The 1,153,433-nt window shown below is 45.5% G+C and overlaps 2 protein-coding genes and 1 long non-coding RNA gene across 8 annotated transcripts; all 3 read left to right on the top strand.

The window, feature by feature from the left end:
• Positions 1–224,656: 224,656 nt before the first annotated feature.
• Positions 224,657–717,524, top strand: NKTR (natural killer cell triggering receptor). 5 transcript variants are annotated; one of them, XM_086941096.1, is made up of 17 exons: positions 224,657–224,783; positions 234,617–234,710; positions 307,081–307,155; positions 360,475–360,582; positions 404,529–404,573; positions 406,943–407,030; positions 442,732–442,761; positions 463,818–463,963; positions 466,407–467,052; positions 481,185–481,343; positions 521,433–521,520; positions 558,408–558,556; positions 559,483–562,287; positions 589,769–589,864; positions 658,036–658,092; positions 683,023–683,115; positions 715,924–717,524. In XM_086941096.1, the coding sequence occupies exons 2-17, from the start codon at positions 234,632–234,634 to the stop codon at positions 715,994–715,996; spliced, it is 4,737 nt and encodes a 1,578-aa protein (XP_086797222.1). In that variant the 5' UTR covers positions 224,657–224,783; positions 234,617–234,631; the 3' UTR covers positions 715,997–717,524. The 5 variants fall into 5 exon arrangements, with proteins under 5 accessions (XP_086797222.1, XP_086797221.1, XP_086797220.1 ...); XM_086941095.1 differs by having other exon boundaries at positions 658,033–658,092; positions 683,026–683,115; XM_086941094.1 differs by having other exon boundaries at positions 658,033–658,092.
• Positions 434,483–442,007, top strand: LOC147685186 (uncharacterized). Its single transcript, XR_015300682.1, has 3 exons — positions 434,483–435,888; positions 436,242–439,444; positions 439,624–442,007. It is a non-coding gene; the product is annotated as an uncharacterized LOC147685186 (long non-coding RNA).
• A 131,145-nt stretch (positions 717,525–848,669) lies between the features above and the next one.
• On the top strand, positions 848,670–1,147,039 carry ZBTB47 (zinc finger and BTB domain containing 47). 2 transcript variants are annotated; one of them, XM_086941092.1, is made up of 6 exons: positions 848,670–848,892; positions 979,709–981,073; positions 1,069,736–1,069,883; positions 1,071,579–1,071,694; positions 1,122,426–1,122,570; positions 1,145,075–1,147,039. In XM_086941092.1, the coding sequence occupies exons 1-6, from the start codon at positions 848,890–848,892 to the stop codon at positions 1,145,491–1,145,493; spliced, it is 2,196 nt and encodes a 731-aa protein (XP_086797218.1). In that variant the 5' UTR covers positions 848,670–848,889; the 3' UTR covers positions 1,145,494–1,147,039. The 2 variants fall into 2 exon arrangements, with proteins under 2 accessions (XP_086797218.1, XP_086797219.1); XM_086941093.1 differs by lacking the exon at positions 848,670–848,892 and adding an exon at positions 947,396–947,443.
• The last annotated feature ends 6,394 nt before the right edge of the window (positions 1,147,040–1,153,433 follow it).

Here is a 1,153,433-nt window from a genome sequence, read left to right as displayed (position 1 = left end):
ACTTTCACCTGAACTTCCTGTATGGTACTGAGAGGAGATTGGCGGCTAACCAGGAGCCCACGCTGCGTGCTATTCAGTATGGGCCACATAGTTTGGTTTAATCAGAACAATGGAGACAAATCTCTTTTGTTTCTTGCCAGAAAGAGGCGGAAGAGGTTCTGTTCTTGTTCCTTCGACGGCCAGGACAGGTACAAAAGCTCTGTAAGATGGCCCAAATGCTTTCTTGTCCACAATCTTTTCTCTGACCAGGTCCCTGATCTTTTTGCCTGAGGCAGGTCTTGCCGGAACAGCTTTAACTTCCCCAGTGGTGGTGTGTTTCATTTGGATGTTGCTTTTTAGTGCCTGGAATTCATTGAGTTCCTGCAAAACAGCCAAGCAATCATTGATGTCAAATGCTTTTTCATCAGCCACTGTGCTGCCACCGTCGAGGTTGGGTACCCACATCCTCGTCCCAAACAGGACCTGGTAACAGCCTTCCGGGGAGCTTCTTGGGATGTTATTTAGTGCCCTCTGGACCCCGTATATGAGTGGAACACACCAGAATTTGCGTCCACCGCCGGAAATGTCACCCACGAATAAAACAGTTTGTATGGGTAAGCATGTTCCGCACTCACCACCAGAACCACAGCCAAGCCTTCCACAGGAACATCATAAGCCCGCAAATGATCACGCACCGCAATGCGACTATGCAGCGGGATGTCCACGGCTTGTGCCATGACTGCACAGGAAATTTGAAAAAACAAAGAATACTTTGTAGCACAACTGGGTAGTAATTCAAGGAAACCGTTTTAGTAAGATTCAAACTTGAAAAGACCTATTTCAAAAATAGGTAGGTTTGTCCGACACCACAGGTTTCCGGAAACAGGAATGAAGGGGTTAAGGTTTGAATGATATACTACTCGAGTGTCATGATATAAGGCCAGCAACGTATGGGCGCCATGTAGCAGGGATTCCGTTCTCTTACAGAACTGTGCATAGAGATCAGGAACCTCAGTGAATTAGGGTGACCCAAAACTCACCTCAGTATCCAAAATCCCCTTACCGAGCTAGCTACAGTGTCTCATTGGTCATAACAAACTCCCAATGACTTAGACAAACCAGAACATGAACTTAGGTTACCTCAGGTATCGTGGAACACTTGAACACTCTTTCGCTCTATAATCATTTCAAACCAGAATGTGGAGTAAAAGAGGACACGTGCAATTTTGAAATATTTATTATTCAATGCAAGGTTCTCAAACGCAGTATCATATATAATACAAGAAGACATATTATAAAAATCAGAGTTATCAGCATAGTCACTAATCCATAATAAGCAAACGGTGATAGCATATTATAATGCAAAAATCTATAGAAATTTGTATCACCTATTATTCGCGCTCCCTTTTTAGCATACTATATTATATCTAAGAAGGTCTCATTTGGGTTTTAGCAGGGCGGGCCCATACCTCTAAATGTCAGGAGGAGAGGATCACATCATCAGCTACCAGCTCTCTGCATGCGAAGCACCATCAAGTGTGTTTTTGCATTCTCAGTAACTCTATCTTAAACCCGCTTAGAGCCCAATGTTGGCAGCAACTGTATTTGTGTTATGTCTAGTGGTGCGAGGATCAGAGCTCCCAGCAACCTTGTGTTAGGTTATTCTTAGAGGGTTCAGCACTCACTGTTCAGACAGTGTACCAAGCACAACTGATATCAGAGCAATAACATATTATTCTCAAATAAATCACATCTTTCGTCTAGGTTGAAAGCTACAATAACAATTATGTGTCGTGTGCAAACTGAAGCCAAAGGAAAATATGTCGTTTAAACACTTAATAAACTCATGCTAACTTAACACAGTATATAGAAAAGCAGCATCTATATGACAATCCAACTACCACCCGAGCCTTATACCCTTGCCATTAAGGAGTGCTTTAAGTCCTGGCTTTTCATCTCCACTATCGAATTTCCCTCAGGGTGATACTGAGAGGAGTACCTCAATGCAACACCCAAACTTCCCATGGCTTCCTTGTAAGCCTGAGAGAGAAACGCAGGGCCACGGTCAGACTGTAATGTGCAATTTGCGTATATCCCAATGAAGACACACAAATCCTGTATACCAGTTTCGGCGTCAGCTGAGCGCTGAGGCCAAACCCACAGGAATCTAGAGCATGAATACACTGCCACCAAGATATGTTTGTAAGCCCAGACACATTGTAGGGGGCCACAGTGGTCCAAATAGACACATGCAAGAGGTGAGTCTGATATCCGTAAAGGTGTCTGTGGACTAACTGATGGCTCAGCTTATGAATCACGTGAGCCAGTGCAAGCAAATTTTCAGTTCTGCCACATGTTCCCAAAGTAATTCATGCTTTTGTTAGCAACTTTTTGAATCTTTAAATCAATTTTGGCCCCAGTAGTGAAGATATTCCTTGTATGACTGGACACAATAAAATGAAATGCATACAAATAATGTTGGGAATTCTTGATCTGTTTTTGTTAGTGCCAGTATTAGGGCTTTTAGTTCAGCCAGCTGAGCTGTGCAATCTCCTAGAGACTGCGTCTGTGTATTGCTAGGACGAAACTTACTGTCCCGCATACGTCCCTTTAACATCGCACAAGCTGCGCTGTATTGCTGTTTACTTCCTATTGCTGGCTGAGCTAAACTGTCAGTGTAAATTATGTATTCATATTGATCTAGAGGCATTATTTCATTGGGAAGAGGATAGTCTTGATTGCATTGCAAACATGCTTGTGTTTTTAATGTAGAATCAAATTTGTAGACTACATCTGTTGCAGTGAGAGAATTAGTCCATTTTGTCCATTGCAGATGTCCTGATTTAGTGTTAGGAACTCTTGCTTTAGTAACAGCCTCTAAGGTTGGTACTGAAGTCATGACAATTATTCGCTTCCCTGAGCCAATACACTTTCTCTCACTAAAGCAATATGTACTGCTTTTTGATTTTTTTCTGTTGATGCAAAATACATTTTAGCATTTGTGTACAAATGTGATTTGTATGTAATTGGTACAGTTTCTCCTTCATTGAAGATGAGGTAAGTGTACCCAGATGGACACACGATTATTCGCATCACCAAATTCGTAGTATTTACACATGTGTGTAAGTGTTGGGACGCTATGATGTCAGCTTGTAGGGAACAAAGTATTTCTGTGTGATCATGGTTCCAATGTTGAATTGAGAAATCAGGTCTAATTAAATCGTAGAAAGGTTTTACATTTTCTGCGCAATCCAAAATGTATGTTCTGCCAAAATTTAGGAATCCTAAAACAGATTGTCGTTTTTTCAGAGTCTTAGGAGGTTGGAGCAGCAGCGCAAACTTTTCTAAAAAGTTAGCTTCAAGGCTTTTCCCTTCACATGAGAGCTCCTATCCCAAAAATAGAAGAATGAGTTGGATAGTTTTAGATTTTTTTAAAGTTACATTTGTAGCCCTCCGAGGCAAATCCCAAAATTATGTTGTTCATCCTTGCCAAATGATCCAATACTTCATCGTCCAACAGGAAATATATCATCTACATAGGGCAATGCCTCCCCACAACCCGGGCTATTCTTATACCCTTAGGGCAGTCTTCAAAATTTGCGTTGGGAGCCTAGGGCCGAAAATGCTGTCAAATATCTGCTTTCAGGCACTATATTTGGCAAAAGAATCCATTTGAGATATCTAATGGTGTTTTGTATTTTTTCTGCACAATGTTATTCATTAGTGCCGCACTGTGTGCATTTTGTACTGCAAATGTTTTCGTGTATGTGTTTTAATGCTTGTAGTCTAAAACTAGACGGTATGCATTGTTTGGTTTCATTACGGGAAACAAAGGATTATTCATAGTAGAGGTGCAATTCTTAATCACACCTTGGTATTCAAGTTGATCTAATATCTCCCTGACTTGTTTTTTCTCGTCAAGTTTTATTGGGCACTGCCTTTGTGGAGTTGGAGTAATTTTTACTGGGATTTCATGGTGAGGTGACTCAGCATCCCACCCTACATGATTGCGGTATCATGCAGGAGCTAGTACTACCGCCCACTCCTGCATGTATGAATGTTTTAGTGATTCAGGAACTAGGTCGGAGAAAGCTGGTAAAATTACAGTTCTCCCTTTGGGCAGTCCATAGACTCAAGTGGCCAATCTTTTACAGCCAAAAGGATATCGTATCCAAAGATAAGGTTGTCCCAAAAGAGACCTTTAAATGTCCTGGGTATGTCCCTCGCCATTTGGAGGGTTATTTTTTATAACTGGTGTGGGAATCTTACCCTAGTATCAGGTGTCTCTACCGTGATATGTTAATTCAACGCCGCTGTCACCAGAAATTACATCAGGTTCTGGCGAGCTATTGTTACTTCTGCTGCACTGTCTAGCATCATCAGAGCCTATTCCCCGTTCAGAAGTTGAGTCCTCGGCAGCCTGGGTATTTCTTATTTTAAGGCCAGCTTCTTTCTTCTTTTTAGATTGAGATTTGGATTTCAGCTTATCTTCTTTTTTGACATTATGGTCTGAAGTGAGATGAGTGTCTTTTTACACTGCTCGCTTTTCTGATCTGTGTTCTGGCCATCCTTACCTCCCTGAGTTTCTTAGTGAACCCTTAAAGGAACGAGAGGAAATTGTATCAGTATTCTTATACCTGTCAGGTTTTTTTAATGTTATCATGGTTTATAAGTTTATACCTCATGTCAGAGGGCTCCTGTTGAAGAGACTCACCCCGTAATTGCGATGCATTCTGCTGTTTATTATACCATTTCTTTTTAGAAGAATTTGATGCTTTCTTAGTGTTATCCTTTTCAGGATGACCCATTACTTGCGTTTTCAGAGGCCTTGCTCCCAAATTATCTCTACCTAATTCAGAGTATGTTGTGTAGGAGTGCATTCCCTCAGGTGTTGGCGTATAGCCACCACTGCTGCCTCCCTTTTATGTTTGCTAACATAATTGTAGATTCCTGGAAAAAATTGCCTATCAATTTCATCCCTAAGTTTAGAGCAGGTTATGCTCCATACTCATTCTGTGTTTGTCTTAATACTTATGGTATCATTGCTATTGAAGGTGTGCCGTGAGTCCTGTTACTGATGGCAGAGAAGACTGTACCCCAAGTGGTACAATCCTCAACCGGGGGAGCTATCCCCATTGGCAAGCAGATTGTCAGTATTCTGTGTTTCTCTTGTGGGCCTGTGTGTGGAAACACTGCCTCTAACTGTGCTATTTTCTGTGCTATCCAGAATGGCATTTGCTCACATCTCTATTCTGTATGCCTTGTGTGCCTCAACCACGAAAGTCCCAGTCGGACTCCAAAATGTGATAATGTTAAAGTAAGTGCATTTCTAACATTTTCTGAAATGTTTATAGGACCTTCCTGCTCTCTGTTCTCCACTACATTCGCATGTAATGCTGCTGCAGCGTTATCTTCGACAGGCATTGCAAAAAGAATACAAATTGTTTCAAGGAAAGTGAGATAAGATGCACAATGTAGGGAACTATAGCCCTTCAAGCTTGAACAAACCTACAGCCAATACATAGGATATACCTACTCAACTGCAGCCGATTTTTCCTTTCCCACTTCAGACGTCTCTGGATAAATGTGAGTAGTTGTCCCTGAGAAAGCACAACCGAACTACTCAGATTTTCCCGTTAAATAATAACCAAACCAACGTTGGCGGCACCATGTCATGTAGTTCCTATAAATTTATATAGGATCTGCACATTTAGACAACATAAACTAAGGGATTGGTGTTCAGACTGATTCCAGACACCCCCAAAAGATGTTAGTCTGTTAGACCAGCTAGCTCACATTGCTACTATGAGCACCACTTATCAAGGAGCAAATCGCTTCTGGCAACTGTCGAACATGACACCCTTGACCCCTCAACATCATGGAAACTGTACAGTACTTTTCGCTCAGTCACTCGCGCTTACTTTGTCTCAGAGACATATACAGAATGAACAGTGGGGACGTTTTCAATAAGCATTTATTGAACCAGCATCATTCAAGTATAAAATACGTGTGCTGCAAAAACCATGAGACAGAAACACATATATAGTATTATAAGTGCCAGCAGAATAAAGAAAAGGTAGAATTCTACCATAGTGCTAAAACAATTATTATATACAGGCATATTAATACATGCCAGTAATAATGTGCACTCCTACGATGCAAAGCCTAACTAGATGTAACTAAGTGTGCACAGCATGTATGTATGTGTAAAGCCAAGAATTCCCTAAGGATAGAGCCAACCCCATTACCTGATGTGGGAGAGCAAAGAACCCGTCTTGGTCCCGAGATGGGCGCCCTGCAAGGGATGTCAGACCACTGCATGCTGGAGTGTCTGCGTGCAGGGACCGCACCGTCTAGCGGCAGTGTGTCAGCATGGAAGACTTTTCTCCTCTGGTTAGCCCAGCGAAGATGTGGTGCTTATATACCAAAAAAAGTACCATGAGGGTTTCTACCTATTTTCGGCCAAGGATGACGATAGTGATGACCCTTATACATAGTTATTATGCAGAAGATGGTAGTCCTGCTGTGATACTGAGAATCCTCATGCATAATAAATTAGGCTGGATTTTGGAGTAAACCACACAACATTTATTCAGCACCTAACTAGGTAAAAGGTCAGTGCCAAACCTGTTATGTAGAACAACGGTAGGACAAATGTAGGTAAAGGGTAAAGGGTTGTGCAATTACCTAGCCTATATTGGGGTACATTGGTGTTCATAACACAGTGACTTATGTCATCTTTGAGAAGTGGGAGCAGCTCCGATCTCTGAGACAAGCTGGCTGCGCGGCTTCAGGGAAAGAGCCTGTGCCTGCCAGGTGCTGCAGTGTTTACCACAGGCAGCCCAACTTCGCTGAACGGGATCTAGACTTGTGAGCGCCTGTGGAGAAACATTTCTCAACCGCCCGAGCAGGTTAAACTAGAATTGAGCCTGTGGGGCCCCCGGGCACTCGATGCTAATGGTGCATCTGCATCCGGGACACTTTTGACTAGTTCTTGAAGAGTCAAAGGGGAACTCTTGAGTACAGCCTATTAGTGAGCATTCGCTAGTTGCAACCACAAGTGAATGGGGTATAACTCTGACCAGGAAAGGGTGGGACAGGCGCTTGCCTGACAAATACTAGAGCTCCAACCTCAAAGGAATTTCGTTACTGCTTCTGAATGTTGTGATTCATTGGAATGTGTTGAGGTAGAAATAAAAGTAAGTATTGCAGTGAACATTGATTTATTATTCATACTGTGTGCACTTTGAGTTATGAGTCCTGTTCACTTACCTGCATCCACACTCCTTCCCCCAGAGGAAGATTTCAACTGTTTATCCACAGCGTGAGTAAACTGCAGAAGGGGTACTTGGGCCAGTTGCTCAGGATCCATAGTGGGTCAGGCCCTATGACATCAGAAGTAAAAGACCTCAACCACAACAGTTTGCCCCAGCAACTCCTGCGTGCTCCATGGCCCTCTGAAAGGGGTTCTGACAATCGGGGTGAACCAAACCTAGTCAAACAGTTTTTTAGTTGCTTAATTTCAGCAATTGGTTTTCCAAAGCTTTAGCCCAGAGTTTAACCTAATTTTTAAGAAGAGAGATAGGCTGGTAGGAATCACATCGAGAGAAGGGATGGTTTGGCTTTGGTGAAACTACAATATCTGCCAGCCGCTAGTCTGGCAGGTGTAAAACCACTAAGCAAACACAACGAGATGATGGACAGAGCACTGAAACTTTTCAGACACTCATTCGCAGTCACAGATCTCACCTCAGTTCAGACCCAGACATTTGCAAATCAGTCTTGACCCTGTCTCTCATGGGAACAGTCCAGCCCATTCTGCCAAGCCAGGTCTCCCCTGGACAGGAACCAAGCAACCTGGGACCGATTTTGGTGTAACACCCCTCATCAGCCAGGCTAGCTTGAATCCAGTGGCAAAGTGAGCAACGGGACCCACATCTGGGCATACCCTGCCAATTTAGGGCGAACAAAGCAACCACAAAGAGATGTTGGACGAAGTGCTGAAACTTTTCACACACTCACCCCTGGTCACAGATCAGGGTTGAATCCAGCAACGTTCTTTAACTCACTTCGCCACACAGTTCAGGCCCAGCAATATGCAAATCAGTCTTGACTCTGTCCCTCATGGGAACAGTCCAGCCCGAACTGCAAAGCCAGGTCTTCCCTGGTCAAAAAACTAGAATACTGGGACTGGTTTCGGGGTGACACCCCTCAACAGCCAGGCTAGCTTGAATCCAGTGAGAAAGTGAGCAAGGGACCCATGTCTGGGCATACTCTGCCAACTTAGGGTGAACAAAGCAAACACAAAGAAATGATGGATGGAGAGCTGAAACATTTCAGACACTCACCCCACAGATCTGGGGTGAACCCATCATTGTTCTTTAGCTCACTCCGCTACCCCAGTTCAGACCCAGTCATAAGCAAATCAGTCTTGACCCTGTCCCTCATGGGAACAGTCCAGCCCAAACTGCCAAGCCAAGACCTCTGGATTCAAGCTAGTCTGGCTGATGAGGGGTGTTACCCTGAAACCGGTCCCAGGATGCTTGTGTCCGGTCCAAGGAAGACCATCATCTCATTGCGTTTGAGGTGTAATTCCACTATCAAGGCTTCCTGAAACACAGCTAATAAAGGGGGCTTGAGGCGCAACCATGAGGCTGGGAGTTTTCCAAGATTGAAGCTGAGCCAGAGCCTACCCCAATTCCTCCACTGTGACTTTGGCCTCAAAAGAGACTATCTCTCTAGTTCTCAGTGTGCAGGTAGGAAGGTCTCCCATGAAGGAGCTTGAGTCGACCATTTCAGGAGTACTGGAGTGGGCATACAACGTAGCATAATATGTTGCCAATCCACGTGGTATGGGGAGATCCCCACAAATCTCTTTTCTACCTTCTCGAGCCCCTGGTAAACAAAACAATGAAAATGTATGTGAAACTCATGCGTGCCTGGAAGGGGCATCTATTGCCTACTAGGTGAGTCTCTTGAAGAACGCGAATGTCAGGTCCCAACCAACAAACAGTTGTTAGCATTTCTCCCGGTTTTACTTTATCTAACAGGCCATTGACACTCCAAGTGACTCACTGTATCTGGTCTTCAAGCCCTGAGGTACTGTGAGCAACCCACCAAAAGAGGAAGTACACCTGTACACGGATGCCCATGTGCATGGATGTCCTGGATCATAACATAGAGAACTAACTAACACATGTAAAAGCATACTTCTACATACTGCAAATACACCCCCACCCTACTTTCTAAAAACAAGAAGTACCTATTGTGGTGTAAGCTGGATACCAACACAAACTGGGCAAATGCACTGTATAAACCTCCCCTTATAGTGAACCACCCCAAAACCCCTTCATAACTCAGCTCACAAACTAGAGAGATTAACCGCGAGCATCTTCTACGTGGGCCTCAATTTGGAGAACAGTCCTCTGTAGGACTGCAATCTTGTACTGCAAAGTGTGCAGAGAGTTCTCAGCCTCTAAGATCCTAAGATCCTGCCCTTGGCCTCCATGACCCTATCCGTGTTTTCTGCAAGTTTTGGTCAAGCAGGGATAAAAATAATGCTTACTTCTACAATTTTTCTTCCAAAGAAGATCCAGAATCTTGGATGGCCTGTAAAATCGACAATGTATGGTCTGCGGCAGGGTCCAGTGGGTGTGTCGGTGACTGGGAGGTATGGGGATGGTGTCCCATAAGGAGCCAAAGTTTGTGTCATGAATTTATCAATCTTCCTTGGTGAGGGTGGGGCCTGATGTTTGTCTTTCCCCATGGTAAGTACCAACCTGGGGTCAGAAGAAGCTCAGTAGGGAATCAGAAGGTCCCACAACTACCTGGGCTGGCGTGTGGTGTCACTAAGTGTCTCAAGAAGTGTGGATGGAAATTTGCCTCCAAGTGCGTGGGGAGGACCACAAGACCTCTTGACACTGGCCCCCCAAAAGTGTGCCTGTAGGATTCCCATGGCAGGTCACCAGTCATCACTATGATGATATAGAAAAGTCCCCTGTGGAATCTGGGCATTAATCACCAAAATGAAAGCTATTCCCTGTGGGTAATCCAAGAGACCATGGTTCTAATTTCCAACTTAGGGATGTGTTTTGCAGGGTGTGCCTGAAGGGCTACCCTACACTGTAGGTAGGCTAGTCATTGCTGAGATAATGCCAAATGAAGTCCACCCTCACTCCCCACGGCTCAACAAGGCCACATAGCCAGCAGACCCCATGCCATGCGGGAGAAAAGCTACACAACAGCATTACATAAGCAGTGTCAGAAGGCTCTCGCCCCACCCCACAACCCCTATCCTTCCAAAGTCAGGCATGCAGCTTGTTCCCACGATAGAGAAGTATATGTGCCTCGTACAGCCTCCATAGTAACATCATGGCAACCGGCCCCCACCAATCATATCATGCTCCCCGCAAATAACACACTACACACCAGTGTTATCTTGGGAAAAGCTGCTGCAGGTTTATTGCATACAACATTATGTAATCATGGTGGGTTAGCTTACGGGCGATCCAAGGGCAGGCCGCATTCTCGCCACCTGCCCGCCTGATGAGCCAGGCAGCACAGTGGCGAACCACCTATGTGCTGCCCCTTCTGCTAACCCTCCTGGATCAACTGACCCTTGGTCTTTTGTACTCACGACCCTTTCAGGGCGGAGCGTAGCTAGGCCAGCCCCCGGTTGCACAGGCCCACAACCGCCCAAAGGACTACTGGGGCGCCAACACAGGTTCCAGGAACCTCCCATGAGGTCCCTGGTGTTAGGCTTTGGCACCCCTATGTGCCGCACTGAGGTACACTTCTGTACCTATCTGCTTCCAGATCGCCCTGTAACTCCGCCTACAACGAGAAATACAAACATTAAAAAGTTCTTGCCATATCCCCCATGCCGACACGCAGGGTGAGCGGTAGGGTGGGAGAATGCGTGTCCCCAGCGAGGCCACCACAGCGCGCCTGGACTGTTCCCATGAGGCACAGGGTCAAGGCTGATTTGCATATAGCCATTGTCTGACCTAGGGTGGTGTCGAGTGCAAAAAAACGATGGATTTAGGCCCAGATCTGTGTACTGGGGTGAATGTAAGATATTGTTCTGCCTTCTGTCTATCAACTGTGTTTTTTGCAATTTCCACCCCGAGTGGGCTGGGTATGCTCAGACGTGAGTCCCAGGCTCTCCACATCACTGGAGTCAAGCTATCCAGGCTGAAGAAGGCTGATAGCCAGAAACCAGTCCTTGGATGCTTGATTCCGGTCTAGGAAAGACATGGCTTGGTAGTTCGGGCTGGACGGTTCCCATGAGGCACAGGGTCAAGGCTGATTTGCATATAGCCATTGTATGTATGTATGTATAACACACTTATAAAGCGCATTCTGTCACCCGACGGGCATCCTGGCGCTGAGATCAAGTAGGTCCTGAAGCACGATCAAAAAAGGATCATAGAGGAATTATCCTGACCTAGGAAACCGATGAGTTTTTAGTAGTTTTTTTAAAGAAGGGAGGTCTCCTGAGCATCTGAGCGACAGTGGCAGATCGTTCCACAGCTTAGATGTCGTGAAACCAAACGAGCGGCCACACATTCGCTTTCTCCGAAACTTAGGAACAACCGCCAGATAGGCAGAGGCAGAACGGAGAGCTCTTGCGGGGGTGTACCAAGTGAACATCTCCTGTAAGGGCAGCGGTCCCGAGCCATGCAAAGCCCGGAAAACCAGACATAGCGCCTTGAATTCGATCCGTTGAGGGACAGGGAGCCAATGCAAGTCTCTAAGAGCTGCGGAAGAGGAGTCAAAATGACGGCGGGAGAGTGCTAGCTTAGCCGCGAAATTCTGCACTCTTTGTAGCTTACCTATCGCCGTAGCAGGTGCCCCCAGAAGTAGTGCATTGCAGTAATCCAGTCTGCTTAGAATGATGCTGCGCACTACTTCTGGTCTAGCATGGACAGGGAGCAGAGGGAGAATCTTCCTGAGGGAGCGCAACAGGCCCATACAAGTGGATACTGTTTTGTCAATGAAACCGTCCAGTTGAAGACCCGGTTCCATTGTCACTCCCAAATTCCGAACCGAGGTAGCTGCTGCCGCCGTGCCCTGAAAAGAGGGGGGCCAGAAGTCCTGTGGTAGAGATCGAGGGACCCGGTCCACTGAGCAGTGTAACACCTCTGTCTTTGAGCTGTTAAATTGCAGCGAGTTGTTACTCAGCCATGTTGCCGTGGTGACCATGCAATGGTGAAAGGTCGCCAGGGATTCTCCCCTTCAAAGGAGAAAATAAGCTGGGTGTCGTCAGCGTAGTTGGTGACTGAAATGCCGAATGATTTGATTAGCTTGACCAGGGGGTGGAGGTACAGATTAAAAAGAATAGGGCTGATGGCCGAGCCCTGGGGTACTCCCTGACCAACCCTTTTAATGGTGGACTTAAAGGGGGGCAGGGCAACCACCTGATGTCTATTGGCCAAGTATGAAACAAGCCAATCCCGGGCCAAGCCCGTCACATCAACCTCCTCCAGTCTCCTGGTCAGAATGGCATGGCTGACCGTATCGAACGCTGCCGACATGTCGAGCAGCACTAAGAAGGCTGCTCGTCCATGGTCGGTGCGCGAACGAAGGTCACTCAAGACAGTCACCAAGGCTGATTTGGTTCCATGCGCTGGTCTGAAACCAAACTGCGACGCATCCAGACATTCATTAACTTCCAAAAAACTGGACAGGTGTCTTGTGACCAGTTTTTCCAGGATCTTAATCGGAAAGGGAAGTAATGATATGGGTCTGTAATTAGCGGGGCATAAGGGATCCAGTGATTCTTTCTTCAGTAATGGAGAAACAACTGCTAATTTCCAGCTGTTCGGGACCTGGGCGGAGCCAAGAGATTGGCAACAAATTGCGTGGAGAGGAGGGAACAACTCTTCCCTAAAGACTTTCCAGAGTTTGTGCGGAAGTACATCAAGGGGGGACCCAGAGGATACACTATCCACTAGGGCACCAAACTCCGCAAAAGACGGGAGAGGGAAGCTTTCCAGCCTGGCTTTCCCAGCCTCCATCTCCGATATAGGAGGATGAGCAACCCCAGATGTCGTGGGATTCAGGTTACTCAAGATGGTCGCGATCTTGTCTTCAAAGGCCTTGGCCAATGAATCGCATAATAACTGAGAGGCTGGGATAGTGGTGGTAGCACAGGCCGGTCGTGACAGCTCGTTGACAATTTTAAACAAAGCTTGTGCTTTGTTTGAGGCTGACAGTAAAGTCTCCTCCAGAAACCTTGCTTTTGCACACTTAATCTGTGCCTTGTAGGCTGCCAGTTCCTGTTTGAAGAGAATCTTATCCGATGCCAGATAGTGTCTCCTCCATCTCCGCTCCGCCTGTTTGCACTGCTGTTTAAGTTGAAGAAGTTCCCTCGAAAACCATGGCATGGCAGTTTTTGTTCTGTCTCGCGTTTTCCTTAACGGAGCCAGCCTATCCAAGGTGGTCTTAATTTGCTGAGTGAGCGCGTTGTAGCTTTCATACGCGTTGTCTGCCAGCTGAAAAGCTTCAGCGAGCAGATTTGGAAGGATTGCGCCTCTCAGAAGCCTGGACCATTGTCTCCCCGTCCTAGCCATTCCTGTGTTACTAGTTTTAGAGCAGCCCGTCGGGAGAGCTGCCGAAAAGAGGACTAGGGCGTGGTCCGTCCAGCACTGCGGAAGGATATTACTAACCTTTACCTGGCCAGCGTCAGCAAAGACCAAATCCAAAACATGTCCCATCTGATGAGTCGTAGAAAGAACCAACTGCTCTAGATTGATATTGCGACAAGCATGTGTGAGGTATGTAAAGGCTGAGTCTGTTGGTCCATCTGGCCACATATTAAAATCCCCCAGTACCATCAGTCTGGCATGGGAGTTGGAAAGCTCGTATATTAGATCGGTAAAGTCGGACACAGCCAATGCACCGCCAGCCGGAGGTCTATAACACAGGAGACCAGTTAATAGTACCCCACCCTGTCCCTTCAGAGAGAAACCCATCAGTTCATAATCCTTGATTTGCTTGATTTTAAACTAGGAGAAGTCCAGTGAGTCCCTGTAAATCAGTCCTACACCTCCTCCTCTAGCCCCAACACGAGGGTTATGTCTAATCCTGTATCCTGGGGGGCAGGCTTGTCCCAGTTCTATACCGCTATCTGTCCTCGTCCATGTTTCAGTCATGAATAAGACGTCTAACTCATGTTGTTCTATGAGTAGCGCTATCTCTGTATGATGCCTGCATAAAGATCGCACATTTAGCAGGCCGCAGACCAGAGAATTGAGGTTTTCGGCAGTAGTAGAAGGAAGAGTTTCTCCCATGACAACAGGGGTCGGGACTAGTAGATCTTCTTTGGTATGAGTTAGGGGTGTAAGGGGGACCAAGGCAGCATTTCCAGCCGCCAGTGCGTCCTGTGCGCGAACGGGCGCAAACGGGCTTACCTCTGGCGCACCTCCGGCGCGCCTACGACGCGCCCGCTGCGCGCCAACACTGCGCGCTGGGTCCTCCATAGTTATTTATCACCGTGAAGCGCGGGAGACCGCCTATGCGATCGTCTAGCCCGCCAACCAAGATGGCGCCTAGTCACCGGCCCACTTTCCCAAACCACTCACCCAAGATGGCGGCTAGCGCCGCGATGTAAGCCTCCCGAGCCTCAAAGTAGCCCCACTGACTAAATCCCACAAATGTGGGTGGGTTTTCCACAAATTAACGTGCAGGTAAGCCTCTCTAATTTACCCCTCCAAGCACAGGCGCGTCTGCGCAAATTACAGCACTAGCGCGAAGGGTGAGCAAAAGCCAGGTTATGGCGATTTAAGGTTAAAATAAAAATAAAGATTAAAAAGCTGACAGAAGCGGTAGCGAGCGTGCAGGTTCTATAAGAGCGTGCAGGTTCTATAAGCTTTGAGTACATATGGAAACCAAAACACCATATTTAAGGAATCAAACAGAGCATTTCATCTGATTTTTCATTCCGTCTTATGAGCATACAAATATAAGCAAAACTATGTCAGTGCGTCAACGTTTCGGTCTCTCGTTGGTCTAAAAGATCCTTGAGACCATCTTCAGGACGGTATAGTTGCACATCAAGATCTTGTACAATAAAAGACACACACTTAACATCCCTGTATTTATAAGAGGTATCGTCTGCTCCACAACAATGGTGATCCACACACAAGGTGTCAACCCAAACACTTAAAAGCCTATAAACATGCCACTGCGCACTCGTATGCATCACCTTAACCCTGTGATATGATGCACAAAAAAACCTAATCAAAACTTCTACGTAAACCACATACCAAGTAGGGACATAACGCCTGATAGACCAACTCACTTTCCAAAGAGCAGCATAAGGGAGACTTCTCCTCTATTCTCTTGTATCTGATGAATTTAAACGAAGAACCAGTCTCACTTGGTCCTCTCACGCCCGACTCTCAAGACTGATTGTCTCACCTAGGGTGGTGTGGAGTGCAAAAAAACGATGGATTTAGGCCCAGATCTTTGTACTGGGGTGAATGTAAGATATTGTTCTGCATTCTGTCTATCAACTGTGTTTTTTGCAATTTCCACCCCAAGTGGGCTGGGTATGCTCAGACGTGAGTCCCAGGCTCTCCACATCACTGGAGTCAAGCTATCCAGGCTGAAGAAGGCTGATAGCCAGAAACCGGTCCTTGGATGCTTGATTTCGGTCTAGGAAAGACATGGCTTGGTAGTTCGGGCTGGACTGTTCCCATGAGGCACAGGGTCAAGGCTGATTTGCATATAGCCATTGTCTCACCTAGGGTGGTGTGGAGTGCAAAAAAACGATGGATTTAGGCCCAGATCTTTGTACTGGGGCGAATGTAAGACATTGTTCTGCATTCTGTCCATCAACTGTGTTTTTTGCAATTTTCACCCCGAGTGGGCTGGGTATGCTCAGACGTGAGTCCCAGGCTCTCCACATCACTGGAGTCAAGCTATCCAGGCTGAAGAAGGCTGATAGCCAGAAACCGGTCTTTGGATGCTTAATTCCGGTCTGGGAAAGACATGGCTTGGTACTTCGACCTGGACTGTTCCCATGAGGCACAGGGTCAAGGCTGATTTGCATATAGCCATTGTCTGACCTAGGGTGGTGTGGAGTGCAATAAACGATGGATTTAGTCCCAGATATTTGTACTGGGGTGAATGTAAGAAATTGTTCTGCATTCTGTCCATCAACTGTGTTTTTTGCAATTTTCACCCTGAGTGGGCTGGGTATGCTCAGACGTGAGTCCCAGGCTCTCCACATCACTGGAGTCAAGCTATCCAGGCTGAAGAAGGCTGATAGCCAGAAACCGGTCCTTGGATGCATGATTCCGGTCTAGGAAAGACATGGCTTGGTAGTTTGGGCTGGACTGTTCCCATGAGGTACAGGGTCAAGGCTGATTTGCATATAGCCATTGTCTGACCTAGGGTGGTGTGGAGTCCAAAAAAACGATGGATTTAGGCCCAGATCTTTGTACTGGGGTGAATGTACGACATTGTTCTGCATTCTGTCCATCAACTGTGTTTTTTGCAATTTTCACCTCGAGTGAGCTGTGTATGCTCAGACGTGAGTCCCAGGCTCTCCACATCACTGGAGTCAAGCTATCCAGGCTGAAGAAGGCTGATAGCCAGAAACTGGTCCTTGGATGCTTGATTCCGGTCTAGGAAAGACATGGCTTGGTAGTTCGGGCTGGACTGTTCCCATGAGGCACAGGGTCAAGGCTGATTTGCATATAGCCTTTGTCTGACCTAGGGTGGTGTGGAGTGCAAAAAAATGATGGATTTAGGCCCAGATCTTTGTACTGGGGTGAATGTAAGACATTGTTCCGCATTCTGTCCATCAACTGTGTTTATTGCAATTTTCACCCCGAGTGGGCTGGGTATGCTCAGACGTGAGTCCCAGGCTCTCCACATCTCTGGAGTCAAGCTATCCAGGCTGAAGAAGGCTGATAGCCAGAAACCGGACCTTGGATGCTTGATTCCGGTCTAGGAAAGACATGGCTTGGTAGTTCGGGCTGGACTGTTCCAATGAGGCACAGGGTCAAGGCTGATTTGCATATAGCCATTGTCTGACCTAGGGTGGTGTGGAGTGCAAAAAACGATGGATTTAGGCCCAGATCTTTGTACTGGGGTGAATATAAGACATTCTTCTGCATTCTCTCCATCAACTGTGTTTTTTGCGGTTTAACAAAGAGGCAGGCAACATGGCGAGGGGGACTTAAGTACACCTCGCCCTGCCTGGTGCACCGGACGTGATGTCACGCCCCCACGATCCCTTGGAGACTCCTCCTGTCTCCAGGGGGAGGAGAAGGTGGGGCGGGGGGAGCCCTCTGTTACTAGAGGGCCGCCCTCCTGAGTGGCCACAGATTGTGGCCTCGGGCAGCCGTATAGTAACATCATGGCAACCAGCCCCCACCCCTCATATCATGCTTCCCGCAAATAACACACTACACACCAGTGTTAACTTGGGAAAAGCTGCTGCAGGTTATTTACATACAACATTATGTAATCATTGTGGGTTAGCTTACGGGCGATCCAAGGGCAGGCTGCATTCTCGCCACCTGCCCGCCTGATGAGCCAGGCAGCACCGTGGTGAACCACCTATGTGCTGCCGCTTCTGGTAACCCTCCTGGATCACCTGGCCCTTAGTCTCTTGTACTCATGACCCTTTCGGGTGGAGCATAGCTAGGCAAGCCCCCGGTTGCACAGGCCCACAACTGCCCGAAGGACTACTGGGGCACCGACACAGGTTCCAGGAACCTCCCATGAGGCCCCTGGTGTTAGGCTCTGGCACCCCTATGTGCCCCACTGAGGTACACTTCTGTACCTATCTGCTTCCAGATCGCCCGGTAATTCCGCCACAGCCCTGGCAGCGGCCACCGTCGCTGCCCGGGCCCCCCCCCACTACCCTAGCTTCTGTATCTTACCTGCAACCCTTCAACTGCAAGGCTTCCTGTAGGTCTAAGAGGAATAGGTCCATCCCTACAGGCGAGAGGTGTACACCGTCAACCTCATAGTAACCCTTGATCCTATCCTGAATCATCTTGTGCCTGATGAAACCTAATCCCCTCTGCTGCGTGAATTTGCGCATGGAGCTGTTGACGCGTCTCCTTGACCGCTCTACCGCCTCGCAGGATTTAGCCCCATGCCACACCCTACGCGGCATGATCTCTGACCACCAAACCTCACATTGCCCCATGCGCTTGTAGACCTCCCCCAGATCAGCTCTCATCCTGTGCAGTAAAATAGTCCTTCCTGAATTCGTGAGGTCATTGCCACCCAGATGTATAACCAGGTGATTGGGTGGGGCTCCTAGAGAGGCTAGCGAGTGCTTGAGTCTGTTCATGAGGCTGTTCCAGCGCATTCCCCGGAACCCCAACCACACAAACTCTGTGTTTGAGAATCCACGTGTCCAGTTCCTGATTGATGCCCAACGTGCTAACCTGGAGATGGCTGAGTGCCCCAAGACCCACACTCTGGACCCTGATAAGAAAAAGGAAATGTTTCAAACTTGTTGTTTTTATTAATATCTCCATTATGCAAATATTACAACACTTCAAACACACTGTAAAACCTGTAACGGTAGATCACAAAACACTGCAAAACTAGATAAACTACATGAACGCCTCATGGGCAGATATAACGCCTGTAACATAGGGACTCCCAGCGTCCCACTTTTTTAACACTTGCAGGCTGAAAGCAGCGGTAGCGGCACCTATTCTAAAAGAGTGTCTGGAATACTTCTTGCCCAAGCTAAGTAAGCCAGCCCTGGATATGCACGCCCCCATGATAAGGTCCATCTGGTACTTAGTCAGTGGCCCGTGGTCTGCGTGGATCAGTAGGTACCCGGGCGCTGGAGGGCGCAGCGCGAGGCATTCCCTGAATATGGAAACCGGGCAGTACTTGGGGTCCCCCAATGGATTCAACACAATATCTATGCCCCTGCCTGCCTGATCTGTCTTGGATATCCTGAGGTGGATGCTCAAACTGCGGTCCAGGCTGATGTCTGCTAAACCCAAGGCGTACCCTGAACTGTTTGTTTTGGAGTGTGCCACCAATTCGCTGATGCGGAAGGCTCTGAAGAAGGCTAGGCATAATGCTGCTGCAAACAGGGAAGCCTCAAAGTGCGAGTGAGTTACTACCTCTAGTACATCTAGCATGGCCTGTAAAATGTGAAAATCAATGGGGGATCTACTGTCCGGGACCCTGGGCTCATCCTAGCCCAGCCTTTCCGTGCTGCCCTGATAACAAAAGACTTCACCGGGTTCTGACCCCCTCTCAACTTAGCATTATGGCTGACTGCAGCCAGGTGTCCGCAGGCCCATGAGTGGGATTTGCCTTGTCTCTTTGCCCATACCACAAACGCCTGCACTCTGTCTACCAATGATAACCCCGTTAAGCCTAAGTCCTCCACTACTTTGTTGAATGATCACAGGTGGCTCCCTCGTACCTGGGGCCAAGGACCGTTCCCCCAGGGCTCTCAACTCCTGCTCCACTCCAAGATTCGCCAGAGGGTTGTTGGGAAGGGGGTCATCTCTGCTCTCGCCTGCGGCCAAGCCGCCCAGAAACGATCCCACTGCCTGTACCACCGCCATGTTGTCCGACCAGAATAGGACCTTTCTGTCAGACAGGGACTCTGGCCAGAGGTGGAGAGCGATGACGATGGGAAAGAGCTCCAACACCGTGATCTTGGACGTAATGCCGCGCTAGCGCCAGGCGTTGGGCCACTCCTGCGCACACCACTATTCGCCCAGGATTGCCCAAAAGCTCTCCCTCCCTGAAGCATCCGTGAACATGCTAATCTCAGAACTGTCCACCCAGGACGCTCTCCAGATCACAGTCCCATTAAATTAAGACAGGAACTCTCCCCACATGGCCAAATCCTTCTTCAGACCTAGGGACAACCTGACAAGGTGGTGTCGCTTGACAACCTTCGCGGTGGCTCTAGCCAAACTCCTGGCAAAGACCCTCCCCACCGGAATGACTCTGGCTGCAAAATTTAGCTTGCCCAGCAGGCTCTGGATGACACTTAGAGGCGCCTTGACTCTCCCGAGCAGATACCGGATGACCTGTTGCAGGGCCTGCACCTTGCCCGCAGGGAGTCTCGACATGCCCATAACCATGTCTAACTCAATGCCTAGAAAAGTGAGAACCTGCGCAGGGCCTTCAGTCTTGCCGGGGGCCAACGGGACACCCAAGTGTCAGGCCAAATCCTTAAAGCATTGGAGCCCCTCGCAACATTCCTGCGTACCAATTCCCCCGATGAACAGGAAATCGTCCAGTTAGTGGGTCACCGCCTTGACGTCATACCTCACCGAGAGTACCCACTGCAGGAATGAGCTGAAGGCCTCAAAAAGGGCACAAGATACCGCACAGCCCATGGGCATGCATTTGTCAAAAAAGAATTCCCCTCGCCACTTGAAGCCCAAGAGGTGTTGGCTCTCCGGGTGGACAGGCAGAAGTCTGAATGCTGACTCAATGTCGGCTTTGGCCAACCAAGCTCCCCTCCCTGCCCTCCTAACAATGTCGATGGCCATGTCGAGGGAACAGTATGAGACAGAGCAAGAGCCCTCTTCCAGCCATGAATTCACAGAGTCGCCCTCCGGGTAGGATAGATGCTGGATCAACCTGAACGCCCCTGGTTCCTTCTTAGGGACTATGCCCAGGGGCGAGACAACAAAGTCAGGGAGGGGAGGATGCTGGAAAGGGCCGGCCACCCTCCCCAAGGCCACTTCTTTCCCCTCCTTTGCTCCTACCACCTCGGGGTGGTCCTTAGTTGACCTGAGGTTCTCCGAATCCCTGCTAACCCTGGGGCCCTGATATGGAATTCTGAATCCTTCCAGGAAGCCTTCGTCGAACACGGCCCTGTCTTTAGCATTAGGGTACTCTCGCAGTAGTGGCAGCAAGCTTGTAATGTCAATGGGAGACGGACCTTTGGTCAGGGGGGTCCGGGGAGCACGAAGGGGGGCGGTATTACCAGCATGCGCTTGGTAGTGGTGGAGAGGCGAGCAAAGGGGGCCCAAGGTGATCGGGGGAGGGAGGACCTAACCCTAGTCGGACAGTCAAAGCTACTACTTGTCCTGTCTGGCGTGTCCAGTGGATGACTCCTGCTTGTCACACAAGGTGGCAGGATGGGGACCACCACACTTGCTGCAGGTGTGGGAGAATCTACAGGCCTTACCCCAGGTGCAAGTCCCCCCATTATAGAGCCTGCACATACCAGTGAAGCTTCTTCTGGTACCTTGCCTCTGCCCCCATCTGCGGCCCCCCCGAAAGGACTGCCTAAACTGACCCTTCTTATCTTGGTTCTGTCCCTTGCTCGTCTCCCCCTTCTTGTAGTTGGTGGTTGCTTTCTCGGCAGGCTCTACCCTTCCCTTGTCCATGTGCTGCATCCACAGACGCACTTCTATCTGGTCCCACCCCAGCTCAGGACACATGGCCATCTTTTTTCTAAATTCGCAATCGTACCTGTACCAGCCCATGCCCCCATTGGTCTCTGCCTCATTGGTTATGGTGCTGGCGTATTGGAACAGGCCCGGTCCTTGTTCTGGGAATTGCTTCATTATTACTGCTGCCGAGCTAGCGAAGGCCTGCCCCCAAGTCTTAATCGATTTCTCGGGCCATGCCTGAAAGCGCACTTTCTTGTCTTCCTCCTTGACCCCCATTTTCCTGGTGTCCTGCCCCTCCGCCCAATGCATTAGTAGTGAAAAAATATCGATGAACTCCGTGCGCCATATCCCTTCCTTGGCTGCTAGTGGCACTTCCCAGGCTAGGGAGCACTGGCCTGACAACAGGGGGGCCAAGGCCACTAGTGGCACGGGCACCGCTGGCACCACCTGAGTCGCTGCACAGGGAGAGGGGCTGGTCACTGCAGGAGGCGGGGGCGCAACTGCAGCACTCGAAAGTGGTATGGGCGGCACTACCATGGGCGGATCGGCAGAATCTGCCCTCTGTTGGCAGCCTGTGTCCCTTGTGGCTCCTCCCGGCGCTTCCACCCTATCGGGGTTGCTGTGTGCACTTGGTCCTCCCTGGGCCCCCACTGGATCAACCCCTCCGCCCCACACCTGTGTGACAAAAGCCCCGCCTGGAGCCTGAACTGGAAGTGCTGGAGCCACAACCCCAACATCAGTAATCACTGCGGCTACCCCGGCAGGGTGGCTGTTGGCCCTGAGGCCCATTCTAACTTCCGCCAATAAATCCGCTAAAGTGTCTGTGAGATAACCAAGGTCCTCGCGTGTAGCAAAGTTCGACGGCGGGGATGCAGTGGCCGGGGGTATCCCTGACCCGGCAGAGGGGACTGGTGAGGCAGCCGCAGGCACGACTACTGCCTTTGTAAGTTCAATATTCGGACTCTTGGCTGGCAGCGGTTCTGCCGGGAAGTCTCTGACTGTGGGACTGCGAGGCCTCTTGGACCTGGTGGGCCCTCCCTCTTCCGCGGGTTCCTGCCCCGTTGGGGGGGGGCAGACATGTCGATTCCAGAGTCCCCTGGACTGTTCGCTCTCAGTAACTCGTTGGCCCATGCCACACCTTTAACCCTGATAATTTCCGTAACGGCTGCCAGCTGTGCATCTTGGGAGGTTCCTGGCACGGAATCCTCCACCTGGGACATCTGCGAAAAAAGCGGGGGGGGATCCCTGGCTATTCATGTCGACGCTTCGGGGTCTGTTCTCTTGAAAAAGAAATGGAACTGTAAGCCATAGACCTCACAGGCGGTGGAGGCCCGACCTTCTGGTACCCCCCCTTGTCCTTGCTGGCCCTTCTACCCCTATACCATCGCCGGAGAACATTGCTGGTGACCCCCCACATTTTGTTGCCCAGCCTGTCCACTCACACCCTGTGTATTACCTTCGCGAGCGGCTCCCTGGGAGTGGCTGGGTGGTGCCCTAGTCTGCGACAAATATTCAAGTACGAAGGCGAGGCTGAAAAGAAAAATAGCACATGAGTATGGCAACTTTGGCCTGAGGCCGAGAGGATTCCATCAATGGACCTGCCATGTTGCTCCACCCTTTACCTCCTGTGCCTGTTGTGGTCGCAACCACTGTACTGTGAAATTCCCCCTAGACTTCGTTCTCCCCTAAATTACCTGGACCATGCGAGTCAATGCTGATCTTCGTCGAAGACAAAATTGCCACCGTCCTCGGACCTGCACGTAAGATGACAAAGGTGAGTGCAAACATACACACCCCCCAAGGCAGCATCTACCCACGCTGACACCAGAGAAAAGCATACTTCGAAATGTTCGCCACCTCCCCCCGGCCACAAACCCACACCTTGCACCATGCATTCGCTCTTCCTCCTTTCATTTGTACACCTCCGCCCAGCATTGTGCCCTAATGCAGAGCCTGACCAGGGAAATAGCCGCACGTACACCCTAGCCGCCGGCCTGAGAGCCGCACTAAGCTGCATAGGCAGCGCACCCAGCACCTGGAGGGTACCGTTAGCCCCTTGATTTGCCCAGACTCGCTACAACGCGGATTGAAATATGGTAAAGATCGCGCATTTGCACAGCAATCGCAGAGGCGCGGAATGAAATCAGGCAGAATTGGACATTTTAAACATAATACACCTTTGTCCCACGCCGTTAATCACTCCCTGAAACTATCACTTTAAGTGTGGGCATGGTCCGGCATGGCACCCACTTCGCATATAATCCCTTTACCCAGTTTTCCGTGATATTGTTTTGGGATTCTACCTACTAATGCTTTGCTCCCGACCGTAGCACTAGCATGGCATGTAATTCTCGCTTGGCGCTCCTGCACATATCGCGGGTTGGGTGGAGCAGGAACTCTCGGTTCCTTGGCCCTCACATGTGCTTCTCCCCCCCCTCACCCCCACGACCGGCCCAAAATGTCTGCACTAGCGCGCCATTGTTCTAGGGCGGATGCGCCAGCAGACCCCATGCCTTGCGGGAGAAAAGCTACACAACAGCATTACATAAGCAGTGTCAGAAGGCTCTCGCCCCACCCCACAACCCCTCTCCTCCCAAAGTCAGGCATGCAGCTTGTTCCCACGATAGAGAAGTACATGTGCCTCGTACAGCCTCCAGACCACACACACGTCTGCGGTCAGGGACGTGGGCTCCTATATCAAGTCGGTTCACTCAGCTACCTTGCCAGGGCCTTGGGCATAATCTTTTGTTCTCACCCCAACAGCCTGACTCTGCTGTCAAAGCTCCCCGAATCACAGCCAATCGAGACACCACTCATTTCTACCTCTCAAGGAAGCCGCCACATGGCTTTGCGTCCCAGGCCAGGTCAACTTGCATTACACTTCCCCGCACCGGGAGCTCAGCTGCAGCCGTTTGCCCATGCCAGTTCCCAAAGAGGGAGCTCATGCCCCACTCCTCAGAGGTAAGAATTTATTTATAGCATTTGTATAGCGCTCTGTAACCCTACGGGCATCCTGGCGCTTAGATACGTGGCTAAAGCTTTGTGGGGACAGGAGCATGAACGAGATGCTGAGCCGGAAATAATTATTTATTGCGGAGGGTTTTAGGAGGGTTTTTGGGAAAAGCCAAGTTTTCACCTTTTTCCGAAAGGTTAGAAGATCATTAGTTATCCTGATGTCAAAGGGAATGTTATTCCAAAGGTGGGCTGCAGCAATGCTGAAAGCTCGTCCTCCACAGGTGGCTTTCTTGATCCTGGGGATGCTGATGAAATTCATGGATGAGGATCGAAGAGACCGGCTGGGCTCATACCACTTGAATTTGTGCTGGAGTGGTCGGGGGCCTAGCCCGTGAACTGCCCTGAAAACAATACATAGGGATTTGAAGCAAATCATTTGGTGTATGGGCAGCCAGTGTAGGTCAGCCAGGGCAAGGGTGGTAGAGGATCTACGCTCACGGGAGAGTGCCAGTTTGGCTGCGGCTGCCTGGACACTCTGGAGTCTGGAGATGAGATAGGCAGGGGATTCCAGCAGGAGGGCATTGCAGTAGTCCAGGCGGCTCAGGATAGTGCTCCTGACTATGTCGGCTCTGGTCTGTGGGGGCAGGAGAGGTAGCAGTCTTCGAAGTCCTCTTAGTAGGGCGAAACAGCAGCTAACCTGCTTGTTGACGTTAGTCTCTAGGCTTAGTTTGTTATTAATAGTGACTCCAAGATTTTTTACAGAGCTCACTGGGGTGGGCGAGTCCCCTAGCGACTGAGGCCAGAAGTCTGTCGGAAGACTTTTGGGGATTTTTCCGACTGTGCAATGTAGTATTTCAGTTTTCTCACTGTTGAATTTTAGTGAGTTCTGACTGAGCCAGAGAGACATGTCCAGCATACAGGTGTGAAAAGTTTCCATTGAGCTTGCTCTATTTCCGTCCAGCGAGATTATCAGCTGGGTATCGTCTGCATAGTTTGTCACGCTGATGCCATGGCTTTTGATAATCCGCATCAGGGGTTGCATGTAAATATTAAAGAGTATAGGGCTGATGGCAGACCCCTGTGGGACTCCATGCGGGACTTTCGTGAACTCTGATTGGTAGGGAGGGATAGATACTGCCTGCCACCTGTCCGTCAAGTAAGAGCGGAACCAGTCGAGCGCGACCCCTCTGACTCCGATGTTCCTTAATCTTTCTATCAGGATGCCGTGGTTCACCGTATCGAACGCGGCGGACAGGTCAAGCAGAATCAGCGTTGCTGATTCTCCCCTGTCCGCCCTCATTCGCAGGTCATCCATAACTGTCAGCAGGGCTGACTCCGTTCCATGAACTGGTCTGAAGCCAAACTGCTCCTCTTCCAGGATGTTGTTGGTTTCAAGGAAGAGGGCTAGAGCTCTACTGACCCATCTCTCTATGATTTTTATAGGATATGGTAATAGGGATATGGGTCGGTAATTCTTGTGGCAGCTTGGGTCCAGGTTGGGTTTTTTTAGTAGCGGGGTGACGATCGCTAGTTTCCAGTCTTTGGGAACGGAGAACGGAGAAAGCCAGAAGGGCTCAGTATGCCAGGCGTGCCTCCAAACATCCTCCAGTGCTTGAGTGCAGTCATTTGGGCCCAGGAAAGAGGCCCCCTATAGCTACTCATCTCCTCCACAATGTGGGCCATCAACTAGGCCTCATTCACTAAATGATTGTGTCTTTTTTAGGTTTTGCCTGCCGAAGGCTGCACCCTGCGCAGCTTTTCGGCGCAGGCGAAATCTATTGTTTACAATATGGGCTTCAGGAACGTCCCCCGGCTCCACATGGCTAGCTCCATAAATGGAGGCTAGCCATTGAGAGCCGGATCTGTCCGTCAAGGCCGGACCAGATTCGGGGGCGTTCCCGCGATTCTTTCGCTCTCCGCCTCTGCGATGTCGTCATCGCAGAGGTGGGCGGAGTTTTGGGTTTTTTTCTTCAAGGTTTGTTGTTGTCATTCCATGCCGACCACGGCCGCCGGAGGAAGTCCAGGTCCAGGTGAGTGCTGGCCGTTCCCGCCGCCCCCCCTCCCGCTGTCCTGTGCCCGTTCTCGCCCCCCTCCCGCTGTCCTGTGCCCGTTCCCGCCCCCCTCCCGCTGTCCGTGTCCCACTTGTAAAATGCCCTAGGATGTTTCATAGCCTAAGTCGCCACTGTCTACTGCTGCCTGCAGTGCACGGCTTTACCAAGCACTTCTTCTGTGTAGATTTTCAGTCCGAACATTCCTAATTCTCTCAAAGTTCACGTTTGTAAAGTTGGTTTCAAAGGAATCTACTATAGAAGTAAACCCTTTATTTAATTCAGGCCGAAATGGAACACATGTTTTGAAAGATGAAATAGTTGTCGGGAAAAGTCTCAACCACATAAGTGATGAGTGTAGTTATATGCGTATTCCAGGTGGGTGAGAGTAGTAACTAATCGAGTTGAGTATGTCCGTGTCACGTTCCTGAACACCTTAGAAGTGGCTGGCGTGTGTTGCAATGGATTAATATATGCACTTCTGAAACCTGTGTTTCCCCGGCGGGACTACTCAACCTTTCATCATTCGGAAATTGAAAAAGAGTACCAGTCGGTTGGGCAAGTTATTGTAATTGCACCGGTTATTTATTCATCTTCTAGATTACCCAAGGCGTGAACGTGCGCTTAACTAATATAGGCGTTATGTTTTTGTCTGCGATCTATTTGTAATCCCATTTTATTCAGCCCTTTATTTCCCTCGGATAAAAAGATATGTTTGGGTATTCTGATGCAGGGCGATAATCGATTATGGAAAGAAATCTCGCAACAGCACAAAGGGAGCGCTTTTCGTTAGGCTCAAGCTATCTGCCATATTTAAAATGTAATAATGGCCCTTTTTGACAGGTAAGAAAATCCCCAAACTGTCTGTTTATGTTGCAGTCTGGTAGGAAAGGGATATGGACATTTGGCAGAAGAAACATTGAAACCCTGGCTGTTTGCAGTGCGACCCCGAGCTGTCCGTGCTCCCTGGCTGTACATATGGTAGCAGCATGACAGGGAGTGTCCTTCAATGCACGAAAAGCAGAATTATTTGTCTTTCTGCTGTATCCTGGGCTGCGCCATGACAGCAGCTACCCAGACGCGGGGACTCCCACACTCTCCTCCCGGAACAGAGGCGGTAGTAGGGCTCGTAGTAACCCTGCTATCACAGGACTGAGACATTCGAAGTGCTCGAGCTTTAAAGCGCCACCCTGATTGCTTCAGTCCTGGGACTGTGGCACGTGACCCAGTTCTCACAGTGTACTTCTATTCTGAGCTGTACTATGCATGCGCCATTATGTCGCCATAGAGAAATGCACAGGGAATGCAATGCTCTTCCATCCGTATTTGCGTTAGTATAGTGAGGCGCCCACAGGGTCTCCGGAAGCACATCTGTCCTGATGTACACCGCCATGTGGTCTTCAAGTAAAGAACCGGCTTCCAGGATCCTGAAATACGTCCCTGCTCGAACTGGCTGGAAGCTCTAACGTGGGGGCGCTGCAAGATCAAACTCAGGTCTCCAAAAGCCCCTCTGGCGTGGTGGGAAGAGTCCTGTGAAATTGCATGCACCGTATTATCTGAACTGGCTATAACATTTGAGCCAGTTATTTGAAAAATTCACAGCCTGACCCCAAAATCTGTCAAGTAAGTTTTCTTGGGTTTCCCCCCAGCACTACTGGGAGTACAGGCTAGCAACACCCATTGGACTCACTGGGCTTCAGTCCCCCCCCCATCCCTCCCCCGTCGTGTGTGGCAGCCCGGGATGAGACAGATCCCGGGCACACACACAGCCACACCCGAACGTTTCACAGGTCTTTAAAAGACCATTTGAATGTTAATTAGGCCTTGCTGTTGTTTCACCCCTTGTTGGACGCCCTGCAGCTCAACTCTGCCTACTGATTAAAGGTTCAGCCCCCCCTCGAAATTTTTTCTTAGCCCCCCCCGAAATTTGGTTCTAGTTGCTCCTCTGGGGGAGCATCATGTTTGTTTCTTCGTTATTGGTGTGTTTCATGAGAGCCGTCAGAGCTGCTTGTAAAATATATGGTGTATACAACACCCTGACCACCGCCGAACACCTGCATTTCCAGATCCACACCAACCCGAACACCACCCTCAGAGGCACCCTGATCTACCGACCCCCTGGACCATGCACACAATTCAGCGAGGACATCGCCGACTTCGTCAGCCCGCATGCCCTCCCCTCCGCTGACTACATCCTCCTGGGAGACCTCAACTTCCATCTGGAGAACAACAACGACCGCAACACCGGCACCCTGCTCGACAACCTCGCCAACCTGGGACTCAAGCAACTGGTGTCCACCCCCACCCACCTCGCCGGACACACACTCGACGCTGTCTTCTCATCCAGCAAGGACATCGACTTCAGCCACGCCACAGAGCTTCAATGGACGGACCACAGCTGCGTCCACTTCACCTTCAAGAAAACGACGACCCACCAACACCAGCAACAGGCCGCCCGCAGAAGCTGGAACAAGATCACAGCAGACCAGCTCGCCACCTCCCTGAGCCAGCACCCTCCTGCCAGCTCAGAGAACCCCAGCCAGGCCGCCGACAACCTCACGAAGTGGATCAGCAACTGCGCGGACGAACTCGCCCCACTGAGGACCCCGCCCAGCAGACCCGGCAGCAAGAAAGCCCCATGGTTCACCGACGAACTCAAGAGCTCCAAGAAGAACTGCCGAGCCCTCGAGAAAGTCTGGAGAAGGGAACCGACACCGGACAACAGGACCACCTTCAAACTTGCCACCCGGAAACACCACCAGCTGATCCGCGCCGCCAAGAAAACAGCATTCAAGGACTCGTTGGACAACAACGCACACAACTGCAAGGAACTCTTCAACATCGTGAAAGAGCTTTCCAACCCCAGCGCAGGAAACAACGACATCACCCCATCGCAAGACCTCTGCAACTCCCTCGCTTCATACTTCCACAACAAGATCGCGGACATACACAACAGCTTCAACAACCAACCAACGCACACCATGACCGAGCAACCACCCCCCACCACCACCCTCCACGCCTGGACCCCGATCAGCACCGAAGACACCATCCGCACGATGAACTCCATCCACTCCGGATCACCGACCGACCCCTGCCCTCACCACGTCTTCAACAAGGCCAACGCTGTCATCGCACCCCACCTGCGAGACATCATCAACACATCCTTCGACACCACCATCTTCCCTGAGAGCTGGAAACACGCCGAACTCAGCGCTCTACTCAAGAAACCAACAGCGGACCCCACAGACCTCAAGAATTACCACCGCCCCATCTCGCTCCTCCCGTTTCCAGCCAAAGTCATCGAGAAGACCGTCAACAAGCAGATGCCTCTTTCCTCGAGACGAACGGATCCCTCGACCCCTCACAGTCCGGCTTCCGAGCCAACCACAGCACCGAGACCGCCCTCATCGCCGCCACCGATGACATCCGAGCCTGATGGACAATGGAGAAACAGCGGCCCTCATCCTCCTAGACCTCTCTGCGGCATTCGACACGGTCTGCCACCGCACCCTAGTACGGCGCCTCAGCAACACGGAATCCAGGACAAGGCGCTGGAATGGATCATCTCCTTCCTCGACGGAAGAACACAGAGAGTCCGCCTACCACCGTACAAGTCAGAGGCCTCCGAAGTCATCTGCGGCGTCCCCCAAGGATCATCTCTGAGCCCCACTCTCTTCAACGTCTACATGAGCCCCTCGCGGCCATCGTACGCAAACACAACCTCAGCATAATCTCCTACGCCGACGACACCCAGCTGATCCTCTCCCTGACCAACGACCCCGCCGCCGCCAGAGCCAACCTGCACGAAGGGATGAAAGAGGTAGCCGAGTGGATGACGACCAGCCGCCTGAAACTGAACTCGGACAAGACGGAGGTCCTCATCCTGGGCTCCTCTCCCTCCGCCTGGGACGACTCCTGGCGGCCTCCCGCCCTGGGCACCGCACCCAAACCGACAGACCATGCACGCAACCTGGGCTTCATCCTGGACTCCTCCCTCTCCATGACCAGGCAAGTCAACAACGTCTCCTCGGCATGCTTCAACATCCTACGCATGCTACGGAAGATCTTCTGGTGGATCCCCACCGAGACCAGGAAGACCGTCACCCAGGCCCTCGTCACCAGCCGACTGGACTACGGCAACGCCCTCTACGCCGGTACCACCGCCAAGCTCCAGAAGAGACTCCAGCGGATCCAGAACGCCTCAGCCAGACTCATCCTCGACATCCCACGAACCAGCCACATCTCCGGACATCTGAGAGACCTTCACTGGCTCCCCGTCAACAAAAGAATCACCTTCCGCCTCCTCACCCACGCACACAAAGCCCTACACGACCAAGGCCCGAGCTACCTCAACAGCCGAGTCAACTTCTACGCTCCCAAACGCCACCTCCGATCAGCCAACCACGCCCTCGCCACCGTCCCCCGCATCCGAAGAGCGACTACAGGAGGAAGGTCCTTCTCCTACCTGGCCGCCAAGACCTGGAACTCCCTCCCGACCGACCTGCGCCTGACCCAAGACCACCTCTCCTTCAGGAAGAAGCTGAAGACCTGGCTGTTCGAGCAGTAGCGGCTCCCCCCCCCCCCCCCCCCCCCCCCCAGCGCCTTGAGACCCTACGGGTATGTAGCGCGCTTTATAAGTGTCACTGATTGATTGATTGATTTAAACATTTTATTTTAAAATTGAGCTATAAACTGCACCGCTTGGCCACGTGTTTTACCGTATTTAACGTCCAGCCGTCATAGTGTCATGGCGTCGATATTGCTACTACGAGTGTGCCCATTAGAGTCCGTGATGGCCCACCCTGGACTGGACTGCGGCGGGGGTGTGGAGGGGGGGACGATGTTTGCATCATACTACGCGTCTAGGCTGCTCGAGGTGTGCGTGCAGTTGGGGCTCTGGCGGGCTTTAGGGGTGCCTCACTGATGCTGTGCCACTCGGTTACAGGGTATGGCTGGGATTTGGACACTCAGGTAAGCTAGTCATCAATTTGATGCAGGGGCCTGTAGTGAACAGTGAATCGAGACGACAGACGGGACCACTCAACATTTCATCCTTCCAAAGTAAATTCACTGAGCATGAGTTCAATAAACACCTGTCAGCATCAGGGGCGTAACTCAGGCCGCTGTGTGGGGGTCGGAGGGGGGCCCAACTCTTCTGTTGGCCCCCCAACCCTTCAGGGGGCTGCATCCAGCCCAAGGCCAATGAACATCTTACCAAGGCGTCTCGACCGGCATCGCGTACTGCCCCAGTGCACCCTGCCGTTCCTCCACTCTTGTGCCAGGTCTTCCCAGCTCCTTCGCCCACCCCCAGAAGTTCTGTCACAAATACGACTCCTCTCCTCCCTCGTACACACAAACCCAGCAGTTTCACCACAGTTCTGCCTCCTCTCTCAAGGCCACCGAGTACAATCAACTATAGACAAACAGGCGTTTTTTTTCCTTTTAATGTATGTCCAGATTTCTGTCACAATGTATGGTGGTGCAGTGTATGACTGGGCGTTCGAGACCAAGTGAGTTGGGAAGGGAGCATGTATTGTATTGCACAGTCTTGAATACACTACCTCCTACAGGGACACCTGCTGACTCTCCTCTTGATACTCTTCTGCAGGAGTAAATGCACAAGCCAGTTTTCATCGTAGTGCAAAATGATAACTGAAATAGTTGCAATACAAATCCCATTTGCGAGAGATTAAGCTATTGCCATTGTAAATGACAATGCCATTTATTTATCTGTTTTCAAAACCAACACATAAATAAAAAGTTTGTCATTCACAATGCCAATAGCTCAAACTTTTCCAAAGGCAAAACCGTTGCATTGTAAATGCTTGTTCTAGAAAGACTGCGCAGATGGTGAGTTGGTCCCCTTGAGTGGCTGCACTGTGGCTATCTTGGTACTCACTTTGAAAAGGCCTGTCTGCGGATGGTGCCGAACAACAATACGATTTGGGGAGGAGCTCAGCTCAATGCACTCGCCATTTTAAGTGGCTAAGCCACGCCCCCCCTGTCACGCCACGCTAAGCCACGCCCCCCCCCCAAGTGTACTTGACCAAATTGTTTGATCTCTCCTTATACTTGTGTCTCTTGTTTGCATTATATAAGTACTTTTAAATAGTCTCTGTACAGGAGATGAGCACAAGGCCAATTTACAAGGAAAGCCACCAGGATTCTTTTGTACATGATTATGGTGTAATCATAACTTTGTATCTAAAGACAGGATAGTTGACAGGTGAAGTACACCTGGACCACCATTGTCTCTTATTTGTTAAACATTGTAAGCAATTTAGCTGGCAAGATGACCTGGTGAGTTGAACACTCGCAAATGGCAAATGTGACGATCTAAATGTCACAAGTTGCTATACCAGCCAGACAAACTCAGCTGTTCATTCTTCATAGGCAGTACATTAAGCACCATTAATTGAATAATTGCAACATCTGTTATTGATAATGCATTGATGGAGAAAAATGCTTTATGCAGCGGGCTCACATACAAAATTATAATTTCTACTTAACCTAAAATTCTGTTTATAATTTTACATGATGGTCACAATAGGTTTTGGGGAAACAGGAAACTTTCAACACATCCGTTAGTGGTGAAAAATAGATTGCTGATATCACAAAGGTATATTGTTCTTTTTTATGGGCTCCCTGTTTGAAGGTCACTGTACTCTCGGGTCTGGAGAAGGCCTTGATTCTCTTTCTCAAACTCGCATTGAATCGGATTTTCTTACAACAGCTTTGTTTTTCTCTTCACACCCCCACCATGGGTAGAAATTAATACCTAATATAGTGACTGCAGGGAGTTTGCGGATCTTGACATTTCATTTAATAAGTAGGTCAATGGGAATGACAAAGACACCTACACTAAGAAGCCACTCGTTTTGGAGTTTAAGTGTGACAAATCGTGTTAAGTGTAGACAAAGCCGATACCAAGCATGTAACACGATTTTTCAATTGAGAGAAAAGTAATTTTACACATTAAGAAGTTAGTTTGTGGCCCTTCTCTACCTAGAAAACACATACGCCCCCTGTTAGAAGCAGATGTTTTTTCATTAAAAGAATGGGTCATTTAAACCATTTTACTCTGAACACAGCTTGCATTTCACTGAAGCAATATGAATGTAAAACTGATCAAAGGATAGGAATACATTTTGGGAACTATTGATTTTACATATGTGTTCTTGCCACAGTGCATGATGGGTAGAGGTAACTTGCATATGACACTATAAATAAGTGTCTGAAAGTATTTCAAAGGTCAGAGGGGACATTACTTTGCACACAGTGATTACCACTAATATTATAAACTGCCGCACACATGAGAAAGGAAGACAGGATTCCTGTTGCCAGAGAATATCACATATGTTTCCTAAGACACACTGAAGAAAATCCTTTCTTTACTTGTGTTGCGTGCATAGGCAGACATATCTAGGCACGCTGATTATAGACCTACAGAAAGGCGCTACATATTTCCTTTCATATCAGAGACACCAGAGTCATGCACAGACACCTCTGTATGCAGGGATTCATGTTCCCTGTTAGAAGCAAGCAGAGAATCATGCAGTGCTTAATTTGTAAAAAATAAAATAAAATAAAAAAACAATTGGTGGGATATAGAGTTTTTCTTAGCAGGCGGTTGTCCCATGCTGGAGTTTGGGTTCCAGAATACCAACGCTGTCTACTCTTGATTTCACCTTATATCTATTTCTTCCACTGCGCTACACCTCTTGTCTCTTTATCTCACTACTGCAGGTTCTTGTTCATCCCCGCTCACTGTTTGCTGACTTTCTCTTCCTACTTCATTCTCACTTTTTTGCCTTTCTCTCTCGTGCTTTGGGCTAGTCTGTTGATAGAAAATAAGTCTTGTCTCCTAAAATGATTGACCTTGTGCACTACCTACTATCCCACGCACTTAGTAAAAACCGCAGATTTGATCCACAAAGATACTTACACTTTTGAGTAATTTACACTTTTTAGTAAGTTTACTATATTTGGCTAAGTGTAAATTGCTAGTACAAGTAGCAAGTCCAGCACCACACAAGGCGAGCCACTTGTACTGCAACATCCTCATATGGAAAATAATGGCGGTAGGGAATTAAAATAAAACCCCATCGAAATTCATGTTAAATTAAACTACATTATTTTGCATAGTTACAAATATAAATACATATACTTTAATGGTGAACTATATATATATATATATATAAATGATACATGTTATATTTAATTCAAAAAATATTTTACTACCCTAATTTGAAGTTAAAAGTGAATGGAATTAATTTTGATTAAAACACAGCCAATTTAATTTAAATTATTATTATTATTAACACAGTTTATAATGTGCACAGCTCCCATCTTAGGGTTTCCCGGCGTTAGCTGCATTAGATCTTGTACAGTTAGAACTACTACCTCAGAACAACCAGGAGCCATATTATGGAAGTGCCCCCGGGACACGGCGGGCGTTTTTCCCGCTTTGTGCACCCGTGGGACACTTTGGTATTACAGAAGGGGTCTCTTCAAAGCAGCCTCTCTGTTTTCCACATGAATGCGCTGCCCCCAGGGTAGCACAAGTTCACGGCTGCCCTGGGGGCAGTGCATTCCATGTAATAGGGTGCACTTTACATGTTTGCGCCCGGCGCACCTGTTATAACTGGTGCAAACAGGGAAAGTGTGCCTTTTACATAATAGGACCCCAGGTCTTCAAATTATTTCAAGGGACAATGTTTCAGCTGTTCTGTGAGGGCATTCCGTAATTTAGGGCCCTGATAGGCAAACAATCGTTCAATGGTGGAAATATACACAATGACAGTGCACTGCCCCAGGTACAGCACATTATCATAGTCTAGGAACCAAGGAACCACGTGAGGCTGGGACTGTGTAAGCAACCCTCCCTTTTGCCCAACAGGAGAGTAAAGCAGCAGTGGGAGAGGAGCAAGGAGCAAGGACTCCATTACTCAAACTCCCTGGCTCCACTGTAATCGTAGCTGTGCCTGGAGGCACATAAATCACAGCTGGGGCTCCCATGGCACGGGACGCGTGCCGGCCAAGCCCGGGCCAAGGGCTGGCCCGTCCTGCGCCTGTCGGCGACAGGAGCAGAAGGGGCGGGGCCACCCCTTTGAATGTGATTTTATTCAACAATCTGGGCTTATATCAAGGATTGTCCATTTCTCCTGTCTCCTAGGACATAAGTGAGTTAATCTAGCTGCATGTTGAATTACTAAGTTTTGGACCTTACGGCAGATGGAAGCCGTCCCCCTCATAACATATTATGAGGTTATGATATATAAGCACAATCGTAATATAGAGGGTTAGATAATGGCAGAGCGTGAAGGAACCACTAACACACCGATTCCAGTGTATATTTTATGGATTTTTTAAACAATAAAGTTAGGAGTAAACATTATACGTCAAAATAACATTTGTACATAGTGTCCCAAGTGACAAAGGGAACCTAAACCTAAGTGAAAATGTGAATATTAGGGGCGTGGCTAAGGCAGCCGACATGGCGGACACGCTTAGGTGAGCTCCGTCCCGCCGATAATTTCTTCGACCAATTATCCTGCCTCCACCCTCACCCGTACCTGTCCGCGGCAGTGAGGTGTGGCGGAAGGTGTCCGGCAGGTTCAGGGCGACTTTTGACCGCATCGGCGGCAGGGATTGTGTGCAATCGGCCCCGGAGGCGGAGCGGCCTGCATCGAGGAGTGACGCTGGGACCTCGATTTTGGAGGCGCCCGGGAGCGTGACGACTGACGGTTGATGGCCGAGCGGGGCCGCGGGGCAGCCCGCCTCCAGACGAGGTGCAGATACTGGCAAGCCGACATCAGTGGAGTGGATCGTTCGGCCCCGACGTTACACCGGGGGCCTGGACGGCTGCTCGGTGATCGCAACCGGCAGGGCATCGATCGGCTGGCCGGAGGTGGCGGCAGGGGCCCCGAGAAACGTCTGGGCCCAGAGACGCGGCCCCAGCGGTGAGTGTGCACCAGGGTGCGCGGCGGCAGTCTTGAAGGGCAGTGAAGTAGGGGGGCTAGTGCTGGGGGCTCGGCGGTCGGATCGGGCCGCGGCGAACTGGGCCTCCGTGACACGAGTGGACTGCTCCTGAGGTGGCATATACCGGTTGGCGCCCAGGCTGAATTGGAGTTGCCCAGGACTCGGCGGTCGGGTCGGGCCGCGGCGTGCCCCCTGGGGCCCCCAGCTGTGGTGCAGTAGTCCTCTGGACATAGGGAACGCGGCGCAATACACAGTGCATGGCGTTGGTCCCCACTGACCGTCCCATCAGCCATAGACAGACCACGCCGGCCGACTGAGGGGGACGTGGGGCCTAGAGACTACACGACCATGTCCTGACCAGGAATAGGTGGAGCTGCATGTTGGATTGGAGAACTCTGGTGAGGTCTCCGGGGCCCACGAAATGGACGTTGAGGACGGCTGCTCAGCCTGGCGGGCCACCGGGGGCGGACCGTGCTGTGGATTGCCTAACCGCCTGAGCTTGGTGCCTCGGGGGAAAAGTAGCTGGTGGGCTTGCAGGCGGACGACTGGCGGAGAGGGCCCCCCGGGTCGAGGCAGCGAAACCCCGACATTCACGAGGGAGCTTTCCTACGACACTGACCCCTACGGCAGCAGACCATGACCAGAGGCGGGGGCGGCAGCGGAGCTTCGAAACAAGGCACCCTTGACAAGTTCACTGGCGCAGGTGGGACGGCCGGGGCCTCCGGGGGTCCCCCGGCCCAGGGGCCAGATAATGCAGCGCTCCTGGCGGCAATCACCCAATCTAGAGACACCTTGGACGCCAAAATAGGGGCAGTTGGGGCTGATGTTACTCTATTGCGCCAGGACTTACGTAACGCAGTAGCCCGCATCACCATGGCCGAAACAAGGATCACCGGAGTGGAGGACGATATGGCAATATTAAAGAAGAAAGTAGCTAACATGGAAGGGATTCAGAAGGGCCTGGCGCTCCGGGCGGAAGATCTCGAAGGGCGGGCTCGGCGCAACAACCTACGGTTCGTTGGATTTCCGGAGGATTGCGAAAAAGGGAATATGGAGGCCTTTCTCACTCACTGGCTGGAGGGCTGGCTGCCACCGGAGTCCCTCTCTCGCTGCTTTGTCATTGAGCGGGCACACAGGGCGCTTGCTCCGAAGCCACCAGTCGGGGAGCGCCCACGACCGGTGATAGCCAAACTACTTAATTATCATGATCGGGACACTATCCTGAGACAAGCCCATTTGAAGGAACCCCTCATGTGTGATAATCAACGGATTCTGATATTCCCGGACTATACAAAGCTGGTGCAGTGACAACGACAATCCTTCACAGAGGCTAAGGCTCGCCTGAGAGGCCTCAAAATCCAATATGCCCTACTTTATCCAGTCCGTCTGCGAGTGATCTATCAGTCACGTACCCTGTTCTTCAATTCTCCGGAAGATGTATTTACCTGGACTGATGAGACAGTTCGAGTTCGGCCGCACACACCGCCTCGAGATTCTGATTCATCCTCCTCGACGGCGCCGCGGCAGACTCACCGGCGCTCTCGTAGCAGGAGCAATTGGAGATCCCGCTACACCAAAAGATCCCCCGCCAAGAAGGGTGCTGCGGAGGAGACCGCTCCTCCAGACACTCAGACAGCGGAGCCGTGAAAGGTGATGGGACATGAGCTACCTAGTTAAGCAGTGTTGCGAGGTGGGATCTGCGAGCGGATACAAGCGGCCCAGCCAGGGATGGCGAACGCTTTCTGGAAACACCGACATCCTGTGATATAGACTTAGACTATCAGCTATGGGATGTGGGATGGGGGAGGGTGGGGGGGTGGACTGCAAGGCGGACATTTGCCTCAGAGTAGAAGCGGTCCGGTTTTCCACGGGCGTTGATTGCCCCCTTACGGGGCTAGTTGGGGGTTGAGGGTGTGGTTTATGGGGATCCATTGGAGTGGGTGGCCGCTGACCCCCCGTTGGGGGTTGGGGTGCTCCTACACCACGACAGATACTTCAATGTTGCTGAGGTATAGGGGAGGGGGGAGGCTAGTATTTGGGGAGTTGGATTGGGGTCTGGTTGGGGTTTGGGGGTGGGGGGACACGGGAGTTGGGGGAAAATAGGGGCAGCTCTTTACAGCACGATGGTCCACCAGGTTCGATTGACAATATATAGGTAGCTACACTACCCTGCGCCCAGGCGACTGCAGATTTACCTAGTTGATGGCGGCTAGAGGTCCTGCTTTGGAGCTCCCCAGGGCGGCGTTACGAATAGTGAGCTGGAATGTAAGGGGCATGCTGGATAAAATCAAAAGGGACGTTGTGCTGCGACAGGGGAAAAGAGAGAAGGCAGATATTCTACTATTGCAAGAGACTCATCTCCTAGGTACCAAGACCCTTAGCTTGCAGCGCTATGGATATCAGCAGGTGTTTCTCGCTGGTTTTGTTAGGGGATCCCGGGGATTGGCGGTAATGATTCACCGTAGGGTGTCATATGTCCACTCTACACAGTGGGTAGATGCCCAGGGCAGATACGTGTTTGTCAGGGGAACGATTGGTGGTGAGCCAGTAGTCTTTGGTAGTGTGTATGCCCCCCACTGCTGCAATGGTCTCTTGTGGAGAAACTGTTCACTGCCTGGGCTGAGATTCCGGATGTGTTGGCTGTGATCGGGGGTGACTGGAATGATGTTATGGATGGCAATGTGGATCGCTACAGGCCGGGTGGTGGGCAGCCGGTGACTACCCCTACGAGATTGAATGATATGGTGAGGGGCTTGAGCTGGACGGATGCATGGCGCTATCAGCATACACATAGTCGGGAATACACTTACGTTTCGGCAGTTCATAACTCCTTCTCAAGGTTAGATTACCTGTTTGCTCCTTGCACCAAGATAGGGAGAGTGGAAACGACGGCTATATTGCCGCGTGGGCTCTCTGACCATTCCCCCATTGCGATCGATATCCTTCTAGATAGGCGGCAGCAGCCATTTCGATGGCGCCTCTCTAACTGGCACCTACAACAGGACGATTACCAGTGTCATATGCGAGATGCCATATCCCACTACTGGAATCATAATGAGAGATCGGGGTTGGATGATGTGACCCTCTGGGAGGCTCTGAAGCCCACACTCCGAGGAGTAGATATAGCCTGGTGCGCGAAAGCCCGTAGGACGCGAGGGAAGGATCTGGAGAAGGCAGCGGATCGTGTCCGCACTTTGGAGAGACAATGCACAGAGACGGGGGTGGAGGAGGATATAAGACGACTGCTGCAGGCGCAGAGAGATGCTGCATCCTTACATCTTGAAGAGTCACGTCGGGTGTGGCTTGCAACGCAGAGCAGAATCTACCAGTGGGGGGATAAGTCCGGCACGATGTTGTATAGACTCTGCCAGGGCACGTTCCAAGCACAGACACTGCCGGCGCTATGGGATGAGGCCGAAGATTCTCTGTCGGATCCAAGGGTAATTGCTGACAGTTTTGCGCGCTACTATGCGGCGCAATATACCCCTAGGGAATCCCTCCCAATGGAGGCCGTGGATAAATTTCTGGCGGATCTCCCACCACGGGGGATCTCTGACAAAGAGCGCAGTCGTCTTGAGCTTCCACTGTCCGCAGAAGAATTAGGGAAGGCCCTTGGAGAATTAAACGCAGGGAAGGCCCCAGGGCCCAACGGGTTCCCGTGCAAGTTTTTTGGGAAATATCATCTCCAATTAGGGACACATTTTAAGAAGGCGTTGGATGCTGCTAGGAAGTCTGGCCGCCTACCGGGGGATTGGAGGCATGCCGAGATAGTGGTCTTCTGCAAACCAGGGAGGCCTCCAGATCGCCATGAATCTTATCGCCCTATCTCACTTCTAAATACCGAGGCGAAGATAATGGCCAAGGCCCTCGCTAACCGCCTCCTCCCGTTGATCACCACCCTGGTCCATCCGGACCAGGCCGGTTTTATGCCGCACAGAGCTACCAGGCACAATATTAGGCGGGCCCAAGTGGCTTTGGAAATGATGCGAGCTACCGGAACTCAGGCGGAGCTTTTGTTAGCTGATATAGATAGAGCCTTCGTCTCGCTGAGCTGGGTTTACCTACACGCACTCCTGCTTCGCCTGAATCTTGGACCTCAGTTTCTCTCGTATGTACGGCTGCTATATACAGATTTGACGGCATCGGTGCGATTGGACCGCGCGATCTCGGACAGCTTCCTTATTGGCCGGGGCACCGGCCAGGTGTGCCCTCCCTCGCCGTACCTGTTTGCCCTCGCCATGGAACCTCTTGCGGCGTGGGTACGCATAGACGCGCAGATGAGGGGATTTGAATGGGAGACTGGGCCGTCTGACAGGATCGCACTCTATGCTGACGACGTGCTATTTTTTCTCACGGACCTAAATAGGTCGGGCCCAAGAGTTCTTGAAATTATGAGGGTGTTTGGAGAGGTCTCGGGGCTTCATCTAAATGTGAAGAAATCCACTCTATGGACCCTGGGAGATGGTGTGGCACTAGGCAACTGGGCATCGACTCTACAGTAAGCTGCGAGGGGCTTTAAGTACCTTGGGGTATTTTTAACAGACAAACCAGGATTCTCGTGGGAACGCAACATCGTTCCAGTCTGGGACAGGGTATGGTCAGACATGAAAACATGGTCTCGTATGCCCTTGAATCTGTATGGCCGCTCGGCCATTTTCAAGATGGTGGCCCTCCCTCGTCTGCTCTATCAGTTGCAGAACCACCCCTACCCTGTCTCGCCGCAGTGGTTTCGCCAGGTTAACTCTGCACTGGGCCGCTTCCTCTGGGCAGGGGGTGCTGTACTTGTGGCACTCCACACCTGCTTCCTTTCTACATATTGCGGTGGCCTGGCATCGTCGGATATCCTGTCTTATTATCAAGCTTCCCATTTGTTGGTGTTAAACGAGTGGTGGTATGGAGATCGGAGTGATCCGGCTTATGCCCTAGAGAGATTTTTGATGGAACTAGACACTTTACAAATGTTACTGTACTCGGCGGGAAAGAGGAGGAGGCTCCCAGTGGTTACACAGGTGGTCTTTCAGATCTGGCGTCGAGTGCTTAGCCGCATGGGATGGTGGAATAGGCTAACTGAGGAGACCCCGTTGTGGCACAATGGCCGCCTACCGGCTCTAGCGGCTTTGCAAGGGTTTCGCGGCTGGGATACGATAGGGATCTCGGTGCTGGGCCATGTCATGAAGGGCACAACCCTTAAATCATTCCAGGAACTGAGGGACGAATACGATATGCCTAATACTCAATTCTTTAAATATTGCCAGTTTCGACATGCCATTTCCCCTGCCCTAGAGGGACTAGACTCCCTGCCGGAATTCAGTCCACTAGAAGCCAAGTTATTCATGGGGGAATTGGTGGAAAAGAAAATATCCCGCATCTATCAGTCACTGGTTATTCACTGCTCCCCCTCTCTGGATAACTTGCGGTCCACCTGGGAGAGAGACGTAGGAGAATTGGATGAGGAGGGTTGGAGGGAGGCTCTCGCAGCTCTGAGGGAGGCGGTCATCGCTGTACGATTGCGTTTTATCCAATTTAAATACCTACACAGGGCTTATTTTACGAGAGAGAGACTGTGGAGGGCTGGTTTGATTGCCTCCCCAGACTGCCTGAGATGTGGCCGAGAGGTGGGCACCTTCCTACACACGGTATGGTCCTGTGGGGCATTGGAGAGATACTGGACGCGTGTTTAGGATTGCTTGGATGAGGTGCTGGGCTGGACACTCCCCCGCACATCGCAGCTGGGCCTTCTACATGTCTTGGAACAGGTGGGTGGTAACATCTACAAACGACACTTACTACTTCTGTGCCTTACGGTGGCTAAGAGGGACGTGGCCCGTGCCTGGAAGAACCCTAGGGCTCCCCCATTAGAGGTGTGGAAACAGGGATTGGATTACTATATGGGACTGGAACGTCCAGTGTTTGAGGCCTGTGGCTGCCCCAGAAAGCACTACAAAATATGGAAGAGGTGTGCGGAATACAGGGGGCTGTGACTGGAGCCGCCAATACAACAAGATGTAACTGGTGAACAATTGCTTTGAGAACTAGGGCGTGGGTAAGAGTGTATTACTACTTTCATACAGACTAAGTTGCTTGACCTGGATGGACATCGTGGACGGGGCTAGGGTGGGACCCGGGCGGGGGGTAGTTCTTATGGGGTGGGGGGTAAGGGTTGTTCGATAACAAGGTTTTATCCGGATTACTGTATTGATTGCTACTCTTTACATTTTGATCTTATGCTCACAGCCCCTCCGGTGTTCGGAGTACTGTGGATATCTTGCAATCTTACTCAACACAACAATAAAATTTTGTTCTGAAAAAAAGAAAATGTGAATATTATATATAAGGTTTCCACAGTTTGTACAAGTCGACCATTATCAAAATATTTCCATGTGAAAAGCAGCTATATTACGATTTTGCTTATGTATCATAACCTCATAGTATATCATTCCACAGGAACCACTGTTTTTCTTATATAACTATTACCCTGGTTCCTTAGTGAGTAGGGTTCCCCTGTTTCTCTTGAGCCCCCTCATAACAAGCAGAGAAGCAACACTCAGGTTGTCTAAGAAGGCTGTAATATTGGGACTTTCTCATATGAAGGTACTTTCAATGAACTTTTCCTTTTATTTTTAAATTAACTTACTTTGCCGCCAAGTGCCTTCTTCCTTGCTTAAGGGAGCCACATTGTGCTAACTTGATAGATACCAGGGAGCAGATCTGACAATCCTTATATATACCACATCGTGTGCCTAAAGATACAGCATGGGAAGGGAAGGGGGTCGAGGGCAGCTATACCTAGATATTTAACATAGATAATCAATTTATGAACAGATAGGTGGATGCTGGGTGGGTGGTCGACCACCTATGTCACATTGTGATAACCCCATAATTGTACCTTTCCCCTTAGTGATATTTGTTGTTAACATGGGGGAAAAAAGCACTTAGCCACTGTTGGAAAAATACGTCCCCTGACAGGTCAAAAACAACTTTATTAAAATACATTACTGGAGCAATAGGAGCCATCGAGGAGCAGATCTCTACTGTTGAGGAATCTTTATTATCAGGGCGGGGGGAGTGAGACAGCCATAATAACAAAACCTCATCCCCTTATCAATGACCTTGATACCCGCGGAGGCCCTACACGAGGGAGGTGTCTCAGCATGGAGATTGAGGGAGAAGGGTTGACTAAGGCTACAAGTATAACTGAGGGGATATATGTTAATGTCATCGACATTACTGGAGGCACAACAACAGGGAAGGAAATCAGGAGGGAGAGCAGAGGAGAAGAAGCTAACAAGGCAAATGGGTGCATACAACATCAAGACATCAGTGTTTTCCCAGCTAAATCCAACCTCCCCCTACCTAAACGGGTAAAACAAAAATCTCGACCCCACTGTGTAGACACCCTTCCTTGTAGAGACCTGACGAGAAATAAGAAGAATAAATGGTCCAAACAGAATTAAGAGCAGGAGCAATTTTCTCAGCCCCCAATTTTAACAAAATCATTGGAAAAATAGATGCCTTAACTAAGGCTATTCAAATTCTTGTCCAGCATGTGAAAGATACTGTAGTAATTAGAGTCCAGGCAAGGTAGTTTTGAACTTATTTATTGAAGTCAAATAAGAGATAAAGGTGCCCCCAGCTTGTTGGTGCTCTATCTGTCAGCGGACACCCAACGTTCTATCTCAGCCTTCACAGAGGGAAGTGGGGCAAACCATGTGCGAACAGGAGGGAGGGGTGAAGGAAGGGGGAAAGACCTATGGCAGTAGGTTACAACACATCATCCTCCCTAGGGAGAAAGAAACAGAGAGGTGACTCATAGAAAAGTATAAAAGAGAGCAGAGAGATAAAGTGGTGTGGAAGGTAAGGGAGGGGGGGATGAACAAAATAGACAGTGACATAGTATAACCTGGAAAGGTAAAAGTCACAGCAATGCAAGGTCTTGCGCAGAAGACCCAAAACCAACAGGCAAAGATTACTAAAACATATTTTTTTTTTGATACAACACGAATCATGCTATATAAAACGTTGTAGAATAATCTCAAATCATGCTAAACTGTTTGTGCCAGTCCGGAGAGGTTCTTTGTCTATAGCTTTTCCTTCTCTGCCCCACTTCCTGTCTGATGTCAACTTCCTCTGACCTGCCTTCCTACTTTGTTGTCCCTAACTCTGACCGGTACAACCTGGTCCGGACTCCCCATTTTCCCATCTTCCATGACTACTATGTTCCTCTTCACTTCCTTGATTTTTCCCGGGGCATAGAATTTGTCTCCACTTCTTCCTAGTTTATCGAGTTTCCTGATGTACACACTCTGTCCTTCTCTGAAGTTCCTTTCCTTGGCACCCCATTTCTTGTCGTACCATTCTTTGTATTTATTTTGTTTGTTTTCGATCTTCTTACTTGTCTCATCCTGATCAATCTCCACATTTAGTTTCTTGCCCATCCAGTTGGGAGATAACTTTGAACCTGCCTTCCTTCTTCTCAATAGCTCAAAAGGTGAATGCCCCGTAGTAGCATTGGGAGCGGTATGGTACGCCCATAACATGTCCCTGATTGCATCATCCACGTTTTTCCCTGACTTGCAGGCCAATTGTATGCATTCTTTCAACATGCCGTTCGCTCTTTACACTTTCCCATTTGCCTTGGGTCAATATAAAGGTGTACGGACATGGGTAATAGAGCAGTCCTTTAGAAACTCTTTCATCTCTTCAGAGACCAGTTGTACGCCATTGTCCGTTACCATCGTTGATGGAATACCTTCTCTTGAAAACACCTCCTTTAGGAAGAGAATCAAGGACTTCGTATTAATATTGTGTACCACCTTGTGAGTTATCCAGTTGGAGTAATAATCAATTAACACCAACAAGTACCAATCCTGAGGACCCTTCCCTTGGATAGGGCCTGCAATGTCGAAACCAAGCTTGTCCCAAGGTACTTTCGGGACTTCAACCGGGCTCAGGGGTGCATGTTTTGTCACTTTTGACTTGTCGCTTAAGCTGCAGGCATAACAATCACGTACTTTGTCCTCCATGTCACAATCCATTGCTGGAAACCAATATTCTGCACGTAATCTTGCTTTGCTAAGGCTGCGACTCAAGTGGCCCTCATGGGCCAGATTAATGACTTGACTCCTCAGCCCCTCCGGGGGAACCAATTTTCCTGACTTTAGAATGAATTTCTCCTCCACAGAAAGGTCATCCCTTACATTCCAGTACGGTTGAATTTCCATTTCAAGCTCCTTACATTTGTTTGGCAAACCGGACACGATATAAGATTTTACTCTCTTCAAAATTTCGTCTTGTTCCATGTGTGCCTCCCATCTATCTTTCGACGCTGCTACCAGGCTCACTCCCAAAATAGTATCTTCGACCTTCTCCTCCTCAGCTTCTCCAAAGATGGGAGCCCTCGATAGGAAATCCGCCACTTTGTTTTGTTGTCCTGGTATGTACGCCGCTCTGAAATTGTAGCCTTGCAGACCAAAAACCCATTTAGCTATACGTGGGGTCATGTTCTCCATGTCTTTTTTAGCGAACAATGACACCAATGGTTTGTGGTCTGTATGCACTTCGAATTGAACACCCCACACATAAAATTTGAAGTGCCTGATGGCCCAGAAGACGGCTAAGGCCTCTTTTTCCACAGTGGAATAGTTAGCTTCAGGACCTGTGAGCGTCCTGGACGCAAAAGCTACCACCTTAACCTTGTTTTCCACCCTTTGTGCTAAGGTGGCTCCAATCCCTTTGTTGCTGGCATCTGTTGAAATTATGGTGTCTCTTTCTGGATTAAATTTTCCAATGAAAGGTGCTTGTATGATAGCTTCCTCTATGTTGGTGAAAGCCTTCTCTTGATCCTTTCCCCAGCTGAAAATGCTATCCTTCTTGACCAACTCTCTCAAGGGATGTGACATTGTGGCAAAGTCTTTGATGAATTTAGCCATGTATTCTGCCAATCCTAGAAATAACACGACATCTTCCTTGTTGGTGGGAGTGGGAGCATCTCTCACCACATTAACCAGATCACACTTCGGTTTGATGCCCTTTTCTGAGATGGTGTGTCCCAGATAGTCCACGGAACTCACACCCAACTTACATTTGCTCGCTCTTGTGGTGAAACCAACTTCCTTTAGTCTCTCCAGATCACCTTTAATGTTGTCATTGTGCTCTTTTTCACCTGATCTGTAAATCAGGATATCATCCTACAAGCACATCGTTTTGATGCAGTCTTAGAGAATGTGTTGCATTACACATTGGAAGGCTGCAGCTGCGGATGCCAGGCCAAATGGCATCTGCAGAAATTTAAAATTACCAAATGGGGTTGTGAAGGCTGTCAGTGATTGAGACTCCGGATGAAGTTTAATCTGATAATAAGCCAAGGACAGGTCCAGGACACTAACATATTTTGCCCCCTGAATGGTGCTCAACATCTCGCTGATCCTCGGAAGGGGATATCTATCCACTAGGATGTTGGCATTTAAGTCTCGCAAGTCCACACAGAGCCTTATGTTCTTCCCCCATCCTTGGTCGTGATGACGACTGGAGCCAACCATGCCGAGCTTTCAATCTCCATGATGACCCCTTGGCTGACAAGCTGTTCCAATTCCCTTTTCAATGGCTCCCTCATGCGAAGTGGAATGGATCGGGTTTTGTGTACCACAGGTTCTGCCTCCTCTTTAAGAATGATTTTATGCATGTAGTTCTTAAGCACTCCCAGGTTTTCGCTGAACACTTCCTTATAATCTGAGGTTAGGTTTTCCGCTATCTTTGGAGGTTCCACTAGAAGTACCTGCTCTCTGTTGTTGGGGTCTAGGGTGATCCCTAACTCCTTCTGATGTTTCCACCCCAGGAGGCTAGAACCCCTCGTGGTTACATAGACTTTTCCTACAGTATGCCTGTCCTTAAATGAGATCCTCATCCTGGCCATACCTTCTAATGGGATGCGTTTCCTATTGTAACCCGCTGGACTTATGTCTGCTTTCTCAAGCTTAACTTGGTGTTTGGCAAATTTCTCATCAAAAATGCTTTTGTCAACTAGGGTAAAAGGAGAGAACAAATCGGCGTATACTTGGAACTTTTCCCCATCTAGAGTAATTTCACACTTAGGGTAGTTGTTATCATCATTGACAATGTCATCAACTTGAAAAATTTAAGTTTTCTCACACACATCTTCTCTCTCAACACTTTCTATGGCATGTACCTTTTGATTAATAGTTTTACATACTTTTGAAAAATGCCCCCTCCTATTGCATTTTCTACACAATACATTCCTTGCCGGGCACTTCCAATTGTTCGCCAAGTGATTGGGGCTGCCACATTTGAAGCAAAGTAGACCTTTTGCATTACTGCGTTGATTTCCCCTCACTTTTTCTCCCACCTTACATACAGTCTCCCCATCAGCAACAACCTTGCACTCACTCCTTTCGCTGTTTACTCAATCTTGAATTTTCATTTCCTTCATGCTCAACGCAGTGTGCTCCAACCCCTTCGCTATGCTTAGGGCTTCATCTAGATCGGGATTCCTAGTGAGTAGTTCCTCTTGGATCTTAGGATCATTCGTACACCTCACAATTTGATCTCTAATCATTGAATCCGTTAGTGTCCCAAATTCACATGTAGCAGATAAACCCCTCAGGACTGCAACGTAAGCCGTAACTTTCTCATCTTTCTTTTGCACCCTCTTATAAAATTTGTGTCTTTCTAGTACTACATTAAGTTTAACTTTAAAATGCTCTTCCAATTTCATCAGGGTATATTCGTACACATTAGTCCCTTCAACCTCTTCCTCTTAATCATCATCCACCAGTCTGCCTGTTATATCCTCAAAAACTCTCCTACCTTGAATACCTAGGTTGTGCAGTAAAATGTGTTGTTTTCTCACATTGTTATAATTGCGACCCCCAATTGCTATAAGGTAGGATTTAAAAATGCCTTCCCACCTCTTCCAAGGGATGTCTGGCTCGCCTAACTCATTTAGAAATGGTGGCGGATGACTCATGCCTGCTCCCACCATGGCCATGAATGGATTTGCCCCATGAAAGGTAAAAAATGAGTTCCTTCCCTTCCAAAAATACAGAGCAAAAGGGGAGGTTAAACACCCTTATTTTTTCTTCTCTAACAGGGAAAAAGGTCAGGCTTAATTACCAGTTAATGTAAAACCTATCAGTTTACTGCCGCAGGAAGTAATTTTTTGACTCATAAAGCACTGAACAAATATTATACTTCACAGCCCTAAAAATCACAGTCAAAAAAGGATATTAAGTCCTCTTTCATTTGCCATGCTGTTTTCCTCACTAAGCCAATCAATTGCACCCAGCATCTGTAGGCGGGAACTTCCTGTGGCAACAGTTCCAGTCACAACTGCGTGAGGCTCACTCCGTGTCTCTACAAAGAAGTCAAAGTTCTTTTCCCGTCCTTCCTACGTTCTTCTTCGTTACGTGGCTCCAAGATATCCCGCAACACAGCTCTGGAAACCTCCTCGCACCAGCACCTCTTCACAGGACGCCGAGCCTGAGGATCAAAGGTGCGCCGTGATGGCCCGAATACAAGCAGCTCTGACCCCTCGACTTCACAGAGCCCGTCAAACTTGCCTTTATCCACTCAGCTCGGGGATCGCTTAAGAGAGGGTTCCAGCGCCGGTAGGAAACAGCCGTAGGGAACTTGACCACTGCACCAGGGCCAGCAACCAAGACTTCAAAATGTATTGAGGGTCAGCCAGGGGAATACGCGTCACCGCCTCAACAGCTTCATATAAACGCCAAGCAGTCAGTCAAAATCGGGGACAGCAGCGCTAAAATGAACCGCCACCTCACGCCGGTAAGACTAAATCGTTTATCTTTTTAAGTCTTCTGCCCCGTCCTCACATTCGGGGCTGCTGAGCGCTAGTGTATAGTCACTTCACACCTCAGCACTCACCGGACTCCAGCTCACTACAGGTGTCCACAACCCCGACTTCCACTTGACTGCCAGATATTTACTCCGATTGTGTATACAGTTCTTGTCCGACCAAGCTTCTCAAGTTTTCAGTGGGGAGCACCTTGCTGTCCCTGACACAGCTTCCATCCCTCGTCGCAACCAAAATGTAGTAATTAGGGTCCAGGCAAGGTAGTTTTGAACTTATTTATTGAAGTCAAATAAGAGATAAAGGTGCCCCCAGCTTGTTGGTGCTCTATCTGTCAGCGGACACCCAACGTTCTATCTCAGCCTTCACAGAGGGAAGTGGGGCAAACCATGTGCAAACAGGAGGGAGGGGTGAAGGAAGGGGGAAAGACCTATGGCAGTAGGTTACAACAGATACTATGGGCACAATTCACTTTAGACTAACGAAAGTTGAAGTAAGAACTGAGGGGCATATCATCAAGGCCATGCAATAATTATCGCGCAGCGCTCTTAGCGCAAGGATAATTATCGCCGGCCAATTCTGAATTTTATCGCAGAGATACCGTGCTATCTGCAACGCTTATCTCCAAAGCGATAAAATTCAGAGCGCAAGCTGCCAATTGTGCAATTATCGCTGGAAATTCACTGATAATCGCACAAGGTTTGGCGAAAGCTTGCTGATAGGGAAAGGCATGCTTAGCCATGATATCCACCTTACATAGGATATCATGGCTAAGCCAGTTTAGAAGCAAGCGTAAGGAAAGTAGCAATAACAGAGGTTATCGCTACTTTGCTTGTCGCTATGCAAGTTAGCATGCCCATTGATAATTGGAGAAATGTCGCTTAGCAACATTTCTAAAGTTATGTCAGGGCAGGAACGCCCACTTTGCATCTCATTAGAGATGCAAAGATGGGCATTGGGGGAAAGGGTGATAATGCAAGGATTCACGCGATAGCATGACCTTGCTGAGTAGGCGATAAAATTATCGCTGCTTTCCGTCTGAAAACGGACGCTAAAGCAGCAATAATTTTATCTCCGGGGCTTGATGATATGCCCCTAATTCCTGTCTGGAACTCTTGATGATTTTTTCCTCAGGTCAAAAGCAGAAGGCCCCTCATAACATAGACTCCCTCACGGCGCCCGAATCACCAGTTGAACCCTCAATCCAGCGTGCATTGGATAACAGCGCAGTAATAGGATTTACCACACATTCCTCTAGCAACATAGGCACGAAAAATATAAGAGGGCAGGAGAAGGATAGGCCAAGGCCAGGAGACGGGCACAGGAATAGCAGCAAGACTAGAATTGCTCTGGCAACCTTCGGCATCAGCTACCAAGTGGATGAGCAAGCTGAACATACATCTGATCGCTTGGACCTTCCCCAGCAGCTGCCCCATATGTGTCAGTCTTGACAAATGTCTCTTCCCTCCATATTAATGGCGAGGAGAATTGGATCTCTTTGAGGAATAAGTCCTTAAATTGGTTAGGCATCAGAACAGGTTTAACCGACCATCCATTTAATGACTTTAAAATGGTAAGGAGAGTCAAGTGGGTTGGGAGAGGGACTAAAACCCTGAGCAGCAGCTGTGTGATATTGACTTTTAGATCTCCCCAGCTGGTGGACGCCATCCTGACAAAGACTGGGGCCTCTGGCACTGACATAAATGGTAATTCCTCTCGCCCCCTGGGTTACTTCTGCCACCCCATATACCCAAGAAATAATTGGCACCCACTCCCCTGATACAAAATTTTACAATCCCAACTTACAATAGGTTCCAATGTTTATCGTACTTGGACGGTCTTGATTGACTTAAGGTGGAGGCACATTTATCTGCTAAGGAGAAACCACAGAAAAGTCTTAATACTGAAATTTCAGTTGGCACTGCTACTAACGTTACCCCATCAACATTCTTACAGGGACAACAAATAGTTCCTTACCTAGCCAAAACCGATGTGCAAACCCCCACGACAGATATTCACTCACAGGAACAAGTACAATCCTAAACCAAAGTTGTTGGCTGCTTGTTCTGGAACATGACGGGCTTACGCTGTAAAATACAGACCACAGAATGGCTAGATTTTATAGGAAAGTACCAAATCATCTGTTTCCAAGAAACATGGCTGACAGAGGCCATCCATATAAACGGGTGCAGGACATACTTTACTCAGGCCATACCGTCAACTCATGGCAGTGCAAAGGGGGGTTCTGAGTACTTACGTAGCAAACACACTACAATCTATTAATATTGATTTTACCCCTGACAACCCATACTGCCAAGTAACGTTATGTAACTCAAATGGATGTGCCAGCCTAGTAATCAATTTTTATAACAATGCCACTATAAGACTCATAACTGAGGTCATACAAGAAATAAACAATGATTAATAGTGTTTTGCCGTTGGCAATAAAAAGTATATCACAATCTTATGAGTGGGGATTTTAACAAATGTCAGTGTAATCTTCAGTTGGGGAAAACCTTTGGAATAACAAATATAGAAGACATAGACGAGCCACACTTTAAACATAGTACCTATGGCAACAAGTTAAACAAATTCATACTCAAATTTGACTTGTCATTCGTAAATGAAATCTCAATACACTTTGCGCTTTGAAAGAAAACGCTTGATGGGCCAACTGATAATAGCACTATCGACCATGTGTTACTGTCAAACCACTGCACTGGTTCTACTTTTAATTTTTGCACACATTCAATAGCATTAAGTGACCACTTCCCATTAAGCTTCCAACTATCGATTACGCCCTGTTTTAAACAAAGACGCTATAATGTCATACCACGGGTAGAGGGGATCGAATTAGCGCAGCGCAATGGATATACTCAATGCTGGACACAGATCAACTCAAAAGATCTCCTCAAACAGATTATAGCCAATAATAAAGGTAACTTTGATTTATGCTTCAATGAGAACAGACCCCCAAATTAAATTAATGGGGACCTTTTTGGGTAGTTCAAAGGATGTAAAGGAGAGTCTCTTGGTCACTGGAGGGAAGAAAAAAAAGGTAGAAAAAGGGTGGTTTGATGCTCTTTGCAGCAAAGTCCATAATCGTTTGAAGGAGGCGGTACATAAAATACCTAGGTGCAATAGCGAGGTCCATCAGAGCAGAATAGAATACAAGCAGGCAGAAAAGAAGAGGAAATCATATTTAAGAGAGACTGCCTGGGAGTCCCTTCAGGAGGCTGGTGTTAGTAATGATGAGAGAACATTCTGGAAGATAATTAATTCCTCACCGTGGAGCACAAAGGTGTCCCCTAAAATTGAAACTGCTATCCTGGAGGAGGAATGGATTGAGCACTTTGTTGGTATTTACTCTGCACCCGCTATAACAAACTTAGAAGACCAGGGACTAACGGTTAATGAGAATGTACTTGCCTCCCAAACTTCCTCCATTCTCACATTTTCTCTGGAGGAGGTTAATAATGTGAACAAGCTAGCAAAAACAGCAAAGCACCTGGGCCAGACACGATTCTAGTTGACTTATATAAGGAAAATACTAATTTATAGGACTGAGGGCTAGTTGTATAGTAGTTTTTCTCCCGTCGTGGGGAGACTTAATCATCGTACCCCTTTATAAAAAAGGAGATAGCCTAAACCCAGTGTGTTACATGCCAATCTCCTTGATTGACTCCCTAGCAAAAATAGCAAGTCATATAATCCTGGAAAGATCACAGCAGTGGGCTAAAATCCACGGTAAATTGTCAGACCTGCAATACGGCTACCGACCAGGGATTGGGACAATAGACCAGAGTCTCAACCTAGATATGCTCATTGGTAAATACGTCAGGATTAAAAAGGGGAAAATCTACTTAGCCTTCATCGATCTTTCATCAGCGTTTGACTGTGCAATACATGCTAAGCTATGGTCAAAATTGAAAGACATGGGGGCGGAGTGTCCAATTATTAGCTTCTTAAGAGACCTATATATGGGGTGCAGAGCCAAGGGGCGAAACGGTGCCGGTGGAGAATGCACTGGAGCCTTCGGCGTGGAGAGAGGGGTGAGAGAGGGGTGAGTCCTGTCTCCCTTCCTGTTTTCTTTATGTATAAACAGAGTGGGGTAGGAGCTTGCGGCTGCTCTAAAGACCTTCCACTAATAGGTACGCGCCCTGTCCCTGCCCTCCTCTACACAGACGACGCAGTCCTTATGGCCCGTACCGCATTGCCCCTGCTTACTCACTTTGTCAAATACATGAAGAAATTGGGTCTCCAAATTAATTAATCTAAAACCTTTATTATGAAGTGCAGGAAAAATAGTAAGAAATGTTGAAACATAACAATAAATGGAATAAAGCTCAGTCTTACCAACACTTTTTCCTATCTTGGAGTCCTATTCGACAAAGATGGGCTTTGGAACAAGGCAACTGAGAATAGAAAAATCCTCTTTAGTAAGGCCTGTTGGGGCCTTAGAGCCTGTGCAAGACGACTCGGCATCAATCCTCCAGATATGATGATGAAGATCTATAAAGCGAAATGCACTAGCATAGTACTTTATGGGGCGGGTATATGAGGATACAAGACATGCGCAGAGATGCAAGTAATAGAATGGGGTTTTTTTTAGATACCTTTTAGCAATTGCCAAAAGTACGTCAGTATATGTACTCCACTTCGAACTCGGTGCCCCTTTTCTTATTAATTCAATTAGGCTAGATCCAATTCTGTTGTGGCACCAAATTTGGACTTCTGAATACACTGATCTCAGTCGAGCAAGAATATCTGACTGTCTTAAATTATTTGCTCATAGGTGTATTCCTTGGCTAGGGTATGTCCAGCTTTTCTTTGGTGATATGGGGCATCCTGAATATTTTGAGAAACCTGACATTCTAGCCACTATTAGCAGAAAAGTACTGAAAAGGGAGGCGATGACTCACTTGGAAAAACTGAATTTGATAATCGAACTTCCAAAACCCTCTGTTTTAATATGCAGCCTTATCTTATAACTGTTTTAAATTCATGGCACAGGGTTGTTCTTACATGCTTAAGACTGGACATATTTAATAGATTATGTACTTTCCTGACTATGAATGATTGGTCAACAGATTTGATAAACTGTCCCTGTGACAATAGGATGTCCCAGAACTAAGCATGTGGTTCTCCTGACTAAATTTTACTCCCAATATAGGAAGTGGTACATTCTAACAATAATAAGACAGTTACATTTCACACAATATCGCCCTGCATATTTGTACCTGCGACTATTGCCAACGCTAGATATCTGTTGCAGAATATCATCCTTCTTGAGGGCCGTCTTTTATGCTAGAAAGAGGATGACACTAGGTATTACATTGAACATAGTAAGGAGATTATATATTCGAGGGGCATGAACAGTAAGGTCTCGGGGATCAACCGAATCCGGTAGTTAACACGAAAAATATTGCATTAATGCACATTTTCTAATTTAGGATCATATTTGCTCAGATGTTTAACGGACGTTTTGGCAGCTAGATGCCTGTTCGTAATCTGTGCCCATGTTTCTGTTAATGTACTTGATTGTATCTAATTAGATGACTTTTAACATTTTGAGCTTATGAATTTTCTGCCTTTTAACATATTTCGATTGTGTTTTTCTTTTTAGATGCATTGAAATTAAATTGATGGAAGTTGTCTTTTGGTATGTGTGTAAACGCTTTTATGGATGTTTTGTTACGACTCAGAATAAAGCTACATATGACTGACATATTCTAGTCTTGATATAATAAGAGCCTGCGCTACTGTCCTTTGAGCTGGAAATGGTAATAGCCAAATGATCTTACACAACCATTTCAGAACTGCAAAACAGATGGCAGCCCCCTTCATCACCTAATACATTTTATATATCACTTTTGATAATTATCAATGCATAATATAAAAAAACATTTTGGTGGGAATTTATTTTTCAATCTAAACTTCAGGGAAAAATGTTTATATTTTCCATTAATGAAGATTTATTTTTAAATTAAATTAATAGTGCAGTAGCATTTTTTATTTTGTTCTACATTTAATATATATATATGTATATATATATATATATATATATATACATACGTAAAATAAATTGACATTAATATTTAACATACATGTATTTGTAATATTTATTATATGGTAGGTTATCTCAGAGTTCCTGGAATTAAGTGTTGAGGGTTTGTGTCCTTCAGGTACAATCTTGTTTTCTAGCATATACTATGCAATGCAGTGCAGTGTAACAGTGTCCATTCCATCCATTACAATGGAATGAGTCAGATTCTAGGGTAGTGCGGTATGTTAGCATCTCTAGGGTGTGGTTTTCAATTTAATGTCCTAATATTGTCAGTGCCATAGGCATGGTTTGTGTCCTTATGATGGATTGCAATGTTGTAAGTTCGTAATACTATTATCATCCGTGTGTTGTTGAGGGTGTGTGGCCAAGGTGGGCAATGTGGCACATGCTCATTGAGAGAGCTCCGCTGCCAGATCCCATTATCCAATATTGATCCCCCATAATACTTCTCCATCTGCCTTCCCCACAAAAAGAGGGAAGACCCGCTTGGACAGGGGCAACTGAGGAGTAGTGGGCTAGCCCGAAACACCTGTTAGGGGACTAATTTTGTGGCCTTATTGTTTGGGCCACACTGATAGTTTGCAGCTGCAAGACCTGTGCCCCGTCATGGTCTGGAACTAAAGAACGGATGTCGGGAGCCATCCAAGCCGCTGTGGGAGACCATCGCTGGCTCCACAGGGGACGCTGGAGGCTGGCTATAGGCCCCGTCAAGGCTTCGCCCGCCTGCTTGCTGCCTGGGCTGGTCCGATTACCCGGAGCGGCAGACTTCGCAGCTGCGGAGACCAGGGCTGAAGCAGTGCCCCACTGAGGACTCGTATGCCACCACACAGTGAGAAGGATTGGGGGCTGAGGCCCGGGCCTCCTCAAGGATCCCAGGCAAGGGGTGAGTGGTGTGCTGGGCCTGCATTGCGATGGCAACTACTTACCTGTGCCTTGTAGGCAACCACTACTGCAACGGGTTGCCTCCTCACAGGAGGTTCCTGACTGCTCATGCTGCAGGGTGAGCTCGGCACACCAGGATACCACAAGAGGGTCAGTCATCATGCTCCACAGGGCACCCCCTTTCTTCTTTGTGCTTGGCTCTTCCCTTCCAGCTTTTGAAATGGTCAACCAGAAAGCAGCAGTGGGGCGCATTCGCTCTGGTTCTCAACAATGAATGACACGTGCCAAGGGAAAGTTGGCACTTTCTGCCAGGGCTGCGAGCCCTATGGCACTCACCTCCTGCATGGCCACAGTGCAAGAAAAACTACATGTGGTTCTGGAAGCCATTGATGGTCCCAGGTATCCCTCGAAGGTATGACTGACACAGTGGCAACATATCTCACTCCACTAAGAGATGACCACCACAAACTCACTGACAGGGTCTGCACCACAGTGTAGACGACATCCAAACTTCAACCCCTGTTGCAGGAGGCGTGGACACACATACAAGCCTTGCAGAACCAGATTCATGCCCTTGCAGGCAGAGTGGAGGACGTAAAAGGACGCTCCTGCAGAAACAATATCAAAATGGAAGGAGTCCTGGAGGGACAAGATGCTGTGTAATACTTGGAGATGTGGCTCCGCAGTTTCATACCAACATTGACACTCCCAACTTTCTTTTAATTGGAATATGCCCACCATGTAACTGCATGCAGGCCCTCCCCTGGTGCTCCCCTAGACCCATGGTTGCCGGCCTGCTTCAGTACAGAGACCATGATCTGATACTACGAGAGGCCAGGAGACATGACACTCTGGCGAATGACACCGCAACTGGAATGATCTTCCCAGATTATACACTCAGAGTCCAATGACATACATATTTGGTCATCAAGCGAGAACTACAAGAGCTGGACATTAAATATTCTCTCTTATTCCTGGGTTTCCCCTGGGTCTAGGAAAATGGAGAGACTAATGTCTTTACTGATACCAAGAATGCATGGGAGTGGGTAGAGCACCGGGTGAGAATCAGCCCTCCTGACATGCAGAATCAGTCCTCCCGCATGTAACCCCTGAGAAATGGCAAGAGGAGGTGCAAGGGCATCAATTGCAGGTTCTCTTCTCCCCAGACCCGAAACAGTTGATACAGGAGCACCATGTGGGTGGCTGTAGCCTTCCGCAATCCCATCCCATCTGAAGATACCAAGGAGGTCGATACGAGACCCACCAGCGAAAAAAGTCTCCACATCCTACATTTTCCACCTGCTGAACTCTGGTGCACCGCCAATGTGACTCCACAAATGGCTGATGATGTTATTTGACCACCAGGTTACTCTTCCTTCATGTACCTAACCTGTATGACATATAGTATGGTTACACTTGTGCTCATACTTCTTCCAACCCCTTTCCTTTTCCATTCCAAACATCACTTCTTCACCCTGTGTAAGAATGATTCAGTTCCTGCAGCCTTGGCCTGCAGCAATGCCCAGTAAAACGGTTTCCATCCCTGTCTGAAGTTGGGGACATGTGCGCATATCCCGGGGGCCATTATTTTGCCTCTTCCCTACTCCCACGCGGGAGCCCACCCTCTTTACCACAACGAGCCGGGGTGATAGATTGACACACTAGTGGCGCCTCTTCTCTTTCCCCCTTCACCTCCTCTCCTCCACCTCCAACATGGAGGTCCGGCATGACCTCCAACACTGCCAGGCTGCCCCGGGCTACCGAAGGGGGCCCTCTAAGAGGGCAGCCACCCTTAGTGCCTCACGATGGCAGAGACAACAGCAAGCAGCCTAGTCTTGGGGACCTGTGTGGGTGCCCAGGTGACATCACTTCCGGCATGGGGGGTGGTCAGGGGTAACTTATAACTACCTTTGCCGCCCACCGAGCGCCCTCTTTGGTCCTGGTCATCGCTGGATGCAGTCCCCCTCCTCCTGCTTGGCCGAGCTGCCCGAACGCTGTTTTCCCTCCCTACTGCGAACCCGGCTTTCGGGCAGCGGGTGGGGGGGCTTCATCTAATACTATTTTCTTTGTGTTGCAGGCAGAGTTACAGGGCGATCCAAAGGCTGTAAGGTACAGAAGGGTACCCTCTACAGGAGCACAGTAAGGGTGCTAAAGCCAATTATCCCCAGGGAGGTTCTTGCGTGGGATCCTTGAGGAGCGACAGCGCCCTGTTGTCCTATGGGCGGTTGTGGACCTGAGCAACCGGGGGTTGCCTGCAACTCCACGCCCCCCCTTCGTAGCGGGGAGGGGCGTGAGTAAGGGGTGGGCTGGAGGTCCGCCGGTGGGAGGGGCTATTCCTTCCCCCAAATTGACAACACCCCTCGGTTAATACCACTGGGGTTTTATGGCTCATCAGGTGGCGAGGGGATGCCTGCCCCTGGATCGCCTGTAAGATAACCCAACATGTTGGCATATTGTTATGCAAATAAACCTGCAGCAAATTTCTCCACCAAACAATTGTGATGTGCCGATGTTGGCACTATGTTAAACATACTCCGCCCAGCGGTTACCTACAGCGGTAACAGATGGAAAACGGGGTTAGTCCGTCTCCTGCATTTAAAGAGATCTGTGCACTTGAGCATCATACACCATCACACCTACCCCCAATTGACGATCACAAGACAGCTCACATGGCCTGAATGATTGAACAGGTTGCAGTTGCATCTCTGACTGCTTGATATTATGTTTTACTTTTAGTTGAGTACCCCCTTTCTGCTGTGGCGAGCAGGAGCCATAAGCCATCCCCCTTTCTGTTCCCTCTCTGCCCTTCCTCCCGGTGACTGGCATGTTAACTGATAATCACGTAATGCCATGGAACGTTCGTGGAATGCACATCCCTGCTCCCAAGCGGTCAGTCTACTCATACCTGCGTCGCAGGTATGATACAGTTTGACTTCCTCCAAAAATCTTACCTCACACAGACTGAAGCCTTATGTCTACAAAAAGGTGAAAAGGCTAAATCTACTCTACCAATTACTCCATGTACGCTCATGGGACCCTTGTGTGGAATCATGCAGGGTACCATTTGAGTCTGTTACCATAGTTGCAGACCCGAGGGGACAGTATGTATTTGTGGAGAGCTGCCTGGAGGGTTGACAATTGCTACTTGGCACAATCCTCATCCAACCAGGCATGCTTACTGCATGACTTATCGGGAGTCCTAGCTTGCTGGAGCGGGCTATCATGGGTGATAGAAGGTGACTTTAACTGTGTCTTAAATACAAGTCTGGACACGTTGTTCTCTGCGCCGTACTCCTGCCACCTCCAACTGACTGGGTGGCTGCAACCTCACAAACATCTATCGACGCCGCAATACACACACCAGGGTCTACTCATTTTACTCACACCTGCACAATCTACACGTACGCATAGATCTTCTTGTCTTCACAGCGGATTTATTACCACACATCGTACACAGAGACTATCTAAGCCGAACCCACTCAAGCTATAATCCTGAATACCTGCGACTGTGCTGGGAACATAGGCCCCTCTCAAATTCCAATGTATGAACTCCATGCAGATGCACTGGATGAGCCTCCCCTTCGTGCCTCTCTGGACTACTGCATTAGTTCAGGGCTCAAGTCGCGGTACCACGTGGGGCGGGTGGACGCCATCCCCCCACTTATTTTACTGGGTGGACGCCGTCCCCCCTGCCAAACAGCTGGACTTCACTGTTTTGCCTCTCAGGGACGAGGAGCAAGCCACCTTGTGTGACGTCACTTCCTGTTGTGACGTCACTTCCGGTGACAGCGTCCCCCCACTTCTTTTTTAGGACTTGTGCCCTGTGCATTACAGAAATATTTTGATATTAATAGGGATACAACCGCATCTGGCCTGATCGAGTGGGGCGCCATTAAGGTAGCAATCAGAGGACATTGCTTGGGGAACACCATAAATATGAGACATGGACTGAGCAGGGATATTGCAAACATAGAACAGGCATTGCTATGCTTGAAGGGGCAGGCCCGGAGGCCCGGTTTGGTAGCGAGCGACTACGGCAGGCAAGATAAGAGCATGCAGCGTTATTGAAGCTCTCAGAGATGCTGTGTTGCCTCAACTACACGGCCCATACCCTAGGACACATGCAGATTCAGACAAGAAAGGGAAGCTATTAGTCGTGGTTAATATGACAAGACCAACCTGGATGGTCTATACACCAGCCCTCAAATGTGCTAGCAATCAGCCATACATGAAATATTTACGCAATACTACACATCGCAATACCAATCCACACTGGCGACCACAAAAGCGAAAATGCAGGCATTCCTGGAGCCAGACACACGTCCCTGCATTTCATCTAATAAACGAGAAGAACTAAATGGGGAGACTACCCTACATGAGGTTCAGGATGCCATCAGGGCACTTGTCACAGGGAAAACTCAATCCCCAAATATTCTGCCACTTGAATTTTATAAATCGTGCACCATGATATTGGCCCCAAAATGTTTAATCACTATATAATGAGTGCCTGGTGGCCTCGTCTCAGCCACCCTCCCTGCACAATGCTATGCTCTTCCTACATCGCTGCCAAAACCAGGTAGGGATGATGAAGAATTATCCAATCATCTGCCACCAGCACTCATTAATACAGACTATTAGGTACTGGCAAAACTACTACCTGAAGCTACAAGTGTAAAGGAGCCCCCGAAAGAATTGTAGTCCGTAGAGATCAAGTATATGTTTCAAGATATATATTTTATTCCTTCTTTACTTTGTATCAATATATATATGTTTCTATTTGTACAAAAAAATCCAGCCAACGCATTTCATTAAGACAACTTTTTAGAACTTCCTCAGGGCTGTAAGTGACATACAAAAATCAAGAATAAGACTTCCAACTGGCACATTAGGACAATACAATACCATGTTCACATACAAGAGGGAAAACATAACATGAAATAAATTAACTGACATACAGTACATATATCAAAGTGTAAAATGCAATAACTGACACAACTTTTAACACAGCAGTGCTTAAGGGCGTGACTCAACTTTAGAGAACAAGAATAACAGAAGCACATCCAAGTTACACCGCATTACACAGTCAATATAGACCTATACACTTCAATGGGCAACGAGAATCACCCTCGCCCAGAACCCACCCACAGACCCCACCAACCCAGACGCCGCAGCCCGCAACCCCAGACCTTAGATCGACGACTGCGCCAACACCCTCGCCCCGCTCAAGAAACCCTCCAACAGTCACGCCAGCAAGAGAGCCACCTGGTTCACAGACGAGCTCCAGACCTCCAAACGAGCATGCCGGAAACTGGAGAAAATATGGCTCCACAAACGCACACCGAACAACCACGCAGCCCACAAGGACGCCACCCACAGACATCACCACCTCATCAGATTAGCCAAGAGATCCTCCTTCAAAGACCGCTTGGACAACAACACACACAACAGCAAAGAGCTCTTTAGCATCGTAAAGGAACTCTCTAACCCCAGCGCCAACGCCAACGACATCCTGCCCTCACAAGAACTGTGCGACTCACTAGCCATCTTCTTCCACCACAAGATCGCTGACATCCACGACAGCTTCAACACCACGACCGCCCCGACTGCGCCAGACTCCACCTCCCCTGTGAACACCACCAGCGCCATCCGCCTGACCTCCTGGTCCAACGACGACGAGACACGGAAGGTCATGAACTCCATCCACTCAGGATCTTCGTCAGACCCGTGCCCACACCACGTATTCAACAAAGCAGACGCAGCCATCGCACCCAAACTACGGAAGGTCATCAACATCTACTTCAAAACAGCGACATTCCCGGAAAGCTGGAAGCACGCCGAAATCAACATCCTCCTCAAGAAGCCCAAGGCGGACCCCAAGGACCTCAAGAACTTCCGGCCCATCTCCATGCTCCCGTTCCAGGCAAAGGTCATCAAGAAAATCGTCAACAGGCAATTGGCCCACCACCTGGAAGACAACAACATCTTGGACCCGTCCCAGTCCGGATTCAGACAAAACCACAACACGAGAAAGCCCCCATTGCTGTTACAGATGACATCAGGCGCCAACTAGACAACGGTGAAACATCAGCCCTCATCCTCCCAGACTTGTCGGCCGCCTTCAACACGGTCTGCCATCGCACTCTAAAGACACTCCTCCTAGAAGCCGGAATCCAAGAGAAGGCCCTTGACTGGACCACGTCCTTCCTCTCCGGCAGAACCCAGAGCGTCCGCCTCCCACCCTTACGATCCGAAGCAACCAACACCATCTGAGGCATCCCCCGGGGCTCATCCCTCAGCCCGACGCTGTTCAACATCTACATGGCCCTCCTCGCACAAGTGGCCCGCCATCGCAACCTCAATATGATCTCCTACGCCAACGACACCTAGCTCATCCTCTCCCTCACCAAGGACCCACACACTGCCAAAACCAACCTCCACGAGGGAATGAAGGACGTCGCCGACTGGATGAGGAGCAGCCATCTGAAGATGGAGGTTCTCATCCTCGGACCCACCCCCTCAGCCTGGGACGACTCCTGGTGGCCAACCACACTGGGAACAGCACCAACACCCACCGACCATGCACGCAACCTAGGATTCATCCTCGACTCCTCCCTCTCCATGTCTAAGCATGTCAATGCCGTCTCCTCCTTCTGCTACAACATCCTCTGTATGCCCCGCAGGATCTACAAGTGGATCCCGACCGAAACAAGAAGAACCGTGACACAGGCCCTCATTAGCAGCGGACTACGGCAACGCACTCTACGCAGGAATCCCAGCCAAACACCTACGACGACTACAACGCATCCAAAACGCCTCCGCCCGACTGATCATCAATGCCCCCCCTTCGCAGGCACATCACCCCCCACCTGAGAGACCAACACTGGCTCCCCGTCGACAAGAGGATAACCTTCAAGCTCCTCACCCACGCACACAAAGCACTACACAACGCCAGACCCGCCTACCTGAACAGCCGACTCAGCTTCTACACCCCCACACACCAGTTCCGCTCCGCCAGCCTCGCCCTCGCCGCTGTCCCCCGCATTCAACGACCTCCGGCGGCAGATCCTTCTCCTACCTCGCTGCCAAGACCTGGAACACCCTCCCTACCCAAATACGGCAGACCCAAGACCTACTCGCCTTCAGAAGACTCCTCAAGACCTGGCTCTTTGAGCAGTAGCAGCACCCCCCTCCCCTCAGCACCTTGAGACCCTCATGGGTAAGTAGCGCGCTCTACAAGTACTCTGATTGATTGATTGATAATAAATAGCAGACTCAAAACTTGAGAAAAGTTGTTAAATCACTATCAACAGGTAGTGCTAGATTTTAATAGCTCTAATGGAGTGACACACTACTATGACATGTTGTGCAGAGAAATTTTTGAATGATCCACATTAGGTCAATAAATCCCCAATCGTCGTGTTGCCCATGAGAGAAGTGAGTGATTTAAAAATTAATGCAAACTCCAAATGTAATGTATTAGTAAGTTGTTTGCTTAATATTAAAAACTAGGGTGCGAGGACCTGGGGGTTTAGTACCCCATCCCTATCAATGTCGTCAACATGTTCCTGCCAAAGTGGCCAGGAGGGCCCATGGCATTCATCAGAACGAGGTGTAAGGGCTCCTATCTAGTCTCTAAAGACATAGGTATAGATGCACCAAAGGAAAAACCGGTCGCAAACGGGCAGATTCTCAGAATCTGCCCCTTTGCAACCAGTATTTTTGCATTTGGGATGCATCATCCCAAATGCAAAAATCGCAATTTAAGAAATCACAAAATTGCGATTACTTAAATTGTGATTGCATTTAAGGAATCTCAAATTGAGATTCCTTAACCACATGACTGCTAAGCTGATTTCTCTCCTGTGCTGGAAATTGTTATATCCCATGGTTCATGACGAGCTCAGCTCGCCATAAGCACACGACCAGTGTACTGCCTGATGAGCTGAGCTCGTCATGAGCAGCGATGGGGTTAAATGCAATGCAGCAACGTAAAAAAATTAGCGATTTCGCTATTAGGGGGAGCAAATTACCAGGAAGTTGAACTTCATGGTAATTTGCAAAAACTTTGAAAAATGCACTAGAGTGCATTTTTCAAAGTTCCATTTTACACACACACATGCCCTTGGGGAATTAGTGTGTGCAAGATGTTCTCATATGCAGATTTCAGGGGTGCAACAGGGTGTCCTTTTGACACCCTGGCACCCTTGAAATTGCATTCTCAATTTGCGATTCTCTAATTGAGAATCGCAAATTGAGAATGTCTTCCCATTCATTCCTATGGGCCTCTAGGCCCAAAGGAATGAATGGGAAGGTGTTCCATAATTGCGACTCGCAATTTGTGAGTCGCAATTAAGGAATGTTTAGAAATCGCTAGTATTTTTGCGATTTCTACATGCATAGCCTTTTCCTATTCCTTAGTAGCGAATCCTTATTTTTCGCTAATAAGGAATCGCAAATGGCATTGTTGATGGATCTATACCAAAGATATAGCCACCAGGTAGGTTGACCTTTGTCAAACTCAACTGAAAGATCTGGAAACCTGTAAAATAAAGGTTACCAAAGTGTTAAAAGGCGAAGAATCAGACTGGGGCTATGTAAATATTACATTATTATGCATGCGGATGTGAACACACGTGTCACTGCAAATGTAGTGCACATGAAACGAATACTGGGAGTCCAGCTCACAATCATACCCCAGGTTAGGGGCATGATAAATTTTTAAATCACTCACTTCTACCATGGACTGCCCCCACTTAACAACTAGAAGTGCCTCCCTGTCTCCAGGTGAAGGCCCGCTCTCTATCAAATACCGTTTTTAGAGAGCAAGGACTGCCGATGATGAAGCATGACACCAGGTGGTGTGTGAGGACAATGCTTCAGAGATACCCAGGACATTCCAGCCCAAATAGCACACACTTGCTAGATGTGCAGAAGCGTCCAGCCTGAGAGGATACTGGAACAAGTCCTGTCTTTTCCCCTTTAAATCTTTCAACGCCTGACTCTATGCTTCAGATAAACAACTTCCCTGTGGTACAGCGCCCTGGCACATCACTTCCTGTCAGATCCAGTGGCGGCTGGTGACATTTGAAAGTGGTGAGGCGTAAACGTTTGTTAGGAGTGTCCTGTTGGAGCACGCTAAGCGTGCAAGCCCGACTGCCATAAGGCAGTTCAGGGGGACTTCCCCAGCAACATTTTTAAAATGAGTGGGCAAATGGTGCATTGTCAATCAAATTTGACATACTAAGAAGGTTAATAAAGCAATTGTCAAACTGTCCCTGAAGAAGGGTAGCCAACGATGAGTTACCCTGTAGTATGTTCCTTACCTTCACCTGTCAAATTCAACCTATGTTGCACCAAGGAAGATGGTGGTTATTGGGACATGTTCACTGGGGTCACCCTGGAACACAGTGGAGGTCAATGTTCACCCAGCCACCTATTTTAGTAAGCCTGTTCTACGTCAGCAAAAATTGCATGGTCCACATTATCGCCCATGCTAAGAAGGAGCCATGATATCAAAAGAAGGGCAATTTCCGTGCTGAAACCAGTAATATGTTCCTTGTATGCTTGGCATTCCATAAGTCACCTTGGAACAGTTTTGAAATAGTGTGTGTCAAGCCACTTATTCTGCAACCACTTTCACAGACTCCATAGAGTGCTGGGCTATCCCACCCTGGGACACTCCAAAGCTAGGCAGTCACCCAGGAGCACTACTAACAGATGCTTCTACCCCAACTCCTGTTCCAGGAGTCCCATTCCAAGTCCCATCTCTTGGCACCATGGAGTATAGGGTCCAACCTGTGACAGGGCAATGACAACATTAAGAGACTGAGTCTACACCTCCACAGAGCAAGGTGCCCATCCCTCAGTGTCTATCCCAAAACCTGTCCAAAGAGGATGCTACAGAGGGCAACTTCACTCGAGATACCTATTTTAGGAGGCCACACAGGTGCACCATAGAGGGAGGAATTCATACTGGAGCGTAGTGAAGTGTACACCCCAATACATCTTCTAGTAAGTTCCATTCACATGCTGTTTACTAGTCAAAACACCCTTTGGCATCACAAAGTGATTATTCATCTCAACACTGATTCTAGGAGGGGGTTCATCTGTAGTGAAGGGATCACCTGGTACCTAAATGGAGCAAGCGTCTCCATCTATTCCAAGCACGAACCTTCAGAACTTTTGTATCTTTCGAAAATCCCAATCTAAATGAGAACATTGATACATTACATTCACAGAAGCAGTAATATGCAGCAGAAGCTTATCAACTGTGAGGTAGCATCCCAAGTTAGTACAACAAATGGGTCCCATGGCCCTTTTAGCAGCAATACTTTTGCTTAAGAATAATGCTACTGAAAATGAAAAGGAAACAGGGTGGAGCACAACAAGGGAAATAGGAGGGAAAATATATAATTTAAACAGCTGCAACCACACCAGTTTCCTCAACAGGTTCTCTTGTACAAGACCCCCTGTGAATACATCAGTTCCCACTCAAACAATAACTTCCTATTTTTGGCCCAATAGTGCTTAGTGAAAAATAATGATATGCCAGAAGAGTCTCACAGTCCTTTAAGGGATTGTTTTCCGTTTTTTTGTGAATATGAAACTTCACCACTTTGTTTGCATTTTAACAAAACTAAAGATACACTACTTTCAAACGTCAATTTTAGTCATGCCAATCAAGTGGAATAAAGTAGGCAAAACTGCCCAAAAATAATGGGCATACAACACAAATTCAGTAGTTGGCACAGCTAATCACCCACTGAACCCATTTATACAAATATGGCCTATGAGGAAGTACGGTGAGTCTGTAGGAAAAGGCAATCCTTCAAACAACGGAGTCATCTTGAGCTCAGTTTCGCAGTCCTACACATTTTTAAAGCCTGCGGCAAATGATATCAAGCCTCCCCGTGACATGGACACTCTAGTCTTCAAACAATGGCTCAAACTTGGGGTATTTTAACCCCAGAAAGTTAGTCTTGTAGTGATTATCATGCAACGTTTAGAAGACGTTTCAGTGTGCTGTTATATTCAAGCAAACAAAGAAAAGCACATATATAATTTGGCAAAGGACGTGTACGCTACCTGGTTATCTGCACGGAGAGCGTTTGCAGCAGATACCAGGGGTCAGGTCACGACTAGGCAGGAGGCTATTGAATTTGATGCTCATGCTGGCTTTATTGCCTGACAGGCCGGATTTATAACAACACAGCGCCCCCGCCTAATGGATTAGATTCGCACACAGACAGGTTGGTTGTTTGTTCTAGGATTAAATCCTGTTACGCCCTTGTGCGCCGTGCACGAGATGGCACCCCGCTATTCCCTTTCTAATGGGGTATTATTTATAAATCATCTCCGCTCTTTCTTGAGCTCAGAGCTAGTACTACAAAACTGCTTATGATTGGCAGGCGCCCGGTCGGTGGGTACGCATGGGGAGGGGATGAGGGGTTTCATTTAATGATTAAATAAAAAGGAATAAACTTACCAGCCAGGTATCCCCCGCTCAGGTCCTGCGTCAGATGGATCACATCATCTCTCACTTCTCCCCGCTCTTTTGCTTGAAGTTGATTTGCGCATCAGAAGACTGGGGGTGGCTACTGGGCTGTATTCTGGCATTTGACAGGGCATAGGGCGACTATACATCACCGCCCAAGCAGGATCCCATCTTCTGACTCCAGCACTACACTAGGCATGCACAGCATACCTAATGTAATGTGAATGGAGTGGGGAACTGAAATGAAAAACGCCCCTCGCAGATGTGCAGTCGGAGTCCACTTCTGGACTCTTGCTGCTCTCGCCTGCGTGCGCTGTGCGTATGTTGACTCATGCGCACTTTCACCTGTGAAGCAGGCAGCTGCCAGCACAGGCCGGAAATTCGTCTGCTTACATTCCTGCCCGATTCAGTAAGCAGTTTCGTCCATGATGATTGCCTAGTGGGGCGCTGCCCCAGCCCCCCTATAGACCAGCCGCCACTGGTCAGATCTTATGGAAGGAAATTTGGGCCGGGCAGTCACCAACTTATGGTCGCAAATGGTGTTTTGGCACCGGATTCAAGCTGGCCTGGCTAATGACGGCTAATTAACCAGAAACCGGTCCCTGGATGCTTGTTTCTGGTCCAGGGAAGAAATGGCTAGGTAGTTCGGATGGACTGTTCACATGAGGCACAGGGTGGTCAGACTTATTTGCATATGGCCTTGTCTGAACTGGGGTGGCAGAGTGAGCTAAAGAATGATAATCGATTAAACCCAGATCAGTTGACTGGGGGTGAGTGCTTGCAATGTTCAACACTCTGTCCATCATCCCCTTTAGTTTTGCATAAGATTGCGATCCTGCAACCAGCCTCCAAACACACACAGCTGCACCCAAGTACTTCACAGATCTTTAAAAGACCATTTACTTGTTAATGAGGCTTTGTTGTTTTTCACCCCTTTGTAGAGCCCCTGCAGCTCCACTCTACCTATTGCTTGAAGAATTAGCCCTCCCCCCTCGAAATGTGGCTCTACTTGCGCCTCTGGGGAGGGTGTATGGCGTTATCCAAACATATCTTTATTTAGACCACGCCCCTACTTGCATAGGCCACACCCCTTTAAGAGGTTTGCCCCCCCATTTTTTAGAGCACCCCCAGTTTTTTTTCCCACTTAAAGCCCTGCTCACGCCGCTGCAGCAGCATTGCGATGCTGATCTGGTCAGACCGCACACCAATCAGGAGGGGCGACTTATTGTGGTGTACCCTAACTTGGTATCCCGCAATGCCCACTTCCGCCTTATACAGTGTTATGTGCTCCACAGGGCTTAATCAATAGATATTTTCACCGCACTGATGCAGCTTGCCCACGCTGTTCACAATAAATGCAGACTTCCTTCACATGCTCTGGACATGCCTGTCATTCACTCAATACTGGAGCACGATCACAACCCACTTAGCCAGATGCACAGGACATGCAACATTACATAACTGGGGAGCATGCCTTCTAGGTCAGCTGCGTCTCACCAAAAAAAGGAGAGCCATGGCCAGGTTTATTGATATAGCCACGCTACTCGTGAAGCACCAGTTAACAGGGAAATGGAAATCATCTGATCTCCCCACTGTGATGGGCTGGGCAATCTTCATAACCCCCTGGGCACAAGCTGAAAGCAGGGCCTTGCATCGAAAGGACGCTAAGGGGCTTCCAAAATACCCCATATAAGCCACATTGGACTCCCTATCAGCGAAACTCCAGCATGCCACACAGGAATACCCAAGATAGCCACCATGGGAGCATGATGTGGCACGCACCACATGACCATACACCACATGACCATACAGTCACACCATATTATACATGTAAGGGTACTTTGACACTACCCCTAACACACGAAGACAGGTTCAGACTTGTTTTAATACAGTTAATAAGTTAAAAAGCAGCTATTTGTTAACATGTGTTCATGAATCCGTGCTAACTACGTCTGTTCATGCTAGACACCTGATTATGTCGAAATATTAACCTATTGGTCCTGTGAAAAGACGAGAAGTTAAACAGTAGCTAATTTGTCACGGTTATCACATGTTCAACATCATCAGCCTATCCAGCTTTGGAAGTTTATGAATTGCAATATGATTTATTGTATAAACAAAAAACACAAATAAAAAGAGTTTAAAAAAATCCTCTGTGTGTTTTTGAATTAAAGATCTTATGATTCGGGATCATAGGTCAGTGCTCCAAAGTGTAATACTATGTAGTAACCTTGTGTTCCAAAACCCAGAGGTTGAGACCTGGCCCTCCTCAAAGGCCAGAAAACATATGTCCTCCTGAGCTGCTATGCCTTGTGGCTTTTCCTGCTAGACATGCAAGCCAAAAACAGATAAGAACCTCATACTTGCAGGCAACCACACCTGATCTTGCTTCTAAGTGAGTAGAAAGAAAAGGAAGGCATTAATATTGAAAAATCAAGACTGATGCTAATGAGGATGACAGTTGTGGACTTAGGAAATTATAACCATTGCAGTTCAGTTTTATTTACAATATAGACACGATTTTCGGGTTAGTATAAGGTATTTTCCTGTTTTTACCCTCTTATGTGACACACCGGGAAAAGTGACGTAGCTTCTGGAGCACAGATAAAGATCCCTTCCATACAGAAGATGAGCATCCTGAGAACTGTTTGTCACAACACCCTTACTAGGTGATGACACCAAACTGATCTGTCATTATGCCATACCATCCGGATACTGAATCCTGACCAAAGCTGCTCCAAGAAGACAGAAGGCGGCTTTGCAGTTGTCCTCAAACACTGTTTAAAGATACATTACCAAAACAAACTGCAAATCTATTCTGCTCACCCTTTCTTACATTCACCTTTTCATCCCTCCTGATACATAGATCACAGCTGAAAGTCTCTATCACTTACACCATAATTTATGTTGTCTTGGAGAGCACAATAAACCATACCAGTCTCACATTCTGGGAGACTTCAATTTATGGGTTGAGTTAGGTGACCTCGTACAAACAAGATCCTCCAACTTGCTTCTGGTTTGAAACATGTAGTTGGACATACCGTATATATACTTTTCACGGTAGTGGGGCTTGTAGCAATGACAACAAATGGCTCCACAAGCTTCGTAAATTTGAAATTGCGATTTCCTAATTGTGATTTGGATGGAATTGCAATTAGTAACTCGCAATTTCTAACATACATACATGCGGCCCTGAGTTGCCTCAATAACACAAACCTGGCACAAAACATTGCGGGCATATTTATTTTCCAAGTAAATCAAAATTTGCATTGGATTTGACCAAAGTAATGTAAAGTAGCTGTATGCTCCACTTCACACTAGTGTGTATCATAGGGGCGTTCCAGAGTGGAACATGGGCATTTCCATGCATTCACCCATGGGTTTTGATGCAAATACCTATCTACTAATATTGTTAGAGAGGGATCTTTGCCACATACATATGCATCCTTGAAGGAGGCATAAATGTGGACCAAGTTTTAAAACTCACTGTATTTTTCTAAATATGCATGTATGATGCATTCTTCATTACACATACAAAGTGAGAAATCTGCATTCTTCATTACACATACAAAGTGAGAAATCATTAAAGCATACATTTTGTACTGGAAGGGTCTCCTTACAGTTCAAAACCTATGATTGCTAGAATGCACACACCTGGACAAGGTTGTGTGCGCCGGCACATAGTAGCTTACTGTGTGCCACCACAGAAGAGAGAAAAACAGTCCCTCATTTGAGATGTCATCAGTGCTGTCATAAAGGATGCCATAGAACAGGTCACAAGTGATGACATACACATATATATATTTCTTATATGCGAATGCATTTATTTTATATCATTGAAAAATATTCTCTTTGATTCTGAACCACAAGCATTAAGGGCTGTAGATACCAATTCGGCGGCTTTCTCGGATACACAACGAGATCATCAACTATTTGGGTTGAATATATTTGAAATACATCTATGCATTTAGGCAGCAATTTTGCACTCATCTTTGCATAATTTGCACATTATCTTTGCATTTAAGAGGTAATTTGCACTTGTGTCTGCATTTATTGCACAAGTTCTTTTTGCGTAATTTGCACAAAATTATACTTTTAAATAAGATGTTTTAAATGTAAATATATTGCAGAATTTGCACATAGTAGTTGTATATTTTGCACATCCTACCAACATTCATGCTGCAATTTGCACAATTTATCTACAGTTTGGAATGTAATTGCCACATATGTGAATTGCATATGGAACACGTCTTAAGTTTTAGATACAGATACAGAGCCTGGTAGTGACCACATATTGCGGTTGATTCACATGTCTATAGCGGTATTTGCACAACAGCGTAATTTGTATATAAGGTGTCAACAAAGATTTTAGAATCTTTTGTTTGTGTGGTTACATATATTAGGCAAAATTTGAGTACATCCTGTTATTATTTGAAAATAGCTTTGGTTTCAGAGCAAAAAGCTTTCCAATACAAGTGTTCCACAAGTGTTTTTTCACTGTTTACTGTCACGTGGTATAGCATATTGAAATAAACAAATGTATAAAAAACAATGACGCACTGCAGGCTCACTATGTGATCAAGGGCACTCGTTGCCCGAAATGCGTCATGCGAGGAGTGAGAGAAAAGGAGAAATACAAACTTACCTGTCATTTCAAGCTGCCTGGTGGTCCATTGATTCCATGTTCGCCGAAAGGAAGTGCTGGAAGTAGTCGTTGGTAAATATATATGAGCTATAAGAGTTTTGGTTGCTGTTTACCAAAGCATCATTGTGGGTGTAACTCATTATTGTGGAAAGTAAACTTTATTCCCTAAGGGAGTATTCTGACTACAAGGGTATTATTTTTGCACATGGATGTAAAGTTAGAGGAGGTGCATAGGAGGGGTCACATGCTGCCATACTTCGTAATTCTAAGAAGGGGTTGGCATAGAATGAAGGGCCTGGCTAGGTCTTGAAGTTTATACTGCGTTTATGCCCACTTGGGCACAATTGTCTGCAAAATTGCTCCGGAATGCATTATGTATATAACATCAAGTGACAACCATCAATGCGATCTTTTATATTTATATTGAAATGCTTTCCCTGAAGTCAGCTTACTTTTTAAGACAAAAATGTTGTAACTATTTACTGATTTAGCCATAAGCGTAAATGAATTGTATGTTTTGATGAAACTCAGCAACTTGTACAGCGCAAAACATAGTCTTTCGTTCAGTTCTATTGTTTCTTATGGGTCATGTGATGAGTCACATGGTCCTAGTGCACTTTAAATGTCTGTTTGTATTGCAAAACTTTATTCGTGATCAAGCCTGCTGGGTCAGGTGAAACGCGTAGAAAAGCGGAAATAAATGAAATATATATTTTTTCACCACATTGGCGTTGTCTCCTCTACGTATCCTGTGTCGAGGTTGAGTCTTGAATACGTATCCGTGCTTTTGCTCGTGAAGCTGGAAGACGACGCGCCCTCTGGTCAGGTGACAGCAGAGTTTCGTGAGCACTGGAGGTGATTGTTTGCTGCCGTCCCCCTCACGCAGACCGAGCTGGAGTAACCGGAAAGGAGTTCCCTGCTGTTTCGAAACCTTCGTCCTACGGAGGCCGTGTCCGAAACCAGGTGTGGGTCATCTTCCAACGGACGACTGCTGTGCGGGAAGGTAGGCAAAGCTGACTTCGGAATAGAGTGTCTGCGATATTGAGGAAGAGGGAAAGCTCGTGTGGGGGTTCCGAGATTGAGTGCGGCCCCACGCTAGCGGTTGGTAAAGCGTGCGTATAAACATTTACGAACCATGTCGCTTGAGGAAATGGATGAGCGAGAACAGGAGGCACTACAGATCTTTGATGAGGCGAAGATAGGTGCCGCGGCAAAACAGAGTATTTCCAAAGCAAGCAAGGAGAAAATGCCGGATGTAATGGTGCGATTAAAGCGCCTTGAAAAATTATCCAGGGGAGAACTCTCTAAATGGTGGGAGTCCAGGTCGCTTCAACGGTACCTGGAAGTTGGGAGAATCCCCAGAGGCCTCAGAATACTTGTAGCCCCGACATATGAGGAACCCGACCCACTCATGCTGCAAGAGTGGGCGGATAATAATCAAGAGTCATCATGTCGCATGTTAAGAATATTAATTAAATATGCAGACAGTGATCGGGCTAAAATGATGGAGGAGATTGGACAGATTAACGATATGTTGGCAAAGGAGACAAACCAAGACCCCATCCTTCAATATAAAAAGGATATGGCAGAGAGAGTGAAGAAGTTGGGAATATCAAGCAAAGAGCGAAAAGCCCAGAAATGTATACGGGATAAAAAGGACTATGACCGTGGGCAGATCTACACTTTTGCAAAGAAATTCGAAAATGTTAGAAGAATGAAGATGAGTGGGGCCATGCAGAGACAACAAGTGGCCCAGTCAGGCGAAAGTAGTGTTCCAAGCTCTGATGTGGTAACTTCAGCCGAAGAGGGGCCCAGTGGGGAAAGTGGGGAACGGATCCCGACAGTTATTGATGAATTCGTTTTTTTTCAGGAGGACCGAAGATTCAACCTACGCCCCAGAACAAAGGTAAACTACGCCAAACCGCCAAGAGGAAAAGGCAGAGGTGCAAAAGGCGCAAAGGCGCAAAACAACGTGCTATAAACAGTGCAAATTTACAACCTGACCTTATCCCGGATGTGGAACAACCCATGACATCGGTGGTTAATCTGACCAACATGGAATTGTCGACAAAAGAAGAGGAAATCCTGAATTTAGGGTTGTCATTTTGTCCGACAGCGGAATTCAATTATGTCCAGACCAGAATAGACATTTTCAAATTTACAAGACTTTTGAAATGGAAAAAATATTTCACTTTGAACCGAAATTCGGCGAACAAGGCTTCTAATCAAGGAACCAGTGAGGCTTTACTGGGTGAATTAAATGTACAGGACATGGACCTAATGCTCGAAATCCAGCCATCTGGCGTGACGTTTGAAAACAGTGAAAACAGTGAGAGTACTGAGAGACTTATAATTGGAGATCCACCGGAATTGATGAATCAAGCAGATGAGGTGGCAAGGACTGAGGGTCTTGTCATTAATGCGAGTGATCCTACTGGCTTTAGACCCAGGTCCCGGTATATTCCCTATACTGCACGAGACACTATTGATGTGTTTAATGACCTAGTTATCAATGATTTGAAAAATTTAGAGAAATGTACCAGTGTGTGTAATAAATGATTTAATCAGCAGGAAAAAGACCAGCTTGCCCTCATTAACAAAATCAAGCAGAATGATATGTGTATTGTGCGCAATGCAGACAAAGGTGGGAACGTGGTTCTCTGGGATAGGCAAAAATATCTTTCTGAAGCCTATAAGCAGTTGAATAACAGGTCATGCTATATGAGAATTAAATCAGAAATCATGACAAACAGTCACGCACAATACAACTCTGAGCTTGATAACTGGTTTGGTAAGCAATTGATCACGCATGATGATTATAGATTCCTTAAAATAGTCAATCCGGTAACTCAGGTTTTCTATCTACTACCTAAGGTCCACAAAGATCTCTGTGACCCTCCGGGCAGACCTATTATCTCTGCGATAGGTAGTGGGCTTGAAAATACCTCAAAGTTTATTGACTCCTTCCTTAATCCACTAGTCACATTGCTTCCTTCATATATACTAGACACTGGGGCATTCCTTAAGTCTATTTATGATATCCCTTGGGAAGAAGATATGGTTCTGGTGACAATCAATGTCACCACTTTATATACCAGTATCAGACACAGCGATGGTCTTAATGCTGTAAGACACTTCCTGGGAAATAGACCAATTAAACTCTGGGCCCATACTCAAATGCTTCTTTCAATGGTTTCAACTAGTTTGAAGAACAATTATTTCATCTTCATTGATGAATTATTCCATCAGACGTGTGGCACTGCGATGGGCACCTGCTTCGCCCCCAGCTATGCTAATTTGCATATGGGCTGGTGGGAGGAGCAGGTGGTCCGGAAGCAGTGTCATGAGGAGTGGGACAACAACATTCTATATTGGAGTCGCTTTATTGACGACCTGTTTGTTGTCTGGAGGGGGACAATCACTGACTTGAATTTATTTCTAGCAAAAATACAAAAGAACAGTTTGAACCTACAATTTACAAGTACTGTGAGCCCTGAGTCTGTCAATTTTCTTGATCTTACAGTCTACATAAAAGATAATAAGTTGCAGACTAAGCTTTACAGGAAAGAAACATCTGGGAGCACAGTGTTACACGCAAGCAGCTTCCACCCCACAAATCTGGTAAACAGCATCCCTTATGGGGAGGGTTTGAGAGTCTTAAGGAACTGTAGTGACCCTACAGAGAGAGAACGTGAATTGAGTACTCTTAAATCAAGATTTAAACAACGTGGGTACAGCGAGAACTGTTTGAATAGCTCATTTGTTAAAGTCAGGCAATGAACTAGAGAGGATGTCCTCTTCAAGCACAGGGAGAAGATGAAAGGTATGACAGAGAACGAATGCAGATTGATCACTAACTATAATAGGCTGCATGGCTCTGTAAGGAAGATACTGGCATGACATTGGCATAATATCAAGAATGATCCAATCCTAGGCCCTTCGTTAACCAGTAGACCACTGATTACCTTTCGTAAAGCGAAATCGTTCAAACAAATGTTGGTGAAAACCATGGTGGCAAAAATCAAGAAAAAGAGTAAAAAAAGCAAATGTGATTGGATGGCAAGAAAGGATGGCTTCTTGAAATGCAGTAAATGCAAAGCCTGTGAGCATGGAAGAAATGTCAGTACATATAAACCAGGCCTCTCCAACAGGATCAAAAAGATAAAGGGACAATATGACTGTAAAACAGAGTATGCCATCTATGTTTTGAAGTGTGAGTGTAACCTGCAATATGTGGGGAGCACGATCAAACCAGTCCATCAACGGGTGTTACAACACCTAAGGGCGATCAAAAATGCAGATCGATCATATCCGGTCGTCCGGCACTTTGAAAGATTTCATGACAAGGATGTTAGCGGTCTGACTTATTTTGTTATCGATTCGATACCTGTGAATGAAAGAGGAGGTGACAGGATAAAGAGGCCACGCAAGCTCGAATCATGGTACATTGTGGAATTGAACTCTAAAAGTCCTTATGGATTGAATATTGAAGATCTGTACACGCACCTGTAATAATGAATTGACATTGTACTGTTGTTATGAGTGTTACTATCTATAATATTGCTTCCCAGACAGTGCCATCCAGATTCCTCTTTTAAAGTTTTAGTTTCATTATAGAATTTTATTTATTTTTTCACTTTATGATGAACTGAACGTTTTGTCCACTGAGGCTGAATTGATGAGCTATAAGAGTTTTGGTTGCTGTTTCCCAACGCTTCATTGTGGGTGTAACTCATTATTGTGGAAAGTAAACTTTATTTCCTAAGGACGTATTCTGACTACAAGGGTATTATTTTTGCACATGGATGTAAAGTTACAGGAGGTGCATAGGAGGGGTCACATGCTGCCATACTTCGTAATTCTAAGAAGGGGTTGGCATAGAATGAAGGGCCTGGCTAGGTCTTGAAGTTTATACTGCGTTTATGCCCACTTGGGCACAATTGTCTGCAAAATTGCTCCGGAATGCATTATGTATATAACATCAAGTGACAACCATCAATGCGATCTTTTATATTTATATTGAAATGCTTTCCCTGAAGTCAGCTTACTTTTTAAGACAAAAATTTTGTAACTATTTACTGATTTAGCCATAAGCGTAAATGAATTGTATGTTTTGATGAAACTCAGCAACTTGTACAGCGCAAAACAAAGTATTTTGTTCAGTTCTATTGTTTCTTATGGGTCATGTGATGAGTCACATGGTCCTAGTGCACTTTAAATGTCTGTTTGTATTGAAAAACTTTATTCGTGATCAAGCCTGCTGGGTCAGGTGAAACGCGTAGAAAAGCGGCAATAAATGAAATATATATTTTTTACCACATTGGCGTCGTCTCCTCTACGTATCCTGTGTCGAGGTTGAGTCTTGAATATATATATATATATATATATATATATATATATATATATATATATATATATATTACCAACTGGCGGTCGCCACTAGGTAGTTTTAATTAGGACCTATTATCCATAGGAAATCTGCTGCATTCTATTGGCAATAACTTTGGCGTCGATGGATAAATCTTCTTGAAATTTTCCAAACTTTTGGCCAGCTTAGTTCCGCTCCTTCCCTGAAAGTTTGGGGGTGATTGGTGAAGTGGGGGCCGAGATAAAAAGAGGGGCCCCAAAATGTGTTTTCCCTATGCAATTTCCCATAGGACCTTTAGCCACGGCTACAGCTCGAACGGCTGAAAGGAATTACACCAAATTTGGCAGAGAGGTAGTCCTCAGTTCTGACTTGTGCCTTTTGCATATCTGGTGTCAATCTGTTCAGTAGTTTCTTTGAAAATTACGGTTAAAGTCATTTATATATCTATGGACGCGGAGGATCCGCTGATTGTGCGAGGATTGGCCTTATAAGATAAGAGAACTGTCCCAATCATGAGCTCAATTCTAATTGGCTGTGAAGAGGTTGTAAACATTCAAAATCAGGAACTGTTGGCAGCCATTGTGTGCCTCGGTAGAAGCGAGAATGAGAAAGTCATTGAAATATGCGTGGAACGTGTAAAAAGGGGGCAGGGTAGACACACCCTGACCCCCTAGGCCTGCTCGGGGGGTCACATAAGGACCCGTAGTGCCAAAAAAGTAAGATAGTATTTTTCTTTTTGAAAAAAGTTGTGGGATGCGCGTAGAAAGAAGCATGTATTTTTGAGATATACATCAAGCTTATGTGTATAGATGTTGGGTGGCTCTAAAAAGAGCCCTTGTGTTTATTGAGAGATTTTAGCACTTACAAGTAAGTACTGATGCAGAGTCTAAATTTTATGAGAAAGACTGTGTTTCCTTTATCTGTAAAATATACAGCATATACAGCGCCATGAAACCGCTTGCTGTAAGTGCGCTTAAGAAGTATTTTTAACATAACATAACATAACAACATCTCTCCTATAGATGCCATGCATATTGAAACATAGATTTTTGTGGTATATGGACACCATTCTATAGTCTCGGAGAAATGTAGAAACAGATTTAATCACATTTTTCCCTAGCTTTCTCAATCTGTGGACAGAATAGATTGGAGTAGTTCCATTTCTGCCTTTGGCATATGTTAGACTACACAAAGGGAGTTTTGGGGAAAAATTAAATTAAAGCAGAAAAGAAATGATTGGTTGTTTGACAACATTCTACACAGAAAACTAGGGTGCATGTTTTTGTTTTTTAAAAGCATGATTCTTATTGGTTATCAGAACGTGATTGAAAATAACATTACCTAGGATAAGATAGTATATTGAGAAGTCGAGCACACTTGCTGTTTTTTTAGCAACATTGTGTGATTTCCGGGGCTTGAGGGGGGTTGTTGAGGCTCACAGACTTGTTATTTTGTAGGGGGGGGGGGGGGTTGGATGCGAAAGTGGTGCAAGGGGTTTGTAAATCTGGTACACAGTTTTTTGTTTTACTTTGCTTTCCTTTCTGTCATGTAGAGGATCCAGGGTAAATATAACGGTTTCTGTACAGCCAGTAACTTTTAACCCTACCCCCAAACAGCTTTCTGCCTGTTACTATAGTAACAGTTCATGGAACACTTACGTGAGCACAGAGGTTATAAGTTAACCACACTATGTTGCTAATGGCGTTGTACTTTTCATTCTTTTGAATTGGAACCGTAAGTTGTAGCTATACACTCTGGTAAAGATCTGGTGAAGAGCTAGCCTCAGAATTATACTTCAAATTATAAATATAATTTCTATTGTGGACTGCTACCCCCACAAATAAAGAGACGTATGTACTTTTTTAATTAACTTACGTACTTACGTACCTGCCGCCATCGCCGAGAGTCATATCCTGGCAATTAGCAGAACTTACCTGCGCAGTCCTATCAGCCGCCACCGCCGAGAGTCATTCCAGGCCAAAAAACAACTTGCTAGAGCTGACGCCCAAGCCGCCACCGCCGAGAGTCATTTCTGGGCATTAGAAACCGCGCCGCCGCTCCGGGGGACTACAACTCCCGGCAGGCCTCGCGGCGGCGCTTGGAGGTGACGCGACACGCGCCAGCGAGCGCTCACAGGAGCATAAAGGGAGAAGGAGACCCGCGTCGCGGGACGCCCGGGGCGAAGCCCGGGCAAAGGGCGGGCCGTCTGAGGCCGTCCGAGGTCGGCCAAGGTTGGGTTGGGCCAGGGACTCTGCCCTACTTTTCACAGGCCCACAGACGGTCACAGTGTTCCTGATCCATCGATCTCCAGGTAAAACAAACACCTTTTATTTTGTAGTGAGCCACGATCTTGCACATGCCTGGAAGAAGGTTAACCCCAGTTACAAACACCATGGAGAACTACCTTGTCCAAGTTGTGGCGAAAATAAATAGTGATAGAAGGTCTTCTTTGGGCTTAGACTCATCTACACAATCTCCAATTGCAGACAAAGAGGCAGAGGATTCTTTTGCTCTGTTAAACAGCAGCCTCTCTGGTGTGGCACATGCTTCTACTCAGGACACTGTTACCATTCAGCCCAGTGGTATAGTAGCTAGCACTGAAGAAAACAGTGACAATTAAGTAGTGACTGTGACCCCTACAAATAGTGAGTCCACCATCCCCACTGCTGTCCCTATTCCTGCACTGAGGGTTACAGGGGGCAAAAGAAAAGCCATACAAAAACGGGGGGGATTAAGGTCAGCTAAAAATAAAGTTGCAACGCCACCAAGGAAAATACTTGATGAGGAGGAGGATGATTTGACTGGGGAAACTTATGTGACCTTTTCTAACGTCCAATTCCAGAACTTTTGCAGCTTGATGGACATAAAAATCAAAGGGATAGTTAAACCTTTGATAAGTAAAATTGACAAATTATCTGCTGAGGTAAGCAAACTTGAAGGTTTACTTGGAAAAACTTTGGGGGAGGTGGGAAAACTCCCAGAAGCCATCATGTCCAGTGTTCAGCCTTTGGTGAGTGAAATTCAATCGAGCAAATCCAACAGTCTGATTCCTACTGTTGTGCCAAACCTCCCAATGGCTCCACTGATAAATCCACCTGATAACACCTTTGGTGCTGTACCCTCTGCCCCTCTTAATGGTGAACCTAATACTTCCAAAGGGTCATTTGAGCTTGTGGTGGAAGCCTCGCCACTAGTTCTTGTACTAGCAAATGTACCCCCACTAGCTCCTGGCGAAGCAGAATCAACATCATCACTTCTAAATAAATCCTTATCATGGCTAACTAATAACATGGCCATATCTCCTTGGGGCAAACAGCAATTAGCAGAAGAACTGGTAAACGCAAGAAGAGTTGAGTGGATTGGGAACAGGGAAAAAAAGTTCAAGGGAGATTGCGTTGTGCTCAATCTTTCTGATCCTGAGGTTTTACCAAACATCTTGCCTAACATCTTCCCTCCACAGAGACGATCTACTTCTATTGTTCCACTGACTCTAGACTTCTTCTATCCCCGGAAAGGCAGAGGCCCCAATCCAAGCACCTTAAGAACAAAATGGAACGTTGTAACCAAAAGGGGCAGTAAGAATTTCGGCTCCGTTGAGTGGGGTCTAGGTCTGGAAAACAGATTCTCTGCCCTCTCCAACTTAGATGCTTGTGATTGACAAACAATTAAATGCATGCCTCTGTTGCAAATCCCTCCGGTTGCTTGTATAATAGGGGAGCATAGTCGATTTATAGGTACACAAAACGAGTTACGTAATCCTGATGTCGCAGTAGGACTATTTTCTGCAAAGGTAAATGGCAATGTTAATGTTGATGCAATGTTGAATGGGTCTGATCATAGTTCTGAAACAAATACGGTATATGCCACCGGGAACCTATTGTCTTGGAATGTTGCTGGGCTTTGTTCCAAAATGGACTGTGGAGAATGGTTTGGGTTTGTCAGCCAGTATGATGTTTGTATTTTTCAAGAAACATGGGCCTGTGATCCTGTTTTTGCTTTGGGGTATTTGAATTTTCATGTACCGGCTACTAAGGGCCCCAAAGGGCGACCGATGGGGGGACTCACTATATGGGTCCGCCAGTCCCTGAAGATCGTAGTGAAAAATCTGGAGCTTAATCAAAAAGATATTCAGCTCATTAGACTTATGAGGGACTTATCCACCTCCATTGACATTTATAATATATACGCTAGAGGTGGAAGCGCAGGAAAATCAGTGGTCCTATCGTCTCTGTATAATTTCCTAGACATTCACTCTTCTGGGAATAACATTATACTGGCAGGTGACCTAAACCGCACTTTTGAACCCCTAGACACTGGTGAGGCTTTTTTAGGTGCAGAGGAAGACAAGATCTGGGACATCCCCGCACTCGATTCAACCCGAATAACTCGCTGGACCGAGGATATTCTAGGTTTAAATGCTATGTGCCTTGAACATGGGTTAAGGGCTTTGAATGGTCGTACTAAGTCAGACAGAGTACCAGCCATGACTTTTAACAATGGGAGATATGAGAGCCGCATTGACTACGTTATATGTAGTATGCCCCTATGGTCATCTGTTACTGATATGGTTGTCATGGAAAGGCCCGAGAGTGACCACAACCCTCTATGTGTCCTCCATAAATGGTGGCTGTCTGATGCTATTGCTCCTAGTATTTGTGCTGATTCCTTACCCCTGTTGATTGTGCCAACTAATGACTTACGCAGGTTGAGGTGGACTAGCGTTAAAACAGATCCGCTGGTTTTAGAAAAAATAAGCATGGCAACCGATAAGGCTATTATGGCCCTTGAGGGTGAGGCTGGGCACCCTCCTAGCCAAAACATTGTTACCAAGGTCCATGAAGATCTCTTTAATGAAATTAAATGCCACTTTCTGAAACCGGTAAATAAAAAGAGGATCTGTGCCTATGGAGCCGCTAGATGGTACAATCACGACTGTAGGGTGGCAAGAACCTCCTTGGGAGATGCAATTAAGAATAAAAATCTGGAGGCTATTAGATCAGCCAGGAAGCAATATAAGCAGTGCATAGCTAAAGCGAAAAAAGATTGGGATGAAGCCCACTGGAATAAGCTAAAAAGTGCAAGTGACCTAAAGCACTCTAGGTTATTTTGGCATATAGTCAAATGGGGACATGACAGGCTAGAAGGGGCTAGTACTAACAATGTCCCCCAGGACGCCTGGGTTAAATTTTTTAGTGAACAGTACGCTTCCAGAGATCAGGCAGTAGATAGAAGATGCCTGCCTTTTTTACTAGCAGATGACGACATCTTCACGCAGAACGAAATAGTGACTGCCCTCAATACTGTTCGAAGTGGTCGCGCCCCTGGTATCGACGGGGTTCCGGCAGATGTTTTTTTGAATGACACTGAAAGATGGTGCAAATACATCTATTTGCTAATAAACTATATCACCAGAAGTGCAGATATGCCAGTAACCTGGCGGGGTGCTGTAATCATCCCGGTATACAAGAAAGGAGATCGAGCTCAGCCCTGTAATTATCGCCCTATTAGTTTAATAGATACTATTCAAAAATAGTGGGGCGAGTAATTGTTAATAGGTTGCTCGATTGGGCCGATGATAACAACATTCTATCTCCCTTCCAGGCTGGATTTCGCAGGGCAACCAGCACTGTGGATCAAGTCTTTCGTTTCCAACTGATACAGTGGAGGACCGTGGTGCTAGGCGGAGGCAGCCTGTATGCAGCATTTGTTGATCTGCGGGCTGCCTTCGACCTGGTACCAAGGACAAAACTGTGGGAAGTGCTTGAGACACTAGGGGTCCTTGGGGACTTGTTGACTTTAATTATGCGATTGCATGAGGGCAACTATGCCAAAATCCGATGGGGTGGGTATGGAAATGACACTGCCGAATTCCCCGTTGAGCGCGGGGTTCGGCAAGGATGCCCAATGGCCCCTACTTTGTTCACCCTTTTTATCAATGGTATTGTTTCCCGCATGCAATCTCGGGCTGTGGATGCCCCTTTTCTTGCAGGTGAGAAAGTCCCAATTTTAATGTTCGCCGATGATACCTTAATTTTATCAAAAACCCCAAGTGGTCTGCAAAAAGCATTGGCAATATTTGATGAGTTCTGTGTAGATCACGGACTGGAGGTGAACGCGTCCAAAACAAAACTCATGGTTTTTAATCCACACAGAAATTTTAAATCAAAAATTTCCATGAGTGGTCGCATCCTGGAAGTTGTAAAATCCTTCACTTACTTGGGGATCCTCATCTCTAATGATAATAAGTGGCAGCAACATCTTAATATTGCTACATTAAGGCACAAGCAGCTAGCTGGCACTATTATCAAGGAACATAGGAAATCACTGACTAAACCTATCAAACCGCCCTTGATAATATACGAGGCAAAAGCAATTGGGCCTGCTTTGTACGGAGCGGAGCTATGGGGGCATGAAAATCTCCAGGAACTCCAAACATCAGAAAATGTTAAGGTCATTGACAGGTACCCCACAGAGCAGTACGCTACTGCCCCTGCGTTATGAGCTAGGTAGGAGAGAAATCTCGGAAATGTCAAAATTACGCCCGATTTTATACTGGCGTAGGCTCTGGACTACGCCAGAGCTCTCCCACTACGCGGACGGGTTCATAGATGTTATTAAAGCTGACCGTTATAATAAAATCAGATGGTTTAAAACATTAAAGATTGCATTGTTCGATTTAGGACTAAATGCTTTATGGACCGATCCAGCTGGGGCTTCATTTCCCACTAAGTCCACTTTAAAAAACATTTTCTGGGAATATGTTGTCAATAGGAGTATGCTCAGTACTAATAGTGGGACCATGACCACCAGTTTCCTAGAAGTCAAGATGTACCCTATTTATGAAATGTATTGGGATTACATAACGAACCCCATGGACAGAAAACTGTTATTCCAATTGAGGGTAGGTTCGCTGCCCCTCCGTAATTTAACATCTAAGTGGAAATCAGGGGGTGCAGCAATTTGTCCAGTCTGTGGGGTAGGAAAAGAAACTCTAGGTCACTTTTTGTTTTCTTGCCCTGTATATTCTGCCCCAAGGCGAGCTTGGTTGGCTCCTATGTGCAGGAACTTAGGCACAAAAAGTAGCATGGTGGCGCTGCGTATTGTAAAATCCACTACTGTAGATTGGATCATAATTGCCACCGCAAAGTACTTGGGGTGGGCGTGGGTCATAAGGCAGAGACTGCTGGTAAGCTAATTACTCACTGCCAAGTTGATCAGAGACTGCTAGACAATTGTCTATTCTCTGTAACTGCTTACTAATAGTTCAGAGACTGCTAGACTAATGTTTATTCTCTGTAAATCTTATTTAGCTGATCAGAGACTGCTAGACTTGTGTCTATTCTCTGTTAATGCTAATTTAATGTATCATCGGTATGAAATTTTAATGGTATGAATTTTTGAGGATTTTTTTTACTGTCATTGTGATTATCATCTCTTTGGTATTCTTAGTAGTAATGATCTTTGCACCTGTATATATGATGTGTTATAGTTTTTTAAATTGTTGTGTAATGTGCTGCGTCTAAATGACTCTGTAAATTTAATCATTTTTTATTATATGTTTGTATGTCTGCTTTTATGAGTAATACTCGAATAAAGCACTTTTGAATTTGAATTTGAATTAACTTTTATTAAAACAATAAATAACTGGAAGTATAACTAAATGATAACAATACAATTAATAACTAGAACCATAACTTTAACAAAGCAATATAAGAAACAACATATAATATGGACTCCAATAGAAGTAGTGTAGTTATTCTGCAAAACAAAAAAGAAAATTAGTGTTTAAAATTCGATCGATGTGACTTAATGAGGTCACACATTACATGTCAAAGTAGCACTTGACAATATTTTCTATTTTTTTAATGTGTGCAGTGTACCTGATAGATTTCACCTATCTTATAGTCTTGCATTCAAACGGTGTCTCTATAGGAGTGCCTAGTGCGGCATATTTATATTACAGATGAACAGGTTTTTAAAATGATGAGAGATCAAGTCATTATACAGGACAATATTTTTTAGGGCTTATTTACAAAACTCTTCTGTGATTTTTGTGTTACTTTTCTCATGTTGAAAGTGACACAAAAGTGCCACAAGGAGTTTGTGAATAAGCTCTTTTATTTCGAATGCATTTAATTGGAAGTATTGAATATCTAGGCCGCTCTGCTTACCTTGTGTAAACACTGGCCAACAGAGTTCAGAACTCGAACTCCGCTTTGGTTTGGTACTTGCCGGATATGCAAGACTGCTTTCAAGAGGAGTCCCCAATAAGAGTACTGGTGAGGAACTGCAAGTATGAGGAAGGACTTGCAGACTAAGTATCCGGTCAACTTTGGAAGGTAAGAGTTAAGGAGATTGAGAGAGGCTCCTCCTGCTGCATGAGAAGGCCCAAGTACCAGTGGAGCAACACCGTCAACCTCTGCTGCCCAGCCTAATATTAGTCCCCAATTTGGAACCCTTTTGTTAGGAAGTAAGAAGGTTGGGAGCTTTGTATGCCATCCTAACACCTAAGCATCCATTAGTTATACAGAGATCCACCCTGTATCAGACTCATCCGTACAAGTGTAAATTGGACATTATCTGACACCAAAAACCCCTCAAGTACTTATATCTGTTACTTTTTAACTTCGTCGACTACTCATATTGAGAGCATTTACCTTAACGTTATCGTTAAAAATGTGTGCATCTGTATCACTTCAGATAACTAGTTCATGCCATATTTGAGACATCAGTGTACTAAGCTGGAACAGGAGGATATGCTTTTCTTCAACCTCTGCAATTTGCTGCTGATTTATGTAACATTCTGCAAACTGAAAAAAGAGTTAAAAATGTATATGTTTTAAATATGTGCAAGATTAATTTAAATGTACATAAAAACATTTGTTCTCAATAGGATTGGGGTTGAAAAGCAATCATCAGAGGTTATATTTGGCAAGCAAAATAGGAAATTGCATTGCATTATACAAATGTTAGGCCGAGATAGGTCACTCACTTCATTTACAAACTCCTGGCCTTGATCTGATAGCATATGGAGAGCAGTCAGTGGATCTGGTATGTCGAGTGCTTGACCACCATCTGGTATAGTGCACGGGCAGGAATAAACAGCTTGTGGCGACCAGTATGTCTCATGGTTGAGATATCTGTATAATGAGATAGAACAGAGGACAAATCAAGTTTAAGGTTATTAAAAAACTTGGAGAGCGTGCTAAAATGCAAGATTGGCCTATTGATTACATGTGCAGTGCATGGGGGGGAAGTAGCATGTGGTGCACAAATTAAAAAAATTAAAGGTGGCAGTATTAAGTGATTTTTCCAGAAACATCGCCTACCAAGGCAAGATATTGGAGGTATAAGAGCTGGAAACCGTGCTAAAATACAGCATTGTGAAAACATTCCTTTTGCAATGCATGGGGCACGTGATGCACTACTTACACGAGAAAAACTACATCGCATTAACTTGAACAGGACGTAGCACATGGATGCGGAAAGGACCACGAGGCGTTTGGCAAATTAAAGAAACGTGGCAGGATTAACTGATTTGCACAGACAAAGGATAAGAAATCAAGTTTAACATTATTAAAAAACATGGAGAACATGCTAAAATACAACATTGGCCAATCAATTACATGTGCACTGCATGGGGAGGAAGCAGCACATGGCGCACTACTTACAAAATTGAAGGCGGCAGGATTAAGTGATTTGCTCAGAAACAAAAGTCACAAAGTCAACTTTAACGATATAAAAAAGCAGGAAAGCGTGCTTAAAACAACATTGTCAAATTGAACAAAAATTTGCATTTACGCGGTATTTAAAGATCATTCAGATTAATTAATTTAATTATTCTTAAAAAAAGTGCTCACCTACGAAGAAGTGGATACGAACACTATCAATGGCTGTGACTGCGGAATAGGAAAATTTCGAGAAGGTTGGCAGGGTATAAATGCTTTGCAGTAGGATGATTGGTTGAGCATGAAGCCACTGGGTGTGAGAGCAGTGATTGGGCATGTTGTAATTTAGCATGCACAAATAACATGAAATACGTTAGGGGTACATAGCCAGACGGTGGGACGTATTGTGCGCATATGTAATATTAACACGGATGCCCTACCACAAACGTGCATGCGCAAAGTGAAGGCAACTCTTAGGTGGTACATACACAGATGGACTTCGGATGCCGATAGAACACCGGCTCCCAGGGAGCCGGTGGGACAGTGGGGGAATTGAAGACCCTCGCAAGGTCCCCAATGGTGACGGCCATAATAAATACATTTTAAAAAGGCCGTCCCCGGGGAATGGGGTCCCTGGGGCCTTGAAGTGCCTCAGTAGGGGGGCTATGCAGCCCTCCTCCATAAAATAATAATATATAATTAGTCATGCCCTGGGGGGGTGGGGACCTCGGTGCCCGGAATTGACCATGGGAGGAGGGCCACGCGGCCCCCTTCCCATAAAAGAAATTGAATACAGATACTCCGCTTATTGTCATCGTACCATAAGCGCAGCCTTCCGATCACGCGCTGAATGCTAATTGGCTGTCAAGTGCTTGTCAACATTCGAAACTTGAAACTGTTGGCAGCCATTTTATGCCTCGGTAGAAGGGAGACTGAAGATGCATGTGAAATGTGATTTTAAAACGTGACAAGGGGGAGGGTAGACACACCCTGACCCTCTAGGTCTGCTCAAGTGGTTGCACAAGGACCCCCTTGGCCCCAAATTTGTTTTTTGTTTTTTGGTAAAATCGCGGGGTGCGCGTATGATCCGCGCATTCTACTGATATTATATATACTGAGACATGGGCTTCCGCGCGTCTTTCGTAATTTACATTCTTTCAACTGTTTAGAGGTGTGGCAGCAGTGCTGGATTCAGGATCCACCCCTGAGCAAGAAAAAGTAATAATAACACTATTTACCTGCTAAGTGAATTTCCTTTCATAGGCTGACATTGACTGGTTTCAGTTGCAAATTCTTCTAAGTGTGCAGTTTTCAAACTTTAAAATATTCACCTTAAGTCATCCGAAGAACGAATTCCGATTTATTCATTTGTTATCAGGAGAGAAACCAGTGCAGTATCTTTTAGCCCAGCACTGACCCTGAAAAGTAGTTCTAAGCATACTTACAAGTAACTTGAATTTCCTTCCATAGGAATCCCATTCCTATAAAAAAAATGAGTACATTTCGATTTGCGGGTCAGGCTCTAGGGGATGGTGTTCAGGGTCCAAAAAAATATAAAAACAAGGGGGGCCACACAATGTAATGTAATTTAAAAAATAAAATATCTAAAAATAAATCGTTTAAAAAAAATTTGTAAATCAGTATCAAAAAAATTAATATAAGAATATATTTAAAAATTGTCATTTACAAAACCTTTAAAATTCACTGAAAAAAACATAGGTTTCAGGTATTTTATAGTTAGGAATTAGCATTTACAAAACTTTGAAATTCACTGAAAAAACCATAGGTTTCAGGCATGTTATAGTTAGATATTAGCATTTAAAAAAACTCAGAAATTCACTAAAACAACCACAGGTTTCAGCGGGTCTTACTAAACCATTGAAATGCACCCTTTATAGTTAGTTGTACTAACTATAACTCATGTGCATGCAATCCACTGATGATTATGTCACATATTACATCATTCATGACATGGTCAGTGACATCACTGATGACATCACTGATCACATCTCAATTTACATCACTGATTACATCACTGTTGACATCATCTATGTGACAAACTGATACACCTCATCATACAGTAGCATAACCTTTCAACACTCATTATAAAATATAAAGTACCATATTTGAAACCATTGACACACCAGTACAAGTTACTAAAAACCCACTCAGTGATTCCTAGATCTACACACACATCTAAATGCTTACCTTTAGATTCATTCATACATGCTAACAAAGATCAATAGAACACTATTAAATATACTTATATACACCTACATCAACATTACACACCAGCACATATCTTATTCACTTATGCAGACATCCTACTCACTTATGCAAATAATTGATCATACTTATATTTACTAAGCTACACACTTACACAAACACCACTTTATTTATTCATATAGATAGTAACTCATACTTAGTGTGTCATAAAATCACTATTACAACTATGCAGTTATCCATATCTCACACATACAATCACTGAGTCTTATGTATACTTATTTATATACAACAGTTGTCACATACACTGCCTTTTATATGTTTAGTTTGTTGGACATATATCATTGAGAAATATATTTACTCATCACCATACCCATAAAGAGATTCACTCACCCAAACAACTGTTTCCACATACAGTCTTAACCTCATATACCTACTAAATCAACTATTTATTCATCTTTCGACAGTCACACACGTCCCAACCAACCACACACACATTCATTCACTATCCCATATAAATACTCACTTAACTAATTAATAACTAATGTAGACTTTCACATACCTAGTAACCAACTTATGTAGTAGTTTACACAACAAGAGATAGAGTGATACAGGTATTCACAAAGATTAATCACTATCCCATATATTTAGTGAGACACTTTAAATTTGTCACTTAGACACTCAGGGGCATATTACCAACAAGTAGCGATATTTATCGCTAAATAGGCTTAGCGGCGATTTTTTTATCGCTGCCTACTGCTGGATATGTTAGCGGACAAAACATGCTAAACATGCTATTAGTAATGTTTTTCTCCAATGTGCTAAAATATTCAGCGATAGCGGCGAAATGCGTGAATATCGCTGAGAATACAGCGATATTCACGCATTAGCGACGAAATGCTCTTAGTCATGTTATCCACCTCCCATTGGATAACATGGCTAAGAACTGGTCTGGGCAGGTGTTAGTATTTGAAGATATTCGCGCTTAGCGCAAATATTTCCAACGATACGCCTGCCTTGCTAATAGGTGATAGCGACGTTAGCGACTGCTTTCAGTCGCTAACTAGTTGGGTACACCCACTTTGAATGTCATTAGCGATAAACTTCGCTGACATGCAAAGCGGGCCCCAAACCGCTCGCTATCGCCTAAAAGCTGCCGCTAACATCAATTAGCGACAGCTTGCTAATAGGGCGATAGAATTATCGCCGCTTAGCGGACGAAAACGGACGCTAAATTGGCTATCGCCCCCCTTGGTAATATGCCCCTCAATCACTTTGCTACTAAATCCTCCATTCAGACACTTACACATCCACTCAGTGTTCAAGGCAGATTCCTATATAAATATAATACATATTTAAATATGATGTCACTGACGATGTCATGAGTGATGTAATATGTGACGTCATCAGCAGTGCATTGCAGGCGCGCTTGTTATAGTGAGTCCAACTAACTATAACGTTGGAATTTTTATGGTTTTATGTCAGTAAAATTTCCAGCTAACTATAACTGGTTTTGTCAGTGAATTTAATAGGTTTTTTAAATGCTAATTCCTAACTATAACTGGTGTGAAACCTATGGTTTTTTCAGTGAATATATATATATATATATATGCTCACTGAAAAAAATAACACTTAAAGTAATGTTGTAGTTAGGTGTTTGAATGAGACACAAGCTCATGTTAAAAAACCTCACAGACACTGAAATATACCTGTTTTAGTTTAGTGAACTAACTATAACGTGTGCCTTCATCATGCACTGCACATGATCCCACATATTACATCACACCTGGCATGTTATATGAAATCAATAGTGACATCACTGATTATATTAAAATCACAACATTGTTGCAAATACTAATGAGATAAACCAAGGATTCTGACTGAGTGTTGTAGGCTTTGTGACCGAGTACTACAACAACTTCAATGATCAAATCATATTTCAGAAGTGAAGCACTTTTGATTGATGTCATCGTCTTTTTACTTGGATTCACTCAAAAGGGTACAGGGGATGTAGGTCACTTTTAGAGAACAGGCCACTGAAGATCATTAAAAATAGCCCCTTTTGCCAACCTTTGCTTTGAAGGAATAGCTGAGCTAGTGGTGTATTTGGTGGTCAGGGAGGGGTGGGCGCAGGGCCTGGCCAAAGGCAAGGCCCCTGCAGCAAAACACCAGTTGTGCATGGCCAAGCGCCATGTGTTGTTTTTTTAAACATATTTTTTTATTTGATTTTTTTGTAATTTTTGTTTTTGTTTTGAACTTCAGTTTTTAAAACTTTTTTTTACCTTATTAAATGTTGTATATTTGGACAACAATTGTGTTGAATAAAGGTACCCCTTGAAGAATTGAAATAAAGATTGTGTGAATCATTGTGGTATATTTTAATGGAAACACAAATGAAATAAGTACTTAATTTTAGCTCCTACCGATGAACTTGGATTATTGACAAACCAGTGGGTCTGGATTGGAGGTGAAGGAGAGGGGATAGAGATCCCTAACCTCAAAAACCTTTTGAAGTTGGTGTACCACTGGGCCTTGCAGACAGCTGCCACTATATATAGCCAAAATCTTTGCATAGTGGGGATTGGTTGCTTGTGAAGGAGTGGGTGTGGACCATGCCCACTGGCTAAATGTTTAAAACGTGTTCTACGAATGGCTGAAGTTTATGTGCAATGGAGAATTGATGCTTGCATAGGGTTGGGTGCAGGGCCTTGCCAGAGCCTAGTCGCTGAGTCCAAGTCCTGATGTGGATTAAATGCCTCAACTGATGCTGTAACTGAGATTTCTTGAGTAATGCTGAAATATGACCACTAAATACCCCAAAATGCCAGGAAATACACTTTGATAGTACTAATTCTAGTTAAAAGACACGGAGCAGATTTACTATTTCCTTCACGTAGCGCACTGCAGCAGCCGCAAATGTTGTGCTGTAACATGGAGAGAGAAGGAAAGTGCCCTATTTACTAAAATAAGGCACTCTCTATCCCTCTCACTAGTGCCGGCGCTTAAACCAGCTGCCGTGCTCCACGGAGATACCTTTGCACCATGGTGCAAGGGTGTCTCGGTGAGTCTAGCATAGGTATGTGTTGGAAGGATCCATTCCAGTACAAAATACTGTGCACAGACTCACTTTAACCATTTTCCCAGGATGTATGATGTTACCACGCGATCAAAATGATCGCGGTACATCACAACGCAGTTTTTACCACGCAAGTCGTTACCACGACTTGCGCTGTAGAGTGCTGGACTTAGGTATAATATAATTTACTATTCAAACTCCAGCCTACGTACAGTAGGGAAGGTGTTGGAACAGTAAATGTACTATTCCTTAGTCTAGAGCGCCCTCCAGTGCAAGTCGTGGTAACGACTTGCATTTTAAAAGCTGCGTTGTAATGGTACTGCCGTGTTTTGACCGCGTCGTAAAGGTTGTTTACCATTTTCCCACATTGTATGTGTGCTGTAAAGTGTAGCACACATGCAAAGTCATAAAAGGAAGGAGAAATTAAAGCAAATCTCCTTCCTTGTGCCTACTTGAGAAGGGCCCAGCTTTTTCATGCTAAACTCAATCTACTTTATTTATTAAATTGAGTTTAGCGTGAGAAACCTAGGGTGGTTGCATGGGAACGCCCATGGTATGCTCCCAAGGTGCAAAGTATTGCAAAGTAGTGCTATGCGCTGCTTCGTATTACTTTTCAGTTATTTCCAGCTCTAAACAAGTTTAGCTCTGGAAAGTAAATTTGGAAAAAGGGTTTTGCGCCAATTTGTGTCACTTTTGTGATGCAAACACGGCGCAAAAACTTAGTAAATCTCCCCCAAATTGCACTACATTGGGGGAAAGGCCCAAACCCAATAATTACTCAATGGCGCAAAGATCTTCTCTTTTGCAATGCCCAAAGCAAAGTACATGGCCCTCTAAAACCATCGAAATCAAGGCCAAGAATATATGGCCTCCATTTCGTTGGCAAAACAGCATTCCCAGATAGGTACCAACTGCATGCCGAACGCATTTCCACGATATACTCTTAAGTTATTATGTCATGGATAATACAAACATATTGCAGTATTAATGGCTACGACAGCATTGATAGAAATGTACATATTGGTACAAAATGCATGGAAATATGACAATACATAATAGATGTAGCTAATATGAATGTCATATTATCTTGGATGCAACACCTGTCAAGCATGTTGTAACTGTTGATGTCACCGGCTTCCATATTTGCTCCATTTGCATGTTAAGGTAATCAATGAACTTTGAACATCAAAGGGATTTATTTCCTGCAACTACACTGAATACCTATCTTGTTTTCGTTTGGGCACCTTTTCTCTGACTTCCGACAATACAAACTAAGCATCCAAAATGCTAAAAATACTGATGCAACACAGAATGCACATCACACACGTAAAATAATTTCCTCTCAGTATATTGCAGGCCAAAATGCAGTGCCTCCAAAACACCACGCTCTCGACCCTTCTGCGAGGTCATCGCTCAGAGACTTGTTGCCAAAACGAAGAAATTGGAAAATTACCTCAGTGGCAAGACAACGTCCAGTCTACGAAGAACAAAACAAAGAAATCAAACAACTAAGGCAGACAACATTCTCTGAACTCCTTCAAAGAGCTGTCAGATGCTGAATTAAAGGAAGTGTTCAAGACAGGTGGGTCATCTAATAATAACAATAGTGGTATTTGTAAAGCCCAACAGCTACCTCATGCAGAGGTGTCCCGGCGCTGAGCTCAGGTAGGGTAACTGGACCAGGAGCTAACTCTGGCTGAAGAGCCAGGTCTTCAAGATCTTCCTGAACTCCGATTCTGTTTCCACCAAACGCATATGTGCTGGCAAGGAGTACCATAACTTGGCGGTCCTCAATGTGAAGGATCTTCCTACCATCCGGGACTTTGCATAGCGAGGTACACAAAGCAGGTGCTGGGAGTTTGATCTTAGTGTACATTTAGGTTGATATGGGCACAGCCTATGTCTGAGGTGCCTAGGCCCCTTGTTATGTAGGGCACGATGGGCTAGGGCCAAGGACCTGAACTCAATCCTTTTTGCAACTGGGAGTCAGTGCAGTTACCTAATATGTGGGGAGATATGGTGATGGAACGGCACCCGTCGGATGAGTCTTGCTGCTGCATTTTGTACCTTCTGAAGTCTGTGGATCAGATATGAAGGTAGCCCAAGGTGCAAACTGTTCGCATAGTCCAGCTGAGAGGTCACCGTAGCGTGAACTACGACCCTGTGAGATTCCTCCGGTAGGAGGTGCAGAAATTTCCTTAAGATTCATAGTTTCCGGAAGCAGGATGAAGAGATGTGCAGGGCTTGTGTTACAAAGGATTGGTCAGAGTCCCACTTAATGCCCAATCTGATTCTCTCTGAGATGCTTCTCTGGCACAAATATTCAAAAACATCATTGTACTTGCTACATATTCTGTTCTCCAAACACACCCAGTAACGCTAGAACCCAGACTTCCCCCCTTGGTACTCAAAATCTAATTTATTAGATAACTCTGCAGAGTACCTCACACCTGAATCAGAGCTCATCAGCTCCCTCAAGCTAACCTTCCACAATTACACAGGTGACACAAAAATAATCCTAGAACGTGAAAACTCCAATGAGCTGATGTTGTTGAGACATAGCCAATGTTCTTAAAATTGATGAATGCTGCACATCCACTAATGCACCTCAGCGTTTTGTTATGGGGAAGGCACAATATAAAAATGCAGCTTCAGTGCAGTGATGCGGTAATATTGCTAACAGTAAGGGGAAGTATACTAACAGGGTGTTGTGGATTGAGTCTGCTAATTAGCAAGTACCACAACTTTCCCTTGGTTATATGGTTAGATAACAGGCGTTCACCTATAAGTGGAATCAATCCATTGTAGAAGGAATTCCAGATATAAACAGAGCATAAAGTGCATCTGTAAAGCGCACATTCAGCAGTCGAATCCATGACCTATATAACAGATCTCCATTTTTGTCCACCGCAATGATACTCATTTTACTTCAGAAGGATGAAGGGCTGAACACACCTTCTGGATTTAGATATGTGAGCATGGAATCAAACACTGATCTTTATAGTATATAAATTAGTCCGCTGAGGTATCACATTATGCATACACCAATTTACTTATTTCTTTATCCATTTATATAAGAATTATAGTTTTAACCATCCTAAGCAGTAACGAGAAATGTGATCCTTTTCCCAGTACCTTATGAGGGAAAGAACAAGACCTAACTTCCCTAACCTGAAGACATAGAAACATTACACATTTCCCCAGCAGCTGGATATCCCGGAATAAAGACAATGCACCTGTGATGTACATTAGCAGCACCTCGTCTTAGAAAGGTTGCAGAACCTGCAACCTGCCTGACCTTGCCTATCAGCATGATAGCCCCCGCCTGCGAGGGGCACCAGCAAGCAATTTAACACCTTCGCTGCGGCGGCTATTCGGCCGCATCGCTAAGGGGGCGGGGGGCCGCGCGAAGCGCACATGCTGGTGACGGAACCGCTCTGTCACCAGCCGCGGTTGAGCTGTGCTCATGACGGAGCGGTTCCGTCATGGCCCCGCCCGCTCAATGGCACGCCCAGTGCAGGCGCGGAATCCGCGCCGCGCAGGCGCGGCGAGCGGGCCATGACGGAACCGCTCCATCATCAGCACAGTGCCACCGCGGCTGATGACGGAGCGGTTCCGTCATCAGCACGGAAAGGGTTAAAGGGCCTGTCTTCCCGAAAACCAACTCTTGTGCCAGGAAATTAAATTACCCAGAGTTGAAAAAATTACTAATATCGTGCAGACCGGCAGAACCAGACAGAGAAGGAAGCAATATGAGCAGTAAACCAACTATACAAGGAGCAGCTAACAGGCACAACTCCCATAGAATAATCTAATATCTACTCCTCAGAGGCTGATATGTCAGAACTGCTTCTTACAATGAAACAGAGATCATATGTAGAATAGCAAGCGGACAACGAGTATAGATTCAAATACTGAGAAACTATTTGAAAATTATCACTGGCTTATTTATGGTTTCATGAGAAGAAATGTATAAAATAACCTTTTTAGTATTAAATCAATTTTATTGGAAGAGCACGAAGCAAGGTAAAACAGAACACTGGCGCCTACAACCCAGCGGGATGGCTAAAATAACCTTTTTAGTTCTCGATTACCTTTGGTATTCGTAGGTAAAGACAAAAAAAGTCTCTACCCGAAACCCTTCTGCAAAAGAACTGGAGAGGCAGATTTTTCAGAAATGCTGGTCGAATGTATATCAATCCATGCCCTTTGGTGTAAGGTAGAAGATATTCTTAATAATATATTCCAGCTAGGTATTCAAGAAAGCCTCTTACTAACGTACTTGGAGATATCTGCCAACAAAATTACATGGGCTAGCAGAAAATGACTGTTTTATGTGCTTATGGCTACACAGATAATTAAAAATTATGTTTCAAGTTCAAACCATTCCAGATGTAAGACAGATAACACAAGATTTTAAAAGAAAATGGGGTTGGGCTTTGAAATTCTGGTGCACAGGTATCTATATCTATACTACTGTTATAAAGAGAGAACACAATCCTTTGAGCCAGGTAAACTCGGGAACCACAGCACCAATCAAAACACCCAATACATCATAGGAAACGTCAGGGTAAGCAGATGGACATAGGCTATATACCATAAAGAATATACCTTAGAAGGGCAAAGTACGTTCTTTCAGAGAGTAGTCCCTTGGAAGTAGCGCCATGTCTGAGGTGGGCGTGTGCGTTTTATGCGTGCTGACATCACAATCACGGGTCCGCCATTTTAGTAAAGTAGTAAAGTGCTCGGAGAGCGGACAGGAGGGTGGCCAGAAGCGGGCAGGACAGGAGCGCCGAACCGACAGACTCCGGAGTCCGACATGCCAAGAGCGGACAGGAGCGTGGGCAGAAGCGGGCAGGAGCGCCAAACCGACAGCCTCCGAAGTCCGGACAGGAACGTGGGCAGAAGCGGTGCCAGAAGCGGGCAGGACAGGAGCGCCGAACCGACAGACTCCGGAGTCCGACATGCCAAGAGCGGACAGGAGTGTGGGCAGAAGCGGGCAGGAGTGCCAAACCGACAGCCTCCTGAGTCCGGACAGGAGCGTGGGAAGAAGCAGCCAGGAGCAAGGAAACGGGGGCAAGGAAACAACACCCTGCACACGTGATGCTGGTAAGTACGCTCTGCTGCTCCCGCTGCTGGCCGCTCTGCTGCACGTCTCCTGCAGCGGTGCTGCCCCCAGCCCCCTTCTGCCCGGACAACGTCGGGGCGGGATGCTAGTTATTTTATAAGGAGAGGTGTGTTTGGAATTTGGCTTGTCGTTATATTTCTCCTTGCATATCAAGTTAATTAACTACTATTGACTTTACAATCCACTTATGAGGTTGACTGTAGGAAACTGTGTTTTTGTTGCAGTACCCCCACTTTTTGCGTGGCTTTTGATGCAACTTTGACTGAAGCGTACAAGGTCCCTGCTAACCAGACTCCCAGTACCAGCGTTCCTTCCCTAAAACTATACCACATTTCACACAATTTCAGTGGCCCTTGTAAGTCCCTTATAGATGGAACCCCTGATACTTAGGGCATTGGTCTGAAGTGGTATCCAAGGTCTGCAGCACACATTGTCCTTCCCCTATGGTCCTATGACCAAGGCCCTGCACACTGCCATTGCAGAATGCATCCCTTGGTGCAGACAAAACTGAAGAGTTGGCATGGCACACATTCCTGTGTGCTATGCCCACAAGACACTACATGGGATATAGGTACGACACCCCTCTTGCAAGCCTTAGCCCTAAGGCAGGGTGCACTATATCTCCTAAGAGGGTCTATCTGCATCAGCTGATATGCCCCTGCAATATCCTTGTTAATTACTGGATATTATAAATGGGAAGGGAAGCCATAGCAAGTACATGGGCTGGACACTCATCATTACAGGTTCCCCAGCTAAATGAAGGCATCACTGAAGTATGGAATGTTTGCTACCAAACATTTCAGCATAATAAACCTGCACTGATTACAGTTTGAGATTTGTTGGAAATTGCACACAGATTAGAGGAGTCCTCTGAAACCTACCAACCCTTAGTGTGGCCACCAACTGGCCTAAGCCAGCCTGCTAACCCCAGACAGTGTTCTGTCTTCATGAGGTGAGCACCATCATACTCAGAGGTCAAGAACAATGCTTAGCCTAGGTGGACTTGTTCACACCTCCCCCTGGTCAGGAAGAGCCATCTGTGGAGAGGAGCTTCACAGGCCTTGCTGTCTTTGTATGTATGTATGTATGTATGTGACATTTATTAAGTGCATATATCACCGGACGGTCTCATAGCGCTGCAGCAGCAGTTACCATAGGTCACGGGGAGGATGAGCTGAGGGTAAGGAGATTTGAATAAGAAGGTTTTAAGGGACATGCAGATTTTTTTGTGTTCACTTTCTGTTCTGAGAAGTAAGGGCAGTGTGTTCCAGATAGTTGGGGCAATTTTGGAGAATGCCCTGCCGCCATATTTGATGGTGCGCGTCTTGGATATGGTTAGGAGATGTTTGCTGGATGAGAGGAGGGTTCATGGGGGATGATATGCTATTCGTTTCTGCACTAGGTAGCAGGGTCCCTTACTGTTCAGGGTGTTGTGTACGAGGCAGCATATTTTGAAAGTGATCCGTTTTTTAATGGGCAGGCATTGTAGGGACTTTAGATTTGAGGCGGAGGGGGGAGATTAAGGACCAGTCTTGCTGCGGTATTCTGTAGAACCTGGAGCTTAGTTAGGTGAGTTTCATTAATGGATGCCAACAAGGCGTTGCCATTGTCAAGGCTGCTGATGATTAATACTTGCACTAATGGCATATGAGAGGAGAGTGGTATCCATTTGAAGGTTTTTCTCAAGCCACGCATTAGCCCGTAGCATGTGCGCATTACCTGATTGACGTGGTTAGACATGGAAAGATTGGTGTCTATGAGTATGCCAAAGTTGCGAGCTGTTGTTTTTTTGGGGGAGGGGAGGGACCAAGAGCAGAGGGCCACCAGTCATCAGGCCACAGCTGTTGGGCCTTTTCAAAGAGTAGGATCTCTGTTTTCCCAGCATTGAGTTGTAGGTGGTTAGTGGCCATCCAATTCTTGATGTCTGTCCTGCATTGTTTGAATTTGAGTTTAGTGGAGGTAGGTTCTGGACCAAGGGTGATTAATAGTTGTGTGTCGTCAGCGTGCGACACTGTATCAAAGCCGTGGGCATTGATTATTTTAGCCAGGGGGGATAGATACAGATTGAAGAGGGTAGGGCTAAGTATAGAGCCCTGGGGAACACTCTTATCTATGGGCTGGCTACTGGAGGTGAACGTTCCCGTTTGGACTTTAGATTTACGGTCGGTGAGGTAGTTCTTGAACCAGTTCAGTGCTGTGCCTTCAACACCAAGCTCCCATAGGCCGCTCATAAGAATAGCATGGGAGATGGTGTCAAAGGCAGCAGACAGATCCAACAGCACCAGGATGGCAGGTAGTTTGGCGTCAAGGGCGAGTTTGATGTTATCTACAATCTCCAGCAAGGCTGTTTCGGTGCTGTGGAAGGCCCGAAAACCAGACTGGGAAAGGTCAAGCAGGCTGTTATTGTCAAGGTATTATGACAGTTGTCTATTTACTGTTGTTTCTAGGACTTTCCCAAATAGAGGTAAAAGGGAGATGGGTCTGTAATTGTTGTGATTTTTGGGGTTGGAGTTAGGCTTCTTTAGGATGGGTTTCACTTTGGCCTCTTTCCAGATGGTGGGTACAGTGGATAGGGACAGTGAGTTATTTAGTAGCTTGGTCAGTCTGGATATTAAGGCAGGTCCGATTTTGGATATTATCTGGGCAGAGGCAGGGTCGGTGGGGGAGCCGGATTTAATTCTGGAAAGGGTGGATAGGACTTCTTCCTCGGTGGTGGGGTGGAATTCTCTGAGAGGGTTTAGATACAGTCTGACAATGTCCGACCGCATTTGTAACTCAACCCCAGCCTCTCCGATTCAAAGGAGCATGGCTCCCCTCCTGTCCTCACCCCTTATTGGCTGGAAGACAGATGGGAAAACTTAGCAAGAATAGTAGGTGTGCCCCCCCTCTGCCAAATCCACCCCTCTTGAGCTGGAGGCAAGGTGAAGTACATGTTTCAGTGCCCACCTACTTGAAGATACTGGGACCCATCCAATCAGGGCTAGTGCTATGCCCCAGGAGGTGGGCATACTAGAGAAATTAGACACTCCAGGTAAGGGACCCATTGCCCACTATTTTTCACTCCCTTGTAACGCCCCTAAATCTAGTATTTAGGTGGCACTGTCAGACCCTGAACTTCAGTTCCTGATGACCTAAGAAGAGGCAAACACCACAGAGCATTAACATCAAAGAAGACTGCAGAGAACCACTAACTTGGCCCCAGCCCTACCGGCCTGTCTGCAGCCCTCAAAAATCCTGTGCCAAAGACTAATTGTCCTGCAGCCCAGCAACCTCCAAAACCCTGGGAGGACTGACAGCCTTCAATGTAGCTCAAGATCTGAGTACAGCGTCCCTGTTCAAAAGCAACAACCTTCCAGCAAAGACTCTGTGGCCTGAAGAACCGCAAAGCCTGACCCTCCGGTTCCACCTACGTACCTGATGCCTCTGGCCCGAGTCCAAGTGGCCCACCACTTCCAGCAAGGTTCTTCATTGCTCAAGATCCCGGGTCCACCTTAAGATGACCCCTCCCAGACTCCTCAACGTCGCTTGCAGCCTCTGCACGGAGACCCTCTCAACCACGACCTGTTGCTGTAAGCCGTTTCCGACAATAAAAGACACCCCTGCACCCGTCGACCGTGAAGAGGACCAAATGTGTCGCTACATCTCCGAGCACCACAACTTACCTCTTGTTGGTTTCCACTGACCAGCCTCCTGGCCTGAGCTTGCAGCTCTTTTCTGATTTGGCCTTTTTCTATTGCGTTGACATTGGGCACCGACTCTGTGTTGGGACCCTGCACCCGAGCGCCCAAGTGCCACTGGTGGTGTACTGTTGGCGCTGCCTTGGACCCTGCCCACTGCTTGCTTCAACCCCCAGAGACTGGCCCCCAAAGCCACAGTTACTTACCTGTAAGCAGCATCTGGCATCTGTCCGATTGCCCCATTCTTCATTGAGTTGTATTGGGCGACCAACACCCTGTTTGCACCCTGCAATACTGACCTTAACTCGCAAAGACTGGTCCTGTAAGTCTATGTCACCTATCTGTATGCTGAATGTTTTCTTTCACCTACAGGTTAACATGCCAAAGTCTGAAAATTGCACTTTCTAGGTTTCATATTGAAAAGTGGTTTTACTGCCAAACATTATTTCCTAAAACGAAGTTCTGGGCTTTTACAAATTAATTTAACAAAGTATTATTTTTATATATTTGTTTCTGATGTATTCATTGAGTGTGGGCTTCATTTATTGCCACTGTATGCACAACAAATGCTTAGCACTACCCTCTGATAAGCCTATATGCTCGTCCACACTATCACAAAAGAGTGCATTCGTATTGTCTACTTTAGCCTCTGTAAAGCCTCTGGGGATCGACTGAACTCTCTGCACACCATACCTCTTGTTGGTATAGTATATAAAGAACCAGCTTCCTACAGTGCCAGTCATCAAACTCCACCAGGATTTGATTAAGGAGTTCAAAGCATACATACCCACTGGACGTATTAAAAAGCCCCTCCTGGTACATAATACTTTAACAATTTAACTATCCACTTGAATTTATATTATAAGCTCTTTAATCAGTTGTGTGAGTTTACAAAACTACTTTCAATATCCTCACATTGACCCATTGAACTGAGAGCCCCTTTATCACGGATATTGCCCCAATTTTCCCCAATCTCAATCGATGTGCTAGATAACAAAACTGAACAAATTATATGTAATTAAGAAACATTAATATAAATAATAATGCATTTTATATCATTTGTTCTAATGAGTTCTTGTATATATTGAACCCGTTTTCACCTATATAATGTATTCTGTCTTGTTATTATATAGTCAACCCTTTTTTCCAATATAGTAGTCTCCTATTGCCACATTTCATCCTGCAGTATTCTTCACGATGCATGTATCTTAAAAAGCACAATCAAATCAAAAATGTTAACCGAAGCACATTATTTGGCCTATATTGCTTTTGTGCCCATTTGTCCGTCATTTATCAAATCCTGCTACCACTCCTCCACATGTGCAGACATATAAATTCCCTTCCTAAACATGTGGAATGTATTTAACATTATCTACCCATTTGCCAGCATTGAACTCACCCCTGTTCCAAAAATGACAAGTTAGTTCCCAATATATCTCTTCCTACTGAGCTGTGACATATTATCTATTGCCACCATCTTTGTTGAATTTTTACCAGTTTTTCAGCGTTAAACTCATAAATTAATCCTCTGATGTAGCCTATACGCTGTGTATAAAAATATTCAATCTTTATTCATCGCTACATCATCATGGTTTCATAGTTGGTTGCAGTCTATCAAGCACTTGCCTTAAACCCAAGAAGAATTTTATGTATGAAAAGATGATCATATAACATATATAATCCGTGATTTCATTTATACCTTTGGGAAGGATTAAACATCTGCATATGGGGACAAAATCAAGATCTGCAACGCCTTTCATCCCTCCCCAAAGGGACCACAGTTATAGAGATGCCTTACTATGGTTGGTATTGGGCGATCCTTGGAATCAGAGAGGGGCGTCCAGCCTTCTGGGGAGTTCAGACAGCTTGGCCCTTTAAAATCTGCCTTGCACCCAGTGTCACTTCATTTTGATAACATTAGCATTGGCAGCGCCTCGTCTCCTGCTGCTTAGAATGGATCCCATATCTGGAAGGCTCATTCATACACTGGTTCCTTTATATGGTAACTACTAATCGTCTGTCCATTACTTTAGGTGATCAGAGTTCCATTTTGTTTAAGTTCATCAGCACAGGATGCTCTCGCTGCAGATCTCCCTTTTGATCACTTAAATACACTCCCGGAGGACTTTTTTTAACTACTCATTTGTGTCACAATGTGTCCTTTACAGTTCGCAATTGTTGCAGTCCACTAGGGAAAATGGGCATAACTGGTCAATCTGCACCGCAATAGGACAATAGTACTACAGTATTCCAGCACCAGCCATTTGACCTTTCTTCAATAATATGTTCTTCTGTTAATTTCTACTAATGACCTAGGGGTTTATTAACAAGCACCTTGCGTCGCTGCTGCATCACTTCTTTTGACATAGTGGCAGCGCAATCAGTGCACCACACTGCTCCTTATCTACAAACTGACACATTGGGTCCAATGCGAAGCTTGTAGAGCCCTGAGTCACATTATACCTGCACCTGGTATAATGTGTGCACGGTCGGTGTTCCTGAAGAAGTGACCCGAAAGAGTCACCCGGGTTACTGAAAACCACCTGCTAAGCCTTCCCAAGTAATGAGTCGGTCAGACAGTAGAGAATATAAACAAGCATTTATTAGTAATACTCTGCAGAGGAGTCCAACCTGACCTGCACCCTAAGATGTCTGCCGAGGGACTGGCACCCCAACAGTTTGCAATGCATAACCATTCCTCCAGGGACCCTTCCAACCACTCCCACAATGGAAAGTTACCGGCATAGGCCAAGCGTGAACAAGGAGGCACAGAAGGATGGGCTACCACCTGCTAGATGGGTACACACTATCACAGTTTCAAGGTTGCCGTGCCGGGTCTCAGTGTCTCCTAACGTGGGAGCAGAGCTACACACATGGATAGGTATGCAAAGGCAGAACGGCCTATTCATTACTAAGTCAGAAAGCAACCTTAAACAGAAGAGAAAATAATAACCAAATACAGTGTTCGGCTGAGGCAAGCAAAATGAATAACGGGGCCTAGTTCATACACAGCCTAACGGGGATTGCAAAATACTTAATGGAGTCACACTCGCTAACTGAAGTTTGCACAATCCAAGGATAACTCAGTGGGCTGCATAACGTGAATACAAATGAGATCTAATTTAGCCGATCACTGCTAACCTACTATGGCACGTAACAAGTATATAATGAGAATGGGGTTTTTCAAACCTAACATTCCCACGCAAAAAGCCAGGTAGAAGTAGCACAGTGAAATTTACAACATCTCACTGCGTCACTCTATGACTTGACTGAGTCAAAATCCTAACGCCTGCTCAGACCAGATATAAGGATTTATGCTGGGCTTTTACAATGGGTCTCCCCTATGTCTTCTGATGCATTGATTGAGTTGCGCCAGTTTTAAGACCAACTCCAGCAATGGGCCAATTTTGCTGCAACAGGTGCACCAGAATTCCTGACGAATTCTTGCACCATGGAGCCCTGTGTTGTAAATACAGCGCAACCATGGTGTCGCAGTGACATTTGGTGCAAAGAAACTGATGCATCGGTGCAAATGCGTCCGTTTCTTGTAAATGAGGTGCTTAGTTTATGTCATCAAACACTTTATCAGATTGTTCAACCTGACAAACACTACCCTGGTTGTGTCTCAGCCATTATCAACAAGCTGGGCTCTCTTGGATGTTATTCTCCTTTATAGTCTGGTAAGGTTATTACTCTGGTCTTCAGCTCCCTTCCTACACTCTCTGTGGTGGTATTTATCTCTCCACACTTTCTCTGTGATTTAGATGTAGGTAGTAACTGAAAATCATCTATTTTGTCTTTGAACGTACTCCAGTGGAATTTCCTTCTTCCTGGGATAGCTGTTGTTGTCAAGCAAAGTAGCTCAACAGCCAAGCACAGCAGCTCTGTCAACATTCCGACACAGCGTCCAATGAGAGCACTCAGCTCTTAGACACTGCACACGCTCCTCCCACTCGCCCAGTCCAGTCTGGAGAGTTTAAGGAATGACCGCAATCTCCTAATATATCATTAAAAACCCACACAATATTACTGATAATATATGTGATTTCAAGCATCAAGATTTTATTTTGTAGAATAACATCAGTGCACATAAAACAGCTACTATTCAGTTCCGACCAGAGACGTTTTTAGGCAAGGGCAGAGTGGGATCTAGCCCAGGGCCCCAGCCTTTCAGTGGGGCCCCTGGTAGAGCCAGCTCTGTTTTGCAGAAAGTCTTGCCCTGATGACCTTGAATATTAAAAAAAAAATCATTAACAACACAGCATAGACAAATAGTAGATTACAGTTGTTCAAATTATTACCATAATTTGCATGTCTATACCAGCAACAGTTCACAACTCACAACTGGGCTTTATATAATTTTTAAACATATTGTTTTAAATAGCATTTTCCTACAACTTATTTTAAATGAGGGGGGTGTGTGAGAGTGCATTAAAGACATTTTTCAGAGAAATGTGTTTGTGTTTCATCCAACATCAATAAAAAAGCTCTTTTAGATCAAACAGGACCGCACGTATATGAAATGGGAGGATGTCACAGGGATTATTTGTAGTAATATTACTGAGCCGCTGCTGTGTTTCAATATTAAAAACATACATCACTGTCTGTGAACACATTTAGAATTTGGACGAGTGTGTATGTGCCCTGTCCGTGAGCTAGCAGAGAAGGGCATGAAAGAGCTCAAAATGGATCATTAATTCAAAGCTGTTTCGAAGAAGGCTCCCAAAATCCGTTTGGCCCAGGGCCCCAAAATCCGTTTGGCCTAGGGCCCCCAAAAGCCTTAAGCTGTCCCTAGGTGCCGACTCCACATGTCATGGGGCCTACACTTGATAGTCATGGCATAATGAGTCAGGCGCTCTTCGTGGCGACGTGGAGAGCTGCACGTGACGAGTTTGATTTCCAGCAAGGCCAACGCAAACTCCCACCCCTCTGAAGATGCTGAACTGAGTATAATTACATTGGGTGATAGTAACACCTGAACAACTGCAGGAGCTTCGTATGAAGCACCACAGAAATATTAGTATACAGACTATCACTCTATTGTTTTAATAAAGTCCTGGGGCTTCTCAAAGCTCCTTAGATGACATGACATAATCCATTCTACGTCATTCACATTCTAGAACAGTTGCCTAGTTACTGACGAACACTCTAAAACCACTCAAGCTCTAGCGACGATTATTAGCAGCTTGAATCTGATGCGGAAGGCATGGGAAATCAGTGGGGAGAGCAGAAATATGGATCCATGTACCCGAAGGAACAGGTTCATCTCAGCAAATGGCCAGCAGAGATTGCCAAGAATTAGAGTCATCTTATCAGACACCAGGTAATCAAAAGGTTTCAACATAAACTCATATAGGCCAATGTTTCTAGGCCGCAAAGCTGACTCCTGGATGCAGATGGCAGTGAATGAAACCTCTACAGTAAATACACGAGGGGTACTTTATCCTCATAGGAGGCACACTTCAGGCAGGCTAGTTTACAGTGGCTCTAACACTCTTTAAGATAGCAGGTGCTTCGTACTCCATGCCTGGCCTACCCCTCGCAGTGGGCCCACTTGTCATGGGTAACCACCTCCCTCCAGGCTCATTATGGTAATTGGTTCCAGTCAGGGACTTTCATGTGATAGCCTAATGCATCCTGGGTGTTGTAGTCCTGTTTTGTTTCGAAGGAACTAATGAGACACACATGAAAACATTGATTTGTCAGTAACAAGTTCAGGACTGGAGACAGTGTTCATAATGACCTGGAGTGAGTGGTCACCATGCATTATTGATTGTCTGACACGCAGACAGGGCAGGTTTGACCTGAATATATACCTGGTGTATATTTTAGAGTGGCATACAGAATGGCAGGTAACTGGTAGTATGGAGGGGGCAGCTGCTCTAGGACAACAGCTCCTTACCACAGGGTAACTTGGCTTCGGCCAACCTCCAAGTCAGAGCAATACACTAGTGATACTGTGGAATCAATTAAAAATATGCAATGTGTACGTACTGAGGCACCAAGGAAACTACAATGGATACATATTAGACAAATATGGTGAATCTGAGTGTATTCGAAGACATCCGAGTTGTGTAATGTTTGCATAACATGGTATTACGGAAATTTGCACTTTGTGACTTATGAGGCATTCTGCAAACAATTCAATGTGTGCAAACTGGGCAATTAGGAATACTGGAAACATTTGCTAAACTGGTCCAAGTGTGTTGATTTGGTAACTCAGAAAACTAGACAATGTGTGGTACATTGGCTAGAATGAGTTATATTGTCCTGGCAGAGGGCAACTAGGTGAGTGTATGGCTCCTGTAGGAACTGGGTTCGCCAGGTCCCATGGGGGGGTAGCATGGACCGAGCAGGCAGGCACCCGAAGCTTAGGTGTTAAGTGACTATACCACACACATCCACTGAGACAAGTGTACACAAAGACTTAGTCCACACCAGAATGCTTGATTCAAATAAATACGTTTTATCTGGGATCAGAATCAGGGCAGTCAAAAATCACAGCAGCATTAACTCATTGCTTTCCCTTAAAAACACATGCTTTCCATTTCTTGGCCATAAATACTAAAATAAATAAATATTAAATATTAAATAATGGTAGGCCTGGTAACAGCTTTGCTCCTAGTCAGCACCTGCAAGGAATTCCCTTTTAAGACATTTAAAGAACATTTCATTACTCTGCAGCAGTCACTTCGTCGCTGCAGGAATCGGCGTGTCAATCAATGGGAGGTAAACATTTCCTAGCTGCAAAGATACGCCATTTATCAGCAAATGTAGTGCATTTCACAAGGCTGGAATAAAGCAGTTCATTAACCGCATCGCTGCGGCGGCTTTTCCCGCTGTGCGCGGCATTTTTAAAAATCCCGCGTAACGTGACAAAGCCAGCTCGTCATCCGCGCAGCGCAGGTAACGCCCATGACGAGCTGGCTTTGTCATTAGCGTCGAAGGGGTTAATTAGAAATAAGCGATTCTTTTAGGTAAACTCCAACAGTTCATTGGATGGGCAGCAGGCACTAACAACCTTTCCTGCCGGCAAAATGAGCATTCCTTTTGGTCAGAATAGGCAAGACATTACTCTCAGGAGCTAAGCATGACAATTGCAATAACAATCAGGCCACCATAACAGAATAACCTTTCCCCTACTAAGGGGTTAACTTTTCCCTAGGGCTAGTCACAAGAGCCCCCTGGAGGGCTCCTCAAACGACACAGGGCTCCGGCCCAGTCCACAGTACTTATCGGGGCCAACGGGGCCCAACTACAGTCTCCTGCGGCCTCCCCGGGGGTTTACCTTACTTCTTCAGCCCCTTCTCGGGCCCTTGCGGAGGTTCAGCACGTTGGGGATGATACCCGGAGGCGGGCTCTCACTATTGCGCTCTCCGGTGAAGTCGGGGACAGGCGGGGGCTTCGGTACTCTTCGTGAGCCCCTCACGCGCAGTGTCCGAGCCGGTCGCAGTCCTCCCTCAGTGCTTGCAGGGACCGGGAACCAATGGGAGGCCCAGGCGCCCAGCGACCGCCAATAGCAGAGCGGCCCGCGGAGCACAGCACAGGGACTCAATCAGCACACGGCGGGGCGGAGTCAACACGGGCGCCCCCGTCACGTGATGCCAGATCCAGGCTTCAGGCCTAGTGAGGCCTAATGCGGCCTGACAAGATTTCATGGCGGCCCTCTCCTGGCTCCGGGGGCCGGCGAGGGGATGCAGAAGGCGGCGTTGGCATCTCGGGGAAAGCGCCGGGCCATGACAATGTCGGCGAGGCTCAGAGGGTCCATGGTCTGAAGCAGTAAGTTCAGGGGCGCTCTCGGAGTTAAGGGCGAAAAGGGGGGCACAGCTGAGAAGCGCCTGGTAGCTAAAGCGCTTGGTCCTCGCAGCGCTTTGGGGGGCAATTCACGATCGCACCTCAGGCAGCTCTGTTTGGGGCCACAGAGGGTCTCCACGCAGTAGTGCTTCTCAGGGGGGCACAGCGCTTGCCAGTCAACAGTTCACAGCGCTACTCAGGGGCACCATAGGAAAGCGCTGGATAGGGGAATCAGACAGAGTTGCAGGTCAGATTACCCAGGACAGGCCACGCGACAGTGCCAGAACAGCAGGGGGGACCCAGGTGAAGTCAGGGAGCGCAGGGAGTGACACAGCGCCAATACCTGGTTGATTCCCCACCAGTCCTGTGTGCAGTGAGAAGGTCTTCTTGGCGCTAGCTGGTTCCTACACCCTTGGTAGAAGTTACTTCAAGAGAGGGGAGGGGGTTTGAGTTGAAGGCTTGTCAAGTTTCCTCAGGAGATCATTTCAGGTGGTCCCTGGGTTCCCCTCCCACTGGGCCAGATCAGTGGGCTAGTTCAGTGTTCCTCACACAGCTTGGTGGGCAGCGCCTAAACTCTGTCACCCCCAGTGGTATAGGTTCCTGACTAGGCCCTACCGCCTAAGTCTCCTGCCTAGGGTCCCCCAGGTCAGTGATGCCCCAACTGACTAGAAAGTTTCCCTCCCTTTCCTTTTATAGCGTCAGTTGGCAGTTGGCAGTGGCAGTTGGTGTCCACTCCCCTATTCTGGAAGGTTCCAGGAGCTTCCTCACTCTAGCTATGGGCAGGCTGGTATTGCAACAATGTTTAAGGGTTCCAGCCAGCTCCTGGCTACTAGAGTGCGCCTATAAAGACCATGCTGCAGTACCAGGGGTCAGTGGCAGCCATGTTAGGGGAAGAGGGCACCTGCACCTTAGCATTGATAAGCAATGGGAAGGTGCCCAGAGACCTAAGGCCAACAAAAAAAGTAGGTGGGAAAAATGAGGCAAAAGCGAAAAAAATGGGGAAGATCACCCTAAGGCTGACAGGTCTAACACTTCCTAATTCTGGAAATGAGTGGTGGCTTCCACATGAAGATAATTACATCTTCAGAAAAGGTTAGACCCATTGTGAATCATTCATTGAACCAGGGCAGTCTCATACATGCCAACTGGTTTACTTGCCATCAGTTGACGCAACTTGGCTGAGCCCCCTGACCAGACCTGGTTTTTCCTGAGGGCATGTTTCTTAGAAAGCTGATTCTGCAAAGCACTATTGCTGCCCAGGACATGACCAGTCATTTGCTGATTTTATCCTGGGTATTTTTACACTTGAAGGTCTTCTAGAGCCACGCCGGAGTGTGGAGGCTGTCCCTGGAAACCCCTTCCTGTAGCAATACCTTTAGCTCCTTCCATTGTCTTCTGAGCAGATCCAGTTTTGCCTCTGATGCCTTTGTAGTGAGTTTACACTACAGCAAACAGACTAGGTTCCATTGCATTAACTGGAGATTTGCACTGTTAAACTGACTCTAATTTATTGACCCACCCCTACTCATCTGATCCTGGTCATTTGCTACTTGTAGCTATACACCTTGAATAATGTTGTGTTGGTGCTCAGGCGTGTGCTCGAGCCACATTGGAATGGTTTAATTCTAGAGTGTACGGGGTGGAGAAGGATGCTGGAGATCAAGGAAAGGGGCTGCTGCCAGCTGGTGGTCCTGTATGCTCGTCTTTCCTGCCGTGGGGGTTTAAGTAATAGAATAAATCCTACAACTAACTCAACGTTTGGACAATTATTCTTTTCAACAATGGCGATGAGAGACTTGAACCCCACGAACCCGCGTCGTTCAGAATTGTTTACGGCTGCCCATCTCTTCAGACGTAACCGCGACAGCAAAAGAAGAAATCGTGTGGAATCCCACAATTCTAAAAACCTTCCTGTGACTCTGACATATAGTTGAGGTACCCTAGGCATTTATTGTGTACCTATTTATGGACTTGTATTGTTGTTTACCTGGCACCGTGAGAACCGTTGGTAGAACTGCCTCTTGGCCGCATTTTTCGAGCGGCGGCAGTGTTATACACTCGTGCTGGTTTTCAGCAACATGAGGCTCTCTGTTCTGTGCTTGGTCTCTAACTAGCAATAGGAACAAGAGGATTAGGCACAGCAACCTAGCAAAGCGTTCACACGCCACAAGGTCATTACAGCAAAGCAACGCGTCAATACGCAAGGTCATACAGGGTGACTTTACGAGCAGCCATTTTCAACATACTTGTTTCCGGAATGAACCTCACACCGGCAAGAGTTTTCCTTGCACCAATATAGTGCGCATTTCATCAGTGATTTTAACAGTGTATATCTGGCATTAATTTTTCAACAGTGATACACACACTGCGTGTCAATAAAGGTACATTTTATTTGGATTTACTTTATCCAGTGCCATAATTCATCTGGAACTATATTATATTAAACCTCATATTTCTTTCTAATCCATAATAAGTGTTGAAGATACTATTTATGCTATATATACATGAATTTGACTGCTCCGCAACAATTCATGGTTAAAGATTGCGAAGTCTCACGCCAGAGATAGGAGGAATGGAGTGATTACCTGATAAATTATTTAAATACATTTGAAAGTAAAGAATTACCACCTGAAAGAAAAAAAAATCCTTTTACATTGTTTAGGCCCAGGAGGCTTTAGGGATTATAATAGGATTGAAAAGAAACCCTTGTCTGGAAGTGAAGTGAATGTGTTCAATCAAGCCATTGCAGATTTAAACGCGTACTGTGCGCCTACTGTATGCAAAGCTGTGCATAGATTTAATTTTTATCACAAGAAACAAGAACCTTATGAAAAAGTGGAGGATTACATTACATCTCTTAGAAGGCTATCCTTATCCTGCAAATTTGGCATTATCGAAGAGGAATTCATCCGTGACCAATTAATTATGCATTGTAATAATCAAAATCTTCAGGATAAACTTTGGATTAATGGTGATGCTAGTTTACGTGAAATTAGTACCATCATCAGCAAAGCTGAACTAACTTGTAGGTGTGCCAAAACTGTTATTGCAAAGACCAAACTGGAAAACAGTGAGGATACGGTAAAAGTAGTAAAAACGAACTAAAACGAAAAATGAGAAACAATCCTTTAAAGAGAAAGGCGGAAACAAAGATCGTGCAGAGAAATTCTCTGATATTAAAGGGAAGTGTTACCATTGTGGTAGCTCTTCATACTTAGCACATGATAGGAAATGTGCAGCTTTAGGTCAGAGATGTGCTTACTGTAAAATGTCTGGTCATTTTGCATGTGTGTGTCACAAATCTAAGTATGTAAAATGTATTGTAGATGAGTACGAACATGAAGATGAGAGCGCTGACTCTGATTGTGAAGAAAACAAAGTTTGTTATATACATGAAGATAATGGTGAGGCTTATGCTAAGCAAAGGAAAAAACAGTTTGTGAAATATTAGCTGGTTGGGTACAAGTAACCTTATTGGCTGATTCTGGATCGCCCTATTCCATTGTCAACAAAAACAAATGGGAAGAATTACTCAGTATGGTAATAAGTCCTGAAATGGAAAGTCATGATGTGCATCCTGTAAGTTATACGGCAGAACCTATCGAGCTACTTGGTTTTCGTAAGCTCACCTTTGAGTTCAAAGGAAGACAAGCAGTTTGCAAACTGTATGTGTCTTTTGCTTGCCCCTGTGTGCTAGGTTGGTGATATCAGGGTGAGTTGGGGATACATTTGGATCCTAATAGTCCGGAACCTGTTTTGAGTGGAAAACCTTAGCATGAAGATCTATGTGAGGAGTTTGCAACAACGTTTCCCAGTGTTTTTTCTGGAAACACTGGTGAACTCAAGGACTTTTCACACAAAAGAATTCTGAAGGAAAATGCATACCCATGCATCCAAAATGTTAGGAACATTCCTTTGGGTGTCAAGGATGAAGTGGTAGGAAAAATCCAGAAACTGGTTGACAATGGTATAATTATATGTGTTGAATCTTCTGACTGGGTCTCCCCTCTTGTCGTTGCACGCAAGGCAAACGGCCAGGTCCGCCTATGTGTGGACCTGAGGGAACTTAACAAGAATATTTTTATAGACGTGTTTCCCCTCCCTAGTATATCGGAGTTGCTCTTAGCTACTAAAAGCATGGACTAGTTTTCCACAATAGACTTAACTTCCGCGTACCATCAGGTTCCCCTCCATAAAGATAGTAAGCATCTGACTGCTTTTGTCACCCTGATTGGTACTTTCTAGTTTAGGCGAGTCCAATTCGAGATGGCATCAGCTGCTGCTATGTTTCAACGTATCATGCACTTTATTTTAAGGACATGAAAAACGTATTGTTTTTCCAGGATTATATCCTTATCATGGGGAAAGATAGAGAAGAACAAAGTAAGGTTTTGTTTAGAGTTTTGCACATGTTAGATAGAAAAGGTTTAACTGCAGAAAAGTCAAAATGCTAAATAGCTAGGAAAAGTGTAGCATACCTAAGAAATGAGATAAGTGCATGTGGTATTCGTCCTAAGTCTGAGTTAGTTGATACTATGGAAAAAAGCTCCTACAGCTCAAAACAAAAAGGAAGTCAGGTCCTTTCTAGGCCTGGCAGAATAATATTCTGAATTTGTTTGCAATTTTGCAGTTAAAATGTTTTGCATCAGACAGTTACTCAAAAAAGGGAGTGTTTTTCATTGGTCCAAGGAGTGCCAGTCATGTGTAGATAACATCAAGAAAGGTATTTGTTCCACCCCTGTGCTTCAAGGCTTCAACCCCAAACTTAAAATCTTTATCACAACTGATACTAGTGGAAGAGTTCTAGGTGCCGTAGTGTCACAATTGCAAGGTAATGGAACTGAGTGCGTGGTTGCATTCGCATCTAGAGCACTTACACCAACAGAGGAAAAGTATTCCATTATGGAAAGGGAAGCTCTTGGTTGTGTTTGGGGCCTAAAATACTATATGCAATTTTTTGGGGAACGTGTATCACAGTGAGAACCGTCCACAAACCCCTCACTAAAGTTCTAACATCTCATGGTTTAAATAATGTTTCTCCCAGGATTTCTCGCTTCTCTGTACAATTGTTGGATTTTGTTAAATGATATCATGTATGTAAAATGTAAATGTAATGTATTTTGTAAAGCGCACAGCTGCCCCAACGGGGCGTCCGGGCGCTGTATAACGCTGTGGAACCCTTCCTGGCTCTCCCTGTGAGATGCCCCTCCTGGGCACCCCCAACGTGAAGCCAAGCATCCCAGTGTTGTAGAGGCCGTTGTGGAGATTAAGCAAGCTATTGCCCAGAGTTGCAGCGTGGGACCCATGATTGGAGTAGGCACCGAGGCGAGAATTATCGAGTCCGCGGACATTGAGCCCAAGACCCTGCCGTGTCGGGACTTGAACGCTGGTCCCGGGCATGATCTCTGCTTCAGAGTCTGCCGCTCTAACCAGTGAGCCACACTTCTCCACCTGTTCCTGGTATTCGCAAAAGAATTGCAGATTTTCTGAGCAGATGTCCCCTACCTGTTTGTGAAGACACAAATAATGATTGGGACGATTGGTTAGTGGTGAGGATTTTTGGCAATGAGTTAGTAAGTATACCTCATGATGACTAGATTAACAATATTTCCCAGGATGAGGATTTACATGTGGTTAATGAGTATATTCACTAGGGATGGCCTAAGAAATCTAGTTTAGCCAAGGAATTAATTAAATTTTCCGTGACAAGGTTATCATCCTTTGTCGTGAAGGACGCTTAGGGATTGTTAAAACCAAATGTAGAAATAAACAATCCTACTGGTGGCCAGGTGTTTATAGAGACATCAAAAGGGTTGTCCGTGATTGTATTGAGTGCACCAACTCTGACAAAAATTTAATCACTTTTAAACCAGCCTTACATCCTATCCTAGTTCCAAGTATGCCCTGGGAAAGGATTGGTGTGGACATTTTTGGTCCGGTTAAAACCATGGACGGAATGCAGGAGTACAATTTTGTGATTATGGACCATTTCTCTAAATGGCCTGAGTAGAAGATTGTAGAGAAAGTGGATTCTGATAATTTGTTGTGTTTCTTGGGAGAAGTTTTTGGAAGGGAAGGTCTTCCTAAAGATTTATAGTATCTGACAATGGTGGACAGTTTGTAAGTGATTGTTTCAAAAAGTTTATTAGTGAAACTGGCATTGTACATATGACAACCTCTCTTTATCACCCAGAAGGGAACGGAAGCTTTGAGCGCTTCAATAGGGTGATTAAAGGTATTATTGAGTTATCGTACAGCAATGGAAAGGATTTGGAGGGTGAATGGAGAAAAATGGTTTATGCATACAGAATCACCAATGTCAGTCCACTGGACATTCCCCTTTTGAACTCATGAGGGGGAGATCACCTCATACAAAAGATAATATGGGATGGTATAAATGTACTAGGATTGTCTCCTGGTCCGTTAAGGAGGTTAAACAGTCTCTCGAGACCAAGCAAAGCAATTTGGTGGAGAAGCATGCTGGAGCTAGTTAAGGGAGAAAAGTTAATTTGCAGGTTTGTGACATTGTTAAGGTCGAGAAGGGAAGACTTGTACGTAAAAGAGAGAGCAGGTATTCTGCTCCCCTCAAAGTAGTTAAAATTCTTTGCAATTATGCACTGTTAAGTGATGGAAAAGGGTGGAATGCCAACAGAATTGATTTATTCAAAGGACATGTTGAGGAGGAGTGTACCAGGGATAGACGAGCACAGGTTCGTAGGTATGAATTGGGTGATGAGGTAGAAGATACCAGGGAGGCGTGTTCACCTGATGATTCCATCAGTATTCCTGTCAAATCTTTGGTTGCTTCCAGAGGTGAACTGAGTACCAAGTGTTTCGCTCAGGGTGATCAAGATGCAGCTAATGCACATCTTATCTCTAAAAGTGTTGAAGGGGCAGAGGTTGTTCGGGAAAAACGCTTATGTGTGAAACCTAAAAAATGTATAATTATATCACACACATCTACAATGAATCTATTTGGTTAATTTATTTTTGTTCAAGTGTTATCTTGGCATGTATTATTACCCTATGAGAGCATGTATACTTTTAGGACTAACTTAGTATGTTTCCTCTACTATTTTGTTAGTTTTGTTTCTTTATTATTGTTTCTTGTATTTTATGCTTTTAGTTGTTTTTGGGGAAAAGGGAAAGTGTTGTGTTGGCACTCAAGCGTGTGCTCAAGCCTCATTGGAATGGGGTGATTCTAGAGCGCTTGGGGGAGTGATGTTGGGTTGGCGCTCAAGCGTGTGCTCGAGCCTCATTGAAATTGGGTAATTCTAGAGCACTTGGGGGGAGATCGAGGAAAGGAGCTGCCAGCTGGCGGTCATGTATGCTCTTCTTTGCTGCTCTGGGGGTTTGAGTAATAGAATAAAGCCTGGAGCCAACTCAAGGTTTCGACAATTATTCATTTCATCAAATAACAACCTTTGCATTACTGTGTGATCACTTGGGGGCACTGAGCACTTATTTGCCAATTCATGAATATTTTATTTGTTACAAAGATGTTATGAAGATTTATTAAAATATTTTGGCTTTGATTGACGGGGCTAGTGTTGTACTTCATAATTTAGTTTTGCCTCAAACTTTGTAATATCTTGTGAAACCAGTCCTTAGTGAACCACTGTCTAGCATATACATTTATAAAGGGTGGGGTATGTACAGAGCTCCACTACCTTTAGGTTTTCACTACCCAAATAACTAGTCTGTCCTTTTTTCAGTATTTTTTTCCAGTAAATTTCGGGAGTGCGTTCTCAATGTTTTCCAACCTTTTTTAAATCAGTGTTTCAAGTCAAGTCGAGCCAAAATTATCTTTATTCGTCCAATGGGTATGACCGTAAAAGCACAGTTTTAAAAACAGTTCAGACTAAAATTAAATTTTATGTAATTTACATCATTTTTTAAAACAAATGGCATCATAATAAAAGGCAATCTCATAAGACAATTAAAATGCATAATTATTTTCTCAATTTAATTGCAGCAATAATATAGCTGAGTAGAGCAGTGCAAATGTGAAACTAGACTTTGTAGATGTAATCATCCTTCTTTATAGGAAGTAAAATGCTTATGCAGCAGTATTGGGCACAAAAAGTGCAGTGTAAAGGTACGGTACAGGGCTCAAAGATGCATAAAGTGCACTGTAGATTGGGCAAAGATAGCGTCACTTGGGCAACATAACATGGAAGAGAGGCCTACCAGGTGCCCTCTAGGGGAAAGGCCACTAAAAAGTGGATAATGTTCAGTCTCAGCCTAGTCAAATAGAATCTATATTCTGGGTTGGCAATCCAGGATTGATAAGGTTCCATGCCTGTGGGTGTAACAATGCACATGTACCTAATGACAACTAATATCAAGTGATCTTTCAAGCCTGAGTTCCTCTCTATACGATTCAAAACTTTGTTAGACTATTTCTTTAGATTTAGAGGTAATAGTTTCAAGCGAGTTGAAAATATGTTGTGTCCCAGAGTATAAAAGGTATTTATAACATAAGCCAACCATGGCATAGCAGACATGTTATCTAAACTAAGGCAGCCTTAAAAACTCTACCCTAGGAGTATGCCATAGCTTTAGCCTCAGTAATAAAGGGGCCGTGTTGACATGGTCCTCAACAAAACCCATGTCCAGTGACAAGATGGGAAATAAAACTTGATGTAGCTTTTGGAATGGCTAAAAGCCTACACAAAAATCTCTTTTTGGCTACTTGTAGTTTTATGGGGACTGCATAGCCCCAGATTACAGCTTTATATGTGCCAACTGAAAGGCACTTGTATTTATAGAGCTGGATAATCTCCTTAATTGGTTTATCACCTAGTCACTTGGCGAATCTATCGATTGTGTCACAGGTTGCTCCCGCCTTTTGCACTCTCTTATTTATTTACTCAACCAATCTCCCAATCGCATCAACAGTAGGTAAGTTGATAAGGTAGGCATAATTAAAAACTACTACTTTTTCTATGGGTATACCCCTATATAAAAGCTTTTAGACATAGGGGTCCATTAGGATGTCGGGCGGATTTCCTCCGCCAGGCTGGCGGTAGCCACCGCCAGCTTGGCGGAGGAAATCCGCCCGACATCCACAGCCCAATTCCCCCCGCCATATTAGTATGGCGGGGTGGACCGCGGCGGTGAGAAACACCGCCCGCATGTTTTCCGCCCCCGGTCGCCTTGCGGCCGGGGCGGAAAACGAGTAACATGGTGGCGGTGTCTGTTAGACACCGCCCGCCATATTACAATAGGCTTTCACCAATGCATTTCCGTGGCGGCAAAGGCATGCAGTGACTCCCTGGGAGTCCCTGGCTTGGGGGGTTGCACATGGGGTACCTATGGTACCCCCCGCATTTCAAAGTGCAACATGGCAGGCACCGCGCGGTGTCTGTCATGTTGCACCTTGAAAAGCAAAACGTGCACTTTTCACATAGCAGCGGGCGGAGATTTCTGCTCCGCCCGCCGCAATTGCAACCATACAGGATGCGCCCGCCTGTGTGGTGGGCGCATCCTAATGCCCTGATTGGGACCCCGCCCTTATGGCGGGCGGTCCCGGGTCCCGATATGATGGCGGGCGGACTAAGTCCGCCCGTCATCATAATGGGCCCCTTAGTATTTTTCGGGCCACAGGTCATAATGAAAGATTTTTGCTGACTCACCTAGTCATAAGCATTAGTTATAAAATCAAAAAACCTATTTCAACGATTTTGAAGACCATTGGACGTCCCTGCTGTATGATCTTAAAACAATTCCCAAAGAATTGATATAGAATAAAAAGAGAAAGGGGGCTAATATATAGCCCTGCCTGACCCCCTACCAACATTTATCGGACCAGTACAATCCCCATTCTGCACATAACAGACCTTTGTTGTGGAGTCCCAATGAAAACGCTTTACAAGGTCTAGGAGAGGAGCACCAGCACATGCCCGGGCCATCAGCTGCCACAACTTACCCCTGTCTACTAGGTCGAAAGCACAGGAGAGATCCATGAAAGCCGTAGGTAAGGCACAGTCCCTGGCTTTAATTCATTTGCCCCTAACAAGTGTGAGATTTAGGGTTTTCTATACGGTTCCTAACCTAGGTTGGAAACCATATTGGTCCGGTGAGAAAAAGGAGTTTGCCTCTGCCCATTTCTCTAATTTACCCAATATTTCCTATCCCAATATCTTTGCTGTAGTATCAATCAATGAGATTGGGTGGTAACAAGCAGGTGAATTTCGGTCACCTTAAATGTATATAGGCACTATAACAGCTTCTCTCGCAGAGTCAATGACTTTGCACCTCACTACTGTCCTCAATACATTTGTGGCCGGAGGGGCCCAGAACTCCACGTGGTGTTTAAATAAATATATAGGGACCCAGCTGGGCCCGGTGACTTCCCGTTAGCAACACTCATGATAGAGTTAGTGACAGACGTGAGGTCTACAAAGTTTATTGGCCAATTTTCAGTAGAAAGATAGGGATTGGACCTGTTTTCCTTAATACCCCTTATCTGGATTAAATATGAGGTCAATCCATTCTTGTTCTGAAATGTGACACTCAATGCTGGCAACTGGGTTGTCTGAAATAAAGGGCCAATTTGCTATGTCTCAAAAAGTCTAGTGTCTATCACACAGCTTTCCAAACTTTTTATGTTGGGGACACACTTTTTGGAGGTGCATAATTTTGGGACACAGTAAGGCAGTGTAGCGAGCGAACTTAGCGTAGCGAGCCCAACCTACCGAAGGGTGATGCTGGGGGGGGGTTCTCACTCACTCTGTCTGTCTCCCTCTCTCTCGCCCTCTCTCTTTCTATAACTGTCTCCCTCCCCCTCTCTCTCCCTCTGTCTTTCTCTGTCTGTCTTTCTCTGTCTGTCTACCTCCCTCTGTCTCTCTCTGTCTGTCTCGCTTCCTCTGTCTCCCTCCCTCTGTCTGTTGCCCTCTGTCTCCTCTGTCTGTTGCCCTCTGCCTCCCTTCCTCTGTCTCCCACTCTGTCTGTCCCCCTCCCTCCCTCCCTCTCTCTCCCTCTGTCTCCTTCCCTCTCTCTCCCTCTGTCTCCCTCTGTCTGTCTGTCTATCTCCCTCCCTCTGTCTGTCTGTCTATCTCCCTCTGTCTGTCTGTCTGTCTGTCTGTCTGTCTCTGTCTGTTTGTCTGTCTGTCTCTGTCTGTCTGTCTGTCTGCCTGTCTGTGTCTGTCTGTCTGTGTCTGTCTGTGTCTGTCTGTCTGCTGTCTGTGTCTGTCTCTCTCCCTCTGTCTGTCTCTCTCCCTCTGTCTGTCTCGCTCCCTCTGTCTGTCTATCTCCCTCTGTCTGTCTCTGTCTGTCTGTCTCTGTTTGTCTGTCTGTGTCTGTCTGTCTGTGTCTGTCTGTCTGTCTGTCTGTCTGTCTGTCTGTGTCTGTCTGTCTGTGTCTGTCTGTCTGCTGACTGTGTCTGTCTCTCTCCCTCTGTCTGTCTCTCTCCCTCTGTCTGTCTCTCTCCCTCTGTCTGTCTGTCTCTGTCTGTCTGTCTCCCTCTGTCTGTCTCTCTCCCTGTCTGTTTGTCTCTGCCTGTGTCTGTCTCTGCCTGTGTCTGTCTCCCTCTATCTGCATCTCTGTCTGTCCCCGTCTCTGCATCTCTGTCTGTCCCCGTCTCTGTCTGCATCTCTGTCTGTCTGTGTCTCCCTCCCTCTCTCTCCCTCCCTCTCTATCTCTCTCCCTTTCTCTACCTCTCTCTCCCTCCCTCTGTCTCACTCCCTCTGTCTCCCTCCCTCTCTAACTCCCTCTCTATCTCCCTCCCTCTCTATCTCCCCCCTCTCTCCCTCCCTCTCTATCTCCCCCCCTCTCTCTATCTCCCCCATATCTCCCTCCCTCTCTATCTCCCTCCATCTCCATCTCCCTCCATCTCCATCTCCATCTCCATCTCCATCTCCCTCTCTCTATCGATCTCCCTCTCTCTCTCCATCTCCCTCTTTCTTTCCATCTCCCTCTCTCTTTCATCTCCCTCTCTTTCCATCTCTCTCCCTCTCTCTCTATCTCCCTCTTTCTCTCTCTCTATCTCCCTCTCTCTCTCCATCTCCCTCTCTCTTTCCATTTCCATCTCTCTCCCTCTCTCTCTATCTCCCTCTTTCTCTCTCTCTATCTCCCTCTCTCTCCATCTCCCTCTCTCTCTCCATCTCCCTCTCTCTCTCTATTTCCCTCTCTCTCTCCATCTCCCTCTCGCCATCGATTTCCCTCTCTCTCTCTCTCTCTATCTCCCTCTCTATCTCCCTCCCTCTGTCTGTTTCCCTCCCTCTATCTCCCTCTCTCTGTCTCCCTCTCTGTCCCCCTCTGTATCCTTCCCTCTGTCTCAATCCCTCTGTATCCGCCCCTCTATCTCCCTCCCTTCTCTGTCTCCCTCTCTCTATTTTCCCTCTCTCTCACTGTCTCCCTCCCTCTGCCTGTTACCCTCTGGCACCTCACCCCAGCCTCCCGGGCAGGCATGCAGGTCTTTTAGGCGTCACTAGGGGGATGCGGGGGGGGGGAGGAGGTGGGGGGGTGCGGATCACACCAGATGACACCATCAGTGAGGGGTGACACCAATCTGTGAGCACAGCTCTCAGTGCTGCCTCGACTCTGCAGACTGCTTTACTTTATATTTATAAAGTAGGAACGGAACAAAAGATCACATTTAAAAAAATATTCTTCCTAGTTTAAATATGAAATGGACCAGTGAGGAACATAGAATTAAAAGCGCCGCACGTTATAGAAAGAAGCAATGTTTACATAGAAATTTGACTGAGGAAATTGAGTAAATGCCGAGCCAGCAATGCATTTCTCTTACCAAGGACAGACAGGCAGTTTTTAAATTGGCCCACATTTATTTGCTTTTCAGTAAATTCGTTTTGGGTCATGTTTGCATCGATTGGCTACTGCGCACTCTCCTTTCAGATGTCAGTACTTTATAATTTAAACATTGAGGGAACAGGTATATAAAAAAAAATTAAGGATCTCTCGTTTTTGAGAAGTTAAAGGCGTCTTTAAAGGACCATTTACTTGTTAATGGGGCTTTGTTGTGAATCTCTCGGCCCCCCTAGAGCAGAGTGTCTTGGAGTCTGCTCTGCTGCGGCTGACTCCGAGACACTCTTTCAAAGGAATGCCTCCTAATTAGCAATTACGTGCTAAGTGCCTCATCCTGCGACACACCCACCACTTGCAGGTGACACACTACTGTGTCGGGACACAGAGTTTGGAAAGCTCTGGTCTATCAGATGGGTAGCTTTATTCGAATCCTCCATTGCTTTAGTTCAAATTGCTTGCTTCCTCTTCAGAATGGCTTGCTTGTAAGTATTTCTTGCTTCCCTAATATCATCAGTGTTGTCGTATTAGTGGCTAACTTAAGGGTTTTAAGTGCTGCAGTGTATTCAGGGGTAAACCATGGCTGAAAGGCTCACTCCTTTGGTGGTTTAGTTGAAAGGAGGCCATGAGAAATTACTATACAAATCCCCATAAAACTGTCTAATATTTACGTGGAATCTGCCCTTAAAGAAAGGCAGCATGAAATGTCATGGGAAGCCTCTGTAACCGTTTCAGTGAATCAGTGTTTATTTAGTTGCCTAACCCCCATTAAAGACAAGAACTGTGTTTCTTCCAGTGTTTACAAAACATTCCTTTTGCAGTAAAAAACACATATTTAGTTTAACCCCTCCCCGGCTGATGACGGAACCGCTCCGTCATCAGCTACAGTTGGGCTGTGCTGATGACGGAGCCGTTCTGATTTCGCGCCTGCGCGGCAGTTTTATTGAGCGGGGCGGGTCATGACGGAACCGCTCCGTCACCAGCACAGCTCAACCGCGGCTTGTGACGGAGCGGTTCTGTCACCAGAATGCGCCCGCCGAGCTGCCGCCCCGCCCACTTAGCGCTGCAGCGGAATAGCCGCCGCAGCGAAAGGGTTAAAGAAATAATGCAAGGCATGCAGTGCCTTACCATTGGCAGTGTGTCCAATGGACTTATGTTAGACTGTTGTAAGCATAGAAAGTCATTGTATTGCACTCTCACTCCAATTCACATCTCGTTACAATCTCTCACATCTCAATACCTCTCATACTCACTCTGTCACAAGTCTGTCTGGTTTACAGGGCTATTAATGGATTAAAAAAATTAAAAGTGCTGTACTCAAATGTTTTAATGAACAAAATTCTGGATACCTTTCTAGGTCATTTACCTACTCCTTACTGAATATTATGGTATTTTAGGGGCGGCTAACCCTGATGTGTAAAAACTGGTTTATTATGTGGTGTGGTTGGGCGATCTCACACTGTTATTCACTCACAAACCCATACTGGGTCCAGTCAGATTTGTTTGAAAAATATTAGATCACCCTGGGTAGCTGTGGCTCTGTGCAGTCAGCCGTCATCAATGAAACAAGTGTAAAGCATTGAGAAGTAACAAAACAGTTGAATGAGAAAAAACACAACGCAATAAAAAATCAGACACAAATTTATAAAAATAGGTTGAATTTTTATCTTTAAATAGACACTTCAATGAAACAAAATCCACTGGAGGGTTCTTGATATAGGAATTTTTAAAGGTTTTCACTGAGCGCAAAATGTCATTGTAATGGACCTCGATAGCTGTAAACTTTCCAAACTTTTAGAAAGTTGTAAACAACTGATTCAGCACTCTTTAAGCAATCAACTCTGGCATGGAGTTAATCACAGTTACCAACAAGGTACAGATGAACCTATTATCATCCACTCAAAGCAGTCTCCAGTCCAGTTCCAGGTTTCTGTGGGTAAATAGCAATAGACTTTAATTGAGTGGTCCTGATGCAGGTGATATCTCATGCTGAAGATGTTGACGAGAGCTGGTGAGTGTTGTCTTCCTGGGGTTACCCAGAGGTTCATGAACACAGTGGGGTAACTTTGGTCACAGGGGTTAATGTCCCTCAAAGTCCAGGTGAAGTCCTGCCAAAAACCAGTTTCTACCAGTTACAGCAAAACCAGTGGTCCCCTTGAATTGGTGGTAACTTCCTTGCTGTGTGACCAAACTGTACTTCAACAACATTCCTGGGTCCAGCAGACATGGGTGCAATATTTGAAGGATGCCTTTTTTATATCCAGTTGTGTCCTCAGGGGATGCAGTGACTACTAGATAATGGCTTACCAGGTATTCACTAACCTAGAAACGACTTCCTGTAAAGTGTCTAGCCCTCCTAAAGAAACCCTCCCACGACCCAAACGATCTAAATAATTACTTACTGATCTCCCTGTTCCACTACCTGGCAAAAGTACTTGAGAAAACCATCAACCAATAACTCACCAAATACCTTGAACAAAACATCCTACTCAGTACCTCACTATCTGGTTTCCATGTCAACCACAGCACTGAGACCATGCTAATCACTGCCACAGATGGCATTAGAACGCTCCTCGACTGCGGAGAAACTGTGGCCCTGATCCACCTTGACCTCTCTGCTGCATTTGACATCGCCTCCCACAACACCCTCATAGGCAGACTCTACAACATTGGCATACAGAAAAACGCCCTCAAATGGATCTCCTCTTTCCTTACAGGATAAGCATCCGGCTTGTCCCCTTCACCTCTGAGCCTAAGCACAACGGATCACTGACAGAATATCGACAGTCAAAATATCGACTTGCCAAAATATCGAGGTGAAAATATAGAATGGCAGAATATCGACTTCCTATCTACAAACAGGTAAGTACAAAAATATCGACTCCAAAATATCGATAGGAAAAAATATAGACAGTCAAAATATCGATTTTTTAAAATATCTTAAAAGTAATTTAAAACTAAAATAATAATAAATATAATTAATTTAAACATACTTAAAATACTTAAACTTAAAATTAATAAATATTTAATGTAACTTTAAAAAATATATATATATATTTTAAAATATATATATATATATATATATATATATATATATGTGTGTATATATATTACCTACTGGCGGTCGCCAGTAGGTATATATAGTTAGGATTTTTTCTCTATGGGATTTTTGAAAATTCTATGTCTAATAACTTTGGCGTTTGTGGACGGAATTGGCTGAAATTTTCAGGAAAATGGAACATTTTGTTCCTGAGCAGCCCCTGGCAATTTGGGGGGGTTTCATCAAGGGGGGGCCGAGAAAAAAGGGGGGTCCCAAAACGCGTTTTTCCCATGTTAATTTCCATAGGGCGATTGGCCTCACTTTTAGCTCGAACGGCTGAATGGATTTGCACGAAACTTGACAAAATTGTAGGGACTGTTAGCCCGATGTGCCTTTGCTAGGTCTCAATATATGTGCTCCAGTGGATTTTGAGTAATTTAGGTTCAAAAAAAGATATATATCTGGGCGGAGCCTAACCACACATCTGATCTGATTGGCTGTCAGCACTTCATCCAAGAAGTGTTGGCAGCCATCTTGGGACCAATATACATGATAGCACCTCATTAAAAAGCATTGTAGTTAATAGAGGGTTTTAGGACTTTAGTTACATTATAAATCATTTGTTGATGGTACCATACTCGTTTTAGGAATTGTGGTGGGTTCTAAGGTGATTTTACCATGTGAAAAAACCTTCTGCTGTGATATCATGAATATTGTTTGAAAGAAAACTAATATCTCATGATTTTCCCACAGTGGTTTGGAAGGGGATCTATAAGCTAAACTGAAAGCATATTTTCTGTAAATTCACATTATCTTTCTCAGTCATGTGAATATGAAGTCTGACATTCTCAGTAAAACATGTACATCCAACAAGGACAGAGACTGTCAGTTGATTCCTTTGTGTTCTACTGCAGCCTCCTAGAGTGTTCTAAAGAACACCTAGAGCGCTAACAGTCCTACTTATTACAAAGGTATGGCACACCTGAAGCCATCTTGATTGGAATAAAGTGGTAACTCTTAAAACATTTAATTTAAAAAGAAACAACATGAGGGGGTATATTTTGCCATAGAAAGTGTGATTAGTGCTGCAGAATGAAAAATTAGGGCACATTTTGAGTGACTTCTCAAATCCTTTTCTATTTCATTAAAACATTCTGACATGCAGTCTCCCAAAATGGCCACCAGAGACAAAAGAGCCCAAATGTAGCCCAAATATCACCCAGATGTAGCCCAAGTATAGCCCAATGACAGAATGTCCCAGAGTGTTCTAAAGAACAACTAGAGCGCTAACAGTCCTACTTATTACAAAGGTATGGCACACCTGAAGCCATCTTGATTGGAATAAAGTGGTAACTCTTAAAACATTTAATTTAAAAAGGAACAAAATGAGGGGGTATATTTTGCCATATGAATTATGATTAGTGCTGCAGAAAGAAAAATTAGGGCACATTTTGAGTGACTTCTCAAACCCTCTTCAATTTCATTAAAAAACTTCTGACATACAGTCTCCCAAGATGGCCACCAGAGACAAAAGAGCCTAAATGTAGCCCAAATATCACCCAGATGTACCCCAAGTATAGCCCAATGACAGAATGTCCCAGAGTGTTCTAAAGAACAACTAGAGCGCTAACAGTCTTACTTATGACAAAAGTATGGCACACCAGAAGCCATCTTGATTGGAATGAAGTGGTAAGTCTGAAAACACTCAATTTAAAAAGGAACAACATGAGGGGGTTAATTTTGCCATAGAAAGTATGATTAGTGCTTCAGAAAGAAAAATTAGGGATCATTTTGAGTGACTTCTCAAATCCTCTTCTATTTCATTAAAAAAATTCTGACATGCAGACTGAAACATGCACTTTGAATACCAGCAGCAGACGTCCCTGGTGAGCAGTAGCTTTACTACAGTGATCTAATGTGCAACTAGAGTGCTAACATTCAGAATTTATGGCAAATGTGTGACACATCTGAATGCCTTCTTGATGGAACCAAAGTAAACAAGCATTGAAAATGCAATAGATCTCGCCCTCGTTTAAGTTAAAGCCATTCTGTTTGTAATGAGGTGGCTTTTTAGCTTTGCTTTTATTAGTGTTTTTTCAACTTTCATGTAAATAACATGCATCTGTATGCATATAAGTATATGTATGCATGCATTTATGTTTGTATTTATATAGATATACAGATGATATATGTTTATATATGTATGTATATATATATATTCACTGAAAAAACCATAGGTTATAGACCATATATAGTTAGGAATTAGCATTTACAAAACCTTGAAAATTCACTGAAAAAACCATAGGTTATAGACCATATATAGTTAGGAAGTAGCATTTACAAAACCTTGAAAATTCACTGAAAAAAACATAGGTTATAGACCATATATAGTTAGGAATTCGCATTTACAAAACCTTATTTTACTCACACAAAACCATTGAAATTCCATATATAGTTAGTTGCACTAACTATATATCGCGCACCCGCAATCCACTGCTGATGATGTCAGATATTACATCATTCATGACATGGTCAGTGACATCACTGATGACATCACTGATGACATCTCAAATGACATCACTGATGACATCACTGATGACAACATCCAGTGACTGTATGTTTCTGTAAAGTTAAAATATGTCTTACATATTGAAGAATGAGTGGATATATAAGTGTCTGGATGAAGGATTTAGTAGGTGCATGACTGACTGTATGAGTGAGTGATTAAATGTGTCTCACTGAGTGCATGGGTTAGTGACTAAACTGTCTTAATTTGTGCATCATTATGTCTGTTGTTCTGTAAACTGTTGCATGTGTTGATAAGTAGCTATATGAGTAACTATATGGGTTATTGATTGGTTGCCCAAGTATTTGTATGGGAGACTGAGTGTGTGTGTGGGTGGCTGGGAGGTGTATGACTCTGTGCATAGATGTGTGAGCAGTTGATTCACTAGATGTATGGTTTCAAAAGTGCATGTGGAAACAGCTGTATGGGCGGTTGACTGTGTGCATGAGTGTATTGGTGAGTGAATGGATATCTCAGTGCTACATGTCAAAGTAAGTACATATGTAAAACACAGTACATGTGAGAGTTGACATATATAAATAACTGTGCATAAGAGCCAGTGAATGTGTGAGTGGCTGTATGGATCATTGTGAACTTGTATCAGGGATTGTATAAGAGAGTAAATATGTGTTAGTATATGTTTGAATAAGTAAAGTTTGTATAACTGTATAGTTGAGGAAATGGAGGTGTGATTGATTCTTTGCATGACTGACTAGGTGTGTGAGTAACTCCATGGATGAGTGACAGTCTGTGAGTGTCTGTTTACACTGATTGTATCTAAGGTTATATTAGAGTCTGAAGAGGTTCATCGTATTATCACATGAATGATATCATCAGTGATGTGATCAGTAATGTCAAATGAGATGTCATCAGTGATGTCATCAGTGATGTCATTTGAGATGTCATCAGTGATGGCATTTGAGATGTCATCAGTGATGTCATCAGTGATGTCACTGACCATGTCATGAATGATGTAATATGTGACATAATCAGCAGTGGATTGCGGGTGCGCGATATATAGTTAGTGCAACTAACTATATATGGAATATATATATATATATATATATATATATATATTCACTGAAAAAACCATAGGTTATAGACCATATATAGTTAGGAATTTGCATTTACAAAACCTTATTTTACTCACACAAAACCATTGAAATTCCATATATAGTTAGTTGCACTAACTATATATCGCGCACCCGCAATCCACTGCTGATGATGTCACATATTACATCATTCATGACATGGTCAGTGACATCACTGATGACATCACTGATGACATCTCAAATGACATCACTGATGACATCTCAAATGACATCACTGATGACATCTCATTTGACATTACTGATCACATCACTGATGATATCATTCATGTGATAATACGATGAACCTCTTCAGACTCTAATGTAACCTTAGATACAATCAGTGTAAACAGACACTCACAGACTGTCACTCATCCATGGAGTTACTCACACACCTAGTCAGTCATGCAAAGAATCAATCACACCTCCATTTCCTCAACTATACAGTTATACAAACTTTACTTATTCAAACATATACTAACACATATTTACTCTCTTATACAATCCCTGATACAAGTTCACAATGATCCATACAGCCACTCACACATTCACTGGCTCTTATGCACAGTTATTTATATATGTCAACTCTCACATGTACTGTGTTTTACATATGTACTTACGTTGACATGTAGCATTGAGATATCCATTCACTCACCAATACACTCATGCACACAGTCAACCGCCCATACAGCTGTTTCCACATGCACTTTTGAAACCATACATCTAGTGAATCAACTGCTCACACATCTATGCACAGAGTCATACACCTCCCAGCCACCCACACACACACTCAGTCTCCCATACAAATACTTGGGCAACCAATCAATAACCCATATAGTTACTCATATAGCTACTTATCAACACATGCAACAGTTTACAGAACAACAGACATAATGATGCACAAATTAAGACAGTTTAGTCACTAACCCATGCACTCAGTGAGACACATTTAATCACTCAATCATACAGTCAGTCATGCACCTACTAAATCCTTCATCCAGACACTTATACATCCACTCATTCTTCAATATGTAAGACATATTTTAACTTTACAGAAACATACAGTCACTGGATGTTGTCATCAGTGATGTCATCAGTGATGTCATTTGAGATGTCATCAGTGATGTCATCAGTGATGTCACTGACCATGTCATGAATGATGTAATATGTGACATCATCAGCAGTGGATTGCGGGTGCGCGATATATAGTTAGTGCAACTAACTATATATGGAATTTCAATGGTTTTGTGTGAGTAAAATAAGGTTTTGTAAATGCAAATTCCTAACTATATATGGTCTATAACCTATGGTTTTTTCAGTGAATTTTCAAGGTTTTGTAAATGCTAATTCCTAACTATATATGGTCTATAACCTATGGTTTTTTCAGTGAATTTTCAAGGTTTTGTAAATGCTAATTCCTAACTATATATGGTTTATAGCCTATGGTTTTTTCAGTGAATATATATATATACATACATATATAAACATATATCATCTGTATATCTATATAAATACAAACATAAATGCATGCATACATATACTTATATGCATACAGATGCATGTTATTTACATGAAAGTTGAAAAAACACTAATAAAAGCAAAGCTAAAAAGCCACCTCATTACAAACAGAATGGCTTTAACTTAAACAAGGGCGAGATCTATTGCATTTTCAATGCTTGTTTACTTTGGTTCCATCAAGAAGGCATTCGGATGTGTCACACATTTGCCATAAATTCTGAATGTTAGCACTCTAGTTGCACATTATATCACTGTAGTAAAGCTACTGCTCACCAGGGACGTCTGCTGGTGGTATTCAAAGTGCATGTTTCAGTCTGCATGTCAGAATTTTTCTAATGAAATAGAAGAGGATTTGAGAAGTCACTCAAAATGATCCCTAATTTTTTTTTCTGAAGCACTAATCATACTTTCTATGGCAAAATTAACCCCCTCATGTTGTTCCTTTTTAAATTTAAGAGTTACCACTTTATTCCAATCAAGATGGCTTCAGGTGTGCCATACCTTTGTAATAAGTAGGACTGTTAGCGCTCTAGTTGTTCTTTAGAACACTCTGGGACATTCTGTCATTGGGCTATACTTGGGCTACATCTGGGTGATATTTGGGCTACATTTGGGCTCTTTTGTCTCTGGTGGCCATTTTGGGAGACTGCATGTCAGAATTTTTTAATGAAATAGAAGAGGATTTGAAAAGTCACTCAAAATGTGCCCTAATTTTTCTTTCTGCAGCACTAATAATACCTTATATTGCATAATATACCCCCTCATTTTGTTCCTTTTTAAATTAAATGTTTTAAGAGTTACCACTTTATTCCCATCACGATGGCTCCAGGTGTGCTATACCTTTGTAATAAGTAGGACTGTTAGCGCTCTAGTTGTTCTTTAGAACACTCTGGGACATTCTGTCATTGGGCTATACTTGGGCTACATCTGGGTGATATTTGGGCTACATTTGGGCTCTTTTGTCTCTGGTGGCCATTTTGGGAGACTGCATGTCAGAATATTTTAATGAAATAGAAAAGGATTTGAGAAGTCACTCAAAATGTGCCCTAATTTTTCATTCTGCAGCACTAATCATACTTTCTATGGCAAAATATACCCCCTCATGTTGTTTCTTTTTAAATTAAATGTTTTAAGAGTTACCACTTTATTCCAATCAAGATGGCTTCAGGTGTGCCATACCTTTGTAATAAGTAGGACTGTTAGCGCTCTAGTTGTTCTTTAGAACACTCTGGGACATTCTGTCATTGGGCTATACTGGAAAATTTGCTAACATTCGTGCCAAGAATTTTCAATTCTATTAAGGACAGGAGGCGAGGATTATGCTTACTCAATTTCTTTACTGAAAAACACAGCAGCCAATCAAAATGCAGTAAAGAAAAACAACAACACTACCCAGAACACCAGGTAACCATAGAGTATGAGAAGGTATAAATAGGGTCATAGAGGTGAACACTTCCTCTTTCTTTGTCCATAGTCAATAATAAGAAAAATCAACATCAAGGTAACAGTCCATCAAAGGAGTCCCCCGGAGAGGTCATCGTCCGGCTGACGTGGAGAAGGAACTTCAAAGAACCAGAGGAACAGCAGGAGACCAATTAGGAGAAGAAAATCCCGGCACACCTCATTTAAGGTCGGAGCCTGAGGGAAAGAGACAGAAGCCGTAAAAACTGTTCCCCAAAAGTTGAACATAGTAACCATTACAGGGAGGGAAACATTTCATAAGGAAGAACCAGAGTTATACATTATCAAAAAAGTCAGATGCATTTATAAAGACAATCATGAAATAAGGGTGGGATAATCCTCGCCTCCTGTCCTTAATAGAATTGAAAATTCTTGGCACGAATGTTAGCAAATTTTCCATTCTATGTCAGGACGGAGGCTCCGATTATGCTTGTTTAAAGCTTCGCCACCACAACAGATGCCACATCAAGAATAGGCTTAAAGTAAAAAGTCTTAAACACAGTTTCAGAAGACCAATCTGCAGCCTTCATGATGTCTTGAAGGCTGGCACCCATGGAGAAAGCTTTAGAAGCCATGGCTCCTCTAGCAGAATGAGCACCAAACAGAGAAATGTCAATGCCCGCTTCATGCATGAGCCACCGTAGCCAACGTGCCAAGGTAGCCGGAGTCACCGGTTTGTAAGGTTTCTGCAATGCAATAAGCAATTGGCCATGTAAATCATGCCGAAAAGGTGCTGTACTTACCTCATAATCTTTAATACACTGAACCACACATAATTGAGGATTGTGGGGAAAAGAAGGGTAAGACACAGAAGGCGTATTACACTTAGTCCTTCTTGAAATAACAAAGGTAACACCTTCAGGAGAAAAAGAACGACCAGCGAGATCTAAGGCCCGCACATCAGAAACTCGTTTGCAAGAGACCAAGCACAAAAGCATAGTGAGCTTGGCTGACAGTTGTTTGCGTGTCAAAAGAATGTTGGAAGGCCAGGCTGACAGAAAACGCAAAACAACCGAGACATCCCAAAGGGCTACATATTTGGGACAAGGAGGTTTTTCCATCCGGATGCCCCTTAACAACTTAGAGATCAGGGGATGTTCCCCCACTGGTTTACCATCAAAAGGCACATGGCCTGCAGAAAGTGCCGAACGGAAGTTATTAACCGTTCTGAAGGCTAGCCCAGAGGATGCCAAGGACGCCAGAAAATTAAGAACTAAAGAAATATCCGCTGAAACGGGATCCACTGACCGCTGTGAGCACCAATCACACCAGCGTTTCCAACATGATGCATAACGCTTGTGTGTGTTGGGTGCCCAAGCCTCATTGATAAATCTGGTAGCGTCGCTCGATAAGCCCTGGATTTGCCAGCGTCCCCCGAAATTCTCCATGCTACCAGAAGGAGTTGACCGGAGAGCACCAGTGGGTGAGGTTCGCAAAGCGGATCCAACAGGAGGTTCCACATGTGAGGAAGAAGAAGCGGCGTTGAGCAGCTCATCTCCAGAAGAACTGGAAACCATGCTTGAGCCCTCCAAAGAGGGGAGATTAGAATCAATTCCGATAAGAATAGACGTGCTCGGGCCAGCACCCGGGGAATCATGAGGAATGGCGGGAATGCATAACACAGTTGGCGAGGCCACTTCTGGAGAAATGCGTCCGTGGCAAACGCCTCCGGATCCGGACGCCAGCTGTAGAATCGGGGAAGCTGGGTGTTGAGGCGGGAGGCAAAAAGATCCAGATGACAAGGCCCCCAAAAGCGGGACAGCTTGCGGAACACACGAGGGTGGAGTCTCCAATCGCTGAAATCTCTCAGGTGACGAGAGTTCCAGTCCGCGATCAGATTGCGAGAACCCGGAAGGTATTCTGCAATAATCGTGATCTTGCGCTCGAGACAAAGGTGCCAAAAATCCTTTGCAATCTCCGAGAGAAGCTTGGATCTGGTACCCCCCAGTTTGTTCACATAACGAACCGCCGAAACATTGTCCATTCGGAGAAGAATGCAACAATTCGTCTTCTGAGGGGAGAGGCACCAAATCGCAAAGGAGCCCGCTAGCAGCTCTAGGCAATTGATGTGAAGGGTCAATTCCTCCGGAGACCAACGACCCCCGGTTGATACTGATCCGCAACGGGCTCCCCAGCCCCAAAGGCTGGCATCGGACTCTATCACAACATCGGGAGTCCTCCCAAACAGAGCCCGGCCGTTCCAGGAATCCATGTGGTCCAACCACCACCTCATTTCCGTTTTGGCGTCCTCCGAGAGGAGGATGTGATCTGAATAACGAAGACCCTTCTGCAAATGACGGATTTTGAGGCGCTGAAGAGCCCGATAATGTAGAGGTCCTGGAAAGATCGCTTGGATTGAAGACGATAAGAGACCTACAATCCTGGCTAATGACCTGAGCGAGACCGTCTGTTGAGCAAGAAACGATCTCAAGTCCCTCTTGATGGACCTTATCTTCTGACCTGGCAGAAGAAGCTGACAAGAGACCGAGTCTATCTGAAAACCCAGGAAAGACATAGATTGGGATGGAGAAAAGTCGGACTTCAGGGGATTGATAAGAAAACCCAAGGATTGCAGAAGGTCTATGGTCCAGTGCAAGTGAGACTGCAGAAGAACAGGACATTGAGCCAAAAGGAGAATGTCGTCTAGATAGACAATAAGACGCACTCCGCGTGACCGCAACGACTCCATCACTGGACGAAGGAGCTTTGTGAAACACCACGGTGCGGAGGACAGGCCGAAAGGAAGTACCTTGTACTCGTACCACCTGCCCATCCATTGGAACTGAAGGAATCTGCGATGCGGAGCGTAAATCGGAATTGAAAGATAAGCATCTTTTAGGTCGAGACGTACCATCCAATCTCCTTCTTGAAGAAGATCTCGCAGAAGATGGATGCCCTCCATCTTGAAATGGCGATAAACGACATTGCCGTTGAAGTCCTTTAAATTGAGGACCAAACGAGATCCTCCCCCTTTTTTCTCCACGAGAAAAACTGTGCTGACGAAGCCTTGGGGATGAGGAGAGGTAAGAGTGATGGCTCCCTTTGTTAAAAGAGAGGAGACTTCCGCGGAGATGAAGTTCTGATCTTGTTGGGAAAAAACAAGAGGGCGAGGCCGAAGATCTTGGTGAGGGCGAGAGTAAAATTCTATTTTGTACCCTTTCACCGTCTCCAGAATCCAGGCATCGTTTGAGATCAAACGCCAATTGTCGAGAAAAAACTGAATCCTGCCCCCCAAAATTACATTTGATGCTGAAATCAAGCTCACCTGATGGGGAAGAGTCTTGACGTCCTCCATAACCTCCTGAGTATCCACCTTTGCCTGGTTGACCTCTATTCCTCTTAGAGGGGTAGAAGGAAGACTTGTTTGCAGAATATTGCTGTTGACCACGTTGGGACTTGTTCCCTCGCTGGGGAGCATTGTCGGAACCACGGCCGAACGAACGCCCCCTTCGTCCGGCCCTGCCGAAAACCGGCCGGAAAGCCCTTTTTAAATTAGACTGGGCTTTGTCAAGGCCACTAAAGGTGGAAACAAAGTTTGACAACTCCTTTAGGAAGGGGGTACCAAAAAGTAAACCTTGGGCCATAGGGCCCGACTCCGAAGAGGCCAAATCCGTAAGCCTTGGGTCTAGTTTCATGAGGATAGAGCGCCGGCGCTCAGAGGACAAGGCACAATTTGCGTTGCCAAGCATACAGATTGCCCGCTGAGACCAACCAACCAGAGCATCGGGATCAATAATGGAACCAGTTTCTTTGGCTTGGAAGGCCAAGTTCAAAATTTTTTGTAAGAGGGCCCAAGAGATCCAAAAGTTTGTCTTGACACAAACGCCACGATCTATCGAGGCCTTTGGTAGGGTCTTTAGAATATTTCTTCATGTACGTTACCATTGTAGGATCCACATCAGGAGTAGCGGACAACTTGTTTGGTAAATCAGGACGTGGGCACTCAGAACGCAAACGCGCTCTCACATCCTTGTCATAGGAATGACGGATGTGGGACTGAATGTAATCAGCCACCTCTGGAGCAGGCATCCAAGAAGAAGAATTGGGATGGATAATATCAGCGGGATTGAAATTTAACAATTGCGGGGAAGAAGGCGCGTCAACAAAATGCTCCTTACGTGATTTTTTGGAAGGAGGAGGCTTTGTAGTCTCGGAGGAAGAAGATGAGGAAGTATCATCATCCGAGTCAGACGGAGGGTCAGGACGAAAGGACTCCTTGCGCTTCTTTGAAGAAGGAGCAGAAAGGGTTTTCGCAAGTTTTTGAAAATGACTGGAATGTGAAGATTTGGGCGATTTTTTGGAACGCCCTGAGGCAGGAGGGACCCAGCCATGCTGCGCAGCATAGTCTGACAGATGTTTTTTCAGAGGCGCGATTGCTTGAGAAAGCGCCTGGCCCATGAATTCATCAAAAGAAGTAGAGGATTCCTCCTCCTCATAATATTCATAACCTTCTTCTTCACAGTAATCTGCCATGGCGACAATGTCTATCAGAAAAAATGCCCAGTGAAGGTTAAGTTGAAAGAGGCAAAGCCAAACAGTTTGGGGGAGTGGTACCCCTAGCACAAGTCTGATAACACAGAAAAAATCTGTGAAAATACAAAGATTTGAATGTGGAGGGAGCAGACCTGCACAATGTCAATATTATAAAAGACAAAAAATTTTTTACACAAAAAATATTTTCCCACTCCAGGCAAAGCCTAGTAAAGATTTTACAACCCCAAAACTTTCATTAGTTTGAGGGCGTCAAGGAGCTCAAGCGGCAGCAAGAAGGGCGCAGTGAATTTAGTCACCAGATCGAAGCTGTGGCGCAGGCGGCGTCTGAGAGAAATACACGCTCGAAGACGTGTAAACAAAGCAGCGCGCATGCGCGAACAGCCGCTGCCGCCTAGAAGAGATGCGCGGAAGACGCGCGTCTCTTCAGCCCCGCTCCCGCTCCACACAAAAAACCCGGGTTAAGAGATAACCCTGTCGGGAGGTGTCGCCCACGCTCCCCAAGTACCGGCACAGAAGCCGAGTAAAATTCGAAGACGCGTCAACAACGCACCTAGAAAAACGGAGCGCAAAGCGGCAAGTACTACTGTAATAAGCTTTAACAATAAACCATACAAGTTATTAATGAAGCACTAAGCTAAAATCAAAACACAATAGAAGCGAGTAATGTAAAAGCACTTAACTGGCTGCGAAGCAGCAAAGAAAGAGGAAGTGTTCACCTCTATGACCCTATTTATACCTTCTCATACTCTATGGTTACCTGGTGTTCTGGGTAGTGTTGTTGTTTTTCTTTACTGCATTTTGATTGGCTGCTGTGTTTTTCAGTAAAGAAATTGAGTAAGCATAATCGGAGCCTCCGTCCTGACATAGAATTGGGCTACATCTGGGTGATATTTGGGCTACATTTGGGCTCTTTTGTCTCTGGTGGCCATTTTGGGAGACTGCATGTCAGAATTTTTTAATGAAATAGAAGAGGATTTGAAAAGTCACTCAAAATGTGCCCTAATTTTTCTTTCTGCAGCACTAATAATACCTTCTATTGCATAATATACCCCCTCATTTTGTTCCTTTTTAAATTAAATGTTTTAAGAGTTACCACTTTATTCCCATCACGATGGCTCCAGGTGTGCTATACCTTTGTAATAAGTAGGACTGTTAGCGCTCTAGTTGTTCTTTAGAACACTCTGGGACATTCTGTCATTGGGCTATACTTGGGCTACATCTGGGTGATATTTGGGCTACATTTGGGCTCTTTTGTCTCTGGTGGCCATTTTGGGAGACTGCATGTCAGAATATTTTAATGAAATAGAAAAGGATTTGAGAAGTCACTCAAAATGTGCCCTAATTTTTCATTCTGCAGCACTAATCATACTTTCTATGGCAAAATATACCCCCTCATGTTGTTTCTTTTTAAATTAAATGTTTTAAGAGTTACCACTTTATTCCAATCAAGATGGCTTCAGGTGTGCCATACCTTTGTAATAAGTAGGACTGTTAGCGCTCTAGTTGTTCTTTAGAACACTCTGGGACATTCTGTCATTGGGCTATACTTGGGCTACATCTGGGTGATATTTGGGCTACATTTGGGCTCTTTTGTCTCTGGTGGCCATTTTGGGAGACTGCATGTCAGAATTTTTTAATGAAATAGAAGAGGATTTGAAAAGTCACTCAAAATGTGCCCTAATTTTTCTTTCTGCAGCACTAATAATACCTTCTATTGCATAATATACCCCCTCATTTTGTTCCTTTTTAAATTAAATGTTTTAAGAGTTACCACTTTATTCCCATCACGATGGCTCCAGGTGTGCTATACCTTTGTAATAAGTAGGACTGTTAGCGCTCTAGTTGTTCTTTAGAACACTCTGGGACATTCTGTCATTGGGCTATACTTGGGCTACATCTGGGTGATATTTGGGCTACATTTGGGCTCTTTTGTCTCTGGTGGCCATTTTGGGAGACTGCATGTCAGAATGTTTTAATGAAATAGAAAAGGATTTGAGAAGTCACTCAAAATGTGCCCTAATTTTTCATTCTGCAGCACTAATCATACTTTCTATGGCAAAATATGCCCCCTCATGTTGTTTCTTTTTAAATTAAATGTTTTAAGAGTTACCACTTTATTCCAATCAAGATGGCTTCAGGTGTGCCATACCTTTGTAATAAGTAGGACTGTTAGCGCTCTAGGTGTTCTTTAGAACACTCTAGGAGGCTGCAGTAGAACACAAAGGAATCAACTGACAGTCTCTGTCCTTGTTGGATGTACATGTTTTACTGAGAATGTCAGACTTCATTTTCACATGACTGAGAAAGATAATGTGAATTTACAGAAAATATGCTTTCAGTTTAGCTTATAGATCCCCTTCCAAACCACTGTGGGAAAATCATGAGATATTAGTTTTCTTTCAAACAATATTCATGATATCACAGCAGAAGGTTTTTTCACATGGTAAAATCACCTTAGAACCCACCACAATTCCTAAAACGAGTATGGTACCATCAACAAATGATTTATAATGTAACTAAAGTCCTAAAACCCTCTATTAACTACAATGCTTTCTAATGAGGTGCTATCATGTATATTGGTCCCAAGATGGCTGCCAACACTTCTTGGATGAAGTGCTGACAGCCAATCAGATCAGATGTGTGGTTAGGCTCCGCCCAGATATATATCTTTTTTTGAACCTAAATTACTCAAAATCCACTGGAGCACATATATTGAGACCTAGCAAAGGCACATCGGGCTAACAGTCCCTACAATTTTGCCAAGTTTCGTGCAAATCCATTCAGCCGTTCGAGCTAAAAGTGAGGCCAACCGCCCTATGGAAATTAACATGGGAAAAACGCGTTTTGGGACCCCCGTTTTTTCTCGGCCCCCCCTTGATGAAACCCCCCCAAATTGTCAGGGGTTGCTCAGAAACAAAATGTTCCATTTTCCTGAAAATTTCAGCCAATTCCGTCCACAAACGCCAAAGTTATTAGACATAGAATTTTCAAAAATCCCATAGAGAAAAAATCCTAACTATATATATATATATATATATATTACCTACTGGCTATCGCCAGTAGGTATATATAGTTAGGATTAATTCCCTATGGGATTTTTGAAAATTCTATGTCTAATAACTTTGGCGTTTGAGGACGGAATCGGCTGAAATTTTCAGGAAAATGGCACATTTTGTTTCTGAGCAGCCCCTGAAAATTTGGTGGGGTTTCGTCAAGGGGGGGCTGAGAAAAAAGGGGGGTCCCAAAACGCGTTTTTCCCATTCATTTTTCCATAGGGCAGTTGGACTCACTTTTAGCTCGAACGGCTGAATGGATTTGCACGAAACTTGGCAAAATTGTAGGGACTGTTAGCCCGATGTGCCTTTGCTAGGTCTCAATATATGTGCTCCAGTAGTTTTTGAGAAATTAACGTTCAAAACAAGATATATATCTGTAACAGCGCTCCGGGCAGCGATCCGGTCCGCTTACTTTTCGCGAAACGGAACTTTGCGCGCAGAAAGCTGATTGGCTCTCCGGTGTCTGTCAACATTCTAAACAGTCCGGAGCGGCCGCCATCTTATCTCTCGGTAGGATCGAGAGAGAAGAAGAGGTGAAAAACGAAGGGGGAATTTATTGAAAGGGGGCAAGGTATACCCCTCTTGACCCCCTAGGAATGTTGTTGGGGTTATTAAAGGGTCCCGTGGGGAAAATAAAAAAAAAATGATTTTTCACGGTAGAAGCGCTTCACGGGCCGCGAACTGGGCCGCAAACTGGTAGCGAAACGGGAATTCGCCATTTTGTGCTTCGTTTTAATTGTTTAGAGACAAAAATTATCGCCGCACATCGGCCACAATGCATGAATATCGCTGAAAAGTCAGCGATATTCATGCATTATCCAGCAAATGCTCTTAGCCATGTTATCCACCTTCCATTGGATAACATGGCTAAAAACTGCTCTGTGCGTGAGCTTTTTTTTTTTTTTTTGCTGCGTGACGTTTGTTAACGTTCGATTCGATGGAAATCAGGAAGTGTTGACCACCATTTTGTCACTGCGAGTAAATATTTTGTTATAAATGAATCCTTATTGATAAACATTGTCTGCGCCATCTTGCGTTTTTGTCCAATGCCACAATTTTGTCGTGCACGGCAGCCATTTTAGATGCCTTGACCAGGGCCACTCTCTGCACGCCGCCGATCCTCAGCATGGCTCCCCACCCTCGCAAGCATCTCCCCCACGCACTGGTCACCCCCGCTCTCTCTCTCATGCATGGGACATATACTTCCCCCCATCTGCGCTGCTCTTCTCTGAGAATCACACCCTGTCCCCGCCCGACACCTCCCTTTCACCCTATTCACTACCGCACCCTCTGACACTCCTCTTCCTCTGTGTCCGATTGTCCAGGCCGGACCTAGGCTATCACCTAGCCCTGCGGATGTAGTTTATGGCCCCAGCTGTAGAGTATCCAGACATGCCAACCCTCCCGATTCAGGCGTGAGACTACTGATTTCAGTGCTAGTCTTTCGCTTCCCGATTCCTGCAAGGAAAAACCCGGGGGCATATTACCAACAACTAGCGGTAATTTTTGTCTCTAACTTGTTTAGAGACAAAAATTATCGCCGCACTTCGGCGAATTTTATCGCACATAAACCTTGCTATTAGCAAGGTTTATCGCAAATGCGATAAAAAACGGCCGCAATGCATGAATATCGTTGAAAAGTCAGCGATATTCATGCATTATCCAGCAAATGCTTTTAGCCATGTTATCCACTTCCCATTGGATAACATGGCTAAAACTGCTCAGGGCAGGTGTTAGGTTTTGGAGATATTCGCGCTTAGCGCGAATATCTCCAAAAGTTGGTAATAGGAGATAGCGATGGTTAGGGACTGTTTCCAGTCGCTAAAATCTTGGCACGCCCACTTTGCATGTCATTAGTGATAAATATCACTGATATGCAAAGCGGGGCCCAAGATGGTCGCTATCTCCTTTTAGCTGTCACTAACTGGTGTTAGCGACAGCTTGGTAATAGGGAGATAATTTGATCTCTTTTTTTTTTGGCTTTTAAAGCCAAAAAAGCGGAAATAAACCCCCTTGATAATATGCCCCATGATTTCTCGGGGGTTTCAGCTGACAGGGCTTGGTATTGTGTTACGTGCTAATTCTTCCAGGAAACGTCAGAGGGTCGATGCAGGGGTTCTAGAAGGGGTGATAAACCATTTAAGCCTCATGAACAAGCGCATGGTCTTTTAAAGATTTGTGAAGTACTCGGGGCGGCGGTGTGTGTGTGCCCTCTTTCAGGAGCGGGCGGGGGGGCACTGCCAGCAACTTGCCGGGCCAGGCAGTGTTCAACACGTGCATCACCCTTTCTCTGCCTGCTATTGCGCTCCATGCTTCGGAAAGGTAAGAAAAAGAACGTGCATTTGAGTTTGAAATGTCCGATCTTGTAGCAGTACACTTGCAAAGCCCACACATGACAATAACCCGATTCAAGGCCCCATTCACCCGATTTTTTAAACATATATAGCACTCCAACAAAGTTAGATTTTAAAACTTTATTAACATTTAAATATAACGAACGCAACAAAAACTGTAAATATATTTAACCATTTTTTGAAATTAACCAGAACTATAACGATAACAACAACAACAACAATAATATAACTTTTATGCCTAAATTACGCAAACATTTAGCTAATCTGCTAAAGGGGGGAGTCGCCATTTCCTTACAATAATCAATAATGAAAAATCCACATCAATAGGGTTGTCCGTTTTCTCGATGCAGCACTATAGTGCAACATACACAGCACCTGGGGTGTCAAGAGTGAACAGGTCTTTCTTTGTTCCTTAAGATGTTATCTGTGTCAACCTCTTCCGAGAATGCTGATGCGTTAGGATTTCCTTGTGTTTCTTAATAGCATTGGTGTCTGTACACTTCTTTGTCAATTCTGTCAAGATGATAACTGCTTCATAAACAGACGATATCTTTGTTTAGTCATTAGTGTTAAGTGTGTCTGAAACTACAGTGCCCTTCTGTTTTTTTTTCTTCAGGCTCTACAGAGTTTTGTGTATTGTTCTTTTGAGCGACAATTATTCCAGAGGTTTCAGGTTCACTTGTTTTGTCCTGCAGTGAGTTAACAGCTTTAGAGAGTTCATGTTTATTTGCTATGTCCTGCTGTTCGTCAACTGCTTCAGAGACGTCAGCCTCATTTGTTATGTTTCAGTAGATCCTGGACCTGCCCGGCCGCGCCCAAAATGGCGCCGGTGTAAATGGGACTCGTAACTGCTTGTTGTGTACTGGTTGCCCAACCTTGATATCACGAGATACATATGCAGTTTTGAAGCACATGGCGGAGGCTTGTCTGCTGTAGTGGGGCGCCCCTTTATCGTTTCAGTTGCCATTCCGCCCGCTTTTGCTACACTGTGCCTTTTCCGCCATTCAGCTGTTTAGCGCCCGCTCTTACGGCTACAGCGTCTCGCTCACCATGTAGTTGAGTTGCTCCCACTCTTGCGGTGCAGCGATAGGCGGCTTCCACAGGACTCTTAAAATGGCGGTCGGCTCTTCGGATTTGGGCCTGGTCCAGTAAAATGGCCCTGGGACACCTTGGAACTCGGACGCTTGTCTGCCAGGGCTTGGGTTCCATTCTCGAAAGCGTCCCCTCAGCCTTGAAGATTGTACAAAAGTCTTGGGGGCCGTCGACTCCCGCAGGCTTCCGGTGGGGAGCGGCTGCCATGATTGCTTGCGGAATGGCCACGACGGAGCTACGAGATGGTGGTGCTCTCATGGTGACGCCAGCTTCAGTCTGAAACATCCAGAAACAAGGTGGGGCTTTCATCGTTTGGGAAAAAAAATGTTTTAATCCAATGAAAAGTGTTATTTTTAGGTCACATGACCTAGTCTTACATAATTAGGAAAAGAAAAGTAAAATGAACCAATGAAAAGTTTTATTAACAAGTCACATGACCTGTTATGCTTACGTTACGCGCTGCGCGGCGCGCTCTGGATCGTTTCCGGGAAGCTGCGCCTTGCGCACCGGAGCACTTCCGGGTGCGCTAACGCGTCGCGTCATATGACGCATTACGCGACAATGCAGGTCCAGAATATAGTCAAAATGTCTCCACCAACCAGCGGTCGGAATACAACCGCTTTCAGCAGTCCAAAAAGTTCGGTTAAATCTTAAGAGCGGGAGCAACTCAACTACATGGTGAGCGAGACGTTGTAGTTGCAAGAGCGGGCGGTAAACAGCTGAATGGCGGAAGAGGCACAGAGTACCAAAAGCGGGCGGAATGGCAACTAAAACGGTAAAGGGGCGCCCCACGACAGCGTGTCTTCAGGTCAAACGGATTGTGGGACAAGGTCCAGAATGGAAGATTCTTCAAAAGGGAAAAAATTCCGCCGGACCCCGGGAGCCGGCCGCCTATGCCGGGGGCGATCTCAGGCCTCACCAGGGCAACACGACTTGGGGAGGGGGCAGGAGCCAAGCGCCCCCTCTCAGTCCGCGCCATCTCACCGCCCCTCGGGGGCCTCCGTCAAGCGGTTTAGGGAGGCACCGTATCACATTGTTTTCCAATGCAGTCAGGTCCACAAATGGACCCCACTTACTTTGAATAGTGAAGCTGCAGCAGGTGCAAATAAGGTTTAAACACTGTTACAAGAGCTGCTTAGAACTCTGAAGTATGGCACTCAACAACCAGGACTTATGCCATTTATGTAAGGCAGTGACATGGAAGCAACTCAGGGACAAAAAGCATGAACGAACATTCACGTATGAAAATCTTATTTGGGGAAGGGGTAGAATCCAAACGCCCCCTGCCAGTTCGCGCCACTACACCGTATGTGGAAAATCTGAAGCCATCGTTCTACAAACTCTCAACGCTTGTTATCAGTGCATGAGTTTCATGCTCGATCGATTGAGCTAGCCGGATCGGGCAATAAAAAGTATAAAATAGTTATGTAAATAGTTATTTAATAAAATGTTTTACTCTGTTTCTTTGCTGGTGTGTTGTGTATATTTATAATATTTGCATAGGGTTTGTCGTTATTTTGGGCGGTGTGGGTGGCGGAGTCGAGCTGTTTTGCAGCCCTCATGGTGTGGAGCTCACTTCATTTCACTATTTTCGTATTTCTCATGAAGGGTTGTTCCTAATGTTTGTATTTTACCGAGGTCAAAAAGAGATCGAATTAGTGGTCTACTGATTTTGCTCGATTACTTTTATTTTTTTACACGATTTTTCACTATCTGCAAAGACTAAACAGAGTATTGCGACTTTGTGCTTGTTTGTAAATAGAGAATGATCCAAAGAGAACCAATTGTAAAACAGTAAATGCTTGGATAATAATCAATCAAATGGAGAGACAAGCAGGTACGACGGATTACAACAGGGGTAAAGGTCTGCGTTAACTACCGTTCACTATCTGCAAAGAGAGAGTACTACTAAGAGAAAAGAGGGGAGTGGGGGGGGGGGCAGCGTCTAAAGCACATCAGCGTGCATAAACACGAAAACGTTTTTACCTATCACGTACTTGACATTTGACAGCTTTTGATATTTGCTATTAAAAAACCATTGAAATTCACAGAAAAAACCATAGGTTATAGTCCATATATAGTTAGGAATTTGCATTTACAAAACCTTGAAAATTCAATGAAAAAACCATTGGTTTTAGGCCATATATAGTTAGGGATTTGCATTTAGAAAACCTTATTTTACTCGCATAAAACCATTGAAATTCCATATATAGTTATAAGCGCTAACTATATATCGCGCACCCGCAATCCACTGCTGATGATGTCACATATTACATCATTCATGACATGGTTAGTGACATCACTGATGACATCACTGATGACATCTCAAATGACATCACTGATGACATCACTGATAACATCTCATTTGACATGACTGATCACATCACTGATGATATCATTCATGTGATAATACCATGAACCTCTTCAGACTCTAATATAACCTTAGATACAATCAGTGTAAACAGACAGTCACAGACTGTCACTCATCCATGGAGTTACTCACACACCTAGTCAGTTATGCCAAAAATCAATCACACCTCCATTTTCTCAACTATACAGTTATACACACCTTAATTATTCAAACATATACTAACACATATTTATTTTACTCTCTTATACAATCTCTGATACATGTTCACAATGATTCATACAGCCACTCACACATTCACTGGCTCTTATGCACAGTTATTTATAGATGTCAACTCTCACATGTACTGTGTTTTACATATGTACTTAATTTGACATGTAGCACTGAGATATCCATTCACTCACTAATACACTCATGCACAGTCAACCGCCCATACGGCTGTTTCCACATGCACTTTTGAATCTATACATATAGTGAATCAACTACTCACACATCTATGTACAGAGTCACACACCTCCCAGCCACCCATACACACACACTCAGTTTCCCATGCAAATACTTGGACAACCAATCAATAACCCATACAGTTACTCATATAGCTACTGATCAACATATGCAGCAGTTTGTAGAACAACAGATATAATGATGCACAAATTAAAACAGTTTAGTCACTAACCCATGCACTCAGTGAGACACATTTAATCACTCACTCAATCAGTCAGTCATGCACCTAGTAAATCCTTCATCCAGACACTTATATATCCACTCATTCTTCAATATGTAAAACATATTTTAACTTTACGGAAACATACAGTCACTGGATGTTGTAATCAGTGATGTCATCAGTGATGTCATTTGAGATGTCATCAGTGATGTCATCAGTGATGTCACTAACCATGTCATGAATGATGTAATATGTGACATCATCAGCAGTGGATTGCGGGTGCGCGATATATAGTTAGCGCTTATAACTATATATGGAATTTCAATGGTTTTATGCGAGTAAAATAAGGTTTTCTAAATGCAAATCCCTAACTATATATGGCCTAAAACCAATGGTTTTTTCATTGAATTTTCAAGGTTTTGTAAATGCAAATTCCTAACTATATATGGACTATAACCTATGGTTTTTTCTGTGAATATAGATATATATATATATATATATATTATTAACAAAACATATACAATATTTTTTCCGTAGGATAGCGAGAGGGTTAAATTTACTATTCACACTCCAGAGAGTGCAACAGTAGGGAAAGCGTTGGATAGCGTAGAGGTAAAAATTACTATTCCCACTCCAAAGAACGCAACAGTAGGGAAAGCGTTGGATAGCGTATGGTTAAAAATGACTATTCCCTCTCCAGTGAGCGCAACAGTAGGGAAAGCGTTGGATAGCGTAGGGGTAAAAATGACTATTCCCACTCCAGTGAGTCCAACAGTAGGGAAAGAGTTGGATAGCGTAGGGGTAAAAATTACTATTCCCACTCCAGTGAGTGCAATAGTAGGGAAAGTAAATACTTCATATATAAATATAAATAACATAAATATTAATACCAATTACAAAATAATTAAAATATTTAACAATTTTATAAAATATATTTATTAATCAATTAAAATTACAAATTAAAATTAACTAATAATAAAAATTACCTACTAATACTAATTATTTACCAATCACCAACAAATTAATTTACAATATAAAAATAAATAAAAATTAGACACAAAAAAATATTTTAAAAATGTAATTACTTACAATTAAATTACTTCACAAGCTATTCCTCTATAAACACACAACCCACTACAGAAAATAATGTAATAAAAGTAACATATTTATCAATTAATCAATTACAATAAATTACAAATTATAATGAAATTAATTACCAATTAATAATTAATTAACAATTAATTATAAATAAATACCAATAAATAAAATAACATATTTAATTAATTATAATTAAATTACTTCCCACCCTATTCCCCTATAAACCCACAGCCCGCTACAGAATTATATTACACAAAAATTAAAAATTAATATTAACTTACCTTAAATTCGATATTTTTGTTGTCTATATTCTGTCTAGTCGATATTATGACCATTCTATATTTTTGATTCAATATTATGTCCATTCTATTCGATATTAAAATTTTCTAGTCGATATTTTGGTAGTCTATATTATGTCTAGTCGATATTATGTCTATTCTATATTTTTGATTCAATATTATGTCTAGTCGATAATAAAAACTCGATATTTTGACTCTATACCAAGCACAACATATGCGTGTATCCCAAGAATCATCCTTTAGCCCCACCCTGTTCAACACCTACATGACTCCCCACAGAAGTCGTCAGATCCTATGGCCTCAACAGAATCTTCTACAGAGACGACACTCCACTAATCCTTCCACTCACTGAGGACCCCGCCAACTCCAAAACCAGCTGTTGCGAAGCCATGACCAATGTAGCCAACTGGATGCCAGACAACTGCCTCAAACTCAACTCCGACAAGACAGAAGTACTGATCTTTGGGAAGAACACTTTCATCTGAGGCCACAGCCGGTGGTCAGCGGAACTCAGACCAACACCCACACCAACAGACCATGCATGCAACCTAAGCATCATCTTCAAAAGGAAACTAACCATGAAATGACAAGTCAAGGCAGTTGCCTCCTCCTTCTTCCACACTCTTCACATGCTCCGCAGAATCTTCAGATGGATCCCAGTCAACACCAGAAAGACCATCATTCAGGCCCTTGTCCCAAGCTGTCTCAACTACAGCAATGCAGTGCATGCTGGCATCTCCACCCAGCTCCCCCTAAGACTCCAGGCCATGCAAAATGTTGCAGCCAGAGTCATCCTTGATCACCTCAAATGGACCCACATCACCCCCTACCTCTACTGTCTCCCTTTCCAGAAGAGATGACAGGTCAAGATCCTCGCGCTCACCCACAATGCTCTACACGATCAAGGACCATCCTACATCAACCATCGACTGAACTTCCACTTACCCACAAAGCACCTGCACTCCTCCTCACTTGACCACACACACCCCCGCATCCTTCGCAGCCAAAGCGGGGCAGCTCCTTCTCCACATTGCCACTAAGACCTGGAATGACCTGTCCCTCCACCTCCACATAGTACACTACCTGGCAGACTACAGGAAGAAGCTCAAGACCAGGATTTTCGAAGGGGATATGGCACCCTTAGTGCCCAGATACTCCTAGGGGGGACAGTGTTGGACTATACAAATGATGATTGATTGATTGACAAGGGAGCAGCCAGATTTGCTAACGGGAAACAGCGTTTACAACGTAACTTTTACCACGCACTACCTTTACCACGCAACTTTTACAAAGCAAGTCGTTACAACGACTTGCGCTGGGGGGCGCTGTAGGATAGGGAATGGTTTAATTTACTATCCAAAACCTTCCCTACTATCCACGAGTACTGGAGTTGGAATAGTAAATTAAACTATTCACTATCCAGTGCCCCCCAACGCAAGTCGTTGTAACAACTTGCGTTGTAAAAGTTGCATCGTAAAGGCATGCGTTGTAAAAGCATGTGTAGTAACGACATACATCCTTTGCTAACACCCCTCAATTCTGACTATTCTTCACTATGTGAAGATTACTCATCCGCATCGGAAGCATACCAATGCTATGTAACAGGCACCATTACGTTTTAGCATTCAAAATACATGGTGTTATGATTTTGTGTTTGCTGGCTCTTTCATTTATTACCAGTATAGGGGAATTAAAGTTATCAGGTGCAGAAGGGGATAAGATGTGAGGCTATTATGTAATGGTATGATAAGTTGTTGGAGTATAACTTATTTGGGGGATCGCTTTAGGACTTCCATTGATCAGTCAGTGTGGGTCTCAAGGTAGTCCTCATGGGGCACCACAAGTGATAAGGCAGCCCACTCTGAGAAACTCATACTAAGGGAATCAATTACTAACATTCAATATTTATGATCAACCACTAATTGGAATACCCCTATAAGTTCTATCCGGTTTTTAGCAATAATTTTAGGTCAACGTGCTTCAAAATGCACATTCTGCTAAAAAGGTGCCCTGAGAGCAAGAACACTCAGACTTCCTGATTAACTGATCTTGAACAACATTTCTTGTTAAGTGATCTTTAAAATGTGTTAATTGCAACGACATTTCTTACAGGTTCCTTGAGGAAAACCCAAACCCTACTTAATACATAATTAAAACAGTAAAATAGAGGGGGCGTGGCTTGGACGCAGATGCAGGCTGTGGTGTGAGCACTGAGCTCCGCTCGCGAACCCCTCGGTACTCCTGTAAGCTGATCCTTTTGACCCCCCAAGCAGCGCCTGGGGGCGATATGGCGGAGGGGAGCTGGCCCTGAGCAGTTCAGCCTTGTCTAGATGGTGAAACCCGGTATAATGGAGGGGTTTCTCGGGGAGCATTGAACGCGATCGGGGCTCACAAAATGGTGACTCCACTGCATTAAAAAACACCTCGCAGAACAACGAGTGCCGCGGACGTCCGCCTTAGACTGCCCTTGGTGTCGGAGCGGTGCTGGAGGTCAGGAGAAAAGACTGAGCTCGGCGCGGGTGTGGTTTCGCACCAGTGGGGGCCCCTGAAGCTACTTCGGAGAAGATTCCCCGGGCTGAGCTGCAAGACTGATGCTGGGACCGGCAGCCGGCGCCCTGAAAAAGAGGAGCGGATCGGCCTTGGTGTGGGGCACTGTTGGTGGAGGCTACTGATCGGCGGCGCCAGTGCGGAAGGGACGGCCCGCACCGGATGGTGCTCCGGGGCTGACGTGCCTGTGCTCACGCCACATAGGACAAGAGGGCCCAGACTACCAACGAGTAGGCCCTGACATACCCTTGATCCGCGCCAGCAAGCCAGAGGCCATTGAGGCGGAGGCCGGGACCCGGGGCACCCTGAGGCCTACACGATAGTCGGACTGTGCCGATGGGCGCAGAGGGGCGACTGCTGGAGCTGTGGACGGCGGAGGTGGATGAATAGCCCTGAGGTGCAGCTAATTGTGTACCAAGGCAAGGATAGGGGCTGCTGACTCGAATCTCTTGCTGGTCACAACAGAGCGATTGAGGCTGCCTGATCTGGAAACTCTGGGGGTGAGACCTACAGAGGTGGGCCCGCGAAGTGGATAGAGGGGATGCCCACAACCTGGCGATACCAGCCCCCGTCCCATAGCATGGGCTCATGATTGAAACGGGCCTAAAGAACAAGTGGCCTCACGGAGGGCTGTGGAGGAGTGCTTAGATTGTGGCGCGGAGGCTGAGACCGAGGTGGTACATGAGACCTGGCGTGGGCCCAGGAGCTGCCATGATTTGAGCTGCGGAGCGACCACCGGGCTTGGGGAACGCATTGGATTGGATACTCCTGTCATGGGTTTTGGCCTGCCCGGGCATACACAGATGGCGCAGTGACCGGAAGGGACTGACTGGTGGTGTCGGTGGGGGCGGGACCGGCAGACGACGGGCTGAGTACCCGAGAGGAACCCTGGAGGGTCCTTTGGTCCAGGACTCGAACCCCATGCCCACCCAAAACGTACTGTGCGATTAGGCTCTGCTGGCCCTTTATCTGATTTCGACCTACCGACGCCATGGGTAAACCCTGAGGGAAGAAGGAAGAGGAACACCAGCCCTCTGACTCCGAATCCCCATCTCAAGCTAAACAGGATACGCAAGACTTAGCGCAAGAGCCTGGATTGCAACAGCAGCTGGATAGGATCCTTTCTGCCATTGCGGACTCACGTGCTGCCCTACAGCAGGACATTGCACAGGTGGCGACGGGGCTTGGACTCCTGCGGGCGGACCACTCGAAACTATCAGACCGGGTGAAACATGTGGAGGACGTAGTCCAGGAGATAGAGCCTGCACAGACCACACTGGCCGCAACGATGTCAAGCGCTTTGGACCGGATCACAGTGCTAGAGAAGCGTGCGGAGGATGCGGAAGGAAGAAACAGGCGGAACAACATTCGGGTGGTGGACCTGCCAGAGAAACCGGAGGGATCAGACATGGTACGGTACTTAGAGGACTGGCTGACAACAGAGGAGGCCCCTGAGGGCTTGTCTGCCTTCTATACTCTCGAGCATGCACACCGCGTCCCTGCTAGACCCCCACAACAGGGATGCCCTCCTCGACCAGTGGTGGCGCGCCTAGTACATTTTAGAGACCGGGACTTGCTTCTTCAAAAGGCTTGCACAGACGGCCCCTTCCAGGTCGGCAATAGTAAAGTCACTCTGTTCCCGGATTATTCTTTCGAGACTCAGCGGCGTCGAGCGACCTTCCAAGCAGTCAAGAAGGAACTGCAGGCAGAGGGGATTCAATACTTTTTGTTGTTCCCGGCCAATTTGGGATGGGAAATCCTGTTTTCATGATACGCCGGAGGATGCGTGGACATGGCTGGAATCTTATCGTGCTGGAAGGAATAGCCCAGAACGGGAGGCGCGGGCACTGGCTGAGGACTCGCTGCCCCGAAGATCACAGCGTGTAAGGCGCCGGCGGCAGGGACTGCAGAAACCATCGACCTCACAAACAGAGTTGGAGTGCAGGGGAGCATTAGCGGCAGTATCGGTGACCTCTGGGGACTTGCTGCTGACCTCACCGAGAGGACCCGGAGACTGTCAAGAACACTTCGGAGGCGGACACTTTCGCATCTGATAGTGTGCATCTGCCGCTGGTCACACCGGGAACGACGGATGGCCTGATGAATGAGTAGACTCTGTGTTTTATGCGAGGGAGGGGGGCCTGATCTGATAAGATGTTGAGAGAGCGCATGGGGGATAAGTGGATGTTGTGGGCTCCCTAGGGGACCAGTTTACACTATGAGGAGGGGGACTCCAGGCTGGGATCATTGTGGACATTATGGACTAATGCTTAGGTCCTGTGGTACGTGGAATTATGCTTGGGGTGTAATAGGAAAGATGGATTGCTGGGGGTTCCTGGGGCGGAAGCTGAGCGTTGCACTGACTAATTACAGGTTACTTGCTAGGCTCTATCCAGCCCCCACCGGATGGTCCCCAGTAAGTCTGCCTTTATACCACTTAAGGCAATTGTTGGGCTAGTTTGGATGGGATTCACTATGTTAGTGCCTGTTCTTGGGGGGGGTGGGTGAGATGGGATTGTTGGGGGAAGGGGATGGTATGAGTGGCAAATGGTACCCGCCGGCGCGGCTAGGGGGAGAACAAGAGTGTCACAGGGCTGCTGGACAGGAGCCAGACTTTAATACTTCTTCATTTCCGCCCCGTGGACAGGATTCCTGAGGCCCTTTTAATGTGGCCTGGGCTTTCCCGGAGGAGGACTTGTCAGCCGTGACGTCACCGGCTTATGCCCAATGAGAGAACGAGACAGAGGTGAAAACCTGCCTACAGGAAGAAGACGGCACGAAAGCCGGGCGGGGATTGAGTGAGGAGACGCCGAGCAGTTTGGAGAAGATTCAGCACCACGAAGGGGAAGCAGAAGACGGACAGCCCAGCTGAGAAGGAACGCCAGGAGGCCATCGTTCCCACGAGCCGCCCGCCGCACTTCTGGAGAAGTGTGGCTGGACAAGGTACAGGGACGGCTAAAGGGGCTGTTTGCTTCACGGACGGATACGGGGTAGGAGATGACTGAGGGAGGTCACGGGGCTGACTTTCGTGCTGTAAACGGTCCTTCATCTCCCGAGCACATGGAGTCTTTGTCACGTATAGCTCCAACAGTTGTACGTTACGGAAAGTCACATTTGGTGCTGGTCCCTGGTTATTCCCTCACTCCCCGCTCCCCTCTCTCAGGTTAAGTTCCCCAGAATTGCCAGTAATCGCGGGCCTTTGTTTTTCTTTTCTTTTCATGCTGGGAATAACTCCTGCTGTGCCCTGGCACCCCTCTCTGGAACCTCCACGCCTACAACGAGGACGTCGTACTCCTGTGTAAAGACTAATCGTAGGAAAGGCATCCCTTCAAGAAGAGACTGTGTCTGTTGTATAATCTTTTGTTTCTCCTGAGCGAAGGATTATCTTTCATTTTGGAAGCCGTGTTTGGTGCCTACCCATTAAAACACTTATTGAACTCTGTGAAAGTAGTGTGCTGCGTCCTTCATAAGCCAGGTCATATCTGCATGCCCGACAATCGGCGAGCCAGATAGGAGTGTTTGGTGCGACGAACCGCCATCTGATACAAGATGGAAACCCTAATCCAGTAGATGAAGGAGAACCAAGACAAGCTCGAGTGAGCCATCGGGCAAACGTCCGCGCAAGCCGAAGCAGACCGCGCCACGTTCACATCTGCTATGCAAAATCAAGCCGACAACCTTATTAAACTAGCTGAAGGGCAGAACCATTTAATGGCAGTACTGGGACAAGGAAAAAACACCGCCCCTCCCCCAGGAACTGTTGTTCCACTGCAAAAGTATGTTACAGGGGAAGATCCTTTAGCCTTCTTTTTGAACTTTGAAAGGGCTGCTTGAGCCAGTGCTTGGCCCGGGGACAGGTGGCCCTTCTATCTTGCCCCTCTCTTGACTGGGTTGAGTTGAGTTGAGTTGGGATTTGTAAAGCACGTAGCTACCCTAGGGCGTCCCAGCCCCCTAGGGTAGCTACTGGAGAAGCGCAAGCAGCGTATCAAATGGTGAATAAAGACGGTACTGTTGCCTATGGTCTCGTGAAACAGTACATCTTAGACCGGTTGGGTGTTGATGAAGAAACACACAGGTTGAAATTTCGACAAGAAAGAGGGAGCCCTGGAGATCTTCTCAAAACGCTATTCTATCGATTAAAAGGAGCAACTTACTTGTGGCTGAAACCACAAGACTCAAGTATGGAAGAAGTCATGAATAAAATTTATCTCGAGCAGTTCCTGGAGGCTCTGCCTTATGGAACACAGTGGTGGCTAAAACAACATGCTGGATTGACTCTTGAGCATGCCATAGAAATGGCTACAAGCTATGCATGCGCCCAGGGCCGGCCCCCCATAAAGGAACCAGAAAAATCCAACCGCAACGTACTAGGAAAACAAGAGAAGAAAATAACAAAACCTCCAGTAGAACTTCCGCGTCCTCGTCTCCCTAGGCCTGAGATACCACTGACTTCAGGCCCACAGTGTTATGACTGTGGGGAATGGGGGAATATAGCACGCTATTGTAGGAAGAAAAAGGAGAAAGAAGAAGAACCCATGGACGTGAGCTACGCACCCCGTTCCCTCCTGTATGCCCAGGAAACAGGGCCAGTCTTCTATGTGAGTGTAGACATCAGTGGGAAAATAGCAAAGGCTCTGCTTGACTCTGGGTGTCGACAATCCGTAGTTAGAAAAGAATATGTATCCCCTTCTTGTCTTCTGTCAGGGAAATCTGGTCACATAAGGTGTGTCCATGGGGACGTCAAGGATATCCATTAGCCAAGATATCTCTTTGCAGTACCTCAGGAGTCACGACAGAGGTGGTGGTTGGGGTCTTGAAAGATTTACCTGAGCCAGTCATTATAGGCACTGATAATCCAGGGTTCCTTTCTCTTATGAGAGACGCTGTTAAACAGCCTCCTAACAATGCCCTTCTGGTATCAGAACCCTGGGCTAGGGGCACACACTTTAGAACAGCACAGTTAAACGATGCTAGTCTTACCAATGCATGTCAAAGAGCTCGTTCAGGTCAGGATCCCTTAACTAGGTCCTACCCCACTTTTATAGAACAGAATGGGTTGTTGTATCGGCTAGCAAAACCCGATGGGGTACCCCAGCTTTTGGTCCCTATGGATTTCAGAGACCAAATTCCATTTTTTCACATGCCCATCTGTTAGCAGGACATTCAGGAGCGGAGAAAACAGGGCAGGCCACCCTTCAACACTTCTTTGGCCGGGAGTTTACGCACAAGTACAGCGATACTGCCAGGAATGTCAGATTTGTCAAAGGCGTAACCCCTACGTTCCCCCGGCAGTACCGCTGACTCCCCTTCCCATTATCGGAACACCTTTTGATAGGGTGGGGATGGACCTGATAGGTCCCTTACCAAAGTCAGCAAGAGGACATCAATACGCGTTGGTGTTGGTTGATTACGCCACCCGTTATCCGGAGGCGTTTCCCCTCCATGCTGCTACTTCATCCGCCATAGCTCAACGATTGGTTGAGATGTTTTCCCGAATAGGATTTCCCCAGGAGATCATTACCGACCAGGGGACTCCCTTTGTCTCTAGACTGATGAAGCAAGCCTGTCAACAACTTAGGATCACCCACATCAAAACCTCCGTCTACCACCCTCAGACAGATGGGTTGATAGAACGTTACAATGGGAGCCTAAAGCTCACTCTAAAAAACTTCTGTCTGGGGATGGTAGAAATTGGGATCAACTGTTACCCGTGGCTCTTTTTGTCCTCCATAGTCAGAAACAAGCCAGCCTAGGAACATCTCCGTTCGAATTGTTGTTCGGACGTAGCCCAAGGTCCTTACTCGAAATAACCAAGGACAGCTGGGAAAAAGAAGGAGCACAAGAGGCAGAAGCCCTGTTAGATTACACCAGACAGCTACAGTCCAGACTCCATAAACTAAGAACCCTGGCCCATGACCATCTAGCCATAGCTTAGGTAAAACAAAAGGTTTTTTATGATAAGGGAAACAAATGGAGGGAGTTGGATGTTGGGGATTGGGCCTTAGTTTTACTCCCCACGTCTACTCATAAATTAAAAAAAGAATGGCAAGGTCCCTTTCCGATAGTCAAGAAGATAGGGAGAACCACCTATATTCTACGGTTGTCTAAAAACAGAACTCAAATGTACAATATCAATATCTTGAAGAAGTGGCTGGGTAAACCTCCACAAGCGGTTCACACCATCAACACGGTCGCTCACACTGTGCACGACACCCCTGTCAACCCCAACCTTACCCAACAAGAAAAGGAAGACGTCCTTTCCCTTTTGCTTCGGTATAAGGATGTCTTTTCAGACCAACCAGGAAAGACCCAGATAGCGGTACATACCATCCCCACTGGCCCAGGGGTTGTGGTGAAACAAAAGCCCTATCGAATACCCAAAGCTAGGAGACAAGCCTTTAAAGACGAAATCGATCAAATGTTACGATCCGGGGTGATAGTACCTTCGCACAGTAACTGGTCTTCGCCAGTGGTTTTGGTGCCAAAACCGGATGGCAGCATTCGTTTTTGTATTGATTTCTGTGCGGTAAACAGAGTGTCCAAGCAAGATGCATACCCACTTCCTAGAGTGGACGAGTTGCTAGAACGTCTTGGTGAAGCCAATTATAGCACTACTATTGACCTCACCAAGGGATATTGGCAAATTCCTTTAGCTCGTGAGGATCAAGAGAAAACTGCCTTCTCCACTCCTCATGGGCACTTCCACTTTACCGTGCTCCCATTTGGTTTACATGGCGCCCCGGCGACATTTCAGAGGGCCATGGACACGGTACTGTCCACGCACCATCAATACTCTTCTGTCTATTTAGACGATAACGGCGTCTTTAGTAAAACCTGTGCGGAACACCTCGAACACCTTGAATAGATCCTTACTAGTGTCCGGGATACTGGCTTTCACATTAACCCAAAGAAATCAAGAGTTGCTTTTCAAAAGGTGAAGTACCTCGGGTACCTCTTAGGTGATGGTCTGATCGAACCCCAAGCCGAAATGGTGAAAGCTATCCTGAATGTACCCTATCCCAAAACCAAAAGAGACCTGAGAGCGTTTTTTGGGTTTAGTGGGCTATTATAGACGGTTTATCGGCCAATTTTCAGAAATAGCCAGTCCACTTACAGATCTCCTCAAGAAGAACCATTCGTCTTCCAAATTGCCAGCCCCCTCTGATAAGGAATCGGTAGCGTTCCACACATTGAAAACCTTCCTCACTTCTGCACCGGTATTGATGTCACCAGATTTTAACAAACCCTTTATTCTTCGAACGGACGCTTCTGGGGTGGGGATCGGGCTGTTCTCTCACAGGAGAACAACGAAGGTATCGAAAAACCCATCCTCTACATCAGTAGAAAGCTGTTCCCCAGAGAAATGGTGTATTCCACCATTGAGAAGGAGTGTTTAGCGGTTCGATGGGGAGTTGACAAGCATAGGTATTATTTGGAAGGCAGACCCTTTATCTTATATACGGACCATGCCCCGTTGACGTGGCTACAAAGGAATTGTGGCCACAACAAGCGTATACTCCGATGGTTCCTAGTGCTCCAACCTTTCCAGATGGAGGTCCGTCATCAGAAACGTTTGCAACGGGGCAATGCTGACTTTTTGTCTCGCTTTCCTCTTTCCCCCGATCTGGAAAATCCCGGGGGTGGGATCTGTCACGGGGATGCTGGACAGGAGCCGGACTTTAATACTTCTTCATTTCCGCGCCGTGGACAGGATTCCTGCGGCCCCTTTAATGTGGCCTGGGCTTTCCCGGAGGAGGACTCGTCAGCCGTGAAGTCACCAGCTTATGCCCAATCAGAAAACGAGACAGAGGTGAAAACCTGCCTACAGGAAGAAGACGGCGCGAAAGCCGGCCGGGGATCGAGTGAGGAGACGCCGAGCAGTTTGGAGAAGATTCAGCGCTACGAAGGGGAAGCAGAAGACGGACAGCCCAGCCGAGAAGGAACGCCAGGAGGCCAACGTTCCCACGAGCCGCCCCGCCGCACTTCTGGAGAAGTGTGGCTGTACAAGGTACGGGGACGGCTAAAGGGGCTGTTTGCTTCACGGGTGGATACGGGGTAGGGGAAGACTGAGGGAGGTCACGGGGCTGACTTTCGTGCTGTAAATGGTCCTTCATCTCCCGAGCACATGCAGTCTTTTTCACGTATAGCTCCAACAGTTGTACGTTACGCAAAGTCACATTTGGTGCAGGTCCCTGGTGATTTCCTCACTCCCCGCTCCCCTCTCTCAGGTTAAGTTCCCCAGAATTGCCAGTAATTGCGGGCCTTTGTTTTTCTTTTCTTTTCATGCTGGGAATAACTCCTGTTGTGACCTGGCACCCCTCCCTGGGACCTCCACGCCTACAACAAGGACGTCGTACTCCTGTGTAAAGACTAATCGTAGGAAAGGCATCCCTTCAAGAAGAGACTGCGTCTGTTGTATACTCTTTTGTTTCTCCTGAGCGAAGGATTATCTTTCATTTTGGAAGCCGTGTTTGGTGACTACCCATTAAAACACTTATTGAACTATGTGAAAGTAGTGTGCTGCGTCCTTCATAAGCCAGGTCATATCTGCATGCCCGACAAAGAGGTTCCTGTGTTTTTGCATCAATACTATGGGTACCTTACCAGATGTGAAATGTGTGACTTGGAATGTGCGGGGATTGCACTCCATGCAGCCTAGATATAAAGTCCACTCTTACTTAGTGCGTAGAGGCGCGCAGATAGCTTTCCTTCAGGAGACACATTTGAATAGAAACAAAGGGGTTGGCACTGCAGCGCAGATGGCGAGGACAGCTATATTACACCACTTATTCAGCTTTTGCACGAGGGGTGTTCATTTGGATTAGGGCTGGGGTCCCCTTTCAAATTATTGGCCACCTGATAGATCCTGAGGGCCGCTATGCTGTGGTTAGAGGACGCCTTTATGGGTGGGAGGTGACCCTCTACAGTGTTTATGCCCCTAATGTGGAGCAGGCGCCCTTTTTGGAGCGTCTGTCTGACGCCCTGGCAGATTATTTTACGAACCCGGTCTTGATGGGGGGTACTTTAACTCTATTGCAGACGTGACCATGGACAGGTCCCACCCTCCACTACCTACGGCCCGATCCATAAAATAGCGAAACACAGGGCCCAATGGCAGGCTCACTGGGGTTTTGTAGATGTTTGGCGAGCGCAGCACCCGGATGATAGAGATTATTCATACTTCTCGGCTTTGCATGACTTACACGTACGTCTCGACGCGGTCTTGTGTAGTCCCCGACTGGCGGCTATGGCAATAGGGAGCGAATATTTATTGTGCACCATCTCAGATCACAATCGTTGCTGGTGAGTTTCTGTTGGGTTGCAGAGCGCTCTGCGGTTCCGATCTGGAAACTGCGCCCGAGCTACTGGAGGACCTGGCCTTTCGTGCCGAGCTGGGAGTCGGGATCAAACAATTTTTTGCGGAGAATGAAGGTACGGCCACGGCGACCGCTCTGGAATGGGACGCTTTTAAAGTAGTGGTCCGCGGGATTTGTATTACTAAGTGGGTGGGAGTGCGGAAGCTGTTGCTGCAGGAAATTGAAACTGGGGAGCAGGCCCTTAGGGAAGCAGAGAGAGCCCACTCTATTTTTTTAAAATTATTTTTATAAAGCAATTTTTACAACATTTTTACCCCCCCCCCCCCCCTCCCCCGCACCTAACTATATACACAAAGGAAAAAGAAGAAAGTTAGCAACATCTAAATTTACCTTACATGACTTTTACATATGATACCACTAAATAAAAGTTTCACTAATATACTAACAATCCAAACCAAATAAGAGAGAAAGTAAGACGAAATAAGAAATACATGTACATTTTTATCCAATTTCTACAATTCCTATACATTCACCATCCTGTTTTTCCAGTCTACAATTGGCTTCCAAATCTGTAAGCCTAGTGCTCTACCTTTCTTCCCCCTCCTAGCATAAATAGCCTTTTCAAGATTAAGCATATGTAATAGCCTAGCCAGCCATTGCTGCATCGAGGGTGGTAACTTATCTCGCCACGCTGAGGCTATGCATAAGCGAAGAACAGCCATAGCCACAAATATGAAACAGCCAAATTGTTGTTGTGATATGCCTTCCTCCACCCCTAATAGAATTACTTCAGGCGACATCTTCAATTTATAGTTCAAAGATTTATCAAAAAATACTTCAATATTACTTGTTAGAGGGAGAAGATTTGGGCAGTCTGCAAACATATGTTTCATGTCAGCCTCCAAGCTATCACATCTTGGGCACCTGATCCCCTGTGTCCCTCCCCACTGAGCAATTCTAACTGGGGTATAGTAGAGCTTAAACAGAGTTTTGTAGTGTTGTGCTTGTAGAGCGGATGAGCAAAGAATATCCTGCCCTAACCGCAGTGATTTTTCAAAGACACCTTCCGATATTCCTAATGCTTCCATCCATTTAGCTTCGAATTTTCCTAAGTAATCCCTTCTGTGCTCTATAAGTTCTGCATAAAACCTTTTTATATTACACGAGTGTCCCCCTTCTATAATCTGTAGTATTGGATTGTCCGTGAATCCCATTGGGCCCCCTCTTTTACTACCCAGAAAACTTCTTGTCTGTAGGTATTTAAAAAAACTCCTTGTACTAACTCCGAATGTAGGCTGAATTTCTATAAATTGCCGTACCCCTGACTCCCCTATTAAGTCACCCATCCTTTTAATTCCCAATCAGCCCCACTCCTTAAATATACTGTCAGCAAAAATCTCTGGGGGCAACATAGGATCCTCTGTAAGCCTAGTATGTGCATGATACCTTCCCATTCCAAAACTCTTTTTAAACGCCTTCCAAACTTTATATACAGCTTCTAGCGTCTTGAATCTGGTTTGTTTAAAGTAACTTGGTTCAGAATATCTAAGTAATGCATTATTTGTCTCAGCACCTAGAATTAATCCGTACACCTCTATGGATCCTGTAAAGTTTCCCCCTTCCCTCTCAGCACCTCTCAACAGGCCTGTCATCTGCTGTATTGCCGCTGCCCAATAATACATTCGTAAGTCTGGAAGTGACCATCCTCCCCTGTCCCGTGGCAAGGACATGTATTTCAGAGCTCTTTTAGTCTTACCCTGTGACCAGATAAATCGATTCACCATGGTCTCAATCTTAGTCAGCCAATTCATATTAAAAAAAGTGGTATCGTTCTAAACAAATACAAAAATGTTGGCAATAAATTCATTTTTACATAATTTACCCTACCTACTATAGACATGTGCAAGTTATGTACCCTATCTAGATCCTTCCTTGCTTTATTAATAATTGGATCAATATTGATTTCCACCAGCTTCTCCAAATCTGCCGTAATAGTGATACCCAGGTACACCCCCTCACTAATCACCCGTACATCTGTGCAAACTGTGTGGGAATTCTTTATAATTTGAGACTTGCTTTTGTTCAGGGCATACCCTGCCACCCGCCCGAATAATTCTGCCTCTGATTCAATTTCTCCTATTGCCTCCACCGGCCTAGGTGTAATAACCGCGATGTCGTCCGCGTAAGCAAGGACTTTAATATCCCCCATACGGGTAATTAACGGACTAATTCTGACGTTTTGCTCTAATCTCAAAATCAGTGGGTCGATGTACATAGCAAATAGGAGGGGTGAACACGGACACCCCTGCCTCGTGCCCCTAGAGATTGCAAAGGGGGAGGTGTGGCCTGAGTTTACCCTAACACAGGCCGTGGGATTCGTATATAATGCTTGAATCACTCTAATGAACCCTTAACCAAATCCCCCTCTCCTTAACACAGCCCACAAGAACTCCCATGCCACCCTGTCAAAGGCCTTCTCTGCATCTAATAGCATAGCAGCCATAGGGTTCCCCTCCGTACCCTGAACATCAAATAACGTAACCATCTTCCTGATATGCAACGTGGTACCTCTATGTGGTATAAAGCCATGCTGATTTATACTAACAATCTGCCCTATTACCTTGGCAAATCTAGCTGCCAATACTTTGGAGAATATTTTTAAATCTGCGTTGATCAGGGTATAGGTCGATATGAGCCTGGTTCTGTTGGCTCCTTCCCTTTTTTGAGTAGTATTACAATATCTGCACTGGCCCAGCTAGCTGGAGTCGATAACCCCGACTGTACTCCCCTAAACGTTCTCACTAAATCCTGAAAAATGGAGGATATGAATACCTTATAGAACTCTCCTGGTATCAGATCAGGTCCGGCTGCTTTACCAGAGGGTAAACCCAAAATTGCTTCACTAATTTCCTCGTCTCTTAAGCAAGCGTCCAGGGATGCTCTATCTTCATTGTCTAACACTTTGGCAGGTATATTCCGTAAGTAGCCCGATATTTCCTCACTATCTCTGTCTTGCTCCTCCTTATAGAGTTTACAATAAACCTCCCGAAACATCTCAAGAATCCCCTTATCATCCATGACTATATTACCACTGCTATCTTTTATTTCCCCCTTCGCTAACCTTTGTCTAGTACGCGCTGCTAGGGTACGGCCAATCCTTTCACTACACTCATAACAGTTCTCCCTCTTTGTATCATATATTTTAGCCGCCTTCATTGCTATTCCTTCTACAGCCTCTGTCTTAGCTATCGTTACCTCCAATAACCGTTGAGCAAGCTCCTGATTATCTAGCGTGGCCTGAACCAATCTTGCTTCCGCTTCTGACAGGGCAGTATTTAGCAGGTCATTCCTTATCTTTTCTTTTTTCTGTTTAGCTATACTATAACTGACTGTCTCCCCTCTAACCCCTGCCTTGAACGTGTCCCAGTCATTCCCAGTGCTAGTACTCCCCCTGTTAATACCCCAAAAATCTTTAATCCAGGAATGCATGTGTGTGATATAATCTTCGTCTTTCAATAGCTCTTTTTCAAACGTCCATGATTTTGCCCGCCTCCTAAACCCACTACCTTCCACGATAAGCTTTAGGGGATTATGATCCGACAGGATACGAGGCAATCTTTCTATTTTTATATTAGCTAGTAATGACCTTGACGTAAAAAAATAGTCCAGCCGGACACATTTACGATGTGGTGCCGAAAAAAATGTAAAACCGGGATCCGAAAATTTCTGTGCCCCCCATCCGTCTACCAATGCATTATTCCTAGCCATACTCAAGATAGCTCTACATACCCTCCTCTTCCTGCCTTGATATTGTCCCATAGCATCCAGACCCAGACCTGTGGCCCCATTAATGTTGAAGTCCCCAGCTAAGATAACTTTTTTTTTTTCAAAACCAATTTTATTGAGCAAATGAGCAGTGAGAACGTGGCGTCCCTATAACCGGAGATCACCACAACATTATCAGTACATCAAATCACAGAGGCAGCAAATGATGAGACACACCCAAGAAGAGGCTCATTATATAGACCCCCCCAGGTACCCACCCTTTCCCACAATTCGGACCCCCCCCAACCCCAAAACTCCCCCCCCCAGCCCCCCCTACCACACGTGTATATAAAGCAATAGAATAAAATATGCAGGTGTAGTGCAACCAGAGCCTAGCTGCGTTCAGGCCAATAATGCCACTGTAGTCAAATGTCCTCCTCTTGCTCCGCCGGGGGATCCAAAGACAGGCCTCGGTAGTCGGCCCACCGCTTCCATATCTTGTAGTGTTTGCGCGGGCAGCCCCTCGCCTCAAAGATCGGCCTCTCCAGACCCATGAAATAATCCAGCCCAGCCTTCCATGCAGACAGGGGGGGGGCCCTCACCTCCTTCCATGCCCGGGCCAAATCCCGCTTAGCCACGACAAGCCCCAAGAGTAACAAGTGGCGCTTATATATGTTTCCCCCCACCCCCTCCATAATGTGCAATAATCCTAGTCGGTGAGTACGGGGAAGGTCCCAGCCCAGGACCTCGGACAAACAACTCCACACACCCCTCCAGAACCCAGTCAACCGGCCGCACGTCCACACAGTGTGCATCAGGGACCCAGGCACTGCCCCACACCGCAAGCATTCCGAAGATGCAATCAGCCCAGCCTTCCACAGCCGTTCACGCGTATAGTAGGCGCGATGCAAGTATTTAAATTGGATGAGTCTGAGCCGGACAGCAATGGCGGTTCCACGTGGGGATTCCAGCGCCTCCCTCCAATCGTCCTCGTCGAGAGGGCCGATGTCCACCTCCCACGCCGCCCGAAGAGAGTGCAGGGTAGAGGAGCAGTGGATGACCAACGTCTGATATAGTGAAATCCAATTGGAAGTAGGGATGCGCACTCCTTGGGTTTAATGTGTTTATAAGTTCATAGAAGGTGGGAGGTGCCTCTGAGGTTAAACCCACTGTACTTGGGTTGGATACAACTCAATGATGCACTGTTCTGTCGAGAATAGTGTCTCCCCAGGGCACTCAAAATTTAATGTTCAGTGGTTTGTTCAATAAAGTTCAAAAAAAGTTCAATTGTCAAGTGATTTTATTTCAAAGCTTTTCTTGCTGATTATTACTTTCATAATTCATCTCATGGTATACGATTATTCAAATCATTGGCCCAATGCATTTCGGGCTATGCCCTTCATCGGGGGCCCTGTGCAATTCTGTAAAAATAACAAATAAAGTACAGTTTCAACTACATTTGTTCATGAAGGTGTAAACTCGGTCAAACAAACATCATACATCTTTTCTATACATGCAGGGGAAGAGGGAAATGGGTATCAGGGGTATAGAAGGATAGAAAGATACTGGGGTGTGAAAGGGTGAGTACTCGGTATGCAATATTGGTCGTGAATAATGGTGAATTAGGGGTGCCTGGGAAATATGCATAACGGATTGTGAGAGCTCAAAAATGTTCACGAAATCTAACCTGGTCTGACGGGTTGTGATGCCTCCCAGGCGTCAGGTGTGTCTGTTACCGAAAAAAAGCAAGGTACACGTGAGCTGTAGTCAGTCTGCACGCTAATTATTAACAGAGAAACGCAGGTCGGCTAACGGAGATCGTCTCCGTTTAATAAGTACGCTTACCGGGTGAAGGGTTCTCTTTGGATCCTGAAGAGGATTCCGGTGATACGCGTTCTATACTCCTGCCGCGTTCAGATTGAAAGCGGACGGGAAGTTACTTTATTGTCAGAGGGAAGCTGGTTGGCCGTGTGTGCGTGTTGTGCCAAAGGTTACTATTGGTTCCTCGACAGTCACGTGTTCTAGAACAGAGTGTTTGCGAGTCAAAAAGGGAAAATCTACGTGTAAGCCTGATGTTAGCTCTCGTGGGTACGCTACTTTGCGAAAAAACAGTGTGAGAAAATCGGCATTGAATGGAAAGTAGAAGAAATGAAAGAAAAATATAAATGCATACTGTGTAAATACAAAATGGTATCGTGAGACTCATATTTATAAACTTTCACACCTTTCAGTATGTGTCCAAATAATAAAGGAATTCCTTTTAACAAATTGTAACGAGACTTTTCTTTACAGATAACAGCTGAATTCCAACCGTTCATTAAGACCTCTTGGGGTTGTGGATGACAGTTTATTAATCCAGTATAGTTCGCGTCTTAATAAGTGTTGGTCATTGTCTCTTCCTGGTAGTAAGGGTACTATTTCTAGAATGCAAAACTTCAGTTGACTGGGATTGTGGTAATGTTCATTGAAATGTACTGCCACGGTGGATTTACTTGATTTGAGGCGAATGTTACTGCGATGTTCTGTCAGTCTGATTTTTATTTTTCTGGATGTCTTTCCCACGTATGGGAGTCCGCATGGACATTTAAGCGTGTACACTAGGTTGGCACTATCACAGGTGCCATTGACTTTCAATTTGATTTTGCTTCCGCTGGAAGGATGGTTGATTTCATTCCCTCTGATGATAGAATTACAATTTCCACAATTATGACAGGGCAGCGTGCCTTTGTATGTAATGGAAGTTTGCATGATTTTTGGTTTCAATAATTCTTTGAGGTTTCTCGTCCTTTCATATGCGAATCTGGGATTTGAAGAAAAAATTCCTTTAAAATCATCTTCCAAGGCCAGTAACGGCCAGTGTTTTAGTATGATTTTTTTGATGTTGTGGCTCCTAGTGGAGTATTTTGAAATGAACACGGATCTCCGTTCCTCCCTTGGAGTAGATGGTAACAAGAGTTGTTGTCTATTCATTTGTTTTATTCTTTCCACAGCTGGTTCCAGTATGGTTGCAGGGTATCCTCGGTCACTGAATTTCTTCATCATACTTTCTTTCTGCTCTTCATACAATTGTATTGAGGATGTGATACGTTTTACTCGTAGCAGTTGGGAGTATGGAAGATGCTTTTTTAATGAGGGTTGATGGAAACTTTGGAAATGCAGCAAATTGTTTCTGTCTGTCTGTTTCTGAAATACTGTTGTGTGTACTTTGTCTTGTTCTTTGATTATTAGTACATCCAAAAATGATAGTTGTTTTTGGTTGATGTTGTAGGTAAATTGAATCCGGTCATTGACATTATTGAGACATTGAATAGCTGAGATTAGTTCGGTGGTTGATCCTTTCCACAGTAGAAAAATGTTGTCTATGTATCTTTTGTACAAAATGAGATTGTCTTTCCATATAGGGTTATTGAGAATGTGTTCTGTTTCATAAAAGTGCATGAAAATATTTGCATATGCCGGGGCGGCACAATTTCCCATGGAAGTCCTGTTGCATTGTCCAAAAAATTCGTTGTTGTACTGAAAATAACTGTGGAATAATGTGAAGTGCATTAACTCCATGATTAGCAATTTCAGATTTGTTTCGACTGTTTCACTGTTGATTAAAGTGTTCTCAAGTGCTGTTAGTCCTAAATCGTGAGGAATTGAAGTGTACAATGCTTTCACATCAATGCTGGTCAGAGGTGGAAGAACAAGAGACCAACAACCGGAAAGCATAGCTCAGAACACCAGAAGTCACAGGACCTAGTAATCAACATTTCAAGCCAGAACATCAATGAATTTCAAACTAAAACTTTACAAAAAGGTACATCATTTGTCCCTACTTACCACTCGAACTTATTAGAAACACAAATCAGTGTCTACAAATTTCTAAGGAACTTACGCCTCAGACATTTCTTTTCTAATGTAGTAGAGAAACCTACAACGGATACCGAAACAGACAAACTGAGAGGACTCAGGAACCCCAGCCGCTACACACCACCAGTGAGCCACAAGGTACTTGATGCCTTTGAAAAAGTAGTAAATCAAGACGTCTCAAAGATCTTTAAAGCACCCAGACCCAAAAGAACCAACTTCACCCAAAAAGAGAGAATGGCCATTCAAAATCTGGCGGAGAATAAAAACATCACCATACGTCAGGCAGACAAGGGAGGCGCCCTCATAATCATGGACACCGAGTTTTGCGAAACGAACGTAAAGGATCACGTGAACGACAACAACACTTACATGAAATTGAGAGGAGATCCAACCAACGAATACAAGAAAATCTTGACTACCATCATTCTAAAAGCGGTTGAAACAGGAATCATTGGCAACAAAGAAAAAGAATACCTCATCAAACAAAATCCATCAGTACCCTACATTTACATGATTCCCAAAATACACAAGCACCCCACTGTTCCTCCATTCCGGCCAATTGTTTCTACAGTCAATTCAATTCATGAACCAGTTGGAAAATTCATTGACAAACATCTACAACCATTAGTACAACAGATTCCTACATATATCAAGGACACAACCCACTTCTTGAACATTTTAGAAGAACATAAGTCTGCATTCACCACTGAGATGATCCTGACCAGCATTGATGTGAAAGCATTGTACACTTCAATTCCTCACGATTTAGGACTAACAGCACTTGAGAACACTTTAATCAACAGTGAAACAGTCGAAACAAATCTGAAATTGCTAATCATGGAGTTAATGCACTTCACATTATTCCACAGTTATTTTCAGTACAACAACGAATTTTTTGGACAATGCAACGGGACTTCCATGGGAAATTGTGCCGCCCCGGCATATGCAAATATTTTCATGCACTTTTATGAAACAGAACACATTCTCAATAACCCTATATGGAAAGACAATCTCATTTTGTACAAAAGATACATAGACGACATTTTTCTACTGTGGAAAGGATCAACCACCGAACTAATCTCAGCTATTCAATGTCTCAATAATGTCAATGACCGGATTCAATTTACCTACAACATCAACCAAAAACAACTATCATTTTTGGATGTACTAATAATCAAAGAACAAGACAAAGTACACACAACAGTATTTCAGAAACAGACAGACAGAAACAATTTGCTGCATTTCCAAAGTTTCCATCAACCCTCATTAAAAAAGCATCTTCCATACTCCCAACTGCTACGAGTAAAACGTATCACATCCTCAATACAATTGTATGAAGAGCAGAAAGAAAGTATGATGAAGAAATTCAGTGACCGAGGATACCCTGCAACCATACTGGAACCAGCTGTGGAAAGAATAAAACAAATGAATAGACAACAACTCTTGTTACCATCTACTCCAAGGGAGGAACGGAGATCCGTGTTCATTTCAAAATACTCCACTAGGAGCCACAACATCAAAAAAATCATACTAAAACACTGGCCGTTACTGGCCTTGGAAGATGATTTTAAAGGAATTTTTTCTTCAAATCCCAGATTCGCATATGAAAGGACGAGAAACCTCAAAAAATTATTGAAACCAAAAATCATGCAAACTTCCATTACATACAAAGGCACGCTGCCCTGTCATAATTGTGGAAATTGTAATTCTATCATCAGAGGGAATGAAATCAACCATCCTTCCAGCGGAAGCAAAATCAAATTGAAAGTCAATGGCACCTGTGATAGTGCCAACCTAGTGTACATGCTTAAATGTCCATGCGGACTCCCATACGTGGGCAAGACATCCAGAAAAATAAAAATCAGACTGACAGAACATCGCAGTAACATTCGCCTCAAATCAAGTAAATCCACCGTGGCAGTACATTTCAATGAACATTACCACAATCCCAGTCAACTGAAGTTTTGCATTCTAGAAATAGTACCCTTACTACCAGGAAGAGACAATGACCAACACTTATTAAGACGCGAACTATACTGGATTAATGAACTGTCATCCACAACCCCAAGAGGTCTTAATGAACGGTTGGAATTCAGCTGTTATCTGTAAAGAAAAGTCTCGTTACAATTTGTTAAAAGGAATTCCTTTATTATTTGGACACATATTGAAAGGTGTGAAAGTTTATAAATATGAGTCTCACGATACCATTTTGTATTTACACAGTATGCATTTATATTTTTCTTTCATTTCTTCTACTTTCCATTCAATGCCGATTTTCTCACACTGTTTTTTCGCAAAGTAGCGTACCCACGAGAGCTAACATCAGGCTTACACGTAGATTTTCCCTTTTTGACTCGCAAACACTCTGTTCTAGAACACGTGACTGTCGAGGAACCAATAGTAACCTTTGGCACAACACGCACACACGGCCAACCAGCTTCCCTCTGACAATAAAGTAACTTCCCGTCCGCTTTCAAACTGAACGCGGCAGGAGTATAGAACGCGTATCACCGGAATCCTCTTCAGGATCCAAAGAGAACCCTTCACCCGGTAAGCGTACTTATTAAACGGAGACGATCTCCGTTAGCCGACCTGCGTTTCTCTGTTAATAATTAGCGTGCAGACTGACTACAGCTCACGTGTACCTTGCTTTTTTTCGGTAACAGACACACCTGACGCCTGGGAGGCATCACAACCCGTCAGACCAGGTTAGATTTCGTGAACATTTTTGAGCTCTCACAATCCGTTATGCATATTTCCCAGGCACCCCTAATTCACCATTATTCACGACCAATATTGCATACCGAGTACTCACCCTTTCACACCCCAGTATCTTTCTATCCTTCTATACCCCTGATACCCATTTCCCTCTTCCCCTGCATGTATAGAAAAGATGTATGATGTTTGTTTGACCGAGTTTACACCTTCATGAACAAATGTAGTTGAAACTGTACTTTATTTGTTATTTTTACAGAATTGCACAGGGCCCCCGATGAAGGGCATAGCCCGAAATGCATTGGGCCAATGATTTGAATAATCGTATACCATGAGATGAATTATGAAAGTAATAATCAGCAAGAAAAGCTTTGAAATAAAATCCCTTGACAATTGAACTTTTTTTGAACTTTATTGAACAAACCACTGAACATTAAATTTTGAGTGCCCTGGGGAGACACTATTCTCGACAGAACAGTGCATCATTGAACGTCTGATATAGCCTGGAAACCTTTCTGTCTCCCAGATCCCCCATAAACACCTTAGCCTCCACCGGGCTGAACTCCGGCAGGGAATCCAGACCGGTGATGCTCGGGGTGAGGGCATGTCGCAGCTGCAGGTAGCGGAAGAACTGGGACTGAGGCATTTGGAACTCCGAGCGGAGTTCTTCAAAGGATTTGAGGGTAGTGCCGGACATGACCTGGCCCAGCTGCGTAACACCTATGGCTTCCCAGCCCTCAAAGCCGGACAGGGCCGCCAGCTCCGGGAGCAGACCATTATGCCAAAGTGGAGTCTCGGCCGTCAATTTGCCCCACCATCCCATGCGGCGCAGGGTCTGCCGCCACACAGCAAAGACTATTCTGGTAACCGATGGCAGCACACGGCGCAGGTGAGGCGAATATAGAATGGTGTGAAGCGTGTGATCACCCATGAGCGAACGTTCCAGGGCGTACGCCGGATCCCCTCTATCGCCGTACCACCATTCGTTAAGAACCAGTAGTTGGGAGGCCTGGTAGTAGGAGAGGAGGTCCGAGGTGGCCAGGCCACCACAGTACGTAGACAAAAAGCATGTCTTCAACGCCACCCTGGCCGCACTGCCGTCCCATAGGAAGCGGCCCAATACAGAATTAACTTGACGGAAACACTGCTGGCTAACGGGGTACGGGAAATTCTGGAGTTGATAGAGGAGACGCGGGAGCGCCACCATCTTAAAGATGGCCGATCTCCCAAAGATAGTAAGCGGCATCCTGGACCAAGCCTTGACATCGGCCTGGACTCGTTCCCACACTGGCAGGACACCACGAGCCCAAGCCACCACGCGCGACTCCGATAAGAAAATGCCCAGATATTTCAGGCCATCCGTCGCCACCCGCAGTCCCTCAGCCCAGGGGTCAGTGACAACTCCGCCGCCCAGCACCCACAGGGTCGATTTATTAAGGTTGAGCAGGAGACCCGAGATCTCACCAAACACGCGCATGATCTCCAGAACCCGGGGACCCGAGCGCTGCAGGTCGGAAAGAAAAAAGAGGACGTCATCCGCATACAGCGCGATTCTATCCACCAGATCCTCGTTCCAGACAAAGCCGCGCAGCTGGGCATCCGCCTGCACCCTCGACGCCAAGGGCTCCATGGCAAGGGCGAAGAGATATGGGGACAGGGGGCAGCCCTGTCGAGTGCCCCGGCCTCTGCGGAAGCGCCCGGAGGTAGCCCCGGCCACTCGGACCGAGGCCGTCACGTTAGTGTAGAGCAGGCGGACGTACGACAAGAACACTGGGCCTAGGTTGAGGCGGGCCAACAAAGTAAATAGGTATGCCCAGCTCACAGAGTCAAAGGCTCTGTCCATATCCGCCAGTAGGAGCGCCGCCTGCTCACCCCGGGTACCCATGGCACCAACCGCCGCCTGTGCCCGTCGGATATTATGTCGGGTGGCCCTATGGGGCATGAACCCGGCCTGGTCGGGGTGGACCAGGTCAGCAATGTGGGGCAACAAACGGTTCGCCAAGGCCTTTGCCAGAAGCTTGGCCTCGATGTTCAAAAGGGAAATGGGCTGGTACGAGTCGTGCCTGTCCGGCGCCCTGCCCGGCTTCAAGAAGACTACAATCTCGGCATGGCGCCAGTCAGGCGGCAGTTCCCCTCGGGTGCGCGCCGCCTCCAGTGCCCGCCGATAGCGGGGCCCCAACTGGAGGTGGAACTTTTTATAGAATTCGCATGGGTAGCCGCTCGGGCCCGGCGCCTTTCCAGTATTCAATTGACCAAGGGCCTCCCCGAGTTCCTCAGCTGTGAGCGGAGCGTCCAGAGCGGTCTTGGTCTCGTCGGTGACGGCCTGCGGTAGTAGGTCGTCGAGATAGGCGGAGATCTCACCCATCTCCAGGATGTCACGGGGGGCGTACTGCGTCTCATAGTAGTGGGCGAAGCTAGCTGCGAGCATGTCTGGGTCCGTCATAACCGAGCCGTCCTCCGCCGTAAGATCCGGTAACACAAGGGGCTGGAAGGTCGCCTGGCACAACCTGTGAAGCATGGTACAGGACTTGTCGCCCCATTGATATACCCTGCTACGCGTGGCAAGCCATGCCTGCCTTGCCTCGTCGTAGAGGACTGAGGCGTACGACTGTTGGGCCTGCAGGAGTTGCCGTACTGTGTCGTCGTCGCCCCCATCCCTGCCACGCTGCTCCAACTCCTCCACGCGGGCGGCGGCGGTCACAATGGCCTCCCGATGCTTCCGCTGAGCAGCCACGCACCAAGCAATGTCGATACCCCGCAATGTAGGTTTCAGCGCCTCCCACACCACCATTGCATCCACACCGTCCACCAGATTCTCTCGCCAATAATGATCAATCGCCTCACGCAGGTGATGCACATACTCAGGCTGCTGCAATTGCCAGGACGACATCCGCCATCGAAACGGCTGTCTCTTCGAGGGGAGGGCTATAGTAGCCATAACGGGGGAATGATCAGACAGGCCTCTGGGGAGTATCACAGCATCCCTGACTCGGCTCAGACAGGCACCCGGTACAAACAAATAATCAAGTCTCGAGAAGGACCCATGCACCGCCGACACATATGTGAATTCACGCACAGCAGGATGAAAATGGCGCCAAACATCAACCCAGCCCAGGCTATCCACTGTTGCACATAGTCTGGTGGGAGCAGCAGCAGGAGGGGGATCCACAACAACTGGCACCCGCCTCTGGCGATCCAAGCCTGCATCCATAACCTCGTTCCAATCACCCCCCACCAGGGTCAGCACATCCGGAATCTCGTCCCACAGCGCAAACAGTTGCTCAGACAAGGCCCACTGCAGGGGAGGGGGGGCATACACGCTACCAAAAACTACCTGCTCAGTGCCCAGCAGGCCCTTAATGAAAACGTAGCGGCCCTGGGGATCAATCCATTGCTTCTCATGTACATACGCCACCCTGCGATGGACCAAGATAGCCACCCCCGTGAGCCCCTAGTAAAGCCCGCATGGTACACCTGCTGGAAGCCGAATCTCTGGAGGCTAAGGACCTTGGAACCCAGCATGTGGGTCTCCTGAAGCAGCAGCACATCCACCGTCTCTCGTTTCCCCCAGCGTAACACAGCCCCGCGTTTGATTTTATCCAACATCCCTCTCACATTCCACGTCACAACCCGAAGGGCCTTATGAGGAGACACAGTCGCAGAATCAACAATCATCAAAACAGTACCCATCGCCCGGCCCTCCGCACCACCCCGGTGCACTCCACCAAGGAACAAAATTAATAGCAACATACACGTGTGGTCCCACCCCCCCAACCCCAACGCTCAGCAGACCATCCCAGGCCCGAGTCCCCTCCAACGTCAGCAAGAAAACAACACCCCCCCTCGCCCTGCTCCCCCCACCCCAATACCTCATAGAACTGTGAAGTATCTGTCGCGGCATGGAGAGACCCGGGTCCAAAACGGAGGACCCAGGGCCCGCCATACCAATGGATCCCAACACCCCAATCAGCACACACTCACCTCCCCCCCACCACAACACCCACAACCGTGAGGGTCTGAGGCCCAAACTAGGCGCCTCCCGAGCCCCACAGCGTTCCCGACAAAAGTCACAGGATACCTCAGACGTATATTGACTGGCATGAATAAAGTCACAGTAGAACAGTCTCACCAGCCGACGTAGGGCAACACATTATCCGGCAAACAAGGTCCAGTCCCCATCAATGTTCAGCTGCCTGTATCAGAGTGTTCCAAGTCCCTCGCGCCATCAGCCTGCGTTGCACTGGCAGAGGCCGACCGCTTCCGCGATCGAGACCTCCTGTGTCGTCCCTTTCGATTTGGGCGGTTCGTCCGCTCCGGCGATGATCCCTGGGACCTGCCTGGGTCCAGCCCCGGCTGGGCATGCAGCCTGAGTCGAACTGCTTCGTCGATCCAACTGAACACCTCCTCGGGTGAATCAAAGAAATGTGTTCGGGATTGGTACACTACTCGCAGGCGGGCCGGATACAGAAGGGAGTATTGGAGCTTCAGGCCCCGCAACTTGGCTTTAGCGGCCACAAAGGAGTGTCTCTGCTGCTGCACCAGTTTCGTGTAATCAGGGAAGATCATGATGGTATGATTGTCATAGGTGAGCGAGCCTTTGTTCCTCGCCTCCCGCAGGATGACATCGCGGTCGTGGTAGTTCAGCAGCCGGGCGATAACAGGCCGGAGACGCTCACCCTCCGGCGGCCGCTGGGTTAGGGCCCTGTGCGCCCTCTCGATCACAAAGCATGCGGACAGTGCCCCTTCGGGGAGCCAGCTCTCCAGCCACTGGGTCAAGAACCTCTCCATGTTGTCCTTCTCGCACCGCTCCGGAAAGCCGATGAAGCGGAGGTTGTTCCGCCGTGCGCGCCCTTCGGCATCTTCCACCCGGGCCGCCAGTGTCTTCTGAATACACTCCACCTCCGCCATCCTCTTCTTCAGGGCACTAATGTCTGTTTCGGTCACTGTAATCCGGGATTCGGTCTCGGTGATCCGCTCCACCGCGTTGCGGAGGTCTTGGCGCAGCAGTGTAACGTCCGCTCCAACCGCCCCAATTTTAGCATCAAGCATGTCCCGGGACTGGGTGATGGCCGCAAGGATCGTTGCATTGGCGGCCCAGGTCCGCCGCTGCCACCGGCCGCTGCCACCGGCCGCCCCAGAGCCACCGCTCGGCCCGGTGAATTTATCAATAGGGCCATGCTTAGGCGGGCCGCCTCCACCAGCCCTGGTCATGGCCGATCTCGGGCTCATCCGGACCGCATTCCGGGTGGGGCGGACACCACCCACAACGGGTCACAGTAGCCTCTCGGGAGCTGCTACGAGCGCTGGAGGCCCCAGGCCCCGGAATGGAACATCGGCGCAGGAGTCCCCAAAGAGAAAAAGGGCTGTCCGGCACTGGCCCGAAGTCGCGAAACTCGAGGTCCCGGCTTCACAAGGGCGGGACAGGCCTCCACCGCACCTCGTCGCCTACGAGTGTCCGCCCGAGGCGTAGAAATGATCGGCTCCTCTGTGATCCGATGGCAGATGCAGCTGCAGAGCAGGGCCGAAGGCTGCGCAGTGGACGCCACCACCACCCGCGCGCCCACAACCGCCACTGGGTGTCTCGAAACTCGAGGTCCCCGGTCTCCAGCCGGTCACCAGGCCGCACGTCGCCGTCACCACTTCAGGGTCTTAGGGGAAATAAAAGCGCAGAATCAAGACACCGGAGCAGGCAGGGGACTCCCCTGAATCGATGCCAGTCACTGGGTACCAGCTGCGGGCTCGGGGGCCAGGATAAATGAACGGATTAAGTCCGGGCCGGCGGGAGCTCTACAAAGCTGCGACCGCCATCTTCGCCCGCCAAGCCACGCCCCAGCTAAGATAACTTTTGATGCCCATGAAGATAATTCGATATCTAAAAACTCAAATAACTCTGGGTCATCCTCTGTAGACCCGTAAATAGAGCCGATAGTGACCCATTCCTCTCCTATAAAGCATTCAATCAGAGCACATCTCCCCCATTGATCTTCAAATTTATTCCTTGTTCTTATGTCCAAATGTTTAGTTAGAATAGCGACCCCCCTGATTTTAGCCCCCTGTTTCGAGTGGGCCAGCAAGCGAAATCCCAGTTGTTCCAGCATAAATGGTTTGTTCCCCTCTATATGGGTTTCCTGGAGGCAAATGAAATCAGCTTGAGTGTTCTTCAGCAATAAAGCTACCCTTCAGTCCACATACATTCATAGTGACTATTCTAATACTTGCACTCATAGATAGTCTTCAATGATTCCCACATTTATTAACCCTAAATGACCCATTACAAGTCTGAATCTCTTGCATCTATGCTGATTGCCATATTTTTTATTATTGTTTACCTTCAGTTCTATCTGTTTCTCCCTTCCTTGCCGTTTCCAGCTGCCATACTTCCCTCCTGTGAGATCAAAACTGCTCCCTTCTGTCCAGTGCTTCCCCCACCCCAAGAACCCCTCCCCCCCACCCCCCCCATCACAGGCAACTAGGTCAATCCTGACCCGCGTATGACTGTTTCCCAGCCCCTTGAGTGCCACCACCCTCCCTTCCCCCCTCTCGCTTCACCTTGTTTACAGATTGCCAATAACAAAGGTAAACTACCCAGTGATAAAACCAGTGAAACCAACTCTAAAGTTCCCCTCATCTACTTCAAATAGTAAAGCTTTAACTTTTCCCTTGAGCCACGGTAATTACCCCCGCAATAATCCCCTCCTTGATCCCTCCACCACATAACCAACCAAACTAAACAACGTGTTTTAAATAGATAACTGTATTACTGAATTACTTAGTCCATGTTCATTCCAGTTCATTCGAGGCCTGGTCTACTGACCCCTTGCCTTCTATTCTCCTTTAATTCAGTCAAAAAACTCTGCCCTTTAACTTCTGAGAAAAACATTCTTGTGTGCCTTTCTGAAATTACTTTTAATCTTGCAGGGAACAAGAGATAGGCCTCACATCCTATTTTCTGAAAGGAGCCTATCATTTGCCTCAGTCTCCATCTCCTTTCCACTGTGACGTGGCAAAAGTCGGGTCGAGCAAAGAAAGATGTCCCTTTGAAGGAACGGCGATCCTGTGGCCTAGCATTATCCATTATCTCCTGCCTAGCCAGGAAGTTCCCTACATATATAAGCATTGCTCTTGGTTTTAAATTCTGTGGGCCCCCATAAGATTTCTTGATTGTCAGGGGGTACCTATGTGCTCGCTGTACCTCAACGTCCCAGTTCCATCCAGTAATCTCTGGAAATGCCTCTTTCAACAAGGTGACCGCAAAAGTTCTCGGATTTTGCTCCTCAAGCCCCTCCGGTATACCCAATAATCTAATATTATTACGTCTTTGCCTGTTCTCTGCATCCTCAGCCTTCCACTGCAGGTCCTCGTTAAACTTCTCCTGTGCAGCCTTAAACTCCTTCCATTGAGATACTTCCTCTTCTAAATGTCCTGTTCTTTCTTCGACTTCAGTCACACGACCAGCCATTTCTACGTATAATTTATTCATTTTACTCAAAGAGCCCTCAATTTTCCTACTCACTCGTTTAGACCTTTTAGTCTCTGCTCTAGCTTCCCCCTGCATCTGTCTAAGGGTTGCATAAATTGTGCCCATTGTGGGACCCTGGCCTTGGTTTTGTGAGTCGGTCGAGCCAGGATGTTGGGCCCTCCTTCCCCCTTCCTCTTGGTATAGTTTAGAGGTTGCTGAATAATCCCAAACCAGCTTTCTGGGCATCTCCATCTGCATAGGGCTAATCCTACTTTGCTGTTTTCTGGTATGGTGCAGTTTCTTCCGAATTGCAGTAGGTCGCTGCGATGTGTCATCTGGAGAGGACTGAGTTTGGCCAAGCTCTAAGTCATGGTCTGAGATAGATGATCCGCTGATCACTGAACTCCCATCAGATTCTTCTGATTCAATATCTGATTCTGACTCCCCACTTTTTGACATCACCGAAGCCCAGTCTGTTTCATCCGTTTCATCATTTACTGAATAAAAAATCTCTTCACTTGGCGTGCCTGGTATCGTATCTGGTATTATGCCTGACACAGAAACTCCGTCGGTGCCAGAAGCAATAGAATTAGAATTAGCAGTAGAGGTACTGGCACCCCCTGTCTTGGCTATGTTTAGTAACGACATTGCCCCTGCCGACCCATTTCCTAGCATATTCCTATTTAAATTTGAATTCCTTGTGGTGTCACCTGTCCCTGTGGCTGTGTCTATGCCTGTATCTGGATTGCCCAAAAGAGTATTGAGCTGAGTGCCTGGCAACGCCTGTATCCCCTCTCGCCGCTGTTGCCCCGGCTCTTTCTCTCCCTGCCCGCTACCTTTCATATCCGAGGGGCTGACTTCTCCGCTCAGACTCAAGTCCTTTGTTAGTTCAGCCCCCACAGTCCCCTCCGATGAACTGGTTGGGCCGTTGATCGCTGCCGTTGCCTCAGCCGGTAGTAGCACACTGCCGTCAGACCCGCCAGACCCAAGAGTCACGTTAACTGACCATACCTTGATAGGGGCGGAAGACAGCTAGCCTAGGTGCTCCTCGCCGAATGCTAGTCCCAACTCAGCCTCCCGACCTCCATTTGCATCCAGTGGCTCCTTGGACAAAACTGCAGTCTTGCGTAGGCACTGCTCCTGCTCCATACCCTTCGGCTGCTGCTCTGCTGTTCCTCCTGGCTGCAGATCCGTCGAGCCGCTCTCCGCATACGTCCTGCTCAGGGCTCCCGCTCCTGTTGCTTGTTCTGTCGCTGCCACCTCTGCTGACTCTCCCTCCGCCGATAACGCCATGTCTGCAGGGGCTGTTTCTTGTGATGCCGGTACCATGAACAACGCTGTGTCAACCTCTGAATTCACCAGGTCCTGACCCCGCTCCGGTGGCAACTCACTGTAGATATTCATTGAAGTGCCCGCAAAGGACTCCGCTAAGGTAGGTTGCCGTAGCACCCCTCTCCCAGTTTTAGGGGTTATCTCTTTCCTTACTGCAGCTTCTGCTTTTAATGCTTTTTTCCCCGCTCTCTCCGCGGCCGCTGCTGCCATTATCGCTTTACGTTCGGCTCTTTGCTCAGCTCTGGCACCGGCATCCCTCTCCTTTTCCTTTCTCCTTAGCTCCTTTTTCCTGGATGCCGGGTCCATATCAACATCTAACTCTGGGTTCTTGCTTTTTGCCACTTGGTTCCTGGCGGTGATCTGTACTACTGGTAATTTTTTTGTATCGCCCCCCTGCTTTGCGCCGCGTAGAGACATCCTGCTTCGATTCAGTGGCGCATCTGACCAGACCGACAGCGTGAACTCCTCTAGAAGCTATATAATTTGCAGAACTCTGCGAAATGCTCTTTGCTCCAGCCGCGACGATATCAATATTCTCGCTCCTCGGTTTCTTATTTCCGACCGCATAGGCCTCTGCATTACTTTCACTCCGACTTCATTCTCAGGGAGAGGGAAGACTCGGCGTCTCACTCAGCAGACCGGTCCGCGGCCATCTTGCCCTTTCACTTCATCATGGACCGAGAGAGCCCACTCTAATGGTTCTGAGACACGGTACACGGTCCAGACCCGGAGGGAAGTGGTGGCAGTGGTTGTGGAGTGCTTGGGTGCTTCGACCACAGAGCGTACTTGGCCCGTGCGCATGCTGGAAGGGATAAGGTGGACACCCTGTTGGCATGGCTGGCCGATCCCACCCCTAGATACATGCCCATACTGGCACTGACTTCATCATTGGGACAGTTAGAGTACATGCAGCATCAAATAAATAATCGATTTCGATCCTTCTACGCGGACCTATATACGAGCCAATAGCAAACCGGGGAGATGGGAGTGCAGGCGTTTTTGAAGGACCTAGAGCTGCCTACTGTTGAGGCGGAACAGGCAGAGGCTCTGGGCCGGGACATCACGATTTCTGAAATTCTTTGTGCCATTAAACAGTTGGCGCGCAACAAAACTCCGGGCAGGGATGGGCTACCCATCAAATTCTATCTGGCTTATATTCACACCCTAGCCCCCAGATTGCTGGCGATGTATGGAGAGGCCAAGCAGCGAAGCGCACTGCCGACCTCCGCAAGGGAGTCCATTATCATTCCCCTCTTTAAGCCAGGGAAAACTCCTACCGACCCGTCCGCATATCGGCCTCTATCTATGTTCACCGCTGATTATAAGATAGTGAGTCGTGTGCTGGCTACTCGACTCCTTCCTTTAATGACGCGGCTGGTACACTCGGACCAGGCCGGCTTCATCTCGACTCGCAATACTGCTGGCAGCATACGCAGGCTGATACGAGTATTGGATGGGGACTATGGAGGGGAAGACCAGGCAGTGGTCCTCTCGGTAGACATTGCCAAAGCGTTTGACAGCCTGGAATGGCCCTATTGGTTCTCAGTCATGAAAGCCTTTGGGCTTGGGGAGGGGTACGTCCGCTGGACTGAAATATTATATTCATCGGCAAGTGCTAGGGTGAGGGTTGGTACGGTAATTTTTTCTTCATACCCCGTAGGGCGTGGCACTAGGCAGGGTTTCCCACTCTCCCTGCTGCTATTTGCCCTAGCCATGGAGCCATTGGCAATGCGGGCTAGGATGGGGAGGGCGTTCCGAGGCTTGAGACTTAGTGGTCGGCCGCATTATATCTCACTATATGCGGACGATCTTTTGCTGTTTTTGAGAGATGCGCGAGGAGAACTAGAGGGAGGGCGTGCCTTGCTAAGCCGATTCGGAGATGTCTCTGGCCTGCGGGTCAACTGGGCGAAGACTTGTGTATTTCCAGTGGCCAGAGCATGCGACCCACCTACCCTACTGCCTGATTTGGTGTGGGAACCTAGGTGCCTTTCCTACTTGGGGACGCACGTTTATCACACTCAGGAAGACTTTCTTGAAGGTAACATAAGTAGGGCAATAAGGGGACTTAAGGGTAGCATGCATTTCTGGGGGACCCTGCCATTGTCGGTGGCGGGTCGAGTAGCGCTGCTAAAAATGGTGGCGCTTCCTCGGCTTCCATATTTTTTCCGGACCTTACCTATACAAATACCCGTCGCACTATTTTGGCAGCTCCGCTCTGCAATGGGGGGGCTTTATTTGGCGATCAGGGAGGCGTCGGGTAGTGTTAGATACTTTGATGCGGTCAAGAGCTGAAGGGGGCCTAACCATCACCGATTTTGAATTATATTATTTGGCTGCACAATTCCATCACCTCACCCAGGCTGTGGCACAGGAGTTTCGAGGGCCGGAGCGAGAGTCTGAACCAGATGTGCTGCGTCATGTCCTGTCGTTTGTGATCTTGCAGCAAAGATTGCGAGCTGTTGGTTTATCGACTGCAGAATGCGCCCTAAGACATTGTTGGAAACGTTATCACAATAGAATTGGGGTGCAATGACCTTATGCCCCAGAGATACCTTTTGGGCATGTGCACAGCCCTGCCACAAGGTGGAGATTGGTCTGCCCTTGCGGAGTGGGAAACGTTGGGCCTACAGATGGTGGGGGACTTGTTTGGAGACGGTGTACTATTGCCCTTTGGCACATTTCAGGAGACTTTTGGCCTCCCACTGGGCCACTTCTTAATACATGCGGCCCTGGTTGCCGCCATCCAGAAATACTGGGGCTCTGGCCTTTCGGAACCACCAACGAGCGAGGCGTGTCAATATGTAGTGATGGCAGCGGGCACGTATAAGACGGTCCCCTGTTTGTACAAACGCATGCAAAGAGAAGGCTGGCACTGTTGCAGAGGCTACGTGAGCAGTGGGCGATGGATATAGCTAAAGAGATACCCGACACGGCCTGGTCACAAATACTTAAAAGGGCATGGAAGGGCACCAGGAATGCCAGATTCCAGTTGATCCAATTTTTCATTCTGCATAGGGCGTATCTTACACCGGCAAAAATCAATCAATATTTCCATGTTAATACGGCACGGTGTCCCCAATGTAGATTGGGGACGCGGATCTACTGCACATGCTGTGGGACTGCCCGCAGTTGGGTTCATACTGGGAGTAGATAATCGCTTTACTCTGTAGTGTAACTGGACGACAGATTACTCCGGATAAGGGGAGTTGCTTGCTACATTGGTTTCCACATACTAGCAAAACAAAATTGACTAGCAAATTTGTGGACTTAGGTTTGATACTTGCTAAGAGGGAAATTACATCCCACGGGAAAGCCGCGGCAGGCCTAGCTACCTTAGATGGAAGGCTGCTTTACTTGCGTGGGCAAACAGTGAGAGTTCAGTTCGCCTGCAACAGGCCCACAGGTCCCATAATGACAGGGCATTAGAGGTGGCGCGAGCATGGGAGGCCCTTGTGATAGCGCTGAAGGCGACAGATTTGAAAACTGACTCAGAGATGAGCGCGCTAACTGTAAATGAGGACCAATAGTATGGATACCTTGATACTGAGGAGCAAGCGCGTAAGGCGATTCCCGGCTTCCATAATAGTCAGAATGTCTGATAATGCTGTTAGAATGATGTCACCTGTGGAACCTATATGTTTCGATTTACCACTTGATTACACTTAGCCTTAAGATCATAGCGCCGGCGGTGGGGGGGGATTACGGGGAGGGGGGACCTGAGGATGGGGTCCAGAATGGACTTGGCACGCAAGACATTACGACATAGTAGCCTGGTCTTATGTGGATGACTTGCCATTGTATTGCTTGTTATAATAAGGGGACTCCTCGCCAATCGGTCGGTTCTGGCTAGTTGATTTATCTTGATTGTAGAAACAATGTCAAATGCCTCCTTTATTTCTATTTGTCGTGCTTTATGTAGAAGAGGTTGCCCGTCCTCATTGTTTGTGTTGAAAAATAATAAAAATATTTTTTTTAAAACAAATATTAAAACAGTAACATACACTTTAAATAATCAGTACAAAACTATTTGAAATCATTCTAAGGATCTAGAACAAGGGAAAACTTCTATGTGCTGCCACAGACAACAACGAAAGCTTGTGAAAATATCTTATGAGGTTATGTTATTTTGTCAACAACACAGATCTGTTTCACGTCTTTCTTTTGGTATAATGTGACTGCCCACCACAAAAAATCTGCTAGCCCCAAAATATATTAATATGGCTGTCTGGGAATGAATAACACCATGGGACTGTAAGGTTACACAGTGATAGGTACACAGCTACTGCTTGCACCATGTACCATGTTCACCATTCCTTGGTTGAATAGTTCAGCATGTTGATCCCACCAAACTCTGAACATTGTGATCCCAAGCCAAGTCTTCTTGGATATTTCTGGGGAATTACTTTAGAAAGAGAAACTCTGAAGCTACAGTAGAGACAATAAATGTTCACTAGTCACCAAGCCTTCTCCTCTTTGCCTAGTATGGTCTACCCGTCATTGAGCTACATGGTTTGTGGGACAGTGAGTCACTTCCTGTGAAAGATCCTAGGTGAATAAAAATGCTCACAATGTTGCCACGCTTCTTCATGTTGTCTCACTATTTGAGGTAGCTGAAGAACTAGCACATCAAACACACAACGATTATATGCCTGTTATCGCATCTCCTTTTCTTTCCTGTAATACTCATGAATTTTCAACTAAATGCAGGTAAGTAAATGATTTTTTAATCAGTATTTCTCTAAAGATTTGCCTCAGGTACTCTTTCTTTTCTGAACAATCAGTTCTTTTGCTTTTCTCAATTCTTTCTACTATGGTAGGTTGAAGCATTGTACGTTTTCCCTTTACAGTGTGTAGAGATCTACATCGCCAGGTCTCTGTTGATAGAAGATAGGCATTAACTTGTCCAGAAGCACCAGTGGTCCCATCACTGCTAAAATTAAAGGCTAAGGTTTTCTCTTATCTGTGCTTTCTCTTGCAGGAGATTCCAAGGATGTCAAAGGATCCCTGGTGGCTGTCCACACAATGTGGGTCCCGCAGAAGAAGGCTGCATAAGGGCCACAGCATCAAAGGTGATCACTTTCTTAAGCAGGAGGAGCACCAAACTCAGCCCCCCACCCGATGACACCTCTGTAAGAAACCAGTTGTTATATTTGGGTGTGGTTTTCTGAGCAAGTGTTCCTAAAGTAGCACCTTAATTACAGAAGAACTGGAATTATACCTGTTCTTTGCATGGGTTACACATTATAGAGCTGTTGACTGCGGGGCTTTTGCTGGACTTATTTAGTTTGCTGGGTCCGTCTAGTTCTGGAAGGGTTTGAACAGTAAGTAGAGTAGACTCTTAAGGATACTTCCTTGGAGTGAGCTTCTGTTTGATTCTGGGGCGCCTTCTTTTCTCGCATATGCCCTAAGTTTGTCTCTGTTCCTGTCAATGTACAGTCATGATTACTTGTTCTAAGGTGTGGAAGCATCTTCATTGACTAACCCTTTGTGCACAGTTAAGAGCAACATCTATTGCAGCTGTTGTTACAATGGTTTGTAGATTCCTGACATGGCGATGTAGCTATATTTCATGCTTTTAGTAATATTTTGGGGCCTCCTTGCTGGTCATGGCCCTAGTAGCTTCATAGAAATATATTCCTTGCTTTGACATCCATAGTGGTCATAACACTGCAAGCTGGAAATGGGGTTGTACAGGCAAATGAAATTCTACAATGCCCTGAGTGAGAAAGATATTTTATGCATTATCATATTGTCTTTCACCATCCACAGACCCTCCCAGCTATCACCATCCACAGACCCTCCCAGCTATCACCATCCACAGACCGCCCAGCCATCACCATCCACAGACCTCCCAGCAATCACCATCCACAGACCACCCCAGCCATCACCATCCACAGACCCTCCCAGCCATCACCATCCACAGACCTCCCAGCAATCACCATCCACAGACCTCCCAGCCTTCACCATCCACAGACCTCCCAGCAATCAACATCCACAGACCGCCCCAGCCATCACCATCCACAGACCCTCCCAGCCATCACCATCCACAGACCACCCCAGCCATCACCATCCACAGACCCTCCCAGCCATCACCATCCACAGACCTCCCAGCATTCACCATCCACAGACCTCCCAGCCATCACCATCCACAGACCGCCCAGCCATCACCATCCACAGACCGCCCAGCCATCACCATCCACAGACCTCCCAGCAATCACCATCCACTGACCCTCCCAGCTATCAGCATCCACAGACCGCCCAGCCATCGCCATCCACAGACCTCCTATCAATCACCATCCACAGACCCTCCCAGCTATCACCATCCACAGACCACCCAGCCATCATCATCCACTGACCCTCCCAGCTATCACCATCCACAGACCGCCCAGCCATCACCATCCACAGACCTCCCATCAATCACCATCCACAGACCCTCCCAGCTATCACCATCCACAGACCACCCAGCCATCACCATCCACAGACCTCCCAGCAATCACCATCCACAGACCTCCCAGCAATCACCATCCACAGACCTCCCAGCAATCACCATCCACAGACCTCCCCAGCCATCACCATCCACAGACCCTCCCAGCCAGCACAATCCAAATACCTCCCAGCAATCACCATCCACAGACCGCCCCAGCCATCACCATCCACAGACCTCCCAGCAATCACCATCCACAGACCTCCCAGCAATCACCATCCACAGACCTCCCAGCAATCACCATCCACAGACCACCCCAGCCATCACCATCCACAGACCCTCCCAACCATCACCATCCACAGACATCCCAGCAATTACCATCCACAGACCTCCCAGCAATCACCATCCACAGACCACCCAGCCATCACCATCCACTGACCCTCCCAGCTATCACCATCCACAGACCGCCCAGCCATCACCATCCACAGACCTCCCATCAATCACCATCCACAGACCCTCCCAGCTATCACCATCCACAGACCACCCAGCCATCACCATCCACAGACCTCCCAGCAATCACCATCCACAGACCTCCCAGCAATCACCATCCACAGACCGCCCCAGCCATCACCATCCACAGACCCTCCCAGCCATCACAATCCACAGACCTCCCAGCAATCACCATCCACAGACCGCCCCAGCCATCACCATCCACAGACCTCCCAGCCATCACCATCCACAGACCTCCCAGAAATCACCATTCACAGACCCTCCCAGCCATCACCATCCATAGACCTCCCAGCAATCACCATCCACAGACCGCCCCAGCCATCACCATCCACAGACCTCCCAGCAATCACCATCCACAGACCCTCCCAGCCAGGTCTGCTGCACCGCCATCCACAGACCTCTAGACCACCAGCCCCTACAATACCATCCACAGACCCACTCACAGCCAGGAAGACTGGACCACCATCCACATGCCCCCCCTTTATTTTTAGTAGTGGCCCTGGGGAACGGGGCCCCACGGCCTAAGAAGTCTCAGGAGGTGGGCCACCAGCCCCACCTCCTTTAATTAGGAAAACGACCCTGTGGGATTGGATCCACAGGGGATAATAAGGCTCCGGGGGAGCGCCACATGGCCCCCGTCCCCTCTAAAAACATAGGGCCCGTTCTAGCTACAGAAAGCTTCATCGGGCCTACTGGCCTCTACATTTTTGTTAGGTCTCGCAGAGAGACCTATTGCCGCCCATCCACAAAGCTGACTTTTACGATCCGGATTTGTAGAAGTGCACGTGTTCGTGACCACGCTTCTACCCCCCTGCCTTGCTCTTCAAAGGCTCCCCTTACCGTGACTCGCATTTCTGCCCAGCCATCTGTTCCACAGCCTTACTCGGATTTCTCCTCCCACTCCCCAGCCAGCTTCCCCCAGGCCGTGTTCCCTCCCACTTTTCCTCCGCAGTCAAACACGCAAACACGTCCATCTGTTCCACAGCCGTACTCGGATTTCTCCTCCCCCTCCCCAGCCAACTTCCCCCAGGCCGTGTTCCCTCCCACTTTTCCTCCGCAGTCAAACACGCAAACACGTCTCGGCAGGGACACTCACCATCCTGTGATTCTTGGCAAATCACGCAATCTCTGCCTTTCACTCGCGGAAACACGCACACCAAACTCCAACAGCCCACAGACTCTCTCTCCCACCCCTCCACACTCCCAGTCTCTCTTCCATTCACGCACGGCAACACGCACACCATAGCTTCTCTCTCATTCATCTGCACGTTCTCCCCCTCCCAGACTCTCGCCCATTCACACACGCCCACCATAGCTTCTATCTCATTCATCTGCTCAAACACGCAAACACGTCTCGGCAGGGACACTCACCATCCTGTGATTCTTGGCAAATCACGCAATCTCCCTGTGCCTAGAAATGAATGTGTCCCTCTGTAATAAAACTGCCTGGTGCTTATGAAAAGTGCTCTGATATATTCGGGTCGAGCTCTTCCTGCCTTTCATTCGTGGAAACACGCACACCAAACTCAAACAGCCCACAGACTCTCTCTCCCACCCCCCCACACTCCCAGTCTCTCTTCCATTCATGCATGGCAACACGCACACCATAGCTTCTCTCTCATTCATCTGCACGTTCCCACCCCCTCACAGACTCTCAACGCCACAGCACCACTCAACGCCACAGCACCACTCAATGCCACAGCACCACTCAATGCCACACCACCACTCAACGCCACAGCAACACTCAACACCACCGCACCACTCAACACCACTGCATCACTCAACACCACCGCATCACTCAACGCCACTCAACGCCACACCAACACTCAACGCCACAGCACCACTCAACAAAACAGCAACACTTAATGCCACAGCATCACTCCGCAACACTGAAGGCCACATCATCACTCAGCACCACTGAAGGCCACAGCATCACTCAGCACCACTAAAGGCCACAGCATTACCCAACACCACTAAAAACCACAGCATCACTCAGCAACACAGAAGGCCACAGCATCACTGAACGCCACAGCATCACTCTTTGCAACCAATCAACAACAACTGGTTCTAAGATGTTCTCTCAATGTTTTAAGCTTTATTAGAAATGTTACAAAATAATGGTAATATTTCACTTATGTACTTGGATTTTCCTCACAGTTAAATACACTGAACATAATCTTCCCATAAGTTATTTACAAAACTTTAAGCTATTGCCACTATACATTACAATAACTTTTATTTAATTATCAATTATTAATAAAAATAAAAGCCATTGTTATTTATAATATTGATACTTCAAAGTCATGTAAATACAAAACATATTGCATTAGAATGCTATAGGTGTCACGTTTGCAAAAGTTAAAAATATTGGCATTGTAAATAACAAAGCTAATAATTTCTCTACTTTCAATACAGACACATAAATAAAATATTTGTCATTTGCAATACCCATACCTCAAACTTTCCTAATGCGAGACCTATTGCATTGCAAATGCTTGTTTTGCTCACCAGTATTGATGCACACGAAAATGGGGGCTCCTTGATTTTGTTGTGTCTGGCTTCTTAAAACCATATAATTACATACTTTTCCCATCGAGAGTGATGATTTCAGTTTTAATCTTAAAACAAAATTTGATACTGCATATATGCCTATTGGGGCTTTAGTAGGATTGTCAACATATGTTTTCCACTTTTCAATATTATTATACTCCAATGGGAATATGTATGAAGTGAACCTTATTTCCTTTGCAACAGTTGTCAGACTAAACTATGCTGCAAAGTCTGCAGTTTTTAATTTTTTTAAACCTTAATTCCATATTGAGTGTACATTCTCGAAATGTGTATCTCTGTATTGTGGCCTGTGCCTTCAATATGGGAGTTTAATTCTCAGTAGGACTTTTCCTGGTCCTAAGGAGAACCAATCTTGTATAATGTTCTATCGAAAATGTTGACTGATCACCAAATGTTTTGGTCTGTTGAAGAAATATAGCTCAGACATTTTGCTATAGTGCATGCTGATATCCCTACCTCAGTGCTCAACAATAATTTCCATTAATAAGGTATATAGGTTAGTCTCCTGTATTAAAAATATCCAAATTGCAATGAAAAGTGCTCTGATATATTCGGGTCGAGCTCTTCCTGCCTTTCATTCGCGGAAACACGCACACCAAACTCAAACAGCCCACAGACTCTCTCTCCCACCCCCCCACACTCCCAGTCTCTCTTCCATTCATGCACGGCAACACGCACACCATAGCTTCTCTCTCATTCATCTTCACGTTCCCCCCCTCACAGACTCTCAACGCCACAGCACCACTCAACGCCACACCACCACTCAACGCCACAGCAACACTCAACACCACCGCACCACTCAACACCACTGCATCACTCAACACCACCGCATCACTCAACGCCACACCAACACTCAACGCCACAGCACCACTCAACAAAACAGCAACACTTAATGCCACAGCATCACTCCGCAACACTGAAGGCCACATCATCACTCAGCATCACTGAAGGCCACAGCATCACTCAGCACCACTAAAGGCCACAGCATTACCCAATACCACTAAAAACCACAGCATCACTAAGCAACACAGAAGGCCACAGCATCACTGAACGCCACAGCATCACTCTTTGCAACCCATCAACAACAACTGGTTCTAAGATGTTCTCTCAATGTTTTAAGCTTTATTAGAAATGTTACAAAATGATGGTAATATTTCACTTATGTTCTTGGATTTTCCTCACAGTTAAATACACTGAACATAATCTTCCCATAAGTTATTTACAAAACTTTAAGCTATTGCCACTATACATTACAATAACTTTTATTTAATTATCAATTATTAATAAAAATAAAAGCCATTGTTATTTATAATATTGATACTTCAAAGTCATGTAAATACAAAACATATTGCATTAGAATGCTATAGGTGTCACGTTTGCAAAAGTTAAACATATTGGCATTGTAAATAACAAAGCTAATAATTTCTCTACTTTCAATACAGACACATAAATAAAATATTTGTCATTTGCAATACTCATACCTCAAACTTCCCTAATGCGAGACCTATTGCATTGCAAATGCTTGTTTTGCTCACCAGTATTGATGCACACGAAAATGGGGGCTCCTTGATTTTGTTGTGTCTGGCTTCTTAAAACCATATAATTACATACTTTTCCCATCGAGAGTGATGATTTCAGTTTTAATCTTAAAACAAAATTTGATACTGCATATATGCCTATTGGGGCTTTAGTAGGATTGTCAACATATGTTTTCCACTTTTCAATATTATTATACTCCAATGGGAATATGTATGAAGTGAACCTTATTTCCTTTGCAACAGTTGCCAGACTAACCTATGCTGCAAAGTCTGCAGTTTGTAATTTTTTTAAACCTTAATTACATATTGAGTGTACATTCTCGAAATGTGTATCTCTCTATTGTGGCATGTGCCTTCAATATGGGAGTTTAATTCTCAGTAGGACTTTTCCTGGTCCTATGGAGAACCAATCTTGTATAATGTTCTATCGAAAATGTTGAATGATCACCAAATTTTTTGGTCTGTTGAAGAAATATAGCTCAGACATTTTGCTATGAGCGCATGGTGATATACCTACCTCAGTGCTCAACAATAATTTCCATTAATAAGGCATATAGGTTAGTCTCCTGTATTATAAATATCCAAATTGCAATGTAAAAATAAGTATTAGAGTCCATAGGTCATCATTTTCTTGTATACTGGTTTATTAATCTCATGGGTTTAATGATCTCAAAACTAAAATTTTAATGATTGACAAAGTAATCCAAATGGTTCCCAGCCAATGCGTGTTTCGCCCCATGTGGCGCGCATGACTGGGTCATTTTCAAGTCTGCTTATGCCTTTAAATAGAACCAACAAGACAGAGATATAAATAGAAATAAGAGTTCAAATAACATTGAAATTAAACATTCAGAACATTAATTGTATCCAATAAATGATGCAGTTCAAACCTTTCTGGGAACGATAAGCGTAAATCATAAGAAGGACACACAACATGAAATCAAACAGTAAAGAAAAACAAAAAAAGACAAACAACAATAATTAATATTTAAGGAAATTTCATTGGTCTGTTCTTACATCATAATATCCTTCTTTATTGCTCCGACAGGTGGACACTGTACAGATATCAAGCCAATATTGTAAGGAAATGATGCATATGTACTGTTGTACATACAGAAGGCTTTCACAATATATATGTGTAATTTTATATTATGTAATTGGTGTTTATTGAACTAAATAATATATGTAGGAGAATTAGAAATGAAGACACCAGTGCCACTCAAGTAAAGAGTATCAAGGCAAAAAACTAAGTATTTATATATCGCGCTGCTCAAAAAAGTTAACAAAATCAGGGGCTACTGAACACACTTTTACCTTTTGTTGAACAATCCATCTATCAAGGAAGAAATTACTGAATATCCACAAATGGGATTTCACAAAGTGAAAACCCTTAAACCAATACCTTGTACTTTGTTGTTAAAAGACAAATTAAAGCTACTTTTAGACAAAACCATCTGGATTCTACACATTCCAGGCCTAGAATAATCATAAAAGTTTTACTAGACCTGCAGGTCTGGTAACTTGAACGATCTACTTTGCCAAACTGTAATGTTTTTGACCTGTAAACTGGTCTCAAATTGTGCGATCCTAGGTAATTTTTTTCTTTTATGAAGCTGCCTTTTTCTTCATTATCAGATATAAGAGCGCCTTCAAATATAGGAGTTCAGCATTTCTGATGTACAAAAAAACATTTTTTTTATTTTATACACTAAATCTTTGCTCCATGTATAATAGGAATCGAGCCCACATATAGGGTACACATGACTCCGGTCTAGGCTTCCTAGTTCACTAATAGCATCGTCATCAGGGTGGGACAGGAATATTTCTCAGTTTATGTTCAAAATTCACTTTTAATAAATATATTACTAACGGATGATGTAGTAGTGCAGTCATTTATAGACAGCACATTTTCCATTGAAATGGCCACAAATGTTCTCTATAACATGCAGTTTTATTGATAAAACGAATCGAGTTTCAGCAAAAATATTTATCATTTGCACATCACCAAGTAAAGTGTTCCTATTTGTTTTCATCCTATAAAAAAAAATCACCAGACAGATATACAAAAATGTGTCTTCATAACTACTGAAATATATTTTGAAATGCTTGTACTGTTCACTTATTAGCTATTTCAATGATGTGTTGGAAAAAATAGCCTGACATCCTACCAGCCTTTCATTTCCCACATTTTGCACAGCAGGATTGCCGCACAGTTCACTTTACAAAATACTGTAACTTCACAACCCACAAACGAAAAGCAAATGTAGGAACACAAACTGACTTTTGACCTCTATCTCTGAATACAGAGCAAATGTGGCAAAACAAAAACAAGATTTAAAAACATCTTTATTGCCCATTGCCTTTTGAGTGATCAGAACAGCTGTTATTTGTCAGCTTGCCAGAACGGACAAGTAGGCCCTAAAAATAGCTCACCCTGATGAAATCTGCTTCATCTTAATGAGTGGGCCAGTAGATTTCTCGAGGCCTGCATGTCATAACTGTGGTACCTGGAACTTAGGACTTAATAAAAAGAAAGTATTCTCCCCAACATCAGGATCCGTGTTACAGATTAAACACTGAATCAACTGCAACAGCAGCCATGCTATATACATTATTATATGTCCATGTAACCAGCTGTATGTAGGAAGCACTATCAGACCATTACAACTCTGAATTTTGAAACATTATCGAAATATTGACAGACCAGAGGTTAGTCGCTCACTAATGGAACTTTAACATCTGTACTATCTCAATTATAAAACCTTTACCTTTTTGTGACTGGAACAAATCAAACACACTCCAGAGGAAGTAACAGAGAACTTACCATGAGGAGAAGAGAAAGTGAAATTATATTGAGATTGGGCTACAAATGGACTGAACAAAGATGCAGAAGTGCTCTATTGACTGTAAAATGTTATGTATTTATGTTTTGTGGATATGGTTATATTATATATTGTAATTTATGTTCCATTACACTAGCGTAGTCACTACTTGTATACTAGATATTACTCTTGAATATGAATGCCTATGAGAACCAAGTGTTTTGACTTCCTTCAATTACAGATGACCTTAGGTAATCCCATGTTGGAGAGTCATATTTCTCAAGATGATAAATTCTTTATTACTTTAGGACCAATTACAAAAGAGTATTATATAAAGGTTTTCTGCATTTCAATATTGAGTTTCTTTTTGGGAACGCCACTTAAAAATACATATATACACACACGCACACACATATATATATATATATATATATATATATATATTCACTGAAAAAACCATAGGTTATAGACCATATATAGTTAGGGATTAACATTTACAAAACCTTAATTTACTCGCACAAAACCATAAAAATTCGCATATATAGTTAGTTGCAATAACTATATATCGCGCACCCGCAATCCACTGCTGATGATGTCACATATTACATCATTCATGACATGGTCAGTGATATCGTTTTCGTAGTTGTAACTTTAAAGGGTGATCTAGCAAGCTGTAAAGATTTTCTAAAACAGTGGAGCGTATTTAGTTTTTTAATGTACATGTTTATGAAACGATTACACAAATGAAACATTTGTGAGTTTTAAATTTCCGGAGAAGTATAATTCACCAATAGCTTTCTCTGTAGATGTTTTTCCATTAACAATCCCAGTTCCATCACCCGCCCAGGCTATCACTACTGTTAGTTGTCATTGTTGCCTCTGTTTTAATAAAAAATGTTTTAAGGTGTTTACTGTTTTTGTTGCGATGTATATATTTATAAGTTATTAAAGTGTTATAATCCTACTAATTTTTTATCGATTATTGCTCTTTGAGATATTCCCTGTCTACAAACAGAGAAGAATAGGAATATTCTGTCTCCCTTTGCAGATAGTGAAGGATAGGTAATGCGGACTTTTGTCCCCCTTTGTAATCCGTCATGCCTGTTTTTCGCCCCACTGATTGATTGATTGGCTGGACATTTATTGTTCAAGGAATAGTTCTTTAGAGGTATTCTCTGTTTGCAAATAACGTGGAATAGAAATATTCTGTCTAGTCTTTGCAAGTAGTGAAGGGTGGGTAATGCGGACCTTTGTCCCCCGTTGTAATCTGTCATGCCCATCTACTCCCCACTGATTGATAAACTAGTTCTACCCGGACCATTTATTAGAGGTACATCATCTGGCTCAACCGGAGGGTACCCCTAATAAAGAAGACATATGTAAAATACGAAGTAATCACTGTATCCTGTTAAACAGAAACTTTAGCATGAAACACACTTTAAAAGGAAGGGAAAGAAATTGAACAAAATCAGTAGGCCACTGATGAGTTTTTGACTTCGCTAGAAATAAGAAACATGAAAGTGGTGAGAGAAGCCAAGATTGACGTTACGGCAGCCACGAGGTAGCTAGGCTCCGCCACCCCCCCACTGCTCCAAGCATGTCTGTCCCACCGCCCGCCACGCCCAATAACGGTAACATGAAATAGATACAAATCAGCAGATACCTACCCCATTCCGGAAACTCCCGAAGTGCAACAGGTTCGCGGCTACGCCCATCCGGAAGACGAGGCCTTCGGCACGTGTAGGGCGAGTCCTGCTTGCAGCCGTCGGCCGGGGAGGTCGTCGCGTAAGGTGGGCCAGGAGAGGAGCCGAGGCCGACGGGATCCCTTGTCCCATCCTCTTCTTTCTTCAATAATGGCTGCGACAACGGGGGGGGATGTCTTGCACATGCCACCGCCCCCCCCCCCTCCCCTCGTATCTCCTGGTCTGGCCCCGGCTTGGTATGAGCTCACCGTTCGGTCCTGAAGCAGCGCCCTGCAGGCCACGGCAGGGGGATGTCTTGCCTCTGCCTCCGACCCCCCCCTCTTATCGCCTGGTCCGGACATCACGGATATCAATGCCAGGTGTCGGCGTGGGGTGCGCTGGGAGGGAGAGGCGGCGCGAACGAGCCTCTCCCACCCCCCCAGGTGGGGGCCCCTCAGCTGCACCCCCAACGCTCCACTCACCCAACAAAAGGTCTCGTCCACTATTGCGAGGCAATGATGCTCCGCTCACCCAGCGGGGGTCTCGTCCACTGTTGCGGTGCAACGGCGCTTCTGAGTTCAGCTAGAAAATGAGTCATGCGTCCAGAAACGTTCTCCTCGACTTTGAAGATTCTATAAGAGCCACGGGGGCCCCCGACCGCGCAGACACCCCCGATGGGGAATGACTGCCATGATCACCCACGGAACGACCACATCGTAGCCGCGGGACGTCGGCGCGCTCATGCCGGCGCTGGCCTCAGTCTTGAAATGACCAAAATCCTGCAAGAATACCAACTTGATCAGTTCCGGTGGGACACCAGTATGACCCGGTAGGAGAGATTGTTGCCTCCCACCCCACTTTGACTGATGGTTCATGTCGCCAGTCCCCTCTGCTACCCTTCAACGAAAACTTTTGGACTGCCGAAAGAGGTCCCGGTCCAACCACGAGTTGGTGGAGACATTTTGACTATACTTGGACCTTCCTGACCTCACCCAAAATGGCGCCGGTACAAATGAAACTCTCAACTCCTTGTTGTGCCCCGATTGCTCAGCCTTGATATCATGAGATATGTATGCAGTTTTTAGCACATGAATTGATATGGGATAAGACTGATTATATGTTCGGACAATGAATTGATCCGGGATGGGTATTGATTTTACGTTCGAACAATGAATTGACATGGGACGGGTACTGATTACACGTTCGGACAATGAATTGATATTAAGTTCTAATGCATCATTGATTACTGTATTTATTGAAGGTTCGAATTGTCGACACTTTTGGTACTTGCTCACAATGAATTATCGATATGATTTTGTTGCACTTGTCGCACTTTTTACTATGAAATCAACGACCACTGACTCTGTTATGTTTTCCACAAATAAATACCCCCCCCCCCCCCATTTACAGTTCCAGTCTGCTCCGTGGCCGGCCCACGGGGTTGTAGGCCCGTATTTGTGCACCAACATTTTTATTAAAGGTTTTTGAAAAAGCAAACGTAGTTGTAACGCGTAGATCGGTGAGTTTCGAATAAATGGCCACTGTTTCCGATATATAAAAAAAAAACAAAAAAAAAAACAGGTGAAATGAAGCAGCTCGATTAGTTAAGGGTTAAAAAGTATAGTACGCAGAAACATTGCAAATATGAATGGTCCAGGTTTGTTGTAACTTATGTTAAAAAGCGGCGACTGTTGAAAATGGCAATGTATATGTACATAAGCGGCGTTCATTTGTGTTCACCATACCCCTTGCTGTAAACAGAACGAATACCGCGAAACACTCACAGCATTATCCCGCCAGCATAGACCTATGCACGCACGCAAACGACAGCCATTTTTAGGCACCATGGCCTCTCTGCCCGTTTGTTAAACCCCCAGCACCCCTCCCGCGCACACAACTCATGCATCGACCATAAAGCCCTCTCCCTCTGCGTGACCCTCATGAGAAATAAAACTCTGTTCTTGTGTTCCTGCTTCCAGCGCCAGTCTCTTTATCTGGTAACCGTTCAAGATGGGAACTAAGTGGCGTCTTGTGCCAGCAGCCTGGGCATCGGTTGTAATCTGGGCTGAATTTTCCTCAGCACGGGGTGTGATTCTCAGGGAAGAGCAGCGCATATGGGAGGAGGTTTATGGCCCATGCATGAGAGAGAGAGCGTGGGTGACCAGTGCATGGGGGAGATGCTTGCGAGGGTGGGGAGCCATGCTGAGGATCGGCGGCGTGCAGAGAGTGGGTCTGGTCAAGGCATCTAAAATGGCTGCCGTGCACGACAAAAGTGTGGCATTGGAAAAAAAGCAAGATGGCGCAGACAATGTTTATCAATACGAATTAATTTATAACAATTATTTTTAACAATATATTTACTCGCAGTGTCTAAATGACGGTCAACACTTCCTGATTTCCTTCGAATCGAACGTTAACAGACGTTACGATCGGCGGCGTGCAGAGAGTGGGTCTGGTCAAGGCATCTAAAATGCCTGCCGTGCACGACAAAAGTGTGCCATTGGAAAAAAAGCAAGATGGCGCAGACAATGTTAATCAATACGAATAATTTTTAACAATTATTTTTAACAATATATTTACTCGCAGTGTCAAAATGGCGGTCAACACTTCCTGATTTCCTTCGAATCGAACGTTAACAGACGCCACGCAGCAAAAAAAAAAAACGCTCACGCGCAGCCGCTGGAAGACAAGTATCAACATATATGAGCCTCCTCAACCACCCTCAGAAAACATAGGGGGTCAGGATACGTCTCCCGTACCCCCTTATACCCATTTCTCACATTGTTTTTCCTCCATCTTGTAATTTAATTAAAACGAAACACAGAATGGCGAATTCCCGTTTCGCTACCCGGTTCGCGAACCGGAAAGCGCTTCTACCGCAAAAAATCAAATTTTTTTTATTTGCCCCACGGGACCCTTTAATAACCCCAACATCATTCCTAGGGGGTCAAGAGAGGTCTACCTTGCCCCCTTTCATTAAATTCCCCCTTCATTTTTCTCCTCTTCTTGTCTCTCGATCCTACCGAGAGACAAGATGGCGGCCGCACCGGACTGTTTAGAATGTTGACAGACACCGGAGAGCCAATCAGCTTCGCTTCGCAAAGCTCCGTAACGCGAAAAGTTCGCGAACCGGAGCGCTACCCGGGACGCTGTCACAGATATATCTGTTTTTTAAAACGTTAATTTCTCAAAATCCACTGGAGCACATATATTGAGACCCAGCAAAGGCACATCGGGCTAACAGTCCCTACAATTTTGCCAAGTTTCGTGCAAATCCATTCAGCCGTTCGAGCTAAAAGTGAGGCCAAACGCCCTATGGAAAAATTAATGAGAAAAACGCGTTTTGGGACCCCCCTTTTTTCTCGGCCCCCCCTTGACTAAACCCCCCCCAAATTTTCAGGGGCTGATCAGAAACAAAATGTGCCATTTTCCTGAAAATTTCAGCCGATTCCGTCCACAAACGCAAAAGTTATTAGACATAGAATTTTCAAAAGTTCCATAGAGAAAAAATCCTAACTATATATACCTACTGGCGACCGCCAGTAGGTAATATATATATATATATATATATATATATGTATATAAATATATATTCAGCATAGAGACGTCCTGCAGCAGCCTAGCAGCAAAAAAGAGACGAAGCAAACCCAGGTATAGTGCTATAGTGATTTAATTGCTCACGGCCATTCCACCACGACGCGTTTCGGTGCCCGAAGCACCTTGATCACATGATATATATATATATATATATATATATATATATATATATATATATATATATATATATATATATATATATATATATATATATATATATATATACATACACACACACACACACACATATATATACACACATACATATATATATATACACACATTTTTTATAACAGTATTTTACTGTTGCACTTTCATCTTTCACGTACAGAGCTCTTTTGCCACAACCTTACCCATTTTCTAGATTAAACTATAACCACGTCTAGATGGCCACCATGTCATAAACATGTGAATATTGCTGCCATTCATGCAGTTAAAACAAATCTTGGCCTCCTAGAACTGATTAACTATGTTACTTTTCTCCTATCATAAATATGGTACTTAGTCTCTTCACTATTTATTTCTTTATTTGATCATTTGATATTGTGTGACTTACTTCCGTAGGAGCATTTCAGCGCTGCACTGTACGAGAAGAGAAAAAGAGAAAATCTAAAACAGCTAAGTCTTAACCCCTTTCTTGAAGGAAGGGAAGTCTGGGCAAGAGCAAAGGCTAAGAGAAAGTTTGTTTTAGTGGTGGGAGGCAGTGTAGCCCCCTGTGTTTTGAGGTGTGAATGCGAGGAGTCAGCAAAAACACCTTGTCCGACGATATCATACATCTTGAAGGAAGGTAAGGATTTAGCCGAGATGACAGACAAGCTGCCTGCGACTTGAAAAGAGCTTTGTGTGTAAAACAACATAGTTTGAAGATGACACACTTCCAATAAAGCTTTCTAAAGATCGGAGAGGAAGGTGAGTGAGAAGGACAGTTACAGATTAGCTACGCTGCAGCAGTCTGGACCACCAGCAGTTTCGACAGCAGTGTATCATTTACTGAGATCAGCAGGGTGTTCCTAAAGTCTAGGCAATTGGTGATAACAGCCTGGATGAAAATCTTCCTGTCTGTGTCTGGAAGTAGTAGGAGGGCTTTTTTTTTAAAGCCTCAAGGTAGCAAAACATATACCGCATGTGGAGTTAACTTGAACGTTCATGGCTAGAGATTGAACCAGCTTCATGCCAAGATTTTTTACTACCTGCTTAGGTGTAGGAGCTGACCTGATCATATCTCGTTGGCCTTACCAAAAAGCATGATCTCTGTATTGTCGCTGTTTGATTTGAGACAGTTTTTACCATCCAGACAGCGACTACCATCATGCAGTTTATGAATTTACTCTTCACCATGTCAGCATCAGGACCAATGGAGAACTGTAGCTGCATGTCATCTGCATATGACATGATCTCCACACTGCAGGCGTTAATCATTTGGGATAATGGCGCCACATAGTTGTTAAAGAAAGTAGGGTTCAGGCACGATCCCTGGCGGACTCCCTTGTCCATATACATCAGTCAAAACTTGAAAGAATCCAAGCCCAAGCAGACTTGTTGTGTTCGGTGGATCAGAAAGCCCATGAGATAATGTAGCATCCTGCCATATAGTCCTACCTCATTAGGCCTGCAGATAACAATAGGGTGGAAGACTGTGTCAAATGCTGGCGATAAATCCAACAATACCAACACGACCGGAGTTCCAATTTCAAGGGAGTGCCTGATATCATCTGACACAGACAATAGTACAGTCCCAGTGCTGTGAAGCTCTCTAAAGCCTGATTGCAAGATATCCAAGATGCAGATAGCTTCAAGAAAGACTGATAGTTGTTTATTTATAAACCTTTCTAAAAGTAAATGTAATAGCGAAATTGGTCTGTAGTTGGAATAACTATATAATTTGCTGCATACTTTTTGGAATCCTGGTGGTTAGCATGGATTCTCACTCCCTTGATTGGAGTCATATTCGTCCATCGTAACTTTCTGGGTGCCCATATTTACTTCTGACTTCCAAAATTATTTTTCTCTAGGTTATTTATACACAGAATTACTTGCTTCTTTCTGTTAACTGTGACAAGAACGTAGTGACTCTAGATTCTAGACTTTATTTACTCTTCTTTGCATGGCAAAAAATTTAACAATTAATTTAGTTTAATTTACTAATATTTTTGCTGTTTTTTACTCATAGACCAAACTTGAAGATCCACATCCGTAATATTTCTTCGGTGGCCGCTGATTTTGGAAATTTTTTGAGCATCACACTATATAAATTGCTCGTTACCTTAATCTTCTTTAACTGAGTGGCACTGGGGTCCTCATTTCTGATACTGATAAATATATTCATTTGCATTATTTTACAGTATATCATTTTCCTTAAATGCTAGATTTTGGAGCATTTCCAAGTTATTAATTTCAGAGTATGCATTATAGAAAAATGTTTTCACTTCTACATTGTTTACTAACATTTACCATTACTCTATAGTTGATAATATTGTCAATATAATGTTCATGATGCTATTCGAGCATGTGGGTGGTCCTTGAATCCCTCAAAGTTTAAAATTTAGGGGCAGATTTACAAGCCCCTTGCAACACTTTTGCGCTGCCGTTGAATCACTTTTGTGATGCAGTGGTGGCGTGAACAATGCGCGACGTTGAAGCCACTTTACAACGTGAAGCATATAGGGACATGCGTCACATTGTAAAGCCCTGCGCCACTTTATACCTACGTCAGGTATAATGTATGCAGGGTGGGCGTTCCCATGCAAAAAGCCTCATAGAAGTGACGCAGTGAAATCTACAAGATTTCACTGCAACACTACTAGGACGCCATTGCCTCAAAACCTTACGCCTGCTTGGAGCAAGCATAAGGAGTGACGCAGCTCAATAAGCATTGGCCCCCAGAGCATTGCTGGAATTGGATTGTGCTTGCGACACAACTACAGCAATGTGTGACCTTTGCGCCAACATATGCACGATGCATCAGTCAATCCTTGTGCCATGGTGCGCCGCATTGTAAATGAGCTGCATCCATGGTGGCGCAAGCGTTCTTTGGCAAGGTGCAAGGAAACTGATGCATCTCTGCTATAACACAGAGATGCGTCAGTTTCTCGTAAATCTGCCCCTTACTTTTTATTAAATGTCATCCACATACAGTTGCGAGTAAACCTAACGCACACACAGGTAGGCTGCAGAATCAAAACCTTTATTGGTAACGATTTACAAAGCCTTTTGTAGTTGTGTATGGTGGCCTTTTTGATGCTGTCAATAGATTATTATTAAAGCATCGCTGCTCTTCTAGGTGTCTCATTCCAGTCTGTCCTGGGCCATGTCCTGTACCATCCAACCGACCTGTGCCATAGTCGGAAGCAGTATTACCCCCTTCACTCAGCTGAAGGCTCATGGCACTCAGTTCATTACTGCAATAAGTCTCTCTGTGCGTCCAAATTTGCCTTAGGGCCAGCAGGCAATAGTGCAGTGACAAGCTAGATTAAGTAGTAAATTGTTGAAATGGGAGAAGTGCAAGCAAACTTGGAGAACTGGTCATTGAACAGTTGGAAGTAAAATCCTCAGAAGTGGTCTCGTTTGGTGGATTGTAACTGCCAGTCTCTGGATCATCAGATGCCAAAACAAAAAGGCCTTCACTGGGCAAACGAATGCACAATTGTTTGGCACTCTCTGAACACAGTGATCAGATATAGGCTAGGGTCATAGGAAGGATAGTCGTGTGTGACCTCCTGCAATTTGGACATTACTATGTCCCCTGGGTATCTATCCTGTCCACATATTCCTTCATGTAACTTCATCATAACTCCAGAAAGTCTCAGTCCATGTCTGAGGAATACTTTTTGACAATTTGCATTGTCTCTTGAGCGTGGCCATAAAACATTTCACCATGCTGTTACATTCGGACACCCAGTTGTGCTTGTGGGGGACAAAAAATAATAAAGTCAGCAAAATCAATTAAGTCTTTGCTGCTAAACGGGTGCCCATTTCCTTACTTGATGATATTGGATAACATGTACTGACTACTTTGTCTGTTGTGCTAGGAACAGATCTGATTTCAGGAAATCAGTAATATTCGTCCAAGTCACCAATAGATACTGACCGGAGTGAATGAAGTCTAAGAAAATATTTGCAACTTTTTCCTAATATGGTAGGGCAGAAGAGGCATTTGAATCAGGGAAGTTCTCTTTCCAAGACTCTGGCAGCTTTGGCATGTGGCAGCACTTACTTATCCAGAAAAAGGATCCGCACTTGCAGTCTGTGCAACCTCTTTGTGGCCAGTGTGCCTTAGGACTGTCATGTATTAAGTCAAGAACTTGTTTTCATAGTGATTTTGGGATGACTATTCATATTCCACTCAAAAGTAGACCCTTAATATGTTGTGCCAGCTTACCTTGCACATAATGAAATGCTATTAGTTCGTTGAGGTTTATATTTCATTACCACAGGACAAGATTTAACTGTGTATCTGAGATGATGTTCAACTATGAATGGCTTTGATTAGCTTTTTGCCAAAGGAAAACGGGAAATGGAGAAACAGTCAGCTTGCGGCCAAATGTACTTAGATTGGGTTCCCAAAAAGTGGTCGCTAGTTGAACACCGACTTTTTGCAAATTGAGTCAGGTTTATGTACAAATGAATGAATGAATGAATGAAACTACTTATACAGACCACAAATACCTGGAGGCGTCTTACCGCGAATAGATCAGTTCACAAATTCTGGAGTCGCATTGGGGCGAAGAATATTCATTGGACAGTTAACAATTTGCAACTCCCGGTGATTGGCTGAAATCACAGGGATGTTGGCATACAAAGGGCAGCAGACATCATCCCGTCTCTGCATTTTGGACAGGCCAGGAAACAATAACAACTTAGGGTTTTGTGAAATGGGTTCTGTGATCCCTACTGAATTGCAATTTGTAAGAAGCAGGAAAGAACCTTCCAAACTGCCCTGCAAAGTGCCCTGGTGCTGTTAGACCTCTACGCGGCATTTGATACCGTCTGTCATAAACAACTATTGTCGCGGATGATGGATTTCGGCATTTTGGTCACGGCACATGCTTGGCTCTCCTCCTTCCTTCAAGGGAGGTCACAGAGAGTACAGATTGGTGACCTTCTCTCCACCACTACATCGATCACCTGCGGAGTGCCACCAGGGTCTGCCCTGTCGCCCCTCCTTTTCAACATCTACTTACAACCCCTGATTAGACTGCTCAACCAGATGGACTGCCAGGTGTACAACTATGCGGATGACACCCAGATAGTGATCCAACTTGATGATGGTCCGGGTGCTCTCGTAAGACTGCAAAACATCTTGAAGTACACAGCCAATTGGATGTTCAGAAATTCATTAAAAATCAATCCGGATAAGACCGAGGTACTGCCAATTACCATCGCAGGGAACCCATGGAATGAGCATTTCTGGCCAAGAGAACTAGGGTCACCTCCGGAACTAGCAGCTGTGGTCAAGAGCTTAGGCATCCAGGTGGACGGCAGGCTGTCTATGCAGAAACAAGTTAGGACGGTGGTAGGGACCTGTGTTGGCCTCCTTCGACAACTTAGGAAAGTCTCACCTTTGTTGTCCTTTTCCACTCTGAGGCGAGCGGTCTCCGCCACGATCCTGGCTAGGTTAGACTATGGCAATTCGCTATACATAGGGCTGCCGCAAAAACTCCTGAATAAGATGCAGGTTGTCATGAATGACGCTGCTAGGCTTATTTTTAAAAAGCCAAGGAATACCCATGCATCCCCCCTTATACAAGAACTGCACTGGCTGCCGGTTAAGCAAAGGGTGATGTTCAAAGGGATGTGCATTGTTCACAAAGCCCTGTACGGTAAGGCACCAACGTACATGAAATCTCGCCTAATCCCCTATAGTCCAGCTAGGATGCTTCGATCTGCTGACGCCTCCCTCCTTACTCAACCACGCTGTAGATTGGCCACAGTAGGTGGACGTGCCTTTTCCTATTTACTCCCAACTGCCTGGAATAAGCTGCCAATGGAATTGCGGAAGGAGACTAATTTGTTGTCCTTCCGAAAAAAACTAAAAACAGTGCTTTTCCAGCAAGCATGGGGTGATTTGTAATTTTTTATGAACAGTTGTCCTCCACGGTACTTGATGTTTTGATCCTGATAAAGCGCTTAGAGACCCCTGGATTATAACGCGCTATATAAATTGAAATAAATAAATAAACTATAATTTGGTAACCTACATATCAGTGGATTGTATTCACACTTCTATTTCCAAAGTCTTGCCCAGTTATGGACTCCTGAGCTGAGTTGTTAACTGGTTGGCAAAAGGGGAAGGTCCCCTTTGTACCCCTGAGATAGGCAGTGGTACAGGGGATCAGTACCTGCTCCCCTTGAAAGTTTCCAAAATGACAACGTCTTTTAAGCAGCCCTAGATCCTTTAAGGATTTTTTTTTCCATTTTTAATGCAATCTCAGGGATGAGGCACCATGTTTATCGGGAGACCTGGGGGTACGCTGGGTGGTAGGAGATTTGAGTGAGCCCAGTGATGCCACGCTTTACTACACACAAATGTGTGAAAAAACTGATTTTTTTAAAGCTAAAATTGAGGTTTGCAGGGGATTCTGGGTAAGGAAACGTTGAGGAATCCACGCAAGCCATACCTCCTTGAAAGCCCCCTGGGTGTCTACTTTTCAGAAATGTGTGGGTTTGGTAGGTTTCCCTAGATGGCAGTCGAGCACGGGGCCAAAAACCCAGGTGACCTCCCTTGCAAAATCAAATTGTTTTGACTTAATTATGTGTTCAGTTCTACAGCGTGAGATTTTAGGGACAATATTGCATGAAAATTGTGACAGACATTTTCAAGTTTGCAGGACATTGTGGATAAAAAATGAACTTGGAATTCACAAGAGAGACATCACCACATACTCCCATGGATTAGCAATAATATCTACATTTAGTAGGTTATTTTTAGCTGGGATGTACACCTTAACAAAGACACTCAAAAGTCAAATATTCAAACACAGCTATCTATTCCTCAAACACACACACATACTGGTTGGATTTGGCATGAGGGCAAGTGATGATTCAGTACATAAAATTTATTTAACAAGAGATTTCACACAAATGAAATGCTCTGTCAAAAATTAAATGCATAAAAACCGAACCAGTGACTCGCAACTCATGAGCTGTAAAGCCACGACAAGGCACCAACCGATTTACAGGCCATTTACGCACCTTTCATACCTGATACACACAAGACCATTCCCACCATCCGGGAGCAAAAACAACACCTTACAACATTCACCAAAAGGGACAAGGTACACCCTGCTTCAGAAAGAGAAAAAAGACAAATATTACTGCACAGACATCTAAACCTCAAGCAAACACACATACTGGTTGAATTTGGCACGAGGGTGAGTGATCATTCAGAATATACAATTGTATTAGCAAATCATTTCACAAAAATGAAATGCACTGTTAATAACTGAAAGAATGAGAAACTGAACCATTGACTCACAGCTCGTGAGCTGTAAAGCCACGTCAAGGCACCAACCTCTTTACAGGCCATTCATACACCTTTCATATGTGTGCCACATACAAAACATTCACACCGCCAGCCGCGGGCCCTTCACATTATAACACTTACACCAGAAGACAGCGCCATTCAAGGGCCCATCACTTTCACACGCCCACATTCCAGACACAGCAACTACACAAAGTGATGGACTGCGTGGAGTGACGCTCAGCTAGCAGTGTGTGTAGTGACCAACAGAAAGTAACTACTTACACACCGCCAGCCAAGCGCCAGTCCACCCACACCACCATCCTAGCACCAGGCCATGCACATCCTCAGCCTAGCGCCAATCCACAGACTCCGCCAGTCAAGCGCCAATCCATGCACACCGCCGGCCAAGTGCCACTCCACACACACCGCCGGCCAAACGCCACTCCATGCACACCGCCAGTCAAGCGCCACTCCACGCACACCGCCAGCCAAGACCCACTCCACGCACGCCAGTCAAGCGCCACTCCATGCACGCCAGCCAAGCGCCACTCCACCCACACCAACCAAGCGTCACTCAACGCACACCACCAGCCAAGCGCCACTCCACACACACCACCAGCCAAGCGCCACTCCACACACACCGCCAGCCAAGCGCCACTCCACGCACACCACCAGCCAAGCGCCACTCCATGCACACCGCCAGCCAAGTGCCACTCCACACACACCGCCAGCCAAGGGCCACTCCACGAACACCGCCAGCCAAGTGCCACTACACGCACACCACCAGCCAAGCGCCACTCCACGCACACCGCCAGCCAAGCGCCACTCCACGCACACCGCAAGCCAAGCGCCACTCCACGCACACCGCCATCACATTCTGAATTTTATTTACAAAACAAAAAAAAATTGCAAATAGATACAACTCTTGTAACACAAAATCTGAAACTAAATACATTGCACTAATGCCAACCTTAAAACAGAATACACATTTAAAAAAATACAGACCATGCAGTTCATTTTACCACTCATGGATACTCCCATAAATTCTTTTGTGTCTGGTAAGCTCTATAACAAGCAGGCACACATAGCCCAGGGTTAGAAGGACACCCAGGGCTAAAAAAGACGAGTCTCCTTCCGCAAACCTCTTCGCCAACAGACTCTACATCTCCTAGTGGGAAAGTCTTTTGTAGATGTGGGAGGAATGTAATCAGGAAAGTGGCGATCTTTCATTCGAGCTACATCCTCCACCACTCCAAATCTAGGAACACTTACTTGTTCCACAACAACAAGGCTAGATATCACAGAGTGCTGAAACTGAAGAAATATCAACTTGGAAGCAGGAGAACACTACTTGAACACAATAAAAGCATTGAAAGTTGCTTAGTTGAAAAAATGGATAGCCAACTTCTTATACCAAACATAAGCCTTCTGAATAGCAGTGTAAGGTTCCATCCTCTGATCTACTCTGTCAACACTACCCATGTGCTTATTGTAGTCTAGAATGCACACACGTTTGTGCACATCAGCAACCTGACCCCAAACAGGCACAGGTGAAGTACTCTCATCATGGATGGTAGTCAGCATGTACACATCCATCCTGTCCGCAAATTTCACAGCTAGTAGTTCTTCACTACGCAAGGAAGTGCACTGACCCCTCTGAAGTGTTTTTGCAAACAAGCTCTTTCGGAAAACCTTTGCGGTTAGAGCGGATTGTGCCACATGCAAAAGTGTCCACTTTAAACAATTTCTTAAACAATTGCACAGCAGTGTAGAAGTTATCAAGGTACAAATGGTGGCCTCTGTTGAACAGTCTTCTAGCAAGATCCCACACAATTTTCTCTGAAACTCCAAAAGTGGACGGACAACCAGGGGAGTCAATAGTGGAATCTCTACCAGTGTACACACGAAAATTGATAACATATCCTGTCTTACTCTCAGACAACATATACAGTTTAATTCCATAGCATGCCCTCTTGCTAGGGATGTACTGTCTAAAACCCAAACGACCCTTGAACAAAACCAAAGACTCATCAATAGATATTTCTTTCCCGGGAATGTAAATCTCTGAAAATCGATCAACAAAGTGATCAAGAACAGGCCGAATCTTAAAAAGACGGTCACAGTCAGGGTGACTACGTGGCAACACCAAAGAATTATCCACAAAATGCAACATGCGTAGCAAAAGTAAATACCGATCACGAGTCATAACAGCTGGAATTATGGCTGTTGCCATCGAGGGACTGGAAGACCAATATGAAGCCAGGTTCGACTTCCTTACCAAACCCATCAATAAAGTCAAACCCCAAAACTTCTTTAGCTCTTCCAGATTTGTGGGAGTCCACCAGGTAGCTTTAGAGTGGGGCCTAAGTTTGTCACTGTTGTCCCTCAAAAACTGTTCAGCATACAAATTAGTCTGCTCAACAATCTCACCCAAAAACACATCATCCATAAATAATTGAAAATACTGTATAGGCAAAAAAATCACAATCCACTCTACACTATGCATCACCGCTAAAGGCAGGCAACACCGGCTGCACCATGTTAGGATCAACCCAGAGTCCAGCACTTCCAGTAGGAAGACCAGCAGCCTCAGGCTGCAAACCAGATGCCTCTTGCACCATCGGTACAGCAGTATCCTCCTCTAAAACAGACCCTTCATTTGCACTGAGAGTACCTTCATCATCCGATGATTCCATGTAGAGAGAAAACTCACTGCTAGAATCTTCCCCTCCCTCCTCTCCCTCAGGCACTGTCAGTGTCATAATCCGTCTCAGAGGAAGATGCAAGAAGCATACCAACCACCTGCTGAGCAGTCATTCTACGGCTAGCCATAATGATTACTAACAAAGGTAACTTGTCACACAAGTCAACAACCACAAACACTATGTAAAATAAGCAATGACTAAAAATCTCCTTTTTCAAAAAAATCTATACACTGCAAAACGATACCACGCACTTGCAAGAAGCAGTTACACCACGTGCTCTGTACAGACACAGTATGGATCAACAATAACCCACTAAAAAAAAAGAGAAAAAAAATTACATTAGACAATGCAAAAGACATACCAAAGATTTCCTTGCTCAAAACACTAACTAAATATGCAGCCACTAAGAGACCACTTACAAAAAAATTCATTCCTACATTACAATATTAGTCATTTGGAGCAAATATAACACAAATATTTTACTTACCCAAAAGCTGCAAGTACGCAAAACTGCACAACAACCATTGTCGAAACCAGAAACAGAAACCAAAAGCTTTACACTAGAATAAAAAGGAGAAAGAAACATTACAATCACATATGAAAACAATGCACCGAACCGCCATCCAAGATAAGGGGTAGGTGGGCCTAAGAGTATAAATTAAATATTCACCCCCGTAAAAGGGGAGCAACCCTTACCCTTGAGGCCAACACCAAAACAAACTTTTTTTTAAAATCTGGTGTTTAATGGCTTCTGCCCCCCTTGGGAGCAGAGGGGCCTAAACACTTACTGCTACTCTGCCACCCAAAGAGGGCAGAAATGGTCACAATCATCCTCCCATAAAGACGAGTAACCCATGTCCAAATGCAGCACCCCACCAAACTGCCCCTCTGGGTGATATCAAAAGGGATGATGGACGGAGCGCTTCAGCAAATCTAACTCTCACCCCATCAACTAATCTGGGTTTAATCCATCATCATTCTTTAGCTCACTCCACCACCCGAGTTCTACACATTTAAATCAGCCCCCCGGGGGGCAAATACAGAAAAATTATAGGCCACCAAAAGGGGAGCAACCCGTGCATAAGGGGTCCCTACCCAAAACTACATTTGATAAACTGGGGTCCCTAAGATGGCCCCCATGGAAGTGACCAGTGCCCAAGGGGCCACTCCCCAGCACATTAGCCCAATGTTAAAAGATTTTTAACTTTGCACCCCCAGGGGGCAGACAAAGCGAATTAAAATGCCCCAAAACTACATATTAAAAAATAGGCTACCTAAAATGGCCCCCCATAGGAGTGACCCTTGGCCAAGGGGCCACTCCCCAGCACAATAGCAACATTTATAAAAAATATTTAAAATTCTGCTGCCCCATAGGGGGCAGACAAAACAAAAAACATTGCCCCCAAAAGGGGAGCGACCCTTACCTAAGGGGTCGCTCCCCAAGACTAAATATTTAGGCAAATGCCTAAAATGGCCCCCATAGGAGAAGGAGCGACTCCCATAAACAATGCCCGATTTTCATTTCCAATAAATAATTTAAAAAAAACTTTTCTGCCCCTCCCGGGTTGCAGACAGCGATAAAATACATGCCCCCATAAAGGGGAGCGACCCTTACCCAAGGAGCCGCTCCCCAAACCAACAAACATTGCCAAATAAAAAAAAAATTAAAAAATCCCTGGCGTCTAGTGAGCATTCCTGCTGCACGATCGCACGATCGTGCAGCAGGAATGCTCAAAAGAGGCATCGAGGGAAAGGAAAACCCTTTCCTTTACCCCGATGCCTCTTTCGTTTAAATACCCCCCTCCCCAGCCCCAAAACTCACCTCTTTCTCCTCCGACGGGCAGGAAGCAAATGGCTTCCCTGCGCGTTGGAGGAGAAAGGGAACCTCCAATGAAGTCAGCGCGCCTCGCGCGCTGACGTCATTGATGACGTGGGCGGGGGACGGGGTGAGGCAGGGGAAGGTCTTCCCCTGCCTTACCTGTGAAAATGAATAAGATCGGGCACCCACGGGGGGAGCGCCAGCGCTCCGCCCGCGGGTGGGGCTCATGACGAGATCAGCTCGTCATGAGCACCCGAGCGCTGTATGCCATGACGAGCTGAGCTTGTCATGAGCATACAAGGGGTTAACCTAATTCTCTATGCATCCTTTATTGCAGTTCTAACAATGCTTAACAAACTAAGTAGTATTCTACTTTTGAATGCATGTGTATTTGTTTGTTTGCTTTATCATCATGCTCCTAAGACCTCTTATCACAATGTTCTTGGCAAATTCAATCTTCATTTCTCATTGTCTCATCATTTTGTAGTCTGTTGAAAACACAGAATAAGTGCCGGTGTACAGGTGTTCTAAGGCTATAAATTATTTTAAGCTTGTCAAACACAGGTTTTTCTTTAACTATGACCTTGCAGGTCATGCCTTCTGTTCTCAAGCAAACTCTTCACCTCTTTTTCATTAGCACAAAGCACAAGTTTTTGGCCTGCATTGCACTTTCATCATGTATAGCTGTGTGACACTCTCTGCTTTTGTCTGCTGTTGAGCCATGTTCTTGTATTTTATTTCTCCCTTAACATTGCCCCCTCTAATTGATATTTCAACTACTGTGTCTATACATTGGTCTACACTTGACATTGATTGATATATGTTGCCCTGAGCATATACTACTCGAGTTGGTGTCATAACTGGAAACATCTCTCCTGCCTTGCTACCAATCCTTCTACAACATGCTAAGACTAATTGGATAGCACAATACACAACTAGTAGGACCACAATAGCTGGCAACAAGGCAACAGTCCCGACATCCATGATGGCAGACAAGAAAACAATCTGGTAAACCAATTATCTGGGGCACGTCCTTCATCTGCAAAAAGAAGACTTGATGGGCAGAATGCTGCACATTGTCAAACAATCACCCGAGTACAGAGATCTGGGCCTAAATCCATACAACGTTTAGTTGCTCCCCATGCCATTCCAGTTCAGACCCCAAAACCGGTCTCAGGATGCTTATTTCTGGTCCATGGAAGACCTGGCTAGGCAGTTCAGGTTGGACTGTTCCCATGAGGCATAGGGTCAAGACTGGTTTGCATATACCTGGGTCTGAACTGGGGTGGCGAAGTGAGCTAAACAATGTAGGTGGATTCAACCCAGATATGTGACTGGGGATGAGTGTCTAAAAAGTTTCAGTACTCCGTCCATCATCTCCTTGTGTTTGCACCTCCTTCATCTACCATTTTCTACTGGTGTTTGTATAAAGTTTGTATAGTCTCTGACAAAGTTCTATTTTCCACATCCTTTGCTGGCTTAAAAGTGCAGCAAGCAGTACCTTTCCTGGTATATACCCCTCATTATATGGCCGTCATAAGGTCACATACATAACAGTGCTGCATTATCATCATTCTCATAGCATGCAGCTTCCTTTATGGCATTGAATCCATCTTTTGTAGTATTGATGCACTTGAGGAGCTCCCATCGAGTTATCTGCAGCCATCAAGCTGTTGCCTTAGCCTGAACAAACAGCAGAATGCTCCCAAAGGACAGCTGTGCATCATTAGACAACCAATACTCTTGAGGAATATCGTTCAACGTAGTGGTACCATAATACTTTGCAGTTCTCTTCCTTCAATAATGATGTAACAAAGTCGTTGGACGGCTTCTGGGGTGGTCATGTAAACTTGTTATGTTAATTGCAGGAATTACCAAGACAGGAGCGTGCAAGGTGACCAATGTGCAGAGGCCAGCCCAGTTCTGTAGTAACTGGGCGTACACTAGTTTTCCACGCTGCCAACAATATTCCATGAGGCTGAGGTGACCCCTGCATGTCGGCGTAAGTAAACTCAAAGTTTATTAGGTAAACGTAATGCCCCAACCTCCTTGCTGAGGTCGAGCCTCTAAGAGGTTCCCAGGCTTGGGATCACTTTAATGTGATTATCCCTGCTTTCAGCCTGCCATCACCAACTTAGCTCACACACAAAGGTGAGCTTATCTACAGTAATGACAAACATATTTGGCAGCTTACCTCCAAGTCTCCCGTCCTGACGATTGCTTACCTAAGGAGAAGCACTTCAATATGATCCTCTATGCAGCCCTCTCGCCATCCTTGAGGCACCTGCCCTGACTAAATGAGCTTTCCATGGCATTTTGGGACTCACCCGCTTGGGTCTGCTGCGACCCTTGATCTGATGGAGCCCCAGCTCAATTTCTATCCCTGTTGCCCTGTGGAAACATGACTCTAATGGAGCTAAGGTGAGCGATACATGGATATTTAGGATCTCACCCGCCTGGGACTACTGCGTCCCTCATCATGATGGGGGCCCAGCCCAATTGATGCCAGAATTGCCCTGTTGGAGTAGCAGGAGCTCGGGCCATGAGTTCTCAGAAAGAAATGGGTGCAGGAGGCCAGTGCGACTTGATCATCTGTGATACCACCTCCAGCAGAGAGATTACAGATATGTGAGTTACATGCTTTGTTTGGGCCTTTGTTTGAGTGATAGCATCTGGTCAATTCAGACGGAAAGGCTGCAGTAACTTTAGCCATGTTGGACGCGATTTCCGGACTCGCCGCTTCCTGCAGAGTGGCACCATCTACCTGAGCTATGTTGCTTCGGGCCCTCGTATTGGATTGATATCTGGGCTTTAAGCACACCTGTCTCCATAGTGTTGTGGCAAATTCCAGGCACCTGAGAACTGCAGTTCCTATGATCCCATTGTGATTGTGGCCGCTGAAACAATGTGCATTTCGTGATTCTTAACTACTGTTTGCATGATGTGCTGTAAACATTGTGCGTGGTTTGCTGGGTCTTTGATGGATATTATGATGTAAAGGGCTTATCTCCAATTGAGTCCCTTCTGCCTATTATTAGCATTCTTGTTCAGTGACTCTTTCCTTTCTAGTAGAATAATTCCACACCTGGGGCCTGCCTGTCGTCCCCATCTATTCTGCTGAAGCTCTTTTCCATAGACTGTAGTTTCCCTACTTTTCATCACTTTATTCTGCTACTTCCATGTTTTTTGTCCACCCAAGATGGCCTCTTTGTTTTTGTCTTTCACTGGAGCCTCTCCTCATCCACCTCATATAAATTGACAAAGGGCTACCTATTAGCAAACTAAAACTGCTAAGGGACTTCCCTATTTCTCTATATAGTAGTCTCACTCCTGCTTCCAATAGGGCAGCCATCTTGGAAGAGGTCCCCCCACTACATGCTCCTGCTTTACATGGCTTCTTCATCCAGCATGAACTCACACTATGACAACAAGATTAAAGCCTTATTGTCCCCTGCAGGAAACAATCTATTCAGAATAAACTACCCTCCTAACCTATCCAGGAACGGCATTGAAAATCTCAAATATAAAATTCTCAACCTAAATAAAGAAACTCTTATCACAAATCCCTACTTCTGCCATAATAAGGGCACTAGACTTAATGTCCTCATCTTCTCTATGAATACGCGTGTGCAATGGATGAATGTGCTATCCTTTCTTCTCAATGCCACTGCTTCCAAGAAAATAGCACTCAGCCAGAAACTCACTATTGCGCCCTCTCCTTTGTATAATGCGGAAGCCACCATCTCCATCTATAACAACAGCACTGTGCTCATTCAATCTTTAGATCGCAACCTGGAACTCCACAAGAATCTCTTCTCCTACATCAAGAACAAATTAGACTCGCCCACTGCTCTACCCTCCCCCTTGCAACTCCCTATTGATTCTTCCACATACAACAACATCTTCTCTTCCATTCCCCAATACCCCTCTTCGAATTTCTCTCACCTGGAAAACTCCAAAGCATTCATGGGTTCAATTGCAGTACATCATGCCCCTCCCTCAACTGATAAGGCTGGCAGTGCTTTACAAAAAAACTCTCCTCCGTCCCTCTAAGGTACCCTATACCAATGCTCCCATCACCCAGAATAATATGTGCTCCACTCCCTATCTCCCAGCCTCCACCAAGACTCCGTCAGAAGGTCACAATCTAAGACCACCCACCCCCCAACTAGTCTGAAGCGACTTGTTCTCCAGATCTAAGTTCCTCCATCAGTCCAGATCCCTTTTGGTGCTACGACACTCATTCTACGCTTGAGACCAAAAAATCAGAATTACTACTGATTTGGGCTGACACCCTTAAACTAGTGCATATCACTTCCAACCTGGGACAGTCTAGGCCCTTACAGTCAACTCACAACCAGAATCACATCATCTCCACACCCAATGGCCACTCTGGTCCCTGCCCTGACATTACTTGTTTCCCAACCCAGGCGGAACCACAAGCCGAATCTTGACCACTCCTCCCGACCCAATAGACTAGTCAAACAGCCATTGAATAATGATAGCTTCTCCTTCCGTGCCACCTATAACCATGACCCAACTGTTGGTAAAATTCAGACCATTATCACTCACTCTCCTAAGGAATCCCACCCTAGCTTTAGATCCATTAATAACATGAACCTCTAATAAGTTCCCATCTCACACACTTCTACCACAAAAACATTCCTTAATTGCTCACTACTCAATTGTCCCTCTGCTTTGAAACATGTGGCTGGCATAGCTAATCTTATACTTATACTTAACCTTGACCTTGACATCCTTATTCTCACTGAAACTTGGCTGAGTGAGTCATCTTCCCCAACTCTTGACATACCAGTCCACCAAGTCATGACATCATCGGACTCGACCACTCAGGCCGCTCTCGGGGTGAACTAGCCTGTATACACAGGTCCACGATATCCATGAAACAAACACACCCTCTATCACTGCCCTCCTGCGAATACCTTAAGATCAACTTCAAAACCTCTGAAAACTCTACGTGCTCTATTCATATGCTTTAACACCCGCCTGCCGATAACCACGTATTCATGGAACTAATCATTGAGATAACCTCCTCCAACTATGAAGAGCCTAACAACCAGGTTTTCCTTTGTGACTTCAATATCCATTGGAATAATTCCAGTGACCACTTGGTGATCATTTTTAAATCCTTCCTCCAGGATCTTAACCTTACTCAAACTTGCAACAGCCCATGCCAAAACAAAGGTGCCATTTTAGATCTAATCATTGCAAAAGAAAACACTACTCAAATTGAATCCATCCTACCCTGCAACTGGACTGACCACCATTGCATCACCTTCTTCATATCTGAAAGAGCTGTTAACTCTAAGCTCCAACCTATGAAAGCCAAACACTGGGTCAGAGACACCCATAACATCAACTCTCTCACATGTCTGCTATTTGTGAACACAGCCTGCTCCCTCCCTCTAACATGCATGACGTTCACGACCTCACTGACCACTACAGCAACTTCATATTAAATATATCTTGGATTCCATTGCCCCCAAACAACTAAAGAGAGTCTCATCCAAAGGATCTAAGCTTTGGTTCAACTGCAACCTTAACAACAAATGACGATGCCTTACACTAATGAAAGAGGTTGGAGACACACACCGACTCTGTCGAACCTCAAAGCGCTATGACAAAAACAGACACCTACAATAGGCACATTAGAAATTACAAAGCTACGTTCTTTCGAACCAACTTGATACAGCAATCAACTGTTCAAAATTGTCAAAAACCAAACGATCTGGAAAAGCAACACCCCAGTCTCTGACAGCAAAATTCTACCTAATTGCAAAATGTTTCCTCTTTGTTTGAAGAGAAAACTGTGCTATCTACCATCGAGATACAGAATGCCTTAGAACTCCTACCACCCTCTTTTTCAGGAAGATTGCCCAACTACCTCTCCCACAAACCTAAAAACAGTCCTTCTTGGTCCAACTTTAAAAACTTTGAGGAAAATTACATCTTAAAACGTCTAACTTCTCTGAATTACTCCAACCACTTCAATGATCCCCACCCCACCAAATTCCTCAATGATTACATCCACCTGCTACTTTCCTTATGGACCAAGATTATAAATGCCTCACTTACTCTAGGCTCCTTATCTGACTGCCTAAAAAACGTGGTCAGGTGCTCCTCTCTTTAAAACACTCAACTCTGACCACACTGACCCCAACAACTACCGCCCCATCTTCAACATCCCAACTTTGGCAAAACTATTAGAAAAAAGTGTGCACCTACAGCTTCGTAATCACATCAATCGTTTGCAACTACTCAACCAATGTTAATTTGGTTTCTAAACAGGACATAGTGTTGAAACCTGTTCTGGTCCACTCTGATGATGACAGTCTAAGATCACTTGATTAGAACAAATCATGCCTACTAATACTCTTGGACTTGTCAGTTGTGTTCGTCACTGTCAATCAGGAAACCCTGTTGAACCTACTAGAACTCAGGATGGGTCTCTCCGGTACTGTGTTAAAATAGTTCGCCTCTTTCTTACACAACAGATCTCATCAGGTTCTAACCAACTACTCTCTCAGATCTGTCTCCAATTACGCTAGGTCTCTCCCAAGGCTCCATTCTCTTTCTGACACTGTTCAACCTGTACATGGAGCCCCTAACCTAAATACTCAAATTCTCTCACATCCCCTACCACATGTATGCAGATGACACTCAACTCTACATGAAAATCTCCTCTCCTGATAACATCAATATCCCTTGACTGAAACTCAACATTGGCTGACTCATAACCACTTCAAAAACGCCCTCAAAACAAAAATCCTTCTGATCTCATTGCTCAGGATCGCACTAAGCATCAAAGACTTGCTCCCACAACTCACTGCCTTTAAACTGTACCCCAAACATCATTGACTCAGCCAAATCCCTAGGCATAATCTTGGACAATGCCCTCTCCATGCAAATTCACATCAGTGCCTCCACGAGCAGCTTGGCTCGTTCGGCCCCTGATGCAGGGTTCGTGACCTTCCCCCTTCTGGGTCCAGCTTTCACAGTCTCACCTTCGGCCGGGGCGGGTGCAGTCCTCGGCGCTGCTTGGGGATTCCGCACGGTGGGATGTAGCTTGCTGCCTCCAGCTTTGGTCTGTCCTGCGGGAGTTTGGCGGGGGTAGAATACGCGGCCGGGTGCCGCTTCTGCCCGCGTTTCTTTCCCGACCTCTGTCGGGCGGGACCGGGCTGTTTGCTCTGGTGTGCCTCCATGTTTCGGCTCTTTGCCTCCGACCGGGGGGCCGGGCCGGGCGCCTCTGGCTTCACTTCAGTGGTTCGTATGAGTCGGCAGTTGACTGGATTCAGCCATTGCCAGAGCGGGGATTAAGGACTGTTATTTACTTGTGTGTTATTTTGGTATTAGTTTGTGATTACTTGCACGCTGTCCTGTAATTGATGTCACTGATGTGATTTCTGTTGAGGACATTTCTTTGTACTTTTCTTCTCCCAGGGTCTGTGTGTATGTTTTTTTTACATTTCCTCCCCGGTTGCGGGTCCTGGTTTCCCTCTGTGTTTCTCACGAGTTGTTTGGGGGGGGGAAAGGGGGGGGGGAGCGTCCTTTGGGCTCGATCGGTCTCCCTTGTTCTGTCCGACTCTCCTGCTCTCCCCGCGCTCACAGGCTCTTTGCGGGGTTTTTGTTGGGGTGCGGGTGTACTTGTTTGGGGCCTATGTTCTTGTTCATTGTCACAGGTTCAGATCTCATCGTGCCGCTCGGTTGTGCGTGGACCTGTGGGTGTACACATCTTTCAGCGCCGGCATGCACTTCAGGGTGTGGGTGCTTCTGGTTTTCCCTGTTAAGCGTGTGCTGCTTGTCGCATTTTGGGTCCTTTCTGGTATGTTTTTTTCTGCGATTGCCGTGAGGGGTGTTGTGGAGTGGTCATCCGCTCTTCCTTTTGGGTAAGTATTATGGTACAGCGGCCAGCGTGACTACCGCTGGGACCCAGGGGCTCACGGTTCGTTCCCCAATGGTGGCAGATCAGCCCTGCTCCATGTGACTCTGGGCAGTGGCTCGCTTCATCTTTCTGACAGCCCCCAGCGCCTTGACACCTTCAAGTTTTTGTTTTCAACCTGTGATTTTGCCTTCGCTAGGCTATTGGTCACTCTTGCGGCGTCCTCTTGCTCAGTGGGGTGTGTGTTCCTGGCCTGGTGTTTTGCGAGCATTGTCCTGTGGTTCCTCCGTCCTGTATGCTGTGGCACTGGGGGGGGGATGTGGCTCAGTGAGGGTGCGTTTGACTGCCGATCAGGAGGTCCCCCTCCGAGGTTTCGTTCTTGAACCCTTAGTCCTTTCCGTTGGGTACCCTCTCTAGGTTTGCGAGGGCTACGGTATGTCTTATGGGGCCGGGCGGCTGTCTGCCCCTGCCCGTCCTTCCCTGGGCTGCTTCTGTGGTCTCCAGGTGGGCTTTTTCTTCTGCTGCTGCTCTTGGGGTCAGGCCTTTTCTTTTCCAGCCCGTTGCGGTTGCGTCCCCTGTTGCCTGTCTGGATTGGCGGCCTTGCGTTGCCCGCCCGGTCGTGTTTCCCTCGCGTCCTGGGGGTTGGGGGCTCTCCTTGGGGTCCTTTTCTGTGGCCGGGTCTGATGACACAGTGGTTTCATGCTTGCGCTGTTGAGACTTGTGATTGTCCTTGTGGTTGCAGGTCCTTCTCCTGGTGGGTCTACTCTGTCTTTTCCTCCATCTGGGGGCGTTATTATGAGTTCCTTTCCACTAGGTGACCTTTGCCTCCTGTGATTCAGCCCCTTGAGGCCCTTGGGTGATACGTGCGCTTTCAACTTACACGTTGTGTTTCGCCTCTGCTGGGTCGCCGCCGGTTGTCGGTTGTTGGGCTCCCAGGGTCGGTCCGTCATGCGGTGGCTCTGTGGTGGGTCTCCTCCCTTGGGAGGCTGTCCCCCTTCGTCTGTTTTTTGTAGCCCTGGCTGTTCCTGTCCGGGTTGCTCCCCTTGGTGTGGACCCTCCGCAGGGAGTGTTTTGGGTGCCTTTGTGTCTTGCGGTGCTTTCACCGTCTGTCCGTTGGGGATCCTCCCCTTTCGGTTGGTCTCTGTGCCCTGTGGGCCTTCCCGTCTCCGCCTGTTCCTGTGGGTGTTCCTTTTTTCTTGCCCCGGTGGCTCCCTTCCCACCCTGTCTGCCAGTGGGTCGGGTGGTCTTTCTGTTCAGGTTTCCGCTTCCTGGGTGTTGGCGGCCTTTGCTTCCTCTCTGGGACACCCTCTCGGTGTCTTCTGTGCTGCTCTATGGACTGCTGCAGCCTTTTTGGTACTATGCCTTGCCATTTGGTCATGCTTCCCGTCCTTGGTCTTCCTGGGTCCCATGGCTTTCTTGCCCTGTGTGCATCTGTCCACCTCTGCTCTGGGTTGTTGGCCGGATCTGGACTGGTTTGTTCCTTTGTGTGTCGCAGCCTGGGTCTTCCTGGGTTTGGGCTGCCTCTCCTGTGGGGTCCGTGTCCTTTCCGGGTGCGGGAGGCCTTTGCCTTCCTTTGGGACGTTTGGGGGTTCCCGGTCGGTGCCGGGTCGGTTGGTCGGCTTTCTGTCACCCTTTCCTTGGCTTCTCTGGGATTTGCCCTCGGCCCTGTGGGGGCTTCTGGTTGCCCTCCTGGGCGGTTTCTCCCCTACTTCGTGCTCCAGGGTGTTTGCGGGGTTCGCCCCTGTTGTCCTTTTGGGGCAATGGTGCTGTCCTTGCCTGGGTCTTTTTTCTTCTATACTGACCTGTGGGTCGGGCCTCTTGGTGCCTGGATCGGGTTCTCCTCGGACCCCCGGCTTTGCACTTTCCTGGGGTCCTTTTCCTTCCAGGGGTTCTGGGACTACGGACTCTGTGGCCTGGCCAGGGTTTTTGTCCGGTTCGTGGTGCTCGCCTGAGTGCGTCTCCATGTCATCCGCTGCTGCGATGGTTGGCTTGGGCAATGTTACTCTTTGGTCGGTGTTGGACCTATGTGGGCGCACGTTTCATGTCCTGCCCCTGCTTTCTGGCTTTCCCTTGCTGGTTTTTGTTTCCGGCGGTACTGTTGGGTGCCCGGGGGTGCTGCTCCCGGTTCACTTCTCCCTGGTGGGGTCCTGCGCTTTCGGTGTGGCTTTGCGTCCTCATTTTTTTGTCCCTGGTTTTGGGGCTCCGGGGCCTGTCGGCTCGGTGGTCCTCTGGGAGTGTTGACATGGCTTGGGCATGTTTCGCCCTGTTTCTCCTGGTGCTCACTTTGGCGGCTCGCTTCCATCTTGTGGGGCGTTCCTGGGACGGCGGTCTCGGACCACCGCGCTGCGTGTCCCTACCTTCGGACTCTGTGTTTTTTCTTCTGCTTAGGGTCCTCTGGGTGAGTCCCTGTGGCCTAATGGTTGTGGTCTTATACACTTCCACTCAGAGTTGAGTGTTCAGTTCCAGGTGTTCGATGTTTCTTTTTCCTCCTGTACGGAGGTATGCATCTTTGGTTTCTTTTACTGGCCGTTCACTTCCTTTCTGGTAGCTTGGCCTGGTCCCTTCCGCCCTTCGGCCTCCGTGGGCGGGCCTCTGGGCCTTCCGCCTTGCTCGGTTGGCTGGTTGGGTTCCCTTGGTGGCCGGGTCTCGTCGGTGTCGATTCCGGCTCTTTCATGGGTCTTTTTTGGCCTTGTGCCTGCCTCTGTTCTCTCGTAGTCACGATCCTTTCTGGGGGTTCCTTGTGTTGGCCTCCCTTGCAGTGTTGCTGTGTTTGTCGGTCTGCGTTTCTCTTGCTGCAGTGTTTTTTTTGTTGGTCGCTGTGGTGGGGTTGCCCTCTGTGTCATGGGCTCTTGCCCTTCCTCTCACTTTTGGCTGTCCGTTGGGCTGTCTTGGTGGGTTGCTGCTTTCTCTTCTGGGGCCTGTTGCTGTTGCTTTTGGCTCTGTGAAGTCTGATTCCGTGCATTCTCTGTCCTCCTTCGGTCTGTCCTGGGGACACTTTTTCTGACGGCACTTCGTGTACCGTGGGTCCGGGTTTTCGGCCCTTCCGTTGTCTTTCAGTCCCGGGCTGGTTCTTCTGGCTCGTGGTTGCCTCTCTTGGGTGGTTCTTCCGATCGTGTGGACTGTTTGGTTTGTCCTCTTCCGTGGGGGTCCTATTCTGGTCTGTTGGTTTCTTGTGAGTTTCCATGAAGCCGCTTGGCTTTGGTATGCGCTCACTTTGTTAGTCATGTGGCGAGGAAGACTAACGAGGAGGTAATGCACAGATTACTTACCGGTAATCTTCATTACTCCGAGTATAGTCTTCCTCGCCACATGAGTTCCCATCCCTCCCTCCCTGTCTGGCTATCGGCTTCATGTTTATGCTTGGTAGTTTCAGGCTGATGGGTTGGGCCGGCCCTCCTCTTATAGAGGTCAGGGGTGTAATGGGTCGGCCATATTGGGAAGGGATGAGAGGCGTGGGAGGCTGACTTTTTGCTTTGGAGGGTTCTGGTGTGGAGCTGAAGCTCACTTTGTTAGTCATGTGGCGAGGAAGACTATACTTGGAGTAATGAAGATTACCGGTAAGTAATCGGGGCATGATCTCTCGGTGATACATCGTACGTACTCTTCTGTGTCTGCGGGTCTTCCCCCTCTTGGGCCGTAGCCTCCCTCGGGTGTTGAGACTGATAGTCTGCAGGATTGCGGCTCCCTGGCTGGTACTCAACTCGACAGTTGTCGTTCTGGAGCTGCAACATCCATTATTCTATCCGAGGCAGAGGCTTCAACAATGTGCCAAAGAAGAGTGAAAGGAGAGGTTTGTGATCAGTGGCGACCACGAACGGTTTGCCATACATGAAGAGTTGGAAGTGACGACACCCCCAGTGATCGCAATCACCTCCTTTTCAATTTGTGAGTACCTCTGCTCAGTGTCCGTGAGGGAGCAACTTACAAAGGCCACCGGGGCCCAGTCCTCTTCATTAGTGCGGTGTTGCATCAGCATGGCCCCGAGTCCCTTCGGGCCTACGTCTACCGCAAATAGTGTCATCTTTGTGGGTCAAAAAATGCCAGAGTGGTGGCGGCTGATAAGGCGTCCTGCAATGACTTGGTCTGTGCCTCGCCCCACACCCATGGGACAGAGTCCTTGGTGAGATCCCTCAGGGGTTAAGTGAGGGTTGTGAGGTCTCTGATAAATCGCACGCAATAATTTACCATTCCAAGGAAACTGCGAACTTCAGTGACGTTGGTCGGGGCTGGTCCGTTTTTGATGTCCCAGACTTTGTCAGGGTCCGGATTCACCCCTTCTGCCGAGAACGTGTAACCGAAGAACTGCAGCTTGGTCTTGAGGAATTTGCATTATTCTTTGTGTAGTGTGAGTCCAGTGTCTCTGATTCTCTGAAGAACTTGCACCAGACTGGAGTTGTGCTCGGATATGGACTTGGCGTGTACCATAATGTTGTCACTCACGTTGATGACCCCAGGAATGTCCATTTTTAGCTTGTGGAATACATTCTGGAATACCTCCGCTGCACTGGACACCCCGAAGCTCAAGCGGGTGTACCTTCGGAGTCTGACGTGTGTGAAGAAGGTTGTGATGTTCCGGGAAGCTTGATCTAGGACGAGCTGGTGGTAACCGAACCGCAGATCGAGTTTTGAAAACCAGCACGCCCCAGTCATCTCTCCAATCAACTCATTGATGGTCGGGGTGATGTGTCTCTCCCTTTTGATGGCGCGTTGGGCAGTCTCATGTCGACACATATTCTGACGGCTCCAGGTTGCTTGTGTTTGTGGGTGACGACTATTGGGATACCCATGGCGTGGGTCCCGTCACTTTCTCGAGTATGCCAGCCTGTTCCAACTTACTTAGCTTTTGTTCGACCAATGGGCGGAGGTGAAAAGCCACTAGTCGGTGTCGCAGGGCCACAGGTTGCACCGTGGGGTCAATGTGGAGGTGTATCTCTTTTCCTTTATATTTTCCGATTCCCTCGAATACCAACGCAAACTCTGTAAGTATGTGCTGAACGGATTCCTGATGGATCCAGAATGCGAAGGTCACTATGCCCAGGTCTCCCGCTGCTCAACATCCGAGGAGCTTGCCTTGCCCGTCTTCGGTGACATATACCATGGTGGTGACTGACCTGGCCTCGTATGTCACAGTTGTCCTGAATTTTGCCCTCATGTCCAGTGGCTTGTCGTGCCCGTAGGCAAAGACGAAGATCTTCATGGGTAGTAGGGCAGGTGCCGGGTGCATAGTTTTGTAGAGTGCGCCCGACATTAGACTTATCGTAGCGCCAGTGTCCACTACAGCTGTGATGTCATGTTGTCTGACTTGAATGTGGCATTGAAGCAGTTGTCTGCATCGACTTGTCGCTTCTCCGATCATGTGCACTTTGTGTACAGCTCAATCCTCCTTTTCGTCATCGTCCATGTCACTTGAGTCACCGCCTCCCTCGGGTACTAGGTTGACCGTTGGCTTGGGTTTTCTGTATATCTTCGAGCAACACACTTTTTCAAAATGGTTGTACCTGCCACATCCGGTGCATTTCTTGTCTTTTGCCAGGCATTCAGCAGCTTTGTGAGGTGGTCTTACACAATAACCACAGTATTGCTGGTTCCCTTGAGAGTTACTCGCTGGTTCCCTCCTATTGCGGTGGTCTGTGGGCTTCGTCATGACTGCATTTACTGGTTCCACTTGGACGGGCGACTGCAGCGCCGCCTCCATGTGAGCCGCTCTGGCTTTAGACAGTTCTTTAGTGCGCCCAAAGGTTAGGATTTGTGTCAAGGGCTTGCCAGATTCTTCTAATATTCGTTCACTAAGTTTCGCCGAGGCACACCCCTGGATTACTTGCCCCCAAATCTCATCCGTCTCATCTCTGAAGCCACACATGGATGCCAGGTTCTTTAACCAGGTAGGGAATGTGTCCAGCGATTCATCAGGCAGTTGTCTAGCCTGTCGCAAAATGAAACGTTTGTAGTCTTGGTTGGCCGTCAGTTCGAAATAGCCTGTGAGAGCATTAATGAGTTTGTGGTGAGTTTTGGGCGTCGCTTCTGTGAGCGTCTTCGTGAGGTGGTGAATGTCTTTTCCCCCTAGGTGAAGTAGCATGGCTCTCTTTTGGTCCTTGTGGACTTTCGTGGCCTCAAAATACGTAATGAGGCGTCCCACCCACTCTTTCCATCTTGGTGCTTGTGCAGAAGGGGGCTCCTCTATCACATAGGGCTCAATTGGTGGAATGGTGGACATGATTAGCCTCTGTAGTGCAGTGTGCTGTGGTGATGCTGTGCGCTCTGTCGGTCGTCTCTCTCAGTGAGCCTGGGGCACTGCCACGCCGTGGGAACGGGGGACACACTCTTGGTTGCAGCGCACTGCGGGCTTTGGGTGCTGCCACACTTGTGTTCGGCGTGTTGCAGGCTGAGGGCTCTGCTCCCCGTTCAATATGATTCTAACCAATGTACCTCGCGGCTTGTGGGCACTGCAGGACTCCTGAGCGGCAGTGCCTTGGGTGTGCAGGCCTCAAAACGGCAGACAGAGCCTTCCTCCTCCACAGGGGGCCAATGCGCATGTGCGCTGCCAGCAGACACGTGAGTGCACGGAGCATAGTGCCTGCTCCGACAGTGTAAATTCAGCTGACCTGCCACGTGTGTGTAAGGAGCGCAGCACCTGCTCCAGCCGTGAAATGCAGCCGACCTGACCTGTGGACGTCGGGTGCTGACGGCAGGATCTCTAAGGCACGAGCACCGCGGGGTTTGAAGGTACTGCCGGCCGCCACCCCAGCACAGGAACACAGCGGGAACACACCCGCCCTCGTCGCCAGTGTTGTGTTGTCTAGTGTCTCCCTGGTACGTGCAGGAGCGAGACTCGGGACCGAGGGCCGGATAAATAAGACACAGAGCCAAATATGGTGCTTCTGATGGCTGCCGCGTACGCGTATCTCCTGACGTCACGTCCGCAGTAGTCACTTTATTAAACAGGCGTCATGTCGCAGGGTGAGAGTCCAAGCTCCCCTTTCTTAGATTCCATGTAAGGGCTCCCTGCTAGTCTCAACTGTTACCTCACGGGGTGCGACATAACACACGTCATAAAAACGACACATCCTTCTTTTTTCACCTTGAACCAAAATTCAAACTTTGCATAGAGGATAATTAATAATCACAAAAAGTTATCTCTAAAACACGTAAAAAATATTACAATTAGAATAACAGTTTATCTAAACATGTAAGAACATGAAAGGTCAAATGTAAAATGAACACATAAAATAATACAGAATAAAACAATACAAGAATTCATAATAAAATAACACATCATCTATTCTCCTTAATGCCATACCAAACTATCAAAAATAGAATCCCCACAAGAAACATTCCTAATGAAACCTGATAGCCAAGGTTCCATACAGGCCATGAATACGTCACGCACCTAATAGTTTACGCCCAAAACTTGCTCGACATCTATTAGATAGATTCTGTAACACGACGCACTAAATAAAGTAGGAGGTTATGTTCTTGTACAGGTTGTTACGTCGTTGCTAAGTGTTTTTTCTCTAATATAAATGACAATACTCATGATACAGGAAGTACGGAGTGACGTCTTTGTCACGTGCTTTTGCATCGTTGTGAACGGTCATTCCTCTAAAGAAACGTAGTCCCTCCTCTCTTGAGGTGGGTGCTTACGTTTGGACACGGGTCCCGAAGTGTTGAACACACCCCACACTCTCCCCCCGGCCGCCGAATTGACCGAGAACCCGGGGGCCCAGGTAAAAAAAAAATCAGTAGGGATTGATCTAACCCTCCCCCAATACTTTCATTGTTAACACAGTGTGGGACGTTCCATCTGTAGGGCTGGTGGAGTGGAGGGTGAACCGTCACTGTCTCACGTAGATACTTTTCATGCGTGGGGGAGGGTGACCGGAGTCTTTCTTAATATATCTCAGACGTATACATCGTTTTGTCTCCGGTGCCATTTTTCCAGGCTTGTTTTACTGTTCGATTGTGATATGATCCACAGTCTGTCCAGTTTTCCCCTGTCTTGTAGACCTCGCCCCCCCCCCCCCTACTCAACCGTAAAGGATAGTGAAAGTACCAGGTGGAGCAAATAAAAGTTGAGAGAGACGAACATATTTGAAAGTATGGATCATTTTGTTTTGAGGATCGCCTAGTTGAAATCTATGCGAGCTTTTTGTGACCACGAAGTATGTAGAGGGCGAAACCCTCCAAGTGAATGCTATTTTGAGAGTATGGTGTTTCTGCCCGAGGAGAGTATGGTGTTTCTGCCCGAGGCTGTATTCCATTGGGTATTCAATTAAGCTATTTTTTTCCCTGTTACATTTATCCCAGCACCGGGCCCTCAGCCCAAAAGGCATCTGGAGGCATCTTTCGCTTCATGCTGCGGCTCATCGAATAATACCCCTAGCATAACCACTTTTGTATATGGGGATGCAAAAGGTGGTGGTGCAGCAGTTCCGGTGTCTCTTGGGGCTAAGGCAGCGACAGGTACATTTGTTGCGGCCGGGCAAATACGCAGGGAAGGGTGCATGTCTACCTTGGACAAAGGCAGTCGATGTAGAGTCTGATTTTACAAGACAGACGGGAATGTTTCGGGGTCATGGGAAGCTTTCCTTAGTGTCTTTGGTTTTACCTCAGAAAATGAGGAATGCTGGGTCCGTGCTTTCGCCTTTGGGACATGATGGCGTATTTGGCATGTCTAGCGCTACTTGTTGCAAAGGGAAATGTTAGTCGTTTGCTGCTTTGCATTTGCACTAGAGAGGACGTGCAAAATAGCAGGTCATGTGTTGTGCGAAGACCGACGCGGACAGAGCTAGCTATTTTTGGAAATGTGTGCAATAAACTCAGTTGGTCACTTACACACAAACGGGAGCCGTGACATGACCCCATTTACTCTTATTTACATAGATAACAACTTACCAGGGGTAGGGTGATCTCCCTGCTCCATCTCTCATTCCTCTGCCATTTATATCTCCTATCCACTGAACGTTTCATGGATCGCAAGACAAGGCAAAACACCACTTTCTCGAGGAGAAAATGCAGCAACACAAGCAACTCCAAGCATGCATATAGAACTACAAGAAGGACAACACATTTTAAGTAAAAAAGAACTCCGACAGCACTCGCAGATTCACATCGTTGTACTCTCAGACGCTCGCTCGTTGCAAAAGCTGTTCTCTGGCTTTCAACACTTGTCACAAAATGTGTGCATTGGGGTCCAACATTCCATAGGATTGTACTTTTCAAGACACCTGCATAGTAGGGCTGCTGCACAGTGCTCCGCAACCTGTTGACGCTCTGTAACACAACACTTAAAGCAACAACTAAACATATCCATGCTCTTCTCTCCCTGCCAAGTAAATAAACAGAAAATGTATGTATAATAAAGCAGAGTATAATTCAACACCCTTCAACTATTTAGCTTAACGAGAAGAAGTGTACTATTAACATGGGAACCAAAATATGCTGATTAATAAGATAAGTGACGGTATAGTGCATATGGCACCTCTTTGTAAATGAAGAATACATTGCCAAACCATATGTAGAGTGAACGTAAGGAAGAGCCTGGGAGGTCCTCCGCCACCTTTCGAGTATGTGATGGCACTTGTTATGCTCAACTTCATAACTATCGTGATTTAGAGAAACTTGCTTGAATAAGAAAAAAAGCCTTTCACGTTGTTACCACATTCATGGCTAAACAGTTGATTCAGCTCAAGAATATTAAACACTGCCATAGTAGCCTACAAATATAGAAACCCCTTATTCATATATGTACCTTTCCACTGTTGCTTATGCCACGTACTCCGATGTAGCAAGGGTTCCTCAGCAGGAATTTTCCTCCTTGCAAAACATCATGGTGCATGACCTCTATACCCTCACTCTTTCATGGCGATCAGCAGCCTTTTGTATGTTGGTCTAAAGTGACATGTTTTTGTAAACCTTTCCTGGTATAATACCATTAGGCAGTCTCAGCCAGGCTGAGACTGCTATGACAATGAAATGAAAGTAGTTGTAGTATAAGAAGAAGATACTGAACGTAGGGTATTGGTGATAAAGAAGGATGACTCTTTAAGTGTGGTGAAGAATAGGATTCAGCCAAAATCAGATTTTGATATTAATGGGAACATCTTCTCTTTAATGGTGGACCCAGGATTACTATACGCTATTATTCCCAAACAAATACTTAATGTAGTGTGGGAAGACATGATGTTACTTCCTTCTGATGTTGTTCTGAATGGGTACCAAGGTGCGAGCATTGGTGTGTTGGGTTATATGGAAGTTATATGGAAGCTGCAATTAAGTTTGGAGGTAGAGAGGCAACTGGTAAGGTGTATATTGCTCCAGAAGAACCATCTATACTGGGGTGGACTCATCAATATGATTTAAACATCAGGTTGGATCATAGGGCAGATCAACAAGTCGTGATTATTGATGATAGCAAGCTACAGGACATACTCCATCTCCATGCATGAGTATTTGATGAGAGGATAGGAAAGGCCGCTGGGTTTCTGCATGAAATAAGGATAAAGGAAAATTCTGTGCCAGTAAAACATGTTGCAAGAAGAATACCAATGACACCTAGAGCATAGGTGAAGGGCATAATAAAGCAAATGCTTGATGATAAAGTCATAGAAACTGTTGAGGCGGCTGAATGGTTGTCTCCAGTTGTAATCACCAAGGATATCTATCCACTCCCAAACGTAAATGAGATCATATTAAGGCTGTCAGGGGGGAGAGTATTTTCAATCTTGATTTATGTAGCCCATACCACCAGATAAACTTCATCCTGATTCAAAGAAGTACACATCCTTCATAACTACAGAAAGGACATTTAAACTCAACAGGCTTCCATTTGGATTGTGTTCTGCGGCCAGTGCTTTTCTACAAATTATCACGAAGATTTTACAGGACATCAGCAATGTCGTTTTTGCAAGATGATATCCTAATTTACAGAACTGATGAGCAGGATCACAACAGAACACTGGGGGAAGTGTTATGCCACTTGAGCGGCGCAGGTTAAATTTGCAGAAGGAAAAATGTGTGTTTGCAGTAGAGGAGGTATAGACTATTTGGGGTACTATATTACAAGGGAAGGAATGCATCCCAAACAAGATCTGGTTAGTGCCATAGTGAATGTAAAAGGACCTGATGACAGGGATGTATTAAGATCTTTCATGGGAATAGTGGAGTACTACTCCTAGTTTCTGCAGGATTTTGCACCTAAGACTGAGCCATTTAGCGAACTGTTGAGGAAAGGGAGGAAGTTCATGGGGTGAAGAGCAGCAGAATGCTTTTATTGTGATAAAAGAGAATATTGAGCGTGCTGGGATTATGATACCATTTAGAACAGAGTTACACACCGTACTTACTGTTGATGACAATGCAGTGGGTATCTGCGGTTTTGACACTGGACTATGGGAGGCAAGAGGAAAATGTGGTTTTTGCTTCATGTTTGTTGACAGATGCTGAGAAGAATTACTCAATGATAGAGTGTGAGGCACTAGCAGCTGCATGGGCCACTAAACATTTTAGGTTATTTCTGTGGGTTACCGTTTTTACACTAAGAACAGACCAGAAGCCTCTCCTTAAAGTGTTGAGTCCAGATGGGACAAAAAATTGTTCAGGGGAATTGGCACGTTTGGCTGTGAAGTTGCAGGATTCTTCATGTCGAATAGAAAATGTTCCTGGGTGGAGAAACAAAGTGGCAGAATGCCTCTTGAGGTCGCCGGACACCAAGGCAGTGTGTGAATTGCAATCTGAGGAAGTTGTAGCCAATCTTGATGACATCACTGAGGGCTTGGGTAATTCCATCACCAGAGCTGAATGGGTTGTAAGCATGCTGAATGATGATACACTTAAGGGTGTTATGAGGATGGTGAAGGAAGGGTTATCGAGAAAGTACTATACCCGAAGGACAGACCTTTTTATAAAATACAAAGTGAGTTGTCCACACAAGATGAGTGGGTAATTTTGAGAGGCAACAGGTTTGTACCGAAAGAGTCCATCAGGAACAGGTTAATTGGGTTAGCACGAGGGGCACCTAGGGCAGACGTAACTGTTTGGAGAGTGAAGAAAAGGTTCTGGTGGCTAAGTATGGACAGACATATAAAGGAAAGGGTTGAGAAATGTAGGGAATTGGAAAAAAAGATTACGGGTTGGTTTGGGCAAAGTGGATCATGTGCAGCATATTGTTCGGGATGAGGGGCCATAGGAGAAGGTTTATCTAGACGTTATTAGTCCTTCAATGGTTTGCAGGAGCATGAAAGATTTGCAGCAGTGTTGGTGGATGCTGGATCAAGGTGGGTGAAAGTAGTGTTCATGAAATCACTTAAAACATTAATTGTTGTTTCTGTGGTAATGGAAGTTTTCAGGAGATAATGAATTCCATTGATATTCCTTACAGACAATGGAACACAACTTGCCTCGAGGTAGCTGGAACCTTTTTTGGGGAATAGTGGGTTTAAGACATACGTGTACCTCACTCTATAATCCGCAAGGAAATGAGTTGTGTGAGAGGGTCAACAAAATGGTGAAGCGGACAATGCAGATGACAGTTGCTGCAAGCATACCCCTACAGAAAGCTATTAAAGAGATGTTTTGGTTGTATCGTACAACAATGCATGGTGCAATGGAGAAACAGCCTTTTGAATGAATGCGTGGCAGACAACTGGACACTAAATTGGTCCCACCGTGGTTGTTGAACAAACTTACAAAAGATGTTACGAGAGCTGTGGGAGGAGATGCCCGAGTTATCCAGGGGGGTGATTGGGTAAAAGTCAAACCAGGAGGAGTGATTAAGCGGTTATCCAAGTTCAGAGGTCCTTATAGGGTTGAACGTGTAGGTGGAAATTGGGTAAATAAGCGACAATGGTCAAACATGGAATTTTAGGAGGGTGGCGCTCTATCAGAAACAAGGAAAGTGTAAGGAGAATTCAGGGAAGTGGAGTAGTTTGACTCCCCTTGGTCATTTTTGATGACTAATTCAAGAAAAGTCAGGACAATGCCACTATGTCCTCAAGGGAAGGGGTCCCTGAAGCAAGGGTTTCTGTACAAAAGGAAAGGGATGTGAAACCGAAAAGGACTCCTAGGTATTAGAAGGATTTGTGTGGGTATTTTTTCTCAGAAATTGGTGTTCAAGGAAATGAATAGAGTTTTACATTAATTTTGTGCACTCTTTTCCGTGTTAAAAGAGCATTGTACAAGGGGCGTGGACAGTAATCCATGATTGTCCTACATTGTGTTCTACCTTGTGTGTTTTTCCAACCCATCCCTGCCCATCTACCGGATGTGTGATGTTTGCTCGTGTTGTTGCTTCCTGTTTACCTTACCTATTGGAGGTTTTGTTCCTCATCCTCAGTTTGAGTTAGTTTGTATTTCATTGTTATTCTTTTGTGCAAATAAGAAAAGGAGATGTCTTATAATATTATTAGGCAGTCTCAACCAGGCTGAGACTGCTATGACATGATTCTAGTTCTGTGTAACATATTGAATATTCCATTGTTTAGCAGTTGACAGGATTGTATTTGTTTTTCGCAGCCCCACCAAGGCCTCGATTTTTGTGACACAGACTTGTATTTGTGCCTGTCCATGACTGTTGGGTGAGGACTGTCTGATGAATAAAGCTGGACAGAGGAGTGCAACAAACGTGTCTTTGAGTTATTTTACCACATTGACCTTTGTATAAATGAATTTATATTTTTATGTACAGAATACATGCAGCTTGCCTCTATTCCATTCAAGATGCAGCAGGTACTTCTGGAGTGAATTGAGAAAGTACTTTGGTGGTTAGTTTATATTGTATTCCATCGACATGCAACCCTCCCACTTGACAAAGTCGTGCAAAACAGTACAGTAACCATGACATTTTAAAGCACTTACTCTCTTCAACCCTATAGTTGTGAGACAATATGGACTTTCTCCTTCTCATACCATTGTGTACCAACAAAATGGAAAGGAAAATCCACTAGTGTATTCGATAAAACTGACTGTGCACAGGTGATGGAAGATCCCAAGCTATTAGGAAGCTAACGGACAATGCCATTTCCTGTCGTGACTGTCGCACATCGCTACGGGATCAAACATTCTGTGCTGGAGCAAGGAAACCTACCTGCTAACAGCGACCACACTCAAATGACGTGATACAAAATCGGACACAAACAATCATCATGCTCTGCAGCAGGGGGCCATATTGCGGTGTCCTTGATCCCATGGCTGGGGTGGGGGGGAATTAGAGAGGGTAAATGGTTCTTTCCGCTCTTATTCATGCAATGCAGGCCCTTACACTTGGCAACATTTACTGTTGTTAGCCACTTAATGTTTCCTTTCTGCTCCCTAAGCAATTGTAGTGCATTTTCTCACGGTTAATGCTTTGGTTGGAAATCCTGTTGGTAAATGAATATTCTTCACTTGTGCTGAGTAAATGGAAGGCATGTTTTCAACTTTATAGCTAAGATCTATGCAGCACACTTTTTGAACTAAAGTCATGAGGATAATTGTGGCCCTTGTAACTACTATTTGTCTGTGTAGAGCAGGTGTCTCCAAACCGGTCCTGGAGGGCTGGATCCATGCCAGATTTTTTGGATATCCCCATTGAGATACATGTAGTTATTTTAAAAATCTGGCATGGATCCGGCCCTCCAGGACCGGTTTGGAGACCCCTGGTGTAGAGGAATTGGGTTTTTTAATACAGTGTAGGATGGCATGCCAGGATAAGTCACTTTACCTATCATAGGACAAACGTATCTTATTGACTTCCACTATACTGTCGAAGTAGATGTTGATTTAAGAATAGTGAATATATACTTACCTAAACGATGTAGGGGTAGTCAATATAATGGACGTCATATTTTTGTACCTCGGTGTTGTGTAATATTTGTGGGTTACCGGTGGACAGTATGGTGTTAACGAAGGGTATTTGGCATTTTTCATTGATTTGCAAAAATGAATGCATTTGATTGTGAATTTATTGCTGAGGGTGTTGCTTTATTAGAAAGTGAATATCTTTAATCCACTGGAGTCTTGTCCAAAGAAGGTATTGTTGATAGATATATCCTCTTTCCGGCAGCTTCCTAATGGTGCAACATCATAATGGTATTTCACTAGGAGTTACTGCCTCTTTGCTGGTCAGACCAGAACATGAACACGTGAATCTCCTTTGGAAACTTTACATGTGTCTTAATGCTGGTCATGGATCCTGAAGTGTTGTGGATGGGTGTGAATATTTCTGCTCACCGTGATGGTTTTGGATGAAACTGGTTTCACAAGAATGCCTGCCTTCAAACTTCTCTGGTTTTGCTGCTATCTCTAGATGGCTAATAACACAGAGCAGTAGTTGTTCAGTTGTCTGACTGGTGGGTTATTTAAAAAAGATACATTGTAATGAACACCCCTTATTCTTAATTGATGCTTGCAGGTGTGCTGTAAACATTGACCCATACTTTACAATTGGTTTATCCTCGCTGGAAGGATCAGTGGGGCTCAGCTGGAATTGTGTATTCAGGTAAACATTTGATTGGCTCCACGAGATTTTGTAACTCCTCTGACTGTATTTTAAGTCATTGTTCCCGGAGTTGGCTTACTAAGTTTGTAGAGGTTGGGCGATCGTGTTTGGCAATGACAAAAAGCAGCAGCTGTTAAGACTGTTTATTTTGATTTCCCGTGGATCCATGTTTTGGAATACTTTTGTTGCGTTCTTTACTTTATCCTTCAGCCACACCGTGTCTTTTCATTTCTACCCTAGTGACTGTGGCTTACCGGATCACAAATCTTTCATGTATAGTACAACTTTTTTTCATAATTGAACTTAACAAAACTTTTATTTTATATTCCAAATCATAATAAAACTCTACTTGAGACTTTTATTTGTATATGGCACTTCTACCATTTCTAAGGACTGTAAATGACAGGTGTTACTAAGTTTAATGGTACTTAACACCTGTTTACTGAACTCAAATTGTGACTCCCTGTTTCTGCATGAACAGATGCAGTTGTTGACACTGCCACTTCAAACCTGTATGTGGAGAGTGACGCCTACACTTGTGATTTGCTTTCAAAATAACCTTTCTTTTGGCATTGGTGGATGTCCAGTATGCTTTGAACTCAGGAGGAGTTGTAGATAATGATTTTGGTTGTAACTTTTTTTTTAACCCATTGTATAATTTGAATTTGAAACGAAAAGTGTGCTAGTCTAATACTGTGGTAGCAAGGAAAAAAACAGTTGACAAAAAAATAGCAACCAAAACACGCTGTCTTGCAGGGCCTGCAATTTAGTTAATTTTGTTGGCTTATCTCATATTTTAGATTTCTAGCAAGATCGCATATATTTACTGAATTCATAAAGCACGACATTAGAAAGTCCTAGTACTGGGATAGTACTTCTGCAATGCCCTATATACAGAAGAGCCAGGTTTTAAGCCGCACAGTAGGGCACAGCCATAGCTTGTTAAAAACCTCCTACTCTGTAGATGTACATGCAGTTACACTTAGCTTTAGGGAGTTTCAGCAAAAAAGGAACATGACGCTTCAAACACGTCTATTCTCTGTGGACCTTTACTTCTTAAACTTGTTTTTCTACCAATTGTTCTGGAAGTCCAGAAGAGTTGCTTGCAGGCCTTGTGTTTCTGTCAAGGGCCAGCGTCGTCTCACGACACTGATGTTGAAATCTGGTTTTGAGAATCACATGCTGCTTTCTTCCATCGGAAAGATGTGGTGTGTTTAATGGCCAGGCACACACTATTAGCATTTGAGTTAGTATTTAGTGGTCAGTGAGAGCTTCTTTTGTGAAGCAGAATAGTGTTCAGGATTAGCGTTAGTCGACAAGTTTTAGTTTTTACCTCGAAGCATAACGAAGGAGGTTTGGATAAACCTTGCTTTTATCCATTTCCAAAGCGGCTTCGATTTCGTCAGCAGTTTTCTCTCCTAGCAATTGTAATTAAACAGATCTGTAGCAACCATCAGCTAGTTTCTCACAAAATAGTGTTGCAAAACAACTTTCTCATGCTTCGCAGTGCGCTGAATTTGTGACTTTCCATTGTTTTGCACCCACTGGCAGGTCCTATCAGTGCATCAGAAGAAAACTAACTGCATCTGTCGTGCTGCTCTGCCTGCGATTGTACGTGTCTGCTGTACCCCCATGGAACAGCGTTCAATTGTGTGGGTCTTTGTCATGTAGTTTGCGAATATATGTGTGTGTGTGTGCGCGCGCGCTCGCTTACTCCGAGAGGTGACGGCGTGATGTGATCCCAGGCCTCGATGTAACACTTTGACCCATGCAGCAGAGACAGTGGATCAATTGTAAGTGGTGTGCCTTCCCGGGATGGGGGCGCGCGGGCTGCCGAGACCTTCACCCGGGCCTTCACTTTGGGCTGACGTGGACTGCTCAGCAGCATGGGGGAGGGAGTGTTTGCAAATGGCAGTGTGTCAACATTATGGTATTGGATAAAGCTACCTGGGCGTTGCACGAATAAAATCTGAAGTGTGCTGAATTTTTGAAAACACAGCCACTCCTCCCTCACGCCGCTGCCTGTCGTGCTTTCTCTTTCAGTCTGATAAAACCTTATAGATTTCCGTGTTTCTCTGTTTAAAGGGCCAGTCTCTGCCAATGGCTGTTGCTGCCTCTGCCATGGGGGTGAAAGTTCGGCCCCAGTGCTACTTTGACATCGAAATCAACCGGGAACCTGGTAAGAGAACTCACAAGATTAATTTCCTATTGTTTTGCTCTGTGTAATGCTGCCAGTTATCTGTTTAGTTGCAAATAATTCCTTTTTGTTGTCGGAAATGCCACGACAGTGGAATATTGAATGAATAATTGTGTACATTTTTAACGCCTTCAAACATGCTCACTAATGTCTATTCAGCATTTAAAAAACATCTGTAATCTAACCCGGTGAAGAATGAGAAGTGTTTATTTTTTAAGGAAATGAACCAGTTTAAAATAATTTGCCTTGTCTGCCACAAATGTTTTTGTTGATTTTTAAGATCGGCACTTTTGCCGCGTATCTATGCTCTGTGTGTAGCGGAAATGGTCGGGATTCCTTTTGTTCAATAAATTATACCTGACAAAAATGGTTTCTGTAGGAGAAAGGTATATCCTCTTTTCTGCGACTCATGTTTATCATTTAAAGCCTGTTAACACTCTATATATTTCTTTAGGCAGCTCTTTTGAAAGTCGTAGTTCCTGGGGAGGGACAGCTGGCACCATTACATTGGGACCAACATTCTGCCACTAAAGTCATGGTTTAAAATTTCAAGGATACTGCCAAGGCATATTTGTTGCCCAGTGACTAATGGTCTCTGTGTTTCTTTGCTTTTAATAATGTGGAACGATGCTCTGGAGAGAATATTCTTCAGAGGGCCAAAATATTTCATTAAAATATGAATTGACAAATTTAAATACTATTCAGATTTATTTCATCAGCTGGATTGGAGAACATCTCTTTGTAGATTTTGTGGTGTGCGGTAGAATGTGCAGGCTTAGTTGGTTAGCTGAATTCCCACGCGTTACTTTTTCCAGATTGTTTGTTTACAGTGTCCGTATGGAGGACATCAGTTAACTGCAAAATTCCAGTGCCTGGAGAAGTTTGGCTTGTAACTGTAAAACAGCACACCAGGAAACCAAGCAGTTTCTCCGGTGTTACATGAAAGAGAATTGTCTTGCTCGATTCACCTGATTATGCACTCGCATGGTGGGGACAGGGTCCTACCTTGCATAATACTTGCTAAGAATGACCTTTCTGCTCTCGGTACTCTGAGGCTTGTTTGCGCCATTTGTGACCAAGCACTGGTGCTCAGTGCTACATCGCTATCAAATCGCCATTAGTATTATTCCCAAATTTAGAAGATAGGTGAACAGTGATCATATACTCTTTAAGTGTAAGTGGAGTGCATTCACATGATGATTATAATTTGACTTGTCTAATGACCTGCAGAGTACCCGTAGACACTGACGTATCATATCTAGTATGATTGTGCCCACACGTTAAACACACAATTTTGACATGCCTTAGACACTTTTGCCACTTCTACTTGTGCTATCATGTGAACATTTCTGTTTCTAATCTTTGTACTAGCCCCCTTAATCATTCACATTTGGGAAATAAAAATATAAGGTATCCAGCACCATTTTCTGTGTATGGAGGTTGTGGGGTATGCAAATGCCCTTGCTTTACTGCCTCACTCATTATTGACACAGTGGTTCATACAGGATGGTTGTAACCGTACACAGCCTCTGAAACCCATGACATATGTTACGGTGTTAGTCAATTGGAATTTGCATTGTTGCTCCCATTAAAAAAAAAAAAAAAAAATGGACTATAAAAAAAGTTTCAATAAACATAAAATGGGTAGGGCCTGAAATAGGTTCTCTGGGTTGAATGATTAAAACCAACCATGTTTTGCTACGTTCAATCCACAGTGCTGGCCTAGCGTGCCTTGGTATTTGAGCGACTTTCATTCCCATTATTGCATCTATGAAGTAAAACCATGTTTGCCTTATTAACGATCACAGCAAGTGGAGACTCCTCTAGTATTTCCCTTATAAAAATTGCTAAAGTTGTCCTTGCATGCAGTGTCTGCTTCACCAGTCCATATGGTATGGGATCCTATTTGTTTATTATAGGTATTAATCTGAAGTCCTGATAATTTCATGGCACTCCTTTATCAGCATATTACAGCATTGCAACTTTCATTAAGTCTATTATTGCTATGACTAAACGGTTTGTCCATTAATACTGTGACAAATTGTGAAGGCCAAATTATGATTTGGGCTTATGCTTGTTTAAATATCTTCCTTTGTGTTAAAAACTGGTCACAATAGGTTAAGCTTACAAGCAAGAAACAGTCAGTGGATTGATTGTGAGTTAACCTTCATCTAAAGAAATGAGGGAGAAAGGGTCCGTAATGAAGTTTTTACACACCACTCCTCTATTGGAACTTCTAAAAAACTTGCACGAATAGGGACGGTTTGGAATTACCAGTCTTTAACCCTCACAAATACAGTTTGCCGTTATTGAAATTGAGCCAGACTAGTGAAATAGTCATCTTGTCTAGCAGTAGGCGCTGCTTTCGGGGTATTTATGAGTAGCTCTCCTGGTAAAAGTTGTTGCACACTCCAAACATGGAATTTTATCGGTGTTGAATAACCATTTGCAGGTAGCTTCTACTCTGAGAAATGGAGACAGGATTAGTTGTCTGAATGGCAGTAGTTTGTGTATTGGCATTGTGGAAAGAGCGTGAACCCCACCCCCTCGCAAATTGATGGGATTTAACAGTTTAATCAACTGAAAAAATGATGTGAAAACGTGTTAATGCACTCTTTCATCATTTGCCAGACTGAAAAACTGTGCAATTGTTGCATTTCCGCATGCAGAGCATTTCAGAACTTCCAAACATCTTCAGACCGTGTAGGCGTACAGTGGTTCTCCTACCTTTCTTTCTGAATCCCAAAGAAAGAAATTTACTTTGAAGGTACATTTAAGACTTTCTTTCCCAATGTTTGGGAATCTGTTTAATTGTTAAACTTTTAACTGAATTTGAGCCTGTAAAGAGTTTCAGAACCAGGTGAGAAACCCATTAAATGGGCCAAACTTCTGGGAGTGTAGGGCTCAACTTTCTTTACTTCTATATATCAGATGGCTTGTAACCTTTCTAATGAACCGTGGAATTGGTATTCGGATATTAACCCCTTCGATGCGGATGACGAGCTCAGCTCGTCATCAGCCACGGTGGGCGTGTGCGGATGACGAGCTGAGCTAGTCATCTAACGCGGCTTTTAGAAAAAAGCTGCGTAGCGGAAAAAAAAACGCCGCAGCGATGCGGTTAACGATAATTGTTAATGCCTCCAGGGATCTGATACTATAAGTGCTTCTGCACTTGGAAGCTAGGGTCTGACCTTCAAATCCTAACAGCGAAGATGTTGCAGTGACTAAAGTTACCTCAATTTCTTCTTTAGCTTTCTGGCATATGAATCTTTTTAACCGAGTCTGTATTACGTTATCGATTGAGCTTCAATAGTGGAACAAAACTATTACTCGCTAACCTTCTTTAAAAAAAATTTTTTTATGGGCACACTAGGGATTTTCACTGCATACTGCATTTTGAATTAATGTTTAGATATAATTAAGAGAGAGTATCCTGTCTGGGATCTGATTCTTGGAAGAGTTAATTTAGGTTTAAAGTATTTTATTGAAGCAGGGTGGGGTAGGACACAAAGGGGCAAAAACAAGTGACCCACAGGATCCGCTCAGCAGTGCGCATCATCCAGCCAATACAACAATACAATTGCAAATCAGTAAGAGGCTCTGTCTGACTCTTGAGCCTAGCTTCAGCCCCTGTGGGCACTGACAAACCACGGAGGGGAGGGGAGGGGGGGGGACGGAGGAGGGGAGGGGGAGGACGGGGAAAGGAAAAAAAAGGGGGGGGGGGGAAAAACCAGGAGGGGAAAACAAAAGGAAAAAAAAGGGGGGGGGGTGAAGGGAGGAGAAACAACCCCGCTCCAAAAACCTACTTAACCAAACGTAAACCCCCAACTACCATACCCCGACCCACCCCCTGTACTGTGCCAGCATCTACAGTCTCCGCCTCAGCGAACTCTACAGGAATCTCCACTATGCAACACCAACCCCACCCACTCAGGCAGGCGGGTCCGGCGGCGGTGTCAGCCTCAACAATCGAAGATATCTAGGGCAGGTAATCTCACGGAACTCAGAACACAATAGGCTGTGAAAGGGCTCCCACAACTCCTCAAAGGTATCCGTATCCCCCAGGGCTACCAGTGACATTTTTTCCATTCCAAGAACATGCCATAATCTGTGCAACCAACCAACTACAGATGGAAGTGTTGTAGTGCGCCAGTGTATGAGAATATTCTGCACCGCTGATCCCAGTGCAATTGCGATCTGCCTACCCCTTTTGGACCTAAGGGGATACATCAACCCATTCGGCAACCCCAACAGGACATAGGCCGGGAACCTAGGCAGTTCTATCCCAAAGCATTTGTCCACCTCGCTCAGGACCTCTTCCCAGTACGGAGCCAACAGGGGGCAATCCCACAATATGTGCGTTAGTGTACCAGTGTGGCCACAGTCGCGCCAGCACGTCCCTGGTATCGCCCTGTCCATCTCGTGCAGTTTCTCCGGAGTGCGGTACCAGTAGGTCGAGATTTTGGTGAAGGTCTCTGTGAGACCTGTGTGGTAGGCCGAGTGGCGCGCTCGGTAGGAGATGTTGTCCCATTCTTTATGACTCAGCTCGCGCCCAAGCTCCCGCTCCCATCTTCCCCGACCAGGGTTGTGAATGTGAAATGAGGGGGGCTGCAACATTCTATACAGGTCCGAGATCAGTTTGGCGTCCGACGTGCGAGTAATTAACCAACGCTCATACTCCGTGATTTCTCTGTGTGCCGCGTCGCGCACTTGCGGTTGTAACGCCCAGTGGCGCGCCTGCAGGTATCGCATGCGTTCCGTCTCGGGGAGGCCATATTCTCGCTGCAGGTCCTGGAAGGAGACAACTCCCTCAGGGGAGTACAAGTGGTACAGAGTGCAGCAGCGGGCCGCCCGCCAGCGCTCATAGGCTCCCTGTTCCAGCCCCGGGCCGAAGTCCGGGTTGCCAATGAGCGGCGTGAAGGGAGAGGGGAAAGTAGTTAACTCACATCTGGCAGCTACCGAGTCCCACGTCTGGAGCGGGGCCCGCGTCACCAAAGACGCATAAAGATTGGGGGGCCGATGGGCTCGCCGCAAGAACAGTACCTCCTGCAGCGTCCTACCCGCCACCGCTTGATCTTGGAACAACCAGTGTTTATCAGATTCCCACCGGCTCCATTCCACGAGGTATCGGAGCTGAGCGGCCTGAAAATATTTCCGTAAATCCGGTATCCCCAATCCTCCGGATTCCAGTGAGAGCATAGCGATGCTTCTCTTGATCCTCGGCCTGCGGCCCTGCCACACGAAGCGTGCAATGGCAGTCTGAGTCTCTGCGAGCCACCCCGCAGGAGGGTGGAGCGGCAGTGCTCTGAAGAGGTAGAGCACCTGAGGAAGAAGGGTCATCTTCACTGCGGCCACCCTACCCAGTAGTGACAGCGTGCCCCTATCCCACCGGCCCAGTTCCTCCTTGATTTTCGTGCCCAGAGCTGCGTAATTGGCCTTAACCATCTCCGGGAGGGTGGGCGCCAGCAGGATCCCCAAATAAGGGATCCGGTCCTTGGACCAGCTCAGAGGATAAAGCCTCTGCAGTTCCACTCTAGTGGCCACGGATAGCGAGATGTCCAGGGCGGCTGATTTACCCAGGTTCACCCTAAAGCCCGCAACGTCAGCGAATAAATTCAGTTCCTCCACACAAGCCGGCAGTGATCTCCGCGGGTCATCCAGCGTCAGAATGACATCGTCCGCGTACAAACTTATCGCGTGGCGAAACCCGCCCATCTGGACACCGATAATATCAGGGTTCTGCCTAACCCTCTGGGCAAATGGCTCCATGTACAAAGCAAAGAGCAGGGGGGAGAGTGGGCATCCCTGTCTCGTGCCCCGTTCAATTGGGAAGGGCCGAGAGCTGCCGCCGTTCACCCGGACCACCGCAGATGGGAACCTGTAGCAGTTAAAGATCAGGTGTCGAAACTTCTCCCCTATCCCAAATTTGCTCAGGACCCTCTCAAGGTAGGGCCAGTGCACCCTGTCAAAAGCCTTCTCCGCGTCTATGGACAGGAGCATCCTCTCTCCAGGGATCCTAGAAGCCTTCTCGAGAATGTGCGTCACCCTCTTCGTGTTATCTGTCGTTTGCCTACCGGGCACGAATCCCGCTTGGTCCGGGGCAACCAAGCCGGGGAGATGCAACGCCAGGCGTGACGCTAAGATACTGGTGAACACCTTCAAATCGGTATTCAACAGCGAAATAGGGCGATAGGACCCACAGGCGGTCTTGTCCTTGCCCGGTTTAGGGATCACGGAGACCGTGGCCTGGAGAAATTCGGAGGGGATGGCTCCGGGGTCTGCGAAAGAGTTGAAGAGGCGAGTCAGCAGAGGTGCCAGTTCCTGACAGAAGGTCTTGTAAAACAGCGGGATGAAGCCGTCCGGACCCGGGGCCTTGCCCAGTTTGAGTCGGGATATCGCCGTGACCACCTCCTCAATACGGAAGTCACGTTCCAAATACTGGGCCTGGTCCTGTGTCAGCGACGGGAGCGGAACCGAGTCCAGGTAGTCCCCCTCAGCCTGGGCCGAAGGGGGTTCCCCGGAGTAAAGGTCCGCATAGAAGCCGCGGAAGACATCCGCTATGTGTTCGTCGGTCGTTACCCGGCCTCCGGCCGGGTCTAGAAGCTCCTTCACTCGGTGCTGCTCGTGCTGCACCCTTAGTTTGTTAGCCAGGAGCCGCCCACACCGATCGCCTCCCGTGTAATATTTGTGCTTCAGGCGGAGCACCGCGTACTCCGCCCGATCCGTGTCCAGGGCCGCCAGGAGCTTCCGCACCGCCTTCAGCTGCCGCCACACCCTGGGGGCACCCGTCCTATGATGAACCTGCTCCAGCTCCCTCACCTGCTGGGTGAGCTCCTCTCTCTTAATTTGCCGGTCCCTATTCTCAGCGGCGGAGATCGCGATAAACTCGCCTCGGAGCTGTGTCGCGCGGGAGGTATCCCCATTATCGTTCACGGTCTGAAAAGCCAAAATGGCCGCCCTGATCTGATCCACTACCGATCGCCTGTGCAAAAGCGTATCTCGAAGCCGCCAAACCCCCCTCGACCGAGCCACCGGCGGTAGAGCGAAAGCGCCTTCAACTGGGGCGTGGTCAGAGAGAGAGAGGACTCCCATGTCCGCATTCGGGGACAAAATGAGCATCGGGCCTGACACTAGGAGGTGGTCTAAGCGCGCATAAGATCTATGGGCATGGGAGAAATAAGAGTATGCGCGAGTGGTAGGGTGGAGGCAGCGCCACATGTCATGCAGGTCTAGCTCCGCAAGTCGAGTTCGAATCGAGCCCGAAAGCTCGCCCAACTGCTGGCGCCGCTGCACAGACCTATCCAGCGCCGCGTCAAAAACCAGATTCAAGTCACCCCCCAACACTATGTGCCTATCAGAGGTGAACGCAACGTCGTCCAGGGCCCTGTGTAAAAATTGGTCCTGATGATCATTAGGGCAGTAAACGGAGCCTACAGTCAGTGCTAAGCCCCCCACCTTGATTCTATACACCAGGAGTCTTCCTTTCTGCTCTGCCACCTTGCTCACCACCTCTCCCCTGAACCTTCTAGAAAACAAAATGGCCACCCCTGCCGTCTTGGAAGTGCTAGAGGAGAATAGCTGTGTGGGGAACTTGGGGGTTCGCATCCGCGGGCAGTCCTTAGCCAGCAAGTGGGTCTCCTGCAACAGGCAGATATCCGCTTGTGAGTTTTCCAGCAGGGATAACACTGCCCGCCGCTTAACCGGGTTATTCAGCCCTTTCACATTGAGTGTAAGCACCTTAAGAGCCATCAAAGAGAGAGTTCAAGGAGCACATATCACAAGGCAAAACCCCATCAGCAAACACAAAGGGCACCCTTCGAGACCTCAAAACATAGCAACGTTGAAGCAACCAGTGGCACAGTACAGTCCCCGAACCCCAACACCCCACAACCAAAGAAACCCCCCCCCGCCTCTACCCCAACAAATCCACACCACCCCCCTCTACCAATCCCCCCTCTAGGACCCAAGATCAAAACAGCTGCCCGTCCACCCCGACCCCTTCCCCCGCTTCCAAAACCTTTCAAAAAAGACATTGTCCCAGTCCGGCCCAAAACGGGCAAGGCCGTGGAAAGTCAACCTAGTGGACGTCCAGCCACCACCTCCTGCACTCGCCCTTCCTCCCATGCCACCCCCCGAAACCCCGCACCTGCAATGAGAATGAGCTAAAATAGACTCCCCCCGGAGTGAGTTCAGGCCGTCAAGGCCACTTCGCCGATCGCCGTCACTCTGGAGGCCTCCTGGATGGCAGCCGCCATTTCAGCCCGAATTGCAGGCGAGCCCGGGCGCTCCGCCGGGGGAGAGGCCCCCCCCTCGGCTCGTTGCCAACCGTCGCGGGTGCTGCGCCTCCGTCGCGGGGCCGGGGTGTCCGTGTCCGTTGCAGTGAGGCCCAGTACCGCGCAGACATCCTGAAGAGACCGAAGCTGATGTAGCACACCGTTCCACCTGAAAATCAGGCGGAAGGGGTGCCCCCAGGAGTACTGTGTTTCGTGTTCGCGAAGGAAGTCCGTAGCGATCTTGAAGGATTTCCTCTTCTGCAACGTGACTGTGGATAAGTCCTGAAACAGTGCCACAGGATGGTCCCGGAATCGATAAGGCTGCTGTCTTCGCGCCTCGCGGAGAATCCGCTCCTTCAGAGGAAAGTCCGGGAGAAAGGCCAGAATGTCCGGCGCGGGCGCCGTGGCTCTGCGGGGGCGACCCACCCGGTGCGCCCGGTCGATGCGAATCCGAAAGTCCTCCGGCTCACCCAGGATCGCTCGGAAGAGGGCCACCAGATATGCCGTCACATCTTCACCCTCCTCACCGGACGGCACTCCGCGGACCCGTATGTTGTTCCGCCTGGACCGATTTTCAAGGTCCTCGGCGTGGGCCTGTAGCTCAATCTGTTGCTCCCGGAGCCGTAGGACCTCCTGCTGCAGATGGGTGATCTCCTCATCCCTGGAGTGGCCCGCTTCCTCTACTGTGTTCACCCGGTCCCCCAGGGAGTCCATCTCTCTCCTCACTTCGCGGACCTCCCCGGCCACCTCATTCTTGAGTGCATGGAAGTCTTCCCGCAGGGTGCTGAACAGGGACTCGAGAAAGGACCTCGTCACCGGGGGTTCGCCACCTTCTGCCCCCCTAGTCGGTGCCGGGGAAGTCGCGGCCGGTTGAGCGCCTCCGCTGCGCAGGGCGCCCCTTCCCAGCATTTCCGGCAAGGTCCGGTCACCTCTCCGCTGTCCCCTTGCATTCGACATTGCAGCACAATAATGGACCCTGAGGCTCGCTGAACAGCAGAGAAAGCAACTATATACAAGCCGGGGCGATCCACACAAAGAGCACCAGGAGGGACGGGCTGCCCGGCAGAGCTCCACAAAATGGCCGCTCAGTAGTGTCGCAGGGACATCGCCCAAAATGGAGACCCTCTCCTTCCTCGATCCGAGAGCCAGATACCCGGCTCGGGGGCTAAGTCACAATGCGACAGTCACCAGTGGCCGCCACTCCAGGGCGAGATCAGCTTCGGGGGACTCGGTCTCCAATTCCGCACAGTTAACCAGCCTAGGCGACCTCCTCCAGCAGGCCACTTCAAGCCACGGGCTGGCGTAGCGAGGTGGCGCCGACTCCGCCACCGTTCTGCACCTCCGCTCCGCTCCGCACTACCGCTGCTGGACAGCTCCCAGCCTCACGCGAAGCCGTCTCCGAAACCCACTCCAACAGCTCATGCACCACAGCGGGCTTCACACCTCCGAGGCCGGTCACCTCGTCGCGCTCCGAGGGTCGGGGGACTCGCGGCTGCCAGCTCTCACTCGGGTCGTACACGGGGTCCGACCTGGGCTATATCGGCCAAAATCTCGTCCCCGACGGCGCAAACCAGGCTCAGCAGGCTCTCCACACCTCCGCCTCAAGCACCAGGCTCAGTGGCCGCGTGATCCGGGGGGGAATCAGCGGTTCCGAGCGATGCAGGAGTTCAGGGGTCCGGGAGCCCTCGGCAAGTGCGACCGCTCAGCCCGCCATCTTGGCCACGCCCTCGGAAGAGTTAATTTAGAGCATAATCGGAACATAGACATGAATTCCTTCAGCTTATCTTTAATGATACCCTATTGAGGTGAAAAATAGATCAGTGTTGAGAACAGGGGCAAATTATCTGCACTCTAGGTGGATGTACCAGCTTCTCAAGAATCATTGATTTTTCCGGAAGGTCACATTCTACAGAGTAGAATTGTGCTAGCTTTTTCCTGCAGCATTGAAACTTTAAAATTGCAGTAGTGAAATTATCCTCGGCCTCCATCACAATCTGACATGCTAGCCCTATACATTTTCATTATTTTTACAGCAGGAGTTACATAGACTCTGCTCCTGCCCTATTCTCCAATGAGTGGTTGTTTTCATTAAGACTGCTGTCCACTGTAGAAAGCAGGGGAAAGGGATGGAAGGACACAGGATGGAGAAGGCTCTTGAAGACAGCCGAAAATATGTGTTTTGTTTTGCCTTGAAAAGCTGTAATAATTTACTTCCCAAATTTTCTCCAGCAGGATCTCGTTCCATGGTACATTTGCCTCTGTTTCAACGACTGCTTTGTCCCTCTTGCTATGGACACTCTGAGCAAATGTCTAGACCTCAATACCTTAGGTACCTTAATAGGACAAGAGTCAAGTCAAGTCAAAAATATGTTTATTTAGACCGTTTGATCTATAAACCACAGTTCCACCTTTATCATTTAAAATCACATAACACAAATTCATATTCTTAACAATAAAATTTATCCTAAAAACAACCTTTATACAATTTAAAACCAAATTTCATTTGGATTATAGGACTATTGGCTATTTTGGGTCTCCAGACAGATCAGGAACTTATATACCCCCTGCATATATTTTCCGATAGCTATCGCAATGTCAAGATTTTCCATGTCAACTAAAAGCTCCCGTGCTTTAGTGCGATCCTCAACCTCATATTTTAAAAATATCGGGCGGAGAAACTGTTTACGTAAATTTAAAAACATGTAACAATCCAGCAAGATGTGCAAAATATCACATTTCATTCCTAGTTTACACACACATTTACCATCAGGATGCATTAGGGCAGTTTTTATTGCACTATTTGTAAATATCGGATTAATACCTATTCGTAATTTAAAGACTTCTGTTCTTATCCAACGGTTTGGTAGTAAGTCTATATATGGAAAGTTAGAGTCTTTCTCCCATCCTGAGCTCATAAACTTTACAGAGTCTTTCTCTTTCAGATACATTTGGTCTGTCGCCCTAGAAATTTCTTTACCATGCACTTTAAGAACATTCTTTATAACATTAATTTGGAGTGTCATAGGGTCGATGTTCACATTCAAGTAATCACAAATGGCCAGGAGTTTCCTTCTTGTTGCCTTCGCCCACTTTAACTCACTAGTCTGAATTTCTTTCATACACCATTGTGATACCTTAGTGACTTCCCCCTGACCCAAACGGTTCCAGAATCTGAGGAGACTCATCTGCACCTGAACATTCCATGCGGTTAGGCCCAATTCTACTCTAACTGCCTGGATCATTGCCGACCCAGGGAGGGACAGCAAGGCTTTTAAACATTTTCCCTCCTCTTTATCCCAGGTGCTTTTCCCATCGAAGCAGAGAACTTCAGCCCCATATTGGAATTGTGGCGGAACCATAGCTTTGAAGGCAGTCAAGAGAGGTTTATGAGACATATCGCCATAGCTATGGTTGAATCTTTTCAACCCGCATACCGCTAAATGCGCTTTTAGTTTCTGCGCTTCCAAATGGGAATCCCACTTCAGAGACCTTGTGAACCAAATCCCGAGGTATTTATATTCACTTACAGTTTCTAGCTTGGTTTGGCCCAAGTACCAGCTAAACTTCGTGCTCTTCTTCCCAAAACATAGAATTTTTGTCTTATCCATGTTTACTGTAAGTCGTTTTGCGATAGAATATTCATTGAATGCATTTAACTTCCTCTGAAGCCCCACCTCTGTTTGATCCATTATTACAAGGTCATCTGCGTACAACAGACAGGACAGATGCTTACCATTTATTTTAGGGCTCGCTCCTCTGGCAGTACCCAGGAGAAGGGGCAAGTCTGCTAAAAATATGGCAAAAAGTAACGGGGCCAGAACACAGCCTTGCCTCAACCCATTATTTATCGGTATTTCCATTGTAAGGCCGCCAGAGGTATCTTTAATCACCCGTGCCCAGTTATGGCTATGCAATTCTTGGATAATTAACAAAAGATCCGCCGGAACATCATACTTTCTCAATGTCTCCCACAAACAGTCCCTATCCACCAAGTCAAAGGCTGCTCGAAAGTCCACGAAGCAACAAAACAATTTGCCCTGCTGCTCCATGGACTTCCTGGCTACAGCCCAAAGTGCGAAGCAGTGATCAATAGTGGAGTGCCCCTCCTTGAAGCCACCTTGCTCTATTGGAACTATTGACTGCCGCTCCACCCATTCTTTCAATTTTCCCAGGACTATTTTAGAGAATACCTTTTCCCCGATGTCTAATAGGTTAATTAACCTATAGTTCTTAGGGTCTTTCTTTTCTCCTTTTTTATGCAGGGGTCTAATTATGGCACCTCTCCAGGATTTAGGGAAATGACCCAAAGCCAGGATTGCCACAAACATGTGGGATAAAAATCCAGCCCACCAATCTATCTGGGTTTTAATTAGGATGGCGGGAAGATTATCTGGACCTGCTGCACGTGATAAGTTTAATTTTTTAATAGTTTCTCTCACTTTCTCTATAGAGAAGTCTGGTATTAAACCTTCTACATCCCTTATCCGAGTTGATCTATTCTTCTCGCTTTCCGGGGACTTTTTAGCATTATAAAGGTTACTTAAATAGTCTACCCATGCTGCCTCCTCCACAACGCAGCTCATAGTACCCGGTACCCTTCCTGCGGCATCCTGTATCAACCTCCAGAATCCTTTTATATTTTTATTTTCAATTGTTTCTAAAAGGTTTGCCCAGCATTCTTCTTTAAAAATCCCTTTCTGCTTCTTTACTAGGGATTTATACTCCTTCTTCAACCCAAGCAAGAGCTCCACATTCCCAAGGTCATAGCTGATCCTCTGGCGTCGCTCTAATTTTCGTATCACACTTTTTTTACTCTGACATTCCTGATTAAACCACTTGGACTTTCCTTTCTTGGGTTGTGCAATTGCCTTGACTTGTTTCTTATCATTTAGGTACACTCTTATACACTGCACCGCCTGTACTATTATATCCTCATACCATGCCACCTGATGCCCTTCAAACCTTTCCGTTGATAAGTTTTGTTGAAAACTTACCAGTTTCTCCACATACTCATCCGTCAGTCTTGTGGACATGCGTTTGGGATACTCCACACTTTGGGGGATTACCCTTTCACCAGTGCCCAATATTCCACCTACAATTTCACAAAACAATGCATTGTGGTCGCTATCTCTGCGCTTAATAACATAGAATTGTTTTACCAATACATAGTTCCACGCCTGGATAAAGATATAGTCTATAGGGCAATGTTGGTTTCCCACTCTAAAGGTCTGTGTAGCAGGTCGATCAGTATCCTTCCTGCCGTTCAGGCATATTAAACACTTTGACCCCAAGAACTTTCCAAGAACTTCATCCTGGTTAGACGTTGGACATAATGGGAAATTTGCTGGATCTATGTTATAGGCACTCAACATATCCTCGAACCAATGATCCAACCTTCCAAAATTTAATTTGTGATTAAAATCGCCCATTATTACCAAAGTATCCTTCCCATACTTTTCTGTCAAGTCAATTATATCCTTTTTAAAGAGGCTTAATTCTCGCTCATATTCTTTTTGAGACCCCCATTGGATATATACGTTTATGATAATCAGATGGACAACCTCCCCATTGGACCCTAGATGACATACATTACACACCAACAGCCATTTACATAGTGAACTGATTAGTTTGGACTCTTTTACAAAATTGGTTGAAACAAGTGTTACCATACCCCCTGAGGGGCGTCCAAATTTTTTATTTTTGCTAGCTGGTTTGTGAAAATGAACGAAACCTTCAACTACCTGAGTGTTGCCGCATAGCCATGTCTCCTGTAGACAAATAACATCAACACACTTTGCAAGCTGGTTTAGACTATCCGCCTTTGTTGTACCTCCCAGCCCGTTTATGTTCCATGAAATTAATTTCAGGCTATGCGGCAACTCAGTAACCTAATCGATCTCGCTGAGACACCCTGACTCATTCAGGCCCCAAGAACAAATACTGCTGTCCATGTCCCAGCTACCCCCAACTGTACTAGGCTTCACATTTTCCACCGCTATGGTGATATTAGCCATCTCCCCCTGTCCCCTGGTTACCCACCTCACCTGCCTTTCCCCTAAACCTGCATGGAATCTCAAGAAGCCTCCCTTTCGCTGTTTCCATGCATCTACTTCTTCTTCCGAGATCATCCTTATACCTTCTTTTAAGATTTCTTTCTCTGCTTTCTGAATTGCCGCTTTAACAAGGCCTGAGTAGACTAGCACCTTTGTGTATTCTGCACCATTGTTATCACTGCAGAACCCTATCTGTCTCAAGTCCTTCGTCCCAATTTCTTTTAGGGATGGGCATTTTGCAAATGAAAATAGGAGCTGGGAACGATTCAGTGGGACTAACTTTCTTTGTTTTTTCCCTCCAGACATTTGTTCTTTGGGTTTAAAGTAAATCCACATTTTATTATCATTACTTTTATATGGGGTTTTTGCATCCCAGACACCTCTTCCCTCATGTATGTTCATTCTAGGGCGTGTGTCTGCTATGCTACCTCCAGTTGCTACGCTTCTTGTGGGTACTTTCCCTCCTAACTTGTTATTAATATTTTTAGGTCTCACCACCTCCCTAATGGGGTTATGTATAGTTTTCCGTTGTGCCCTTTTCCTTTCAGCATCGACTACCGCTCCTACAAAGGCTGATTGCCTCCCTATATTGCTACTTTCTCTTATCTTGTTTTTCCGCAAGGCATTTCCTTTAGATATTTCCCTATCATGCATTTGTTTGCCATTCACTTTATTTTGAGCCTTCAGCCTCCCCTGGGTCTGACAAGGCCTTTTATGGGAGTACCTATTATTCTGATGCCTTAAAGTCTCTCCTCGCCTCCTTACCAACATAGGCCATCTAGAAATATAAACATTATTCTGTGGACCACCTTCCACTACTGATTCAATGTTCTCTTCAATCTGATCATCTGTCTCTGGGGCTTGTACTGTTCTAACCATTGTTGGCATCAGTTCCCTTATCCCCTGCAGTTCTTGTATCATTTTCTTAAACTGTAATTCGTGATTAATTAACAGGGTATTATTTAACACAGAAACCTCTAATAAGCCTTGGAGCATTTTTTGTAGCATCAACATAATGTCCAACATCGAGGCAGAGGATGAAGTTGTAGTATCCATACCCAATGTACCATTCCGTAAAATTTCATTTAGCGAGTCTAAGGGTTTCGGGCTTTGAAATTCGACTTCATCCAAACTTCTGTCAAAAATAGTTCTTTCCGAGGGGTTGGACAAATTGGAGCAATCCTCCTTATCTATAGTCCCGCAACCTGCCAAACCTTCCTCCTCTGCCCTTGGCGAAGAGAAAATCCTTGGCGAAGAAGAGAGTCTTGGTTCTATGGGTAACATCCTCTGATTTAGGTCACTCTGTGTAAGGGAGGGGTCCACAATCTCCACAACCACTTCTACGCTTGGTAGCTCTTTATTAATCTCTTGGACTTCGACTTGGGCTTGAGCCAGGGTTTGGCCTTTGCCTGGAGTAAGTGTTCTCTTGAAGTGCTTACCCACAAAATCTATTATTGATTTAGACACAAGGCTACCATCTTTCTCGCTGCCTTGTAATGTATTCTCCACTGTGGGCTTCTTCTTTTTCCTCTCCTTTTTATCATTTACTTCGGAGGGTTTCATTATAGCCGCTTCAGGCCCTTCTGCGACTGTTATAGCGTCAAACTCGTCGGCTTTTTCCAATGGCTCTGGGTTTGTTTCCTTTTGTTTTACCCTTCTTGGTGCCATATTCAAGCTTCTAGCCTGTTCCGTGGATTTTACCTAGGCCACGTAGATCACACAGGGTAGCCTTTCCTTCCCTCTGACGGGGTCTACCGCCCTCGATTTTTGTAAGGCCCTCTAGTCCAAATACTTAAAACAAAATTAAAAAAAGATTTAAAAACACTTACCTTCCCTGTGAGCTAGTTTGCTGACTGTGGCAGACCTTGGATCCTCTTATTATCTTGACCCTGCCTGGACCTCAAGGGGCCCCTAGACGGGCGTCTCCCCGGACGTTTAGGCCACAGGCTATAAGTAACTCTGCCAGTACCGTAAAATAGCAGACTTCTCCGTTAACTCCAAAAGCTCCTCCGCGCCGTGTACCAAGGGCTCTGTGCACCCAAACGACCCCGTCCACACCTGCACACAATGACACAGGCTCAGGGCAGGGGGCGGAGCCCTTTGCCGTGGTAAACACAGAGGCGGCGTTCTCAGCCGATTTCAGCCGGACAGCCGGACAGCCCTCCGTCTTCAACACCCCCGGGCCAGCGCTTTCCTCCACAAACCCCCCTGGGGAGGGATTATGACCCGGTGTAAGTCCGGTGTAAGACTGGACTTCGCTCCTCGATCCGGCTTGCACTTTCACTCCGTCTCTCTCCAGTAGGCGTATTCCGTATCCGTATCCCGTACACGTCCACACGTCAGCACGACCTGGTCACGTCAGCTCGCTACACAGGGAAGGCTCGCTCAGTGAATCAAATTCTGATTAGTCATCAGGACAAGAGAATTGACATCCTTCAGCAATTCAGCATTCCCGTGGCAGAGCAACACCTTTCACTCCTATTAGAAATTGTCACCACTTGTGTACTAAAAGTCACATTGCAGAACAATAAAATGGTCAACTATCTTGACATATTTCCTTGGCTGATTATGTGTGTGGAAAATTGTGAAAAAGATAACTATTTGCCTAAAAATTTGACTTTACGATTTAACTCTTCCGCAATCTTTTAGTTGTTTTTAGCACTAGGTTGTAAAGTCTAACTCTTAAGCCTCTGACAGCATGAGCAGTTCTGGAGTTAAACTAGGGTTTGTGATTGTTTTGCATCTGGTTATAACACAGAGGAGCATAGATATTCCAAAGCTAAGAATATACGTTTTTAATTTTATTTTTAATTCAAATCCACTTATTACTTGGCTAAAGACTCATTTAAGCTATGAGCGTGTGACAGACCTCAAATAATGAAATTTTAGACTCCATCAAAATAAGATTTATTTTGAAGTAACACAGTTATTCTAAACTAGCCCCACATACAGTTCTCAGGCTCCACTAAAATGGAATTTTACATGCTTTGCTAATTAAACAAGCATTGGCATACGCAATATGTCTCGCCTTTGGGACCTTATAAGTATTTAATTATGCAGCACAATATCATTGGTGCAACCTCAACTGTTGCATGGCTGAAAACTTATAAAGTCCCAAAGGCGAGACCTATTGGCTATGCCAATGCTTTTTCTATCTCCTTATCACTATTATCCACATGACGCCCTTTGCTCTTTGAGGAGGCTTATAACATAACATACTATCACAGTATAACATCACAAGGGGTGAGTTATGAACTATGATAACATTTTCTCTGTTAAGTTTGCGCCCAAAGTATATCAGATTTCTTTCCCTCCGAGGCTCTCTTAGGGGAATAAATAGTTTATACTACTCATGTCGAATATCACAAATAGGCTATAAATATTTGCGTGGTTGTGAATGCAATGGTAACAAGTTCTACTTCACAAACAAATTCTGACTTCACCACACCCACCTGCGGTCCCACAAAAGTGAAACACACAGTATCTGTGTGAAAACATTGTAAAAAGTGCTTCAATAGGAAGTGGAAAACATGGCGCTTCTAAATAAACTGACTAATGATTTGCTAATGGCACAAAGTTTTCAATTAAGAGACTGAACAGTAGCCCAACAGTTCAAAGCAATATAAAACCGTTTTCAACCCCAAATTGAAATTGTGACTTAGTTGTTGCAACAAGTGTCCATGTTTAACTTGCGATGTAGTCACTTAATCGTAGCAATATTTCCAACAGGTGCCAGATAACCTGAACGGTACCATGTATGACCGTTTGGGTGTATACATTTCATTCATCTGCAAAGATGTGATACAAACATTGCTGTGGGCTAGTGGAATGGAGAGTTGTTAAGTAAGGACAAGTTGGTTACTGGTAAACCTGACTTAAGAGGCTTTTTTAAACAAACTGACGGTAAAAGTTCCCTTCAGGTCAAGTATATTTTGGAGTGGGGCAAAATGTGAAACCAGACTTTTGAGCATGCAGCTTGAACCGCTGGTTCCTTTTAGTTTAAACTCAAACTTGGTCTGAATGAGAGCAGAAGTTGTCAAGCACAGTACAAGATTTCAGCACGAGAGAAAGTGTTGCAATCCAGTGGGAATCAAAGACAGAAAGAGAAATAAGAAAACCAATAGAGTAATGTAACCCATACAAGTTGCGTGTAGGGAGCAATTAGGCCCCCTCAGACTGACTGGCTGATGCCAATTTGTACAGTTGGTAGGCATTGAGGAGCAGAGTAAATACGTGGTCATGCACGAAAGCGACTGCAGAGTTTGAGATCAATAAGTTTTTACATAGTGCCAGTGCTTGAACAAAAAAAGTCACCAATGGAGCAGTAAAATTAGGTAGGGTTAACAGCTGGCTCAATAAGGAGCAAGGTGGGGAGGGGGGATGCACAGAAAGGATGCATGCGGGGGATAAGGATGCAGAGAGGAGCCGCGGCAGAGTACTCTAATCATGTGTTTGCTGGCCTGGGAGTGGTGCGTGCGTGGGTGCGCAGTCTGATCTTTTTTGAAGCTCATTCACATGCTTGTGGTTCGCCCCTGCTCGCTCCCCGTATGGTGAATGCCGCCACAAGCATGAGTATGTGCTTCGAAAAAGAGCTGAACAACGGCTAAAGGTCTCCTATGCAGCCCTGACGTAGTTCCATTGGAACGAAACGAGTTGGCTGAGGCTTTTTTTAAAAAGATTGGAACAATAAAGAACTTAATAATTTGAGATGTTGGAAGTTCTCTGAATATTGCTTTTTCGTGCACCGTCCTTTTTCGAAAACGTTCACTATCTGTTGAACAGTGGAGCATAAGTGTGCAAGCTCCGGACATGTGTTGCACATAACCAAGACTGATTTGTTAAATTGAGAAATTGAGGTGCCTAACCAGATCAGCCGCACTGTTTTCTATTTGAGGACAAGCATGAGTATGTGCTTCGAAAAAGAGCTGAACGACGGCTAAAGGTCTCCTACGCAGCGCATGCGCGCTGCAAAGGCGAGACCTAAAAAGGTGAGAGGCACTTGTTTTTGAGTATTGTAACATACATATGAGACTTGCATCAAAGCAGCACCTTTTAAACCTTAGTAGTTAACTCAAACTATAAATTCGGATAGAGATCTAAAACCTCTAAATGTAGGCAAAGTAACGTTGCTAGTTCATATCCAGAAAATTGTTTCTTGTGAAGCGTTTTCCATGCATAATAATTTCTCCGGCAAGAATTGCATATAATGTAGTGTGGTACTGCTCACAGCCAGCTTTCACACATTTATACATGGAAGCTATTGCTTGAATCTTCAGCAGTTGAACGGTTTGCCCAAGACCACTGTTGAAGCAGAACTCTAAAGTGAAGTCTTTTAAACTGATGCAGATACAAACATCAGGATCTGGGGACAACAAAAATCCAGTATTCATACACTGAAAAGGTTCTGCAAAATTCTATAACCACTACAAAATAAGTACATTTTCCTATTTTTGGACTTGTAAGAGAAACATTTGGACCATTAGTGGAATTCTACTATGGAGTAAACAAGAATTTGCAATGCAATAGGTCTCACATTACTAAATATGCTTGAGCTTCTGGCGTTGCATTATTATTACTTTCAGCAATGCGAGACCTATTGCATTGCAAATGCTTGTTAAGTTTCCTTTACGTTCTTTTTCTTCGATGTCCTTGGGGTCAGCCATGTTGCACGGTAAGGGAGACAGAGAGGTGGTCACCAAGGTAGAGTAGGATAGGCAGTTGTGTGACTTTGAGCGACCAGACAAATTAGTGGCGTGGAGAGCCTGAAAAGCGGCTCAGAGTAAAGTAGTCAGTAGAGTAGTCAATTCAACGCTTAAGTTCGGTAGTGGCACAACGCTGGGTAACCATAAGAAAGTTGAAGAAACTGTAATTTTATAAGACACTACCTTCATTGTAGATTCTTTTTTGATTATAAGAGCGGGACCTGTTGTAAATTTGCCACTAGTTCTGAGCACTATAAGAGTGAATCTTTGAACATGGTTCTAAGGAGGAGGGCACCCAGCCTATAGTTTGTGAAACAGAATTCACAATTGCATAACATAAGCTCCATGAGAATTAACCCATTCCCCGCGGGGCTAATTTCCCCGTGGTGCGGGGGGGGGGGGGGGGGGGCTGCGTGTGGCGGTGCTTGCGACTAGCTCGGCTCCTCACGCTGCACGGTGGCGCTGTGCTCATGACGAGCTCAGCTCGTCATGACCACGCCCGTTTCCATGGAACGTTCAGCACAGCAGGGGAATTATCCCCACGTGGGCGTTCCGCGGCGGTCATGACGAGCTCAGCTCGTCATGAGCACAGCACCACTGTGCCGCTCGTCATGAGCACCCAAGGTGTTAAGTATAACCAGTAGGAAGGAGAGATGTACCTTCCAGTAGAGGAGTGTCCAGTCCTTTGAAGGAGTTCATTTGGTATGGTCGCTCAATATTGTCAGCGGTGGTATTGTCATTCATATGTGGCGCCATCTTGAATGCACTGCCGTTGGCGATTGGGAAATAAAAGCCTGCCGAAAGCAGCGGAAACGCTGAATTCCAGCACAGTTATTGTGAGGGAGTACAGATCTCTTTTGGAGATTACATTAGCAGCTACAGTCGTTCCAAGTTGTTTGGTGACGCTAGCTCACTGGAGCTCAAAAGTGAGCAGTGATTTTGCATGGAGTCCGAGTCACGCCTACACCTAAAAAAACCAAGCACTTGCAATGCAACAGGTGTTGTGTTACTGAAAGTTTGAGCTATTTGCGTTGCTAGTAATGCAATGCCAATAGCTCAAACTTTTAGTAATGCAAGACCAATTGTATTTCAAATGCTTATTTTTCTATTTCTTTGCTTTTGAAGCAACCGTGGCACCCATGCATTAAAGCTAAAGCGCCAGTGCGACGATTGTAACATAAGTAAAGAAATAATAAAAGGTATGCAGCCACATTTTTAGGTCGAGCTATTTATTGCTCTGAACTATTGTAGGGGAAACAACACTCTTGAACAAGCGGATTCCTCCCAATGCATGTGATCTATTGAAGCGTGACGCTTCGCCAGCGCGCACTGGGCCACACTCACACCCCATATGCTGGTTCCCTCCCACTCGCTCGCTCCCCTGCTCCCCCGCCCCCCCACCTCCATCCGCCTCGCACACCACCATGCTCCTTCCCTCCCACTCGTCACACCCCATATGCTGGTTCCCTCCCACTCGCTCGCTCCCCTGCTCCCAGCCCCCCACCCCCATCCGCCTTGGTCTCAAACAGAGGTAAACAAGCTTGTTTTCCTCTACAGCCTTCACATTTCACCTCACTCTTTCTCACCGGCCCACTCCCTTCCCACTCCGTTTACCTTTCATTTTTACTCTACCTCACTCTTTCTCTATTTTGCATTTTGCTCCTTTATCTTAATCTTTCACCCCCTTGCCCCGCCTGTCTCATCCCTCCATTCCTGTCTGGCATTCTTCCTCTCTCTCCTCTCACCCTCTTCTTGAGAGCCACACTGTGTTAGTTTCCCCTGCCCCAGTCGCCTCTCCTTCAATCTATTTTCTTTCTCCCTGCACCTCTCCCCTGTACCCTCCCCCCATCAGCGACTATCTCACCTTCTGACTTTATCGGGTCCCCTCTCTCCACATATGCCTTTTTCTGTTTCGCACTTTCTGTCACTTTCTCCACATCTCTCTCTTTCTCTCATCCTGTCCCTGCACCTGTATGCTCCTCCTCTAAATCCCCCCTTCTCGTGTCCTCTCGGCACCCTCCGGTCTCCCCTCTAGATAAAATTACCACGTTGAGGAATCGTTTAATCTGCGTTTATACATTCTTTTTACACAGGCCTCTGTGCACTTTCCCCTGCAGCATTTTTATTTTTGTAAAAGATGTTTTTATTGACAGATTGATAAAATAAAACCACAAAAGCGACATCTCCGCTCAACTTCCCTCGCAGGGGGCACGGAATCAGGCATACAAGTTCAGCGAACTCGGTTCAGCAGTAAACTCTGGCTTAAGAATCACAGGTCCCATCTAGAAGGAGAGCATTGTGCCGAACCGGCCCAAGGGACCAAGGATCGAAGCAAGCAACATTGCAGAGCTTGGTATCGCTAGTTTGCCGAGTAGCTGGTCTGGAGCCCTAGTATGCATTCCGTACCCTCCTGCTAATTCACTGTGCTGGCGTCGCCAAAACTCTACCCCCCCCCCCCCAACACCCTGCCCCCCCAACCCCTTCCCACCCCGCTCCCCAGTGGTGGTAACTCTTGTCAGTCACAAATCAGTCATTCAAGGTCACTCAGGTCTGGAATAGATGAAGGCCCCGCAAGGAGGTAGGGCAAACAGCAGATGGCAGGCAGCTGGATAAGAAGCGGACCAGCGGACCCCAGCGGAAGGTAAAGTTCTTAAAATCGTTCCTGAAGATATCCGCCATCCTTTCCATACTTAGCAACTTCCACAGCCTAGCATGCCATAGGGCAAGCGACGGAGCCTCCTTCTTTTTCCAAGCTGCAGCCAGGGTCAGTTTGGCCGCTCCAGTACATAACCATAAGATCTTTTTATCCGCTCGCGTCTGATGTTCGAGATCCGGGTCCCGAAGGCCTAGCAGATTGTGTTCAAGCGTGTCCTTAATGGAGTAACCAAGGATCTCCTTAATGTGTGAGAGGATTTCCTCCCAGTAGGGTCGGATGTTCGGGCAGTCCCACCATATATGGCGAAAGTCGCCCAGAGCCCCACAGCCCCTCCAGCATCTGTCTGAAGAGTCCGGGAAGATCCGTTTCAATTTGGCTGGGTACATATACCAGTCCATTGTGGTTTTAAGGTGGGCTTCTCGAAGATCCAGCGAGTGGTTGTGCCTCGCGATATCATGCCACAGAGGGGACCACTCTTCATCCGCAATGGGGTTGCCCAGAATGTCCTCCCAAAGGTTCATATATCGTGGCCTAGGAGATATCGAGGTGGAGAGCCCCCTGCAGCATTTTATCACATTAGAATTGTTGGCTTGGGCTGACTTGAGCATCCATACATCTGGAGCACCATTTGTGCCAGGTGCCGAGGAGCTCTCCATGTGCACTGTGCCGCTCCCTCTCCTCCTCCGATCTCCCCCGACCCCACACCTCTCTGTCTAGCTCGCTCTCATCCCTCTCTCATTCAGATTCCTTCATAAACACTACCTTTTTTATCCTCTACTACCTTTGATTTTCACCTCACTCTTTCTCACTGGCCCACTCCCTTCCCACTCCGTTTACCTTTCCTTTTTACTTTACCTCACTCTTTCTCTACTTTGCTCCTTTATCTCAATCTTTCACCCCTTGCCCCGCCTGTCTCATCCCTCCATTCCTGTCTGGCATTCTTTCTCTCTCTCCTCTCACCCTCTTCTTGAGAGCCACACTGTGTTCGCTCTGCCTGCCCCAGTCACCTCTCCTTCAATCTATTTTCTTTCTCCCTGCACCTCTCCCCTGTACCCCCCCCATCAGTGAGTATCTCACCTTCTGACTTTATCTGGGCCCCTTTCTCCACATATGCTCCTTTCTGTTTACCGCTCTTTCGGTCTCTTTTTTCACATCTCTCTTTCTCTCATCCTCTCCCTGCATCTGTCTCCTCCTCCCCTACATCTGTCTCCTCCTCCCCTACATCCCCCCTTCTCGTGTCCTCTCGCCACCCGCCGGTCTCCCCTCTAGGTAGAATTACCATGCTGAGGAATCGTTTAATCTGCGTTTATACGTTCTTTTTACACAAGCCACGGCCTCTGTGCACTTTCCCCTGCAGCTCTTTTACCCCCTTGCCCCGCCTGTCTCATCCCTCCATTCCTGTCTGGCATTCTGCCTCTCTCTCCTCCCACCTTCTTCTTGAGAGCCACACTGTGTTCGCTCTGCCTGCCCCAGTCACCTCTCCTATAATCTATTTTCTTTCTCCCTGCACCTCTCCCCTGTACCCTCCCCCATCCGCGACTGTATCACCTTCTGACTTTATTGGGTCCCCTCTCTCCACATATGCTCCTTTCTGTTTACCGCACTTTCTTCACATCTCTCTCTTTCTCTCTCTCATCCTGTCCCTGCATCTGTCTGCTCCTCCTCTACATCCCCCCTTCTCGTGTCCTCTCGCCACCCTCCGGTCTCCCCTCTAGATAGAATTACCACGCTGAGGAATTGTTTAATCTGCGTTTATACGTTCTTTTTACACAAGCCACGGCCTCTGTGCACTTTTCCCTGCAGCAGCATTTTATCACATTAGAATTGATTAGAATTGTTGCCTTAGGCTGACTTGAGCAGCCATACATCTGGAGCACCATTTATGCAAGCTGCCGAGGAGCTCTCCTCGTGCACTGTGCCGCTCCCTCTCCTCCTCCGATCTCCCCCGCCCCCACACCTCTCTGTCTCGCTCACTCTCATCCCTCTCTCATTCAGCTTCCTTCATAAACGCTCCCTTTTTTTCCTCTACTGCCTTCGATTTTCACATCATTCTTTCTCACTGGCCCACTCCCTTCCCACTCAGTTTACCTTTCCTTTTTACTCTACCTCACTCTTTCTCTATTATGCTCCTTTATCTCAATCTTTCACCCCCTTGCCCGGCCTGTCTCATCTCTGGATAACTTCAGCACAATATCCTTGGTGCAAAAATATCAACTGTTGCATGGCTAAACCATTATAAGGTACAAGGTTTAGCCATGCAACAGCTGATGTTGTTGCACCAAGGATATTGTGCTGCAAAATTAAATACTTCTAAGGTCCTAAAAGCGAGACCTATTGGCCATGTGATCTATTGAAGCGTGACACTTCGCCAGCGGTCGCTTTGCCTCTCTCACATCCCATATGCCTACCCTTCCACTCGCTTGCTCCCCTGCTCCCCCGCCTCCCACCCGACTAGAAAGGAAGCCTTGCACACCAACATGTGTCTCTCTTACACCACCAGACATCAAAGGCTGCTGCTCCCCCGCCCCCCCCCTCCCCACAGCAATGCTGAGAGCTTGTTGCTATTGCCTCGGAGTGTCCTTTAGGAGCTGCCCGCGCTCGCTTTGCACTTTGGCCCCCTGCTGCCCCTCTCTAATCCAGCCTGTGCTGCTCCATCTTATTCAAACAATAGCCCCAGCACTCAAAGCCATCTGACAAAATAGAGTCAGAAGCAGCACAGGACCAAGCGCAGCCTCTGCTCCTCTTCCAAAACAAATAAACAGTACCACTCAGCGCCACAGCACCACTCAGCGCCACAGCACCACTCAGCGCGACAGCACCACTCAGCGCCACAGCACCACTCAATGCCACAGCACCACTCAATGCCACAGCACCACTCAATGCCACAGCACCACTCAATGCCACAGCACCACTCAATGCCACAGCACCACTCAATGCCACAGCACCACTCAATGCCACAGCACCACTTCACGTCACAGCACCACTTCACGTCACAGCACCACTTCACGTCACAGCACCACTTCACGTCACAGCACCACTTCACGTCACAGCATTACTCCACCACTCGGCGCCACAGCACCACTCGGCGCCACAGCACCACTCGGCGCCACAGCACCACTCGGCGCCACAGCACCACTCGGCGCCACAGCACCACTCGGCGCCACAGCACCACTCGGCGCCACAGCTTCACTCCACGCCACAGCTTCACTCCACGCCACAGCTTCACTCAACGCCGCAGCTTCACTCAACGCCGCAGCTTCACTCAACGCCGCAGCTTCACTCAACGCCGCAGCTTCACTCAACGCCGCAGCTTCACTCAACGCCGCAGCTTCACTCCACGCCGCAGCTTCACTCCACGCCGCAGCTTCACTCCACGCCGCAGCTTCACTCAACGCCGCAGCTTCACTCAACGCCGCAGCTTCACTCCACGCCACAGCTTCACTCCACGCCACAGCTTCACTCAACGCCACAGCTTCACTCAACGCCACAGCTTCACTCAACGCCACAGCATCACTCGGGACCACTGAATGCCACAGCATCACTCTGTGCAACCATTCAACAACAACTGGTTCTAATATGTTCTCTCAATGTTTCAAGCTTTATTACAAATGTCACAAAAAGATGTTAATATTTCACTGCTGTTCTTGGATTTTCATCACAATAAAATACACTGAACATAATCTTCCCAAAAGTTTAAGCTATTGACATTATAAATTACAATAACTTTTATTTAAATATTAATTATAAAAAAAATAAAAGCCATTGTTATTTGTAATATTAATACATCGAAGTCATGTAAATACAAACCATATTGCATTACAAATGCTATAGGTGTGACGTTTGTGAAAGTTAAAACTATTGGCATTGTAAATGACAAAGCTATTCATTTCGCTATTTTTAAAACCAACACATATAAAATATTTGTCATTTACAATACCAATAGCTCAAACGTTCCTAATGCGAGACCTAATGCATTGCAAATGCTTGTTTTCTCTGTTTATTGACTTTGAAAGCAATCGCTGCACCCTCGCTTTAGCTTACGATGTTTAAGGCTACAGCTCGGGTGCTGCAATTGCTACAAAAGAAAACATGTGGTTGACGCCTTGCGGGACCACCATAGGGAGAGTTATCTGATGTGTTGTGTACAGCTTCCGGTCTTCTCATCATTGGTGTTCTCCCTGGAGAAGAGACAGGATGCACACAAAAGAAACCTTGTGTCACTACAGTTAGAAAATGACCCACTCACATCCAATAATGTAAAGTGGACTTTGTTTGTAAGGAGCTTTAGTATTTTCATCAGTACCAATAGCAAAAACCAGACACACCAAAGGAATTCCTCTAAGTTAGAACAGATGTCTTTTAGTCCACAGTTGTAAAAGGACAGAATAATTATATGACTTGTTTGGAGTAGTGTAGACGTAACAAGGCTGCTACAAGAGTAGTTGTGTGTAGTCGGATAGAAAAATAATAATTTGCACTTACCAACATCACCATTACGTGTACACTGTGTCAATAGGGGACAGTGGTAATTTTCAGTTTTAGTGAGACACTGTATTATGGTATCCGCCCTACTTTTTTCTCCCACCCCACCCTCCATATCTAGACCTATACGTATCCTGTCTTGTGCCGATGATGAGAAGTCATGGAGTTTTATACAACACATCTCATAGCCATCCCTATGACCCCCCCCCCCCTCTCCGATTTGGCACCACAATATTATTTTTGCTTACAATGTGAGGTATTGCTTTCTTAAGCCTATTTATGAGAACTTTTGCCAGAATTTTAGTATTACAATTCAAAAGTGAGATTGGTCAATGGTTGGTATAGTGAAGAGGATCTGTGCCGGGCTTTGAGATAAATGTTAAATATACTTTGGTGAATTCTTAGTTAAGCTTGCTTGTATCAGTAGATTCTCTTTGATCCTGCGTCAGCCATGGTATTGTCATCTGCGCCTTAATTTATAGAAGTGGACAGGGAAACTGTAAACTTCCGATGCTTTTCCAGAAAACATCTTTTATGGCTTTGCAACCTCATTTGTGATTTCTTGTTCCATTTGTTTTTTTTTTGTTTTTTTTTTGTTTTCTATAAGTCCTTGTTTTATGATTTAATTATTGATAGCCGCCCATGCCGACGTTGTCGGGGTATGAATTGTTGCTGGCCAGTAGTATATTGTTTTGTAGGATTTCGTTTTTTTTTTTATTTCAAATCATTTTTATTTCAAATCAGAAACAAAACAAGTACAAGACAATACAGTACAGTAAGGATCAAAGAAGTAAAAAGGATACTACAATGATTCAACATATGCGAGGCCATGAACAGGCAATGGATAAAAAAAAAGGAAAATGGTGGGTGAATCATTTACTCATTAGTGACGTGGACAAACCTAAATAAACAAAAAGAGACATCAGCAGTGGTCATGTTGTGACATACAAATTATACATACATGAATACAATCTCAGTTGCGAAACCATCAGATGGCGCGTTTTCGGGACAAGTCTTAACTCGGAGGGTTGCTGGTTAGAACAGGATGACTGGAGGCTAGATCATTACTCTAAGGGGGATCAAACGAAAAGGAGGAAGCATCCAGGGCCTTCCAGAGTTTTTTATGGGAGACGCGGCTCGTTGAAGAGTGTAACACAGGGTTATCTGCACCTCTTAGGAAGGACAGCCAATCTTGCCACATTTTGAATGTCACCTCTGAAGGGTTCTTCCACTTACACAGAACAACCTTGCATGCCAAGGTGAGGAGGAGATCAAGGAGTTGACGATCCACCGGATTTACCAGATGTGGCTCTTGAACCCCCAGTAGAACATACGCAAACTCTCTAGGTGGATTGAAACCAAAGATGTGTGTAATACAGTCAAATATTCTGTTCCAGTAGTCCTTCAGTAAAGGGCAATTAAATAACATGTGAGCCAAGTTCCCCACCCCTGCATCACAGTTCCAGCAAGTTGGGGATTCCCTTAGGCTTGTCTTAAAGAGTCTTTCAGGTGTCCAATACGTTCTGTTAATTAACATGAATTTAGTCTGTGACAGAATAGGGGAAATCTTGTTTCTAAATGCAGTAGTGTGTATTATTTCCCAATCAAAGCTCATACCCGTCGTGTTCGATTCTGTTTCCCATTTCGTCTCATTCTTCCTGTTAGCTTTCTGCGGAAGTGGGAGGAGCATTTTATAGACCTTTGAAACGAAGTGCCCAGTTTTATAGATGCGTGGAACAGAGTCCCACAGCCATGGCACAGATGAGGACAAGGAGCGTGCAGAGAGTATGGCCTTTAGCTTCAGGAAGTCATAAAAATCTAATGGTGTAAGGGCATGTTTGGCCTGTAGGGACGAGAATGGGAGGGGGTCAGATCCCTTGAACAGATCACTTGCTAAGTTAATACCCTTCGCGGACCAGTGAGCCCACTGTAGCGGTGTTCCGCTGATTTTCAGTAATGGGTTGTACCAGAGAGCAATTGATGTGGATTTTTTAATCTTTAGGCCTTTGTGGTTTACTTGGTCAAGTTTCAGGAGAGCCCTTCTTGTGTTCAAAAAAATATATTTGGAGTGGGGTATATGTGTAAGGTCCATGGTGAGTAGGGCCACGAGTGGGATGCTGTCCAATATTGCTTTTTCAATGTCTATCCACAGCGGAGTATAGTCTGAATCTTTGATTAACCATAAAGCTCCTTGTTTACATAAGAACGCTGTTTGGTAGTGTCTGAAGTTCGGGAGACCCAGGCCGCCTTTATCTTTAGCTAATTGTAGCTTTTTCATTGATATCCTTGGTTTCTTCCCTTGCCACAGAAACGTACCAAACAGCTTCTCCACCCTGTGGATAAAGTCATCAGAGAAGGTCATTGGGAGCATACATGCTTTGTAATTAACTAAGGGGGTTACCATCATCTTCAGGGTTTCAGCCCTGCCCCACCAGGATAGATATTTAGGGGACCAGCCATCTAGGAGCTTGTGTATTTTGTTTAGCACGGATTTCTCATTAGTGCGGACTGTAGAGATTAGATCGCTATCAAAGTCTAACCCCAGGTATTTAAAGCTGCCCGGCTGCCATGTGAGTCCCGAATCTCCTATCATGTCCTTAGTTCCCAGATTATTGAGCGACTTGACTTCTGTCTTGTCTTTGTTTAGTTTGTAGCAGGATACTTTAGAGAATTCATCATTCGTCGTGAGTAGGGCCGGTATCGCTTCATTCGCTTTCTCTGAGACTACCAATACATCATCGGCATATGCTGTTAACTTTATGACACAGTCGTTGAAGGGGATTCCAGCTATATTTTTGTTATGTCTAATCTGATACAGGAATGGCTTGATCGCCAACACGAATAGTGACGGGGAGAGGGGACAACCTTGTCTTGTGCCTTGGTGCAGTCGAAAAGGTGACGAGAGTGACCCACCCGCCCTGACCTTCGCTACAGGACAGAAGTAAAGGGACATGATCATCTTTATGATTGAGGGGCCTAGATTAAATTTATGGAGCACGGCCTCCAGATACCTCCAATCTACTTTATCGAATGCTTTTTCAGCATCTAGCGTTATTGCTGCTGTGGGAGTAGATAGTAGTTTCGCTTTCTCTAATACATGTGCTAGTGTCCTGGTGTTGTCACTAGACAACCTGCTTTTCATGAATCCCGCCTGGGAAGAATGTATGAGTTTTGGTAGTATTTTCTGGAGACGTGCCGCCAGGATGGATGCAAATAGCTTACAGTCAAGGTTTATGAGAGAAATGGGCCTATAGTTTTTAGTTAGGGTGGGGTGTTTCCCTTCTTTCGGAATAACTGCAATTGTGGCCTCTGAAAGGGTGCCCTTAGCTACCCCTGTTTCGCTTATTTCCTCGAACATGTTGAGCAGGGGCTGCGCGACTGACATGGAAAAGCATTTGTAAAATTTCGCGGAAAAGCCGTCCGGACCCGGGGCTTTACCACACTTTAAAGATTTAATGGCAGACTGAACTTCCGTTAGCGAGATCGGTCCGTTTATGTCTGTTTGCTCTTCCTCAGACAAGGAAGGGAGATTGCAGTTATTCAAATACTCATTAATCTTTTGGTTTTCCACTTCTGCATTCTTGGAGTAGAGTTTCTCGTAAAATTCTTTAAAGAGGTCTGTTATTTTGGATGGGTCAGAATGGGAAACACCCATGTTATCAGCTATGGAATTTATTGTGTTCTTTTGTATTTTAAATTTGAGGTATGCAGCCAGACTTTTACCTGCTTTGTTTGATTCACACAGCTTGAACCTTTTCCTCCTATCGAGCCAGACCCCTGCCCTTTCACTTACAATTTTATTATATTCGTATTTTTTATTGGCTAGCTTATTTAGTGACTCAGCTTTCCTGTCCTGCAAGTACTTAGCCTCTAGATTTGAAATTTCTTTCTCTAGCTCCTCTAATTTCCCATTATGATTCTTATTCATGGCAGATTTAATCTTGATAATTACACCCCTTAAAGTACTTTTTAGCGCCTCCCACCTAGTTAAGTCGGAGGTATCGCCCCTAGCATTGTGGAGCAGATATTCTTTGATAGCGGTTTCAATAGTTGCTCGGTGTTGTTCGTGTTCAAGAACCTCATCATTGAGCCGCCATGTTGACTGACGGGTAGGCGGTTTTATGTCTTGAGATGGTGAGTGTAATGCATGAGTGATCGGACACAAGCCTTGGTTCTATTGTGGTGTCTATTATTCTGGGTGTAGCGTTCTGTGTGATAAATAGATAATCAATCCGTGAGAATGAGTCATGGGGCGAGGAGTAAAATGAATAGTCCCTGTCAACCGGGTTTTGTAGGCGCCAAGAATCTACCAGGTGAAATTGCTCACATAGGTTTTTGAAGGCCCTATGAGATCTATTACTACGAAAGGGACAAGGCGAGTCTCTGTCCAGGGTCGGGTCAAGCGGAAGATTAAAATCCCCCGCTAGGATGTGAACTGCCAAGTCCGGGATCTTTTCGATTTGTTTTGTAAGGTCCGACCAAAACTTTAAGTCGCATGTGTTCGGGGCGTATATGTTTGTAATATAGAATTCCGTCCCATCTTTTAGGAGTTTTGCTGTGACCCATCTTCCCTTTGTGTCAGACGTAGATGAAAGAAGATCAATGTTAGATTTTTTGGAGATCAGAGTTACTACCCCATTCTTCTTCCCAACCGGATCTGAGCCCGTGACTTCCCTGAAAAATCTATTCCTAAGAGTATATAACTGTTTAGCCTCCAGTTTTGTTTCTTGGAGCAGTGCTATATCTTCCTTTTGCCTGCGTAGGTAGTCTAAGATCTTTTGGCGTTTTACTGGATTGTTAAGGCCTTTGACATTAAGGGAGAATATCTTTAGTTTCCCCATCTGATTTACCCCCAAAGGTGTGTTAATCACTGGCGAGGGTGTAGTCATTTATAGAGTGTATGATCGTCAGTATCCCAAGTATGTAAATTTACACCCTGCGTTTTGTTCCCATCCTCCTCGGTGTTCCTGTTCTCTATAATAGCAACTCGAGTAGCAACTATACTGGCTGTAAGCATAACCTTCAGCGGAATACATGCTAGTATACAATCCCTTAATGTGACAGTGTAAGAAAAGTGCGCATTGACTGACGACGAAATGCAACCACTGCTTAAAATTAGAACATTAATTAAAATCAAAATATACACAACCCCACATACACCCCAGCCCCAACCCCTAAGCCCCCCCCCCCCCCTCCCCCCTCCCCAAAAGCAACTTGTAGGCATGGCGACTTGAGAAAAATAACAACAGCATTATCCTCCCATGGGTAATAATGCACTTACAGAAGTTGGAACTGGATTTCTGTACCAATCATATCAAATTATCACAGCAGGTGTGACCATAACATGAACAAGCTAATACTAGCCCTTCTGACAATTACATGGCTAGTCTAATGTAGTAAGAGGCTAACTTGGTTTTGCAGAACATATAATGTAACATAATGTAACATATTTAGAGTTTTTTGCATTAGACTGTGCATAATAGATGGCAATGGTTGTCTAAACATACCAGATCTGCATGCAAAACGTTGTAATTAACATGTCCGTGACCATTACAACAGCATTTAACATAACCGTGACCATGACAACAGCATTATAGATACAAATTTGAAGTTTTTAGGAGTAAGAATAACAATATTTATCCTCTCCATCATGTAGACATCAGAGACTGTTCCCTTAGTGTAAAAGTATGTGGAGCTTGGGACCCAAGCAAATATTCAATGGGAACGTGATCAGCTTTTGAATCTGTTAATTGCAGATTCCCTTATATCGTTTATGTAGTAGATGGAGGCAACCAAGACTGACAATCAATCGTTGGTGTACACGACTTTAGGCAATGGCATTGTCAGAAATACGCGTACATGGAGCGTGATAGTAATAAAACAAAGGATACTCAACGTTGGACCGGAACTGAAGCAGAGGCCGAGGCAGACGCAGATGCCGTCGTAGGAGTAGTCGTTGACGCTGTAGCTGTAGCAGAGGCAGACGCTGAAGAGGAAGGCGGAGCATTTCCATCAGTTGCATTCTCATCAGTTGGACCATTAGTGTCCATGTCTTGGATATCTTGGTTGCCCAGGAGTCTTTTGAGTTTTAATGGATCTGTGAAAATCTGTGTGGATCCATGCAGTGACACTCTGTATTTGGAAGGGCCAACAAATCCATATTGGTAACCTCTCGTTTGAAGTTGTGGACGAAGGGCCAGGAACGCCTTCCGTAATTCGACTGTCTCCTTACTATAATCCTGCGAGATGTAGACTTTTGAATTCTTCCACAGGATATGGTTACACTTCCGGATGAATGACAGTATCTGCTCCACGTGCTGGTATCTCAACGGTTTGCAAACGATAGGTCTGGGGCCCCTCTGGTTTTTCAATATCCTGCCTGGGACACGGTGGGCTCTATCAAACTCCAGCGGTTGATGGAAGGTGATGTTTGTGGCCTGTGTGAACCATGTTTCTAAAAACTGTACGCAGGAGGTGTAAGACTCTTCTGATCCCTCCGGAATTCCGAAAATTCGGAGGTTCCCCCTCCGGTTCCTATCCTCCAACTCAGACAATCTTCTCGTGGTTTGATCTGAGACTAAAGACAATCGTTTGAGAGCTCCGCATGTTGTAGTTTGCGCATCCTCTATTTGGCTAATCCTTGACTCGGCTTCAGCCAACCGTATGTTTGTGTCTCTTATGTCCTGTCTGATGGCTACGACCTCGTCCCTGGTTGATCTTGCTAGGTCTCTCACCTCGTCTAATCTGCTCAGTATCATGTCAATGGCGTCGCCTTTTTCCTGTCTGCCTTTAAGAGGACTTGATTGTTCAGCCTTGAGTCTCTTGAGACTCTTCGAATGCTCCTTGTCCCCCATGGTGCAGCTGGAGATGAGACCGTCTGATTAGAAGATAGCACCGCCGGTTGTAGTTAGTATGTTTTCCAGAGTTAGTGTATTCACTACGTCGCCCTTTTAGACTTCACGTTTCAGTCACTGTTGGTTCAGACCCGATACCTTTCTTCGAATCAGGCTCCACTGTGCGATCAATCCCTCCTTTATCTAGACACTGCTGGCTGCACTGGTTATATTGACGTGGTAGTAAGCAGTTTGAGGCATGTAGCTTGTATGCATTTAGCTGTATTATTAGTTATTCTCACTGTGCTTCTTACTGCTCTTTAGTGCCAAAATGCATAATGGGGCCATTGCATAAACGGTTTCCACTGCACTCTAAGGACAGACCTGTGTTAGTTGGAAGGTGCGCCCGCCATTTTAAATGAGTGTGCCTGCCCCCTGAGGAGTGGATTGATTATGAGCTCTCTGCAGAAGTCAGCTTGACTGAAACTTGCTCGGCTGTGAACCGCATAAATACATTGCCACAGTCCTGTTAAGAGACCGAGTGTTTCATTATTGCTCAGTGTCTCTCGTGCGCTGTTTACAATTTCGGTGGAGTAGCGCCCGCCATTTTGTTTCTGCTCTTTGTCCTGGGTTCAGGCTGCCGATGTGTAATAGGGACAGGCTGTACTCACTGTACCAGGGTCGGCTTGCGAAGCGCTGTCTGGTGTTCCTTCGCGCCAGCACTTGATCTGCTACCTCGTCTATTTCTCCGTCGGAGCTGCCAGGTCCGCCGAGAGCCGCCGAAGCTGCCGCCGCCGGTGCTGCCGAGACTCCGCCCTTACTCTGCTTCGGCCGTCGTCACGGCGCAGGATTCGTGTTAGGGCACTTCTAGAGGGTCATCACGCCCTCAAGTAGCCTCCATGTATGCCCCTCACCTTCCGCTCCACTTAAGTGTTTTCCACAGGAGCTACCGATCGGTTTAAGGGGTTCCAGTACCTTGCTTGGTGTTTCGCCACGGGAGGAGATACGCACTAGGCTGCCATCTTCCTCGGCGTCCAAGCCACGCCCCCTCTTGTTCCATTTGTGATTGGAGAATCTCTTGGTATCTCTTACCTCCTCTTAAGAGTATAAGCGGGAAAAATAGGATGCATAATTCCTTTGTAAATACCCAGTGTCCGTTAGTTGAAATCAATTTGAACTGTGTATTACACCAGTCATCTCTTTGTTTTAGCTGCATGGATTAAGATCCTCCAGCCATCTTCCCTTATTCATAGAGATGGACATGCATTTTTTTTGTAACACTTTCTCCGCACCAGTTAAGTACTACCTATATAATTTGAGCTTATGCATCTGAGTTCTTGTTGAGGTCCAGGAATTTTTTCACCAGCTCACATAACTGTCTTTTCTCCAAAGTTTTTATTTATGATTTGGAATTCCAAGGAATTCCACATAAAATACAGAATATAAATCAGCTTATACACATCATATTAGTTAAAAATCTTTCTCAGAATTACACTTATTAATACCAAGAAGTTAATATCAAAAAACACCATTACAAAAAGAACGAAAATTTTTATTTTTTTTTTTTTTTTTTTTTAACCCACAGTTTTCCTTACTTATATAGCAATTATTACTAATCTATAGTGTCACAATAAGGGGCATGATATAGCATTAACCTTGATTTTAACGGAACAAGTACACTTATCACCAGAAAAAACAATTTCAAGAGTCCCAGAATGTCAATATATGATTTGCTTTGTAAGAGACCATTAAAAAGAGAAAACCATGAATAAGTGCAAGCGCATCAAAAGGAAAAGAAGAAGAGTTAAAAATACATCATAAAAAAACATCTAACAAAATATAACATCATTATTACAGATACTGTAACAGTAGTGTGGGCATGATTAAAATATTACTCTTACGGGTCTTTTAAAGTGTCTATAGTGCTTCGAAATAAGTCAACTTAAAAATTGATTAGATAAACATGAACATTCCTTAAAGATCCCGAACTTCTCACAACCCATACCAATTTCAATAGACATTTAAAAATTCTTTAAAAAAACAGAATATTTTATAGCACATCAATTCAGATGGAGGGGACATGAGGAAATTACGAGCCTGTACTGCCGTAGAGATATTATACTGAAGAAAACCAAGCCTTAAGTATTTGCGACGGACAAAATGGAGTGCCGGGCATATAATTAAAACATGATTAAGGTCTTGTACACCACCATTACATAGACTGCAAAATCTTTCAGTTTTGGGAATACCTTCCCAGGCACCTGTCACAATCCTTAGTGGGAGAAAGTTCAGTCTCAGTAAAAGGAGCACTCGACGTGCTCCATGATACACATTCCAAAAAACGTATGGCTGAGGTTTTTTCACAATACAACTCTCTGAAATGCAATCAAGTCTTCCATTCATAGTACATGACTGCTGATCTCTTTTGCACGAGATCATGTATATAGATTTTTTAATAACAATCTTTAAGGATGACTTATCTAAACGGAGTACATTTTCCAAATCAAGTTCAAAAATATTTAACGATTTTAAAAAGTTCCTAAAAATTACACTTTTCATTAACAAATTTTCAAAAATTTCCTTGTGCAATGCAGCCCTTAGTAAATTCTCCTGCCCATTCACCAAAGCATTACACCACCGCAAGCAAGCTGCCATCGAGAGCACATATGTTGATAGAAGACCGAATTCAAGTCTAAGTGCTGCAATGGGCGCAGAAGAATTTAAGTTACATATTTGGCGCCAAATTTTACCTTCGACCTTCTCAAATATACCCCACTCCCTTTCTTCAATAGTTTCTATTGCATAATTTAATGTGGGCGGAATCTTTATTTTATATACCGCAATGGTATGAGAGAAATGTCTTTTTCCACATTGCAGATAGAGTCGATTAATACCAGCTGCTTGCGAAATGGCTTTACTTTTACAGTGGGCCAAATGTCTTTTAGCAGAGCACCTATTTGTGAAGATTTTTCCCAAGTACTGATAAAATTTTACAATTTCCATTCTCTCGTCTCCTAAAAACCATTTCAAATTTGGTCTCACCTTACAACCACTATATCTAAAAATCATCACTTTGCTCTTTGAAATGTCTTTTCTCAGTCGAGTGCAGGGGTGTAGAATCTAATAAAATGGCCTACTTGTCCATGGGACAGGTTGCTTTATTAATCTACTTGTCCTGTAAAAAAATGACTTGTGCCTTTGGTGCCATATAGTGTGACAAATTATGACAGCAAGCTCCTTGTATGAGAGCTCTGACAATAACCTCTTCGATTATGCCAGGGCTCGTATTATAGTAGTGTTTGAATACTAGCAATTCACTGATTTTGCCACCTTTCCACACATCTACGTTCTGAGGCTGGTGGTAGCGGGAAGCAAAAGAAGAAGTAAAAATTCTTCCAGGGTTGGGAAAAAAGGGGTTGGGGATAGAGTGATCTTGTAAACGCTCAGTAGATTGTCACATGAACTAATCTACACATACATATTTGTTTGTGCTAAAATGCAGTTTACAAATATTTTCTAGGAGTACCATTTCCTGGCCTACTTCAATAAATTCTCCTAAATTAATGAAAGTTGTAAATCTGCACTAATGCAAGGGCATATACCATGGGTGCACCTCTGTGACATTGTTTAAGAATTAGGCCCCTAATTAGGTCTAGCGTTAACCCCTTCACTGCGGCGGCTATTCCGCCGCAGTCCTTAGGGGGCGGGGCGGAAATACGGCGGGCGCATGCTGGTGACGGAACCGCTCCTTCACTAGCGTCGGTTGCGCTGTGCTTATGACGGAGCGGTTCCGTCATGGCCCCGCCCGCTCAATAGACGCTCAGCGCAGGAGCGTCGGGCGGGCCATGACGGAACCGCTCCGTCATCAGCACAGCGCCACCGGAGCTGATGACGGAGCGGTTCCGTCATCAGCAGGGAAGGGGTTAACCAAGACCTTTTGTTTTTATTAAAATTCTAGCCCTCTGTCGATTAGCTGGCTTCACTGCGAGTAACATCATTCTGCTCTTTCACAAGTAGCATGAAGGGACTACTGTGGCAATGTGTCCTTTTGTGAGACCAAAAAGTATTTTTGCCCATATTGGTTATAATGGTGAGGGCCTGGCAGGTCCCACAATAATAACGTTTTTTAAAAACCATGTCAAAACAGGACACTCATTGACAAAACTAAAACGCTGAATACCAATATCAGCTTTGCCAATGCTTTTTTATTTTTATGTTTTCATAATCTTGTTGAAAACTGGTTACACTGATTTTGTTATTATGAATATTTTTGGAAATACTAGCATGTATGTTACTAATTGATGCTTCAATGAATGGTACCTAAAATTTGCCAGTAGTTTAGCAAGACATTTTCCCTAGTTGCATAATTTCTTTCTTTGTGAATTTTTTTTTTAAATTAAAGCATCTTCAAACTTGATTTGAAGCTTTTGCAAATATTTGCATCTAATCTGAGAGCCTTGTAGGAGCATCAGTAAAAAAATTAAAACCATTACAAAAATACAATTTGAATGCGCATTTCATCAATAAAAAGTCTTAAAAGAGAGATCTTAATTATTAGAAATATAACCGTTATAAGATAAGGGTTTGAGGAGTGTCCATAGTTCCTTATTGTCTTGTGTATTGGTTTCACCTTTGCACTGTGTTAAGTTAGCATGGGCTGGTTAGAAGTTTAAACGCCATTTTTCCTTTTCTGCTGCCTCTGCACATGACACATTTTGTTATTACAGCTTTTCGCCTAGTTAGGTATTTTGCTTTACACGAGAATAACATGTTTGCTTATAATATCAGCTTTGCTTGGTAAGCTACGTCTGTACAGTCAGTGCCGAGGCCTTCAAGGTTGTTCCAACACAGCGCTTATTGTTTGGATTGATCAGCGCACAGAGTAGACATAATATGAATGCAGCTGTGGCCAACTTTGGGTTTAGGCGCAATTAATAATGCACTGTGCAAAGCAGGAGACACACACTTGATGAATATCCGTATGCAGAGAGTTGGTGCAGGAGATGATGTGATCCATTTCTGCTGAACCCAAAGGTATGGGCCTGCCCTTCTAAACCCAAAGAGACCTTCTGCAGATGTAATATAATATACTAGCTAGGGAGGGTAAACTGGGGTTCTATTTATACCGGTTTCCTTTAGCATTTTAACATGCTTTCACCCTTTGTATTTTATGGAATAGTAACCATGCTGTTAACCTTGTTCCTTATAATACGTTTGCTTGTACTAGCTAAGATACTGCATTTGAGAACACTGCATTAGAAATAAACATTTCAAACTCGCATGTGTCCTCATTGACTCCTCGTTCTGGATTGATATGTTAGTATAACAAAAGAGTGTTCATATGTTCCACTTTACCTGAGGTGTTCTAAGTCCATGTTCTGGGTTATCTAAATCATTGGGATTTTGTTAGTACCAATGAGACACTGATAGCTAGTCTGGTAGGGGATTTTGGATGCTGAGGTGAGTTTTGGCACACCCTAATTCACTGAGGTTCCAAGTCTCTATGTACAGTTCTGTATATGAGCAGAAATCCCTGCTACATTATGTTTTGTCTGGGCCACCGACGTCTTGGTTTGTTAGTTCAAGCACCACTAATTTCAGGAATGTCACCAACTTCCCATTTAGTGACGGAAGTCCTGGGTCGAAGCATGCAAGGACTGCTTGTCTCCGTGTGCGTATTCTATGTTCATTAAAAGTTGTTTTTAGGAGAGCTACTCTTTCCTCTTTTAACTTCGAGCAGGAGCATAGCAAATGTACGATTTCTTCTTTCCCTGCACCGCATAACCTGCATGTTGTCCCACAGTTCCTTCCCAGCCATGGTTGTAGATGTGGTATGGCTGGTAGGATTCCTAGCCTATGTTTTAAAAAAGGCTTCTTTTGATTTTCTGCAATACCCCAGTCCAAAGTAAGCCTGTAACCCGGGTGATTTGTATGTACTCAGTCATCCAGGCGTGGCGCCTATGGGCAAAGGTGCCTTTGTCCTCTACATCCCTTCTTGAATTCAGGAAATTGTTAAAAACGTACCTCCTCCCCCCCCCCCCCCCTCAGTTAGGCTCTCCGTTTCTCGTATCTCCTCCTCACCCCCTCTGTCTACAAGCGCCAGGAAGCTTCGGCGACCGTGCGCTTTACAAATGACACTTAAGATAAGATAAGATAAGATAAGATAAGAGAGTCTCTTTATACTCTCATTTACTACATGCTTAAATTGTGCGTTCAGTAGTAAGGTTTCCCATAGTTCTTTTAGTCCTGTAATAGCCAGGGACTCCTCTAAGTACTTTTCCCCGGCATTTTGGAGCAGCTGCACAAATCTTGCCAAAGCTGATGGTTCAGTGTGTTCTCCGGTGAATTCTTTATTTTGTACCAACACTTAATGTACAATCCTCTCCTTGCTAACAGTTGTTTCGTTAGTCCTAATTCTAGCCAGATCTGGGCTTGTGAGGTATAAGGTGGCAGATTTAAGAGGAGTCTGTGCGCTTTTGAAATGATTGTGTCCAGCAGTATCGCGTCTGTACCTCTAAATGCTTCGCTGCCATAGGTAATAGATGACTGTATTTTAACTTGGGCAACATGAAGCAATCGTAGGAGAGTAGGGCCGGTCAGCTTAGTTTTGAGTTGTTTAAGTGTTGTCGCAATCAATTCTCTTTGTGGTCTCAAGGGGGTTTAAGAAGCGGCCTCCTTTGTCGACTATAATGCCAAGATATTTATATTCAGAGCAGTTCGCGAGGACCTGTGTTCCAAGGAGCCAGGAGTGGGACTTTTTTTTCCCAGTTATTGACAGTACCTCAGTTTTGTCAATATTTACTTCAAGTAAATTCTCTTCAGCGTATCCATGCAATGTATTAATGAGATGCTGTAGTCCTACTTTGGTGTGACTAACCAGGACCAGGTTGTCTGCATAGGATATGCTGGGCAAGGCTTGACCCCCCCCTAGTCGGGTGGCGTGTGCATTGCAGGCTTCTAGAGCAGGTGGCAGATCAGCTGTAAATAAATTGAAGAGGGTTGGCGCTAAAACGCACCCCTGCTTGAGGCCTTTTGTAGTTGGTATGTGCCTAGAGAGGTGGGTGCCATTCCCGAGCTTCACCTGAACCCACGTGTTGGAGTGCAGTTCGATCAAGAGGTTTAGGAGAGGAGCGCAGATCCCCCAGAGGGCTAATTTTCTCCAAAGATTGGCTCGATTGACGTCGAAGGCCGCTTTGAAGTCCACAAAGCAAAAGTGAAGGGTTTGTTTAGTCCGTTTTGCTTTGTCTATAAGTAATGATATTTCCAGGAGGTTTGTTGTGGTTCCTGCGTCTCTGCAAAATCCAGTTTGGCTGGGTGGAATTATATTGTACTTGGTAGCCCATTCACCCAGCTGTGTCAGTAGAAGCCCTGCAAAGTATTTTGCCTCAATGTCCAATAGGGCTAAATGCTACCGTTTTAGTAATTGGGGCATATATTGATCCCATTAAGATGCAGTGGTTCTGGTTGTTCAGTCATTGAAAGCCAAATCTCCCTTCCGTGTCAGTGCATGTCTTTAGAATCTTTGTTTAGAGGCTCGCTTCAGTTTATCTGATTCAGCTTGTGTGTGTTGCGTCTGATATTACAGGGGGCAGTCAAGGTCACCATTTCAACAGGAATCTGAACCCATTCCTCATTTTCAAGGGATCTTGCGCATTAGTTCTTTCTCTGTAGCTTTCCGTTAGGCATTGTGGTTTCAGTTGCGTAGTGTACGGATTGTGATCAGTCTCGTTATTGGGTTCATGTGATTGTGAATCAATACCCTTTTGCTGGTGCCTTGCTATTTCCATATCCTGGTCTGTCAAGTTTGATATGAAACTTTCTAGCTCCTTTGGGTCTTGAAATTCTCTGATTATCCAATCTAGCATCACAATCGTGACTGCCGGTTTAAACTGCCCTTCTAGGAAATTTAGTTTTTTTGGTTGTGGGAACAATGGTAGAGGAGAGAATGGGAGAGGAGTTGGCCTAACGGCTAGGGCGGTTGACCTCAAATCTGGAACCAGGTTCCAGTTTCGCAAAAACCCGCACAATCTTAAGATTCTGGGAAAATCACTTAATATCCCTGTGCCTAACAAAAATGAATGTGTACTCGTGTAACGCAACTGGTGCTCGTGTAAAGCGCTCTGATACCCGTTACCTTCGGGTCAAATTTGCGCTATATAAAACTCCGGGAAAAAAAAAAGGTAAATATTTTATTTCTGATTACAATTGTCATAGGAGCAGTTTTCGGAGATAGAAATCAATTTTTTTGTGCTGATTTAGTCTGGTTTATTTTTTATCCGCTGATAAGTTGACGTACATGTTTGTGACGGAGTAATCAAGCAATAATAGCTGGGGCTATATAGTAGGATGAAATGTCTTGTCGCAGGTTATGCGATCAAGTGTTAGTCCTGTTATAGTAGGTCTTTAGAGTATATTATCTGTCCCTTTCTCTATCTCGGGCTACCCTAAGATGAGTGTATTATTTCCCCTACTTCGGTCTTCGATATTGTCACTTTTTTTCTTAAGGTTCCATATTTGTTAGTCCATTCCGTACTGTTATGAACCTTCCTTTCAAATCGCTGATCTATTTTCATGTATCTGTTTTAAATCTCTACTGGTGGATGCTGTAGTTGTTGCCACATTTCTATTGATGATTTTATGTCATTGGGCTCTAGCACAAGTCCAAGGTTACTGACTCTGTTGGATATTGTTGATTTTTGTATAAGGTTGGTAGCCGCACTTTCAGCTGTCTCCGTACTTGATTGTTTTTGGAATAGCACGGGTGCAGGAAGAGGCGAGGTCCGGGAGATATCTGTTTTATTTAGGTAGAACTATCTCTTCACATTAATTATCAAGTTTTTAAGGAGAATCAGCATGTTACTTGTTGCAAAGTAGGCTGCAGAGCCCACAGTACCAGCGTTGCTGCATTATCTGAATTTTGAAAGGACAGTATCTAATTTCTGTGTCCTAAGTACCACCAGTACTCTCTTGTGATTACTGCAGCTATCCAGCAAGTGACACTAGTGCAGTATTTTACAATATTGAAAAGCTGGTCAACATAAAGATGTCTGCCTCAATCAGGCCGCAGATATCATTAAAATGTGGCCATCTTTATCCAAAATGACTGCTCCGTACATTTAAGTAGGAGGAGGCTCTCCTGATTACCTCAAGGGGAGAGCAGATAAGAGTAGCCTTTGCAGCCACTGTAGGTAGAGCCTTTCAGAGATCATTTCAGGTGGATGTCCACCATTGCGGGCATTGCCCTTTTCCCAGTTTTTGTTCCATCGCGGCCCCCGGGACGGGCCTCGTCTTTGTTTAATAGGCAGCTTGCTGCTCCCTCAAGACTTGTAGCGGCAGCACTTCTTATGGCCTCTGTGAAGTCCGAGGAGAGCTGTTTGCCAGTGGAATGTCATGTAGACCTGTGCTGCGCGGCACACCCGTCATCTTGTGCTGCAAGTTTGTAGTCTTGCTGTTTTGGCAATTTGGTTCAAATTGGGGTGAGAACTGGTTTTCCATCCTGGCAAAAGCATTCCCATCTGCGTCTACAACTTAAACCATGTTGTATTGTCGCAACTAGAACCAGCAAATCAAACCATTTTATCCTTTTGTAGGCAGTGGGGTCCCAGAGCTCATTCAGAATCTGTCCCTCACTCTTGCGGATAAGTTCTGCCGCCGCGTATAACATCTTTCCGCGCGCATTCCCTATCGGAGAGTCATAGGTGCACAGACAAGACTATGTAAATGCTTTTATCAATACTTATTATATGCATGTCATTTGAAATATTGTTTTCCAAGTTCCTTGTTTTCCAAACTAGAAACGTCACTGGGGTTTCACTGCTGTATTGTCAAAATATCTGCATTAAAATGTAGAAGAGATTGTAATTTGAGTCACTCCAGCCAACCAAAATGTTTTGATTTTGTGCCATATCAGCTTTGTGCAGAGAATGTTGAGCAAAGTGAACTCTGAAAGGAAAAGGTGCTGAGTCCTATTCTTATGGGATCTTCGCTATTTTCAATCTCCCTTTTGTAGGGCATAACTTTCCTGTGTAAATCTGATGGTTTCTCATTCCCAATCTTAGGGTAACATGCACTGTAAGTGATTTAACCTGTGATTGCTTTTTTAAAATATCTCTTCATTAGAACTTTGCATGCTAGTTACCTTACATGCATTGCTACATCATACACAGATTTCCATTCCGGTCACCAACCGTTTTTTTCAGCATCAGACACTCTTAACCTTTGTGTCGCCTGTTTGGACCACAGTCATTTGCTGTGCTTATGGTTTTAGTGCTACCTTCGCTACCAGGTACCTCTTGGGCTTCCTGAAGAGCAATCAGACTACATACAGATGCATGTATCCTGTGGGAGATATTAGTTTTAATTGAAAAACAGATTCTTGGTGAATTTATGGGATTTGCAACTGAGTGTGACAAATTGAGGCCCAAAGTCTAGGGCTCTCCCCCCTCCGTTGTGGAGGTCACTCCACTCCCCTGCCCGATATAGCTATCTATCTGTGCCAAAGTCCTGGGGCATTGAACGCGGCGGTCCGCGTCGGGCTGCTCACGCCCCAATATAACAAAAAAAAAACTCCTACGTGACAGATGTTGCAGACCCACTTGAAATTTCAATGCACTTTTAACAAAATTAAGTCTTCACCGACTGACGTCAATTTCTCTTCCCTTACCGTGATCAATACTATAGCTGAAATGTGTTGGTAAAGACTTACTTTTGATTAAAGCATCCGCGCCATCCTTCACGTCTACAGATTGCCAGTAGGTAGTTATAGGTAGGACAAGAAAATTTCCATAGGAAAAGCATTTTTTGACTTGACAATAACTTTGGTGTCGTATGACCAACCTTCATGAAATTTTCCCAAAAAAGTGTCAAGGTCGGTTCTGTTGTCATAGAAAGTTTGTGGCTGATCTGTGCAGTGGGGACCGAGAATTTGGGGGGCGAAATAAGGTTGCGTTTGTAATGTTATTTCCCATAGGAACCTTTAGCCACATCTACAGCCCAAACCGCGTACTGAACTTGCACCAGATTTGGCAGGGAGGTAAATGTCCGTTCATGGAGGTGCCTTTTGCTTTTTTGGTTTCAATCCGTTCAGTATTTGTTGAGAAATCTAAGTTTAAAATTATAGCGTTATCTCTTGCTACACATATTTCGCTGAGGTTTCGCAATGAATTGCAAATGCACGCGCCAACGGGAATGCTCTAATTTGCTGGACACAACCTGAACAGAAAGTTACAGCACCATTTTATCTATCGGGAACGGTACCCGGGGCTGAAAAGTTATGTGAAATCCCACATAAGGAGTAAGTGTTGAGATACTCTGGCCACCTGGTTGAAAAATGGGGTTGTTAGTGACACAAGTTATGTGTCCAAAAATGGGGACATAACTTGCACCCACCAGCGCGGCCCCCCATGTATTGTAACAGGGACATCGTAACTATCAACGTCGTCGCGAATATTAGTGGAAATTAAAAAAAGAAAATCGGTGATTCATTACGACACATTGTTATAGAGCTATTGAGATTCTGATAAATGTTTTTATAGTTATTTAGATAGGGAATTATCTACTGTGATGGTAAGAATGAATTCTATAGTTATCATGTTTTAATGTGGTGGTGGCTATTGAATTCCTTCTTTTGTTTTCCATTTCCGTGATGTGTCTTCTGGGATTGGGTCATCGCGATCTTCGGAGTCACTGCGAAAATATAAAATAGGTTTTAGAGGTGGTTTTTATAGAAACTCCCTGGAAAAACAGGAGTTTAGAGAATATTGTAAGAAACCCCTAGTGTGTAAAATACTGTAGTATGAGTGTGTGTGTGTGTGTGTGTGTGTGTGTGTGTGTGTGTGTGTGTGTGTGTGTGTATGTATTTTACACTTTATGGAAAAGGCACGATCGGCACGGTTTACCACATCACCACAACATCCCGAATAACAGCAAAAATGGAAAATAGTGCAGTGTTAGGAATGGATTTTTTTACATATTATTTTTGGATGTGTTGGTGGCCACTGAATGTCTGCTTTTGTTTTACGCTTTCGCAACATGTCCGGCGGAATCTCGATTACCGACGTCATCGCGATTTCCGGAGTCACTGTGAAAACGGGAAATGGGTTTCAGAGATGGTTGTTGTAGAAATGCACTAGAAAAACATGAGTTTGAAGTGTACAGTAATAAACCCCTAGTATGTAAAATTGTAATGTGTGTGCATATATGTGTTTTCACTTTCTAGAAATAGCGCGATCGTCGCAGTTAACTACATCATTGCGACGTCCCGAATAACCGTAAAAATGAAAATTGGTCTGAAAGGTGGTTTTTAAAGAAACTTAGTAGAAAAATAATGAGTTTAAACATGCTTTGGAAGTAGTATGTATACAGTAATATGTGTAGGGCAATGTTTGGAATAGATTTATTTTTTTTACATATTTTTGGATGTGTCCGTGGCCATTGAATGTCTGCTTTTGTTTTCCATTTTTGCAACTTGTCCGCTGGGATTGCCACATCGAAATGTAAAACATTTTAAGAAAAAAAACAATTCTTATTAATCCACTGAAGAAAATACAAGCTTATAAAAAAATACCCCTTATAGATCCATTTTAGATAGAAAATACAATTTAAAAATCTTAAAATTAATAAAAAATCATAGGCTACATTGACGTTATAGTTTGGAAATAGAATTTGAAAACCCTTAGAAATTTGCAGAAAAAACAAAAGGTTACAGGGACGTTATAGTTAGGCTGATATTTCACTCGTACAAAACCAGAGAAATTAGACAGTTACAGTTGTCTGAGCTAACTATAACTCGCGCCCCCGCAATGCACTGCTTATGACCTCACATATTACATCACTCACAACATGGTCAGTGACATTACTGATGCCATCACTGATGATATCATCTACAGCATCTCTGAGGTACCCCCTCCCCTATAAAAACTTTAAATATCCACTGCCACACAACCATTCAGTCATATCTGTTCTTACACACCCACTCACTAATTTCTTGATCTATGCAGAAATCCACTTGCTAACCCATAAAGCCACTCACTAATATAGCCATAGACATATCCACTCATACAGCCATATAGGTGCTCGCACACTGAGTGAGACACCCATAGAACTACTCACCCACCTAGACACTCACCCATACAGTCAATCAAACCACCACGTACTCACCCAGACAGTTCCCCACCCACCTATTTTTACAAATAGTAATACATACACACTCAGCTAAAGTCACTGACAGAAGCATGCACTCCTCTATATAGCCACTCTCACATTCATTCACTCACTCGTGTATGCAGTCACTTGTACCCCGCCACTCACATATACTGTCTTACACATATTCAGTTATTCACTGATATTGACGCATGCACTCAATCACCAACACAGCCATACAGAGACTCGCTCCCTCACCCATACAACTTCACACACACACACACACAGCAGTACCCCATACAGCCACTGACTCACCCACTCACTGATCCATATAGACAGTTGCACACCTCCTCACCCACAAACAGACACCCGGACAACCATAGATGTAGTCAGACAACCAATTATTCACCCATATAGCCATTCACGTTCCCACTAACACACTCATACACCCACTTAGACATCAACTGACAGACAGATACACACAACCAGTCTCTCACCCATACTTCACTAAGACACCTAATCACGCACTTATATAATTCATATATAAGTCAGGCACCCACTGAGTCATCCATACAGTCACTCATACACCAGCTGGTTCACCAATAGACCTTGGTATATATTTATCACTCTTTAACTTTTAAAAACACTCAGTCACTGGATAATGTCATCACTGATCTCGTTTGATAGGTCATCAGTGATGTCACTGACCATGTCATGAGTGATGTAATATGTGAGGTCCTAAGCAGTGCTTTGTGGGGGTGCGAGTTACAGTTAACTCGGCTAACTATAATGGCAGAATTTCTCTAGTTTTGTACAAGTAAAATGTCAGCCTAACTATCACGTCTCTATAACATTTGTTTTTATCTGAAACCCACCGCCACTCTCATTCCCCCATTACCACACAGTTTATAAGGTCTACCTATTTGTGTTTTTGTATTGAATACCACCCCCCTTTAGTGGACACGAGGTAAAAGCTTTTTGCCAATATTTAGTATTTGTGAAGCAGGTGATCCTCCTAAGTGCTGATCAAGTGTCTTTAATCAGGTGGCCAATGAGTCTGAGATTGTTAAGCAACATCTGACTAGCCTAATGCCATGTTCCCCTTGGTCTAGCGCTGTATGAACTCAACCTGGTTAAAACTACATTGATGCATACATCCTTGTACTCATTGTAGCTTGCAAATTGAAGATGGTTTCTTAAGGACTTAGCTTTCTGCTGTGAAGTGTGCTCGTACGCGCTACAGAAACACTCCTCAAAATAAAAAGAATAGCCATCATCAAATAGACAACATAATTTAGATCCTTGTAATAAAAAATCTAATGATTGTACATGCTCGTGTGGTGGCCAGTCGGAGTGTCGGAGTGAAGGGTAGAGTGGGGAAGGTTTGAATCCTATCGTTTTTTTTAACTTAAATTCTAAATATTGAATCTTCCAAAAAACATTACAATAGAAATGTATTCGAAAGGAGAGAAGGGGAGTTCGTTGAGTAATTACATAGCAATAGTAGTACACTTAGAACATCATGTGAGCGTTCAAACCCAATTGTCCGAGTCTTCTAGAATCAAAATAATTCAGGTTGTACAGATTTTAACTTGTGCATTTTCTAATGATCTTTCCAAAGTTTTCCATATTGTCAGTTAGTTTTTTTTGTGTTCTCGCTGTACCTCATAGGTGCTCTTGGGTGGGATAAGCACCACATCAACTAATATTACAAATATAAAATGTTAAACATTTCCGGTTGTAGCACCTGTGTTCTTCTAGTGAGTTCTGACTTTGCATAGGTATGGGATTTTTGTTTCTTTAATAACTTTGGCGCTGTTCGATGAATCTGCATACATTTTTATATTTTTGAGAATCTTCATATTATGAATGGCTTAAATCCACTATCACTCGGAACACATTTCAACTAAAGTGACAGCCAGATACCTGCACCAGTGCTGTTGTCAGAAGTCCCAGAACCTAGTCGACTTTGTAATACTTTCTATAAGGAGCTGGGCAATTTGTTCAATTAAGCCAGCTCTCAGAAATTATTATTCACCTTTTAATCACCAGTTTGAGAAACCAGGGATTCTGGAGTTATAACTTAGGTGATAGAATAGCCTAGAGGAATATTAATTGTACTACTTGGGTGGACATGTAACCTGACAGTCACAGGTTGAAATCCTATCTCCGCCTTTTCTGGTTCAGCGAGTGGTAAATTCATTGCGGGTTATATCGGCTTGAATGGAAACTTTTCAGTGTGGAGGTGCACGTTGGAAAGAACTGTGTTTTATTTATCTCTGAAGAAGCATGATTTAACATTTTCTTACCCACAGTCTGTTTAGTATCCACCAGACTTCCCTTTAGAGGTAGCTGGGTGCCTTATTTCCACAGGCACTCAATAGGTTAACAGAAAGGCTTGGTTACAGAAGCAACAAGCATTTACAATGCAATAGGTCTCGCATTATTAAAGTTTGAGCTATTGGCATTATAAATGACAATGCCTTTTATTCATTTGTTTTTAAAACCTGCAATCGGTGCATAAACACGCACTTTGAACGTATAGTCCTTGCTTACTATGAGCAAGGCTGGCAGTAAAAGAGACTGCCAGCCTTGCATCTCATAAGCATGGACTACAAGTACAAAGTGCTTGTTTACGCACCGATGCAAATGAATAAAAGGCATTGTCATTTACAATGCCAATAGCTCAAACTTTAATAATGCGAGACCTTTTGCATTGCTGTAACCATAAGGCTACATCCTCTCCCCTAGAAAATTGAAAAGTTTGCACCTTAAGCCTGCTTTGCTTACTGTACAGAACCAGAATGACCGTGGTTTACCAACGTCCACTAGGCCGCAAGAATTTACGTGTATGAAAATCTTGAAAAAAACCATTTTCACAACAATATCTCAGGTCTACTGCCTTTAACATAACTTTACATAAACAGATCCGGCACAAAGCCAAGTTCACTGGCTTGAGACCATAAGCAACAATGTCCAGCTACTCAAGGCAACCAACATGTATGTGGGTGATGCCTAAGCCCCTCCTAATAGTTGGATGAATTCTGTTTTTTACGTTGACTACAAAAGGTCACTCGACCGCTGCGCTAGGAGCAAGAGCTAACGAGAGTTTGAGCTATTGGCATTGTAAATGACAATGTCTTTTATTTATGTTTTGCGGGTTTTCAAAACATATAAATAAAGGCATTGTCATTTACAATAGCTCAAATTTGGAAATGCGAGACCTATTGAAGCCACCTGTGAATGAGAAATGGTGAGCTGAAGCAGGGGAACGGACAGAGGCAGAAGCTGAAAATGGAGTAGGCGAGAAGGGATGATAAACAGAGAGGATTTGATTGACTGGAAGTCATATATTGATGCCCTTCTTTCCCTCTACTTGAAACCACCATGATTGCCCTCCTTAATTATTTGCGTTTTTAGGTCGAAGACCGGAAATGCTGGCTTGCCAGCTTCCGGGAGGAGATCTTATGTTTCTTAGTAGGGTCGTTTAACCCTCCTCTCTCCTCCATTGGCTGGCTTCCTAAACGGAGGCCAGCCATTGGAGGAGAGGGCCGTCACTTAAATTTAGCCCCGTCTCTTTCGGATTCGGGGCGTAAGTTTTGCTGTTTTTTAGCTCGTGACGTCGTCCGTCACTCAGGACAGCAAAACACGCCCCCGAATCCGAAAAATTTCGGAAGCTTGAGGCCGCCATTTCTGCCCGACCGCCACAGGTGACAGACCCTCCGTTGTCCCGATGCTGTATTTTCTGACCATTATCTGTGCCTCTCCAGGCATGAGAGACCCTTTAGCACAGCCCGTGACCCGTGCAGGTCAAGGCGCTACTTGTTCACCCTCTGTGTATGTGTTGAGTGAACATAAGGCACGCCGCCTGGGTTCCTCACACATTCCCTAGCGTCAGGCTGAGGCATGTGAAGTTTTCCAGAGGAGTCGAGAACACAGGCGAGCAGGGGACAGTATCAATGGGCCCCTGGAGCGCAGGAGACCAGTGCGGCGGTTCTGGTAAGTGGTCTGGCAGTGAATGTGTGCAAGTCCTCATGCATTATTTCCATGTACACTGGTGAAAACTAATCTCACACGTGCACTGCCCCGGCTGTGGGTGCACAGACCTTCTATAATGCGCCATTCCTGCATGACTTGTAAAGCCGGCAGTATTATGCGGCAGACAGCAGTGGGAACGGCAGCCTCTACCGAGAGATCCGATAAGGGGCTGACTTCCAGCCAGCTGCTGCTGGCCCAACAATAGGTGCACAAACTCCAATGTAACACGAAGAATACCTCCTCTCTGGCTTTAGAGCCGCATCGACTGACTAGCACGGAAAGGAGAAAAAGTAACAGACGCCTTTGCTTGCATCATTTACAGCCTCAGAAATCCCATATTATCACGTCCTTTCTCCGTAGCAGGCAGCGCCGGTCCTGGATACCGACAACATGAAAATCACACACCCGTGTGTAAAGGGCTTCTTGGCTCGAACCCTGGGATGGCCGTGTTACTGTATAAAACGTTCTGCATCTTTTTTTGTAGGCACATCCTGCAAACAAACATTGGCAAAGGCATAAGATCTCTTCTTTAAATTGAGTTACCAGGCATTTGGTCTTATTCAATGCTGTTCGGCATCGGCATTTTTTGCATGTTCGCTGATGTAGAACATCGGAAAAAAACAAGCTGCCACAGCAAGATGAGATGTGAGCACGAGTCACCACACGTGCACATGCATCATGATGTAATAGCATTTTCTTTCTACTTTAACTTTTATTTTACAGTTTCACTATGGCGGACACCAATCTTGGAGCAGTAAATAAATGTAAAAAAGAACACACAACACCACATTAACGAAAACCAGGAGCAATCCAGTAGCAAATCAGAGCTCTCAAGTTCTCTGATTAAGAATTTTTTTTTAACTTAAAAAAAATAAAGCGATAGGGAATGGCAGGGAACAATTGCGACGTAGGTTCAGCCGTCACAGTTTGAGCATGACAAGATATGAGGAGAACAGAGGATCTTGGGAGGGGGTGTTAAAATAAACTAAAGGCTGGATTGGGAGGAATGGTCAAACCAACTGATGAGCTAGGTGGTGCGTCGGTAGTAACATGGAAGGCACAGACATGGTAATCTGGAAGGGAGGGTGGAAATAACATTTGAGGGAAGAGAGTAAGAAAGCATGCTCAAAGTGATGAAAGAAAAAGCAGTCCTGGTAGATAAAAATCATCCAATCAAAATAATGGTAAATAAACTATGCTCGAGGGAAGGGACAAACCCAAGAAGAGGAAAGAAAGCCATTTAATAAGAAGCAAGCAAATGAGAAACAAGAATGAGAGCAACAAAAAAGCCAATCACTGGTAAGCAATTGGCTGCCAAATGACACTAAATATTGGTATTGCCCTTAATAGGTCTTCTGCTAGACCTAAAAAAAGGTACAACATTCAATTTGCAGATATTTGTCATTAGGGCCCTCCAAGGGGTGACAAGGTATCCCCGATATTTCACTGGTGTAGGCTGATCAGTAGCAGTACTGAACGGGTGGGGTTCAGTAAGTTGGAGTGAGTTGCGGGTAAGCGTCGGTGATGGTAAGGGTAGAAACTGGCAATATCTTCACAATACTAGAGAGGCCAACATATATGTAGCAATGGAAAAGTTCTCAAAGAGTTGCATGTGTTACTGTAAGGTAAGAACCTCAAATCAAGGGGGGCGGAGCTTGCCGGCGTCCATGAAAGACGTGTGAGCGCTGAGCTCCTCGCCTGAGCCCCGTTAAAATCCGACAAAATTATCCTTTCGGCGCCTGACTAGCTCTGAAAGTTGAGGCGAACTCTCTATCTACGCTCCGGCCTGACGGGGGGCCTTTCCCCGGTCGAAATCCGGTGTGGTGTCGCTTTGCTGCTTGGAGAATGGCGCGGTGGCGGACCAGGCCGTAATCCGCGGTCTATCCTGAGGGGCTGCCCGAGCTGCGTCACGCTACGTGCGGCCTGCGGTGCTGGAGTGGTGCCGGTCTACCTCTCCTGCGACTACACAGCTGGTCCTGCTTCGCGATATCACGCCCTGTTCCCGAGCGAAGTTGTGGTGGACTGGCCTTCGATTGTGCATTCGGTGGGAGCAGAGGTGCTGGTGCTTTAAGGTACTAATGGTCGCCGGAGGAAGGTGCTAGCTGGCCGCCAACCCTCTTGGAGAGCGATCTATCAGCCTGTGCCTGAACCCTGCGCATCCCTCGGACGGCTGTGGGACTGTGGATTTGAGGTGTCCCGGAGTGTGGTGACCCAACTGCTCGGCTTTGGTGTGGTCTGGTTACAGGGGAGTGCTCGATGGTGTGCCTCCCTGGCGACTAGGCCTACTCGTACTGCCGTGCGATTAGCCGCCATCTTGGACACATTTCTTGCTGCGCAACACCTCGTCCTTTGGAGCCTGCTCCCCCAGTATCTCCTTTCTACTCCCCTAACATTTGCTGGCGGTTTATTGCTGGCGGTTGGGCACCGTGACTGAATGTCCACCAGGAACGCTATGGGGAAGGGCGACAAGACCCAGCCCAAACTGTCGTTTGATCAACGGAGAACGAAGGGTGCAGAGGGGCCGGCCCCGGATGCCTCGCCGCGGCCTACGGCCTCCGACAGCTCACTGTGTGCGGACATTCGTGAAATGCTGGGCACTATGGAGAAAGGCTTGCAAGACAGCATGGCGGCGATTGGCACTAAAATTGATGCTTTGTCGTTCAGGATGGACCGCATGTCTGAGAGAGTAGATAAGCATGCCGAACGGCTGGATATGGCAGAAAGGCGGCTGACGGAGGCGGAGGAGGCCCAAACGGAATGGGATAAAGACCGTAAGCAGTTCGGAAGACTACTTCAAGTCATTCAAGACGAGACGGAGGACTTGGAGGCGCGTTCACGGCGCTCCAACGTTCGCATTACTGGGGTGGCGGAGTCTACCAACACTGGTAAAATGGAGCTGTTCGTGGAGAAGCTGCTTCGGACCCTGTTAGGGGAGGAGGTCTTCTCCCCTATGTTTATCGTTGAGAGCGCTCATCGCACTCTGGGGCCGAAACCGCAACCTGGACTCCCACCGCGGCCGATTATGGCGAAGCTCTTGAACTATAGAGACAGGGATCTGGCGCTTCGGCTAGCAAGGGAGAAAGGAAATTTGCAATTTGAGGGCATGAATATCTCCCTCTATCCGGACTTCACGGCGAGAGTGCAGGAGGAAAGGAAGCGCTTTGCCCCATATAAGAAACAAATGAGAGACCTTGGGCTGGACTATGCCATGTTGTACCCCGCGAGACTCCGAATCAACAAGCAGGGGCACTCACAGACCCTGCGGAATTGAAAAAATCCCTGAAGGAGTGGGCTAAGGAACAACGCAACAGCCCGAGGAGTCATCGAGAGGACGCTGATGCCACTGCTGACATGGACGGCCAGGGGTAATCGAGTGTGCGGACTCCTTTATGGGTCGACTGTGCCCTTCCGTACTTTTGACTCTGGTACAGACGCTGTGAGCCTACTGTGTCGCAATTGTGGGGTGAGATCTTGCTAGCTACTCATTGAACGCATAGGAATGCACTGGGGATCTGGTGGCAGCACGCTTTACTATCTGCTGGTTGCTTTGGGGAGGGCCCTCCCGCGCGCGGGAGCTTAGCTCTTTGATGGTGAGGTGTTGGGCTAGTGAGGTTGCCGAATGCTACTGGGGGGCGGGGTGGTGGAGTAACCGAGGTTTAAGGTTCTAGACCTAATTGTACTGTTGTCTAGCTGGGAACCTCTGCCCCGGCGCTTTTGGCTTTTGGCTCTCCTGTGAGCCCCTTGGGTCTGTAGAGTCCAATGGTGGTTTCGGGGAGGGGGATGGTGGGTGGTGGTGGGACCTGTCTGACCGGGTTGGGGTTGGTCGGCTGTGGGTGGGTGGGTGGTTGTTATATCCTTTTTTTGTTGACCATGTTCCATATGTTAATTGGGGACTGTTGGGGGGAGGGTTTTGTTCGGCCTACTACTGGATTGTGTCTGCTGTGCCACCTGTGCGAAGCTGATTCGCTCCCTATCCTGCAATGGTGGACGTTGAGATTTTAGGGCCGGAGAGTGGCCCCAACTCTATCAGAATGCTATCTTGGAATGTGAGGGGGCTGAATGATTTCCGTAAACTCCGAAAGGTACTGGCATACTTGCAGCGACAACGGGTTGATCTCGCCCTGCTCCAGGAAACCCACCTGCCTATAACTAGTCCTATGCTGTTGACCAGGGGTCTTGGGAGTGCTTGTGTTGCTGCAGGGTTCACTACACATGCGAGGGGTGTCCTTACGTGGGCTAAGCCCAAATCGCAATTGAAACTACAGAAGGTTGTTGTGGACCCGGAGGGTCGGTATGCCGTTGCCCGTTGTGTGGGGAAAGGTCACGTCTTGTTGATTGTGAATGTGTATGGCCCCAATTACGACACACCTACATTTTACACCTCGCTAGCGGACCTGTGTAGACAGTATGAGGGCTCCAGGTTGCTGTGGGGGGGGGGAGATTTCAATTTCGTGTTGGACCCAGAGCTGGACAGGTCGGCTGGTGCTTCCAAAAGCCCGGCGGCCTCGGCATTACTCATGCAGGCGGAAATGGTGAAGCTTGATTTGTTTGATGTGTGGCGTCATAGGCACCCGGGGAAAGGTTGTTTCACTCATTACTCAGCCTACCACAATATACACACGAGGATTGATTATTGGTTTGCCTCCCACTCCCTCCTTAATTCAGTGAAGGGATGTGCAGTATTGCCGCGCACGCTATCTGACCATTCACCACTGCTTTTGCTACTGGAGGCACCGGCTAGAAGGATACCCATGTTCACCTGGAGGTTCCCCCCATATTCACTCCTAGATGAGGCCTTTAGAGGGGAATTAGCTGAGGATATAGACACTTACTTCTCAACTAATGTGGGGTCGGTGGACAGTGTCCAGGTACTTTGGGATGTGTTCAAGGTGTACATACGTGGGATGACGATGGCCAAACACTCAGGGGTGCTTAAAGCTATCAGGTAGTGATTGAAATACTTGGAAACACAACTGTCTGATCTGGAGCGGCAAGCGGGGGGTGCAGAGGATACTGACACAAATGAGAGGCTTAAATCCCTGCTAGCGGAATTCCATGATGAGGCGGATAGGGAGATACAACATATGGGGAAGTACGCCACGGCACGCACATACGGGGAACGGGACCGCCCTGGTTCCCTGTTGGCTAAACTGATGCGTAATAGCAGACCGCCATTTGTGATTGAGGAGTTATTAACATCTAGTGGTGAGGTGGTTACGGAGGAAAGGGATGTGCTGGCAGAATTCCATGCTTATTATACCGAACTGTATAAATCACGGTCAGGCCACCTAGAGGAGGAAATAGATGACTATCTGAGCTATATCCAGATGCCCTTTCTGGCCAATTGGCAGCGAGAATTTCTTATGGCACCATTCCAGAAAGAGGAGATTACGGAGGCGCTGGAGGGGATGAGATCGGGCAGCGCTCCGGGGGCTGATGGGCTTACGGTGGCCTTCTGTAAGGCTTTCCAAGACAAACTTGTACCCTACTTGATGCTGCTCTTTGAAGACATTTGTCAACAGGGTAGTATGCCGAAATCTATGAGGGAGGCACTTCTCATTACCATCCCGAAGCCGGGAAAACCCCCTAATGAGTGTGGCTCGTATAGGCCGCTCTCCCTGATTAATGTAGACGCCAAATTATACGCAAAAGTTCTGGCGGCGCGTTTGGCTCTACTTGTCCCAGACTTGGTTGCCCCGGAGCAGGCGGGTTTGTCCCCGCCCGGAACTTGACCTACAACATTCGTACGGTGCTAGGCACCATTCAGCATGTCCGGCAGGAGAATAAGGCTGTGGCTATCTTCCTGGACATGGAAAAGGCCTTTGATTCAGTGGAATGGCCGTTTATGCTCAGGGTTCTGCGTAAGTATGGGCTCGGCGAACCTTTTTTACAGATGCTAGGGGCCCTGTACTATAAGCCGACTGCACGCTTAAAGATAGGGAACTCGGTCACTGCCCCAATTGAGAACAGCAGGGGCACCCGTCAAGGTTGCCCCCTCTCCCCGCTTCTGTACGATTTAGTGGCGGAAACTCTGGCGTGCGCTATTAGGGAATACCATGGGTTTGAAGGGATCAACTTCCCTACCTATCAGATTGGCATTTCGACGTACGCAGACAACACCCTGTTATATGTTCGTGAACCAGAGGAGAACTTGTCGTCTGTCTTGCGGGAAGTGGGGAGGTTTGGAGCCCTGTCTGGATTGCGGGTCAACTGGAACAAGTCTGTGGCGCTTCCTCTGACCCCGGTGACCCTCCCGTTTGACTCGGAATACCCGCTGCAGTGGACCACGGACTCTATCCGTTACTTGGGGATTCGTGTTCACACTGATCCTGAAATTCTGGTGCGCGAGAACTATGGTGTTGCGTACTCTAGACTGGTGGATGATGTGGAGGTGTGGTGTAGGCTCCCGCTGTCCCTGATGGGCAGAATAGCATTAATGAAGATGGTTGTCCTCCCCAGGTTCCTCTTTCTCTTTGCTAATATCCCCGTAGTGCTCTCAAAGGCTTTTTTCCGGCAGCTCACGCAGACGCTCATCAGGCTAGCGTGGGGGGGCAAACAACCGAGAGTTCAATGGCAAACTTTACTGCTCCCCTATGAACGAGGGGGCCTGGGGGCTCCAGATTTGGAACGGTACTACAGAATAGCGCAGGGGGCACATCTACACACTTGGATCCATGGGGACCCTGGCATCCCGCACGTGAAGCTGGATCGCCTCTTCGCGGATCCCACCCCGCTCCCAGCCACAATATGCTGCCCTGTTAATCGCAGGGTTGGTAATTTACACTCTATTGCAGCCACGAACCACGCTTGGCATGCGCTAGTCCGCTCACGGGATAGCGAGCTGCTGTACTCCCCCCTCATGCGGGTGGAATGGGCGGTGTGGTTGGCCCCGCTGACAGAGAAAGGGGTCCTTAAGGCGTTACGGGACTTGGGCATAGAAAAGATGGGGGATTTCTTCTTGAACGGCACAGTGAAGACATTGCAAAAGGTCCTGCAATCCCACTCTGGGACGACGCTGTTGCACAGCTTCCAATGTCATCAGGTCCGTAGGGCGCTGCAGGTGTTGCTGGGCCCGGAATTGTCGGAGCCGCAGGAGGTGCTGGAGCTCACATATGTTATTAAGAGCCCATCGTCCAGTAAGTTGGTAACGAATCTTAAGAAATTGGGGGACCGGCACCGGCAGTACCCACTCTCCAAGGCCAGATTGGCTTGGCAGTGTGATCTCCAGTTGACGATCTCGGATGAGATGTGGCACTACTGTTGTACGAACACTAGAAAGATCTCACTTAATAGTAGACATCGTTTGATACATTTTAAGTATTTACAGCGGGTCTACTACACACCGGAAAGATTGCACAGGTACGGATTGCGGGAGTCGGCGGAATGCGATCGGTGCCACTTTCCCTCGGCTGATTTCTTACACATGTCCTGGACTTGCCCTAGTATTCATACATTCTGGCAGGGGGTATTCTCAGAACCTAGTATGATGTTGGGAACTGAGGTACTGCCGTGCCCGGCTCTGGCGCTGCTGGGCTTTTCCAAACCGTTGCCGGTGGCAGTGCGGCGCTTGGCTGATATTGCTCTGCTGACGGCCAAGCGCCTGGTTGCGTTGTGCAGTTAAATTATAGATTTAAAAATGGATTTAAAAAACAGTTCTCCCCTGCACCCTGACAAAAAATTGTCTGTGAAGTAAAATGCAAGTCAGTTGTCAGGTCTACCCTACATGTGGCTTAGAGTTTTGAAATACGACTAACATTACAGTCTATTAAATCAAGCACAAAGTTTTTGTTCACTGCAGATTCTGAACCCACAAATTTGACGGTACTTTTATATACAATGAAGAAAAAGGAGGTTTGGTGAAATAAAATGTTTGTCATCCTAGTTAAAATTTCAATATCGTTTGAGTAGCCCAAGACCAGAATTGCCTCAACCCTGCATAAACCCAGCCTTGGGAAAACGCTTCCTTGAAAACACTTCACTGACGGTCCTGTAAAGGTGTTCAAGTCATTTGTTGAGGCGATGATACATGCACTCTGTTCAACTGAATAGGGCTGGGTCCAGTGCTTCATTTGAGGTGGTGGGGGTGCCACAGCACTTATTTTTGGGGATTGACCCTCATATTCATCTTTATTACATTACCCGAGAGTAAGAGATGGAAAAACGCACAGAGGAAAGAAGGAGGAAGAGAATGATGAAAAAACTGCCACAAACGAAGAAAGCAGGATCCCACAATATTAGTGAGATAAAGGGAGGGGGAGTGTTTGGAAGTGGATTGAGGAGGCCTAGTGTGGATCAGGACTACTCAGCCTTGATATTTAGTGCACTGCCTTTTAATCGAACCTTCTTTGGGCTTCTTAGCAGAGCCTTGGGCACTTATTCTTTTAGAAATTAAGTACTGGTTGGGCCTTTAAGCCAACACAGCTTAGAACTTATAATGTACAAAAATAGGAATACATACCCCCACCTCCATCTTTTACTACAAAATCATTACAATCACCAACATATTATTCTATTGTAATATCGAAGTAAAACACACATTTTTGCCTTCAGAAAATATTTGTTTACATCACATTAGTGAGGTAAAAGTCAAGTTTGAAACTTTCACAACTATTGCACAAAATACATTTTAGATAAAATGACAATTGTCATTACTGCAACACCAAGAACTGATGTTAATATGTCAATTTGTTTCCTTAAGGGACGAAAATAATAGTTTCTAACAGGTTTTGCACACCGCTTCCCTAATATTCTTCACAGTCTCTCACTGGTGACTGTCATTCTCTTGTCCAATTAGCTTAATAACATTTTTACCTTCTTTTTTAATACGCTGAATTGTTAATTTATATCAAACATATTGCGCCGGAATACAGCATCAAACGGCTTGGTGCTTTCACTTTAATAACTGAGAAAACAACTTTTGTAGGAGAAGAAAAAGAAAACTACAAAGTGTATCCTGATTTTTTTCTAGTATCTTTAGCAAAGTCTACAAAACCATTTTTTGTAGTATTGGTCACCTACCCTAAACCCTTTTTTTATACCATTCGGTGCAGCAAATGGTGATGTTTGGGGGTAAATTGAGATTATACCACAATGGAGCCCAGTCCCTTTCATTTAGCATTCTAAATGTATTGGCCCATGCGTTTATATATTTTGCACATCTCACTTAGTCTAGTCTGATTTATTGTTCTTGCAGTTTGGAAATAGAATACAAATCCGGTAGTGCTCCAACCACCTCCCATCAATGTACCACAGTGGTTTAATCTGCAAAAATCAGTTTTTTACCCATCTAGATAAATGAAGACATTATACGATTTAGTTGGTTGAAAAAAGATATGTAAGCACTACATTGTCAACACTGAAAAAAAGAATAAACTCTTTGGCAGAATGTTGATTTTTAGCATATGTGTACTTTCTGCTAAGGAAAGTGGAATGGGCTGCCAAGTCCGTAAATCCTTTATAATGTGTAATCAATATAAATCAGAAATAACTTTTTCACCCTAACAGCGGGTATTCAAGAAGTGTTCATGATCACTTACTTATGTGTTACAATACTAGCCATCTGTGTTAGGATGAGTTATTCATAATTATTGGGAACATTACTGTTCATTTTAAAATAGACATAAAATCGTCCATTGCCTGAGGATACTGGACTTAATTTACAGTGCAGTAAGTTGAGATCACCCACGGGAGCAAATGCTGTGCTCCAAAAATAAATACATGCTACAACACACCAGGAGTCACAGGAAGATATTTAGGCCTCAAATATAGGGGTGCTGGACAATTTTGGGGTATCCAGTGTGTGTCCAAGGTTAGAGCTAGGTAGATTCATATTTTCAGTTTTAGTGTAGTGGTGTTGGTGGCGCTCATGTTTGGCGACAAGTGATAAATGTATTGGGACGTCTGCAGGCAGAGTTGAAATGTTAGGATAGGATAGCCGGTACATTCGGAGGGGTTACTTTAGTCCTCACAAGTGGTCTGGTAAAGAAAAGTAGTGCTGCTGGAACAGTTACCTCTTATTTATTGATTTAAGAAGTAATTCTGACTAAGTGGTAGCTCCATATGGCGAAGTAAACCATTTGCTTTAGAAAATACATTTTTTGTGTAGTTTTTTTTATTTTTTATTTTATCATAAAATTAGACAGTGATCGTAAAGGTAATGGTGATGAGGAGGGTATCAGTTTTATTTTTAAATGATTTCCATCAATATCACATAAGGCTACAATTTCTTTCATTTCTAAAAGCCCCGTAAAGGAAATACTTTCTTCCTGTGACTACCACTAGAATTTTTTTGTGCGATTTTGCACAGCAGGTAACTAAAGCACTGTGTGCTTCACATAAGATGCATGTATAGTCTTAATCTGCCCAACTAATGAAAAGAAAGTGTCCTCTTACCCATTCTTTCCTGCTCAATCCTTATTAAAAATGAGGGTTTAGGAAAATTCCTTTGATAGATGGGGCTGGTTTGGATGTAAAACCATTTGAGGCATCAGTCACTAGATGGCCCATTTAAAACATGTGCTTCTTGTCCCACTGCAACCTCTTATTGTGTACCCTTTAAGTGTATTGTTGAGAGGAGCCCTAGTTTTGATGACACGCACCGTTTTAGAGCATTCTGCAAAGTGTCATAAATATTGCTTCTTGCTTTCCATTTTTACAAAAAAAATTGATTACCATGTCTGCAGATTGACCCAGAAAGTAGGCAGCTCCTACATTCCAGTTCTATTTCTGGCTGTTTTACATGCTTCATGGACACTGCTAATTCTTTTCATCTTTTTTTCTTTTGAACTGTGTTCTTTCAATACGATTGCCTTGGTTCTTTCTCTTTGTTTTCTAGTAGCTAAGTTGGGCATTTGAGTGTCACAGATCAGCACAATCGTTTGCCATAGCCTAACACAAAACAGAAATGTAATTGTTTATGGAAAACATTGTGAATTTTATTATATTTAGACGAACAAGGCTTGAAAGTCGCGTATTTGTCTCGGTGGTTAAGTACTCTCAGGAAGCCACCTTGGTTTTCTGTGACAGCTAGCCTGTCAGGGGAGCGGTCTGTGATTTTTTTTTTTTTTAACTTTATTGTGCAAGAATAGCATTACAAGTACGGGCCTACAACCACAGGGGCCGCCGCTAGGACATTGAAACCAATCTATGTAGTTCACAGAGCAATGACCGCTCTACTGTGGCTCAGAGTAACACAGGATACATTCCAGCAACACAGGATGTAGGCAGGATATAGAAATTTTTAATTTTTTAAGAAAGAAGGAAACAAAAGAAAAAGAACTCAAGTAGAAAGATGGTGTAAACATTGTCAAGCTCCATAGGGGGGGGACCCACGGCACGAACCAACCGATCAGGAGGACATAAATATACAATCGGGAAGGGGGGGAGGCAGTGAGGAAGTCAGACACATAATAATAAAGGGAAGACTAAACCGGTACAGGAACCAACGGATCAGGGGGAGGATGGAATGTCCACAGTGTCTTTGAGGGGAGGTGTGCAAATATTCCCTCGGTAGGCGTTCCACTGACCCCAGATCTTCCTCCACGCCCCAGGCTTGCCCCTAGCCACATATACCGTCTTCTCCCTAAACATACACCAGTCCATATTCTCCTTCCATGCCGACATGGTGGGAGGCCGCGGGGAACCCCACAGCTGCGCAATATCTCTTTTTGCAATCATGTTCCCCAGTGCCGCCCACCGGGCCTGGGCAATGTTATAATCATTCGGTTCCCACACATTCAACAGACATCTACGGACCTCAGGCAGCAAAGCAACCCCGGTAACACTCTCCATGACCGCATGCACCCGCTGCCAATACACCGCCACCTCCCGACACTCCCAGAGGATGTGAAGGAAGGTAGCACTCATACCACATCCACGTCTACACAGCCCATCCAGGGAAAAACCCATTGCAACCAGACGAGGACCCGTAGCATACACACGGTGGAGAATCTTGAATTGAACAAGTCGGAGACGGGCCGGAATGGCGACCTCTTTGGGGGAGGATAAGGCGGCCTGCCAATCCTCGTCATCCAATTCCAACCCGTCCCCAGACCAGACCTCTCTGAGACGCACAAGAAGGTCTGCCCGATTGTTAGTACGATCTCCTTGATCTACAAGAAACTTATTATCGGGTAGATGACCATCAAGTATGCGGTCCTCGAGTGGGGATGATTCAGGAATAGATTCACCAGCCGTGAAGGCAGACAGCAAGGCGTGGCGAACCTGTACATATCGGAAGAATTCTCGGTCTCCCAACTCGTACTCATGTTGAAGCGTAGCAAAGGTCTTCACCGCTCCCTTCACCCAAAGATCACCCACTCTGCTGATACCAATCATATCCCAGTTCTCGAAACCTTTCGTTGTCCAGAGGCATCCCAAGCGTTCCGACGCATACAGTGGGGTCGCTTGCGTGAATCGATCATTCCATCCCATGGCCGCATTCGCATCTTTCCACACTCGCACCGCAACCCTGGTGGGTCCCGTGAGGTTCCACCCCGCGGCCCGAGAGTAAAGTGCTCCATTGAAATTACCGCCGGGCAACTGATGTTTGTCCATCTCGAAAGCAGGTGCCGGACCGGGTTCGTAGGTAGCATGGTTAATGGCAGACAACTGAGAAGCCCAATAATACCTCCTGATGTCCGGGAGCACGATGTCCCCGTCATACCAGGGGAGAGTAAGTTTTGCAAGCGCAATGCGAGCACGACCGTCCCACACGAGCCTCCTTTGCAAACCCTCCACCTCCCTAAAGTACGCCGCCGGAATAACGTCAAAAGAATTTTGAAGTGCATAGAGAAAGCGAGGCAGCGACATCATTTTAAAGAGTGCCGCTCGACCAAGTGGCGACAACGGCAGCTTACGCCACCGCGCTATGTCCTGCTTCAGTCGAAGCGGAGGAAGGAGATTTTGCTCGTAGCGGGCAACTGGATCCAACGATACATATACTCCCAGGTACTTGAAGCCGGATTGCGAGGTTTGAATGGGGAACCTACTCGGCAAGGGGGGGGAGGCCGCCTGAGATGACATACACACACGATTTGGACCAGTTGATAATCAGACCAGAGTTCTTGCCAAAAGAATTAAGAACATCAAACAAGACGTTAAGGGATTTATGGGGGGAAGTGAGGTACAGAAGGATGTCGTCGGCATACAACGAAACACGATCTTCAAAGTCGGGGACCACCGGATGCCCTTTATTGAACGCTCCCAACGGAGCCAGGCTGCAAGCGGTTCGAGAGCAAGAGCAAACAGCAAAGGGGACAGCGGACATCCCTGCCGCGTACCCCTCCCGAGAGCAAAGGACGGGGACACTCTGCCATTGACGACGACCTGAGCCAACGGATCCGCATACAAAAGCTTGACCCAACTGATAAAGCCCGCACCAAAACCGAATTTAGCCAGGGTGGCCCAGAGATACGGCCATTCAATCGTATCAAAGGCCATTGTGGCGTCCAAGGAAGCCAAGATGGCCGACTCAGATAAAGACTCCGCCCTAGCGAGAACACTGTGTAGGCGCCGCAAGTTGAGAGCAGTGTTTCGGTGCGAGATGAATACGGATTGATCCGGGTGGATCAGGTCACAAATTACAGTGATTAAGCGATTGGCAAGGACCTTGGCAAGGATCTTAGGTTCAGCGTTTAGTGGGGAGATAGGCCGATACGACGCACAGCGATCACGGGGCTTGCCCTCCTTAGGAATCACAACTATAGTTGCCAGACGCTGATCATAGGGGAGGGCACCGAGCTCACGTGACTCCCTGAACATCACGCGAAGGTAGGGCGCAACTTTGTCCGGGCGCAGTTTATACATTTCAACAGGAAGGCCATTAGGGCCCATGGCCTTACCAGAACGGAGGGAGCGGATTGCAGTAGCAATCTCATCAACTGACAAAGGAGCCTCCATGCGCTCTCGATCTTCTTCAGATAGACAAGGCAAAGCAATGTCCCTAAGCGGTAAATGAGTCATCTTCATCTCTGTCGGACATCGGGGAGTAAACCACACAAAAATAATCGGCGAAACAGTCCCCTATCTCGCCAGGGTCAGTCACGCACACACCATCCAAAGTCAGTATCTCGGGAACAACACAATTCACTCTCTCCTTCCTAACAAGCCATGCAATCAATTTGCCCGCCTTACCACCACCAACATCATACAGTCTTCCCTGCTGTTCCCTAAACATTGTCTTAGCGGCATCTGTAACATTGGACTTATAATCAAACTGTTTCAAGCTAAGGGCGTGGAGTGTCTCCCGGGTAACGCCTGATTCCAGGTCAGCCTCTAACTCAAGTATTTCTGCCTCCAGATTCTCAACCACCATATTTCTAGCCTTCTTAGTCTCGGCTATTAGGGACAGGGCCTGACCACGAATGACAGTTTTGAATGCCTCCCACAAGGACACATAGGACGAGATGGACCCCTCGTTTTCCAAGAAATAAGATTCTAGGGATTTTATCAGGCTCTTACGGGTCTTGGAGTTGCGCAGATACCACGGATTGATAGGGGCAATCTGCCCGCAGCGTGTGTTCCTGTGTCAAAGCTAAACCACAAAGGAGAGTGGTCAGAGATACCTCGGGCCAAATGTCTGATCTCCCTGACACAGGAAGACTGAACTGCAGGCATAAGGACATAATCGAGCCTGGATAGACTCCCATGGGCCCCAGAATGGAAGGTGTACTGACATTGCGTTGGATGCATTAACCTCCAGCAGTCCACTAGGCCAAAAGTATCTATGAACCCACCAAGCCAAGATTGGGCAGTGGGAAGCGTCCTGGGGGGGTGGCGTTCCAACTCGCCTGAAAGCACCAAATTAAAGTCCCCACCCATAAGAAGGAGACTGTCAGGAAGGCCCAGCAGCAGTCGGCCAACATCAGAGAAAGTAGAGGTCTGGAGACCTGGGGGAATGTATACTGTAACCAAGGAAAGAGTTTTACCCTCCCACCTACCGGTGATGGCGGCGTAGCGCCCTCTATCATCAAGGGTGACACTATCTATCTCGATGTTGAGGGAAGCCCGAATCAGGATACCAACCCCTCTAGAACCAGTTGTGAACCCTGAGTGGGCCACCCGGTAACCCCACCTGTTTAAAGCATGACATACATTTCCCACCAAATGAGTTTTCTGCAGGAGCACCACATCAGGAGACAAACAACGTAAATATTGCAACACAACACCCCGTTTGATACGATCCCCCAATCCATTGACGTTCCATGATACCAACCTCAACCCACTACCCCCCATCCCCACAAGTAAAGCATGGGTAACCCCACAAGGAGCCAGACACCCGAAACAAGGAAAAAATTACATCGTCGCCTTAAAAAGAAAAAACACCCCCCCAAATTACCCCCCAACCACCACCCGTTACAACTCCCCCCCTCCCTGCACCCCTGCAATAGACCAAAATGCCACCTCAACATGCAGTGTGCCTGTCGCCCTAAAAACCCCACTCTACAAAAAGACCCCGGAGGAGAAAAGAGGCCCGTCACCACCCGCCACCCAGACATGAACCGCACTGAACCATATTAGAAAAGAAACAGAACCCAGCTGAGAAAAGGTCTAATGTTCGGAAGTCAGGGACCGAAAAAGTCACTTCCGCTTAGGCTCACCACCTTCGGCACCGCCAGGGTGTTCCGTCCGATCACCCCGGCCAGGTAAGGTATCCAGCCAGTCAGTCACATTGTCCGGCCGATCAAAGAAGAAAGTCCGCTCCTCGTACTCCACTCGAAGCCTAGTAGGAAAGAGCATAGCGTACTTCATACCAAGGTCCCGAAGCCGTCGCTTTACCCCCTGGAAGGCCATTCGTTGCCTCTGGACCTGTTGGGTAAAGTCCGGGAAAAAGTTGACAGAGGAGTTCTCAAAGTGTACCGGGCCATGTACTCTCGAAGCCTGTAGGATCGCGTCCTGATCTCTGAAGTGGAAGAGTCTCGCAATAATGGGCCTCGGAGGAGCGCCCGGCTTGGGCTTTCCACCCGGCACTCGATGCGCCCGCTCCACAGCGAAAAACTTGCTGAGTCCAGAGGGAGAAAGGTGCTTCAGTATAAGATCCTCAACCAGGAGATCCACGAGTGAGGCTCGGGATTTTCTGCCACTCCAATGACGCGAATGTTATTGCGTCGCGCCCTGTTCTCAAACTCCTCAAGCCGATGGGACATCAGATCGTGGGCTGATTTCAAGTTACCAACTTCCGTCTGAAGTTCCAATACATCGTTCGTGAGGCTGGAAGTCTTGAGATCCAACGACTTTACTTTCTCATTGGTCTTGGACAGGTCGGCCCTGATCAGGGTGACATCGATGGCGACCGTGTCGATTTTACGAGCCAGTGCCTTGTATTGCTGACCGATGGTCTCCTTCATGTTAGAGATGGCGCCCATGATGTCCTGTAGGGACAGATCGACAGGGGCGGAGGGATCTTCTTTGGCATCCACTGGGGTACGACTGGAAAGGCCAGGGGATCCTTTGGGCTGAGTGTAGCGATCAATAACATTTGTCTGGACCAGTCCCCCCCGGAGAGGTGCCTTCGTCTTACGCTTCTCAGCGTCACCCTTACCAGCCATGTTGGAAGATAAGCCCCAGAGGGGCCCGCGAGACCTGGTAAAAATGGCCGCCGTGAGGCCGGGCACCAATAGACCCCAAAAGTCGGCTCGCAATGTCAAGACCAAAGTACAAAAGCGATCCACACAACTGCGGAGTCAGGGCAGTGGTTGCATTAACTGGAGGCTGGAATGGCACCGGGCCGAGGGATACGGCCTCACAATCAGACCGTGTCAGGATCCAGAACCGAAACCGAAAGTGATGAAGGGGCAACTGAGGAGACCCCACTGCCGTTGTTGTTCGATTCTGACCCGGATCCACGATTCATCCAGTTCCCGGCTTGCCTCCCGGTGGGCCCAAAAAGTTCAAATCGATACAGTTTCGGTTGCCCAAGTCCGATTTAAGATTTGAAAAGAGTTATGAACTCAGCCGAGGTTCATCTCAACGAATCCGTCCAAGAAATCAGGATAACTGCAGGATAGATGGCGAGGGTCCGGGGAGCCCTGTGCTCACGCGACCATCTTGGATGCGCGCTAAGCTCCTCCCGCGGTCTGTGATTTTAATGCATCCTGTGTCCTTTTCGTTTGCCAAGGACATGACCCTAAGGTTAACTGTTTTGCATTACCATAGTTTGCAAATAGTCCTGAGGGAAGGCAGAGGTGCTGAACCATAGGTTAACAAGCTTGTAGAATTTGAGAACACCAGAAGATCCCTTGAAAGAAGCAGCCCGGAGGAACAACGTTGAAAATCAGGAAGCCCCCTTTCTTTTCACAGGATCTTTAACCAATGGTTGAATTGCTTCTGCAGATCTTTAACATTACTGCTCGAGGATAATTTTAAGGCGCACATCCAGACTAACAGATCCATCAAGTCCTCTCTACTTTCACTGTTGAAATGCTAAAGAGTGCATGGTCTGATGCTTCCTGGCACCAGCCTTTTTCATAACACTTGCAATATTTGTATATGCTACTCCTATCTGAAGGAAGTAGCAAACATTTTACATTCTTGTTTGCACTGAGCCAGTGCCAGTTCTCATGCTCTTTCAGTAGAAACAGCATCCATTTTGGAAATGGACTGATTTGATTAATTGTTCTGATACAGAACTCAGCTTCCCCGAAAATGCAGTGTTTAATTCAAAATGTAGTACTTGTATGTACATTATCTAAAATGACACGTGATACTTCTGCAGCTATGCTGTGATCACTAATGTATTGAGCTGTTCTTCAGTGTAGTCACATTTTTACGATTTCAAGACATAAGGCTTCCTTGGTATTGGGGCAGTTGCCTGCGTTTTTTATGTATTTATCATGATTGCATTTTTCTATTTCAGGCATTGTCTCTTGGCTCTGTAAGTTTAAACTAAAAGTTTTTAGAAGATTGAGGAATTAGGGATCCCCTCAAGAATCCATAGAAAGAAGCAGCCCCTAGACTTACACTGGCACATGAATTTTAAAGGCATTAAACGCATTTAAATTTGTCTTTTCTGATTTTAAAAGGAACACATTTATGTACAAACGTGGCCTTGTTAAAAAGGTGTATGTGCAAGGATTTGCATAGGCACTTAAAGCTGATTTTCCGATACATTATTGATGATCATTTATGTTATTAAAATGGCTCCAAAACCTGAAGATGCTGGGTGACTATTTCTGCCTTCTTCTGTGTGTCTTTGTCTTATTCAATAGGATCATGGTTCATTTGCTGTTGTGGGGGAATGGTTTCGCTCAACTTTGTAGCTTATTCAGGCCTCTTCCAGGAGAATATCAAACCTACTTCTGTAATACCAGATAGGGCAGTTGGAAACCAAAGGATTTGGAATTTAAGTTATGAACCTTATTTTCCAACACCTATAAGTCCTAAGTCCATATGCTTTCAATCTTTAATTTTTGCCTCTATTCAAATCACTTAATCTAAATGTTTTTAAAATGCATTCAAATAATTACCTACATCCCTATGTTGGCACTGGCATGGGTAAGACCAAATCAGAAACATCCTACCTATAATGTTCGCCTGGTTCCAGATGAAATGGAGCATGTCAAATATTGTATTTTATTGGAGGGCATCCACAAAACTGTACATCATAAAAATATTCTAGATAACAAGCACCAATGTATTTTAATTTGTTATAGATGAATATATTTTTTTGCCTAAAGGGACAGTGAAGAACTTCCCCCTGCCCTCAAATGTCAATGCCTGCTCCTTTCGTAGACACCCCCCTCTTGTTATACGTCCGCACACTGTTTGATGTCTCTTCACTCATTCGTCTCACATCCCTTACTGCCAGTTTGAACGTTTTGTGGTCCTCTTACTCTACTCCTCCACTTGCCTACCTCTCCTCACCAAGCTCAACCCATTCCACTCTTTCCACCACCACCACCTCCACCTCCTCGTGATGGCCTATACTCCCAGCATCTACCAATGACAAACTGGCAACCTTGAGAAGGTGCTGAGGTGTGCGGTCTGGGGTGAGGGGCTGTATTGGAATCCTGTCCCATTCTCAGGAGTGCTACGTGGCAGCAGCCCTGCTGGTGTTTGCACCAGAAGCACTTATTCTGATGATATTGATATCCTTTATTTTACCACAATCATATCATGCATTGAGTTGTATTTATTTATTAAACATTTTTGCATAGCGCTGCATATAATCTTTCAGTTACTTCAGAGTGCTCAGTATGGATCGGGAAAAGTACAACAGGAGTAGATGGGAGTTAAGACCAGAGTCCGTGAAGGGGGATATTCTAGTCTGATATTCTTAATGGAAACTCACAAAAGTGGAGTTTGTTTTTTGTCAAAGTAGAAACATTCTATTTCAAATTCTTTCCGAAGCACATGAAGTTTGGTTCTTACCCTGAACTCTGCATTCCATAGTCCAGGAGTGTGGACAGACTGGTTTAGCTGTTTGAAGACTTTGGCTGACCTACTGAGCATTTATTGATTGCAGGGTCGTTTGGTGGCTAGGATGTAGAGATAAGTAAGAGCAGCATGTTTCTCCATGTTCATTTGGCTGCTGCCCCCAATATACTTAGTGAAATTCAAGATTCACTCTGCTGTACACAGTCGTTTCCACCAGGAGCCAGATAAGTGCTTTCAGGGTATGTTCAATATGGTGGTGCTCTAAATTTTCAGGACCATTCAGACAGCTTAGCATTAACACCCTTGCATACCATGAGACTAGTTAATAATAATCTAGGTATGCCATCATCAATGCTCCTGTTAGGTAAACTCAGTGGTTTGATTGGAAGACTGGGTGAATTAACCCTTCTGGTCATAGGGCTATTATGTGTTGACTGAATACTCACGTGTGACTGGCGTGGATTCCACTAATTTATTTTACACATCTGTTCCCAATGGTGAGGTTAGAAAATTGTGGGTAAACACACCAGTACCCAATTGTTGTGGAGTGGGTGGGTTAACTTGTTTATTACTTTTTTATTTTTGGGCAGGGCACTCACCCTAAAACCTATCCCTGGTGTGTATTGGTTGGATCCTCGCTTGGACCTAGCATAGAGAATTACTGCTGGAAAGAGGGCATTGGTCAGAGGTATCCGCCTCAGGAACTTATCAAACTGAAGCAGACTGCTTTCAGTTTGAACTGTGTGATCAATTACACAAAGGAAAAATAACATAAATGCTAGGGAATTTCTTCTCTTGCGTCCTGACTTTATTTAAAGAAAGAAAATCCTTTAATTGCTTGCACCAGAAGCATTTTCTTGTTTTAATGTGGTGGACAACATTGTAATGACTTTCACATCAATAAGGTAATGTGAAGGATGTAAACGACTTGTCCTTCACATTTACAGGGTTTAAGGAATGTGACTATTGCAATGCCATACTGTACAAACTTAACATATACGTTTTTGCATGAAGGAAAGGGTCCATGCTCACCGACTGCCATCTTAGATAAGTAATTCGCAAGCAAAAAAATGGTGCTCACATAATTTTTAGCCTTTGTGGCGTGATGATGCATACAAGCTCAAATATCACAGCACATGCAGCACACATATGATGCGGCCAGTGGCTGCGTCTCTTTTTATTCCTTCTCTTTTTTTAAAAGAGAATTTTTATGGCCAGTGCTTCACAGCATTGACAAAATATGCTTTTCAGGAGTGCTGTAGAGCATCGGCAAACAGCATTGACAAAGCAAATCGGTCTGAACAGCGATACCTGTTGGCTTTGCCAATTCCGGACATCTTTCCTGACAGCTCTTTGGCAAATTTAATATATTTATTAAATGTCAGTGCTTTGGAGCTTAACTGTGAAACTTATACTTTCCTCTCTGCTGCTGTGGCTGTTTGCTTTCATTGAGGATTTAAAGGTCTACAACATTGAAATGACATTTATTTGTAAATTAAGTCATTAGACTCTTCCTTTTCTGAGTACATCGTTACACTTGCCTCTTTTAGTGATCCAAGTTGTTGCACAGACATTGTAGATATCTTAACCTTAGAATTTGTTTCACGTATCCTCTTCCATCAAGTGAAGAAAATGTAGTTTTAGTAGGTCTGTTTGTATTTCAAAGTAATTGTGATTTGCAGAAAGAATTATGTGTATTAAAGTCATTCGAAGCATACCTCATTATTTGCTTTCAGTTAATAAAATGGTTGTTGAATTTGACATGCACTTCTCACACCCTTTTTTTCTTGTTTTCTTGCAGTTGGCCGTATCATATTTCAACTGTTCTCTGATGTGTGTCAGAAAACGTGCAAAAACTTTCTATACTTATGCACAGGTAAATGATGATTGATTATGCATTTTACTTGCCTTGGGTTCATTTTTGGACTTGATGTTTGTCAAGTCTTCCACCTTACATACTACCTTAGTATCTGAAATTACTTAACAATCGTTAGAAAGGCTTTTTTGTTGTTGTCTGTTTATTAGCTACATGATAAGTCCCTACAATTGCTTGAATGACAACCCTCTACTACTTCTACAATATTAGTATACATTAGTAGGCAAGGATTTAGCTTAGTGGACAGAGCTGCTGACAGAAGAGCTGAGGATCCTGGTTTACGTATCAGTGTCTGCTCAACAACCTGTGATTTTGGGAAATCACTTCATCTCACCGTGCCTGTGGACAGCGCCTGGATACCCTCATAAGCCGCACCATATAAATCTACAAATTTTATTTACTTTCACAGAAAGTTGTGATAATTAACCCATGTCACTGTTCTCTGAGGTATGGAAACTTCATCCACTTTAAATGTAAATTAAGCTCTTTAGACAGTATTTTGGAGGTCTTTGTGAAAATGAATTTAATCATTGAAGGTCCCTAACCACCATTCTAAAAGACGGTACTTGCTGCTTGACATGCAGTGGCCTGCTAACAACATGTAAAGAATACCCATCACCCTGAATTTGAGGCAAGCCGAGTTTTTTTTCACTTAACTATCAGCAATTTGGAGTATTTGCTCTCAAAGGTTCATTCTTCCCTGTAATCTTCATATGATCATTAAAGTGAACTAGACATCGCATAAAGACTTAATTCTACCCCTCACATAAAATCTAATATACTGGGCAGCGAACCCCAAACATTTGGAACCAATTAAAAAGGCAGCCATCATTTCAGAATGACATAATGGTGGTCTCCTTGAACAGAGGTCTGAGCTTCTTTCATTCATTCACCAGTTAAATCGACTGGCCACGAGGCAAAGATTTGGCCGCCCCTCGGGGGGAATTATGACACTTATCTCGACAAGAATATTAAGTAACGTAGCATTGCTAAAAGTAAAGTGTAAATGGCTACTGGCTTGCAGGATAAATCATCTGACCCTGGATAAGACATGTGAAAAGATAATTGTCATAAATGTATATATGCAGTGGGACAATGTGGGTGAATATATAATTGAGATGGGGAATTTCAAACAGGATAGAGATGATATTTTTGAAATGTATGCCTCAGACATATTGTTAATTTTAGGGGATTTTAACCATAAGTTACATCCAATGAAGGCAGATTGTTGGTACACAGAATTACTGGACACCTATGGAATTAGTTATGCTAGTTTTCCAACATGTGTTCCCTCGAAACTGGATTTGGATTTGCTCAACTATCTAGGGGAAAAGGGCCTTTTTTGTTCAAATGGCAAGTTTAAAACAGACTGCCCAGTAAAGAAGACCTTTAAAAAAGGATTACAAAACTCCCCAATCGACTATGTCTTTATGCCAGCTTGGAACTTAGTGCAGGAATTCAAGGTACATCACAGCGAGGGTAGTGACCATAACCAGCTCTCACTGAGGTTAAAAGGGGGAAGGATGGAACGAAGAGGAAAGGTGATCGCACAAGAAATGGATTACCCAAAACGGGCAACAACAAGATTAACAGATGAGTACCAGGAAAAGCTAAAATCATTTCAACAAGAGATAGAATTAGGAAATCACGAGAGGGAAAACCTGGAATGGTATGAGGAGAAAATAGCCCAAGTAGTCCAATGCCTTAGGATAGAACTAAAAAAGGATAAAAGAAAAGGTACAATAAACAGAGTCAGCCGCCTAAAATGGTTTTCAATGGACTGCCATAGTAAAAAAAAGGGAGATAAGGGCAGAAGCTAGAAAGCAAAGGAAAGAATTCAACCAAGAGAGAAAAAAACACATTATTATTCTGAAAGCTGAGCTTAAAAAGATGGTCTGCGACGCAAAAAGGGAATACAAAGAGAAATGCTGGGGTAAGCTGTTAGAATCAATTGAAGATAAGAACTTGAGACAATTTTGGAAATTGATATAATCCGCATCTTCCCCCCCAGCCGGAGATATGATCTGTGTCGTAAGTGAGGCAGCCTGGGATAATACCCAAGGGAACTGTATGAAGCTAGATTAGTCTTAGGTGCTAGAGTACCCCCAGGTTGGCAGAAAATCTCAGAAGAATTCAATTTAGACTTTACAGAAGACCATGTAGAAGAAACAATCAAGAAGCTGAATCTAACCAGGGCTGCAGGGCCGGATAATCTCCCTGCGATAATACTAAAGTCCCAAACAAAATGGTGGGCAAGATTCCTTTCTCACCTCTTTCAAGTAATTTTAACAGAAGGAAAAATGCCATTAAACTTGAAGGGCGCAATAATTAGACCTATCCACAAAAAGGGTGGTACCGGGGAACCTCAAAACTATAGACTGATAAACCTCCTCAATATAGGGGAAAAGGTATTCTCAAAACTAGTCTTAAATAGACTAAATGACTGGGTTGAGGAGAACTCAATAATACCTATCGAACAGGAAGGGTTCAGAGAGGGACACTCTACAATAGACCACTGCTTCTCTCTATGGACAATGGCAAGGAAGTCGGCGGAGCAGAATGGAAAAGTCTGTTGCTGCTTCGTGGACTTCCGAGCCGCATTTGACTCTGTGGATAGGACTGCCTCTGGGAAACATTAATTAAGAAAAATATCCCAAGAGACCTGTTGATGATATTAAAAGAATTGCACTGGGACAACTGGGCTCAAGTAATTAGGGATACCGAGGGGTCACCGACGCCAAAAATACCCATCGAAAACGGTTTGAGACAAGGCTGCGTACTGGCCCCCCAGCTATTCTCCATATTTCTATCGGAATTACCGGAGTGGCTTGAAGTGAAGGGTAGTGCCAGCCCAAGAATGAATGGCAAAAAGGTGCTGTGTCTGTTATATGCGGATGATCTCGTAATAGTGGATCAAACAGAAATTGGCCTTCAAAGGAAGTTGAACTCTTAACGAATATTGTATAAAGAAATTTTTAACAGTAAATTTAGACAAGACGAAAATCCTGTGCTTTGGGAAAAAAGTGATTACGTTTAATTGGTTTTTAGGGGATCTTAAATTAGAATCTGTTAACGAATACCGCTACCTAGGTGTGTGGTTTGACAAAATATCACATTGGCAAACACACCTAGAAGCCCTAAAAGCGAAGGCAGAAACTTCAATCGCTGGTCTAAAAATGTTCAACCGTGACTATGGGGATAAGTCACATCGACCACTGTTAAAAGCTTTCACTGCAATAATCCCACCACAAGTACTCTATGGAGCAGAAATCCTTTATTTGAGCGGTAAGGGAGCCTGGGACCTAGAGGAAGGAAAATGCTTGAAAAACCTCTTATCCCTGCCCCCATCAGCAATGGTGCAAGCAATAAGAACAGAACTGGGGACAACAGCTTGGGGGGTACAGTCACAAGTTGCAGTGATTAGATTTTGGAAATGCCTCGAAAATGAACAAAAAGTTGCACAATGGTGTCGGAAAGAAATACAACTAAGTAATTTAAAATGGGCAAAAATGTGCAGGAAGAGAATGATACAGGCCTGCAAAAATATGAAAGTGGATATATTCTGTGATTCCCTAATAGTAGAGTGTTCAAAAAATGAGCTAAAATTCAATGGACAAGCTGCTACTAGAAGTATGGATAGGGAATACCTTGGTAAGAAAATATCGGTTGAATTTATGATGAATGCATGGGCAAAGGAAAACTGGTTCCCCTACTTGGATTTCTTGCCAAACCCGTGGTTTAGACAAGAGTTCCTAAGGTTACGCATTGGGATTAACCCATGGTTATCAAATAAAGAATTTAAAACCAAAATGTTGGACCCTAATGGGCGTTGCAAATGCAGGCTGGATACAAAAGGGGATACTGTGCACTTTTTGCTGGACTGTATAAACATCTTAGATCAGCGCAAACTTTGGCTGCGCCCAATATTTGTAAAATATGATATAAGAACTAGGGGACAAGCAATTGAGCTGATCACAGAACTACCAAGTATTGACATTGCAATTGCCCTTGATCTTGCAGCCTATAGGGCGGAATTGATGGAACTATTGACCCACCCGAAAGCGCTTCGGATCCCCTGGATAAAATATATCCAAAATACTTGTATGGAAATGGGGTTCTCTGACCTATGGACTGATCCTGCTAATGCCGCACAAAACATTTCTAAGAGATCCCTGGCCAATGCATACCATGAACGAAAACTAGCTCGGGTCCTAGATAGCCAGGCTGAAGGGTCACTATCCTCTGTATTTGCACAAAGTAAGGATTTATACAGGTTTGAGGGGGTTTTGGACGCCATTTCCCCCGTGCTTGCCAGAAAGTTGTTTCTCCAATGGAGATAGGGCACATTGCCCTTTCGATCTTTTACTAGCTCCTGGTCATCACCTCCCACCACCAAGCAGTGTCCGGCCTGTGATGCCAGGGAGGAAACTGATTTACACGTGGCCCTCTTTTGCCCAGCTTACAGGGTTGCGAGGAAGTATTGGCTCCTCCCACTGATTAGGAACATGGGTTGTAGGGAATATGCCCCAATGTATAGGATTTTAAAATCTGATGTTGCAGGCCCAACTGTGTTTGCACTGGCAAAATTCCTCACTAATGTCTGGCACACCCGCAACCGTATTTTAAAGACGCTGGCTTCCTCCTAATTTTAAGATTCATAGTTTTTAAGGCATTTTTAGTAACATGTAATTCCAATGGTTTATATTGTTTAAGTGTGTTGATCTACTGTGATTGTATATGTTTTATTGTTTATCTTTTATGGGCAATGGCCGAAATAAAGATTGGAAAGTAAAAAAAAAAAATTGCCCTTGGGAAATTTATAAAGGTAGTACAGAGTTTTATAATAAGTCAGAAATAGATTTTAGAGGTTTAAACTGAATCTTGTCTAGAGAGAAACGGTTTTATCAATTTTATTAGGATAAGAATCAAATGGAGGAATCAATTGTATGAGCACCCATCATTATATGTCATATGTCTAGGGGAAGATCATTTTATAATCAAAGGAATAATATTTTAACTACAAATCTGCATGAGTGATAGTTGGGAAATATTTTAACTCAATTAATTGGTATGTATTTGTTTAAAGATTACGATCTAAATAAACATACTTTTTGACTTGACTTCTTTCATTCTTCTTAAATTTTATATTTTAAAAAAATTTAATTTTTTTTATTTTATTGGGTTTCATAAAACAATGCATAGCAACAAAAGTACATCAGTTTAATACACAGAAATATTCAGACACAGTCCTTACATTGACACACTTATTTTTTAAATTTTGTTGTTTTGATACTTTATTTGAGAGGACATGTAACAGACCTCTTCAATCCTCTTGTTCCATCTTTGGATGTAGAGATTTCAAAGATAATCTCCCACTGCTGGGTCCTACATGGAGTTAAGAATTATGTTTTTTCACTCTGTTCATCTATCATCTGTTGACTAGTCTGACTGTCCTATAAAGACACATAATTTGCATACTTAAAGGAGTTTGAGAATACTTGCTTCCTTTAAAAAAAAAAACAGACCAATTCTGACAGAAAAGCAGCAGAAATTGTACATGCTATAAGATAGTTTTTTGAAGAAAAATGAACGTTCAAGCTTATAAGCCTTCTGCATTTCAAGGACACCTCATTCATGGATGATATGTATGTATGTATATGGTATATCTATAGTGTGAACCTAGCCAAAACACTGAGGAGTATAAAGCCAGTGACTAGGAGGAGAGGAAGCTGAGTGGTGGGTGGTTACGGCATTGTGGTGTAGTGTCCTTTTGAAGAGGTGAGTCTCCAACTCTTTCCTACATTGGAGCAGTGATGGAGCTGTCCTGATAAATACAGGGATGCTATTACAAGTCCTGGGTGCACTGATGAAAAAAGCCTGCTATGCTTGTGTATGGAAACATGTATAATTTGATTATATGTTTATATTTAGATATATGCATTTCTTCATCTGTATATGCTACTTATGGTTTACAACTCTAAAGATATTCTTATAGGTCTACTTAACAAATGTATATATTACTTATGATTAAAATATATGTAGTTTATGCTTAACATTATTATATAGGTCACTGCATAGTTTACATATCATTTATTTGATTATATGCCTAAGGGTTTCTGTTTTTTTTTTAAATTTTTAAATCCATCACAATGTGTGATAAGTTATGTTATTTGATGATGCTTAGGAGTCTTGCATTTTATCTATCACAATGTGTAAATATGATTAGAACAATTGTATCTATATGTGCTTCACTATTAAAGTATTGGGAAAAGTATAATATAATTAATTAAAAAAAAGGAAAAAGATAAATTTAACAAACTTGTTCATAAAATATAAAATGTATAACAATAAATTGGCTTTATGTACAGCACAACTTAAAAGTCAGAGCTTCTAAATATTTATCCATACATGTACATATGGGACCTTGTATCAACACAACTTTTGTCTCTTTGTTATTTTCCATATGCATGTATACCTTTTTATGTAGTCATGCATCTATATATTTAGCAATTTACCCCCACTCTAGGAAAAAAACCTTCTACTCGCTCAAACACACTTCATTCTCATCCTATACTTCTTTCAGTATATCCTCTACTTCCACTATCTGACTCATCCCAAACCTTATTCTGCTACTATGTTCTCTTCCAGGGGATCTTCGTCAATAGTCGTAATGAAAGGATTAGAGTATTCCAGCCTGAGTGCGGGTACCTCAAAGTACATATGAAAAAAGAATATATATATATATATATATATATATATATATATATATATATATATATATATATTCTCTAAGCAGCCAATATTAAGGGTTGAAAATTGTCTAGGTACATTTAATTTTCCTTTAATAAGCCTCTTCTCAGACTCGAGCATTTATGTGAATCAGAAAGAGAGAGCATAGGATTAAAAACACAGCCTTTATTGAAGAAAACTGCAAGGACATGCAAAAGACATTGTTAGCCAATAGGCTGCATTAAAAGCACAAGTGAATTCTGGCACCGTGTCTTTAAGACCTCCTGGACTTCCTGTATCCCATCATGCCTCAGGGTGACAGGTCAGTTCTTTTTTCCGGCTCCTTTTGTGAGGATCCTGGAGCACTGAGCTCTCTCAGGTTTTGACTTTGTGTCAGAAACTTCTTCTCAAAATGGATCTTTTTCTGCTTCACTCGACGTCTTTTTACAGTTAGATTGATGAACAGTACTTCTCTAACAGGAATTGTTTTTTTCCTGTAAAAAATGTTCTCTCTTTTTGCCAGTTGCCCTACCTGTAGCAAAAAGAAGGCACAAACTGACACACATTCAGTCTGTATACTAGGCCTTCCTAATTCTCATCAGCCGGAGTCTTGCAGCCACTGTAAGTAACTCTTCACTACTCTTGAAGCTAGGGAGAGAATCCGACTTCATGGTCTTCCAGAGATGAAGAAATCTACATGAGGACTTCAAGAGTGCCCCTGACTTCGAGGCACATATCACCTGCTATGCAACAGACGACGAAGCGACAATGCCCAACGTCAAGAGACTCAATTCAGACATGGTCTCCATTGACTGCATTTTTTTTTTAATTTAAATTTGTTTTTATTGTTGCAACAAAGTATATCAGTACAGCGTAAACAATCCGCCGACGTGGCCTCAACATTCAGCCACGAACAGCCATGCGTGCAACGTTTTCTCGTTTTATACGACTGGTACACATATACATGTCTTCAGTTACTCAGTACATTATAATCGTGCAAAGACGCCTGCCGGCTGGGAGACGGTGGACCAGCGTCGCCCTGGGGGCGATGAAGAATGACGGGCAGGCAAGTTCTCGTCATAATAGCGCAAGATCAGGGTCTGTACTTGTTCATATAACGGTGTTACCAGTGAACAGGGGGGGAACTAAACTCGGGGAGGGAAGCATGTAGGCACTAGCAGGGTCTCCGCAGGGGGAGATTGACGGCGGGTGTCGGGAGGGGGGGTCATGGAGCCATGCAGTATGCGCCCCAAAATGGGGGGGGGGGGGGGGGGAGAGGGGATTGGCAGGGGGGTTGATGCATTCCGCTTAGGCGAGGTACCAGATGGGTGGCAGGACATACAAGAGTTTGTTCAGGATACAGGGGGTAATCGGGACTCGACCCTGAGGTGGCTCACACCCGGTAGAGGCTACCGGCCTTCTCGCGTGGCGGGGGGGGGGCTGGGGAAGGGACAGGTGGGTCTCCTGCCTGCGTGGACTGCCGGAAGCTGTGGAGGAGCATGGCCCATTCCATGGAGATGGGAATTTTACGCGCGCCCCTGGCTTCTTCTTCCCTCAGAGCATCTTCCTCCGCTGCCGCCCATTTACCAACCGCCCCCTTCCATTGTGCTATGGGGGGGACCGCCAGCGCATGGTTTTGCATCTGTTCGCCAACAGGAGCGCTAAGGACACGAAGCGCCTATGCACCGGTTCTTGTTAAGAGATGTGGAGGATGCCCAGAGCGCTGGACTCCCAGGTGGCCAGTGTAGTGAGACCTGTGAGTTCTGACAGTGTGTCGTGTACCACCCGCCAAAAGGGTTGAAGGTCGGGACAGTCCCAAAACATATGACGGAAATCTGCGGCAGGAGAACATCATCTGGGGCATAGGAATGGTGTGGAGGGGTAGAACTTCTGCAATCGCGCTGGGGTGAGGTACGCTCTGTGTAGTATATAGTACCGGATGTTTTTGAAGCGGGCGTTCCTAGAGACGCGTTTTGGGGCCTCAAGTGCCTTAGTCCACTCTGAGTCGTGTAGAGCGCGACCTATGTCCTCCTCCCATGTAGCACGCAGGGCCGTCAGGGGAGCATGCGAGAGTTCCCGGGTGGATTTATATAGCCAGGTGACCAGGTGGCGACCCACCCCCATATGGAGGACAGCATGTATTACTGGATGCGTGTCTGGCTCGCCAGTTTGGAGATTGAAATGGGGCCGGTATCCATCGAGCAGTTGCCTATATCTGAGGAATTGGCCCGGGGGGAGCCCGTATTCTGCGACCAAGCGGCCGAGTGGCTTCAACTGACCCTCCTCGAAGAGCGATTCCAGATCCGTGATGCCACATTGGGACCATTCGGTGAACAGTGGAGCTGTGAAGTAGGAATCTTGCCTGGGGCTGCCTATCAATGGTAGCAGCGGGGAGTACGGGGGCCTGCTGGGGGATAACCGGTGGATCCGCATCATGCACCAGCGCGCTATCGCCACTTGGAGGGGGTATGTGCGCCGTGGCTTTGTGCCCGGGAGGAGGAGACGGGTGAGTTCCGGGGTCGCGATTCTGCCGGTAGAGGTAACAGTCTCCTGAGGGTAACGGTCCGCCGTCCAGTAGGACAGCCATTGGAGCTGTGCCGCGAGGAAATATGCCTCGAAGGACGGAGCCCCGAGCCCCCCCTGCGTCGTGGGGAGTTGAAGGGTTTTCAGGGCGACCCTGTGTCTGCCTGCACCCCAGATGAGGGTCCCTAAGAGGGAGTCAACGTCGCGGAAGAAGGACCTGGGCGGTATCACCTGTAGATTCGTGAAGTGGTAAAGGAGTCGGGGAAGCATCACCATTTTAGCTAGGGCTATCCGCCCTATCGGGGCCAGCGGTAGCTTATTCCAGAAGGCGACTGTCGGGCGCAGACTAGCCAGTATTCTGCGGTGATTGCCCTCAAAAATGTCTGCTGGAGAATGGTACAAGCGGACACCGAGGTACCGGGGAGCCTCCGCGGACCAACGGAGTTTATGTGGCCCGAGCTCGACTTCGGGGGGGCAGGTCTGGGTGTAGAGGGTAGACCGTGGACTTGTCCCAGTTCACCTGTAGTCCCGAGGCGTCTGCGAATTCCGCCAGCGCTGCCCCAATGGGGGTCAGGTCCATTTCAATATCTCGGACATATATGAGGAGATCATCTGCGTACATGGACACGCAATGGGTGCCGTCTGCAAGCGGTATGCCCCAGTCTACACCTTCCTGGCGCAGTCGAACCGCCAGCGGTTCGACCACCAGCGCGAATTAAGAGAGGCGACAGGGGGCACCCTTGTCTTGTGCCTCGTCGAACTTCAAACGCCGGTGAGATGCGTCTCCCGATACGAACTCGGGTGGTGAGATCGGTGTACAGGAGACGTGTGTATGCCATGAGTGTCGGGCCGACATTGAGGCGCCGCAGGACCGAGAACAGGTAGGGCCAGGTGAGGGTGTCGAACGCCTTTTCAAGGTCCATAATGAGGCAGGCGGCACGGGGAAATCTTTCACGCACTTGATCTTGAATATGGAAGACTCGGCGGAGGTTCTGGGAGGTATTCCTCCCTGGGACGAAGCCGCATTGATCGAGGTGGACCAGCGGGCGTATGACCTGTGCATATCGATCCGCTAGGATCTTCCCTAGGATCTTACAGTCCGCCGACAGGAGCGTAATGGGCCGATATGACCCCATATGGAGCGGATCTCTGTGGGGCTTGGGAAAGGTGACAATCACGGACCCCCGTAGCGACTGAGGTAACCTCCCTAAGTGGAGAGACGCCCCGAACATCCGTGACAGACGGGGGACTACCAGGGAAGAGAACATCGAGTAGTATTCCAGTGGGAAGCCGTCTAGTCCCGGCGCTTTATTCCGAGACATGGCACGTATCGCCTGGGTGATGTCAGAGGGAATGATCTTGGTGTCGAGTGTGCGTTTGTCGTCATTCGATATCGTGGGTAACGTCAGAGGGTCTAAAAAATGTTCCACAGGAAACGGGGAACAGTGGGCCGGGGCTCCGTACACTTGCGTATAATGGCGCTGGAATGCCAGGAGAATCTCGGCCTGCGATTGCACTAATACACCTTCCGGGTTGATAATGTCTGTGATTGGTTTGATTTCGGTGTCCTGATTCGCCATCCAGGCCAGAAGCGCCCCGGTTTTGTCTCTGTCCTTGTGTACCCTAGAGGCGTATGCCCTGAAATTGTACTTTCGGAGGTCAGCGCAGGCAGTCTGATACTCCGACTTAGCCTCGGCCGTGAGCACGGCGTGTTCCTCCGAGTCGTCAGGTCGTTTAGTGAGTGCGGCCAGAGCTTGCTCTGTGGTTAAAAGTGTCCGCTCTAAGGTGCGGCGGACCCCCACTTCCTGTTTGATGCATTCCCCCCTCGCCACCACTTTAAACGCGTCCCACTCCACCAGTACCGATGATGCTGTGTTCTCGTTGTGTGTGAAGTAATCTTGTATGCTGGATTTGTGTGCGTCTCTGAAAACTGGATCCGATAGGCATTCTCTAGGGAGGCGCCAGGTGGGGACCAGTGGGTGTGGGGGGCGCCAGGTAAGACGTATGATGTGGGCGTCATGATCTGAGAGGATCCGACCCAGGTATTCTGCAGATGTTATCTTGGGGAGGATTAGTGCAGAGCAGAGGAAACGGTCTAGGCGAACTCGGAGGTTGTGTGGAATCGAGTGGAAGGAGTAAATGCGAGCCAGTGGGTGTAGGTGTCGCCATGCGTCAGTGAGTGCCCAGTGCGTGGTCCATGTCCTAAAGAGGTCTGCTTGTCGGGGGGCCAGGGAGTGTGTGGGGGGAGGGTGTGAGCTGTCCAGGGAGGGGTTCAGTGTGCAGTTAAAGTCACCTCCCAGTACCCACGGAACTGTAGTGAACTGGGCCAAAACGCCCGTAAGGTGATCCCAAAACGGACCCTGATCCGTGTTAGGGGCGTAAATGCTGCCAAGGAGTACCCCTTGCCCATCAAGTATTCCCTCCAGAAGCGCGTACCTGCCCTCTCTATCTACCACTCGCCGGAGCACTCGAAAGGGAGTACCTGGCCTTACCCAGATTAATGCGTCGCGCGCAAACGCTGAATATTGTGTGGCACAGATGATCCCTCGCCATTTGGCCTGCAAACGAGCGAGTTCAGTAGCGTTAATGTGTGTCTCTTGCAGAAACGCTATGCCGGCTGACATGCGCCTAATGTAGGAGTATACGGAGTAGCGCTTACTGGGTGTGTGTAGGCCCCGTACGTTTAGTGTAAGGATATTAAGGTCTGAGTGGGGGACTGCCATTCCTGGGGTGATGTGGTTGGGAGAGGGGCCCCCCTACAGCTCCCGTGGGCCGCCCGTGTATGTGTGCCATATGTGCTCCTGCGCGCCAAGCTTCCTCTAACGTGGGGGGGGGACTAGGGGAAGTAACAACAACTAGAACTTCGGGTGGGCAACTGTCCCAATACTGAGGATATGTCACCGGGGGTGGCATATCCAAACTAGTGTCCCACTAGGGGAGAAATTCAACAGAAATCCGTGGGGGTGGCAGCGTGTGTCGCTGCTGAGCCTGTGCGCGGGTCGGGCTCTAGCAGGAGAAATGTCTATCGCTCGCTAGCGCTTACAAACATCAAGCAAATTGGTCTAGGCTTCTAGACGTCGCGCGATACAGCAGGCAACCATGAGAAGGATATAGCAGTTGACAGTTTAATCTTCACGAAGAGGTGGTATGTTGGCTGGCCAGGGCAGCGTCCAATGTGAGTGCCACAACCAGGGGGGAAGAGATTGGGCCGAATCCCGACATAGTTCCATCACTGTCCCGGTCTTTCTCAGGGGTGAACAGGTGTGGCTGACCTTCCAGGTCCGAAGCCGGGGGTGACGTGTGCAGTTCGGTCACCGCCCGTAGGGCGTCTCGTCGCTCCTGCATGATTTGTGTGAGGTCGGGTGAGCCCGTGGGGGAGGATGCCTGGCTCTTGGGGTGGCCTGATCGAGCACGGCTCGCGCCCCGTTTCCTGGATCGTCTAGAGTCATTGTTGCGTGTCCTCTGGGGTCCGGGTTTAGGAATCAGCGGGCAATTAAATTCAGTCCAATCCTGCGCGTCCGCTGCCGTATCGAAAAAGAGGGCTTTCCCTTTGTGGATCACTTTAAGGCGGGCAGGGAATAGCAAGGAGTATTGAAGGTCGTTTGCGCGGAGGCGCCTCTTGACTTCCAGAAACGTGGATCGCCGTTGTTGGACCTCTCGAGCATAGTCCGGGAACACCATGACGTGTTGGTCTTCCACTTGCAGGGGGCCCGCCGTCTGGGCCGCACGGAGCACCGCGTCCCGGTCTCGGAAGTGCAGGAACTTGGCCAACATGGGTCGTGGAGGAAGACCGGGTTTGGGTGCCCAGGCCGGGACCCTGTGGGCCCTCTCGATGGAGAAGTACGGAGACCGGTCACAGTCCGGGGTGAATGATTTAGTCCAGGATTCCATGTAGGTCAGAGGGTCCGAATTTTCAATCCCCTCCGGCAGGCCCAGGACGCGGATGTTACAACGTCTCGAGCGCCCCTCTAAATCCACTGTGCGCTCCTCCAGGGTCTCCACGCGGCGCAGGATCTCCTGCATGTCTGCCTCCTGCGACTTCACCGCGGGTTGTAATTCAGTCACGATCCGCTCACCCTCCTTCACCCTGTCCGCCAGCTTACGGTGTTCATCGCGGATTAGGCTAATGTCCGTCGTCAGGGTGCCCAATCTCTCCTCCATCGAGAGGCGAGACATTTCGATTGCCGCCAACACCTGGTCCAGTTTCGCCGATAGTGTAGGGTCGGTTTGCGACGCATTGGCCTGCGTCCATGTCCTCGTTTGTGGCATCTTCTCGACGGCCGTTTCAGGGACCGCGGTCGCCTGAGAGGCCCTCGGCTTCCCCATGGGTGCTGTCAGGCGGAAGAGGGGGGGCCCCCCCCGGGTCGTCGTGCGCCTCGAGGGCGGTAGGTCGTCGCCTCACAGCGTCGCCTCACAGCGTCTCCGGGTAGGTGGCAGCTCAGTGTCGGACGGCTCCCTCAGTCTCCTCCGGTTCTGGGGCGGGGCCCGCTCCGGGGAGCCTCAGCAGGGGAGTCAGAGGTGGCTTGCGGCCGCTGGGGCCGGTGGGTCCGACCGCGGGGGGAGGCGCGTGGGGGTCCTCTCCTCTCCGGGGGGAGTGCGGCTCAGTGTCAGCGCTGATCAGCAGGGGAAGGTCGGGTGGTATGGACCAGGAGGCTCCGGGGTGGCGGACGGCCGCCGGCAGCGTCTCCAGCGCAAGTGGGGCACTCCTACCCCCGGGGCGAGGCTCGCGTTTGTCCTCGGTGCTAGGCCTTCATGGGCGCCATTTTAGGGTCAGGCACCCGGGTTCACCGGACTGGTGGTGGAGGTGAATATGACCTGAGTCCCTCGTTCGGGTGGCGACGTGCCCAGTGACCTCCCACGGGGCCCGGAGGGAGAAGGGGGCCCCCGGGGTGCCGGTGTTGAGATCCTCGGGGGAGGGGGGGGGAGATCAGTGCTCACCACCCTCAATGATGGGGACGGGCTTCAGGAGTGTCAAGCCCCGTGCCGTCGGTGCGCTTGCCGGTTCCCCGCAGTCCGCAGTGGCAGGGGCCACCGGGGTGCCGGCGTTGAGATCCTCGGAGGAGGGGGGGAGGGATCAGTGCTCACCGCCTTCGATGGGGGTCACGGACTCCTGGAGTGTCCAGCCCTGTGCAGTCGGCGCGCTCGCCGGCTCCCCGCAGACCGCAGTGGCAGGTCGGTCAAATCTGAGGGCCGATCAGGCTCCCGCCGGGGAAATAGCTCCGGTGCATTGGAGCCCCGGGGCGGCAGCCGCCATCTTGTGTGTCGGGGCTCCGGGACGGAGGAGGGCGCCGTCCGGTGCGCACCCCCGTAGGCTGATTTCACCTTCTCGGCGGGTTTCCCCCGCTGCTGCCGGCCGGCCGCGTCTTCCGGGGCCGCCGTTCAGAGAGCCGACACTCGGAGGCTCACTCGTCCGCCGGTCAAAGGTGCAACCGCCATTTTCGGGGTCGGCGTCACTCGATGTCGGCGGAAGACAGTCTGGCTCGCATCGTCCGCCCACAGTAAGTTCAGGTCACTCGAAGGATGCCCCAGTGCATGGGGGCATCACAGGTGCTGTAATTGGCGAGTTGAGGCTCCCGGCGATCTCGGGAACTGGGCAAGATGCTAGCCCGATCGCGGAGCCTCAGCAGGACACAGCCGCCATCGTGGCTTGCTAAGCCACGCCCCCGTCTCCATTGACTGCATAGAAGCAGTTGAAAGCCACGGCGTCAAAAGTCCAATAACCTTCAACTAAAGACAAGTCTGTCAATGATACGTGTCCACCACCCAATGTCGAGGTAGGTACATACTCTGCCGACAGTAGATCATTCGCGTTTAACATCGAAGCATCTTTTGACAAAGACTCTGTCAACTGGTTCTCACAACAGTTCGACGTCGAAACGCACTTCGCTGACGCAGCCCCCATCGACGGCAACCAGGCGCCTTTGGACTTTGAGGCCTACTTCTCCGTTGTCGGCCAAAGGACGCCGACCGACGTCTAGGTATACATCTCTGTCAACGGCAACCAGACACCACTTGACGTCGTGACACGTCTCTGTCGGCGGCAACCCGGTACCACTTGAAGTAGAGGCAGACATCTCTGCCAGCGGCCCGCCCGGCGTCTAGGCACCGATCATCTCCATACACTGCGACAAGGCACTAATTGACGTCAAAACAGACACCGGTTACGCAGTCTTCAGTGATGGCAAGGAGAGTAAGTTTATTGAGGCCTCAATCATTGCCTTCAACATCATCTCATTGTTCGACATAGAGGCCTACGCAGCAAATGTCAGCTGCCTCTTTAGGTGCCTCCTCTCATTCCTGCACAGCGACAAAGATCCCTCCATCAATCAGAGGTTTCACATCCACCTATTAACCTTTTTCCCCGATGGCTGGAGTGTGTGTAACTGACCTGTTACACAGAGCCCAAACTCTCCACACTCAAGAATGTATTCACCTACACAGTTTCCCCAAAAAACAGCATCTCCTAAACCAACTCCACGAGTCAAGTCTTCTCTTGCCAGCTTGGCAGATGCCAGCTCTCCTAGGCCCCCATCAAGATCTGGAGTACCTAAAGAAACCACTTCCCCACACAGATCTCACTTAAGACCAAGGAGTAGATCTCGGCGCTGGGCAGGACAGGATCCCCAACACCTGCCTGAAGATCTTGGAGGTCTCACTCATGCCACCGTGCGTATAGATCACCTACATGATCTACATCCACTAGATCATTGAAAAGGGACTATTCACTGACATTCACAGACACTCCACAAGTAAGAGTATCTCCCATAAATGACATCAACACATTTAATGAGGTACTTTGAACATTGATATTACAGTGCCTGCTGCAACCTCATTGGTCATTTTTGAGACCTTGCATCGTAGGTCCTCTACACAACCATTTCTTTGTTTGGTTCCAGGTCTGCTTCAGCCAGTTATGGACATTTTCCTTTGCCCAGCCTGCCTTAGATTTGCGCCACCAAGGATTTTAAAGAAATGTAAGGCTACAGACCAAGATCCTTTATTTCTAAGAGCCAACCCTTCACCAGACGTTGTCAATCTAGCAGCCGCCAAGAAGACACTACATTGCAGTTTTGTCATCTGTCCCGCCTGACAAGGATAGTAAACACAGATTCATTGGACAGGAAAATATGCAGCGCCTCCGCCTCATTCCTGAAAGAGTCAAGCGTGGGAGCATTGCTAGGACGCTACAAGTGCCATCTTTCTTGCATGGGTATGCCCCCACTTTTTCTGACTGCTGATGTGCTTTGACTTAGTGTGCCCTGGGCTCCTGCCAACCAGGTACCCAGGGCCTGTGTTCCTTCCCTAAAACTGTTGAAACTAAAACCCAATTGGCATCTCTGGCCACCTGTCAGCCCCTAGTAAATGGTACCCTAGGTACCCAGGGCATGGTGACCAGAGATGACCTCTAAGGGCTTCAGCACTTATTGTGCCACCGTTCGGGGCCCTGTACCCTGGCACCCACACACTGCCTTTGCAGGCTGAGTGCCTAAGTACAGAACTAAACAAAGAGTCAACATGACCACATCCCTGTGTGCCATGCCCACAAACCCACTGCCCTGGCATACATCAGTCACCCTTCCAGCTGGGTGCCCTATGCCAGTGGTGTGGGCACAGGTGCATGAGCCCTGTGCCCCTACAGTACCCAGGGCCATTCCTGGGCATTGTAAGTGCAGTGATGCCATTAAGAGTATATGGTGCTGGGAGGTTGACATTACGAATTCCACATTTCCTTAATGGCTGCACTGAAAACTGACAAGTTTGGTATTAAACTTCTCAGCACATTAAACCCACACTGATGCCAGTGTGGGATTTAATTAAAAATGCACCACAGAGGACATCTTAGAGATGCTCCCTGAAACCTAACCCCACTCCACGTCTGGACTGAGAGGCTGCCACATTGCAGACATGTTGCTGTACCCCTGGGTGGAGAGCCCCCCGCTCTCCTGGGCCTGCAACAATGCACATCCTGGGCGAGGTGCTACGTCTCCTCCCCCAGGATGGGCAGGAGGAAGCTTCAAAGGCCTGCCGCCTCTGTGAGCTTCTCCAGACCATTTGCTGTACCCATCAACTGGCCCCCATCAGTACTGACCCGCACTCTGGGAGGAAAACTACGTCAGGAAAGAGGGTGTGCCATCCTGTGCCAACCCGAAGGGCTCAGGTGAGGGAGACAAGGTGAAGCACAACCCTGGGCTCCGGCCATCTTGAAGATGGGGAGCCCTGCCCAATCACAGCTAGGCTCCTGCCCCCTCCCACAGGCTAGGGGATGTACCCACCCCAGGACAGGGACCTATTGGTCCGTGCCCTTGCCCTACCTGCAACGCCCCTAAATTCAGTACTTAGGGGCTCCCTGAACCTTCCTTCCGGAGATCCCGATAAGCAAAGAAGAAAGAAGATAAAGAAGAAGACGACCCAGCATGCAGCTGCTAACAACACGACTACAACAAATGACTTGGCCCCAGCCCTACCGACCTGTCTATCCTGGAACGTGCTCCTGCCTAATCCCAGCGACTCCTTCGGACAGCAACCTTGGGACACCCAGAGGACCTGCCTGCCTTGACCTTCTCAATGCCTGGGACTCCCATCAGCAGAGGCTCTGCTGCAACAACCCTGCCAGCCAGGAAGCTCCGGTCCAAACCACTCCTCACCCGCCTAGCCCGGCCCGTGGCCAAGTGATCCAGGACCACGAGGACGTCCCCCCGGCGACTGGGACCCAAAGTCCAGTGCCCAAAGACCCTCCTAGATGACGCCTGCAGCCTCAGGACAAAGGACCACGACCATCAGGGGGCAAGATTTCCCGACCTCAAAAGACACCCCTGCACCCGGCGCCCCAAGGCCCCCTGTGCCCAACTCCTGGGTGCCTACCTATCCTCCAAGATCCCAACTTACCGCCCGAAGTGTTGGTCGCTCCAGAAGATCCTCCGTCCCCGAGCCTGCAGCCTTTGTTCCATTTTCAAGTTCCTCATTGAATAACATTGAGCGCCCAACGGCTCAAAAGCACCCTGCACCCAGCCGCCCGAGTGCCCCTGGCAGTGCAACCTGTACCCTATCCTACTTCCCCATTTGCCCTGAGCAAGTGACCAGGAGCCCAGCTCCCACAGCCGCGTGGCCTGCAAGCCAGCAGACACCAACCGGGGGCCCCCTGCCCCCCATTGGATAACATTCGGCCGAACTACCTCTGCACCCGGCCGCCCCTGCGCCGCTGAGGGTGATCCAACTGTACCTACCCGACCCTGGGGGACCCCTGAGTCTATGCCGAGAACTTTAACTTCACCAGTCGAGTACTCACCTGGAAATCGGTAACCCACTTACCTGCCATTGGATAACATTGACTGGTTTGACTCGAAAAATCTTCTAAGTGTGAAGTTTTGAAAACTTAAAATATTCATATAAAATTCACTGAATTCCGAAGTACTCACCTGGGATCAGGAGAGAAGCTAGCACAGTACCTTGTAGCCCAGTACAGAACCGCAAAAGTAATCCTTACCGAGTTTACTAGTAACCTGTATTATCTCCATAGGCATCCATTGTCTGCTTTTCCATGAAATTTCTACTGTCTACTTTTGAAAACTTGAAATATTCTTTAAAAATCATACGAAATACTGAAACGTAATTACTTACCTGTTTTAAGTTGAGACCCCAGTGCTGGACCTAGGAGCCCAGTACTGGATTACAAAAGTTACGAGAACATACTTTACCTGCAACCTGAATTTTCTCCCCTTGGATATCATTGCCAGATTTCCCTTGAAAAATTTCTAAGTGTGAACTTTTGAAATAGCTTTTTTATTCCTTAAAAATCACTGCAATAAAACGTTTTTACTAAACTGTTTCCAGCTTACACCCCAGACTGAATCTAGGATCCAGTCATTGGATTACAAAAGTAATCTATTTAGTAATTACCTGCATTTATGTAGAAAAGCCCATTGAGCTCAATTCTAAATTGTGTTTAGAATTGTGGTGCCTACTTCAACCCCTGTACCTATTGTGATTACACAGTTTATTGCCTTTCTGCAAAGTACTCATCTGAGATCACTCATATTGAGAAATATATATTTTTACACCTGTTGGTTTTAACAATAAAACAACTATATCTGTTGATTTAAAACCAAATTGGCCTGGAGTTCAGTCCTTGAGTGTGAGAAAACCTTTTCTGGCTGAGTGTGTACAACAAATGCTTTACACTTACCTCTAGTACTGCCTTACTGCTCGACCAAGCTACCTCTTTTGAGAGTTAGGTCAGCCCTGACTTTAACCTCTGTTATACCTCTGGGGTTTGTAGACTCTATACACACTGTACCTTACTTTGGTCCAGTATATATAGAGCCACTTTCTCACATTGGTGGATCAGCGGTGGGATACAAACTTGCATTTGTTGGACTACTTGGTTAGCATCTGATCACACGACCGAACTCATAAATTGCCTTTAGAATTCTGAAATTGGGTTTTCCAAAATACTAAAAGTCTTGTGAGGTCCTTGCTTAAGTCCCTTTAAAATTTTAGAAAAATAAGTCACTATAGTCGGGGTAGAGGGTTAGAACTATCAGGTTAGAATGTTTCAACCACCGCCAACTATTAGTGAGGATAATATTGCACAGGACCTGGCGGAGGAGCTCGACCTCACACCTTACATTTCAGAGAAGTACGCTCCTTATGCAAGTTGAAAAATATACCAGTGGACCTGCATCCAATCAAAGTAGGGCTCCAGGAGCTCTTGGCTGAGTATGCTAAAGGCCACCCCTCTGAACAGGGTGATGACCAGTCAGAGGAAGAAGAGGTGCTAGAGGAGGAGGAACCCCCCCCCCATCATCTATAGGGAGAGGAGGGGCCCTGAACCTTTATCTCCAAGAATCACACTCTGGGACCCTAGGGCCTACACAGGTGGGCCAGTGCCCAGAGAAAATATTGGGACTAGTCCCAGTGAAGAGGACAGCTTGTTAGCCAAGTTGGCCAAGAGATTAGATCTAGAGTCCAGGCTCCTGGCTCGGGAAAACGAACGGAAAGAGATGGGGTTAGCCCCCATCTCTGGTGACAGTAATACCAATAACCAGGATAGAGAGGAATCTTATGATCCTAAAATCCCCAAAGGGATTGTCCCTAAATTTGAGGAAGGTGATGATATCACCAAGTAATTCAGTCTTTGAAAGGGCTGTGGTAAATAAATTAATTACCCTGTCAGAATTTCTATACATTAATAAGGATTATTCATATAATGAGAGGCAGAGTCCGTGGTGTCCGATTCAGAAGGGCTTTAATTCAGTGACTCGAGTTACTGGAGAATCAGGTTCCATCACCACTAGGGATCAGGAAGGATCGTCATCTGAATCTTTATTAACAGAACACATATATATAGTTAAAACATACATTAACTTGGATAGAGAAGGCGGAGCGCTCCAGGCGGAGCAAGTGAAAGAGAGATAAGAGCACATGGGTGTGAAAGAGGGCGTGTATGAAGGCGTACACCTGGGTGTTCACTTGATGAGTCATAGGTGTGTCATAGGTGGGTGGATACATAGAGGGGGTCTGCATGGTCAGCAGGAACCTTTACCCTACTTGTGCACGCAAAATTGGTCATGACGTGGAATTGACGTGTAACTGGGGAAAGCTGGGGGGGCTGACTTTAGTGCTAGTAGAAGAGTCTGGGATGTCAGAACGACCTGCACCTCTGACATTATCTGATCTCTTGTGTTTGGAGGATGTATTGTCTGACTTAAAGGTCGCTGGAGAAAAGGCTGCTCATCACTAAATGCTAGTGTGTGCCTTTATGTCTTCGTGCATTGCGTGGGGCCATGGGCTTTCTATGGATGCAGGTTCAGTAAATCACTTGAAATGGAGACAGAAAGGCTAGGCCCTATCTTCTGCAGGCGGAATATGTTTACCCCTTTCGTTAGACAGGAATGTGTTTCTGTGGAACGGAGCAGATAACTGTAGGCAAAATACTGTCTTTGGCAGGCCAGGCTGGGCACCTCTCGGCTGAGCAGGAAGTAAGTGAGAGGTCAGGGATGCACAACTATTCTGCAGTTTTCAGAGTCACAGGAGGCTTGGAGCCTGAATTCGGGTCCTGGCTCGGCTGAGCCACAAAACGAGTTCATCTCGACTTTTAAACGTGTACCATGTAAATGCATTGGCAACATAGGCCTCAGTGCAGAATTAACGTTTCATTCAAGGAGGGCCTGATAACTGACATGCTAACATTGGACGGAAATGCAAAAGCATTATTATTACAGGCATGAGAAGGGAATTGCATGATGGCATGGACATACACGGGGTATATGTACATACATAGGGTGCATGTAGGGGATACACTGGCCACGTAAAATTTCTATTTCCTCAGGGCTTGTGATATGAGAAGAGTGAAGAACCCTCTATGGGGGGCACTCCTGTGGAAACTGTTCTCTGGTAACTGCAGAGACCGGCTTCCGACCCTCTTTGGGCCAGATGCAGGGTCCTATGACCTCATGAAGAAAACTCTGTTTGAGGGGAGTTGGGCTCACTACTGAGGAGTATAGAATTGGGTTCAGGGGGACTCACAAAACCCAGAACCAATCCTGGATAGATTTTGTAGACTACTCAGTAAAGACTCTGGATGGTTGGTTAAATGGACACAGTGTGCATGATTTTACTGGACTTTATAATTTGTTTATGAAGGAACACTTTTTGAGTAATTGCACAAATGAAAAGTTGCATCAGCATTTGGTAGACCTAGGTCTAATTTCTTTCCAAGAATTGGGAAAGAAGGCAGACCATTGGGTCAAGACTAGGGTGACTAGGACGGCCACTGGGGGTGACCAAAAGAAGGTGGTTACAAAACCTCCACAGGTTAAAGGTGGTGAGAATCCCCAAGATAAAAAGTTCGAGTCTTCTAAAGGGCCCCAAAACCTGTACAGGTGGGTGGGTCCCAAACTACTCCCTATGTGCCTCAGGCCTATAGGGGAAGAACTTTGATCCCAACAATGCCTATTGTAACAACTGTAAGAAGTTGGGACATTTAACTGTTGACAAAACCTGCCCCTACAACAAGGCCCCTAAGGCATCCAGTACAGCTACTCCAGGGACAGTGAGTCTACAGATGGGATCAGAGGAATGCCCAGAGCAAATCTGGGAATACACTCAAGCTAGTCTCGTCTCCTTGGGGGAAATGGAGATTGCCACTGTAGCTGGTTGTCCTCCCAACTGTAAAAAGTATTAGCAATACCCCTCCATTAATGGAACTAGAGTAGACGCCCTGAGAGATACAGGTGCCAGCATCACTATGGTGAAGGAAATGCTGGTTTCCCCAGAGGAATACTTGGTTGGGAAAACTTACCCAGTCACCAATGCTGACAGCATTACCACCCAACGCCCTATGGCTATGGTGACATTAGGTTGGGGGGAGGTTACCGGACTGAAACTAGTAGTGGCCTCTCCACAATTGCCAGCTGACTGTCTGCTTGGAAATGACCTGGAAACCTCAACCTGGGCCAGGTTGAGCAAATAACCCATGCAGCCATGCTGGGTATCCCTAGACTGGTGTGTGTGCAAACTAGAGCACAGAACAAAAAGAAGGGTGAACAAGTAGGTTTGGAGCCTGAAAGTATGGCCCAACCGACCAAGAGAAAAAGAAGACTGGGTGACCAGCTTCTACACAGCAAGCTTCTCAGGACTCCTCTCCTCAGGGAGAGGACTTGGAAACCCTAGAGGTAACTGAGCCCATGGAGCTTGAACCTTGCCAGGTTGGACTCCTGGGCCCAGGGGGGCCACTAGGGAGGAGCTGTGCCAGGGTCAGCGAGACTGCCCCACTCTTGAAAGCCTGAGGCAGCAAGCTGTTTCAGAAGCCCAGGGAGATGTCAGTGGTACCCACAGAGCTTATTGGGAAGAGGGATTACTGTATGCTGAGGCAAGAAACCCAACTCCTGAAGCTACCAGGAGGGTGGTAGTGCCACACGAGTATAGGGAGTTCCTCCTAACTTTAGATTATGACATCCCCCTAGCTGGACATCTGGGGCAGAACAAACTTGGGAAAGGCTAGTTAGCCACTTCTACTGGCCCCAGATGAACCAAAAGGTGAAGGAGTTTGTGAGCTCCTGTGTTACCTGTCAGGCCAGTGGCAAGACCGGTGGCAAAACAAAGGCCCCCCTGATACAACTGCCAGTGGTGGGGGTACCCTTTGAAAGGGTAGGTGTGGACATTGTGGGTCCACTTGAACCTCCCACAGCCTCAGGGAACAAATTCATTCTAGTAGTAGTGGATCATGCTACTAGGTACCCTGAAGCAATTTCCCTTAGGGTTGCTACAGCTCCTGCGGTAGCCAAGGCCCTCCTGGGTGTCTTCACCAGGGTAGGGTTTCCTAAGGAGGTGGTTTCAGTCAGAGGTTCCAACTTCATGTCTGCTTACCTGAAACACATGTGGAAGGAGTGTGGGGTGCAGTACAAGTTTACTACCCCATACCACCCACAAACCAATGGTCTTGTTGGAAGATTCAACAAGACATTGAAAGGTATGATCATGGGACTCTCCAAAAAACTCAAAAGGAGGTGGGATGCCCTGTTGCCATGCCTGCTTTTCGCTTATGGGGAAGTGCCTCAGAAAGGAGTGGGGGTTTCACACTTTGAGCTTCTGTTTGGTCATCCTGTAAGGGGGCCACTGTGTCTTGTTAAAGAAGGTTGGGAGAGGCCTCTCCAAGAACCCAAACAAGACATTGTGGACTATGTGCTTGGCCTAAGGTCCAGAAGGGCTGAGTACATGGACAAGGCATCCAAGAATCTTGAGCCCAGCCAGGAGCTGCAGAAGCAGCTGCCATGGTTGAATTTCAACCTGAACAACAGGTGTGTGTTTTGGAGCCAGTGGCAAAAAGGGCACTCCAAAACAGATGGAGTGGCCCTTACCCTATCCTGGCGAGAAAGAGTGAGATCACTTACTTAGTGGACCTGGGCACCAGCAGGACACCCAAAAGGGTTATCCATGTGAACCGCCTTAAACTCTACAATGACAGGGCTGACCTCGCCACGCTGATGGTGACTGATGAGGAACAGGAAGCAGAGAGTGAACCTCTCCCTGATCTCCTCTCTTCCAGCCCAAAAGATGGGTCAGTGGATGGAGTGGTCTTGACAGACACCCTCTCTCCCCAAAAGCAGACTGACTGCAAGCAAGTCTTGCAACAGTTTGCTAGGCTCGTTTCCTTGACCCCTGGTCTGACCAGCTGGTGTACCCATGATGTGGACACTGGTGACAGTAACCCTGTCAAATACAAAATCTATCTACAATCAGACCAAGTCAATGAAAGCATCAAAGCTGAAGTCCGCAAGATGCTGGAGCTAGGGGTGATTGAAACCCCTGAGAGCCCCTGGGCTAGCCCAGTGGTTCTGGTCCCCAAACCTCATCAACAGGGTGAAAAGAGAGAAATTAGGTTCTGTGTGAACTATAGAGGACTCAACTCTGTCACCAAGACAGATGCTCACCCCATTCCAAGAGCAGATGAGTTGATTGACAAGCTAGGGGCAGCCAAATTCCTCAGTACCTTTGATTTGACTGCAGGGCACTGGAAGATTGGCATGGTCACAGGAGCCAAAGAGAAAACCACATTATCCACCCCTGATGGGCACTATCAGTTTACTGTAATACCTTTTGGGTTAAAGAATGCCCCTTGTACCTTACGGAGGTTGGTGAACCAAGTCCTGACTGGATTGGACTCCACAGCGTGTTTTTTACCATCTATTTCAATAAAACTTTCTTGCGTGGTTAGATTCACGCAATCACAGTCTTTTTTACCATAGTCTGTCTACCACGTCTCATACCATGTGACTCAAGGACGTCGTCCAATCAGCACGCCCTCTATTAAACTAGGAAGTAGACTAACACTGACGACCGTAGCTGACGAACAACGCTCAAACCGACCGATCAGGATAGAAGGACACGACGTGTCTTTTATGTAAGTGATTAAGCGGACAAATTTGAGTAACTGGTACTGTTTTGTATAATATACTAGATCGCAACTTTCATTGCAGTATCTATTCACTTTCACAGTTTGATATTCAACCAAGCTTGTGGATCTATTAAACCTGTCTATACCGAGTGGATTGCATTCCACTGTGGCATGTGAGTTTTAGACTATCTTTGCAATACCTGCTTTTTCACCCCGTTTTTTCACACTGGCACTATATCTACAGAACACGGGCACACTTATGGTTTACACTAAGAGCACTGCGCGCACAAACATGATGCATGGTGTGTACATAACTATGAGGATGATAAGATGTCCATGAGATATTATTTGTGAATATGTTTTTGATTTTGACTTTTTCAGCATATGCTCCCTGATGAAGGGCGACAAAATGCCTGAAATGCATTGGATAAAGGAAAAGCTATGATGTCATAAATTGTAATGGAATGAAAATAATTTTATTAACCAAATGAAAAATGATACTGAATGCATGAATTAAAACCGAAATAATGAAAACGACATAAACTGGAGTATTCACTTCATTTGAAGGGAATCCCTGACTCCCATCAAGGAGATACAGGAGTGCACTAGGGGATGCAACCAGTGGTCCATTGGAAGCACAAATAGGAGTTTTGAAATAGGCGTCCCAGACAAGAGACGTCACCCGGGTGGCACCCAGAACTTCATACCTAAATTTTGACTACCATTTTGAACAACTGACAGGCTGTGCATCAATCTTCATTACCCAAATTCACTTTCTGCAAAGTACTCATCTGAGATCACTCGTATTGAGAAAAGTATATTTTAACACCTGTTGGTTCTAAAAATAAAACCACTATATATGTTGATATAAAAACAATTGGCCTGGAGTTCAGTCCTTGAGTGTGTGAAAACCTTTGTTGACTGAGTGTGTACAACAAATGCTTTACTCTGTCCTCTGGTTCTGCCTTAATGCTCGACTAAGCTACCACTTTTGAGTTGGGTCAGCCCTGACTTTAACCTCTGTTATACCTCTGGGGTTTGTGGACTCTATACACACTGTACCTCACTTTGGTCCAGTATATATAGAGCCACTTTCTCTCATGGATCACTCTGGGGCTCCCGCGCCAGGTTCTCAGAAAAGTGCCCCAGAGAAGGCAGACAGGACTACGATGAGATCCTGCAAGAAGAAGGTGTGGTTGCTAATCAAATAATTAGCTCTAACCTGGCAGCCCAGGGCTATTCGCATGGGATATGTGCGAGACGATCATCATGTCTTCGCCTAACCTGTCTCAAGTCAGAAGGGCAGCAGCGCATCCTGAACCTTCCTTTCACAGGCAATTCATTATTTGGCTCACAAACCGATTATGAAATGGCAAAAATGAAGTCTCATTCAAGGCTGTGGGCCTGTGTATTAGGCTGGCTCTGTATATACAAAACCAAAGTAAGGTATAGTGTGCAAGAGTCCAGTGGATCCCAAAGTTTTACAGAGGTTAAAGTAGATAATACCTTACTCTCTATTTGTGGTAGTGTGGGTGAGCAATAAGGCTTTATCATAGGGTAGTGTTAAGTACTCACTCTGGCAAGGAATGATTTCACACACTCAAAGACTAAACTCTGACTAATTTGTTTTTATAAAAATATCAGTTGTATTTTATTTCTAGAACCAAGCAATGCCTTGCACAGGTAAGTGTAATAGTACTTTGCAAGAATAATGCAGTTGAATGCGTTTGGTTTGGATACAAGTATGTCAAATGTTAAAAAACAGTTGAAATTACCTTTCAGGTACTTTTGCAATTACCTTGTGATTACTTTTTAGATTACTTTTAGATTCAGTTTTTGTATAGACACGGGTTCTTAGGTTCTCATACAATTTCCAACTCCACAATTAACTGTTTCACAGAAAAGCAGTCCGTGCAATCCGATGGGAGGAAATTGAGTTATCGGTTTAAAGGTAAATACTTGGTTGCGGGAGTTGGGTTTCTTGGGTTAGAATCAGGGTTCCTCCGGTAAAGGATGCACTCAAAGAAACCCACAGTGGCATTAGGGCGGCCGGGTGCAGAGTGCTGAGACTCAATGTTATCCAATGGGGAATGGGTGCCTCCGGTTGGTGGCTGCTGACGTGCACATCAGCATCTCCTTCTCTCTTCTTGTCTGAGAAAGCAAGGTTCGGGGTTGGTCCTAGATAATAAATTTAGGGGCGTTTCAGGTAGTTACAGGTTGGGACCAATGGGTTCCTTCCTTGCGGTGGGTACACTCCCAGGTTGGCTGGGTCCCCCCATCTTCAAGATGGCGAGACTGAGAGTTGTGCTCTGCCTCGCCTCCCCCACCTGAGGGGTAGAGTTGGCAAGGAGGGCACACCTCATCTATCTTGGTTTTCCAGACGATTCTCCTGCCCAAAGTAGGGGTCAGAACCGGTGGGGGGGCCAGTTGCTAGGAAACCTTTGAAGCTTCCCCTTCGTGTACCCTGCCCATCCTGAGGGAGAAGGCTTGGCATCTCTGCCCAGGGTGTGCTTTGTTTCAGGGGCCAGAAACATGTCTGTGATTGCCATTCAGCCAGGACACTAGAGTCTGGTCGTTTTTAATGGGGGGGATATTTAATATGCTCTCAAAGTGCCTTTTCCATTAAATCCCACACTGCCATCAGTGTGGGTTTAACCCCTTCCATGCTGATGATGAACGACAGCCGTCACGCTCCACAGAGCTCGTGTGCTGATGACGGCTGGGGTTCGACACAGCCCCGCCCTGTTTGTTTGTTTACCGCACAGTGGCGGAAACGGCCCAGCATGGAAGGGGTTAATGCTCTGAAAAGTTTGAAACCAAACTTCCCAGATTTCACTAAAGCCATTATAGTGCTGTGGATTTAGTAATAACAAACTCCCAGGCCATACACTCTTTATTGCTTACTGCACTTACAATGTCTAAGAACAGACTTCAACACTGCAATGGTACAGGTCACATGCAGCTCTACCCTCACCAGTGGCATAGTTCACCCAGCTATAGGGGTGGCTGGCAGTGGGTTGAACGCATTGCACACAGGGATGTGTGCCATGTCAACTCTTCACTTTTCTCTGCACCAAAACAATGAGCCTGCAATGGCAGTGTGTGGGTGTTAAGGTACTGGACATGTAAGGATGGCGCAATAAGTGCGGCAGTGCTTGGAGGCCTTCTCTGGTCGCAGGGCCCTTGGTACCTTTTACAAGGGTCTTTTAGTTGTTGCCAGAGAGGTGCCAATTTGGGGGTACACTGTACCGTTTTAGGGAAAGAACATAGATCCTGGGTACCTGGTTGTCAGGAACCCAGGGCATACTCAATCAAAGAGCATCAACATCAGGCAAAAAGTGGGGGGCACCCATGCAAAAATGGGTACATTCTAACAACTTGGAAAAGAAAAAAGAATACTGTAGAAGGTGTAGGCCTTATGACAACCATCCGTTCCCTAAGGGATTTGAAACCCCTCACAGGGTTCTGCACCAACAACACAACAGCTCAGATTACAGTACCAGTTGCGCAGAACTACACATGGACGAGGAGCTAATGGGCAACCAACAGTTGTCCAAGCAAGTATAGAGTAGTCTCTTTCCCCGTCGCTGTTAACCACTCCGGTTGGGGGGTGGGATATCAACAACTAAACGAGTTGCGAAACAGCTACAAATGCTTGCTAAATATTGTAGAGAAATGGGTACGCACTACACTTCAAATCCCCACCTCTGCAAGTCCCATCATCAAAAACCTCTTGCCACCAGCAAAGACTGCTTCAAAACAAAGTTCTCAATCTACTTCGCAAGAGGCCATACAGGTAGTTCCGCTTTCTCAGACAGGAGTGGGAGTTTATCCTCAATATTTTGTGGTAAGGAAAAAAGGGACAATAAAGACTACACTCATCCTAAACAAATTCATAAGAAGGGAAACATTCAGAATACTCTCTCTCTCCACCAGATTTACCCCCAACTTCATCTGGGGTACTGGAAGTGTTCTGTCGAACTTCAGGATGCCTACTTCCACATCCTGATTACCAGGAAGCATCGGAAGATCCTCAGGTTAAAAGTGGCATCCAAGCAATACAAGGTGCTGCCATTTGGCCTGAAGTCAACTTCTTGCACATTTTCCAAGTGCACCGCGGTCGTAGCGGCAGCCCTATGGAGGAAAAGCATATCCATCAACCCAAACCTAGATGTCTGGCTGGTGAAAAGTTCCTCTCCAGATCAAGCAAGAAAGAATTAGTGTTTTTCTTGAGACTGTCCAATCCTTCGGTCTTCATGCCAACACAAAAAATCCGTCCTGATTTCCTTTCAAAGGCTGCATTACCTAGGAGCGATCCTGGACACAAAAATCGCAGAAGTGTGTCCTTCGAAGAAGACTGTCCCCTATTGCTCAGAAGGGTTCAACCCTTTTACAAATGCGGCACCCAACAGCCAGACAGATGGCTTCACTACTGTGGCCAATGGCCTCATGCATATTCCTGGTCCCCAATGCCAGACTGCACATGAGGCCACTCCTATAGAATCTGGAGGATCAATGGAACCAATACATCGATCACTGGGATAACAGGCTCACCCTGTCACAATCGACAGAGTTCGCTACCGTGGTGGATTCAACGGTAAAACCTACTCATCAAATCCCTTTTCTCCAGGATGCTCCCAAGCAAACATTCATTACAGATGAGTCTCGCCAAGGCGGTGGAGCTCACATTGGCACCCTATAGACATAGGGCCTGTGGTCGGCCAAGGAACAACTATATCATGTCAACATGCTTGGCCTGTGGGCTGTCGTATAGAGTAGTCTCTTTCCCTGTCGCTGTTAACCACTCCGGTTGGGGGGTGGGATATCAACAACTAAACGAGTTGCGAAACAGCTACAAATGGGTGCTAAATATTGTAGAGAAATGGGTACGCACTACACTTCAAATCCCCACCTCTGCAAGTCCCATCATCAAAAACCTCTTGCCACCAGCAAAGACTGCTTCAAAACAAAGTTCTCAATCTACTTCGCAAGAGGCCATACAGGTAGTTCCGCTTTCTCAGACAGGAGTGGGAGTTTATCCTCAATATTTTGTGGTAAGGAAAAAAGGGACAATAAAGACTACACTCATCCTAAACAAATTCATAAGAAGGGAAACATTCAGAATACTCTCTCTCCACCAGATTTACCCCCAACTTCATCTGGGGTACTGGAAGTGTTCTGTCGAACTTCAGGATGCCTACTTCCACATCCTGATTACCAGGAAGCATCGGAAGATCCTCAGGTTAAAAGTGGCATCCAAGCAATACAAGGTGCTGCCATTTGGCCTGAAGTCAACTTCTTGCACATTTTCCAAGTGCACTGCGGTCGTAGCGGCAGCCCTATGGAGGAAAAGCATATCCATCAACCCAAACCTAGATGTCTGGCTGGTGAAAAGCTCCTCTCCAGATCAAGCAAGAAAGAATTAGTGTTTTTCTTGAGACTGTCCAATCCTTCGGTCTTCATGCCAACACAAAAAATCCGTCCTGATTTCCTTTCAAAGGCTGCATTACCTAGGAGCGATCCTGGACACAAAAATCGCAGAAGTGTGTCCTTCGAAGAAGACTGTCCCCTATTGCTCAGAAGGGTTCAACCCTTTTACAAATGCGGCACCCAACAGCCAGACAGATGGCTTCACTACTGTGGCCAATGGCCTCATGCATATTCCTGGTCCCCAATGCCAGACTGCACATGAGGCCACTCCTATAGAATCTGGAGGATCAATGGAACCAATACATCGATCACTGGGATAACAGGCTCACCCTGTCACAATCGACAGAGTTCGCTACCGTGGTGGATTCAACGGTAAAACCTACTCATCCAATCCCTTTTCTCCAGGATGCTCCCAAGCAAACATTCATTCATTACAGATGAGTCTCGCCAAGGCGGTGGAGCTCACATTGGCACCCTATAGACATGGGGCCTGTGGTCGGCCAAGGAACAACTATATCATGTCAACATGCTTGGCCTGTGGGCTGTCGTTCCAGCCCTCAAATCCTTTTATCCCTCCATCCAAATCAACAAGCTCTTGGTACGAACATAGAACACAACTACAATGTGCTACTTAAACAAGCAAGGGGGCAGATTGATAATCTCAGCCGTTCACCTGCCAGGAGTCTACAACGTACAGGCAGACTCTCTTAGCCAATAATACGCCAATATGCACAGGTGGGTACTATACAATGACATTGTGCAAGACATTTTTCAAGAATGGGGGCATCCGCAGATCAATCTGCTCATGGAAGAAAGCATCAAAAAATGCCCAGACTTGGGAGGAGCTTCGCGTGCATCCAAGATGTCCGCGTGAGCTTGGGGCTCTCGAGACCCCCGTAGCCCCCCGAATATATCCTGTCATTAATCCTGTCTGCTGTGGAGTGCTTCTTGCAGTGGAACTGAAAGAGTACTGAATGCTGAAAACCGCATCCCGAAGGCCCCACGGAAACCGGAGTTGTAGGGTCGGAAAGTTTGCGGCCTGTTTCTCTTGGATGCCCGAAGCTTGGCTTGGCATAGTGCCCGTGGCGTAGTTCGACAACAACGGCGCTGGGTACCGGAAGTGGCCGGTCAGGCCTCACAGCCCCATTTGGTTTCACTTTCGATTTCGACGGAAACGCTTGGCGATCTGGCTGAGACCCACTTCTGATTGTTGGACTCCCCAGTCGGTGTCAGTAGGCCATGCAGTGTGGAAATTTTATAAGTGTGAAGGCCTATGGACCCAAAAACTAGGCTTTTGACCGCGTGCCGTGTTGTGTGGCTACCGCGACCTGGTCTCTCTGCTGACTGATGGGCGCCGCGGAACCATAGAGGGTTGGCGAACTATCCTGAAGGGTCGAAAGCAAGGGACTCGGTATTGTCCACCAACAACAATCGCCAAGGGCCGCCTCCCCGAATCGGACGACAAATATAGAATTGTCCCAAAATGGTTACCAAGCCGGAGGGGGACAAAAGGCAATCGAAGACCACTAGAGGGGGAAGGTATACTCAATCGGACAACATGGACCGATATGCACAAACTAAGGGGTCACCAAGTGGATTGGGAAAGTCACAAGAAGGAGTAAAAGACGCCTCTGCCCTGGAAGCGGAGCCGACATTGCAAGACGTGATAGCCCCTATTGATGGGATCAAGTCCTCGCTTGGACAGAAGATGGAGACCCTTGCTCATAAATTAGACACTGTGTCCATTGAGGTTAACTTGATTCGGACGGACCTCACAAAGACGAGTGAGAAAGTGAAGTCTTTGGACATTAGGACGGCTAGTCTTACGGATGATTTCACTGAAGTACGGGCCTCCAATACACTTGCTGTTCGTCGACTGGAGGATTTTGAAGGGAGGGCCCGGAGGAATAACATTCGTATCATTGGGGTGCCGGAAAAAGCGGAAGGGCAATCGGCCGATCTCTTTGTGGAGGGTCTAACAATCAATCACCTTGGACCCAAAGGCCTGAGCAAGTTCTTCACCGTCGAGCGGGCACACAGAATTCCTGGAGGTAAACCGCGGGTTGGTGGCCCTCCCCGGCCCTTGATGGCCAGAATATTTAATTTTAGGGACAGAGACGTAATCCTCCGGGCGTCTAGATCGGGGTGTGGAATTTTAGTTTGCGATCTGAACATCGTCTGCGCCAGCTTGTCACCTATGTACTACGTGCACGGCAGCCATTTTAGGTCACCTATGTACTACGTGCACGGCAGCCATTTTAGATATCATGGTCTCCCTGTCCACGATCGATCGCCAGCGCGCCCCTCTGACCCAGCAAGCATCCTCCGCGCACCCTGGCTCCCCCTCCCTCCCCCTCATGAGCATGACCCTTCTGCATGACCCTGTCCTTGGGAGTCACGCCAGCGCCTGACCAACGCCTCCTCTCCTCCCATGAATGCCCCTCTGTTGATAAACCTTCCCTCCGCACTGGAATTGTCCACGCAGCATGAATACCACTCCATTGATGGCCCCTCACCCCGTGTCCGACTGTCCACACAGGTCCGAGGCCATCGCCTAAGCCGGAAGATATCATTTACTGCCCCTTATTGTATGAGGTCACTCTCTTTCAAAGGACCCTCTATTGATCCAGGCCTCCCCACCCCCTGTGATATGATCAGGCGCACACATCCTAAGACTCGGCAGAACACTCAGCTGCGTGATGACCCCCTCCTCTTATCAGCAGGTTGAGGACCTCTATTGTGAAGGTATATGGGGGTGGGATTGACACAAGGATTACGGGGATGTCTTTTCCTTGCTTTACAAAGTTCTGATTGTAATAAAGAAAGGTCACATGCCATAAACCAGTGTATAAGAGGCCAGGCCTCCGAGAGGCTGTTAGAGCACCTCGAGACGATACCTTGTTGTCTGATCTGATGTGTTCTGCTCCGTCGGAATAAAACTTCTGTTTCCTGCCTTCTGGTCTCCGGCGCCTGCCTCATTGATTGGTAAACTTGAATGGTACAAGGGCGGTTAGCGCCGGGCAAATCTTGAGAAAGGTCCTAGCCCTACCTTTTTCCACAATTGGCGTCCCAAAGCGTGGGGCCCATCAGCGACACGTGGATCCAGTGGGAGAGGTCCCGACGACAGAGTGAACGACTGCAACGATCGGGAAGAGCTCGTGTCCGATAGACCCTCGTCTGACAGCCGATCATCCGACCTTCACTAGTTCTGAACAGACCTCTCTCGAGTGATCTACGGTCCTGACTGGGAACCATCAGGAGTGCCACGAACATCACGAAGGAGAGAGGACGATCGGGCGCTGGATCCAGAGGACAGGAAACCGTCCATGCGGTCCGGGTAAGGTCGTGTAAACACGACGAATTGAGAAAAGATTGTTTTGTTTGGATAATACTAGTATTACGCTTTGTTGAAACCTCTGGAGATTCGCTGTCTGCAAACGGAGAAAACAGGCTCTCTCTTTGCAAACAGTGAAGGATAGGTAACGCAGACTTTTGTCCCCGTTGTAATCCGTCGTGCCTATCTTCCTCCCCCACTGTTTCCCGAACTGTCGTTCGTGGATTATTGTCTGGAGATTCTTTGTCTGCAAACAGGGAAGAACAAGGTCTCTCTTTGCAGGTAGAGAAAGAGTGGGTAACAATAACTTTTTGTGCCCACTTATTCTCCCCACTGAATTGTTTTGATTGACCGATTATTCGGTATTGGTTCGTTTGAGGTATTCACCGCCGGCAAACAACGGAGAATAGAAATATTCTGTCTAGTCTTTGCCCGCCGTGATAAGATAGGTAGTGCAGACTTTTGTCCCCGTTGTAATCCGTCATGCCTATCTTCTCCCCACTGGTTGGTAGCCTGTTTAGCCCGGACCGCTTATTAGAGATGAACCATCCAGCTCCACTGGAGGGCACCCCTAATAAGGACATGTTCACTAAGTATGGACTAGTCGCTATAGCTTACACTAAACTATGGCATAAATATACGAAAAAGAACCCTGAAAGTCAGTGGCCACTGATAGGTTCCTTTAATGAAAATAAAATAAAAACATTAGAAATAGCGCTCCAGAAGAATAAGACCACGCCCACTATGCTCGACAGTATCTGCATGTGGCGCAAAGAAATGGAACAACGAAAGAAAAGAGAAGAAGCAAAAATAGGGAAAGAATTACGAAAGGCAGCCCACCTGGCCGCAAAGCAACTAGAAGAGGAAATAAAAGAAAGAAAGGAAGCTACACAAACCCAGGAATCAGGGTCGACAGGCCAATGTCCTGTTAGAACCTCCTCTGCGCTCTACCCTGAATTACCCTCCAAACAGCGGGCGAACGATGAGTTACTACTAGGTCCCCCAATCATCTACATGCCCCCTCCGTATGCTCCCAGCCAACAAAGCCTGCAAGCCCCAAGTGTGAGTGAAAGTGATCCTAGCGCTAGTGCACCGGCCCTCACGGCCTCCGCACCAGCCACATTAACAACTTCGTCAGACGATCCCGAGGCTAGCAAACAATCACCAGCCAGACTAAGTAGGTTGAGCAAAGATGAGCGGGATGGGATCGACAAAATAGCAAAGACATTAGTAGAACGAAGGGAGAGCGAAGATTATACAATGAGCGTATATAATTCACATGCCGACAGCCACAGACGGCATTTCATCTTGCGATTCAGCTACTACACCCTGAACGCATATGAAGATAGGTATCAAAGTAAGGGTCCCGCTAAACTAACAACACTGTATAGGAAGATTGATGTTGGAGATGGGACTGAATGTGAGGCGACGGAGCTCTTCATGCAGATGCTTGAGGTCTTCCGCCACCTCACGGAACAGAAACCAGAAGCCAAGGTCACCGTCCCTGAAACAACCTCGGTAGAAGTAGCCAATACTATGATGCCTATCAGAGAAGCGGCCCCTTACTGGATCCCGCCACGTGGCCAGGGAAAAAGCGATGATATCAATAATGAAAATGCAAAAGGGAGGGTTGTGTACAATTGGGTTTACCAACCATGGGACCGACAAGATATCCTAACCTTCAAACAAACCCTGCCCGATTTAAGAAAGAACCCGACGGCATTTTATACCGAATTAGGCACAGCCTTGGGTTCGACAATAATGACTTTAGCAGACATTGACTTGTTCTTTGGGTTATGCCTGCCAGCTGACGTGTGGAAGCAAATCCGGAAGGCTGATCACACGGATCTGTTTGGACATACCTGGGACCAACTCGGTAAACTAGATGGACAAAGAGAGCCTGGAAGGAAACCAGTAAAAGACATACTGGAACTCCCAGATAAACTAGTTCAGAAGTTAAAAACACTGGTCCCGGAAAGAAAGGTAGACTGGTCGATAGTCACGGCCTGTCGACAGAAACCCCAGGAAGATGTGTCAGAATACTTCTCCCGATTCGAGACAGTGTTCTCCGACTACAGTGGCCAAGACATGACCACCGCAACCGGACAGCACCTGTTTGTACAAAATTATGTAAAGGGCCTAACACAAGAAGTCTCCCAAAAACTGCAGACGAGTGAGAGTAGTTGGGGGGCCTCCAAACCCGCAGCTATCCTTCAGATGGCTCAGTATTACGAGCACCAAAAGAATGAGAATGATAGGGCGTCCGAGAAAAAGAAGAAAGATTTAAAGGAAAGGGTAATGATAGCCCAGATACAGGGTATAGCGGTAGGACGGGAACACCAAAGGGGGGGACTACCAATCAACCACCCCCAGAGATCTACCTTCTAAAGATCACACCCCAGCACCCCACACTGGACGTAGAGACATTAGCAATGACCAATGCGCCTTCTGCAAAGGGTTCGGCCATTGGAAATCCCAGTGTCCGGTTCTGCTAGAGATGAATAGAAATAGGGATTCCAGGGATGTGACAGGTGGTCCGAGGAATAGAGTACAGGGACGAGGGAACCCCAACGACACCAACAATGACAGATCAGGGAGACTGAACACATTTGACCGTCCCCGACAGAACCAATATCAGCTATCCGAAGGTGAAAATGCCCCCGATTTTGCATAGGACTGCCAGGGGCAAGGGAGGGATCCAGTCGAGCTCTGTGTTGACCAGCAAGGTCCTTATGTCACCGCTAAGGTCCTGGGTACAGAGTCTCCATTCTTGGTAGACACTGGGGCGACACGTAGTGTGTTATCAAAACGACTGATTCCAAGGGCACCCTTGTCTGGCTCACACATAACGTCGATAGGTTTCGATGGAACGCCCTCCACTAACCCCCTGTCCGTACCTATTACCTTTGACCTAGAAAACAACACTACTGACGCGACATTTCTGCTTTCCTCCAACTCCCCTGACGCCATTATGGGCATTGACTTACTGAAACATTTTCGAGCTACCATTAGGTGTTCCCCAGATGGAATACGAGTCATCCTGTACGACAACCCAGACCTGCCCAGATCCCGTCCCCCACGACACATGTGCTCCATAACTGACGCTGACATGTCCTTGCTTGACACCCTGCCTCCGTACCTATGGGCCAAAAATGACTCTGATGTGGGGCGAATGATGATTGATCCTATTCACATAACTGTACGACAGGACGCTATGCTCCCGAAACTTCCGCAATATCGGATATCGCCAGAGGGTGAGAAGGCACTGGTAGCGATCATTCAGTCTCTGGTAGATGCAGGAGTGGTTGAAGAGGTGGTTAGCAACGTCTGCAACAGCCCAATCCTACCTATTGTTAAGAAGCAAGGTGAAGGAGATGAGAAAGCGTACCGCTTCATCATCGACTTACGAGAGATTAACAAAGTGGTTGTACCCCAATATCCTGTAGTCTCTGATATCACCACCATTTTGACCCTCATCCCGTCCACCGCCACCACCTTCACTGTTATCGACCTTAAGAACGCGTTTTCTCTATCCCCATCCATCCAGACAGCCGTTATCTCTTCGGCTTCACTTTAAAATCTCGCTCGTACCGATTTTGTAGAGCTCCCCAGGGGTACACTGAAAGTCCCAGCATTTACAGCCAGGCCCTCAAAAGGCAGCTAGATGCCTTCCAGCTACCAGATGGAGTGGTGTTGATCCAATATGTTGACGATATCCTTTTGGCGGCCGACACCACCCCGCTTGCCACGACAGCCACTGTCCAACTCCTACACTTTCTTGCAGAAAATGGCCATAAAGTCTCCAAAAAGAAGTTACAGTTCTGCCAGCCACAAGTGACTTACCTAGGCCATCTTCTGTCCAAAGAAGGGAGGAAACTTACACCCGACCGAATCCAAACCATTCTAGACACCCCCGTCCCAAAAACACAAAAACAGGTCCGCTCTTTGGTTGGCCTAACCTCTTTTTGCAGACAATGGTTGCCTAATTACAGCCTCATTGTGAAGCCATTACTTGCCCTGCTGACCAAAGATGTCCCCTCCCCGCTTCCTTGGACCACTGAGTGTCAAGCCTCCTTTAAGGAATTACGAGATGCACTCTGCTCAGCACCCGTCCTCGGAACCCCGGATTACTCCAAACCCTTCTCCCTCTTCACCCACGAAAGGGAGGGGTGTGCATTGTCTGTCCTAACGCAATCAATTGGTCCTAAGCAACGCCCTTGTGCCTACTTCTCCGCCACTCTTGATCCTGTAGCCAGAGCTTTGCCTGCCTGCCTTCGAGCAGTAGCTGCCGCTGCTGTCTCTATCCGCCAGAGCGAAGGAATTGTACTTTCAAACTCCCTCACTGTGTTAGTACCCCATGCAGTCGACACCCTTTTGAACCAGACAAAGACCCAACACCTGACTAGCGCACGACTGACAGGGTACGAGTTGACTCTGCTTGCACCCCACATCACACTAAAGAGATGCACGACTTTGAATCCTGCCACATTGTTACCCCTGCCTGAAAATGACCCCGACATTCCTCCCACCCACGACTGTGTGACCCTCACGGACGAACAAACTAGGAGTAGGATTGACCTCCGAGACACTGCTTTTACTGACCCCGATGGAGAGCTATGGGTAGACGGCTCATGCATCAAACTCCCAGATGGCACCACTTCAGCTGCCTATGCAGTAACGACAGCCCGAACAGTAGTTGAGACAGCCTGCATCACACAACGATCTGCCCAGGCAGCAGAGCTGATAGCCCTCACCCGAGCATGCATCATAGCCGCAGGGACCACCGCGAACGTATATACGGACAGCCAGTATGCCTTCAGGGTGGTCCACCATTTTGGGCTCCTGTGGAGGGAGAGGGGATTCCTGACGTCCCACGGCACCCCAATCCTCCACGGAGATCTAGTTTCCGCTCTGATTGAAGCAGTTCTCCTCCCCAAACGATTAGCGGTGATCAAATGTCAGGCACACAAAAGGGTAACAGACTTAGTCGGACAAGGGAATGCATTGGCCGACATCACTGCACGAACCACAGCTGAGAATAGGACAGTGACACGCATGTATGTGACCAGGTCACAAGCAGAGAGATGGACTGACGCAAGGGAAATGATCAGAGACATCCAGTCGGCCAGCACCCCTCACGAATTGACTAAGTGGACAGGGGTGGGTTTGAAGGACGAAGAGGGCTGCTGGCGAACAAAAGATGCAAACAGATGGTTGCTACCCGACTCGTACCTGATCCCCATACTGACAATGGCACACTCCCCCGCACACATAGGATCTGCACCCATGATCGAACTCATTTCCAAAGTCTGGCACAACGACAAAATCCCTGACTCAGCAAGACGCCTAGTTCAGCAGTGCCTCATCTGTCTGCAACACAACCCCGGGAAAGGAACTGTGGTACCCCGGGGAGGGTTTGGGACCCCCAATCACCCCTTTGAGGTCCTTCAGATGGACTACATCCAACTAGAGAGATGCCAAAACCTGAAGTATGTACTAGTCATCGTATGTGCCTTCAGCAAATGGGTAGAGGCCTATCCAACCCGTGACAACACTGCCATGACTACTGCCAAAGTACTACTGAAAGAATTCTTCCCTCGCTATGGCCTTTGTCGAATTTTATGGAGCGACAATGGCCCCCACTTCATAGCTGAGGTTATCCAACTAATCCTAAAGGGGTTGGGGGTGAAGCAAAGGTTTCATGCGGTCTTCCACCCCCAATCCGCCGGTCTGGTGGAACGCCATAATGCCACACTGAAGCTGAAATTGTCAAAAATAGTGGCCACCACTGGACTTAACTGGCCGGATGCCCTCCCACTGGCCTTGTTATCGATGCGCTCCACTCCCACCAAGCACCATTTGACCCCCTACGAGGTCGTGTTTGGGCGACCGATGAATCTCTGGACTGCTCCCAAACCGACCTCCATTCATGATGTCCCAGACATCCTACTATCTGATTATTTGTGCAAGTTAACTAAAACATTGTCTGTCATTCATCAACAGGTGCAGCAGGCCATCCCCGATGCTTCCAGGGGCCCCGGCCATGACATCCAACCGGGAGATTTCGTGTTGATACGAAATTTCCAGCGGACCAAGAGTCTGGAACCGCGGTGGACGGGCCCCTGGCAAGTGCTGATTACCACCCGGACGGCGCTTCGAGTGGAGGGGAAGAGGCACTGGCTGCACGCGCATCATTGCCGGAAGGTCTCTGCGAACCTGGCCACGACAGAAAGTGTCAGCACCCAAGAAGAGCTCCTGAGCAAAGATCGACCAATATTGGACTGTTATCCCGTCACTAAGGCACTTGAACTTGCAAAATTCTCTGATCCCACTGTGCCATCCAAAGAAGGGTATTTCCTGCGTCGAAAGGAGGGAGTTTCGGCTAAGTAGGCCACGGACTAAGTTAAAATCTCAGAACGGTGACCTAAACACAATCAAGGGTTACCGGGAGAGAAGCTAAACGAAGTCTGTGGTTCTGCCCACTACCGAGCCCCTTGAAGGTGATGGAAGCGCCAGATAAGAAGATGATGGAAGCGCCAGATAAGAAGATGATGGAAGCAACAGGAAATACCCAGTATAGAAATCCAAAGACTGACAACCTGCACAAATCAAAGACAATCGCACTCTTCATTGTCTTCCTCTTCTGCCTCCTCCTCATGACCTCCTTCTGGATTCTGGAGGAAAGCACACCGGCTCATGAGGCATTGCTACCTACTGCACAGCCAACACACCTGAAAGAGCATCACCTAATCTCTCTGTCGCCTCAGCTCCGAGAAAGGCGCAGGGAATTCTGGAACAATTCCTTCGTGCAACTGTTGCACCAACACAACCTTGCTGCAAATGCTACAAACTGCTGGATCTGCGGGTTGCTCCCGCATGCCACAGGACACTCCATCCCCTTCATCCCTTCTCCTTTCTCAGTTCACGGCTCCTGCCTCGCCTGGTTGATCCTCATGCAAGAGAGCCACAAGGACAACGCCACCTCCAGCCGGACAGTGTCACACTTCTACTCTGGGTTCTGGCTGAACAGAACTGGAAAGACCCCTGCTGCCCTGTGTCCTGCGCTCGCAGGCGCCACCTTCCTCAAAGACATTCCAGCCAAAGAACGAGTCGAAGTACAGGTACTCCACAATCCAGCCAGAACCACCTTCTCCCATCTGCAAAAACAAACTACCGCCACCCTGACTGTGGCTCTGTCTGTTGTCAATGTCACCGGTTTTGTGTGCCTAGAAGGCCAGGGAACGCAACTGGTGGGTCACAGCTCCTGCCGGATCACCAGAACATTGGACTCAGTTGACCCCCCTTCCTTTGTTGCTTCTCCGAACATGTACTTTGTGTGCGGCACCAAAGCTTACACCTGGCTCCCGAAAGGTTGGAAGGGTACCTGCTACATTGCCTTCATCCTTCCCCCCACGTATGTAGCCCCGGCTAACCATCACCGGCAGAGGCGTGCAGATGACATGGAACAAGCCGACTCCACTGGAGCTCAGTTCCTAGATGCAGCAAAGGGACTTGTTCCTCTGTGGGGCCCAATGGCAAACAGCCGCGCTATCCGACACCTGACCCAGGCAGTAGAAACAACGATCAACATCACGGCTGGCATCCTCGCCAACAACACTGCGGAGCTTCAGGCGGTCCGCCTTGTGACCCTTCAAAATCGTCTTGTCCTAGACGTGGTCCTAGCCGACCGAGGAGGAGCATGCCGCATCATCGGATCTAGCTGCTGCACCTACGTGCCAGACAACTCGCCTTCAGTCTACAAAGCCATTGAACACCTCCACAGACTTTCCTCAGAGGTCCATCAAGAACAGGAAGGATGGTCGCTTGGGAGCTGGTTTTGGGACGCTTTGAAGAACTGGGGTTGGAGGTTGTTTTCCTTCGTGCTGATACCTGTTGTGATATTATGTGGGTGTTGCTTAGGTATCCAATGTCTGCCATCTTTGTGCGGCCTTGTTTCTAACTGTATGTGCCCAAAGACTTTGGACTTCCGAAATGAGCACATGAGCCCCCTCTATGAAGTAGAAATACGTGGCCTTATGGGGATAAATCCAAACTGACAAGTTGGCGAGACATGTTAAAAGGGAGGACTGTGGAATTTTAGTTTGCGATCTGAACATCGTCTGCGCCAGCTTGTCACCTATGTACTACGTGCACGGCAGCCATTTTAGGTCACCTATGTACTACGTGCACGGCAGCCATTTTAGATATCATGGTCTCCCTGTCCACGATCGATCGCCAGCGCGCCCCTCTGACCCAGCAAGCATCCTCCGCGCACCCTGGCTCCCCCTCCCTCCCCCTCATGAGCATGACCCTTCTGCATGACCCTGTCCTTGGGAGTCACGCCAGCGCCTGACCAACGCCTCCTCTCCTCCCATGAATGCCCCTCTGTTGATAAACCTTCCCTCCGCACTGGAATTGTCCACGCAGCATGAATACCACTCCATTGATGGCCCCTCACCCATTGTCCGACTGTCCACACAGGTCCGAGGCCATCGCCTAAGCCGGAAGATATCATTTACTGCCCCTTATTGTATGAGGTCACTCTCTTTCAAAGGACCCTCTATTGATCCAGGCCTCCCCACCCCCTGTGATATGATCAGGCGCACACATCCTAAGACTCGGCAGAACACTCAGCTGCGTGATGACCCCCTCCTCTTATCAGCAGGTTGAGGACCTCTATTGTGAAGGTATATGGGGGTGGGATTGACACAAGGATTACGGGGATGTCTTTTCCTTGCTTTACAAAGTTCTGATTGTAATAAAGAAAGGTCACATGCCATAAACCAGTGTATAAGAGGCCAGGCCTCCGAGAGGCTGTTAGAGCACCTCGAAACGATACCTTGTTGTCTGATCTGATGTGTTCTGCTCCGTCGGAATAAAACTTCTGTTTCCTGCCTTCTGGTCTCCGGCGCCTGCCTCATTGATTGGTAAACTTGAATGGTACAAGGGCGGTTAGCGCCGGGCAAATCTTGAGAAAGGTCCTAGCCCTACCTTTTTCCACAGGGGGGCCCCTTGAAGTATGAAAACTTGTCCATCAGTTTCTTTCCGGACTTTACGCAGGCAGTCCAGAAGCAGAGACCGAGTTTCATGGGGGTGAAAAGAAGGCTTCGTGATATGGAACTCAAATATGCCATGCTGTACCCGGCTAAGCTGAGAATCGAACATGAAGAGAGAACTTATTTCTTTGATAAGCCGGATATCGTTGCAGATTGGTTGGACACTTAAACTGCCCAGCGAGAGCCCCAGAGACCTAGTGGAGAAGAAGACTGGGGTGCGCAAGAAAAAGAATGAGAGCTGCTGTTCTGGGACACGGGGAGAGCTGGGGAATGGTCCATTGTTGTAATGTTTTGGATCACAGACTTAGCACAGTACATAAGGGGGGTCAACGGTCTATCGGTAGGTCTTTCGTCCTCAGATTTACTTTCTGTAGTTTAGTCTAGATGTGGGGGCGACAGGCACACTGCAAGTTGGGGAGGCTTGATAGTCGTAAGCAGGGGTGCAGGGAGGGGGGTAGCGTAACAGGATGTTTGGGGGGGAGATGGGGGAAATGTTGATTTGTTGTATTTCAAGATTGCTTCTTTATGGTGCGGGGCTCGGAGGAGGGTTTGTTCTTCTTTCTGTTTCATGATGGGGGTAGGGGGTTGAGGGTATTGAGTTGGAACGTTAATGGGTTGGGGGATAAAATCAAGCGCAGTGTGATTATACAATTCCTTAAAAGACATTCCCCGGATGTGGTCCTACTTCAGGAAACTCACTTGGTTGGAAATGTATGTAAGGCAATGAATAGGAAAGGTGGCGCATGCTGGTTTTACTTCTGGGTCCCGGGTGTTGGGATCCTTCTCAAGAATTCTCTCCCGTTCATAGTTTACTCGGTTGTTGCAGATGAGAGGGGACGATATACTGCGGTCTCGGGACGTTGGGAGGGGCACACTCTCCCTGGTTTCGATTTATGTCCCTCCGGGTCTGCAGAATACGACTTTTTTTGAGTTTGGGAAGATTGTGTTGGATCTTCCTAGTGGATTATTGATCTTGGGTGGAGATTTCAACGCTGTAGTCTCTGGCACCTTGGACAGGTATCCGTCACGGGACGTGAGGCGGGCTCAAAGATGGCTGCCGGACTTTATGGAGGCACTGGGCCTGGTTGATAGCTGGAGATTGTCATCCTAGTCAGCGGCAGTATACCTTCCACTCTGGCGCTCATGGTAGTCTCTCTCGCATTGACTATGGTCTGGTGCCTGCAGCCCAGGCTTCATATATTGTTGAAGTACGGCATCCGGCCAGAGGTATTTCGGATCACTCGCCGTATGGCTTAGATTTGATTTTGCTTCTGGCTCAAGTGGTAGAGTCGCCCCCATTAATCTCTGGTATCTGCGTAATCCTAAGATTCGCAAGGTTTTGTTACAAGCGTTGGGGCTCTATTTTCAAGAAAATGAGGGATTGGTTTCCTCGTTGATTTCGTTGTGGGAGGCCTTTAAGACTGTAGTCAGGGGTCAGACTTTATCCCTGATCGCAGGTGTCATAAAGCAGAAAGAGGAGGACGTAGTGAGAATTGAGTCGGAAATAGCCAACATGGAAATTTAATTGGAACAGGAGGTGACCCGTGCCAGATTGCATGTTTTACAACTTAAGCAGCTGGTGTATAGGACATTGGTCACTGACGGTGCCAGAGCCCTAAGTCGAGAGCAGCAGGGGCGTCTTTATGATGTGGGGGACCAGGCCGGTAAATTGATTGCCTGGTTAGATACGAAGGATAGTGCAGATTGGGTGGTTCCAGAGATTGAGACAAAGGATGGGACTTGTATAACTGACCCATAGGGGATAGTGGACCGTTTCGCTGAATACTTTCGTATTATTTACGCTTTGTCTCAGATAAACCGGAGGAAGATTCGTGTCAGTTATTGGGGGATATTAAGCTTCCGTGTCTGTCTACGGAAGATCGTGACCTCATGGACGGTAAGCTTACCGCTGATGAGGTAGCTTTGGCGGTGCTCTCCTTGAATTCCGCAAAAGCGATGGGTCCCTATGGTCTCCCTATCGAACTATACAAGCTTCGACCCGATAAGATCGCCCCCTATTTGAGAGATATGTTTTTGTAGTCCCGAGAGTGTGGTGTGCTCGGCCAGGATCAGAGATTTGCATTGATAGTGGTGATACATAAGGAGGGGAAGCCCACAGCTAGCTGCGCTTCGTACAGGCCGATCTCATTGTTGAATTCGGAACCCAAAATACTGGCTAAATAGATTGATCAAAGTCATTGGTGAGCTTGTACATCCCGACCAATCAGGATTTATTCCGCATAGAAATACGGCTTTGAACCTGAGGTGGCTACATGGGGTTCTTGCGAGGGCGCATACCTTGCGAGAGCCGGCAATCATAGCGTCGCTTGACGCGACGATGGCTTTTGACACGGTGGAATGGCCATATTTGTCGGCCGTTCTGGCTAAATTCGGTTTTGGTCCGGAGTTTATCAGCTGGGTGCGCCTTTTGCACACAGAGCCACTTGCGCAGGTTGTCGTGAACGGTCGTATCTCTGCGCCATTTTGTCTTGGCAGGGCTGCCTGCTTTCTCCCCTTCTGTTTTCGCTGGCTCTCAAGCCTCTAGCGGCCTGGCTTCGTTGGGAGCCCTCGATCAAGGGTATTCGTTGGTCTCCGCAGTTTGAAGATCGGATCTCTTTATATGCTGACGATCTGACGATATCTTACTTTGTCTTTCCTCTCCTAGGAAGTCCCTTATTGTGCTTTGTGATGTTTTGGCCTCTTATGGTAGAAATTCAGGATTGATCATAAACTGGGCAAATCTTATTTGTATGTATTATGTGGTGATGCCCCCATTTTGCCTCGGAATTGTCCCATTCAAATCGCAAAGGAAGGGTTTAAATAGCTCATGGTTTATATTTCAACGGATCCCGCGATCCGGTATGAAAAATAACCTTCTTCCTCCACTGGCCCGGCTGAAAAGTGATGTAGTTGGGTGGCAGAGACTTCCACTTTCGATGCTAGGACGGGCAGCCCTTTTTAAAATGATGCCCCTGCCCTGTTTCCTTTATGCCCTCCAAAATACTCTAGATGTGGTACCTGCTAGCTATTTTCGAGAAGTGGAGGGTTTGCAGCGTAAACTACTCTGGGACGGCAGGCCACGTATAGCATTAGCCAAGCTGGCGCTCCCGTGGTATGATGGAGGGATCGCCCTCCCCGATATCAAGAGATACTATCGGGCGTCGCAAATGGGGGGCTATAAATCATGGTACCTACGGGTCCAATACAGATCCCGGTTATATCATGGACAGATGGCTACTTCCTGGTGGTAGTTATTGCAGAGCGTTGTATACCAGATCAGTGGAGAAAAATCTGACCGGACGGACCAGCGTGGCAATACGTATATGGCATGATGTTACTAGCTCGCTTGGATGGAAGGACCGCTTGACTTTGGCTACCCCACTCTTTGGATCTGATAGGCTTGGCAAGCTATGGAATACGAAGGGTTTTGACAAATGGGACCTGATGAGGATTACTACTGTGGGTGATCTCAGGGCGAAGGGGAAGATTAAGTCCTTTGCCGAATTACAAACTGAATACGAGCTGAGTGGGATGGAGTACTTTCGTTATGCGCAGGTTAGTTGTGCAATGAGATCGGTCTTCCCCGAGGGGGAAGAGATACCGGAGGCATCCCCCTTGGAGGACCGCATACTAGATGGACATCTGCCCTATAGCACCATTTCTCTTATTTATAAAAAAAAAACTGATACATCACAGAGCGGATCTTCTAGTAGATTTGAGGAATAAGTGGACCCGAGATGGCCTCGAAATTGATGATGAAGACTGGCAATCCGTGATCTCCTCTCCGAATGAGGTTGCGATTCCAGCAAGGCTGAGACTTGTCCAGCTGAAAATACTCCACAGAGTGTCACAGGTCCACGTCTGATTAGAATGGGTTTAACGGAGGAAGGTCTTTGTAAACGGGGATGTGGTCAATTGGGGACGTTTCTCCATATCATATGGCAATGTCGGTATATGGTAAACTACTGGGGCTTTGTCCATGATGTTATGCAGGAAGTGACAGGTGTGGCTCTATTGCCAGAAGCTAGGAGATGCTTGCTGAATATTTGGGAGCCTACGGACCTAAACACTGCATAGACCCAAAGGGTCACGATGGGGGCCATGATTGCTAAGCGAAACGTAGCACAGCAGAGGTGCTCTGAAAGGCCGCCGACGATAGAGGGGTGGAAGGAAAGTATGGATTGGTGTATGTTCCGTGAAAAAACTGTTTATCTGGCTAGAGGTCGTCCTCGGAAGTGGAACAGTGTCTGGGGCCCTTGGAATAACTACAGAGGGAATATTTGTGTGCCGCCTGCAAATGTAGTCTTTGATGTCCCACTTTCCCCATGACCCGTGTATGTGAATATTTATGGTATCGATGTTTTGTCCCCCCCCCCCAGCCAATATGTATTGTAGTGTATGTTGACAGTGTGAACGACCCTCTTCTGTACTATGCACCGCTGTGTTTATGGATGCCTTGTTTAATTAAAAAGAAATATTTAAAAAAAAAATGCCCAGACTTAGCATCCAGGTTCTACCAACCAGGAACAAAGGGGAATGCCCTTTTGATCGACTGGCCCAGGACACTGTACGCATTTCCTCCCATTCCCCTGATACCAACAGTCATCCACAAACTGGACTGAGCCAGGGCCAAAATGATCCTAATAACCCTGGAATTACCTCACCAGTGGTGATTTCCAGATCTCCTTCAGCTATCCGAACAACCACACAGGAGACTGCCATGCAGACCAGATCTCCTCTACAAGCTAGGCGGGAAAGTATTCCACCCCAACCTGCCCTTGCTGAGTTTGACAGCATGGCTGCTGAATTCCTACAGTATGGACACTTGGGCCTGTTGCAGGAATGCATGGACATTCTTCAGAAGTCCAGGAGGCCTTCCACCAGACCATCTTACGCTTTCAAATGGAAGAGATTTTATATGTGATGTGATCAAAATCATAACCATCCAAATTCAGGGCAGGAGGATGTTCTATTGTCTTACCTTCTTCTTTTAGCAAAGTCTGGCCTGCAGTTTTCATCCATTAAGGTACATCTTGCAGCCATAACAGCTTACCAAAATTCCCTTACAGAAAGGTAATTCTTTCAAATTCCTGTACTGAAGGATTTCTTGGTGGGATTGAAGGTGTTCGTACCAGTACGCTCCTTCTCGGGAATTTAATGTAGTTCTTTCAAAGTCCATGGGTCCCCCATTCAAACTCGTACATAAGGCAATCAACCCTACAACACTTTACCTGGAAAGATGCTTTTCTAATAGCTAGTGCTTTAGCACGCTGAGTAAGTGAGAGTCAGACTCTCTGTGCCAAAGAGCCTTACGCAATGTTCCATGCTAACATGGTAGTGGCGGGGACTCCTCCCAGTTTCCTCCTTCAAAGTAGTGTCTGATTTCCACATTAACCAAACAATTTCTCTACCTACATCCTTTCTGTCCAAACCCTTCCACTCGAGCGGTAAGGGCTTTGCACTCTTTACATCTCATACGAGGTTTGAAATTCTATTTGGACAAAACTGAAACCATTAGACAAACCGACCATATGTTTGTTAATTGTTGTCCTATGAGGACAGGCCTTGCTTCCTCTAAATAAACTATCTCTAGATGGATAGTTTCTTGTATTCTTATCAATTGGCCATCAAACAGTTGTCAGTCAGACCCAAAGCTCACTCTACAATGGGCAAGGCAGCAACAGCAGCCCTACTTAGAAATGTCCCCATCTCCGAAATATGCAAAGCTGCTACTTGGAGATAGGTGTATACTCTCAAGGCATTACTGTCTGGATTCCAACACTAAGGCATACACACAAGAAGGGAAGGCCTCCTTAAGAAACCTACTTCAGTAATGATGACAACTGCTTTTATTATTCCCAACTCATCCGCAGGGGTGTGGCATGGGCTTCCTATTCTATTCTAATGCTTATAACTATTCATGAGGATCCTCGGGAAGAGAAGAAGAGAAGCATTAGTTGCTTACCTGCAATCCTATTTCTCTTCCAGGGGAATCCTCCTCAAAATCATAAGCAACCCACCCGTAGTCTCATCCCAAACCGCTTCTTATTACCATGCTCTTCCAGTTCTCCAGTTAACTTATATTCCTATGCTAATCCACCTTGGGTTAGCATAGGCCAAAGACCAAAGCCTCATCACGGGTAGTAAGCACTATATAAATACATTTACAATCTTTTTTGTAGTTTTTTTACTACACTTCTTATTCAGTGGTCTATTGGTGTCCTGGCTGTGTGTATTCATCTGAAATGAGGAGCTTGTCTTCAAGATAAGCAGGTGTCCTGTTAGTGATAGCTTTGAAAGTGATGCAGCTAGACGTGACAATTATGCGGGCTGGTAAGGGCAGCCAATGCAGTTACATCGATAGGGGTGATATGATCATATTTCAATAGGCCCTAGGTAGGAAGATGGCTCGGTATATACTATACCAAAATGAGGTATAGTGTGCACAGTCCAGTGGAACCCCAAAGGTAGGCATAGGTAAAAGTAGATAGCACCTTACTCTCTATTTGTGGTGGTGTGGGCGAGCAGTAAGGCTTTATCAAAGGGTAGTGTTAAGCATTTGTTGTATACTCAATGAGCAAATGATGTCACACACTCAAAGACTGAACTCCGACCAATTATGTGTGTATAAAAAATATTGTTCAGTTAATTTGTTTCTAGAACCAAGCCAAGCCTGGCACAGGTAAGTGCAATAAATGCTTTGCAAAAATGTATGCAGTGTTTTACAGTTGCATGCAGGTTCAAATGCAGTTGATTGAAATACAGGTAAGTCAAAATGTCAATTACTTTTCTGCTTACTTTTTAGTTACTTTTCAGATTACTTTTAGAATTACTTTTTCTACTCATTGTGATATGCCTAGATATCACACTGGGACATTTCCTAGAGAAAAAGTCAGTAAAATCAGTTTTGCACAGTTGTCTTTTTTTCAGGTTTTCTTACAAATCAACTCCACACAGAACTTTTTTCAAGGAAAACCTGTCGATGTATTCCTATGGAGAGAAATGAAGTTATTGGTTAACAGGTAAGTACTTGGTCTTTGGGGTTGAGTTTCTGGGGTTAGAACAAGGGTTCCCCCAGAGTCAGTAATGCACTCTCAAAGCATCCTCAGCAGCACTAAGGCGGTCTGGTGCTGAGGCCCAATGTTATCCAATGGGGGAAAGGGTCCTCAGGTTGATGGCTGCTCATGAGCAGGCCACAGGGTTGTGGGAGCGAAGCTCCTGGTGTTAGGCTCAGGCCAAAGGAGGATCGTAGTTAGCACCCAAAGTACACAAGCAGCGGCAGCTGGTTGCCGGGCGCCGTTTTGGCATCGGATGCCATGTTGGTTTCAGTGGGGATTCTGCATATAGCCTGGCTCTGCCCTAAAATCTCAGAGTTCTGGGTGAAGGTGTTCCGCTCCCTTAGTGAGATCTCTGACCTTTTACTATCTCTGGACACGTTCTTAGCACTTCTGGGATACAACAACAAAATTATTAAAAGTGTACGGTGATTGATAGCAATGGGGCTGCTACTGGCGAAGAGCCGAGTGGCTGTGCTGTGGGCTAAAGGCCCAATTCCTACAATAGAATGTTGCACCAAAGACCTGATATATTGCAACACTCAATCGGACACATATTGCGAACTGCTACCACCGCAAAACTGACCCGAAGGCTTTTGGAGCCTGTTCCAACAATATTTGATAGGCAAAGAGACCGGATAACCAGAAGGCAGAAACAATACTGGTATATTATGTAATAGTTTCATTCAATTGTTTTTTTAAGCCTATCTAGGAGTATGCCAACAGGAGATCACTCACATTACAATTGCATATCTTCCTGATTTCAGACTTCCTCTGTATTACATGACTTCACTAATGTACTTTGCACTGTATCCATAACCTGTACATGTTTAATTGTTTTTTGCTATGTTAATGGAAAAGCAATAAATAAAATTGAAATAAAGTTACTAGACCTACATGTCTAGTAACTTGAATAATCTACTTAACCTACCTGTAATGTACTTGACCCATGAACTGGTCTCAAATTGTGTTCTTCTAGCAAATATTTTGTAACGGAGCCGCCTTATTCTTTATCCCATAAGAGAGCACCTTCAAATTCAGTATTTCTGCTGTATAAATAACTCATTTTTCATTTACTAGACTAAATGTTTGCTCCAAGTATGAAAGAATCGAGCCCATATATAGGGCACACGTGATCCCTGGCTTGCCTCTTAGTTCACTAATAGCATTGTTATTTGGGCAAGAGCAATAATCATTCTCAGTTCATGTTCAAACACACATTTTTCATAAATCTATTACTAAAGCATGATGTGGAAGTGCACTGTCATTTACAGTTAGCATATTGTCCATTGAAATGGCCACAAAACGTTCCCACTAAACTGTAGTTTTACTGATAATAGTGCATAAACAATGTCTGGAAATTGGGTTTCAGCAAAAACGTGTCTTCATAACTAGTGAAATATATTTGAAATGTTTGAACAGTTCATTTAGCTATTTCAGTGTTGTTTTAGAAAAAAGCCTGACATCTTACAGCCTTTCATTTCACATGCTTTGCCCTGTTTGATTGTCACCCAGTTCACTTTACGAAATCCTCTAACTTCAGTCACATAAATAAATATAAATGTAGTAAGACAACCTGACTTTTGACCTCAGTCTATGAAAGCCAGCAAATGTTACAAGATACTATGATGAGCAATAAAGATGCCTTTAAATCTTGTTGCATTTGCTACACTTTCAGAGATGGAGGTCAAAAGTCAGTTTATCTTCCTACATTTACTTTTTGTTCTTTGACTGAAGTTATTGGGTTTTGAGCTTGGTAGAAAGGGCGGGTAGTCCCTAAAAAATAGCTTGTCCTGATTAAATCTTGCTCAACAATGCAAGTGGGTTCCAGAGTGGCATCATTTAGGTCCTCCAAAGGCATTAAACCTCTTTTATCCTCTTGATAATTTCTGAACCTCAGGCAAAGCATGCTCACCTACCTTCCTTCAAGCACCAGGATGGAGAAACCTGTGCAACCTCTCTAGACTTATCACTGGAGAAGCCCATATCTTCCAAAATGTACTGCCATTGCCCACTCTTCTCTTGGCCCTCCTTATCGGCCTGCTTTCCCTGATGGTGATAATCATGTAAAATAGTTATGCCGAAACTCCCCTTGCTGACTTGAAGTGTATTATCCCATTAGACTATTAGTGCACGCATCCTGCATGAGAGACAAGCCAGGTTTTCCAGTATTCCCAGACATTGAATCCCTACTTCAATGCACTGTGTGCATCGCAGAAATACCACCTGACCCTCTTATGCTGGATCGTCAAGAGAGTCTTGCTAGGAATGTCCTTGACGAGTCCTTCTCAGCAAGTGATGATGGTAATGCCTCTTGAATTGTAGGACTGACCTCTAGGTTGTCCTTAAATGAAACTGCACCTCTAATTAATTGAAGTCCTAATATTAAATGTATGTGATAAGTCCATCTGCAGCAAGAGGCATCTGATCATGATGTGCAACATGGAAGTTAACATTCACCTGATCTTACATTTCCTCATCAGATTAGTGGAATCTCAAAATAAGTTCAGTGTCTTCAGTATAAGAGATCACCTTAAATCTACATTAGTTTTAGTCGAGATGCTGCCTTCTGGCCTTTTGTCAACCATGGAAAGAAATGCTTTGTCAGGTTGTATAGCAGAATATTTTGCTCACTGGGTGAGTGCCCAAGCTTGTACTGCTTTTCTTTTCTTCTGAGAGTGATGGATCCATGGAGTACATTTTGGTAAGAGTTGTTCTCCCTGTAACAGTTGCCCCCACTGGTAACTATCTCTCTGAGATACAGAGACGACTGGTGCTCTTTGTTCTGTGCATTAAAAATTAAAACTGAAATCGAGGCAATCCATTTTTCATACTCGTGCCTTAGCGGCTGTCAACATGTTTAGGTACTCATTTTTTTATTATTTCATTTGTTGTTTTACATATTTCATAGGAGCCAACGCTGGGTAGTATTTTATTAAAGTGTATGTTTTAGCGATAGCCATTGTCATGTAGAGAACTAATCCTTACTGATAATTTCCACTCTACAAAAATATCCCTCCTCTTGCCCACCTCCTATTCCTTCACCCCTTCTGTACTTTACTCCATATCCAGCCTTCAACTTTCTAAGTGGATCACAGCCTGGTGGTTGTTTTTATTGTCTGAAAAAGTACTCTTCTGAGACACCTAATATTTACGCAGTATTGTTTGTTCAAGCTAGATTTGAATTAGCATTGCCTTCACTACCACAGAGTTGAAGTGTTTAATGTAATTGTTTCGACCGGAGCCCATGGCTTTCTCAATAAATGCCCATATTTCGTGTGTATTTCCCATTTGCAGGTGAAAAAGGAATGGGAAAGACAACTGGAAAAAGGCTATGCTACAAAGGCTCTACTTTCCACCGTGTTGTTAAAAACTTTATGATTCAGGGTGGGGACTTCAGTGAAGGTAAATGTCCAAAATGCTAATTTTGGTAATGTTTATTGTAATGTTTTTAAATATATTCAGCTGATACAATTACACAATCTAATGAGATTGTTTAGCACCTGTTGGCTTCATGTTTGAACAGTACTCTGTATAATGTGTGTAAAGGTTTCAGAAATGTTGTGTAGTTGTATTAATTTTGCCCAGCAGAAGCCAACATTTTCGAACAGGGTGTGTATGCAAACTCTGCAAATCACTGAATAAAATCACACATATCTACTCATAAAGCACTCAAACATTTTTGGTGGAAAATTCCACCTTAGAAATTTTGGTCTTCGTGTACAAAGGCTTCTGATAAGGGACTTCTCACTGTGTGAATTTCCCAAGGTGTCATACTGGATCTGGAAACTTTTCAGCAATTTCCTTAATCGGATCTGTCTGGTCCGATATGACATCAGCCCCCCTTGTGTTTGTCAAAGGCGCATGCTGATGTCCGGTCCTTCCTTTCCACGCCCTCCCACACGGATCCAAAGCTAGCAATGTTGTTTTCTGACAGACTTTTCCCTCAAAATATGTATTTTTTGTACCCAAAAAGCTCAACAGTAATGCAGATATGGGCCTAAAACACGAACATTTAAGGAGTGCTGCGATCATTACTGACAGATGTGGGTGATAAGCCCTTGTGATGTCTCCCTTTGATACCTCTGCTCCCCGCTCAACTGAATCATTTCCTTGCTGTGCGAAGAAGAATTGTAACAACATCCGCGACTGCAAAGCCAAAATTCCTGTCGGTAAATCCAGAATGAAGTAATGGTCCTGGTTAAGCGCATAAATGAGCTCTTGTTCCTGAGCATGTCCGCACACCTGAATGTTTGAAGTTGCGGATTTCGGTTGTGTCAAGGAAATCCCACAAAAAAGTAGGATTCAAAGCATTGCTTCCTCTTACCCTGCCACTCGCATCATTTGGAGTCACGTGATGCCCCAGGTATCACCAGGATGCTGAGCTGTTCCGCTGAACGGACTCCAGAAGGGTTTACTTTCTGGCTTCCCCTGCAGCTGGACTGCTACAATAGATGATCTTTGTAGGTTGAGAGAGGCAGCAGAGGAAACATTTGGTACTCCACCGAATCCTGCTTGAGGGGCTCCAGGCACCAAGGATCCAAGTTGGCTGTCAGTTTGGAAACCATCAACAGAAGCGTACCTTATGCCATGTGACACTCGACCTATTGCCGAGTTCAGCACTTTCCTCGAGCATAGCACCACATACTCCAGCAAAATGTTCAGCAGCCTCCACAGCACTTTGACTGTGGTACTCAATCCAGCACAGGCTAATCATGAATGCTTACTACTTTTTAATGAGGCTCTCATTTGATGTGCTGGTGGGCATCTGAGTGAAACCATGATCTTGCCCTCCAGTAAACAGACTAGTGGTGAGATATCATAGGGCTGCACTTGAATACCCTGGCTTACTGCTTCAGCATCTTACCACAGAGAGTTTGGTTGTACAGGCATCCTCCAGCCACCCGCACCCTAATTAATTTCCTACCACTCCACCCGATGCGGAGTCTAAACAAATGGACACTTTTGCAAATTAGGTGTTTTTCAGCACCAGTCTTGCCCTAAGGTCAATCAATGCCTCATGCCTCCTGGGCAGGTACGCACACACATTGTGAGACAGGGTGGTGGACTTTTTCCGGATGTCTCTCAAGAGATTAAACTGACTCTTCAATGACTAATTTTGGATATTGAAGATGTAGCAAAATGCAGAATCTGCTCGGGTCTGGCCTCGACCATCTGCCTGGGTATATCCATTGGGACCTGCGTGGCGCTTCAGCTCCACGCCTGGATTCGCTGCTCAGGCTTTTCATCAGATGTCGATCAAGCCAACATGCCCTTTGGTGGTCGAAATTATTTGCAGCAAAGGTTGACCTTACCCCAGAGAGAGATAAAGAGATCAAGGCCACCTCCTTCCCTCTAGGTCTAGCTCTGCCTCTCGGCAATTCCAAAGCAACAGCACCCCTTTCGAAGTTTTTATAAGGGATATCAACAGAGGCAGTGCCCATACCTGGCCCAACAGCAACAGGCCTCTTACTAATTTTGTGGGAGAGACCAGGAAGCAGACTGGCAGCATCCAGAACCCCAGAGCTAACTCTGTGCTCAATCCCCAGCCCCACACTTGCAGCTAAACCATTTTAATGTTATTGGAGGCACAAGATCACTTGTAAGCGGAAGAGTCGCTTTTCACCTCCCAGGATGTTGGATCATCGCGTTAGATCAAAGTGTGCTCCAGTTCATGGAAAACTGGTGCGCCCTACTCTTCCTTTCCCAAAACCTTGAACATTCCACCTACATGGCAACTCATCCTGGAGGACCACTTGTCCATACTCTGCTGAGATGTTCAGACTTTCTTGGCCAATGGAGCAATAGAGAGGGTGCTGGCATCCAAGACCTGGACTGGTTGCTACTCCCATACATTTGTGGTGCCGGAAAAGGATGGAGGCCTTTGCCCCATTGTAGACCTTCACCCTCTGAACTTCCTTCCCCATAAAGACAACTTCAAGACGCTCATGGGACTCACCGGACTCAAGATCTGTTTGTCCTGTATCCAAGAGACTGGATGGTAACGCTGCACTTGCAGGGCGCATATTTTCGCATCCCCACCATACAGTCAGCAGACATTACCTGCGGTTTTAGGTAGATCAAGAGTAGTTTTGGTTCTCTGTACTCCTCTTTGGCCTTACCAGCGCACGTCTAGTGTTCACCAAGGTGATGGTGGTAGTTGCAGCCGACCTACTGAGGTTGAGAATTCCAATCTTCACATACCTCTACGACTGACTGCTGAAGTCGGGCTCACCTTAAATAGTTAACCACCTTCAGACGGCTGCTGCCCTGTTGATTCTGCTGTGTTTTTTCAACAATGTGCCGAAGTCATACCTGACTCCTACTCAACAACTCTTCTTAACTGAAGCCATCCTGAATACTATGCTCTTTCAAATCATTCCTACGTCTCAACAAGTCCAGGAAATTTGGGATCTGATTCTTATGTTTCAACCTTAGACCATAGTGTCTCTAAGGCTTGTTGGTCTCTTGACTTGCAAGCTCTGCTGTGGCATCTGGAGCCACAGTCTGCTCAGCACCAAGACAATCTTTCAGACTCCATTCAGGTGTTGAAGGAGACTTCGAAAGGGCTACAGTGGTGGCTTCTCAACTGTAATCGAACTGACTGCATTGTTGGGTTGAGGGTGCAGAAAATGTGCAGTGTCAAAAATGTTGGGAGTTGGAATTCTGAAGGCAGTCTTGCCTCCGAGACTTCTTCCACCAGCATTGGGATTATGGGCTCCTGTGCGCCTTTACACCCTACCTGCCAGGGTACAGAAGATCAAGAGATATAAGGCATACATCATCCTAGTTACTTTGGCCTAGACGGTCATTGTGTGGTACCCTTAACTTCTGGCCATGACCGTTTGTCCTCCGATCTAGCTGCCCTTTTGGGTAGATCTCCTGTCGCAGCAATAGAGACGAGTCAAGTCTACCCAAATTACACCTCAATGCATTGAGATTGAGGGTGGCTTTTGGCTTTTGATCTTCCATCCGAAATGGTTAATGTTATCTAGGCAGCCAGTCGTCGATCCTCAAAATCAGTTTATGCAGGACGCTGGAAGAAGTTTGAAGCTTGGTTTTCCCCCCGAAACATCCAACCCCCTGAATGCACAGTTATTGGATGTTTTTCTGTTTTGTTTGTCCGTAGTCCAGCAAAGCTTTGCTGTGGCAACAGCCAAAGGTTACCTTTCCAGCTTCCAACATTTATCTTATCAGCCAACCCATTATTTTTTTTTAACTCATCTGTTGCGATGCAATGTCTGAAGAGGCTCATCCACATGTTCCCATCAACACAGTTTGTGATGCCATAGTGGCACCTTAATTTGGTACTCCCTATTCTCATGTGCATTCCATTATAACCCCTGCACAGTTGCTCTCTTCCCCTCCTCACTATCAAGACAGAATTTCTCCTAACGTCGGTCAGGTAACTGAGTGAACTCCAGGCCTCCTCAGTAGTTCCTCTTTATACTTTTTTCTTGGAAAAAAATTCATTTCCTGCCCAAAGTGGTCAAGCCCACCATTAGGGATTCGCAGTGGAATGTGGCAGTGGTTTGTAACAACATTTGTGACCGCAAACCATGGATCCTTTGCCATCCTCTAAGTTTGGGTGATAACTGATTTGCAAAGGGGATGCTGTTCTACGGAGACAGCTTCATTTTTGTGAATATTTGGCAATCACAACAAGTGCATGCAGTGATCAGGGAGACCACAGCCTTGTCTCTCCTACTTTGTTCTATGACTTTATTTTTTGTTAAAGCAGAACCTGTCCCTTTAATGTACGTGGGTTGCTATAAAAATGTTTTCTGATTTAGATATGCAATTGCAGGGATATAGGTCAGGTGACCCTTGCAAGTCTTTATTGTTGCATTTGCAGCCAGTTACAGGAACATTCGGTGGGTTGTTTTGAGACCTTTTGTGAATGTACAATTTGCTATGCCACAAGTTAGCACATAGATAGCATTGCAAATTTCGTTCCCTTTTGAAGAGTGGTTGCTGTACAAATTGCACATCTCTTGCTTTTGAATGGCAATAGTCCCTCAGGTCCTCAGTCCAAGTTATAACTCCACTAAGATTCCTTGAGCAGCAGGAGTTCCCATACTTTGGATACATAACGGAAAATGTGGCCTCTGCAAAGCTTTTTGGTAAACTGAGGCATACAGAAGGTTTAATAACAAGAAAACCTGGGGGTTTACGTAGGAGCTCATAAGAACTCAAAAAAAGACTAAGAACTCCTTCCAAAGTGAGTCAGGGCATATAATCCTATTAAGTCTATATAAACAAGGGAACAACAAGAGACCAAGTCAACAGAAACGCACTTGATTGTTGGTGAGACCCATAAGCGAACATTGGATTCCCATCAAAGTCTTATCATGATCAATATTCTCACTTAGTCATCCTAAGTGGGATGGTCTGTCTCTTGATCATGGAGACCTTTTCCATTTCCCACACGAAGTTGGGTCACGCCCACAATCACTTCTTAACCATGAGCATGTAGTGTTGATGGGACCATGTGCAGTGCAAAACAAAGAGCGATTGGTGACTTAAAATAGGGTAGAGTCAAATAGAAACTTTAATGGATATTGACCTTTCCCTAGCTAAAAACAAGAACAGTGCAAAAAAAGCAGTTTCAACATATAACTGCAAATAGGGCCGACATGTTTCAGCCGACGGGGAAAGAGATCCCACGGCTTTCTTCAGGGCCTCTGTTTCAAAGTATTTGCTACTGCATTAATTAAAAATAAATCAAGAAAATGTGAGTAAATCAATGTAAATAAAGGATATAAGTGACCAATCCATGTTACTATTCCTCCGTATCAACTGATGTCTCACATCTAAAAAACAAACAAACAGAATAAGTACTGCATGAAAAGGGAAACTGTGTTCCTCCTGTATACATTGCGCAAAATAAAGAATTCTTTTACTCACCCAGATTGACCGGGGACTAGACCTCCCCTCTCCTGGACCAAGCTCAGGAAGTAGGAGGCCCGCTCTGTGAAGGCAAGGAGTGGGATACTTAGAACAAAGAAGGTGACCTATATGCGTGTACTCTCCCTTTCTAAGAGAATGTAGTGTTGACCCTCTCCTATCCTTGTATCACAGTCATAAACACCTATATTATATGTAAGCAGTTTAGGCTCACCTAAGTATGAAATCACAAACTACAGACCTCTAAAGATAAGGTGTAATTTATCTCCTTTGTCTCATTTGGACTTCACCCCAACACTTTTAATACAAAAAGAGAGGGAGGAAAAAGGACAAGAGATACCTCCAAAGTGCAGTTAAATCTCTTCCCATTTACCGTCTCCTGCCTCTGAGGGTGACGCAGCTTAAGAGGCAATAGGGCGCATGTTAGAACTGGGGGTCTCTAGTTGGCAGAGGTAGGTACCACTGTCCAAATAGGGACCCTTGCTTCTAGTCAGGACAAGGAGATAACCCTCTCAGATAACCCCTGCTCGCCCTCAAGGTAGCTTGGCCTGAGCAGTCTAGGCTAACCAGAGGCAATGCGTTAAGTATTTGTACCAACACTCACAGTAACACAGTGAAAACACCACAAACTGATTCCACAACAGTTTAGGAAAATAAAGATATTTATTCTAAACTACACAAGACCAAAACGGCAAAAATCCAACATACACAGTTCAAGGATATGGTTTCAAAAATGAGTTCTTCAGGTTGTAATCAAAGTTCTTTAAGTTGCGTTAAAATAATCCACAGATGCGTGAAAAGTTCACAGTTGCGTCACGTTTACTCACAGTACCTTTTAGATGCAACAAAGTTCCACAAGCAGGAAGCTGGTGCGGTGGAAACAAGCGATGCATCACTCCTGAGACCCTGGGGAGGCGATGCGACAGCCCCGCTGCAGCAGCGGGCGTGTTGCGACGAATCCGATCTGTATGGGGAGGAAGGCAGCTTGCGTAGATTCCGGTGCGTAGGTTCCGTGGGAAGTCTGTTCTCGCAAAGGCACGATGCGATGATCTCGTAGGGGCTGCGACGATCTCCGGGGCGACGATGCGCGGTCCAGCGGTGATCCTCTCTCTCGCAGCTCCTCGATGTGATGTTTCTGCGACGACGTTCGCAGCGACGTGATGCGGTCCGCAAGCAAGCAGTGCGGCGATCTCACCCAGGCGACAGGCTCTGCGACGACACTCGCAGCGATGTTCAATTCTCCCGCACCGGTCTGGTGCGTCCCGCAAACGAAGGGTGCGACGGCTCCGGCAGCGATGTCGGCGCTGCGCCGATCTCGACCTTCGTAGCGGCGGGAAACTTCTCGCACTGTCGGGGATGCGCTCCGCAAGCGAGCGATGCGACACTTTTCAGCTTCACAAGTTTCTCAGCTTAGTCTCAAGCTTCCCAGCTCAGATTCAACCTCCAGAGGCCCCACAACTGGATCAAGCACTCTAGGAAGGACAGAACTCTCTCAGCAGAGTTCAGGGAGACTGGGGGTGAAGTCCTTTTGTTCCTGGGACTTCAAAACAGGGAGCCAGCTCTTCTCAGGCCCTTGGAGATTCCTTACAAGACAGGGGACACAGCTCACAGCAAAGTCCTTCCCCTCTCCTTGGCAGCAAAGCAACAGCAGGTCAGTCCAGCAGAGCAACAGCAGGACAGTCTTCCTTCTTCAGAGTCAGCTTTCTCCTTGGCAGAGGTTCCTTCTTGATTTCCAGGATGATCTAATTTTCTGTTGTCAGGGGTCCTGTACTTATACCCCTAAAGTCTTTGTTCTCTCTGTGCATGTGGGCCCTGAGCCCGGTCTGAACCAGTTCTGGGTGGATCCTGAGCACTTTGTTTTGCTGGTTGCATCTTTCCATTCAGAGTGAGGGGCAGGGTCGTCAGCCGCCCAGCAGGAGGTGGAGCCAGCATTGTGGCAGGCAGGCACAGCCCTATTCAGCCCAGGTGCTAACTCCTCCCACCACTCAGGTTGCAATTGCTTCATTCAGCCTAGTGCTGACTCATCCAGCCTCTGGGGGAATTCCCCAGCCCCTGTCACTCACAAACCAGACAGTCAATACACAAACAGGCCCAGGCACACAGAAGGGTCAGACAAGAGAACAGCAACTTTCTAAAAGTGCTGTTCTCAAACACAGGATTTAAAAACCACCTTTCCTAAAAGATGTATTATTAAACTCTGAGTTCAGGGATACTAGATACTTATGTCCTATCTTGTTCCTATGGGAAGAAATGCTGTTAACCACTGTAGCCAGCATCCCCCATGTTAACCTATGGAGCAAGATAGCCTTACAATAGTGAAAAACGAGAATGGCTGTAATTCACTACCAGAGCATGGTACCTGCACTAGTACATGCTCTACCTTTCACATACACTGCACCCTGCCCAGGGGGGTACCTTGGGCCTCCCATAGGGGTGACTGATGTGCATGAAAAGGGAAGGGTTAGGCCTGGTCAGTGGGGACACTGACCAGGAGGACATGGCAGTTCTTAACTGCCCGTAGGCGCTGCAGTGGCAGGCCCGAGACACCATTTTAGAGCTACTCCTGTGGGTGGCACAATCAGTGCTGCAGGCCCACTAGTAGCATCTGTCATCACCAGCCCTGGCACACCCAGTGCACTTTACTAGGGACTTCATGGTGATACAAATATGCCAAACATGTATATCCAATCAGAATAACAATTTCCATAGGGAGCACTTACACTCTGGCACTGATCAGCAGTGGCAGAGTGTCCAAAGCATCTAAACCAGCAAAAACGAATCCAGCACAGCATCAAAAAATACAGGAGGCAGAGGCAAAAGATAGGGGTAATCACGCCAAAAGATGTCAGGTCTAACAGCGCATTACCAAGTTGTACCCACGCATAAACTATAGAACTGCCCTTCCATTCTCTCTCACACAAATGTTCATGCTCCCACTGCCCCCACCCAACTAAGGCCTCTCTAGTCTCTACTCCCACTGATACCTATATCAATATAACGCACACGTCACAGATTTTAATCACAGCACGTGTGTACGGTGCGGGTATAAGAATGTGAACAAAAACACCTACCCTTCCCTTCAACAGTACCCAACAGGCTGCCCAAAACATTTCATATCCCCAGGGTCAAGGCAGATTTCTCTCAAAAATGCTCAACAATCACAGAGTGTGCTGGGCGTTCGCACGGTTGGCTACCCACTGTGATGACGATGACAAGCTCCAACAATCACGAGGCCGAGCAGGGGCTGCACAGTACACGGATGTCTGCTCGTTTAATCTCTCTGCACGCCCCTTCCGCTCTCCGTGAATTATTTTAGTTCATACAAGACACTTACATTGTCTAGCCCTGGATATGCCTTCTGCACAGTACTCCACTGAGCAACACCAAGGTTAGTGCTTTAATACTTCGTTTGATTGATTTTTTAGTCACGGGAATTCATTGTATGTTTTCGAGCGCCGTGGATATTCTGCATGGCGTCCACTTTTAAAAACATTTATTTAATGGTGCACACAAAACTTGTATATATTCGGGCACCGCACTTTATATTTAGCAGAGCGCTCACTGTTATGGGCAGTCACAGGGCAGATTAAGATAAGGCCAGCCGTGTCCAGTCCTGCAGCGAAGCACACACGACTTTGCAGAAGCTGGAAGCTTTGGCCCTCACTTCTTGGCACTGCAGTAACTTGTACCATTCAACATGGCAGGCTGCAGCAACAGGGCATGGGGGCGGTGGTTGAGTGGCTCCCAGACTTGGCTGCTGTTAAATAATAAAAGTCGACATTTTAAGGTAATTCTGTTCGTTTCATTTTTAAAGGCACATGCAGTAACTTTCTCCACATTCGTTTTTATGTGTGATGTAATAATTAGTGAAACAGTTTCAGTTTCTGAATGTTAGCCTTTTTTTCAGGTTAAACATCCCCCCTACAGCAATGCCAAGAGCTTACAGTAGCCAAGATAACTACAGTATTTGGAAAGAGCTCCGAGCTTTAACACTACTCCGGCTTCAGAGCAACGCGTTTCTCTCTGTCTGGTGAAGTGTGTACCCATTGCACAGCGGCTCGCACTGACATGCATATTATAGCTATTGTTAAAATGTGGTAATGAGTGTTTCTAGAGTGCTAAGAAGAGAGGTCACTGCACAGGGAATGACAGTGTGAAACACACGAGCATCTAGCCAAGCACATGATAATGGGGGGTACGTTTATTGTGCCTTTTCTACTTTTTTTTAAATCTTTCTCACTCTTGGTATTTCACTCCCCTTTTGACTTCTTCACTCGAATTTCTTGCTTTCATCTCATCGTCTTTCTTTCCTTTCCTCTCGCCCTCTTCTCTCTCCTTCTCTATTCTCCGCCTCTTTATCTTTTGCCATTTCATATATACGAAAAATGCACCGACATGAACAATTTCATAACCGTATCGCGTTTCACATCGAGCCTGTGGCTGTGGTTTCTTCCACTGTAACAAAGAGATGTTCCTGCCATTACCCAATTTAATGAGACTTCATTTATCACCCTCGTCTGGATGAAAGGCCGACATGCCGTGCAGAGCTCGGACCCGGGCCTGCAGGTCGCACCAAATGCCCTAATCTATTGCTTAACTCGCCGAGCAGCCCAGAAATAAACGAGTTACCACTGGCCTTCGAAAATATTCATTTCATTTCTGGCATTTGAAACAGACTGAGTTACTTCGGCCCTCAAAAAATTTAACTTCCAAACGTAATCAAGCTCTGACTGGTCTTTACCAGCACTCAAGTTATTTCAGACTTTTCTATTTTAGTTACTTATGTCCTCTGGGCAGAAATTTTTTTTGTCTGCCCTTTGTCAAAGTATTTACTTTCCTTCGGCCTCACTCTCTATCTATCTATCTATCTATCTATCTATCTATCTATCTATCTATCTATCTATCTATCTATCTATCTATCTATCTATCTATCTATCTATCTATCGCCCTCACTCTATCTATCTATCGCCCTCACTCTATCTATCTATCGCCCTCACTCTATCTATCTATGGCCCTCACTCTATCTATCTATGGCCCTCACTCTATCTATCTATCTATGGCCCTCACTCTATCTATCTATCTATGGCCCTCACTCTATCTATCTATCTATGGCCCTCACTCTATCTATCTATCTATGGCCCTCACTCTATCTATCTATCTATGGCCCTCACTCTATCTATCTATCTATGGCCCTCACTCTATCTATCTATCTATGGCCCTCACTCTATCTATCTATGGCCCTCACTCTATCTATCTATGGCCCTCACTCTATCTATCTATGGCCCTCACTCTATCTATCTAGGCCCTCACTCTATCTATCTATGGCCCTCACTCTATCTATCTATATATGGCCCTCACTCTATCTATCTATCTATCTATGGCCCTCACTCTATCTATCTATCTATCTATGGCCCTCACTCTATCTATCTATCTATCTATCTATCTATCTATCTATATATCTATCTATCTATCTATCTATCTATCTATCTATCTATCTATGGCCCTCACTATATCTATCTATCTATCTATCTATCTATCTATCTATCTATGGCCCTCACTATATCTATCTATCTATCTATGGCCCTCACTCTATCTATCTATCTATGGCCCTCACTATATCTATCTATGGCCCTCACTCTATCTATCTATCTATGGCCCTCACTATATCTATCTATGGCCCTCACTCTATCTATCTAGGCCCTCACTCTATCTATCTATGGCCCTCACTCTATCTATCTATCTATGGCCCTCACTCTATCTATCTATCTATTGCCCTCACTCTATCTATCTATCTATGGCCCTCACTCTATCTATCTATCTATGGCCCTCCCTCTATCTATCTATCTATGGCCCTCACTCTATCTATCTATCTATGGCCCTCACTCTATCTATCTATCTATGGCCCTCACTCTATCTATCTACGGCCCTCACTCTATCTATCTATGGCCCTCACTCTATCTATCTATCTATGGCCCTCACTCTATCTATCTATGGCCCTCACTCTATCTATCTATCTATGGCCCTCACTCTATCTATTTATGGCCCTCACTCTATCTATCTAGGCCCTCACTCTATCTATCTATGGCCCTCACTCTATCTATCTATGGCCCTCACTCTATCTATCTATCTATGGCCCTCACTCTATCTATCTATCTATGGCCCTCACTCTATATATCTATCTATCTATGGCCCTCACTATATCTATCTATCTATCTATCTATGGCCCTCACTATATCTATCTATCTATCTATGGCCCTCACTCTATCTATCTATGGCCCTCACTCTATCTATATATGGCCCTCACTCTATCTATCTATCTATGGCCCTCACTCTATCTATCTATCTATGGCCCTCACTCTATCTATCTATCTATCTATGGCCCTCACTCTATCTATCTATCTATGGCCCTCACTCTATCTATCTATCTATCTATGGCCCTCACTCTATCTATCTATCTATGGCCCTCACTCTATCTATCTATGGCCCTCACTCTATCTATCTATGGCCCTCACTATATCTATCTATGGCCCTCACTCTATCTATCTATCTATGGCCCTCACTCTATCTATCTATGGCCCTCACTCTATCTATCTATCTATGGCCCTCACTCTATCTATCTATCTATGGCCCTCACTCTATCTATCTATCTATGGCCCTCACTCTATCTATCTATCTATGGCCCTCCCTCTATCTATCTATCTATGGCCCTCCCTCTATCTATCTATCTATGGCCCTCACTCTATCTATCTATCTATGGCCCTCACTCTATCTATCTACGGCCCTCACTCTATCTATCTATGGCCCTCACTCTATCTATCTATGGCCCTCACTCTATCTATCTATCTATGGCCCTCACTCTATCTATCTATCTATGGCCCTCACTCTATCTATCTATGGCCCTCACTCTATCTATCTATGGCCCTCACTCTATCTATATATGGCCCTCACTCTATCTATCTATGGCCCTCACTCTATCTATATATGGCCCTCACTCTATCTATCTATCTATCTATGGCCCTCACTCTATCTATCTATCTATGGCCCTCACTCTATCTATCTATGGCCCTCACTCTATCTATCTATCTATCTATGGCCCTCACTCTATCTATCTATCTATGGCCATCACTCTATCTATCTATCTATCTATCTATGGCCCTCACTCTATCTATCTATCTATCTATGGCCCTCACTCTATCTATCTATATATGGCCCTCACTATATCTATCTATCTATCTATGGCCCTCACTCTATCTATCTATCTATGGCCCTCACTCTATCTATCTATCTATGGCCCTCACTATATCTATCTATGGCCCTCACTATATCTATCTATGGCCCTCACTCTATCTATCTATCTATGGCCCTCACTCTATCTATCTATCTATCTATGGCCCTCACTCTATCTATCTATCTATGGCCCTCACTCTATCTATCTATCTATCGCCCTCACTCTATCTATCTATATATGGCCCTCACTCTATCTATATATGGCCCTCACTCTATCTATCTATCTATGGCCCTCACTCTATCTATCTATCTATGGCCCTCACTCTATCTATCTATGGCCCTCACTCTATCTATCTATCTATCTATGGCCCTCACTCTATCTATCTATCTATGGCCATCACTCTATCTATCTATCTATGGCCCTCACTCTATCTATCTATCTATCTATGGCCCTCACTCTATCTATCTATCTATGGCCCTCACTCTATCTATCTATGGCCCTCACTCTATCTATCTATGGCCCTCACTCTATCTATCTATCTATGGCCCTCACTCTATCTATCTATCTATGGCCCTCACTCTATCTATCTATCTATGGCCCTCACTCTATCTATCTATGGCCCTCACTCTATCTATCTATGGCCCTCACTCTATCTATCTATGGCCCTCACTCTATCTATCTAGGCCCTCACTCTATCTATCTATGGCCCTCACTCTATCTATCTATCTATTGCCCTCACTCTATCTATCTATCTATGGCCCTCACTCTATCTATCTATCTATGGCCCTCCCTCTATCTATCTATCTATGGCCCTCACTCTATCTATCTATCTATGGCCCTCACTCTATCTATCTATCTATGGCCCTCACTCTATCTATCTACGGCCCTCACTCTATCTATCTATGGCCCTCACTCTATCTATCTATCTATGGCCCTCACTCTATCTATCTATGGCCCTCACTCTATCTATCTATCTATGGCCCTCACTCTATCTATTTATGGCCCTCACTCTATCTATCTAGGCCCTCACTCTATCTATCTATGGCCCTCACTCTATCTATCTATGGCCCTCACTCTATCTATCTATCTATGGCCCTCACTCTATCTATCTATCTATGGCCCTCACTATATCTATCTATGGCCCTCACTATATCTATCTATGGCCCTCACTCTATCTATCTATCTATGGCCCTCACTCTATCTATCTATCTATCTATGGCCCTCACTCTATCTATCTATCTATGGCCCTCACTCTATCTATCTATCTATCGCCCTCACTCTATCTATCTATATATGGCCCTCACTCTATCTATATATGGCCCTCACTCTATCTATCTATCTATGGCCCTCACTCTATCTATCTATCTATGGCCCTCACTCTATCTATCTATGGCCCTCACTCTATCTATCTATCTATCTATGGCCCTCACTCTATCTATCTATCTATGGCCATCACTCTATCTATCTATCTATCTATCTATGGCCCTCACTCTATCTATCTATCTATCTATGGCCCTCACTCTATCTATCTATCTATGGCCCTCACTCTATCTATCTATGGCCCTCACTCTATCTATCTATGGCCCTCACTCTATCTATCTATCTATGGCCCTCACTCTATCTATCTATCTATGGCCCTCACTCTATCTATCTATCTATGGCCCTCACTCTATCTATCTATGGCCCTCACTCTATCTATCTATGGCCCTCACTCTATCTATCTATGGCCCTCACTCTATCTATCTAGGCCCTCACTCTATCTATCTATGGCCCTCACTCTATCTATCTATATATGGCCCTCACTCTATCTATCTATCTATCTATCTATGGCCCTCACTCTATCTATCTATGGCCCTCACTCTATCTATCTATCTATCTATCTATCTATCTATGGCCCTCACTATATCTATCTATCTATCTATCTATCTATCTATGGCCCTCACTATATCTATCTATCTATCTATGGCCCTCACTCTATCTATCTATCTATGGCCCTCACTATATCTATCTATGGCCCTCACTCTATCTATCTATCTATGGCCCTCACTATATCTATCTATGGCCCTCACTATATCTATCTATGGCCCTCACTCTATCTATCTATGGCCCTCACTCTATCTATCTATCTATGGCCATCACTCTATCTATCTATCTATCTATGGCCCTCACTATATCTATCTATGGCCCTCACTCTATCTATTTATGGCCCTCACTCTATCTATCTAGGCCCTCACTCTATCTATCTATGGCCCTCACTCTATCTATCTATCTATGGCCCTCACTCTATCTATCTATCTATGGCCCTCACTCTATCTATCTATCTATGGCCCTCACTCTATCTATCTATCTATGGCCCTCACTCTATCTATCTATCTATGGCCCTCACCCTATCTATCTATGGCCCTCACTCTATCTATCTAGGCCCTCACTCTATCTATCTATGGCCCTCACTCTATCTATATATGGCCCTCACTCTATCTATATATATATGGCCCTCACTCTATCTATCTATCTATGGCCCTCACTCTATCTATCTATCTATGGCCCTCACTCTATCTATCTATCTATCTATCTATCTATGGCCATCACTATATCTATCTATCTATCTATGGCCCTCACTCTATCTATCTATCTATGGCCATCACTCTATCTATCTATCTATCTATGGGCCTCACTCTATCTATCTATCTATCTATCTATGGCCATCACTCTATCTATCTATCTATGGCCCTCACTATATCTATCTATCTATCTATGGCCCTCACTCTATCTATCTATCTATCTATCTATCTATCTATCTATCTATCTATCTATCTATCTATCTATCTATCTATCTATCTATCTATCTATCTCACTCGCTCACTATATCTATCTATGGCCCTCACTCTATCTATCTATGGCCCTCACTCTATCTATCTATGGCCCTCACTCTATCTATCTATGGCCCTCACTCTATCTATCTATCTATGGCCCTCACTCTATCTATCTATCTATGGCCCTCACTCTATCTATCTATCTATGGCCCTCACTCTATCTATCTATCTATGGCCCTCACTCTATCTATCTATCTATGGCCCTCACTCTATCTATCTATCTATGGCCCTCACTCTATCTATCTATCTATGGCCCTCACTCTATCTATCTATCTATGGCCCTCACTCTATCTATCTATCTATGGCCCTCACTCTATCTATCTATCTATGGCCCTCACTCTATCTATCTATCTATGGCCCTCACTCTATCTATCTATGGCCCTCACTATATCTATCTATCTATGGCCCTCACTCTATCTATCTATCTATGGCCCTCACTCTATCTATCTATCTATGGCCCTCACTCTATCTATCTATCTATGGCCCTCACTCTATCTATCTATCTATGGCCCTCACTCTATCTATCTATGGCCCTCACTCTATCTATCTATCTATGGCCATCACTCTATCTATCTATCTATCTATCTATGGCCATCACTCTATCTATCTATCTATCTATGGCCCTCACTCTATCTATCTATCTATCTATGGCCATCACTCTATCTATCTATCTATCTATCTATGGCCATCACTCTATCTATCTATCTATCGCCCTCACTCTATCTATCGCCCTCACTCTATCTATCTAGGCCCTCACTCTATCTATCGCCCTCACTCTATCTATCTAGGCCCTCACTCGATCTATATATGGCCCTCACTCTATCTATCTATATATGGCCCTCACTCTATCTAGTTATCTATGGTCCTCACTCTATCTATCTATCTATCTATGGCCATCACTCTATCTATCTATCTATCTATGGCCCTCACTCTATCTATCTATCTATCTATGGCCCTCACTCTATCTATCTATCTATGGCCCTCACTCTATCTATCTATCTATCTATGGCCCTCACTCTATCTATCTATCTATGGCCCTCACTCTATCTATCTATCTATGGCCCTCACTCTATCTATGGCCCTCACTCTATCTATCTATCTATCTATGGCCATCACTCTATCTATCTATCTATCTATGGCCCTCACTCTATCTATCTATCTATCTATCTATCTATCTATCTATCTATCTATCTATCTATCTATCTATGGCCATCACTCTATCTATCTATCTATGGCCCTCACTATATCTATCTATCTATCTATGGCCCTCACTCTATCTATCTATCTATGGCCCTCACTCTATCTATCTATCTATGGCCCTCACTCTATCTATCTATCTATGGCCCTCACTATATCTATCTATCTATGGCCCTCACTCTATCTATCTATCTATGGCCCTCACTCTATCTATCTATCTATGGCCCTCACTCTATCTATCTATGGCCCTCACTCTATCTATCTATCTATGGCCCTCACTCTATCTATCTATCTATGTCCCTCACTCTATCTATCTATCTATGGCCCTCACTCTATCTATCTATGGCCCTCACTCTATCTATCTATCTATGGCCCTCACTCTATCTATCTATCTATGGCCCTCACTCTATCTATCTATGGCCCTCACTCTATCTATCTATCTATGGCCCTCACTCTATCTATCTATCTATGGCCCTCACTCTATCTATCTATCTATGGCCCTCACTCTATCTATCTATCTATGGCCCTCACTCTATCTATCTATCTATCTATCTATCTATCTATCTATCTATCTATCTATCTATCTATCTATGGCCATCACTCTATCTATCTATCTATGGCCCTCACTATATCTATCTATCTATCTATGGCCCTCACTCTATCTATCTATCTATGGCCCTCACTCTATCTATCTATCTATGGCCCTCACTCTATCTATCTATGGCCCTCACTCTATCTATCTATCTATGGCCCTCACTCTATCTATCTATCTATGGCCCTCACTCTATCTATCTATCTATGGCCCTCACTCTATCTATCTATCTATGGCCCTCACTCTATCTATGGCCCTCACTCTATCTATCTATCTATCTATGGCCATCACTCTATCTATCTATCTATCTATGGCCCTCACTCTATCTATCTATCTATCTATCTATCTATCTATCTATCTATCTATCTATCTATCTATCTATCTATCTATCTATCTATCTATCTATCTATGGCCCTCACTCTATCTATCTATCTATGGCCCTCACTCTATCTATCTATCTATGGCCCTCACTCTATCTATCTATCTATGGCCCTCACTCTATCTATCTATCTATGGCCCTCACTCTATCTATCTATCTATGGCCCTCACTCTATCTATCTATGGCCCTCACTCTATCTATCTAGGCCCTCACTCGATCTATATATGGCCCTCACTCTATCTAGTTATCTATGGTCCTCACTCTATCTATCTATCTATCTATGGCCATCACTCTATCTATCTATCTATCTATGGCCCTCACTCTATCTATCTATCTATCTATCTATCTATCTATCTATCTATCTATCTATCTATGGCCATCACTCTATCTATCTATCTATGGCCCTCACTATATCTATCTATCTATCTATGGCCCTCACTCTATCTATCTATCTATGGCCCTCACTCTATCTATCTATCTATCTATGGCCCTCACTCTATCTATCTATCTATGGCCCTCACTCTATCTATCTATCTATGGCCCTCACTCTATCTATCTATCTATCTATGGCCCTCACTCTATCTATCTATCTATGGCCCTCACTCTATCTATCTATGGCCCTCACTATATCTATCTATCTATCTATCTATGGCCCTCACTCTATCTATCTATCTATGGCCCTCACTCTATCTATCTATCTATGGCCCTCACTCTATCTATGGCCCTCACTCTATCTATCTATGGCCCTCACCCTATCTATCTATGGCCCTCACTCTATCTATCTAGGCCCTCACTCTATCTATCTATGGCCCTCACTCTATCTATATATGGCCCTCACTCTATCTATCTATCTATGGCCCTCACTCTATCTATCTATCTATGGCCCTCACTCTATCTATCTATCTATCTATCTATGGCCATCACTATATCTATCTATCTATCTATGGCCCTCACTCTATCTATCTATCTATGGCCATCACTCTATCTATCTATCTATCTATCTATCTATGGGCCTCACTCTATCTATCTATCTATCTATCTATCTATCTATCTATCTATCTATCTATCTATCTATCTATCTATGGCCATCACTCTATCTATCTATCTATGGCCCTCACTATATCTATCTATCTATCTATGGCCCTCACTCTATCTATCTATCTATCTATCTATCTATCTATCTATCTATCTATCTATCTATCTATCTATCTATCTATCTATCTATCTATCTATCTATCTCACTCGCTCACTATATCTATCTATGGCCCTCACTCTATCTATCTATGGCCCTCACTCTATCTATCTATCTATGGCCCTCACTCTATCTATCTATCTATGGCCCTCACTCTATCTATCTATCTATGGCCCTCACTCTATCTATCTATCTATGGCCCTCACTCTATCTATCTATCTATGGCCCTCACTCTATCTATCTATCTATGGCCCTCACTCTATCTATCTATCTATGGCCCTCACTCTATCTATCTATCTATGGCCCTCACTCTATCTATCTATCTATGGCCCTCACTCTATCTATCTATGGCCCTCACTCTATCTATCTATCTATGGCCCTCACTCTATCTATCTATCTATGGCCCTCACTATATCTATCTATCTATGGCCCTCACTATATCTATCTATCTATGGCCCTCACTCTATCTATCTATCTATGGCCCTCACTCTATCTATCTATCTATGGCCCTCACTCTATCTATCTATGGCCCTCACTCTATCTATCTATCTATCTATCTATGGCCCTCACTCTATCTATCTATCTATGGCCATCACTCTATCTATCTATCTATCTATGGCCCTCACTCTATCTATGGCCCTCACTCTATCTATGGCCCTCACTCTATCTATCTATCTATGGCCATCACTCTATCTATCTATCTATCTATGGCCATCACTCTATCTATCTATCTATCTATGGCCATCACTCTAGCTATCTATCTATCGCCCTCACTCTATCTATCGCCCTCACTCTATCTATCTATGGCCCTCACTCTATCTATCTATCTATCTATCTATCTATGTCCCTCACTCTATCTATCTATCGCCCTCACTCTATCTATCTATGGCCCTCACTCTATCTATCTATGGCCCTCACTATATCTATCTATGGCCCTCACTATATCTATCTATGGCCCTCACTTTATCTATCTATCACCCTCACTATATCTATCTATCGCCCTCACTCTATCTATCTATCTATGGCCCTCACTCTATCTATCTATCTATGGCCCTCCCTCTATCTATCGCTCTATGGCCCTCACTCTATCTATCTATCTATGGCCCTCACTCTATCTATCGCCCTCACTCTATCTATCTATCTATGGCCCTCACTCTATCTATCTATCTATGGCCCTCACTCTATCTATCTATCTATGGCCCTCACTCTATCTATCTATCTATGGCCCTCACTCTATCTATCTATGGCCCTCACTCTATCTATCTATCTATCTATCTATGGCCCTCACTATATCTATCTATGGCCCTCACTCTATCTATCTATCTATGGCCCTCACTATATCTATCTATGGCCCTCACTATATCTATCTATGGCCCTCACTCTATCTATCTATCTATGGCCATCACTCTATCTATCTATCTATCTATGGCCCTCACTATATCTATCTATCTATCTATCTATGGCCCTCACTCTATCTATCTATCTATCTATCTATGGCCCTCCCTCTATCTATCTATCTATCTATCTATGGCCCTCACTCTATCTATCGCATCACCACAGCATCACTCGGGGCACCACAGCATCACTCGGGGGCACCACAGCATCGCTCGGGGGCACCACCGCATCGCTCGGGGGCACCACCGCATCGCTCGGGGGCACCACCGCATCGCTTGGGGGCACCACCGCATCGCTTGGGGGCACCACAGCATCGCTCGGGGGCACCACAACATCACTTGGGGGCACCACAACATCAATCTGTGCAACCATTCAACAACAGCAGGTTCAAATATGTTTGTTCAATGTTTCAAGCTTTATTACAAACGTCACAAAAAGATGTGAATATTTGACTTCTGTTCTTGGATTTTCGTCACAATAAAATACACTGAACATAATCTTCACAAAAGTTATTTACAAAAGTTTAAGCTATTCCCATTATAAATTACAATAACTTTTATTTAAGTATTTATTATTTCAAAAAATTAAAAGCCATTGTTATTTGTAATATCAATACATCTAAGTCACGTAAATACAACACATATTGCATTACAAATGCTATAGGTGTCACATTTGCGAAAGTTAAAACTATTGCCATTGTAAACGACAAAGTTACTAATTTCGCTATTTTCAAAACCAACACATAAATAAAAAAAAGTCATTTACAATACCAATAGCTCAAACTTTCCTAATGGGAGACCTATTGCACATCCACTACCACATCCACCACACCCACCACCACCACATCCACCACACCCACCACCACTGCATCCACCACCACCACCGCATCCACCACCACCACCGCATCCACCACCACCACCGCATCCACCACCACCACCGCATCCACCACCACCACCGCATCCACCACCACCGCATCCACCACCACCGCATCCACCACCACCGCATCCACCACCACCGCATCCACCACCACCGCATCCACCATCACCACCACATCCACCAACACATCCACCATCACATCCACCGCCACATCCCCCATCACCACATCCACCACCACCGCATCCACCACCACCACACCCACCACCACTACATCCACCACCACATCCACCACCACCGCATCCACCACCACCGCATCCACCATCACCACATCCACCGCATCCACCACCACATCCACCACCACATCCACCACCACATCCACCGCATCCACCACCACACCACTACAACCACCACTACCACCACCACCGCATCCACCATCACCACATCCACCGCATCCACCACAACCACCACACCCACCACCACTACATCCACCACCACATCCACCACCACATCCACCACCCCATCCACCACCACCACCGCATCCACTGCCACCACCGCATCCACCATCACCACATTCACCGCATCCACATCCACATCCACCATCACCACCACATCCCCCATCACATCCACCACCACATCCACCACCACATCCACCACCACATCCACCACCACATCCACCACCACCACATCCACCACCACACCACTACAACCACCACTACCACCATCACCGCATCCACCGCATCCACCATCACCACATCCACCGCATCCACCACCGCATCCACCACCGCATCCATCATCACCACCACATCCACCATCACCACCACATCCACCATGACATCCACCACCGCATCCACCACCACCACCACCATCACATCCACCACCACCACATCCACCATCACATCCACCACAACCACCACCCCATCCACTGCCACCACCCCATCCACTGCCACCACCCCATCCACTGCCACCACCTCATCCACTGCCACCACCGCATCCACCACCACCGCATCCACCACCACATCCACCACCGCATCCACTGCCACCATCACCACATCCACCGCATCCACCATCACCGCATCCACCACCACATCCACCATCACCACCACATCCACCACCACATCCACCATCGCATCCACCACCGCATCCACCACCGCATCCACCACCGCATCCACCACCGCATCCACCACCGCATCCACCATTTCCACCACCACCGCATCCATCACCACCACATCCACCACCACATCCACCACTTCCACCACCACCGCATCCATCACCACCACATTCACATACACCACCACATCCACCACCACCGCATCCACCACCACCGCATCCACCACCACCGCATCCACCACCACCACATCCACCATCACCACATCCACCATCACCTCCACATCCACCATCACCTCCACATCCACCATCACCTCCACATCCACCATCACCTCCACATCCACCATCACCTCCACATCCACCATCACCTCCACATCCACCATCACCTCCACATCCACCATCACCTCCACATCCACCATCACCTCCACATCCACCATCACCTCCACATCCACCATCACCTCCACATCCACCATCACCTCCACATCCACCATCACCTCCACATCCACCATCACATCCACCATCACATCCACCACCACATCCACCACCACATCCACCATCACCTCCACATCCACCATCACATCCACCACCACATCCACATCCACCACCACATCTACATCCACATCCACCGCCACATCCACCGCCACATCCACCATCACCTCCACATCCACCATCACATCCACCATCACATCCACCACCACATCCACCACCACATCCACCATCACCTCCACATCCACCATCACATCCACCACCACATCCACCACCACATCCACATCCACCACCACATCTACATCCACCACCACCGCCACATCCACCGCCACATCCACCACCACCGCCACATCCACCGCCACCGCCACCGCCACATCCACCACCGCCACATCCACCATCACCTCCACCATCACCTCCACCTCCACCATCACCTCCACCTCCACATCCACCATCACCTCCACATCCACCATCACCTCCACATCCACCATCACCTCCACATCCACCATCACCTCCACATCCACCATCACCTCCACATCCACCATCACCTCCACATCCACCATCACCTCCACATCCACCATCACCTCCACATCCACCATCACCTCCACATCCACCATCACCTCCACATCCACCATCACCTCCACATCCACCATCACCTCCACATCCACCATCACCTCCACATCCACCATCACCTCCACATCCACCATCACCTCCACATCCACATCCACCACCACATCCACCACCACATCCACCTCCACCATCACCTCCACCATCACCTCCACCGCCACATCCACATCCACCGCCACATCCACATCCACCGCCACATCCATATCCACCGCCACATCCACATCCACCGCCACATCCACATCCACCGCCACATCCACATCCACCGCCACATCCACCGCCACATCCACCGCCACATCCACATCCACCACCACCGCCACATCCACCACCACCGCCACATCCACCACCACCGCCACATCCACCACCACCGCATCCACCACATCCACCATCACCACCACATCCACCATCACCACCACATCCACCACCACATCCACATCCACCACCACATCCGCATCCACCACCACATCCGCATCCACCACCACATCCACATCCACCACCACATCCACATCCACCACCACATCCACATCCACCACCACATCCACATCCACCACATCCACATCCACCACCACCGCATCCACCACCACCGCATCCACCACCACCGCATCCACCACCACCGCATCCACCACCACCGCATCCACCACCACCGCATCCACCACCACCGCATCCACCACCACCGCATCCACCACCACCGCATCCACCACCACCGCATCCACCACCACCGCATCCACCACCACCGCATCCACCACCACCGCATCCACCACCACCGCATCCACCACCACCGCATCCACCACCACCGCATCCACCACCGCATCCACCACCACATCCACCACCACATCCACCACCACATCCACCACATCCACCACCGCATCCACCACATCCACCACCGCATCCACCACATCCACCACCGCATCCACCACATCCACCGCATCCACCACATCCACCGCATCCACCACCACCACCGCATCCACCACAATCACATCCACCACCACCACCGCATCCACCACCATCACATCCACCACCATCACTTCCACCTCCATCACATCCACCACCACCACATCCACCACCAACACATCCACCACCATCACATCCACCACCACCACCATCACCCCCACCATATCCCCCAGATCCACCACCACCACATCTATGTGTGTGTGTGTGTGTAGGTGCAAATGCAATGTTCTTGGATTTTCGTCACAATAAAATACACTGAACATAATCTTCCCAAAAGTTATTTACAAACGTTTAAGCTATTGCCATTATAAATTACAATAACTTTTATTTAAGTATTAATTATTTACAAAATTAAAAGCCATTGTTCTATCAAGACATCTAAGTCACGTAAATACAACACACATTGCATTACAAATGCTATAGGTGTCACATTTGTATAAGTTAAAACTATTGACATTGTAACTGACAAAGCTATTAATTTTGCTACTTTCAAAACCAACACATAAATAAAAAAAGTGCCATTTACAATACCAGTAGCTCAAACTTTCCTAATGCGAGACCTATTGCATTTCCAATGCTTGTTTGTAGTGGTATGGTTTTTCTACCTCCTAGCTTCTTCAGCCTTTCCAAATATCTCCGGTAGTTTAAGCGATCAAATTCGTGAAAAATAGTAATCAGTGACTCCACAGTCTTCATGGGTATCTCCCAATCACCTTCCCAACCTGCATGTACCACGTTTTTCACTAGAGCCATCATGTGTAAAGCATTTCCCCAGTACTTGCAAAATTCAGATTTTTTTTCACATTCTTTGACAAACTATGTTTTCTGATTTTGAACTGAGTGTGTTGATCATTGCCTGGCTTTGCATTGAGTCTCTTGAATGAAGTGTGCACCTTGTGCCTTGTTCACTTCTGAGATTAGATATGCAAAACCTAATTTATCATTCTTGTTCCAGAAAGCATTCCCGTAGCCCCAGTTATGATCTACATACCTTGTAACGAACGAAGATGAGTTCATCTCAATACTGACTGTACAGTTTTGCTCCCAAACATTTCAGCCTCAATAAGTGCATCATCTGTCACATCCACTGCAATGACTTTCCTGCATCCTGCAACACAACTTTTGTCATGTGGAAGATACCCATCATTGGATAAAGATCATCAAATTCTACTGGATTGCTCATAAAAATGTCAGCTACAATACGGAAAACACTTTCATCGCAGAAAATTGGCAGGGTAGTTTATTCTTCAAGCACAGAACATACATTTTTGACATTTTTTAGAGCTATGTATACTGTTGCATAGTTTGTGATCAGACATGGCATTACTGGTAAAAACCCAACTTTCTTAAGTGGAACAGTATTCTGGGAGTTCGGAGCATGAATTCCAGACCATGGAGGAACTGGCTTTTTTCATCTTTCAGTCTGCACTGAATAAGCGATATGATAAATTCAATTAAATCAGCTTTGCTGACTGCAGCATCAGGTAGAAGAAGATCCATGTCTCAGCCACTTTGAAAATTTCTGGTGGATTGGGAGGTGTTGTTGGCTTGTAGTGATTTTGCACATGTTGGCAAGGCAGTTGGTTTATAAGTTCACAGATTCGTTTGTTTATGCCTACTGCTGACACAGCTTGTTTTCCAGCAGCTACTTCATTGGTACAGTCCAGTAAAAAAGCACCATGGCAGTATCCTGTTTGTTGGATGTTCCAGACAAAGATCTGTCTTCAAAATTATCTAGAGCAGCAATTGTAAATCCTTTCCTGGCAAACACAGACTTTATCTCGTCATGTACCACACACTGTTGGTATGAGTTCAATGCAATCTCCCTTGGAGGAAAGTACTGAATGGGGATGTCCTTGAAATCTACTTTGAAACCCTCAATTTTTTCTAAAAGCCATGTGTCTTGTGTTATAGTCTCCCATATGCTGGTAAAATATCTTAGCGACCACCTAGTTTTTCCAGGGAAGAAGTCGTCACTGTACTCACACCGGTATCCAGAAGTCCCAAGGCATGAGGCTTACTGCCTCTTGCAAGCTGATAGCAGCCTCCCTTAGGGTAGAAGGGAGCACCCGTACCGGCTTGATATTCTCTACCATAACCTTTCTGCTTGAAATTACTGAACTGGGACCTCCGGTACCCCCTTCAACCGACCGTGCCAAAAACACCTCCACAAAACACTCTGCGCATGTTATTTTGAGACTTGTCCAGAGCTGTGAAGGTAACAACATATTTACCAAGGTTTTTTTTACCAAGTCCTCCCTGAATAACGGGCCCTCCTGGTTCTCGCTGGTTTCATTCCCAGCTAAATCCTCTAGCTTAAAGTTTGTTCATCAAAACTGCCTTACGTCTTTTGCCGTTGAGGCCCTTGTTAGTGTTGCCCAATAGTACCATATCTGTTTGGCTCCAACCTCTCAGAATTTCAAAGTTCCGACTTCTTGGGTGCTTTATATTATGGGGGGGAGAACACTTGTTCTCCCCCATATGGGGTTTCTAACACTATCCTTGGAAGTAGAAGGAATAGCATCCTCAGCAAAGAGGTAATCACCCTCATCGTCCTCCTGTTGGAGGTCAAGCATATATTCATCATAAAATTCTTTATCCCCTTTCTGATATGCATCTTCCAAAAGCTCAACATCCTGAGTATCCATCTCTTGCATACCACCGAGGACACCCATCTCTTGTGTGCTGCATAGAACACATTTTCTTTTATGTAATATGCCGCTTAAGGTACCTCTCCCTTTATAGATACTAAGACCTCATACTCACTGTAAGGGTTTGTACCCTTTTTCATTGTGCTTAGTCTTCCTTTTCTTTCTTTTTTCTCAATTATCAGTCTCCCTCGGATAAGGTCCAATATTTATTATCTGATCCCCTTTTACTCTTCCTTTTTAGGTCTCGGCCTAGCGTACACTTCGCAGCAGTGTCGCGCAGACGAGATTTAATGTTTACAGTATGGGGGCTTGAACCCGCCCCTCTTCTCCATTGGCTGGCTTCCTAAACGAAGACCAGCCATTGGAGGAGAGGGGCGTCATTCCGTCGAAGACTGGATTCGGGGGGTGTTTTTGGTGTTCTTTCTCTCCCTGACGTCACCGGCAGAGAGCACGCCCCTCATCACGCTGCCTGCACGCCCAAGTCAGCTCTCTGATTGGTGTTCCTTATTAACCAATCAGAGGGCCGATTGGCGCGTGCAGGCAGCGTGAGCAGACTCTGCTTCCTCTCCACACAGCGCATCCCGGCCACATACTTATTCAACGTGAAAAGTGTTATGAAAAGTGTTTTTAATGTTATCTAATTAAAAGAACTCTCCAAATTAAAACTGGGCAGGTGAAAAAAATGAATGGGGGGAGCACAGAAATGCCTATCATGCGAGGCCACAAAAAGTGACCAGAGGGCGCGGGCACAGACTCGCTTCCCACACACGGGAGCTCAGTCCGGGCTGCTCCTGCTCGCGCCTCATCCCTCGCTGTCCGACCGGAGGTGACGCGCTTTCACCTGCTGCTGCCGCCTCAGGCTATCCTGTTGTTGGAGTTGGCAGCGGCCGCTTGGGAGCAAGTCCCCCGATCCGTCGCCTGCCTGCCCTGCTTCTCGTTCCAGCTGCCGCCTGTAGGATGGGGATCCGAGCACCTCTGCTGCCCTTGGCGGCTTCGCTGCCAGTTGAAGTCGGTGAGTCAGAGCGCTCATGGACCCCCCTCGTTGGTTGTGCTTGCTCTCCGCCCCCCTCCTCGTTGCTTGTGCTTTCTCTCCTCCCCCCCCTTCGTTGGTTGTGCTTGCTCTCCTGCCCGCCCCCTCGCCGGTTGTGCTTGCTGTCCTGCCCCCTCGCTGGTTGTGCTTGCTCTCCGCCCCCCCTCGCTGGTTGTGTCTTGCTCTTCGCCCCCCCTCGTTGCTTGTGCTTTCTCTCCTGCCCCCCCTCGTTGCTCGTGCTTGCTCTCCTGCCCCCTCGTTGCTCATGCTTGCTCTCCTGCCCCTCGTTGCTCGTGCTTGCTCTCCTGACCCTCGTTGCTCGTGCTTGCTCTCCTGCCCCTCGTTGCTCGTGCTTGCTGTCCTGTCCCCTCGTTGCACATGCTTGCTGTCCTGTCCCTCGTTGCTTGTGCTTGCTCTCCTGCCCCCTCGTTGCTTTTGCTTGCTCTCCTGCCCCCTTGTTGTTTGTTCTTGCTCTCCTGCCCCCCCTCGTTGGTTGTGCTTGCTCTCCTGCCCCCCCTCGTTGGTTGTGCTTGCTCTCCTGCCCCCCTCGTTGGTTGTGCTTGCTCTCCTGCCCCCCCTCGTTGGTTGTGCTTGCTGTCCTGCCCCCTCGTTGCTTGTGCATGCTCTCCTGCCCCCTCGTTGCTTGTGCTTGCTGTCCTGCCCCCTCGTTGCTTGTGCTTGCTGTCCTGCCCCCTCGTTGCTTATGCTTGCTGTCCTGCCCCCTCGTTGCTTATGCTTGCTCTCCTGCCCCCCCTCGTTGCTTGTGCTTGCTCTCCTGCCCCCCCTCGTTGCTTGTGCTTGCTCTCCTGCCGCCCCTTGTTGCTCGTGCTTGCTGTCCTGCCCCCTTGTTGCTCGTGCTTGCTGTCCTGCCCCCTCGTTGCTCGTGCTTAGTGTCCTGCCCCCTCGTTGCTTGTGCTTAGTGTCCTGCCCCCTCGTTGCTTGTGCTTGCTGACCTGCTCACCCTTGTTGCTTGTGCTTACTGTACTGCCCCCTCGTTGCTTGTGCTTGCTCTCCTGCCCCCCCTCGTTGCTTGTGCTTGCTGTCCTGCCACCTCGTTGCTCGTGCTTGCTGTCCTACCCCCCCCTCGTTGCTCGTGCTTGCTGTCCTGCCCCCTCGTTGCTGGTGCTTGCTGTCCTGCCCCCTCGTTGCTGGTGCTTGCTGTCCTGCCCCCTCGTTGCTTGTGCTTGCTGTCCTGCCCCCTCGTTGCTTGTGCTTGCTGTCCTGCCCCCTCGTTGCTTGTGCTTGCTGTCCTGCCCCCTCGTTGCTTGTGCTTGCTGTCCTGCCCCCTCGTTGATTGTGCTTGCTGTCCTGCCCCCTCGTTGCTTGTGCTTGCTGTTCTCCCCCTTAGTTGCTTGTGCTTGCTGTCCTGCCCCCTCGTTGCTTGTGCTTGCTGTCCTGCCCCTTCGTTGATTGTGCTTGCTGTCCTGCCCCTTCATTGCTTGTGCTTGCTCTCCTGCCCCCTCGTTGCTTGTGCTTTCTCTCCTGCCCCCCCTCGTTGCTTGTTTGCTCTCCTTCCCCCCCCTCGTTGCTTGTGCTTGCTGTCCTGCCCCCTTGTTGCTTGTGCTTGCTGTCCTGCCCCCTTGTTGCTTGTGCTTGCTCTCCTGCCCCGCCTTGTTGCTACTGCTTGCTCTCCTGCCCCCCTCGTTGCTTGTGCTTGCTCTCCTGCCCCCTCGTTGCTTTTGCTTGCTCTCCTGCCCCCTTGTTGTTTGTTCTTGCTCTCCTGCCCCCCCTCGTTGGTTGTGCTTGCTCTCCTGCCCCCCCTCGTTGGTTGTGCTTGCTCTCCTGCCCCCCTCGTTGGTTGTGCTTGCTCTCCTGCCCCCCCTCGTTGGTTGTGCTTGCTCTCCTGCCCCCCCTCGTTGGTTGTGCTTGCTGTCCTGCCCCCTCGTTGCTTGTGCATGCTCTCCTGCCCCCTCGTTGCTTGTGCTTGCTGTCCTGCCCCCTCGTTGCTTGTGCTTGCTTTCCTGCTCCTGTCCCCTAGTTGCCTGTGCTTGCTGTCCTGCCCCCTCGTTGCTTGTGCTTGCTGTCCTGCCCCCTCGTTGTTTGTGCTTGTTGTATTTCTCAGGGTTCTGTGGTCACTACGGAGATGGAAGAATGGGAAGGGGAGTGGCTTGTGCGTGGAGACGTCATGCAGAGGGCTGTGTCAAATTGCTAGTAGGAAGGTGACTGCCGTGGTGGGACATATTCTGTGTGAAGACGTACAAGGAGGTCTGTGGTGAGTCTGTAAAACGAGGAGGGAAAAGAGGATCGTGGTATCTGAAAGGACTGTCACTAAATTTATATGGGGTTTACGGGTACGATGGATACATGTATAGTTTGTGTTATAAACGTATGCTGTTAACTAGTAATCCGCGCCTGTCCTTTGTGATTTTACTTGCACTTATTTCTGTGTGTTCCAATAGGTTTTGGCCAAGCTTTTGAATTTGTGCTAATGGTTTCAGTTTTTAGCAGGCAGTTTCTGTGGTGTTCGATGTCCACACATTAGCACATAATTCACTCCACCATCTCTTTACATATCTTTAAACTCTTCTCTTCCAAATACATTTTTCTCAGTAACTCTCCTTGCCAAGTCTCCTCCAGGCATATGCTCTCACTGTTACATGACACTCTTAAGAGCGCATGACATGACACTCAAAAGAACTGTTTACGCTTTGTAGCCCTTGTTTTTCTTGCCTCTGCTTGTGATCGTTTTTTTTTGTTGTTTTTCTTGCCTCTGTTCCCTGGGGCGTTACTGGGCAGAGGGCTCTATGTGTGTGTGTTGGGCTCTATGTGTGTGTGTTGGGCTCTGTGTGTGTGTGTTGGGCTCTGTGTGTGTGTGTTGGGCTCTGTGTGTGTGTGTTGGGCTCTGTGTGTGTTGGGCTCTGTGTGTGTGTGTGTTGGGCTCTGTGTGTGTGTGTGTTGGGCTCTGTGTGTGTGTGTGTTGGGCTCTGTGTGTGTGTGTGTTGGGCTCTGTGTGTGTGTGTTGGGCTCTGTGTGTGTGTGTTGGGCTCTGTGTGTGTGTGTTGGGCTATGTGTGTGTGTGTTGGGCTCTGTGTGTGTGTGTTGGGCTCTGTGTGTGTGTGTTGGGCTCTGTGTGTGTGTGTTGGGCTCTGTGTGTGTGTGTTGGGCTCTGTGTGTTTGTGTTGGGCTCTGTGTGTGTGTGTGTGTGTTGGGCTCTGTGTGTGTGTGTGTGTGTGTTGGGCTCTGTGTGTGTGTGTGTTGGGCTCTGTGTGTGTGTTGGGCTCGGTGTGTGTGTGTTGGGCTCTGTGTGTGTGTGTTGGTCTCTGTGTGTGTGTGTGTGTAGGGCTCTGTGTGCTTGTGATCGTTTTTTTCTTGCCCCTGCTTGTGATCATTTTTTTCTTTCTTGTCTTGCCCCTGCTTGTGATCGGTTTTTTTCTTGCCTCTGTTACCTGGGGCGTTTCTGGGCAGAGGGCTCTGTGTGTTGGGCTGTGTGTGTGTGTTGGGCTGTGTGTATGTGCGTTGGGCTCTGTGTGTGGCTCTGTCTGTCTGTGTGTGTGGCTCTGTGTGTGTGTGAGGTAGCTTTTTTGGTAGATGGCTCTGTCTGTGTGAGGATGGCTCTGTGTGTGAGGATGGCTCTGTGTGTGTGGCTCTGTGGGTAGCTGTTTTGGTAGGTGGCTCTGTCTGTGTGAGGCTGGCCCTGTGTGTGTGTAGGTGGCTCTGTGTGTTTGTGGGTGGCTCTATGTGAATGACTGTGTGGGTGGCTCTGTATGTGTGTGTGGGTGGCTTTGTGTGTGTGGCTCTGTGTGTGGGTGCAAATGCAATAGGTCTCACATTTGCAAGCGATTAAGCTATTGGCACTGTAAATGACAATGCCATTTATTTATGTTTTAAAAACAAAAACATAAATAAAAAATAATGTTATGAGCAATGCCAATAGCTCTAACTTTAACAATGCCGAGACCATTGCATTGTAAATGCTCGTTTCCATGATGTTGGGAGTGGTCTCTCGAACCCAACTTCTCAATTCATGCAGTATGAGCTTATTAATAATTTCTTCATTAACACCATCGCTGCTATTGGAATTCTTCTTCAGTGCTGAAAGTGCTTGATTCCCATTGTTCATGACGAGCTCAGCTCGTCATGAGCACACGAGAGGTGTACCTCATGACCAGCTAAGCTAGTCATGAGCATTGAAGGGGTTAATTCGCCCCTCGGGGAACTCTGGTGATTCTATAACTTTCTCTGCCATACTAGTAAAATATCCATACCAGAATAATATTCCACTCTCATAAAAATCAATTCACCTTGGAAACTTCTCAAGACCTATGGCTGTCAAATCTCCTTGACTCCAAAGAAGGATACTTTAACTGACATCATGACATTGTTACAGTTACAAAATTGGCAGCTTAATAGCAGTAATATGCATTAGGACTTAGCACAAAGCAAGATTGGCCCCAAATCATGCGCTGACTTGGCCTCACACCATTGCCCAACGATTTCTTTTGATATGCCGAGTTTTGCCTGGCGCATTGAAAGGCCGACTCCGTCTGGCAGGCTTTGGCGATTGTGGCTTGCTGATTTGCAATCATGCACAGAGTCTGGATTTGGTTTCAGTGATCCTGGGGATGCTGTTGCAGAGGCCGCTCACTGAATAGACATTGAGAGCTGCCTGTTGAGAGTTTCCAGAGTAGACTAAACGCGCTGAGGCACACATTTTAAACAGTCAGGAGCTGCCACAGTAGAGTAAGCTATAGGCTCAGAAAAAGAAAAACAATGTACCATTGGGGGTAAATGTATCAAAATGCAGAGGTGTCCCTACTTGATCAATGTTGCGAATTGTGAAAATGAGGTCGACTGACTAAACTCTAGTGGGATGGTCAGCAAGATTGGGGGTGTCATGGAGCTAATGAGAAGTCAACTGTCGGGCCATCAACTAGAATCCCAGGACAGCATCCAGGGTAGCGGCCTGAGTGGTGGTAAGGATGGCCAGGGGATTGTAGAGTGGGTGCAAGCACTAAAGTCGCCTCATGAATCTTCAAGTGAAGGTGTACAACTGGGGAGTGATATTATTTGCTTGAATGTTAGTAATTCGAGGTGTATGTTAATAATGTCATGGAATGTGGCAGGTTTACCACACAAATTAATCTGCCCAGAGTGGGGCTCTTTTGTGGATAGAAACGACATTTGTCTCTTCCAGGAGACTTGGGCCAGGGAGGCACAACATAGAGTGGGATTTGCGGCCTTTCATGTTCCTGCTCGCTGGGAAGGTAAGGGACGCCCATCTGGGGGCCTCCCGACCTGGGTCGGCTTACACCTGGGTTGCACGGGTGAGTCTATCTCCACCTATTCTGATGACATTTAGTGCGTGCTCTTGAAGTGGCCCAACTCTTTCAAACTTGCCATTGTGAATGTTTATTCACGCCCGGTATGCTCGGCTAAAGAGTCTAAAACTGTTGAGGAGTTATCGCACTTTCTGAACACTCTTAGTAGTGATTTTTATACTATGGTGGCTGGTGACCTAAATTGTCACTTTGAGCCCTTGAGGGGGTTGAACGAGGGAGCCCTTACAGGTGAGGACGAACATTGGGTTATTCTGCCATGCCAGTCGCCTTGTTCGAAGTCTTGGTCCCCTCTAGCGATTCAGATTACGGCCCTAACTCTAAACAATTCAATTAGGGCCTGTAATGGTCGGACACCCTTCGACATTCCGTCAAAGTGTACTTTTAATAAGGGCCAAGAATCTAGATTACATTATGGTGGAGACACGGCTGTGGTCCAAGGTCATCGATTTTGAGGTAATCATTAGGGACGACAGCGACCATAATGTATTGAGTCTGAAGATGCTTTTTCCTTGGCCAAAGGATAATGAAAATGAAGATGAGGCAAATATAGGAGATGGGATGACTCTAACAACAGAGGGGGAGTGGGGGAACATTGTGGCATCCTCAAACGGATTATCTAAACTGTATAACACAATTTTACCTCTTCTTATGAAGGTTAATGCCCTAACCACTCAGCCCCTGGTGCCTGATTTTAATGTTACACTGCAGTGTGTGCACCAGGAATTAGTAGTCTTCTTAGCAGAAGCTTTTAATCCCCAGGGCCCTAGCAGGAGAAAAAGGGTGCCAGTATCCTCTTAGTACAATGCCTCCTGCAGGAAGGCAAAAACTGATCTGCTTACGGCTCTTAAGGATGGGAGTGACAAACTTAAAACCCGCACTCTGAGACTCCATTACAAGGAAATAATGAATCACTCGAAGAAAGAGTGGGATATGTAAAGGTGGAGCAATCTAACCTCCGCCTTAGACTCCAGGGATGCATGCAGATTTAGGGTAATAGTTAGTACAGGGTCTGGAGAACCAAGATCTGCTATTGAACCTAACATTGAGGCCGGGGTTTGGGAAGATCATTTTAAAGCCCTATACTCAGCTGATCCTGGTTTGGAAATTACGCCGGCATCCACTATATCAACTGTCCAGCTAGATGAGTTGGAATTTACTGTCGAGGAGGTCTGTAATGCCATAGGGAAACTTGCACTGGGGAAAGCTCCTGGCCTTGATAAACTCCCCGGTGACCTTTTTAAGCATCAACCCAGGATCTGGGGACCTTATTTGCACATTCTGTTTAATGCAGTTCTTGGAGGAATGGAGGTACCCGGTACTTGACTGGGAGCAGAGATAGTCCCGATATTTAAGAAAGGCTCTCCCCATCAGCCTCATAGACGTTCCACAAAACATTTTCTCACGGCTTATTTTGGATCGCCTGCAGGAGTGGATGGAGGAACATGATGTCCTCAGCCCGTATCAAGCTGGCTTTAGGAGGAAGACATCCACCATGGATCAGATCTTTCGCCTTATTCTACTTTATTGGAAGACGGCAAAATTAGAGGGTGGCAGCCTCTACATGCTGTTTGTGGACCTTCGGTCCGCTTTCGATTTAGTACCCAGGGGGAAACCTTGTGGCGGTGCTTCTGGAGCTAGGCGTTTCGCACAAAATATTGAGGGTTCTGATGAGGCTGCATGCAGGGAATTTCGCATAGGTCAGATGTGGGAGGAATGGGGCGCTGTCATCCAGGTTCCCAGTTGGCCGGGGGTGAGGCAGGGGTGCGTTTTGGCACTGACCCTGTTTTGCCTCTATGTGAATGGTGTAATATCTCATCTGGATGCGGTCCCCAATAATGATGCACCCAGGTTGGCGGGCAGGAGGGTTCCGGCGATTATGTTCGCTGATGACACCCTCCTGCTTTCCAAGTCTCCTATGGGGATCCAACGTGTATTGGACGGCTTTGCGGACTTCTGTCATTGTCGCGCACTGGAGATTACCGTGGACAAAACGAAATTTATGATCTTCAATCCGCCGGCATCTACGCGCTCAACACCTATTTTGGGATCTCTCAGATTAGAGAGGGTACAGACTTTCCAGTACCTAGGGGTCACGGTAAATGAAAACTTGTCTTGAGGCCCCCAAAAGGTTAAATCTCAACTGAAACTGTCCTAATTGGCGGGGGAATTCTCAAGATGTCCAATACATCATCATTTAAACCAGTGAGCCCTGCGCTGGAGATATACAAAACCCAGGCGAGGGCAGCGGCTCTTTATGGTGGGGAGCTCTGGGGGCACTCTTGCAGGCCGGAGATTTCCAATGCGGAAAACAAATTTATGCGGTAGCTACTGGCGCTTCCCCAAAGTACACCGCTCCTTCCGCTAAGGTTAGATCTGGGATTGAGTTTTATACAGGATGAGCTGGCAGTAAAACCCCTTAGGTTCTGGCGCGGGCTCTGGACAACGCCAGAACTGCTGAACTACAGGCTAGAACTGAAGGAAATACTAAGTTGCAAAAGTGCAGCAAAAATTCCTTGGTAAATTGGGCCTGCCAGCTCTGTGGCATGATCCGGAAAGGGCGTGCCGTGAGGTTTCAGGCAAGTCCCTCATGAGGTCTTTTATGGATAACAAACTTCACACTACACTGTATGATTCTCACGCTGGCACCTTGACTAAATTATTTTTAACATTTAAAATATCATACTGCTTTGAGGATTTCATGGATGTTATCTATCCCATTGGATCAAGGAAACTATATTTACAATGGAGATATGGTACATTACCTTTAGGGCTTTTACTAGCAAATGGTCTACCTCTACGACAAAATCTTGTCCTGGGTGTAGCTGTAGCTTAGAGGATAAACTTCATATACTTATTTTTTGCCCAGCCTACAGTAAAGCCAGGAAGTACTGGCTAGTACCGTTATGTAAAAACATGGGTTTCGTCCAATGTTTGCATGCTTTGAGAATCCTTAAGACAGATACGTCCGGACACATTGTATTTGCAATTTCAAAGTACTTGTCAGCTATGTGGTCCAAGAGACGATTTTTTATTGTTAATGAATGCCAGGGTTGATTTTAATTATCTTTATGGCTGTATGAATTGTACTAATTTATGTGTTGTGGAAACATTTGTTTCAATTGTACTCCTTTATGGCAAAAAAGCCGAAATAAAGATTTTAAAGAAAATGAAATCTCCCAAATCGGGGCCTAACAGAAATATAGATAAGGGAACCTCACAAGGAGAAATCTCAACCAACACGGTGACAATTAGCTAACAAACATGTTTACATAAATTGGAAACCATCCAAACAGCAATACAACCACTAAGGATATGGAAAAATGCAAAGCAAATTAATGTGCTACTTATCTAAATGAGGAGCAGCATTTAAGAGAAAGATGATTCCATGCTTGGACTATTTTCATGTAGGTGAAGGTCCTATTCTGGATTGTCAATATTGTATAATGAAATGTGTTCTTTAAAGTGCTGTGTTGGAGTGGCATTTAAAAGATTTATGCATAATGATAGCCTTCAGTCTTGAAATGAAATTCTTGGTCATTTTTCAGGATTCTTATCTTTTGTCAAGAAATCCTATTGACCAGTCGTTTGTTAAGGTTTTGCGGCACTATTTCATTTTTATATGTATCTTTGGAGCATTTTATCTATTTTTCTCCTTTTTTTGTTAAAAATATTTGGTATTATTTAGGTACATTTTGGTTTGAGTTATTTCTTTACAGTATTGTTGTTTGTTTGAAATGTTAAGCCTCACATTCCTTGGATATGTCTTGGGAGTGGTCTTTGAGCTTTACAAAGTTAACAAAAGGTGAACTGAAAGATACCCTTAGAAGAGGAGTGATTTAGCCGTGAAGATCCCACATGAGAAGGATCAGTTTGTGCTCCATCTTTTTCGTACAGCATGTTAAGAACACTCGGGCATGTACAACGGTTTAGCAGTTAACTCTAAAAACTTTCAGTCTGGTCTACCAATGTACTGAAAGGAGAAACTACTCAGTACAAGAGCCAACAAAATCATGCTGGACAAATGCTGCTTTTTACCAGAAATTCCAAAAACAAGAAGACTGTAAACCAGCCCTTCACTTGTCTAACCTCCAGATGGCAAAAATGTATCCCGAAGAAAAGAAGACTCAGCACAGTCTCTTTATACTTCAGAAAAGACTTACAGAGCCTATCTCGTCAGACAATCTATCCCCAACTAGCTGGTAATGTGCTTAAGTTTAATGCTTCTTTTCATATGTACCTCTTGTTACAGCTGGTATTTGTAGTTGTCTGCAAATCACTCTTTTAGCCATGAAGCCACGTTTGAGCTACAAAAACACAAAATAAATAAGTATAATGGGACGAAGTTCCAAAGTGGAGGACACATTATTGATAGCATTTTTTCCAATAGCCAACGCCTTAGGGTTGATAAACCTCTTCCCCTCATATGGTCTGACCACCCTGCTGTCCCTTTTTCACTTTTCTTTCCCTCCACACATTGAAACGGCTCTGAGGGGTGTTTAAAAGGTGTTTAAAAATGTTTAAAAGAAATTGGAAAGGTATAAGTTAGGAATCCTTTTTATGGGCTCTTAACAATCAAACCTGGACTGACCCTAATGACACTGATCTGGCAGCTATAGAGTATTCAACATGGCTTACGGCAGCTATTGACTCTTGCTCCCCTTAACCGCATCGCTGCTGCGGCGATTTTTGCGCTGTGTGGCTTTTTTTAAAAAGCTGCGTTACATGATGAGCTCGTCATCAGCACACGCCACGTGGCTGATGACGAGCTGAGCTCGTCATCAGCAGCGAAGGGGTTAAAGAATCCTATGTATGTAGGAAGTATCCCACATCTCCTGGGTTTTCAGAGAAGCTGAGAATACTTAGACAAACCTGTCCAGCCAAGAACGCGCTTGGCGTAAACACTATGAACCGCTCGAAAGAGAAGGCTATAAGGCTTTTCTGGTAGAATATAAAGCAGCCATTAGGCTAGAGAAATCCCTCTACTGCAATGAGTAGATTACATCACTCAAGTCTTCTAGGGATCTCTTTAAACTGATCAATCTTCTTTCTATACCTTCTGTCTCCTCCAATAACGAGAGTTTGCATGTCTTCTGTAATCGTATGGCAAAATTCTTCCGTACCAAAGTTTTTGACATTTACTGTTCCCTGGACAGTCTCAATCCTGAGCCCTCCGTCTTTTCCCAAAAGAATAATTACATAGCTTCTAACCCGCCACATACTAATAGCAGGGATTACGGTCTTTCTACTGTTTCCCCTCGAATCCATGAGCTGACCAAACAGTTTATTCGAAGTGTTAAATCAGGCTCCACACTTGAACCTTGGTCTCCCAAACTGATGCAGTTTGGAGGGTATATCATTATTCCCCACCTCAAAGCAACTGTTATTCAGGCTCTTGCCTGTGGATGCTATCCTCAAAGTTGAATAACTGTAATTGTTAAGCATCTGCTTGAAAACTCCAATTTGGACCCTTCTGAATTGAAAAACTATCAGCCCAATTCTTTGCTACCCATCCCAGCCAAGATCTTGGAGAAACTTCTTACTATACAGTTGATTACTTAATTGGAACAACACAGCATCTGCTGGACATTTCGCAGTATGGATTTAGGAGTAACCATGGGACAGAGACAGCACTATTATCCACAGTCAATAACATCCGCTGCCTGGTTGATACTGGACAGGTTGTGGTGCCACCTGGTTGGACCTATCTGCAGCCTTCAACACCATTTCTCCCACCAGGATGATTGGCCGCCTACAAGAAATTGGTGTCACAGACTTAGCCTTGAAGCTTTTGTCATCCTTCCTGAAGGATTGGTCACAGACAGTAGTGGTGGACCACTTCTACTCTGACCCCATAGAGTGAGGTTCAGCAGGGCTTATCTATGAGCCCAACTTTGTTTAATATATATGTCTCCCCTCTGGCCAAACTGTTTTGATCTTTTGGTCTTCAGGCGTTATCCTATGCTGAAGACACACAAATAATTGTGTCTATCACAAAGGACATCGAGGCCTCCGCCACCAATTTTAACAACTGCATGCCTGCTGTGGCCACATGAATGGTAACAAACTACCTGTGACTAAAAGGGGACATAACCGAAGTTTTGATCTTTGGTAGCTGACAAATATTTAGACCCATTCTTGACGGCCAGAAATGCTAGGGCAATGTTTCAGCCATGCAGACTCCGCAAAGAATCTTGGCGTTCTGGTTGACAGCAATCTGTCCTTTAATCTTCAGGTCAATAGGACAGTATCATCCTGTTTTTGGGTGATTGAGACCCTTAGGAAGGTGTTTCGGATTATTTCCTTTCCTGCGTTTAAACATGCGGCTGTGGAACTTATTATGTCCAAGATGGATTATTGCCACGTGCTCTATCTGGACATTAATAAGACAGCCTTTGACAAGTTGTAGCTTTTCCAGAATATTGCAGCAAGACTAATTTTGGATCTTCCTAAAGATCATTCAGTCTCTGCTTCTATTCGGAAACTGCATTGGCTCCCTGCCGCGTCTACAGAAATTACCTTCAAGGCCTTATGCATTGTCCATAAGGCACTTCATAATTCAGGCCCTGAGGGAGTTAAGCATGTCTTTGAATGTTATGTTCTTTCTAGACAGTTGTGTTCTGCTGGTAAAAATATGTTGCTTATTCCTCGGTTTTGAAGGGCAAGATGGGGCTATTGCTGTGGCTGCATCTACGTTTTGGAATACTCCCCCCTCAATCCATCTCCTGTCTGGAAGCTCATTTTCCTTTACATAAGGCCTTGAAAACCTGACTTTTTGCCTTATAATGTCACTTTAGCTCTGGAATGATGCTCTCGCCCCCCAGTAGTCTAACTGCATTTAGCACCTTGAAGCCTTCGGGCATTTGTTCGCAAATATAAATGATCAAATCAAAGTAATTTTCGAACTTGTAAAGTAGTACGCCTGTAGTAATATTTTGTGTACTTTATGTGCCTTCGTGCCGTGGCATCAAACCATCAAAAATTGATATATTCATATACAAATACTACAAATAGAAAGGACTACTGTCTATTCTTTGCACTTCTACGAATGGAGTTAGACGTTTTGGGGCTGGTTCAGAAAGTGTTATGAAAGTACATAAATGAGTACTACGGTAGTACTACTTTATGTACTCATAAATGCTTTTAGAAAGGGACCCCAAAGTGTGAAGAACACTGAATCCCTCCTAAAGAAAACACTATGGCTTGGTTCTTTTTCTTTTGGGCCAAAGAGTGCAGATTAGTATGGTTAACAGTGAAAATTAAGAAAGGCAAAGTTTGCTTGTCAAAGATAATGCTCACAAAGCATTGATTAGTGGTTGTGAATGCAAAGAATCCCCATAGTTCTTCACCGAAAACATTAACTGGAACTGCACTAGGGCAACTAGTTCCAGATGTTCCAAAATCAAATGAAAATGTGGTATTCAATTCAATTCAATTCAGTAAATGTATATAGCGCGCTACATACCCGGAGGGTCTCAAGGCGCTTGGAGAAGGGTGGGGGATTACTTGTCGAAAATCCAGGTTTTAAGTTGCTTTCTGAATGCTAGGTGGTTCTGAGTGAGGCGAAGGTGCATGGGAAGTGAGTTCCAGGTTTTAGCCGCCAGGTAGGAAAAGGATCTACCTCCCATGGTGGTTTTGTTGATACGAGGTACAGCAGCAAGGGCTTGGTTGGAGGAACGTAACTGGCGGGAGGGGGTGTAGAAGGAGAGTCGTGTGTTGAGGCATTCGGGTCCAAGTTCGTAGAGTGCTTTGTGTGCGTGGGTTAGGAGACGGAATGTTATCCTCTTATTGACGGGGAGCCAGTGGAGGTTTTTCAGGTGACCAGAGATGTGGTCGTTACGCGGGATGTCTAGTATGAGTCTGGCTGATGCGTTCTGGATGCGTTGGAGTTTTTTCTGAAATCTTGCGGTGGTACCGGCGTATAGGGTGTTTCCATAGTCCAGGCGGCTTGTAACCAGAGCGTGGGTGACCGTTTTTCTAGTTTCGGTAGGGATCCAGCGAAATGTTTTTTTGAGCATGCGAAGAATGTTGAAGCAAGATGATGAAACGGCGTTGACTTGTCTGGTCATCGAGAGTGAGGAATCCAGGATGACGCCTAGGTTCCGTGCATGATCCGTCGGGATGGGTGCTTTTCCGAGGCCCTCTGGCCACCAAGAGTCGTCCCAGGCGGAGGGGGAGGTACCTAGGATAAGGACTTCTGTTTTGTCTGAATTCAGTTTCAGACGGGTGTGCTTCATCCACTCGGCTACTTCTTTCCTTCATGTAGGTTGGTTTTGGCGGTGTTAGGGTCTTTGGTGAGTGAGAGGATAAGTTGAGTGTCGTCAGCGTAGGAGATGATGTTGAGGTTGTGTTGGCGTGCGATGTTGAAGAGGGTGGGACTGAGTGAGGATCCTTGAGGAACGCCACAAATGACTTCAGTGGCCTCTGACTTGAATGGTGGGAGGTGGATTCTCTGGGTTCTTCCAGTAAGGAATGAGGTGATCCATTCCAGTGCTTTTCCCTGGTGTTTAAATATTAATCCAAGAAAGAGTGTGGGAGAAGAACTCGCCACCTCATCCTCCTCCAGCAAAAGAGAAAGAAACTTGTTAGTCAACATTGATGTTCTGCAACATACATATTTCTTCATCAATTTTCAAGTGTTCATTGCACCTGAAAGGAAATTCAGACAAAGTCCAGTGGACCTTTACATTCCCATCATGGTCGTTGTAGTATTGAATTTGTTTTAGTTAATTAAAACCATAAACCTTGATAAAAGGACGTACACTGCTAGACGTAATATTAGAGAATGTAAAATGGTTATTGAACATGAACAAACTATTTTTCGTTTGGGTAACAGCCATTAATACGAAATTTGCTTCACATATAGTAGAGAAAATGTGCACAAAGTGCAACTGTTAAAAAACTGATGAAGCCTACGCGATGTGTAGATTTACACAGAAGATGCTGATATCATCGTGGGAACATTTTGCGGTTAGATAAGAATACCATTATCTATTAACAATGAAATAAATGTCCCTTTCTGCTGGAATCTCACCTGTTACTGCTTCCAGTGGGTTGACTTGCCAACTTACCTGATAATGCTTATTTACCCTCTTTGTCCGATCTCTTCTCATATAATAATCGAACAATCATTCAACAATTAGAACCACAATCCTAACCATGTAAAGCGCTCTGATACCTCTGTGTCTAGCCAGCGCTATATAAAACTTTTAAAATAAATACATAAAATAAATAAAACTCATAAACTTACGGTACCTTTAAATATAATTGATGCGTACAATGCTTTACGATGCGATTGTATATTTTGTCTCACTGACTGTAACTGGATTACCTATATTATTCTGTCTCCGAAACCCTTTAGCACTACATAAAATCTTTTCTTCGTAAAACTTAACTTTTTTCATGTCTGAAGCTCAAAATTAAATCTATATATTAAAATGCAATAAAAGATCAAAGTGGAGATCAAATCATATGGAATGGTGTTGCTGCTCAAACAGATTTTATTTTCAAATGAAAATATTAAGAACAGGCACGTCCCCTCATAGCAGAAAGTGCTCTGCCAGTTTTAGGGAGGAACTTTCACAAACCCAGCAGGCACCGTTATAAAAATGTTTCCTAAATGATTTTTCCCTGTTAAGACACGACCCCAGAACACAGGGTTCCTTTTTTATGTATCTTTGTAAGCTTTTTCAGCTTAGTTCAATATGTTTAAAACCTTTCTTTATTTTAAAAGCATTTGTCCATGTCCTCTTGTGGCATTTTGACCACTGTCTTTCCAACTTCCAGAGAGACTTTTCTGATGTTGATGCCAGTTGCAACTGGATACATTCAGGTTAGCTATTATTGTCAAGGTGCCAAAAAGATTGATACTGCCAATGTTGTAGTCTGGGTTTAATCAAGTATTATTTTTCAAATATGGATGTTTATTCAAGCGATTTAATTATTTCTCCACTCAGTCCGTGAAAATATCAGTGGTTGTTAGTCTGTGCATTGACTTGTATGCAGTGTCCAGTTGCTTGATAATTTGTTCATATTTAGCTGTATGCATGGGGCCCTTGTGTTGGTAGACATGGCTCTAGTGTGCTTGGATGTAAATGAGAACAGTGCTCTTAATTAGCAGTAACATTGTGAGATCAGCATTGCTTGTACCATCTCGAAAACTTTGCGAAGTATTGTATGTGCTTCAGAGCAGGAGAGGAACAAATAATGATGGCGGTACCCAGTGTGTCTGAGCAGCCATGCACTTAACTTGCATAATATTAAAGGCATTGGTGAAGCAGAATGCATCCCTGCTCTGTGCCGTTCATATCTACAATCAGGTGCGTTATCACATCAGTTCATACACCATGATACAGTCTGATGATTGTAGAGTAGTCTACAAATATTTTTTGTTTCTACCTTAGTCTAGGTTGTATGGAGAGGTTGTTGGAATAAATGTATTATGATTATTTTTACCTTTATTCTTACAAACCTGCCTTGATCAGTCACTGCATTTGTAGCCGCAACTCTCGCCTTTACCTCAAAGAAGAAATTTCTTTAGAAAAATTTTGCTGGGAATCTGTCACCTGCACTCATACAAAGTTTCTTTTATAGGTAATGGAAAAGGAGGTGAATCTATTTATGGCGGCTATTTTAAAGGTAAGTGAGAAGTACCCTCTTAATACCTGTGTACCACACCGCTTGTGACAAGCTAGTTTGAGTCCCTAGATTGTCATGTTATCTACTGATAAGCTTACTTTATGCATGAAGCTAATGTTGCATGAAAATATTTCTTATGCATGATGTTCTGAGTAAATATTTAGTAGAAGCCTAATTAAAGCTGAAAAAAAAGTTTTAATGTTGTTGGTTAAACGCGACTTTCAGCATGGAGATTAGGCAACTTTATTCATGAAAATCTCCTCTCTTCCTGCCTAAAACTGTCAACATATTCTTTTATTTATAGAGAATGTGGTCTTTTGCAAAATGAGAAGGTAAGCGACAAAAGCTCAGTAACACAATACACTCTATTCCCTTGCACCATCCCTAGTACACAGATTACTTCATGGGTACTCCATTACAGGATTTCTGTGTAGATTGAAGATTTGGAGAGTTATTAAATAATTTATTTTTGGACCCATAATTATTTGTCAGAAGATTTCATCTGCACTTGAAATAAATCCACTTATAACAATCCTTTTTATCCTCTTGATACAAAGTTAGACATAAATGTGGAATTTTTTTCCTCACATATAAGGTCTGTATGTAATTCACCTGAAATTACCTTCAGTTAAATGTATCATTTACTGAAGGCCTCTCACTTTTAGCATGTCTTTTCGTGGCTTGTCTTCTCGCTCAAGCTTACTCTTGGAAAGGCGTAAGTTAAGCAATTGTTTGAACCTCATTGCAGGTGTGTTAGGAACAAACATATATGAAGCATCTTGAGCCCATTGAATTTCCTAATATTTTTGGTTTGCCAGATATCTTGTGTGTGTGTTTCCGTAATTTCCTTTTTACTTGACCCAGGATAGTAATACTCGGGTGTTTTACCTTCTAATCTTTGAGTACCCATCTCTACACTGCATTTTATTTTCTTGAAGTGCCATTTCTATTCAAGTGTATAACTAGGTGGATCCCAGCTGGGCCTGCACCAAAGATAGACGAGCAGGTACAATCTGTTGAAGCTGCATGATTACAAAGCATCGTGTGGATTCCTCTTTTTGGGTTTGCATTTTTTAATGCTACTTGCAGCATTCATGTGCCATATCCTTTTGAAGATTTTTTTTGTTGGTGTAAGCAGTTGAACCAGTTGAGTTTCGAAACTAGATTGAAACCCTGATTTTGTTGCTTATATCTAGTTGGTTGCATACAGGATTTAATATAGTAGGTAATAAAAGAATAGATTAATCCTACTCTGGTTTCTCAGTACTCATTTTGTAAAACTTTTGATTCAGATCTGTCATGCTTTGGGTGGATAGGATTGCAGTTGATGGTGCTGTATTTTAACAGGGTTAGGTTTCTAATTGTTAATTCTATAGAGCACACTAACTACTGTAGAAAAAAAAAGTTAAACTGCATAGTCAAGACTTTATATAAATCTTATTAGTAAATGCTAGTCATACGCATATGCTAAAGTAATGTTTCTATTTTAATTAATTCCAATAGCAACCAGTTGTGTTTTGTGATTGTAGTAGTAGTAGCTCAATTAATATACCATTTAGATTTCTTCATATCACACAATTTTGTGCAATGAGTACATTAAAGTATTAATATTTTTCATGGCATCCTGAGAACATCTGTAAATCGTGGGTATTTTTCTAATATGCTCCAGTGTTTTGACTAGAGTGTAATGGACCATATTCCTTTGGGTCCAGCAGTATATACAAATTAACACAAAACACATGCTTTCAATTATTTTTTCTTTTTTTGTTGGTTTATATTTTACTTTGTGTTGGAGGTTTGTTTTTTGAGGCAGCATCTGTTGCATTCTTTTCTGGTTTTGTATTTTTTTTCCTTCTCATACTTCTTGGTCTTTGTTTTCATCATCTGTCCGCAATCCAAGCAACAAAGTAAACATAACCACTTCTTCATTCTTGCCACATGTTGAGAGCTACTAGATGTAGGCTATGAAATTGTCCTCCTAAGGTGCATGATTCCTGGCTTATCTTTCTAGAATGCTCCTGCCCCCAGAAATGTGCGATATTTCAGGGGTAATTTTTCACACGTTGCCTTGTACAGAAATGCTCATCTTGAAATTGTGCTCTGAAAGGCAACCAAAAACTGCCCTAGCTTTTGTTTTTGTCGACAGAGGATGTAGCTACTGTAAATCAAGTCTCATCTCTTCATTTAGAAATTTGGCGTGCTCTATTTCTGTGCCAATTTTCCTGTATTTTATAGTTAACTGTAAGAGGTACGCATATTTAAAAATCTCTCTGCTGTACATAGAATTGTATCTGACATTTATGTGTGACTAATATCACCTATTGCTTTACAGTTGGAGTGACTAACCTTATTTCTTTCCCCCCAAACAGATGAAAACTTTATTCTCAAACATGACAGGGCATTCCTTTTATCAATGGCTAACCGAGGGAAGCATACTAATGGTTCCCAGTTTTTCATGTGAGTAGGCCACATTCAAACATTTGACTTTGAAAGAGATGCATTCTTACTGAGAACTGTATTGTGAGCTTCCTTTTTTTTGCGTTAGCAGTAATTGATAGTGTTTACAGCGCAGACATACACTGCTGCCTGTTGAAATATGTTCCTCTTAACTCAGCATTGTGTTTGTTACAGTACACGGTTTTCACAGTTTGTATGCAATTTTGGCAGAAAGTATCAGAAGGTATGTTATCTCAGGGATCATAGAACACTTTCCCTTTGATGTGTTTTAGAAAAAGAAGCGGGCAAGAGCATGTATAACTTCCGTACTTTAACGGATAGAAAAACTCTGAATGGATAAAGTGTCTTCAGGAAGAGTCTCATTATTAAAAAACCTTCACAATTATTCATTGTGAAAAGGGTTGTGTAAAACTAATTTTTAATGCTTTTTCTATAGATCTGTGTCCTGTAGCAGTCCCTGTCAGTTCTCAAGGTTTTGTAGCCTTTACATAAGCGATGTAAAAGCCTTCTCGTAAAATTCGGCATAGCTATATTTGTTGAAAGTTTCATCAATCATTTGTTTTTGTAGTTGAGCAGAGGGGTTGTCTCCATTTTAAGTGTTTAAAAATCTTTCAGACCTTTTTTAATAGATTTTTTTGATCTTTGTCTCAGGATGCATTCAACACACTGATTGCTCCCCCACCCCCTCCCTCAATTGCCAGTGGCTTTACTGATTGAAAACACTGGTTGTTCATGTACACAAATTATTTAACTTTTGCTGCCTATTTGTAAGAAATCGGAAAAATGGGAGTGGGTAACTACCCATCTCAAGGAATAATCAACTCTTTTCGGGGTGAACTTTTCCACCACTATAGTGAGCGGAACTCAACCCTCTGGTAGCTATGGCACAGCACAGACAGGCTTAACCTAGGGCAATTTGTAAACTATTCATGCAGTACCAAATAAGTAACAAAGTCTAAATGCAAAACAATTAAAATCCCAAACAGATGTTGTTAAATTTAATACACAAGTTGACACCAAAATGACCAAAATCTAGTAAGATGAACTAGATATAAATTTAATTTTCTAGATGTAGGAATAGCGCCAAGAAGCACAAAGTGCCAACGATAATCATTGGTCTCATTAGATTGGGCCCTGGGCGCAACTTGAGGCTGACTGCGATGGAGCGCAGGTATCATAGAACAATATGGTTAGTCTGGTCTATAGTTTTACCTCCTGACCTAATCCTTGAAGGCCCTTTTTACCACAGGAGTACAATTCTAAAGGCTCCAGGATCCCAGGTAGGTACTTGAAGATTAAAAGGATGTTAGGCAGAGGCCAACAGAAGTGCCCAGTCGCCAGCTAGGCAGTTGCAAGAAAGCCCACTTGTAGCTTGTTTTATCCCTGTAGTTTGAACAGGAGGGCGTTTTTATAGCCCTTGAAGTCCACTTCTTTGTTCTGGGTACAAAAGCGAGCAGTTCCAGTCCTTTGACCGCATCTCAGTTCAGAGACAGCGGATTAAGTCATCTACTGTTCTTTCTCATGTTCAGCAGTGTTCTGAAGTGGGTGCCTGGAGTTGCCTCATTCCTTCCTGGCATGCCATGAGCTACTGGTTGGGAATCACTCTTGGTCATGCCTATACCCATGGGGTAAACGTTCCTGAGGTCAACCCTACCCACCCTGGGTATTTTCAAGATGGCAAATGTCTTGGGCCGCACTTTAGCTTAGGCTTGGATGACTGGGGGATGTGTGTGGCGTTTGTACTATGGAAATTCTAATGTCCTCCTCGACCTGACACTAAAATGCAGGCAGCTCAACAAACCCAGTGATAGAAGACTGGTAGAACAAAAGCATGGTTCTTTAGCAACGAGACAGTGGCTGCACCAGAATTATCTTTGCATCCTGTTCTCTTCCTTTCAAGTGCACCCCAAATCATGGGTGAACCTAGCAGACCTGTTGAGCAGAATTTGACACTGTAATCTCCATAAGGATGCTCATAGCCCCCTGTTGCTGATTTAAAAAGTCATCCCTGCATATTAAAGTCAGCCTTTCAGTCACATAGATAGATTGTGTAGCTCCTAGGAGGAAGTTCACACCTCATTCACATATTACTCGAGCCAAGTACAGAGAGGGTAAAGCTGCAGAAATAATGTAAATTAGCTTCTAGGAGCTCCAGGCAAAGAAAAGGTAACTTTCTAAAAGTTACTTTCCCCTAATGTTTATTTAGAACCCAACTTCACTGTTGAATTTGATTTTATTAACTAATACAAATAGTTGTCAAATTATTTTAGGTAGTCCCAGTCCCAAGATACAGTATACACATTTTAAAAATGTGCTCTGGTATTCTACATAGGACAGCTAGGTCTGCCACAGTGAAAATAGCTTTTGGGTGCTAGTCACTATAAGGACATGTTAACATTACATTTCTACATGTCCAACTTTTAAATACCATGCACCACGGTTTTTAACTCCAAAATGGCTTATTTTGACAGGTCAAATTGTCGTTTTTTTACACTGTCAAAATCTGGCTACACGGAAAGGACTAAAGTCATGTGTGCGCTACCACTGCAGTTTACTAGTGACATTTATATTCCTGGCCTTTGGGTACACCTCGTACCATATACTAGGTACTTATAGGTGTAAATACCAATTAGGAGTATGCTAAGCAGAGTCAACTAAATTTAAAAGGGGAGCAATAGCCCTTTACTACTGATTTTCACGGGTAAAGTGCACAGAGTTTTAATGCCAGCAAATAACCCGGGGTAACAACGCAGAAAATGCAGATTTCCTGCATTATTGATATCAACATTTAAATGTATACCATGAAATTCAGTGTTGTCTGCAAATTATAATTCTGTTTACAGGAGTGCACATTGAAGCACAAGTGGTCAGATGCCAATGTGAGGCACCGTGTAGTGGCAGAAATGTTAGTTATGCATGTAGATCTGTAAATTTCATTGGAGGGACTACCCAAGAGTTGTTTCTCATACGCTGAGCACAATTTCAGCACATGAAGAACTTGTCACCTCAAGACCATCTTAAGAATGTCTGTATTTCCACATGTCAACAGACAATTTGTGTTTATGGTGTCCTTCACTGTTCCCTTATGACCTTTGTCCTGTTGAAAAGCAGAACGAAATTGTTGTCTTTTTTACTTTTTTTAAATTTGGATCTTCCATTCATGATGATGACCAGATGTGGCAGATTACTATCAGACACCAAAAGGACAATTCTGTGACATCTCTATTGTATGTAGTGACCTGTTTGCATGCTTTTTCTACTTTGTGGTCACAAAATACAAAATTGCTGATTGGCTTTTCGGAGTGTGTTATTATCCATCATGATTGCACCAGGAACCCGTGAATCTGTAGTTTGCAATTAGCCGCATTAAATATGTCTGCCATCAAAGTTGATTCTAGTAGTATATTGTTTTCCTAATTACTATGCTGATTGCTGTTAGAAGCATTTATTCATTTCTCTAGGTTATTGTCCTTATAATGTTTCAATTTTTAAATGCTTGACTTTACAGAGGTTTTTTATTTTATGTCGACTTGTGAAAAGTGTCACATTGATTGTGGTGGACACGTGTGATCATTGCCTCTCGATTAGCTGTGAACAGGTGGTTATGACTTCAGCAGTAATTTAAGTCTAGGACTTTTATTTAGAGAAGGAAATGTCCTGATTGACAAGGATGCAGAGTGCGAAAAAGCTTTGCTAGTTAACATTTGCACAGAAAAGCAATGGGACTGTCAAAGGATCTGTGCAATATTTGAATATGGCAATTCTTCAGTAAATGGTTGTAGCACAACCCATCTTCACTTGAGTATTTTAGGGGGTCAATGGAGTGACATCTACCTTGTGCACAGGCCTCCGCTCAAAGTTTGAAATCCTTTATTACTAAGAGTCTTCATCATTTAGGCATCAGGCTGCATCCCATCATGTCTCTGCTACAAGAGCTTAACAAAGCCATATGTGTCATTATACATTGAGACCTCTAGAATACCAACCCCCATGTGAGACAAGAGTACAATAATGTTAGTCTAAGGAAGGGAAAACTACTAAAATGCCGAATTTGTCTCAAACTTTTCATTGTTTCTCAATTTCTTTAAATTTGATTCAGACCTCACAAGAGATCAACAAATTCAGATATTTAAAATTATTATTCTTGGGGCTCTAATAAAACTATTACATTTCTAATAAAAATTATTAATTAGTACTGTTTTATACAACATACAGCTAATAGAAATGCAAAAATTATACATTTTGAAAATAACATAAAAAAAGTGTACATTTTTTTAACAAGTGATAACAGACAAATTCATTGGCAGGAGAGTTACCCAGCATAATTTGATCTTGAGCTAATATGGCATTGTATCTTAACTGAATAGGCGACCACCATTGTCTAGCCTCTACCAATCTCGAGCTGGGGCAACTTAATAAAACATGAACCAGATCTTGTTGGCCGCCTTTGCATAGATCACATATGCCTTTAGAGTTATTTGTGCCTTCCCACTTAGCTATAAGAGTTGCTAAAGGGAGAATACCCAATCGTAAGAGGAGGATACAACACCTTGCCCCATGCTCTACTTGGAACTGTAAATAAGGCTGAGGTGTTTTAAATACTTTTTTCTCAGCAAAGATTTTATAATGCTTTAGTTGAATACAGTGTTCTTTATCCCTTTCATAACTGATTCTTGGGGCCAATGTTTTAAAAAGAGCTTCAGATGAGCTGGAGACCAATCCTGTAAAAGTGCTAAAGTGCATTGTGAGACCTCCAGGGCTTTTAGCAAATTCCTATTAAAAGTATACTGGTACACCTACTCTCTAAAAGTCTCCAGTTTTATCAAATATCCTAATGTGTCTGGTGCTGCATGTAAGAGATTATTTGCCCACCTTAAGATATTAGAAATTACTCAAATATTCCTGTTATAGATAGCTCAAGGCAAAGAGCTTGAACTGGGACAGATTGGGAAACTTTTACCAGTTTTAGAAGTATACTACCTTCATTAATTTGTATCTGCTGCCATGTTTTGATTTGAGTATATTCCATTGCATAGTATAATATTGGGGGGATTTTCATGCCATAGACCTCCAACAACGATTTGACGTGTTGTTTCTCAGTTTCCTCATATGTAACTCCTTTACACCCATTGTGGGTCTGTGTGTTTGGCAGTTAGCTACTTGTATATTTAGCAGTAGTTTATTTGGAGCTTCAAACCACCTACTACACAAGGAGAGAACCCTTACTGCTTGATAAGATATATTTTTAAAATTAGTTTCTTACAAGGTATGCTGTCTTTCTTTGGGCTGAAAGGTGGGGGCAGTTAACATTTGTATTTATTACGTGGAATATATTGGTTTGAAGCTTTGATTATTTATTTAGGAGGGGTTGGGGCAATGGAAAATACACCATTCAAACTTTTTCCCAATTGCCACTACACATTTGCGCATAGCGATCCACATGACGTTTGTAGCCTTTGTCTGCCTAGGGATCACAAGGATCAGGACTGTGAGACCTGCGCGGTATTAGTGTTGAAAACTCTCATGGCCCATCCAAAGCAGAGGGAGGAACATCACGCAGCTATGCTAGTCGGTCAAAAACAAGTATTGGTGAGGGACTGGGCCTCTCCAGCTGCAAAGACCAACAAGGGGTAACCACAGGATCAACACACGGAGGGTCGGACATCTCTGTACGCAGAGAGGAGGCGTAGAACAAAATGACTGAGGGTCAGGAGCGGCCGAAAGATGCCCTACGGATCCCATTCCAGGGATACCAACTAGGAGGAAAATGTCGAAATCAATGACAACAGGTGCCAGACGAGAGGCCCCGAAGGATTTGACCATACTTTTGAAGGCAGAATCCACCACACCCAAGAAGGGGAGCTCCCCTGCTCAGATGCCGAAGGGACCTTCTAGGTGGAAAAGAAGAAAAGATGTTTGGAGGCAGAAAAGGACGGCACTCCTTCAACAAAAGGAATTCGAGATGCTAAGAGTTCAGGATTCCTGCTAAACCCTCCACTACCGCAGAGGCAGAGGAAGAAAAGGATACCCTCGACCCCTGAAGCTCACAAAGAAGATGTCGAAAAGGAACTCTACATTCCAGAAGAGGAGGAAGCAACAGGATCTTTCGAAGAAGAGTGGAATGACCTTGACCTAGAAAGCCCTGAAGAGGTCTGTAGCCATCCCTTGAAGGCTTCAGCTCCAGACAACGTAGCCTTTTACAACAGCCTCCTCAAGCGAGCAGCTGATACTTTCTGGGTCCCCTTCGAGGAGGAGAAAGGAAAGTCCTGTTTCCTCCTAGAAACATTAGCACCATCCCCGAAAGGTACACATTATCTTCCAATGCTGCCAACCATTATGGACAGAGGTAAAAGTAGATAATACCTTACTCTCTATTTCTGGTAGTGTGGGTGAGCAGTAAAGTTTTACCAGGGGGTAGTGTTAAGCATTTCTTGTACACACTCAAGCACTGTACTCTGGCCAATTGGTTTTGTATACAAATATTTCTTTGATGTATTTAATTTTTAGAACCAAGCCAGACTTGGTGAAGGTAAGTAAAATAATACTTTTCTCATGTAACACAGTTGAATGCAGTTGAAGGCAATTACAGGTAGGTCAAATGTTCAGAAACAGTTGAAATTGCTCTTTAGTTACTTTGCAATTACTTTGTGATACTTTTAAAGTTACTTTTCAGATTACTTTTTTCTACTCCCTGTGAAATGCCTAGATAGCACACTTAGAGTTTCCTCAATAAAAGGTGAGTAAAAAAATTGTTATCAAAACAGTTTCTTAGGTGTCCATACAAATCACCCTCAACTCTAAATATTTTCTGAGAGGAAAACTGATAATGCAATCCTATGAAGAAAAACGGGGTTATCATTTTGCATGAGAGTCAACGGTCTTGAGGATTGAGTTTCTGGGGTTAGAACATGTGTTCCCCCAAGGTCAAGAATGCACTCTGAAAGCAGCCTCTGAGGCACTAGGGTGGCCGGTTTCAGAGTGCTGGGGCCCAATGTTATCCACTGGTGGATAGGAGGCCTCCAGTTGGTGGCTGCTCACTAGCTGGCCACAAGGTTGTGCGAGCAAAGCTCCTGGAATTAAGCTTACGGCAGAGGCGGGGGCGGAGGGTTCAAGTTAATGCACAAAATGCATCCCCAGTGGCAGGGTGTTGTTTTGGCGTCTAGGTGCCCTGTTGGTTTCAGTGGGGATTCTCCGATTGCAACAAACACTGCTGGCTCAGGGACTAAGATCATCTGGAGGCGACCACTGGGTTGAGAGTTAAGTTGGGATGTCGTGGGATACTGGGACCCCGTCGGTTGGACCACCCAAGGCTGGGAGGCATCCAGTGCAGGGGTGTCTTTTGGCGTTAAGTTTTTCTTATCGGCTCCAGAAGGTGTTGGGGTGGGGATGGGGGTAATCCTCCTGAAAGGGGCTGCAGGTGTGGTGGACAGACTTGAGGTAGGTCAGGGATCATAAGATCCCTGGTCAGGATCGCCAGGGAGACCTCCTCGTGGTGTTGGGCCACTTGAACTTGGGCCGTGGGCATCTGGTGCAGAGTGGTGCAGATTCGAGGATTTGGTCTGAGCTAGAGTGTGTTGGTGAGCAAATCCGTTGCTCACAAGAGACAAAGTCTTTTCAGTGAAGGCAGGGCTGATCTTCCGGGTTCTGGGGGGCTGCTGGCTGCAGGACAACCCAGGATTCTGCTGGAGCAGGTTGAGGTCGGGAGAGGCCAGTAGGGCTGGGGCCAAGTCGGTTGGTGTCCTCCCCTCCTTCCTTCAGCAGGGCTCTTCGGTTCTTCTCCTTATTTCTTCTAGGGGTGTTTCAGGTAGGTAAAGGTTGGGACCAATCTGTCCCTTCCTTGGTGTGGGTACACCCCCTATTATGCCAACTACCAGTGGGAGGGGGCATAAGCCTCACTCTGGTTGGCTGGGTCCCCCATTTCAAAATGGCGGGGGACTGGGAGTTGTGCTTTGCCTCTCCTCCCTCACCTGAGGGATGGGGTTGGCCATGGTGGGCACACCTTCTCCTATCTTGGGTTTCCCGTTCATTCTCCTGCCAAAAGTGGGGGGTCAAAACCGGAGGGGGCTAGTTGCTGGGAGCAGGAAATGGCTAGGGCAGTTCACAAAGGCGGCAAGCCTTTTGAAGCTTCACTTTCGTGGACCCTGCCCATCCTGCCCAGGATGTGCTTTGTTTCAGGACCCCTAGAACGTGAGGCTCCCGACCCAGGGGTCTAGAAGCATGTCTGAGGGTGGCAGCTGGCGAGCAGCCAGTCAGCCATGACACTAGAGGCAGGTCGTTTTCAGGGGGCATCTCTAAGATGCCCTATGAGTGCATTTTGCATTAAAAATAACAATAGCATCAGTGTGGGTTTAAAGTGCTGAGGAGTCTGATACCAAACTTCCCAGATTTCAGTAAAGTCATTATGGTGCTGTGGAGTTGGTGATGAACAACTCCCAAACCGTATACTCTGTTACTTTACTGCACTTAAAATGTCTTAGAATAGACTTAGACACTACAGTGCATGAGCCCTGTACCCCCACCAGTGGCATAATGCACCCAGGTAGAGGGGTGGCTGACCTAGGCCATAGGCAATGGTTTGTAGACATGGCACACAGGGATGTGTACCATGTCACATCTTCACTTTTCTTTGCACCAAAACACTCAGCCTGCAATGGAAGGACCACTAAGAGTGGCATAATAAGTGCAGCAGCCTTAGAGGCCTCTGATCACAGGGCCCTTGGTACCTTGGGTACCTTTTAAAATACACTTACATGTGGCAAGAGAGGTGCCAATTTGGGGGTACCCAGTACAGTTTTAGGGAAAGAATATAAGCCCTGGGTACCTGGTTGGCAGGAACCCAGGGCACACCCAGTTAAAGAGCTTCAACATCAGGCAAAAAGTGGGGGGCAACCATGCAAAAGGGGGAACTTTCCTACAGACATTGAGGAACTAATGAACAAACTCCAGATGAAGATAAATAGAGCAAAATCAATCATACAGGAGAGAAAAACCATAGCAAACACCTATCTGAAATCAGCTCTAGATACATCCGATACAGCCAGCAGACAAATGTATTGTATTGTAATTGCATTTATATATTGTTTCCTATCCCTGACGAGGCGTCAAAGTGCTTTTTCGGCGAGTGAAAATATGAAAGTAATTTGAGTGGTGGATATATTAGTCAGTTATTTACATTGAGAAGGATAGTAGAGGATAGAAGAGGGAAAAAGGTTTGTATTTGTATAGCTCTTGCCTTGATAGGTTGTTGAAGCGCTTTTTCGGTGAGTATCACTCTACTTCGAAACCCATAAAGGATTAGTACAACTACAACACTAACAAGTAACACCTGGCCTACAATTTCAGGCTTCAAACTAAAAAATATAAACTTGCATAATCAATAAGAACTTCTCAGGAGAAGCCCTAGTTAGAAGTGAGGTAGATGAGTCCCTACAGAAGATAAAGAAGGACAATGCTGACACCTTCAAAAGAGGAGGATTTAACCTCAGAAGACCCACAAGATGGCGAGTCTTCATAACAAGGCAACAACAAGATCAACCACAAGGCAATCGACCGCAGTCTGATACCAAAACTGGCAGCATTCCTTTCATAGCAGAGGAAGAGCCAGGGGACAACCATTAAGATGGAGAGGAGCAAACTCCAAGGGACTTGACCACAAAGGAGTACCCCCACACAACGCCAATGGGAGACAAAATGGCGCATTACCCACTTCATCAGGAAAGCATAACTACAGACAGTTGGATTTTAAATGTGGTACGCCACAGCTATTGTATAGAACTATCACAGAAACCTCCACTTAATTAATACTTGTTAAAATGTATCTTGTTTTTACCAGTAGAGCTTTTTTTAATATATTTATTCATGTTCAACAGCTTTTAAGATATGTTTTTATCGAAATAAAGCTATTTACTACTACTACTATCAAAGAAACCTCCACCAAATCCATCAAGGAAGAAAAGGTTCCAAAGAACAAAACTCACAGTTGAGAAATGGCAAACTCTCCTTTACCAGAAAGTACAGCCTCTGACAGTGAGGACAGTTATGAAAGGGATGGGCATGATAGCATCATGCATTCCTCCCATTACCCATGCACTTGTACACATGCGCTCTCTACAGGAATGGCTGTGCAACAGTTGGTCACAAATCACAGGGAGTTGTGAGGAGCTAGCGGTTGTAATAGAGAAGGTTCAGAAGGAGACACAATGGTGGGCATCCAAAAACATCACACTAGGCAGACCTTTGAAATCACCAAATCTCAGTGGCCATCACTATAGATGTGTCCTTCAAGGTTTGGGAGCAAATTCAGGAAACCTGAGAGCACAGTGTCAATGGAACGGTGCAGATTCCATAAAACATATCAACTTCCTAAAGATGAGACTTTTTTTCTGGCGCCAAAGGCATTCCAAATCCACATAGGAGCAAAGACAGTTTTGATCCAGACGGACAATCCTACTACAATGTTCTACCTCAACAAACAGGGAGAAATTAAATCACGTACCCTAAGCAAGTTAGCTCAGGAAATATGGCAATGGGCCATACCAAGGAAAATCGACCTGGAGACAATTTACCTGCCAGGAGTGGACAAAACAGAAGCAGATCAGATCAACAGGCAGAACAGCAGCTCACACGAATGAGAGATAAAGCAAAAGGGCCTGCAAAGGGTCTTCAGCCTATTTGTGACACCAGAAATAGACCTATTCACAACAGTGGAGAACAGGAAATACCAATCCTTAACCTCCAGGTTTCAACACCACCTATCAAAAGGAAATGTTGTTTCGCTAAACTGGTCAGGGACATTTGCATACCTTTTTCCTCCAATTCCTCTACTGTTGTATAGTTTCTACTAATCTGTAGCATATGTATGCACATTGGACAACCTAAACTAGGGGCTTGGTGTCAAGACTTATTCCGGACAGCCCCGCAGGATATGTTGGCCTTTAGACCAGCTAGCTCCCAGTGCCACTGCAAGCCCCTGACTTACCAAGGAGCAAACAGTTTCTGGCAAGCACGAAACATGACTATCCTGATTCCTTAAGAACTTAGGAAACAGTACAGAACCTTTTGCTCAGTCACTCGTGCTCACTTCTTCTCAGAAATATACAGAAAATACACAGTGGGACGTTTTCAATATTATTTATTGAACCAACGTTTTTCTTGAAATAAAATATGTGTGCTGCAATGATTAGGAGACAGAAGCAAATAAAGGAGATTACAAGCACAAATTGAGTAAACAAATACATTTTTTACCATGGTGCTGAAGCAATGTATATGCAATATGGTTATCTACTGTACTTCTACGATGCAAACTGTATCTAGAGTGCGTGTAGGTGTAGAGCCAAGAATTCCCCCCCTATGGATAATCCAACCTCATTTCCTGGTGGGAGAGAATGAAGGACCCCATATTGGTCGCGAGTTGGACACACCTCACGGAATGTCAGACCGGTGTGTGGTGATTTCTCCTCAGGCAGAGACATACGGTGTCAGCAGAACTGCCTCCTCTACCAAGCTATCGGGATGCCTATTATTTATAATAAAAGTCGCCTTTGTGATGTACGCACTAGATTAGTGATGTTATGGATATGTGGATAACTGTCGCCCCCTGGATGAAGAAAGGAAGACTGTTGTACCTAGTGCGTAGAAATGCCTAGTACATGATGTTTAGGGCACCATGACAATGTTGTGCGAAGCTGGATGTATAAACAAAGTAGTTTTAGAGAAACTAATCCAATATTGTCATACATGCAAATGTGTGCAAATGGTCACTGCTGAAACTTTATTTTCTAGGACTGTGTAAGGCATAAGCTGCCTTCCCATATGGGCCAAACTTGGGAGTATAACACTACCACAAAGGGTACTGGAAAAATCCAGACAACCAGGAACAGACCCAATTTTCATAGCTCCTCATTGGGCAAGGCAAACCTGGTACTCCAGCTTACTCGAACTATCCAAGGGACAGATGATCAAATTCAAGGCAGAGAAGGACCTTCTTACAATGAAAGTGGGCGGGGGTCAAATATTTTACCAGGGACCAGCAACACCCAGCCTAGCAGCCTGAGTACATAGAGTTTGGACATTTAAACCTACTGCAAAGAACAGTAGAGATACTAAAGGAGGCAAGAAAACAAACCACGAGACCATGCTGCGTAGCTAAGTGGAAATGGTACGTCATATTGTGTTCGGAGACCCATACCCTAGATTTCCACCCAGGCAACATTGCAGATATAGCTTACATACTTTTAGACAGTAAGATTAACTACTCAAGCCTCAAGGTGTACTTGGCAGTGATTGTGGCTTGTACTAGCAGAGTGTCATGTAAATGTTTTTTCACATCACTAGTCATTAAAAACATTCCTGTAAGGTTCAAAAAGAATTGTTCCCTGATGGAAAGCTCCAGCGCCAATGTGGAGCCGAAACACAGTTCTAACACAGAGAAGTGTGGCTCACTGGTTAGAGGAGGCAGACCTGGAAGCAGAGGTCAGCCTGGGACCAGGGTTCAATTCCCGGGGTCTTGAGTCCTAAAATGTCCATGGACTCGACAATTCTCACTCTGGTGCCTTCTTGATTCACGGGTTCACACTCTGCGACTCTGGGCAATAGCTTGCTTAATCTCCACAACTGCCCCTTGCGGCGGGATGCCTGGCTTTCACCTTGCGGATACCCTGCCGGGGTTATCTCACAGGGGAATACCAGGACGGGTTCCCTAAGCAAGCGCTTAGAACCCGCTTGGTGATTTGCGCTATATAAATCCCTGTACATTTACATTTACAGCTGATGACAGAACCGTTCAAACCCATGCACAAAGCAGTATTCCTGTACATTACAATAAAGACTACCTTCTTATTAACTAAAACTTTTCTACAGATAGTAAGTGAACTACAGGCATTAACTATTAAAGGACCACACTTGCAATTCCACAAGGACAATATTGTCCTAAGGACCAACCCTCAATTCCTTCCTAAGGTAGTAAGCATATTCCAGGTACATCAAAGCATTCGGCTAGCAGTTACCTTCAAAAACCTAGAAACATGACTAGAAAGAAGCCTTCAAACCCTGGATATAACAAGAGCTTTATTATACTAGCTACAGGAGCACTTGTGACAAAGGGGACAATTGCACATTGGATTGTAGAAGCAATTCAGGTATGCTATTCCTCAGTGGGAAAAACTCTGAACTCCCGGCTAAAACTCATCTGCAACCCTGGCCTTCATGGGCAATGTGCCTATAGACACTATAAGGGCAGCGGCGACATGGGCATCTCCACACACCTTCACCAAGCATTACTGTGTGAATATACAGATGACAAAATAAGTTCAGTTGGTACAAAAAGTACTTCAACACCTGTACACAAGTCTTCATCATCTTACCACAACCATCCCAAGGAAGGGGAAACCACTACATAATCTAATGCCCAGCATTTAAATCCAGAAAAGCATTAATGCGGCAAAACGAAATGGTTACTTACCAGTAGTAGTTTGGTGGATTAACATGTGACCCACCCGTCTCCACTCAGCAGAGGAACGGAAACAGGTGGGAGATAAGATCATGTGAAAGGAAAACAAAGAACTAAAAGACAAGAAGTGAAGACATAATATTTTACTAAGGAAAGAAAAGGGGAAAAAAAGAATGCGAAGATGGCTACAACACACAGGAACTTCCGGGGTGGTGTCTGATGTCACACAAGGGATAGACCTAGCACCAAATAGTGGTTGACGATCTCCAAACGGGAAAAAAAGAGAAACCCAACCACTAGATGGTGGAATATTGCACAGCATGTGATTACAGAAAACTCTTCAAGCTGCAAAACATCTCCTACTGGTAAGTAACCATTTCATTATGGCAGAACGGACCCAAGGCTTTGGGGTTCATGGTTCTGTATATATTTCAATAATCGCATGATACATTAGGCTCTCCCCCGAGCCTGTTAGCAAGGTAAGGAATTTGGGAGTCATCTTCGATGACCGCCTCACTTTTCATCCACATGCTAACCAGATTACCTCCTCAGCCTTCCACAAACTGAGACTCATCAAAAAAATCCTCCCCTTCCTTCCTGACACAGCTGGTAAAACCCTGGTTACTTCCCTTGTATTGTCTACCCTGGATTACTGTAATGCACTATTTTTAAATGCACAAGAAGGAGTCCTAAATAAAATGCAAATAATACAAAATTCAGCTGCTAGGCTCCTGGGAAAAATTCCCAAATATCAATCCGCCTCGGACACCATCAGAGAGTTACACTGGCTATCCATCAGAAACAGAATAAAATTTAAAACTCTCTGTATTGTGTACAAAGCTTTGCATAACCTGGGCCCAGCTTTTCTTGTTCAAAATTTGATCCCTTACTGTCCCTCCAAAATACTACGTTCCTCCAGTCTCATTGATCTTGTGGTTCCCCGTACTAAAACTGTTTCCTGGGGAGACAGAAGATTCCTGGTGTCAGCCCCTAAGTTATGGAATACGTTGCCCCACTCAATTAAAACTAGTCCTTCTCTCTGGCTCTTTCGCAAGCAACTCAAGACCTGGCTTTTTAATCATTAAACTCAGCTCCCCCCTCTCCGGTTAAATATTACAGATATCTTAGCGCCGAGACGCCCATGGGCCATTGTTCGCGCTCTAGAAATATCACTAATAATAATAATCAAAATATTGAGAAATGCGATTTAAAGTAAGCAACACATTGGATTGACTTTGCCATAGGAAGTACCACATGGAAGGTGTTGGAAAAGTGCTGAGATTTATGTGCTGCTTCTTTCAGAAAAGGTAGAAACCGGGATATGCGCATAGAGGAAGGTTAAGGAACTAGGAGATTTTCCTGTATGTATGCAGCTCAATTGCAGGCAAATAAAAAGATGATGTTGTTACTTTAAAGTGAAATGGATAAAAACTTGAAGGAAAGAGCAGTGAGGAGATAAACAAAAGTGGTGGAAAGGAACGGATTGAAAAGGGTTCCGGTGCGCAGAGATTGGAGTACAGAGATTTTTAATTATAGAAAGTAGCTTAGCAAAGCTATTGGATACGTTGATAAAAACAAAAAAGCTTCCATGAGTATGTTTGCTTTTTATGTGCGAGACACGTTTACATTGTGTCATTCCTCTCTCCTTTAGATTCAGGATTCTTTTTCACCTTGGAGTGTAAGCACAGGAATATTTTTTTCTTCTTTAAGCCGTAGTTAGAGGGTTACTCATGATTTTCCCCTAGCCTCTTTCATTTTGGAGTCGGGGAGTGTGTGAAGCCTCTCATTGGGTTTCCAGCAGCTTAGCGTATACATTTAGAGTACTAATGCTCCTGTTGTTCATTACTTTCAAACCTGGGGGCTTTGTATTTAGCTGGAAGGCCAAGAATGTGTCCGTTGTTGTTGTTAAAATCCATTTATGTTCAACAGTGATTTTTGGGAATTTGGACATGAACGTTCTGAATGCCTTCCGATAAACATTGAAGGGGTACTTTGTGTGAGCCAACGATGTGCTCTGACCGCAATTACCATTTACTGAAGGTGGTGTATATGAAACCATTAACTGTTGGATGGAGTCACTGCTGGCCTCCATTGTCTGTCATTTCTTGATGGGACATGAATCGTATATATGGTTCAATGCTGTATGCTGATGGACTGAACTTTGAGTTTGCTTTTAGCTGCACTAGCATGTGAAAGTGGGTCCGCATGAAGGGCTCTCTATACCCACTTTGGCCCTTTAAGGCTAAGCCTTGCTTTTCTACTCACTTAGCACATTGCTATTTTTGTATCAGTTTTTACAAATCTGTGTACTCAAACCTTGCCAAAGCATCAGAAATGCAAAATGCTTTTCATTGGACATACTACCTGCTTGCAAAACAGGTCAGTTTGTGAGCCTCATCTACTGACATTTAAACAAATAAAATGTATTGGTTTGTTTTTAAAACCTCACTCAGATCACCAGCTACAGATCATTACAACAACATTTATTTATTTAAGAAGTCTTGCATAGTACTTCTATCATAAAGGGAAGGAGAGGTGTCAGACCTACCAATAGAGTGTGCAGTTCAATACAATTGATATTCAGTCCTTATTTTCATGTTGCTGGGATTTGTTTTTTGGTCTGGAGGGTATAACAATAAGTGAACATATTATCTCTAGTTGGTTAGATTTTTTTCCTGCTCTCTCCTGACTTCCACATATGTATCCCTTCTACTAGTGTTCACTTGTGGCTATCTTCAGTACTGCAGTCTAAGTTATAGCAAGCTTATTGCATGCAAAACCCATTTAAGGGGTGCAAGTCTAATTTAATTTAGGAATGATTTAGATCTAACATGAGGGGTTGGGCATCTCAAAATGAGATCTCCCCATCCCTGCCTCAGAGGGTTATTATCTTAATGAAGTAAAGTGGCAGCAAAAAATCCACGCTGGTCCCTCCGTTTTAACCTCCATTTCTAAGTGGTTTGCAGTTGAAAGATCTTCGGTTTAATTCCACAAATCCTTCACCCCGCCAGCCCCTTTTCACAATGTTTTCGTATTGGCTGACAAAAGTGGCCTCATTTTCCAAACAAATCTATCTTTACCGGTCTCCCAGGATCACCACATCTTGTGGCAAATCCATGTGTGTTGTCTTGTTAGAAAATGAAGTTTACAAGTGTTTCTATTGGCTCAAAGATATATTACTGCAACTCGTTTTCAGAAGGGCTGCAAAACAAATTGCTGCACGCATTTTCGCCTATCTTCCTTGCACAAGTATGGATGGGATTCTGGTCCAAGATATGGTCATATTAAAATGTCCTAAAGCCTGTATGGTAATACTCCAGAGCATCATTCCAAATAGACTACAGATTCATTGTGCCAGGGATATCCTTTCGGTCTAGTGGCAAGAACCATGACTCCATTTATGAGTGATGGGGACATACTAGACTGATGAGCATTTCGCAGGCAGGCATGTTCTGCAGCGGTGCATTTGCCTTCTAATTTGATCCCAACTCCTCCTGATTATAAAAAAAAATTATGCTATGTTATGACATATGATTCAGAAATTATTAGCCTTCTGGCAAGTGATTTAAGAAATTAGCTTTAGCGACTAAGGAAGCGAGGGTCCTAAGTACATCAGAACTGATATCCTCATTGCTTTGCAGCATGGTAAACATTCAGTCTATTTTCTGGACCGCTGAGCCAGAAAACTAGACTCTAACAGCAGTCTCTCTACTTTAGCATGTTTGATTAAATACAAAATTTGATTTTAGGTACTGTATTCACTGCATAGGATTGAGTGTACAAGAGTTTGTGGAGCTACTCAACAGGGATGTTTCCTATTAAACCAAATTGATTCCAACACAGAATGGGGATTTATTTGCTTATATACAGACACCTTTAATAATAAAGATTAGAATAATGACTTCCTTAGGGCAATCTAGGCTCTAGACAGCCCTTGCTTCAATAAGTGAATCTTTCTGTTTTCTTTCTTTATTTTTGTTTGTTTTGACCTATACATTTTATGCTATAAAGAGGAAACGCAGGTTCTCTTTAGTTTTGTAGTTCTCCCATAGATACTAGAACATGTGTACCCTGTGCCTGCATTTTTTTTGCTTAGAAATAGTCTGTATTACTAGGTGAAATGGCACTTACTGTGAATCTGGCAGATTGTTGCCTTTCTTGCAACAGGTAATCATTCTGAATTGCCTCTTAATGTCGTGGTGGTGTGACAGACACGCAGCTCATGCTTTAGTTCCCACCATTTCATTCAGTAGAGGTTGATTTGTGCACATTTACAAAGTAGATTATGCATCAAACTGACAAAACTGTGGAATGGATGAAATCAAATCATGCATTATTCCCCATCTCTATGTTCCAGTTAGCTTTGAGTTTTGTGGCTTGATAGGAATATTCAAGCACATTAAAATTGCATTATAGAACAATACAGAATCCAACAAGAGTGAACTTTTTTGACGCACCAACAACTCTCCATTACAGTGGATTTCAATTTTGGCTACTTAACGGTTATAATTTTTAAGCCTTCCTTTGCTGCTTTGGGTCCATCTGTGCCTGTAAAGCGTTTCTATTTAATCAGGGCTGGCACCAGATGCTTACAGTCCATTTGTAAGGTCATCTTCATTTCAATAATTTAGATGGCTGTTGTGAAAGCCTTTAGTTCTTTTAAAATTGATGGAACCATGTATAATCTTTTTTTCTGTGACCTTTAAAATTTACCTTTCTTACGATCTGTTTGACTTTCCATTTAAGGGTGTGTATTGGCTACAGGCAGTGAGAACATTAAATTAAAGGTCACCTTCAATGTCTACAAGGCAATATTTCACCCTGGAGTTTAATACACTCAGGAAAACAAAGATAATTTTTTTATACAGATTTTCCTGTCATCAAAATAGTTTTGCCTTCTCCAGATTTACATTAATGTGAACTAAAACTGGGACAGGCTGTTGGTAATCTAGAAGCTGAAGAACAGCTGAATGGTGCTATATTCCAGTTTTGTTCTGATTTGAGATTTGCTAATACTCGTTACTTCTCACACTAGTTTTCCAGCTTTCACTGTCAACTAGTAATTCAGGAAATAGATATTTGAAGAAGTGATAATCATATGGGCAGATGTAGTTGTTTGGCACATTTATTTTAAATGTTTCTTTGGGAAAAAATCTAAATGTGTGAGAAAATGGTGTACCGCTTAATTAAATTATCTTGTATATAAGGATTCCCAATGTTTTCATATAACCAAATAGAGGCACTGTGAGATAGTAGTTATTTTTAAGGGTAATGCATGGTTACGTTGGCATGCTAGCAATCAAAGTCCTATCTACTGGTACCAAAATCAGTAACCAACATGAAATCTAATTGTTTTCCACATTTCTATGGTACATTCTATACTATTATTTTTTGCTTTAGCCTAGACGAAAACCTGAGACTCATCAGACCTATTATATGCAAGAGAATAGTGGAAGAAAAAAATACATCATTTACGTTTTCTACACTTGACACTTTATTTGATCTAGTACTGTTTGATACTCTTATGTAATTTATGTGAAGCATTGAGTATATTTAAGGTTTGCCCACAGTCTATCACCTGAAAAGAAAAATATAACTTTTCTTTAATGCCCTGTATTAAAAATCAATTACAATTCTCTTAACCAGTCTGTTTTGAGCACAGTACTGTAAAATATTTTTTTATATTTGAACAAAACACAATTTGCTAATTTGAGACGCGGATTTGTCTAGATATGTATTGCAATTTATTTTATGCCATTTTTGTATAAAATTTACAGAAACAGTTGCATCCTACGCTTCAAAGGTAATATCCAATTTCTCTAAGGCTGTCTCCTGTCTTTCTCCTTTCTTTTCTGTTCTCTCTCTTGTCTGTTTTTTGCATTTAATACTGTTGTTTTCTTTACAAAAAAAAATCACACTACATTCGAAAGATTTTGATGGTGTGATTTTCCTTGTATATCAATGCGCCAGTATCTTTTTCTGAAGATTGTTTTAAATGTCCTTTCATACAGACCTTTATTGAAATGTATGTATCTAACCATATACTGTATTTTTTGCAGTGTCTCCATTTCCTATGACATTACACTATGAGATTTATTAGCCAATAGGTTTTATTAAATGACTGCTACATGAAGAGAAGGGACATCTGGGCACACTGTGGGCCTGCCGGGCCTCCAGTTTGAACTGAGCATGTCCTGTGGCTCCCTTGGTCTAGAAGCTGCTGGTCACGCAGTCAGGCCATACGTCGCACCCAATTTCCTTTATCTCGGTGCCTTCTGAGCTTGATCTTCAAGCTCTGTTATTACTTTATCAATTTCAAGAACTCCATATGGGAATTTCAATGGGAAATTAACTTTTAATTATTCCCTTAAGCTCCTCCCTGCACCCACTTTTGTAAAGTCTTTACACAAATCTCCACAATTACATTTGGGACATTAGTTTTTGATAAATTGTGTGCACATTAAGAACACAGGCCAAAGCAATACAAATATATATATATATATTTTTTGGTTTGCGTTAAGTACTAATAATACTACCCTGCAATGCCCTCAGCACACTCCATACAGGTACCACTTCAAGTTGGGATTTAGTCTATCCTTAGAGTTAGATGTGAAGTGAAACAAATAGATATGTTATCGATCACTATTTATTATGGTCCTCTAATGTAATCAAGGGCTTTCTGGGGATGTGATGAAAAAGCATGAGGCAAGGAGGTTTGTTATAATAATTTTGACATTACGTTGTTGGACTATAATATGTTATCCATTATTCTTCTACATGTTTATTTTGTTTTAGTAGGGCATAAAAGAAAACTGGAAAATCCTTTCTAATAGTCTGAGTTCACAATTTGAAGTTTTGTAATCTGTTGTTAAATGACTGGAAAAACAAGTGTATTATGCAGCACAAGAGGAGTTTTGCTGAATTCTTTTTTCATTTTCTTTTGAAAGTTCAAGTTTCTAAATTTGGGATCAAACACCCTCTTTTTTCAATTTTCAGCTAATTATGGATTACTGATGAGGTAGTGTCTAGGCTTTGTTTACCTTTGCTGAGTGAACACAGTTCTTGAATAAATAGTTTAGCATTTATTAATTACTCAAGGGCATTGTCATGCTTTGAGACTAATCCATTATTTAGAAGGCAATCTGAAAGAGATAATACAGTCCTAAGCATCCTGCGGTTTAAAATTGGACAGTGAACAAGGTATATCATTATAAAATCAAACCAACTTTCTGTAAAACACTATCTTTAGTTGGATCATAAACTGACAAGTTAAAAATAAATGTTCCCAGTAAAATTGTCAATGGAGGCAAGTTATGGGTGTGATCCTAAGCATAACCGTGCCAGAAACGTGTTCTGTATGTTGAGCTGAACAGCTGAAGCTCTTTCCAGTACACAGTCAATGGTGTCAAACAGAACAGTGGCAATAATAGCAACAATGATATTGCCTGTAACCTTAGGGATATTTTAACGAAAACATAATACAGAAAACACTTTTGCTATTGCAAATGTGACACAAATTTGTAAGGCTAAAATATGTCTTATCGCTAGTGGGTGTTCTTGCAGCAATTTTTGGTGGAGAACGACGCAAATACTATTGCTATGACACTTGCGGAGGAGCGTTATAACTCCCTCTGTATAATTATAACCATTAAAGATATGTTTGCTTAGTTATAACATTATATTGTAAAGAGCTGCAAAGCTCATCTTATAGAAACAGGTTGGCAGTATTTGAAGAAATGACACCACTTCTAAGAATGACCACAAATCCTAAGTATGTGTTAACATTGTATGAACATTTGCAGCTCTGTGGAAAATAAGACTGGATTGCTAGTGCATGTCGCGCCGGTTAAGGCTTTTCATCACTGTTGACATCTAGTAATGGATATTGGTACTGTGCTTATCCTTCTCATATAACAGCAGGCATGTATTAAGTCAGTAGGACTGCAGCTTCATCTCCCAAGAAAACACATTTACAGAGAAGTAGCTATTAACGTTCAGTCTTCGATGTTTAATGCTGCTGAAATACGCCAGCTTCGAGCTATTCCGCCTTCACTTTCTCTCACTACGAAGCTCACAAGAACACAACATTGCTAGAAAAATAAACTATATTATTTGTAATATAATTCTTTGTAATATATTTGCTTGTAAATATGTGACCAGTTAACATTATCACTAGTTATTACTCCGACTTTAAATCCTGCAGTACAAGGCCAATGTTTATACTAATATGATCTAATTAAAAAGGGCGCAGTAACACTGTTACCTTGGAAAAAATAATATAGTGATTGAAAGTCGCAGGATTATGCACCATTACAAGACACCTGTTGACTTTTTTTTATATATTGAACATTAATAGATATTTCTGTAATTGTGTTAAACAGGGTGATGAAATGCTGCAGTCCCATGCTCTTTCAACTGATGTTTCTTTAGTGACGTTCTTCTTTTAGTTTCACACTGAGAGGTTACTGGTCATAATGTCTAATCAGAACATTTTCTAATGTGGTTTTCGCTGAATGCAACACATGCAAGTGGTTATTGAATGACATTCTCGATCTATTTCTTGCTCTTATTCGATCCCTTTGTAAGTTTATATTGAACTTTCCATAGGAAATTCAAGCTCCATATTTTTGCTGTAAATTGGCCATCAGAATTTCTTTTTTTTTTTACTTCTGACTTCTGACTTGAAGTGTTCATTTTCCAACATAACATCAAATTCCTCAAGAGAACACAAATTGTTTAAAAATGTCTGCATCAAGTATCACAAAATTTGCCATATAACCTACTTTGCTCACTACTACAATCCGGTCGCCCTCCACTCAAAAGCAAGCAATATACTGAATAGACCTGACTGCTTAGGACATACTACAACTCACTCAAATCTTGGGGGCAGAATACTAATGCCCAACCTCTGGCTTTTATAAATTGCCAGTCGTGTTCCATCCTAAATGTCCAAAAGCTTTTCATATACGTTTATCAGTCCATCCCATTTGTACCCCCACTTGAAGGTGTATACAAAGAAAGAAAAATGTGTGAGTTGGTCAGAAAGTACCTCACATAAGCATCACCAAGGGAGCTGCTGATAGGTACTCACCAGTTTGCTCATGTTTCTCATCAGTGACTTTCTTACATGTGAAAGAAAAGATCCAGTGTCTTTTGTAAAATGATATTAGGAAGTGAAGAAAAGATACAAAAAAATTTTGAACAGAAAAGTGCTTGTGTCAAACTAGACCCTGTGGTATTGGAAAGCGTACCCACATTTCTCCAAAGTTCAAATGAGTTGTGACTCGCATGCACATGACTATACTTTATTCAATGCTGTGAGCCCACTCAAGTTTAAAAGACGAACTACATGTTACAGACCGCTTTAACCTCTTCGATGCTCATGACGGAACGGTTCCGTCATGAGCGTCGGTTAGCCTGTGCTCATGACGGAACCGTTCCGTCATGAGTCCATAAGCCCAATAGAACGTTCAGCACAGCGCACGAATTTGCGCCGCGCTGATGAGGTTAACATAGGCCAAAATGTTTAATTGCCTTAATTCAGTTACAGCAATTTCATCAGGGATCTGTTTATGCTCGGAGATGGAACAATTTTGTTTCATCTTAGGCAGACAACAATATGGACCCTTTACAAGCCTGATTATCAAACGTCTTCCAGTTTGCACTCTTTCTAGCTCAAAGAGGGTGTGCAGTAGCCACTTTTAAAGGATATTTAGCTGCTTTGTCCACTGTGTGTATCCCCAATTCTCTTTAATTTGATACGGTTCCTTAAAAGGTTGACCAATTTGTACCCTCCAACTCCCTTTGTTATGCCCCTGTGGGACCTAAATCTTTAAGACTGTGGATGGGGTCTTTTTTTGGGGCCCTTTCACAGTTGTCAATTGCCCTTTTTAGCCATAAAGATGGTGTCAATTGGCAAGAATGAGCAGTGAGCTGCAGGCCCCGAGTGCCTGCCCATTTATGACCTTTTTCTCTGATAAGCAGGTGTTAACAACCAGGGCTGCTTTCCTCCCAAAAGTGGATACTCCTTTCCATTGTTACCCTCCCACAGATTAACTCATTATGCTTGCACAGTGTATGCACAATCCATTTGAAACTATGGCCTCATGGAACCCAATGCTACTTCTTGGACCCCTGCTTTCTTTGTTGCCATCATTTCTTTGATACCCATCAAAAAGCAGAGTGGTTCCTTGCACCTTCAAATCTTGAGTGTGCCATCTTCCATCTGACACTGATGCTCACAATCTTCCTTTGTTTGTCCCATTCTTTCAAAAGGTCTTAGCAGACTTTTGCTTCAGTTAGATTTTTCCCTGGTGATTTCTGCACCCTACCAATACCTTGGCTGGCTGTTGGTCAACACTTATATCAGGCCTGCTTTTTTAATGTTATCTGTAAAGGAACAGGGAACTGTGTTCCTATAATAAACCTTGGCCATTCATGGTGGTATTGATACAAGCAAGGTTTGCCACCAGTGGAAAACCTTGTTCAAAATGGACATTTCTAACATCTGTAAACAGTTTACCTTAGCCAAGGTGGCATCAGTTGTCTTCATGTATGCGTCTACGAGAGACCCATTGGGACAATATGGGACACCCACATATAACAATTTAGCCAATAGGTCACTGGATCAACTGCTGCCTTTTCTCCTCCCTTTGTTCTGTCCCTTTATTGTGGAATCTACCAACATTTGAGATAGAGCACAGACCCAGGGCACAAGAGTAGAATAATGTTACTGTGTGGTAACTCTGTTGTGCTCAAAGTTAGTCTTCTTTTATCAATACCCCTTAGTCAGAAACATCTCACTGGAAGGGAACTGGGAAAGGTTCATACTCTCTGAGCACAGGAACAGAGGGAGGTAGTTGGGAAGAGAGATACAGGAAGTGGTATACCATGTATTGTATGCATAGGCTTGTTTAGTACTCTTAACAGAGTTCTTCGGTTTACAACAGCTTTTGGGTGAAGCTGTGGATGCCCACTGTTTTTAGATAGGAAACAACCTATATGCACGAAATAAATGAGTCACCATGAAGTTAACATTATTCTTTTGCATTTACTTAAAAGTTACAATGAGGCTGAAATTGCTTTACTACGAAGAAAACCTTGAATGGTAAGAGCAATAATGTACCTGAAATTTCTATAGAATGAATTGCAACATAAGTGTTTATTTAGGCTTTTCTTTGTAAACTAGTTAATAACTAGGTTGACATAGTCAAAACAAATCCTGCATGAAATGGACTTGGGACAAAACCATTATTCTGTAAGCAGATCATTGAGACCAGCTGGCTGCTGTTTTGATATTAATTAGGAAAAATGAATGTATGCTGAAAAATAATTCTAAAATTGCCATTGTTTAAAAATAAAGCCAATTCAACTTTGTTTATATTTAAAGTAATTATGAAGCAAAATTGTTAATATTTACAAACTTCTGCAATTAGTGATAACATTGATCCACACTTTAATTCTGTAACAACAACAGCAGAAATATTTTAGTAAAAAGAGCCGACTAAAATGTGTTGCAAAGGTGTAAATACAAAATAAAATTGTACCCACTTTCTCAAAATTTGACTTATAAAGTTTTAAGCAAAAGGAAGGTGAAAATTAAGTTTTCATTGTCAATAGAATTCATCATTTTAAGTTGTGCATGTCTGATGTTAAATAAATCTCCTGGGCAGGTGAAATGTGACCTATAAAACCTAGGTACCATTATAACTTCCTTGTAGAATGTTCTAATTTTTTTGTCCTAAACTAACTGAGGAGCTTGTTTAGTTTTGTCTTGTGTTTGTTTCAAATGTCATTTGGGGCTGAGCAGGCCTTCTTTGTGCAGTGTTCTAATTAAAAGCTGAAAAAAATCCAACACATCACTTTTAGATAGGATTTATCTTGCAAGCCTGTTTTGGGTTCAATAGTAGATTTGCATCTTCTGAAAATTTCAGGTTAATATTTCGTCCGTTGGACCGAAACGAGAAACAATTATGTGTTGAAGTTGAAATGAATAATGCTTTAGTGGGCAATGGGTACCTTCACATAGGCACAATAATTACTACGAAACTACAACTTGTTACACACTCATTTAAAACCTCTATGTAAGGTCCCTAAAATATATTGCCAACCATCACAATTCAGTAAAACGTCTTTGAAAATTAAAAGTAGATTAAGAAAAATACAATGTACTTTTGCAGTGTTTTTTGAGGAGTTTGGTTCCAGAACATACATTTATCCTCTTAAGTGCTTCGAACGTTCGGCGGCCGACGGCACCACTACCTCAGGAGTGCTGCCGTCGGCCATTGAACGTTCGAACCTCATAGCTGCAATGGAACGTCCAGCACTGGAGCTGGACGTTCCATAGCCGTTATGAGGTTAATCCTCTTCTTCCATTTGAGAGTTGCCTGTGTAGAACATTTTTTTTCTTTGTGAGAGCTACCTATATTTGAATGGAAATATACATTCAGTCCTTTAACTGTAATTTGAAAACCAGATCTCTGTTTCAACCAATTTGTGTCTTCAAACACACCTAGTTTTACCTGTATTCACAAGATTTTCAATGTTGGCTAAAAAAAAGTATAGGTATTACTTCATAAGAAAGATGTAGCTTTCATAGTCTCACTCAGTAGTGCGCTGTTGTATCTTTGCATGCTCTCACAGATTGGTGTTCTCTTGATAGTTAAGCAGCTGTTCACTTTCGCATTTTGTTTGTTCTCTCTGTTCTGGGTGTCCTGAAGAGTAAATATAGCTTTCTTCCCAACATTGCGGTTAAAGTGGTTGTTTCTCATTGTTGTGTGTATATTAAATGAACCAGATTCCTTTCAAACTACAAATCATAAATGTCTGCCCCCTGTTGTTCCATTTCAGTGGGACTCCAGTGCCTTATTTCTATTATCTGTTCTTGTTTGACCTTTGTTTATTGGACCACTGTAAAATGTGTTTCAATATAAACAGTACCAGTGCCCTAGAACCGTGGCAATCATTTCACAGCACTGGCTTGGTCTGTAGCCTTGGTTGACAGCACAGCTTACCCATGGTTGTTAGTCACATGACCGGGATGGGTGGCACAGAAAGTGTGCTGGTTGATATAGGGGGTGATTATGCTCAAATTATACTGCTGGAGCTCAGCAACGTGGTCCTGTACAACAGTAGTTCCCAATATGATAAATAGGCCCTACACACCTGGGAATTCCAACAACTTTGCCCAGGACTGTATGGTAAGTTCATATTCTCCTTCGTGGGCAAACTGGAATGTAGGGTGGGACGATACTGTGTTTTATGGCCTCAATTCTTAGCTTGGAATTGAGTGAGTTTTGATATATTTTTTTTCATTTGTTTGTGAAGACCTTACATTCAAGTGGGTTGGTCTGCGTAGAAATACCTAGCCTGTGTACGGGAAAATTCTTATTTGGAAAATAACATTATTTGTAATATGTGAAACCTGAAGTAGGAGAATTGTGCGCTGAAATGGACGAATCTTGATTGCCCAATCTGATTTTGGCAAGAGGGCCTTTTATGTAATGCACCCACGCTAGCGATCACTTCTTCTATCAGCTGTGAATAAGTAAGCGCTCCCACTCTAGCATAAAGTACCGGTTCTTCCCTCTTACCAAGTCTTCCCTTTTAAAAACAATTGGCTGATTTGGACTATGCTGTTGAATGGTAATAAACTCTCACCCGGCTTGAACTGTATGTCTGTCCCTCTTCTCCTCTCCTCAGAATATTCTTTGCTCCTCAGTTATTCATTTCTGATATCAAATGAGTAGCTTATCAAGTGCTTATGTGCCAAGCAAAGAACATAAAGTACTGTTCACAAAAAATTACAAAAATTATTATTCCCTCTACAAATGTTAATGCCCAGACTCGCCAAACAGATCAAAATCTTCTGTATGTTTAAAATTCTAACCATGTTGCATCAAGGTTCATGGTTATGCTACTCTTTCAATGTAGTCCCCGGTGGAATAACATTTTTCTTGAAAATAGAATTACTGGCTTGTTTTTCTGATTGGGAGTTAATTAATCTGACCGCAGATTGGTAAATGTCCCATTGTCTAATCATTCTCATTAGTGTGTTACTGATGGGGTTAAAGATAGTGAGCACAGCAAACATGGGTGATGGTTATAATTGCCCTTAATCTGCAAAAAGAATGTGAGTTTTCTGCAGCAATACATTCTTGGTAAGTTCCATTTCTACCTGAAACTTGAATTGAGTAGGGATGCTAAAGAAGCGTTTCTGAACTGCAGTATTTGGAGTGTGTCTATGATTGCATCACATGCTGTATGTAATCCAGCCTCACAAAAGGCATAGCGGTGTTGCATTTGCAAAATAATAAAGCATCACATTCATGCTTACAAGAATTTCTGTTAGTGTGAAATGAAACATCATCCACTTGTCGTTTAAACTTGTTTTTCATGTACAAATCCTCAAATTTAATAAAGGGTTTGCGAAAAATAGCATCCACTGTAGACATGCTTGTGTATCTTTCCACTTAATATTTTTATGATGTCTTATTTCTTATGTACCTGACTCGTACATGTATTAGTTATGTATGCTAAAAAATAATTTTGTGGAAGATTTGTAAGACCTCATCTCTAAAGAGAGATTTAAAAAGTAATGCCGTAACCAATTCTGACCCTGTCTCGCCTAATGATATCCGCTCACTATGAAGATCAGGACACCCAGTATTTGCTCCTGAGTGCAGAGGTAGAAATCGGCTCTATCTAGGAGGGATTAGGCTGATCAGAATGGTGCACTTAAATCTCCAACAACCTGGAGTTGAAGCAGGAGCTGTTTAAAAGAGAGCAGTACGGCACCGTGAAGGGGAGGCGTTGGAGGCAGCCTAATGATCCTCATAGACCGTCCCTATTGCTTTCAACCATTATAGTGGAGATGCATGTTTCTGTTGGTGACAAAACCCATTTCAGATCCTTTGGAGCCTGTGGTTCTCTCCATGCTCTCAATCCTCAATCCCTTCTGTTATTCTGTGACAATGAATGGTCCTTTAGAAATACGATTCTGTATTCCTAATATGTTTTAAGATTTCGGTATCAACCAGCTGATCCCCTGCATTCTCCATATTCTATGTACTATGTTTGTACAGCTAGGGAATCTGCATGCAATAAAACATCATGTACACAGTTAGACTTCAACAGCACATCTAGGCTGTTTTGAGTTTGTGCAAATGTGCTCTGCACACATTACCCTTTTCTTTGATGTTGTCTTGTGTCACCCATTAATACGGTATATAAGACAACTGCACACCCTGTAGGTTCATGCCTACTTTTAAAAGGTATATCAGCTTTCTGTGACTTACCCAAAATGGGTAACCATTTCTGATGAATCTTCTCATTATACAAATTAAACACTTATTTAATTAACTATTACAGCAGAAGGGCAAGTAGAGATATGATTTGTGAGTGTAGGGAGAAGTGTGGCTCACTGGTTAGAGGAGGCAGACCCTGAAGCAGAGGTCAGACCCAGGACCAGGGTTCAATTCCCGACGCGGCAGGGTCTTGAGCTCAAATGTCCATGGACTCGATAATTCTCGCTTCGGTGCCTGACCTAGTCATGGGTTCACACTCTGCAACTCTGGGCATTAAGCTTGCTTAATCTCCACAACGGCCCCCTGCGGCGGGATGCCTGGCTTTCACCTTGGGGATGCCCTGTAGGGGCTATCTCACAGGGAAAAGCCAGGATGGGTTCCCAAGGCAAGCGCGGAGATACCCCTTCGGGGGTCGATTCAGGCACTATATAAGAAACATAATAATAATAATAATAATAGGGGCACACTTCAAATTAAATAATTCCCAAGGCACTACAATTGATTCTCTCACAGTTATAGCAGCAAACTGTTTGGGATTTCAATGGGCTTTTTAAAACGTTTTGCCCACTTTGGTTAGAATATACAAAAACTTGTGAAGAAAATCGCAGCTTACTAAGGACTAAGAATCTATATAATAATTAGAGGAGAAGTGAGGTATAGTGGTGACTCACAGGCTTGCACTGCTGATTGCTTATGTGCTTCATTTTTTTTTCTTGTGGCGATGTAGAGCATGGTGACAGGCACATTTGCATTGTTCTTAGCCTGAAGGTTTCATAATACTGCAGCTTGTGCTTTGCATTTATTTGCAGTCTTTGTAGATTTTATTCAGTTATCTTTGGGATTAACTCAGTGGGCCTTACAGTAGTGTAGCTGGCTACCGGTGAATTTGTCTACTTATTTTTTGCTTTGCTCAGGGCTAGAGAGATACATTTTCGTAGGCCAAAAGTTGAGTGTTTGTTCAGGTGAAAAGGCATACTTGTTGGCGACGTTTTCCTGTTCTTGTGGCTATTTGTTTTCTGGAATTTATCTGTTATGTGCTTACATCACACAGAATAAATCTGCCTTCCATTATGAGGGTGTACAGATAAGTTTTGGTCATAAGTCTGTGATGCGATGATTCTTTTAAAAACTGTCTAATTTGTTTTAATGTCTCGACATCCACTGATAAGGCTTTCAGTGGATCCGTAGATTACGTACAATCTCTACCCTGACAGACTTTAGTTTTGGCATATTCACCAGACCCTTTAATACTTTACTGCACTCAGTATGTAGTATATACCTGTCAAACAACCATGTTTTGCCCCAGAACAAATAGAACATTTGTTATGATTATTAAAATAGTTCATATGCTCCTTGGTGAATGGTCATCACAGTAAGGCTTCACTAAACCTTTCTATTCTGGCATAAGCAAGGCTATCCAGATAAGTGCTCATATTCTGTCACTTTCCACTCAGACTGCTATTCATAAATTGTATCCTCTGAAGAATAAATAGATTCTGTATATGGTATGAACTTTGTATTTACAAGGCAACAGGAAAAACGTATTTCATATCCAAGCTGATAGCGACTCTCCTAGTTGATAGGTCACCTACATGATGAATGCTTTCTGTACAGGAAGTATCATTACACCATGAGGATTTTACTTTTGAATATTTCTAGCAACAAAAAATACCAGTTTTCTGTGTTTACTCAAAGCAAGTTGCTTACAACGCCCTATGTAGCCCTGCTAATCTGCTTCGTTGCGGCATAGTGTTTTGAAATCACGTACACTATAGTACATCGATGTCTTTTCTCAGTGATAAATAGCGTTGGTGAAAGGTCAATTTCAGTTGTAAACAAGGAGTACATTTATGTTTGTGGCATGTGTGGTTATAGATACACATGCTCTGCTATGACCATCTGGTGTTGGGCTTGGATTTTACACATTTTTTAAAGAAGTTAACTTTTAAGTCACAAGGTATGCTGTGACTCCTCCCTTAGTATGGAATGCACATGGATTCCGACTCCATTGTTAGATTGTTTTTCTCAGTCATCAGGTTCAGGCACATACCTATGAGGCTCCTGGACTTAAAGTTTTGTCGTTCATGCTTCCGATCTTGCGGTAGGAACTTCGTGCCACGTCTTGGAGAAAGACTTTTCATCGCCAATGGCTAATGGTACATTAAAACAACATAGGGACATCACACTTTGATCCCTCAACTGTGGGGGCTCAGTCTCTGCGCTCCCTATCCGTTCCAGAGAATGAGAGCTGTGAAGGGTTATGGAACAGACAAGACAGCCTATAAAATGAAGCAACAGTGTCGCTCCAAATACCCTGAGCTGTTGCCCCTGAGGTCTGGAACCTGCGACTGTCCCCGGATCACGGGAACATAGAGTAAGCCTTCTGTTTGGCATTTCACTGTAAAAAGACCCTCTGAGGGATTGACACCTACCACACCACACAGTGACAATCCATTGACTGCATGCCTGACATCTTTGGCAAAATAGCCCTCCTCTGAACTGAGTAAGAAGTGTAGAGAGCCATAGCCTGCCAGCTCATCAGACCAATCCACAAATGATTAAACCCAAAGTGTCCGACCACAAAGAACTTCGACATGAGGAGGTCCCTCCGACTGCTTCCATGGAATCTCGTACCAAATGGACCAAATGTACACCAAGGGTTGGGAGTGTTGATCACCCCTTTCACAAGACTTAGGAGCCATATACCGAGATGACGCATCACCCCTCCAGGGCCGGGCATCTTGTCCATATCCTAAGGCGTTGCCACTTCATTGCCTCCCCAGCCCACTGGCTCCAGTCGGTCCAGGAGGTAAGACTTGTACACAAAGAGGGGCTCAGACAAAGATATTGATCCCCATCGGTCCTTTGACTCCCACAAGTCCAAGCAGCCATCAAGGCCCCCATGGTGCCAAAACCCAGTTCGGCCCAGAAAATATCCTTGCCTTCAAAGCCTGCATCAAAATCTCCTTCTAAAACTCCATGCCCTCTACATTTGCCCCCAAAATGCCATTGGACCTCAAAAATGGTCTGTCCCGAAAACACAGCACGCTGCAGGTTCCCATGACCTCTGAAAGCTGATGCTCAAAACTGCGGGAAAGGTTTGAGAGGAAACCACGCATCTACATTCATCCACAAATAGGCTAAATCGCTCATTTGGTCCCTCAATGCTTCACAACCTAAGCTTTTCAAGGATGCTGCCATTTTCTCTCCTCCCACTTAGATCTGCCTCTGCATCTCCACTGGAAGTTACTCCTTCATCAACTTCCGCTCACTCTCCCCCAGGGTCTTCACATTCCTATTCCTACACATGCTGACCCAGTTCCTTTACCCAGGAGATGGCCTTGGGAGTATTATGATGTGGACTTACCATAGGAAACTGATTTGGCGCCTATGCCCCCTTGATGACACATTTCTTACCACAGGTCAATCAATGGGCTGCACTCTACCATAAGGTAGATATGTATACCATTCCAGAGGAAGAGGATTTCCTCATTGAAACCTTATCATGGTCAGGACGGTCTGTGCAGTTCCTCCCAGTGCTAAAAGGGTATGCTCAAACCATCATCAGACATCTTTTTTGATCCATATAGGGCTTGAGTTGTCATCCTTAGAGTAGAAAAGAAATACAAGCGTTCTCCGTCAGACTATATATATATATATATGTATATATATATATGTATATGTATATGTATATATGTATATGTATATGTATATGTATATATATATGTATATATGTATATATATATATATGTATATGTATATATGTATATATATATATGTATATGTGTATATGTATATGTATATATATGTATATATATGTATATATATATATATATATGAGACCATGTCTCTCTGGACTCTCTTGTGGTGCACACTGCTTGTAAACAGGCCTACGCGCAAGCCACAGGGGATTCTCTTTCACTGGATAAGGAGAGCAAAAGTAGAGATGCTGCAGGGGAACAAATTGACAGTCGGAAATGCCACTCATTGGATGATAGGGCACAATGGAGGAGATTAATGCCCCCTTACAACATCCTAACAAACAGTTCATTAAGAGGGGGGCGTTTAAACCTCTGTAATTCTACGTAGATACTCCTGGCTCTGTATCACTGGTAATAAACTGGAAGTGCAACACTTGTTCAATCTGCCTTTTCATGGGGGAAAACCTTTTTGCTCCACAAATTGGCCAAATATTAGAAAACAGGATACAGAGATTGCCAAGAGCATGGGGGCCCTCCAGACACAATCACCAGGGGTTCTTTCGGAGGCAACCAAACCATGGGTGCAGCAAATGACACTTCTCTAGAAGACACCTGCTTGTATACGTGCCAGCTGCAGTCTTACTTCCACCAAGCAGGCAGAAGGTACTAACGTTGCTCATACTGGGGCAATTCCACTACAGGTAAAGGCAGTCACTCCTTCAAAGGAACTTCTGCCACAAAACAGTGACTTACCCCAAATTTCCCCCGATCACCCAAACCTGTCGATGGAAGACTTCAAGGGTTTCTTCCTCATTGGGAAGAGATCACATCAGACCGCTCGCTGGGTTTTAAGTATAATACAGCACTGCTACCGTTTAGAACTCCTTTCAACCCCACTAAACATTCCACCCTGCTCACACACTAAGCATGAAACTTCTTGTAAAGAGCACCCAATATTAAAATCTGGCACAGCTGGATGGATTGTTACATTTCTCCAAACAGGGCAACCATGGCTTTTCTAGGGAATATTCCCATAACTTACATTTGCAAAGCAGCTACATGTTTAACTCAATACACCTTTACCAAACATTACTGTGTGGATATTCTTGCCCCTCAACAGGCTATAGTTGGTCAAGCAGTATTAAAAATCTGTTTCAGACATCTGCATCATCCACTGACTAACCATGCTTATGTGAGTTCTGCTTTACAGTCTGTGCTGAGCATGTGTATCTACTGCATCACATGCTATGAATGTAATATTTTGCTAACCCAGTAAGTATGTGTTTGTAGCTTGTAGTAGTGTAGATTCACATGCACACACAATCCTATCCAGGGCTAGTGTCTTGTTTGCACATCTCTGTAACATTAATTTAAGACTTTCTTTACATACCACTGGCATGGTTCCTACATTCTCGTTCCCAACCACTTCAAACTTGCACTCACCAACTGTGCGTAAATCAATATAACCATGTAGTCCATGCATATTCCCTTTTAAGGGAGGAGTCACAGTATACCTTGTGACTCGAAAGAACTTCTATGAAAAAAAGCAATTTGTAACATCCAAGCCCAACACTGTACGAGTATTTGCATTTTCAGTTCATGCAATACATGGTGAGATTAGAGCTTAGTCTTTTCACAAAAGATGATGGAACTGTTACTTTAATGTTTACTTCTAGAAAATATTTATTTTATTTGAGTTATGCTAAGCTGCCTTGCTCATCACTGCCTTTCAGCAGAACATAAAGGTAGCCCAATGGAGTGCATTTTTGGCTCGACAACATCTTAATTAACCACATTATACAACCAATTGACACACCTCGCTCAGTAAAGACCATTATCTCTTAATGAGCATCACATTTTTACTTAGAGTACTGAGCTTTTTCATTAAATGCTCTGATACTTAGCATCAATGCACTTATTTTAATACACCTCCAATCACCACACTACATAACACAACCCACACTTCCCCTATCAGCATTCAAAAGGTATCCGGCCAAGAGCCCCCTAGTGGGTTGCAATGCCGGACTGATGAGGAGCATGGCCAAATTATGAAATATGACCCTTTTCAGGGTGTGTGAGGGCACTTGCTCCTATTGGAGCTTTTTCATTTAACTTGGAACATAAGTGTTTTTCCGTCCTCCATTCCCCCTGTTTGGGAGGAACTGAACACCCTTGGTTTTGAACATCTGAATTAACCAACATCTCACATGGCCATAATACCGAGAGCAGACTGGAAAAGTGTCCCTGAATCTCTCCTGTCACTTGGCAAAGTTCTGTTGTCTATTCCTGCCATAGTGATGTGATGTTGCTCCATGGTGCAGCGCTGTATCTAGGTTAAGACGCCAAAATATTTCATTAGTTGAATTGCACATATCCAGTCAGATTCCTTTGCTCTGAGGTAAAGTATGTGAGCTATTGGAACCACATTTTTAGAGCTATAAATCAGAGGGCAGGAGTATTGGGAGTAAATCATAAATCTCCTAATTCAAAATAACCCCACAGCCCCGCTGTCGTAAAAAAAAAACAGCACTGTAAAAAGTGTAACAGGTTTATGCATACTTTATAAAATTAAAGTAAAATACAATGTTATCATTGCCGTGAAACAAAAATGGTGTCCTTCTGGAAAGGGTCAACATATAAAGCACTGAATTTCAGACCAAATATTCATATAGATGCACACTTGATGCTGTTTATCATTGCAAAAGTCTGTATAACGTTCTTTATTCTCAGTACACGGTTGTTGGGAGACAGTTATAACTTTCTGGTCTTAATGTGACATTAAACAATCATTTGCAACTTTGCTACACGTGTTTTAGTTTAAAATAAAATACAAAATGATATGCCTGTTGAAGGCAAGCACCAAAACGCGTAGCCTTGTATGCACTGGTGATATAAATAATATATAAAAAGGAAACCCAGTAGTGCAGCTTTGCTTCCTTTTCCTACTATCCTGCAGTAATCCGTGCTATGGATTAGATACGATGGAGAATATATATATATATATATATATATATATATATATATATCTATATCTCAAATGGATTTTCGGATTGATGTTTGAGACTGTGTGAATTCTTACCTGAAAGTTGCCCGTATTCATTTTCTGATGTAATATGTTGTGACTGCTCCTGTAAACAATTCTAACTTTTTCTCTCTTCATTTTTTTCTTACTATTCTACTTTCAAACATAACCATCATCCATTTTCACCTGAATCTGTGACTTTCATCATTGATGTTTTCACAATCAGAACTACAAGAGCTGCTCCTCATCTCGATAAGTAAGTCTGTTTCTAACTGCTATGAATAGCCTTGTATTAGAATTATTTTCTGTTTTTTTCTTGTGTGCCGTGGCTGTATGTCGTTTTTTACACAGCTGTATCTTCTGTGGGTTTTAGTTACATCAATCCCAATGAAATTATTGTGATATTTGTATGTAAAACACATTCTCTCCTTCACTGAGGCATTCTTGTATCAATAACTTGGTAACCATTTTCATTTGCTGGTCTGAAATTAAAAAAAATACAATAATAGTAAACCACAATAAGGGTACATCACACGCATTCCTTGGTGCCAGAACCTCTCAAAATAACGTGCTCAATTTTTCATTAAAATAATATCTTCAACTTTACAAGTGTACTTCACCAAACATGCGCATTCTTGAGGTTTTGATAGTTGTGTGTCTTTACTGGGAGCAAAGTACCCCATTGTTGCTCTAGGCTCTCTCAGGGTAGCGAACAGAACCCTCCAAGGCCTAATCAGGTCTGGTGATGTGGGCTAGTACCTCCTGCACACTGCTGTGCAACAACGAAACGCATTAAATCCTTGTTGAGTCAATGCTTTTGCCTTCAAAAAAGAAAAGTACCTAATTACACACAACTAAATCCTGTGCGTTAATTTACAAACATTTACAATAGGTAGGTGGAAATACCTTTGACACCATAAGAACCTTTCACATTCCCAGCAAGCCCTGAATTCTATAACCACAAGAATTTCCCCCCCCCAGGGTGTCACCACAATAATAAAGCAACGAAAACCTGTTCGAAACAGCCAGTGCAATGCAATTGAAATCGGTGGAAATGACACAATCGTTCATACTTCTGCTGTGCTGCTACTGCAGCTTTAGGACAAATCAATAGGGGGTCCTCTCACTCCAGAACCTGAAGTGCTTAGATATTCAGAAAAAAATGGGGGCATTAAAGCTGCCCTGGGGGGGCTGCTACAATTTTGGCAGCCCCACAAACATTCCAAAGCCGTTGGTGATGCCTTTGCCCTACCCGGGACATTCCAGTAGAAAGATCTCTACCTTTTCTGCCTTTGCCAAGGGGCTCCCCTGGTGCAGCTGATCAGACCTGTGAACAATAGATTATCAATATTTCCCTTACTGCTTCCTTGCACCTTATTTTGTGAGGGTTACCCTTTTTTTAGGAGTAGTGTGAGGAGGGGGATTCGCAGTGCCTCCACAGCCCCTCCACAGCCCCTACCATCTCCCTGTGCTCAGGGCACCTTTCCTGGATGCTGCGCGGGAGCCATCTTCTGGTTTCTCCCACTTGTTATCTGTGGGCAGGTGCAGTCCTGCTGTATTTGCCTTGCTCCACCAGACATGGAGCACACCACCATACAGAGATTGGCCCTACCCCTTTTGTAGTTGGTCCTAGGAAATGGAACCTCAAGGGACCATCTTGATTGCATCAGGCCCTGAGGGATGGGGTCATTGTGCTTAAGGTAGATCAAAGGGTGGGGGCCCAATGCACACCACCTCTTCAGGAAAAATTAAATCCATAAGTATATGCAGACCCTCTAGAGTTTAGCCCTCCTTCCTCAGGAGAAGTTTTTAAAAGTGGAACAGAGTGATAAACATATCATTTCCCCCAGATCGGACTTTCTTCCTTAATTTATCTGGCCCTGTAGAGATGTGTAGTTTGGCTTTGGTAGGCAAGCTCTAGTCACCAGGTGCATTTCGTCAGTAGCCTAAACATTGCTTTTCTGATTAAATTGATTTTTAATGCTCCTGTTGCTGAATCTGTCCTGGTACCGGTCTTCCCCCGGGGCTTTTTCAGCAGCCAGCAGAGTGCCTCCCTTCCTAACTCCCCGGACCCAAGGCTTAGGCTTTCTTACAGTACACCTATGTCAGCAGTGCAATCAATGTCTCCCCTCCTGCTAACGGTCATCCAACTCCAGTTCCTGTCCACAAAAGATCCAAGGGAACCCTCCAGGGTCTTTCCCAGGCATCCGTCTACTATCCCTCAGAAGGTGTAAGGGGAGAGAGCGGGCAGTGCAGCACCACTGGATTGGGGAAAAATACTCCCAGTCCATGGGTGCCAGTTAACGTCAAAATTCTTCAGTCTATCCAGTGGAGTTGGGTGACTAATCCATTTAGATGGGCATTCCTCTGGCATGGACTCTTCCGGGTTCCAGGGAGTTCTCAATTGTCTCTTCCTTGGGCATGGGTTTTTAAAAGGAAGTGGCCAATCTGGGGGTGCCACATCACTCCACCCCTATCCCTACCCTCTTGCACAGCATTCTGGGACTATTTAAAATTAATACTTGAACTTATCTATGGAATGATGCCCTCTGTGAGCCTCAGCCCCTCCACTAACTGACAAAGCTGCTTTATCCCTTCAAACCAAACCTTTGAAGGGGAGACCCTCCTGTGTTTGGCTTCAGAGGTCTAGCCTTACTCCTTTGTTTCAGTGGTCTTGATCCTGTCCAGGCCAGGTTCATGTGGGTAACACTTGCAGATTTCCCTTTCACCCCTTCCGTTCCCAAGAACTGGGTCAAGCACTGTCAGAAAGTTCTATTATGTTTCAAACTGCTATAAGGAATACAGTTCTAACAAAAGTGACTTTGAATAATCAATTGAGGTAATGTATTTTACCCATGAGGTACAATGCAGTGAGCAAATAACCTTTTCAGTAATCACTACAGATGTACACTGTCTATTCCCACTCACCTCATAAGGCCGACACCACGTCCGTACCAGTCCCTCATTAGGCCCTTCTGGCAACAGGCTACCTGTGTGCAGACTCTGGGTTGAGCTACATCATAGTCTCATATGTTCATCTCACACAAGTGTGCTCACATGTTCGTGTGTAACCAGCCCATAGTCTCTTGCGCAGCTGCACAGCAAGTGGTTTATTTTTTTAAAAGGTGGACATTGACAATTCGTGCACACAGCCCATTTCCACAGAATTTACAGTGAGTGAGACTCAGTTGGTGAGACTCGCTAGCCATAAAAGTCTAAAGCCGAGTAGTCCCGTGGTTCCCAAACGTTTTCGACCCACTGCTCCCTTAATCTATTGGCCGTTGTTTGCAGCACCCCATTATCTTACTTTTTTTTTGCAGGTGGAGGATTTAAGCACGGCCTTTTGAGTACTTCTATTTTTCTTCCTGAAAACAATTGGGATGAAGCCAATGAAGGCATTATAATCATAGATGTAATCCTCTTCTATCCACTGCGGAGTCCCATGCAGTGTCGGTAACTGATTGGATGGGCACAGGGTTCTTGGAGAAGTAAACTGTTACTGCATTGTGATGTAGTGCTCTTTAAAGAGGTGCCTTTAGCTCGTTCCAGAGCAGGGTTTATCAGGCCCTAATAGAGACAGGAGTATTGTTTCAGATCCTGGGTGCATAGATAGAAAAGGTCTAGTTTTGTTTCTTTTTGCTCATTATTGCCTCCGGTCTGATGGTACCAGGCTTTCCTTGTTTTCTAATTGCATAAAAATAGGGTTTACCCAGTACACAGCTGGACCTGGGCCAGTAATGGTACATACAACAAGTGGTCCAACTGGCCGGTTAGCTTCTCAAGGGAAAACGAATTTGTTTAGAGAAACACCCAACAATTATGAATTAGAATAAAGACCAGCATATCTTAGTTATGAAAAAGTTTTATATAATGAATAAAGCAAGAATTTACATGATCAACAGGAGCTCCAATGTGAGAAAGTTAGTGAAGTCTCCAGATAGTGCTTGTGAAGGGATGGGAATGTGACAGAGAAAGTAAAAATAATTAAAATATTTACAAAGATGAGAATGACCAGTCTAACAATGTATCTAAGGACTGACTATGAAACCCAAGAAATTAGATGCCATGAATGAATATGGAGTTCTCCGCTTCAGGGCTGAATGAATAAATACTTGGCAGTAAGGTCCTTGATACTGAGGTTGGTGTCTAGGATGAATCCAAGTAGCTTGGTATTGTATGACATTTTGGATCGAAATTGCTCCTGGTTCATGCTGCTTACTCTGGTTTGGACTAGTTACTGCTTGTTTTTCTTGGCATATAACAGCCCCTTGTGGGGCTAAGCTACAGATTGGTGCTGAATATCCAGTTCTGAAAGAGGGTCAGGCATTGCTTGTGTTGTAGAATGCCTGGATGAGAGGACACTTTCAAGTAATATGACCTTTCTTCAGCAGTGCCATGTGAGTGCCAAGACTGTAGCAGTGACCTCTCTCTGCGGTGTAGCCCATAGGACCCCAGGAATGTTAGCTTCCTTGAGCAGTGTGAGCTTTCTATCAGCAGTGCCCTGTCAGTAGTGTCATGATAGCACTTAGACCCCTGTACTGCCCCCAGTAGTGTAGGACACCAGCAGCATTCTCTTTCATTGGTGACCGGACAGTGCTGTAGGAAACCAGCAGTGTGAGCTTCTTCCCAACTAGAGATGATCAATCCAGGCCAGGCTAGAAGCTGGCTCCAGTTGAATTTTTACCCTGGCCCTAGTGATCCTGAATGGAGCTGGATCCAGCACTCCAGCCTGTGCCTCTATTCCTCCCTAATGTAGTTCTTAAAAGATAAAAACCCTAAATACAGAACAGGTTTGTGGAAACTGGAATTCGAATGAAGGACGTGTATTGAACAGTCAATTTATCCATTCGAAGAGCTGCTTCTCTGGGAGCTCCTGCACCTGCTGTTAACAGGACAGAGACATGTCCAGCAATTCACTTTACTTTGCACGCTCATTTTCCCAGACCAACTAATTTGAAAGCACCATGAAGTAAGGGTGCCTGCTATAGAAAAAACAAAATCTTATTTGGTTTATTGAAATATGCTTCACATATATTAGTAGGGCTGACCATAAATATAGTGGGCCTGACAAACTGACATTTCATGCTCACTGATAGCAACGTCATGAGGGTATCCAGGTCATTATTTTAAACTTTTATTGCACACAGTATAAGGTAGACTGCTACAAAATGCACCGAAAATGTGCTTCCTAAGTATAGATATTAGTAATAGATAGACGACTGTATGTGGTTGTATTTTTTTTATAACTGTCTTTTAAAAGCACAAACTTAACAGATTAGCTGGGAACTTCTTTAGAGTGCCTCATAAAGAATGAATGTGTAATCAGGAAGCTTCAAGTGATTCCATCAATTAAAGTCAATACTGGCTTCCAAGCACAATTTACATTTGCAGGTTGACCAGTTGTGCACATTTACATTTCTTTCAGGGAACCAGGCACCCTGTCGAGGCATGTTTAGCTTTCTGCCCAGGGTCGCAGAACAAGAAACTCCCTGCCTTACACTTCAGCTGAAGCATTTCAATTGTCCGTGCTGTTGTTTCACATAAAGTAGGAGAACTGTTTACTAAAATAAAAAAAAAGTATGGGCCCATCATGTCCCACAGATACCACCACTGCCTTCGTGTAATACGTAGTTTCACTTTTAGCGCCATAAGCATCGGCTCAAAAATCCAGGGCGCAATGTGCTGTGGGCTAAAAAGAATGCCGCTTAGGACGTCACACATGAAATTAGGAATCTTCCTCAGGAAGAGGACCCAGAGGTGGACGAGCCAGCTTCCTACACTGCTTAATTGTTGGTTGGTTCTCATCCCGCAGCAGGTCTAGTATGAAGGCCTTCTGTGGTCTTCCATTCAGTCCTGCGTCTGAGATTTCGAGATTGCATACCATCCTGCCATGCCTGAACAAGTTCTCTGTGATGCACTATTATTCACCTGTTCACAGTACCTAAATCCTAAATTCATTCACTCAACTTTGCTGTTTCCTCGGTCACACCCTCCTTCTAGTGTTCTGGGCTTTTACCACCCTCCCACCGTTAAGGCTGTATTAAATAGCACACCATATATGCATAATCCCTTTAAAATTGCACATATTGGAAAACCCTGCTACCTCTCAGGGCTAAAAAATAAGGAAGCACCACAAGATGTGATCTCTACCACTTGTAATTATTCTAGGCTGTATTACAGTCCGTTTATTTGGTAAGTCTATTTTTGTTTATTATTCCACTACAGACAGACACACACCGCCTATCAAAACTACCACTAGGCCACATTCCTTGTGCACGAAACACAAGCAACAATAGACATGCTTCAGCATTATTGGGCCTCATAACTTAAGCGCAGCCTGATTCCTATGGAATAACTGGGTATTCAGCATATATCCAGACATACCTGCCTTCTTATAGTTATTCCAAAAAAATAAGAAAACGTGATTCTTAGAATGCTTGAATTAATGTCAGCGACTGGTAATTATTCTGGGCTTCCACCAACATCGCACCTGTTCCACAACTCAGTCTAACACCTTTTGATTTTTGTTAACCATCATAATGCAACATTGTCCTATATTACGAAAGGACTGTTTGGTAGAGTCTTTTTATTATAATTGTTTTTGTTGCTTAGTGAATATCTTATCATATTTGTTACATTTGCTAGATTGAAATCTGAACTGGGCATCTGTTGCTGTAGATCTAGCAGATTGTACACCATGCATAAGGGTCTTCCATCATTTACAATACTAGCAATAGATGCTTTTTTGGATAGTCTTTACACAGAACACCACCTGCCTCCTATGTTTTGATTAGGTATTCAGGTTAATGCAATCAACATTTGAACTTGTGCTCCCATGCCTATTGATGCCCCTGATAGCTGTGCATCATTAGGTGGAGTGTATGAGTACCAAGTGCTAACAACTAAAGAGTCTGTCTTACTGCTAAAATGGATAGGGTAGTAATGACGAGACGTCCACCATTTACAGCTAATTTGTTTAGTTATAAATGAGACTATAGCATCACCCTCATTCTTTCCTAACCCTTAATTATAGCAGAAAGACCACTTCGTACACTAGATGGAACATGTCTAATGTGTTACATTGGTTTGGCCAAAAGGGTTTCGAAAGATAGACCATCTTGTTGTGGTTGATTCTCCAAAAGTGTAGATCGAGGCAAGTATTAGATGTTAGATAGTAAACGGTGCAGTGGGATGCTGGCTCTTAAAACACCTACAAATAAAATCAACATCACCATACATACATGAAAAGGTAGCAAATATAATTATTATTTATATTTTATTTGAAACGTCACTGCAGGATACATGCAAGGCTGTAGCATGGCCTCTGGCATGCATGATCATTAAACACTTGTTTATGGACATGCACTCTAGGCATGCCGCGCTATGGCTGACTGCACTAAGGAATTGATTGGCTACCATTCTAGCTTCACATGGAGTTTTTAGGGAATGGATTGGCTACCATTCTAGCTTCACATTGAGTTACATAAATGAGATTCTAGTGCTTTGCCATTGTTGCAAAGAATAACACACCTTTATTAATACTCCTGTTGCAAACTTCACTTTAAAAAAAGGATTCTGAGCTCCACCATTGGATGGAAGAATTCTGTAAGTTTTGTGACTCTGTTATCATGCTACAAAACTGCTGTTAGTGGTAAGGATCATAGTTATTTTCAACCGCCAACTCGCGCCTTTTAGCTTCCAGTACCCCAATAGCAAACTGCAGACTAAAATCATAATGTAGTTAATTCTCTTCAAGTAAGGTAGGTGACGGAGCTCATGTGTTTGTGTTTTAAATCTAGGATGAAAATTCTCAAAAGGTTGTGTACAGCCCTTCCATGTTTCCTGGGTCCATGCGTGATGTGCAGCTCCTGTCAAAGATGTTTACTTTGAGTTTTAGGACTTTTAGTCTTGTTTTATAATGCAATAAAATAGTCCAAGATTTAAAAGAAAACAATTGTTTGCAATGCAAAAGGTCTCGCATTACATAAGTTTGAGCTATTTGCATTGCAAATAATAATGCAATGCCAGTAGCTCAAACGTTCAGTAATGCTAGACCTTTTGCATTGCAAATTATTCTTTCTTTTGCTACCAGCATGTCATGAGAGTGCATATGTCTTCTACCTTTCTCCCAGTGTGCTACTTCCGCTCTCTCATTCCCACCCGGAGCTCCCGGTGTTGCTTTTGCTATTCTTTGACCGCACACTTTTGGTTTTGTACAACAACTGTTATGATCACACTTTTAGGAGGGTCTTAACGTTCTTTTGCTTTTTTTCTCGGAGCATATTTTGCAAATTTAAGCATTTGCAGTTTTGTTTTAACAACAGTATGTATAAAAGCACTTTTCCCCAAGAGAACGGATGTGCTTTTATTAACACTTTTCATACAAACACATTTGTTTATTCTTGCCCACACCTGATGTTTGCTTTCTACAACGGTTTTGTCTAAATGTGTTTATTTAAATGCTACGTAACGTGTCCCTTTGTGTTATTAGAGCTGGAGTGCTCTTTATGTAATGTGATTTTAGCTGTTCTCAGAGGTTGCTTGTAAAGCACCTCTTAAGAAAGCGTGCCTAACAGCACTACTTTGTAATGATCCAGAAGATGTATGGCAGCAGAACCACTTTCAAGAAAGTGCAGCAAAGCCCTAGCCGTCCCACGGCCACCATTGTGAAAGTGAAAGCCGAGTAATAACTCGCTAATAAAAAAGTGATCCACATGGCGGCCTGTGAAGCGGGCCCCATGCTAATAAAAAAAAGTCATAAAAGCGGGCGCCTGCTGGAATATTAAGCGTGGCGCCCATGTTAATATGAAAGTGGGCGCCATGCTAAAACCTAAAGTGTTGCGCTCGGGGGCGAGATGGAGATGAGGAGCAGACAGTCAAGCTGAGAGTAGACAAGCAGGTGCTGTGTTGCAACATAAAAGTCAGCGCCCTGTGGTATGCGCTCTAGTCTATGAGCATGTACGCGATGACGCGTCACGCCATAGACTGGAGCGGTAGGCGCACGCATGCGCAGATACGTGAGAGAAAGGCGCGAACATAGGAAAACGGCAGTTGGCGACCGGAGCTGGAGAGAGTTAGACGCTCGGCGCCCTAAGCTCTTTAATACTTTGTACAATCCAATAAACCAGAGTTATTCACCATACATTGGCTCAGCGTGTACCTGTGGGGGAAGAAAGAAACATTACAGTGGCGAAGAGGCTGGCATCCGAACACCACCAGGCGCAGTGGACGACAGCAAGCACCCCCTACAATCCACACACGAGCCAGCGAGGCAGGACACCTACCAGGAAGAGCAAAGGGCGTGGCAGCAGCGCAGCAGCACGGTACAGACCCAAACACCAACCTTATAAGTCAGGTTAGTGCTGCCCAAGACACAAGAAGCCCTCAGCCAGCAACCTGGCAACCAAGGGAGCCACCCCCAAGCTAGTGGACGGGGGGAAGACTGAGCAAACCGCGCAAAGTGCGAGGGACAATACCCCAGGGAGTCCCAGGGGCCAAGGCGACACGGCAGAGAGCGCAGGAGCATCCGGTGAGCCTACCCAACGAAGGGCCCAGGAGGGAGACCCTAGAGGAGAAGTCAGAATGGCAAATCAAGCTTCAGCCCTGATGGCACCCGTCCCTTTCCTACCCAGACCGGGAGAACCCCAATTAAAATGGGAGGACTGGAAAGAATACTTTCTCAATTACATTGAGGCTCTCGGAGATGAAAGTGAAGGGGAATACACGCCGGAAAGAAAAAAGAGACTGTTGCTCCACAACTTAGGCCCAGAAGGGGTGAGGGTGTTTAAGAATCTGGTACCCAAGGAGAGGGGTGCAACAGAGACAGATGTCTTTATGAATGCACTGGACGACTTGGACGGCCATTACCGCCCAGCAGTTTGTGTCTCTATAGACCGCTATAATTTCCAACAGAGAAAACAAGAGGCGGGAGAATCCATTGATGACTATGTGGCGGCACTCCGACGCCTGGCTATCACGTGCCGGTATGGGGTTCTGCAGGATGAATACATTAAAGACCAAATCGTGATGCACACCACCAGCAGGGCGGTCCAGGACAAATTATGGGCGATGAATGAGACATCCCTTAAGGAAGTGGTGGCGATGGTCAAGAAGGCAGAAATGTCCAAGCGAGGCGCAGACGCGGCGAAAAGGGAAAGTGGGCCGAGGCAGATGATTAACAAGATTGATGAGGCACCACAGTCCAGCAAGTCCAAATGCATGTATGGAGACCAGAGGAAGGACACTAGAGGGACTGGAAAACAGACGGCCCGCTCCAGCCCTGGAAACAAATTTGCGTGTTACAGATGCGGCAGCGCAGCGCACACCGCTCAGGACAAATGTTGTCCCGCGTTCCGCGCCAGGTGCTCGTTCTGCGGGTTGACCGGCCATTTCGAAAAGGTGTGTCGGAAGAAAGGGTCGAAGTCCACCGTCAAGTGTATCGACTCCGCCACAGCAAACTTGAGTGAGGAGGATGACCCGGAAGAGGATGATTTGGTTTTGTGCATAGAGGACCAGGTGCTGGACGTAGCAGGGAAGCGAAGAGATAAGCCCCGCACGGACATGCTCATCGGGGGTGTAAAGGTGCATGTGGCCGTCGATTCAGGGTCCCCCTGGACCATCGTGCAAAGATCTATATGGGAAGAGGACTTCGCACCGGTTGTGGGGCCAGACCTAATGCCGCCGGACATCAGACCCATCTCGTACACGGAGAATTCCATCCCCCTGGTGGGGTGCCGGGACTTCGTGTTCGAATTCAGAGGACGGTCGGCCACGTGCACCCTATACGTAGCGGAGAAGGGCCCATCGGTGCTGGGATGGAGAGACGCTGGGGATCTCGGCATCATACTCAACCCAGGAGGGAAAGAGCAGATACTGTTAACGGATGAATGGCCCCTCTCGAAAGATGAAGACTGGAAGGCGGCATACCCCAAGGTCTTTGAGGGCACGGTCGGCAAACTGGACAAATTCGTACATAAAATGGTCATTAAGGAGGGGGCAGTACCAGTTGTTCACAAGGTCCGAAACATACCCATATCCACGAGTGAAGCAGTGCAACAGGAACTGCTGAAGTTGGAAGAACAAGGCATCATTGAGCCAGTGGACAGTGCGGAATGGCTATCACCCTTGGTGGTGGTCAAGAAACCTAATGGTAAGGTCCGGCTCTGTGTGGACCTCAGAGAGCTCAACAAAAACCTCATCGTGGAGAGATTCCCGCTCCCCAGGATCGAGGAGATGCTGGCGAAAACAAAAGGTATCACCCACTTCTCCACAATAGACCTCACGTCAGCCTATTACCAAATAGAACTGCATCCGTCAAGTAGGAAGTACACATCCTTCATAACGCCATTTGGGTGCTACCAATTCCGGAGGATGCCCTTTGGCTTGGCATCTGCTGCGGCCGTTTTCCAGAAGCTGATGCATAGGCTGTTTAAGGACATCTCGGGGGTGCAGTATTTTCAAGATGACATCTTAGTGATGGGCTCCGACAAAGGAGAGCACGATAAGAAACTGCATAGAGTTCTAGGGGTGTTGCAAGGAAAAGGCCTAACGGCGGAATGGAGCAAATGTAGAATTGGGAATCACTCAGTGACCTACTTAGGACACGAAATAGGAACACACGGCATCTCGCCGAAGGAACAAAATGTGAAGGCAATAAGGAACGCCAAAGCCCCGGCAACCAAGGAGGAAGTGCGGTCATTCCTTGGAATGGCCGAGTATTACAGCAAGTTTGTCAGACATTTTGCCACTAGAACCTACAGGATGAGACAACTAATCAGAAACAATGCAAGATTCGAATGGGACGCAGAGGCTCAATCTGAATTTGACACAATAAAAGACTGCATCAGCCAAGCTGTCCCACTGCAAGGGTACGTCCCCACCGGCAAGACCATAGTGACGACAGATGCAAGCGACAAGGGCTTGGGGGCTGTCTTGGCGCAGGAAAGGGAGGATGGATCCAAGGAAACGATCAGCTTTGCGTCCCGAGCGCTGTCCCCGACGGAGCAAAGGTACAGCGTAATTGAAAAGGAGATGCTGGCGGTCACGTGGGCCTTGAACAAGTTTTGGCAGTTCATTTGGGGCACAAGATTCAAGCTGCAAACGGATCACAAGCCACTCATCAAAGTGTTGACGTCCTCGGGCCATGACACCGCGACCCCAAGAATCGCTAAAATGACTTTAAAACTGCTGGATTACACCTACGACGTAGAATATCTTCCAGGTACGCAAAACAAGGTGGCTGACTACCTCAGCCGGGCTGCTGCGATGGAGGAAGCGCCGGAGGAGGCCCCGGACAAGGAGGAGATGGTGGCCAGCATGGAGGATCACGAGATGTCGATTAGTGCACAGGAATGGAAAGCTGCCTACGAGCTAGATGCGGAGAAGGTGGAAGTAAGGAGACACCTCACGTCGGGGTGGCCGGACAAAAAGAAGCTCACAGAGGGAGTGCGAAGATTCTATGAGATGAGAGAGGAATTGTCCCTGAGCGATTCGGGAATATTCTTGTACAGAGGAGAAAGGGTTGTGCCCCCAGTGACACTGATTCCCAGGTTGTTGAAGTTAATGCATGAAGGACACTTGGGCATTGTGAAGACCAAGGCGCTGGTCAAGCAGATGTATTGGTGGCCAGGAATGGATGCCCACATAGAAAGACAAGTGCGGGAGTGCGGGCAGTGCCAAGGAGCGGACAAGGTGCTCCGCCCACTCAGACCGGCCTTGGGGAAGTTTGACACCCCGCAGGGCCCCTGGGAAGATGTGGCAATAGACATTCTGGGGCCCATCCTAGACAGCAGAGGAGTGAATAAATACATCTGTGTGATAATAGACAAGTATTCCAAATGGCCTGAAGTGGACATACAAGAGTCAATGGACACTGACACGATATTGAGATTCCTGACCGCGGTGTTCCTACGAGAGGGTATACCCAAATCCGTTCTCAGTGACAATGGACCACAATTTGTATCGGACAAGTGGGGTCGATATATGAAGAGGAACGGGATCGAGGTGAAACACACAGCCGTGTATCATCCGGCATGCAACGGCCAGGTCGAAAGGTTCAACTGGGTGCTCATGGGCTCCATTCAGGCAGCCATATCACAAGGAAAGGACTGGGAAGTGGAAGTAATGAGCATGCTATGGGCCTACCGGATCACGCCCTCAGTAGTGGGGTACAGTCCGTTCCAAGTGCTAAGAGGACGGCATCCCTTCACCAGGGACAACGTAGCATGGAGGGAGAAGACCATCACCAGCAAGTGGTCCCCAGCGGTGGTGCAGCACAATCTGGAGAAGGCCCAGAAGATCTATGCAGCACACTATGACAAGCGACGCAACACAAAGGAAACCGTGCTGGAAGAGGGGGAATGGGTCAGGGTCAAACTCCCTACCCTACAAAAGAAAGGTGAAAGCAAGTTCAGCCGGCCCCTACAAGTGAAGGAGGTACGAGGCAGGGCGGCTCTTCTCAGTGACGGCAAGGTCTGGTCACAAGACCGCATGGCCAGAGTCAATAAAATAATAGTATGGCCCATGTCTGAGGAGGATGAGAGACGGATGGAATTCCAGGAAGCAAGACCCCAATCGGGGCACAGCACAGAAGACGGCGGGGAAGGCGTAGGTGAGGACAATGAAGCGGATGTCCCGGCAGCAGTGCCTACTGACGGAGATGGCACACCGGTGAATGCAGAGCAGAGAGCAGAATTGAGAGAAGATGGGAGGTCCCAAGGAGAGACAGAAGTGGGAGAGAACATGCCGGTAAGACACACCCGCAGCGGAAGGGCAGTTACGGTGCCCTCTCGTTATAGAGACTTTGTAATGGATGGACACTAACTTTTGGTGCCACCTCCCGAGGTGCCCCACATAGACTCAGACTCACTGCTGGGGACACTCAACCTGTTGGGGGGAATGTTATGTTGTTTATATAAAAGGGGGGGAGATATGTGGTATGCGCTCTAGTCTATGAGCGTGTACGCGATGACGCGTCACGCCATAGACTGGAGCGGTAGGCGCACGCATGCGCAGATACGTGAGAGAAAGGCGCGAACATAGGAAAACGGCAGTTGGCGACCGGAGCTGGAGAGAGTTAGACGCTCGGCGCCCTAAGCTCTTTAATACTTTGTACAATCCAATAAACCAAAGTTATTCACCATACATTGGCTCAGCGTGTACCTGTGGGGGAAGAAAGAAACATTACACGCCCCTGTTGTTAATATGAAAGCGGGTGCCATGCTTAAACCTAAAGTGTGGCACCCGGAAGCGGGACAGGGTTAGGGGTCTGCGAGCTGCGCTGTCGCCATTGTTGAGTGTTTGTTGCTTGATTTGGGGCGAGCCATGCGTAACAATAGAAATGCACAGCCGCTATTCTCGAATCGGAAGCATGCCTCACGTTTGAAAAAAAGAACATAAAGCACTGTTTAAAACTGCAGTGCTTTAAAAAAAAGATATTATGGCATGCACAATGTTAAGGGTAAGCCGCTATTTCTGGAGCTGAAAACGTAAGCTAAAATTAGGCTGCGCTGCTTAAAATAAAGCGGTTGCAAGTTGTCGGAAATCATGGCGTGCTTGCAATAGGAGAAAGTCATTTAAGAAAATAGTGCTCATAGACTTTAAATAAAACATACTGAGTAACCACATATAAGTAATGTAATGTAAGTGCCAATTTGTATCGCGCGGCAATCGCTCCAAGGAGCATCTAGGCGCCCAGAAAGGACCACCAGGTGTTAGGTAGTTCCTATGCTTACTTGACCGAGACCCTAATTACACTAGGCTTCTGGCAGTTATATCTTGTAGATTAAAGATCCATGTTTTTAGATGTTTACGGAAGTCTATTTCTTTATCCAGTAATCTCAACTGGGGGGGAAGAGTATTCCATGCTTTTGCTCCCAGTACCGCCAGGGATTTGCCCCCTCCCAGTACCGCCAGGGATTTGCCCCCTCGACTATAAGTGGGGCAGTCCTCATGGGAGGTTACAAAGGGAGAAAAGGAGGTACTAAGGAGGGACTAATAAGCCTATTCAAGAATCAAAAGCCAACATTTACAAAGGACAGTAACAGGAGCCAATTGAAAAAATGGGCAGAGCTTCCAGTCCATCATGAGGCACAGTGGAGCTGTGCTTATGACGAGCTGTGCTCGTCATGAACAATGGTAAATCTTGGTTTGCAGCACAGGAGGGGAAAAGTCAAAGCAGCCAAGGTGTTAATACAGCATGTCTAGAAGTATGTGCATACGACATTTTAGATGGTCTATATTTCTTTAAATCGATAGAAGTCGCTGTGTGGACTCCTTTGTAAGGTGTTTATCTTTGATAGCTACAGTAATGGTGGTGACCATGTCTTTCAGTTATAAAATTTGGCATCGCATTTACATGCATTCTTTGCAGCTAAACAGCGAGTGTCTTGTTGAAAGTCAACTTGAATACAGCGTTTGCTCTTGTCTTGATTCAACCTTCACATTGCTTTAGCTGCAGTGGAATTGTGTTGCAAGATCTATCCAGGAATGTAGTGGTAAAAAAGTGTGTTCTATATTGGAGTAGTATTTGATGCATTCGAGGGTAAACCCCCTCCAGTTTTCAGTTATGTAGTTCTTTTCTTATGTTTAGAAATAAGAGAAGCCCCTTATACACCCAGTGGGACTAGGGCACTTCAGTAAAATAAGAAAAATACCATGGGGTAATTTTCTATACAGATATTAGGTACCGTACACCAGTTTGCAACCTATTACACCACACTCTTATTGCTTTCTCTCATTACACACCTGCAGATTGTGCCATATATAACAGGAGAACTACTATAAAAAGTAAAAACTGTACAACATTTTATTGGTTACATATACTTAAAATTCATGAGATTAAAACAAACCTAACAATCCGCTAGATATCTCCAGGTTTTAAAAAAAGGGTACAGTACAAAACAATTAAGTTCCACAAGATAAAAAAAGAAAAACACACATGCTAGAGAGTGAAAAAGCCAGACAGATCAATTCAGTCTTGACAGGCTACACATCCATTTCTGCAAAATATCACTGGCATTGAATGATACAGTTCTCGCTTCTCATTGTTCAAACAATGCAGGATAAATGGATTGTGTATTGATCTGGCGTCAACGAGTTTCGATGGTTCAATAAATTATTCCATCTTTTTCAAGACCAGTTAATAGCTCTCTGTGTTTGGTATATAATTTTCAAGCATTCACCTATATAAAAACATAATCACTATTAAAACTACATGACAGAGATATTTTTCAACAATTTCAACCTTTCAATAGTACAACAAGGCCTAGGCCTAAATGGAGTATAGGGCATATACACATCTTAGGAGACACATTCTACACCCAGTATTCGTCTCTTGTATTTGTTGTTAACCCCCAGGTCTTTAACCCGTTTACCGCGGCCCCGATTTTCCCGCAGTGCGGCACTTCCGCAAAATGGGCGGGGCCGCGTCGGCCATTGGCCGACGGCAGCACTGGGGAGGTAGTGCTGCCGTCGGCCAAAGGCCGACGGCAGCAAGGAAAGGGTTAATCCCTCTAACAACATTTATGTTGCCCCTTATTTTGGGACTATCTTAACAAGACCGTATAGGTCTTATATCGACTGTCCTTTTATATATGGCCCAATCTCCAAAACACTTAAACCACATAGTTTGGGGGATGTCACACTTTAAATAATTTCTCACACACTGTGTTCTTATCAATCATTCTTTCCCGCTATACTGTGGCGCAAACTCAACTGTGCTCTCTATCACAATCATTATCCCATCGCGCCTCACCTTAAATGCGATGATAGATTGCCTAATCTTCATTTCACTCGTCTATCCCTTCTGAGTATAGACAGTGTGCCACACGTAAAAATATATCTCCATTCAGGATAGCTGCAGACAGAAACATAATACAGAATGGGAAAATTCAGTAATTTGTAAATCTGCCTGCAGAAAAAACTTAAAACTAAAGGATATCTCACCTCAGGATTATGTCCAATAATTTTTACTTCGGCACTCTATAATAAGTTCCAGATAGTGGTATTATCGTGAGATTCACCCCTGCATGGACATACAAAGGGAGGAGTTGTAGGCATAGCGTCCTATCATTACGTTATCTATGGTGGCTAATTTAGATATGCATTCTTATTACCTTAGTCATGGGGGATAGTGTAATCACTGAAGGGAATGTATCATCCGTCTCGCTTCTTACGTGTTACTTATTTTCCTGGATCATTCGATGATCCTTTTTACAATTCGGACCAATAATCCTGTATTAAAAGAAAATTTGCACAATCTAAATTCATGTGCCTCCTGCTCTTAAACCTTGATTAGTATCAGAGTTTAATAAATAATTCGATTAGCTTTTGTAGGTACCGTGTCCGCTTAATCGGTTGGTGTATTGTCAACAAACTACACACCCCTTGTGATTTACATTGTCGGCAGATTCATGCTAGCGTGGCTTTCCTCTATTATCAATATGAACATATTCAGGCACATGAGGGCGGCTTTACTCATTTAAAGATAAAGCAAATACTTCCCCCCTCACCCAGAAGGTGCCTATACTTTCCATGGCAGCATTCTTTAGACCCACATCGCCTAGTCTTGTTAAATCTAAACACGGGAGGTCCGTTAGCCCCCACCTCATTCCTCGACCCGTTCTCTCGAGAATCCCAAAAAGTTAGTCATTGGCCCTTGCATGCGTAACCCGGTCTTACGGTCAATGCGGTTTGATGAGGAGTGGCGTGCGTCCGCTGCAATGTTTGGTGCTTTAAAAGACCTTGAATTGTTGGTTGTCTTTTATAACGCCCGGACTTTCAGCACACCTGATTTGGATATCATTTGAATTCGACGGGAGGCCACCGATACCAGGGCATGTTTGCTTTTGCTTCCGGGGTCATTTTTTGCTAAAACTTTATTGTTCCCGGGTGGCTAAACTAGCTATAGCCAGTAAACTGGGCGCCATCTACGTATAACGGTTGGCTCTATTTCAATTGCCTTTTATTATCGAGTTGTAATATTCATATAGGGACATGAGGACAATATAATTTTACAAAAATGAAAATTCTCAGCTTGGGGTATATTTTTTTTATTCTATCATAGTAATTGAATGCAACCACCGAGATTGACTTTGTTGCTGAATAGAAGAAATATACCCCAAGCAGAGAATTTTCATTTCTGTAAAATTATATTGTCCTCATGTCCGTATATGAATACTACAACTCGATAATAAAAGGCAATTGAAATAGAGCCAAGCATTATACGTATGTTTGCCCCAGAGGAGTAAATAAAATAAATATATGTATCGTTAAGATATAAAGTCCCATTACAAGATGGCGCCCAGTTTACTGACTATAGCTCATTTAGCCACCCGGGAACAAAAATGTTTTAGCAAAAAATGACCCAGAAAGCAAAAGCAAACATGCCCCGGTATCGGTGGCCTCCCGCCGAGTTCAAATGATATTCAAATCAGGTGTGCTGAAAGTCCGGGCGTTATAAAAGACAACCAACAATTCAAGATCTTTTAAAGCACCAATCATTGCAGCGGACGCACGCCGCTCCTCATCAAACCGCATTGACGGTAAGACCGGGTTACGCATGTAAGGGCCAATGACTAACTTTGTGAAATTCTCGAGAGAACGGGTCGAGGAATGAGGTGGGGGGTTAACAGACCTCCTGTGTTTAGATTTAACAAGACTAGGCGATGTGGGTCTAAAGAATGCTGCCATGGAAAGTATAGGCACCTTCTGGGTGAGGAGGGAAGTATTTGCTTTATCTTTAAATGAGTAAAGCCGCCCTCATGTGCCTGAATATGCTCATATTGATGAAAGAGGAAAGCCACGCTTGCATGAATCTGCCGACAATGTAAATCACAAGTGGTATGTAGTTTGTTGACAATACACCACCCGATTAGGCGGACACAGTACCTACAAAAGCTAATCGAATTATTTAACAAACTCTGATACTAATCAAGGTTTAAGAGCAGGAGGCACATACATTTAGATTGTGCAAATTTTCTTTTAATACAGGATTATTGGTCTGAATTGTAAAAAGGATTATCGAATGATCCAGGAAAATAAGTAACACGTAAGAAGCAAGACGAATGACACAACATTCCCTTCAGTGATTACACTATCCCCCATGATTAAGGTAATAAGAATGCATGTCTAAATTAGCCACCCTAGACAGCGATATGATAGGACACTATGCCTACAACTCCTCCCTTTTTATGTCCATGCAGGGGGGAATCTCACGATATCTGGAACTTATTATAGAGTGCCGAAGTAAAAATTATTGGACATAATCCTGAGGTGAGATATCCTTTAGTTTTAGGTTTTTTCTGCAGGCAGATTATTTACAAATTACAGAATTTTCCCATTCTGTATTATGTTTCTGTCTGCAGCTATCCTGAATTGAGATATATTTTTACGTGTGGCACACTGTCTATACTCAGAAGGGATAGAAGAGTCAAATGAAGATTAGGCAATCTATCATCTCATTTAAGGTGAGGCGCGATGGATAATGATTGTGATAGAGAGCACAGTTGAGTTTGCGCCACAGTATAGCGGGAAAGAATGATTGATAAGAACACAGTGTGTGAGAAAGTATTTAAAGTGTGACATCCCCCAAACTATGTGGTTTAAGTGTTTTGAAGATTAGGCCATATATAAAAGGACAGTCGATATAAGACCTATACGGTCTTGATAAGATAGTCCCAAAATAAGGGGCAAAATAAATGTTGTTAGAGGGATTAAAGACCTGGGGGTTAACAACAAATACCAGAGACGAATACTGGGTGTAGAATGGGTCTCCTAAGATGTGTATATGCCCTATACTCTATTTAGGCCTAGGCCTTGTGTTGTACTATTGAAAGGTTGAAATTGTTGCAAAATATCTCTGTCATGTAGTTTTAATAGTGATTATGTTTTTATATAGGTGAATGCTTGAAAATTATATACCAAACATAGAGAGTGATTAACTGGTCTTGAAAAAGATGGAATCATTTATTGAACCATCGAAACACGTCAACGCCTAATCAATACACAATCCATTTATCCTGCATTGTTTGAACAATAAGAAGTGAGAACTGTATCTTTCAATGCCAGTGATATTTTGTAGAAATGGATGTGTAGCCTGTCAAGACTGAATTGATCTGTCTGGCTTTTTCACTCTCTAGCATGTGTGTTTTTTTTTATCTTGTGGAACTTAATTGTTTTGTACTGTACCCTTTTTTTAAACCTGGAGATATCTAACTGATTGTTAAGTTTGTTTTAATCTCATGAATTTTATGTATATGTAACCAATAAAATGTTGTACAATTTTTACTTTTTATAGTAGTTCTCCTGTTATATATGGCACAATCTGCAGGTGTGTAATGAGAGAAAGCGGTAAGAGTGTAGTGTAATAGCTTGCAAACTGGTGTATGGTACCTAATATCTGTATAGAAAATTACCCCATGGGATTTTTCTTATTTCACTGTCTTTTTCTTATGGTTATAACTGGGCTTTCTTGAATGTTTGGGTTTTGTGCCTTGCCTTAAGATTTCATGGCAAAGAACTTGGGTAATTTAAAAAAATACATGCAGTTGACTTGAACTTGGTCACTGAACATATCCGGAAATGAATTACATTGTTGCTCGTTGGTTGGTATTTGTAATCAGAAATTAAAAGACGAGATTTAAGTTACAATAGTATTTTTTGAGAAGGATGAAAGTGAAATGCAGTTTGGAAAACGGACACCGTGTGCTTGTAAATTGGGGTAAATATAAAAAGTGGTGTTGCCCAAGTCATTGCCCATATTTGTGTTTCGGTTTTCTTAGTCCTCTTCCCTTGGCTCTTTGGATGGAAGTGGGTGCTCCTAGGCACTGATCTAAAGAGTCTGGGAGTGCTAATGGGAAGCTCCAATTGATACCATTGATAAGGGGATAGGTTATAAATCTGGTTGTGTCCATTTCTTGTTTTTTATCCTTTCTCTTGGATCATCTTACGCAGGCTTCAACTGCTACTACTCCCACATTGCTTCTCTTTGGTCATCTTTTTTCTTTACATTGGCATTGTGTGGGACGGTAAAATTTCAGAGCGGGATTGTTGGATATTGAAACCAAAAATTTGCTTTATTGGCATTACCTCTAAACCCTTAAAACCAAAATGCGCATACAACACACAAATAAAAGCATTCTTCAACCGTGGTAGTGTAAGTTTTCGTTGCAAAGAGTTTAAGGTGTTGAGTCTTATTTAGGAGCATGAATAAGCTGCATTTATTTGTTTGCATTTAGGTATGGGTAATGTTTAAGCACTTTTATGGAATCACTGTAGAGAAAAAAATAATTGTATTTGTTTGCAATTCCTTAGTGTGCATGTAGTATTCGGATTGGTTATTTCTGGATTTGAGGTTATCCAGACTATAGAAAATCTAAAAACGGATGCAGCGAGTAGACCATATGCTGATGTACGAGTTATTGATTGTGGACTGCTTCAAACACAGCAACCAAATGATGGTAAGTTAACTTTCAAAGATGTTTTGTCTATAGTATATCTTGGCCACTCATATCTGTCTTCTCCTAAAATGTGCAATAGTGAGTGAGTTATACAATTTCTACAGTTAGGAATTAAACCCCCTCTTGGTATGGATAGTCTGCTTTGACTACTGGGTAGTGTTTTGAAACTTAATCATGCAACCCAGTTATACTTGAAACCAACAAAGAAGGGTAGTAAATTATTTTGGGTGTGTGCAAGTAAACCATATGTTTCTCTCTGTAGTGCAAAACACAAAAGAGAGAAAGGGATTTTCACAGTTTTGAAGGGAATACTCCTAGTCCCCTTAGAATCATATAAACAAATCAGAATGAGGAGTATACCCAGGAGACAGAACACTGTCTTCGTGATATTCGGAAAAAGAGCACAGGAAAAAAGTGTCCTTTCTCAAGAAGACCCCTCACTCGCCAACCTAGTTGTTGACATGCTTCATCATTGGGGTCCCACCCGAATAGCCGAATGCTATCCGGGTGTGCTCCGACACCTGAATACAGTGGAGCTGGTTATTTTGTTGTGAAAGTGAGTGAAAAAGGTGTAAATTAAAAATTGGCTAGATTGAACCCACTAAAAAATGTATTCTGGAGCAACTGGACAATATTTATTTATTTATTTTATAGCATTTATAAGGAAGGAAAGTTACTATGTTGACCTCCAAGCCTAAGCTTTGGAGAAGACCCACTGCTGTATCTACGTGTGTTTGCTCTCTGGTCTGCCCCCGTGAGCTCAGAAAAATATTATTCATGTATACAAAGAGAAGGATTCCATCACTGGCTTCATAAGTTTGGTGAAACAGAAAGGGACTGAGAAGCAGCTGAACTGTAGGTTTTGCATTTCGGACACGTGCCCCAGCCAAATAAATTAAAGTGATCGTTAGATAGGTTTCTTTTAGTTCTGCCGGACCATCTAATCTCCCAAAGGAGTACATCCCTGAGGAACTGCGCACCCTCCATTTTAAATGTCTATACACCAACCCCTCGATTTCAAAGGTTGTTAACCGGTTCCTGGTCTTTGGCCTTTTTCCAAACTAAAAATAGGTTGCTGAAAAACAAATCTGTTAAAGTGCAGCGTGGCCAAGATCATTGCCCCTATTCTTTCTAAATCCGACACCTTATCAGGTCACACTCCTCTCTCAAGGACACTAATGGGAGAGGCTTCTTTTATGTACAAGAGAATCGTAGTACTCGGTGTGAAGTCACCGTACGGTCTGGAGAACCCAAGTGTTCCCCGTCTGTTCCGGTCCCCTTTAACCGAAGAGGGCCAACTGACATCCCACTTCTTGCCACGAGCTGGTTATTTTCCTTTGCTTGAGAAACTACCTATGAAGTTAGCAGCCCCTTGGAAGCTATTTTTGCCTCTGTGTCCACAACCTCTGGTGCAGAACAAACCCTTACATTGTTTATCATCTTGCCCATTTTCGACTTTTGCATGCCTGACTTCCCTGAGAGCCTTCAAATCCAAGCTGGCCAATCAAGCAACCCCTGCCTCGACCAGACTCTGCAGAACTCTTGGGGATAAAGATGTTCTTAATCAACACCTAAGCTTTGCTGAGTGAATAAAGGTGATGATGAATGTTTTTCAGTTCTTTGATAAACAATGGCAACCCATTCACCTTTTACTTTTGGACCTACCTCTGAAGTTGCAAATTCAGGTTCCACTTTGATAAGAAGGGAGGGAATGTGCTCCCTATATAGCACACAATTTGTATTTCTCAGGAAACATGCAGTGCTTTGTGCCGATCTGGATATATCTCTTGAGAGATCAGATTCCTGTATTCTTTGGCCACTTCCACATTGCAAGAATTTTGATCAGTGGACTTGAGATGTTGAAGAACTGACCATGGCCCGCCGCGCCTGTCTATACCCTTCTTTGGGTCCATTACATATGTAGATATTTTGCCAACTATTAATGGAGTAATAATGTGCCAACCAAAAATAGCCAATTATATTTCGAGAGTTAAATTCTATAATAAGTATAAGCAACGCAGGCCTCTAGGAGGCTAGTATTGTCTTGAATGGACCTGTGTCCTCAACAGCAACCAGAAAACTAAAAGACACTGGGGAGTGCCAATAGTAGAGCATCACCTAAGCTCTACCCAGGGTGTGCTTTTGCGCTATGCTACACGGGGGCCACTCATAGGTTTTCTGTCGGTCCAAGCAACTCTGAGAATCTAAAAGTAAAGAAATATCTACCAAATGCATAATAGCACAGAGTTGTGAGAAAACACATTTAGAAAGATATGCATAATTGTTCATCTTGAGTCCCTTCTTGACAGAATTGCTTTAGTGGCTTCTCTTGTTAAAAATATCCTCATTACACCGTAATACATCATTTGATGTAATTTCCATAGATTTATTTCAGCTGTATTAGTTTGTTTCATTGTATTCTTTTTATATTTTTATACTAAAGACAGGAGCACATGTGTTCCATCAGTTCCTGAAGTTCCTGTTTCAAAGACAATTACAAAAGTTGGGCCTGTTCCTGAAGCATCTATTTCAGAGAAAATGTCCAAAAGTCCCTCAGTCCCTGAAGCATCTCCCTCAAACAACAACACAAAGGTTCCACCTAGTCATGATGCGTCTATTTCAAAAAAGATAGCAAAAGGTCCACCAATCCTTGAAGCCGCTATTTCAGACAAAATTTCAAAAGTTCAATCTGCCAAAGAAACTGTTGTTTCAGAGAAAATTGTGAAAGTTCCACCTATTTCTGAAGCTCCAGGATTTAAAAAAATTACAAAGGTTCCACCTGGCCCAGAAAGTTTACATTCAGCAAAAAGTACAACTCTCACATCGGTTCCTGAGGCTACAATTTCATCTTCCAAATCTGCAACATCTTCAGACACCTCTATCTCTGAAAGTGATCTTGAAATTGAGAAGACCCGGAAGAGAAAGCGAAAGAGAAAAACTAAAATGAGAACTAAACATGAACAAAAAAGAAGGAAGGAAGAGCGTAGGAATGAACAGCCAAGAAAAGAAGACCGAAGAAAAGAAGCAGTCAGGAAGGAAGAGAGGAGGAAAGAGGAGTCAAGGACAAAACGGCATGCAAATCAAAGAAGGTGAGCTGTAGATTTTTAAATGCTTTGAAAATGCACTGAGAAAGGGCAGCTTGTATAGTGGATGGATTCACAAAGCATTATGAGTAAGAGGTAGTCCTTCAGGACTCTCATGCTCTGTGAATCGGCCCCAAAAGGTCCAACACCCTATTAGTAAAAGGGTAATTGTGTATGACTGTTTGCTACGTATTCCCATTGTAGATGTTTTTTAGCCAATAAACTATGTTATTTAGGACTATGTAAAAGATGTGTACAGGAGTACTACTTTACCTTTATTATTTAGCACAGTCTGCTATCCTAATACAATTGTTTTTGCATTCTTAGGTGAGCATGTTATATTACAATGGCGGAAATATAGCTCAAATAGCAATAAAACCCCTCCAGTGTATTCTGTGAATGTACACTGCTGCGACTGACGGACACAGGTCTTGATCGGACAGATACACTGATTAAAACAAGCACATTCACAGAATACACTGGAGGAGTTTTATTGCCATTTGAGCTATTTCTCTGCCATTGGAGACCACGCATACTACATCTGTACTGAGTAAACATAGGTACTCATTACGGGCTTAAGGCCTCTTCTCTGGGGATCACGTCCATAGGAAGAACATTTTGCATGGATTACACACTACTGGATTCAATCAATTGGCAAATATACCTCATTGAACCTTTTTTTTGCCCTGAAGAAGCCCTTATCTGAAAGAGACACGTTAGTGAGAGATTCCTTACCTTAGAATATCCCCAGGCATCTGTATCCGGAAATTTTTGCGTAGCAGTACTCTTGCGCGTCGGTAGGCGTCATCTGCGGCTCCGCGTCCGTCGTCGGCACCGTGATGACGTCGTCGGAGTACTTAGACGCCGCCTCCGCATGCTGACGTCAATTCTTCTTTTTTCCGAACCAGCAGCGCAGATCTGGAAAAAGTGGTACCTTAGTCACTTTTTGACTAAACTTTTTGGAGATCTTTTTGATCATTCTAGAGTCTTCAACGCCAATAGGGATGCCAGGTTTTAAGCCTTGTGGGGACTGCGACCGACTGATGTCGGTCACCGACCCTCACCGTCGGTGCCTCCACTGTCTCGCCGTCGATCATGACGACAAGACCTGCTCCTACTGTCTGGCCTTAACCTCGAAAGCTAGGCGGGAGCGGTCCCGCAAGCGGCTCGAGGTCCGGTAGACGGCCCCGCGCCGTGAGAGGTCCCGGTCCGGACGGAGGTCGAGGGACCGGTCGCGGGGGCGGAGCCATCATAGCTATCATAGCTCCGGGAGTCGACATCACTCCTCAGGTTCGAAGTCGTCGTCGGGTAAGCACAAGAAGTCGAAGAGACGTCATCGCTCTTCCAACTCCACCCCGACGCTCGCGCGCATTGCGGCCGGGGGTTCGGGTTACACTGCCCACGCGGCTCCGCCGGAGTCGCCTGCGTCATGACCTGCCCCATACCCTTTGGTCCCTGGGCAGCAAGCGACGCCGGAGGAGCGCTTCTTCATGGCCATGAGGTCCCTCACTCCTCCGGCCGGTTCCGCGGCGCCTTCGGGCCCAGCGGACCCGTCTGGGAGCCCTAGAAGGGTCAGGTGCTTTGGCCCGACGCCAGCGGGTGCTACGGCCCGACGCCGCCAGCGCCTTCGGGCCCGGCGCCGCTGGGCCCCACTGGATCCGCTTTCCGGATCCAGATCGTCGCCGGTCGACCTGACTACCTCACCGGCGCCGGTTCCACAGGTGTCACCTCCGGCGCCGTCCTCGGGCGGCGCCGTCGCTAATACCTCCCTCGACCCGGCTCTCGACGCCGCTTGGAGAGTTCTACTTCAATGAACTGGCCCCATCCTTTGACAACCCTGATTATCAGGAGATGGGTGATGAGGAGTATTGGGAGGGGTCTGAGGACCCTCTGACACGTGAGTGTCCGTCCCAGGAGGACTGGACAGGTGGACTTGGGGATGCCAGTGGTCTGGACACTGGTTTTGTCTCACCTCCTACCGTGGCTTCGGAGGAGGGGGCAACCTTCGGTGTGGTGTTGACGCGGGCAGCCAAGGCCTTGGGCATTGAGCTCCCCTTCGCGGCCGGGAGGACTAATCTCCTCACTGAGGTCCTTAAACCGCAGTCAAGCTCGACTGAGCCTCTGCTGCCGTTTAATGAGGCCTTGACAGACGTTCTTTTGGGCACTTGGTCCAGGCCCGCTACAGGCCAGCCTGTAGATAGGAACGTGGCCAGACGCCACTGCCCGGCCCGGGCGACCCTTGTTTCCTGTCCACCCACCCCACCCCCGAGAACCTGGTCATCCAGGCCTCTAATTCCCAGACCGCATTCCCGTCGGCTCCGCCTGATCGGGAATCCAAGAGGTATGAGAATTATGGAAAGAAAATATTCTCCTGCCTTAGTTTGGGATTGCGGTCTTCCAACACCACATGCCTCTTAGGCCGTTACACACACTCCCAGTGGGACACGGTCGTGGACGTGCTGCCACAATGCCCGGCGGAGGTCAAGGCTAAACTCGCCCAAGCCCTTGCGGAGGGTCGAGATGCGGCACGTTTCTCCATCTGGCGTGGGCTGGATACCACCGACTCATTGGGCAGAGAGTGGTAACGACGGTGGCGATTCGTCGCCACGCCTGGTTGAAGTTCGCCAACTTTTCAGCGGATGTCCAGAATACACTGATGGACATGCCGTTTGATGGCCGTCGCCTCTTTGGCGACAAGGCAGACCATGAGCTTGAGCACTTTAAGGACTCTAGGGCTACGGCCAAGTCCTTGGGCCTCTCGGCTCCGCGCCAGCAAACTGGTGCCTTTCGCTCCTTTCGTTGTCAAGAAAGGGGCGCCCCCACACGTGCTGCCAGCCACGCACCGCAGACTAACATACAACTCGGTGCCGGCCGTGGAAATCGCCGTGGAGGCGGTCGGGGACAACGGCGAGGCCAGTCCACACCTTCCCCCGCAGCATCTGCCTCAAAACCCTCCTAGTCCGTGCTTTCAGGCCCATGTGACGCCAGTGGGGGGGCAGGGTTCGCCATCACCACTCCCACTGGCGCACTGTCACATCGGAAAGGTGGGTGCTGCAAATCGTCCGAAGGGGCTACTCCCTCCCCTTCGAGACGACCCCTCCAGCCATGCCACCGCAATACCACCGTGTATCGGGGGATCACTTGCCGCTTCTGCAGGAGGAAGTTACGACCCTCTTGGCCAAAGGAGCCATCGAGCGCGTTCCTGGGCCAGAAGTAGGGTGTGGTTGCTACTCCCACTACTTTCTGGTACCCAAGAAGAGCAAAGGGGGCCTACGCCCTATCTTGGACCTACGGAACGTCAACGGCTTCCTCCGGAAGGAGAAGTTCAAAATGCTGACACTGGCTCAGGTCTTAGCTGCCCTGGACCCAGGAGACTGGATGGTAGCGTTGGACTTGCAGGACGCTTATTTCCACATCCCCATCCTGCCGGCCCACCGGCGCTACCTGCGCTTCACAGTAGGCCACAAGCACTTTCAGTTTACCGTGCTCCCCTTCGGCCTTACCAGCGCCCCACGGGTGTTCACAAAAGTGATGGCGGTGGTCGCAGCTCATCTGCGCAGGTTAGGGGTTTCAGTCTTCCCCTACCTCGACGACTGGTTGTTGAAGGCGGGCTCGCCCCAGACAATCGTCAGCCACCTCCAGACGACGGCGGATCTCCTGCACCTGCTGGGGTTTTCCATCAACGTGCCGAAGGCACACCTGTGTCCCTCTCAAGAGCTCCTCTTCATCGGAGCAGTTCTCGACTCAGCTCAGTTTCTGGTTTATCCCCCGAGCAGCGGGTTTGGGATATTCGGGCTTTGATTCCGATCTTTCAGCCTTTATCCTGAGTCTCGGTCAGGTTGACGCTGCGGCTTCTGGGGCTGATGGCTTCCTGCATCCTTCTGGTGCATCACGCCCATTATCGGATGCGGGCTCTGCAGTGGGACCTGAAGTTTCAGTGGTCCCAGCATCAGGGCAACCTGTCCGACCATGTCCTGATCTCGGAGGGCACTGCGAGACAGCTGCAGTGGTGGCTCACGGACCGCGATTGGGTCAGCGGCAGATCCCTCTCCCTTCCCCAACTGGAGCACGTAGTTGTGACGGACGCGTCCCGCCAGGGCTGGGGAGGCCACATGGGAGAGGCGTAGATCAGAGGCCTCTGGTCTCCGGCGGAGTCCCTGCTCCATATCAACCTTTTGGAGCTGCGGGCGATTCGTCTTGCACTGAAGGCATTCCTCCCCTCTGTCCGAGGGAGTGTAGTGCAGGTGTTCATGGACAACACCACCGCCATGTGGTACTACAACAAACAGGGCAGGGTGGGGTCGTGGACCCTATGCCAGGAGGCTCTGCGCCTCTGGCAATGGCTGGAACATCAGGGCGTGGACCCTGGTGGTTCAACACCTGGCAGGTTCTCTGAACGCCAGGGCGGACGAACTCAGCCATCGGTGCATGACTGATCACGAATGGCGTCTGAACTCGGACGTGGCGCAAGGCCTCTTTCTGCTGTGGGGAGAGCCTTGGTTAGATCTATTCCCCACAGAAGAGACCGCGCAATGTCATCAGTTCTGCGCGTTGGAATTTTCAAGGCGGCACTCGCTCGGAGACGCTTTTCGTCGCAAGTGGAGTTAAGGTCTGTTGTACGCCTTTCCGCCTGTACCACTTCTGCCCAGAGTGTTGAAGAAGATCAAACGCGACCGGGCCCAAATCATCCTTGTGGCTCCGGACTGGGCACGAAGGTACTGGTATCCCGAGCTACTCAGTATGTCAGTGGATCCCCCGGTTCATCTGCCTCTTCAGGAGGACCTTCTGTCGCAGCAACAGGGGACGGTCCTCCACCCGAACCTGTCCAGTCTCCACCTCTATGCTTGGAGATTGAGCTGCGACAGTTGAGGCTATTTGACTTGCCTCCTGAAGTCTGTAATATCATTCTGGCAGCCTGGCGTCCCTCCACAAAGTCAGTATACGCCTGCAGGTGGAACAGATTTGTGGCATGGTGCACAGCAAAGGCTGTGGATCCTCTCTCTGCCCCTCTTTCTGAGGTTTTTCTCTTCCTTCTTTCTCTTGCCCAGCAGGGCTCTGCTCTGGGCACTATCAAGGGCTACCTTTCTGCCCTTTCAGCCTTTCTAAGGCTGCCTGATCAACCATCTTTGTTCAAGTCCCCTATTGTAAATCGTTTTCTGAAGGGCATCACACACACGTTTCCACCTGTTCCCTTCGTGATGCCTCAGTCGGTTTGAACCTGGTTCTTACTTTTCTGATGTGCGCTCCCTTTGAGCCACTTCACAACTGTCCTCTCCGCCTTCTTACTCTGAAGACTGCTTTCCTGGTTGCCATCACCTCTGCCAGGCCAGGGGGGTGAGTGAGCTCCAGGCTCTATCCTCTAAACCTCCTTTCCTTTCTGTCCATCCGGACAAGGTTGTGTTGCGGACAAAACACTCTTTCCTGCCCAAGGTAGTCACAGCCTTCCACATCGGGCAGTCCATCACCTTGCCCACCTTCTTCCCGCCTCCGCATCCCTCGAAAGAGGAAGAGGGGCTCCACTGTCTGGACCCAAAACGTGCGCTCTCATACTATCTGGATCGCACACGCCAGTTCCGGGTGGATGATCAACTATTTGTTGGTTACGTGGGCGCTATAAAGGACGGACGGTGCACAAACGGACCAACTCTCGGTGGATGGTGTTGTGCATCCAAGCGTGCTACTCTATGGCTAAAAAGGAACCTCCTGTTGGGCTGAGGGCCCATTCCACTCGGGCCACGGCGACTACTACTGCCCTGGGTCGAGTAGTCCCCTTGCAGGACATTTGTCAGGCAGCTACGTGAGCCTCTCTGCACACGTTCGCAAGACACTACTGCCTGGACAGCCAAGTCCGGAGGGATGGCTTCTTTGGCCGTTCCGTCCTCCAGGACTTTCTGGTGTGATTATTCGCAGACCCACCACCAGGGTTGGTATTGCTGGGGTTTCTATTCTAAGGTAAGGAATCGATCACTAACGTGTCTCTTACAGATGCACAAGTTACTACTTGTGTAACGATATATCTGTAAGAGACATTAGTTAGTGATAGATTCCTTACCGACCCACCCATCATCCCCGTTCTGCGAACCGATATCTAGGGTTAAGGTCATCCCCTTTCAGGGCCCTACTTTCAATGGCACCAGTGTTGGTTTTTGACATGGCTCTGCGTTTTTGGCGCGGAAAAGCTGTGTCTAAGAACTGACGTCAGCACGCGGAGGCGGCGTCTAAGTACTCCGACGACGTCATCACGGCGCCGACGACGGACGCGGAGCCGCAGACGACGCCTACCGACACGCAAGGGTACTGCTACGCAAAAATTTCCGGATCCAGTCTGACGCCTAGGGATATTCTAAGGTAAGGAATCTATCACTAACTAATGTCTCTTACAGATATATCGTTACACAAGTAGTAACTTGTGTTTCTGATAGATACATCTGCCGTGTGGATTCCTCACCTTGTGAATATCCCCCTTGCGTCAGCAACATTCGGAAATTCTTTTCGTAGCCTCGCGTGGACTTGGACGTCATGGAGACACGGCTCCGCTCGCGACTCCGCTGACGTCACCGACGCCTACAATAGGCCCACGCCGGCGTGATGACATCAGTTCCCTTTTTTCCGCGTCGTCGACGCTAACGGTTATCGGGAATCTCTGTAGCCAACTGGTACTTTGTTGCCTTTTTGTTGCATATTTCTGCTTCTTTGTATCCTGTCTCTTCGACGATGACTTCAAAGAAGACCGGCTTCAAGCCCTGCAGGGAGTGCGGTAAAATGATGTCTATTACCGACCCGCATGATGACTGCATCTGGTGTTTGAGTTCCGACCATGATGTGGAAGATTGTTCTTCATGTCGGAAGATGAATCCGAAGGCCCTGAGGGAGAGAGAGGCCAAACTCCTGGTTGCGAAGATGAAGGCTGGGAGAGAGAAGTCGTCGAGGTCTCGTTCTCGAAGGGCGAGGTAGAGGGCGAGGTCTGGATCTCGAGAGAGGTCGTCTTTGAGGTCGGCATCGGATCATGTTTCGAAGTCGAAGAAGAAACATAAGAAGAGGAGACATGAGTCTCGACGTTGTTCTGGTAAGGAGTCGGGCTCGAGGTCGAGGTCACCGAAGAAGGTACGTTCGAAGGTGGTTACTCTGGATGTCTCTGAGCCTGAAGGTGAGGCCTCGCCTTCAGAGTCGCATGGGCGGTCTCCTACTCCCGCTCCGAATCCTTCTCCGGCTCCGAATCCTTCTCCGGCTCCGAATCCGTCTCCGGCGCCGTCCCCGGCCCGGGAAGAGGAAGATGCTCGGGAGGATGTGGATTCTGCGCCTGTTGAAGAGCCGAATCCGATCCCTCCTCAGGACCGGCCTGAGGGTTTTCAGCCGCCCTTTCCTGCCCCAGGCCAGGACCCTTCAGCGTTTCTTAACGCTATGTATGGCGTCTTCTCAAGGGCGTGGTACCCCTCTGGTGCACCTTTGGGTCCCATGGGTCCTTTGGCTTACAGCCTGGGAGTTCCTCACTCCTATCCTCCGGCTCCGTTTATGCCTTACATGCCGGCTCCGGCGTCGCCCGCTCCAGATCGTCCTCGAGGGCTTTCCTCTGTGCCATCGGATTCGATACCGGCGTCAGCCCCGAATCCGACGGAGACGCTGGTGGATCCGGTTGCGAGGCGTGTGAAGGAGAGGTCCAGAAGGGAAGCTCAACGCCTTTTGGAAGAGCAATGGTACTTGGCTTCACATTCTGATGTGGAGGAAGGTGAATTGGAGGAGAACTGTTTTGAGGAGTTGGCTGATTCAGGAAGTCTTGATTTCTCTCCGGAGTGGGAGTTGCCCTCCGGCTCTGGTGCTCCTTCTAAGGATATCCAGCCTTACCATCTGGTTATGAGGAAGGCTGCTGAACTTCTTCAATTGACTTTGCCAACGGTGGAGTTTAAATCCAATATCCTCACTGAGGTCTTGCATTCTCCGAGCACCATGGTGGAGCCTTTGCTTCCATTTAATGATGCCTTGACGGATCCAATTATGGAGGTGTGAAAGAAACCGTTTTCGGCTCCTGCAGTTTCTAGGAGTGTTGCGAGAAGGTACAGGGTTGCACCTGAGGACCCTGCTTTTCTGTCTTCTCATCCTTCTCCAGAGAGCCTGGTCATTCAAGCTGCCTGTTCTAAGAAGTGTGTTAGTGCCTTTCCCCAGGTTCCTTGTGAAAAGGAAGCGAAGAAACAAGACCAGGTTGCAAAAAAGTCCTTTTCATCGGCAAGCATGGCGTTGAAGTCAACTAATGCCACTTGTCTGATGGGGAGATATGTGCATGCCCTGATGGATTCTTTGCGTGTCCTGGTTCCTAAAGTTCCTGATGCCAACAGGACGGATTTTGAGGAAGTGATCTTAGATACTCAGGCGGCTGCTCGCCATGTTATTCAAAGTGGTCTGGACACTGCCGACTCTGTGGCTCGTATCATGGGCACTGCTGTCGCCACTAGGAGGGCAGCATGGCTGAAATCCTCAGACTTTTCGGCTGATGTTCAGGCGACTTTGCTGGATCTTCCTTTCGATGGTTCTGGTCTCTTTGGGAAGAAAGCTGATGCGGCCCTTGAGAGATTTAAGGATAGCAGAGCGACTGCTAAGTCTTTAGGTCTCCAGATCAGAGGCTCTCGACCAACAGGAGGTTCAGGGGCTTTGGTCGCTCCTTTCGGAATTTCCGGCAAGGACAACAGCAGCAGCAGCAGCAGCAGCAACAGCAGCAGCAGCAAAATTCTATGTACAGATCATACAGGGGAAAGCAAAGAGCGCGTCCTCGTGGACGTCAGGCCTCTTCCTCCTCCACCTCTTCCAACCCCCCTGCCTCTGAAAAGCAGCCCTAGATCCGCTGTTCAGGATCATGTGGGTCCGGTGGGGGGTCGGCTTACCCATTTTCTACAGGATTGGGAATTGGTTACATCAGATCTTTGGGTTCTCAATCTTGTAGAAAATGGGTATGCCCTTCCCTTTCGGGAATTCCCTCCCAATTACCCTCCTTGTCAAGGCTTTTGCACTGAGGAACAACTGTCTCTTCTGCAAGAGGAGGTGCTAACTCTGTTACGAAAGGGTGCGATAGAGGTGGTCCCAGAGCAGGAAAGGGGTCAGGGATGCTACTCCCGGTATTACCTGATTCCCAAGAAGGATGGCAGACTACGTCCAATCCTGGATCTCAGGGTCTTGAATCTCTATCTGAAGCAGGAGAAATTCAAGATGCTCACCCTTGTTCAGGTTCTTCAAGCGCTGCTGGAAGGAGACTGGATGGTGTCGCTCGACTTGCAAAATGCGTATTTCCACATCCCAATCCTGAAGTCGCACAGGAAGTATCTCCGTTTTACAGTGGGATCGCAACTCTACCAGTTTGCGGTCCTTCCGTTTGGACTTACTACTGCGCCTCGAGTCTTCACCAAGGTGATGGGGGTGGTGGCAGCTCATCTCAGGATGTCGGGGATACCTGTGTTACCTTATTTGGACGACTGGCTGATCAAAGCGGAGTCGTCAGAGAAGGTGCTCCATCATCTGCAAGAGACAACTCAGTTGTTGTTCAGGTTGGGTTTTTCGATAAATGTACCCAAGTCTCACCTTGTGCCCTCCCAGCGCAACCTGTTCATAGGTGCTGTACTGGACACTACTGTTTGTCGTGCATTCCCTCCTCCTCAAAGGATTCGCGACATTCAGGAAATGATTCCTTTATTTTTCAATGGAGCGGTCGTTCCAGTCCTGAAGGTCCTTCGCCTGCTCTGTCTGATGGCTTCTTGCATTCTGTTGGTCAACCATGCACGCTGGCACATGAGGGCACTCCAGTGGTGTCTTTGCAGGCAGTGGTATCAGCACAACGGAGATCTCGGGGAGTCAGTGAGGATCTCCAGAGAAACTGCAGCGGATCTGTTTTGGTGGGGCGTGGAAGGCAATCTGTCACAAGGAAAGCCTTTTCATCTACCTCCATCGGTGGCCACAGTGATAACAGATGCATCCACTCTAGGGTGGGGTGCTCATCTGGGGGATCTGGAGGTCAAGGGTCTTTGGTCTCCAGAGGAAAGGTTGCTTCACATCAACCTTCTAGAGTTGCGGGCGATACGTCTGGCGCTCAAGGCCTTCCTCCCTTCCCTTCGCGGTCGGTCGATCCAAGTCCTGACGGACAACATGACCGCGATGTGGTACATCAACAAGCAGGGAGGAGTTGGGGTCGCAGTGTCTCTGCAGAGAGGCTCTGCGTCTCTGGTCTGGACATTTGTCTGATGGCAAATCATCTGGCCGGAGTTCTGAACGTGCGAGCAGACAGTCTCAGTCGGCAGTTCTCTGCCGACCACGAGTGGAGGCTTCACCCAGAGGTGGTTCGTCACGTCTTTCGGACGTGGGGGACTCCTCGGGTGGACCTGTTTGCCACTCGCGAGAATGCTCACTGCCCGTCATTCTGCAGTCTCCAGTATCCGATGCAAGGAGCCTTGGGGGACGCGTTTCAGTTGAGTTGGGGAAATCAACTCCTTTACGCGTTTCCTCCCATACCCTTGATTCCTCGGGTTCTGAGGAAGATTCGCCAAGACCGGGCCCAAGTTATATTGGACGCCCCGGACTGGCTAAGAGGGGTGTGGTATACAGATTTACTCCACCTCTCCTCTCACCCGCCGCTCCGTCTCCCTCTCAGGGCAGACCTCCTCTCTCAGATGGAGGGGCAGGTCTACACCCCCACCTCTAGACATTGCACCTTCATGCCTGGAGATTGAGCGGGGCAACCTGATTTCCTTTTCTCTCACGCCTGATGTGGTGGATGTCATCTTGTCAGCCAGGCGTGACTCCACTAAGACTGTCTATTCATATAGATGGTCAAAATTTGTCGCTTGGTGTGGTGAGAATGATATTGACCCTTTGAGAGCCCGTTTGTCTGTTGTTCTCCGGTTTGCTCTTTCTCTGGCGCAGCAAGGGCTTGCTGTTGCCACGGTTAAGGGCTATCTTTCGGTGCTGTCGGCTTTTCTTTGTTTGCCTGACCAGCCCTCTCTTTTTAAGTCTCCGGTAGTTTTAAGGTTTTTGAAGGGCCTCATAAATAAGTTCCCTCCTACTCCTTTTATTGTGCCTCAGTGGGACTTGAATCTTGTCTTGACCTTTCTGATTGGTGCTCCCTTTGAGCCTCTTCATAAATGTCCTATGAGGCTTTTAACCTTTAAGGCAGTTTTCCTTGTTGCAATAACCTCGGCAAGGAGGGTGAGTGAGCTTCAAGCTCTTAGTTCCAAGCCCCCTTTCCTGACCATTCATGCTGATCGAATGGTTCTAAGGACCAGGGCTGCTTTTTTTTCTAAGGTGGTGACTCCTTTCCACCTTGGTCAATCCATTACCCTCCCTACCTTTTATCCTCCCCCGCACCCTTCCAAGGAGGAGGAGAGGTTGCACCGTCTGGACCCCAAAAGGGCGGTGTCTTTTTATTTGGACAGAACTAAAGACTGTCGTTTGGATGACCAGCTCTTCGTTGGATTTGCTGGCTGCAAGAAAGGAAGAGCGGTCCATAAGAGAACCTTGTCAAGATGGATCGTTCTGTGTATAAAGATCTGCTACTCTTTGGCCGGTAAGGAACCTCCAGAGGGTATTAGGGCTCATTCCACTAGAGCCAAGTCGTCAACCTCAGCATTGGCTAGAGGTGTTCCTGTTGAAGACATTTGTAGGGCGGCAACTTGGTCTTCCCTCCACACTTTCGCGAAGCATTACTGCTTGGATACCGAAGTGAGGAGGGAGGGTCACTTTGCGCGCTCTGTCCTTCAGGATTTCCTGGTTTAGAAGAGTGGACAGCCTCCTCCGGGAGTGGGGACTGCTGTGGGACTCTATTCACAAGTAGAGGAATCCACACGGCAGATGTATCTATCAGAAGAACAAGTTACTTACCTTCGGTAACGCTTTTTCTGGTAGATACTATATCTGCCTGTGGATTCCTCACTGACCCACCCGCCTCCCCGTTGTCCACTCTTCTATGCCAGAGTTACTGTAATGTAATGTATATATTTTGTGATGTCAAGGAGATGTTTCCATTGCTTTCTTGCGCTTGCTTCACACTGTGTGTTTCTCCTTGGCTATTATGTATTGTGTATACTACGTATATTTCTACTGTCATTGGTCCGTCCGTGTGCCTCGATGGCACGGAAAAAAGGGCGGAACCGATGTCATCACGCCGGCGTGGGCCTATTGTAGGCGTCGGTGACGTCAGCGGCGTCGCGAGCGGAGCCATGTCTCTATGACGTCCAAGTCCACGTCGGCGCGAGGCTACGAAAAGAATTTCCGAATGTTGCTGACGCAAGAGGGATATTCAAAAGGTGAGGAATCCACAGGCAGATATAGTATCTACCAGAAAAAGCGTTACCGAAGGTAAGTAACTTGTTCGTTAGGGTGAAACGCATTGACTGTTTCTACAGTTGTACAAAGAGCTTGTGAAAAATAAGACATGCAACAAAACCCAGAACAACTGCTGAACAAACTTTGCTGTGCACACTCTGTTGATAGTGTGTACTGCTTCTCATCAACCATTTTCTTTGCATTTATTTCTGGTCATGTGGCAGCTGGCCATTTGAGGTGGGCAATAAAGGTATAAAGTACATCCTGTGACTAGCCTAGGTAGTGCAGTTGCCGTTAACCCTGCTGCCTCTTTGTCTTTATTGATCCTTAGGTTTGAAGTTATCTGCAGGCATGTCATCTGCTAATGTCTCCTAAACCCTGTCACAACATTACCTCCAAAAATATTCTCATATTAAACCTCACCAGTCTTTAGTCTGAGCGAAGTGTTATGGGTTCTGTAGAGAATAAAAGTACATTCTCTGCCTTGCACATGTTTGGCGTATCTGCTATCATTTAAAAATGACTTTCTATTGCTTTTAAAGAGTTGGATTCCTAGTCCCATCATAACAACCTGCATCTGGAAGTTACATTTGTTTTTTATGTTTTTCTTAGTATCTACTAAGGTTTTAGATACCAAGGGGATTAAATTAATAGAACTAATCTTTTCATGAAGTAGATTTTCTAATGAAGTCAATTGTTGTGGCTGGTTTTTACAGTAGGGTCCAAGACCCAGTGTCTGATTTGGATCTACCTAAATATTTCTTCTTCAGCATCTCTGCCCCAAAACACAAAATCAGGCTTCTGGAGAGCATATCCCTACTATTTGTACATCTCTCTTCCTTCCAGCTCTCAGAGGCAGTGTCTGTTCTTCAATTTTCCAACAACTTGCCAAACTCTCATCTAGAGCCCTCTAAGCACATTCTTTTATATCGGACCAGAGCTGGATAGAACACCCCTCAGAATTCCTTCCTCCTCAGACGAACATGCAGGCTATAATACTGATATTTTTGGAGGTAGCACTTCTTCCGTCTCTGACAGTCCTGCGTCTTGTGAGTTTCCTGGTCTCAATAATTCTGAAGGTCTGCAATACATGTCATATGAAGGGCCCTCCAGTGGGACCTCCACTACCCATGGGCTCAGCAGTGGGTTGTTCTGACCAACCTGATCTAGGTCTTTACAGAGGCCACACAAGATCTTTGGGGGTGGTCAGTATTGGAGCACTTGATTTGCAGGTAACCATTCTGTCCACCTCCAACAGAGGTAGTAGATGGCTCCATCCTTGGTTGGGGTGCACCTTTGGTGAATTTGGAGATCAGTGGCCTTTGGTCCCAAAGAAGCAGGGGTGCAGTATCAGTGTGCTAGGGCTTGGAGTGATCCTCCTTGTCTTAAAGAAGTTCCTGCCCTTCATCCGCAAACAATCAGTACATGTCCTTAAGGACAATGTGACCAGTACGTGGTACACCATTATACTTGGATGACTTGGCTCACACCTCTGTGCCTAGAAGTGCTGAAATTGAGGGGTTTGTACGAAGGCTTATGCTCAAGAGTTCTGGCTTGTTGTCAGTCACCTAATGGATTCCTTAAATGTGAGAGCAGACAACCTCAGTCTATGCCACCTATTTGACCAGAAGTCTGCCTTTAAGGGAAGAGGGACACAGACACACTTGCTCACCCTCATTGACTCTCAATTTGCATACCACAGGGAAACATAATTCCCACTTTTGAATGCAATTATAGTAAGGACAAAGACCATAGAACTGTGCACTAAAATGTTTGTTTCCGTGCATCAAATTAACATTCTAATGAATAAACAATACACTGTTTTGCCTTTTTTTCCACAGCCACCACTCTGTTAAAAACAGTTTGAATGAGGAGCCATCAAAAGATTTGAACTCAAAAAGAGAAAAACTAGTTGTACGGCCTGAAGAAATCCCTCCAGTGCCTGAAAATAAGTTCTTGTTGAGAAGAGCTGTACCTGTTACCACTTCTGAGCCTGAACCGTAAGCCAGAACGATTATATTTCCTTTTTGGAATAATTTTTCTTTTCTTTTTGCAGCTGCCACCAAAACTGCATTAAGAATGGTTTAACTGTGCCGGTTTACTGTAACAGGACCTTTAGGCTGGGTTATGGAGATGTCTGTTGATGGTGCAAATGTTTCTCTTCTAAAAAATGCATCCAGTGCTACTGTCGGACTACCTGTTGAGTTCCAAAAGTATGAGCAAGCAGAAGTGATTCTGCACCCATTCTCTACGAGCTGGTGGTGGTAGTCAAACCTTCATTTAAAATGACTCATTCTGATAAACTCTTCTTTTGGTGTCAGTCTCGTCATCTAATAAGGTAACACAAACTGAAACTTTCTTGTGGTTTGAGAAGCCAATCAGTTTTTCAGTTAGTGCTGACTATAGATACATCAGGGGGTACCCTATAAGTCACACAGGAACCTAGGCTGGAGAAGTGAGACAGAACAGTGGTTCCTGAAATTATACTGAACAGTAAATGCCATATACAATTAATGTCTAAGCATTTATTGAGTGACATCCTAAGAAAGAAACACACAATTGTATTGGAGCAGAATACAAAAGGAATGCAAGTGGCAAAAAGATAGATAGTGAAATAGCGTGCTAGGTGCTCAAGAGATTCCTACAACAAACTGTTGTATAAAGCATGAAGAAATGACCAGGTAACCCAAGTCTTTGAGTTGCTCAGATAAAGATAATAGTTTCAGCACAGGCAAGAATAAATAAGAAAAGGTTCATATGGGTATAGTCAATGGTTCGACCCCTTGAGAGATGCTGGCCATCAACAAGACTAGAATATTGAGAGGAACTCTAAGATGTGAACTGAAAGAAAGGAAACCATTAGCAAAAAACATGAGACCGGAGAGCCACAGGGTTTGCTTGCAGCAATGGCCAAAATAGAGAACACTTCCTCAGAAGGAAGGCTTATTCCCAAAGGAAAAACAAAATATTATAATTATACAACCATGATTACATGTAGGACGGCGAAATACACCCTCACAATTGTACTTACAGTAGGCAGTCATGCCAGTTGGGCACATTGTTGGGAAGTTAGGGTAGAAAGTGGCGAAAATGAATGCTTAGAAAAAAAGCCAAACAGTTGGTTAGCCAGCTTACCTCTTTCCGAATGACTAGTAGCAATACAGTTGTGGGTCCACTTCAAAAAGATAGTCATATCAATGCCCCCATCGTGGGTAGGGTGGGAACAGGAAAACCACTGGATACCAGAGAAGGAAATGCACACATTCTTTCTTTCCTGTATTTAATAAACAGTATAATGCAATACTGAATAGTCTTCCCAATTGGAGGATACAGGAGCATCTTAAAAATAAAGATCTAGTAGTTAAAAAAAAAAAAAAAAGGACATTTGTCACTGCTCCCGCTAGCCATGCCCCGCTGTACCCTAAACTTGTTTTATGTTGATGGATAGGTAGTGAGACGGGAGGATCAACCCAACTCCCCCCAACTTACCTTACATTATCCCTTCAACCCCAGCAATAGAAGAAATGAAATAAGAGATGTGTATTGAAAAGGGAGGGGCAGGGATATTATAGTCCCTTCTATTTCATTCTCTTCTTCTGGTTCTTATCCCACAGCTCTTTCATTTCAGAATGCTTCTTGGCCACAGAGAGAGCAGTATTGTGAAAGGGAGGAGCTGCATGCTGTGCACCACATGGAGCCAGAAACCTTTTAGATGTCAGTCTTTATCCTAAGGAAAAATCCATACAGTGTCTCTCCTTTCTGGGCCACTGACACTCAGTTCTATGCCCCTGCAAGGTGCTACATGCTGTTCGGAAAGGGGAGCTTCAAAGGCCTGCCACCTTTATAATGCGACCTCTGGTGCTAGCAGCAGGTTGCAGCACCTGGTTTACACCCCACTTTGGGTGGGAAAAGCGGCAGTAAAATTCTAAAGGATAGGAGGTGTGCTCACCTCTGCCTACCTCATCCCTAAGGAAGTGAGGTGAAGCACAACTTTTAGTCCGAACCATCTTGAAGATGGGGGCACCCCTTGTTGGAAAGTGGGTTTCGGTTTCAGTAACCCCCCTATTTTTTGCCAGATTTCTGAGGCACTTTGACTTGACGTGCCCTGGTCCATGCCAATCAGGTTCCCAGGGCCGGTGTTCTTTCCCAAAACTGTACTTTTGTACCCTCAATTGGCACCTCTCTGGCCAAATGTAAGTCCTGTATAAAAGGTACCTTGGGTACCACGGGCACTGTGACCAGGGAAGGCCTCTAAGGGCTGCAGCACATATTGTGCCACCGTTAGAGGCATTGTACCTTAACACACACGCTGCGATTTCAGGCTGCATGTTTTAGTGCATAAACAAAGTGAGTCGCCATGGCACACATATGTGTGCCATGCCTGCAACCCACTGCCTAAGGTATAGGTAAGACACCCACCAGCTCGGTGCACTATGCTACGGGTGAGAGTACAGGTACATGAGCACTTAACCCCTACAGTGTCTAAGTCCATTTTGAGACATTGTAAGTACAGTAAAGCCATAAAGAGTATATGGTATAGATGCCTACAACCTACGAAGAAGGACGAAAGAAGACGCAGAGGAGACTGCAGAGAAGAACTGACTTGGCACCAGCCCTACCGGCCCATCTTCAGTTTCTAGCGATCCTGCACTAAAAGTCACCTCATCCTGCATCCAGCAACCTCCAGAACCCCTGGGAAGACTTACTGCCTTGAACAAAGACCGAATGTCCTGTGAACAGCAGCTCTGTTCAAAAGAATCTCCAAAGAAAGGCTCCAAGCCCGCTAAAGACATAGAAACCCATGTCTGGAACCACCACTGCACCCGTCGCCTATGGCCTTAGTCAGAGTGGCCCACCGGTCCCAGCAAGGTCTATTAAGCTCCATAGTCTGTCCACTGTGGGTTGACCCTCTGCAGGACTCCCTGACGTCGCCTGCAGTATCTGCACAAAGACCCCCCCCAACCGTGAGTGGCCCACTAAGGTGAAATCTGACCTCAAAATGTACCCCTGCATCGAGCCGCCCTGCACCCTGGAGAAGAGGACCTAAGGTGCACCTACATCCCGAGCCCTCCAACTTGCCTGTCCAGCTGTTGGTTCATCTGGAAGAATTCCTGGACTGAGCCTGCAGTCAAAACCCAAAATCTGCAACTCCCATTGAAAACAACAGGGCACCCGAAGCCAAAACAGCACCCTGCACCCCCTGTGCCGCTGTGGGTGCACCTTGAGTGCTAACCTGGATCCCCCTTTGCCCTGAGCTTAAGCCTAGGAGCTTTGTTCCCCCCAACCGTGTGGCCCTATCGAGATCAGCCACCAATAGACAACCCCATAGGCTAACTTTGGGCATCAGCACTCTGCACCCGGCCGCCCTAATGCCGCTGAGGGTGCATTTTGAGTTCATCCTTGACCCTGGGGGACCCCTTATTCAAACTGTGTTTTGATAAAAAAATGTTTTACTCACCTTTTATCAAGGAAATGTCAAATGTGATATCTAGGCATATCACACTGAGTAGAAAAAGTAATTAACCTCATAACTGCTATGGAACGTCCAGCTCCAGTGCTGGACGTTCCATTGTGCAGGTGCAGTTCGAACGTTCAACGGCCGATGGCAGCACTACGGAGGTAGTGGTGCCGTCGGCCGGTGAACGTGCGCAGCACTTAAGGGGTTAAAAAGTGATGTCAACTGTAATTGAATCTTTGCACAAACCTGTAACAAAAGTAATTCTCATCCAGCTTGCTTGTTGATCAATCTGTCTTGAAAAGTAGAATTCTATGTTCGAGGCATGTGGGCTGCTGAATTCCTATCTATGCATAGATCTCTGCCTAGTGTTGGGTCCGGATGATTACACATTGTTGTCCTGGAAGAGTCTTCGAAGTATCACGAGATAGGTGGCTCCTCCTCTGGACTATAGTGCGCATGGGCATCCTCTCCATCCTCAGATTGTTTTTTTCCGCCATTGGGTTCGGATGTACTTTCGTTACTCGAGTTTGGAAATATATTTATAACTTTCTTAAAGGCCAAAAGGCCTTCGGGGCGTCGGTTTTGTATCTTCGATCGGTAACTACAACTTATTCCTGTTCTTTCTACTCAGGACGTCGAATCGGGCCGCGTGGCCTTCTCGACACCAGGGCCAATCGTCGATGGAATGAAGTCCTTTCAAGCGATGCCCCAACTGTAACTCTAAATACCCACACATTGATAAACACCCAGTCTGTAATAAGTGTTTATCTCCTGAACACAACGAAGCCGACTGCTTGGCTTGTGCTCAATTTAGGTAAAAAAAGACTCTTTGGGTTCGCCGTGCGGTGAGGCAGATGATGCAGAAGTCATAGCCTGAGCCAGAGAACATCTTTGAAGATGACAAAGAAATCATTAAGCCGGGAGACTCGGATCAGCAGTCGGAGCATGGCTCTGAACACGACTCCAACTACTACGTCGATGACGAAGAAGCCATCATCGAGGTAGGGGACGACGATCCAGGCATAGGAGCCGTCGAGGACGACTCCGGAGAGGACACTGGGCCGCCCGTGAGTACGGAGCCCAATATATTCGCAGGTTCAGATCCAGAGACTCAGGTCGAGGCATCGCCGGAAGGCCTTAGCCAAGATCAGAACGACGATTCTATAGCCCCGCAGTTAAGCCCGGCTACGAATATATCACAAGAGCCATCGGTACGACATTACCAAAATCTGGAAAAATCGAAACCAAAAGTGATAGCTACCAAACAAAAACCGAAACTGATCGACGTCCCATTCTTCGGACCGAAAATGGCGGATCCGTCGGGGCGTCGGTTTTGTATCTTCGATCGGTAACTACAACTTATTCCTGTTCTTTCTACTCAGGACGTCGAATCGGGCCGCGTGGCCTTCTCGACACCAGGGCCAATCGTCGATGGAACGAAGTCCTTTCAAGCGATGCCCCAACTGTAACTCTAAATACCCACACATTGATAAACACCCAGTCTGTAATAAGTGTTTATCTCCTGAACACAACGAAGCCGACTGCTTGGCTTGTGCTCAATTTAGGTAAAAAAAGACTCTTTGGGTTCGCCGTGCGGTGAGGCAGATGATGCAGAAGTCATAGCCTGAGCCAGAGAACATCTTTGAAGATGACAAAGAAATCATTAAGCCGGGAGACTCGGATCAGCAGTCGGAGCATGGCTCTGAACACGACTCCAACTACTACGTCGATGACGAAGAAGCCATCATCGAGGTAGGGGACGACGATCCAGGCATAGGAGCCGTCGAGGACGACTCCGGAGAGGACACTGGGCCGCCCGTGAGTACGGAGCCCAATATATTCGCAGGTTCAGATCCAGAGACTCAGGTCGAGGCATCGCCGGAAGGCCTTAGCCAAGATCAGAACGACGATTCTATAGCCCCGCAGTTAAGCCTGGCTACGAATATATCACAAGAGCCATCGGTATGACATTACCAAAATCTGGAAAAATCGAAACCAAAAGTGATAGCTACCAAACAGAAACCGAAACTGATCGACGTCCCATTCTTCGGACCGAAAATGGCGGATCCGTAGAAGCCGACCAAGCAAAAACAGGTCGTCGACCCATCAAGGTCGCTGGCAAAGGTTGTCGAGGCCAGAGCCACTACTCCCACATCCGCGATTAAACGGAAGGCCGTCGACATCGACGCCTGGCAACACAAAGAAAGGATTCGAACGGACAATGGTTATCGATCCCAAGTTACGCGTCGATCAACCGAAGCAAGTGCACACAAAGACACTTAAGCCAAAATAGAGACTCGAGCCGAAGAGCTCCGTCGAACCGAGGGACCAAAGCATCGCTCCGAAGCAACAAGCTCCGAAGTCAGTCGGATCGATAACCACGGCTCCGAAAAAGATCATACAGGCTACTAAAACGGTCCAACAACCAAAACCTCTCGGACCGATAAAATTCGGACTTCCTCCGCATATCAAGCCAAGGGTGGTCGAAAAAGATAGCGGATTCGAACCGACCCAGCCAAAAAGGCCGAGATTGGGAGAAAGAGCTACAGTAGCAGAGGAACAGGATCCCTCAGCTGAAGAACAGTCTAAACTGTATGTCGACCCCAACACTGGGAAGGTTACCCTGTTAAAAAGTAAGATCAGGCCTGAAACTACCGTTGAGTCCTACAAAATACCTCTAAAGATGAAGAGACACTTCAACATCTCCAGTTCTCTTTGAGACTATCACACCATATGTGCAGGAAACCTATATGTACTCGCCCACACGCACAGATGACTATGGGGAGTATGAGGACAATGACCAATACAATTATCCAACGGATAATGGCCAGGACACACAAACTCAGCCATGGACTGACCCTGTAGATCCTGCAGATTCTCAAACAATTCCTGACAACACTGCATACCCTGTAAAAACATCGCCTACAGATGACACAGCTGCCTTTAACGGACTGATAGAAAGAGCAGCATATAATCACCATGTGGAGATGCATGCAGATCCCATTGATGAAGACTTCCTCTTTGACACTTTCAGCACCTCTGAGAAAAACGTCAAAACATTGCCAATGTTGAAAGGGGTGCTTAAACATGCAGGGGACATTTTTATAGACACAACCAGGGCACGGGTCATTAACCCTAGGATAGAGAGAAAATATAAACCAGCCCTGGTTGACCCTACATACATTAAGGGACAACTGCCTTTGGACTCTCTAGTTGTTTCCAATGCATGTAAACGTGCTAATTCTCAAACATCTGGCGAAGCTTCACCTCCAGACAAAGAGTCCAAAATTCTGGAGGCTTCAGGAAAAAGGGTGGCTGCTCAAGCAGCTAACATCTGGAGAATTGCAAACATGCAAGCCCTGTTAGCTAGGTATGACAGGGTGCACTACGACACACTGGAACAAATCTTCCAACATCTACCTGACCTTTATAAGGAACAGGCAGAATTCCTGATCCAAGAGGGAAAGCTCATATCTAATGCATCCATAAAATGGGCCTTAGATGCAGCAGACACAGCAGCCTGGGCTATCAACACCAGCGTCATGCTCAGACGACATGTGTGGCTACGCATCTCTGGGTTTAAAAATGAAGTTCAAACCACTTTACCTAATCAACCTGTTAACCCTGACTATTTATTTGGTCCTGATGTGGACACCATACTGGACAAAATGAAAAAGGACACAGAGACAGCCAAGTCTATGGGTGCCCTGCAGTCACAGCAATATAGAGGCGGTTCTTTTCGTCGCTCCTGCAACAGAGGAGCTGTTAGAGGAGCCTCAACACAGAAGACCTCTTACAACAAAGGCAACACGCAAAACACCTACAACAAGAACAGTAGAGGTGGATACCGTGGCAATAGCACCAAGGGTAGAGGACGAGGAAATAACAGCTCCAGATCCTCCACCAACACCAAACAGTGACTTCTTGTCACTGCCCCCAGACCATGTAACACCGGTCGGGGGAAGACTACAGCAGTTCCTGCCAGTCTGGGAAACCATAACTACAGACAGGTGGGTGAGGCCAATCATACAGCATGGATATTGCCTGGAGTTAATGTCCACACCGCCCAACATACCCCAAAGACAACGTCCTATGTCCGCAGAACACCTACACTTATTGCAGCAGGAAGTCATCAGCATGCTGCAAAAAGGGGCCATAGAACTAGTACCCTTAGAACACCAAGGTACAGGGGTGTACTCTCTGTACTTTCTAATCCCCAAAAAGGACGTGCCTCTCAGACCAATTTTAGACCTCGGGCCCCTAAACCAATACATATTATCAGAGCATTTCCACATGATCACTCTACAGCAGGTTTTGCCGCTGTTGCGTCAAGGAGACTTCCTCGCAACATTGGACCTCAAAGACGCATATTTCCATATACCTATACACCCGGCACACAGGAAATATCTCAGGTTCACAATTCTAAACCAGCACTACCAATTCAAGGTCCTCGCTTTTGGGGTAACAACAGCCCCAAGGGTGTTCACAAAATGCCTAGCAACAGTAGCTGCACACCTCAGAAGACAGCATATACATGTCTATCCATATCTGGACGACTGGCTAATACAAGCACAATCAGCCCAGCAGTGTGCCAGCCACATGTCGCGCACTATTCACCTCCTACACGATCTAGGTTTCTCGCTGAACTATAACAAATCCTATACCCAGCCTTCCCACGTCCAGCAGTATCTGGGAGCAACAATAGACACTCTGGCAGCAAAAGCACAACCGAATCCTGCCAGAATAAACAGCATCCAAACGCTCATCCAGAAGTTCAGACCGCAACACTCACTCCCAGCCTGAGTGTTTATGCAACTGATTGGCATGATGGCCTTGTGCATCTTCATAGTCCCTCATGCAAGACTTCACATGCGTCCGCTGCAAGAGTGCCTAGCACGGCAGTGGAACCAGGCTCAGGGACAATTAAACGACCTAGTATTGGTGACCAGTCGTGCATACAACTCTCTGCATTGGTGGAAACCACAAAACCTTTGCAAGGGACAACTGTTCCAGGAGCCTGTACCACAAATTGTGCTAACAACGGACGCATCCCTGATAGGGTGGGGAGCCCATGTTCTCCACCACACAGTACAGGGCCTATGGACCACACAGCAGAAAAAACTGCACATCAACCTGCTAGAGCTGATGGCAATTTTCATGGCAATGAAAGCTTTCAAAGTACATCTCTGCAACAAGACCATGTTGATCCAGACGGACAACATGACTGCGATGTACTACCTACAGAAACAGGGAGAAACACACTCTCCACAGCTGTCGCATCTGGCACAAAAAGTGTGGAAGTGGGCCATCCAGAGAAACATTTTTCTCCTGGCGGAACACCTCCCAGGCAAAAACAATCAGATAGCCGATCTGCTTAGCAGACACAGCCAGCAAGTGCACGAGTGGGAGATTCATCCCTCAGTGCTTCAACCATACTTCCAACGGTGGGGACAGCCAGAAATAGACCTGTTTGCCACAAAAGAAAACGCAAATTGCCGGTCCTTCGCCGCAAGGTTCCCACACCCGCAGTCTCAGGGGAATGCGATATGGATGAACTGGTAAAGCAAATTTGCATACGCTTTTCCACCAGCACCGTTGATACCACTGGTGGCACGCAAGCTGCGCCAGCATTCCATGACGCTAATCCTAGTTGCTCCAACATGGGCGAGGCAACCGTGGTACACCACGTTCCTAGAACTTTCCGTGGTGCCCCATCAAAGGCTACGTCTAACACCCAGCCTCTTAACGCAGAGCCATGGAGACATTCAGCACCCAGATCCGCAGCAGCCGAACCTTGCAATCTGGCTCCTAAGGTCTTAGAGTTCGGCTACCTCAACTTACCTCCTGACTGTATGAACATTATCAAGGAAGCAAGAAAGCCTACAACAAGAGCTTGCTATGTGTCAAAGTGGAAACGTTTTGTCATTTATTGTAACAACAACGACATAAACCCACTGGACGCGTCCATTCAAAATATCATATGCTATCTTTTGCACTTACACCGCTGCAATCTAGCCTATACGTCCATACCGATACACCTAGCAGCCATAGCTGCTTACCTTCAAAACAGACAACAGACCGCACCTTTCGCTGTTCAGAGTGCCTCCAATTAAGGCGTTCGTGGAGGGCCTCAAACGAGTGATTCCACCAAGACACCCACCTTCCCCTGTCTGGAACCTAAACATTGTTTTAACCAGACTAATGGGACCACCTTTTGAGCCATTGCACTCCTGTGAGATACAATTTTTAACATGGAAGGTGGCTTTTCTCGTAGCCATTACTTCGCTTAGAAGAGTTAGTGAGCTGCAAGCCCTAACTGTTCAAGAGCCATTCATTCAAATTCACGCAAATAGGGTCGTGCTTCGGACAAACCCTTAATTCATGCCCAAAGTGGTATCACAATTCCACATAAATCAAACAATAGAACTGCCAGTGTTCTTCCCAAATCCACAGTCAGTACCTGAAAGAACCCTGCACACACTGGATGTTAAAAGAGCTCTGCTATATTACATAGACAGGACAAAAGATTTCAGGAAGACAAAGCAGTTGTTCGTTGCCTTTTCACCACAGCACAAAGGTAACCCTATTTCAAAAAATAGCTTAGCTAGATGGATAGTTAAGTGCATCCAAATATGTTACATTAAGGCTAAACGTACTTTAACAGTGCCCCCAAGAGCGCATTCCACACGCAAAATGGGAGCATCTATGGCTTTCTTAGGGAACATTCCTCTAGAGGAAATATGTAGAGCAGCCACATGGACAACCATACATACATTTACCAAACACTACTGCGTAGATGTACACTCAAAGCAGCAAGCAGCTGTAGGACAGGCTGTTCTCAAAACTCTTTTTCAGACTGCTGCAGCTGGCACAGGCAACCACCGCTAAGGGAGAGACTGCTATACATTCTATGCACAGATATGAATTCAGCAGCCCTCATGCCTCGAACGGAATATGCTACTTACCAGTATGCATCTGTTCTTGGCATGTAGGGCTGCTGACATTCATATCGCCCACCCTCCTCCCTGGTGCCTGTTGCAGCTGTAGCATTCATTCTTACTCTTACTCTCTTGCATGGACATCTCTTACTGTATCACACTCCATCTCTGCCACAATGGCGAAAAACAATCTGAGGATGCCCATGCGCACTGTAGTCCAGAAGAGGAGCCACCTATCTTGTGATACTTCGAAGACTCGTCCAGGACAACAATGTGCAATCATCCGGACCCAACACTAGGCGGCGATCTATGCACAGATATGAATGTCAGCAGCCCTACATGCCAAGAACAGATGCATACTGGTAAGTAGCATATTCCTTACCTGTACCAAGTCCTGCTTGGTTCTATGTATAAAAATACAACAAAGAAATATTTTTGATACAAACAATTGGTCTGAGTTCAGTCTTTGAGTGTGTGACATCATTTCTTACCGGAGTATGTACAATGAATGCTTAACACTACCCTCTGATAATGCCTTACTGCTCGCCCACAATACCACAAATAGAGAGTAAGGTATTATTTACTATTACCTCTGGAACCCTTTGGGGATCTACTGGACTCTGTGCACTCTGTACCTTACTTTGGCAAAGTATATACAGAGCCAGCTTCCTATACCCATCCAATCAGGGCTTAGGCTATTCCCCCTCCCACAGTAGAGTGGCATACTAGAGGGTGTAGTCACCCCAGGTAAGGTGCCCATTCGCCCTACCCGCCACTCTCCTAAAACACCTCCTAAATTTAGTATTTAGGTGGCTCCCCTACACCTGACTCACTGACCTGCAACGACCTTAGAAGAAAGAGCAAACCCTGCAGCAGAAGCCAGAAGACTACTGCCTTGACCCCAGCCCTATCGGCCTGTCTCCAGCTTTGACGACCCAGCGACCTGTCTTGCAACCACGACCAGACAGCAGACCTGTCCAGAAAAAAATGACTCCAAAGACACTGGATCCATGTCTCCTGCCCACTCTGCACCTGATACCCACGGCCTGAGTGGCTCACCTGTCAAGTGAAGTCTCCCCGGCAATCCTGACCTCGTGTCCAGCATTGGCTGACCCCTCCACGACAACACCTGCAGTGTAACTCCAGAGCCTCCATCCGATTGCGACTGGCTCCAGTAAGAAGAATCCGATGTCAAAAGGCAACCCTGCACCCAAAGCCCCTGGGCCTTGGTGAGCTGAATTGACAGTGCCCCTATGTGGGAAAGTGGTTCTATATATACTGGACTAGAATGAAGTACAGTGTGTATAGAGTCCACCAACCCCAGAGGTATAACCGAGGTTAAAGTCAGAACTGACCTTACTCTCCAAAGTGGTAGCTTGGTCGAGCAGTAAGGCAGTACCAGAGGACAGTGTAAAGCATTTATTGTACACACTCAGTCAGCAAAAGGTTTCACACACTCAAGGACTGAACTCCAGGCCAATTGGTTTTATATCCACAGATATAGGTGTTTTATTTTTTAGAATCAACAGTCATAAAAATATACTTTTATTGTTATGAGTTCTATCATGTAATTACTTTTCAAAGGAGCAATAAAGTTTGTGCACACAATTAATACAGTATTGACAGTAAGCAACACAATCCGAAAACACACTATAGCATTGAGCTCAATGGGTTTTCCACATGTAAGTACAGTTGATTACTATATAGATTACTTTAGTAGTCCCTGGACTAAATCCAAGATTCAGTCCTGGGTTCTAAGCTGAAACCAGATTAGCAAAAACGTTTTAGGTACTGTAGTGAATTTTCATGAATATAAAGCTGTTTTAAAAGTTCACACTAAAAAACTTTTCAATGGAAATCTGACAATGTTATTCAATGGGAGAAAATTCCGGTTGCAGGTAAAGTACGATCACGTTTCTTTTGTAACCCAGCACTGGGCTCCTAGGGCCAGCATTGGGGTCTTAACTCAAAACAGGTAGGTAATTGCGTTTCAGTATTTTGTGTGATTTTTAAAGAATATTTCAAGTTTTCAAAAGTAGACAGAAGAAATTTCATAGAAAAGCAGACAATGGGTTCCTACGGAGAAAATACAGATTACTATCAACCCCACTAGGGATTACTTTTACGGTCCAGTACTGGGCCGAAAGGTACAGTACATGCTTCTCCCCTGATCACAGGTGAGTACTTCGGAATTCGGACTTTGGCTGATTTTATATGAATACTTGTAGTTTTCAAAACTTCACACTTTGAAAATTTTCGAGTCAAAATGGGTCAATGTTATCCAATGGCAGGTAAGTAAATTACCAGTTTTCAGGTGAGTACTTGGTTGGTGAAGTTAAGGTTCAGGACATAGACTCTGAGGTCCCCCAGGGTCAGGTAAGTACAGTTAGTTCACTCCCAGCGGCACAGAGGCGGCCGGGTGCAGAGGTAGGTCGGTCCAATGATACCCAATGAGGGAAGGGGGCCTTTGGTTGGTGGCTGCTGGCTAGCATGCCACGCCGCTGTGGGAGCTGGGCTCCTGGTCACTTGCTCAGGGCAAGGGGGAAGTAGGATAGGACACAGGGGTCACAGCCAGCGGCACTCGGTCGGCTGGGTGCAGGGTGCTTTTGAGCCATCGGGCGCTCAATATTATCCAATGGGAAAGGTCAAAAAGGAGCAAAGGCTGCAGGCTCGGGGACGGAGACTCTCCAGGGGCGACAAGCACTTCGAGAGGTAAGTTGGGATCTTGGAGCACAGGTAGATACCCCGAAGGGAGGCACAGGGTGCTGTAGGGGGCCGGGTGCAGGGGTGTCTTTGGGTGTCGGACAAGCGTACCCTCGGCTGGTCGCGGTTGTGTTGGCCCCTGTTTCTGAGTCTGCAGGCGTTGGCCGGTTCGTCGAGGAGGGTCTTGGGGCACTGGACTTCGGGTCCCAGTCACCGGGGGGGGGGGGGGGGGGGGCGTCCTCGTGGTCTTGGTTCGGTTGGGCCCGGCCCGGGCTCGGCGGGTGCAGAGTGGGCTGGTCCGGAGCTTCCTGGTTGGCACCAAGTGGGTTGTTGCAGCAGAGCATCTGCTGATGGGAGTTGCTGCCCGCAGGAGTTGTCGGGATTAAGCAGGAGCAGGTTCCAGGATCGACAGGCCGGTAGGGCTGGGGCCAAGTTAGTTGTTGTCGTCCTGTTGTTAGCAGCTGCACGGCAGGTCTTCTTCTTCTTGATCTTCTTTCGTCTTTTCGTTTCGAGGAAGGAAGGTTCAGGGAGCCCCTAAATACTGAATTTAGGGGTGTTACAGGTAGGGCAAGAATCAGAATCAATGGGTCCCTGCCCTGGGGTGAGTACACCCCCTAGCCTGCTCCTCTCCTGTGGGAGGGGTGCAGGAGCCTAGTTGTGATTGGGCAGGGCTCCCCATCTTCAAGATGGCTGGAGCCCGGGGTCGTGCTTCACCTCGTCTCCCCCACCTGAGGGGTGGGGTTGGCACAGGCTGGCACACCCCTCTTCCTGATGTAGTTTTTCCCACCAGTCTTCCCGCCAGAGTTTGGGGCAGGACTGGTGGGGGCTGGTTGCTGGGTACAGCAAATGGTCTAAAGAAGCTCACAGAGGCATGCCTTTGAAGCTTCCCCGTGCCCATCCTGGGGGAGGAGACCTAGCACCTCTCCCAGGATGTGCATTGTTGCAGGTCCAGGAGAGCGGGGGCTCTCCTACCCAGGGGTCCAGCAACATGTCTGCTGTGTGGCAGCCTCTGCAGCCACTCAGCCAGACGTGGATGGTAGGTTAGGTTTTCAGGGGGCATCTCAAAGATGCCCACTGGTGCATTTTACATTAAACCCGCACTGATGCCAGTGTGAGATTTAATGTGCTGAGAAGTTTGGTACCAAACTGGTCCGTCTTCAGTATAGCCATTATGGTACTGTGGAGTTTGTAATGACAACCTCCCAGCACCATATACTCTTAATGGCATCACTGCACTTACAGTGCCCAGGAATGGCCCTGGGTACTGTAGGGGCACAGGGCTCATGCTCATGGGCACACACCACTGGCATAGGGCACCCAGCTAGAGGGCTGACTGATGTATGCCAGGGCAGTAGGTTTGTGGGCATGGCATACAGGAATGTATACCATGTCGACTCTTTGTTTAGTTCTGTACCTAGGTACTCACCCTGGCAGGGTGTGGGTACCCAGGTACAGGGCCCCTAAGAGTGGTTCAATAAGTGCTGCAGCCCTTAGGGGTCTTCTCTGGTCACCATGTCCTGGGTACCTAGGGTACCATTTACTAGGGGCTGATAGGTGGCCAGAGATGTCAATTGGGTTTTGTTTCAACACAGTTTTTTGGGAAGGAACACAGGCCCTGGGTACCTGGTTGGCAGGAACCCAGGGCACACTCAGTCAAAGCACATCAGCAGTCAGAAAAAAGTGGGGGCATACCAATGCAAGAAAGATGGCACTTTCTCACACCCTACGACCCCCTACATCTCAGTTTACGTCTGCTGTTGTTGGTCTTCCTCTTACAACCTCCTGTACCATGCCTGCAGCCTCTTTGCGGTCTTTAAAATCCACATTGAAAAGCATTGGGCCCCCAATGTCGAATTTGCTCCTTTCATCCGGCCGCCCGTGCCGCTGGTGGTGTATGTTTGATGTTGTTTTGTGCCCCCCATGTGCTTGTGCTACCCCCCCCCCCCCCCCCCCTCGAAAGCTTGGCCCCTGCAACCGATTTACCTACCTGCAAGCAGTGTGGTTCCAGGCACCTCTTGACCCCATTGGAAAGCATTGGGTTGAGCTCTGATTTTGACCTCTGTTGACCTTAGGGGCCCTTCAGGCAGCCTCCTGCCTTACCAATAGCTTGGCAGGAGACACACAATTGTCACCTTCTGGGACATTCCTGGCCAGCAGAAGTGATTGACTAATCTGCTCCATGTTTTAGCCTGACCAAGTTGCCCAGCTAAGGGGCCTCTGAGGTACTACCAGTCTCCTGGTTGCACCAGGTTTGGGGTCTCTCGCCTCAGTGTATAGGAGCTCATCCTCCCAATAGACACTGTGGGTGCCACTGATATCACCCTCTACCTGTGCAGCAGCTTGCTGCCTCAGGCTCTCAGGAGTGGGACAAGTATCTGATAGAGACTACTTGCCGCAGATTCCTTAACGTAGAATTATCCCCAGGCGTGAGACTGGATCTGGAAAATTTTCTTTGCCACAGCATCTCTGTTTGCCGGGGTCGGTCCCACGTAACTCCACACTAACATCGTCCGCAGGCGTGAAGGTCACATTAGCCCCACCCCGGCGTGCTGACGTCAGTTTCCTTCTTTTCCGCGTACAACGCGGATCCGGATCGTGTCCCTGACCTGTTTTCAGGCCTTCTTTTGACGCTTTTGCGTTGAGGCACAGTGTGCGAATGCGGAAGGGTAGCAAAGGTCCAAGGGTTTCAAGGCTTTGGACAACACTTAAATAAGTATGATTAGTTGGTGGATGGAGGCACACTCGAAGCTCTGGACCTCTTGGGCTTCAGGTTAGAAAGACAGGTTTGAGAAGTTGTAAGTGTGATCTCCACATAAAAATAATTCAGTTTGCCAGGATTAATATCCGTTTTTTCCAGCTCGTGGTATGGAGGACAGAAAGCCCCGGCGCAAATCGCCAAGAGGGGGTGAAACACGTGTCGGCTGTCTTTGCTGTGTGAATCAAAATAAAGAAATTTTTGCTGCAAACAGAAATGTTTCTGTCCTCCATACCACGAGCTGGAAAAAACGGATATTAATCCTGGCAAACTGAATTATTTTTATGTGGAGATCACACTTACAACTTCTCAAACAGTGTGCGAATGCCCTTGGGCTTCAAGACTTGTACTTCTTGTACGCATCAGATGTCTGCGACAGTCCCTCACCCTATTTGTATGTGGTGTTTGGGCAAGCACCATGATTCTACGGACTGCTACACTTGCCAGCATCTGAAGCCGAAGTCCCGACGGGAGCGCTGGATGAAACTACTTTCAGCCCGCTCGGAAGGGTTCAGAAAGCACTGATTCCGACTATGGCATCATCCTTCGCCGAGGCCCCATGGGTGTCGCTCACCAACCGGTAAGTCTTCCAGCTTGACACCGAGGCCTGGTCCCCGTCCTGCAGAGGGCGCGGTTCCCCTCGGGACATGCGGCCTTGCTCGTCGTCACCCTACCCGCCGTTTTCCTGGCGTCAGGGCGACTAGGGCCCAAATGGAGGCCTCGATACGGCTCTGCATGCTTCCTTGGCCCCTTATCCTCTTCCTGAGACGTCCGCGGATTCCTTGCCATGTGCGGGACCTTCCGCTGAGTCGCCGGCGGCTTCCACCCCGGTGCCGAGGAGTTCGGCTTCAGGTGTTGGAGGTGTGGTGTCATCGAGGTGCGGCCCTACGGGGTTGCCCTCTTCGACCCACGGCGACTCTGCCTCGCCTCAAATCCCCAAGGGGGTCCCTGTGGTGTCGCAGGGGGTAACCGGGACTCACGTTTCGTCCCCGAGTCCCCCTGCCTTACCAGAGACCGAGCCGATGCCTCCCTGGCTTCGACGGCTTTCCTCCCCAGACCTGGCGGCGCCGCGGGTGGTAACAACGGTCCGGGGTGCCTCCCCGGGTCCCTCTCGGCCCTCTACGCTGGCCGCTGCATCGTCGGAGGTCGAGTCTGCGCCTTTTCGGTGCCGTTCATTAGCCACCACCCGGCTCCGACCCCACCCCATTCTCCTAGGACGCAAGTGGTGGTTGACTCGGCGCCACCGGTGACCGCTTCGGTGCCGATCGACATCGCACCTGTGCTTGTGGCGGACTCCACGGCGCCGTGCCGGCATCGGGTCATTGACTCGTCTCTAGCGGTCCCCTCCTCTCAGGAGGTTTGTCATCTCCTGGTCTCCTCTTCTCTGGAGATGGGACGCTGCGTCGTTGCTTTTTCCCTGGCGTCTTCCAGGGAGGGTTCTTCACCATCTCCGCGGCCACAACCCTCGGACCCTCTCTTCCGCAACTCGCTGTTGTTTGCTCCGTATGTTTCTCCACCTTCCCCGGAGGCCCCGCAGGCCCCCCACTAGTCTGTGGTCCTTCCACTATTCAGGTGCTGGCCATTTCTTCCTCCAGCTGGACTCTGGATGGATGGCTTAGTTCACAGCCGTCACCCACGGAGGAATTGGTTTCTCCCCCACGACGCCCTACGGAGGAGAGTGTAGCCTTTGTTCTGGCCATTTTCACGGCTGCTGGCATTTTGTGAATGGGTGACCCTGTCACCCCATTCCCTACAGATCATTTGTTAGAAGATCTCCACCAGGGCTCTGGTGGAGGGGAGCTGCTTCCTCCATTCGAAGCTTCGCTCCACAATTCTCTTCTGGGGGCGTCCTGCCACTGGTGATCCGGTTCAATAGGCCAAGGGAAACCCTACTCCCAAAGAACCAGGGTACGTATTTATATATTAAGAAACAGCGGTTCTTGTGTCGACTTTAGAGAAAACAAATCATTATACCAGCACTGACTATTGTTCACAGCGTTGTATAAAACTGTTGAAAATATGAATGATCATTTGTTCAGAATAATTGAAGCCAGATTATAATTGTCACAAATGTCACTACATTGCCTTTTTTTGGTTCGAATTTTGCACTTGGGACACTAAGCACCAATCTTTTTGTATATTTGAATTTGATTTCAATATTTGCTATAAACTTAAAAAATCGCAACTACAGTGTACTCGGCTGCCTCTTTGTCTGAAATTCGTTCAACCCATTTGCATTGCCATTGTGCATTCTGATTAACCATTTACCCTGTCATTGTCTCCACAAGAACAGGTGATCCGGTGACCCAGCCTCTCCTACACCGCCACCGCCCTGCTTCACACAATCCAGTCTGCCTTTCGTTCCACCATTCTACCTAGGGCCCTCTCCTGCAGACTGCTTTTCCTTCCTTGTCTTCAGTGTTGTTTCCTCCATTACGGGAGGCCCGATGGTTGGATTCATGGGGGCATAACATCTTCGCTTTCTCTAGTGCTGCTTAGCGAGCGCTCAACACACCTTGTGTGTTAGCCAGGGCTACCTCCAGCTTGTGGGATTCTGTGGAGTGCCTTCTGTCTCGCGTCTCCCACGAAGGTGTCCGCGCTGATCTGCAGCACCATGTGTTGGATGGCCGGGAGTTGGCCTTGTTTATTCTCCGTTCAGCCTTGGATGTTGCTGATGCTCTCGGCCGAGGTATGGCAAGTTCGGTGGCTCTCCGACGCCATGCTTGGTTGCGGGCTAGCGTTTTTCCAAAGAATATTAGAGATCGTCTGATTTACCTGCCTTTTGATGGGGTTCTTTTATTTACCCACGCGAACTTTGCCATACAACAGCTCCTTGCGGGTCTCTGTCCCCCCCCCCCCCCCCTCCCCCCCCTCCATAAGATTGGCTTGTTGGTTCTCCGGTGCTTTATGGGAGGCGTTATCCCACCTTTTTTCTGGAGTCTAGTGTTTCGGATTGGCTCGTCTGTGTGTTCTGTGTGGTTTGACGTCCCTTTGGGGTCCTTAGGTTGACCCCTCTGTACTGTTGGCTGCTGGTACAGCCCCTTTGGCATTTGTGTATTTTTTGGCTGATTGGTAAGCCGTCTGTGGTACTACCTGCAGGTCCTTTATGTTCTTGTCCTCTGCTGTGGGATTTTTTTCTCCAAGAGTTGTGCCCATGTTTTCTTTGGGACCTGTCATAACCTAAGTGGGGTACTTGTAGCTATTGTATAGCTCTGTCCTATATATATATATATATATATATATATAAGTTGGGAGGGTGTGGACCCCTTTTTTCGGGTTCCTCGCCTTTCCTGGCGTCCCTGTATACCGCTGGTGCAGTTTCTTTTGTCTTTATCTTGGAGCAGCTTGCACTGCTCCAGGTTCTGTCTTTATCAGTATTTGCTACATCGCTAGACCGGCTTTGGCATGCCGTTTACGGCGTTGTGTTGTGGTGTTTCCGCCTTTTTGTCCAGCGTTTTGGCCTGGTTTTCTGTCTTGTGTTCCAGGGAGGCTAGGATTTTCCTAGTATTTTCCTGTGTTCTGGTTGACGGCTTAGGTCCGTTCTACGTATTTCTCCTCATTCTCTTCTGGCTGGTCCCACTTCTTTTCGTGGGTCGGTTTGTGTCTGGAAAGGTCTTCCTTTGGGGATTGTTCTGGATTTCCCTGGCCTTTGCCGTTGTCTTGCTCTCGGCTTGTTCTGGGTGCACTGCTTCATGGTATTTGCTGGCTGTGCACGCCTGCTCTTTCTGGTCCACCTCCGTGGGCCTTGGCGTGTACCGTTGTGCTCCTGCCTCTTGTTCTGCTGGAGCTTTGCAAGACTGTGTCTTTCTCCTCACGCCTGCCCTTCTTGGCTGTGGAGCTGTTCCAGCCTTGTCCGCTTCCTTGAGGCTTATGCCTGTTCAGCTGTCCCCTTCACTGTGTGTGTTCTCCTGTGGCTGGCTCTGCCTCTGTTTCTACCTCTTCTCCTTGGAGTTTGGGGTGGTTCTTTTCTTCCTTGGTACTCCTCTGGCGTTGTCTGTCCCTCCTGGGTTTTCTGGCGGATGTCCCTTGTACCTTGGATAGCCTTGGGGTATCCTGGCCTTCCTTCGCCTTGTTCTTGCTTACTTCTGCTTGGTGGGAGCTGGGCCGCCCTTCTTGTGTCCATTACACATCCCCTGCTGGGGCCCTGTGTTTCTTCCTACTGGGGAGGTTCTCTCGCAGACCCTCCTCCCCGTCTGGGTATGGCTCGGGTATCTATTCTACGTTAAGGAATATGCAGCTAGTAGTCTCTATCAAATATACAAGTTACCTACCTTCGTTAACGATGTATCTGGTAGAGACGATTCTAGCATCAGATTCCTTCATGACCCGCCCTTCCTCACCGTTCTGCGAGGACCTTCAGCTTGGTTTTCTGCACTCGCCTCCCTCCGGGTGCCTTGTCTTCTACAAGTGTCCTCTTCACTTCCTCCCTGAAGGGATGCTTCGTTCACTTTAATTGTTCCACCCCTTTCTTGCTGGTGCAAGGTCAGTTGGTTAATGTGTAGTTCTGCATCCCTACACCCTGTTTTTTTCCAGTGTGGGCCTACTTTTACTCTTCTTCCTTTTAAATTGCTTAGGATTTCTGATTCCTCTGCAGTCCTCTGAGTTGGGGTCTTTTGGCTGTACCTCAGCCTTTAGTTTTTCCAGGGGATACGACCCCCCATGATGGTGTTGTCTTAGGGTAATTTGCTGTTACTCATCTGTTTCGGATTTGTTGCCCTTCACTGTTGTGGATTGTGATTGCAGACACTCTATCATCTGTTATGACGTTTTTCACATGTTTTTTCTGCCTCCAGGGAGGATGCCACCTCAGCTTTGCGAGGTTGCTCCTCAGAGCGGTGCTCTGCTCTTTCACTGCTATGGCTTTCTGTGCCTTAGTGCCTGGCGCATTTCCATCTGGTGCCGTTCCTCACCTTTCGTTACTCCCTTTTCTGTTTTATCTGCTCTTTTGCACACGGTTCCCATACTCTCCACAGTTTTGTTTGTGATGGCTCTGCGTTGTGGAGCGGTAAAGTTCTCCGAAGAAAACTGACGTCAGCGCGCCGGGGTGGGGCTTATGTGACCTCGTTGAGGTCTCGACCGCATACGTCAGGGCGGAGTCACGTGGTACCGCGTCCGGCACGCAGAGATGCTGTGGCAAAGAAAATTTTCCGGATCCAGTCGCACTCCTCTGGATAATTCTACGTTAAGGAATCTGCGGCTAGAAACGTCTACCAGATACATTGTTACCGAAGACAGATCCATCCTAGAGGGCCCCCCTGAGCTGAAGAGCTCTGCTGTGTAAGGTCCAAGCTACTCAGGCTCTGTTCCCTCTGGGGCTACCAGGTCCTCTTCATTAGAAGAGGAGTTTTCATCTGAAATCTGTTTATAAGCTGGTCCCCTGGTCTTCTTGCCTTTTCTCTTGGACGACCGGTCCACTCTTTCAGGATCCGTCACCTCATTTTCACTCTGGGCTCTGCGCTCTTGTTTTTACACACCCCAATCCTGGGATCCCTAACATTCTTGCAAGGGTCCTCAGCTCGACTTTAGCTCACAGTGATGGATGAGAACATAGCAACTACCTTCTGACCAACTACTCTCCTTCCTGTCAAAAGATACCATATCCATGGGTCTTTGTGACATTGTCAGCAATAGTGACTGGATAGGTCCTTCCAATCCGGTACTGTTCTGAGTGAACCAATTGCTCTGCCACCATGGTGACCTCAGTATCTCCCAGGTCTTCTACCCTGGTACCATTAATCAAGGGGTGCTACCTGTATTTTCTCATATTAGTGGACCAAGCAGCACAGGATACGTATACCTCTCCCTCAAAGACTAGAGTTGCCTCAGAGGGGTCACTGACATGATCAGGCCACACCTGGAATCCCACCTGGACATTAGTAACTTCATTTACTGCAGGTTGGCTAGAGGCATTTCTCTTATTTTACAGCTAGAGTCTTCAGTTTGGTGTCCCAATGACCTACAGTCATGACACCAAGCGGACTTGGGATCCCAAACTTATTGATCAAGTGGTACAACAAATGTACCCCACTGCTGCACCACCAATGTAGGGAGCTGGCTCTGTTAATGGTACTGACACTAGGTGGTAATACCTTGCACTAAATCCAGGGGTTCTCCAAGAGTGTACTGGGCTCAATGCAAAACCCAAACTGCTCTAATAAGTGGTTGTGTGTGCGAGCAGCCTTAGGACTAACACAGAGGAGTGTAAGAAATGTATTGCACACACATGATCAATAATGGGCACGTGACTCGAGAAGGAGATCGAGACCTATGTTATAAAATTATACTTGGTTTGTACTTAAAGACCCAGGTCATTTTAATAAGGGAAGTACATTTTTTATAAAATTACTTTTCACTTTCAAAAATCACACTGTCCAATGTTATCCTATGGGGTAACAAGTAATACGGTTGAACACGTAGGTATCAAACTTACAATTTCAGTCTTCGAGCCAAAATTCAGTAAGGGCCAGGGGTCCGATAAATACCCAAACTGCACCACCAGTGGCCCAGGGGCGGCAGGGTCCAGAGGTCAAAATCAGAGTTTGATCCAATGCTTCCAGTGGAGACAAAGGGTGTCTGGAGCCACACTGCTTGCAGGTAAGTACATCGGTTGCAGGGGCCAAGCTTTGAGGGTTAGCACAAGCACGGGGCATAAAGCAGCACCAAGCATACACCACCTGCTGCACAGGGGCAGCCGGGTGCAGGGCGCAAATTCGATGTCAGGCACCTAATGCTTTTCAATGAGGATTTTCTTGACAGTAAAGATGCTGCAGGTGTGGCACCTAAGGTTGCAGGAGGAAGACTGACAGCAGAGGTAAGTTGGGATGTAAGGGGTTGTATGGGCACAGTCAGTTCAGCTCAGCAAGGCTCAGAGGCTTGGGGTGGCTTTGGATGTTGGAATCGTCTTACCGGGGCAGTTCGCTGCAGGGGAGCCTCTGGATTCACATTGCAGGGGCCGATTTAGAGGTCAGCCAATGCTACACATGAGTTCAGGGTCGCCAGGAAGACTTCACTGCACAGGTGAGCCACTCTGGTCGTGGGTGTGTGGTGCAGAGTGGGCTGGGGACGTGGATCCGCCTGGATCCAAAATATTTGAAGTGGATTTCTTCTGGACAGGTCCACTGTCTTCAGGAGATTGGAGTCTTTATTGAAGGCAACAGTTCTCCCATGGGTTTTTGAGGTCGCTATTGCAAAACAGGTTGCAGTATCGTCAAAGCTGGACACAGGCTGGTAGGGCTGTGGCCAAGGCAGTGTCGTTTGGCCTCTGCTGCAGGGTGTCTTCTTTCTTCTTAGGTCATTGCAGATCTGAGATCCAGGTGTGGGGAGCCACCTAAATACTAAATTTAGAAGGCATTTTAGGTGTGTAGCAGGTAGGGCCAATGGGCACCTTATCTGGGGTGACTGCACCCTCTTTTATGCCTCCCTCCAATAGGAGGGGGCATAGTTCTATTCCTAATTGGATGGGTCTCCCCAGCTTCAAGATGGCGGGGACTGAAAGTTGTGCTTCAGGCAGGCTGGGGTGGGCACACCTATCTTTTTAAATTTTCCGGCCCAAAGTTGGGGTGTAAATGAGGGGCTGCCATTGATCTGAGGTTGGTGATTAATGTCCTTGCTGGATTGGAATCCTTTAGTGCAGCGTATATGAATGATATTGCCCGTCTATAGATCCACCTGATCAACCTTGGGAAGGTTCTTGAGGCTCTGAAAAGTGCATGCCTCACTATCAAGGCAACCAAGTGCCAGATAGGGCAGGGAAAGGTTGTGTACTGGACTGGGAACCTCCCACAACCCAGGCCCTGGGTATTTCAGGAGGCTCTTGAAGGATTATTGGTCCATGGTGGCCCTCGTCACAGAGTTCTACTTCAAGAATATGTCCAAAAAAGTTAACTGGGCAGTGAGCTGTCAAACTGCTTTTGACATGCTGAAGGATGCAATGTGCTCTACCTAAGTCCTGAAAGCTCCAGATTACTCCAAGCAGTTCATTGTGCAGACAGATGCATCTGAGCATGGGATTGGTGCAGTCCTAGGCCAAACAAATGATGGACATGGCCAACTGTTACTTTCATAAGCAGGAGACTACTCCTCCCCTGAGAGCAGTGTAGGAATGCCATAGAAAGGGAAACCTTTGCTGTGGTCTGCGCCCTTTAAAACCTGAGGCCATACCCGTTTAGCACTCACTTCCTAGGTCAGACAGGTGACCACAGGCCTCTCAGATGGCTACAACAAATGGAAGGTGAAACCCCTAAACTGTTAATGTGGTTAATTTACCTACAGGGAGACTTTACAGTGGGACACAGACCTGGGACTGCACATGCCAATGCAGATGGCCTTTCCTGGTTCTTCCACTTAGAAGATGAAGTCTCTCCAGGGGAAATTAGTTTCATCCTCTTTCATTTGGGGGGCAGGGAAGGGGACATGGTTACGTGAGAAAGTGCCTCTTTTGACATTGTTAGCCCCCCCCCTTTTTTTGCCTGGAAATGATGTGGTTTTAATTGAAAGTGCACAGGGTCCCTGCAAACCAGGTGGAGAAGTGTGGCTCACTGGTTAGAGGAGGCATACCCTGAAGCTGAGGTCAGACCCGGGACCAGGGTTCGATTCCCGACGCGGCAGGGTCCTGAACCCAATTGTCCACGGACTCGATAATTCTCGCTTCGATGCCCACTCTAAGCACGAGTTCACACTATGCAGCTCTGGGCAACAAGCTTGCTTAATCTCCACAACGGCCCCCCTGCGGCGGGATGCCTGGCTTTCACCTTGGGGATGCCCAGCATGGGTGATCTCACAGGGAAAAACAGGACGGGTTCCCAAGGCAAGCGCCGAGATGCCCAAGGGTAACATCGAGCGCTATATAAGAACATACATACATACTTGCTTAATCTTCACGACGGCCCCCTTGTCAATTTGTTTTAGAGATTTTTAGGGTAAACCACATGCCTACCACTGCCGGAGCTTGTGGCTGGAAAGGAAGGGCGGTGTCAAATTTGAAACCTAAATGTTTTGCTCTTTGAAAGTGGCGGGAGCAAAGGCACGGAGTTGGGCCACCTTTAGGTGGGGGAGGTTTGATTTGCAGAGCAGAAGAATTTCGATTTTATCCATGTTGGAGTTAAGGTTGTTATTTTCCATTCAAACAATGCCATTGGTGAAGCAATATTTTTAATTGAGTTTGGATCAAAAGAAGTCTTTGTCTCAGGACAGGATCAATTGTGTAAGTTCAGCATAGGAAATAGTGTGTATAATTTACAGACCCCTTTCTGTGGGAGGGTCTTGCTATATCCCTCTTCAAAGAATGAGTCTCTGTGCCTCATTAAGAAATTCATGGGTGTGGGTTTGGCTTGCATAATGAGGAGCTCTAGACCTTCCTCCTGTTTTCTTTACAAACTCCGGTGCTAGGCTGAAAATATCAACACTGCACATATCAGCCCCCCCCTCCCCCATGCCGAGTGCCCCAGAGCAGTTGTATCGGAGGAGGATTGCCCTAATTCTTGATCAGCTGTGGACCTTATGGCACATGCATATGTCCATGCGGACGCTGAGGCCCAGCTATGACGGCGACAGCTGGGGAGCCTGAGGCCACTCGTGCTGCTCACATGCTGTGTGTCTGAGGGGGAGGTTGCTCCTGGACCAGTAAGATGGCCCCATTGGCATACTAGACTGTCCGGAGATGACAACTTGCAGGCTGGCAGCCTGGTCCTACCTGAGGGGGGCACCATCAATCCCCGTGGGAGGCTTAGTGGTTGTATGTAACAAGGGGCTTCTCCACATCCTGTGGACACTGCTGGTCTTGCAAGCAGTTGATGAGGTAGGAGAGCCCATGCGTGGGGCATAAAATGGCAAGGCATGGCCAGCGTTCTGAAAGCGCAGATTTTTTTTTTTACCTTCCTTAAATCTTTGCAACAAGAACAACATGTAGCGATATTGGACTCTAGTTCTCCTCTACTATTTGTGGCTTTCCTCCATTCCTTCTTGGTGGCGTCTGCGAGCATTGGGCTGGGTTTACTCGCTGTTGCGACCTGCCTTGGCCTCCCTTGCTCTACATGCTCCTACACTGTTACCCTAACCGCCCGGGCAATCTTGACCAGAACCACACTTGTCAGCACTGACAACTATGGGTAAGTTTGAACCTAAGCATGAGAAGCTGGCGTTCAATTGATGTAAGGTCATCAAGCAACAACCACGGTCACCAGGGCTTGCCACGGGGAGGGGGAGGGGGAGGGGGGGGGGGTTGAGCACATCGTTACCCGGTTTTGCCACAGATGCCACCTTACTAGACCTCAAGGTCAGTCTAAGCTCCATTGATCATAAAATCAACTGTTATTTTGAGAATGGGTAGAATGTCTGAACGTATAAATCATCAGAATGAAGGATTGGATGGGGTAAAAAGGCATGTCTCAGATCTGGAGAACGACGCCACCACTACGGATATTAAATAGTTGCTCAAAATGGAGGAAATGCTATCCTCGATTGCTGCCACGAAGGAAGATTTGTAGGTGCGTTTGTGCTGTAATAACTTGTGTATCATAGGAATAGGTGAAACGACTAGTATGGGGCACCCTGATAAATTTGTAGAGGCTCTCCTAACTGATTAATTTATTCAGCAAAGCATCCTTCTTGGGGTTTTTCCTGGTGGAGCATGCACACCTTTTACTGGGCCAAAGATCTCCGCATAGGGCCCCACCGCATCCTATTGTGACCAGGATATGGCTATGAGATTAGCGAGAGAGCACCCTTCAACATCAAGATTCTGCCATCTCCATATACCCACATTTTACTCTCGCTGTACAGGAGGCACAAAGGAAGTTCACAGCTCTGAAACAAACTATGTGAGCTAGAGGTATCAAATATGCCATGTTTTTACTCTGCGAGCATCGGAGTCTACCTTTGAGGTAAAACCCATATATTCACCTCAGTCAATGGCATAACTAAGACATGTGGACAGCACCTCCGTGGCAGTGTTACTTTGGGACAAGATTGTTGTTCCCAGATGTGAGATGTTGAGCCTCGATCGCTGAATACAAAGGACGTGGAGTAACACTTCACAATAGGTTACATATTCTCTATCAGACTATGACTGCTCAGGGTGAGTTGTAGACTGCATGAACATGTCTTCTGAACTGATGCTGGTTTGTGCAAGACCATTTTTGTGAGCTGTCAATGTACTTGGTTCTTTGTTTTTGCACCAAAAGAATTTCATAATGATGATTTTCCATATTTCCGCTGAATTACTGTCCATCAGCCACTGCATTTGACATGGAGGGGAGTTTTGTGGTGGGTAGGTTTGACATAGTCAGAAATAGGCTGCTGTCTTGCCATGCCCTGTAGTCTGTATCACCATAGTTTGTTTTCTCATAGTTTCTGTAGGATGTGGAGGGGGTAGTAACTCAGCATTGACGGTTATTAGAGTGGGGGGGGGAGGAATTCACGTGGGGAAGGTATAATGGGAGTATCTGCTCTTCACTAGTTGAGCCATGCCTGACCATTCACAGGTCAAACCATGACAGACCTATCACAGGTTTAGCCATGACCGATCACCTCGCAGTTTCAGTGTTATTTATCCACTGGGCTGAACACTCCAAATGTAGAGGATACATTCAGCCATGCAGGTAGCAGGACATTGACATTTTTACCGTGGATTGTTAGAGCTGTAAAAATAAAACACATAGGTTGGGGTGGGGGGGGGGGGGTTGTTAAGCATAAAATAGATGTAGTGATGTTACAAGAAACGCATGTATCTGAAAGAAACAGGTTACTGTTAGATTCCTTACCTTAGAATATCCCCAGGCGTCAGACTGGATCGAAAATTTTTGCGTAGCAGTACCCCTGCGCGTCGGTAGGCGTCTGCGGCACCGCGTCCGTCGTTGGCGCCGGGATGACGTCGTCAGAGTACTTAGACGCCGCCCTCGCGCGCTGTCAGTTCTTCTTTTTTCCGCGCCAGCAAGCACCGATCCGGAAAAAGCAGTACTCATTAGTCACTTTTTGACTAACTTTTTCGATCTTTTTGATCCTGTTTTGAGTCGTAAGACTATCTGTGCCGGTAGGGATGCCCAGGTTCAAGGCCTGTGCCGATTGCAACCGACTGATGTCGGTTACCGACCCTCATCGCCGGTGCCTGTATTGCCTTGGGGCCGACCATGACAACAAGTTGTGCCTCGACTGCCGGGCCTTGACGTCGAAGGCTAGGCAGGAGCGGTCCCGTACGCGCCTCGAGCTCCGGCAGTCGGACCTGAGCTGTTCACGGTCCAGGTCGAGGAGGAGGTCGGAGGACCAGTCGCGGGGCCACAGTCATCGAAGCTCAGCGAGTCGACACCATTCGTCGGGCTCCAAGTCCTCAGGTAAGAGGCACAAGAAGTCGAAGAGACGACATCGCTCTTCCGACTCCCCCCGACGCTCGCGCAATGCGGCCAGGAGTTAGGGTGACCTCGCCAGAGCCGCAGGCGCCGCTGCCTGCTACATACCCACCGGTGGAGATAGATGCCTTCCTCATGGCCATGAGGTCGCTCTCTCCTCCGTCGGGCCCCGCTGTGGTGCCTTCGGGCCCCGCGGCCCGACTGGGAGCCCAAGCGGGCCGAGTGCTTCGGCCCTGGCGCCGTCGGATGCTTCGGCCCCGGCGCCGCCGCCGACGCAGGGCCCCACCGGATCCGGGTCGCCGCTGGGCGACCTTACGATCCCTCCGCCCGCTCAGAAGCTCCTCTTCATCGGAGCGCTTCTGGACTCTGCGCAGTTTCGGGTGTATCCTCCCGAACAGCGGGTTCGGGATATTCAGCCTTTATCCCGAATCTCGGTCAGGTTGACGCTGCGGCTTCTGGGGCTGATGGCCTCCTGCATCCTTCTGGTGCATCACGCCAGGTGACGGATGCGAGTTCTGCAGTGGGACCTGAAGTTTCAGTGGGCCCAGCATCAGGGCTACCTGTCCGACCACGTCCTGATCTCGGAAGGCACTGCGAGACAGTTGCAGTGGTGGCTCACGGACCGCGATTGGGTCAAAGGCAGATCCCTCTCATTACCCCAACCGGAGCACTTAGTAGTGACGGACGCATACCACCTGGGCTGGGGGGCCACATGGGAGAGGCGGAGATCAGAGGCCTCCGGTCTCCGGCGAAGTCCCGGCTCCATTTCAACCTTCTGGAGCTGCGGGCTACCCGACTTGCACTGAAGGCATTCCTTCCCTATGTCCGGGGAAGTGTAGTGCAGGTGTTCACGGACAACACCACTGCCATGTGGTACTGCAACAAACAGGGCGGGATGGGGTTGTCGACCCTTTGTCAGGAGGCTCTGCGCCTTTGGCAATGGCTGGAACACCAGGACGTCACCCTGGTGGTTCAACACCTGGCAGGTTCCCTGAACTCCAGGGCGGACAAACTCAGCCGCTGGTGCATGATGGATCACGAATGGCGTCTGAACTCGGACGTGGCACAAGGTCTCTTTCAGCGATGGGGAGAGTCTTGGTTAGATCTATTCGCCACCGAAGAAAATGCGCAATGTCATCAGTTCTGCGGGTTGGAATTTCCAAGACGGCACTCGCTCGGAGACTCTTTTCGTCGCGAGTGGAGCTGTGGTCTATTGTATGCCTTTCCACCTATACCACTTCTGCCCAGTGCTTAAGAAGATCAGGCGCGACCGGGCCCAAGTCATCCTTGTGGCTCCGGACTGGGCACGAAAATACTGGTATCCCGAGCTACTCGGCATGTAAGTCGATCCCCCCGATAGGTCTGCCTCTTCAAGAGGACCTTCTGTCGCAGCAGCACGGGACGGTCCTCCACCCGAACGTGTCCAGTCTCCACCTCCATACGTGGAGATTGAACGGCGACAGTTGAGGCCATTTGACTTGCCTCCTGAGGTCTGTGATGTGATTCTGGCAGCCAGGCGTCCCTCCACGAAATCGGTATACGCCTGCAGGTGGAACAAATTTGTGGCATGGTGCACAGCAAAGGCTGTGGATCCCCTTTCTGCCCCCCTTTCAGAGGTTCTTCTCTTTCTTCTTTCTCTTGCCCAGCAGGGCTCTGCTCTGGGCACTATCAAGGGCTACCTTTCTACCATTTCAGCCTTTTTAAGGCTCCCTGATCAGCCTTGTCTTTTCAAGTCCCCTGTTGTAAATAGATTCTTGAAGGGCATCACTCACATGTTTCCTCCTGTTCCTTTCGTGATGCCTCAGTGGGACTTGAACCTTGTTCTTACTAATTTGATGTGCGCTCCTTTCGAGCCACTTCACAATTGCCCTCTTCATTTTCTCACTCTTAAGACGGACTTCCTGGTTGCCATCACCTCTACCATGAGAGTGAGTGAGCTCCAGGCTCTTTCTTCCAAACCTCCTTTCCTTTCTGTCCATCCGGACAAAGTTGTCTTGAGAACGCGTCCCTCTTTCCTGCCCAAGGTAGTAACAGCCTTCCACATCGGGCAGTCCATCACCTTGCCCACCTTCTTTCCGACTCCACATCCCTCGAAAGAGGAAGAGAGGCTCCACAGTCTGGACCCAAAATGTGCGCTCTCATTCTATCTGGACCGCACACGCCAGTTCCGGGTGGACGACCATCTCTTTGTTGGTTACGTGGGCGCTAAGAAGGCACGGGCGGTGCACAAACAAGCCATCTCTCTGGGGTTGTGTTGTGCATCCAGGTATGCTACTCTTTGGCTAAAAAGGAGCCACCTGTTGGGCTGAGGGCCCATTCCACTCGGGCCACGGCGGCTACTACTGCCCTAGGTCGGGGAGTCACCTTGCAGGACATCTGTCAGGCAGCCACGTGGGCCTCGCTGCACACGTTCGGTAGACGCTACTGCCTGAACAGCCAAGTCCAGAGAGATGGCTTTTTCGGCTGTTCTGTTCTGAAGGACTTGCTGGTGTGATCATTGGTTCGCAGACCCACCACCGGGGTTAGTATTGCTGGGGTATCTATTCTAAGGTAAGGAATCGAACACTAGCCCGTTTCTTTCAGATGCACAAGTTACTTACCTTCGGTAACGATATATCTGTAAGAAACAGTAGTTAGTGTTAGATTCCTTACCGCCCCACCCATCCTCCCCATTCTGCGAACTGATATCTAGGGTTAAGGTTCTTTCCTTTGAAGGCCCTAGTTTCATGGCACCAGTGTCGGTTTTTATCATGGCTCTGCGTTCCTGGCGCGGAAAAGCTGTTTATAAGAACTGACGTCAGCGCGCGAGGGCGGCGTCTAAGAACTCCGACGTCATCCCGGCGCCAATGACGACGGACGCGGAGCCGCAGACGACGCCTACCGACGCGCAGGGGTACTGCTATGCAAAACTTTCCGGATCCAGTCTGACGCCTGGGGATATTCTAAATTCTAAGGTAAGGAATCTAACACTAACTATTGTTTCTTACAGATATATTGTTACCGAAGGTAAGTAACTTGTGCATCACCCTCAGTACCTGCTGCACTGTCCATAAATAGATATCATAGATATCTCTTATCCTACAGTTTGTATTCCTGAGGAGGGTGCATACTAATTTATTGACCTGTAGACATTCGATTGTCCCGACAACATACAGACTGCGAATGCAGTTATATCATAGTAGAGGGATAATTTTGTGGCAGTTAAATAGTGTTGGTTAATATTTATGCCCCCAGTGTAGACACCCTAGAATTATTCCAAGAGATATATTTCATCCTACGAAACATGAAAACTGGGACCCTGATATGGGGCAGTGACTTCAACCTTGTGCTTGACCCAGCTGTAGAATGCAGAAGACGTACCATCATCTGCCTCTCTCCATCAGTCAGGGAACTAGAGGAGACTATAAACATGGATTATTTTACATCTGGCAATATCACAATCCATTTAAACAGACCTAATCCTTTTATTTGCATTCAAATAGCTTGTTCTCACATGTCAATAAGTGGCTTGTGACTAGAGATATGACCGACATAGTATACACTCTGAGGCCACTCCTATTACTCTCACTTACTAATCCGTATCCTTTGGTCCCAAGGACTGCGCATCATGGAAGTTCCCTGTGGAGGCCCATTGGACTGTCTATTTAATGACGAGATTAGACTATAGCCATACTCTTAGTTTAAACTCAATAAGGGCTCTATGTCATAGGCCTCATCCCTGAGGGATGGCTTTAAGCTATACATCCCTATGGGAGTAGGGACAGTCCGTGATACCCACACCTAATTTGACCGTTCAGGGGCTGATCTTCAGCGGCTCGAGTGCATTCAGTCCCTCAGGATCGTTACCTCAGGGAGACTAATGAGCTGCTATGATAGTACCGGGATCATGTTGACCGGGAACTATCTTATTTGGGCACTGATGGGCAAGTTAGCCGCTACGGAGAAAGCAAGAGCTTAATAAAAACGCTGCCCTGGTTGCTGAGACTGGAGCAGCTTCTTAATTAGACTGGTAGGACTTTTATGGGTAGCAAAGACATTGTTGATGTCCATGCCACATATTATATAAGACTCTATATGCCTCTAGGTTTAGTTTAGATTAAGGAATACCTAGACGGGGTGGTGCTGCTTCAGCTAGGAAATAGCTACAGGATCTATCTATATCTGTCTGTCTGTCTATCTATATCTATCTATTTATCTATCTATCTATCTTTCTATCTATCTCAGAGGCAGGACCGCACTCCACAGCAGGTGAGTTTACAAAACTTCTTTATTCACAGGCATGCAACTTCACATCCCCTCATTTTGTCCCAAGACCTGCCGCGTTGCGAAGCTTTCTTGCTTCTCCTCAGAGGCCAGTATCAGCAGGCAATATTGTAAGGCTCTCCGTATCCCACCTGAATGCTTTTAACAATTATGTGGCTTCCGGGGTGCCTCAGTAATGGAAAACAAATCACTGATGCATCTCGGAAATTGGAGTTTTTTTCGCCTAATTACACCCTCCAGTGGGTTTGTCTGCTATACACAATATTAGGACACTTTCCAAAGCCCTCGAATAGGCTACAGGATGAGACTTCGCTTACCTTAATTGTTTGCCAACTCCAAACTCCAAATTGTTAAAAGCATTCAGGTGGGATGTGGAGAGCCTTACAATAGTGCCTGCTGATACTGGCCTCTGAGGAGAAACAAGAAAGTTTTGAAACGCGTCCGGCCTGGGGACAAAAATGCGGGTATGTGAAGTTGCATGCCTGTGAATAAAGAAGTTTTGTGAACTCACCTACTGTGGAGTGAAGTTTTACCTAGACACCAGATGTGATAACATGAACTTACATGTTGTCTACCATGATTTTAACCTGTCTCGAAAACAATTTCTTTTTATTTAATTACCAGATTTTTAACCAGATCAGGGGAGTAGCAATGGGGGCCTGTTTCTCACCCAGTTATGCGTGCCTGCATATGGGCTATTGGGAGAAACAGGTCCTCAGCAGAGAATATTCAGAAATTTTAAAGAGACAGATTTATAGATGACATTTTTTAGGTCTCGCGTTTTCCATTCCGCAGGAATGGAAAATGGAGAGAATTCTAGTGGTCAAAATACTCGTCAAACTAAGGCTTTTTCTGTGCGGTTTTCTTCGAGTTCACGTGACTAAACAAGCACGCGCATCAGCCTCCCTCCCTTCTTCCTAATTGCATTTTTTCACGGCCGCCACCACATCAAAGGGCTTCTCCTAGCGTGCGCTCTGCGGCTTCTCCTCCCCTAATTATTCATGGCTGGCCGGCCGTACAAAGTGTGCTGTATAAAAAAAGACTAAAAAAAATGCAATCACTTCATTGGCGAATACGATTTTTATATGTGTGGTAATTAGAGATTGAGAATTAGTTCATCTGTGATTCACAGTGTCTTTTTAAAAAAAGACTAGACACCATATCTTGCCCAATGCATTTCGGGTTATGGGCCCTACTTCAGGGGCATCCAAATGGAAAAATCTGTCAGCAAACAATGCTGTGGTCAGCTCAGTGCAGTCCTCATCATCTACAAAGAATAAGATCCTTTGTGATCGGGCAGAGATGTGTCACCCACGTAATAAATGATGTTGTGTGTTGTGTATTAAAAACAGAAACGGAGTGAAACCCGCCATCTACAGTGGTAAACTGTTTGCATGCACAAGCACTGATTACAAAGAAAACCGCCTGTACAGTCCTGTAAAACCCGGACGTGCGATGCTTAACTCGAGGATGCGAAAAACGTGCTCCATAGTAACCCGAAACTCCGTGAACAAATGTACCAAAACACTTTCCATTAACAGAATATTATAAACAAAAATTGCAATAGGTCTCGCCTTTTATTAAGTTAAAGCCATTTGCTTTGCCATACGATGCCATTAGTAAAGCAAATGGCTTTAACTTAGTCAAAGGCGAGACCTATTGCATTTTCAATGCTTGTTTAATCTTGCGAGGAACTGAGGAAATTGCTCAAAAGTTTGTGGAAGGTATTAACTGTAATGCTTTTAATCTAGGTTTTACAGCACAAATGAGCAGGAGTGCAATTACTTTTTTAGATGTGGAAGTATATATATTAGACAACAGGGTGAACACCAAGTTACATTGAAAGGCCAAAGCTGGCAACACAATTTTACATGCTACCAGCCACCACCCACTACATTTAATCCGGAGCATCCCCTATGGGGAGATGCTTTGGATTCGTAGAATATGTAGTAATGACAATGAGTGCAGGATAGCACAGCTAGCCAGCAAGAAAAGATTCCTGGACAGGGGTTATTCTGAAGCTGTGCTGGACACAGCTATCCAAAAAACTTCATGTCTCAATCAACTAGAAGCCGTATGGGAGCGCGAGAAAACTGTAGATACTCAAGAAGAATCATCCACCAGATTGATCTTAACTTACAGCTTGCAGCATAAGGCAATACATAAGATTCTGACCAAGAATTGGTCGCTTGTGAGAAGTGACCCAGTTTTAAACATCCAATCTATCCGGTCGCCAGTTATAACATTCAGAAAGGCTCAATCAATGAGCAATGCTTTAGTTTATTTATTTATTTTATTTATTTTTAGAGTTTTCTATAGCGCGAACTTGAACCGATTAGGTTATCAGAGCGCTTTACATAGCACAAGTTTCGTTACATGTTAACACAGCAGTTTACATAGAATCAGTTAAGTTGCACATTTCAGTAACTTGAACCGAATAGGTTATCAAAGCGCTTTAAATAAGACAGCATTCGATGTCCAGTGCCCTCCTCCGCCGTGTAGCGGGGGACCACTTCAAGCCCTCCGAAGTCGTCGAGCTGTCGGGACTAGGCTCCTGGAATGTCCAGTGCCCTCCTCCACCGTGTAGCGGGGGACCTCTTCCAGCCCTTCGAAATCGTCGACCTGTCGGGACTAGGCTCCTGGAATTTCAGCTGTCCCTTTACAACTACTTTGTTTGAAGTCATGACGGATGTTTCAATCCCAGCAGCAACCAAGTAAGCTCTCTGTCTCCAAGTTTCTCTCCGCGCTTGATGATAGTCTAGTATTATGGATTTAGGTGGCTCGCACTGGTCATGTCACGTGATAAACTTCAGGAAACCTCGTTGTTTTGAAAGATTTTCTCAAGGCCATAGATTCCCCAGCACAATTTTTCCATCTTAATTCTAATGCGTGGAAATAGCAGGATTGGTTAACCCTGTAAGTCCTGTGGAGGGAGGATGTGTGCTTTAATCCCCTCTATCTCCCAGGCAGATGGGGAATACAGAGATGTTTTTTCAGTGCGGTGACCCAACTTGGGCGCCATTTGGGGGTCAGGCAGAATGATGTTCGTCTGGGTCCGTGTTGGTTCGGCTGCTTTTCCCATTTCTGACCTCGTTCTGCTCTTGGTGGTGGGTCCAGGGCGATGCGGGGGGCTCCGCCGTCCTTAGTGGGGATCTCGTAGGGCCCTCAGCAGGAGATTTCGCGCTAAAAGGCAAAAGTCCGGCCTGTCCCGGGCGCCGCCATCTTAGGGTCAGGCAGCTGGGGGGAAACAGATGTCGCTGGGTGGCCCCCGCCCGCCGGCATGCAATACCTCCTCACCGCTATCGTGAACGGGAGCAGCAATCTTTCTTCCGGTCCCAGCGGCTGGGTTCCAGCTTCCCCAGTGCTGCCGCCAGCCTCGAAGGGTCCCCTTACTGCCTGACGCCAGCCTCGACAGTCGCGGGCGCCATCTTGTCGCCTGCAGATCTCACGAGCAGGGAGAGAGGTAAGAACCCCAATTTTCGGCCCTTCTAGGCCCTTCTAGGCTCCGTCGACCCTCTTAAAAGGGGCACCGGACCTTCATGCGCAGACTGTGGCGCTGGGTTCCAGGATTGCTGGCCAGGATCGATGTTTATGGAGGGCGACCGCGGAGGAGCTCCGGGGCTCGCCTCCCTCTACATGCTTAGCCCCGCCCCATCCCTTAGTGAAGAGTAGCCCGGAGGTGCTGGTGACAAAAAACTGTTTAAGCCCCAAGGAAGGATTCACACGTTGTAAAACATGCAGGGCGTGTAAATACGGGGTAAATATGACAAGTTATGACACTCCATTCAGGTCCAATCCAGTTCCAATAACTAAAAGTTTAAACTGCAAAACAGATTTTACGGTTTATGTATTGGAATGTACATGTAAACTGAGGTACATGGGGAGTACCAAATTAAAGGTACATAAACGAGTTTTAAAACACCTAAGAGCCATTACGAATAGTGACACAACATACCCGGTAGCTTGCCACTTTAAGGAGTGTCACGAGAATAATTTGGAGGATTTAAAATATAATGTTATTGACACTATCTTACCTCAAAAATGGGGCGGGCACCAGGAAGCCAAACGGGGCGGGCACCGGGAAGCCCTATAGCGTAGATTGGAAACTCGTTACATATTGGAACTGGACAGCAAGATACCCCAGGGTCTGAATTTTACTGAAGATTTTTATACTTGTCTGTAATCTACATTATATATTTATAATGGGGTTTGAAGTAAGAGAATATTGTATAGTACATTTATCCAACTGACATATGCCAAAATGAAAGTTCTTTTTTCCTTCATAGTAAATGTTATTTTTTATTCTTTTGCACATTTGCATTCAGAGAGGTCACGGCCGTGACCACCTGAATATTCATGATATTTAGCACTAGCACTTTAGGCCATTTGAAATTCATGGAAAACATTATTTATAATGGCCCACAGGGGCATTATTACCAATGAGTTCATTGTTTACATCTTATTCCTATGGCTTGTTTTGCAATTTTGCACAAACACAATATACCTAAACAAAATTAGTAAAGGTATATGGTTGCTGTTATAAAAAGGTTTTTTTTATGGAAATAAACTCATATAGAACGTTTTTTAAAGAAAATGCTTTTTACCATATTTTATGTGTATTTAAAAGCTTCAGTTAGGCATTTTTGAAGGCAAAGCAACTCATTTGAGAAAAAAACGAGACACTACGACTACCGTGATGCCGCAGGAGCGGCTACGCCCTGATGGGCGTGATTAGTGAATAAATATGGTGCCTTCAAAAATGCCTAACCAAAGCTTTTTTTTACCCATGGCCTCTGAAGAAGTGCAATCATGAAACGCGTCAGGCTGGAGAGTGATATGTTCTGAAACCCCTCAATAAAGATTGAAGGCAGAACAACTTACCTGTTGTGAGACCTATTCGAATCAGGCGACTTTGTGAGATATATATATATATATATATATCTATCTATATATATATATATATATATATATATATATATATATATATGTCTATATATATATATCTATATATCATGGCCAGCCGTTGACATATTTGTTATTCACTTGAACATCAAGCTTTGGCTGGTGTTCAGCCTGGCTGGGCTGGACACCCTAGCAAAAAAATGGTCAGGGGTTCTGCCCACTTAACCCTCCCATACCTGAGCAGGGGGCATCCTAGGATGAAAAAGTAGCAACAAAGGGTACCGAACGGATTGATCCAAATTTAATTCTCGAACAAGAAACAATTAATTCTCTTGTGAAACAGAAATTAAACATGAAATAATTACATATATAAATTCATCAACACATATGAGCAGGCATCAAGGGAAGCACAATAACCGACAATCTATCTACAAAATATCACATATACATATATACAAATATACATCACATTTACAATATCAAATACCTATGTACCCCAAACACAAGATATATATAAACAAAATATTTATATATATCCTAATTCGGATCAGTTCCTCAACTCAATTTATAATGAGAGCACAAAACAATGGTAGTCCCAAAAGAAAAGCACCTGGGGGTTACTAAATCAACCCAGACTATATTTGTGTTGGTGCCAAGACATAAATCAAACAAATTATTTGATGGTAACAAGGGACTCCAATTGAAATAAAAGGTGTTGACGCAGTCGCGGTCGCGTTTCAGCCAGATGATGTAGGCTTCATCAGGACAATGGGTACTCTATTCATCAGGTCCTCGTGACGTCAAGGGCAGATGCCGGCAGCCAGCAGACATACCCGCCCACACAAAGGTGGGGGGTAGGGGCAGGAATCACTCTCAAACCCCAATACAAGGAATTCACCCTTTATATATAACAACAGACAGTCCACTTGGATAAGGCAAGAGGAGGGCAAGCGTGGGTTGAATAACACGTCCTATCTGCAGTCTTGTGAGCACGGCGACACGGACAGCCGGTGTACGCTACAACGAGAATGATGGTCCGATGTTGAACTGAAGCTTTTAAGTATACATAAAATATGTTAAAAAGCATTTTCTTTTTTATATATATATATTTTTTTTTAAATAAGCTGCTACCTGGCGAGATGGGATATAGTTGGACAAACTAAAGTATACAAAAAAAGTGATGGGTGCAGTGATTGAAGTATTGTCAGCCACTTCTAATTACTCAGGCCACAGCTCCGTTCATCTTGTTTTTTGCACACTGTGCCACCTTAGTTTGAACCCAACCGGCCCAGGCATCACACTAAAGTATACAAAAAAGTGATGGATGAAATGCTTGAGTTAATCTCAGCCAGTAGTAATTATTTGAGGTCAGATCCCAGTCCATTGTTATTTTGCACACTATGCCCCCTCAGTTTGCAGACCGAATGATTGCCAGCAGGTCAAAGGAATTCAAGTATTCCTTCTATCACTTTGCTTTTTGATGCCCTTATTGTGACGAGTATGCTTAGACATGGGTCCCGTGCTCCCTGTGCCACTGAAACCAAACTATGCCTGGCTGATAAGGGCAAAACGGTTCCTAGGTTGCTTGTGCTCCAGTTCAGGGAGGACCTAACCTGACAGTTTGGGCTGGACTTTTTCCATTGGGGCAGGGTCAAGACCGATTTGTATGTGGCTGGGTGCAAAAGGAGGTAGCATGGTGGGCAAAAAACAATCGATGTAGGATTTAGTCTGGAACTATTGCCAGTGGCTGAGATTAAGTCAAACGTTCAACCCATCACCTTTTTGGGGGGGGATATAGTTAAGGGGCACCCTGGGTACTTCCTCCACCCCTGATTTAAATATGTAGTCTAATGGTTTCTGATTTGAGTAGCTGTTGTTTGTGTACGTTTAAAAATGTAGCAATTTTGTGATAAGCAGCCACCACCCACTACATTTAATCCGGAGCATCCCCTATGGGGAGATGCTTCGGATTCGTAGAATATGTAGTAATGACAATGAGTGCAGGATAGCACAGCTAGCCAGCAAAGATTTTTAGTGAAAGCTTTGCTGGCATTTGTTGAGCATAAGTCTTCAAACACATGTTCCCTGATCCTGCTAAAGTCCAACATTGTGAGCATCAGCCTTACCTAAAATAATACCCAGAGCAGGTTTCTAGATCTGTAACACTGTTAGGAACATTTGCTAGAAATCTTTAACCCCATCTTTGACGTCTCATCTTGGCCAGCCGTTGACATATTTGTTATTCACTTGAACATCAAGCTTTGACTGGTGTTCAGCCTGGCTGGGCTGGACACCCTGCCTCCTAAAGATGGTCCGATGTTGAATTGTTTTAGGCAGGTCTTATGTACCATTCCTCAATCTTCTCTTGTTTTGACGCTCCAACTGACGATCAGAGAGCACCTATGGTGTTTTCTCTTCCTATTTTCCCGGTTTGGCATTGACAGGTACCGTTTGTGGACATTCTCCATTTCCTTTAGCTAGACACCATCAATTTCATTCAGAGGCAGTATCCCTACTTTTGATTACTCTGGGCTTTATATCTTGTAAGTGGCTTTACTTAGATCAGTTTGTGTTTTTCTTGCATTGTCAGGTTATACTATACATCTACAGTTAATCACAGTTGACTTAACATGCCTTATTCAGTATGCTTTAGATTACTTTACATTTGCTGTGTCTTTTATCCTCTTCATAAAAACAGATTGCTCAAATCCTTCTATCTTATATTTCAGAAAACCTGTTGTTTTAACACCAGCTGATAGTGACCAGAAGCCATCGGTCTCAAAATCTGGGCGAAAAATTAAAGGTCGAGGCACTATGGTATGGTTTTGACTTGATTGGTGTAATTTCACCTATTCTTGGGTAGCAGAAGAGGAAATGTAATATATTTCTACAGTATAGTAGATTAATGGTCAACATATTTTGTAAAAAGTAAACCATGCTGGTCGTTACAGTGCACTAGATGCAGTTTGTGGTAAAAACTAATGTCTCGTAGAATAATGTAGCAATAGCTCAGCCAGCCTTTTCTGTTGCATCTTGATCAACATAATTTCTTTGGTTTACCGGTTTGGTCTTCTGGGTATGAATTTATGTATGCAACAATTTCTGTGAACATACTAGTTATCCAGCATGGTGTACCTCTCAAAATTATACTTTTACAATTGTTCTCTGTCAATTATAGTTTAAAACACATTTCCAATTTGTTCAGATATTTGCCAGTCTCCAATGAGATTCATTCCCATAAAGTACAGACTCTGAGTGGTATTTTCGATGATTTGTTAGAAGTTCTGTTTTTTTTGTAGGTGGTGAAAGAAAGCCAAATTGGTAAATCAGAATCTCAAATAACCAATACCCCAGGGTACAGCAAGTCTGAGGTGCAGAATAACTGCAGTATTAAGAGTTTTACAGCATTCAAATTATGACTTCACTCTAGTCTGAGATGCTCACCCATTCCTGCAGGTAGCTCATATATTCCCAATTAGAGCAGTTTGCAAACTTATCAGGGTGTGGAGAAACACTCAATACCTTATAGAATGCTGTACAGTGCAAGTTCAACAAGTTCTTTATTATTGTCTTCATTACATTCTTAGAATTCCACATTCCTCCCTGACAGCCATTGAAGTGGAATAAGGGTATTTTGAGATATTCCCTTTTCAGTATCTCAAAACAAACTGGTATTTAAACTGCCAGTGTTACAAAGGGAGGACATGAGTTTAGAGCAATAGGGATTTATTTTTTTAATTATTCTTTTAGTTAAACGATAAGCAATATAAAAGCTTGTGTTTGCACAGGCATTGCTTTTTTATTTGTTTATAGTTAGAGAGATTTCCTTGCTAACCGGATACCTCGTCTTTCAGAGTCTATCATCTTTAGAAATTTAATTATGGTAGCTATGACATAAAACTGGTGTCACAGTTAACGTTTTTTTCCTTTTGATTCCATTTTTGTTTTATTACAATATAGAGAAATATATATTTCCATTTCAATTCAGATTAGACCTACTGTGTGGCATAATTGAATCCCATAAAATTGTATATATGTCCTTCACCGTTTGTATTCAAATTGTGCATAATTAAGGCAGAGTAAAAAGTTGAGTTCCTGGCTCTCCTCATAGGTATGCATGGAAATAGGAGCTTTAGAGGGAAGAAAAACCAGGTCACCCTCCACTTGACAATCAATCAAAAAACGTAAAGACCTGATTTACAAGGCACCTCTTTTTAAGCCAAACAATTTCAAACAGAGGTAAGGATTCATAACTTGTAAATGCCGTATACTCCTCTCTTCCATAATCAGGTAGTCACCAACCGTTTTTTTGCATTCACTTAACCCCTTCCATGCTGGTGACAAACCCCAGCCGTCATGCACTACGGTGCTCGTGTGCTGATGACGGCTGGGGTTCGTCATGGCCCGCCCGTGTTCGGCCGGCGGCCGCACACGGGAAAAAAAGCGACCGCATCGAAGGGGTTAAAGCTAAAACCGTTTTTACACATGGCAGTCACCACATTTTTAAATATTTACATCACCATACTAAGGAAATTGTAAACGGTGCAAAACAGATGAAAAAATAATTTTAAAAAGTGTGGAGAGACACGTGCGCACCACCAAACAGGCTCACTGGTTGGTACTCACCAGTTGTGCCCACTTTTATCATCATTGGTAGTCATCTTGTCTCGAAAAATAAAAGTGGTGTCCAAATCACAAGAAAAAGATTAAACTGGGTGCTATGAAGTGAAACGATCACATCCACGATGTGACCATATGTGATTAAATTTGAAAAAAGTGCACTTTACTCAGAAGCAACTTTATTATTCAGATGTGCACTCTTTCAAATTAAAAGCGGTTGCTTATCATGCATACTGTTTCTTACTGCCCCAACACGCTCTTGACATCCATAATCTTCTAACACACGATGAAGCGGACTGTCTCTTTCTCACGGAGAGATGGCTCGGTGAGGGATCGGAACCTGATCTGGCCATCGCCATCCCTCCTACGCATGCTATTTTCCGTCGAGACAGAAGTAAGGGCAGAGGAGGCGGAGTGGCGCTCATTATTATGAGGCACAATCCATGTACTATCCTGCCTGTGGATGACCCACCAGGCTGTGAGACCCTAGCCTTCTCCTTGGCCCTCTCCCCCCCATCAATCCTGCTTTGGGCTCTTGCTTTATAGACCTCCTGGCCCTCTCGGCTCATTTACCGAGGATTTGTTCTCGATTATTTCCACACTCTGTCTTAGGGCAAAACACTGCCTAATCCTAGGGGATTTTAACATCCACATGGATAAGTTTGAGGATCCTGAAGTGCAAAAATTCTTGAATATGACATCTTCGGTGGGATTTCATATGTACTTGCAGGCACCTACACACGAGAAAGGGCACATTTTAGATCAAATCTTCTCGACCGTTCCGGTGTCCCTCTCCTCCTTCGCCCCAGTCCTCTGGTCGGACCATTTCCTAGCGGACTTCGTGATAGTACATCATTTAGCGTCCGCTCGCAATGTGCAGCGGCAAATAGCACGTATGCCTAGAGCCTTCCACAAAGTCACCCCAGCCATGCTTACTCGGGCCTTAGAAACCTATCCTTGTGTTCTTACATGCAGGTTGGAGGACGATGTAGTGTGTTTTCAGAACTGGCTCACTGCACGTTTGGAAGCCTTGGCACCACCCCGCAAGGTTAGATCAGAACTGGCAAGAGCGTCGGCCCCGTGGTTTTCTGCTGCCTTGGCTGGTAAGAGAAGGCACTGCAAGAGGCTGGAGAGAATTTGGCGGAGGCAGTATGATACATCTGCTAAGCAGTCTTATAGAGAAGCAGTGAAGGAATATCATCGGGAGATCACAGCAGAGAAAAAATCCTTTTTAGCTAAAAGGATTGAGGAAGCAGATAACTCCTGCAAAGAGATCTTTAAGATTGTTAAAGAGTTTATCTCTCCCTCCTGCTGTACTCCCACGTCTGTCTTCACGGAACCATGGATTACGGAGCTTGCAGAATTTTTCACTAATAAAATTCGTACCATCCAGTCGGCCTTGCAAGGAGCTCATAACATCTCGGATTCCGGCTCTGTGGCCGACGGCTCTCTTAATCCCTGGTTACACTCATCTGCATTGAACACGGATACCTCGGGTCCTACCCTTGACTGCTTTCCTGTTTTAGAGCTTCATGCCTCGCTTGACCTCTTGTCCAACTTGAAATCTGGCTCTCCACTTGACCCTTGCCCCGCCAAGTGTCTTGCGACCTTGGCTCCTGCTCTTAACTCGATCATCAACCCTATTATCAACTCATCTCTGAGCTCGGGCAAAGTCCCCTCATCTTGGAAGCAGGCCCTAGTCCTTCCCCTTATTAAAAAGCCGAATGCAGATGCCTAATTGCATTCCAACTACAGGCCAATCTCGTTGTTGCCCGCTTTGGCCAAAATAGCGGAAAAGCATGTACACACCACTCTAGCCAACTTTCTAGAGGTCAATTCCTTGTTACATCAGTCACAGTCTGGGTTTAGATCTAACCTGAGTACAGAAACCGCTCTACTCGAGGTGACCGAGGCTGTGAAGGAAACTTTGGACAGGGGTGGAAAGGCCTTGCTCATCATGCTTGATCTGTCGGCGGCCTTCGACACTGTTCCCCACAACCTTCTCCTGACAAGACTCTGGGAGATTGGCCTGAGGGGAACGGTGTTCGAATGGTTTCAATCTTTCTTGGCCGACCGCAGACAAACGATCTGGGCTCCCCCTTTCTCTGCCCCTATGCCGCAGCTTGAGGTGGGGGTCCCGCAGGGCTCCATACTCAGCCCCTCTCTTTTTAACATCTTCATGACACCTTTAGCGGCGCGAGTAGAGGAGCTAGGGGCTCAGATCGTCTCCTATGCGGATGATACACAGCTCCTGTTCACTTGTGACAGGGGCTGTGACTTCGATGGAGCGGCCATCTGGAAGTGTCTGGAGTTTGTGTTTGATTGGTTCGGGAAAAGCGGCCTCAAATGCAACTCAGACAAATCCGAGATATTGTTTTTTGGTTGTCCTGCCGACCCGAGATGGAAGCACTGGTGGCCTTCGGCCATGTTCCCCCCTGCCAGCGATTCTGTTACAGCTAAGAATCTGGGCATGCTGGTTGATAACACCCTCTCCTTCAAGGCCCAGGTAGCTGGCCTGATGGGGAAGTGCTTCGCCATCCTAAGGATGTTGAGAAAGTTTCTGCCGTACCTATCTTTGGAGCACAAGAAGATTACGGTGCAGGCCTTGAGACTATGCCAACATCCTTTATCTGGATCTTCCTGAATATCTGCTGACCCGCCTGCAGGTAGTCCAAAATTCGGCAGCCAGGGCAATCTTTGGTCTTACCAGAAGAGCCAGGGCTAGCAACCTCCTTGTTACTCTGCATTGGCTGCCGATTCGTAAGCGCATCTCCTTTAAGACCTTAACCACAGCTTTTAAGGCGCTACACAATTTCGGCGCTGGCTATTTGCAGCGAAGGGTCAACTTCCATCTCCCATCTAGACCCTTGAGGTCGGCTGCCCAGGCCAATGCAATCGTGCCGGCAGTAAGACGTGTTCGTTGTGGAGGTCGCTCTTTTAGTTACCTGGCCCCCCGTCTTTGGAACACTCTGCCCTTGACGTTGCGAACGTTCTCCAATCTGTCTACCTTTAGAAAGGGACTTAAAACTCGTCTTTTTGCCCTGTAAGTTGTTCCTGTTGATTTTTAGTGCCGCTTTGGCTGTCTTGTTAGTTGCTGGTATTTGTGTAATGATCTACAGCGCCGGGACGCTCTTCGGAGCAGCTGAGCGCTTTACAAAACCCCCAGTAACATAACATAACTGCGCCAACATGTTTCATTGCCACATCAATTTTGGGACAAATTCTTCAGGGCAAACAAAGTCACCAAGGCACCAGTACTGCACACACAATTCACTGTTTCCGGGGACTGCCAAATTGTAAAAACAAAGAAAGGACACACCCCAATTACTCTCACAACCCCTTTTGGATAAAGAAATCTTATGATACACTTATCTTAAGATTTGTATTTACCCTCAAAGAGCCACTGTTCCGCATACCAACTCCATCTGTTTAGGTCACACAAGAGGCTCCATCTGTGAGTCCTCTCGGTGGATTAAACATTCAGCTGTAATGTCAATCTGTGAAACAATACATATATTATTTGAAAACAAGATTATATTGTTCGGGAAACTTTTTGCTGTGTTTTCGGACCCAGGGAATTCTCATTGTACACAGGGGCCCTTTTTAACCACACAGGTCGGCGATGGTACCCCCTTGAATCTGTGTTTGGCATACACCCCCACGCACTGCCATTATAATTGCAGATTTGTAGCCAGCTGAAGATTGTCAAACTGAGCCTATCGCGCTCGTCATTACTTTTAAAGGAAGGCACAATTTTGCTTATCAAATGTCCAGATGTAATGCTGGTCTTTAAATTAAGAAACAAAGGTGCACCTTCAGTGTGTCACAGCTTCACAATATCAAATAACGCCTCTCATATTAAACACTTCTCACTGCTTTTTGAATAAATTGTTTGTAAGACAACACACACGATGCAACAGGTAAAATTGAGGCCCCGCTTATCAGTGTAGCGCGCATCATTAGCTTGTAGCCTCATATTACCGCCCTGTACTCCTTACCGCCCGGTACACAGGCGTGGTGTTTTTTCTTTCTCAACAACCATCAGAATACATTTCAAATCCATCACATAAGTTTTCACAATAAGAAGCAAGATCAGGCTAGCCTATACAGCTAAGGCAGGTTGAGTTGCATACTGTGTACAACTTACCGCCGCTTTAAAGTTAAAGGCCTGTCACTCAGTGGAATCATGGGTTGGGAGTTGTGAAAATATGACGTAGAAATTCTGAGCTTGCAGCACAACCACCTCTCTTTACTGAAAGCTAAGGAAGACATGATGGTACGTGGTCAATGCCAATCCCGCTTCTCCTCTGACTGTAGCTCCTCTGCCCCGCATTCCGCAGTAGTATTTTTTAAAATCACTATCACTCAGACCTGACCAACATTCTCAGTTTCCTCAAAGACAACTTGTTTGGCAAAAGGTAACCCTCATCCACCATCAAAACCCACTCCGTAGAAGCTCTCTCATTCCTAAACACTATTTCCAATACCTCCATCACTCAAGAGATATTCAGAAAAGCTCTCAAGAGAGGCCAGATCCTCTCAAGACACCCACGCTCCTCCCTGATGACCTTGCTAACTACTGGCCATTCCCCCCCTCAATATTAATTAGCAAGAGCATCGAAAAAGGACTCTGTCTGAATCTAACTCCTTAGATGATGCCCTGCTGACCACAGATCGAGGTGACCATTGCCTCCTGATATTGCTGGACGTCTTCACCTTCAAGATAGCTTCTCATTACATGCTCATCCACACCCTAAAGTCTCAAAAGAGATTCACCTGCAGTGTCCTTCGGTCTTTCCCCAGCCTATCCGAAAGACAGTAGTTGATTCACATTTGCACCTCCTGATCATGAAAAATCACTTTCCCCTAAGAATCCCCCAGGGTACCATTTTGTTCCGCATCATCCTCAGTCCCTAAGTGGATCCCTTTGGGACTCCTACAGATAATCACATCAAAATTCAGCATCACTCAGATATCACACAGCTATTTGAAAGTCTCCCATGCCTCAGAAATCCAGCACCGTAAACACTGCCTGCACCTCGTCCAGACGTGAATTAATTTTATGTGACTTAAGCACAACCCCACATGATAGAAGTTTTCTATTTCTACTACGTCAAGAACAACAAATGACAACTAGTCCAAAACTGGCTCAAGGACATTAATCTGACCGGACTTGAACTCCAACTTGCACCCAGTACCAAGTCACTCTGATTCACCCTAGACAACAAACGCTTCCTCAAGGATCACATTGCAAAAATAATAAAGGCAGCATGATACCAGCAATCTCTCATGAAAAAAAAATGATGCTCCGCAACAGCGCAACTCACTGGAAGAACTCTCAAAGGAGTCCTACCCATTTAATAAAATCCTCACTTGGTGGATAAGAAAATTATTGTCCTGTAAGCCTGTTGGAACTTTTCTCTTCATTTGCTGAACTCCTAAACTCTTGAATGCAAATCATTCTCTCCAGTTAGTGGGTGGAAGAGTGATCGTAGGCTATCCAGTGAAAGGTGGGTCACTGTCTGAATCTCTGTGTGTTTTCTGGACTAGTGTACGTTGATTTGTTTCGCCTGTTGTCTTTATAGTTTACGCCTTTCAGTTTTAAACATGACTCCACAAAGGATTCATCTTTACAAGCAAGAACTAATTGGTCTGGTTCACATCTTGTCTTCTCTCCTTTGTGTAGGAAGGTCAGTACTACACTAATTTTAAGTACTAATAATGAGAATGAAAAACTTCAACACCTCATTATTTTGATGAAAAGGCAAGGATAAGCACAAACAGTAAAAGGAAGGAGGAAAAAAAATCTCGGCACATTGTCTCACAAGAAGGTCTTCCATCCATACCCGGATTCATCCCCAAACATTTTCCAGCAGAAGCAGGAAGTAAAAGTAAGGTACTAAAAGTTGGGGGCGCTAGAGGGCACACAAGCGGAATGGCTGCTTAGGCGAGTAGCTCCCGTCCTTGGCAAGCTATCCTCAATTTATCCTTCGCCACAGGGTGCCGAATCGCCGTATCTACCCCTCATCTGCTGCAGCAAGCTGCCATCCATACTCGACCCAAGTATGGGGCCGCTACGAGATTCAGAGCCGGAGTTACCACCACTTTTAAAATCACCGGAGACTGACCTGGAGCTCGCGAACAGAGCGGGCCGGCTGCAGCAACCTACGCAACACCGGGGACGGCCACGAGGTGATAGGCCGTGGGCTCGGCCGGCCGCCCGGACTCGGGCCGGATCCTGTGTGGAGACCCGGGGCTGGGGTGAGGCGCAGTCGCCCCCTCACATGTGCTGGTCCCCCCCCCACTGTTGCTGGCTATCGGCGCCCGGACTGCAGGTGAGCCGCTTCTAATGCACGGAGGAGCGCCGGGTGGTGGGACGCCCCCCGAGTGACTGGAGAGACCCGCACCTAGTCGGTGCTTTCGTCGGGCTGGCGTGGACCCAGGGGCGCCTAGATCAGACGGAAGCAGCTGTCTCTTTATCTCCCGCTGAGGGCGGCATTGCTATGCTTGGCTATATCTATGGGACAGCTGGACTCTCCACGAGCCGTCAAGAGTGCTGTTGACCATTTGTGACCTCCTTGCTTTTCTTGGCAGCGGGGCCGGATCCCTCGTGCTGGGTGAACTGCGTTGCCTCCCGCTATCGAACTGCGTGGTTGGGCTCTGATATATGCCCGACCGCGGCGGGATCTCTGAAATCGCCATACCCATACTAGTCACTGCCCTCCCCTGTGTATGGTACCGACGGCCATTATATCTGTTACCACATTACGGGGCTGCGCCCGCGGCCCACTCACTCCGCAGGAGGACCGGAGCTATATCACTACTGCCACCTGGGCTCTGTAGCCTTATTATCGCTGGAGCACCTGGGAGCACAGAGTGTCGGAGGCGTGAGCCCTCCCCCAAGCATTTACTGTCCCGCGCCGACGCCATCTTCTCCAGCGGCTACTACATTGAGACCTGCCTGTGCGTGTCACGCTCACGGACTACTTTTGTGTCCACTCGTTTGACCTCTGGACCCATAACGCCGACGGGATACGCAGCAACTGGGCGCCGTGACCTACTGCCACCATGGTGCGGCCTGATAATCGTCAGGCGAAGCTAAGTTTCGATGGCGCCAAGAGAGGCGCGAAATCAGTACCTGCGGATCCCGGGCCTAGCGCGGCGGCTCCAACAGCCGCCGCGTCCCCCGCTAAAGACCTTGACCTACACAGCCTGTTTCAAGAGATGAGGCAGGGGTTTGCAACTGTTGTTGAGAAGGTTGACGGCGTCGCTGCTCGATTGGATGCCTTGGTCCATAAGGTGGATCGCCACGAGGGGCGGCTCACGGCTGCGGAACAACGCGTATCTGACAACACAGATGTCGCCTCGACCCACACTGGCTAGAATGGATAACCTGCTTAGAGTCATAGCGGCTAAAAACGAAGACTTGGAAGCCCGCAGCCGCCGTAACAATATACGCGTCACGAATGTGCCAGAATCCACAGACACTGGCAGGATGGATCTATATATCGAAAAACTGCTCAAAGGCTCAATTGGGGAGGACGCTTTCTCTCCCCAATTCATTGTAGAGAGAGCACATCGTTCCTTGGCGCTTGTACCCAAGCCCGGACTGCCGCCTAGGCCAATTATTGCTAAACTGTTTAACTATTGAGACCGCGACACTGCATTGAGGGCGGCCCGGTCTCAACGGGCATTGCAGTACAATGATGTCACCTTCTCCATATACCCTGACTTCACACCGCTGGTGCAGGAAGAACGAGGCAAATTCCTCCTGGTGAAGAAGAAGCTGCGTGAAGCCCAAGTGGACTATGCTCTCCTATACCCGGCAAAGCTGCGGATTACACATCAGGGAAAGCAACGCTTTTTCACAAACCCGCAGAAAGTGGAGGACTTCCTGAAATCGCTCCGGAGAGCACGTAGGGAGGAACGCAATGCTGCAGAGGAACAAGAGGACGGGGACCTGTCCCCGGCACTGAACTGTCATTGAACGCTTGCACCAGCTGCACTGGATGCCTCACCTGTACTGTTTGAATGTTGCCTATCGCTCTGAGCGTAAGCACTGAGATGACTACACGTGAAAGACCTGCACGGCCTCGACATCCCTGTGGTAACGTAAACCAAGGACCACTTTCTCGGCCCTAGTCTCCACCGAGGGCGGTACAGAACTGGAGCTATGGACCGGGAAGTGGCTGTGCGTACTTCATGCTATACCCCTACAGGGTGTTCCCCTTAAGACTACTACTGTATTTGATGATGTTGCAGAAGTTGGGGAGGAAGGGGTGGGGGGAGGGATGCTGGACGGGGCTCAATGGCTACTGGCATGATTGGGATGCTGGGGTGGGAGGGGGGATGGGCTGTTTTCTGAAGAGGCTTATATCACTTGGACTATATATGCGGACTTTTCACTGGTATGTGCACCTATGTTGGCGGGGTGGAATGGGCCCTATTTTATTACATTGGCTGGCAATGTTACGTTTGTTGTTGACCTATTCATGGCTGCACTGAATGCTAACTCACAATTGACTTGCTTGTCATGGAATGTTCGGGGTTTGAATGATGCTAAAAAATGTCGCAATGTCATTGCCTATCTTGATAGACACTACGTCAAGGTGGCCATGTTGCAAGAAACCCATTTGTCACCGCAGGGTGGGACCACCTTTGCGAGCAGGTGGGCTGGGGTCCGCACCTTCTCCTCATACTCCACCTATGCAAGGGGGTTGCTATCCTTATAGCCCGCAGTGTACCGTTTCATAGATATGGAGAATTGGTCGATAAGGAGGGGCGCTTTGCTTTGCTGTGGGGCAGGCTGGGTCGAGACACATACACATTTGTCATCACCTATGCACCAAATGTGGACACACCTGCTTTTTTCACCACTCTATGGGGCAAGATCATGACCGCTGGCTCACGACACGTTATTTGGGGTGGGGACTTCAACCTGGCGCTGGTACCTCAGCTAGATAGGGCAGACGGAGTCTGCACCTATAAGCCTAGAGCGCGCGAGGCGCTGGAGGGAGTCATAACAGAGGGCGAGCTGATAGATGCCTGGAGACACACGCAGCCACATGGGAGGGAGCGCACACATTTTACCTCGCACACGGGAACATGGGCACGCTTAGACTACTTTCTAGTCACTAGAGGGATCGCCATGGAGATGGTAGGGGCGGCGCACCTGCCGAGAACATACTCTGATCACAGTCCCGTTTTGCTTCATCTCCGCACGCCTGGGTGGGATAGCCCAAGGCCACACTGGAGACTTCGCCCTGAGCCCTTGTTGGACAATCTGTTTCGCACTGAACTAGGGGAAGAGATAGCTGCCTTTTCCCCCAGAAACAAGGGATCAGTGGACTCGGTTGAACACATTTTGGAGGCTTTCAAGGTAACCATTAGGGGCTATTGCATCTCCAAGAGTTATGGTGTTTTGCGTGACATCCTACATACTATTAGCACACTAGAGAAGGAGCTGCGAGCTCTGGAACTCCGTATGGTGGCTGACACTGGCACCGAACTGCACGCTGCTTTTAGAGAAACGCTGTCGAGGTATGAGGAGGAGGCTGCTAGGGAGGCTAAGTTCCGTGGCAAACACTGGCAAGCCCGGAAGTACTGCGAGGGAGACCGACCTGGGAAGGTGCTCGCCACGCTCACACAAACTCCACGAGAACATAATGTCATACTTGAACTCACGGACACGCACGGCGCCACGATTAGGGACTCGGATGAGATCCTTACTGCTTTCACGACACATTACCACTCGCTCTACACCTCCAACACAGGGTCCGAAACGTCTTATGCTGATTATCTGAAAGATGTGGCGCTGTGCTGGCTCAGCGATGGGGACAGGGCGTTCCTGGCGGCACCTTTCGAGCTCGACGAGATTCGCGAGGCCATCATGTCCCTCAAGAATGGCAAGGCCCCCGGCCTCGATGGCATCCCTGCCGAGTTTTACAAAGCATACATTGATGTCATGGCTCCTGTCCTTCGTGAGGTCTACTTGAAATCACTTGGTGATGGTGCACTTCCCTGCTCCATGCGCGAGGTGGTGATCACCTCTCTCCTGAAGCCTGACAAAGATCCCAGCTCCTGCAACTCTTACCGCCCGCTCTCCCTCCTAAACTGCGATGTTAAAATACTCGCTAAGGTTCTAGCTACCCGACTCTCGCTGCTGATGACTAGGATTGTGTTGCCCGATCAGTCTGGATTTGTGGCTGGCCGGTTTACTTCACACAACCTGCGCACCCTGTTCTCTCTGCTTCGCACAGTTCATCCCGACACTCCTGTCGCAGCCGTCTTCCTTGATGCATCCAAGGCTTTCGACTCAGTCGAATGGCCTTACTTATTCTCTGTGTTGGCTAGCATGGGATTCCCAAAATTGTTTATATCCTGGGTTCGCCTGCTTTATACTCGTCCCACGGCGAGAGTGTTGTTCAATGGTCGCCTATTGCCACCTATAGACATTACCAGAGGCACGCACCAGGGTTGCCCACTCTCTCCCCTATTGTTTGCCTTAGCTATAGAACCTCTGGCCTGTCGCCTGCGTCAATTACATCGGGGCGGAGCGGTGCAATGTCTACAGCGACTAATAGATGTGTCCCTCTATGCGGACAACATCACGCTATATGTTAAGCACCCTAATCCCCTACTCAGGGAGTTTGTTGCTTTTGGCGGGATGTCGGGTGTGCATATTAACTGGTCCAAGTCGCAATTCTTCCCCCTAACGGATGAGATTGCTGACTTTCCCCTTGACTATCCACTGGAGTGGTGCCGGACCGACCTCCGTTACCTGGGGATCCGTATCACCCATGATAGGGAAGAGACATTACGGTCCAATTATGGTGTATCAATCACCAAGCTGACCGCTTCTGTGGATCGCTGGATCACCCTACCACTTTCCATGGCCGGGAGGGCGTCCCTCATAAAAATGGTACTCCTTCCCCGTTTCCTTTATCTCTTCCTCAAAATTCCCTACTTCCCCGGCGTTTATTTCTTTAAAACCCTGAGGATGGAGCTGCGCAGGCTGTTCTGAGGAGGCAGGAGCCCTCGGCTCAAATGGTCCACGCTTACCCTCCCCTATGACAAAGGAGGTTTCGATGTCCCTGACTTTGAGGCGTATTATCAATGCGCGCAGGCACACTTCGCCTACCACTGGATGGCTCCTACACCTTTCATGCCTCATATTGCAGTGGAAGATTGGATAGTGCACCCCCTTCCGCTCAATGGGCTGCTTCACTGCCCGGAGTCGTCCATCACCACGCCGAATACTTCGGTCTCATGCACACTTGATGCGTGGCGCTGTATAGCCAAGAGCTTGTCATGTCACCTACCCTACTCGCCCAGGCTGCCACTGACCTAGCATCCTAATCTCACCCTATTGTGGGAACAAGGATTCCGCAGCCTTTGTGCAAGGATTCGTGTCACCTGCTGGGGAGACTTGTTCTCTAACGGTCAATTTAAATCTGCAGAACTTTTCTTTGCGACACACAGCCACACCCCTCTTGAGCTCTTTTATTACATACGCCTGCGAGCAGGGATAAGAGACATCCTACCCGACTTTCCCGACGAACCTGAGATCCTACCTCCACTTCATTTCCTGTTATGCTCACAGGATGGGGCCCATCTGGTCTCCGGCCTTTACCGTCAACTCAGGGGCGCAGCCCCGATGCCAGAATCTAGTGCCCGGGCGCGCTGGTCTACTGAACTAGCAACAGACATTACTGACGAGCAATGGCAATATTGCTGTGCTCTCACCTCCCGCATCCCCGCTAGCAGCAGATTGAAAATCATACATTACAAATTCCTACAACGGGTGTACTATAATCCGATGAGAAAACACAGATTTGGCCTGGCGGATGATGATCGCTGCGGACGCTGCCGTGCCAAACATGCGGACATCCTGCATCTAGCATGGGAATGCCCTCAGATATCGTGCTACTGGCAGCAGGTGACTACTGCCCTCGCATAGATGACGAGAGAAGCTGTGCCCATGGACCCCTTGGTGACACTTCTCGGATATACTTTGCAGATCCCTAGATCTTGCCGGAAATTCGTCGATACCGCGCTACTCTTGGCCAAGAGGCGCGTGGCATGCCGTTGGGGACGAGGAAGGGCGCCCAAATTTAAGGACTGGCTGGCGGACTTGACCTACTGTCAGGAACAACATACTACATTCGCTGAATTATTACCCATCACAAGTCGGCCTAGTGACATTTGGGGTCCTCTAGTGTGCTATTTACTCGCACGTTCAGATGATGTAGATACGCCTGAAGACAACCCTGCTGCTGTTTAATGTTATGGCTTGAACTCTGATTCAGACCGTTGTTCCCACTCATACATCCACACCTCATCTCGGACGGTCCTCAACAGAACCTGCCATCCTCAGGCCACGACGTTTCGGCCTGCCTGACACGCCCCACACGGTACCCAACATCGAAGACCTCCCTCCTGCTGTCGCCTATTCCCCCTCCTATGTTAGTAAGGGACCCCCTTACCCACACCCGACACATACTCGCAGTTTTTTCCTATTACATAACATTCCATGACACCACACACGTAGCTATTTATGGCACTGCTGGTTAGCTGCTGAGCTTACTGGGTTGCGGCTCTTGCGACATGCAAGTCTTTGCCTATCTAGGTCGCCATACCGATTTTGATGATTTTTCCTTTCCGAGCGAGAATGAAACGCCTCTCAGTTTATTTTTCACTGTTGGGAAGTTTTTTTTTACCTGTTACGTAAATGAACAATAATTTTAAAAACACTGTTCTGCTGCTGCTCATCCTTCAACGCGCCACAACATCGGCTGTGCCACTATCCTCGCTTACAACTGTGCTGTGCCGCCGGGCCTCAGGGATGCCGGCCACGAGGCTGTGTTATGGTTACCTCACTACGCTGCCGGCCTCCGGGTTGTAGGCGCAAAAAGCTGTGTACTTTGTTACATCTTGTCCAATAAAGCAGTTTTGAACTCCAAAAAAAAAAAAAAGGTACTAAAAGTTAATAAAATAATAATTACAGACCAACAAGATATTGACTTCTCAGTGCAAACATGAATGCCTCTAATATAAAACCTGCTTCAGACGTGGGAGCAGGACGCCTATGCTGTCTACTGAATACAGGTGGACAGCCTTCCGCCACAGATGTTATACCATCATTGGCACACCCTCTGGACTTAACGCCACCAGATTTAGATTCAGGCCAGTTTCTCCGCACAACTAGGAATTTTTGTGCGAAAGAGACTTTAAAGCTCTTTAGCAGTACGCCTAGTAACTTTCCCAAGTCGTTTTTGCTTGACTTTGCTGTAACTACCTCTTTCCATCCCTCCGGAGTTTATGTCCATCTCTCTGAAGCCTTTCAGGCTCTGCAAAGAATACCCAAATCCCTCTTAATACTCCTTGAGAAGGTAACTTCTAATTCTGAACGCAACCTCTATATTTAAACAACAATTTTAATATTGTTAACAAGCAAAAATTGTTCACTTTCGATAATAAAGAAAAGTAATAAAATAGGAGATCAAAATGCTGTCGATGCAGAAATCACATCGAAGTGGAATCCTCAAGAAAAGATCATATGCTACTCAAACAGGAAAAAAAATGGAGATAGGAAAATGACAGTGTGTACTTGCTACAAAAGATATTTTCAGAAACCTATGCAGACCAGGAGTCATTTTCAAAAGCATTCTCTCACCCCTGCTTTCCAATCTTTAATATGCATAAAGTCTCTGGCAATAAAGATAGTCTGACTGATGCAACACTGAACCCCATCGTTACAAATGAGACTGCATCAAGGGTGGCCAGCAATTCTAAACTAAGGAAAAGATTCAAAAAAATAAAAGTGAATTGTAGAATTGTCAAAAAAAAAATCAGAATTATAAATTGTGATCCACAAATTGTAATGAATGACACTTTAACAAATAGTCACCAAAGTAAACCGCAATATATCTCAAGATACATTCGACCAGGATGCACAGGTGTTACTGGCTGTCCACTCTCGAAACTTTGAAAAGTTGTGTGTTGTGTTAAATCCACACGCTCCAGACTCCAGTTTACAAACAGTGTCTCAAGGTCCGTTTTCCTCTGGCGTTGTTCCAGCAGTAAACTCAAATATTGAGCTACCAAAGGCAGAAGCCTTATCCAATATTTCCATAATCTCTGCTCCGTTGATCAAGATTACAGACCTCTTTCCAAATGGTAAGAATCCCTTAAACAGACACAGAATGTGAGGGGTACTTCGTAATTATCCAAAACTGCATTCACTCTCTTCGGCTGAAATAAAATTGGCCACTTTTCCAAAGTAGCAGCAATTGTCAACTGGGTGAGTAGAATTTTGGTCTAAAATGATTCCTTCCATAGTTTTACAGACTGTGAAATGCTGTATAATAATGGTTTTGATGTAGGTGACATAAGCCACCCACCCTTTTCATACAGGAGTTCTAGCCAAGTTTGGGAAATGGAATCTCTGTGCATTCCCCTAATCCTGCTTATGACAGCGTTGTCAGAGGGTCTCTTTAATACATTTACTATACATGTTGACCGCGAAGGAAGACTAATAAACAATCTGCCCTCATTAGATTGTAAAAATGATGAAGTTTCTTGGTCCTAGCTGACTAGGAAGCTCAATGAAAATAAATCGAATGACTCCTTCAAACGCCCCTTTTAACAATATTTTAGTGATAAACTATTTGGAATTTAGCCAGGCTGCAAGTCCATAAACTCAACATGTAAGCAAATGTTAATCCTTCAATTATTTACCTCTAAGAAACTTGGTCTGCTATTATTTGATGTCCCCGCATAGAGGGTAAAGCAAGGGCATGCTAGAGGAGGTCTTCTCATTCTTCTTTCTGTAGAGTGGAGTGGGATTTTAAAGTATTCTCTTTCCTGCAATAATGCCCAGTGTATTAAGATCAAAATGCCAAAGTCAAACCAGACTCTCATGCAATAGTTCTTTTCCTGTTTAACACTTATGTTCGCCCTGGCCTTTAATAAGAGTCTCTCCGAATGGAGATCTTTGACCGAATTGAATCCATCTTAGAGGTTGAACAAAATTTCCAATTAATAATGATGAGCAATTATAATCCTAAAATATTGAATGCTGCACTAATCGCCAATTTGCAAACAAAACAAGTGATGGACCGAATGTGGATCAATGTCACACATTCATCCCAGTCCAAGGATCTGGGCCCAAATCCATCGTTTTTTTGCGCTCCACACCACCCTGGGTTAGACAATGGCGATATGCAAATCAGCTCTGACTCTGTGCCCCATGGGAACAGTCCAGTCCGAACTACAAAAGCCATGTCCTTCCCAGAACGGAATCAAGCATCCGAGGACCGGACCGGTTTCGAGGTAACACCTCTCAGCCCGGCTAGCTTGACTCCAGTGGTGTGGAGTGCCTGGGACCCACGTCTGAGCATCCCCAGCGCACTTAGGGCGGAATTTGCAAACAAAACAAGTGATGGACCGAATGTGGATCAATGTCACACATTCATCCCAGTCCAAGGATCTGGGCCCAAATCCATCGTTTTTATGCACTCCACACCACCCTGGGTTAGGCAATGGCGATATGCAAATCAGCTCTGACCCTGTGCCCCATGGGAACAGTCCAGTCCGAACTACAAAAGCCATGTCCTTCCCAGAACGGAATCAAGCATCCGAGGACCGGACCGGTTTCGAGGTAACACCTCTCATCAGCCCGGCTAGCTTGACTCCAGTGGTATGGAGTGCCTGGGACCCACGTCTGAGCATCCCCAGCGCACTTAGGGCGGAATTTGCAAACAAAACAAGTGATGGACCGAATGTGGATCAATGTCACACATTCATCCCAGTCCAAGTATCTGGGCCCAAATCCATCGTTTTTTTGCACTCCACACCACCCTGGGTTAGACAATGGCGATATGCAAATCAGCTCTGACCCTGTGCCCCATGGGAACAGTCCAGTCCGAACTACAAAAGCCATGTCCTTCCCAGAACGGAATCAAGCATCCGAGGACCGGACCGGTTTCGAGGTAACACCTCATCAGCCCGGCTAGCTTGACTCCAGTGGTGTGGAGTGCCTGGGACCCACGTCTGAGCATCCCCAGCGCACTTAGGGCGGAATTTGCAAACAAAACAAGTGATGGACCGAATGTGGATCAATGTCACACATTCATCCAAGGATCTGGGCCCAAATCCATCGTTTTTTTGCACTCCACACCACCCTGGGTTAGACAATGGCGATATGCAAATCAGCTCTGACCCTGTGCCCCATGGGAACAGTCCAGTCCGAACTACAAAAGCCATGTCCTTCCCAGAACGGAATCAAGCATCCGAGGACCGGACCGGTTTCGAGGTAACACCTCTCATCAGCCCGGCTAGCTTGACTCCAGTGGTGTGGAGTGCCTGGGACCCACGTCTGAGCATCCCCAGCGCACTTAGGGCGGAATTTGCAAACAAAACAAGTGATGGACCGAATGTGGATCAATGTCACATATTCATCCCAGTCCAGGTGAGTGTGTGACATTGATCCACATTCGGTCCATCACCTGTTTTGTTTGCATATTCCGCCCTAAGTGCGCTGGGGATGCCCAGACGTGGGTCCCAGGCACTCCACACCACTGGAGTCAAGCTAGCCGGGCTGATGAGAGGTGTTACCTCGAAACTGGTCCGGTCCTCGGATGCTTGATTCCGTTCTGGGAAGGACATGGCTTTTGTAGTTCGGAATGGACTGTTCCCATGGGGCACAGGGTCAGAGCTGATTTGCATATCGTCATTGTCTAACCCAGGGTGGTGTGGAGTGCAAAAAAACGATGGATTCGGGCCCAGATCTTCAGACTGGGGTGAGTGTGTGACATTGATCCACATTCGGTCCATCACCTGTTTTGTTTGCATATTCCGCCCTAAGTGCGCTGGGGATGCCCAGACGTGGGTCCCAGGCACTCCACACCACTGGAGTCAAGCTAGCCGGGCTGATGAGAGGTGTTACCTCGAAACCGGTCCGGTCCTCGGATGCTTGATTCCGTTCTGGAAAGGACATGGCTTTTGTAGTTCGGACTGGACTGTTCCCATGGGGCACAGGGTCAGAGCTGATTTGCATATCGCCATTGTCTAACCCAGGGTGGTGTGGAGTGCAAAAAAACGATGGATTCGGGCCCAGATCTTCGGACTGGGGTGAGTGTGTGACTTTGATCCACATTCGGTCCATCACCTGTTTTGTTTGCATATTCCGCCCTAAGTGCGCTGGGGATGCCCAGACGTGGGTCCCAGGCACTCCACACCACTGGAGTCAAGCTAGCCGGGCTGATGAGAGGTGTTACCTCGAAACCGGTCCGGTCCTCGGATGCTTGATTCCGTCCTGGGAAGGACATGGCTTTTGTAGTTCGGACTGGACTGTTCCCATGGGGCACAGGGTCAGAGCTAATTTGCATATCGCCATTGTCTAACCCAGGGTGGTGTGGAGTGCAAAAAAATGATGGATTCGGGCCCAGATCTTCGGGCTGGGGGGAGTGTGTGACATTGATCCACATTCGGTCCATCACCTGTTTTGTTTGCATATTCCGCCCTAAGTGCGCTGGGGATGCCCAGACGTGGGTCCCAGGCACTCCACACCACTGGAGTCAAGCTAGCCGGGCTGATGAGAGGTGTTACCTCGAAACCGGTCCGGTCCTCGGATGCTTGATTCCGTTCTGGGAAGGACATGGCTTTTGTAGTTCGGACTGGACTGTTCCCATGGGGCACAGGGTCAGAGCTGATTTGCATATCGCCATTGTCTAACCCAGGGTGGTGTGGAGTGCAAAAAAACGATGGATTCAGGCCCAGATCTTCGGTCTGGGGTGAGTGTGTGACATTGATCCACATTCGGTCCATCACCTGTTTTGTTTGCATAATCGCCAATGACACCATGGAACTCTATGAAGCTTGGAGTATTCCTGATCCCGTTTTTCTATCCAGTCAAATGTAACTAGCATTTGCAATGCAATAGGACTCTCATTTACGTGAGACCTATTGCATTGGAAACAGGAGTCGGGCGGGGGGAAGGGGGGCGAGAAGGCACGAACAATGAGACTGTGGGGTGGGGGGGGGCGTAGGCATGGGAAGAAAATAGTGCTCTTTCAAAACTAGAAGTAAAGAGGCCAGTAGCCATGGAAGGATACAAATGACCACATAGCCGTCATAAGGAGGGACTAACAAGCCTATTAACCAATCGGAAAGCAGCATTTAGAAAATACAGGCATAAGTCAGTGAAAAAGAAGGGCGGGGGAGTGGGCGTGGCTTCTCTCCCGTGGTTTACTAACAGATCAAACCCAGAGCAGCGCTTGCGCACTGGCTCAGGGCTCGACCTAAAAAGGTTGCTCTTATATTTACCGTTGGGTATAAATGGGTAATTTTTAAATAGGGGAGTAAATAGGGATGTTGTGACATCATTTACTAAAAGAGGTGCTTATGGTTTTTCAATTATTTCAACTTCTCTTTACTAAGGCAGTCTGCCATAAAAGTACAGTTAAAATACACATTCAGGTCAAATTAATAAAAGGAAAAGGAAATTAGTCAAATATAGCACATTAAAACAGTTTTTACTATTCATTTCTATTATTGATTATATGATTTTCATTTACGACCTGTTACGTAATTTTTCTTGGCTCCAAGTTCAATTTGATCAGGGCAATGATCATCCGATAATTCATTCAACGCTTGAGTTACAGTTTCATTTGTGTTCGTCTTGATCTGTGAATGTAGGGAATGCAACCTCAGCAGTTGAACCGAAACATAGGCGGATTATTTGGAACTCTCCTTCTGTTGTCAGGATGAATAAGTTAACGACCTCCTTCTGGGTGTACAATCTGTGAGAAGAAGGAATCCTTATCCCTATATTTGAAGAAAGAATGTTAGCTGCTGTCCTTAAGATTCAGAGAGCTACAAATTCTTTGACTCTGACGGATTTTCCCCTGCAAAGAGTCTCACCAGTTGATGACATCAACACTTTTCAGGAGGTTCTTATACGAAGAGCTACAAGCTGAATATTTCATTGCCTGCTCCATCAACTGCTACATCAGTGATGTTTGAGACTCTTCACCAACATGTAGCATTAGGAACCCTTCTGCTCTAGGCTTATTAGAACCAGCCATGGAACTTTTTCTTGCGCCATCTGCAGCCAAAGCAGCTCTGTCTAGGCTGCAGAAAATGTATAAGCCTCCGGAGAAGGACCCGTTATTCCTGCAGTCAGATCCTCCACCTTATTCAGTTATCTTGGCTGCAAAAATTGTTCATTCTACTACTCCTTCATCCTTGGTCACACCAGACAAAGAAAGCAGGAAACCAGATTGATTAGGACGCAAGGTATATGGCACATCTGCCACAACCATGAAAGCGTTCATCTGCAGTGCTAGGCAGGTGTGACAGGTCCTTGTGGGAATCCCTGCAGCAGTTTGTAGAAGACCTCCCAAGAGAACGCAGAGAAGCCTGCATCGAAAGGATAAATGAAGGCATGATGGTCTCAAACCAAGGGATCTGCACTGCTACCGATTAATCTTTGATACATATCATACAATATGGACATTTAAATTTATCACTGAAAAGCATGAACATTCTCAAAGAAGCTAAATGTCCATAAGCGCGTTCAGTTTACTCTTTTAAATAGAGATTGTGTATATGATAGTCTGACAAGAATGTAGTTCCAACTACGTTACAAGATGAAGCTATACTTCCATATTTGCTTTATTAGGCCAAATCTGGCTTGCAGTTCTCTTCGATTAAAGACCATTTGGCAGCTATTGCTGCCTATAGAAAATGTCCTTTACAAACCTCTATTTTTAAAAGTCCCAGTTATTAAAGACTTCATATAGGGTTTAAGGAAAGTTTTTTCACCAATACGCCGTCTATCCCCTCCTTGAGAATTGAACATAATACTCTCCCTTCTCATTGCATCTCCTTTTGAACCTATCAATAAAGCCTGATTGCAACACCTTTTTTTGGAAGGCTGCTTTCCTTGTTAGCATGTACAGTTAGTGAGATTCAATCTTTATGTTCTCACGAACCTTATACAGTTTTTCAAAGCAGTAAGGTGGTTATGAGGACTCATCTGAATTTCGGATTTTCGCATCTATCAGGCCATTATTTTTTTTTTTCAGAACAAGCTTTGTCATATCAGGAAAGATTGCAAAAACATTCCACGGTACTCCGAACCCCGGAGGAGCCATGAGCAGAAAATCTAGGTACAGAGATTAGCAATCAATGCAGAATACAACGGAATCAGTTTTGCCGAAGAACCCCCCGATTTCCCCCCCAGCCCCCACAGAAACTACCCTCCACCTGGGTCCCCCCCTAACCCCAAACACTATGTTGGTCCATATTCGATAATACAGTCTATATACATTTGGCAGTACCCTCCTATCCTCGCCCAGGTCCATCCAACACCTGCTCACTGACAGCATCCTGTTGAGCCGGCGGCTCCAGCCACAGTCCCCTATAGTCCACCCACCTCTTCCAGATTTTGAAATGTTTCTTAGGGCAGCCTCGTGCTACGAACACCGGGCGTTCCAAACTCATATAGTAGTCCAATCCCTGCTTCCAGGCCTCTGTCGGGGGAGGTTGAGTATTTTTCCAGGCACGGGCCACATCCCTTTTGGCCACCACCAGGCCTAGGAGTAACAAGTGTCTTTTATAGATGTTGCCTCCCACCTGCTCCAGAACATGTAGGAGACCTAGCTGTGCCGTACGGGGGGGGGGTGTCCAACCCAGCATCTCATCCAGACAATCCCAGACCCGCCTCCAGTACTCCTCCAATGCCCCACAAGACCACACCGTATGCACAAACGTGCCCACCTCACGGCCACACCACAAGCAGTCAGGGGAAGCAATCAGACCAGCCCTATGCAATCTCTCTCTTGTATAGTAGGCCCTATGCAGGAATTTAAACTGAATGAAGCGTAATCGCACTGCAATAGCCATCTCCCTTGGGGCTGCCAGGGCCTCTCTCCAGCTCTCCTCATCCAATTCCCCAACATCTCTTGCCCATATAGACCTCAGTCTGTCCAGGGAGGAGGAGCAGTGGGTAACGAGGGATTGATAGATACGGGATTTTTTTATCCTCCAGTTCCCCCATGAACAACTTGGTTTCCAAGGGGCTGAATTCTGGCAATGATTCCAATCCCTCCAGGGCAGGGGAAATAGCGTGTCGAAATTGTAGGTATTGAAAGAATTGTAAATGCGGCATATCATATTCGTCCCTCAGAGCCTGGAACGACTTAGGAGTCGTCCCCCTCATAACATGCCCCAGCGTCGAGATCCCTATAGCGTCCTAGCCTCGGAATCCCCGCAACGCCACCAGAGCCAAACGATCGTTGTGCCACAGAGGAGTCTCCTGCGTCAGTGTATTCCACCACCCCATACGGCCCAGCGCCCTCCGCCACACCTGAAACACCACCTGTGTAACCATCGGAAGGTTCCTTCTTTTGGCCGCAGAGTAGAGAATCTCATGTAGGGTATCAGGATCCATCAGGTACCGCTCCAGGGCATACGCCGGGTCGCTGCGGTCGCCATACCACCATTCGTTCAACACCAACAGGTGGGAAGCTTGGTAGTAAGACAAAACATCTGACGATGCCAGGCCACCACAGTATGTGGACAAGAAGCAGGTGCAAAGTGCCACCCGAACCGCGCCCCCAGCCCAGAGAAAGAGACCTAGCGCCGAGTTGACCTGACGGAACCATTGCGGCGAAACAGGGTATGGATGATTCTGTAGTTGATAAAGTAGATGCAGGAGGGCTACCATCCTAAATATGGCGGAGTGGCCATAGATATTGAGGGGCATGCAGGACCACGTCTTCATATCAAAACGAACTTTGTCCCACACCGGAACGATATTGCGTTCCCACGAGACTCCCGGTATATCCGACAGGAATACCCCGAGATATTTGATGCCCCCGGCTGCCATCCGGAGGGCCGACGCCCAGTCGCCACGCGCAGCACCATCGCCTAGGGTCCATAGTATAGATTTCTGTATATTAAGATAGAGCCCCGAAACTTCACCAAATATCCTCATAATTTCAAGAACTCTCGGCCCGACCTATTAAGGTCAGTGAGAAAGAATAGCACATCGTCCACATAAAGAGCAATCCTATCCGATGGACCAGAGTCCCACTCGAACCCCCTCATCTGCGCATCCATGCGGACCCACGCCGCTAGGGGCTCCATGGCGAGAGCAAATAAATATGGCGAGAGAGGGCAGACCTGGCGGGTACCCCGTCCTATAGGGAAGGCCTTCGAGATAGCTCCCGCCACCCGAACCGACGCCGTCAAATCAGTAAATAGTAGCCGAACGTAGGAAAGAAAGTGGGGCCCAAGATTCAGCCGCAACAGGAATGCCTGCAGGTAGACCCAGCTCAAGGAATCAAATGCTCGATCTATATCCGCCAGCAGCACCGCCGCATGGGCTCCAGTAGCTTTCATCATTTCGAGAGCCACTTGGGCACGTCTGATATTGTGCCTAGTAGCCCTGTGGGGCATAAACCCAGCCTGGTCTGGGTGGACCAAGGTTGTGATCAGCGGGAAATCAGGCCATTACTTTGCCATTTTCTTTCAGCACCCTTCCACTCCAGCAGAAAGAACTCTCTACTCTTAGATTTTAGATGGGTCTTAAAATGTTATCTAGACAAACAAAAGAAATACGCAAGTCTAATCAATTATTTGTGAACTATATCCAGGTGGATAGTTTCCTGCATCCTGATGAGGAATATTCCTATTGCTGAAATATGCAAAGCAGCTATGTGGCAATCTGTTCACACTTTTACCAGACACTGTTGTTTGGATCTGATGCAAGAAAAGGTGATCAAGTAGCCCAGGCTTCCCTGAGCTAAACTCTTCTATTAGCTTTTTCAATAGATGATCCTTTTTCTCTTCTGCCGCAGTTTGTAGGGATGGGCTTTCCACTCTATTCAGTGCTTAAGATGATACAGGTCATTTAGCTAACACTAGCCCCAGGAACTCCATTGAGGTATTGTACCACCTCCCGCCAAGTAGGTATGATCGAGCAGCTCCAAGCTACATGAACAAAATCAGCGCCTGTCTCCCCTCAGTGCGAGCAATTCACCACCTGTGCGGGGTGTATAGCATGTAAGGTTTTGGGGGTGAGGTATGCCTGATGGTTAAAACAATACTGTTTTAATTTAAAGTGGGTGTTAGACAAGACCGTTCTTTCCCACTTGTGTACTGTTTTCCACTCCTGGATATTAATAGGTTCCTCCACCCCATCTACCTTGTATTTTCAGCAGTGGTGTAGCAAGGCCTACCTGTAGCACTCTCTACACCTGGGAGACTACCCATTTTCTCATGAAATCCCACTAGGCTAGGGCCAGCAGTGTTACTAGTGTATTGTGACAGAGGCAGCACATCTGGGAAGCCAGGACAGAGCTCTCGTGCTGTGGCTGACAATTTTGGATATTGAAGGTACTGTCCCTCCCCTAGGGTTAAGGTTTCCGCAGCTTCCTGTCTTTTGATGAAGACCCTTCTGGGTATTGATCACCCAAGGTGTCCCAGCCTCCCCTCCTCCACCGCTCCACCAACATGGTGGTGACCATTCGCGCAAACGATTGTGGTGACCAGATGTGCATATCTATCTCATTCAGGGTGCTCCCAATCACACATTTCACTGCCTGATCCCATCCATATTCTGCAGACATATCTCACCACTTACACCACAGTAAGGCTGGAAGTAGCTCTGTATCAAACGAGCATTTCAGCAACCGTTTTTCTCAGTTACTTGGGTCTAGCCAGTGTACTGCATGCTGCAGTTGGGCCTCTATATAGTAGAGTTCCAGGTCAGGCAAATCCACTCCACCCCCCAAACCCCCACTCCCCTCAGGCCCCAGGTTCGCTTGAGTGTGGAAAGCCGTATCTGTTTCCATCTGTTTGCCCACAGTATTCTACAATGAGCTTGTCCATTTCAGTAAAATAGGGAATTGGGATCTCATATAGTGTACCCCGCAACGTATACAAGCATTGCGGTTGCATCGCCAGCTTCACGAGTGCCACTCTGCCCATCAGCGACAGGACAGGGTTTTCCAGAACATGACCATCTGCTGCAAGCCCACCACCACCCTTCCAATGTTATGGGCCATGAAGTTTTGTTCCATATAGGCAATACAGATCTCTAGGTACCGCACCGACCCAGTCTCCCAGGGTGATCCAGACTCTGGTAACTTCTGGGCTGAAACAGTCACCAGGGTCCTGAGGGGTAAGAGTTTAGATTTAGTAGGGTTGACATAAAGACCCAAGGTTTCCCCAATCTCGTGCTTTGCTCACAGCAGGATAGGCACTGAATTCTCCAGTTGGGACAAGTAAACAAGGTCATCGTCCACATACAGCAAGATCACATGATGTTTCTCTCCAACTGTGATTCCCAAGGGGCCCAAGCACAGACAAGGAACAATAAACACAAAGATGAAAATAAGTCAACCAAACAATAATTTAGTCCACATTGTTTAATTCACAATGGGAGTGTATATTGAATATACAGTTTGTCAGAACAATAAGTTAGTGGTTTTCACAGTGCCCCAAAACGGGAAAAAGGGGAGGGTGGTGAGTGATAGTGTGAGGATGTAGTGAAAGAAAGAAGGAAGATTCTTAAGTGACAGTATAATCAACAAATATAACTCATTTGTCAATGTTACAAATTATGGACAAAGAACAGGACCGTCAGGTTCATACACTCATCTCGAACAAAAATCATACTCCAAGAAGTTCAATAAATGAAAACAATGGGGCGTGGAGTTGATAGTCAAAGGCAGATGGTTGTCGACGTTTCGACCCTCATATGTGCAGATAGTAGTACTAATCTTGCTGCGGGGTCTTCATCAGGACTGGAAGGTAGGGACACATAACCTATTAGGTATATAAATATATATATTTTAGACACGGGAAGAAGTATCCCTAGATATATCAAAGACAAAAGGCACATCGGCCCATGATGGGAAAGGTAGGGGTTGTAGGTTAACAGGGTCCCGACAAAGTTACTGGGACATTGTCAATGAGGCATTTATGCAGTGGCTAAAGTTGCGCTGAGACGTCACACCAATACATTACACATTGGAAAGCATGAAGTCACGAGCAATTGAGGATGAGCCGACCCGACATGGGTGGACAAGGCCATGGATTACTGAAGACGACTGCTAATTGGGACATGGTAATACACCTGGAACCCGAGGGATCAGGACCAAAGTGCAATCACTGAGTCGCGTGTTTATCGTGTCAGAGCAGGTTAATACAAGTCATAAGGTCATAGGCTGTTAAACTTACCACTGACGTGGTATATACAGGACCCGATGTTGAATACATTCAAGGTCGAGCAGACCGATAGTGAGGGAGGATCTATAGGGTTAAAGTGTTGACGGACAATTAGAAGGTGCAATTTACATTAAAAGGGACTAGATTAAAGGCAAGTGGTGAATGACTCACCGTAGTTTAGAACATACGTTGATTATAGTTGCTCAGAAGCCAGTCGTGGTCCGGTATATCAACAATAGTGTGAAATCTATCAAATATAATTGGAGTAGACATTTAGGGAACCTTAAAAACCTCAAGGCATCGGACATAGTGATGCACTGGAGGGGAGAGCACTCACCCAATTTCCGTGTAGAAAACACGTTCGACGGGAATCGTGTACAATTGTAATCCGGTTGGAAAACTATTCTCGGAATATCTGAAAAAGAGGGCGAGGTGGAGTTAGAGACTGAGCCAACACGAGAGGTTAATCAGCATTGGCTAGTAGGTAGGCGCCCTCGGAGTTGGGATAATGCTTACCAAGCACGGAGTGAATCACGTCCTGATCACTGCTCCAAATCGCAATGGCGAGGTTGGGTTCCGGGTTTGGTAATATCACCATGGGAACGTGGTCACGTGGTGCAAAGCACCCGTATGGACATGGTGGAAAGACTATTTGCGTTTCCAGGTTACAATGGACCTAGCGATTCAACAATGGACAGAGCCCGAGACTCATAATCCCATGGACAGGATATGGGTTGGACGCATGATCTAATCCTAAAGACAGCGTGGCATGGACATGCATTGTTGTAAACGGTTGGTTAAATTCGGATAGCGAAAAAGATGTGACACATTAAACATTAAATGTTGAAAAACCTTCACATGATTAGATGAGTAAAACATTCAATGAGCGAAATTTCCTATGAACAGCACATTCACACCGGGAGTGGCGTACCTCTCACAGGAGGGTAAAGGCCACGTGACAATGCCGACAGATGATTCTTGTACTAAGCATGTAATTACCAAAGAGTTCATATATTTGGGAACATGATGTAATACTTGTTAAGCACTTTTCAAAGAAAGGGAAAGTCATGTAACATCATTAGAGTTATGGCGTACCACTCGCATGAGGGTAAAGGCCACATAGAGTGTAAATGAGATAGTATTCAAGACAGGGTGGCTAATTGGGAGAGGGAGCTATCTTGTTCATTCAGCCCAGTCTCAATCGAATCAAATGTGAACATCCATTTTAACTCGCGGGTATTGAGGATGTTGGCAATGTTCCCACCCCGGGGTCCCAGTGTGGCTTTTTCAATAATTACCCATTTGAGACTTTCTGGTGAATGCCCAGCTGTTGAAAAGTGATCAACCATTGGTGCGCCCTGCACTTGACATCTGATTCTACTCATGTGTTGAAGTATCCTCACTTTGGCTTTTTGCTGTGTCTGGCCAATGTATATCATTAGACATGGACATAGGATGGCATAAATGATGTTTGTGGAATTACAATTGGTGTGTGTCTTGAGGGGAATTTTTTGATGACGATATACAAATTCCTTGGTCTGAATTGTGCTGTCACATGCTTTGCAACTGCCACATCTGAAGTGACCAACTACAGGAGGTAGGTTCCAAAGGGTGGTGACGGTGGGATCCTCTGGTGTCTTTAAGAAGGAGCGGACCACATGGTCTTTGACACTCCTTGCTTTTTTAACCCCTTCCATGCTGGTGACGAACCCCAGCCGTCATGCACTACGGTGCTCGTGTGCTGATGACGGCTGGGGTTCGTCATGGCCCGCCCCTGTTCCTTTTGTTTACCGCACGGGGGGCGGAAACGGGCCAGCAGGGAAGGAGTTAAAGGCATGTAGAGGCGGGTCAGTTTGCTTGATGTCATCTGATATTAGTTCCCAGTGGTGATTGATTATGCGTTTTATTTTGTTACTTTTCGTGTTAAAAGTAGTAACGCATACTATTCTTTGTTCCGGTTGATCTTTGTCAGTCTTTGGGGTAAGTAATTCATCTCAGGGGTAGAACCAGGCCCTCTTCCTTGCTCGCTTGAGCAATTGTTTGGGATATCCTCTACTCAAAAGTCTGTGTTTCAGTTCTTCCGATTCCGTGAAGTAGTGATCTTTGTTCGAACAATTCCTACGGATTCGTAGGAATTGCCCGAAGGGCAAATTGTCTCGTAGGGCTCTAGGGTGGTGGCTGTTGTAGTGCAGCAACGAATTCCTTTCAGCAGGTTTGCGGTACAGCGTGGTTAACAGGTGTCCTGAGTTTTCATAGATGGTGAGGTCCAGAAAGTTTATTTGATGGTTGTCAGATTGGATGGTAAACTTTAAATATTGAGACTGCTCATTCAGCCAACTGAAAAACATCATTAGTTTTTCCAGACCGCCGTTCCAAATCAGTAAAATATCGTCTATATATCTCATCCAGAGGCCCAGGTGGTCTCTGAATGGATTGACCTGGTTGAGCACAGTGTCCTGCTCAAAGGCTGCCATGTATAGGATGGCTACATCCGGAGCAAAGGGGGCCCCCATTGCTACTCCTGATGTTTGGATGTAGAATTTATCTTTGAAAATAAAGAAATTCTTGGTCATGGCTATACGGAGTAGGGCCACAATGAATTCAGTCGGTACTTGGACAGGTGCTGGTCGCTGATGCAGGCAACGTGTGATAACCATTAATGCTTCGTGTTGGGGAATGCACGTATACAGCGATACAACATCGCAGGTGGCCAGGCGTTGCTGATGTGGATCAAAGGTTGAATTTTCGACAATGTTTATGGTGTGCATGGTATCACGCAAATAAGCTGGAGTGGCCTCTGCCATCGGTTTTAAAAAGAAATCGATATATTTTCCAAGGGGCTCAAGAATAGAGCCGCACCCTGAAACAATCGGACGACCACGGGGGTCTGCCATGGATTTATGGATCTTTGGTATAGTGTAGATTGTTGCCAATCGTGGATGCTGTTTATTCAAAAAATTGAACTCCAATTCCGATAGGAAGCCTTGATCTCGACCAGCTTGTGTTATCTCCAGAATTTCTAGAGCAATTGCTCTTGAAGGGTCCGATCGTAGTTGTTGGTAGCTGGTTCCATCATTTAATTGACGAAGGATTTCCGATTCATAAGAAGTAACGTCCTGCACCACAATGGCACCACCCTTGTCTGCGGGTTTGATAACAAGTTGCTCGTTACGGGCCAGTGATTGTAGGGCCAATTTTTCTTTTTTACTGGTGTTATATATGGTGAAGCATTTGGTTCCCAGGAGCTGTAGTACATCTCTCAAAACAACCGATTCATAGGCCAAAATTTTATGTGACATGACACTGTTGAACAAGACAAAGGCGGAGGGGGGTCTCAACCCAGTAACAGATGATTGGATAGTTGGTGCAGAATTGCGAAAGAAATATTTTAACCTTATTTTTCGGAAAAATTGAAACAGTTCAGTGCGGATGATGAAAGTATCCGGGTTGTTGGTGGGGACATACGATAGTCCTTTCCCCAATATTTTGATTTCGTCATCATTCAGGGTTTGTTTTGATATGTTCACAACAGGGCTGTCAACCCCGGGGGAGCTCCTCCCAGTAGTCTTAGTCGAGGATAATTTTCAGAGTTATTTACCATCTGTAAGTTTTGTTGCGGGTAACACGTTCCCCGTGTTGTGGTTCCGTCTGGAAATGCACCTGTTTCTGTGGTTGGCCACGACCTCCATTCCATGTGTTTGTGCTTTGTTGAGACCCACGTTGTTGGCCGCGTTGCCAGTTGTTGCTTCTGCCACGAGGGGGACGCCATGACCCCTGGCGTTGCCCTAAAAAAGGGTTATATTGATACTGTTGATGGTACCCGAAGTCCGGATAGTTCTGCTGGAAACTGGGACCCGGTTGTTCTTGCTCGCCCTCCGAGCTGTAAGAGGAGTCAGAGAAAGTATGGTAGTTTCGTCTGCCTCTAGGGGTTCCCCGGCCTCGGTTGGTGAATCTTCCTTGGTTGTCTTGTCGGAAATAATCCTCTTGTAGATAAGGATAGGTTTTTTTCTTATCATACAGCCTAATGTCGCGTGCCAATTTCTCAAGTTTACGATTTTGGGTTGTTAGATCGAAGTCTTTGAGCGTGGCTTCTAAATTTGTTAAGGTTTCCGTCGCACTTGCAAAGTAGGCATCTGCCGCTATTTCTGCTTTTAAGGTTTTAATTTCAGCCGCGATTAGTTGGATTTGTTCAGCAGCAGTTTCCACGCCAAGGACCATCCAATGACGGGAGCAGTTATTCGCGACGTGGCTAAACCCTTCTCTGAATTTTGGTACCTCCACAAAAATGGCCGGTTCGATCTTTATTTGCAACCCAATGGGAATGATGTTTTCCTTCAGGTACTTCGTTAGGAGATGGCCATGCCACCTGGTGCATAATCAATCACCACTGGGAACTAATATCAGATGACATCAAGCAAACTGACCCGCCTCTACATGCCTTTAAAAAAGCAAGGAGTGTCAAAGACCATGTGGTCCGCTCCTTCCTAAAGACACCAGAGGATCCCACCGTCGCCACCCTTTGGAACCTACCTCCTGTAGTTGGTCACTTCAGATGTGGCAGTTGCAAAGCATGTGACAGCACAATTCAGACCAAGGAATTTGTATATCGTCATCAAAAAATTCCCCTCAAGACACACACCAATTGTAATTCCACAAACATCATTTATGCCATCCTATGTCCATGTCTAATGATATACATTGGCCAGACACAGCAAAAATCCAAAGTGAGGATACTTCAACACATGAGTAGAATCAGATGTCAAGTGCAGGGCGCACCAATGGTTGATCACTTTTCAACAGCTGGGCATTCACCAGAAAGTCTCAAATGGGTAATTATTGAAAAAGCCACACTGGGACCCCGGGGTGGGAACATTGCCAACATCCTCAATACCCGCAAGTTAAAATGGATATTCACATTTGATTCGATTGAGACTGGGCTGAATGAACAAGATAGCTCCTTCTCCCAATTAGCCACCCTGTCTTGAATACTATCTCATTTACACTCTATGTGGCCTTTACCCTCATGCGAGTGGTACGCCATAACTCTAATGATGTTACATGACTTTCCCTTTCTTTGAAAAGTGCTTAACAAGTATTACATCATGTTCCCAAATATATGAACTCTTTGGTAATTACATGCTTAGTACAAGAATCATCTGTTGGCATTGTCACGTGGCCTTTACCCTCCTGTGAGAGGTACGCCACTCCCGGTGTGAATGTGCTGTTCATAGGGAATTTCGCTCATTGAATGTTTTACTCATCTAATCACGTGAAGGTTTTTCAACATTTAATGTTTAATGTGTCACGTCTTTTTCGCTATCCGAATTTAACCAACCGCTTACAACAATGCATGTCTTTAGGATTAGATCATGCGTCCAACCCATATCCTGTCCATGGGATTATGAGTCTCGGGCTCTGTCCATTGTTGAATCGCTATGTCCATTGTAACCTGGCAACGCAAATAGTCTTTCCACCATGTCCATACGGGTGCTTTGCACCACGTGACCACGTTCCCATGGTGATATTACCAAACCCGGAACCCAACCTCGCCATTGCGATTTGGAGCGGTGATCAGGACGTGATTCACTCCGTGCTTGGTAAGCATTATCCCAACTCCGAGGGCGCCTACCTACTAGCCAATGCTGATTAACCTCTCGTGTTGGCTCAGTCTCTAACTCCACCTCGCCCTCTTTTTCAGATATTCCGAGAATAGTTTTCCAACCGGATTATAATTGTACACGATTCCCGTCGAACGTGTTTTCTACACGGCAATTGGGTGAGTGCTCTCCCCTCCAGTGCATCACTATGTCCGATGCCTTGAGGTTTTTAAGGTTCCCTAAATGTCTACTCCAATTATATTTGATAGATTTCACACTATCGTTGATATACCGGACCACGACTGGCTTCTGAGCAACTATAATCAACGTATGTTCTAAACTACGGTGAGTCATTCACCACTTGCCTTTAATCTAGTCCCTTTTAATGTAAATTGCACCTTCTAATTGTCCGTCAACACTTTAACCCTATAGATCCTCCCTCACTATCGGTCTGCTCGACCTTGAATGTTTTCAACATCGGGTCCTGTATATACCACGTCAGTGGTAAGTTTAACAGCCTATGACCTTATGACTTGTATTAACCTGCTCTGACACGATAAACACGCAACTCAGTGATTGCACTTTGGTCCTGATCCCTCGGGTTCCAGGTGTATTACCATGTCCCAATTAGCAGTCGTCTTCAGTAATCCATGGCCTTGTCCACCCATGTCGGGTCGGCTCATCCTCAACTGCTCGTGACTTCATGCTTTCCAATGTGCAATGTATTGGTGTGACGTCTCAGCGCAACTTTAGCCACTGCATAAATGCCTCATTGACAATGTCCCAGTAACTTTGTCGGGACCCTGTTAACCTACAACCCCTACCTTTCCCATCATGGGCCGATGTGCCTTTTGTCTTTGATATATCTAGGGATACTTCTTCCCGTGTCTAAAATATATATATTTATATACCTAATAGGTTATGTGTCCCTACCTTCCAGTCCTGATGAAGACCCCGCAGCAAGATTAGTACTACTATCTGCACATATGAGGGTCGAAACGTCGACAACCATCTGCCTTTGACTATCAACTCCAGTCCCCATTGTTTTCATTTATTGAACTTCTTGGAGTATGATTTTTGTTCGAGATGAGTGTATGAACCTGACGGTCCTGTTCTTTGTACATAATTTGTAACATTGACAAATGAGTTATATTTGTTGATTATACTGTCACTTAAGAATCTTCCTTCTTTCTTTCACTACATCCTCACACTATCACTCACCACCCTCCCCTTTTTCCCGTTTTGGGGCACTGTGAAAACCACTAACTTATTGTTCTGACAAACTGTATATTCAATATACACTCCCATTGTGAATTAAACAATGTGGACTAAATTATTGTTTGGTTGACTTATTTTCATCTTTGTGTTTATTGTTCCTATGCAACTGGGACCCCTTCCTTCCACTACTTAGATAGCCCAGGTCCCAGTGACTCTAACTGGGTATACCCCCCTATCAATATCCAAGCACAGACAAAGCATGCAAGCCACCAGTTCAATTGCCAGTACAAACAGGAACGGTGACGGGGGCAGCCCTGTTGCCTACCCCTGTGGTGGACAGACCTCCACAAAACCGTACCCCCCACCCCGCATCCTACCCCCTGGGTCTACATAAAGGAGGTTCAGCCTCTGTATATTGCTGGCTCCGAACACCCACTGGTTCCAGTGCCAGCTGTTGATAACTCCAGTCAACTGTGTTGAAAGCCTGCTCAACATACAAAAACGCTAGAGCGTAATCTCCTCCAACAGGTGTGGGGCATGATACACATGTGCAAGGCACCTCAAGTTTTAGAGTGTATTCCGCTATGGGATAAACCAACACTGATCATTATGTATCAGTGCTGAAAGGTACCTCCGGAGGTGGGAGGCCAGGGCCTTGTTTAATATTTCATGTCCATATTCAATATGGAGAGCGTGTGGTAGGTAGAGGCCTCAGGCAATCCTTTCCCTGTTGAGGTTTCATTACAACTCTCGCCCCCTGCATTGTGTCAGGGAGTATCTGAAAGAGACTATTAGTTATAGATTTCTTTCCTTAGAATTAACCCCAGGTGGATCCGGAGAATGTTTCTTCAGCAGTACCCCTGCGCTTCGATAGGTGGCATCGGTTGACTCCACGTTCGTCATTGTCATCGTGATCGCCGGAATGATGTTGCGGTATCTACTTAGACACCGCCCCTGTGTGCTGACGTCCGATCTTTTTTTTTCCACACCAGCCAGCGCACTTCCGGAGAGAGTTTGTACCCTTTGTCACTTTTTGACAAAAGTTTCTTCAACTTATGTCATTGTCTTTTCGAGTCGTTCGACTCCTGGTGCACCCCGGGGACTGTCCCATCGATGTACCGGCTTCAAACCTTGTGACTCCTGTCACAAATTGATGTCGGTCACGGACCCACACCTCGTATGCCTCTGGTGCCTGGAGCGCGACCACGACGCAAAGTCGTGCTCCGACTGTCGGGCCAGGAACCCGAAGTCTTTGCAGGAGCGGTCCCTAAAGCTTCTAGAGGCCTGGCAGTCATCTCCACGCCGCTCAAGGTCCCGGTCCAAAGGGAGGTAGCTGAGTCCCCATCATCATTCATCTTCGAAGTCTTCGGGTAATTCGAAGCACACGAAGAAGCCAAAGAAGCACAGTCGCTCTTTGCCTTCTCCCTGTCCGTCGGCCAACAAAACACGGGGCGCAGAAAGTCGTTGTCCTTCGGCTCTGCCTGCGGAGCCTGCTGGGATGGCTCCGAGCTTCCCTCCCTTTCCTGGAGCCTAAGCCTCCCCTGCTCAGCTTCGTGCTTTTTACAAAGCCCTCAACTCCATCTTCGGGCAGCCCGACTCCGCTGGTGCGCCTTCAGGCAGCGCGGACTCGGCTGGGGGTTCTAGGCCTTCGATGCCGCAGCTCTGACCGACGCGGCAGGGATCCAGGCCTGGATCCGATCGGTGCCGGTTGATCTGACGAGACCGATTCCACTGACTACATCACCGACGCCAGTTGTGTCCTCTGCCGGCGTCGACCTCTGCCTCCCACTCGATTTGAACATGGAGCCGGACCGGCGTTGATCAACACAGGTACCAGCGCCAACTGGTACTTTTGTACCACTGTTCTATCCTGGCATTCCTTTTCGCCCTGTGCGGTAGTCAGAGGAGGGGGAGGAGGCCTGGGTGGGGTCTGTGGCCCCTCTGGCAGACCAGCTAGAAGAGCCGGACTTTGGAGAAGGGTTGGGTGATGCCAGTGGTCTGGATACTTCCCCAGACCTTGGTATGCTTTCTCTCCCTACCGTGGCCACAAAGGAGGGAGCCTCCTACGCTGTGGTATTGCGTAGGGCGGCTGAGGCCTTGGGCCTTGAGCTTCCTACGGTGGCAGTCATGTCTAACCTCCTGACTCAGGTGCTTCTGCCTGTACCGGCCTCCTCGGAGCCCCTGCTGCCGTTCAATGAGACCCTCATTGATATCCTTCTGGGCAATTTTTTATGCAGCACATACAGTGGCCGTGCAACGGTCTTGTAGCACGGCTTGTCAAATAGCTTTAAAAAAATATATATATATATACATATAGATTTTTTTATGAAGTGCGGCATGCCAAGCTTGTTAGGCATTTTTGTCTGAGGGCATCTCTGTGCCGTCCTCAGTCTCTCAACACCCTTATGCTTTGCAGCTTAACCCCTCCCCCTAATCGTAGCTTGACCTTTCCTTGTTTCAGACGGTTGCTCACGTTGTACCCTGTGACCAATGTCGACCACATAAAACGTAAATGCTTAATTAACTGAAAGTTTGAGCTGTTGCCGTTTTAACCCTTTGCATGCTGCACACATTTTGACGCTGTGCGGGCGATTTGAATAGTGGGCGGGGTTCGGATGGCTGCTGGCTGTCTTCCGCACAAGCCCACCGTATCGTCGGACTGCCGGTGGCCGTCTGAAGAATGCAAGGGGTTAAATAATAATGCAGCGCTAATAGCTCAAACTTTCAGTAGCGTAAGACCTATTGCATTGAAAATGTTTGTTCCATCTGCTTTATGGGTTTTGGAGTGGGATCAAGAGTTGTCTTGAAATAAAAACCTTTATTTCGAAAATAAACAACTTGTAATGTCTGCGTCCAAAACAAGATAGCACCAGTTTGCTAAGCATGTGAATCATCCGAACCACAAGCAGCAAACCAGTTGACAAGGTGTTTTTTTCAATACAAAATGTGATCCTTGAAGTTAGGTTGACAGTTTACATGTATGTCTGCTCTCCATTTGATTTCATTTGCCATTTTATGTGGTTTTAGCGATATCACACACCGCCTCGGTCAAGATCTTGTTCAGAATCTGAAGATGATGATAAAAGCAGTGAGACACCACCTCACTGGAAAGCAGAAATGCAAAGAGTAAGAGCTTACAAACCTTCAAGTGGAGAAAAATGGAGTAAAGGAGACAAGTAGGTTATTAACACTTCAAACTCTGTTGAAGATATCTTTTTAGAGTTGATGTATAATATTTAGACCTTTTTTCAAGTATTAGGACTGTCAGTAGTACAAGTCCTATCCTCAAAATGAAGATAATTTGTTTATTAGGCTGGCAGCGCAATTTTTGGTGTAGTTTGCAGTTGGCATATTTGTATATTGATTGCAATTAAAGGGCACATCAATCTGCAAGGGGGTACTGGTAAAATAGTTTGTTAGCCTTAAGGCACTGGTTAGGACTTGGTTTTGTGGGATGGAGGGTTGGAAGCTAGGGTCAGGAAGGCTGGAGGTAACATCTCTATTCATTGTTGTTGCTTTAATGGAATAATGTTAATGTTAAAACATTTAGTAGTGATAAAAATATGCATCACGTAAATGAGCAGTGTTTTCTTGAAAACATTGTCATCCTATCAGTTGGGCACGTTGTAGGTTGCACGTAATGTACTGCTGTACTATTTGTCACTCACTTTCCGAACACAAAAGACAATTTTCAGAATGCTTGTGTTGTATTTCTAAGAAACTTTTTTTCTCTAAACCAGACTAACAGATGGGACTAATCTACTTTCCAGAATTGTGTTGAATTTTAAACTTGTTTTCAAACTCTAATTTAATATTATTTGTGAAGATCTTTAAGCTTTCTTCTGAATAGTAAACTCTGGGTAGATTTACAGCAAGGTTTTTTTCAATAAAACAAAAAGATCACCACTTAAAAACGTTTTCTCATTACTTCTAATTAGCTAGTATTTAAGGCATCACTAACACTATACTCTATATAGGAGTATTGAAACCTAAATGTTGCATTTAATGTAGTCCAGTATAATTGTATTGGTTTTACTACAGTTAAAGAATAATGCATAGTCAAAGCTTTTTCTCAAGCAATACATTGTAATTTTCTTTGTAGGTTAAATGATGGCAAAAGACGGGAACATAGGAGTCTATCCCAAAGATCAAGGTCTTGGTCACATGATGGATATTATTCAGACTTAAGTAAAGAAAAACGCAAAAAGGAAAGAAGGACAAAACATAAAAAGAAGTCAAAAAAACAGAAACAATCTAGAAAGATTAAACCACCAAAGCCAGAAAAAAAAGCAGGCCAAGACGTGGGAGTGTCTCGTCCTTCTGTCAGGCGAACTAAAGGTTCCCATGGTCAGGAAAGAAGATCTTCATCTTCACCATCTTCAGCCTCTGTGTCTTCAAGGCATTCATCTAAAAGAGAGTGCTCTAAATCTGACAAAGAGCAATCTTATTCTTCATCATCAAGAAAATCCAAGTCCTACTCCAAGTCTAGGTCCCGGTCATACTCTAGAGAGCGTTCAAGGTCAAGAACTGCATCTGAATCTTCAACCAGAACTTTAAGTAGGTCAAGCTCCAGATCAAGGTCACGGTCTAGATCCAGTACAAGATCTAGAACAAGATCTAAGTCGAGCTCTAGGTCCAGACATCGCAGGTCAGTTTCTAAATCACCCAAAAAAAATTCCGCCAGAGGAGCTGAAGGTAAAACTAAAAAAAATGAGCTCTCGAAACCAGTTGTAGAACATAATGAGAAAACAGTACCTGCTGAATCAGAAGATGTCCCTATAATGCCTTTGAGTGATAGCCCTCCACCTTCAAGATGGAAACCTGGCCTAAAGCCCTGGAAGCCATCATATGAAAGAATTCAAGAAATAAAAGTGAAGACTCCTAATGCAGTAACCGTCCAGAGTGGTGGAGTATCCCAGAAAAAGCAGACTTATGCCCGTTCATACAATAAGCGTCACCCACGTTCAGACAGCGATCAAAGTGAAGAGAGCTCAAGCTATCGACAAAAGTCAAGGAGTAGATCTTCTAGAAGTAGATCATACAGCAGATCTTACTCTAGGTCAAGAAGTCGTACTAGCTCTAGATCGGGATCTCGTTACTCGGCCACATCTCAATCCCAGAACAGATATCACAGTGCTAATTCGTCTTGTTCTAGGTCGTCAACATCTAATTCGGACAACGAAAGTGTCAGACTTAATCATAAGAGGAAAACTATCAAACAAAAGAAAAACCTTACTGTAAAGACAATTGAAAGTAGCTCTGAAAGTATACTTAACAGTCAGTCAACTGTAGATTATAATGAAGGAGGAGAGCAGAGCACAGCTATGGAATTCACAGATTCTACAGAAGGAAAATGTAGTCAAAAGAGGATGCATAAAACAGTTCATGAAAAAACAACAAAAAATTCCTATTTCAACACCAATAAAAACTCAGTTGATCCGGAATCGGCATTAGGAACTGATGCTAACACTGAGCTTTTTGAAAAACCGAAACAAGAAGAAAAAATATCTTTGGATAAACACCCTGATGATGAAAACGCAAATGGACCAGCACAGTCAAACAGTAAAGTTGAATCAACACCAGTTAAAGAAAAAGTAGAAAGCAAGCCTCTCCCTGATGATCCCATTCCATCTTCTGGCAAGGAAGAAGGTGAAGCAAGTTCTGACTCTGAGATGGAAGTCTGCGGTGTTAAAAGTGATTTGAAATCAAAAGCACAGTCCCCTGAAATTCAGAAACCTGCTATTTGTGATAAGAATTCTAATAGTCAGCCAGGCTCATCTGACGTTGAGAAGCCCCAGTCTGCTGCTGAAAATCACAGAGAAAAGTCAAAGAAACACAAGCATAAGTCCACGAAGAAGAACATAAAGAGGGCACGTTTAAAAAAAACAAAAGAGAAGGCAAGGTTGAAAAAAGAGAAGAAAGAAAAACTTCAGAAACGAAAGCCAGCTTTAATATGGCAGCCTCCATTAGAGTTTGGTGAGGAGGAAGAAGAGGAAGTTGTCATTGAAAAGCCAATATCGAAATTTGTGAAAAAAGATAAACGGCAACAGTCTGAAAACAAAACAACTCAAAATTTCAAGAACAGTAGAAAAACTGAAAGTAATCCGATGACCGGTCCCAGCCTTCCATATAAAGAGACTAGTGACCCAACCAGCTCTTCAAATATTTCAAACTCGGCAACACATCATGAGTCAGGTGATGCACTTGCTTTTGTTTCTGGAAAGAAGAGTGAACTTGCTGAAGAAGGTGATTCTCAGTCGGATGACAATATGGATATCTGTACTCCTGATCACACCTCACCAGAGAATAATGCAGAAATGTCCCCCCCATTAGTCACAAGTCCATCCATAATTATCAGTGGCCAGCCTTTACTAGCAGAGCATGCTGAGAAAGGCTTTCCAAGTCTCACAAAAAGTGGGAATGAAAAAGAAAATCTTAAAGTTTACAACAAAACTGGAAAATTGAATAATGCTTTACCACTCATGACAGGGGAGAACAATCACAATCAAAACGAACATATTACAAATTCTCATAACTTTGTGGTCGACAATAAATGGAAACCGGTACAGGGTCCAACCAGCATTTCGGCAGCTTTGACCCCTGTTAATATGGCCATTGTCAGTACTAACACAGAACAAGAAAGTAAATCTCAGGGCGTGAGAATAGAGATAAAAAGCAAAAATAGAGTGCGACCTGGATCCCTGTTTGATGAAGTTCGAAAGACTGCCCGCCTAAATAGACGACCTCGAAACCAGGAGAGCTCAAGTGAAGAAAGTTCTGTAAATTCAGATAGTAAAAGCCTATCCAGAAGTCCAAGTAGGTCTCAAAGCAGAAGCAATTCCCGCACAAATTCACGCTCCTACAGCCGCTCAAGAAGTCGATCGAGAAGTTCAAGTTACACTTCCAGGTATGCGATTTTGAGATTCCTTTAATTTAACTTTCATATCTCTGTTTGTTTTTTTTTTTTTACTAAACATTTTTTCATGACATTTCGTTGCTATATTTGTTATTTGAGTGAACTAAAAGCAAAGATGCAGACACTTTATAAAAAGGGCACGGACTATGTCCAAAGTAAAAGCTGCATTGAAATGGTTAAATTACATTGGATGTTGAGTGATTTACGGCATTGGGGAAGAGGAAGCTTATTATAAAGTTCAACTGGTTCCTGCAATCTTAAATTGGGTTAAAGAAGTTAAATGCATATTAGTAATCTTGAATAGTTTGTTGATTGTCAAAAAAGAAGGGAGGCAGACAAAAATTGGTTATAGTGCCTTTTACCCAAGGATGAGGTATCACCCCCTGTTCCCGTTACGTTACATTATAAATTAGATTCCTTTTTTTTAATTATAAATAAAATGTTATTGTTTTTTAAGGGTCAAGAAACAACACAAGGGCTTTGACCCACCTTCAGTAAGGCAGAGTCTATATAAGATAATCAACAACCAAGATGCCAATACTGAGTTTAACTCCAGAACAAACTTTGTTCACCAGGTTAACAACCAATAAATTATTAACCATAAATTGGATTTAATCCATCGAAATTTATTTCTTTTTTAGAAGATTCCAAACAGCACAAACACAGTACAAAATGTATTCATAAATATGTGAAAACCACTTTCAAGTTGTGTAGGAGACAGACATGTACAACATGAATGAAGATAGAATATGACGCACTCACACACGCTCTTGCATCACCTGACTCAACTCGTCTTCATATCAAACTATCACACCTTCAAATTTACAAACACAAACTTGAAACAAAACAACACAACGACAAGGGGATATGTCAAAACCTCAATCCAAAAGTCTTTCAAAATGAAAAGAGCAATGAGTTTTTCTTTTTTCCTTTTTTGTCTTAGAAACTAAATAAGCAATTCTACTCAGAGAACGTAAATGCATAAAAATGTTTTAGACATAAGCCCAACAAACAAGGTTGACGCGTTTCGAACCGGACCCTTTGTCCGATTCTCATCAGGACCAAACAGAGAATCTGAGTGTGCCAGACAATCAATTCAACTGATATTGGAAAAACGGGGTGGAAGGGCGTCTGCTAAAAGGCTGAATTGTCGGTATGTCTCCTTAAGTTTGTGGTGGACTGAGTCACAGCGGGGACCTTCAGCTGCGTGCAGGGAGCACCAATAATGGAGCTTAGGCACTTGGTCGCTCGGCAAAGGTTATCGGTGCATGTAAAACTGCTTGGATGGAAGGATTAGTTCAGTGATGATTCGCCGTTATTCTTCAGCGATGATTTTCAAGAGCTCGACCACGGGGTTGCAACGTGAAGTGTCAGTGCAGCGTTTGTTTCTTTAGCAATAGTTTTCAAAGTATCTCATGGAACTGGCGCAGCAACGCAATGAATTTGTGCGGTCCGCGTAGCCTGAGACGGCAGAGTAAAACCGATCAGTCCGTAAAACACACCCACCGATGACAAGTACAATTAGCAGCAAGCCCATTAGCTTATTCAAACCAGCATACACAAGAGACCTGTATTGGTTGCATTCTCATTCTACTCCAGTGCCCATACCTGAAGCCCCAAACCATGTACCTCAAACTTTTGCATGCTTAGTCGAACATCCCCTGGCCTCATACACCGGTTTTGTCTTGTTGCGCGCACTAGTCCACCCTGCTCCTCCGTAATGTTAGCGATGGGGCCCTGGGGGCCTTCCACTGGGCGGTAGTTTCTTTTTTAGCCACTACAAGAGCAGTTTCCAAGAAAGGTCTGTCTGCTCTAGAGCCCCCCACACCATCATCCACCCCCAAGAGGATCAGCAAAGGGGAGAGTTCTAGCACCAGGCCCAATACTTCTGACAATTCACCACCAACGCCTCCCAGTTACGAGCTCTGATAGGGCAGGAGCACACCATGTAAAAGAAATCTGCAGGCGTTTAAGAACAGCAATAGCAGACTGGGTCAATGATTAGGCCTGCATGAAACAACCTGACAAGAGTTAAGTAGGCACAGATAAATTAGATTCTAACACTCAGAAGTCTCTAGTTTGTTTGTTACAAAGATTGGGCAGATGAGGTTACTGACATTGAACTGAGTGGCAGAGGTCTGCCAGCTCCGCAGCACTGGGTGGAAGTAGCCACCATGGAGGAGGGAGACTGTCTGCATTTCTTATGTTTTGTAAGTTTCAATGAGGGTAATGTGGAATCTGTGAAACTTTCCGCCAATAAAAATGTATTCTGAATGTGGCCATAATAACCATACATGTGAAAACAGAGCATCTAGATCCAGTTTGATGTAAGAGCCAGATGTGGAGCATGTTTAATTGGTCGAAAGATCAAATCAAATAAACGAGTTTTACTGCATAGCCTGGTTCCCTGCTTCTGAAACCTCTCCCGATAAACACATCATATTTCCTTGTGAATAAATTCTATATCCTTATAACCTGCTGCTGAGGGCTGTCCGGTTGTTAACCTAGTTATGGGCTCAAGCTGCAGGCGAGGGCCTACAACGAGGTAGCTAGAGGGCCTTTAACAACCAGTATAGCCTGATGCACATGGGCTATAAGTCTATTAGAACTTTCGCCAACTTGGGGTAAAATGCTCTACATTTAGAAGGGAGCAACAAAGACAAACATTAGAATGTTGGAGCAGAAGGCTTATACTAGCCATTATAAGCCCGGAGCTACTCCGTGATCTTCAATGGCGCTCTCAACATTCCAGAGTTCTAATGAAGGCTAAATACCCATCTTAGCATGCAGTCACATAGTTTAACCATTTGTTTTCTACTTCTTTCATTCAACATTTTAGGTAAATATTTCTAACTAGATGATTGTATCACCACAAATGTCTGGTCCAAGTAAAATCAACACCTGAAAAGTCAATGTTTATAGGGGTACCAAGACGCACACGTTCTCTAATTTTAAATGTATTTATATAATGATTTAGTTAAAACCGTTTTGCATGAAAGATTAAAAACATAATTTAATTTATTTATTTATTTTTGAGATTTATAAAGCGCAAACGTATGCCCGGGGGCGTCTTGGCGCTGAAAACTCAACTCATGTCTCTTGCAATGCAAATCCAGACTAATTTACTGTGTGAATAGCCATGTCTTTAGACTTTTACGAAATGTATAAAGGGAATATAATATAGTTTAGCAGTGATAATATTCTGATTGTTACATCTGATTATCCAATTGAAAAGACTAAAATACTGACAATAAAAAAGTGCTAATAAGATTTCTTAAAATTAAATCCTACAGTGTGATCATCAAAATATTAATTGTTGGTTTATGTTCAGTTAGGAGTAGGATGACACAACGTTGGTATAATGCGGTGGGATTGTTGGAACATGGCCTTTTGGCAGTTCAACATTCTTTTTCAGAAAGTACAGATTTAATTTTTTTTATTTTCCACAATGGACATACATTTTGTGAATCGTGCTACCTGACGTAAATTGGTTGCTGCATCACAAGCCTAAATTGCATGCTTGCAAGAACGAATTCCACACTGGTTAACAATAGGTTTTAAGACAATTCACCTATCCCGTAAAAAGTCAGGCTATATGCAGACTAAATAGACAATGGATTCCTTGTAATTCCTACACAGTCTACAGTGGGTGATTGTCGTTTTACCTCACCCTATTGGAACAAAATCTAAGGTCGGCAAGTCTCTAAGCTGATACTGCAAAAGTGTTTTTGATGGTTTCTGAAAAAAACATGCTCGGGACCGGTTGTCACTTGAACTTTGAATAGTTGTTAATGATCATCGAAGCATGCACACTCTTCACAATTTGTTGTTTGTCTTCTATTGATGAAAAACCCTCCATGTTTTTTAACACCTTCGCTGCACGCGTCGGCCAACGGCCGTCGGAAGCATTACCTCGGTAGTGCTGCGCACGTCCATTGGCCTACGCAGCTCCGCCCACTTCTTTAAACCGCCGCACCGCGGCAGAATTCGCGCCACGGTTAATAGCAGTGTTTTAAATGTACTGGAAGTGACAGGTGTGACTCAGAAATTCGTGAGCTGAGGGTTCTGCATAGACTATTCAAAAAAAGCATGGGCAGGTATATTTGTGCTTGGGTTTGACACTTGCAGAGACAATTGGTGTTCTAATGAGTTTTCCTTTGTTGTTCTTAGCTTTAAACAGATTTTTGCAAAGGACCCTCATCTTTCTATAATTTGTTATATTAGGCCAAACTCTGGTCATATTTGCGCTGGGGAACAGAGTCTCGTAGGCGAAATACAAGTCTGTAGGTGTTTATAATCAGTTGATCCAAGAGCCTGACCTTTTCTTTACACCTGATATGCAGCTTTGCAAAAATAACTTTTACACTTGTGTCCAAAGTGAAGCCCCAGTGTTTTTTGGCTAGACTTCGGCAAGCGTGCAATAAGGAAGAAGCTTTTGATTTTATAAATTGTGGGGAGTGATAACCCCGACTGTCCATTACTACTCCCATGTATATGTATTTGGATACGTTTTTTCATTTGTATACCATTCAGACATCATGTTCCAGATTTCTTGATCTTTCTGACCATGATTAGCTTTGTTCAAGGTAACGGTTAGTCCATTTGTTTCACCCTAGTCATATACCTTATTTGTCAGTCAAGCAAGCTTTATTCGACAAATGTCATAAAAGCATTAAAAATACGTACAATACATCTCAAAGGCTAAAACTACATACAATTCATAGCTCATAAAATACTATATATCTTAAAATTAAACGTTAAAAAAAGTGGATACAATTCATGGTACCTAAAATTGACTTAATACTACTACAGCATAACATGTGCGAATCACCCCTTCATCATTTTACTCCTAATGATCCACAAACCTTCAAAAACCAGTTTCAAGGGGGGTGGCCCAGCCCGGCCACAGACGGCCCGCCTTTGCCCGGCACCCGCCCGCGCGCGTCCCGGGAGCCTGTAGGCGGTTAAATGCCCCCCCCCCCCCCGATTAAAAGGGGGAGGGGCTGTAGGCCCGCTGTATCCTGGGCCTGTGAATCCTCACACTCGCCCCCGCTGCTGGCCACAGGTAAGGAAAAACGCGGCGTCTTCCGCGAAGCGGGAGGCGCAAGAAGTAGTTGTTACCCCCGGTGGAAAAGGGGAGGGGCGGCCGGTCCTCACACTCGCCGCCACTGCTGGCCACAGGTAAGGAAAAACGCTGCGTCTCCCGCGAAACGGGAGGAGCAAGAAGTAGTTGTAGCCCCCGGTGGGAAGGGGGAGGGGCTGCCGGTCCTCACACTCTCCCCCCGCTGCTAGCCACAGGTAAGGAAAAACGCAGTGTCTCCCGCGAAGCGGGAGGCGCAAGAAGTAGTTGTAGCCCCCGGCGGGAAGGGGGAGGGGCTACCGGTCCTCACACTCGCCCCCGCTGCTGGCCACAGGTAAGGAAAAACGCAGCGTCTCCCACAAAGCGGGGGATGCAAGAAGTAGTTGTAGCCCCCGGTGGGAGGGGGGGGGGGGCTGCCGGTACTTACACTCCCCCCGCTGCTTGCCACAGGTAAGGAAAAATGTCTTCTTTAATAGTTGTTGCCGACCGATCCTGGATATTAGAATGAGTTCTCTAGTGATTGCTTGAATGAAAATGTATTTAAGGATGTCTCTGTTAGAGTTTGGTACGTTCCTACTGCAATAAAGAATCAGACAGCCTTTGTCTTGTGAATATTAAATGTTACAGACAGTATTTAATAATAGATATAAGGAGGAGCTTAGCGCGCATCCAAGATGGTCGCGTGAGCACAGGGCTCCCCGGACCCTAGCCACTCTTCGCAATCTATCCTGATGACATCCTGAATTCTTGGACGGATTCTTGAAGATGAACCTTGATTGAGTCCATAACTCTTTTCAGAATTTAATTCGGACTTGGGCAACCGAAACTACATCGCTCTGAACTTTTGGGGCCCACCTGGAGGTGAGCCGGGGACTTGGCGACTTGTGGATCCGGGACGAAGTTGAACAACAACGGCAGTGGGGTCTCCCTGTTAGCCCTATCACAACTTTCGGTTTTGTTTCTGGATCCTTGCATGGTCTGATTGAGAGACCGGATCGCTCGGTTGGGGACCAATCCAGCCTCCATTTAATGTAAGCTCTGCTTCATCGTCACAGCCTTTTGGGTCAATTCTCGACTTTGTCTTGGCCATACGAGCCAGCTTTTGTGGTTTGCTGGTGCCCGGCCTGCCGGCGGCCATTTTCACCACGTCTAGCGGGCCCCTCCGGGGCGCATCTTCCACCATGGCGGGCAGGGGTGAAGCCGAGAAGCGGAAGACTAAGACGCCTCTTCGTGGGGGACCGGTCCAGACGAATGTTATGGACCGGTACACTCAGGCCAAAGGATCCCCCGGGCTCTCCAGCCGTACCCCGGAGGACGCCTAAGAGGACCCGTCCGCTCCTGTTGATCTGTCCCTGCAAGACATTATGGGCGCCATCACCAACATGAAGGAGACCATCGGCCAGCAATATGAGGCTCTGACTCGTAAAATTGACACAGTCTCCATTGATGTCACTCTGATCAGGGCCGACCTGTCCAAGACCAATGAGAAAGTGAAGTCATTGGACCTGAAGACTTCCAGCCTCATGGCCGATGTGTCGGAACTCCAGACTGAACTTGGTAATTTGAAATCGGCCAATGACTCGATGTCCCATCGGCTGGAGGATTTTGAGAACAGGGCGAGACGCAACAACATTTGCGTCATAGGTGTTCCAGAAAATCCCGAGACTCACTCGGTGGACCTCCTGGTTGAGGATCTTGTTCTGGCACCCGTACGTTGTTGGCCTTATATCATGACACTCGAGTAGTATATCATTCAAACCTTGACACCTTCATTCCCGTTTCCGGTAAACGGTGGTGTCGGAAAAACCTACCTATTTTTTAAATAGGTCTTTTCAAGCTTGAATTCTTCTAAAAACGGTTTCTTTGAATTACTACCCAGTTGTGCTACAAAGTGTTCTTTGTCTTTTTTCTCTTCCTGTGCTACCATGGCCGTGGACATACCGCAGCATAGCCGCGTCGCGGTTCGCGACCACTTGCGGGCATATAATGTCCCTGTGGAAGGCTTGGCTGTGGTTCTAGTGGTGAGTGCGGAACATGCGTACCCGTACGAATTGTTTTATTCCTGGGTGACATCTCCGGAAGTGGACGCTAATTCGGGTGTCTTCCATTCATACACTGCCTCGGCTGTACCGGCGGCTTATGCTCCGTACAGGGCACTGGAAGTACCTATCGATGCTTGGCAGCACGGAGTTTGGTTTGGTGGCGCCCTACCCCATTCTTTAACGGCTCCGAGGTTAGGTCCTTTGTCCATTCCGGGCACAAATGGGCCCGCTTTGGGTGGATTTACTCCTCACCCTAATCGCGCTACTTGTAGTGTAGCTGACCTGCGGCGTCTTCATGACGTCGCGGTTGGAGTGATTAGGGCGCTTGTTCATTACATTAGTCGTAATGTTCATGGCGCAGCCCCCGCAGGTGCGCAGCTTCGAGCAGAACAGGCTGGTTTGAAAATCAGTCCTGTCTTGGTGAATTCCGTTATGGGCAAGAAGCCCCAGGATAAGGATGATTTTGCTTACTGGCTTGCCGAGAAATTCGACCAGCTGGAGGCTGTGTTTCCTAATACGACTCCGGGTGAAAAACACCGGATTCTTACGCTTAGTTTACCGAAAGATTTAGCCCCTGAACTTGCTGACTGTGAAACATGGGGTAAGACTTTTGCAGCGGTTTACTCGAGGTGCTATGGCACCCCGTCTGTGTCAAACCTTTCTGCGGTCCTTAAACGTGTTCAGGATGATCACGGACCGGAGTCGGCGGTTGAATTAGGTATGCGCCTGAGCGGCTCGTTTGAGACAGTTTGCGGTCTTATCCTTGCGAATGTCAAGGGGGATGCAGTGAACTTTCAGGTGGCCAATGCTCTGGCGTTAATTCCCGATGCCGAGAAACCCCGTCAGCTAGCAAGAATTATAGTGGCGGCTTATAAAATGGTTGGCCGCACTTCTAAGGGTGTAAAGGCTTTTTCTGAAAAAGAGAAGAAGCAGCCCCAGGGCCAGTCTTCGGAAACGGGTGGACAACCCAAGTCCAAAAAACAAAATTGGCCTAAAAAGCAGAATCAGGGTAAGCAACAACAACAGCAGACACAGGTTTCTAGTCCGGCGCCTTCACAACCTGCGCAGTCAGATCGAGTTTATGATTTGCGCGATCGCGCGACGATTCAATCGCCTGAAAGATTTCAGGCTTCTGACCAACGCTCTCCTCGTTCCTTTCAGGACTCATCGGCTCCGTCAACCGGTGGTGGAGGGGGCGGCAGGGGCCGGGGTGGCCAGCAAGGACGTGGTCAGCCCCGCACGCGAAGTGAAGGGGATCAGCGGGACGACTCTACGCCCAAGAGACCGCAGTTTGCCAAGAAGAAGGTCGCAGCCTTAACGGCGCATCGATATGCCCCAGATAGTGAGAACGCGGCTTCGGAATCTGACGTGGGCTCTGACCTTGCTGGACAGCGCGGCGGAGATTACCATAGTGAGAGAGGTCCTCCGTCCACTGTTGAAGGTGACAGCGACTGACACTTATGTTGTGATTGAAACGGCTGATACACATGTTGCTCCCCCTGAACGACTTTTTGAAATTGTCCTGTTAATTGAAGGTGACATGCAGCGAACTGTAAAAGGGGTATTTTGGGAAAATCTTTCGTCTACGTATGACATTTTGCTTTCGGAGGCTGACTGGCCCCCACCTTTTGTTCTCGCAGCTCCGCGAGGGGAGGAGGTGATCCTCCCCAGTTTCGCGCACACTGTATCGAGAGTGGAAGCGCTGCATTTTGCAGAAGAGTGGGCTCTGGCGCTTGCGCCGGCTGTGTACCGAAATCAGTGTGGCTGGGATAAATTGTCCCCTAGCCATGAGATTCCTTTACGGTCACAGCCGCAGCCACAACCTCAGTATCCCATACGGCGTGAAGCTAAAGCTTCAGTCGCGGCTATCCTTGAACAATTGGAATATCAAGGTGTAATTGAAACGTGTGTGTCACCTATGAATAATCCCCTTTTTACTGTTAACAAGCCGGACGGCTCATATCGTCTGGTTTTGGATTACCGGCATTTGAACTCGCATTGCCGTAACTGTGCAGTACAGAATACTCACGGCTCTGCCCTAGTGAATAGTCTTGAGCGTAAACGGTTCAAAACCACGCTTGACATTTCCAATGGTTTTTATGCACACAGATTAGATGGTCTAAGTTCCCAATGGACCAGTTTTACGTGCGGCGGCGTACAAAAAATGTTTAAACGACTCCCAATGGGATATAAAAATAGTCCTGGAGTGTTTTCCGCCCGCATAGTCTCTCTTTTGGAGAGCTTCGATCCAGTTGCTTGTTCGTATGTGGATGACATTTATCTCACAGATGACGAACTTTGGGAGCATCTGTGTCGAGTAAACAGCATAATTTGTAACTTTGCAGACATGGGTTACAAGTTTAACTTTGCAAAGTCACACATTGCGGAGTACACAGTGTTGTTTCTGGGTTATGAACTTAACCACGAAGGAAAGGGGTTGGCTCCTCAGTTCCTGGAGAAGTGCGCGCAGTTGCGCTCTCCGACAACGCTGAAAAAATTACAGTCTTTACTGGGTTTTTTGAATTTCGGTAGAACATACATTCCGGAATATGCCCAGCGTATCAAGCCTTTGTATGCGCTGATACAACCATCTTTTTCCAAATCATGCTGGCTGCCTGAGCATTCAGCCATTCTGCAGTCTTTGCAGGCTGATTTGCTCGCTTCTGACTACTTACAGACTCGTGATAACCAGACCAACCTGGTGATAAGAATTATCCCTGGGACGGTGGGTTTCACGTACCTGACTTTTAATGAAGGGGATACTGTACCTATTGCTTACAAGTCACACTTGTACACTTCGGCTGAACTGCGTTTTTCCACTGTGGAGAAAGCTTTAACGGCTGTGCAGATGGCAGTTCTTAAAGAACGTGCCCTGTCGCAGGGAAAGCGCATGTTGGTTGTTACCCCGTGTCCTGCCTTGGAGGCGGTCACGAAAGCCAGTGTACCGAATTCTAAAGCTTTGCACCCTCGGTGGATTCAGTGGGCTACATCCTTGACATCCCAGGATGTCACGTTTATTTTTGACGCCGCTTTACGGTCGCGGGAGTATTTACAGTATGAGTTTGTCCATCCTGCTCCTTTAGCGAAGCGGCCGTTGGAGGATTTCCATTGTATCATTTACACTGATGGTTCGGCGCAGGTTGCGCATGGCTCTAAACATGCCTACGTTTCTGCTTGCGCCATTGTGGTCGGTGCCATGGTAAACGATGAGTTCAAGTCCAGTGTCGTGCACACGCAAACACTAGGGGACTGCGCCGCACAATTGGCAGAGCTTCGTGCTCTTATGCTCGCATTGGAGTACACTGATCCTTGTGTGACGACTTTAATCGTAAGTGATTCTTATTACTGTGTCCAGTCTTACAATGAGAACTTATTCTTTTGGATTCAGAATGATTTTCGTGATTCCAAAGGTAGCACAATAAAACATAAAATGATCTGGGTCCGAGTGGCGGAACTTAAAGAAAAGCTGCCGCTCGTGTTTGTGATTCATACTCTCGGCCATCAGCGCGTGGGGGTCCACGCTGTTGGTAATTCGCTTGCTGATGAGGCAGCGAAGTCTGCGGTATCAAAATACTTAGTTGCAGCAGTCACGAGGTCCAAAAGCAAAATAGATGATGACATCTTGGCGGCTGTTGCTGCCACGGAGAAGGGAGGTAAATATCCTGCGGGGTTCCCTTCGAAGTACACATACCACTTAAGTCCCGATAAGGTTCCTTATGTGAAAATTCCTGAAGTTGGCGAACGTCTAGTTCCCAACTCGGATCGCAGAGCTTCTCTGATTACAGCGGCTCATGAAGGTGTGGCGTCTGCGCATGCGGGCGTCTCAGCCACTGTAACTCAGCTACAACAAAGGTTCTGGTGGCGGGGACTGTACAAACAGACGCGCGATTATGTCCTTATGTGTGACATTTGTCAGCAGATTAAGCCTTCTACTGCTGCGCGTCCGCCTCAGACACAGTTGTACATCTCTAATAAACCGCTTGGTTGCGTTTATTTGGATCACTGCGGTCCTTTTTCCTCTGATACTGCGTATAAATACATCTTAGTAGCAGTTGACTCATGCACACGCTTTGTGTGGGTATGGCCGCATCGAAGCGCTGATTCGCGGACTGTCATTAAGGATTTGCGTGTCTTTGTGGGAATCTTTGCCTGTGGTACTTTCCATTCGGACCAGGGTCCGGCTTTCGCCTCTAAGGCGTATAAGGATGCTATGGTTTCGTTGGGAGTCCAAGTCAAGTTTTCAAGTCCCTACAGGCCTGAGGGCAATAGTGTAGTAGAACGAATGAACCGCGACTTAAAGCAATCTTTGACAGCCCGAGTTATAGGCACTGGTAGAAACTGGCTAGCCCACCTCATGGGCGTGCAGCGTGCGCTTAATAATCTCCCTAGAAGGTCTCTGGGTGGGCGGACCCCATACGAAATGCTCTTTGGTATCAAGATGTACGTCCCTGACCTCGATGGTGCAGACTGCCAGGCCCAGGCCGCGGCCTTTGACGTAGATGAACATTGCGATGTTTTACAGGATCTACAAAAGACCAGAGACAGTCTTGCTAAGGAACACTTGCCCTCCACGTCGGATGATGCGTTGCAGATCCCGGTAGTTGGCTGGCTACCCCAAGTTGGAGAACTGGTTCGAGAGAAGATCGATAACAAGAAAGAGTTTGGTCCCTCATATCGAGCACCGGTTCGAGTTCTTGGAGTGAAGGGCACAAGGACAGTCATTTTACCACCACTTCCAGGTCGTAAAGAAAACAGATTTATTTCTATTGACAATGTCAAGACACACAGGGTGGCCGATTCGTCATAGCATGACACCGGCTGTATCCTGTCCTTCCATGGTGAGGCACTCTGTGCTGGCTATTACATCTGGTGCAGAACAGGAGGTGTCACTCAAGATGCCTGCCATATCCAGTCCTTTATTAAATACTATTCCTGTTACTAACATTGATGAATTGACCTATGCAGATCCTGCTGATTTATCTATGTCCGATTTACAAGCTCGTTTGGCTAACCAGTCCAGATTCTCTTTTGACTCTGATTCGGAACTTTCAAAGAAACCATCGACTATTGCAAAATATGCCACGTTGTTTAAAAAACATTTTCTAATTCCACCTTGGACATACGTTTGGCTGATACTATTTTCTTTTTATCTTTTTATGTCAATTGGTTTTGTGTTTTATTTTTTCCGCCTGATCGATGGCCATTATGTGAAAGAAAGAACAGGAATTCGGTACCTTAATGGAACATTGGCCCCTCTTTCCTCCTCACATTCAGCACACAGACTAAAAAGAGACTTAAATACAGTAGAGATTACTGCTTGGCCTGTCCTTGATGGGATTGTGTGGGATGCGGTTAGGTTTCAGATACATGGCCCCACAGAAGTTATTAATGTTCCTAATGTGCTTAGAGTAAACATGGGAGATGTGATTAAGCAGGATATTCGTTCTGATGATTGGGATCTTCAGGCCGTAGAAGAACTGTTCTCTGATTTGAAATATTATGCGGCCTTTGATGCTGAGGATTTGTACTTGGATTCTGTCAATTATGGTGATTTGTTTTGTTATCAACATTATGGAAATCATTTCTTACACAAAACAAGTTCCAGGAGGGTTCCTGTGAACTACACACAGTGGGAACATTGTCCTGCTCCTTTACAGGGGAGCTCTAGTACATTTCTGGGGAAATTCTCTTATTTTACAGATTTTAGTCAATCAAATCCTGAGTCGTTTTATTTTAAAGTGAAACAGAAATTCATGTCCAAAGTTAGACTTACCGATACAAAATTGCTGTATTCGAAGTCCTTTCTAGACAGGTTAGCTATAGATGGCTATGAGTTATGGAAGGAGGCTATTGACCTTAAATCGGTTTGGGGTACCAAAGATTGGCAGGTACAAGGCACTGAGGCTTTGCATCGTGCATGTCTCATCCCGAATCACATGTTGTTTTTAAATTCTACTATTTCCCAAACAACATGCTTTGGATTGGCTACATCTAAAAAATTAAATACACCTACTATCCCTGATTTGGAAGAATATTCAGGTTGGAGTAATTTCACTACATTGTCCATCAGTGGGATACAAGCACTTTTGCACAATTCCTCCTTTAATATTTCCAGTTTTGATCCAGAGGGGTGGCTTTTGTGGCAAAGAAGATCTGATTCTTGCCAACGTCGTTTTTTGGGTTTGTCTGAAGGTTTTACACACATCAGGCCAGATCCCAGGTTTGAAACGGATCACACTGTTACTACTTATTCAGTAGGCAAATTGTGTCAGAACTGGTTACAACATTCCACTTTGGCTGCAGTTAAACTGCATCTGTCCCAGTTGAATGAGAACATAGAGCTAAATGATTTTATAAAAGGCCCGGCTAGGGGTAGATCTAAACGCTGGCTTTATGCTGTGTACAATGAAATTTGGAAATTTTCACCAATTGAGGCAGCTAAACGCCTGAGAGCTATTGATCAAGCAAATTTGGAAAAAGTGCTTGCAGTGGTCGATAACAGTATTAATATGCTTTCTTCCAGGATTTACACGTTGGATAATATTGTTTCTTCTGTTGTTGATATTGTACATGATGAAGTGTCCACGTTATACCATGGTCAGAATCAATTACGTTCTGTAATGCAGTTTGCATGGACCCTACAGACACTTAAGGCTGGTCGAGTTCCCTGGAACTCATTGAACGTTTCGTCCCTTTTCGCCCCTTTTAATCTGACTGAAAAGCAACGCATGCTTTCAATGCGTGATGCGTCATTTTCTATGTTACATATTGAAAAATTAGAATCCTTACCCTTCTCTGTTGCTGAAACCACTACTGCCACCTGGCTTATTCATGGATTAATTACATTACCATTTCCCTTATACAAATTTACTAATTGTATGCGGTATATTGCTATAGGACGATATGAACCACTAGGCAATGCATTCCTCCATGAGGCATGGTCATTACCATACACATACAGATGTCTGAAGGATGGGAAAGAAGTGAATCTTAATGGTGAGGAATGCACACAGTCACCTGACCATTCATTAATATGCAGACACATTCAGTTACACGGTTCTTGTAATCAGGACCGGCCAAATTTAGCATGTGTTTTAAAAGGCACGCCAGTTCCAGCAGTAGTTCCCACATTTACATTATTGACTAATGGTAGTTATTTGCTTTTAAACAACGAAGTATGTTGTGGGTTATTAATTGGTGTGGCTTATGTGGTAACTGTATCAGAGCGTGTGGTGTGTTGCAAGAATGTTCTATACCCACCCACGCATGGGTCTTCAGATGTCTCCATCTGGCCACGGATTCCAACCTTGGAAGCGAAGTTCAATGGTTTAAGCAGAATAAGGGCCCTTTTGTCTCAAAAACAAGTGACCCTGAGTTCGGCCCGGGAAAATTATGTCCTTCACATAGCTAACACACGCACAGAGGTGCAGGCGCTTTTAAATACTGATTTGCCGTTTCATTTCTGTGAGCTGGTGCACCAGATCTTTAATGCATCTTCCACGACTGGGCTTGCACATTTTTTTAAATTGGTTAGCAGTGGCCTCGTGACTACATTTGAAAAAGTTTTTGGTATCATTCCCACGTTTTTCCACTCTATTTTTTCGAGTTTGTTTGGTGGACTACCTGTTTTACTGGCTGTAGCCGCGGGCATTTTGTTGGTGTTTTTCTTCATAAAACATGGATGCCCATCCTGCGCAAGAAGCCGTTCAACGCCTCCTGACACTGTGCCGTAATCGGATGCTCAATTTCTATGGAACATTGCCGCTTGCAGCATTAAGCACGGCTTATAGATTGTCATTTCGGTTCACTGACTTCACGTGTGTCCAACCTGTATTTCACTGCCTGAGCTGCGAGTTCGATTGGGCCATTGATTTGTGCCTATGCTTGAGGACTGCTCCTGACGTCGATTTTGATCAGCTAATGCGTCCCGTGGTGGCTCACGAGCTGATTTGTTCTGGCGAAAGAGTTATGGCCTTGGCAGCAATAAATGGAGTACTGGGCCAATGGGAGATCTCTGCAGCGGCGGATGCCTTTCTGACACACAGCGATCTGGTGAACCCACCGAGTTGTCCTCTGACGTTACAGGAGGATCCGATGCTGGAGGAGCACGTATGTTCTTTCCCATTGCTGAATTGGATTGCTTAACTATTTTCGGATGATGGCAGTGATTTCATACTGGAGGCTGTTGCAACTTACTTTGCATATACTGTCCAATCGTGACATGCCTGGGAGGATTGCTTTGTTATGGAATATGACTTTCCCCTTGCTGGATTGGAGGGATGAACTGTGCTCAAATGATGGAGAGTTCAATCATGTGATGTCGCTGAAAATAACGTCACTGTGGCACATGACTTTGGATATCGGATAAGTGCCTTGTTTTTTCTCTTACAGACATTTAAACTAATGCGACCTGGTCCTACATTTCATATTTTTGAGGCCACTGTAGGCATTCATACATATTCATTCATACATATTTTTTAGCTTATTTTAGCTCAAGATTATTGAACTTTGCTTTCATTTTTATGTGTCTGATTGAGTATTGCCTTTTCCCTTATGTTTGACGGTGCTCGGATCAATGGGGGGGTGTCATATGGATACTTCGTTACATATATTGCGTTAAGTTAGCATGAGTGTTTTACATGTTTAAACAGCCATTTTTCCTTCGGCTTCAGTTTTGCACACGACACCTACTTGTTGTTGTCGCTTTCAACCTAGAAGCGGTGATGTGATTTATTTGAGAATAATATGTTATTACTATGCTATCAGCTTTGCCTGGTACACTTGGTACAACTGTCTGCACACTGAGAGCTGCACACTCTAAGAATAACATAACACAAGGTTGCTGGGAGGCCTGATCCTCGCACCACATTAGACATAACACAAATAATGTTGATGCCAACATTTTGGGCTCTACACGGGTTTAAGATAGAGTTACACGGAATGAACGTAGACACTTGGTGCTGCGCATGAAGAGAGCTGGTAGCTGTTGATGTGATCTACTCCTACTGACATTTAGAGGTATGGGTCCGCCCTGCTAAAGCCCGAATGAGACCTTCTTAGATATAAAATAATATGCTAAATAGGGTGCGCGAAATATAGGTGATATAGATTTCTATAGATTTTGCATTGTAACATGCTATCACCTTTTGCTTACTATGGATTAGTGACTATGCTGCTAACTCTGATTTTTATAATCTGCATTTTGGTATTATACAAGATACTGCGTTTGAGAACCTTGCATTGAATAATAAATATTTCAAACTTGCACGTGTGTTCTTTGACTCTCAGTTTTGGTTTGAAATGATTATATAACGAAAGAGTGTTCATGTGTTCCACGATTCCTGAGGTATTCTAAAGTTCATGTTCTGGTTTGTCTAAGACATGGATCATTCCATAATGAGCCATGAGACACTGTAGCTAGCTAGGTAAGGGGATTTCTGACACTGAGATGAGTTTTGGATCATCCTAACTCACTGAGGTTCTAGATCTCTATGCACAGTTCTGTGGGAGAACGGAAACCCTGCTACAGAACCATCTTGCCCCCTCTGGACTAAGCAAGTTTTTCGCAGTGGAACTTGCACATCGTGTTCCGGGTGGTAAGCCCAAGCCGGGCGCTCCTCCGAGGCCTATCATCGCAAAACTTTTCCACTTTAGAGACCGTGATGCGATCCTGCAGGCATCGAGAGTGCACGGCCCGGTAAAATATGAAAACTCCTCTGTTAACTTTTTCCCGGACTTCACTCAACTTGTCCAGAGACAAAGGATGGGCTTTCAGGGGGTTAAACGACGTCTTCGGGACCTTGGACTAAAGTACGCGATGCTTTTCCCTACTAGGCTTCGAGTGGAGTATGAGGAACGGACCTTCTTTTTCGATCGACCGGACAATGCGAGTGACTGGTTGGATTCCCTGCCTGTCCGAGGCGATCGGACGGAGCACCCTGGCGGTGCCGATGGTGGTGAGCCTACGCAGAAGTGACTTTTCGGTCCCTGACCTCCGAACATCGGACGTTCTCAGCTGGGTGCTATTTCTTTTGTATAGTCTGTCTTATTGTTGTCCACATCTGGGTGGTGGGTGGTGACGGGCCTCTTTCCTCCTCCAGGGTCTTTTTGTAGAATGGGACTGTTAGGGCGACAGGCATGTTTGGGTGGCTTCTTAGTCTACTGCAGGGGTGCAGGGAGGGGGGAGTTGTAGCGGGTGTTGGTTGGGGGGTGGTATGGGGTGTTTGTGTGTGTGTTTTTCTCTCTCAAGGCGGCATATTGGTTTTTTCTTTATTTCAGGTGTCCTGCTCTTCGTGGGGTGACTAATGCATCACTTGTGGGGATGGGGGGTAGTGGGTTGAGGTTGATATCTTGGAACGTCAATGGATTGGGGGATCGTATAAAACAGGGTGTTGTACTGCAATATTTGCGTCGTTTGTCTCCTGATGTGGTACTCTTGCAGGAGACGCATTTGGTGGGAAATATGTGTCATACTATGAATAGGTGGGGATACCGCTTGGTTGCTCACTCTGGGTTCACCACTGGTTCCAGAGGGGTTGGTATTCTGGTCAGGTCTTCTCTCCCTCTAGAGATTGATAATGTAATCCTTGACGACAGAGGGCGTTATGCCGCCCTCACTGGTAGGTGGGAGGGTAAGACTCTTTCCTTGGGTACCATCTACGTTCCCCCGGGTCTCCAGACCTCTGCTTTCTCGGATGTTGGCCGGATGATGCTGGAGCTCCCTGATAGTCTTCTCCTTATGGGTGGGGATTTTAATTCTGTGCTTTCTGGCGGTTTGGATCGCCCCCCCCCCCCCCCCCCCCCCCTGGGATCTTCCTACTTCCCAGTCATGGCTCGGTGGGTTCTTATACACCTTTGGTTTGGTGGACTGCTGGAGGTTAATGCTTTCCGACGCAATGCCAGTACACCTTTCACTCCGGGGCACATGGGAGTCTCTCCAGGCTTGATTACATCCTTATGCCTGCTGTCCAGTTTTCCTACGTTAGGGAGATCAAGCACTTGGCCCGAGGCATTTCAGATCATTCTCCTCTGTGGTTTAGTTTTGATACGGGGATACACGCTGCGGGCGGATCGCCCCTATCAATCCATAGTACCTGCGCAATCCCAAGACCCGTAACAGCCTGATAAAGTCCCTAGATCACTACTTCCTGGAGAACGAGGGGTCCGATTTGTCCTCAGTGTCCCTGTGGAAAGCCTTCAAAACTGTTATTCGTGGGGGAGGAGCTTCGCCGGCGACCAAGATGGCCGCGTGAGCTCGGAGCTCCGAAGACCTCCCGATCCTCCGCAATAATCCTGCTATCCATCCTGTCCCACGACTGTGGGAATCTATTGCTGAGCCGGTCCTGAGGCGGCACCCGCTTTCGGAATGAAAATCCGACATTCCTGGACTTAGTTAGCTCGACGGACCCCGGAGGCTCCGCCCGCATCATTGGCGTACGTTGAGGGGTACAGCGGTGTCCTCATACGGCGCCTCCCTACCTATGCTTCGTCTCCCCGGTGACTGCCCCTGGTATCTGAACACTACTGCGAAACGGCCTCAGTGACGGACCTTGGAGTTTCCATTGTGCATACTGCGCGCACATCGTACGGCTTCCTCGCCCCTCTTGACCACCCTGTCCGGGCGTGCCAACATGGCGGGCAAAGGAGATTCGGACAAAGGCAAGACTCAGCGAGTCAACAGAAAACCGCCCCAGTCCCAATCCACCATTCCGGAGCGATTCTCCCAGTCTAAGGGATCACCGGGACTGGCAGGCCGCACTACAGACCCGAGAAGGGACGAATCCCCGGACGACTCCGAAATAACGCTTCGAGATGTTATGGGTGCGATAACGGGGGTGAAGACGGAGATGCACGCTCTCCACGAGGCACTGTCCGGCAAGGTTGACTCTCTGAAGATCGAGTTAAACCTCATCAGGACTGACCTCGGTAAGACTAATGACCGGGTGAAATCACTGGATCTCAAGACATCGAGCCTGGTCACTGATGTGTCCGACATCCAGACCGAGGTGCGGGACCTGAAGATGGCGAATGGGGTGCTGGCGCGCCGACTGGACGAGTTTGAGGGTCGTGCGCGACGCCAAAATGTCCGCATCACCGGGGTTCCGGAGAAGGCCGAGGAGGACTCAACTGAACTTTTTGTCGAGGACCTGGTGGTTAAGAACTTGGCGCCGGGGGGCCTGAGTAAGTTCTTCTCGGTGCAGAGGGCCCACAGGATACCGGGTGGGCCGCCGAAGTCGGGCGCTTCCCCTCGCCCTATCATCGCAAGACTTTTCAATTATAGGGACAGAGACGCAATCCTGCAGGCATCGAGAACCGCGGGCCCACTGCGCTTCCAGAACTCGGAGGTGAATTTCTTCCCAGACTTCACCCAGGCAGTACAGAAGCGACGCCAGAGCTTTGCTGGGGTAAAGAGAAGGTTGAGAGACTTGGGCCTGCGTTACTCTATGCTTTATCCGGCCAAACTCCGCATTGAACATAACCATCGGACTCTGTTTTTCGACTTCCCGGATGATGCAGAGCACTGGCTTGATACCCTGCCCCAAGACCGACCTGACCCGGCGGACCAGACGGAGGAGACCACCGGAGGAGCGGAAGCGCAGGAATGATTGTCCAGACTATAGACTCTCTGAGAGCTGGGCTACCGCAAAGGACAACGGCTTAAGACATTGCTGCTATTGGTTTGAATATTTTGTTAGTAATATGGGGGGTGACGGGGGGGATAGGATGTCTCCTTTCTCCTCTGTGGGCTTCTTGTAGATTAGTTAAGGGGCGACAGGCACACTGCTAGTTGGGGTGGCTTATAGTCTAATGCAGGGGTGCAGGGTGGTGGGTAGTTGGGGTGTGTTCTTTCTATTTTCTTATTTGTTTCATACTCTGTTCTGGCTGAGGTTTCGTATGAACGCTATGATACATTTGTGGGCGCCATTGCGGGAGGGGGGGAGGGGGCGGAACGTCCTTGATGATGGAGGGTAAATTTCTTAACTTGTTGAGCTGGAACGTGAACGGATTAGGGGACCGAATTAAAAGAGGGATTGTACTGCAACTGCTCAAACGTTGTTCGCCAGATGTAGTTTTTCTGCAGGAGACCCATTTAGTGGGACATGCATGTAAAGCTTTGAATAGACGTGGGTTCAAAATGGTGGCACATTCGGGGTTCTCCTCGGGCTCCAGAGGGGTGGGCATCATGGTGCGCACGTCCCTCCCGTTGGAGGTGGAGTCTACACTTGTTGACGAGAGGGGCAGATTTGTGGCGGTGGTGGGCAAGTGGGAGGGCCGCACGTTAGTATTGGTTTCGGAGACTACTTTCAGGGATCTGGGTGGCGCCATCTTAGGTCTCCCCGAGGGTTTGTTAATCATGGGTGGTGACTTCAATTCTGTAGTTTTGGGGGACTTGGACCGCTTCCCATCCAGAGACCTACGTGCTTCACAGTCCTGGCTCCCGGATTTCCTGAGCTCCATGGGGATGGTTGATTGCTGGCGTTTACTGCACCCCACCCAGCGGCAGTATACCTTCCTATCGGGTGCCCACGGCAGCCTTTCGCGTATAGACTATGTACTCACCCCGGCGGCCCAAGCGCAGTCCGTTTCCACCGCTCGTCTCTTAGCTAGGGGCATTTCGGACCATTCCCCGGTTTGGGTTTCCTTCGATTTCCAGATACCCGCGACTTCGCGAGTAGCTCCCATTAATCCGTGGTACTTCCGAGACCCAAAGACCAGGGCACTCCTGGCTAAAGCTATAGAACGGTACTTTGCCGAGAACACTGGTACGGTTGACTCCGCCGTTTCCCTCTGGGAGGCCTTTAAAACCGTGCTTCGCGGAGAGGCCTTCTCTCTGATTGCAGAGGCCCGCCGACGGCGGGACGCGGACGTGGTGCGGCTGGAATCAGACCTCGCCGATCTAAATTCTCAGCTGGCACTGGGCCCATCTCCCGAATTACTACATGCCCTTTCCCTTAAACAGTCTGAACTCCGGGCTACTGCCACTGGAGCGGCGAAGGCCTTGAGTAGGGAGCAACAGGGCAGGATCTATGACTCGGGAGACAAAGCGGGCAAGCTTTTGGCTTGGCTGGACAGACGGGAGCTCGCGTCCCGGGTGGTCCCAGAGATACTGAGTGATGACGGACTGTCTCTTACAGACCCGGCAGCCATTGTTGGGTCCTTCGCAGAATATTTTGAGGCGGTCTATACCTCTGCGAATCCCCTGCCAGAATCTGCCTCGGCTTCCCTTCTGGAAGACATCGTGCTTCCCTGCCTCTCAAATATCGAGCGGGAGGACATGGAACGGGACCTGACCGTAGACGAGGTGGCATTGGCGATTCGATCGTTGCGCTCAGGCAAGGCGCCGGGGCCCAATGGCATTCCGGTTGAGCTGTATAAACTCAAGGCCGACACGCTTGCCGCTCCCCTGTTGGGTATGTTTCTTGAAGCCCGCGAAGCCGGGGAGCTCCCGCTCGACCAACGACTTGCCACCATTGTGGTGATACATAAAGAGGGGAAACCAGGTGATCTTTGCCGGTCGTACCGACCAATCTCACTTTTGAACGCCGAACCCAAGATCCTGGCCAAATTGTTGGCCAACCGGCTGGTGGGAGTGATCTCGGACTAGGTCCATCCGGACTAGTCTGGCTTCATACCACACCGTAACACAGCGCTCAACTTGAGACGGCTTCACGCGGTCATGGCACGGGCTCACCTGCTTAGTGCACCCACAGTACTCGCCTCACTTGACGCCACTATGGCCTTTGACTCTTTGGAGTGGAACTACTTATGGGCTGTACTAGCCAAGTTGGGGTTTGGACCTGTTTTCATCGGCTGGGTCCGGCTCCTGTACTCTACCCCGCTGGCGAATGTAGCTGTTAATGGACGGTTGTCTGCCTCTTTTGCATTGCACAGAGGCACTAGGCAGGGATGCCCGCTCTCGCCGCTCCTGTTCGCCCTGGCGCTTGAGCCTCTGGCGGCGTGGATCAGGTCACATCCTGACATCACCGGGATAACGTGGTCTCCAGGATTCGAGGACCGGGTGTCGCTCTATGCGGACGATATCCTCCTATATCTTACCTCCCCCTGCCGCTCGCTCATAGTGGTTTTTGACCTGCTGAGAACCTTTGGTACTCACTCGGGCCTGGTAATCAACTGGTCCAAGTCTTCCCTGTACACGCTGTGTGGTGACACTCCGCGCCTTCCCCGTGGGTGCTCAATACAGATTGCCCAGCAGGGTTTTCGGTACTTGGGCATTTACGTGTCGCAGGACTCCCGAGCCCGATACTCACATAACTTGCTTCCGCCTCTGGCGCGGTTGCGCCGAGACGTCGAGGGCTGGAAAAAACTACCGATCTCCCTGATGGGCAGGGCTGCGCTGTTTAAAATGATGGCGTTGCCACGCTTCCTTTACGCCCTACAGAATACTCAGGACCCTGTACCGGCCAAATACTTCGGGGAGATCGAATCCTTGCAGCGAGCGTTGTTATGGGACGGTAGACCACGGATCTCGCTGGTCAAGCTGACCATACCGTGCTATGATGGGGGCATTGCTTTGCCCGATATACGGCGCTACTATTGGGCGTCTCAACTCGCGGCAATCAACCATGGCCTCTATGGCCCGGCGATCAGCCCGGGCTATGCCATGGATCGGTGGCTCATGAGTGACGGAAATTACTATAGAGCGCTATACTCCAGGTCTCTGGATCGGAAGTTAACGGGTCCCACTAAGACGGCGGTACACTTATGGCGGGCGGTCACTAAAACCTTGGGTTGGCAGGGCAAGATTACCATGGCCACTCCACTGTACGACTCAGACATATTGGGAAAACTGTGGCATACCAAGGGCTTTGACAGGTGGGACATTATTGGTATATCTAAGGTTGGTGACATGGTGGCTGGGGGAAGGATTAAGTCATTTGAGGCACTACAGTCCGAGTTCCAACTAGGGGCGACGGAATACTTCCGATATGCCCAGCTTAGGCATGCCCTCTCTTCCCACATTTCGGAGGGAGAGACGATACCTGAGTCATCTCCCCTGGAGGATCGGGTGCTGGACGGTCATATGCCGGATAGCGCTATTTCCCTGACATACAAGAAGCTCATTAATGTGCGTGCTGACCTACTGGCGCGATTGAGGGAGCTCTGGGTGAATGATGGCATAGAGGTGGACGATGAGGAGTGGCAATCGGCGGTCTCCTCCCCTAGGGAGGGGGCCATATCGGCGCGGCTCCGCCTTGTCCAGCTGAAGATATTGCATAGGGTGTATGTCACGGGCCCCAGACTTATACACATGGGGCTCTCACTGGATGGTATGTGCCGGAGAGGATGTGGTATGACTGCGACCTTCATGCACATTCTATGGGAATGTCCTGAGGTCACTCGATATTGGGCACGTGTGCATGACGTGATGAAGGAGGTGACTGGTGTGGCTCTACCAGCGGAGGCCCGGCGATGCCTCCTCAACATCTGGGGCCCTAATGACTACAGTGTTGCCCAGACCCGGTGGGTCACCCTGGGCAACATGGTGGCCAAGAGAGACATCGCTCAGAAGTGGGGTGCGCTTGTCCCTCCCTCGCTCAGCTTGTGGGAAACCAACATGGACTGGTGCATGCTGCGTGAGAAGACAGTATACGTGGCCAGGGGCAAACCCAGAATGTGGAGGTCTGTATGGGGAGCTTGGAACTCGTACCGAGGTGATATTTGTGCACCCCCAGTGGAGATGGAATCTGAAGTACAGCTGTCCCCGTAGTGCCCCCTTACCCGTGGTTCCATGCAGTTTATCCTGTTGTGACACTCTCCACATGACCCACTGCTGCTAATAGTATTGTTAGCTGCTTAGGGTGTGTAGCCCTTGACCTCTCCCCGCGATGCAAACCCGCTGTCTAAGATCCGTCCTCAGCCTATTTTCTTCTTTCTTTCCTTTTTCTTTCTTGTTTCTCGTATTTCTTTCTTAGCCTGTGTGGCTTTCTTTTTCCATGGTTTATTTATTCTTGCGTTGTGTTCTATTTGAAAATTAAACCTGATTGCTTCTGCAAACAGTTTGGTACACGAATTTACCTGCTACCTCAATGCTGCCTGGCTTCCGGGATGTATGGCTGAATAGCGGTGTATCTTTTATACAAATAAAGGTTTTCCAAAAAAAAAAAAAAACTGTTATTCGTGGACAGGCCCTATCTTTAATAGCTGAGACCAAGAAGGCTAGCAATAGGGAGGTCGTGAGTCTTGAGGCCGAAATACTGGAGCTGGAGGCTGATCTAGACTTAGGCGTCACCCAGGATAGACTCCACGCCCTCAGTTTGAAGCAGTTTGACTATAAATCCCTTGTTACTGATGCTGCCAAAACAATGAACAGGGAACAGCAAGGTCGACTGTATGATGTGGGGGATAAGGCGGGCAAATTGATCGCCTGGCTTGATCAGAAGGAAAGAGCGAATCGTGTGGTCCCTGTGATTCCGACTTCGGATGGTGTGAATGTGACTGACCCTGGCGAGATTGTGGAGTGTTTTGCTGACTATTTTCGTGTGGTCTACTCCCCGGTGTCCGATAGAGACGAGGATGACTCTCGCTTATTGCTGAGGGACATCGCGCTGCCCTGCCTGTCTGAGGAGGACCGTGAGTGCATGGAGGCCCCGTTGTCGGTCGATGAGATTGCGACCGCGATCCGTTCCCTCCGTTCTGGCCCTAATGGCTTGCCTATCGAACTGTACAAACTGCGCCCGGACAAAGTCGCGACTTATCTCTGCGCTATGTTCATGGAATCATGTGAGCTTGGCACCCTCCCTTGTGACCAGCGTCTGCCAACTATAGTTGTAATTCCTAAGGAGGGCAAGCCTCGTGATCGCTGTGCGTCATATAGGCCTATCTCTTTATTGAATGCTGAGCCGAAGATTCTCGCCAAGGTCCTTGCTAATCGTCTACTCACTGTAATTTGTAACCTGATCCATCCGGATCAATCCGGTTTTATTCCGCATCGGAACCCCGCTCTTAATTTGTGGCGCTTACACAGCGTTCTCGCTAGGGCGGAGTCTCTTCCGAAGCCGGCCATCTTGGCTTCCTTGGACGCCACGATGGCCTTTGACACGATTGAATGGCCGTATCTTTGGGCCACTCTGGCGAAGTTCGGTTTCGGTGCGGAATTTATCAGTTGGGTTCGACTTTTATATACGGATCCGCTAGCCCAGGTTGTCGTTAATGGTTGAGTGTCCCAGTTCTTTGCTCTCGGGAGGGGTACTAGGCAGGGATGCCCGTTCTCCCCCCTGCTCTTCGCTCTCACTCTAGAACCGCTTGCAGGCTGGCTCCGATGGGAGCCGTCGATAAAAGGCATCCAGTGGGCCCCCGATTTTGAGGATCGTGTCTCGTTGTTCGCCGACGATATCCTCCTGTACCTTACCTCCCCTCGTGAATCCCTTAACGTCCTATTCGACGTTGTCACTTCTTTCGGTAAGAACTCCGGCTTGATCATTAATTGGTCCAAATCGTGTGTGTATGTCATCTCGGGCGGCCTTCCCTCCTTACAGAGTAGGTTTCCCATTCAACTTTCACAATCCGGCTTCAAGTATTTGGGAGTCTATATATCGTTAGACCCAGTTGCCCGTTACGAGCACAATCTCCTTCCTCCTCTCTGACGATTGAAGTTGGATGTTGCTCGGTGGCGCAGATTGCCGCTGTCGCCGCTCGGTCGAGCGACACTCTTATCAGTTGCCCGGCGGTAACTTCAATAGAGCACTCTACTCTCGGACGGCGGGGAGGAACCTGACGGGACCCACCAAGACTGCAGTGCGTGTGTGGAAAGATGCCAATGCGGCCATGGGATGGAATGATCGATTGACACGAGTGACCCCTTTGTATGCTTCTGAGAAATTGGGATGCCTCTGGACAACGAAAGGTTTTGAGAACTGGGATATGATTGGCATTAGCAGAGTGGGTGATCTATGGGTGAAAGGCGCGGTGAAAACCTTTGCGATGCTTCAAAGTGAGTACGAGTTGGGTGAACGGGAGTTCTTCAGGTATGCACGGGTTCGCCACGCTTTGCTGTCTGTCTTCACTGCCGGTGTTGCTGTTCCTGAATCTTCCCCACTCGAGGACCGTATACTTGATGGTCATCTGCCTGATAGTACGATCTCCTTGATTTATAAGAAACTAATTAACAACCGGGCAGATCTCCTAGTGCGTCTCAGGCAGGCCTGGACCGGAGACGGGTTGGAGTTGGATGACGAGGACTGGCAGTCTGCACTATCCTCCCCGAAAGAGGTCGCCATTCCTGCCCGTCTCCGTCTCGTCCAGCTCAAAATTCTTCATCGTGTGTATGTTACGGGTCCTCGTTTGATTGCTATGGGTTTTTCCTCGGATGGGTTGTGTAAGCGCGGGTGTGGAATGAGTGCCACCTTTCTTCGTATACTTTGGGAGTGTCGTGAGGTGGCGGCGTATTGGCAGCGTGTGCATGCGGTAATGGTGTGTGTCACCGGGGTCGCTCTGCTGCCTGAGGCTCGTAGATGTTTATTGAATGTGTGGGAGCCGAATGATTACAACGTTGCTCAGGCCCGGTGGGCGGCGCTTGGGAACATGATCGCAAAGAAAAATATTGCGCAGCTGTGGGGTTCCCAACGGCCTCCCACCGTGTCGGTATGGAAGGAGAATATGGACTGGTGCATGTTTAGAGAGAAGACGGTATACTTGGCTAGGGGCAAGCCTAGGGCGTGGAGTACAATTTGGGATCAATGGAACGTCTACCGAGGGAACATCTGTACACCCCCCTTTGAGGACACTCTGGACATTTTTCTGTCCCCCTGATCCTGAGGTTCCTGAAACGATTTACTCCCTTTTTCCTGATTGTCTGACTTCCCCACTGCCTCCCCCCTGATCATCACTATTGCCCTCTTGATTCGTTATCCGGTTTTGCAGATCCCCCCCGTCGGAGCTCGACATTGTCTAGAACGCTTTTCGCCTTGAGTTTTGTTTCTTTGTTTTTCTCTCTGTTCTTTTTCCTAAAAAATGTAAAACATCTATATCCTGCCTACATCCTGTGTTGCCGAAAACTGTACCCTGTACTATGCTGGACCTCTAAGGGATCGGTCGCTGCTTTGTGAGTTCCTATAATTGCTTTACATGTCCTAGCGGCCGGCCCCTGTGGTTGTAGGCCCATACTTGTAATGATATTTTTTGCAGAATAAAGTTTAAAAAAAAAAAAAATAGATATACAAAGTAAACCTATCATACTTTTTTTGGTGGTGGTTTTCAAGAATTGTACTCAAATTATGTCACCATACATAGTTTGTCAGGTTTTTGTTTAAATTGGCTTGTATAGTAGAATAGGGAGATAATGTTCTGGCACTGATATATACTTACATTTAACACTGAATTTCAATTGTAGGTCAAGAAGTTATTCTAGAAGTCACAGCAAAAGACGGGGCAGTAGACATCGAGCAAGAGGTCGTAGTTACTCCTCAGACCGGTATAGAAGTCGTAGGTGAGCTCTTCTGATTTATCTATTGATCACAAATTTTGCCCAGTTCAGATACAAAAATATTCACTTACTCAGCCACATTTTACATTCTTCATTACTGATGGCTGAACACTTTTCTTACCTTTTCAGTTTCAATTGTATGAAATTGTTTAAAAATGCAAAAAGTCATTTATTTAAAAAAGAATCCACTTTATCTAATAGTACTCTCATGCCTTTTAAACTTTCTGCAGAATCAACTCATTAATCTATTTCAGCTTTATCATAACCATGACTGCATCTCTGTACTTCATGAGCGCAAAATATTTGTTTTCACCAAATTTTTGAAGAAAATATATGTATATATTCCCTTAGTGAGAATTCTGGTACTTGTAGTACTGTGTTTTAACCACGAAGCAATGGCTGACTTTGTATCCTAGTTAAATACATAGGCAGTACTTACTTGATATAATTATTATACAAGCATTTCTTCAGATAGGAGTTTTAGTCAAGTTACCAGTTCTTTGATTAGGCAGATATGTAATGCATTTTGGTGTTGCTAATAACTTTCGCAGTGTTTGACCAATCTTGATGAAAAGTGCTACTGTTTGTTTCAGGGGATCCGTCAAAAGTGTGTGGGGGGGGGGGGGGGGCGAGAGAGGGGACGGAGGGAAAAAAAGGGGTCCCAAAACGTTTTTGCCATTGATTTTCTAAGGAGGTATTTTAGACACAGCTACAGCCTTATCCGCTGAACGAATTTACTCCAAATTTGCAAGAAAGTTAGATCTAGATCCAGAAAGAGTGTTTTTTATTTGGTCGAAGTCTACCAGACGCTAAAGACATCTTGGTGACATTCAACGTTTACTTTTTTCTTCATCAAAGCGAGCAACTGTGTCTGTGGTGTCTTTCTAATAGCCATGCTGTAGAAGTGTGTGACTTTGTTCACAAGTTTAAAACATGAAAAGAGGCATATTACTTAACTGAAATTGGGTCTTTTTATCATAAGTGCACTGACAAAAAATGATGTGGTGCTCAAATCTAGAATTTCAAAATAATGTGCTTCATTTTTACTTTCCTAAGTGTGTACAGTTCATATTTTACATGTGTGAACAGTTTGTGTTACAAACAAATGACATCCTACAGTCTTTCCTTTCACTCTTCCTGTATGCCACGAAGATTACCACATAATTAACGTTACTTGTCTTTTCTGACTGCAAAGTGAGAGCAGTTTGTAGACACCAGACCCATGTTTTAAAAAAAAAAAAAGAAAACATAAGCAGCATTTAGGTGAAGACATAGCCTGATATTTGTCCTCTGTCTTTGAAGTACAGCCAATGTGCAAGATAAATACATGATTTAAAGGCTTCTTTATTTATTGTTTGGATTTTTGTGACCCACCAATAATCAGCTGGTGGCCCACAGTTCGGGAAACACTGTTCTAATTGTTTCTAAAAAGTACAAGTTCTCCAGAGTTGGTATTTGTTTCTGCTTTTAGAAAAAAATGTTTGTCCTTATCCACTTCTGGTGCTCACCCCTCCCCAAGGAAAGTAATAAAATGTGTGCAGTTTGAGAAAGCCTGTGGATTCCTAATCCTCATCCTAATGACTGTGAGTTCAGCCCCTCTACAGGGTCTCTGTCAACTGGTTTTGGGGTTTGTGGATCAACGTACATCACTGCTTCCAGAAGGCAATTATTTCGAGTAACACTCAATGAAAGTGAAGGATGTGGCTGACACACCTCAGCATAGATATTTCCATTGTCGCCTGGTGTGCCAGCTGGCTTCATCGAGCTAGTGTTGAGCCTAATATCCAACAAACATTTATGGACTTGGCTTTTAGACATTCTTTATTGTTTGGCATGAATGGCAACGACTAGGTAAAAAGGCAAAGGCCAAATGGATATCCTAAAATGTAATCTACTTATGGGCAGAAGAGTATGGTGATGACTTAATTCTAGCCCAGTTCCGTGGGGTGATGGTTTACTCGAAGTGGTGTCAGCATCTACACATGGAGAAGCATCAGCCATAGGGGAGGTAAAAGGAATATATCCACTTTAGGCAGTGCTTGAAAAACACAACCCAGAATTACTCCATGCCTATGTATTTTAACTCCCTCTAAAGTCCTTACTTGAAAGCACTGCAGACGGGGTAAATTTCATTTACCATCAGAGAATCATAAAGAACAAATTGGTTTGCAATATAATAGAGGACAGATTGACTTTTATAGAAACAAATTCTCGTCACTGCATTCCCCTAAGAAAATCCACAATCTTCTGCACTTGACCTTCTAAATAGAGATGTTCGTTCCCTTCTAGGAAAAAAAAGATGTAATAAAGTTCCAAACAATCAAAAGAGCAAAGGCATTTACTCCTAAGATCCAAGGCATTTACTCTTAAGATCCAATAAATAAATGTTCAGAATGCTGGTCTGACCGAATTTACACACACTTAAAAGGTTTGAAAAGTGTGAGAGGCCTACAAGTTGTATAATGCATATTACTGTCATACATCAATGAAACTTTTTCCTCTCCGTATAAGATGACATTTCTTTAGCTTCGTATGGGCTGTTTTCTGTCACCCCCATGGGTGGACGTACCTGGGTCAAGACGATGCCGTCTATGTAATGTTTTGCAGGAGTCACTCACTCATCTGCTTTGCATTTGCCCTATTCTATTGTCAAACTGCAGAAGACTGCTTAAGCCCCTATGGATCAAGTTGGGATTACGGACATTACCTTTAGTCGTCAGTTTCTTATTGAACAATGAGCAGCCGCAAGTGATCACAAAACTGGTAACATTTCTAGGGTGCTCCGTAAAGCAACTCAGATCAATCTCAGAAGCCCAAAACGAAGAAGGGGCGGATCAGTGAATACCAGCATTCGTAAAAACAAACCGCTTTAATCTGATGGACCATAATGTAGCTCCTTTTTCTGAATCAAAGGCACATTTATTAAGTTGTTAGCTGTTTATTGAATAAGTATTTTAATTCATGTTTACCTGTGAGAAACACAAGGGGTTGAATTATGAATTGTCCACAAAAGAACTGAGAGTTGCAAAAATTGTGATAACAGCTTGTCCCAGGAGGGAAGGGACGTAGGATAGGAGTCTGACACAACGGGTACACCTGAGGGGGTAGCAGTCAAGAGAGAGGCAGACTCCTTAAATAGTGTTTTAAGCGAGGGTTTTATTTTATGTATGATCTCTTCCTGCGACTGGTGATCCGTTCTCGGGCAAAGGCAGCCCGGTTGAAGGTCGACTTCTTGTGTGGCTCCAGCTTGTTTCAGGGTTGGGTCTCGGCTTCCCTCCGGTTCCGGTGCATTGGGAAAGAAGGAGAAAGGCTATGTCAGGTCACAGTATGGGACCACGCTAGGTGATCAGGGTCGGGAGTGAGGTAGGTGCTCGTGAGAAGGAGGAAAAGCTATCAGGACTGTACAAGGGGCTATACAACTACTCGGGAGGTTGGATCCTACGTCCCACCCAGCCCCTCACTCTGCCCCGTACCTGTTGGAGCCATGCTCCTCCCGTGGGAGCGTGGCGGGGCGAAGCGTGGAAACGTTGGCCTCCTGGCTTCTGCAAAGCTGCTCCGGACTCTCCGACCTCGGTCTCTTCTCTTGCCTCAAGTTCTCCTTCCGTCTTCGTTCCTCTCTCGCTACTCCAGTCAACTCCTTTCGCCTCCAGGGAAACGCCGTTCGTCGCTTCCGGGTTCCGTCTCTCTTTTGACGTGCTGTCCACGCTGGTTGGGGGAGGAGTCTGATCATTGAGTACCCAGTTAAAGGGAACGTGTATCCTTGTCTCGGTCGGCCAGCATGATTCCTGTTCCATGACGTCCCAGTGGGAATCAGGTGGCTGTTGAGAGGTAATGGAGGAAGGTAAAAGAGGGGTGGCGGACCACCGGTCCGCTTCTGTGTTCACTTCCACCCCGCGACACTCTCCCCGTCACACAGCTATTACTCTAATTTCATTTGTAATTTTAGGCACTTTGACAGACATTATTGTCTAAATAAAGTATTTTCGTATTTGTTTGCTTATTACTGTCATAAAGAACTACAAGAGGTTCCGGAATTTCATAGTTAACATCCAAATTTTAAAGTAAAGAGTATTGCCTTTCTGCCTGAATTTAGCCCTTCTCTTTTTAGGTTTCGACTAGGCAGCGCATGCGCTGTCTAGACGAGAAATGCTGTATTCAGTATAGGGAGGCAATCTCCGCCCACTTTCCGGCAATATTTTTGATTGGCTGCAGTCTTGAATTCTGAAATGTGATTGGTGTTGAGATTGTTACTCCCGCCTCCTCATGGCAATGTCGTCATGTATTTCCTTCCGAGGCTATCGGCACTATTACTTAAAAAACAGATCTGAAAGAAACAGGTTAGTATTAGACTCCTTACCTTAGAATACCCCCAGGCGTCAGACTGGATCCAGAAATGTTTGCGTAGCAAAACCCATGCGCGTTGTTAGGCGTCGTCTCTGGTTCTGCGTCCGTCGTCGGCATCGTCTGTGCCGGATTGACGTAGTCGGAGTACTTAGACGCCGCCCATGCGCGCTGACGTCAGTTCTTCTTTTTTCCGCGCCAGCTAGCGCAGATCCGGAGAAGCTCTGCCCCTTAGTCACTTTTTGACTAAAATTTTTTTGATCATTTTTGATCCTCTTTCGACTCTTCAGGTGCCGGTAGGGATGCCCGGGTTCAAACCCTGCTCGAAGTGTAGTCGACTGATGTCGAATACCGACCCCCATCGCCAGTGTCTGCAGTGTCTAGGCCTCGACCACAACGACCGTTCCTGCTCCGACTGTCGAGCCCTGACGTCTAAGGCTAGGCGGGAGCGGTCCCGCAAGCGGCTCGAGCTCCGGCAGTCGGTCCCACGGGAGGTCGAGGGACCAGTCGTGGGGTCGGAGCCCTTGCAGCTCCGGAAGTCTGCATCGGTCTTCTGGTTCCTCCTCAGGTAAGAGGCATGAGAGGTCGGAGTGGCGTCTTCGCTCCTCCGAACACCCCCGATGCTCGCCCGACGCGGCCGGGGTTTTGGGTGGCACCACCCACGCGGCTCCGCCGAAGTCGCAAGCGCCGCATCCTGCCCCATGAGCACGATGCGACGCGGGAGGAGATCGAGCAGTACCTCATGGCCATGAGGTCGCTCTCTTCTCTGCCGGGCCCCACGGCGCCTACGGGCCCAGTGGGCCCGGCTCCGGGGCCTAGCGGATCGGGTGCTCCGGCTCCGACGCCGTCGGCGGCTTCGGCCTCGGCGCCGCAGGCCCCGACCAGATCCGGGTCGACACCGGTCGACCTTACGACCTCGCCGGCCCCAGTCCTTCTGTCGCTCCTGTTCAGCCGTCGACACGGCCCCGTTGGTAGCCGTATGAGACGGCGGTAGGTACATTCCACTTTAATAAACGGGCCCTGATTGTTGATCCTGGCTACCAGGAATTGGGTGACGACTAGGACTGGGAGGGGTCTGAGGACCCTCTGACACGGGAGTGTCAGGACCAAGCGGACTGGACAGTGGAGCTTGGGGAAGCCAATGGCCTGGACCTCTCTCCAGACACTGGTTTTGTCTCCCCTCCTACCGTGGCTACGGAGGAGGGGGCTGCGTACAGTGTAGTGTTGATGCGGGCGTCTAAGGCCTTGAACCTTACGCTCCCCTCAGCGGCCGTGAGGACTAATCTCCTCACTGAGGTCCTCAAACCGCAGGCAAGCTCGGTCGAGCCTCTGCTGCCGTTCAATGAGGCCTTATGTGACGTTCTGCTGGGCACTTGGTCCAAGCCTGCCTCAGGACAGCCTGTGGACAGGAACGTGGCCAGACGCTACCGCCCAGCTCCGGGTGACCCTTGCTTCCTGTCGACCCACCCCGCCCCCAAGAGCCTGGTTATCCAGGCCTCTAACTCCCAGACCGCATTCCCGTCAGCTCCTCCCGACAGGGAATCCAAGAGGTTTGAGCAGTTTGGTAAGAAAGTGTTCTCGTCCCTGAGTTTGGGACTGCGGTCAGTCAATACCGCATGCCTCTTGGGCCGCTACACCCACACCCTGTGGGACACGGTTACGGACATGCTGCCACAATGCCCTGAGGAGGTCGGGGCTAAACTCGCCCAAGCCCTAGTGGAGGGTCGAGATGCGGCACAGTACTCTATCCGGTGCGGACTGGATACCACCGATACACTGGGCAGAGCGATGGCTACGACAGTGGCGGTTCGACGCCACGCCTGGTTGATGTGCGGCAATTTTTCGGCTGATGTCCAGTTTACTCTTCTGGACATGCTGTTCGATGGCCGTCGCCTGTTTGGCGACCAGGCAGACCACGCGCTTGAGTGCTTTAAAGACTCCAGGTCTACGGCCAAGTCCTTGGGCCTCTCGGCCCCGCGCCAGCAGTCGGGTGTCTTTCGCTCCTTTCGCGGCCAAGGAAGGGGCGCCCCCACACGTGCCGCCAGCCACACGCCGCCTCAACAGAATCTTCAGCGCGGTGGCGGCCGTGGAAACCGCCGGGGAGGCGGTCGGGGACAACAGCGAGGCCAGTTCCCACCCGCTCCCGCAGCATCTGCCTCAAAAACCTTCCCAGTTTTCAGGCCCATGTGACGCCCGTGGGGGGCAGTGTTCGCCATCACCTCTCCCACTGGCGCACCGTCACATCGGACAGGTGGGTGCTGCAAATCGTCCGGAGGGGCTACTCCCTCCCCTTCGAGACGACCCCTACAGCCATGCCACTGCAGTACCACTGCGTGTCGGCGGACCACTTGCGACTTCTACAGGAGGAAGTTACGGCCCTCTTGGCCAAGGGGGCCATCGAGCGCGTTCCTGGGTCAGAAGTAGGGTGTGGTTGTTACTCCCACTACTTTCTGGTTCCCAAGAAGGGCAAAGGGGGCCTACGCCCTATCTTGGACCTACGGAACGTCAACGGCTTCCTCCGGAAGGAGAAGTTCAAGATGTTGACTTTGGCTCAGGTCTTGGCTGCCCCAGGCCCGCAAGACTGGATGGTGGCGTTGGACTTGCAGGACGCTTACTTTCACATCCCCGTCCTGCCGGCCCACCGGCGTTACCTGCGGTTCTCCAGTATTACATCTTTCATAGATTCACATGCTTGTATCTTCCCCGTCGTCATGGTGGGAGTCTCACGGTAACAGAATGACCAAAGCAGTATCATAGAGAAGAAAACTGCATAGAAAAGCCCATAGGGACTGTAGCATTTGGTAACCAGACCATCTCATTATTTGGTCCAAAAGTCAGCCAATCAGCATTGCTGCCCTGCCCTCACACTCCCCAGCAGAAGCTTCCTGCCTCAGATTTCCAACCGCCTTCGTGTGAGAAAGGAGTCTCCCTGAGCTCTGCTCAGTTTACTGTTCCTGAGTGAACTATTGACCTTTTACTTCTAATATCTTGTCTACTGGATTAAGGTACTGTGTGAACCTATTTTTTCTTCATTGTGGCTGAAAGCTCTAAAAAGAGGCTGTTCAGGCCTTGCAGATCCTGTGGGAAGGCCAGGCTTTACTCTGAAGACCCACACAAGGACTGCCTATACTGTCTTCATCCTAAGCATGTTGCTAAGGATTGTAAATACTGTAGAACCTTTTCTGTCAAAACCCTTAGAGACAGAGAAGCTTGCTTGCTGTTAGAGACAGAGAGGCTCGCTTGCTGTTATGGCTTCAGAAGAAGAAGGCCACATCATACTCAGATTCTGGGGAGGAATCTTCTAAAATGACACCTAAGAAGAGAAAGGCCTCTACTTCTGAGGAGAAAGTGGAGCCTAAAAAGAGTAAATCTAAAGAGAAGGCAGCGTCCTCCCTCCCTATTACTCCTCTGCAGAAGCTGTCCGGTCTGAAAGGGACAGGGTCTGCTCCGTCGACCAGTTCCCTAGCTTCTACTTCAAAATCTGTGGAAAAGTCTTCAGCTCCGTCGACGACTTCACCGTCGAAGAAGACTTCTTCGACGACGACGGCTTCGTCGACGATAGGATCTAAAGCAGCGTCGACGTCGACAATGTCGACGACAACAACGTCGACGAGTAAGATTATCTCGTCGACGAAGAGACCGTCGACGACGAGGATGTCGACGGGGGCCCCGTCGACGGTGGTCCCGTCGACGACGGATTTGTTGCCGATGGCTCCGTCGACGGTGACAGCGTTGTCGACGGCACCGTCGACGAAAGTCATTCTGTCAACGGCAAAGGCTTTCAAATCGCCACAGTCAAAGACTATGATTTCTATCCGGTCTTTTCAGTCGTCCAGAGGTTCGGCGACTATCAGCAAATCTGCGGAATTCACGTCATGGACGCAGATTTCACCTCTACCCCCATCTTCTCTGTTGGAACAAGACTCAGATGGAGAGGAGTCCTCAGGTGCTGCCTACAGCCCTTCGCAGCTCAAAATAAAGAGCCAGGACACAGACGAAGAGGAGGTATTCTCCTTCAAGGACAGAACTCAATCTTCTAGATACGAGTCTTTCCAAGAAACATGTGATTATAATGAGGAGGAAGAGCAACAAGAGGAATCACGAGAGGAAGAGCGGCAGGAGACAGTTTCCATACCTTTGTCACTTGTATCTGACCCCAGGTTCATGATAAACGACTACTACCGTCGTTTTCCGGAGGCAAACGCCCCTCAATCATCTACGCCGATGGCTTCCTCACAGCCTCCAAAGACACAATCTACCTCTCAAGAGCAAGGGGAGAGATCACCGCCAGTGATAACAATAAGGGATGACCTAACGGAATCCGACGAGGATGAACAGCCTGAAGAAGGGGAACTTGTACATGATGCTTCGGGGCAGGAATGGAATGAATACATCTTGCCATCGGCCCCATCACCTACCCCGCTGCCATCCACCTCTCCTCCTCAGGACATCGGAGGGTTCCATGACATCATGGAGAAGGCGGCTAAGAGATTTAACCTGGATATGGAAGTTAAAGAAACTGAATGTTTCTTGTATGATTTCAAAGATGATGCCAGGAGATCAGCACGATCAATACCGATTATCCCTCACGTTTGGGAAGAGGGCCTAATAATTTTAAAGACACCGGCTTCCATAGCGGTTTCCTTTTCCAAGGATCGAAAAGAAGTATAGAGCGCCAGAGTCTGCTGCAGCTTGTCTAATAGGACATCCCAGACCGGAGTCAGTTGTGACGCGGGCGGCGCAAAGAAATTCAAAAAACCCGGTGGCTACTTCCTTAGTGCCACCAGACAAAGAAGGACGGAGAATGGATGGTGCCGGTAAGAGGTTTGCGGTCATGGCAGCCTCCACTATTAAAGCAGCCAATGCTATGGCCCTTATTAGCCGTTTCAACAGGCAAATGTGGTCAGATCTGGCACCCATACTGTCTGCGCTTCCGGAAGATAGGAAGGAGGAGGCGGCGGCTATCCTCAAAGATGGAGCAAAGTCTGCAGCTGAATCAATCTACATCGCCATGGACGTTTCATCTATGGCTTTCAGACAGATGGCTGGGGCAGTTTCGCTTCGCAGGCAAGGTTGGCTTAAAGCGACATAGTTTCGTCCGGAGGTGCAGGCGAAAATTGTGGATATGCCGTTTGATGGCGAAAATTTATTTGGGAAACATATAGACGAAGCTCTACAAGGCATCAAATCTGACATGGATACTGCTAGAGCGCTGGGGTCTCTTCAACAAGGACGGTTCCAGTCCTTTCGTAAGAGGGGTACAAGAGGTCAATTCAATCAGAGATCCTCATATCAGACCAACAGATATCAGCCTTATAACCAGCAGGGATATCGACAATACAATTCAAACACCCAGTACAAGCCCTACAACTCCTCTTACCAGCAGCAATCTAGGGGCAAATCCAACAACAGAGGGAAGAATCAACAGTCTAACAGACGTCAAGGATTTCACGCTGGCGCTCCCCACACTGCAGATCCCGGAAAACGAACACTATCTGTCTCAATACTTCAACAACTGGATGTCCATAACATCGGACAAATGGGTTTTGGACGTCATAAGCAGAGGTCATACCCTAGAATTTGTGGAAATGCCACCAGATCCCCCGGTGCTCAGGCTCAACCAACATCGTCAGGAATTGCAGAAGGAAGTCCACTCGCTTCTGCAAAAGGGAGCCATAGAAGAAGTGCCGCAACATCTCAGAGGGAAAGGCTTCTACTCGCATTTCTTCCTCATCAAAAAGAAACAAACCCTGAAATGGAGACAGGTATTTGATTTGAGGGATCTGAATCAATACATAAAAAAGATTCCCTTCAGAATGCTCTCATTACAAGAGATCCTCCAAATGTTAAAGGAGAAAGACTACATGGCGTCTTTGGATCTCATGGATGCGTACTTCCATATTCCAATTCATCGGAAGCACAGAAAATATCTAAGATTCATCGTGGAGAGTCGCCACTTTCAATTCAAAGTCCTTCCATTCGGCCTCAAATCGGCCCCGAGGGTGTTCACCAAATGCATGGCCCCGGTGGCGGCCCATTTAAGATTGCAAGGGCATTACGTTTATCCATATCTGGACGACTGGCTGGTGACAGGTCCATCATTCAGAGAAACAACAAGGTCTCTTCAGTGCTGCATTCGGCTTTTTCAGCGCTTGGGACTAAGGCCCAATTTGGAGAAATCCTCGCTGACTCCAGCCCAGGGCATCCACTTCTTAGGGGCATGGATATGCACCAAGGCAGTGAAATCTTATCCTTCTGAAGACCGAATGAGAAAGATAATAGGTCTGGCAACGACCCTTCAAACAAAAAGGTTCACTTCTGTGAGGCTGTACAAGTCCATGTTGGGGATGATATCTTCATGCATCCCACTGGTACCAAATTGCCGTCTTCGAATGAGGCCCTTTTAAGAACAACTGGTACGCAGTGGGTTCAGTCCAAAGGAACCTTCGAGGATCGCATTACCATCACGAACCGTATGAAGGTGGCCATGTCATGGTGGAAGGTGCAGAAGAACTTGAATCAGGGCTTGACCTTTGTTGACTCAGAATCACGATTACATGATGACGACGGACGCCTCGTTGCAAGGATGGGGTGCGCATCTACAAGAGCTGGACATTCAGGGCCTCTGGTCAGACTGGGAAGCACAGCTTCACATAAACATGTTAGAACTCAAAGCTGTGTTTCTGGGGCTTCAAGCCTTCCTACCCAGGATACGACACTCGTCGGTGCTTATTCAAACGGACAGCACCACGACTGTTTTATCTGCTAAAGCAGGGTGGAACAAGATCCAAGCAACTGTCGATGTTGGCACAAAGAATATGGAAGTGGCTGATAAACCACGGCATTTCAATTCAGGTGCAACATATACAGGGCATCCTCAACACACGGGCAGATGCCCTAAGTCGCACATCGAACGTGACGCACGAGTGGGAACTGCACGGCACTCAGCTTCACAGACTGTTCCAAAGGTGGGGCACTCCCTCATTAGACTTGTTCGCAACCAGAGACAATTCAAAGTGCGTCCAGTTTGCGTCCAGATATCCTCAGCAAGATTCCAGGGGAAACGCATTCCACTTGGACTGGACGGGAAGGTTTGCCTACGCGTTCCCTCCGTTTCCATTAATACCGCGAGTACTTAGCAAAATGAGGTTAGAACCGTGTCATGTCATACTGATAGCACCAGCCTGGCCGAGGCAGGCATGGTTTTCAGAACTGCTGCAAATGTCAAAGGGCAACAACCTCCAGTTTCCGACATTTCAGAACCTCATTTCCATGAAAGACGGTCAGATTCTGCATCCGGACCTACAATCGCTAAAATTGTCCGCATGGAACCTCATGAGCGGTGTGAGAAATGGGGGGTTACCCAAATCTCCAAGGGGGTAGCATGGCACCAAGCGGGCCGGCCAAACTTCGAGGACATGTGAAGCACTCACGCAGTATCCACAGATGACACACCAATCACACTACAAAAGAGTCACGACACCATCTTTGGTTGGAAAAAGAATACATTTAGTGATATCTCCAACCTGTAAGGTAAAAAGGAACAAAATAGTGGTAATCACAACAAGGTGCCAACTGGCGCCAGAGCCAAGTACATCAGGGGGAATTATTTACAAGGGACAAAAGGGTTGAGTCCATAGTCCATAGCTGAAATAAAGAAAATTGTGATTAAGTTATCAGTAGACCTGGGGCCAATCTGGCGGGGCCAACTCAGGCTCTCATCCTTAGGGGGTTGGCTGAAATTGTAAGTTGCAACATTAGCGTAAGTACACCTCATGCGTGACAACGCCAACCCAACCCCTGTAAGGGAAAAACATCGTATAATACCAGACAGGAACACCTGTAATGGATCAGCGCGGCTGGCTCCTTAACATGGGGCATACACATTTCATCAGGGTAAACGCAAACATCTCCTCGTGCAATTAACACTTCCCTAGAGGAGCAGTAGACCCATTCAGGTAATTGGCCAGGCAACATTCCAGCAGATGTAAGACGTGTGCTCAAATGTAACACTTTTTAGAGGTCAGATAACATTTCACTGGGATCAGGCAACCTTTCTTTATGCCAGGGTACTCATTTCCCTAATCAGGAAGAACATTTCCTTGGACATTAGATGAGGGCATAACATTCCTTTCCATGTAAAACAATTTCCTTAAATGCAACCACTTTCTCAAATGGAACACCTTTCAGTAGCCGCAGCATTAAAAGGGAATTACTCTTCCCTTGTCCAGGAGCAGACCCCTTTCAGCAGTCAGGCCACATTCCCCTAGTGCCTTTGCAGTCCCACTACAAATGTCCCCCACGGGATCAGTCCGGGCCACCGCCGGGGTATCTGGGGCCAACAGGGCCCAATCCCAGATTCCAACTGGGTGGGGGGGGCGCCGAGCACCGACCTTGTGCCGCGTTGCCCTCTTCACCGCCCCTACACAGTTTAATAGAGACCCCACCGACAGTGTGCCCCGGCCCGCCTCCTCCACAGCTTCTGTCCGCGGCCGCAGACCGGCGGGGTAGGCTCCCGCTCCGGTCTTCCTCTACTATCGGGGCTCCCCTCAGCTCACTGGGGGCCCTGCGACACCGCCGGCCGGCTTCTTCCGGCAGCCAATCCCTGCGCGGCCTTCCAGGGGCACAGCCGCGCAGGCCAATCAGTGCGCGGCGGGGGCGGGCCGATGACGCGGCCGGGCCTCCGTCATGTGATGGGGGAACCTGACGGCCTCAGGGCCTAGCGCGGCCCTCCCTGCACTTCGGCGGCCCTCTCCTGGTACCGAGGGTCGCCGCAACGATGCCCACAGCAGTGGGGGAAGATCTCCTCACAGCGCCGGGCCGCGGCGGTGATTACTGGCGGCGATAAGGGGTAGGCTCCCTTTTATTTCATTATTTATTTCACGGGCAGTGCTAACCGGCGTGAGGCGTCGATAAGGGGTAGGCTCCCGTGGCACTGTCTCCTCAGCAAAAGGCCATCACCACGTGGGGTAGGCACCCACAGCGCTCTATGCTGTTTTTTTCTGTGTTCAAAGGACCTGTACACAATCTGGTTGTTTCATGTTCGAAAGAACATAGGCTGCTCTGGGAAATTGGTTATATTTCCAGAATAAATAGATCGCACTGACACCGGTGCACTTTTTACGTTGACAACTGGACTGATTCACTGGTGCAAAATGTGATTTTTTTTTCATTGCCCAATTAGTGCAAATGACTCTTTTCACTTTGTCGCGGGTTGCAACTGTAAACATAAAGTTGCATCAAGATTAGTGAAGCTATGTGAACTGGAAAATAAATGCCCGTGCAGAATTCCCCTAGGCTAGATTGTTGTGTCAATAATATAGATACATCCTAGCTCGTGACAATGCACATAGCATGTCCCTCCCGAGAAACTGGATTAAATGTTTTCCAAAACTGTGTCTATGCGTTGTTTAATCAGTGGCAACATTTCTCCTTTCTGTGTGTGAAGGAAACAAGACAAAACCAGTAGGTGAAGGGTTGGCCCCTCCCTTCACTAGCTCACTGATGAATCGTTGCAGATTTCAGGCAGATGTCACAAGACTAATGTGGGCCACCCAGACTTCTGGGACCCTGTACGGTGCCCACTCCCGCTCCATATGGGCTGTAGGGCCCCCGTTACTCTCCAGGACTGCACATTTTCTAAAGCATGGTGACGTGATGCTCTGCCCTGTTGAACCTTGCGTCACCACCATGCTTCAAGAATTAAACATTCTGCAATCTGCACCGATGCTGGTGCGCGCCCGTTTACAGCCCCAGCCCCTGCAGCCCTGGATCTGGATGAGATTGTCGGCAGAGGGCAGACAGTGCTTTAGGGAAGCAGAGAGAAACAGCGCCCTGTACTGTAGACTGGGAAGACTTGTGGGAATGCGGGATTACCAATTACTTTGAATATGCCCACCTGCCCCCATTTTTGTCTCAACACGATTGTTTTGGCCAGGAGCTGGTGTCAACTGATGTGTTGACAATCAAAAGTCGCAAGACGTACCTCTTGTTTTTTTTCCACAAGTTTAGATAAATCGTGATGATGGAAATCATTGACAAATGTTGCTGTTTGCCAAGCAGGTTTTATTAATCTCTCACCTGTTATTTCTCAAGTTTTTCAGCCAGTAAATCCCTCCACATTTCTCAATGAAGCTACTTATTAAATAAAAATGAAAACATTTTCCAGTCTTCTCGACTGTTTGCAATATGTCCAGTCAAGACCGGTATAGTCAATCAAGGAACAGTTAATGTTTCTGACTTTTTCTTTTTAAACCTAATGCTTGCTGAATCTGGAGGCCTGCGATTGGGAACGCCTGGTTGTTTCAGCCTCAACAATAAAGTCACACTTACTCTCCCACTGCACAGTTTTAGATTAAATTCTAATGTCATGTATCTCATATTTACATAGTTGGAACTCAAATCAAGGCAACCCAAAAGCAATGGGATGTAATTTGTTGGTTGGTTGGTTGATATGCTTTATTTCGATACATAGAAATATCTTAAAAGCAGTACATACAATAAATATTTAAAAAAGGCATTCACCAAATGTACATAACAATACATCCAAAGAGATAAAAAGGACAATAAAACATTGGGATATGTACAGTTAAAAAAGAATTAAATTGATACAGAAAGCCTATTTGATCGGATCAACCAAGACCATTTTAAAAATGTTGAGACGCCACAAACTACAAGGGCGGAAGTGTCTGTTAATAGAATGCGTAGGGCCACTGAATATTGGCGGGTGCCAAATGATCTGCACACTGGTTTGAGCCAACGCTTTCTTGGGTTACAATAGTCTGGACATTCAAAAACGATGTGAGCAGCCGTCTCCACCCTCGTGGGACATAGGGCACAATAGGGGGAGTGCTGGGAGGTCGATTTCCATCTCGATATCAAATAGCCTACTGGTAGGGTACCCACCCTAAACCTAAAGTACAGAGCCCTATCAAATGTGATGGAAACCAAATCAAGATACGGTTCGTAAGCCACCACGTCTTTGATTCGTAGGAAAGCTGCGGTGGAATTGCAGTGTCGTGGGTTGCTAATGAGTTTGAAAGAGACCCAGTCCCAGTACAGTTTCTTCAGGGTGGCTTTGGGTGGGGCAGAGTGAGTGACCCATGCTTCGCCCAATCCCAGCTCCCCCAAAAGGCTTTTGACATCCCTCAACCACTTTACCCTGTGCCAACCCCCCATGGTCATCACCTCGGACAGGCCCTCAACGTATGAGGCAAGTTCGGGGACCCTCCACAAACGAGCCCACAACAACAGGGGCCGTAGTTGTGCCTGATCCGCGATCAATCTACATCCCAGGTCCAGTAGTACGGGAACTGTGGGTGTGCTCAAGGGGAGAGCCATTAGGTCTTTCAAAAATGTGCTCTCCACTTTGGCTAATACCTCCAGATTACAAGTGCCCCACAGCTCTGTCCCATATAGTGCAGCGGAGACCCCTTTAGCTTTATAAATATCAATAACAGGGGCCATACAATGTTTGGGGGAAGAGCAGTGTTCCCTAAGTAACGCACCGCCAACCCTTTTGTGGCTGAGAAGCATTTTATTAATATGCGGAGTCCAGCTCATGGAGTCACTAAGCCAGATTCCCAGGTAGTCGAACTCTGCTACCTTCTCCAATGGAGAGTCATTCAGGACCGGTAGACGCCCTAGTTTCCTGGGGGGGATTCCTGACCACATATTTGGTCTTATCAATATTGATCACCAGTCCCCTCAAGGAACAGAACTCCTGGAAGCGGTCGAGAAGCTTTTGCAGACCTTGGGGGGGTCTTCGAAATGAGGAGAGTATCATCCGCAAAAAGCAGAGTAGGGATCCGGATGCCCGCCAGGGAGGGTGCATCGGACGGTTCTTTTTGTAAGTACTCCACCACCCCATTCACATACAAGGAGAATAGGGTGGGGGCTAGCACACATCCCTGGCGGACACCCCTACACAGCGGGATCCTATCAGTATCTCCCCCCCACCCCCCCCCCCCCCGTACCCCACCGCACCTGCGCATAGTTCACTGAGTGTAGTTTAATTAGGAGCGACAAAATGTAGGGGGGGCAACCCCATGTTCTGCAAGACCCTCCACAATTCCTCCCTAGGTACCAGGTCAAAGGCAGTCTTCAGGTCTATGAAGGCCAAGTAAAGACTGCCCTTGCCCAGTGCCACCACCTTCCTGTGCAGGAGCATTAATCTGAAGGCCTGTTCAATAGTTCCAGTTCCCGACCGGAAGCCCGCCTGGAGGTCTGACAGAATCTTATTTTCATCTACCCATTGGAGAAGCCTCCCCAGGATCGCCTTCCCTGCCACCTTCTGGGAGGAGTCAATAAGGCTTATGGGCCTATAGTTGGCAGGGCTGTCCCGATATCCCTTTTTGAATATCGGGACTACCTCCGTCCCTTTCCAAGAATCAGGTACAGGACCTCCCCCCAGAATTGCTTTCAATAGGGAAGCAACCAACTGGCCCCATTCTTTGGGGTAGGCTCGTAGCAGGTCGCCAGAAATCCCATCTGGTCCTGCAGCTTTTAGTGGGACCAGGGTCTTTATTACGGCTTCAACCTCCCTGGCAGTGAAGGCATCGGGGAGGCCAACCATTGCCTCGACCACCGGGGATAAAGAATCGCTGTTGGCCCCGCCAGGCAGGGAATAGAGGGCCTCAAAGTGGTTATACCAACTCTGAGCTGGAATGTTACAAGTGACCAACGTGGCAACCGGCCTATCCCTGTTCCTGACCAGACTCCAGAAACCCCTGGCGTCCCTTCCTATGCTGGCTGCCAAGAGGTCCTCCCAAAACTTCTCCTCCCACTCCTTTTTCGCTGCCCTCAATGTCCGATAATAATCCTTCCTTGCAAGCCTGATAGCTACTTGAGATTTAGATTTGACTGCTCCCACCAAGGCTTTTTTCATAGCCCTACATTTTTTTGTGTACCATCCCTGTTTGGTAGGCGGTCTCTCCCTGATGTGAGCTCCCAAACACCTACCAGGGAGAATAAATAAGTTACTTAATTCCCTGGTTAGGTTACAGAAGGTCAACGAGACCTCCTCAGACACTTGGGAAGACAAGTCTAGTTTATTCGAAGCTGCAAGCAGGAGAGACCCTACGGCTGCCACTTTCTCTGGGGATAAGGTAAATTTAGCCCACTTCAACCGTCGGCCACAGTTGGAAATAGTGACTGCCTGGGGGTTGGGGGCCATATGGGGGAGGGGTTTCTCCCTTCCCTTAAGCCACTGGGGAGAGAGGACAAGAGAGAGGAGGTTGTGATCACTCTCAATTGTCGACATGATCTCCATATCCCTTAGATCACCCCATAAACGTACATCGAGAAGAATTTAATCTATTCTAGATGTATGATTTGGCCTATTGAGGTGTGGGCCCCTTTCAAATCTGATTTGGACCTCCCATTGACTGCCCTCAAGTCAAATTCCATATTGAGGGAGTTAATCTGTAGAGCCACTTGAGTCCACCTCTTGATGGGGGGGCAAGGCCAGAACGGGGATCCCCCACCTTGAGTCCTCCTCATCTGTGCCTAATACATCATCCGTATCAAGGGGCTCGAATGTGCAATTGAGGTCACCCGCCACCAAGATTTGGAATTTAGGGGCGCGCTGCCTAAGCAGTCCTTCCAAGAGAGCAATGGTGGCCGATTGTGTGCCACCCTTCGTTCCTCTAGCGTAGATGTTGAAGATGTCCAAAAGCAGGACACCCCGAGAATCCTTTAAGGTGATGTTAAGGAGGTCGGGAGAGTTAGTAGGATGCTCCTCCACCTTACACTCTAAGGAAATCTCAACCCAGATAAGGAGACCACCCGAAGGGCGTCCCTTCCCTGCCACCGGGGGAACAGCTGGGACAAAGTGGGTTGAGTATCCCACCTTGTGACGAGGCTCCCTGCACCAGGTTTCCTGGAAGATACAGATGGAGTAACCTTCCACGAGGGTATTCCAATCCGGCAGGCCCAACTTCCTATCAATACCCATGACGTTCCAGCTGCAAATCCTACGGTCTGGATCCGCCACAGCTCTCTCGCCCGGAATACGGGACCATCTCCGCCCTCCAACTGATCCAGGGTTCCTATTCCGCTGCCCCTGCTTGATCTCCCATGGGACGCGTTATCTCCAAGTACAATAATAGGGGCCATCGGGCTGGCGACCGTGATGTTGCCAACTACTGATACTTTAAGGACTGTGCCAACTACACCCTTACTCTGTGCCCGGGTAGCCTTCCCATAATGGACATCGGTTCAATATCCTGGAGGGCTCCAGTCAAACCCAGGCCAGGTAGCACATGGGTGAAACTGGTACCCAACAGGATGATCAAGATAAGATGGACTATTACTCCAGCCCTTGCCCGGATATGGGCAAATGGAGATTGCAGCAGGCCTTGGGTAAAAGTGGGTCAAATCTACTACACCAATGCTGGGACCCCCATTTGTGACCCCGTGGTTACAAATAACTTGTGCTACTGTACTGTCTTTGAAATTAACTATCACACAGTCCCCTTCAAATTGCTTGTTGCCATAACCCACCCACCCTACTCTTCTTACTCCCAGGATCAGCCCATCAACACCCCTGGGAAGTGGTCTGTTGGTCTTTAACCAGTGTAAGGTTTTGTTTTTGAGTGCTTGGTGAGATTCGTAGTGTCCATCCTTCAAGATTGGTACATTTGTAAGGATGGCAACATACGGATGGCAATCAGGGGGCAGATTAACCGGGGGACACTTTGGGGCAGTTTTTGGCACAGAAACTTCAGGATGAGTGGCCCTGGATATACTGGTGGAGGTTGGAACTGGACATGCCCGATCAGGACCCTTGCCAGAACCCTTCCCTTCGATGTGCTCGTGATATTACCAGAGCCCTTCCCTCCCGGCGGCTTGGCCTTACGAGACTTCGTCGCCTGTACTTCAGGGGGTTTGGGGATAATCATAGGTGCATGGGCAATCAGGGTAGTGCTCACTGGGTATCCACAACTCATACTGCAGGAGCATTATCGGGTGCCTGCAGAATAACTGTATTTGCTGTGGATGTTGTGGGAATTGTCTGCGGGGAATCAGGGATCGCCCAGTTGCCAACTACCCCTCCCTGTCCATCCTCCCTCATCCTAGAATGCAATTTGATGAGGGTTTTCAACGAAAAAAAGTTATCCAGGGTTGCCTGTTCGAACCTGTCCACCCTTTCCCCTAACCCCTTTATTCTGTCAGCTATCGGGACAGTAGTGTTTTCATCATGTTTTCAATTTGTGCCAGTGTTATTGGATCATGGCTAGCAGCCAGTTGGCAATTAGGAGGGGGGGCTACACATGCTTCCTTAACTTTGGTACCGGGATGGGGGCCCCTGTTTTCACTAACGTTGTTATCCGTAACTAAACCCTCCCCCATTGTGTTTCCTGTACCCCTACTTCCAAGCTTCTTTGGTCTCTTATATAATTTGAAGAAGCTACCTTTACGCGGGCTAGCAATCCTATTCCTTTTGGCGCGAGAGGGGTTCTTGGTTTCCAACACCGGTAAGGCCAATGGGTGTGGAGAACCAGAACCATTTGGAGAGATTACCGGGCATGGTGAGGGGGCTGAGACATCCTGGGAACACAAGTCCAGTCCACTACCAACTACTGGAGCGGGAATGGGTTGCGCTACCAGGTTCTCCAGCCTATCAATACTGTCCCTCAGAGAAGCAATTCGTAGCTGATCAGATGTAGAGGGGGTGGGGTAGAGGGGAACCGAGCTGCATACTGTTGACTTAACCTGGGCTAATAAGCCCAGAGAAGAGCGCTTAAGCGGGAGCTGTTCTTGTGAAAGGCGGCGCTCTGTCATTACAATCTCTTTCTCAATAACTGCAGCTACCCGTGTGATGAACGAGTCCTTAGTTCCTATAATAGTACTAGGCCCCACCTCTCCCCCTCCCCTCAAGATTTTCCCCGAGCGTGTGGACATTGATAGTAACAGTGGGGGTATAGCGACACACTATACCTGATAAAGTCCAACCCTTACAGCCAGGAGTAGCAGATGACAGGGGGGTCTCCCAGCCCAGCCTTGGCCAGCCCCGGACTGCCACAGACTGCCCGGGCTTCGCTCGGCGTCCCGCGAGACGTTAGGCGATCTGTTGAAGTAGGGGGCGTTGCAGGCAGGGGGCGTGGCTACCAGGGGGGCGCAGCCGCGATGTTCCTAACTGTGCAGGGACTCCTGGGCAACAGAGTCCTGGGCGCGCACCACCCCTGAGGGTACTGCTGTGCTCCCCTTCTCCACAAAGTCCGCAGTCACAGTTTTTAAGTTTTGCCCTCTGACCTCAGCACGAAGCGGCACCCGCGAAGTGGGTGCGGCGAGATGTAGCGCTGACTCCAGAGACCCACACAGGAAGGCAAGCAGAAGGGTCAAAGGTCAGTATCCTTGCTCCGTTATATGGCAGTAAAGTGAGCGTCCCACAAGCTCACAGGGAATGCCTTACTTTATGCACCTGGTCAGGCAGGGGGCGTGGCTACCAGGGGGCACGGCCGCGATGTTCCTGGCTGTGCAGGGACTCCTGGGCAACAGAGTCCCTGCCTCGCACCACCCCTGAGGCTACTGCTGTGCTCCCCTTCTCCACAAAGTCCGCAGTCACAGTTTTTAAGTTCTGCCCTCTGACCTCAGCACCAAGCGGGTGCAGCGAGATGTAGCGCCGACTCCAGAGACCCACACAGGAAGGCAAGCAGAAGGGTCCAAGGTCAGTATCCTTATTCCGTTATACGACAGTAAAGTGAGCGTCCGTAATATATCCATGCAATAGAGCAATTTCCTGTCTCCTTTCAATTCTCACAGTATGTCTACTGTGCTAATCAAACAGCGAGGAGGCAGGCTTAACAACACGTGTATAACCAGTGCTGGCCACGCAGCAGCCAGCAAGCCAGTTTTTTAGGTTTCGCCTAGGCAGCGCATGTGCTGTCTCGACGAGATGCTGTATTCAGTATAGCGAGGCAAGCTCCGCCCACTTTCCGGCAATATTTTTGATTGGCTGCAATCTTGAATTCTGAAATGTGATTGGTGTTTAGATTGTTACTCCCGCCTCCTCACTGCAATGTCGTCATGTATTACCTTCCGAGGCTATCGGCCCTATTACTTAAAAAACAATTTGGTTCCCCTGCCTTTCCCCGTTTCCTCCGGTAGTTTGTTACTTCTTGGGCCTGCACACCCTCCCCACCGCCTCCCGTGTCGTATTTCACGTCCACACTTACATTGAAAATGCAATATCCCTCGCGTAAACACGCGTTTTATTCCATTTTAAGTGCTTGTTTGTTATATGATTGGTAGGTGGGTTTGCACTCTTTGACCCGCATGCGCACGATGCCTTACATCGTACGCATGCGAGACAAAACAGTGGCATTCGGTTGCGCATTCTTTTCTGATGTTCTAGGATTGTGGTGAACAGGAAACCGATCCGTTTCTGTGGCCATCCCGGTGAGCTCAGCAGGCATGGATTCCTTCTTTTACTACAAATAAACCATTTGTTAATATTGGAACGTATTTTCCCTCCACACCGATTGTAGTTTGAAATTTGAAGGATTGAACTACTTTTTATCGATCGTGTTCTACGCTCCAGTACACAGCCTGCCTCGCTTTTTATAGTGAAGGACTTAGTGAATCCCAGGGCGCCCGGCAGAGCTGGGGAAGAGTCAGCCACACACCAGTCTAGCCTACTTTCGCACCTCGAGTAGCTTCACTGAGTTGACAATCTTGTGTCTGCCTCCTGGAAGTAACGGGAGAGTACAGACCTCGCTCAGTCTCCGTTTCCACCCCCACACACACACACACGTGTACGTAAAGCGTCAATGTATTGGGCACTGACCTTTCCCAGTAAATCCGCTCAAAGAATGCTAGGTTGTCATGTATATAGCGCTTGCTATCATTAGCATAGTACAGGAGCACTTTCTCAAAACTGGCGCTCATTTGTGCAGGTCTGGGAGTGAGCACCATTACTCAAGCGTGCACGTTTTGTCAGGTGTTCCAGTAAACTTTGCCACCTGTGAGTAAGGTCTGCAGGTTTTAATGTATGAGATGTGTTATGCTCGCAGCCCTTTGGAGCAGGGAGAGGCTGGTGTGGCGGCCCCTCCGTTGTCACCCGGCCAGAGTTTCAGTGGTACGCGCTACGCTGCCTGTAGTTGGTCTTCTGTCACCACTAAATGTAGTGAGCCTACATTCACTTGTTTTCTTTGTAAAGAACAGTTTTTACCTGTCCAAATAGCAAACTCACATGCCCACCATTAAAATTAATTTAATATATCCATTATGGGTTCTGGAGTAGCGTGCTACTTGCCGTAAAAGCTTTTCAACGCCACTTCGGGGGTAGGAAGCGCTATATAAACGTAATTACAACAAATATAATGCATTCTAAATAGTGAAGCCTTGTTTGGGACAACACTGATTGGCAGTGCACGCCACAATTTGTACTTCAAAGATGTGAGAGCCCTTTCCTGGTCTGAAATCTCTAGTTCACACAACATATGGCCTACATTGCCACATAACAGTTTAATGGTATTTTAATTATGTATAATTTACGTATTAGCCTGGTTTAGTACAGAATCGATCTCTACTATACCCTTTATTTGGTACTTACGTGAATAAAAGTCACAATTTGTATCGAACATAGCTCTAGCATATACCATATTTTGTATATCTAGCACATTTTAAATCTAAATCTGCTATGCTAGAAGTTAGATCTGCATCACACAATGCCATTTGATCTTTAAGAAAATGCAGTGGTTGCTAAAGAAATACAAGTCTGTGACCATTCTTCAGAAACTAAAAGCCCTCCCTTCTGGCCACTTTCTAGCTTCATAAAACCGGAACATCGGTGTGCAGATGAAAGCGCAGCAAGTATCACCTGACTTCTCTGTGGAAAACCCAGCGGTGGATACCTGCGTACTATACATGCAAATATACTCGATTCCCCAAAGCACAAGCCTGTTCCTACCAGAATGCACCGCCCTTCCCTTGTTTACTAGGCAGGCTCTCTGTGCTCTCGGCTTTTGGGCAAGGTGGGAGTGAGAAAACTGCGGAACAAGGGGGTACCGACATTCCTTAGAGGCCATCTGTTCATTGTTATATAAAAGTTTATATGCACAGGCAGGCCTGCTCTGTCTTATCATCCTTTCTAAATCACTTAGTCTACTTTATACGCACTTGGACCATTATCATTTCATTCACAGTAAATCTGCACACAGCACCGCATGGCTACTTGCTCTATTTTATTTTTATGAAAATATCATAATTGGCCACCATATTGCTAACTAAGAAGGTTTATGTTTGCACACAAGTTAGTGCGTCACATACTTTACACCCCAAAAAATTGCTGTGAAAATAATTTGTTTTGTTTTATACAATATCGATATGTCATTTATTACAGAAATTATACCATTCAAAATATTCATTGTACTTGTATTTGTGGAAACACTACAATATGGCGAAACCAATTGGCATGGCCAATGCTTGTTTAAATATATAGTTTGGTGGTTATACAAACCACAAACGTTGGATTTTCTCCAGTAGCACCTGCCCATCCCAACAATTACAACTAAAGCATCTGTGATAGTATTGGGAATTCACATGATTTATCAAAGATATCAAGGATCCTAGTCCGAGCTGAAAATATCATATTCCAGCAAGATGCTGAACTGAGAGCTTTCAAGCGAACCCTCAAGTTCATTTCCCAGCCAACAATCTTAACAGCGAATCATGGCACCTGCAGACAAAATGAAGTCAATGTAATAACTTAACAAAAGAAAGAAGAACCAGGACCATATTCTAGGAGGTTTAGTCTATCTGCCATTTACTTCTAATTCTTGACTGTAAGACCGCATTAGTCATGGGTCAAGTGCAGATAAGGTGAAATAGGCAAACTAAGCTAAAGTGTCTTTAAATAATTCCAATAGGTTGTCTGCGGGGTCTCCCTCACACAAGTCTTCGACTAGTCTGGGATGCTGCCAATAGATCTCTGCTGCAACAGAGAAGGTGATATATCAGGAGTGTATCAAAGTATCCAGGTCACATATACCATACTATATTGAGTGTGATAATTTTGTGAAGTGTTATTTGTTTTAGATATTTCTCTTCTCCCAAAAATGTGAAGAAGTCTCATTCCTCTTAAGTGCTTATGCAAGTGACAACTTCTTGGCCTATTTCTCTGGTCAGGAAAATCACTCAAGCTATTTCCATGCCAGACTGATTATTCTCTCCGCAGCCCAGCATCACATATGGTGACCACTTAGCTTTTAAATGCTGCCAGAGTGCATGACCATTATAAAAGCGGTAAAATGCCTGGCAACCCTGTGACTTCAAATGGAAGACATTCTGCAATGGTCCTGTGAGAGTAAGACTGATCCAAGGATATTTCCAGAACAGATGCTATTTCTGATTGTCTCTGTTTCACTATATCTGCTTGTAATTTTACTTTACTAATGTTCATTTAACAGCCAAAGCAGCTTAAAGAAACATCCTTTGTTATCATTTCAAGAAATTAAACAGGTCAAGAAGCATGCATTTACCCTTGAGGGGGCATCCCTTTTTGGGTAACTGGAGAGAAGTAGTTACCTGGCAAGTGACTTTGTCGCCTGCTATTTGAACTACTGGTTAGTATTTTATGGAGAGTGCCGTAGATCCAGATCTCATTCTTAGTTCAAGTTCAAGTTTGAAATTTGTATAGCGCCCTATATACCCAGAGGGTCTCAAGGCGCTTGGGGGAAGGGGAAGTTTATTTGTCGAATATCCAAGTTTTTAGTTGTTTTCTGAAGGTGAGGTGGTTCTGGGTAAGGCGGAGATGGGTGGGGAGAGAGTTCCAGGTTTTGGCCGCTAAGTAGAAGGATCTTCCTCCCATGGTGGATTTATGGATGCGTGGGATTGCGGCGAGGGCTTGTGTGGATGATCGCAGTTGGCGGGGGGGGGGTGTAAAAGGACAGGCGTGTGTTGAGGCAGTCGGGTCCTAGGTCGTAGAGGGCTTTGTGTGCGTGGGTAAGGAGGCGGAACGTTATTCTCTTGTTGACGGGAAGCCAGTGGAGGTTTTTCAGGTGCCCGGAGATGTGAGCTCGGCGGGGGAGGTCCAGTATAAGTCTGGCTGAGGCGTTTTGGATGCGTTGGAGTCTTTTCTGGAGTTTGGTGGTGGTTCCGGCGTAGAGGGTGTTTCCGTAGTCCAGTCGGCTTGTAACCAGTGCGTGGGTGACCGTTTTTCTTGTTTCGGTGGGGATCCAGCGGAAGATTTTTTTTTGACTGCGTAAGATGTTAAAGCAAGATGAGGTGACTGCGTTGATTTGTCTGGTCATTGAGAGGGAGGAGTCTAGGATGAAACCCAGGTTGCGTGCATGGTCAGAAGGTGTGGGTGCAATTCCCAGTGCCGGTGGCCACCAAGAATAGTCCCAGGCGGAGGGGGATGAGCCTAAGATGAGGACTTCAGTTTTGTCCGAGTTCAGTTTTAGACGGCTGTCTTCCATCCATTCGGCTACTTCTTTCATTCCTTCGTGTAGGTTGGTTTTGGCGGTACTGGGATCGTTGGTGAGGGAGAGGATGAGCTGTGTGTCGTCTGCGTAGGAGGTGATGTTGAGGTTGTGTTTGCGTGCGATGGATGCGAGGGGACTCATGTATATGTTGAAGAGGGTGGGGCTGAGTGAAGATCCTTGTGGTACACCACAGATGACTTCGGTGGCCTCTGATCTGAAGGGGGGGAGGCGGACTCTGAGTTCTTCCGGCGAGGAACGAGACTATCCAGTCTAGTGCTTTACCTTGTACCCCGACGTTGCTAAGGCGTTTGATAAGGGTCGTATGGCAGACTGTGTCGAATGCTGCGGAGAGGTCAAGTAGGATGAGTGCGGTTGTTTCTCCATTGTCCAGTAGTGTCCGAATGTCGTCAGTTGCTGCGATGAGGGCGGTCTCCGTGCTGTGTTTGGCTCGGAAGCCGGATTGTGAAGGGTCGAGGGATTTGTTGGATTGGAGGAAGGCGGCGAGCTGATTGTTGATGGCTTTCTCGATGACTTTGGCAGGGAAAGGAAGGAGTGAGATGGGGCGGTAATTCTTGAGTTCGGTGGGGTCTGCTGTGGGTTTCTTCAGGAGGGCGCTGAGTTCGGCGTGTTTCCAGCTTTCTGGGAAGGTGGCAGCATTTAGGGAGCAGTTGATGACATCTCGGAGATGGGGTGCGATAATGGAGTCTGCTTTGTTGAAAATGTAGTGGGGACATGGGTCGGTTGGTGATCCTGAGTGAATGGAGTTCATAAGACGGATGGTTTCTTCAGTGGAGATTGGGTTCCAGGCGCAGAGGTTGTTAGGGGGGTGTTTAAGTTCAGGTGAGGGTGGTGGGGCTTGGATTCCGGTCTCATTTGCGAAGCTGTTATGTATGTCTGCGATTTTGTTGTGGAAGAATGAGGCTAAGGAGTCGCAGAGGTCTTGGGAGGGGGTGATATCGTTCGTGCCGGCGGGGGGGTTGGTGAATTCTTTGACAATGTGAAATAGTTCCTTGCTGTTTTGGGCATTGTTGTCGAGTCGGTCTTTGAGTGCTGATTTCTTGGTGGATTGGATCAGTTGGTGGTGTTTGCGGATGGCGTTCTTGAAGGCTGCCTGGTTGTCAGAGGTTCGGTCTTTTTTCCAGGCTTTCTCGAGGGTGCTGCAGGTCTTCTTGGAGTTTTTGAGGTCCTCATTAAACCAAGGGGCTTTATTGTTGATTTGTTTGGATTGCTGTTTTTTCAAGGGTGCTAATTCATCAGCGCTGAGGGTGATCCATTGTGTGAGGTTGGTTGCTGCAAGGTTTGGGTCCGATGATTTTGCAGGGAGGTTTTCTTGCAGTGATGTGAAGAGTTGGTCGGTTGTAATTTTGTTCCAGTTTCTGCGTGGAATTGGTTGAGGGAGGTTGTGGGTTGTAGTCTTTTTGTAGCTGAAGTGAACGCAGCTGTGGTCTGTCCATTGGTGGGCTGTGGTGTGGTCGAAGGAGATATGCTTGCTGGAGGTGAAGATTGGGTCGAGCGTGTGTCCTGCGTTGTGAAGGGGAAGGGAAGGGGCTGTGGAATTAACCTTGTGGAACATTCATCCATGTACGTTGATCATAAGGAATGGGATTCCTGGTTTCAAATTTCACCTAGCTTCCTGTCAGTCACCATTACTTCAGTTTTTTTCAGATAGCTTGTTTACTTAGTGGAATATAAAACATGAATATATTCTCCACAAATCAATTTTGTATATATGGTGGAGTTGCTGTTTTATTAAAGATTACTCTTAAGCCCATGTCCGATTTACAACACTACATAGATTTACACCTAAAGAATGGGCATCACCCAGCGAGAGCACCATCTGTACTTTAGAAACTGAACATATTATCTAAAGTGATATGATCGTTATTTAAAGCTGTGCGTAAATTTGACCTCAAACACCTATTTGAGGAAATTGAATTTAGTAGTCACTATTACATTGACTATAAGAGCGAAGGAAATACAGAGATTGTTCTCCTGAGCCCTGCATGATGTCTCACATTCAGGGGTTTTCTCAAAACTGATGCTATAATCTTCCCACATGTGATTTTGGCTTTTCATAGAAATCCTAATTACTTTATCATTCCCCATTGCTGGTGAAAAGATGCCCCAGAAGCACAACCCTGCAGTGCAGGCAGGTGGTCTGACACAGTCTGTCGGACACGCCACTCGGCTAACATCTGGTGCCCTGCCACAGGCAATCGTAGCAAAGTTTCTTAATTACCAGGATAGAGAAGCCATACTCCAAGCAGTACAGCAACAAACCACTTCCAATTTCGAGAATCACTCCGATTTTACCCAACTACATCAGAAAATTACAAACATAGAAAAACAAGTTCCTTGAATCGAAGCAGCAGCTTCCAGCACTTATCCTACACCCAGCTAGCCTTATAGTATTGACAAATGGGAAAAGTTCCATCTTTGGCATTTCAGATAAAATGGGATCTGGTTGAGGTGCTAGAATAGAATACCTTTGTGAAGCCTGCAGGAGACCTGTCCGAACCTGGAAAAAAACATTTTGAAGGATGAACGAGTGTGTAATGGCAATATGGAAATTTCAGTTTGAAGGGGAGAGGTAAACTCATGTAATGATATTAGCCCCAGTGGAGTAGGCTACTGTCCTCTGAACAGAACCAAGTTTCAAAGGCTATTAAGTGCTGTAATGCACCTGGAAATTGGGGGTTGGGGAGCTGTCCTACTCTTAAACTTCCCACTTATCTCTTCACTAGGAAGTTATTTTCTACGTGTTACAAGTGGTGAAAAGGTAGTACTAAGGGTGTTTGTGTTGTGTTGGAGCAGCCAAGAAACGCATTGCTTGGATGCTTAGTTTATTCTTTGTTAGAGCATCTGCCGTGGTGGTGGATGATGAATGGGACCATTCAGCACTTTTTGATGGGCTTATGTGCTTAGAATTCACTTAATATTCATTGTACAGCACTGTGTGCTACACACGCTGGGGTCTCATAAACGTATGTTACACATTTTTCCGCACCTAGTCCACTGCAGACGCAACCACCTGTAACTGGGAATGTCTGACAGGAAATTAATTTCTTGACATCTGAGAGACTTAATCCAAAGCGCTATACAGTTTATGCATATCTCAAGAGGTATGGTGCCCAAATTGCATTGTGGCAGAAGACACATCTGTTGAAATCTGAAATCGATAAATTGGTATAGTAATGGTGGAGGCATATCACGGCATCAAAACCTTTTGACTTATTCTAGGATGGGTGTTGATCTGAAATGCATCCGGTTACCGTTTCAGAGCAAGTAAACGATTTCCAACCCAAAGTAATGGAATATGTTAGTATGGGGCATATTTTAGGGTATAGATACCTGTATGTTAAATGCCTACATGTCCAACATAGATGATGAGACAGTCTTTAGGGACATCATTTGACTAGCGGCCCTACGTATACACATGCAGTTCATCTAACTGTGTGCACAATGGATTGCTGGGCAGACTCCCACCTAGGGAGGATACAGCTTGATATGGTGGTTGCTTGATAAGGTGGTTGGTTTAAAACAAACCTTATGGGAAATAGTGATGGTGGAAATATGACAGTTTCAGAACACATTGTACAAGCAATTCTTGTGTCATCCCCCACACATAGTACATACAGCAGTTTTGACTACATTATAGTAACACAGGCATGATTGAGAGACAATGGCATCGTCACATATTTCTATATATTTCCTTCTTACCAGTCCCCAGTGCTGCTCACACTGAAGTAGCAGCAGAAGCTCTCTAGGATACCTGTTAAATCCAAAAATAAGGATGCAAAATCCAGGTTAAGTTCAGGATGAGAGTTTAATCTTGAAGGCTCAGTACTGGGGTCTTCAAGGTCCAAATGCAGAATGAATAGAAAAACATTCTAAACAGAATGAGGACAACGTAAGAGCATGTGCCACAGTCATAAAACACAATGTACTTAAAGGGGAAAGGGACAAATATAGAAATAACTAAGATCTATTTAAAACAAGTAAGAGGCAATATAACACATCTCTTCCCTTAAGAAACAAACAGTAAGGTAAAGGAAATGACACAAAAGAAAAAAATAACGTATCCAGTATTGGGGTATCTTTCATAGATTCACATGCTTAGAATTATCCCCATTGAGGAGGTGGGAGTCTCGCGGTATAATAAAACATACACATTACAGTCATAATAACACTATACTATAGGCTATAGTAGATAGCTAAGTCACTATGTCAGCCTATCTTAGTCGTTTTGCAAAAAGAATCAAACTTGGAAACCAGCCAATCTGGCATCAGCACCCTCTTAGAACCTTCCCCACTGAGAGGCAAACCCTCAGATTTTCTACCGCACCTCGATTGTTAGAGAGTCTCCCTGTGCTCTGCTCAGTTTTTTCCTTAAACCTTTACTTCTTGAGAGAAAAAATGTCTGATTCTTCCAAGAAAAGTTTAATTTCGGCCTATTCTTCATGTGGAAAGAAGAGATTACACTTTGAGGATCCACATAAAGAATGTATCTACTGCCTTTACCCAGCTCACAAGGTCAAGGATTGCAGGATCTGTAGAACCTGTCCTGCCAAGACCTTGAAGGATCGAGAGGGACGACTTTTGGTTTGGCTGGAGAAGTTAAAGGAATTGTCTGAGGTGGTATCTGAAGGAGAAGGCAGTGTGAGTCCTCAAGCCTCTACCCCTCTATCTAAGAAGAGGGATAGATATGGAGATCCGCCTGAAAAACAGAGTAAGTCCTTGAAGAAATCTCACTCTGGGATTGATCACTCTTACTCAAAAAAAGATAAATCCTTGTTCTCTTCTGAGGTGAAATCTCGAGGAAATGTGAAGGTTTCATTAAAAACTACCTCAAAATCTCTTCCTGAGCCTCCATCGATGTCTAAAAACGCTTCGTCGCCGAGAAAATCTCCTCAGAAGGTGAGTGAATCTTCAGCGTCGAAGAAAATGTCATTGTCGACAGCGACATTGATGAGTATTCCATCGCCGTTGACGATGCCTATCACGTCGACGACGATTCACATTTCGTCGACAAGTACCCCGTCGATGATGTTACAAGTCGCGTCGACTAGCCCACCGTCGACGATACTATTGTCGACGAGCCCACCGTCGACAATGATTGTACTCTCGACGACGAGCCCACCGTCGGCGACAACAACAACCTTTACGTCGACGTCCACATCGTCGACGATGACTTTTCTTTCGAAGACATCCATGATTTCATCGTCGACGGTGTCATCTATTACAGCAATATCCACAAAATCTGATTCACCATCCATGTATATTTCAGCTACACTGAAGCGTAAAAGCCCTGGGTCTTTGCAAATTATGCCAGTTTTGAACTCCAAATTAACATCATCAAGTAAGTTTACCAGGATGTATCTCACATTTCACCTTTACCTCCTAGCCATTTTTTAGAGGAGTCTGATGATGAAGATCCCTTTGGACAAGGACATGACCCTTCTCAACTCCAGATAAAATATCAGGAGGATGACGATGAAGAGGAGTACTATGAACCATGTGAGTCTTTAAGAGGACCTCAAGAATCGTTCCACCAAGAACCTATGGTTCAGATGCCTGCAGCTTTGCTACAAGACCTTACAGCAATGTTAAAGGACTATAATAATCGTTTTCCTCCCGTCGCAGTTCCGGAAAGAGCTCCTGCACCTACAGAGAAGCAGTCTGCGACCCCTGCAAGACCAGTCTCAGAGCCCCAAGTGGCGTTGCCTTCACAATTACCGCAGGATGATGATGGAGACACTGTGGCAGAAGACGGAGAAATTCCACATTCGCCCACTACTGTGGATGAATGGTACGAATGTCTTATCCCAACTCCAGCTTCACCAGTTCCTCTTGCTGTTGACACCCCTCCTGAGGACATAAGAGGTTTTCATGCGATCATGGAAAGGGCAGCCTCTAGATTCCATCTGTCAATGCCAGTACAGAAGACAGAATGTTTTCTATATGATTTTAAAGACCTGAACAGGATAACAACTTGCTCAATTCCTATAATTGATCATATCTGGGAGGAAGGGGGGTGAAGATTATGAAGACTCCGTTTTCAATTCCGGCGATCCTCCCTAGGAATGACAAAAAATACAAGGCGCCAGATGACGCCCTTGCCTGCCTTTCTGGTAACCCTAAACCAGACACTGTTATCTCTCAAGCAGCTCAGAGGAAGTCTCAGAATCCTTCTGCTCCAATAACAGCTCCACCTGACAAAGATGGTAGGTGCCTTGACAACATCGGCAAACGCTTTACCACCATGGCTGGCGCTACAGTTCGAGCTACGAATTGTTAAGCAATCTTAGGCAGATACGATCGACAATTATGGACAATTAGTATCTGCCTGAGGATAAGAAAATAGAAGCAAAGAAAATTTTCATGGAGGGTGAAAGAGCTGCTTCTGAAGTCATCGATATCTCTATGGATATAGCTTCTCTCGGATTTCGTCAACTTGCCGGAGCAGCTACCCTTAGACGTCAGGGCTTGCTGAAATCCACTAACTTTCGCCCTGAAGTCCAAACAAAAATTCTGGACATGCCCTTTGACTGCGATCTATTATTTGGTAAACACATCGTTGACGCATGGCAAGAAATAAAAAAGGACACCGATACTGCTAAGGTATTGGGTACCTTGCGGTACAGAACGACACCTTTTGGAGGAGCAAGAGGCAGAGGTTCATACACCTTTCGTGGAGGTTACCAGAAGTACCAGCAACAAGGTGGCCAGGGTTGTTACGGATACCATTATCAACAGCAACAACAGTCCTATAGAAGTCCTCCAGCGGCCTCTTACAGGCAACAGGGCAGGAAACGTCAATCTCAGGGAAGAGATTCTGCCAGAAACAGTGACAATCTCATTGCACCTGCACCAGATATGCCACAAGTATTCAAAATTCCAAAAATTCCCCAACATCTCAAAAATTGGAGACAAATAACCACAGACAAGTGGGTATTGGATATAATAGAATTTGGTCACACCCTGGAATTCACCAAATTTCCACCTCCTCATCCACCTTTAAAGAGAAACCCACCGCATCTTACTCTACACAGAAAAGAAGTGAAAGCTATGTTGTCAAAGGGGGGAGATAGAAAAGGTTCCTCGCTCTCAAATGGGAAAGGGATTTTATTCTCTCTTTTTTCTGATAAAGAAAAAATCTGGGGATTGGAGACCAATCTTGGATTTGAGAATGCTAAACAAATACCTTCAGACAAATCCTTCCGCATGGTAACACTCCAGGAAATCCTCCAGATCTAGATCATTCGAACTTTATAACATTAGATCTTCAAGATACGTATTTCCACATCCCTATTCATCTCAAACATCGAAAGTTCCTAAGATTCACTGTGGCAGGTGCACATTTCCAATTCAAAGTCCTTCCTTTTGGCCTGCGCTAAGCTCCAAGAGTCTTCACCAAATTTCTAGCTCCGGTAGCAGCTCATCTCGGGCTGCAAGGCATCCAACTATTCCCATATCTGGACGACTGGCTGATAAAGGCTCCGTCCTTTCGTCAGGCTTCCCTCGCAACAGAGAAATGCCTACAAGTTTTTCACTCTCTGGGCCTCTCCCTAAACGTCCATAAATCAAGTCTCTGTCCTTCCCAAATAAGGCAATTTCTAGCAGCAAAACTAAACACTGTTCAAGACAAAGTATTCTTGTCCGCAGAACGAATATCTCGCCTCATCTCTGTGGCATCAAACCTTCTAAAAAGAAAGTTTGCTTCAGTGATACTGATCAAATCTTTTCTGGGGATTTTGTCATCTGCAATTCTGCTAGTGCCTCGCGCGCGGCTGAAAATGAGACCAATTCAAGAGGAGGTGGACAATCAGTGGCTCCAAATCTCGGTTTCGTTCGACGACCTAGTTCAAGTAACTCCAGTTATGAAAGAAACTCTTTCTTGGTGGAGGTTTTCCAAAAATGTCTCAGTAGGGCTCAGTTTTCAACCTCCAATTCCAGATTTCATCCTCACTACGGATGCTTCCCTGGAAGGTTGGGGTGCTCATCTTCAGGATCTCAGCATTAGAGGAAGAATGTCTACAGCAATGGCAATGGCGGAGATGCACATCAACTTTTTGGAACACCACTTGCATGCATTATTTAAACAAGCAAGGGGGTACCAGATATCACATTCTCTCCCAAGAAGCTCAGAACATCTGGAAGTGGCTTCTCTTGCACAATATTGCAATCAAGGTAGAACATCTTCCAGGAGTGCAGAACATCTTGGCAGACACTCAGTAGGACAACAAAATCCTGCCACGAATGGGAACTGAACCACATGATTTTGGAAAATGTCTTTCAGAAGTGGGGCAAGCCGAATCTGGATCTCTTTCCTCCAAAAGCAATCGGAAGTGCCCATTCTTCGCGAGTTAGAAACCGGAGAAGGGCTCCTGGGGAAACGCTTTCATGATGAGATGGACGGAAATTTTTGCCTACGTATTCCCTCCTTTTCCCCTGATCCGGAGACATCTGCTCAAGATCAAAAGGGAACCATGCTGCATGATACTGATTGCACCGAAATGGCCGCGTCAGCACTGGTTCACAGAGCTTCTCCTTCTCTCGAAGTGCAAGCCATTCCGCCTTCCAATAATACCGAATCTGTTGTCAATGAGCAAAGGCCAGATCCTTCGTCCTTGTCCAGCACAAATACAGCTCCATGCTTGGTTTCTGGATTCACAGACTTCAAGGATATAGACTTACCTCAAGACTGCAGAGATATTCTGAATAAAGCAAGGGCCCCTACTACATTACGGACCTATGCCTTAAAATGGAAGAGATTCTGTTACTAGTGCAACAACAACAACTTACATCCGCAGGAATGCACTCCCGATAAAGTTCTGCCTTATTTATTGTCATTATCTAAGTCTGGTCTCAGGTTTGCTTCTGTTGAATTGCATTTGGCCGCAATTTCTACATACAGCCGGTCCTCAGGAGCGGCATCCCTTTGTTCCAATCTTCTCATTAAGCAGTTCCTGAAGGGCCTTTTCAGACCTTTCCCACCTGTTAGAGTTCCTCCTCCGAAATGGAGACTGAATCTGGTTCTACAACAACTGATGAAACATCCCTTTGAACCCATTCATAAAGTAGATTTAAAATATCTTTCATGGAAGACAGCTCTCCTATTAGCACTCACCTCTTCCCGACGAGTGAGTGAGATACAGGCGTTCACTATAAGACAACCATATTTGAAGTTTACCAGTGATTGTCCTTTTGAGAACTAATCCCACGTTCATACATAAGGTTCCTACTTCATTTCATCTCAACGAACCTGTGATATTGTGGGCATTCTTTCCTAATCCGTCTTCCTCGGCGGAAAAGTCTTTACATATTTTGGATGTCAAAAGATGCTTTAAATTCTACATATCTCGGCCTGTGTCCATCAGAAAATCTGACCAGTTATTTCTCTCTTATGGTGGTCACAAGCCAGGATAAGCTGTGTCAAATGCTACTATCTCAAGGTGGATTGCACCCGCTATTCAATTCTGCCATTGCAAGGCAGGCCATCCATTGTCAAATAAGCCTAAAGCTCATTCTACCAGGGCAGTGTCCTCATCTACGGCACTGTTCGCTGGGGTGTCTTTGGACAAGATTTGCCGTGCTGCAACCTGGAAAAGTGTGCACACTTTCAATCTCCATTATTGCCTGGATTTGGCAACAGAGGCGGAGTCATTAGTTGGTCAAGCAGTACTACGAAACCTTTTTAGATAAGGTAAGCCTTATAATGAGAGTCTATTGTTTCTGCTATTGTACAAATGTATCTTGCTTATATCTTTTGTTGCTTATATGTCTGACTTGCTTTTTATTTCAGTACGGATATGTGTGTGTGTGTGTGTGTGTATATATATATATATATATATATATATTACCTACTGGCTATCGCCAGTAGGTATATATAGTTAGGATTAATTCCCTATGGGACTTTTGAAAATTCTATGTCTAATAACTTTGGCGTTTGTGGATGGAATCGGCTGAAATTTTCAGGAAAATGGCACATTTTGTTTCTGAGCAGCTCCTGAAAATTTGGTGGGGTTTCGTCAAGGGGGGGCTGAGAAAAAAGGGGGGTCCCAAAACGCGTTTTTTGCATTGAGTTTTCCATAGGGCGGTTGGACTCACTTTTAGCTCGAACGGCTGAATGGATTTGCACGAAACTTGGCAAAATTGTAGGGACTGTTAGCCCGATGTGCCTTTGCTAGGTCTCAATATATGTGCTCCAGTAGTTTTTGAGAAATTAACGTTTAAATCAAGATATATATCTGTAACAGCGCTCTGGGCAGCGATCCGGTCCGCTTACTTTTCGCTTATCGGAACTTTGCGCGCAGAAAGCTGATTGGCTCTCCGGTGTCTGTCAACATTCTAAACAGTCCGGAGCGGCCGCCATCTTGTCTCTCGGTAGGATCGAGAGAGAAGAAGAGGTGAAAAACGAAGGGTGAATTTAATGAAAGGGGGCAAGGTATCCCCCTCTTGACCCCCTAGGAATGCTGTTGGGGTTATTAAAGGGACCCGTGGGGAAAAGAAAAAAAAAATGATTTTTCACGGTAGAAGCGCTTCACGGGCCGCGAACTGGGCCGCAAACTGGTAGCGAAACGGGAATTCGCCATTTTGTGCTTCGTAAATTAAATTACTAGTTATAAGTGGGTACGGGAGACGTATCCTAATCCCCTATGTTTCCTGAGGGTGGGTGAGGAGGCTGATATATGTTGATACATCTCTTCCAGCGGCTGTGCGTGAGCTTTTTTTTTTTTTTTGCTGCGTGACAGTCCGGAGCGGCCGCCATCTTGTCTCTCGGTAGGATCGAGAGAGAAGAAGAGGTGAAAAACGAAGGGTGAATTTAATGAAAGGGGGCAAGGTATCCCCCTCTTGACCCCCTAGGAATGTTGTTGGGGTTATTAAAGGGACCCGTGGGGAAAAGAAAAAAAAAATGATTTTTCACGGTAGAAGCGCTTCACGGGCCGCGAACTGGGCCGCAAACTGGTAGCGAAACGGGAATTCGCCATTTTGTGCTTCGTAAATTAAATTACTAGGTATAAGGGGGTGCGGGAGACGTATCCTAATCCCCTATGTTTCCTGAGGGTGGCTGAGGAGGCTGATATATGTTGATACATCTCTTCCAGCGGCTGCGCCATCTTGCCTTTTTTCGAATGCCACAATTTTGTCGTGCACGGCAGCCATTTTAGATGCCAGGCTGGTCCCAGGCTATCACCTACCCCTGCGGATGTAGTTTATGGCCCCAGCTGTAGAGAATTCAGACATGCCAATCCTCCTGATTCAGGCGTGTGAATACTGATTTCAGTGCTAGTCTCCCGCCTCCCGATTTCTGCAAGCAAAAACCCGGGGGCATATTACTAACAACTAGCGATAATTTTTGTCTATAACTTGTTTAGAGACAAAAATTATCGCCGCACATCGGCGATTTTTATCGCAGATAAACCTTGCTATTATCGCAGAAAAGTCAGCGATATTCATGTATTATCGACCTAATGCTCTTAGCCATGTTATCCACCTCCCATTGGATAACATGGCTAAAACCTGCTCAGGGCAGGTGTTAGCTTTTGGAGATATTCGCGCTTAGTGCGAATATCTCCAAAAGTTGGTAATAGAAGGTAGCGATGTTAGGGACTGTTTCCAGTCGCTAACATCTTGGCACGCCACTTTGCATGTCATTAGTGATAAGTATCACTGACATGCAAAGCCGGGCCCAAGATGGTCGCTATCTCCTTTTAGGTGTCACTAACTGGTGTTAGCGACAGCTTGATAATAGGGAAATAATTTTATCTCCGCTTTCATGGTTTTTAAAGCCAAAAAAGGGGAGATAAACCCCCTTGCTAATATGCCCCACGATTCCTTGGGGGTTTCAGCTGATAGGGCTTGGTATTGTGTTACATGGTAATTTTTCCATGAAACGTCAGAGGGTCGATGTAGGGGTTCTAGAAGAGGTGATAAACCATTTAAGCCTCATGAACAAGCGCATGGTCTTTTAAAGATTTCTGAAGTACTCGGGGCGGCGGTGTGTGTGTGCCCTCTTTCAGGAGCGGGCGGGGGGGCACTGCCAGCAACTTGCCAGGTCAGGTAGTGTTCAACACGTGCATCACCCTTTCTCTGCTTGCTATTGCGCTCCATGCTTCGGAAAGGTAAGAAAAAGAACGTGCATTTGAGTTTGAAATGTCCGATCCTGCAGCAGCACACTTCCAAAGCCCACACATGACAATAACCCGATTCAAGGCCCCATTCACCCGTTTTTCAAAAAATAGATAACACTCCAACAAATTAAGGTTATAAAACTTTATTAACTTTTAACGATAATGAACAGAACAAAAACTAAAAACATTTAAACATTTATTAACACAAAAAGCAACAATGGTTAGAAGCTGTCTTTTGTGCAAATAGTCCCAAGGCAGCACAACGTGCAGAGTTCTGGACGGCACCCAGGTGATGTCGCCTGGGTGCCGCACTGGTTTAGGGATCCTACAATGCTGCTCCGAAAATTGGCGTGGGGCGTCCCGGGTGGGGCGGGGGGAGGCCTCGTCAGTAGCGGTCTGTTGTGCGAATAGTCCCAAGGCAGCACAACGTGCAGAGTTCTGGACGGCACCCAGGTGATGTCGCCTGGGTGCCGCACTGGTTTAGGGATCCTACAATGCAGCACAGAAAAACAGCGTGGGGCGTCCCGGGTGGTGCGGGGGGAGGCCTCGTCAGTAGCGGTCTGTGTCCAGTGTCACATGGCTGACACAACATGTACGACAGGCACCCAGGTGATGTCCAGTAAACTGCCGCACTGGTTTTGGTATCCTACAATGCTGCTCCGAAAATTGGCGTGCGGCGGCCCGGGGGGGGGGGGGGGGGGGAGGCGGCGTGAACGGGTCTCCCCAGGTGGCGGCCATCTAGCTGAGTTGCGCTCGCTCTTGCGGCCACAGCGTCTCGCTCACCATGTTGTGGAGTTGCTCCCACTCTTGCAGTGCAGCGATAGGCGGCTGCCACATGGCTGTCAAAATGGCGGACGGCTCTTCGGTTTTGGGCCTGGTCCACTGAAATGGCCCTGGGACACCTTGGAAGTCGGACGCTTGCCTGCTAGGGCTTGGGCTCCATTCTCGAAAAGCGTCCCCTCAGCCGTGAAGATTGTATAAAAGTCTTGGGGGCCCCCGACTCCCGCAGGCTTCCGGTGGGGAGCGGCTGCCATGATTGCTCGCGGAATGACCACGACGGAGCCACGAGATGGTGGTGCTCTCATGCTGACGCCAGCTTCAGTCTGAATGATCCAGAAACAAGGTGGGGCTTTCATCGTTTGGGAAAAAAAAATGTTCTAAACCAATGAAAAGTGTTATTTTTAGGTCATATGACCAAGCCTTCCATCTTTAGGAAACCAAAAGTAAAATGAACCAATGAAAAGTTTTATAAACAAGTCACATGACCTGTTATGCGACATAGGGCTACAAAAAGCGTAGAAAATCCGTTGGCACGTGAGGCGGCGTCAGTAGCGGACCGATGTGCGAATAGGCCGAAGGCAGCACAACGCGCCGAGATCCGGATGGCACCGAGGTGGTGTCCAGCAAATTGCCGCACTGGTGTGGCCATCCTACAATGCTGCGCCGAAAGACGGCGTGTCCAGCTGAATTGCGGTCACTGTTGCGGTACAGTGACTCGAACGCGCCGAGATCCGGATGGCGCCGAGGTGGTGTCCAGCAAATTGCCGTACTGGTGTGGCCATCCTACAATGCTGCGCCGAAAGACGGCGTGTTCAGCTGAGTTCCGGTTACTCTTCCGGCACAGTGACTCGAACGCGCTGAGATCCGGATGGCACCGAGGTGGTGTCCAGCAAGTGGCTGCACTGGTGTGGCCATCCTACAATGCTGCGCCGGAAGTCGGCGTGGGGTGCCCCGTTGGCTTATGAGGTGATGTCAGTAGCGGACCGATGTGTGAATAGGTCGGAACCAGCACAAGGCGCCAAGATCCGAATGGCAAGTCCTGGATGTTGAGTGCCTCAGTTGAGATTTCTGAGAAGTGCTTGTAGAACTGTCTGAAGCTTATTTGCACCTGCTGCAGCTTCACTAGGTCCGGCGGAACTTGTTGCCTTTTCCTTTGTGCTTCTTTTCCTACAATGCGTTTCTTCTGAAGACACGACCAGGTCCCTGAATGTGTGCAGGGGGACGCTATTGAATGAATGAACGCGCCGAGATCTGGATGGCACCGAGGTGGTGTCCAGCAAATTGCCGCACTGGTGTGGCCATCCTACAATGCTGCGCCGAAAGACGGCGTGTCCAGCTGAATTGCGGTCACTGTTGCGGTACAGTGAGTCGAACGCGCCGAGATCTGGATGGCCAAGTTTCAAGTTTCATCTGGCAGTTTTTCTCCATCCCTCCTGGATCAAAGAAGGTGAATGCTAAATATGCCACCTGCCTCATCTGAACATATGAAGTTAACTTGTATACACTGTGGTGCTATGCTGTCCTATGGCAACATGAGCATCAACCTGATGAATACGGCATTCGAAAATCATAAATGCCCTAATGCACCCAAGAAGTAATTTTTTTTTTGCTCCAGTTGAGCCGTTTTCAATGCCTGTTTTTTGTTGTTTCCCCTCCATCAAGAACAAAACAAAAATACAAGGCGCTAAGATCCGAATGGCAAGTCCTGGATGTTGAGTGCCTCAGTTGAGAGTTCTGAGCAGTGCTTGTAAGACTGTCTGAAGCTTATTTGCACCTGCTGCAGCTTCACTAGGTCCGGCGGAAATTTTTTCCTTTTCCTTTCTGCTTCTTTTCCTACAATGCGTTTCATCTAAAGACACGACCAGGTCCCTGAATGTGTGCAGGGGGACGCTATTGATTGAATGAAAATGGCGGCTTGACACAAAGCTGACTCAAGCGTTACTGTTGGTGCTATACAGACAAAAATTGGTTTTCAGTTTGTACATTCTTCAGGTTTTTTTTCCATCTAAGTCTGATTGAGAGTTTGTAGAAAAATGGCTTCAGATTTTCCACATACTACTCTTCAACATTCTTCCTAAATGTAACAATGTGAAACTCACTAGGAGAACGGCTGTTTCTGTTTCCTTTCAAAATGCTGCCACCAATATTTTCTGAATAGAAGACACCATCTTGTAACATAAAGGGCCGAAAGGGGTTCTGGTCTGGCCGATGGTTGGTGGAGACATTTTGACTATATCTTGGACCTGCCCGGCCTCGCCCAAAATGGCGCCGGTATAAATGGGACTCGTAACTCTTTGCCCGCAAATGTATATCTAGAAAATGTTATTGTAAGTGGCCCTGTCGTATTTTAATTACAAAATGTACGTCCACCGATTCCGCAACTGTTAGACACCTTTGTTCTTGTCACCTAATGGCCCGCTCGTTACGTTCTTCTACAGTGTAAATGTCTCCTCATCATATACGATTTGAGTTTGCTCCGTGGCCGGCCCACGTGGTTATAGGCCCGTATTTGTATACTGACATTTTCACAATAAAGGTTTTTAAAACAAAACACGGTAGTAGTATTTTCATTTGTAAAGTTTTTACTTTTAGTGACTGTTTTGGAATCAGTAAAAGGCAAGTGAAATAAAGCAGTCCAATTACATGACGGATGAAAGGTATAATATGTAGGAACGCAGTAAAGATGAATGGTCAAGGGCAGTTGTGTTTTTCATGTCTGCAACATAAAGTGATCGATAAGAATCTGATAATCAGGCGTATCGGCGACTAAGACAGCAGGCCGAATCTCTTTTACTCAACGGCTCCGTCATGGAAGGAAGAAACGCCCTTTTTCTCGAAAAAGGAATATATTTTACTTGCAAGACAGTTGTAAATTTTCCGGGAAAGTACATTAGCCTGGAATATTATAACATATGTTTGAAAAAAAAATATTGTTCGAAAATAATAAAAAGCGTAATTTTTAGGTCATAAGACCAAGCTTTTCATCATTAAATTAACAAAAGTAAAATGAACCAATGAAAAGTTTTATTAACAAGTCACATGACCTGTTATGCTTACGTTACGCGCTGCGCGCCGCGCCTCGGATCACTTCCGGGTGCGCTAACGCGGCGTGTCATAAAACGCATTACGCGACAACGTAGGTCAAGAATATAGTCTAAATGTCTCCACCAACCAGCGTTCAGAACACAACCCCTTTCAGCAGTCCAAAAAGTTCTGTTAAATGACAACAGAGGGGACAGGCAACAAGAACCATCAGTCAAAGAGGGGAGGGCAAGTTCTTCTCTTCCGGGTCATGTTGGGGCGCTACCGGAACTGATCGAATTGGTAGTCTACAGTGTTTCTGGATGTTTCACACTAAAGCTGGCGTCAGCATGAGACCACTACCATCTCGTAGCTCCGTCGTGGCCATTCCACGAGCAATCATGGCAGCCGCTCCCCACCAGAAGCCTGCGGGAGTCGGAGGCCCCCAAGACTTTTGTAGAATCTTCACGGCTGAGGGGACGCTTTTCGAGAATGGGACCCAAGCCCTAGCAGACAAGCGTCCGAGTTCCAAGGTGTCCCAGGGCCATTTTAGTGGACCAGGCCCAAAACCGAAGAGCCGGCCGCCATTTTGAGAGTCCTGTGGCAGCCGCCTATCGCTGCACCGCAAGAGCGGGCGCATCTCAACTACATGGTGAGCGAGACGCTGTAGTCGCAAGAGCGGGCGGAAAACAGCTGAATGGCGGAAGAGGCACAGTGTAGCAAAAGCGGGCGGAATGGCAACTAAAACGATAAAGGGGCGCCCCACTACAGCTTGTCTTCAGGTCAAACGGATTGTGGGACAAGGTCCAGAATTGAAGAGTCATCAAAAGGCAAAAAGTACCGCCGGGAGCCGGCCGCCTATGTCGGGGGCGATCTCAGGCTACACCAGTGCTATAAGACTTGGGGAGGGTGTCGGAGCCAAGCGTCTTCTCCGAGTCCATGGCCATCACAGCGTCCCTCAGGGGCCTCCGTCAAGCTGTTTAGGAAGGTAACATATCACATTGTTTTCTAATGCAGTCAGGTCCACAAACGACACTCACTTACTTTGAGAATAGTGAAGCTGCAGTAGGTGGAAATAAGCTTCAGACAGTGTTACAAGCGCTGCTCAGAACTCTTAACTATGGCACCCAACATCTAGAACTTATGCTATTTGAGAATGGTAGTGACATCGAAGCATCTCAGGGACCAAAACCATTAACGTACTTTCACGTATGAAAATCTTACTTGGGGAGGGGGCAGGAGCGAAGCGCCCCCTCCCAGTCAGCGCCACCACACCGTATGTTGAAAATCTGAAGCCATCGTTCTACAAAGTCAACCAAACTTGGATTGAAAAATCTAGAAAAATGTACAAACTGAAAACCAGTTTTGGTCTGCATAGCATCAGTAGCAACGCTTGAGTCAGCTTTGTGTCAAGCCGCCATTTTGATTCAACAAAGCACAGGCATTGAAAAAGGCTGAAATTCAGAACTCTAAACTATGGCACCCAACATCCAGGAGCTTGCTATCCGGATCTTGGAGCCTTGTGCTGTTTTCGATCTATTCACACATCGGTCCACTACTGACATCATCTTATAAACCAACGTTATGTAAATAGTTTTTTAATAAAATGTTTTACCCTGTTTCTTTGCTGGTGTGTTGTCTATATTTTTAATATTTGCATAGGGTTTGTCATTATTTTGTGCGGGATGGGTGATGGAGCCGAGCTGTCTTGCAGCCCTCATGGTGTGGAGCTCAGTTCATGTCACTATTTTCGTATTTCTCAAGAAGGGTTGTTCCTAATATTTCTATTTTAGCGAGGTCAAAAAGAGATCCAATTAGTGGCCTACTGATTTTGCTCGATTACTTTTATTTTTTTTACACGATTTTTCACTATCTGCAAAGACTAAACAGAGTATTGCGACTTTGTGCTTGTTTGTAAATAGAGAATGATCCAAAGAGAACCAATTCTAAAACAGTAAATGCTTGGACAACAATCAATCAAATGGAGAGACAAGGAGGTACGACGGATTACAACGGAGGGGAGGGGGGGGCAGCGTTCAAAGCACATCAGCGTGCATAAATACGAAAATGTTTTTATCTATCACGTACTTGACATTTTAAAGCTTTTCATATTTGCTATTAAAAAACCAATGAAATTCACAGAAAAAACCATAGGTTATAGTGGATATATAGTTAGGAATTTGCATTTACAAAACCTTGAAAATTCAATGAAAAAACCATAGGTTATAGGCCATATATAGTTAGGAATTAGCATTTACAAAACCTTATTTTACTCGCATAAAACCATTGAAATTCCATATATAGTTAGCTAACTATAAGCGCTAACTATATATCGCGCACCCGCAATCCACTGCTGATGATGTCACATATTACATCATTCATGACATGGTCAGTGACATCACTGATGACATCACTGATGACATCTCAAATGACATCACTGATGACAACTCAAATGATATCAATGATGACATCTCAAATGACATCACTGATGACAACTCAAATGACATCACTGATGACATCTCATTTGTCATCACTGATCACATCACTCATGTGATAATACAATGAACCTCTTCAGACTCTAATATAACCTTACATACACTCAGTATAAACAGACACTCACAGACTGTCACTCATCCATGGAGTTACTTACACACCTAGTCAGTCATGCAAAGAATCAATCACACCTCCATTTCCTCAACTATACAGTTATACACATCTTACTTATTCAAACATATAATAACACATATTTACTCTCTTATATAATCCCTGATACAAGCTCACAGTGATCGATACAGCCACTCACACATTCACTGGCTCTTATGTTCAGTTATTTATATATCTCAACTCTCACATGTATTGTGTTTTACATACGTACTTACTTGCACATGTAGCAATGAGAAATCCATTCACTCACCAACACACCCATGCACAGTCAACCGCCCATATAGCTGTTTCCACATGCACTCTTGAACTCATACTCCTAGTGAATCAACTGCTTACACATCTATGCACAGAGTCACGCACCTCCCAGCCACCCACACACACACTCAGCCTCCCATTCAAATATTTGGGCAACCAATCAATAACCCATATGGCCACTCTTATAGCTACTGATCAACACATGCAGCAGCTTACACAACATCAAACATACTGATGCACGAATTAAGACAGTTTAGTCACTAACCCATGTACTCAGTGAGACACATTTAATCACTCACTCATACAGTCAGTCATGCACCTACTAAATTCTTCATCCAGACACTTATACATCCACTCATTCTTCAATATGTGAAACATATTTAAACTTTACAGACACATACAATCATTGGATGTTGTGATCAGTGATGTCATCAGTGATGTCACTGACCATGTCATGAATGATGTAATATGTGACATCATCAGCAGTGGATTGCGGGTGCGCGATATATAGTTAGCGCTTATAGTTAGCTAACTATATATGGAATTTCAATGGTTTTATGCGAGTAAAATAAGGTTTTGTAAATGCTAATTCCTAACTATATATAGCCTATAACCTATGGTTTTTTCATTGAATATATATATATATATATATATATATATATATATATATATATATATATATATATATATATATATATATATATATATATATATATATATTCACTGAAAAAAACATAGGTTTTAGCCCATATATAGTTAGGGATTAGCATTTACAAAACCTTAATTTACTCGCACAAAACCATAGAAATTCGCATATATATAGTTAGATGCAATAACTATACAGCGCGCACCCGCAACCCACTGCTGATGATGTCACATATTACATCATTCATGACATGGTCCGTGACATCACTGATGACATCACTGATGACATCTCAAATGACATCACTGATGACATCTCAAATGACATCACTGATGACATCTCAAATGACATCACTGATAAAATCACTGACCAGTACAGCAGACGAGCCTCCACCTGGGGAGGCCCGTTCACGCCGCCTCGTCCCCCCACCCCACGCCCCCCCATTTTTTTCTCATGTTGCGAGTCATTGTTCCTATGCGGTCTGTGCCAGAAGCTTGTGCCGTATTTTCGTTTGCCTCTCCTTGTTTGCTTTGGAGTGTGCTTCCTCGTCCTCTTCCCCTCCCTCTTCCTCTGGGGTTTGTGTATCTGGGGGGACCCATTGTTTTTTCCCCAAGTCTTTTGGTTGAAGGCCAGTTTTAGATCGCCTAAAAAAGAATTCCTTGCTCTGGCTTCTCTTTGTTCTTCTTCCCCCCCCACTGAGGCTTGGTTCTGTTGAAACAATGGAGGAGACAGAGGACATACTTCCGAATTCACTATTTCTGAATTTTTCATATTTTTTGGCGTAAGTGAAAATACGTCCATCCTCATAGTCTTCCTTATCCCTTTGGAATTTGGTCTGTTTACGGATTCTGACACTTTCCTCGTGTTTATCAATGAATTTTTCCAGGTCCTCTTTAAATTTCTTCATTTCTGGATTTAAATCTATTGTGGCCAATTCTTTTTCTAGATCTTTTAGTTGTTTGGTGATTTTTTCCAAAGCTATTTCTACATGTTTTACCAGAATCTCCATTAATCCTAGTGAAGATTTCAAAATGTATTCACCCCATTCTGTTAGTAGTTCATTGCTAGTATCTTGGTGGCTGGGCATGAGATTGATACGTAGTCCACGCGGAATGCGTTTCACATCCAGATATTTTTTCAGGGCTGCAACCTCCCACCACTTGTTGATTTCTTTTTTAGACAATTTTTCCCATGCACGTAGTATATTCCTTACATCTGATTTACGTGCGCCGGCTCCATTGCTGGTACTAGCTACATCATCCTCAAAGCAAGCTTGTATCAGGGTTGTACGTGATGCCTCTCTTTTATCCATGTTTTGCTGGGATTAGTATTTTCTGCTGTATTTCCACTAAGATTTATGAAGATTGTGCATATACACACGGCTCCTGCAGTCACTGTAAAACTGGTATCAGTTTCATTACACTGTAATTTGAAAGGATTTTGTTCCCCGAGTCTCGTGTCACTCGTATGGCAGAAAAACAGTGAGGTTGACTGTTCAGGACCTAAGCAGTCCAAAAAACCATAGCATGGTTGAGATATATTGACGATTTGCTACTAATATGGGAAGGAACAAATGAGGAATTTGAAAGGTATTTCAAAATTTTGAACAACTCCAATTTTGGTTTACACTTTACTTACACGATCAGTGATTCCAGGGTCGTGTTTCTAGACACGGAAATCTTTGTTAAAGACAATGTATTACATACCGCGCTACACCGCAAAAGTACAGCGACAAATGCGGTGCTACATGCGCAAAGTTTTCACCAACCAAGCCTCTTACAAAATATCCCGTATGGAGAGTTCCTCCGGATCAAAAGAATTTGTTCAAATGATAATGACTGCCAAAAACATCAGGATTTAGCAAAAACCAGATTCTTAAAAAGAAAATACAATCCTACTTGGATACAAATTGCCTCCAATCGTTCTACTATGATCAATAGAACTGAGTTATTGAAGGACAAACAAAAACCAACAGAGGTTGAATCCGAAAAAATACGCTTTATCACCACTCATTCAACGGCCAACCAAGCAATTACAAAGATTCTTAAAAAAAACTGGCATATTCTTCACATGGACCCCACAGTGTCTCAAATTGTTGGTGATCACCCCAATGTAACTTACCGAAGGGCAAAGAACTTAAAGGACAAACTGATTCACAGCCATTTTCAAGAGCAAAAAAAACCAGAAGCCTGGCATAGGCCGAAAGGATTTTACAAATGTTCAGGATGCAAAGTATGCTGCATCGCAAAGACAACTAAAGAAATAAAAATGGCCAACAAGAAAACATGGAAAATTGAACAATTAATTAATTGCAAAACTCAATTTGTGATATACGCCCTGGAATGCCCATGCTCCCAAAAATATATTGGTAGCACCAAAAAAGAACTGAAACTCCGAATTTTGGAGCATGTCCGTGCAACCATCAACTGTGATCGCAGCAATGCCATGGCCAGACACATGGAAAAAGAACATAAGGGTGATTGGAAATCCCTATCTTTCTATGGAATCGAAAGCGTTGGACCTAATCGAAGAGGTGGAGATCGTGAACTGGTGTTGAGACAAAAGGAGTCCAAACATATCATGAACTTTCGGAGCCTGAGCCCGTTTGGGCATAATCAGGATGAAGAACTGCATTGCCACCTGTAAAGCAGTTTTGATATATCTATCAGACAGGAAGTGATGCTAGCTCTATTTTTAACTTACTGAATTCACATTTAATTTGTTTTTTATCTTGGACATATGAAAACGTGTAGTTTAAAATGCTCAATTAAGCGCTAATGTATGAACCAAAATACATAATAGCTCTTTGCCCACTGGAGGGCTTAATGATGCCTGAACACGCATGACTAATATTCTTATTCATAAAAACGTCCCTCGGTTGTACATATGCAAAATGAAATGAATGCACACAGAATTCACCCACTAGAGGGTCTTAATATGTTTGTGGTTTATTAAGGTCATGAATCAACATGCCTAAAATGTACTCATGATTAATACTGACAGGGTTGTTAATTGTCTGTGTTATTTTGTGTTCAAACAGATAATCCATAATAACGTTGTTTTTTGTTAATTTATAAAAACTACATGTCCCAGAAACACTATAGCACAAACAGGAAGTGATGCAACTTCATAGTGTTTACCCCTTTTCACTTTTGTTTATTTAATACAAACTGTTCCCAAAACATACTAACCTGTGAGCAAGGTCTCCGTAGAGACCGAAACGCGTTAGGTTTTGCTGGATGCTGTACTAATAAAGAAAGAAAATTGCGAATTTACTCTAAACCCGGTGTGGTTTCCTGATTTCAACACACGGGAGTGCATGAGGAAAAACCTTCCTTTGTGAAAAACTGAATGAATTGATCGCAGCGGGTCCTGCTGCGCCTCGCGTGCACCGCCCTAGAGCGCCCGAGAGCCTCCGCATCTGGGCCAGACGGAATCGATATATATATATATATATATATATATTGTAGTCCAAGTGCCCTGAAGCATAGAAGGTCACACAGCAGCGCCTCGCCAAACGGCTCCTAAATGCAGCTTGCCTTCCTGCTCGTAATACTTTCCATCTGCCAACGCGTTTCGAGGAACACCCTCTTCTTCTCGGGCTGCCAAAATGAGACAACTGAATCCCGCATTTTTTCACTGTTTGCTCTTTAATGGATTACATCACCGCCCCCCAGTGGGCGTATTCACAGTATGGATTTGTGTGTATGTTGGGACATGGAGTCCTTAATGCGAGCACCCTTCTTTACTTTGGTAAGTTCGATTATTTCATTCCATTTCAAGGCGCTTTTTTATCCTGTAGTAGGTTTGAGCACTCGGCAGGCTTATCTTTGCATATTAGGCACTGATGCTGAAAATGTCTTAATTAGTGTAAAACAGCCTCACCCTGCTGGTGTGTGGAATTCTCCTCCAGCTTAGTACGGTGATGGTGCTCCTTCTCACGGCCGGGCTGCCGTGTTTATGTTTTGTAGTCCAAGTGCCCTGAAGCATAGAAAGTCACACAGCAGCGCCTCGCCAAACGGCTCCTAAATGCAGCTTGCCTTCCTGCGGGATTCAGTTGTCTCATTTTGGCAGCCCGAGAAGAAGAGGGTGTTCCTCGAAACGCGTTGGCAGATGGAAAGTATTACGAGCAGGAAGGCAAGCTGCATTTAGGAGCCGTTTGGCGAGGCGCTGCTGTGTGACCTTCTATGCTTCAGGGCACTTGGACTACAATATATATATATATATATATATATATATATATATATATATATATATATATATATATATATATATATATATACACAGAAAAAACCATAGGTTTTACACACGTTGTAGTTAGGAAGTAGCATTTAAAAAACCTATGAAATTCACGGAAAAAACCATAGGTTTGACACATGTTATAGTTAGCTGGAAATTTTACTGACATAAAACCAATGAAATTCCACGTTATAGTTAGTTGGACTCACTATAACTTGCACGTGCAATGCACTGCTGATGACGGCACATATTACATCACTCATGACATGGTCAGTGACATCACTCATGACATCACTGATGACACCATCCTTGTGACATAGTGACAGACCTCCTTTCACTGTAATGTAATCCTTGAAACACATATTCAAAAATAGAAACTGAAATTTAAAAAAAAATGCAGATACCCATATCAGTTACAACAAGTAATTCCACCATCTATATACACATCCACTCATACATATACTCACTCATCATATGAAATGATACACCTATACATCCTGTTACACACCGACAATCATCGAAAAGTTACTCACAGACATACTCACACGTGCAAATAAACTATTGAACATCCATTTATTTGAATATAGAGTTATACACACACTTCCACCTTACTTCTATTGAAAATTACACATATTTATTCTCTTAAACAATCACTTATAGAAACACATACTTATTTAAACAGGAACTCTTTCAATCTCTTACTCTCACATATACTCACTTATATACATCAATATTCACATATACTAGATTAAAACATATGTCGTTACTGATAAAGACACTAGTGAGACAGTCATTCACTCACTAACAAACACATATACACACTCATCCACCCATACAGTCCTTCACATATGCTGTCTTCAAAACACATACAAACAGAGAGTCAGTCACTCATGCATCTATGTGCTAAGTAATACCCCCACCAAACCATATAGACACTCATACTGATACTAAGAGAAACATCTAATAACCCATATACATACGCATGTAGCTACTTACCAACACATGTAGCCACTTATACACAAAGTGAAACACTAATATATATATTTAAATATTTAAACATTACTCACTAATATTTATTTTTCAGAAAGACACATATTCACTGGATGGTGTCATCAGTGATGTCATGAGTGATGTCACTGACCATGTCATGAGTGATGTAATATGTGACGTCATCAGCAGTGCATTGCACGCGCAAGTTATAGTGAGTCCAACTAACTATAACGTGGAATTTCATTGGTTTTATGTCAGTAAAATTTCCAGCTAACTATAACATGTGTCAAACCTATGGTTTTTTCAGTGAATTTCATAGGTTTTTTTAAATGCTACTTCCTAACTATAACGTGTGTAAAGCCTATGGTTTTTTCTGTGAATTTCATTGGTTTTTAAAATGCTAATTCAGAAAAATGTCGTGTATGCAACCTATACTTTTGGCAATAAAGTTCTGGCAATATTTTTTTCGAAAACAAGCCGTTTTCTTCACTGTTCAAGTTGCATGGAGACTCCTTGTAAAGCAATACAGAATTTGAAAGTCTGTACCTTGCCTTTTTTTAAACACATTAAAATTTGTCTGTAAATAAAAATAGCCTTACTAAACTTTCGTGCGCGACCCGGTGTGCGCACTCTCGGCAACAGTTGTCAATAAAATGGATATCGCATTTCCAGGCTTTCGTGCGCGACCGAGTGCGCGCACAGGCCTATATATTTCGTAAAAACGTTGCGATTTGAACTTATTGAAATTCTTCATACACCCCTCAAAGAACTTATAGTACGTCAAAGAGACTGTACCTAGACTTCTTTTTTATTCTTATGAAACTTTTCAGTAAATGGAGCCGAATGTCTTTTTAAACTTTCGTGCGTTACCGGATGTACACACCTTGGTATTTTTTTTAGAAATATAAAACGTTTCATACTTTAACAATTGTGCGCTTAAATCCAGCTCAGAAGATATACAAAATCATGATGGTAGTTGGTTCAACCCGGACCATTTATTAGAGGTAGATCGTCCGACTCCACCGGAGACACCCCTAATAAAAAGGACATATATATAAAATGCGGACTAGCCGCTGTATCGTGCTAGCAAACTATAACATATAAATCGTTAGAAAAAACAAAAGGAATCGAGCAAAATCAGTAGGCCACTGATGAGATCTTTTTTTGACCTCGCTAAAATAGAAAAATTAGGAACAACCCCTCATGAGAAATATGAAACTAGTGAGAGAAACCGAGCTCGACGCCATGATGGCTGCAAGACAGCTCGGCTCCGCCGTCCACCCCACCCAAAATAACGACAAATATTATAAAGATACACAACACACCAGCAAAGTAACAGGGTAAAACGTTTTATTAAATAACTATTTACATGGCAGCCTACTGCAACATGAAAACAACACTTTCAATTGGTTCTTAATAGTTTCAATTCTGGAATTTACACGCAGCACTCCACCCACTTCCCTCACTATCTTTTCTACTCTCAAGAGACAACAACGTCCTACATCTTTTGGAAGACTTTGGTGAAATGGCTACCGTATCTCATTCATCTTCCGAATCTGACCAAAATGATCGACTACCTTTAATAAGAAAAAATAAATCTTTCATCTGGGAATTTTTCACTTATCCTGAAGATCAAAAGAAAGTGAATGCACCAAAAGTAACCTGCACGATATGTGACTTGGTTCTCGTAAGAAGAAATCCAGCAAAAAAATATTTCTTTTCCATACATACCATGGTGCGGCATGTCAAACAAGTGCACCCTCTGCAATTTGCAGAGGCAACGACAAGAGCCCTGGCCACGCTATTACCATTAGAGGTGGCCAGCACATCTTCTGATCGACGACCTGTATCTCCATCGAGTGCAGAGATGGACTTCAGATATTTAACTATATATGGTCTATAACCTATGTTTTTTTTCAGTGATTTTTCAAGGTTTTGTAAATGCTAATTCCTAACTATATATGGTCTATAACCTATGGTTTTTTCAGTGAATTTCTTTGGTTTTTTAATAGCAAATATCAAAAGCTTTTTTGTGGAAAATGACTAAAATTAGGTATACATGTTACTCCCGTATTTGGTAACTCATAGTTTTTCACTCTTTTGCTGTGTGCACAGGCTTTGCAGTGGTGACATGGACGAAAACCCTTCAAATCAGCGAGTGTGTTTGATTTCATTTCAATTTTCTTTAAATGACTTTGGACCAACATGTCTTTTAGAGACCTGGATTTCGTAAAGGTTACCAAAGGATAATCAGGAATGTCATCTTTGATGCAACTTTCAGTCTTTAATATATGCCAATTCTCTCTGAGCATACGTTTCAAGAAATTCGCTTCCGCCGAATATGGAGTTACCAGCCGGAATTTACCCATTTCGATTTTCTCATCAATGGAAGTGCGATTCTTGTCTGCCAGTAGATTTTGTCTCTGCAATGCATTAAGTTTGTGATATGCACTTTGTAGGGTGCCCATTGCATAGCCTCTCTTCTGAAATCTACTAATACATAATGATGCTGCAATTTTAAAATCTGAATCCCTAGAGCTATTGCGTTTGAGCCTGAGTAGCTCTCCATAGGGAATGCTTTGTATTAATGCAGTTGGATGGTTGCTTGTGGCATACAATACTGAGTTCCCCGCTGTACTCTTGCGGAAAAGAGATGTTTCTATTTTATTGTCTATTATGAACACTTTCAAGTCCAAATATTCCACACAAGTATTGCTAGTGGAGCCACTAAAAATCAAATTCTTATCATATCAAAACCTGCAGGGGACTGAGCAAAATGTGTGTGTATAACAGCAAATAAAGCGACACTGTGTACACTTTACCTCTGAGTGCGCGTCTAACTTGGATTTTTGTGGAAAGTAATTGACTGGCGGGGCTCTGCCAGCCGTAAACGCGCCACCGGACTGTGGGAGGTTCCGCCGTGAAAGAGCCGTGGAAAGTAAGTATATATATATATATATATATATATATATATATATATATATACATACATACATACATACATACATACATACATACATACATACATACATACATACATACATACATACATACATACATACATACACTTTGCACTGGTTTGGCTTGGTGTTTGGTGTATTTTAGATTTTTCTTATGATACCCACCATCCACTATGCATCTGTTTTATTTGCTGCTAGCTAATCTGATTCTAAGCATGTGAATCTATGAAAGATACCCCAATACTGGATAAGAAAATGAGTTTACTTACCTGTAAATTCAGTTATCCAGTATTGGTATCTTTCATAGATTCACATGCGACCCACCCTCCTCCCCGGATAGGCTTACCTTATCATTATGGCATACTTACGGTCACTTGTCCTGCGAAAATCTGAGGGTTTGCCTCTGTGTGGGGAAGGTTCTAAGAGGGTGCTGATGCCTGATTGGCTGGTTTCCAAGTGTGGTTCTTTTTGAAAAATGACCACGATAGGCTAACATAGTGACTTTGCGATCTACTATAGCCTATAGTATAGTATTATTATGACTGTAATGTATATGTTTTATTATACCGCGAGACTCCCACCTAATCAGTGGGGATGATTCTAAGCATGTGAATCTATGAAAGATAGCAATATTAGATAGCTGAAGTTCTAGGTAAGTAACTCGTTTTCTTATCCATTACAAATTAAAATATTTTGCAACACGTTTGGCATTCCAAACTTTTCCATCTTGTGTAACCACACTGTTACGATAAACTCTTAGAATTTTCATAGGTCTCTCAAACTTTGCTTCTCCCCTTAGTAAGATTCCAGGTTTACATATCCTAACCCATTCTCCCACTATAAAACTGGGTTCCTTCACCTTCATTTGAGCATCATATTCAATTTTACATTGTTGTTGTTTTCTTCCAACCCTCTGTGCTACAATTTCTTTATCAACCACAACCTTTTGGTTTTCTGCAACTTTTTTTAAACCACCAAGGACATAGCTTCGAAACAGGTTCTCTTCCTTTAAGTAGATGGAAAGGAGAAACTTCTGTAGTGGATTGAGGTGTAATTCTGTGCAACCATAATTTCTCTCTCAATTTATCTTTCCACAAAGATCCAAAATTCCTCGCCCACAAAATGTCTTGTTTAAGAACTCTGTTATACCTCTCTACCTGCTCATTGCCTGGCAGTTCATATAATGCAGTGGTGACATGACATTTCACTTGATCTCATCTGCACTCCATTATCAGTAATAAGCACCTCAGGATATCCTTCACGAAAAAAAATTCTTTTAAAAATGAAATAAGTCATAGAATTAGCATGCTGTATTACGTATGCAATTATGTGACGTAGGTGCGGCACTGAACTGGAGACTGGGCGTAATTTCAATTGGTGGTTGCAGGTAGGGGCATTCATTCTTGGACACCAGTGAACAAACTTTGCACGAGAGAAGGAGAGCAAAAAAAAAATGCCCACGAGCAAAGGAGATGCCTTGCGGTGTGCGCGCACACTCAACCATTACAAGGGAGAATCTACAATCCTGAGGTAAAAAATTGAAATGACCTGCGATGTCAAATCCCACTTTTTGCCACGGAAAATCTGGCCAACGAATTGGTACAAGGGGAGCAGGATTACACTTAAGCATCTTTTCACTACTCACACATTCTCTCACAATTCTCTCACAATTCTATCTGCAAACGTATCTACTCCAGGCCACCAAAAATCATTCCTAATCAATATTTTCATGAAAGACATACCTAAATGAGTCTTGTGATTCACATTTAAGATATGATCACGCAGTGACACTGGAGGAATACATTAACATTTACCTTTACGGAAAATTAAATCCCCCTCCACTACATGCTCATCTCAAACATTCCAGTAAGGAGAAAGTTCAGCAGATACACTAGACTTCACATGCTATCCAGCCTTAGTATAGTTTATGACTTCTGATAAGACCGAATCCTCTTGCATTGCTTTGTCCCACATCTCTTTTTAAATTGATCTTAAAATACCAGTAAGAATTTCCTCTATACTAGCAACAACTTCTTCCACCTCACTTTCTTCACTTACACTGCAAGGAAGACTGGACAGACAATCAGGCGTTACATTATTTTTTCCCGGAACATATTCCACTGAAGAATTATATTCTTGCAACCGAGATATCAATCTGGCAATGCGAGCAGTGGCATTTTGACCACCTCCAGGAGATAAAATCGAAACCAAAGCTTTGTGGTCTGTTCTCACAACAAAACGTGCACCCCAAATATAGTTACAGAAATGTTCAACTACCCAAACACATCCTAGTAACTTTCTCAATAACAGCATAACATCTTTCCTTCATATTAAGTGTTCTGGACGCAAATGCTACATTCCACTCTTGATTTCCAGCCTGTTGGGACAAAACACACCCCAGACCGTAAAGGCTTACGTCAACAGTAAGAATACACATTGTGTTGATACAGAAAGGTTTCAAGGTAGGGGCAGAAATCATTTCTTTTTTTATGTTGTCAAACGCTCTTTGTTGTCTCTCATCCCAAACAAAATCTTTATTCTTCCTCGTTAATTCTCGCAAAGGCTCCATTTTTGAAGCAAAGTCTTTGATGAACTTGCTGTAGTATTCGCACAACCCCAAGAATGAAAGAAATTTGTCTTTGGAGTCTGGTGCGGGGGCTTTTAAAATTCCTTCAACAAGATTTTTTTTTGGTTCAAAACCATTTTTGGACAACATATGTGTTTTTGGACAACGTATGTCCAAATATTCCACTGAATCTTGGAACAACTTACATTTGTTTTTCTTCAGAGTCCATCCATACTCCTTCAATACATTAAAAACATTTTTAAAATGCCTTATTTGTGTGTCCCTTTCTGACGAAAATATCATCTTGCAAGCATTTCACAAATAACTGCATATTTCTAAAAAGATGACACATGGACCTTTGGAAAACAGAAGCAGCAGATGCCAATCCAAAAGGCATCCTGTTATACTGATAAATACCTTGTGGTGTTATGAAAGCTTCCAAACCACACACAGTAAAGGGGACCCATGGGCAATTTAATGACCAGCTCTGAGTACATGCCCACCTAACATTAATCACAAAAGGGTACCAGAGGGTCCAAAGTAAGACAGGCTGATTAACAAAGACAGAGACGGTGTAGCGCTCCCACTAGCCATATAACTGTGAGAGGAATGATGAAAAACATGCCAGATCAAGAACAGTGTCTGGTCTCTGGCTCCCATCAGTCACCACTCGGAACCGCCCTTCATCATTTGGGGCTCCGAGGACCAACACTATACTGGATCTTGGTTTCACAACAGAAAGGAATGAACCTTCCTGTTGGTAAGTAAGTGTTGGTGTAATGGTAGAGACCATATATGTTGGTGAAGTAACTGACAGGGATAAAAAGTGTAGTGTGCAGTGCAAGGAAAACCAGGAAGGGTAGGGAGGAGTGAATAAAATTGGTTTAAAGGAGCAAAAAGATCATTTAATAGGGTGTAGCTCCTAGCACCAATATTAAAAAATAGCCAAGACAGGGTAAAGCTATGACCTGTCTAGTGGTGTAACGTGGTCGACATGTTTCAGCAAATATTGGCCAATAGCCTTGCTTTCTTCAGGACAACAAATATACGGCTACTGCAAACAAGACACCAAGTGTGACAGATAAGTGAAAAAATAATTAAAATGAAGGAACGACACAGAAAAGTCACCTGAACCTCCAGGTGTGTCTGTTCCGAGTCTTCTCACTTAATCAGCAGTGGGCTGGTTAGTAAGAAGTATATACCTCACCCCGCCTGGCTACGGCTCAGGACTGGTGAAGCACCGCTCTATCCGTCGGTACTTCCTAGCGGCATCTGTGCCGCTAGGAAGTACCGACGGATAGAGCGGTGCTTCACCAGTCCTGAGCCGTAGCCAGGCGGGGTGAGGTATATACTTCTTACTAACCAGCCCACTGCTGATTAAGTGAGAAGACTCGGAACAGACACACCTGGAGGTTCAGGTGACTTTTCTGTGTCGTTCCTTCATTTTAATTATTTTTTCACTTATCTGTCACACTTGGTGTCTTGTTTGCAGTAGCCGTATATTTGTTGTCCTGAAGAAAGCAAGGCTATTGGCCAATATTTGCTGAAACATGTCGACCACGTTACACCACTAGACAGGTCATAGCTTTACCCTGTCTTGGCTATTTTTTAATATTGGTGCTAGGAGCTACACCCTATTAAATTATCTTTTTGCTCCTTTAAACCAATTTTATTCACTCCTCCCTACCCTTCCTGGTTTTCCTTGCACTGCACACTACACTTTTTATCCCTGTCAGTTACTTCACCAACATATATGGTCTCTACCATTACACCAACACTTACTTACCAACAGGAAGGTTCATTCCTTTCTGTTGTGAAACCAAGATCCAGTATAGTGTTGGTCCTCGGAGCCCCAAATGATGAAGGGCGGTTCCGAGTGGTGACTGATGGGAGCCAGAGACCAGACACTGTTCTTGATCTGGCATGTTTTTCATCATTCCTCTCACAGTTATATGGCTAGTGGGAGCGCTACACCGTCTCTGTCTTTGTTAATCAGCCTGTCTTACTTTGGACCCTCTGGTACCCTTTTGTGATTAGTGTTATGAAAGCTGTCATGTGACGTGACTCTTTGGCTAACTCAACCTGATGATATGCAGATCGAAGATCTAGAGTGGAAATAATTGTGGCCCCACCTAGCATGCTAATCACCTCATTTATATTGGGCATCGGATGACAAACTATTAGTCTGTTTGAATTGAGAGCCCTAAGGTCAATATATAATCTTAAAGATTTATCAGCCTTTCATGCCAAAACGAATGGAGAAACCCATTCTAACTACTCCACTTCTTCTATAACACCATTATCTAACATCTCTTGTAAAACTTTACTCAGATCTTCTCTTACATTAATGGGGACATTCCTAAGTTTTTGCTTAATAGGCGAGGCCCCTTGTTTAAGTTTTATCAAATGAGTGAACCCTTTAAGTTTTCCTAAACTCTCAGAAAATACATCCGGAAATTCCGCCTCAAACAGATTAACAATTTCATTATCTTAAACTACCATGACAGGTTCCTTGTTACGAAGGTTTCAAATTATACCCAGTTTCCATTGGTCTCTCCAACCAAACACATTCACACCTTTCTTCGCAACATAAAGTTTTATATAAGCAGATATGTGCTTTGAACTGTATTTCAGAGGCAAGAAACGCTAAAAAATCAATAGATGGCCCATCAAAACCTTGAGCACGAATATCTGGACAACTCAAAACTTTGAAAGGAAACTTATCGGAAAACTTTTAATTGAAGTAAATTTCTGTGATTATAGTCCAAGGGGAACCGGATTCAGCCATGAGTTCTAAATTTTTCCCCAAAAATGTCACTAAACATTTCGGTGAAATAAGTGTTTCACCTTCCAAAGCAAAAAGATCTATTAAAGAAACTACCATTCCCTTTTCTTCAGAACCTTCTGCATCAGCCATATGAGTACAACGTACACAAGAAACTTCATTATTTTTAGTAAAAGTTTTACCTTTACTGAAATTCCTCTTCCTGTCATCCCTACACGCTTTGGCGAAATGTCCTATTCTTCCACACTTAGTACCTTCCTTACCTATTGCTGGACAAAATCTAAAGGAGGCAACCTGGTTAGGACTGCCACATCTAAAACATACTACACTTCTGTTCGCACTTTATTAGAATTTGTCATGGCACAAACTTCATCCACACATTGATTACCCTTTTCACTCTTCGTGTTTACATCCTCTATAGTTTTCATCCACTTTTCGGACTTTTCAATAGCTTTTTCTGCTGCAATACTGTCATGCAAATTAGGGTTACCTAGGAAACATAACTGTTCTTGCGTCTTTTTGTTCCTAACATTTACAATAATCTGGTCCCTGATCATCTCATCAGCCATACTCCCAAATTCACACGAAATAACAAGGGACCTAAGAGCCGTCAAGAAATCATCACATTTCTCTGACTCTCTTTGTGCACGAGTATAAAACTTATATCTATTGTGAGCCAAACTGGTTGTAGGTTTAAATCTAGTTTCCATGCGTAAAAGAGATTCATCATAAACACTTACGTCGCCTTGAATCACTGGTAAAGCTCTAAAAACTGCTTGTCCCTCCGATCCCAAACAATGTTAAACAGCGTTTTTCTTCCTTTCATTCCCCATACGTTCACCATCTATAGCCTTGTTGTGTTATAAATTCTTCTTTCCATCTTTTCCAAGGGATCGGAGGGTCACCTTTACACTGTAAACATTTTGATGGAGGTTCAAATTGCATGGTGAACTCAAAGTAAATTAAAAGTAAAAGAAAAACAATGTACGTGATAAAATCACAAAAAGATGAAGCATTAATAAAGTAAAACTTTGAAACTAATATGACCAACCATTTTAAATGATTAATATGTAGACAAATGAAATTACAAAATGACAGAGAAATAATTTGTTTTCATGAACCAATTACTATGCGAGTGATAATGAATAAATGAAGTATCTCCCATTGGTCAAAAATACCTCTCTATCATCATGTGCATATGCATGTTGAAGTCCAATTTTAGTGATGAAGGTCGTGCGCATCAACGTGAAAAGGAGAAAATATGATGCGCAATGCTTAAAATCCCAGTGAAATTGTTGTGCGCATCGACGTTAATGTCAGGGTAACAGCTGTCAAACAGATGAAACTGTTGCAGTTAATGCCGCTCCCGATGTCCATAAAATACTGGAAAACCAATCCAAAATGGCATCACGTTGTGTAGCGCAATGACCAAAGGACGTTGAACGTACGCGATGATGTCACATGTAATTCTGTGACGATCAGGCGTGTTCGTATCCAGGGAACAGAAACGCCGCTCCTTGCAACGATGAAGGTTCCAATGACGCTGATATCAATGACGCTGTGGCAGCACGAGAAGTGTCAGCACCCACGGCATTCAAATGATGCTGGTGTTAACAATTTGAGGAAAAATTTAAAAATCCATAAAAGAACTTCGCAGATGGCCAGAAAAATGTGGAAATCATAGCGGCAAATCCCAGCTTAGGTGCAAGCAAATTAAATCCTCCAACAGCAGATATTAAGGTAGAACCCGATTTTCTTCATAAAAATTGAGTAAATTCCATGTAGCACCACTCCTATGCCTGTAGAATGTAGCAGGTACAATTTTCCCTCATCACAGTATTAAATCCAAAAAAAGATGCAAAATCCAGGTTAAGTTCAAGATGAGAGTTTAATCTTGAAGGCACAGTACTGGGGTCTTCAAGGTCCAGATGCAGAATGAATAGAAAAACATTCTAAACAGAATGAGGACAACTGAATAGCATGTGCCACAGTCATAAAAACACAATGTACTTAAAGGGGAAAGGGACAAATATCGATATAACTAAGATCTATTTAAAACAAGTGAGAGGAAATATAACAATACCACACAGGAGACTGAAACTTGAGATACTTTTAGATCCGCCATTTTGTATTCCTTATTCAGGACTGTACATTTATTCAAAACTAACCGCCAAACGGCATAGACTCAGGCAGCTGAATGGGAAGTCTAAAAAGTTACCTTGAGAGAGGCATGTAGATCCCAAATTGTGTGATTAAAAATTATGCTTGAACATAAACAGAGGTGGTGAAGCGTGATCAAAAAGTAGCCTGACCTATATAAAGCACACTTTTATTTTTAGATTAAGCAACAACTGTCCAGTGCATGGGATAGGCTGGATAAATATACCCATACTAGCTATAGGCAAAGGCTCTATAGGGAGGGTGACAAGTCTGTTCGCCTCCTAGCCTAACTGTTCAAGAGAGGCTTTATACTGATGTTTTGCAACAGGACAGGAGGAGGACTTTATATCCAGAGTAGGGCTAAATTCCAAAAGTAAAAATTACCTAGAATCCATACATACATACATACTCAGAAAATACGCCCATAGATGAGGAGCAGAGTTACCTCACCTACTTGCACTTACCGTTCAAAAGGTGTGTATGATACTCATGTGAGCAGAAGGGAGTTATTACAACTATCAAGTTGGGACATTGTTGGCAGCACTTAGTGAGGCACTAGATTTACGAGCATCGTGTAAACAGTGTACTGTCAAGTCAATGTATGCACACGCGTGCTGCTTTCAAATGTCCTTGTAGATTGTGAACGTGTAAACAGGAAAACGTGCACACAGAGCAGGTGCTTGCACACTTTATCGAAATAATTGTAAATATGACCACTTTGGTCAGGGGAATGCCCTTGCACTTACGACATGGGCACATTAGCAAGCAGGGTCACATGCTGGGTCGTAATGACTCCCACTCTCAATTTACATACGTGCACGTGCTAAATGCTACTTTCACTAAATCTGTACAGTCTTCGCGAACAAGTACATAGCAGTCTCTGTCCTTGTAGTCTTTTTAGTATAGATGTAAAGTGGTGCACATACAAATGCCAGTTCACGTTGTGCACTCAGTTTTATAAACAAAGGCATGTGATGTATGTCAAAGCCCTTGCACATACTACCCACATGCATGCACATAGATGGAAATGCTACGGCGAATGCTCTTGCACATTGTAAGCACATATACATGTAAATAGGAGCACATCCTGTAACATCCTGACTGTAATAGTCCTGTACTCTGGTTTATCAGACTGCCCTTGCACATTCATGACAGATACAGTTAGAAGTGTCACATGGTGCATACAAACACCCTTGAAAGTGCATGCACCTGCTGCATCATCCCCACTCCATCACACGTGTATATTGTGTACATGATCGTGCAGCTCCAGTTGAAATTATGCGCCCCACCCCAAGGAAAATACGGTGGCCTACAATTTCAATAACTGGTCCCATCAGATGGTGATGTGTACTGTTGTCCATACTTTCTGCAGGCTGTGACTGGCCTTAGAGGCCCCTGCTGGTGGCACCACCATGCACGGAGTCTAGCCTTACCTCAGAGGATGATACAACAGCCACCCACTCCCCCCTCACCCCCACTGACTACACAGCAAGCTCCTGTCAATAGTGAGGTCGCGTACAGCTGTAAAACTTGGGTGTGTGCATATTAAAAACACAAGTGGGACAGGCAACCTGAACATGGGCCGCGTTCTCGATGGGCCTCACTCTGAAAGGCCATCTAGACTGGGTCACACACAGGTCTTCAGCCTGTCGAGGGGCTGACTGCCCCACCCATGCTGGCTTTTTAAAGGCAGAGACCTGGTGAGAGGATGGCGACACTCCCCGGGTGGTCTTCTGTTTGGCAGTGCCACCCAATATTCCTGCACCATCAGCATGCAATGAAGAAGAGTCCAGCCTGTTGTCAGCGCAGCCTTCCTTTTCCGGATCTCGGCAGACAGTGAGCAGGGGTGAGCAGGCATCCCTCCAAAACTCTCCGTATTAGTAAGGTCAGAGGTTGGTCTGAGGCTGCACAAAAAGGCCTCCTTGCGCTGTGCAAAGGCACTGCATAGTTGTGAAATAATCGGAAAGCAGGCATGAAAACATTTCAATTCAGATATTTTTAGCAGTCTTTTCTTCCACCGAGTGCTGGGAGTAATAGCAAGCATTTGCAATGCAATAGGTCTTGCAGTTACGCGAGTTTAAGCTATTGGTATTGTAAATAACATTGCCTTTAATTTAAATTTTTAAAACTAAAATAGCTTAAACTCGCGTAACTGCGGGAACTATTGCATTGCAAATGCTTGTTGATTATTAGGTGCTTGTGTAATGACTGGGATGCACTGGGCCCCACTGGCCAGGCCTCAGTGCATGTGCACTGACCATTAAAAGTGCATGCTTAATTGGCTAAAACCCAATTGGGAATAAGTTAGCTTACTGTAAATCCCTAATAAATTGTACCAGGAGTACTGGGTGCGTGCGTGTAAGTTAAACTGTTGCATGTGACAAACTAAAGCATGTCTGCCAGCCTGCCACTGCTGGCTGGTATAGCAAACTTCTAACTCAACTTTGCCATTTCAAGTAATGGCAAAGCCCAAACCTTCTTTTTTAAGATGTATATGTCACCTCTAAGGTAGGCTTATTGAGGCCTAAGGCAAGGTGTTGCATATTGAAAAAAAAGACATGTATTTTTATATTTCCTAACAGTAAAACACCAAATTGTGTTTATTACTGTAGAAAAGCTCCTCTCCCCATTGGCGAGCACTGGGTTACACGCTGACAGCTCAGTTGTGCTAACTTCTGAATGGGTATACTAAAGTTGGTACTTCAGGGTATGAAAAGAATCATTAGAGTGAACCTGAATTGATGCCAAAGTCTAATTTAATTTAACTTTTCAGTAAATGGCAACTTTAGAAAGTTGCCAGTCTGTTGCCCATGCTTTACAGTGACCGTTTACAGTTGCTGGCCACGAGTCAGCTTTTGTCCTTCACAAAGGGCCTGCCATTGGAAAAGGTATTACCTCTCCCCGGCAGGAAGGCCAAACTTGGACAAAATGGGCTACTCTTTTGTTGTGATAGACATGTTGACGCAAAGAGAGACTGCACTGAAGACTGGACTGCACCTGCTGATTCTTGGGCTAGTAAAGAGAGGACTGTGTCTGTAGTGCCCTGCTAAAGGATAAATCTTCCCCGAGCCTGAGAAAGAAGTGAAACAGTGACTTCCTATTGCAGCTACAGAGCCACAAAAGCTGAAAAATCCTGCCCTGGACAGTTAGTAGCCACAATCGCTTGTCCACCTAGCTTAAAAGTTACACCGATTCTGTGGGACATAGAAGATTTGTCCAAGTGCAGTTTGGTCACCCAAGAGTGACACTAGACTCAATTAGGGGACCCCTGGTTCCGCTGTAACCAGACCATTAGACGAGTCGCAACTTGTTTTTTGGTTGGACTTCGAGGGACTTCGAACCTTGTGGCCAGAGTCATTCCACTGTGTTCGTGGTCTGAGAGTTGGATTCAGGAAGTACCCCACCAACAGATCTGCTACTTCAACATCCTGTATCCCTTGAATCAGGACCATTCCATTGATATCAATGGCACTTTCCCCCCAGAGCCTGGACGCTGACTGGAAACTGCTTTGAGTGCAAGTTAACTGTCCTGCCAAGCCTCATGGGCCCCTGTGAACCGTTCTAGGAGTTGGCCTCCCAGATTGGGCTGGAGGAGTTGTACTCTGCTTTACAAATGTTTTTTTTTTTAAAGTTTTCCAAGTAACCTCTAACCGTGGTAGTTGCCTATCCATGGTTGCAATTTGAATGAAGAGCAGTGACTTATTATTTGTTTAATAATTTATATCTCTGGAACACGCCTGTGTATTTTGGTTATTGATCTAAAAATCCATAAAATATGAGATTCTTATAAATTGATGTTAAATTTTCGTTTGCCATTTCTTTCTTATTCAGTTGTTTTGGTACTTTCAAATGCTTTGCACTTGATCCTTTGACAAGGCCTGACTACTTGAAGCCACAGCTAATTACATAGTGAGGTCACATAACCACACCATATAATATACTGCTTTCATGACATAAAGACCCCACAACGGTTGGTTCAGATTCTTCTTTTACAGTTGGTGATATATCTGATCTAAGGATGAATAGTAAAAAGTAAATGCTGTATTCGCTGGGGGGGAATAGCCCTGGAGCAACTTCTGGATATGGGCATTTGGTAGGAGTTAGACCACTTTTGATGTATGGGCATCCAGGTGACGGTTGATTCTGGCGCACAGTATGACTTCAATATGGAAAGGGTGATGTTTGGATTAGCATGCTTGGTAGCATCTTTAGTACACTACCATTGTACATCATGATCGAATCGGATAGCATTGGCGAAGATTGTGTTTTGTCCCGGTTCTTGGATGTGTTACTGAACCCAATGTATACCCTGCCCATGGCGATATTTTTGTGAGTTGGAGAGGTTGCTTGGCTCTTCCATATGGGAAGGAAAATGCAGTGGGGTTACACTAGATATTTTGAGGCTCCTATGGACAAAGGGTTGGCTGAGTTTGCCTGACCTGTATGTAAATTATGCAGGGCTGAGTAACACACTGGTTTAACCCGAATTATAATTAGGAGGAGCATTATTGGCTAAAACCCACCCCATACACGACCTGACTGAAGCCATGATGTGAAAATGGGCATAAACCGTGTTTCCATACTTAAGCAGGCAGGCAGCTGAAATACGGGTCAGATCAGTTTTTAGAAGACCCCTATATGTCCCAAACATCCAGCTATGGGTTTGAAACCTTTTAACGATATAATATTTGTAATGATATGGCTGTAAATAGATAGCAGGAGGGTAAGTGTGGTGCTGTAGGAGACCACTATCTTAACAATCAATTTTGCAGTGTGAATCCTTTTCTGGATTCACATGCTGTGCATTATTCCGCCATCTAGTGGTTGTGCCCAGAATTGTCCTATTATTTACTTATGATCAGTTGAAGTATGCCTTTAACCCCTTCCCTGCTGGCAGGATTCCCCCGCTGTGCTGGGGGGAGGGGGGGGGGGGGCGCAGCGCTCCCATGCTCATGACAAGCTCAGCTCAGCTCGTCATGAGCTACAGTGCTCCTGTGCTCATGACGAGTTGAGCTCGTCACGGCAGCACCAGTTTCTTTAGAACGCTCAGCACAGCAGGGGAATTAGCCCAGCGTGCGAGCGTTCTAAAGGCCATGACGAGCTGAGCTCGTCATGAGCACCGGAGCACTGTAGCTCATGACGAGCTGAGCTCGTCATGAGCATGCAAGGGGTTAATCTTGGGTCAGGCCAATTTTGCATTGCACTCTAGACTGCTTTCTTGAAAGAACCCTCCACAACAGAGGTAATTACAATGCCCGACTCCCTGGCTGGTTAATTTAGTTTTATGACCTTCACAGGACTTTTCTCACGCCTAAACAAATTAGCAAGGATCTACCAAGATGAAACCTCAGCATGCCCTAGATGCAACTTACAATTGGCTGACTTTCTGCATATGATCTGGGGATTCTCACAGGGGGTGGGGTGGGGGTGGGGGGTGGGGGTTAAATGGTTAAATGTTTTGCAAATGTTGATGGTTTGCCGAGAGGTCAATAAAACAATGCTTACAGGGGATATTTCTTACCATGCAAAAATTAAAAATGAAGGTACGAATGGAGAAGTTGGACACTGTTGGCGAAGTGTAAAATAGTGATCCATTGGGTGTCCCCTATACCCCCTAAATACGATTCCTGGAGGACGGATCTACTAGTATGGGCTTTAACTGATATAATTATATAATTGAAAAACATTCGAGAAATACAAGAAGGGAAAAGGAGCTGACATAGAATCTTGCTGACTGGGCCAACTTGTTAGTGAAATTAATAAATCTGCCAAACAATAGACCACCTGGAGAGTAACACAGAAGATTTTACATACAAATGTATTGGGATAATGATGAGCCAAACAAAGAATGGTAGTTGTAAATGTAATACAAGAATGATAGGTGTTATAGTATATTTAATCTGGTGACTTAGGGTATGGGGATGGGGAAGTTGCTGATGTGCTTGCTTTCTTTGGAACTATACACAAATAAGTTTCTTACAAAAAACAGGGTTACTTATAAAGAATCTCAGAAACTAGGTTCAATAGCTGTGATATCATAATGGTTGCACCCTTTTAGTTTGCAATATTGTAAGCAGCCTTTCCATGGTGGCTGCAACTAGGTTGGGTTGTTATCCCAGATAGAACCCCATTGATTTTCAAACCAAATGAAAGAAGCTGTAGAGCTAATGTAATTTTTTCCAACCCATCCATGCTAACGCATCATCATGCTTGGCTTTTATCCTTTATGGTTTTGAAAGGCATTTGCTTTTAAATTTGGTAGCCAGAACTGGTGAGTAGTTTCGCGGACAAGGATAGGGAAGCTGTGACTTTTTACGAATGAAAGTTTTGAATACAAAATGGGAAGCATTCTCTTTCCGTCCTGCTCCTAAGCCCAATAATACAGTAGCAGTACAGCTGCTCTGAGCTTTGACATCTGGATTCTTTTCTTCTATAGCCCTTAAACTAATCAAATATATTGTTACTAATGCCGCCCTGCAACCCACCCTAGTTACAAACTGCTTATTGTTAAATAGGTTTCCTAGTATACAACAATGTTTTTTATATTTGTAGAGCACAGACCATACTAAAAGGAAACAGTCTAGTATTCATTTAAGAGCAAATAAATAATGATAAACCTAGGAAGTGCAATGTGCTAAGCTAAGAGGATATTGTGAGTGAAAAAGAAAGCAGAGGAGGCGTGGGTGCTGGGAGTCAGGAGAGCATCAAATACAGGTTTCTAGCAGAAGATGCAATAAACAGCGATATTCATACAAAGCTATTAAAACCCCTCTATAGATTAAAATCAGGCGTTTTTTCAAAGCACCCCTTTTGTGCCAGTCTGGTTGATAGAGTGCAAACTTTTTTCCATCAATAGGTAGGGGCGCTCAGTTCACAAATCTTATTTATTTTTAATAAATTTTCAGGGTCGTTTTACAATATGTTTTTCTTAGGTGAAATTCAAGTATTCCCTAACAAGTGAAGTGCCTGTTGTATGCGAGTAAAATCTAGTAAGAATTTCCAATTCTCAATGCATAGAGTAGGACATTTGCAGTAGCCTGTGCTGATAGCCTTACAATCCTCAAACGTGAATTAAATTTGAAAGTCTTGTGTTATTAGCGGATGCTGTTTGAATGATTACTAAGAATCCTGTTTGAAATATAAATGGCTGTAATTCAAAATGCACATGGTACTAGCATCTTAATTTTTTTTCGTTTCGATTGTAGCAGTACCTACAGTAGAAGCCACTCCAGGAGTCGTTCCTACAGTCGCCACAGAAGATCAAGGTACATTTTAATTGGATTTTCTTACTGGCGCTATCTCAGCTATTCTGAATTTTTTTTAATTGCAATGCGTTCCAGTAGCTACATAAGGAGCTGAGATATGGGGGTTGGCGAAGAGCTATCGCATCCAGCCGGAAGAAAATCGGTTTTGCAGAAAGCTGCTGGGTGTTCCAATCTCTACCTCTCAGTATATTTTCCCCAGGGAACTTAATTTAAATTTTACTTGTGGTTTTATTAGTGCACGTCCTGCTCTATTCTGGCTCTCAGTTTGTAAAAATAAATCTGCATCCTTAACGCAAGACATTATAATTTATTTATTTATTTATAAAATTTGTGAAGCGCGTGGCTACCCTCAGCGGGGGTGTCCCGGCGCTGTGGACGATAACGGCAAGAACCAAGAAGTTAGTCGCTGGAGAACAGCCATGTCTTGAGTTTACTTCTGAATTGAGATTCTAACTCAATCAGTTGAATACTCCGCGTGAGGGAGTTCCAAAGTTTTGATGAAACCACCGCGAAGGCTCTGCCTCCTTTTCTAGAGCGGAGGAAGCGGGGGGTCGCATAAGGCGGAATCGGTTGAACCGGAGTGCTCGCGATGAGTGTACTAGCTTCAACCTACTTCTTAGATATCCCGGGCCCTTGCCGTTCAAGGCCATGAAGGTAAGGACCAGGGCCTTAAACTGAATGCGGGCAGATATCGGAAGTCAATGCAGGTTCTTTAAGTGAGGGGAGATAGAGTGGTGGTAGGGAACATTATAAATCAGCCTAGCTGCAGCGTTCTGCACAATCTGCAACCGGTGTAGTAGATAGGCGCCCACATAGAGGCTGTTAGAATAGTCTAGGTGGGAGGTGATGAGGGCATGTACGATTGTTTTCAGAGAGTCCAAGGGCAGGTATGGCGAGATCTTTTTTATCATACGCAACTTGCCAAAGCAGGCAGATGTCACTTTGTGGATTTGGATTTTGTATGTCAGCTCATTGTCAATTTGGACGCCTAGATTACGAGGCACTTTCACCGGAGATGGGGGGGGATTCAGCTTGTGAGGCCACCACATCGTCGACGGTAGAGGAGATTTTTGGTTAAAAAATAAAACCTCAGTTTTGTCAGTGTTTAATTTCAAGGTACTAAGTGTACTCCAGGATACGATATTAGAGAGGCAGACTTTGAAATTCACGAGTGTATTGTCAGAGTGGTCTCTGAAGGTGAAAATAAGCTGAGTGTCATCAGCATAAGAGACCACTCTGACTCCGTGAGCCTCTATTACATCTGCTAATGGAGACAGACGTTGAAGAAGAGGGGGCTAAGCGCCGATCCCTGAGGGACACCACAACTAAGGGGTATTTTATCTTTGGAAAAATATGGCTGGCACCACACCTGTTGTGTTCTATCAGTCAGGAAGGATTTAATCTAGGCCAGAGGAGTGTTTCGTATCCCTATCTTGTGAAGCCGGTCCAGCAGTATGGAGTGGGAGACGGTGTCGAAAGCCGTGGACAGATGAGGAGAACCAGCATGGCTACCTCGCCTCTGTCCACGCTCTCCCCGATCGTCTCTGGGACTTCCAGAAGGGCTGTCTCTGTACTATAACCGGATCTAAAGCCTTGACTGTGAGTCGTGGAGAAGATTTTTTGTCTCCAGGAATTCTGCCAATTGTTCTTGTACGACTTTTTCCAGTATTTTGGCAGGTTTGGGGAGGAGTGAGATGGGGCAATAGTTGCTAAATACTGCTTGGTCAGCCTCAGGTTTTTTAAGGATGGGGATTACTGTGGCCTGTTTCCACACAGAAGGGAAATGACCGTAGAGAAGAGAGGAGTTCAATATAGACAGAAGTGGTTGAATAATGGCAGGGGCGAGGGAAGTGAACATCTTGGCACGGACCGGATCAAGTGGAGAACCTGATTTGCATTTCTGCTTTTTCAAAAGGGCTGTGTAGGAAGATTGGCTTGAAGGTGCAGAGCATCGATTCACTAGAGGGCGGGCACAGTGGGGTAGTCTCCTCGCAAGACCCCTTAGAGGGATTGAAAGAGGAGAAAATATCTGTGATTTTATTATGGAAAAAATCAGAGCGGCCATCACAGAGCTCTTGACTAGGTTCAGTAGGACACGCCAGAGCCACTGGATTAGTGAAGTCCTTCACAATTTGAAATAGTGTTTTGGCCGAATTGTCCGCGGTCTTGATTTTGGCTGCGAAATATTCTTTCATGGCCATTTGCCGGAGTTTTAAAAATTTTTTTTATAGCAGTACTGTAGTTGACTTTCGCAGATGGATCATAGTTGAGACGCCACAGCCGCTCAAGTCTCTTACATTTACTTTTCTCTTTGCGCATGGTCATGGAGAACCAGGGGGCGGAGGATTTAGCGCGTTCCGACGTGTGAGATTGAAGGGGGCAATGGTGTCTAGGGCTGCAGAGAGGTACTTATTACATTTCTCAACATCGGCATTAAGGTCGTCCGAAGATTGCCAATTCAGGTTGACCATTGCGGGTTCGAGCGAGTCGCAGGTAACTTTGTACCAATTTCTCCCCAGGATTTCCGTTAAATTGAACGTAATTAAACAATGGTCTGACCAGATAAAAGGTAGAGATGGAAAGGTAGTGAGAGCCGGCAGGTTCGAGAATAAGAGGTCCAAGGTATCACCCGCCTTGTGCGTAGGGCCCTGAACTCTCTGTACTAGTTTGATGCCTGCTAATGTTTCCATCAGGGACCTAGCTTTCGCACAGGAGAGGTTATCTACATGCAAATTAAAATCACCCAAAATAGTGAAGTGGGGGTGTTTCAAAGATAGATCTGCAAGGGTAGCTAGTAGCTCCGTGAGGTAGGAGGGCTGGGTACCTGGTGGGTTGTAAATCAGTACCCCTGCAAGAATTAGGTGCGTGGAGTCTGATATATTGAAGTACATTGTTTCGATGGGGCCAGTATTCGCTAGTTTCCTGGAGGTTATTTTCCAATGTGACCGTGATATTATGGCTAACCCTCCTCCTGCTTTAACGCCTTGTCGGCTGATCCCGACCAGTTGGTAGTCCGTAGGGATCGCCAGGGTAATGTCAGGGTTAGCGGTGTCTTTTATCCAAGTCTCGGTGAGGAACATCAGGTCCCAGGAGTTCGAGTTTAAGGACAGCCAGATATCACCAGAGTGCCGTGGAAGGGACCGGCAGTTGAGGAGACAGGCTTTTATCACCCGTGGGGGGGGTTTGGGTAGATTCTCTTTTATACAAACTCAAGGGCTAGCGGAAGAACAGGGAATATAGAATGGGCAGTCCTTGCAGACGAAGTGCTTGCTAAGCAGCCAAGCGGGGTTGCACTTAATGTTATTGCAGCCAGACTCTGCTCTCAAAGCTAATAGTTGAGACCTTAGCCAACATGTTTGTTTGATAGGGAGGTCATGAGCAGCATGGCTAGCGCTAGTCTCGGCCCAGGCACGGACAGGCGCAGAAGGCTTGTCTTAGGCGCACCTTTTGGGCGCCAGCGGCGTGCCCGCTGCGCGTCCTGAAGTGCATCTCCTTAAGTGGCTGATGCGCTGCCCTGTGACTCCACCCTCCCAGCGTTGTCACTGGCGATTGGCCGCCCTACCCTCCACATCAATCGGGCCGAGCCCGTGGTTTACCGGGGTAGGGGCGGGGTATCAGGTGGTAGAAGTGAGCAACGATACCAAACACAGGTAAATACGCAGTAAAATGAATGCGTATAATGGATTTTCTTAAATTTAAGAGGAATGGACATTCCCTGGCTCTCGGGGGTCTATCAAAGTCTATGTAGTATTGGCCAAGGAAGCCTTTTCTTAGACCCTAGTAAAGCTGACTCACTCCACAAGAATGAGTTGAAAAATGCACTTTACAACTCAGAAAGGATTAGTACTTAATCTAGGAAATCTTCCGTTCTCAGTTATATGTGCCTAGAATCGTCTAGGCATCCTTTACCAATATATATTACTCTGCCAATGACTAACTGGGAAAGGAGCCTTTTATTTCGATTAAGAGCTTGAACTGTAACATTGTTGTTATGTTTTCCTTTAGGCTATGTGCCAAATCTTGTAAATATACCATGTCCCTGTGATGGAGTGAGCGCACAAACTGATTTGCACTTTTTCTTCTTCTGTAAATATTACTTAAAATATGTGTAATTGCTTTTAACCCTATTTTTTTTAAAACACAGACCTGTTTCCTTGGGAAAGTCTTATCAGATGTTGCTTTCTTTAGAAAATGAAGAAATAGTCTTTCGCACTTGCACTTTTTTGAGAATTGCCACTCGAGCTCGTAAAATGACGAATAATCTGTGACTCTTTAAATTCTATGGAAACCTTGCCAAATTGTTTGATGTTTTATCATGGTGTATTAAATGAATTGTCTATCATTTTATAAGGATTTTTAATATTATTGTAAATGTGTGAATTGTGCTTTTAAGAATTCTTGAAATTCGAATAAAGATTTTTTTGAATTTGAATTGATATCTATCTAGACTTACCTGATTCCGAAGATTATACGGTTGACCCAGTCTATTGTTACAGGTTGGCTGATAACAATCTCAGCAGGTTGTGAGCCTGGCCTAATGCCAGACCATGTGGCCAACTCCTGATGTGTAATCCTCCCTCACTCTCTCACTTTCATGCATTGTTGCTCAATGTTTTACTCTTTTACTCAGTCAGTCAAATAACTTTATTCGGTTTAAATAAACCATAAAAGTAAGACATTCATACACAATATCTGCAAATATTTCATCTCAAGTTGATACAATAGAATATCAATTGACTCAAACACCAATTTCTCATAAAATTATTAGAATACAGAACTAAAACATTCTACAAATATAAACGGGAGACTTCAGTTTTGTTTGATTCATACCGTTTCCTTATTATGAAAGCATTCCTGATCAAATTTATGACTACAGTGCAAAATGCTTCATTCGATAAGGATAATAAAAGATTAAAACCCTCCTGGTAGTTGCAAGGACAAGCTTTTTTTTTAAAAAGGAATAAGGAACCGGGACCGTGGATCCCTATAAAGTGCACAGAATAGAATAAGGTGCAATGTGCTTTGTGTTGTTGAATTGTCGCACGGACAAGGAGAGCGGTTATTGCACCAACCGGCCTGTTTGGGGAAGGCCATTAAAACGTGTAAAGTTCAGAGCCGAAATCTAGTCAAGAAAAATCTAAAATGTGTTTTATTGGTGAAAGACAAATAAAATTGGGGATGTAAAAAGCTCTGGTTAATGAATGGTTGCAGCCCTACTGTCCTCCTGGGTTTATCATGCTCATTGCGAAATGTATTTTTAATGGTTTGTTTCTCGTTTGAGTCTATGCTGTCTGGATTGTCATAATAATGCCCATGGCCTATTTCTTTGAACTTTCCTTTTACATAGCTTAGCCATGGAATGGGCTTGGCATTGTCCAACATCATGAATTCCCTGACAATCTCTTTTGTTAGCGTTAGGTCTTCCGACAGCCAAACTTTCGCCCAGAGGATTAATGGGGAAATGTTAATCCAATCCGCAATAAAATCAACCCCTAGCTCCGTGTGGCAAAATGCTGAAGGGGCGCTTTGTGGAATCATGTCTCCCGTATTTGGTCGACAGGCGTGGTCGGCGGAACCCCATCAGAGGGAAACGATCCTCACATTCAAGGATCTCCGATATAGTTGCCGGTAGCTACAGACCGAGTGAAGAAGCCGTCTGATCCCCAATTAAAATAATGACCGCCTATTTGGAAGATTGTCAAGTTACCAGTCACACCCGTTAGCGGACATCGCAACACAGGAGGACGCATCGGTCTCTCCGATATTGGAAGATCGAACCTGCCAACCGCCCTTGAACGCTACCAGCCTCTGATTTTATATTCGTGGGAAAACGCCAATCAAATAATACTCTACTTTGGGAGAAATCGAAATATGTTTTAAAGTTCTTCACCTGGTTATCAAGCTTTTCTGCGCCATTATTTGATGGAATATAGCTTTGGACTCCAGTAAAAGAAAATTAAAGGTTGTAGCCTCCAAGAAAAATATACCCACTTGGATACCTATGACCCGTCCCAACAGAGTAACATACAGATTTTATATTTATGTCTTGCCCAGTGCACTACCTTTAGCCCTGACGAAGGTGTGGCCTCATTGGCCGGTCACCGAAACGCGCGTCGGCTTGCACTTCCAGGAATACGGTCTTTTGTCCTAATTACATCAGGACCTGTATTAAAAGTCATCTACCTGGAGGAACATCCCGATCTTTACAACATTTTGGTCATCTATGTGTTGCTTACGCCAGGAATTAAGAATGAATGGAAGAATGAAAGCTGTATGACTGAACATAGGGTAGAGTGAGAGAATGTACAGAAGATAATGTGTCTGAAGTATGGTTGTTACTGGGCAGGTTTGAATGTGATTAACCCCTTGTTTTTTCTTATTGTCCTTCATTAGTTTATATGTTTTTGTTATGTTTCTTATGCATTATGTAGCTTGTAAGCACTGCTCCATTTTTATATGTCTTTTGATATCTTTATTCTAAAAAATGAAAAAAACATATTTAAAGAAAATAAAATAATATATCCTGAATATGCTCTGTTGAGTCTCTCTGGTTTGACCCTGTGTGTGTAGTGCGCAGTTCCAACTCCCAGGTTAATCACCCCTTCTTTGATCAGTGTGGGACCCTCGGGTTAGGGCCCATATACCAAAAGGCAGGGTACATTCTCTTGTTCTATTGACTGCGCTTTGTGGAATCCTCAGTAGTCTCTTTAGGAACCTATTCTCTAATATCTGAAGTTTTGTGCTTTTATAGTATCCCCATACTCCCGCCCCATAGGTGGCAATAGACAAACATTTTGATATGTATAAAGTTATCAGTTCCACTACCGGCTTATGGCCCAATTTACTCTCAAAGCGGAAGAGACCCTCCACTGCACGGCTAGTGTTCTGGACAATGGATGTGATAAGCTGTTCCCAATTCAATTTATCATTAAAAACATTCCCCAAATAGTTAAAATGTGAAACCTTGTCAATTTTCTTATCGTTTACTACAAACTTTCTTGATTTGGTCTGACTAGGACCACAGACCATATTATAAGATTTATGAAAATTTACCTTTAGATCCAAGGCTGACATAAATTTATTAAAAACATTCAATGACTTCTGTAGGCTATTAGCGGGTAAGGCCATTAAGACCATGTAATCCGCATATGACAAAAACTAAATTGGCTTCCCCCCTATTCTTGGCAGATCTAACTCCTCGCAGATTCAAAGCCGTTAGTGTACAAGAGGTAGAGGAAGGGTGCCAGTATACACCCCTGACGTACTCCCTCCATAGAGACAATGGGCCCCATTTTTTCACCCCCTGAACCATATCGTATAGACACTGTGGTGGATGCATGCAGCCTACGTAATAAAGTGACTAGGGGTTCCTCAAAACCCATGACCCCCATCATGTCCCAAAGTTTACCCCTATTGACCGTGTCAAAGGCATTGGACAAGTCCATAAAGGCAAGGTGTAGGGACCCCTTCCTTGCCTTTGTCGCTGGGATCCTGCTCCTACACAGAACTGTGCATAGAGACTTGGAACCTCAGTGAATTAGGGTGTGCCAAAACTCACCTTAGTATCCAAAATCCCCTACCAGACTAGCAATCAGTGTCTCATTGGTTCTTACATACCCCCAATGATTAGACAACCCAGAACATGGACTTAGAACACCTCAGGTAACGTGGAACACATGAACACTCTTTCGTTATACTAACATATCAGTCCAGAACGAGGAGTAAATGATGACACGTGCAAGTTTGAAATATTTATTTCTAATGCAGTATTCTCAAGCGCAGTGTCTTAGCTAATACAAGCAAACATATTATAAGGAACAAGGTTAGCAGCATAGTTACTATTCCATAAAATACAAAGGGTGAAAGCATGTTAAAATGCTAAAGGGAAAAGGTCTAAATAGAACCTCACTTTACCCTCCCTTCCTAGTATATATTATATTATATCCACAGAAGGTCTATTTGGGTTTAGAAGGGCGGGCCCATACCTCTGGTCTTAGCAGAAATGGATCACATCATCTCCTGCACCAACTCTCTGCATGCAAATATTCATCAAGTGTGTAGCTCATGCTCTGTGCAGTGCATTATTAATCGCGCCTAAACCCAAAGTTGTCCACAGCTGCAAATGTATTATGTCTAGACCGTGCGCTGACCAAACCGAACAACAAGCGATGTGTTGAAATAACCTTGAAGACCTCGGCACTCACTGTACAGACATAGCTTACCAAGCAAGGCGGATATTATAAGCAAACATATTATTCTCGTGTGAAGCAAAATTTTCTACTAGGCGAAAAGCTTTAATAACAAAATGTGTTGTGTGCAGAGGCTGCAGCAAAGGAAAATGGCGTTTAAACTTCTAATAAGCTCATGCTAACATAACACAGTGCGAAGGCAAAACCAATCTACATGACACCCTCCCTTTGATCCGAGCACGGATAGGACAAGTAAAGGGGCAAATTTAGGAATGTAGAGTTAAAGATCGATAGTCCGAACACAAGTCTCCAATTTGGTACCTTAAGAGAAGAGATAAAATAAACATAATTCTGAAAAAAAAAAAATCTAGCTTTTGGACACTGATAAAGTCAATAGGTTAGGTCTCACAAAATTGTTTGAAAAAACAAATAAGATTATCCAATGAAAGGTGTCGATCAAGGAAGCGAGACTGCAAACACATCTCATCCTAATAATGAATATCCAAAATATGCAGCAACAGCAAGTCACTGTTTTCATCCGAAAATAATTCGGCCATCCAATTTAACAAAGGGAAAGAACATACATGTTCTTCAATTACCGGAGCCTCTAGCAACATCAGAGGACAACTCCGTGGGTTTTTGAGGAAGCTGCGAGCCAAGAAATCTTGCGCCGCTGCAAGCATATTCCAACGACCCAGTATTCCATGCATCGCTGCAAAGGCCATAATCCCTCCATCACAACAAAGCAATTCATGAGCAACTAAGGGGCTCATAAGTTGATTATAATCGGAAGACACCGTATTGCAGAGACACAAATCCAGGGCCCATTTGAAGGCGCAACTCAGGCAATGAAAGACAGCCTGGACTCATGTAAAGTAGGAAAATCGAAACGATAATCCATAAGCTGCACTCAATGTAGCAAGAGGCAGCGCTCCATAGTACTCAAGCATCCGGGCGCTAAGCAGCCCTAGCCGAGGCAGCTCGTCTTGTAACACAGGATGTGCATCCATTTTGAAACAAGCGAAACAGCAATAGCACGCCAACAGCAAGAGCCAGTAGTAAGGGAAATCCACCGAACAGGCTGGAAAAAATAGAATGGAAGAAAGCTGGAACGACACCGAAAATCGTTTGAAAGGAAGTCACCAGGCCACTGCTTACAACTTTAAAAAAGTGAGCCAGACCCGATGTGGAGGACGCATTGAAGATTGTGTGAATTAATTCACCGAAATGCAAGGGCAAATCAGTATTTAATAAGGCATGCACCTCTGTGCGGGTGTTAGCCACGTGAAGGACAAATGTTTCACGAGCAGAAGTGAGAGCAACTTTTTTTTGGGACAATAGAGCTCTTACGCGACTCATCTTATTGAACTCTGCTTTCAAGGTCGGAATCTTAGGCCAGATGGAAACATGAAGTTTCCCACGCGGGGGTGGACACATTACATTCTTGCAGCAAATTACACGCTCACTGACAGTAACAACATAATTAATTCCTTTCATTAACCCACAGCAATCTTCATTGTTTAAAAGTAAATATCTCCCATTTGCCAGTAATGTGAATGTTGGAGCGATTGCAGGCATGGGGGTACCTTTCAAAATACAGGCTACATTTGGCTCGTTCTGATTACAGGAGCCGTGTAATTGGATATGTCTACAACATTAATGAATGATCCGGTGTTTCAGTGCTTTCTTCACCATTCAAATAAACTTCTTTTCCCTCCCTAAGGCATCTATATGTAAATGAAAGCGACCAAGCTTCATGGAGATAAGAACTTCCAAGTGGCTCGTATCTACCAATGTCAAAGTACTTCATACAGCCCTTAAACTCGAACAGTGGGAACGGGAGAGTTAATAAACCGTGAATAAGCCACGTTGCAGTATTGGCCTCTGCCACAGAAAACGGTAAAGGCTCCAACCTCTCAATGTGTAACATAGAAAAAGAAGTATCTTTCATCGACAATAAGCGCTGCTTGTCAGTCAAATTAAACAGGGCAAACAATGACCAGTATTCATGTAATGCCATGGCACTTTTCCGGCCTTACGGGTCTGCAATGTCCATGCAAACTGCATAATAGAACGCAATTGATTTTGACCGTGGTACAAAACAGACACTTCATCTTGCACAATATCTACAACAGATGACACAATATTATCTAATTTGTAAATGCGGTAATAGAGCGTGTTTATGCTGTTATCTACAACTGCTAGCACTTTTTCTAAATTAGCTTGATCTATAGCTCTAAGGCGGGTAGCCGCCTCCATCTGGGATGTTTTCCAGAATTCGTTATAAACAGCATTTATCCATCTTTTAGGTCTACCTTTAGCCGGGCCTTTTATAAAATCATTCAGATAAACATCGCCAGTCAGTTTAGATAAATGCAGTTTAACTGACGCCAAGGTAGAATGTCTGAGCCAATTCTGACATATTTGCCTACAGAATAGGTAGTCACAGAATGGCCACTCTCAAAACGGGGATCCACCCTGACCTGTGTAAAGCCATGAGCTAAACCCAGAAAACAATGCTGGCATGAGTCAGCACTTCTGTGCCATAACAACCAGCCTTCGGGATCGAAACTGGATATGTTAAAGGAGGAATTCCATAACAGAGTTTGTAACTCTCTCATGGAAAATGTAGTAGTATTGCCCCAACCGGAATATTCCTCTAAGTCAGGAAAATAAGGCGCATTTAATCATTTAGCAGTAGCCAATCCAAAGCATGTTGTCTGTGAAATTGTAGAATTCAAATACAAAATATGGTTCGGGATGAGGCATGCACGGTGCAAAGCCTCAGTGCCTTGCACTTGCCAGCTTTTAGAACCCCAAACTGATTTAAGGTCAATGGTATCCTTCCACAACTCTTAGCCCCCAACAGTTAACTGGTCTAGAAAGGACTTCGAATACAATAATTTAGCATCGGCAAGTCTAACTTTGGATGTGGACTTTCCAGTCATTTTAAAATAAAATGCATTGGGATTAGACTGATTAAAATCTGTAAAGTAAGTGAACCTTTTCAAAAAGGAAGCAGAACTGCCTTGTATAGGAGCTGGACAGTGATCCCACTGGGTATAATTTACAGTGAGTCTACCGGTATTAGTTTTAATCAGGTAGTGATTGCCAAAATGTTGATAACAATACAAATCACCGTATTTAGCAGACTCCAAATACAAATCTTCAGCATCAAAGGCAGCATAATATTTCAAATCAGAAAACAATGATTCTACAGCCTGAACATCCCGATCATCAGAACGTATATTTTGTTTAACTACATCCCCCATATACACTCTAATTACATTAGGGACATTTATAACCTCAGTGGGCCCATGGATTTGAAATCGAACAGCATCCCATAAATCCCTTCTAAGACAGGCAGGCAATGATATTAACAAAAGCCAAGTCTCTCTTCAATCGTTGTGATGAGGAATGGGGGGCTAATGTTCCATTGATATGTTGAATGCTTGTTCTCTCCTCGACATAGTGTGCATTGACGAGACGGAAAAAACAAAACACAAAACCAATTGACATAAAAAGGTAAATCGAAAAAAGCACCATCCAAATATAGGTCCAAGGGGGAATCAAAAAATGTTTTTTAAGTAGTCTTGCCAGAACAGAAATCTTTGAAGGCTTTTTTGATTTGTGGGAATCAGTGTCGAATGAAAATCTGGATTCTGTAGCTAAGTGAGTTTGCAAATCATGCATCGATAAGTCAGTTGAGTAAGTGTAGTCAGTTTCATCATGTTGAGTACCAGGCAGTGTACTCAATAAAGGACTGGAAATAGCAGGCATCTCGAGAGCAACATCAGGCACAGGATTGGAAACCGGGGCCAAAACAGAATTTCTCAAAATCGAAGGACATGAGACTGCCGGTGTCATACTAAGAAGAATCGGCCACTCTGTGTATCTTGGCTTTGTTAATGGAGAGATACCTGTTCTCCTTACAACCTGGAAGTGGTGGTAAAATGACTGTTCTTGTGCCCTTCACACCAAGCACTGGAACCGGAGCTCGATAAGAGGGACCAAATTCTTTCTTGTTTTCGATCTTCTCACGAACCAGTTCTCCAACTTGGGGTAGCCAGCCAACTACCGGGATCTGCAACGCATCATCCGAGGTGGAGGGCAAATGTTCCTTTGCAAGACTGTCTCTTGTCTTTTGTAGATCCTGTAAAACATTGCAATGTTCATCTACGTCAAAGGAGGCAGCAATAGCCACGAGTCTAGACCGACAAGGTCCGGGACATACATCTTGATACCAAAGAGCATCTCGTATGGGGTCCGCCCACCCAGAGACCTTCTAGGGAGAATATTAAGAGCAGCCTGCACGCTATTGAGGTGGGCCAGCCAGTTCCTGCCAGTGCCTATAACTCAAGCTGTCCAAGACTGCTTTAAATCTCTGTTCATCTGTTCCACAACACTATTACCCTATGGTATGGAGACGAAAACTTGACTTGTACCCTCAACGAAGTTATGGCATCCTTATACGCCTTAGAGGCGAAAGCCGGACCCTGATCCGAATGGAAGGTACCACAGACAAAAATCCCTACAAAGACACGAAAGTCTCTAATGGCAGTCCATGAATCAGCGCTGCGGTGTGGCCAGACCCACACAAAGCGTGTGTATGAATCAACTGCCACTAAGATGTACTTATACGCAGTATCAGAAGAAAAAGGACTGCCGTGATCTAAATAAACACACCCAAGCGGTTTATTAGATATGTACAACTGTGTCTGGGGCGGACGCGCAGCAGTCGAAGGCTTAATCTGCTGGCAAATGTCACATTGGAGCACATAATCACGTGTCTGTTTGTACAGCCCCCGCCACCAGAAAAGTTGTTGTAACTGAGCTACTGTAGCTGAAACGTCCGCATGCGCAGACGCAACACTTTCATGGGCTGCGCTAATCAGTACGGGCCTGCGGGCCGCGTTGGGAATTAACCTCTCACCAACGTCAGGTATTTTCACATAAGGAACTTTATCAGGACTTAAGTGGTATGTATACTTCGAAGGGAATCCTTTAGGATATTTACTCCCCTTCTCAGTTGCAGCAACAGCTGCCAAGATATCATCATCAATCTTACTTTTGGAATGTGTAACTGCCGCAACCAAATATGCCGATACTGCTGATATTGCTGCCCCATCGGCAAGCGAATTGCCAACATCGTGGACTCCTATGCGCTTATGACCGAGAGTGTGAATCACAAACACGCGGGGCAACTGCTCTTTAAGCTCAGCCACTCGGACCCAAATCATTTTACGTTTTATTGTGCTACCCTTGGAATCAAGAAAATCATTCTGAATCCAAAAGAACAGGTTTTCATTGTAAGACTGGACACAGTAGTAAGAATCTCTCACAATAAGAGTTGTCACACTAGGATCAGCGTACTCCAATGCAAGCATCAGGGCACGAAGCTCTGCCAATTGTGCGGTGCAGTCCCTTAGAGTCTGCGTGTGCACGACTCTGGACTTGAACTCATCATTCACCATGGCACCTACCACAATGGCGCAAGCGGAAACGTATGCATGCTTCGACCCATGCGCAACCTGCGCTGAACCATCAGTGTATATGATGCAATGGAAATCCTCCAAAGGCCGCATAGCCAAAGGCACAGGATGAACAAACTCGTACTGCAAAAACTCCTGCGACTGTAAGGAGGCATCAAAAATATACGTGTCATCCGGAGATGTCAATGATGCTGCCCATTGTATCCACCGTGGGTGCAAACTTTAGAATTTGGTACACTGGCTTTCGTCACTGCCTCTAATGCAGGAAACGGGGTAACAACCAACATGCGTTTTCGCTGCGACAGTGCACGTTCCTTAAGAATCGCGATTTGCACTGCTGTCAAAACTTTTTCCACAGAGGAATACCGCATTTCAGCCGAAGTGTACAAGTGTGTCTTGTAAGCAATAAGTACTGTGTCTCCTTCGTTAAAATTAAGGTACGTAAAACCCACCGCCCCAGGGATGATTCTTATCACCAAGTTGGTGTGGTTGTCACGAGTCAGTAAGAATGTAGATTCTAGTAGATCAGCCTGCAAAGATTGCAAAATAGCTGAATGTTCTGGCAGCCAGCAAGATTTGGTAAAAGTAGGTTGTATCAAAGCATACAAAGGCTTGATACGCTGGGCATATTTGGGAATATAAGTACGCCCGAAATTCAAATATCCAAGCAAGGACTGTCATTTTTTCAGAGTTGTAGGAGCCCGCAGTTGTGCGCATTTCTCCAGGAAGTAAGGAGCCAATCCTCGACCTTCATTGCTGAGGTCATAGCCCAGGAACAACACTGTGTACTCTGCAATGTGAGACTTTGCAAAGTTGAACTTGTAACCAAAGTTCGCAAAGTTACAAATTATGCGGTCAACGCTACACAGATGCGCCCAAAGCTCGTAGTCTGAGATATGTCATCCACATACGAACACGCATCTGTGTCTATCCTCTCTAAGAGAGAGACAATACGGGCTGCAAACACGCCTGGACTATTCTTATAGCCCATCGCTAAGCGTTTAAATTGGCACTGTTTGCCGCCGCAGGTAAAACTGGTCCATTGGGAACTCAGTCCATCCAAATTGTGGGCAATAAAACAGTTGGATATGTCAAGCGTGGTTTTAAACCATTAACGCACAAGACCATCCACAAGAGCAGAGCCGTGAGTATTCTGTACTGCACAGGTACGGCAATGCGAGTTTAAATGCCGGTAATCCAAAACCAAACGGTACAAGCAGTCAGGCTTGGTCACAGTAAAAAGAGGGTTATTCATCGGTGACACACAAGTTTCAATCACACCTTGATATTCCAATTGTTCAAGGATTACCGCGACGGAAGCCTTAGCTTCACATCGGATGGGAAGTTGAGGCTGTGGCATAGACCGCAAAGGAATCTCGTGGTGTGGGAAAATTTATCCCATACAACACTGTGTACGGTACAGAGCCGGCGCAAGAGCCTTAGCCCACTCTTCTGCAAAATTCAGCGCATGCTCTTTCGAGACTGTGTGGGCGAAACTAGGGAGGATTACCTTCTCCCCTCTCAGAGCTGCGAGCACAAAAGGTGGGGGCCAGTCAGCCTCCGCTAACAAAATGTTATATGTAGTCGTAAGATTTTCCCAAAATACCCCTTTGATGGTAAGTTGTATGTCACCTTTAATTAAAAGGACTAGGTTATAAAGTCTATCAGGGGGAGCTACTCTAGTATAAGCTGATGAAGCTTTTCCTCCACTCCCACTGATTCAAGTATAGTCAGGAAGTTCATGCAAGCTACGCACATCCTCATCCTTGTGGCTCCAACATGGGCCAAACAGTCCTGGTTCTCTACCACGCTGATGTCTTTTATCCAACACGAGAATCTCCCCAAGAGGCTGGACCTTCTCACTCAGAACCTGGGTAAAGTCAGGCAACCAGCCCCTTGCAGCTCCACCTAGCGATTTGGCTCCTGAAGTCAGTGTTTGGTTACCTTGGACATACCTAGAGAGGCATACAGACCTACCACACACATCTGCTACCCTGCAAAGTGGAAATGATTTGCGCATTACTGTACTCAAAACAGCATTAATTCACTTACCCCTGCCGTGCTGTAGATTATTTATCTCTTTCATCTTCAAAAGTCAGGTTTGGTCGGGGCGTGGCCACGGAGGCAAACCAGATGGCTGCCACTGCATGAAGCTCCGCCGGCCGGGCTTCCATTTAAACATGTAACCCCCCCCCCATTTTCGAGCCTACAAAACGTTTCCATCCTGCAGTGGACCCGATTTGGCTCCTTCTGACGCCCGCGCGGTGCCCGAGGACGGCGGGAGACGCGAGAACGGCAGAGGGAATCGAGGGCCCTCGGCGTAATCCCTATTGCGTCTGGCTGGACGGTGAGTGCCTCGCTTGTTGTGCCCCTGCTGTTCTCTGCGCCCGCTTGCAGCTCTTGGTTTGCCCTGCCTCTCTCCCCACCTCCTTTCCGGGTCGGGCTTTGCTGCTCTGGGCTCCGGAGGCGCGCTAGCGGCTCTCAGGCTTTCGGCGCGGTCACGGGCCGGGGCCTTGGGTGGCGGCCCTGCCTGTTGGGATCGGGATCTGCGGGCTGCAGGGGTTTGTGGAGGCGGTAGCAAGCGCGGCAGGTGCTGGCACCCCCCCTGCTTAATGGCGGCCCCGCCCTGGTGTCTCGCTGTCCCTTTCCCCGCCAAGACGCTCCTGCCTTCATCTGCCCTCATTGAGTGAACGGGCTGCCGTGCCCAGGAGCGCTCCCTGGCCGACCGTGGGGCTTGATTTGGCGATCTCCCTGCCACTGACTAACCACCGCCCATTGCATAGCTTAATGCTGGTACAGGGGTGACCTTGGTGCTTCGCCTGGGGTCGCGTGGTGGCGAATCTGCTACCCTTGGATGAGGAGCCATTTTGGCGTCACTGGCCATACACTACAGGTCCAGCCGCGAATTCCACTGCTTCCATTTGATCCCACAATGAGACTCTGTGCTACATGCGACCCCATACCAGCTACAAGGTGGACCGCGGTCACGACCGCGGAGTTCATTTGCCTTTTTGCTGGTGCCCCCACGACATGATATTGCCTACTTTGCGCCTGTTGATCCCTTGTTCGTTCACTCGCATATGATAGCGTGCCTTCCTCCACTGGTATTTGATCCCTCCTTGTTGTCCGGGATCGTCGTCCTCTGCCACGTTGCTTCCTCAACGCTGCTTGTTTCCCCTTGACTCACACCATGGGGAAAAGGGATCCAAACCATCGCAAACTCAGCTTTGACAAAGCTTCCCTCCTTCCAACGGATGCCCCTCCGGGTTCCTCCACGGGCGCGGTGGAGTCTGCTGAACGAGAGGATGCAAACTCTTTGGTCACTGCCGCGATGAGTGAGATGAGGGCGGGCTTCAAGTGGTTGGACGGCCGGTTCGATAGTCTTCAACAAAAATTGGCGGACATGGGTTCCAAGGTCCAGGCCCACGACCGAAGGCAGCACTTTGTCCTTTTTTCCGGACTTTACCTTTATGATCCAAGAGGCGCGTCGTAAATATAATGGTGTCAAGGCCGCGCTCCGAAACTTGGGCCTCAAGTATGGTATGCTATACCCAGCACGGCTAAAAGTGAAGGTTGCCGGCAGGTTCCGAATTTTTGACACACCCACGGAGGCGCAGGAGTTTTGCCAGCACTACAAGACGCAGGGGTCAAGTGCGGCTTCTGCATCTGGTTCGCTTTCACCGCTCCATGGCGATTCACAAAACAGAGTAGACCTCTTCACGGACCCAGGAACTGGCTGATTACACATTATTGCATATCCGTTCGCTTTATTCTTGGAGTTGCATGATTATGTCCATGATAGATTTATTCTTATTTTGACTTACGGGTTGCCTGTCAGGCGTGGCGTTGCTGCCCCTCATGGCGGATGCCTTTGCGTCTTTGCTTTTTGGGGGGTTGTTTGTAATTGTTTATTTGTTCCTTGAATGGTCAGTGTCAAGTAACTATTGCATTCTTTTGTATGATTGCAATGGGTTTGCCTCTATGGGGTTGATGTGAGGCTGGGTGGGGTGTGGAGGGTGGGTTTTTTTTGTTTATTTATATTTGCGATTGTTACATCATTTCTCATGCAATTGAGTTGGAGTGGCACACGATCCAGACTATTTCTGTTCTCGTTCGTTAGATGGCCAAGTTAGGCCTTCAACTCGGCCCTTACGGGCTTTCACTGATGTCCTGGAACGTTCGGGGGCTGAACAATACTAGAATACTAGAAAGCGTACACAAGTTTTCAATTATATCACTAGACACGGGATTGACATTGTTTTTTTTTACTGGAAACACACTTTGCCTCCTCTGACTCTTGTCAAGTTGCTAAAAGTTGGGGTACCCATCGTTTTTTTTCCAATTACAGCAGATATTCAAGAGGGGTAGCCATAATGTTACACAAGCGAGTGCCATTTGCTTTGTCCAACAGTATCATGGACAAAGAGGGTCGTTACCTAATAGTCACGGGTACACTTATAGGATACAAGGTCACATTGGTGGGGAGCTATGGCCCCAATTCCGATACTCCTTCTTTTTTCCAAGATCTACAAGTGCAGCTCCTCACGCTCGATCCTGGATTAATGATCGTTGGAGGGGATTTTAATTTATTGATGAATCCCAGTAGGGACAGTACTTCCTCCTCCCCTGATATCAAAGCTAGATCCCGTTCAGTCCTGCTCGACATATGCACAGACCTCTCACTAATTGACATTGAGGCACTGCTTCACCCACGACTTCCTGATTATACTCCTCACTCTGGGTTTCATAACACCTGGACCAGGATTGATTATTGGCTCCTTTCCCCAGGGATTGCTGGTTGAGTCGAGGACCTTCTGACTCTCCCGCGCACACTATCAGACCACTCTCCAATAGTTCTTAAACTGAAGATCCCCAGGTTGGGTGGATACGAGAGGCAGTGGCGATTTCCTGGGAGGGAACTGACTGACCCCATATTTACTGAGGAAATTCGGCAGGCCGTTGAAGAATATTTCGATCTTAACACTGGGTCTGTGGAGTCTTGGACTGTTCTTTGGGAGCGGTTCAAGGCAACTATTCGTGGCGTCTGCATCGCCAAGCATGTCGGTGCATTAAAAGACATCCATTCCACACTGTCACGTGTTGAAAGAGATATTGCTGCACTAGATAGAGAGCTCTTACAGAACCCATCAGATGACAAAGAAGCTAGACGCCTGTTGTTACTGATGGAGTTTAGAGAGGAGGCAGATAGAGAACTGAGGTTCCTGACCAAACAGTACACGGCACGGCAGTACGGGGAGGGTGACAGACCCGGTAAACTATTGTTACAGCTGCTTCGGCCCCCTTACCATTCGTCTTATATCACAGAGATTGTGGGTCCGCAGGGAGATGTGCTTCGTTCCACGCCAGAGATATGCAACACCTTCCTGTCCTATCATAAAAAACTCTACACATCCACACTAACAGGGGACTTTAACGAGATTGCTATGGTCTATCTGGAAAAATACATGCAGGAATTTTTAGCTACACCCATCACTCAGGACAGCATAGTTAAAGCCATTAAGGCATTGAGGGGTTCCTCAGCTCCGGGCCTGGACGGCTTCTCTGCCGACTTCTATAAGGCCTACAAAGAGGCTTTAGTCCCGCGATTGGTGGAAGTGTACGCTGAGACACTCGAGACGGGCTGTCTGCCTCCCATGTTCAGAGAAGCGGTCATCATTCTCCTTCCCAAGCCAGGCAGAGACGCCAAATTATGCAGTTCTTACAGACCTCTATCTTTATTAAATCTCGACTACAAGATCTTGGCTAAGGTTATCGCCGTCCGTCTTTCATTGCTGATGGAGCTCAGTCTGGATTTGTCCCACAACGCTCCACTTCTTTGAATCTGAGGACCCTGTTCTCTGTTTTGCATCGAATAGATCCATCCACACCGGCCGCCGCAATCCTTCTTGACGCTGAGAAAGCGTTTGACTCTTTGGAGTGGCCCTTCTTTCTGTCCATCATGAGACGCATTGGCATGCCGGACTGTTTTGTCTCGACAGTGGCATTATTATACACCGCACCCACGGCCAGACTGCGCCTCAATGGCACCATTACCGAGCAGTTCTCCTTGTCTCGCGGCACACGTCAGGGATGCCCCCTGTCCCCGCTACTCTTCATCTTGGCGATGGACCCTTTGGTCTGCCATTTTCAAGAAAAACACCTACACCGGGGGCTCCAGTTCCGTACTGGCCCTCTTTTGATATCTTTATAAGCGGATGACACGATCTTATATGTTAGAATGCCTCACATTAATTTGGAACCTCTTATTCTGGAAATAAGTTGTTTTGTTAAATTTTCTGGGCTCCGCATTAATTGGCATAAATCTGTCATTTTTCCTCTCACCTCTAGCACCACAATGTGGGATTGCTCTTTTCCTCTTGAACGGAGTCACAACTCAGTCAAATATCTGGGGGTTCATATCCATTTGGACACAGTTGCTATCATTAGACTAAATTATAGTAATGTGCTGGATTTTTTGGAGAGCCAGATTGAAAAATGGATCCGTCTTCCTCTGTCAATGGCCGGGAGGATTGCCATAATCAAAATGGTTGTACTTCCTCGAATTTTATATCTTTTTAATAACATCCCGAATCCTCTCACTGAGATTTTTTTCTCCCAACTGCGTTCATTGTTATTGAGATTAGTTTGGGGTGACAAAAATCCATGTGTATCCTGGCGGGTTCTAACCCTCACATATGAAAGGGGTGGCTTTGGTGTTCCTGATTTTTATATTTATTTTCTGGTTGCTCAATGCTCATATGCACATTCCTGGTTCCACCCTGATGCCCGTATTTTATATTTGAAACCCAAAGCGGATTTGGTCCTGCCTGGACTGCTTTCCACTGTGCTTCCTGGGGGTTTCCCTCGTGACCCGCAGGATATACAGGCCTTCTCGTCTACCTGTTGGGCCTGGGATAGAGTGCGCGGACTGGAACAATTGTATTCTCTTGCCCTTCCTTTGCCCAATGCTTCTTTGCTCCCAATTACTGGGGAAACAGTAGTCAAACACACGTTAGCTAAATTCCACATCCACACCACACCATTGGTGACCTTTTCCCTGAGGGGCATGCTTTCTCTGCGGCTGAAGACCAACGTTTCTCTGACAGCTCATTCATGGACTTCTTTGTTTTGACAAGATTACGATCCATGATGCGTGCAGTGTTTCCCACATTCCCACTCGCTCCCGAGGCAGCCCCACCGCTCACACTCATCATCCAACACCAACCGGGAACGCACCTGGTTTCCAAATTATATAGAATGTGCAGTGCCTCGCTTCCCACTCTAGAGACCAAAGTGCGCGCGGCATGGGAAGTGGATTTGGGAAAACCCATATCAGACGATCAATGGGCACAGTGCTGCCGTGTCACGAAAGAAGTGTCCCAAAACACCAGACACAAACTCATCCATTTTGAATTCCTCCGCAGGCTTTATCACACCCCAGCACTTTCACACAAAATAGACTCTAATCGCCCTCACCAGTGCCCCAAATGTAAGGCCCCCTATGCTGACTTCGCTCACCTCTCTTGGACCTGTCCCCTTTTACATGATTATTGGTCCCAGGTACACCATACTTTTAGCGACATGTTGGGTCTGGACTTGATCCCCACCCCCGAAATAGCGTTGCTGGGATATGTCTCCAACTTCCCACGCACCGTTCGTAAACTCGCAGCATTAGGATTCCTGCTGGCAAAGAGGGAAGTTGCGTTACTCTGGTGTGACAGACGGCCTCCACGAGTGAAGGCATAGCTCAGGAGTATGGCTTTTTGCAATGTTAATTACGTTGAATACTCGCATCTGGTCCCCGGTCCGTCCCGTCCCATCGATATTTGGGGGCCATACCGCTCCTACATTGCCAGGATCGCAGCTGATCAGCAGTCTCGGCTGGAGAGCCACATAGTCCCGGAGGGAGTGGGCTGAGAGGTCGAGCATGTTTATAATTTTGCACTTGTGTCTTATTTGTTGATGGCCCTTTCCATTGCCCCCTGGTGCCCGCCATTCGAATGGTAAAATCATGTGAGATGTTGTTCCACTGTGACTGTATATGCCTTTGTTTTATTGTCTTTGTTATTCCCATCATCCCATGTGATATTCCACACTGCAATTGTATATTCGATGCTAAAGCGAATCGTTTTTCAGCGCCTGAACACAACTATGGTGTATATTGTGTGTTTTGTGAGCTTATTATCCTTCTCCGACTCTGTTTATATGCCAGAATATGTAACATAAGATATTTCAATGTCTTATTATTTTGAAAATGATAAATAAAGTTAAAAAAAAAAGTCAGGTTTGGTCAATACCTTAATCAGCTTACACCTAGCGGCTACTGCAGCTTACATGCAAAACAGGGAACGTTACTCTCTCTCCAAAATCCCGGTTATCAAAGCCTTCTTGGAAGGCCTCAAATAGGTCGTTCCAACCAGGGCCCTCCCTGCCTTTTCTCAGGACACTCACCACCTCTTCCCAGGACAATCCCACCCCTTCCCAGGACCTTAACATTGACCTTACAAGACAATTCACCCCATGCATTCATGCTGTTTTCAATTTCTGTCATAGAAGTTCGTTTATTTATCACAATTACTTCAGGTAGGTGCTTCAAGAAGGATAAATTGGTTCTCAGAACCAACCCTAAGTTTTTGCCCACGGTGGTCTTTGCATTCTACCCCAACCAGTCTAATCAGCTCCCAGTCTTCTTACCTCAACCTGTTTCAGTAGCTGAAAGAGCACTCCACACTCTAGACATTAAACGTGCTCTCATGTATTATATTGACAGAGCGAAACTTTATCATAACACACAGCAGTTATCTGTAGTCTTCTCCAAACCCCATAAAGGACATTCCATTTCAAAGGCAAGAATAGCCAGGTGGATCATAAAGTGCACCCAAATCTATTATAATGAAGCTAAAAGAACCCTACCCTCCCATCCCAACCACTTTTCAGTCTCTAACAGAATGCTAATATGGCTTTCCTTGGAAATACCTCTGTAGCTGACATCTGTAAAGCTGCCACTCAGTCCACCCTTCGCACAGTCACAAAACAATGTGTGAACGTGCTATGAAGGGAAAAGGCTAGAGTTGGTTAGGCTGTCCTTAGAACATTGTTTCAAACCTCTGCTCCATCCACTGGCTAGCTACTGCTTACAGTAAGACTGCTTTTCACTCTGCAAAGCATGTGTATCTACATGCACATGCTACAAACAGAGAATGTTACCCTGGAAGCATCTGTTTGTTGGATGTAGTTCTGTAGGATCATGCGCGCACACACTCTTCCCGAAAGCCAGTGACAGACGCAAACATTTTGATTTTTTTCCTTTCAATACATTTCCTTCTGCTTTCATAGTCCCTGGTCTGTTCTATACACACTACTACTTATTTACACTCACCCTTTGGACAAAAAACAATATAACAATGGAGTCTGTGCCCATGCAGATTATCCCAAAAGGAAAAGTCACAGAGAACTTGTGACTCAAAAGACTTCTTGAAAGAAAAACAACTTGCCACATCGAGCCCATGAGTACATGGCATGAGTATGCACAACACACATATCTACAGCACTACATGCAACAAACAGATGCTTACAGGGTAAGTGGCTCAATTGTTAGAGCAGCAGACCCTGATGCAGAGGTCTGGCCCGGGACCAGGGTTCAATTCCTGCCTCGGCGGGTCCTGGGCTCAATTTCCTCGGACCTGATAATTCTCGCCTCAGTGCCTATTCTAATCATGGGTCCCACTCTGCAACTCTGGGCAATAGCTTGCTTAATCTCCACAACGGCCCCAACAGCGCTGGGATGCCTGGCTTCACCTTGGGAGTGCCCAGGAGTGGACATTTCACAGGGAAAAGCCAGGAAGGGTTCCACAGCGGTATGCATTACAGTACCAGGACATCCCAGTTGGGGTATTGGTGTGCTTTACAAGTACAAATTGCAATTACAAGTAACATATTCCTTCATTGTACACTGATTTACTTGTTTTTTTTTGTTCTAATTTCTATTTCAAGAAGAGTCGCTGGTTTGTCCAACCTTAATTAACAAGGTGGATAGTTAAAGCTTGGCAGATGCAGGATAATTTTGTCCACCCTAGAGTGCGCACATGACAATACACTGTAAGTAGGGCAGACTGCGCTGACTATTTTTGGCAGCTGTCCCAAGTGTTTGGAGATTGGTTCCTGTATGGGATTGAACCAAATCTCCTACAAGATTTGTGATCCTCCTTGCAAATTGAGTATTGCATTCGATAAGTCATCATCTAAAGCCCCATCCTTCTGATATTGATCTTTAGTAACCTGTTGATCTAGTTTCAAGGCCTCAATCTTTGCAGGCAAATCTTTCCTGTTCTTTGTAAAGAAAGAAAAGGTTGGCTTCCCCAGTGTTAAAAAGAAGAGTAGGGCAAGCGTTCATGGATTACTACTGTGTGTGTTCAGCACTCCAATCTTCATCCTTGTCCTCTGTCAGTACTTGGGAGGTGGTTTCTTGTATCACATGTTCTGCATAGTTATCGTCAAGAAAAGGATGGTGCCCATTGTTAATAAGAGTAGTAGACAAGGGTTCATGTATTCCTCCTTTAAGTGCAGTCTCCTTCACATGTCCTCTGCCGGTAGTTGAGAGGCAGTTTCCAGTATTATATGTACTTGTCAAGCTTGCTCAGTCAAAGTGTAGGTGTCTTTGGTGACTTTTTAACACATGTGCCAGCAAAGTACATCTTTATGGTACTTAGATGCTATATGACTCCGATCCTAATCTCTGGAAGGCTGATCTCATAGTGACACTGTTTCCAAAGAGAATTGAGCATGAACTTTTTAACCTGAAGCTTGTTTATCTGATACTTACCCCCCCCCCCTCCCCCACACCGTCCTATTAGAGAAGCTCCTACATGTTAGAAATACAATTGAGTTGGCATACAAGGAAGTTGTTCTATTTTTTGACTGTTCTGGTTTTCTTCTCATTTGCACTCTCCTCTTATTAAAACCCCATCTTCACCCCTTTATGCCATTTCCTACCTCTATGATCTGTCAAGCATATTTTAGGGAATACATTCATAGAAAATATTATTCCTGAATTTAAAATGTATGGCACCAGCCAGGTCCAGCTAATGTCAGAAGGGTTTGCAATTGAGCAGTTTCTCTTCCTTCTGCCTTGTGGTAGGCCACCTATTAGTAATAGTTGTTGGTCTATGACTAGGAAGACCTGTGCCATCACAAAGCTGTTTTTGTGTATTTTATGTAATCTGTTTTCTCTCAAATTGTATTTCTCCTAGAAGCAGATCCTACACATACGACAGCTACAGTAGGAGTAGGAGCCGAAGCAAGAGGAGTTACAGCAGATCGCGCAGTTATGATGGACATTCCAGGTATTTTCTGGCTAATTTTTTAAAAATATATATAATATACAGCAAATTGTTTGCTTTTAGATTTTCACGGTTTGGACCGTTAAAAATCTAGGCTTTCTTCTACTTTCAGTCTGCTTGAGAACAAAGGACTCTCCAAAACTAACTAGGCTTCCCATTTGCCCAGCTAGAATTTACCCCTGCTTAGGGTCCCTCCACAGTGTCCTCTGTAATACAGTACGTATCTATTTGGCCATCTGTGGCCTTTTTTTGGCCCTTTCGAAAAACTGAAGCAACTCTTCTCAGTAATTCTACATTCAGATCTCTGAACTGTTGGAATGGCTCCCCTCCAGTGAGGAAGGTGTTCCATGCACCGCTTAGCTAGAAATGTTGATTCTAAACAAGCCAATATTGTGATTGACCCTAGTCTACTTTTGCTGCCCCCTATTTGCCATAAATATTGACCCTTCAGAGATGGTCTTGCTTTTGAGTGGACTTCAAAATAAGCTCTATAGCACCAGCTATATCCAGGGATGTTTGGCCAGTACCATGACATTGAAATGTACTATCTAAAGCTGGGACTAAGTTTACAACATAGGAAACCTCTGCTTTGATACCTGTCCACTCAAAGGAGAACTTTTGGGAAGATGAGCAACAAGGATGTGGAGGACAAGAGAAACCTCAGCTGGCTTGAGTCCGTGTGGAAGATTACACAAAATTATCCTGTCTAGGATCCTGTGGAGAAGTGTGGCTCACGGTGTAGAGCAGGCAGACCCGGAAGCTGAGGTCAGACCCGGGACCAGGGTTCAATTCCCGACGTGGCAGGGTCTTGAGCTCAAATGTCCACGGACTCGATAATTCTCGCTTCGGTGCCTGCTCTAATCATGGGTTCTCACTATGCAACTCTGGGCATTAAGCTTGCTTAATCTCCACAACAGCCCCCCTGCGGCGGGATGCCTGGCTTTCACCTTGGGGATGCCCTGTAGGGGCTATCTCACAGGGAAAAGCCAGGACGGGTTCCCAATGCAAGCGCCGGGAAACCTCCGGGTAGCTGTGCGCTCAATAAATGTAATAATAATAATAATAACCTTAAGAGCCTTCAGTCGGTCTGGTGATTGTAGCCAGTCCTAACAACGTCCCAAGTACCTTAAGGATGATGAATTGTGTGGTCATGGAGCCACTGTGCTTTTAGGTGAGCCTGTATTGCCTTTGACTTGCTTGAATTTGTGAAAGCCTGTATTATTGTGTTGTCAGCCAGAAAATATTAATACAGGAATTTTGATGTTTTTGTTTTTTTTAAACGTTTTTTTTGGGTAAGTTTGTTAGCTGAGGCTGGTCGATCTGTTTTCCAGAATCGCTATTTAAAGATGCAGCAAAAATGCAACCCATTACCAGTGCTGGTTGCAAGGAGAACTGATGGGTCTGTAATGTGTGTTATTTTACATGAGAGCCTTGAGAAAAGTTTGACGCAACCATCTGTTGTTGAAATATGTTCTCTCTACGCCTCCAAGGTTGGATTTCCTTTGGTGGGCCTATGCTGTGTTCCAATTAGAACATTGACTGTTAGGACCATTTAAAATAATAACTGTTACATTTGCCTTCTTATCTGTTGCCCGTAACACCTACCACTGAGTACTCTGGAACTTTGACTTTGGTAACATTTTCTTTTGGCAACCACAGTTCTTTCATTTGATTTGCTTTTGAAGGGTTTTTGAGTCACAATTCTCTACTAGACTCATGCTGTGCATTATTCCACCATCTACTGCTTTGGTCCAGAAATGTTTACAACAAAATGTTTTTTAGAGTGAGCATCCACCAAGGTGGCGCTATGGAAGACCTTATGGCAAACTCATTGCGATTTTCACCAGGAGGCCCATAGAAATGAATGGGAAAGTATTCCTTAATTGTGAATTCGCAATTTGCGAATTTGCAATTAAGGAATATCAAGAAATCGCTAAAAAATTGCAATTTTCTTGATACATACCAATTAGCGATTCTGAAATAGCGATTTCTTAAAAATCGCTATTACAGAATCGCTAATTGGTATCTTGATACATATGGCCCATATGGCAGAGGGCACGCAAAAACTAGGGAAACCTAGGGCAGAGGGGCACGAAAAACAAGGGAAACATAGGGCAGAAGGGCACGCAAAAACGAGGGGAACATAGGGCAGACGGGCACGAAAAACGAGGGAAACAGGACCGAAGTGCACGAAAAACGAGGGGAACATAGGGCAGAAGGGCACGCAAAAACGAGGGAAACATAGGGCAGAGGGGCACGAAAAACAAGGGAAACATAGGGCAGAAGTGCACAAAAAACGAGGGAAACATATTCTGGCGTTTTTCTAAACGCTTCTGATCAGCTTCCCACATTGATGATTTTTGGGAAATCTCATTATTTATGCGCAGGTATGGCACGAGGGAAACATAGGGCATATTTTATACAGATGTGCTGATGTCTCCTAGGTGAGGGAATGAATTGGGGTGCGGCAGTTGTGGACCAAAGTTCTGCCCAAACACCCGGCAGTTCTTGGTCGTCACTGTGAGGTCTTTGTAGATGTGAGAACGTCTAATAGACAGAAACAGGCCATTGAACACTGGGAGAAAGAAGGTACACACTAGAATGTGCAAGGGAAAGGTATTCATATAACTGACACAGGCAAAGAACAATTATTTAAGTGGCTTCGTACAGCAGCAGCACACAATAGAAACGCAGCTGTATAAAATAATACATCAAATAAAGCATTACAAATCGGCGGAGATTAAACAAATGACAACTCACATTTTGAAGGTTTCTGAAGGGCACGCAAAAACGAGGGAAACATAGTGCAGAAGGGCAGGCACAAACGAGATCTCAAGAAATAGAACACCAGCCTAGTGGACACTTACCGATTGCAAAGGATGTCCACAGGGTAACGACACAGGCACAAATGGCTGCAGACACGGTGGACAACACAATATATACCCCCCACCAACCCATTCATTGACAAGATTTGTAACAGTGTGAAACATCGCGTTGTCATGTCGCGCGATGTAATGTCGCCGATGTGACACGCGATCCTAGTCCATGGCCGCGTTTGCGTCGCAACGACGTGCGATGACTAAATGGCCGGTGTAATTGCATTTACGATGCATTGGCCGCGATGCGAACGCCCGCGAGGAAGTTGCGGCCGATGGATCGGCATACAACCGATAAGCATCTTCTCTCTTAATAAAGACCATATGTCTGAAGACTGTTAAGCTTGCTTGCTGTTCAAACCAGACTTTAATACATCAAGAACATTATTTTGGCACTTTGCAGTGAGATGAAGTCATCAGGGAATCCGTGCTTTTACACAAGAGATTGGCTCCAACCATGAAAGCAATTACTTTCACCTCCGGAGAGGAGCATATTATAATTCCGATTTGTAGTGGCATGTTGAGGCAGAGGAGGCTCAATGAGATCATAATATCCATTTCGACCTTGAGGAAATTGTTTTTTTATTGCAGAGAAGTACAAGAATGACTACCTAAAAAATGTACTGCCTCCCAAAAGTAAAGAACAAAAGCCCACAGTGCCTCGAAAGATTCTTCAGAACAGCTTGTAAATGTCAATCCGTCCTATTTGTTTGTTGGTGGTGTTTTTATTTTTAAGAAAATAGTGAATAGAAAAAAGCTTTTACCTTGATAATAGCATCCAACAAAGGGAAATCAGAAAATAGTTCTCCCACTGGTTCCACACGGAGAGCCACTGATAGGGGAAAGTCAAAAGACCTCAACTTCACTTTTACAGATAATCAAGATAGAATCAAGAAGTTCAAGAGGGAGAGGCCTTTGAAGCACAGAAGAAAATCTTGAAGGCATAAGCTTCAAAGAGTTAGTATGATCTCTCTATCGAAAAATGAACAGCAAATTGAGAGATCTACAAACTCAATACTTTGAATAGCAGACAGCAACCAGTTATTCTGTAATGGCGATGAGGGCCGTGCAAATGAGGGGGGGTCGTTTCTTATGATTCATCCATTAGGTGAATTGGGCATAGTAGAATACCTTAGCAAACTATGCCACAAAGACAGATCATCAAACTGGATTTATTTAGTGCTGCTAATCACCTGATAGGTTATCCATGCGCTTGCAGGTCTCAGACTCATTTGAACTGCCAGGTTTTGAGTGCTCCTTGGAAGTCCAGGAGAGAGGGGTTCGTTCGTAGCTGTGTAGGGAGGCTCTTTCAGGTCTTAGCCTTGATGAAGATCTTCCATAGCATGCACAGGGTGAGGGAGATGGCATTTATCTGTGATTTCATGGTGAGTTGGTTATCTATGATGATTCTGAGGTTTCTGTCGTGGTCTTTGGGAATGTCTTTGCATGTCCCAGGTCTGATGGCCACTATGCGTCGGTCCAAAGGATGGTGGTTGTTTTTGCAAAAGATCGGTATTTCCGTCTTGTCGATGTTCAGCTTCAGGTAGTTGTTCCTAATCCAGTCGGTGACGTTTGTCATGCATCTGTGGAAGCTGGTAGTGGTAGGGGCGTCGGTGAGTGAGAGAATCAGCTGGGTGTCATCTGTGTAGTATATCATGTTCAGTCTGTGGGATCTGATGATGTTGCCCAGTGACGTCATGTAGACTTTGAAGTGAGTGGGACATAGGGTTGAACCATGCGGTACACCCCAGACTATTTCCGTGAGTTCGTAGGTGTAGGGTGTATTAGGGGATCCCCTGAGTTCTTCTGGTGAGGAAGAAGGCTATCCATCTGAGTGCTTCTCCTTGGATACCAATGTGGTGAAGTCTATTGATCAGCATGTGGTGTGATATTTATTTATTTATAAAGTTTTATATAGCGCGAACTGTCGAAGGCAGCCAGGAGGTCGAAGAGAATTAGAGCTGCTGTTTCTCCTCGGTCGAGGATGGTTCGGATGTAGTTGGCTGCAGTCAGGGCAGTTTCTATGCTATGATTGCTGCAGATGGCGAATTGGGGAGGCATTGATTGACTAGTTCTAGTTGAGGCGTTGTGAGTTGCCTGTTGATGGCTAGCAGGTAAAGTCGCTGGTCATTTTTGTGTTTGTTTGGATTTGCGGAGAGTTGCTTGAAAAGTGGTCTGACTTCTGCATGTTTCTAGGTGTTCGGAAAAGTTGCGGTGGTGATTGAGGTTTTGAGCAGAGTGATGAGCTCCTGACCAATCTTTTGGTTTTCAAGGTTGAAAATGTGGTGCAGGCAAGGATCTGTGTGGGCTCCCAAGTGGATGGACTTCAAGATGGAGGTGGTGTATTTGGTGGAGAGGTGGTTCCAGGTGGTCAGTCTGTGGCTCGTCTCCATTGCAGTGGGAACGAGTCTGTCGAGCAAGTCAATGGATGCAATCTTTCCGTGGAATCAGTCGTCGCGGTTGTTGCTCAGCACCTGTCAGGGTGTAATGGTGTTTTAGCTAGCAGCCAGGTTGGAGAATTTCTCAATGATCTTGAATAACTCCTTGCTGGTTTACATGCATGTAGCTAGGGCTGTTTTCTTTATGGCCCTCATCAGGATGTGGTAAATGTTGAGGGAGCTTCTGAAGGCTGCTACGTCTGCGGTGTTCTTGCTGGAGTGCCATCTCCAAGCGAGCTGTTCCCTTTCCCGCTTTTTTGTTCTTGTGTGTACCTGCTGGCCTTTTTTGGGTAATCTTTTCAGCTTGTTGTTGTTGATGGGAGTGATTCTGTCAGCACAGTTCGTGACTCAGTCGTTGAAGTAATTAATTCCCTGTTGCAAATTAGTAGCGGTTGCTTGGGTGGAGGTGTGGAGGGCGTTCATCCAGCTGGTCTCTGAGATTTTTCCCCCGTTACGGTGGGGGGAGGCGCTGTCTGTCTTGGGGGTGGCAGTGCGGGAACGGGAGATGGTGAAGTAGACGATGGATTGATCGGTCCATATGAGTTCTGTGGCGATCTGGGTCAGTCTGACTCTTTTTATGCTGTCAATGAGGTGGGAGGTGTTGTGGTCTCTTGGGTTGCCTGTGTGGAAGCTGAGGTCACCAATGTGAAAACTGAGGTTGCAAAGGAAGACGTAGTCCTTCGAGTCCAGGACTAGGAGTGCGATGAAGTCTGCGAGGAAGTACCTCTTTTGACATGGTTAGGCCTCTAATTTATACCTGGAACATGATGTGGGTTCGATTGAAAGGGCACAAGGTCCCTGACAACCAGGTCCCCTGTGCCAGAGCTCCTTCCCTAAAACTAAACCACGATTGGCACAAATCCAGCCCCCCCCTCCTGAAGTCCCTAGTAAACGCTACCCCTGGTACCTAGGGTATGGGGACTGAAGAGGGTCCCCTAGGGACCCTTCACCAAGGCCATGCTATCTGCACTGAAGCCTGCATGCATTGGTGCAGACAAAGTCGACATGGCACACTGCCTGTGTGCCATGTCAAAGTAGCACTACCTAAGGTGTAGGTAAGTCACCCCTCTAGCAGGCTTTACAAGCCCTAAGGCAGGATGCACAATATCTCAGGTGTGGGCTTATCTGCATTAGCAGATATGCCCCTACAATGTTTGACTATTCTTAATATTGTAAGTGCCAGGGAAGCCATAGAGAGTGTATGGGCTGGTAACTCAACAACTCGAGTTCCCCAGCACCATGATGGCTTCACTCAACTCAGTAGTGTTTGTACCAAACCTTTCCTCTTAATAAACACACACTGATGGCAGTGTTGGGCTTATTAAAAGATGTACTCAGAGGGCACCTCCGAGGTGCCCTGGAAAACCTACTTACCCTGGTGTGGTCTCTGACTGGCTTTAGGCAGCCAGCCACCACCAGACTTGTTTCTGGACCCCTGGGTCAAGACCCCATGCTCTCAGAGGCCAGAAACAAAGCCCATCCTGGGTGCAGAGTATCGCACCTCCTCCCCCAGTATGAGCACAGTGCTAGAGAGGGAAGCTTCTGGGGGCGTCGGACCAGGTCATAGAGGTTCAAGTAGATACGGCGACACCCCGATGTCGGTCGGAGCCGAACGTGCACCTTTTAGACCCTGCAGTTCCCGCATCTTCTCCCTTGCACTCCGGAGTCTGTGCCGTCTCTGTTGCTGTTTCCCTAGTGTTGCAAGACACCAGGGACGTCTGCTCTTGGTTGGTCATGTTCAGCCTCTTATGGAGGTTCCTTGGGTTGCATTAGGTGAGGACATTGGTCTGCAACCCTCCCCTGTTTCTGACCTGCTTTCTCAGCCACAAATGGTGACTGAGGCTAGTGCATCTTATGTAGAAGTTGTGAAGAAAGCTGCTAGTACCTTGCATTTACAACTTCCTTCAGTAACTTTGTCATCTGATCCCTTAGTGGATCTACTTCATCTGGGTGTGACCTGTGTTGAACCTTCTACTGCCCTCTGGGGTGTCGCTGTATGATATTTTGCTTGGAACTTTGACTAGGCCAGTTGATTGTGTCATTTCCCATCGCCATTATCCTTCTCAGGACAACCCTGTCTGTCTTTCTCGACATACTACCAATAAGGGTCTTGTGGTGCAAGCTGCTACGGCTTTGCCGTACCGGATCCAGATGTTTCTCCCTTGCTTCCACCAGGTAGAGGATCCAGTTGGTTGGATTTGTGTGGCCAAAATATCTTTTCTTCTGCTGTTTCGACCTTATGGTCATTTACACGTCTTGTGCCTTGGGCAGAGCTTCTTACGCTTTATGGGACTCTTTTGTCCATCTGCTTCGCTCTCTTCCTGAAGGGTTCAGGCCTGACCTCCTTCACTTAATGCAAGATGGCCGTGATATGGCAAGGTTTACCATTGTCTGCTATGGACACCACTGATTCTGTTGGTAGAGCTATGGCTAGGTCTGTTGCTCTTGGGAGACACGCTTGGTTGCGGGAGTCGAATTTTCTTGACACTGTTCGAGAGACTTTAACAGATATAGCTTTTGATGGTGTCCGTTTTTTTGACAGCCATGCAGATTCTGCGCTACAACTTCTCTTGGCTGGTCTCTTGTACCGTGGTGCCTTCCTTTTGGGAAGATCGTTCATGTTAATATCTATGCATGTATCAGCGTTGTTGGTCTCTCTATTGATAGAGCTACTTTGAAGTGTCTTTTGCTTTTCTTTTGTATAGTCACGGTCGTGGATCTTTAGGTTAGGTTCCAGGCTTAATTCATGCCTCTATTATTGTTGCACTTTGTAGTGTTCTAGTATTAAGCACTGCTTCTCCCTTATTGCTGAATGCTTGTGTCCGTATTTACTTATTTTGCTCTCCGGATTGTCTTTCTGGCCGCATAGCCATTTTTAGTTCTCCTTGTTACTCTATAAATACGTTCATGTATTCTTTTATTTTACTCTGATGAGGATTGCCTTCCCTGCCCTTGCATCTGACAGGTGCCTCCATGTTAGATTAGGAAGCTCACCTGGAGGATCTCGAGATCAGAGGCCTCTGATTTCCGGAAGAACAGGTTGTTCACATCAAATTGTTGGAACTGCAGGCAATTCAGCTGGCGCTCAAAGCCTTCGTCTCCTCCTCCTCCAAGGTTGGTTCGTCCAGATATTGATGGACAACACAATGGTGATGTGCTTTGTGTGCAAGTGTTAAGACTGTAGTCTTGGGCACACCACCAAAGGATCTTGTTAACCACCGATCCACTAGCATGGTCTCTGAATGTTAAAGCTGACAGTCTGAACAACCGTTATCTTGCTGATCAGTTGTGGCAACTTCTGCTGAAGGTAGTCCAGGACATCTTCGCCCAGTGGGGCACTCCTCGAGGGAACCTGTTTGCCTCATCGGACAATGTTCAATGCCACCAATTCTATGCCCTCCAGTATAAATTAAGGGAAGCGTTTGGGGGCACATTTCAGTTAAAATTGAATTTTCTGCTGTACTACGTATTTACTTCCTTGTCCTTGATTCCCTGGTTCATTCGGAAGATGCTCCAAAACCGAGCCCAAGTTTTTCTCATCATCCCAAATTAGTCATAGGGGATTGTGCGATTAGTACTGTTGAGGGTTATTTTGCTGCACTGTTGATGTTTCTCTGTCTGCCAGACCAGTCATCCCAAATCCCCCATTCTGATGTGTGTTCTGAAGGGTTTAACACATCTTTATCCTCCAACCCTCTTTTGTTGTTTCCCAGTGGGTCCTTAATTTAGTTTTAACTTTTCTGATGAGAACTTTCTGCACAGTTCCAGAACTGGATGATCAGCTCTTCATAGGATACTGTTGTGCCGGGAAGGGCAAGCCGTTGCAGAAAAGGCCTCTCTCAGGGTAGATCATCCTCTGCATTAGGAACTGCTAGGGCTGTCTAAGATAGCTTCCAGAAGGAATCCAGGCCCTAAGCCACCACTTCTGCCCTTGCAAGGGGGGCTGTGATGGCAGTCACATAAGCTTCTCTGCACACAATCGGCAAGCATTAACTGCCTGGATTCTGAGGTGAGTAGAGATGGCCATTTTGCCAGATCCTTTCTGCAGGATTTCCTTGTATCACCATCCATCAGCCTTCCTCCCAGGTGGGTATGGCTATGGAATCTTTTTACCAGGTGTAGGAACATGCAGGTAGAAGTAGTAGTCAGAAGAAAACGTTATTTACCTGCAGCAACTATCCCTCAGGTGGATACTCTGCCTGCAGAGTCCTCATGGACACACCTTCATCCACGTTTGATGGATAGTTTATAGGGAAAGTTAATAAGTATATATTATGACGCAGCACTACCCTGTCAATGTCAGTTTCCTCTTCCCGCGAATGTGAGAAAATAATATACGGAAAGTGACCTTATTGCGCCAGGGTGGGTGCTATATGGCTTTGGTAATGTCCTTAGATGCTATTTCCTGTGTCAACATGAAGCCAGCACCCTTACCGGAGATATGAATTTGAAGTTTCTGGATCCAGTCTGATTCCTGGGATTATTCTACAGGTGAGAAATCTGCAGGTAGATAGATTATCTACTTGAAGGTTTGGACACTTCTGCAATTTTCAGATTTCAATGAGGCTTATAGTTTTTACTGTGCATTTAGCTTCAAACAGCCTTCTGTCTGACCTCAATAGTTAATGACATCTGTGTGCCTGGTAGGAGGATATAAAGCAATAAAGCAGCAGTCCATGCCTGCTCTTTACCTTAATTTGTGTATTATCCAACCTCAGGGAAACGACTCTGTGATTTGGAGTTAAAAAAACCCACAAAGTGTGACCTCTTCAACCTCCTATCTAATAACCTACCATGCAGAAGTATTCTGACACTCAAAACTGAACTTCCGGTTGTTACTGTGAACTGAACAAAGTCTGAAGACGGTGGTCCTACAAGCACCCTGATGTGTTTGGAATGGGAGGGGCCCCTATGTAGTTCAGAGGGCCACTGTTGACTCAACGGGTCTCAGCAGCAGTCCTAAGATGTGATGTGAAACGAGGTAGCATCTCTGACTTCGCTCCTAATGATGTACAGAAACCTCAGTACCCTGTATCCTGCAAACGTCCGGTTGCCATTAAGTTTTTCTGGTATTGGCGGTACTCATGGGGAAACTTAAAATTGCAGCTGCAGTTACTCTGGGGATGTATCCTTACATCAATGGTTCACATTGTTCTGTGTTCAGAAATACCAGCACTATATTAAACTACTTTGCATCAGTAATGCAAAGTGGAATCTTTTGCTTTTATCTTGGATGGTAAATCAGAAGATACCCGGACTCCAGGAAGTTCATTGGAGCTCGGGCGACCTCTCAAGGCACTTCTCATTTTACATTGTGTGTAAGCTCAGTTGTATCCTATCCAGTTGAATGCTTACAGGCGGCTGATCAAGGGTATAGTGCTCAGCAGTGTGTATCGTTCTTTACTGAATACCAGCCTATGTTCTGCCCTATTGTATTGAGACAACGTGAATTGCAAGTCAATAAGGTCTCCTCTGTTATCGGTCCATGTGAGCTGGGATGCAGATTCTTGTGGCTTCAGGCTGGTGCCCCTCTTAACTACATCTTCCCACCTTTTGGTGTACTTCCTGTAACGTTGGCACGCTTCCTGCGGAAGCTCCCACCTTTGGGTACCATCTTCGGATTCTTTTTTCTGGTTTTGTCTTCTTGTGTGAGAATCCTTTGGCAATGTTCAGTATTTCTTTTCAAGTAAGAGATTTATCCGCTTTGTCTTTCATAGTGTCTGTTTCTGCATTGTCCTTGTATTACCACCTGCTTCTCCAGCCTCATCTTTGTGCGGAGGTGGGTGGGTTCGCTAGTGAATCCAGAAAGATCTTCAAGCTGCAAAACTACACCGACAGATAAGAAACTATTCGTTTTGCAGCGTGAATCTTTCTCGATTCACTATGCTGTGCATAGACTTTGTAGCAGTTTGTTATGTTTGTGGCGGCTGGGTGGAAGATGAGCGTTGGTTGTTGAATATATGTTGAAGCACTTTCTGTCCTACTTGTGGTTCCTTGTTCATTTGTATATCCACACAGTTGTGCTTAGTGAACGTATGCACTGAAGCCCATGTTGCCGCCAGGCATATGTCTTGAATGGGTGTGTTAGCCAGGAAGGCTATCGTTGCCCCTTTTTTCCTGGTAAAGTGGGCCTGTGGCCCCTCTGCTAGTTCTTGGTCTGCCTGTCTGTGGCAGAATTGCAAAGTTTGTGCGATCCATCGTGCGATGGTTCCCTTTGTTACTGATCTACCCATGAAACTACTTGCAAAGGACACCAAGAACTGTTTTGTCTTCCTGTGTTCCTTGGTTCTTTCTATGTAGTGCATTACTGCCTTTCTAGCGTCCAGAGTGTGCAGTGCCCTCTCTGCGCTTGTGGTCGGTTTCTGAAAGAAGCTTGGTATTTGTACTGTCTGGTTGATGTGGAACCTTGACACCACCTTTGGCATAAAGTGTGGGTCAGTTCTCATTACCACCCTATCATTGTGTATTTGGATGTAGGGTTCTTGTAGCGTTAGCGCCTGTAGTTCGCTCACCCTGCGCAGCAAGTTGATTGCCACCATGAAGGCTGTTTTCATTGTTAGCATTTGTAGGGTGGCCTTATGAATAGGTTCAAAGGGCTCTTTCATGAGCTCTGTTAAGACTAAATTGAGGTTCCATGCCGGTGGTGGCATCCTCTTTGGTGGTGCAATCCTCTTTGCCCCTTCCAGGAATCTTTTTACTATCTGTCAAGTAAAGAAGCTCTTCCCTGTTTCTCCTCTTGTGTAGGCTAATATCGCAGCTAGATGTACTCTTAGCGAGCATGAACTTAGTTTTGCCTTCAGTACGTGCGTGAGATACCTTAGCAACGTTGATACCCTTGTCATCTTCTTGTGTAGCTTTTTCTTGCTGCACCATTGTGTAAACCTCTTCCATTTTGCCACATAGCACCTTCGTGTGCTAGGTCTCCTTGCCTCTCGTAGTACCCGCAGGTTTCTTTTAGGTAGCTTCAGGTGTGCAAACTCTGTCTTCAGGAGCCAGGCTGCTAGACTGAGGCTCTCTGGCTCTGGGTGTAGTACTTGTTGATTTTGCATGGAGAGTAAGTCTTTCCCTTTCCCGAACTTGTGGGGTGCACTCTGTGCCATTTCCATTATCTGTGAGTACCACCAGGATCAGAGTCATGTTGCTGGTTCTGCACTTGTTGAGTACTCTGTTTATCAGAGGTATCGGGGGGGGGGGGGGCGTAAGCAAATGTTTTCGACCAGCTTATCCATAGGGCATTCCCCAGGGACCCTTCCCCTGGTTGCGAAGTTTCGGCATTTTGCATTCTGGCGTGTTGCTAATAGGTCTATTGTCGGTGTTCCCCACCTTCTGAATAGCCTTTGCGCTTCCTGTGTATTGAGCTCCCACTCGTGGGAGGCCGATGTGTCTGCTGAGCCAGTCTGCTTCCACATTGCCCTTCCCTGGTAGGTGTATGGCTAGCAGGTCTATTTTTAGTGGCATGGCCCATCTCCATATCTCCTGTGCTAGGTTCGATAGCGGGGCTGATTGTGTTCCTCCCTGCTTGTTGATGTAGAACATCCATGTCGTGTAATCTGTCTGGATCAACACTCTCTGGTTGTACAGTTTTGTCTGGAAGGGCTTCAAGGCGATGAGCACTGTCTTTAGTTCCAGGTAGTTGCTGTGTTTGACCGCATCCACTGGAGTCCACAGACCCCTCACCCTGAGCTTGCTCATGTGAGCTCCCCATCCCTTCTGGGATGCGTATGTGGTGATGGTCACCGTTGGGGTCGGTGGTGTTAAAGGCTTCCCTTCCGTTATGTTCTCCTTGTTCCACAATGACATCTCCTCCTGCACTGCGTGCGTTACAACCACTAGATCTTCCCAACTTCCTGTAGCTTGTGACCATTTTTCTTGCAGCCATTCCTGGAATGGTCTCGGGTGAAGCCGTACATTTGGGACCAGATGTATGCAGGAGGCCATCATGCCCATGATTTTGCTTGCTGTCCTCACTGTCAGAGCTCGCCCCTTCTGGTAGAGGCACGTCTCCTTCAGCAGGGCCATTGTTCTCTTGTCGCTGGGGTACACCCTGCTCTGTATGGTGTCGATCTGTGCTCATAGGAAGATTTTTACTTGCTCTGGTTCCATTGAGGATTTCCCCCAGTGAATGGAGAATCCCAGGTCCACCAGTGTACTTGTCACGCGCTGTGCGTGTTCTTTGCATGTCCTGTGTGAACTTGCCTTTATTAGCCAGTCGTCCAGGTAAGGGTATACATATATCCCTTCCCTCCTTAGGTGCGCTGCCACTTCTGCGAGGCACTTTGTGAAGACCCTTGGTGCAGATTTTAGTCTGAATGCTAGGGCTGTGAACTGGTAGTGATCTTTGTTGATGGTAAATCTCAATAGATGCTTGTGCTGCCTGTTCATTGGGATGTGCAGGTAGGCATCTTTGAGGTCTATGGTGGCCATGAAGTCTCCGTCTCCTATCTGAGGAATGACCTCTTGTAGGGACGTCATCTTGAACTTTTTTGTCTTTATGTACTTGTTTAGGAACCTTCGGTCCAGGATGGGTCTCAGTGATTCGTCCACCTTTGGTACCAGGAGTTCCTTTGCGTCCTTTTGAAGTAGCTCTAGCTCTTTTCCTGACCGCTCCCTTCTTTTTGGTTTCCTGTTTGCAGTGTATTTTCCAGTTCTATGCAGTATCCGAACTGTATGATGTTGAGTATCCATTTGTCTGTGGTTATCTTCCTCCACTCCCAGAAGAAATGACTTAGCCTGCCTCCTACTGGTGTTACATGTTCGTTGATGTTCTGGCCGTGTAACCCTGTGTTGGTCTTGTTGTGCTCCACCCTGAGAGGAGATTTGTGGGTGGGCACGTATTGCGTGACAGAGTCACTTAGCGGTGTGTTGTTGGCTTCTCTTTTATTTTGTCCACATCTGTTCGCCCTCCCGCGAAAGGACTGGCCCCTTTGCTGGTAGTGCCAGGTTTGTTTTTGATGTCCTTGTGTTTGGCTGTCTACCTGGGGGTCTGTTGGAAAGTCTGGTGTGACGTTCCTGGCTGGTTTTCCCCTCTTCCATTCGGTCTCTGCGACGGAGTACCCCTTTTCGTCCCCCTGAATTGTAAGGCCCCCATGGACCTTGCAGTTTCGTTTTCTTTTTTGAGCTGGGTGAGTTTTTCATCCACTGGCACCCCAAACAGTGTCTCCCCATTGAACAGGATGTTTAGAATGTTGTGCTGCACCTCCGGTTTGAAGCCTGAGATCCTGAGCCAGGCCTGCCTTCTCTCAGTGACTCCCAACATCATCAGACTACTGGATGTGTGGGCTCCGTCCAGGGCTGTTTTGAGGCATGAATTTGACACATTTTTCCCTTCTTCCACAAGGTGTGAAGCTCTTTGTTGGTACTCGTCTGGGAGGTGCTTGAGCAGCTGTCCGATCTCGTCCAGAATTTGGTACTGGTGCCTGTTCAGTCAAGTCAAGTCAAGAGATTTATATAGCGCGCTACATACCCATAGGGTCTCAAGGCGCTTGAGGAAGGGTGGGGAATTACTTGTCGAATATCCAAGTTTTAAGTTGCTTTCTGAATGCTAGGTGGTTCTGAGTAAGGCGAAGGTGAGTGGGAAGTGAGTTCCAGGTTTTAGCTGCGAGGTAGGAGAAGGATCTGCCTCCCATGGTGGTTTTGTTGATGCGAGGAACAGTGGCAAGGGCTTGGTTGGAGGATCGTAGCTGACGGGAGGGGGTGTAGAAGGACAGTCGTGTGTTAAGGCATTCGGGTCCAAGTTCGTAAAGTGCTTTGTGTGCGTGGGTTAGGAGGCGGAAAGTAATCCTCTTATTTACGGGGAGCCAGTGGAGGTTTTTCAGGTGACCAGAGATGTGTTCTTTACGCGGGATGTCTAGTATGAGCCTGGCTGAAGCGTTCTGGATGCGTTGGAGTTTTTTCTGGAGTTTTGCGGTGGTACCTGCGTATAGGGTGTTTCCGTAGTCCAGGCGGCTCGTGACCAGTGCGTGGGTGACCGTTTTTCTAGTTTCGGTGGGGATCCAGCGAAATGGTTTTTTGAGCATGCAAAGAATGTTGAAGCAAGATGATGAAACGGCGTTGACTTGTCTTTTCATCGAGAGTGAGGAGTCCAGGATGACACCCAGGTTCCGTGCGTGGTCCGTCGGGATGGGTGCTTTTCCAAGGGCTTCTGGCCACCAAGAGTCATCCCAGGCGGATGGGGAGGTGCCTAAGATGAGGACTTCTGTTTTGTCTGAGTTCAGTTTCAGACGGCTGTGCTTCATCCACTCGGCTACTTCTTTCATTCCTTCCTGTAAGTTGGTTTTGGCTGTGTTAGGGTCTTTGGTGAGTGAGAGGATCAGTTGAGTGTCGTCAGCGTAGGAGATGATGTTGAGATTGTGTTGGCGAGCGATGGCCGCAAGGGGGCTCTTGTATACGTTGAAGAGGGTGGGGCTGAGTGACGATCCTTGTGGCACGCCGCAGATGACTTCAGAGGCCTCTGACTTGAATGGTGGGAGGCGCGCACTCTGTGTTTTTCCGGTGAGGAACGAGGTGATCCATTCCAGTGCTTTTCCTTGGATTCCGACGTTTCTGAGGCGCTGTAGAAGGGTGCTATGACAGACTGTGTCGAAGGCAGCGGAGAGGTCGAGGAGGATGAGGGCGACTATGTCTCCATTGTCCAGTAGAGTTCGAATGTCGTCTGTTGCTGCGATGAGTGCGGTCTCAGTGCTGTGTTTGGCTCGGAAGCCGGACTGTGAGGGGTCGAGGGATTTGTTGGTTTCGAGGAAGGTGGCGAGCTGGTTGTTGACAGCTTTCTCGATGACTTTGGCCGGGAATGGAAGAAGCGAGATGGGGCGGTAGTTTTTGAGTTCGGTGGGGTCAGCTGTGGGTTTTTTCAGAAGGGCGCTGAGTTCTGCGTGTTTCCAGCTTTCCGGGAAGGTGGCGGAGCTAAGGGAGCAGTTGATGACATCTCGGAGGTGTGGTGCTATGATGGAATCTGCTTTGTTGAAGATGTGGTGAGGGCATGGGTCAGTTGGGGATCCTGAGTGGATGGAGTTCATCAGGCGGATGGTGTCCTCAGTGGAGATTGGGTTCCAGTCGTTACGGATGTTCAAGGGGGGTGATGGTTCTGCAGAAGGTTGGGTGGGTTGGTCTCCGGGTCGGTTGTCGAAGCTGTTGTGGATGTCTGCGATTTTGTTGTGGAAGAAGGAAGCTAGGGAGTCGCAGAGGGCTTGGGAAGGGGTGATGTCGTTGGAGTTGGCAGATGGGTTGGTAAAATCTTTGACGATGATGAATAATTCTTTGCTGTTGTGGGCGTTGTTATCTAGTCGGTCTTTGAATGCGGCTTTCTTGGCAGACCGGATTAGTTGGTGGTGTAAGCGGGTGGCGTTTTTGAAGGCGTCCCTGGTGCTGGGGTCTTTTTTCCAGGCCTTCTCGAGGGAGCGACAGAGTTTCTTCGATTTCTTAAGATCATCATTGAACCAGGAGGCGTTTTTGTTGCCTAGTTTGCTTTGACGTTTTTTCAACGGTGCTAGGATGTCGGCGCTGTTGGATAGCCATTGGGTGAAGTTGATGGCTGCTTGGTCGGGATCTGAGGAGTGGGCGGGGGGGTTTAGAAGAAGCGATGAGGAGATCTGGTCGATGGTGATTTTGTTCCAGTTTCTTTGCAGGGTGGGTTGAGGATGGTTGTGGATTGTGGTCTTCTTGTGGGTAAAGTGAACGCAGCTGTGGTCCGTCCAATGGAGAACTGTGGTGTGACTGAATGAGACATATTTGCTGGAGGTGAAGATGGGGTCGAGTGTGTGACCTGCAATGTGGGTGGGGGTCGTGACAATTTGTTTGAGTCCGAGGTTGGCAAGATTGTCCAGAAGGGGGGTGGCGCTGCTGTCGTTGTTCTTTTCCAGGTGAAAATTGAGGTCTCCCAAAAGAATGTAGTCCTCGGAAGGGAGGGCGTGTGGGGTGATAAAGTCAGTGATGTCGTCACTGAATTGTGCACGGGGACCTGGAGGCCGGTAGAGGAGGGTGCCTCTGAGTGTGGTCTTGGGGTCGGTGTGGATCTGGAAGTGGAGGTGTTCAGCGTTGGCAAGGTCGACGTCTGAGCTGGTTGAGATGCGGATGGAGTTCTTATGGACGATAGCGATGCCTCCTCCTGTTTGCTTGATGCGGTCCTTCCGGATGATCTTGTATCCTTCCGGGATGGCAATGGTGATGTCTGGGGCTGAAGAGGCATTCATCCATGTTTCTGTTAGGAAGGCGACGTCCGGTGAGATGGTGTCTAGTAGATTCCAGAGGTCGATGGCGTGTCTGTGGACCGAACGGGTGTTGAGTAGGATGCATTTTAGGTGGTTGGTGTCAGGTCTCTGATTGGTGTTGGTGGATGAGGAGTTGGTTTTGGTGCCGTCGAACTTGCAGGAGTTGCATGAGAAGGGTCCATGGGTGTGTCCAGGAGCGGCTTGGACGCAGTTGGGGGAACGGCCGGGGTTGAGGGCTAGGAGGGTGGTGGCATCGTAAGAGATGCGAGAGGGCTGGGCATTGCGTGGACCAGGGGGTCTGGCACTGGGCGCGGGCTTGGCGCGGACGGGCGTAGACGGGCTTACCTTTGGCGCACCTTCGGCGCAACTGGGGCGCGACCGCTGCGCGTGAACGCTGCGCGAGAAAGCATCTGTCATGTATGGATGGAGGAGAGGGAGGGGCGAGGGAGGGTCAGCAGGGAGGCGGGGCGGGCTGTGGGGGCCAGGCTCTGAGGCACCAACAACAACAAGCGTCAGATGGCGTCAGCGTAGGGAAAAACGAAACTGGAGGTAGGCTGGGGCTCAGGAAATTGACTACGCTAGTTGCACAATCGCGCTCCTCGAATCAGGGTTCAAAATCAAAGCGCCGTGACTACAATGCCCCCAGAGCGTTGCAATGCCCAGATCTAGAAGCGCCGTGTAAATAGTCCCCCTGGCGCTCTTTAAATGTCTCAGTAGCGTCGCAATGGCACTCGCGCTGCAGCGCTATGTAGAGAGCTTAGGCGCTAGTGAGGCAGAGCACAAATACAAAGCAGCTGAGGAGTTAAATGTCAACGATACCTCGCAGGAGCAGGACACAGGGAGCGACCGGTTCTGAACTAGTCAGGACGTTAGTTTGCCATGCGCCAGTGCATGGCTTCATTTCTTTCTATCTGTCTCCCCGTTAGGTCCATCCTCCTCCTTTCTTTGTCTGGTGGTGGCCCTGATGATGTTGGCACATTTTCCCTTTTCCTGGCGGTCGCCGCAATAATGGAGTCCGCCGTGACTGATCCTCAGATGTAGGGAGGATCCTTAGAGGAGTGTTTATACTTCTTCTCCGTCCTCGGCGTCACTGACCTGCATGTTACCGGTTCCTTGAACGCCTCTTTCCCCTGGGCCATGATGCTCTCAAGCATGGGGAGGTACTGGCTCCTAGTTTGTGTGGGGAGCAGGGTCTCCAAGAGGAAGTCTGCTTTCGGTTTTTCCTCATCTAGCTTGACCCCAAAAGCTGTTGCTGCGTTCTTGATTACCATATTGTAGGCCCCAATGTCATCTGGCGGCGAAGGCCTCGAAGGGTACGTGTCCACGGCTTGTTCAGGGCTTTCGGTGTCGAGGTCCTGCCATCCAGGTCCTGTGTCCCGAGGATGTTGAGCAGAGAATCGTCCGCTGATCGTCGTCGCCCTCCTCCTCGTAGTAGAAGGCTTCTTCCTCTGGATGATTCTGGGTCTCGGGATTTTCGGCGGCTCTCCGGCCTCGAAGTCTTCCTCCTCTTCTACTTCGATCACCGTCTTTGGCTTCAAGGGTACGCGAACCTCTTCAACCTTTCGTCGAACTCCTTCTTTCTTTGTAGGGTGTTATCCATTTCGGCCTCTAGCCATCTTTTCTTTCTCTCCATTTCGGCTGCCTGTTCGGCGTCAAGCGGTTCGGCTGATCTCTTCGACGTGTACGTCGACGTCGAAATGGGCTTTGGGTCCTTAATTGACGCCGAAGCGGCCTTCGGGTCCTTTTCTTTCGAAGTCTAACGTTCCTTTTCGGGGACGTGCTTCGACGACCTTGACTTTTCGCCTGTCTTCGCCGCCTGGTAGTCCTTTTCAAAGGATCCGATGAGCTGTTTGTCCCTGGATGCAGCTGCGGCCATCGAGATTTTCGGCACCAGTGCTCCCTTCGAGGACTTAGACTCTGTTTTTCGAGAGTCTGACTCAGACTTTAGAGGGTCTGTCGGGGGCTTAGGGGTCATCGACTCTCCTACCTCTTTAGAAGTCTTTTTATCGGTTTCTACGACTGTGTAGTCGTCGTCTTCTCTGCGACGTTGTCCTCCTCATCGCTTGAGAGCCCCAGGTCTCGAAGGGACGGTGGTTGTCCCTTGCCTTGCATGTTGTAATTGGCTCTACTTTGTCGCTCTCTAACCCGGAGAGTCTTCGGTGTGAAGGCGGAGCAGGCGTTGCAGTTCTTGCGCTCGTGGTCGACCGGTAGGCAGAGGTTTCAAACCGGGTGCTGGTCCTTCTGCGCGTATTTGTGGTGGCAGTTATGGCAGAATTTAAAGGGTGTCTTGTCCATTTCTTGCGCTCAAGGGGCCCTCTGTGTGCGTATTCTCCGTTGGACGTCGAAGTTCTCGGACTTCTCCTTCCCTTTCGTCATCCCGGCTCGATGGCGTTGTTCCTAATCGTCTTTTTCGTGCAAAACTCGACTTTTCTGCGTCGTCTTTCCTCCAAAACTCTGGAGCCTCTCGGGAACGATCCAGGCCAAACGGCGGAAAAAAGAATATGAAGATGGCGCCCAAAGGTGGGAGCTTCCGCAGGAAGCGTGCCGACGTCACAGGAAGTACACCAAAAGGTGGGACGTCAACGGAAAAAAAACAGAAAGAAAAGACTACAATTCCGGACCCAACAACTAGACTGCGGAAAAATGCACAGCATAGTGAATCCAGAAAGATCTTCAAGCTGCAAAACTACACCGACAGGTAAGAAACTATTAGTTATGGCCCAACTAAGCCCATCTTGATTTCAATTCTCCTCCTCATGCCTTCAAGTTTCACACCATTGCAGGAAGTTGTTAAGTGAGAAGAGATTTCCAAGGCGGTGAGCCAAGGCCTGCACTACAAAAAGCGGCAGAGGTGGAATAATATTTCTACTATCCTTAGCCACAGATTGCCTACTTGTAGAATGCACAAAATGAACTGCAGGCTCATTTTGGCTTCCGAACCTGCAACAACCACCCCTCCAGAAAGTCATTTGCAGTGTGCCGGTTACCCTGGTCACTGCTTCATGCTGGCTCGCTCCGGATTATATACCCCTCACCATCTACCCTCTCCAACCATGTCCTGCAAGTTGTAAATGGTGTGGTAGGATTGATTTCATCAGTTATAGTTCTCAATCATGCTTCATGTGAAAATGTTTCAAAGAAAGTGCTGGCAAGGGATTTTGTTTCAAAGAGTTAATTACAGATGACAGACTACCTGTATATATTTGTATGTCTATTTCAACTTAATTGATGTCTGTATCATTAGTTATACAACTACTTGAGTAGATGACAATGACTTGGAAGACATGAAATGATCTCCATGCCGGATCTCACATGACTGGGTTGGATCAGTACGTCTCTGCTGGAAGGATGTGTGCGTTTTCATGCAGACACGCTGTACTTTGGTGTCGCAAAGTGACCAGAATAACAAAGGTCAATTATCCTATTCAAAAAGACTGCTCGTTAAAGCAAGGACTATCTGAAGTGTCTTCGAATTTGATCTACACAGTCTATTCAAACTATCAAAACCATTGATACAAGACACACCACATCAATTCTGAAATTGTGAAGGATTGGTCTTTACAATAAAAGCCTTAAAAAAAGGGGTCACCGCTTCAAACGATTTTATTGTCCTGAAGATGGTCTGACAGAGTAATACCATACAAGACCGAAACGTCGACGACTAAACCCATCACCCTATCTGCTTTTCATTACACAAGTAATCTTTATTCTAGATAAATAGGTGTCATTTGTCTTTTATTTGCATTGGTTTGGGTTTATTTGTACAAATGAAGTATAGGAATAAGTTTATATTTTCTTGTTTATTTGTAATGAGTGACGATTAATTCTCATTATTGATATATGTACCCTAGAAATTTTCTTCTCAAAATTTATATAAAAGAAAATATTTTTTTGATACTATAACGTTCCCGTGTTGCTTTCTTTTCATGTCTTCCAAGTCATTGTCATCTACTCAAGTAGTTGTATAACTAATGATACAGACACCAATTAAGTTGAAATAGACATACAAATATATACAGGTAGTCTGTCATTTGTAATTTACTCTTTGAAACAAAATCCCTTGCCGGCACTTTCTTTGAAACAATTTAATCTGCCCAAGCCCACAAGGGTATATTGGGTCTCCCACCCTCTTCTCTTCATGTGAAAATGGACACTCCACTGCCACGATTGGACCTCTCTTGAGTGGAGGATTTTCCTTCCAGCACCATTGAATCCAAATTTCCACTGTCTATATAGTGTTGTCTCATTTGTTGATGACAAATGTTCTATTTCACCCTCCATCAATGCTACACCTATTCAGCTGGTCATCAAAGAACGTTTGGAGGAAGTGACATTTTTGCAACCAAAGAGCCCACCCCAACTTCGCTACAGGGCTGGGTTACTATTATCCTGCCTTTCATCAATAAAAAGAGAATCGGGTACTGCCCAACACCGCATTTTACCATGGTTCTTTACTTTCAGAATTTGAAAATGCTGACTGTGGCCCTAGTGCTACCCCTACCAGTGGTATCCCCTCAGCTCCTGGAATTCCACTGCTGCCTCTTCAACTAGACATATTCCAGAGTCTACTCGCTCACACGATCCTGGATGATTAACTGCCTTATTGCAATTCCAGATGCTATAAATTGTTCTCCATCAAGTTACAATTTCTATACTATAGCACCATGGTGGGTGGTTGCTTAAATTACAGGGATTGCCTGTATCCCGCATAGGGGTTACTAACCTCTCCCCTTTGTCAAAGACCACAAGACCCTTGCAGCTTTGCATGGCAGAGTACTGGAGCCATCTTCTATACAGCCTCTCCTCTTACTTCGAAATGGTAAGCTGACAACTTTGTTGATCAGGTTTTCCCCCTCTCTGTACTTCATGACTGGGCATCATAAATTTGCATCTTTTATGTGCACATATTTGCTCATCGGCGCATCATATTCAAGTCAAGTCAAAATAACTTTATTCGATTTTTGAGAGTCATAAAAGTTTGCATATATCCATTAAATAGTTCTTAAGAGACCTATACAAAAAAGACTGTAAGAACTCTCGCAAAATACATGATTAAACTTTAAAATTTAGGACTCAACACATGTATCATACTCAAGCATCGTTTTAACTCCCCCTGCATGAAAGCCATATTAAAAATAATTCATCATATCAAAGTTCAAGACATAAATATTACATAAATAATACTATAAAATCATTTAAAAACGTACTTTCATATTACAGTATATAACGTTTTCTAAATGATAAGGCAGTTTGAATGAAATTAAGCATAGCAATACAAATAGCAGCAGTGGATAAAGAGCGTAAAAAATTAAATCCCTTCTGATAAGAGCAGGGTCTGATATCACGCAAGACTGGTTTAATAAAACGTGCCCTTGGATCTTTGTAAAGATTGCAGAACAACACAAAGTGCATCGTGCTTTGTTCGGCTAAATGATTGCATGGACAGGGAGTTAGTCTATCACTCCAACTCATCTGTTTAGGGAAAGCCACAAGAAAGTGCAATGTGGAGAGTCGAAATCTGGTCACGAGGAAACGTGAATGAACTTGAATGGTAAAAAAACAAATAAAATTGCGGATGGTTTGGGCGCCCATCTACACAATAGCGTGTTTCACAAACCCGGTTAGACATACTTAATTCAGCATAATAAGCATTTTTTATCATCAGTTTCATATTAGGTTGTATACTGTCGGGATTATCATAGTAGTGCCCTTGCCCAATCTTATAAAAATGTGCTTTAACATATCCGAGCTAGGGGATAGCAAGAGCCTTTTCAAGGGACATACAGTCTCTGAGAACACTCCTTGAAAATGATAAGCCCTCTAATGCCCACACTTTTCCCCAAAGGATCAAAGGAGCAATATTTATTCTATCTCTTACAAAATCCAACCCCACTTCCGAGTGGCTAAAAGCATTGGAAGAACTACTGTGTGTAAAGCGCTCTGATATCCGCAAGGATCTTGTTCGCGCTCTATAAAACTTTCAAAATAAATAAATAAACAGGGATCATTAATAATCTTTTTTTAAATGTATTTTCTATAGTTAGTAACTGATTGCTTTTGTGATGTCCCCATACTCCTGCCCCGAAAGTAGCTACTGATAAACAGTTGGATTTGTATAGAGTTATCAGTTCCGCTACTGGCTTATGTCCTATCTTACAAGTAAAGCGGAACAGCCCCTCCACTGTTCTGCTAGTGTTTTGGACTCTGGCCACAATCAGTTGCTCCGAGTTTAATTTGTTATTAAAAACATTCCCTAAGTTAGTGAAATTGGGCACCTTGTTTATAATCTTTTCCTTCTTCACAAATGTCCTTGTTTTCGTTTGTTTGGGACCGCACACCATAATAAAAGATTTACTAAAATGTACTTTCAGGTCCAAGGCCAGCATGAAGTCAGTAAAAGTATTCAAAGCTTTTTGTAGGCTATTGGCTGTCAAAGCCATCAAGACAGTATCATCTGCGTATGGCAGTAGGGGTACTGATTTACCTCCTATGCTAGGAAAGTCTAGTTGTTGCTCCTAAAGTAAAGCCTCCAGCCCACTTGTATATAAAAGGAATAAAAAAGGGGCCAAAATACACCTTTGGAAAACCCCTTTCGTGGCCACAATTGACCTAGTCTTCTCTACCCCAGGGCCATTACGTATAGAAACAGTAGTAGAAGTATGAAACCTCCTTAATTCCATAACTTCCCCCTGTTTACTGTATCAAATGCGCTGGATAAGTTCATGAAGGCAAGTTGGATTGACCCCCTCCTCACCTTCATGTACTTACATATGATCAGGGACAGGTTGAGGCACTGTTCATTTGTTTCCATACCCCTTCTGAAGCCATATTGTGTATTAGATATGAGGCCGGAGCCATTAGCCCAGGATTCAAGGCGTGCAAGAATTACCCTCCCAGAACTTTACATTTGGCATCCACTAAGGAAATGGGCCTGTAGCATGCAGGATCGTTTCTATTACCTTTTTTGTAGATCAGCACCACTACAGCCTTTCCACGAGGAGGGAATGCGGCCCACTATTACAGCTTTAAAAACATGAACCAACAACGGAGCCCCTAATTTGTAATTGTTTTTAAATAAATCCAGGGGCACCCCGTCCGGGCCTGGTGCTTTCAAGGAAATACCCTTTTTAGAGCATCTTCAACCTCACTTAACAGTCAGGAAGGAACTAAGGTGGTATGCTGTATCTAAGTTAATTACTAATCCATCCCTTTGTTCATGTGGTGAGACACAATTTGGATTTTAAAGAATTGTGAAATGAAGTTCCCTGGCTTCCCCTAGTATTGTTGATTCCATGCTCTTAACCTCATTTGAGAAAAGGGGGTGATTGATAATCGTCCTTGCACTGTGCCATTACATGTACAGAAATAGTGAGGGATTGTGGTCGCTAGCTGGGTTTGGTTCAACCGCAAACCTCACAATGAGGCAGGCAAATTTTCTAGATATTAGCAGAAAATCAATTGTACTAGTTTCACCTCCACCCTGGTAGGTTGGATATTGTATTGATCGGCTACTAACCAAGTTATCGGCTAGACATAAATCATTAACCATAATGATAGAATTTAATGCTACACTCCGCACAGTGTGTTTAAAGTGTGGCAAGGGCTGGTTCTCTGTATCAGTGACCCCGCAAACATCAGTTAATTTATAACCACATAATGTGCAATTGAAGTCGCCCACCCAAATTATACGTAAAGGATGACCTTTACCTGCAACCTTATCAATTTCCTGTTTGAGGGTATTAGTAACCTTACAGTTATTTGGATCAAAAATATTATAATACCAGTGTACCAAAAGTATTGTAGCATCAATCATATTTGAAATCGGAATGAGCTGATACCAGGGGGGGACGATTATATTCTCTGCCGTTAGAGACCCATATTTGACAAAAATCAATGTTACCAATCCCCCTTTGCTCTCTCTGCAGTCGAAGATGTTGCTTGGACATTAAAAGAACAGTATCCATCTATGTCAAAATCATTCATACTCCAAGTTTCTTGACACAAATTATATCAAATGTCTTCGTATATTATAACCATATCTTGTCAGATAGTTTTGAGGAGATACCCGCGATATTCCTAGAGATAGGTCTAAGAGGGCATGAATTAATGTTATACTCAACTTTGGCTTCCCCAATAATATTATTAAATACTGGCATTGGTAAAGGGTGTAAGCTATCAGCAGGGTCGTATTCTTTTTTTTTTCCACATAAACATGCTGGAGTAAAAGGCATTCTATCTTGGTCAACCCTTCCTATTCAGAACCAAAAGTTGTATTTGTGGACACCACCACAGCACCCAGTTTTATATTAGGATGCAAACGAAACCCATTCTCCACATGTCTTCTGTAGTGGGCTGTCTCTAAGGATCTTGTTGTCCTCCTCCCCAAAATTCAAAGGTACTGAAGCAAGTGGGATTACGCATAATCTGATACCTCTGCTGTCTGCCCTTCTGCAATCAAATAAGTGCAAACATTCCACCATGCCACCTGATCTTCTTCAGACACATTTGCATGAGGGAGATTTACGAGATGGCTATGGAGGCCCACCTTACACACATTCTGCAGTCACCTCTACAGTGTTGATGCTTTATTCAAGAGATTATGGCCAGTTTGGTTAGGAGGTCTTAAAGTTTTGCCTAGATTTTTGGGGCACCCTATTCTGTTTTTTTCCAGTTTTAATGTTTGTGTTCTAGAATTACCCACTGGTTGAAAATAATTGAGTCACAGTATGTTAGAGTAGGTATAAGCTATCTTCATGGTGGATCTGTTGCCCATGTTCCACAAGGTCATTTTAATTTTCCAACATCCTCCCATCTAGACCTCTGACATCAGTCGGAACCATTATAAGGATGAAATGCATGTTAATGAGGTAACTAGTGATGGTCTGCATCCTCACCCCTCCGAAGTTTTTCACTATAACGTTCATTCATTCATGTTCAGTCTTCATTTCTCAGGTGTATGCTCAAACCTTTTGTGTTCTGTAGATGTACACCAAATTGTGTTCAATTCCATTCTCCATTTATGACTGCAGAGGTGTCAAGTCTGATATGAGTCTCCGCTTTGACACGTCCGCATGAAAGCCTTCTTCAGGACATATTTATTTTGGAGATGTTCATAGTTTTAGGTTTAAAGCATTTTTATTAAGACAAAAGAACACGGGGAGAGGGGATAGGAGGTTAGGGTCACATACAGTACAGTAAAGAAATAATCATGATATCATGAGTGCGATCACGGAACAGTGCTCTAAGCAGGAGGGGAAGCAGCAACAAATGAAAGATGAAATACAAGCCATATCTCCACTCGCGCATATCCAACACCCCAATTCCGATCAAAGAAATTAAGGAAATTGACACAAAGAAGCCCAACCCTCCCTCCCCCTAGAACCCCCTCCCCAAAAGAAACTCCCCAACTCCCCCCAACACCCCCGTCCAATGGGCCACCAGCAATACTACCTGCCCCCCAACCGCATCCCCCCCCCCTCCAAAAACCAGCCCCCCACCCTTCCTAGTCTGCCGGAATCACCGGTGGTTTCAGCCTCAGAAGCCTGAGGTATCTCGGGCAGGTGAGCTCCCTAAATTCGGTAGTTAACAGTGCACGGAAGGGTTGCCACAGCTCATCAAATTGATCTATCTCCCCCGCCACCACGAGCGACAGTTTTTCCATTCCCAGCACGTGCCAGAGTCAGTGTAGCCAACCCGTGATGGAGGGGATTGTGGTAGTGCGCCAGTGGATGAGGATGTTCTGAACCGCAGACCCCAGCGCGATCGCGATTTGCCTGCCCCTGCGGGACTTCAGTGGGTACATTAGGCCATTAGGAAGGCCCAGCAATACATACGCCGGAAAGCGCGGCAGCTCAATTTCAAAGTGCTTGTCCACCTCATCAAGAACTTCCTTCCAATAGGCGGCCAACAAGGGACAATCCCAAAGAATATGTGAAAGGGTCCCCACCTGCCCGCAACCTCTCCAACACCCCTTATCAATGTGCCTATTCATCTCATGCAGTCTCTCTGGGGTGTAGTACCAGTACGTGGACACCTTGGTGAATGTTTCGGTGAGGCCAGTATGGTACGCAGAGTGTCTCGCCCGGTGTGCAATCTGGTCCCACTCTTTGTGGCCAAGTGTCCTGCCCAGTTCCCTGTGCCATCGTTCCCTCCCGGGTTATAATAGTGAAACGGAGGAGGCTGTAAGAGCTTATAAAGATCAGTGATCAATTTAGTATCAGAAGCTCGGGTCACCAGCCACCGCTCGTACGTTGTTATCTGACAGTCAGCGGCGTCCCGCACCTGGGGCTGGAGGGCCCAGTGTCGGACCTGCATGTAACATAGTCTGTCCAACTCCGTCAGGCCGAACTCCTGCTGAAGCTGCTGAAAGGGAACCACTCCCTCTGGCCCATAGATCTGAAAGAGCGCCCGACAGCCCGCCGTCCTCCAATGGGAGAAAGCGCCCGGCTCCATCCCCGGGGAGAAGTCAGGATTATCCACAATGGGCGTGAATGGCGAAGGGAACGTGGTGAGGTCCCGGACCTCGCAAACCGCGTCCCACACCCTCAGGGGAACCCTCGTAACGAAGGAAGCGTAAAGGTTGGGGGGGCGGTGAGCGCGGCGCAAGAATGGGACCTCCCGGAGGGTGCGCCCCGCAACCGCTTGATCCTGAAAAAGCCAGTGCTTATCGGATTCCCACCTGCTCCATTCCACAAGGTATCGTAGCTGTGCCGCCTGAAAGTATTTACGGAGGTCCGGAATGCCCAGGCCCCCCGCTTCCGGGGCAAGTGTAGAGAGAACCCTCTTCATCCGGGGTTTGCGACCCTGCCAGACAAAACGTGAGATGTCAGCCTGCGTTTGTCTGATCCAGCCCACTGGAGGCTGGAGAGGTAAGGCTCGGAAAAGATATAGGATCTGGGGCAGTACCGTCATCTTGACCGCCGCGATCCTGCCAAGCCAGGATAACAGGCCCTTACTCCAGCGGCCAAGCTCCTCCCTGATCTTTTTACTGAGAGAAGCGTAATTGGCCGTCACCATCGCTGGCAACGTTGGCGCCAGCAGAATCCCTAAGTATGGTACTAGGGACGATGACCACTGCATGGGGAAGAGCCGCTGAAGGTCCCGTCTAGTGTCCGTAGCCAAGGACACATCTAAAGCCACAGACTTGCTCATGTTCATTTTGAAGCCGGCCACGCGCGAAAAGGCATCCAACTCGTGGATGCAGGCGGGTAGGGACCTCCTGGGGTCATCTAGGGTCAGCAGGACATCGTCCGCATAGAGGCTGACCGTGTGGACATACTGTCCTATCCTGATCCCGATGGCATCCGGGTTGTGGCGGATCCTCTGGGCGAATGGCTCCATGTAGAGAGCAAAGAGGAGCGGAGAGAGGGGGCACCCCTGCCTCGTGCTGCGCTAGATTGCAAAACTACGGGAGCTGCACCCATTGACTCGCACCGACGCTGAAGGGTACTTATAGCAGTTGAAAACCATCGAGCGGAATTTATCACCGATTCCCAGTTTCCTGAGAACCAGCTCAAGATACGGCCAATGAACTCTATCGAAGGCTTTCTCAGCGTCCACCGCCAGCAACATCCGCTCTCCCGGGATCCGCGAAGCCTTCTCCAAAATGTGCGTCACTCGCTTGGTCTTGTCGACAGTTTGCCTGCCGGGTACAAAGCCAGCCTGGTCTGCCTCAACCAGACCTGGGAGGTGCAGGGCTAGCCTGGACGCTAGAATCCCCGTATACAGCTTGAGGTCGACATTTAGGAGCGAGATGGGCCTATACGAGCCACATAAGGCCCGGTCCTTCCCGGGCTTCGGAATCACCGAGACCGTCGCACGTAGGAGATCCGGCGGGAAGGCTCCCGGGTCGGAGAAGGAGTTAAATAGCCGAGCGAGGACAGGGGCCACAACCGGGCAAAAAGTTTTATAAAACAGGGACGTGTAACCGTCCGGGCCCGGGGCCTTCCCGTGCTTAAGTCTAGCTATAGCGGAAATCACCTCCTCAACTTGGATATCACGCTCAAGATAATCCGCCTGAGCGGGGTCCAGCGCTGGAAGGGGCACAACCTCTAGATATTCCGCGGTTTCCCGCGGTGAGGAGGGCTCCCCGGCGTACAGCGCCTCGTAGAAACTGCAGAAGGTTTCCGCCACCTCCGCATCCCCGGAAACGGCCACACCATCTGCACCCCAGAGTTCCTTCACTACGTTACGCTGTTGCGCAACTCGGAGCCTATGCGCCAGGAGCTTGCCACACCTGTCTCCCCCTGTATAAAAGGTATAAAAGGCATGCTTCAGACGTAACGCTGCGTATTCCGCACTGTCTAGGTCCAGCGCCGACAGGAGCTTCCTTGCCGCCTTCAACTGCCTCCAAACCCTCGGAGCTCCCGTGCGGCGTTGGACCTGCTCGAGTTCCCGAACTTGGGTAGTCAGCTCATCCCTCTTCCGTTGCCGCTCTCTGTTTTCCGCCGAGGAGATGGAGATAAATTCCCCCCTAAGAACCGCCTTCAATGCAGCCCACTGTGTCGCTAGTGAAGTGTCTGAATTACTATTGATGTTCATAGTCTTAAGCAGTCCTCACAACATGTTTGGTGAGGAATGTAAACCTCTTACTCTTCTAAACCTGGCAGTAACAACACAGTTATCAATCATTGTGTATTATAGCGTCTAGACTATTGACCATGTCCAATCTGTGTTCTTACCGTTAACATCTTCATTTCCGTTGAAACATTATTTATTTACTGTCCCACATACATTAAATATTGCCAATAGGAATGCTTCATGTCCCAGGGCACAATTCAATTGCAATTACTCATTTCATTTCAAAATATCAGCCTCTCTCTATTTTTCATATAACTTATTGATACCAATAACCAACTTTGTTTATATATTTTTTCCTTTCTGTAGAACCATGTTACTATGATTCTCAAATACTTTTGTGAGCAGGCTTTGGATTTACTGCACCTAAGAGTTCAGTTACAGACCTTTTCCGAAAGTACTTACTAAGTTACTTTTTGCAGTGGAATGTTGTCATGAAGCAATTCATGTTAATGTGAATACTTACTTATAGAGGTTTCTAAGGCAGTTAACTAGGCAAAGAAAGGGATTCCATCCCTCCTTACTTATCTCTGTTAGATATGGCAAAAGCTGAGGAAAATCAACAACTAAGAAATCTATGCGACTGTAACTGATATTCATTTGCATTGGGTGGTAAATAGTTGAGGATGGGGGTAGAGGAACACGCACGTAGACGCTGTACTTCATATCCGTTACAATCGCATAGATTTCTTAGTTGTTTAAGGAGTTGGGTTAGTTAACCCTTTCGATGCTCATGATGCACAGTTGAGCTGTGCTCGTCATGACACCAGCAAAATGGCAATTTTCAGCACAGGAGGGGGAAAACGCCTAGCAGCCAAGGTGTTAAGGAAATGTTTGTTATATATTATTGCTACATGAGAACCATTTGTTTGACTGACGCATACTTTTTAATACATTGTAGAAACCCCTGACGAAGGTCACTAATGACCGAAATGCATTGGGTGAATGTAAAATGTGACGGAGGATTCGAGATTCATAACATGCCTGTGATTAGGCCCTGATGGGCAATTCCTGTGCAAGTACAAAGCATGAAACAACGGAACCCCGCACCTTTGACGTGATGGACAAGTTTTGTTAGCAACTTTAAATAAACAAGATTGAACTTTTTGAAATACTTACTGAGTACGTGGATAATTTTGATCACAAATGTGCATAAGGCTGTGCAACTCTTTTGTAACTTGCAAACTGCAGGTCCTACTTTCTTGATGTATTTACACAAGTGCAACTGGGACAGGGCACATTAAGAGCGAATGCATGCCGAATGTGAGGAATATAAAGGGATAAATGGATTGAATATAATCATAAAGGTGTGCTTCAGGTTAACTTCAAATGAACACATCTGTGTTTCCCATCTTTCTGAGTTGGGGACCAGACCTGTGGGTTTTTAATGGAATTGAGCAGATATCCACAAACTAGACACTAGAGAACGTTTGTAATGGGTATGCTTCCATATGGGATGACTGCAGCATTTGGTTCAGGGGTAAGCGGGCACCCATCTCCAGACATTTCTAAAACATAGACACCTAGTGTATTCTAGGGTTAGGTGGCCCTGCGTACATGATTACCCAGAATGCAATCTGAAAACTACTGGCAAATGGGAAAAACCCCTCTGTTCCTAAGTGCCTGTTGAAAATCAGTACGCCATATGTGTGAGCGAGCATGCTATACAGGAAAGGAAAACGGGAAAAGTGTAACTGTGGAGCCATTATTGACCACGTACTTCACATGGTTTCTCTTTTTGTATGTTCCTGTCCATGGCAACAGGCCCACCTATACATGTGACCTATGTTTTATTGGTAGAAACATAGGGTGGTGGGACATTTGCCGTTCATCACAAACTCCTTATTAAAGAAATGTGAGGAAATCGTTTTTTTGTGGGTTTTTTTTGTTTCTTTAGTAAAGTTTGGTGTTAGCGAGGCTTTCTGGGCAATTCAAAATGATAACTTCTACTCAAATCATACCTCCCAGGATTCCCTGGCGTATAGCTTTCAGAAATGTATAGGGTTGTTTTTTTAACCAAGGTGAATGTTGTCCAAAAATCAACATAATTTCCTTTGCTTTCCACTGTTGTATCCGTAGACTATTCCTGTCTCAGATTATAGGCCCACCCACACAAAGTGGGGTACTCTTTTTAATCGGGAGAAATATGAGAACACATGATATAACATTTGGTAATACTTACTGAATTGACCTATGTTTTTGGCTTCTTGTTGTAAGTCAGTGTTAGTAGAACACTTTTTTTAGAAACCTTTTTTCAGAACTACATTGCTTTAAAGATATTACAAACTTAAGAGAGGTTCGTTTATCCTACCCCTAAACTTGGAATCTTGGGGGCAATTAAAAAATACTTGATTTTTATTCACCCCAATTTGGTTTTATTATAGTTTTAATTGTCAAGTGACATAGTGTCAGTACACAGTAAAGAAACCTTTATACACAGTTTGATTGTTAGCTATCTTGATCTGTTGATCAAGTTTCAAACACTGTTCAATTGTGCAGCATAATTCTGTGTCTCAGCTATGAAAAACACCATGTATGGATTTTTCTTAGAGTAAAATAACATTTAAACGTGTCTGGATACGAAGGAGGGGGCGGGGGGGTGTTACAGGTTAAGACTTGCATCCTGTCCCCGCTGCACCTACCCCAGAGAGCATCTAAATTCTGTTTGAATAGCAATTAAATTATGGATTAATTTTATTTTGTTCCCCTTTCATGTAGACGTCGGAGATCTTATGCGTCCAGCAGAAGTGACCGCAGTTACTCGTTCAGCGACAGCAGCACCGATGGCTGAGAACACGTCACTGTGGATATTAATTGTATTGCTTTTCGATTTACACGCCTACACTGATGGCAAGTTACTGCCAGGAGAGTAGTCCCTATTCAATGTGACAGGAAGATAAACTATTCGTTTATTGGTAGCAGACAAAGGCCAGCTTACTAAAAAGACCTAGATTTGATTGTTTACAATCAGATGCTCCTTAAGAAAATTATGAAAACTGATTTTTATTTTTCACTTTCGAAGCCAAAAAATGTTAATAATTTAATTATATTGTTTTATAGCTTACCCGGAACAGAGCTTCCTTTATATATTTATTCATGTATATATATTGTAATGAATTGTCAGTTGCACAGCAGAGATTTTGCTGGATGTTTATTGGCAGAATATTTCGTTATTTGTGCCTTGAATGAAAAGCTGTTCCTGGAAACCTCCTCAGTAACTCATTCTCGGATTGGTGACGTCACAGTTGATTTACTCGCCGGTAAACTGTGACTAGATCCGATAACTGCTCCACCCATCGGTTTTGAACATAAGGTAACTTCATACCTTTGTTTCATTGGAACACAGTAATGCACATCCTTCAATACAAAAAGGCTCAGCCTTGGGCAAAAGGAACTCAACTCGCGCAGAAACACCCCTAAACGGTCCGTGGTTCACTAAAGTACAGTGTTGATGAGGTGTACCTGTACAGTATTTCATATTGATGCCTCGACAGGCTGTGACCTTTTTATGGCAACAGATCAAGTGCAATGAAAAGTTATGCTGCATCATCCCTGTATACTATACTGACAAATATTTCAACCGCGATTCAAAATGCTTACAACGGCTGACTTGTATCTATGTTTCATAATGGTTAGATGTTTTCTATTTTAAACACCTTTTTCAGGTGTTGTGTATAAATTCTAAATATATTGTATAAACATGGTTTCTGTGACTTTGATATTTCAACGCAATTTACTCACACTTCAAAAGGCTTGGAAAATACAGATGCTGTAAATATGTAGTATAGCAATAAACGGTGAATTTTCCTCCAGGAAAAAATGAAGTTTCTACTAAGTTTAACGATTTTTATGTGGATTTCCTATATTCGGTGGAGACGTGGAGTGGAGGAAGTTTGTACTAATGTGAATCACATTTATTAAAGGGATAGACTTGTCATTTAATTTCAGGGTGGTTTCTGCTAAATTCACCACTGTTTAAAATGTCCTTTGATGCTTCTGCAAGCGAATGTAATCCTGGCCTGCTCATGATGGTTTGTTTATGTAATTGTGCAACACCTTTTTAATTTTTATCTCGGGTCAGCTTCAGTTGTGAAATTGAAATAGTTCCTAGCTACTGACTGCTGTACATATCTGCACGCATTGATTTGTATACCTTATGGTGGTAAGGAATTGTTCCACTGATTTGTAAAGGGAACTTTTGCAGCTTAACAATCTTTGTCTGAATTGTACACAAATCTCTCGAACTGTTCACAGTTTTATTTTACCCTTGCGTTAAATATGACTAAATATGTTTACAATAAAAATCAATTTAACGGTGAGCTTATGCTTGGTTTCTGCGTTTATCAAAATTTTAGTTTTATTGATTTTTCAACTTAAGTTTGGATTTTATAAACGTATGGAAGAGCAGGCTTTTTATGATGAGCTTAATTAATATTATTGCCCAAATCGAACCTGTTGCTGAGACAGCCACAACTTCTCATTGCGTATAATTATAATTTGCTTTCACAAAATCTTGTTTACAATATAATTAAATGTTATTAATTCACAATATGCGATGGCTTACGTAAAGTAAATTTCATAACAGGCGTGTGAGGCGTCCTAACATTGCAAAACCTTAAATGAGGTTACACAGTTATTTTTATGTTGTGACAAGCACTTTAAGCGATGTGCACAAATAAAATTGTGATGTGTCAATATTTCTCCTATATACCGTTTCAAACGTCACAGGACATGTAAGCACTTCTATAAAAGACCTCCTCAGTAAAATTAATAGAACGTGTACATTTTTGGCTTGCGTCTGAACAGAACAAGTCCATGTAGACTTTCAATTCCAGGCTTTAGCAGGTATACTCTTCAACCATTGGGTTAGTCATGAGATTGTTGCTGCTTGACTGAAGCTGTCAGCAAAGATGGTAGAAGAAAGCAAGAGTAGGTAGCATGTCCATAAAGCTTGTCCATTTATCCATATACGTCTGTGCTGAGGTGCAGAAAGGGAATTCAAATTCACAAGTGTCCTGTAGGTTTTGTTGTGGGGCAGGATGGGATTGACAATACTGTGTGTGTACGTGTATGTGTTATATTGTGTAATAACTAAAAGCACAACTAAAAATAAAAGTAAAACGTTGATTGGCTATCATACGTTTTCCATTAACATGTTGGATTGCTTGTGCTTGTTATAGCTCTCCTTCTCTGAAAATGTTCGAATGAGTAGTGACTTGAAATTTATCAAATATAAAAATGCGTAATGAGGCCAAAACACAGACTCATGAGATTCCGGCATACGAGTGTCTCTTGAAAACAAAATGTTTTCTCTTTTTAAGTATAGTGCTACATGCAGGTGAGTAAAAAAGTTGCTTACCTTTGGTAACAATCCTTCTGGTGAATGCTTTACTTGCAGATTCCTCCTCTGTTGAACATGCCAGGCTGCAGACGGAAAAAATCAATAGCTCTTCCATGTGGGCACTGGCTCAATGTCTGCGTTGGAAACTGAGCCACTGTAACATTACTGGTGCATAAAGCACCCGCCACAGCGTCTGACTTAAGTTCCCTTTCTATGTTTTCAATGCCCTTCGCAGCAATCATCAGAAGAAGAACATTATTTTAAAACCGTGCTGTACAATGATCTAAATTGGAATGATTTTAATTCTGATCTCTAACCATCCTTCAGAACCGAGATCAGTGTAGAATTGGTGAGGAGTGGCAAGTGTTTTTCATGATGAAATTCTCAGATTAACCGGATCCACGTTAATGGGTGCAGAAATAAAAAATCATATTATGGTACCGGAGAAGTGGGTAATGATTCCAGGGACTTTACCATGGTGCAGTTTCTGAGTATTTTAGAGGGTGAAGTGGACCATGTCAGCAAGTACCTATTAGTTTGCTGAAATTAGTGCGTGACCCAATACTTTATGGAGGCTGTCGTTTTCAAGGGTTCCATAGAAGCATCTTAGTAGTCAATGCTACTCTTCCTCCCTTACCTCCACCACCCATTTCTTCAACAATATTTAGTCGTTGGTTTGAGAGGGCACATTTTCTTTAGCAAGAGACCTGTCCTACATGCCACGGAAATTTCGGAAAATATCCTGAGTGAATACATTGATATTGCATTCCTCACAGAAACCTGGCTCAATGACCACTCAACGAGCATACTTGACCTACTCGTGATACTCTATTCTTAGAAAAGATAGACCTGACAGACTTGGGGGTGGGTTAGCCATTACCTTTAATAATGAACTTCAGATATCCCTTGTCACTAACCCTGGCTACTACTCCTGTGAATACCTGGAAGCTGAACTATCAACTTAAAACTCCCTCCCAATTCGTCAACACAACATCTATTGCCCCCCGGGACCACCCCAGCACTTCATTGAGGACTTATCTGAGCTCCTGACGCAATGCGCATTATCAGACTTAAAAAATCTTTTTCTTGAGGATCTTAACCTCCATTGGAACGATACCAATGACCCCACTATCTCCCTCCTCACTACTCTTCTTGAGATCAATGAACTCAAAACAACTATGCCTATCCCCAACACACACTAAAGGAGCCCTACTAGACTTCATTCTGTCCAACAAAGATCTGACCTCTCGGCCCAATATCATCCCCATTGACTGGTCTGACCATCACCTTATACTGTTCACCATTGCTACCTCTGCAAACCTCCCTGCCTCTAAAATGAACAGACCTAAGAAATTGACCAGAAATCTAAAATGTATCCCCCCAGGTGTTCTTGAATCTAAACTCCAAGCTCAACTTCTTCTCATTCCCCCCTCACAAAATGTGAATGAGCTCACTGAACTCTTTAACAATACTGTCACCGGTATTCTTGACCAACTGGCCCGCCTAAACTCAAAAACCAAAGAAGCACCCCCGCAAACTCTTGGTCTAATACCGAAATTAATAATGAAAGATGGGCACTCAGCCTGTCGGAAAGAACCTGGAGACACCATCCCTCACCCTCCCATCTTGCACTTCTCAGACGTGCTAGATCCTCGTACAAAAAACACATCCTCGAGGAAAAGGCACCCTTCTTCCGCACTCAACTTGATCGTGCCAAAAACAGACCCACTTAACTCTTCAAAATCATTTGAAACCAAACTTCCCCCGTTCCTCCAAATATGACAGCCTCCTGAGCCAGATGTTAAGAAATTTTCCACTTCTTCTCAGAAAAAATAGCATAAATTGTTCAATCCTTCCTTACCACACAACTCCCCTCCAACTCCCAATGCAAACTTGTCCTCACCTCTAATGCCTACTCCACATCCCCCGTCCAGCTGGCCCCTTCTCTCCACTGCCCACTATCCTACCGCTCCCTAGCGACTCTCCTCACCCACCCATTTCCCTACCCCCCCCCCCCCCCCTCAACCACTCCCCATACCTCTCACCTACCTCATCTCCGGTAACCAACTCCCCTAACTCACAACTAAAGAACAATGCCTCCTTGCTCAATTTCCTCCATGTCACTGAGCTAAAAGTTCTTAAAATAATTGGCATTCTTAAACCGTCCTCCCACACAAAAGACCCCGTACCCTCTAACTTTGTCCCTGCCCTTAAGCACATCATCACCCCATTCTGGACCACAATCATCAACACCTCTCTCTCCACGGGCTGTGACCCCACCTCCCTTCAACTTGGACAAATCTTACCCATAATCAAAAACCCCAATGCTGACCCCAATGACCTAAACAATCTCCGCCCCATCACTAACCTCCCCCTTCTCTCAAAAGGTCCTTGAAAAATGTGTCCTACTACAACTAGACAAACACATCGAAAACTTCAACCTACTCGACCCCTTTCAATCTGGCTTCAGGAAAGGCTGCAGCACCAAAACGGCAATGCTCAATGTCATAGATGACATCCACCAATCACTTGATAATAGCGAGACCTGCCTTCTTATCCTTCTTGATCTCTCCGCAGCGTTCGATACAGTCAACCATTCAGCCCTACCTAATGTGCTTAAGACCCGTTTCGGCCTTAATGGTACCGCCTAAAAATTGTCTCTCTAACCCCACTCCAGTCTACCTTGGAGTCCCCCAAGGATCTATTCTCTCTCCCTCCCTCTTTAACCTCTTTATGGAACCCCTCAACCTCATTCTTAAGCAAGCAGACATCAACTACCACCTCTACGCTGATGACACCCAAATCTATTACAAGTGACATCTTACACCTGAAGAACACCCTCTCCAAGATCCAAACCTGGTTCCATTCCAATCATCTCAAACTTAACCCTAATTAAAACCGAAATCGTTCTCTTCTCTAAAAATAACCCTCTCCCCGTTCAATCATGGACTTCTGACCTTAATGCACTCAACTGCTCACTCACCCTGTCCAACTCTGTCAAATCTCTTGGCATTTCTCTAGACAACACCATAACCCTTAACGTTCACATCAAAAACTCTGCCAAAGCAGCCCTCTTCACTCTCCGGCACCTCGAGAAAATCAAACCATTCATACCCACCGATAATTTTAAACTTGTAGTTCAGTCACTTGTTCTTTCACATATTGATTATGGTAACGCCACCCTCAACGGAATTCCAAAGGTCCACCTCGCTCCAATCAAAGCTGTGCTCAACCTTTCAGCCAGGCTCATCACGGACTGCAAACGCTTCGATCATATATCCCCAGCTCTCTAATCTCTTAAATGGCTCCCTATCGAAGGCAGATTTGCCTACAAAACTGCCTGCATTACTCATAAAGTCCTCCACCAAAACACTCTTCAGTACCTCTCAAAGAAACTCCTCATTGCGGGCACCACTCGACCTCTGAGAAGCACCAACACCACCCTCCTAATCCCACCTCTGCATAAAAAGAAAGCCACACAATCTCGCTCCTTCTCTGGCAATGCCCCTATTATCTGGAATGCCCTTCCAAAAAACCTACGCTGTAATCCCTCCTATTCCTGTGTTCTACACCTGATCTCTTATCACCATACTATATTTGTTCAGTAATAAATATATCCTTTTTCATGTACACCATCTACCTAATTACTTGACAAGTATAGCTCCAGCCCCTGTTTATCTGTTTTGATTTGTATACTGTACATGTTTTTAGTTTTTATATTTCACATTTTTGTTTCATTACCTTTTATATGCTTTTATACCATGTTTGCCTTATACTATCCTAATCATGTAAAGCGCTCTGATACCTCTGGGTCTAGCCAGCGCTATATAAAACTTTTAAAATAAAAAATAAATAAATTGGCTGTATGCGCAGTGTTTTGAATAACCAATTTTTCATTTGGGATCCAGTCAATGGCTTTTGGTGGCCACTTAGGATGGTAGACTGCCTTCAGTTGGAGTCCTTACTTCTTTATATGCTGTGAAGCATAAATCTTTTTTGGATTCCCATGCTGTGCTTTATTCTTTATATCTAGTGGTTAGGTCCAGAATACTTTTCTTAGTCCTCTTTTTTGCTCTTGCTGGGCTTCATCTGTTACCATTTGGTGGCTATGTCTGTCCACTTGTGACGTCAGATGTGCGCCCTGGAAACCTATGTGCATGGTCATCATCTTCACATTCTTGTTCCACTGTTGGGCTTTGAAGCAACAGTCAAAGCTCTGCAGACTCAGAAAGAGAAACAAAGCTGATCAATGGATCGTTGAGTACATCAGGGGAATGACGGACTGCAGTAGTGAAGGAGCACAAAAAGTAACCCGAAAACCACTGAAGACCACTGAAACGTAGGTGGAAGCACATGGGCGACTAACCACTTGATCAAAGAATGCTGTCTGAGAGGCAGAGTTCGTCAGGGTATATAGAAAACACGCCTTTTAGGTTATTTGTCAAGGACCACCACTGCCTCACATAGTAAATCTTCAGGTCTGCAACATCTGTTTTCCAAGAGACCACAGCTGTGAGGACTGCGAAGTGTGTGCGGAGTTTCAGACAAAACCACTAAGAGCCTGGGAAAATGGAGGGATAAACACTACGCCACCACACACAAAAAAAGGGGAGATAGTAACATCAAAGAGGCATAGGTGGCGATGGCAGAACGGTCAACACCCAAGGAAAGGTTGTCTATTTCTCACCACAGCAGCCGCCGAAAAAGCCCTAGGTGGGAGAATTCAAAAGGCTTGCTCAAGTAATGCACAAAAAAAATTGAGCTGAGCCAAAACCTTAGCCTCTAAAATATTGTCTTTGCGCTGAAACCCACCCTTGTCCACCATAGGAAAGTCAGAGCAAAAGGCCTCCCCTCCCCCGGTTTCAACACGGGGGCACCAGCGAAGGTCGTCCTTAAGAGAAACTTTCAATGCCGAAGGATGGTTGGGAGTGAGTGAGGGCAAAGGAAGCTGTAGCCGAACCCCCAACCCTGAAGAAAGGGACGCTGACCGTACTCCAGCTTGAAGTCAAGTCTAAGAGATACCTCAAAACTGAAATCGTGGTGATCTTTCAAACTGCTTGTCTAGTGCCCAGTACATTGGTCAGGTGAGTTAGCGAGCTGCATGCACTTTATATGGACTCTTCTTGCACATCTTTCTTCCCAGACAAATTAGTGCTGAGAATACGCACCTCTTTCCTCCCAAAAGTGGTGAACCCTTTTCATGGAACCCAGACCATCACCTTGCCTGCCTTCTTTGCTCTGCTTCACCCATCCAAAGAAGAGGAGAGACTCCACCGACTGGACCTAAAAAGAGAGTGGACGATCAACATTTTATCGGGTTCATTGGGGCAAAGAAATGGAAAGCTTTACAGAAACAGATCATCTCACAATGAGTAGTGCTCTGCAATAAGATCTGTTACACATTGGCCATGAAGTAACTCTGAGGGCTTGCATGCTCGTTCTACCAGAGCAAAGACTGCAACCACATTAGCTTGCAGAGTCCCTGTCCTGGACATCTGTCAAGCTGCAATGTGGTTGTCTGCACACGTTTACCAAGCACTATTGCCTGGACTGTCAAGTCTGTTGTGACGGGCACTTTGCCCATTCCTCCTCCTGGACTTCCTGGTCTATAACGGTTCACACACCTACCTCCGACGAGATATTGCTTGGGTAGCTATTCTATGGTAGGGAATCTGCAGCTAGAAGTCACTCTCTGATGAACAAGTTATTAACCTTCAGTAACACTTTATCAAAGACTATCTAGCTGCAGATTCCTTACCGACCATCCCATCCTTCCCCGCTTTGCAAATGGATATCTCCATATAAGAGAACTCTTAAGAGGTCCTTTGTGTCTAAACACTGGTAAGTCAGCAACCTTCGTGGCTCTGTGCTTGAGTATGAAAAGGTCGCTAATAGTAACTGATGTCAGCGCGTTTGTGTGGCACCAATATATCACTTTGCATGTCACTCGTTTGTGTGGCACCAATATAGCACTATGCATGTCACTTCCGGTTTGGATGATGCCACTGACGCAGAGCTGTGCAATGTCATCTACCAGCAGGCAGAGGTATTGCTCAGAAAGTTTCCAGATCCAGTCTAACTCCTGTGGATAATTCTATGGTAAGGAATCTGCGACTAGATACAGTGCCTACCAGATAAGGCGTTACCGAAGATAAGCAACTTGTTCATTAGCTCCAATGCCCTCCTGAACGGTTACACCCAATAACATTGGTAAGAAATGTGGGAGGTAAGGAAACATTTCCCAGGAGCAGTTTCGTAATCGGGTAGCCTCAGTCATAGAGTATGGAAAGACCATCGTCAACATATGCCTAGCCGCTGCAGGTAGTCACAGGGATAAACATGAGGAGATGCACCTGACTGCGGGTGTCAGATCTCAAGAATGAGGTGCAGGCACTCATCATCAACAAGCCCACTGGAGAGCCGTTCAGCTGTGCTGTACAGCACCCTACAGCAGTTCAAACGTGCAATGAAACCGCAAAAGCCATGTGGGGTGTTGCAATTTCGAGGACACCAACAATGAGAGACAACCCCCATAAAGAGACACGCTGGAAGAAGGAGCTTTCAAGCTGCTACACCAGAAACATCCTACCAAGAGGCAAGTCTGTAGCATGGCGCATTGCAACAGTGGCACTACCAAACCGCACAACCCTCTGGTGCACAGCAAGGGTGATAGAACAGGCTTCAAAAGGAGTAAGATCCTCAAGCAAGTGACTCAGAACAACTGCGCCCTGCCTCTTCCCAAAGAATGCAAGTGCAGTTCCTTCCTACTGGAATGGAAGGGTGTCACATAGACCAAAGGATTCTCAACATCATAGAATTGCATATAATTTGTAAAAACCCCTCCAGGTCTCAGAACTGAGATTAGACTACACAAAAGATTGTCTGCAATGCAAAGTAGAATAACTATTGCAAAAGCAGGTGTCGGAAAGGGCACCCCCAACCGAATGTCAACCAGGCAAATACTCACTGTATTATGTGTCAAAGCCAGACAGAACATTACTTTCAATCCTGGATTTTCGCTTCCTAAACAAATGTATTAAAACACTAAAATTGAAGATAACAATGGTATGAAATGTCATCCTGCTGCTGCGGGAAAATAGCTATATGGCAAATATAGACCTAAAGGATGCTTACAAACACATTGCCATGAACCACAGATACAAGAGATTCCTGTGCATTGTGGTAAACAAGATACACTAATAATTCAGAATGCTTCTCTTTGCCATAAAACCAGCACCCAGTGTGGTACCTAAATGCCTGGCCACAGTGACTGCCTCTTGAAAAGGAAGGGAAAACACCTATATCCCTACATAGACGACTGGCTAGTAAAAGTAAGCCTGTTCTCATGATGCAGAGGGAGCTGGACACACATTCCACAAGCTGGGGTTTGGGATAAACGTAGACCAATCACCACCAGAAAGCGAAAAAGTCTTTCTAGGAACAGAAATCAACACATTAGAGGCAAAAGCCTTCCCCCACCATCAAGAGGATCCAAGTAATAACGGAACAGGCTCGCCGCTACCTCAGGGGGTCAGCCTCTGACAGTGAGGACTGAGGGGAAAATTATCAGCATGATGGCCTCCTCCATCCCACTAATTTTCCATGCAAGGCTGCACGTGAGACCGAGCCAGGAACGGCTCAAAAAGACAAAGGGGAGGAACGATCCAGTGGATGTAATGCTAAAGGTACGTGAACACAAAGTGGTGAAACATGGGCATACCTTTCATGTAACAAACTCCAGCGGTGACCATTGCCTCAGACACATTCTGTAAGGTTTTGCACTCCGCAGGATCCACGTGCAGCAACAATGGTCCACCTCCGGACCGACCGAACACCCTGAAGTAGAAACACAGGGTGCTCAGACGATACGGCGAGGGAAAAACCCCAAAAGGGGAAAAAACCCAGAAAGAATAAAGAGAAGAAGGAAGGGGCAGCAGGGATAAAGAAACTGTAAGACAAAAGTACATAGGTTAATACTTTACATAAACCTACTCTCATCAATTCTCACTAATTCCATACCCCCAGGACTTCACCTGTAAATGGATGGCTCTACACCACCCTATCGCTGTATCTCCCGTCTTCCTTCCTTCCTGGTCAACACAAGAGAAAAGGCATTACCAACAAGCATGGTGGTAAATGACTAAAAGCCTTAAACGTAGATCTACACATACCCCATTATGCTAACAAAGGAATTGTAAATTATTCCAAAGTAAAAGTAAGGAGCACCCCTGTGCTTATTAATAGTCAATAGTTCACTCTGTCAATTTCTTAAAGGACACTATGTCCTTTTCTCCTGTTGTACACTCAAGATACCCAAACACGGCAGCGCATAGTTCCTTCACTACCACACTCCGCTTTGGTACTTATAATCCACAAGTTTTAGGTATATAGATCGTTGTACACTCGAGATAACCAAACACGGCAGTGTGTAGTTCCTTCCCTACCACACTCCGCTTTGGTACTAATAATTCCACAAATGTTTTGATGTAAGGAATCTCAGACCAAGGATTCGTGACGGCAGTGCGGAGGTCCTACAATCCCCCCCTGCACTCCGCCACTTGAATGTCCGTAATACAAAAAGGCACTCACGCCCAGGAATCCTCCCCTGAACGAGAGCGCAGCCCTCAAACTATAACAAAGTTCCCTCGCAGCCGCGAGGCAAAACCAAACACCAACGTCGTACTTATTTGTTGATAAGCACAACACGAAGTCAATACTACGGAGCGCACTAGCCAACGCGCTACAGATAAACAGAACAGAAGGCTCCCGAATACCGGTAAACAGGAACCCTTGAAGTCACTTGAGAACACCGATCAGAGGAGCAGCCGCCGCCTCCGAACCCTGAAGAATCACTAGCACCGGTCTTCCGGTTTGGCCCAGAGATATCCCGTGATTCCTGCCGAGAATTCTGGGTAATGCAGTCCCGCGCCCGTGAGAGTCGGGAAACGTAGTTTATTGGGCAGGCGCGCTGGGCTAGATCCCGACAGTACGCCCTCCCCCCAAGCGCCTCCTAGGCCCAGGCTTTGCAGGAAACCTGGCATGGAAAGATCGCACAGCCCTAGGAGCATGGACATTATGCAATGGTTCCCATGAATCCTCCTCCGCCCCATAGCCCTTCCATGAGACCAAATACCACAGCACTCCTCTGCGGAATTTGGAGTCTCTGATGGATCTCACCTCATACTCCAGGTTCCCATCCTTAGCCAGCACAGGAGGTGCTGTTCTGCGTGTTGTAAGGGCTCTTTTCAACAACTGTACATGAAACACAGGGTGGATTCTTAACGTGTTAGGCAACTTCAGCTTGTATGCCACAGGATTGATGCGTCGCACCACTGGATAGGGCCCTATGAAACGCGGATGGAATATGCTTTGTAGTTTGAAACGGATATATTTGGTTGAAAGCCACACCTTATCCCCTACCTCGAACTGAGGACCAGGTACCCGATGTCTGTCCTCCCATCGTTTGTATGTTTCCTTGGCCTTCATCAGATGTCCTTGCACTGCTCTATGGACCCTCCGTATTGTCAGTACCCGCTCCTTCACCGAGGGTTGATCGTCTAGTTCTTCAGGAATGTGTATCGGCAGAGTCTGTACATCATACCCGTAGTTGGCTTTGAACGGGGACATACCTATGGAACTATGCCAAGCGTTGTTGTATGCCATCTCCGCCATCCACAACAATTCCACCCAAGACCCATGAGCCTCCTTCGCGTAACAACGCAAATACTTTTTTAGAGTCTGATTCAGGCGTTCCGTCTGTCCATCTGTTTGTGGAAGGAAGCTAGTAGACAACGCTGATTCTATGCCCAATGCACGGCACCACACCCTCCAGAAACGGGCTAAAATTGTGGCCCCCTATCGGACACAATAACTCTCGGAATGCCATGCAAACGAAAGATTTGCGATGCCAGTATCTGCGCTGTTTGACTAGCTGTGGGAAGGTTCACACACGGTAGAAAATGACCCATTTTCGTCAGGTTGTCCACAACCACCAACGCTGCGGTGTTTCCCTGATCTTTCGGGAGGCCCGTAATGAAGTCCAGACTAATGTTCGACCACGGGCGATCAGGCGTGGGCATGGGCATCAGCAAGCCTTTCTTTTTTGTTGTTTCCCCCTTTGCTCTAGCGCAGACTTCACATCTACCCACCCATTGAGTAGTGTCTTTCACCAAAGATTCCCACCAGAAATGCCTCCTAAGCAAATCCACAGTCTTTGTAATCCCTGGATGTCCAGCCGCAGGAGCTTCATGACACCAACTGAATGCCTTCTTTCTAATCTCCTCATTAGGCAGAAACAAGCACTCCCCATAAAAAGGTAAACCTTGCCTAATCTTCCTGCCTGGTTTGGCCGAAGCCCAACGGACCCAAAACTCCGTAGACCTGGAGCCCTTGATGTCCTCCAGAAACTTCTCGGCCCTGATCACACAAACCACTTTTGTGGAAGGGATGATTGACTGTTCCTCGGCACTCTGTTTGATTGGGATTCCCTGTCTAGAAAGAGCATCCACTTTCCTGTTTTCCGAGCCAGGACGAAAGGTTACCACAAAGTTGTACTCGGAAAAGAACAGCATCCACCGCATTTGCCTTTGTGTAAGGTGTCTAGCAGAGGACATGTACTGGAGATTCCTGTGATCGGTATACACCGTCACTGCCTGACATGCCCCCCACAAATAAGGTCTCCACTCTTGGAAAGCCTTTTTTATCGCCAAGAGTTCTTTTTCCGCAATTGAATAGCTAACCTCAGCCGAACTCAGTTTTTTCGAGAGGTAGACAACAGGATGAAGTTGACCAGTGTGTACATCTCTCTGAGACAGAACTGCCCCTATGGCTTCATCCGAAGCGTCTGCCTCTACTATGAACGGATGTTCCAAAACAGGATGTGCCAACACTGGTGCTGTAGTAAAGGCTCTTTTCAGTGCCCGAAACGCCTCCTCAGCCTCCACTGTCCACTCAAATGGCTTCCCTTTCCTTAACAGCCTGGTGATAGGAACAGCGGTTTGGGAGAAATGCAAGATAAACCGGCGATAATAATTGGCAAACCCCAAAAAGCTCTGTACCTCCTTCACATTCTTAGGGGCTGGCCAATCCCTCACCGCCTGTACCTTCCTCTCGGACATCTGTAATCCATTAGGACTAAGATTCACACCCAAAAATTCCACCTCTCGCACCCCGAACTCACATTTACTCAGCTTCACATATAAGCGATGTTCCCTCAATTTATCCAAAACCTTGCAGACATGAGTCGTGTGTCATGAAACGTCCTGTGAGTATATCAAGATGTCATCTATGTACATCACCACAAATTGATCCACGTATTCCTTTAGTACATCGTTTATAAAAAACTGAAATGCTGCAGGGGCATTACAAAGCCCAAAGGGCATCACTAAGTATTCATACAGACCAAAACGTGTCTTGAACGCCGTCTTCCACTCGTCCCCTTCTCTCACTCTGACCAGGTGATATGCCCCACGTAAGTCCAAACGGGTGTAAATCCGGGCCTCTCTCACCTGATCGAGCAAAACCGAGATGAGTGGAAGAGGGTATCGATTACGAATTGTGTTTTTATTCAATACTCTGTAATCCACACAAGCTCTTAAGTCCCCATTGGCCTTCGATATAAAAAAAAGAGGGGAAGCTGCGGGAGAGCGAGAGGGTCGAATGAACCCCAAGCGAGAATAATGTTCTATGTAATCCTTCAAATGAGAGGTCTCTGGTACAGACAAAGCATATACTCTACAGGATGGTAATGAAGCCCCCTCCACTAAGTCGATACGGCAGTCATATTCCCTGTGAGGGGGTAGAGCTTCCGCCTTTACCTCACTGAACACATCACTATAAGCTGAGTATACCACAGGTAGCTTGACATCCTTTTCCGCAGCCGTAGCTGCCAGAAACGGGGTGGCTAACACAGTGACATTAGCAGACATACATGGAGTTAAATGGTCCTTACATGTCTCTGTTACAAACTGAAAAGTCTTTGACTGCCAATCCACAACAGGGTTATGTTTATGTAACCAAGGCATGCCCAATATGATTTCGTACTGAGGAGCATCTATGATGTTTAATGACAATACCTCAGAATGCACATAACCTTGTGTCACCACTGACAACCCCAAATCACCAGTCCTCTCCGTTATCTGACCTGAGGTCAATGGCTGCCCATCAACTGCCAACACATCCTCCGGTGTCTTCCTAGAGACACGAGGCAATTCTAGACGTCTCACCAAACCTTCGTCTACAAAATTACCAGTCGCCCCGGAATCCAACATCACCATTACCGGACTTCTTTCTAAATCGTATTCTAGTGTCATCACAACCACCAAGTGTGGTTCTGTTTCCTCATCACCCAAAGAGGACAAGGAAGTGAGTTTCCATGCCTGTCCCCCTTCTACTCCAGATGTGCTGTCTTCCTTCTGCTCGCTTTCCTGTACTGTATTAGATACAGCAACTTTTTTAAACCTAGCGAAAGTCCCTGATGACTTGGGTTTAGAAGGACATTCCTGAACGTAATGCCCCTTTTTTCCGCAGTACATGCACAAGCCCTGTACCCTTCTGGCTTCCCTCTCTTCTTTAGACAACGGTGTTCTAAGTGCCCCTATCTCCATAGGTTCCGGCGTATTGTCCGTACCTACTGATACTTTCCTCGGGTTTCTTTCTCCAAAATACGCTCCTTTTTCCCACCGTCTCCTGTTACTTCCCCTATCCGTAAGTCGACTATCCAACCTTAACACCAGGTTTACCATGTCCACAAAGGAAGTAGGCTGCGGATCCACCTGTGCTACCACATCCTTTAAATCATCGTGTAACCCCTGATAAAACAAGGACAATCTTTTCTCCTCTGGCCATGCCGCTTCGGGCACAAGCCTATTGAAAGCAGTAAGGTATGTAATCAACTCGCCCCTGCCTTATCTTAATGTCAGCAGCTCTCGATCAGCACTAAAAGTAGTTGCTCGTCTGTCAAAGACCCTCTCAAATTCCTTTTTAAACTCTGCCCAATTGGGCAGGATAGCATTGTCTCGCTTTACCAATGGTACCACCCAATCTGCTGCATCCCCTATCAAATAAGAAATCAAAAAGGCCACCCTTGAATGGTTTGTGGGGAACGATGACGGTTTACATGAGAAATGCATGAGAACCTGTGTCATAAACACATGTACCTTACGAGGATCCCCTGAGAACCGTTCAGGAGTAGCCAAAGGAATGGGTGGGGGTACCGTAACCTGAACATTAGAAGACGAAGCGGAAGCGTTGAACGGATTACCACTCAACCTCTCCACCTTCTCCTGCAAAGCTGCGGTCTCAGCCTTAGAGGAGGCCAGCTCCTGCTGTACCAGGACCAAAGCTTGTAACACATCCTCCATAGACGCCATTGTTGCTACACATGAACCAGGCAGAGTGCATTTCTTAGGCTAGTGATTCTGTAAGGTTTTGCACTCCGCAGGATCCACGTGCAGCAACAATGGTCCACCTCCGGACCGACCGAACACCCTGAAGTAGAAACACAGGGTGCTCAGACGATACGGCGAGGGAAAAAACCCCAAAAGGGGAAAAACCCAGAAAGAATAAAGAGAAGAAGGAAGGGGCAGCAGGGATAAAGAAACTGTAAGACAAAAGTACATAGGTTAATACTTTACATAAACCTACTCTCATCAATTCTCACTAATTCCATACCCCAGGACTTCACCTGTAAATGGATGACTCTACACCACCCTATCGCTGTATCTCCTGTCTTCCTACCTTCCTGGTCAACACAAGAGAAAAGGCATTACCAACAAGCATGGTGGTAAATGACTAAAAGCCTTAAACGTAGATCAACACATACCCCATTGTGCTAACAAAGGAATTGTAAATGATTCCAAAGTAAAAGTAAGGAGCACCCCTGTGCTTATTAATAGTCAATAGTTCACTCTGTCAATTTCTTAAAGGACACTGTTTTCCTTTTCTCCTGTTGTACCCTCAAGATACCCAAACACGGCAGTGCGTAGTTCCTTCACTACCACACTCCGCTTTGGTACTTATAATCCACAAGTTTTAGGTATATAGATCGTTGTACACTCGAGATAACCAAACACGGCAGTGTGTAGTTCCTTCACTACCACACTCCGCTTTGGTACTTATAATTCCACAAATGTTTTGATGTAAGGAATCTCAGACCAAGGATTCGTGACGGCAGTGCGGAGGTCCTACAATCCGCCCCTGCACTCCGCCACTTGAATGTCCGTAATACAAAAAGGCACTCACGCCCAGGAATCCTCCCCTGAACAAGAGCGCAGCCCTCAAACTATAACAAAGTTCCCTCGCAGCCGCGAGGCAAAACCAAACACCAACGTCGTACTTATTAGTTGATAAGCACAACACGAAGTCAATACTACGGAGCGCGCTAGCCAACGCGCTACAGATAAACAGAACAGAAGGCTCCCGAATACAGGTAAACAGGAACCCTTGAAGTCACTTGAGAATGCCGATCAGAGGAGCAGCCGCCGCCTCCGAACCCTGAAGAATCACTAGCACCGGTCTTCCGGTTTGGCCCAGAGATATTCTGTGATTCCCGCCGAGAATTCTGGGTAATGCAGTCCCGCGCCCGTGAGAGTCGGGAAACGTAGTTTATTGGGCAGGCGCGCTGGGCTAGATCCCGACACATTCCACACAGGCTGGGTGTGCATATGGGAGAAATCAACATCCAGGGACTATCGAAGGCGGAGGAAGCAATTCAACACACAGATGTCCTGGAACTCAACACGGTCTGTAGGAAACTGGGTTTTTGTTGCAGTAGTCCACCCCCTTCACTTTTTGCCTGGTGTTTGATCCAACTTATGAGTGCACTGGGTTCCTGCTACCTGTGTCCCCTGTTCCAGCGTTCTTCCCCCAAAACAAGGTAACTGGTCAGTTGATCCCCAACTTGCCAAGGCCGTTAGCACCTCTGTAAGTCCCTGGTAAGTGGTACCCCTGGTACCTTGGGCATCGGTACTAAAGTGGGTCTCTGAGAACTGCAACATATATTGTGCCACTCGAAGGGACCCATCACCAAACTAATCTAGGCTGCGTGACAAGGCTCTGAAAAGGTAAAAAAAAAAAAACGGCATGGCACACACCCTATTTGCCATGTCCCCTAACACTGCATGTAATATTTATAAGTCACCCCTACAGCAAGCCTTACAACCCTAGGGCAGGGTATCTTATATTACATGTGAGGACATATCCTCATGATTAGATATACCCCTGTGCTGTCCAGTACAAATACTGACAGTACAAGTGAGCAGGGAAGCCAGCTTAGGGTATGTATGTACTGGGCACTGGTTAAAACGAGTTTCCCAGCTACATAATGGCTTCACTGAAACCTATAGTGTTTGGTATCAAACACCTCATATTAATAAGCTTACACTGATTCCAGTTATGGATTTAATAATGCACGCACCCAGATGGTACCTTAGAGGTAACCCCTGGAAACCTACCTACCTCTAGAATATTTACCGACTGGTCCTGTCCAGCCTGTCACTAAAGACATGTTTCTCGCCCCCTGGAGGGGAAAGCCCACGCTCTCTGAGGTCAGAAATAATGCCTGCTCTGGCAAGAGGTGTTGTCACCTCCTTCAAGCAGAATGACTAGGAATCGACAGGCTTTAAAGGCCTCCACCGACTTTGAAATGCAAATCTGCCTTCTCCAGACATGTGAATGGCCATCCCCCGCCCAGGTCCCATTTTACACTAGGACAGGTGGAATAATTAGCTAGTCAGGAGGTGTGTTCACCCTCAGGCTAGTACTACCCCTAAGGTGGGCTACCTGAAGTGAGCACGCCTAAGAAAATTCCTTCATCTTGGTTTTTGTTGGAATTGGGTCCTCTGGCTCAGGGTTATGCCCACAGGAAGTGGTCATATAGAGGGTGTTGTCACGTAGGTAGCCAATAAGCTACTACCTGAGACTCCCTCTAACGCCCCTGCATACATTATTTAAAATGACACCAGAGCTTCAGATTTGACAGACAAAAAGGAGGAGTGGCAAAGAAGATTGCTGAACCGAGGAGCAACGACTGGCTTGGCGCCAACCCTACCAGCCTGCCTACTGCACCGACCCTGGTGGAGAAACTGCCCCGTCCTGCCCCTGTGCAGCCTTCAAGGATCCCATAGGGCTGCCAGTGCATCGCAAATCGCCATAAAACTCCTTTGGAATAGAGGACCTACTCCCCTGCAACTGCAGGCAACAAAGAAGCAAGATTTGGTTCACTGCCCTGCTACTTATCGGGACAACTGACACAGCAACCTCCCAGAAAGATGTTGCCATGCTCCAACAGGTCTGATACATCCTCCTTCGCAGTGTGGGGACACCATGACCGGCTGAAGTTGCACACCATCAAATCCTGGGGTACCGGACCTCTTGCAATAACCAAGGCTTGTTGTGTCCAGCCCAGACCCCAACGTCGAGGAAACCAGATCTGCACGTCGAGGGACTTCAGGGACGGTGAGAACCACATAGACTGGCCCTGCTGTCCTGTTGCTCCTTCCAGCAGAACCAAAGACAAAGAGTGAGCCTCAGACTGCTGCCACCCGACACCTCAAAAATACCTCTGCACCTGCGCCGCACAGGCAGAGTCCGAGGAGGTGACGTGCTATTGGGGGCCTGAAACCCTCAAAGGCTGAGATTCCCTTGGGTTTGCCTAGACTGGACTCTCAGTTGCTGCCTGCAGCTTCTTTGTGCATGCCCCCTCTACCGCGAGTGTCTTATGCCACACTGACCTGCCGCCTAAAGACACAACTGCATCCGAGCCCCACAGCCCGAGGAGAAGTGGACCAGTGGTGTCCCTGCGTGCCCAGCACTCAATAACTGAGCCCTCCTGTGGGTTCAACCTGGCTGGCCCTCCAGTCCCAGCTAGCAGCCTCTTTTCAACCGGACCGTTCCCATAGAAGTGAAAGGGGCACCCAACCTTGAAATACACCTCTGCATGTGTCCGCCCAAGTGCAGCCAGAGGTGATCTGTTGGTGTTGCCTTGGGCCTTGCCCCATACTCTCCTTCAGTCCAGGAGAAGGGTCCTGAAAGTCTCTTACAAGTGCCCAAATGCAGTATTTGTTTTCCCCCCATAGGATAACATTACCGCTCCAAAAATTGCACTGTGAACTTTTGAAACGTGTCAGAATTCCCAACTCGAAAAGTACTTACCTAATACCGATAATCGGGGTATCTAAATTCATACAAACATCAGTGTTATTTTTATAAATGGCTGGCTGGTTTCTTTGAGTGTGTGTCTCAATTAACTGGGTGTGCAATAAATGCATAGCACTACCCTCTGATAAACTTAACTGCCCTCCCATACTACCATAAAAGAGAGCATTCGGGTTATCATTTGTGCCTCTGGTAACAAATTGGGACTCTTCACACAGTACTGTCATTTTTGTCCACTATGAAAAGAGACTGCTTCCTACAAAGTCTTCCTGGCCTTAAAGGCCTTCCCACATGCAGGTTTGGGGAGAGACTGTGCAGGTCCAACACCACCAGTGTTTTATCTAAAAAACAATAAGGGACAAGCCTTATCAAAGCTAGCCCAGGAGATTTTTTAATTTGCCAACCATCGAAGAAGACTAACCTTGATAGTGCCGGTCGCTCAACCCGCCGTGTGTTTCCTCCCGAGGTCACCCGGTCCCCCTGCTGCCACCGCCTGCTTGTTGCCGCCTTGCTTCCGCTGTGCCCCTGATTCTGCTCTTGTGCGTTTGTATCTCTGCGTTCGTAATTGTATTTCTGCTGTTTTTTGCCTCTGTTATCGTGCTGTGCTCCTGCTTGTCCGCTGTTATCCCCCTGCCTTTGTTTGTTTTGCAGCCCCCCCTAGCGCTTCAGCCGCCGTTCCCCGCTGCTCCACCCCGCTCCCTTCCGCTGCTCCCCCGCGGCCCGCCCCCTCTCCACCTGGTCCCTCTCCCATTCGCCACCCCGCTCCCACCTCTTAGCTGCTCCTCCCTCGCTCTGCCCTCCCCCACTCTCCATTTATGGCAGAGTCCGCGCCGATTGTGCACCGAAGGCGTGCCAAAGGTAAGCCCGTCTGCGCCCGTCAGCGCCTGGACCGCGCCCAGCGCCAGACCCCCTGGCCCCCGCAGATGCCAGCCCACCCGCCGAACCTACGACGCCGCCACCCTCAACGCACTCAACACCGGCCGCATCCCCGGCTGCTACCGAGCCACCCCAAGACGCACCCACGGACCCTTCACCTGCCATTCCTGCAAGTTCTCCTGCATCCGGACCTGGACCGCTCCCGCCAAGCCGAGCACCAGCAGCAACCACCTGAAGTGCATCCTGCTCAACACCCGCTCCGTCCACAGACATGCCGTGGAACTATGGAACCTGCTCGACACCACATCTCCAGACATCGCCTATCTCACGGAAACCTGGTTGAACGCCTCCTCAGCGCCCGACATCGCCATCCCGGACGGATACAAGATCACCCGGAGGGACCACGTCAACCAGACAGGAGGAGGCATCGCCATCGTCCACAAGAACACCATCCGCATCACGACCAACTCCGACGACACCCTCACTGCCGCCGAACATCTTCACTTCCAGATACACACCGACCCCAAGACCACACTCGGAGGCACCCTCCTCTACAGACCCCCAGGACCCCGCACACAATTCAGCAAAGACATCGCAGACTTCATCAGCCCACACGCCCTCGCCTCCGCTGACTACATCCTCCTAGGGGACCTCAACTTCCACCTGGAGAACAACAACACCACCACCACCACCCTGCTGGACAACCTCGCCAACCTCGGACTCAAGCAACTGGTAAACACCCCCACCCACTATGCTGGGCACACGCTTGACCCAGTCTTCTCCTCCAGCAAGTACATCTCCTTCAGCCACTCCACCGGACTCCACTGGACAGACCACAGCTGCGTCCACTTCAGCTTCAGAAGAACCACGACTCACCACCACCCGCAACAGGTTCCCCGCAGGAGCTGGAAGAAGATCACCACCGACCAGCTCACCACATCACTGAACCAGAACCCTCCCGCCAGCTCAACCGACCCCAACCAAGCAGCCAACAACCTCACACAGTGGATCACCAACTGCGCTGAAGACCTCGCACCTCTGAAAAACCATCCCAACAGGCCCGGCAGCAAGAGCGCCTCCTGGTTCAACGACGACCTCAAGAACTCCAAGAAGAACTGCCGTACCCTCGAGAAAGCCTGGCGAAAAAAACCAACTACAGACAACATGACCGCCCTCAAGCACGCCACCCGCAAACACCACCAGCTGATCCACACCACCAAGAAGACAGCATTCAAGGAACGACTAGACAACAACGCACACAACAGCAAGGAACTCTTCAGCATCGTCAAAGAGCTCTCCAACCCCAACGCCGGAAACAACATCACTCCCTCACAAGACCTCTGCGACTCACTCGCCTCGTTCTTCCACAGAAAGATCGCAGACATACACAACAGCTTCGGCGCACAGACCACGCACCCAACCACCGAACCAACGCCCCCCACCACCACCCTCCGTGCCTGGACCCTGGTCAGCACCGAAGACACCATCCACACGATGAACACCATCCACTCCGGATCACCAACCGACCCATGCCCCCACCACGTCTTCAACAAGGCCGACTCCGCCATCGCACCCCAACTCCGCGACATCATCAACTGCTCCTTCAACACCGCCACCTTCCCGGAGAGCTGGAAGCATGCCGAACTCAGCGCCCTCCTGAAGAAACCATCAGCAGACCCCACCGACCTCAAGAACTACCGCCCCATCTCGCTCCTCCCGTTTCCGGCCAAAGTCATCGAGAAGACCGTCAACAGACAGCTTGCCGCCTTCCTCGAGACAAACGGATCCCTCGACCACTCGCAGTCCGGCTTCCGAGCCAACCACAGCACCGAGACCGCCCTCATCGCAGCCACAGACGACATCCGAGCCCTGCTCGACAACGGGGAAACAGCAGCCCTCATCCTCTCTGCAGCGTTCGATACTGTCTGCCACCGCACCCTAGTACAACGCCTCAGCAACATCGGAATCCAAGAGAGGGCACTGGAGTGGATCATCTCGTTCCTCGCCGGAAGAACCCAGAGAGTCCGCCTCCCCCCGTTCAGATCCGAGGCCACCGAAGTCATCTGCGGCGTACCACAAGGATCATCACTCAGCCCCACCCTCTTCAACGCCTACATGAGCCCCCTCGCAGCCATCGCACGCCAACACAGCCTCAACATCATCTCCTACGCCGACGACACCCAGCTGATCGTCTCCCTCACCAACGACCCAGCCACCACCAGAACAAACCTACACGAAGGGATGAAAGAAGTAGCCGAGTGGATGATGAACAGCCGCCTTAAACTGAACTCAGACAAGACGGAAGTCCTCATCCTTGGATCATCACCCTCTGCCTGGGACGACTCCTGGTGGCCCCCTGCCCTGGGCAGCACACCCAAACCGACGGACCACGCATGCAACCTGGGCTTCATCCTGGACTCCTCCCTCTCGATGACCAGACAAGTCTCATCATCCTGTTTTAACATCCTACGCATGCTCCGAAAGATCTTCCGTTGGATCCCCACCGAAACCAGGATGACGGTCACACAGGCACTCGTCACCAGCCGACTGGACTACGGAAACACCCTCTACACCGGAACCACAGCCAAACTGCAGAAAAGACTCCAACGCATCCAAAACGCCTTCGCACGACTCATCCTGGACATCCCCCGACACAGCCACATCTCCGGACACCTGAGAGACCTGCACTGGCTCCCCGTCAGCAAGGGAATCACGTTCCGACTCCTCACCCACGCACACAAGGCCCTCCACGACCTGGGCCCCCGCTACCTCAACAACCGCCTGACCTTCTACACTCCCACCCGCCAGCTACGATCGACCAGCCACGCCCTCGCCACCGTTCCACGCATTCGAAGAGCCACCATGGGAGGAAGATCCTTCTCCTACCTGGCAGCCAAGACCTGGAACTCCCTCCCCATCCACCTCCGTCTGACCCAAGACCACCTCTCCTTCAGGAAGCAACTCAAGACCTGGCTGTTCGAGCAGTAGCGGACCCCTCTCCCCAAAGCGCCTTGAGACCCTCCGGGTGAGTAGCGCGCTATACAAATTTCTTGATTGATTTGATTGATTAATTGAGCTATACTTTGACAGGGGTAGAAAACATGGAATCAGACACATTAAGCAGACAAGCATCCATTGCACATGAATGGCAACTAAACAAACGAGTACTTCAAAGTGTTCCAAGAGTGGGGCACTCCAGAGGTGGGCTTATTCGCATCACAAGAAAACATAAAATGCCAAGATCTCGAACCCAGGCTGCCACACCACCACATCCTGGTAAATGCCCTGTCAATAGACTGGTCAAGAAAATTTATATAGACCTTTCTGCCAATTTCCCTTTTATCTCTAGTGATAAACAAGTGCAAACAGTCTAATATGACACTGATCTTAATCACTCCACAGTGGGCAAGATAAACATAGTTCTCAGATCTTGTTTAAATGAATGAAGGAAACGGAAAAAGACTACCAGTTACTCTTGACCTGCTTCCATACAAGGAGGCAGAGTCCTCTACCCGGAACCCAACAGTCTGAATCTAAAAGCCTTGTGACTAAGGTCATAGAGTTTAGAATGCCTAGATCTCCCTAAGCGATCAATAGACATCATAAAGAAAGCTCTAAGGGCAAGGACAACAAAAATGCTATATGGCAAAATGGGTGATATAATACCTGTAGTGCAGAGAGAGGGAACTTTTCCACACCAGAACTCAATAACACAGTGGTCAAGTACCTAACATACCGACTAGGCAAGTTTAACACTTTGGTAAAAGTCCACGTGGCAGCTATTGTGGCCTGTACAAGAGTACATAGACAAAGACGTTAATTCACAGCACCCAGGATCAAAACTTTCCTAGAGGGAGCAAAGAGAATGGCTCCTCCCACATTGACACCAACTCACATGTGGAACCTCAGCCTGGTGCTGACACAGCTCATGATTATAAAGCTACAAGTGGTTCCATTGGGTAAATACCTGATTATTTCTTTCACAATCAATAGTGATTTTGTACTAGACATTTATAAATGTACCACATCTCCGTACGTTTATATCAAAAATATATATTTATTAAATTATATATATATGGGCGGTTGCAATAGGTATACGAGATACAACTGATCATGTTCAGGAAATTGTGAAACAATTGAGGGTTCATGACAGTTACCTTAAAATTGCAATAGACCCTACATCAGAGATTCAGGAACTTATATATGATCTGACAACGAGCGGGGTGGAAGAGGTTTACGTGACAGAACAGGAACAAGGCTTTTTAAAGCAAAAGGAACCCTGTATAACAACATACACACTACCTAAGGTTCAAAAGACTCAGATACAACCACCAGGTAGACCCATAGTGTTGGGTGTGGTTCTGCCCTGGAGCCATTTAACATGTAGTGAGTGCCTTCTTGAAAACAGAGAAGAATTCCGCCATTCGCACACAACTGAATCTCTCTCCACTTCTAGGGCCTTTTAAGTGTGGGCGGTGCAAGGCCTGTGAACTTACCTCGGAAGGCAGGAACATGGGTCATACATACACAACACACCATCATACCAACTGTAACACTAAGGAGGTTATATACGCAATATGGTGTCCCTGCAATAGGATCTATGTGGGCCAAACAAAGCAAAAGGTGGTGCATTGTGCACCAATGCAGCTGGATTAGATGTGGGACACAAGGGGCGCCTCTGGTGGAGCACTTCCATGAACAAAAACACCCAGTGGAAAGCCTAAGGTGGTGGGTCATTGAGAAAGTGACACGAGACCCGAGAGGAGGAGACATAGAGTCTAAACTTAACACCAGGGAGTGCAAGTGGATACATGTCTTGGATTCAAAAAGTACTGCTTTAAATGAGGTTGAGGAAACGAATAGGCAAACTGGCCTTCTTTCATATATCTGATAGGTAACTGATTCTTGCTTTTAACCTGTGTTATGCAACCTTTTCGTGAACTGCCACTTCCATTAAAATGACATAACCGGGTCGCAGGTAATCGACTGCACCGTGGTTTTCCAACAATTCAGTTCAGCAAGGGGTCATGTTTAGAGGGACATGCTCGTGACATACCCAACCCTGCTGCAGGTCCTGGCTCATGTGCCACTTTGTAATCTTGTGAATGTATATGTTAAACCATTCATAGACCCCAGTCATACCTTTTTGTATGACCCTCTAATATGCATTTATCTAACCTTCGTTATCAGTGAGGGAAGATCAGATGTCAAGATGGCTGCCAGGTTTTTCATTTTCGTGCACATAATCCCTAATGTTCTTCTCAACCACGAGCGGCTGTTGCGCATGCCACTAGTGAATTGTTTTGTTCCATTAGGGGCAGTGTTAGTAGACATTTGACACATTGTTGAGCCCCTACACTCTATATGATGGAACGTTACTAGTCACAGGTGACGGACCGCATTTGACCATGTCACATATTGAAAGCACGGATCTATAGAATTTCCAAATGCGGCTCACAGTATCACAAGCCTTTGTTAGACATGAGTCTATCAAGAAAATGTATTTCTTTGACTTGGGGCTGCGGTAGTAACCATCCGCTGCTCCGCACTGCTTCCAAACTCATGTGTATCCTAACTGGGCAACAAAGGTTAAGATGTCTGCCATGTTAGCACTCACGGACAGCAGACTTTGGATGGCCGTGTGACATTGTCACATGGTGTCCCAGCAATCCATCTAACTTGGAGCTCACTTGACTGCGAGTTGATGAGAGACACTCGAGAATACAGGTAAGGAGACTATGATTGTTGTTGGGATGCGGGTAGGCGGGAGCATGTAGGTTTGCACCTCTGAGTGCTTGGTTTCTTGTATTAATGTTATGTTAATGTTGCCTCCAGTATTTAAGGAGATTTGGTAAGCAAGCACTGATGGACTTTGGCATCAACACATGACGATCTCTAAGGACTGAATACTACTAATACTTTGAACCAACTACCCCCTGGAGGCCGACAAGCACATCCAGAGGGATGAGTTTCTAAGATCTTACATTGAGGGGTCATCTTTGGGAGTCCATGTGTGGACTTGTTTTACCAAAGGAAGAGGAGTACACTTAGTCTTTCCCTCTCATTACAGGTACACAGCTAAAGTTTGAACAGCTCATTGATTTTTAAGTACATATAACGGATGCAGCAACTGCATAGAGTATTAGCTATTCACATGAAGGGATGCAGATAGTAACTGGCACTCTCACCCTTTTGCAGATGATCCTTGAATAAAGAACTCCTTCCGGGTTCGGAGGAGCTATAAAATTTAATCTTGTGAATTCCCAACCACCAAGGGTGAGTACCCCAAGAGTATGGTGGCTCACACATTGTACTTTTTTATTCCACACCATATTATTAGGAATTTCATTTATCCTTTGACTAGGCTGTCGCACTTCCTTCTTTTGTCTTGAAAAATACCTCACTTGATGTATCTATAAGGGTCAGAAAGTCGACGTACAATCATCTCATGTCCTGGCTCACTATATCAATTAATTTAAGAAATAGGACTAGTTAAAGTGAAGGACCTGAAAAGGACAGAGAATTTGTTATTGTCTTGTTTATTGTTTGAATTTGAAAGGTCACCCATTTGCACTATATGTCACCACAGTCACCCATTGAATTGTCTGCGTATTTGTTATTGTGTTTTCTTTGACAGACAACCCCCATTGGAATTATCTTTGTGTATAAAATTGTTTACACAATTGGTGAAAAAAACAGAACAAATTATTTATTAAATATATATTTTTGATAAAAACTTACTGAGGTCTGGTACATTTATAAAAGTCTAGTACAAACTCACTATTGATTGTGAAAGAAATAATCAGGTTCTGAACCAGTACCCTGTTGTACTTACCCAACGGAACCAGTTGTAGCTTTAGAACTATAAACCCAGGTTCTGAGGGATACAGGGTGACCCCATTGATCTTATTGGGATGACAGCTCATGAAGCAGCCAGTTGAACTGCTCCACAAGAAAGAACTCTGGTTCTTAACCTTAAAGACCACCTACCTAATTGCTGTTGCATCGCTACTCAAAGTGAGCGCACTGCAAGCGCTAACCACCCAGATGTCATGGCTTCTACTTTCTCAGTGGAAACTTGCGTTTGTTGAACAGCATAAACGTTGGGATTGTGCCAGACTGATACTATGTGTTCCCTCAGGATATGTTGACCCATAGTCTTGCTAGCTCACAATGCAACCATAAGTACCCCTGAACTTAGGGAGGCACCAAATGGATTGTGCAACGTCAGAACATGACAACCCTGACTCCCAAAGGAATCATGGTAACTGATTGAGAACCCTTTCACTCAGTCACTCATGCATACCCAAAGAGATATACAAGAAGTCTACAACTAGGCGTTAAAATATTTATTGAAGCATTGAAATTCTTGTATAAAATATATGTGCTGCAATGATTATTAGACTGACACAAATGAGTTATTAACATCACAAGAACAGTGACCAGGATAAAAAATTCCACCATTGTGCTAAAGCAGTGTATATATGCTGGTATAAAAAGTACTGTGTAGCATTCATGATGTGTTTTATCTAGGAACCCGATTCAATATTGTGACTTTATGCCCCTGTACTGCTATAATCAATAATATCCCTATAATGGCATAAGAATCAGATCCAAATTTCAGTAAATCGCCCTTGCAGTCCAAGGCACAGCAAAAGCTACTTCCTTGGATTCCTAGAGAGCACACCGAGTTCTTTCGACATACCAAACCTCCAGCAACCTGGGAAATCCCCACTTGCTTTGTTTTGATTTGTAATAGAACTCCTACGAGCACTGTAAGAACTGCCAGTTCTTAGTGACATCTTTATTGACGTCTTATGTCCAAACCTTACTTCAAACTCGGCACCTTTCAGGTATAAATATACCAACGTTGCCTTAAGCAAACACACGGTGGTGGTTTTGGAGCAGAGCAGCTAATCTACTTTCCGAGAGCCCAGCAGACGCGAGAAGCCCACGGACGCTACCCCTCCTCTTTGACGCGCTGAGAAAGACACTATCTTTTCTCCTGCCGAGAAAATCCAGCTCCGGCGTTTCCAGCCTACCCTTGCGGGTGACTGGAATATCGAGTCCTGAGAGAGAGATACCAGACCTCCTACATTCTATTCCCAAGGTACAGTGCTGACTAAACCCTTAGAGAGAATTCTTGAACATATCCTTGGCAACAAACCTACTTAACTTAAACTGCTACTTACTCCTTCCCACGTATTAGGCTTAGGTCAGGTACACCGGGGTAGGCGTAGTTTAGAAGCACCAGATGAGGAGGTTAGCCTATGTATATATGTATATATATTTTATCCATTTTAAAGTGTCTTATGGCTAAGAAACCATATCAATGCTTTTACAGTATTATTTCATAATACTCCTTTTTACTGTACATACTTTACTTTATATTAAGTATTTCAATTGTGGCAATTCATTTCTCTTGCATGAGAAGGAAGACTGCTCAATAAATAATACCTTTTATTGAAAACGCCCGTCTCTCTTCTCTGCACTCTGGTGAAACTAGGAACGCACATCTGACAGAGTGAAATAGCTGTCTATTGTTTTCACGACTCTAGAGATTGACTCTTATTCTGAGGGAGCAAAGTTGTCATGGTAATGCGGTTGTCTGAAGCTGAATCCCTTCTTGTCTGAGCCAGGAAAGCTGATCTCTCCCCATTCATTCAAGAAAGTTTCCAGTGACCTCTGAGCTAGCTAGCGCAAACCTAAATTAAGTCTAACATAGTCAGTAGAGACCTAGAAGACCTCAGTCCTACGTCTACACTGCTGTTTATGTTATTCCAATGCGCAGAGCCTAAAGGGAAAATATGAACTACACTACATTCACTCCTTACAATGTACTACCTAACCTAGGGCGGGTGATCTGCTAAAATACCCTACTGGATGATCTGACTCCCCATTACCTGAATGTGTCTTCAGGGGCCCATCTTGGTCACAAGTTTGACATCCCTGCACACAGAGAGAAACCGGAACAGCTGGGCTGGAATTCCAACAAGCAGCAACCTTCAAGTGATAGAAGAACACGGAAGTGCTCATGCTTATATAATATAACAGATCCATGCTACTGCGCCGAGACCTCAGCCAGGCTGGCGTTGTTTGTCCTCTTATTATAGCTATGTTGCCTACCGGACAATCAACAACCAATATTTGAACAATAAACGTTGTCCCTTGTTCTAAATGTTCAAGGTGTCGTGATAAAGTGCAGACGAAGTTGAAATGTAAACAAATGTGGTTTCTAAGAACCACATCCTGCACAGTCATGCAAGCAAATGTGTGTCAAATGTCAACATGTTGAAAAAAAGGCTACTTAAGAATCGTGTACATAAAATGGCAGTGTTTCTCCCCAGGTCTAAACCAGCCATGTTACCTGCAGCTACTTAAAGACACGGTAGTCAAGCAAAGCAACACACACATCCCACCTCCCCAAGAAATGGGGGCATCAAGTCTAAGAAAAAAGAGGACTCTTTCAAGCACAGCAGGAAGCCCAAAAGTACAAGATAAGTTGCCAAGTGGAGAAAAGAGTCTAAAGGTAGCGAACATGCACAAGCGCTTCTGCCTTTTGCGTCTGAGGCCGCGAGCGGGTGGACATAGCACCAAATGGTAAAAGACGATGCAGAGCAACAACAACAAATAGAAAACTAAGGGATTCCAGTCCCAACCACTAGAAGTTAGAAAAATAGAGATCATGTGAATCCAGAAAATTATTCTAACTGCAAAACTACTACCGGTAAGTGACCATTTTGTTTCTTTTACATTGCATCATTTAAGATGTAGTAGTTTAGCAAGGCTTTGACTGCTGGTAGGATGAGTATATGCATGGCCGCTTATCCAAGAACTTTGGGTGAGTTTTATTGTCAATTATTGGTAAATATACATTTGTGTAAATGATTGGAAGGAAACGCCGAGATAGCTTCTTCCTGACATAAATTTGACTAGAATTAGAGTGACTGGTTTATAAGTATTTTTCGTCTCTCCCCATCTTTTGTCTCACCGTTGCAGGTACAACCAGTGACAATCAAGAACTACCTTGTGGATCTATTAGGGTTGAAACATGTAGACCTCTTTTTGTGTCAAACGCTGAGCAATTTTAAGTTGTATTGCTCCTTACACTGTCTTTTTAATCCTGCTAGTAGGAATGAGTTATTAAAAATTGTTTTAGATCCTTACAAGTTAGTTTTAACTTCACCACCTCACTAGTTCTTTCTTTGCGCTGCGTACCCAGTTTAGGTGCACTTAAAACATCCCTGAGCTCCCTCTCCTCAGAAGAGGGGTTCTAGCCCTTAGTGGGACTAGGTTTTCCCACTAAGACGAGATACCCAAATGATGAAGCATGCCACCTATGGTGGGTGAGGGAATTCGTCCTGAAAGGGATATTTCCCCTAAAGAATCTGTATGAGACCATAGTCTGTCACTCTTGACACTGAGTTTTGTTTGAGATTAGACCCAAGGATGTTTGTGTGTTACTAATGTGTACTTTAGGGGTATCTCTTCCTTGCAGGTCTTAAAACTCTTTACCCCAGACCCTTCCTTCCCGTTTTTGCATTTCGGAATAAATACTTTACCCATTGCCTCATAAGTTGAGCCTGACTACTCTGTACCAAGCTACCAGAGAGTGAGCACAGGTTAATTTATGTTGTGAATCTAAGTTACCCTGCCTAGGATTGCGATCCCTACTAGGACACAGTACATACCTCTGCCAACTAGAAATCCAAATTCTAACATCAACTATGCATTTTAACTGGACACTGCCAGTTTTAATATCTTGCTTCTTGCCCTGGATTTACTTGAACGCCACAGAGCTATTTTTGCTTTTTAATTTAACACATAGGCAACAATTGATGGCTAAGAAAGATGCTACATGCACAATGTTATACATCGAGATATTACAACAGTAGCCGAAACACAGTTAGCAGTATGGTTATTATACGGGGTGATCTCATTACCAATTTTAACGTTTCAGTTTACATCTTGCTTGAAGCATTTTCAGACATGTAGCTATGAGTCTTTGGGGGAGAGTTTTGTCCATGAGATGTGGTTGTTGCCCTTTGTTCACAGATGTGTTAGTGGGGAATGAGAGGTGTTTGTTAGTTTAAATGAATGTGAATCTATGCTTGGCCACTCACTCATTTGTAAACAAGTGCCACTTCACGGAGCGTGCAATGCTTTGACGGCCAACCTGGCGTGTTACTTGAAGGGAGTACCAGCTTCTTTGATTCATACAGTCATTAGATTACTTTTGCATGGAAATTCGTTGATGTTGAATGATCAAAGTTGCTGTTGGATGAGAGTATGGGTCCCATAGGTGCTTTTGGTATCTCAAATAGTCACGTTGCAATACTCTGCTATTCCCCCAACAAATATGTTTTCAGGGAAAGCTTGCTTTCTTCCATTTCACCCTTGTAGGTTAACTTTAACAAACTGAGCAGAATAAATGCCCTATTGTTTCAGAAGTATATGGCACTTACATCCGCTGTGAAACCTTTGAACTGCAAGTAGCAAGGTTGTCCTCCGAAATTCAATCACTGCTATGCACAACACTGCTTCACCATTCCTGCGAACTTGTGCAATGTATGTTTAAGGCTTCAAACACTGCTGGTGTGGTGCACTTTTTTTAAGCAGTTGGGTCTGGCTTTGTAAACACGTCTCAGGCCATTTTTGGAGTGCTTCAGTCCTTGATACATTTTATAATTTCTAGTGTTTTTTAGGCATACCATGTGTTATTCCTGATTTGTGGTATTTTGGAGCTTTTTTTGTTGCTCCACAATGGATGTTCCACCTTGAGACCAAATGGTGATGGGCCTACTACCTGTCCAACTGTGTTGTGAATGAATGAATGAAACAGTTTTTATTTTAAGTGTCTTTGCTTCAGGAACTAAATGTTGACTTCCCCGTGCTTTTGACCTGTGTGGTTTACCTGTGTGCAGCCTGTGTTACACTGTATGTGGTGCTCTTTTGAGTTCATAATGCTGGTTACCATGCTGTGTTTTATCTGCCTAATTATTGCAAATCATTCTCTCTGTACAAGATTACGATTATTCCAATAAATGTATTGAAAACTTTCTTTGTATCTTTCTTATGTTTACTGAGGGCAATCATAAGTAAACAACAAAAGGGGTAAGATTGGTTTCCAAGATTCCCTTAGGGATCAGAATGTCATGTTCGAGGTTGTCAATATCACCTGCTACCCCAGAAGGGTTAGGGTTTGGAGTTAGTCACTGTGAGCTAGCTAGGAGTTAGGCCAACGGTCTCTGATGATGTAGATCACGTTTACTCATAGTACGGCCTGCGGACCGCCAGCGGCCCGGCAAGCCTTCCTTGGCGGCCCGCGGACCTTGCAGACAATTTACCTGTGTTTAAAAAAAAAAAATTTAAAGAGTGCCTGCAAACACTGCACGCCGAGACTCTGATGCTCTGTGGGGGCCTGGGCATTCCAGCGATAGTCAGAGTGGAGCTGCAGGGGCGCTAAGAGGTGAAATAAAAAAGTCTCATTAACATAAAAATGACTTGTGAAGTGCTCCGGTGCGGCTGTGTGTGTGCCCGGAAGCTGTTTCAGCCCCGGCACACACAGGCAGGGTGAGATGAAGAGGGTGACAGAGGGCGGGAGGGAGGGAAAGGGAGGGAGACAGAGGGAGAGTGAGTGAGGGAGGGAGTGAAAGGGAGGGAGAGGGAGGCGGAGCGAGGGAGGGAGGGAAGGAAATGGAGGGAGAGCGAGGGTGGGAGGCAGACAGAGGGAGAGCGAGGGAGGGAGGGAAAGGGAGTCAGACACAGACAGGGAGAGCGAGGGAGGGAGAGTGAGGGAGGGAAAAGGAGGCAGAGAGGGAGAGCAGGGGAGGGAAAGGGAGGCAGAGAGGGAATGTGAGGGAGGGAAAGGGAGGGAGAGCGAGAGAGGGAGGGAGGGAAAGGGAGACAGACAGAGGGAGGCAGACACAAACAGAGGGCGAGGGAGGGAGAGGGAGGGAGGGAGGGAGGGAAAGGGAGGCAGAGAGAGGGAGAGGGAAAGGGAGGCAGAGAAAGGGAGAGGGAGGGAGACAGACAGAGAGACAGAGGGAGGGAGAGGGTGACAGAGGGAGACAGGGAGGGAGACAGACAGAGGGAGTGAGACAGACAGAGGGAGACTAACAGAGGGAGGGAGACAGACAGATGGAGACAGAGAGAGGGCGACAGACAGAGAGAGGGCGACAGACAGAGAGAGGAGGGAGGCAGAGGGAGGAGGGAGACCAAGGAAGGGAAACAAAGGAAAGGAAACAAAGAGAGGGAGACAAAGAGAGAGAGACAGACAGAGGGAGACAAAGAGAGGGAGAGGGTTGAGGAGACCGAGAAAGGGAGAGGGAGGGAGACAAAGAGAGGGAGAGGGAGGAAGACAGGGAGAGGGGGAGACAGAGAAAGGGAGAGGGAGGGGGGCGGGAGACAGGGAGAGGGAGGGCGACAGAGGGTGACAGAGGCAGGGAGGAGGGAGGGAGGAGGGTGACAGACAGAGGAAGGGAGGAGGGTGACAGACAGAGGGAGGGAGGAGGGAGACAGACAGAGGGAGGAGAGTGACAGACAGGGAGGTAGGAGGGTTGCAGACAGAGGGAGGGAGGAGGGATGGAGGGTGACAGAGGGAGGAGGGCGACAGAGTGAGGAGGGAGACAGAGTGAAGGAGACAGAGTGAGGGAGAGGGAAGGAGAGAGAGGGAGACAGAGGGAGAGAGAGGGAGACAGAGAGAGAGGGAGACAGAGAGAGAGGGAGACAGAGAGAGGGGGAGAAAGAGAGAGACAGACAGAGAGGGAGTGAGACAGTCAGAGTGAGTGAGACAGAGGGAGTCAGGGAGAGAGACCGGGAGTGAGAGGGAGTAAAACAGTCCGAGTGAGACAGATATATATATATATATATATATATATATATATATCTCCTACTGGCGGTCGCCAGTAGGTAGTTATAGTTAGGATTGGCTACCATAGGAAATCTGTAACATTCTATTAGGAATAACTTTGGCGCCGATTGAGGTATCTGCCTGTAATTTTCCTTAAAATGGTCTCGCTGCGCTCCGCTCCTTCCCTAAAAGTTTCGGGGGGATTCGTGAAGTGGGGGCAGAGAAAAAAGGGGGGTCCAAAAACATGTTTTCTCCATGTTAATTTCCGTAGGACGGTCTGACAAGTCTACAACCCGAACCGCTGAACGGAATTACGCCAAATTTGACAAAACTGTAGGGACTGGTACGCAGATGTGCCTTTGCTATGTTTGGTGAAAAATGCTCCAGTGGTTTTTATGAAAATTAACTTAAAAAACACATATATATCTATAGGCGCGCTTTGAGCACTCACGGGTGCGCGTACCGGCGAGCGCACCCAGCGCGCTACGGGAGTGCACGAGCGGAAAGCTGATTGACTGTCGGGTGTCTGTCAACATTCTAAACAGTCCGGAGAGTCCGCCATCTTGTGTCTCGGTAGAATCGAGCCACAAGAGGTGAAAAAGAAAGGGGGATATAATTAAAAGGGGGCAGAGTAGACACCCCCTGACCCCCTAGGTTTTCTGAGGGGGGCCTAGAAGGTCCCTGATGGGCAAAAAAAATTCGCGGGGTAAGCGCTGGCTGCGCTCCCCGGTACGCTCTCCGATACGCGTACCCTGAGCGCACCACGGGGAAAAACAGTGTAAAAAAATAGAGTTAAAAAATAATGTAGAGTGTTTAGTGGTAAGTTAGCTCTGAAAAGAGCTGTTGTGTTCATTGGGTGTTTTTGTACCTACAAGTAGGTACCAATGCAGAGTCTTATATTCAAGAGGAAAACTCTATTCCCCTCATCTGTAAAATGCACACCATCTCTCCTATAGATGTCTTGCATGTTGTAACGCAAGTTGTTGTGAGAAATGGAACCCTTAGCATAGTCTCTGAGGTAAGCAGAAACAGATTTATTTACATGTTTCCTTGCTTTTTCAATCTGTGGACAAATTTGGTTGGACCAGTTCCATATTTGCCTTTGGCATATATTAGAAAATACCAAGGCAGTTTTTGGAAAAAGTGACATCAATTGCCCAAAGATGTCCTTTAAAAGCATTTCCAGACCTACCCCATTCAAAGTGCCCAAGTCATTTCCACCACAGTGCACAATTATAAGGTCAGGGTGTGGTAAATGCATAAAGGATTTTATCAATGGTATCAATTGGTGACTCCTCAATCCTCTTTGTCCAATCCATACAACGTTCACATTTGGTAAATCAAGATTGTAAATACCTCTGTTAGTTGCGTATTTTTGAGCCCAGTGGACCTAGCTATGACCCACAAACCATATTCTTTTCATTTTGAAGGTAGGTGTGTTAAGGTAGGTGTGCTTCCAGTCAGATGAGTTGTGGAAATGAAATGGCAGTTTGATTATGATAAAAAAAAGTGTTTGAGAATCAGTGCAGATGAATAAGTAGAAATGATTGGAGCTTTGTTAAAAATCTCCACTGAAAATTAGGGTGAATGCTTTTTTTTTTTTTAAAGAAGTCATTTCAATGGTTGAGAAAAAGTCATTTAAAGAAACATTGCATTTTATTAGCTAGTAGATTGAGAGGTCTAGCAGGCTTGATGGATTTTTTTGCAACATAGTAAAATGAACTTGTGAACTCTGTGCTGGTTTTAGAGGGAGTTACCATGGTTACTTGGTGAATGAGCACTGGGGGGGGATGGGTGAATGTTATGTGAGCGCCAAGATACTCCTTGGAGTGAAAGTGCGCGGTAGAAATGTCTCTTACATTACATTTCATTACATTATGTGAGTTTCAAAGTCTTGAAATCTTCAACCTATTAAAATGTGCAGTTTGGTTTTGAATTTGTGGGGGGAACAATTTTTATTGGCTATGTACAAGAATATGGCTCTGAAATCAGAAAGAATCTGTGCCATTATTGAAAGGCTCCCAGTGAAGGAAGCATTGTTCAGAGTTTCTGTATAAGAATTTCTGTTGACTGTGACTGACACTGTTTGACATCTTCTAAACCATTTTTAAAGGTGAGTAATGATTCTTTTAAAAAAGATAGAGAGTTTAAAGATTTTTTACAAGTATCATAGTATGTGTCTCTGTGAATTAAGGAATTATATTTTTACCTGTTTCCATAATGTTAGCTGTGTGTTTATAAGGTAGTCTTCTTTATAAATTGTTTATTATAATTGGATTCAATGCTGGTTTAGAAATTGTGTAATGGTTTCATTGGAGTTGTAAATATGCTCATTGTTTTGAAGCACATTGTGCAACCTGTAGCATGTGTAGAAGTAGTGAATGTCTGGAGAGGGATAGGAATAGCAGATAGAAAACCATATGAAATGGTGGGGAGATGCATAAACACACAGCTATGTCAAAGATTGTGCACACAGCTTGTAAATATGCAGGCAGACCAAGCAATCGTTGACATAGCTGTGTGTTTATAAGGTACACTCTCACAGTGATAGGATCTCTCACAGCATTTCATATTCTTGTCTGAGTGCATATTTACAAGCTGTGTGCACAATCTTTGACACAGCTGTGTATTTATAAGGTAGACTCTCACAATGTTAACATCTCTCACATTGCATAAGGTAAGGTCATGAGCTTGCCCCATGTGAAAGCATGCATTGCTGGAAATAATTTTTTTTTACTACAATTTTTTACACTGTTTTTCCCTGTGGTGCGCTTGAGGGCCTCATTTATGAGGCCATGCGTCACTTTTATGCCGCTGGTGTGTCACTTTTTGTGACACAGCAGTGGTGTAAAAATTGCACCTTGTTGAGTTATATTTACAAAGTGACGCATCTAGGTAGATGCGTCACTTTGTAAAGCCCTGCGCCACATTATATATGCATCAGGTGTAATGTATGCAGAGGGGGCGTATTGACGCAAAGAAGGGTCGTAGAGGTGACTCAGTGAAATCTATGAGATTTCACTGCGGCACTTTTAGGACGCTGTTGTGTCTTTATTTTGCACCTGCCTCACAGTAGGTGTAAGACTGACGCAGGCCCTTTAAGTTAGGGCTTGCCCCATGTGAAAGGATGCATTGCTGGAAAATATTTTTTAAAATGGCATAAATTGAGATAGAATATACAAAAAAAGAGAGACATATTTACAAGCTGCGTGCGCAATCTTTAATATAGTTGTGTGTTTATAAGGTAGACTTTTTATAAATTGTTTTTTATGCTTGGATTCAATGCTGGTTTAGAAATTGTGTAATGGTTTCATTGGAGTTGTAAATATGCTCATTTTTATTAAGCACATTGTGCAACCTGTAGCATGGGTAGAAGGAGTGAATGTCTAGAGAGGGATAGGAATAGCAGATACAAAACCATATGAAATGGTGGGGAGATGCATAAACACACAGCTATGTCAAAGATTGTGCACGCAGCTTGTAAATATGCAGGCAGACAAAGCAATCTTTGACATAGTTGTGTGTTTATGAGGTAGACTCTCACAATGTTAACATCTTTCACAATACATGTAAATGTGTAAATGTGGCGTATTTGTATAGCGCGAACAGTGACCCGGAGGCATCCCGGCGCTTGTACTCCTACCACAAGGGAACCCCCTCCTGGATTTTCCTTGTGGGGTGTCCACTCCTGGGCATCCCATGGTGAAACCAGGCATCCCTTGTGTATCAGGGGGCCTTTGTGGAGACTAAGCAAGCTATTGCCCAGAGTTGCAGCGTGGGACCCATGCTTAGAATCGGCACTGAGGCGAGAATATCCGGTCAGAGGAATTTAAGCCCGAAACCCGCCGAGGCGGGAATCGAACCCTGGTCCCTGGCCAGCGTTCTGCATCAAGGTCTGCCGCTCTAAGCATTGAGCCACACTTCTCCACTACTACTACATAAGGTAAGGTCATGAGCTTGCCCCATGTGAAAGGATGCATTGCTGGAAATTATTTTTTTTACTACAATTTTTTACACTGTTTTTCCCTGTGGTGCGCTTGAGGGCCTCATTTATGAGGCCATGCGTCACTTTTATGCCGTTGGTGTGTCACTTTTTGTGACACAGCAGTGGTGTAAAAATTGCACCTTGTTGAGTTATATTTACAAAGTGACGCATCTAGGTAGATGGTTCACTTTGTAAAGCCCTGTGCCACATTATATGTGCGTCAGGTGTAATGTATGCAAAGGGGGCGTATTGACGCAAAGAAGGGTTGTACAAATGACGCAGTGAAATCTATGAGATTTCACTGCGTCACTTTTATGACGCTTCTGTGTCAAAATTTTGCACCTGCCTCACAGCAGGTGTAAAACTGACGTAGGCCCTTTCAGTTAGGGCTTGCCCCATGTGAAAGATTGCATTGCTGGAAATATTTTTTTTTTAAATGGCATAAATTGAGATGGAGTATACAAAAAAAGAGAGACATATTTACAAGCTGTGCGCGCAATCTTTGACATAGTTGTGTGTTTATGCATCTCCCCACCAATGCTGTGAGAGATGTTAACATTGTGAGAGTCTAGAAGCATATTGTGTTTTTGTATGGTGTATATTGGAAATGAATTTTGGAAATGAATTAGGTTTCTGCTTTGCTTTGGAGTGGTCATTTAAATGGGTTGTGCTTTGTGTTAAAAACGATTTAGTATGGAAAATGTTTTTTGGTAAAAAGTCTGGTATATATATATGCTTATAGATAGGTGGCCTGGTTTTGGCCAGTAGAGACAGACATGGTACATTATATCTAACATTCTGATCATGTGCCTAAGATCACACTGTGACTGAAGGTTGATTCACCCATTATTGTGATGTTAGGCAGAGTCACATATATTGTCGGCAGGGTTAGACATGGTACATTATAACTAAAATCTTATTAATCTGTTTAAAATCACACTGTGAGTGAAGCTTGATATAATGAGCAACTAGAGTGCTAACATTCAGAATATATGGCAAATGTGTGACACATCTGAATGCCTTCTTGATGGATTCAAAGTAATCAAGCATTGAAAATACAATGCACTAATTATTTCTCTGTATCTACAGGCCAAAAACAGGCCACCTATTTATAAACAAGATGTAATATTAATTAGTAAATCTTTTTTGACACAAAGCAAAGCACATGTAATGTAAATGAGCCTTTTGTTGTATACTAGTGTTTATATTGTTTACTTATTGTAATTGCTTTGTAATATGTTTGTAGTGGTGTATAATATGTTATTTTTTTGTTTTCCACAGATTATAATCATCTATACAAACAAACAAAAACATACCTTCTAAAACCAGAGCAGATAAAAATTATAAACGGAAATTAAGGTCTAAGGAAAAAGAAAATAAAAAAGCAACCAAAATAAAATCTTCAGAGAAAAAGAAAAATGCTCCTGGTAAGCAAAGTAAAAAATTTCTGAGGAACTTATTGAAATGTCAAGCAAAAAAAAGTTGTTTATCTAAGAAAAATGAAACACCTGTAATTTAAAACAAGACAGGATATCCTTCTAAAAATGTTAGACGTGTACAAGGAGACAATATCTTGCAAAGAAATACAAGAAGTAAACAATTTTCTGACATTCGTAGACAAATGTTTTGCAACAGAATTGTTTTAAATTTATTAAAAAATATCAAAACATATAAAAAAAAGACTGCTTTTTACAAGGAAAAAAACATAGTTAAGATTTTGGATGAAGCATTTAGAGTGAAAAATAAATTGTTTAGTTTAGTAATGAATAGAATTCGTACACTTGATAAGATAATCGATGTGTTCAAATCCAAATGTAAGTGGAGGAGAGTAATTAATCAAACTAATTTCTGTGATGTTTTTTCTGGAGAATGGAAGCATAGTTCAAGTCCTGAGCCATATTTTAATGAAGAAAGTTACTTTCAAGATAATGATTTGGTGCATGCAGTTGACACCAGTGGTCCAGCATATGAGGTGAAGGACGGTTGTCCGGTTGAAAAAGAAGAGATTGTGTCTCGAAATACAGAAGAGGTGTTAGCAAATGAAGTTTTAGGGAGATGTCCTAAGGCTCCAGTTTATACATGGAATTGTAGTAAAATTTGTAGTGTTCGACAGGAATCAATTGATTTGTTTGCAATTTCTTACGGACATATACTAAGAAAAGTTTGAAACAAAAAATGAAAATTTTACAAGACTTAGATCCTTGTGACTAAGAGAAAAAACGGGTTTGCAAGGGCATTCATTGGCTTGTCTTTCAAGAAAAGTATGTCAGAGTGTTTTCATCATTTTAGGATGTTAACAGTACATCATAATAAAGTGAGGAAATTAGTGAGAAGTCCAGCACTTAAACTAAAACAGTTAAACAGTGCTCTTTGCATGGAACTGAATTCGATGTCAAAAACATTTGTGATGAAATTGAGTCTTGTTACTTTGGTGAAAAAGAGGCCAGTACAGAAATTGATACACTAATAGAAGGTAATGTATAAGAGAATGAAGAGATTTCAAGTACAGAACATTTTGAAAATTAAATTATAAAGTTTAAAGTCAATTCAAGTGAAAGGCCTAATTTTTCTTGTGTTTGTTGTCGACAAACTCATTATAAGCATCAGACTAGATTAATTGATTTATATGTAAAAAGCGAAAAGATAAATAATGAGTGGAAGGATTTTGCTACTCATTTGTTGGTTGAAAATTGTTTTGATTTGGGCTCTGATCAACGTATTTGTACATATTGCTATAATAAATTAAATGAAAATAAAATGCCTGCTAGAGCTGTTCATAATAATATGGAGTTGGTAGATATTCCTTCTGAATTGATGGATTTAAATACCTATTTAAATACCTATGAGTCTATTCTGATTCAATGTGTGCATCCTTTTCAGGCTATTGTTCGCTTGGAGCCTAAGACGGGGAAATCGCCTCCTTCACATTTACAGAGAGGATTAAAGGGAAGAGTTGTTTATTTGCCTCTAGATTTTAAGAAAAATATTGATACGATTGGTGTGGAAAAAGTAGAAGAGAACCCTCTGGTTATTCTAGTTAATGGTGTTCCGACAAAAAGTAAGAAAATCTGGCAAGAATTAGTGGATGTTAGGAAAGTCAAGAAGGCAATGTTGTATTTGCTAAAAAATAATCAGTACTATAGAAATGTGTATCTGTGAAAAGAAGAAACAACTGTAGACGAGGACACTGATGTCTCTGCTGGGCAAATAGAAAAATTGATAAAGTGGAGAAGTGTGGCTCAGGGGTTAGAGGCGGCAGACCCGGAAGCTGAGATCGGTCCTGGACCCGGGTTCAATTCCCCGCCTCGGCGGGTCTTGGGCTCAAAAATTCCACGGACTCGATAATTCTCGTTCTGGTGCCTACTAGACTCACTGGTTCACACTCTGCGACTCTGGGCAATAGCTTGCTTAATCTCCACTACGGCCCCTCGCAGCGGGATGCCTGGCTTTCACCTTGTGGATACCCTGCTGGGGTTATCTCACAGGGGAATACCAGGACGGGTTCCCAAGGCAAGCGCCTTGTTGCCTTCGGGTGACCGTGCGCTATATAAATCGCAATACATTTACATTTGATGTCTCTAGAAGTGAAGAAATTTATTAACATTATAGTGTTCATCCATTGCATTCCAAAGAAGTAATGGGGAATGCTATTGACTTGTTTCAGATGAAAAAAGCCGAAGGAAGTCCCATTAGTGGATGGGAAGAAAGTTTGGAAGCACGTTGTTTTCCACAGTTATTTCCAACAGGTGAAGGTGGACGATATGACGACTGACCTGTTCAAATTCCTGCATCTGAATACCGGACTTCAAGATTATATGCAGAAGATCCAAGGTTTCGTCAATGCATTCCATATTTGTTCCATCTACTGTTTGAGAGTGACTTGTCTGGACTTTCCTATGCAGTAAACCATATACTGAAAAGTGGAACACATCTACATAATGTTTCGGCAAGGGATTTTATGAATAAAGTCAAACTGCAAGACAGTGTTTTGGAATCTCAGCTAATTAATCTCATGGCATGTCAGCGTTGTACTAAAGAGTATTGGTACCGCCTTCATGGAGAATTGAAATATATGCTAAGAAACTTAGGAACTCCTACATGGTTCCTCAATCTTAGCTGTGCTGAGTATACTTGGGAAGACTTACTTGAATTTCTACGAGAGGCAAATAAAAACATTGAAAATATTGAATACAAGACACCTGGAGAACTGTGCTCTTTGGATCCAGTTAATGTATGCAGGTATTTCAATCATAGGTTTGAAGCTATGATGTCTTTTATTACAAACAAAAAAAATCCTCCGCTTGGAGAGGTGTTGGATTTCTTTTGGAGAAAGGAGTATCAAGCAAGAGGTGCTCCTCATATACATATGCTGCTATGGATTAAAGATGGACCAAAATTTGGAACAGATTCAGATGAGAAAGTGATGAGTTTCCTTGAGCAGTATTCTACATCTACTGTTCCGAAAAGTACAGACGAAAACAATTTAAGACAGCAAGTTTTACGCTTTCAAACCCATCGTTGTGGGAAATACTGTCGTTGAAAATACAAATCCAAGGACAAGTTCTACAAGAACTGTCGTTTTGCATTTCCACGTCCAGTAACATCGAAAGGAAGAGTCAATAATTTTATGTCTTCTCTGCGACATACTGTGACAAGGAAATCACCCAAAAATACATACAACCTAAGAAGAAATGAGGAATCCAAATACATAAATGACTACAACCCAGTCATTTTGTCCATGTGGAATGCTAACAAGGATATTCAATATGTGGCTGACAACTCTATTGCAGTGGCTCGATATGTGACGTCTTACATCACAAAATCAGAAAAAACAGAACTGAAGGAAATGAGGGAGGGCATTTCACATGAAAAGAGTCTAAGCAAGAAATTATACAGTTACAGTTTAAAGATGTTGTCACATCGAGAAATTGGAGCGTATGAATGTTCTGATCGGTTATCATCAGCAAGTCTATATGCCAAATCTAGAACCATCATTTGGGTGAGTCTAGGTCTTGCTGCAACACGCAACCGAGTTTTGAAATCTGTACAAGAAATTGAGTTTTTGGCGGAGAAAGAACCAGACAGTACAGATATTTTGAAGACAAACATGTTGGATACATACTATCCAAATAGAAGTACTCACCTTGAGAACGCTTGTCTCTATGAAGTTCTGCAAACCTACACTTTTAAAAGGAACGTCACAGAAGACATCAATAAAGGTGTATATGCTGTAATTGGATGTGAAGGCTGTTTAGTAAAACAAAGAAAAGGTCATTTGATTAATCATCAAAAATTGAGTTGTGATTCTCCAGCCAAAAGAGAATTTTATTACTTAGCACTTTTACAACTCTTTAAACCTTGGCGAAGAGAAGAGGAACTACTTGGAGATTTTCTTACTTATGAAGATTCGTTCAATGCAACCAAAGATACCATAGAATGTCCTGTTTTTTCAAGTTATCTGCAAATGTTGAATGAGGAAATACAGCAAGAAGCTACAATTGCAGCAGAGATTGCTAGAGACAGTTCTCAAGACAGTCAGAGTTCTGCTTCATTGAGTCATGATCCACTAGGAGGACCAATTATACAAAATGAAGCTGCCACTGCCATGGATGAAGTTGAAAGAGCCATGGAACAAGCTCAGGAGGATGGAGTTGACTTAGAAGATTTGGAAAAAGAAAAAAACGTTGAACAGGGACAAATATATGACCAAGTCACACAACAAATTGAGCATGGTTTATTACATGAGAAAAAAGAGTGCTCATGTACATCATTTGTGCCTATCCGACTGTATGTCAGTGGAGAAGCAGGAACTGGGAAAAGTTTCCTGATTGAAATGATTGCAACATATTTGCAGAAAAAAACGGAGTCATCGCTCTCTTGTGTTGTTACTGCTCCAACTGGGTTGGCAGCACACAACATTAAAGGAATTACTTTACACCGCTTATTGATGCTGCCAGTGGAGCATGATAACAAATTACAATACCACAAGCTATCTGGAGAAGCTTGTTGTGAAGTTTCAAGAGTACTAAAGAAAATGAAACTTCTTATCATTGATGAAGTAAGCATGGTATCAAATGTAATGCTTGCTTTTGTGCATTTAAGAATGCAAGAAACTCTTAAAACAGACTATGATGTGTTATTTGGAGGCAAGCACATCATTGTTTTTGGAGATTTACTGCAACTAACTCCAGTGAAAGGACAGCCAGTGTTTAAAGTGCTCACGCATGAAGATACCAGGAAGTGCTTAGGAAGCATTGGAAATGTTAACATATGGCTAAATTTCAAATATGCAGAACTACTTCAAAATATGCGACAGGCAAAGGATGAAAATTATAAAAATATTCTACAAGATGTAAGAATTGGAAAAGTAACTGAGAATGGCAAAAAAGCTTTACATACACGATTAATTTCAAATTTGTTTCCAAAGGAAAATATTCTCCCAGAGAATATTTTTAGGAAAATTCCTGAAAACAAATCTGTCATATGCTTGATACCAACTCTACAAGAATGTTCAATCTTCAACAACAAAATGTTAAAGTTGGAAAATCAAGAGATTGTGAAACTGGAAGCTTTTGATAAAATAGAACATGAAGGAGCCACTATTATTTTGTCAGAAAAGTTGAAAACAAAATTGAATTCTTTAGAGAAGACAATATCTAAATCTGCTGGTATGGAAAAGACTATGTATGCATCTTTAAATTGTCGTATAATTCTACGATGTAATTTACATGTGGAAAGAGGTTTAGTAAATGGAGCAATGGGTCATGTTGTGGATTTTGTGAATTACCGAAATAGAGATGGAATTGAAATTATAAAAATTAAATTTGATGATATTGAAGAAGTACAACAAATCAGTCTTTGTTCTGCTCGCTTTTTGCTAGTGAAAGATTTGTATGTCCGCAGAAAACAGTTTCCTGTTTCTTTAGCATATGCAGTAACTATTCATAAATCTCAAGTTTTAAGTGTTGATACTGCTTTGGTGAATATTGGAAATTCTATGTTCAAGGAGGGCATGGCATATGTTGCTTTATCTCGAGTCAGAACTTTATCTGGATGTACTTGATTGATTTTGATGAGACAAAGATTAATGCAGATCTAAATTGTGTAAAAGAATATAATAGGTTAAGAAGAGAGTATGCTCCAAATTTACCTCAATATCCTCTATTTGAAAAGCGTGTGGTAGGCCAAAAAAGAAGAAATGAGAAAAATTATAGTGAAGTTGTAGCAAAAAGAAAAAAAGTAGATGAAACAGTAATTGTAAACAGAAAGGAAAAGGATTCAGTTAAAGATGTTGTTGGATTTCAGTTTGAAAATAGTTCTGGTGTCAACTGCTATGCTAATGTAGTGGTTAATGTTGTTTTCTTTCTCCAAACTGTAAAAGAACAGATTGCTGAAAATCGTGATCAAACACTTTGTTGTTTATTAAATTCTTTGTTTGAGAAATGTAGCAGTGATAGAACAAAAATACAAAGTGTTTTTGAAATTCAAAAGGTTTTAGACATATGTTCTGGTCTAAATCAATTTTCACAGAATATTCAGCAAGATTGTCAGGAATTTCTAATGTATATGCTTGTTGTTTTACAAGATGAAGGAGTAGATGTAGAAAATCTTTTTGGCCTTTCTTATAAATGGCAACATGACTGTGACAATTGCTCCTTTTCAAGTAGTACTACAGTACACACTGAAAGATTTATATATTTGACTTTACCAGACTGCAAATTTATTTATTTATTTATTTTATTTGTGTATTTTGTAAAGCGCAACAGCTGCCCCAACGGGGCGTCCCGGCGCTGATAAATCATGGAACTTAGAGGCTAGGCACCAATGGGGCATTATATGGGGAAGAGATGTGTTTTCAGGGACTTTCGGAATGCTAATTCGGTTTGGCAGGCTCGTAATGCAACCGGGAGGTTATTCCAACACCGAGTGGCACAGACCTCGAATGTTTTCCCTCCGGCGCGAGTACGTTTAAATCTAGGGGTTTCCAGCAGAAATAGGGAATTTGAGCGTAATGTCCTGGTGTTGACATACGGTCTCAGAGTGCTTTTCAGATGGGCCGAGCCTTTGCCCTTGGAGGCCCGGAAAGCCAGGGTCATGGCCTTAAAAATACATCTCTTGGAAATGGGGAGCCAGTGGAGTTTACGGAGGTGTGGGGAGATGTGATGTCTGGCAGGAATTCTCTCCACCAGCCGAGCAGCAGCAATCTGGACAGTCTGTGGCTTGTGGCATAGGCCTGCTGTGATGCCAAGGTATAGTGCGTTGGCGTAGTACAGGTGAGATATTATCAGGGCTTGTACCACAGTTTTACGGCAGTCCATCGGCAGGTAGTTGATGAGCCGTCTAATTGTCTTGATCTTAGCAAAACAGGATGCTGCTACTGTTTGAACCTGGGCGTTAAAACTGAGATGATTATCCCAGCGCACTCCCAGGTTTCTCACCGAGTCTTTAGGCGTGGGGGCATGGCTGAGATCATCCGGCCACCATAAATTAGAATCAAGAGGGGATGAGGAGTAAAAACAGAATCTCTGTCTTTCCAGCGTTGAGTCGGAGGGAATTGGAGTCCATCCAGCTAGATATGTCTCTTAGACAGTTTTTCAATGGGTCGAAGGCAGAGGCAGTGGGGGTATCAAAAGTGAAGAGTAACTGAATGTCGTCAGCGTAGGAGGTGGATTTAATCCCAGTTTGCGCAATCAGTTTAGCCAAGGGGGAGAAGTAAACATTGAACAAGAGCGGGCTCAGGGAGGAGCCCTGTGGAACTCCCCATTTAAGTGGTCTAGCGGTGGAGGTGTAGGGAGGGGTGTATACCTGCTGAGTACGGTCACCCAGGTAGGGAAGAGAGCCATCTCAACACTGTACCGCCGATACCCAGGTCTCCCAGCCTTCTCAGCAGGATCTTATGAGAGACGGTGTCAAATGCTGCTGAGAGATCCAGCAGCACTAACACCGCCCTCGACCCTCGATCCAGCGTCCATCTCACCGAGTCAGCCATTTCGACAAGGGCCGACTCCGTGCTGTGGCCCGATCGAAAGCCGTGTCAAATCAGTGTCTTTTAATAATCTAGTTAGAGCAGCAAATCAAAACATGGTTTGTAGTCAATGTAAATCTGAAATGCTATCAACTTTATTTTTAATAAGATATGGACAGTATGTTATTTTAATGTTCCAACGATGTAGACCTGATGGGACTAAATTGACAACATTAATTACAAATGTTGTGGCTTCTCAATTATCAATTTCAGGAAGAACCTTTACAACTGCAGGAATTATTTACCATGATGGTCCTTCAACAACATCAGGACATTCACAGCTTATTTAAAATGTGAAAAAGGTTGGAAGCTCTGTAATGATACTCAATTGACTTTCAAACAACGTTTGCCTTCTGACTTACTAAATTCTTACCTAGTGTTCTTACAACCGAAATTTTAGAGAAGGTAATTGGCCTATGAAGATTGCAGCAGTTAATATAACTTAGTTTGCTCTTCAAAATTATTTTCTGAATGAGAGTGATGAAGGTGATAAACATGTAGTTCTCATAGAGATAGTATATGTTTATTATATAAAGTGTGCTGTGAGTAGTATAGGAATTATTTATTAAATGTAAGCTAGAGATGGAAGTAAAACTCTTGTTTCATAACGTTGAAAGATGTTGGAGCTTTTCTTTCAGAAAGTTGGGTAAATGAAACATTACGAAAACAGTGGACTAATTTACATAGAAAAGGACTTTCCATATACTATTTAGCCTCGTGGAAAAGTGGATGGATCAAAAGTGAGTTTAGACATGGTTTTTAAAAATTTACATTATTTAAGTAATTATTCAATGTTTTTTTTAAACACAATCATTTAGATTGTGGGGTTTTTTTGCCCGCTGTTATATGATGAGTACTTTTGAAGTCACTGTTTTAAGTGAAATTCAATATATTCTGAGAACAGCAAAAATAAACCATTTAACATGTTGTTGAAATGATTTTGTATTTTCTATTATTAAATATATATTATTTTTTTTCTATTCTCTTATGCTCACTTACCTATTTCCACCCTCTATCACTCTTTTTAACTCAACCTCACTGGCCTTTTTTGACTCTCCCTCACCTCCCTTCCCTTATTCCATTTTCCACACTTATTCTCATTAACCATTCCTTCACTGTTCATTACCTCTCTCCCAGCCACCAATTTCCAGCTATCAGTCACTCTACTTCCTTCCCTTTGTTTCCTTTCTTTGTTACCTCAATAATTCTCCTTCTCTCATTCACCTTTTTACACTTTACTCACTTCTTTTCTCACTTCCTCTATCCTCTCACATCCTCACTCCTTTTCCCTCACAGCCTGTCTCTTAGCTTCAGTCTCTGGATCCTCTCACTCTCTCACTCCTCTTAACCCACACTCCCTTCCTTACCTTTCTTTGCTCTCTTACTCAGTTCCTTTGTGTCACTTTTTTCTTCACTAGCTCTATATTCTCACTCCTTCACTTCATTTGTCTCAAGCTTACTTGCTTTTATCCTCTCTTTATTTTCCCTTTTTCATCAACCTCTCTGCCCTTCACTCATCCTCCCTTACCCTTGTTAATCTCCTACATTGTCTCTTGTATTGTAAAATATATATTATAAATATTGTAACTTATTTTGTTTTATCTTTCACAGATATAAATTTAAATGAAAATATAAAACTAAGTTGATATTACTTATAAGGTAAGTTTGGTGTAGAATATTTTTTTCTCTATACTATTTTCCATAACCTCACTACTCTTCTTTGATATTCCCACACCTCTGTTTCCTTATAGCGCTTGCCTCACTTATCACAAATCTCATAGATTTCACTGCGTCACCTCTATGACCCTTCTTTGCGTCAATACACCCCTTTTGTATACATTACAGTTGGCGCACATATAATGTGGCGCAAGGGTTTACAAAGTGACGCATCTACCTATATGCATCACTTTGTAAATATAACTCAACAAGGTAGAATTTTTACACCACTGCTGTGTTACAAAATGTGACGCACCGGTGGCGTAAAAGTGACGCATGGTCTCATAAATGAGGCTCTCAAGCACACCGCAGGGAAAAACAGTGTAAAAAATTGTAGTAAAAAAAATAATTTCCAGCAATGCATCCTTTCACATGGGGCAAGCTCATGACCTTACCTTATGTAATGTGAGAGATGTTTTTTAGCGGTGGATAGATGCACAGCTAGTTGTGTATTATATATAGTTCCTTTATGGTTTGAAGAGTTTTAATGAATTTTTGTAGGTGCTCCACAAGGTGGCGCCAGGGGTCCGATGGCGTCGAATTTACATGCAAAGTTGTGGACCTAGAGGGTCTCTAGGGACATCCCTTGATGGGCACACTCACTTGTTTATCTTTCTAACAGAGAAAAAGATTTCCATTCATCCGGTTTATTATTCATTGAATCAATTTATTAGTTGTAAGCATAATTTCATTATATTTCCATATTTTTTGAACTTCTTGATATTTTCAAAACACAGGCAATGTCATTATGTCTGATCAAATCCAATGCATTCCATGACTCATGGAAACAAAAACGAAATAGAAGCAACAAGACGGAGCAATAAGAAAAATACTCCCACCCCCATCAGCCCCCCCCCCCCCGAGTATTATTTTGTGGTGTTACAGCTGGAAAGGTAGAAAGTCGGTGTCGATTTCCCTGATGAAGGGCATGACTTCATAATGCCCGAAATGCATTGGATTTGATCAGACATAATGACATTGCCTGTGTTTTGAAAATATCAAGAAGTTCAAAAAATATGGAAATATAATGAAATTATGCTTACAACTAATAAATTGATTCAATGAATAATAAACTGGATGAATGGAAATCTTTTTCTCTGTTAGAAAGATAAACAAGTGAGTGTGCCCATCAAGGGATGTCCCTAGAGACCCTCTAGGTCCACAACTTTGCATGTGAGAGATGTTAACATTGTGAGAGTCTACCTTTTAAATACACAACTATATCAAAGATTGCGCACGCAGCTTGTAAATCTGTCTCTCTTTTTTTGTATATTCTATCTCAATTTATGCCATTTAAAAAAATATTTTCCAGCAATGCATCCTTTCACATGGGGCAAGCCCTAACTAAAAGGGCCTGCGTCAGTCTTACACCTACTGTGAGGCAGGTGCAAAATAAAGACACAACAGCATCCTAAAGGTGACGCAGTGAAATCTCATAGATTTCACTGCATCATTTGTACAACCCTTCTTTGCGTCAATACGCCCCCTTTGCATACATTACACCTGACGCACATATAATGTGGCACAGGGCTTTACAAAGTGACGCATCTACCTAGATTTTTTGTATTTGATGGAAGCTTTATTAAAAACAGGCATAGTTCTAGGGGTGCCTCTAGGGGTGCCTCCTCTCGACGTGAAGAATTACATTTCACTGTCTTCTAAAAATTCAAAAAATGGCGGCGATAGTGTACTTTAGAGAGAAATAGTGAGAAAAAGAAGGCATGAGATGAAAAAGTGATGTGAAATGCACATTTGAGAAAATATAGTGGGGGAAGGGAAGTAACTGTGAGTAAACAAACTATGTAATACAGAAATGTTGCACTCTATACTAGAAGTCTCACTCTATACTACACTTATTTCACTACTATCTCATGAATTTCAAGTAAAATAACAGAAAAATGTCTCAAACAATTTATAATTTATAAATATAAATTTATTCTTCAGAATGTTAATAACTTAGAAGTACTTCTAGCATTAATTTATCAGGAATCTCCTCATCAGAACTCTTCATAAATGACTCCTGGATCTCAACATAGTCCAAACATTCCATTAATTCAAGTCTCATCATTAAAATCCTCCATTCCATCTTCTCTCAAAATAAGGTCTTCTTCTTGAATAGTGTTATGAATAGGATCATTTGAGACCTCAATCAAAGTATTCTCAACAAAGGTTGCAGAAATTTCAGAATTAATATTAACGGTGTCCTCATTGACATCCATATTCTTTTTAAATTTCTTGCTGTAAATAGTAAGGAAAAAAACACTTTAATTTACCGTTTTTAGTAATAGATAATATTAAACTAGCTTTATCAAGTATTAAATTCCCCTTACAAATTAACAACTCACCTTTTAGAAAGCAGTAGAAGAGATAATACTGTGTAAATTTCACACCAGAAACACAACACCAGAAATTCCTCACAAATGTACCTCAAAGAGTACTATCACAAAATGTCATTTGAGATGTCATCAGTGATGTCATCCGTGATGTCATTTGAGATGTCATCAGTGATTTCATCAGTGATGTCACTGACCATGTCATGAATGATGTAATATGTGTGTAACGGGGTCGGGAAGGGAGACAGGGAGGACTGGTGGATCCCTGATTATACTTCCCCCTTCTACCCTGCAGACTGGAACGGCGAGGGATGATTGGGAGCCTCAGCAGGACATGAACGAAGACGCGTCCTCAGGTTCCTTTAAGTGGGCGTATGGCGACGGAGAGGAGGCCCCACCTCCTGATGACGTGTACACTCCTGGATGGTTGAATACGGGGGAAGTCCTCTACACGGCGTGTGACGACACCGGAGGAGCGAGGTCCGGAGAACGCGAGGAGAGCAGGACGGAGTGGCGAGACGAAGACGGAGGAAGCGAAGGACCAGAGTGTGGAGGAAAGCCAGGAGGCCAACGACCCTGCGTTCCGCCGTGCCATACTCCCGAGGGAGGAGTATGGCTTAGTCAGGTACGGCGGCGTTTGGCGGGCTGGCTGGGGAGAAAGAGTGCCCCTGTAGATAGTGTATAGATACCCTGTGTGTGTGTCTGTCCTCCGTATTACCCGACCCCCTCCCGTTTCCCGTTTTCCCATACTTTTTCCCTACCCGTGTTCCGCACATCTCTCCTCCCTCCCCTGAGCACAATACACTAAAGAGGCTGAGGTAACACTGGTGCTCCTTCACAAACACCGGGTCCCCATTGGGTATAGACCGATAAGAGATAAGCGGCTAACGGCCTCCCTCTGTCCTTCTTTCCCCCCTTGGGTTCCTGAGACGTTGTGCCAGGGAGAGACGACGCCAGAGGAAGTCCAGCACCCAGGGACATCCAGGCGGAGAAGACCACCACCACGGACAACCTAGACTTTGCCAGGGAGAGACTAACATATAGAACAAGACGAACTATAAAAATAAAGCCCAGTTTAAAAAAGCATTCTAGTCAGCCTATTACTGCTGCAACACCGGCTTCTAACCTAGAGACTGTCCCCAGCCCCCCTCCCACGCTTACAATGTGGCATCATCAGCAGTGGATTGCGGGCGCGCGGGTTATAGTGAGTCCAACTAACTATAACGTGGGAATTTCAATGGTTTTGTATGAGTAAAATGTCCAGCTAACTATAACTGTTGTTAAACCTATGGTTTTTTCATTGAATTTCAAAGGTTTTTTAAATGCTAATTCCTAGCTATAACGATTGTGAGGCCTATGGTTTTTTCATTGAATATATATATATATATATATATATATATATATATATATATATATATATATATATATATATATATATATATATATATATATATATATATATATATTCACTGAAAAAACCATAGGTTTCACACCAGTTATAGTTAGGAATTAGCATTTAAAAAACCTATTAAATTCACTGAAAAAAACCATAGGTTTCACACCAGTTATAGTTAGCTGGAAATTTTACTGACATAAAACCAATGAAATTCCACGTTATAGTTAGTTGGACTCACTATAACTTGCGCGCCTGCAATGCACTGCTGATGACGTCACATATTACATCACTCATGACATGGTCAGTGACATCACTTATGACATCACTGATGACACCATCCAGTGAATGTGTGTCTTTCTGAAAAACATATATGTTTTATATATGTATTTGTACAGGACGATGGAAGAATAAATAGTTAAATAAGTGTGTAAATGGATGTTTGTTTTTAAAAGAATTGATTGGTTAACTGCCTTATTAAGTGTATCTTAGTGAATACATATATTAGCAAGTAACTTTTAAATATTGAAATGTATGTATTAGTGTTTCACTTTGTGTATAAGTGGCTGTATGGGTTGGTGACTAACTCACTGTTTGTATGTGTTTTGAAGACAGCATATGTCCAGGACTGTATGGATGGATGAGTGTGTATATGTGTGTGTTAGTGAGTAAACGACTGTCTCACTATTGTCTTTTTCGTAACGACATATGTTTTAATCTAGTATATGTGAGTATTGATATATATAAGTGAGTATATGTGAGAGTGAGAGATTGTAAGAGTTTCTGTTTAAATAAGTATGTGTTTCTATAAGTGATTGTTTAAGAGAGTAAGTATGTGTAAGTTTCCTTAGAAGTAAAGTGGTAGTGCGTGTATAGCTGTATATGCAAATAAATGGATGTTCAATAGTTTTTTGCATGTGTGAATATGTGTGTGAGTAACTTTTGGATGACTGTCGGTGTGTAACAGGATGTATAGGTCTATCACTACATATGATGAGTGAATATATATATGAATGACTATATAGAACTGTTGGTGAATGAGTGGATGCGTATATAAATGGTGGAATTACTGAATTGGTTGTTGTAAATGGTATAGGTATCTCCACTTTTTTGAAAATGTTAGTTTCTATTTTTGAATATGTGTTTCAAGGGTTACTTTACAGTGAAATGAGGTCTGTCACTCTGTCACAAGGATGGTGTCATCAGTGATGTCATGAGTGATGTCACTGACCATGTCATGAGTGATGTAATATGTGACGTCATCAGCAGTGCATTGCAGGCGCGCAAGTTATAGTGAGTCCAACTAACTAGAACGTGGAATTTCATTGGTTTTATGTCAGTAAAATTTCCAGCTAACTAGAACTGGTGTGAAACCTATGATTTTTTCAGTGAATTTAATAGGTTTTTTTAAATGCTAATTCCTAACTAGAATTGGTGTGAAACCTATGTTTTTTTCAGTGAATTTCTTAGGTTTTTTAAATGCAAATTCCTAACTATAACTGGTTTGAAACCTATGGTTTTTTCAGTGAATTTCAAAGGTTTTTTTAATGCTAATTCCTAACTATAACTGGTGTGAAACCTATAGTTTTTTCAGTGAATTTCAAAGGTTTTTTTAATGCAAATTCCTAACTATAACTGGTGTGAAACCTATTGATTTTTCAGTGAATTTCAAAGGTTTTTTTAATGCTAATTCCTGACTATAAGTCTCACTTTATAAGTAAGACTGTTAGCGCTCTAGTTGTTCTTTAGAACACTCTGGTACATTCTGTCATTGGGCTATAGTTGGGCTACATCTGGCTGATATTTGGGCTACATTTGTTTTTTTTTGTCTCTGGTGGCCATCTTTGGGCTACATTGGGCTACATTTGGGTTACATTTGGGCTCTAACATATATACAGCCCAATGTAGCACAATATATATTTTTTTCAAAGTTAATTTTCGTAAAAACCACTTGAGCATATATATTGAGACATAGCAAAGGCACATCGGGCTACCAGTCCCTACAATTTTGCCATTTTTTAAAATTTGTTTTTTGCCTTGGAGCGCTCCCGGTGCGCGCCCCGGTGAGCGCCCCGGTGAGCGCCCCGGAAAGCGTAGTTTTATGAAGCGTCCCTGGGCGCGCACCTGGGAGCGTCCCGTAAGCTCCAATATCGCGAATGAAAACATGATCGTGACGTATCACGTAGCCGCGTCCCCGGAAGCACTCGAGCGAATACGATCGCGCAACGTAGGCGTCCGACGCGCTTACGCGACGCGCCCCTGGGCGCGCTCCGGGACGCGTAGCGTAAGCGTGTCGGGTCATGTGACCTGAAAATAACACTTTTCTTTGGTTCATAACAGTTTTGGTTTCATAATGATGAAGCCCCTGGTCATGTGACCTAAAAATAACACTTTTTATTGGTTCAATACATTTTATTTTTAAAAGGATGAAAGACCCCACCTTTTTTCCTTATTCTGACTTTGTCCTTTGACTTAGGAAGACCTGTTTGTACCTCTCTGTACCTTTTTGATCTATATAATGGCTTCAGTAGCAGCAGCAGCTGGTGCATCTGCACCACCACCACCACCACAACTACCAAGAGTACCACCTCAAGATATCATTGGTGGTCAACAAGAGGAGGAAGAGGAGGAGGAGGAGGAGGAGGAGGGGAGGATAACATGGCTTGAAGAACAAAATCCCCATGCCAGCCAAGACCACACATTATATGGGAGTTTTTTTCTATCCCAGTGGGGAAGAAAAAAGTAAATGCAGCCAAGGTGACTTGCAAAATCTGTGGCGTGGAACTTTCCAGGGGAAACCCGAACAAGAAATATTCATTTGGAAACAACACGATGATACGCCACATGCAGCGCAAGCATCCAATAAATTAATCTGCTGCAGAGATGAGGGAACTGGCCAGTAACCCTCCCCAATCCACAAGCACCACCTCAAAAAGGAAGCAACCCACTCCGTCGGCACCAGAGGAAAGTGAGACGATGCCTTGCATTCTGCCACGATTTGCAGATTTCCGAATTATCTGTAAATATTATGGGAAGACCATCTCCTATGGAAAACAGAGCGTAAAGCTCATCGTCCTTGCTGGGGACAACCACAAATGCCCCAAAAAACCCTAATTATTTCTTTTTTTTCCAGTTGAGCCATTTTCAATTCCCTGTTTTTTCGTTTCTCCCCATGAAAAATACAAAAAAAATATAAAACTGTTCAGAAAACCCAAAAAAAGTACAAAATGTTCAAAAAAACAATAAAAAAATATAAAACAACAAAAAGAAGAAAAAAACAGTTCTTTTTAGAACTACCTCCAATTTATAAAAAAAGGCTTCTTTTTTAAAAACTCTATCATTCTTTTTTCCCCATGGTCCGCTCCCCGGTCCGCTCCCCTGTGCGCGTACCGGGCGCTCCCCCCGCGCAAATCAAAAAACATTTTTTTTTTTGCCCCGCGGGACCCTTTTATAGCCCCCACATCAAACCTAGGGCGTCAGGGGGGTCTACCCTGCCCCCTTATGGTAATTTCCCCCTTTTTTTGCCACCTCTTGTGTCTCGATCCTATTGAGACACAAGATGGCGGCCGCTCCGGACTGTTTCGAATGTTTACAGACACCCGAGAGCCAATCAGCTTTCCGTGCGCACCTCGCCCAGAGCGCTCCCCAGTGCGTGTACCGGGGCGCTGCCATAGATATATATATTTTTTAACCTAAATTACTCAAAATCCAATGGAGCACATATCTTGAGACATAGCAAAGGCACATCGGGCTACCAGTCCCTACAATTTTGCCAAGTTTGGTGGTAATCCATTCAGCCGTTCGGGCTAAAAGTGAGTTCGACCGCCCTATGGAAATTAACATGGGGAAAACATGTTTTGGGACCCCCCTTTTATCTCGGCCCCCGCTTGACGAATCCCCCCCAAACTTTCAAGGAAGGACCGGAGCTCCGCAAGGCAAATTTGAGAAAGTTTTCAGGCAGATTCGTCAACCGGCCCCAAAGTTATTCCAAATAGAATTTTGAGATTTTGCATTGAAAAAAATATTAACTATAACTACCTACTGGCGACCGCCAGTAGGAGAGAGAGAGATAGATATATATATATATATATATATATATATATATATATATATATATCCAAAGAACACCAAGTTCCGAATAGTACTCAGTCTCGCTCACGGGCGGGTCGGCGTAGGGCTACCGGTCACCCAATCCATTCAAAAGTACATTTCTCCATTTGGAAAAAACGTCGCCAACACACGAAAAGTTGCTGTGCACGGTAAATTTAATAGGCAGGAAAACAACGCGTTTCGCTTTGCAGCTTGATCAGGTTTACAGTGAAACACCAAACAATTGTCCTTTTACAGTTTCTTCACCTCTAGAGAAAGGACAAACCACCAAGTGTCTAAAACATAGGTATTCTCACGGCAGCCATGTTTGAAAGGTTAACATTTGCTTTATGTGAATCAAATCATGCCTTAGCTGGTTTAATATTAACATAATACAGAAATTTGCAGGAAAATATCAGATCCACCAAGCAATGCGTAGATGTTAAATACATTTTGTAATAATTGCGTGCTAGTGTCCAATTTTCTATATACCATGAAGAGTACTTAAAGTGCAAAGTAACCATCGTGGACCTTCATGGGTATTATAACTACTGTCATTGTTATACTCAATTATTGTCCACATCGATCTTAGTGTGCAGAAATCTAGCCCAAGTGGGCAATGACCAAAGATTCAAGCGTCATACAAGAGTCTAGCCCAAGTGGGCAAATAGCCATGATTTTAAGTAAAGTTACAAACCACGATTCTGAGTAAAGTCCACGCCCCAGTGGGCAAACTCGCATGTATCTCATCATCATTCATGTGTCTTAGGTAAGGATAATAAGCACTGCATTGATTTCCATGTTTCGCATGCTTGGATTAGTATGGCTTTTTCCCAAGTATATCATGGCGAGTCATGAGGTACCTAAGCAATAAATAAGAAAAGGGGGGTGGAAAATTAAAAACTTGAAATGCTATACAGATAATCTAATCTAATTACAATTGTAAATTCATTCAGCAAGATGTACTGCCAGTTCTTCATGCAGATTTAATCCATTTAGGGTCATACTCTCAAAGTCAATGATATATCGAGATTCAAGTTGTCGTAAGGCCAGTTTTCTATTGCCCCCTCGTGTACCTAGGGCAACCTTATCTATCACCACCATCCTTACCAGGTTCTCATTCTGAAAATGATGGCTAGAGAAATGGCGAGCCACTGGATATTGTAGGTTGAGGTTCTTGATCGCCCTCAAATGCTGCAGCACTCGTTCTTTAGCTTTTAAGATAGTGCTGCCTACATACCAGAGGTTGCAGGGACAAATGAGAACGTACACACAGTGTGTGGTGTTGCAGGAAAGGTTCTTTTTGATCGTAAACCTACTGCCTGTCGTCGGAACAATAAGTTCCTTACAATTGCTGCTGTTCCGACAAGCCTTACAAGATCTACAGCATCTGAAACCTGGAGTGTCTTTTATTTCCATTTTATCCAACACAACATTTTTGCTCAGGTCGTCCTTCAGAGATCTACCTTTTCTGAAGGTGATCTGTGGGTTTTTCCCTAGATATGGTTTCAAGTGCTGGTCTGTCATGAGGATACTCCAAAGTTTGTTCAGAATTTTGCGTAGATCTTGTGATTGTGCAGAGTATGTAGTAATGAACCTGACTTTATCATCATTTTCCCTGATCTTATTGGGATTGAGTAGTTCATTTCTAGATTTAACATCTACTTTTGCACAGGCCTCAGTGATTGTTTTGTTTTTGTACCCTTGTTCACGGAATCTGTTGCACATGACTTCCTTCTCTTTCTCATAATGTGCCATAGTACTACAGTTCCTTTTGGCCCTTAATAGCTCACCATATGGGATGCTGTCTACTAGGTTGCGGGGGTGAGCGCTTCTGGCATTCAGCAGACTATTACCGCCAGTTGGTTTGCGGTAAAGGCTAGTAGTGATTGTGTCGCCCTGTATCTCAACTTTAATGTCCAAGAACTCAATTGAGGTTTTCTGGATATTTTCTGTAAAGTTCAGGTTGAAAGTGTTTCTATTCAAGGTCTTTATAAAGTCCCTGGCTGAATCCACACTCCCATTCCAAATCATAAAAATATCATCGATGTACCTAAGCCACAGGGCCACTTCGTTGTCAAATTCGGCCAATTCCTTGGACACCTGCTCCTCCCACCAGCCCATAAATAGGTTGGCATAGCTGGGGGCAAAGCAGGTGCCCATGGCCGTGCCCTGTGACTGTCGGTACATCTTGTCATCAAACATAAAAAAATTGTTGGTTAAACAAAATTCTATGAGAGTGATTAGCATTTGGGAATGACCAGTGTAAGAGATCGATCTGGACTTGAGGAAGTGTTGAACAGCCTTGAGTCCCAGATCATGCCTAATGCAGGTGTATAGGCTGCTTACGTCCAGAGTGACCAAGACAAATGTGGGTTCCCAGTGTATACCTTCAATGATTTTGAGAAAATGGGTTGTGTCTTTTAGGTAAGCTGGAAGTGCGACAACAAAAGGTCTTAGGTAATGGTCAATATATTGGGATGTATTTTCCAACAATGACCCTATGGCGGACACAATGGGTCGTCCAGGGGGATCAGTGGGGCTTTTATGGAGCTTGGGGAGCAGGTATAGGATGGGAGTCTTGGGGTGGTCACATTTCAAGTATTTGTATTCCTCCCACTCCAATAATCCTCTGTCCCTAAAGTCTTGTAAAAGATCATCAAAGCAATTTTTTGATGTTCTGAGATTAGAATGATTACATATCTGATAACATGTGGTGTCACTTAGTTGTCTGTGCCCTTCTGCAAGGTATTTCCCCTTATCCAAAACCACAACATTCCCTCCCTTGTCCGCATTGCGTATCACTATAGTTTGATCAGCTTTCAAGTTGTCGACAGCCAGCTTTTGTTCCCAAGATAGATTTTTCATGTTATTGGGAATTCGTTTGGACCTTAATTTTTTGATATCATTTAGCACACATTTCTCAAAAACCTCAACTGACTCACAAGCAATTTGCGGGAGGAATCTAGATTTAGTTTTAAAGTTACTCCCAGGGTTTACATTGGTATCAATTTCAACATCATTTAGGTAATGCTCAGTTGCAATGGAACCTGAGGAGATTACTTCCATCAATTCTACATCATTCAAATTTAAGTCATTCACAATGTTTAAATCAGTGTCAGATGGAGGTCTGGTTGGATGCGTTTCAAACCATTTTTTCAATTTCAACTTTCTTGAAAAATAAAATAAGTCTATTCTGGTTTGCGCATAGTTCAGGTTAGCTGAGGGGCAGAAGGATAGTCCTAGAGACAGTACCTCCCTTTCACAAACAGTTAATGGTCTTAAGGAAAGGTTAATTACCGTCATACTCGAGCCTTGCTGCCCCTTGTCATTACTCCCACGGGCAATTTTTCTGCGTTTTTGTCGAGCTTTGGCTTGTTTGTTCCTCTGGGCCTTCCCCGACTTCCTCTGCCTCTTCCTCGTTGACTCCCCTGATCCTGTTGGGCCTCCGTTCGTCCCTGATTTAGGACTTGGAATTGCAATAAAAAATTCTTCTTTGTTTTTTGGGTATCTTCAGCAATTCTTTGATCCAATCCAGACGGGGAGATGTCAGGTAAACTACCCTCCGATGTGTCACTTTCCACTACTTCCACCGGACTCGCCGGAACGAGGTTGCTGGTCTTGGATGGGTTGGATTTATCAAATAAATGGTCGTATTTGCGATGGAAAGTTAATGTGCGCCCTGATTGATAGTCTTTAAAATCACGTAGAAATTTGCGCTGTTTTTTCATCGTGATTTCCTCCTCCAATTTTGTCATTTTTGTTTCCAATTGTTTCAGGTGCGCATCCAATGCCTCTTTGGTCATAAGAGCACTTATTTCGACTAGTAAACTTTCTATTTGTTCTAACAGTTTACTCCTATCTTTTAGTGCATATTTCACAAGGATGCGCATCATAGTGGTGGAGCACGCTGCAGAGTTATTGGCCCACTCCTCCAGCATGTCTGGGTCAGGGTCCTCAAAGGTGGGGATCGTGAAAATCCTGAGGCCACGGGGTACTCTTCCCACTTCGATGTACCGTTGTAATGACTCCGCCTCCCACCACTTTGACAGTTCTTTTTTCTGAAGTTTCTCCAGCTTAATCAATAGCGTTTGTAGCTGTACTTCATTGCTGATATTGCTTGTGATTTGGACCGTTGAGGTAGCCAGATTTCCGCTCTGCATGAAGAACAATTTATCTGCTGTAGCTTTTCGTTTGGCATCCAAACCTGCCATGATACCGTGTTTGTTGTTTGTTTGTTGTCAGCAACTTGTGCCGATATTCGGAGACGTCTCTCCTGCGTTGCAATCGGCTCCCAACCCTTAGCAGCTGAGGGTCCGTAGTTTCTTCCAGCGTCGTCCGCCCAACACAATCCCTCGACCCGAGTCGCACACACGTCTCTGTCTCAGGTGCGTCAGTCAGGAGTCCGCTGCTAGCGTACTACAGGTCCCAGAGTTCACAGCGCTTTTGCCGTCTTGTGTCGATCTCCTGATTTTCCCATTCCAAATCATAAAAATATCATCGATGTACCTAAGCCACATCGATGATATTTTTATGATTTGGAATGGGAGTGTGGATGCAGCCAGGGACTTTATAAAGACCTTGAATAGAAACACTTTCAACCTGAACTTTACAGAAAATATCCAGAAAACCTCAATTGAGTTCTTGGACATTAAAGTTGAGATACAGGGCGACACAATCACTACTAGCCTTTACCGCAAACCAACTGGCGGTAATAGTCTGCTGAATGCTAGAAGCGCTCACCCCCGCAACCTAGTAGACAGCAACCCATATGGTGAGCTATTAAGGGCCAAAAGGAACTGTAGTACTATGGCACATTATGAGAAAGAGAAGGAAGTCATGTGCAACAGATTCCGTGAACGAGGGTACAAAAACAAAACAATCACTGAGGCCTGTGCAAAAGTAGATGTTAAATCTAGAAATGAACTACTCAATCCCAATAAGATCAGGGAAATGATGATAAAGTCAGGTTCATTACTACATACTCTGCACAATCACAAGATCTACGCAAAATTCTGAACAAACATTGGAGTATCCTCATGACAGACCAGCACTTGAAACCATATCTAGGGAAAAACCCACAGATCACCTTCAGAAAAGGTAGATCTCTGAAGGACGACCTGAGCAAAAATGTTGTGTTGGATAAAATGGAAATAAAAGACACTCCAGGTTTCAGATGCTGTATATCTTGTAAGGCTTGTCGGAACAGCAGCAATTGTAAGGAACTTATTCTTCCGACGACAGGCAGTAGGTTTACGATCAAAAAGAACCTTTCCTGCAACACCACACACTGTGTGTACGTTCTCATTTGTCCCTGCAACCTCTGGTATGTAGGCAGCACTATCTTAAAAGCTAAAGAACGAGTGCTGCAGCATTTGAGGGCGATCAAGAACCTCAACCTACAATATCCAGTGGCTCGCCATTTCTCTAGCCATCATTTTCAGAATGAGAACCTGGTAAGGATGGTGGTGATAGATAAGGTTGCCCTAGGTACACGAGGGGGCAATAGAAAACTGGCCTTACGACAACTTGAATCTCGATATATCATTGACTTTGAGAGTATGACCCCAAATGGATTAAATCTGCATGAAGAACTGGCAGTACATCTTGCTGAATGAATTTACAATTGTAATTAGATTAGATTATCTGTATAGCATTTCAAGTTTTTAATTTTCCACCCCCCTTTTCTTATTTATTGCTTAGGTACCTCATGACTCGCCATGATATACTTGGGGAAAAGCCATACTAATCCAAGCATGCGAAACATGGAAATCAATGCAGTGCTTATTATCCTTACCTAAGACACATGAATGATGATGAGATACATGCGAGTTTGCCCACTGGGGCGTGGACTTTACTCAGAATCGTGGTTTGTAACTTTACTTAAAATCATGGCTATTTGCCCACTTGGGCTAGACTCTTGTATGACGCTTGAATCTTTGGTCATTGCCCACTTGGGCTAGATTTCTGCACACTAAGATCGATGTGGACAATAATTGAGTATAACAATGACAGTAGTTATAATACCCATGAAGGTCCACGATGGTTACTTTGCACTTTAAGTACTCTTCATGGTATATAGAAAATTGGACACTAGCACGCAATTATTACAAAATGTATTTAACATCTACGCATTGCTTGGTGGATCTGATATTTTCCTGCAAATTTCTGTATTATGTTAATATTAAACCAGCTAAGGCATGATTTGATTCGCATAAAGCAAATGTTAACCTTTCAAACATGGCTGCCGTGAGAATACCTATGTTTTAGACACTTGGTGGTTTGTCCTTTCTCTAGAGGTGAAGAAACTGTAAAAGGACAATTGTTTGGTGTTTCACTGTAAACGTGATCAAGCTGCAAAGCGAAACGCGTTGTTTTCCTGCCTATTAAATTTACCGTGCACAGCAACTTTTCGTGTGTTGGCGACGTTTTTTCCAAATGGAGAAATGTACTTTTGAATATATATATATATATATATATATATATATATATATATATATATATATATATATATATATATATATATATATATATATATATATATATATATATATATATATATATATATATATATATATATATATATATATATATATATATATATATATATATATATATATATATATATATTCAAAAGTACATTTCTCCATTTGGAAAAAACGTCGCCAACACACGAAAAGTTGCTGTAGGTATATATAGTTAGGATTTTTTTCCTATTGGACTTTTGAAAATTCTATGTCTAATAACTTTGGCGTTTGTGGACGGAATCGGCTGAAATTTTCAGGAAAATGGCACCTTTTGTTTCTGAGCAGCCCTTGAAAATATGGGGGGGTTTCGTCAAGGGGGGGCCGAGAAAAAAGGGGGGTCCCAAAACGCGTTTTTCCCATGTTAATTTCCATAGGGCGTTTGGCCTCACTTTTAGCTTGAACGGCTGAATGGATTTGCACGAAACTTGGCAAAATTGTAGGGACTGTTAGCCCGATGTGCCTTTGCTGGGTCTCAATATATGTGCTCCAGTGGATTTTGTGAAATTAACGTTTTAAAAAATGTATATATCTGTGACAGCGTCCTGGATAGCGCACCAGTTCGCGTTCTTTTCGCGTAACGGAGCTTTGCGAAGCGAAGCTGATTGGCTCTCCGGTGTCTGTCAACATTCTAAACAGTCCGTAGCGGCCGCCATTTTGTCTCTCGGTAGGATCGAGAGACAAGAGGAGGCCAAAACGAAGGGGGAAATAAAGGAAAGGGGGCAAGGTAGACCCCTTCTGACCCCCTAGGATTGATGAGGGGGATATTAAAGTGCCCCGCGGGTCCCCCAAAAAAAAAAGAAAAATTGTTTTTTTCGTGGGGTGCGCCCGGTTCGCATACCGGAAAGCGGTCTGGGGAGCGTACTATAAGGAAACAAGAATGATCGACTTTTAACTTATTGTATGTTTATTGATTGTTCGTTTTGTTTTTTTTTTGTTTTTTTTTTATTTACGTAGCTACATGTAGGTACCAATGCAGAGTCTATAATTTAATAAACGCCGTCTCCTTTGTAAATATCTTGCCTGTTATAGAAGTTATTGTGGTATATGGAATTCATACCATAGTCTGTCTGGAAAGCCGAAACAACATGGTGGCAGGAGATGATAAAGAGATGTTAAATACACATTGGGGATTATATAGTGGGAGAAAGGAAGTAACTATGAACAAAGCTAGTATGTAACACCAAAAAGTTGCACAGTATATTTTAAGTTTCACTTCACGGAATAATACATTTGCTACTAGTTTTCAATATACATATAAAAATAAATAATGTGTCAAACAATTTTTGAATTAAGAAATTAAAATTTATTTTTCATTTTGTTTTTCAAAATTTAAAAGAAAATCTAAAAAATCGTGATCATTTTTTTCTTCATTTTTTAGTAGAAAATCTACTGCATCTACACATTGCACAAGTTCAGTATTTATTGTGTCATCGTAGAAATCCATGTCAACTTGTGTCTCAATTTTTTTTTCTGTTTCAGTTTTCATGTTGTTTTGTTGTTCTTACATTTTCAATTCTGAAAAATGAATTTTTAAAAAATAAATCAGTACAGAAAGGGCTTTGTTGGGTTTCAGTACAGATTGGCAGTTTGGTTATTTATATAGTGCTTTTTTGGGCAGTGTATGGTATCAAATTAGAAGTAGAAATATGAAGAAAATTATCAAATAAACTCTGTCAGTTCTGAATTATACTATAGAAGTCTAACTCTATCCTTAACTCAGGGCCGGCGCTAGGCATGGGCAGCGTGGGCTGCCGCTCATGGTCTCGCACTCAGCCCATCAGCATGGGGCCACGCACTGGTGATGTGTCCTTTTGTTTTCCTGGAGATCTATCATAAAGAAAGGTGTCGCCTGCAATTAAGGTCCATTGGAGGGGGCCCCCTCCTTGGGCCTCTCATGGATGGTGTCAAGAGGTATAGGGGAGGGAGAAGGAGACGCTCCCTCAATTGCAAGGAGACCATTCACAGACACTGTGGGGGCCCCATTGTCTAGTATTTTTGCGCACCCACAGTTTTAACTTTTAGACCACAATCAATTCTCACACCTATGAAGGTGTGAGAAATGCGTGTGGAGTAAAAGTTAAAACTGTGGGGGCGTCAAAATGCTGGACAATGGGGCCCCCTCAGTGTCTGTGAATGTTCTCCTTGCAAGGGGCCACTTATGTAAATTGGAGGGGGCCTCGCGCACGTTCCCTTTTAGCCCATGGTCTTGCAAATCCTAGGACTGGCCCTGCCATAACTAAAACAGAGAAGTCTATTTTTTTCTATAAGTATTACAGAGTGATAGAATATAATTGTCAGAAAATGTTTTTTCTAATTAGCTTTCAGTACAGAACATACTTCAGTTTTATAAATAATATCTTACCTTTTAAATATAAGTTGAAGTTATCAGTTGATTTTTTGTTATGCACTTCACGAAGTAGTAGTCAAAATGGGTGTGCTTCTCTCTCTTTGTATATATATATTCAGGTACATAACCAATGAAATGTCATGATATAATAGTAGAAATTGAAAGTAATCTTTTAATAGGTTGTCATTTCCAACACTTCCGATATGTTTTGTGAAGTAATTTACCTCAGGGATTTTAGAGAGTTCTACTTGCTAAATGGCTAAATAGTATTCCAACAATATTTGTGAAAATGGTAGGGATTGGTATGTAGTATGAGCTAATGTTTAATTGGTGAAAGTGTCTCCAGTTGTTTTTCTGTAAATTACTTTCCCACCTTTTTTGAGCGAGTGCTTGTCAGTGTGTTTCCCGGTACGCGAACTTGCAGCGTTACGGGAGTCCTCCATTTTGTGTTTTGGTAGAATTGAGATACAAGATGGAGGGTAAATAATGATCAGAATGGGTAGATTGGGGTAGTTTAGACGTATCCTGTCTCCCTAAGTTTTCTGAGGGTGGCTCAGGAGGCTCATATTTGTCGTTAAAAAAAATTGTTTTTTTTCGCGTGGTTAGCTGCCGGTACGAGAACTAGTTAGCGTACAGGGAAGCGAATATAGGTGAAAATAAGTGAAAAAAGGTACATTCGAAATTTCAAAAGAGTACACTAAGTTAAGGTAGCTCTGAAAAGAGCTTTTGGGTTTTGTGTATGTTCTAGAAACTTATAAGTAGGAACCAATACACATTCTTAAATTTAGTATGAAAACTTTGTTCCCCTCATCTGAGAAATGCACGCCATCTCCTCTGTAGATATCTTGCATGTAGTAACGCAAGTTATTGTTGTAGATGCAGCCCATTCCATAGTCCCTCATGTAAGCTGAAACATACTTATTTACATGCTTCCTCGATTTTTCTATTTGTGGACAAAATTGATTGGACCACCTCCATTTTTGTCTTTGGCATATATTGGAATATACCAAGGCAGTTTGAGGAAAAAGTGTCATCAAATGCTCAAAGGTGTCCTTTAGGAGCATTTCCAGACCTACCCCAGTCAAAGTGCCTAAATCGTTTCCGCCACAGTGCACTATTATGAGGTCAGGGTTTGGCAAATGTAAAAAGGTTTTCACCAATGGTATCAATTGGTGACATTTCAATCCTCTTCGGCCAATCCATTTAATTTCCACATTTTGTAAATTGAGGTTGTTTAAATTTCTGTTATCAGCATACCTGTGAGCCCAGTAGATGTAGCTATGTCCAAGAATCCAGACTGAAAACATGGCTAGAGGAGTTTTTGCTGCAGTCAGATGAAGTGTGGGAATGAAATGGCAGTTGAAATAGTGAAGTTTGTAATGAAAAAAAAACTGTGGAGTTTAAGTGCAAATGATTCATTAGCAGTGATTGGTGTATTTCTATTGCTGAAAACAGAAAGTTAGGGTGCTTGGATGTGTTCTTTGAAAGATGTAATTTGAATGGTTAATAAAAAATGATGTTATGAAAGATTTCAGTGGATTAGCAGGTGTACTGAGAGTTCAGAGTTCATTTGAAACATTGTTGTGTGAACTTGTAAACCTGAGAGGTCTGGCAGGCGGTAGTTGCTATGGAAAAGAGGTAGAAAGGGCAGAGGGGGGAAGGGTGTTGATTTGAAAATAGTGAGGGAAGAGTTTTGATTGGTTGACATGAGAGATATGTGTGATGAATATCAGCGTTTCAGTGCCTTTGTTGGTTCCAGGCTCTGGAGTGCATACCTTTAATTCTGCTAAAGAATAATTGGTGTGTTTCTGAGTCTGTTTTGAATTTCAAAAAGAATTTGTAAAGGTGAGTTATCGTTTATATATTTTAGATAAAGACTAGTATGCTTTTTTGCGTAAATAAGAAAGTCAGCTGTGTATTTAAAATGATGTTTTGCGTCAAGTGTTTTGCATTCTGCTTTCAAAGGATTTTGGATTCTTTTACCAATTGTAATTGTAGATAATGTAAATTATTAGTACTGACAAGGTGTGTATGTACATAGGAGCTGTGCTGTTTTCAAATTATGATCGGAAAATCGTTTTTAAGGAAAAGACATGCTTTAAAAAATTATGAGAAACTATGTACTTGTGATGTGACTCCTGCAATGCGTTGCTTTTGCGGAACAGATATATGATGCTTTTGTGTTGGTATTGTTACGGTGTATATGTACAAAATGATGCATAAGTGTTGCACAGGCATTGTAAATACTCTCCTATGTGTGCTTAGCAATTTCAAGTCACTTCCCCCGGGTTCAAGGGCCTTGTGAATACGTCCCCATGTGTGTCTGGTCATTTGAAGTCACTTTCCCCGTAGTGCAAGGCCCTTGTAAATACGCCCCCATGTGTGCCTGAAAGATTTTCATTTTGATTGTTTGAGTTACATAGCCATGTTAAAAGTTATTGAAAAAAAGGTGCAAGTTCCTTAAAAAAACTTTTTGATGTGTATTAGGGCATCTTAAGTCTGTTCCGCATGAATGTAGGTGTATTATTGTTTTACATAAAAGGTTTAAAAACTTTGTTTGAAATCAAATGCATGCATACTTAGGGCCCGATGTAGGTGGTTGTTTCAGGCCATTTACCGACCGGTTACGGCCGATTTCGGCCGTTTCCGACCGGTAAATGGCCAATCGGTATGTAGGGGCCTAAATCCAAGGCCACATGTATATTTTAAATGATGTTTTGCTTCAAGTGTTTGCATTATGCTTTGAAAGGCGATTTTGCATTTTTTTACCAATTGTAATTGTAGTTAATGTAAATTATTAGTACTGATAAGGTGTGTATGTACATAGGAGCTGTGCTGTGTTTTCAAATTATGACCATAAGAGTCCTACCTACATATGGGTGGCTTTAAATCGGTATATTTATCGATGTTTTATTTTACCGAATCGGTAAAATTACCGATTCGGTAATTTTACCGATTCGGTAATATATTGCCCCTTACATGACAAATTTTCTTATCTGGTCGGTAACGGCCGAAAATACCGTTTTTCGGTCGTTACCGACCGACCTACATCTGGCCCTTAAAGTCTTAGGGCCCGATGTAGGTAAATCTACATTTACCACTTCATAAATACCGAATCATACCGAATCGGTATTTATGAAGTGGTAAATTAGAGGGGGGGAGATGTAGGTATTTCAGATTTACCGATTCTGTAAATACCGATTCGGTATCCCCCATTGCTTCCTATGGGCCTTGAAGCCCATAGGAATCAATGGGCATTACCGATTCGGTAATTACCGATTTGTGCAAGGATGCAGGGGGTGTCAATTTGACACCCTCCAGCACCCCAAAAAAAGGCATGTGAGCCATGTGGCACACAGACATGCCCTAAGGGCATGTCTGTCTGTCACATGGCATAGGTGTGCATGCACACATGTGCATGCACACCTGGATTTGGTATTTTAACACCCAATTGGATTGGGTGTTAAAATACCGAATCTGAAGGGCCTGTGGGACTGAAAGTAGTCCCACCTACATCCCAAATTTAAAAAATCGGTAAAATTACCAATTTGGTATTTTTGCGATTCGGTAATTTTACCGAATCGGTAAAATACCGAATCGGACAAAAAAAGGTGCCCTACATCTCAGTAGGCCAAATACCGGTCGGAAACGGCCGGAATCGGCCGTTTCCGACCGGTATTTGGTACCTACATCGGGCCCTTAGAGACAGATTTATGATGGTTGTGCGCCTCTTTTGTGCTGTTGGTGCGTCACTTTTGTAATGCAGGAGAGATTTACAAGAAGCACCATGTTGCAAAACAGCGGCCGCGGGTCGTGGAGGGAGTTACGGTGGGGCAGGCATGCGGGGAGGGTGAGGGGCAGGGTGGAGGGACGTAAACACTGGCATATGGATTATTGCAGGTAAGTACACAGTTTAATGTGTGTAAAGTTTCATGTGGGCTTTTTTTTGCAGGGTGGGTAGTCATTTGCATGAAAGCCCTGTAATACTATCACTATCACAGTAAAATAAAATAAAAATAATGAATCATCTTTATAGCGTTGCTGAATCAAATTCTTACTGTTGATTTACTGTTTGGTATTAGTGGTTAATAGCATTTTTTATTATATTTTACCACAGATTCAACTGCAGATTATTGAGAAATTACACAATGCCATCTAAAGATAGAATCCGAAAGTCTACGAAACGTCAAAGACAGCAGATTACTACATTTTTGCAGCAGTCCTCTACATTTAAATCATCTCAACGCACGAAGAAAACTTCGGGTAAGCGAACAAAATCATTTCTTAGAAACATTTGTAGAAACAAAAGTATAACTACAGAACAAGTTTTAGTGCCGAAAAAGAGAGCCAATTTAAATGGAAATGAAAGGCCCGTCAAAAAAGTTTCTGCTACAGCTGGAGATAACTCTGTGCATGGCAGTAGAAGGGAAAATGTATTCAGGGACATTCGTAGGCGAATGTTTCGCAACAGGGTAATTGTCAATTTGCTAAAACAATTCAAGAAAGGCCAACAGAAAGCGGCATTTTATAAGAAAAAGAAAAATGTAGAGAAAATTATTGATCAGGCTTTCGAAATTAAGCGAAAGTTATTTATTTTGGTAATTAATAGAATTAGGAAACTAAACAAGGTAATCTATGTTTTCAAATCTAATAGTAGATGGAAGAGAGAAGTAAATCAAACTAATTTTTGTGATGTTTTCTCAGGAGAATGGATGCATAGTTCAAATAGTGAGGCATTTTTTAATGAGGAGAGTTATTTTCAGGACAATGATTTGGTGCATGCAGTTGACACCAGTGGTCGAGCTTATGAGGTGAAAGACGGTCAACCGGTTGAAAAAGAAATACTTGTGTCTGCAGATGCAGAAGAGGCGTTAAGTGATGAGGTTTTAGGGAGACGTCCTAAGGGACCAGTGTACATCTGGAAGTGTAGTTCTATTTGCAGTGTGCGACAGGATTCCATCAATTTGCTTTGTGATTTTATACGGACATTTCATAAGAAAAGTGTAAAGCAAAAAATAAAGATGTTGCAAGAATTAGATCCTTGCAGAGTGAGACAAGTGACAGGTTTGCGTGGTCATTCACTGGCTTGTCTTTCCAGGAGAGTATGCCAGAGTGTATTTCATCATTTCAGGATGCTAGCAGTGCATCATAATAAAGTGAGGAAATTAGTGAGAATGTTGTATTATGCTAAGAGTCCAGCAATTATGCTTAAACAATTAAGCAGTGCTCTTTTTCATGGTTCTGAAGTAGATGTGAAGAATATTTGTCAAGAAATTGAGTTCTGTTACTTTGCTGGTAAAGAGAATAATGTTGATATTGAACCACTAGAAGAAGGTAATGTGGAAGACAGTGTACAGATTTTCAGTACAGATAAGTTTCATAAGGAAATTTCCACGTTTATGGTGAAATCAAGTGAGAGGCCTAATTTCACTTGTGTGTGTTGTCGACGGACTTATTATAAGAATCAGACTAAGTTAGTGGATATATATGCAAAAAGTGATATGGAAAACAATAGTGAATGGAAGGATTTTGCCACATACTTGATGGTAGAAAATTGTTTTGATTTGGGAGCGGACCAACGTATGTGTACTTATTGTTTTAACAAATTAAACCAAAACCAGATGCCTGCTAGAGCCGTTCATAATAATCTGGAATTAGATGACATTCCTTCTAAATTGAAGGATTTAAATACTTATGAATCTATTTTGATTCAAAGTGTCCATCCCTTCCAGGCTATTGTACGAATGGAGCCAAAGACAGGGAAGTTGCCTCCATCAGATTTACAGAGAGGATTAAAGGGAAGGGTTGTTTATTTGCCTTTGGATTTGAAGAAAAACATTAATACAATAGGAGTAGAGAAAGTGGAATAGGAACCTCTGGTTATCATAGTCAATGGTGTTCCGACAAAGAGTAAGAAAATCTGGCAAGATTTAGTGGATGTTAGTCAAAAGGCAACATTGTATTTGATAAAAAACAATAAGTACTACAAGAATGTATGTGTTGCAGAAGAGGAAGTAAGTGATGAAGAGGACAGCGATTTGTGTCCTGGACAAATTGAGAAAGTAGAAGCCTCTAAAAAGGAAGAAATATATGAACATTATAGTGTTCATCCTTTGCATTCCAAGGAAGTCATGGGGAATGCTATTGAGTTGTTTCAAATGAAACAAGCTAAAGGGAGTCCCATTAGTGTTTGGGAGGAAAGTTTGGAAGCTCGATATTTTCCACAGTTATTTCCTACAGGTCGAGGAGGACGATATGATGAGCGACCTGTTCAAGTTCCTGCTTCAGAATACCGGACTTTACGATTGTATACAGAAGATGCTAGGTTTCGACAATGCATTCCCTATTTGTTTCATCTCCTGTTTGAAAGCGATCTGTCTGGACTGTCATATGCAGTGAACCACATCTTGAAAAGTGGTATACAGATGCGAAACATCCCGGCAAGGGACTTTATGGATAAAGTCAATGTCCAAGACAGTATTTTGGATTCTCACCTAATTAATCTTATGGCGTGTCAGCGTGGTACTAATGAGTACTGGTACCATCGTCATGGTGATTTAAAATGTATGCTGAGGAACTTAGGAACTCCGACATAGTTCCTCACTCTCAGCTGTGCCGAGTATAGCTGGGAAGACTTACTTGAAATTCTACGAGAGGAAAATGGAAACATTGAAAATATTGAATTCAAGACTCCCGGAGAACTGTGCTCTTTGGATCCAGTGAATGTATGCAGGTACTTCAATCATAGATTTGAAGCTATGATGTCTTTCATCATGAATAAGAAGAATCCACCTCTTGGAGAGGTGTTGGATTTTTTTTGGAGAAAGGAGTACCAAGCAAGAGGTGCTCCTCATATACATATGCTGCTATGGATCAAGGATGCACCTAAATTTGGAACAGATCCGGATGACTTAGTGATGAGTTTCATAGAACAGTATTCTACGTGTGCTGTTCCAAACCCAAAGGAGAAGAAAAGCCTAAGAGAACAAGTTCTACGTTTCCAAAGCCATCGTTGTGGAAAGTACTGTCGTCGTAAATTCAGAAACAAGGACAAGTTCTACACCAAATGTCGTTTCAACTTTCCACGACCGGTGATTTCTAAAGGAAGAGTAAACAGTTTGATGTCTTCACTGCGACATAATGTGACGAGGAAATCACCCAAAAGCACATACAATTTGAAAAGAAACGAAGAGTCCAAGTACATCAACGACTACAACCCTGTGATTTTGTCCATGTGGAATGCTAACATGGATATACAGTTTGTGGCTGACAACTGTATGGCTGTGGCTCGGTATGTGACATCTTACATCACCAAAAAAGAAAAGACAGAATTGAAGGATATGTGGGAGGATATTTCCCATGAAAAGAGCCTCAGCAAGAAGTTGTACAGTTTCAGTTTGAAGATGTTGTCGCATCGAGAAATCGGAGCTTACGAATGTTCTGACCGCTTGTCTTCAGCAAGTCTCTATGCCAAATCCAGGAGTATCGTTTGGGCGAGTCTTGGTCTTGCTGCAACGCGAAATCGAGTTCTAAAACCTGTCCGGGAAATTGAGTATTTGGCGGAAAAAGAGCCAAACAGTACCGACATTTTGGAGACCAACATGTTGGATACATATTATCCAAATCGAAGCAGTCACCTGGAGAATGCTTGTCTGTATGATGTTCTTCAAAATTACGTTTTCAAAAGGAACATCAAAGAAGATATCGATAAAGGAGTGAATACTGTAATTGGAAGTCAAGGATGTCTGGTCAAGCAAAAAAAATGTCAATTGATAAATCATCAAAAATTGGATTGTGAATCTTCCGAAAGAAAAGAGTTTTTCTATTTAGCTCTTTTGCAACTTTTCAAGCCTTGCGTGCAGAAGAGGAACTGCTTGGGGGTTTTCTCTGTTACGAAGACTCCTTCAATGCAGCCAAGGAGTCCATAGAATGTCCTGTTTTTCCCAAATATCTACAAATGTTGAATGCAGAAATTGAGCAGGAAGCAACAATTGCAGCCGAGATTGCTAGAGACAGTTCTCAGGACAGTCAGAGTTCTGTTTCATTGAGTCAGGATCCACTAGGAGAACCAGTTATCGAAAATGAAGCTGCCACTGCCATGATTGAAGTGGAAAGAGCCATGGCACATGCTCAGAAGGATGCAGTTAACTTAGAAGAATTGGAAAGACAACTCAACGTTGAGCAGAGGAAAATATATGACGAAGTTACCAGCCAAATTGATCATGGATTAAGTCATGAGAAGGAAGAGTGCTCATGTACGTCGTTGAAGCCTGTCCGACTGTACGTGAGTGGAGAAGCAGGAACAGGAAAAAGTTTCCTCATTAAAGCAATTTCATGTTATCTGCAGAAAAGGACTGAATCATTGCTGTCTTGCGTTGTGACCGCTTCAACTGGACTGGCAGCTCATAACATTAAACAGATTACTTTGCATCGGTTACTGATGCTGCCAGTGGAGCATGATAACAAATTACAATACCACAAGTTATCTGGAGATGCTTGTTGTGAAGTATCTAGAGTCCTGAAGAAGATGAAACTTCTTATCATTGACGAAGTAAGCATGGTTTCAAATGTCATGCTTGCTTTTGTGCATTTGAGAATGCAGGAAGTTCTTAAAACAGAGTATGATGTGTTATTCGGTGGCAAACACATCATTGTTTTTGGTGATCTTCTGCAGCTGACACCAGTGAAAGGACAACCAGTGTTTAAACTGCTTACACATGAAGATACCAAGAAGTGCCTAGGGAGAATTGGCAACGTTAACATATGGTTAAACTTCAGTTATGCTGAGCTGCGTGAAAATATGCGTCAGGCGAAGGACGAAGATTACAAGAATATTCTGCAAGATGTTAGAATCGGGAAAGTGACTGAGCGTGGTAAAGAAGCTTTACATGCACGCTTACTGTCAAATTTATATCCAGAAAAAGACGTTTTGCCAGAGGATATTTTTCAGAAAATTACTGGGAAGAAATCTGGAATATGTTTGATGCCAACTCTTGCAGAATGTTCCATCTTCAACAACAAAATGTTGAATTTAGAAAAACAAGACATTGTAAAACTTGAAGCTATTGACAAAATAGAGCATATGGGAGCAACAATTATTTTGTCAGAGAATTTGAAATCTAAATTGGATTCATTAGAGAAGACTATATCTAAAACTGCTGGTTTTGAAAAGACTTTGAATGTATGCTTAAATTGCCGAATCATTTTGAGAAGGAATTTACATGTTGAAAGAGGTCTGGTAAATGGATCAATGGGTAATGTTGTTGATTTTGAGAGATACAGAAGTAGAGATGGAATTGAATTTTTAAAAATTAAATTTGATGGCATTGAGGAAGTACAGCTAATTGGTCGTTGCTCTGCTAGGTTTTTGCTTGTTAAAGACTTATATGTTCGCCGTAAGCAGTTTTCTGTTTGCTTGGCATATGCGGTGACAATCCATAAATCGCAAGGTTTAAGTGTAGACACTGCTTTGGTGAATATTGGCAGTTCTGTGTTCAAGGAGGGTATGGCTTATGTAGCATTGTCACGAGTCAGAACTTTATCGGGATTGTACTTGATTGACTGTGATGTCACAAACATTTGTGCGGATCTAGATTGTGTTAAGGAATACAATAGGTTAAGAAGAGAGTATGCGCCACATTTGCCTCAATATCCTTTGTTTGAAAAACGTGTGGTAGGCTGGAAACGAAGAAATATCAGTAATAGTAGGGAGGTTGATACAAAAAGACCAAAAGTCGATGAACCCAAAAGTGGAAGCAGCAATAAAATGAATTCTGTTGAAAATGTTGTTGGTTTTAAATTTGAAAATAGTTCTGGTGTCAACTGCTATGCTAATGTAGTTGTTAATGTTCTCTTTTCACTAGAGACTTTCAAAGAACAGATTGTGATCAATTCGGAACAAAGTTTATGCTGTTTGTTGAATTCTGTGTTAGAGAAATGTAGTGCTGATAAAACGAGAGTAGAAAGTGTGTCTGAAATTCGTTTTCTGTTAGACGAATGTTCAGGTCAAACAGAATTCTCTGAAAATATTCAGCAGGATTGTCAGAAGTTTTTAATGTATATGCTTGATGTATTGCAAGATGAAGGTGTAGATGTAGATTATCTATTTGGCCTTTCTTATCAATGGCAACATGACTGCGAGAACTGTAGGCTATCAAGTACTAATAGTGTAGACTCAGAAAGATTTATATATTTAACTTTGCCTGACAGTAAATCAGTATCCTTCAATAAGCTAGTAAAGGCAGCCGATCAAAATATGGAGTGCAGCCAATGTAAGTCTGGAATGCTGTCCACGTTAATTTTACGAAGTTATGGCCAGTATGTCATTTTAATGTTCCAACGATGTAGGCTTGATGGAACTAAATTGACAACTTTAATTAATAATTTTGTGGCTTCGCAGTTGTCAATATCAGGAAGGACTTTTAAAACTACTGCAATTATATATCATAATGGTCCTTCAACTAATTCAGGACATTATACAGCCTATTTGAAATCTGGAAACGGCTGGTCATTCTGCAATGATTCTGTTTTAACTTTCTAAAAAAGATTGCCTTTCCACCTTCAAAATTCTTACCTGGTGTTCTTACAACCAACATTTTAGGAAAAAAAGCTTGGGATTTGTTCAGAGGAATTTCAAGATGTTCTAATGGCTCCTACTCTATATGGCCTTGTGGATAATTGTAGTACAGAGCGAAAACTGTTTGTTTTTATAAGCAAAGTCAAGTAACAGATCAAAATAAGGAGTAGAGGAAATGTAAGTCTGCAATGCTGTCCACATTATTTATGGAAACTTATGGGTGAAATGTCATTTTACAATTTCAACTACATAAACTGGAAGAAAATAAGTTATCCAGTCTAATTAAAAATGTTTTGGCTACATAATCATCGATTTCAGGAAGAACATTTGCAACTGCAGCTATTATATAATATACTGGTCCTTTGACAACATCTGGATATTACACAGCTTATTTAAAATTAATAAAATGGCTAGTCTTTCAGCAAACATTACTAATTGACTATGAAGCAATGTTGCCTTTTGACTTGTTTTTTGAAGTCAGAATTTAGGGTAGGTAATTGGACTATAATGATTCTAGGTGTTGCTGTAACTTAGTCTGGTGTTTCAAATTGCTTTGTATGTCTCAGTTTTCTTAAAACAATTGAGTTTATCTTTCAGAAAGTGGCGGGCAGAAAATAGTAACAGCACAACAGAGTATAAGCTGTTCATAGGATATCCTTTGACGTCATAGAAAGTAAGTTACTTTGGAGGAGTTCTTATTTCTGCTTAGTTATATTATTTGGGTTTTTTAAACACAATCATTTTGATTGTGTTTTTTTTCCCCGCTGTTATATGATGAATACCTTCAACTCACTGTTTTCAGTGAAATTTGATATTTTCTGATAACAGCAAAAATAAACCATTAAATATGTTTAATTAATTTTCTACTTTGAATTGTGATTTCTAATATATATATGGATTGGTGTGGCTCACTGGTTAGAGGTGGCAGACCCGGAAGCAGAGGTCAACCCGGGACCAGGGTTCGATTCCTGACGTGGCAGGGTCTTGGGCCATGGTCAGCAGTCTCGATAATTCTCGCCTCGGTGCCTACTCCAACCATGGGTCCCACTCAGCAACTCTGGGCAATAGCTTGCTTAATCTCTACTAACGGCTCCATCAGTGCCGGGGATGCCTGGCTTCACCTTGGGGATGCCCAGGAGGGATCATCTCTCAGGGAAAGCCAGGATGGGTTCCCCAGCGGTATACAGCGCTGGGACGCCTCTTTGCTGGGGCAGCTGTGCGCTTTACAAGTATACCACATTTAACATTTAACATTCATTTTGTCTCATGCTCACACTTTTTTTACCACCTTCTATTAATTTAAATTTTTTTGTTCTTTCTTACACAGATTAAAAGTATAAAAAAGATAATTTAGTACGGTAATGACAATTAAAAGGTAAGTGTTTAGTACTCTTTACGTTACATGTCTATCAGATTTAACTTTTATTAGTTCCACTGCTTCTTTTCTTTAACCCTTAGTTTCCTGTCTTTGCTACTTCCTTCATTTCTTTTTCTTTTACTTACTTATACTACTCTTTTCACTTCTTCTATCAGTCCCTCTTTCAACAGTAACTGTGTATTACTCCCTCTATTTGTCTTTCTTTTCACATTACTCTCTGTTTATTTCTTTGTCTTTTTTTAAAAAATATTTTTTTAGTTCGCGTACCGGAACGCTAACCGGGAAGCGAATCAAAAGAAATAGAGGATGCTAGAGTGCTAAACATTCTAGCAATTTTTTTAAAAAGGGAAGGTAGTTCTGAAAAGAACTATTTTTTATTCTTTTTGATGTTTTATATTTTTTTGTGTTTTTTGGAGGAAGGGGAAACAAAAATGATTCACTTCAAAGGGCTCAACAGGAGCAACAAAAAAAAAATACTTTCTTGGACGGTTTGGACATTGATGATTTTCAAATGATGTATTTATTAAAGTAATACTCATCTCTCCGCATGAAATTAATTTTCCACATGCTAGACATGTAAATCTCATCTGCCCAAAGTTCTTTTGGAGATTTGGGACCGTTTCTCTTGCCGCTGACTCACTTATTGCTAAGTCATTGGTGGATATTTTAGCCGGTCGGGGGTTATCCATCCGATCTCGAAGTTGTGCTTTAGAATAATTAAGAGGGTGCCACCTCTCCATGTGCTGATGCATGGTATGATTACCATAGCTATATTTTTTTTCGGTCCCTCTCAAGAGTTTTTTTTTTGCAGATGAGGCAGGTAACATATCTGGCATTAACTTTCTTTTCATGAGAAGGATGAGAAAAAAATTGCCAGATAAAATTCACTTTGACATGGGACGTTCTTGGCATTTCTTTTAGAAAGCCACTTGTCCCTTGCTCCTGTTCCTCGTCTAACTCTTCTTCTTCCTGGTCGAAGATGACCTGGCTAGTCGGTCCTGTCTTCTTTGGTGGTGGTGGAGGTGGTGGAGATCCACCAGCTCCAGCTAATACAAATGCCATGTCTTAGCAAACAAAAACAGGTCTTTCTCTCATAAAAATGAAAGTCGGAGTGAGGAAAAAAGGTGGGACTTTCATCATTTGAGAAAAGAAAATGTTCTAAACCAATGAAAAGTGTTTATTTTACGTCATATGCTCAAGCGTTCCATCATTAGGAAACTAAAAGTAAAATGAACCAATGAAAAGTTTTATAAACAAGTCACATGACCTGTTATGCTTACGTTACGCGCTGCGCGCCGCGCCCCGGATCGATTCCGAGCCTTTACGTTTCGCGCCTTGGTTCGCGTTCCAGAACGCTTCCGGGTGCGCTAATGCAGAACGTCTTAAGGGTCATTACGTAGTAACGCGATATGTTGCGTTTACGGGACGCATCGCGATGTGCCTTTCTAACGCGGTATTTGCACTAGCGGAACGTTTACCGTTTCGCGGATCGGCAGCGAAACAAGAAAAAATAATTTAAACTATAATATAAATTGAATTTAAAAAATATAATACAAATATATATAAAATATATTTATGAATTAGAATAAGAACATATGTTACAGCTATAGATATTTGCTATTAAAAAACCATTAAAATTCACTGAAAAAACCATAGGTTATAGACCATATATAGTTAGGGATTAGCATTTACAAAACCTTATTTTACTCGCATAAAACCATTGAAATTCGCATATATAGTTAGTTGCGCTAACTATATATCGCGCACCCGCAATCCACTGCTGATGATGTCACATATTACATCATTCATGACATGGTCAGTGACATCACTGATGACATCACTGATGACATCTCAAATGACATCACTGATGACATCACTGATGACATCTCAAATGACATCACTGATGACATCAATGATGACATCTTAAATGACATCACTGATGACATCTCATTTGACATTACTGATCACATCACTGATGACATCATTCATGTGATTATACGATGAACCTCTTTAGACTCTGATATAACCTTAGATACACTCAGTGTAAACAGACACTCACAGACTGTCACTCATCCATGGAGTTACTCACACACCTAGTCAGTCATGCAAAGAATCAATCACACCTCCATTTCCTCAACTATACAGTTATACACATCTTACTTATTCAAACATATACTAACACATATTTACTCCCTTATACAATCCCTGATACAAGTTCACAATGATCCATACAGCCACTCACACATTCACTGGCTCTTATGCACAGTTATTTATATATGTCAACTCTCACATGTACTGTGTTTTACATATATACTTACTTTGACATGTAGCACTGAGATATCCATTCACTCATCAATACACTCATGCACACAGTCAACCGCCCATGCAGCTGTTTCCACATGCACTCTTGAACTCATACATCTAGTGAATCAACTGCTTACACATCTATGCACAGAGTCACACACCTCCCAGCCACCCCCACACACACTCAGTGTCCCATACAAATACTTGGGCAACCAATCAATAACCCATATAGTTACTCATATAGCTACTGATCAACACATGCAGCAGTTTACAGAACAACAGACATAATGATGCACAAATTAAGACAGTTTAGTCACTAACCCATGCACTCAGTGAGACACATTTAATCACTCACTTATACAGTCAGTCATGCACCTACTAAATCCTTCATCCAGACACTTATACATACACTCATTCTTCAATATGTAATACATATTTTAACTTTACAGAAACATACAGTCACTGGATGTTGTCATCAGTGATGTAATCAGTGATGTCACTGACCATGTCATGAATGATGTAATATGTGACATCATCAGCAGTGGATTGCGGGTGCGCGATATATAGTTAGCGCAACTGACTATATATGCGAATTTCAATGGTTTTATGCGAGTAAAATAAGGTTTTGTAAATGCTAATCCCTAACTATATATGGTCTATAACCTATGGTTTTTTCAGTGAATTTTCAAGGTTTTGTAAATGCTAATTCCTAACTATATATGGTCTATAACCTATGGTTTTTTCAGTGAATATATATATATACATACACTAGCAGCCCGTCCCGACCTTGTCCGGGAGCAACAGGCTTCCCCGCCCGCCCCGACATTGTCCAGCAGCCCGCCCCGACCCCCGCCTGCCCCGACATGGGTCCCCTTACCTCAGCCGCCGCTCCTCCCGCCTGTCCTCTGCTGATATACTGCTTTAAATATGTCTGTTCTTCTTTGCAGAGGTGTACAGCTGACCAATCCGTTCTACAGAGTGTACATTGGCTGGGAAAGCTTACATCATAGCTAATCTTTTTGGCCTAGAGGTGTTTTAATGATTGCTGTTTCACCATAAAAACACGGGATCATTCTCTTTTCTTTAGCAGCCCGGGCCCCCGCCCAGCCCGTCCCTCGCCTGCCCCGACATGGGTCCCCTTACCTCAGCCGCCTCTCCTCCCTTCTGTCCGCTGCTCGCACCGCCGCTGGCCTGTCCGCTGCTCCTCACGTCACCGCTCCTCCCCCGCGCCATCTCCGCCGCTGCTTGTCGTGCTCCTGGACGCTGCTCCTCCCCGTCCTCCTGGCGTGAGCACGCACGTCGCGGCCGGCGCTACTCCGGAGGGACTACTTTTTTTTTTTACTGTAAATTTTTTAAATAACTTTTTTTTTTATTTATATAGCCTATAACCATCTACACACCCTGACGATTCCAACGGTGTATCGGGTGTGTGGATTGGCGCTGTGGTTCCCGAGTTTACCCGCCTCAAAGGCTGAAAGTTCTTCCTTTATTATAGTAGTATATATATATATATATATATATATATATATATATATATATATATATCGGGTCTGGTGGCTCAGTGGACGAAGGCGTCCGCTGCAGAGACCTGTGTTCGACCTCATGGTCACAGATTTTTTGTTGCTGTGGCCCCGCCGGTGCGGCCCTCGGACACAAACCACACTGTAAATTTGGCCCAGAGATAAAGTTTGTGAGTACCCATGATGTAGATGGACTCTGCCCCTGCATTCTACAGTCATGTTGTCGTAATACACAGTACTACATTTTCTAGTGGGTACCGTATAACAAGGCGAATGAAACTTTTTCATGCTAAAATTCATTATTGGCAGACATACGATACATTGTGAGACTAATTCATCTAATGCTCAAGGGTGTTGTCGTTGATTATATTTTGATGAATTTAAATAGTTGCTGGAACTATGAATATTTATGTAACAGGTTATAAACATTGTTTTTTTTCCTTTTTTTTCCATTTTCCTTTTTCCATGTTATTTATTCTTTCTTCTATATTCATGCTGACGTTACACTTAAGGTGTATGTAAAGCACTTTCAACATGGCGTATTGCCTTGTGAGCAAGGCTGGCAATAGCTGAAACCCTTAAATGTTCTCACCTTGGCATTTAAATAAATATTTGCACAAAAACGCTTTACGAGTGCAGGTTCTTCTTGGGGGAGAAGTGGAAGTGGAACCAGATTTAGGGAGGCAACGGTCTCACCACCAAAATCTTTTAATTAAAACCATAGACATAATTTTATAGGAAAATGTCCATTAACATTAAGTTAAACATCAACACGTTGTGCTTCAGGAGAAGAACTCTCCCTTCATCACATGAGAAATGGGTTCTGCCCATTTAATCCACATGAATTTTTTACAATACCTGGTTAATGGACTTCTTCATGAGTGACTCTCACTATCTGAGTCTCTCTCACTGAACATTAAAATATAATGGATTGGGAGTGCTAACCGCTATGGTACGGCGTTCAAGTAAGGTCCCCCCCTGCTAGATTAGAGGCTTTGTGCTGGTTGCATGTGAACATGTATAAGGACTGAGCATATGAGACTATAATCTAACTCAGCCTGGTATCTGCACACAAGTATCCTGTCACAGAAGGCACCCTTCATGGATTGCTGCTGACCTGGTGTAGGACTTATTATTTGAGTAGACATTAATAGTATGAGTACATACATCTGTAGCGATTACTGAAAGGTTTGGGCTTCAGTGTATTATAAATGTATACACTATGGGCGAAAACTCCACTAAACTATCATTTCACCAATGTGAGGCCTAAAGACTAGCGTGATGCATTGATCAAATGGTAAAAATGAACCCTGATGCATATCCAATATCACTTTGCCACAACTGCACTCCTTTTGGCCCTTGGCAATTTGTCATATTGCTCTGGCTCAGCTTTTAATTTGATTGCAGGCCTTTGTTCCTCTTGGTGGTCCACATTAATTACTCTGCTTGCCAGCTAGAGGATTACCTCGTAATAAGACCATTAGCCATTAAACAGGCCTGCTCCTAGGTGAGAAGGTAAGGACAACATCTGTATGTGCTAATTACCTTTCACACTGCACCTGCCTGGGTTGGCTAATTCCCACAGATATATAAATGAAAACAGCCAGACCTTTGAGGTCAAACACAGGAGGGACTCCCTTTGAAGTATTAGAGGGAAGGGACCAGGTGCTATTACAGTTAAAGGTGTGTTTATAGGATCTTAGAGAGGTCTTTCAGCAGGCCACTTCAAGTCGTCATGTTAGAGTACCCTTAAATGCTCTGCAAGAGAGTTGGTGGCATGATGATGTGTCACCCTAGGATTGGGTAGAGGTGCTACCATCTAGAATGTTCAATCCTCACTTAAAATCCCACGCATAAGGGAGAAACGTTTGAGAACAGTTTGGACCTGATTGAAGGGATGCCATGGCGAATGCCCAGATGGAACATAGAGGAGACCTGACTATGGCAGAGGTGGACTTCAGGATCTCAGGATTTCAGTTCTCACCCAGAGGCTAGGATTTTTTTATTCCAGGGCCAGTGGAGCTGGCCTTTTTCAACCCTGGGGGGACAGTAGAGGGATGGACCTGCTAGAGGGAAACTTGGCGGGGGTTCCTCTGGATCCATTGTGAACAGGTCTTGCAGATTTGCGACCTCCAGAATGATGAGGCCTGTAACTCCTGCAGGCTCACATGTGTATTGCAAGAGGCTATGAAACCTAAGACCTGAGGAATGCAAGTAGGGTGACCACTCTGCCCTAGGCCCCCTGAAACTGATGCTACAGAAGCCCCTGTGCCGGGGCTTTGGCCGGACCGTGGACCAAGATGGCCTTGGAGCTCTGCCGAACTCCCCGGAGACTAAAACCATCTCGGAGCTTACACTTTGCTATTCGAAATGGCGTGGCGGTGACTACGCTCAATGTGCCAGCCTGACTGCAGCAGTATCTTTCTTTCGCTGCCTGGTGACCCAGAGCCGCTCCGCCTGTAAGGTGCGTGCTAGGGCCTGCGCCTCATGATCGAGCCACGGCCTCAATTGCGGCCGGCGTGCTGTGGCGGGCTGTTGCTGCCTCCCTCTCTACATAGGGGCACGCCCTGACAGCCTACATCGGAGGACGGCGGGACCCCCGCTGCGGCCACGATTCCTCAACTGGTGCTGTGGACCCCCTCCCGAGGCGTGTGATCGGCACTGAGTAAGCCCGCGCATCAATTCCAGAGCTGGCAGCGCACTGGCTCCCTCGCTGATGCAGCGCTGAAGGCCTGCGGCCCTGCAGCAGGGTGTAATCTCTGTCCTGCAGTCTTGGGCCCCTTCTCTATATTTGGGCACACCTCTGCTCCCTCCAGCTACCGTACTGCGGCTCACCGTGTTACAGAGGCACTGGATGGACCTGAGACAGCAATGGGCCTGTCTGCACCATTGGGGTAGCGTGATTCCACATTGGCCGCCTCCTCATATGATACCTTGGCAGCTGCGACTTTGGTTTGAACAGCGGGAGCTGCCTGGATGCCTTAAAGTACGCCGGTTGGAGGACCTTGCTGAGGATTGCCTTTGGATACCAGCTGGAGACGCATTTGGGAGCCATCTTCTTTCTTGTACGTCCAATTGACTGTCTTATGGGGCGGACACGACCGTCCCGGTTGATTTGCGCCTGATTGCTGTGACATTCTCTCCTGTGGCCCCACTCCAAGGCCATGGGCAAAGGGGACCCGAAGCAGCGAAAACTCACCTTTGAGAAGACAGGTGGGGGTGCGGACTCGACACGCACAATGATGGCTGAAGGCGGCGATCAGACTGCCCCCCGTCTCGTGCAGTTGCACAGGGAAATGAGGCACTCATGGCAGAACTTAAGGCGGACTTCCAAGCACTAGATTCTTGTTTTAACACCCTCGACAAATGCCTTGACAAAATGAGGGCCAATTGGACCAGCATGATCAAAGACTGGACACAGTGGAAGGCAGGGTCTCTGACCTGGAGGATGGTGCGGCCCAAGTAGTGAAATGATTGGAGTGGATTGAAGGTCTACTAAAGAACGTGGCAATGAAGAATGAGGACCTTGAAGCTCGGAGTAGGCGCAAGAACGTCCGCATCATGGCCCGCACAATCCTCATGGGCCGCACCACCTCGTTCGTGCCAGAGTCTACGAACGAGGGTCGGCTGGATGGGTTCGTCGAGGGCCTTCTAGCTGACTCGTTCGGACGGGAGTTCTTCACCACCACATTCGTTGGCGAAAGGGCGCTGCAATCCTGGTTATCCGCCTCGACCCATCCTGGCACGACTCCTGAACTTTAGGGACAGAGATATGGCATTGCTGTTGGCTCGGGAGTGTGGGTCGCTGGACTGGTGGGGCTCTTCCATCTCTTTGTATCCGGACATAATGGCGGTGGTTCAAGAGGCCCATCAGAAATTTGCAGTGGTTAAGGCCGCGTTGCGAAAGGCCAGCCTAAGGTATGGAATGCTTTATCCAGCGCGTCTGAAGGTTGACGTTGATGGCAAATCCAAGATTTTCAACACTCCAGCTGAGGCCCAGGAATTTCTTCGACTCCGCTCCAACGCAGGCTTGCTTAGAAAATCGCCAACCCCAGAACGATCGCTACAGATACCGAACTCTGGTTCCAGCATGGAATTGTTTTCTGCGAGCTGAGGGACTTTTCATGGCGAGAAATTGTTAAGTATTGCAGTGTATTCTGCTTTATGTTCTTTCTTCCAGGTTTTTTCAGCTCACGATGTTTCATGATTGTGGACTCTGGCCCTAATATATTCTGTTTACGATGCATGTTTTTAGATTTCTGGGGACAAGGCAAGGTGTCGCCTCTCCCCCTGTGCGGCTGCACATTTCTTGTAATGTTTCCATTTGGTAAAATTGAAGTTTGCTTGATACCATTATGGGATTGTGGGTGTTCACCTTATTTTCGATTGAGGGGATGGGTGGATGGGGGTGGGGTATTCCTTAGAGCTATGGTCTTACTTCTTCCTGTTCAGATTGTTTTGTTATGAGGTTCCGCATGCACAGGTTGACACATCTGTGCGCCTTAATAGTCATGCACACTTGTGACGATGGCGGGTAGGCTCTCCACTATCCCAAATTTCAATTTTGTTACATGGAATGTGCGGGGTCTGAACAACACTAGAAAAGGTAAACATGTATTTAATTATTTGAAGCGCCACAAATCAGATGTGGTTTGTCTGCAGGAAAAAGCATTTGTCCCCCTTCTCTCCTAATTTATTTGTCTGTAGTTGGGATGCGTACCAATATTTTGTGAACTATAGCACATATTCCAGGGGAACTGCCATACTCGTACACAAACGTCTACCCTTCCAAATGTATAAAGTAACCGCGGATAGGACGGGCCTGTACACATTGGTGACGAGGAAGTTGATGGGATACAGTTTTGTTTTGATATGTATCTACGCACCCAATGTGGATGACCCTGATTTATTTCACTCTCTGCATACCTTATTGACCCCCTTGGGTGCTGATTATGTTTGCTTAGGGGGAGATATTGACGTGCTTTTACAACCTGCCTTGGATAGTGCAGCACCTTCCCCTGCCACGAAACCCCATGCCAACAGGGTACTTAGTTACATCTGTGACACTCTTGGTCTTATTGACCTATGGCACATGCGCAATCCCGACGACTCAGCTTACATGCACTACTCAGCCCCATATGACACTTGGACACGGCTTGACTTTTGGCTGGTCTCCGGTACCATGGTTTCGCACCATGACCCACCTGCCTAGAAAGTATTTTGATCACTTACCGGTTTGTATGCATGTCCAGATTCCCAGGCCAGAGAGTGTTGAGCGACAGTGGCAGTTCCCGGGACAGGCCATAAACAATGCGGTGTTCTTGGCGGAAATTTAAGATTCCCTAATGACTTATTTTGATCTCAATGTAGGCTCTGTAGGCACATGGGCGACTGTTTGGGAGGCATTTAAGGCTTACATAAGGGGAAAATGCATTTCAAAGCACTCTGTGATTATGAAGTCCTTGAGAGGCACACTGACTTGCTTAGAGGACTGATTGAAAATATTAGATGTGGACCTGCTTGTACACTCAAACCCGACTAAGCTGGCCAATCCACTGTTGCTGCTGGCTGAATTTCGGGAGACGGCCGGGAGCAAAACAAACTTTCTGGGGAAATATGCCACTGCCAGGCGATACGAAGAGGGGGACAGGCTGGGTCGCACACTGGCTCAGTTGTTGCTGCCTTGTGTGGGGAAGACTTACATTGCATCTATTCAGTCAGAGGACGGACGGCTCCACACAGACACAGCGGAAATCAGAAACAAGCTTTTCCAATATTACACAATTATATGCACTACGCATGAGCAGCAGGACGAGGACGACTGCAGGGCCTATTTAGATGATTGCTATGGTATGGCTTGAGAATTATATGCAAAAGTTCCTAGCTGAGCCATTCTCTAAGGAGGAAATTGTCAGCGCCATAGATGCCTTAAGCGGCACTACAGCAGCTAGACTAGATGGCTTCATCGGCATTTTTTACAAACATTGTAAAGATATATGGGCACCTTATCTCCTTGAGATATACAATGAAGCCCTGGAGAATAAATTCCTGCTGCAACTCTGCGCGAAGCCGTAATTGTGTTATTACCCAAGCTGGGCAAAGATCCACTGAGTTGCGGTTCCTACAGGCTGCTATCGCTGCTAAATTTGAACGATAAAATCCTTGTCAAAATTGTTGCGTTGAGACTCGCGTTACTCTTGGATCACATCATATCGCCAGTACAATCCGGTTTTGTTCCCAATAGTTCCACTGCACTGAATTTGCGTACATTGTTTGCAGTAATACATAGAATTACTCCAGAGATCCCAGCTGCGGCTGTTCTGTTAGACTCTGAAAAGTCATTTGATTCCCTGGAATGGCCTTTTATATGGGCCGTGATGAGGAAACTAGGCATCCCCAAGGGTTTCATAGACCTCACTGCGTTGCTGTATGCCTCTCCCACCGCCAGGCTCCACATGAATGGTATCGCATCCTCCTCCTTTAATCTTACATGTGGCACCAGGCAAGGTTACCCTCTCTCCCCACTACTTTTTATATTGGCATTACACCTCCTGGTTTGCCACTTTTAAGAGAAGCATCTCCACAGAGGTATAAAGTATAATATAGGCCCCCTCCTCGTGTCACTCTGTGCTGACGACATTGTTTTATTTGTCCGCAGCCCTCAAACTACTTTGGATCAATTGATTAGGGAGGTTTTTCGTTTTGGTGGGTTCTCGGGGTTGGATGTCAACTGGAATAAGTCTGTACTGATTCCTTTGACCACGGGCACCATCGAGTGGGAATGCGAATTCCCGTTGACATGGTGTTGCGACTCAATCAGGTACTTAGGTATACAAATACACAGAGAAATGGATCAGATGCTGCAACTGAATTATGGTTCAGCTATACATAACATTGAAACACAGATAGAACGCTAGTTGAAGCTTCCACTCTATATGTCCAGCAGAATTGCGCTTATGTAGATGGTAGTTCTCCCAATATTTCTATACATGTTCCACAACATCCCCAACCCGCTTCCAGATAGTTTTTTCAAGACCCTCCAAGCACACCTGATTCAGCTTGCCTGGGGGGTAAGTGGGGGGGGGGAGGGGGCGGGACGGACGGATGGACGGACAAACAACCCAGGATACTCTGAGACACTATGACTTTGCCATACAAGAGGGGGAGTTTGGGAGCCCCGGGCTTCAGATTGTACTATCTGGTTGGGCAGGCCAGTTTTGCCCACTCTTGGTACCATCCAGACGCGCGTATTCCATGTGGGAAATCTGATTTGGTACTTCAGATTTTGCTATCCGCTCTTCGGCCCCAGGGTTTTCCTCGTAACCCTAGGGATATCCAGACGCTATCTACCTCGAGCTGGGCGTGGCGTAAACTTTCACGGATGACAGGACATGGCACCCTGTATTCCTCTGACATGCCTATAGCACACAATCCATGGCTCCCCATCACAGAAGAGAATTTGGTTCTGCAGGTGCTTACATTCCACTCCATGGGAAAATGTGGCCATTTGTTTCCGGATGGGCATGTGTTTGATAATGCGAGCAGAGATTGTGTGACCAAACTGACCTTTATGGAACAGTTCATTTTTACCAGGGTACGCAGGGCTCTGCGTGCTAAAATATTGGAATACTTGCTTGAACCTCAGTCCTTCTGACCTTTATCTCTTGTCATTATTAACCCGGACGGGACTCGATTGATATCTAAATTATTTAAGGCCTGTATGACTTTAATCCTGTACCAAGATACGAAGATCCAGGTTGCCTGGGAGGCGGACTTAGGACGTCCGATACCGGACGACCATTGGGCCTTCTGCTGTGCACAAACTGGGGGAATCTCCCTCAACAGCAGGCATAAATTGATACATTTTAAATACTTATTGAGGGCATACATGACCCCGGCTAAACTTCACGCGATTGAACCTTCCAGGCTGCACAGTTGTAGGAAGTGCAACAGCCCTTACGCCGATTTCCCCCATTTGACATGGACCTGCCCCAAGATAGTGGATTTTTGGGTGGTCGTCTTCGAGACACTTTCGCACATGACAGCAAGAAATAGCCCCCTCCCCGGAGGTTGCGCTCTTAGGGTAATTCCATAACATGCCCAAGACAACACGGAAATTCATTGCTCTTGTGCTGATTTTGGCTAAACGCGAAATAGAGCATCTAAGGGGCAGCAAATTGGCTCCTACCAAAAGTGCATGGCTTGCTAGTCTTACTTCTTTTACTTTTTGCAACACCAATTGCGAATTGTATGCCACATTACTTCCACCCAAGTCCTGTCCAAAAGATATCTGAAGCCCGCTCAAGTCATATTTACAGAGCCTGGACCCCAGCACCCTCACTCAAACCCTAATACTATTCACGAGACAATATTTACATAGGAGGGTGGGAGTTTGCAGATTTTGGGTCGATGTGTCAACGTGACAATGTTACTTGTGATGGTCAGACATTATAATATTGTGACTTCCCTTTCATTTCTGTGTGCCATGGTTTATGATAGCACCTTGTGCATGGATCTGTTCATATAGCTATTAACAGGAACAACTGTCAAGATACCATTTATTGTATATGATTGAATAATGATAAAAGAAGCCCCTGTGCCCAAGATAGGTGCCAGGAACCCATACAGGAGACAGGCCCTGGGCAAGGAGCTACAGGACAGGACGGCTGGTCCTGCCATCTCACCCATCAGAGGGAGAACAGTAAAAATCAGCCTCCTCAAGAATAGCAAAGTTAGAGGCAAAGGAGGCCTCACTAAACCATTTCTGGTGGCTAGAGCGCATTACCAGAAGGAAAACACAACTTTCCCTGTAAATCGGTACAGGTATGTTTAATAAATGTTGTTTAGGATGCTGCCATCCCTAGTGATTTTAATTGTGTTGCATTGGTATATTATGACACATTTCTGCATTTCTGCATTTATTAATACTGTGACACCCCAAACTAAGCCAGTAGGCCTGCCTTTTGATAACTACACCCAATTGTATTGTATCTGGTACTTATGGCGGGCATTGTGGTGATAGGGTGCAAGGCTCAGTAGGGGTGTGATCTGTCAGGATGGTGTCCTCATAGGTATTTTCACATGCCATCATTTATATGTCTAATTGAAAGCATAGAATTGAGTTGTGTGTACTTAATAAAGTACTTTTCCTTTTTTAACAAAAAAGCACTGACTGGACAATTATTTATTAGATGTTTGTTGTATGCCTGAGGGCATGGGTATTAGACCACACCAGCCCCCTTGAGTATGCCTTGGACTGCTCTGCCTTGCTACCCTGAGAAAGTCATGTGCTAAATGTGATACGTGGATCCCAGTAGAAGAAAGGTTGTAGACTTCCATCCTTAGCAAATAATAACCACCTTTCTTACAATACAAATGCACAGATTGTAATATGTTATTAATGTTATGTTTAGTGAAGGTCTTGTCTCATGAGAGATGAAAAGCAGGTACTTAGTGATTCAACTTGCTCCAGCAAAGGTCCTACATCATTTGATGCTTCCAATGAGTTTGGAAGGGTTTGCTCCTTAACCCCTTGGGCGCTCATGACGAGCTGAGCTCGTCATGAGGCACAGTGGCGCTGTGCTTACGACGAGCTGAGCTTGTCATGACTGCCGCGGAACGCCCACGCGGGGCTAATTCCCTTGCTGTGCTGACCGTTCCATTACACAGGCGTGGTCATGACGAGCTCAGCTTGTAATGAGCACAGCGCCACCGTGCTGCATGACGAGCCGAGCTCGTCACAAGCACCGCGACGCCGCGTGCGGCCCCCTCCCTGTGTCGCGGGGGAATTAGCCCTGCTGCAAAAGGGTTAAGCCTCCAAATGTGTAGCAGCACGCCACACCCCCACCTAGGAGGGCTGCCTCCACCATCACCCAAGCCCCTACCGTCCCAAGGAAGCACCTAAAATGCTCCTCCAAGGTTCTCCAAGGTTGCCAGAATCTGCTCCCTACTTTGCAGGGGAGACTCAAAAAATGTGCTCCCTCACCATAGCACCACGCCTCTCGTACCACAACTTCACAGCCACGTAGTGCCTCAGGTGCCACTTCCACTACCAAGTGCCAGAGGCACATTATGGACCACCTAGCAACTTGTTGAGCAATCCAGTCCAGCACACTTCCACCTTCGATAATCTGTGCCACAGCCCAAACTTCAATTGCGCAGGGCGAAACTCAACCCAGCTTGAGACGCCGTTCCATTCAGCAGCGAGGCGTCAGCCCCTGGAGGCAACTCTCCAGATGCGGAGCATGATGAAAGCTCTACGCGCTGTCCTTTCGCTAAACCTTTTGCCTTCACCCTTCTTGTTTTGCTGAACATATTGACCTTTTTCACAACGGTGGGGGGACACTAATTTCCCCATGACACTGATTACCTGTTTTTAAACCACCATATGTTTGCCAGCACTATTAAATGTAAGCTGACATTCATATTGGCCTTTTAACTCACTTTCTAATTTTCTTTGGGCCCCCACTTAGTTTAGAAGTGCATCCCTGTCCTCAGGTATATGCCCCCCCCCACCCCGCCCCCCCAATCCCCATCAAACCGAGTTTTTAGAGGGCGAGGACTGGTCAATGATGAAGCATGACACCAGGTGATGTGTGAGACCAGTCCGTTACTTTTTGTGAGATGCCAACACTCACAGCCAAAACACTGCATTTTCACTAAGTGACACAAATACTGGTAGTGGCTCGTGGTGATATACACCTCTAGAGTAGGCCCTAAACAGCCCATAGAGAAGAGCCTAGTATATTTAAAAAGTTGGATGTGTGCTATTAAAGTTTACATGTCCATGTAGTGAAAAACTCACATATTTGTTTTTCCCTACTATGAGGTCTATCTCCCCCATTGCATAACACTGAGTTACCCCATTACAGTTAATAAGTGATAACGTTTGCTTGGGAGAAAGTACGAATATCATGTTTGGTGTCTGAGGAATTGTAATGTATATCTCTCCGTAATGGTAAAGTCAGATTTTAAGTCACTATCCTGGAAATATCAATTTTACAACATTGCCATTTTCTTGTCCTAACTATTTGGTACCTGCAGCCTGTTAACTGTACCACCAGACATTGGATAGTTGCCAGTTGGCCTTTGTGTATTCCTCTCAGACAGCCACACAATAGAGGGTGTGGGTGTTGGCAGGATGGGGCATCCTGACTAGATGAGAGGGGTGAAACTGCCACCTTTCATATTTGCACTTCAAAGGCACTGTCTCAGGTCACACACAAAGGACTTCATACTGGCCTATCGTGCATTCAAACAGGATGTGACCAGGTCTGGAAAGCAGGAAAATTCAGATACTTCTGTAGGGGGAAGACTCCAGACGGTTCTTCTATTTCAAAGAGGGCACCGGGTATAACAAGGGGACCTCAGACCTACTCTTCAGTACACTCCTGGAGCTGAGTATACTACAGAAGAAGGACTATCAGCTGCTGGCGGATGGCCCTTCTGCCTGAGTCCTGTCCTGCTCTCTGAGAAGGAAGACGGCACCTGGTCCCTTCATCCCAGGCTACCTGAATGACTCCAAGGGCTAGTTAGCTGACCTGCTGTTCTGAGTTACAAGGACACAAAAAACTCCAGAGGTCTCCCTACAATTGCCCAGCTGATCTGCTGCACTGAACCTGCTGGAGTCTGCTGGAGTGAATTCCTGATCTCCAGGAGGTACCTCCCAGGTCATGGACCCTTGGTGTGGCATGAGCTGGGCTCCTTCTTGATGAAAGGTAGAAATCCTGAAGTAGTTATGGACACTTTGCAACCTCGAAAGAGCCTGTTCACGCCAAGATTGTGGTGCCCATGCTGACTGCCAATGGAAAGCTCTGGTAAACCTGCCTCTTTGCACTACAGCGACCGTCAGCAATGGCCCACAATGTGTGATCTGCACTTCGCACTGCAGCATCAACATCGCGTGTTGACCGCCAATGTGAAGCTCCAGCAACCATTGTTATGATGCCTGACCTGCTCTCCATGCCAGACTTTGAGAAGGTAATCTTTTCAACTGGACGAACCTGTTCCCTGTATCCGGTCCATGCTCCATCGTGGTCAGCCTGAACTTGTGACTTTCCCCAGGTCTCGCATGACCAGAAAACTGTGAGTGGTGCTTTGTGTTTTTAGGCGTTACTTACCTGAAATCTTTAAAATTGCATATTTTTAGTTCTACTGATTGGAACTGTGTTGTTTTGGTGTCAAATAATGTACTTTATTGCTGTTTTGCACTGCATAACTCCTTTACTCATTCCCATTAAGTTAAGCCTAACTGCTTTTGTGCCAGGCTACCAGAGGGATAAGCACAGGTTAATTTAGTGACTTTTATAGCGGTTCAGTTTGACAGGAATTGTGGCTGTTGCTTGAGAAGGGCTCACTCCCACCTCAACCAACAACCTAATTTCCCACAAGGAATTTTTCTGATTAGGGAGAATAAATGCATAACAATGTTTATTTTTTCTCCCACAAATCAATTGACTATGCTTACTTGCCTGGCCCCTAAAGAGCATTCTGACACTGTCCTACTCGGACGTTCTCTAAGCAGACTCTAATTTCCAAACACTTTCTTTCTTATTCAAGTCTGATGTAAACTACTTACAACAGCTAAAGACGTGGTTATTTGACCAATAGCCTTGTATATCTTCTTTACCCCAGTTGCTGATCCATCCCTTAATTAGCGCCGAGACGCCCACGGGTATTCGCCGCGCTCTACAAATGTCAATAAATAAATAAATAAATAGAGTTTTTTTACCCATAGGAGTTTCTTTTCTAGCACTACAGAATCAAGAGACTTCAATGTCACTTAAGTGACCTGAATTGGATATTGTACATTTCTATTGGTTTAATGATATATAGTGATTTATTAAGGACGATTAGAAATAAGAGACAAAAGTGGTGGACATATTTTTATGAATTGGTCTTTTGACTCGCTTTCTTGAGAATAAGAATTCTGGATAGGGACCAACAATGGTCTGTCCATGGAGTGGAGATATATTCTATGTTAGAACCACGTTCATTAGGCCACAGAGCAAGCAGGTAAAACTGGGCCCAATTGTGGAGGTTGAGGCCTTTTACTCCTAATGTCCTGGGGCTAGACCTACTATGGCCCCTGAACAAATGGACCAAGTACCCTTTCAGCACTTGACTCAGTCATGTGATAGACCAGGTCGAACAGTCTGAGCTTTCTTCTGAGGTAGACACGGGGGTGAACATATACCCCCAACTCAAAATACGTTCAGCAGCAACAATAAATGATTGCCCAGTCAAATACTTTTTTTCTTTCAAAAGAGGAGTATTTATATACAAAAACAAGTAAAATACGACATTACAAACTATACACACTGCCCCCTGAGGTCAGAAGCCATGTGTTTTATAGGTGGGTTCCTGAGTCCTACTTCCCTCACGCTAGCAGTAGCAGTAGTGGTTATTCCCCATCACTATAGGTGGCATTCAGGTTAGACCCCACTAATAGCCCAAGTCTCAGGAGTACCACACTGTGAGAAGTTGGCCTGGTATATGCTAATTAAAGTGGGCACCTTGCACCAGTCCAAACAACCCTTATGGTGATTTAAGAGGTCAAAGATAACCTTAGAAAGCTATCCAAGTGGTAACTGTGGAGAGCAGCCTTCAGGTTTAGTTTTCAAGGAATGTTAAGCAGCTTGTTTTACCAGAATGCTAACTTATAGTATTGGTTACATGAAAGGAGAACACACAGTAGTTATAAAAATATGTTTTTATTAATATAACATTCTTTAGTAGGACATAGTATCCCCTACACAAGGAAACTCACAAGCACACAATACTGTAGCACAGAAACAATAGTAAATAGCACTAAAACATAGTGGTTCCCAGGGGGGACCAAATCACATACTAAAATAATGATACAAAAACCACAACTTGAGTCAAGACAGTGTCTACAGTACGTAGAATTGCTGGGACCCCAAGGAACCACCCAAGGTCAGTAGGGACACCACGGAGGACTGGTGCAGTATGGGAATACGACTGCATGCTCCATACAATTTTATGGGGGAGTCGTGGTTGAAGTTTTAAAGTTTAAGGACCCTTCCCAGTGGACTTTGAAGAAACCCCGTGGAAGTTAGGAGGTTGGAGAGCCATCCCATGCATGGATACCGCAGTACCAGAGTTACTTATCCCAGGGGAACCGGGTGCATAGGCCTGTAGTGGTGTCGGAAACTGCTGTCGAACACATTGGAGGACTTCAAAGAAGAACCACTGCTGGAAGAAAGAAAAGTGTCAGTTGGAATCCAAAGGTGAATTCTTGTTGAAGACTACCTCGAAGCAGAGGGGACAGAGTCTGGGCCACTCAGGAGTGACCAGGAGCTCGGTAGACGAATGTCCAAGAGCTGGATACGAGCTATCCCACAAAGGATGTTGAGTGCTTAGGGGTCAGTGTCTGCGGGAGCATCAACAAACCTTGGCAATGGCAACCCACACAGAAGGTCAAAGAAGGTTACGGTTTGGACCTGCAAGGTCCAAGTGACTCACCAAAGCAAGAGGAGCCAGGGCAGGCTTGGAGCAACCAAGGTAGCCCAATAAAAGCAAAGGTGACCCTCAAATGGACTCACAGGCGGGACGCACAGGAGTCACAAGTGGACCTCGAGCGATTTCACCAAACAGCAGCCCACAGAGCACTCGGTGCGAGGAGGCCGGAGTTCTTGTTAGGAAATGGTGTCAGAGGTTGGAGCTACTAGGAGCCCAATGCACTTGCTCGGGAAACACCAACAAGCATATGCACTTGCAAATGAACGCAGTGCACAGGGGTACAGGAATTGCAGCCCCCACGAGGGATTCTGGCCTCATACTTGGTAAGTGGGCAGCTAGTAACCCACCTCCTGTGATGCTGCAGCCTTTAGAGTCTGTAGGATCTCAGGAGCAGCAGACCAGTCATTCGTGATGTGGTGCCTGCGAATGCAGGGGAGTGACTCCTTCACTCCAAGGGAGATGTATTCAGTTGTCCTTGATGCTCCACAGGTCCTAAATGGAACTTGTATGGTGAACGGACACAGACGATGCTTCAGACTGAGAGGGAGATGAAGTCTGGCCCAAACGAATTCCAGAGTGTCCAGATAGTCGAAGTTCAGTGGTTTCTGGTTCAGAATCTTGTGCACGTCGAATATAGGGTCCTACAGCCAAGTAAGTCCTTTTGTACCCACCAGAGAGGGTTGGACAGATTCAGGGGACCCTCCAAGGGGAGGGTCTGGACAGTGGGGAGGTTACTCCCATGTCCTTTTTCCAGTTTTGCACCAAAGCAGGAGCCAACGGCTCCCAGAACTGGTTTGAACTGGACTATGCACAGGGACACCAAATGTGCCCCTCATGCTGATGCTGGCAAGCGCACCCACCCAGGCCTAATACACTAAGGGCCAGATGTAGGTTGCCCAATTCCGGTCGGTAACGGCTGAAATTTCCGAATTTCGACCGTTACCGACCGGTATTGGGCTTTGTAGATGTGGGTGTCATTTTTTAAGGATTCAGTATTTTACTGAATCGGTAATTTAAGGATTCAGTAAAATACCGAATCCAGGATGTAGGGAGCAGTCAAGATGGTGCATTCCTCAGTTAAGGATTCGTTATTTACCACCAACTAGAAGTTGGTGGTAAATAATGAAAACCTTTGAAAAAGCATATTTTTTTGATTTTCCAACAGGGCCATGTTGCAGACATACATGCCCTTAAGGCATGTATGTCTGCAACATATGCACCCATACCCAATTAAGGGGTGCAACAGGGTGTCGGTGACACCCTGCTACCCTTCAATGTTTCCCCCTTTTACCGAATCTGTATTTACCGATTCGGTAATTGACATTCATTCCTATGGGCGTCCAGGCCCATAGGAATGAATGGCAATTACCGAATTTGTAAATACCTATTCGGTAATTACCAACACTTACCGATTCATTAATTTTTACAGAAAAATTACCTACATCCCATTTACCTGTTCTTAAATACCGAATCAGTATGATTCGGTATTTAAGAGTCGGTAAACTGGGATTACCTACATCTGGCCCTAAATCCTGTCTGGGGGGTGGTCACACCTCCCTGTGACAGGATGTGTTTTGTTCTGCCTTCCCCTGCTCGAGCTTGGCTCAGCAGCAGTAGGGCAGAAATGTGTCTCTGGTCGACAGCAACCATTTTGTGCAGTCCGGGACTAGAAGGCTGGTACGGGAAACGGCAGGGAGCCAACGAAGCTCACTTCTGAGGGGTGAAATCATACTTCCACACCGTTTCACAGTGTTTGACACCAAACACGATAGGGTTACTTTCAGACGTTTTCGAGTTGGTCATCCCACGGTCGCGTAATTCCACTCTATTTGTCGTAAATGGCTGCTTCACTAACAACCCGGGAGAATGGACTCCGTAGGCTGCAGGGGAGTTCTGCTCATGCAGTGGCACCCTCTCACTTAGAACCAAGCACCTTGCCTTCAGGATTAATAAGGCCTGCTATAAGGGTGACTGATAGGTTTTAGGTGTAGTGACCCATGGCAGCATACTCCTCACAACAAAGGTCTTCACCAGACAACGCTCCTTGCCTTGTCCCGGTAGGACCCCAGGCACAGTGGCGACTCCTCTATTAAGGGGGAGGAGTGTCGCCCCAGTGCTCTGTGAGCAGTTCAAAAAGGGGAAAAAAATGATAACGCAATGTTATCATTTTATTTTTCCTCGTGGCTTGGCTGGTTTGGGGCAAGTTGGGTTGTCACACAAGAACAGGAGAGGAGTGGTGGGCACTCTCTTGAGTGTGCATGACTGTTTGGCCGGCCAAACAGTAATGCACACTTTGCATGTTCTCCACTGGCGGTATTGCACAGCCTGGGTGGTGAACATGCACATTCTCCCAGTCCCTCTCTGAGCGCTGAACCACGGCACTCAGACCAATTACAACGCTGCTGTAAAGCAGCATTGTGAATGGTTAAGGGAGTCTGGGAGATTGTGTGCTTCCTGGCTCCTGCTTCCTCCTCTTGGAGTCCTGGAGTCCACAGAAGAGGACCGAGAGGCGGCGGGCAGCCGGCATGTAAGTGGTTTTCATTAAACATTTTTTTTTTCATCTAACCCCCCCCCCCCCCCCCCCCTTCCACCCCCACCTCCGTTAAGTACCGGCCTCCCTCTGTACATGAGCGACGTCCTGATCAGCACAGTAGCAATGTTCACGGCGGCCCCACGTGGCATCTGCTGGTCACCAACTTCACTCAGCACAAGAGCTATAACTGATGGGCGCAGCAGTAATCTTCTCTGCTGCCCCACCTGGCATATGGAGGTTGCTGAATTCACTCAGCACACGGGCTGTGGCCGATCAGCACACATAAATCTTCACTGCATACTCATCCGGCATACAGGGTTGACAATTTCACTCTACACAGTGGCTATAGCCTCATGGGCACAGCAGCAATCCTTTTGGCGGCCCCAACTGGCATACAGTGTTGCAGACCACAAACCTGCACATGGTTGATGACCTGATCAGTGCAGCAGAGTTACCGGCTCACTTCATAGTGGCCCTCCTCTGGCTTACAGGAGTTGTCCACTTTACACTCCATACAGGTAGCGACCTGATCGGTGCAGCGGCTGTCTCCTCACACCCCGTTACAGGGGTCCAATCATCAGGCCCACCCACTGGACCTCGCTACCTCCAACGCCCTCCTCTTTCTCACAGAGCACACTGGTCTTGGCAAGCACTGGTGCTCCAGGCTCCAGGGGCAGGTGGTCTTGGAGTCACTTAGTGAAATCCCCTCACTCAGCTGGTGGACTGGTGGACTGTCAGGCCTTTGCCCCCACTCCTAGTCACAGGCAGAATACTTGCAGAGCTTCTCCTTCTTGCACTACTCAATTGTCTGGTTGACCGTTTGCAATTTTGGGGGCCTTGAGCTCTCCTTCTTATAGTCCATTTCCAGACACCAAATGTGATTTAGTGTCCGAGTCTGTGAAGTTTATGTTTGGGATCTGCTTCCTTTTGAAGTGCTCTCTGCTCTGCCCTGCTTTCCTCTAGAAAGCTGTCTAGAAAGCATAATTTACAAAAGTGATACAGCTCAAGAAGCTGCTTTGTGCAGACTCCTTCTGGGCGGCAGCTCCTCCTCCCAGCCTCCTCCTGGGCGGCAGCTCCTCCTCCCAGCCTCCTCCTGGGCGGCAGCTCCTCCTCCCAGCCTCCTAAAAGCACCTCTTTTACAGCTCCTATCGGGCTGAAGGTGTGAGGATTCTTTGTAGGCTGAAAGTTAAAACTGTGACGGAGCTAAAATGCTTGACAATGGGCGTTCCGCAGTGTCTCTGAACGGTCTCCTTGTAAAAGAGGAAGTGTCTCCCTCTCCTAGGCCTCCCGCCACCATCCCTGAGATGCCCAGGGAGGGGGGCCCTCCCATGGACCCTAATTGCAAGGAGACGCTTTTCTTTCAGTTGGATCGGCAGGGAACCAAGAGGACACACGCCCGGTGCGGGCCCCATGCTGGTGGGCTGAGTGCGAGGCCCTGGCCAGCTGCCCACACTGCCCATGCCTAGCGCCATGCCTGGGTCAGGGTAACAGGGAGCACAGAGTAGATTATTAGGAGGTATTTTATACTCAATGGTGGGAGTGTGGTAATAATGTATGGAGTTATTTATTGTTTGGCAGGCTGTACTCTTTCCGGCAGAGCAACAAGGGAATGCACCCCTCCGCCCTAGAAAACTACAACCCACCATATTTAGAGACCTTCCAGGCAGAGCCGTCTATGCCCTCGGAGGTGCCACCTCTAAGGCGGCTGTGATGAAGGCATTGTAAGTTTGCTGAGCGGATTCCATAGTTTATGTGGCCCTTTTACAAATGTTTACATTTTCCAAAATCCAACTCCCAAACGGGGATTTGGATTTATTTTTTTTAAAAGAAAAAACTAATAGCCTTGGATCCCTGAGTCGGTTCTTCCTGGTTGTGGCAGTCATTTTTAATCTTTTCTGCTTGGAATGGCTAAGCTTTTCCAGGGAGGCCCATGCACGAAAAGTACACCAGGATGTCTACCCTAAATACAGCGGACTGTCTGAGGTACTTGAACCCAATGTCCGTGGAGCCACTTGTCTCTGATGGCGGAGTCAACGGGGGCTCACCAGCACAGACATAATGGTTCCCCAACTCAGAATAAAGCAGGTGAGCCATAATTTTGGCAGACAGGGTACTCCGCCGTGTTTGTGGCGGAGTACCGTGTCCGACAAACATGAAATAACTCCCTTAGTTGCTAATGCGTGTACAAAATGGCTGCTGAAAAGCGATTTTGGATGCATTTGTTCAAGATTTAGAGACAGCAAAGGAGCGGGCGAGGCTAGGCAGTGGAAAGGGGGAGTCGGTGCATTTGGGCCGAGAGTAGTCCTTGAAGTTCAAACGAAAACTATGGGTGTGGCAGATGAACTAGAAGGGAAAGAGGTGGCGAGGTAGTCCAATGGGTCACCAGGTTGCCCAGGAGGTCAGTGACTAGCAAGAGTGCTTTGGGCTTTAATACAAGGAATAAAGAAATGATCTCCCTACTCCCATTACTGGGTGGTAAAAAATATTATAATTGGACAGTGAGCTTCTCACACCTCAGGGGCCTGATGCCATCGCACCCGCTGAACCAATGAAAGCTACGCCTTTGCAAGATATGTAAGGTCACTAAAAAAGAGAAAAAATAAATAATTGTTAAAAAAAAAAAAAACTGGTCGACAGTTGGACATAGTCCTGTCAGAATGAGGGAGGAGGAGGCTGTGTAGTCAAGAGGATAGGGTATATAACTTAGCGGGAGTGGGTAGGCAGCAAAGTCTTAGTTTGCTGATTGAATTGTTTTTTTGGTTCATAAGGCAAAATGCCAAGGATGTGATTAATCGAAAGATCTGTTCTGGCTCAATTAAAACAACCTCCTATCATTTTTTAGGTCTCTCCTAGAGAACGAAGGGCATGCGCTGGCTTCACCTTGGCGAGACTCTATTGTTGTGAATTTGGTGAGCGAAGGGAGGCAAACCATGTATGCGCACGGACATGCGATGTGTGCGTGCATGGCGTCTCCTCTCTGGCGTCTCCACTGAAGGCGACAGGAGATGTGCACTCAATTTGTTGTGAGGACTGGTTCTATACCTTTATCGCTTGAGCCCTTGAGACTTTAGGAATCTTGAAACAGAACCGAGGACATTACTCTTTACAGCGACCTCTGCCCTGCGCATGAAAGCAAGAGAGTGATGGCCCAGGAGCTGATAAGGCGCGAGGCACCAAACGCAAGGTGTCATACCAATGGTAAGCGGCAGGCGGCGCTGTTCTTTCTGAGCTCACTTCACTAATCAACTCTAGCTGTTAGGCCACAGCCACATTTATCTCTCTTGCTACCTCTGAGGGATGGAAGGAGTAAAGAGCCGTGAGAGTTGGACTTTTTCATCCTACTCTCCAATGACCCAGTTCAGCTTTCTAGCCCTCACTAGAAGCAGCTACATGTGCTGTAACATATTGCAATCATGAGTTTTGTGATAATGATCGGCGGTGAAGAGATGTATCTGCTCAAAAGTATGTCCATTGTTTATCCACTTATCGCCCATGCTTCTTATGAAGAACAACCCTCGCAGGCGTGCCTGCACAAGATAACCATTATAAATAATGGGGTCTTACGAAGAACAGGTCTTTGTAGAATAAATGATACAGTGAATAAGTTGTGGAAAAATACGTGCAGGCCCAATATATTTCACAGGAGTCCACTCAGCTTTCCCCACCCATTGTTCCTGTCAAATACCAATGCTATCTACTTACCATCACACTCCTCCAGATGTAACACTATGGGACTATTCTTGGCCATCTGCAGCTACCAGAATACATGGAAGTGCTGGTATTGTTTTTCTTATGTATTTTGCAATGTTAAATTGTCTGCAGGTGTTTACAAGTAGACAGCGCCACTCTGTGGCGGACTGTCATAAATTTGTGTCTGTGTCAAGAAACAAGTGCAGGTGCCGAACACCAGCACAAATTTGAGCACTGGAATGAAGCATGTCTCCCAGAAGTGTACAGTTACCTGGTATGCTTTAGAGATTACTGGAACAAGAATGCATCCAGTTTTGTTTGGACAGAATGCTTGAGGAACGGGTATCTGTAGCAGCAGTATAGGACCGCACAGTGCAAATGAAGTAGGGATGGTACTGCTACCTCAAGTGACAAGCTACCTATACAACTAAATGACTTACGCTACTGGAAGAGAACTGCACCGAGTAAAGAGGTTTAGTGCAATAGTCAGCAGTGAAATTTCACTGGTATTTTCACTGGCTAAGAGACCGAAGGTGTACCACCTTGAATGAAGAGCACTAACCGAATGTTAGAAGGAATTGTGTATAAGTGAAACCAGACAATAAACCTCTGTTAAACTAAATATGTTTAGTCATGTTCTGTTACAGATGTATAGACGTACAAGAGCTATTTGCAAGACCAGCCAGTAGGAATAGATGAACGAGGACATTAGTGGATGTGGCCCTGGGGGCAACACCCACTAGCCAATTTGAGTATTTGGGTACTTGGCGGGTGGATATTCAGTGAGAGGAAAAGTAGAACCTTAGCCCCCCACATGCAGGCGTGAGATAGGAAGCAGACCTCTCGGAGGGAAAGGAATGCCCTATTAAACCACTTGCCACCATCCATGGTCGTCTGTTCCAGTGAAGATGCCCACCAGCCTCCTACCCAAATCAGAACAAGCATTTGCAATGCGATAGGTCTTGCAGCTACGCGAGTTTAAGTTATTGGCATTTTAAATAACAATGCCTATTATTTATGTTTTTAAAAAGAAAACAAAAATAAAAAGCATTGTTATTTGCAATGTCAATAGCTCAAACTCAGCATTGCAAAAGCTTGTTTAAAAAAGGAGTCTCTTGGTTCTACCCGGAATTTGTATTGGGTATTTACAAGATGAGAAGCAGCCTCTGTTCCCCCCTTTGAACCTCTAAGACTTGCTCATAGCAGAACATAAAATGCAGGGTGGTGCTGCCGCTGGGTTGAAGCAATATGCCCACCCTCCTGCGCTACTACACTGGAAGCAGATGTTAGACTTGCATTTTTGATCAGAGCCCTGCAGCAGTTGCTGAACTCACTGAGTTACCGCACCTGAATTGGAACAGTTGCGCTGATTTCTTCATAATGAACTCAACCAATCAACCACATAAGGTACTCTATACCACTCCACGCTATGCCAGTGCGCTTTATGCCAATCCACTCTATGCCACTCTAATCTACTCTGCACCACTGCACTCTATTCCACTTCACTGTACCCTGCACCACTCCCCTCTTCCATGCACCACTCCACTCTACACCACTTGGCTCAACTCTGAAACAATCTTCTCTGCACCACTGCACTCTCCTCTACACCACTGCAGTCTGTGCTACACCACTCCACTCTGCACCACTCTACTCCAATGTGCTGTACTCTAACCACTGCACCCAGTGCCAATGAACTCTACATCACTTTACTCAAAACAAATGCACTGTACGCCACTGCACTCAGGGCCAACCTACCCTGCACCACTGCACTCTATGCCACTTTGCAACACTCTATGCCACTGCACTCTAAATCACTGTACTCGGTCACAGCACTCTATGTCACTCTGCTCTACTTTGCAGCACTGTACTCTATGCCACTGCACTCTACACAATTGCACCCTAAATCAGTGCACTCTACGACTCTGTTCTACTCTGCATCACTGTACTCTATGCCACTTACTATACACCACTGCACTCTGTGACAGTCTACTCTGCAACACAGCACTCTCTGCCCCTGAACCTAGGCCAATCTACTCTATGCCACTGCACTGTATGCCACTATACTCTACAACACTCTACTGTATGCCAATGCACTCTATACCACTGTACTATCCACCATTACACTTTACATCACTGAACTCTACATCACTTTATTCTACTGTACTCTATGCCACTGCTTTCTACACCTCTTTACTCTGCACCACCCTGGTCTACGCCACAGAACTTTATGCCACTTTACTTAGCGCCACTGCAGTCTACGGCACTGCACTCTGACATTGCACTCTGTATGAAGCTGGCTCTTTATATAGTATACCAAAAAGAGGAATGCTCTGTGAAGAGTAAGGTATCCCTTATGAGTAAATAGGGGTTTACTCTAGCAATCCCAAGGTGCTCTCTCTAGAGTAGCTGGCCGAGCAGCGTTAGTCTTATCAGAGAGGAGTGTAAGACATATTTTGCTCACACAGAGTCAATGAATGATGCACTTAACAATGAGATCCACACTAATTTAGAAAAATACAACTTTTTTATATATATTTTTTTACACCAAGAACTTTGCAGTTGGGTAAGTGCTTTGTTTTGAGATATCACTGTGTTGAAAGTATAGAGAAATACACTTGCATTTGGTGAGTTATCACGTTTTTTGCAGTATACAGAAATACACTGGCACTTGTATCGGTAAAGTGGTAATATTATCCCATGGGAAAGAAACATATACTGCAAACAGGTACTTAGCAGCAACTTACAGGACTGTCCTTCTGGATTTAAGGTAAGTATGGGCCAAGGCCCAAGGCAGGACCAACAGCTCACCTCAGTCGGCTCTGGGGCGTCTGGGTGCAGAGGTGCATTACAGTGTCGGGTGCCCAGTTTAAATCAGTGGGGAACGATCTGGTTTAAAGGAGGCTGCAAGTAAGGACTAGGGGGCCATGCAGACACACAGTTGGCCCACTGAAATTCGGGCTGGGGGGGCTCGTGTGTAGTGGCTCTTTCACCATCTGGGTTGCATTGCAGGAGGCACTCGCGTTTTTTGTTTGAAAAAACAGGCTGCAGGCGGGGATTGGGGGACTAGTCTGGTCAAACCCAAAGGGGGCTTCAGCTGTGGAGAATCTCAGGCCCCAGTGGGCACTGTTGGTCCACTTCTTCTCGGTCTGCGGTGCTCAGGTACAGTGGTGTCTGCAGGTGTCAGCTCGCGGCAGACCAAGGGCTTTTGCAGTTCCTGCTTTCGTGTAGATAGAGACTGCCGGCAGTTACTTTAGGGCCAGTCCACCTAAACTTAAGATGGGGCTCAGCTCTTTAGGGTCTCGGTGCCTCAGAGGCACCGTCAGTTTACCACAACTTGGGCTGGAGGGCTCATGTGCAGTACAGCTTTGTCTGGCGCAGTCGCGCTGCAGAAGCCCTCGTGTTGGTCCTTTTGGTGCCTGCAAACGTGCAGGGAAGAAGCTCCTCTAATCCATTGGAGATGTTGCTGGCCAGTTTAAGTCATGGGTGACTCCTCCATGGCCTTTCGGAGGTGTCCCCACTTTCAGGGCAGGCCAGGTCCATGCAATTGTTCGGGACAGCAGGCAGGCTGGCAATGTTGGAGCCAAGTCAGATGCTACTCTTCAGTTTTTGCATTGTGGGCTCTTCTTTGTCCTTATTTCTTCTCCAGGTAGATGAATCTGAATTCCTCATGTCAGGGGGGCACCTAAATACTCAATTTAGGGGTGATAAGAATAGTAGCCAATGCGATACTTACCCTTGTGGGTCACTACACCCCCTAGATGACCACTTTCTGTGGGGAGTAGGAATCACCCTGTCCCAGAGTTCCTAATTTCACCACACCCAAGATGGTGGAATTCTTTCTTTTGTGTTCACTTCAGGTAGCCCACCCTAGAGTTGTGACTAGCCTGTGAGTGTAACATGTCTCCTGTCTATCTAATTTCCCCCCTGTCCTAGTGGCAAATGGGCCTCAGGGCAGGTGTTGGCATTCTCCAGGCTCTCATATCAAAGGTGGTGTGCTCATTGAAGCTGCCCGCCTTGACATTTGGGAGCTGATAGAAAATTGGAGTTTAGTGTCTCTGGACTCACAATTTAAAAACGCATCTTTTAGTGAGGTTGGTTTTTAAATTGCCAGTCTGAAAATGTCACTTTTAGAAAGTTGGCATTTTCTTACTTTAACCATTCTGTGTTTCTCCCTGCCTCTGAATACATGTCTGGGTCAGATTCATTTGGGTTTTTGTTGCATTCACTCTCAGCAGTCGCACAAAGGGAGCTGAGGTGTGTACTGCATATCCCGATGGCCCATCACCAGGCTGATGGGTCTTCATGAGCTAGAGTGGAGGGAGGAGTTGACATTGACACCTGAATAGGGCTGTGCCTGTCCTCACACAAAGAAGTCTCCACCCCCTTTATTGTGTCTGAGGGCAGAGCAAGGAAGGGCAGGATCTTGTGCCCTACTAAGACTTTTCTTTGAAGTTTGCCTACTTCAAAGGCTGAAATTGGTCTAAGTTCTGGACCTGTGACACCATATACTCAGAACACTTCTAAATTGAGAACATTCCTTCAGGAAGAAGAGGTGTGTTGCTTTGAGGGGGGACTGCAACCTTGCTGTTTGCTTTGCTGTGATGGCCTGCTGCTTGCTACTTCTGTCTTGGCACTGAAAGGAGCGGACTTTGCTTTCTAAGGTTCTCCAAGGGCTTGCGTTGAGCTTGCCTTCTGTTGTAAGTCTCAGGGTTATCAAAAACTTCACCTGCAGCACCTGAACTCTCGTGCCAAGAGCCTTACTCTGCAAAATGGTGCCGAAAGCAGGTCCTGGGCCCTAGAAGTGAGGTTTCTGTGCTCAACAAAAAGAAAACAGCACATCGACTTTGAGTGTGACTTCAGAGCTGGCACAGCTCTCTGATACTGTGCCACTGCCTTCACCAGAGTTGTGGTCCCCGCTCAATATGTCGACCGCGACTTACAACGCAAGCACCGACCCCACCGTAGTGCCCCTGAAGAACAGCCACAGAGGGAGTCTCGAGTACCATGTCCCCGAAATCAGTGGTGCACAACTTCGCCGACCTGCACTGGTGGGACATTGACAATGCTGCATAACTTGACTCTCAACACTTCATCGACCCCGCACCACCAGCGGAACCGATGCCTCACCACCAATGCTGCATCACCTCCCATGTGCCTTGAAATGTCCCAGACGTCAGCTCCTCAACGACTCCGCACCGCCTCCAGGAACAAACACCGCACTCTGCTTAAATTACACTTCACCTATGTTGTGCAACGTGCAGTCCCGAGCACCGACAAGCCAACGACCTGCATCGACAGGAAGGAACCAACACCATGCCAGCCTCAGCCATGACTCCCCTTCCCAGCACCTCACAACATCATTGTTTTGTCATTGTTTCCAAGGTACTGTAACCTGGGTCTGGACGACTCCGTAGCCGGTCCGCACTCTATCTCAGTCCGCCCCGAAATTTGAGATTCGACTCCATCAAGCACGTCATTAAAGCCTCAGTTAGAGCTATTGTGTTGCTAAGCGGCATCATTTCATTTAATCTTTGAGAATTTATAACTTGACTTGTATATATTGGATATTTGTTGTTCTGGTCTGTTTGATTCAGGTGAATATTGGCTATTTTTCTAATGTGGGTGGTGCACTTTTGTGGTGTTTTCACCGTTACAGTGTGTGTATACGTGTGTTTGTGTATGTGTGTGTACACAAATACTTTACACATTGTCTCTTAGAAAAGCCTGACTGCTCTTGCCAGTCTATCAAGGGGGTGAGCGCAGGTTATTCTTAGTGTGGAACCTACTTACCCTGACTAGAGTAAGGGTCCCTACTTGGACAGGGAGCAAACCACTGCCTACTAGAGACCCCATTTCTAACATTGGTGGCAGCAGTGGGATCGGAGAATAGGACTTGTACATGTGCATTGTATACAGTGATTGGTGTGCACTACTTCCATATTGCAGACTGTTACACCCCTGAAAACTATTTTTGCTTTTCCATTTTTTTGCAACTCTTGAACTTTTGCCACAATCATGTCTCATTATGGAGAGCCATCAGCTGTACCTAAAAAATTGGTATTTGAGCAGGAGAGGTTGGAGACCTATAAGGTTCCTCAGCTCAAAAAGTTCTGCAAGGAGTTTTAAAGTCCTCACTAGAAAGGAGGAGCAGAGAATGCGCTGAGGGCTTGGTTGGCAGCCAAGGATGCTGGTGAGCACACAGAGGATGAGAATGATATTGTGGATATGGAGGAACAGAGCCTGCATGGTGATTTTGGGGTACAACTGGATGTGCTTCGAGGGAAGCACCCTCCATAGCAAGCAGCAGTGTTTCTTCAAATAGTCTTTCCCAGAGGAGCTGGAGGACAGGCAGGAGGCCAGAAAACACAATTTGGACCTTCAAAGCTCAAGAGGAAGCATTAAAGAGAGAAAGCTTTGGAGGAAAATAGATTAACCATTGAGGAGAAAAAAAGTTGTTTTGGCTCAAGAGCTTAGTCTAAGGAGCTGGATTTGTAAGCCAAGAAGAGTGAATCCTGCCCAGATGGTGGCAGCATATCCTCAGTGCAGTCTGAAGGGGGTGTACGCCTCGACAATGATTTCCTGTTGTAAGCACCCCTTTTGAGCAGGTGGGCATTGACATTGTGGGGCCTCAGGGTCCCAAGAAAGCCATGGGCAACAGGTTCATCCTGGTCTTCGTGGACCATGCCACCCGGTAGCTATCCCTTTGAGTACAATAACTGCACTCACCGCGGGCAGGGCACTGATGGGGTATTGGTATCTTTACCTGTGTGGGTTTTCCTAAGGAGGTGGTATCTGACCAGGGAAACAACTTTATGTCTTTGTACATGAAGGGGATGTGGAAGGCGTGCGGTGTTGACTACAAGTTCACCACCCCTTGATATCCCTAAAGCAGTGGGTTGATTGAAAAGTTCAACCGTACCCTGAAGGGCATGATTATGAGACTTTCAGAACCCATCAGGCGTAAGTAGGATGTCCTCTTTCAGTGCCTTCTGTTCGCTACAGGGAGCTACCACAGAAGTGGGTTGGCTTCAGCACTTTTGAACTTCTGTATAGGCACCCTGTGAGAGGACTTCTCAGTTTGTTAATGGAGGGCTCGGAGAAAGCTCCAAGGAACCACCCTAGGATGTATTCAGTTACATGCTGACCTTCCAGAACAATAACGACCGATTCCGGAAACTCGGTTAGGAGAATCTGGAAGCTAGCAAGGAGGATATGAAACATTGGTATGACCAGAATACCATTCTGGTTGAGTTTCAGCCTGGTCAGAAAGTGTGGGTGATGGCACCGGTATAGCCCTGTGCTCTACAAAACTGATGGTCTGGGCCATTTGAGGTAAAGGAGCGCAAGAGTGATGTCACCCTCCTGTTAGACATGCAGACTCCTCTCTGGTGAACATGCAGACGCGGGAACCCTTAGAGGTTCCTACACGTGAATCACCTCAAATCACATTTTGTGAGGTCTGAGTTAACCTGCTCTTGGTCATGGATGATCGGATGAAAGAAGAGAGTGAAACTCTCCCTGACCTTCTGTCTTCCAAACAGCAGGATGGGCCAGTATAGAGTGTGATCCTCTCCCCTACTCTGACCCTAGAACAGCAGAGAGACTGTCACCAGCTTCTGGGATAGTGTACCGCTCTGTTCTCACTCACCCCTGAGTCACCCAATCGTGCACCCACGACATTGACACTGGGGACAGCCGGCCTGTTAAGCACAAGTCTTACATGCTGTCTGATAGAGTGAGGAACACCATCACGGAGGAGGTCTCAAAGTTGCTGGAGATAGGGGTGATTGAGCCCTCCAACAGTCCTTGGTCCTGCCCAGTAGTTTTGATCCAAGGCTGCCCTGCCAAGTGTCACACCTGAACCGCAGTTCTGTGCTGACTACCGCAGGCTCAATGCCATCATTAAGACTGACGTCCACCCATTTCCCTAAGCTGATGAGCTCATTGACCGGCTTGGAGCTACCAAGTTCCTCAGCACGTTTGATCTAACGGCTGGTACTGGCAGATTGCCTTGACCAAGGAGCACAAGAGAGGTCAGTGTTCTCAATCTCAGAAGGGCACCCCGAAGGAGACCATTTGCACTGTGCCCATGCTCCTGACTTCTCCAAGGAATTTGTGGTGCAGACTGATGCCTCAGAGCATGGTAAGGGAGCTGTGCTTACACAGCTAAATGAAGAGGGCCTAGATCAACCTGCAGCCTTCATTAGTAGGAGGTTACTTCCCAGGAAACAAAGGTGGAGTGCAATAAAAGGGGAAGCTTTTGCTGTGGTCTGGGCACTGAAGAAGCTAAACCCCTACTTGTTTGGGACTCCCTTCCAGGTGCAGAAAGGCCACAGGCCCCTCAGATGATTAATGCAGATGAGGGGTGAGAATCCTAAACTGTTGAGGTGGTCCATCTCCCTATAGGGAATGGACTTTACGGTAGAACACCACCCTGGAAAAGAACACGCCAACGCTGGTGGTCTTTCCAGATTCTTCCACCTTAGTGATGAGACCTCCCAAGAGGATGAGAAGCTCTCCCTACTTTCAGCTGGGAATGGGGGGCACGTGTTAGACCTGCACCTTTTGGCATAGTTCCCTCTGTCTCTTTGCTCTGACCTCCTGTTTTTGAGTGTGTGCTGGGTTTTGCTCTTGCTGGCTTTAGTACTCTGGGCATTTTACCACTGCTGACCAGTGAAGTACAAGTGCTCCCTGTCTAAAATCTGATGGTATTTGGTTTTTCCACGATTGAAATTTTTGATTTACTAGTAGGTCCCTAGTACAGTGCCCCAAGTGTGTCCAGGGACTGTAAATCAAATGCTAATAGTGGGCCTGCAGTGTGTCACCCACATGAGTACCCCTGAAAACATTTCTCAGGCCTGCCACTGCAGTGTCTGTTTGTGGAGTTTTAAACTGTCAATTCGTCCTGGCAAATTCACCCACTTGCCAGGCTCAAACCTACCCTTTTATTACATGTAAGGCACCCTTAAGGTAGGCCCATGGTAGCTCCATGGACAGGGTGCAGTATATTTAAAAGGTAGGATGTGTACTCTTGTGCTTTACATGTTCTGGTAGTGAAATACTGCTAATTCCATTTTCACTATAGCAAGGCCTATCTTTCTCATAGGTTAGCATTGGGGCTGCCTTGTAACATATTACAAGTATATCTTCCAATTGGGAGCTGATAGGAGTTTGGTGTCTCTGGACTCAAAAATTTTCAAAACGAATCTTTTAGTGAAGTTGGTTTTTAAATTGCAGGCCTGAAAATGCCACTTTTAGAAAATTGCAAATCGAACAATTAATGGACAGAATGCTGAACAATGCAAACATTCACTCCCAGTCACAAGGATCTGAGTTTAATCCATTGTTCTTTTGCTCACCATCCCACCCCAGTTTGTATCAAGCCATATGCAAATCAATCTTGACGACTGTTCTTCATGGGAACAGCCCAGCCGAACTGCCAAGCCAGGTCCTCCCTGGACCAGAAACATGCATCCTGGGACCAGTTTCGGAGCATTACCGCTCATCAGCAAGGCTAGCTTGATTCCAGTGATGCAGTAAGCACAAGACCCACGTCTGGGCATACCCTTGCCACTTAGGGCGACAAAAGCAAAAGGAGCAATTGATGGACGGAATGCTGAACAATGCAAACATTCACTCGCAGTCACAAGGATCTGGGTTTAATTCATCGCTCTTTTGCTCACCACGCCACCCCAGTTTGGACACAGCCATATGCAAATCAGTCTTGGCCCTGTTTCTCAAGGGAACAGTCCAGCCCGAACTGCCAAGCCAGGACCAGAAACAAGCATCCTGGGACCGGTTTCGGGGCATTACCCCTCATCAGCCAGGCTAGCTTAATTCCAGTGCTGCAGTGAGCATAGGACCCACGACTGGGCATACCCAGTAACCGGGGTCTGGAGGACTCCGTAGCCGGCCCGCGCTCTATCCAGTCAGCCCTGAACTTTGAGATTTGACTCTGTCTATCACGTTGTTATAGTCCAATTTGGAGCTATTGTGTTTTAAGTGCTATAACTACACTTAATCTCTGAGAATTCATAACTTGACTTGTGTGTGTTGGGTTTTTGTCGTTTTGTCTTGTTTGAATCAGAGAAATATTGTATATTTTTCTGAACTGGTTTGGAGTACTTTTGTGGTGTTTTTGCTGTGTTACCGTTTGTGCTTACAAATACTTTACACATTGCCTCTGAGATAAGCCTGACTGTTTTTGTCAAGATACCAAGGGGGTGAGTATGGGTTATTCAGAGGGTGTAACCTAATTACCCTGACTAGAGTGAGGGACCCCATCTGGACAGGGTGCAAACCACTGCCAACAGAGACCCCAATTCTACCATACACAAGCTATGCCACTACATTCTACGCCAATCTAATTTACTGTGCACCACTGCAGTCCATGATAATGCACTCTATTCCACTTCCCTCTACCCCACTCTACTCCATTATGCATCACTACACTCTTTGACATTCACTCTACACCACTCCAGTCTAGGCAGCTCCACTCTTTTCTATACCACTCCCCTCTACGCCAGTGCATTCTACTTCACTACTCTCTGGCACTCCACTCTATCCTGCACCACTTAACTCTAACCTGCACCACTCCACTTTAAGCCACTTAACTCTACTCTGAAACAATGTACTCTATGCCACTGCACACTATTCAACTGCACTATGCGCTACTCCACTCTACGCCACTGCAATATACACAGAGACACACTACGCCACTCTACTTTGCACCACTCTATACCACTGTACACTACACCACTCTACATCATAGCACTCTACGTCACAGCAGTCTATGCCACTCTATTCATCATCATCATCTTTATTTCGGCACAATTTGAGCCATAAAAGATACATATATTAACAGTGCATAAAAAAAGGTTTGGTTACATAATGCGTTTGCTATATAGAGAAACAAATGGCGTTACACAGGACAGTGGTATGGGTGAGATTCGTTGGGTACAAAAATAGATTAAAACAACATACAAATATTAAAAAGTGTTATTATTAAAACTTTAAAATTGGTACTGGTTAAAAAAGTGAATAGGTATTACGACAAAGTCATTTTGTTAAAGCCCAGCTCAACCGAGTTTCTGATCAGTTCTGATGGAGGTTGAAGACAGTCCGACCCCACCCTGAAACTGCTTGTTCAAGCACACTAGTTTTAAAACAGTGCACTAAGAACCAGAAGCTCAAGCGAAGGGGGGACGTGGATAAAATAAAAAAAGAGAGACAACACCGTTCTTGCGTTTCCACTGTAGAAGAGCTGCTAAAATCTGCCGACCTCTCTGACTTCTGTAGAAACTGGTGCCTAATGAAACATAAACAAAGAACAGATAAGTGCAACCTATCCCTAAATGTGTTCCTGACTAAACCTTAATCTTATTGGAAATTCTCTTCTAAAAGTACCTCTTGGATCCTGGTTTCAAGCTTCCAGGTTTGGAATGTGTTACTGTTCTGGGATGTGCTTTCTATTACTGTAAAACTTCTGTAAAATCAAACGAATATCATTATCAGAATTACCAACGTCTAACATTCACCTTAATATAGCTAAAGCCTAAATTCTTAATAGCAAACTCACTTTTCACACATTTCCAGACTTTTTATAAAACAAATACTGTACTTTTACATCAAAATACAGCAAGTAATTTGTGCAAGTCCTTGATTTACTGTTTGCCTTGCGGTCAATGGTTTCCTCTGTTCGATTCTTAAAAAAGTTCCATGTAAAACAATGTTTATTTCACAAAGTTCCACAAAGTATTCTTGTAACAAAGGGTTTGAACCACAAAGTTCGTGGGAGATATTTTGTTCCAAATTGTCTTTACATGAATCCAGAAATCGCTGATAAAGTTCTTTCAGGTAATAAAAGGTTTTGCACTTACTTGTTGCTGAAAAGGGATACTTATCAGTCTAACCTTGACCTCTTTCTCTTTTGCAGGTCGATTGCAGTGGACAGAAGAGGGGCTGAGGCAAGAAGTAGCCGGAAACCAGAAGAAGGAAGAGCCAGAAGCCGCGCCCGTTGAAGTCAATGAAGGTCTGGAGAGAGCAGGAGTGCCAGCGCCGAAGGATCTGTTCTCAGGTAAGTGGGAGGTAGACGAGCACAAGCACTGGGGGAGGCTCAGGGGCTGCCTTTTATAGACAGGGCTGGGTGTGTTTCGAAGAGCTGGGTGTGGTTCGAAGAACTAGGTGTGGTTCTCACAAGCAGGTGTGCAGAGCTTCAGTTATTATGCTAATGAGTTGAAGTAACACATGGCCTAGGGAGGAGTGTTCTAAATAAGCCTTGGTAAAAGCAAGGTCCAATGTGCAAACAAGACAGCAATGTCCAAACTTGTGAATACATTGAGCAACATACACAGAAGTCTTAGGGAGGGGCTGAGATAACAAGAAAGGCTTTCAGTAGTATGTTTAAAGAGAGCTATTACAGAGACCACTAGTGCAATGAGAGGGGACATGCTCTTTGCTGTGCACAAACCCTAACAGGCGCCCCCCTCAAAGGCCCTCCTACTGGACGGGGTTTCCCTGGATTTTTTAGGTAAAACTGTCTAATCAACCATCGGGCATGTACATAGGACGCTGGTTCCCATGAATTCTCAATTTCGTCATATCCTTTCCATTCTACTAAATAAAACAGACGTCCATTAATTCTTTTTGCGTCTTTTATGCTTTTTACTTCATATTCTAGATTTCCCTTAATTGGTATGGGTGGAGGTGGGTTTCGGGTCGGATATTTGGGTTGTTCGGCTTAAGCAAGGAAACATGGAATGTAGCAGGTACTTGGTATTCTTTTGGTAAGTCCAATTTTACTGTTACCGGGTTTACTATGGCAGTAATACTAAAGGGTCCAGTGAAACGTGGTTGCAGCTTTCGGGATCCCTCTATAGTTAGGTTCTTTGTGGAGAGCCATACTTTGTCAGCGATTTTATACATTGGGGCCTCAGATCTGTGTTTGTCTGCTTGTCTTTTCATGCTTTCTTTGTACTTTAATAAATATTTCCTGGCCTTGTCTTGTATGTCACCTAATCTCGTTAGTCTATCTGTTACTGTAGGCAACAGGGAATCTTCTAATAAAATGGATATAGCTCTCGGATGATACCCCTGAAAGAATTAGAATGGTGAGCAAAGTAGAGCTGCATGCTCAGTATTATTATAAACAAACTCCGCTACAGGGAGAGCTTCCAACCATTCACTAGAATAATCAGCCAATAAACAACGTATCATTTGAAGTAAGGTTTGGTTCAGTCGTTCAGTTTGTCCATCTGTTTCTGAATGGAAAGCAGTGGATAATGCCACATCTATTTTCAGTTTTTCCAATAAATTTTTCCAAAATCTAGAGTTGAACTGGCTACCTCGGTCTGACACCACTTTACTTGGCAAACCATGTAAACGCACAATTTCTCTTATAAAAATATCGGCAAATTCTGCCGCAGTTGGCAATTTCCACAATGGTACAAAATGTGCCATTTTAGACAAAAAATACACTATCACTAATACTGTTGTGAAGGATTTTACTGGTGGCAAACCTACAATAAATTCTACACTCACAGTGTGCCAAGGTTGTTTGTGTGATAGCATTGGTATTAACAAACCATCAGGGGCCTTATGAGAAGATTTATGTCTTGCACAAACTGGACAGGTAGTGACAAATTGCTTAATATCCTTACTCATATTGTTCCACCAAAAGTGTTTTCGCACATTTTCCAGGGTTTTTACCCAGCCAAGATGACCTGCCAACGGTGTGGCGTGATGCAAAATTATCACCTGTGTTTGTAATTCTGTGGTGGGCACTAACCGCATGTTGTTGTGATACAATAAACCTCGTTGTATTGAGTTATGGGAATCCTTTAACCAATCTTGAGGTGCCATTTGCATGTGTGCATTATATAGATCTGTGATGAAATCCTTCTGTTGTACTGGTGCCAAAAGTTTTTGGGGAGGAATAATGGGTTCTCCTATTTTGTCTTGTTTCATGTCTGAGGTATGTCCGTATCTAGATAACACATCAGATTGAATTTGTTGTGCACCTGGTCTATAGGTTATAACGAAGTCAAATGTATTAAAAAAATTTAACCAGCGCATCTGACGTGGAGTTATAGCTTTTAGTGATCCAGAGAACTGTAGGTTCTTATGGTCAGAAAAGATGGTAACAGGGTACTTGGCTCCCATTAAATGGTGCCTCCATTCAGAAAAGGCTACTTTGATAGCTAATAGTTCTCTTTCAGCCACAGTGTAATTTTGTTCAGCTGGTAATACCTTTTTGGAATAGAAGGCTATAGGATGTAATTGGCCATCTACTACATCTCGTTGAGAGAGAACTCCTCCTAAAGCTACTTGTGAAGCATCCGCTTCGATAAAAAATGGCAAGTCAGGATCAGTATGTTTCAGAATTGGGGCTGAAGTGAACTTTTGTTTCAGGAGTAAAAAGGCGTGAGCCGCCTCATCAGACCAAATAAATCGTTGCCCTTTCCGCAACAAGGTGGTTATTGGGGCCGCAATGTCTGTAAAATGAGAAATAAACCTCCTATAAAAATTGGCGAAAACCCAGAAATTTCTGAACATCCTTCACAGATGATGGTTCTGGCCAATCAGTAATAGCACTAATTTTCTTTTCATCCATAATTATACTTTGAGGTGACAGGCAGTATCCTAAAAAGTCCACTTTGCTGACATTAAAAGTACATTTTTATAATTTAGCAAAGAGATTATTTTCTTTTAACTTTGATAATACTGCAAAAACATGTTGGATATGTTCTTCCGGGTTCTTAGAGTAAATGAGGATGTCGTCTATGTATACTATGATACAAACGTCCAGGAATTCGTGTAGGACCTTATTTATAAAGAATTGAAAGGCCGCAGGGGCATTACACAACCCAAAGGGCATTACTGTGTTCTCAAATAGACCAAACTTTGTCTTGAAAGCTGTCTTCCACTCATTCCCCTCTTTTATTTGGACCAGGTGGTAAGCTCCCCGCAGATCGAGTTTAGTGTATACAGTAGAATGTCTAAATTGATCCAACAACACAGGTATTCGAGGAAGAGGATATATATTCTGTATTGTAGCCTTATTTAGTCCTCTATAGTCGATACACACGCGCAGAGATTTATCCGGCTTCGGGATAAAAAAAAGTGGAGATGACACCGGAGATGTGGAATGTCGGATAAACCCAGACTGTAGTAGGTCATCTAGGTAGGTTCTTAAATATTTGGTCTCTTCGTCAGTCAAAGCATATACTCTGTTATTAGGTAAAGGGGCCCCTGGGATGAGATCTATAAGGCAGTCATATGACCGATGTGGGTGTAACACACTAGCCTTCACTGGATCAAAAACGTCTTTAAAGTATGTATGTATAGGCATTTATATAGCGCACTACTTACCCGTAGGGTCCCAAGGCGCTTCGACTGCTGCGAAACCCTTCCTGGCTTCCCTGAGAGATGGTCCCTTAATGGGTATCTCCAGGGTGAGACCAGGCATCCCCGGCAGTCTGGTGGGGCCGTTAGTGAAGATGAGGCAAGCTAATGCCCAGAGTTGCCGAGTGTGATCGCTGATCAGAGTGGGCACCAAGGCGAGAGAATTATCGAGTCCGCTGACTCTGGTCCGCTGACTCTGGTCCAGAAACCTGCCGCGCCGGGAATCGAACCCTGGTCCCGGGCCGTCCTCTGCTCTCGGGTCTGCCGCCTCTAACCAGTGAGCCACACTACTTCAGTCAGTCAGAATATTCAGGAGGGAGACTTGGTTAGTCTTGTGTAATACTAGCACAGTGTATTACTGAGCTATGTTCTGTACCTGCTTCTTGATAGCAATTGGTTCTACAGAATGAGGAATCCAAAGTAACTGTTCTGTTCACCCAATCAATTTTTGGGTTACGAGTTGTTAACCAGGGTACCCCGAGAATCAAGCCAAAATTAGGGGTATCTATCAGATCAAAGCTAATCATCTCTGTGTGCCCTTTTTGACAGACCATGACAAGGGGACTTGTTTGTTTTGTGATTAATCCAGAGGTCAATTCTGACCCATCCACTGCACATACTGCTTCTGGAAAAGGCTTTAGGCAAATAGGAAGACCTAATGTATTAGCTAAATTATTATCCACAACATTTCCTGTTGCTCCTGAGTCCAGTAGGACAGGGAGAGAAAGCCTAACTTTGGTAGTAACAATTAAAAAGATCTGAATTATGAAATGTCTAGGTATGTGCGGTACCATGAAGGCTGCAGAATTAGAGATTTGATTAAGAGGTTTTCTCGAACAAGTAACCTCCCCCCTCGTCGAGCTTAATCGTTTCCCGACTCAATTGAGGAGATAGAGGAAACAGTACCCTTTCGTGAAATTTTAGGTTTTACTGGACATTCTCTGGCAAAATGTCTTGCCTTGCCACAATATGAACATAATTGAAGTTTTCTCCTTCTTTCTTTTTCCTCTGACGTGAGTGGACCTCTGAGTGTCCCTATTTGCATAGGCTCAGGTTCAGGGACTTTATTATCTGTGTCTTTCTTCTCATGTCTAATAAAAGTTAACCACGATTCCAGTTTGGATTTATCTCCCTTTCTTTCTCCTAGTCTGTGTTCCAATTTCACGACTAAATCTACAAAGTCAGAATAGTCTTCTGGCAAATCAACGATATGAGTCAGCGCGTCTTTTAACTCGTCTCTCAAACCTTTATAAAAGAGGGAGACACGCTTTTCTTCTGGCCAACGTGTCTCGGTGAGTAAACGATGAAAACTAGTGAGATAGGTCAATAAATCCTTGTTACCTTGTTTAAGATTTAAAAGCTCATTATCGCTTGCCTGCATAAAAGTGGGTTTTGCAAAACGGCTGGTCATAGTACCTTTAAATTGATTCCAATTATGGAGGATCGGATCTTCTCTATCCACGAAAGGAATTGACCAATTGGCTGCTGTACCGCCCAAATAAGACAAAACGAATGCCACTTTCGTAGCATCAGTAGGGAACTGTTGTGGTTTACAAACGAAGTGTAATTGACATTGATTGATAAAAACATGGAATTTGTTACTATCTCCATGAAAACGTTCAGGTGCTGCTAAAGGCACAGCATTAGGAACATTAACAGTAACCTCAACTGGGGGGTGGAAAGTTGCATGTTTTGCTCGCGCCCCTGTCTCTGAGGAGGTTTTAAACAAAGGCGTAAAAGATGTGTTCCACTGAGATTCCCCAGGTTTATACCTGCTTAAATCCTGTTTTAAAAAGGTGTTTTCCAACTTTAATTTCTCTATTTCCTCTTGCATATGTTGCAAGATGACAGACACTGATTCATTATGGGCCAAGTCCTCGTTTAGGGCCTGCGCCATATCCGTGGCGTCAATGCCCTCTGTTTCTTCCCCGGCATTCATCGTCCAACAGAACTGAATATTTTAAAGGCTTGTGCTTCTGTCAAAGCCCAGCTCACCTGAGTTTCTGTTCAGTTCTGATAGAGGTTGAAGACAGTCCCATACCACCCTGAAACTCCTTGTTCCAGCACACTAGTTTTAAAACAGTCTACTAAGAACCAGAAGCTCAAGGGAAGTGGATAAAATAAAAAAAGAGAGACAACACGTTCTTGCGTTCCCACTGTAGAAGAGCTGCTAAAATCTACGGCCCTCTCTGACTTCTGTAGAAACTGGTGCCTAATGAAACATAAACAATGAACAGAAAAGTGCAACCTATCCCTAAATGTGTTCCTGACTAAACCTTAATCTTATTAGAAATTCTCTTCTAAAAGTACCTCTTGGATCCTGGTCTCAAGCTTCCAGGTTTGGAATGTGTTACTGTTCTGGGATGTGCTTTCTATTACTGTAAAACTTCTGTAAAATCAAACGAATATCATTATCAGAATTACCAACGTCTAACATTCACCTTAATATAACTAAAGCCTAAATTCTTAATAGCAAACTCACTTTTCACACATTTCCAGACTTATTATGAAACAAATACTGTACATTTACATCAAAATACAGCAGGTAATTTGTGCAAGTCCTTGATTTACTGTTTGCCTTGCTGTCAATGGTTTCCTATGTTCGATTCTTAAAAAAGTTCCATGTAAAACAATGTTTATTTCACAAAGTTCCACAAAGTATTCTTGTAACAAAGGGTTTGAACCACAAAGTTTGTGTGAGATATCTTGTTCCAAATTGTCTTTACATGAATCCAGAAATCGCCGATAAAGTTCTTTCAGGTAATAAAAGGTTTTGCACTTACTTGTTGCTGAAAAGGGATACTTATCAGTCTAACCTTGACCTCTTTCTCTTTTGCAGGTCGATTGCAGTGGACAGGAGAGGGGCTGAGGCAAGAAGTAGCCGGAAACCAGAAGAAGGAAGAGCCAGAAGCCACGCTCGTTGAAGTCAATGAAGGTCTGGAGAGAGCAGGAGTGCCAGCGCCGAAGGATCTGTTCTTAGGTAAGTGGGAGGTAGACGAGCACAAGCACTGGGTGAGGCTCAGGGGCTGCCTTTTATAGACAGGGCTGGGTGTGGTTCGAAGAGCTGGGTGTGGTTCGAAGAACTGGGTGTGGTTCTCACAAGCAGGTGTGCAGAGCTTCAGTTATTATGCTAATGAGTGGAAGTAACACATGGCCTAGGGAGGAGTGTTCTAAATAAGCCTTGGTAAAAGCAACGTCCAATGTGCAAACAAGACAGCAATGTCCAAACTTGTGAATAGATTGAGCAACATACACAGAAGTCTTAGGGAGGGGCTGAGATAACAAGAAAGACTTTCAGTAGTATGTTTAAAGAGAGCTATTACAGAGACCACTAGTGCAATGAGAGGGGATATGCTCTTTGCTGTGCACAAACCCTAACATATTTCTCTTTCGTTTTTACAATTGAAGTCCCTTCTTACTTCATGCCAAATTTATGGAAAGTAAGAATCTGCTAATACCAAATACAATCACTCTTCTGGTATCTGACTTAATGATCCTCAGTGCCTCTCCACATGATCTTACTCCTAGGAGATTACACAATGGCTTTATTCATTTCTTTCTAGCTATTGCATAGGCAGGGCAGAAAAAGAGGATGTGCTGATCGTCCTCTTTGGCACTATTTTGGCAAAGAGTGCATAATCCACTTTGCCTTGGTTCGCTTTGCCCTGATTCATCCACCCTGGGCCATTTTGCTAAAGTTGAGTTTGTTTTTAGTTTGCCATATCTGAATTTCATAAATAGACTTTTGGCCAAAGGAGGTTGGATGTCGTCGAGGAAATCCTCGAAGCTAGGAGAATCCTTGAAGACCAAGAAATTGCTTGTTAGTGATCCACCCCTATGCTCAGTGGTCAAAGTATATGTGATGTAGCCCCAGGAGGCAATTTTAACCAGATTTTTTGCGTTTTGATGTACATTTTCTGGTTCTTCCCAAAACTGTGACAACCCAATTTTGATGAACCAGGAACGCACGTTTGAGCCAGATATTTGTCTTTAGTGAGTCCAGGCTCATTATTTCCCTCAGTCCATTTCTGTAGTCTAGAAGCTCGGGTGTAACCCAGAGCCTAACCCAGAATGATAGAGGCCGTAAGATGGTATAATGATCTGTGCGTTTGATATTAAAATCTAGCATTAGTGGTATTGACTGGGTGCCCGTTGGCAACTTCACAAGGCTTCTCAAGAATTTGTTCTCATTAGTTGTGAATGCATTCTAAGACATATGCCCTCATATTTCGGCCCCATACAGTGCTGCAGACTGGGCCTTAAACTTATATACTTCTAATGCCGTAGAAACTGCTTTGCTAGTACTTGTGCCATGTCTTTTTAGGATAGGTATGGTGTTCTGCGTGAATGTCAGTTGCTTCTTCTCTAATTGGCTTCTCCAAGAAAATGTACAGTCAATGGAGATTCCCAAATAAGAGAAGTCTTGGACTAGTTCTAATTTTTGGCCAGATAGTGTTAAGTTCCCTTTAAAGGTTTTGTGGGGGTTTAGGGCCATGCATTTTATTTTTTTAGCGTTAATCTCTAAACCCTTTTTATTACAATATAAGTGGAATGACTGTAATAGTGCTTGTAGTCCTCTGGGGGTTTGGGAGATTAATATAGTATCGTCCGCAAACAGCAGGGCAGATACCTTCTCTCCTTTCAGATTAGGGGAATCATTGTGACAGCCTGCTAAGTGGGACGGAATGTCAGTCAAAGTCAAAAGCCAGCTTTATTCGATTAGTTAAAATCATAAAAGCAACAATGCAATATAATTTATAAAAAATTGTAAAAAGGTTATTTTACATATCGTGTAATTCATATAGTTAAAACAGTTAAAAATCAGTCGCAATGATATGTAGATCCAGTCAATAATTTAGAAGTTGGTACAAAAACAATTCATTCACAATGTAATCATAAGAAGAATAGTTGATTAAGAAATATAAACAGAGTCTCCACTATGGTAAGGGCGCCCTTCCAAGTCCTTCGGGGATAGCTTCCTGGTTTTCGTGCGCATAGCTGCGACCAGAAAGCTAGCAACCCCGAAGATTATCTTGGTGCTCCCTAATAACTGTAAATAAAGTAATGCTGGGCGTACATGCATAAATTCACAACAAACAATGGGAGTAGGGTCTAAGGGCGAGTTTACCGACCAACCAAGCGCATGCCCCAAAATACAGATTAATCACAACAGAGAACACCTGGGGGTCACAAATAAGAAGTGGATCATAAAACCAATTGCAACACAAAAGACACCAGTGAGTGAGCTACAATAGTGAAATGCAGGCCGGGTTAAGGCTCAAGAGCAAATGGAGAAATAGTTCCCATCAGAAGCCACTCTGTACCGCCCTTATTCTCATCATCTGGGTTCTCCTTACCCAGGAGACTAAACGGCCGGTCAGGTGTTACCGTAGCCGAAATGTGCGAGATAAGGGAAGTGAATGAAGTACAAAGAGTTAAGGTGGCTACTGTAGAGGCAGTGTTGTGGTGGGAGAAGTGTTAAGTGAGGGGAGAGAATATAAAATTAGGTGATCGGGTGGACAAACAACATTTATTAGTGTCTCCCAATCCCTAAAGTTTAAAAAGCAAGTGTAAGTGCGGGTTCCAAATAATCACCGTACTATATGATGGTCAACATGTTTCTGCATAGTTCTGAACAAAGTTTCAAATGCATGCATTTGAAACTTTGTTCAGAACTATGCAGAAACATGTTGACCATCATATAGTACGGTGATTATTTGGAACCCGCACTTACACTTGCTTTTTAAACTTTAGGGATTGGGAGACACTAATAAATGTTGTTTGTCCACCCGATCACCTAATTTTATATTCTCTCCCCTCACTTAACACTTCTCCCACCACAACACTGCCTCTACAGTAGCCACCTTAACTCTTTGTACTTCATTCACTTCCCTTATCTCGCACATATCGGCTACGGTAACACCTGACCGGCCGTTTAGTCTCCTGGGTAAGGAGAACCCAGATGATGAGAATAAGGGCGGTACAGAGTGGCTTCTGATGGGAACTATTTCTCCATTTGCTCTTGAGCCTTAACCCGGCCTGCATTTCACTATTGTAGCTCACTCACTGGTGTCTTTTGTGTTGCAATTGGTTTTATGATCCACTTCTTATTTGTGACCCCCAGGTGTTCTCCGTACATGCATAAAGCCTGCTTCCCTTAGAATAGGGACCAAGTACAGTTTTCTACTCTTCTTGAAGTGTTCACAAAACATTACAAAGTGTATAAGGGACTGCTCTGAAAAGTTATCACAACTGCATGGAATTGACTCATCTGGCACCCCCCATACGGGAAGACTCCTAAAGAGTACTGGATGATGTTGAACCTAAATCTAATAAGGAGATGTCGATGGTATGGGCGGCTTACAATTGTTAGATAGGGTTCAATCGAAGGCGTAGTCAGGAGGAGGAAATTTGCTCTAGCTCTAGGTTTGATCAGCTCCTCGCTCTCCCGCTTTATCGATGCCCTCCTCAGGAAATTATCCTTGATCCATTTCACGTCCCCCTTGCAAATTGTATTAGGGTGGCTAAAAAGGTTGGGCCTACCAAGACTATCCAGGGCGCCCTTCACATAAGCCATCCACGGGATCTTTAAAACATTATCCAGCGCCATGCAATCCCTAAGAATAATGTGGTTAAGCCTAATTTCGTTATTCAGCCAGATTTTGGCCCAACACACCAATGGTGCCAAGAGAAGCTGGTCAGTGATAAAACCCAAGCCTAACTCTGTGTGTAGGGAAAAAACTGGAGTGGATTGTGGAACACTTAGTAGAGTTCTAAGAAACTGGTTTTCCACAATCTGCAAATCACCAGCTAAGTAATAACCCCACAACGCTGCGCCATAGGTGGCTATGGATAGGCATTTCGATTTATCTACTTTCAGTAGTGCCTCCATTGGTCGTGAGCCTAGTCGCTTTGCAAAGCTTAACAAGGCTGAGGTTGAACGGGTTACGGCAAGTGACTTGGCGCACACCTGCGGTTTCCATGAGCCCTTCTCCTCGAAGATCACACCCAGATAGGTGAAGACCTGTACCCTTGAGACCCCCTCACCACAGCAGGTAAAACTTTTTAGTTTTTTCGGCCTTTGCCGCCTCCCGCCCACCATGACATGAGATTTTTTATTATTGATCAGGAGGTCAAGCTTCGCCATAAAGTCACCAAACGCGTCCAGAAGTTTTTGTAGCCCCACTCCCGTACGGGCTAGGAGGACCGCATCGTCTGCGTATAGCAGAACAGGCACTGCGGAACCCCCCACGTACGGGATGTCAGGTGTGGATCCCTCCAGGGCTTTATCCAGAGAATTAATGTATAAAGTGAACAAGAGTGGGGCTAAAATACAGCCTTGCCTCACACCTCTTCTGGATTTAAAAGGTCTGGTGGTATTACCTTCCTGGGTTATTCTGATAGATGCTGATAAGTCTTCATGAAGTGCCGCCAAGAAATCTATAAGGGGAGGATCAAACCCTATCCCAGCTAAAATGACCCATAACTTGGTCCTATTGACCAAGTCAAAGGCCGAAGAAAGGTCCTTAAATGCAAGGTATAAGTGACCCTCCTTCGCCACAGTATACTTGCTAACCAGCATATGTAAATTCAGGCACTGGTCAATTGTGCCCCGTTTCTCACGGAAGCCGTACTGGAGTTCCGAGAGCACCCCCTTCTCTTTAGTGATGTTGCTCAATCTAGTTAAAATAACTCTGCCAAGGATCTTGACAGCGGAGTCAATTAGCGATATCGGCCTGTAGCAGGCCGGATCGTTTCTTGACCCCTTCTTATATATTGGGACAATAGTTGAGGTGGCCCAAGATTTAGGGAACCCCGCTATAACCATTGCATTAAAAACGTTAGTGAGTATTTTAGCCCAAAAGAGTGGACTTGAGCTATATAAATCTGCCGGAACACCGTCGGGTCCTGGAGCCTTGTGTTTGGTCATCTCAACTATTGCCTTGTTGACCTCCAATTCAGTAAAAACAACAGGGGGGGCTTCTGTCATGGGCTGGTGGGGTCTACTGGGTGCTGGAAACATATCACTATTATAGATCTTACTAAAATGATCAACCCATTGATCTTCAGAAATTACACAATCCATAACAGTGTTAGTTGATGTAGAAAAATAAGGATGGTTAATAACCATCCAAAATTTGGAGCTGTCCTTCAAGACATTGGCCGATATTAGGCTATCCCAAGCCTCACTTTTTATTGACTTTTTCCGCTTCTCGGTTGCCTGTCTATATTTTTTCCTAAGCCCTGCCACAAGGTCTTTTTTTCTTGGCTGTTGTTTCAGGGCTTGAAGTAGGTCTTTGTGTGTCTTTGAGCATTCTTTATCAAACCATCTTGGGATGGAGAGATCTACTTGCTTCTTAGTGCATGTTAAATCCCTGTTGATGTTAGAACAAATAGTAGTAAAAGAACTGATAATGGCAATACCCTCGGATGTACTATCCATACATATTGACATATCGTCTTGGGACTTCAACACAAGATTATCCAAAAAAGAATCAGGCACCACCTTTGCCCATTTAAGTCTGCGGCCCTGATCCTTAGGGACAAGGGTATCTCCACGTCCCCCCAGACGCTCAACCTGGGTGACGCTATTGCGGCCCATGTTCAGGAGCAGGACCACCGGATTATGATCACTAAATGGGGAGGAAATCACTTCGTAGGATACCACTTTATCGATTAACCCTGGTGTAATAAAAATGTAATCGATGACCGTGCTAGCATCCCTGCCAACAAAGGTCGGTGTTCTTACATCCTCCCATGACCAGTGTGCCTCGTACAAGTTTTGGTTTGCTAGTAGATTATCCAAATCTGCCCCCTGTGGGGTGTGCTCAAAGTGAGTGCTGAGAGCTCCTGGGGGGCCCAATAGCTCCTTGTTCTGACATCCCCAATTACACGGGTGAACGTTAAAATCTCCCAATAACAGGGTTTCGAATATAGCAGGTTGCTGTGACTTATATGTTATTAAAAACGAAGATAGGGAACTCAATTGTGAACAGCTTCTATCTCTATCGGGTGCATTATAGAAGTTGATTATCAAGATTAAAGGGGAATTTGGTCTTGCCCACTCTATGCCTAGTATGTTTTCAGATGAGAGCGCAATTTTCCGTGTGGAGCCCCGCAATTTTATGAAGAAAAGTATATACAGACCACCCTTATGTCTGCCACCCTCCCCGGGGGTAGCTTTGATCAAGAAGCTGCGGTACCCATCTAAGAAGAATTCATCACTGGAATCCCAAGTTTCCTGAAAGCCCAGGATATCATATTGTGTGACTAGATTTAGCCATCTTTCATCAGAGACTTTCTTCTTTAACCCAGCAATATTCCAACTCATTGCAGTGACATGGCACCCGCTAGCTACTGAAGTGACTTCCCGACATGGTGAGACAATGGGTGGTTGTCAATCATTAGTGTCTAGCGTAGAGGTGTTTAAGATGGGATGGAACCTATTGCTGAGTGTAATCCCTGGCCCCTGACTGAGGGTATGCTCAACTTGGGATACTGTTACTACTGCGCTATTTGGTCTTGCCCGCAATAATGCCTGCTGGGTTTGATAGGATACATGAGGCTTCACTCTCAAACCCTCCACACTGCCTGAGGAGGCTGGGACATAAGGGAAGTTTGTTTTGGGTTGAGGATAGGTGGGGGGAGGATAGAAGTACCCTAATGGTAGTGGTCTGATGCCTGCGCTCCCTAGATCAGAACCATCCCAGAGTAGGGAATCTGCTATGTTGTGTGTGTTAAAGTTAACAATCACACAGTCTCCAGCAATGCGTTTGGGCCTCCTCCCCACCCAGTCTACCCTTCGTGCAGCTATGATATATTTACCCACATCCAGGCTTCCACTGCTGAACTGCGTACACCATCTCCTAGTTCTATTTAACAAGTCTAGTTCGGATTCCCTCTGTTGTGCTTTAAGGCGCAGAATCCCAGTTAGAATGACAACTAGACTTGCTGCCTCCGGGGGGAGATCCACTGGGCGGCTCAGTCTTTTACTGGGCTCGCTGAAGGGGTACTCCTGTGGTCTAGGGGTAGGTGACATATTAACCATCCCTATCTCCTCGACCCCTCCTGATTGGGGCCCCCGTGCTAAATCAGTATTTTTATCAAGTGAAATAGGTGCGGGTAAATGCTGCATGCTGTGCACTTCCCTTAGTGAACTAGATAGAGCGTCAGTTGGTGTTTTAACCCTCCCCTCATGTTCAAGGGCCACTTTTCCTCTGGTGTGGGGCTGACAGTGTGGGCAATGTGGGTTTGGCTCCGTGAGATATTTGTCAATCCTTTCACATTTTTTCATAATGTTATCTACACATAATTTGAGAGTATCCACAATGTCTTTAGCCAGGTTCACCAGTAATGGTTCCAAACGTGATTCGATTAAGCCCTCCACTACCCCAACCAAATTGTCCTGAAGGCCCTGGAATGTCTGTTTATCCGCTTTTGCACCGTGTACTTCATGGGGTTTCTTTCCTCGTGTGTTTTTGGCCTTATGTCGCGTGTTTACAGTGGAATCCAAATGTACAATGTCGCTATCCAGGACGTGTGAAGGGGTAAAGGCCCTGGGGACAGAGGAGGCAGTAGGAGCTGTAACTTCTATAATGGGTTCCAAGGGGATGTGTGATGCGTGCTCGGGAGCCACTATGTCTATTAAGTTCCTCGCCTCTGTGTCCGAGTGGTCAAGGCCCAGTTCTTTTTCCGCGTTAGCAATTTCATCATTTAAAGCCCCTACTGCAGATGTCAAATATGAAATATTAGTCTCTGATTTCTTAGGGACTTTAGCCTTCTTACCTTCTCCGCCATTCGTTGTTAGCTTGCGTTTTCCCATTACGAGGAACAGAGTCTCTGGCCCTGCCCTGCCTCCTCCTGCCAACGACTGCCAAAGACTGTCCCGCCCTTGTCCCGGGCAGCTCCCGCGCGCAACGCGCGGGGCGAGAGGGAGGTCAGCGTTATCTAGCGCCTCCGGGCGCTCCAAGCGCGTCACGGGCGCGCCGCCCCTAAGGTTGCTGGGGGCTGTAGTTCAGCGCTTGCTCAGCGCTCGTCCGCCGGCGTTTGATACTGCCGCCGTTCCCCTCACGGCTCGTTGGCGTGCAGGGACCTCTGGTTGCGCTTTCTGGTGTTCCCCCACTGTGCTCCTGGGAGGTCAGCGTTATCTAGCGCCTCCGGGCGCTCCAAGCGCGTCACGGGCGCGCCGCCCCTAAGGCTGCTGGGGGCTGTAGTTCAGCGCTTGCTCAGCGCTCGTCCGCCGATGTTTGATACTGCCGCCGTTCCCCTCACGGCTCGTTGGCGTGCAGGGACCTCTGGTTGCGCTTTCTGGTGTTCCCCCACTGTGCTCCTGGGAGGTCAGCGTTATCTAGCGCCTTCGGGCGCTCCAAGCGCGTCACGGGCGCGCTGCCCCTAAGGCTGCTGGGGGCTGTAGTTCAGCGCTTGCTCAGCGCTCGTCCGCCGGTGTTTGATACTGCCGCCGTTCCCCTCACGGCTCGTTGGCGTGCAGGGACCTCTGGTTGCGCTTTCTGGTGTTCCCCCACTGTGCTCCTGGGAGGTCAACGTTATCTAGCGCCTCCGGGCGCTCCAAGCGCGCCGCCCCTAAGGCTGCTGGGGGCTGTAGTTCAGCGCTTGTTCAGCGCTCGTCCCCCGGTGTTTGATACTGTCGCCGTTCCCCTCACGGCTCGTTGGCGTGCAGGGACCTCTGGTTGCGCTTTCTGGTGTTCCTCCCTTTTTGCGCTTTCTGGTGTTCCCCCCTTGACGGAATGTCATGAACAAACAATGAGAATAGCGTAGGAGCCAGCACACAACCCTGGCGGACTCCACGCTCAATCGGTATTTCTTGTGTCAATTCTCCATTCTTTATTCTACTCTGCAATACTGTACTGTACGTCACTGCTCTCTAGAGCACTTTACTCTGCAATACTCTCATCTACTGCTCTTTACGTTGCTGCACTGCTCTTTACGCTGCTGCACTCTACGCCAATGCACTCTACGCCAATGCACTCTACGCCAATGCACTCTACGCCAATGCACTCTACGCCAATGCACTCTACGCCAGTGCACTCTACGCCAGTGGACTCTATGCCAGTACACTCTACACCACTCAACTCTGCACCACTCTACTCTGCACCACTCTACTCTGCAAGAATGCACTCTCTGCCACTGTACTCTACTCTGTACCACTAGTCTATGCCACTGTCCTCGATGCCACTACACTCTACACCACTTAACTCTATGCCATTCTGCTGCACTCCTCGCTAATGCACTCCACCTCACTATTCTCTGCATCACTCCACTCTAATCAACTCAAGTAGTATACAAAACAGTGATGTATCGAATGCTTGAATTAATCTCAGCCACTGTTAATCACTCAGGCAGCATCCCAATCCACTGTTATTTTGCACAGTATGCCACCTTAGTTTGGACCTAGCTATATGCAAATTAGTCTTGACCCTGCTCCAATAGAAACAGTCCAGCCCGAACTGCCAAGCCAGAACCTCCTTGAACCGGAACCAAAGCAATTCAGGACCGGTTTCACCCTAGTAATGGGCTCATCAGTCGGATACAGCTTGTCCAGAGACGCAGTGTGCCTGAGACCTACGTCTGGGTATACCCGTCCCACTTGGGGCGAAACAATTAGTATTCAATCAATGGTGGATGGATTGCTTGAATTAATCCCAGCCACAGGTAATCACTCGGGCCGCATCCCAATCTATCATTATTATGCACACCATGCCACCTCAGTATGGCCCCAGCAATATGCAAATCAGCCTTGACCTTGCTCCAATGGGAACAGTCCAGCCCGAACCACCCTGAATCGGAACACCGGCAACCCAGGACCTTATTTTCGATCTAGTTATGGGCTCATCAGCAGGATACAGCTTGATTCCAGAGACACTGTGGGAATAGGACCCATTTCTGGGCACACCTGTGCCACTTAGAACAACACAATTAGTATACAAAACATTGATGGATGGTCAAGTCTGATTTGTATATAGCTGGGTGCAAACTGAGGTGGCATGATGTGCAAATAACTATGGATTGGGATGCGGTCCAATGTGATTATCAATAGCTGAGATTAATGCAAGAATTCCAGCCATTGTTGTTTTGTATACTCTAATCTACTCTGCACCACTGCACTCTACAATACTCTACTCCTCTGCACTACTCCACTCCTCTGCACTCTACCCTGCACCACTCCACTCTATCATGCACCATTTCACTCTATCCTGAAATAATCTACTCTATGCTACTGCGCTCTACGTCATTGCACTCTGTGCAACTGCAATCTACACTGCGCCACTCCATTCTACTCTGCATCACTCGGCGTCACTACACTATGTGCCAATGCTCTCTACACTACTTTACTCAAAACCAATGCACTCTACGCCACTGCACTCTATGCCAATCTACTCTGCACCACTGTACTTTACACCACTTCACCCTAGTCACTCCACTTTGACACTCCACTTTGACACTCCACTTTGACACTCCACTTTGACACTCCACTTTGACACTCCACTCCGACACTCCACTCCATAACGCTCTACTCCATTAAACTCTACTCCATGAAACTTTACTCCACTATATACCATTCTACGATGCTACTCCACTCTACACCACACCATGCAACTTTACTCCACTCTATTCTATGACACGCTACTCCACTCCACTATATGCCTCTCCACTACACTTTATGCCCATCCACGACACTCTACTATATGCCATTCAGCTATATGACAATTGACTGCACTGTATGCTATTCTACTCTACAACCCTTTATTCCACTCTATGCAACACTCTACACCACTCCATGACACTCTGTGCCACTCTACTTTACAACACAGTACTCCACACGTTTCCACTCTACAACACACCATAACGCTCTATGCCATTCCATGACACTCCACTCAGAGGTGCATCTAGAGCCAAATTTCGGGGGGGGGGGGGGGGACGAGAGACTAAGAAAAAAATTCAGGGGGAGGGGCGCTTAAACTTTAAGCAATAGGCAGAGTGGAGCTGCAGGGGCTCTTAGAAGGGGTAAAACAACAAAAAAGTATCATTAACATGCAAATGGTCTTTTAAAGACCTGTGAAGTGCTCGGGTGCGGCTGTGTGTGTGCCCGGGAAGCTGTCTCATCTCGGGCTGCCACACATGACGGGGGGGCTGAAGCCCTGAGTCCAATGGGTGTTGCAGGCCTGACTCCACTTCACTCTGTGCTAATCAACTTTACAGCACTCCACGACTTCTACGCCACTCCACAACACTTCACTCTACTGCATGACACTACATGCCACTCTCCTTTACGCCACTAACTTTTAGCCATGCTGAACAGCAGTCCCGCTGCTTTACAACATAGCTAAAGCATATCGGCAAAGCCAATAGCTCTTGCATGGCCGAAACCTATTGATTTTGCCAATGCTTGTTGTAAGTGAAACGTGAGTTGTAATTCCAGCTTTCGAGTAGCCTTATTGTGTGATCTTGGGAACATGGCTTTATCTACTAACACCTTGTTTCCAATCTCTAATAAACCCTGCACGTACTTGGCAACAGAAAAAAAAAACAAGTGTTTGTGGCTAACATAAAAAACATTTGTTCTTCCACTTTGTTCTTTTAGTTGTGTTCAGGTAGCATAATGGCACGATTAAGAAGTTCACCCATTGGTTTTATTTCTTTCCCCCCTGATATTTCTAGTTCAGCTAGTCCTGGTATAAATTGGGATATTACGAGTATCCAAATGGCACCAAAGATGATTGCGTGAGCCTCTCGCACCTGGCGTGAAGAAACTTCCGAGCGCCTTGAGTTCGAAGCTTTAGAAAATCCCCAGATGTAATAACCCCGAGACAGGGTGCAGTTGTTCGGTGCGGTGGCATCTGCGTGGCTGGGAGAGAAACCGAAAGGAGCCCCTGTCTCTTTAAAGGTCCAGACGGCAGCCCCATCTGATCCCGTAGCTCCAATCAGAGGCCCCCCTCCGCATCAGCACTTCTGGCTAAACATGGCGATAGCAGGATGATGTAAAGAAGGAAAAAAGGGGTGTAGGACAAAAAAAGCCCCCCAACGAACCTCTAAAAGCCCAGGAGGAGAGGTGTCCACCAGCACCCAACACTTTCATGGAGATCACACACCCCCTGCAGCACTGGGAGGGGCAGGGCTGCTCTGATCCCAACACCTGGCATCAAAATGGTATTGCTGCTGATATCTTTTTTTTCTATTTCTGTGCATATCGTATTTTTAATGTCCTCCCGGATCCCCCCGCAGGGCTTTCTGCAACTTGCAGTGCTTTGCGGTGTAGGCTGTGCATGGGCGAAACCAAAATGTAAAAAAGGGGGAGGGGGCTGCTGATGCTGCGGATTGGTAACCAGGAGACCCTGTGCCAATTTCGTACACTTGATGTGTCACATCTGCGGTTGCTCTGCAGGGGCGTCTGAAACTTACCTGTGCCCGGAGGGGTGGGTCTGCTTCGAACGGAGGGCGCGAGGAGGAGGCGGAGGTGCGGGGGAGGTTGCAGTGCTGACTTATGTTGAACGGAATGTGAACTGCGACTCATTTTACGAATATATGCACTTCTTGTTTTCCCCCTTCATGGGCCCTCTAAGACATATGAGTTATGCCCAGGGCATAGACGAACATAATTGCAGAAGGGGGAGCGATGTGGAGAAAACGTTGGACAGCAGACCCTCTTGTTCATTTCAGTGCCTTTATTGTATGTATTGTATTTTCCTCACCCTTCGCAGTCGCAGCATTACTTTACTCAGCATATCATCAGCGTGGCTTGCTCAGGAGGTTGTCAAGTGATCTCATGTCATGTGACAGACGCCGCCAGCCTGTCCTTCCTAGCCAACAAACAACACGTTGCATTCTGGGACTTGTAGTTTCCATTTTAACTTGGCACTTGTCTGCTTTAAAATTCCCTGCATGCAAAGTGATGTGAGCTGAAATGCCGGAACTGCGTTAAGAGTTCACATGATATGCAAAGGAGCCCCTCGCCAGATGAGCAGTGATTATGTTGGTTGAGGGTAGCCTGCAGAAGAACCCTTTCTCAGTTTCTCGATTGAATTCATTACACGAAGAGCAGACCAGTCAACCTTAAGATAAGGTTCGGTGTGCGGTCGTTCAGAAAGGGGGCGGGGCATGGCGAGTGGGGCTTTGGACCCCCATGTATGCCTAAATAACTTTAATTTGCCCACCCCCCTATAGGAATAATTTCACATCTGGTTAACCACAAAATAGAGCCCTGCTGTGCGAAGCATTCACACCTGTCATAGAAAGCTGTTCTACGAAAGGGGGGTCTAGCTCCCCTTGTGAGAGTGCGCCTAGACGGGGTCGCCGTGTGTGATCCCGTGTGAAATCGTGCGCCACCCGGCGGCAGACGCGTGGGAGTTGGCAGGCCCGCGTGTGTAAAATGGCTTTTAAAATGGATAGATTCTGATTGTGGTATCTTAATGTGTGTGAATTTGGTAGCAGATGATGGGCTTACCTTGAGTATTTTTGGGGCGGGGGTGTCCAATCGGAATGGATCTCTGCATTACGCTGCATTGTGCAAAGAGATTTAGCCATATGTATGAAAGTTTGGTTTTGCGATTCTCAAATAGTGATTTTGGGGGAATCGCTATTTGAGAATCACAAAACGCTATGTATGTAGGATTTGCAAATTTTGCGAATCCTATATATTCCCTAATTGTGAATTGCAAATTGCGATTCTTATTAAGGAATACCTCCCTATTCATTCCTATGGGCCTAGAGGCCCATAGCAATGAATGGGAAGACATTCTCAATTTGCGATCCTCAATTAGAGAATCGCAAATTGAGAATTCAATTTCAAGGGTGCCAGGGTGTCAAAAGGACACCCTGTTACATCCCTGAAATGTGCATGTGTGCACATGTGGCACACATACATGCCCTCAGGGCATGCATGTGCGTCACATGGCACTTTGAAAAATGCAAAAAAGTGAATTTTTCTGAGAAATCGCAAATTACCACCAATTTGAAGTTGGTGGTAATTTGCAATTCCTTTAGCCCAAATTGCACCTTTTCTGTGCCTCTTACATTGCATTTAAGGAATTGCATGATTTGTGATTCCTTAAATGCAATTGCAAAAAAAGGAATTGCAAATTTTGTGATTCCTTATTTTGCAAGGCAGTTTTACCTTAATACACCCTACTTAGCTAAATTGCAATCGCCGAAATTCACAGAATTTCGGCGTTTGCGATCACAATTTTGAATGATACATATGGCCCTTAGTTGTATACTTGGTGCAACAGTACAACCCTGCTTTTTGAGAGCACATCATTGATTGTGGCACATACCAAGTGTCAGTAACTAAGGCAGTTTGTTTCCCCTGTGCCTTCTGTCTGGTACTTGTAGTTTTGCTTTTCTGTTGTACACATACCGTATTTTCCGGCGTATAAGACGACTTTTTAACCCCTTAAAATGTTCTGGAAAGTCGGGGGTCGTTTTATACGCCGGATGCTAAATTTGAAGGAATGTTTTCATGCGTTTTTACATAGCGCGGACTACACCCGAAGGTGTCAGACTGCTTCTGCATTATATAAAAATGGGCTGATGTGAGCAACAATAACAATGGACAAATTACAAAAGCAAACATTAAGTTACATGGATCAAAAGTGACAATAGCGAGCAACCAAAATACATGAGGTAGCAATCGGTACATTCCTGGAGAAAAAGTGATAAGTGTGCAGGTTACAAAAGCATACAAAGTACGAGCCAAAATAAAATAAAATACATTCTCAAAATGGCTATGCAGGACTGCGTTGGACTGCACTGGAAGTGGGGGTAGTCTTATACGGCGAGTATAGCACGAAACCTACATTTTATTAAGCAAAGTAGGGGGTCGTCTTATACGCCGGGTCGTCTTATACGCCGGAAAATACGGTAAGTCTTGCAAGAGCAACTGGACGTCAAAGGCTACTCAAACTTGACGGAACAAGTCAAAATACATGTTCTAATGCAATATGTACTAACGTTGTTCGTATGGAGGGGAACATAAAACAAATGATCGCCTAATGGACTGAACAATTACTAATACTCTGTAATTTATTAACTATTTTGTAATTGTGTCTGGAAATGACATTTAAAATGTAATACACTTATGTAAATGTAAAAAAATGAAGTCATATCTGTTATAGGCTCTGAAAATATATTTGGGGTATAAATCGTTGTAGTTTGATTGTTTTTTCTAAAAGAATGCATATTTATAAGTTGTGCGCACCCCTCAATGCGAAGTACTTTATTGTACATTGCATGACAAAACTTGATGGGTAGGGTCAATGGCCAAGTGGGTGTGAGTGCAGTGACCTTTGAAAATATCCCCTCTTTAGGTCGAACGACAAGACAATGCAAGCTGTGAAGCTGCAAAAGACTTAGGGGCATGCTTACAAGCCCCTTGCGCTGCCAGTACGTCACTTTTTGTGATGCACTGGCAGCGCATTTCTCTGCTCCATATTTACAAGGACAAGAAAAGCCACCCTGCGTGGCTTTTCATGTCCTTGTAAATACTGCCCCTTTACACGCAGCACTTTGCATGGAAGGGGCGTTCCATGGATGTTGCTGTGGGTGTTCCCATGAAACACCCATGGAACCAGACACATTTCCAGATTTACGAGGATGCGTAAACCTGGAAATGCATCAGTATGCCACGCCTTCCCAGGGGAGGCGCAACAAGGAGAAATGTTTTCATTTCTCCTCGTTTTTTTCCTCTTTCAATGGGTGCTGCATTCTACAGCATGCATTGATAGAGGTAAATGCCTGTAGTGATTGTTTTTGGGCAGGAAGGGGCACCTTCCTGCCCAAAAACAATCACCCATGACGCAGGCATCCTTGCACCATGGTGCAAGAGTGCCTGTGCATGCGCATGGCAGCTGTTTGTGCGCCAGTGCAGGGGAGAGCAGAGGAATGCGACATATCATTGTAAATATGTCGCATTCCTGTGCTCTGAAAGTGCCATAGCGTAGCGCAGCCAAAGGGCTTGCTGTACCATGCTGCGGCACCTTCTTGTAAATCTGCCCCTTATTGTCAGTGAACCAAGAATTTACAGATGACTTAAAGCCACCCTTTTCTTACCATTGGCTGGCTTTATTGTCACTCAAATGTGTTTGCTTCTTCGTGAATGGCTTGCCTTGCTCATCTTATGGTTGTCCCTCCCCTGAAGCATAGCCTCTTTGCCGTGTACTGCTCTATTTTCTCTTTTTGCTTAAGCACTCCACAAGAAAGCATACGTGTTCCAGCTGTCTCGCTAAAGAGCTTCTCACCTCATCTTCCGCTCCATGTTTCTCTCTCGTCTATGTGCTTTTCTACTCCGTGTTGCTCTCTCTGCTATATTTTTGCTTAAGCCCTCCCCAAATCTATCTTTTTTGTCACTGTCTCCCTTGTGTGCTTTTTTCCTCCTTCTACTCCAAGGCCTTTTTTATGTATTTAAATTGATACGTTCACACTAAAAATCTTTATTTTATTTATGTACCAATCCAAGTGGCCTCTGCTATCTTAATCAAGCGAAGACACAATTAACGCGAATGGCTTCAGCATCATTCTGCTCCCATGCATGGACACCTTAGTGGAATGCTGCGGCTGCCATCTAGCCTTTTTAATTTTTAATTTTATTTTTGTACTGTGCTGCTCAGCGTCCATGGTGTTGTACAGCACTGCCAAAAGGAATTGGACAAGTCAATCAGATAGGTTCCAAAAGAGACACTTATTGGCTTTGCTTTAAATAAAAAGTATTTTATTTTTGGTTTTACACTTTTACTTCATCGTTATACACAGCAGACATAACACACAACAGAGTTATTTCAGATAGCCAAATACAAATCCCTTCTAAAATTTTAAGGACCTTATCCCAGAGCATGACCACAAAATATACATATATAAGTACTTTACAATTATTAGTTCCCATACCACCTACCTTACAACACAGTTTTTCATTTTAGGTCTTAAAAGTGCCTGTGTTTAGACTGAAGCTGAGAGCCATACTCTTTCACAGCCAAGGGCATAAAGTGCAGGTGCATACTTCGGTAAAGTGCAAAGCGAGGCTTATCCTAATGATGTCGAAAAATAAATATGTTCTACCTCTATCAGAACATACCCAAATAAATGATAAAGTGCAGATACATAATAACATTGATGTGCCTGTAGGATTGCAGCATATCTGTAAACATTACTATAAAGTGTTGATGCATAATAGCATCAAAGATATTCCTGCTATCGCAACTTAGCTACAAACATTGTCAGCCAGCAGAGTTTATAAGCTAAAATATCAAACCATTGTAAAGTGCAGGTGCATAATAGCAATTATATGGTCATGAAAAAAAGCGGCAAATCTGTAAACATTATTAGAAAGTGTAGCTGACATATCGCAATATAGCCTTATAGCCCCCCGCCGTAGAGGGCTATACCGGCTATTAAAGGCCCTCTCCAGCGCTAAAGGCCCCAAGCCGAAGGCGAGGGCCTTTAACAAGGGAGAGGGACTTTAATAGCGGTATAGCCCATCTACGAAGGGCTATAAGGCTATTAGAACATTCTGTCACTAGAGGACAGAATGTTCTAAAAAAAAAAAAAAAAGCCTTTTGGAAGTGTGAGGGGATTGGAATCCCCTCAGGCTCCCTGAAGCCTTTGTTCACAGCCAGAGCTGTGAACAAAGAAACATTGGAATGTTGGAGCTCCAGGCTTATATCATCCATTATAAGCCCAGAGCACTCCATTGTTTTCAATTGAGCTCCCAACATTCCAATGTTCTAATAAGATATTCATACATTGACAGCATAACAGCAAACATTATCCATTAAAAAAAGTCAGAGCATGCCCTTGCGATCCTCAGAAGACCTAGAGAATTTATGTCTGCCACCCAACTGGTTTCCTCTATTGCATTCCACCTTAATGTCTTCATTACTTAGTCAAATCTTCCATCCAGTTAATAACAGACGACCAGATTCTGCCCCATAACTGCTTCTTACGCCCCTTGCATTTATACAAATCAGTTTCCATATTATATCCTGCTAAAAATCTAGACATCCATATTAAAAAGGTTGGGGGTTCTGGATGTAGCCACTCTAATGTAATACAAAGTCGAGCTACTGCCATAGAAATAAATAATAGATCTGCCTCTTCCTTAAGACATCATTGTCCTCCGACTCACCTATCACCCCCAAAATCATCAACACCGGGATGATCTGAACTTGTGCACCAATGATTTATCCCATGACGTTCCCAATGTTTGCATCAAAGAATCTAATTTGGGACATGAAAAAACGTATGGACGATCTCGGTCTGCTCTGACCTACACTGACTGTAATTGCCACAAAACCTGCCTCCCCATCTAGCCACCTTAGCCGGTGTAGTAAAAATTGAATATTGTCTTAAAATGTTGGCATATCAAGCTGGCTGTTAACCACCCTGTTTCCTAAATCCAGTGTTTCCTGAAGACGGTGGCGTAGCAAGGTCAGGTAGTACCCGGTGCAGAAAATTTCTTGTCACCCCCAGCTTGACAAAATGGCAAAAATATGTGTTTAAAACATATATTTTGCTATTTTGTCACCACCTCCGTGATGACACTTGTCACCCCCGGCTTGACAAAATAGCAAAAATATGTAACACCCAGGGCGGCCCACACCCCCCTTCCTACGCCACTGCCCAAAGATAAAGGTCCTCTATCCCAAGTAAAGCTTGCCATTTAGTATTTTTCACTTCCAAATCGTCAGGTTAGCCTTGTATCAGAATATAATATATTGAGCCAATTCTATCCCTCCGACTTACAGCCTCAACTAAGGGAATCTTAGCCACTAAAGATGGCTCCCTCACTCTCTTGTTGATAAAATCTCGGATCGGCAAAACTTTAAAAAAATCACCCTTCATCAGGCCAAAGATCTCCTGCCGCTTGCTGAATTAATAGAGTTGTCCTTCCCAATATAAGTCGCTGGGCACCGTGATTCCCTTTTGAACCCTTCTGTTTACAATTGGACCCTGGAAACACTGATGGGAAGACCGTTGAGTCTGACAGAGGCGTATAGAAGTTAAGCTTAGTTATGCCTAATCTTGGCCTCACTTCCCCAAATTAACTCATAACTTGTTGGGGTTTCTGCCAGATGTATTCCGTCCAACCCACCTGTAATTAAAATCCCCATGTGTTGCAACATGCAAGCCCAGTAATAGAGCGTAAAATTAGGGACCGTCCATCCACCTCGCAATTTTGCAAGTAGCAGATATTTAGCTGCTCTTCTCGGCCTCTTATATTCCCACAAAAAGCGAAAACATGTATGTTCCACTTTAGTCAGCCAAAATTTGTTAATTTCCAAAGGAACGTCCCTAACAATGAACATCATCTTTAGCTAAATAGTCTTTTTTAACACATGTAGCGAAAAATGTATCTAGGGTTAGTGTAACTCTGACCCCTAGATATCCTGCATCTGTCAGCACCCGCTGATCACTCAATCCATACCCTTAGTAGTGCATAATACCTTGATCTTACCCTCATTCGATCTGTACCCTGAATTGACTTTGCTAGTGGTTGTTTAATTTTATTCTTGCTTTAATCCTCACACCAAATGCACTCCTCATGACCTCTTATCACCCTTATTGAACCAGATGTAATTACCTCTCCTAACCCTTATTGAACCAGATGTAATTAGGAGTGTGGCTCAATGGTTAGAGCGGCAGACCTTGATGCAGAGTTCTGGCCAGGGACCAGGGTTCGATTCCCGCCTCGGCGGGTCTCTGGCTCATAAATTCCGCTGACTGGATATTCTCGCCTCAGTGCCTATTCTAATCATGGGTCCCACGCTGCAACTCTGGGCAATAGCTTGCTTAGCCTCCACAACGGCCCCCTACAGCGCTGGAGATGCCTGGTTGCACCCCGGGGATGCCCAGGAGTGGACATTTCACGAGGAAAAGCCAGGACGTGTTCCCTAGCGGTATGAGTACAGCGCCAGGACACACTGCTTGCCGGGGTATCAGTGCGCTTTACAAATACGTCTACATTTACATTTACATTTACATTACAAATGTTGTCAATCATCTTAAAGGTGAGATTACAAATCACATTACCCATACCACTTCGACAGATACGAGTGTTACTGTCCTGTCATTTATTGGTTTCCTAATGTCTTGTTGTTTAATTACGTTTTGCTGTTCTGTATTTTTTTTATTGGTGTGAATATTATAAGGTCATACCCTGGGTGCGCCCAACTAACAGCCATGCACAAAGGGGGAAGGGGACTGCAAAGAGGGGGTGGCCACCGGGTCTGGCCTTGTGCCAGCTCTGCGTCTAACCCTCTTTGTGTGGCCAACTCCTGTTGCACACAGCTTTGGGCCTGCTGCCTCTGGCCATGGCCTGCCTGGTCTGTGCCTAAACCACCATGGGTGGCAAACCCCTGCTGCACATGGCCGTCAGCAGTGTGCAGCGAGAGTTAGCAGCAGAGCCTGTCTTCTGGCCGGCCCTGCACCCATCCCATCGTGAGCTGTCAACTGCTCAAGACTGCCCTGTACCCAACCCTTCACGGTCGTCCAACCACCTCCGCGCATGGCTTTCAGCTGCCTGCAGTGCGAGTTGGTTGTTGGATCTGTCCTTTGAGTATGACCTATGCCCAACCCTCCGCAGCTGGCCAACTCTTCAGCCATGCGATCGGAGTTTGGCTAGTGAGCCTGTCCCCCAGCCAAGTAGAACACTCATCCAACAGACGTCCACTCCCCACCTCACAAGGTCTTCTGCCATGCACAGCTGAGGTTGGCCACAGGGACTGACCTATTGCCCAAGGGTTTGGCCACAGGGCCTTGCCTCTCATAGTGGGGTTTAGCCACAGGACAGGGTCCCACTCAACAGGGGTTAGCCAGGGGGTCTGGCATCTGACCATTCGCCATGTCCAGCTTACCCCTGAAAGCCTTTCCCTGCTACAGACAGCCTTAAGGCATGCATCACAGGGATTGGCTGCAGGGTCTGACCTTTTGTAACAGGGGTTGGCCACTGGGCCAAGCCTTGCAACACACCATGGGCAGCCAACACCCACAGGGAATGACTGTGGTAAGGCATACCTTCCCACTAGCCGGTGATGGGCAATGCCAACGAGTGGCCATTGGCTAAACGCTTCAGAAAAGGGGGTGGTGATGAACAGAGTGTCTGAATTAAGCAGACCACTCTTACCCAGTCCAAAGATCAGGGCTTGATCCATCACCGTTATTTAGCTCACTGCACCATCCCAGCTCAGAACCTGGCTATATGCAAATTAGTCTGTCCCTGGCCCAGTGCATCATGGGAACAGGGCAGACCAAACTACCAAGCCAATTCTTCACCAGAAAGGAGACAAGCTTCCGGGGACCGGTTTCTGGCATTTCAGCCGTCGTCGGCCCGGCTTGTTTGAATCCTGATGGTGCAGTGAGCAAGGGACTCATGTCTGAGTAAAACCTGCCACACCTATAATGGCCAAAAACGATTCAGAAAACCGGGTGGTGATGAACAGAGTGTCTGAATTAAGCAGACCACTCTTACCCAGTCCAAAGATCAGGGCTTGATCCATCACCGTTATTTAGCTCACTGCACCATCCCAGCTCAGAACCTGGCTATATGCAAATTAGTCTGTCCCTGGCCCAGTGCATCATGGGAACAGGGCAGACCAAACTACCAAGCCAATTCTTCACCAGAAAGGAGACAAGCTTCCGGGGACCGGTTTCTGGCATTTCAGCCGTCGTCGGCCCGGCTTGTTTGAATCCTGATGGTGCAGTGAGCAAGGGACTCATGTCTGAGTAAAACCTGCCACACCTATAATGGCCAAAAACGATTCAGAAAACCGGGTGGTGATGAACAGAGTGTCTGAATTAAGCAGACCACTCTTACCCAGTCCAAAGATCAGGGCTTGATCCATCACCGTTATTTAGCTCACTGCACCATCCCAGCTCAGAACCTGGCTATATGCAAATTAGTCTGTCCCTGGCCCAGTGCATCATGGGAACAGGGCAGACCAAACTACCAAGTCACCCCCTTTTCTGAATCGTTTTGTCCACCATAAGCGTGGAAGGGTATACTCAGATGTGAGTCCCTTGCTCATTGCACCATCAGGATTCAAGCAAGCCGGGCCGATGACGGCTGTAATGCCAGAAACCGGTCCCCGGAAGCTTGTTTCCTTCCCAGTATAAGAATTGGCTTGGTAGTTTGGTTTGCCCTGTTCCCATGATGCACTGGGACAGGGACAGACTAATTTGCATGTAGCCAGGTTCTGAGCTGGGATGGTGCAGTGAGCTAAAAAATGGTGATGGATCAAGCCCTGATCTGTTGACTGGGTAAGAGTATTCTGCTTAATTCAGAAACTCTGTCCATTACCACCCCCTTTTCTGAATCATTGGCTAAACGCAGCAATGCGGCACTGAATACTATTTAACTTAAAAAAAAAATTATCCTGGATTCGCGGATCCTAAAATAGATGCGCAACTCGTGGCGGAAGCAGGATGGGTTCAAGATTCACAAATCCAGAATGGGATTCCTGAATACTACAATTAATATTTTTATAATACATATTTTACTTCCAGGGATATGTTTAGGTGTACTCATCTGTGAAGTAACTGGTTTATTATATGGTGTGGTTGTGAGACCTCGCCATGTAATAAAATCACTACCTGTACTGGATCAACCAGATTAGGTTGAAAAACCTTAATTCAAAACTGCGTGGGTGTGGCTCTTAGAAGTCAGGCTTTATCAATGGAACAGGTGTAAAGCATTAAGGAGTACCAAAACAGTTGAATTGAGCTCAATAAATATCAGCACCAATTTATAAATATAAGTTGTATTATTGTCTTTACAATGGCACCCAAATAACAAACGTCTGCCAGAGGGTTCCAGAGATATACATTATTAGCCAACTAATAAATCACTGCTTTTCATTTGAAATGCAAACAAACATTGACAAATACAATGGTTAGCATTTCACTTCGGAAACTTTGCAAAACGTTTTTAGAATTGTACTCTGGCCCGCAGAGGGTGACCAAGTCAGGAAAGAAGCAGGTCACAAAGGCCAGTGAGGCATGTTTGGTCAGTTACCTTGCAGTTAAAGCCGTTTACAGTCTAGTTCCAGGCTCTATTGGCGAAGCGCCATAGACTTTAATGGAGTGGGCCTGATGCATGGGATGCAAGAAGCTGAAGATACTAAAGGATGCTGATCCAGTGACAGAGGTCTTCTAGGGCATATTCCAATGTCACTGTGGGGCAACTTTAGCCACAGGGGTCGATGTCCCTCGAAGTCTGGTCAAAGTCCAGCCAAAAACAGTTGCCATTGGTTTACTGGTCTCTGGTTACAGTGAAACTGGCGGGTGGGTCCCTTTATCTGCAAAAGAAACAATTGATGGACGGAATGCTGGACAATGCAAACATTCACCCCCAGTCACAAGGATCTGGATTAAATCCATCATTCCTTTGCTCACCACACCACCCCAGTTTGGACCTAGCCACATGCAAATCAGTCTTGACCCTGTTCCTTGTGGGAACAGTCTAGCCCGAACTGCTAAGCCAGGTCCTCCCTGGACTGGAAACAAGCCTCCTGGGACTGGTTTCAGGGCATCACCCTTCATCAGCCAGGCTGCCTTCAATACAGTGGTGTAGTGAGCACGGGACCCACATCTGGGCATACCCTTCCCACTAAGGGCGATATATGCAAAAGAAACAATTGATTGGCAGAATGCTGGACAATGCAAACATTCACCGCCAGTCACAAGGATCTGGGTTAAATCCATCATTCTTTTGCTCACCACCCCACCCCACTTTGGATCCAGCCATATGCAAATCAGTCTTGACCCTGTTCCTTGTGGAAACAGTACCTTTATCTGAGGTCTGTATTTGTGACCAAATTGCACTCATGTGAGACTCCTACACCTAGTAGACTCAGGTGCATTTTTTGGGGCTCAGGCCATGGTCTCCTGGGCTGCTAGTTGTCAGTCAGTGGCTGTCCGTCGTGCTTGGCTACTAAATCACGAAAGCAGGCTTCTTTAGCTTTTGTGGCCCTGTAGCCGTAACAGGAAGTCAACCAACTGACCAATATAGTCACTACTTCTCTATCTGGCTGAGAGATGACTTTTCCTTGAACACTGCAACACAGGCACAGTCCTCTCTTTGCTAGCCCTAGGAACAGCCGGTGCAATCTAGTCTTGGTGTACCCTCACTTTGCTGGATCCAGGGAACAGCAGGGCAGTCCTTCTGCAGTACACTCCTCAGTGCAGACGAGATCTGAGATCTGTGAGTCAGGGATGCCACTTTAATGCCCAGTTTGTGGCTTTGGGTGGGATGTGACGATTACTAGCCAATGGGCACCCAGGTCCCATGCCACCTACTGGTGAAGTGTGGCATCTAACTATCCCACAATGCTCTATTCTGCCTGCTCCCAATATGACAGAACTCTTCTCTTGGTGTGTGGCGCTCCTTAAACCACCCCTGAGGTGTGGCTACCTGGGTGCTACACACCCAAGAAAAAACACAGTTTAATAATGCTTCCCTCTCTTAGTCCTCAGTGCCAACCTGTCTCAAGAACAAAAGAGCAGCCCCTCTCGTGTGTGTCCATTATTTGCTCTCGAAAGGTGGCTTCTTCTTTAAAGCTCCCCTTTTGGGCACACACACTGTTTGGCCTTCCTGCCAGGGAAAAGTCACACTTCTCCCAACGACAGGCCATTTGTATTCCTTCCTTAGAGTTCTCACATCTCCCCCCGGAGAGATCAGAAGGCTTTCTTGTGGCCAGCAAACATAAACGATCAAAGGAAACTTTGGCCAGCACTTTCTAAAATTGGCTACTTTCTAAAATTGGCAGTTATGCAAAATGTACATAAATTTAACCTGAGCATCAAGTTGGGTTTCATGCAGCGATTCCTTTGATAACTTGATGCATCATATTTAGTAGTTCCATTCAGAAGTTAGCACTGCTAAGTTGTCAGTGTGTAACTCTGTACTCGCCAATGGGGCTACTAGCCTTTCCACAGTAAAAACGACAATGCAGGGATTTAACTGTCAAAACATATAAAGTTACTACTGGTCCAACTTTTTAATATAATTCACCCTGGGTGCAGGGCTCCGTAGGCCTGCATTATGGGTGATTTATACATATTACCAAGCATTGACAAAGCCAATAGGTGTCTGCTATACAAGAGTTATTGGCTGTGGCAATGTTTTTTAGTCATGTTGTACACCAGCGTGGGTGCTGTTCAGCATGGCAAAAAATTAGTGGCGTGGAGTGTTGTAGAGCGGAGCAGAGTGTCATACGGTGGAGTGGTGTAGAGTGGCATAGAGTGTCGTAGAGTGGTGTGGAGTGGCATGCATTGGAGTGGTTTGGAGTGGAGAGGATTAGAGTGGAGTAGATTGGAGTGGAGTGGATTAGCATGGATTAGAGTGAATTGAAGTGGAGTATATTAGAGTGGAGCGGGTTAGAGTGGAGCGGATTAGAGTGGATAAGAGTGGAGTGGAGTGGATTGGAATAGGTTAGAGTGGAGTGGATTGAAGTGTATTACAGTGCCGTGGATTAGAGTGGGATGGAGTGGATTATAGTGAAGTGGATTAGAGTAGAGGGGATTAGAGTGGATTGGAGGAAAGTAGATTGAAGTGTATTACAGTGGATTGGATTAGTGTGGGATGGAGTGGATTAGAGTGAAGTGGATTAGAGTAGAGGGGATTAGAATGGATTCAAGAAGAGTGGATTATAGTGTATTGGAGTGAATCATACTGCATTGGAGTAGAGTAGTTTAGAGTGGATTGGAGTGGATTGGCTTGGAATAGAGTGGATGAATTTGAGTGGAGTGGAGCAGATTGGAGAGGAACTGATTTGAGTGGAATGGATTGGATTGGAGTGGATTAGAGCAGAGTGGATTAGGATAGATCATAGTGGATTGGGGTGGAGTGGTGTGGCGAGTAGGACAAAACAAATGCACACACAAGAAGTCATCCTTGCACAATTGTTGTAAAGTACAAAGCTCCCAGAATGCTGCCCCCAAAAGCACAGTTTAAAAAAACGGAATGTGACTTTGTGTAATGTAACTTGTGCTCATGTAAAGTGCTCCAATACCTTTCAAATTGAGTTTGCGGTCTAAAGAAAATGTCGAAGAAATAGTTCCTCCATTGTAGCACGAGCAGCGGACAGACACTAATTAAGAGGAATCAATTTGTAATTCGCCCATGCGCCATACAAAGAACAGAAGTGACATGTGAACTGATGCCTGGGACACGCTGCCAAATTAGAAGTCAGTTATGAGTGATAATGATGCAGACGAACAGTATGTATTGTGTTGGCTAAAAACACCTTTCACAGATTTTTAAAAAATGTAGATACCATAGGTTGGCAAGCGATAGCATCGCATGCATATTGCCTGCAGGCTCGCCCTAAAAAGGAAGGCTTGGGCTTTGCCATTACTTTAAATTAGAAAGTTTCACTATCATTTGACACCTACTCTGCCAGCCAGCAATGGTGGGCTGGGAGTCACACTTTGTTTTGTCACATTCAGGGTGACACAATAAGTGCTGCAGTCCACAAGAGACTCTTTAATTTACAGGCCTAGGTACTCTGCTACCATATAATGGGGACTTATAAGTAAGTTAATGTATGCTAATTGTGGGTGAACTAATCAGACATATAACATTTAAGGGTTAGAGAACTAGCACTGAGGTCTGTTTAGTGGGCTATCATGCTCCTTCAGCATCAGTCCAAAAACTTGGGATTGATCATGCAAAAAGAGGCATTTCCTTACATTACCCAACTTCCTATTGCCCTTTTTAAATGAATTGTTCCCAACACAGTGCTCGGTGCATCATGGGTAATGACGGCTGCATCAGGAATATTTTTGTGATGAGCATGCCTAGCTTAAGGCTGCAAAATGGTAAATGTGTTGCAAGATTCACAAATCCAAAATGCAGGACAGGGGGAAAAGCTCCCTGGTCCAATGGCGTGCCCCCGTTTTCTAACTGGATTTGCCAATCCTCCACCAATTCACGGATCCACAGGGGATCTACATATAAATAAATGTCTCACAGTGGCAGTCACCACTGGGTAGTTATTGTTCGGTCAGAGTTTCCATAGGAAGAGTGTTTTTTGTTTTGCTAAAAATTAAACTTTGGCGCAATTTAACGACTGCATGAAATTTCCCCCAAAAAGAATACCCAACTCTGCTCTTTCCTGGAATGTTTGGAGGTGATCTGTCAAGCAGGGCCCTTAAAATGGGGGGAGGGGTGAGGGGTTCCCATAATATTAATTTCCCATATTACATTCCCATGGGAAACTTCTGTACAGAAAAAAGCAGTTTAACAGATTTACAGCGGAATTCGTTTTTTGCAGTGAATTTCTGGTATTTTTATTTATCATATTCAGCTATTGCAGACTACACATGGCCTTCAACCCAGGCTCCTCCTTTGCTGTTGCCTATCCACTACTGTCTGCCCTCTGTGGTCAGCTTGTTGCCTCTGCAACTGTCTCCTTCTTGCCTGCCTTTCATTCTCCATCTGCTAGTCCCTGCTACCTCCCTCCTACGCTCTGTGGTCAGTTTGCTGCCCCTGCCAATGATCCCTTACTGCCGGCCTTCCATGTGCATGCCCCTGCCCCTCTTCCTCCCTGGCCCTTGGAGCTGCCATTGCCCCTGTGTTGCAACTACGTCCGCTGTTTACTCTGTCCCCTTCTCCCTCCAATGTGTTCTCTGTGTGAGTGCCCCACCCCCACCCCTTCTCTACCTGATCAGTTTGGCTGCCTCTATCCCTCTGCTGCCACTGTGTTGCTTTGCTGTCCGTACCTCCCATTTTGTGTGTGTGCCTATGCCCCCTCTCTCCCTGGTCCAGTGGGCTGCTGTTGCCCTCCATTACTGCATCTGCCCCTCACCCCCGTTCTCTGTGTGCCTGTACCTCACCCCATCCATTATGCTGCCCCTGTGCTGCCACTGCCCTCCGTTGCTGCCCTGACATGTACTTTGCGTGCATGCCCTTGCCCCTTCCCTGTCTTTTGTGCTGCCACTGCCCACCTATTTCCTCTGCCCTCCGTTCCTGCCCCTGGCTCTCTACTTCCTGCCCTCATTCTCTGTGTGCATTCTATGGTCTGCTGTGCTTGCACTGTCCTTGTGCTGCTGCTGCCCTCAGATGTGCCCCTGCCCCCATTTGTCTTGCCTCTTGCCCCTGCACCCTTCTCCCTGGTCCACTGCACTGCCACAGCCCTTCATTGCTGTCCTTCCCCATGCCGCCATTCTTCGTGTGCATGCCCCCTTTCTTCGTGTGCATGCCCCTTCCTCATCCCTCCCTTGCTCGTTGTGCTGCCACTGCCCCTGTGCTGCCACTCTCCTCTATTCCTGGCCCTGCACACATCTCAAATATCTCAACTCCCTTTTTCCATGTGTATGCCTCTGCCCATTCCCTACCTGTTCCGCTGCCACGCACTGCCCTCGGTTGCTGCCACAGTTCTGTGTTCCCCTGCCCCATTCAATCCATGTCTGTTGTGCTGCCACTTCCCGTGTGATGCCCCTGCCCTCCGTTCCTGCCCCTGTTCTGTGTGCGTTCCCTGCCCCTCCCTCCTTGGTCCGATATGCTGTCTCTGCCCCTTTGCTAACACTGCCCTCTCCCTCCTCAGGCTAGCACCATGCCAGGGTCTCTCCCTCCCTTACTGGTCCTTTATACTGCCAGCTTCCTCAAAATGCCCTCCACTGCTGCCCTTCCCGCCACCCCTGTTGTCTGTGTGTGTGTCCCTGCCACCTCCCTCCCTGCTCCTTTGTGTTGCCACTGCTACTGCGCTTCCAGGGCGGGACTGGCCATACCGGCACCGGGCAAACCCCTGGTCCACCACGGGTGGGGGACGGTTTTGGGCCCCTGGGGGCTGTTTTTGTTACAGGGCTGTTTTTGCAAAACCGTCTACCAAAATCGGCCGAAAACCGGCCCGGGCAAGAGCTGGGCGGCACCTCCAAACAACCCCCCCCTCCCCCCCGCCCTCCCTGAGTGGGGAAGAGTGCGCCGGCCGAGCACTTTGCCAGGGCCGGTTGTGATTCCTAGTCCGGCCCTGTGTGCTCCTAATGCTCTCTGTCGCTGCCCCTGCCGCCCTTCCCCTGTCCCCTGTTCAGCAAGTGTATGCCTGTGCACCTTAACTTCCTGGGTTTTGAAGTCAAATGAAGGTGAGTGGATCGAAGAGTTCTGTTGGTTTTGTAGGGAACGACGAGGTCCTTTAAGATGGGGGGCCTTGCCATGCAGAATTTTGTGGGTAGTGCATAGGGCCTTAAAATGCACCCTTTCAAATATGGGTAGCCAGTGGAGTGACCTGGGGGCTGGTTTGGCTGAGCAACATTTGTTAGTGCCTGTAAGAAGCCGGGCAGCAATGTTTTACACAACCTGAAGCTTCGCCGTTACTTTATTAGGGGCACCGAGGTAAAAGGCACTGCCGTAGTCCAGTCGGGACAGAACGAGGCCCTGAATCAGAAGCTTTTTAGATTGGGTAGGGAGTAGAGGTAACATTTTCGAGAAATGCGTAAGAGACCATAGCAGGCTCCGGTAGTTTTTCTGGCTTGGGTGTTAAGTGTAAGGCCTTCATCTAACCAAATCCCCAGACTTTTGATGTCAGACTTTGGGATTGGAGGTGGGCCCATACAAGGGGGCCACAAGGTCTCCGGGCGAAAGTGTGATTGATTGCCCAAGACCAGGATCTCCGTCTTATCGCTGTTAAGCTTAAGGTGGGCCCTGTCCATCCATCAAGTTATATCCCCAAGACAGGAGTAAAGATCTGTAGAAGGGTGATCCTGCTGACTTAGTGATACAACAAGCTGGGTGTCATCAGCATAGGTCAGGAGCTTAATACCATATGGGGTGACAATCTTTTCAAGGGGGGACATGTACACATTAAAAAGCGTAGGGCTCAAAGAAGAGCCTTGAGGGACGCCACAGTGTACAGGAGTTATCTTAGAGATGAAATTACCATCCGCCGCTTGAAATGAGCGGTTATGTAAAAAGAATTTGAGCCAGGATAGGGCCAGCACTGACATACCCAGGGTCTCGAGCCAGTGGACCAGCGTAAGATGATTCACGGTGTCGAAGGCCGCACTCAGATCCAAGAGGATCACTGCCACTGATCCCCCTGAGTCTATGATATTTCTGGCCTCTTCCACAACCGCAATCATTGCGGTCTCCGTGCTCTGGCCAGGGCGGAAGCCCGTCTGTGAGGGTTTAAGTAGATCGTTTGTTTCAAGGTAGTCAGATAACTGACGGTTAATGTATTTTTCTGCTACCTTGCTGACGCCTGGTAAAAGGGAGATTGGCCGAAAGTTGTTCAGTTCCAGAGGGTCCAGATTGGGTTTTTTGATCAGTGCTTTAACGATAGCTCTTTTCCAACTTGGGGGTACAGTGCCCTGCGAGAGGTTAATCAAATTTGCCATGGGTGCAAGAATAACGGGGGTCACTCATTTTAAGATGTTCAAAGGGGCAGGGTCTAACGGCGAGCCGCTTTTAATTGATTGAAAGATGGAGGAGAGGGAGTCTTTTGTTATAGGAACAAACATATCCAGATTGGGATCGGGTTGCTGTAACGCTAAACTAGGCGAATCTCGTAAGTCAGGGATGCCACTAGTGTTGTGCAGGGGGAGATGGTTCAAGATTTTTTGGATCTTTGAGTCAAAGAACTCGGCTAGCTCATTACAGTGACTATCCGAGGGATCTACGGGGCAGGGGGGGTCAGGGGTTTTTAAAAGCTTTTTCGCAATTTGGAATGTTTCCCTCGACGAGTTGGCAGAAGATCTAATTGTTTCTTCAAAGAATGAGGCTTGTGCCGATTTCAAAGCCTTTTTATAATTGAGAATCATGAGTTTATAGTCCTGCTTCTTGTAGGGATCGAAGTCCTTCCTCCATGCCCTTTCAGACTTTTTACAAAGTTTTTTTAGGAGTCGGACTTCCTTAGTAAACCAGGGCGAGGTGGTTTTGCCACAGGGTTTACGGGTGGATGTTCTCGGGAGGACTATATCCAATGAGTTTTCAATCCACGTTGAAAACTTAATGGCCGCTGATAAGGGATCCGTCTCACCCGTTGGTGAGCTTCCATTCTTCCGGGTACAGTTTAGACCATGGACGTGCAAGCCTACTGAGGGCTGGTCTGGGGCGATGGATGGCCGCAAATCGCCAACTAAACGGTATAAGAAAGTGGTCTGACCACGGAACTGGAATAGGTGTGGGTACTTTGATGTCAGGGATGTTGGAAAAAATGGGGTCCAAGAGATGCCCCAGAATATGAGTGGGCTGGAGGCTCCCCAGATGAAGTTGGTAAGTCGCTAGGTCCATTGACAGTTCGGAGGCTAACTTGTCTCCGCCATTGTCAAAGTGGATGTTTAAGTCCCCTAGAATCATAAAGTTGGGGAGGGTAGTGGCCAAGGCCAATGAGTTTTCCAGCAGTGAACTGCAAAATTGTCCCATAGCACCTAGTGGGCGGTAGATAAGAATACCCAAAAGGGATTTGCACGGAGATGCTTGAATGGTAAAGTGGACATTTTCACAGTCAGATAAAAGACTGCCGTGGAGTCGGCAGGAAACATGGTTTTTATAAATTATGGCAATTCCTCCTCCCTTTCCCTTTGATCTATCCAGATGCTGGATGAGGAATCCCGGAGGTAGGGCCTTGACGATGTCTGGGTCAGAGTCAGGCCCTAACCATGTCTCTGTTAAGAACAGGATCTCCAGCTGAAGATCCTCTAAGATTATGTGAATTTCCTGTGTATGTTTCGGCAGAGATCTGCAGTTTAGCAGAGCCATGTTCAAAACAGTATAGAGGGGTGGGCTAGGTTCGTCGGTAACTAGCCTATAAGGGCAATGGAGGCAATGAATGATGGGGCCATCCATTGTGATCGAATGTGCACAGAGGGGTGGGGAGAGCTGTCTCAATTGGAACAATGAGTCCCTAGAGTATTCTAGGGGGACCTGGGGGCCGTCCACCAGGGGGCTGGTCTCTAGGCACGGTCTGGCGCGGACGGGCGCAGACGGGCTTACCTCTGGCGCACCTCCGGCGCGCCATCGGCGTGCCCGCTGCGCTCGTCAGATGCGCGGACGATGGGTGGTGTGCATTTTGTAGTGTGGGGTCCTAATCGCCCTCAACACTAGACCGGCGACCGTCGCTACACCTAAGATGGCGCCTATGCTGACGCGCTAGAATGCCTGGTCCCGCGTCTCAAGTGGCCCAAATTGGCCGCCTGAAACCGCGTGCACCCTCTGAAAGAACGAGTGCAAGTGAGGGGAAGGTAAGGTGATTTTAAAAGAATGCACACAAAACACAACGTTTTACAGTTTTAAAAAGCGATCTAAAGCCACCATAGACAATAGCTTTGCCAATTTAAAAATTCTATCCCTGACTCTCGGCTTTCCGCCTCAAGAGTCGCAGTTCTATCCCGCAGTTCATCTTTCATCGTCTGAACTGGGGTGGTGTGGAGTGCAAAAAAACGATGGATTTAGGCCCAGATCTCTGTACTGGGGTGAATGTATGACATTGTTCTGCATTCTGTCCATCAATTGTTATTTTTGCATTTGTCACCCCGAGTGGGATGGGTATGCTCAGACGTGAGTCCCATGCTCTCCACACCACTGGAGTCAAGCTATCCTGGCTGAAGACGGCTGATAGCCAGAAACCGGTCCTAGGATGCTTGATTCCGGTCCAGGAAAGACATGGCTTGGCAGTTCGGGCTGGACTGTTCCCATGAGGCACAGGGTCAAGGCTGATTTGCATATGGCCATGTCTGAACTGGGGTGGTGTGGAGTGAAAAAAAACGATGGATTTAGGCCCAGATCTCTGTACTGGGGTGAATGTATGACATTGTTCTGCATTCTGTCCATCAATTGTTTTTTTTTGCTTTTTTCCAACCACGTCAGTGGCATGATTATGAATCATTATACTACTACAGTGGACTTGTGAGGGCGACCCTTCTTTCCTGAGAGGTTAGTGAGGCTGCTGAAATATATATTTTAATTTATACAGAAACCTTTGGCCAGTCCTCTTCTCCTATTGATCTGTTCAAATGACATTTTGCTTCCAACAACCACACCATACAGCAGCATGGGGCAATGGGTCTGCCCACTTCATCTTTTGGCTGTCTTTCTCTATGAGTGATGATGTTTTTCATGATCACATGTGCACAGCCACCTAAAAAGGTGTGCACTACATTGCTGGGCCTGCTGGCCAACTCCTTTATTTATGCATCTTTTTTTCTTTTGCATATTGTATCTGTTCACAAAATAAAAATAAATTGCAAAACTGATTGCATGCTTGCCAAGGACATACTTATTGGCTTTGCCGATACTTGTTTTCCTTATTTCAAAGGTTCTACTGCACTTGTTTTACCTTTTAGCTAAGTTGGAGGGCCACTGGTCATAACAGACTTTTCTACACAAACTCTTATACTCAAATCTCTAGCCCATACAGTATTCACAGTCAACTCTACTCTCTCTATTTTTACAAATCTTTTTATTAACAATTGAGAAACAAAAGGCATCAGGTGATATTAATCAGTTACACAATCGTCCGATATACCAATCTATATTTCAAACAACACATACAGAATGATAAACAAGGGATCATGGGGACTCCTGCGCCTCCTCTTCTTCCAGATAGGTCAGGGGCGTACAAATGTCACCAGGGTAGCCGTTGCCCCACTTTTGACCCCAGACCATGCCCCACTTTTGGGGACAACCTCTAGACACGTAGACCGACCTCTCCCTGAACATGCACCAATCCATGTCTTCTGCCCACTTCCCAACTTGGGGTGGCTGTCCTGCTCCCCACAGCAGAGCCTTACCCATTGCCGCTTATACGCACTCAGATCCGTGGGTTCCCAGACATTTAAAATACACCTACCAGCCTCCGGCCATATCTCTACCCCAGGACATCCTGTAGTTTATCGTGGTTCTCTACCCAATAGACCTGTATCTCCTTACAGTGCCATAAAATATGCATGAAAGTTCCAAGTTCTCCACACCCCCTGCGACATCCCCCATTCTCTGATCTACCCATGTGGACCAGATGAGGCCCTGTGACATATGACCTATGAAGAATCTTTAACTGCACTAATCTGAGCCGCATCTGTATTGCCACAACACGCGGAGAGGAGACAGCCTCCCGCCAATCCTCATCGTCCAACTCCATCCCATCTGCACTCCACTGTGTCCTGAGTAGTATCAACGGATCCTCCATATTGTTGATTAGTTTTTTATATATTAGGAAGATGGTCTTTTCCGGGAGAAGGTCATCCACACCCGGTCCTCAAGGGGAGAGGCATCTGGAAGTAATATGCCTACGGGGATATGTGTAAGTAGTGCGTGTCTTACCTGGAGATAACGGAAGCGCTCCCTATCATGAAAGTGATATTGCTGCTTAAGGGAATCGAACGTGTGAATTGTGTCTTTTTCCCATACGTCTTTCATCTGTGTAATCCCTATGAGTTCCCACTTGTCGAACCCCTTGGACCTCCAAAGGCTTCCCAATCCCTCCAAGCTCAATAATGGGGAGGCAAGCGTTAGTCTCCCCTCCCACTTGAGGTCTCTGTTGGCCGCGTGCCACACCTGTACTGCATGTGCCGTAGGACCCGCAAGGGGAAACCGTCCTGATCTGGCATACAGTGCCCTAGTGAAATCGCCCCCGGGCACCTGCCAGCGGTCCATCGCATAACCGGGGTCCGCTGGGGCCAGGTATATAACGTGGTTCGCCGCCGCAAACTGGGAAGCCCAGTAATACTTCCGTAGGTCAGGCAACCCAATACACCCATGGTTCCATGGGAGGGTGAGCTTGGGAAAGGCTATACGAGGCCTACCATCCCAAAGAAGCTGTCTCTGGAGAGTCTCTATTTCCTTAAAATAGGACGCTGGTCCGGGGTCCATGGCGTTCTGAAGCGCGTATAAGAATCGGGGAAGGGCCATCATTTTGAAGAGCACTGCTCTGCCCAGAAGGGAGAGCGGAAGTGCCCGCCAACGCTTCACGTCTCCTTTAAATCGAGTCATAGGGGGACCTAAATTGTTAGCGTATCGTAATTTCGGGTCAAGTGTGACATAAATACCGAGGTATCGAAACCCCGTCGGCTCGATTTGAATCGGGCAGATCCTGGGAATCACCGGCGGGTCACCTCGGAGGACGAAAAGCACTGATTTTGACCACTTAATTGCAAACCCAGAGTATCTCCCAAAAATGGCAAGCACATCCAGGAAACATATCGGAGAACCCCTTGGGTTAGTGAGATAGAACAGAATATCGTCCGCATACAATTACATTTTATTCTCCCAGTGCAACGCCCCTTCGCAGTACCCGGATCGATCGGTCCCACCGAACTCACGCTGCAAGAGGCTCCAGAGCTAAAGCAAACAGGAGCGGGACAATGGGCATCCCTGTCTCGTGCCCCTGCCTAGGGGAAAGTCAGCAGATTTATTGTTGTTGGCCACTACCCTGGCAAGGGGGTCAACATACATTAGACATAACCAACCAATGAATTCTAGTCCAAATCCCATCTTTTCCAAGACTACAAACCGGTAGGGCCACTCAACCTTATCAAATGCCATAGTGGCATCGAGCGACACCAGCACCGCTGGCTCCTGGATCGTCGGGGATCTTTCCAATACTTCGTGTAACCTGCGCAGGTTAAGAGCAGTATTTCAATGTGGCATAAAGCCGGACTGATCCGGATGTACCAGGGTGGTGATGACTTTGACAAGTAGTGTCACCAGCAACTTCGCCAGAACTTTAGGTTCAGCATTTAATAACGAGATGGGCCTTTAGGACGGGCAGAGTGTTCTAGGCTTGTCCGCTTTGTGGATGACCACTATGTTTGCCATCCGCTGGTCGTAAGGAAGCCGATCCCGGTCCTTACTTTCTGCGAACATGTCCCGAACAAAGGGGGCCAGTTTGTTAGCACTCAATTTATAGAGTTCTATAGGGATACCGTCCAGGCCCGTAGCTTTCCCGGAGTGAACCCCTCTAATGGCCTGCGCCACCTCGTCGTTAGTGAGTGGTGAGTCTAGGTAGTCTCGATTATCATCTGATAGAATGGGCATCTGGATATCCTTGATCATTTCTACATGGTCTGCCTCCGAGTACATCTAGCGAAGGTATATAAACCCCCTTATAATATTCTGAGAATTTGTCAGCCACTGCCTGCGAGTCCCTTATCATACTGGAGTTTTCCACCTGCAGCTCCAGCACTAGCCGTGACACCAAATCCCCCTTCTCAAGCCATGCTATTAATTTGCCGGCCTTGTCTCCATGTTCATAAATCCGGCTCAGTATCTCATCATTTTGAGCTCTGGCCTTGTCTCTAGCGAGGCCCCTATACTCATCCTGGCACAACTTTAATCAGTGCATATCATCTGGGGCTGTTGTTCGAGACACCTCCTCCTCCAGCCTCACTACTTCCGCCTCCACCCTGTCCATTTCGGCCTGTCATTTCTTCTTATTCCGGGCGACAAGGGACACTACCTCCCCACGAATAACAGTTTTAAATGCTTCCCACAGTGTCTGTGACGAGGCAACTGTACCACTATTTTCTTGGAAATATTGTTCCGTGATTTTAGTGACTTCCTTCTTGGTGGCTGGATCTTTCAGGAGCCGCACACTAATTGGGGCGACTCTTCCTACAGCTGCTTGATCTGTCGCCACCCGGAGCCAGAACGGGGAGTGATCGGAGACTCCTCTTCCCAGGTGTCGTACTTCACGCACCGCTGCGGCTTGAGCTGCTGGTAATAGTATGTAATCTATTCTGGACAGGCTGTGGTGTGCGGCGGACAAATGGGTATAACTTATCTCATTTGGGTTTCTCACCCTCCACCCATCAACAAGCCCTGTCATTTCCAGGAAATCGGGGAGCCATCTCTGCGACGGCTGCAGTGTTCGGGCCGGGTGTTTGTCTAGTGCCCCATCCACTACTGAGTTGAAGTCCCTCCCCCATCACTAGGATACCCAGCGTCAACATGAGGAAAATCGTGCCCTGGTCACGAAAAAGTGTCTGTTTGAAGACCAGGCGGGACATAGATGGACATAAAAGTAACTATCTTCCCCTCCCACTGTCCCGATATCCCGATGTAGCGGCCTCGTGTGGCCTGAATACAAAGTGGGAAGGAGTTCTTAACTAAAATTCCGACTCCCCTAGATCCTGAGGTGAACCCAGAATGTGCGACCAGTTTGTAACCTCCTCTGTGTAAGGCTCCGCATCGGTTACCTATAAGATGAGTCTCATGAAGTAATACAACATCTGGGGAATGCCTTCTAATTAGATGGTTCACCATTCCCCTCTTAAGTCTATCTCCGAGTCCATTCACATTCCAACTAAGCACAGTCATCCCCAATCCCTGTCTAACTCTTGGCATCGAAACAGTATGGACAAAATACAAGCATTCCCTGTCACCTGATGCGAAAAGAAAACCACCTGAAGGTGCAAATGATATACTTAAACTAAAGAAAACCACTAACAACGTGATCCCGAACCCCCGGAGTCTCGCCACCCTTGAACCCCCCACCCTCCTCCCTGCACCCCTGCTCATGGTGTATGCCCATCCCCAACTGGCAGTGTGCCTGTCACCCCAAACCCTAACTCTACACATTAACTAAAGGGAGTAACGAGGAGGGGAATTGATATCCCTCCACCCCCCCCCCCAGCTCCACTTCGTACAACAATCCCAAAAGTCGGATTTACCCACACCCCGCACATTATCGCTGTTCCAAAAGGACAAAGAAACCATCAGTGGGCCCGGCCCCACCCCCAACAGCTAACAATAAAACCACAGTTCCAGCCATCCCCCTCACTCCTGCTCTTGTTGTTCACTCTCTCCATCACGCATTTGTCCCCCAGAGTCAACCGGAGGACGGCTATCAATCCAGTCCGAGACAACCTCTGGGTTGTCAAAAAAACAGGCCTTTCCCCCATCCTCCACCCTCAAGCGGGCTGGAAACATCATTGTATACCTCAGACCCTTGTCTCTAATTTTCTTCTTCACTGCCTGGAAACTTTGGCGATCCTTCTGGACAAGATGGATGAAGTCAGGAAAAAAGGAGAGGGTGGCATTTTCGTATCAGAGGAGCCCCCCCGAGCGAGCCGCCTGCAGTATAGCGCCTCGATCTCTGAAATTCAGGACCCTTGCGATCATCGGGCGAGGCGGCCGCCTAGGCCGGCCTCCGGGCACCCTGTGTGCCCCCTCGATTGTGAAAAAGTTACCCAGTCCCTTGGGCTTGAGATGGTTAAGGATGATGTCCTCGATGAACAGGTCCGGGGCAGGGTTTTCAGCTTTCTCCGGAATCCCAAGAATGCGGATGTTGTTACGCCTGGCCCTCCCTTCAAAATCATCGAGCTTTTTGACAGCCAGGGCCTGGGAGGCCTTAAGATCACGCACCTCCTGCTGGAGCAGCGCCATTTCGTCAGTCAGACTGGCAGTCTTGATGTCCAAAGACTTTACCTTTTCGCTCGCCTTCATGAGATCAACTCGGATGAGGTTGACTTCTATCGTGACCGTGTCCAGTTTGCTATCCAAAGATTCAATTTTCTGCCCCAGTGAGGACTGGACACCCTCAATGGCCACCATCACATCCAACAGAGTCAATTCCGCCGGCAGTCCCGAAGAGTCGCCGCTCGCCGACTGGGCCCGCCTCAGCTCCACAGGTGAGCCCTTGGGCATTGTGTAATGGTCCAGCTTGTTGGACTGAACCTGTTTGGTCCCTCTGGAGGATCTAGGAAGCTGCATCTCGGTATCCGGCCTGGCTGCCATCGGAAATGCCGCCGAACGATCGTGTCTCTCTCGGGTTCTGTGTGAGCACGCGGGAACTCGGGCCGAGCCAACCACTATCGCAAATCTTCCTCACCTCCACCACTCAGCGTCGCCGATCAGGGTGGATCAAGGAGGCAGGTGCCCCAGAGGAGCGACGGCGGGCAGGTCACGAAGCGGCCGCGCAGAGGCTATAGGCCAGAGTCAGGACAGTCCAGTCTCTCCCCCCACAGGCCAAGAAAACCAGGGCCCGCGTAACACACCTCAGCGCCCCAGTCAATACGTTGGAGGTCTCTCCCACTCATGTGTGCCGGCCTCTCAGAGCGGCTGCAGCCGTAAAACGCAACAGGTGGCGGCAACTCAATAGGCGGACTCTCCGGGCGCCACACGGCAGGAGGACCACGTCATCCCATCCCCAAGAGACTATACGAAGGGTATTCAACTCCGTCTCTTCCAGGGATGGGACAATCACTCCTTTGGCCCACAGCAGGATAGTTCGCTAGTAGATGGTGCGACCGCACTCACAAAGTCCCCCGGCGCTGTTAATTGCTTTCCTGGCATCCATTTTGGATCGCAGACGCTGTGATATTGACCTCAGTCCATGCGCCCCCATTGCCATCTCTGTAGTATTACTGCAGGAGTTTGTGTTTTCCCCTCAAATCCCCATTGATGACTTCCTTGCAATTACGGGGCATCACCATGCGCCAGCCGCCCCAGGCCAGAACGAGAGTCCCCGAGCAGGGAGGGCAAAAGAGGTGGGGGGGGCGCCACGATTTCCCGCTGGCCCCGTTCTGCCTATAGCTCTGTCCAGCTGAGTCAGGACGGCTCCGGCGCCGCTCGGGGGAGGGGGGGGGGCAATAATCAAGGCAGCCGAGGATATAACAGGCACCCACTGCCGGTAGACGGCTGCGCCCCCGCTCCCGATGCAGCGCCCCACTGCCATCTCCGCAAAGGATATGGTGGCTCACTGATTTCTATCCCCCATGGGACCGGAGACTTCCGTTTTTCAGGTCCGATGTTTACCCACTTGGCAGCAGCCTCTGGGTCTACGTGGGTCCCTGGTCTCGGCCGCTCCGCAGGCCACAAACGTCAGACGGCGTGTCTCTGGCCCCTGATATTGTAGTGGAGCCAGAGACACCGCCGGGGGTCCAGTGCCACTTCGTTTGTCAAGTGGCGCACTCCTATGTCAGGATGGGGTACAGGATTGTGGAGCTGGAGGGCTAGTTACGCGGAGCCGAGGTCCTAGGCGGCCATCTCGCTCAACGCGTAGCTCCTCCTCCTCTACTCTCTCTATTACGTAGGATTGGAGTTGGTTACAAGACATGGCTGCTAAGTGCCAGTGTTCCTGTTCAAACTGATGGTGAAGCTCATGGCGGGGTGGTGCATACCTCCCAGTGGGACTCACGGATTAGAATAGAACTAACAGAACATAAAGGAATTCATCACAAATCCTGTGCAATTCTTTATTCATCGGAAAACAGTATTTTGAGGATAATCGGACATGACACGAAATTAAGAAACTCCCACCTAAATTGCTGGTTGGAAAGCTGGGTGGAAATGGGGAATTATCTTGGGAGTTGGATGTGGTATTACAAATTTCTTTTGAAATTCCCCATTTCACACAGGACAATCATAATTGGAAGGTACCTTTGCATTCTGAAATTACCAATACCCATGATCCCAAGACTTTTGGGTGAGAAATTACTGAAAGCAGGTTTACAGAAAAAGGTGTAATGGAACACACATTGATGCTTTATACAGATGATATGTTAGTCAATAGTAATGATCCAGCATAAACTGTGTGGAGGTTGAGAAGTCTGGTTGCCTTCAATAACATCAATTTATAAAACATAATTTGCAAAAATTCCTTTTTAAAATGATGTTTTACAATAACATCATGTTGTTGATTCTTTTTTTGAGCAAATTAATCATTGCATTCCATGGAACAAAAACATAAATATGGCTTTAAAATATTTATTTATAATTCAGCAACAGTTTAAAAAGATTTATAAACTTTCACTGAAGAAAATCTTTCTGAATAATTTAAAACATACTGTAAATATTTTGAAATGACAAACGGAAATTTAAGGATGAATAAAGTAAAAGGGGTAATGATGCAAATAAATATGAACAACTAAATGTTTATTATAGAATATATGTTCTTCCCCTATCTATGCATGTTTACATGTTGGGTGGTGGGAGGAACACGTCCTCACGGGCACCCATAAATTGTTGTACGACTCTAACATTATCAAATTTTGGAGATTTATCGATGACATCTGTATGATATAGAAGGGTATGGTGGAGTCAGCTAGAGATTTTGTTAATTCAATTAATAGCAATGAACTCAACCAACAATTCACAGCTGGTATCAGTAAAACTAGTATCCAATTCTTAGATGTCGAGATTTACATTGATAATCATGAAATTCAAACTAGAATGCATCGAAAGGCAACAGCAGGTAACTCAATACTGCATGCCAGTAGCGCGCATCCAGGTCACCTAATAAAAAGTATTCAGTTTGGTGAATTTTTAAGAATGCGCAGGATTTGTAGTTCAGAGAGTGACTTGGAGATCTGTCAGACTGAGGCGCATCAAAGATTCCTGGCTAGAAGTTACAGTACATAAGACTTAAAAGAGGCTAGAAGCAAGGCTAACTGTCACTCTAGAGAGGAGTACTTGAAAACCACCAGCTATCGTAGTGCTAAGAGAGTGGGTAATGCTAGCTTAGATCCTTGTATCCCCTGGAGCCAATTAGTTTGATCACCACCTATTACACAGAGAAGAAAAAGTTCAGGGGGATCATCAATAAACACTGGCCGATTTTGAAGACTGACATCACATTAGCACATGTGCTACTGTTGCAGCCCTCCATTACTTTTAGAAGAGGACCCTCAATGAGGGATATTCTAGTGAAATCCAGCCCAGAGGTGATCAGCAATAAAAATTGGCTTTCCAGCAAGACTGTATTCCATAAATGTATTTCATGCAGAGCGTGTAAATTTGGTGTGAACATCACGGAATATCATTCTGTATTTCAGCCCAATCCCATTAAAATTCGAGGGTTATACACATGTCCTACAGACTATCTTGTATATGTGCTTGAATGCACTTGCAGAATGAAGTATGTTGGTAGTACCAAACTGCAAGCTTATAATCGCATTCTACAGCACTTAAGGGCAATAGTAAATTCCGACGATAACTACCCGGTAGCTCGTCATTTTAAGCTCGTACACAACAAAAACTTAAATGACTTGAGCTATTGTATCGTTGACTCTATTCCTAGGAATATAAGGGGTGGCAACAGAAAGAAACAGCTTAGGCAGTTGGAGTCTAAATACATTTTGCTGCTTGATATGAGAATCCCCAATGGGCTGAATACAGGGGAAGATCTACATAACTTTTTTTAAAACTTACTCTGTTTTAATATCCTTAGATGCAGTTAAAACAATTGGGTTGGATTGTTCATTTAATAATGGAGAGGATGAAATTTATGGAATGAAGGATAATCTTTTTCACGAGTGCAGTGATACTAATAATTTAATATAAGTATATTTATGCACTGTAGTCTATGGTTGGATACAAATTTATTTTAGTCTTATGAATACGTACACTCAATGTGCAATGTATACCTAAGATCAGTGGGATATTGAGGATTTAGGATACTGTTTGTTTAATGATGATTGCTCTCTTGAGATATTCTATAAATAATTGCACTTACGCTTTATTTTCAAGGGTATAATTCGAAAAAAGCTATTTATGACTATTTATCTCTTGTAATTTTTCTATTTTTAACTTATTAATTTTTTTATCCTGGAATTGTTTGATATGAATTTTAATATCATGTTTTTCTAAGATAATTTTGCACTGTATTTTGCACTTTAGGGTGGTTGTTTTTGCACTTGCACTTTTAAGGAGTTGCGGGGAATGAGATTTTGATACCCTTTTTGATCGCCTAGATACTAATCTCATTCATCAATTTGGATCGGTTATTTTCTGTCATTGAGTAAAAGACAAACCCCGCATAGGTTAGATAAACCCCATAAACTGACGCAACTCTGAAGAACCACTTACGACTGATGAAGTTTTAAAAGTTTTATATAAAATCAGAATTAAGGGCATATACAATCCTCTCAGGATAAGTTTCAATAAGTATACAAAAGAATACAATTAAAATCAATTCCAAATCTCCAGATTAAAGCATAGATACAATGTGGTCCTGTTGCGTCATCTACAAAAGAATAGACAAGTTAATTCTGTCCCTACTCTGTACTAGGTGACATCCCTACTTCGCAAGTTCCTTACCTAAAAAGGTGTCAGCAGTTTGACTTCCAAAGAAGTTCAAACTCTCTTAACCCCTAATGGTAATTTCTATCGAGAAGCAGTACCCTCTCTGCCTACCCATCCGCTCTCTAAGGGTCCTCGGCCTACTGCTCTCTTGCGCTCTGATCTCTCTCAGCGCTCGCTCCTCAGACCATCTGCTCTGAGCTCCTGCTAACTTGCTATCAGGCCATCTGTGCAATCTTCTCCCCGGGTGCTGTCCCTAAATACACAATCACAGTATGGGTGGAACGCCTCTTCGACGCCCACCACGTACTTTCCCCATGATGTCATTCTTTGCTCTTTCCATGGCTTCATCTCTTCTCGTTGTCCGTTAAGTTGACCCTTCTCCTTAGACGCCATCTTCGTCTTCTTGCTGGTGACTTCACTCGACATTTCATTTGACACTTTCGGAGCAAAAGTCTATCACCTCAGCAGAACTCTACTCTTTACGACTGTATTCGTAACCTTAGTTGGTCCTGTGAACGGTCGTTTCTAAACAACACTCAAATTCCAAGCGTCTCTTATCACGTTTAGGCCATAAACTTCGTCCAGCATTGTCACCTTAAATCTAGCAAGACCTTTGACTCTTGTCTCGCACATTCAGATCAAGGCTATTCACGACTCCTGTGAGCCCACTAAATTATATACAGCGGACTACACTCCTGCGAACTCTCGGTCAGTTAGGTTAAAATCACACATGACCTAAACCTTTTCTAACATTCCTACAAAAAGCTTTCTACACAGTATAACCTTTAACACACATTTATATATAATCGTATTTAGCAAATCGTTTGCTTATAAGTGAATACATTCTACATATAACGCAACATTTATATTCTCTTGCTTACATCGTTTTATACATACTCTACACATTTCGTCATTTTACGTTTCGCCGTTTTCTCTGTTTCATGATTACACACGTCTATTCAGTTTTGCACGTCCTACTATTCTTAAATGTTTCTATACATTTCTATATTAGCCCACTATGTATACGGGCCTTTCTAATTCTAATACACTTTATAGAATAGATACAAATACATTGGTTACATCGGCTAACTTTACACTACAAGTGTTAACTTCACGTTATAGATTCCACGTTTATGCGATATGCTTGTGAATATGGTTCGGATATACGTTTTATTCAAATTGCGCTCTCTCAGCTCCCCCCTTTGATGACTTCTAGGAGTCATCACTAAATGCAATTTGAATAGCATCCTTACACAGAACTAGTTACAAAATTCCCCCTTTTTATCGTTTCGAGAGCTCTTAAACTCTTGTACTGTTGATCTTGCAAAGCAGCTAATCTCCTTTCTTGCTCTCTCATGGACCTTTGTAACCGGTTCGACCTATACCATTTATACAATTTAACTAACCCTAATAATGTGATTATGCAAATCAATACTATCAATACAGGTTTTAGTATATACCACACAATGCTTTTACCAAGGTTGGCAAACCAACTTCCAACCTTTCCTACTCCATGACCTACTTTCTCCCAAACATTTATTTTTGATAAATCTTCGATTTCTTTATGTATCTGTGTAATGTTTTGTATGACTTTCTCAAGTGGTTTTGAATTGTCTGGAATGTAAGTACAACATTCTTGGACCTTCAAAGCCTTGCAAACTCCGCCTTCTTTTGCTAGCAGTACATCTAAAGCAAGTCTGTTCTGAAGAACCATTGCTCTAATCGACTGCATCTCTCCTTCTACTAACATTAATGACCTTGCAGTACTTGCAGATAATCTATCTACAACTGTAGCTAGTCTCCTGATCTTAACATCGTTAAGTATCAAACCTAACATAGGAAACATCGCTCCAAATATGTCTCCAACTACTTCTGCATCTCCTACTTCCCTTTTCGCTCTTGTCGAAGCCTTTCCTTCTATGATCGCTAAATCCTTTGCATGATATATTTTGGGGAAGACAATTGCCAAGTAACACGAACCATACCAATTGTCAGGCAGTTTTACATAGGCATTTCTTCCACATACAAAATATACATTAGGAATCGCTTGCATCCCTTTCATAAAATCTTTCGTATAGTACTCTAATCTAAAAGCATGTTCGCAATTTACTTCACCTACAAATACACTCTTATAATATGTCTTGCTTCGAGTTAAACATAACTTTCCTTTCTGCGTTCTATCCAAAGCTATTGGACCATTGCTACCTTTCTTCTTGTGTGCTTTTTCCTCTTCGGTCCAATCTGTTTTCCACTGTCCTGACATTTTCAGAATCTTCTGCCTTCTGTATCGGTCATCTACTTGTCCTATGAACCTTTTCTCTACCTCTGACACTTTGCAAGTCAGATTATTTCTGCGTGCATATGAAGTATCTAGTGTATCCCAAGGAAGAAAGAACTTTGCTAGTCTATCCTCCTTTTTATAATAGTCCCACTTATTCATTTGTTTATAATTCGGAACTTCAGGCAGTACCGAATCATAATTTGAAAAGTAGTACTCAAATCCTTCTCTACCATAAAATATACTGAGCAGTAAACTACATGTTATCCCATAAGTCAGTGGGAGATGATGATATCTGATGCCTTCATCTACAGAAGCCGGCAATTGCATACAAACATAGCATTCCTTGGCCTCCATGGCATCGATATACTCATACAATAGCTTGGCATATGCATTTGATCTAAAATTTCCCTGTGACTCGTCTACGTGTAACCTACGAGCTTCATTTGCCAGTAACGCCTTTTCACGGATGACATTGCTCTCCTCCTTCTTCCCAACAAGAGCAGGTTTCAAAGTCGTTACAGGCTTTACATCTGTTGTCTCTTTTTCAATTGCATGTCCTACCATGTATGATGTGGTAACTACTGTAATTATGAGAAAAATTACTACTGCTATTAGTGTACCTATTATACATTTAGCTTTTCGGTTTGGGTTGCCGTTCTCCATGTTATCAAACAGCGTAGCTCCTTCTCTTGCGAAGAAGAGTTTCTTTTCAAGTCTTTAGTTTGCTTTATTTGCTTTCTCAATCTGTAAAGTGCTCTTTATCAACAAAGTCTCTTTTCACAACAATGTCTTTTCTCTTCAGTAATAGACAACCCTAACCCTTCTCCGTCCTCTAAATGTAATCCCTAATTTTATTCTTCTTTCCACTCGGCGCTAGGTTATCTTCTTCTTTATAGCTTAAACACAAAAGTCTTTATGCATCTACAATTATTCTCGTACCTGCAGCTTTAATAACATGTTCCAATAATTCAAAACGAATGACTTTTTCTTCATGTTCTGGTATTTGATGACCAAAAGTCGGAAACTGTAATCGATTTAGCACTAGATCTTTGATCCGACTTAGGTATGGGGGTATGGGAAGTGTGAAAGTCAGTAACCCCTCAGTCTCGAGCCCAGGCGTCAACATCCATATCTCCACTGCCACAAATGGATCGAGATCGATTACCTTCACTTCTTTCACTCTCCCAGATTTCTGTCCCCAAGACATCTGCTAGATAAGTCCACTCTGGGGTGGCGTACCTTCTGCAGGGCACACGTACCCTTCTCGATCTTCTCGGACTCTCAGAACCTGAATCCGTAGTTTCTTCTTCTTGATCCGACTCTTCAGAAATCGGCACAAGGGTTCTTTCTTGATTTGGTTTCGAGCTTGGCCTTCTCCCTCTCTCCGGCCAACTGGCTTCGTCACTCCTTGTCCTCCTGCTCCTTGTTCTTGGACTTGTCTCTTGATCACTCACAGCTTGTTTGTTATCTGACTCGAACTCCCAGGTACTCTCTTCTTCTGAGACGACTTCGGTCTCACTGGTGTCCTGACCATCGTCGGCCTGCTCCGACACAGGATCAGCCTCTTTGATCACCTCTACAGCTTGGCTTTCCCCCTCTGTGGCTTCTCCGCTTTCCGCTGGATTCTCATCCGAGAGAGGAGCTGTTTCTTCCAGAGGTGTTGGCACTCTTCGGGTGTGTGAGGCGTGTATCCAGTTGGGCAAACCTCCACACTTTACTGCAGTGTTCGTAACTAGTATGACTTGAAACGGTCCTCTCCAGCGCACGTCTAGACAGTTCTTCCTAACGTGCTTCTTCACCAGGACCCAGTCCCCTGGACACAAGTCATGGCACAAGTCTTGTGCTGATGGAACCTCTGCAGCCTGGACCTGGAGGGACACAGAATTAATGGCATCAGATAGTCCCTTGCAGTAGTCCAAGATCAAACCGTCTGTGATGTTCAATAGCGCTGCAGTCGGAACCGATGGCAATCTCATAGCTCTTCCCATTAGCACCTCGTGTGGAGACAGACCTGTTTTCCTATCTGGTGTGCTACGTATGCTCATAAGAACCAATGGAAGTGCATCAGGCCAATTCAGGGATGTCGACGAACAAACTTTGGCAAGTCTGGACTTGATTGTACTGTTGATTTGTTCTACAATCCCTGAAGCTTCTGGTCGATAACTGCAATGGAGCTTCTGGTCAATACTCAAAGCTGAACATAGCATCTTCACTATTTCGCTATTGAAATGAGTTCCTCTGTCCGATTCCAAAGAGGATGGCACCCCGAACCTCGGTATCAACTCTCTAAGCAACAATTTCGCTACTGTGAGTGTATCGCACCTACGTGTCGGGTAAGCTTCAACCCATCTAGAAAATATACAAACAATCACTAAAACGTATCTGAGTCTATTGCATTGAGGCATTTCAATAAAATCCAACTGCATTCTATTGAAAGGCCCCCCAGACCTCCCTATGTGACTCAGTGTGACTGGTGTTCTCTTTCCTACATTTAGTTGCTGACAGATCGCACAACGCTGACATACTGCTTCTACCGCTACTCTAAACTTCGGATTAAACCACGTTTGTCTGAATACTCTCACCATGGCATCTCTACCTATGTGTGCTGATCCATGCAATTTCCTTGCCATTGGACTGACAAGTTCGTTTGGTAAAACTGCTCTCCCATCTGCAGAGATCCAAAAGTTCATTTCACTTTTTGTACATCCAGCTGTCTCCCAGCCCTTTTTCTCATCATCTGGTGCATTTTCCTGAACACATTTTAACTCATCCCATGTATCTACAGTGTCTAACAACATTGTCAATTCAGTTCTTTCCTGTATTCCCCCCACTTCTACATTGGTGTGAGAATAACCTTGTTCTGCACAGTAACGTGCTACCTCGTCAGCATAACGGTTGCCTTGCGACACAAAGTCTACATTCTTCGTGTGCGCGGCACACTTGACAACTGCTATGGCTGACGGACCTTGCAATGCCTCTAACAATAATCTCACGAATTCTCCATTCCTAATTGGAGAACCCGAGGAGGTCATGTAACCTCTTTGAGACCATAACTGCCCATAGTCGTGAACTACCCCGAAACCATACTGGCTATCGGTGTATATGGTGACTCGAATTTTGTTACCTGCTAAACAGGCACGCGTCAAAGCAATAATTTCAGCTACCTGAGCGGAATGTACTCCTTCCAGGCAGGCGGCTTCCACAACTCTGGTAATTGTACAAACTGCATATGCTGCTCTCAGCTGACCAATATCGTCTCTTACGCATGAACCATCAACAAAGAATATTTCATCGGGGTCAGTCAATGGCTCATCTACGATATCTGGTCTCGGTTTGGTGCATAGTTCAGTCACATCTAGGCAGTCATGATCTGTACAAATTTCATCATCAACATCATTCGGAAGTGGCATCAAAGTTGCAGGATTCAAGACGGAGCATCTTTTTAGGGTCACATTCTCGGCAGCCAATATGACTTGCTCGTAGCGTGTGAGCCTGCTATTCGTCAGATGCTGAGTCTTAGTCCTGGTCATTAACAATTCTACAGAATGCGGTACGTACACCACTAACTGATGTCCCATTACCACACTTTCACATCGTTCAATGCTGACACCCGTTGCAGCTACGGATTTGAGACATCCGGGCAACGCTGCGGCTACTGGATCTAATGTAGCCGAAAAATAAGCAACTGGCCTACGCGCATCTCCGTGTATCTGGGCCAAAACTGCTAAAGCGCATCCCTCTCTTTCGCAGCAGTAAAGCAAGAATGGTTTTGTGTAATCAGGCATTCCTAAAGCCGGGGCACGACATAAGTCCTCCCTCAGCTGCAAAAACGCCATCAAACAATCTTTGTCCCATGGTACCGGATCACTTACTCCTTTGTGCGTCAGTTGAAGTAATGGTTTTGCCTTCAGTGAAAAGTTGGCTATCCACTGCCGACAATAACCGACCATGCCTAAAAACATCCTGACTTCTCTTTGTGTTTTAGGCGCGTTCATTTTCATGATTGCCTCTATTCTGTCTGGAGACACCTTCCGTTTTCCCTTTTCAATCCTGTGGCCCAAGTATTGCACTTCGGTCAGACAATACTGCAATTTACTTGGAGACACCTTGTGTCCGTTCTCGGCCAAGTGATTTAGTAAGGTAATGGTGTCTACTCTGCAAGCTTCCTCAGTCTCTGACGCAACTAGGAGGTCGTCTATGTACTGGACTAGAACCGAGTTCTTGGGCAGTACTAGACTTTCAAGATTTTTCTTCAGCAGCTGGTTAAAAATCGATGGGCTTTCTGTATACCCCTGAGGGATACGACACCATGTTAAAACGCGATTTTCCAGCTTAAAAGCGAAAAGATACTGGCTCTCTTCATCTAAAGGAATCGAAAAGAAAGCCTGGCATAAGTCTATCACGGTGAACCATTCAGCTTGGAACGGTATCTGAAACAATATCACTGATGGATTCGGTACCACTGGACAACATGAAACAACGATATTATTATTCTTTCGTAGATCCTGCACAATTCTGTATTTTCCACTAGGCTTCTGCAAACCCATAATCGGGGAGTTACATGGACTTCCCACGATCTCCTTCAGTATTCCCTGTTTAATCATGGATTCGATCACAGGCTTTATTCCTGCAATTGTCTCTGGTGTCAACTTATATTGTGGTGTTCTTGGATACTCGGCGTTGGGTCTTACCATGATCTTTACTGGCTCTACCCCTTTGATCAATCCTATTTCTTCTCCAGTAAAATCCCACACCTCAGCTGACACTTTCTCCCTCAAATCCTGTGGAAGCTCCTCCACTGTCAGGGTAGGATATAGTTCCACGCATTCCTGCGAGTTTACAACCTTAAAATCGGCATCCTCATCGTTCGTCTGCACTTCTACTCCTTCAGGTGTGCAGTGTATTGTGCAATTCAGTTTACACAACAGATCTCTTCCTAACAGACACACAGGGCTAGAATCACAGATTACAAACTGATGTTCATCACTGTAATTCCCTATCTTCACTGATACTGGTTCTGTCAGAGGATTCGTCATCCTCCTATTTGCGACTCCTACCACCTGTATCGTCTCTCCCGACATTGGCAAACCTGGGACTACCGCTGATCTCAACGTGGATCGAGTGGCCCCCGTGTCTACCAAAAAGGTCGTAGGACATACAGCTACTTCAGCTTCTACGTAGGGTCCTCTCTGATCTACTTCCAGGGCTGCACCTAGAGTACAATCTTCCTCTCTATTCACTCGTTGCCCTGTAAGAGGATCAACGTAGTAGCATTCTTCTCCTCCTACGAACAATGGCATTTGTCTATAGGTTTTCCCTCCATTTGTAATGCGAGGTGGTTGAGGGAATGGCGCTCGAGGAGTCTGATTCCCCCCTTTGATAAACCTTCCCTTCGGGACTGTTGCTCCCTTAACCACGTTGTTCTGAACCTCGTCCTCCTCCTGTTCTAATTCCCCTGTCTCGACATTATAAGGACACTCACGTCTCCAATGTCCCACCTCGTTACACTGATGGCACCTCGTTGTCTTTTTAAGTGTCGCGATATCTATTCTCGGTCTCGGTCTTTCTTCCTCATCTCTGCTTTGATTATTCTGTTTCTTTCCTGGCGTTCCTGTTCCCTGTTGCCGCTGTCCACCCTTTCCAGCTGATTGCATCTGCACCAACATCAGCTTTTCTTTAAGTTTCTTTGCTTTTGAGTCTATTTCGTCGCTACAGTACCTTGCATACCTCAGAATCTCATCTAAAGGTTTGTTCTGCCAACAAATTAAATGCTGTTGAATCATCAGGCTTATGTCTGGCCTCAATCCTAGGACAAACTTCGACACAAACTGTCCTATGTCTTTGGGATCCATGACATCCAACCCGCTATACTGTTTGAATGCTTTCAGCAATCTCTCGTAGAACTCGTGAACGGTCTCTTTAGGTTCCTGAGTTGTTCGATCTATCTTAACCCAGTCTATGTCTTGCACTGGCACTTTCTCCTTTAACCATGCTATTACTCTCTCGTACTTTTCCATGACTCTATCTGATGGACCATTCGTCCTGGCATCTCTCGGAGGCTCACAAGCGGGCCATTCGACACTAAGCTTGCACGCCGTCCACAAATCTCCGGGTACTACGATATCGAACAAGGTGTTCAAATCGATCCACAGTACCTTAGAGATCTTCACGAACCTCTCTACCTGCTTGTACCACTCCACGGGGTTCTCTCTTAACTTGGGGAAAGAATTAGTAAATGCCGCTAAATCCCCCCTACTCCAGGGCACATGGACGTAGTTTCCGTTCGCGATTTCTCGCAAAGGGAAAGCTTCCATTCGCATTAGCTCTCCATCTTGGGACTTCGCAAGTGTACTCCTTCTGACGGACCCCCTCTTGGACCATTTTTCCTCCCATCTATCCAGATCTCTCCATATTCTGATACACATGATTAATTCCCTTATGTGTACTCTTAGCCCAATCGTCCTACGCTCATCTAGATCCTGATCCGTGCAATTTAGCCTATGGTTGGCCTGTAAAGCTTTAGTCCGTGACATGTCTATCATATACTTGTCTGCCAATTCAGATAATTTTTCATGAGCTGCCCTTGCTTTCCGAGTAACATCCTTAGATAAAAACAGTATTTCATCCGGTTCGTACAGCTCTAACCTTTCTATTGCCACTGTGCCATCAATTATCTCATCCAAGTCTGATTTTAAACTCATTACATCAAGCCGTCTTGCTTTTATTTCAGCTCTCAGTACGTCAGTCCTAGGTTGTTCACTTACACCCCTCTCACCTCCACTATGCGCCCTACGTCTAAGCACAGGTGAGTTATGAGGAGTTCTCCTTCCATCTCTTTGTTCCCACCTTTCTAGATCCCAAGCTTTTCCATCTTCCCTTGGGGTATGGTGGAACGTTAATCCATTCCCCATCACTACATTCCGTCTTTTCGGCTTGGTTTCTCTAGATACAATATAGGATCCTCCGTGCTGTTCTGTATCACTGCAACTCCCTTGCTGTCTGGTGTCGCTCAATAAAATGAAGGGTCCTCTACGGTCCTCCATGTTCCCGCGATCTCGTTCGTGATCACCGGATGCATGGCGAGACGTTTCGCGACTCTCCATGTTCCCGTGATTCCAATGTCGCACATTTTTGTCCGGGGCATGGTGAGTGCACTTGAAACTATTTCGGTACTCCTGCGTCCTTCGTTCTCCCTCACTAAGGATGACGCGAGGCACTTCCCCACACCCTGCACTCCTGTCGTCGCACCCTTGCCTATTGCCACTGGTAGTATGGCAAGTATCTCCTCTGCTTCCTTGACTCCCTCCCTCCCACTCAGGGCTGCTTTCGCCAGCTCCGCAGTGAGAGAGGATCCTGTTATCCTGGTCACTCCATTCTGCTCCTGTTTCTAATCTTTTATTCTGAGTCTCTTCGGCAGCGTCCCATTCTCTCAAATACTCCCTTAATTCCTTATAGGATTTCGGTTTCGGTCCCCTCAGATCCATCTGTCCTCTTTGACCCCCCTGTTCTATCCAGGGACCCGTTGCGGAATCTAGTGGGGTACTCCGACTCATTGGTCCTTGCAACTGCCTCTGGGAATTACTCGTATTATTCCTTCCCTCTATCTCTGCCCTTTCTCTGTCCCATCGTGCCTGTTCCTCCTGCTGGACCCCCTCTGGGTTGTAGATTGACACTATAGGGCCTATGGTAACAGGTACTTGTAAAGCGTCGGGCATTTGATACGACCTTGCATGCTGTGTTTCTGGCACCTTCTGGACCACGAATCTTCCCACTACTCTTTGTTCGGGACTAGATTGAGGTACTTCTTCACCTTTCTTGGAATCCCACTCTGTTACTGGGAGCGATTTATATTCCCCCCATCTAGCTCCGTCCCCTTGCTGTAATGCAGGACTTTCGGCTTCTCTGTTGTACGGAGGTGGTCTATCTGTTAATAGTCTCTCTATCAGATCCTCATCTGGCTCACTATCCTCATCTTCTTCTAGAGGTTTCTTCTCTCCCGTAGCTTCTAGCATTGTGAACAGTTTGTCTGCTTCTATCTTTTGCACCCTCCACTTTTTAGCTTCATCGTCCCATTTAGCATCCTGCACTGCCTTTACTGATCGCCTCACTCTTTCCTGGCGTCTCTTTAAGCTCTTTTCGTGTGCTGCTCTAAACCATGCACTAAGGGCTTCGAACTGTGTTGGCCTCGGTAGAGGTCTTGTTACAAGCATTACTGCTTTCAGTTGGTTCAATACTTCCAACTTAAACGTCCCGTATCTCGGAAACGTCAGTTCCTTATTCCCTTCCGTTAGCTTATTCCACTCGGAGATCCATAATATCGAGTGTAAGCCTACATTCACTGCCATATGATAAGCTGGTGTGCCTTCTGGTGGAGCTTCTTCTCTGGCATACAAGTTTCTTCTATCTCTCTTAAAGATCGCCCTTAAACGTTTAAAACACTTCATTTTCGATAATCTACAATTTTCCTTTTCCTCTTCCTTGTTTACCTCCCGATGACAACCCAACCAATCCCTACGCGGCTCTCGCTAATCGGCCTATCCCAGCGCGACTCTACGCTGACCGACCAATCTCAGCGCGGCTCTACGCTGACGTCACTCGTTTCCTCTGCAGCAGTTCCCCTTCTTTCTCAACTCGTCTCACGATCCTGCATGCGTTTTCATTCATACGCTGAAAAATGACTACTTCCGTCCAAGCGATCACTTTTCTCTGACTGTACGGCCACAGTCTAACTGTAATTGTCACCTCAACTGACGAAACGTCTTTCCTCTTACGGTCAGACGCTCCCCTTAACTGATAGGTTACTTACACACAGTAAACGTACGACCAGCGTCCGTTACTCATACACTCACTCTTACGCTCCCCCTATCATCGGTCTGTCGGGCGATCAATGGTACCTCATGACCCCCTTTCAATGGTAGACAAATTACTCTGGGTGTTCGATACACCCGAACCACTTAAGCTCTCCTTGAACTTAAGATTTTATCCGGTTGCGCGCGCTCACAACCTTCCCTCAATCACACTACAGGCATTCAACTCCGCTTGACATTACAACACAAGTACAACATAAAATACCGCAATCTTACAACGCATGACCCTTATACTCACTCTCGACCGACTCTGCTGCTTTTCTCTCGACGCACCGTCAGCACTTTCTTCGGCAGGGATTCTTCTTCTGGTCGTCGATGACTAGGGACCTTGGGGTAATCTAGACCTAACCTAGGTTGTCTTCCTCAAGAAGAAAACCATCTTTCTCTGCTACCAACTGCGGGGAATGAGAGTTTGATACCCTTTTTGATCGCCTAGATACTAATCTCATTCATCAATTTGGATCGGTTATTTTCTGTCATTGAGTAAAAGACAAACCCCGCATAGGTTAGATAAACCCCATAAACTGACGCAACTCTGAAGAACCACTTACGACTGATGAAGTTTTAAAAGTTTTATATAAAATCAGAATTAAGGGCATATACAATCCTCTCAGGATAAGTTTCAATAAGTATACAAAAGAATACAATTAAAATAAATTCCAAATCTCCAGATTAAAGCATAGATACAATGTGGTCCTGTTGCGTCATCTACAAAAGAATAGACAAGTTAATTCTGTCCCTACTCTGTACTAGGTGACATCCCTACTTCGCAAGTTCCTTACCTAAAAAGGTGTCAGCAGTTTGACTTCCAAAGAAGTTCAAACTCTCTTAACCCCTAATGGTAATTTCTATCGAGAAGCAGTACCCTCTCTGCCTACCCATCCGCTCTCTAAGGGTCCTCGGCCTACTGCTCTCTTGCGCTCTGATCTCTCTCAGCGCTCGCTCCTCAGACCATCTGCTCTGAGCTTCTGCTAACTTGCTATCAGGCCATCTGTGCAATCTTCTCCCCGGGTGCTGTCCCTAAATACACAATCACAGTATGGGTGGAACGCCTCTTCGACGCCCACCACGTACTTTCCCCATGATGTCATTCTTTGCTCTTTCCATGGCTTCATCTCTTCTCGTCGTCCGTTAAGTTGACCCTTCTCCTTAGACGCCATCTTCGTCTTCTTGCTGGTGACTTCACTCGACATTTCATTTGACACTTTCGGAGCAAAAGTCTATCACCTCAGCAGAACTCTACTCTTTACGACTGTATTCGTAACCTTAGTTGGTCCTGTGAACGGTCGTTTCTAAACAACACTCAAATTCCAAGCGTCTCTTATCACGTTTAGGCCATAAACTTCGTCCAGCATTGTCACCTTAAATCTAGCAAGACCTTTGACTCTTGTCTCGCACATTCAGATCAAGGCTATTCACGACTCCTGTGAGCCCACTAAATTACATACAGCGGACTACACTCCTGCGAACTCTCGGTCAGTTAGGTTAAAATCACACATGACCTAAACCTTTTCTAACATTCCTACAAAAAGCTTTCTACACAGTATAACCTTTAACACACATTTATATATAATCGTATTTAGCAAATCGTTTGCTTATAAGTGAATACATTCTACATATAACGCAACATTTATATTCTCTTGCTTACATCGTTTTATACATACTCTACACATTTCGTCATTTTACGTTTCGCCGTTTTCTCTGTTTCATGATTACACACGTCTATTCAGTTTTGCACGTCCTACTATTCTTAAATGTTTCTATACATTTCTATATTAGCCCACTATGTATACGGGCCTTTCTAATTCTAATACACTTTATAGAATAGATACAAATACATTGGTTACATCGGCTAACTTTACACTACAAGTGTTAACTTCACGTTATAGATTCCACGTTTATGCGATATGCTTGTGAATATGGTTCGGATATACGTTTTATTCAAATTGCGCTCTCTCAGTTTTAATTGGGGTTACAGGGATGGCAAGTACTGATTCGGAATGTGATAGCTCCAACATCAATGGCCACTTGGCCCATATTATAAATTCGATCCTTATTAACTCTGTATTTTAAACAGTTTTAGTGTGATTGTTTTTTCTGTGGAGCTTTTATCTATATATAGTACATTGTTTTAAGACATACTTATGTTTCTAACATGTATTCACGATTTATGAATTTTTGATCTGACCCAGGATAACAGTTGTTTTACTGAAGTATTTCTTCTTTCTCTATTTGTATTGTGATTTAGCCTGACCAGAAAGTCACACTATACATGTAATGCACTATTTCCGGGGTGTCATGTGATCAAGGCTGCTGCCACGCAGCCGAAACACGTCATGCTGGCAAATGAGAAAAAAAATAAAGCACTGAATAATTGAATTTGAAAGCGAACTATTGTGGTCAACGGAGGTTCCGGTGGTTCAGGACTCACGGCGATATATATATCAACGCTCCAACTTCACACAGGAAAATAGGGAGCACGCACATGAAGATCCAAACATAGGCTGATTTAATGTGGTGAGGTCACTCTGACCCGGCAGAAAAGCACACTGAGACGCTTTTCGGCTGCGTGCAGCCTTTCTCAATTAGTATATATATATAAAAATCCTTCTGTAGCTAGGTTTTGAAAGATAGAAAAAAAGGTACATGTATCACACATATAACAAAGCGGTGTTTGAAGGTTATGCCCTCAATAAATAATTAAAAATAATAACAATAGAAAAACTCAATCCTATATATAAATTAAGGCGATTTGTTTTTTTTAGGGGGATAGTTTGGGGGTATACGCATGTATGTGAAGAGAATAGATTACATTCAAAACACTACATTAAATTAAATACAACGATGTAACGGGAAGGGTGACATTTATGAAAAAATGTTTTAGTCATAATTATATGCTACATAAACAAACTATATTGAATTAAATAACAATTTTGAAATATAATTCATCCATTAATTTCTTTCCACAACTTTCCTTGCACGTACTTCAGGGTGTAAAGGAAGCACAACATAAAATATAACAATATGAGAACATTTTGTGCTTCATACTTCGGCTTGTAAAGTTACATCTGTCAGCCATGGAAAGATACAACAGACCAGCAATCCAGGCATTTTCAACTAATTGATGATATGTTTCTGTTCTACTGAGAAAGAAAAAAGTGCATATTGATTTTTCATGCATGCTTAAGGGCTAGCATGTTGGTACCTTTTACATTTCTAATTTGTTAATTACCTTGCTTGCTGTACGCCCGCATATGGAGAAAGATTCTGATAATACAGTATATGACATAATTCCCTGTGTGTCCTACACATGTTGCAGTGCCCTATGGCTAATTTTTCATGGCAGAGACCATGGAAAAATGAACCCATTCAGACCGTGAAGTGTAATATGACAAGGGGCTCAGAATTCGCGGAGGTGAGGCATTATGTTTTGAAGAAACACAGAGGCCCTCATTCCAAACTGGAATTCCAATCCATGTAGGAACATCGCACTTCCTATTTTTTCCCTGTTTACAGAACTGGAAACAACTTGGTTACATGTGCACTGGGAAAGAGAACTGAAGTGCGAGAACGTTTGCAGAAACAATGATTCATGTGGTTATTCCTCCATTACAAAGAGAAAATCTCAGAAAAATGTGGGAAAACCACACTCTGAAATGTCCACACCCCACACGCGGTATTGGGATTTCTTTGTACAGTTTTACTGCACCAGGAGTCCTACCACTCCTATAATAAAGTCCATTGCGACTCATCACAGCAGAGTAGGTCACCAGCATATACCTGAAGTGAAACATATTCTGAAAAAATGGATATGACTCATTCAGTGGCTTCATCTCTTATTGATCATGAGGTACCAGGGTGGCAGGATCCCCGATTCGGATGGTATGCCCTCAATAAATAAAGTAATGTAAACAAACCACAGGAGGATACCCGTAGACCCAGTTGAGACCTGTGTGATTAGTGATATACACTCAATAAATAAATGGCATATCAAGTGATTGACCTCAGAATGGGGAATAACGTGTATCTGAAAATACTAGGTCCCATTCCAGATGTCATTCTTGATTACTGGCCCTAATGCTGGTCCTTTACTGATGCTTTGAGCAGGTGGCAAACGGCAGTGGGAGAAATACTGCAGGTTCCGATGTGGAGTCCAGGAGATGGCACTGGAGGCCAGGGCAGTGCCAGCCAGAGTATTGTGTGCGCCCTCTGGAGCAGGACCAGGGCACACGGTGGCTGGGCTTCGCTCCCTGCAGCCTCTTTCATGAGTCCTCAGTAGTTTCATTCATGCAATTCTCAACCAGTAAAACCCGGGTCCCATATCCCTGCACCTAGGGATGGATATCTGGGTCTGGAGATACCGTGCCACTTGTAGTAATTACGTAAAAGTCCAAGATCAGGCATTGGAGTGACCTGGCAACTTCAGCGTCTGCTGGAGGCTGCACATTATTCATCACATTATTCATTTTATAGTTCTTCTGCAGACTCCGACAGTTACAAGATATTTATTTTCTTGTAAACTACGAACAGTAGGAATTAGCTGTCTAACCCCCCCCCCCCCCCCCCCCCCCCCCCCACACACTCTACTATTCCTGAGAACTTCCGGGTCCCCTCTTGGCTTTCCTTTATGTAAGAGTCCACACACTCCATGTTCTTTACATGACATTGCGAGAATAGCTGACTCGTTATTGTCCCTGCCTTTCCTCCAGTTTTAGTAGGAAGTCCATTAATACCCCCCTAATACGCCCCCCCCTTTTTGAACATTCGCTGCAAACTTTCAGTGCTTAATCTTTTATTTGTGCTTATGAAGAACTCACTGCCTATTCACATACGCAAAGAGGAAAGCTATGTGAATTTCAGAAAGAGCGTAAAAACTTGGCTGTTCAACAAATAATTGCTTTGACTGTTCTCTCTCCAATGGTATCGTGTGTCTTGCGAGTCTGGCGCCGGGAAACCCTTTGTGGGTAGCTGTGCGCCTTACAAGTGCTATAAAATAAATAAATAAATAAATAAAATGAAGAGCCTTCAATAACGACCGGTTGAAACGCCGTAAACTTTATAAGCAATCAAATCAGACCTGTAACTTTGTGTCTAAATTAGACTAGTAGAACGTCTTTTAGTTTAGTGATTGCCCATCACTGGTTTGCACATTCTAATGTATTTATATACCCACATACTTAACTTCACATTGTTTAGATCGAAGCCTACCAGACAAAGCAGCTGTCTGGTTTGCTTATGACTTCTTGTGGGCATTCTCAAAGCTTCCCTGGGAATGCATTTTGCCCATTACTTTCTATTAGCTTTGTGGTTTGTCACGCGCAGTTACTTACTTTCTATTTGCTGGCTTTATTTGTTTTAATGTTGTCCTTATGAGCAGTCCTTGTTTACTGTATCCTTCTGTGAACTGATTATCTGTAAACAGGTCTTTGAATCTTGTTCTTATCTTGTCTAATTTGCTGTGCATATAAAGACAGAGGTCAAATGTCAGGTTTTGCATTCCGAGGGAACTTGGGGTTTACTTTTCTTCCACTGACTTCAAAGTTAGAGAATTTATATGCCACCGTATCCTGCTGAGAACCCATGCGAGAGAACAGGGTGTAGTATGATATTATTTCTAGTACACAACAAAAATTGAACTGAGTGGATATTTTAGAACATGTTAAAATGTAAAAAGTACAAATGAAGTAAATTGTTTTGCAATTCTGAAGTGTGGTGGGAACAGATATTTTAATACGATCAACACACATCAATACACTAGACTAGGTGATAACATTTCTGCACATTATTGTTTGTGCGCAATAAAACTGTATGTCTGTGCAAATGTAATGGTCATTACAATTGGAAATGTGTTGTCGGTAATCGCAGGGCGAAATCACACTATGCATATTACACTCTATGCCACTACACTTTACACTACTCCACTCTGCACCACTTCCCTCTACAACATTCTGCTCCACTCTGTGCCCTTCCACTCGATGCCCTTCCACTCGATGCCCTTCCACTCTACGCCCTTCCACTCTACACCCTTCCACTCAATGCCCTTCCACTCAATGCCCTTCCACTCAATGCCCTTCCAATCTATGCCATTGCACTCTATGCCATTCTATTCCACTCCACGCCATGCCACTCCATGACACTCCATGACACTCTACTGTAAGACACTCTATGACACTTCTCGCCACTCCTCTCGACTCGACGCCCCTCCACTCCATACCACTTACCCCACTAAACTCAAATCTATCCCAATCCACTCCAATATACCCTACTCCATTACAATCTACTCCATTACAATCTACCCAACTCCAATCTACCCCATTCCTGCCCATCTAATCTACCTGAATCCTCTACACCCAATATACCCCACTCCACTCAATCTAACCCAGTCTATCCCATTTCACTCCAATCTACCCCATGCCACTCTACCCCAATCTACCCCACTCCACTCTATCCCTCTTCACTGTATCCCATCCCACTTTACCCGACTCCACTCTACCCCATTCCAACATACCCCAATCTACCCCACTCCACCCTTCTCAAATCTACTCCATTCCAAATTACCTCCATCTACCCTACTCTAATCCACACAATCTGCTTCACTCCAATATACCCTACTCCACCCTAATCTACCCCTCCACTCCAATCTATTCAACTCCACTTCTCTCCAATCTACCCCACTCCAATCTACCCCACTCCACTCCACCCCATTAACCCCACTCCACTCTAATGTACCCCACTCCAATTCACCCAGTCTACCCCACTCTACTCCACTCTAGCCCACTCCACTCTATCCAACTCCACTCCAATCTACCTCACTCCACTTTACCCTACTCTTATTTACCCAATCTACCCAATTGTGCTCTAATCTAACCCAATCCATTCTACCCCGGTCTATCATGCTCCACTCTACCTCAGTCTGCTCCACTCCACTTCACTCCAATCTATCCTACTCCAATCATCCACACATCACTCCAATCTTCCACACTCCGCTCCAGTCTTACCCACTCCAGTCTATCCCACCCCAATCTACCATACATCGCTCCAATATACCACACTCCACTCCAGTCTAACCCTCTCCACATCAATCTACCCAACTCCAATCTACCCCTCTCCAGTCTAGCCCAATCTACTCCACTTCAATCTCACTACATTCCAATCTACCTCATTCCACTCTACCCAACATCACTCCAATCTCCCCTACTCTACACCAACTTCAAACTATCCCACTCCAATCTATCCTACCCCAATCTACCCCACTCCTTTCTAGTCTGCCCTACTATAGTCCACCCATTCTATCCCACTCCAAGTACTCCAGTCTACTCCACCCCATTCTACCCCAATATACCCCACTCCATTCTAATCTACCCTACTCTAACCCACCCAATCTATATAACTCCAAGTGCCCCACTCCATTCCACTCCAGTTTACCCCACTCTACTCTGGCCTACTCCACTGCACCCCACTCTACTGTTCCCCAATCCACTGCACTCCAATGTTCCCCAATCTACTGCACTCCAATGTTCCCCAATCTATCCCACTCCACTCCAGTTTACCCCTATATACCTCACTCCACTCTACTCCAATCCTATCTACTGCACTCCTATCTATGCCAATCCACCCAAATCTACCTCACTTTACTCCAATCTACCCCCAGTCCACTCCAAGCTACCCCACCCCACTCCAATTTACCCCACCCCACTCCGCCCCACTGCACTCCAATCTACCTTAGTCCACTCCACTCTTCCCAAGTCTACCACACTCCACTATAACCTGTTATACCTCACTCCACTCTACTTTAATTATCCCGATCTGCCCCACTGCTATCTACCCCATTCCAATCTACTGCACTCCTATTTACCCCCAATCCACCCAAATGTGTCCCACTTCAATCTACCCCACCCCATTCCATCCAAGCTGTCCCACTCCACTCAAATCTACCCCACTCAAATCTACCCCACTCTACTACAATCCACCCTATTCCATTCCAGTTAAACCACTCCACCCCAGTCTACCCCACACTACCCCAGTCTCCCCTAACCCACCCCAATTACATCTACCTCACTCCAATCAACTTCATTCCAATCCACCTCACTACAATTTACTCCACTCCAATCTACCCCCACTCCACTTCAATCTACCCCTTTCTACTCCACTACAAACAACCCACTTCAGTCTACCTCACTCTACCTCAATATGCCTCACTACAATTTACCCCATTCTACCCCTCTCTACCCTACTCCTCTCTAAACCAATATACCCCACTCTATGCTACGCAACTGTAATCCAATCTACTCCACTCTACCCCAATCTACCCCACCCCACCCCACCCCACACCATGCCACTTTCATTTAGCCATGCTGAACAGCAGCCACACTGGTGTACAACATGGCTAAAACACATTGCCAAAGCCAATAGCTCTGGCATAGGTGAGACCTATTGGTGTTGCCAATGCTTGTTTTCATTAGTCAGTGTGTGATTTGAGCATCACACAGGATTACTGATTTTCTATACCACTGATGTCCTTAATTAAAGGATCCTGTCCGTGATGTCCTTAATTAAAGGATCCTGTCCGTGATGTTTGTTGGTTGCTTTGTATGTTGAGTTATATGTTGCATTAAGTAGATGGAACGATTTATCAGTCCTAATGGGTATGGCTGTGACTGTTTTAAATTATTGATTCAATAATGCATTCAAGTGGTATTGGCAATTGTATCTGTGGGATTCTCATTTTTGTCGGGAGGTGCTTGCTTCCCCAGGGAAGGTAATCCTTGAGATTACTGTGATTCCTTGAGGGTGACCGGAGTAGTTTCTTTCTCTGCGAGGCACAGAAGATTCTCATGGATTCCCCTGCCTGGGGTATTGCGCCTACACATCGCCTACACATCTGGTGTGGGTGGGGTGATCACTGAGACTTCTTCTTGAACCCTGGGGAGAAGGAGTCAGCTTCGGTTACCCCAAAGCTCCACGAAAAGCCCAAGAATGACATTTCCTTATGAGATTTGGGGCTACTGGCGACTCTGAACTGGCTGGACCCACCATCACCCTTTCACCCTACCAATTCGTGTAAAAATAGAGTAGTATATACCACCTTTATCCCTTTATGGCAGCAGTTTTCTGTGACAGGGGCGGAGATGAGGCTCTCCTGATTGGATTGGTGAGATTTCTCTCTTTGCAAGTGCCTCTTAATTACCAGCTGGGTGAAGTGTGGAAGCACCCTAGTGGAGGACGGCGGACATCTTCCTCCATCAAGGTCCACTTTAAGACTTCTTATTTATTTATAATATGGTCAATTTAGGAGTTGAACAATAATAATGAATACATTTTATTGTCTCAATTAACAAAAAATTTTACAAATTGGTCAAACAAAGTGTCTCCAGCACTCACTTATTTCTATTATAGTTGGTACATATTTGGCAGATCTGGTATGCGTGACTAAAACATAGATAAAATGGTTAAAAAAACACAGCATTTAAAAAGTGCGGTACAAATAAAATTGGTGAAAAGACGAATGTAAAACCCGTAAATTAGTTCTAGTCAATGACTAGGGTTTTGACTGAAAGTTCTTTCATCTTTTTTTTAAAAACTCTTTATTCGTGACTGTAACAAGATGTTATACATTACATTTCTTCATTATATCATATATCAGTCGTTTCCATTTTATTTACCATTAACTTTTTGTAACATATCTTTCCAAATCATGTGTCTTCTGTCTTACAATTCTCCGGATGTTTCCCAGTTTCAGTCTTTAAACATCATATTTATGACTTACATATTTTGCTAAACCCAAACTGCCCCTCCCGCCCCGCCCTCCCTCCCTTCGTCTCCTGGTCGTTCTCCTTCATACACTCTACATGTCGGGTCTATGTGCTCCTGTCTATCTAGAAAGTGTTATAGTTCGTAGGCCTGGCCTATCCTTCGTGACTTTTAATCGCGCTCGTGTACCTTGACCGTCCCCTGTTATGTGTGTGTAGTCACTCCGCCGGGTCTTGCGAAATGGTCAGGTCCATCTCTTCCAGTTCTATCAGCATTAAGTCCCACTCCTGTGCTTTAGGGTATTTGCGAAGACCTTTGTCCTCCTCCCCCCGCAGCGCCGCGGATTCAGCTTTGCCCCATTTCAGCAAGTCAGCTCGCCACATTTCTACCTGTGGGGACCGGGGCGGTTTCCACCTCATGGTGAGTACCCTGAGTGCCAACAAGAGTGCCAGGTCTGTAAATTTCAGTTGTGTTTTACATGTTTTGGGTCGTTTCCTGTTCCCTATCGGACAGGGTAATGCCCCTTCAGGGATCCGGAGTGCTGTTATGGAGTGTAATGTGTTTTTGATCGTCCCCCAGTAATTGCGTATCTTCGGGCATGTCCATAGCATGTGAAGGATGTGTGCCTCATCTTCTTGACATCTTGGGCAGCAGTGTGTAGTGGCACGGAACATCCTGTGGAGTCTCTGGGGCGTAAGGTATGCTCTATGGAAAATCATGGCCTGTATGAACTTGAACTTAACATTCCTAGGCACTCTCCTGTGATGACCAAGAATGATTTTCCACTCCCCGTCTGTTAGGGGTTCCCCTGTGTCTGCAGTCCAGGTCTCCCTAAGTGTGGTAATTGGCGACGGCACATGTTCCCTAATACCGACATATAGCCATCTCACCAGGTGTCCCCCCGTACCCATATAATGTAGGAGGTGCACTAATTCATGTTGGTCTGGTTTCGTGCGTTGCGGAGCCCAAGCACGCCGTATATAGTGTGTCACCGAGGCATGTAAGAGGTATAAGCGCGGCGGGGCTCCCGTGATTTGCACAAATGAGGCATGATCCAGTATTGTGTTGTCACCGAACAGGTCTCCCACTCTGTCCACCCCGGCCTCCGTCCAGGGGCGCAGTCTGCGTTGTGTCAGGATCCCTTGCGGCGTCGGGAGTCCCAGGAGGGGGATGTTGTCTGGATAGGGAGTGGCCTCTGCCGTGTATGTCAGTGCTTTCCTCCAGCAGGTCAGAGCCACATGCAGGAGGGGGTGGCAGTCTCTGGGGATCCTAGTAGTTCTTTCATCTTGTGTGCAAATTTTCGCTAATCTATCCAGTTCCAAAAAAGAGGTTTTATGGCATCTGTGCGGGTACCTGTTTGATGTTTTAAAAACAGAGGTTTCAATAAAGTTGCAGCATGCGTAGCTTTGCCTGAAAGTTCTTTCACCTTGTGTGCAAATTTTGCAAATCTGGCCAGTTCCATTGGGATCTCCAAGTTAAATAGAAGTTTCATGGCATTTGGGCAAGTACGCGTTAATTTGTGAGTTTGCCAAATAATTTTGTGATGTTAAATTTGCTGAACAAGTTCCAAAGGTTTTTACTGTTGTTCCTTGCATCTGAGTAGCAATAGAAAGTTCAAAAGAGGTTTGCTTAGAAGAAGACAGAGGATTCAACACCATGTCGAAAAAGTATATGAAATATTTTTTCTAAGATTTTAAAGATCACGCATTAGAAGGGCTTTTAACACTTGTTTCAGTTTCATTATTTAGGTCCCCTGACTTGTGTTTTGTTTTCTATATATGTAAGTCCATGTTGTTATTGTAAGCTTTTAAGTAATATTCAATAAATTACAATTTCCCATATGAATGAAAAAGTTAACCACTTAAATGCGCCGAACGTTCCGCGCTAGTGCGGAACGTTCTATTGTGCGGGTGGGGCCGCGACAGCCAACAGACGTGCGCAGCACTCCAAAGGTAGTGCACACTATGGCCGTTGGCCATCAGCAGCATCGATGAGGTTAAGTTATTCATGGTCTACATGGAGTTGCATATGTATGTATCCTCAAGTGCAGCTGTTGCCGTGTTAATAATGCAAACATATTGTGCATATATCATTTTATCCTCCTAGCAGTTTAGCAGTGACAGTCAGAGCTTGAATTTAGCAGCGCCTGGGTGTTAATGGGGCATGGAGCTCGCTAACCACTTCCATTTGTCGCTTCGATAGGTCCACCCCTCTTTTCACGGCGTGTAACGGCTTCCCTAGAAGAGGGTGTTTTAAGGACAGGGAATGCTCATCACTTCTCAGGTTTCCAGGCTTTTAACTTGAGTGAAACCTCCCGTTACCCTTAATGCCCTAGAAATGCATACAAGTTTTATGGTCTTTAGCAACCTAATGTATTCTGGGAGTCGTGGTCCTTATCAACCGTACCAAGTGGGCTCACATAGTCCCAATATAGGCACAACGCCCCACCCACAGCACAACAGAGTAGGCATGTATGAATAAATACACAACACAACTTTTGTTTGGAGAAAATATTGCCGCAGGTTTATTCCATACAAAAGTATGCAAATATGGTGGGTTATCTTACGGGCGATCCAAGGGCAGGTAGCTGAACCAACCTATGCTGCCCTGCCCGCCTGTTGAGCCAAGCACTGTGGAGAACCCAATCAGCGCTACCCTTATGGGGATGATCTCCTTACTGGATCACGATCACGTGACACATTGGTCCCTAATTACTCACGCCCCTTTCAGGGCAGAGAGTAGCAAGGCAAGCCCCTGGTTGTTCAGGCCCACAACCGCCTGAAGGACTAACGGGGCGACTATGTAATTGTTCCAGGACCCTCCCATGAGGTTCCTGGGATTTGGCTCTGGCACACCTATTGTGCTTTTGCAGAGGTACCCTTCTGTGCCCGTACTGCTTCCAAATCGCCCAGTAACTCTGCCTGCAACGACAAAGAAAAACATTACAACGTCCTCTGTACTTTGCCTGCCAACCCCACGCCGGGGAAGCGGTAGGGTGGGAGATGGCGTGCCAGGCACCAAAGAGGACCCAAAATGGAGGGGGGGAGGTCTAAATACCCTCCCCACCCCACGCCGGAAATGACGTGCTTGGAGCGCCAGGTAAGGGGACTCCTCCTAGAGTCCTGCAGTAGTAAGGGGGGTAGGGAAGAGCCCAAATGCCAATTAAGAGGCCACCCTTTTAGGGTGGTCCCCTTAGGGGCCACAGGCAGCCAGATATCCGAAACAATGATTTGTAGAAGGGAAGCCCAGAGTAGTATTCGGGGGCGTGTGGGAGGCTTAGGGGCTGGATGACGGATTCTAGTGGTAATGGGGCCTATTACTGCGGCGGGCACTATAAGGTACGACCACACTCCAGTACTAGTCTGTGCCGCCAGCCACGAGCGCTGACGTCACGTTTATTAACTACTCCCTGGTCCGCGCCCGGCCCAAGAAGTTGAAGTGGTTACATTGTTGTGTATGCGCCGGATGGCTCACTACACCAGGAGGAGTGGAGCGTGGCGTCTCTGACGACATGAAGTCATCTGAGTTATCATGGGACAAAAAGTCTTAAAGCATACTAGTTAGGGGCTGTGAGTAGTCATTTATGCTTTTTTGCATTTCTTTTTAATGACCTCATACTACCCAACTCTTGACCTTCCACAATATTAGACACCCACTAATGCTTTTTAATGGGTATCTCTTGTAATGAGGAATTGGCCATAGACATCTTACCAATAACTAAAAGGTTTAATAATATCAGTAGTATTAATAACAATGATACAAATTATATTGGCGCCTGGGATCCACATACTAAGTGCCCAGACTCCTGGCCCCACTTTATAAACCTCACAAGCATGAATGGCTGAGCTTGCTCTGCCAGAAAGTGAACCCGTGCTTTGCAGTTTTTATTTAGATCCGTTGTCAACAAGGGGGAAAAGGGGAGCTGGCTAGAGGGAAAGCGTTTTCACCATGCGTGGACTTCGGTGTTTATAGAGGGCAGTGTGGCATTGTTCAAATACCTGGACACTTCAGGATTACCAAATAGACAAAGTAGGCACTGGCCTATGGGCCCCCATCTCTTCTAGGGGCCCGCGACAACGGATCAAAATAGAACTTAAAGTACATAAACCAGAGACATCCGATTCATGTAACTGTTTGTCTCTTAAAAGCTCATTTTCTGGCAGCTGTCAGTTGGTAACATAAATCTGGCGCATTGGGTATTAAGAGATTATTTGTGTTGGAGGGGGGGGCATTTCGACTGCAAAGTGGGCTAGGGCTTGGTCCGGCACTGCCTGGACCACATCAGGATGGCCCTGATATGTTTTGGAGCACTGGCCTGACTTTGTTATGATAAAGTGCTTTTAGCCAGGAGAGGTGTGGACCCCCAAAATTGTGGGTGAGGTGGACAATGAACCAGGGCTGCTGTACCTGACAATAACAAGGTCAATACCATTGGTGGCTCGGAGGATGACACGTTTCCACACCTCTCCTTTCAGGCCAGGCCCACCCTGGGGAGGGGTGAGAGGACAAGCCAAGGCAGGCAGTGGGGAAGTATGCTAGGGTTAAAAAAGAAAAGAAAAAAAGTGTCCTCTTTCAAGTCACCATGACAAATTATGCACCACCGGTTGGTGTGTATGTTATGTTATGTTAAAATTATTTGTACCACGCTCGGTCACCGGACGGTTTCATGGCGCTCTAGTGATAGCTGGAGTAATGTTTCACTGGACAGTGAACCAACGAGGACAACAAAGGGGGCGTGGTCACAAAGAGGATAGTGGGAACGGGCCAACCTGCCAATAAATAGAGAGGCGTTGGTCCCCGGCTGCCAAAATGCCCAGATGGAGAAGCTGTGGCGGTACTGAGAGGAGGCTTTGAGGAAAGGTTTCCAATGCCATACAATGCGATGACAGCCTGGAATCTGGGAAAGAGATGGAAACGGTTTGAACATGGTGGACATAAGGTTGGGTAGGGGCAGGGAACACATTAGGGTTCAAAAGTGCAAGACGGATCTGGGTAGAAACGGCTCTGCCCAGTAAGAGTGTGCAAGAGCTACCTGAGAATGAGAGGGCTAGGACCACCGAGGACTGTTTCACCATGAAGCTGAAGGTTAAGGAAATGTCTCGGGTTGGGTGGTCAACCGCAGAAGTCATGTAGGACACATTTTTTCAGGACGGGTGGCAGGAATGGAGACATGACTGCGGCGGCTGGAGGACAGGCTGACAAACTAGGGAGGTGGCATTTCCAGAAAAATGAGAGAGTATGTGAGGCCGGGAGGGCAAAGAGGAGACATTAAAGCTTGTGTTTCTTCTTTGGGACTGTGCTGAAAGTGGGCAGGAGGAACACAGTGTTGATTTGCGACCACTCCATTGTGAATTGGGCCGGAAAGTATGAGAAAATGAAATACTATGGGCAATAAATGGGCCTGAGGGACAACAAGGGGGCAGTGGGATGACATGGACTAGAGGGCATTAGGCGGGGACCGCTGCATCTCCTGCTGTGGGGAACTGAGGCACAAAAGACCAAGACCAAGCTTGATTTTTGTGCACTTAGGAGAGAACAACTTGGCCCAGTGTTCACACTTGGAACTATTGAGATGATGGAAAAGGTTTTGTCCGAGAAATAGGACAAGATAGATATCATGTGGATGTAGTTGCTACAAAGATAGGTATTGAGGAGTGCTGGGAAACTGGCGGTCATTAGCAAAGTACAAAAGCAGGTAAATAGGGAAGTGGCAGATTTTTGTAATGCAACTGATATTAGAGGGGTAAGTCCTGTAGATATTGCCTATACATTGCTTGTGGTCTTTAGGCATAAAGAAGTCCACTTATTGTGCTGGGGCGCAGGACGTAGATCCGGAATTTAATGGAGGTTATGAAGCACTTGGGAAAAACAAAGGTTGAAGAAGGAAAGGGGGCCAGAAAGAATGCCTCTGGGGAGCGGTTTTCTGGTGGTAGAAAAAGAGAGCTCCGAATGAGATAGGAGAAAAGATGGGAGGTTTAGCAGGGTTGTGGCAAGTGATGTTGGAGGCGGCAGGGCTGCTGCATCCCTGCACTGGGGACTGTGCACAGGGGGAATCCAGAAGTTCCCTCTGCCTACTAAAATGCGCCCACTTCCCAACCAAGTGCAAATTTACTGTGTGGGGTGGTCTTGGAAGCAGGCAGGGCAAGTTAGTGTGGATTGTAGCAATTTCTTGGCATGGGTAGTGCCTGAAAACATACTGCTAAAGAGAGCTCAGATGTGAGGTCAAAGCGAGGTCAATTGGAATTCTTTAGTTCAATGTGTTTGTGTGATCATCTTATCTGGGGGAAGGAACTGGACAGCCCTCAGGGGTGGGTAATAGTTAGGGTTAGATGAAGGGGGTTCAGTGCTTAAGTTGAGCCGGTGGAGGGCACCAGCACTTATTTTTGGAGACCCTCACTTATTTTTTCCAACTTAGATATGTCCCGCATAAAAGAGAGGGAAACACACACAGTTGGGAAAGACTGAGGAAGAGAAAGACTGCAAAACCACCACAAAGGGAGAAAGCAGGAACCTGCAGGAGGGAAAAAAAGAGCAGGGAGTGTGTGGCAGTGGATTAAAGACCACCAGCCTTGGTATGTGGCCCGCAGATGTTTAATTGCTCCAGAAGCTGTCTACTGAGCAGAGCTTCAGGCACCGGAACTCTTTCTTTCACAAATTAAGCACTGGGTTTAAGATACATGATTAGAACGTTGTTTGGGTTTTGTTAGAGTGCGGCTAAGCTGATGGCATTTTTTGTTGTTGCAACAGTGTGAGTTCACCTTGCTTCCAATCAAGAGGACTTTCCACAGCCATGAATCCTCTTGAGTGGCACCACTCCCAAAGTCATCTCTTCCAGTAGATTCCATAGTCACAAGATCCTATGATATCAAATCTGAGTTTGATATTTATGCTTCTTCCCTTACCATTACATCCGACTGAAAGACTTACCAGGCACTCTGTTTGTTTGTTGCAGTACTGATCTATGGTACTCTACTACATCTTTACTGCACACGTATTTCTTTGACATCTGTGTTGACGATTGCTTCTTGTTTGCTCATTAGAGCTATGTAAATGAAGTTACATGATTTGCAGCTTTGTGCGTATTTGTGGTGGATATTGAATGGTCGAAGTAAAGAGCAACGGTACAACAAGGTTTGCACACTATGGAACTGCCAGTAGTTCCTTGATCTGCTCCCTGAGCCTTTCGTGGGCTGTTTGAAGAGCTGTGAGATTTAAGATCTGTCCTCCCTTTGAAGGTGAACTGTGGCACAAGTTGGGTATATGCTGTGTGGCTCCGCGGCTAGGGCGACTGACTCCGGAATCTGGGGATCATGGTTCGATACCCAGCACCGGCGGCAGATTAGCCCAGCACCATGTGACTCTGGGCAATAGCTTGCTTAATCTTCCAGACGGCCGCCAGCGCCTAGAGACCCTTCCGGGTGATTCTGTGCTTTACAAATGTGGATTATTATTATTATCGTGACTGTCGGGCGGTCCTTTGGCACTCCCACGGCAGTACCTATGAGAAATGCACCGTAATGGAACCGCCAAAGCCTGTTCCTGCGCACCATGGACTGTGCAGTCCATGTAGTGCAGGAATTGCAATTGCTCTTTAGTAGTCCCTCCTGGGTTGTTCGGTATCTTTTTGGAAATATCCAATAGTGATAGGGATCTTTTTTTCTACTGATATCAGCGACACGTTTTGACCCTGAAGAAGCAGTAATGTGTGACTGAGAAACGTATGTTGGCTGCTGTAAAGATGAACAATACAGGTTCTTGGCAGCCTTTGCATTTGTAGACCTTGTAAGGAACTTTGGAGAAATGTCAACAGTGTTTTGAATAACTAAATGACTCTACTATGCCTGTTGTTAAGTTGCACAATAGAGGCTTGATGCCATCTTTGTGTCTGTAAATCATATTGCGCAGTCATGTTTTTGATTATTTAATGTTGTTTTTGAATATTGAAAATAATTGATTGCATATTAAAATCAGTGTCTTATATACTCCTTTTCTATTTATTATTAGTCAACTCCCCACTGCAGTTTAAGTACCTTCGAGGAATTTATCAAAATGAAGCAGTACAGTGTTGTTGCTGTTCCACTCTCTTTGAAAATGTAACACTGGAGTATTTTTTAAGCATTGGAGGTTTCAGACATTTTCCAGTTCAGATGGAAGCCTTGTCTTTACCTGAACAGTAACAGAAGTGAATCACATTTAATACTACTAGGTTTAGTCAAGCTTGGGTTAAAAATCCGGCCCATCTCCTAACTTTAGAAAGAGATGTCTGAACAAGTGTACGTAGTCGTTCTGATTCAGGAAAAAATTCCAATTAGCTGGTTTCATGGTGAAATATCTTTATATGAAGGTGATTTAAGAATTCTGAATTGGATTGGCAAAGGGTGACGAACAGCCAACACTTGTTTCGCCCCCTTACATGGCCATCCGACCTGGGGCTTCTTCAGGGCGACATAATAGGCAAACAAGCTTTAATCTTCTTTTTGGCTATGTGTTTAGAGATCCTAAGTCGATCTATAAGTCTCGGGCAAAATCCCACAGGTATGTCTTCTGAAAAAAGTCTTTTTCAGAAGACGTACATTTGCATAGGACTGAATATACAAACCTGGGACTATGCAGGTGCATGCAATCCACTGCAGCACACACACCCTACCTCGCAAAAAAACATTTTTTTTGTGTTTTCGTTTTCAAAAGTTGGAGGGTAGCACGAAGAAGTACATTGTCTCAAAAAGGCATTCTCTCTCATTGTGGATGTTTGATGCTAGCTGTATGAGAAGCGAGAGCTTTCAATGGAGGTTCATTGTTCTAGACAAGCCATAAAGCAAGTAATCTCTGCTGCAAGCTAGGAAATATGATATATGCAGGATCTACAACCAGGAAAAGAAAAGTCCCAGGGCTTTAAGTGGGCTGGGTCCTATTTATAAAAGCAGGTTCCGAGACGGGTCCCTATCGGGCTCTCCATTTACCCCTCATGGTGGAAGATAAAAACCCAAAAACCGTAGCTCTGCAATAGTACAACTCGTCACTGCCTTTGATGTAACTTCAAAGAGACTCGTTTTTCAGTTTTATATAACGCAAACTTGTATCATTTTACATGAGCACCGGTTACATCACACAAGGACATATTCTTGTTTTGAATCGCAGGATGTTGAGCCAATATGATACTCGAACCTGCTTTCTCGAACCTGCTTGAAAGCCGGTAGCTCTAGCCGTAGTAACAACCTCGCCCACCAGAATGGAAGCATTTTGAAAATTATATACAACCAAGTCACAGTTGTTGCTTATTTATCTTATGCAACTTACAAACATTGACAAAGCCAATAGTCATGGCTTGTTGTAGGTGTAATGTTGCTTGTTGTGTTATATATCTGGATGAATGGACAGGAGTAGCAAAATCCTAGTGGGGCAGCACACTATGCTAAGCACAGATTTGTAGCATAAATGTTTTTAGCCACACCCTTAATTACAGTGGCCACGCCCCTATGAGAGACCCCCTAGTTTTTCCATCCCACTTAAAGGCCTGGGTGTCACTCCTGTCCGTAGATCCGGGAGGAGTTTGTACACAAAGTATGATAAACTAAGGGCTCCCTTACCTTTATTCAGATTTGTGATTGTATGCATCGGTTGGAGGAGCACTGCGTGTTGGAGGCACTGGAAGATATGTTATTTAGTAGGTAAAGCGGAGCGGTTCTTACAAGGTATTTTAATATCAGGAATATGATTCTGAATTTTACTCTCTTTTCTATGGGCTAGTGTGCTGTTTCCTGGTCTGAGGGCTAGTCTGTTCCCTGTGTGGCAAGTCTTTCCTCTGCATTCTTAGGGCAGACGTATTGAGCACTCACCTGCTTGAATTCCCCTCTTCACCTTAAATAATGGTGCCTACAGTTTATGTAGATACAACCTCTCCCCCCCCCCCCGCCCCACTCCTCCCAGTGGTACGGCTCGTTTACATTAGTACAGCTGTTGATGTAGTAGGAGAAGGTTTGATGGCAGCATCATAAGGAATCAGTGTATAGACAGCGAGATGAAACTTACTTGACCCGGAAAGCCATCAGGAGATACTCTGCTTTTCCTGCTCCTTCAGCCGTCATCAGCCTTGCATCTCTAGACAGCCACACTCACAAGCTCTGAAAACATATTTACAACACTAATTTTGCCTCCATCATCCGAGGTGGTTTCTTCCCAAATTGCTGCCAGTTGTTAATTTCATGTCCCTCCCTTTGAACGTTAGTTGAACACTGAGAGGTCTTAATGTATACTTTTACCTCCATGATCAGTGCCTTGATTTTGAATGGTTATCCAATCCCTAGTATTTAGATAGATATCTGAAATATGTTGTCTCAAGTGCATAAACCATATGGGAGTACCGTATTTTCCGGCGTATACGACGACTTTTGAACCCCTGAAAATGTTTTGGAAAGTCGGGGGTCGTCTTATACGCCGGATACCAAATTAGACCGTCTGTTTTCATGTGTTTTTTTTAACAGCGCAGACTACTCCTGAAGGTGCCCACGCTTCCGGCCCAGCCGGAGGTGGGGGAGGGTGGCTCTATTCCGCCCGCCAGCCACAGAGTCGGAGAGCATTGCATCCTGGGGGCTCCTGCACCTCATACCATTGCCAGGTGGATACCCCCGGGTCCTCCCGCACAATTGGCTTTCAAGCCGCAACTTCGCCCCTTTACTACTGCCTGGTGGGTACCCCCGAGGCCTCCCGCAGAAATTGGCAGCCATAATGCCGGAGGTGGGGGAGGGTGGCTCTAATCCGCCCGCCAGCCACAGAGTCGGAGAGCATTGCATCGGTGGACAACACTGAGGATCCGCGATAGCATCCACGGAGTCGGAGGACGCCGCCGGGCACTGGAGCTGCTTCACTGCGGTAAGCTGAGCGTACTCGGAGGACTAGACATTTAGTGCGGGTGGAGAGATTAGGCTCGCAATATTTCCAGTATACAAGCAAGGTGGAAGAAACATTTCCCGCCTAAGTATACAGTGCTTACAACCCTATATTTCTAACTAATCATGACCACCAAAGCTGACGTGCTCAGAGATAGGGCAGCAGCGGCGGACGCCATGTTTTCGAATTTCCCAGATATCAGCAATAATCCCATAGGTACATACATGAACAGCAGTACTGTAAAGCGCTCTGACACAAACCGTATTTCACAGTGGAGCGGAACCGGTAATAGGAACAATTACGGTACAAAATGAACAAATATGAAAAAACCAAACGTTAAGTTACATGGTTCAAAAGTGACAATAGCGAGCAACCAAAATACATGAGGTAGCAATCGGCACATTACAAGAGAAAAAAGTGATAAGTGTGCAGGTTATAAAAGCGTACAAGGTACGAGTAGAGCGTTGGACTGTGCTGGAAGTGGGGGTAGTCTTATACGGCGAGTATAGCACAAAACCTAAATTTTATCAAGCAAAGTGGGGGGTCGTCTTATACGCCGGGTCGTCTTATACGCCGGAAAATACGGTAGCTCATACCTCACAGTGACTACCAATGCTCACTAATCAATAGATATTAGGGGAGGACATTTACTAATGAGAAACATGCGTATTGGCCTTTGAACTAAGACGGCCATTGTGGTTATTGTAATATATCAGGAGACCTGTTCAGTTTATCCAAAATTACGGATAACTTTGTCAGCCTCTTAAGATGAAGTCCCTTATAACACCACATTTTGGACCAGTGCTTTTAACAGCATACATCGAGCAAGAGGTCAGCTCTTTTTGGCCATGGCTTTGCTGGCAGTGTCAACAAAGCCCACAGGATATCCATTTGTTGACTGGAGTGTAGGTCATCATGAGTGACATCATTTTTCCTCTATACGCCAGAGTTTTGTGAATGGGCAGCTCTTAGTCGCAAAGGAGATTGCCTTGGGTGACCGTTTCCTGCTGGGCCCAGGTAGGAGGATCCAGCAGTTTGCATAGGTGCTCTGTAGCATGACGTGGAACCTCAACACAGCCTCATGTCCGCTCAGTCCAGGTGTATTGACTGCAGTTGGGTTTCCCTCGAATCCAAGGCCATAAAAGCTGACCCCATTAAAATCTCGGTTCTCCTACACGCTTGCCTTCCATGGAGCTGTGAGGCTGGTGTGCAAGGATAATGAAGACTCTAAGGTCAGCGATTGCTGCGGTGCCCGCACACGCACAGCGAACATTATCTAAGGTGCTCTCCAGTGCTGAGAGCCACTTGTGACTTCTGTCACCATCCCCGAAGCGCGAAACCTTGGCACGCTCCCTCATTCTTCTGCACCTAGGCAGCTCTGCCTACCTGTACCATAAAGGTGCCAGGGCACTGGTAATAGTTTTCAGTAATAGTTGTAATTCCGATGTCCATTCATGTAATAAATCTTTACTCGGTAGATAAAATCACTATAAAAGAATACAAACAACATATTCATTATCAAATGCATTGCTGATAAATAACATAAAATGACGATAGTCAATAAAACAGAAAATGCACCCTCCCCCCCCGCGCCCTCCTCAGTCACTACATTTTTTGGTCAGATCATGATCTCCAGGACGCCATATCCGCTCGCTAAAATGATAAAACAGTAACAGAGAATGGTGATAGGCAAGAATAGAGTAAACCCCCACTCCCCCAGACACTGTATCTATTAGTCATGGCTCCATCTCCTGGACGCCATAGCAGCTCACAGAAATGATAGAACAGTAAAAGTAACACAGTCAGCGGGGAGCATCTGAAAATACATCAAGGCTGGCCTAACTTGGTTAAAATTCAGGGGTTTTAGCAGAGGAATTAAAAACAACTTCCTCAGCCAGCTAAAATATGAACAAAACATTACAAAATGAAAAGTGTCCTGCGGAGACTTATTGTCGCAGCCGCAGGGCAACCTTGCCTTGGACCGTTCCCACCCACATGGAGATGCCAAAAGATGATGCAGTTGGTTAAACTTAAATCTTGCCAATAAAAATCTATCTTGCTGTGAACGAACCATGACACGATACGGCTCCAGCCCCTGAACGTTTTTTAAAAACATATGACCCCGCACTGATGGTTTCTGCAGCTCCAGATACTCTCTCCAAACCTGAGCGCTTTAAAAACAACCTTTAAACACACCCCAGCTCAGGCATGGAGAGAGAAGTGAGATCCTCATAAATGTCGGGCCTACCTATGGAAGCAAAAGCTGCCTTAAGATAGGCTATCCACGGTATTTTATGATCCAGATCGAAGCCCATACAGCCCACAAGGATCAACTGATTTAACTTCAATTCATCCCATCTCCAGGGCTTAACCCAACGCAAAAGAAGGCTTAGGGATATTAGGTCCGACACTTGTGCAAGCCCAAGCTCCGCCTGCCCCGAAAAAGGTGGTTTAGAATGTAAAACCTGTGTCATCTGGGGTAGAAATTTATTCTCCGCTGATATAATTCTATCAAACTTGGCATAACCCCATACCTCGCTGCATGCATGCATTTAGCCTGGTAAATTCGTAAACTGTCCCTTGGCACCCTGGAGCCCAACCTAAGTGCAAAGGTAGACACTGCCCCCATAATTTTAACAAGCTCAGATCTTTTTGCCTCATCTAATGGCTTTCAACAATGTTACCCAAAGTAGAATTAGCCACCTTAAAGGTCTTGCGACTTGAGGATTGTGGGCCCACTACCATCAGGTAGGACTTCGAGAAGTTAACTGACCAATCAATAAACACTTTATTTCGGTTTTTGTTCAAAACCATAAAAGTGCAGATACAATATTCTTGAAGATTCATAAATCCTTTTTTTAAAACACATATTATAGCAAAATACAGAGGTGCAAAAGTATGATTTCATCGTTTCATTAAAAAAACAGGAAATTAAAAAATTACATTGGATAAAGCCCATTACAAATCCATACATTTTCTGTACTTAACAGTCAATTTGAAAAAACTGACCAATCAAGATTCCCCATACATGACACATACCTGGCCAAGAGTAGATCCAACCCATGGGCAGTCCAAACCATAAGGACTGCGTCATCCGCGTACAATAAAACAGGAAGAGATATATCACCAACCTTAGGGCAGCCCATTGCGATGAGACTGATCATAGAGCGGACTCCAGTCCATTCACATCAAGGGTAAACAAAAAGGGGGCAAGAATGGATCCTTGACAAACGACATAGCTGGTAGGAAATGAGCGAGTACAGGCCGCACCCTGAGAAAAATGCACTGAAGCAGAGCTCTTTGAGTGAAGATTGGCTAGAAGGACCACAATACTAGGGTCAACCCCGTTTAAACTAAGAAAACCAATGAGTTTTGCCCGGTTCACCGTTGTTCGTTCATGTTCTTGCATGATACATTTAGATAGCAATTGTTAGGATGAAATGTATTTTCACCCACTTTTTAGGTCTCGCACCTTTTCTATTTCGCTGAAATAGAAACCAGGGGTGAGTCCTTATGTCGCTGATCCAGTTCTTTCCCCAAAGGCTCTCTTCAGGCAGCTGATTGGCTCTCAAGGAGGATTTCCAACAGTTCATGTGCAGCCCAATCATGTGACCTGCTCTCATGCACGAGCCTTCAAAGCCTCAGCCATTTGCTTCCCAACCAGCGCTGCAGGCTTATTCACGGCCGCAGGCAGTGACTTCAAAGGGTTCCGCTGCCCCGCCCCCTGCTTCACGGCCATCTGTTCCCCAGCACCTCCCCTCTCTCTCCCCTAATTATTCACTGCTGGCCGGCCGCAATATCTAGTTTAAAGGCCTTCTTCTCCTCGGCACTCCGAATCAAAGTGCGAGCCTGCTCCCTTCAGTTACATCAGTGTGGAAATATACTTGATGCGACTTCAAGTCCCCAAGTTAAAAAGTAACCTCGGATTATGCGAAAAACAGATTCTAGATACAGACGGAATGTGAAACAAGTACATGCGTCTTTATAATCCTACACCAGTGTCACTCTAAACGGGATCTGGTCAGAGGTCTCCGATCGATTTTCATCCATAACATGCACGTTTTTCCTTGTTTGAAGCCCATCTTTCTGAAATATTTGATATGCGTTAAGCAAACGAAGCAACAGGCCAGGGTGCGAATCCCATATATTGCGATCCTGTGGCGAGTGGAAGGGAAGAAATCCCCCCCCCCCCCACTGCCCGTGCGAAAGATTAATTCCTCATGAATAAGGCGCGCATTGCACTCCCCTGAAACCAGTGACCAGGATCAGTGCCTCTCTCGAAGACGCTCAACAATCACAGAAGCATCACGGACACCGCTCGTGGCGGGTTGGTTGATCTGAGAGAGGTGGCAATCTTTATAACGCTGACAGATCTATCATCCTCCCAGCACCCTCCCCGCCCCTGCACTCCCACTCCCCCCTTCTCTCAAGAAACCGCTGACCCCTTCTGTGGACTCCGTCCTGCGGGGGTCAGAGGTCGGTGTCCTTTCAAGCCCGGCACGTGTCGCTGCTCGGCCTCCCTCCCCTCCGGTCCCTCTGCCCTTCTCTCTCATGCGGTGGATGCACAGTGACACCCCATGGCCGCTGTCAGTATCGTCCACACTGGACGGATCTGCAGCTGTGCGGCAGGCAGCACAAGACGGGGAGACATACATTGGAGCGCACGCCGGACGCTGTGTTTGATATTTGTAAGATCACAATGACAAACATACACGCAGAGACAGGCCCGTAGGCAGATCAACAGCGTGCGCTGGGAGTAGGCACCAGACCGCACCATCCACGAATAAAATGCTGCAGCTAAGTCCACATTACACCTACAAACATAAGAGGACGTAATACTTCCACTGAAACTGACAACACTTACTCATTAGCGTACAAAAGTACTGATGTGCATGTACCTAAAGCAGAAGGATCAAAAAGCTACGTAAAGCGAGATATATCTAAAACGAAGAGGCAGGGTTGAAAAACAACAGACACAGCTATTCAGATACAAATCTAGCTATGCAGATCGATCACATCTACAGATAAACTGAGTCAAATAAAGCAACACACACACACCCAGATACATAATACAGATACACGCCTCTCACTCAAACACCCATATATAGGCACAGACGGAGACACACAGCAACATATTGGAAATGTATAAACAGAAAACCACAAATGAAAATACACAAACACAGATCCATACATATACAGTCAAGCATTCCAGATGGCTAAAGGCAGGGGAAAATACTTATGTCCACAGGACAAAGACTTACAAATACAGACGCACAAAACATAAGTAGGCAAAACCTGTGATTCTGGGCAACTCACTTAATCTCCCTGTGCCCAAAAAATGAATGAATGTGTCCTTGTGCAGTGTAGCTGGTGCTCTCCAGTACCCTCGGGTCGAGTTCGCGCTAGATAAAAGTGCACTAAATAAATACATATTTACAACCCACGTAGGAACAGAGATGAGTATGCATTTACAAACAGTGCTCAGGCACTCAGGCATACACACAATTACTCATAGAAAATACACGTACAAAAGACGTTTACAGAAATCCATACAGGTAGGTTAGCACATTAATCCAGCCATGTACGTATAATACATTCAGACACAACACACCGACATCTAAACAACCGATATCTTGACCCCCACACACAAATATGCAGGCAGAGAGGTATTCTAAGCTTTGTTAATATACTTACAAATGCATTGGTATTCAGGAATAAGCCACTAGAACGGGACAGACCGCTACAAACACATTTGAGACAGTTTATTAAACCAGCACCGTGTAATCTTAGGGGCACATTATCATTTACAATGCCAATAGCTCAAAACTCCAGCAAATGCGATTTGTTTGTTGTAGTTCATCAGATATAGTCCAATAATTGCTCACAGAGTCAAAATGATCCTTTGGTTAAAACTATATTTGCAATGTCATTTCTTTATCTGTTTTCAAAACTAACACATAAATAAAACCTTTACCATTTACCATGCCAATAGCTCTAACTTTTGCAAAGGCGAGACCTATTGCATTGCAAATGCTTGTTGCTGGTTGCACTTTCTTTCCAGAGGTTCATGTTGTTTTGCAAAACATTAACCAAATAAGATTTTTTACAATCCCATGAGTTTTTATGAGTTTAATTTTGAAGATGCAGTAATTATGTACAGTTGTTTCGATAACTCACGTTTACATTTACCACATTGCAGTGTTAAATGGTGTCCCATTGATTCATGCTGTTAATATGTGAAAGAGCTATCTTTAAACGTGTTTTTGCAATTACTTTTCATAACATCTATCTAACCACTAGTGAGGAAATCCAGATGCAATGGATTGCATTCTGGCTGGATAGTGCGAACCTGACTGATCTGGGACAGCAGGGGCTGGTTCCTAGCTAGGGATCACTCTCGGCTCGACTTTTGTGAAGAATGCCGCAAAGGGGCGGGGAGACGGTTTACTCTTGGAGTTGGAACTTCGGAGTTGGTTGTGGGGTGTCTGGCGGATGTGGGAGTGTCCATCGTATACCCCCACCCTCCCATTGGTGGGACTACCGCATGGGGACCCCCCACTTTTTTTCTCTGTGGCACAGATAGCTGCTTGGGCAGAGGTAGGGCTCTTGACGGTCCAAGACTGTTATAAGACTTCTACTTTAATACCCTTGGCGGTGTTGGCAGGGCCGGACTGGCCATAGGGGGCTTCAGCTGGAGAAACCTGGAACTGAATCCGACATGCGCATCATCGCTGGAGGCCTGAACTTTTGACTTTGATCTGGTTATAGAATGACCAGGTAGCTGCAGTTGCTGCTTCATGCTTTTAGGTGCTATATTGCAGTTTATTATTCAAAAATTCATAACTCTGGGTCTACTGATTAGATTTATGTTATTTTGATATTGTTTCATGGATGATTAAATTAAACTATTGTCCTAATCTGGTCTGAGATCTTTTTGTGTGTTTTGTTTTGTTGTTCAAAGTGTTGCCCAAATATTTACACATTGCCTCTAAGTTAAGCCTGATTTCTCTGTACCAAGTTGCCAGGGAATAGAGCACAGGCTAATTTGGGGTTGGATTATGCCTTACCCTGACTAGGATTGTGGTTGCTACTTGATCAGGGCTCCCGCCCTTGTCAACCAGAAACCCAATTTCTAACAGAGGGTCTGGAAAATTCAGTGGGAAGTAGAACTCTGCAAGCGCTAGGGATACCAGAAGATGGAGAGGTTCTTTTGGCCAACTACATATCTGGGTGGCTGGCGGGAAAACTAGGGATCCCATTGAAGAATTGACAGCAGGTGCGATGTGCCGCTTCCGGTTAAAAGTACCTACTCACCGTTGGGGCTGAGGCTTGTGTGTCCTACCCTTCTGTTGCCTTTGAGGGTTTAGTAGCCTAGATAGTGTATTCTGGAGGTGGTGAGGTGAAGAGGTAGATTGCAACTCCGATCCATTTCTTTCCCAATACTTTACAAATCACAGAGAGGTTACTGAGAGAGTTTGTTTGAGGTTAAAGGAATACGCGAGAAAATAATCTCTCTGGCAAATCCCTGTATAGTAATTGAGGGAAAGAAATAGCTTCTTTAGAATATATTGAACGCTTTTAAAACGGCTCCTTGGTGAGCTAGGAAGCACATGCTGAGATCCTTGTGTGACCTGCATGTTACACTTTTTAATCCAGGCAAGACCATTCCAATCTTTCTATCGAGGTCAAAAATTGAGGGCAGTATTTATTTGGCAATAGAGCTGCTGTTTCTTACAGCTCCACAAGTAGTAAAGTCGCCAGTATTAAGCACTTTACAGAAGCAACCAAAGATATTTTTTGCACACAAAATCCAGCTTGTGTTTTTATGTGGAGCCTGTAGAGCTGTGACCATGGACGGCACAGTATGTGCCTAAAAATAGTAACTCTAAAAAAAGTTTCCATAAACTGTCAGACCCTTTTACCACTCGGCGCCATCTGTCCTCTCATTGGTTTGATTTCATTTAATTTACATTTCTGTTTATCATAAGAAACCCGAGTATCTCATTTCAACATTTCAAAGGTAATTAATATTATGGATGAGAGACGCTATTGGAGTGACATCCTCTGTGTATGCCCGCCATTGACGTTTCATTGCCAAAGGGCTTGTTGAATTTTCAGTCCGACCTGAGCATTGCAGTTTAGGGAACTAAACTGTCTTGGCCTACTTGCTCTGAGAAAAGAAAAACCCTAGATTTATAGTCGGAAGTGGTGAGTAAGTGCTAAGCTGTGCCCTTAGGCACCCTCTGAATCACTCATGCATATCAGTCACTATACCAAGTATAGTTCATCTGCCAGTCATTTCTCAAGTATCCGCATATAGAAAACCTGTCTGGGCATGTTGTACCCGGCAGGTTCCGGCAGAGTTTCTTTTAGCAAACAAAAATACATTCTGCAATAATATTAACGAATAGTGAAACAGACTGGATTGTCTCTATTCATGCACGTAATAGTTTTAACTGTTAGGACCACTGGAATTATAAGAAATGGAGAACACAATTATGGACATTATGGACTAAATTATGTAACAAAACAACTAAAATTATATGATGTACTGCCACACTTTCTAATTTTGTCCACCCTAAGCGTGGAAGGGTATTCTCAGATGTGAGACCCTTGCTCATTGCACCATCAGGATTCAAGCAAACCGGGCCGAAGACGGCTGTAATGCCAGAAACCGGTCCCCGGGAGCTTGTTTCCTTCCCAGTGTAAGAATTGGCTTTTGTAGTTTGGTTTGCCCTGTTCCCATCATGCACTGGGACAGGAACAGACTAATTTGCATACAGCCAGGTTCTGAAACTGGGATGGTGCAGTGAGCTAAAAAACGGTGTTGGATCTAGCCCTGATCTCTTGACTGGGTGAGAGCTTTCTGCTTAATTCAGAGACTCTGTCCCTCACCACCCCTTGTTGTAAATACACTTTCTGTGGCAGCATCTTTACCCTGTTTTTTTCACTTTAAACTTCAATTGGAACACCCACACACATACATATCTATTTAACGAGCAGGAAGTGGACCTCACCAGGTTAGTGACAATAGTGAGCAGCGAGCCCAATAGGGAAATTGAATGACTGAAAGTTGGGAAACAACTGGCCAGCACTTGTGGAATATTGGACAAAGTCACCTGTACCGCATACGGGTAACCATTACAAAGGTAGGGGATAAAACTGCTAGGATATTGGCTTTGCTGATAAAGACAGAGAACCCACGTATGGGCAGTTCACTGGCGAAAGGAAAGCACGGACTAGTTGGCCATTATCCAAAATGAGGTAATGCCAGACCACCTGAAGTGGGTCTGTGCATAGTCACAGCAGAGAAACAGGGAGGCACTACAAACTTACCCAGGAGGGGACCAATTTTCCCAGCTTAGCGGGAGAGGAAAAGGAAGAACTAGCTGCCCCGCTAAACAAAGAAGAAGTTATGTAAGTGATAAGAGTCAAAGCGGGAAGAATCCAGGTAGCAACGGCTTCCCAGCATATCAATACCATAAATTCCCAGGCTCCTTCAGGTAAACACTAAAGGAGGTCTTCTTGAAAGCACCCTTGGAAAAAAGTTGTGGCATATACCATGATAATAGCTAAAATCAGTAGTACTGAATCTAGAAGACACAGAGTTAACTGACTGCTGATAGTACCGCCCTTGAATGATTAACTGATATCAGAATATTGAGCAGGTCTTAGGCGAACAGGTTCTCGATATTGATTAAAACTATTGTTGGTCCTGATCAGTGTGGGTTCAGGCAGGAGTACCACTGAAAACATGACAACGCTCACACATATATTGTATGTGTTAGCGGTTCTGGACATAGAAAAGGCATTTGATACCATTGGATGGGATTATATTCTGTAGGTCTTGGTGACAAGGAGACTTGGACTGGGCTGCCTGGGTTTGGTGCACCTAGTGAACATCATCCCACAACAAGGCTGAGAAAGGATGGGGATGGATCCCCAGCTAAGAGATCAAGAGAGGGATATGCCATTTTGCCCACTTCCATTGATGATATTTGCCTTGTTGCCGCTACAAGAGTTGGAATGTTTTGGAGCGATCTCGGGACTGCACATTAGCAGGGAAAAAATCCAATGTATTCACTTCATGGAGGTCCCTGAAGGTAAGCCAATAACTGTGCCAGCAATAAGGGGTGCAGTGGGAAATGCCAAAAGGTGTTCCTTTGTAGATGTTGAGACAATGCATAAATCACTGTCGGAAAGGCTATTCAAAGAATTAGACAGCTAGTTGGCCTCGTGATCTGGGAGTAGGGGCAAATGAAAAAGGGTTAAGTTGGAAATATGAAAATTGGATTGGGAGAGGTGGACTAGGGTTGCCAGACCTGAAGATGTAAAATCTGACTTCACAACTCTAGTACACAATGGGATGGATGGACAGCAAGGAGAACTGGGAGACCAAATTATTGCCATCTCCGAGAGTTACTCATGATTTGGCAATCACACACCAATTGCATACCTTTACATTAAAAAGACAGGTGGGGCAATCACGGTGAATGTGATTTGCACCATATACGAACTCTTCAAAAAATAAATCGCCACATGGTAATAGTACAATGGAGGGTAGAGGACGGTGAAACAATAAGCAATTTGTATCCTAATTGGAGATTTATCTCCTTGGCGGAGTCTCAGGGATGTTTTGGGTAGAGACCGGAACAGTTCTTACAAATTGTCAAACCGCTTCCCTTCGGGAAGGGAAACACTGGAATAGTTCCCAACTCGCCCTACAAAACTAAGCCAACGGTAAAACTCATCAAATTGGTACATGGGGGGAGGATATATAAATCAACCTTTACAAAGCAATGAAAACTGATAAAGGTGGAAAATCCTTAAGAGAAAAAAACAAATGGGAGTAGGAGTGCCTAGAACCTATAACTGAGAGAGAGTGGGAGAGGGGCTGCATGCATTTCAAGTGGACATCAAGCAATGCCAGGTTGAAGTCAATGCAGTTGACTACCCACACAGGACTTACTTGACTAAATTGAAGTTAGAGATAAAATACCCAGGGAAGTTGGTATATTACTTGAAATGGAGCACACAGAAGCACGTTTTATGCACGTGGTCTGGGCCTGCCGGGTAGCGGGAGGCTTCAGGGTGGGAGAGCTCAAATGATTGAATTCCTTAAGGAGAAACATGCACATACGCACAATATGCAAAGCACACCTGGGACTAATCCACAGCCAAAAAAAGGACCAACGAGGTATAAGCATGGAGCTTTTAGTCTGTTGCTTGCCAAGAGTCACTTGCAGACCTGGTTGATAAACATGATTGAATGGGCCACAGCGAAGGAGAGACAAATAGGACTCACAAGGACGACCTGAACCAAAACCACACCCACAGACTTCATGGTACTTTGGTACATTATGCCCCCACAGTAGCCTTGACCTATTTAGTGTTTTTTAATATTACCAAGAGAGCCATTCACATTAAAATCTAATCTGGTGTCTCTTAGACAGTTTTAACTTTCCTTCTCTTCTCCATGCGCATTCACTCCACCGCACATATTTAGGACGCCTCACACTGACACCTCTTTGCTGCCTGATCCGAACTGTACCTCCACTGATTGTTGCATTATCATTTTCGGAGCCTAGCTACTGGAACTTTATTGGCTCCTAGTCCACACTTCTCTTTTGCTTTGTATAGACATTTCAAGCCATATATTATTTTAGAAAGCTGGACTGTATGAAACATATTAGCTGTAGGTTAATAAAAAAAAAGAATGCATTTTTTTCTGAATAGTTGTGAGGCAGTACATTGTCCTCTGGTTGATAACACGGCCTATCGACTTTTATGCCCCAGCACCATCATTTTCCAGAAGAGCAATCGTTAGAACATCTCTTCACCCTATTATGGCTTGTTAACACGTCTTTTTTTTTGCATGCTTCATTTCAATTTGTTTCCTAGGTTATCCTGTTGCTACCCCTTATGATCTCAATAGCATTATATTAAACTTTCAACTCTGTAATAAGAGATTCATCTGATGACATGTATCTTCTTTGTGGTCTCTTAAATATGACCCTGGTAGGTCAGAAGCAAATACGGGACTGCATTCTCATCCACTTGCACCGCCCACCTACAGAGGAAGACCTGGAGGACTGGGGGCTCATGTTGGAGGGATTGTTGCCAGCGACAGATCATAATGAAAGGGAGGTTGGCTTAACACAGATGCAGAATCATGCTACACCTGTGCCTAATCCAGAGACCAGGAATAGGCCTGACACCTGAGTGTAAAGTATGACACTAGACAGGGGAACAGAGATGGGTGCTAGCACAACCGTCCCGTAGCACATATTCTGACTTTTGAAGGCCATGCCCTAGAGGATGTATCTATCCTATTCTTGAGTTGGGTTCCGCCACTAGTCGCTGCCAAAGTTTCTCTTGTTGAGTTATTATTTCATTGCAAAAACCACAGTTGATGGACAGAATGCAGAACAATGTCATACATTCACCCCAGTACAGAGATCTGGGCCTAAATCCATCGTTTTTTTTGCACTCCACACCACCCCAGTTCAGACATGGCCATATGCAAATCATTCTGACCCTGTGCCTCATGGGAACAGTCCAGCCCGACCTGTCAAGCCATGCCTTCCCTGGACCGGAAACAAGCTTCCGAGTACTGGTTTCTGGCATTCCAGCCGTCTTCAGCCCTGCTTGCTTGAATCCAGTATTGTGGAGTGCATGGGACTCACGTCTGAGCATACCCATCCAACTCGGGGTGACAATTGCAAAAACCACAGCTGATGGACAGCATGCAGAACAATGTCATACATTCACCCCAGTAAAGATATCTGGGCCTAAATCCATTGTTTTTTGCACTCCACACCACCCCAGTTCAGACATGGCCATATGCAAATCAGTCTGACCTGTGCCTCATGGGAACAGTCCAGCATGAAACTGCCAAGCCATGCCTTCCCTGGACCGGAAACAAGCTTCCGAGGACCGGTTTCTGGCATTCCAGCCGGCTTGCTTGAATCCAGTATTGTGGAGTGCATGAGACTCACGTCTGAGCATACCCATCCCATCCCGCTCGGGGTAACAATTGCAAAAACCACAGTTGATGGACAGAATGCAGAACAATGTCATACATTCACCCCAGTACAGAGATCTGGGCCTAAATCCATCGTTTTTTTGCACTCCACACCACCCCAGTTCAGACATGGCCATATGCAAATCAGTCTGACCCTGTGCCTCATGGGAACAGTCCAGCCCGAACTGCCAAGCCATGCCTTCCACCTAACACCAGTTGAGGTGGTTCCATTAATTGAACATTTGATATTTTTATTCTCACAAATGCTAGAAAATGTTGTTAATTTGTGGTGCTTACCTGTGTTGTTATTTGGTTTCTCACATCACTGACAGTAAAATGTTTATGTACAGAAACACTATATAGCTGTTGCCCATTATCGATTTTATTGTGCTTAATGGTTCAACAAAGCCTTATGTTAGTTGTCTCTTTGCAGGGGAAAGATGATGTCCATTAGTTGAGAGCAATTTGAGAGCTGGTATAGCTCTCTGTATCTTTGTTAAGTTTAATTAAATTCTAGAATAAAAAATGCTATCTGGTTTCATTAAAATGATTTCGTACCCATGTGAAAGAACATTATTTAGTCTCATATTCAAAGTGCCCAAAGCAAAGTAAGGAAGATAAAGAATCATTTCGAATTTGCCCGTGTCCTATTTTAGCCACATGAGGTTGACAATGTTCTTTTTATTTAAGTGAAGGCCTTTAAGGTAATACACTTGTTCAACACTGTAAGCCCAATTCATGACGCCATTTCTTGCTTGTGACAGTCCTCATGTCACATTGTTATAGAAAACCTCTTAGTTTGCCCATCGAAAGATGCAAATGTACTACAGTACTAAGAGTTCCATTTCATGTAATCCAAATAATTAAACCCAAAGTAAATATACCTCCTTCTCTAAAGGCGAACTGGTGTTACTGACAGCAATAAAAACAGCACCAGTGGGTTTTCAAAACAGTATCTTTATATGATCTACCAATCCCTGCAGACTTTACATTTGCAGATGTCTTAAAGTAGTTCCTGGTACACCCTGCTCCCTACTCCATGAAGAAAAAATGCCAATGATGTTAGAGAACCTTCATCCTTGATGACCCAAACAACAGGCATTAATAACAGTTCTCCTGCATTTAGATCTTGTATTGCTAACGAAAGGTTGTTCTTTATTTCTAAGTGAGGACCAATTGGATGTCTCCAAGAATCTGATGCTGTCTCAAGAACATGTGTGGTGACAAATCAAGGCTACATCACAGATCGTTTTGCCGCCATTTGCGAAATTCTACTTCCATTGTATTTTTGCTAGTATTATACCTATTTTGACTGCAGGCAATTAGATAATTTAAGTGACCTATGAACACTTTGCGTGCTGTTTTTCTGCATTCGTTCAATGTGAAGGTGTGCAATTTACAGCATAGATTTTATCCCATAATACAACAGAGTAGGCATGTTTCTATTCATTAGAACTGTTGCATTTTTTCCTTCTTACACCATCTGCCTAGACTTGCTAAGGCCAATTAGCACGATTAAGGTGTTTTCACCCTATGGCATAATTTTGAAATAATGTCACTTGATTTCATGGTAAATACAGTCTAGTGAAATAAGTAAATATAAAGGCAGGGATAGCCTACAGGCCATTATCCTTAGTATAAATACACTTTTGACTCACTTCTGCAGGAGTCTGTTTCAGGTCATCCCCAGTGTTGTTTAGAATTTAGATTACCTGAAGTCTTTGTTCTAAGGGACTTACTTGTCCTACCCACTCCATTGTGTTGCTCATCCTCTGAGCTCCTCTTACACATTTGCTTCCAAATTGCAAGTTTTGTTTTGGGGTAAGTGTAGCGCCATTGAAAGAATGCAATATCCACATTATTGTGAAAGCGAACCAGCCAGTTGAGTTATTCAGTTCATCTTCTTGAATAAATAACGTTGGTTTCAACAGACTTGTGCCACAAATGGATATAAGGTATACATTTTCGTTCGCAAGTATATTATAGATATCCCAGTAGTATACATAATTTGTAACACATCTTGATCTTGATCTTATGTCGTGTATACAATTTTTACCTAGTTTCTTTGATGGTGACCAAATTTTGGTCTCTCTCTCGAAGCATCATTTTTGTAGGCCTCCCATAGCACTATCCGGGATTCTACTGTATGTTTGTAAATGTAAATGTACAGGAATTTATATAGCGCAAATCACCGAGCGGTTTCTAAGCGCTTGCTTAGGGAACCCGTCCTGGTATTCCCCTGTGAGATAACCCCGGCAGGGTATCCGCAAGGTGAAAGCCAGGCATCCCGCCGCGAGGGCCGTTGTGGAGATTAAGCAATCTATTGCTCAGAGTCTCAGAGTGTGAACCCGTGAATTGAGTAGGCACCGGAGCGAGAATTGTCGAGTCCATGGACATTTTAGGACTCAAGACCCCGCCGAGCCGGGAATTGAACCCTGGTCCCGGGCTGACCTCTGCTTCCAGGTCTGCCTCCTCTAACCAGTGAGCCACACTTCTCCACGTGTTTGTTTTCTTTGAAATAGAGTTCTGTGTCAACCCTGAGACCCTTTGCTACCTCTGTATTTTTTAAGGTCATACAGAGAGCTTCCAGCTGTTCCTTCTCGCAGCTGCCCCATATGGACAAGATAAGGCAAGTGATCTGAGAGGCCCCTCACCAGGTAATCAGTCTGGAAAACTTCCATCACCTCACCCTTGGGTACAAAAACGTAGTCCAATCTGGAGTACACTCTCTGTGTGTCTGAAAAGTAAGATTATGTCCGTATTATCGGATGATGCTGATGCGACAAATCTTGCAAGCACAATACAGTGGCGAATTGTGCTAGGCAGGACTAGTGGGGCACCTGTAGTTGGGTTCCGGAGCGATTGAGAGTTGGGGCCATCGCATCATTAAAGTCTTCCCATACAATGTGATGTGATGAGGTGCATTCCAACAGTATGTCTGTAACCTTAGTGAGGGTATGTGCTTGCAACCAGGGCGGGATATATACACTTAATATCATCATGGCAGTCCTTCCCCTAGTGCCCTGCGCTCCAACATAGCGTCCCAGAGGATCTACCTATGGTTTAGACAGTGTGAAGGGGGGTGTTCTTTCTTATCAGTATTGCCACTCCATGGGCTTCGCCAGAGAAGCTGGCATGAGCCAATGTCGTGTATGCTTCTCTTCGCAGAAACTTACAATAGGTCCCTTTTCAATGTGTCTCCTGTAAGAGACCCACATCTGGCTGTAGCTGTCTAATATACTGGGTAACCAGACCTCTTTTGACTTTGCTGCTAAGTCCATTTACATTCCAGGAAAGCACAGTGAGGGGTTGCTGCATTACTGTCTTGTGCGAGGCATCTGGTATTGCATAGAATAAATAAGCCCCCACAGTAGCCACTAGGGCTGAACTGTGTAGGTTGTGATAACTGTATATCTTTGTCACTGATGTATAGCGAAATGTTAAAACTAAAAAAAAAATCAAGAGAAATTTCCATTTCCCCTACATAACCCCCTCCACCCTGTGTAACTCTACCTCTTTCTATACCTCATCCACCTTCCCAAATCAGAGCAAAATGAGAATCTGAGGGGTCTGTAGCCCCTAAACCTGTATATCTTACAACCCCTAAATAACTGTTCTCAGCTTAATAAACCCCATAGAAGTTAAAATAACAAAAAACAAACACATAAAAAAATAACAGTTAGGAGGGGGTGGGGGGGACAAGGAAGTATTGATGTTCCAGTAGAAGGCTATCCAAAAGAGGACCTATCTTTTTCCTTACTATCCATTATGGCGTGTCTGCTTGTAGACTCCGTATCTTCAACTGCCTTGGTTACCAAGTGGAGGTCCACCTCCAGCCCCTGGGGGGCCTGGTCCTTTCCATCTTGCTCCATATTCGTGATCTCATTCAGCAGCAGGTGGTCAGATTTATGCCCAATGATGGACCTGCACTGAAAGGTCCAGAGTAGTGAGTGACTCAGATTGATTCAATGGTTTATGCTACTTTCGATGTCTGAGCTTGTTCGTAGTCTGTGTTCGACGACCTGCGGGATCGGGAACCTTGTATCCAAATGAGCCACGGGATTCTTGTGTGGTTTGGCCCTGGGAGCGTTGACTCTTTGGTCTTGCCCCTTCCCATTCAGCTGCATTTCTGCCCTCCCATTTCTCTGTCCCCATCTTCAGGGGTGGGATGTCCTCCAGTCATCTCCATGCCGCCTCTGGTGTCTGAAAGAAGAGAGCTCTCCCTTTGTACATTACCTTTAGTTTTGCTGTAAATAGTAGCATTACTGAAGGTGGAGATTCCTTAATTTTGGTTGATGGATTCAAATGTGCATCGTTGCTTCTGTAATTCTCAAGTATTATATGGGAACACCATTATCTTGGAGTTTTCTTGGCAAATTTCCCCCATACATCGCACTTCAAGCAATATCATGTCTCTGTCTTTAAAGTTAAGAAAGTGGGCGACTACTGGTCTCGGGCCTGTACAGGGCTTCGCATTCAGTGCCCAATGAACACGCTCTATAATGAAACAAGTAGCGAAGTTTTCTAGGGGAATGGGAGCATTCAATCACCTCTCCAGGAAGGCCCCCATGTTTTGTCCCTCGACCCCCCTCTGAAGATCCACGAAGCGTAGATTATTCTGCCTTGCACTGTTTTCCACACTGTCCACCCTCCAGAGCAGTACCTTTATTGTGGCCTGGACTACAGTGACCTCCCCACGGAGGGCGTGCATGGTGTCTTCCACCTCTGAAATACTTGTTTCCACCACGGTTTTCCTGTCAGAGGCTTTACGCGAGTCCTGCCTGAGCAACGTGACTTTGGAAGGCACTCCACTGATTCTACCCTTAAGTGCATCTCTTGAGGAGTGGATGGCCTGCAGAAGCACTGCATTGTCAGGCATACTGAGGGGGTAACCTCCTATCTTGGCTTGCGTGTGACTCACCTTGCTGTAACGGTCCCTCTTTCCCTGTTTAGGCTGTTTGGGGTCCTTGCCTTTTGCCATGTCCTGGCATGAGATGTGGATGCACCACCCAGGGTAGCACACCTCCGTCCGGTAGGGTATTATGCAGTATCAGCGCAGGGGGCCCTGTGACAATCCGGTCCCCTTGGTGTAGTTCTGTACCACGTCAACTGTAGGACAAGCATCTTTTGGTATGCGGATCGCTATACTGTATGGTTTTTCAGCTATTAAAAAATGGGAGGGGGTGGATTCCCTCAACCCTATTTCCTACAGCGGAGGTATGGAGCCCTCACCCAGCCCAGTGTGTTCTCCACAATAGTGGACTTGGCTATTAATGTGGTTCCCTCAATTGTTCCACTTGTGAGTAACATGAGGAAATAGTAATATTTGTGTCAAGGGCCCTGGCACCCTGAGTGGCCAGCAGATCAGTGACTCCCTGTATGATGGTGGGGGGCTTCTCTGTGAAGCAGGTACCCTGCTGTCTAATATCAGCAACAATCAGTGAAGGTCTTCGGAGCGGGAGTTTCTGCCAAACAATTGGGGAAGGCTCCACTGCATCACTGTGGAGGCCCCCGTATGGGAATGCTGACCAACCGCTGGACACAAGGGCCACAACTCTTCATTCACCCTGGCCAGGGGGTCCACCTGTTATTTGTCTCGGGCATATGCTCTTTGTTGTGCCCAGTATGGAGCGGGCGCACCTAATGACTCCCGGGCCCCCAGCTAGGGTTGGCCAACACCAGGCCCCTCCTTCGGCTGCTCAGTCCTGCACTAGTGCAGTGGTTTCAAGCAGGCGATATGCACAGGGGGTCCTTCTCTGGGTATCCAGTATTCCCTGTCGCAATCTGTATGCCTCCCCATCTCCACCTGATAGCTCCTGGCTTTTCTCTGGCTTCTCTCTCTAATACTGGAGAATCCCAGTGACGCGAAATGAGGAGAAAAGGGGTTGAGAAGCTCTCAGGAACATCCCAAAAAGAAATGGGTCACTGAGTCGCGAGAGGCCCTCTCACCACATTGCCTGTTTCTCCTCCGGTCATACCAGGCCTCTTCTATGACAGGGTGCCTCAACAGTGACCCCGGTGGTCCGATTCCTGCCACTCCAGTCCCCCTTGGTGATCAGTCATTCCAAGCACCACTCTCTCCACCGCAGCCCAGTTGTCTCTCACCTTTGCTGAAGGTCAAGGGCAGCAGCCCAGCTACTTGGGGCATAATCGTTGCAGTGACTCAGCATCCCTGACACTGCTTCTTTGCTGATATCTGGGCCGGCCGGGGTCAATGAACGGGCATCAGTACCCTCTGCGTTCCTGGTGCCTGGCACACCCTACCATTCCAGGGTTCAGTCTCCCACACTTCAGGGGCTCAGAGCGGGGTTCAGATGGCTGGAAGGTAGCAGGATAAGGAAAGGGTATTGCTGGAGTTGGCGGAGCAAGCCAGAAACCCTGCTAGTCAGCCATCTTGCAGGCCTTGCCCCTCCTAAATCAGTGATTCTTAAGCTGTAATCCACAGTCTCTAGGGGGTCAGTGACTCTTGAAATTAAATAATATTAGAAGAATTGATAAAGTACTTATACAAAAAAAAGGAATATTTAAAACAACTTGTGGGAGTAATGTGTTGTGTCTTCCCAGCCTGGGTACCCGCCAATAACTCACCATTAATGAAGCTTAGTAATACACGTCTTTATTCTGCTGCGTGTAACTGCAAACTCAACATTCTAAAACAAGCTTTCATGGCATTGTGCTCTGACACCTACGTCACAGCTCTACAGTTCTTCAGGAGCCAAAATAATTCCATTCTAAAATAATTTAATACACTACACCCCCTCTCATATATATATATATATATTCCTCGTACAGAATCAGTTTGGTGCAGTAATTCACAAGCCCACTTGATCAGCAAAAAGGTATTTTTAATCGGCAGAAATACGCTTTTCGACCACAGCTGTATATATACATACACACATACATACATACATAGATACATACATACACACAAAAAGATACAATCCCATTTCTTCAACCAACATTCTTGGTGCTTTAACCTTTTTACTACTAGGTGTCCCCCCCACCCCCCTTTGCTAAGCCTTTTTTGGGCTATTTGGGGTCGTTTCTGCTTAGGCACCCATAACTTTCTTTCTACCAGCTTTCAGAAACAGACAGAACTTTGTCAGAAAACCAAATTTTGCTACTGAGTTTTGGCATTTTACTGGGACATAGGCTTTTCAGTGCTTTCAACATCCTTCCAGTTAGTGGTAGAAATGGGTGTGATACCAATAATGGATCCCAGAAAGCTATACATTTCTGAAAAGTAGACAACATTCTAAATTCAGCAAGAGGTAATTTGTATAGGTCCTTCATGGCTTTCGTATAGAAAGTAAAGGTTGAAATAAATAAATATTGAAATTGAGTTGAAAAAAAGATTTATTTGTGCTTACATTTGCACCTGTAACTTCTAACTATGGCAGTTTTTTTAAAGCAATATACTGTTATGTCCACTGAACCCTTCTGGTTGCAGAGATATATAGAGCTTGTAGGTTTCCAAAGAACACAAGGTACCCAGAGCCAATAACTGAGCTGCACCGTACAATGGTTTTTCATTGTGTACTGTGTATACAGCAATTCATTTGGTTAAATTTAGAGAGTGAAAAATAGGTATAAAGGAAACCTACGTAGTTCTGAAATGGGAAGACGATATGGAGATTAGAAGCAGTGGCAATTTGCATATCTCTGAATTTGTGGGTACCGATACTAGCATGTGAATTAGAGGGCATTTTTCAAAATTACTTCTTTTTTACACACGGTCTTACATTTGGAAGGCAGAAATGCATACAAAGACAATTGGTAATAGCACTTGTTCTACTATTCTTTGTTCCCTAAGTTTCCCGATAAAAATGGTACTTTATTTGTGTGGGTTGGGGTAGGGCTCGCAACAGGAAATGGAACAAAACGCAACATGGACATATCACATTTTTCCACTGAAAACGGACCCTATTTTTGCAATCTGCCTAGCTGTGGATTTTGGGCCCTAGCTCAACCGGCACCTAAGGAAACCTAGCAAACTTGTATCCTATTTAAAACTAGACACCCAGGAGAATCCATGATGGAGTGACTTGTATGGCTCTCACCAGGTTCTGTTATCCAGAATCCCTTGCAAACCTCAAAATGTTTCTTAAAAAAGCTAATTTTCCTGACATTTTTGTGATGGAAAGTTCTGGAATCTGTGGGGAGCCACAAACGTCCACCCACTTAGCATTCCTCCAAGTCTCCGGATAAAAATGATACCTCACTTGTGTGGGTAGGCCTAGGTCCCACAACAGGGAAGGGCTCAAAACGTATTGTGGAGACATCAGAATTATCTATCACAAAACGACCTGGTTTTGCAAGGGGGTCATCTGCGTTTTTTGTCCCGGGTTCGGTGAGCATTTAGGGAATCCTACCAAACCCAGACATTTCATAAAACTAGACAGCTGTGGAGTCCAGGGAGGTGTGGCTTACACCGATCCTGCAACGTTTTCTTACCAAGAATTCCCTGCAAACCTCACATTTAGATAAAAACATCACATTTTTGTCATATTTCTGTGTGGGAAAGTTATGGGATCACTGGGCCGACACAAATTTCCCATCACTCAATGTTCCCTCAGGTCTCCTGACAAAAATGGTACCTCTCTTGCGTGGGTGGGCCAAGTCCCCGCGACAGGGAAGGGCCCAAAACATATTGTGGCGGCATCAAAATGAATGACAAGAAACGACCTGGTTTTGCAAGGAGGGCACCTGGGTTTTTGGTGCCGGGCTCGGCGGCTGTCTAAGGAAACCTACCAAACCCAGACATTTCTGAAAACTAGACATCCAGGGAGTCTAAGGCACGTGGCCCACCCACACTCTCTCCTTTCCAATGATACCTCTCCTGTGTGTTTCGGTGCTCGGGGGGCTAAAATAGCCACACGAAGTCTGAGGCAGTGAAACTGAAATTAGCTGATCGGCTCATTTCAGTTTCACTTTCAATGTAATGATGTCAGTGTGTGATGCACGCCGATCGTCATTACACTGGAAAACAAAAAAGCCTCTGGAGGTTGGGGAAGCTCTTTCCCAGCTCATGAGGCTGAAAAACCAAAAGGAAATCACTCTGCTGTAAACAGCAGAATGATTTGGTGAATGTGTGCAGAGGATGGAACAGTTTCATCCTCCGCACACAAGTACCGTGGCTGAGGACGGAATTATTCTGTACTTTACACCAAATAGGGTAATTACTCGGCCTGAAGTCGTTACTGGAAGCTGAGAGCTGTCATCTTTATTGTCACAGATCTTTGAAAATGGTGAAGAAGTAACAACAGTCGCTGGGTTCTCAGGTCCAGTCTCTATTTCACCATCTGGATGAGAAGACTGATTAATCAAATGCCGAAAGTGAGAAGAGTCCCTGCTAAAACACTTCCCAGGATGTTGGGCAGTTACCATATGTCCCTTGGTGGACACAACGTGGAAAGGTGCATCATCTTATGGAGTATCAGATTTTCTCATTCGCAATTGGTGGGTGATCACTATATCTCATGTCTTAGATTTAATGTTCTATGCATGTCATGTTCTATGGCAGCTGGCATATTTTACTTTACAATGAAATTAATGTAGGCTTCATCCATCTTGGATGGAGTACCTTGACCTTCTATAGGTACTCTGGAAAAGTAGTCAGCAGGGTTTTGAGCCTTCCCTGGATGATGTACAATGGTGTAATCTTACTCTTGTAATCAGAGTCCCAACCATTCAATGCGAAGAGGCATCTTGGCTTTTCGGATTGCCAAAGATAGTCAATAAAGCTTGATGATCAGTTACCAGCGTAAAAGGCTTTACATACAGGAATACATGGAAATGTTCACCAGCCCATACCACAGCAAAAATGTCTCTTCCGTAGGTTGTGAGTTGGCATGTTCTGTTTGGGACTTCTACTGACATATACCACAATATACCTTCCAGCATGGGGTGTCCAATGTGCTGTGACAGTATAGTGCCTAACTCAACGGGGCTAGTGTCAACAACAGTCTCTGTGTGAAGCTTTGGATTGAAATAGGCCATTTCAGTAGCAGTTCCATTGGCTTGTTTGAATTTCTTGAAACTTCTCTCATGTTCCTAAGACCACTTGAATGAAACATTTTTCTTTGTTAACTCTCGTAAGGGAGAGCTTATGGTCGCAAAGTCTTGTATGTATCTTGAACAATAACTGGCAATGCAAAGAAGTGAACGTATCATAGAAACATCTTGTGGGGCATGCCGTGGTGAGGAACAAAACAATGGATTAAACCCAGATCTGTGACTGGGGTGAATATTTGATTTGTTCAGCCTTCCGTCCATCATATGTTCTTTTTACTTTTGCCCAGACATGGGTCCCATGCTCATTGTGCTACTGGATTCATGCTGGCCTGGCTGATGAGGGTGTGATACCCTGAAACCAGTCCCAAGATTCTTAATTTCCTGTCCAGGGAGGGCCTGGCAGTTCGGGCTGGACTGTTCCCATGGGGAGCAAAGTGAAGACTGATTTGCATATGGCTGGGTCCAAATTGGGGTGGCGTAGTGAGCAGAAACAGGATGGATTAATCCAAGCTCTGTGAATGGGGGTAAATATTTGATTTGTTCAGCATTCCAGCCATCATCTGTTCTTTTTTGCTGGGGGGTCAGCATTAGACAGCGCTTGTATTTTAGCGGCATTGGGTGTCTGGTTCAGAAAAGATATAGCAAAATAATTTTAATTTAGTCTTCTGAAACCCTTACTTATCTAAAGTCAAAGTCAGACCTGCATCAGTCAGAAAATGACATACTTGAGTGAGAGCTTTATCTTGTTCCTTTTGTGTAGCTCTGAAAATAAATATGTCATCTCTATTGTAGAATGCATTCACAACTGGCTGTATGAGACTTCAAAGGATGTCTTGGAAAAGTTCTGCAGCCGATGATGCACCAAAATACAGACCTACATGTATAGAAAAGGTTATAAATACTTGGAATCTCCTTCAAGTTCCAACTGGTGACAACCTTTATTTAAATCAAGGAATAAAGAAAACCTTTGCACCATTTAGTTGCATTATCATGTCAGCGATATGTGGACCTGGATGTCATTCTCATTCAATTGCTTGTTTACTCCGTGCATTCAATGCTTATGCGTACAGCTCCTTTAGTGTCCTTTTTGGGTACTACCACTATGGGAGAAACCCATGGTGTCCGACCAGTTGAACTCTCAATAATGTCATGTTTAAGTAATGATTCAAGTTCTTTTTCAACAGCTTCTTGTAAATGAAAAGCAAGTTGTTTACGTCTCCGAGCAACAAAGCGAACATTGTCATTAATGTATAACTTTACTTTCATAGTCTTTAGCTTTTCCAAACCATGAAACAATGAAAGAAATTGACATACTATTTTGTGGTGATCATTCAGGTTGTAATGCACAGAAACCAGTACCATGTCCCCAGCGGTAATGAAACTGAGCAGACAGGCACTTTGTGTGGTACCTTCGAGCACATGGATGGGTGCTTGCACCTTCATTTTCTTGTGTTTCAATGTTGCTTCAAATGAAACTTGGCTTTTTAAGGGTGTCAATCAAGTCCAAGTGTACACTTTGGTTTTTTATGGTGTAAGTCGAGGTAATGGAGACAATTTATGATATTTTTCTTCAGGCATTTCATCTATCGATATGCCACTGTCGATGATGAAAGGTATTGAGCCGTCATTTATTTTTAATGTTATTTTCGGACAATATTTGTATGTCTTTGGTGATTTGGAATGTTGACTTTTCTTTTACTGACATTTTTCTTTGCATGCTGCCAGTCCGACATACGCTTTTTACTCTGAGGTAAACAATGACCTGGTGCAACCGTATTCCTCACTTTCACTGCATACTGAGGGGGATGAACTGCTTGACGACCATTTAGATGACATTCGACTTCATTCAGTGTCAATTTGCCTCAATTGATGTCGCCGCTTGGCCTTGTAGGGTTGCGTCGAACGTTGCCTCTGGAATGTTCTAGCAGCCAGTTTTTCTTTGCGCTGTGACACACTTGCTTTTTCCTTCACATTACAAACTATCACAAAAATGGTTCTCTTTCCCACAGCCTCTACATATCTTTCTAATGATGGGACATTTACCTTCATGTGGAAAGGAAAATCCACATCTAAAACACAACTTCTTTTTACATATAGACTGCACTTTTTGTCCTTCACTCCTTTGCTTTGGCTTACTTTTTATGCCTGATTCTCTTTGGGCACCTTTGTCCTCCATGTCAGTGGCTTGTCTTTCGGCATGCTCCACAGCTCTGGCACCCATCAACATTCGCTCCAGACTAAGAGTTTCTCTCAGTCTTTATCATCTGAATGAATCTGACACGCATCCTTCATAACTCTAAGTTGAATAGCTTCCACCTCATTAAATTCTGTGTACCTACAGTGTTAAATGAGCGTATCAAGTATCTCCACAAATTCATCAATTGTTTCAGAAACTTTTTAGCGTTATTGACTGAAAATGTATCTTTCGTAATCAACATTTACTACTGGCAGAAAACTGAATAGATGATGGACCCTTTCTAGAGTAAGCACCTGACTGTCTTTCCCCCATGCGATATTTTAACCCTTAAGTTTAAACAAGGGGACTGTGTGCACACTGAATGGCACCCATCATCACTGTGCCTTTTCCCTAGGGAATTTTTTTATAGTTCAAACAACCGCAAAGGTGCACCACAAAACTTGAAACAGTAGTAATATTAATGATATATCTCGGAGATGTTGGAGTTCTTCTTCAAATCCTTTATTTTCAAACATTAGTCAAACATATACAGCCGACGCGTTTCGTCCCAAACTGGGACTTCTTCAGGGCTGTCGGTAAAAAAACATATATACATATGATCAGTATTGTATATACTGAAATACATTTACAATTTAAAAACATTTAGAAAACCAATTAAAAACGCTTTACTACCATAGACGTGGAGCCTATGCATATGTTTGGTGTTAAGGCATTAGCTCACTGTCCTTCTGACTGCAGGGTAGTATAAGATGGCCTTAAGCTATGTACACGTGTATACACAGTATTTACATGTGAAATCTATATCACTACACTTCAAATGTACAAGATTGGAAAATACACATATATCTTACATTTTCAAGAGATGGGAGACAGAATTAGACACATGGCATAAGGCCCATGTGATAGACCATGACACTAACGAAACGCACTGGGAGAAGGCACCCTGTATATAAATAGAGGAAAGCATAGTGTGAGTCCAAGTTCTTGGCCCAAAGGGGGATTTAAGGATCCTATTAAGTCTGGTCCTATCACTAGTAGTACATGGGGTCCACAAACTCATTTACCTTTAAATTGGTCGGACGTCGCGTGCGTGGGAGAAAAATGGAAGCGTGGTCCTGGGGTCACCTTGCCAGCTACAATTATCCTATTATTTAGGTTCTTTCCGACGCTGTAATTTTATCTGGGACATGAAAAGAAAGAGATATCCATGTGAACATATCAGCTTTTGTTCTTGTGTTTAAGCACAGCAGAGTTAAGCAGAGTATGGTGAGCCTTGTTGCCTCATGGTTGGGGCGCCTCTGGCTCCCTAGGTCAAAGTTTAGTTCTTCTTACAATGAGTCTACTTACTAAATGTATGCTAGCGGGGGACAGCTATACAGATTTCTTAAAAGTTCTTCGGAGGTATGACGGAATTGTGCCACCTTACTGTAAGGACTGTCTCAGTCCGTATGCTGAAAGATATAAACAGAGCAAGAAAGGGGCTTGTACCCTGTGCAACGGCTCATACTGTTGATATATAATCATTAATTCGTTGGTGGCCAAGAGTAATTTACAAGGGGAAGATAACTCTCAAACATCGGTTACCTGAATCAGATATGTAAATGATGTTGGACTGGAGGTCCTGTGAGTCCAATGGAGGAGGGTGTGGGCACTGTATCCCAGCAGGCCTGTTAATGAAAAGTAAGCAGGATCCTGTTTGTAAAAAAGCCTCTAGCTCCACGGACATGACAGACTACCATGCATTTATTTAAGTAGTACCATGTGACCTAACGCCTCCAGTTTAGAATATAAATACAAATAGCATGTACCAAATTATGCTGCCCCGAGTTTAAGATCAAAAGATGGACATGTCATGTACCAAACCCTAAGTCATTAGCTAGTAAGTAGTCCTTATCCATTAAACGGTTGTTTGTAAGGGGGGAAAAAGGACCCAGAGTTTTCCAACCAAAGGTGCTCTATTGGAAAGTTAACCCCCAAAGTCTAAAGAACACAATGTCCCCATTGTGGAGGGAATGCCCAAAGCCTAACCTAACCTGAGGAACAAAGGTAAGTCTGCAAAGGTCAGCCAGGCTCTACTGGTTACAAGTGAACTCACCGTTATAGTAAAAACGGCCGGCGTCCATCCACAGCCCTCGTCCTGACCAACACCCGCAGCGACGTCGTGTGCTGAAGATGTGGGTCCATACTGCTCCCTTTATAGTAGGGGAGATTGAACTAAAGGTTTGCACCTGGCCAAAGATTCCCGCCATCGCGCGAACGCGCTGTACTGAAAGGCGAAGGACAGAGCATATTGCCGACTATCATGAAGACGGCGACCATATTGTAGTGTCTAAAGGAGCGTAAGTTTAAATGGTCCAGACCGCATAAAGCCCACTGTTCTATCTAGATGCCATCCCCTGAATTAACCGGTATACTTTTTATTTTGTATTTGCGAGAATTAATGCTTACTACGAAAAGTAACCACATTCAGTGTGGCGGATACATAAATGAAATCCGCACGGAAAAATCAAGGATTTACTACTACTGGATTGAACTTTAGATTCTGCGTTTCTTTAGTCTGGCAATATGTAGTTTCTTCGTCAGTTCGCAGCATTTTATTTACGACTTTTACACAGTCACCAGCAAGATTTCTGAGATACTTGATAATCTTTTTGTATCAGTCTCTTCAAGTGCATCAATGAAATCATCAAATGTCTCAATCCACACAGACCATCTATCGCCAATTATTTGCTCTTTGGCAGTATCGATGGTGGTGGTTTCAAGAACGCTGTGGCATTATAGACCGATGTGGAACTTACTGACATCGCGGGTGGTTCCTTGTGACCTGGAATTTGCAGTTCATCTGTAAGACCTTGCAATGTGCTTGCCTTCGACTCACCTTTACTGAGAGCTATAAACACGATGTTCTTCTCAGACATCTGAAAATTTTACTTTTTCAAAAGTTGTTCTGGAATCTTTATTCTTCAAGGACTTGTGAAGTTATTCTGAGCCCCACTCGGCAACTTTGTGAATAAACTGCTTTGGGTATAGACTTCTCCATAAGTGCAACCCGGAACACTTGTCCTTGAGCCACCTTCACCAAGTGCTGTAGTATGTTGAATCTCTTTAGGGCATTCAGTAAGTCTTTCTTCTTTTTGTCTCCAAGCCAATTTGCTTTTTGTAACACATGGTTGATATCCACCTTTCATCATTATTTTGTAAGTTATTATGATCAGCAGCTGTACTTGGTAAACCAGTTTGAATCTGCTTTCAGTGCTAACACTTCGAATAATGTACAACTTTATCTTGCATGGCAGTGCATTACCTTTATGTATGGCTTGATCATCAGATTCTCGTCCATCAACATGCACATTTTTTGCAATGCTTCTGTTGTCTTTATGTGCTTTACAGCAGCTGGAGTTGCACTTTGCCTCCATATGCTTGCAGCTTCAATGACGATCTTTGCCAACAACACACGTGGCACGCACAAGCAGTTTTCTTGGACCACGGCAAAACTCCCTGGGAGAGCACAGTCATTATTTGGGTTTCTTATCCCCTATCTTCTAACTAATTGTAGTGTATTGCTATCCTGGGTACCCGCCAATAACACAACACACACAGAGCTTAGTATTGCACGTCTTTATTCTGCTGCTTGTAACAGCAAACTCAACATTCTAAAGCAAGCTTTCATGGCATCATGCTCTGACACCTTTATCACAGCTCTGCGGAGTCCAGTAGGAGCAAAAAGAGTTCAATTCTAAAATGTTGCAAAACACTACAATATAGACGATTGGTGGCCTCAATTGAAGCAGCACTGGTATGTGCTGACAAAAAAAGAGAGCATGCACTATGAGGAACAAAGACAGAATGGTTTGCTAGCATCAAGTGTATAACTTCCTCTTTTAGAAATATAAGAACATTTTGAAAAGCTCCAACATTCCGAGTAACTTAAAATTTTGATTTTCAGATTGTTTTGTTCATCAATTTAAATAAAATATTTCTTAATTTGTGCATTTCTTTGATGTATCTTATTTTCCCCGCATCAAGTACTGATTCTGTGGGAGTCAACAAAAGTCAAAAGGTTATGATCCACTTCGCTAGGTTATCCCCTACAATACTGCCATAAATGTAACTTAACCCCACTGTGCTCGTCGCCCTGGAGCTAACCACCATGTGTTCTCTCATCATGTTTCAGCAGGCAAGTCTCCCACACCAAGTCTCATACCAGTTCATGGCTTGTGAGTTTCAAATCCCTCATCTAGAGCTAAACTGGGCATTTGGGTCACAGCCATCACTCTCCTGGACATTCCCGGCTGCATGCTCCGGGAAGGAGAGGCATGCAAACGCACAAAAAGGTGCCATCATTCTTACATTCCACAAAGATTATTACCTAGTAAGAACATTTTATACAAACATACTCCCAAAAGAAGGTTTCCCAGTGTTTGACGTCTGCTTCTGCAAATGGGATAGTGGATTACAAAATAATTCAGAAACTCTGTCCATCACCACCCCTTGTTATTAAATATTTTGTCCACCCTAAGCGTGGAAGGGTATACTCAGATGTGAGTCCCTTGCTCATTGCACCATCAGGATTCAAGCAAGCCGGGCCGACGACGGCTGAAATGCCAGAAACCAGTCCCCGGAAGCTTGTTTCCTTCCCAGTGTAAGAATTGGCTTGGTAGTTTGGTTTGCCCTGTTCCCATCATGCACTGGGACAGGAACAGACTAATTTGCATATAGCCAGGTTCTGAACTGGGATGGTGCAGTGAGCTAAAAAACGGTGTTGGATCTAGCCCTGATATCTTGACTGGGTGAGAGTATTCTGCTTAATTCAGAAACTCTGTCCATCACCACCCCTTGTTATTAAATATTATAAACGTGGGCACAGAGGGAAAGAAGCCCTGAGGGGGCGCACTCACAGTCCACCACCTTCTAGGTGGCACACAGTGAGTGCACCCCCTGAGAGCAGCTCTCTGAGGGGGAGACCAGACATCCCCTTGCAGACAGGTGCAGTCACTGACTGCACCCACTTGCAAGGGGATCTCTAATCCGCTTTAAAATTGCAGGCAGGTTGCCGCCTGCACTGTGAAAACAGCTGGCAGCCGCTCCGTGTTTTCACATGAATATACTGCCCCTAGGGCAGTGCGAATTCTCGGCTATCCTTGGGGCAGTGCATACATCGTAATAGGGCACACTGTCATTGTTTGCGCCTGGCGCATTTTTTTAAATGTGCACCCGGTGCAAACAAGGACAATGCATAATACGACCCCAGAACTGTTGCTATTCTGCATGGCTGAAAGTTAGTGTCATGGAGCAGAGTGGAGTGTCATGGAACAGAGTGGAGTGTCCTGGAGCAGAGTGGAGTGTTATGGAGTGTCATAAAGCCGAGTGGAGTGTCATGGAGCAGAGTGGCGTGTCATGGAGCAGAGTGGCATGTCATGGAGCAGAGTGGCGTGTCATGGAGCAGAGTGGCGTGTCATGGAGCAGAGTGGAGTGTCATGGAGCAGAGTAGAGTGTCATGGAGCAGAGTGGAGTAGAATGTTGTGGAGTGGCATTGAGTATAGTAGAGTGGTGTGTCAGAGAGATGAGTGGTGTAGAGTGGAGTAAAGTGGTGTGGAGTGGCATAGAGTGTTGTGGTGTGGCAGAGTGTCGTGGTGTGAAGTGGAGTGGTGTAAAGTGAAGTTTTGGAGGAGAGGGGTGTGGTGTAGAGTGGAGTAAAGTTGTGTGGAATGGAGTAGAATTGAGTAGAGTATAGTGGAGTGCCATAGCGTATAGTGGAGTAAAGTGTAATAGAGTGGAGTAGCAAAGCATAGAGTTTAGTAGAAGGGAGCAGAGTGGAGGGTAGTGTAGTAGAGTGGCATTGAGATTGGTAGAGTGGCTTAATGTGGAGTAGAGTGAAGTGGCATACAGAGGAGGCGAGTGGCCTACAGTTAAGTGGTATGGAATGGCTCGGAGTGGAGTGGAGTAGAATGGAGTGGAGTAGAGTGTCATAGAGTGGAGTGATGTAGAGTGGAGTGTCAGAGTGGAGTACCAGAGAGCAATAAAGTGTTGAACAGTGGAGTACAGTGTCGTAGAGTGGAGAGCCGTGGAGAGCCATGGAGTAGAGTAGAGGAAAATAGAGTGGCATTGTGTGTCACTGACTAACCTGTTGGGGAGTAATATTGAGTGTCGTAGAGGGGAGTAAAGTGGTGTAGAGTGAAGGCCATAGAGTGGAGTGGCATAGAGTGTTGTGAAGAAGAGTGGCGTAGAGTGGAGTGGTATAGAATATTGTAAATTTGAGTGGCAAAGAGTGGATAGAGTGGAGTAGAGTGGTATAGAGTGGAGTAGAATAGAGTGGAGTATGCCTGGTCTGATAGCTCACTACAATTAAATACAAGACATTTTGCATTGAAATGACCATTACATTTTCAAAGACATATAGTTTTACTGATCAAACTAAACAGTGCACTAACAATAATGTGTGGAAATGGCATCATCTAGTGTATCGATTTGTTTTGACCATATTAAAATATTTGTTTCCACCACACTTCAGAAATACAAAAAAATGTGTTTCATTATTGCTTTCCTAATTCTGATATATTCTGAAATATTTCCACTCCAAGCCTTTCTTTAACACCATAGGATTGCCACATAAATTTGCACACTTTAAAGTCAGAGACAGAAAAGTAAATTCCAGGCTCCCCCAAGAAAACAGAGCCTGACACTTGACCTCTGTCTTTGAATGCACAGCAAATGTGACAAAAAAATAACAAAATTTAAACTCATGTTTACATAAAGTGAGCCCTCGTGAAAGAATACGAGGAACGTGTCCATGGTAGAAATAAAGACATGCTGGACAGCCTAAAACAGCCACAAAGCAAACAGGTAGAATGCATTCCTAGGTCAGCTTTCAGAATGCCCTCAAGAAGTCTTTGGCAACCAGATAGCTGTTCTGTCTGTGAGCCTTCAACTTAATTAGATGGAATATGTAATGCAATTACCAAAATAAATACCCCAATAAGTAGGTTGTCTTGATTTTTGGCTTTTTATTTTACAACCACTTCAATCAATCAATCAATCAGTATTCTTATAAAGTGCAATTACTCACCAGTGAGGGTCTCAAGCCGCTGGGGGGAGGGGGAGGGGGGCGCGGCTGGGTCTGCGGTTCAGTTGAAGAGCCAGATCTTGAGGTCCTTCCTGAATTGTAGCAGCGATGGTGATTGCCTGAGGTGCTGAGGCAGGGAATTCCAGGTCTTCACAGCGAGGTAGGAGAAGGATCTTCTTCTGGCATTGGGCCTGCGGATCTGTGGGATGGTGGCCAGGGCCAGTTGGGAGAAGTGGAGATATCTGGTGGGGGTGTAGAAGGAGAGGCAGTGGTTTGAGATATGTAGGTCTGAAATTCTGGAAGGCTTTGTAGACGTGCGTGGGAAGCTTGAATTTAGGTGGTGACTGTCTTCAGCTGTTTTGGAATTTGCTCTTGGCGGTTGTGGGCTTGTCTGGGAAGGAGAGAATCAGCTGGGTGTTGTCTGCATAGAACATGATATTGAGTTCATGGCTTCTGATGATGACTGCAAGCAGGGCCATGTAGATGTTGAAGAGGGTGGGGTTCGGGGAGGATCCCTTAGGCACTCCGCAGCTTATCTCTATGGCTTCTGAGTTGAACGGTGGAAATCTGACTGCATTCCACCAGTGAGGATGGAGCAAACCCATTCTAGGGCTTTGTCATGGATGCCGGCATCGTGGAGTCTTGTGCAAAGGATGTAGTAGGAGACAGTGTTGAAGGTGGCTGAGAGGTCCAGGAGGATGAAGGCTGCAGTTTCACCTCAGTCTAGGAGGGTGCGGATGTCGTCTGTGGCGGCGAGGCGAGTGGTCTTAGTGCTGTGGTTGCTTCTGAGGCCCGTTTGGGAAAGGTCCAGGATGTTGTTAGTTTTGATGAACTAGGAGAGTTGGGCGTTGATGGCTTTTTCGATGACTTTCACTGGGAAGGGGAGCAGAGAGATGGGTCTGTAGCTTTTGAGGTCCGTCCGGTCACCAGAAGGTTTCTTCAACAGGAGGTTGATCTCTGCGTGCTTCTAGTCTTCCGGTAACATTGCTCAATGAAGTAGTTGATGGTATAGCAGAGTTCGGGTGCAATGGAGGTGCCGGCTCTGTTGAAGATGTGGTGGAGGGCAGGGATACAAGGGGGCTCCAGAGTGAGATGGCAGAAAATACAAGCAAAATATTGTGGTCAAAAAGTTATGAAACACTGTGGAATAACAAGAATATGGAGATGAACTGATGAGTGAAAGAATAAGCCGAAGGATGCATGTGTACTTCAGGGCAAAAAAGAAAACCATCAAGCATAACCCCTTAAGCGAAACGTTGTACCCATTAAAATTAATAGGCAGAAGCTTTGATAAAAATACTATGAAGGAATAATAACATGAGGAGCCAGTAACTGATATTTGTAAAAATTATATTAATTCTGGTCTGGTCAGTTTGAACCTTATGGTCCCTCTTTGGTTTGAATTTCTTCCTTGATTACCATTCTCACCGATCAGGTGAACATCTACTCTTTCCTGTGTGTGACCACCAAGGTTGCTTTCAATGTGCATCAAAGATGGTTTATGTTGCCGCTCTGTTTGGCTGTGCTCTCCGATATCTTCAACAGCCATGTCATCAGCGTCCACATGCACATGAATGACCCCCAGCTCATCTTAAATTTCAGGAGCACAGGGCTGGTTGTAACATGTTGGCAGATTACCCCCTGCACATCTAGGACTGGGCGCCTGGCAGTCATTAAGGTCTGAATGGAGGTCTTGCTCCTATGGTCTGTAAATGCAGAACATTTGCCTTTTACTCTTGTGTCCCTCTGTCACAAAACCCTTAACCAATAACCTTATATTTCACCTCCATTTTTCCTGCCACGGATGACTTGGTACATTAAGTGTGTATTTGTACCAGATGAGTCTCTTTCAATCCTCCCTTTCCCTCATGTACCCTAATACATTGTATTTGTCTCTGCAGCCCTCGGGCCAGGACTTACTTTTTTATTATAGGCTCTTTTTATAACTTCAGGCCAGAACCCTGAAAAATTGCTCTGGGCTAAGATCTAAGCTGCCGTCCCTTATCTTCACCATAAAGAAATAATACAATGTCCCTCAGTCGTGAATGTAATACAATGACTGCCAACCAATGAAGGTGTCAACACTTACACCATGTCCATGACCGAGAAAGCCCTTTAAGGGTGGGGTTTCTTTACATCATTAGAGTGCTCTGATCAACTAGCCAACAAAATATCTAAGGTCCACCTCCCAAAACCTATCTGACAGTTAGTACAAATGCTTAGGGGCTTTTTTTCCACTACCAGGGATCCCACTCTTGACCTGTATCCTGCAGGACCTCCACTTCAAATCTAGCTCAATGAACTTCAGAAGATTGTACAAGAACCACAAAGTCTGCTTGCTGTACGGTGCCTAGGCACATAACGTCGGTCTGTACTTCTCGAACTTCCTTTTCACCCTCATCAATCATCACTCAGCTGTTGAAAGCAGTCATCAAGTGATGCTAATGTTCCACCTAAGAATACTACTACTAATAATAATATAACCTTTTATTAATATATGGTAAGCATAAGGGTCATATTTCAGTGTTGGTGCAATTTAATTCATTGGTAATTCACTGGATTTAATTGTGAATCGTTATGAGATTACGCATTGCTCTCAAATACCTACCCCCCTCTATTTTCGGTTTATAGGTTTTGCCTAGACAGTGCATGCACAGTCTGGGTGAGATATGTTGTTTACAAACAGTGGGCTTTCAGTACATCCCAGGCTTACCATTTGTTATCTTCTTCGTCACTCTCATTTCCTTCTTTCCCGTTTGTCATGGCATGCTGGCGTCATGTCCTCTTCTTCTGTTTTGCCCACCCCTGGAGCATAGACCAAGTACTTGTGCCCATCCACTGCTCCCGTTTTTGGAGCTATTTTTTTCTTTGTGTTCAAGCACTTCTTATGAGTGTTTATGGTTTAAGTCCATCTCCCATATCCCCGTCCATGTAGCTTCTATTCCCTCCCACTAGTCCCCTTTCATTTTGTTTCTTTTCAGCCCTTCCCAGAACTATACACCACTGCACTCTATGCCACTGCAATCTACTCTTCACTATTGTACTCCACACCACTGCACTCTACCACTGCGCTCTGCGCCCTTCTATGCCACTGCACTTTATGACACAGCGCTCTACGACACTGCACTCTATACCACTGTACTCTGCACCAGTCTACCCAACTGCACTACGCCACTGTACTCTGTGCCACTGCACTCTATGGTACAGCACTCTACACCACTGCACTCAACTCTATGCCTCTGCACTACTGAACTCTACTCTGTGCCAATGCACTGTGCACCACTCTAGGCCACTGCACTCTACTCTGTGACAGTGCACTTTGCACCACTCTAATCTGCACCACTCTAGGTCACTGCACTCTACACCACTGCACTCTACTCTGCACATTATTATAATTATTAATAGTAGTACTGATAGTAGTAGCAATAGTAGTAGCAGTTGTAGTAATAGTATTCTGGTCTGAGTCTCACTCATGCCAGAAGAGGGCCATTTGACAAGTTGTTTCTGGGGTTGTTGACATTGCATGGATTAGATCATATTTATTTATATCACATGGCGTTACCCTGACCCCAGATGCCTCCTTAAGAGTAATTTACAAGCTCACAAGTGACACTTTGCCCTGATGCAGAGAACAAGCTGCCTCGGTTCCGGGGACTCGGAGGAAAGGACGCTTGCACGGTAAGATGCAGATCCAGTTGGATTTTTACAAACCTCCGAGTTGTTTCTCCTAATACTGAAAGTGACAACTTTGTTGCAATGCATGCCTACCGATACATGCAGACTGCACGTCTAGAAGGCGGGCGTGTCTTTGTCAAGAAAGGAATCTAGGTTATGAGGAGAAAATGCTAAAATTATATTAATTAGTCAATTCTAATTTAGTCGCATCGGGATGTGAGCTAAAGAGGAAAGTGTACCTGTTTCCGTCCTTAGCTATAGGAACTGTCTCCTATGTGTACAGATCCCCTGGTGAAGTCCCAGCTTGGTCACTGGTACTTCGTGAATCCTGGTTCCACTCAAACCAGTTTAAAGCAAATGCCATGTGTTTCGTAAATCTTCAGCACATATGTCGAAATCTTTGCTGTTGAGGGCAGAGGGGTTCTAAAAAATAAAGCACAAGTTCAGGTCTGTTTATTCAGGACTATATTTGACTGAGTGCATATTGAACACACCTTGTAAAGAAATCTGTAAAAGTAGCCCATATATTGTCCATATGTGTCTTTTATTGAATGGCGAGCTACTTGATATGTATACCACGCTTTCACTGAAATGGCTAAAAGATGTGTAGAATATTGCATTTGTAGATCTGGCTGCAGATGGCTCTAGCTTGGTGCATGACCTCATGTCATCAGTTCTTTAAAAAGTACAATAAGAAGTAATACACAGTGAGAATGGTCTTTGGGGTGGCCCCTTTCAGCCGTTTGCCTTCTTGTGTTTGCCATTGCTTAGATGAGCAGTCCATCAAGGCCATGGTATTTCTTGGATAGTTATATTGCTCTGTTTGTGTTTTAGTGGTTGGTGATGGATCAACGTGTAGTCCTTTTCTTAGATTGCGGCTATGAATGATAATTTAGAGCCTGTTGTGCTTTTTGATGCGTTTAATTTGCTAGTGGAGCAACATTTTAAATTATCAGCTATTGCTGTTCTGTTGAGGAAGTTTGTGCTCTTTGGATGCCTCAGCCTGTTATATAAACCTTATGTTAATCATTAATTGCACATCTGTTTTACTTTGCTTTCATGATAATATGGATTTGGCATTACTATTTTTGTTTACAAATTAAAATCCTGCACGCATATATTCTTTCCAAAAGACAAACAAAAGATGGTGTTTTAGTTTGCCCCACTGCTATAACCATTTGACAATGTATAGTACCTATGCAATTATGCTTTCTTAAAAATGCGCAAAATTACTTGTATTTTGGTTATCTTCCACGGCTATTTCGTTGCTGACAAGCACCCTGCCTTAAGCAATGTGCTTTGAACACACAGCATTGACACTACCCTTATCAGATACACTAAGCAACCATTCTGCATCTCAGTTTGTTTGCTCAAATACTGTCACAGTAAAGTATTTCTATCCTACTACAAGTAACACCCTTGAAATACTGCTTCTTCTTCTTATTATTATTGTTTTCAAGTTTTATTGACAAACAGAAAAAGACTATACAGATTATGACAATATCCTAACATTATGAGAAAAAAAGACATAAATCGATAAAGACTGCATACATAAACCATAGTCAATGTACCTTTTGGCACAAGAGGACCTGGGGGGAGTTCCATTAATTTGACGTTTCCATTGACTACCTTGAACATTTGCAGTAGAAAAGCATGTATGTATGTTTTTTGGGATAAGTAGTATGACATTAAATCTTATGGGGGGGACTGCGTCCCTACAGTCTGGTGTCATACAACGCCAGGGGTGGGCATGGCCTCTATATTTCCTGGGGCTGCAGGAGGAGGCCACAGGTATATCAAGAGCCTGTTGCAGGTAGTGCGATAGACCCACCATATATCTTTAGGTCTTGGCGTTGGGGCTGAAGTGTAGCACAGATATCTCTTTGTAGACTACAATAGGCTAAGCTACGCGTCCATGCCGTTATTGTGGGTCTGGTCTTGGCTCCCCAGTGTACTGCTATTTCCCTTTTAGCTAACAGCAATGCAATTGCTACCCGGTAACAGAGTTTAATGTGAATGACCACGCCTAACAGGCCAAGCTGAGGAGAGGGGATGAGCAAATACTACTATTTATCAAATATATCGAATTGTGCAATCTCGTACTCTTCTACTAGTATAGGTATATGCATACATATTGCCTTGTATACTACTGTATATCTAACCAACCTACTGCATTCACTGTTTTGGGTACCGCATGCTCACGTACAGTGTTCTATTGGCAATAGAAAGTTCCCTCCATTCCTGGTACCCATTATCACAGGTGATGGGGAAGGAGTTTTGTTTGGAAGCAGATTGAACAAAGATATTTACAAGGAAGGGGGTCAGGGCCAACAAGCTGAGCACACAGGGTAGGTGGGAAAGGCTGTGGCAGCACTGAAGATCATGCATGGCAAGTGGGAGGGTTAGTGGCAGCACAAGGCCATGGTGGGCAAGAGGAAGAGGGCAGGGACATGAACATAGGACCATGGAGGACAGAAGGGAGGGGAAAGAGCTGAACACAGACAACAGAGCACAGGGGAAGGGAATTCACAACAGACAAAACAGGGCAGACAGGAGGAGCAGTTGCAGCACAACAGAGCAGGGAGAACAGAAGAGACCATTGAGGAGAGGTGGGAGGGGATAGGGGCATGGATCTTGGACAGGCTGGATGGAGGTGGTAGGGACAGGTGGAAGCAATATGACTATGCTTGGCAGGTGGTAGGGGCAGTGCCATCTAAACCCAACTCTCAGAGTAGATAGGAGGCTGACAGGTCCATGGAATACAGTGGGCAGAAAGGTGGGAGCAGGGGCATGCACACAGACTTCTGAGGGCAGGGAGAAGGAGAGTAGGGGCAGCAAGCTAAGCACAGAGGCTAAGCAGGAGGGCAATGATGAGGCATAGAATTGGGGAACGGAGGGCAGGAGGAGTGGGCAGGGGCATCAAGCTAAAAGGAGGGCAGTGGAAGCATATTGGACCATGTAGGGCAGGAGGGAGGTGGGCGGGTGCATGGACTCAGACAACAGAGGGTAAGGAGGAGGTGGATAGGGTAGCAAGCTAACTGTTTAGGGCAGACAGGAATGACAGTGGCAGAACAATGGCCACACACAGCTGTAATATCGCATGCTGCAGCGGACGCGCAGCACTAGCAGGCAGTCATGCCGAAGGTCTTGTTACTTGCACAGTATATTGTTAACTATAACTTCCATGGCTATTTTGCACAGATTACTGATTTTAAATGTATTTTGATTTTAAACTGCACGTTTTGATTTTACCTTTAAACGCCTGTTGATTGTCTTCCTTCCTGCCTTTTGTCCCTGCCTTGGTCCGCCGTGGCTCCTGTGCTGATTGAGCGGAGGGCGGGACCCAATGTTTGGCTTCACTTCCGCCTGTACTTCCGCTTGCAGAAGTTGGCGGTCCAGTCTTTTATGGCAACTGCCCTATATATATCGCAGGCTGCAGTGGACGAGCCGCCGGCACACTCAAGGCACACCACAGGCAAACCCGTCTGTGGCGGTCCGTGCACATACCTCTCACTGCACCAGCCATTATCTCGATAACTCTAAACTTCATTCAATTCAGTACTCCAGGGAAGCATTATTGCATCTCGGACCTACAGGAAATCCTTGCCCTTGTGTTCCCCTGATCCTCACTTGATCTCAGGGAAAAAACCTTGCCCCCACTGCACTACCCTGGTTCACAGCTTACCCCTATTTTTAGGAAGACGCTGGCAGTTCAAGCAAAGAAGGCCTGATCAGAGATAGAATATAACTCGTTGTATTCTCCTCAACACTAGATCTCGCATTAAAAACGCATTAGCATTTCATAACCTCATGGAGGAGCATGCAATTGACATAGCCTTCGTCACAGAAACCTGGGCTGACTCCTCCTCTGAACCAGACCTCATAGGAGCTCTTCCTGAGGGTTTTAAAATTCACAGGAAAGATAGAGTCGGGAAAAGGGGAGGAGGCATAGAGCTTATAGCCAGAAATGGTTTTAATATACAGTTTAAACCTATTCCAGATTTTGCAGAGAGCGAAGCAGCTACTTTTAAAATTAGACTTAATAGCTAGAATACCTTTAACGGCATACTTATCTATCATCCACTAACAGCTAAGGCCAACTTTTTTTAATTCTATAGGACAGCTCCCGGAGCTTAAGACAAAACAATCTAACTTTACAATTTTAGGTGACTTAAACTTTCTCATTGAAAACACCGTTGACATAGACACTGAAGCCCTTGTAGACCATATGGCCAGTACTGGACGCATTCTGCTGGTCAAGGAGGCCACACACTCAGCCGGGTATTGCCTGGACGGGATCTGCCGCTTATTTGGTCTGACCACAAGGCAATCATGTTTGAAATCACTTTGACACCTAAAAGGCCCTCTAAGGTACCTAAGAAAGCACTTCGCTCTCGACCTTGGCACAAGGTTGAGGGAAAAGACCCAAGTCAGCCCATCCCTATGGACCTGGATGAGGCAGTGAGGAGCTATCATTATTGGATTGACCTCGCTGGGCAGCAGTTGGCTTCCCTGACCGTGCGGCACTCAGTCAGGCAGTCTCCCTCTGACCCATGGTTCAATGAGTCATTGAAGGCACACAAACTAATCTGTAGAAGACTTGAAAGGAAATGGAGGCTAGCAAAGGATGCCCAAACTAAATCAGACTACCGACTGGCCATTCTAACCTACAAAAAGCTCATTCTGAAGGCTAAATCAGACTTCATTAAAGAAACGAGCATTAAAAATGCAACAGGTCTCGCCTTTGGTTAAGTTAAAGCCATTTGCTTTGCTATACAATACCATTAGCAAAGCAAATGGCTTTAACTCAATCAAAGTAGGGAGGAAGCACACATGGGTGAGCACATCACGGAGAAAAGTGGGAGGAAGCACACAGGGTGAGCACATCATGGAGGGAAATGGGGAGGAAGCACACAAGGGTGAGCATGTCACGGAGGGAAGTGAGGAGGAAGCACACAGGGTGAGCACATCACGGAGGGAAGTGGGAGGAGTACACATGGGGGAGCACATCACGGAGGGAAGGGGGAGGAGTACACATGGGTGAGCACATCACAGAGGGAAGTGGGGAAGAATCAAACAAGGGTGAGCACATGACAGAGGGAAGTGGGGAAGAATCAAACAAGGGTGAGCACATGACAGAGGGAAGTGGAGAGGAAGCACACATGGTGAGTACATCACGGAGGGAAGTGGGGAGGGAGCACACTAGGGGGTGCACATCAAGGAGAGATGTGGGGAGGAAGCACACATGGGTGAGCACATCACAGAGGCAAGTGGGGAGGGAGCACACAGGGTGAGCACATGACCGAAGGAAATGGGGAGGAAGCACATATGGTTGAGCACATCACGGAGGAAAGTGTTAGGAAGTACACAGGGTGAGCACATCACGGAGGGAAGTGGGGAGAAAGCACACAGGATGAGCACATCACAGAGGGAAGTGGGAAGAAGCCTTCAGTTGCTCCCTAAGGCACGGCACTTTCTGGCGAGTGGCCGCAGTGGGTACCTTAGTCCTTAACAGCTGCTTGGTGCGGTGCGAGGCAACACCACCCTGAATGTAAATATGTTTTGAGCTGTTCAACAAAGAGGACACTAAAACCTTGGAGGGGGGAGGGGGGCTTAAAATTGACGCTGTGGCAGGACATCATGCTATACATTGGAATCTACGGGGAACAGGGAGAAGCTTAGGGAGGTGCCATAGACAACACTTTGTACTAGTCCAAAAACACCAAAAGCAAGTCAGGGCTCAAGTTCCAACAAGCTCAGGGTCGGAGGCCTTCGTGCAGTCTGCAGATTAAGGAGCCCCATGATTGATTGGAAGGGAGGGGGGAGGGACAGCAGAGAGAGTGTGGTTGAGGAGCTACGAGAGGGAAAACAAAACAAGCCTTGAACTCTTGTCTTTATGGGGCCATGTGTTTAAACACATTTCCCCCATAAAGATAAGAAACCTTTCTCAGCAGAAGGAAAGCAGGCGAGCCCGTGAAAGGGGACCGTCTGGAAAAAAACAAAAGTACACGTAATAAAAAGCTGTTTTTCAATGGCTGGCCACTGTTTAACATAAATGGTGAAACCAGCCAATGGAAAAGAGGGGTGGGGCTTAAAGCCCTTTACCAAAACTCCTCAAAATCATGAAATCTCGCCGAGCGATCTGCGCATGTGGGCAGCAACGCTAGCCGAGACCTAAAAATAGAAGCAGCTGGCTGCGCCAAAAGGCTGTTTACTATAGTTAAAAAAGTCTAAGCTTCCAGAAACACAATTCCAGGAAAGTAGCCAGCAATTTTGTAATGAGTTAGCAGATGCCTTTCAACTCAAAGTTAAAAAAGTCTTCGATGCTTTTGTGCCCTAACCGAAAATATCTGCATCCCCTGGAAGGACCGGAGAGCCATCCCAACTCTTCACGCTAAAGCAGGTGGCTGCTCGACCACCACACTCCCTATCTTTTCGCCAATCACGCTTGACCGGACTACCATATTAATTTCTTAAATCAAGTTTGGATCCCCCTCGACCCATGCCCAACTAAAATTTTGCATATGGTCCGTGAAACAATTGCATCTGCCCTCTGGCCCATCTTTAACCACATTATTACCACAGGATATTTTCCTACTGATTGGAAAAAAGCCTCCATCTTGCAACTCCTGACTAAACCTAATTGGGATCCTGAGGACACACCCAATTATAGACCTATTTCTAGGCTCCCATTCCCAGCTAAGGTCATAGAACGATTCTTGAATTGTCCTCTTTTCTCGTGGAACATGACATCCTGAACCACTCATAATATGGCTTCCGAGCCCATCACTGCACTGAGTTGGCGCCTATCATGACCACGGAGAAACTTAGGAAAACCTTTAACAGAGTGGGGAATGCTGCCCTTGTCCTTTTCGTTTTCTCAGCGGCATTTGTCACGGTCAACCATGACGTGTTGCTTGAGCGCCTTGCCTCACTTTGAATCAGGGATAAAGCACTCCTCCTACTCAGATCTTTTTTGTCCAATAGGACGCAATCAGTGGCACATGATGTATTCATCTCCCCGGATATCTTACTTCCCTGTTGAGTTCCACCGGGCTCATCATTGAGCCACACTCTTTTTAACCCGTAAGTTACCCCCCTGGCCAAACTGATAAGATGCTTCGGTTTCACGCTGCTGTCCTACACTGACGACACTCAGATTATTGTGTCCATCAACAGCCCGTCCACAGCATCTCGATTTCAAGACTGCATGAGCCATATAGGGAAGTGGATGGAGGTTAACTGTTTGAAACTCAACACATCAAAAACGGAAGTCATGCTTTTCAGAAATACGCCAATTATCTGGTCAGATAGCTGGTGGCCAAGCGATATGGCCCTCCTCCAATACCAGCCAGTAAGGTAAAGAACCTTGGAGTTCTCTTTGACTCCAAATTCTCCTTTGAATCCCAGATTAATCATACCACAGCAGCCTGTTTTTTTATCCTTAAAATCCCCCCAAAAAGTTCTTTCATTCATCCATTTTGAGCTAAGGAAAACAGTGGTCACAGCTTTAATTGGTTCTAGGCTGGACTACTGCAATGCCCTTCTCACTAGCGTGCGCAAGCGCATTTTTCATAAACTCTAGATAACATAGAATGCCGCTGCCAGAGTTCTGCTCAGGCTCACCCGCTTTGATTCTGCTTCCAAGGCTCTCGCTTAATGTCATTGGTTGCCTATCAGCAAACGCATTCAGTTCAAAGCTCTATGTATTGCATTCAAAGCTACACACAGCAAGGGCCCCTGACAATTGTCGCAACTTTTCAAGCCTAATATCCCGGTAAGATTACTGAGATCGTCAGACAGTGGCAATCTGTTCATACCTAAGATACATAAAGTAAAATGGGGAGGTAAAAGCATTGCTTACACCACCGCCAAACTCTGTAACTCCGTGCCTACCCCTCTCAAAAATAAACCCAACTTGTTGCAATTCAGGAAGCGTTTAAAAACCTGGCTTTACTAACTTACCAGACAAATCAACCTCTCTACCTGCCTGTCTGTCTAGTGCCTAGATACCCTCAGGTCTTTGTAGCACTTTATAAATCCTTCATTTAATTTCATATAATTTCTTAATGTGGAGCTGGATCATGGACATGGAAAATGGATGGCAAGAAGCGGGACAGGAGCAGCAGAATACTAGGCAAAGCCTAATGTTCAAACCCCCTGTGCATTGTGCTGGGCATCTTATTTAACATATAAAAAACCTTAGATATTCACTGCTTTAACCAAAGGTTACAAGGACGTTATTGTTAGACACAGATTTCACTCAAACAAAACCAGTGATATTCAGCAGTTATAGCTGCCTGAGCCAACTATAACTTATGCCCCGGCAAATGCACTAATTATGGCCACAGATATTACATCAGTCACAACATGTTCAGTGACATCACTCATGACAGTACTGATGACATTTCAAATAACATCACACATGATATCGCTAATGACATCATCCAGTGATTGGGAGTATTTTCTAAATGTTTGAGTGTTAAACATACACATATTCCCAAATATACAGATTTTGTTTTCCTTTAATATCTCCACAACTACTGAATGGATTTACACCAAATAATAACAAATGTGATATCCGTAACACAATCTTCCTTTCTGCCAAATTTGGTGTACGTTCATCCAGTGGTTCTTGCTGCAGACCTTTCTGAAGACTCCATGGGAATTAACATGGGAAACACACTTTTTTTTTACCCCGCCCCTGTTTTCTCAGACTCCGTTTGATGGATCACCCTGAAACTTTACATGCACAACTAGAATCACAGGCACAATTTTGTTTGGAAAATTTCATGAAGATTTGTCGACCGTAACCAAAGATATATGCAAGTCAAAAAACACGAAACATTCCCTTGCCACCCAAAAACCCATGCCCACCATAAATCCTAAAAATTCCCTTACCAACCAAAAACGCATAGCCACCCTATACCCTAAAAAATTGCTTGCCACCATATACCCTAACAAATCCCTTGCCATCCAAAAACTCATACGCACCCTAACCCTAGCCCTAAAAATTCCCTTGGCACCCAAAAACCCATACGCACCCTAAACCCTAAAAATTCCCTTGCCACCCAAAAACCCATACCCATGCTAATCACAAAAAAATTACCTTGCTATGCACAAACCCATACCCACCCTAAAACCTAAAATTCACTTACCACCCAAAAACCCAATCCCACCGTAAAAAACCCTGCCACCCAAAACCCATACCCACTTTAAACCCTAAAAATTTCCATGCCACCCAAAAACTCATACCCTCCATAAACCCTATAAAGTTCTATTGCCACCCAAAAACCCATACTCACTCAAACCCTAAAAAATCTCTTACCACCCCAAAACCCAGACCCACCATGAACATTCCCTTGCTACCTAAACAATAATATCCTCCCTCAACCCAAAAAAGCCCAATACCACCCAAAAACCCATACCCGCCGTAAACTCTAATAATTCCCTTGCTGCCCAAAAAAAACCCATACCCATGCTAAACGCAAACAATTCCCATGCCACACAAAAACCCATACCCACCCTATACCTGAAAAAATCCAATGCTACCAAAAAACCCATATGCACCCTAGAATCCCCCTGCCACACAAAAACCCATACTCACCCCAAAACCCATACCCACCCTAAACCCATACCCACCCTAAACCATAAAAATACCTCACCACTCAAAAACCCATACCCACCCTAAACCCTAAAAAATCCCTTGCCTACCAACAACCCATACCCACCCTAAACAAAAACCCTGAACAATCAAAAACCCACACTCACCCTAAACCCTAAAAATTCACGTGCCAACCAAAAATGCATACCCACCCTAAACCCTAAAAATATCCTTGCCACCCAAAGACCCATGCCCACCCTCAAACCTAAATAATGCATTACAACTCAAATACCCACAACAACCTTAAACCCTTACCATCTAGAAATCCATATCCACCCGAAAACGCTAAAAATTCCCTTGCCACCAAAAACCCATACCTACCCTAAACCCTGCAAAATACCTTACCACCGACTCACAGACCTACTGAGACACTCATGCACTTTCAAAGACTGCATGTTACAGTTATTAAATATATATATTTTGTCAACGTAGAAAATTCACTTAAAAAAAACTAAGATTAAAAAAGCATTGGAATTCAGAAGTTATAGTTACTTAAGCTAACTATAACTTATGGCCCCACTGCACTGCTAATGACCTCACAGAAATGAAACTTCAACGGGAAGCGCTTACAAACATAAACAAAGCAGGTACCCCAGTTGAAGCTCCACTTCAGTAAAGCAAAAATGATCCTAACTTCTTTGGCTTGACGAAGGAGAAGCAAGTGTGTTTCCTCTTGCATTCCACATTGAAAAACTATATGAAATTTTAAATGGAGGTGAATTTATCATTGATCTATTGGAGCACAATTTGATGTGTAGTGACTGTGGTGAATGGTTTATTTATTGTCCTCTTCTGATGGAAGCAGAGTCCCAACCCTTCACCAATCCATCTATTTCCCATCTATACTTGCAGATGAGCAGTTCATCTATCCCAGCCTAAGTGACCCAATTCAACCGTGCACCCATCCATCCTCAACAAATTCCTCTCTCTACCATCCACACAGTTTATCCATCCATCCATACAGAACCAACTCACTCATTTCTTGGCCTAGTAGAGCATCTATTAATCCATTCATCCATAATCATCATCCTTTCCTAAAATCCATTTGCCAACCAGTACATCCATCCATCTATCCCACCAACCCTCAAATGAAACCATCTATCCACATTCACCACCAAGCCTCGAACTAATCTAACTACCTATCCACACCCACCACCAGCTCTTCAACCAATCCACTCAGCCATCCACACCACCCAAGAACCTATCATTCATGCACTGATACTACCCATGCCACAATCCATTCATTGACACTACCCACCCTTGAACCAATCTATCCATCTAGACACCCCTATTCAGGAACAAATTCATGTAATGTAGGCATACTTGTATAGCGCACTGTCGCCCTAAGGGTATCCTGGCGCTTAGATTACCAGTCAGCCATTGCGTGTACTAACCAAGATAGACAAGGAACTAATCTCTGGGAAACAATCTGGTTTTCAGTTCTTTCCTAAAACGTGACAAGGTATTCAAATGTCTAAGCTCTGAGGCAGGGCCCCATCCACATTCATCCATCCACAGACCCCACACATTTTTGATCCAATTCATCTATCCACAGACACCACCTGTTCTTGAATCAATTCATCCTTCCACAGACTCCACCCACTCTCAAACCAATCCATCCCCACCACCACATACCCTTGTTCTCATCCATCCATCCATTTGCACACACATCCACAGCCTCGTACAAATCCATTGATCCACGAACATAATTTATTAATCAATCTAGAAGCATTACCTAGCCATCCCTCTTCATACACCACCACCCATCCCGTCCCATACACGACCCAATCCATCCATCCACAGACATCACTGATTCATGAACCAATTCACTTATTCATCCATCCATAGACACCACCCATTCTCGAGCCAATTCATCCACCCATCTACAATGACCAACCACCATCGAAACATTCCAACAGTATAGGCACCAAACACCCTTCAATAGACACCACACATTCATCCACAGTCATGACTCATCCTCAAACCAATTAATCCATCCAGACACCACCACCCACAAGCCAGTTCCTCCATCCATCCTCCAACCAATTTATACATCCACAGAAATGACCCACCCTCAAACCAATCCTTTCACCTGTCTATCCACAAACAACACCCAACCGCAAATTATTCTGTTGAAGATTGAAGACCAAAAGACATATGATGTCACTTCCTATGGTGTCATTGAGGTCAAAGGGTATATTTGATGTCTCCTCTGCTACTACTGGCTGTCTGGACTCTTGGGTTGCAGAACTCTGGCTGATGACTAAGAACGATGTGAAGATCTTTGAGCCCAGGTTTTCACAGTCTTTGTCTGCCAGAGAAAAGGGCAACCCCTTCTGGTAGCCACGATGCCACTGACACTTATGGAGCATAAGCAGATAGTGCCCTCCAGACGGACCCCCCAGGATGAAAATCACAGAAGGGGAAAACCTCCAATGACGATGGTGGCTTCCTGATGGAGAAAACAAGGACCAAAGGACCCAGCAGACTGGAATTGGACAACAGGAGCAGCAAACTGGAACGTCCACGGGAAGGAAGAATGTCAGTAGTGTGGAAACACACCTACAGGAGCAAAGAAGTGTTGCAACGCAAGGAATAGAGAATTCCCACTCCTTATATATCCCCAAGGACAGGAAATTACATCAGAAAACGAGGCTGCCATTTTGATGGGAAAAAAGGAATGCGGAGAATGAGAAGACTGCCATTATGGATTGGTTACTAGAATGTGTTAACCACCAGGCAGCTAAAGCAATCACACCTACATGGAAATGTGCTGCATATGGAATATTACGCCTGGTGGGATAGGTCGGCAGCAGAGTTCTTTTGTCAATCCTTGGGTGAAGGAACCTGTCACACACTGTGATGTCACTTCCTGTGATGTCACTTCCTGTGATGTCACTTCCTATTATCTTGCTTCCTGCAATGCCAAGCGCCGTGATGTCACTTTCTGTGATACTACCTAACTTGAAGAGTCCCCCCACTTCTTCTTTTTAAGGACTTGTGCCCTGCAAACAGCCCTGAGCCTGCCAGCCTCCTAATTCTGATTTATTGTCTGAAGAAGTGAGAAAAGGTCCCTTCAAATTAGCTCAGTTTGTAAAAAGAAAACAAAAGCTCTCTTCTTCTTTTTTAGATTTCATCTACTGACGGCTTTTTTGGCCGGAGCGTCGGAGGCCGATTTTGAAAGCCCAGGGCCGCTCCTGACGCCTCTATCATTCCCCAGTTCTACCGGTGGTTAATTGCATCATTCACAGAGAAACTTCTAGAGAGAGGAAGATAGGGAGGGGCGGGGGAGGGGGTGGCCGGTCTACAGAAAGCAACCAGAGTGGGAAAGGAGGAAGAGGAAAAGAAAATGGACGAATGAAAGAGAAAGCTTGCACGAAGAGTCGAAGGGAACAGGGCTGGTTTAAGCATTTTTGGCAGTGCGGCTTTCAGTTCCACAGTCTCTCCCAGTTCCCAAGGCTCACTACTGCTGTGCCCAATTGAGTGTATCCGGGACAGAGTGTGTTTGCTTCCTGGTCACATAGTTGCAGATCTTCAGGTTTGTACTGACTGCTCCTTGCTAGTAACTGTGCATAATGAAAACGATAGACACCTAACCTGTACCTGTACCTATGAGGAGAGGCTAATGTGTGAGGCTTCACTGAGTTAAGGGGACAGGGATGGGGAGCAGGCAAAGAGGAGAAATTGCTAACACACTCCCAGCCACTTCCACCCCCCACCCTCCTTTTTTTATTAACTTTATTCTCTAGTTACCCATCCTCCCAGTGCTTAATTTGTAAAAAAAAAACAGAAGTGCCAGGGCTCTTGTCAGAAAGCCACTGCAGCTTGCATCCCACATGGCCTCTGCCACGCTGCCAATGATAGTAACAACACAACTACTAACCATCACACTCTTCCAAGTGTGAAAATTCGGATTAATCCAGGCCCCCAAAGTTATAATTTTTTTTAATGTATTTATTTATTGAAGTTTTGTATAGCGCTAGCTGGACCTGAGGGCATCAGAGCGCTTCCCAGCATGTACAGTTATGAACAGGAAATTTTGGGCGGAAAAAAGGAACAAAGAGCAAAAAGAGAAATAATAGTCTGCAGATCACCAACTTAAGAGCAATATGGAAGAGAGTTCGAGAGTGCGTCTTACGGCTGTGGGATTTCGAGAAGGGGAAATAGCAGTCCTTCCCCCAGTCAATAGTGGATTTCTCATTACGGTTGAGAGCGCTCTAGGAAGAGGTCTTTGAGTAGTATCTTGAATTTCGGGAAGGAGGGGGTCATTCTGATATGGGGGGATGGAGTTCCAGATCTTGGGAGCATTTCCCGCAAAGGATTTTGAGGTTTTGTGTTTCTGTGATTTCAGTGGGATGAGTAGAAGCGTGTTGGAACTTCTGAGGTACCTGAACTGACCGGCCCTTTTGAGTTTGGCGACCAGATATTCTGGTTTGCCTGTGTGCAGGGCTTTGTGCTCAAGGCAAGCTGCACGGTTGGTCGATAGGGAGCCACTTCAGTTCCTTGAGTGCCGGTGAGATGTGCTCTTATTTCTTCGTTCCTGTGACCATTCTTTCTGCGGCGTTGAGGGTAGTGGTAAGAGGCCCTAAGTGAGATTTTGCTGTCCCGTTCAGTGCTGCGATACCATAGTCAATTCTGGAGAGTACTAATGCCTGAGTGGCATGTTTAAGATCTTTCAGGGGGAGGAAGGGTTTTATTTTTTAGAGCAGTTTCAGATTAAGGAACACACTTTTGGCGTTTTTTGAGATGTGTTTTTTCATGTCCAGTTTGGGGTCGAAGGTAATCCCTAGGGATTTCACTGAGTCCGTTGGCGCAAGGGCACCATTGAGGGCGTCTATGGCTTTGAGCCATTCTACGATTTGGGGGTTTTCGTCTCTATTAGAGATGAGGAGCACTTCTGTTTTCTAATATTAATAATATTAGTAATCCACATTTGTAAAGCGCACAATCACCCGTAAGGGTCTCTAGGCGCTGGGGGCCGTCAGGAAGATTAAGCAAGCTATTGCCCAGAGTCACATGGTTATTATTATTATTATATTATTATATGAAATTTGTAATGCGCTCAGCTTACCCGGGGGCATCCCGGCGCAACAGACCAAAGAAGGAGGAACTCGATAACTCACTACTGTGGAAACAAGTAGGTTTTAAGAAGTTTCCTAAATACTAGGATCTTGTGCTCTGAGCAAATCTTAAGGGGCAGAGAGTTCCACAGAGATGCCACCTGTACCGAGAAGCGCCTGCCCCCAGTCCGAGCTCTCCTGACTCTCACAGATTACAGAAGATGTTGCTGGTCTGAGCGCAAAAGGCGTGGAGGTTTATAGGACGGGCCATATTAAGAAGGATGGGGGGGGCCTTTGCCATGTAGAATTTTATGGGCCGTACACAACGCCTTGAATTTCACCCGCTCCTTAACAGGGAGCCAGTGAAGTGCTTTCAGGGCCGGGGCAGCGGACTGCCTTCTAGGGATCTCCATCAAAACTCTGGCAGCTGCATTTTGCACCTGTTGGAGGGTTTTAAAGGTGGCTTCAGGGGCACCAAGAAACAGGGCATTACCAAAGTCAAGCCTTGAAAGGATTAAACCACGCATCAAAAGCTTCTTAGCTGGATCCGGAAGCAGTGGGAGTACCTTTCGGGCTGATTTCAGTAGACCGAAGCAAACCCCCGCGGTCTTTCTGGCGTGGGTCCTGAAGGACAGATCTTCCTCCAACCATACTCCCAAGGACTTGATCTCCTTCTTGGGAGATGGAGGGTTGCCAAGAGACCGGGGCCAACAGCTGGCAATGATGGAGGGACTGGAGTTGCCCAAGAGCATCAACTCAGTTTTTCCTCCATTGAGCTTCAGAGCCGAGTTGGACATCCATTGGTAGACATTAGCCAGGCAGTCATGCAACAAGTTGGGTTGTTCCGCCAGCTGAGTGAGGCCCACCACCAGCTGAGTATCATCAGCATAGCTATGGCATGGTGCTGGGCTAATCTGCCTCCAGTGCCAGGGATCGAACCGTGATCCCCAGATTCCGGAGTCAGTCGCCCTAGCCGCGGCGCCACACCTCTTCCCCTTTTCTCTTGGTTGAGTTTGAGGTGGTTGGTTGAGAGCCAATGTTGGACCTCAATGAGCGTGACATTAAGTCTGCGAATGTCTGCGATGGAGGTGGTTTCCAGATAAAGTTGTGTGTCGTCTGCATAGAGGTGGAAGAGGATGTTGGAGTTCCTTAGAAGTGAGGTGAGGGGTTCCATGTAGATGTTGAAAAGTTGTGGGGAGAGAACTGATCCTTGTGGAACTCCTCTGCTAACGGGGAGGGGGTCCGACTCAAAGCTATTGATTTTTATTCTTTGTGTGCAGTTGTTGAAAAGAGAGGAGAAACATTTTAGCACCGGCTTTTCAATACCCGCTCTCTCCTGGAGGACTTTGAAGAGCAGGGTGTGGTCAACTGTGTCGAATGCGGCCGAAAGGTCTAGAAGGATGAGAAGGCAACATTGGTCAGAGTCTAGTGACATGTGAAGATCGTCTAGGACATTTAGGATTGCAGTTTCGGTGCTACAGCCCTTTCTGAATCCTGATTGGTGTGGGTCTTGTAGTTTGATGTTCTCTAGGTGTTGGGTTAACTGTGGCAGAACTCATCTTTCTAGAATTTTGGATAAGAGAGGAAGGTTCAATACCGGTCTAAAGTTGTTCATGTCCATAGGGTCAAGGCCAGTTTTTTTTAGTAGCGGCGTGACTTGTCTTACTTTGAGGCAGTCAGGAATTGTTTCCTCGCTCAGGGAGCTGTTGATAATCTTACACCAAATTGGGGCTAGTGTAAGATTCAGGTCTTTAGTCAGTCTCGTGGGTAGCTGATCGTGGGAGTGGGAAGAGGGTTTAGCGGTGGCAATCAGTTGCTTATCACTTCTTCCTGGACGGGACGGAATGATGACCAGCGAGTAGGCATGATCACTGAGGTATTGCAATTTGTTGTTGGTGTCTGGATCTCCGTGGGGGTGGAGGGCTTAGTGCTGAGCGATCAATCAATTTTGGTGATTTTTTTCGTTGGAGAAGCTTGCAAAGTTGTCACAATGGGTTTTGGACGCCACCATGTTGGCTGTCACTGGATTGGATTTTGGCTCCTAATGATGTTAAAGAGTTCTTTTGGGCAGTTTTTAGCATTGTCTAAGGCGGAACAGAAGAAGGTTGTCTTTTTGCTCTTGATGTGTTTATAGTAGTTTCTGCGTGCTGCCTTTGGTTGATCACAATGGAGGGAGGAGGGGTTATTCCTCCAGGTTCTTTCTAGGGTGCTGAGGTGTCTTCTTTCCTCATTTATGTCTGTGGTGAACCAGGACCTGGAGGGGGTGCTTCAGGGTTTTTTTAGTTTCAAGGGTGCCAGCCAGTCCATGGTGAGCGCCAAGTTGGAATGGTAGAGCGAGGTGAGTTCCGTAGTTGAGAGCTTGGGCAGCAGGTAATAGTCTGTTTAAATGTACATAGAATTAATAACTGACTGTTCTTGTGTGGGCATGTCTAAATTAGCCAGACAACGCCATCTTGTTGTAGACTGCCACAAGTGCCAGTGTTGACAATTAAGTGTGGATGCCAATCACTGGAAACCACTGGCTCAAATTAAGCAATGCAGCCTCCACTCCCTTTAGGACTACAAAGAAGATTAAAGGGGAGAAACTTGGCTTGGGGGGGGAACGAGGACAGTAATCTCTGCTTTCAGTCTCGATTTGTCTCGCATCCACCTCCCCATCTTTGCGGCTCAAGAGAGAGGGAGGGAGAGAAAGATTTATTTTGTGTGTGTGTTAGGTGAGGGCAGGGTGATGACGTTTTACTTTCTTGTAGATCGTACCTTTTTGCCCCTTACTCTGTTTTGTAATGGAGAGGCAGTCGAAAGAAAATGGGGGTGAACTATCCAGGCCCTCCTGGACTTCTTTTTACACACCCTTCCACTCAAGTATATTGTGCAAGGTTTTATGCGGAGTGTCTGGAGGCGGGGTCACTCCCCTGGACTCCCTCCTAAGGCTGGACAGACCCTGCCAAACGCCTGGAAACCTTAAGTATGATACTCCCTGCCATCCAACAGTTGATGCACCCTCAGGGATAAAAACACAATTTTCTAATAGGCACACGTATTGAGTTCTCATCTACTATGCCAGATCCTGAAAGTATTTCAACATTAATTGAGTTTCTCTTCAGGAATGCCCTTCTAGCTACTGGTTGTGTTGGTAATGTGTTTGAAAACTTCTTCTATTAAAAACCTTCATTAGTTCATTAAAAATAAAAATTGTGGAGAGCCCAAACCCTTACCTAGAGGTCTTAACCCGCTTAGTGGGATAGGCGGCTGGTATTAAAATATTTTTCATTGCTAACTCTATCCCACAGTGCAACACTGCCTCCCACTCCCCTTCCCACTTCAAACACCCACTCACAGTAGGAAGATGACCAGAGGGTGACAGGGCAGTCCCTCCTCTCACAGAGTGGTAAGGATGGCAGAGGTGAGACAGAAATACACAGGCAAAGCAGTGAGAGAAACAACATGCTATTTACACACCTCGCAAAGTTTTTCAGTGAGGGTATGCAGGGAACTGTGAACTGAGCTGCCAGCCAGATTTTACTGGGGTTTTATGGTTTCCATAGTAAAAGAAAGAACATACTAGCTCCTTCTCTTGCAAAACTCCTGTTCTGTTCAGAGGCCAGAGGGGAAGATTGATCTGTGTGTGCCCAGGCAATATCTGGCTATCCAGGGAATCGTTAGGGTGTGATTAAAACACTGTTTCTTACAAATAAAAAAATTGTTGAATTAAAATTGTCTCATGCAACTTACTGTTCCACATTTTGTTTTACATTTCCTTTAACTTGAGAGGAATAACAGTTGCTTTTCTTATTAACAAAAAAAACCTGCAGGTAAGGATGTAGAACAAGTTCTAGACTAGATTGGAGGTCACATCCAGAAAGCAAAGTTTAACAACGACCTGCTCTTCAAAAGTCAGGTGCACTTCTGTCTTCATGATTTTCACTTTAAATGCTGTGTCAACTCAACAAAGAAACATTAACTGATTGAAAAACGAGCACTGGTAAAGACAATAGGATTGACAATCTGATGTTTAAATTGTTTTTATTTTTTATACAAAAATTAAAATAATGAGAATAAATGAAAACGTGGCATCGAAAATTAAATTGAGAATACATGAAAACGTGCCATCACGAAATGTGGCATCCATAAACTAGTACAGCTAGTATTGATTTTACTTTAGTGCAACTGAAAAGCGGAGTTTAAACTCACCCAAATGGCTTTAACTCTTTTGGACTCTGTAACTGCCACCTGGACCACATCACCCATAGCCCCTTTGCCCCACAAGAGACGGAGGAGCATCGAGGGAGTGCGGTAAAGCGTGCAGCAGTCACCCAGTACGCTCTTGGACTCTGCTGCCACCTGGACCACATCACCCATTACCCCCTGCACCAGAAGACAAGGAGAGACCCAAGGGTAGTGCTATAAAGCGTGTGGCAGCCTCGTGCATGGAGGACGCGTGCTGAACTTGCCTGGGCATGGCCTGGGTGGGGACCAGGCCAAGACAGCCACGGCCCGTGCAGATAAGAGCGGTGGGGCCAATTTGTGGGGGGGGGGGGGGGGGGGTGATTCGACAGGCGACGATGAGTGAGAATTAACAAAATCATTAATTATTTTTTTAGGTCAAAGCCAATCTAGGACTCTGTCATCGGCTACACAAGTTACTACTGTTGCAGAAGCTTCAAATTCAATTTATTATGGAAAAACTCCTCCCTCTGGGAGCAGGGACATGGCTTCAACTAGGAGGAGAGCAGGTATCTCATATAATCCTTGTGTTATCAATGATTTACAACTGGAAATTATTGACTTCTGCACGGCCAATACAAATTGTCTACCTCCGAAGAGGAAAAGAAAGGACACTCACGCCAAAATTATAAGAATAATGGCGAGCCCCTAGAGGAGGGGCAATTTTGCAACGTGTTTTAAGTAGTGAAGGTTCATCATCGCCCAAGAAAAGTGGGGCAGGTCTTGCAAAGTATTCAGGCCAATCCTCTTGTTGCACTTATCTTTATACATTTTGCAACTCTTTTTGAAAAACACTTGACAGCATGTTACAGAAATTTCATGCAAACATACAGGGTCGAGTGGACAAAATTGAGAAAAAACTTAATTAATGAAGCTCGCCTAAGCAGAGCTTCCAGTGTGTAACTGTCTCCCTTCAAATCTTACAAACTCTGGTTCAGTTAGAAATAAAGATCCCATTCCTGATAGTAATGCTGAAGTTACTCAGATACTAGCAGGCGAGCTGCAACCGGTGAGCCCTCGGTATATGCCTAAAAGCAAATCAATTTTTTTTTAAGTTCAAGTAAAGGTTTATTGAAACATTACAGTGGTTGTGAAAACAATACTTCGTACAGACAATCATTTACCAGTGCATAAAGACAGGAAAGAATACTGAAGAATGCTATTGATATACAAAAATCTTCAAGGTAATAAAAGTATAACTTAGAAAATGATATGAATATATTCAAAGGTTCACAAATATTGCAAATAGCAGTACATGTCAAAAAATACAGAGTTGAAAGGGTATAATAGGGAGTGACAAGTTAAGCAGAATTATATAAAAGCAAACAGTAGGACGTCAGGGAGGCTTGGTAACTTCTTGCATTGAGGGAGCTAGGGAAGAAATGTTCTTTGCTGCTGTATTTAGAAAGTGTCTGAGGGGTGACCAGAGGTGTAATCTTTTCGTAGCTAGAGAGACAGGGTGAACTAGGGCTGTATCTAAGCGATGATTATGGCATACAGCATACCACCATGCTAAATAGGACAATTTAGAAGAGCCTTTCCAATGTTTTGATATCCGTTGAAACGCTACAGCCAGTAACAGATCAATGAGTCTTAGTTGGGATTGAATTTTCCCCCATTCTGGTGCTAAACTACCTAGGAAAATGTTGGTAAGGGATAGGGGTGTTGTGGTATGAAAAATGTTTATTTGGTTCCAAATTTGTTCCCCAAATTTAAAAACATATGTGCATGTAAAGAGCATGTGTTAAAAGTCAGCGTCACTTTGGGAGCATATCCAACATGTGTTAGGATTTGTGTTGTGTATCTTATTTAGGTAAACTGGGTTAAAAAATAACGATTATAAATAAAGAAAAGTGTTTGTGTTGTGCTGGCCGCTCTAGAGGATTCCCTGAGTGTCATCCAAATTCCATTCCACAGAGCAATGGGCCAGTTCGTTTCCAGATCAGATTCCCATGAGAGTTCTACTTTGGGTTTGTGTCGATTTTCAGGAGGTGCTATTAGATGAGAACAGATATTGGAGGCCTTGGGGTTTATGAGCAAGATATTGTGCCATGGGAAGAGGGATTAGGATTGTGAGGGGGTGAAGTTGTAAGTTTAGCGTATGCCTCAATTATTACATTCTGCAAAGTCAGAAATGTAGGTTTAAAGGAAGGAGGTAAATGATAAAGAGTTTGTAGTTGTGTAAATTGAATTGGTGAGCCTTGGTCAAAAAGTTGGTGAACCCAAAGTAGGCCTTTGTTCCTCCAAAACTTCCAATATATAGGTTTTCCTTTAAAAAGGATCTGTTTATTATGCCAAATTGTGGAGTTGAGAAAAGTTTCTGGGTCGTTTGTGGCTAAATGAGGAGCAGTGGATAATAGTTTACATGATTGCTTAATTGTGGGAGTAGAGAGCTTTTGTGGCTTTCGGGTAAAGGAAATATATTCCTGGAATGAGAAAAGGGTTAAAAAAGAGAGATCGAGATCCACCCAAAGAGGTCTATTTTCAGATTGAGTAGGGATCCAATTTGATAGTTGTCTTAGTTGGAAGGCTTTATGATAATTAGAGAAATGGAGAAAGTTAACCCCTCCTTCAGATTTGGGTCTTGTTAATTTCTGTAACGCCATTCTTGATGTTTTAGCATTCCATAAAAGGGAAGTTAGAATGGAGTAAATTTTTTGAAAGGAGTTCGATAGAATGGATGTTGGTATGTTAGAAAGGATATACAAAACTATAGGTGTCCGCATCATTTTAATAGTACCAAGCGACCCCACCAGTATAGATGGAGGGGATGCCAGCTTGCAGTTAGTACTTTAAGTTTGGCAAAACATATATCTATGTTTAGAGAGATGGATGTTTTTATAGAGGAAGAGAACCAGATGCCAAGATATTTGATATGTTTAGAGTTCCAGGTGAAATTAGAAATCATCTTTGAAGGTGTATTTGATTAAGGGTAATATCTCACATTGCCCTCTGTTTCATTTATAACCTGACACCAGACCATAATCTTCCACTTCTCCTAAAAAGGCTGTGAGTGAGGATTGTGTTTGGGAGAGAAAACTAAAATATCATCAGCGTATGCTGCTAATTTAATTTAATGAGGATCCAAGACAAAGCCTGTGATGGAGTGATTTTGGCGAATTTTTGACAGGAAGGGTTCTAAAGCTAAATTAAAAAGAAAAGGTGATAGGGGGCAACCTTGACGAAAACCTTGTGGGAGTAGTAAATGAGAAAAGTGTAAATAAAATGTCACTGTAAAGTCATCAGGGCCAGGGGCTTTGTCTTTTTTAAGGGTTTGTAAAGCATTTAATACTTCTTTTTGTGTTAGATCAGATTCCAGTGTTGTTAAATCCAATTGGGGATTAATGTGTTTTTGAATTGTGGAAAAGTAATGGGAACAATCTGTATCTGAAGGTGTGTTTTCTGGTGTGTAAAGAGACTTATATAAGTGTACACATTCTTGGAGAATTCCAGGGTCTTTTAGTTTTGGTATTTGGTTATCATCTATAATGGAATCAATTTGACGTTTTTGTTGTTTAATTTTCAAATAATTGGCTAGAAGTTTGCCTGATTTATTTTGGCCCCCATAGTACTTTGCTGAGGATTTTAGGAAATATAAGGAGGCCTGTTTAGTAGTCGATTCATTAAACATGATCTTTGCATTAATGAGATTTTTAAGAGATTCCTTTGATTTAGAGGTATGAAAAGAGTGTTCAAGCTTTTTAATCTTATCAAGAAGTGTGTTGTGTGTTATGCGGAAAACTTTGCATTTGTTTGGCACAATCTAATAATGAAGTCTCTAGTAGTGGCTTTGAAAACATCCCATACTGTGTGAAAGGAGACCTCTTTCGTTCAATTAATAGAGAAAAACTCTTGAGAAAAGGAGACAAAAGACGAGTTGAAATTAGGGTTGAGAAGTAAAGAGTTATTGGAACGCCATTTTTTGGTGATGTGGAGTGGCTCAATAGGTCCAGTTGAACCGAAACAGGGGAGTGATCTGAAATAAGTATAGGGCCTATATCAGCAGAGCGTAGGGATTGGGAAACATTTCGTGAAATGAAAATTTGGTCGATTCGGCATTGTGTTTGGTGTGGATGGGAGAAAAAATAATATTCTCTTGTAGATGGGTTGCAAAGGCGCCATGAGTCTAATACATTCCTGTGTTTAATAGTTTTTATGAAAGCTTTGTGCGCTGCATTTGAGTTAAAGTGGGAGTTAGAATTTCTGTCGATGAACGGATCCATCACTTGATTGCAATCACCTGCAAGGATGAAGTTATCTGATGGATACTTGAGTAGCAATTGAGAGATGCGTGACCAGAAACTGGCATCACCATTAGTTGGGGCATAAATGTTGAGCAAGGATAAGGAGGTCTTTCCTAACAAGCGATTTGTGAAAACCCATCTACCTTCTGTGTCGGATTCTTGAGAGACAAACTGGGCTTTCAGTGCTCTGTGACAGAGAGTCATAACCCCGTTCCTTTTGCCGTCTCCAGGCGAGTAAAAAACGTCACCAACCCAATTTCTTTTGAGTTTTAGTGATTCGCTTTCAGTGAGATGAGTTTCTTGTAATAATGCAATGTTAGTATCTAAGTGGGATAAGACTCTCTGTCTTTTAATGGGGGAATTCAAGCCTCTGACATTCCATGAGATAATGTTTAACACCTTGGCTGCTAGGCGTTTTCCCCCTCCTGTGCTGGAAATCACTATTTTACTATATTCATGACGAGCTCAGCTCGTCATCAGCACAGCTCAACTGTGCATCATGACGAGCTGAGCTCGTCATGAGCATCGAAAGGGTTAAGAACATGTGTGAATTAGAAGTAATAAAGACAACCGAACCAATGAAACTTTGTACATTGTGAACAATATTTTTTTCAAAGAATTCAGCAACAATAAGAATATAAATCATTAGAAGAAAGCTTATATTAAGCACGAAGGTATTGAATGTGAAAACCAGTTGCCAGAAACTGGTCCTAGGACGCTTGTTTTCGGTCCAGGGAAGGCATGGCTTGGCAGTTCGGGCTGGACTGTTCCCATGAGGCACAGCGTCAGACTGATTTGCATATGGCCATGTCTGAACTGGGGTGGTAGAATGGGCTAAAGAACGGTGATGGATTAAACCCAGATCTGTTGACTGGGTGTGAGTGTTTGATTGGTTCAGATGCTCCGTACATCATTACCCCCTTTTGTACCGCTTTGTTCGCCATGGGTTGGCAGGGTATGCTCAGAAGTGAGTCCCTTGCTCACTTTGACACTGGATTCAAGCAAGACTGGCTGAAGACGGCTGTAATGCCAGAAACCGGTCCTAGGACGCTTGTTTCTGGTCCAGGGAAGGCATGGCTTGGCAGTTCGGGCTGGACTGTTACCATGAGGCACAGGGTCAGACTGATTTGCATATGGCCATGTCTGAACTGGGGTGGCAGAGTGGGCTAAAGAACGGTGATGGATTAAACCCAGATCTGTTGACTGGGTGTGAGTGTTTGATTGGTTCAGATGCTCCGTCCGTCACGACCCCCTTTTGTACCGATTTAAAAGAAAAAGGCATAAGCTGAGTATTAAAGAATTCACGGAATACACATAACAGTTAAATGCAGGTATTTGAGAAGCACAAGAGTGTCTAAATAGTAATGTTGAGTGTATTAATATCTTTTTATGCAGTTAAATAAATGTATACCAACAAAAAGGCAAAACATTGTATGAAACTCTTCAAACGATTAGGACAAGCAAAAGTAGAGAGACGCCTAAAAATAGGATGTAGTTGAGGAGTGTGTGAAGTAAGATGAAACATTATGTAACGAAAATAAGTAAGGCTTGTGTGAGGTTTGCAATGTTAAAAGGGGAATTCAGTGTAAAAACAAATTGAAATGAGCCACCTCAGATAGGCGCGACCCCTTATAACAAGAAAAAAGTAGAAAGTGAAGACATTCTGTGAAATAGGTTATAAAATGAAGACCATTTCCAATATGACATGAGCATTGAATAGAAAGAACATAGAAAACATTTGTTAAACCATATCCAAGAAGGGCTTTGAAATAGTAGACTGAGTCTCTGCAGAAGGCGCTTAGATGTGAAATAAGGTTACTTGATCTTGTTTACTGAAGTTTAATGTGAGCTCCATAACCTGTCTTGCGGTATGGATAGTATCTTTCTTGTCACGTGGGGCGGGAGGATTGCAACCAAATGTCAGAGCAGGGCTGAGACACAAAACATTCAAAAGAGGCACTTGAAAACTCCTTCACCTCATATCTGTTAAGCTGTGTTGCCTTCTGTGTGGAGGCATGTGGCCGACTTTGAAGCGAGCTGTGCAGTCCAATCGAGAGTACCTCAGGTCGCGGGCGACCTCAAAATGGAGTCCAGCGGTCCCATCCGGTCATGAAGGAGTGGGCACTGTCACATCGGAGCGCAGCTTGGAAAACCTCTGAAATTCACTTCTGCATGTGAAGCAACAGTTCCAACATCCGCTCGTTCAAAATAATGAGCGCACGCCTCGTGTTGCCTCAGAAAATTCCCGTTGTCATTCAGCCATCCTCCACCGAGTCAGGGAAGCGCCGCCATCTTCCTTGGGTGCAAGTCACGCCCCCCCTCAAAAAACAAATCAATTCATAATGTAACATCCTTGTATAACAAGGCAAACACAGAGGCCCTCGAGCTACTACCCATAATGCTCACCTTCATTTACCTCTTGCATGTACTCCTTATGTGCTTATTCTAAGGAATGTCCTTACTTTGGCAGTGGGGAGCCAGACTTGAAAGCAAAAGTTGTTCACTGGTTGCTGAAAAACTCTAGTTGGGCTGAGGACTTGCACAAAGAAATCCATCTTGTCAGGAGGGTCAAGTGGGTTGGACAAGATCAGGGTAATGCAGTGGTTGACTATGTAGTGGTAGATTTCAGAAAGCCAAGGCTTGTATCACTCCTTCTAACCGCCTTAGTTATATGCATACTTGCACAGAGGGTATTCAGGTCTTTACATTGGGGATTTTCCAAAAACCAAACAGGCCAGTTCAACTAAATGTTGCCATGAGTCAGCAAGGGAGAAGGCCAGTTTAGGAGTTTTTAATATTGAGACAAAAAATTGTTTTGAGGTACAAAACACTGCTGATAACCCGGTCCGACTGAAGAGCAATGGGGATACCGAGGAAACCAACATCCCAATTATGAACATCTGCCTAGCATTGGATAGAGTGGGTGAGATCCTGTGGCTGAAATATATTAAGCAGACTTTTGAACGACTTGGTGTTCTCTGTCTTTACACAAATTATTTATCGATCTCTATAATGTGCCAAGTACATGTGAAAACGCTCTTTATTGATCATTCATTTAAAGTTCATGGAAAGAAGGCTCAAAACCTGAAAACAGTAATCACTCACTCTAAATTGATTACAACTGTGTGCTTAGAGCCATATCTTGTTTTAATTCGTAATTTTCAATACAGGTTTTACTTAACTAGGTTTAGACTAAGTGCTATACACGTTTCATGTGCCTTTCTCACACCGGATACCTGGTTCAGGTCCTACCCAAAAAGCTCCTTTGATATTTTGTCCTTGCAAAGTACTGCATATTTTATGCGATTTTGTATCATTTATGAATCCCTGTGCTTAAACCTTTTACTTCCCATTTTAAGGGTTGCAAATATTAGACATCATTTACCTGCTTTAAGTTTTCTACAACAACTCGACTCCTCTGAAATATGTTATATAGTGTTGAATTACATTAGGAGTGTACTGATTATTAGGAATAGGTATGGGAGCTGACTTCCATTTTAAGTGTTTTCTTTTTGCTACCTTATAATCTTTATAATTGACTTATTCTGTGGTAATGCTTTTAGAGTTGTTGATTGTGTTGTAATTCATTTTTATAACTATTTTGTTTTATTATCTTTTTGCTAAAAATAATTTTTTATATGAGATTAATTATACGTGCTTTTTATTGTCTGGATTAAATAGAAATAAAGAATTTAAATTAACTTAAAAATTAAAAGTTTAAAGAATGGAAATAAAATATCATTGGCAAGTGAAAGTATTAGCAATCCAAACTGGAACGAGTTAGGGAATACCCTTATCTAGGTATTTTAATTGATGACCAGCTAACCTGGAAAAGGGCGATGGTAAGCAGAAAACTGCTTTACCAGAGAGCGACTTCTGCCCTTGTTTCTTTTTCCAGAAAACTGGGCAAACCAACTCCATCTGTGCTGCTTAAAATTTATCAAGCAAAATGCCACAGCATTGCAACATATGGAGCAGGTGTATGGGGCTACGTAAATACTGAAGATTTGCAAAAAATCCAAAATGGCCTTGCAAAATATCTATTGGCACTCCCACAGAGCGCCCCTACATACGGTTGCCATATCGAGCTTGGAATTGACTATCTTGTAGACAACATTACATGTCAACCAATACTCCTATGGCACCGTATTTGGACTAAGCCACAATGCCATTTAACACGTGCCCTGATCTCAGAATGTTTAGAATTGACATCTTGGAAAAGAATTCCATGGTTGATATATGTTGCCAATTTCCTGAAGGACCTGGACCTTATTCATTACTTTACTGAGCCATCTTCTATAACTGAGATAAGCAGAAAAGCTTTGAAACACCAATGTCTTAATCATTTAAGAGAATTGCGTCTCTCTGGCGAAGTAACCCAACAATCAAATGTTCAAGTATTGATGGTCCAAGTGTCCCCAGGTATTCAGCCCTACCTCACATTTTATATATTGAATCATGAAAAATACCTACTAACCAGGTTCCGTTTTAATTTGTTTTTTCGACTGGTCACCTTTCCAACAGTGTTAAATTGGTCCCATGACTTAGTAAAATGTCTGTGTGATCAGGTCTCCCCTCAAACGACTATTCATGTTGTGTTGTTTTGTCGTTATTATGATAAAACGCGTAAACGTTGGATTACTCCATTGTTGCGCCAGATGGGGTTGAGGACCTGTCGCCCGGCATTTTTAGCACTGCAACAACTAGAAACACAATATGTGGCAAAGAATGTAGCGATGTTTCTGAAATCATGTCTAACAATCCGTAAAGCTATAGGAATAACGTCTAACTGAATTTTTGATTATCTGTATTAATCTTGTATATGGACTTAAAAGAATAATCTTTTTTACATTTTTAACTTGTAATGTAACAACGTGATTTTATGACGATGTATTTAACTTTTATGATGTACTTTTTATGATTATCAAAACTATCAATCGAATAAAAGATTTTTTGAATTTGAATTTGAAAGTATTAGCTCAGCAGCCCTGTGATTCAAGTGCACTTCTCTATAAGCAAATGTTTACATGTGATAAAGGGAAATGGAGTCCCTCACAGACAGTTCAAGGTAGCCAATAGCTGAAGTGGGCCGACCCATTGCTGCTTGCAGTGTGCTGTGCTGGAGAGAAGCAAAATATGAATGACATTTAAATGGACCAATGGTTATTTGATTACAGGAGGCTTGGAAGACAGCTAAACCTGACTCTAGGCCAGATCTAAAATAAGAAAAACGTAATAGACTCATATTGCTGGAATATTTGTTTTTTAATATTCCTCTAATATAAGAGGGCAGTAGATAAATTAAACAGTGTATTTCCTGTAATGAGGTGTTTGTGAATCTCCAAAATGTTGCAAACTTTTGCATCGAGCAATGAAGGTAATGGGTTGCTACTACCAATTCCTTGGCAAAGTGCTTGGAGGACATGACGGCTAATAGTTAAGGTGCAAATCTTGGAACAGGAAACACACAGGCTGAAATCTTCCTAATTTTTCCTTTCAGTTTGTGACATTTGGTTTATTTATTTTTAGTAATTTTATTTATTTGTGTGTCCATTTCCTTATCTGATAATGATTTGAGTGCTTCAAAGCAATTTTGTTAATAATTTGTTTTACGCAAGAAAAGAGGTTTATTTAGCTAAAAGGCAGTGAAGCACTGTACAGAGTCAAAGACCACCACAAAGACAATGAATGATGGGAGAGATTGCTGAGTTGTGGACTGTTAATGTACTGTGACACAGTGTTCTTTAAAGGGGTGAGTCTTCAACTGTTTCCTAAATGGGGGCAGCGTTGTGACAGTCCTGATTAATACGGTTGTTCCAGATCCTAAGTGCGTAGATGGACAAGACCTATTATTACACTTCTCGGTCTTCAGATTGAAGGTGTCCTGGCTGCAGTGTCCTGAGAACAACCAGAGGTGGCATGCATATCTGCAAGATAAGCAGAGGTGCTAGTCATGGTGACTTTGTAAATGATGCAGCTGGTTTTGAAAATGGAATGGGATGGCAAGGGGAGAAAATGTTAAATGGGGGTGTATGTAGGATAGCCTTAAGGTGTGCCAGTGGGAAGTCTTCAAAGCCATGGAGAAGGGCGTTACTGCCATCCAGAAGGAAAGATATGAAGAAGCTCTTTCTGAAAGAAACAAAACCACTTTGTTTAGAAGAGAGAGCTGCTACCAGTCTGTCTTTGTTTTTTTGGCAGTGTGTTCCTTGATTTTGAAGATGGTGTCCAGGGTGAATTGAAATGAATATCTGAATTCGGTGAAAGTTGGGTTTAAAAGCCATCAAGGTTCATGTCATTGAGTAGTTTGTTTCTTGTATATAGAGTAATTACTTGTGGCTTTCTTTAATTTGAGCTCTCCATCCACCACTTCTTTGTTTTTCTTGATGCTAAAGTAATACTTGTATGTACCAGCAAATAATGGTAATGGTAATCTTATTGGTTATTTGGTATGTTATGTTATGTTATAGCCGCACTTTTAGAGCGCACGGCTACCCCGAGGGGTGTCCCGGCGCTTTAGCAAAGAGGCCTGAGAAACCCAGAAACACAAAGGCAGAGACTCAACAGTCACAGAGATCACATGGAGAAAAGCACGGTCTTCAGCTCCTTCCTAAAAGCCAGGAGATTATTAGCTTTGCGGAGGGAGAGAGGGAGCTCATTCCAAAAACGAGCCACCACAAATTGGAAGGACCGGCCTCCCATCCGGACTCGTTTCACAGCAGGTACCACCATTTTTGCCAGATCGGCAGACCGCAACATCCTCCGCGGAACATAGAGAGCGATGCGCTTCCTGATGTAGCTGGGGCCGATAGAATGAAGGGCTTTAAATGCCAGCGTAAGGATCTTGAACCTAATTCTGCTAGAGATAGGTAGCCAGTGCAGCCTATTAAGCAGCAATGAGGCACTGGCTCTCCTTGGCAAGCTGAAAATGGCTCTTGCCGCCGAATTTTGGACAATTTGCAGTCTGGACAAAAGGTACTTTGGCAGACCTGCAAAAAGCGCATTGCGTAGTCTAACCTAGACCCCACAAGCGCCTGGACTACGGTCTTACGGTATTGCAGGGAGAGCAATGGAAGGAATTTCCTGAGCATCTTGAGGATGCCAAAGCATTTCCCCAATAGCCCCAAAATGTGGGGTCGAAAAGAGAGATCGTCATCAAATACAACTCCAAGATTTTTCACTTGGGAAGATGACTTCTCAGGAGGGAACATATCCTGGGGCCACCACGACTTCCACCCAGGATCAGGGGCACAGCCCCCCAAAAAAAGCAGCTCAGACTTATCCGAGTTGCATTTCAGGCTGTGCCGCTGAAACCACGGTATACTTTTTGGTATCTACTCCAGAACCATAGGAAAAAATCCCAAGCAATATAGTTTCTGACTTTTTACATGGTAAGACATCCTAAAAAAAACAAGACCAGAACAACACAAAAAAGCAAACAGTTCTACAAATTAAACAGACCCTCTATCAAAGTGAAATGTGGCCACTGTCTCTAATTTTGGTGTGGTCCCAAATCAAATACGTTTTACAACAAACTTAGGGGTATCGCTTATCTTTGTTATAGTGCTATCTAGCCTATATATAATGGTTTGGTATTCCCATATGGCATAGCGAATACATGATGCTATACTCAGATGATTGAGTATGCGCTGGTACGACAGATTAAGATGCTTTACCTTTTCATGTTTGACCAATTTGAGATGCGTTGTTTCCCATACCTGTGGTGAGATGGGCGTATCAGGTTCCTCTGGAGAAATTACTCGGCACCTCATGTTATGTGGTAACGCATCTTATCATATTAGATACCCAGCTCATCAGGAATATAGCAATTCCACTATCCCCATTCTGCCTCAAGATAAAATATCCTTGCCCCAATGCAAATCAGCGGAGTCGATAATATATTTTTTATTTTTCACCTTAACATTTGTTGTTCCTTTCAACCACAGAAAATTATGTTTTTGCTTAGCTCTATGTGTAACAAACTGATTATATTATAACATATTTCTACAGTAGAGTTAGTTATGTTGCATTAGATTGAAGTAATCCTCAAACATCCTGATTTGCGAGTGTGAAGTCATCACAAGACATAACAGAGTTGTGGGGTAATCTTTTTCTCGTCACTTTTAACCTTACCGCCATGCTTTAATTGAGTTAATATTTATAGAAAGGAAGGGTTATTCACTCATACCCAGTCTCCAATAATAGCCATTTCTGAAATAATAAGTTCAGTTACTTGAGATAGCAGCTACCTAGACTAAAGCCCTTAAACCTAGATATAATTGACGTTTGTAGTGGGAGAATGCTTCGGCCCCATTCACTTAAACTGTACATTGAATGCTGCTGGTTGCAAAGATTACCAATGTTCATACATTTGTGCAGTGCCCATCTACTGATTTTATTTATTTTGTCCAAGTGGAAGTAAAGGAATCTGTTGATTTCATTACATGGTTTAACGTCCCATGGTAATTAAAAAAAAAAAGCTAAGAAGATATTTGTTTTTCTTAGGAGCCCATCATCAGCCGTGGTAGAATGCCAAGACAGCCTAGTCTTGATTCCATGTCATGTCTCTTTCTTTCACTCCTACACTTCCTGCCTCTTTATCTCTCCCAGGAGGTTATTTCCATCCCTATTTGCTCTCGCTAATACTGTTTTTCTAGCTTTCTCTTTCCCATCTTTCTCACATTTTTGCCTTTATCAGGATCAAAATCTGTTGATGAGTAATTCTCAGTCCCCAAAAATGTGTGCAGGTACCCATCACCTGCAACCACAGACACAAATAACCATTGCTTTTTGTATTTGGGTAAGTTGAGAGTCTCAATTGCATAGGTGAACCATACTATGGATGGTTGGGTTTGTTCTTATAAAAATATTTGCAAAATGTGGTCACTGTCGCTTGATAAGCCTCCTTTAACATATGGCAGTAGTGGGGAATTGAGATGCCATTTTTTCAAAAGTTAGAGTATATATATATATTTATCTGATTTACCCTTAAGAAAATATGAATTATTCTTCAGAAAGTATTTTTAAGGACTACACAATCTGCATAATTTCTCATAAATCCTATTTCTTTTCTCAACAGCTGATAGTTAAAAAGACAACTGACTTCCCTTCCACTGAGTATTCTCTAGTGGAGGATGTTGCCCTCCATTTCACTTGTTTAATGGACAGGCTGAATGAGCAACGCCTATTTCAGCTGGATCTGTGTGATGTAGACATTGTCCTGGTTCAGCAGAAGAGCACCTTTCCTGCACATAAAGGGATCCTGGCAGCCTACAGCCAGTTTTTCCATTCTCTCTTCACCCAGAACAAGCAGCTCCAGCGAGTGGAGCTATCGCTGGAAACCCTGACATCACAAGGTCTTCAACAGATACTTAATTTTATCTACACATCCAAGCTTCTGGTCAATGCCTGCAATGTTCATGATGTACTAAATGCGGCTGCAGTCCTGCAGATGAATGACATTGCAGCTTCTTGCCAGGAGCTGATCAACAGCAGATCACTGAACCTGATGATGGCCAGTGAAATGGCCACACAAGACAACCGCAACACTACTCTAGCCACACAGTACTACTGTGAAATTAAGCAAGAGCTAGATTCTCCAATGACAAAGATTTATTCGCGGGAAGGGACGGATCCTTTTTCCGTGCGTGTAGAAGCAAGTGTTCCCACCAAACAGCACCTCTCAACTGCTCCAGCAAAACAGTATTTCAAAGAGGAAACAACTGCTGCACCAACAATGTGCAAGGTTGAAGGCCCCTATTCAGTTGACTCAGACATTCAAGCAGCTTATGATCGTGAGCAGATCATTGTGGAGGTGAATCTTAACAACCAGACTTTAAATGTTTCCAAAGGCGCAGAAGGAATGACTTCGTCGAGTGAACCGGCCTCCCTGATGGGTCACAGTGATGGCCCAAAAAATTCACAAGAAGATCGAGAGGATGGAAAAGGTGAAAACGAAGAAGGGGAGGAGGAAGAGGATGAAGATGCTGATGGCGGGGAGGAAGGCGATGAGCAGAGTGAGGAGGAAGAACTTGAAGAATCCAGTGAAGAAGAGGAGGATGATGAAGACTATGAAGAAGAAGAGGAAGGCGATATGGCAGAAGTTAGAAATGAGAATGATGTTGATGAAATGAGGGGTACGCGTTCTTCACGCATGACCATAGCTGCACGTTCCACCAGGCAACAGGAGGATGAAAAATCACAAGACATTCAACAAGACAGAAAGCAGGAACATGATGGGTTTTCTCAGAAAGTGAAGCTAGAGGAGAAACAGAATTTTCCTTGTAAAAAGTGCCCTAGAGTATTCAATAATAGGTGGTATTTGGAAAAGCATATGAACGTTACTCATAGCAGAATGCAGATCTGCGATAAGTGTGGCAAGAGGTTTCTTCTGGAAAGTGAATTGCTGCTGCATCACCAGACAGACTGCGAAAAGAATATACAGGTGAGACACTTTTGAACAACTTTCTTGTGAATAAGGATCTTCATACCTCACTTATGCCAATTCTATTTGCTGCAAAATGGGCATTATTATTAGCTAATGTAAAGGTACTGTATTTACCTACTTCAAAAGAATGAAAGGCTGAGTTGGCTTTGCTTGGGTTCACATATGTGAAGTACAGATGTCAACAGAAGATCTCTCATGCAAACTATGACAACTGTAGTGAGGCAGAGAGAGATTCCCTCATTGACTAGGTTTATTCAACAGAGGCAGGTATATCTGACCTTTAGATGTTTTTCAGAGATCATATCTGAGAGACTGCCCCAGGGAAATTTGATAGAAGAAAATGGATTTGTTACATCACTCTTTTGTAGAACAAATCCCATTAGTCGGAAAAACAGGTTTTCAGGTAATGACCATTCTCGTTGGCAATGCAATGCTTCTGGCTTTGGTTCCATAGTCCAGTAAAAGGAGAAAGTAGTACAGAATATGTTTTTGAATATAAGGATAGTAGTATTAGAAAGGGTTTGAAAAGGTTTTGAGATGTAGGTTTAATTGCTAGTGCCTAAATACCCTCTCGGGTGATCAGTGCACTATACAAATCAACATAACATAGTGCTTCATAGAGCTTTAATATCAGATGTTAATTCATTCCTAAAGAAAGACCTAAGACGAGATATTGAAAGTATTATGCTTTACAGCAATTCTCAGAATTTTCATTGCCATGTGCAATTGTCCTATAGCAGCTCTAGTTTCTCTGTCATGTGCCCCTTCCTCAATCTGTAACATTTCTAAGTTGATTATGTCTAGGTTGTCCTGTTTTCAATGTTTATCTTTGTGGATTTCAGGGGTGTTTTCTCTGTGTTTTCTAAACCTTTTGAAATCGGTGCATATCAGTGTTTATTCAGCTGACTAACCCCCAAAATAGACTAAATGTGCTTTAACAGTGCTACCAAAACCTTTTTATTTTTTGCAGTGAATGTTATAAATCACATATTTATTGAAAGAAGAAATAATGCACGGTATGAATTGGCTTCTTATTAGCAGTGAGTCCAATGGAATTATGTTAGACTATGCTAAGTATAGAGAATCTATGTATTGTACTCTGACACACACTCATATCTTGTTACCCTCCCACATCTCATTACCTCTCACACTCCCTCTATCAGGACTCTGACTGGTGTTCAGGACTATCAATATGATAAAAAATGTAAAGTTGTAGTTTCAAATATTTTAATTAATCAATTCCTGAACACAGTTGTTGGGGGGGGGGGAGGGGTTCACTCACTTACTCCTGACTGAGTATTATGGCATTGTACAGGTGGGTGTCCAGCTAACAACATAGTACCTTATGAAACCTTTAACATTTAGAACTACACCATATTGATTTGTAGCCCTGTATTCTAAGGCACCAGAAATGTGATGCTTTAGGCATGCTCACCTCTGCTTTTCTGCACTCTTTTGGGTAGACATCCATAGTTGCCAAATGTTGCTATGGCAAATGTCTCACTTTAAGTCAGTCCTGACCTTTTAACAGACATCACATTGTATTCTGTTACTTGCAATTTTGCTGTTAACATTGTAAGTAAGGGTTCAAAAACCCTAGCAGTAAAGTGCAGTTGGGTAAAAAGTCAGGATTAGCGGAAGGTATCACACAAAACAATGGGACACCTTGCAGCTATGGATTTTGTAGGTATGTGGAAAGTCTTGTCATGCTTTCACCAATATTCCATGTACCTGGTGACATCACTCTTTTCAGAGGTATCTGCCACTACACCTTGCTTTTAATATTTACCGCCTGTGGTGTTTGGCAGATGACCTGCTATCAATGTTGAAGTGTTAGAAAAGGGGGTTGATGTATCAAAGGTTTATACTCATTCTGTGGGTAAATGGGACAGTACTTATTTGTCAAAATTGTAATGAGGCAGCCATTTTACCAATTAGGGAAAGAATTAAACACTGGCAAAAGATCAAATATGATTTTAATATTCCCATATTCTCTAGTGTATAAAATAATGACCTCTGACCTAAAACATGCTTCTAAACTGGAAGAAAGAAAAGGAAGCAAAAGCAATATTTCAGCGCCATTTCTAAACAACAAAACTCAAGAAGAAAAATATTAGACCGTCTTTCTTGCTGCTACCTTATAAAATGAGAAACAGAATTTACAGCGCTGGCATTACAATAGGTACAAAGAGAGGAGAAACGGGCTATTACTACTTAGAGGTAAGTAGAAGGTCCAGCTGCAGCTAGTGCCCACAAGATCAAGGTAAATCAAGAATTGCTGAGCTGTTCCTGAAAAGAGGGGGAATGTATGTGCCAAGAGATGCGGTGAATATTGTTAGGGTAAAGAAGAATTACCCCTGGGTATCCATTTTGTTGGATTTTATGCCCTCACACAATGCAATCCCTTGACTACTTATCTTTTCCACCTAATGCCTCTACCACTCATGTTTTAAGGTAAGTGTGTGAATACATTACCCAGTGGTGGTTGGCACTGGGTAGTTATAGTTAGGGTTGTTTTTCCGTAGAAAAATATTTTTTTTGTCTTGCTAATTCACATTGGTATCTTTTGATGAATCTTCACAAAACTTTCCACAAAAAGTGTTCTTTTTTGTCTAGGTTGGGCATGGAAAGTGGGAGCTGAAGAAAAAGAGGGGGGGTCCCAAAATGCGTTTTCTCCATTCATTTTCCTGTAGGACCTTTAGACACAGATACAACCTGAACCGCTGAATGAACTTACACGAAATTTGGCAAAAAGCTACATCTTGGTCCAGAAAGAATGCTTTTTGTGTTGTAATGTAAATCTGTTTAGTCGGTTTTATCAATGAATGCTTAAAAACTCTGCATATTTAGGGGCGTGGGGCCTCCGTGGATCCCAACAGTTCTCAGGCTGGATCGTACACAAAGTCTGCTCCCAGAAGCAGGACCTTTGAAAATGCTCCTGCTTGCTAGGATCACACATTCCTGCACTAAAGCAGGCAGGAAAACGGATCAAAAAATTGCTCCCACTCCAAGTGAGTAGCATTAATAGCTGCTCCCCCAGGGTGGGAGCAATGCCGGCTTGTGCTGAAAAGCGGAAAGCCGGCTGGGGCTGTGGGGGCGTTAGGGCTCCCTGTGGCCCCCAATGATTATATGGTGGGGTATCTTTGGTGGGTACCAGGGCACCCACCTTTAAGTGTGAGGCCTGTGGGGCTGATAACAGCTTAGGGATGGGGGCTGTAAGGCGCCCTCCTCTTTATTTAAAGGAGTGGCCCTAGGGAATGGGGTCCCAGGGTCTAATAAACCTCGGGAAGGGGAGGCTGTGTGGCCCCCTCCCATTTAATAAAATCAATAGCCCTGGGGGATGGGGTCCACAGGGCCTAACAAGGCTAAGGGACGGGGCCACGCCCACCTTTTAATAAAACAAAACTGCCCTAGAGGGATGGGGTCCCCAGGGAGTAAGAAGTCTCAGGGATGGGGTTGCGTTACCTGCCTCCTCTTTATTTTAAGTATTTTAAGTATTTGCCTTGGGGGATGGTGTCCCCAGGGCCTAATAAGACTCGGGAGGGTGGCCACCTGTCCCCCCTCCCCTTTGAAAAAACCTTCCTCCAGAATTTCGTCCCGTGGGCCTAATGAGGCTTGGGGAGAGGGGGCCACACATCCCCCTCCCCTTAAAAATAAAAAAGTCCCTGGGAGATGTGGTACCCAGGGCCAGGCCCTGTGGAAACCCCCCGCCGCGCATGGCTGAAGGCTGTGTGTAGAGTGGGGTTGGCTGCTTTTGGATCTGACCCTCTCTGTAGGGTCACCCCCAAACCTTTTGACTTTGCCTTTACCCTCCACTTTTTTCTGAATTTATTTTTGCTAGCCATAGGACTGTGAGCACTTTGCCACTGTTAACCAGTACTTAAGTTCATGTTCTCTCTCCTCTAAACATGGTAATATTGGCTCATACCCAATCAGCATATTTAATTTACTTACAAGTCCCTAGTACAGTGCCCTATATGTGTCCAGGACCTGTAAATTAAATGCTCCTAATGGGCCTGCAGCACTGATTGTGCCACTCACCTAAGTAGTCCTTTAAACATGTCTCAGGCTTGAGGGAATTCAAGCTGCAGATGGCCTAGTTGAGGAGGTAGAAATCAAAGCTGGCCATAGAGGCAAAGAAGGAACAAAGGGTCTTAGAGGAGAAAAAGTTGTGACTGGCTCATGAACTGAGCCTAAGGAGCTGGACATCAAGGCCAGACAGGCTGAGTCCAGCAGTGATGGTAGCAGCATACCTGCAGTGTCTGAAGGAGACAAAAAGGTCCACATGCCTAAGGATAAGGTGGCAAGTTATGTAGTGGGGATAATATCAACAAGTGGTTTTCTACCTATGAAGTAGCCCAGAGGGTTTAAAAGGTACCAGAAGAGCACTGACAGCAAGCTGACTGTCTCCAGGAAGCTTGCTGAAGAGGCGTATCTCGGGGTCAGTACCAGAGTGTTCAACAAGGTACATGGAAGTGACTCGAAGAAGTGTGGTTCAGGTTCCCCCTCAACCAAGTGAGGAGGTGGTTAAAGATGACTCACACATGTCTCAGGGTAAGGGAGGAGGAAAGTGTTCCTATGCCCCATCTGAGAAAGAGAGGGGGTGGTTCTGGTGGGTGGTGGCCCAGGGCATCCCATTTCCAACCTCGCTGCTTTGAGTGCTCACAGACAGGACGCAAACAGAGGAACTCTTTCTGTACAAAAAAAGCACCCACTGGTGGGACCTTTACAGGGTGGCCAATATGGTATTAGGGGTAAGTAGTCCCCAGGGATAGATACGATGGCATGGTCTCCCTTTGTTGTGAAAAGTCTCAGAGGGTGAGCTGGTGATCCCTGAGGGTGGGAGTCATCACAACTGAAAGTGAATGGGGTCCCAGTCACTGCTCTGAGGTCCACCATGGCTAGCCAGGCCATGGTAGTGGATAGGCTAGTTTCCCCAGAGAAGTACACTGGCCAGGTGTGTAGGGTACCTCAGGCCCATGGGCAGGACATTTTCCCCCTATGGCCCTGGTATCCCTGGAGTGGGGTGGTAAGGTAACACAGAAAAGAGTCATAGTTAGTCCCCAGATGCTGTATGCTTATTTCTGAGGAATGAGTTGCACCCAGTGTCAGCAGAAGTGAGAGGGGCAGCCGCCAGGGTACCCTGATAATTCTGTTTTCTGGGGTGCCACCTCCAAGCAGGTATGGGAGCCCAGACGGAGAGGCAGGCTGAGGGAAGACTCACCCCTGTATCCTGCTCACCCTCAGGGTGTAGAACCAGGGTTCATTGGCCAGTGTCAGGATTCTGCCCCTGAACTGTTGGGAGGTAGAGTGGAAGTAGGGTGCAAATCAGCTGGGGCTAATGCCTCTCACTCAGAGACACCTCAAAGGTCATAGACACCTCAGGAGCCCATAGAGAACTCCTTGCCAGCCACAAGACTGGACGAGAGGCCTACCCAATGTCCCAGATTAGAAAATCCACCTAGCAGTGGATAGCCTAGGGCCTGGCTCCTGACACTGACAGCTGTTGGTGGCCTTTGTTGGTTGCTGTCCTTATGAACAGAGGTTTTCTTGAGGTAAGGACAGAAATCTGATCTAAGGGGTGGAATGAGCCACATCACTTTCTTTGCCATGGTGGTACTCTCTGCTGACGGGGATGCAACTGTGAGAAAGTTAAGGTTAGGTGCTGCACAGATGTGGCAACAGGTGAGGAGAAGGGTTCCCCATTGGTCAGATCAGTGACTCTAGAGATTGTAGACATAAGGGTCGACCTGAATTCAGAAAGTCAAAAAACTGACAAGGGCCCCTACATTAGAGGGCCTTTGTCCCGTTCTAGCAGCTTACCAGGGAAGTCTATCAAGGTATTAATTAGTCTTCCCTGGCTTTAGGCTGGAGGGGGTTTGTGCTGGACCTGGCCTTCTCTGCACCCTCAAACGTTTTGCCTTTTCTGTCCACTTTTTGCTGAAGTCATTTTTGCTGTCATAGGACTCTGAGCACATTGCCACCACTAACCAATGCTAAAGTTCATGTGCTCTCTCCTCTTGACATGGTAAAATTGGCCCACACAAAATCAGCATATTTAATTTACTTATAAGTCCCTAGTATAGTGCACTACATGTGCTGAGGACCTTTAAAATAAATGCTACTAGTGTGCCTGCAGTACTGGTTGTGCCACCCACCTTAGTAGCCCTTTAAACATATCTCAGGCCTACCATTGCAGAGCCTGTGTGTGTGCAGTTAAAAGGCCATTTCGACATGGCAAAATAAACCTTTTGCCAGGCCCAAAACTTCCTTTTTTAATACATACAAGTCACCCCTAGGGTAGACCCTGGACAGCCCAAAACTTCATTTTTTAATACATACAAGTCACTCCTAAGGTAGACCCTGGACAGTTCAGAGGGCAGAGTGTAATGTATTTAAAAGGTTGGACATGTACTTTTAAGTTTTACATGCCCCAGTAGTTAAAAACTCTTACATGTGTTTTTCACTACTGCGAGACCTATCTCTCCTATAGGATAACATGTGGATTACCTTACTATATTTTATAAGTGTAATTTGAAAATGGGAAGAGATAACTGGTTCATGTTTAGTGTCTCTGGAATCCTAATTTAAAAACCCAACTTATGATGAAAACGAATTTTAAATTACATTTTTGAAAATGCCACTTTTAGAAAGTAGTTATATTAATTGGGCAACCCGATATTCCCCTGAGGGCTTGGGTAACACAATATTTTATCTAGTGAAAGTGTCTACAAGGGATTTTATTTCAATATGTTGATACAATATTTGACAGAATCATTTATGAATGCCCAAATAAGTGGCCTCAAACATATAATTTTTATAATTTAATTTGTGTAATCAGAAAATGAATAAATCAAAGAGAATAAATGAACCTCGGGTGTATTTTTGTTGTTGTAAAGGTTTAAAATCAGATAAAATAAATTAAAGAGTACAAAATGATATTCACGTATATAAAAGTGACAGAGTTGACAGTTTTCACAGCATATACAATTATAACGGCTGGTCACTAATGTAAATGACCCATTTCAAAGACCTGTTGCAACAAGAACATTTTCTTTAACATTCGATAAAAAATTATTGTACAACAATATTGATTCATAGATGAAAATGGTTTAAACTTTTCGATGTTTCGGTCCTGTTATGTGATTCATCTAATAGACCATCTTCAGGACAGTAAGATTCTTATGTAGAATGCAGAACCCTCTAAAAAGAATTGCATTTGTCACCCGTAGACATTCTAATAGAAAATATCCACCCAAAAAAGTAAAAAAATTGAGAAAAATTGCATTATTCCGGGATAAACTAATTGGGACAAATCACTAATCTTCCCTCTCACAGATATAGTTAAAAATACTCCCCAGACTTCCCCCTGACTTGGTGTGATGACGCAGTAAAATACTTCGGAATAGTTATAACTCGGGATAGAGACAATCTCATGAGAGCCAATTATGGTAGGACGCTAGACACACTCACGGACTCCATCACAAGATAGATATCTATGCCTCTCTCTCTAGTGGGTAGGGTAGCCCTGATCAAACTGGTCATCCTCCCAAAATTACTGTACCTCTTTACCTGCATTCCATGTGAACCTAGTAAATCCTTCTTTAAAGCCCTCAAATCGCAACTCATTAGCCTGACATGGGGGGTCAAGCAACCCCGGCTGAGATGGGCGGTTCTAACCCTACCCTTTGATAAAGGAGGTTTTGAGGTTCGGGATATGGAATTATGTTTTTGGAGCGCTCAGGCACACTTCGCTGTCTACTGGATGCACCCACCACCATGTATGCCCCACTTCGCGGTGGAACACTGGCCCACGATTCCAACCCCAGCTTACATAAGTGCACCCACTAACCCTAATTGTGCGGACCCAACCACAGTCAAATGCACGAACAGAGGGTGGCAGGCCACTGTTGCTGCTCGCAGGTAGATTAGGCATCCCAGTCACTATGGAAGTGAGATGTCAATAAATGTTACGTGGAGTGGTGTGGCTCACTGGTTAGAGGCGGCAGACCCATAAGCAGAGAACGGCCCGGGACCAGGGTTCAATTCCCGACGCGGCAGGGCCATGGACCAGGGTCAAAACGGACTCGATAATTCTCGCCTCGGTGCCTACTCTAACCAGGGAACACACTTGGCAACTCTGGGCATTAAGCTTGCCTCATCTCTACAACGGCCCCCCACAGACGCCGGGGATGCCGGGTTTCACCTTGGAGATACCCAGAAAGGGACCATCTCACAGGGAAAACCAGGACGGGTTCCCCAGCAGTCTTCAGCGCCAGGATACTCCATGGAGTCGCAGTGCGCTTTACAAGTACACCCACATTTACATTTACATTTCGAAATCCAGAACTGGGAGCCTTCTATGAAGGTGGGACATTCCCTTCACATGATCACTTCTTTAGACATGGAACTATTTATGTACGTGAGGCTCCAACTTCACATAAAGTCCGCCACTCCGGGCTTTCCCGGCGAGCCCCCCATATTCGCTCCACTACATGCTTTGTTGCAACAACCCTCCCCTACACATGTAGTATCATTGCTGTATCGCACCACCCAAACTAATTGCCCACACAGTGCCCCTGATGTGCGGACTAGGTGGGAGGGCAACATAGGCTCTCCACTCACTGATGATCAATGGACGTACTGTTGCCAGCAATCTAGGAGCATATCGGCCATTAGTAGACTGAGAATAAAACACTTCCAATTTATCCACCGCTTATATTACACTCCGGCACGACTATGTTGATTCGGGCTTCGGGAGACTGACACTTGTGATCGGTGCGGGAGGGACGGGGCTGACTTTTTACACTAGGCAACGGAATGCGCCCTGTCTTTGCATATTGGGAGGAGGTGAACGATACTCTTCGCCAGATGACCGGATTACACATAACTAACAACCCGCTCACCACACTGTTAGGATACACCAGGGATGTTAAGGCATCCCTTTGGAAATACATTTCGCCCGGATCACTTTTAGACAAGTGTAGGGTGGCCTGTGGATGGGGGAGGGGCAGAGCACTCAAGTTTAAGGCCTGGATGGGGGACCTAATTTATTGCCAGGAGCAGCTGACTGCCTACGCAGAACTGATGCCACCCACGTCTCGCCTGAGACATTTGGGAACCGCTACGTATATACCTACAGGGGCGCTCAGCCACGAGGGGGGGGTGAAGAAGAAGGCACTCATGAGGACCCTGAAACTATGGAACAGGGGAATGCAGAGAGCGGGCCTAATTGAGAGGCATCTACGGGGAAGGTATGGCCTATGAACTGTATCCTTTTTCGGGCGCCTGCATTTCTCACTAAGAACTCAGCTAACTTAAGTTATATAAGTGCTTAGCAAATTCCTGTGTATGGTATATCTCTGAGCATATTGATAGGCTGTTGTAGTACAGTTGGTGAGGCATTTCTCTGCTTGTGATTGTACTGTCCTCCTTTGTTTATTGTTGAAAACTCAATAAAAAAATACCATAAAAGCAATCAACAATAAAAATCTATCACACATTAAAAAAAAAGAAAATGGAGAATAATAATACTGGTGAGCTATACAGGAGCCTTTAATGTACTATCTAGCTCATCTATTGTGAAAATGTTTGTGATGTTTGGAGGATTGATAGATAAGCCCACACCAACCTATAGTGAAATAGAATTGAAGAAACTTACTAGAGAATAAATCAAGTGGACCGTAGAATAATTAGGCCAAGATGAGTGATGAAACCTTTAAATACATCTGAAAAAAATATATGCTAATTATCTATTTGTGCCAAAGAAAACATGAAGAACTGTTCATAATTGTTTTAAAAAGACTAATCTATACTCTAATATAATTGAAAAGGATGTTATTTGTGTATCATTAATAACTTAAATAGACTAAAGAAGCGAACAACAGTCTTGCCACCTTAAATAGATTAAAAGTTGCCAGTGATGTGAAAAAACATTTCATGAATAGCGATAGCTACTTGTTGCCAAACATATTATATATAAAGTTCCTTACTTGCGCCATCAATGTGCCCCAAATATTTGGATTAAAAAAAAACTTTTACACAGTTGCCATTTTCTTGCCTTAGCCATTTGGTGCATGAAGTCTATCTTTGGTCATATGACTGGGTGTAGTTGGCAGTTGGGCTTTGTGCATTCCCCCTAGACAGCCACACAGAATGGGAGCATAGGTGTGACTGGTAGGGCCATCTCTGGTAGGATGGGAGGGAGGAGCTGGTCCCAGCCTTACTTACACCTGAATCGGTTGTGTCCTGTCACAATACAAAGGGCTTTTTACCTCCTGTAGTTAGACTTGTCAGGGCAGGAAAGACAGGGCATCAGTGCAGTTCAAAGGCATGCCTCTAGAAGCTTCTCCCCATTTCAGAGGCGCAACTGGGTATAAAAAAAGGACCTCAGACACCACTACTTCAGGACACTTCTAGACTTGTGGGTACTCTTCCAGGAAGAAGGACTTCTGTGCTGAGGAAGGACCACCACTCTGCAGACGCCTGCCCTGCTGTGCTGACCTGCTGCCTTCTTGCCTGTGTGAGAAGGACTGAACCTGCGTCTAAAAAACCCAGAACCTGGATGACTTGGCTGGCCTCCTGATCTGAAGCCTTAGGGACATAACAGGTTTCCAACCACCTTGCAACTGTACCTGGACTCTGCCTTCTGTAAGTCTACCCAGCCAAGTGAAACCACCCCAGTCCTTCACCCTTGTAAGTGGGCCTTAGGTGCTTGCCAGCGAAACCGACTCATCGTCTCTGTTGAAGCTACGCATCCCCAAGAAGAACTGACACACCAACCCAGCTGCGTGGATCGGACCTGTCGCAAAGACCCGCACCGCTCACCACAGTCCTGGAAAACCAAAGCATCAGCAGGGTGTATCCACAGACTAGGTTCTTGCATTTCTCATCGACTGGAGCTTCGACGATGACACTAGACTTCACATTGCAGCCTCTCAGCTCCTCGGAACTGACCCATCGCCAGCTGCCCCCTACATCCCCTTTGCCGAAGTTTGCATTGCAAGTCTCATCGACAGGATCCTTGTCGACGATGCAACAGGACCTCACACTGCAGCCTCGCCACACATCAGACCTGACCCATCGCTTCCACTACGAGATGCATCTTCGACATGGATCCACACAATGCTAGCAACCAGGATTTAAGGCACTCTGTTCAGCGGGCCTAACTGGGCTCTATAGCCGGCCCGTGCTCTATAACTGTTGTCCTGAATTTGTGACCTTGTCCTGGTCTGGTGTGACCAGATATCCCCCGTTGGCGCTTTGTGTTTTTTGTCGCTATTTTATTTTCACTAAACATTCCAAAATTCAATATCTTTGGTTCTACTAATTGGATTTCTGTTGTTTTGGTCTCATTTTATTTATTAAAAATTACTAAATTTTTCTAAATCTGTTGTAGGCTCCTTTTGTGGTGTGTTGTCATTGGTTTGCTGTTTGACTTGTTGCACAAATACTTTACACATTGCCTCTAAGTTAACCCTGACTGCTCTGTGCCCAGCTACCAAGGGGGTGAGTATAGGGTAAGTTGGGGTTTGCTTGAGCCTGACCCTGGCAAGGATTGTGGTTGTTGCTCCCAAGGCTTTCACCCAGTCAACCAATAGCCCAATTTGTTTACAGCTGCATTTGGGGAGGTTGGGTACAGGGTCTGGCCGCAGGCTAGACTTTGTGGCCAATCCTCAACCACTCTTGGCCAAAGCCAGTGTGTAACATGTGGTTGACTGTATGCCAGTTTAGGGTTGGCTGTTTTTAAGGGGATTGGGCAGAGGGCCTGGCTGGAGGCAAGGCCTTTTGGCCACCCCCCCCCCCCCCACTGCGCACAGCCGAAGCCAGTATGCAGTGTGTGGGGTTGGCAGCATGCAGGGGGGTTGGCGGCAGATCCTTCAGCCAACCCCTGCCGCGCTTGGCCATCAAATTTATGTATGTAATTAATTATTACTTTACGTTAAAGTAACTTTATGGTTAGGTGAAATGTTCAGTAAACACATAATGTTTTAAACTCTAAAAACCCCAGAATTCACCAGTTATAGTTATCTCAAGTAACTATAACTCGTACTCTAATGTATTGATGCGAAAACTCTGCATGGCGAAGGCGCAAGCTATAGTTTAGTTCTGTGGTACGCAGGTATTGTAATGAGGTATGGTGAGGGTGTAGACCTAATGTTGCCGATCTGTGAAGTTTATACTTTGCTTCATGTCATGACTCTTTATTTAGCTAGCCTAAACCTGACAGACTACTTTCTGAAAATAGTCTCAGAGAGTGGCTACAGCTTCACAACCACAGCATAGAAGCTCTACTATGTTGCCCTAGACTTTGAGCAGGCAATTTCCACAACTGCTTCCTTGTCTTCAGTGGAGAGGAGCTATGAATTACCTACAGGACACGTGATTACGTTTGGTCACAGAAGGTTCAGGAGCCACGTGTTTTTTTCAACACTCATCTTTGCTTTTGTTTGGGTTAATACGGTGTTCATAAAAATGCCTACAATCCAAAGTGTGATGCTGATATCCCCAAAAATATGTATGCCTACACTGTCCTGTCTGGTGGTACCCCAGTTTACCCCGCCATTGCAGGTACAATGCAGGAGGAGAGCACAGCACTGGCAGCATGCATAATAAAAATTGGGATCAATGCCCAACCTTATTGCAAGGTGGATTTTCCTCTCTGTCCACCTTTCAGCAGACGTTGATCGGCGAGCAAGAGAATGATGGGTCTGAGCCTTCAAATGTGTTGTAACATTGCAAAAAAGGATCATGAAAAGACATGGCTTTTTCCCTTTTGTTTTTGGCACTTGACTCAAGATTGAAATCTGGAAAAGGGCAGGATGGTAGTATTGTGAAACAAACTTTCACAAGTCATACAGTGCATGGAGGATTCAATCATACTTTGTAGTAAAAAAACATTCAAATGCTTTGGGTGCAGCTTAACTCTGTGAATGACTGCTAGGTCCATGGGGCTTGTATGTAAATCATATATTGGTGATATTATTATTTATTTGCGCAGTTAACTTACCAACAATTATTTTGAACCTTGCCCTTGAAGCCATATTTAGCGTTTGGTATAGCCAGACATCTGCCAAAAAATGACAGATCTTCATTATGCCATAATTACAGTGTCATTGACATCAATGCACTCATTCTTCAGCAGATTGGATATCTGCCTCTTTTGGCTGATGTCCTCATGCAGCCAACACTAAATAAGGCCCTTGGTCCTCATCTTCAATTTTGTTCTTCTAGTCTGTTTATGGATTATCTGGCAATTATCTATTTGAAGTTTTACAATCTTTCTTCGGACATCAGGAAGATGTGGTGCCATTATGTGGGGAGAGAGTGATATTTATACTCTCAACTGAAGGCATTCAATGTCCAGTCAGTTATGTTTCAAAAAAGGTACACCAATGAGAAGGGAAAGGGTTAATCTGAAAGAAACAGGTTAGTATTAGATTCCTTACCTTAGAATATCCCCAGGCGTCAGTCTGGATCCGGAAACTTTTGCGTAGCAGTACCCCTGCGCGTCGGTAGGCATCGTCTGCAGGCGTCCCCTGCGGCTCCGCGTCCGTCGTTGGCGTCGTGCGCCGTGATGACGTCGCTGGAGTATATAGACGCCGCCTCCGCGTGCTGACGTCAGTTCTTCTTTTATCCGCGCCAGTTATCGCAGATCCGAGAAGTGCAGTACTCCGGTCTTTGACCAAAGTTTTGATCTTTGATCTTTTTTGACTCTTCTTACGGTGCCAGTAGGATGCCCGGTGACCACTACAGAAAACTGCAAGGATTAAACCAATTCTTCAAAGCACACACAATTGTTCACAAGAAAAGAGTGCACTATTTTCCATGAAGCTCGAATAAGAATTTTAAGTTTGTTTAAATGCCACTGCTACATTTTCAGTACCTCCTGTATAAGGAATACCATGGACAAGGCTCAAGTATAGCGGGGAGGCATGGATTATTTTTGCCATATAACAAATCAAATTAGAGTTTTTGACAAACAGAGGGGTTTGTTGAGCTTTTAATTCGAATTTTAGACTAATGGACTAAGTTTGAAATTTCAAAATAACACTACCCTGCCCTAGCCCTCTGACCTGCTCAGCCTCCCTACCTCATTCACTAAAACAGCATTGTAGGAAAGTGCCCCTTTTTGCATGGTTGACCCCCACTTTTTTTCACTGAGTGTACCCTGGGTTCCTGCCAACCAGGTACCCAGGACCTGTCTTCTTTCCCTAAAACTGTACTGCTGCACACTCTAATTGGCAACTCTCTGGCCGCATGTAAGTCCCTTGTAAAGGGTACCATAGGTACCAAAGGCACTGTGACCAGGGAAGGCCCTTAAAAGCTGCGGCACTGATTGTACCACCCTTAGAGGCCTTGTACCTTTACACACACACACTGCCATTGCAGGCTGAGTGTTTTGGTGCAGAGCAAAGTGAAGAGTCGACGTGGCACACATCCCTGTGAGCCTTGACTGCAATCCACTGCTTATGGCTTAGGTCAGACACCCCTCTAGCTGGTGCACTATACCACTGGTGAGGGTACAGTTGCATGAGCTGTGTACCCCTACAGTGTCCATTCTTAGACATTGTAAGTGCAGTAATGCCATAAAGAGTATATGAGCTGGGAGTTTGTCATTAAGAACTCCACAGCTCCAGAGTGGCTTTACTGAAAACTGGGAAGTTTGATATCAAACTTCTCAGCACATTAAACCCACACTGATGCCAGTGTAGCATTTAATGAAAAATGCACTCCGAGGTCATCATAGAGATGCCACCTAAAATCCGACCGGACTCTAGTGTCCTAGCTGAGTGGCTGCTTGCCAGCTGCCACCCCAGACATGTTTATGAACCCCTGGGTCTAGAACCTGCCGCTCTCGGGGTCCGGAAACAAAGCACATCTTTGGTTGAGGTGCCAAGCCTTCTCCTCCAGGATGGGCAGGGTCCACGAATGGGAAGCTTCAAAGGCTTGCTTCCTTTGTGAGCTGCCCCAGTAATTTGTTTCTCCCAGCAACTGCCCTCCACCATTTCTGACCCCCACTTTGCACAGGAGAATACCAAGATAGGATGAGCGGTGTGCCCACCTCTGCCAACCCCACCCTTCAAGTGGGAGAGGCGAGGCAAAGCACAACTCCCAGTCCACTCCATCTTAAAGTTAGGGGGACCCAGCCAACCAGACCAAGGCCTATGCCCCCCTCACACTGAAGGGTGGCATAATAGGGGGTGTACCCACCCAAGAAAGGGTGCCATTGGTCTCAAACTTGACCTACTTGAAACACCCCTAAATTTTGTATTTAGGGGTAACCCTGAACCTTGCCTCCTCAGAAAAGAAGAAATGAAAAGAAGGACCGAAGAGCCATGCTGAAGGAAGAAGAGGTGGACATCAACTGATTTGGCCCCAGCCCTACCAACGAAATTCCGGGGGGTCCTGCAGCCAGCAGCCCCCCAGAAACTGAAGGATCTGCACTGCCTTCCCCAACTAGACTTTGTCTGCTGTGATCACCGGATGTGATCACCTAAAGACTCTGGCTCCGGCCAAATCTGCGAGTCTGCACCACTATGCACCTGACGCCCACAGCCCGAGTAGCCCAGCACCACGATGAGGTCTCCCCGGCGATCTGGTGATGTTGCTGGGATTCTGCAGAGTCACAGAACTATGCTTGGGATCATGGAACCTTCGTGGGCAGGGACTGAGTCATCCCCCCACCTGAGTACCCATGAGCCCGGGAACCAACTAGCTATATTGCCTCTCATGCCCTCCTACTCACTCACAAAGGAACTAGTGTTTAGACACCCCAGAACACAACACTCCAGACCTTCTCAGGAATCGCTATTACAGGACACACCCTTTCGCTCTCACTCTTGTACCAGTCCAAAATAGGATTGAACAGAGACACGAGAAAAGTTGAATATGTTTATTTTAACTAATGTGCTCTAGTATGCTGTATATGTGCCACAATAAGTAGGAAAATGCCTAACGCAAATACGGTTAGCATAGCAAGTGGTCTGTAAATCATAAAAGCTGCTGTCATTGTATAAGACAGTGAAGCCTAACCCCCTCCCCTGATTATACATCAGAAGATCACTGGGTGTTTAGCATCAGCCCCCGTACTTCCGTTTATAGGTGAAAAATATACATCACAGGTGCTGTCACGCTCCCTTCTCTGGAAACAACAGCTGCATCTGCATGTATTGTCTAGGTGCTAGGGCCTGTCCAGAACAGTATGACAATTGGCATTGGTGTTCGATCTTGTCTGTGGTGTTCACACTAAATCCCAAGAAAGTGAAGAATGTGAATACAATAGCAGGTTTCTGTCTGAAACTTGCAGAATGGTACAAAGCAAAATATGTTTGTATAGTAATATGCGCAAAGCAGAAGACAATCTGCCACAGGCTCATGCTAAAGTGAAAATGACAATGGCCTCCTGGACCACGTGACAGTGATCCCTGATCTTGCTCAAGTCTCCCGATGATGCCTGCAGCGCCTCTCTGGAGGATCCCCCCGGCTTGAGCCGTAAGAAGAATCCGACACCAAAAGACACCTCTGCACCCAATGCCCATGACCTTGGGTGGCCCAACTGACAGTGTCCCTGCATCCCATACCATCCCAACTTACCTCTCCATCTGGTTGTCGCCTCCAGGAGATCTTTGTGCCCGAGCCTGCAGTGTTTGTTGAAACTGGAGAATCCCCATTGAAAGTAACATGGCACCCAATGCCAAAATAGCACCCTGCACCCGGCAACCCTAGTGCCGCTGTGGGTGCACCTTGGGTGCCTTATTGAGCCCCCTTATACCTAGAGCTTAAGTCAAGGAGCTTTGCTCCCTCAACCTTGTGGCCTGCTCGCGAGCCTTTACAAATCGGAGGCCCCCTATCCCCATTAGATAGATAACATTGGTCCGCCGCACTCTGCAGCCAGCCGCCCTAGTGCAGCTGAGGGTGCTTTGAGAGTACATCCTTAATCCTGGGGGAACACTTGTTCTAACCCCAGAAAACCACCCCCCAAAACAAAGTACATACCGTTAGAACGATAGCTTCATTTCCTCCCATAAGATTGGACTGACAGCTTTACTGTGAGAAATGTTTTAAATGTGGAGTCGGAATTGTATGAAACCTTCAGAAACTGTATATTTACCAAAACTGATTTACTTACCTTTTATCTAGGAAATTTCCCAGTGTGACATCTAGGCATATCACACTGAGTAGATAAAGTAACTTAAAAAGTAATCTGAAAAGTAACTTACAAAGTAACCTCAATAGTAACTGAAAAGTAAATCCAACTGTTTATGAACAAGTGACGTATTCTTTCAAAGTACTATTACACTTACCTGTACCAGGCCTTGCTTGGTTCAAGAAATAAAATACAACTAAATAATATTTTTCTATAAAAACGAATTGGACAGAGTTCAATCTTTGAGTGTGTGACATCATTTCTTATGTGTATAATAAATGGTTAACACTACCCTCTAAAAAAGCCTTACTTCTCACCCACACTACCACAAATAGAGTGTAAGCCACTTAAAAGAATCCAAAGCATCTGTGTATCTTTTGTTGTCATGGGTAGTAGGATTTACCTTCCTATTCTGAGTATTGTCTGTATGGCGATGAGCAGCCAGCTATCTATTAACATATGCCAATGGATTCTAAAGAGGCAGAGGAGGGCCAATGAGATTTATTAACATTAGAGAAGAAAGACGTGCAATACCAAGACAGTTCTGTAAGAGCGACATTTTCAAATGTATGGTGCTGAAACCATTTTTGCAGTCACCTGATGTATCTGGTTATGTGTTTATTGCCCTCAAAAAAGATTGCTGTTGTGCTGAAATCTCATTCCGACAATTGTTAATGGATTCCCTGAAACCTTATAGAAGATTACAATTAAGAAATAATCTCATGTGAATGTCTATACACTAACACAATCTATACATACTCAAAATTACTCCTTTCTGCGTTTGTTTGAAGGGCTTGCTAGGAAGATCTTTATGCAGCCACTAGTGTAGCCGGGATCCTTAAGTACACCGACAGCCAGCACTTGCAGGGCATGCCTGACTTGTCCAAGCATGTTCTGTGGACTCCTTCAGCTTTAACCTGCATTTTTAAATGTCCTAAGAAAGAGAAATAAAAGAGAATTGGAAGAACATTTCTGCATCCAAGAATCAAGTGGTCGACATCAGTAAATATAAATATTGGGGGGATATTTTAAATTTCTTAAAGGCTTCAGTATATAAAGTAAAATATTGAACAGGGTGGTGAACTGGATATTTAGCTGATTGAGTTGAAAATCTATTACAGAATCCTATGTGTAGTATGCACATTAATTTGAATCATAGTGTGCCACCTCGAACTTTGAACATTTTGGAACATTAATGAAATTAGAACCACAGAGTTGAATTAGAAAGATATAAAGTTATGAAGTGGGTACATTGACTGGAGTGAGACCCTAGTTACTGCAGAAAACAGTGCTGAAACATGTCAGACAGATCAGAGGCCAAGGCATGGAACATGAAGTTAGCTCCATCCTTGCCATGTTTGGAAACCATCCAGCATGCTTTCAGGGATTGTGAAGTGGATTATGAAGCCAAGTGATTAGAAGTATATACACCAATACTACTGATTTCTGTAGAAGACTCACACTTTTGTAACCTGCACATAAAGCAATGTTGCCCTTTGTCAGTGTAAGCCTTCCATTACCAATACGTTAGAGGCTCTGCTTTTATGTTTTTAGAAATTACACATTGCCCCCAAAAAGTTGTACGCTCCACATTTAGCAGCAAAGTTTGTACATGTTCTTACTGATGGCATAACTATTAACCCACCCTCACATTCTCCAGCTCAACCAAAGGACGGCTCATCCTGGAATCAGTACCATCAGAATACCCACACAAAGAATGGACCCTAAATTTCACAGTAAGAGGTATCCGCTCCATTTCAAAATAAGTGTAAGCCACACAGTATCCAAGGTTGAAAAGGAAATGGTGATAAAGTTAGTTCACAAGAAAGGGACATATGCAATTTCAGTCCCAAAAAGCCCTTTCAAGTTAATATTGGCCTGCACAAGGAAATATTGCTTGTTTGCATATAACAAGTATACAAGTGTGGAGATATAGGAGCAACAAAAGACACCACAAACTGTAATCCCAATCTACATTACACTACCCTTGCTAATAAGAACTTTCATTCTGGACATGTTACACTTCCAATATGGGGCAGTGTGGGAAGCCTACCTGTTTATAGTAGCTCCGACCTGTGGGCTCACGTGTTGACTGTAACCTGATCCTGAAGGAGCCAACCCTTTGTAAGCACATGCAATCTTACATCTCATAAAAGCAAATCTCTGAATTACAACAGTCTGCCAGACGTAGGAGTATTGTAACAACAAATCTACCCTGTGTTATTGTGTAATAATACACTACATCACACACTGTACAGCAAAGCTGCAGAAGGTGGGGGTGAGAAGGGCAAAGAATAAGACCAGCCATACCAGGCAGTGTAACAAGTTGGCAAACTGTAACAGAGCCATATCCAGCACTCTTGAATATCCTGAGTTATAAAGAAGCACCTTGTCTTCCTTTGAAGGAAAAGAGCTCTCCAACATTTACTGATTGGAATTGGTAACTGAAACACCTAATTTCAAATGTTTGGAAATCATTTTTTGTTCTTGTGTGATGCATACTTTTACACAAAACTGAATTTTTTGCATCATGGAGGAGAAGCAGGATTATGCAAGGCGGTCCTTACTTAAAGTGAAAAATGCACAGTTGCAGGATGGATGAGATAACAAGCGAAAATGTGATCTCTACAAGTTGGCAAAAGTGTACATGAATCTGTTGTACTAACCAAACATGAAACGATGTGTAACATACATATTTTGTCAATGCACTTTCACAAACATACAGCAATAAGTGAAAACTGAACTGGGGATTAGGTATGAGTGGTAAGAAAATTATACTTTTGTCTGATTTAATCAACTATACTGTTGTTCCAAGTATAGTAAGAGTTTAGGCCATATATAGGGTGCACGTGACAATTGACTTGTATGTGGCTTCTGTCACCTGAGCTGCACAGCCCTTGTAACGAGTCCAATGAATTAATTTAAATTCATAATGAACGTTTAAAATCACCCAATGCATTTCGGGGAAAAACCCTTCTTCGGGGGTGTCTATAATACAAAAATCTTTTTTTGTATTATAGACACCCCCGAAGAAGGGTTTTTTCCCGAAATGCATTGGGTGATTTTAAATAAACATGACATGTAGAAACATCGTCCCTTCCTGTGTTTATGTGAATAACGCTGAAGCAAATGAATAAGAGGAAAATGGGTAAAATGAATTGAAGACAACATACAGATAAAAAGGCTGAATAAATTATGGAAAAAATGGTCCAATAAGTGAAACGTTCATTATGAATTTAATTCATTGGACTCGTTACAAGGGCTGTGCAGCTTGATGGGGATCGGAAGATGGTGCCCTAGTGTGCTTACTATATTGCAGCGCAATTGGATGGAGCGCAGAGCAAGCGAGCACGCCGACCTGGTTGAAACTAGAGAGTAAGTTTAATAAGGAACATAATGGAAAATGGAGGAGTGCATCTCACCACCTCGTATGCGCTTCTGTCAGCTGCCCACACTCTAACCCAGAGGTCTTCAAACTTTTTTTATGCCGAGACCCCATTGCCAAACTTTTTTAGGAGCAAGGACCCCCTTCTGACAAACATTTTTAGAACTTGGTACTCCTCATCATCGACAGCTATCGACAACCATAAAAGCCTCCAAATTCCCAGAGCAAATGTAAATGTAAATGTATGTATACTTGTAAAGCGCACTGTTACCCCATCTCGGGACGTCCTGGCGCTGTATACCGCTGGGGAACCCGTCCTGGCTTTCCCTGTGAGATGGTCCCTCCTGGGCACCCCCAAGGTGAAGCCAGGCATCCCCGGCGCTGGTAGGGCCGTTGTGGAGATTAAGCAAGCTATTGCCCAGAGTTGCAGAGTGGGACCCATGGTTAGCGTAGGCACCTAGCCGAGAATTATTGAGTCCGCGGACATTGACCCAAGACCCTGCCGCATCGGGAATTGAACCCTGGTCCCGGGCCGACCTCTGCTTCAGGGTCTGCCACTTTTTACCAGTGAGCCACACTTCTCCAAATCATTTTTACGGTTGGAAAATAATATTCAACAGTGTTTAGCAAACAAAAGGTCAGTGAGCTTGGGGGTGTAGTTAAAGGTGTAGCTAAAAGCAAAAAGCCTCATTTATGATGAATTGGCGTAGGGCAGCACCAAAAGTCTTCTTGCAGCGCTGCCTTATACCAATGTGAAAGGGCAGGAATGCACCGTATTTATGAAATAAGGTGCATTCCTGTCCTTTTCCCTTGCATTGGCGCACAAATTGTTGTCCAGCACCAACATAGGCAGGATTGTTTTTGTGCAGGAAGGGACACCTTCCTGCACAAAAACAATCCAGAGAGGCGTTTTCCTCTTTTGTATGTGAGCTGCAGAATGCAGCACACATGGAAGGAGGAAAAAACGAAGAGAAATTAAAATATTTCTTCTTGTTTTGGCTCCACTGGGGAGGTGTCCGTTTTTGGAATTGCCCCAGTTTTACTTGATTTTGTAAATATGGGGCAGCATCAAAATCCATGGTGTTGCGTGGGAACCCCACGCAAAGTCCATGGAAATCCTCCTTGATGCAGAGTAAGACAACGCAGTGACTTGCGCTGCTATGTCTTACTCCATATCTATGAGGCCATCAGGAATCTACATATAAAATAATGTGTAGCGTAAATTAAAAATACATTTTAAAAGTTGTTACTCAGTGGGAAATGCACTTTAGTACATTATGCAACCTCTATTTGTTAATGCATTGCAGAGGTCTATGTGTAACCATAGAGCCACAGAATTAAATCTTGATTGGCACAGTTTAGAATAGTGATGTGTATTTTTTTTTTAAGAACAAACTTTATTGATGTTTTTCTTGCCCATAATATGTTCACAAAGCAGTATTGTATGTAAATAAAGTGAAATACAGTATTGGTATGCATGAGCAATATTATAAATTTTATGTGGAACCGCTGAAATAGAACAAGAAGAAAAAGAAGAAGAAGAGAAGGCAAAAGAAACAAAGATATAACAAAACAAAAACGACTGCGATAAAGAGAGTAGGAATATTGTCCTTATGAAATGTCCAGGTCTCCAATTGCTATTCAGATGATACAATCCCATCATCAATTTGGTGACAATGTGTGTAAAACTATGTTAGTTGTGTGGCAGAACCTCCATGTATAATGGTGTGGGCTGCGGTGTCAAAATATTATCTCTGTAATTTGCCCAGCGCTGCCATATGGGTGTATGTTTGCGAGGGCAGCCACGAGCTTTGAGGACCGGCTCCTCCAACCCTAGGCAGAAATCTAATCCTCGCTTCCATACCGCCCAAAAGGGGTGGGGATGGTGCCTTCCAGCAGCAGGCTATGTTGTGTTTATATCTATTACCCCCTATGTCCTCTGTAATGTGTAGAAACGCTAGCCATGGTGTACTTGGATGGCCCAACCCAGCACATCAGCTAGACATCTATTCACACCCTTCCAAAACCTGTCAAGAACTGGGCATGTCCTCACTGAGTGATTGAGTTGCAGCTGTACTATGTCGCGGAGCGGGGTGCTTTTACTGAAAATGACAGATTTGCACACTTCGAAGCAAGGATACTAGACTCACTCACAGTCTAAAGTGTGTGGGATGGAATTATCACCACATGGAAAGTTGCTATCAATGACATTGAAGCCTTGAGAAAGTTGTGGGACGATTTCCCAGTTTGTGCGATGAAACACATGTTGGCTGATCAGACAGAAAAGAATAAAAGAAAGAGAAGATTTCTGAAATTGCGTTTATAATTTGTGTATATCTGCATTGGTAATTAATATTACTCTACAGACGTGTGCTGAGGATTTTGTGAATTCCTTTGTTGGCTTTGGCCACAACTTTGGGGGAGGTTGGTGGTTCTCCTCACCTTACAGCACCGTAACTCAATACTATCCTGAATTGATACGTGTGCAATTGTTCCTAAGGCGCCGTACAACCTATAACTATACCACTGTCAATTAAATTAAGTTTTTCAACAGTATTAATCGTAGTCGCGAGGAGACAGCAGCTCCTCGACGGGACTTCGCCCCTCCCTCCAATCATCATTGTCGATAGGGCCCAGATCTGCCTGCCAAGCTTTCCTAACGGATTCCAGTGTTGATGCACTATGAATGACAAGTGTTTTGATATATTTGAGATATTTTGTGATCAACCAGGTCTCTCATAAGGACCTTCTCTTCCAGTGGACTAAATTTGGTAAGGGCAGTAAGATTCCTGAGATAGGGAGTAATTGCATGACAGAACTGTAGGTATTTGTAAAACTGGGTGCGTGGAATGGAATATTCTTCTTGGAGGTCTGAGAAGGATTTGAGAGAGAGACCCTGGAGAACGTCTGCTAGTGTGGAGATAACAATTCGGTCCCAGTCTTGGAACCCTTGTTACTGTTGCAGCTGTGGAAGAAGACAATTACATCTTAACAGGGCCTCACCTGTCAGATGGTTCAGCCAACCTATTCAGCGAAGAGATTGATGCTATATGACCGCCAGTACCACTTTGGTAGCGGGGGAAGAGCATGGGAGTTGGCACAGCCTTACAAGTATTTATACAGTGACAGATCGCCCAGTAGCCATTGCTCCAGCAGGTAGGCTGGCTCGTCTCTGGGGCAATAACACTAGTCATTAGGAACCTGTAGGTTAGAAGCTGCGTAGTAAGACTGAATGTCGGCGGCCGCGATGCCCCCACAGTAAGTAGAGAGGAAACATGTGCGAATCGCTATTCTGATTGCTCCTCCATCCCACAGGAGCCCATTAAGCATGTCTGTGGCATAGGGTATAGGTGGTTGTGTAGTTGATATAGGAGCTGAGGAAGGGATATTATTTTGAAGATTGCCGAGCGGCCGTACAAGGATGAGGGCAAATCCGCCCATAACTTTAGCTCCACCTTGACCCTAGCGAGGACTGTAACAACGTTTCGTGCTCTAGCTATCTCCTGTCGGTCAGTTATGAACACCCCCAGATATTTCCTGCCTTCCCGGGTCTGACCAAGGTCTGAGGCCCATGTGTAATCGTTGTGGACCCGTGCAGAGACCGTAGTGTAGACTTCTTAACATTCATAAAGAGCCCAGAGGTCTCACCAAAAAATGTGCGTAATTTGAAGAATGGCCGATCTCTGAGGGTCGGTTAGGAAGAAGAGGACGTCATCCGCGAACGCGATTCAGTTGGAGACCCCAGCAGGCCATTCGAAGCCCCTGATCTGGGCATGCATGCGTACCCACACCGCCAGCGGCTCGATGGCCAAAGCAAACAATAAGGAAGACAATTGACACCCTTGTCTGGTACCTCAACTTATTTGGAATGATTAGGACACCCTGCCGGATATATGTTTAGAGGCAGTTAGCCCCTAATATAACATGCAAATATATGACTACAATTTGGGGCCAAAGTTGAGATGCTTCAGAAGGATAAATAAGTATGTCCAGCTGACCGAATTAAAGGCTCGTCAATGTTGGCCAGAAGGAGAGCTGCAGGGCGACCAAGAAGGTCCACGGCGGCTATCTTTTTATGAATTTTGGAAAAGGTGATGGACAGAGTTTCTGAATGATGCAGAATACTCCTACCCAGTCAAGAGATCAGGGCTTGATCCATCACCGTTTTTTAGCTCACTGCACCATCCCAGCTCAGAACCTGGCTACATGCAAATCAGTCTGTTCCTGTCCCAGTGCATGATGGGAACAGGGCAAACCAAACTACCAAGCCAATTCTTATACTGGGAAGAACACAAGCTTCCGGGGACCGGTTTCTGGCGGTGATGGATCAAGCCCTGATCTCTTGACTGGGTAGGAGTATTCTGCATCATTCAGAAACTCTGTCCATCACCTTTTCCAAAATTGATTTTATCCACACTAAGTGTGGGAGGGTATACTCAGACGTGAGTCCCTAGCTCATTGCATCATCAGGATTCAAGCAAGCCGGGCCGATGACGGCTGAAATGCCAGAAACCGGTCCTCGGTAGCTTGTCTCCTTTCTGGTGAAGAATTGGCTTGGTAGTTTGGTCTGCCCTGTTCCCATCATGCACTGGGACAGGAACAGACTAATTTGCATGTAGCCAGGTTCTGAGCTGGGATGGTGCAGTGAGCTAAAAAACGGTGATGGATCAAGCCCTGATCTCTTGACTGGGTAGGAGTATTCTGCATCATTCAGAAACTCTGTCCATCACCTTTTCCAAAATTGATTTTATCCACACTAAGTGTGGGAGGGTATACTCAGACGTGAGTCCCTAGCTCATTGCATCATCAGGATTCAAGCAAGCCGGGCCGATGACGGCTGAAATGCCAGAAACCGGTCCTCGGTAGCTTGTCTCCTTTCTGGTGAAGAATTGGCTTGGTAGTTTGGTCTGCCCTGTTCCCATCATGCACTGGGACAGGAACAGACTAATTTGCATGTAGCCAGGTTCTGAGCTGGGATGGTGCAGTGAGCTAAAAAACGGTGATGGATCAAGCCCTGATCTCTTGACTGGGTAGGAGTATTCTGCATCATTCAGAAACTCTGTCCATCACCTTTTCCAAAATTGCTATCTTTTTATGAACCAGACGAATGTTGTGGTGTGTAGCATGTTGAGGTATGAATCCTGCCTGATCTGGGTGGACCAGGTCTGGGGCATGTGCCAGAGGCTGGTGGCGAGCACTTCGGCTAAGAGCTTTGCTTCTATATTTAATAAGGAGATTGGTCGATAGGAAACATGGTGTTCCGGCGGACGGCCCGGTTTTTAGAGCACAATAATTTCTGTGTGCCGATAGGGCCATGCAAGTTTTATAAAATTTGCAGGGGAAGCCATTAGGGCCTGGCACTTTTCCTGAGTGCAAATTGGCAGTTGCAGTGGTCAGTTCCTCCAGGGTTAGAGGAGCTTGAAGCGAGTTCCAAACCTCCTCAGAGAGGGCACGCAGAGGGAGATCTACCAAGAACTGCTTAATCTCAGAGGCATCAAGAACCTCAAGGCCATGTATAGAGACCAATAGTGGCTCGCGAAGCTATCACCGAGCACTGCTGGGTCCATCACTAGTGCATCTACAGAATCTCTGAGTCCCGGAAATGGGGTATGCGCCTGTGCTTGTTGACATAATCCAAACAGGAGTTTCCTGGGCTGGTTGCCCCACTGATATATTGTGCTTTGCATAGCGAGCCATGCCCCCCACACCTCGTCCATCAACACAATATGATACTGCTGCTGAAAGAGGCGCAGCTGCCGGTGCTCCGCAGCCCCGTATTTACCACGGGCGCGACGTTCCATGGTCATAATTTGCACTTCTAACTGAATGAGCGGCTGTCTTCGATGTCTGAGTTCAGTGGTGCAAAAACTAATATCGACCCTGCGCAGCGTAGGCTTCATGGCTTCCCAAAAAGTGCACGCCAAAATCACCGACCTTTCATTATCGGAGATGTATTCTGAGAGCGTGCCATGGATTTGAGCACAATATTTTGGGTCCTGCAAATTCCAAGTGGAGAGCCGTCACCTGAGGCCTATCAGAATTGGGATGGCCACAGAAGAGTGGTTGACAAGCCCCTAGGTAGAATCGCAGCCGCTGGTACTCTATGAAAAAATGCACCTGGAACAAATATGCAGTCTTACCTAGAGTAGGAGGTGTGGGAGAAGTATGTGTAGCTAAAATTCATGGGGTTATGTACCCGCCATGTGTCAACCCATCCCACCATGTTCGCTAGAGTTTGTAATCTGGTATCGGGGGTCCCGATGACTGCCCCAGCAGGGCGCCATCAATCAATGACTGAAATTGTTCCAGTCTTCACCAACCACCGCAAGTCCCTCCGGCAGAGCGCCCCACACCCCACTAGGTGGTCCAGGAAGCTTTGACCAAGGGGTGGGGGGCTGTAAAGGCTGCCAATAACAATGTGCTCCCCAGCCACCATCCCATGTACGAAGATGTATATAAGCTCACTTCTGTATCTGTGCGAATGCAACTCTACGGTGAACCAGAATGGCAACACCCCTGGAACCCGTAGTGAATTCTGCGTGACAAGTGTGTATGAATCCAGGGTGCCTTAGTACCAAGCATGTGTGTCTCCTGCAATAGGAGAACATCTGCACCAATTTTCTTGGCCTGTCGAAGGACCGCACCCCGCTTGATCTTATCCGACATGCCCCTTGTATCTTGTATTCCAGCTCATTGTGTATAGCTTCCCTGAGGAGTGTACTATAGGTTCTGCCGCCATTGTGTCATGGGGAGGTGAATCAATCATTGTATCAAACAATCCTGGACTAAATAGTTCTAAGGGCTTGTTTGCTATGCAGCACTTAACTTAACTAAGAAAACGAAGCAAACCAGAACATCCATAACATCCCCACCCCCATTCCTCAAGACAGCAAAAGTATCTATCGCGTGAAGTATTGCATCCCACCCCCAACAGGGGGATGGGGTACAGCCTTCCTAATGCATTCCCAGAGACCCTACAGTGTCCCAAGTCCCACTGGGGGGGCTGAAGCAAACCCATGCAATCGACCCATATTTAACCTGAACACCAGTGTACGAGCAAGAAGAACACCCATGCTACCCACTCCGGGGTCCAAACCATAAAAATAGCAGCATTTTTTTTTTGAGGGCAGCATGTTCTCCGGATCTTGTTTATTGTTTTTGGATTGCCATGTCGAGCTGGATATGTGTTGACTTTTGTCTTTGGGTTTCGGCTGTGGGAGTCTCGAGTCCCCGTCGAGGAGTCAGAGTCTCTATGTGGCGAAGTATGTGGTTTAATGGATCGTTGTTCATCTGTCCATGTGAAAACATCTTTCGGGGTGTCAAAAAGATGGTGCGGGAATAGAAGACCACCCTCAGGTGGGCCGGGTATAGGAGCATGTAGGGGATTTTTAGGTCTCGCAGCCATGCCTTGACAGCGGTGAAAGACTGACGCTGTTGCTGGACCATTTTGGTGTAGTCCGGAAAGATCATCATGCGATGGAAATCATATGAAAGATCTGCCTTAAGCAGAATTTGTGTGATCATGGACCGCGGTCAGGCCCGGGTTTTTTGCTGCAGGGCCCTATGAGCATGCTCGACCACGAAGCACACACAAAGCCACAGGGTCTCAGCTGCTGAATGGTCACCTATGTCCGAGCCCAGGGATCCGAGCAGTCCCCCGGTACCCTCATAACTCCAGTCGCGCCACCAGGCCAAGCACTGTGCGTGCAACCAGGCAGCAGAGTGGCGCTCCGTTTGCAGAGTTCACCACTCCATGTCGTGACGGAGGAGTGGATATGTCATCCAGACCAGGCTCCACGGTCCGAATCACCCCCCACTGGCCTGCGTGTCCTTCCAGCAGGACCCTCAGCCCACCATAACCAGCTGAGTCCAAAACAGGGCCCCGGAGCCACACCCAGACTGGGGCCTTTAGCGATAAGTGGAGGCCGAAGGAGGGCCCCCAACAGGCCGCACCAGGAGCATGTCCCTCCTCTCCCAGTGGGTGCCTCACCGTAATCTGCTAAAATTCCTAGGGAAGGCCATCATTGATGCCACTGGTCGGGGCCACCGCAATGTCTCTCTGGTCCCAGCAACTTAAACTATTAGCCCATGGCGTCACGCCGGAGATTGGGCACCGACTCCAGCTGGGCCCAATGGCACTTATTCCTTCATGGACGAGCCACTGCTACTGTCCCCGTTCTTATGCAGCTCCAGAGGTGCGGACACTAAAAAGTCTCTATTTGCAGCTCCATGCCTACCGCTTGGTTCGCACTCACAGCTGATGCAGCCAGCCCGGACCACCGTGACGTCTTCCGATATGCGCCACTCCATTGTCCCAGGCCCAGGCCCCGGCTCTGCACTGCACCTCATATTGCAGATCATGCTCCGGCCCACAGCCGCCAGCAGGCCCGGCACACCCCTGTTTCAGCGCCGGCTCAGACCTCAACCCGGCAAGTCAGGGCAGGATCTTTACGCGCGCCACAGGAATCAGATTTCTTCCAGACTTTTGGTACTGGGCATGCTGGGAAATACCATAGGGTGGACGTGAGGTAGGCTTGAAATGGTTTTCCAGTCTTGCTACCACGCTGTGTGTGATCCTTACAGCAGAGCTGGAATTTGGAAAAAACTAATTCCGGGAACCCATAAATTGTGGGTCAAGTTGTGGCAACGGAAAGGAAGCGGAGTCATGAGGAGAGGATTCATGAAGAGCATTCTGAAAATGATGCCCATATTTACAAAGATTTCATTCAACGCAGATCAGCATCATATTTTCAAAGATATGGCACAGTTTGCTCTTCCTGAGCACTAGAGAACGTGTACCAAAGCAGGCTCCCTTGTGGAATGGTGCAAGGGTGTCTGCGCTGTAGTCTGGATTGTCTTTTTGTGCAGAAAGGAATGCCTTCCTGTACATAACCCATCCTTTGAGGCTATATCCTCTTTGCATATGTGCTGCACAATGCAATGAAGATATTTCTTCTCCTTACTCCAGCCTCGGGTAGGTGCAACATTTTGGTGTGAACCCATATTTACACGTCTTTGTAAAAATGAATTTGCGTCAGAAAACATTGGCGGATACACAGGAATGCCCTTGCACCACCATGCAACTCCTACTTGGCGCAAGGCAACGCAAGGCAGCACAAGTCTAAGTACATTTGGACCTCATCTTCTACAAAAATATCTTATTTGTTTAAGGCATCTGTCTCAGAAATATCTGTGGGCCTAGTAAGTCTCATGGAATAATAATAGTAAGATAACTCAGATGGTTAATGCATTTGCTGGAGAGATCTGTGTTTTGTCTAGTCACAGTTTTGATCCAAAGTAGCATATATGGTTAATGTTTCTCCTGCAAAGCACACTGGGTAACATGCAGATGTCAGATTTTTATTTTATGTAAATAGGTAAGTGGGTCACTGCTTTAATACAGGGATCCTTATGTCAGTTGCAGTTCATAAATTACAATCCTTCTAGTGCCTAGAGACCCTCATGGGTGATTGGTCTACGCTCTACAAATTCATTTACATTACATTCTAATATAGAACAGTGAGCTATTCAGAACAATATGTGAATCCTATACCTTGTAACCCTCATTGTCTTATGTAACAATCCTGTACATTGATTTACACACTTGCATTATTTATTGTCAATATATAATGTGTGGAAGTAATGTAAAGCACTCTGACCGGTACAAAAGGGGGTGGTGATGGACGGAGTATCTGAACCAATCAAATACTCACACCGCTCTGACACCCTACATTGGAATGAGTAGCGCTATAGAAGAAATTTTAAAAAGTAGTTATTTAAATTGTTTGTTTAAATATTCGTACGGACTGACACATTTGACATCCTTACAGTGCATGCTGATCTCTTATGTACATGGAGCGTACAAAGTGGAACAACTTGCCTCCAAATTGTAGCTTCTCTTAAGTATTCGTGAAATGATGGAGTGATAACAAGCTGTGTGCCTTTGTTTCTCCTCCATAACATTGGCATCTAGATGTGGGCTCCAAATACCTCCCAGGGAGGATCAAACTCGAGCAAAAAGAGCAGGTTTATAACATAGTCAGTAGGAATCAGGAGGTGTGAATCTCAAATGCCCCATCTAAAAAGGGGTACGCTGCAGAGTGGAGGGCTGAGATGACCAAAGTTTTGGATGGACTGATTCCACGAGGAACATGATCAGTACTGATTTACATCAGGTGGGCCTCTGTCTAGAGTGTCAGAGTGGGTACAAAATGATGGGTTGGAATGCTACCTTGAGTGATTGCCACTCGTTAGACAATTTCAAAGCATTTATCCCTCCACCTTGTTGGTGTTTGGTCACCAGTAGAATGCCCGGAAACTTGAAACTTACACAGCTTTCCAAGCTTACTGCTGGCAATGTTTGTTAATTCCAAAAAGTAGTAAATTTTCACCCATTCAAGGAGTACTACTGTGGGTGCAGATGACCTATTTGTTTGGTACACCAGCACTATATACATTTAAGTTTCACTCCAAACATGTACAAGTTAAAGGTTGTTAGCAAAATGAGAATGAGGAGAAAAACTGACACAGACAGAACAAACCTGATTTCAGGCCCAACGATCCAACTACCAAGCCAAGAATGCATTTAGGGGTGTCACACCCCAAGCAATACCCCTCCCCTTCCAAGTTACGTCCCAGCCGGTCCCACCTGGGTCTGATAGTTCTCACTGGGGACTACAGTCATGTACAACACAACGGACTGCAGTCGCTGCCCTGGGATTAATTATTTTGAATGCATTTTCACTGCTCACACTCTTCATCTTAGCTACGAGAAACCTTGATGGAAGAGTTGTCAAATCAGTGTGTGTAGGCGGGAGCTCCATGCTTCCAGTCCTCGCTTCTAACAAATCACTTCCAGGGCCGGACTGGCCATAGCGGGCACCGGGCGTTTCCCCGGTAGGCCGCTAGGGTGGGGGCCGGTTCTGGGAGCCTGGGGGGCCGTTTTTGTTACCAGGGGTCGGCAATGTCGGCCCCCAGTAACAAATTCAGCCGAAACTGCTCACCTGCACTCCCCCTGACCCCAGGGGGGTGCCAGTTGAGCAGTTTGCCAGGGCCGGTTTCTGTTCTCAGTCCGGCCCTAATCACTTCATCAAGTGACTGACGGCCCTATGTACTAAGCCCAAGTTGCAAAAAGAAGAGGGTGCGCCAGCAAAATAATAGGATGAGCCGAGCCAAAGGTATGGCTGCAAGAGTCCATGCACAAGCCAAGCCATGAAAACGTTTGGCATGTAAATTGTGCAACAAACATAATGTAAAAATATGATATAGTTTCCTCAAAATTAAAAAAAAGTGTACTTCTTTAACCTGCGTTAGCGTTTCATTTTAGTACATCAGATTGTCAGTGCATTGATAGACATTTATTATTAACAGTTCTAGTATTTAAACATGAATTTAGAAACATTCAGGCACCCCCCGCCCCCCCCCCCCCCCCCCCATGACAATGCCATTAGTGAACTAGGAAACAAGTTAGTACTCATGTAAGCCCTAGTGTGCTCTCATATGTGATAATAAAGAAAAATGAGGCTGTGTGAAATATAATATTGGCCTAGGCTCACACAATTTGGACAAGCAGGGAAGCCGGTATTGAGTCCCCGTTATCTGAATTCAGATTTTGAAATTAAGCCACCAAACGTCTTATTTTGTCTTTTATTCTTGCTGCACGATGAGTAAAACCGACACAAACATATAGCAGATCAACTAAGGGCCCCCAGATCCAACTACCAAGCCAAGAATGCATTTCTTTGGGGGTGTCTCACCCCCTGAAGCTACGCCCCTGAAACAGAGGGCTCATGGCATCCTAAATTGGGCATTTGTTTTGGGCCCAACTGGAAACTAAAATGCAAAAGCCCCCTTGCCACCAGCGTGTTGCTGCTCTGACAGCAAGCAGACTGTGCAGGTGCTACTGAATGTGTCCCAGTGTCAGAAATTTACACTGGCACAAGATACACATATTTCAATGGGGCCCAACTATTGATAAAACAAAATATATATGCCTATAAATGAATTGTGTGCCCGTACAAAAACATTCCCGCTACACAATCGAGCATATATTTGTGTTCCAGGAAAAGCAGGGCCTTTTTGATACATCGTGGTCCACTTGACCAAACACCCCTTGAAAATCCCATACCAAGAGAAATCATGCCAGTCTTAAATACTGGATAGAATATCCCTCACTGTTTCTCTGGCAGAACGCCCACCAAGCATGTGCCTAAAAACAGTGGCGTCACTAGGGTTGGTGTCACCCGGTGCGGGTAACTCATGGTGTCACCCCCTCACGACTTACCGCATGGACCTCCCATAAAGGCAATTACTAATGCGTCTTTATTACTAAAGGAACACTTTTGTGAAAAATGTGAATAATGAAATACTGAGCAAAAAGCACTGTTTCTAAACTTATACCTAGCAGTTAGCATGCAGTTCCTTAAAGATGGTTCATAATTCATTAAGGTATATTACAAAGATGGTAACCTGAGACCTATCTCACTCAAAAATGTCTGCAATGAAAGCAGTAACTCGCTGAGCTTCCTATGTAAAATACAAATCTGTCACCTGCATGGTGCATGCTTCACTTTGCAGCTTGGACATTAACTCTTTATACTTTGTATGAGTCAGGCCTGTAACTAGACTGCACACAGATCTCGCCAGCAAGTGTATTCACCACCAAAGTTATCTTACAGCTACAATGCTTTGGAATTTGTTGGGTACACAAAGATCTCTGCACCAGATGTCTAATCCCAATAAACTATTTTAAAGTGAAGTCTGCTCGAGAGAAAACAAAGTACAATTAGAAGAGGTATAATACTGCAATATATGGTATACACTCAAGCACAAGAACAAACGTTACGTAGGCAATGGTGGCACTTGTGCAGTATCAAAAAACAAACAAAATGCCATTACCGCAGTCCCCAGGGCCTATCGTTACTGCCCGAGGAAGTAAGAAAGCTTTAGCCTGGTGCACTAGACCCGCCCGAAGAGGACTGTGTTTTCGTTTGTGCGAATGTGCGCCCAAGAAAAAAGCATTGTTGTTTGTACTGAATCTGATTCATTTGTGTGCCACTGCACTGCCACATTTTTAACTTAGTTCATGATTCATATTAATTTATAAATAAATGAAAACTGGATATTATTTCTCAATCACCGACTGCCTCCGAGTCGGGACCCAGCAATAAGAAATCAGTGAGTCCCAAATGTGAAGGGGTGAGACCAGGCTTTTGATTGTCCCTGTTGACAATTCAGTGTGACTGATGAATGCTAGGTGCAGAAACAGTGGCATTGCAAGCACTTTGGCCACCTGTGGCGGTCCCCTTGTTTGCTGCCCCACTGCGGCCGCACCAAAGAGCTGGGGGGGGAGGGGGAGGGTGGCAGGATTTTTTTGCATTTTCTAACCCTCGTGGGCAATTGAAAAGCAGGGGGGGCGATTACCACACCGAGGCGGCAGGTAAGAGTGGGGGGAGGCTGCCGCCCTCAAAACTAATGCTGCATGGGGCACCCCCCTACCCCCCATTGCTCTGGACTGTGCAGAAAGCTCCTCTTGTTGCCTTTGTTGTGTGTACTCTAGTCTAGAGACTAACCTGCTGTGAGGTGCATCAATATACACAAAGAATATATCTGGAGTGCAAACTGGAAAGAATACATGAAAAAGTACCCCCCCCACAATCCAGTTCTGAAGATGTAGACAGTGGATCCATGTCCCCTGTCTGCTTTGGCTGAATATAATTGAGAGGCACCTGCACACCTGTTGTTCCAGTTCCTAGTTCTCTGTGACCACGGAAGGGAGTGCTCCGCGTAGTACTGTAAGGTGTGCTGTGTAACCAGAGCTGGTGTGTGCCTGACAGATGGTTTCCCAGAGGTGAGGGGACATTAACTAACGTTTTGTCTTGCTGAAAAAAGCTGTTCATCTGACCTGAAGTGCCTAAATTTACCCTGGCTGCTGCGATGGGAAAGGAGTCATTCAACATAGCAGTAGGCGTGACTGTCTATTAACAGTCAGAAAGCGAGAGACCCCCAGAGCAGCCAGGAGAAGACGGAAAAGAGTAATCTGTTAGCTTCAGGAGTGGTGGGTGCCAGTCTCTCTGGTACTAGGGTTATGGGCCAGAATTGTGGATTTGCAGCTGAGCTTGACTTTGTGCCAAGAAAAGGAAACGTGGCTGTTCTCACCGTTGTGTCAAAAAGTGCAGCGGCAGCTTACTGTGCCTCATGTTGAAGAATTTGCCCATTGCGGCCCTTGATGCCATGATCAAGAAGTGTGCCAGCAACTGTCGATTGTCTTGCTGCGATCTTACCTTTCAGGTGGTGAGGCCCACCTGCAGCTTATTGCCACATGACCTGGAAGCAGGGCAGAAGCTGAGTGGGATCTGACCCATCCTCTGGAGCCCCTGTGACTCTAAACACCTGTGTTCATGCCACAGGACCTCAGGCAGCAGCCACCTGTGTCATCTCTTCCAGGGACCTGCCTGGACTGACAAAGGCTGCTCCAGTGAACAGTGCATGTCATCCCAGAAAAGGAGAGAGTGAAGATGCTTTGTACTAGTCCGCTGGTTCCTTGCTGCCTGTGTTTTGAAAAGGCAGGCCTGCAATTTGTGAGACTTTAAAGGGGCGTTGTACCAAACTCAGTGCTAGATATGATGAACAGAGCAATCAGCACCTGAGCCTTGGTTTGTACTGCGTAGACACTCAAACCCAAAAGGAAACCGTCCTAGCCTTACCAGAGGTGGGACACCTGTGTAAAAGGAAGAGGTACAAAGCGATACCAAAGGGGATGATGGAGGCTAGCTTGAATCCAGTGGCTAAGTGAGCAAGGGACCCATGTCTGGGCACACCCTGCCACACTTACGGTGAACAAAGCGATACCAAAGGGGATGGTGGAAGTGGTAGGCAGCATCCAAAGGTGCAGTGGCCCAAGCGCAAGACCCATAGCTTTGTCTGATAGCATTTCCTGAGTAGTCTTCCGTTTTAAGTATGTGTAAATAAGTGCTTTTCTTTTCTAAAGTAAAGCACTGGGTTGGGCAATCTGTTATTGTGCTGCTGTTTGATTGCTTAACTCTGATCTTGGCGATACCAAAGGGGATGATGGACGGAGTGTTTTAGCAAATCAAACACTTACCCCCAGTCAACTGATCTGGGTTTAATCCATCACCGTTCTTTAGCGTACTCCGCCTCCCCAGTTCAGACATGGCCATATGCAAATCAGTCTGACCCTGTGCCTCATGGGAACAGTCCAGCCCGAACTGCCAAGCCATGTCTTCCCTGGACCGGAAACAAGCAAACTCTGATCTTGAGCACCAGGACACTACCTCCCTAAAAAGTCTCACTGCTCACCATGGCCACCACTGAAAGTTAAGGGTGAAGGGGTTGTTTATGGCCCATTTTGTAAATCTAACAGACTCACCCAGGGATAGCAGAGTCAAAAGACCCCAGCCCCCATAGCTTAGGCCCAGTTACCCTAAACCTCTGCTTGCCCTGTGGCCTCCTGAATGGGATCCGATGCAAAGGCACGGATTGCCCTTGGCACACTTGCATAGCTGTGTAGACTTTTTGTAATGTGTTCATAAAGCACAAAAAGTACACCATTCAATGAATAAAGGAAGGAAGGGTTGGCATTTAAGAGAAACAAATAAGGAAAAACGTAGTTACGGGTAATTATTTTACTTCCTTCAGTTTTACACAATTGTAGAATTATGAGAAATTGGATCTCAACACAGTCATACATGATTACCATAAAAATATAATGCATTTTACGCACACATCGTCATTAGGTGTGAGACATTTGTGTGGGGACTACCAAAAAACTCCAGTTTCACTTATGGCAATTACATTTTGTTTGCAGAAATGCACTCATTTGTCAGCATTCGGTGCTCCAGTTAACACGCCTTCTAATTGCACTATATAATTTACAAAGCGCTTCCTACCTCTCACGAGTACGCAGGCAGCGCTGCCATTTCCATGTGCTCCTCTGCCGACAGGGGGTGAGGCCTTCTCCTTGGGGCAGAGTGTTTCCTCGCCACTGTACGCTTCCTAACCCTTCTAAATTCCTAATCTCCTCTGAAAGTTGGCACCATAATGCTCCAGGGCGCGTGCACACATTCGTTGCAGGGAACAAAGTGCTCCCTCGGCGTGCACTGTAAACACAAAGCGCCGCAAGCTGCGAAGAAGGCACCGACGCAAACTCCGTGAGCCACTGCACACGCACGGGCAAACTATTAGAAAGTCTCTCCAAACAGAGGTGCTGCGGGGAGACCTCAGACCACGTTGGCGCTCGCGATATCAAAGAACTGGAGATGGTGCCCGTGCCGTGGTGTGATGTCCACGTTATTAATTCTTTCTTTAGTCTAGTGCACGACACACACACTCCCCTGGTCTCATCTCCTCCCTGCCGGGCGCGTGACCGCCGTGGCGCGTCAGAGCAGGAGCGCACACCCGTGCGCGGGGGCCGGCCTTGCCCACAAACTGCGTAGTGCGTACGCCACGCATCCACATCGCACCAGACCAGTGACCAGCATCATCACATGTATCTGGTGCGTGCGTGGCGTCGCGATGTGCTGCTGCAGTAGTAGCAGCATTTTAATTTGTTTTAAGCAGGTGCACAACTGTGCACAGTTCAGCAGGGTGGCGTGCGCTTGCAATATAGCAGCCCGTAACTAACAAGATTGGTGTCACCCCAGACGGGGTGACACCCGGTGCGGTCCGCACCCCCCGCACCCCCCTAGTGACGCCACTGCCTAAAAACAAAGTACTAGTGATATTCATGCCACAGATCTGAGTTATATGACAGGGTGAACCAATATGTAAGAGTGTTTCTCAAATATTTAAGCATATTAATTCCTTTGTATGGGTGATTTATAAGCATTCGGATTTCTGTTCAGTGTGAATGCAAATCAGCCTTAAAAATGGATGCTTAAATAGCATTGGTCCAGTACAAGAAGCATGTGAGCCCGTCCATTGCCCCTGTACATAAAGCGCGCGGTCTGGCCAGGTTTCAAATGCTTCCACTCTTCGGCAAGGAAAACATCTGAGTGTAAGGGAAATAAAATATCTGCAGCAGCTGGCCTTGTGCTTCTTCAGAGGTCTTACTCATAGACCGGAGCCATGCGAGGACAGCTGACCCATGGTGGCTTCAACATTGAAGGTATTCAATGGCATGTATTGATGAGTGTCAGGGTTCAGATTGCAGTAGCTTGTGATCCCAGAACTGTGCCAGGCCCCTTCAACAGTCCAAGCATGGATCTTAAGCCACATATTATGTCATGTCACGCAGTCCACTGTGGACTGCCATGTGGACAGGGCAGCAGCACTGATGACACTCCCACGGCTCTTTAGTCCCGGCCCCACTCATAGGCCTGCCTTCAGCTTAAAGCTGAAGGAACGTTGAGTTTACCTTCAATGGGAGCCTATTGCTGATGTGCACAAAGTAATCACTTGGCGCCTCATTAAGAGCTTGGTAGACAGGTTACTCCATCACAATCGTGACGTATATCCTGTCCATCTTTTTATTACCCTAGGATATAATTCACTTGTAATAAGGTGGACAGGAAATCAGTCAGGTTGGTGACTGTAACTAATCCGCCAAACACTGAAACAACAGCTCTGTGAGGCACCGCTCCGACTCAACCATAATTTCAGCTGTGCAGTACAGATGGAAGGAACACCGGCCATCGCGCGGCATGGCCTGCAACAATGCGCATGCGCACATTCCAGTAGAGCAGACATATATTCTCAGCATATCCTTTCCATTGGGCAGGCAGCTCGCATGGCAGTGTAGGCTTCACATAGACTGGGCTGGGAAGGAGAGCTACTTTTAGAGTTAGTGTGCACAGAACCACCCTCCCCCCAACCCCCATGAGCCGAGCCAAAGGTATGGCTGCAAGAGTCCATGCACAAGCCAAGCCATGAAAACGTTTGGCATGTAAATTGTGCAACAAACATAATGTAAAAATATGATATAGTTTCCTCAAAATTAAAAAAAAGTGTACTTCTTTAACCTGCGTTAGCGTTTCATTTTAGTACATCAGATTGTCAGTGCATTGATAGACATTTATTATTAACAGTTCTAGTATTTAAACATGAATTTAGAAACATTCAGGCACCCCCCGCCCCCCCCCCCCCCCATGACAATGCCATTAGTGAACTAGGAAACAAGTTAGTACTCATGTAAGCCCTAGTGTGCTCTCATATGTGATAATAAAGAAAAATGAGGCTGTGTGAAATATAATATTGGCCTAGGCTCACACAATTTGGACAAGCAGGGAAGCCGGTATTGAGTCCCCGTTATCTGAATTCAGATTTTGAAATTAAGCCACCAAACGTCTTATTTTGTCTTTTATTCTTGCTGCACGATGAGTAAAACCGACACAAACATATAGCAGATCAACTAAGGGCCCCCAGATCCAACTACCAAGCCAAGAATGCATTTCTTTGGGGGTGTCTCACCCCCTGAAGCTACGCCCCTGAAACAGAGGGCTCATGGCATCCTAAATTGGGCATTTGTTTTGGGCCCAACTGGAAACTAAAATGCAAAAGCCCCCTTGCCACCAGCGTGTTGCTGCTCTGACAGCAAGCAGACTGTGCAGGTGCTACTGAATGTGTCCCAGTGTCAGAAATTTACACTGGCACAAGATACACATATTTCAATGGGGCCCAACTATTGATAAAACAAAATATATATGCCTATAAATGAATTGTGTGCCCGTACAAAAACATTCCCGCTACACAATCGAGCATATATTTGTGTTCCAGGAAAAGCAGGGCCTTTTTGATACATCGTGGTCCACTTGACCAAACACCCCTTGAAAATCCCATACCAAGAGAAATCATGCCAGTCTTAAATACTGGATAGAATATCCCTCACTGTTTCTCTGGCAGAACGCCCACCAAGCATGTGCCTAAAAACAGTGGCGTCACTAGGGTTGGTGTCACCCGGTGCGGGTAACTCATGGTGTCACCCCCTCACGACTTACCGCATGGACCTCCCATAAAGGCAATTACTAATGCGTCTTTATTACTAAAGGAACACTTTTGTGAAAAATGTGAATAATGAAATACTGAGCAAAAAGCACTGTTTCTAAACTTATACCTAGCAGTTAGCATGCAGTTCCTTAAAGATGGTTCATAATTCATTAAGGTATATTACAAAGATGGTAACCTGAGACCTATCTCACTCAAAAATGTCTGCAATGAAAGCAGTAACTCGCTGAGCTTCCTATGTAAAATACAAATCTGTCACCTGCATGGTGCATGCTTCACTTTGCAGCTTGGACATTAACTCTTTATACTTTGTATGAGTCAGGCCTGTAACTAGACTGCACACAGATCTCGCCAGCAAGTGTATTCACCACCAAAGTTATCTTACAGCTACAATGCTTTGGAATTTGTTGGGTACACAAAGATCTCTGCACCAGATGTCTAATCCCAATAAACTATTTTAAAGTGAAGTCTGCTCGAGAGAAAACAAAGTACAATTAGAAGAGGTATAATACTGCAATATATGGTATACACTCAAGCACAAGAACAAACGTTACGTAGGCAATGGTGGCACTTGTGCAGTATCAAAAAACAAACAAAATGCCATTACCGCAGTCCCCAGGGCCTATCGTTACTGCCCGAGGAAGTAAGAAAGCTTTAGCCTGGTGCACTAGACCCGCCCGAAGAGGACTGTGTTTTCGTTTGTGCGAATGTGCGCCCAAGAAAAAAGCATTGTTGTTTGTACTGAATCTGATTCATTTGTGTGCCACTGCACTGCCACATTTTTAACTTAGTTCATGATTCATATTAATTTATAAATAAATGAAAACTGGATATTATTTCTCAATCACCGACTGCCTCCGAGTCGGGACCCAGCAATAAGAAATCAGTGAGTCCCAAATGTGAAGGGGTGAGACCAGGCTTTTGATTGTCCCTGTTGACAATTCAGTGTGACTGATGAATGCTAGGTGCAGAAACAGTGGCATTGCAAGCACTTTGGCCACCTGTGGCGGTCCCCTTGTTTGCTGCCCCACTGCGGCCGCACCAAAGAGCTGGGGGGGGAGGGGGAGGGTGGCAGGATTTTTTTGCATTTTCTAACCCTCGTGGGCAATTGAAAAGCAGGGGGGGCGATTACCACACCGAGGCGGCAGGTAAGAGTGGGGGGAGGCTGCCGCCCTCAAAACTAATGCTGCATGGGGCACCCCCCTACCCCCCATTGCTCTGGACTGTGCAGAAAGCTCCTCTTGTTGCCTTTGTTGTGTGTACTCTAGTCTAGAGACTAACCTGCTGTGAGGTGCATCAATATACACAAAGAATATATCTGGAGTGCAAACTGGAAAGAATACATGAAAAAGTACCCCCCCCACAATCCAGTTCTGAAGATGTAGACAGTGGATCCATGTCCCCTGTCTGCTTTGGCTGAATATAATTGAGAGGCACCTGCACACCTGTTGTTCCAGTTCCTAGTTCTCTGTGACCACGGAAGGGAGTGCTCCGCGTAGTACTGTAAGGTGTGCTGTGTAACCAGAGCTGGTGTGTGCCTGACAGATGGTTTCCCAGAGGTGAGGGGACATTAACTAACGTTTTGTCTTGCTGAAAAAAGCTGTTCATCTGACCTGAAGTGCCTAAATTTACCCTGGCTGCTGCGATGGGAAAGGAGTCATTCAACATAGCAGTAGGCGTGACTGTCTATTAACAGTCAGAAAGCGAGAGACCCCCAGAGCAGCCAGGAGAAGACGGAAAAGAGTAATCTGTTAGCTTCAGGAGTGGTGGGTGCCAGTCTCTCTGGTACTAGGGTTATGGGCCAGAATTGTGGATTTGCAGCTGAGCTTGACTTTGTGCCAAGAAAAGGAAACGTGGCTGTTCTCACCGTTGTGTCAAAAAGTGCAGCGGCAGCTTACTGTGCCTCATGTTGAAGAATTTGCCCATTGCGGCCCTTGATGCCATGATCAAGAAGTGTGCCAGCAACTGTCGATTGTCTTGCTGCGATCTTACCTTTCAGGTGGTGAGGCCCACCTGCAGCTTATTGCCACATGACCTGGAAGCAGGGCAGAAGCTGAGTGGGATCTGACCCATCCTCTGGAGCCCCTGTGACTCTAAACACCTGTGTTCATGCCACAGGACCTCAGGCAGCAGCCACCTGTGTCATCTCTTCCAGGGACCTGCCTGGACTGACAAAGGCTGCTCCAGTGAACAGTGCATGTCATCCCAGAAAAGGAGAGAGTGAAGATGCTTTGTACTAGTCCGCTGGTTCCTTGCTGCCTGTGTTTTGAAAAGGCAGGCCTGCAATTTGTGAGACTTTAAAGGGGCGTTGTACCAAACTCAGTGCTAGATATGATGAACAGAGCAATCAGCACCTGAGCCTTGGTTTGTACTGCGTAGACACTCAAACCCAAAAGGAAACCGTCCTAGCCTTACCAGAGGTGGGACACCTGTGTAAAAGGAAGAGGTACAAAGCGATACCAAAGGGGATGATGGAGGCTAGCTTGAATCCAGTGGCTAAGTGAGCAAGGGACCCATGTCTGGGCACACCCTGCCACACTTACGGTGAACAAAGCGATACCAAAGGGGATGGTGGAAGTGGTAGGCAGCATCCAAAGGTGCAGTGGCCCAAGCGCAAGACCCATAGCTTTGTCTGATAGCATTTCCTGAGTAGTCTTCCGTTTTAAGTATGTGTAAATAAGTGCTTTTCTTTTCTAAAGTAAAGCACTGGGTTGGGCAATCTGTTATTGTGCTGCTGTTTGATTGCTTAACTCTGATCTTGGCGATACCAAAGGGGATGATGGACGGAGTGTTTTAGCAAATCAAACACTTACCCCCAGTCAACTGATCTGGGTTTAATCCATCACCGTTCTTTAGCGTACTCCGCCTCCCCAGTTCAGACATGGCCATATGCAAATCAGTCTGACCCTGTGCCTCATGGGAACAGTCCAGCCCGAACTGCCAAGCCATGTCTTCCCTGGACCGGAAACAAGCAAACTCTGATCTTGAGCACCAGGACACTACCTCCCTAAAAAGTCTCACTGCTCACCATGGCCACCACTGAAAGTTAAGGGTGAAGGGGTTGTTTATGGCCCATTTTGTAAATCTAACAGACTCACCCAGGGATAGCAGAGTCAAAAGACCCCAGCCCCCATAGCTTAGGCCCAGTTACCCTAAACCTCTGCTTGCCCTGTGGCCTCCTGAATGGGATCCGATGCAAAGGCACGGATTGCCCTTGGCACACTTGCATAGCTGTGTAGACTTTTTGTAATGTGTTCATAAAGCACAAAAAGTACACCATTCAATGAATAAAGGAAGGAAGGGTTGGCATTTAAGAGAAACAAATAAGGAAAAACGTAGTTACGGGTAATTATTTTACTTCCTTCAGTTTTACACAATTGTAGAATTATGAGAAATTGGATCTCAACACAGTCATACATGATTACCATAAAAATATAATGCATTTTACGCACACATCGTCATTAGGTGTGAGACATTTGTGTGGGGACTACCAAAAAACTCCAGTTTCACTTATGGCAATTACATTTTGTTTGCAGAAATGCACTCATTTGTCAGCATTCGGTGCTCCAGTTAACACGCCTTCTAATTGCACTATATAATTTACAAAGCGCTTCCTACCTCTCACGAGTACGCAGGCAGCGCTGCCATTTCCATGTGCTCCTCTGCCGACAGGGGGTGAGGCCTTCTCCTTGGGGCAGAGTGTTTCCTCGCCACTGTACGCTTCCTAACCCTTCTAAATTCCTAATCTCCTCTGAAAGTTGGCACCATAATGCTCCAGGGCGCGTGCACACATTCGTTGCAGGGAACAAAGTGCTCCCTCGGCGTGCACTGTAAACACAAAGCGCCGCAAGCTGCGAAGAAGGCACCGACGCAAACTCCGTGAGCCACTGCACACGCACGGGCAAACTATTAGAAAGTCTCTCCAAACAGAGGTGCTGCGGGGAGACCTCAGACCACGTTGGCGCTCGCGATATCAAAGAACTGGAGATGGTGCCCGTGCCGTGGTGTGATGTCCACGTTATTAATTCTTTCTTTAGTCTAGTGCACGACACACACACTCCCCTGGTCTCATCTCCTCCCTGCCGGGCGCGTGACCGCCGTGGCGCGTCAGAGCAGGAGCGCACACCCGTGCGCGGGGGCCGGCCTTGCCCACAAACTGCGTAGTGCGTACGCCACGCATCCACATCGCACCAGACCAGTGACCAGCATCATCACATGTATCTGGTGCGTGCGTGGCGTCGCGATGTGCTGCTGCAGTAGTAGCAGCATTTTAATTTGTTTTAAGCAGGTGCACAACTGTGCACAGTTCAGCAGGGTGGCGTGCGCTTGCAATATAGCAGCCCGTAACTAACAAGATTGGTGTCACCCCAGACGGGGTGACACCCGGTGCGGTCCGCACCCCCCGCACCCCCCTAGTGACGCCACTGCCTAAAAACAAAGTACTAGTGATATTCATGCCACAGATCTGAGTTATATGACAGGGTGAACCAATATGTAAGAGTGTTTCTCAAATATTTAAGCATATTAATTCCTTTGTATGGGTGATTTATAAGCATTCGGATTTCTGTTCAGTGTGAATGCAAATCAGCCTTAAAAATGGATGCTTAAATAGCATTGGTCCAGTACAAGAAGCATGTGAGCCCGTCCATTGCCCCTGTACATAAAGCGCGCGGTCTGGCCAGGTTTCAAATGCTTCCACTCTTCGGCAAGGAAAACATCTGAGTGTAAGGGAAATAAAATATCTGCAGCAGCTGGCCTTGTGCTTCTTCAGAGGTCTTACTCATAGACCGGAGCCATGCGAGGACAGCTGACCCATGGTGGCTTCAACATTGAAGGTATTCAATGGCATGTATTGATGAGTGTCAGGGTTCAGATTGCAGTAGCTTGTGATCCCAGAACTGTGCCAGGCCCCTTCAACAGTCCAAGCATGGATCTTAAGCCACATATTATGTCATGTCACGCAGTCCACTGTGGACTGCCATGTGGACAGGGCAGCAGCACTGATGACACTCCCACGGCTCTTTAGTCCCGGCCCCACTCATAGGCCTGCCTTCAGCTTAAAGCTGAAGGAACGTTGAGTTTACCTTCAATGGGAGCCTATTGCTGATGTGCACAAAGTAATCACTTGGCGCCTCATTAAGAGCTTGGTAGACAGGTTACTCCATCACAATCGTGACGTATATCCTGTCCATCTTTTTATTACCCTAGGATATAATTCACTTGTAATAAGGTGGACAGGAAATCAGTCAGGTTGGTGACTGTAACTAATCCGCCAAACACTGAAACAACAGCTCTGTGAGGCACCGCTCCGACTCAACCATAATTTCAGCTGTGCAGTACAGATGGAAGGAACACCGGCCATCGCGCGGCATGGCCTGCAACAATGCGCATGCGCACATTCCAGTAGAGCAGACATATATTCTCAGCATATCCTTTCCATTGGGCAGGCAGCTCGCATGGCAGTGTAGGCTTCACATAGACTGGGCTGGGAAGGAGAGCTACTTTTAGAGTTAGTGTGCACAGAACCACCCTCCCCCCAACCCCCAGACAGGATTTCAAGCATCCAACCAACAAATCCTCATCTATCCTGGGGGTCCAGCCAAGTGCTCAATGAACAGTGGGATGGAAGTTTTGTAATGAAAAGCAGAGTGGACAAATACCTGTGCTCTGTCGAGAGAGTTTTTAAATGCCTACGGTTCAAATAATGGCATGGTGCTGCAGTACTAATGACCAGGGCGGAGCTCTGACATTATACATATTAGAAGCCAACGTAGCCACTCGCTTATTTTAGATTTTTAAAATCCATTACAATCTCCCAACCAACAATATAAGCACACTTTAGGAAGTGCCGCATATCTCCACCACGATTCATGCGTCATCATGTCATTCATCTACTCCCAGACTGCCGAGAAACAAAACTGTCCATTGCGTCATAACAAATAATCTGTAAACAGACTAACCTATATTTCTACCCAAGAGTCACCCTTAAATGGCAGAGATGGACTATGCTCCGCTAGACCCCGCCTAGGTTTCCTCGCTCCCCGGCAGCCTGGCAGGAGCTGAGATTGTGCAATAATCAGGCCACACTGATGTTTAAAGCTTAAAAGGCCATTTATTAGGATCGGGTTCAACAAACATAAACAACAACCCAATACACATTAATCAACAACAAATCCCCTCCAACATCAACTCAACCTTCATACACTCCGGACTCACCTTCCATTCAATTCCATGACCCATTCCGTTCTTCCTCCCTTTCTTCAGATCTCTCTTAGCATTCTGGCATTACACTCATGCCGCCAGTCTCCCCCCATCATTCACTCCTCCCCCCAAGAGAGGTGGGTGTGCCCGCTAGTGATTTCCCCACCCCTCCCAAGTACCGCCAACCCTGCAGCCCTCCTAAACTGGCACGCTCTGCCAACACTATCCCTGGACGCTAATAACTGTAGGGGGGGTGGGAGGGCTCAATTAACTACCCCATCCGACGATGCCAGAATGCAGGAAGAGGAAGGCACCTTCCTCTCCTGCATTCTTATACCCACCCCCCAAACCACACACCTAACCCCAGCCTGGCCCTCCCTGCGTGAACGACCCCGGGGGCAGACTAGACTGCGTCTTCGCTTCGCCCAGGGCCCTGCATCGCGCAATAATCAGGCTGTAGGAAGGTGGATACCTGACTATGGTTGCCCCCAATTTTTTTGCCTGGTGTTTTGCTGGTTTTCCGACTTAGTTGACCTGGGGCCCTGCCAATCAGGACCCCAGGCCTACTGCTCTCTCTCTAAAATGGATTCCATGTACCTTAGGTACATTTACAATTGGTACTGGGCCACCTTATCAGACCCTGTAACTCAGGGCATAGGTGTACCCAGGGCCTACCAGGGGCTGAAGCATGTATTATGCCACCCCTGGATGGCCGTCTAACTCTGACACAGCTGGCTGCCCGACAGCTGGGGCAAGGTGGTGTAATCACCCTTTGCTTTAGATATAGTATACCTATATCTAACCCTAAAAGATGGACACACAGATTCCTATCAGTCACTCCTATGGCAGGCCTTGACAATCCTGAAGGCAGAGTGCTTGGAATCGTGTGAGATGGTGCTCTGGCATGAGCTGAGCCCGTTTGCAGCTTGCGGAACCAAGTCCTAATAGCTGTTCCATGATAACTGTTAGACCTGGCACCTTGGCGTGGGTCTCCCTTCCACTTTTTGCTGATGTGCCTCCGATGTTTTGCTGGTTTTCCGATAGTCAAGGCACTGCGCCACGGCTGATCCGTGCCGCAGTGCAAGTGCTCCCTACTGTAAAATTGTACCTACGATTGGTATCCATGATTGGTTCTTTGGGTCTACTGTTAGTCCCTAGTAAAGTGCACGAGAGAGTGCCGGGGCTTGTAGATGCCAATACTGCTGGTGGGCCTGCAGCGCTGGTTGCGCCACCCACCGAAGCAGCCGTAAAGATGTGTCTGGGAACTGCGACCGCAGAACCCGCGTGCGGTCCCGTACTGTCACGCTAGCTGGGCAAGTGTCCCCACTTGCCAGCATCGACCCTTCCCTTGACTACATATTAGTCACCCCTATGGTAGGCCTGCGGGCAGGGTGCGTTGTAGGTGCAAGGTAGGACAAGCCCTGAGATGCGTGGCCTGTCCTAGTAGTGACTTACACCCAAGACCGTATTTCACTATTGAAGGCTACCTGCTCCATTAGGCCAGACTGAGCTGCGAGGCTTATTACACCATATAATCCCCGCAGGCTCAAGGAGCATGGTAGCGAGTCATGTTTAGTATGCCTGAACTCAGGATGATAAGATATTCCTTGTAGTCAAGTTTATTTTAATATCCTGGGTTTGCAAATGCTACTTTTAGAAAGTTAGCATTTGCTTGCTTAACCATTTCAGCCGCCTCTGCTGGTATGTGTATCTGACTGTCTGGGATGTGTGAGTGACAGGGCTGGAGGGATGACAGGTGGTGAATGCGCAGATTACACCTTAGTGGGAGGTAGGAGTGCCTCTTGACTCGAACTGTCACTGTGCTCGGCCACCACAATGCTGGCTCCACCCTCCTGGGGAGCAGCGGATGACTCTGCCGGCACCTGGCCCAGGAAGGGCGAAGCCCCCATCAACAAGGTACTCTGGCCACTCCTGTCCGGACAATGCTGGCTCCACCGCCTGTGGGGCGTCTGATGCGCCTGCCCCTCACACTGAAAGCAGAAGCCGGAGTACACCCGCCGGGGTACTCCAGAACTGAGAGTGGTCATGCAAAGGCCCCCCTGGCCTGCGAGAACAAAAGAATTGGCCTATAAAAGAAGGAGCCCTGCTCCTTGAAAATTAGATCCGGTTTGGGCCACAGAAGGACTCTGCCCTACGAGAAGGACCGTGAGAGACAAGGAAGGGTGCTGACTCTTGCCTGTGTCTGGTGCCTTGCTGCTGAAGGAGAGGAAGAAGAAGAGACTACGAAAAGACTTCTGCTTTACTTGTGTCAAACTCTGCTGAAGAGATCTCCAAGGGCTTGCAACTGAACTTGCCCCCTGACCAGCGTCCCAGGACCAGTGGACGCTACCCCCCTTGGAAGGAAGCGACTGCGGGTGCTGACCATCGCCGCAGCATCGACAGAGGAATCTCCTCTAAAGCATCAACATCATCCCGACCACTGTGACCGGGGCCCAAAGCAACAGCGAGAGCAAAGCAAGGACCAGCCGCCGCTGGCCCGAACACCGTGACCGCAACTGCACCGGGAGCCCGAGAGCAAAGGGAAGGAGGACCCGTCCGGTCCGAGCTCACGAGGTGACTGCATAGCGAGCAGTCACTCACCTGCAAAGACGGACAAGTTGCCCTAAGAGAATCCGCACAGTCGGTAGCCTGCCCGACAGCCCAGCTGTGAGCCCACAGCTGCACCGACATTTGGCTGGGTATGTCCTGCACTTGGGGACCGTACTGCCACTTGTCACCGCTGCACAACTGCCGCCTCCAGGGTCGGAGCGGACGACGAGGAGAGGACCCTGCCGACACAGAACACCGCTGCCCCGGATGACCAGTGACCTGCTCGGCTGAAGAGCCGCAACGATCAGCGACCCCGGGAAGGCAACGCGACGTGGGACAGATCCCCTGGAAGCCGCCGGCTCCACAAGAACTTTGATTAACACCGGCCTACGGGCCTCAAGAGAACTGCATAAGAACTGTGGTGACCCGAATTAAGTAACCTGCAACCGTTTTCATAAAGTACATTGACTGTATTCATAAGCCTGCTTAAAATCTATATAAAGATATCTATTTTTACAGAATACAGTCTGGTCTCGTTGTGTGGTGGGTTGGTTGCAAAGGTGTACTGTTGCAAGTGTTTAACCCTATGTGCCCCAAAGATTAGCCTACGACTGCTTAAGCCACACTACCTAGAGGGTAAGCAGAGGTTGTCTGGAAGGTAACCCTCAGCCCTGACGAGGAAGAGAGAGTCCCTGCTTGTCGCTAGTGTTGCACTGCGCCAACTAGAGCCTCCCCCTTCCTACATTGGACGCAGCGGTGAGGATTTCGAATTTACACTTGCGATATCTATACCTGAGCTTCTGACCACTACACAAGGATTACGGTCCAGTTACTTAGCCACAGACTTTGCTTTTTGAATTTTGCCGAAAGAAGATTCCGAGTGCAGGAACCATGCCGGGCACAAAGAGCCTGGATGGAGCGGAGTCCACGACCTCCGAGGTGTTGGAGGTAGAGTGGGACGCCGCAAAGCTGGACAAATACTCGAAGATGGAACTGAAGTTTTTCTGTAGGAAACTCAAGGTTCCGCACGCTGGTTGCAAAAACAAACCAGAGTTCTACAAGGCCCTGAAAGCCTGGGTGGAGTCCAGAAAGACCCCGGAAGAGCAAGACGTCCTCGCCGAGCAGAATACGACGGAGGAGCAGAATGCGCTTGGGGATCTGATCGATCTAGAGAGGCAAGACAGCGAGCACAGCTTGGGTAAAGGCCTGTCGCCAGAGGAGCTGGCGGACAGGAAGGAAACCCGGAATCACGAGAGAAAGTTGGCAGAAATGAAAATCCAGCTGGAGCTTGAAACCAAGAGAATGGCGCTGGAAGAGCGAAAGCACCAGATGGATTATGAAGTGAAAATGAGGGAGATAAGTCTCAAGGAGAGAGGCTTGGATCATCCTCCCTCTGGTGGCAGCACATCGCCAGTGCAGGTAGAGTCAAGAGTGCACATCCCGAAGGACGTAGTTAAGGAGTTCTTTAAGGGGGATGACATAGGACAGTGGTTTAGGGCATACGAGGTAGCCATGTCCTCCCACCGAGTCCCTGACAAGGATTGGGGAGCAGGGTTGTGGGGAAGGTTCCTTAGCGAAGGGAGAGATACCTTGCTAGATTTGCCCGTTGAGAATCAGAGATCCTATGCCCACATGAAAGAAGCTTTATTAAACAGGTACGGGCTTACCCCTGAAATGTATAGACAGAAGTTTAGGGGATGTACTAAGCGGCCTGGGAATACGTATGTGGAGTATGTGACTTACTTTTGCAGAGCGCTGGATGGTTGGGTGAAAGGTAACAAAGTTAATGATTTTCAAGGTCTCTTTGATTTAATTGCATGGGAGCACTTGTCTGATCACTATTTTCCTGAGTTACGCCAACACCTGATCGATAGCAAGCTGTCCAACCCGAGGAAGCTTGCTGAGGAGGCGGACCGCTGGCTCAGCACCAGGGTCCACAAGGGTCCCGTGGGAGATTCCGCCAAGAGTGGGCAGGGTCCCCAGCAGAAGAGTGGGGGGGACAAGGGGGGAAAACAGAAAGGGTTCCAAAGAGGCCCCCAAAGTAGTTCCCAAGGGAATCCGCAGCAGGGTTCTCAGCCTCCCCCACCCCCGAAGTAGAATGGGGCCCCGACAGGTAAACCTGTTCCCAAGGGGCCCTTCAATTGTTTCAAATGTGGCGAGCCTGGGCACATATCCAGTAACCCCAAGTGTCGCCTATTTGGAAAACCCGCACCCACTGGTGCTCCGCCCCGACAAGTGACTAGCGTTCACCTGGGAGAAGAAATGATGGTCCCGGGGGGTGGAGATCCCGTGCACATGACCCTGGTCTCGTTAGGAGACAGCGAGATGATCCCTACGAACTACCTGCCCTCTAACACTAAAAAATATGGGCAGGTGGTGATCATCAATGGTAAGGAAGCCGAGGCTCTTAGAGACACAGGAGCCAGTGTGACTGCAGTGAGGCAGCACCTGGTGTCTCAGGAGCAGGTTGTACCCCATGCCTACTGTAGGGTTATCAACGCTGATAATTCTGAGAGTCAGTGTCCGATGGCTCAAGTTCCCTTCGAGTGGGGGGGGGGGGTCTCTGGTACTCTGCAGGTCTGTGTGAGAAAAACCATGCCTGTTGACTGTTTGCTAGGGAACGACTTGGAGCACTCCCCTTGGGAAAAGGTGGAGAAAACGACTCACCTACGGATGGTGGGTCTGCCTGACTGGGCGTGCGTGACCACCCGGTCGATGGCAGCCAGTAAGGGTGATCGAGAGGTCCTGGGGCCTGATGGAGAGGCCCAGGAACCGGCCTTAGGGAGGAGGCGCAGGGGGCGCGGGAAGCCGGCCCCTGAAGTTCCTACGGTCCAGGAGGAGGCAGACCTTGAGGGGGATGCCCTGGAGCCTACAGGGGAACAGATCGCCGAACTGGGGGACCTGCCTGAGCTGACCCATTGGCAGCAAGAAGGAGGACCCTCCAGGGAGGAATTCTGCAGGGAGCAGAAAGAATGCCCTTCTCTCGTGGGTATGCGGCAGCAGGCTGCAGACCAGGCCAATGGTGTTCAGGCCAAAACACATTACGTGTACTGGGAGAACGACCTCCTGTATTCGGAGCCTAAGGCTGCTGAACCTGGGTCAGCCCGTGTGCTGGTGGTACCCCAGAAGTTCAGAGCCTTCCTACTGGGTCTGGCTCATGATGTGCCTTTAGCAGGACATTTGGGGATGGACAAGACCTATGACAGGCTTGTCACCCACTTTTACTGGCCCCAAATGCATAAGAGCTCAGACGCTTATTGCAGAACCTGTCCGACTTGCCAGGCAAGTGGGAAGACGGGAGGGAAGAACAAGGCTCCCCTCCAACCCTTCCCTGTGGTCGGTACGCCATTCCAGCGAGTGGGTATTGACATCGTTGGGCCTCTGGACCCCAAGACAGCCATGGGCAACAGGTTCATCCTGGTCTTGGTGGACCATGCCACCCGGTACCCTGAAGCCATCCCTCTGAGGACAGTGACGGCTCCCGTGGTGGGGCGTGCACTGATGGGAATTTTCTCACGAGTAGGATTCCCTCTAGAGGTGGTGAGCGACAGGGGGACCAATTTCATATCGAAATATATGAAGTCCCTTTGGCAGGAGTGTGGCGTAACGTACAAGTTCACCACACCCTACCATCCCCAAGGTAACGGGTTGGTTGAAAGATTCAACCGAACCCTAAAAGGCATGATCATGGGCCTAGAAGGTCCGATGAGGCGTAAGTGGGACGTCCTCTTACCATGCCTGCTCTTTGCATATCGCGAGGTGCCACAGAAGTCCCTAGGGTTCAGCCCCTTTGAGCTACTGTACGGCCACCCCGTGAGAGGACCACTGAGTTTGGTAAAGGAAGGCTGGGAGCAATCTCCCAGGAAACCTCCCCAGAATGTATATAGCTACATGCTGGCCTTCAGAAACCAAACCAGACGCTTCAGACAACTTGCCGAGGCAAATCTGGAAGCGAGCCAGGAGGAAATGAAGCGGTGGTACGATCAGAATGCCACTCTGGTCGAGCGTCAGCCTGGACAGGAGGTGTATGTCTTGGCCCCAGTGGAGCCCTGTGCCCTTCAGGATAAGTGGACAGGACCATTTGAGGTTGTGGAGCGCAAGAGCCCCGTGACATACTTGGTGGACATGAAGACGCCCAGGAACCCTTTGCGGGTCCTACATGTCAACCGCCTCAAGCCCCACTTGCGAAGGTCCGAAGTGGGCATGTTGTTGGCAACCGATGACGGAATGGAGGAGGAGTCGGAGCCTCTTCCTGACCTCTTGGTGGCCTGTGAGAAGGATGGGTCAGTGGATGGAGTTAACCTCTCACCCTCCCTGACCGCCGAACAACAGGAGGACTGCCGCCAGTTGCTCGGCAGTTTCCAGACCTGTTCTCCCTGGTTCCGAGTGTCACAGATTGGTGCGTCCATGATGTGGACACTGGAGACAGCTTACCGGTGAAGCATAAGGCTTACAGGGTAACTGACAGGGTACGGGCCTGCATCAAGGAGGAGGTCGAAGATGGAACTGAAGTTTTTCTGTAGGAAACTCAAGGTTCCGCACGCTGGTTGCAAAAACAAACCAGAGTTCTACAAGGCCCTGAAAGCCTGGGTGGAGTCCAGAAAGACCCCGGAAGAGCAAGACGTCCTCGCCGAGCAGAATACGACGGAGGAGCAGAATGCGCTTGGGGATCTGATCGATCTAGAGAGGCAAGACAGTGAGCACAGCTTGGGTAAAGGCCTGTCGCCAGAGGAGCTGGCGGACAGGAAGGAAACCCGGAATCACGAGAGAAAGTTGGCAGAAATGAAAATCCAGCTGGAGCTTGAAACCAAGAGAATGGCGCTGGAAGAGCGAAAGCACCAGATGGATTATGAAGTGAAAATGAGGGAGATAAGTCTCAAGGAGAGAGGCTTGGATCATCCTCCCTCTGGTGGCAGCACATCGCCAGTGCAGGTAGAGTCAAGAGTGCACATCCCGAAGGACGTAGTTAAGGAGTTCTTTAAGGGGGATGACATAGGACAGTGGTTTAGGGCATACGAGGTAGCCATGTCCTCCCACCGAGTCCCTGACAAGGATTGGGGAGCAGGGTTGTGGGGAAGGTTCCTTAGCGAAGGGAGAGATACCTTGCTAGATTTGCCCGTTGAGAATCAGAGATCCTATGCCCACATGAAAGAAGCTTTATTAAACAGGTACGGGCTTACCCCTGAAATGTATAGACAGAAGTTTAGGGGATGTACTAAGCGGCCTGGGAATACGTATGTGGAGTATGTGACTTACTTTTGCAGAGCGCTGGATGGTTGGGTGAAAAGTTAACAAAGTTAATGATTTTCAAGGTCTCTTTGATTTAATTGCATGGGAGCACTTGTCTGATCACTATTTTCCTGAGTTACGCCAACACCTGATCGATAGCAAGCTGTCCAACCCGAGGAAGCTTGCTGAGGAGGCGGACCGCTGGCTCAGCACCAGGGTCCACAAGGGTCCCGTGGGAGATTCCGCCAAGAGTGGGCAGGGTCCCCAGCAGAAGAGTGGGGGGGACAAGGGGGGAAAACAGAAAGGGTTCCAAAGAGGCCCCCAAAGTAGTTCCCAAGGGAATCCGCAGCAGGGTTCTCAGCCTCCCCCACCCCCGAAGTAGAATGGGGCCCCGACAGGTAAACCTGTTCCCAAGGGGCCCTTCAATTGTTTCAAATGTGGCGAGCCTGGGCACATATCCAGTAACCCCAAGTGTCGCCTATTTGGAAAACCCGCACCCACTGGTGCTCCGCCCCGACAAGTGACTAGCGTTCACCTGGGAGAAGAAATGATGGTCCCGGGGGGTGGAGATCCCGTGCACATGACCCTGGTCTCGTTAGGAGACAGCGAGATGATCCCTACGAACTACCTGCCCTCTAACACTAAAAAATATGGGCAGGTGGTGATCATCAATGGTAAGGAAGCCGAGGCTCTTAGAGACACAGGAGCCAGTGTGACTGCAGTGAGGCAGCACCTGGTGTCTCAGGAGCAGGTTGTACCCCATGCCTACTGTAGGGTTATCAACGCTGATAATTCTGAGAGTCAGTGTCCGATGGCTCAAGTTCCCTTCGAGTGGGGGGGGGGGTCTCTGGTACTCTGCAGGTCTGTGTGAGAAAAACCATGCCTGTTGACTGTTTGCTAGGGAACGACTTGGAGCACTCCCCTTGGGAAAAGGTGGAGAAAACGACTCACCTACGGATGGTGGGTCTGCCTGACTGGGCGTGCGTGACCACCCGGTCGATGGCAGCCAGTAAGGGTGATCGAGAGGTCCTGGGGCCTGATGGAGAGGCCCAGGAACCGGCCTTAGGGAGGAGGCGCAGGGGGCGCGGGAAGCCGGCCCCTGAAGTTCCTACGGTCCAGGAGGAGGCAGACCTTGAGGGGGATGCCCTGGAGCCTACAGGGGAACAGATCGCCGAACTGGGGGACCTGCCTGAGCTGACCCATTGGCAGCAAGAAGGAGGACCCTCCAGGGAGGAATTCTGCAGGGAGCAGAAAGAATGCCCTTCTCTCGTGGGTATGCGGCAGCAGGCTGCAGACCAGGCCAATGGTGTTCAGGCCAAAACACATTACGTGTACTGGGAGAACGACCTCCTGTATTCGGAGCCTAAGGCTGCTGAACCTGGGTCAGCCCGTGTGCTGGTGGTACCCCAGAAGTTCAGAGCCTTCCTACTGGGTCTGGCTCATGATGTGCCTTTAGCAGGACATTTGGGGATGGACAAGACCTATGACAGGCTTGTCACCCACTTTTACTGGCCCCAAATGCATAAGAGCTCAGACGCTTATTGCAGAACCTGTCCGACTTGCCAGGCAAGTGGGAAGACGGGAGGGAAGAACAAGGCTCCCCTCCAACCCTTCCCTGTGGTCGGTACGCCATTCCAGCGAGTGGGTATTGACATCGTTGGGCCTCTGGACCCCAAGACAGCCATGGGCAACAGGTTCATCCTGGTCTTGGTGGACCATGCCACCCGGTACCCTGAAGCCATCCCTCTGAGGACAGTGACGGCTCCCGTGGTGGGGCGTGCACTGATGGGAATTTTCTCACGAGTAGGATTCCCTCTAGAGGTGGTGAGCGACAGGGGGACCAATTTCATATCGAAATATATGAAGTCCCTTTGGCAGGAGTGTGGCGTAACGTACAAGTTCACCACACCCTACCATCCCCAAGGTAACGGGTTGGTTGAAAGATTCAACCGAACCCTAAAAGGCATGATCATGGGCCTAGAAGGTCCGATGAGGCGTAAGTGGGACGTCCTCTTACCATGCCTGCTCTTTGCATATCGCGAGGTGCCACAGAAGTCCCTAGGGTTCAGCCCCTTTGAGCTACTGTACGGCCACCCCGTGAGAGGACCACTGAGTTTGGTAAAGGAAGGCTGGGAGCAATCTCCCAGGAAACCTCCCCAGAATGTATATAGCTACATGCTGGCCTTCAGAAACCAAACCAGACGCTTCAGACAACTTGCCGAGGCAAATCTGGAAGCGAGCCAGGAGGAAATGAAGCGGTGGTACGATCAGAATGCCACTCTGGTCGAGCGTCAGCCTGGACAGGAGGTGTATGTCTTGGCCCCAGTGGAGCCCTGTGCCCTTCAGGATAAGTGGACAGGACCATTTGAGGTTGTGGAGCGCAAGAGCCCCGTGACATACTTGGTGGACATGAAGACGCCCAGGAACCCTTTGCGGGTCCTACATGTCAACCGCCTCAAGCCCCACTTGCGAAGGTCCGAAGTGGGCATGTTGTTGGCAACCGATGACGGAATGGAGGAGGAGTCGGAGCCTCTTCCTGACCTCTTGGTGGCCTGTGAGAAGGATGGGTCAGTGGATGGAGTTAACCTCTCACCCTCCCTGACCGCCGAACAACAGGAGGACTGCCGCCAGTTGCTCGGCAGTTTCCAGACCTGTTCTCCCTGGTTCCGAGTGTCACAGATTGGTGCGTCCATGATGTGGACACTGGAGACAGCTTACCGGTGAAGCATAAGGCTTACAGGGTAACTGACAGGGTACGGGCCTGCATCAAGGAGGAGGTCTCCAAGATGCTTGCCCTCGGGGTGGTTGAGTCTTCCAGCAGTCCTTGGTCCAGCCCCGTGGTCTTGGTTCCGAAGGCTGCTGTGCCGGGAACGACACCCGAACTCCGGTTCTGTGTGGACTACAGAGGACTCAATTCAGTCACGAAGACTGACGCGCACCCCATCCCCAGAGCTGACGAGCTCATTGATCGGCTAGGGGCTGCCCGGTTTCTCAGCACGTTTGATTTGACGTCTGGGTACTGGCAGATCGCCTTGACTGATGGGGCAAAGGAGAGGTCGGCATTCTCAACACCAGATGGGCATTTCCAGTTCCAGGTTATGCCATTTGGGATGAAGAATGCCCCTGCCACCTTTCAGAGATTGGTCAACCAGGTGTTGGCTTAACTGGACGAGTTCAGTGCCGCCTACCTGGATGACATCGCGGTGTTCAGCGGCACCTGGCCCGAACACCTGTGACACCTCTGGGAAGTGTTGATGGCCCTGCGCAGAGCAGGCCTCACAATCAAGGCGAGCAAGTGCCAGATTGGGCAGGGTTCAGTGGTGTACTTAGGACACCAAGTTGGGAGTGGCAAGGTAGCCCCCTTGCAGCCCAAGATCGAAACCATCCTGTCTTGGGAACCCCCCAAGACCCAGACCGCAGTGAGAGCCTTCCTGGGGCTCACTGGGTATTACAGGAGGTTTGTCAAGGGCTATGGCACACTCGTGACCCCCTTGACAGAGCTGACTTCGAAAAAGCAGCCCAGGAATGTGATTTGGACTGACACCTGTCAGAAGGCTTTCGACACCCTGAAGACTGCCATGTGCACGGCGCCCGTGCTCCTGGCCCCCGATTTCTCCAAGGAGTTCATTGTGCAAACAGGCGCTTCAGAGCATGGTGTAGGGGCTGTTCTTTCACAGATGACTGAGGAGGGCTTTGACCAACCCGTAGCCTTCATAAGTCGGAGGTTACTTCCACGGGAAAGTAGGTGGAGTGCAATAGAGCGTGAAGCATTTGCTGTGGTCTGGGCGCTGAAGAAGCTAAGACCCTACTTGTTTGGGTCTCACTTCCGAGTTCAGACGGACCACAGGCCCCTCAGATGGTTGATGCAAATGAGGGGTGAGAACCCGAAACTGTTGAGGTGGTCCATTTCTCTACAGAGTATGGACTTTACGGTGGAACACCGCCCTGGCACCGATCACGCCAACGCTGACGGTCTGTCCAGATTTTTCCGCCTTAGTGATGTGGAACTCCCTGGGGAAGGGTAGTTCCCCCCACATTTCAGCTGGAGGGGACACATGTTAGACCTGGCACCTTGGCGTGGGTCTCCCTTCCACTTTTTGCTGATGTGCCTCCAATGTTTTGCTGGTTTTCCGATACTCAAGGCACTGCGCCACGGCTGATCCGTGCCGCAGTGCAAGTGCTCCCTACTGTAAAATTGTACCTACGATTGGTATCCATGATTGGTTCTTTGGGTCTACTGTTAGTCCCTAGTAAAGTGCACGAGAGAGTGCCGGGGCTTGTAGATGCCAATACTGCTGGTGGGCCTGCAGCGCTGGTTGCGCCACCCACCGAAGCAGCCGTAAAGATGTGTCTGGGAACTGCGACCGCAGAACCCGCGTGCAGTCCCGTACTGTCACGCTAGCTGGGCAAGTGTCCCCACTTGCCAGCACCGACCCTTCCCTTGACTACATATTAGTCACCCCTATGGTAGGCCTGCGGGCAGGGTGCGTTGTAGGTGCAAGGTAGGACAAGCCCTGAGATGCGTGGCCTGTCCTAGTAGTGACTTACACCCAAGACCGTATTTCACTATTGAAGGCTACCTGCTCCATTAGGCCAGACTGAGCTGCAAGGCTTATTACACCATATAATCCCCGCAGGCTCAAGGAGCATGGTAGCGAGTCATGTTTAGTATGCCTGAACTCAGGATGATAAGATATTCCTTGTAGTCAAGTTTATTTTAATATCCTGGGTTTGCAAATGCTACTTTTAGAAAGTTAGCATTTGCTTGCTTAACCATTTCAGCCGCCTCTGCTGGTATGTGTATCTGACTGTCTGGGATGTGTGAGTGACAGGGCTGGAGGGATGACAGGTGGTGAATGCGCAGATTACACCTTAGTGGGAGGTAGGAGTGCCTCTTGACTCGAACTGTCACTGTGCTCGGCCACCACAATGCTGGCTCCACCCTCCTGGGGAGCAGCGGATGACTCTGCCGGCACCTGGCCCAGGAAGGGCGAAGCCCCCATCAACAAGGTACTCTGGCCACTCCTGTCCGGACAATGCTGGCTCCACCGCCTGTGGGGCGTCTGATGCGCCTGCCCCTCACACTGAAAGCAGAAGCCGGAGTACACCCGCCGGGGTACTCCAGAACTGAGAGTGGCTATGCAAAGGCCCCCCTGGCCTGCGAGAACAAAAGAATTGGCCTATAAAAGAAGGAGCCCTGCTCCTTGAAAATTAGATCCGGTTTGGGCCACAGAAGGACTCTGCCCTACGAGAAGGACCGTGAGAGACAAGGAAGGGTGCTGACTCTTGCCTGTGTCTGGTGCCTTGCTGCTGAAGGAGAGGAAGAAGAAGAGACTACGAAAAGACTTCTGCTTTACTTGTGCCAAACTCTGCTGAAGAGATCTCCAAGGGCTTGCAACTGAACTTGCCCCCTGACCAGCGTCCCAGGACCAGTGGACGCTACCCCCCTTGGAAGGAAGCGACTGCGGGTGCTGACCATCGCCGCAGCATCGACAGAGGAATCTCCTCTAAAGCATCAACATCATCCCGACCACTGTGACCGGGGCCCAAAGCAACAGCGAGAGCAAAGCAAGGACCAGCCGCCGCTGGCCCGAACACCGTGACCGCAACTGCACCGGGAGCCCGAGAGCAAAGGGAAGGAGGACCCGTCCGGTCCGAGCTCACGAGGTGACTGCATAGCGAGCAGTCACTCACCTGCAAAGACGGACAAGTTGCCCTAAGAGAATCCGCACAGTCGGTAGCCTGCCCGACAGCCCAGCTGTGAGCCCACAGCTGCACCGACATTTGGCTGGGTATGTCCTGCACTTGGGGACCGTACTGCCACTTGTCACCGCTGCACAACCGCCGCCTCCAGGGTCGGAGCGGACGACGAGGAGAGGACCCTGCCGACACAGAACACCGCTGCCCCGGATGACCAGTGACCTGCTCGGCTGAAGAGCCGCAACGATCAGCGACCCCGGGAAGGCAACGCGACGTGGGACAGATCCCCTGGAAGCCGCCGGCTCCACAAGAACTTTGATTAACACCGGCCTACGGGCCTCAAGAGAACTGCATAAGAACTGTGGTGACCCGAATTAAGTAACCTGCAACCGTTTTCATAAAGTACATTGACTGTATTCATAAGCCTGCTTAAAATCTATATAAAGATATCTATTTTTACAGAATACAGTCTGGTCTCGTTGTGTGGTGGGTTGGTTGCAAAGGTGTACTGTTGCAAGTGTTTAACCCTATGTGCCCCAAAGATTAGCCTACGACTGCTTAAGCCACACTACCTAGAGGGTAAGCAGAGGTTGTCTGGAAGGTAACCCTCAGCCCTGACGAGGAAGAGAGAGTCCCTGCTTGTCGCTAGTGTTGCACTGCGCCAACTAGAGCCTCCCCCTTCCTACATTGGACGCAGCGGTGAGGATTTCGAATTTACACTTGCGATATCTATACCTGAGCTTCTGACCACTACACAAGGATTACGGTCCAGTTACTTAGCCACAGACTTTGCTTTTTGAATTTTGCCGAAAGAAGATTCCGAGTGCAGGAACCATGCCGGGCACAAAGAGCCTGGATGGAGCGGAGTCCACGACCTCCGAGGTGTTGGAGGTAGAGTGGGACGCCGCAAAGCTGGACAAATACTCGAAGATGGAACTGAAGTTTTTCTGTAGGAAACTCAAGGTTCCGCACGCTGGTTGCAAAAACAAACCAGAGTTCTACAAGGCCCTGAAAGCCTGGGTGGAGTCCAGAAAGACCCCGGAAGAGCAAGACGTCCTCGCCGAGCAGAATACGACGGAGGAGCAGAATGCGCTTGGGGATCTGATCGATCTAGAGAGGCAAGACAGTGAGCACAGCTTGGGTAAAGGCCTGTCGCCAGAGGAGCTGGCGGACAGGAAGGAAACCCGGAATCACGAGAGAAAGTTGGCAGAAATGAAAATCCAGCTGGAGCTTGAAACCAAGAGAATGGCGCTGGAAGAGCGAAAGCACCAGATGGATTATGAAGTGAAAATGAGGGAGATAAGTCTCAAGGAGAGAGGCTTGGATCATCCTCCCTCTGGTGGCAGCACATCGCCAGTGCAGGTAGAGTCAAGAGTGCACATCCCGAAGGACGTAGTTAAGGAGTTCTTTAAGGGGGATGACATAGGACAGTGGTTTAGGGCATACGAGGTAGCCATGTCCTCCCACCGAGTCCCTGACAAGGATTGGGGAGCAGGGTTGTGGGGAAGGTTCCTTAGCGAAGGGAGAGATACCTTGCTAGATTTGCCCGTTGAGAATCAGAGATCCTATGCCCACATGAAAGAAGCTTTATTAAACAGGTACGGGCTTACCCCTGAAATGTATAGACAGAAGTTTAGGGGATGTACTAAGCGGCCTGGGAATACGTATGTGGAGTATGTGACTTACTTTTGCAGAGCGCTGGATGGTTGGGTGAAAGGTAACAAAGTTAATGATTTTCAAGGTCTCTTTGATTTAATTGCATGGGAGCACTTGTCTGATCACTATTTTCCTGAGTTACGCCAACACCTGATCGATAGCAAGCTGTCCAACCCGAGGAAGCTTGCTGAGGAGGCGGACCGCTGGCTCAGCACCAGGGTCCACAAGGGTCCCGTGGGAGATTCCGCCAAGAGTGGGCAGGGTCCCCAGCAGAAGAGTGGGGGGGACAAGGGGGGAAAACAGAAAGGGTTCCAAAAAGGCCCCCAAAGTAGTTCCCAAGGGAATCCGCAGCAGGGTTCTCAGCCTCCCCCACCCCCGAAGTAGAATGGGGCCCCGACAGGTAAACCTGTTCCCAAGGGGCCCTTCAATTGTTTCAAATGTGGCGAGCCTGGGCACATATCCAGTAACCCCAAGTGTCGCCTATTTGGAAAACCCGCACCCACTGGTGCTCCGCCCCGACAAGTGACTAGCGTTTACCTGGGAGAAGAAATGATGGTCCCGGGGGGTGGAGATCCCGTGCACATGACCCTGGTCTCGTTAGGAGACAGCGAGATGATCCCTACGAACTACCTGCCCTCTAACACTAAAAAATATGGGCAGGTGGTGATCATCAATGGTAAGGAAGCCGAGGCTCTTAGAGACACAGGAGCCAGTGTGACTGCAGTGAGGCAGCACCTGGTGTCTCAGGAGCAGGTTGTACCCCATGCCTACTGTAGGGTTATCAACGCTGATAATTCTGAGAGTCAGTGTCCGATGGCTCAAGTTCCCTTCGAGTGGGGGGGGGGGTCTCTGGTACTCTGCAGGTCTGTGTGAGAAAAACCATGCCTGTTGACTGTTTGCTAGGGAACGACTTGGAGCACTCCCCTTGGGAAAAGGTGGAGAAAACGACTCACCTACGGATGGTGGGTCTGCCTGACTGGGCGTGCGTGACCACCCGGTCGATGGCAGCCAGTAAGGGTGATCGAGAGGTCCTGGGGCCTGATGGAGAGGCCCAGGAACCGGCCTTAGGGAGGAGGCGCAGGGGGCGCGGGAAGCCGGCCCCTGAAGTTCCTACGGTCCAGGAGGAGGCAGACCTTGAGGGGGATGCCCTGGAGCCTACAGGGGAACAGATCGCCGAACTGGGGGACCTGCCTGAGCTGACCCATTGGCAGCAAGAAGGAGGACCCTCCAGGGAGGAATTCTGCAGGGAGCAGAAAGAATGCCCTTCTCTCGTGGGTATGCGGCAGCAGGCTGCAGACCAGGCCAATGGTGTTCAGGCCAAAACACATTACGTGTACTGGGAGAACGACCTCCTGTATTCGGAGCCTAAGGCTGCTGAACCTGGGTCAGCCCGTGTGCTGGTGGTACCCCAGAAGTTCAGAGCCTTCCTACTGGGTCTGGCTCATGATGTGCCTTTAGCAGGACATTTGGGGATGGACAAGACCTATGACAGGCTTGTCACCCACTTTTACTGGCCCCAAATGCATAAGAGCTCAGACGCTTATTGCAGAACCTGTCCGACTTGCCAGGCAAGTGGGAAGACGGGAGGGAAGAACAAGGCTCCCCTCCAACCCTTCCCTGTGGTCGGTACGCCATTCCAGCGAGTGGGTATTGACATCGTTGGGCCTCTGGACCCCAAGACAGCCATGGGCAACAGGTTCATCCTGGTCTTGGTGGACCATGCCACCCGGTACCCTGAAGCCATCCCTCTGAGGACAGTGACGGCTCCCGTGGTGGGGCGTGCACTGATGGGAATTTTCTCACGAGTAGGATTCCCTCTAGAGGTGGTGAGCGACAGGGGGACCAATTTCATATCGAAATATATGAAGTCCCTTTGGCAGGAGTGTGGCGTAACGTACAAGTTCACCACACCCTACCATCCCCAAGGTAACGGGTTGGTTGAAAGATTCAACCGAACCCTAAAAGGCATGATCATGGGCCTAGAAGGTCCGATGAGGCGTAAGTGGGACGTCCTCTTACCATGCCTGCTCTTTGCATATCGCGAGGTGCCACAGAAGTCCCTAGGGTTCAGCCCCTTTGAGCTACTGTACGGCCACCCCGTGAGAGGACCACTGAGTTTGGTAAAGGAAGGCTGGGAGCAATCTCCCAGGAAACCTCCCCAGAATGTATATAGCTACATGCTGGCCTTCAGAAACCAAACCAGACGCTTCAGACAACTTGCCGAGGCAAATCTGGAAGCGAGCCAGGAGGAAATGAAGCGGTGGTACGATCAGAATGCCACTCTGGTCGAGCTTCAGCCTGGACAGGAGGTGTATGTCTTGGCCCCAGTGGAGCCCTGTGCCCTTCAGGATAAGTGGACAGGACCATTTGAGGTTGTGGAGCGCAAGAGCCCCGTGACATACTTGGTGGACATGAAGACGCCCAGGAACCCTTTGCGGGTCCTACATGTCAACCGCCTCAAGCCCCACTTGCGAAGGTCCGAAGTGGGCATGTTGTTGGCAACCGATGACGGAATGGAGGAGGAGTCGGAGCCTCTTCCTGACCTCTTGGTGGCCTGTGAGAAGGATGGGTCAGTGGATGGAGTTAACCTCTCACCCTCCCTGACCGCCGAACAACAGGAGGACTGCCGCCAGTTGCTCGGCAGTTTCCAGACCTGTTCTCCCTGGTTCCGAGTGTCACAGATTGGTGCGTCCATGATGTGGACACTGGAGACAGCTTACCGGTGAAGCATAAGGCTTACAGGGTAACTGACAGGGTACGGGCCTGCATCAAGGAGGAGGTCTCCAAGATGCTTGCCCTCGGGGTGGTTGAGTCTTCCAGCAGTCCTTGGTCCAGCCCCGTGGTCTTGGTTCCGAAGGCTGCTGTGCCGGGAACGACACCCGAACTCCGGTTCTGTGTGGACTACAGAGGACTCAATTCAGTCACGAAGACTGACGCGCACCCCATCCCCAGAGCTGACGAGCTCATTGATCGGCTAGGGACTGCCCGGTTTCTCAGCACGTTTGATTTGACGTCTGGGTACTGGCAGATCGCCTTGACTGATGGGGCAAAGGAGAGGTCGGCATTCTCAACACCAGATGGGCATTTCCAGTTCCGGGTTATGCCATTTGGGATGAAGAATGCCCCTGCCACCTTTCAGAGATTGGTCAACCAGGTGTTGGCTTAACTGGACGAGTTCAGTGCCGCCTACCTGGATGACATCGCGGTGTTCAGCGGCACCTGGCCCGAACACCTGTGACACCTCTGGGAAGTGTTGATGGCCCTGCGCAGAGCAGGCCTCACAATCAAGGCGAGCAAGTGCCAGATTGGGCAGGGTTCAGTGGTGTACTTAGGACACCAAGTTGGGAGTGGCAAGGTAGCCCCCTTGCAGCCCAAGATCGAAACCATCCTGGCTTGGGAACCCCCCAAGACCCAGACCGCAGTGAGAGCCTTCCTGGGGCTCACTGGGTATTACAGGAGGTTTGTCAAGGGCTATGGCACGATCGTGACCCCCTTGACAGAGCTGACTTCGAAAAAGCAGCCCAGGAATGTGATTTGGACTGACACCTGTCAGAAGGCTTTCGACACCCTGAAGACTGCCATGTGCACGGCGCCCGTGCTCCTGGCCCCCGATTTCTCCAAGGAGTTCATTGTGCAAACAGACGCTTCAGAGCATGGTGTAGGGGCTGTTCTTTCACAGATGACTGAGGAGGGCTTTGACCAACCCGTAGCCTTCATAAGTCGGAGGTTACTTCCACGGGAAAGTAGGTGGAGTGCAATAGAGCGTGAAGCATTTGCTGTGGTCTGGGCGCTGAAGAAGCTAAGACCCTACTTGTTTGGGTCTCACTTCCGAGTTCAGACGGACCACAGGCCCCTCAGATGGTTGATGCAAATGAGGGGTGAGAACCCGAAACTGTTGAGGTGGTCCATTTCTCTACAGAGTATGGACTTTACGGTGGAACACCGCCCTGGCACCGATCACGCCAACGCTGACGGTCTGTCCAGATTTTTCCGCCTTAGTGATGTGGAACTCCCTGGGGAAGGGTAGTTCCCCCCACATTTCAGCTGGAGGGGACACATGTTAGACCTGGCACCTTGGCGTGGGTCTCCCTTCCACTTTTTGCTGATGTGCCTCCAATGTTTTGCTGGTTTTCCGATACTCAAGGCACTGCGCCACGGCTGATCCGTGCCGCAGTGCAAGTGCTCCCTACTGTAAAATTGTACCTACGATTGGTATCCATGATTGGTTCTTTGGGTCTACTGTTAGTCCCTAGTAAAGTGCACGAGAGAGTGCCGGGGCTTGTAGATGCCAATACTGCTGGTGGGCCTGCAGCGCTGGTTGCGCCACCCACCGAAGCAGCCGTAAAGATGTGTCTGGGAACTGCGACCGCAGAACCCGCGTGCAGTCCCGTACTGTCACGCTAGCTGGGCAAGTGTCCCCACTTGCCAGCACCGACCCTTCCCTTGACTACATATTAGTCACCCCTATGGTAGGCCTGCGGGCAGGGTGCGTTGTAGGTGCAAGGTAGGACAAGCCCTGAGATGCGTGGCCTGTCCTAGTAGTGACTTACACCCAAGACCGTATTTCACTATTGAAGGCTACCTGCTCCATTAGGCCAGACTGAGCTGCAAGGCTTATTACACCATATAATCCCCGCAGGCTCAAGGAGCATGGTAGCGAGTCATGTTTAGTATGCCTGAACTCAGGATGATAAGATATTCCTTGTAGTCAAGTTTATTTTAATATCCTGGGTTTGCAAATGCTACTTTTAGAAAGTTAGCATTTGCTTGCTTAACCATTTCAGCCGCCTCTGCTGGTATGTGTATCTGACTGTCTGGGATGTGTGAGTGACAGGGCTGGAGGGATGACAGGTGGTGAATGCGCAGATTACACCTTAGTGGGAGGTAGGAGTGCCTCTTGACTCGAACTGTCACTGTGCTCGGCCACCACAATGCTGGCTCCACCCTCCTGGGGAGCGGCGGATGACTCTGCCGGCACCTGGCCCAGGAAGGGCGAAGCCCCCATCAACAAGGTACTCTGGCCACCCCTGTCCGGACAATGCTGGCTCCACCTCCTGTGGGGCGTCTGATGCGCCTGCCCCTCACACTGAAAGCAGAAGCCGGAGTACACCCGCCGGGGTACTCCAGAACTGAGAGTGGCTATGCAAAGGCCCCCCTGGCCTGCGAGAACAAAAGAATTGGCCTATAAAAGAAGGAGCCCTGCTCCTTGAAAATTAGATCCGGTTTGGGCCACAGAAGGACTCTGCCCTACGAGAAGGACCGTGAGAGACAAGGAAGGGTGCTGACTCTTGCCTGTGTCTGGTGCCTTGCTGCTGAAGGAGAGGAAGAAGAAGAGACTACGAAAAGACTTCTGCTTTACTTGTGCCAAACTCTGCTGAAGAGATCTCCAAGGGCTTGCAACTGAACTTGCCCCCTGACCTGCGTCCCAGGACCAGTGGACGCTACCCCCCTTGGAAGGAAGCGACTGCGGGTGCTGACCATCGCCGCAGCATCGACAGAGGAATCTCCTCTAAAGCATCAACATCATCCCGACCACCGTGACCGGGGCCCAAAGCAACAGCGAGAGCAAAGCAAGGACCAGCCGCCGCTGGCCCGAACACCGTGACCGCAACTGCACCGGGAGCCCGAGAGCAAAGGGAAGGAGGACCCGTCCGGTCCGAGCTCACGAGGTGACTGCATAGCGAGCAGTCACTCACCTGCAAAGACGGACAAGTTGCCCTACGAGAATCCGCACAGTCGGTAGCCTGCCCGACAGCCCAGCTGTGAGCCCACAGCTGCACCGACATTTGGCTGGGTACGTCCTGCACTTGGGGACCGTACTGCCACTTGTCACCGCCGCACAACCGCCGCCTCCAGGGTCGGAGCGGACGACGAGGAGAGGACCCTGCCGCCACAGAACACCGCTGCCCCGGATGACCAGTGACCTGCTCGGCTGAAGAGCCGCAACGATCAGCGACCCCGGGAAGGCAACGCGACGTGGGACAGATCCCCTGGAAGCCGCCGGCTCCACAAGAACTTTGATTAACACCGGCCTACGGGCCTCAAGAGAACTGCATAAGAACTGTGGTGACCCGAATTAAGTAACCTGCAACCGTTTTCATAAAGTACATTGACTGTATTCATAAGCCTGCTTAAAATCTATATAAAGATATCTATTTTTACAGAATACAGTCTGGTCTCGTTGTGTGGTGGGTTGGTTGCAAAGGTGTACTGTTGCAAGTGTTTAACCCTATGTGCCCCAAAGATTAGCCTACGACTGCTTAAGCCACACTACCTAGAGGGTAAGCAGAGGTTGTCTGGAAGGTAACCCTCAGCCCTGACGAGGAAGAGAGAGTCCCTGCTTGTCGCTAGTGTTGCACTGCGCCAACTAGAGCCTCCCCCTTCCTACAATAACGCATACCATATACTCTTAAGTGCATTATAATCCTCGCGGTTAAGTGCTATCTTTGGTATTGCTTTATCAAAACATGTCGAGTAAGGTGTCATACGAATTGGAATACTAACCCCTCGCCAATTCTGGCGACGGGGTTAGCATTCCACCCTTCTAGAGGGACACGACATGTATGTAACTGTGAACCCCGGGTAAAGTTAACTCAAGCCTCAGCTCCACAAAATGGATGCTGCCACCACAGACACGAGTCTGACCTCCTGCTGCTGGGAGTCCTTCCAGCGAGGAGAGCTTGGACAAAGGGTTTCCTGTCGGGGGCGGTGCTTGCACCATCCCAGACAGGGTTTTGTGTATCCTGGGTAGGCAGGGCTTTACAGGAAGGTGACTGCAAGTGGCACCCCGGTGCTCACTACGCATCTGCCGGCTAGAACCAGTTCCAGGGGCACACCAGCCCCTGGCCTGGGGAAAGTCCGGCATGGGAGAGGGGTGTAACCACCCCCCTTCCTGGTCCCACCCCTAGGGCAGGACCTAGTCGCGTACCCACCCCTTTCTTTAGGATAAAGGCAGGAGCAGGGACCCTTCCAAATTAGATCATCTTTGAATCAAGAAACTACTTTCTACGAAAGGAACTCTCGACTTCTTCTCAAGATTTCTCCCTTGTGGCTAATGAGTAGTCACCCTGCATCCGCAGGCACCATCTAAGAACTCTGCGGTTTGCTGCACGTCCTTCCTCAGGAATCCGACTGACCAGCTCGACGAGACCCGGCTTCCCTGGCACCTCTGACCTCTACCTACCTCTACAGCTAAGGTGAGAACCGTAGGTACGACGAGACCTCGAGGGACCGGCCATCATCAGAACTGCACGACTTCTATCCAGCACGACCGCCGAGGGATCCTCTGGTGAGTGCTTTGGGGTCCGAGATGCCCCGACCCTGAGCAGCTCCAGCACCGAAGTCCAGCCTCCCAGCATCTCCACGATCTGCGTGGGGCCCTTCTGCTTTTTGCTGCTCACCGCGTTGTTTGACTACTAGCCCGCTGGCTTGTGGCCCTCTTAACGATGCCCGACGACATCACTGCTGCTGGTCTGGTTGCTCCAGACTGGCCCTTGCTCCCTTCCAAAAGAGGAGCACCCCGGACCCTCCTGGTCCACTTCAGACACCATTTTAGGTCCACCGCGTGGGCTTGAATTTGCCAAGACTTGTTGCCCCAATCCTGGGTCCAGCGACGTCGACAGCATCATCCATCGTGGGACAGCTCGCACCTCCATCCTGGTCGCCGACAACGCCTCCTGGTCCGTGAGACTGCAGAGCCCAGCGTCGCCCACTCACCTAGTCGAGGTGACTACCATCCGGTGCCCTCCTGGTGCCATCTGATCACTGGCTAGTGGTCAAGAACTTGGTCCCCTCTGCTTTCAGGTGTCATCCATCTTCGATCCAGGCTTGGATCACTCGAACTCTCTTCACTGGTCGCCTGCCAGCAACTTCTTTCTTCAGGCTCCTGGTTCGTCAACGAGGATTCCCGACGTCTTTTCAGACCTATGCAGCTGCAGCCCCTGGGCTAGGTAACTTCGGAATTTCGGTGCCCCAGCATAGCCTCACTATCCAAGGGTCCAGATCCACTTTCGTTTTCGATCTACCTAGTCGGGTTCGCCCGAGAACACTAACTTTGCCTTTACTAGCTCCCATAGACTTTGTCCCGCATCCCGCGTGAGAGTGCACACTCTGCACCCGAGTCCCCTAGGCCTCCTACTAGTAATCTGAAGGTTCAGTAACGTAGTCCTAGCGATTCCAAAGCCTATTAGTACAGTACTTACCTGCTAGTAATTTCGCATTCCACTTTCAGAGTATATGGTTTTTCGTGCCCCTCGGGCATTTGTGTAAATTGTGCAACTTAAAGTATTTTCATAAGAGTTTTGTTGTGTGCTTAGTACCCTGTCCTCATAAAGAGTACAGGGCTGTTGTGATCTAAATAAATACACTGTTTATTTTCATAACACTTGTGTGGTGTCCTTTCACTTGGTGTTCAAGGGGTATATGTGATGGTATAACAGCTGGCTTAACACGCCCTCTAGAGTTTAGCCCGAAGACTGCTCGTATCCATGCTACTAGGATAGCTGGTCTATAAGGTTGACTTACAACCAATCACCATAAGGGTTGTTTGGACTGATACAAAGTGCTCACTAGAATAGTGAACATTATATATCAGGCCAACTTCTCACATTGGTGAGCAGCGGTTGGGATTTGAGCTTGCTGTTGTTTTACCACACACATCCTAAGAATATCTTGTGAAAGATCACATAAGTACTCCAGGTACATATAACTTAGCTTAGAATACTCTGAGTTCTACTGAACCAGCTGTTGTAGCTCCTCAAGGCTTAGCACACCTTGGCTACAACTCTTAGCAAGGGATCAGTAGGCAAACAAATAGTGTAGGTAGGTGCATCACTTACACCACACTAGAAACAGCATGTCAGACAAAAGAGGAAACTCTGAGTCTCCCCTTGTGTCAGTGGACCCTCCACAGGTCACTTCCAGATATGCTGCTCTTAGCCTCCAGGAGATGAGACAAGTGTGTACCTCCAGGAAGCTAAAACAGGGTTCTAACCCTACAATCCTATTCCTGATTGGTCTCTTAGAGACTTATGATGCCAGGAGGGCTGGTAACCCAGACCCTTCTAATCCAGATGGGACAATGCCTCCCCTAGAGGGAACCTCAGGTGACCCTGACCTTATCCATCTCTCTGCAGAAGGTGAAGAGGAGGATGAGGATCTAGAGCCATCTGAGGACGAGGCAGACAAAGGTCCAGAAGTAGTTAGCCAGCTAACTAGGGCCAACTAAAGCAGGCATGAGAATGGTACTAGGAGACCCCTGGGGGCCCTCTCAGGCCAGCTTAACATTGGGAATGGACGAGTTAGGTCTCTATCCAGAGGCTCTAACAGATCCATTCGAACCAATGGCTCTCAGGCCTCTTCTCACAGAGGGATGACATCCCCTCAGAGGAGAGTGTATGAAGCCAAAGTGAGGGAAGTCAATCTGAGGATTGAAAGGGAAGAACTTGCCCTGGCCAAAGAGAGACCTGCCTTTGCTAGAGAGCAAGAATTGAGTGGGACAAACCCCACTGGTGGCAGCATTCTCCCAAGAGAAAACAGGAGTTTAGATACTAGACACCTGAGTAATATAGTGCCCCCCTTTAAACAAGGGGATGATATCCACAAATGGATGACTGCTTTGGAGAGGGCCTGCACTGTACAGTGTGTCCCCCAGAGTCAGTGGGCAGCTATCTTGTGGCTCTCCTTTGAAGGCAAATGTAGAGATAAGCTCCTCACTACTAGAGCTGAGGATGCTAACAATTACCAAGTCCTGAAGAATACACTGGTTGATGGGTTTGGTTTAACCACTGAACAGTACAGGTTGATGTTCAGAGACACCCAGAAAACTCAGTCTCAGGATTGGACTGACTTTGTTGATTGTGCCACTAAGGCTTTTGAAGGCTGGCTACTGGGAAGTAAGGTTACTGATTTCAAAGGATTGTACAGTCTAATTATGAGGGAGCAAATCTTAAGTAATTGTCAGAACCAGTTATTACACCAGCACCTGGTAGACTCTGATCTAACCTCTCCACAAGAATTGGGTAAGAGGGCAGACAAATGGGTCAGAACCAGGGTCAGGCCTAAGAACCAGGGTGGTGACCAAAAGAAGGAATCAACCAAGCCTCAAGAGAAGGGTGGGAATAAATCTTATGATCAAACCACAGGGCCCCAAAATTCCTCTGAAAAGGGTGGGTCCCAAACTTCTCCCAAAACCCAAAGGAAACCTTATTGTCATACCTGCAAACAGGTAGGCCACTATAAAAGTGACAACAGTTGTCCCAAGGCCAACAACAATAAGGAGAACATACCCCCAGGTAATACTCCCAGACCTCCTGTTACCACTAGTGGTAATCCCCCAGGTGGTGGGAGTGCCCCCAAGAATGTGGTGGGCATTACTTTGGGAAACCAGGAGGACTATGGCCTAGCCAGGTCCCCTAACAACACTCTTGTCTGTGAGACTGGCATGGGGTTTGCCAACTTCACTACTGGTTCCCACATTTTGGGAAAGTATAGACAAGAGGCCTTTATCAATGGTCAGAAAGTTGAGGCATACAGAGACACAGGGGCCAGTATCACCATGGTGATTGACCATCTGGTCCCCCCTGCTCAACTGACCCCTGGTTTTCTTTATCAGGTGACAGACGTTCATGGAGTGAAAATAAGGCATCCCATGGCAGTAGTCGAGCTCAGTTGGGGTAATGTCACAGGGCCCATGAGAGTGGCAGTGACAGATAACCTACCTGTATATTGCTTACTGGGGAATGACCTGGAAATCTCAGCATGGGCTGAGGTGGAGCAAGAAACTCACTCCAGGATGATAGGCCTACCCAGAAAGGTTAGTGGGGCAGTAATAGCTACAGCCCCAGTCCCAGCACCATTCCTCCCTGAAAAGGTTGGAAGAGCAGTGGTAGCCACTGCCCAGGCTCAGACAGACTTTCCTGAACAGGATAGGAGGGCTGTGACAGTCACAGCCCAAACACAGACTGGGTGCCCTCCTGAAAAGGTTGGCAAGGTTGAAATGGTCTCCGCCTCTACTCAGACAGATAGTGGGGTTGTGAAGCCTGGAACAATGGATCACTCCACCCAAACAGGGAGCATTGAGGAGGAAGAAAAGTCTTCCCCCTCCCAGACACTAGGTGAGAGCCAGCCTCCTCAGGGAACTGACTCTACCCCGGGTGAAGGAACTGCCCCAGAGGTAATCAGGCCTAGCCTGGCAGAGCCCCTGGTGGCAGTGGACCCTTCCCAGGTGGGACCCAGTCTGGAGCAGGTAACCTGCCCCTCTCAACCCTGCCTCCATCAGCCCAGGGCTGTACAGGTCAGGGAGGCCAGTGGTGGACCCCAAAGGGCCCCCTGTCCAAAAGAATTTCCCAATCAGCAGATTAGGATCACTGAAGCTAGTAGTCCTAGCCAAGTGAACACAAAACACACTCCTGAGGGATCCCCCTTAAACTCAGTTAGGGAACTCCCACAGCTGGACACTGCTGGGCACAGCCAAACCTGGGGCCTAAAAACCCCAAACCCGACCTGTCCCTCCAGTAAGCCAAACAGAGGGACTCAGCCTCCAGCTTTAGGTAGCCAGAGGTTGACCCTGAGAGCTCATAGCAACTCAGTACTGGAAAGAAAGGCACACATGGTGGATAGTGATTGGAGGAAGTTCAGCCCAACAGTAGTGGAGTCTCACTTCAGTACTCCATTCCCACACCAGCCTTTTACTTTGCCAAAGCACACCACAGGTAGTGATTCCCTATGGTGGAGACCCTCAGATACCCTTAGGGTGAGGGGTTGCTTAGTGGACCATGATACAGGGGGTAACCATGCCAGTGCATGTACCACCTCATACGGCCACTCAGGCAATATAGGCTTACCTGGTCAAGGATAGCCTTATCTCCTTTCGTTTGGGGGGGGTTGTGTAGGAAGGTGGATACCTGACTATGGTTGCCCCCAATTTTTTTGCCTGGTGTTTTGCTGGTTTTCTGACTAGTTGACCTGGGGCCCTGCCAATCAGGACCCCAGGCCTACTGCTCTCTCTCTAAAATGGATTCCATGTACCTTAGGTACATTTCCAATTGGTACTGGGCCACCTTATCAGACCCTGTAACTCAGGGCATAGGTGTACCCAGGGCCTACCAGGGGCTGAAGCATGTATTATGCCACCCCTGGATGGCCGTCTAACTCTGACACAACTGGCTGCACGACAGCTGGGGCAAGGTGGTGTAATCACCCTTTGCTTTAGATATAGTATACCTATATCTAACCCTAAAAGATGGACACACAGATTCCTATCAGTCACTCCTATGGCAGGCCTTGACAATCCTGAAGGCAGAGTGCTTGGAATCGTGTGAGATGGTGCTCTGGCATGAGCTGAGCCCGTTTGCAGCTTGCGGAACCAAGTCCTAATAGCTGTTCCATGATAACGCATACCATATACTCTTAAGTGCATTATAATCCTCGCGGTTAAATGCTATCTTTGGTATTGCTTTATCAAAACATGTCGAGTAAGGTGTCATACGAATTGGAATACTAACCCCTCGCCAATTCTGGCGACGGGGTTAGCATTCCACCCTTCTAGAGGGACACAACATGTATGTAACTATGAACCCCGGTTAAAGTTAACTCAAGCCTCAGCTCCACGAAATGGATGCTGCCACCACAGACACGAGTCTGACCTCCTGCTGCTGGGAGTCCTTCCAGCGAGGAGAGCTTGGACAAAGGGTTTCCTGTCGGGGCGGTGCTAGCACCATCCCAGACAGGGTTTTGTGTATCCTGGGTAGGCAGGGCTTTACAGGAAGGTGACTGCAAGTGGCACCCCGGTGCTCACTACGCATCTGCTGGCTAGAACCAGTTCCAGGGGCACACCAGCCCCTGGCCTGGGGAAAGTCCAGCATGGGAGAGGGGTGTAACCACCCCCCTTCCTGGTCCCACCCCTAGGGCAGGACCTAGTCGCGTACCCACCCCTTTCTTTAGGATAAAGGCAGGAGCAGGGACCCTTCCAAATTAGATCATCTTTGAATCAAGAAACTACTTTCTACGAAAGGAACTCTCGACTTCTTCTCAAGATTTCTCCCTTGTGGCTAAGGAGTAGTCACCCTGCATCCGCAGGCACCATCTAAGAACTCTGCGGTTTGCTGCACGTCCTTCCTCAGGAATCCGACTGACCAGCTCGACGAGACCCGGCTTCCCTGTTACCTCTGACCTCTACCTACCTCTACAGCTAAGCTGAGAACCGTAGGTGCGACGAGACCTCGAGGGACCGGCCATCATCAGAACTGCACAACTTCTATCCAGCACGACCGCCGAGGGATCCTCTGGTGAGTGCTTTGGGGTCCGAGAAGCCCCGACCCTGAGCAGCTCCAGCACCGAAGTCCAGCAACCCAGCATCTCCACGATCTTCGTGGGGCCCTTCTGCTTTTTGCTGCTCATCGCGTTGTTTGACTACTAGCCCGCTGGCTTGTGGCCCTCTTAACGACGCCCGACGACATCACTGCTGCTGGTCTGGTTGCTCCAGACTGGCCCTTGCTCCCTTCCAAAAGAGGAGCACCCCGGACCCTCCTGGTCCACTCCAGACGCCATTTTAGGTCCACCGCGTGGGCTTGAATTTGCCAAGACTTGTTGCCCCAATCCTGGGTCCAGCGACGTCGACAGCATCATCCATCGAGGGACAGCTCGCACCTCCATCCTGGTCGCAGACAACGCCTCCTGGTCCGTGAGACTGCAGAGCCCAGCGTCGCCCACTCACCTAGTCGAGGTGACTACCATCCGGTGCCCTCCTGGGGCCATCTGATCACTGGCTAGTGGTCAAGAACTTGGTCCCCTCTGCTTTCAGGTGTCATCCATCTTCGATCCAGGCTTGGATCACTCAAACTCTCTTCACTGGTCGCCTGCCAGCAACTTCTTTCTTCAGGCTCCTGGTTCGTCAACGAGGATTCCCGACGTCTTTTCAGACCTATGCAGCTGCAGCCCCTGGGCTAGGTAACTTCAGCATTTCGGTGCCCCAGCATAGCCTCACTATCTAAGGGTCCAGATCCACTTTCGTTTTCGATCTACCTAGTCGGGTTCGCCCGAGAACACTAACTTTGCCTTTACTAGCTCCCATAGACTTTGTCCCGCATCCCGCGTGAGAGTGCACACTCTGCACCCGAGTCCCCTAGGCCTCCTACTAGTAATCTGAAGGTTCAGTAACGTAGTCCTAGCGATTCCAAAGCCTATTAGTACAGTACTTACCTGCTAGTAATTTCGCATTCCACTTTCAGAGTATATGGTTTTTCGTGCCCCTCGGGCATTTGTGTAAATTGTGCAACTTAAAGTATTTTCGTAAGAGTTTTGTTGTGTGCTTAGTACCCTGTCCTCATAAAGAGTACAGGGCTGTTGTGATCTAAATAAATACACTGTTTATTTTCATAACACTTGTGTGGTGTCCTTTCACTTGGTGTTCAAGGGGTATATGTGATGGTATAACAGCTGGCTTAACACGCCCTCTAGAGTTTAGCCCGAAGACTGCTCGTATCCATGCTACTAGGATAGCTGGTCTATAAGGTTGACTTACAACCAATCACCATAAGGGTTGTTTGGACTGATACAAAGTGCTCACTAGAATAGTGAACATTATATATCAGGCCAACTTCTCACACAGGCCACACTGATGTTTAAAGCGTAAAAGACCATTTATTAGGACCAGGCTGCACAACCATAAACAACAACTCAATACACATTATTCAACATCAAATCCCCCGCAACATCAACTCAACCTTCATACACTCCAGACTCACCTTCCATTCCATTCCATGACCCATTCTGTTCTTCATCCCTCTCTTAGCATCCTGGCATTACACTCATGCCTCCAGTCCCCCCCATCATTCACTCCCCCCCCACGAGAGGTAGGTGCACCCGCTAGTGACTTCCCCACCCCTCCCAAATACCGCCAACTAGGTAACCCCCTTTAGGGCAGTTAACTGCCCCCCCCCCCGCCCTGGAACCACTGTGCATCTTTCGCTCCCAACCAATTCAAGCATTCCGGTGACACCATATCGCCTCATTCCACAACTTGCTGACCATGTCTCTCATTTCCATCATGTAATAAGCATTCCCCATTGTCGAAAGATGCACACCGTTGCCCCTAAAGAGTAGCGGTTCTTCCAGTCGTAGTCCAGGGTGCACTATTACTTTAATACCTTTTCCTTCGCAAAAGACCCAAATAGCTTGGTTCAATTTCCTGCAAGCCTTTTCTACTGCCCCATGTTTGATCGCCCCTTTCCAAATCTGTCAAGGAACAAATTCAGTCCATGCAATACAATTCCCAGCCAATTTTTGCCTCATTACTTCCAAGTTTCTTTGCATCAGCTGTAAGAGTGCCAAACCCGACAGTTGAATCAAGTCATTCTCCCCCAAATGGATAATCAATAGATCCGGACATCCTTTCTGAGGAACCATCTTCGCGAGCCAGGGTACTAGTGCCCCCCATCCCATCCTCCTTTTCCCCCACCAGTGCACCTCATGTTGTTGTACTCTGAGTTCCAGATTAGGGCCGTACACCTGTTGCTCTGCATATTTGGAGGCCCAGTACACGAACAAATGCCCCACAATCCATGTGACCGTCTTGGCCCCCGTGCCACGCACGCAACCTATGAGAAGAAAAAGGAATTAGTAAACATCCTGAAACACAGCTTCGCCAAAAAAAAAACATTCCCACATTCACCCCAAAACCCAGACCAGGACCCTACTTCCGAACGCTCACAACACCGAGACTTCAACCTACCAATCTGCTGGATCCTGTCCAATGACCAACCCAACCGTGCAGCCGCCGTCGCTGCGCCAATTCGGACGGAATGCGTCCCAAAGCCCGCCGGGTTCAAACCCAACCTGTTCAAAGCCATGCGCAAGCCCGCCAACAATTTTGCAGCCGTGAATCTAGCCCCAGACGCATGACAAAAGATCTCACCAAATGTAGCCCCGGTGGAATCCAGAAATGCCCTTCACTCAGCCACCGGGCACACTCCTCCACAGCCAGCCTCACACAACCAAACCCACTTGCCCCCCTCTGACTGATCCATTTTAGACTGGCCCAGCCAAATCCCCAGAGGACCAGTATCCAACCTGATTTCTTCATACCTCCTGCCACCGCTGACCCTCGTCCCCAGCAACTCAGAGACCCTGAATGCACCAAAAAACATCCATACCATGCACAAACGGAAGATACGAACCTCAAAACTGTCATAACAACACAACGGTAAAACCTCAACCAACTTGACCAACAAATCAAATGTGACGGCTTCCCTCAACGCCCCTCCCCCTCTCCGCTCGCTACCCCAAACTTTGAGCACCCTACCTATGACCACGTCTTTCGTAGGGTCAAAACCAAAAAACAAGCTATCACAAAAGGACAGCAATGGTCACGGAAGACAACCCCTTGACAATGCAATGTAATACAAACTGCAACACCCTTTGCTCCACCACTGAACGATTTTCCCAATCTTGACGCGTCCCATAAATGAGCCGAACACCGCCCATGCCAGCCGGTAGGTCCGCTTCGTTGAGTCTGCCACAGATTTCTCCACCAGGCCTAACACCCTCACTCCCCCAAGGCCCAGACGCCGGCCGTCAGTCTGGTCTTGCACTGATCCGCTCAGGTGCCAGTCTCCGGAACCGCGGCCACTGAGAATGAGACAGAGCATCTGCAATGTCATTATTCGCCCCAGGGACATGCTTGGCTCGAAAAACCACATTCAACCTCAGACATTTCAGCATGAAACTCCTCAACAAACACAGCACTCTCAGATCTCTCACCCTCTGCCGGTTGACCAACTCGACCACAGTCATATTGCCCACATGGAACAACACTGATCTGTTCTGAAACTCCTACCCCCACACCTCCAATGCCACCAACAAGGGGAAAAACTCCAGAAACGCAATGCTCCTCCCCTGCTTCACCCAATGGGCCGGCCAATCCTCAGTGCACCATCTGCCATCCCAAAAGATGCCAAAACCTGCTGCCCTGGCTGCGTCAGAGTAAATTTGGATTTGCCAAACCATCCATTCTTCCACAAAGTCGAGTGACACCCCGTTGAAGTCAGTGAGGAACGTCAGCCATGTCCTTAAGTCAATGTCAGCCATGTCCTTAAGTCAGCCCGCACTCCTTTGGAAATTCGGACCCTGTGGTGTGGTAAGACTGCCCCCGACATGACCATGCAGAGCCGCCTGCAGAATGGCCGTCCAGCCCTCACTACCCGACAGGCAAAGTTCAGGAAGCCTAACAGTTCCTGCACTGCCCGCAAACCAATCCTCTTTTCTGCAGTCGCCCACAACAAGCATGCCTGTATCTCAGCCAGCTTTGTCTGCGGGAGGCGAGCCATCCAGCGAATGGAATCCAGCTCAATTCCCAAGAAAGTCGAACAGCAGCTGGGCCCAGCTGTTTTCTCAGGTGCCAATGGGACTCCAAACCGCTGCGCCATCTCCTGAAACTTTGACAGGGCCCTGCCACAGTCCCCTGATTGAGCTTTCCCAAGAAAGAGAAAGTCGTCCAGATATTGAGTCACGTCACGATGCCCGCTAATCTATGTAAAAGCCCATTGCAGAAATGTACTAAACATCTCGAAAAGAGCACAGGAAATGGCACATCCCATGGGCAATACCTTGTCCACATAGATGGCCCCTGCAAACTGCATTCCCAGCAGAGAGAAATCCGCAGGGTGTATTGGCAAAAGGCGGAAAGCAGATTTTATATGGCACTTTGCCAGTTCCGCCCTTGGCCCACACACCCACACAAGGCGGATCGCATCATCTACTGACGCAGAGAGCACCCGGGACTCTACCTCTGCGATGAAATCATTCACGGACTGTCCCTCCAGCCACGAGAGGTGATGGATCATGTGAAACTCACCCTCCGTCTTTTTTGGCATGACTCCCAATGGGCCTCATTGCCGTCTTGGCTGTCCCTGACTGCCCCTGCCGCCCCCTCTGCCCCCTACCTGCTCCCTCATAGCCCTGTCCATTCTATCCTCTTTCTCCTGCTCAGCCCACCGCTCCTCCTCTGAGGTGGGAGTGGGGAGTCCCACCGCCTCTCCATCCCAGACTGCCCCTGCCCTAGCAGCCTATAACTCTGCCCACCTCGCCTCTGATTCCTGAACTAGCTGGTGCAATACCCCCCGTGGCCCCACTCCCTGCATATGCACCCAAGGGGTCCCCCTGCCATGCTGGCTGTCTACCCCCTCCCCCAGCCCCCACAGCCACGTGGTGTTCCACTGGGGTGTCCCCCAGACGCACTAGGGGACCAGTGCCCGACCCCCTAGAGAGGTCCATTGAAGCATCCTCCTACCGGCCCCCACCTCCTCACAAGCAGCCTCACCTCTAGCAGGTCAACAGCAGGGGGCACCAAAACTGGCCGCCTCACCCCGCCCCGCCTGTTCCCTGGAGGCCCATGCTGGCTCTACAAGACCAGAAGAAACTCCCCCTCGCCACCCTGCGCAGTCCGAAGAGGCACCCCCGTCCCCCTCCCAGCTGCCATCACCCGATCACCGTGGCGCGCTGCAGAAGTGCTGTGTGCCATCCCCGCCTCCACAGCACTCGCAGCCAGCTGCTCACTTTCTAGGAGGCTCTTGCGCCGGCCTTCACGTGGCGCTCCAGATTTGGCTGCACCCCGCCCCCTACCAGATGTGCCTCTCCCGGCGGTGGTGGCTCGTCCATACACGCCACCACCACTGCAGACACACTAGCTGAGGCTGCCTGCGGGGCTCACGTGAGCCCCACCCACGCCTCAGATAACACACCCGGCCGGAGCAGATCCTCCTGGCCGGCCCGCCCCAAAACCCTTAGGGCCTCCCTCACCTGCTCGGCCGATATGTCGTCCATGACGCTACAAACCCGACGAACCGCTCACCGCCGCCTCTGAAACCAAGCACCGCCGACCAGTGGCCCCCGCCGCAACCGCCAGACACGTTCCTTCCCAAGGCCCTAAACTACTCCTACACCTCAATTAACTACTCCACCAGATGATGCCAGAATGCAGGAAGAGGAAGTCGCCTTCCTCTCCTGCATTCTTATACCCACCCCCCAAACCACACCCCTAACCCCAGCCTGGCCCTCCCTGCGCGAATGACCCCAGGGGAAGACTAGACTGCGTCTTCGCTTCCCCCAGGGCCCTGCATAGGACGGCGTAGCAGCAGCACCAGCAGTCATTAGTTTGGGCTGGTGTTTGCCTGTGCTCGGCAAAGGAACCTTTTTCTAAACACCAGCATGCACTCATCCACCGCATGGTGGTGCTGTGTGCCTATTTGTTTTAGTACTATTACTCATTTATGATTAAGGTTCCCTGTTTTCCGTTTTTACAGATTTTTATAGATAAATACAGACAGAAAACAATGTGTTTTCTGTCTGCATTTATTTTTAAAAGTGGATAAATACAGAAAATTGTGCTTCTTCTAAGTGACTCTCCGTGCTGTCTTTCATGTAGAACAGAAGCTTAACAGTTGGACAGCCTGGGAAATTAAAACAAGCATGTGCAATGCAATAGGTCTCGCATTAGGAAACTTTGAGCTATTGGTATTGTAAACGACAATTTTTTTATCAATGTGTTGGTTTTGAAAATAGCAAAATTAATAGCTTTGTCATTTACAATGCCAATAGTTATAACTTTCGCAAATGTGACACCTATAGCATTTGTAATGCAATATGTGTTGTATTTACGTGATTTAGATGTATTGATATTAAAAATAACAATGGCTTTTAATTGTTTTAAATAATTAATACATAAATAAAAGGTATTGTAATTTATAATGGCAATAGCTTAAACTTTTGTGAAGATTATGTTCAGTATATTTTATTGTGAAGAAAATCCAAGAACAGAAGTGAAATTTTAACATCTTTTTGTGACATTTGTAATAAAGCTTGAAATATTGAGAGAACATATTTGAACCAGTTGTTGTTGAATGGTTGCACAGATTGATGCTCTGGTGGCACTGAGTGATGTTGGGGTGGCGACGAGTGATGCTGTGGCATTCAGAGAAGCTGAGGTAGCGCATAGTGATGTTGTGGTGCCCCTGAGTGATACTGTGGTGGTGCTGAGTGATGCTGTGGTGATGCAATTGATAGATAGAGTGAGTGCGATAAATAGATAGAGTGAGGGCGATAGACAGAGGGAGGGTGTAAGACAGAAGGAGGGTGTAAGACAGAAGGAGGGCGATAGACAGATAGACAGATCGAGTGAGGGCGATAGATAGAGTGAGGGCGATAGATAGATAGATAGAGTGAGGGCGATAGATAGATAGATAGATAGATAGATAGATAGATAGATAGATAGATAGAGTGATGGCGATAGAGTGAGGGCGATAGATAGATAGATAGATAGATAGATAGATAGATAGATAGATAGATAGATAGATAGATAGATAGATAGAGGGTGATAGATAGATAGAGGGCGATAGATAGAGTGAGGGCGATAGATAGAGTGATGGCGATAGAGTGAGGGTGATAGATAGAGTGAGGGCGATAGATAGAGTGAGGGCGATAGATAGAGTGAGGGCACTAGATAGAGTGAGGGCAATAGATAGAGTGAGGGCGATAGATAGATAGAGTAAGGGCGATAAAAAGAGTGAGGGCAATAGATAGTGTGAGGGCGATAGATTGAGTGAGGGCGATAGAGTGAGGGCGATAGATAGATAGATAGATAGATAGATAGATAGATAGATAGATAGATAGATAGATAGATAGATAGATAGATAGATAGAGTGAGGGCGATAGATAGATAGAGTCAGGGTGATAGTTAGATAGAGCGAGGGTGATAGATAGATAGATAGATAGATAGATAGATAGATAGATAGATAGAGGGTGATAGATAGAGTGAGGGCGATCGATAGAGTGAGGGCGATATATAGATAGACAGATAGAGTGAGGGCGATAGATAGATAGAGTGAGGGCGATAGATAGATAGACAGATAGATAGAGTGAGGGCGATAAATAGAGTGAGGGCGATAGATAGATGGATAGATAGAGTGAGGGCGATAGATAGATAGAGGGTGATAGATAGAGTGAGGGCGATAGAGTGAGGGCAATAGATAGAGTGAGGGCGATAGAGTGAGGGCGATAGACAGATAGAGTGAGGGAGATAGATAGATAGATAGATAGATAGATAGATAGATAGATAGATAGATAGATAGAGTGAGGGCGATAGAGTGAGGGCGATAGACTGAGGGCAATAGATAGAGTGAGGTCAATAGATAGAGGGCGATAGATAGAGTGAGGGGCGATAGGTAGATAGAGTGAGGGCGATAGATAGATAGATAGAGTGAGGACGATAGATAGATAAATAGATAGATAGACAGATAGATAGATAGATAGATAGATAGATAGATAGATAGATAGATAGATAGATAGATAGATATTATGTGGCATTTAATTATGTGGCACTGAGTGGTATTTGGAGTGTATTTTGCATTGAGTGCAGTGTAATTATGTGGCGTGTAATTATGTGGCACTGAGTGGTATTTGGATTGTATGTTTCATTGAGCGCAGTGTAATTCTACCATCGGGACATTCTGGGAGCTAAGAGGGACTATTTGGCTAGGAGGATCGAGGCATCCGCGAACTCCTGTAAGGAGATCTTCACCATTGTGAAGGAGTTCACGACCCCTAGTTCTCAATCGCCCCCTCTGGTTTCTTCAGATACGTGGGCAGGTGATCTTGCCCGCTTCTTTACTATTAAGATCAAGGCGATTCAGGCCTCCTTTGTGGAAGGACCGGAGGATGGAAGCGGCGTCACTGGGGCTGGGTGCGGACTTCCGCACTCACCGACGGCGGTGCTGTCTGATTTTCCTGCTGTTTCCAGCAATGTGTCCAGGCAGCTGTTAGCCAATTTGAAATCTGGCTCGCCACTTGACCCCTGCCCCGCCAAATTTTTGGCTGGGATGGCGGAGGTGGTGAATCCGCTGGTTAATCCCATCCTCAACGCCTCGCTGAGGGAGGGGAGGGTCCCTAGCTCTTGGAAAAGAGCGATGGTGATCCCCCTCCTAAAGAAACCGGGTCTCGACGTCGAGGTTCTGGCCAATTATAGGCCAATTTCACTTCTTCCGGCCCTCACGAAGATCACGGAAAAACACGTCCACGGTGTCCTGTCGCGCTTTCTGGAAGCTAACAATCTGCTCCATCCGTCTCAATCCGGTTTCCGTCCTAATTTCAGTACGGAAACGGCATTGCTAGAGGTCACTGAGATCATCAGGGAGACTCTTGATGTCGGCGGGAGGGCCATGCTGGTCATGTTAGATCCTTCGGCGGCCTTCGACACCGTCCCCCATAGGCCACTCTTAGCGAGGCTTTATGACATCGGCCTTAGGGGGACGGCGCTCAGGTGGTTTACATCCTTCCTTGAAGGCCGCCGCCAGACGGTCTGGGTTTCCCAGAGCTCTGCAGAGATGCCGCCATTGGGAGTTGGGGTTCCACAGGGATCTGTGTTGAGCCCCACGTTGTTTAACATCTTTATGTCCCCTTTGGCGGCCTTGGTGGAAGCATATGGGGCCTAGATCGTCTCTTACGCCGACGACACGCAACTCCTCTTCACATGCGGGAAAGACCAGGAGTTTGATGGAGGGAGAATTCGGGACTGTCTTACATTGGTCTTTGACTGGTTCCAACGGAACAGTCTAAGGGCCAACTCGAGCAAGTCCGAGGTTCTATTCTTCGGTTGCGGTGTCGATCCGGAGTGGCAGCACTGGTGGCCGTCCGACATGAGCCCTCCTGCACAGTCTTCCTTGGTGGCTAAAAACCTGGGTGTCAAGCTGGACAACCAGCTATCGCTGCGAACACATATTCTGGGTCTGGCTGGCACCTGTTATGGAATTCTGAAAATGCTCCGTAAATTCCTGCCCTGCTGTCTGAGGGGCACAGGCGTATTACTGTGCAGGCTCTTGTCGGTTCTAGGCTTGACTATGCTAATGCCCTCTTCCTTGGCCTCCCTGATTACCTAGTTCAGCGCCTACAGGTGGTACAGAACTCTGCCGCCCGGGCTATCTTTGGCCTGCGTAGACGAGCCTGAGCTTCCGGGCTGCTACAGGCGCTACATTGGCTGCCTGTCCGGAAACGGATCCAGTTTAAATCCCTGACTCTGATGCACAAAGCCCTGTTTGGATCAGGGGCTGGATACCTGCGGCGGAGACTAGCCTTCTATCGACCAGTCCGCTCCTTGCGCTCGGAATCCCTTTACAAAGCGGTGGTCCCTCGGGTGAGGAAGGCCCGCACGGGAGGGCGCTCTTTTAGCTGCAAAGCCCCACAGCTGTGGAACTCGCTTCCTCTTTCGCTGCGCAGCACTGCCAATTTGTTCCAGTTCAGGAAGAGCCTGAAGACCTGGCTTTTTAATCTTTAGGTTGTTCTTATTGTTTCAGTTTCAGTTCTCTTTCTCATTTTTTTTGCTGTGTTGTGTTATTTTTATTCTGAGATGCAGGTGGAAAGCGCCGGGACACTCTTTTCGAGTAGCCGTGCGCTATACAAGAACGCTGTAACATAACATAACATAACATAATTGTGTAGCATATAATTATGTGGCACTGAGTGGTATTGTGTGGAGTGTATTTTAAAATCAGTAGAGTGTAATTATGTGATGTGTAATTATGTGGTACTGAGTGCTATTGTTTGGAGTGTATGTTGCAATGAGTGCAGTGTAATTATGTAGCATATGAATATGTGGCACTGAGTGGTATTGTGTGGAGTGTGTGTTGCATTCAGTAGAGTGTAATTATGTGGCATGTAATTATGTGGCACTGAGTGGTATTTGGAGTGTATGTTGCATTGAGTGCAGTGTAATTATGTGGCGTGTAATTATGTGGCACTGAGTGGTATTTGGAGTGTATGTTGCATTGAGTGCAGTGTAATTATGTGGCGTCTAACTATGTGGCACTGAGTGGTATTTGGAGTGTGTGTTGCATTGAGTAGAGTGTAATTGTGTGGCATGTAATAATGTGGCACTGAAGGGTATTGTTTGGAGTGTATATTGCATTGAGTGCAGTGTAATTATGTTGCATATAATTATGTGGCACTGGGTGGTATTGTGTGGAGTGTGTTGCATTCAGTAAAGTGTAATTATGTGGTGTGTAATTATGTGGCACTGAGAGGTATTTGGAGTGTATGTTGCATTGAGTGCAGTGTAATTATGTGGCGTGTAATTATGAGGCACTGAGTGGTATTTGGAGTGTATGTTGCATTGAGTGCAGTGTAATTATGTGGCGTGTAATTATGAGGCACTGAGTGGTATTTGGAGTGTATGTTGCATTGAGTGCAGTGTAATTATGTGGTGTGTAATTATGTGGCACTGAGTGGTATTTGGAGTGAATGTTGCATTGAGTGCAGTGTAATTATGTGGCGTGTAATTATGTGGTGTGTAATTATGTGACACAGAGTGGTATTTGGAGTGTATGTTCCATTGGGTGCTCCGCAATTATGTGGCGCTGAGTGGGTATGGAGTGTATGTTGCATATGAGCGCAGTGTAATTATGTAGCATATAATTATGTGGCACTGAGTGGTATTGTGTGGAGTGTAATTATGTGTGATTATGTGGCACTGAGTCGTACTGTTTGGAGTGTATGTTGCATTGAGTTCATTGCGCACACATAGCGCCGCGGTTTGGTAAAGTGAAAGAAAGCGCCAAGAAGATGTAAAAAGTCACTTACCAGGCGCACACAAACACACAATGGCGAGATGGCAAGTGTAAAGGATATATATGTGTGTTGAGCACTGGAAGATTAAGTGCTGTGTCCGATTAATTACAAATGATTTATCAACATTGGAAGGCTGATAAACCAAGCGGACTAGCACAAATTTGAGCCTGTGACTATTGGGTGTGGCACATATTCCTGCAGTTTGTAGGCACCCTAGTACGCTCAGCTATCAAACCATAATATAAAGCGCCGCAATGTACATCTTTGCACACACATAGCGCCGCGGTTTGGTAAAGTGAAAGCGCCAAGGAGATGTAAAAAGTCACGTACCAGGTGCACACAAACACACACCTCTTTACATTGCTGCCTCTAAAACATTGCAGAAGCGTCCGGGTACTATCGGGCAGATGTGGCCTCTGGCTGTTCCCCCCTGTGTGGTATGGTAATTTTTGTATATATCTATACTGCAGCGCTAACAGCATTGTGCACACATAGCTCTGCTAGTTTAATGAAGTGACCAGTGGCTTGCTCGTATTCCGTACATCTGTACCCCGTGTGCTTGTCAGAACTTGCATTCCATTTGCCTTTATGTAGCACTTCCTAGTAAAGAGCTATAATATTTACTGGCTAGCCTATAAAAGAATAGTTGATGAATAATTCGAAAATACATTTAAGAAGAATGTCCTCAAATAGGTCGTAGATTGGCGGGGATGGGGGGCATTACGTGCCACATTTGTGGTATGACATTCGGGGTAAAGCTAGTGAAAGCGCCATGGAGATGTAAAAAGACACGTACCAGAATTTAAAGCGCAGTGATGTAAATTTTTGCGCACATATAGCGCCGCGATTTGGTAAAGTGAAAGCGCCAAACACACCTCTTTACACTGCTGCCTTTAAAACATTGCAGAAGCGTCCACGAACGATCGTGCAGATGTGTCCTCTGGCCTTTCCCCCCTGCATGGTTTGGCAGTTATTATCGAACCAAACCAAGGCTGAATGTACTGCACGCTTACTGGCTACAAACACTTCAAATACCAAGAACAATAAACCATGTGCAGTTGTCGGATTTTTGGAATGTCTACTTCCCGATGAATACAGCGAGCCATGCCGACGTGCACGGCCTTGAACTAGTGTAAACAGGGTCTAAGTTCAGCGCTATTAGTATGGAATGCTCAAATAGAAGGAATGGAATGTCAGTAATGGACGTGGAATCCAAGTATCACTAACAAAGCACACAAAACTTCCAGAACCCCAAGAGACACGTCTCGAGTTTACATGGGACCCTGAAACAGCTGAGGCACGTGCAAGCGAAAAAGGGCATTGTCACGCCGATTTATCAAACCATCTAGCAGTCGGTGAGGAATTGAAACAAAAAGGCCGCGTAGGAAGTTGGCAAACAACATTTTATCGGACAAAGGGAACGCAGAGAAACTGCTATCTCCATCCATCGCAGCTCCAACGCTCTCTGTATGGGGGAGGGTGAATTCGACACACCATCTTTTGCTAAGCACTGCTCGAAATCAGCCAGAGCATTGTTCGTCCAGTTTGAAAATATCAGGATGAAAGTGACGAAATTCGAGCCAGTGTCTGGCAGCCCCAAGCTATATGAAAAGAAATGTCAAATCGCACTTCCATTCTGAGGTTGCTCTCTGAGCTTGTACATACTGCATGCTGGATTAATAAAATATAGGCATAGAAAGAGGAAGATTAAATAAGCAAAAATGTGTTACATAATATGTGCAGTTTTGGAAAAGTAGCAAGTTTGACACAAAAGAATGCATGTGCCACGAGCGCTGTGAGGGGGCTGGGCAAGCATGCCAGCATTCACAAGCAGATGGTCCTGTTTATGACCTGCGGAGCACGTGAAGTGACTGGTGGCAAATAGACTCAAAGCGGCCGGTTACTTTGATGTTCTGGGCTTGTCTTGCTTGGTGGGGGAGCAGATTTCTGTGCACGCGCATTTCTCACATGAACTGCATGGAATCCGGGAAGGAATTCGCTTGTTCAAGAGTGTTGTTTTCCCTGCAATAGTTCAGAGCTATAAATAGCTCGACCCAAACAGGATGAAATTTCTTTAAATAACAGCATATGTCAACATACTTATATGGTATAATGCTAGTATTTACCATTTGATGTATTGTTATGTAAAATTTAGCAGCTTAAATAGCTAAAAGACGACAGACCTCAAAGTATGAGTGCGCGTTTATCAGTTGAATAGATATGGAAACGTACAGTTTTACAACTTCATTTATATACCAAACACAAAATGAATATGGATAAATACAGATAAAATGGCCACAAAATTAGTATCGATAAATACAGACGGAAATGGCCAAAAAATAAAAACTTTAAAACCTGGAGCCTTATTTATAATTTAATATCCATATTTTTAAAACTAGCAGATAGACTGCTGTCATTGACATTTGGCAGGAGCTGAGGTGGGGTCAGCTGCAGTGGACTTCCAAGAAATATTTTGGGCCTTGGTACTTCATTTTAGTTTGTTTTTTGTTTTTTATCAAAGTAAGCACTGCATTCCTGCCGAGTAAAGGGCCAGACTTTGTGTGTTCAATATTTCACTGTTTTGGGGACCTGACAAACTATACATTAATGGCCTGATTCAAAAAGGCAAACTTACGTGTTTGTGCATGTTTCTGATCGTTTGCTATTCACAGATATATTTTACAAGTAGTATCTTTACGAGTGCGCAATTTACGCACATAAAAAGATAGGACAGTCCTATTGGTTTGTGTGCGAGACTCAGCAGCCTAAATCTACAACTTGTAAAATACCTTAGTGAATAGCAAACAGTCGTAAACTTCGACAAAAATGTAAGTTTACCTCTATGAATCAGGCGCAAACTCTTAAAAAAAAAAAAACATCACGCCTTATTGTAACTTGCAACATGAAAGTTGTCGTCAGCAAAATGTAATTTAACAATACCAAAGTGCTGATGTACTTGTAACTGTTCTTATGTAAAGCACTCTGAGACCCACCTGGTTTAGTCTGTAGTATATATATATCTTCAATATAAATACATAGATAAATAACCTTGAGAGAGGAACTAAATAACAGACAAGAACACTTCTGGACGAGACAGAAAAATATTACTAAAAGTAGAGAATAATAAAGTTGGAGGAGAAGTTTGTGAACAGCTTCAGTTTAAAGAATGATATTTGTGTGGGTTTACTCCTAATGATTCTCCGTGTATGTGTCCCGACAGTGCATCACCTGTGGGAAGCCTTTCAAGAAACTGTGGTCCCTCCATGAACACAACAAAATAGTTCACGGCTACGCAGAGAAGAAGTTCTCCTGCGAGATCTGCGAAAAGAAGTTCTACACCATGGCCCATGTCAGGAAGCACATGGTTGGTGAGTATTGACCCAGGGCTGCCACTTTGCTGAATGCGATCAGGAACCAAATTACCAATTCAAGGTTTTTCTTTTCACCCATACTTTCCATCAAGTGTGTTATTTTGTTCAATGGTATCAAGGCAGCACTCCAACTCTTAGAACACATAAGGCAGTCAGTGGTGTCTCAAACATATGGGCTGAGGGTCCATCCCATATTGAACATAGAGGTGTATGAGAAGATGACTTGATTCAGGAAATTTGTTAAATGGAGAGGTGTTGTGTATCAGTTACACAAATATGTGTTAATTTGTATTTCGTACTTCTTTAGGCTTCATTGTATGTTGCGTTCTACATCTTGGGCCAAGTTCCTACAACATCCAAAGACAAAAGTCATAACTTTACCATGAAAACGCCTTCGATTAGAGTAAATTTCCCTGCTTTTGTTAGCAATTCACAAAGGTTTCCCGGAGAACTCGGTGGAATGTGCAACTGCAGGTTATTTTTAGGAATTCTGACATGCACAACCATTTCTGCATACTGAAATAAAACAGGTTCACATTTACAAATGAAGCAAAATTGCTTCTGCTTTTTGTGTGTAGAAAAACCTTACCTCAGACCACTCTTAATTTTGATGGCGTCCCCCCCCACCCCCATTACTTACAGGATTTCTGTGTGAGCAAATGCCGTTTGGAAGTACAAAATCTCACCATTTAAAATTCTGCAAATCAGAAATTGCGTTGTGCCCTCATAACTTCTGTTTTTGCCATCTTAATTTTTCTCAAATGGGCAAAAACGTGTGTCGTCTGAAAAGGGTTGCCCCTCCCAGCCATTGTACTCTTCCATTTCTGGGCTACAATACTGCTTATGTGCAGCACAACTTTAGGAACTATGATCAGAGAATTGTTTCAGTGAAATAACTTATTTTATTTTTTACGGTTTAAATTACATTGATTATTTTAATCATCGTTAGTGCTGATTGTCTATCATCTATCATAAAAGCATAAGATAAAAGATATGATCTTGAGCAGAACTTCTGAAAGTTAGCGTTCATGTGAAAGAATATTCCCATGTCGCTTGCATCATGAATAATATAATCCCCAAAACCGTTTTGCTCACAAGCCAACACTCATTGATCTTGCTCATGAATATCATCTTTTCCAATAATGCCAGCCAAAGACTGTACATATTTCTGTAGATTACTCAACCCACCCGACCCTCACCTCTTTCACAGTTACTTCCACTCCATCGCAAAGTATTTATTTAAGTACCAAATTTATAATAAACCATTTAATAAAGTACCAAGTCAAAACTGAATAATAGCTTCTGCAGCTTACAGCCAGTGATCGTTCATTTAACAGCGAATAAATCATTTCTTTAAATAAAATGCATAAATGGGGGAAAAGCAAACAGCATGAAGAGAGACAGAACCTTCAGAGTGATTTTAATCTCTGGTGATGGTTGAAATGAAACATCTTTGGAAAGGGACCTTAATAACCGGACATTTCCTCGTTTTGCAGTGAGTCAAATATTCTTTTGTCAATTCCATGCATTCTTGCCAGGGTGTGGCGAACCTGCCCATGTGCTCACTAGATGGGCAGCAATGCCAATGATGTTGAATGTATTTTATATTTACTGACTGGATTTTGTGAGCTGAGTCTTCTGTGGAATATGTCACGCGTGTGCTCATGCCTTTCGATTCTGCTCTTTCTGCAGCTCACACCAAGGACATGCCTTTCACCTGTGAGACTTGTGGGAAGTCATTCAAGCGGAGCATGTCCCTCAAGGTGCATTCGCTTCAGCACTCTGGGGAAAAGCCCTTCAAGTGTGAGGTGAGACATCTCAATGTTTCTGGTTCTATCATCTCTGAAAAAGTCGTCTCTTTCCCATAATTCTTCCATCCACCTCAGATCCATAACCTAGCAGAGATCCTGTAATGGCTTGATGTAAGACATTTATTTTTTTCAAATGTAAAGTTTAGTTCACTGGATTTCTCTTTTAGTTAAGAAAGTGCTCAAACAGCTCACTTTTATGTCGAGTAAAAATAAATAAGTATTGTCAATGTCCATAGGTCTGGCTTTAATATGCTAAAGCCTGTTCTCTCACAGGCACATCACTTAATCTTTAGTCACATTGGCAGAGTCTTCTCTTTCTGGTGAACTTGGAATAGGAGCGAAAAACAAGAAGGAATGTCTGCAGGCTCTGGTTTGATGCAATATGAGCACAACCAAAAGCGCGTGAGAAGGGGAATGAAGCATGTTGGAGGGCACTTGGGGTGAAGCTGATAGCTGAGCTAGTTGGGACACGTGCCTTCAAGTGCTTTGTGCGCCACACAAGGGGGCATATTTACAAATTAAGTGGGGAAGCGTGTCGTTAAGCCAAGAAGGCTAACGGCAGGTTTTCACTGGTCTTAATTGTGGCGCAGCCGCATATTTACTCCACCCTTGTATATGTGGGGCAGCGTCAAAATCAATGGGTGTTGCGGTGGAACACCCACAGCAACACCCACTGCCCTCCCCTTTCACGCTAAGTATAGCATAAAAGGTTGCCTTATTTACAAGGCAGCGTTAAGCCACGTTGAGTGGCTTAACGCTCCCTTGTAAATAAGGCAAAGCCCCTATCGTCACCACAACTTCCAAAAAAGTGACATTCTGGTGGCAATAGGGGCTTGTAAATATGCCTCAAAGTATCTTTAAAAGATCCTTTTACTGTGGAGGAAGTCCAGTTGGCATGTAGCAAACACGCTCTGTGGTAAAATAAGTAACAGATGTGGCAGCTGCATTTTGCGCAATCTGAAGGTGGCACATAAGATATTTAGGTGAGTCAAGCAAGATTGTGCTCCTATAATCCAAATGGAATAAGATGGCTGACTGTATCGCCGATCTTCGTCCTTTAACTGAGGGGTAAGGAAGAATTCTACATTAGTACATCAAAAGGGAGTAACACACCAGAGATCATGTTGACATGTAGACAGTAGGTAATATCAGCATTGATAGTTACACCAACAGTACCAGGGGCTTAGAGCGGGCCAAAAGCCAGTAAATACCAAATGGAAGTCCAGGTCTAATGATGATTCCCTAGAACCAACACTTTGTTTTCCCTGCCTTCAACTTCAAAGGGCTATTCGTCATAAAATATGAGGCTGAAGCAGACATTCCTGGAGTTAAAGGGGAAGACAAGAACTACTTTGGTGTATCATGAATTGAATATTAATATGTTGTTGAAAAAAGTAAGGCCCAAAAATATTAAAGCAAGTAAAGGGTTTAAATACATGTTAAAGAACTCCATAATGTGCTCAATAATCCCTAATTAATCAATGTCCATTGTGTTTAAAACAATTTTAAAAAAGTACCTTTATTCACACAACTAACAACTATACATAAAATTACATATTTACCCAATGAAACCTAGACTTCTCTAGCACCATCTGAACTGTACATTGTTTAGTAAGGTCAATTAATGTTGAATGATGCATAGCCGGAGAATTCACAATGTAAACCCCCTTCCCAGAGCATTTAGCAAAATGTTTGAAATGTAAAGTCTGACTTTCAGGGTAATGAGGCAGGGAAGACCAAGGCTAACTCAAAGAGTTGTTGTGGGCTACAAATTCTGCATTGAGCAACACACACAAATAACACACAATGTAGCAATGTCCAATCAATGTTACTTCTATAAAAAAAAGAAAAGTACCTTAATACATATACAGCTAGATATTATAAGCAAACTGACAACTATTTACAAAATTTCAGATGAAATTTCAAACTGGAACACCTTCTTCAGGGGCCTAGCATACTCACCAGCTCATGTGCCCTAAAGAAATGCTGTAGAGGACAACTAACCCTCTAAATGTATCCTGCCCTCGTTGTCTGTGAGCTACCTTGTAGCAATTTGCACACAAGCAGTATTTAATCATGGAAACCCACAATGCTCCTAAATAGGCTCTTTCAAAATGTGAGGCTTTTCACAACAAAAAAAGATTGAGCCTTCAGGCTTCAATAAGACATTTAGAATGAAAAATGCGAGGGACAATGCATTTGTCACTACATTTAATAATCAGTGAGGCAAGACTTTTTAATTTCAGGAAGACTCAAAGTATACATTGACATGAACCTTACATTTCCTTCTGCAAACACTAAGCATTTTGCAGTACCAGACTATGAAAGAGACATGCTTAAAGCCTTTCTTATTGCATTTTCAGTGAGTTCACATTGTTAACCCCCTCCTATTGTATTTGTCAGATATTTAAAGATGTAAAGAGCCTTTCCTTGTGTGTTTTCCTTGGAGTTGACTATGTAAATCCCTTCCTACTGTATTTGTCAGAGAGTTTACCATGCAAAACCACTTTGTGTTGCATTTGTCAGACGTCAGATGTTACAATGTAATACCTGCTTCTATTGCATTTGTGAGGGAGTTCACAATGTAGAATCCCTTTCTATTGAAGTTGTCAGAGTTTACACTGTAAAACCCCTTCCTATTGTAGTTGTGAGGGTTGGCAACAACGTATTGTATTTGTCAGAGAGTTCACAGTATAAAAACCTCTTCCTGTTGTTTTTGGCAAGGAGTTCACAATCAAAATTCCCTTCCTATTCTGTGTGTCCGAGTTGACAACGCAAAACCCCTTCTTACTGTATTTGAAAAATCTGGTATGTCATGTCCCGGGGCAGTTGGTAGTCAATGGACCCCAGTTGTGCCAAACGGGGTTCTTTTTCCTTTGGTGTCCTGAATCCTCTCTCCTGGGGTCCCTCAAGTACCCCTTTGAGCACTTTGATCTTAAGATAATGAGGCCAGTGGTCAAAAGCTGACTCAGGGAGGTAGTGTGGGTTGGAAAATCAAAACTTAGCAATGCAAGAAGTAACAATAAATCAATGTCTAGCTAATGCTCCTTTAAAAGAGAAAAGTATGGAGGAATGGGGTGGGGGAGGTAGTATAAGTTTCCTTTCTTGTTATGTATCTTCTTTTGACCTGCTTCGACTATTTCAATATTATGTTTATATTGCTCTGGTGTGCCGCCCCTTCTGTTTCACCGCTTTTGTCGGGCGGATGGTCCTTTTTTTTTCTTGTTGAAGAAAATTCAATAAAAGATTTATTCATTTATTTATATTTTTATTTATTTATTTATTTTAACAAGTCTTTATTGAGACACACATGTTTTATAATTTACAAACAGCCCCCCCAAAGACTCCCCCCTCCTCCCCCCCCACCATCCCCAGGCATATTGCTTCTTGATGTTTATACATTGCCCGGCATATCAATAACATCATAAATGTTTCATTACTTTTTGACACATTTAAATTCAACATTCCAAGACTACACTTAAGATTGGAAGGTTTGCATCCACTTCTAAAGGAGGTCCCAGATTTCCAACCCCTTCTTCTTATTATTGTGTCCCTTCCTTCAATAAATAATTATCTCTAGATATATGAGGCCAGTAGTGGCGCCCACCACTGTTGGAAAGCCGGAGGGTTTGGGTCCAACCAGGCCGAAGCCAGACATATTCTGAACACGGCTATAGAGATAAACATCAGCCCTTGCATAGCCTTTGGTCGGATGTCTCCGTCTACTCCTAGCAGTATTTTTCCCATGGTGTTTTCAATTCTTTAAAAAAAAAAATCGGTTAGGAAAGTGGAGATTTCCCTATGTAAAGGCCGAAGTGTGTCACAGGTAGCAAATATATGTTTGATATCGGCCCCATATAGTGCACACCGCGGGCATTCTGTACCTTTGCCTGAGCCCCATTTAGCTATCTTATTTGGTGTATAGTACAGCTGGAAGAATGTTTTATAGAATTGGGCTTGCAATCTAACCAATATTAACAGTGATTGGTATAATTCGTAGGATCTCTGGCTTGTCCCCTCTGTTATCTCCAGTTTATCCTGCCATTTTTTGATGAATTTGTACATATCATCGGGGAGAGCGGTGGTCAACATATCATAGATTTCCCTGATCTTAACCGTCTCGTTTTTGTTAAATAATTAGATGGTCAGGATCATCTGGAATTTAGATCGTCCTCCCCCTTTTTTCATTAAGAAGTCTCTAACTTGTAGATATTTAAAAAAATCGCTGTGGTCTAGCGTATATTCACTTTTTAACTCTTCAAATAATTTAAACCCTATTGGAGTGTAGAAGCATCCACACTGGTTAATCCCTGCCCTTAGCCATTTGTTAATTCATCCGTCATTGAAGATCTCCGGGAGATTGCTATTTTTAAATAGGACAGTATAATAGGAAAACCTCCCAATTCCAGGAGTTTGCGTATTTGATTCCAGGCTTTATAGATGCCTGCTAGCGTTTTAAAGTGCACTCTTTTAGCGGTTTTATGTAAGTCGCCATAGATGCTAGCTAGCCTCATTACCCAGTAGGATTTTCTGTGGTGTTGGAACCTCTCCATCTTGCCGGTTTCTCCCATTCGGGGAAAATAATACCGTACCATATTTCAAAATTGTAGCCCACCAGTAGACTTTAAGATTAGGCATGGCGAGACCGCCTCTGTCTTTTGGTAGTGAGATGTATCTTAGTGCCCTTCGTGGTCTTCTATATCCCCAGATGAATCGGGAGAATATATTATCAATATATTTAAAAATCTGCGGGGTAAACTCTAAGCATATGGCCCTAAAAAAATACAAACATTTTTATAGCGTTACATCTACCCACTATGGTTAGGTGCAAATTATGTAGTCTATTGAGGTCCTTTTTGGTTTGTTTCATGAGTGGTTCCAGGTTGACCTTGACCAATTTATCTAGGTTGGCCGTTATATTAACCCCTAGATATGTAGCGTTTTCCACTAGCCTATGGTCCCTGTAGGTGATTCTATTGTTGATAACTATCTGCGTTTTTTCCTGATTCAGCTTATACCCAGAGATATCCCCGAATTTTTTAGCCTCCTCTTCCATAGCTGTTACCGCTTCTCATGGATCATCTGTAACCAGCGCGATGTCATCTGCGTAGGCTTGGTGTCACCATTTGGGGTTTTAATTGGTGGGATTGCCTGGCTAGTTTTCAATCTGCGTATAAAGGGGTTGATAAATATTGCAAATAATAAGGAAGAGCATGGGTATCCCTGTCTTTTCCCTCTAGTTACGTTAATTTTCTCTGAAATCGCCCCGTTAATCATTACAACCGCTTCGGGATTTATGTATAGCTTACGAGTGGCATTTATGAACTGTTCCCCAATTCCACTCTTTGACATTGCAGACCAGAGGTACTGCCAGGAGAACCTATCGAAGGCTTTCTCTGCGTCTAATAATATGAGCGCCATAGGGTCTCCTGCTACCTCCGTTATGTCAAAGAGTGTGATCACCCTCTGTACATGGTCAGTGGTGGATCTTCCCGGGATGAATCCATGCTGGTGAGGTGACACAATTTTATGTATGATCGGTGCAAGTCGACTAGCTAATAATTTTGAGTAGATTTTGGAATCACAATTTATTAACGTGATGGGGCGATAGGATCCCAATTCCCTTGGAACTTTGTTTTTCTTTGGGAATACTACAATTTTTGCCCGAGCCCATGATCCTTGCGGATGCCCTCCTTGAAAGACATGTGTTATCAAATCTCTTAAAATTCCTTTTAGTGGTTTAAAAAATTTAGCATAGAATTCTATTGATATTCCGTCCAACCTGGCAGCCTTCCTGGCAGCTAAGCTATTTATTGACAATAAGATTTCTTACCACTGTGGTGTTTCATCTAGACTATCTTGGTCTTCCTGTGGCAACTGAGATATTATAGTCTGCTCTAGGTACCGCTCTATCTCATCTTGTTTTTTATTAGCTTCCTTATACAGTTCTAGATAAAAGTTTTGAAATGTCACTCTTAGTGCTTTCGGGTACTGTTTGAGGCCTTCTTTTGGGTCCCTAATCTCCTTGATCACGTTTGCCGTGCCTTGCTGTCTCCTGCGGACTGCCAGTTGATGTCCCACTTGTTCACTCAGTTCATAAGTGTTCTCTTTATTCATTGTGGCCTTGCACACTGCCTTTTCTGTGAAGATATCGTTAATTCTGTTTCTTGCAATGGCCACCCCGCTTAGCGCCTCTTCTATATCCTGTCTAGCTTGTACTGCCCTTATGAGTCCCACATCGGCTTCTGACAATTTCCCCTGCAGCATACCCATTTTTTGTTTAGCTTCTCTATTAGATTTAAGCAAGAATCATAGGGTTTCTCCCCTTATACCTGCCTTGAGAGTTTCCCATACAATTTCCATTGGTGCGCTACCCACGCTGTCCTCCAGAAACTCAGGTATCCACTTATTTATAAGTTGGCAATATTCTTCATTTAGGAGTAGGGCCCTCTCAAATGTCCATATGTTTTGGTCGTGTTGTAACCCTTCACTGTCAACACTCAGTATTAGGGGGTAAGATCCGAGAGGACCCCTGGACAAACACATAATCTAGCCTAGCGAATTTGGTATGTGTGTTAGAGAAAAACGTGAATCCTGGATTATTAGGGTGTTTAGCCTGCCACCAGTCCGATAGCCCATGAGTGAAACATAGTTCTTTGAGTGCTTGAAATACCATCGGCTTCCTCCCCTTATATGCGAAACCAGATCCTGATGACCAGTCCGGTTGTAGATTCAGGTTAAAGTCTCCACAAACAATCAAAGGGAGTGACCAGTGACCTAATTAATTCGTAATAAATCCGAGTATATCTGGATCATCGGTGACACTCCTGAATATGGAGCATATAGTTATTTTCTTCCCATCGCTATACTGGCACTCCGTGACTGCCCACCGCTCAAGTTTGTCAGCAGCTGACCTGGTGAATTGCAACCCCGTCCTGTTGCCAAAATGGCCACCCCCATGTCTTAGTTGCCTGTGTTGTGGCTACAATCAATCTGTCCCCGAGGGTTTTCGGGAGATGCCATTGGGACCCCTCGACATGTGTGTTAGAATTGGGGTAACCAATTCATCGGGGGTAGCGTGGTGCGGAGCAGGCAGGCCAAACTCCTGAGGACATGTGAGAAGCATCCACGTAGTACGCACAGATGACACATCAGGCACAGCACAAAAAGAGACACAACGCCACTTTTGATGAAAAAGAATAACTCTTGTATTGTCTCCAATATGCAAAAGCAAACACAGTAATCACAATGATGCGCCAACTGGCGCCAGGCCAATATATACACGGGGATTATTTAGGGGGTAACTGAAAAAGAAGAAAAAGGTAGTCCGTTAGTTCCAGGGCTGAAATAAAAACACAAAGCGTTATCACTTGACATGGACCATCAGGCACCAACATCTGCCATAAAACCTCCTAGCAGGACGTTCAGCGTAAAATAAACCATTAGGCGTAAAAGCCCAGTCGGACTGGTATTAGCATCTCCTGCAAGATGAACAATAGGCGTACAACATTAACATCAGGCCTAGACAGGCATAAACATTCAGCAGGCTCCATCCACAGTGGCGTAACCTTGGCCTGGAAACCATTAGGCACATTAATCTAGGCATCAAATGGGTTGGATCAAGAAAATGATGTAACACTAACATTACTCAGGGGAACATTTCAGGAGATCACAACAAGCCTCAACATAGCGCAGTAACGATTCCCTTGCAGGTTGAGGTTAGCCTTTTATTGGACTGGTTGCATTATAGAACATTTTGTAGACCACTTTCAATATAAAACACTCCTTTTACCAGGGGAACTTGACAATAACTCAACAGAAGTACCAAGATCACAACAGGATCACGCTTGGCATGAGCCCAGCATTATTACCATTATCTATGCTCACATTCTTTAGGGGCAACACATGGGCTACAGGTGTACAACCTCAGAGGAACTCATTAAATCAGGGAGTAACACATTGGGGTCCCTAGGGGTACATCATCCCTTGACCCTCTGAGCAAATGGTTAACTGTTGTCCTCAGGTGGGCTGCCGTCAACCTGTTCCCACTCTAGGCCCCAGGGAGGGGCTGGGTTAGTCCGCTCCTCAGGTCCTTATTAGCTTTATCTAGGACCAACAGGGCCTAACCACAGTCTCCGGTTAGGGCGGGGCTGCCCCTCGGATGAGGCAGGGCTCCTTGGCAGCCCTGTTGCTCTCAGATATTTCTGCCCTCCCCGGGGGGTTACCTTCAGTCTCGGGCCTCTCGTCCGGCGGTGTAGTCAGGGCGGTCACGCGGGAGGCAACGGGTACACGGGGCGGCCCGTGCTACTTCAGCGCTCCTCCTTGGGCCTCCCTGCAGCTTCTGGACGGCTCCGGGCCTTCCGGGACTCCGACGGCCCCGGAGCCAATGGGGCCCCAGTTCCGGGCAAGCGAGGCGTCCACAACCAACCAGGACGCGCCTTCCGGGGGCGCTGCGCCAGCCGCCAGTCATGGCCCAGCTCTTGCGAGGTGTGACGCCAGTTGCCAGTCGCCAATCACAGCGTGGCCGGCAAGGGCGGGGGCGTGGCCGATGACACGGCTGGGCACCCCTGTCACGTGAGGAGGGTGTTCCCGGCCTCTGAGGCCTAGTGCGGCCTTCTGGAATCCCACGGCGTTTCAAATCGGCCTAAGGGCACACAGATGAGCCCGGCTGCGGAGGTGAGTAGGGCCTGCACCGCGATCTGGGCACAGCGCTTCGAAGGGCAGCAAGGTAGTCTTGGTCATGGCGCGCTGGGGACACAAGGCAGTCTCCTGCTGGCCAGCACTGGGAGGTGATTATAGGCAGGATCGTTCTGGGAAATAATAGCACCTCAACACACACGCATTGGGAGCAACAGACACTCTCAGTCTAGCAATTAGATGGCCTGTGCTATTTAACAGGTGGCAATCCTTTTCTGTCCTGGTCAAAGTAGCGGGAGCACAGCTCTAAGGGGCACAGAGCTTCACCTTGGGGTTCCCCAGCAGCCACTCTTTCCAGCCCTGACAGGCAGCGCCTCCAGTAGCACTGCGCAAGGGGGCGGACAGTCCCCACAGCCAGCCTCAGGGGCCCCAGGGTACCGCTTCTCACCTCCTGGGGGGTCCAGTCCAAGGTGCTCCTTCCTTTCCAGGTGCTTGTAGATATAGCGCTCATGTGGCGCAAGGTCCCCGCAGCCTCAGTGACCTGGGCTTGCACCCCTTCCTTAGGGGCCAAGTGGCAGAGCAGCAGGCACTACTGGGCCAGGTCAGCAGTTAGTGGGGACTCATCAAGACAGGGCGGTAGGCTTTCACCATCCTCCACTGTAGCGTTGCCCTCCTCCTATCCAGCAGCCTGAACTCCTGCAGTGGGGCTTCCACTAGCCCTGGGGACAGCAGAGGGGTTGTAGTTTGGTGCAGGGTCCAGCACACAGGCCCAAGTGGCACAATCCCCTGGCAGCAGGTCCCTTCACATTCACGTTCCTGCTCTGTCTGACCACATGGTGGCACAGCCCCCTTATTTATATGCCCCTCACACCACCTACCAGGCAGTGCCAGAGCCATCTAGAATTCTCTGGGGAACTAGTTCAAACTGGCTCAGGGGGTGTCAGGCTTTCCCTCCAAATGCTGGGGTGGCTGGGTACCGAACAGCTAGACCGCTAACCCACAGCAGCCAGGTGGCACAACCGACTGCCATAGCATCCATTTTAAATGCGACATTTCATAAGGGCGCATTTCTACAATGGGGGAAAATAAGTGCACACACCATTTAGTTACATTTTCACATTACACAGGGCATCTCAGACCACACATGGCCTATACAACTTTCTTTACCATGGGGGAGACATCCTAAACAGAGGGGTGAAAAGCGAAAGATTTTGGGGGAAAATGGGCCAAGTCCAACAATGTGTCTCTTAAAGACATATAATATTAGCCCCTGTAGATCTTAATCCCACTGCTACTCTCTGATTTTTTTTCGGGTCATTGAGGCCACAGATATTGATAGATAACACCCTTAGCTTAGCCATTTGACATTTTGAGTATGACCCCTCCTTTGATTTACCACTTTTTCATGTAGTTTATTCTCCCCTACATAGGCGAGCCATTTGATGCAATATCTTTGATTTGACCTGGCTGAATACTCCATACCAACAATATGCCTGAGTTCTTGCCTCACCCCCTTCCCCCCCCCCTCCCCTCTTGAGACAGTCAGGCTCAATCCTGAGCCTGTGTGATAGCGTCTGGATTGTCCCCGCTAACTCCTACCCCCGCCCCTCCGCAACCCATCCTAACAACCTGTGCTCACATCTCTAAGTGTAGTACCCAGAAAATGAGAACAAAACAGAAAAAAATGGTAATTAAAAAACAAACTGAAACAAGGCAAGCATCTTAATACACATTAAAAGTTTCATCCTTTTGTTGCCTATCAGTACTTGAACGTTAATCATTGTGCATTTAGTTCTATCATCACTTAAGTCCACCCGAGAGTGCAGAGATAGAATGTATTTGCTGCATCATTTGCTACCACCGTAAAATAATCTCGGGGTTGCTTGACTTAACTAGCATCAACAAGTCTCTTCCCCCAGCTATGATCTCATCTAGTAGTTTCTGTGCTTGTATTTCGGAAGTAAAATAGAAGTTCTGCCCTTGATGGATTATTTTTAGTTTTGCAGGATTTTGTAGGGAAGCCGAATACCCAGCCTTTTGAAAAGGGGTTATGAGCTGCCAGAGTCTCCATCTTCACTCTACGGTGGCGTGTGCAACTTCTGGTTTGGCAAAGTACATAAAGTTTTCCCCTTTCCTTTTCATATTTGGTCTGGCCAGATCGTACACTGCCTGCCGAAGTAGGAAGTTCCCGAACTATATTAAAATCACCCGTGGATACCCTTGTGCATTTGCTGGTCGTTTGGGTATTGACAGAGGAAATCTATGAACGCGCTGGACCTCTTTGTCCCAGTCTCAGTGCGCCAGCTCCGGTAGCGAGTTTTTCAATAAATTTATGGTGTATTCCCTTACATCTTTTCCTTCGACATTTTCGCTAATACCAAGCAGCCTTAGGTTGTTCCGGCGTTGCTGATTTTCGGCCTCCTCCAGTTTCCACATAACATCCTTTAGCATGCAGTCTTGGGAGGATGCCTGTTCTTTTAGTGTATCCACTGTATTGTCTATGTCCTCTGTGCGTTTCTCCACCATGCCCAGTCTGTCTGCTATTTCAGAACACGTTTTACCAATTGACGCATTGTGCCTTGGAGCTTTTTCTGAAGCAAGTCGTAACTGGCGGTTCTCATTCTTGATTTCCTCCTGGAAGTTTTTTAGGGATTTAAAGATCCTTTACAGGGATGGCACTGGGCGGTCGACATGAGGTTTTGCTTCTGTCTGACAGGGTAGTTGTCCTTTAGATATTTGTCCTGCCCCGTTCAGATTGCCAGGACCTATTAGTTGCGTAGCTGTGCAGTCTCACCCGAACTCCTCTTCCTCGTCCCCCTTTTTTTCTTAGATCTATTTTTCTTCAAGTCTGACCCCTGTTTTATTCTTTTCTGGGTTCTCTTCCCGTCTTGTTGACTGCCGTTACTTGTAGAGGTGTCTCCCCCCTCCATCTCTTCACTGCTGGAAAAAAGCCTGGATACTAATTTGGCTGATTCCTCATTTAGTGAATAAAAGTTTTCCATGGAGTCTGGGGATAGATACCCAGTGTCGTGTGTCCTTTTTGGAATGGCTCCTTCATTTTTATCTCCTTTATTTGGTGGCTTGATTACAGCTCTCTCTTTACCTGGTGTTCCCTAGGGGGTACTCTTTTCTAGCCTGCTATTCAAATCGGCACGTATATTGTCTTGAGGGTCATTGGCTGATACTTCTGGGCTCCCAAGCAGGGGCGTAACACAGGCCCCTGCAGGGCCCGCGGTGCGGGGGGCCCAATGCTCCGGGGGCCCCCTCGGCACTGCACTCTGGCCGGGGAACTCTTGATTGAGCCTGGAGGGGGGCCCCTCTACCTACCGTGCAGGGAGTCCCCCTCAGTTTTCGTTACGCCAGTGCTCCCAAGGACTGTGTTCTCCATGCATGATCCCCAGGAGGGCCTCCCTTCAGCTGTGTGTGCAGCGGGGCTAGCCCGGGGGATCCCTGGGGTGTCTCAGTAAGTACAGTTTCTTGATTGGCCCCTACTTCTTCCATTTTTAGTGCCCCAGGAACCCCCAGCTCTGTGTTGCCCTCCATAGGGGAAAACATGCTTGTGATAGCTATCTCCTTTTTCTTCCCCCCTGTCCGCCCGGCAACGTACGTTTTAGCTCAGTTTTCATGTGGCTTTTATGGAGCCTCTGTTTTTTCCTTTGCCTTTTCGGATTTTGCCCATTTGCTGGCGCGGTTGTCCAATTTCTTAGTCTCAGCTTTATTTTCGGGTTTGGTATCCTTGGACTCTGACTCTGTTTTTGGGTCGCTCTATGTGCGAGACCCACAGAGTGTGTTGAGACGAGTTCTGCTGCGTCCTCCTCGTGCAGCCATGGCCTCCGTGTGCTTTGCTCTCCCGTTCCCAGGGTTGCTAAGCAACCCCAGCCTGCAGCTCGAGCGAATCCTCCTGCCAGCGGTTGCTAGCAGAAGATAAGCAATGGATTTCCAGCACATGGGGTGGGCAGTGCTGCGTCGATCCAAGCAAGCACTGCTCAGTCTGTAGCCACCAAACCCAGGGGAGGACTGCAAGCTTTTGCATCGCAATCGGTAAGTCCTTAGTACTGTCCTGGTTTCCTCCTGTTTCTCCTCCCGATTTGTTAGGCACAGTGTACTGACCACTCCTCGGTTACTCATCCATGGATTTTCTGACTCAGCAGTAATTCTGCATTCAGGATGGGTACAGTGAGATGCAGAGCGGTATGGAGGTGAGTGACAGTGACTCTCACTCAGCCACCATCTTGCCTCTCACATCCTGACTTTCCTTTGCAAATATCTTTTCGAAATAACTTAACCAGACATAAACCTTCCTCTCAATAAAAGATTAAAACCATAAAAGAGAAAAGTAGAGCAATTGACACACAGCTAATTACTTGGCAAAAATTACACTATATAAAAGAGACTTGCAAATTGAAACACCCTTCAAAAGGTTCCTTGCAGAATCAAAGGGTGCAAATCACATACTACAAAGAAATATCACAAAGGCCAACAAACCTGTAACTTCTAGTTTGTTCCCATTATTTGAGTAGTACCTGGTGATTATTTGCACACCAATAGGCTCTATCCCTTAAAACCAGCAATGCCCCAATATGAGCCAATTGCGACACATAAAGCTTTTCACGAAAAGCAAATTTAGGCTGTTAGGCATTCTCAAAACATTCTCAATGTAAAATTAGGTCCTACTGCTGTTGTCACCACATTGAAACATCAATGAGAAGTTAAACATAGTGGCTTTAAAATGAACATAAGCATGACAATGTGGTCTCTGCCTCGAGTGACCCGTCAAACAATTTTGGTGACAGGAAGTATACATGGACATGTCTATTAGCTCTATTTTTGGAAACACCAGCCATTTACTCTGACAGGACCTACAAAGGTATGTGGGTACTAAAGCCTTCTGATTCCATTTGTCAGACAGTTCATAATATAAAACCCCATCCTAATGGATTTGTCAGAAAGTTCTCAATGTAAAGCCCCTGCCTATGGTGTTTGGTATAAGAGTTCATAATGTGAAGCCACTTTCTTTGTTTTTTAGCATGCTGCACCATATAGACCTTGTTAGACCTGGCATCTTTGGCGTGGTTTACTGCTTAACTTTTTGCCTTCAACCCTCCTGTTTGCTGACTTCGTTTTTGCTGGTTTTAGGACTATGCACTCTTTACCACTGTCAACCAGTGCTAAAGTGTTTGTACTTTCTGCTTAAAACATAGTAAGATTGGCTTATACCCAATTGTTATTTTTGGTTTACCTGTAAGTCCCTAGTAAAGTGGCACTACCTGTGCCAAGGGCCTATAAATTAAATGCTACTCGTGGATCTGCAGCACTGAATGTGCCACCCACTTAAGTAGCAGTTTAAACATGTCTTAGGTCTGCCATTGCAGCCTGTGTGTGCAGTTTTAAACTGCAATTTCGACCTGGCAATATAAAATGTTTGCCAGGCCCAAGCCTTCATTTTTAATCCATATAAGGTAAGGTAGGACCTGGACTCTGCAGAGGGCATGGTGCAGTGTATTTAAAAAGTTGGACATGCACTTTTGAGGTTTACAAGTCCTTGAAGTGAAAAACTCTTAAATTCATTTTTCACTACTATGAGACCTACCTCTTGTATAGAACAACTTTACATTATAACATTTTATAAGTATAATTTCCAAATGGGAACAGGTAACCAGTTCATGTTTGTTGTCTTTGGCATTGTAATGAAAAATACTAACTTATGGTGACGTTTGGTTTTAAATTACATTTGTGAAATGTCACCTTTAGAAAGCTGACATTTTCCTGTCTTAACCATTTGGATGATGCAGCCCGTCTCTGGGCCACATGACTGGGTGTAGTTGACAGTTGGCCTTTGTGTATTGCTCCTAGACAGTCACACACAATAGGAAACTTAGGTGTGCCTGGAAGAGCCATCACTGGTAGGATGGGAGGGAACGAATGGCTGGGTACAGCCCGATTACACCTAATAGGTTGTGCCTGCATCCACACAAAGGGCTGCGTACCCCCTGTTGTTAGTCTGAGCTAGGGCATGGAGAGCACGGAAACTGTGCACTTCAAAGGCCTGGCTCTAGAAGCTTCTCCACACTTCAAAATCACAACTGGGTATAAATACTGGACTACAGACACCAACTCTTCAGTATACTTCTGGACTTGTGGATACTCTGCTAGGAGGCACTGCTGTGCTCTGAAAGTACTGCACCTCTGCTAGACTGCTGCTCTCAAGGACTGCTGCCCTGCTGTGCTGACCTACTGCTTTCTTGCCTGGGTGAAAAGGACTGGACCTACATCTCTAGAAACCTGAATCCCAGAGTGACCCAAGAGTTAGCTGGATGGCCTCCTGATCTGAAGCCTTGGGGACACAAAAGGCTTCCAACAGCCTTGCACCTGAACGCTTCCATCTGTGATTATACCATGCCAATTGGTGCCACCCCAGTCCAGGACCCTTGGAAGTGTGCCAATTGGTGCCACCCAGTCCAGGACCCTTGGAAGTGTGCTTAAGGTGCTCTGCCAGCCTCTGTGATCCAGCGGAACGGATGCTTCCCCTCTGCTGCGTGGTTCAAACCCGAGCAGAACTGATGTATCGCCAATGCGTGGGTTGAACACATCGAAAAAACCAGCATACCAGCCAATCGGAACCACTGCTGAGCAATGCTTCCTCAGCACAGGTCCTCCTATCCTTTGTCAATGGCCTCCTCAACGATGATGCTGGACTCCGTATCGCAGCCTCGTGACTCCTCTGAGCTGACACATTGCATCGACTGTGAGTCGTATCCTGAATATAAATGTAAATAACAACCTAGGCAGACAAAATTCTTGTCAAATAAATGTTACGTGGGCAAAGGACCATTTTCAAAGCGAGGTTAAAACAAAATTTATTAACAAATACATCACAGCTTTATAAAACACTTCAAGATAATTTCAATAAGACAAGGATTTAATAAAAAAAGAACTATAAGCAAATAGACAACATAAAAAAGAGTCACTATTTATAAAAAAGCACAATTAAAAAAGCAACAATACAGAGAAGATACACGTGGCACAATAGTCATAGATCTCAACGCGCGTTTCGGCGACCCGCGCCTTCTTCAGGACAGGCCACACAAGCATTTTGTCTGCCTAGGTTGTTATTTACATATATGATTTATCCCTGACCTAGGAGTACAGTTAGTTCTTTGCTCAGGGGGTCCTTGTTTTATACACCGTCGTATCCTGAATGCCTGTCTTAGCATCGCAAGCCCTAGTCAATGGGATCTTCGATGACAACACAGGGCCTCACACTGCAGCTTCGCTGCATCTTGGAACAACGCATTACTTTGTCTGTGCGATGCATCTTTGACCCAGATCCTCGCAACGCTCCACAAACCAGGATTTAAGGTACGTTGTTCAGTGGGCATAACTGAATTCCTGTAGCCGTACCGCACTCCATCGCACTCGACCTGCACTTGTGGCTTCTTCCTGGTCTGGTGCAGCCAGATATCCAGAGTTGCCACTTCGTGGTTTTTGGTGATATTTTGACCAAAATCTTTAAAATTACATATCTCCTGTCCAATTGCTTGGATTGCTGTTCTTTTATTTATTAAAGAAGGTTTGACTTTTCAAACTTGGTGTGGGATTCGTTTGTGTGGTATTTCACACTTTATTACTGTTTGAAGTGTTGCACAAATACTTTCGACATTGCCTCTACGTTAAGCCTGACTGCTGTGTGTCAAGCTACCAGAGGGTTGAGCACAGGTTAATTTAAAGTTGGCTTGTGCCTCACTCTGACAAAGATGAGTGATCACTCCCCAGTCAACCAACAACCCAATTTCCTACAGACCTATTGGACTCAACACATGATTTTCACACTAAATAATTCAGGCCTATTGGCTTTGTAATAGCTTTTCATAATAAACAAATCAGTTCTACGGCACCTAACAAAGCATTTTCCAACTAACCAATCAGGCTTGCACCCTTGACTATTGGCTTGTAACCATAACCAACACAGGCCTTCCATGTTGAGCATACAAACAGTAACAATACAATATTGCAATACAAAAACACTAAACCTGCTTTTCAGCAGCAGAACACAACTTCTGCCAGTTTAAATGCTGAGCAGGGAGTAAGATTAACATGTGGGCGGAGCGAAAGCCCATCTCTCAGTTGAGTTCTCACAGCTCTTTTTCTTTTGATCACATAAGGCCGAACAATGGTTGCAGTGTCAAGTCAGACCTAAAAACACCCACTGTTGTATGCAGTATTTAACAAAAAGTTCCAGTAAATATTCAGTCACCTTCTCTGTGTGGTGTGTAAACACTTCTGTAGAATGTTTCTGTGGTACTGATTCATGTTCTTCCACAAAACATAGACTCTACCATCTACTTTCATGACGCACATTAAAATCTGTGGCTGCTGAATACAGTGGATAATTCTTTGCATGGCTTACACCTGTTCTCCACCTCTTGTTTTACCATTAGGCAACCTTCAAGCCTCATACTTGTGTACAGTAATGTTCCATTCAAGGTAACCTTAGTATAATCTGGACCAGTGGCGGCGGATGCAAAAAATACCAGTGTGGTGGGTGGAGAGGGGGAGGGGCATGGGGGTTAGGGGGCCACAAGAAGCACGGAGGGTGAAAGGGGGCCAGCGGGAAGCACGTGTGGGGAGCATTCGGCAGGGGAAGACAGGGTTAATGATAACAATAAACACTGTCCACCTTGAGCTCCTCTGCTGCAGTTCCTGAAGTCCCTGGGAAAGATTCACAACTTCCATCCATTCCTGCGCTGCTTTCATATGAGAGCAGCGCAGGGATTGGCCTGAGCGGGCTCAAAAGACGCTCCGCTCAGGACAGGGAGTCTGTGGGGTTTCCCCAGACCAGCTGTTCAATACATCTGGGCTGGAGAAACCTAAGTGGGCATGTGTGTTTGGCCGGCCTGAGAAGGCCGGCCAAACACACATACACGCTTGCACGCTTAAAAGTGCACATAGCACTCCTCCTCCCCCTCCCATGCCCCTGCCCCTCCCTGCACAAGAGGGCTTAAATGAAAAATAAATCAATACTAAGATATTGTTTTATTTTTCACTTACTGGCTCTGAGCCAGTGGAGGAGCCGCTGCTGATCTGGACTCAGAAGTACAATATTACATTTAGTTAAAGCATACTTTCTCTCATAGTAATTCAGAAATGCAATGCATAGTGCAAGTAAATTATCCATGTAAACTTACATCTGCAGAGTCAAGGAATCAATACTTTCGAATATTAATCTATCAAGGGAATCCATTACTGATTTTGTGTTTTTCAAAGTAGATAAAGAGTGGTGATCAAAGGAATCACTTTTGGAAAGAAATGTATTCATCAGAATCCAAAGATAAGATGCTAATCGCTGTATTAATTTTTTTTAATCCAAATTGTCTTTGAATTACACAGTCAGATCTTCTGTCAATATCAGATAACATTGTTCATCAGTGTAAATTCTATTTTTCATTAATGTCACAAAACTCAATCATTTTGTATCTCTTCAGAGAATTGCCATTGGCAGATAATTAAATGATATCTTCCTTTAATTTTCTCCTTTGTTTTATTCAGTTTGATCTGGCAGTCCTCATGTATAGATTTCTGAAATGTATTGATCCTTGCATCACAGTTTCACTTGAACAAAAATTACATTTATTCTTTAGGCCACTTGCTTGGATAGTGGTTGGATCATAGCTCAGCTTGTCGACATTGTCCTCAGTTTTTGTCTGTGTTCCAATGTGAAGAGATTTGTCCCATCTCTAATTCAAAGATTACAAATCATTATTTGCAGGCACTTCTGTGTTATGATATGTTAATATGTTCTGATGGAGTTTATGCTGCATCTGTTTTCTCATGAATATAAATAAAACCATTTTCTATGTGAGGCACATTAATGTCAGGACTCAGTAAAAACAAAAACACAGCACGAGAAAACAGATTTCATTCTTTGTTAGTATTTTCTCTGATAAATTGATGACTATTTTTTTATTGGTTCAAACCCTGGGTATATGCTACTTATTTGCTGGTCTCATTAGCATAACATTTGTTATTCTTTGCCTCTTTTCTATTTCACTTCTTCGTACTCTGTTCTGTTTTTTTGTCTATGGCCGCAAACAGGATTCGTATCTCCTTGTTGTTAATGAGGATTTACACAAACCCTATCTGAGAACTCCACCTGATGCAAAGTTGGATATTTCTGCAGTCACAACATAAGGCACTCTATCTGCCTTGTGACCATTTTTGTTCATTTTGAAATGCAAGATTTTGATCATACTAGATTCAGTATATTGTGTGTGTGGTGGTCTCTGTAACTAGATATTTCTTGGTTCAGACATGTTGCAGTTTTCTCCAAATGTGATAACAGTGGAGAACACATTTATCTATAATGGGAAGGTGAGTTGTCTTGATAGGAAACTGCCCTGACCAGTCTCATGTTTGCTGTTAGTATTGATGAGATGCAGATCCAGACTTCTAAACCTTGTGATCAGGCTTAAATTTGGTTGACAAGAGTAGATGAAATACCACACTACAACACACTAACATAATTTTAATGATCATTCATTTGAAAATAAATCTACAAAACATGATTTTAGAAGACCATTAGTGACAATCCCAATGCACAATTAGTAGCAACTCCGGCCCCTTGATCGTCTTTACAAATGGCATTTTCCAGTGAGAGGACTTTAGTGCCCAGCCCTAAAGTTAATCAAATTAAGAAATCGGACACGTACTCTTGTCACACTTAAAAGAGTGCAAATATATAGTTATAACACCTCTAGCCCAGGCCTGCACCGCCGTTGCTCTGACCATGCCCACAGTAATAATCTTGAAAGACCAAGCACAATAGGCTCTGATGTATCCGATCTTAGACTAGGCAGAGCCAGATAACAATGCCTTACTCGTATGTTGCGGCATAATGGGAGAATCCACCTGAATCTCAGACTTTTGTATTTGTGACACAATGGCACAATAAGGGGAAATGCGCCTCAGTTTCTGTTGTGTTAAGGCAGATGGGCCAGTCCCTTGTCACATCCCTCTCTTTGTCCCACTTCAAGGTAAAAGCACTGAGGGGTAGAGCACAAGCTCGAAAGAAAATATATAAGGACTTTGCCTTGGGGAAGGGGGTAATTCGATCCATATACTGCTCGAAATGCGGGTTGCATTTATGGCTTTGATATTTATCTGTCAGGACACTTTGCCTCACCTCCCACCATACCTTCTGAAGAACATGTTCCCAATAAATACCCTTGATCTGCATGGCTGATTTGCTTCTCAACTTACTGGGGTCTTGCCACGAATCCTCAAGCTTGAATTCCCTGTGCAAGATTTTAACAGCTTTCTACCAGGGTGTGCTACAGTGCTTATCTAGCATAATTAATCCCGTAGGGCAGCTCTCTAAGGTCCCAGGTCCTGAATTGTCCAAATTCTGACACAAAAAAGCAATATTTTGAGGCGGGCAGTTTGGTCGTTCCTGTTTAGGTTCAGGTCCCATCTAAGGGGTATAAGTGTTATTCTCACAGGAACATTCCTGGCATTAAAAAGAGATCTAACAAATGTATTTTCTGTAACAGCTAGTCATGATGTGTCACTATAGCGCCAGATTTCTGTCCCATATAAAGCACCACCTTTGGCCACAGCTCTATAAACCTCAAGGACTGGAGACACTGCCCAATTAGTCAGTTCAGTTCATAAACTTTATTCGACAGTTTAAAAAACGTCATAAAAGTACACAGATAAAATCATACATGTGACATTATACAGGGAAAGTACATATCATCATGGGTTGTTTTCAGGGCATACAGAAGTCAGCAATAAAAAAATAAAGAAACCAGAAAAGAATAGCTAAAAAACCATACTTTTTCTTGCAGCAACAGATTTCAGGATAAAGGTTGCTATAAAAAAACACAAATCCGGGCTCGCAAGTGAAAATAACAATTTCATGGCATTTGAAGTAGAAGACACAGAATATTTTTTAAATAACGGTTTCAAGTAAACAATACGTAGGGCTTTATAAAGGGGGCAGATTAACATAAAATGAAGGGTACTTTGCTTGGTTAGTCCATCACATGGACAGGCAGATGTTGTATAATTTTTCATTTTTGGAAAGGCCACAAGGTTGTGGACAATACCAAGTCTAAATCTGGATAGGACGAATTGGTGAGATTGCCTGTAGATTATTTTAAGATAGATAGGCAAACCAGGACCCTCGTTTGCATTGGAGGAATAGAAAGCATGGGTTGAGTAGTTACTTGTATCTGCTTTCCGTTTAACAAAATTTACCCTCATAAATTCTTCTTTCACCTCCTTTTTGGATAAAGTGGTTACAATCTCGGGATCTTTGCGTACATCCAAATCAAAGAGTTCTTTAAAAGTAGTGGTCACATACTTTATCCATGGAATATTCTTGAAATTATCCAAAGACAGACAATCTTTGATAATGCTCTTTGTGAAACTTGTTTCGTCCTTCAGCCAAATAGACCTCCATACCAGGAGAGGTCTCAATTCGATTAATTCGGCTATATGGTCCAACCTTAATTCCTCGTGGACCAGGTAGTTAGATGCCGATGAGGGTAAACAAAGTAGCCGTTTCAGAAACAAGTTTTCCAGAATTTGCAAGTCTTTGTTAAACCCGTACCCCCATACCCCTGAACCATAAAGTGCTATTGATGAACATCTGTGTCTATAAATATTTAGCATTGCCGGAATCCGTCGGCTGCCCAGTTTATTGGCAAATCGGAAGACACCTAGTGTAGCCTTCCCCATCCTGGCTTTTATATTAGTTTGTTCAGGTGTCCATGAGCCCCGACTATTAAAAGTAATGCCCAGATAACAGAAGTTATCTACAACCTCAATTCTGTTATCTTTAAAATAGAAAGACTTGGGGTGAATCATCTTTTTGCCACAGACCATAATGAATGTTTTAGAGTTGTTGATTTTGAGTTTCTTGCCCTGGATAAAATCATAAAAACAGTTCATTAACCGCTGTAGGCCGATTGGGGTTCTAGATAATAAAACAGTGTCGTCCGCATATAACAACACTGGAATTGGTAGGCCACCTGCTTGTGGTGCATCTGCTTGGACCTGTTTTAATTCTTGTTCCATAGAATTAATAAAAAGGGAAAAAAGCAAGGGGGCCAATACGCACCCCTGCCTAATGCCTGATTTTACCATAATCTTTCTCGTACACTCTCCTGCTGGTCCATATCGAATCTGAGTGGTAAGGTTGGAATATAACCCAGCTAAGAAATGGATAATAGCTGAGGGTGCTCCCATATCGAGAAGGGTTGTCCACAACAGGGAATGGTTCACCAGGTCGAAGGCACTAGAGAGGTCCGCAAAACAAAGAAATAAGGAGCCCGATTTGACCTTGGTATATTTACCTATTAAAAGGTTGAGGTTAATGCACTGATCAATAGTCCCCAAACCCTTTCTAAAGCCATATTGGGATTGTGCCAGGATATTGTTATTGGTCGCCCACTCCTCCAGGCGTAGTAGTAGAACCCGGCTCATGATTTTAAGGGAGGAGTCTAAAAGGGAGATGGGACGGTAGTTTTTGGCCTCCCCTCTATCTCCCTTCTTATAAATCGGGATAATGACGGATTCACTCCAGGTTGCCGGGGTGGAGACATCAGTGGCAGCATTAAAGACCTGGGTCAATAGGGGGCTCCAAAGGGCCAGATCATGTTTGTAAAGATCTATCGGGACCCCGTCAGGTCCCGGGGCTTTACCTCCTTTACTAGAGTTAATTGCCGTGACTACTTCTCGGATGGTGATTCCCAAAGTCTGCGGGGTCAGCTGGGGATTCATACAGATTTTATCATAAGACTCCTCAGGGGGGTCAAATATTCCTGAAAAATATCGGACCCAGCTATCTTCGCTTACTAATGCGGTAAGTACTGGGAAATCTTCATTCTGGAGGAATGGGGCATTAATCGTACTCCAAAACAATTTACAGTCCCGGAGAGCTGCGGCACAATCCAGATTGTCCCAGGCTTGTTCCCGGAGTTCGTTTTTCCTGCGTTTAAGTTCAATGTTATAATTAGACCGCAAGGTTTTAATCACTTCCCTGTCTCTTGGGAGATTGGACAGTGCTTGCTTAAGGGTTTTTAGCGCTGTTGTACAGGCTTGGTCGAACCAGCCAACCTTATCCCGTCTAGAATTGATCTTATTGTTAGTAAAAATTCTATTAATAATAGTGCCTAGATCCTCAAAATCCGCTATAATACCCTTAGGGAGGGCATTGACTTCCAGACAGCGAAATATCTGCCTGGAACCACCTACCACAACTGCACTATGTAGTTTTTCTGATTTTTCTGTGCACCACTTTATCCGGGTTCCATTAGGCCTACTTGGGACAATATTGTCAACAACCCTGCCTGTAGGCGTAATTCTGGGTCCCCAGATAAGAATAGACATAGTTAGGGCATTATGATCGCTCAGACAATAGTCCTTAATTATTGGCACTGTGCAGAATGGCACCAAAAGGGTTGAAATCAACAAATGGTCAATAACCGACTCAGTATCCCTCCCTTTGAACGTTGGAACAATGTTGCCCATTTTATCAAGAGCTGGTTGGTGAATAACTAAATCAAATTTTAACAGAAGACCATTGAGGGAAGTCCCATATGGGGTGTGTTGGAAATGTGCTAAATACTCCGCCGAATCCCCATCAAACCCGCAAGCTGGGGTTTGAGAGTGCGGGCACGTTCTGATATTGAAGTCCCCTCCCCATATGATGTCATAAGAAGTATGGGGTTTATTACAGATTTTATTTAGGAAGGCTTCCAGTTCGTCCACAACCAGGGTGCTGGTCGGATCAAATGTGTTATTGTAATGATTGATCAGTAAAGTGTTCCTACCCTTTTTGGATTGTAATTCCAGGATTTGTGAATGTGCACCAACAGTAGAATATGAACCTACAGTTATCGGGAGATCAACTGATATAAGAACAAGCAGACCCCCTTTTGCCCTCCCCATAGCAGATTCCTGGGCAACACAGTTATAAGAAACAAAACCATCAAAATGAATGTCTAAAGTGGACCATGTTTCCTGTAAACATAGAATATCAAACCCAAGGATAAGTTCCCTCCACCCTAGAGCCGAAGCTCTCTGACGCCAGCCAGCTATATTCCAGCTCACCATGGAATACCCTTGATCACTTGGGGTAAATATCTCTTCTAAGGGAGAAATCATTGTACATCCCCTATCAGCAATAGCCTCATCGAGTGGTGAAAGGTGGACTTCAGTTGGTTTATCGAGAGTTAAGGGGATCAGATCGGGAAGATCAGAAGTTATTTTGCCAACCGTTACTGGTATGGTATAATACTCCACAGTAGCCCCGCTATCGCCAGGATTAGTCTCGATGGGTAGGGGGGTAACAGTGGTGGAAACACTGGGTAGTCAGTCGACTCCCTCTAGCCCATCGAGACAACTATATCGATTATAATCCCAAAAGATGTTCTGCGGGGGCTGAAATGGGGGCAATCTGGGGTATCTTGGGCGAAAAGGCCTTCCCCTACGTTCAACCCTAGTCCATTCATTGCTTCCATCATAGTACATGGGGTTAATGGGTGGTGGGAAGAAAAAAGAAACAGGGAGAGTCTGGATAGTGGAATCTAATGACCTATTAACACCCGCACATATGTAGGACACAGTACGTGGGTCTCTAAAACTGACAGTGATACAGTCTCCCTTAATGGATTTAGGGGTTTTACCAATCCATGGTACCCTCCTCACCATGATGACTTCATTGTGCAGATGTGCCGGTAAGGGTCGGTTCCAATTAAGCCATTTTATGACTTGGTTTTTAAGGGAGTTAAAGGTTTCGGTTTCACCCCTATCTAATGGAGGTGCTCCTGCCAGAATTACCATGAACCGGTTGGCCTCCGGTGGTAGGTCAGGCCGTCTAATTCTTGGGGTTTTGAGGTCTTCGGGTGGGGGCCCTTGGGTATCGATAGACATAAGTGCGAGTGGGATATGCGAACCTGGGGGGGGGGCTTGGATATTCTGAGAGGCAACTAGGCTAACAGAGCTAGAATTTTGGGGAACAGGTTGGCTGCTTGTGGACGTTGAAACAGGAATTTGGGGCACAGTAGTAGGAGGGATAATTTGAGGGACAGGCATGCTAGGAGGGAGACCAGAACTATTTGGCTTGGAGGAGTTGGCTAAAAGTATAGCAGTTGATTTCTCTATATTAGACATTCTAAAGTCAAGCCTATCTAGTTTGGCCTCTAGAGGAAAAATAATCGATTTTAGTAGGGTTGCTATTTTATCCATAGAGATATCGTTACTAGGTAAGCTCCCTCCGCCGTTGGAATTCAACAATACAGATGCTCCATCTATTCTAGCTGTTTTAGATGCCCTCCCGTTATTTTTACCCTTATTGTTATACTGTCTCTTCCGTTTCTTATTAGGCCCTTCTTTTCCCCCCTGAGTTGTAAGGAGGGTAGAATTTCCATCATTTACAGAGGTAAGGGAAACATTTGCACAATCGGAGACATGGCTAGAATCAGCAATGACGATGGAGGGATTGGATATAACAACAGAGTCTACACTTAGCGGGGGGCAGAATCGGGAAGTAAAAGTTGGGCATCCACCACAGGCAAGCAGTCAGTAGGTCTTTCAGGAGTTTTGGCATTAGCAAAAGGGCCCATACTGGAACGTTTGAGAGACATTAGTTCCTTGGACAATCGTTTCTCCAGTGTGACAATTTCTTTGTCAATAATATTGTTAGCCCTAGTAAGAAACTTCTCCATACCTCCTGCGGCAGATTGTGATCCTCCAGCCAACAGGGATTTGCTCCTGGTTTCGCGTCCGACCATGATCCACAGGAAATCAGGCAGCAGGGGGATTCAGGGGGGTAGTCCGGTCCGGTCACTGCCGGTCACGAACGGGCACAAACGGGCCCGCTCTTGGCCCGGTCTTCGCCCGCTTCTACGTCCGCGCGCGTCCCGCGTACGCGTTCCAGGCGTGGTTAAAATAGAGGAGGAGGGAAGGGGGCGGGAAGGGGAACCAGGTGCGCGCGGTGGACGGCGCTAGCACTTCTGGACCTCGCAGTCCCGCTCCCACGGCAGATTGTAGTCCAGGCTCTCCCCCTGCCGAGGTGACCGAGCCGATGTGCTCCCAGGTCGCAGGGTATGCTAATTAAGAGGCTCCGCTGCAATACTTGCCCCCAATGCGTCCACGAGTGCAGAGCAACACTCCACACACAGCGCGAGCGGCACCCAATTAGTCAATATTTTATGCTTTCTCACTCTGGCTGCTGATCTGTGTGTTAGTATAGAAATGTTTTTTTTGCAGCTGTAGACCCCAGGAGAGCTTGTCTGTGAGCCTAACTCCTTGGTAGTCAAATCTCCTGACCTGTTCTGTAATCGCGTCCTCCACAATATTATTACTCCGGAAAATGTGTGATGAGGCTTAATGGCCATATACTTAGATTTCTCAGTGTTATTCTCTAGGCCTCTGCTCCTACTAAGATCCCCAAAAATATTTTACAATTACTGCAAGCCCATATGTGTATAAGAGAGCAGCGGGGTATCTTCAGCGAAAAGCAGAACAGGGGTACAAGTGCCAGCTATCTTGGGGGCAACATGCTAACACTTGTTTAATGCTTCAACCATGCCATTCATAAACAGAGAGAAAGAACAGTGTGGGAGCCATTACACACCCCTGTCTCACACCACGCTGGATGCGAATCCAGGGCGACAAATCACCCCTGTCATTTCATATGACCTGAGAATATGCATCGGTGTGTAACCTAATAAGAAGATAAAGAAGGTCATGAGGGATTCCCATTTGAGCTAAGACCTTCCAGAGAGTATTTATTGGTACCAGATCAAATGCAGCCCTCATGTCCATGAAGGCTACATACAGATGTTCTTTGTTGATGTTAATATATTTCCAACAGATGGTCACAAAGTGAAATGTCTGGTCAATTGTGTCAACACTCTCACAGAAACTGCCTGAAAAGACCTGGTGTTCTTTCATCTAATCCTGTAGGTGAAGCAAAATATGCCTACAGAAAACTTTCAGGGTATTGTTAATGGGACTAATTGGCCTATAATTTATTAGAGTGTCTTTTGTGCCCTCTAATAATTAGGAACAATAATGGCACCATTCCATGACTCTAGGATCTTGTCCCCGCTTGCTATAGCATTGCTTAGAGTATTAAAATAAGGGATCCAGATGTCTGGTTCAGAGTCAAATAATTCCACTGGAATACTGTTGGGGCTGGGGACTTTTTTCTTCTTCGTATGTGAGAAAGCCTCCCTAGTTTCCTCTAGGGTGGATACAATTGAGGATTCGCGCAGTGCGTCAGGAGTCATCAAATGACAGGCTCTCCTAGCATTCTTCTGGGAGCCATGCTTAATACTAGGAATATCCTTGTATAATGCTGCAAAGTGGTCAACCCACTGATCAACAGGGACAAAAACATCAGAAGCGGTTTAGGCGCAGTTATTGTCCACAGTATTTATTATCCAAAATGCTCTGTGATCCTGTTTCCCGAGCACCTCTAGAAGGTTAGACCACTGTTTCTCCTCCCAGTCTGCCTTGGAATTGGTCAATATTGCATTGTAAGACACTCTGGCTTGCAAGATGCCTGATTTTGAGCCCTCCTTAATAGCTCTAATCAAGCGTCCTTTTGCGCCCCTGCATTCTTCAGTGAACCAATGTGACCTTGGAGAGATAACCTGTGTTTTTTTGTCTTGTTTCATGATATACTGTTTAAGACCTTCAAAAAAATCAGTATGCTTAAGACGAAACCTAACTGAAGTTAAACTAAGGTAATCATAAAAGTGATTGACTAGTGCTTGGTATATCATACTCTTAACATGAGTGTTGTTGTTCATATTGGCCTACTTAATGTTTCTGCAGCTACTTGTAAGGGCTAACAGCATTGAAAAATATCAGTGGCTTGCCCAGGAGGCTTGAAAAATAAGACCAGACTAAAATCAGCAACAAGAGAATTTAGGTTACTATTGACACATGTGACAACCTCCATGTCAACCATATAATATTATAACCTCAGATCTAGCAGGATATAGTGTACATGGCTTGTGCATAATCCTCTTTTTAAATGTACCGGGGGGATAATAGTCAGATATGGATCATTCATTTATGGCTCTTAGGCCATGATGCTAGTAGAGATGCAGTAAATGGCTTACGACTTTTGGCCATTTCGTGGCTGGTGTACTAGCAAGAGTATGAATCCCCCAATCCTTATCCTTGTCTGCCAAAAGGGTAGAAAGAAGATCTAAGGGTTAAAACTTGGTATTATAGTCACCTGCGATAAAAACTGTCCAAGCATGTTGTACATTATTCTCAAGTAAGGTCTGGAGGTCATTTATTTTTTCTGTTAGAAGAGCTTTATTAATATAATAAAAGGTAACAATTGACAAAAGGAAGAGAGATACAGAATATATGGGAAAGCAAAAGCAATTCCTGATGTCAAAATTAGAGCACAAGAAAGCATTTTATGAAATTTTAAAGGGAAAAAGTGGGGGAAAAAAGAGAAAAAAGGGGGGGAGAAAACAAAATGTAGAAAGAAAGAAAATCATAGAGGCAATAAAAGAGGTAAAGGCAATAAAGGCAATCTGCAAAAACTGTATAATATCTCAATAAGCATTGGGAGAAACCAAGAGAGCTAATAAACAACCTCAAAAGATAAATACAATGAGATATAAATGAGATATATAAATACAACAAAAAGTAATTCATTTAAGGGGGTCTAAAATTCTCAGAATTGATTAGTGATTCATTTTTGTAGCTAAAGAATCCAAATAAACAGTGAGCTGAAGCCAATAAAGCTCAACATTATGAGGAGGTTTACAGGAGGATGCAAAAGAAATATCAAGTCTATGAAAGTAACAAATAGAATTCCACCAATGTTGCATGGAGACATTAGCAAGGGATTTCCAATTGGAAGAGATATGTTGAAAGGTGAGTGTAAGCATAAGGTCAAAGAGACCACAAGAGTGTGGCGGTAAAGTAAATGCATCTACCTAGGAAAAGTATAGAAGGTGAAAATGGAACAGAAAGTGAGAAAATCTGAGAAATGCACTGCCAAACCTGTGTCCAAAGAGTAGAAACCGTAGGGCAATAGAAGAACATGTGTAAAAGATCAGCATCTGGCGAATTACAAGACCAACAGGCAGAATCAGAAGAAGAGGAAAAGCAAGAAAGGGAAAGAGGAGAAAGATAAAGTCTGTGATACATAAAGAAAAGAGACTGAGTGAGAGAGGCAGAGCGAGAAACTTTCAAGGATTTGAGCCAGAGTCTATCCCAAAGGGAAGTGGGCCAAGTACAGCCTAGATCAGCTTCCCAGGAAAGTTCAACTTTAGATTTAGGACGATCCAGGTTAGGAGAAGAAAAGAATTTGTATACAAGAGACGTTTTAGGAAGAGTAGAGAGCAACGCCAAGAGAAATGAAGGAGGAGCAAGGGAAAGCGCGGGAAACAGAGAATAATAACGATCGAGAATCACTTCCATAAGAATTGTATATATATGCAAGAAGGAATGTGGGCAAGAAAATTGAAGTTGAAAAAACGGAAACGAGCAAGGGGTAGTACCATCAAAGATCTGATGAACCCATATAATACCCTTTCGTCTCCAAGAAGACCAACAGATAGGTCTATTATTGATAAGAATAAGCGAATTGTACCAGATCGGTTGTTGTAAAAAGGAGTCACGGGAAGTAGATGAAATAGAGAATAAAGGTCGTAGGAGGGAAGAAGTGTGTTTGAATAACGGGAAAGACTCATAAGGGGATTTTGAAGAAAAACGGACAAGCTCTTCAAAATAGAAAGGGGACAGAAAGGTACGTTCAATCGAGAGCCAAAGAGGAGAGCTCACGTGAAGCTTCATGCTGGCTTCACGTGAAAGCCAGCATGAAGCTTGACGAAGGGAGAAGGATTTATGATATAGACGAAAGTCAGGGAAATTAACACCACCGTTGGATTTGGGTCTACAGAGCGAAGAGAGAGAGATTCTGGACTTTTGGCCTTTCCAGAGAAATCTTGAGATGGAAGAGTCAAGACGTTTGAGATATAGAGCAGGAATATGGACAGGTAGCATAGAAAGCGTATAGATAAGAATAGGAGAAATCATTATTTTAATAGAGTCCAACCTACCCTACCATGAAAGAAAAAGCGGATTCCAAGAGGAGAATAATTGGTCAATATGCGATAGGTCAGAGGACATATTCAATTTGATAGAGGCAGTGATAGAGTTAGAGAACCAAATCCCAAGATATTTAATCTTGGTGCTATTCCAGGCAAAACCTGTAGAAGAGAAAAGATGAGGAAGACAAAACTTTGTCAAAGGGAGAATTTCTGTCTTATCTGAATTAATCTTGTATCCAGATACAAGGGAAAACTCATCAAACTCGGCTAACAAAGGGGGAATGAAAGACTCCGGGTCTGAAATTAACAAAAAGATATCGTCAGCATATGCAGAGAGTTTTAACTGGTCTTCGCCATAGGGAAAACCGAAAATAGAGGTATTCTGGCGAATGGAGGACAAGAAGGGTTCAGGAGCCAAAACAAAAAGGAGCGGAGAAAGAGGACAACCTTGACGAACGCCTCTTTGAAGAGTGAACGAAGCAGAGAGATGACCATTAACAAGAACCAGAAGCCTTGGGAGAGGATTATAATAGAGATACAAGAGCTATAAATTTGGGACCAAAACCATGCCAATTGAGAGAAGCAAATAAGAAGGACCAATCTACCCGATCAAACGCTTTCTCAGCATCAACTGAAATGGCAGCTAAAGGGAAGGACAGAGAGGAAGCTTTATTTAGTACATTGAGAAAAAGGCGAGAATTGTCAGAAGTAAGCCTACCTTTGATAAAACCACATTGTTCTTTGCCGATGAGATGTGGCATAAAAGAATCCAATCGTAAAGCAAGTAATTTGGCGAAGAGTTTATAGTCAACATTAACTAACGAAATAGGGTGATAGTTTTTGCAGAATTTAGGGTCTCTGCCCTCTTTCGGAATCAAACAGATGGTAGCGTCTTGAAAAGTGCCTGCAGCAGAACCCGAGGAAGTAAAAGACTGAAAAAGAGTTAATAGCTTGGGCAGAAGAAGATCAGAAATATGTAAATAGAATTCCACTGGAAAAGCATCAGGACCAAGAGTTTTACCTTTAGTAAGGGAAGAGAGTGCTGCGGAAAGTTCGTGAAGAGTAAGATCAAGATCAAGGGAGGCAAAAGTAAGATGAGGTGTAGAAGGTTTAGGAAGTTTCTCAAAGTAGGAATTAAGCATAGAGGGAGAAGGAGGAGATTCTGGAGTGTAAAGCTGTTGGTAAAAAAGTTGGAACTGGTCAAGAATCTTGTCGGTCTCATGAAGGAGAGTATTATCTGATGAGAAAATAGATTCAATCCCAGTGCGTTCCTTGCAGGATTTAAGATAATTAGCTAAAAGTTTGCCAGATTTATTACGGCCACCATAATACCGTGTACTACTCCGAAGAAGTGTGGAAGAGGCATTATCCGTAGAAAGTTTATTAAAGGAAATTTTGGCGCGCAGAAGATCTGGAGACATACACTTAGCAGAAGAGGTATAGAATTGATGTTCCAACTTTTTTATGTGGGCGAGAGAAGATTTCCGTTTCTGAAGAAATTGTTTATTTTTACGAGAAACAAAGTCGATAATAAATCCTCTTGCCGTAGCTTTGAAAGAGTCCCAAAGAGTATGGGGAGGAATATCAGGGGTAGAGTTGGTGAGTAAGAAATCGTCGGTGAAAGTCCGGAAGGAAGAGGAAAAACTAGGATCGGTAAGAAGTGAAGAATTGAAGCGCCACCGGGAAGACTTGGGGTGAGGGGGGAGTAAATCAATATTGGTGATAATGGGAGCATGATCTGAAATTACAATAGGCTCAATAAAGGAAGAAACAAGATTCTGAGTGAGAAGTTGAGAGAGAAAAATTTAGTCCAGTCTAGAGGAGGAGGCATGAGGGTGTGAGAAAAAAGAATAATCAAGAGTGTCTGGATGCGTGAGACGCCAGGACTCTGAAAGATTAGTTTGAAATATAGTGTCCAGAAATTGCTTATAGGGCTTGTGGGGAACAAAGCGAACAGTGGACTTGCGGTCCAGAAACTGATCAACAATTTGATTACAATCACCACCTAAAAGGAGGAAATCATCCTTGTGTTGTGTACATTTGCTAGTAATGACCGGCCAAAACAAACAGTCAGGGTGGGTAGGACCATAAACATTGAACATAGTTAAGGGAATAGAATTAAGCAATAGTTTAGCCAAAATCCAATGACCACCCGAATCCTTTTCCTGCAACAAAACTTTACAGTTGAGCTTTTTATGAACCAAAATGGCAACCCAATTCTTTTTGTTATCCGTTGGTGAAAATAAAACATTACCCACCCAACTCCTTTTCAATTTAAGGGATTCAACATCATTTAGATGAGTTTCTTGCAAAAGAACAATATCAGGGGTATAGGAAGATAAGTGGGAGAGTAACCTCTGTCTTTTGACGGGATTATTAAAACCTTTCACATTCCATGAAATAACTCTAAATTGTAAACCAGGATAAATATGATAAATAAAACTCTAGAAACAGGAACATTGCAAATACTATAGAAAAATAAAAAAAACATGCGACAAACATCTTGCCAAAGAGAAAAGCGAACAGGAATAGAGAAAAAGAACAATAAACGCCTTGAAAAAAGAAATAAATGTCAAATAGGGAAAGGACGAGTAAAACAAATAAAGCAGTGCAATATGTATACCTCATAAACTTGAAAAAAAGAAGAGACAAGCCGAAGGATGAAAAGAGTAAAGGAGAGAGAAAGGAAAAAGAGGAACTAAAAGGCGTAGGACAGAAAAGAGATATAGAAGCAGGGAGAAAATTAGGAGAGAAATAGGGAAGGCAAAGACAGAAGAGACCGTACAAATCCAAAAGGATGACTGCAAAAAACATACCTGAAAGGAAGATACGAAAGGAAGATGGGGAAATGGCGACACTTAACAAGATGGACCAACCGAAGAGCAGGAGAATCAACCACACCGGGGCATCCTAGAACCACAGGAGAGAGATCACAGGAAGGAGGGAACACAATAAATACGAATCTGTGGGAGGGTAGAGAGTTGTTAGAACGAAACAAGGGACATTAAAACACAAAGAAACTTGTAACAAACTAATATGAGAAAGTCATAAAACGAGAATAAATATAGAACAAGTCAAGAACATTACTAAATTTATAGCTGCAGAAGAAGAGTTATAAGAAACAACAATACAACCGAACATCATCAAAAAGCATCAAAAAGCATCCAGGAACCGCTCAGCCATTTGAAGAAGAAGAAGTATCCATGCCACCGTTGGTCTGTAGAAGAATGAAGTTCTTAAGTTCACCAGGGTCCTGGAAAGTCCAAGTTCGGTTTTGATGGGTTACCTTGAAAATGCAGGGATGGAACATACCATAGCGTTTACCCAGAGAACGTAAAGAAGGGTGAAGAGAGAGGAATTCCTTTCTCCTTGAAGCAGTAGCATTAGAGACATCTTGAGAAAGGAGCACGCGCTGACCCAACCAGGAGACTTGATGCTTGGCTCTAGCTGCAGAGAGGACGGAAAGGAGGTCAGTAAATTTCAGAAAAAGGATGATCACCCCTCGTGGCTTAGTAGAGGCAGCTGAACGTGGACCAAGTCTATGAGCTCGTTGAATACTGATGGAAGTGGATGGTGGCATATCCAAGAGCTTTGGAAGAAAGGAGGGGAAGAAAGCCACTGGGTCATCTCCCTCAAGGGATTCCGGCAGGCCATAAATACGAAGATTGTTTCTTCTGTTCCAATTTTCCAAATCCTCCGTATGCTGTTGGAGGGAGTGAACTGACTTTTCCAGAGAAGAAATATGTTGTGAATTGGATTGTATTTCAGAAACCTGCTGCTCAACTGAAGTAATCCGGGTGTCCATGACTGACCATTTTTCTTTCAACAATTGCATGTCTTTATTTGTTTCCTCAATGAATAGACGCAATGCGCGTATCTCTTCCAGAATCAGCTCCATGGAGATAGGAGACGATGTCTTATCAGGAGATGGTGGATCATGCTTTAAGCGCTTGGAAGAAGATGCGGGGGTGAAGATTTATTGGAAGTAGCCTGCGTGACGGAAGAGCGAAGGGGTGCAGATCCAGCCATTGCTGGTGTCGAGTTGGAGGAACAAAAGCTTGCTGAGGAAGACTCTAGAACAGTTGTGGAGGGAACAAAGAGAAATGTTGGTTTGCACCGCTTGACCATATGCGTAGGGTATGCCCTGAGATTGTCCGAAAGGATGTATAAAATTGAACACCTGGTGAAGCACAAAAGTCTCAGAAGTCAGTAGATCATGCGAAAAACGGAGTGTAGTGGAAGTATAGAAAATTAGAGAAACTTCCGATTTGGATGGAACATAGAGTCAGAGAAAATTCCATGCATGTGAGAATAGGAGAAGATCACCACAGGACATATTGATAAACACTTATTTGGAGGCAAATTCATAGGAGACACCAATAGAGCCACTGCTGCAAATTGAATAGTGAAGGATGGTAGAGTCCAGAACTTGAGGTAAGTGAAACAGAACATGAGGTGTGCAATTAACAGCAAAGGAATCCTGTGAGAAAAACACTTCCAAGACGCCGGTGTATAAAAGGAGCCTCAGTGCCTGTCAATCAACCAGAACAACAACAGCAACAACAACAAAACCAAACGCCTTTTTTAGGGCGAGGCCAACAGAGAGGCAGGGGACGAACCCGCTTCTCCCAGCCATGGGAGATGAGGACTCCTCTGCAATTTTACAAGAACTAAACAAATCACCTATTTTTAACTTATCTGACAGGACCCTGACGACAGCAGAAACAGCTATTTTGACTAAAGGTCTCAATTTTGTTCCATCTAGACCGACAGACTTTGTCAAAATGAAGCTAGAGACACTAGAGTTTTGTCGCAAGATTAGGCTAAAAACATTCTTTCAAGAAGCACATGAAGAAAAACACGAGGAGGTAACTGACCTTAAGAGAAAATCAACCATCTGCCCCAAAGGATCTAAAATCCCTAAGGAAGTACTGACGTTTGAGCGCACTGTGCTATCTGGAATATCTTCAATAGAAAAAAAGAAATGCTTTGTCAAGTATAACTTACCAAAAGCCGAAAAAGATGCCTTACTGACTATAAAAATGACAAAACAGTGGTCGTTAAGCAGGCTGATAAGGGAGGAGCAATCGTGATTTGGGACATTACTAAATATAAAATGGAAGTCCATCGGCAATTAAATGACAACAATTGCTATAGACGCATCGGAAAGGATCCTACCATGGAAATAAAGAATCAACTTTTTGATGTGATTCAAAAAGGCTTTGAACAGGGCATCGTCGGGCCAAAAGAACTAGCATGTTTACAAAACAAAAATCCTAGAACTCCAGTGTTTTACGTGCTACCAAAAATGCACAAAGATGAATTCAATCCACCAGGCCGCCATATAGTTTCTGGCTGCGAGTCGCTTATGGAACCAGTGGCTAAGTATATCGATTACTTTCTGAAACCATTCATAGAAACCATTCCAGCTCATCTTAAAGACACCACGGCTTTTCTCAACAGAATAGCGGCAATCCAGTTTGACTGTAATAGACAGCTTCTAGTCACACTAGACGTGGTTTCACTTTACACCCAAATCCCGCAAGAACAGGCCCTTGAGACATTGACAGTCTTCTTGGATACCAGGGAAAGACCAGTGAGGGTCCCGACGGATTTTATCCTAAATTTGACCCGGTTTGCTTTACAAAAAATCTTTTTCACTTTTGACTCTGAGTATTTTTACCAAATAAAGGGGGTAGCGATGGTATGCCCCTTCGCCCCAGAGTTAGCAGTGATGTTCATGGGACTATTTGAAGATAAATGTATATACAACAACAATCCCTACAGTAGTTGCATGTAGTTATTTGCGATACATCGATGACGTGTTCCTTATCTGGACAGGAGGACATGAAGAACTCAATGAATTCTTTGGTTGGCTCGATTCAAGGACTAATGACATCAAGTTCATGTGTACGGCATCTAATAAATCCATCACATTTCTGGATGTTAAACTGGAACCTCATGAAGGGGGCTTAAGTACCACCTTATTCCGTAAACCAACAGACAGGAATAAAGCATTACACTTTACTAGCAACCACCCACGTAGTCTGAGACAGAACCTCCCGTTCGGACAATTTCTCAGGATTCGCCGAAATTGTTCAGGAAAAGAGGAGTATTTTGAACACGCTGGCCAACTAAAGGATCGTCTCATCCAAAGAGGGTACCCAAAAAAGCTGCTAAAAAACTCCCTCAAAAGAGCATAGTGGACACCACGAGAGACACTGCTTGAAAAGAAAACGAAACCAGATGCCAAAAGATTGGTCTGTGTCACCACCTTCTGCCCCGACACCAACGCCAAAAACTAATAATGTCGAATTGGCATTTACTGAAAGATTACTGAAAGATCTTCATGAAGATTTCGCAGCGCCTCCATTATTTGCCTATAAAAAAGAAAAAAGCGTGGCTAACCATATTGTGAGGGCTGCGCTCCCGACTGCAAAAGCTCCAATATTGAGAAGCCTGTTTGGATTACCTCCAACTAAAGGACACCATAAGTGCGGTACTTGCGCTTGCTGTGATGAGACAATAGAAGACTCGGTTTTTACTTTTGACAACATCTATTGGAAACACGAGACTTTTACTAACTGCAAGACCAAAAACGTGGTCTATGCCATTGTTTGCCCGTGCCCTATGGTATACATAGCGAAAACTACGCAGGAAGTGAGACACCGAATTACACAACACAAATCTAGAATTCGGAGAGGAATTGAAAATGCCCCATTGGTCAACCACTGGATGAGAAAAAAACATGAGCAAACCGACCTGAGATGGACAGTCCTTTCTTAAATAGAAAGGGACCCACGTGGTGGGGACTTGGACACAACGTTATGCCAGCGTGAAGCGCTGTTGATTATGAAATTTAATACTGCGTTGAGGGGCCTCAATGAAATTTCTGAAATATATAAACCTAGCAGCATGATCCTTTCTAGTCCCCTCAGTCAGTGACTCATTGTGAGGAGGATAGAGCGTTAAGCGCTGTCAGTTATGAAATATCCAGACCGCTTTGAGGGGCCTTCATGGAATTAACTTTTTCTCAAATCGAGCAGCTACTCCCCTTTTTAGCAAGCGGACGATCTCCTGTGCCAGTTCCACATTTTGCATCACCAAAATGTTGAACTCAACCCGTTGAGTCGAACTACATTTCCCAGAACCACATGGGACTATTTAATCTAACCAGGAAGCAACTGCCGAGACTTTCGCAACATTGGAGCGAGTGAAGGTGAAGCATCCAGCCCTCCCGTTTGAAGTGCCGAAATCACTTAAACCGGTATGTCACTAACGGCTCCTATCGGTGGAGACAGGATAGGGGTAACATGCGTTTGTTTAGCTGTTCAGTCTGACACACAACCTCCGTTTCTTACAGCGGTGGAACCAGACCCAGCCCCATTTCCCTAGCAACGAGGTTGCACAGGGAATTCACGGCGAGTTAGACGCCATCACTTTAGCGGGTAAGCTTCACCTCAGAGATGGTTGAAGTATGTTTGATAGAAAGCGGGTGATTGCTATGACTAAATGCAGCGCGTTTTTGTTCTTTTCACCCTTTCATAGCCCCCGCGCGCACTTCTATTGGAGATACAACCCTCATGAATTTGGTTTTTTGATCAAGCTACCAAGGTAGGATAAGGATGCCGTTGTTTGGCATAGGGGTCTAGTCTCTTTATACAGGTCACAATCCTAAAGTAGTGTCTTTCTATTGTTGCAGCGTCTATTTTGGTCCTGAGGAGAACCCCGTTACCTGGTGAGGTTTGAAACGCGTCGACCAACTTGGTCTCGTATCATGTAAAACCTCTTTTTTCACAACGGATGTTAGTGAATAGTAAGAGATGTGGACACTCTTTTGATTTGCTTTCTGCAAAGACTTTGACACTGGAAAAACGTAAAGGATTTCTTCCCTGAGTTCACAACAAAAGTTCCACTGATACAGAGACCAACTATTGTTTGTTTTTTGTGTGAATGGTTTTTGGATGAATGAACGGCCAAGAATGCCTGAAGTGTGTAAATGTCAATTTTCATTGTGTTAATAGTTCTTGTATATATTTTGTACATAAACATTTTTTTGTATTTCCATGCACGAAAAAATTGTGTTTAAAAAGTGGAGAAACCAAAAAAGAAGTATTAAAAATTCATATGTTGTAATTCCTCAAGCAAATTGTTTATGCTATATTCATAACAACCATTTCTTTCAGCTTGTCAGCTTTCAATTGAAGTTCTCAGCACTGGCCTCTCTTTTGTTTAATCATTCATGTCAATTATAAAAGACATTGCAACAACATTCTTGAGGGGACACTCTTTTGCAACATAAAAGCATGCAAAAACCAAAGAGTCCAGAATATAGGCAACTCCAAAACAGCAGTCCTCGAAAATGTCCTATAGGTGGTGGACCACTTCTTTATGAGGGAAGATGGACTGCGGCCAGATTAAGTAGGAAGAGAACTTAGAAGCATGAAATGTAGTCACCAGCAGGTAAAGCACTCCTGAATACGCCACTATAGGGTGTGAACATCAGTGACAGTCAGATACAGTGGAGACATTGCAGCTGAAGTGAAAATTCAATGCTGAGTGCATGTTGCAGGCAGAACTAGAGAAGCCTGAATGAAAGCATAGGCATAAAAGGCATATGAGGCCACCCAGGGAGGCTGAAAATTGATCTACCAAAGACTGCATTTAAAAGTCAGGCCGCCGCAAATACACAGCAGGGGGCATGCTCACCAGCATATAAAGCGTCCTGAGCAGCGGTGACAGGCGGCAGGCAAATACCGGCAGGGGAGAGCATGAAATGGCGGCGGCCCGCTCCGACCTGAGAACGGGTCGCGACCAAAATTCAGCGCAGACAGGCTCCCGGAGCTTCAAAGAGGTCGCGCTGGGGTCCGGTTACATTCCGCTGACTTCTGCAGGTGTCCTTAATCGACAAAAGTGGCAGAAGATGTACGATGCAGAAGAAGTCCGTCCCGATGCGGCGGACACCCAATGCTAGGCGGCCATCTTAGTTGGCGCCGTAGCCACGCCCCCCTCCTGGAGGTCATTTTTGGTCAAGGATTCTGCACTGTCGTGAACTGAGCATACATAGATATTAAACACAACTATGTGCTTTATCCAGGCTGCTCTTTGGAATGTCAAGAGGCTCCCTAGAATGTCTTTAGATTCTGTAGCTAGGACTGTCATCTTAAAATAATTGGTGTTTCTAATCCAAATCAGTAGGCCTCCAGATGCTCTCCCCGATCTAGATGGAATGGCACTAGCAAAAAAAGTTAAATATCCAGGACTGTACAGTGTTTCAATAGCCCCCGTTTCCTGGAATATAATTATTTGGTGTCTATCAATAAATTCTCCCCACTCCCCACTTAGGATCATTTTGTTTAGCATGGAGTCCTGCCACATTCCATGACATGCATTTTGATACAGCACCATACCCAGCATCTGCAGCTAAATGAATCTGAGAAGGGCTAGTGTCCAAAGGGCTACGATAAGAATACAGCATGCCGTTCACATGATCATTTACAGTGACCTCAAGGCCTATTCTCAAGGAGGCCACTGACCAATGACTATGCTGCATAATCTTTTTTCCCGGATCAGATACTGTGGCAAACAGGCTATTGGTACTAATACCAACCTAGGAAGAATTCTGTGGTAATCAATCTATGTCTGATGTGACCGAAATAGCCGAACTTTTGACCCTCTGCTCACATACCAATTTTTGAGATTGAACTGCACCAATGCTGGTTGCAAGAGAAGTAAACAATGGAGTTTTTATTTTAATGTGTATCTTTGTGATGTTGAGTAGAGGGGGTCTGTGTTCCAGGACAATTCGGCCATCATTCATTTTACTATTAGCAGAACGTATGCCAATGTGAACAAAACTATCAGACTTGCTAGTGTACCACCTGACTTCTACAATGTCGTCCCTAATTATGGATCTGCAATTGCATTCTTTGTGAAACCAGTGAATGTTCTTGTTACCCAGAGCTTCTTTGGTTTCATAGGACACTGGACCCAGTTTAGAGACATTAGTCCAAAAAATCTCCTTGCCTAAATTTAAACTATCCCCGTTCTCCTTTCGTGCAAGGGAGAGGATGTAGCCTTACGGCTAGAGCGGTCGACCTCAAAGCTGGGGAACCAGGTTCAAGCCTCGTCAACAACGCTAAATATCCTGTGATTCTGGGCAAACCACTTAATCTCCCTGTGCCTAACAAAAATGAATGTGTCCTTGTGTAACAAAACTGGTGATATGTAAAGTACTCTGATACCCGATAACATCGGGTCTAGTAGTTTGCGCTATATAAAACGGTAAAAAAAAAGGGGCCTCTTGATTTCTCCTCTCCTCTTATCCTTTGTTGTTGGAAACTAGAAGCCCAGTCATCTTTTCTCAGTGGGCTGGCCAACCGGGGCGACAGATCCAAAAGGTGTCCTAGTACATGTCTTTGCTGAGCAATCTTGCTCCTAAATTCACCTCCCAGATAGAGGGACATTAATTACCGGGGGTGTTCTACTATCTGTGTGCTCAGGTGAAATTTGCGCATTACTGGCATTATCATCTGCGGTTTCTGCCACATTTAGCTGTGGATGCGGATACGTCTTTCCTGGTCCAGCTTACTGTTATGATTTTTCACATCGATAATGGGGGTCAAGGCAAGGAGATTAACCCGGTCAGAAGCACTGTCAGGGCGTGGTGGGCTCTGGGTGCACGTGGAGAGAGAGAATATCTATATGCACCTGCCATGCCACCAGCCGCTTACCCAGGATTATCAGCTGCTCGGGAATGTGGGGCACTAAATTGAACGCAAAATGCAAGAGTCACCACGCTAGGGGACATTTATAGGTATGGCCTCTTCATGACCATGGAGAATTTCCTTGCTGAGCAAGCATATAAATCAGTGCATGGAGTTACATACTCCAGATTACGCATGGCAGTTCGAACATTGTATCCTGAGTTCCCTCAAGAGCCGAAGATGTTGAAAGCATTGCAGTATGTGCTGACTGCTGGGGAGAGCAAGGGACTGATAACTAAGGGCCAGATGTTGGTGACCCATTACCGGTCGGTAACGGCCGAAATTACCGAATTTCGGCCGTTACCGACCGGTGATAGGCTTTTCTTATGTAGGGGGCCGAAATTAGGGCCCGATGTAGGTAAACGCGATTTTCCGATTTCAAAATACCGAGGCGGGCCGAATCGGTATTCTGAAATCGGAAAACGAGATGTAGGAAAAAAATACCGAATGAAAACCGATTCGGTCGGCATCGGTAATGAGATTCGGTACGTTCCGATTCAGCTCGGTCCGAATCGGAAATTACCGAATCGGCCAACAACGAATCGGAAAACACCGAATCGGCTACCACCGAATCGGATATTTCCGATTCGGCGAATACCGATTCGGTAAAAGCCGATTCGGTAAAAACCGACTCGGCAATCATAGACCCATGGCGAAAAAGCCCATAGGAATGCATTGCATGAACCGATTCGGCTTTTACCGAATCGGATAATACCGAATCGGATTTTACCGAATCGGATATTACCGAATCGGTAAAAGCCGATTCGGCAATAGGCGATTCAGCCAATGAGGTGGCTCCCCCTCCCCCACCCAAACAGGGAGTGGCAACCCTGGCAGGTGCAGCCAATTAAGAAGTTTCTAGAAGTTTCTGGAAAGCCTGCCTGAGCCCAACACACAGTTAGCAGCAGTGGGAGAAGGAGGTTGCAAACTGAGCAGGAGAAAATGGCAGATCAGGCAGGAAGCCAGAAGTCCTCCCAAAAGAGGAAGCCCAAGTTCACCACCACCGAACTTCAGGTGCTGGTTGAGGAGGTGGTGAGGGTGCACCGCCAGCTCTTTGGCAAGCTGTCCCTCAACGTGCCAGACAGCACCAAGAGGAGATTGTGGGCCGACATCGCCCAGAAGGTCAATGCTGCTGGTGTCACCCCCAGGTCCATTGAGGAACTGAAGAAAAGGTTTTACGACCTCCGCAGCCTCACGAAGAGGAAGCTGGCTGACCTTCAAAGGCAGGCTGATCTCACCGGAGGAGGCAAGAACCCGGCGCCACCCCTCACCGAGCTGGAGGAAATTGTCTCCAGCACCATCGAGAGGGAGAGCATCGTAGGGATCGGGACCCTGGACAGCACTGCGAGAGCCACAGCTACAGGTAAGAAGCATGCGCATCATGACACACCCTACCAGACACCTCCCCATTAGACACAATGCATAGGCAAACACCAGCACTGTACTGTCACCAACATACAAGAGACAAGCATCATGGTACATGTAGTCAGCAGAAGTTAGCCAAATATGTCAGTGCAGAATCACAAGACAGGAAACAGTGTGACACGGTGTAAGGAGATGCAAGGACATGTGGAATGCCATAATTGTACTGACTGTAATACATCGGCACTCAGTTTACTAATGCTTCTTTGTACCTAGGGGCACCATCAGGCGGCAACACTGTGACAGCAGAGGGAGCATCAACATCAAACACTGCAGTCGCAGGGCCAAGCAACAGCCAGGCTGGCCAGGAGGAGGAGGATGAGGATGAGGAAGGAGACACCCCAGGGCTTGGAATGGAGGGAGTCCTGGTGATTGATTACCAAGCAGTGCACTCCCCAGTACTGGCCAGCACACCCCCCTTGCAATTTTCACCTGAAAACTCCCCTACAAGGCAGACCATTCCGCCGACACCAGCCCCTGCCACAACCGTGGCCTTGCCACCCGTCCAACCTGTCCTGGGAGCAGGGGCTCCGGGACCGGCCAGCACCACACCCCCACCAGTGGCACCCCTGCCCACTCAGCAGGCCGGAGGCAGCAGTGCCAGACGCCGTGCCACCACCACCACCACCACTGCTGCACCTGCACGGGAGGGCAGTGTGTTCCTGGGCCTGGAGGGCCAGATGGTCAAAATCCAGCGCCAACAGGCCAGATCCACCATGGCCTGCCAACGCCAGCTCCTGCAGCACAACATGCAGATGGGGGAGTTGGTGAAGGGTTTCCAGGCTGTTGTGGACAGCAACAAGGAGGTGGCAGCAGGGTTGGGCAGGCTGACCACTGCCATCACCCACTCCTCTGCCAGGCAGGAGGAGCATGAGGTTGCGCGCAGGAGGGATGCCCGGGTGCTCAACCGGGCCATGGCCCGCCTTGCAGCGGCGACCGCACAGCTGTGCCATCGCAGCTCAAATCAGGAATCGGTGCTCAGTCAGCATACAGCTGAGCTGACTAGGGGGATGGCCAGGATCACCACGGCCATGGAGGCCATGTTAATATCAAACGCCGCCTCCAATCCTGCCCTGGACCTGGGTGATGCTGGAGACAGCAGCAGCCGCAGCAGCCCGGCCAGCGCTGCATCAGAGCCAAGGAGGAGCACCAGGCGATCCGCTGATGCTGCTGGCCATTCGGAGGGGGCCGAGGGACACCCCAGTGGGTCTGGAAAGCGGGCCAAAAAATAGGCTGGCAAGGGGGGATGAGCAAACCAGAACCCTGGACTTTATTTGAGTTTACAATCTCCATTTTTTGATGCACATCAGTGCTGTAACTGTGGTGCATCACTATTAAAAATTTATTTTTTCCAAGCAACATTTAGCTGTCTTTGCATCTGTACTCAGTCAGAAATAGTTCTCAGTGATCTCCTCACGTCTGTATCTGCCATCACTTGGCGTACACACCCCAGCTGGCTGTGCCAGTGGCACAGCTTCGTCGTCGTCATAGTCCTCGTAGTCAGACAACTCCACCTCAGTGCCCTTCTTGACCGCAAGGTTGTGTAACATTGCACATACAGCTATGATCTTGCAGCAGGTGATGGGGGTATACTGCCTTGCACCTCCACTCTTGTGCAGGCATCTGAATCTACTTTTCCAGATGCCAAAGGTCCGTTCAACAACATTCCTGGTGCGTATGTGGGCCCGGTTATACCTCCTTTGGCTGGGTGTGGAGGGGTTGAGGTAGGGGGTGAGTATGAATGAGCGGAGGGCATATGCACTGTCGCCTGGAAGAGAAAGGGGTCACATTAGACACATGCATACATGTATTACACCTACCTACTATGTGTTATGGGGGTCTGATGATGTGGCTCACCTAGGAGGTATCCTTCTCCAAAATCGCCAGCCATCAGCCGTGCATATATGCCGCTCTGTTGGAATATATAGGAGTCATGGGTACTTCCTGGAAATTTTGCTACCAGGTCTGCGATGGTGCACTTGGCATTGCAGATCACCTGCACGTTGATGGTGTGTGTAGATTTCCGATTGCGGTATATGTATTCGGTGTCCGCTGGTGGGCAAATCGGAATATGCGTGCCATCTATGCACCCGATGATTTGGGGAAATTGTGCCATCTGGTAGAAGTCTGCTTTGGTTTGTAGCAGTTCTGCGTGGGTTGCAGGGAATGAGATGTATTGGTCCATCCTGTCTATCATGGCGTCAAGGAATATGTGGAAGAACCTTGACAGGCTGCTCTGGCTCACCCCTCCTGCTGCTGCTGCTCCACTTTGATAGCTACCAGACGCTACCAGGTGTAGGCTGCATAGCACCTGGACGTGCGCAGGGATGGCCTGTGCCCTTGGGGTGTGGTGGTCCAAGTATGGCTTAAGGTCCCTGATGAGCTCAAGTATGGTGTCAGAGTCCAGCCTGTATCTCTGTAGGATCTCAGCCTCAGTGAGCATGAACAGGGTTATCCTCTGTCTGTAGACCTGTTCATTTCTTAGCCATTCCCTCTGTCCTTCCTGCTGTAGCCGTAGCCGCCTCGCAATGACATAGAAAGCTGCCATCCTGCAAGTTGCAATGCATTTTGGGACTGTTTATATGGGTTGGAGTTGGTTACCACCTGATTGCAATCCATGGTAAATACCGAGTGAATTCTACCGATTTTGAGCCGATTTCGGTGTTTCTGTGCCTCCCTACATCTCCCCAACTGTCGGAATCGGGGAATTTCCCGATCGGAGATTCATACGAATCGGCATGTTTTCCGATTCGGCTCATGTCCGAATCGGTATTTTTTCCGATTCGGTACATGGACCGAATCGGTGATTTTCCGATTCGGTGTCACTAACGATTCGGTTCTTGGACCGAATCGGTGATTTTCCGATTCGGTGTCACTAACGATTCGGTACATGGACCGAATCGGTGATTTTCCGATTCGGTGTCACTAACGATTCGGTACATGGACCGAATCGGTGATTTTCCGATTCGGTGTCACTAACGAATCGGTACAAGGACCGATTCGGTCCTTGTAACCGATTCGGTGTTTTTCCGATTCGTTACATATCCGATTTTCGGTATGTACGTATCGGATTCTTTCCCATTCGGTACTCATTCCGAATCGGTTTTCTATCCGATTCGTTCTGTTTTTGGTTCCCTACATCTCGATGGCTGTTTACCGATCGGTAAGGGCCAAAAATCGGTATTTTCGGCCGATACCGATCGGTAAAGCCCTACCTACATCGGGCCCTTGAGGATTTGGTAATTTACCGAATCGGTAATTTAAGGAATCTGTAAATTACCGATTTCTTAAATACTGATTCGGTAAATTACCGAATTCCTAATGTAGGGAGCACTTAAATGAGTGCTATTAATAACTTTTGGCTGAAAGTTACTCAGGTATTATCAGATACGACAATGGAAACAGTTGATTGTACGCTGGAACTGTTTGTTGGGGTTACTTTGCCAACTGTGGTAAGATTAATGAAAGACCTGGTGTATTGTAAAAAATAAATGGGTATTTATGCTGAAGAGCTGCCAGAGGCGTCTAGACCTAAGGACGTTTAGTCTCCATTGACTGCATACTTGTTGGAACATCCTGACATGGTAAAAAAAAAATCCTTATGGATAATTGCCATTTTTAACGATTGTAATGTATACAGGACTTCTGAGTGTATATATTCACGCATGTGATGTGAATGCACTACATTGCTCTGCACACCTAGTTGCCTATTACAAGTCATAACAAGGGGGGGTTGGGATAAAAGCCTGTATCCTTTGTATTATCCTGTGCAGGCTGCTATATGTAATTTGATAATGCAAAAATACAATAAAAAAATAATAATAATAATTGGCGGGGGTGTTCTATCCAAGCAGTTTTAGGAGTGATGGGATGGAATGATGGGGGAGGGAGTGGAAAAGCATAGTCCGGTGCTTTTCCTATGCACATTAGGATAGGAAATCACAGTATTAGTCCTTATTGCTTCTCCAAGAGTGCCCCCTATCCAAATTCTCCTTCAGTGCTAATAATGTATCCACTTTTTCTGTCATGGTCTGCGTAAAGAAGGCAATGGCTTTTCCTAGATCACCTATTTCCTCCCTGAACGACATCATCTGCATCTCTTTAGAAGCAGCCTCTATAGGTTGATTTGTATGTGGTCTTTAGTCACTTGAGAGTGGGTCACTAGTAAAAGGGGGATCTTTTAGCAGGGGCAAAGCTGAAAACCTATTTATAAATTATAGCCATGAGTGGAATTATTTGGGTATTCCCCGACCTAATTCTGGGAGCTGGTTCAGCTGCGTTGGCCAGCACTATACTACAGGGTGTGCCGTTAGCTTTATTACTTGCAAATACTCCAGATTCCTCTGCTTTTTTCACACTGGAGAGTGGTTTGGTCAAATATGACTTTATGGGTTTTTGGGTTTAGTTGAACAGCAAACTGCCCTTTTATCTTTTTCGACCTTCAACTCCTCCACTTCTTCAACGAGAACCACAGTATCACTGAGGGTACAGTTTTCGGCAGAATTTTGTGTTTGTTTTCTTTTTTTACCTTTCTGATTTCCCCAACATCAACAGTCTTGCAAGGGACGATCAAGGCAAAGATAATCAGGCAAATATTTATGAACAGACTGTATTATGTAAGTCACCCACCTTGGAGAAAAAAATTAAAGTTTGGTGACACTCTGCATCTAAAAAAGTAACATTTAAAAACACTAGAAGAATACAACTGGTCACACTGTGAAAACTGCTGTCTATGAGGATACTTTATAACCCTTTTAGCTGGAAATAGATAACAAATATTAGTCTGGGGTTTCAGAGCATATAATAGAAATGAGGCATTCTACCCTTGATGTAAGCAGAACCATTAGTAAGTATCTTCATCGAAAATGTGCACCAAGTTATAATAATAGGCCAGGTAAGAAACAGGAGCAAATGCCGGAAAAGGACACCAATTTTGTGTTATAACAGTACCTTTTCTAGTAGGCTAAAGATGGGTGGCCCACCCTCTTTCCAGGAATTGGCGGGCGCAGGACGGCCCGCCCTTGGCCTGTGCACCACACGCACATATCCCATGCCGAGGGAAGTGCAACAGCGCTTTTAAACGTGTTGGGGGTTAATGACACCTCACACTTCCTGGTGCTGTGAAAACACTTCCAAGCACAGAGTCTGTTGGGGGCTGTAGTCTCCAGTCTCACGAGATCAAAGTTTGTGGTAAAAAGCAGCAGGAAGTGCAATGCCACTTTGTAGCATGTTTGGGGATAATGACTCCTCCCCCCTTTCTGCTGCTGTGACAGTACTTCCAAGTGCAGGGTCCATTGGGGGCTGTACTCCCTGGTCTCACTGGCCCAAACGTCATGCTCCCGCGTAGCGGGAAGTGTTTTGGCCCTTTTGAGTGCTTTGGGGGATAATGATACCTCCCCTCTTACTGATGCTGTGACAGCGCTTCCAAGCAGAGGGTCCGTTGCGGGCTGTAGTCCCCGGCCTCACAAGCCAAAAGTATACAGTAAAAGTATGATTATTAAAAAAGTTGAATGAATGCTGATTTTAAGCAAAGTCAACACATGACACCCCTTTATGAGTTGCGTAGTGCTGGCAGGGTTCAAACTCTGCACCCAAAATTCCCTGTACTCTGCCGAAACACCCTGCCAGTACCTTGCAGTTATGAGGTAACCTCCACAGAATGGTATTAATGTTGTGAACCAATTTTTCCAAACTCATATTTAACACGGCATTCCTAATTCTGTGCGGATTAATGCTCCTACTTAACACATGCTCTAGTAGGTAGTAAATGGGAGAGGGGTGGAAGCTGTGAAGGGTTTCAAGGGACATGTGAGGCTGGTTGACTGGCAGGTCGAGTGGTCCATGCTCCCTCAGAGTCATAGAACAGTGTAGGTGTTTGTGCCTGATGACCCTACCAGATTCTGGGGGCTCATTTGTGCTATGTGGTGCAATACTTAAAATCATAAGTTACATTTATAAGGTAATTCTGACAACTCACAATAAACCACTGCCCAGCTACAGGAGTGATATTTAAAATAAATGCAGTTCATAATTGTCAAAAGTTGAACTAAAGAGAGAATGGTCTTTAAGCACAGGATTCATAGTAGCTCAGAGTTAAAAACGTGTGACACTGTGTTTTTGATCATATGCATATATTTTATACAAAGACACAACCTGATTATGTTTAAATGACACTTTCCTTACTTAAGTAATGAAAAATCTTGTTCTGCCTCAATCTTTGGCAATTTGTAACCAAAGACTAACGTATTTCGAATACCCTGCTTGAAACGGCATGTCCTCATGCATGTGGAATTTAGTACAGAACAATTTCATGTTTAAACTTTGTTTTCAAGCTCATGGGATCATCAGGATTTTTAATTGGGATTTTACAGAGATTTGGTGAAAAGTGAAGTAGCTCAAAACAATTACAAGAACCCAGGAACAACTTGGACCAAAGAAAGGCTTTCAATATTGTGACAATATCCAGCCTGTTTGGCATTGGCACAACAATGAAGTCATATTTTGACACACTTATAGCGCAGCAGTGCATAAGAAGTGCGCCACATAGATGTCACTAATCAATGTTCGGAAATGATATTTGTAAACTTGAACATGGGCAAACATTACTACAAATGACGAATTACTCTAAGTGCACACCCATTCACAATTTGAGCAGAGGTGGTCATGGCAGATGGCTGCGAAAGATAGCCGCACCCTAGAAGAGCTCCCAGTCGGCCACCCCGACATTCCCAGCTCAACAAGCACTGAAGGATAGAAGAGGGTGCAGGGAGAGGCGTGGTGCCCCAGTGGTGCCTCCTTGGAGGAGCAGAGGGTCCTACTGGCAAATTTGGGGCATTTACTTGCGGTGGCCCCACGGCACAAAATGGTGGTGGCCGCCGTGATGCTATGTGACTCGACTGGCAACTCCATATGGCAATGAGGCACATTGCCTGCACAGTGAGCAATTGGAGGGCAGCCAGGGGTGCTTGGAGTCCAACAGTGGCCTAAGATTTTTTCACCTTTAGCGGAGCCCAACTCAGAAGTGCGGGGGTTCCGACCGACAACTTGGGGACTCTGCTCATGGCGCATAATTGAGGTGGCAGCAACAGTGAGGCAGGACTCAGTCGGTGACTGAGTGGGGTGATACTGGAGGGGGCCCACTGCGTGCCAATGGCAGTGCCCAGTGTGGTGGCCCAGACTCTTGGCATCGCCACGTTCAGCACACCCTATTGACGGGAGAGGTGGCAGAAGAAGGGCTTCCTTTCCTTCACATGAGTGCAGCCTAGGTGGCAGCCTGCAGGAGGAGGCCTGGCAGTGACGTTGAGCCCATTGGGGGGCTTGGGCCATGGGTTCTGAATGGGGGGTGGCCCCAGCGGAAGTGTTGGACCTGAGGGACAAGTGAGTAGAATTTCTTAATGTGGATGCTGGGGCCCAGAACTCCTGTGACCCACCATGAATGACTGTTTGGGGCCCATCATTTCTGGGAAGCGAACTATCCTTGCCTGTGTGACTTCAAAGGATGATACACCAGTGAGGGACCACTGCTGCTGCAGGGGTGCCCCCCTGTGCTTGGGCCTTTGCTGTGCTCCTGCCTGGCTAGTGGCTGGGGGAAAATCGACGGTGGTTCCCCAGACATTGTGGGCTGCCCTACTGGTGCAATGTTTGCCTGAGTGAGACATTCCATTTACCCCTGGTGGGGGTACTTTATCGTGAGTGTGGTCTCCTTCGAGATATGGCACACTAGAACGCTCCAGGAGTCCACAGTGGGCCCTAGATCTGGCCCAGCGTCCACACCACTGCAGGATGACCTATCAGAATGGGCAGCAGAGATAACTGGGGTCCTACTGCCGAGGCATCAGCAGACATCACACCGTAAAAAATTCAGGAGGCCATCAACAAATCTAGAGCCTCCCTGGAGCAAAAGATCGAATTGCTTTTGGTGGACTAGGGGATCCTTTGCAACAATCACTGTTAGCTAAGCGCAAGGGTGGTGGAAACTAAGATTCCCTTGACCAACGGCTCATGGACATATATTGGACCATATGCTCGTTTTACGTATTGGTTAGAAGGTCCAACATGTGTCCATGAACCTTTACAAACACTGACAGGGGGCAGGCTCAAAAGAATGGGTTGGACACCAGTGGCGAGTGGTGCGATGGGTATTGCCAAAGGCATGGCCATGCATCCAACCCATGATGTGCTCAGCAAAAAAGCCATGTGCAGCAAGAGTTGACAAACCTTCTTTTTGCACTGCTGAAGGCCAGGCACAGCAATATTTGAACCACTGTAGCCGGTTGGGCTCAAGGCCAGCCCCTTTAGCTGTATTCAAGGGCTAGGGCACGGGAAACAACCATTACAATGCAGGCATTACAATGTAATGCCTTTACAACGCGGTCAATTCAATGCAGGATCCATTACAACGCATGCCATTACAACACATATCCCTCAGTGACCAGCACCTTCCCTGAGGTAAGCACCTGGTGGTGTTAGAATAGTAATTTTCATTTTAATGGAATATGCATTGTAATTGTTTGCGTTCTAGTGGCATGTGTTGTGATGGAAGCTGCGTTGTATTGACTGCGTTGTAATAGTTTTTGTTGTAATGTCATACATTCCTAGGGCACATTTTCATAGTAAAGTTAGGATAGACTTTCATAGAAGTTGAATGTAGTGTATAATGAAAAAAACTATGAAATTCACTGAAATAAGTTTAATGTGAAACTATTGCTAACTTTGGTTGGTCTTGTTACTCCCCTCCCCCATGCCAGAGTGTTTCTTTGTCAGATTCAAAGATAATCTTCATTTTTGGCTCATTCTGCTTTGTTTCAGAACTGTAACGAGCGGTTCCAGTACAAGTACCAGCTGCGGTCGCACATGAGTATCCATATTGGACATAAGCAGTTTATGTGCCAGTGGTGTGGGAAGGACTTCAACATGAAGCAGTACTTTGATGAACACATGAAGACGCATACCGGTAAGAAAATACCTAACAGTTTCTACATTGTCGGTAACTCAAATCTTCCCGCTATGACAACAAGTGCCATTTTAGATCTCGGGTTATTATTTAATAGTAGAATGTTGTTACTGTGCAACCTAATCACTTGGGAGGTAAACTTTGGCCTGTCTAGAGCCTTTTGTACAGATGAATCATGCAGGGAAGTTCAACAAGAGAGAGTCTACCACTGAGCAACAACGTGGACTAGAGTATGCCTTCTTTCCATACATTCTTGAATGCACCTGAAGACCCTTTTGAAATTCTCCAAACTGCAAACTGGACAAGGTAGATGATGACTATAATTACGATGGTGATGATTACTAATTCATGGAAAATGTGCCCCTTGTGGTATAAATCTCACACATTGATGTAAAATGATAAGCTCTGTTTATTGGAAGTACATTCAACCCATCACTTTTTAAAATGTATTTTATTCCGTTCAAAAAGTAGCATTTGGATTAAGTACTTAATGCATTCTAATTAATAAGTATCACTGGCAAGGTTGGAGAAACGTCAATCAAATTAATATTCGAAAACAGAAAGTAGCTGAGTTATAAGTAGTTCCTTCATATTACACATGAATAGATTCAGTGAAGAAGACATGCAGCGTTATATTCAGTGTGCAAGAGTTGCAGTGCAATTCTCCCAATCTTGATGCTGCATAAGTAGTTTTACTCTGATTTGAAAGCATTTTAGTGAATGTAAAACAGTAAGTACAAAGGCACACAGAATGCAAGAAAAGTTGTTTCCAAGGTATAGAGTTTACGCACTAATTTTACACTTCATGTCCGCAATTAATTTCTTGTACTCCAAACCTTTTCAGAAAGTGAAAGTCTCAGGAGGTGATCCAGAAGTGCATCAGTCACTTTGTTTCTTAGTTTATTTTTTAGAACACCCATTGTGGAAATGAACACTCGCACACATGTGGAGCCAAAAATGTCCCCAGAAATGTCCTCCAGATAAGCACACAGATTAAGACTCAACAATATTTCCTGAGCTTTTTTAACCCTCTGGGTTAAAGCCTGCAACCTGGCGAAGTGCGTAAGATAACCATCTTCCAGCTGCTCTCGGAACAGGTCAAGTTTACTTTCAAAGTAATATATAACACTAATCATTGAGGACACAAGTTTCTGTCTATTTTGAAGTGCCAGATTGAGAGTGTGGAAATGTGAGACAATGTCACACAGAAAATGAAGCATAGTGAGCCTTTGCAAGTCATACAATTCTAGGAAGGACTGTCATCTACTGATTAAAGATTTTTCAATTTCTGAAAGCAAAGTTATCAACCTTGCTAGAACTCTACCTTTGCTCAACCACAGGTCTTCATATTCAGTTTCGGCATCCTTCAGCAAAAAAATTAAAAAGTCTGTGGAAGAGTGCTTTTGCGTGAATAAAATTAACATGTCTTTCAACTTGCTGCAGTACATCATTTAGTTGTCCTTCTTTTATTTTTATGCACAACATTTTTCCCAATCGATTATGCAATGATAGTCAATGAAAGGTGAAGATAGATTTTTTTTCTTAACACAAATACAAAAGCCCTTCCCCTGTCCAATCATGGACGGTGCCCCATCTGTAGTGATACTTACAAGTCTGTTAAATGTCAGGTGTTTAGATTCGAAGAAATTACACATGCTGGTCAATACATCCCCTCCTCTTGTGTGACCATGCAATAGCAAAAGGCAGAGAAAATGTTCCTTTGGAATGATTTTTTGTTCTAAATGCCTCATCCACACCATTAACTGAGCCACATCACCTACATCTGTTGACTCATCAACAGCAATGCTAAAGAAAGCGGACAACTTGACTGCATTGGTGACCTGTGCTAGAACATTGTCACCCATTGACTAAATTCTGCGTGTGCAATCTGACCGTTGTAATGCTCCTATTTCCTTTATAATGTTTGATTTATTAGAAGTGTTGGAAAATAAAATGTCTGCGGCCAAAAGAAAACATTTCTTAACCAGCTCTGCTGCTGCAAATGTATTTTTTTATGTTTTCCAAGCAAGTAGCATATTTGAAGGATGCCTCAGTTACAGCCTCAGATTCTTTCATCTGGCTTTTGGGATAGAAGGGCTTGCTTCAGTAATGACACTGTTTTAAGGAAATTGGGAAGTTTTCTGTAAAGTCAAAATGCAGGGTTTTATAGCGCCACTACAGGTTATATATTTTGAGGACATTAACCTTTTCTGTGCAAAGGAGACAAGTAGCTTTCTCTTTTGGGCATTCCACAAAAATATTTTCTTCTTCCCATGAAGCCTGGAACACACTGTATTCACTCTGTATGGATCTGGGTCTTTTGCAAACTTTTGTTACTGGGCTGTATGTCATTTATGTTGGGTTCCGTATGAACACTGCAGGAAAACAGGATTTGTGTTCACGGCCGATGGCACGACCCCGTCTCACGAGCGATGACAGGACGCCGTCTCATTACCAATGGCATGACTGATGGCACGACCCCATCTTAGTTACAGAGCTTTGCACACAACCAACAAGGTGAATTGTGATTGCTGCTATTTGGGGGGGACCATGTTTGAAAATAAAATTTGGTGTTAAATAATTGAAATGCCCACTTTGAATGTTCAATTCTTGCTTCATGTTTTGACATAGTTAGATGAAACCCTATTTAAAAATCGCTACTAGGCCTTTTCACCGCATGCTTTTAACACGTTTTCGTTTTAACTTAATTTACCTCTCTCTAGGAAACTCAAAGGGATGTTGCAGACTGAAAGAGTTAGGGCCCTGTACCTGCGATAACTTTTCAGTTCAGGATACAATGCACCTCATAATGTTTTGTGACTTTTATAGTGAGATTAGAAAGAGGTTTCTATTCCCAATACTAACAAGAAAGGGTTTTATTAAAGTAAAGCCAGCCTTATTGTACTTACAGTTATTAAATGATCCTAATGAGATTTTTTATATAGCCAGTTTTCTTGTGGCTGCTTTTAGACTGAGGAATAGTAGTGAGGAAAGCCCATAAATAATTAACGGGGTTTTAGATTATTTGCTTTTTAATCTTTTTTAAACCATTTTAATTACGGTCGAAATTTTTATGTTGTGTACATTGAATTTTTTGGATGCATTGTCACTTTTGCCCTAAAATGCACTGTATTTGACCAGTACTGTATTGCACCTTTTGCACGTAGACTGTTGTGGCCGGATTACATTATATTGTTGGCACTGTATTTTGTATTTTTGCACTTATATGTTTGTATGTTTGTGCTGTACGTTTATGGTTTTAATATAACCGAATAAAGTGGTTTGATGATGATGATGATGACATAGTTAGATGTATTTTTTGCATTTAAGCTCATACCTAGATATTATTGCTTCAAAAATGAAACATCTTGGTATCACCTTTCCCATGTACAGCCATTCCTACTTGAGAGCTTTAGTGGAATGAAGAAAGGTAGAACATGAGACTCCCCTTTTCTTAAGAAAATAAGTTCATATTTGTACAGTGCACCCACTACCTCAAATCCCTTTCCCTATTGTCCAGACAGGTGAAATAGTGGCTCAGCAAAATAGCCTGACACTTGCATTAGTGAACTGGAGTCAAGAGGCCCTGGCAGGTCACATATGACTGCCATTTATCGCATAATAATAAATGAACGCACCCCAACCTTCTCAAAAAGTATGATATATTTTAGGTAGGCTAAATAGACAACTTGTGCTGGCTCATGATTAACTCATCATTGCCTCCCCAATGAACAAGCCACAAATGCACACAAAAGCATAAAGTACACTTCTCTTTACCTTTATTTCTCCTTGTTACTTCCTCATTGCATGAGTGTTTCCTTCTGCAGCACACACATTGTGAAGAATGCGCCTCCAAGAATAGCTTTTATACAGGAAGGTATGCCTTCCTGAACAAAAGCTATGATGGGTTCAGTACAGACACCATTGCGTGGGGGCACAAGGGCGTCTGCATTGGCGCTTGGCAGCCATAAGTGTGCCAGCACTACATGAGAGCAGAACTGCGCCATATCTTAGTAGACATGGCATATTTCCGTTCTTTCCCTTTGACACAATTCAGCGACTTCCCTTTCTGCGATACGTCAAAGTGTAGTAAATCTACCCCAGTGTTTGGGCCATGAACTTCCTAGTTCTTGGCATCAACAAGCCTGTCAGAAAGGAATCACAGTTCACTCAGTTGCTTATTTTGGTGCAGCAAACATTAAGAACATGTTTCGCAAAGAAAATAGGTCACTACTTATCCTAAGTACAGGTGCCTCTTTTCTCAGAGATAAATACCAGCTAATTTGTATTCGATTCTGCGAAGGCCTGGACATGATACGTAAAAGCGAATTTGTATGAAATTGTCCATAATCACTTTTACCACTTTTACCATGGCTTTGCTACCACTGTCTATCAGGTATGGATAAGAAAAGCAGCTTTAGAACAGTTTTTTTAACATTTACTTAACAAGATAAATGTACTGGCCTGGGGAACTTTTCTCCCTTTCTGTACCTGCCAGGACAATAACATGCTAGTTATGTCAGGAAAACCCTGCCACATGGCAATCCTCAGCAGTAGAACTCTGGGAGATTTTCTGTGTATTGAAAGTGTTTTAGATATCACTGCAGTTTACAAAAAGAGCTCAATAGAGAAGTTCATTATTGAAATGAGTGATTGTGCTACAGGTGCAAAAATGTCACTCAAATTGTTAAAAAGGATGTGAAATTAAGAATAAATTTACAATTTGGATATGGGAATCACATAATACTATAAAATATTTCAGGGTAACAATGGTTTAGAGTCCCATGCTTTCTGTAAAAGTAAAATACCACGTTTGCAGTGGTACTTAATTTAAACATCTTTTATCAATAGGCTTTGTTTCTAACGGCAGTTCCGCATGTTGGGAAAGCCCCATAGCTGCAAAGTTCTCAGACTGCTTTTGTGTGATATCTTCATGGTTTCAGTGTTTGCAAGAGTGACATTCCATTGCCGAGTGTGTAACACTGCAACTGACACTTTGTTGTGATTTAACCCAAGCCACTAAGTCAATGTAAAGGCATAGATATCAGAAATGACCCTCTTTTGAGCAATGAGAAGCTGTTTGTGAAAAGTTAGTGCTGATCACAGCCACCCTCAGTGTGCACATGCTGCTCCATTTAGCTGAGCCTGGTATTCCTGCCAGGTCTATTTTTGCAGTGCGATCAGCACAGAGGACTGAAGATGCTTGGGACATTTCCTGAGTAACCATGTGAGGAGACGAGGACTGACCTGTACCCAGAGGCAGTTATATGTTACTGAATGTTAACACAATAAGAGTAACCACCGTAGCAAGGCTAAAACTGAGAACACCGTAGCAAACCAGAGCCCAATCACCCTCTAACTTGATCAGTGGCCAGGAATGCCATGAGCACTTCTGGAAGCTCTATACAACCTCTGGGGACACGTCCACAGTGGAGGCGGCTGACCTCTACAGTACTCCCGTGCTTTTTTCACCTTGGGAGAAATGAGGCTGCAATTGACAGAATAGTGCAGTCCAAAGCTGCAGGCCCTGATGGAATCCCGGGGGTCCTATTTCTAGCTGATACTCCAAACTGGGCCATTTACATATTAATCTTGTCTAATGCAATAGTTAGCGGTGCCCCAGTCCCTGAGTCTTGGTTGGGCACAGAGGTGGTCCTAATCTATAAGAAAGGAGCTAGAGATGAACTCTCAAACTACAGGCCCATTAGCCTGATTGACACCCTACTGAAGGTCTTCTGCAGAGTTGTACTGCAGAGGATCTAATTGGGGACGGATGGTAATACAATCTTATCCCAGTGCCAAGGTGGCGTTAGGGTAAAAATAGGGACTTGTGTTCAGGCATTTCAGCTTCTGCTCCTCTAATGAAAAGTGGTAACAATCGGCAAAGGCAGTATTTACTTACCTTTCATTGACTTAAAGCCTGCCTTAGATGTAGTCCTCAGGGGTAAACTGTGATTGGCGCTAAAATATATGGGCATTCCCCCACCTATCCTTAATCTGGTAGTTTAGTTACACGAAGGGAACTATGCACAAATCAGATGGGGGCGCAGGGGCAACTGACCGATCACATCCCAGTAAGTAAGGGAGTTTGACAAGGTTGTGTCCTGGCTCCCACCCTATCCTATTCTCTCTCTACATTAATGGAGTGTTGATCTTTCTGCAAGAAGAACCAGCAGGTGCACCAACCTTAGGGGGGTGATAAGGTCCCGACCTTCTTGTTCGCAGATAACACCCTGCTGGTGTCGAAGAACCCAACGGGGTTGCAGCGGTTACTTAGCTGATTCCACTCCTTCTGCACCACTAGGCGAGTTGGTTATTAACACATCTAAAACCACATTTATGGCCTTCAACCCTCACAAGTTGTACAAAAGCAGCCCCTTGCTAGGTGGTGTTCGACTTTCAAACAAAATGTCATGGAAGCCCCACCTAATTAAGAAGTTGCTGGGCCATAAGCGAGTAATGGGCTTACTAGGAAAGGAGCATTGCACTTCACATAGGAGACCGGTAGCCCCAGCCCTTCAGGCCTATGACACAAAGTCTGTTAGTACAGCTCTGTATGGTACAGAGCTGTGGGGATTTGAAAAGATCCATGATCTCTGTAGATACGAGCATACATTTTTAAGGGATCTAGTGATGCTGCCCCAAAATATTCCGCTCACTCCCCTTAATGCTCGATGTGGGTAGACGTTCCATTGGTGATATAGCAAGCCTTTGCCGCTGCTTTTTGGACTCACATCAGGCGGACCCCTGAGCTCCTACCTTTTATACAGAAGCTCTGACGGAGGTTATCTGGCTAGATGCAGGTAATAAGGTAGGCTGGATTACCAATGCCAGAAAGCTGATGTCTGCACTAGGGCGTCGAGCCTAGTGGGCCATGCAGGATCCACTGAGGAAATACGTGCTCAAACTACCTTATTGGGAATGGGTGGACTACCAACAATCCAGTAAACCCAATGTAGTATCCTTGCCCCATCCCCTTTCACTATGGAATGTTCTAGCCATGATACTCTGATGATGCTCTGTGGAATGTTAGCAGTCTGTGGGCTTAGGCTGGCAGTTGACTTGGGGCTGAGCATCTTGCAGGATGTTCCTGTTGGGGTCCTATTGGTTTATACCATCATATCTACTTATCTTACAATAAACCATCTAACTAAATCAACTGTCTATGGACCTAATTGCTACAATATTGATGGCGACGAGGTGACCTTCCCACGCAATGGGCAAAGCAGCGAAGCGAATTTCAAAAGTAAATTACCCACAAGTTGTCTTCAAAAGAAATAAGTCAAGAAATTCTTCCTTCACTAAAGAGAAAATGACTAGCGCCAACAAGAAGATCAACTCTATTGGAACAAGAGCCAAAAGATACATTACAAGACAAGAGATACACCAAGAAAGATACCACCTTCAGAGTAAGGAGCCACTAAAGAAACATCAGCGCAGTAAGAAAAAAGGACCCCATCAGTGTCCATCACATCGGACAGCCTCTGCCAAAACGTGCTGTGAGTGGTTTCCTTGTACATATGGTCATCATTTCCATCTGAAGTAAGCATGACGTTATTTTCTTTCCCTTGTTTTGGCTCTTTAAAGTTCAGTGCGACCTGCCTGTGACATTTTAAAATATTGTGCCGGTTAAAGCATATAGTACACTGCTACAAACAATTTTTTTTTTTCATTTTTCTTGGTCGTCTACGAGCGCAAGCTTAACTTTGTCATGTCGAAGTTCATCTTTCCATTTAATTGCCTTAAAAGACATTAATCTCCAGCTTTCACCAAGCGGAAGCGATGTTTACATCTCGAGTTAGTTCATGCCACTGTTTACATCTTGAATCTGTCAGAAGCTCTGTTTTTATCTCTTAACGACCAACTTTGAATTGGCAGAGAAACGAAAAATAAATGTGTAAACCTTTTCAGTCAAGAAACATTTTTGGCGCATTAATGGTGTGTGAAACTGTGCCTTGATCTGACTAGAGAAAAAGTATTTGTTTTGACTCTCGAGAAAAAGGAAATGTTTATTGGCACTCAAGAAAAAGAAATGTTTATTTTACACCGTAAACGTGTGCCTTGAACTTGATCTGCCTCCAGAAGAAGAACTGGATTTTGACACTCGAGGAAATAGAGATGTTTATTCTACACTGTCAACGTTTTTTTTCATTCGTAACACCATTTTAATCTGCGCCATGCACACGAGACATTAACTGTCATTTTAAATCTTGTTATTGTGCGCGAGCTACACGCAAAGCTTACCTGGGCTCCTGTGCACTTTGAGACGCCATGACAATCCTTCTTCTTCACGTTTTGGAGCAGCGCTGTGCGGGGAGCCACTCGGTGCAACGTGAGATACGTGACACCATTTTGTGTGCTGCATTCACTGTCCATTATCACCATGGCAACTACCCTTCAAGGAGAGGCACGTCATTTCTGACATAATCCTTCAACAAGGGATGTTAAAGACTTTATCAAGGGAAGTGAAAGACATGAGGCTGTCTGGCAGTGTGTTTTTTTTTAAAAAGAAGAAGACTTTCAGTTTAATTCGGAGAAATTGCAGCTTCTACCTACTTGAAATCGACGTTTTGTTTTTGAGACCTCGGGTGAGAGATCGCTCACCGGAGCATAAACTTACTCCTTTATATTTTGCTGGCCATCTTATAATTGAGAAGTATTATGTTGTGGTATTTTGTGAAATTGTTTTGAGCTTATATGCATTTTGGGGCTATATGCAGTTCTCTTTGTAATGACATGTATTTTGGGATTATATGCAGTTTTTTTGTGATTACACTCACGTTGTGTAGGAGTGGGTTGTAGTCCCATTTCCTTTTTGTGTTGGCACGCACTTTGTGTAGGAGTGGGTTGTGGTCCCATTTTTCCTTAGGAGTGGGTTTTGGATTTTCTATCCTTTTTAGGCAGTCCCATATCCTATTTTGAGTGGTGTTCAGAGGTGTTTTAGGTCCCATTACCCTGGCTCACTCTAGTTTTATATAAGAGGGGGTTTTAGTCCCACCTTCGTGTTTTTGTTAGGGGGTGTTAGTCCCACCTAAGTAACGTTACACTAGGGTTTGAGTCCCATTAGTGTCCCTTCTGACAGGGGTATGTTACACTAGGGTTTGAGTCCCATTAGTGTCCCTTCTGACAGGGGTATGTTACACTAGGGTTTGAGTCCCATTAGTGTCCCTTCTGACAGGGGTATGTTACACTAGGGTTTGAGTCCCATTGGTGTCCCTTCTGACAGGGGTATGTTACACTAGGGTTTGAGTCCCATTAGTGTCCCTTTACACAGGGGTGGCGTTTTTCTTGGCTACGTCAGTCTTCTCATGAGAGAAGCACTTCGGTGTGGGTTTCTAGTCCCATTACCCGAGTCTTTGGTTTGATTATTTCCTGTTTAACATGTCTGGTCCCATGTTTTGTTTTTAGTGCAAGATATGGGTCTTATTCCCTTTATCTTATTCACTGTTTCAATTCTATTAGACGGTTTACTTTTGAAATCTCATTCTTTTGGTTTATTTCTATTACACGTGGGTTGTAGTCCTATTGTGTCCTTTATACAAAGTTTGGCATTTTTTTGCTTTGTCTGAAGTACTTTCTTGAGGTTTAGTGAGCTCTTCTCAGTTTTTTTTAATGAGATGTTGGTTGTTTCATTTGAGCTCAGGAATTTACATACTTTAAGTTTGTTCACTATTAGAGGAGGAGGAGGATGGTGAGGTTTATTCTATCTGTTCACTTTCCTTCTTTCCTCTTTATCAGCTTCTGTATTTCTGTTTTCCCTCACGCGATGTTATGTTATTTCATCCCTGGGTTACAGATTTCTTCGCACTTGTATTATATCTCTGTTCTTCCTTTTTCCCTTTAACTTTTCTGTGTTCGGTTGTAAAGGGAGAGGATAATGTAGTATCCTTGCCCCATCCCCTTTCACTATGGAATGTTCTAGCCATGATACTCTGATGATGCTCTGTGGAATGTTAGCAGTCTGTGGGCTTAGGCTGGCAGTTGACTTGGGGCTGAGCATCTTGCAGGATGTTCCTGTTGGGGTCCTATTGGTTTATACCATCATATCTACTTATCTTACAATAAACCATCTAACTAAATCAACTGTCTATGGACCTAATTGCTACACCCAACCTGGGGAAATTTACTGCAGAATTCCTTCTCCAGAAACAGAATAGACACCTGGAATCCTACCTAGACATAATTCAGGTTCCTTGGAACAGGATGTTGTACGCATCCATTTTAGGTTTGGAACACTTCTTGTCTGCGAGGGAACAGCTAATTGGCACTCCTGCAACTCAACATCTAAGGATTGCCCATGCTGCAAGGTCCCGGTGGAAAGTGTTGCCCATGTTATGTTTGTTTGTCCGGCATACGCCAAACTGAGGATGAAATGGCTAACACCGATTTGCCGGCAACTGGGCACACAGAACCTTTGGGTTGCCTTGCGCATTTTAAGATCGGACCCTGGACCACTTTTTGCTTGCGGAGTGGCCAAGTTCTTAAGCCAAGCACGGCTTATAAAACAGAAGGCCCAGGTAGGAACGGCTTAGTATCCCCAGGATTAGGACTACACATAGCCACATAAGGGCTCACCGGGTGGCATTTTACATTTTTAGCTATACGTTATGCACATGTACTTTAGCGTTTATAGCTTCTTTGCAATGTTGCCCCAAGGAGGGTTGGAGCAATCAATAATAAGACCCCTTGAGTATTGGGAACTGGGTCCACCTGCATAGGCCCCAAACGGGAAAACATTGTGATTCCTCCTCTTCACATGTATATTGTTTTAATGTATGTTTTATCATTTTATCGTTGTTTTAAAGCTGCTTTTTATCGTTGACTTGTCGAATTTCATATTGCCCCTCTGTTGCAGCCGTACATAAGACGAATTGCTCGTACATATTTAACTGTAACTAGCTATTGCATAAATTGTTTACTTTTTTTTATTCCTTTGTTATTCTAACTGTTGTTTTTATAGCTTTTATGACACAAGTTGTCCGAATAAAGCTTATACATACATAGCAAACTAGTCACATCTAGCCCTAGGCCCGGCTGACGCTCTGACGTGTAGCAGGCTGCTAACTAAAAACCTACAAACACACGTTGAGCTGCTGCAATGCGCTGTGTTTCATAATGTGCGATATAGCATTGTAGTGCAATTATGTGTACACCAGTACTAAAATGTTCTTGTCTAACCGAAAAGGCATGGTTCTTAGAGGGCATGGAGTTGCAGATTTACAGATGCCGCAGCCTGCAGAGCACGCAATTTTAAGGCGCTGTCTGGAAGGCCCTGATTATTAAGTATATAATTCAGCTCTCTAGCACACCTCTATACGGAGGTACAAGGGACACTGTAAATATGTGACTGATGTATTTTAGTGCAGTGATGCGGACATCAGCACTAATATCCATTAGTCGGACCCCCAAAGCATGATACTTAGCAGGACTGCCCTTACAACAAGCACAACTGCCTGTCATTAGAAAATGACCGAATAAATAAATAAAACAATGGTGCTTGGTTTATTAATTTACTTACTGAAAATGAAGTAGCAAAATACAACTTAATTAAATCACAATCATTACAACACAGTTCTCCTTCCTATCAACAGCACACATGTTTTAATTAGCCTGATGATACTTTATGTGGATTTTTAAAACATACAAAATCAATATTCACCCTATTTATGCCCATCATTGGTTGTGTAAATCGGGAGAAACCTACCAAGGAACACCACTATGCTCCAGCACAGCATGGTAGGACTGAATGCAGTTGTATGTTGAAGGCAAGCTGAACTTCCGGTAGAAAAAAACCTAACCAAAATAAAAAGCAGATGTTGGGTGGCTACAAAAACTAAAGATTGAAAACAGGGCAAGAAAATACATTTAATCCTTCATTAAACAGTAAAAATATACTATCTCTTATGGAGCTTATGGAGCTCCATGGAGCTTCAACACTTCACCAAACCCTCCCTCCACTCTCCTCCCTCTTCCCTGGTACGTCCAATCTCCTGGCAAGCGGACTTACTTTTGAAAGGTAAACTTCTATTGCAGATCCTAGAGTACATGCCCTTCTACAGCCAGCTTGGCCCAGCGAGGCAACGCTATCAGTGGGCTAGGCGCAGCTGGCAATGATGCAGCCAAGTTTATGGCAGGTAAAAGTGCGGTGGAATAAAAAGTAAGCAAACTGCGTGCCTTTTTTCAAAAGCCTAGCCCTCTGTTGCACCGCAAGCAAGTGACGTCACAGAAGCAGATGAGGGTAGGGGGTGTAGGTGAGCATGCACGACACTGATTGTCCGCTCATGCCCCTTTCATGCTTTTCCCGGCGAATGCACCCCGAGGAATCACATCAGGCAGAAATGGTGCCGAATCCGTGACAGCTGTAGTGTTCCACTGGTTCCACACGGAAAGGCCTGGCGGGCCCCAAGTGGCCCGGGGGCCGGATTTTGAGTACCGCAGTTCTAAAGGGTAGATGTCTCTGATGCTGCATCCATATATAGAAAGCTGTTCCATATTTTTAGCCTTAGTAAGTGATGGAGCAGCCTTCAACGTATCAAAGTTTGAGTTGCAGGCACGTAGTAATGAGCGGAGTCAGAGGGTATGTACCTAACAAATGAGTGCTTATTGAATATTTGCTGAAGCAAGATTTTTCCTGTTCATAGAAGAATTGTGCATAAGACGAACAGCCTTGAATATCTCCTTATGCTTCACACAATGTTGACAGACACCCTGTCTTATGCTGTTACAGGATCTATAACTGCTATTCTTGAACACTTTTGAACCCTGTTTGTAGTGAGCGCACTGCAGATTAGTCCCACAACATCCACAGTGCATGTCCCAGTCAACAATGAGGTAGAACTGAGAGGTTCGACAAAACCATTGACCGACAGGCAGAGTGAAAAAAAAGACTATCCCTGTCAAATAATAAGGGCAGAATAGGTAATAGTTAAGGTAATACTTTATTGTTCAGTTGTTTAAAACATACAACATTATCACAATAAGATCAGAAGTTAAATAATCAACCAATAAATATCAACATAAAAATACTGTTATCATTAAATTGTTATACCAATTTGTTGATTCACTTAAACACTCAACCCAAGAAAGGAAAGATATTAACTTAAGACATGAATCACGTGATAGCATTCCCAATCCTAAAACCACCAAGTATAAAGTATAGTTATGCTATATTTACACAATTTAGAGTATTTAAAATAAAAGTGCTTTGTGCATTAAAGCCTTTTTCTAGGAATGAACCATGTAAGTCATATATGAACAAACACAGATACAGATTCACAATAAAATGAAACACCAATAAATAGTATTAGCATAAGTACCTAATTAGTGCACAATACTCAGGAAAAAGTCTAGGTGCATTTCCTAAATGTCATACTTCCTACTAAAACTATTCTTTTGACTACCAAACTACAGAATATAAAACATTCTAACTTTACATGAACAATCATACTTGGCGTGTTCAAATTTAACAGAATGAATGATAACATCCAAGCATATTGCCATTATAATTCAACTTTTGCTAGTTTTAACTCTGTAGTACACATACACCTAAGGACTTTGCCACAGAACATCACATCATCCCCTTGGAGACAGGCTATAACTGCTTGCTGACATGTACGTATGGTGTTTCTAATAAAGAACAGTCTCAACAGCCCTCTCCGTTCAACCTTAAGTGCTGGGAAAGTACAGACAATGTGACAAATGTCTTCCTTGGGATAGTTACAAAGCCAACATGAAGACTGTATGGTCAGTCTCCTCCAAACAGGGGAACTAAAATGAGTTTGCAAGTCACCAAATTGTAGACGCAGCAGTAAGTATGTTTGAAATTTGAGGGGGCCGTATAAACCTATTACCATCCATGAAAGAGATCTTTTAGACAGCACAGCTTTGTCCAATAGGGATGAGATCTTTTTCCCATATGAAAATATGACTTTGTTAAAGGCAGGCTCTGAGAGGGATAAGGCCCAGAGCTCCTCAGCCTTGTAGGTGGTTACGGTCAGGTTAATATAATTGTAAGCCGTGGTGTTTCTTGGGCCACTTATGGATTCCCACACAATAGAGCTTGAGGTAGGTCTTCGGTCATTTCTTAGCTTGTAGCAGAATTTCAAGTAAGCACACAAACTTCTTATGGTGTGTCTCCTAAGGTGGAACTCTGAACAAATTTGGGCAGGAGAGGCCTAGCAAGGAAGATTGAACAGGCGTTGATATGTCCCTGCAATTGCATTATCAATTGTTTTTCTGCTCTTCCTCTCAAAGCTTCAACTCCGCACATAAGAGAGGGAGCAGGTGTAGCAGCCATTACTTGCAGGAGTGTCTGGAGGGAAGGCCTTTTAAAGAGTTCCTTAATGAATAGAAATTAGCAGGTAGTGCAATATTTTTTTTTGTTTGTATTGCACTGCGCTGATTCGTAAATGCACCTCTGGAGTAAAACAACATCCCTAAATACTTGTACTCCGACACGGTTTCCAAGTCTGACCCATCTATGTAGAATGTGGGTGGTAAGGATCTTCTCCTTGTCCCTTACATTGTTATTGTTTTATTAAGATTAGCTCTTAACCTATGTTTCGCAGCGTACGGAGAAGCTGTATTGATTAAGCAATGGAGACCAACTTTTCTATAACTAATCAGGATGACATTGTCAGTGTACAACATATGTGAAGCGTTAAAGCCAGCCACTGTGAGTGAGTGAGAGTTGACTCTATTTAAGACAGATATCCTCTCCGCAAGATACAAGTTAAATAAAAGCTGAGCCAATACCAACACTTGCTTTAGGCCGTTTATTGATGGGATGTTTTTTTATTTTTTTTAAATCGTCGTACCTTTTCCCAGCCTTACCCTTGCCAGGTATATGTGTAAACAATTAAGTAGCTCGTAAGAGGAGAGGAGGAATTCCCAAGCTTAGCAGCTTGGACCACTAGGTGTTTCGCTGCACTACATCAAAGACTTATACGAAAGTCCACATACCATAGATGTAGATTTAAAGAGCGGCACCTTGCATGTTCGAATAATAAGTCCAGAATCTGGGTGTTGGTGGTTGTGCCAATTCCCCTAATAAACCCTATCTGATTCCACGGCACCAATGAACTTGTGTCGGTCCATTCTGCCAATATGGCAAGAAGACAATTTGCTAGGAATTTTGCCTCTACATCCATGAAAGCAATCAATCTGTAATTGGAAGGTAGTGTAGAGTAGGTGAAGATGAAGAAAACTCTTTGCCTGGCTCATAAATGTTGTCTAACTCCCATTTAAAAGTCCCTTCCTAGTGCCTAACAAACATCCCAAATTTATCTCTGCAACTGTTTACTACGTCATTTCTTGAATTTAGTAAATATGTTTGTAACATTTTTGAATGTCCACATCCATTGTTGTTGGCAGATACAGCCTGATTGTTGTTGTAATTCTCTTTTTCTACTTCTCATAAATGTGTGTGGCAGTATTTAATAAAACCGTGTGAGCTTGATGTAGCTCTGTGATTACCTTTACTTAAAATGGATGCAAGGCTTTTTTGTTGTTGACACTATGGCTACAGAGGGGAAAATTATCTCTTATAAAAAAAAATTTGAAAGGCATAGACTAGATGCTAAGATAATGGGTATCAGGAATTTCCTTTTCAGGAATTACCAATACCAATTTAAGGTTCAACCCAGATCTTACATCTGTTGTTATAGAGAGAACAGAGAGACGTTCTGAAATAGTGCCTGTGGTTCCACATAAAGGAAGTTCCACATTTCAAAATAGCCCCTTCTGGGCAGCTTATGGCAAAGGTACTTAAAAGTAGGCTTCTCCTGAAGGGCACTTTTTAACACCAGTTTGGCTCCCATGAAGTGCTTCTGTGGCTCATATCTAATAGAGCGGGTATCCTTAAATCTCAATGTCTTAGTGTAGTAATCAAATAGGTCGATCACACCACAGCCCTCCATTGGACGGACCACAGCTGCGTTCACTTCAGCTACAAAAAGACTACGACCCACAACCCCCCACAACCTATTCCTCGAAGAAACTGGAACAAAATCACCATCGACCAACTCTTCACATCGCTTACCCAAAACCCTCCTACCATATCATCGGACCCAAACCAAGCTACCACCAAACTCACACAATGGATCACCCACAGCGCTGACGAATTAGCACACTTGAAAAAACACCAGATCAAACAAGGTAACAAAAAGGCCCCCTGGTTCAACGATGACCTTAAGAAATCCAAGAAGTTATGTTGTACCCTCGAGAAAACCTGGAGAAAAAATCCCAACCACTGACAACCTGACCACCTTCAAGGACGCCACCCGCAAACACCACCAACTGATCCGATCCACCAAGAAATCAGCATTCAAGGATCGACTCAACAACAACGCCCACAACAGCAAGGAACTATTCAACATCGTCAAAGAATTTACCAACCCCACCGCCGGCACCAACAACATCACTCCCTCCCTAGACCTCTGCGACTCTTTATCCTCTTTCTTCCACAACAAAATCGCTGACATACATAACAGCTTTGAAAACCAGTCCGAAGAACAGTCCACTCCACCCACCTCCGAACCAAAACAGCACTCTCACAACCTTTGCGCCTGGAACCCAATCACTACTGAAGACACCATCCGCCTGATGAACTCCATCCACTCAGGCTCACCAACCGACCCATGTCCCCACCACATCTTCAACAAAGCAGACTCCATCATCACACCCCATCTCCGCAATGTCATCAACTGTTCCTTCAACTCCGCTACCTTCCCGGAAATGTGGAAACATGCCGAACTCAGCGCCCTTCTGAAGAAACCCTCAGCAGACACCTCTGAACTTAAGAACTGCCGCACCATCTCACTCCTCCCATTCCCTGCCAAAGTCATCGAGAAAGCCGTCAACAGTCAGCTCGCCGCCTTCCTTGAATCCAACAATTCCCTCAACCCCTCACAGTCTGGCTTCCGAGCCAAACACAGCACCGAAACCGCCCTCATCGCTGCTACAGACGACATCCGAATGCTACTGGACAACGGAGAAACAGTTGCCCTCATCCTACTTGACCTCTCCGCCGCCTTCGACACAGTCTGTCATAGCACCCTCATACAACGCCTCAGCAACGTCGGAATACAAGGAAAAGCTTTGGACTGGATCATCTCGTTCCTCGCAAGAAGAACCCAGAGAGTCCGCCTCCCCCATTCAAATCAGAGGCCACCGAAGTCATTTGCGGCGTACCACAAGGATCATCACTCAGTCCCACCCTCTTCAACGTTTACATGAGTCCCCTAGCATCCATCGCGCGACAACACAACCTCAACATCATCTCCTACGCAGACGACACCCAGCTGATCCTCTCCCTCACCAAAGACCCAAACACCGCCAAAACCAATCTACACGAAGGAATGAAAGAAGTAGCCGAATGGATGAAGAACAGCCGTTTAAAACTCAACTCGGACAAAACGGAAGTCCTCATCTTAGGATCATCCCCCTCCGCCTGGGACGACTCATGGTGGCCACCGGCCCTGGGTACAGCACCCATACCTACAGATCACTCACGTAACCTGGGCTTCATCCTAGACTCCTCCCTCTCGATGACCAGACAAGTCAACGCCGTCTCACCTTCATGCTTCATGCTCAAAAAAATCTTCCGCTGGATCCCCACCGAAACAAGAAAGACAGTCACCCACGCACCGGTCACTAGCCGACTGGATTATGGAAATACCCTTTACGCCGGAACCACAGCCAAACTACAAAAAAAACTCCAACGCATCCAAAACGCCTCAGCCAGACTCATACTGGACATCCCCAGTCAAGCTCACATCTCCTGTCACCTGAAAGATCTCCACTGGCTCCCCGTCAACAAGAGAATAACGTTCCGTCTCCTCACCCACGCTCACAAGGCCCTCTACGACCTAGGACCCGAATGCCTCAACACACGACTGTCCTTCTACACACCCACCCGCCAACTACGATCATCCAACCAAACCCTCGCCGCAATTCCGCGCATCCATAGATCCACCATGGGAGGAAGATCCTTCTCCTACTTAGCGGCCAAGACCTGGAATTCTCTCCCCACTCACCTCCGCCTTACACAGAACCACCTCTCCTTCAGAAAGCAGCTAAAAACCTGGCTATTCGATAAGTAATGCACCCACCCCCCTCAAGCGCCTTGAGACCCTCTGGGTGAGTAGTGCGCTATACAAATTCCTGAACTTGAACTTGAACTTCTGTTGGTCATATGAGCCTTTAATGTCAACGTGAAGCATAAGAAAGGAGCTGGCATTAGCAATACATGTCAATTACAGTGAAATCCAATGTAGCTCCACAAGGGCGACCAAGAGGATGGTGTTCAAACCATGAGGGTTATTATCAAATTTAGTGAATGTATTAATTCAATCAATAATCAGCAAATTAGTTCATTTATTTTCAAATGGTCATGGAAACTGAATTTGTATATTATCTAGCAAAAAGTGAAAAATGTATTGACATACAGCAGACGGAATATTAGGCAGACAGGTTCCATAAAGGAACTTTGTTATTCTAAATAAGTATCTAAAGGGGAACAGGGCATTTCTAAGATGAAGGTGTTTGCATCAAATGAACCAAGTTTAAGGTTCAGCGGATAGGCATGAAGCTCAACACCCAGGGCAGGGAAAGTCAGCAAAGTTGAGAAGAGATCTTCTCTAAGTGAAATCAGGTCAGGGGCTGCTTAACTATGCTACAAAACATAATTAATAATTAAAAAAAGTTATAGAAGCCTCTCCACATCAGTTCTGATCAAACAGTCCAATCAGTCGCTATATTGTTCTTATGGCGCAAGTAGACTCCCTAGTTTCCCAGCACTGGGCAATGAAACACACATCTGCCCAACCTTTATGTATCACTGGTCAGGTCTGCCAAGTACCGGAGGATCTCTCCCAAGATCACAGACTGTGTGTCTTAAACTAAATTCCAATTAATTCCTAATCATCTACCAGTTTCAGTACAATATCAAAAAGTCTATTCTAGCTAATGATAAGCCTCATAAGGCACATGCAGAAGGAGAAAAACATGAGACTGATAGAACATTTTATAGACGTAAAATTCATGCAATTCTGGCCTGGTTACACATTAGGCCAACATAAAATATGGCTTCCAAGCAAGTACAGTTAGGGTGACTAAATCCATTGATTATCTTTCAATATTATATGTGTGACTTTCCTCTAAGGTAAATACAACCACCTGGTACATTTGATTAATAATAACTGCACACAGATTATTATGGTTTAACACCCATTGAGTATAATTTGCATATAAATGTGTGAAGTACTTAATTAGGCGGCTCCCTAACTGTGCAAAACTTTGAGTATCCTGTTTGATGAGTGCCACTGCCTGTATCTTCCAAGATATATAAACTTATGACAGTTGGGCTAGGCCAGTGGTTTTTAAACTTTTGAGTTCTGTGAACACCTAATGTTTCATTAAATGAATCCTGGGACCCTACTCAAACATTATTGGAATCTGGGGACCCCCACTGAGCCATTACTGGAAGCTGAAGACCCCAGCCTAAGCATTCTCGATGATTTGAACAGCAAAACAATACATATAAATACAAAAACAAACATTCATCAAACAAATGACTTCATAATTCACAAATATAAAAAAATATCTTAATTTTAATAAGAAGTTTGGAGCTTTTCTAAATTCAACTGAGGCCACTCATTGTGGATTCTATATTCTGTTTGATGATTTCACTGCTCCAACGAATCCGCCTAACAATAGCAGATAAATGTTTAGCCTCCAATTTCAGACTCCTTCATATTTGCAAAATGTTTTACAAACTTAAATGACTTCTTTATTTGCATACACTTTATTAATTTGTTAAAAATATTTCATCTTCTAAGTAGTTGCAGACCCCCTGAGTAGGCTTTGTGGACCCTCAGGGGTTTCCCAACCACAAGTTAAGAATCAGTGGTCTAGGCAGTAGTTCCGTATGATACTATAACTCTGAGAACCTGAGGCTAATAGCATATAAATCACTATATAAAAATGTAACTACATTTATAAATATTAGAATAAATAAATAATGGTAGCAGGTGCCTCACTTAACATGACTATATTTCATATTACCATTATTATTTATGGTATGAGTATGAAAACAATCTGATAAAGAAGGGTCCTAGGGCATATTTCTAGACCTAGCATGGACACAGCCCCCAACAGTCAATGTAGTAAACACAGAGTGTCCACGGGTCCAACACAAATCAACTTTCATAAGACATGAACCAACAAAATCAACAGGATCAGAACGTGAGAACAAGTGCCCCAAAGAGATACACATAATGAGTAAGGATACCCATCAGTCACCATCCGATACCGCCCTAGTCATCATCCAGGCTTCCTTACACCTCACTTATTGTGAATCATGCAATTGTGACATGCACATACTTACCACAAGAAGGAGGTTACATGTCTTTGGTCATGTTTATGCCTTCTTTTAGTTTTTAATAGAGCGGTGCTTCATCCCCCTGAGCCGCAGCCAGGTGAGGGGAGGCCATACCCTCCTGGGAACTAGGTAAGCAGGGTTAGCCATATATCTTTTTATGGTTGGTTGTTAATCATGGGATAACACGTGCAGAATGGTGATTGCGCCTTATTAGGATGTCGACACATAAAGACACCAATGCGTTCTGCTTTTGTTTTCTTCTTCTTTTTTATGACATGAAACCAACATCATTTTACAACAGTGGTTGAGAAATCCACATACAGGAGTAGTGACCAGATACCTAGGATTTCAGCTGAAATGGTTCATTGATTTTATCAATTTCTGTTTGTTTTCACTTATTGCAGTAGCAATCATTTATTAAGGTCCTGACGAAGGAAGAGGACAATGGTGTCCTATTTTTCTGCTGAAACATGTTGACCACACAAACTTTATTGGCAGATATTTGTTGAAACTGCTATTTTTTGCACTGTTTTTAGCCTTGGATAAACTGAGCAATAATAATAAACTCTTGTTTCTCTCAGTTACCCAATTTTAATTCACAGAATGTTTCACACACTTTTACGCACTGCAATTTTTTCATCTCTCACCCATCATTTGATACCTTCACTGAACATGTACCCGTGGTTCATAATTAGATGGTGAACATATACATCTAGTCCTCATTTACATCTTTCTATGATTCACGATAAGAGGGGTGTAAGGAAGCCCAGATGATGACTAAGGCGGTATCGAATGGTGACTGATGGGTATCCTTACTCTTGAGGTGTATTTCTTTGGGGCACTTTTTCTCACGTTCTGATCCTGTTGATTTTGTTGGTTCATGTCTTATGAAAGTTGATTTGTGTTAGACCCGTGGACACTCTGTGTTTACTACATTATTCAGAATATTCACACCGATGAATTTTTGATTGATTGTTTCTGTTGTTATTCATAATATTATTTGTATTGTTATTTTGGTATATTATCATTATTTTTATTGTTATTATGTTTATTGGTATTTTTGTTATTACTAGTAATGTTACCAATTGTATCACTATTATTAAAGTATTGCTATTATTTTTGTAATTTTTCTAAGAGCCACTTCACAACAGTGAAGTAACATAGGAGTTTGTGTCCTGTCCTGAATTAGTTGTATGAGTTTATATAATACTGTTGATTTTACAAATACAGAACTTGGAACTTAATACAGGAAACCTTATAATAATAACTATAGTAGTAATTGCTGTTGGTGGGGTTATTATCATATGAACCTTGAATATCTTACAGTCTGCTTGGTATTGAAGATGTTTTCAGTGACTAAAAGCAATTACTCTGAAGAACATAAAATATTATTTGCATCTTTGTTTTAATATTTGATCAGAATGTCAGAAACAGACATCAGAGTCAATGAGATAAAGAACTATTTTTTGTTGGGAGACTGTCAAAGTGTTTCATCGTACCCATCTTACAGCTTGTGGTTACTTCACTTTATATTTACATGGCACTAGAGAGGATATACAGCAATGAACAGCCATGCATTTATGCCTTCCTGAAACATTGTGTTTAATTGGCGACACACATAGACTTGGAGAATTTCACAACACTGGGGCTGCTGCTGACATAGCCCAGCTGATGTGCCCTTGCAGGTAAAAGATAGATGGTGAATAGGCCTGTTTTTTTCTCCTAATATTGAGACAGGTGACAGTAATACCTGAGGTACATTGTTCACACACAAGGAGACTGATATAATCCTTTTATCCTGTTGACATCACTGCTTTGGGTCGCCTGGCACACTAGTGATTCTTCTAGCCAATGGACAGTGGTATTGTTCAGTGTAAGTTTGTGGACCTGCTTTTAAATGGAATTATTTTTCCCCTAAGGCAGCAACTGAATTCAGTTGGATGCTATATCACCTAATACTGTTTCCTTATTTACTCAAGGAAAAGATACATCTGTGTAATTTCACTTTGCACTTCGTGTAAGGAGGGAATACCAAGGTTAGATACAGAGATTCATGTTTCCAATTTCATCATGCCTCATATGAAATATAAAAGTAATGATTTAATTGGACATTTGTCATTACAGGAGAGAAGCCCTACATCTGTGAAATATGTGGCAAGAGCTTCACCAGTCGGCCCAATATGAAGCGACACCGACGAACACATACAGGGGAGAAGCCGTACCCATGCGATGTTTGTGGACAGAGATTCCGCTTCTCAAACATGCTGAAGGCCCACAAGGAAAAGTGCTTCCGGGTCAGCAACCCAATGATCTCCGACCTCATTCCACCCGCCCACCCCATGATTCTGCCTAGTCCTCAAGAGCGTGCCACTCCGCCTAATCAATGCAACCCTTGCCTCCCAACCCATTTGGCAGGGCTTCCCCACCAGCCGCCCTCCGCGCACCTTCATTCTCTCACCCATAGCCTCCATCCAGCCCCTCACCTACCGTCGCCACCTCCTTTATTTCCAACTAGCAGAATCCATTCTACTAACGATGACTGAAAATGGACAGAAGTCAATCAACCTTTCAGAAGTGCCCAGCGAACATTGCATTTGCTTTGCGTGTTTTATTTATTTTCTTTCTGAATGCAATTATTTTTCATGATGTCGTCACTTTTATCAAACTTTTTGCCTTGTACACGGAGATACGCTTCAACCGTATGTCTACGATGAGAGTTTTTGCTTTTTGTTAAAACAATAGCAACTTTCCACAAAATCTTTTACGAAAGATTATTGACTTTTCTTCAGTTTTATGTAGTCTTCGAGTGCAGTGTGAGGCCACTCTAACACCCGAAATATGTCAAAAGAATCCATTTTTTCTTGTCCGAAAATCTCGTAGAGAACCGATTTCAAACTCGCTCTGGAGCAACATTTAAAAAAAGCATAGAATGACGAAAACGAAACCTCCCATTTAAAAAAATAATAATCAAAAACGAAGGACTTGTACAAGGTTTTGCCTTGCACATGAATATACGCATCAGCCGTATGTATACGATTAAAGATTTTTCCTTTTTGTTAAAACTTTCAAACAATAGCAATTTTCCTCAAAAATCCTTTACAAAAGATTATTGACTTTTCTTCAGTTTTATGTTGTCTTCGAGTGCAGTGTGAGGCAACCTTAACACCATAGATATGTCGAAAGAATGGATTGTGTCGTGTCCAAACACCTCGAGGAACCCAATTTCTCTCTCTGGAGCAACATTTAAAAAAACATAAAATGACAAAAAATGTAGCCTCCCATTAAAAAAACCGCAAAAACAAAGGACGTTGCTGAACAATAATTGTGGCAAAAAATTCCACATTTTAATGTGATCCAAACTCATTGCAAAAAGAAAAAAATGTAGTTTATCAAATATTTCTTTCTTAAATATTACCTGATCATGGGTGGGTTCATAAATCTAGGGTGACCGTGATTTTGTTATGTGTGAGCAGAATGAATGAGCTATTCAAAGAAAGGATGTGGACAAATGGCTGCCTTGGCTTGGTAGTAATTATTCCCTTTTTCACAATGTGCTAATGAATATATTTTTTGCCATTTACTTTCTCTTAAAGGCTATGGCCTCAAAGATTACTTACTTTTCCAAAAGGCTCAAGTTCTTTGGACGCCACAGCCTGCTTATTATTATTTTTAGTTCCTTTAAGACATTTGAATTTTTAAAAATATTTTAGTGCAACATTTTTTTGGTACATTTATGATTTTAGCTACCTGTATAATCCCATTTGCAATCACAAAATTCCAAATCTGAGTTCACAGAATTGGTATTGACAAAAATGTACCTTCCCAAATGGGATTTGTTACTACAGAAAATCTGCGAGTATGATAACATTTCTGCATTTGTAAAATCAAGTTGTGGGCAGATTTATTGGGTATTACTGATAGGCCTAACATGTAAAATACATGGACACACAGAAATTTGAAGTACATACCCCTAGCAGGTAGTGTCTCCTCTTGTAAATGCAACCTAGCGTGTCCATTGAGGGAATGGGTGCTGAACACACTCAAATTTAATTGGGAAATGGCATTATTCCTGCAGAAAGATTAAAAAAATTGAATTGCAAAAATGCACGTTGGTGTCCACTTTCCGTTAGAAGAGTTTTCCTCAGAAAGTTCAAGAAGAACATTACCCAGGCAATATAAACTCAGCTTCCTGATATTTGTGACTGTAATGCTTGCTAGAAACTAGCTTGCTTCACATTATATGCTCACAGAAAGCACCTCTAAGCCTCAATATGGATGCTGCATACATTTTAATCATATACAAAATCAGTACATATATAAGGGTATATTTAGGCTCTGCACTGGCTGCATTCCTGATCACGAGTTATCCATTAGTTTTATACTTTATAACATTCATATTAGAAAAGCAAATTTAGAAGCACCGAGCACATATTATAGAACATTCAAGGAAGTTTTCTTAATTCATGATTTATTTCTTCATTCAAACAAGATCCAAACTTTTTGTGTGTAAGACCTCTGATACGTTTCGCCTTTATATATGGCCTGCTTTTTCAAAGCTTAAACTTGATGTCCTTAATGGTCTGTAATATTTACTTGTTGCTGCTTGACTTTCTTTATTGTTTGGGTGTAATTACATCCTCTTTAACCAGAAGAACTCCCTACTTGGATGCCATGACCATTCCTTGTAATAGACTTTGTGATGCGTCTGATGCAGATGCCGGGCAAGGGTTAAAGAAACAATTTTGAGGCACATACAGCAAGCAAAGGAGATTTGGTCAATTACGTAGTAAGTAAGTAACTGAGCTTATAAAGCACCTGGTTACACTAACCAGTGTGTCCCTGCGCTATACCGCTGAGGAACCCATCCTGGCCTGTTCCTGTGAGGCGCCCACTCCTGGGCACCCCAAGGTAAAGCCAGGCATCCTTAGCGATTAGGGCCGGTGTGAAGATTAAGCAAGCTATTGCCCAGAGTTGCAGAGTGGGACCCATGATTAGAGTAGGCACCGTGGCGAGAATTATCGGGTCCGCGGACATTGAACCCAAGACCCTGCCGCAACGGGAATTGAACCCTGGTCCCGGGTCATATCTCTGCATCAGGGTCTGCCGCTCTAACCAGTGAGCCACACTTCTCCACATAATTGGTTGACATGAGTATTTGATTGTTACGGAACATTTGCTAAGTATTGTATTCACAACGAAAGCTTGTCATTCAGCTTACATAGCCAGCATCTTGGAATTATCGATGCGTTTGAGATATTTTTCTTACATCGCTACTCTAGGATGCACTGTGGCGTATAATTTACTGATGCTTGCACTTGTATTGATATGCTACAGAAGAACTATGCCGCCTAGCACAGATTCAGAGAAAAATGTAAGTATGAAGTCTGAAGGCGAAATCTAGTGAATTACCGGGTATGCTTAATCATCAACACCACTATAAAAGCAGTGAGAATGTATGTGCTGCGGCTTAACATACAGGAAAAGAGAAGTCCAAAGTAAGGAGGTGTGGACCCATGGAAATGAGAGTGCCCCCTCTTGAGATAGCGCTGGCGCTACATGTGCACACGCTCTATCTGTATTACAGAGGCGGCCAAAAAAGTGTCTGTGATCTCTTCTGTAATACCAAAGTGCCCCGCGGCGCAGAAAGCAGGCGCACATGTCCGTTGCACCCTCAGGCCATTTTCTGTAATATGGCCCCAGGGGAATTAAGCAGATGATGCTGCGATCTGTGTGTTTGGGGCAAGCAACCAGTTCCAAACCTGATCGGACCATATTTAATTTATTGTCATCACAGGCATTTTAAACAAATTACAATTTTTATTATATAGTAATAATTGGGTGTTAAAATGTTCCATATAAAGTGCTTGAGTGAAAGCACTGCATTAATAAGAAATTATTATTTTTGTTGTTATATGGAAAAAGATTTTTTTAAAGAAGTAGGATATGTCTTTATTCCTGGTGAAAACTAGCTTTCACTGTTTCATTAGGTTTTTAGTAAGCTGTGGGCAGTTGATATTGATCCACTGGGTCAGGGATCAGACAAGGTTGATATTAGTCTAATGGCCGGACTGGCCTATAGGGCAATCAGGCAGTGCTCCTAGAGCTTGGTAGGTCAGAGTGTGGTATTTTTTTGGGCTGTTTGTCAGCTTGTGTTATGGTCTGCTCAGTCGGTTATTACTGTTGATTCCCTGGATATTAAAACAAACATTGTCTGCAGCATTAGCCTACAATAGGGAAACCCTGTATTCGTCAGAACCTGGGTATTACACTAACATGGGTTAGTGTAAAAAGGTAATTGTTTCTGCTGGAGCCAAATAGGTATTGTTTCAACAACTTTTAAGTAACTGTATATAATTGGTATGCATCCCTTACATATTAATATAAGGAATTACAAAACACACATGGGTCTGGTTACCATCTTTTGGGACCAAATTGGCTCTCCTAGGATTGGTGCAGGTTTTTTTCTCTTAGCACGTGGGCTTAACTCCCAATACTACACAAGTTGCTTTGCACCCAGTCCTGATGAAGACCCATTATGATGTTACCTCAGTACCAGTACTCTTGAGGGTCGAAACGTCGATAGTTGAATTATATTGCCTGTACCCAATACAAAGTCAGACATATGACAGTGCAGTTATATCCCATTGCCTTTTTATAACTGAGACGTGCAAATTTGAGTATTCTGGACAGCCTTACCATTACATTTCTATGTTCTGACTCTGTGAAGTCCATTGTTGTTCTTGTTTATATGTAATCCCTTTCACCTTTTTTACTTGATCCACTGCACGAGCACCTTAACTTTGCACTTTCGAAGCAGCCTACATAAATATTAATTTGTGCATGTTTTGCTCATCTAATTTAAACTGTTTGAATATATCAAAAGATGGTAACCAGACCCCTTTGTGATTTATCATTCCATGCTTTATTGTGTAAGAGATTCATATTGTTTATATACAGTTACTAAACAACTGTTGATACAATACCTATTTGACTACAGCGCCACCAATTGTCTTTTTACATGATCTGCAGCAAGCACAAATGCCTTCAGTCTCCCATATCTTGCAAGACGCCTATCCAGCATGTGTCTACAAGTGCAAACCTGCCTCAATTTGCAAACACTGGCCACTTTTTTACCTATCTAATTCACTAATGGGGCACTCTTTGATTTTGGTGCCTGGGCCTATCTTCTGCCCCAGTCCAACCCTAGTAAACTCTGTCCCTCTAAGTTCTTGTGACTCGCTTTCCTGAGCTACTGTGATAGCGGTACTTCAGACACCCCTTTTGCGGAACTAAGAGAGGTCTACACCCTTCTGTTCTACCTTGGAAGTAGCTGTGAAATACCTTCTCAAGTATCTTCATTTTAAGAAGCTGTGAGAAAGCTACTGTAGCTGCCTGGTTCCGAATTTAGAGCATAATAAGTGTGAATAAAAGAGAAAACCAACACACAAACCGGTAGATTTTGGACTTGTGGTTTCATTGGGCCTGTGTTCAATACAGAGTATTGCCATGAACAAATCTACATTGACAAAAAACACTTTCCAAAGTGTCAGTGTCAACTCATACTCTCTATTACACAGTAGTGAATTTTGAGTTAGGCTGGGATCTCATAGCTTTATACCTCAAAGTCCTCTGCTTATGTGGGTTGATTCTCTACTTGCTATGAGGAGATGATGATGCACATTGACTGCTGTTGAAGCAGATTCTGGGCATGCACATGTGAAATAATTTTTTTCTGCTGGAGTAAAATTATACAAAATTGCATGATAACACATTTCAATTGATTAATTTTATTTTTGGCAATTTAATTGTGAATTTACGCAAAATGCACCAGCTTGATTAAAATTTCTCCAAGCTTGCCTGATTGCCAGTCACTCATATGTCTGGTCGCTGTGTGGTACAGGACTTACACACCCTAATTTCTGGGCACTCGTGAAATAACTAACATTGCCTTAGAGGAGAGGAGGCAAGTGAAAAAAATACAGAGCTAGTAGAAGCAAACGTTTTCCCCAAATGTTATCATTGCTGCTTCTGCACAAATTTGTAATTTGAAGATACCCTCATAATAATGCAATGATTCCTTTTGGCCTTGATGGATTGTGATAAGTGGAGCAAAGAAGTGACTTTTCAACGTGCAACACAGCTCAAAGAAGTTGGCCTCAAGCAAGTTAAAATTTATATGAACGGATGTGAGTCTTTACTAGGCTGACCTGCAGAGTGGTCATTCCAGTTATGAAACCTCTTGTTAGTCCCCTTAAAGGCCTTGGTGGTCCTAAGCAAGTGACGCCATGTGAAGCCACAAAGTCGAACATGTAAAAATAGTTTGTCCTGAAGGAAGTGAGTGCGAGTGTAGGTACCGTAGGTGCCCAAGTAGAAGTTTGGAAGCTCTTCTCTCAATTTATTGTCTTACTTCTGAGTCAGTCATCGGGAGTCCACATTCTTCTTATTGGGTGTTTTATGTGACTGCTAAATTCCTAAAGTGAACACATACAAGGCAAGAGGCTGACACATTTTTAGCCGGAAGAAAACTACAGACTATAGTTTAAAATAGGTGTAGAGCATACTGGTTCCATAAAATTCTAGAAAAACCATTCTGGGATTGTATTCAAAACAACAGAATTGATGCAACTAAAAACTATAAAGCATTTTTTTAAAACTGGGATAGAAGCAGCTAAAACATGCATGGTGAAGGAAGGAGGTGAAGTTGGAGACCCTGGAGGATATGTGGTGCTTAGCAGTAGCAGTGAGCAAAGTTTTTTACACTAATAAAGTTTTTTGAGGGTTTTTTTTTGCACTTCACAAAACGTGAAATTTTTTAGTTTAAGATTGCCTTTGAAAATTTCCCTCAGCAAATTTACCTTTTACAAAATACGTTTTGCAGAAAAGTGACAATTGTTTTGCAAAAGTGGGCACTCTTTCTCATGGGGTTGTAAATAATGCAACTAACCACAAAAGAATAGATCCACACACCGAGTTACTAATGCATAATTGTGATCTTTTTTCCATTACCAATATTTATAGGACTGAGAATGACAGCAGGTCACCATAACTCCGAAATTAAAAAAGTGGGGCTGGATTCACAAAGCGATTTCCCTTGCAAATGAGATACAGGTGAGCAAGTGGCTGGACTTATAAGTGCATGGTAAAAGATACACAAATGGTGACCGTGCAATCATTAATCCTTTTTCTATTCCCATTGATTATTACCCAGGCTTGTGTAATATTCAGCTGACCAGACTGCAAGAGGCATAAAGTGGGAGCTTCAAGGCAATTTTAGTCTTAAAGTCTGTGAATGCCAACAAACACGTCAGTTTGTGGACATTCACATCTTTCTCTACATCCTTTTTGCACCCGGCAATGGTCAGAGAATTTGCTTCTGCCAAGGTCTGGAGCAAATCCCTTTCCAGGATTGGTAGGGGAATGGAGCACCCCTCAAAAAGTGGGGGTGTAAGTAGAAGAGTTTTTTCCATAGAGAAAATATTTCCCCTTAGAGAAAAAAAATGGTGTTACATAATGGCAGTGTGTTTTGACAGTGCCCAATTAGCCAAGACTGTGTCCGCTATGACTGACACATAGTTGAGAAAGGCCATTTTTATAACACAGGTTCGGCATATTAAAAGAAAACCTAGCAACAAACATAACATCCTAAAATAACCCAATGTCACTAATATAATATATTTTCCCAAGCAATAATCAACCTTTTTTTTCGTTTAAAGAAGAAATTTATTGAATGTTCACAACCGTAGAAACAATCAGTATACATCACATGAAACATTGTAAATAAGAAATAGCATATTACAAGAAATGTTAAATCAAAAGGAAATTAAGGGGAAAAACCCCAAAAATGTATGTTTACACAGAAATATTGCAATGTCATTGTACAAATGAATCTCATTGCTGTAAATGATAAGACTGAAAAGCATATTTGCATGAATATTAACAGTATGGATCGATTAACAGTTTAATCTGTCAGCAATACAAAATCAAGGGGATTTGGGTACTTCCTCTCTTCATGGTCTATGTAAGTTAGAGGAATGAGCTGAAGATTCTAGAAACATTGTCACTGGTGACCAGAGAATATTTCTTTTAATTGCCAGGAAAAGGGGGTTGACATAAGCTCTGCCAAGTCTATGGTTATAACACACACCATACCACCAGGATTCAGATGACATTTTAGAGTAATCCTTCCAGGATTTTGTGATTTGCTGGAAGGCAACTGCAATGAGTAAATCTAGGATATAATTTTTTACTGGGGACTCAGACCAATCAGATAGACCCCTAAAAATGCATTTTTTAAATTAACAGGTATGCGAGAATGAAAAATAGTGTTTATCTGTTTCCACACCTTCAGCCAAAATTGAGAAATGGGGGGACATTCAAAAACATATGTTCAGGTCAGAGGAATTTATATTACATGGCCAACAGGAGTTAGGGTTATCTGGATTCATCTCATGTACACTTACTGGGGTGATCAGGAGTCGATTGT

Source organism: Lissotriton vulgaris, chromosome 10, assembly GCF_964263255.1.
Source record: "Lissotriton vulgaris chromosome 10, aLisVul1.2, whole genome shotgun sequence".
NCBI classification, from domain to species: domain Eukaryota; kingdom Metazoa; phylum Chordata; class Amphibia; order Caudata; family Salamandridae; genus Lissotriton; species Lissotriton vulgaris.
The sequence above is the reverse complement of the archived record's forward strand: the minus strand, read 5'-3'. Positions and strand labels throughout refer to the sequence as shown.

Bases quoted from the DNA above. Each gene is read 5' to 3' on its own strand.
- NKTR (XM_086941094.1), top strand. From the start codon at position 234,632: ATGGCTGTTGCTGCCTCTGCCATGGGGGTGAAAGTTCGGCCCCAGTGC. The intron at 442,762-463,817 runs GTAAGTCTGTTT...GCAATTCCTTAG, and splicing joins GCTGCTCCTCATCTCGATAA to TGTGCATGTAGTATTCGGAT. The intron at 658,093-683,022 runs GTACATTTTAAT...TATTTCTCCTAG, and splicing joins AGTCGCCACAGAAGATCAAG to AAGCAGATCCTACACATACG.
- ZBTB47 (XM_086941092.1), top strand. The intron at 981,074-1,069,735 runs GTGAGACACTTT...GTGTCCCGACAG, and splicing joins ACTGCGAAAAGAATATACAG to TGCATCACCTGTGGGAAGCC. The intron at 1,122,571-1,145,074 runs GTAAGAAAATAC...TTGTCATTACAG, and splicing joins ACACATGAAGACGCATACCG to GAGAGAAGCCCTACATCTGT.